This window comes from Metopolophium dirhodum, chromosome 9 (assembly GCF_019925205.1).
Source record: "Metopolophium dirhodum isolate CAU chromosome 9, ASM1992520v1, whole genome shotgun sequence".
NCBI classification, from domain to species: Eukaryota; Metazoa; Arthropoda; class Insecta; order Hemiptera; family Aphididae; genus Metopolophium; species Metopolophium dirhodum.
This window is the reverse complement of record NC_083568.1, coordinates 27,577,777-28,731,209: the sequence shown is the minus strand read 5'-3', so window position 1 is coordinate 28,731,209 and position 1,153,433 is coordinate 27,577,777. Positions and strand designations below refer to the sequence as shown.

General features: G+C 30.9%; 33 protein-coding genes, 7 long non-coding RNA genes and 1 pseudogene across 58 annotated transcripts; 20 read left to right on the top strand and 21 right to left on the bottom strand.

Annotated features, from left to right (window-relative positions):
* Positions 1-12,117: 12,117 nt before the first annotated feature.
* LOC132951695 (uncharacterized) lies at positions 12,118-15,349 on the bottom strand. The gene is made up of 4 exons (XR_009665379.1): positions 15,212-15,349; positions 14,503-14,514; positions 13,433-13,459; positions 12,118-12,153 (listed from the first exon to the last, which is right to left on the bottom strand). It is a non-coding gene; the product is annotated as an uncharacterized LOC132951695 (long non-coding RNA).
* Positions 15,350-21,865: 6,516 nt separating this feature from the next.
* Positions 21,866-36,553, bottom strand: LOC132952680 (uncharacterized). The gene is made up of 6 exons (XM_061025037.1): positions 36,406-36,553; positions 35,708-35,719; positions 34,224-34,250; positions 32,801-32,836; positions 22,978-23,010; positions 21,866-22,398 (listed from the first exon to the last, which is right to left on the bottom strand). Exons 1-6 carry the CDS (start codon positions 36,506-36,508, stop codon positions 22,292-22,294), a joined length of 318 nt encoding a protein of 105 aa, XP_060881020.1. The 5' UTR covers positions 36,509-36,553; the 3' UTR covers positions 21,866-22,291.
* A 2,706-nt stretch (positions 36,554-39,259) lies between these two features.
* Positions 39,260-43,914, bottom strand: LOC132952843 (rhoGEF domain-containing protein gxcI-like). The gene is made up of 3 exons (XM_061025303.1): positions 43,076-43,914; positions 41,716-41,980; positions 39,260-39,646 (listed from the first exon to the last, which is right to left on the bottom strand). Exons 1-3 carry the CDS (start codon positions 43,892-43,894, stop codon positions 39,354-39,356), a joined length of 1,377 nt encoding a protein of 458 aa, XP_060881286.1. The 5' UTR covers positions 43,895-43,914; the 3' UTR covers positions 39,260-39,353.
* An 11,793-nt stretch (positions 43,915-55,707) lies between these two features.
* Positions 55,708-62,932, top strand: LOC132952095 (myogenesis-regulating glycosidase-like). The gene is made up of 8 exons (XM_061024242.1): positions 55,708-55,810; positions 56,485-56,586; positions 56,698-57,005; positions 58,231-58,687; positions 60,951-61,209; positions 61,843-62,224; positions 62,331-62,487; positions 62,573-62,932. The coding sequence occupies exons 1-8, from the start codon at positions 55,765-55,767 to the stop codon at positions 62,788-62,790; spliced, it is 1,929 nt and encodes a 642-aa protein (XP_060880225.1). The 5' UTR covers positions 55,708-55,764; the 3' UTR covers positions 62,791-62,932.
* An 8,263-nt stretch (positions 62,933-71,195) lies between these two features.
* LOC132953057 (myogenesis-regulating glycosidase-like) lies at positions 71,196-76,514 on the top strand (the record flags this gene model as incomplete). The annotated part of the gene is made up of 8 exons (XM_061025605.1): positions 71,196-71,295; positions 72,387-72,488; positions 72,578-72,885; positions 73,203-73,659; positions 74,786-75,044; positions 75,471-75,852; positions 75,960-76,116; positions 76,197-76,514. Coding segments are annotated over 8 exons (1,980 nt in total), but the record flags the coding sequence as incomplete, so codon positions are not given.
* A 32,644-nt stretch (positions 76,515-109,158) lies between these two features.
* Positions 109,159-117,030, top strand: LOC132952574 (myogenesis-regulating glycosidase-like). Its single transcript, XM_061024902.1, has 8 exons — positions 109,159-109,299; positions 109,971-110,072; positions 110,225-110,532; positions 110,923-111,379; positions 112,592-112,850; positions 113,698-114,079; positions 115,431-115,587; positions 116,514-117,030. The coding sequence occupies exons 1-8, from the start codon at positions 109,248-109,250 to the stop codon at positions 116,798-116,800; spliced, it is 2,004 nt and encodes a 667-aa protein (XP_060880885.1). The 5' UTR covers positions 109,159-109,247; the 3' UTR covers positions 116,801-117,030.
* Positions 117,031-120,317: 3,287 nt separating this feature from the next.
* Positions 120,318-131,263, top strand: LOC132953056 (myogenesis-regulating glycosidase-like; annotated as a pseudogene).
* A 998-nt stretch (positions 131,264-132,261) lies between these two features.
* LOC132952987 (alpha-tocopherol transfer protein-like) lies at positions 132,262-147,292 on the top strand. 3 transcript variants are annotated; one of them, XM_061025527.1, is made up of 8 exons: positions 132,262-132,520; positions 132,826-132,953; positions 142,722-142,899; positions 143,009-143,174; positions 144,040-144,292; positions 145,735-145,845; positions 145,972-146,074; positions 146,918-147,292. In XM_061025527.1, exons 3-8 carry the CDS (start codon positions 142,743-142,745, stop codon positions 147,058-147,060), a joined length of 933 nt encoding a protein of 310 aa, XP_060881510.1. In that variant the 5' UTR covers positions 132,262-132,520; positions 132,826-132,953; positions 142,722-142,742; the 3' UTR covers positions 147,061-147,292. The 3 variants fall into 3 exon arrangements, with proteins under 3 accessions (XP_060881510.1, XP_060881509.1, XP_060881508.1); XM_061025526.1 differs by lacking the exon at positions 132,826-132,953; XM_061025525.1 differs by lacking the exons at positions 132,262-132,520; positions 132,826-132,953 and adding an exon at positions 134,895-135,197.
* Positions 147,283-161,263, bottom strand: LOC132952986 (acetylcholine receptor subunit alpha-like 1). Of its 2 annotated transcripts, none has more exons than XM_061025522.1 (8): positions 160,997-161,263; positions 156,631-156,836; positions 153,998-154,042; positions 153,815-153,924; positions 151,982-152,162; positions 150,361-150,821; positions 148,593-149,193; positions 147,283-148,015 (listed from the first exon to the last, which is right to left on the bottom strand). In XM_061025522.1, the coding sequence occupies exons 2-8, from the start codon at positions 156,832-156,834 to the stop codon at positions 147,830-147,832; spliced, it is 1,788 nt and encodes a 595-aa protein (XP_060881505.1). In that variant the 5' UTR covers positions 156,835-156,836; positions 160,997-161,263; the 3' UTR covers positions 147,283-147,829. The 2 variants fall into 2 exon arrangements, with proteins under 2 accessions (XP_060881505.1, XP_060881506.1); XM_061025523.1 differs by lacking the exon at positions 160,997-161,263 and adding an exon at positions 159,919-160,120.
* Positions 161,264-169,806: 8,543 nt separating this feature from the next.
* On the top strand, positions 169,807-185,486 carry LOC132952985 (acetylcholine receptor subunit alpha-L1). The gene is made up of 8 exons (XM_061025521.1): positions 169,807-170,480; positions 174,267-174,311; positions 174,369-174,478; positions 174,607-174,787; positions 180,560-181,020; positions 181,851-182,012; positions 183,264-183,579; positions 184,448-185,486. The coding sequence occupies exons 1-8, from the start codon at positions 170,157-170,159 to the stop codon at positions 184,640-184,642; spliced, it is 1,794 nt and encodes a 597-aa protein (XP_060881504.1). The 5' UTR covers positions 169,807-170,156; the 3' UTR covers positions 184,643-185,486.
* A 1,893-nt stretch (positions 185,487-187,379) lies between these two features.
* On the bottom strand, positions 187,380-220,818 carry LOC132952983 (glucose dehydrogenase [FAD, quinone]-like). 4 transcript variants are annotated; one of them, XM_061025518.1, is made up of 3 exons: positions 220,588-220,818; positions 189,110-190,597; positions 187,380-188,962 (listed from the first exon to the last, which is right to left on the bottom strand). In XM_061025518.1, exons 2-3 carry the CDS (start codon positions 190,520-190,522, stop codon positions 188,504-188,506), a joined length of 1,872 nt encoding a protein of 623 aa, XP_060881501.1. In that variant the 5' UTR covers positions 190,523-190,597; positions 220,588-220,818; the 3' UTR covers positions 187,380-188,503. The 4 variants fall into 4 exon arrangements, with proteins under 4 accessions (XP_060881501.1, XP_060881500.1, XP_060881502.1 ...); XM_061025517.1 differs by lacking the exon at positions 220,588-220,818 and adding an exon at positions 194,474-194,594; XM_061025519.1 differs by lacking the exon at positions 220,588-220,818 and adding an exon at positions 194,201-194,429.
* Positions 220,819-254,974: 34,156 nt separating this feature from the next.
* LOC132952443 (glucose dehydrogenase [FAD, quinone]-like) lies at positions 254,975-265,018 on the top strand. 4 transcript variants are annotated; one of them, XM_061024742.1, is made up of 5 exons: positions 254,975-255,058; positions 255,166-255,211; positions 255,299-255,476; positions 262,210-263,627; positions 263,718-265,018. In XM_061024742.1, the coding sequence occupies exons 4-5, from the start codon at positions 262,224-262,226 to the stop codon at positions 264,183-264,185; spliced, it is 1,872 nt and encodes a 623-aa protein (XP_060880725.1). In that variant the 5' UTR covers positions 254,975-255,058; positions 255,166-255,211; positions 255,299-255,476; positions 262,210-262,223; the 3' UTR covers positions 264,186-265,018. The 4 variants fall into 4 exon arrangements, with proteins under 4 accessions (XP_060880725.1, XP_060880728.1, XP_060880727.1 ...); XM_061024744.1 differs by having other exon boundaries at positions 254,986-255,058; positions 255,290-255,476; XM_061024745.1 differs by lacking the exon at positions 255,299-255,476 and having other exon boundaries at positions 254,983-255,058.
* Positions 265,019-269,691: 4,673 nt separating this feature from the next.
* On the bottom strand, positions 269,692-719,204 carry LOC132952445 (zwei Ig domain protein zig-8-like). Its single transcript, XM_061024746.1, has 7 exons — positions 718,803-719,204; positions 704,230-704,514; positions 384,844-385,016; positions 321,450-321,660; positions 285,065-285,192; positions 274,759-274,927; positions 269,692-272,788 (listed from the first exon to the last, which is right to left on the bottom strand). The coding sequence occupies exons 2-7, from the start codon at positions 704,306-704,308 to the stop codon at positions 272,688-272,690; spliced, it is 861 nt and encodes a 286-aa protein (XP_060880729.1). The 5' UTR covers positions 704,309-704,514; positions 718,803-719,204; the 3' UTR covers positions 269,692-272,687.
* A 45,039-nt stretch (positions 719,205-764,243) lies between these two features.
* Positions 764,244-769,632, bottom strand: LOC132951794 (uncharacterized). The gene is made up of 3 exons (XR_009665413.1): positions 769,536-769,632; positions 769,109-769,442; positions 764,244-764,408 (listed from the first exon to the last, which is right to left on the bottom strand). It is a non-coding gene; the product is annotated as an uncharacterized LOC132951794 (long non-coding RNA).
* An 8,291-nt stretch (positions 769,633-777,923) lies between these two features.
* On the bottom strand, positions 777,924-795,684 carry LOC132952244 (uncharacterized). Its single transcript, XR_009665453.1, has 6 exons — positions 795,625-795,684; positions 795,441-795,551; positions 793,865-794,010; positions 791,307-791,434; positions 789,665-789,785; positions 777,924-778,201 (listed from the first exon to the last, which is right to left on the bottom strand). It is a non-coding gene; the product is annotated as an uncharacterized LOC132952244 (long non-coding RNA).
* A 17,878-nt stretch (positions 795,685-813,562) lies between these two features.
* LOC132952242 (cyclic AMP response element-binding protein A-like) lies at positions 813,563-817,080 on the bottom strand. The gene is made up of 7 exons (XM_061024475.1): positions 816,595-817,080; positions 816,220-816,397; positions 815,226-815,590; positions 814,961-815,162; positions 814,718-814,889; positions 814,390-814,652; positions 813,563-814,322 (listed from the first exon to the last, which is right to left on the bottom strand). Exons 1-7 carry the CDS (start codon positions 816,697-816,699, stop codon positions 813,970-813,972), a joined length of 1,638 nt encoding a protein of 545 aa, XP_060880458.1. The 5' UTR covers positions 816,700-817,080; the 3' UTR covers positions 813,563-813,969.
* Positions 817,081-817,249: 169 nt separating this feature from the next.
* LOC132952245 (uncharacterized) lies at positions 817,250-824,846 on the top strand. The gene is made up of 3 exons (XR_009665454.1): positions 817,250-817,408; positions 824,539-824,603; positions 824,671-824,846. It is a non-coding gene; the product is annotated as an uncharacterized LOC132952245 (long non-coding RNA).
* A 1,732-nt stretch (positions 824,847-826,578) lies between these two features.
* Positions 826,579-827,526, bottom strand: LOC132953054 (general transcription factor II-I repeat domain-containing protein 2-like). Its single transcript, XM_061025604.1, has 2 exons — positions 826,847-827,526; positions 826,579-826,762 (listed from the first exon to the last, which is right to left on the bottom strand). Exons 1-2 carry the CDS (start codon positions 827,524-827,526, stop codon positions 826,579-826,581), a joined length of 864 nt encoding a protein of 287 aa, XP_060881587.1.
* A 6,567-nt stretch (positions 827,527-834,093) lies between these two features.
* On the bottom strand, positions 834,094-848,282 carry LOC132952054 (casein kinase I). 2 transcript variants are annotated; one of them, XM_061024183.1, is made up of 13 exons: positions 847,739-848,282; positions 839,843-839,883; positions 839,630-839,699; positions 839,348-839,514; positions 839,133-839,247; positions 838,601-838,720; positions 837,696-837,866; positions 837,489-837,637; positions 836,676-836,753; positions 836,464-836,544; positions 835,994-836,083; positions 835,819-835,925; positions 834,094-835,755 (listed from the first exon to the last, which is right to left on the bottom strand). In XM_061024183.1, the coding sequence occupies exons 1-13, from the start codon at positions 847,941-847,943 to the stop codon at positions 835,704-835,706; spliced, it is 1,446 nt and encodes a 481-aa protein (XP_060880166.1). In that variant the 5' UTR covers positions 847,944-848,282; the 3' UTR covers positions 834,094-835,703. The 2 variants fall into 2 exon arrangements, with proteins under 2 accessions (XP_060880166.1, XP_060880165.1); XM_061024182.1 differs by lacking the exon at positions 836,676-836,753 and having other exon boundaries at positions 847,739-848,281.
* A 6,334-nt stretch (positions 848,283-854,616) lies between these two features.
* LOC132952021 (ubiquilin-1) lies at positions 854,617-860,773 on the bottom strand. Its single transcript, XM_061024134.1, has 7 exons — positions 860,541-860,773; positions 858,883-859,099; positions 858,578-858,819; positions 858,266-858,518; positions 856,662-856,990; positions 856,299-856,583; positions 854,617-855,589 (listed from the first exon to the last, which is right to left on the bottom strand). Exons 1-7 carry the CDS (start codon positions 860,640-860,642, stop codon positions 855,392-855,394), a joined length of 1,626 nt encoding a protein of 541 aa, XP_060880117.1. The 5' UTR covers positions 860,643-860,773; the 3' UTR covers positions 854,617-855,391.
* Positions 860,774-860,972: 199 nt separating this feature from the next.
* LOC132952022 (ruvB-like helicase 1) lies at positions 860,973-865,247 on the top strand. Its single transcript, XM_061024135.1, has 8 exons — positions 860,973-861,317; positions 861,588-861,716; positions 861,825-861,999; positions 862,268-862,470; positions 862,750-862,918; positions 862,978-863,176; positions 863,246-863,440; positions 864,968-865,247. Exons 1-8 carry the CDS (start codon positions 861,177-861,179, stop codon positions 865,125-865,127), a joined length of 1,371 nt encoding a protein of 456 aa, XP_060880118.1. The 5' UTR covers positions 860,973-861,176; the 3' UTR covers positions 865,128-865,247.
* Positions 865,248-870,425: 5,178 nt separating this feature from the next.
* LOC132953053 (uncharacterized) lies at positions 870,426-871,313 on the bottom strand. The gene has a single exon (XM_061025602.1). The coding sequence runs from the start codon at positions 871,311-871,313 to the stop codon at positions 870,426-870,428; it is 888 nt and encodes a 295-aa protein (XP_060881585.1).
* A 928-nt stretch (positions 871,314-872,241) lies between these two features.
* LOC132952968 (traB domain-containing protein-like) lies at positions 872,242-877,377 on the top strand. The gene is made up of 8 exons (XM_061025500.1): positions 872,242-872,764; positions 872,831-872,942; positions 873,803-873,939; positions 874,027-874,166; positions 874,232-874,422; positions 874,511-874,610; positions 874,793-875,010; positions 876,281-877,377. Exons 1-7 carry the CDS (start codon positions 872,642-872,644, stop codon positions 874,974-874,976), a joined length of 987 nt encoding a protein of 328 aa, XP_060881483.1. The 5' UTR covers positions 872,242-872,641; the 3' UTR covers positions 874,977-875,010; positions 876,281-877,377.
* LOC132953052 (probable histone-lysine N-methyltransferase set-23) lies at positions 876,318-877,079 on the top strand. Its single transcript, XM_061025601.1, has one exon. The coding sequence runs from the start codon at positions 876,318-876,320 to the stop codon at positions 877,077-877,079; it is 762 nt and encodes a 253-aa protein (XP_060881584.1).
* Positions 877,378-878,109: 732 nt separating the features above from the next.
* Positions 878,110-881,127, bottom strand: LOC132952967 (nucleolar GTP-binding protein 2). The gene is made up of 2 exons (XM_061025499.1): positions 880,882-881,127; positions 878,110-879,914 (listed from the first exon to the last, which is right to left on the bottom strand). Exon 2 carries the CDS (start codon positions 879,906-879,908, stop codon positions 878,151-878,153), a length of 1,758 nt encoding a protein of 585 aa, XP_060881482.1. The 5' UTR covers positions 879,909-879,914; positions 880,882-881,127; the 3' UTR covers positions 878,110-878,150.
* A 266-nt stretch (positions 881,128-881,393) lies between these two features.
* Positions 881,394-884,642, top strand: LOC132952966 (uncharacterized). Its single transcript, XM_061025498.1, has 2 exons — positions 881,394-882,033; positions 883,086-884,642. Exons 1-2 carry the CDS (start codon positions 881,601-881,603, stop codon positions 884,477-884,479), a joined length of 1,827 nt encoding a protein of 608 aa, XP_060881481.1. The 5' UTR covers positions 881,394-881,600; the 3' UTR covers positions 884,480-884,642.
* A 145-nt stretch (positions 884,643-884,787) lies between these two features.
* Positions 884,788-885,648, bottom strand: LOC132952969 (probable small nuclear ribonucleoprotein G). The gene is made up of 4 exons (XM_061025502.1): positions 885,452-885,648; positions 885,199-885,221; positions 884,995-885,119; positions 884,788-884,925 (listed from the first exon to the last, which is right to left on the bottom strand). Exons 1-4 carry the CDS (start codon positions 885,481-885,483, stop codon positions 884,866-884,868), a joined length of 240 nt encoding a protein of 79 aa, XP_060881485.1. The 5' UTR covers positions 885,484-885,648; the 3' UTR covers positions 884,788-884,865.
* A 372-nt stretch (positions 885,649-886,020) lies between these two features.
* On the top strand, positions 886,021-889,340 carry LOC132952964 (nucleolar GTP-binding protein 1). Its single transcript, XM_061025497.1, has 12 exons — positions 886,021-886,207; positions 886,306-886,476; positions 886,548-886,651; positions 886,718-886,801; positions 886,877-887,030; positions 887,097-887,381; positions 887,650-887,805; positions 887,871-888,003; positions 888,075-888,280; positions 888,379-888,657; positions 888,722-888,883; positions 888,969-889,340. Exons 1-12 carry the CDS (start codon positions 886,160-886,162, stop codon positions 889,122-889,124), a joined length of 1,938 nt encoding a protein of 645 aa, XP_060881480.1. The 5' UTR covers positions 886,021-886,159; the 3' UTR covers positions 889,125-889,340.
* Positions 889,341-892,461: 3,121 nt separating this feature from the next.
* Positions 892,462-892,800, top strand: LOC132952665 (uncharacterized). The gene is made up of 2 exons (XR_009665482.1): positions 892,462-892,600; positions 892,652-892,800. It is a non-coding gene; the product is annotated as an uncharacterized LOC132952665 (long non-coding RNA).
* A 17-nt stretch (positions 892,801-892,817) lies between these two features.
* On the top strand, positions 892,818-897,207 carry LOC132952663 (TATA box-binding protein-like 1). Its single transcript, XM_061025018.1, has 3 exons — positions 892,818-893,388; positions 895,283-895,502; positions 895,576-897,207. Exon 3 carries the CDS (start codon positions 895,588-895,590, stop codon positions 896,491-896,493), a length of 906 nt encoding a protein of 301 aa, XP_060881001.1. The 5' UTR covers positions 892,818-893,388; positions 895,283-895,502; positions 895,576-895,587; the 3' UTR covers positions 896,494-897,207.
* A 28,282-nt stretch (positions 897,208-925,489) lies between these two features.
* On the bottom strand, positions 925,490-928,271 carry LOC132952704 (transcription initiation factor TFIID subunit 3-like). Its single transcript, XM_061025091.1, has one exon. It carries the CDS (start codon positions 928,091-928,093, stop codon positions 926,321-926,323), a length of 1,773 nt encoding a protein of 590 aa, XP_060881074.1. The 5' UTR covers positions 928,094-928,271; the 3' UTR covers positions 925,490-926,320.
* Positions 928,272-984,790: 56,519 nt separating this feature from the next.
* LOC132952613 (rho GTPase-activating protein 12-like) lies at positions 984,791-1,000,637 on the top strand. The gene is made up of 13 exons (XM_061024948.1): positions 984,791-985,376; positions 986,867-987,923; positions 989,424-989,546; positions 989,629-989,856; positions 997,766-997,968; positions 998,063-998,126; positions 998,205-998,348; positions 998,415-998,609; positions 998,693-998,795; positions 999,100-999,237; positions 999,296-999,610; positions 999,992-1,000,097; positions 1,000,167-1,000,637. Exons 2-13 carry the CDS (start codon positions 986,895-986,897, stop codon positions 1,000,336-1,000,338), a joined length of 2,820 nt encoding a protein of 939 aa, XP_060880931.1. The 5' UTR covers positions 984,791-985,376; positions 986,867-986,894; the 3' UTR covers positions 1,000,339-1,000,637.
* Positions 1,000,638-1,001,884: 1,247 nt separating this feature from the next.
* LOC132952615 (phenylalanine--tRNA ligase beta subunit) lies at positions 1,001,885-1,004,596 on the bottom strand. The gene is made up of 11 exons (XM_061024950.1): positions 1,004,314-1,004,596; positions 1,004,202-1,004,257; positions 1,003,988-1,004,142; positions 1,003,854-1,003,920; positions 1,003,483-1,003,749; positions 1,003,243-1,003,422; positions 1,003,005-1,003,180; positions 1,002,657-1,002,945; positions 1,002,383-1,002,593; positions 1,002,160-1,002,318; positions 1,001,885-1,002,070 (listed from the first exon to the last, which is right to left on the bottom strand). Exons 1-11 carry the CDS (start codon positions 1,004,369-1,004,371, stop codon positions 1,001,919-1,001,921), a joined length of 1,770 nt encoding a protein of 589 aa, XP_060880933.1. The 5' UTR covers positions 1,004,372-1,004,596; the 3' UTR covers positions 1,001,885-1,001,918.
* Positions 1,004,597-1,006,079: 1,483 nt separating this feature from the next.
* LOC132952616 (pre-mRNA-splicing regulator female-lethal(2)D-like) lies at positions 1,006,080-1,008,941 on the bottom strand. The gene is made up of 5 exons (XM_061024951.1): positions 1,008,370-1,008,941; positions 1,007,870-1,008,006; positions 1,007,443-1,007,624; positions 1,007,221-1,007,375; positions 1,006,080-1,006,897 (listed from the first exon to the last, which is right to left on the bottom strand). The coding sequence occupies exons 1-5, from the start codon at positions 1,008,512-1,008,514 to the stop codon at positions 1,006,347-1,006,349; spliced, it is 1,170 nt and encodes a 389-aa protein (XP_060880934.1). The 5' UTR covers positions 1,008,515-1,008,941; the 3' UTR covers positions 1,006,080-1,006,346.
* A 147-nt stretch (positions 1,008,942-1,009,088) lies between these two features.
* On the top strand, positions 1,009,089-1,014,885 carry LOC132952614 (mitochondrial disaggregase-like). The gene is made up of 10 exons (XM_061024949.1): positions 1,009,089-1,009,844; positions 1,010,135-1,010,180; positions 1,010,261-1,010,454; positions 1,010,516-1,010,742; positions 1,012,065-1,012,179; positions 1,012,246-1,012,424; positions 1,012,481-1,012,642; positions 1,013,485-1,013,632; positions 1,013,705-1,013,916; positions 1,014,320-1,014,885. The coding sequence occupies exons 1-10, from the start codon at positions 1,009,589-1,009,591 to the stop codon at positions 1,014,551-1,014,553; spliced, it is 1,773 nt and encodes a 590-aa protein (XP_060880932.1). The 5' UTR covers positions 1,009,089-1,009,588; the 3' UTR covers positions 1,014,554-1,014,885.
* A 3,787-nt stretch (positions 1,014,886-1,018,672) lies between these two features.
* On the bottom strand, positions 1,018,673-1,019,435 carry LOC132953051 (uncharacterized). The gene is made up of 4 exons (XM_061025600.1): positions 1,019,311-1,019,435; positions 1,019,156-1,019,263; positions 1,018,861-1,019,075; positions 1,018,673-1,018,785 (listed from the first exon to the last, which is right to left on the bottom strand). Exons 1-4 carry the CDS (start codon positions 1,019,433-1,019,435, stop codon positions 1,018,673-1,018,675), a joined length of 561 nt encoding a protein of 186 aa, XP_060881583.1.
* Positions 1,019,436-1,024,698: 5,263 nt separating this feature from the next.
* LOC132952173 (tRNA (34-2'-O)-methyltransferase regulator WDR6-like) lies at positions 1,024,699-1,046,025 on the top strand. Of its 2 annotated transcripts, XM_061024365.1 has the most exons (20): positions 1,024,699-1,024,998; positions 1,025,068-1,025,245; positions 1,025,312-1,025,476; positions 1,025,823-1,025,961; positions 1,026,041-1,026,268; positions 1,026,349-1,026,748; positions 1,026,819-1,026,947; positions 1,027,198-1,027,337; positions 1,027,725-1,027,970; positions 1,029,373-1,029,558; positions 1,029,652-1,029,904; positions 1,029,981-1,030,155; positions 1,031,049-1,031,437; positions 1,031,515-1,031,680; positions 1,043,247-1,043,358; positions 1,043,907-1,044,069; positions 1,044,475-1,044,681; positions 1,045,004-1,045,225; positions 1,045,342-1,045,454; positions 1,045,562-1,046,025. In XM_061024365.1, exons 1-20 carry the CDS (start codon positions 1,024,896-1,024,898, stop codon positions 1,045,823-1,045,825), a joined length of 3,978 nt encoding a protein of 1,325 aa, XP_060880348.1. In that variant the 5' UTR covers positions 1,024,699-1,024,895; the 3' UTR covers positions 1,045,826-1,046,025. The 2 variants fall into 2 exon arrangements, with proteins under 2 accessions (XP_060880348.1, XP_060880349.1); XM_061024366.1 differs by lacking the exon at positions 1,024,699-1,024,998 and having other exon boundaries at positions 1,025,107-1,025,245; positions 1,025,798-1,025,961.
* On the bottom strand, positions 1,043,818-1,044,518 carry LOC132952174 (uncharacterized). Its single transcript, XR_009665447.1, has 2 exons — positions 1,044,384-1,044,518; positions 1,043,818-1,044,206 (listed from the first exon to the last, which is right to left on the bottom strand). It is a non-coding gene; the product is annotated as an uncharacterized LOC132952174 (long non-coding RNA).
* A 2,632-nt stretch (positions 1,046,026-1,048,657) lies between the features above and the next one.
* On the top strand, positions 1,048,658-1,063,993 carry LOC132951672 (angiotensin-converting enzyme-like). The gene is made up of 14 exons (XM_061023500.1): positions 1,048,658-1,048,780; positions 1,048,873-1,049,013; positions 1,053,288-1,053,449; positions 1,053,675-1,053,774; positions 1,054,463-1,054,606; positions 1,054,861-1,055,055; positions 1,057,629-1,057,717; positions 1,057,790-1,057,953; positions 1,058,247-1,058,371; positions 1,059,314-1,059,539; positions 1,062,535-1,062,657; positions 1,062,940-1,063,083; positions 1,063,184-1,063,388; positions 1,063,883-1,063,993. Exons 1-13 carry the CDS (start codon positions 1,048,658-1,048,660, stop codon positions 1,063,347-1,063,349), a joined length of 1,902 nt encoding a protein of 633 aa, XP_060879483.1. The 3' UTR covers positions 1,063,350-1,063,388; positions 1,063,883-1,063,993.
* A 24,280-nt stretch (positions 1,063,994-1,088,273) lies between these two features.
* On the bottom strand, positions 1,088,274-1,091,851 carry LOC132951973 (uncharacterized). Of its 6 annotated transcripts, XR_009665432.1 has the most exons (10): positions 1,091,610-1,091,794; positions 1,091,302-1,091,527; positions 1,091,024-1,091,243; positions 1,090,196-1,090,905; positions 1,090,003-1,090,133; positions 1,089,677-1,089,828; positions 1,089,384-1,089,598; positions 1,089,044-1,089,228; positions 1,088,619-1,088,825; positions 1,088,274-1,088,555 (listed from the first exon to the last, which is right to left on the bottom strand). It is a non-coding gene; the product is annotated as an uncharacterized LOC132951973 (long non-coding RNA). The 6 variants fall into 6 exon arrangements; XR_009665434.1 differs by having other exon boundaries at positions 1,088,274-1,088,825; positions 1,090,003-1,090,148; positions 1,091,610-1,091,851; XR_009665435.1 differs by having other exon boundaries at positions 1,088,274-1,088,825; positions 1,090,003-1,090,129; positions 1,091,610-1,091,850.
* A 12,705-nt stretch (positions 1,091,852-1,104,556) lies between these two features.
* On the top strand, positions 1,104,557-1,127,099 carry LOC132951980 (lysosomal alpha-mannosidase-like). 3 transcript variants are annotated; one of them, XM_061024072.1, is made up of 16 exons: positions 1,104,557-1,104,909; positions 1,108,084-1,108,186; positions 1,109,400-1,109,481; positions 1,109,608-1,109,793; positions 1,111,057-1,111,262; positions 1,116,782-1,116,918; positions 1,119,064-1,119,197; positions 1,120,916-1,121,135; positions 1,121,414-1,121,613; positions 1,122,459-1,122,882; positions 1,123,575-1,123,791; positions 1,123,889-1,124,006; positions 1,124,090-1,124,370; positions 1,124,467-1,124,702; positions 1,126,115-1,126,264; positions 1,126,654-1,127,099. In XM_061024072.1, the coding sequence occupies exons 1-16, from the start codon at positions 1,104,805-1,104,807 to the stop codon at positions 1,126,879-1,126,881; spliced, it is 3,027 nt and encodes a 1,008-aa protein (XP_060880055.1). In that variant the 5' UTR covers positions 1,104,557-1,104,804; the 3' UTR covers positions 1,126,882-1,127,099. The 3 variants fall into 3 exon arrangements, with proteins under 3 accessions (XP_060880055.1, XP_060880056.1, XP_060880054.1); XM_061024073.1 differs by lacking the exon at positions 1,119,064-1,119,197 and adding an exon at positions 1,117,316-1,117,449; XM_061024071.1 differs by lacking the exon at positions 1,119,064-1,119,197 and adding an exon at positions 1,117,105-1,117,241.
* Positions 1,127,100-1,153,433: the final 26,334 nt, after the last annotated feature.

Sequence of the window (1,153,433 nt, the reverse complement as noted above, 5' to 3'; positions counted from 1 at the left end):
GTAGTAATGCAGCCCCATAATTTGTTGTGGCTGTTGAAGTCACCTAGGAGAATGAACGGCGGAGGGAGTTGTTGAATGATGTTTTTTAAGTCTGCTTCGGTGAAGAGAGATTGGTTAGGGAGGTAAAGGTTGCAGATTGTAATCTTTTGTTTGAGTTGAACAGAAATAGTTACGGATTCAAGTGGAGTATTTAATAGTATTTCTTCGGAAGAATATGAGTCTTTTATAAATGTTGAGATACCTCCACTGGCTCTGATTGCGTTAGTTCTTATTTTGGTATAATTTGTATATCCTTTTAGTGTGATTTTTTATAGTTTGTAAAATTTGTTTCTTGTAGACAAATGATTTCAGGGCAGTATTTGTTTATTATAATTTGTAGATTACTGATTCTTTTGTAGAAACCATTTATGTTCCATTGTAGTATGTTATATTTTGTATTGTTGTGCTGCATTATAGGTTTTATTTTTATAATGTTAGATTTGCGGTCTTGTGAAGGATTGATATGTGTCATTTATTATGTATTGAAATATGAATTAAGCTTCTGATTCGTTAGAATCATAGGGTTCTGCTTTTAACTTTTTTGTGAAGCGGGTTAATCTGTTTTTGATGCTACCATTTTGTAGGGTTGGTTTGATAGACATAATAATGTCCAATAAATCTTCTTTTGATATATTGTATTCATTATAAATTATAGGTGGTTCGAAGTGGCCTTGATTATTTTCAAAAATGTGTTTAAAGGTAATAAAATCGATTTTAAAATTGTTTTGATCGGTGAAGAGTTTTTTTGCTGGTTATAGATATGCATCGATATTTTCTAAAAATGTTGTTAGTGCTGCTGATTTTGATTTTTTGTTCTTTTTCTTTTTTTTTTCGATGATTTCGTTTTGGGGGGTCACTGGGTTTTGTGGAGCAGGCATTGCTTTTGAGTTTACATTTGGTTCTAATGGAGATGGAGGTGGAGAGTGAGTTAGAAATGAGTCGGGGAGAGATCTTTTATTGCGTGTTGGTTGATCAATTTCTATTAGGATAACGTCAGAGTTTGGAATCGCATCTAAATTTTGAAGTGTTGGTTTTGATGTGATCGATGATGTTGGTGGAAGATTTGATGGCGGTGTAGGCTCAGAAGTGATATTGGGTGTTTCAAGGGGAGATGTGTCGGTGTTCGATGTGGAGGTAGGTACTATAGGGGTATTATATGTGTTTGACGAGGCGTCTAATTTAGACGGTGTGTTTGCAATGGGTTGATCGTTGTTTACCTGTGACATTATGTTGTGTGAATTAATCTGGTTTGAGCAATGAGATGCAATGTGACCTTGGGCCTTACACAAGTAGCAGGTTAGAGAGTCATCTGATAAAAAGATCCTGTAGTTGGTGTCTTCGTAATTTATAAGTATGGAAGGTGGGAGTTTGATAAGATCGTCATGTTGGATAAAAGTTTGTCGACAAAAACTTAAAATATGCGTGAAGTCTTCGACTTGAATTCCGGCCCTTAGCGGTGTTATAGGGCTATAAAGAGGTATATTTAATTTGATAAATTCGTTTGCGATTATGTCAGGCGGTATATTAGGATATACGTTAGATAATATTATTCTTTTATTCGGATTGAAAAATTTTCGTAATTTGAATTGTTGGTGTAGTATTGTGATAAATGGGTTATTATCAATTAGATTATTTACTAATGAGCTGCTTGATAGGAATATACATAAGCGACCTTTAGATATACGGGACGCAAATAGAATATTAGACGGTTGGACTAATTTGCCGATTGCAATGATGTAATCTTTGTGTGGGATGGTGTCGTCTGTATCGATTAATAAAGCTTGGTCTTTTTTGGGTATTAAGCTGTTTGCTACAGTTGAGGCGAATGATTGTTTGTTGATATCCGTGTTGATAGAACTGGTTGAAGTGTTGACGTTGGGTGAATTTTTTGGTGACATTTGATGTAGTGGTTTAGGATTTGATGTGCTTTTTAATGAATTTGATATGGGTAAGCTTTTGGGTGTGGTTGGTGACGTTTTATTTTTTTGTTTTTGTGCATCTTTTGGATAAGGTGGTTGACGAATGGAGGGGCTTTTTAAAGCTGGTAGTTTTGTAAACATTTTATAGTGCTGTGGGCTTGCGCCCGCTGGGTGTATTGTATCTTAGCTAGTAGTATTAATAACGAGCATATTACCTGCGATATGGTGCGTGTATAGTATACTGCTATCGGAAGCTATTAAAATCGGTACTCGTGAAACGCGATAAGCAACGTAATGACTGTACGGAGTCTAACGACGAACTATGTCTATGCAGTTTATTATAATATGAAATGTGTCTTTTAGGACTGGAAGGCAAAAATATTTAAATAGTCATAAATGCATTTTATATTTTGTAGATAATGTAAGGAAAAAATCCATAATAATATTTATAATATAGTATAATAATTTATTATAATAACAATAAAAAATACTGTGACTGTAAAATAGTGAATTATTGGTAGTTGAAATGCTTCAATAGGTACATCCATGTTGGTAGTTACCAAAAACAAAAAAATATAATTGGAATCAATTTAACATATTGTAATAGACAATTTAATATATAAATATCATAACATAATTACCTATAGATAAAATATTGAAAAATTAAACTAATAGAATGGTTTTAAAAACAAGCGGGTTTTCTTTAATTTCAGAACGACAGAAAGCAGAAACCGGATTATTATCTGAAAAATAAATTGGTGATTTTTATTATGTGAATTGTATAGTTCATTGTTCAAGCATATTATTAAGAGCAGTTTTTATCACAAGCCCACCATTTTATTCAGCTCAAAGCTATTCTATAATTATTTTTACAACAAAAAAATTGCAATTTTCGATTATCATAAAATAAAAAATAAATTTTAAATCTCTCGATTTTGATAAATCTTACAAATGCTTTATTGGGACATAAAAATGTTGTCAACAAGAATAAAAACCCAAAAAAATAAATAATTATATAATGCCAACACACCATGTGTCAACTATCAGACTAGCCAATTAATAAATAAATTAATATATTATGTCCGCTCGTTCAGTGTTCTAGTTATGCCATTTACTTGAACTGGAAAAACAAAATAGGTTATTCTCACATCTCACCCGATGCATTTGTTTTTACATATTTTTTACGCATATGAGTATAACCCGTTCATATTCATAAACAGCGACACGTTACGGTCGATGCCGATCCAATATTTCCTGGATCGTTGCCTTAAACAATCGCTAACTTGAGTCCGGGCCAACACCGTTTATACAAATTATTTTTTCGTATATAATATTATCATGTAGATATTCAATATAAGCAATAATATTGTAATAGTATTCAAACACCATATTCTTATTTTACGATCAGTCGTGCTCCGGTTGACATTGAATACGCCAAAAACATGTTATTTTAGTTACTATTTTAGTATTTATAATCAATTTACATTTTATTACAATGTAGTATTATGTCATTCTAATCATATACATACCTCTCAAACTGTTCTTGTATCTCAATATAAATTCTGTAAAAATAAACTATATTGTGACAATTTCCACTGACATTTCCCAGCGAAACATTTTAATTGAACATCCAAATTTATTCGTAACCCTCGAAACAGGGATTATCTTACTCGCTCTTATCCCGTATAAATACAATCTTAATTAATAAAAATGAAAAATGATTTACAATCAATTTTTAACGTTGATAGGGCTCTTTAATTTAATTGAGTTTGGGCTAATTTTTGTGGAACTATCCACCAATAGCATGCATTTGAAGTTTCAAGGACATTATTTAATGCACCAAATCTGATTTTTCGTGTTAACCGTTTCACCATTCTGGACCCAAAGAAAAATAAGACAAATTGAAACCCATGAATAACTGGTTGTACAATAAGTTCTTTATCCGTCACCTCACTAAAAATGATTCAACTTAAACTTTGTGAGTAGATTCTTGTAACATAATATGGAGTCTACTTGACACTTTGGGAAGGTTAGCAAAGTTCCTGAAAAACGGCAGTATTTAATCATCATTAGTTTGTTGGTTTTTCTCAAACGCACTTTCTTAAAATTTTAATTTATTATTTATAAATTTACGTTTTATTGGTATCATAGCATAACTCATAAAAAATAACTGTAATAATATTGTTGTTTTCTAAGTAATATTTATCTAAGTGATATTTGAAATCAATGGGTTTTGGATGTTGGTATTTAATGATTTGTGGTCTTTAGGGAAGAATCCTTGAATTGATGGAATTTCACGTTGGTGGGGAATGATCCATAATCATTCAAAAAGTTTCGACACTAATTTTGTTTCAGTCGCATTCTGGTGAAATTGTTAAATACATTTTACATAAAATTTAATTACATATAATAATAAATAATAGGTAGATAGGTACTTACGTTCCACTATTTCATCTATAAAAAATGAAAAATAACTTTTTATTAAAATGTTTTTTATTTTGAATTTTGGACCTACCGTTAAGTTTTATTCACATAATAAAAAAATATGCAAACGGTTTTAAAATGTAATGTTATATGTTAAGTAGACAAAATTTTAATCAACCAAAATTTTGATGAATAGCTAACAATTTTTAAAATGTTAGTTTATATTTATAGATTATGAACCATTGAACCCAGATACCACATATAATTAAAGGCGAATAGGTAATAATAGGTAGTTATATACTAATACCAAATATTAGCTAACAATAACTGAATTAATTCATATTCATTGTGGTACTCACAGTGAGTAATTAAACATTTGAATATGGTGAATATCATTACAAAAGTTATGAGACACATAAAGTAATCACAAATAAAAATTAAAAATACAAATGCACGTACTTTTTTTGTCTATAAATAAAATAATAAACATACAATTTAATAAATAATATTATTATTATTTATGATTCACTATTTATGAAATATGGAGATTAACTACTAATATTCTGCCATAAAAAGCCACTGAGCAGTAACTCCAGTAGGCAGAAACGTAGTTTTTCAAGAAAGAATAAAACCGTTTTTAACATTAAATTAGTCGGCAGAGTAAAAAAAATAATTTTTCAAATATTTAAAAGATGATATGTTATTATATTATTATGACGTGTTTTATTGGAAACTATTAAACACAAAAAAAATGTTTATAACTTTTGTATCGTTTTGAATGGACTTTCCCTCTTATTGGCTTACATTCACTAGAAGCCGAAAAGCAATAGGTAAGAATACATTTATTTTATTTGGAGTTATTACCCAGTGACTTCTGATATCATTGGCATAGTATTATGAAATCATATTGTGATGTTATGAGCACAGGGTATAACAGAAAGAACTGACTAATATAATAACTTTTGTTAACTAATTAAAATGTTTTTATTATATTAAAATTTTTAAAATATAAACACATCCACTTTATTTGTACAAGGTACACATTTTTATATTTATTCCTACCAATTTTTTTTTGTCAGGTCTTTTTGTAATATGATATTAATCCATCAGTTTGACATATTGAGTTGGATTTTGATTATTGGAAAATTAAATTAGATAGGTATCTCAAAATGTGGCCTGATCGATCTCAATAACGACATATTAACGAATTCTAATTAGTTTACAGAGGTCTTATTCCGTTATCAGGTCCGTCGGTAGGATTGACAAAAAGTACATATAAATGAGCATAAATGCATTCCTTTCATTTCATAATCGAAAACTTTGTATGAATAACGGCCATAAGAAATATTTTACAAAATAAAACTTGTTACGTACTTTTGTCAACTGTAATAAAATTAAAATTTTAGTTATTAATTATAGAATATTTATAATATAGTTCAGCTACAAGATTATGAATTGAACTAAAAATTACAAACACGTGATTTAAGACTAACATTATTGAAGTCTTAAACTATCTATATCATAAACTATCATCTAATATATCGAATAAAATAAAAATTATTGCTGAAAATAAAATCCACTTACAATCTATTTCATCTAGAAAGAAAATACCCAGCAAAAGTTTATAATTATAATTATAAAATACTCATAAAATGTTAAGACAAAAAAGGGAAATCTAGTGATTTATTTAAAAAGTTCTAAATAATTTACAAAATTTTCAGTAGGAGATAAAATTTTACAGCAGCCGTGCTGTTGATGCGACTATAGTTCCTAAATCTTCTGTTTCTTTTGGAGATTGGTAGTAGATGTTGAAGGTTAAAGTGTTTAAATAGAAGTGATATTGCATACTATACTTTGAACTGTTCGGCTGAGAGCTTAATAATGGAGGACCCGGTATTTAAATTGTATCACCTGTATAATAATGTTCTAGAATCTTGACGATTTGTAAATTGTTAATGATGGCAGTTATTAGTTGCCACTCATGTATTATTGGTTCTGAATTGGTTGTTTAGGTTTAGAAAATGTATATTTATATGTGAATTAAATCAATGGTATGTCAAATTCTTGTTGTCCATTGTCGCGTCAGTGCTACCTGCTTCACATCATTGGACTGTTTGTTGAGTTGCCTGTCGATGGGAATTCGGCGATGACATACGGTCGTTGTCTGAAGCGTTAGACGTGCATATATCAATTGCGCCGAAAATCACAGGTAAAGAAAGAAAAATTATGGGATAGGAAAAAGGTATACATAAACTGCGCCGATCGATATTCCAATGTTATAAATTGTGTATGTCAATTGCGCCTATCGATGTTTGAATGTAATAAATTGTGTACGTCAATAACGCTGATCGATTCTTTATATAAACATCTATAATACTATTTCTATTATAATTACAAATCGGTTTTTACGTGTTTTAATCTAATATATCTACCTATATTATTATAAGGTAATTAAATATAAATCTGTTTTTATATCTACATTTTCTAATTTTAGTTTAATTTTTTTAGATTGAGATTAAGATTCAAGACACTTCATCAGAAAGATAAATTTGTATGTCATATATGTATGTAAATTATTTTTATTTAAATTTACTTTTTAATTTAACTTTCTTAATAGCAGTGCAATAGATGTATTCCTTTTTAATATACCTTTGTTATGCCGGCGCAATAGATGTAATACCTTTTTGATTTACTTTTTTAATACCGGTGCAATAGATGTATACTATTCAGGTAGTGTCCCAAATTCGGAGCAATTGACGAAACTCCAATCTGATTACCAACCCGGCTACCCCTGAGAGCTTACTAGTTCAACGTATTAAATGGTCCTTCGAAATTATCGTTTATCTTACATATTATATGTGCAATTTTGAAGGGAGTTGAAACTTGGTGGTTCTGCTTGATTTTTTAACCTAACCTAACCTAACCTAACATAACCGTTTTAGTACGTGTAGTGTATACCGTTACAATATACATTTTAAAAAGAGGATTTTAATAAATAAATCAAGCCCCTTTTGGTCTTGAGCACCCAAATTATTGTGTTAATACTGATTTGAAATTTTACAAAATAGAATTATTAAATTACTAATTCAGTGAAAATACATAATAATTACGTACCTTCATTTACTGGAAAAAAAAATATTTTAATGAGATATAAATTATGATAACTATAACAATAATTTAAGAGCTAATTGTTTTTGATTGAACTACCCCATTTTATTCCTCAATAATGGAATATTCCTTAATTCCTTAATCCATTTACAATAACTGGAATCCAAAAGATATTTTTACAACTATGTCGTTGAAAATTATTATTACGATAGTTAAATTTTTATGTTATCAGAAAAGAACAGAAAAAAACTGATAAATTGCACTTCTTATGCTGTATCAGAGTACAAATATACCAAATAAAATTACCAAATATTCATATAAATAATTACAAGAAATTAGATTAGCTCTTTTTGTTGTATTTTTTATGTATATTTGCAAATTTTGAATTTTATTGTAACTCTAACACATTTATATATTGATACTTTCCTCGCTCAGATCAGAATATTATACAATTAAAAAAAACAAGTTTCATGCAAAATAATATTTTATGTAAATGTAATGTATATATAAAAAAAATAATAATACGTACGCATTTTTACTGTAAACGATAATATTTAAATTAATTTATAAATATGTATGTTGAAGGTTCATAATATTTTCCGTAAATTGATAATACCGAAATTATGTCATGATTAAGTAAGTAAACATTCAAGATTTTGGGGAAAAAAGTATAATCTATATGTAAATATAACTTGTTTATCAATGGGTCAAGTTGTTCATAAGTTACACGAACAGTAACAGAATACACTCAAGAATTATATAATATATAAGGATTACACTAAAGCGTTGAAGTATCAATTTAGGTAATTAAAAAATCAGTTAAGGTAACTTAGTTTTAATACATAATAAGACATTTTAATCACCTAAACTGTGTTTTAAATAAATAAGAACCTGAACCAATTACAAACACCGTGAATTCCAAGTAATTTTGAATTTGTTATCTAGTCAGAATAAAATAGAAGAGGAAAAATCAAAAATATTACAATATACGTATATTATACTCACTAATTTTTTCTGCAAAAAAATATATAATATACGATAGTTATTTATAAAATGTATTATAGCTACAATATGAAATTCATAGTGGTGTTCTACTACCTACTGAAAATTCGTAAATTCTGAAGTGTGAATAATAATATTGTCTATCTATATTACATTGCTAAGTACATATTTGAGGGTATTGTTAATAATACCCTTATTATTTTGTGTACTTCGCACATTGGAAGGATATGTGCATCTAATTTTCGGTTTATGGAATCCAAATACCTAGGAGCAACGTTGTGTATAAAAATCGATTAGTCTAAAGAAATTAATATTCATATAAACAAAGTGGAAAATACCTTTTATGCATTACTGAAATTTATTAACTCCAAAGCGCTGTCGAGAAAATCCAAAGCAAGATTATATGTGTCAATCATAAGACCCAAGTTGACTTACGGATGTGAAGCCTGGACTACAACGACGGCTATATAGAGGAGGCTAAGAACATTCGAAAAAAAGATATGGAGAAAAATATGCGGTCCTATGTTTGACACGAATGTGAGAAGTTGGCGAAAAATAAACAATAGGGAACTGCAGGAAATGATGAATTTGGCTCCATGGAGTAACCTAACTGCAGTAACTAACTTTATCAAAGGTTAAAGAATCCAATAGCTAGGCAATATCCTATAAGGAGAGAAGAAAACGACCCTCTATGGGTTGCTTTCGAACGGAAACCTGTAGGAAAACGACCAGGGGGACGTCTCAGAAAGAGGTGGATTGGTAGAGTGCAGGAGACCTAAACGCAGTGGCCAATAAGATTGGCATCATATTGTACAAGACAGAGAAAAGTGGCATGATATAGTAGTGACAGCTAAAACTGTTAAAGAGTAGTATGGCCGGAAAAAAAAACATAGGAACATTAAAAATAACTACAATTTAAATATTTATTTTGAAACGTGATATTTTTGTAAAAAAACTTCTTATACTTAAAGAAAGACTTGACAAACATTACAATTTGTGACTCTAATGTTACTGATCTTTGATCTTAAATATATATTTATAATTTATCAATAAATGAACATTCAATTTTAAGCAAATGGATTAAGTAATTAATACTATAATAAACGGAGTATGGTGGACTGGTGGAGTGTTTTTTTTTTTTGGGGAGGGGGGGGGGGGTTAATAACATAAAAAAACAAAACAAAAATATACATACTAAAAGTGACTAAAATAAATATAATAGAAACAAATTACTTAAAAAAACTGTAATGAAACATATCAATATTCAAAATGGGTGGTATTAAAAAAAGTTGCACATTATTAATATAATAGTATGTTCAATCTGCATTGTAAGTCGCTATAGATAATTACTAATTTGTATAATGTGATTTAAAAAAATTACCTCCTAATTCACCTAGATAAAAAAATAAATACATTTTTTAATTTATTGGAATAAACCTTATTAAATATAAGATTATGAAGAAATGAAAATCATTTAACTTACTATATTCATCTATAAAAGTTAGAAATAATGTATAGTTGACTACTTATGATTACTATTTCCAATACACAGCTACAAATATATTTGACCATCATTTTATTGAGATAGTATTATTTTCGTGAAATATGTTATATAAGCTTCAATTTTTGATATCCTTCAAATATATTTTTTTACTGACTTTAATGAGTCAAATTTATTATTAAAACCAGGAATACTTACATTCACTGACTACAAAAACAAATATATAGTTTAGAATAAATAGGATTGTTTCAATTATACCTATCATTGTGTATTTGTTATTATCGATTATTTTTTTATTAATACAACCCGCATAATATAATAACAATATTTTGTTCTGCAATCGAGCTGAGTTGAAGTAATAGTTGTTGATTATGCGCAATAATCACTAGGTATTTCCTGTTTCTTAATTGTTCAGTAATAGGGTCCTACTTATGTGTTCTGGGGCTCTCCACATAACACCTATCGATCTATGACTTATCAACTATAAAAACATGTTAAAAATGTTTACATTGCAACCAGTGGCGTATTTACGCGGGGAGGGGAGATTTGGGGTTCAATCTATTGGTCTTTTTTTTGCTATTATTTTAGAAAATAAGTATATATATCTAGGCACTAAATAAATATGTTTAGTATTTACTATATTAATGTATTTGTCAGTGTTATAATTTAATTTAAAAAAAATTAGTTAAAAGGTAATTATAATAGCTTGTTATTACGCCACTGAAACTTCACTATATCGCAGCTAGCGCGGCGAGTTCGTGCAATTTCTATCCGACTCATATTCTGTCTTGCTGTAGCTTTTCTGTACGAGGGCCGCACTCTATGTACCAGCAGGACACGGGTGTATTACTCATTAATCATTACCACAGACTAAGATATAATGGACTGGAAACAAGCATCTTATCAGTGGCCTCGAAAGTATGTACAAGAGGCAAATGCGGGGGGTCGCAATCATCATTGAGAGTTTACACACCATCTGTATATGTTAACTGAGATACAAAATGTGACGCTAAATAAAATCACTGGTAGCGCTGGAAACATTCAATAATAAGTGTTGATGATAACAGAGGAACCTTTTGCGGGCCGTCCCCCGTCACCCGCTCCCATTGTCGTTTCCAGTCCATTAAGTATTTATTTCCATATATATATTATAGGAAGGGTACCTATACTACAGAGAAATCAAAATCTCAGTTATAATTTAGGTCACACTATTTTTCTTCAAAACATTTATCGCAAAAGTTATATTATTAAACAGTTGTTGAAATATTGTGTTTAACTTAAAAGACAATGCCGACGGTGTGTTTAGGTGTTTACTTAATTGTTTTATATTTTTACCGGTTATTTTAAAAAGTAATTGGAAACGTTAGCTACAGAACACGCACGAACATAAATCACAAGAGTTTATAACACATCGATATGTAATATAACTTATATATTACACATTACTAGTCAGTAGTTTGGATTACAAATAGTAGAGAATATAGAGACTAACAGAAGTCAACGCTACAATTTAGCAATTTTAAAATTACATTCATAATCAATATCATATAGCTTATTACAGGTGTAAATTACACCATGTAATAACTAATAGGTAACCTGTTACACATGATAATATGTAATCATAATACAGTATTCTGGAGTAAATGTTTACATAACTAATGCAAACTGCAGACTATAAATTAATTAATATAACTTAATTAACAAAAAAAAAAAAAATGAAATACCTACGTTTTTTTACTGAAAAATAAATAAAAACAATTGATTACAATAATAAAAATGTACATTATATTGTGTATATTATAAAATTATTTCCTTTAAAAAGAGATTTTTGCTGAATATATAATAATATTTAAGTTTCAATTCAAATTTGTAAATGAATGGAATTAATTGTAAAACATTTGAATGTTTGCATTTCATAGATATATAACAATTTAAAAGCTGTTTATTAATATTAATTCTGAAAGTACTTTTTAAATTTATGATTGCTCTTTAATTGGAGAAGTTCAAAGTATACAGATTATGACATTTAATTTGGCATTTTGGTGGTATATACATTAGGCAACGATGTATAATATTTATTATTTAATATTGCATTAATAATAAAATTTAGTTTATAATACATACTTTTAAAATTTGTTATGTTATAATCATCATATGTATCTGAAATTGTATCTTTCTAGTATTATACATTTATACCTATTATTATGACACCTACCCCACACAGCAGTTATTTAACGTAACTTTTGTGACGTAATTATCTTAATTGTATAATCTCTAATCGGCATTAACCTAGAAACCTTTATACATGCACTATATAATATATAGGTATACAATATATTATTGCTTTTTTTAGTTGTTACAGTGGAACATTAGAAATGTCAAATGAGTAGTGATGAGAGAGGTGTTTGTGACACTGTGGGTGCAAAGATTCATAAAATAAGGTTTTATTTGTTTCCGAAAAATATCAAACTATTGACAGTTTTCCATTTGAATAAAAACGAAGACAATATAATATTGATGCTTTTATTTTATAATATATTTATATAGGTAAAAAGGAACACTGAGAAGTATAAATGTATTATTTTGAGTGAGAAGAGATCCCTCGTGGTGGAAACAAATATTTATAATACCAATTAAATATTAAACACGATTCACAAACGACTTATGAGAATTTTATGAAATCTGGAACCACAATAAGTAGGTAAGGCATACAATATTTTGTTTATTTATATCTATTGATAATCTTTTAATGCAATTGTATAATATCTTAATGGAACTAACCTAGGAACTTTGTACTTACAATATGCATTTCAATGCACTATAGTGACCGAGGTATATAATATTACAGTAGGTACTGAATACGTATTGCTTTTTTTTTTAAATTTCTGATAGTGAAACGTTAGGAATGTTGAATGGATATTGAGAGATTTGTTTGCGACACTGTGGGTTCAAAGATTCCTAAAACAAAGTTTTATTTGTTTCCAATAACTCATAAATAAATTTCCCTAAAATAACTAATTATTGACGGTTTTCTATTTAAATAAAAATGAAGACAATATCTAGATGATTTTATATAATAATATATTTAAATAGTTAAATAGGTACACCGAGAAATGTATTATTTTGTGTGAGAAAAGGTCAATAATAGAGGTAGACACAAATACTCAAAGTATCGATTAAATAATAAACACGATTCACGAAAGACTTGAGTATTGTTTGGAATCTGGAACCATAATACAGCATACAAAATGTTGTTTATTTATGTTATAAATTAGTTAAAAAATATTTTTTTAATTTTGCCAAATGTTATCTAAAATTAAAATAGCTTAAATTAACCTTCAAGCTCATAAAGTCTATTATTATAACATTGACGTATAATATATACTACAAAAAAAGGACGTAATAAACATTAAATTACTTGTTTGTTAATAATAATTACCTTCGAATCCGATAACTCTTAGAATACCTATTACATTTTAAAATTATCTATATAAGATTATGATATAAAATTATGCATACGAGTAGCACCAACAATCGATAATATATTTAATGGTTCACTAATCACTTGTTTTATTGGCCAATAGCTAACAATTTATTGATGCATTAAATATTTAGAGATTGTACAATACGGTATAAGGTCTTGGTCTAATCAGAAAATTTGTCTCAGTATTTCGATCGATAAAAATCGAATTTAGGACGAGTAGTTTATGAGTTATAAAAATTAAAAGTTTAATGATTGGAGTGGAACGTGGTTACCCCGAAAAATATTGGTCTACTAACTACTCCAGTCAAAAAATCTCCAAAAATGTATAGTTATTTTTAAAAAATGTTGTGGTTTTTGACTCGAAACCATGTAAAAAAATATATTGAAAAACACTAAAACTTTTTGAAATAATGAGTAGCTTAAGATATAAAAACCACTCTGTTTAACCTAGTATAGTTTGATAATAAATTTAAAAGATAGTACCTATAATACAATCAATGATTATTATATAAAACCATTCCACAAAAAAAAAATTCTGAATTAGTTTTTCTTATTAACAATTACGCATAAACGAATACTGTTTTCGAATATCTATGGATAACCAAAAATAATTTAAAAACGGCAAACATTTTTATATTTTATACTTTTATACTATTTTTACATTATTTTAGTAAAAATTATTTTTTAATGTTTGGAAATATAAAAAAAGCGGATAAGTGGATGTCACTCGCCTATACAGTAGGTTACAAGTGGGTCAATATATAATGGATTGTACTCAACTTTAATTCAATGATATAATATAATAATTATTTATGAATATGACAAATCGACTTTAAAATGGAGATCAATATAATAAAAAATAGATTCAGATATATTTGTTTCCGTTAAATGAACAATTCAGATCATTATAATCTCAACCATAAATATTTAAGATATTATTAAACTTTTAATAATTATAATTTTGTTACATATCATAAATATTTTAAGTTACTATTTGTTTATTAATAATTAATTAAAAATATTACCTTCACAAGAATCTAAAAATAAAACAATGCATTTTATTAGTCTATCATGTTTATTCACTACGAATAATTAGGTACGATTTAATAATTTTTATATAATGGTAGACTATTAACAATTTAACTATGACGTGTCTGATGATTTTGTACACGTCATTCAATTTTTTTATAATTATATAAATAATTGTGCTCTACGCCTATGTAGGAATAAAATCAATAAAGTTATTGTTGATAAATTAATTTTTATTAATTTTTGCTTCACTAAAGCAAAATCAAATTGTATGAGTTATAACTTTTATAAAATATTATATTAGTATATAGCAGCTGGATACACTATAATTAGTTTGTATAATATAAATTTAATATACAGAAGATTTAATGTTTCCCTTAAAATCAAAAAAAATAAACATTTTTAAAAACACTAGGTATGTATATTCAACTAATTGTTGAGCTATAATATCTTTTTTGTTGAAAGATAATAAAAATAAAATAATTTTTTATTACCTACATCATAATATTATATAAATTTAAATTCAAATAAACGGCAAACATTATGTTTTTCTTTTAGGTTATATTAATATCATTACAATAATTGATTTCTGTTTTGAAATTAATTCCAAGTAATGTACAAGGCACTGCTGATAATTAATATTAATACAATAAAAATTATAATGCAATGAATATAATCATTCTATATCAATAATTGAATCCATACCTTTTAACTTTTGTACTTTTTGATTTGAAGTAGCTGCAGGCATAACCCAAATTGCAATACCTAGAATTGTAAACGTCATTAAACTATGTTTAAAAAAAACCATTTTGAATTTATATAAGAAAACAATAAAAATGATAATCTGAACGTCGAAGAATGAATAAAAGAAAATAGTATTTCTCGACTTCTTTTATAAGGCATCTATCATATATGTATAAGAAAAATAGTGAACGCCATGTTTATTTTTTTTTTTTTTTTTGAACGCCTGAGTAAACAATGTTTATTTACTATTTATTATCTAACATTAAATCCAATGCATGTGCCTCGCCCATGCTTACGTGGCATGCATTCAATGGCGTAAATTGGTCATTTTTGTGGGGATATTGTAACATTTACACGGAAAACACTCATGTGCAGCATATCATAAGAACCAAACATTGTGATCTGTAATCTGCATAATGAAAATAGGTACATGTATAAGTCCACGAACACATTAAAATAAATAAAATTACATATTATTATTAATCAAGTTGTAAAAATATGTACTTTATCTGGATAATAACCCTTTTATCCCTCCCCCCGTGCGCACGACTATGCCAGAGATCGAAAACGATTCTATTATAATATAATTAACAAGAACAAGGTACAGTTACATTGAAAGGTAATGACAAACGATAAAAAATAAAAGTATTGACGTTTTGAATATTTTGAATATTTTACATAATTTGAAGCCATTCAAAAACATAACAATTTATTTTTCCTAGGTTCCTATTTTTTTTTTTTTTATCATTTTTTATGTTTTTTACTTTTTGAATAACTGTGTACATTTTTGATCTATGGACATTGTACAATTGTAATATTATTATAGATAGATATGTTAACTCACTTTTAAATAAAAGGCTATGATGCACTGATATCCTCTAAATAAAGTGTGAAACATAGTGAAGGGTAACAAAGAAGTAAAAAAAGATTCAGTCAACATCCGAATATTTTAACAACGATTTTTTTAGTGGGTATGATTCGTTTTGTGATGCTTATTATTTAATCGACAAACAAACATGAATAATAAACACTATTATATTATATTATTATACCTTTACTGGAGTAACTATTTGCATAATAGTTAGCGTAGTCAGCATCGCTACTGAACGACACGCCACACCCGAACTTAGCGTGCTCAGTGCGCCTCTAGTCGAGTCCGCTCTCCAGTGACTCCAGGGCGTTGGCCTCAGAGGTCACGTGGTACAGTTTCTTCTCCTGGACACCTTGCGTTCTAAATACATGCCGTATATCTGCGGGGCGTAGACTTTGCGTATCTGTTTGATGTCGCACTGGAATATTAATCGACATCTTATAATACATATACGTTATGCAAATATAAATATTATTTACTAATCAATCAAGATGTGTCAGGTTTAATAACTAGACTTTAGAGGTAGTAAATGCTCAAAATATAGGCAGATACTATATTATAAGATCGATAGTTATTCGTAATAAATATAAAATATGTTAGTGTTCAAAACCTCTATATTGTTATGAGAAGCACGAATTAGCTCATCCGCTCACGCACAAGCGTTGCTTTTTGGATGAGATTATTTACCTGCATATAATATTATGATAAATTCTTGTATACTCTTTTAGATTCTGAACAAAGTTATGACATATTATATTATACCTTTTTTTAAGACATTACAATTCCAGCCCTAATAATGATTGTGATAATTGACCCAGAAAAATCTAAGGTGGTTAATTGCCAGTACTTGACTCCCCTGCAGACGCCCTTAGGTACCTATAAAAGGAATTGTAACGGCCGTGGCTCAAATTAGGTTTTATGCCCTAGGTGGTTGTCTATTTTAGTGAACTTTATCTACAAAGTATTTTTATGGTATGATATCAGCGTGACAGTGTACCCATCACTGTCAAACTTAGTACAATTTTGATAGCGGAAAAAACAACGGAAAAACTAATGTGAGGCAAATAGATGGATCATGAGTAATATAGGTACGAGTATTATAAAGTAATACTTAGCGAGTAATGCTGTTTAATAAATAATACTAATTATTAATAATAATTACTAAAAACTACGTGGCCAAACGGTATTACTGTCACTAATCAATCGTCGCAATACTCACGGTGGAAAATGTATCTTTTACGAGTTGTTCAATTTTCTTGTAGCCATTGCTACAGTAAGCAGCTGACGGTTGGAGTCATACATTTTGTTTGGGGGCAACCTGGTTTGAGCAGCCGTGCAATTTGACGGCGTAAATTGTCGTCATGTATTGCCCGCTCACGGGCGATCGCTTACTGTCTTGGCGATGTACAGGCACTAGCCGTGCGATAACAGTGGACTAAATAAAAATGTAAAAGGTGGTAAAAGAAAAATATATAGGAACGTGGTAACCTTACAAAATAATAAAGATTTAATAAGAAATAATTATAACACCAAACGTCGATGGTAAAAAAAATACCCTAACAATTCACAAATTTTGTAAATAATAATAATAATAATATATCGCTAAAGACGATGAATCATGTTATAAGGCGAACAAAAAAATATTAATAATACAATTTGTATATTATGTTATACAATGCGGCGGCGGTGAAGATATTACATAATAATTCGGGTGAACATATTTTGTTCAATGACGGACGTCCAACAAATTGTAATGATATTAAGACCTAACCTTTATGCTATTGACTCGGGCTGGTATGATGGCAATTATCTGGAATCCTGGCTGGTACAATGGTGATACTGGACCACGATGCAGGCCCAAGAACGGTATCCGACAGTAAGGTAACGCACTATTTGTCGGTTTGATGCGCGAGTTTCGCCGGCGGAGCACGTTCGACCGGATTGTATTAAAATGTCGTCGTCACGAGTGTAATACGACGGTACGAACGGCTCTCAAAACCGGACCAGACTAAGTGTCGCGGGGAACTCATCCGTACGATACACGCGGCGAGCGGTAGGGCAAGCAGACGCGCGGGACAGCGATAGTCGCGGAAATGGGACTTTGACCCTTGCTAGGGGAAAAACAACGTATTCCAGCCACGACAGCTTATCGGGCACCAACAATATTATAATTTTCAAAGGTTGTGATTTATAGGTAACTAGCTGAACCCGTGCACTTCGTTGTTGGTTAAATGTACCAACTCTATATGACTCAAACTTTGTTCAATTCGTTATTTAATATTCGGTGTACGGTGTTCAAAATTAATCTTAACTTTTCCGTTGTCCAGAATAAAAATTCTGATTCGCAGCAGTATATTAGCAGGTAGGCAATCTACCTGCGGTATTGTTTTATATGTTTTATATTATTTGTATTTGTTGCGGGATGATTTAACGTCTAAAGTATAAAAGTTATACCAAGTTTGTCGTATTCTACCTATGGTGGATTAGTATAATCAATTAATACAAAATCCTAACCTAACCATACTAAAATCAGATTAATAATTAAAACCAAATTTAACCATTTTTAAATTAGCCTATCTTCTTCCCAGAGGTCTAATCTACACACAAACATTAAATTATATATATATATATATATTGACAAAAAATAATAATACAAATCAACAAACATGTCCGTAACCAATAGCAAGTAATATACAATACAATATTATTATTTTAATCTGCAACTAAATTGTTTATTATTTAGTTAATTTTTTTCTGGACAGATGGCACCACTGTTGTTGTTTTTTTATCCATATTTCCTACTTTTCCGGTTAAGCTTCCTAAAATTTTATTACATAAGAACCTTCTCTTGACAATTACGAACACAATAAAAAAAGAATTAGCAAAATCGATCCAACCATTCACGCGTGATGCGATGACCAAGGAAATCATTTTTATATATTGAAATTAAAAAAAATTAAAATTAAAAACAATACAACTTCAATTATCCGAACCTAGGTTATTGCAGGGAACATCCTATTCCGAACATTCAGGATAGTATAATGTTTTTAAACACTTTTATTATACTAGCCGACCCGTCACAGCTTCGCCCGTGATTGGTTGTTTATTTTGTTTTCGGACGATGATATGTATAATTTTTTATTTAAATTTAACGTTTAATGTGTTCGGCAATTGAATATATAAAACGGTCAATGAAAACGTATTGAAATATTTCTAGCGGTATTAATAGTAAATTAATTTTTATAGCACTTCATTACCTGTAAAAAAATGCAAATCTTACAAAAATTATGATTGTTTGACAACTTTTTGGTGTAACATGCTGCAGCCTGCATTAAATGCAACTCAGCCACCCTGGTAGGCAATCTGACTTCGTCGGATCGCGGAGAAAGGGCAACTCTTTCACCAATCACCTTGGTAGGCAATTTTCAATAATTCGATTTGATGCAAGCTTGTACTTGATCTGCCCAAAAAACCAATGGCACCCGATAATAAATAAACTTAAATAATTTCTACTGTTGACTGTAACCAATGGAAACTATTAATAAATAAAAATAAAATTTCCAATGTAAACTTCAATGTCCCTATTTGAGCACCTTTTTAAAATTCGAGTTTTGGCAAATCCTTTCTTATTGCACGGTGAAAATATGAGAAGAACCTCTATTCCAAATTTCAAGTTCGTACGTTGCGTAGTTATTGAGTTACAGCGATTAGTGACTAAGTGGTATTTTGATTTTATATGTATAGATAACCAATAGTGACCTTACAATAAACAAAAATATAATATTATTAAGTTTATTTTTTTTTTGACATTTGACGCTGCTGTTGTATTTTTTGACATCCAAATTTTATATTTTTCCGGAATATTTTCCTAAAATTTTATTATGTAAGAACCTTCTCCTGAAAAATTACGAATACAACAAAAATATAATCAGCCAAATCGGTCCAGCCGTTCACGCGTGATGCGATAACCAAGGGAAATAGGGATCCATTTTTATATATAGATTATATTTATTATTATAGTTATTAATACTATCTATTTATGAATAACATTATTATTAGAACATAACCTTATGGCCCTAGGTCCACCAAGTTCCTCACTACACCACTGATAAATAATGAAATACAATACAAGATAAATCATGGTCAATATTATTTAGGTACCATATAAAATACCATACAATTGCCAACCGACCTTGAGGCTTCGATTCATGCAGGTGGGAGTTCGCTATCTAATACTATATAGAAATCTGTGTTATATTAATGCTTATAAAAATAAAACCGATTATCCCACTGATTCCATATTTGCCTCAGTAAAATATTGACCCATTTCCTGCATAATATTATAGTATATTATCTAACTTTATAAACGTGAAACTACTTTTACACTTAGGTATATACTTTGAAACGGATAATCTCAGAAATTACGCTACCGATTTGGCTGATTCTGTTTTTGTTGTGTTCGTTATTTTCGGGACAAAGTTCTGATATGGTAGAAGCACATTATTGTGTTAATTGGGAATGTAACCTTTTAAAATATATATATCTGTATAATAAGTCACGCTTGTAGGGAATGTCAAATTGTCAAAAAACGTACATCTTAATACATATATAAAACCAAAAATTTAAACCTTTGATGCTAATGTTCTCTTGAAAATTTAAAAGAAGGCTCCTAGGTTATTGCTTCAAAGGCAGATGAAAAAAATTAAAAATCCTTAGTCAGTTTTTATTTATAAGCATTTAAAGTTCAAATCTTGACAAAATACGGAAAAATCACTAAAATCAGCAAATTATTTTGAGTTGAGAATTCATAAAAATTTTTCTTTTTAAATCTAAGATTTGAAAATGTAATACAAGATTATCCATAAGTTTGTCTACCTTTATCAAAAAAAAAAAATGTCTACAAGAAATTCAAATTAAATTTTTATGAGCGTTTGAAATTCATATTTTTATAACATTTGATACTCACTCGATATCTCATGTAACGTATTTAAAAATTGGCACTCCTATAATTTAATTTGAGAAATTTAAATGCACTGAGATTATGCAACGGTACTCGATTAAGAGTAATAAAATATGCAACGGACCATATGATTGAAGCTAAAATTCTTTCCGGCTCATCCCAATATGATGTTGTTTTTTTCTCTAGAACACCAATGATAACAAATGACTACCCGTTCGAATTCAAACGCGTCCAATTCCCAATAAAGATTTGCTTTGCTATGACGATAACTAAGCACAATGGCAAACACTGAAAGTCACAGGTCTCGATTTGACACTCCCTGTTTTACCAACAGGCATCAGCTCAGCAAATAATTTATGTGTATGAACCTCAAATTAAAACACAAAATATTGTTTATCGTGAAATATTATAAAAAAATTCATAATAATTATATTGTCACATATTCTTTGATCAAATAAAATAAATTTTGTTTTCAATGTAGCTTCTCTTGATTTAATTTTCGTTAGAAAAGTTTTAACTATGCCAGCAAGTAAAACTTGCGGCCAGTCCTAAGTCTGGGTTAAAATAGGAAGGAAAACCACGCTCATACTGAAGGCTAGGATGCGACTATTATACTGCTTCTAGAAAATCGTATGATTAATGTAGGGGATAAACCCCGAGCAACGCCGGGTAAATCAGCTAGTTACTTATAAAAATTAAAAAGAAAAATATAAAATAGTTTGTATAATATATATATAATAACTTTATTAATTCAAAGTGATCTACACAAAATACAAAGGTTTCTGTATGACATAGCTAACTAATCAATACGCATACATATTATAATATAAATGTGTATAATGGAGGAAATACATTTAAAAATAGTAATAATAATAGCAATCATAAGATCCATGGGAAAGAGTTAAATTTAATTACAATAAAGTTGTGCAGATAGAAAATCTGTGCGGTTTATTATAATATGAAATGTGTCTTTTAGGACTGGAAGACAAAAATATTTAAATAGTTTTTACTATCCCACATCATAAATACATTTTTTATTTTGTAAATAATGTAAGGAAAAATTCCATAATAATATTTATAATATAATATAATAATTATAATAAAAATTAAAAATTACTGGGCCTGTAAAATAGTGAAAATGTTTCAATATGTTCATCCATGTTGGTAGTTACCAAAAATACAATTAGAATCAATTTAATGTATTGTTATATTAAATTCCATTTATGATAAATAATTTTGATAAATCAAAAATATTTTTTAAATAATTCCTGTTTTCTTTAATTGTAGATTGACAGAAGTTAGAAACCGGAGTAGCATCTGCAAAATATTAAATAAATTGGTGGTTTTGATTATGTGAATTAGATTATAAATTCATAGTAGGTACTTGATATTTGATTGTATACTCATATAAGTAAGAGCCATTTTTATCGCAAACGCGGGGATATCTCATTTAACTCAAAGCGATTGTAGTTATTTTAACAATAAAAATTTTGCGATATTTTATTATCATAAACTAAAAATTTAAAATTCCCGGTTTTGATAAATCTTACAAATACTTTATTTAGACATAAAAATGTTGTCAAAAAGAATAAAAAATCCCAAAAAATAAATAATTATATTGTTGGCCCCGGCCAACACCATAAACCCTAATTATTATTTTGTATTTAATATTATCATGTAGGTATTCAATACAAACAACAATATTGAAACAGTATTCAAACACCATCATATTCTTATTTTACGATCAGTCATGCTCCGGTTGACATTGATTAGGCACAGCATAGACATTATGTTATAATAGTTACCTACTATTGACTATATTGTAGAATTTATAATAAATTTACATTTTATTACAATGTAGTATTATGTCATACTAATCAGTAATCATATACATACCTCTCAAAATGTTATGGTATCTCAACACAAATTCTGTAAAAATAAACTGCATTATAACAATTTCCAATGATATTTCCCGGTGAAACATTTTAATTGAACCTACAAATTTATTTGAAACCTTACAGGACTTATCTTACTTATGTCACTAAACATAGATTTTTTAAGTAATCACGTATAAATACAATATTCATTAACAAAAATATAGAAATTCTGTAAAATTGTTCGTTCTTTAACGTGGACAGGGCTCTTTAATCGAATTGAATTCGGCCTAAATTTTGTGGAACTATTTATTACTTAACTACTTTAATATTGAACGCATAAATAGCATGCATTCAAAGTTTAAACGACATTATTTAATGCACCAAATCTGATTTTTTGTGTTTACCGTTTCACCATTCGGGACCCAAAGAGAAATAAGACAAATAGAAACCCATGAAAGAACTGGTTTTACAATAAGTTATTTTTTCGTCACCTTTATCATCACTAAAAATTAGTCAATCTTCAACTTTGTGAATAGATTCTAGGAGCATATAGAGTCTAGTTGGTACTTTGGGAAGGTTAAAGCAAAATTCCTGAAAAACAGTAGTATTTAATCAACACTAGTTTTTTGGTTTTTTTCAAACGTACTTTCTTAAAATATTAAATAAATATTTATATTAACATTTTATTGACATCATGGCATAACTTATACAAAATAACTGTAATACAATTGGTGTTTTCTAAATACTGTTTCTAAATATTTGAAATTATATGTTTTTTTTTTAGATTTTTTTCGAATAAATTTAATTGAAAATTGAAAGAATGTAATATTATGAAATGCTACTATTAAATTAGTCCAACTCCGCCAAAAATTGTTTTAAATAATATGAGGCGATTGCTACATTTACGTGTTTTGTAATTTTGAAATTTTAGTTTTTACAATAAGTATAATTATTTTAGTATTTAATGATTTGTGGTCTTGACTCTTGAGGGAAGAATCCATCAATTGATGGAATTTCGCGGTGGTGGGGAATGATCCCTTATCATTTAAGAGTTCTCGACACTAATTATGTTTCAGTAGCTTCCTGGTGTTATTGTTAAATATATTTTACATAACATTTCATTGAATATAATAAATAGTACGTACGATTCACTATATAATCTATAAAAAATGAAAAATAATAATAACTTGTTATATTAATATGTATATTATTTTAAATGGACCTACCGTTAAGTCTTATTCACATAATAACAATAATATACAAACGCTTTTAAAATATTATTTTAAAAGTTAAATAGACTAATTATTTGAAATCGACCGAAATTTAGATAAATAAATAACAACTTTTAAAATGTTAGTTTATATTTATAGATTATGAGCCTAGAATCCAGATACCATATATTATTAAAGGCGAATAGATAATAATATGGAGTTCTATTATACTAGTTCAGTACTACCTCCACCGCATCGGCAGAGCTCCGGCACCAGTGTCCATCAGCCCTCATTGCCAATGCCCGTGGTGGGTGGGACGCAATGAGGGCTGATGGACACACGCCATCTGGGCGTCCTTTGAGCGCTGACGATATTATGTCAGATTTAATCTGTGGACCTGTGTTTTAGGACCTTCTCACGGACATGATCGAGAGGGCTACGATTCTTCAAGGGGCTGAAGATTCCTATAGAGTCTTCTATCAGCTGGCAAAGGACATCTTGACCGTCAAGGAGGATGTAGAGCGTGCGAGGCAACTTGTGGAGAGAGTTATAGCTACAAATATTGTAAATTTATACTTTATAATGAAATGATAGCTCTGACTACCGTGGCGTGTATATTATATATGTATTTGTATATTTCTATATTAACTGAGACTTTTATTTTTAATAATATTTATTTGTTATTGTTATTGTTCAATAAACGATGCAACTGAGGTGGAAGTAATACTACAGTGATTCCCGCCTCGGTTGCGATACCACACGAAAAAGTAAAAGAAAAAAGGTAGTTATATACTCATACCAAATATTAGTTTTCCATATCTAAATGGATTCATATTCATTATGGTACTCACAGTGAGTAATTAAACATTTGAATATGGTGAATATCATTACAAAAGTTATGAGACACATAAAATAAACACTAATAAAAATTAAAAATACAAAATGCACGTACTTTTTCTATCTATAAATAAATTAATAAACATTATAATATTTAATAAATAATATTATACATTATGATTCACTATCTATGAAATATGCAGATGAACTACTAATATTCTACAGTCAAAGGCCACTAAGCGGTAACTTCAATAACGTAGTTTTTTAGGAAAGAATAAAACAGTTTTCAACTCTAAATTAGTCCGTAGAGTAAAAATTAAAATTTTTCAAATATTTAAAAGATGGTATATTGTTATATTATGTTTTATTGAAAACTATTAAACACAAAAAAAAATGTTCATAACTTTTGTATGGTTTTAAATGGACTTATTGGCTAATATGCATCAGAAACCGAAAATCAGTAGGTAAGAATACATTTTTTTTATTTGGAGTTATTACTAAGTGACTTCTGATATCATTGGCATTGTATTATGAAATCATATTGCGATAAAAGAGTGTAACAGAAAGAACTGACTAACACAATAACTTTTTTTATAATCACTAATTAAAATGTTTTTGTTATATAATTTATAAAATATAAACAGTTCCACTTTATTTGTACTAGGTAGACATTTTTTTCATTTTTATTTCTACCAATTTTTTTTATCAGGTCTATTTGTTATTAATAAAATGAGCATAAATGCATTTCTTACATCTCATAATCGAAAACGTTGTATGAATAAACCATAAGAAAATTTCTATAAATAAATATTTAATATTTTACGAAATAATATTTGTTACGTACTTTTATCGACTGTAATAAAATTAAAATTTTAGTTATTAATTATAAAATATTAATAATATTGTTCAGCTATAAGATTATGGATTGAACTAAAAATTACAAACACATGATTTAAGACAAACATTGAAGTCTTAAACTATCTCTATCATAAACTATCATCTAATATATCGAATAAAATAAAATTATAGCTGAAAATAAAATCAACTTACAATATATTGCATCTAAAAAGAAAATACCCAGCAAAAAATTATAATTATAATTATAAAATACTCATAAAATGTTCAGACAAAAAAGAGAAATCTAGTGATTTATTTAAGAAGTTCTAAATAATTTACAAGATGTTCTGTAGGAGACCAATTTTTACAGCAGTCGAGCTGTTGATACTACTATAGTTCCTAAATTTTCTGTTTCTTTTGAAGATTGCTAGTAGATGTTGAAGGTTAAAGAGTTTACATATAAGTAATATTGCATACTATACTTTGAACTGTTCGGCTGAGACCTTAATAATGGAGGACCAGGTATTTAAATTTTATCTCCTGTATAATCTTCTAGAATCTTTACAATTTGTAAATCGTTAATGATGGTGGTTATTAGTTACTGCTCATGTATTATTGATTCTGAATTGGTTGTTTGGGTTTAGAAAATGTATATTTATGTATGTGAATTAAATCAATGGTATGTCAAATCCTTGTGGTCCATTGTCGCGTCAGTGCTACCGGCTTCACATCATTGGACTGTTTGTTGAGTTGCCTGTCGATGGGAATTCGGCGATGACATACGGTCGTTGTCTGAAGCGTTAGACGTGCATGCAAATCTGATTACCTACCCGGCTACCCCTGAGAGCTTATACTATACTGCGGCTCACGAGAGAGTATTACTCATTACTGTTTTGCGCATGCAGACTATAGGTATTCCTCCACTTTGTGCCATTTAGTGTATGTCAAATACGTGGCAATGCGCGGAATCGAACGTGCCTTCGTCGGACGACAGTAATACTCTCTCGTGGGCCGCAGTATAGTTCAACGTATTAAACAGTCCTTCGAAATTATCGTTTATTTTACATATATTTGAAATTTTGAAATTTCAATGAATAATGGAGTTGAAACTTGGTTGGTCTGCTTGATTATCGTACGTATGTTGGTTTCTTGATAAACTTTAGAGGGATCGTTTTAGTATGTGTGGTGTATACCGTTACAATATATATATATATATATATATATATTGAAAAGAGGATTTTAATAAATAAATCAAGCCCCTTTTGGTCTCGAGCACACAAATTATTGTGTTAATACTAATTTGAAATTTCACTAAATAGAATTATTAAACTACTAATTCGGTAAAAATACATAATAATTACGTACTGATATTTACTAGAAAAAAAAAATAATGATATATAAATTATAACAACTATAACTATAATTTAACAACTATATCGTCAAAAATTACGATAGCTAAATTTTTAAGTTGTCAAGAAAGAACAGAAAAACACCGATAAATCGCACTGCTTATGATGTTGAATAGTGACCTCATAGTGTTTTCGTCATTGTGCAATGTAATTTATGTTTAAAATTTGAATTCAATGATTAATCATTCAAAACATTAATGGTGTACATTAGGGTGGTCCTCCGGTATAGATGAAGTAAAAAAAAATTGCAAAATGTTCGGGTTACCACCCTCAAATCGGTTCAGTTACTTAAAAAAAGCATGAGAAAAATTTTTTAGACAACATGTTCAACTTTAACCCGTGCCACAAAAGCTCTAAAGTTTTAATAACAAAAAAATATTAGAAATCGTCAGTTTTTGAATATAATTAATCATAACTCTTAAAAGAATACTTTTACAAAAAAATTATAAAGACTTTAATTGTACGTCACTATTGTTACAACAGTTTTAAAATTTTTAAAATTTTTAAAATTTTTTTAAAATATATTATTATTAAAAAAATTTGTACATAGTGTTTCTATAATAAGTACCTAATGTATTTTAAATTTTGAGAAGAGCGATGAAATCAATATGATTTTACAATGATATGTGTGTATGTGTGTTTTATTTTGGTTTTATATAATGACGTACATATTTTGTAGAAGACGGAATTCTACGATCTTCCACGTTGTGGGTAGTTTCTGTTACAAAATTGATCTAGTTGGTAAACAAAGTTTTTGAAATTATCAATTTAATTTTTTTGAAGCTGTTCAAAAATAAATGACCATAGACTTGAAATTTTCACCGAGTATATATTAATTACAATAATTACATAAATTAAATTATCACATACATCATGACAAAATATTTTAGCCCTTTTTATGGTATTAATATAATATATTTGCAAATTTCGAATTTTTTTGTAACCCTAACTCTAACCCTAACAAAATTGCATATTGATACTTTCCTCGCTCCGGTCAGAATACACAATTTAAAAAAAAACAAGTTTCGTGCCATATAACATTTTATGTACATGTAGGTAATGTAATGTATAAAATAATAATAATACGTACGGAGATTTCCTGTAAACGATAATGTTCAAATTAATGTAGGTATAACTATATAGGTACATAATATTTTTCGTAAACAGATTATACAGAAATGTTTATATCATGATTGAGTAAGTAAACATTCAAGATTTTGGGGAAAAAATTAAAAATGTCTACCAGATTTTTATAAATTGTTATACTAAACTTAAATAATTTATATATTGTTTTAATTATTAGTTCAATCAAATAAATAAGTTGAAACTAATCTTCTGAAAATTTCACAACGGTATCTGGATTTTGGGATTCTGGACACGCACAACATTATCATTGTAGACATAGGTCGAATACTATGGGTACTCTTATTAGGATAAGATATAATGCTAATGTTCTTCTGAAGTAATCTATCCAACAAATAGTTCAGCAGGATAGCTAAAATATATTTTCTATAGAAAGATATTCACATATTGTAATATACATTTTTATAATGTGAAGGTATGAGAGTCTCACGTCATTCGATTCTTCGTTTGTCAATACTCGAGGCGATGACAGCTCTAGTAAATATTAATTTTATGAATTTTAAAAATTATAAATTTATTTTAGTAGTTAATTATTTTGTTAACAATCCGATCAAATTTCTAGAGAAGGTAATACCAGCTATAGCTTCAAAACCAATGTGGAGTTTCCAAAGAATAGGAGTCGGTGTACCTCCATTTCTGAACTAACACGACCAAGATAGACAATATTTCGATTATGGCTGCTTGGATCAGCGTGTGGCCAGGCATTTTTAAAGGGGGTATTTAAATATAACTTAGGGGCCTGTTCACACATCTAATATAATTTTAGGTTATATGGCCGAGCTCATAATTTTTGGGGACGATGAGGCCATAGTACCCTTGTCAGCCATCCACTCCACATGGGAGGAGCGTTTTTCGTATTCAGTTTTATCAGTAACTGGATGTCGGACCATGATTTTGAACTCGCGGTGGTTTAAACAAGTGTATAGATAGTTTACAAAAAGAAGAGGGTTCCGTGCTCTGTGGTGGTCATGTCATAAGGTCTAAACGGAATATTTGCTATCATCTGGTTAGAATGAAATAGAAGAAAAAAAAATTAAGAATAATACAATACACATTAATTATACTTACTAATTTTGTCTGCGAAAAAAATATATAATATACGATAGTTATTTTTAATATAGGCACAATATAAAAAAAAAAAAAACTAATTTCTACTACTGCTATAAATTATAATCTGCAACCAATGACTACCATTTATAAACTTATAATATAAAATAATTTAAAAAAAAAAAAAACATTGTAAAACTAATATTATGTAGCCGAAATAATAAGGTATCAACAAACAATGAGTGATATCCCAACAAAAATTTTCCACCATGCTTCGTGTAAAAAAATCCAAGTTTAAAAAAAAAAAACTCTAAAAGTTGTGATATAATTCTTTGAACAATAGATATCATTCATGTTAAAATAGTCTGCTAAAAATTGAACTTAACTTTGCAATTTAAATTAAAAATCTAAAAATAGCTTTTTTTATTGCACGTATACTCCGATACTCTAGTATGGTGGAGTGTATTTGTTGAGATTTTAAAAACAATACAAAAATATACATACGAAAAGTGACTAGAAAAAATATAATAGAAACAAATGACTAAAATAACTGTATTCAAACATTTCAATAGTAGACTTTTAATTCACAACTCTTTTCAAAATTAGTAGCATTATAAAAATTTTCACATTATTAACATAATATGTTCAATCTACATTGTAAGTCGCTAAAGGTATTACTAATTTCTATAATGTGGTTAAAAAAAAATTACCTCCTAATTTACCTAGATAAAATAACAAATAAGTTTATTATTTTTTAATTTATTGGAATAAACTTTATTAAATATAATATTATGAAGAAATGTAAAACATTTAACTTACTATAGTCATCTATAAAAAGTTAAAAATAATATTTAGTTGATCACATATAATTACTATTTTCAATACACAGCAACAAATATATTTGATTATCATTTTATTGAGGTAGCATTATTCTCGTATACCTATATAATCACTCAACATAGAATATTGTTAAAATAAACATAAACTATTTTTACACAATACATAATAAGGTAGAGATTTCAGACAGAAAACAAAACTATATTATCTTAGCTATGCCACTTCACAAAACTTAGTTCAGAATTTTGGTACAAGAGTTTCTCAACGTTTTGTACCTAATCATTTTGTAATTAAATGTAACTAAAGGTCTACGACAATATCGTTTGTAACATATATTTTAAGGAAGTTCAGGGTTTCATTTTTTGATAGGCAATATTCATTATTTTACCGACTTCAATAAGTCAAATTTATTATAAAAATCATAAATATACATACTTTCACTGACTACAAAAACAAATATATAGTTTATAATAAATAGGCAGGATCGTTTCTATTAGACTTATCATTTTGTCATTTACGTTTTTTTTTTTTATTAATACAACCAACATAATATAAAAAGAATATTTTGTTCTGCAATCGAGTTTAGTTTTTGTAATAGTTGTCGATTGTGCGCAATTATCAGTATTTCCACATTCTTAACTCTTCAGTTATAGGTACATACTTATGTGTTTTGTAGCTCCCCACATACCACCTATTGACCTATGACTTATCTACTATAAAAATGTGTTAAACATTTTTACATTGCAACGTATTGAACAATTTATACAGAACGACAATTAATAGTCATAACTCATAATATAACCATAAAATATTATATACTCATACTTTAAAATGTTTTGCATAATATTATGTATTATACTTCAGTACAATCAAAATCTCATTCCGTAACTAACATACATATCAACATAGCAATACTGTAAATTAAAATAGTGATGAATATTAGACTATTTTTAAATTTTAATGTGGTAATTTATCCTAGGAATTGTTCTGAATAATCATTTTCTCTTTACTAAATCAATTATTTATATTTTTTTGGTACAATTAATTAGGTAGATAGGTACTGCTTTTCTGATAATAATAATAATTCCAACTTAAAAATTTAAAATTTAGAACTTAGAAACAAACTCATTAAAACGTATACACTTTATTGCATAATTATTGAAATTAATATTTGAAAGTGTTATCTGTTAATCAGTAAAATGGTAAATCTAGGATTACTAGATAAATACGAGTTATGTATAGGTATCTGTAAATAAATGTACTAAACATATTAGATATAAGCAGTAACTACACAACACATACTGAGTTTTCTTCCGGGATATACGACATTTACTGCTTATTCGTATTTAATTATGTTTTAACCTAGTAATATCGATTCAAAGTGGCCCAATGAATAATGTTCTGAAATAATATAATTCCTGAGAAATTTTCTGAAGAATTTGAATGCAATAGTAAATCATTGGGTATGCAATGAAAAATGATTTTTAGCGGAGAAGTTCTATATTTTTAAGGATATTTTTGTTATAAACCTATCTTCTTATTCGTAAATTGTTTTTGATTCAGTTATAATGTAGGTTGCACTATTTTTTTCCAAAAATGTACCGCAAAAGGTTTTTTATTGTTAAACAGTTGTTAAAATACTGTGTTTAACTTAAAAGACAATGCCGATAGTGTGAATATAGGTATTTACTCAATTGTTTTTATGTTTTTACCGATTATTTTAAAATTTAATGGGAAACGTTAGCTACAGAACACGCACGAACATTAATCACAAGAGTTTATGACACATCGATATGTAATATAACTTACATATTACACTGTTATAGTCAGTAGTTTGGATTACAAATAGTAGAGAATAATATAGAGACTAACAGAAGTCAATGCTACAATTTAGCAATTTTAAAATTGCATTCATAGTCGATATCATATAGCTTATTATAGGTGTAAATTACACCGTGTAATAACTAATAGCTAACCTGTTACACATGATACTATGTAATCATAATACAGTATTCTACAGTAAATTTTTACATAACTAATGCAAACTGCAGACTATAAATTAATTAACAAAAAAAAAAAAAAATGAAATACCTACGTTGTCTTACTGGAAAATAAATAAAACCAATTGTTTACAATATTTAAAATGTACATTATATTGTTTTTATATTTATAAAATTATTTCCTTTAAAAAGAGATTTTTACTCATCATATTATTATAATATTTGAGCATTCAATTCAATTTTTTAAATGAATGGAATTAATTGTAAAACATTTAGATGTTTGCATTTCATATATAATATAACAATTATTTAAAAGCTGTTTATTAATATTAATTCTGAATGTACTTTTTAAATTTATGATTGCTCTGAAATCGGAGAAGTTCGAAGTATACAGATTATGGCATTAAATTTGGCATTTTGGTGGTAAGCATTAACTAGACAAATGTATACTGCCACGATGTATGATATTTATTATTTAAAATATTGCATTAATAATAAAATTTAGTTTCAATAATACATACTTTTAAATTGTTTAGTGTTGAAATCCTTATATGAATCTGAAAAATTTTATCATTCTAGTATTATACATTTATACCTATTATTATGACACCTACCCCACACAACAGTTATCTAACGTAACTTTTGTGACGTAATTATCTTAATTGTATAATCTCTAATCGGCATTAACCTAGAAACCTATATACATGCACTATACAGGGTGATTCATAAAGCGTAAAACACTCATTATCTCAAAAAGTATTAATGTTTTTGAAATATTTTTTTACATAGTTTCAAGTTGTTAAAAAACTATGTTTTTATTAAAAAATTATATTTTTAAATATTTTTTATTCGTATATTTTTTTAAGTTTTTTACTTTTTTGAATGACAGCATAGAGTTTTAAATTCATATTCCAAAGCAGAATATTTTTCTAAGTATTTTTATTCATAAAAATCTAATTTAGGGCGAGTAGTCTATGAGGTATAAGCATTTAAAGTTTAGATGGGCGGAGTGGAGTGGTATGGGGTTACCCCGCAAGTGTGTGTCCACTACTTCGCTTGTCTAAACCTTAAATACTTATAACTCATAAACTACTCGTCCTAAATTCGATATTTATGTATTAAAATACTTAGAAAAATATTCTGCTTTGGAAAATGAAATTAAAACTCTATGCTTACATTCAAAAAAGTAAAAAACTTAAAAAATAAAAGGATAAAAAATATTTAAAAATATAATTTTTTTAAAAAAAAATTGTTTTTTTAACAACTTGAAACTATGTAAAAAAATATTTTCAAAAACATTAATACTTTTTGAGATAATGAATGTTTTACGTTTAATAAATCACCTTATATAATATATAGGTATACAATATATTATTGCTTTTTTTAGTTGTTACGGCGGAACCTTAGAAATGTCAAATGAGTAGTGATGAGAGAGGTGTTTGTGACACTGTGGGTGCAAAGATTCATACAATAAGGTTTTATTTGTTTCCGAAAAATATCCAACTATATTGACAGTTTTCCATTTAAATAAAAACGAAGACAATTTAATATTGATGCTTTTATTTCATAATATATTTATATAGGTAAAAAGGAACACTGAGAAGTATAAATGTATTATTTTATGTGAGAAGAGGTCCCTCGTGGTGGAAACAAATATTTAAAATACCAATTAAATATTAAACACGATTCACAAACGACTTATGAGAATCTTATGAAATATGGAACCACAATAGGTTGGTAAGGCATACAACATTTTGTTTATTTATGTTATAAATAAGGTTTTAATTATTTTTTTTATTTTTCCAAGTACTCGAATGTTATCTGAAATTAAAATGCTGAAATGTACCTTCAGGTTTATAAAATCTATGATTATAATATTGCCTAATATACTTCAAAAAAAGGAGGTAATAAATATACGATTACTTGTCTGTCAATAAAAATTACCTTTGAATCCGATAATGCTTAGAATACCTATTGAATTTAAAATTATCCATATAAAATTATAATGTAAAACTATGTATATGAGTAGCACAAACAATCAATTAATTTAGTTTAGCCCTGCTAATGAACCAATCGTAGGCCATTAAACTTTGTCTTATTGGCCAAAAGCTTACAATTTAATGAGTTATTAAATAATTATTGATTTTAAACTGCATACTATTCAGTATAAGGTATCAGTATAAGGTATAACCTAACCATGGTTTAACAAACTGGTACTGTATCGTTTCTTTTATAAAAAAAAACTATAACAGGTGACTCTTATATCATGAACCACTCAATATTTCAAAAAGTACCTAGAATAAAAAAAATTTGTATGGTTTCTATTCAGAAAAAAACAAAATTAAAAAAAAAAATATTTTTTAATATTTTGTAATATTTTTGAATGACTATATACAGTTTTAATTTTAGAATTCAAATCAGAAAATTTGTCTGGGTATTTCGTTTGATAAAAATCGAATTTAGGACGAGTAGTTTATATGTGTTATAAAAAAAAATTAAAGTTTGTTGATTTGGATGGAACGCAGTTACAACTAAAAACAACTAGTCTACTACCTACTATACTCAACAAAACTTTAAAATTCAAATAATTATAACTCATAAACTAAATGTCGTAAATTCTTTTTGTATGTATCCAAAATACTTAGAAAAATTTTCTCCTCTGGAATGTAAAACTAAAATTGTATTTTGTCAATCAAAAAATACAAAACTTCGAAAATATGTACAGTTATTTTTAAAATATGTTGTGTTTTTTGACTTGAAACTATGTAATAACAATAAATTAAAAAAAAATTAATACTTTTTTAAATAATGAGTAGCTAATGATACAAAAATCACTCTGTATACTTAGTATAGTTTAATAATAATTTAAAAAACAGTACAGGTAATACAATCATCAATGATTATTATATAAAACCATTCCACAAAAAAAAAATTCTGAATTAGTTTTTCTTATTAACAACTACGCATTAACGAATACTGTTTTCGAATATCTATGGATAACCAAAAATAATTTAAAAACGGCAAACATTTTTATATTTTATACTTTTATACTATTTTTACATTATTTTAGTAAAAATTATTTTTTAATGTTTGGAAATATAAAAAAAGCAGATAAGTGGATGTCACTCGCCTATACAGTAGGTTACAAGTGGGTCAATATATAATGGATTGTACTCAACTTTAATTCAATGATATAATATAATAACTATTTATGAATATGACAAATCGACTTTAAAATGGAGAGCAATATAATAAAAAATAGATTCGGGTTTAATTATTTCCGTTAAATGAACAATAAATTCAGATCATTATAATCTCAACCATGAATATTTAAGATATTATTAAACTTTTAATAATTTTAATTATGTTACATAACATAAATATTTTAAGTTACTATTTGTTTATTAATAATTAATTAAAAATATTACTTTCACAAGACTCTAAAAATAAAACAATGCATTTTATTAATTCATCATGTTTATTTACTACGAATAATTACGGTATAATAATTTTCATATAATGGCAGACTATAAACAATTTAACCATGACGTATCCGATGATTTTGTATACGTTATTCAATTATTAAGCAATCATAGAAATAATTGTGCTCTACGCCTATGTAGGAAAAAATCAATAAAGTTATTGTTGATAATATTAATTTTTATTCATTTCTGCTTAACTAAAGCAAAATTAAATTGTATGAGTTATAATTTTAATATAATATTATATTAATACACTGCAGCTGGATACACTAGAATTAGTTTATATTATATGAATTCAATATACAGAATATATAATGTTTCCTCTAAAATCAAAAAAATTTACATTTTTTGAAAATTACTAGCTATGTATATTCAACTCATTGTTGAGCTATAATATTTTTTTTGTTGAAAGATAATAATAAAAAAAAAGTTTTCCTTCAGGATAATTATATATAAATTTAAATTCAAATAAACGTAAACATTTTGTTTTTCTTTTAGGTCATAATCATATCATTATAATAATTGATTTCCGTTTTGAAATTAATTCTAAATAATGTACAAAGCACTGCTGATAAATATTAACACAATAAAAAATTTTAATGTAATAAATATAATCATTTTATATCAATAAATTGAATCCATACCTTTGAACGTTTGTTCTTTATCTTCTGAAGTAGCTGCAGGCATAACCCAAATTGCAATTACTAGAATTGTAAACGTTATTAAACTATGCTTAAAAAATATCATTTTGAATGAATATAAGAAAACAATAAAAACAATATGAACGTTGAAGAATGAATAAAAGAAAAAGTATTTCTCGATTTCTTTTATAAGCTATCATACATAAAATAATGTTCGCAATAAGTAATTTATTTACTTCTCATATATGAGAATAATATTATTCTCCATATTTTGTCAGTGAACGCCATGTTTATTATTTTTTTTTAACGCCTGAGTAAACAATGTGTATTTACTATTTTATTATTTAACATAAAATACAATGCATATGCCTCGCTCATGTTTACGTGGCATGGATTCAATGGCGTGAATTGGTCATTTTCGTGAGGGGATTGATTTACCCCCAACACCAATGGATTATATCATAAAAACCTCTCAGTCCAACCATTGTGATCTCAAATCTGTATAACCAAAGTAGGTGTAAGCATTGTACAATGTACATAATAAATTGTTTTTCAGTAAAAATTAACATGACACAATAGTTCACCACTAGTCGATAAACGGCCATAATATCTAATGGGTACATTATGGTTTTTTTTTTAAGCATAGATTTTTCTTTGAACTGGATACAACATTTTTTTCTTCCAACCAATATTTTTTCTAATCGATTTTTCATAACGTTTTGCTTATTGTCATACAAAATCAATGAAATATGCTTCTAAATATATTTCTATTGCGCTATACACCCAAAACAATATCTAAGCTTCCTTAATTTTCCAAGCAGAGGAACGCAATATTATATAGTAGATAGCATAATAATATCTCATAATATTCTTAAATTTTTAACACCTGAGTAAATAATTAGTATGCAAGTTAAACAAGCCGAGGCAATAATTGGATAACGGTTACTTGAAGCGAGTACTTGAATTTTACTTCATTGCTGTAAATTATATTATTATTTTTATCTGATCCAAAATTACTATAATATTATTATTGCTTTTTAATAATGGTTTTTTTTATTATTATTGTATAAGTATAGTATGCTGTTCATGATTTGTTAAGAATACAGTGTGAAAGTCCAATATATTAATACACAGGGCGTCCAGTGAGGATATATACGCATTATCCGTAAAGGGGGACGCTGAGTTCAAAAAAACCGTTTTTTTGCCAATTTACACAAAAAACAAATAGATTTACAATATATTTATTATTTCAGGAGACATCGCAATGGGTAAATCCTTGCGGGACATCCTGTATAATATAATAATATATAATGTTATAATATTATAATAACATTGTGTACCTATACAAATTTACGTTAGTTAAGGTTGGTCATCGGTTTTTATTAATGATTATAGTACTAGATTATATGGGTGATGACTGTTATGAATAGATAATAATATAATAATATGTTTTTTTGAAACGCAATTTTTGTTCAAAAGATCCTTTGTTCCACTCGATGAAAGATTTTAATTGCTCCTGAATTTGAACCGGATAGGTAATCCAACGTACACTATACCAATTATAACCAGATGTGCCTGCCATAGGTGACATTGTGATAGTAATCGAAGCGAGAAAAATATAACGGAGGAATGTAAGAAAATTATACAAAGGGATAATTGATGATGTAGTCATGAATATACTATACCACAGAGGAGGAAAGAATTTGGACCGATTTTAATAAAAGATATTAATATATTATATCAATTATTGAGTCTTGGACACTGGGAGAAACTGTCTTAAGATACATTTTTCAGCCCCTATAGGTTTGCTATAAGATGGCTCACATTTGCATTTTATTTTGGCTCAAGAAAATCAAATAATTTAATGTTTATTTATAGAGTTGCCACTGGTTGCTGAAGTGAAATTAAAAAAAAATTGGTACACACGTTGCTATTGGATTTTAGTATTTAATTTATTTTTTGTTATACAAATATACAAATGAAATCAATGCCAATATTATGATTGAAATGTATAAAAAAAATCATCGGCTTTAATGAAAGTTTCAGTTTATTGTTCTTAGAGATATGTATTTATTTATTTTATTTACTTAAACTTGCCGGTTTAATACAGTACTTGGTATTTACATTTAGCAATAATATACATATATGAATATATGAATACAAGATAAAAAGAAAAAAAATTAGTAATTTTATGAAAGCAACATAATCAATTAGATTTGTCGAAGGAGGTGTCTATATTATTTTCATGCCTCATACAGCGAAGGAAAGGTTCATTATTCGGGTAATTAGTAGCATAATATAATGGTACACAGTATGGAGTAATATGTTACGGGTAGGCAGCGCAGGAAATCTAAAGCTAATGTGTTTAAGGAGAGATGGAGAATCAATTATACTCGTAAATGAGGGTACTTATATAATATCATAAAAAAATTTCATCTTGCATGTGAATATGTGAATATGTCATATAAATGAAACTATTGTGTACAATCAATTTACGTCAAATGCCAATAACACGTAAAAATATCATCGAACATCGTTAATAGTTGTATAGGTAGGAAATATTCGAGCTAAAATGCGTGTAGTTGGTACGAGGTATCTTTGTATGATAAAAATATACAATTTATGACAACATGAATGAGCAATGAAAGAGTTAAAAACTGTAAATGAATATTAAATTTGAATAGTATGTAATAGCCAAAATTACTGACTGCGAAAACATAATAACTAATAAGTGATAAGTATATGCTTATTCCATTTGTCCTATCAATGTAGTCAATGCTGTGTTTTGTTACTATATATTCTTTTATCGACTAAGTAGAATTATGCAACAAATAATTATAATATGATCTCTACTTGAGTATAATTAACAAAAATATGATAGTTAAAAGACATTTGTACAATAATAAATAACGTTCAGTTACGTAAAAAATAAAAATAATTATTTCTAATAATCAGAAGTCATCGTCGGTGTAGTGAAGATGACGTTTGTAGGGTTCATAGCGATTCCGGCGGTTGTTAGCACGGTAAAATTTGCTCTTATTCATGTGTTCGGGTCTCCGCTCGTAGTACACAAAGTACATTGGATAAAATTCATTATCATTGAACTTAACGTAAACGTAACCGTTAGAGCTATTTGTCGTATCTGCACTATTGGGTGGTACAATCAACGTGCCTCCATCGTCGTATCTAGGGATCACGTACGTGTCTCTTACCAGTACGGAGCATATTATGATCACTCGTGCGTCTGCAGCCGTTCGCGAGAACAGAAAAAGAAAAGAAAATGGACAAATTGTTCTATTATTAAATAATATAATTGTATTATTAAATACTAAACGATAGTGCAAAAAAAAATGTGCAGAAATCATTATTTTCGAAGTTTATAATTTTTGGTTTTTACTCATACGCATGACGTTGCGGTTTACCACCGCATACCGCGTCTTAAACGCATTTTTATTTGTTTTTTAAGATACTACGAGTTAAGAACAGCACATAATCATATAGTTTATATTAGATAGGTAATAACAAAGTATGACTAGTAGACAGTAACCGCTCGCCAAACTTAAGGTCCTACAGATAAAAGTTATTAATTATTATGAACATCAAACGAAAATATTATATCTTATCTTTATCTATATAATCTATAGGTACTACTATATAAAATTGTAAGAGGTTTTATACGACCACGCTAACCGAGAAAACTATTGAACCGATTTGGCTGATTCTTTTTTTGTGTTCGTAATAATTGTCAGAACAAGGTTCTTATGAAAGAAAATTTTAGGAAAATCCACCAGAAAAGTAGGAAATAGGGATGTCAAAAATATAATAGTCGCGCCATCTGTCCAGAAAAAATTAAACTAAATAATAAAAAAGATTGAACTTTGGAAAATTCAAAAAGGTGGGTAAGTGGATGTCGCTCCGTTGTACAGTAGGTTATAAGTGGGTCACTGTACTGGATGGTGTTAAATTTGAACTCAAATATCATTGTATAAGAAAAACGGTCAGTCAGCCTATGATATTACCAAGTATATTTGATGATATTATTGTGAATAAAGTAATTTATATAACCTATTATTATTATTATTATCTGGGCAATGGAAACGTTAAGATAAGTTTTGAACACCATACACCGATTATTAAATAACAAGTTGAACAAAGTTTGAGTCATATAGAGTTGGTACCTACATTTACGGGCAACTAAGTGCACGGGATCAGCTATTTTTGATAAAAATAAATTTATCATTAATACCGCTAGAAACATTTCAATACGTTTTCATTAACCGTTTTATATATTCAATTGCCGATCATATTAAACGATAAAATTTAAATAAAAAATTATACATATCATTGTTCGGAGTCAAAATAAACAACCAATCACAAGTGAAGCTGTGACGGGTCGGCTATTACCTATATATATATAATTCATGTTTGTTTGTGTGTCCAAATTACCATGGCAACCATTTATATATTATTATTTTGAGATTTCCGATATATTTTTTTGTATCTAATTGGTTTCCATGGTAATATGTAAAACATATTAATCATATAGATTTGGCATTTTTAATGGGCAACAAAGTGCACGGTATCAGCTATTTAAATATATATAAATAGATAGATTAGTACACTGGGCAGAAGATAGGCTAATATTTAAAAAGTGATAAGACCAAACCCCGGGAGGTACTCAAACAGGGATTTTGAGATTTCTGATGAAAATTTTTGTTTATAAATGGCAACCACGGGTTTTGAAGCTATTATGATAATAATTATTGGTTGCCGGGTTTACACCTATAATTGCCTAGGTATAGTTAGGCATCATATAGTTATTTAATTTCTCATTAGATGCTCAAATGGATTTTAAATACAATAACAATACTAAAAAAACAGCCAAGTGCGAGTCGGACTCGCAAGACGAAGGGTTCCGCCCCCGACCAGTGTTATAATACAATATGTTGATAACACTACTTGTATTATAATATATTCTAATTTCTAACGGATTTTTAGTATTTATTGTTATAGTGGCAACAGAAATACATTATCTGTGAAAATTTCACGGTTCACGAGATATAGCCTGGTGACAGATGGACCCTTAGTCATAAGGTCTCGTTTCACCGTACAGAACCCTAAAAAGGTATAACATTTTAAAAAAATCATGAATACAGCTTTAGCAAAACTTATAGCTTGTGCCCCAAAAATTTGCCGCTTGAGGCATTTTCCACTTTCGCGTGGGTGTGTTGCATTTTAGTGATGAAAAGGGATGCGTATAGCATTTAATCAACAAATAAACGAATATCAATAATAAACAATACAATTAAATACTTTCGCTGTGGTGATTATCAGCGTAATAGTTGGCGTAGTCAGCGTTGTCGCTAAACGAAACACCGCGCCCGAACTTGTTGCGGTTGGTGCGTCTCCAGTCAAGTCCGCTCTCTAACGACTCTATTGCTCTGGACTCGGTGGTCACGTGGAACAGCGTTTTCTCCTGGACACTTTGGCCAACGTCCAGTTTCATTTCTTCTTCGCGCAGCAAATACATGCCGTACATCTGTGGGGCGTAGACATGACGTATCTTACTGATGTTGCACTGCAATACATGAGCGATATATGATTATATTTTAATGTTTAGAGAACATAATAGTATTTACTAACATATAATAATATGCTGTTCAGTTTGTTATCTAAAAGTAGTAATAGATAGTACAATACAACAAAAATAAATGCACCTATGTAAATAAAGGAAATTTAATTGAATATTTGAATAGTTGAATGAATATTTTTAAAAAGGAAAAAACTTTTATAAATCTAAAATATTCTATATATTTTTGTAAATATTATGACACTCCCATTTAATTATTATTATTTTATTACATTTTAGGTTTGAACGCCGTATTATTGAAACTACAGGTTTTGTGTTCAATTATTGTCATAACTTATTATCATTTACTAAAAATGCAATTTGTATGCACGAAAAATCATTCATTTGCTATTACTGAAAAGATCACCAAAATATAAAAAAAAAAACTACAAACTTGAACTCACTAGATTATAGAACAGATTTTTAACTTGCCTAGCTATAAATAGAAGACATGGACACAAATATGCAATTTCTATAACTTCTCATATCTACTTATGATATTAGGTATACATAGTGAAACGCATTGATTATAAATACTAGTAATTTATTTATACTTATTTATCATCAATTACAATTGACAATAATTAAATACTTAATTGTTACCAACATTAATAATTAATATTTTAGTGTTTACTAAATAACACCGAAAAGTAATAAGTAATGTTTGCTGGGCCGGGCCGACGCGGTCCTTAAAAAGCTCGGCCCGTAGTGACATTGGACCGGACTGGGCCCTTGAAATAAAATAAAGGGCTGGACCGAGCTTTTTAAGTCTTGGAATTTTATTCCGGGCCAGGCCTGGGCTTCTTTTTGTACAATTTTTCGGGCCGGGCCGGGCTGGACTTCAAATAATAAATCAAGGGTTGGACCGGGCTTTTTACAATTTTAGCATTATTTTCGGACCGGGCCAGGGCTTTTATTCCACAATATTTTTTGGACCAGGCCGGGCCGAGCCTGAGGGTAAAATTGATAGACCAGACCGGGCCGAAAATTTACGGCCTTGCGGTCTTTATTATACAGTTACTGATAAATCGTCACGGTACTCACGTTTGGAAAGGTTTTTAGTACGAGTTGTTTAATTTGATTGTAGCCATTTATGTTCAATTCACCAAGCAGCGGACGGTTGGCGTTATTATTGCATGCTGCTAACAACGAGGCACGTTCCAAAAAATGACCCGCGGCGTGTATGGTAAACATCGACGCGCAGCTGGTGTCACTGCTACTGCTGGAGTCCATTATAATAGTGGGGGCGCTGGTGTCATCGCTACTGCTGGAGTTCATTATAATAGTGGGGGCGCTGGTGTCATCGCTACTGCTGGAGTTCATTATAATAGTCGGTGCGCTGGTATCATTGGTAGTGCTGGAGTTCTTTATAATAGTCGGTGCGCTGGTATCATTGGTACTGCTGGAGTCCATTATAATAGTCGATGGGCTGGTGTCATTGCTACTGCTGGAGTTCATTATAATAGACGGTGCGCTGGTGTCATCGCTACTGCTTAAGTTCATTATAATACTCGGTGCGCTGGTGTCATTGATACTGCTGGAGTCCATTTTAATAGTCGATGGGCTGGTGTCATCGCTACTGCTGGAGTTCATTATAATAGTCGGGGCGCTGGTGTCATCGCTACTGCTGGAGTTAATTATAATAGTCAGGGCGCTGGTGTCATCGCTACTGCTGGAGTTCATTATAATAGTCGGTGCGCTGGTATCATTGGTACTGCTTGAGTTCATTATAATACTCGGTGCGCTGGTGTCATTGATACTGCTGGAGTCCATTTTAATAGTCGATGGGCTGGTGTCATCGCTACTGCTGGAGTTCATTATAATAGTTGGGGCGCTGGTGTCATTGATACTGCTGGAGTCCATTTTAATAGTCGATGGGCTGGTGTCATCGCTACTGCTGGAGTTCATTATAATAGTCGGGGCGCTGGTGTCATTGATACTGCTGGAGTCCATTTTAATAGTCGATGGGCTGGTGTCATCGCTACTGCTGGAGTTCATTATAATAGTCGATGGGCTGGTGTCATCGCTACTGCTGGAGTTCATTATAATAGTCGAGGCGCTGGTGTCATCGCTACTGCTGGAGTCCATTATAATAGTCGATGAGCTGGTGTCATTGGTACTGCTGGAGTCCATTATAATAGTTGTCATGCAAAACTGCTTTGAAAAAAAAAATGTTTATATATTTTCCACTTCAAGGAAAAAATGTGAATCATATATATTTTTATATTGTTTTATTATTTTATTTATTATATTTATATTTATATTTATATCGTTGTCGTGGTTACAATAGAATTAAAAAATCACTTAAAATAATAATCCAATGGAAAATAAAAAGTTGTATCCTGCCTAAGAACATATAATATGTTAATATTTGAGTTTTTATGGCTAAGTCTTGAAAATTCAATACAAGATTCTCTGATCCCTCAAAAGTATTCTCACTGTAGAAACCTAAAAATCTAAAAAATAAATATTTCGATTATCTAAAAATAGATGAATTATTTCCACATTTATAGTTCAAATTTGGATGAAATCAAATAATTAAATGAAGAACAACGATGAATTATTAATCTGGAATATATTTGTTAAAATTTAAAAATAATATACTTGGGGGACTTGAAACTTTTACCTATGCACACACATAATAGAATGGTGTGGGGTCTAGCCCATGACAAATTCCATCATTAGAAGTGGACAACTTTCCATCATTAGACTAAATTGCAACATCGTTACCATCATATAATGACAATGAGGATTGGATAGAAAATGTCCAATCTGACATTAGTACATTACTAATGGGTATTACAATATACCTATAATACTTGTGTGGATATAGGTAGCTTACCTATAGGAAAAGACTGAAAATTACCTTCATTTGCACTAATAAGGTGTGAGCCGTGAGGTAATCGAACGCAGCACACATAGGTAGGTACCTAAAAATATTATTGTCCTATTTAATATGCTAACGAGCTGTTTTTACATTTCAAACGATAAAAATATGAATCATGTAATATATTAATCAAATCTACCTTAAAAATACATTCAATACAGTTATTATGACTGTATATTGATATTAAGAGATATATTATTATCAAATAGCCCGGGTAGGTATTATAAATTGCATAAATTACTTTCTGATTTTTCTTTTTTTATAATTCCCTGTAAAAGAGTAATCCGATAATATTGATAAGGTTGAGTCTCGTGTGAGATTTATCCTCTTATTAATCACCTCACGATAGGTATCATTCTAGGACTCTAGGTCATGTAAAAAGTGGTAGGTAGGTACCTGTCTTTGTAGACATTTTGATATGCGTATGTATTAATAATAATATTATCATAATATTTACCACAGAAGTAAAGTAACGTGGAAGTCCATTTTTTAAATATTGAGTTAGTTCCATAATCAGAGTATTCTTTTTGTGACCTTTTTAAAGGTATTAAAACGTAAGTCCAACATACAAAAAATTCATAGATAGTAAAAAGTATATTAACTTAAGCTCTAAACTATGATAGAAGTATTGAAACTTATGTCCAGCGTGATACATAAGATAAATAATACAAAATACTATTTTTTAAGTATACAATCCGTAAATCCATGGAGACAAACATTTTTGTTTTGTCTCTCCTGTAAAATTTGCTTTCTGTGACTTGCGTTAGTTCACTTCTGTGGTAACTACAGACAGATAGGTATAAAGAAATAATATAATTGATAAATTAACTACTAATACACACCTATTTTTAATTTAATTACCTACTGAAAAATATCTAGGGTGTTATTATATTAAATAATGATAAATGGGTTTTTGTACAGCAGTTCCTAAGCTTAAAATGTGATATTTATTAGTACTGTTAATTATTCTTTAGTACATTTTGAGGAATGAGGTTCAGATGTTGGGTAAGTTATTTATTTTGATATTATATATTTATAATATGTATTGTTAACATAAGTTTCGTTTATGTTAGTATAATAAATAACATAGAAATATAATTAGAAAAAACTAGAATTATAGAAAACCTAATTGTTTTATGTATGACATGTTAGAGCTCAAGCAACTCACCTCAGTTTAGATTTAAATTACGCATATTATTATAATCAAATTCTGATTTTTGGAATTTTTAGTGTAATAATTATAGACGCTATTTTTGAAAACTTAGATTTTTCACAACATTTAAGGAGTATCCTGTGGTGACACTAACTTTAATTTTTCTAATCGGAACCTACATGTGTTAATGCGAATTGTGGACCAAATGATTTTTCTGACCATTTTGATGTACCTACAGTATTCAAAATTCGATCGAAATTGTCTAGTTATTCTACTTCAAATACAAAGAATAATAGTCTATAATAAAAGGATATTATTTAATTTTGTTTTGGAAATTATTGGGTGCAATATTAGTCCATAACTATTTTATTATATTACAATTTCCTGAGTAGGAATAAAATCTATAGTAGTAATTATTAACAAATATTTTATACTGCATGCTTAATTATAATTACTGACATCATATCCGTTTACAAACAATTGATCAGACTATTAAAGTATTTAAAGATGAATAAGTCAGAAATATTTAGTCAACATTTTCAGAAAAATCATTCGATTCACAATTTGCATTAAACATTAAAGCATGTATAGCGAGTTCTCATTTGAAAAACAAAAGTTGGTAATTGAAATCGGCACAGGGTAAGTACTTCTTAAGTTTTGTGAAATATCTATATTCAAAAATAAAGGTTTTAACTAGGTACAATTAAAAATTCCATAAATTGAAATTCCAATATAATATATGCATAGATAATTTAAAAATAATAACGGGGCGAGTATGCTTAAAATAACACCTTGTTTATATTCATGTTTCAAGGTTAAATTTTTGTATTTGATTTATATTCTAATATAATTACTTAATTAATCCTGAAGCAAACGTTCCAGTTCTGATGGCATAATATGTAGGCACTGCGATGGCATAGACAGAGCTAACCCAACGTTCGAATCAGTGAAGACTGAAGACTGGCTGAATGTTGTTATTGTTTGGCTCCTGGCACTCTTACTATTATACTATTGGCGTGTCTTACGAGTTTGCGCGATAGCTGTTGTTTTGATTTATGGTAAGAGTACATGGGTCCAATATGTGTTTTTGTATATTTTATCATGGTAGATAATCCTAGAGTACATTATATATTAATTTATTAATTTAATTATTGTATCATTAAGTAATGTGCTAGGGTACAAGGTATGATACGGTGATACATCTAGAATACATGTTCGCACCGGGTGCGGTACAATAATAGACCATGCGCCCGGTCAGCGTATATTTATGCGTGATACTCACCGACCGAATCATGTGTCAGGTATAGCGACTCAGGAGAAGTGGACGGGTTCGCCGATCAAGACTCCGAGTGCTAGTATATGCGGTGGGTGTGTAGGTGTGTATGTGTACTTGGTAATGAACGAAAATAGGTAACTCTGGCATAAATGGTATAATAAGGAGATTTAGTATGTTGAGTTGCTGTTTTAATGCACAATTTAAATAATAACGGTACAAAGTATAATAATTTACAGCAATACAATGTTCTCAATAATGATAGTGGATAATTATAATGCGCGGCCCTTTTGGCCCGGCGGAATAATAATTTATAGGTAGCTCTTTGAGCTGTGACTCGTATAAGTATAATAATATGCCTAATGGCTGAACAATATAGTAATAATAAAAAAACTCACAGATTGTCGGTGCTCTGCTGGCCAGCCGCTACCTGTGTGCTTATAAAATAATACTAAAATCGACAATTAATAATATAATATGGCGATTCGCGCCTTACACAAATAATAATATAATTAGCAATAAATCACACTTAGGGCCCTCAGGGCTTACTGTTTACGAAAACTCGGCGATAAGCACCCACAATAATAATAATATTACAATAACCTAACCGCGGCGACGACGCGGCACGTAATTATAATAATTTTTTCGCCTTGACATTCGCGACCGAACTGGTATTGCGACCCCGGCGGCCTACGTTGACCGATGCCGCGTCGTGGCGTAATCTACATAATATTTTATAATTATTACCTACACCACAATTAAATAAAATATAAAAACGATATAATTGTTAAGATCGTGTGCGTGTGTGCGTTGGTCAATGTGTGAGTGTAGCGGCGCGAACAATACAACAGTGGCATATTTAATATTATTATTGTGATATTTAATAATTAATTAGGTAATAATTAGGTATTATGGCATAACATTGTGAATAGCATTCCAATATTTAAGCAAGTATGAGTGTACAAGGTTACATGCATCTTAATATTATATTGTACGCCTAAAATTGCTGTAACGTGCCAATATTACGTCCACAGGAGTTATAATATTGCCAGTATTTGAAAATGTATACAATCAAGTCGTATTGATTGATGCATTGTTGACGTAGTCGGATTACCTACTTGGTGGCTACCTACTACCTAGGTACCTGGTTACACTTTCAGTCGATCATCGCCGGGTCCGCAATCCACTGCGGCTTCCACCGTCCTCCGTCTATTAGTTTAAGGTCAGTGTATAATACGCTATTTTATTAGCGCATTAATATGAATATGAATATTATAATTTATAACTATCATTTTTCGTTTATTTTAAGTAGTCTTCGGTGCACATTGGCAGCGCTGATTGCCAACGGACTTTAATCATACTCACCATTATTGTTATTATTTTTTGAATTATTACGAGACTATAGTGGCCACTGACGGTTCAGAGTCGCAGAGATTGAGAGATCGCACACTGTCTACACTTTATAGGTACACATCGTGAAACGTGAGTACGTGAGTACTGTAACAACGCACTGATTGCGAGATGTAGCCACGGTTAAAGATAACCATTATATCTATTCATTTCTTGCCTGTCACGTCAACCCTCTACCTCGGCTAACGATAAAATTAATTTTTTATGTCTACAGATGTATACAAGACCCGTCGAAACAAAAGACAAATTTGTTTGCTCTATCCGTTAAAGTTACAGTTAAAGCTTGTGGCTTATCCGAGGAAACTATGAGGCGTATATGCAAAGAAAGTGAAGATAGTTTGAATAATGTAATTCCAGAACAACGATGGCCCTTCATTCAAGTCTCCACGTAAAACGTATAAACGTGCAAATCCATTGACTGAGTTAGATGATTTTGATACAGATATAGTACGCGTACGTAGACCAGTGCATGAGTTCTGCGACAGAGGGTTGTACCCAATAGCTCTTAAGATTTTAACAGAAGTGAAGAAAAAGTGTGTTTGGGAAGGCTCTCTTAAGTCGATGCGTTCGGTTTAAAGGAATTTGAAATTTTATAATGGTAAGAAATGTCTCATGAAAATCTTTATAAAGCTTTATATACACTTAATAATATATAAATTAGCACCGTACAAAATATATATGAATATTTTGACGAGTTTGATAATTTTTAGTGGGTGACCTCCACATTTACCTGTGCACGGTCATTAGTCATTACTCATTACATTTAACGAAGGAAGTCGATTTAGGCTAGAAATTGCGTATAAATCCGTCTCCGGTAAAATTATTGTATCTTGGCCGTGTAAAATTGTTTCCAGTTTCATTTTGCCACTATCGTCACAGTATGTGGTCCCTAAAAGTAGGATGGGACGGTGTAGGATTTCGTCGACAGATAAATAGAGACTAATAATAACACTTTATTATTTTTTACAGTTTACCTTCATTAGTGGATCGATTGGCGTAATAATTTCCGTAGTCCACGCCGCAGCCAAACTTTGCGCGTCTGGGGAGCCCCCAGTCGAGCCCATTCTTTAGAGACTACAAAGCTCTGGACTTGGCGGTAACGTGGTAAAGCACCAGCTCCTGGGCATCATATCCGCCATTAGCTAATCACATTTCCTCCTTGCGTAAGAGGTACATTCCGTATATCTGTTGACTCGATGTATATTAATGGTGTCGCGCTGTAATATTATAATGTTACACGAAATATAATGATACATTTTATACTATATTTTAATGTTTAGTAAATAATATTACTAATATTAAATAGGGCTAGGATTTATATGCAACAGTATGTTTTTCTTGCGAATTCTGATTTTAGATTTTGTCAGTAACGTCCACGAATCACCTCATGATGAGATAAATGGTGGTATTTTTATTTTGCATGTTTTTGCATATTTTGGATGAAATGCATATTATTGCATATAATGAATAAAATGAATATTATTGCATATTTCGATTATAAGAATGCGAAAAATGCATGTTTAATAGTATATTTCATAGAACTTGGTTTTTTTGTCAAACATAAATTTTATTTTAGATTCTAAGCGAAGCGATGAATGATGTAGTGATTTTACAATGATGTATGTTTTTTTTTAATTTTTTTTTATTTTTGTGTCTGTCATCACCTTTTAGGACAGTAAAAGTCTTGGATTTTCTTCAACAGTAACTTTTCTGATAGGAAAGTGAATCTAGTTGGTACTTTGGGGGGTCAAAAGTAAAAATTTCCCAGTAGTTTTCAAAAGCGACGTGAAAAACAAAAGAAAAATTAAGGAAAAACGGGAATTTTTACGCGAAATCTGTTTTCTAGAAAATCAATTTTGGTTTTTAGTGTAACTTTAAGACAAATGACCGTAGAGACATAAAATATTGACTGAATTTTTATATTAGCATTTTCTATAAACCATATCTGTTGAGTAAAAAAGCTTAAAAATTTAATAGAAGGCACCTAGGTTATTGTTTCAAAGGCAGATGAAAAATATTAAAAATCCTTAGTCACAGTTTTATTTATAAGCATTTAAAGTTAAAATTTTGACAAAATACTGAAAAATCACGAAAATCAGCAAATTATTTTGAGTTGAGAATTCATAAAAATTTTTCTTTTTAAATCTAAGATTTGAAAATGTAATATAAGATTACTCATAAGTTTGTCTACCTTTATCAAAAAAAAAATGTCTACAAGAAACTTAAATTAAATTTTTATGAGCGTCTGAAATTCATATTTTTACAACATTTGATATTCACTTGATTTCTCATGTAACAATTTTCTTATTTTATTGTAATTAAAAAACGAATGACTGTAGATACTTGAAAATTTCACTGAATGTTTATATTTGCATTTTCTATACACCATAAAATTTTGAAAATATTTTGACTCTTTTTGAGCTGTTTACAGACATTGTAGGTTTTCAGTTTTTTTAGTTTTTTAAGTTCAAATTTTGACAACATTTATTAAATTTATAATTTATTAATTATTTTGTAGTTGAAAATGTATAAAATGTTTAACTTTTATGGCTAAGGATTGAAAATTTAAAACAAGTCTCCACGTAAATAGGTTATATATAATTATATAAATTACTTTATTCACAATAATATCATCAAATATATTTGGTAATATCATAGACTGACTGACCGTTTTCGCTCAGAATAGTTTTCTTATACAATGATATTATATCATTGAATTCAAATTTAACACCATCCATTACAGTGACCCACTTGTAGCCTACTGTACAGCAGAGCGACATCCACTTATTCACCTTTTTATAAATACAATCCTATGGTACAATAGATAATATGCGATAAAAGATTGAATAGTTTGACATTCACTTTCGAAAATTTGAAATGAGATATTGTGGTCGTAGCATGTAACACACGTAGTGAATGTGAATTATAAATTTTATTTCTAAATTATTTTATTTTATTTTTTTCTCAACTATATTATATTAAGGTGCCCGGTGCCGATGCCATTTTGTCCTCAAAAATACATTCTGCGGGAATAACGATACCACCTTGTAGAATCAACCAAATTTCATAATTTTTTTTTAACTGCTAGAGGGAAAGATTTCACAACCCGCATCGATCTCTGTTTTTCAATATTTTACTCTCAAACTTTATAATATGTCTAAAAAAATACAAGATAAAAAGCATTTTTTATAAATTTTTTAATACAATTATTTGAAATAAAATACAAAATCAGAGATCGATGAGGGTTTTAGGAAGTCTTCTTCTTTCAGATAAAAAAATTGTCATCAAGATCTTACGATTCTACAAAGCTTGAGAGTTATTCCCGTAAAGTCATTTTTTCGATATAATAAACCCTATAACCCCCCCTCCCCCCTAAATAGGTATCGAGTAGTGTAAAAGTGTTATAATTGAGGTGGCAACTAAAATATCAAATTTAATTTGAAAAATTTGAAAACTGGCAACGTGATCCTTAAGACAAACAGCCAATCACTGATGTATTTCAACGAATAAATATTTTTTTGTAACTATATTTTTGTGTTTATCTTATAAAAATTTAAACGCATATTTTTGCATATTTTCGTAAATAAAATGCATATTTTACCGCTTTTTATTGCATACGAATCCTAGCTCTGAACATTACTATTGATTAACCAATCAAATTCGTTAATATATAGCTATAATAATATAATATACTACTTAAGATAATAATTCATAACTAAACACATGTGGGCAAGTGGGTGTCGCTTTGCTGTAGTGATGTACAGTAAGTTACAAGTGGGTCACTGTAATCGATTGTGTTAAATTTGAATTCAATGATATAATATCATTGTATAAGAAAAACGATTCTGAGCGAAGACGGTCAGTTAGCCTATATGATATTACTAAGTATATATTTTGTTGTTTATTTAAATCGACTACTTATCGTATAGGTACACAGACAAGGTAAAAATAAAAAAAAGTACACTCCATTGTAAAATCCATATAATCATCGCTCCGCTCACAATCTAAAATTCGAAAATGTCCAATGTTTATAAATAGGTGAAAAACAACAAAAAAATAAAAATAATTTTGTTTCTGTACTAAAACTTTTTATTATTTATAGGCATTCGAAATGTTCGATAGATTATGTTGTTACTTGTTAAAGGCCTTCGCAGCTATATTACTTATCGCAGTGACCGAAATCCAAATAAAAGTAAACGTGATTTTCTAAAAAAATCAGTGTCTCCCTAGCTCAATTGGATTTTTTTTTAGAAATATTGAATTTAAAATTTTTTAAATCTAAATTTTGTATCACAATTACGTCTTTTAATGTTAGGTAATAACTAGGCTGGGCAAGTTAATGATTTTTTTTTTTTACTCAGTTAAGTTAAGTTAATATGCACCAATGACAAAAAGTTAAAAATTAAAAGTTAATTTAACTATAGGTTAATTCGGTTAAGTTAAAAGTATTTATTAAGTGTTTATACTTCATGCAGTATTTCCATATAAGTTAGATTCGAATGATATACATTTTCAACTTCAAACAATTTACGATACTTATTTTTTGACATGAAAACGAAATAAACTGAAATAGTGAAATATTATAAAATAAAAACAAAATAAATTAACTTAACTTACTTCTTAAAATGAAAAATTAACTCGTTAATTAAAAAAGAAATTTAGTAAGTTAACAGTTAAGTTAATGAAAAGCCAAAAGTAACTAGTTAAGTTAAAAAGTTAAAATAAAATTAACTTTTTAACTTAACTTTAACTTTTTAACTCGTTAATTCCCAGCCTTGGGTATGAATGATGTAAAATATAATAGTACTAGTTCAATGATAGACTTAGTTCTTTCTGCTTTAAATAATATATCTGTAAATAAATCTGCTAATCCTCTTATTCCATGTGGTAGTTATCAACCTGGCATACTCATTTATTTTATCATAATTATTAATAAACCCATTTGAATATAATTTATGCATACCGAATATGGAATACTGTAATACTACAGGAATATGTAGGCTTATTTAAGAATGAGTAGGTAATAATAATATATAATATTTTATTTATTTATTATTTCAAATAGATAAAAAATACCTACTATGGAATTTAATATATTAAGCCAGTCGGTTGAATGTATCTACTTGGTTTTTGGTAATTCAGTTATTTGAATTTTTATAATTTATTTAGTATTTACGATATACGACTGATAAACATTGTCAAAACCGTTAGTATGAAATAAAGAGCAAATAGCTACAGGACTCATGTTTGGTAAAATAAAAATATGCTTTATTAATCCATACACAGGTAAATTAGTTATTTCATTTAAATCTATATAATAATATGTAATATAATTTATGAATATGTATGTACAATAGGTATTACAATACCAGCTAGGTATATCGACTTTAAGTGAAAGTTTTTTTTCTGATAATAAATTATTAATGAAGTTAATAAACACCAGATTGCGTTCAACAATTAACCAGTATTTACCTACTTCAAATTTAGAACTATTATCATATGAAATAGATTTTGTAATAAATATTGATAAAACGATTAATTAATATGCAAATACTTCAAGATGCATTATTCAATTAAACAAAAAAATAAAGAGTTAGCAATTGTGGTTTTATTCGGATAAATAAAATTATTATAATGGTAGGTATATTATGATTATTTTATACCTTTGATTTCTCAGCTCTGTTATTTCTATGTTAATTATAGTATGGTGTGTTTACCAATGTTTATCAATATATTATTAGTAATGATCATATTTATTATTTCTATTTAATCCAAATACAATTTGGCTACTGCAGCTAAATTTGTAAGAAAAGTTAATTAGTTAGTTGTTAGTTGTTACTTGTATTAATATTTATTTACTACTTAATATATATCCGTTATAGTAATATACACCTAAACTATTTATTTATTTTTTAGTTGTTGGGGGTACTTTTCCTTTGAAATGGTTCGCCCTTAATAATTAATCCTGTCACCACACAGTGAGGTGGGCTATTGTTTTAGGTAGGAACATGAGGAAGAAGTCAACTAAAAATATTCCTCTTTGATTTAGATATAAGCCACCTATGAGTTATTTTAAATTAATAGTTTTGTTAGGTGGGCTGTAGCCCCCCCCCCCCAGAATTTTAACCCTAGTTGCGCCTATATATAGGGACAATTATAGGACCTTATATGATGTAATGGTTATATGAATTCTTTGTATGGAAAGTCTTGTTCTCTTAGCGTAAGTACTTGGTTTTGGTAAAATTTTATTAAATTTCAAAAAGGTGTCAATAAGCCCTCTGATAATAAGACTACAGGTGACAATAAGACCAACAGGGTGACAATTAGACCACGCGGTCTTATTGTCCCCAGTTTTTGTAAAACTGAATTGAGACAATAAGACTACATGTTGAAAAAAAGTTGACAATAAGACGACGCGTGAGAAAATGCAAACATTTTTTATTTTTTTTTAACACGACGATTTAATATCAAATGGCTTTACGAATACAAAACATACACAATAATTGTAGAATTATTTCTCAAATGTCATGGTTAATCATTGGCTTCAAAATTAAAATAATAATAGTTATAGGTATATGCACAGAATTTTAACAATATAATATTATTGACGTAGGTTCGCGCTAAAGTAGACGAAGCGAAACGAGTACATAGTCACTATTTCCTGTCCATTAGTTTTCATTTTACAGTCAAGTGCGTTTAAATAAGTATTAACCCACTACCTAGTACTTACCTTATATAATGTAAATAATGATTTTTTAAAAAAAATTTTATTCATATTTTATTAACATAAATAAACAAAATACTTCAACATTAAAATATTTACAGAATGAAGCGTATAATAATAATCAAATGTACAATGGTCAACGACGTAGTATTAACAAAGCGTTATCTTAGTCATCATTAGCTTATCACGAATACAATTTTACTATAAAATGCAACGGCAGGAACTCACTCACAGCAGTTACATATGCAATAGTCCACTGATCCAGTATTACACCAACACTGCCATCATGAACACATCGCAATTCAAACGGAGAAATATGACTTATTTCTCGGGTAATTATAATATATTTTATAAAAATCACTACCTATTTTAAAGTCGATAATTATTTGGCTTTGAATTAGGCCGAATGAATGTTCAATGCACTGTAGTTTATTGAAACAACTAGGTAATTAATTTAACTCGATTTAAACATTTTGTTTGCATTTTTAATATAACCTTAACAGTAAACGTTTTAGACTGACTATGAGAAATTTGACTATTTGAACTATTTATTCATATATTACGAGTATTACCTATAATATGTATAGCAATATAATTTATAAATATGTGTACCACGTAAATATTCCTATAATACTATTAATACATATTCAATAATTTTGATTTGTTAAGTGAAGTAATATGTTCTTTGGCCTTGGCACGGAACGTAAAATAAAAATCGTACAGCTTTTAATAATTATTCATATTATTATTTATCAACATTTGAATAATTAAATTTTGAAGTTTATTTCATTGAATTTCGTTAACCAATTTCATACGTACTTAATGAATTCAAAACTTAGTAATAAAAGTTCTGAATAACTTGTATTTTTAAATAAATATTAGGATCCCTCATAAGTTTGGTATAACGATGCCATGGTTAAATAACATTTTAGACATATACAAGTCAATTCATATTTGTATAGTTGTATAATGCACTTGATTATAATTGTTTTTTTTTCATTTTTAGTGTTTTGTTTGATCACATTAACATTTTCGTCAGTGTGTTTGGCGTCAAAGCATATTGTTTTGTTCACGGACAATGAAAACAATTTGCTAGTGGAACATGGAAGTAAGTACTAAATATTATAGATAACATTAAATTTATTTATAATAATTTATTCTTATGTGTGCTTAATCTAAAAAGGTTATTAACTATGATTATAATATTTATTCATTTTAGAAATAATCACTGAAAATAGCCTCAAGCTTAACTTCCATGAATATTGTATTGATAAAGATCTGAGTGGTTGTGCACCTAAAACAAGAGGCAATGAAAACTATTTGAGTTACTTTTCACGATCAGAGAAGCAAGAATGTCAGAACTACGAGCAAGTAGCTCAATCAATGAATGATGTCTTGCAATTTTGTGTCGATATGGGGAAGAGTTCCTGGTATGGTGGTGCCGAAACGATTTATCAACATTGGCCACTGAATAGACTTAATTGGACGGATAAGGCATATGTGTCTAGAGAAGCAGACTGCCAAGCAGTGAGTATCAAATGATAACTATTTAATTGTATTCTATACAAAATATATATTTTAAGGTTAAAAGATCTATGATTAAGCTGTCTATGATGTTTGCATTTAAGCTTTAAAACAAAATGAATTGTTACAGAATTTCCGAACTAACTTTTACACAAACCTTAAACGATATATTATTATTGCCAAATCTATATATATAAAAATAAGTGTACATTTTGAATACATTTTATAACTCAAGATCCACCTAACCGATTTCGATAGGTTTAGGATAAATTTCAGGACATATTGAGATTGATATGTAGGTGGTTTATGTGAAGTTTGTACGCTGTGGGCTAAGTGGCTCCGAAGTTATGGCCTATGAAGTGCACACCTGGCGACATGGCCAAAAACAACAACAACGTCTATACAATTATTTTTATCTATATATATAACCCATAGCAACCATTAAAAAACAAAAATTTCTATCGTAAATCTCAAAATTCCTGTTTGTGGACCTACCGGGGGTGATCACTTCTCTTTTTAAATTAGCCTTTGAGACTCTCAAAGAATGTGGCTTTCTATTGGTGAATTTTCGAAATCGGTTTAGTAGTTTCGGAGTTTATCTCGAACATACAAACAAACGCATCATTTTATATATTAGTATAGATAAAAATGAATGTTTGTGTGTAGATTAGACCTCTGGGAAGAAGATAGTCTAATTTAAAAAGTGTTAAATTTGTTTTTTTTTTATTCATCGGATTTTAGTACGGTTGCGTTAGGCTTTTGTATTAATTGATTATACTAATCCTCCGTAGGTGGAATTAAGTAAAAATGACAAACTTGGTACAATTTTGATACTTTAGAGTTAAATCATACACTTACGTACAAACAGCACGGGGTCCGTAGATTTCCTATACCTGATAATATACTGCTGCCAATCAGAAATTTTATTCCAGGCAACAGAAAAGTTAAGATAAATTTTGAACACCGTACACCATACACCGAATATTAAATAACGAATTGAACAAAGTTTGAGTCATATAGAATAGGTACATTTAACGGGCAACGAAGTGCCTGCGGGATCAGCTATAATGTATATAATATCTAAACGAAATGAACTATAGTACATTAATATACGTATCATAAGTAAAATGTATTAATTTTTGTTTACCACTTAGGTTGTATTTATTTAAAGCAGCTAGGCTAAAATGGACTTAATATTATAACAAATATAATTTGTTTTCTATTTTAGGTCGTCGAATCTTATTTCTTCAATTCTGACGGATATTCTATCCATATCGACGAGTCAGTGGCTCTGTTTCTAGATATAAATGGTCCACGACCTGGTCAAATGTGTTTCAGTGCTAAGGTTGTTGCTCCATACAGAAAAGTTAGAAATGTCATGCAGTATCAAGTATGCAAATACAAAAACGCTCGAGTAGCACACGAAAGAGCTGTTAAAGATTTCCTTGGTATGCCTTCATCAATACCCGATCCATACGTAATAAAGTATCCAATATGGTCCACGTGGGCTAGATATAAAGCTGACGTAGACACGAAGACTATTCGTAAGTTTGCCGGAGAAATAACCGACCATGGGTTTCCCAAAGGTACACTTGAAATCGATGATAAATGGGAGACTTGCTACGGTAGTGCAGAATTTAATACGACAAGATTCGAGAACATAAAAGGACTCATTAATGACTTAAGTAAGTATTAAATAATTTACAATTAAGAATTAGAACATACTTACATATACTTGTACAGATCTACAACTGTTGTATACCTATAGTTATTAGTTAGTACTATAATTATTCCTTACCGTTTAACTAGATTAGAGAATAATTATTTTATTAGAAAAATATCTGCAATTTGAACTTAAAATCAAAAAGAATAGTTATATATAATTCTGGTTTATGGTAATACGAACCTAACCATCTTCTAATGGTAATATTTAATCGCGTGTAGCTTGACGAAAAAATAGATTGGTACAATTTACCAATTGTTGCTCATACAATAACGGAACATGTGCATTTTCCAAGTGGGTGATAAACAGTTGGTTCTGAAAACATTGAAATTGAATACTAAATTACTTTTTACATTAAAAAAAAAATCGTTATCTATTAATATTCGAATAATATGTATACTGTTATATTATTAGGTATATAACATATTCAAATTACCTTTAATGAAAAATTAAAATTTGGAAATTTAATTCAAAATCTCACATTTTAAGTAGTGTAATTTTAACATAGTATGTAAGTGTGTAAATGCGTATACTTATATATCATTAATTGTATTGAGTGTATTCAAATACATTTTAAATTCTGAGTTGAACGATGAATGTATTGATTTTACAATGATGTGTGTTTTTTTTGTGCCAATGTTCACGGTATGGGACAGTAAAACTGCTTTGATTTTCTTCAACAGTATCTTCTTCGATGGGAAAGTGAATCTAGTTGGTGCATTCGGTTGGTCAAATTTTAAAATTCCCGATAGTTTTCAAAATTGACGGGAAAAACAACATAAAATTAAGGAAAAACTGGAATTTTTACGCCATAAAAGTTTTCCAAAAATCGATTTTGGTTTTTGGTGTAACTCTAAAACAAATGGTCTTATATACATGCAATTTTCACTGATTGTTTATACTTGCATTTTCTATACACCATAACATTTTCCAAATATTTTGACTTAATTTGAGCTGTTTACGGACATTTTCAGTTTCCATCTTTTTTAGTTTTTTTTCTATAAATATCAATAACATTGTATTTGTTAAAAATGCTTGAAAATTTAATGGAAGGCTCCTAGGTTGTTGTTTCAAAGACAGATGAAAAAAATTAAAAATCCATTGTCACAATTTTTTTTAAGCATTTAAAGTTCAAATCTTGACAAAATACGGAAAAATCACGAAAATTATCAAATTCTTTTGAGTTGAGAATTCATAAATTTTTTTCTTTTTAAATCTAAGATTTGAAAATATAATATAAGATTATTCATAAGTTTCTCTACCTTTATCAAAAAAAAATGTCTTCAAGAAAGTCAAATTAAATTTTTATGAGCGTTTGAAATTCATATTTTTACAACATTTGATATTCACTCGATTTCTCATGTAATGATTTTGCTATTTTGTTGTTATTCAATAACGAATAACTGTAGATATACTTGAAAATTTTAATGAATGTCTATATATTCATTTTCTATATACCATAAATATATATAATATATATATATTTTGAAAAAATTTTGACTCTTTTTGAGCTGTTTACAGACATTGTAGGTTTTCAGTTTTTTCAGTTTTTTTTTTCTATAAATATCAAAACAATTTTATTTGATGGGTAAAAAAGCGTGAAAATGTAATGTAAGACTCCTGATATATTGTTACAATAGCAGTTGAAAAATATTAAAAATACATAGGTACAATTTTTTTTATAAGCATTTTAATTTCGAATTCTTATAAAATTTATCAAATTTTGTATTTTATAATTATTTTGTAGTTAAAAATTTATAAAATGTTCAACTTTTATAGCTAAGGATTGAAAATTTAAAACTAAGTTCCACGTAAATAGGTTGTATATAAATATACTTAGTAATTTCATAGACTGACTAAATGTCTTCGCTCACCATCGTTTTTCTTATACAATGATATTATGTATCATTGAATTAAAATGTAACATCATCCATTACAGTGACCCACTTGTAACCTACTGTACAGCAGTGCGACATCCACTTTACATTTTTTCATTTTTTATTCACACATAGTTTTAAAAAAAAATTAATTTTTAATATAATTTGATAATATTATAGTCATATACTTCTATCAAATTTAATTTTTAATAATAAATCGTCCACATTTTCAATATTAAACAAAACCTTATGAGTCCATCCTCTGGAACAATCTTCCCGTTCGCGTATTATAGACACTAACTAAATATCTGCTTAACTCTTATTTATGACATAATAATTACCTTACAGAATCAAATGGTTTCAAGACATCCTTGTGGACACATCCGTTCCTAAATTTGGAATGTCCCAGTCACGAAATGGCCAAAAACAATGGTTACTTAGTGAAAAGTACATCAGGCACAGTTAATACTAAGTGGTGGAATGGAAATGGCTCTTATATAGACTTCACAAATCCTGAAGCAGCTGCCTGGTGGTCTAATGCTCTACGCAATTTACTTGCAACATCTGGTATTGATACATTTAAGTTTGATGCAGGAGAAACCAGTTGGTATGTTTATGTTTATGTTAATATGTAATTTACGAGGACCTTATTAGGTAGTAATGAATACCATGAAATTAAACATTATTGAAAGCACTTTATAAGAATTTTAACTCGAGCCTTCTTTCTATATAATATAATTAAATGTATTATACAGAGATATATAAATATCTAATGTGGTGTATTTACGTGTATTTTTTTTTTATATAATACGTCATAATATTTTATAATTTATATAAAAGACTTGATTACATAAATATTAAAGAATAAAGAAAATTACAAATTTATTTTTTATTCTCGTTGTATAGAAATATATACAGGGTGTCCCGTGAGGATATACCCATTAGCCGTAGAGGGGAACTCACCACCCGGACAAAAACCAGGTTTTTTCCGTTTTAAAATATGTGTAGTCCTTGTCTCTGTGAGTCTAAAAACATATTTATGATATATTTATTATCTAAGGAGATATCGCAATGGGTAAATCCTCGCGGGATAATCTAAATTTATATACAGCGCTTAAGAGTGAATTCTGAATTAAAATACTCAAGTATAAACTTCAATACAACTTACAACCAATAACTAATTTGTTACCTTAATCAACCATAATACAAAATATTAATTTATTTTTATTTTTTTACACAGGAGTCCGCAACTTCCAGTATTTCACGATAATAATCTGACTTACTACCCCGATAACATCGTATACGCATATATCAAAACTATTGCACCCTTCGGCGGTGCAATCGAGTACAGATCATCCAGAAAATGTCAAGAATTTGGCCGTCTTTTAAGAATGATGGATCGTAATTCTCGGTGGGACTTCAAACTTGGACTACCCACATTGATAACATCACTGATACAATTGAATATGATCGGATATCCGTTTGTGTTACCCGATATGATCGGTGGAAACGGTTACGATAACTTACCGCCTTCCAAAGAGATGTACATCAGGTGGATGCAAGCTAACGTATTCATGCCCGTCGTACAGTTTTCATATACACCTTGGGACTTCGATCAGCAGGTACCTAGAGCCATTTGTTGAAAAAGTTAAAAAAAAAAATTGCAAGTAAATAAGTTGAATTTTTTTAAAATTAAGTGTATAACCGTTGAAACTCTTGCTTTTACAGACAATAGATATATGCAGAAATTTATTGAATCTTCGTGCTAATCATACAGACACCATTATCGATCTAATGAGAAGTAGCGTTAGCAAGGGTAGTCCACTGAATCCTCCAGTCTGGTGGATCGACCCAACCGACCAAGTCGCACAAAAAATTGATGATGGTATTGAAAATAAACTAAAATTTTGAGAAACCATATTTAGTTTTAAACATCATTAATAATTAAATTTTTAACGTACATTTTGTAGAATTCCTTTTGGGTGAAAACATCCTTGTGGCCCCGGTCATTGTTGAAGGTGCTACATCCCGAGACGTTTACTTGCCTTCTGGGATTTGGAGAGACGAGAACCATCCAAGTTCAAAACTCATTAAAGGCGGGAAGTGGTTGCGAAATTACCCGGCCAAGCTCGATGTTCTTCCGTGGTTTACCAAAGTTAGAAGTAGCCAGCATAACATATTCCGATAAATTGCCAACAATATTATTTTTTATTATTTTCTTATACATTTATAATTTTTAAAATGTAAAAATAAAAATTGAATAAAATTAGAGTTTTATATTTATGTTTGGTATCAGTTGAAATATATAATACAAATCTTTATGAACACAATTACAATGATTACTTATGTAAACATAACTATTATAGCTAACGTACAAACTATCAAAACTTTGATTTCATGAACGTATTGTACCTACTATATATGAACTGCATTGATAAAAATAATACTATAATATATACCTAATAAAGACTGCCACCTACCCATATCGACATTTTTTAAAATGTTTTTTTAGATTTTAGTAGTTTTAACAAATAAGTATTTTTTGAAAATTAAAATCACATCGAATCGCATTGATTTTTCCGTTGTTTTTTAAATTTATAAGTCACAATGATGGTTCGACAATTTATTTTTGTATACTAAACATCATGACCACTCAACTACAACATGATTTGATAAGCGCGTACTTAAAACTAACAATATTCTGTAAAAATATCTCGTAAATATGAACCTAAATCTAGAACTGATAATCATTATAACTGTGGAAAAAAGTTTGTAGATTTGAAATCTGGACTTCATTCATTTTAATCATGACACGATGTGATATGATTTCGATAGCGCTGAAACCGGTAGAATTTTAAGGACATTTTATTATTCGTAGGTTTATATTCAAAAAAATGATTGTTAAATTATGATTTAATTGTGACTATTTGCTATTTCCAAGCTGGCTGAAAGTCAACTATAGTGTATACTGGTTTACCACAATGTAAACCTGAAAAATAACGCTCCTATTGAATATTGATTGTGGGCACGGTAGATTATAACCTAACCTAACCTAACCTATAATCTACCGTGACTGTGGGTAACCGATTATCTGTTTAAAACCGTTATTAACTGTTTAGCGCTTGTCCGTTTAACAAATCTCTCAAATATTTCTGCAAACACTCGTTCCGTCATTTTTTGTACTCGGTCGTTTGTTTGTTACGAGTCGGAAATGAACGTAAACGTGATGGAAGTTTCAAGCCGTCAGTCGTACGAATATATTTTTATAGAGATTCGATCCGTGATCGACGTGCTTGATTTAACCATCGGTCGAATGATTACTGCGGCCTTCGGGTTACCACTACGACACCGGTTCGGAGGAAGGGTCCAATCGTCCCCGGAGATGCACTCCCCATATACCAAGCCATGATTGCTTTCGAACACTACTTGGGGTTTCCAATATTGAATACTCAAAAGTACCAATAAGATTCACTTTTCTAACAGAAAAGTTGTTGATCTCGAAAATTGGAGCATTTTTACTACCCAAAATGCAAATGACTGACAGGAAAAAAAACACACACACATCATAATTTATTGTAAATACTAAGTACAATACATTCGTTCGCTTCGGTCAGAATCTAAAATCAACTTTTTTTATTTTAGTAAACAGTTGAAAAAATCATTGTGTATTATCGTTAAACTTCACCAAGTCAACCAACAATTATTAATTTAACTTTGAACTCGTTACCTTACTATCGCATATTTATTAACTTGACCGAGTTAAAAAAATATTATTAACTTGCCCAGCGTGGATATCCTGGATACTTTGGATGCTATCGCAGTCAGTGTCATTTCAGAATTTCATAAAATATGTCGATATCTATGAATATTATAAGACGTACTAATATAAACTACTTACGTACTTATATTAATTAGTTATTATGATATTTTGTAAATGTACGTATAAATATTAAGTATTTCAACATGCGTCGATCCTATTAAATTTAGAATATTACACCTGTTAAAATCATTTTATTTTATTTTGCTTTGCATAGTTTAAAAAATACGACATTTTAATATTAAACGACAGAGGTAACGAACAAAAAGTGGTGACAATCATATTATTATTATCATATTGCAGAGAAGCAAATCAAAATTTTTAAAATCTAAAAAAAACTGTTCGTAGTAAGTTATAAGTTATTACCTACACTATAGAAGAGCGTATGACTTATTTATTTGTGTGTCGCAATGTGTGTATAGCAAGATGAGTGTCTGTGTTTAGCCACTATTTCCTGTCATTTTTTTTGTATACGATCGAGTGCAGTTAATTCTTTAGCTGTGTAACTATCATGATTAACACATTAAGTAAACAAAATACTTCAACGTTAAAATAATTGAATGAAGAATTTAATAAACAAAAAATTATCTACACAGATGTATGTATATTTTCGTAGTATTATTGAACTCATCAATTTATAGATAACAGTCCATTAACCTGGGCATGACAGAAACCTCAGGGTTCCCAATTAGAAATTCTGCCGAATTAAGTCTACGAGCCTACTCCCGGACTACACAAAAAAAAAAACGAAAAAACTCGAATTATTGAAAACGGTGGTAACACACAATCAGTGAACAACACAAACTTCGATCTTGTGGGTTAGGTCAGGTACTCAGGTAGGTTATGCACACTGTTCGGATTAGATAAGTAGTATATATTTTTAGTGTCGTAATGCTTTGTATCGCCATATAAACGCAAATCAACATGCAAAAAAATAGATATAATATTCAAATATCTATCTATAGTTCTTAATTTATTAAATTCCAAACAAACTTTAGCACACTTCTAGATATAATTTCACTGTACTATACCCAAAAACTTATCTATGATTTCTAAATTTTCCTGAGGAAAAGTACATTTTTTTCCACTCATGTCCGATAACACATTTATTTTTGAGGAAAAAACCTTGAAAATTGAATACGAAGTTCCTCGTAAGTTTTTTAAATAAAAAATATCAAGGATACAATTTTTTTTTTTACAAGCAATTAAAATTCCTGTTTTGATAAAATTCGTAAGTATCACGAACATTTTCATACCAGCTACGAATTTATAGTTAAACATTTACAAAATGTTCAATTTTTATAGCTTGGGTTTGAAAATCTAATACAAGGTTTCTTATAAGTAGCTTTTACTAAACTCTAAAAATCTGAAGCATATTATTGAAGCACAGATATTTTTTGTTTTGGAAATGTGAAGTTTAAATTTTGATTAAATTGAACATGATCTCTATACTACTATCATATTATTTCACTGATTGAAAAGTACTTTCAAAATATTTAGATTAATTTTAAGGTAATGACAGTTCATAACACCAACCCGTTTCTACGGTGAATTATTATTGACTCAAACGTTGTTAGTAATAATAATATAATATATTTTTTTTTTTTTTTTATTGGGTAACCCGCGGCAACATAGGCCATTGGGTGTGGGGGAGGGCACTGTAGGTTTTTTAAATTTGGTAGGTTAGTACACGTGTGTGTTGTGTTTTGGCAGAATTTCTAATGGGGCACCCGTAGGTTTCTACGGTGCCCCGGGTGGAGGGATGGTGGCACTTGTTCTCCGGACACCGTGACGTGCCCGAAGAAAAATGCTGCACGCGGCCAAGGTGTCGAACTCGGGTCGGCTGCGTCGTAGCCGACGCCTTAGTCCGCTCGGCCACTCCGTCCCCCCAATATAATATATTATGATATAACATAATATAGGTATACCTAACCTAACCTATATGGCTATATATTATCATATACAAATAAACAATTTTATTATAATAATTAATAATACTTATTATAACGTATGCTATGTCTTCCGCAAATATATATCACGACTAAATCATTATTGCGATACCGATGGTAAAATAATAAATTGTACGTAAGATTCAAAAATTATACTAAGAAATATTATAATATTATGCTAACTGACGGCTGCCGCTCAGAATCGTTTTTCGACACGTCCCATCACAACAACGACCTACTCAATGACAATACGTATTATATATAATATAATATAGTACAGTAGATTGGTACTTTCCCACTTTCAATTTATTGATACTTATAAGTCCTTGGCTGACGGGAAGCATTTGGTTTATCTAATCTAGCACATTTTAAGTATTTTTTTTTTTTTGTTAATATTAAAAAATATCAAATAACAATCACATTATAATATTATCTTCAATAAAATGTACTTGTTCTATATAATCTAGCATATAGTGTTTAACATGTCCGAGATTACTGTTTTTTTTTCTTCATATTATTTTCAGTACGAATAACAATGGATTCTTTGATTTCAACACGTTTACGACCACGTGTCAACAATAGTCGACGTCAGGATTTCTTAAGACAAACCTGCTATGTCAAGACTAGTTTACTTGAGGTTTATTATTATTGTATATTACGGAATTATTATTTGACACTTATTTTTTTCTAACGAATATCATACGATAACATGGATATATTTTGATGAACCCATCTCATTTTCTTGGATTAAAAATCGGGCCACTAGAGATATTATCGTTAGCATATTTATTGTTCTCACTACTGCTCCCAAGTCACCCACTTTTACGGTATTATAATTGTGTTTGTTCTATGTGGTGTTTTATCAAAAGGAAAAAGGCATTATATACCGTGGTCATTATACCGCGAACATGTACACCCATCTTATTATTTACTCGTCTGTAGTGGCTATTATATTATGTTGAAAAGTTTTTATATATTTATTATATTAAATATTTAAATTACGATTACGTTAATAATTAAGATAAAATGTCATAATAATATTATAATAATATTGAAGGACTACCGGCAAGCGTTTATATTCGATTATACTACAATAAGTTGTTGAATTTAGATAAGTATAAACATATTACAAGCAATCAGTATTGAAAAAAAAAACTAATTGCTCAAATCTAGTTTTAATTACAATTAATAAGTAGGTTAGTTAACCTAGGTAATTAAAAAGCAACCGATTTATCACGATATCCAATTTTCCTCTTGTATTTCCTCACGATCAACTATTTCCAAACACTTCACCACTTGTCGTAAGAGATTAGTAGCATAGGCGCAACTAGGGTTAAAATTCTGGGGGGGCTAACAAAACTATTTATTTAAAATAACCCATAGGGGGCTTATATCTACATCATTAAATCTTAGTCAGAGGGGGCTATGCTCTCCCCCTAGCCCCCCTAGTTGCGCCAATGTTAGCAGCAGCATTTCGTTATAAATTAAGTTTGGCTCATGATATAATTAACTTAAATGTGTTGTTCATTTTTCTTCAGTACAATTACTTTTAGAATGTTAATAGCTACGATTCGTATTTAGGAGCATAAATTATTTATTAAATGTATTGTTTATATTGGTGTTCATCCAAACATAACATAAAGCATAGTACATTTATACCTTTATACACTATTATTCTTAAAACATTTTTAGAAATATTATGTATTATTTTAACTGATTATATATTATATAAATCAATTTTAGATGCATTTTTCAAACACTACATAAATATAGTACGTAACTAAAGTTAAAATAAACATTAAAAATGTTCTAATAACCTACGTGATCTAACCTGAAATAAGAAATCACAGTGAAATTTGCTCAATTCGTACCTACCATAGAGAATTTTATTAATTCAATTTGGTTAGAATTCGGTTCGATTCACAAAAATATTTCGTCAATCATAAAATGTTGTTAAATATAAATTTTTTATAATAATATGGAAGTTTCAATGTATTACCTAGTACGGAAGTACAGAACCTTCAATGGAATTTCTAAATCGCATAGATACTTAGTTCAACGACTGCTTGACTAAATAAATAAATTAAAGTTAATATGATAAAAAGTCATATCTCTCTCCGTTTCGGTAAATTGTTATATTATCAAAACATGCCTGCCCTTTAAAAAGATTAAAAAAAATTGAGTAGCAAAAATTATAGGGAAGAAGCGTCATGTGTTTGTAGGTTAGTCCACACAGCATTTACGAGGGTCACTTGTACGTACCACAAAAATAACATGTGTTATACACAATGTCGCTTAGCCTTTGAAAGGCACTTATTAGTCCTTTTGGTTTTTATCAGTCAAATTATACCTGAGTATAGTCTTTTCGTAGGTTTAAACGTAATTGAAATCGTGATTGACTTTTGTCATAGACATCAGACGATAGACTACAGTCCATGTGAATAAAATAATGTTCGGTAGTGTTAATAGTCGGTTCCTAAATCGTTCTAAATCACTCACATGTGTTATATATACACCTAAGTATCATACCTATATTAATATTATATTAATGTGGTAAATAACTTAACAGGTTGTTATATATTTTATTAAAAAATAAATAAATCTGTAAGCACGGGGTAGGTACCAATATAATTAAATAAGTGATTGTATTCAATTCGATAAAACGTAATAAAATATTGAAGTAGGTAGCGATTTTTATTTTTTATTTGATTTTTCACTCAATTTTTACTCATTAATCCTTTATGCATTAGATTAAGTTTTTGATGTATTTTTAAGTGAATAATTGTATGTATTTTGATGAATGATTATGCAAATACTTAAATTATATTAATGTGCATAGTGTGCAGTATTCTGGTGATTACACATACTATTATGAATATGATTTATACAAGGCCATATAGAAGAAGAAAAAAAAATATAATACGTATTACTATTTTTAGATTCCATGGACTCGAAATTGTTCTAACCGAAGTTATTAAAATATAATGTGTTACCTATATAAGAAACTCCGGGGATCAAATTTTAAAAAAGGAGGAAGTATTTTATTTTCAATAGATTAATGTTTTATAATAATATAATAAATTACATATTGATACATTTCTTTTAATTAAAGAGTAAACATGCATAGATTTGCATAATTCATAATTATTTTTATATGCGTTAAAAAAAAAAAAATTAAAAACGCTTGTTATGACTTTAAACGATGCCAATTAAGATGTTAGAACATTATCTGTTGATTTTCTTAAGATATTTTCAAGGGAGTTATGGACAATTTGAAGTCGTAATATTTCACATATCCATAACTCACTCGATAGAAGTCACCTATCAGTAATTATAATAATATATCTACCGATTGACTGTGAATTGTCAATTGTTTTATTAATTTGCATTATTATCAATATGTTGTGGTAAATCAGTAAAATATCCTAAGTGATAACTCGCAAGTTATACTCTGCACTGTAGTAATTTTAAAATATAATATTTTAAAGATCCGTATAAATTCGGTAATCATCATCAATTATTTTGGATAAAAATTACTAGGTAACTAAAACCAGTTTAATTGGCGATTAATAATATCACGCAATGAACTGAAAAAAATAAACATTGTTTATTTGGTGTTACCCATACGATTAAGACGTACAAAATACATTGATTATTAATTAATTGATTTATAATTAATTCAAATTAAATATTTGAAAAGATTTTTTATTATTTTCTTATGTTGTATGTCTAACATATAAAAATCTCGAGTCATGGTGTTTGCAGTCGCACTCCTCCAAAACGGTTAGACCGATTTTAATGAAATTTGTTTGTGTACTTGGTAGGTATGAAAATAGGTTGTAAAGTATTATTAACCGTCCTAGAATCAACCCGAGTAAGTGCCTACTCGATCTGATGTCACACATTGTCCCACGTAGTCGGATTGCCTACCAGAAAGCTGAGTTGCACCAAAAAAAAGAGTTGAATAATAACATTTTTTTAAAAGTTGTAATTTTTTACGGGAAACGAAGTTCCCTAGTTCAGCTAGTAACATATACTATTATAGTATTATATATTAAAAAAAAACATATTTTTGAAGCCAAGGGTTTGATAGTTGGTTATTCATTACATCTCTGACGGCTCAAAAATGTAAAGCAAGATTTTGTTATCAATGTGATTACCAAAAAAAAAAATTCCAAATGTTGATATCCGCAAATATGAAATATTATACGACATATTTTGTAATAATAACTTGTAATTATACGCATAAATACTTAACATTTCAATATGAATTGGTTCTATTAAGTTCCAATCAATAGTTAAATTTATTTTATTTTACTTTATATTATTATGTAAAAAAAAAGAAAAAAGTTTAAATATCATACATGACCATACAAATAAGAGATTCGAAATAAAATCATATTATAGACACCAACATGAATTTTAAAATTTTAAAATAATATAATATTTTATCATATTGTCTTCTAAAGTTAATAATATATACTTAGTTAACACTAAGTATGGAGTAGTATAAAACTTATAGACTAGCTCGTGTCGAAGTGTGTGAAGCAAAATAAGTGCCTTGTCATTACATCCTGTTCGTTTTTTTTTTCATTTTATAATCGAGTGAATTATTTAACTACTTAATATTATGTAAATAATGATTTTTTTTGTTCATTTTAATTGAAATTTCAACTATAATTTATTAACATAAGCAAAACAAAATACTTCAACAATTAAAATAATTGAATGAAAAATATTATAATTTGTACAATTACGTAGATAATTTCGTAGTGTTATCGAAATCATCAATTTATAACAAATAAACTTAAACTATAAAATGCAACGCTACTCGCTTACAGCAAGCACAATACCATTTGCTCCACTGGCACTGGCAGCATGTATGTTACATTTCAACTAAAACGGAAAAATATGACTAATTTGTTGGGTAATTATTTTACATTTTATAAAAATTATAATTTTATGTTAAGAATTGAGTTTGGTAAGTCCTAATGCTTAATCATGCACGGTGAATATATTTTATACAATTATTTAATTTTATTCAATTTAAAATGTATTACATTGAATTTTGTTTTTATAATTAATTTCGATCTTTAGGTCTCGACACTATGTGATCGTCTTAACTATTTAGCTCACTAAATACTAGTAGTATTACCTAACAGTCTCTAATAATATGTGTATTCATTTGTAAATTATCCGAAATTTTTGATTTGTTAACTGTTAAGTCAAGTGATGCTGGTATAGGAACTGACACAGAACCATATGGTCGTTTTACAGATATTAATTATTACCTATTTTCGTTTAACACTTGAAACAAACATTTAAGTTTATTTTATTAAATTTCGAACAACACATTCATACTTTTTGAATTCGAAAATTGGTAATTAATGCTCAGCATAACTAAAAATATTTAAAAATAATTTATTTGTACGCTATAATTAACTAGGTACTAGAATGACAACACGCTAATTTTTATTAAATTAAAAAAAAATATTTAAAGAAAATATTTACAGAACTAAAACCACTGGATACTGAATAGAAAAAATTTCTTAGCAACCAATAGATAAAATGTATGATAATAGTTCTGAATATTCAAAATATTTTAATAACTAAAAAGTATTAAATCAAAATTCACTAAAGGTGATTTTAATACATTTTAAATAGATTTTTTTTTAAACGATACAAAACTGTATTAAGTTATGTATAATTATTGTGATCGAGTATTTTTTAACAATAAGTTTAATATTTTTAACAAATGGAAGATCAGCTGATTACTATAATGGAAGAATACATTTAAAACATTATTTAGTTAGTAAACAATTTATATATTAGTATATTAGATAAGTATAGTCACCACTAGGTGGCCACATTTTAATAGGTATCAATTTTACAACATTAATACATATTCAAATTTTGATCCACATATTTTTAATTTATAATTGTATTGGTAAATAAAGTTATAATAATTTATTAATGAATTAAAATATTATTACTTATACTTAATCTTATAATTTTTAGTTTTCTATTTGATAACACTGTCATTTTCGTCAGTGTGTTTGGCGTCGAACCATATTGTTTTGTTCCCCGATGATGAAAGCCATTTGCAAGTGGCACATGGAAGTAATTACCAAAATATTCTACTATATAAATACCAATTTATTCTTTCGTCTGCTTAATTTACAAGATTAAAATATATTTTATAATTTTAGAAATATCTGCCGAAAAGAACCTCAACCTTAATTTCTATGAAGATTGTATCGATAGAGATCTGGGTGTGTGTACACCAAAAACAAAAGGCAACGAAAACTATTTGCGTTACTTTTCACAATCAGAGAAGCGAGAATGTCAGAATTACGAGCAAGTAGCTCAATCGATGAACGATGTCTTGCAATTTTGTGTCGATATGGAGGGCAGTTCTTGGTATGGAGGTGCCGAAGTGACTTTTCAACATTGGCCATTAAACAATCTTAACTGGACGAATAATCCATACGTAACCAAATCATCAGGCGACCAAGCCGTAAGTATTAATAGTTGAATATATTTTAAGTGTAGGCGTTTTTTTACATCATTAACACAGAAATTTCTTCTTAATACTACTCAAACTTTAATCTCGAATATTTTTCCAAACCATATTTTCCACCGATCATAATTATTCATGTATATAATTTATATTCATTATATTATACTAAGCAAAAATGTATTACATTATTTTGATTATAATATCTCAAATCTACTTCGTATTTTTTAATTTCAATTCTGTTCGAGGTTCCTATAACTAATTGATTTACAATCATAAATATTAATATCCTGGCATTTTTTTTTTTGTTGTTTTAGGTCATCGAGTCTTATTTCTTCAACTCTGACGGATATTATATCTATATCGACGAATCGGTTCCCCTTTTTGTAGATATAAACGGTCCACGACCGGGTCAGATGTGCTTTACATCCAAAGTCGAAGCCCCGTATAGAAAAACCAGAAATGCGATGCTGTACCGAATTTGCAAGTACAAAAACGCTCGAGTGGCCCACGAAAGAGCCATTAAAGATTTCCTCGGCATGCCTTCGAAAATCCCCGATCCGTACGTCATAAAGTATCCGATTTGGTCTACATGGGCGAGGTACAAAGTCAACGTCAACACGTCGTCTGTCCGACAATTTGCTCAAGAAATCGTCGACCACGGATTCCCCGGAGGTACAATGGAAATCGATGACAACTGGGAGACTTGCTACGGTAGTGCAGAATTTAATACGTCGAGATTTGAGAACATATCGGAACTCGTCAAAGACTTGAGTATGTATAAAATGGCTTACTATTATTATTACTAATTATAGTGTTCGGAAGTTACAGTTGTATATAAAATACAGTCGAAATATGCATTCAGATATTTTAAAAAAATACCTTGTAATACGAAAACACCAAGGTCATCAAAATATAAAAACTTTATTATTATTAGAAAATGTATTTCATTTATAAATAATTGGTTTGAATTCGGTTCCCCGAAAATAAAATGATTTCAGTCCGGTTACTGGTCAGTTTAGGTTTGGTTCTATGATCGGGAGCTGTAATGCAAATCGCGGTTCTCTCCCCGGTCCTCGATAATTCGAAAAAAAAAGGTTTGATTCAATGCCAGTTATTTTTGATACGGTTTCAATGTCTACTATGAACACCAAAACATTTTATAACGATAGTTATTACTTATTAATGACGCCCATAACACATAATATCAAGATTTTCATAAACTGATATTTCTTAAAACATCGAAACAGAATACTCAATGGTTTTTTTTATTTAAAATAATATTATTACTTCACGTTTGCAAAACTTAAAAAATTTTAAATTTGAATAAAATTAAACAAAAAAAAACGGCAGAATAAACTATGATCACATAATATTTAAATGTGATATTTTATACCAACATTTTACACATAACTTAAGCAGTTATGTATTTTGCAACTAAACGTATATGCTGGTATTTATTTTTACTATAATATGGAATCCGTACCAATTTTATATGAAACTAAACTACAGATTTTAATCATACAAATAATCATATTACTCGGCACATGTACCTACCTAACCTATCTAAACGCATATATTATATTATCAACGATTATTAAGTTTATTAAATTTAATTTAATACACATCTAAATGTTTGAATAGTACACCATTTTCACATTAATCTGTTACTAATTTTCGATTTACTTCGATAACTATTATAGTTAGTAGTAATTTTTCGTGTTCATACATTGTCGAGTGTTCATTATTAATCATTAGATTTTAATAAAAATTAACCACACATGTAATGTGGTATTTTTTAAATTTATAATAATTATTCGTATTGAAGAACATATACTTATTATACCTACTTACCTGATGGATATCTCTTAAAACGTTTTATATTATAATTATTTTATAGAATCAAAAGGTTTCAAGACGTCTTTGTGGACACATCCGTTTATAAATTTGGAATGTCCTACTCACGAGACGGTCAAACAGAAGGGATACTTTGTGAAAAGTATATCAGGCACAGTGAATTCCACATGGTGGAATGGCAATGGCTCTTACATAGACTTCACAAATCCCGAAGCAGCGACTTGGTGGTCTAATGCTCTACGTGATTTACTTGCAAAGTCTGGTATCGACACATTCAAGTTTGATGCAGGAGAAACCAGTTGGTATGTTTATGTTGAAATTATTAAAATTCATTTTACGAGTAAACTGCAGCTGATTTGAAAACTATAAACATGAATATTATTATTTAAAACACTGTTATAGGACTATTAGTTTGAGCTTTTTTTCTTAATTCAATTAAACACATTATAATACATACCTACTTACCACCAATTTTACATATATATGCATAAACGTTGGTCGTTACAAAACATTTGACATCGATGTTGAGACATTAATAAATACATAATTACAGTAGGTACGAAAACATTTACCAATGTATAAAATTCTTGTTGTATAAAAATATAATATAGGTAATTATTGTTGATACAGAATGAGAATGATCAACTTCTATAACAATATAATATACAGCCAATAATCAATTTGTTACGTACATAAAGTATAATTTTTTTTTTTTGGTTTTCACACAGGAGCCCGCAACTTCCAGAATATCACGATAACGATCTGACCTACTACCCTGATAACATCGTAAATGCATACATCAAAACACTAGTGACTTTTGGTAGCGGTATCGAGTACAGAGTATCCAGGAGAAGTCAAGAATTCGGTGGTCTTTTAAGGATGATCGACCGCGAGTCACGGTGGGATTACAAACTCGGACTACCCACATTGATAACAGCTCTGATACAAATGAATATGATCGGATATCCGTTTGTATTGCCCGATATGATCGGCGGAAACGGTTACTACGATGCACCGCCTTCCAAAGAGATGTACATCAGATGGATGCAAGCAAACGTATTCATGCCGGTCATACAGTTTTCGTACACACCTTGGGATTTTGACCAACAGGTGCCTCCTACTTGACTATGTTTGACAAGCTATTATTTATGGACAACAACGGCCATAAGCCAAATTTAATTACTGCGTATTAATACCTAAAACTCTTGTTTTTATAGACGGTGGATGTATGCAGAAATTTAATGAATCTCCGCGCTAATTATACAGACACCATTATCGAGCTGATGAGAAGTAGTGTAGGTAAAGGTAGTCCACTGAATCCTCCGGTCTGGTGGATCGACCCCACAGATCCTGTTGCACAAACAATTGCCGACGGTAAGTTAATACGTTTAAATTTCAAGTATCTATTTTCATATTGCAGTTTATTAATTTATTTTTAATCGCACAATGTATAGAATTTCTTTTGGGCGAAAATATTCTTGTCGCTCCAGTGATTGTCCAAGGTGCTAAATCCCGAGATGTCTACTTGCCTTCTGGGATTTGGAGAGACGAGAACCATCCCAATTCACATCTTATTACTGGTAGGAAGTGGTTGCGTAATTATCCTGCCAAGCTCGACGTCCTTCCGTGGTTTACCAGAGTTAAAGCTTTTCACCATATTTTTCAATGAATATCCTGCGATGTTACTTTTGAATAAAATTTTATACATTTTATTTTTCTGAATTTACAAACAATAATTAAAAGCAGTTATTATAAAAAAATTGTTACTATGATTATTTCTAAAAATACCCTGCAGCCTTTTCACTAAATCATTTCCATTTTTTTGGCTGGTTAATTTTCTTTTCATGTCATGTGAAACCAGCTAGACAATACTGATTCGTTGACTTCATTTCGATTTTGGTAATTTATTTTCTAATTATATTATATTATCGAAAAATCGAAGAAAACAAGAGATATAATAGTTGTTTAACAGGGGGATGGAGTGGCCGAGCGGACTAAGGTGTCGGCTGCGACGCATATTATACGCAGTATAATTTTTGAATCTTACGTACAATTATTTTACCATCGGTATCGCAATAATGATTTAGTCGTGATATATATTTTTGGAAGACATAGCATAAGTTATAATAAGTATAATAAAATAGTATAATATAATAAAATTGTATATTTGTATATGATAATATATAGCCATATAGGTTAGGTTAGGTATACCTATATTATGTTATATCATGATATATTATATTGGGGGAACGGAGTGGCCGAGTGGACTAAGGCGTCGGCTGCGACGCAGCCGACCCGAGTTCGATACCTTGGCCGCGGGCGGCATTTTTCTTCGGGCAAGTCACGGTGTCCGGAGAACAAGTGCCGCCATCCCACCACCCGGGGCAAGGCAGAAACCTACGGGTGCCCCACTAGAAATTCTGCCAAAACACAACACACACGTGTACCAACCTACCCAATTTAAAAACCTACAATGCCCTCCCCCACACCCAATGGCCTATGTTGCCGTGGGTTACCCAATAAAAAAAAAAAAAAATAATAATTGTTTAACATAGGCAAATGAAAACTAAACGATTCAAACATTTCGCAATGACAAAAATTCTTTTCCTACATTTATTGTTATTGTGCGACAGCTGCACATCAAGCCCGACGACGCGTGTACGCGCGAGCGTGTGTGGTGGGTGGCCTACACGTAGGGCGTCGTGTGTGAATTACCTCGTCGGTGAACCTGTCAATAGCCCTGTAAGGAGGGGGAGAGTGGACTGTATTATATAGAATGATTCAAAATATTAACAACAATGTTTTGCGGTAAAAAAAGGTACAGAGCGATTTATTGTAATGTTCTGCAATGTAAAATATATCTTAACTGCTAAGGTTAGTAATAATCAATACGCACGACCACAATACGATCGGCAAAATAAATCAATGGAAGTAATAATAATGAGAAAAAACATGAGTATAAAACAACAAGATAAACGTTCGTGTGTACGACCCGATACGAGCGCGGAACTGATATCGCGACAATGACGCTGCTGATGTGTATCGCATACGACCGTGCAAAATTCAAATTGCCGATTGTGTATCCAACAGTTATTCTTATAATGAAATAATCCTTTTCATTCGTAATTAAGTTTTATGTATATGTCTGAATGAGTGACAAACGCGGGTAGATGGATTAGAAGTCTGACACTCATAATAATATAATAGAACACGTTTTTATTTGTATCCGGTACTTACATTATATGCAGGTACTTGAAGTGTTTGCATTATTTGGCACGATGACGTGTAAAATACGTTGTGCGACATATAGAAATTCATTTTAGGGCCATTTTAATTTACAACTATAAGTCCAATTACCTTATCTCTTGCGCATTTTTAAAAAATATTTTCTAACGACAATCTTATTCTTTGCATCAAGTTAGTAAAATTATATACATTTATTTTTCATATATTTATATGTATATGTATGTAGGTATACAATATAATATATGTACAATTTATATAATAAATATAGTAAAAATATATTCATTATTGTTCCTACATAATATTATAGAAGCTAATTTATATGTGATAATTTATTATTGTGACTACATAACAATATTTTGAACAAAATACAGTGAAACCTTCTCTAATGGACAATTCCTAATAGGGGACGTTTTTTTTGGAGTCAATTACAAACTTTCTACAATCTAAAACCTCTGAATAGCTAGCGGACACCTTCGAGTAATTTTTAACAAGGGATTTAAACAGGGGTCTTGAGTTCAAACCACGGTTTCGGTTTTTTGTTTATAAATCGTTGCTATTTATTTTAATAATAATAATAATAACAATAATTATTAATTTATTGCATTGTTTTTACATTGTTTATTTTCTTATTTTTCTTCTTTATCTATATATGAATGTTTAGTTTTCTATTTATTAATCTGATTTTCGTACGGTTAGGTTAGGTTATGATTTTATATTAATTTATGACTTTGATACTTAAGAGTTAAATTATACACATAAGTACTTACCACACAAGGTACCGCAGGCAGATTGCGTACCTGATAATATACTGCTCGCATTATCACAAAAACCTAGCAATAGCAACGCATTTCCATGTCAGCTATTATAATAATATATTTATAGGTTTTTAAAATTAATTCTATCGTCGGTCGTTGGCCGTTGGAGACATTATTAATTATAATTTTACGTAGTTTCAACGGGGTTTACGTTTTATATGAACACAATATATCTAATATTCTGTAAAATTCCGTAAAATTCAAGCATCTACCTGTAGTCAAGAAAATATAACACATGTGGTATTATTATAATTTACTTTTTGATGGTATATTCTAATTAGGTACTAATTTACTATACACATAATAACTACGAATAGGTTGATAATAATATAATATAGTTACATACACATTTAAAAACTCACAGGGTTTGTTGTCGTGTTGGATTGTCGGATAAAAGATAAAGTATAGGTATAATCAAAGGCTTATTCTTATTTTTTATTTATAAAATACATAATAATATTTTAACACAATTTTGTTCAGAAATATGATAATTATCCTAAATACTTGTGTAGACATGTGTAAGGTTGTGTACAACTTCTGGTATAATTATTATGGATACAATTAAGTTACTTATACACATTAACTATAGCTAGGTACCCCGGATGTAGATACAATAGGTTGTATATTCTACTCTGTCAGTAGGTACCTACAAACTAGGTGTTATAAAATCGATAAACAGTATAAATTGAACTAATACACATGACTAACATTAAGGAAAAAAAATGAAGTCTTATTCAATATAGTGATATTAAACACGTCACTCGTAATGGCTTTTATATTTTGTAAGCACAATAAAAAAAAATGGAAAAATATGCAAGCAAATATCGTTAACGTATAATAATAATAAAAAATAGGCAATACAACCTAACCAATTATGGGCATTCGTTGTGTACACTGTCAAATGTACCTATTGCACAAGTTCATGACATTTAAATATGGTTATAATATTGACAATTGATTACGAAAACTATTTTTTGGAATGTGTTGAAATCAATGTGTGCAGAGTAAAATATAGAATGACTGTATTAGTTGCTGTCCTGCAAATAAAAATTAGTTGGTATATAAATAATTACATTAGTATGTTTTGCCCTTGTGATATTATTTCAACTCATTTAGTTCTAAAAAATTACAGATCGAGGATTATATGTACTGTCAATATTATTATTTTTCTTTAAGCTTGCAGTATTTGAATGAATACATGTTTTTTGTTAAATTTTGGATGGTAACGAAACCAGAAAGTAATGAAGTAAACGAGATGACAAAAAAAATTCAAATTTAAAGTAATTTAAAGTTGCTAAATTAAAATTGGTTTGAACCTTTCTAAAAGTCTCATACAAAACGCTAAACATTAACAATACGTTTCTCTAATTGAAGTCAATCAAAAGTCTAATATAAAAAAGGTAGTTTTTATTTTTATTTTAAAGCTTTAAATTCTTAATTGTTGCATAATATTGTCTATTTGCGATAATTTACAACGAAATATAAAATTTAAATACTGAACAATTTTTAGTTTATATAGTGTATAATTAATTAGATAGAAATTACATATAATATTATATTCTAGGTCTATCTAAGCATCTTTAAAAAATTCAAAAACTATTGTTAACTGTTTGAATTACGGTGATTTTTTTAAAAATAATAGTGTAACGTATGAATAAATTATTTGTAGTTTTACGATTAGTTATGCTCTGATAGTTTATTTAATATGATTTATATAATATTAACTATTTATTAATTGTATCATAATCTTCATTATTTATGAGTTATGACAAATGGTTAAATATTTAGCTATACATTCATTGCACGAGTAATTTTAAACATTATGAGACTGTAATTGTTTAATATAATCCAACGCCTTGGTGACCGAAGTAGAAGTAAGACGTTACACCCAACACAATGTCAATATTATCTTGTTCGCGTTTTTTTTTTTTAAATTAAGAATGAAACAATATATAATAATATGATTTATAATGTTAATATGGATTGATAATAATTTAGGTAAGCAAAACACTTCAATATGATATTTAGTATTGGTAACTCATGTTATATTATTATGAACGATAGAATAAATCGTATAATTGTATAATCGTTTAACTCAAAGCATATTACGTCATACATTATATTATAATAAAAATGGTAGGATTTGAAATTTTGAAATTTTAATCCATCGATAAGCCTTATCAGAGTCACTCTTTATCTCTCTCTCTCGCTCACGTTACTCTCATACTTACACATATTACTATTATTATTAAATGAATATCAAATCAAATTATATTCGTACAGTTATAGGATCATAATATGAGGTATTTTTTTTATATGTATTATTTAGCTTAAGAAATGTGATAAATGTAATGTGTGTGTGTGTGTGTGTGGGGGGGGTCACGTCTGATCCACACTATTGATCATGGTAATGATAGAGAATCCAGAAGGAAATTTATCTTAACTAGTGGTTTTGCAATGCTGTTTATTTTATTTTTATAACGGAGAATACTTTTAAGTTAAAATACATTCGAATTGTCAGGGACTTATAATCACCTACGTGAAACTGGCTCTACAAAGTTTGCACAATAATCTAAAACCATTCCAACAAACTCTACTCGGACTTGTTGAACGTTGTTGGACGATTGTTGGAATTTGTAGGAAGCTACATTAAAAGTTATGCAGTTTAAAAGTATGTAGTGCCAACTACATGACCAACACTACAAATGCAAAATAACAAGTGGGTCACTGTAATGGATGGTGTTAAATTTGAATTCAATGATATAATATCATTGTATAAGAAAAACGATTCTGAGCGAAAACGGTCAGTCAGCCTATGATTTTACCAAGTATATTTGATGATATTATTGTGAATAAAGTAATTTATATATAACCTATTTACGTGAAGCCTTGTTTTAAATTTTCAATCCTTAGCCATAAAAGTTAAACATTTTATACATTTTTAACTACAAAATAATTAATAAATTATAAATTTTATAAATGTTGTCAAAATTTGAACTTTAAATGCTTATAAAAAAAAAATTGTGCCTATGTATTTTTAATATTTTTCAACATTTACTGCTATTAGAACGATATATCAGAGAGCCTTATATTAAATTTTCACGCTTTTTTACCCAACAAATAAAATTTTATTGATATTTATAGAAAAAAAAACTAAAAAAATTGAAAACAGACAATGTTCGTAAACAGCTCAAAAAGAGTCAAATTATTTTCAAAATTTTATCGTGTATAGCAAATGTTAATACAAACATTCAGTGAAATTTTAAACTATCTACAGTCATACGTTTTTTTATCACAACAAAATAAGAAAATCGTTACATGAGAAATCGAGTGAATATCAAATGTTGTAAAAATATGAATTTCAAACGTTCATAAAAATTTAATTTAACTTTCTTGTAGACATTTTTTTTTTGATATAGGTAAGTAAACTTATGGATAATCTTGTATTACGTTTTCGAATCTTAGATTGAAAAAAAAAAAATTTTATGAATTCTCAACTCAAAATAATTTGATAATTTTCGTGATTTTTCCGTATTTTGTCAATATTTGAACTTTAAATGCTTATAAATAAAAACCGTGACTAAGGATAATAACCTAGAAACCTTCTATTAAATTTTCAAGCTTTTTTAACCAACAAATAACATTTTATTGATATTTATAGAAAAAAAAACTAAAATAAAATGGAAACTGAAAATGTCCGTAAACAGCTCAAAATAAGTCAAAATATTTGGAAAATGATATGGTGTATAGAAAATGCTAATATAAGCATTCAGTCAAAATTTAATGTACCTACGGTCATTTGTTTTAGAGTTGCACCAAAAACCAAAATCGATTTTCTCGAAAACGGACTTTGCGTAAAAAATTCCCGTTTTTCCTTTGTTTTTCACGTCGCTTTTGAAAACTACTGGGAAAATTTTACTTTTGACCCCCCATAGCACCAACTAGATTCACTTTCCTATCAGAAAAGTTACTGTTAAAGAAAATTCAAGCACTTTTACTGTCCTAAAAGGTGATAACAGACACAAAAAAAAATAAAAAAAAACACACATCATTGTAAAATCAATACATTCATCGCTTCCCTCAAAATCTAAAAAAAAAAATTGGAAGTGACTCTGCTGAACAGTAGGTTACAAGTGGGTGACTGTTATGGATAGTGTTAAATTTGAATTCAATGATATAATATCATAGTATACGAAAAACGATTTTAAGTGGATATGATTTGTCAGCCTAGGATATTGTATACTATATTTATATTGATATTATTAAATATTATTAATACCGTAGCCGGTTAAGTTGAATTATTATTATTTGTTTATTATCGTATTTGTATATGATAATATATTTTAGACGTTTCAATTACCCACGAATAATATTTTTAAAATAGGCATATGTATATATTACAAGTAACAACGAATTAAGAACGATATTGCAAAAAATAATTGTCGGAAATCATTAGTTTTTAACTGAAAACGACAGGGAAGTCTGAACTTGGTGGTCAGTCTTATTTTTAAGTTATATGTATTATAACTAATTTAAATTTTTGGTATTTTCATATGTACCCGGTGTACCACACTGCGCTTGCTCGAACAATTAAAATCAAAAACATCCCTCGAATTGTTATGTAAAACCACCATGGGTGGGTGTCAGAATTATTTTTGCATCATCAATTTTAAAACGTTGATTTACCTAGATTAAAAAAAAAATTAATTTGTAATACTCAAGCTCGGTAAACTTTAAGCGTTGTAGGGGTGCGTAAAACACCGAAAATCGTGAACTTCGTATTGCTATACCATAAAAACCAATGATTTGCAGGTAGTCGAGTTTTGGACAAGTACCTACATAGGTAACTTATAATAATTCATATTGTAAATTAATTAGGTACCAAAAAAATATAACTTCTCAAACACTTTGTCTATAAGCACTGGCGGGAGAACGTATTAGAATGTCTATAAACTTGCAGACCAGTTTGTATAGTTAAATTTGGCATGTGAACTTTAATTGAAATAGAAAACCAGAATAAGTGCATTGCAGATCACAAAGATTTCTGTAAAAGAACATACGATTTATAAATATACCGTATAGGTTACTGAGTACTTATATAATAATATATAAGTTCTTTGGATTTATCATAGTAAATAATATATTTTATAATATCTATGGCATAATATATTTTATAATATCTATGGCAATCGTCAATTGTCGAAATTCGTAGGCGATGGTTAACAATTCTAATAGTTTCATAAATACTATTGTATTATAAATATAATATATTGTATATTATGATTTCAGTGAACAAAAAAATAATAGGCCACAAATATAAACGGACAGTTCGTTAAACCGGAAAAGTTGTAACACAAACTCGCAAATTTCGTATGATCAGGTTATTTTCATAAAATATTTCGATACTTTCAAGTTTCAGCTCATCGGAGTGAGATGATTAGATAAAGATGGATGAAGATAGCTGTTTCTTCGGCGATGGTGGCACTCAGCTACGTTTCACCGGAAGAGTAGATGTTTACGAGTAAGTTTGTTTTCATATTATTACCTAATATTTTACATTTACTTTTTAGACTTAAATTAAATATTTATTGCCACGGACAATCTGTTAACTAGGTGACGTAGAAGCATTTATAAGTTTAATCCCAATAGCGCAATGTATAAAATACGTGAGACCGTCTTCGTTTCATCACGCCAAGTTTAATACGCACCTTTTTGCATGTTATACTATACGCCGGGTATCACCTTAGGTTTGCGCGAAGTATTTAAAACAATATAATGTTATTAATCTTTATATTTTATATTTTTATATACATAAATACATTATACACCTCATATATTTTATTAGCATACTCACACCTTTTTTAGTGTAGTTTATACCCTAGATGGCTATGGATATAGGTATTAAATGTCTTGCAATTATATATTTTACTATAATTATTAATTTCATTATAATATAATATAACAATACACTCTAAATTAAATTAGTTAATATCAAGACAGACAGTCTTAAAACAAACTCTTTTCTGGACGTTTTCAAAACGTATTATGCTTAAAAATAATTGCACAGTTGTCGTAGCAGTCAGTTGCTAGATCAACCCATGTGCCATCAAATAGGAATTATTCATGTTTTTTTAAATAGTTTTTTCGAAAAATATATGTAACATGTACATTGTACAGCTCATACAATTATGAATTTATAGTTAATGGAAATGCGGATGTTTATACTTCATAGATATTTTTTTAGTTAATAATCGTGTAATTAATTTGATTAAACAATAAGGTACTTACCTACTCATCACTAGTATCAATTTTATTATATTACGTGTAAAATCACCAACACAAGTTGCAGACTGCGTTTAAAAAATTAAAAACATAAAATAAAATATAAAATAATGTTGTAGTAGAAGCTGTAAACTGTAGTTTATTTTAATTTATAATCCAATTAATGTAACCGAGAATGTAACTATTAAATTCATCATTGAATGATTATTCAGAGATCACTTTGGGATAAATGTAAATTAAATAAAAAATAATTAAAAAACATTTTGTGAAAGGAACAAGATTACTGCTAATACAATGTGCTCTTATAAAAATATTCTTGTGCTTCTGATATCTATTCACCACCTTAATCAATAATCAAATTGATAAACGAAAATAATAATTTAAATAATACCTATAAATCATATTATTATAATTCAAATTCAAAATTATAAACTATTTTGGTTTATTATCATATCAAATTTCAATGAACAAATTGGTCCTTAACACAGAACTCTTTGATATAAAAAGTTGCATTATATAATATCCGTGGATTCATCATATTGACATACCTAGTATAATATCTATATTTTTTTTATTTAATCTATGGCTAATCTCAAAGTCGTTGCAGAAGACACAATCGATTAAATATTCTAAAATTTCAATAAGCAAAGAAGATATGAGCAAAAAACTTACTGCGTTTCGTATAATTTTATTTTTCATAAATCACAATATTCTAAGTTCTGGCTGTATTCTGGAGCGTTTCCTCATGGGCGTCGCAGTTCACACACGTCACGGATTCCGCTGAAGGAGTCGATAATTAAAGTAAGTTTGTTTTTATATTCTTTTGGGGCTTAAATTTACTTTTAAGACTTAAAACAAATATTTAATGTCACGAAAAATGTGCTATCCACGTGTTGTAGGCGCATATTTTAGTTCCGGACTAGAAATGTATAAAATACGCGAGATATAAACGTTGTCGTCGTTTTTCCAGTCCCTGTTTGTAGAATAATTATAATTAATAGGTGCATACCTATACAGGGTACTTAATATAAATATATAAATATTTTGGTTTAATTTATAGAAATATATGTTATGACTTATAACTGATAATAGTCATAAGATACAATTTTAGTTAATAACTGATAATTATTTTTCCGAATACAACGTTATAAGTTATAGGTAACTATTAATTTAGTGTCACATACTTAACTTCTATTGTTCACCTAATATCTATATTTTATATCATAGGGATTAGGGATGTATAACCATGTACACATAAAAGTATATTCACGGAATGGTCAACTGCCTATCCTGACGTGTGCGCACTTATGAATAATATACCTACTCATATACTCGTATAGGTATATAAATATACCTACATAAATAGTGTAATACTACATACACGAATGTGTTACCTATTATGTCCCTAAAAGTTCAACAGTTATTATTATATTTATTTATTTTTTAATTATAGGTAGGTACATTACAAGACTCTAATTAAAATCACATTTTTTTTTTATTTTTTTGAACACAAAGTTTTAAAAATTATTAATTAATATATAATTTATTGGTATAGTACTAAATAAATTAATGAAATAAAACAAACACAACTACTATAATTATTAGTAATAATAATATATCCATGTATAAATTATTTAAATACAAAACAAACAAACGAAAAACGATTCTGAGCAAAGATATCGTTGACTAATAAATAATATTGAGATTAAAGCAATTTATTTTTTCGGTAGAAAATCGGTATAAATATGAATTATAAATATTTTTTTATTTTCATACCATGACGCATGTGTGAAAATTGTTTATATTAAGTGTTTAAGATGTTAAATTTCGGTTCGGCTGATTGTCCACCCCCTCACTCTTCCGTATCAATGCATCAGAAATTATTATTTATAATATTTAAATATAAACTGAATTTTCTGAATTTTCTAAAACATAGCTTTCCAAGCAAAGAATTCGTTTCATATATTATCAACGAATTGAAAAATGAAATTAGAACATTTATATGGGATAAAGTCAATTTTATAAAAACTTATTAGAAAAAAATTAAATACAATTAAATAAAGGTAATTTTTTTTCTATTTTTTTACGTACCCATTATGTTCGATACTATAACTTCAGTCTTCAGTTATAGAAAACAACACTTGCCAATATGGAATTACTGTCGAATTTTTTTATTTTAAAATATTAAATAGCATCTGATCGACTGATGTGCTATAATGAAACTCAAAATATAACGAATACACTACCTATACACTTATCTAAATTCTATTTTATATTCGTTTAAATTGGACTTTTAATTTTTCTGGCCATTTTATTAAGCTTTGTAATATAAGTGCATTAAATCGTATTTTTAAGGCATTTTTCTTATTTTTAATGCATTTAAATCCACGTCCTATTTATAATTTAACGTTATTTTGTATATACTAATCGATTAGTGTACACAATAAAAAATATAATATTATTGATGGGTTAATAGGTTGATAACTATTATGTAGGTAGGTACAGTTTTGTACGTTCAATGTATCGTTCTTAATTCATAAAGTAGCTAAATGAGTCAAATGATTTTGTCAAGGGGTGGGGGGGGGGGAGGATATGGTTGATTTTTTAACATGCACTATTTCAAGGGCTCTTAACCTAAGGGGCGCACCACTCTAAGGAGGAGTGACACAATTTCGTAAGATGGGGGGGGGGGGGGGGGACGTGAAAATGATTAAAAAAAAACACGAATTTATTTAGTTATTTTGTTATTTAGGTAATACATATTAATTAATAGGTATTTCTTAAATTTTTTTTATTATTTTATTTGAAACATTATTTTTAAATATTGGGATCAATAAAACTATTTTTATATAATTACTATTTTATATCAATTAGAATTTGTTTATTAACCAAGTAATAAATAAATGGTTACCAAGTAAAAAAAACCTTTATCTATATTATAAATTTGAATTCAATTTACCGCATTTGCGTCTAGTAGAAACAAATAAAAGTTTTTTTGAAGATAATGTAAAAATATCCATCATCCATCGGTTAGGACCATATATATATTTTCTATGATTGGGACGGTTAGGTTATAATTATAAATAATCTATGGCAAATGACAATCGTTTGAGACGAACAGCGATTCCAATACGTACTCACATATTTCGTTCCATTCTGGTTATTAAGCTAGGTGCCTATTTTTATAAATGTCATTAATCTCAATACTTCCAGACTGAACTTTTGGATCGGAGATATGAAGACGCGCGCTGCATTTTGCTTGGCGGAGACGCACACCTCTGACACTAGACAGTATTATACACTCAAAGGGAACGCGTTTCGCCGGAAGAATAAATAATTACGTAAGTTTTGTCCTACTACTCTGTTGACGCGGTAGACCTAATGTAAATATTTATTGTCAGACAAACTTATATACCCGCTAGACGTAGAGTAGTTTTTAAAATCCAGTTGTTATAGGTGTACAAATATTAGGATATTATGAAAAATACCTTAAATTATAATACTTTGCCTACAACTGTTAATTTATTGTTATAGTAGAATAATTTTTAAAATTTTAAATCAATGATTAGGTTATGCTTTTATAAATAGGAAGGTAGGTTTTTATACCTACCAAACAAAATAAGAAAATACATAATGATTAATGTTATTTAATATGATTTGTAAGTACATAGCAGATTATACCTATCACTTGGTGACCATTATTTTTGTTTTATACGTTCTTCGTAATTCAGTTTTGTCACGATAGTTTTAGTTTTCGTTAAATGTGAAACATACATTTTCTATGCATACGGGATACGGGCATTAAATATTTGGGTTTTAAGAGAACACCTCAAACGTACGTTTTATTTTGGGGGTTTTACGGGATATACCTATAGGGAATTTTCTTCAAATTTTCACATTTCACTATTTGATATTGTGATATTATTTGTACCTAGGTTAAGTTTCTGTTTTAGAATCGATCGATATGTTACCTAGGTATACATCACATTCTTTAATTTAAATTCTGGTAGTCGAGTATTGGACAAGTACCTACGTAACTTATAATTCGTATCGTAATTTAATAACTAAAGAAATATTATAATTTCCCCAACAGTGTCTAGGGCCACCGGCAGGAGAATGCATTATAGAATGTCTATAAACTTGTGGTCTAGTATATGGTTAAAATTGGCATGCGACCAACTGGGGGCTTGTTCTGGAAAATTTAAATGATCTAATAAGGTTCATCTCATTATTTGAATTAAATTAATTTTTAAGCGATTGTTGTGTTAATCAATTTTTTAATTTATTTCAATCAACACACTCGTCTCAGTTTTCTAGTACCTCTAGATTTCTCACAAAATTCATATCGATCATCTCACAGCTTTCATATTCAAAACCAAAAAAATATGGATTTTTATCTTATTTCAATCTTTTTCATCGAACACCATTATATATTACAGATCATAAAGATAATAGATAAGTTTAAATTAGCGAGACGTAGAGAGAGATGGAGATGGAGCGAGATGTAGACGTATGAAGATAGCTGTTTCTTCGACGACAGCGTGTGCTGCAGTACAGCTAGGTTTCACTGGAAGAGTCGATGTTTATGCGTAAGTTTGTTTTTATATTATTTTGGTCTTACATTTACTTTTTAGACTTGAATTAAATATTTATTGTCGCGGAAAATCTGTTAACTAAGTAACGTAGAAGCATATACGTTTACTACTGCCTACCAAAGGCGCAATGTATAATAATAATAAATTATACGCCAGTCCGAACAATCCAAACGCTGTCTTACTCGTAGTCGAGTTCTTGTTGATAACTGACTTGTGAATAAATGTAATTTTTGTTAGGTATAAAAATAAAACTAATAAATTCTTGAATACAACATTTAAAAATACAAACTCTGTGTAATAAAAATTAATATAAGGTATTTATTGGTAGGTTTATAATATAATATCTGTAGACTGTAACGCATCTATACTGGTATAACACTATTCGGGCTATCAATAAAGTCGTGTTCAAAATTAGAAAATTGGTGAGGTATGATATTTTTTTAAGCAATTCTTTCGAGTAGGGAATTCGCTCAATGATATTTAAATATTTTCACCGATAATCAAGTACGATGACTTGTAGGTAACTAGAGACTGAGTGAATAGGAATTAGGAGGTGTGTGATATGGCGAAGATAAGGAAATGGGTCAACAGGATTTCAGAATGTTTGGTGTATGAAAGGGAAAGATGAAAAAGAAATGTAAGGTTAGGGTAGGTAAGTGGAGTGAGAGTAGCAGATATGAGAATAATAAGTAAGGTGTAAAGATACAAAAGTGGATAGAATAAGAAATTAATTAATTAAGGGTAGTGTAGGGTAGTGTACATATTGTAGTGAAAACAAGAGAGAATAGGTTTAGGTGGTTCGGTCACTGTATGATAAGAGATAGTGAGAGTGGCTATAGAAGTTAATTTAACGGAGAAATGATGGGCGAGAAGACTGAAGAAGAGATGGATAGACAGAATACTGATCATATGGAGGTGTGGGATGAGAGTGGCTGAACCTGTATATAGCTGTGAGAGACGGGGGAAGAAAAAGTGTAAAGGTAGAATAGTTATGTTAACAATGCCGAATACGTAGGAAAAGATCTTGAATTGCAAAGGCCCTATTGACTCTTTGGCTTCAACTAACTATAGGTTTACCTAACAAACCTTCTTATGACTCATTAGGACACTTTGAATAAAAAGATCCTGAGTTGCAGGTTGCCGAACTTAAGTGTTTGATTATCAAGTTGATCCTTTGATTGTTGACACATTAATCCATGCTATGGATGAAGCCCATAGATAATAAAGATATGGATAGTCCACGCCTATGTTAAATACATTTGAGGCCGCATTCCTGGAGGGGAAGGCAATTGAGGCTCCTTCATATTGATAGTCGATGGTGGATACTCGATATAAGTATACTTTATTTGGCCTCAATTTATTTTTCCCCTCGAATACCGCTGATAAGACAATTATGTCCTATCCATATCTTTATTATCTATGATAGAGCCATACCCAGGTCACTCGTGTAAACTTGTTTCCGGTTGGGATGTCAGCACACTATTTGTTTTCCATCTTTGACCCACGCGTAGCATACCAAATGTACGATTAAGAAAACACTAAAATGATTGGGTCAGAGAGAGAGAAATAAATGGTGCACTAAAAATCTGACATCCTCTTAGTGTTATCAAGTTGAAGAAGCAGTTGATTGTTGACAATTTGACATTTAACATTAACTGTGGTAGGTATTATGATTGGAAGTAAAAGTAAATAGCAGGGCTGTGAATTTAATGCAATGAAAAAATGTTGAATATTTGCCTGCATGTATGCACTAAAAACAGGCAAATATATGCACTGAAATATTCAAAAATATGCACTTAAAATTCAAAAAAATACTGAATGAAAACGTTTTTATTAAATTTTTTTTAAATTAATAAATTATAATTCAAATTGGTTTACGAAAAAAATGGTTTATTTACACACTTGGTAGGTAGGTATGTAACGGATGAACCGAAAAAATAAAAAAATTTTAAGAAAATAATCATAAATACGAAGAAATCATGAAAACATGCAATTATATTAACTAACCAAAAAAAAAAACGCATATTGGTAACAGTGTTGTAATAATAGGGATCTCCCAAAAAAAATACGAACTAATAGTTCAAACAAATTATAAAAGCCAACTGTAATAAATATTAATTCATGAAAAAGTATATTAAAAAGCATTATTATTGTGTGGAGGCAACCTGAATTAAAGCAGCCGTGCAGTTCGACGGCGTATGTGTGATTGTCAGGTATTGCCCGCTCACGAATTATGTTAGCGTATGGTAATTGTCGTGCGATAGTAGTGGACTGTAATAGGAAAATGGAAAATGGGTGACGGAAAATGAAAGTGAGAAATAACAATGTCGTTGAATTTCTGAATAAAAATTATCAAATAAATATGACGTATATTAACCGTTGCTACAGGGAAAAAACGCTTAAATACTATGTTAGTAGTAGGTGGGGGCCGACCACAAGCAATCACCAATACAACGGGACAAAAATGACAAATAATAAACTTATAAAAAATTATAATTCAATGGTCGAGTGACAAAATAGTACGAGCGTAAACAATAATAATAATAAAAAAAAGTGGATGATAATAAAATTTGATAGCGTAGATGGTACGACCTGATACGGAGTAACTGCCAACTGGACAATCTGCGTCGGTGGTGAACAGCTGATCCGCGTTCGGTGGACGACGCGTGCGTGCGTAGGCTGTCGTCGGACAACGACCAATAATGACTGCGCGTGCGGGTAACAACGGCGGTTACGACACTACGCGTGCGGGCGCCGGGGCGCGTGCGAATATTTTGACTTTAAACAAACTGAAGCGAGGACGAAATGGATACGACGTGGTTTGACAATATCCTATACCCAAAATGATACGCGCTGACGGCGAGGGCGTGACACGGGAAAGTGCGAGGGGCTACGGGCGGCTGAGTAATGCTTAACGAAGCTTAATGGTTTAGCGAGGTACTCAACGCTGTCGTAACGATTGACAACGAACCCGAGCACTATACTGGTGAGCAAAAATGGCTCGGACGGGCACGGAATCACAGCACGGATATTGACGGCGACGGCGCACCGGTTCGCACATATACCGGACAGTGGACACACAGACGACAAAACGAACGCTATATTTTGTCGAGACGGCTGAGGACCGGCGACTTTTCGACTCGCGACAGCGACTGCGACTCAAAGGTACTGCGTCGGACTATCATGCGGCGGGGAAGAGACCGCTGGCGGTACACGGATAACGTTCCCTCTTCGGAGATATCGGAACGGTCGCGCGTTGGACATTATCCGCGACTTAACGTTAGGGTAAAGTCCAAACTGGCATACGCACCGAACAATTATTATAAATGAAACAAAACTATGAACTATGGACCACATTACTATATCGAGGGGCCATGGTGCAAGTGTCCATAAATATCATAACATATATTATATTAGAAATACAAACTTAATATTTCACAGAAAATATTATAAAAAAATATTACGAAATGTACTATAATACTCATATTATATTATTATGATTGTATTAGTTACAAACTCTTGAATTAAGAGTTATGTTTGAGGATTTAATTAATTTCCTAAAAGAAAATGCCTCAAGGTTGCCTCAGTAAGTTGAGGGACCGTAGTTAAAGTGCCGTCCACCAATAAAGTTACCCGAAAAAAAAAACGATTAATTCAAATATAGAAGGTACTTATATCATAAACCTTTATCAAAGTATGATTGGGTTAGCCACAGTCTTGTGTAAATTATATTGTCTTATGTTTTCCCAATCTAATAATACAAAATACTGAAAATTAATGAAATATTAGTAGGTACAATAGAGAGACTGTGCATTGATTTACAAATTTGACTTAAATTTACTTTTTGCATAGAGATAATATGAAGGTGGGCTGGGCTTAGATGCTGATAAATCAATAATAGAGACGCGTTGATCGCTTTTATGTGCTTCAAATTGTTTACACGAATGAGCTGGGTATTGCTCCATCATAGATAATAAAGATATAAAACATAATGGTCTTATCCGCGGTCTTCGAGGGGAACAATTGAGGCCAAATAAAGTATACCTATATCGAGTATCGACTATCAATATAAAGGAGTCTCAATTGCCTTCCGCGGGAACGCGGCCTCAAATGTATTTAACATAGGCATAGACTATCCATATCTTTATTATCTATGGGCTTCATCCATAGCATGGATTAAGGTGTCAACAATCTAAGGATAAACTTGATAATCAAACACTTAAGTTCAGCAACCGGCGAATCAGGATCTTTTTATTCAAAGTGTCCTAATAAGTCATAAGAAGGTTAGTTAGGTAAACCTATGGTTAGTTGAAGATATGGTTATGATAGACGACTACCATCACCGGTCGTGAGCTTTGCGATGATCTTTTCCAACTAACTATCAAGGTATTCGATATTGTAAACATGACAATGAAAGAATATATTTAAATATTATTAATTTGGTTAGTTTAGGTTAGGTTAGGATAGGGCAGGAAATTAGATATTAACTAATTATCATAGTTTTTAACACGGTCTTATAGACAGTCTGCAAGAGTTGTACCAGTATAGTTATTAAAAACTTAAATACAGCCAACATTAAATAATAATTTTTTTACCACAACAAATTATAAAATGTATTTTTAAATATAACAAAATATTATTTTATCAGGGTTTTATAAGGTTTTCAATACTTATGAGTTTTTATAAATAGAAAATGTATAAAATCAATAGTCTTAATTTAATATATGGTTTTGTGTTTTTATATCCTATTGTCAAAGAATTCTCAGGGATTCCTTTCCATATTTTTTTACATTGTACTAAATCTAATTTTTTTCCGCACATATTTACAAAGACTAAAACAGATATCTTACTATGTTTTTATTTGCATTTAGACTTTATAGTTTGAAATTTAATATTGACTGTAGACCCACCAAACACAATATTATTTTAAATTAAACATTTTATGTCCTTCATAAATTACAATCACATAGTAGAGTCTGTGCGAACCTTTTCTTATTTATTTTCTTTGCATCCTTTATAATTTACATTAATTTTTATACATTTTCTAATACATATATTACCGTGATACACATCTGATCATAATAACTGTTTGCATTATTATAATGTAAACAACACGTAGTTTTGCAATGTGTATTGCAGTATTTAGCTTCCAGCGTATTCTTTTGTTTAGTGTTATTTCACCCAGATTTCTAAAACAATTTTTTTTTTCACATCAATGAACTCTAGTAGATATTTTAGTATAAATATTTTTCAAGATTAACTGACTTTACCTGGAAGTTTTTTGGTTTCCTAAATTGCATTTGCCTACAGGCGCCAACACCCTCCTTCAATTTTTTTTTCATGATTTAATTTCTAGCCAAAATTTTTAAACATTGACAATCTGGTACCCTTTGAATAATCCTTGTTTAATGAAATAAATATTTTAAATAGTTTTTTCTGTTTAAGAAGCTGGCCATTTTAGTTTGTACTTTGTAATGTGTATTCCTACAGATAAATTTTTTCAAAATTTTTTTTTTGGTTTCCTAAAATGAATTTGCCTGCGGGCGCCAACACCCTCCTTCAATTTTTTCTTTTTAGTAATGTAACTCTAGTTGAATATTTTGTATTGACTTGAAAATTAATAACTTAGTGCCCTATGAATAATCATTCTTTAATGAACTAAATATTTTGAATAGTTTTTTCTGTTTAAGATTCTTGGCATTTTAGTTTGTACTTTGTAATGTGTATTCCTACTGTTAAATTTTTTCAAAATTTTTTTTTTGGTTTCCTAAAATGAATTTGCCTGCGGGCGCCAACACCCTCCTTCAATTTTTTCTTTTTAGTAATGTAACTCTAGTTGAATATTTTGTATTGGCTTGAAAATTAATAACTTAGTGCCCTATGAATGATCATTCTTTAATGAAATAAATATTTTGAATAGTTTTTTCTGTTTAAGATTCTAAATATTTAAATTGTACTTTGTAATGTGTATTCCTAATGTTAAATTTTTTCAAAATTTTTTTTTGGTTTCCTAAAATGCATTTGCCTGCGGGCGCCAACACCCTCCTTCAATTTTTTTTTCATGATTTTATTTCTAGCCAAAATTTTTAAACATTGACAATCTGGTACCCTTTGAATAATTCTTGTTTAATGAAATAAATATTTTAAATAGTTTTTTCTGTTTAAGAAGCTGGCCATTTTAGTTTGTACTTTGTAATGTGTATTCCTACAGATAAATTTTTTCAAAATTTTTTTTTTGGTTTCCTAAAATGAATTTGCCTGCGGGCGCCAACACCCTCCTTCAATTTTTTCTTTTTAGTAATGTAACTCTAGTTGAATATTTTGTATTGACTTGAAAATTAATAACTTAGTGCCCTATGAATAATCATTCTTTAATGAACTAAATATTTTGAATAGTTTTTTCTGTTTAAGATTCTTGGCATTTTAGTTTGTACTTTGTAATGTGTATTCCTACTGTTAAATTTTTTCAAAATTTTTTTTTTGGTTTCCTAAAATGAATTTGCCTGCGGGCGCCAACACCCTCCTTCAATTTTTTCTTTTTAGTAATGTAACTCTAGTTGAATATTTTGTATTGACTTGAAAATTAATAACTTAGTGCCCTATGAATGATCATTCTTTAATGAAATAAATATTTTGAATAGTTTTTTCTGTTTAAGATTCTAAATATTTAAATTGTACTTTGTAATGTGTATTCCTAATGTTAAATTTTTTCAAAATTTTTTTTTGGTTTCCTAAAATGCATTTGCCTGCGGGCGCCAACACCCTCCTTCAATTTTTTTTTCATGATTTAATTTCTAGCCAAAATTTTTAAACATTGACAATCTGGTACCCTTTGAATAATTCTTGTTTAATGAAATAAATATTTTAAATAGTTTTTTCTGTTTAAGATTCTTAGCATTTTAGTTTGTACTTTGTAATGTGTATTCCTACCGTTAAATTTTTTCAAAATGTTTTTTTTGGTTTCCTTAAATGAATTTGCCTGCGGGCGCCAACACCCTCCTTCAATTTTTTTTTTATGATTTAACCTCTAGCCAAATTTTATGAACATTGACAATTTGGTACCCTTTGAATAATCCTTGTTTAATGAATTAAATATTTTAAATAGTTTTTTCTGTTTAATATTCTAAATATTTAAATTGTACTTTGTAATGTGTATTCCTACAGATAAATTTTTTCAAAATTTTTTTTTTGGTTTCCTAAAATGAATTTGCCTGCGGGCGCCAACACCCTCCTTCAATTTTTTCTTTTTAGTAATGTAACTCTAGTTGAATATTTTGTATTGACTTGAAAATTAATAACTTAGTGCCCTATGAATGATCATTCTTTAATGAAATAAATATTTTGAATAGTTTTTTCTGTTTAAGATTCTTGGCATTTTAGTTTGTACTTTGTAATGTGTATTCCTACCGTTAAATTTTTTCAAAATGTTTTTTTGGTTTCCTAAAATGCATTTGCCTGCGGGCGCCAACACCCTCCTTCAATTTTTTCTTTTTAGTAATGTAACTCTAGTTGAATATTTTGTATTGACTTGAAAATTGATAACTTAGTGCCCTATGAATGATCATTCTTTAATGAAATAAATATTTTGAATAGTTTTTTCTGTTTAAGATTCTTGGCATTTTAGTTTGTACTTTGTAATGTGTATTCCTACTGTTAAATTTTTTCAAAATTTTTTTTTTGGTTTCCTAAAATGAATTTGCCTGCGGGCGCCAACACCCTCCTTCAATTTTTTCTTTTTAGTAATGTAACTCTAGTTGAATATTTTGTATTGGCTTGAAAATTAATAACTTAGTGCCCTATGAATGATCATTCTTTAATGAAATAAATATTTTGAATAGTTTTTTCTGTTTAAGATTCTAAATATTTAAATTGTACTTTGTAATGTGTATTCCTAATGTTAAATTTTTTCAAAATTTTTTTTTGGTTTCCTAAAATGCATTTGCCTGCGGGCGCCAACACCCTCCTTCAATTTTTTTTTCATGATTTTATTTCTAGCCAAAATTTTTAAACATTGACAATCTGGTACCCTTTGAATAATTCTTGTTTAATGAAATAAATATTTTAAATAGTTTTTTCTGTTTAAGAAGCTGGCCATTTTAGTTTGTACTTTGTAATGTGTATTCCTACAGATAAATTTTTTCAAAATTTTTTTTTTGGTTTCCTAAAATGAATTTGCCTGCGGGCGCCAACACCCTCCTTCAATTTTTTCTTTTTAGTAATGTAACTCTAGTTGAATATTTTGTATTGACTTGAAAATTAATAACTTAGTGCCCTATGAATAATCATTCTTTAATGAACTAAATATTTTGAATAGTTTTTTCTGTTTAAGATTCTTGGCATTTTAGTTTGTACTTTGTAATGTGTATTCCTACTGTTAAATTTTTTCAAAATTTTTTTTTTGGTTTCCTAAAATGAATTTGCCTGCGGGCGCCAACACCCTCCTTCAATTTTTTCTTTTTAGTAATGTAACTCTAGTTGAATATTTTGTATTGACTTGAAAATTAATAACTTAGTGCCCTATGAATGATCATTCTTTAATGAAATAAATATTTTGAATAGTTTTTTCTGTTTAAGATTCTAAATATTTAAATTGTACTTTGTAATGTGTATTCCTAATGTTAAATTTTTTCAAAATTTTTTTTTGGTTTCCTAAAATGCATTTGCCTGCGGGCGCCAACACCCTCCTTCAATTTTTTTTTCATGATTTAATTTCTAGCCAAAATTTTTAAACATTGACAATCTGGTACCCTTTGAATAATTCTTGTTTAATGAAATAAATATTTTAAATAGTTTTTTCTGTTTAAGATTCTTAGCATTTTAGTTTGTACTTTGTAATGTGTATTCCTACCGTTAAATTGTTTCAAAATGTTTTTTTTGGTTTCCTTAAATGAATTTGCCTGCGGGCGCCAACACCCTCCTTCAATTTTTTTTTTATGATTTAACCTCTAGCCAAATTTTATGAACATTGACAATTTGGTACCCTTTGAATAATCCTTGTTTAATGAATTAAATATTTTAAATAGTTTTTTCTGTTTAATATTCTAAATATTTAAATTGTACTTTGTAATGTGTATTCCTACAGATAAATTTTTTCAAAATTTTTTTTTTGGTTTCCTAAAATGAATTTGCCTGCGGGCGCCAACACCCTCCTTCAATTTTTTCTTTTTAGTAATGTAACTCTAGTTGAATATTTTGTATTGACTTGAAAATTAATAACTTAGTGCCCTATGAATGATCATTCTTTAATGAAATAAATATTTAGAATAGTTTTTTCTGTTTAAGATTCTTGGCATTTTAGTTTGTACTTTGTAATGTGTATTCCTACCGTTAAATTTTTTCAAAATGTTTTTTTGGTTTCCTAAAATGCATTTGCCTGCGGGCGCCAACACCCTCCTTCAATTTTTTCTTTTTAGTAATGTAACTCTAGTTGAATATTTTGTATTGACTTGAAAATTGATAACTTAGTGCCCTATGAATGATCATTCTTTAATGAAATAAATATTTTGAATAGTTTTTTCTGTTTAAGATTCTTGGCATTTTAGTTTGTACTTTGTAATGTGTATTCCTACTGTTAAATTTTTTCAAAATTTTTTTTTTGGTTTCCTAAAATGAATTTGCCTGCGGGCGCCAACACCCTCCTTCAATTTTTTCTTTTTAGTAATGTAACTCTAGTTGAATATTTTGTATTGGCTTGAAAATTAATAACTTAGTGCCCTATGAATGATCATTCTTTAATGAAATAAATATTTTGAATAGTTTTTTCTGTTTAAGATTCTAAATATTTAAATTGTACTTTGTAATGTGTATTCCTAATGTTAAATTTTTTCAAAATTTTTTTTTGGTTTCCTAAAATGCATTTGCCTGCGGGCGCCAACACCCTCCTTCAATTTTTTTTTCATGATTTTATTTCTAGCCAAAATTTTTAAACATTGACAATCTGGTACCCTTTGAATAATTCTTGTTTAATGAAATAAATATTTTAAATAGTTTTTTCTGTTTAAGATTCTTAGCATTTTAGTTTGTACTTTGTAATGTGTATTCCTACCGTTAAATTTTTTCAAAATGTTTTTTTTGGTTTCCTTAAATGAATTTGCCTGCGGGCGCCAACACCCTCCTTCAATTTTTTTTTTATGATTTAACCTCTAGCCAAATTTTATGAACATTGACAATTTGGTACCCTTTGAATAATCCTTGTTTAATGAATTAAATATTTTAAATAGTTTTTTCTGTTTAATATTCTAAATATTTAAATTGTACTTTGTAATGTGTATTCCTACAGATAAATTTTTTCAAAATTTTTTTTTTGGTTTCCTAAAATGAATTTGCCTGCGGGCGCCAACACCCTCCTTCAATTTTTTCTTTTTAGTAATGTAACTCTAGTTGAATATTTTGTATTGGCTTGAAAATTAATAACTTAGTGCCCTATGAATGATCATTCTTTAATGAAATAAATATTTTGAATAGTTTTTTCTGTTTAAGATTCTAAATATTTAAATTGTACTTTGTAATGTGTATTCCTAATGTTAAATTTTTTCAAAATTTTTTTTTGGTTTCCTAAAATGCATTTGCCTGCGGGCGCCAACACCCTCCTTCAATTTTTTTTTCATGATTTTATTTCTAGCCAAAATTTTTAAACATTGACAATCTGGTACCCTTTGAATAATTCTTGTTTAATGAAATAAATATTTTAAATAGTTTTTTCTGTTTAAGAAGCTGGCCATTTTAGTTTGTACTTTGTAATGTGTATTCCTACAGATAAATTTTTTCAAAATTTTTTTTTTGGTTTCCTAAAATGAATTTGCCTGCGGGCGCCAACACCCTCCTTCAATTTTTTCTTTTTAGTAATGTAACTCTAGTTGAATATTTTGTATTGACTTGAAAATTAATAACTTAGTGCCCTATGAATAATCATTCTTTAATGAACTAAATATTTTGAATAGTTTTTTCTGTTTAAGATTCTTGGCATTTTAGTTTGTACTTTGTAATGTGTATTCCTACTGTTAAATTTTTTCAAAATTTTTTTTTTGGTTTCCTAAAATGAATTTGCCTGCGGGCGCCAACACCCTCCTTCAATTTTTTCTTTTTAGTAATGTAACTCTAGTTGAATATTTTGTATTGACTTGAAAATTAATAACTTAGTGCCCTATGAATGATCATTCTTTAATGAAATAAATATTTTGAATAGTTTTTTCTGTTTAAGATTCTAAATATTTAAATTGTACTTTGTAATGTGTATTCCTAATGTTAAATTTTTTCAAAATTTTTTTTTGGTTTCCTAAAATGCATTTGCCTGCGGGCGCCAACACCCTCCTTCAATTTTTTTTTCATGATTTAATTTCTAGCCAAAATTTTTAAACATTGACAATCTGGTACCCTTTGAATAATTCTTGTTTAATGAAATAAATATTTTAAATAGTTTTTTCTGTTTAAGATTCTTAGCATTTTAGTTTGTACTTTGTAATGTGTATTCCTACCGTTAAATTGTTTCAAAATGTTTTTTTTGGTTTCCTTAAATGAATTTGCCTGCGGGCGCCAACACCCTCCTTCAATTTTTTTTTTATGATTTAACCTCTAGCCAAATTTTATGAACATTGACAATTTGGTACCCTTTGAATAATCCTTGTTTAATGAATTAAATATTTTAAATAGTTTTTTCTGTTTAATATTCTAAATATTTAAATTGTACTTTGTAATGTGTATTCCTACAGATAAATTTTTTCAAAATTTTTTTTTTGGTTTCCTAAAATGAATTTGCCTGCGGGCGCCAACACCCTCCTTCAATTTTTTCTTTTTAGTAATGTAACTCTAGTTGAATATTTTGTATTGACTTGAAAATTAATAACTTAGTGCCCTATGAATGATCATTCTTTAATGAAATAAATATTTAGAATAGTTTTTTCTGTTTAAGATTCTTGGCATTTTAGTTTGTACTTTGTAATGTGTATTCCTACCGTTAAATTTTTTCAAAATGTTTTTTTGGTTTCCTAAAATGCATTTGCCTGCGGGCGCCAACACCCTCCTTCAATTTTTTCTTTTTAGTAATGTAACTCTAGTTGAATATTTTGTATTGACTTGAAAATTGATAACTTAGTGCCCTATGAATGATCATTCTTTAATGAAATAAATATTTTGAATAGTTTTTTCTGTTTAAGATTCTTGGCATTTTAGTTTGTACTTTGTAATGTGTATTCCTACTGTTAAATTTTTTCAAAATTTTTTTTTTGGTTTCCTAAAATGAATTTGCCTGCGGGCGCCAACACCCTCCTTCAATTTTTTCTTTTTAGTAATGTAACTCTAGTTGAATATTTTGTATTGGCTTGAAAATTAATAACTTAGTGCCCTATGAATGATCATTCTTTAATGAAATAAATATTTTGAATAGTTTTTTCTGTTTAAGATTCTAAATATTTAAATTGTACTTTGTAATGTGTATTCCTAATGTTAAATTTTTTCAAAATTTTTTTTTGGTTTCCTAAAATGCATTTGCCTGCGGGCGCCAACACCCTCCTTCAATTTTTTTTTCATGATTTTATTTCTAGCCAAAATTTTTAAACATTGACAATCTGGTACCCTTTGAATAATTCTTGTTTAATGAAATAAATATTTTAAATAGTTTTTTCTGTTTAAGATTCTTAGCATTTTAGTTTGTACTTTGTAATGTGTATTCCTACCGTTAAATTTTTTCAAAATGTTTTTTTTGGTTTCCTTAAATGAATTTGCCTGCGGGCGCCAACACCCTCCTTCAATTTTTTTTTTATGATTTAACCTCTAGCCAAATTTTATGAACATTGACAATTTGGTACCCTTTGAATAATCCTTGTTTAATGAATTAAATATTTTAAATAGTTTTTTCTGTTTAATATTCTAAATATTTAAATTGTACTTTGTAATGTGTATTCCTACAGATAAATTTTTTCAAAATTTTTTTTTTGGTTTCCTAAAATGAATTTGCCTGCGGGCGCCAACACCCTCCTTCAATTTTTTCTTTTTAGTAATGTAACTCTAGTTGAATATTTTGTATTGACTTGAAAATTAATAACTTAGTGCCCTATGAATGATCATTCTTTAATGAAATAAATATTTTGAATAGTTTTTTCTGTTTAAGATTCTTGGCATTTTAGTTTGTACTTTGTAATGTGTATTCCTACCGTTAAATTTTTTCAAAATGTTTTTTTGGTTTCCTAAAATGCATTTGCCTGCGGGCGCCAACACCCTCCTTCAATTTTTTCTTTTTAGTAATGTAACTCTAGTTGAATATTTTGTATTGACTTGAAAATTGATAACTTAGTGCCCTATGAATGATCATTCTTTAATGAAATAAATATTTTGAATAGTTTTTTCTGTTTAAGATTCTTGGCATTTTAGTTTGTACTTTGTAATGTGTATTCCTACTGTTAAATTTTTTCAAAATTTTTTTTTTGGTTTCCTAAAATGAATTTGCCTGCGGGCGCCAACACCCTCCTTCAATTTTTTCTTTTTAGTAATGTAACTCTAGTTGAATATTTTGTATTGGCTTGAAAATTAATAACTTAGTGCCCTATGAATGATCATTCTTTAATGAAATAAATATTTTGAATAGTTTTTTCTGTTTAAGATTCTAAATATTTAAATTGTACTTTGTAATGTGTATTCCTAATGTTAAATTTTTTCAAAATTTTTTTTTGGTTTCCTAAAATGCATTTGCCTGCGGGCGCCAACACCCTCCTTCAATTTTTTTTTCATGATTTTATTTCTAGCCAAAATTTTTAAACATTGACAATCTGGTACCCTTTGAATAATTCTTGTTTAATGAAATAAATATTTTAAATAGTTTTTTCTGTTTAAGATTCTTAGCATTTTAGTTTGTACTTTGTAATGTGTATTCCTACCGTTAAATTTTTTCAAAATGTTTTTTTTGGTTTCCTTAAATGAATTTGCCTGCGGGCGCCAACACCCTCCTTCAATTTTTTTTTTATGATTTAACCTCTAGCCAAATTTTATGAACATTGACAATTTGGTACCCTTTGAATAATCCTTGTTTAATGAATTAAATATTTTAAATAGTTTTTTCTGTTTAATATTCTAAATATTTAAATTGTACTTTGTAATGTGTATTCCTACAGATAAATTTTTTCAAAATTTTTTTTTTGGTTTCCTAAAATGAATTTGCCTGCGGGCGCCAACACCCTCCTTCAATTTTTTCTTTTTAGTAATGTAACTCTAGTTGAATATTTTGTATTGACTTGAAAATTAATAACTTAGTGCCCTATGAATGATCATTCTTTAATGAAATAAATATTTTGAATAGTTTTTTCTGTTTAAGATTCTTGGCATTTTAGTTTGTACTTTGTAATGTGTATTCCTACTGTTAAATTTTTTCAAAATTTTTTTTTTGGTTTCCTAAAATGAATTTGCCTGCGGGCGCCAACACCCTCCTTCAATTTTTTTTTTATGATTTAACCTCTAGCCAAATTTTTTGAACATTGACAATCTGGTAACCTTTGAATAATCCTTGTTTAATGAAATAAATATTTTAAATAGTTTTTTCTGTTTTATATTCTAAATATTTAAATTGTACTTTGTAATGTGTATTCCTACAGTTAAATTTCTTCAAAATTTTTTTTTGGTTTCCTAAAATGCATTTGCCTGCGGGCGCCAACACCCTCCTTCAATTTTTTCTTTTTAGTAATGTAACTCTAGTTGAATATTTTGTATTGACTTGAAAATTGATAACTTAGTGCCCTATGAATGATCATTCTTTAATGAAATAAATATTTTGAATAGTTTTTTCTGTTTAAGATTCTTGGCATTTTAGTTTGTACTTTGTAATGTGTATTCCTACTGTTAAATTTTTTCAAAATTTTTTTTTTGGTTTCCTAAAATGAATTTGCCTGCGGGCGCCAACACCCTCCTTCAATTTTTTCTTTTTAGTAATGTAACTCTAGTTGAATATTTTGTATTGGCTTGAAAATTAATAACTTAGTGCCCTATGAATGATCATTCTTTAATGAAATAAATATTTTGAATAGTTTTTTCTGTTTAAGATTCTAAATATTTAAATTGTACTTTGTAATGTGTATTCCTAATGTTAAATTTTTTCAAAATTTTTTTTTGGTTTCCTAAAATGCATTTGCCTGCGGGCGCCAACACCCTCCTTCAATTTTTTTTTCATGATTTTATTTCTAGCCAAAATTTTTAAACATTGACAATCTGGTACCCTTTGAATAATTCTTGTTTAATGAAATAAATATTTTAAATAGTTTTTTCTGTTTAAGATTCTTAGCATTTTAGTTTGTACTTTGTAATGTGTATTCCTACCGTTAAATTTTTTCAAAATGTTTTTTTTGGTTTCCTTAAATGAATTTGCCTGCGGGCGCCAACACCCTCCTTCAATTTTTTTTTTATGATTTAACCTCTAGCCAAATTTTATGAACATTGACAATTTGGTACCCTTTGAATAATCCTTGTTTAATGAATTAAATATTTTAAATAGTTTTTTCTGTTTAATATTCTAAATATTTAAATTGTACTTTGTAATGTGTATTCCTACAGATAAATTTTTTCAAAATTTTTTTTTTGGTTTCCTAAAATGAATTTGCCTGCGGGCGCCAACACCCTCCTTCAATTTTTTCTTTTTAGTAATGTAACTCTAGTTGAATATTTTGTATTGACTTGAAAATTAATAACTTAGTGCCCTATGAATGATCATTCTTTAATGAAATAAATATTTTGAATAGTTTTTTCTGTTTAAGATTCTTGGCATTTTAGTTTGTACTTTGTAATGTGTATTCCTACCGTTAAATTTTTTCAAAATGTTTTTTTGGTTTCCTAAAATGCATTTGCCTGCGGGCGCCAACACCCTCCTTCAATTTTTTCTTTTTAGTAATGTAACTCTAGTTGAATATTTTGTATTGACTTGAAAATTGATAACTTAGTGCCCTATGAATGATCATTCTTTAATGAAATAAATATTTTGAATAGTTTTTTCTGTTTAAGATTCTTGGCATTTTAGTTTGTACTTTGTAATGTGTATTCCTACTGTTAAATTTTTTCAAAATTTTTTTTTTGGTTTCCTAAAATGAATTTGCCTGCGGGCGCCAACACCCTCCTTCAATTTTTTCTTTTTAGTAATGTAACTCTAGTTGAATATTTTGTATTGGCTTGAAAATTAATAACTTAGTGCCCTATGAATGATCATTCTTTAATGAAATAAATATTTTGAATAGTTTTTTCTGTTTAAGATTCTAAATATTTAAATTGTACTTTGTAATGTGTATTCCTAATGTTAAATTTTTTCAAAATTTTTTTTTGGTTTCCTAAAATGCATTTGCCTGCGGGCGCCAACACCCTCCTTCAATTTTTTTTTCATGATTTTATTTCTAGCCAAAATTTTTAAACATTGACAATCTGGTACCCTTTGAATAATTCTTGTTTAATGAAATAAATATTTTAAATAGTTTTTTCTGTTTAAGATTCTTAGCATTTTAGTTTGTACTTTGTAATGTGTATTCCTACCGTTAAATTTTTTCAAAATGTTTTTTTTGGTTTCCTTAAATGAATTTGCCTGCGGGCGCCAACACCCTCCTTCAATTTTTTTTTTATGATTTAACCTCTAGCCAAATTTTATGAACATTGACAATTTGGTACCCTTTGAATAATCCTTGTTTAATGAATTAAATATTTTAAATAGTTTTTTCTGTTTAATATTCTAAATATTTAAATTGTACTTTGTAATGTGTATTCCTACAGATAAATTTTTTCAAAATTTTTTTTTTGGTTTCCTAAAATGAATTTGCCTGCGGGCGCCAACACCCTCCTTCAATTTTTTCTTTTTAGTAATGTAACTCTAGTTGAATATTTTGTATTGACTTGAAAATTAATAACTTAGTGCCCTATGAATGATCATTCTTTAATGAAATAAATATTTTGAATAGTTTTTTCTGTTTAAGATTCTTGGCATTTTAGTTTGTACTTTGTAATGTGTATTCCTACTGTTAAATTTTTTCAAAATTTTTTTTTTGGTTTCCTAAAATGAATTTGCCTGCGGGCGCCAACACCCTCCTTCAATTTTTTTTTTATGATTTAACCTCTAGCCAAATTTTTTGAACATTGACAATCTGGTAACCTTTGAATAATCCTTGTTTAATGAAATAAATATTTTAAATAGTTTTTTCTGTTTTATATTCTAAATATTTAAATTGTACTTTGTAATGTGTATTCCTACAGTTAAATTTCTTCAAAATTTTTTTTTGGTTTCCTAAATTGTATTTGCCTGCGGGCGCCAACACCCTCCTTCAATTTTTTTTTCATGATTTAATTTCTAGCTAAAATTTTTAAACATTGACAATCTGGTACCCTTTGAATAATCCTTGTTTAATGAAATAAATATTTTAAATAGTTTTTTCTGTTTAATATTCTAAATATTTAAATTGTACTTTGTAATGTGTATTCTTAATTTTAATTTTTTCAAAATTTTTTTTTGGTTTCCTAAAATGAATTTGCCTGCGGGCGCCAACACCCTCCTTCAATTTTTTCTTTTTAGTAATGTAACTCTAGATGAATATTTTGTATTGACTTGAAAATTGATAACTTAGTGCCCTATGAATGATCATTCTTTAATGAACTAAATATTTTGAATAGTTTTTTCTGTTTAAGATTCTGGGCATTTTAGTTTGTACTTTGTAATGTGTAATCATACAGTTAAATTTTTTCAAAATTTTTTTTTTTGGTTTCCTTAAATGAATTTGCCTGCGGGCGTTAACACCCTCCTTCAATTTGCTATTGGCAACCTTAACCTAGTTGCTAGCTCACCATTTATTTTTTATCTTTTCACTAGTTACCGTGGTGGCTGACGTGCAGTCATACATTTTACCTCGATATGAGTACATTTTAGGTGTGGTTATAATATTATAATGTTGACTCCTAGTGTGTATCCAGACGTGCTTTTTATATGTCCCAGAAATATAATTTTTTTTTACGAATACGTATCGCATCATTCGATAATTTATATTACCTTTCTGTGGTATCTCCAGTTTCGTCGTTTTCGATCAGAAAAAAAATGTTATTATCTGAATACTTAGAGTTACTCAGTGAATAATAAGGATTTCGATATTATAACTAATTAAGAAACAACATTAAAATATGTATTTCTAAATCTATGATATTTGATTATCATTTAATTAATTTTTTTGTTGGTAAATATCATAAACCATACAGTATACCTGGATATTGGACGTAAACTAGTAGACGTGACGACGAGTAAATCATTCACAGGAACAATATTAATTCAAATGAAGCAATAAAAGTCAGTTATCCCACTGAATAAAATAAGACGATAATACGACAAACTAGATAAATAGAAAATTATATAACGTTCATAAAACCGTCGAAAGTCGTCATCTACGCAAGATTATTAAAGAGCCACACCTGACACGTTAATCACACTAAATGAATTTATATAATATCGAAACTATAACAAACAATAAAAATTATTAAATTATTAAGATAATAAAAAATAGAAAATTTAGCTAATTAATGTTACCAATATACAAGGTGTAGGTAGGCATAATGACCTGTCAAATAACATAAATTTTAAATATTATTACATTTTTATTTTGGAAAAATTCAAAATAACAAATTTTTATAAAAATCTTGATGGTAAAAACGTATTGTATATTTAAGTCAAGTAGTTAATGTTTTAAAAATGTTTAATATAAGTATCAATATTTTTTGAGTATATTCATTTGAAACGTAATACATTTTTTTCGAAATAATTATTTTTAGAATTTTCAGATATAAGTAAACCTGAAATTATTTATTGCTTATATAGTTTTCATAATTGTTTTCATACATTTTTATACTACAGGTCTTTTTGTAACATCCTGCGTATAGGGTGTTTCGATATTTTTTGGTTACTTTTTGAAATTAAATATTAATTTGAATTTTATATAAAAAATAAACAGAGTAAATAAGTTTGTGACTTGTCAAATAATTATTTATTTATAAATAAACTAAATATTTTTTAGATTTTTAGAAAATGTATATTAAAATGTTTAAAGAATCAAATATTAATAATCCTGGGTAGTTAAGTAGAAATAAACGAAAACCTCATCAGAGTAGAAGTAATATTTTAACACCACCAACGTCAACGTCCAACAATATTGCTCAGAGTAAGTAAAATATACCTGTTGAATGCTTTTACGTCAAACATTAAACCATAATCAATATATGAAAAAAGGAACATATTTAATATGATAATTGATCAAAAATCTTGATCAGCTGTGTTCTATATCTTAAACAATAGTTAATTGCAGTATACCGATCTCGCTCGGAATTGATTAGGTATTAAAGACAAGTTGTTTTTGTCCGACAATCGTGCGCATTCAATTATTTGTTATCCAAATAATGATTATTTTATGTAAACAGAACACTTCAATTTCAATTGTTCTAGTCGAAGTTGTTATCATGATACATTACGATATAGTATTCAGTTCATAACTCCTAGGTCTTATCGGATTCGAGTCATATTTATATTACAACGACGATATCCGAATAAAAATAATCATTGACATGCCGACTCTCGTCACGCATGTATCGTCGGAATTTTAACGCAAAAATTAAAATGGCCAACATATTATTAGGTAATTATGTGATGTAAAAAATAATTACAAACTTATAATAATTACGATATAATTGTACATACCTATTTATTGTTTATTTATTTTTTTTTACTAAATGTCAACCATCAGAATATATTATTATTATAAACATATTAATATTTTTTCAAAGTAGTGTTTTTAGTTTGGGTTTACATTTTCAATTATTACATTGCACTACATTAGAGACAGAACTTTAAAATATTAATTTTTTTTTAATTTAAAATAAATATATTATAAAATTATATTTTAATAATAATTCAATATAATATTTGATACTAAAAATGTAAAGTAAGATACAATATATAACAAAACGTATACGTAAGCCTCAAGCACAAAGTATATGCATGAAATCACACATTGTATTTTGTTCACCATATTTTGTTTACAAGTATTTTTACATAATTATTTTGGTTAAATTTGAAAATAATATTAAAATAAATATAATTTTCCGGTAGACCTTGGTTTGACTTAACCATATTATTTTATGGTATTATAAATAATATATACAATTATTTTTTTCTTATAAAATAACTTTCATAGAATTAAAAATTTCACCTTGTTTTCATATTGTATTATCTACGTTAAATTTAAATATATTTTTAAAAAAATATGTCATTATAGTCATATTTACTAAACATGCGTGTTTTTTCTAGCATCATGTGTCATTGCGTTGACGTTAGTATCAGCGTCGTTGGCTTCAGACTTTATCGTTTTATACTCTGAAGATGAGAAACAATTAGAAGCGGAATATGGAAGTAATTTTGTTTGTTATATTATTATGCTTTAAAGTTCTAAATATTTACATTTTCAAAAATATTGTTTGAATCGTTTATAGTATATAAAATATAAATTTTAAGTGTAACGAGTATATTATTATGTTTTATCGTTAAATTATTATTAATTTTAGCAAATACATCATCGAAGCATCTGAAACTCAGTTTCTTCGAAGATTGTATCAACAAAGATCCAAGTGTTTGTACCCCAAAAACGAGAAGCAATGCAGAGTACTTAAGTTATTTTATGGAATCGGAAAAACAGGAATGTAAGCATTTCGAACAAATCAGTCAGTCGATGAACGATGTCTTGCAATTCTGCGTCGATTTCGATAACAGTTCTTGGTTCGGTGGCGCCGAAGTTGGTTTACAGGAATGGCCTCTGAATAAACTCAACTGGACAGACAGAGAATATGTGACAAAAGAATCACACAGCCAAGCAGTAAGTAGAGTCAATTATAAAATATTATGATGAATTACGAAATTTAAAATACTACTATGAAATTCCTTTTTGTCATTAGAATTTGTTTTCTGACTTGTATTTAGAATTACGTTTTTCCTCTTCAGACTCAAACAGAAACTTTAAACTTGTTTGTAGGAAGTAATTTTTTACGTACCAGTGCGGTGTTTATCGATGCCCTTGATTTTTTTTAAATTCTGTCCTTATGATTTGAGAAAGATGACGTTATTAATTTATAACATGCAAATTTGCATTTTAAATGTTGACGAATTTTTAGTTTAAAAATAATACACAAGGAGACATGCCGTATTCATTTTTCTAATGGTTATAATTTATTTTGAATTAATAAATTTATTGTAATTTTTATTTTAGGTGGTCGAGTCATATTTCTTCAACTCTGACGGCTTTTACTTACACATTAACGATTCGGTTGCCTTGTTCGTAGACATCAATGGCCCCAGACCGGGAAAAATGTGCTTTGCCGCCAAAGTTGTCGCTCCGTACAGAAAAGTCAGGAATTTCATGCAATTCCGCGTTTGCAAATTTAGCGACCCCCGGAAAGCTCACGAAAACGCCATTAAAGATTTTCTCGGTTCGCCCACATCCATACCCGATCCTTACGTAGTGAAGTACCCGATTTGGTCCACGTGGGCTAGGTATAAGATAGACGTCAACACGTCTTCCGTTTTGAGTTACGCCGAAGAAATTGTCAAAAACGGATTTGACAGAGGTACGTTCGAGATCGACGACAAGTGGGAAACTTGCTATGGCAGTGCAACTTTTGATAAAGAACGATTCAGTAATATCAAAGACACAGTAAATAAACTGAGTAAGTATATTATTATTGGTAGTTAGGTGTATTATGTCAATTTTAAATTTTTGACACCGTCAAGTTTAATATTATAAATAAACAGTTCGGGTGTTTTTCAACAATATTTACTACATAAACCAAGCTTTTTACAGTTTTCGTATATAAATATTACAATTGTTATTGTAATAAATGTCAAGGTGGGTAGGGGGGGGGGGGGGGGGGGTTAAACAACCAAAACCCCACCATGGCTAGGCACTTATAGGATGTTGGTAAGTATTTTAAAATAATTAAAAAAAAAAAAAATCAATTTATAAATATTCAATTATAAACTTAGAAATCGATCTTATTTTGTACTTAATAAGGTCTTCATCTTTATTAAGTAGGTATGGTTAGGTATGATGATAAGTACGTAAATACAATACCCAAGTGTTTGATTTATTGTGTATGACTAACCTATCTATATTGTTATTAATCGTTTGTTTAATTAACTGTATGTTTAGCAAATAATATAAAACTCATAAATTTAAAATTAGTATATTATACGAAATAATATACTATAATATTGGCCGCTATTGTTGATTTTATTTTCTATACTCGGTAATTACGGAAAGCTTATCTATAATAGATTAACTGACGTTAGGTAATATTAGTGTAAGCCTTCGGGATTAGTTGACACACATATTGCATTATTAAGTTTTCAAACGATTACCAATGATGCACTGTGACAAACGTCATACATACTGATAAAAAGTGGCATTACCGTTTTAGAAAGTTTATTTTGCATGCAATTTGGGCGTACTGTATAATATTATCATCCTTCTTTTAGTGTATGTGCTGATAATTTTTTATTTTTAAATTATACTCTTTACTCTGACTACTATATAATTTGAAGCACGATATTTGTCTAAAATTGTTGGTAATTATATATTATGTATAATCTATAGGTTTGCGTGTTATATCGATTATTGACCAAACTTTTCGCGATCAAAGTACTTGAAAAAAAAAGTTCTATATATTTTATTAGTTAAACTCTCAAACATCAAAGGTTGTAAGACTATTATGTATGGGTATGAAATAATACCAGTGCAGTCTGTTGCACTCCCCATATTTTATTTCATTATTTATTTATTCTTGGATAAGCTGATAATCATCATGAATATTAATATTGATGGATATTGATGAGAACTGCTAATTGTTAAAACTCAATATTACATGATATTGTTATAATAGGATCGTATGGCTTCAAGACTTCTTTGTGGACACATCCGTTCATAAACAATGATTGTCCTATTCACGAAGTGGCAAAAAGCAACGGATACTTTGTCAATAGTACAGCGGGCACAGTGAACTCTACGTGGTGGAATGGAAATGCCTCTTATATAGACTTCACAAATCCCGAAGCGGCGGCATGGTGGTCAAATGGTCTACGCAATTTACTTGCAACATCTGGTATTGATACACTGAAGTTCGATGCAGGCGAAGCCAGTTGGTACGTATTTATCGTGTACAATAGAAAATATTAAAAGCCTTAGGTGCAAATGATCGGGAAGTCAGTCTGCTGTATAAGAATGTTTAAAAAGATTATAGTGCGGTTATAAAATTGATGATTTATTTAGAAAAATGTATATTTTTTTTTATATTTTTTTTTATTTTATAACAACTTTTTCTATTATTATTTAGTGTTAGTATTTATGTATGAACATTATAAGCTGTTATGAATAACACCAAAAAAAAATGTAATTACCTAATTGAAATGAAAACTAAATGAAAATAATATATTAAATATATTCATAACAATAATTAGCTTGTTGGGCTGGTGCAAAAACCTCAGCCCTTGAGCTGTAGGTTGGAGACCCCTTCTCTAAAGTATCAAAGTTATTCAATCAATTAATACAAAATCCTAACCTAATCTAACGTTAACGAAAATAATATATTAAAACGTCAACATTTTTAGAAAAATAAACTCTACAAAACGGCTATCTTCCACTTTTTTAAAAATAATAAAATACAATTTTTTTTTTAACTTTTTTACCAAGACATTAAATTAAATTAAAGTATTAAATATTTGTAGACCTCCTCTTGAGAGACTTATAAAAAAAAACAGAATTTTTCCATTATTTCAGGAGATATCGCAATAGGTAAATCTTCACGAGACACCCTATACAACGTATAGAACGTTTTATTTCGTATACAACAAAATATAGTTAATATTATTTAAGAAATATTTTTATAAAACGTATTAAACTTCTATGTAATATAATATACAAACAAGAATTGATTTGTTACCCACATAAAATATTATATAAATAAGTATAATTTTTTTTCTCTTTCCAAAGGAGCCATCCACTTCCCGTCTATTACGACAACGATTTGACATACTACCCCGATAATATTGTAAACGCGTACCTCACAACAATCAAGGCTTTTGGCGATGGCATAGAGTACAGGGCTTCCAGAAGGAGTCAATCATATGGTTGTTTGTTAAGAATGATTGACCGCGAGTCCCGATGGACTTACGAATTGGGACTGCCAACACTGGTCACATCTCTCATACATTTGAATATGATTGGATATCCGTTCGTGTTACCGGACATGATCGGTGGAAACGGTTATAACAACTTACCGCCTTCCAAAGAAATGTACATCAGATGGATGCAAGCCGCTGTGTTCATGCCAGTCGTACAGTTTTCGTACACTCCTTGGGACTTCGACGCACAGGTACCTACATTATACAATATTACTGACTTTTTATGTCACAAGCTAATAATAAATGAATAGAACAAACTAGAGTTGTAAGCTTGGTAAATTTTTACCTCGTAAATTTACCGGTAAATTTACAAACTATTTTTTTACAGGTAAATATTTTTTTACCGAAAAAAGTAGCATGTGACACCTCAAATTAAACGTTTTTACGGTGCCAATATCCATCAGTCATAACATATTAATATAATAGAATAGTTTATATTATAAAATGTAAAACGTCCACAACCACTGATAGTGTAGTATACCTACTAGATAACATTAAACATACGAATACACCATACGAATATCTGATACGATCAATTATTATTGCAATTTATATAAATTTGGTTTTATCACAGATATAGATAACAAACCACGTTATAAATACTTTATCCGTTACAGTGGTTATACCTGTTGTACCTCGTCAGTCATTACTACGATTATAAAGTTCTTAATTATTACCAACCTAATCATTTAAAACTTATTGAACAATTTCACGTTCGCTTACCTAGTCAACTTTTTTTTTAATTTGTGTCAGTTCATTATTATTTATTTGTACCTATAAAATATTAAAATTAAAAAATTACTTTTTATTTTTTGTTATTAAATTAATAACTATAATTTTAACTAATATATATAGAGAAATAACTAACACAAAGATTGCGAACTGTAATTAATAAAACTAAAAGACTAGAGTTGACTTTATTTTGTTTTTTGTTGTTGATGTTATAGGCACCTAACCAAAATATTTAAATTCCAACAAAAGCACTAACGGAATAATTATATTACACCCATGCAAAATAAAATATTTACTGAAATTAATTAAAAATGTAGATACAATTATAAATTGTCTATTAAATTAAAATTTGTTTTATCCTTAAAATATTAGTAGGTAATGTTAAACTTTTGAAGGCTTTGGTGCACTGGTTAAGCTTCTCTAATTATTTGTAAATGTTCTATACGACTATACATAATTTTTAGTATTTTTTACACATTTTAGAACTAGAACCCCAGGGACAAAATTTAAAAAAATTTAAAATAACGACTAGGGTGGTCAATTGAACACCCTACTATCCAGTAAATAAAAAAAAATAAATGTCACCATAATTTTAAGTTCATGAAAATTCGTCAGAGAGGAGTTTCTGGGGGTGTTCCTTTGGTAACATACCAAAATTATCAAAATTTACCAAATTTACGTAAATTTTTCTCGGTAAATTACCAAAAAAAAAAATGTGCGTAAATTTTACATCTCTAGAATAAATCGTGTTATGTCGGCTAACACCAGTGAGACAATCGTAATATATTATAATATGTTATTATGCTTTAGACGTTAGAATTGTGCCGACATTTCATGGCGCTCCGCAACAACTATACCGACACAATTGTGGATTTAATGAAACTAACTGTTGCACATGGTACCCCAGTGAATCCTCCGGTCTGGTGGATCGATCCCACTAGTACAGATGCACACGCAATCGACAACCGTAAGGAAATGCATTTAATTACTATTGATCATTGTAGACTAAAGTCTATAATAATTAATAATATACGTTCGACATTATTATTAACGTATTGGTATAGTAGTTGATATATTCAGTGGCGGCGTGAACACCTATTTTATGAGGCGGCTGAAAAAGTGGTGGTGGGTATCCCAATGATTGCAGTCTCCAAGATCAAGACGGCTAGATTAGTTTAAAATTTTATTCATACCCACTCGCACTGTCACATACGACCTGCGTTTAAAATGTGTGAAAATATAAATGTAAAATGTGAAAAAATTGGTGTGTAGGTACTTATTTAAGGTGGATGCATTTAAGTGCACGCCGTCACTGGGTATATATTGTGTAGATAAAAATAAGTACGTAGATACGTAAGTGGAAGTAATCGAAATTATCCCTTATAAAGACAGTAAGCAAGTTGACTTATCGATCGCTATTCGTCATTTAGGTAGATTATCGTTATATAGGTATCACTATTATCACCATGTTTTCTAATTTATGATTATAATAATCATAAAACTGAATAATTTGAGGAACGTTATTTATAGGTGCTATAAATTGTATAGTATAATTGTATTTCTATCTATTGACTATTTAAATCAAACTTTTGACATCGATTACAACCGGAAAAGACTTGTAAATTAATATTTTTTTTCGATTTGTGAACCAATTTAACCTATTATTTGACTATTGATATCAAATTCATATTATATTATAGGTACCATTGTTCATTATTCTCTGATGTGCTCCATAATAATGTGCTCTTTCCTAGTTTTTAAATTATTTTTTATAATTCCGATTCTATTTGTTTTTTTTTAATTTAAAATATCAATCAATATTATATTCTTCTGTAAAATAGTTAATTGTTCAAAATTAATTATTTATTTTTTATGTGTTTGTTTTGTTTATAGAATTTATGTTGGGTGAAAATATTCTAGTAGCTCCAGTTCTCGTCGAAGGTGCAACTTCCCGTCATATTTACTTGCCCAAGGGTATGTGGAGGGACGAAAACCATCCCACAAGTCCACTCTTGTCCGGAAGAATATGGCTGATCGACTATCCTGCCAGCCTTGAAGTCCTCCCGTGGTTTACTAGGGTTAGTCCAGAGAATCAGCCAGAACCATCCAGTTCGGTTTGCCATATGTCGTCTGCTACTTATATTATCGCTTTAGGTTTAATCGCGTATTTATTCCGATGAAATTCACGATAATATATCGTTGAGTTCATAGATACCTTACTTAGTGTAATATTATGATATAATTTTTATATATATTTTGATTGTACAGCCAGTGGTCCAATAACTTTGCTGGAATTTGATTTAATTTACTCAACTGACGTGATATTAATTATAATTATTACTTTCGATGTTTCGCTATACGTTTTATAGTTTATTATTATTGAAATAAAACGTGCTGACTTCTGTGTAAAGTGTAGAAGAAGGCTTTAATGAAAAAATAAGAGTACCTAGTCACTAATCAGAATATATTGAATAAGAAGCTCTTAGGATAGATACTACTTAAGACGCTTATAGAAGGACAGTAAGCTAAAAAGTTCAAATTGTTTGATTATTTTAGTAAACGAACTGGTATATTTAAGTTTTCTGGACTGTTTAGATTACAATTGGTTGTGCATAATATTATTATATTAATATTAATTGCTATTCCTATAATACACAGGTATATTAAAATTGTTTCGTAGATACTGAAGAAAATAATGAACTACTCTTTATAATTCAGGCATAGTAGGTAACTAACTAATATTTATAACTTACTTTGATCAATCTAAAATGTATAATATATTTTAGATTTTTATAGATTAAGAATTTTAATTTGTATACTTCATAATGATATATAAATATAATATGTGTCTTACATTTTTAATCAACAAATGGTTATTCATTTTTTTGTTTTGTTCTGCGTGTTTACGCGTGAGGTGGGTAACTTTTAATTTAAAACAACTCGGATGATCTTCCTCTCAATCTGCCCGCCGACTTTCCTATAGTTACATTGATTGAATATTATAATTATTTTACAATTGTATTTTATATGTTTTGGTCAAAACCATCAAAATGAGTGTTGTAAATCCACGGGAATTTGCCTAGGGAAGTTTTGAATATCACTAATGACGAATTTAACAAAAATATTTAATTATATAGAGTTGGTATTTTTAACGGGCAACGAATCAGCTTAATACGTTTTAAAAAGTGCTTCACATTAATACTAAAATAAAATTGTTATATTAAATTTATAAATATTAATTTTGTAAAATGAATAATTACCTAAAACTTTAATCATTTCTCTGGTCAATGTACAACGACGTATACACGGATAGCGTCTTTGCATCAATGTTATTAGATAATACCGTTATAGTATTATAATTTTGACATAAGTCCGATAAGAGATAAGACTTATGATATTGAGAGTCATATAACAATATAGTGTTATATTTACATTAACTTATCTTTACTTCTATACCAGCTATACATTTATGTATTGTATACCACAATCAACGATTGATGTCAAGTATTTTTTAATAGTTAATTTCCATCGAAGCTCAGTTCACTGAAATGTATTATTGTGTGAAATACGTACCTTTACTTTTTTAATAGAAGTTTTGGGATATTTTTCATGTCAAATGTATAATTATCTCCATAGTAAAATGAAATCGTATCAAAATCTAAAGTCACAAGTCATAAAACATATTATTTGATTTACTTGTTATAAACATATACGCGAACATCAGTCAGGCAATAGCTACTTTATAATAATATTATTGTATTAATATTCACTAATATATATTTTACTAGCTACCCTATATATTTAGTTATAATTAATGTTTTATTTCCAAATAGTAACCAAAAAATATTTAAAAAAAATATTGTGTAGCTAATTATTTTTTTTTTTAACAGATGAAATGAGTTTTATAATTATTAGCCGTAATGTTAATACAATTTAATACATACATACATACATACATACATACATACATAAATACATTTGTTATTATTTATGCATCTAATATTTATAGTAAGTGTGTCAAGTGCGTCTCATTAATGATTGTAAGTAGTTAAGAGTTATTGATTTGTAATGGTTATGAATGTCATAAAATGTATAGTATTTTAATCTTGTTCTGGTTAGATAAGTGATAAATAACCAAGTACCTATTCATTGGTTTTTTAAAAAGCATACAACTTATAGGTATGAATACATATTTCTGCTGTACATTTCATTCTTGTCTTATGTCTAGGTACTTACTTACTTCCTGTAGTCATAATATATTTTACGGTTGTTGATACTTACTGACATATACATAACTAAAATGTTAATAAAATGATCGCAGTTTTATGAATATATTTTAGTGTTAATTCATTTTTTCTTTTTAAATTAAGACATATAGTATAACATTCTAATATTCTATACATAAATGCATAATAATATGAACATTGGATCAGTGATTTAACGTGCCCGAGAGAATGTATTAAAAACAGTCATCCACTCGTGGAATATCTGATGTTGAGAAGGTCCTCGTAGTATAATATAATATTATGTATAACAATATAATTATAATTATAATATACAAATGTGGTGACGACACCATATTATTTTCTTAAAACTTCGACAGGGATTACTCGATAGTATTAGGATGAAATAAAGAATATATTGTGGATGCTAGAAAGTTTTCCTAGAAATTTTTGAATTATTATAAAATTTTAAGTATTTTTTTTGTTTCCGTGGGTTTGTTAAATTTGGTTTATTTTAGTAAATGCTACAAATAAAATAATCTTAGAGTTTACAAGTAATTATACCCACTTGTATCATGAAAAATAACAATAAATGATAAGATTAATAATTTAAATAGAAACTTTAATAATAGAAGTTATGAGAAATAAATCATATCAGTTTGCTTAATATTTTCTTAGTAAATGAACTAACATTTACGTCTAATTGAGGTTAATTCATTCCTCAAAATTAAATTTAAATGATTTAATAATATCTGCAAACCTACGGAAACAAAAAAAATACTTAAAATTTTATAATAATTCAAAAAATTCTAGTATGATTGTTGAAAAATTCAATAATTTTAATCGAAACTTTGACTGGTTGCCATTTGGTCAATTTTGATTTTAGAGCTATGGTAAAAAGGACCAAATCGACTTAAAAAAATTCGGTCTATCTGAATTTGGTATTCAAAACACCTGTTGCCATTTAAAAAAATGCAAGTTGTATTGCGCATGCGCACATGGAAAGATCTAAAAATGTAAAAATCATCAAGAAATGTGTGTTTATGTATTCCCTATCCCCTCTCGAAAACCGCATATTAATCCGATGTCACTGGACAGAATTATTTAGTGTTACCTTTAAAAGGAATCACACTGTTTATCATTTTTAAACGTTTTCGCTTCTTCAGTCATGGATTTGACACTGAGTTCATTGTGAAGAGTTTATTATAGTTTTAAATAAAAGGATCCAAAGTACCGTCACTGGACGGTTTTTTCCCCCATGACATGTGGTATACAATACATAAATGTATAGCTGGTATAGAAGTAAAGATAAGTTAATGTAAATATAACACTATATTGTTATATGACTCTCAATATCATAAGTCTTATCTCTTATCGGACTTATGTCAAAATTATAATACTATAACGGTATTATCTAATAACATTGATGCAAAGACGCTATCCGTGTATACGTCGTTGTACATTGACCAGAGAAATGGTTAAAGTTTTAGGTAATTATTCATTTTACAAAATTAATATTTATAAATTTAATATAACAATTTTATTTTAGTATTAATGTGAAGCACTTTTTAAAACGTATTAAGCTGATTCGTTGCCCGTTAAAAATACCAACTCTATATAATTAAATATTTTTGTTAAATTCGTCATTAGTGATATTCAAAACTTCCCTAGGCAAATTCCCGTGGATTTACAACACTCATTTTGATGGTTTTGACCAAAACATATAAAATACAATTGTAAAATAATTATAATATTCAATCAATGTAACTATAGGTTTTTTTTGTAACTAATAATAACCCTATAGTTTAAACAAAAATATATTATTAATTATTATTATTAAAATTTCTATTATTTCTACAAACAATTCTCAAATTTGCAATAAAAAAAATAAGGACTACTTTTTGAGACAAAATATAGTTATTTTTTTTTTTTTTTAAATCGTTTAAGTAGTTTCAAAATAAACAATTTTTTTCTTCTTTATAATATTATTTTAGTATAGATTATTGTCGATTTTTCACTCTGACAACCATCATTATTAAAACTACTGATTATACATATACAAAATAATAAAATAGAATATGATTAAATTATAGTTGTACCTCAGAAATAAATGTATTTTAAAAACTCACATGTTTGTTTACATAGCAATTTTAGGTTTTAATAATACACAATAAAGTAATTAAAATGAAAAACATCCAAATATTTTTTATTTTTTTTTTAAGTTAAAATAACAAAATCGACCGTCAATAATTATATTTTAAGACATTATCAGCGTTGTTATATTAGCTGGTAATTGCGTTACATTTATTTAATATGTATTTTATTTTATTTTTCTAACATCGGAGTAAATATTCCAAGGTATTATACGGTATATAATATTATATTGGGATATATTATACTTTTTTTATTTTGGTTTAAGTTTATTAAAATTTAATTGACGGAGTTCAGCTCATTTTTTGAAATTAGTTCATTTCGATTACTCAAATAAATGTTAATTGCAATTAACCTAATTTTCCCAAAATATGTATAGTATAATAATGTATAGTATATTATACTGTTTTTAATAAAAATACTTTTTGTGAAATATATGGGAAAAAAGATATTTCACAAAAAATTCAAAAATGTTATTTTAGCCTTTAACCTATAATATTATAACGTTTTAATATCATTTATTTCAAAAGTATTAAGTTATATTATAACTTAAGTTTTGTTTTCATGTTTAGCATTTTGTGTCATGGCATTAACGTTAGCACCGGCATCATTAGCTTCTGACAACATCGTTTTATATTCTGAAGACGAGAAACAATTACAAGTGTAGTATGGAAGTAATTAAGTTTACATAATATATATACTTAACATTTAAAATATTTATATTCTGAGCGTTGTTATGAATATGTATTGGTATTACAGTGTTGTTTTAAACGTGGTCAAGTTCGGGCTGGATACAATAATATTTCTTTTTCGTAATCGTGAGAAATTTTTCAGTATAATGTTCTAACAATATAGTTTCACGTTACTGTACATTAAACTATATAAGACCCAACGTCACCATAGAAGCAAAAAAAAAAAACTGATACAAAAGAATGTAATATTATCTGTGATTCGTTTTCAATGAAGAAGAGAAAATTTAAAGTAACAGGCTACGTTTTTTAGCTGAGTCTGTCTTTACATTGTAAAATATTAATTTAATCTTTTACTTTAAGAGTAGATTTTTCTTGTAGAAAATCGGATCAATATGGTTCTTTAAAGGATAAAAATTAAAAAATTTAAATGCTCAGTTCTTTTAAAAATAATTGATCAATAAATGTATGGTACAACGTGAAACCTTAAAAATGATTCGTTGTAAAGACTTGCATACATTTTCACCAAATGTACGTACATATTATTATCATTTTCTATCCATAATATTATGAATTTTAAGTTGATTGATTTTTTTCTGCCAATTATTAAAATTGTTTTCTTATTTTAGTTTTGTTTTCGATGTATGTATGATTAAATTGTTGTTTGTTTTAAAAATATCAAAAACATTTGTCTCAATTTTTATAAAATTATTATTTAAAACTGAAATTTTTGTTCCCATTTTTTTAACGTTGTTTTATCTTTTAAAGTATTTATTGAATTGAGTTTTATATCTAATCCTTACACTCTCGCTGTCATTCCAGTCGTATTTCATAACTGACACTTAGTTACTTCGTTTGGTTTTCGAATATTTTTCTGATTTGTATCCTGGCGCTTTGTCACTTGTCAGTCATATGTGACTGCCATGGTCACGTGGCAATTATCATTGTGGCTCCAGTAGTCAGTGTTGACCAATAATCATATTCATATGCATCCCCTGATATGACTACACGTCTGCAATAATTAATTTCAGAAAGTACAATATCGAAGAATCTGAAGCTAAGCTTTTATGAAGATTGCATCGATAAAGACCCAAGTGTTTGCACCACAAAAACAAAGGGCAATACAGACTACTTACCTTACTTTTCGGAATCAGAAAAACAAGAATGTAAACATTTTTAACAAATAGGTCAATCGATGAATGATGTTTTGCAGTTTTGTGTCGATATGGAAAGCAGTTATTGGTTTGGTGGTGCCGAAACGGGCTTACAGGAATGGCCTCTAAATAAACTTAACTGGACGGACAGATCGTATGTGACAAAAGAGTCAGACCATCAAGCAGTAAGTAATAATAATTATTATGCTATTGAAAATACCCAAATCGCATTTGTTATCGTATTGTTTAATCTATCGACTGCGTTTTATCTATGATAACGTTATTATTTTTCAATGGAAATCCAAGTAAACTTTAAGAGGTTTTAACTAAAAGCAGATTTGAGAAAAATTTTCATTTGTAGGAAATTGATCTTGATTTTTCGTGATATTTATGCGACTTTATTCGACTTTTTCTTTTGATTATCTCTTTTCAAATCGTATAACCGATCTCTTAATATTTTAGACATAAAACTCGCGTCTTCAGTGATTAAAATCTTATTTTTGAAAATTAAAACTTCAATAGATTTTCTGTATTATTTTATAAATTGTTGTAATATATATAATAACAAATATAATATTTTATTATTTATGTATTGACCTTATAAAACTTTAATTTTCTTCTAGATCGTCGAGTCGTATTTCTTCAATTCTGATGGGTTTTACATACACATTAACGATTCGGTCGCCTTATTTGTAGACATTAACGGCCCAAGACCTGGATATATGTGTTTTACGGGCAAAGCTGTCGCTCCGCACATAAAAGTTAGGAATGTCATGCAATTCCGGGTGTGCAAATTTAGCGATCCCCGAAAAGCTCACCAAAACGCTATTAAAGATTTCCTCGGTTCGCCCAAGTCCATACCCGATCCTCACGTAGTGAAGTACCCGATTTGGTCGATTTGGGCCAGGTATAAAAATGACGTCAACACATCTGTCATTTTGAATTACGCTCGGCAAATAGTCGACAGCGGATTCCACACAGGTACGTTCGAGATCGATGACAAACTGGGAAAACTGTTACGGCGGTGCGGAGTTTAATACCACACGATTTGAGGATATTAAAGTGATGATAAATAAACTAAGTGAGTATATTATTATCTTTATACTATATAGGTATAAAATAACTTGTCCCGACTGTTATATTTTCGTCAATAGATTTTGCTTGATCCACACGGCCGAAACCTGTAGTGCTGGAATAATATTGATATAATGTTTTGTCAATATAACTTGATAGGTACTTTTGAAATGTGACTTAATGCTTTACTTCTTCTGAGTATAATATAATATAGATACACATCACAATACGTTTTACTTTAAATTTAAAAATATATATCTAAGGCTTGAGATTTAAAATCATAAGGCTCATTCATAAATATACATAGGTAATATAACACGGAAATTATAGCAATTTTAGTTACTTTCTGATTTATATACACAATACACTCATATTACATTGATAATGGACTCCATGAATAATTATAGAGATTAGTACCTATATATTATGTATTATTAGGTGGGTAATAACCTTAATCCTTTCACTGCTACCTATACCTGAGATATTGCTGTCAGCAATGTATAATGTATTTATAATATTCGAATTTGAACAAATATTTTAAGCTTAAAATATGAGTATAATTAAAAAAAGATAAATAAATATTTATTAAAATATTTAACTTAATGACCGTGCAAGAATATCCTATAGAAGTATGGTATATATTATTAAAGAATCCAAAGAAGGTCATTAACTGGGTAGTTCAAAATTAGTTTTTTTTTTTTTACTTGTTAACTTATTTATTTGTTTAAACTTGTGATTAACTTATGTGTTTTCAGTTAAATAAAAAAAATAGTTTAAGTTAAAATAATTTATGTATATACAGTGAAACCTCACTGGAACGGACAATAATATGATAATGTCTCTGAAAAAATAGGTACTCCAATGTGCCTGTCTTTGACGGGCACTTTTGATGATCCCGTGACTGTTAGGTTTCGCTGTATAATATCTATATAACTGTGTTTAGTTGTATCACTGGTGCTGTGCAACAAGAAGGCACTTTAGAATGTATTTTAAAAATAATGTTTATTTTTTGTTTATGTCAACTTTAAGTTACGCAGTCACTTTGTGTGATAGTAAACGTATTAATTATAATAGCTCATAACTTAATAATCTTATAACGTTGACTGAACTCAATTTATTGTTTCATAAAGTTGCGAAAATAACCTATTGTTTGTGAATTATAAATTAATGAAATAAACAGCGAGTCTAATGTTTTTATCGATCAATAGAATCATATGGTTTAAAGACTTCCTTGTGGACACATCCGTTCATAAACAATGAATGTCCTATTAACGAGACGGCCAAAAATAAGGGATAATTTGTGAATAGTACATCGGGCACAGTGAAATCTAGGTGGTGGAATGGCAATGCCTCCTATATAGACTTCATAAATCCCGAAGCAGCGGCGTGGTGGTCGAATTCTCTACGCGATTTAATTGCAAAATCTGGAATAGAAACATTCAAGTTCGATGCGGGAGAAGCCAGTTGGTACGTACCTATACATACACACAGTAAACATTTTGAAAAAAATTCAATAATATATCATTGTATAGTGTATACTAAAAACGATTGCGTTCGTCTGTCGGCGTATAATATTACTGAGTATATATTTTTTTGATATTATTTAAATTTATTTATTTTACTATTAGACGTTTATTGTAAATATTGTAATCCAGTTGACTGAATTAATTGTGGCCGAAACATTGCGTTTGCAAACGACGTTGTGTGTATACAATATAATAATATATTTTCAAAGTTTCAATTACATAAAAATGTTATCAAGTTGTTTGACGCAGTGAAACATTTTTATCAATGTGTATAGAAAAAAATATAAAACACAATCAAATCGAATATAGGAAATTATATAATAAATATTTGGTAAAAATTTAATTTAATATCTTATCGTTATTCGTTTTTGAATTACCAAAAAATAAGAAAACCATTCGATGATGCATCGTTATTTATTGGTGAATATCCAATGCCGTAAAAATTGGAACTTCCAACGATCATAATAATTTAATGTGACTTTCCAGTTAACTTTTCACCCCCTTAAGAATCAATTATATTCACTTTTCTATCAGAAAAGATGTTCAAGCCGACAATCGGAAATTTTTTTCTCATCGTCGTTAAATCAAAATCAATATTTATCACTTGGCTCAAAATCGAAAATATATTATTATAACAATCGAACGTCTCAAACCCATTATATGGAATAATTAGTAGGTACTATAATTTAACACAAACGTGGTTCTATTTTAGACTCTGAGCGGAGCGAGGAAGCCAGTGGTCTTACAACGGTGTTTATTTCTATTTTTATTTTTTTTTTTATAATGTCAACAAAAATTCTACCAGATGGGAGTGCTTTGATTTCAACATAATCTAGTACCTTATAATTTAGCAAATTTGATCAAGATGGTACTTTAAAGAGGTAATTTTTCTCAATAGTTGCCACGAGAAAAACTATCAACAAATTACAAGAAACCGCTAAAAATGGGATTTTCATTTCTAACGCTTTGTTTATCACCATAGAAACGAATAAAAATTATAATATTATAATATATAAATTCAACTTACAGGCTATAATCTATCTATTCTAATATTATAAAGAGGAAAGATTTGATTGTTTGTATTGAATAGGCTCCGAAACTACAGAACCGATTTAAATGAAATTTGGTACATAGATAGTTTAGACACTGAGAAAAAACATAGGCTACTTTGTATTACTAAAAAAGGGCTGTAAGGGGCTGAAATGGGCTTAAAGGGGCTGTAAGGGGCTATTCTGGTTCGAATTGAAAAATTATTTTTTTGTTGGATAGTCCATTCATTGAGGAAGGTCATAGGCTATATAACATCACGCTACATTAAATTAATAGAAGTGCTCAAACAGAGATTTTGAGATTTATGATTGAAATATTTGTTTATAAATGATTGCTATTGGTTATAGGAGAAATAATTAATAGAAATAGTATTTATTTATTATTGGTTGCTATTGGTTAATTGGGCAGATCAGGTACAAGCATGCATCAAATCGAATTTTCACACATTGCCTACCAGGGTGGCTGAATTGCACTTACTGCAGCGAGTTACACCAAAAAGGAGTTGAACGATCGCAATTTGTTTAACAGTTGTCATTTTTTACGGGCCACAAAGTGTGCAGGATCAGCTATATTAAAATATATACGTTTGTGTGCAGATCTCTGTGAAGAAAATAGGCTAATTTAAAAAGAGTTAAATTTGGTTTTTATTCGTCGGAATTTAGTACGTTTAGGTTAGGTTAGGACTATGTATTAATTGATTACATTAATCCGCCGTATTATATCAAATTAAACTTGGTATAACTTTGATACTTTAGAGTTAAATCATACACTTACGTACAAACCGCACCGGGTCCGCGATCTACTGCAGGTAGATTGCCTACCTGATAATATACTGCTGCGAATCAGAATTTTTATTCCAGGCATCAGAAAAGTTAAGATACATTTTGAACACCGAATATTAAATAACGAATTGAACAAAGTTTGAGTCATATAGAGTTGGTACATCTAACGGGCAACGAAGTGCACAGGATCAGCTAGTAAATAATAATAATATAAAATATCCAGACCGACAAACCGTCTCCGCCCAGAATCGTTTTTCTTATACAATGATACTAGGTATATCATTGAATTCAAGTTTAATACAATCCATTATACATTGACCCACTTAAAATAATCAACATATTTACATAAAAATATTTAATTTTAATGAATTTTGTTTATGTTTGAACTTATATTGGTTTGGTACCCTTGTAAAAAGTGACTACCTAGTACAAATATTTTTTAATATTTATTAATTGTGGTAATAACATGCAACTATAACAACTTATGAAGAACCTTGGTTTCAATATTTAATCTATCTACTCATAAACAAGAAATCGTGTCATACATCAAACAAAAAATAAAATAAAAAATTTGTTTATTTAATTTAATAATATACATTTTTCTTTATATATATTTATTTTTCTAATTAATTATTTTTCCGCCACTCCATAATAGATCATTCGATAATATTCAAAATATGCTGTATTCTATACATATACATAAACGTTTTTTTTGGGCGCAAATAAATTTTACCGTTTGCGGTCTTTTAAACATTTTTTTAGGAAAATTTTACCATACTTTGTACTATACCTAAAAAAAAATTTGGATTTCACCAGTTCGATTTTTATCCAAAAAAATTTAAAATCCATTGGTACGTTTTTTTACTAGAAGGAAATTCAAATTTAATTTGTACATTTTTTATCTGGAATAAAATTAACATTATGTTAGTAACAATAGTACGCTATTTGTGTACATATTTATTATTTTTATATTACATTTAGATGCATGTATCTTTTTTGACACTAATTAAAAAAATATATAATAATTCAAAATGATAACTATAGCTAGTTAAAATAAAATAAATAAAAAACAGTTGACGGGCAGCTTTACTTAAAAATTGTAATCCATGGATTTTACCATCGGTGGAGTTACAAGTTTTTCAGGTCAAAAAATCGTACCAAGGAAATTTGCATTTTTCATCAAGTAGGTATTAATTATGTTATAAGTCTTACGGTAGAAAAGTGAATCATAAAAAAAAATGTACAATATTGTAATACCACTAGCTTCCTTGCTCTGCTCAGAATCTAATATGGGTAGGTAGATTCAAAAAACATATTTTTATTTATTTATTATGTAAATAAAACCACTTTTTTCTAGTAATGTTACATATTTTTAAATCACTTTCGATAAAACATTTGATAATGTTATTATGAATCGAATATAGTTCAACTGTTTTTTTTTTCAGTTAGGCAAAACCCAACGAAGATAAGAGAATTCGCGGGTTTGGATCCAAAAGGTTCTATATAAATATTTTATTATTTTAGATTCTGAGCGAAGTGATAAATGTATTGATTTTCCAATGATGTGTGTTTTTTTTTTTTTGTGTGCCTTTCATCACCTTTTAGGACAGTAAAAATGCTTGGATTTTCTTCAACAGTAACTTTTCTGATAGGAAAGTGAATCTAGTTGGTACTTTAGGGGGTCAAAAGTATAAATTTCCCAGTAGTTTTTAAAAGCGACGTGAAAAACAAAAGAAAATTTAAGGAAAAACGGGAATTTTTACGCAAAATCTGTTATTTGGTTTTTGGTGTAACTTTATAACAAATGACCGTAGGGACATGAAATTTTGACTGGATGTTTATAATTTAATTTTCTGTACACCATAACATTTTCCAAATATTTTGACTTATTTTGAGCTGTTAACGGACATTGTCAATTTCCATTTTTTTTAGTTTTTTTTTCTATAAATATCAATACAATTCTATTTGTTGAGTAAAAAAGCTTGAAAATTTAATAGAAGGCTCCTAATTTATTGTTTCAAAGGCAGATGAAAAAAATTAAAAATCCTTTGTCACCGTTTTTATTTATAAGCATTTAAAGTTCAAATATTGACAAAATACGGAAAAATCACGAAAATTAGCAAATTATTTTGAGTTGAGTATTCATAAAAATTTTTCTTTTTAAATCTAAGATTTGAAAATGTAATACAAGATTATCCATAAGTTTGTCTACTTTTATCAAAAAAAAATGTCTACAAGAAAGTCAAATTAAATTTTTATGAGCGTTTGAAATTCATATTTTTACAACATTTGATATTCACTCGATTTCTCATGTAACGATTTTCTTATTTTGTTGTGATTAAAAAACGAATCACCGTAGATACTGAAAATTTCACTGAATTTTTATATTAGCATTTTCTATACACGATAATATTTTGAAAATAATTTGACACTTTTTGAGCTGTTAAAGGACATTGTCTGTTAACAAATGTTTAATTTTTTTTTTTATATAAGTATCATTAAAATTTAGTTTGTTGGGTAGAAAAGCGTGAAAACTTAATTCAAGGCTCCTGATATATTGTTACAATAGCAGTTGAAAAATATTGAAAATATATAGGCACAATTTTTTTTTATAAGCATTTAAAGTTCAAATTTTGACAAAATTTATCAAATTTAAAATGTAATAATTATTTTGTAGTTAAAAATTTATAAAATGTTCAACTTTTGTAGCTAAGGATTAAAAATTTAAAACAAGGTTCCACGTAAATAGGTTATAATATAAATTACTTTATTCACAATAATATCATCAAATATACTTGGTAATATCATAGGCTGACGGACCGTTTTTGCTCAGAATCGTTTTTCTTATACAATGATATTATATCATTGAATTCAAATTTAACACCATCCATTACAGTGACCCACTTGTAACATACTGTACAACAGAGAGACATCCATTTACCCACCTTTTTTGATTACAAATTTTCTTCTCAATTAACCGTCGAAATAATACAAATTCTGAATTAATTTAAAAGGTTTTGATAACTTATGCGTTCAAATCAAATAGTTATAAGCTGAAAAATATTTAAACACATTTAAATTGGCTTTTCTGAAAAATTTCAAATTTACACATAGAACCTTTTGAATCCAAACCCGCGAACTGTAAAAATCGATAAAAAGATTTTGTCAAGTGTGTTTTTAAGTACCTAACATATGGCAGAAAGTCATGTTTGCAATTATTTTTCATTAATTTCAAATTTATACTCTATGATACCATTATTCTGTGATTTGCATAGTCACTTATTGCTATGTTTGTTCATTTTAATTACATTTTATCTTTTAATTCAGATATAATTTGTTTTGTTTCAATTTAAAATATCAATCAACATTCGATTTTCTGTATGAAATATTTATTTGTTTACAATGAATTGTTTATTCTTATGTGTTTGTTATGATTATAGAATTTCTGTTGGACGAACAAATCCTGGTAGCTCCGGTTCTCGTCGAAGGTGCAACCACCCGTAATATTTACTTACTCACTGGTTTGTGGAGGGACGAGAACCATCCCGGAAATTCACTCTTGTCCGGAAGAACTTGGCTGATCAATTACACTGCCAGCCTTGAAGTCCTTCCGTGGTTCACTAGAGTTAGTCCCGAGAGTCAGCCAGAACCGTGCAGTTCGGTTTGTCATAATAATATGTCGTATACAAATTATATTATCGTTTTATGTTTAATCGCGTATTTCTTTAGATTAAATTCATGATTTACCGGTCTTTAAATGTATAGTTACTAACCACTTGTACCAATATACCACTACCGTCCCAACCCTACTGTACCAACCCTACCAACCTTACAGGCTATTGACCTCAGTCGTTACAGCCTTAAATTCTCATAAAAAAAAAAAAAAAAACATTTAACGGATATATTATAATTAATAATTATATATCATAATGATTAAGTCAATTAACTATCTACGCGTTATCACGTATCATTCGGACAGAATAAAATAAATTATAATAATATGTTGGTATATTTTATTACCTACCCATTTAAATAAATTAATAATCGTAAGTTTATATTTTATTTTCATAGAATACAATTATAAGAATATAAATGTATTTATGTGTTACATTATTATTAAATAACATAATATTGTGTTTTGTGGCTTTTTTTTCAATAATGTTGTTTATAATATGTGAATTGACCGATTCAGTATTCGTATTTGATATAGAATAACTAGGAAAAAAAACATTCGCTAGTATTTTTTGACCTCGGTATTTATGTAAGTAAAACCGTATTTAATATATTATATTATGTTTTTATTGATTCCATATGAATATTTTATTTAATTAAAAATAATTATTCAGTTCGGAGAGTAGTTTTATAGGTACTTTTATTTCCGATCGATTGTGAATACAGAAAGCGATATTATTTTGCCTAACTGGCGTGTGGTTAATTTTTATACCGTATAAAATGATAGAATACAAAAAAAGTCGTATCTTTACATCACTAAATCATTACAAAAAAAAATTGTTGATTTAAACGTATTACTCGACCTAAGCCTCGGTTCGTAATGGAAAAAAACCTTATCCACCTGTTTTAATTTTTGTGGTTATTTGTTTATAGTATAATAATAATAATTATTATTATTATATAATATTTGTTTAATAATAACCATATTATGTACGTTGAGGTCAATCTATTCACAACACTATGTTCATTGAATAAAATATTACGTCTTTCGTTTTCATATTCATTGAGTGACGATCTACGAAAATATTGATGCCATTATAGTATAATGTTAAACAGGTTGAAAAACGATGGGTACCTTTAAATGGATTTTAGACGTACAGTTTGTGTGTGTTTCGTTGATCGTAAAGCAAATATTAGTTAGCTAATGCAAAACAGTGTAAGCAATGTTCACGAGTAGGGGAAAATCGGTACAGGTTACACGCGCATATATTATATTATTGTAAACGATACTCACACAAGTACACGTATTGGCCAGTAGCATTCGAGCTCGAGCACCTTAAGTATTCCGTAAAAATAAATACATTTATGAAATAGGTACACGCACGGATCTGTTTGATAGAACATAAACAATTTAATATCAAATATTATTTCATATCATAATAATTGTGCGGTCGAGGGCGTCAGATTATTTTATTGTGGTGCCAAAATATCCGATTCATCCGAAGAAACCGAAATATTTACCACCCTCAAGTAGTACCAGGGTCGTTAAAACTGTGTTATCACATTTAATACTTAAAAGGTAGGTGAACACTGATCTGTCGAAGACAATTTAATATAAATCATAATAATTTTCCGTACAGAATATAATATATAATATTTTATTGATTATAATATATTGTGATAAATCGAGTGTAAACGTTATTTGGTCCACATGCGACATATTGTGTTATTCATGTGCGATTTTTGGCCATTCGATTAATTTTAATTTGACGAATCGGTCGAAAAATTAATAATAGTTAATTTTTGTGAACTTGCATTGGTATTAACCAACTAGGAAACATCTAGGTTATTTATCTGAACGACTGTTCGACTCTTTCCCTGCAGGTCCGGAAAGTGTTACACTGGTACAAAATTGGCACCGTCTATAATATCTTATGGGCGGTCCTGGTTTGCGCAAAAATACCGAAAAGACAACTTGTTAGCGCACGAAACTACCATTCGTTTGAGTGCAAGTAAGTTAACCATTAATTAGACACACGGGTTTCGTAAATTTATAATTTTCAAAGTACTAACCGAAGTACATTTTTCTATTTAATTTGATATGTATTTTGCCAGGCCGTGTGCGTTTCGTCCATCATAAACTAATACGATAATCAACTGATAGACTCTTTACCACGGTACTTACTTATATTTTTGATTAATTATGTTATTTTTAATTCTGTTTATGGCTTGTGTATTAATAATTACGCGTTTGGTCATATGTATATGGAGCGTAAAATGTCTTATCGAATTAAGCCTATGAAACGCTTCTTTGGGCAAACGTTGGGTAAACTGATATCAATTATTGTATACAAATGTTTTAAGCCAATTACCAATATTTTTATTTGATTTTTTGTCATCGTAATCAAGTAATAATATTATTTATAAGTTTGAATGTGCCGAAACCAACTTTGGACCCAAATCATAAGTTACAAGTCACAATTTTACAAACGTTGTATAAAGATTTAGCATAGGTACCAACGATGGGCAGATATCCCAAATGTAACTTTTTAATATTTAGTTCTCGATTAAGAACACAAAATATGTAGAAATGTCGTATATTTTACTCTTAAAAAAACAAAAGGCTATAGGCACATACGATTATTATTGATTTCGATAAATTTATTACGAATCGTGTACAACCGGTTAAATTTTTTTGGACGATCATAATCGAATGTGCCATCTCCAAAAACGCGTCGAGCGTTACACAAAATATTAAATTTTTTCCAGCGAGTCAGAATTGTGTTTTCGTCGAAGTGACTTAAATACATTAAAACTATTTCCATATTCAATAAACGAATTTTTCGTTACATATCTTCTAGCCAATCGATTGCCCGACCGTCGATACATTTCGCGAGAGACTAAGGATAATTTTTTTTATTTAATTTCTACCACCGTTCATCAAATTTTGAACTTTCGAAGTAATCGCTATATTATGTTTTAAATCGTTATCACGATTTAATCGGAGCACTCGTCTTGCAATCTTTGTACGAAAATTATCACGGTGTGCGCAAACCAGTAGTACATTTAATATCTTTCAGTGCCCGAAACGAGTTCCGATGTTTCAGGTTAAAATTATAGACTTCGAGCAATCAAGTTTCTGCCTTATTTATGCAACGATTGCTTCTTGGTCAGATAATAATTATTATTACGATCGTAACAAAAATTGTAAACTCCTAAAATTGGTCTCTAACTCTTTTGTTCTGTTCATTAGACGTCCCGCCCATGTGTGTAACGTTTTCCTATGTCTAACGTAGTTATTATTGTGGTAAGTACGACTCTGTCGGTATTCGTGTTACACAACGAGTGTCTAGAGCAGGGGTTCGCAAAGTGTGGCACGTCAAAGACCACACGGCTGTACGGAAAATTAATTCGTCTATAGTCGATATTCGTGCGTGTTTGTGGAGGATAATATAATAATATAGTTTTATGTTTTGTGTACATTTCTACTATCGTTGTGTGTCGACATCCATCCCGAATAATTATAATATCATATTATAAGCGCCGGCAAGCCGCTCTGCAGTGATCGTCGAAATACACGGATGTGGATAATACTAATATTATTGAGACGACTTATGATTTATATGGACGTTTCGTTCATATTTTTGACGTGGAAATTTTATCGATCGATTTCGAACAGTTCTATTTTTAGTCGTCGGTATTACGTGGCTACGATCAGTTGTAGTCGACATGGCCATCAAACACGAGACGACCAAAGTTTGAGAACCTCTGGAGAGTCGACGACGTGTTCGAACACTGAAGTGCGTTAGCGAGTGTAGGAAAATAAACTGGGAAATAAAAATCACTGCGAGCAGTTGCCTGCTGACGACATATTATTATTATTTTATAAATTTTATTCAGTGGAATTAAATGATATTATTGCTGTGGAGAAGACGTGTACGTATATGACGAACACTTTATATTCATATTTGTTTGTATAATATGTTTTAATCATTTTATGCACTCTGTCCGCATGGTTTGCCGAAGAATCGCACTTATATGAAAAACTCGTTTGCGTATTATTGTACCGTCCGACGTATATTCAAGGAAAACGGGTAGAATTTGGTTTGTTGTGTTCCTGGGTATGTGTTTTATGTTTACGTCGAAACTATTAACATTTACGGCAGTTAGTTCGTACCTATGTAGTACCGACAGACAATTTGCGCCTGAAACGTAATCACTGTGCTTCGATATTATTTCGCGTTTTTGTTAAAAAGGTTAGTACATAATATTATTATCATTGAGTTTTGTATACAATTTTCACTTTGAAATTTAACATGACAATGTTATCATCGAGTCCTATCGCTTTGTTAATAATATAATATATTTTTATTAAAAATTATTTGCAAATAATTATTTAAAAAAGCATTTTATCATAACGTCGAACACCCAACACATTTTTGTTTATTATTTTACAACACTTTTTTTCTAGTAATATTTATATTCTTTAATATTATTGTTTATAATAATATCGTACATTTATCATTAGACATAGATTTATAATTAATTATACATAGAATTGTTATGATATGAAATCAATTTGTTTGTTATAATTCGATTTGCCAACATAACAATTTGAATGACACCCGTAGATAATTAAACTCAATCATCAGAATAATTCGTAATATTTAAAATATAGATACACTTTGAAAATACCAGACGCAATAAATCATATTACATTAGAATGTCTGTTAAAAATTTAAATCAAATAAGTCACTAAAATATGGACTTCTACTTAAATTGATTGAGATTCGTAATTATGGGGTCCGCGTTTAAATTATACTTATTTTTAATTTTGTATAATTTAATGGTTCCGTAATTTTAAATTACCTTTTACAACATTATTATAGTGTTTTGGATAATTGCAGATAGACTGCAAATTATAGGCGAGTACATTTCTTACGTTTTATTTCCTCTGTCCATCTTTATATTATCGTACAGATCAAACACAAATTTAACGCACCATTAATATAAAAAAAAAATTGCTCAATTTTATTTAATTGATAATTAAACTGTGTAGTTATATTCGATATTTTGGTTATAATTATATGGAAAAATGATTAATTATATTGTATTAAGTACCTGCATAATGGTATATTTGATATTCAAATTTTTATGCTCAGGTAGGTATACTTATTGTACTTCAAAAAAACAACTCCCTAAAATGTTTGAAGTGTGTTTTTTATATGTTCAGAACTTAGGCGTTTCAAAATTATATTTGCAATAAGTTAAAGTAGGTAGTCGAACAATAATTGTTTATAGACACCATAAGCGTCGATAATGCGGAAGAAAATAATATGCGACGTGAGCGTTTATGGAAGGTTGACACGACGATTCGATACATTCAATTAGTACATTAATACATTCAATTCGTACAGAGTTAATTGTTATTTTATAAGATAATTAACAAGCTACACTAATCTGATTTTTGTTTTATTTGGTAGACTGCATTCAATTACAGAGGTCATTGGCCAACATTAACTTAGCAGATACATATTATACATCGTGTCCTTGAAAATATAACAAAACGTTAGGTGAAAAGCACAACTTTTGATTTTTAGATTTATCTCGTGGAAAAAAGTGTAGATCGCTCCAGCGTTTAATCGTCATCGAGGGCTTGATGTGTATAATAATGGGGGGGGGAGGCTCTTTAGGTGGACTTCGGCTTCTTTAAATATTTTAGCGGTGGTATACCTATTATCTCAGATTTTATTTGTAAGCAATACCATATGAAACAGTAATCGACGCCGCTGGTTGGAGAGCTTACATTGGTCGTATAGTATTATTATGACGTGTGATTTAATTTTTTTGTTTTTCGTCGGTCAACAAGTTCTTTTGAGGCAGTACAAAATATTGTGACAGAGTCAATTGATATTATATTAGGTGACCAGCTACAATATGAATCAATTATTTGTATGTGTATTTAATTAGCTTCAATATTATGTTTTCTCTATAATATAATACGCATTATTCCAAATTAAATTATAGCTAAATTGTATGATATAACAATGATAATATACTAATGTATAGTTTCAAAATAATGTGTATATAATACACGTCATATAATGGACCACGAAATGTCCAAAGATCCAAATATTTAATTTTATGGACATGCGTCAACGTAGTTAAAATATAATGTCAGAATTTAGAAAATTAGCTGGAAAACTTATAATCATATTGGCCATACAATTTGTATGACATGGGATTTTAATTTTTGATTTATGTCGACTAACTGTTGTTTTTTGAGTAGTAAAAAGTCCCGCGGCTTTACTTCTATATTACCTATATAATATTAAATTGAACAATGATCGTTTTTGAAAAGTATTTTTTTAGAAAAAGTTCAGTGATTTTTGAGACTGAAGTTTTTATTTTTTTACTTTTTCATAATTTGTCATGAACGTCACAGGTCAAGATTTTGTTTTAACAATAATTTGCGGCCAAATCTTTTGAGGCTTAAAATGTAGAGGCGGTTAATTTCTAATTTTATTTTAGAGCCAATCAACGACAATATTTTTACTAAACATTTTCTCGGGTCTTACACGAGTATTTATTTAATAGCGCTGGCTGTTTTAAATTTAACTCAAAATTCTAAATACCCAGTAAATACAACATGGAAGTACTTGTATATTATCGTCATGTATATTTACATGTTTTATCACGTCGTATAAAAACATAAAAAATGATTAACAACCTGTATTAACTTTACCATAATACGTTTTTGTACTGTATGCCACAACAGTTGCAACTCTATACATTGCGGAAGTCTAGTTTTTGTCAATGTAAATCGAAATATTGTTTTATATTTTAATCCTGTTTTTCTGCATCCATGAAACGCACATGCTCGGATATAATATCATATTATGTATGCGACGAAACAAAAAGGACTGTACAGCTATGTTACCCAACCGGTTATTAAACTGTAGTTTCGTTGATCCAGCCTTGGATTGAAATTCACGGGTGACGTTTAAAAGGAAGTTAAGAATTCAATGTCATGAAAACGTAAAGATCAGTCCGATACCTATTATGTCGCAAAGAATAATGCTTGATGATTATTTTTTTTTACTCCATCAATAAACGGATGTTTTGATTTTTATGTTTTTTTTTATAGTGCAACAGTGTATTACCTTTTTCAACACCTATTACATAAAGTAGAAGTTTCCTAACGTAAATATCAAATAGATTTACCATCAGAATTTATGTTTATAACATCGAGAAAAAAATCGTACATTATTTTGTTAAGCATGAATTTCGCTGGTTTTATTGTTAAATTTTCTATTTTAGAAGATGCAGGATTTGTAATTAATTTGTGTTTTATTCGGTTTTTTCCAGAAGAAATAATTTTACTTATATCAGTTTCAATTGTTTTGATAACAATATTATATCGTAATGAATAGTGATACTCTTTTTTTAATTGACTCAAGCAATAATTTCATGTTTTGGATTTTAGGTTTCGTTACAGTTAGGTGTACTACTTTTTTCAGGCTTTCATGTTATATAATAAGTGGATCTCTCCTACCACAAATATCGGGTAGATTTACGATGAGAATTTATGTTTGGTATATCGGGAATAAAATCTTAATATTAATTTGTTAAGCATATTAATATCGATTTTTTCGTCGGTTTTACTGTTAAACTTTGTACTTTATAAGATGCATGGACTTTTATATTATTTCCATTAATATTATGTTTTATTCTATTTGTCGTATACGGTTTTACCCAGAGAAAATAATTTCATTGGTACTAGTTTCAATCAGAATTGTATTTTTTCATTAATCATTATTGATTTTATAGTTCTAGACATTTTACAATAGGCATTTAATGACAACACATAGAGACAAAAAACAACTTGTCAGTTCCATCTTGCTGGTTGGAATCGCATTCAGATGTGATGATAATAATAAAATATTTATAATTTCTTAATAGTTTATATTACGAAAATAATTGAACACTGGTTGTCTGTATATTGCATCATATCTATAAATTTATTATTATAGTATAGTTATTAATTGGTACATTGATATTTATTATTGGTTAGAATAATTTAAAGTTATGCAAAATGAACTTTCATAACACTTGTATTTCTGTTATATTTTCATATTTTGCAACTGTTTATAAATAGTTCGAGTCGCCTAATTTAATGTTTTAGCGATACCGTTTAGTCGATATTTTGGTTTTCGACTTTCCTTATAAATTACGACAATCTACCTGTACGGTATCGAATACATTTCGATCTAAAACATACATAATATGCTTTTAATACGAAATACCATGCAGCCATTGTAATTATTAATTGTGATTACTACAGCTAGAATTTTCATGCAATTAAAAACATTAAAATAATATGTAGAAATATGCAAAAAAAAAGAAAAATTTATTATTTTAATAATAAACTCTTAAAATATACTCTCTAAATCATTAAATAGTTTTCGTATAAAAATAACACAGCAAATATTACAATATAGTATTTTACCATCAGGTTCGCAAAATTCAATAGATAATTCTTTAACAGATTTTTTCAACTTAGCACCTTCGTTTGAACTTTGGGTATTATTGGAAATCTTTAATTTTATGTAAATGTTAAATTGAAAACTAAACGACACGCAAAATTCAAAAATATGAAATGTTGTATCTACATGGCAAAAACGCATCTTACTTATGATTATTAAATTAACTTATGAGCAGTTCTATAGTTAACAAGGCTGTATTAAGATGAAATCTTTTTTTTTACTCGATTCAACGATCCATATTATGTCAGTTTATAAATTAAATATTATTTACGATGTATAAAATATCACCAATATCAATAAAGATATTACCAATAATTACAGATCTTCATGAATACGATTTTACATTTGTTTTTTTTCAAATGAATTCTCAAAAACTCTAAATATGCGATCACATGTGTTTTGATTAAAATATGCAAAATTGTGAAAGAATAAAATTGTGCTTTTCAATTCGGTAAGAGCAAAATCGTGGTCTTCGAAATGACAAACTATATATCTGGAGGAAAGCCAATAAATATTAAATATGTACAGGAATCCTAGTCCTAGCTCTTGTAATCACTATAAATTCATTACATCTAAATCTCGAATAATTTGTCTTCACTTGGAATAATATGAACATACCGTGTTGTTGAAATCCTATTGTGACCATCAAAACATGTTAGAAAAAAATCATATTCGCAAATTAACGAATTAAAACACATTTTTAAAAAAAAATTTAAATCGTATACAGGTACTTTGTATAAATTCCCCATTAATAGTATATTATGATATGTTTTATACCCGTCGTTGGTTTGTTACCGCTTCGTTTGTACATTTAACGATATTATATTATTATTGTCTCGAGTCGGTGGTTGTCTGCAGGCGACACCGATATTAGTTTTCCGGTCGTTTCGTCGTTGTGTGTAGTCTAAAACCTTTTGCGAATCTCAACACGGCATATTATTATTATAGTTGGATGTTTTCGACACGATATTGCAAAGTATGTGATTTACAAAACACGATTTTTCTCATGCACGCACGTGTATCTACAATATTCACACAACAGTTTTCAATAAGAAAAAAGTCACGTCTTATAATATTGATACCGGTGGCATCGCACCACCGCCGCGTTGAATACATTTGCGACATTTTAAAAAAAGTCGCTCAATTTAGACTTAACAGTTACGTCAGTCGATTTATAATTATTGTGTGAGACACATAACAATGTTATATTGTACACACTCACACGACACGTTACACTCGGTCGTACACGGACGGTCGATTACGAGTGAAGGATGCGAAAAAATATTGTTTTGACATTTTCAGCCGACATAAGAGCATGCCCATTATTCCAGCAATCCGACCATTGTCACACGGTCCCGCCGATATTCCTACGTCATATTATTATCATAGTATATAAGGCGGCAGTTAAGCGTAGTTATTGTATATTGTTCGACTTGCGGTTGTAAAGTAGGTAGGTATTAAGTTACGCCAATACGTCAACCACGAACTCATCGGTTAATTATTCGTAATTGACCATAGTTTTCATCGCTGCAGTCGTCTCTTCGTCAAGATGTTATGTAGTCAGTGCGAGAGTAAACCTTAACGGAAATACGTACCTACAGGTAGGTATTCAGTGTTGGGAATCATCTAGATAAAATTATTTCTTTAATTATCTTATCCAGATAAAAATAACTAAATCATCTAATTATCTCATCTAGATAAATGTAATGGTTATCTGTGGTAATTTATCTAGATAAATAATTGAATAATACAAATATTTTTAAATACTTAAATAGCCAATAATTTACGAGAACCGAGTAGTGATTCCAAATTCCAATATTATTATAGTTAAAAAAAGAAATGTTTACTGAGATATTGTCAGTTTTATTTTGTTATTTTATTTTTATTCAAGTAATATTAAAAACTGAAATTGTATATTATCTTAGTTGAGAAATGACATTAAGGATTTATTAATTAATAATTAATATTATCTAATTGGTAATTACTAATAAACTACATTATTTATAATATAATTTAAAAAAAAATTTATCTATTTCTTTATCTAGATAAATGAATGTGTATTTTTATCTTTAGCTAGATAAAAAAAATGATGTTATATTTTATCTTATCTAGATAAATTTCGAATGAATTATCTGTTATCTTATCCAGATGATTTTTTGGTTATCTTTTCTCAACACTCCCATAGGTCGTAGGTATGTCAAACGACGCGCAACAATGACATTTAAATATTTAAAGAACACGTTCTTAGGCGTCAAAGTGTTCACGGAAATCAATAACTATTTTGGATATCAGTCGACGACGGTTCGTCGTGATTTATTCGAATGTGATCATAATAACCGCATGTACCAGCTATGACGAATACTATAGTGTGTGAACGTTAGGAGTGTTTGAATAAAAATTTGCTTAGATCAATAGCCGTTCTGAGATATTTCCATAACGGACTATTGATTTGTTTAGTGGACATGACAGTGAGTTGTGACTGGAAATCATTTGTTCGTTAGTTACTATAGACCAATGTCCATTATGGGATGCATAAGACGTTATATTATGATAATATATTTATTCATAACCTAACATTTCCAGCGACGTTTAAAGGGGATGTCATCATATATTTGCTATCTCTCCCGGATCCAGGCACAAAATAGATTTTTATTTTATCATAATAATAATGATAATATTTTAGTACTTTATTATAATACTAAAATATGAATACTGCAGGTCACCACCGGCAAAACTATCGTGTGTGGGCCCAAAATGCATTCACGTGATATTGTTTTTTATAACTTTTAAGTAATCTCAGAGTAAAGTCAACTTCTACAAACATTATAGAGGATGATAGTTTTAAGGGTTGGAAATCTTGGTTTCATAGTTTATTATAAATTGAGTTTGTGCACGACTTCAAAAAAAATTGGAAATTTAATTTAATTGTAAACTGTTTTGAGACAATATTAAGACAAATCGATATGACGTCATAACTTCAAAAATATTACTCTCTATATTTTTAGAAATGGGTGATTTTAATCTATGATTACTCTAAAAAAACATAAAAAATAAAATAATTTTGATTGAATTCGTTTTGTCTATGTTGCTCGTGGACCAGAGCGAGAAAATGAACAGTGTGCTAAGTGCTAACACCCTCTTATAGTTACTAGTTTTATTTGTTATGTAGTACAATAATTCAAACACTTTTATATAGGTAACTGGTTATTAAATACTAATTACATTTTTTTTCAGTCATAAGAACTTTGAATAAAAATGCCGGAATACCACGTGATACCGAACGAAGAAGAAGTGAAGAGATTAAAGAAAGAGTACGGGTTGACAAAAGATCAAATCACTAAAGATGTAGCCACGGTCAGGAGCTGGATGCTAACACAACCGCATTTACCCAAGTTTCCAGAATCTAAAAATGGTAACTATCCATCTCTATAATATAAAGGACTATTAGACTAGGGTTTTTTTTTTATACATACGTTTTTAACAATGAATTTAATCACAAAAATATTTATTTGACGGTTTAGATGAAATAGATTTTTGGATCGAAGGATTTTTACGGCTGACGAAAAATAATCTGGAAAAAACCAAACAAGGGGTGGAAAGTCATTTTCGCCTGAAAACGTTGTTTCCACAAGTCTATGATGTGTGTGATCTACCAAATTATGTGGAAAGTGAATTGTTTGAATATTTGTAAGTACATCATGTGTATCACACATTATTGGTTTTTTAGAGCAGCACAATTGTTAGTTTGTTGGATAATTAAGTAAAATTAACTTACAACATACATTTCAGTTTAAAAATAAAGTCGAGTGTTGTAAAGTAATTATCAGATTTATCTATTTTGGTAGGACTCACGCGATCAGCTCTCCGACACAGCAAAAATAATCGTTACTCACTGATTAATAGAAATTCTTAATGGAAATAACTGATAGGTTCTTTTATTACTGTCATCACTTTCCAAGTGGTAAATATTATTTAATTTATTGCACCTACATATTTAAATTCTGATGAAAATAAATTTAAAACAGTATAGCATGCTACTTTTCTCTACATGGAAAGTTGAGGAATCAATATATATTTTTTGTTGAGTGTAGCGCAGTGGAAAAATATCTAGTAGCATGATACACTTAGTTTGGAATTTAAAGAGCTAACAATTATAGACTGATTTTTAGTTTAATAAAGACCTATAAAAACCTATATAATTATTATTTAAATTATTTTTTAATGCGATATATTTTTAATCACAGTGAAAAATCAAAATGTTTTCCTCAGAATTAATTTTAAAAAAAAAAACTGCCAATTTGTGTTTCCATAGCGATAAACGAAGCGTTACGTGAAATCGGTAAGAAAAAAATATGTTTCCAGCTCAAAAACATAATATTATCCATGTAAAAAATAATTTAGCACGATATCAGTTAAATTCTGGTTGGTTTCAGAAACTCGTAATTTTCTATTTTTTTTCCAAATAAATTATAATACAATCATTACCGACTTTGAAACTCGCAGTCACGTAAACGAATCTAACTATTTCCGTTTGGTTCACTTGTTTGCTCAGGACCATGGTCATGATGCCCAAACACACGCCCGACGGACTTAAAATAATGTATTACAACTTCAACGATACCAATTCGCATTTGTTTCGTCCGATCGAGATATACAAGAGAATGCGTTTGATGTTGGATATTTATCAGAAGAAAGGCATCGATTTTACCGGTATACACGTTTTGATCGACACGAGGCACATTACGTTGTCACACATAAGTCAGTTTGACTTGTTCCAGCTGAAGAATCTCATTAAACACGCCCAGGTCAGTAATCTCTGCCTTAATAATAATATTATATTGTAATGTTTTCGATATAATAAAATTGTAAGCTGGTTTAAGTGGTGTATAAAGCCTGAATGGTTCAGCATTTTAGTTTTTTGTTTTTTGTTTTTTTTATTTGAAATATTGAGTTTTTCAGCCATAGTGTTTAACTACAAATATATAGTCAATATTTTTTGATTAAATAGTGTAATAGTTGTCGTTTAGTACCTATTATTATAATACAATATATTTTATTGTTATGTAAATGAAAAATAATCAAAGTACTTACCTACATACAACACCGTAATATTATACCAAAACAACACGGAGGATAGCAATAAGTATAATAACGAATACAATTATGTCTTAGACAAATTGGTGGCCGGTGAACGTTTGGATACAATAACCCAAAATCCAACAAATTTGGATACGAATATACGTGACGTTTTTGGACACACAGAATCAAATCTATTCGGGTACATAACCTTAATTTTATCGGGGAAATCAGAGAACGTTTGAGTACAGTAAAATTGACGATAACATACGTTATACCTACACGTAGGTACAACTTACGGTTAGTCGCAAAGAAAAGAAGCTATAGACGAAAAATAAAATATTTTCGTTTTTATAGATTTAAAAAAATATAATGCATAGAGATCAAAATATTTTTATATAGTAATATTTAAAATTTAGTAATTTATATGTAATGTTATTTTTGTGTTTGTATTTAATATTTTTATTGATTTGTATAGATTTTATATTATTATATACATAAATATGAACATATTTTAAATTAAATTTGAAAAAAAGTCTTTGGTAGACAATTAACTATTTAGAACCAACCACCTAACACGGTGTCTCCGGGGCTACGTTAATAAAAATGGGCTCTAAATTAATGTAAAATAAAAACTTTAAAAACTTTTACCCACAACTGGTGTTTTAACGTAAATATTATGTTTTTTTGGCCGGATACACGATACAATGTTTCTGGCCGATTTTTTCATAAAGTTTTCGTTGTCATGGTTACTTATTAACAAAAACATAATATTTATGATCAACAGATATTCTTCGTGGAGGAAAAATATCTATTAGCGTTTTATGATTTTTTTTTTTAAACATGATGTGCGCTGTGCTCATTTTTAGCGTCTTTAAATAAAATGTGTACCTAAACGTGTGTGAGTGCCCAATCCCTTGGTAAAAAATGGTTATGTACCCAAACGTGTCACGGTCAAATTTGTGGTATGGTAATGGATGAGTTAGTGTTTATCACAGCCCGTACTGACAATGTGTGATATAATTTTCATAAATCGAGATGGAAATACAATATATTATTAAATAAATAAAATGCGATTCTCACTTTCGGTCGGTACCTATAACGTTCGACGACCTCGAAATGTATATTATTTGTCTATGAGTAATATTATTAAATTATTGTAATTTTTCAGAAAGCGTATCCATTGCGCCTGAAACACACTCATATTTTGTTCCCGCCGAGTTTTATCGACGTAGCCAAAAATATCTTAAAACCGTTTGTGTCGAAAAAAATGTTTGCCAGAGTAAGTGCTATGCTAATTTCGCACTTGAAATGTGTGTGTGACTTGTGTACTTTAGTACCTATACTGAGTGTACATTACGTAATCAAAAACGTCATATTGTTTTTACACTATTATAATATGTTTTAGTTATCATTCCACAAGAACCTCGAAACTCTGTGGGAACACATACCAAGAGATGTACTTCCCATCGAATACGGAGGATATAGTGGCAATGTGGACATTATCAGAGGTGAAAATAACTATATTATGTTGTAGTATTGACCTAAGTACCTCACTAATAATTATTTCATAATACATATTATTATAAAATGTATTGACATTATTTTTTAATGGCAGAGTCATTGTTTCCATAACATTTATACAATTAGTGAAAAATAAAATGAATAATGTGTTCTATTGGCTTCTATTATTATTGTTGAACAAGGTGTGACAGAATGATCTGACAAATGAAATAACTTTTGTTCTAAATGATAATTTATTTCACGATAAGTTACTGGAGGTACGTACCTACTGGGAGGACTTCTTCACTCACTTATGTCCATACTATTATTTAATTTTTTTTTCATCATCATCAAATAAGGTTTTTGTACAAACTTGTAACAGATGGCCAAAGGAAACATTTAAAAAAAAAAATATCAATATTTTAAAGTTTTTTTTTTTAAAATGTTAAATGTAATAAAATGTTTTATGAACAAATTTAAAATAGCTGATTTGTAAATCTAATTTTTAGGTAGTTAATTTTATACAATTTTTTAAGATATCAATACTCAAATTAATTCGAAACGTTAACTCTCTACAAAATATTCTTTTTGAAATAAAATTGTGCATTAAACATAAGTAAATCTTAAATTATTAAATATCCACATCTTTTTCATAAATTTTTCACACGTCTTAACTAGTATCGATTTTTCATTTGTCAGGTCTTTCTGTAACTTACTCTCTATGAAATTTTAAAGCTATAAAAGTTTTTTTTACTAAAAGTTTGTAATCCTTAGTTTCGGGTAACTCGAAATTATTTAACTGATTGTAACACATCAAAGTTTAAAAATATTAATAAAATATTATGTTACAGAGGAATGGAAAACATTGATATTGAAGAACAATGATTGGTTTTTGTCCAACGTCAGTTATAAATCAGATGAGTCGAAAAGACTGAAAAAGAAAAAATCGTTTTCATACGATAAACTGTCGTTTAAAACTTTGATTTTAGACTAAAAATTTGTGGAGGCAAATTATATGAAAATGTTATTATAAAGTATTTATTTTAAAGTTATATAAATTATATTTCAACTTTTTTATACTTGCATAAAATGTGTATTTCTATAATATATCTTAGGCTAAAATTTTAATGTTAAGTGTAAATTAAGTATATTATAAGTATTGTTTGTACTATTAATAAATTAGTATTATGTATTTAAAAAATAAATAACAAAAAAAGGATTTATTACATCATTCGTTTATTTTCAAGAAACCAAATGACATGAGTTGCAATGACAAAGCATTTATCTGAATAACTTAGTGAAATAATTCAACTAGGAAGTTGAATATTTTAAACAAATGCGGGTCATATATTATTATACTTAGTCTCGGTATTAAACGAAATATCAAATAATAACAATATAATATAAGTTATACAATATTATAATATTAATATGATAACTGATGGCACCACGGTCAATGGCTGTATTGAATAATACATCTAATGATTTTCAATAATTTATTTATAACGAATAAAATATGAACTGTAAAACGATAGTTATTATTATTGATAATATAATATTATTTTATTGGCGACAACGTTTCACGACATTCATGAAAAATCAATTATAAAAAAAACAAAAAATATAATGTATAATAAAAACTTGATGATTAGTAAAACGAAGTATAATTTATACATTATTATAGGATTGTTATCGATTAACTGTTTGTATTCACTAAGTTGTTTACTAAAAAACGTCATTGAGCTTTGTATTGTTGTGGTGTCTCATAAAATGGCTTGCAGTTTCTTTTTCGCGATTTTCGAGTAAACAACGTCGATGGGCTTTGTCTTGTCGTACAGTGCCGGCGCTTGGAAAATGATCAGGGCTGTGCCGATGAGACAGGCGCACGTGAATATCCACAGGAACAGCCTGTCCAAGACCATGGCCACGTATTGCCAGTCTTCGATGATCTACGGAAAACAGAATAAAAAAAAAAAAAAAATGGTATACTGGTGCACGTCAGGAAGCGAGTAAGTTATCGAGAGTTCAAATTGCCCATTTCCAACACGTGACACTAATGATACAATAATATTATTATTATATTGTACGAGCGGTTCGGTTTTATAAAATTCGAATACCCGATAAAGTGATTTTCCCAATCGCGCCGCGCAAGTAACAGGTGGTATTTTAACGACGATAATTCGCTCTAGAATCAAGAAAACCTATCGGACAAAAGAAAAACCGTCCGTTACGACTTTGACTTTTGCCGCAGCAATATCGTTCACTGTATGGAGGACGGGCCACAGTGTCGGCCTGGCTGCCGAGTCACCCTCCCCTTCGTCCCCCTGTTACATAACCACCTCTATTCGGGATCACCTCGAGGTTTTCCGCCCCGGGTCGTAGATATTAGTGAAAATCGCAAGGTTTCTCGCGGCTGCTGCAGCGGTCCAAGTTCGGTACAATATTCGGTATGAAAAGTAAAAACTTGGCCATTTCGCAAGCCCCGCAGTCGCCACCCAGGTGACCTGCGATGACACCTGCACTCACCTCGTCAAACTTGTCTTGGTTCTTGACGTGTTGAGCAATGAACTTTGCGTCCTGGATAGTCTGCATGGCCGGGTCGTGCCTGGGCTGCTGGTCCACCGGACACCCGTGGTGGTGCTGGTGATGGTGGTGATGGCTCTCGAACGTCGGACTGGCCAGACCGTCGTCCGTCGTGGTCGTCGGGCTGAACATGTCGTCGTACTCGTCCTCGGCGTCGAGCTCGATCGCGTCCTCGTCCTCGTCCGACGCCATGTTTACCACCGTGTCGTTGGACCCGGTCACGGCGCCCGCACCGGCGCTCACGCCCGCGACTCCGCTCACCCCCCCGGGGCACGCGGCCCTGGCGCAGCCGTACCTGGACGACGGCAGCGGCGGCGGTACGTCGTAATCGAAACTGTAACCGCGGTTGTAGCCCAAGTACTTGTCGATCTCGGACGGCACGTCGAACACGCCCGACAGGATTTCACCATTTTTCTCGTCATCGTCGTCGTCGTCCTCGTCGATCGAGTCTCCTTTTTTGGGCCGCTCGATGAACAGCACCTTGGGCAGAATCTGGATGAACAGCTTCACCACCCACGGTCTCATCTTGTGCGTTACCGGTGACCTGTGAAATCGAAACGTCAATCGCATATTATATTATGCCAATACACAATATTATAATATCACCACACCTGTCTTTCTGGCTTGACTACATGTCAAGAAAGGGTAACCTGCTCAACAATATAACAACCCAAAGTGTCAAAATAATATTTTTAAATTTAGGATAGGTACTTGCAAAAGTGTATTTATTTTGAATAATCGTCGGAGACATTTTTTTAAGATTTTAATATTAGTCCTAACCACATGCATCAATCGCTAAAAATAAATGTTTTCTTCAAATATTTAAATTATTTAAGAATACTTAACCATACACAGACTAGATAGTTTCTGTATTATAGACAACTTAGAAAAATTATTATTATTATAAAATTGTAGGTTATATAATAATTCAAAGTTAGTATATATTGTATTTTTATTTTTAATAATAAATTATTACCATAATACAAATAGTTTTGTGCATGATTATAGATGATATTATAATAGTGTCTTGTGTTTAAAATCGAGTTTTATGATTAAATAATAGTAACCTCTGTTTTCGTTCAATGTTTAAAAGATACAAAATTATTTCATATTTACTGTTTACTGTTGATTAAGTGACGCGTTTGTTATCAGACCACATCATTTTCCCGCTGGGTAATTTTTTTTTTTTTGTTAAATAATAATTAAATGTTTAATACAATTTTGTTAATTATTACCAAGTATTTATTATTATATTAGAAATTATAAAACAAATGTGTACGCTACATTTAAGTATAATATTAATTTTTGGTTTTGACTTATCATATATCAAGACTTTGTGTTATAAAAAGTTTATATTTTGACATTTTTGTGATTGCACGAAATGATTTATGGCATATAATATCTAAAATAGACCGTGGTAAATAATTACCCCAAGCACGTCACCAAAGGTTAATATTGTTGCAAAGTTGCAATCGTAAAATGTGACGTCAGTCGTTCAAATCACTTTTTTGTAGAACGGCGTAACGTGTAGGCAATTCGGGTGCACCAGACGCGCGCGTGGAATGCATCATAATAATTCACTGCGTCGTACACGATCTTACGTGGGTTTACTACTACCGAGCACCGCAATGATAATAATATTATTATTATTATTATTATTATTATTATTATAATTATTATTATAACGGTTTAGTCGAGGGCGCGAGTTTACCTGAAGTTGACGTTGAGGACGGCCACGGTGACGAACACGGACAACGTGACCAGGACCATGGTAAACAGCAGGTATTTGCCCAGCAACGGGACGGTGAGCGACGTGGGCGGTATGATCTCGACCAGCAGCAGGAAGAACACGGTGAGCGAGAGCAGTATCGATATGCACAGCGACACCTTCTCGCCGGACTCGGACGGCAGGTAGAACACTAGCACGGACAGGAACGATATGCCCACGCACGGTATGATCAGGTTCACCGTGTAGAACAGCGTCTTCCTCCGGAGGGTGATGTTGAAGAATATGTCCAGATACGGTTCCTCGCAGCACACGTAAAACTTTTCGTGCCTCACGGCCGGCACGCCCATGATGTCCCACTCCACCGACAGGTAGTAGTCCTGCAGGTCGATGCCAACTTCGATCACGTCCGAGTCAGGCGCCTGGGAGATGTGCCGCAAGTCCATCTGAGCGGGTGGTCGAGACGAGAGAGAGAGAGAGAGAGAGAGAGAGAGAGAGAAGAGGCGAGAAGAGGAGGGAGAAAACGAAAAAAAAAATATTAATTAAAAAACAAATAACAAACGGTCACTGTCAAACTACGTGGGTACGGTATTATAATAATATTAATAATATGCTAGACGAGCTCTACCGAAATGTGACGCGTTTGCGGTGAATAATAATGAAAAAAAATGTACACGATATAATATAATTATCTCAACAGTTCGCTGGCTGAGAACGAAAAGATTCTTACGTCTAATTTTTTTCAAAATTTGTTTTATTTCATGAATGTGTTTAATTTTCGAGCGTCCGTGTTTTGATATTATCCAACAGCGGGTTTTCCACGTGGAATAATTAGTAAGATATACAGAGTGAAAAGTTTCTATCGTAGTGTTATTTAACGTTGGATATAGTATTAAGTGGTTTTATCGACAATGTCGGTGGTACAAAAAATCAATGTATACTACAATAACAAATCATACAGTTGAGAACAATGTTATCGATTGATTGTCGCTAACTTATATTTTGATTTGATAGAAAAAAGTTGTATGTAAATAAAATCAGTTACCTAGTAGGAAGAATAAAAAGGTTCAATGTAATGAACTTTTTTTCTTATACACTTAATATGTCTAGTTTTTATTTTTAATTAATTTTGTGGACGCTTAATACTTAATACTCATAATGTTTTGTTTCTGACAATAGTTATTTTGATATTATTATATGCAATATGCATCAAAACGTTAGTTATATTATGCAACCAGAAAATAAGTTATTTTCGTATCAAAGCTAACAAATCGCTCTCCTGAACAATTTGGACATTGTGACGTAGAACCTTTTCATTCACAGCCCTCGGATTATAGAATACGCATTGTTACAATATAATAACAGTGATGACAATAACTGCGTAGTGCCGACGAGGGACCTCGTCCGACATATTAATTTATACAAAAACGACAACTGTGGTGCTCAATCAATTAACTCGTACAACTGCAGTATACACGGTGTGACTACTTTCCCGGTGACCGTCTCCCCCTCGGAAAATTACCTTTTCACCGCGAGACCGACAAAGAGAAAACCGATATTTCGGAGACGCACATCACGCCACCTGGCCGCGAGTGCGGTTTCTCACCATGTATCCGTCGTAAGTCCAAGATCCAAACTTCATGGAACACGTCTGCTCGTCGAACGGGAAGTACTCGACGTTTATCTCGCAGAAGGATTTGTAAATGGCCGGCGGTTTCCACACGACTTTTCCCGTGTAGTGCAGTATCGCTTTCGTCATTATCGTCACCTCGTAATTGCCATCGGCGCTGTAAATTATCGCATTGTTATATAATAATACGTTTTTGTTTGTCAGTCGTCATCATCATCGTCAACAAAGACGCGTTTCCGACAAAAAAACGACCAAAGTCGATATATTTCGTCTAAACCGAAACGTAAAACTACATCGCAGGTCGCCTATCAAACTAGAGTTTTAACTTAGAAGGCGAACTCAATATTAGGATTATATTATATTCCCATACTATTATCATATATCAATTAATAACCAAACAAATTTGAGAAGTATACCTAATATTATATTATAATGTTTGTTTGTTTTCATACTCGCAGTGTTATCAATATACTTTATAACTCTAATATAAATATTATGTACAAATGTAATAGAACTATAATAATTAATCTACGTATTTTTATAAGAGTGTAACGAGACGATTATAATTGTGACAATTAATAATAATATTATAACATACACTTTCCCAGCTGTACTCTAATTTATATAGTGCTTTATAATATTGTATTGTATTCTAATTATTACAGAAATAAGTGATCAAAATTGTATATTACGAATAATATATAATTATAATATTTTACGCATAATTATATCGACGTGTAGATTTTCCAAACATATTATGCTTATAATATTATAGTGACGGATAAATACGGCAACGAGTTGAGGGTGAACTGATTTTTGAGAAATTAAAATCATTAATATATTATAATATACGAGCTATATGAATATTAATCACTTACCATATACCACACCCTGTTTAATTAACAATATAAGGGCGGTATTTCACCGCGTATACCGTATGTCCTACGCTGCCCGTGTTTGATCTGACATTCTGATTTTACTGATAACTATATTAGATACGATATAAACATTGAATTAATGTACAGTTTTTGTTTTCATATTAAGAATATTATCATTTGTATGTTTTACTATTATTTCTGTACATGTCGATGATGTAAACGAGAAAAAAAATTACGGACACGGGAAACACGGTACACGGTATGGTAGCTGATGACTACCGCTCGTGGTATGAGTATATAAGACATAGGTATCAAAATATCTGCAGTGACCTATACCATAATATTATATTCGGCTATAGTCCCGTTAATAAACGTATGAAGTCTTGACCCGCATACCATTTACAAGGGGTCTTAAATAGTAGGTATGTCAATAATAATAATGCACAATATTAGTCGTACAGGTGCTCTTACATGTTTTAATTAGTTATTGTACGTTTATTGGTTTTTATGACATGTATTCAAAAATTGTCCATTATACTTAAGTGTATAAAATTATATATTATTACCTATCTAATAATTAGAATTTATTTCATAAATGTTAATTACTTACACCTAATAGGTATTCATTAAATATGTAACTTGTAAATTCGTTTCAGAGATTAAGATGAATTTACTGACTATAATTTAAGGATTTTGAATTCACGTTGTGTACATAACCTGACCTGTCAGATTCTTTACAAAATCGGGGAAAAAAATTATCGCCTAACATTTTTTTTTTTCATATTATTGAGACGTCTATCTCATTTATTATGATATTATTAGGTATACGTCGCGTGTTACTGTTGAAAACAATCAAGTCCAAATTAAATGAAATTGGTGTACATAATATTATTTTAATTTTAATAATGTTTTATTTATATGTCAGACCTACTTATTATACAAGACTATGTCCGGCAACCAAATGTGCTCGGATGGTACGTGTAGAGTATCTACCCCTCCGTAATCTTCGGGATTCCATTTCAGTTTGTAGTCATTCCATTCCTAAAAATATACAATAAAATGTAAACGTAAAACATAATAACATTGTTATACAGTTCTAGTAGATATTACTTACTTGCTCGACCCATACGTTTGTCGTCATAATTTGATTTCTTAAATTCTATAAAAAAATTAAATTTATATTCGTTTATTTCTGGACTGCGGTTATTGATGTAAGGTATTAATATTGGTTTGTTGGAGTAGAGATGGAAGCTATAGGTACAGTTTAAGGGTAAAATTACAATTTTATGGAGGTTTTTTTGTATCGCTGTTAAAATACCCCGTAATTTTTACAAGTGTCATAATAGTATAATTTAGGTGCCTTAATGAAACTAATGTCATATTGTATTAGTATTTTAGACTAAATAATTAATATCGGCCTCATCATTTTAAGGAATATAATATTAGGAACGTAAAATGAAACAAACAAAAAATATGTACCGATTTACCAAAGTTAACGTAGGTACAGTTACCGTTAAATTTACCGAACAATATTTACCGACAAATTCCATATCTCTATGTGTGCGGCTCAAATGCACACAAAAGATCTGTACACTAAATTTTTATTTCAAATAGCAATTTCTATCGAAATACATCCAATTCGTTGTCACACGTTCTATTATTTTGTATACACCAGCGATTAATTGAAAGTCCACAATGATTAATTATTTAGCTCTTTGGAAAACAGACAGCGTTATTAATCCCAGCTGTCTATCGAAATGCACATCAGTATAGGTCACACACGTCAAGCCACATTCCCGAAATGATTAAACGCTGTCGTTGCGAAATATTGACAAGAGGAGGATAAAAACATAGAATTCGTTTTGAACATTAGTAATATTATTGTATTAAAAACGGTCAAATTTAATGAAAAACGCCCAAATGACAATATGTCATCATAACATAATAATATTTTCTTTTAAACGATAGTAACGGGTTTACGCAGTCATAGGATAAAGACACATAGGTGGTACCATAATAGTAATTTTGATAATGGTACTTTCGTATTAGTCATATCATATTGTATACGCACACACACACACACACACACTACGCACATAACATTATGATAATAAACGATTATTACAATAGAACATAATATTATTATTATTTTAAAAGCATATTACGGCATAGTCTTAAAAAAAATATGTATATTTAGCAATTATTGCAACAACAATATACGTACAGGGTAAGTATCATGATATTTTACGATTTTATTATTGTATTTCTGCGCATTATACAGGTCCAGTACGCATAATATAGTTGCGGACGGTTTAACCTGTGCCAATATTATTATTTTCAAAATTATTCCTCTTCCCCGCATTCCCACCGCCGCTAAGTTGTAATACTCTCACGGGCATGGCAGGGCCATGCTGTGTTGGTGGCAATTTACCAGAAAAAAAATGACAGTCTTACATTGTAATGTATTACTGTCTTAAGTGCAAGCCGGATTACATGAATATAACAAAGTAACATAGAAATGTATATGTATATAAAAAGAAATTTTTACTTCGAATTTGCCGAAGACGGCAATATTATCCGACGAAGTACTGAGCAAAAGAGTCGCAAATTAAATTGCGACGTATTCGTTTGGAAAAACATGCACTTGAACGATATTGGGGACGGTGCCAAGAAAACTACTTAGACCATTGATTTCTCCGAGTTAGTGAAATATTCGAAAAACAGCCAAATCTATATTGTATTCCCTTTTACCAACCGTTCACCTTACAACTCATTATTGCCGTACTGAGCGTGTGCATCAAAACTTTATTTATTTTTCCAACTAAATCGGAATTTTTTCAATCGGTTTATGGGGAAAAGAAAATTTGGAAATCACGGAGTAATAAAAATGAAGTTGGTACCTACCACCTATAATATTATACAAATGAGGTAAATAACAAAACGTACGAAGCAGCACAGTGCATTTAATCATACAATGCAAGGTTATTCAAAATCAATCGTTCGATGGCTTCCTAAATGACCTGATCTTAGGCCATGTGACACTACTTCTTTTTGAGGATATGACGTTAAAGATATGCTGTTTCCCTAGAGGTTCCGCCGTTATTTTATCATCGACCATATAGAGGAAGTAAAAATGTATAGTTGAGTCAATACTACTAGGTTTTTCCAATTTCATGACATTTATTTTCTTGAAATATTAATCTACGAAACTTTCTTGAAATATTTAATTTTTGAATGAAAAACGAATTTATGTATATTACATCTAAAAGTTAACAGTTATGAACTTACAGCAAAAGAAGATTTTTAAAAGTTTGTTTATCGTATCGAATATTAGTTAAAAAAAATAGCCAATAGGGACGTGATGAGTGATAAATTAGCGATAGTATAATACCATATTATGTATACCGATTTTTACCTTGGTTGTTAATAGTAATTTATTACCAATCTTTTTTGAGTGTAATAAACTGTCAATAATCATTTATAGATATTATATCATAATATAATATATCAGAATATTTTAGAACCTACGCGTTTAAAGGAAAAAACAATTTTTCATAAATTCATTGAAATATTTCGAGAAGAGTGAATTTTCAATTTCAATCAAACCGGATGTAAACGTTCAATCATTTGATATCGAATGAATCGTTGTGAATAACTATTACTTTGCGCATTATTATTTAGGATCTTTACGGTATATTATTATTTAGGCAAGCAACCGTGAAAATCCATAGGGGGACGGACACTTACCACTTCGATGATTTGCGACAGTTTCAGACCCATTTTGACCGTCAACCGGTCAGAGTTGTTGCCGACGGGCCTGATGAGTCTGTTGTAGTTGCTCAGAAGATCGTCGTAAAGTCTTTTGGCGTCGGCGCTTCCGTACACAGACGCGTACGGCATGGCCAACTGACCGACAATGACCGCGGTGAATATGGCGCAAATGATTTTCATCGCTGGAAAAAAAAATCAATACCGAAGTTAAAATTGACCGATTATTATAAACCTACGCGAGACTGGCACTGTACAAAGTCGGCACAATAATCTAAGATCATTCCAACAAATTCTTCTCGGACTCGTTGGAATTTGTTGGAAGGTAATTCTTATTTTTTTTTTTATCATCGCACTATACCGCGGTTATATGACATTGATCGGCAGGTATATACCTACAGACCAATCGATTGTTGGTATCAAAACAGGAATTTTAAATGATATGTTCCTATACCTAGTACCTAGTGACACCTCCACGGTAGAATTAAAATGGCACTTGGCCCGACGATTATTTGAAAACTCAATAATTTATCCGAGTGACCAAAGCATAAAATACGCCAAACTCGGTACTTACAGTTTGAGCGATTTGAAAAAATGTATTTTTATGACGCAGTTTTAGAATCATATTCGACGGAGATTTGTTTTATTTGGTTGCGCCATACGACAATGATCGTTGACACAAGATTTGCGTAATAGATTACTAATAGTCCACATGGTCAGAATTTAATATTATTATTACGAAGAAGTACCGAACATAATATTGTAAGATACTGGACGAAAATATTACCATAAATTTGTAATATCTATATCGAATGTAAGTATTGGTAAAAAAAAACACGCAACAATGGCATCGATACTTATAATAAAATATAGCATACATGGGTATCAATCAAAATGTGATAAATGGTCGAAACACGATAATTGATTCGATCATATTTCATTTTCAGCGGAGAACGTAGGCGTACATGCTATGTGTTTTGGAAATAATTCACGTATATGCATTGCGACATATAGAAAGTATAATTTTGTTGTGTGTTTGTAGACATTCAGGAAATTTTATTCAGGTAATTATTTGAATATATTATGATTGGCGAAATAATGTAAAACAGCATGTAATATTATTTCTGATCCAGCCATCAAGGGTTTGCAAAGACAACGATCGTGTATTATCTATACCATTTATTTTATGAACCTGTTTAACGTTTGTTGTAATATATAAATATTATTTTTATTTCGTCTGTCATATACAGGGTGTTTCATAAAACATTACTCACCCCCCATTTTTTTGTTTTAATAATGAGTTTATTCAAATTATGATTTTTGAAATTTTAAAAATACACAAAGATGACCATTTTACCAAAACCGTGAATTTTTTATACTAATTAATGAGTGTAGTCACGTGGCGATATAAAACTTCAGTTTTTCAAACGAGAACCTCCTTATTTTATTATAAATTATTTAGTAGATAATTTTTAAAATGTTGAAAATGTTGTATTTACCTAATTCGAAATTTGAACGATAATTTGCTCAGTTATTAAAATGTTTGTGCAAAGGATAATACTCTTTAAAAATTGTTCTAAAAAAATATAAATTATAAGTAATATTGAATCTAATATTTATTATACTGGGACCATTTTTACAAATAATAATTCAAATACTTCTCATACTAATTACGATTCTGATAGTCAACATTTTCAGAAAAATTACCCTTTAAATAACAGTACACCCTTTACAGTACAAAAGGGGGGTTCTCGTAAGAAATACAGAAGGTTGTATTTCTGTAGAACGCTCCTTATGTGTAGTACAAGAATTTAAAAATATGGTCATAAATTAGTATACTTAATAATTGTTGTACAAATCACATTTTGAATAATTGTATTATTGAAGACAACAATTGGCTGAGTATGCTTGGTCAATCGTATATAATATTATACTCATTGCGGCTGCGTATTTTTTTGATAATCATGTGCTAGGTACAGTGTAAAATACATTATTTCGTTGATGTAAAGCAAGTTTTCGGTGTTAGGGTCTAAATTAAACGCGTCCTAACCAATTGCCACCGATACCATCAGGATCGACTTGACATGCGTAAAAACCTTTTTATTCATAACTTGGACTATATCCCAAACAACCACGCAAGTTATAAACTTTGGAAAATCAAATAATTAATTTATCAAGAATCAAAAATTTAATATTTAATCCAATAATTTATAGGTATTGGTTTTCATTATATTTTTATTCTATAGTTTTGTTTACTTTACCTATTCCACACATCATTTAAATAAATAGGTACATAATATCATAATACATACATAATATTATAATGTGTTTATAAAAAAATATTTTGTTCGATAATTTTACAATTCGTAAACAATAGTTTGAATAAAGCTATGCAACTGTAAATTACTTGGTAGTTGCATTGAGTAAACAATATAATATACTCAATGGTAATAGGTACCTTATACTGTACAGATATTTTTATTTTAAAGTCCGTATAAGTAAAGTAAAAGTATGGTCATCTGAGTACGTTTAGCTTAATTTATTTTACAAAAACCCAAGACCAAGGTTTTAAATATCTTATCTAATATTGTTCAATATATATTTAACTATGAAATAGAGACCATAATATTTTTTTTAAATATAATTTTATTACGACACGTCATTACGTATAATAATAGTTGCAGCGGTAGGTATCATTTATGAACTATGTGATACATTTGTTGTTTGTTAAAATAACAATATGTTTAAAACAATTTATATTATTTATAATAATATACCTAGTAATTAATTTGTTTGTTGTTTTGTTAGGTATGTTAAGAATTTTTTGTTCCGTTTAAATTCGTGTTGTAAAAACTGTCCTCAATATTTTAACATAATAATATATCAATTGGACACTATAAAAATGTATTACTCTAATGTATTTATCAAAGTATTAAACAATATTATAAAGAATAACGTCGTGCACAAGAAACATCGTGCACTCGACCACGCGTTTGGTTATATTAATAATATAACTACCGAATAATAGTTGACCGACTGTGACGTAATAATTATAGAGGACAATTAAACCGTGCGTTTATTTGTTTATACCTGTATAACATTATTGTGATGATTGCAAAAAAAAAAAACAATCAACTATCCAGTCACTTGAATAGCTATAATCTATTGTGGGCAGTACAATAATGGTTTGCGTTATTAAAACGTTAAAAACAATTGGATGTTTCGTCGATAATAATATTATAATTTATTATTATACAGTGTAAATACCGCGAGAAATCGACCGTCAATGAGTTGATTGGTGTTGGACGAGACCGACGATGCTCGGATAATATCTGCACTTGATAAGGTGATCGTACACACAACGTGCTCGGAGTTCAATGGCATCATTACCGCCGTCGACATGATCGTATAGGCACAAGTACCTATTATAATATAGCACCCGACGCGAACGGTCGATACCGGTCGTCGAAACGCCATTACGATAAATTATGATAATATTCTAATGATCAATGCCGACGACATATTATAATACCCATATATTATGGTATAGTATACGATGCGCCCGGATCGCTTCGGCTTTCATACTATTTTTTAATACCTACTCGAAAACCGCACCGTCTCGGTCGCGTGCGCGGAGGGAAGCCCCGTTTCGAAGGGTTATCGTATATTGTATAATAGAGGTATCGCGATGGTGATAATGCTCGAACGGAAACCTCGCGAGTGCCGAGTGCGATGTTTGTGTGTATATATATTATAATCATAACAATAATAAGAGCGAGAGAGAGTGTGAGAGTGTGAGAGAGAGAGAGAGAGAGAGAGACAGTTCAAAGGGATCACAGATAGAGACGGAGAGATGGACGGAAAAAAGAAAACAACTCCATATCATAATCGGCGCGCACACACCACATTACGCACCCCCCTTTGGCGTGTCCGTGTGGCGGACGGAAGTATCGCGGGAACGCGGGTGTGGCGGTCGGGGTAGTCGGTGTAGGGGTGGACGGGATCCAGGCAATGGCGGCGGTGGAGGTGGTGGATGTGGTGTTGGTGGTGCGTCAAGAGGCAAACGGTCCATTGCGGGGCGAGGAGGAGAGAGACGGAGACGCGGAACGTGTAGTATTATATCGATCGACCTTGTTTTCGACGGCTTAACCGTTCGCGCTGCACGCGCGCGGCGTTCGGTTTCGGTTTCGGCGGACGGTCCTTTTCGCGGGCCGCGAAAACCCGTCGTCGCCGCGGCGGATGTCCCGCGAAAGGGTTCGACGCCGAAAAACGCGCGCCACGCGATTTCTTTTTTATAGAAAACGTATTTTGTCTTTTCGTTCTAGCTACAACACTGTCGTCTTACTTTTTTTTTCGGCTCGAGACGGCACAACTGGACCGGAAACCCGCGACGTAGTCGTCCTCCTCGACGCGATCTCGCAGCGCCTACCGCAACGGTGACGGCCGCACACAGGCCGCGCACGTCGGCTCCTCCATATTGTTTCGCGTGTTGCGCACTAAATAATATTATTGTTATACGATTGTTTCGTGTTCGGCTCGTACCCAGGGCGTCTGGGCACGAGTTGGCTGTTGGCGCGTGTGCGTTCGGGGCGTGAGTGTTGCACTGATCTCGGGCCGGAGTCCGTACGCGACTCATCTGGTGCCGGCGGGCGGGCGGGCGGGCGGGGTCGAACGTCCACGAACGGGACCGACGCGCGGCGGCGGCGGGCGGACCCGCGTAAGTCGATAAAAACGGTGTACGCGAACGCCTTTGGCGCCGGGATTTCGCCCGTTAATGACCGATCGCATTATAATATTATGATGCGAAACGGTGCAGGCTCTCTGACAACGGAAATGAGATCGAAACCGACAATAATCGAATAATATATTATTATTCTCGCGGATAAGTGCCTACCCGTGCGTATGACGCGTATCCTCGAGGTAAGGGGGTATTGTAACGCTAAACGACGACGACATTTTCATCGATAGATCATTTTCGGATAAATAATTTGTCAACGATTCATTTTAACACCCCCCTGGACAAAAACTTGCTGGGTACCTGTATCTGCCGCTGAGCGAAAATGGTGAAATCTGAAACGATATAATATTATGATTGCTGTCGTCCGACAAAACGACCGGAGAACTAAAACAATATAACATAATGTGCCTTATTTTCCAAACGCGGTCTGATTCGCGTCGATTTCGTCAATCGTTATTAATATTTTATGAAATTCGGTGCTGTTTTTTTGTGACGTTTGAAATCTGTAGCGAGCAAGTGACATTGCCCGTGACAATTCACACCCAGCGTACTATTTTTTTTTTTTATACGCAGTTGAACTTGAAACTGCTGATACGGTACATTATAATACCAAGGTATCGAGTTATTCTTTCAACACACGCATATCGCAACAATGCTCACAACAGACACTTTGAATTTCCGTGGATATAAGGTTTTTACCAGGGAGGGGTTTTTTTGGTTTATTTTGTGCCTTACTCGTATATTCATATTATAGATAATTCAAAACGTATTTTTATATTCAAGATTAATTTATAATAACAATTGGTCGTAATACGTACTACGTAATATTATAATGTATAATATTGTCCATAGATAATATGAATTACAATTATATAGTAATAATAATTCGTTTTTTATGGAATAATTAATTTTATAATGAATCATCACAGCATTGCTGTGTAATTATATTAGTATTTATTAATATTCACAAGTTAAAGTCTGGAATATACAATAATGAATAAGAAGAACTTGGATCTCAATAATAATTAAATCTTGTTGTTTTCAAAATTCGTGCAGTTAGACAATTAATTATTATACCTACTAAATGTTTTGAAATTTGACATTTCTTTGATCTCCATTTTTAAAACATAATATTACATTAATATACCTAATAAACGTAACTTTTTATTGTATTGGTTATGTTAAGAGTCTAAACCCACTCTTATCTACAACACTACAGAACTGACTATAATGTCCTTTTAGAATCTAAACAATGTGATAACATAAATAATTTAGATATTTTTTGTGTAAATTATAATCTACCCTCCAAATAGTATTTATTTGAAATTGTATTATTTTCTGGTTTTTGTTCTCTAAATTCCTGTTATTTGTGTTATGTTAAATTTAATTTGAGCTCATACTATATTTCCTGCTATACTGTGCTTGAGAATTTTAGGTATTAAGCATAATATTATTATTATACTACATTTTTTTTTAGTATACTAAGCAATTAATTATTAATTTTTTGTTTTATCAATCCTATTATCATTTAACTCTATCAAATTAATTAATTATTTTTCATTTTTTGTTATACAATAATATTTTATTTCCAGTTAGGTACAAATAAATTAACTGACAGTACGATTTTGTATTTTGCATTTTAAAATTATTTCCTGTCAGTATAATAATATAATCTGACTAAATTGCACTATTATTCATCATTAGTAATCTTGTTAAGTGTAATAAGTAACATTCCGTGTAGCGCGTATTATAATAAATAATGATTACTAAACATGTTTTTCGAAAAATTAATTATTATGTGATAACTATCTATTTTTTTAGTGCGTATTTTATTCACATAGTCTTGTGATCGGTAATCATGAATTTAATATAGCTGACATTGGTTTAAAACAATCAAAAAAACATCAAGCGTGCAACAATCCATAATTGTTTAGGTAGGTTAGGTTTAGGTACACGTATCAAATAATTACATATATGTTATCGAGATGGTAAAGTCGACGGTTTATTATAACGACGCGGCGTTGTCTGAAAAGCATAAAGTTTAGTGTAGGTTTAATGGTGCTGATCTTGCGTAAATAACTTGGAGATTATCAATGTTTAAAAAAAAACAAACGTAAAACTATATCGTAAGTCTCGAAGTAGCTGCGTGCACTTCAGAAAGTTAGTTTATAATGTATATTTACGTTAGGTACACGCATTAAGCAAATCTTATTTTAAAATCGAGGATAGCGCCATTATAAATCTGTTTTAAACAATGCGTCGAGACGTGCTTACAATGCGATTAAAAACAAAAAAAACGGTTTGTCCGATTGCAGAATACTTTTTTTTACCTATATTATAACGTAGTTGGACGGTGGCTCGGGTGTAAAACCAAAACAAATAATAATATGTCATATTAATACAGTAAACTCTCGTCGTGTGTCAAAGCCCAACAGGAAAAGGTCCGAGTCGACAAAAAGTTCCAGCTATCGAGATTTATTGCAGTGGCAACTAATTATTTCGATCGGATGTAATCGAGATTTCGATTCGTTCGGTTCGAGATTACGACAAATTCACGACCGGATATCCTGACATGATAAGAATCAACAGTATTATACCACGGTATCGTATAATATTGTTATTGTTTCGTTGGTTCAAGACTCATCACACGAATATCAGTGCAGAGTCTAACATTTTGAATGCCATACACATATGTCTCAATTATTGTTCGGATGTTAACGTACTGAGATACGCACAACGCTTTACGTGACCGTGACACACGTAGGCATCGTGCAAAGTATAACGTAACGTGACGTCGGTTGATGGAAATATTGTGAAAACAAACAGACGATCGCACAATTGGCGAGCAGATAAAACGGATTAAATCGTGTGCGTACATCGCGTAACGCCGTTGTTTATCATCGCAATAATTACGGTTTTGACCGGAAACCGTCGACAAACCGGTTATCCTAGCTAGCGTTCTCCTTCGCGGATTCTTTCAGACAAGGCCGTAGCTGGAACACATTTTTGGCATTTTGAAGACCATGGTTTGAAAAGACGAACTTAAAAAATGTAGATGTGTGCGTATGATAATAAATCTAAATAATGTGTTTTATATATTATGAACTACATCATAATATGTGATAAATTTATATTATTTTATGTTGAATATTTTTATAGTATTAACTCCAACAGTCTTTTTTTTCTTTTGAGAAACGATCGATCACATAATCTGTACAATCTACGATGAAACTCAAAAGAGCTAGAATAAAAACCTGTAAGGCATACTTAAAAATATACTTGGTCTGATGAGTTTCGTAAATATTTTGTTTAATCTTTTCATGGTAGAAAATGAGCGTTCCGGTGTTGAAGTCAAAACTGGTAATGTAGCTAGTAATAACAAAAGTAAAGTTTTATTTAGAAAAATGCAGAATTACATTTAGTATCTATGTTAATTATAATAATAATAATTGTTATATAATATTGATACAATAAAAAAAAAAATTAACTTATATTATTATTATTGTTTATTAAACGTCGAAACGGCAGTTTTACATATTATTACAAATAGATATGGTATAAGTACAGTAAGGTAGAATACATAAATAATTAATTAGATACATAAATATATTATAATATAATATATAATATATATTATCGTTACCATACGTTTATTATGCAGTTAAATTTTACAATATAATTTATAATAAAACAAAACTATAATATTTGTTCATTTTTTTTTTGTTATTCCATCAAAATATTCGTAATATTATAATTTATAATAGGTATATGAATACAATTAATAAACATTGTTTAGTTTCATAGTATATTGTAAAACTGCATTGAATTTAATTTATTATAAAAATAACATAATTATAATAATATAAGTTAATTTTTTTTTTCATTCTATCAATATTATATAACAATTATTATTATTGTTTTAATTGTTTTAAAATATTCGTTTGATATACGATGGTAAAATTAATAATCATTGTTTTTTAAAAAAAATATTATAAATAGGTAAAAATAAAAAAAAAAACAATACTATAAATTATTATAACTAGCCAATTATAGGTAATAGTAAAATTATAATTTATAATGAAAATAAAAAATAATATTAGTAGATTGACAAAAAAGTCTTGGTTCACATTGCCCGGGCAGGAACACATTGCCCGTAACATCTATATGCCTCAACAGCTGAATTCGGGCAAAAAGTAAAAACGGCAAAATGTCATCCGTCGATAAAATATCGTTTGTGACGTATTATTTATTATTCATACCAAAATAAATGGCAACAAAATTCGTATACTCGCGATTATCAACGGAAAGACCATATAAACATAATAATACCTATAGAATTAATATACAGCTGGGTATCATATTATTAGAAAAACATAATATCACAGTATAAATTACTATAATTCATAAATGCATCAACTGTACAAGGAAAGTTTCTGGTGGTGGCGGCGGGGCTGAACCCCCGAAATACCTCCTTTCAAATACGACCTTGCTTACAGGCATCATTAATATTGTCGTTCCGGTGCGAATTGGACGCGTCGCGACTGCGACTTCTGCGAAGTGCAATAATAATATTCCGGAACCATAATATTATTATTATTGTTACCATGGTACATATTACGCTCGCGACCTTAACGCCGCGGTGGTGGTGTCGACTATAATAACAGTCGAACACGGATGTCGGACAGGCATATTATATAATATTATTATTGTTAATATTATTATATCATATTATACGAGTTGAAACCGGTGGATCGTGTGATCTAATTCATCGCACAGTCGTGCGCAGCACGTGCTCAGGTGAGTATATTACATACTGGCTGAATAAAACCCGCAGGACCACCTGCTCGCGTATTCTCATATTATATTCTCATACACATATTATGGGGACGTTAGTCAATTGTTTTTAGTAACGAGCGCATGTTTAGGTTTTTAAAAGTTTAAAATATGATTCTAATATAGGTATAAGTGCCAAAAAAAAAAAACTCCCGAGACATTCTCTTAACAATTCTTAAACTGTTAAAATATGCTTTTTCTTTGCTTAAAATAATTTTAAAATAATATTTAAACAAAATATTACGACGAGAGACATAATACTATTACGTATAATAGATTATTATGTTTACAGTACAATTTATAAGTTTACAATATATTTACATTTACCACCTATTAATTATTGCACAATTAATAATTATTATGTTATTGCATATAATGTATAATAATAATATCATACTTAAGCTTGAAAATAATAATTATTGAACACATTTGCTTTAGGTAAATGATTTAAAACAATGAAACAAAATAAACAGTTCATCAATTGAACAATTTAATTACAAATAAGATAAGATTTCTATCACTTTTCATTTTTAAATTAAAACATTTTTTTTTCACTGCGACGAAATAATTACAACTCGAGAAATGAGCAAAAGTGATTTTTTATGTACAATAATACAATTTATTATTATTCTTTAATATAAAACAGTTATAAACTGAATAATGGATATTATTCATTAATCTACAATACATTTATTTCTAAGAATTCTGTAATGGATAAGCCATACGCATTTTTCACCCCCATTGAGCTTCCTAAGGTCAATAAATATACGTAAATAATACCTAAGACTCCACTCTATAGTTATGAGCGATTAGTTATTATTAAAACCGACTTGACGAAAAGTCGATCGTGATGACACCCACCGTCATTGAATCCAGGGAAAAAATCAGACTAAAATACTAAATAGTAAATAGTACTTATTTCATAATTTTTTTCACTGTAATTAAATAATATTTTTATGCCTCGATAATAACTTACGGTGGCTTATAACTTTTATCATTATTAATACGGCCTTTCAGAGTATATTTTGCTCGTGATAAAAAAGTAATAATCAAAACTGTAAAATAGCATTTAAGTAATACTTCGTGGTAAGACACGTCTTAACAATCGTATTTCTGAAGTCGATGATATTCAAATATTTCGATTATCAATACTCTCGTACCAAAGTACTCTCAATACCTAGTACGAAAATGCTTAAAATTTGCGCTTATCGACGTTCTATAATCTATCATAATACAGTCACTGGTCGTTATGGTTTGTGATAAATAATATTATGTAATGGTATCATGTTATATATTATGCGATCAGCGGAGAACGTTTATATTTTAATGTGTGTATTGAAACTTCAAAGTCGACTGTACTCGAAATCATAATGATTACAATTCTGGTTTAAATTATAATTAAAATTCTGGTGGATATTAATTCGGTTATATAAACCACAATGATTGCGGTGAACAAAAATTAATAAGTAAATACGATTCGATTTACAAATCACTATGTTGAAATTGTCGACTGTCAATTCGTTTAACTTTCGAATAATTACTTTTGTTAAAAACCACCAAACTTGAAACTATACTGTGCTTCGGTGTTATTGTATACACGACATATTATTATTTTGTTGTAAACTACGAAGCAAATAAATTTAAATAATATGAACTAATACTGCAGACCCCCCTTAAATTCAATTTTAACATTACGCATGCGTGTAGAACGTTTGATTATTTTATAGCTGATTTATAAAATATGTTAACAGGATTCATTGGTTTTAAAGACCTAGACATAATTATTTATGCCAAACATTTAATCCACAAACGTAATTTGTTGCCTTATTGGTAAACATTATGTTTACCAATTACGTAATATTTATAAATAACTCAAAATACTATATTCTGTATTTTAAATCGTACAATACATTTTGTGATAACTTAATACCTAATATTGTTACAGTTTTATTTGATTAATAACATATCCAGTGTGTCAAAATACTTGTAGAAACGTAATCATCTGAGACTTTTTGTTTATCCAGTGGAAATTATTGTAGTTACAGATTGTGTATAATATAACTAATATCATCGATGTGACTTTTGAAATTAATTATAGCTGTTATAGCAGCTGGCTGTCAAGAACCAAGATCGATGTTTAGATACTAAAAAATAAAAACGTGTACACACGTCAGAATAAACTGAACTCTCATTATTATATCCTCGAGATCACGTGATACGCATTAGTACAATATTTTGATGAATAGCAATAATTATTACTTTCAGTTAATTCATTCTCACATAGGTAGATGTCGACAGGTCGAAACAGAAATAGATAGGTATAGTCATATATTATTATTCGCATTCTATTATTGGTATCCCTAAAATACCATACGACCGTATATAGGTATCACGGTCGGGCAAGGGGGAGGGGGGCTAGGCTCCCCACCACCACCATTGATTATAAATACTGTAAATTGTATAACCAATGTTACCCACCCCCCTCCAAAACTACTGTGCACTGGACTCGTGTCTAATAGGGATGCACTATGCATAATATTTTGTTAAAACCATTTAACTCTACAAGAGCTGAAATGTCAAGACCGAGAACGTCGCGATAACGAGGCATTGTTGTTGGACTCGCTAAATTGTGTGTGTCGAGAGCGCGAATATTCAAAAAAGTTCATTTTTTCAGAGAAACCATCTCTTAGGACAGGGTTTCCGATCTTTTATGTCTTAATGAGACTAAATTACGAATCGTTTTTTTTTTAAAAAAAGGTTGTTTTAACCGTATAGGTACTATATAAAATTATAATGTTTGGCACAGAATTGAAAACAAATCATTTCGAAAGCAATTATTCAAAACTCATCAATACTAAGTATTATAATATAATATTATATTGTATCTGCAGGCGTCGCTAATATTTTCCTACAAGTGAGCCACATTAAGAATTTTATGTATCTGCCGGTGATTTACCTCTAAATTTGTAAATTTTTTAGATTTTTACATGCAGAACACACCATAATAATACATTTTATAATAATATTCATCTTTCATTATTTCTTCATCGGATAATCGTATGTTTTTCTTCGCTAATAAATATTTTACTTTGTGTAAAAACTATAATATTAAAAGCGTGTTTAAGTCTTAGAATTTACGATTATTCTGCACGTAATCAACAGATACGGATACTGGTATAATAATTAATTATTAATTTGATCGACCGTTATTCCTCTAGAGTTCGATAAGTCTGGTTGGCGACCCCTATATCATATCATAATGTTCGCGGGTCGAGAAAAGCAGACGGGAGTCTGTCCTAGACTCGCGGATCGCGGACGCTCTGACCTAACGCACCAACACCCCCAATGCCACCACCCCGGACTCCACAACGCCGACCACAAACACTCCGACCACCGCCGACCCACCCGACCGCCCACACCTGCGACACTGCCGCCGTGAATCGCTACGGGCGTGTCGGACAATACCGTCGTTATATAAGCTGCACTCGAGCCGCGGCGGCGCCGGTGAGCGTTTTTAATCGAAAAATTATTTACGAAACGACGTATGAAAAGTGCGGTCGGGAAACAAAAAAAAAACGATTACGCGGCGTCAATGACACACACACCCACATCGCGAGATAATGACGACGACGACGACGACGACGCGTCGTACGCGACCCCATATCGGCCGACCCGCAGCACCGCGCCGCACGAGTCTGACGGCCGCCACCGGTGTGAGGGCTCGAAGGGGCGTGCGCGCGGCGCCTTATAGATCGGCGGGCCGGAGCGCTCCGCGCCGTCCGCTCCGCTCGGCGCGCCCGTCGCGGTCTCTCGGCGCGCACAGTGTGCAGTACGCACAGCATCCGCGACCCGACGAGCCGTCGTCCACAGCGGCGTGGCCGAACATCTCCATAAAACCGTATCGATTCAGTCGACCGCCGCCGAGGATAACGCGATGCCGTCCGTCGCCCCCGCCGCGGCCCACGACGGCGACATCCGCCACAACAATAACAACAACAGCAGCAGCATCGGCAGCATCGGCAGCAGCCACAACAACAAAAAAATCCGGGGACGACGCCGCCGCCGGGGTTGCTCGCAGCTGACGTCGTCCCTGCCGCTGCTGCTCCTGTCCGCCGTCGGGTGCCTGTGCAACCCGGACGCCAAGCGGCTGTACGACGACCTGCTCAGCAACTACAACCGGCTCATCCGGCCGGTCAGCAACAACACCGACACCGTTCTGGTCAAGCTGGGCCTCAGGCTGTCGCAGCTCATCGAGTTGGTACGCCGCCGTGACCCACGCGCACCCCTCCCCGCCGCGGATCTCGTCCGAGCCGAGATCTTACGCGCCACCGGATATCAGTAGTCATAATATTATCACGGTCGTAGGTTAGGTTAGGTTAGGTTAGGTAGATGTATTGCAATAGTATTATTGTATAGAAGTCGCGGTAGTATATTATAGGTAGTAGAAGTAGTAGTAGCAGTAGAAGTAGTACACTGCAGTGAGTTTTTGAAGGTAAATGTGGGTTATACTGTGGGTAACTGTGGGACGGACGTCTCTCCGATCGTTCGTAGTCGGATCACGATGACTAATATGGTCTTATATACTTAGTACCTGTGATGACCAGCTGCAGTGATGACCGGAACCGCGGTCACCGCGCGTTAGTCTTCGGAGGTGACCGATTTATATTATACTCGGTGTTTTATAGACAATTCGACTTTCGAGGACAGCATAATATCAATTCATAATATGATTATTATTGACGACAACTGCTAAAATATAATTAAACCGAACAACATTAAGTTTACAAATCACTATGAAACCGTCTGCGGCGGCTTAACTGTAGAATTTCATTAAATTCGAAATGCTAATTCGAGTCTTAAATAAAATTAATAACTACGATTGCGAGCTATGCATTTTGTACGCGCAACGGTTTCCGGGAAAATATCATCGCGATCGAGAAGACGAAATGAAAATTGACATTCGCATGAGAGCATAATATTATTAAAACCTAAACGATATTATATTATTTTGACATCAGTTAACGTATAATAGGTATAATAGAGGTACTTATATACTTCATAAAACAGTTGAAATCGCGTGCTATCGACGTTAAGACCATAACGTACGACGGTAACTGATCGAAGAAATGAGCTTCGGTCGTTTTGCGTTTGACATAAACTAAAATCACTACGCCCAAATTGGACTCTCTGTACATAAGCCAGTGGGTCATATATTGCACGCGCGTGTGCTTCTCGTCGTAAGGCTTCGGACGTGGTCGTTCACTCGTAACCGGACACTATAAACGATATGTTTAGCGGTAAACCGATCACACTGATTTACCATACTCGATAGTTGGTGGGCATGCAGGCACCTGGTATAACTCTATAACCACGTCCACGACGATTTACGTATACAGAGCGATTCTTTTGAATGTAAACACGATATTTTACCCCGTAAATACTCCGTTACGATTCATTGTTTTCTTATTTTGTCCGCTATTCGTTATCAAAGTCACTAGGTACTACAAAACAGCACGTTTTTGATAAAAAAAAATTAATTCTTATCGCCGTGATTTTTTTGAACGGCATCTTGCGTTTTGAATTTAGTATTCCAAACCAGGACATTATATCTTTCTGGAAACGTCTGCACATATAGAAATATAACTTCGAACAAATGTTATTACTGAGTATATAATATTATACTCAATGGTATTAGTCAATTGGGCATTAGCCATAAGATGTATACAACGTTTAGATGAACATAGTGTATATATTTGTAGTGGATGAACATTTTTCCGGGACCGCGGGTGTGCCACTGCATTGTGCGACCTAACCCACGTCATAATGTTATAATTGTAATAGGACTCTATAATTAACGCCGTAAATGCTTAGAAGCCCTACGAATTTACATATTATATTATCATCCGAACAGTACCTATGCACACGCGTATTTACGATCGTCATAAAAAACATTATGTACAAATCGCAACTTCGGATGAAAACTACGTACCTACCATGATATATATATACAACAAGTTCGTTATAATACGGTAGTTTCACAGCGGTAATCTAATAATATTATGTATAGGTACCATACAACAACTAGATGGCCGTCTCCTTCTTATCATCGAAGTCGGCCGCCATTTACAAAGCGGGCAATGTTTACAAAAGCAATATTATCACAGTATATAATACGAGTATGTATATATAAGTATATATTACCTATACGGATAAATGTAAAATTAATGTAAACATTGCCCGCTTTATGGATGGCGCTTCATGGCGGCCGACTTCGACATTGGTCACAACTGCGGTAGTATAAAGGCAGCTATATCTAGTTGTTGTATATATCTATGGCACCTATACAATATTAGAGTACTGCAGTAAAACTACCATTTTTTAACAACGTTTTTCGTTAAACGAAATATTTTTAACAACCAAACCGATTGAGAAACAAATTGATTTAATTATATTTAACGATTTTCTCTAAAATACGATTTTTTTCCTGTTGCCCACGATGCTTCCAAATATTGTATGGAAGTATCAGTATGTTTTATAAGATCGTTTTATACACTTTTACCGTCGCTGTTGTCACACTTATATGTTCACACACTACTTCGCTGGAGATAATATTATCATCACGATAATCGACCAAGGATATTGGGAACTTTGTGACGAATCGTTGATATGATGCGTGGTATAAACTTAGGTTCAGGTACCCCCCATAGTTTTTTTTTGTAGTACTTACCTACATAAAAACAGGAACTCTGAAATAAAACGAATACTAAATATTATATTGAGTCTCTTCCATTGTGTTTCGAGTTGGAAAAATGTCCGTGGATATAAAAATCGCAAGTTATTTTGGTGATATATTTTAAATGATTTATCAAGCATGGTTACCCCATTCTTTTTTCTACAAAACTAGGCAATTAGGCAATCAAAATCTGATTTTTGGAATTTTTAAATATACTTACTCATATTGTTGTGTACGGGACCCATCGTTATGTAACACAATCTTTTACAATATATATACACCCAATGGTAGTACGAAAAATCTCAATAACTTTAATAAACTCATTAATAAATGAAAAATGGGGGTGCGAATGCTTGTTGAATTACCAGCATGTACTATCATACCAAAGTACTGGAGATATACTTTAATACTAATCATTATTTACATATCCGTATCAGTTTTCTTAGCACGAAAAACTGTGATCCAACACGTGATTGATCACACGCGTCATTTGTCTAGTTTATATTGTTTGGTATAATTATTTGTATAGAAGTCTGTGATTATTATATCTGACCGATAATTCTCAACCATCAAACCGATGAAATTTGTGAACACTGAACAGTGTGAATTAATTCAACACGTTGTGAGCGATGATAAAAGAATAACAAAAATAAATATTATACGATGTTCATTATATAATACCTATATGGTTTGAAATTTGACGGCTCAATCGCTCTAATAGTTAGCAATAATAAAAATATGACTTGTGGGAAAAACGAAGTCTATATAACAAGCATTTAACAATATTATGCGATTGATATCTTTTTTTTACGGACATACAATTTATTAAAAACACGTCATGTAAGCATAATAATAATATGAATAAGTCGTAGTGATAACAAAAAACTCGTTTGAGCAGTAGTTTCAGCCCGTGGTTGGAAGTAATTTTTTTAGAAACGGTTAACTCGTCAGAAATCACGTTTAACCATTTCAATGAAATCTGTGTCGAGACGTTATGTTATACAATATTTACCGTATTTGAATCGATAAATTAATATAGTGTTCGTTATGGCTTGCGGGATTTCAAGTTTTTATAAATAATTAACGTGTCGAAAAAAAAAACAAATCGTTACGTTTTTTTCATCTCTACCGCGGGGTGTTATGATTTATTACGCATGACAGATTGTCAACAGTCGACATAATCGATTATAGTAATATTAATCGGAACTAATAACGACCAGGCATGACGACTAATTTGTCCGAGAATATCGTCGTAGTTTACCTAATAAAAAAAATGTCGATAGTAATTTTTTGACGTTTTGTTTGTTCTAGAATCTCAAGGATCAGATTTTAACGACGAACGTATGGCTGGAGCACGTAAGTGATTTCTAATATTTTAATACGCGGAAAGCGCTTTTAACCGATCGCGTTTAGGAATGGGCAGACCACAAATTCATTTGGGAACCACTGGAATACGGAGGCGTCAAAGAGCTGTACGTGCCGTCCGAGCATATCTGGCTGCCGGATATCGTCCTTTACAACAAGTTGGTCTAAGACTTATAGATAATAATAAATACAGTTTGCTCGTAGTCGAACTTGAATAATATTAAAACTTGATTGCTATATAAGTCGGACCTAATTTATTATTTCGTGTCGCATTTCGATACAACAGCGCCGACGGAGAGTACGTGGTCACCACCATGACAAAGGCTGTGCTTCATCACTCCGGCAAAGTGATGTGGACACCACCAGCCATCTTCAAATCGTCGTGCGAAATCGACGTTCGATATTTCCCGTTCGATCAGCAAACGTGTTTTATGAAATTCGGTTCATGGTCGTACGACGGCAACCAGGTAAATACCAACGAGATTAAATGTGCCCATATAACAAGTATGCGATAACGGGCCTAGATATATAATATGGAGATTTAATAAAAAAAATACACATAGGGACCTAAGTATGTATAATATGTTTATATTATACTTGAGGCTTACTGATTTCGATAGGTAGTAATATTTCGCGATTAGGGCTTTTGAAGTTCAGTTAAATCCGATTTCCTATCGTCCCACAGTGGGTATAGAGTTAAAAACTGAGATTATTCGATTGATTTGTGTCATCAAGTCAATATTATATCTACCCTCAGTTGTATAAATTATCATCATAAGTTTAGTATTCACGAGGTCGTTCCATAATAATACGATAAATTATTTCAAACTTCATTATTTCGGTAATTCTTATTTGAAAACGTTCGTATAACCTGATGACGATAATATTCATTTAAATAATAAATATTGCTGTGTAACGTAATAAAAAAAAAAGTGAATACTGCAGGCAGTGTGGTCACAACACGAAATACGTTTCTCGAGTTAAGATTTGCGAAACAATATCCCGGTTAGGTTAGGTCAGGTAGGATTTTGTTTTTGGATGAATAATTAATTTGCACATAATATTATTATTGATAAGGCAAGGTAGGTAGGTATTAATAATTGAGGATATCCCAAGTGCGTGCCGTTTTTAATCTTTACCTTTTTCATCGCCCGAGTGCGTCCTCAGTTCAAAGTTTTATATTCTATATTATATGGCTGTTTAGGTAGGGTAAACTAATCGTCTAAAAACTTTGGAGACACAGGTCTGACCATATCGAATATGATTGTTCAAAGTATGCAAATCTATAAGACTTGATACGTACATTTTACAACTATCACTGTGGCGACGGTAGGAAAACGGAATTTTATTTTAACTTGGATAATAATTAAGCACGACTACAGCTCACTCATTTGGGGTCAATAAGTGCTAGTGAACTGTTTACCTACGTCAATATTAAAAAATATATTATTATGGCGCTAAACATAACAATAATTATTGCATCGCCGACTAATCATTACACAATTAATAAGAATGGCGCCTACATCAAATGTTGTCGTAATTTTTTCCATAGCTGTCGTTTACATTAAATAACTGTAATTTCGGAACGCACTCGGAAAACTTCCTATTAGTTATCTATTATAAATGGGCCTACCAAAATAATCCTCATAGATAATAATATCCGTGTATTAGCGACAATGTGTGGTATTATTGTTTACTTGATATTATATTAGTTGATTACTTTCTACGCTGTTGAGATTTAAATTTTATTAGAAGTCGATTCACTCTAATTTTTAAACTAACAGAGGTAAGTGTGATCTGCTGAGCGTACAATTTGCTAGGTTATGCGTTTGTAAGACAGAGAGAACGCATGTGGGTGTAGCGCCCTCTTAAGTGTATTAATCAATGATATTAATTATCTTATTATAAAACAGTTGTATTTGAGTATAAACTAAAATTATATCTGCAGTAGTGCAGTGGGTCAGACATTCCCCCAAAACATTATTATTTTAATTCTATCAGCTTCCATTTACATTAATCACCTATGATGTAACTTTATTAAAAATCAAATATTTAAAGTAAATTGCTCGCACACGATTACTTTTCTACACCGCATTCACTTAATATAGTTTAATCTTAATCGTATTGATATAATTGGTACCTACTGTAAATTGGATGTAAATTATAGCTTAGTTTTTATTAGTTTTTTCGATCAGTGGTTTTCATTATCCAAATTATTTATGCAGACAGTTTGGAGTTTGTCTACATACATCCTTCAATATGTTGATAGATTTATTACGACAGTACTTATTCCAACGACAGCGTACAATATTATATTGTTATTAAGTTGAGCCCAAAGACCAAAAGTCATATAAACTACACAAAGAGTAAAAATAAGTCGAAATAACATTTGTTTTTTTATATATTATGATAGACTAAATAAAAAACTAAAATAATGAACAATTATTTATGTGCACGAGTATATAATATGTACCATTCCTGACCCAGTGCATTATTATATCACCAATAAAAGATCACAAAGAAAACAATGTGCAAAAACATCAGAAAATTGAAATGTAATAATAATTAAAATATTTTTTATAAAATTGAATTGTAAAATGATTCAAATTGAAATGCAATTAGATTGCAAAAATGTTTTCATAGAATTGTTCTATTAAAAAATGATCGATATTATTGTATTTTCAATCTAATTTATTTTGATTTCTAATTAGTGTATTGAGATGTTTTACAAAATCATTTCTATCTATATTTATTTTAAAATGTCCCCAAGATAATGTATCAATACCATTTTCCAAAATAAATCTTTTCATCATATACACTTAATGCTTTTTTATTTTGTTCTACAGTAAAAATATCATGTTTCTTAGTTTTAAATAAATTTTGATTAACATATTTTGGTTTTTTAGTTAATAAACAATTTTCAAAATCATTAAAACATAGTTTATTTTTTAACACCTTTAGCTTTTTTAATTTCTTTTTTAGTATCTAAGATTCGATGTGAATATAATTTGGATCTTACCCCTATAAATTCAGTCATAATTTTTCCGTTCAATTCATCTTTAAACTTGCCTAAAACTTTTTTGTTAACTCAAGGTAAATCATAAATATTATCATTTGGATAATCTGAAGTGTCAAAATGATCTAACAATTTATATTCATATCTTGATAAAAATCATTAGGTTTTAGTGCTAATATTATTGAATCTTAACTGTATACAACAATCTAACCCTATTTCCATATTTTTTCTTAATAGTATTATAATAAAAATCATTCATTAACATTTTAGATACATCTAAAACACACATTCCTATATAATATATTGGTTGTTTGAAAGATATTTATGTTTTTTAACCTAACCATGGACTGCAGCTAAACTTTTTGTAAAAATTGTCCTTCTATCAAAATTTGGTTTCGCAATTAATTTTTCTAGTTGGAGTGCATCAGTACATAATCTTACATCAACATGATTTCGAACATTCATCATCGTACGTCCATAAACACTATTGTTCATTAATTTAAAATATTCTTTTTCAATATCATTCTTAGCTTTTATCTAAGATCAGTATTAAAATCAATAAAAACTTTCAACCAAGCAGATTGACTAAATTCTAAAACTCTACGAAATTTCTCTAATTTTAAACCTAATTTAATATATGTTTTTAAAGTTTCATAATGAATTATATATTTTTTCTTATAAAGTTGTTAATTATCAAATTTACTTTCTGGTGCTAAAGGAAATCTGAATGTAGATTATGAAGTTCTTTAGTATAAGATAAATCTACTTCTAAAATATATCCTTTACGTGATTTATCAGAAATATTCATTACATCAAAATTAATCATATTATCAACCCATTTGAAATCTCCAGTAGGTAAATATTTATTCATTGCCCAACCATAAAGTTTATTTACATCCAAATATTCTAAAAATATTGATTCCTCCTTTTTTTTTAAATTTATCTATCATATATTTATTATTTGCTTTTTAATATCTTTGACTACATTGAGATAAGCCACCTCTGATTCCAGATACAAACATCAAATTTGATCTACATCTTAACATAGAATCCAACGCAAATCCTGGTGTTGTGTAATACCATAGAGGATCTAATTTATAATTTTTTAAAGAAATATCTCTAAAATTTTCCATTAAATCTGTTAATAATAAAACATCGATCTTGTTATATAAACTAGTAAATTCACGAAGATTTTGTATATTAAACATTTTCCAAATTTTCTGTGAGTTTTCATATTCCTCTATCGTTGTATTTTTATTAGTGAGAGAACTATAACATTTTTCAATAGGGGTAAACATATTTCATTACATTTTTCTGAACAATCCATATACTCATAAGGATAAGCTAATTTCCTAGTAACTAAATTTAAATGTTCTTTAGGAAAATATTTACTAAGTTCTTTAAATTTATGTTTTTCAAGATTATTTGTTAATTTGTCTAAAGAACTAGATAAAAATTTAAATGAATCAATAAATCTTAATTCTGTAAATATTATAATTTCTTTACCATTCCAAATTACTTTACGTGGTAACATTGTTGAAAAAGAAATATATTTTTCCTCATTATTTGGAATTAATTTTATTTTTTCACTGTCGTTCCCAAATTCTTTTATAAATAGATGGGCATCATCCGAATGGGGATTCGGACACGCGTGAAATATCGAACAAATAATATAGGTAGTTATATTCTAAGCATTTCGTGACCGGAAGCTGTACCTGTATTTTGCAATTCAATTTTGTGAAAAATATTTTAATTGTTAATGAAATTCACGAATATATTATTATTAATAATAGGTTATGAATGTAAAAATTATTTTAATTATTAATATATTTAAATTTTATGAAAAATATTTTGGGGGATTTTGCAATTCAATTTTGTGAAAAGTATTTTAATTATTATTGCATTTTGATTTTTTGATTTTTTAATTATTTATATAATATTATATTTTGATTTTTAATTAATAATAAAATAAGTTTTGTAAAAAATATTTAAATTATTATTACATTTTAATTTTCTGATCTTTTTGCACATTGTTTTCTTTGTGATCTTTTATTGATGATATAATGCACTGCGCCAGAAATGGCACATATATACTACTTGCACGTAACCACAGAATAATGTGAAAGACGGGATTTATACGACGATAAAAAATTATAAAAATTGAAATCGTATAATGTTTTTCAATGGTTTTACCAATATTATCATGATCATGGTACTAAAATAATATTATCTAGGCACATGGCTATTTATAATAGTATAGCAATGAAACAACGACCTGCTTGATTATTGTATTAATCTAAATATTTTTTTTAATAACACATTGACAACAACTATTTTGATTAGTTGCAGGTGCTTTCCGTGTTCATAAAATCATACCAAAAAGAATGCGCTATTTTATAAATTAATTATTCTAAAATGTGTATAAATGATTAGCCATAGGTATACTTTATTTCGACCTTAAAAATAGTTTATGAATAACCCATTACAGACCCCTTGGCACATTTCTACCCCTCTCCCGGTATGATAAAAATTAATACAAACACGTTATGTAGGTATACATGGCATTGACGTAATCACACAATAATTATTAATAACGCTATGGTACAGCTATTTTTGATAATATGCTAATGAGTCGTAATTCTTTTTACGTCACCTTCCGTTTTGTTATCTCCGTCCATTATACGTGCAAACTGTGAAGTAAATATTGTTGTCGTACCAATACCGTTGTCTCAGGGTCAACTTTCGAATTAAAAACTGCTATGGTTTCTGTCACCTAAATATAGGGTTGATATTAATTCGATTTCATGAATTGACAAAATACAATAAAAATTAGGATGGTCCTCCTCGGTTTTGAACTCTGGAGCATCTGATGTGACACTCCCCACCACCCTGATTTCGTTTAACATGTACTTTTTGTTTTACCTGTACAGTTTTTGAAAAATACTCAGGAGTAGACTATGACGTCACAGATGACACTGGTGATAACGATATATTTTTTATTAACCACCGTTGGTTTGGTCCCGATATTAACCTGCGATGGACGGAGATAAAAAAAAAAATCGACGCGCACCCGTCCCCTTTGCGCAGTCGGAGAGGAGTACAAAATGTTCCCAAAATGTTTTACAGCGGTTATGTGCGGTAATTGTTGCATGATGCAAACGCGGCGTTTCGTTGTTTTTCGCTTTTCGAGATCAGATCTGATGACGATTTCCTTGATACACAGATAAACCTCAAGCACATCGGCCAATTGGTGGGAACCAACAAAGTGGACGTGGGCATCGACCTGTCAGCGTACTACCCCAGCGTGGAATGGGACATTCTCGGCGTGCCGGCGGAGAGACACGAGAAGTACTACTCGTGTTGCGTCGAACCGTACATCGACATATTCTTCAACATCACCCTGAGACGGAGGACGCTGTTCTACACCGTCAACCTGATCGTGCCCTGCGTGGGCATATCTTACCTGTCGGTGTTGGTGTTCTACCTGCCCGCCGACTCCAAGGAGAAAATTTCACTGTGCATCACGATCCTCCTGTCCCAGACCATGTTCTTCTTGCTCATCTCCGAGATCATACCGTCGACGTCGCTGTCGTTGCCGCTGCTCGGCAAGTACCTGTTGTTCACCATGCTGCTGGTCGCCCTGTGCGTGGTCGTCACCATCATTATCATAAACATACATTACAGGTTAGACAACTATGTATGAGCATGACAATATGTTACGATTTTTTTTGTGTAGTGGTGGGGGAGGAGTGGGGGGAAGGGTACGACACTCCCGTCCCACCACCAACGTTTTTAAATGCTCGTACAATTTTTTGCGGTTTTCTTTGCAAACAAAAGTTAAGTTTTTTCAAATCTTTCCGAACAAACGAGTTGAAAAAATTGGAATTTTTTAATTTTCCCCATTTAAATCAGCCCCTACTTTTATTTTATAATGTACAGTTTACCTTTGTTTTGGTTTTATTTAGAAATAACAATTATTATTTTACAACCATTTTGAAATATCTAATATACAAACTTTACGTATAAAATGACTATGCACGATTTTTCTTTTTAGTGGGCTGAGGAATTGCGATGCAATTAGATAATTGTCATTTTTTAGGAACCTGTTATATTAAATTACCTGTTTATAACGGACAGTCTCAGGACCGTCAAAAGTTTAAGAGTTGTAGCCAGGCAGAAGTATTTTGTCGAACTCGCGTAATATCTACAAATCTATTTAATGAAAATATTGTATTTATTTACATTTTAAAATGATTATAACTTACTTAAAAATAACATTATCAATAAAATCCTCCGAAATGCCCTATAGATAATAATCTTAACTTTAAATGTATCACTGGTCAATTCACTCTAATTTTAAAAATAACAGAGTACAATCACGGATAATCGTTAATAAAAATCGTTAACGTAAAATTGGCCAAGTTGTACGTTTGTAAGACGGAGACAAATGCACGTACGGGTATATGGGGTCAACTTGCAAGTTGCAATAATTATCCCTCTTATCATGTCTGCAGGCAACCGAGCACGCACAAGATACCGTCATGGATGCGGACGGTGTTCATCAGAGCACTGCCGAAAATGTTGCTCATGAGGGTGCCCGAACAGCTGTTGGCCGATTCAGCGATGAAACAGAAGCAGATGAAGACGTGCAAAAAATTAAACCTTAACTTGGCCAGGTATGCGCATGCGTAATACGGGACCGTGGTGTGGTATTTTGCACAAGACGATTATTTTGTGAAGTCAACCGATCGTTATTCGCGTTAATTTTTTACAATAATAAATGTAGATATCAATAGCCGTCTCCATGAATTCAACACTATAATATCGTGTTTACAATTCATTTTGAGTTCTAATTCTTACATTTTTCAACACTTAAATCAACAACGAAAATTTTCGACCTGTAAAAGTGGTATGAATACGTCATTAGCGTTGGATGGTTTTAAGTTTGATTTTTGATTTTTTTTTATAATTCACCGCGATGCTGCTTGAACAGAGTGTTAAAACAAATGTTCTGCTATACTTTATAATAATATTATATCGATGTGAGTAGTCGAACTTCAATGTTGACGAAATCAAACTCAAATCAATTAGTCAAGAGAATTGTTTTCGAACTTTTCTAGCATTATTTACTTTAATCGGATATATACTACGATTATATTACCTAATGTTTTTAAATTATTATTTTTTTTTTATGATATTTAACTTGATGTTTCGAACTGTAGTTCGATAAATTTGAGTTTGTATAAAACGAACTTTAAGCTGTTTGAGTTTATCAAAGTTCGTGGTGTTCGAGAGTTCGACAACCGTTCATTTCTTCCTGACAATATACTAAAGGTAATAGCGATTACATTATCAGCGGCGACATAGGGAACAATGATACCGATCTAGATTTATTGGGTAACCCGCGGCAACATAGGCCAATGGGTGTGGGGAGGGCACTGTAGGTTTTTTATATTGGGTAGGTTGGTACACGTGTGTGTTGAGTTTGGCAGAATTTCTAATGGGGCACCCGTAGGTTTCTGCCGTGCCCCGGGGTGGGGGAATGGCGGCACTTGTTCTCCGGACACCGTGACTTGCACGGAGAAAAATGCCGCCCAGTGGTCGAGAATCGAACTCAGACCGGCTGTGCCGAATCCGTCGCGTTAGACCGCTCGGCCACCTCGTCCCCGATACCGATCTTTTATATTATGCTTTATCTGATATTTAAAATTTAAACGAAACAACTGTGGGCGAAGTATAATTATATAATAATTATTATGGCGGAAACGATGAAATCGAACGTTTTTTTTTTTTTAATTGCATTTGCCGGAAACGAAATCGGTACTTTTTTGTTGTGGTTTTTTTACCGTCGCCGGAAACGGAAATCGTCCGGCCGGCGTAGACCACGGGGCACCACCTGACGGATTTTCTTTTGTTCGCCCGCACAGGTTGAACGCGGCCAGCGTGGGCGCCACGCTGAACGTTCCTCCGGCGCCGGTCGCTTCACCGCCCGCCGGCCGTGGTTCACCCACCGACTCGCTGCGCCGGTACGTGGCGGCCGCCGGCCGAACCGGTTGCAATGGGACGGCGGCCGCGGCCGGGGCGGCCAGCCGGCTGGTGAACGCGGCCGTGGCGTCCATTGACGACACGCTCAATGAAGTGCCGGCCGCCATCAGGAAGAAGTATCCGTTCGAGCTGGAGAAGGCCATCCACAACGTCAAGTTCATTCAGCACCACTTGCAGCGCCAGGATGAATACAACACGGTAATATACCATAGGTTTATAACCATAGTCGAGTCGTGTTCTGAGTATCGGTGGAAGACATAAGCGCCCAAACGATGTGACAAAAAAATTAATTGTATCGTTCCAATAATAATCGCCAATATCCCGGATAGGTACTCCGCAGGCGTGAGCTTCGGTTGAGATACTAAATGTAGTACAATCACAGTGGAACCTCGACATCTAGAAAGGTCTATAAGTAGAATTTTCGATAAATCAAATTATATTTATTACCGACCGATACGAGTTATCGAGATCTCACTCTATTCCGAATGACTAGGTTAGTGGTTCCCAAACTTTTTTTCTCAGTGGTCATTATATAAAGTCTGTACACCGCCAAGTTCACACAGCATCACTTGCAGCGCCAGGACGAATACAACACGGTAATATACCATAGGTTTATAACCATAGTCGAGTCGTGTTCTGAGTATCGGTGAAAGACATAAGCGCCCAAACGATGCGACAAAAAAATTAATCGTATCGTTCCGGTAATCTCCAATATCCCGGATAGGTACTCCTCAAGGCAGTTACTAGTTTACTAGGCAGTTACCTTCAGTAAGGTTAGCGCAAATACTATATAATAATATATATGTATATTGTATACGTACTAGTATTTGCTCATAGTACAGGCCATTACCATAGAACGATTAGTAAGATAATTGACGGCGGCTCAGTGATCGGTATTCATGCGTAAATATAATACGGGCATTCTTCTCCTGAATAGAGTATGGTTGCGCATATTGTGATCTGCAAACCGTGTAGAGTGACACTTTGATTACTTTGAGTACTCACGCTGAATCTAGGTGTTCGTTTTAAACGTCAAAAAAACTAATCCGTTAACATCCACTCACAGGAAGATCAAGACTGGGGCTTCGTGGCTATGGTGCTCGACAGACTATTCTTGTGGATATTCACGGTCGCGTCCATTATGGGCACAATTCTCATCCTGTGCGAAGCGCCGGCGCTCTACGACGACACGAAGCCAATCGACCGGGACCTGTCGTTCATCGCTAGAAAGCAATTTTCTCCGACGTCCGATTTGGAATAGTCCGTCGCATGACATTAGGTTGTAATTTTCACGTGCAAGCGAAAAAATTATGAAGGCGTAAAATACAGTTGCAGTGACGGACCTCGACGTTAAACGGTTGATAATAATATTATTTTAACGAGTCGTCAATATCGTCACAACATTATTGTTAAAATGTCTCAGAAGTTTCAGGTTATGGATTTTTTACCGTTAAGTATTATTATATTTTGCACCAATTTAAGTTGTCGGAAAATTATGTTATAATGAATGGTGTTTAAAAATAAATTAATCATTAAACGCTTTTTAATAGCGTAGTACTTATAGGAACAAATTCACAACATTACATTTAGATTAAAAAAAAAAAAAACTCATTCATTTTTGTTTAAATTTTAAATTCAAACTTACGTTTTCGTATTGATTTTGTTATCTATTTTTTAAAACGTTTGTAGTAATATTATATGGTAGACAATAATTTGTTTATTTAAATTAATATTATAATATTATAATAATATACCGACAGGTTTTTAAAAATATTTCCATGTAATTGTTGTACATAAAATAAAATACAATCGTTGTAAGTATTAATAATAATGTACACGTTGTACGCAACAAGAAATTGTTATTTCTAAGTACCTAACCATATTATGCAAAACGCAAAAAAAAATACTTTTTATGAACAATATGATATAGGTAGGTAGGTATTATAGTTGTAATATTATTTATGTGAACTATCCGCAAACAATTATTTATAATTTCAACAGGTTGTATAAGTACGTATTTTTAACGTTTCATTTTATTCATAATAACAAAGCTTAAACAAACGGTGCACTTGAAATTAAAAATGAATAACATTAGCAAAAAAAAATAAATATATTATAATAATATTATTATAGTAATATTATTACTGCGTATACGTTTCACGGTGTGAAGTAATGTTTATAAATTACGCGCCAAACGTAGGTACTAACCGCTTAAATACTTAATGAAATTTGGCACTTGTGCTGAATAAATGTTTAGTAAAAAATAGAATTTTGATATAATGTTTTAACACGAGTTCTCTGTCTTTTTCATTTTTTATTCTACCGGCTACTATTATTACTGTCCAAACTATTACGTCTTATATTATCTGTCTTAATTTTTTTTTTTTAATTACTATCAGAATCACAGACATCTCGGAATAATTATAATATGTAAGTAACTATATTTATTTACCGAGAGAAACCGATTATGTCGAATTAATGTCACAAACACGAGAACCCCGAACGATTTGTAAAAATATAATACTAATTTTTATAATTTAATTTTTTTTCCCACACACGCTCGTTAAAATATGAGTCCAAGTGGATACGCTCGCTTGGAGGACTCGATAAAAAAAATTTCTATTAAAAATAAAACATAATTTACGTAATTACCAGCTATAAGTTTGACGCAAAATCGTTTTCTCGTAATGTTCCAAAAATGGAGACAACGCCGTTATAGATAGTGGCCATCTTCTTTCTTTCTTTTTGTGGGGTTCAGCCATTAAGACCATCGCATCAAACAAATTGGCCGCCATCTTTCTTCATCCTTCCGCAACTCCATCGTATATTATTTTGGTTCTACTGCTTTAAAATTGTTTCGATGCAACAAACGCGGTATATCTATAACGGGGTTTTCGCAATCGGATCATCTTTAATAAGCACCTTACTAAATGAGCTCCGCTCTTTCCTCCAGCCCGGATCAAACTTTTTTACGTAATTTCTGCAATGATAAGGTACCTAGTGCTCACATAAACGTTTATTTAAAATTCTTCGACAATAAGGTAGCAACGATTTTTTTTTTCGAAATTAAAACCAAAGTCTATTACGCCAAATGTAAGTTTTAATTTCGACACAATTTATTTGTAATTGAACAAAAAATAATAACGTCACACGCCACTCGGTGTTTTTCCTATGCGAGGAAAATCTATGAATCATTAATAAGTTTTTGAGGGGGAGGGAACTTTAACAAACGTTATATGCGTTACGAAAATCGGCTTCGTAAAAATCATTTTGTCAGCAAAAAAAGTCGTAGTCAGTCCAAAAACATATTTATGTTAAAACAGCGAAAATGCGTTTTTTTAATGCTAATTTTGTCGCAGTTATCTACTTAAAAATAAAAACGTTATAATCGTGGTATGGCGTAAAGGTCACGCGATGAATATTTTTGTGAAATCGTCTTATCAATAAATTATCATTAATAATATTAAAGCGTGTACGATAATATCATAGTGACTTATCCTGCTAGGAGAAATAGACGAAAATAATATACCTAATACCTGCATGTTGACCGCGTGCGCTCGTACGATCGATTTGCATTGTGTTATTATTGCGAATAAGCACCGGGCCGACCGTTATCAATTTAAATCTGTTTTAAAAAAACAACCGTTTTACGTTTTTTTTGAAACGAGTGTCCGCTATTATACTGCTGACCTCCAAACTAGTTTCTTCCCACGAAGCAGTACCGAATTTTTCAGTTATAATATTATGCAATAACGACGACTACGGTCGCTAGACGTACAGTTATATTATGTCTTAACGGTTTTTTTTCTTTTTTTTCACAACAGAACTCGTGTAGCGAAATATAACAATAATAATATGCTCTATAGATCTTAACTGCAGAACACGTTCATGACCCCTGCGTTATTGTAATAAATTGTCGTAGGTATACTTATATAAAGTCGTTTTTGCTTGAATTTTCTTAACGAATTGCCAACGATTCCGGAATCCAGTATTCTGCATAGTATATAGGTACTGGTTTTGAAAATGATTTATGTCCAACGGATGTAATGTATTATATCTATATATTTATTCGATGATACTGTTGGTCCGATGTCGGGATGGTTCTGCGGCTACGAATACGAAATAAACATTTTTTTTTTATTTGAATTTGAATTTCCGTTAGTATTTAATTACATAACATCTTACTGATTCCGAATGTACAATATATTATTATTATTATTATTATTATTATTATTATTAGTATGTATTCAAGTTCTGATCAATATACTGTCAGTCTACAATATTGTTATTAAGCACTTTCTATAACACTATATACAATGCCAATGTCACTAATAATTATTATTGTCAAACTATTTAGAAACTAAATACGTATAATATTATTATTATGTATACAAATATTTTTTAATGGTCCATATTGCAGACTATTTATACTATATTGTATTATACAAATTCAACAATATATTGTGTCTTATCTTAGTAATGAATCGTAATAATATGTTAAAATTTAAAATAATATCGTGTTTGGATTGTTAATTTAAATTTATTTTAAGAACTTTCATTATGCTCAACAATAATTATAATAATATAAATGTACAATACATCATGTTTATAAACAAAGCAACACTTTTAAATAATACTTATTTTTTCTTTACGGGACATCAACTACACACAAATAAACACATCAAAATAATATGATGTATATGATGATCGCTATTAAAATAGATTATTATTACTCGATCAATATTTATATAGTATGAGATAAGAATATAATATAAATAAAAGAAAAGTACATAATATTATTATATGTATAAAATGATCAGAAGTGTCTGAAAGTTACTTTTTACTTCAATGTTTCAAGTTTCGTCGACTGAGTAATAGTACAGTGAAATAAAATATAATAATATACACTACGCTTTCTGTACTATAATATTAATGAAACCAACGATACAAATTTACTTAAATCGAAAATAATAACACTATGCACTAATAATACAATAACCTTATGCGATCGATTTCGACATTGGTAACCTATAACTAATTTAAGTCTTTTGATTTAGTTAGAAACTATAATAATAATAATGAATAATGCCTACCAATACTAATATCATTCATATCAAACACCTCAACTCGTCGGTCTCAGCCAAGTCGATTTGACCAAATCGGCTCCTTTCTCTCCGATCATATAGGCAGGCGCCACGGTGTGGGCACCGGTAATCGTCGGCATGACCGAACAGTCGATGACCCGCAACTTGGAGACACCATAGACCATGAGCTGTGAGTTGACCACAGCGTTCCGGTCGGACGACGGTCCCATCTTCGCTGTACAACACTGGTGGTGCATCTGCATGGTCAGTCTTTTCACACAACATTCCCAGTACGCGTCCGATCCGTAACTCAGGTGTCTGCATCCAGGCATCGTTCGCAGGCTCATTGTAGAGCCCAACTTCTGAAAAGCCGGTGTCTTGTTCAGTTCTATAACCATTTTTATGCCCTCCACGATGCGCAACACGTCCACGGGAGCGTCGAAAAAGTTGGCTCTTATCAACGGTTTTGAATAAGGGTTGGCGTTTCTCAATCTGACCTGTAATCGCGATACAAAAAATAAACAAAACGGTATTTTACACGCATAGACACAATAATATTTTACGCATTATGTGCAGACATTATTCGGTATACTCATCATGAGTGATTTCGCGTATAGCTCATAATAATAATATATTCTACGTACTTGTCCTGTGCTCTCTGGGTACATGAGCATAGTCCATATCGTCCATCCGTCCTTGTTGAATATCCCCTTGTGCAAATCATAATGAGTACTGTCCGGTATTCCCATGCTTCTTCTCAACAAGCTGTTTCCCAATCCTTCTTCGCCGGCCAGAGACATCGGAACGAAAATGTATTCGATGTCAGGTACGTCCCCCGGGTCCTTGTTGTATTTCGTTTTCACGTATCCGAGTCCTTCGCAGCCCATGGTCGTGAGCCAGCCATTTCCGTCGTAGTAATTGAAAAGCTCGCGTATCCCTTGCTTGTATATACGTTCGGGTATTAATCCCACCGTTTGATTGACGGTAAACGCTAAGTTCGCGTACGAAGGATGCTCCTGTAAGTTGTCGCCGACTCGCAGATCGCTTATGGTGTTTATTCCCAGTGGTTCGAGATGTTCCTTGGGCCCGATGCCCGACAGCATCAAGAGCTTTGGTGTGTTGAAAGCGCCCGCCGACAAGATCACTTCTTTTCTGGCTTGGGCCCTTCGTCTCCTGTTATTCTTTTCGAATTCCACGCCCAACGCGACTTTAGTATTTGGATCGATCAGTACTTTCGTAACGAACGCTCCATCGACGATGTGCAAGTTCGTCAGGTTCCCTCGCAGATACGCTCTGGCCGACGTTACCCGTCTACCGAAGTTTATCGTGCCTTGGATTCTTGAAAAACCGACGTGGCTATTCGGGTTGTTGTAGTCCACCACGTTCAACCCGACTTGCGGCGCGGACTCGAGAAACGCCTCCACCAGTCTCGATTTGAACGGGGAATAACTTATCGGCATTGGTCCACCGACACCGTGGTACGGAGATCGTTTCAGTTCCGGAATAGTGACGTCTTCGTTTTTCAAAAAATACGGTAAAACGTCTCTGTACGACCAACCGGGGTTGCCCGCCTCGGCCCAACGGTCGAAGTCTCTTACGTTGCCCCGGGTGTATATGTTGTTGTTGATGATCGTACTGCCGCCGAGACCTTTGCCTTGTGGCCATAAACATCTCTTGTTTACGACGCCTTGACAGGCGTTCGGTTCCTCTTCGGTTTTGAAAGCCCAGTTGAAGTCTGTGAATTGAAAATAATGGGCTATGGCCGGCACTGAAGTGGCAATCGATTCTTGTTGACCCGCCTCGAGCAGTAATATTTTCCATTCGGGTACTTCGGCCAGCCTCTTGGCAACCGTAGCACCCGACGCCCCCGACCCAACCACGATAAAGTCGTATTCATCGAGTATCGGTTTATTACCGAACAACGGGTCTTCTCGAAATTGTATGAGATTTGTGCGGTAACGTTCACCAAGGTATGACAGTGCGTTTAAATTTAACGCCAGACACTGTTGAACAGAAATGAGCCACGCGGTGAACACTAAAAACGCCGATACTTCCATGGCTGTCGTCGTGTGTCAATTCGTGCGTATAATATGATGGTTTGGTCTGTAAGTCATTCAAGGTAAAATGTCGCCCTGGAAGTACAAGTAATTATATGAGTATAATGAAAATTAAAATAATGCGAATAATATTATATTATTATCATAGACTATACCAGATGTCTACATTGATTTGCCTAATATTACAATATATGTATGCGTGCGTTAAGTATATAGGTAGTAAAACTACCGAGAACACTAATTATTGGAAATACGAATTGTTCATTTGAGGACATTAAGACGTATTTTCATGGTGTGTTAATGAAATGAACTAATATTATGACCAGTTACTTCATATCAGTAGAATATTTAAATATATAATTTTAATGCTAATTAACCACTTTCAACCTTCGAGATACGCTACAGCCTACTAATATTTTTTTATTACACGTGGAAATCTAACATTAAATCAATATAACCTTTAGGACGAAAAAAATACACACATTCAATGACTTTTAAGTTAGTTAATTTGATTCATATAAATTTGTGAATAAAAGCTTAACTATAAGAAAAAGAAATTAAAGCTTTTTGCAAATTAAAGTTAAGACCATTCGAGTATTTATGAATTGATAAAAAAATGTATTATAGTTATGCAGATTATTAACAAATTGTATTGCAGAACATTAAGTTTTGACATGTGAAGGTTGAATTCTTTTTCGAGCAATTATAATATAATTAATTCACAACATTATAGGTACCTAAAGTAGCAAAATAATTATAACCTCAAACTGTTCGGTTTATATTTTTCGTAAAATGTTGTAATTTCACTATAATATTAGATTAATACATTATAATATGATATATTGGTACCTGTAATTTCTTTAAATAATATCCCAAACAAGAATAATATTCTATTTTTTCAATGTTTATCCAATACATGTATGTTTAAAAATACGATTGTTCTTTTAATAGAGAATATTGCATTTGTAGTTATTATTAATTCCTTAATGGTTGTGTGTATACTTCTAAGCCATACACTATTAAATACTGTTATTCTAAATAATGCATACAATTTTGGACTGAAGTACAATAATTACAAACTTATAGTAAATTAGTAGCCGTACCGAAACGAGTTCCGCTGTTTTATGTTTTTTAACTTGAATTCAAAATATTAGTGAATCGTATTTGAAATTTGGATTCTTAAGAAAACATTATAATATTTGTAAGATTTTAAAAATGTTTTTTGTTTGTTGCTCGGGAAATTATGTTAGCATGAATAATACTTAATAATACTTTAGAAATGTATCTTTAATCGATTAAAATTAAACACACATTGGTGTAATCGTTTTAAGTATTTTCTAAAAAAACATTGCAAAAAAAATAATTTTGTTTTACTATTTTATTTTAATCTGTAATTTAATGAAACAAACTGGTTATAACCAGTTAAAAGCCGTACGAAATATAGCGTGTAATATTGTATTGAATTAGCATATTATTGACTATAAACTCATTAATACACAAATCTATTGAGTATTTTTTTTAGAACATGTAAACTGTTTTATATTAGGTAAAATATAAAATTACATAATTTTATTTTGCTGAAAAATATAAAAAATATGACATTTGATTTCAATTGGAACATAATATATATTAAAATATTATGGTATATTGGTGTAATCGATTCCAATTTTCTGATATAAATAAAAAATTAACAAACATTGTACCTTTGTGCTAAATAAAAATTTAATCCAATAAATATTTTTAACTGCCAATGGTAAAAAATTTTAATTCATACGTAAAATTTATAAAATGATTCAGACTTTTTTATGTTATTGATATTTAAAAAAAAAATTCTATACACTGAAAGTCTCTCTCTTAAATAAATAGGTACGACGAAAACTTGAAATACCGCATTAAACCTGTATTATAATTATTAAATAATGCCATACAAATTTATAATAACGAATTATATTTATTCTGAGACCTATCGTGAAATCACGAGAGATTTTCAGATCAAAAGATTTTGGCGGGAAACAAGAATAAACATTAAAAAAGTGGATAAGTGAATGTTGCTCTGCTGTAAAGTAGGTTACAAGTGGGTCACTGTAATAGATGGTGTTAAATTTGAATTCAATGGTATAATATCATTGTATAAGAAAAACGATTCTGATCGAAAATGGTCAGTCTGCTTATGATATTACTAAGTGTATTTGATGATATTATTGTGAATAAAGTAATTTATATATAACCTACGTACGTGGACTCTTGTTTTAAATTTTCAATCCTTACCTATAAAAAATGAACATTTTATACATTTTTAACTACAAAATAATTATTAAATTTTAAATTTGATAAATTTAGTCAAAATTCGAACTTTAAATGCTTATTAAAAAAAATCGTGCCTATGTATTTTTAATATTTTTTAACTGCTACTGGAACAATATATCAGGAGCCTTGCATTAAATTTTCATGTTTTTTTACCAAACAAATAAAATTTAATTGATATTTATAGAAAAAAAAAACTAAGAAAATTGAAAACTGACAATGTCCGTAAACAGCTCAAAAAAAGTCAAATTATTTTCAAAATTGTATGGTGTATAGGAAATGATAATATAAACATTCAGTGAAATTTTCAAGTATCTACGGTGATTCGTTTTTTAATCACAACAAAATAAGAAAATCGTTACATGAGAAATCGAGTGAATATCAAATGTTGTAAAAATATGAATTTCAAACGCTCATAAAATTTTAATTTGATTTGCTTGTAGACATTTTTTTTTTTTATAAAGGTAGACAAACTTATGAGGAACCTTGTATTACATTTTTAAATCTTGGATCTTAAAAAGAAAATTGTTTAACTTAAATTTTCTCAACTCAAAATAATGTGCTAATTTCACGATTTTTCCGTATTTTGTCAATATTTGAACTTTAAATGCTTATAAATAAAAACTGTGACTAAAAATTTTTAATATTTTTCAAATATCATTGAAACAATATAGAAGGAGCCTTGTATTAAATTGTCAAGCTTTTTTACCCAACAAATAAAGTTTTATTGACATTCATAGAAAAAAAGACTAATACAATTGGAAACAGAAAATATTCCTTAACAGGAACACTTTTTACACTTTTCTCGCCCCTTTAAATCTAAAAACTAGTTGAAAATATTTTATCAGTTATTGAGTAATATAATATTATAATACTATATAGGTACTTACTCTGAACAAAATCACTCTTTTTCCAACTAACAATATGAACTGTACCTAGTGATCAATACCTATCCTATTATTAATATATTATACTATAGTTAGAGTTTCAAATACATTTTCAAACTTTTAAAATATACGAAATAATATTATATTGATACTTATATGAAAAATATACAAATCAAAAGACATGACTGTCAATAACAATTAATAACTGAACATTTCAAAAATGTTTACATTATTTTGATATCCCGAAATATTCCATCACAGGATTTCCCAGTAGTTCCGACACTTACTCATTTCATCAAACCTTAACAACTTATAAATAATTAAAAAAAATCACTGTTTTAAATTCGATTTAAATGTATCGTAATACTCCGTAAAATTGTTCGTGATAAACTATATAAATTAAAAATTTCAAAATCAAAATTCAATTAATTAAAACCACAAAAAAATTATGACTATAACGTTTAAAATTCGTCTTGCAATGACATACATTTGTTTGTGTTATGAAAATAATAGTTAAGACTTTTCTAAACGACGAGTGTTGTTGTAGACGTCTAGACGCTCAAACGGATCACCTTGTATAATAATTATTATGTTACAATATCGCACGTGATTTTATTTTTGTCGATTACAATTTGTTTAGTTTAACATTTGAACGATATTATCAATGAACAAACGACGAATAAATATACGTTTAATACAATATTATCACACACCGCTAAATATTTGAAACTATATTATAATGAATAAACGAATCGTGTACCTGCAGGAGAGTTAAACCACTAATGTTGCACGCTGTCACTAGGTAACTGAACTGCAGAACTGCTCGTATGTTTGAGCATTCGTTCAGTTGCTGGACGGTTACTGGTATCTGGTTACACTTTGTTATTTGTTTTATAGTTGTTCAAATTCATTTTATTTATTGTTATTTTTTTACACTGTATCACAATTAGCATAATTTATTACTAAACGGTCATAAACGGCGCGACACAACCGTAGTAAGAATATTTCAGTACCTACACTAATTATTTATCAATATTTTATGATAACTGTGCAGTTTTTCCTATAATCCTATATTATTTTTTACACCAGCACAGAATTGAAAATTAATAAAACCTGTTGAAATGTTTAAAACTATTATTACTTATTATTATAAGTAGGACATTAAGCGTGATTTAAACGTATTTATGATTGTATTATAAATTATAATAATAATATGTTTCAATTGTCACGTACCTAAAAATATCATAATTAGTAATAAACTATTAAATAATTATTGATTATTACGTTTCAACTGTTACCTGCCTAAAAATATTATATTCTCTCCATGTATATTAGTGACTTTTCCCTGACTTACAGAATAAATGAATTGCCAACTGACTGACGGAAAATCAACGTATAAACCATAATAGTTGGAGACTTGGAATTTTGTCTGACGAAGGTTTCACGATGTAAATAAACACTAAGAAGGATTATTGTGAAATTCACAGCTTAAATATATTATGTTCACACAACCATTTTAAGATTCACGAAGGAAATAATAACAGTTTTTTTTTTGCTGGTAAATGGTCGGTTACTATTGGTTACAGATTGTAATCTGAAAAATTATCGTAATTTACAGCTTAATTTTGAATAAACAATAAAATAATTCCTTTTTTTCGTTTTTTGGTATCGAGAGCCAGAGGACTGATCAAGTTAGCATTCTTTCCCATCGTTTCTTGAAATAAACAAAATAAACAAATAATACCTACCAATGAACGATTTGATTTTGGAATATGATCCTGATGTTTTTTTTTCAGTGTCTTGTGAGTGTGGTTTCTGGTGACAAAATTCTTAAGTAAAAAAAACCGTTTAAAACATTCTGTATTGAAATGCTGCATTACAAGATAAAAACATTTAAAGTTCATGGAGTAAAAAAAAATTATGGTAATAAGGAATTTTTTACGCAAAATCATTTGGCGCCTTCGAAAAAATAGATTACATTTTTTTGGTATAATCCAAAAACGAATAACCTTAGTAACTTGAAAATTTCACCAAATGGTTATGTTAGTATTTTCTATACACCGTCAAATTTTCTATTTATTTTAACAATTTTTAAGCTGCGTAATAGTATAGACCTTTTCAGATTTGTTATTTTTAGTTTTTTTCTATAAATGTCCATAAAAATTTTTTGCTCAACCAAATACCTTGAAAATTGATTTCAAGATTTTTCATAATTGTTTTTATATATATATTCCAAATAAAAAATACCGAAGATACATCTTACTTTTTTATTAGAAAAATGCGAACAATGTTTAATAATCATACCTAAGGTTTAAAAATGTAATACAAGATTCGACATTATTTAGTTGTTATTTTAGCAATTTTTTTTAAAAAAATGAATGAATATAAATCCACAAATATTTTTTAATGAGCGTCAGAAGTTTAAATTTTGAGGAAACTATCGATATTCACATTTCACGTCTAAAATAACGATTTCTTATTAAACGATGTCCTTGTTCTGTTCTAATGAAAACGCATAACTTTAGATGAATTAATTTTTCTACAAATATTTATATTATTATTTCCTACATAATATGATATATTTTTCTAAATACTTTGACCTATTTTTTAGCTATTTATGCCATGTGAAATAAACGATTATTTCCTTAAAACAATTGGTAATAAAAAATGTTTTGCGTGGTCAAAAACTTGAAAGTTGAATACAGTGTTCACCATAAAGGCTCGATAAGTTGTGATCAAACTGTTTATAAATATTAAAGATCCATAGACATGTTTTTTTTTTGTATAAACATTTGAAGATCAAAGATAAAAGTATGTCAAAATTCGTCAACATTACGAAAATTTGCAAACTATTTTGTAGTTAAAAATGTGTGAAATATACCATGGTAATAGCTGTGGCTTGAATAATATGTATTTCAGGTTAAACATAAGTAATTAATAATGTAACAATAAAATACAAAAAAATATTTTATAAATACAGTTTATTTGTACAGACATTTTCATCTCAAATTTGGATGAAATTAGATATTTTAATTATAACTGTGAATGATGATTGAAGTCAAATGTTGTAAATTAATAATATTATTCGTAAGTACTTGAATCAACATAGTTAGGTATATTGTTACACACAATGATGACATTTTCGAATGCAATGTTTTTGGCAAAAGTTAATTTCTAGGTGACTAAGCTGAACGTTAATCGATTTTAGCTCGATGCGACCGACTTGCTGAACGGCAAAACGCGATTTTCGACTTAACGCCTTTTGCATATTATGGGAAAGCACAAGACATGCACTCAGTCCGCCAAAGGCGAACATTGCTCAGTTTGGTGTATTGTCGTCTTACACCGACTTGCTAGTCCTACTAAACTTAAACACGGTTTTCGACTTGAGAATTTTGTACGCACGAAAAAGCGCCGGGCAGTCTCCGGAGGATCGTATCTAGCCTGTCCAGTTACCTATTTATTTAAATTTTAAATGGTTCATGACTGATAGCTAATGACACTCAAACTCGACTTTCAAACGTTCCCTCCATCGAAGCGAGACCTTTTAAAGCGCCAAAGGCCTTATCATAAATTTTATCATCACCTGCAAACCACAATATATATACCCTCCTCTATTAAAATTGATTTAATTTATGGTTAACTGAGCGACTAGTTAAGCACAATATTTAATAGTTAATACACAATTTTTTTTTACTTTTTAATAAGTTGAATAACAGTCAATTTTTGTTTTTGTATATTATAACGGGGAAAAGGACAATAAGACTCGGGACAATAAGACCACGCTGTCTTATTGTCACCTTTTTTCAACCTGTAGTCTTATTGGCTCAGTTTAATTTTAAAAACACTTGGGACAATAAGACTGCGTGGTCTAATTGTCATCTCGTTGATCTTATTGTCACTTGTGGCTTATTGTCCCGAGGTCTTATTGTCGCGTTACGATTATAACGTTACAGTCCTATACTTTACTTGTTACCAACTCAAAACTAAGTATAGGTAGTTTTAATACAGTATTTATTGGAGTTTTTGCGAGTTTAACAATATTTTTACAAATAATTCACGCCAAACATTACCTGAAATATTTATTGACAAGGAAACGAAATCGATTGAAATCTAATAAAATAAAACTAAATTAACATGATGCCATATTTAAGTGAACTTGATAGTTCGTTGATTTCACGTTTATTAACATACAATTAAGTTAAGCTAGTAGTTAAATTAACTGAAGACCAACAGTAACTAGTTAAGCTGAAATGATAAAACAAAATAAACTTTGAACTTTAAACTCGTTAAGGTTCATCCTTAGTGCTTGTAGTGTAAAATACTTAAATACATAACGGACAGGTCCCTCGAGCGTACGCAAATAATTGTATTACCAATGTATGGTTTACGACTGTCCAAAGTTCTATTGTACGCTGTTTTTTTTTCGAATAAGGTACCACAATCCAAAACCAAATTTTCGAAGGTGTCTGTAAGTGGGGGTGAGTTTGAACTAAATTAAACGCCTTAAAACATTTTAATATATTTTCATATTAATTCTTGGAACACGTTTTATCGACGAAATTAACGAAAAATGTATAGGTACCTATGTATAATGATATTTTTTTTATTATAAAACGGTCAAACCGAATCGCCTCAATAATAATGAAAAAAAATCTGGTGATTGGGTGTCACGAATAAATTAATAATTTTGTATTTCACTTGGCTACATTCTAATTTGCCATAAAATCATTTTAGATTTTGAGCGGATCGATGTCTGTATTGACTTAACAATGATGTGGGTTTATTACAATTTTTTGTGTCATAAGTCTAGGGATAGGATTTCTATGCATTCGAATGTTTTTTTTCATTGAGTATAAATTGATTGATAGTTAGATATATTCACGATTTGGATAATTCTCGATTAAATAGAACAATTTTTTTTTGTAAATTTTCACATATTTTGAACACGATGCATATAGGTACTCGTAATACAGCGTAATTCGATTTTTTAAAATCTTAAATGGAATTTATTTAATGAACATCTTCAATTTATTATTGTCTTAATTGTCGAACTGTCGTAAATGTACTATCTAATCTTATCTTGGTCAGACCACCGATATGGTTACCTGTACATTATTTTCGTTTTTCATTGATACGCAAGTTTTGGTCAGTATAAATCCATTCTTCGTTCCGATTCCTGGTTATTTGAAAGAACATAATATCATTACAGCAATATTCAATGCAATAATGACTAGGTACTTATAATATATAATAATTCTATATATTATTAAATAACAATTAAAATAAATAATAAATTATTTGCAGTTTACGTTTAGATTAGTTTCTGATTTATATGAACAAATAAAAAAATATTGTTGCACATTTCGGTAAATAAAATACATATTTTACAATTTTTTATTGGCTATTGTATATAAATCCCACCCAAGTGATCACTTTTTTGGGCAGTAAAAATGCATCGATTTCCTACTTTAGCATTTTTTCTGATAGGAAATTGAATGTAGTTGGTATTTCGGGGAGTCGAAAGTAAAAAAATCTTAGTAGTTTTCAAAAGCGTCAGGAATAACCAAAACAAAATTATAGGAAAACGGTGATTTTTACGCAAAACCAATTTTTCTTAAAATCGATTTAGTTTTTTTGGTGAAATTCAAAATTTAAAAATAATTGTAGATCCTATATTATGTAAGATTTAAAGATCGATTACAAGATTCCCCATACGATTTCCTACCTTAAGCAATAAAAAAATTTACTGGAAAGTCAATGATATTTTTATGAGCGTTTGAACTTAACCGGTAAATTAACAAATCGGGTACAACTGATTTTCTTATTTTGTTATTATTCAAAAATTAATAATTGTTGATACTTTAAATGTTCGCCAAATGTTTATTTTAAATTTTCTTAGATTTTTTTCATATAAATTTCAATTAAAATTTTTCGTTGGGTTAAAAAGCTTGGAAATGTAATACAAGGTTCCTCATATTATGTTGGATAATAGACGTTGATAACTATTTAAGATACATATATACATTTTTTATAAGCATTTATAGTTCAAAATTCATTTCGAAAATCTTCATATTATTTGGTAGTTAAAACTTTATAAAATATTCAAATTTATAATATATAGCTATAAGCATCTAATCTTTGAAACAATGCTTCTCATAAAATCTATAAAATATTTAAACACAGTTTTTCTGAATAGATATTTTAAGTTAAAATTTGATCAAAAATTAGATTTTCAAACGAAGATCAATGTTTTTAATTTAAAAATATTATTCGTTAGTAGGTAATTGAAACTTTTAAAGTAAGTACCTACCTAGGTATATTATTATATTGTGAACGACGTTTTTTTTAATTTAATTAAACCTACTGTATTATTAATGTCTTTAAACTTCAACAGCAATAATATCATAAAAATATTCTTAGGCCGACAGAAGGTCTTCGGTCGTAATCGTTTTTCGTATTCAATGATTTTATATCGTTGAATTCAAATTTAACACATCCATTGCAGTGACCAGTTGGAAGACTATAACCCTACATTAGAGCGGTACCCACTTGCCCTGCCTTCTATTAATTAATTATACGAGTGAATATATTTATTTGTTACAAATAAATTACTAATTACCTATAAGAAACTGACTTATAACATAATATTGTTAATATCGGCAGCTAACAGTTAGCTAAGGCGGGTAGGTACTGACTAGCAATGTCAAGAGCTCGATTAGAAAATAAATTATATGAAATTGTGTATTTTCTTGTACCTATACGTTTAGTATTTAAACTTTTTTTGTCGAATTTTGCAATGATATCAGTTTAGTTGCGTTCATTAAAACCAATTTTGTGTGATTTTATTTGATGATATGATCGTTATGAGTTAATTATAATATTAGTCTTTTACTATAATATAAATCCTAATACACCTATAATAATTATAGATGGTGTACGTGCAACAATACGAATAAGCAGTTTTAAATAATATATAATATGCCGCTGGTAGCGTGAAAAACTGATTGATTTAATTATTCAATAAAATTTAATGGACCAATCATATATGGGCCGCACTAAATCGTTGTTTAAGAGCTCACCATTGATTCGTTAAATGTTTAGTGAGATTGTTCGTGCAACCCGGCATAATTAATGTCCCTAGTGCAGCGATTAATAAACAGAAACACACTGTTCCCGCCGATGGTGACGTAATGATATCACCTATTCGGCATAGTTATTAACTTTTATTAGAATAAAGCAGGCCTATATTTAGAAAAGAAATTGTCAATATTATAGTCACGTCAACTCTAAACTGGCAACTATTACACCTCACAGTGCCGACTTGCGTCCGTCGTTGCTTTACGATCGATATCATCGCGGAGGACCTATTATTATCATCTAAGTAGTTCCCAGCTAGAAACTTTTAAATGTTAAATAATAACAAAATATGCTTAATATTAAAGTGTCGTTCAACCGTATCAATAATAGTGTTTCGTCGATGTTTAAACCATCTTATCACAAAACCGCCTAAAAATCTAAATTCAACGTGTTACGTAGGTTAGGTAACATTAATATGTTCCGCAGTGTCCTGCACGTGCGACTCTCTACACTAGTAAGTTATGAGTATGGAAATTTACTGTTAAAAAATGCCAGTAACTCGCGTGGACATTTTTACATCGTGAAAAAACTAAGTACAGACACATATTATAATGTTTGTTAAATATTGTGTTATATAATATAGTTAATAGGTCAAATCATTATATCACTCTAATAATATTATGAAAGCTAACAACACAAAATTGCAAGTTTAGTTGAACGACAATATTTGCCATGTTGTGTAAGACGGATCCAACACAATATGTTGGTGAGACGTCCTCTTAACAGGGCACTAAATAATATATTATTATAATTATTATAGTTGTTAAAGTTCTAATCGTAGGCCGTTTTGCTGCGGGGAAGAACATTTTCATCTGAATGGCGCATGGCGTACGGCAATTCATTAGAACACAACAACTGTCGTCCATTTTATTTTGTACATTAAATTAATATAACTATATAATATCAAGTACACAAGACATGATTGCCAAGTGTGCAACTATAGCTTCTTCAATAACCATACAAAAAAAATATTTTTATTCATATTTTATTTTATAACAAACCGCATGTTATCACATTACAAAATATTAATATGAATTGAAGATAATGTGTTATTATTATTATTATTATTAGTCGTTGATATGACTGGCAGCCGCCATCATCCACTGCCTAATTATTATTTTTTAAATACATTAGGAGGACTAAAAAATAAGACTTTGAGGGCCGCGGGTCAGTTGTAGACGATCATGTTTTTATACGAATACAATAAAAATACTAGAAAAATATTAGAATATGACGTGTCGTAATGTTTATCGAATAAACAACGCACAGTCATACTCGTAAGTTAAAATAACATATAAAATGATAATAATATTAAATTTCCTCCTGAAAACCGGATCGGATAAATTAATTTAACGTATACGCTTTGTAATCGATCATTGCTTTTACTATCATCGATATTTTTTAAAGTTTGATATTTTATTGTATTTTCCTTATTTTATGTAAATAAAAAAAATGTCACCCACATTAATAATATAAACATAATTTTTTGTGAAAATCAACTCTCAATGAATTTGATGACGAATGTTTTTTTTTCTCTTGAGTAAAAATAATATTAATTTAATTAACTTATTAATTTTAAATCGGTAGAGCGTGTCACCAGAGGTTCCTATAAAATAAGTAGCCAGAATATTATCTTTTCTCTTTTTACACATTTTATTTGTTCATACCTATCCGTACAAATTGTAAATATCATTAAAAAAAAAAATCATTCGTATATAATATTATAAATATCATGCCACTAGATAATTTTCTTCTGCAACGACAATTAAGGAATCTTAGATACATTTTTGAGTAACTATAATGCAGTGGAAACGTGTCTAGTAGCATCCTATATTTTGTTAGGAATTTGATTACATTTTTATTTTTATTTTTAATGTTTATTTGTGTTTCTATGACAATAAACAAAGCGTTACGAAAATTGGTTAGAAAAATAATAATAATAATAATAACTTTAGAACATAATAGATGTTGATTTTAAATTTTGATATTTGATATTTTATGAGTTGTGAAAATGTTCTATTGTGAAGTAGGTAACCCATATGAATTGGTAGAATAATTTATGATTAAAAATACACAGCAAGTCGGAACATACAATGAATTCGAATAAAAATATTTACATATAACATTTGAATGGTTTAAAAAAAGAATTATAATGTTGACGTCCAGACCGAGTAGACCGACAAATATTTTTACAACTTACATTTTGGATCAGTCGTTTAATATAATCTGCGAGTATCTACTACTAATTTTATTTCATGGCAAGTAAGTATTTCATTACATTTGATAACGTTCGTGTTAAAATTTGTATTTTTGCATTCGGCGGCCGTAATGAAAAAATAAAAATATATTTTTATTGACACTTTAATGGTTTTTATACGAAGAGCGAACAACGAATCAGAGTACGTTGTTAACTTTACCCGGAGATTAGTAATTGAAGGTCACTTACACGTACCACACTAGTTAGGGCGAATTTACACTCATGTACCAAGTAGCACCTGTAGGTTTCAGCAGTCCTATTACTTAACGACGAGTCGGTTCAATTTTTGGGGGAAGAAAATGCCCCCCACAATGAGAACGATGTCCATTATATAACCATGAACAACCAATAATCTTAAGGCCACATTGTTCTACAGGATTTAAATAATAATATATTGTCCCCGTTCATTGTGTTCTGTTAAGTTTGTTAATTCAGTGATATTTCTCATGCGCCTCTACTACTGTTATTAAAAAGCCGAATGGTGTTTATTTAATATATAAACTAATAAATAAATAATCAACGAATAAACATCATTAAGGTAGGTAGATATGCAATAGTATAGTAATAATAATAATAATAATAATAATAATAATAAATAATAGTTAATATCATTAAACAAACACTTGTTGTATCGGGTGCCATTACTGCCGTCGTCATGTTAAAACAATTAATTAGGATTACGTATTTAAAATTAATTGGTTTCCGTTATGAAATAAGAATATATTTGTCACTCAGAAAGTATGATAGTGGCGAGCTGGAACAAGTTGGCGCATGACTAGATAAAACTTATTGTAATGAAGATTTTTTAATGTGAAAATCGATTCGAAAATCATCAATACAATATACTACGAAGCGTATTTTCGTATGATCACGGTAATTTATTGTCGTACATGCAAAAAAATACAAATGGCATTCATTTGAAATAATAAAATTAATATGAATAAATAAAATATGCTTAATTATTTTTCTACGAAAACATTAAATTTAAAATATTTTTTACGCTTGTTAAATATATTTACGAGTGTTAATTGTATGTATAATAAACTGGCTTCTTAAAAAAAAAAACTTTTTTATGTAGATTATATTTTAATAAAATCAGCAAATACTTTTAGCGAAACACACGCAGGTAACAATATGAATAATTAAAATATTTAGGTTAATAACAAGTCAACTATGTTTTTATTTAAAACTCTTTATACCTACAGTCTCGTCAGTTATCATCCTTGATTTTATACTGGATAATTATGAAATAGTAGTTTTTAAAATAAACTAATCAATTATTTCGTTAATACTGATACTTTGGTACGTTGCTTTTAAGGCATTGCAAAAATAAATCGTCCTCGTGATATTAATATGAAAATATTCGTTACTTTTTCTTAATTAGTTTATAGTAAATTCGATAATCTCGGCACGATGCATTGTTGACGAATAAAAACACACTATTGGAGTTCTAAAAATATTTCACGAATCATTTTTTTGAGAGAGTTTCAGAGAATTTTCTTTTGTACATTCAATGCTGAGGTAAAAATGTCAAGAAAATTGTTGAAAATGGATAAAAAAAAAAATGCGTCCATTTAGTTTTCGTAGATATGCAAAATATTTAAAATTAATTATTTTTGTGTACTATGCTACTAAGTAGTAAGTACTAGGTACTTGCTTTGCTTTGCTTATTTGATCGACCCGATTGGTCGTTTCCTATACCAGGCTGTAGCCTATCCTAGTGGTGGGGGACGGAAAGTCCTAGATGTTGGACACGAGGGGGCTAGTTTTTGGAGGTAGTTTTAGGCGAGGGTGGTGGGGGGGGGCTAGGGGTCTTAGTTCTCTAATGTGGGGGTATCTTGAGAATTTGTTTTTGTGCTGAGGCTTGAGACTAAATTATATAACACATTTTACAGGTAAAATTAAGTCAAAATTTTTAATACTTATATTGAAATTAAAAAAAAAAATCTGGTAAGTGGATATAGCTCTGCTGTACAGTTACAAGTGACCCACTGTAATCGAAGATGTTACATTTAAATTCAATGATATAAAACCATTGTATACGAAAAACGGTTCTGAGCGAAGACCGTCTGCCAGATTATTATAATTACCAAGTAGGTCTATTTTTTGAAATTATTGTGATTAGAGTAAACCACCTAATTAATTGTAGTACAAAGCATAAGTATCTACCTACTACAGTAGGTTAAATTAATTTTTGCCAAAATTAATTACATTTGAAAATGTCATTGTGTGTATGAAATATAATAATATACTCTAAAAGTTTCATAATAATATATCCACCAATAATATTTATAAATTACAACAATATGACTAATTTTACGTATTTTGTCAAAATTCGAACTTTAAATTATTATAAAAAAAAAAAAAAAATTGTAACTATGTATTTTTAATATTTTTCAACTGCCATTGTAACAATATATTAGGAGCATTGTATTAATTTTTGCATTACTATCCAATTTTCATAGGATCAAGGAATATAATTTCATCTCAATAAATATATTATTATTAAATTATTATACGGCCATTATAATTTCATCGCAATAAATATATTATTATCATATTATTATAAGGCGATGACAAAAAAAAAAAATAAAAAACCAACTAATCGACAAACTGCTTAACAAATAAATTAAATAAATAAACTATAAATTAATAGATGTGCATTTTCGATCTACCTGGAATTTATAATTAACTTTATGCATCCTTTCTGTACATTTTATTGCGTTAAATCAATGCAAGAATACGGACCCCGCTTTTAGTTTTTAATCGTTTTTGTACACACCAATTATGGCAATTTCTACAAATGTGTTGTTTTGTTATAATATCTTATATAATATTATATTATCGTATAATAATATTATCTCGTTTGGTATGTTTTGGTATGCGTCTACCTCGTAGGTGTGTTTTTTACACAGACACCCAAATTCGTAAAAAGAGCTCTGCCCGCGTATATTATGTCTTAATAAATAAAATATGATATTATCATAATTTTATAGTAACGAAAAACTCTCGTCGCCCGACGAAGAGCAAACTTAATATTTTATATTGTTAAAATTGTGTTTTACACCGTGTAAATTGAATCTATATAGTTATTGGGTAGTGGGCGTTCACTCTCAAGAAGACGATATAATATATCCATCTTATATTATATTATAATATACCATGTTATAGTATAGTGAGGCAGTCTACCTACTCTCCCACCACGTTTGTAATAAACTTGGTTATTAATATTTGTCTTATGCTCACGGATATATCTACTTAGTTATTTTTAGTGAACTTGACGCTCGCGTGTGCGAATATACATATATATATATGTATTAGGTATACATAATACGGTGTTGTACATATGCATAAAATTATTGTGTACCTATAAGAGGACGCTGTGCGAATAGTTATGTTTGAGCGTTTGAGTTTTAAGAGGCCTAAGGCAGACGTGACTTTATCATAAAGCGTTATTAATATTAATACCTTATACTTACCTAACATACGTCGACTGACGAACCGACTAAATAATAAAATTGGTTCGTTTTCGATCCACGATAACTATTATATGAGTTGTTATCATTATAGATATTTTTTTATAGCAGAAATGTGCCAAACATATTAAGTTCATATTACGACGTACCTACCTATATCTTATTATTAAATTGAATAATGTATATTTTTTTTTGAGTTTTTCAAACGTAATGATTAAATTATTTTAATTATTTTAACCGACCGGAGAAACTTGATTTAATGTTATTCAAATTTTCAAATGTACCTATAGTAACTATCAAATTTTAATTATAAAGAAAATTTTTTTTTTAACCATCTAAAATATTTTGGTACTCGTGTGGTATGATTTGACGTATCTGCCTGTCTGTCATGCATACTCACATGCGTATGTTATATTTTTATTTAATTTGATAAGGAAAAGTACTTATCTGTGAATTTTGAATTATTAAGATAAACAACATATTATTATTATAGCGTCGATACAATAATATAATTATAGCTGTTTATTTGTCATTACTAACATTATGTCTATGGTGTTTAGCTAAAATATATCCACCAACCAACACCCATGATAGCTTACTTTTATACATTATAATATTTTAATCTGTGTTGTGTTTTTCCACCTCGTTGTGTCAAGCAACAGGTTTATTAGACTAAAATATGAATGGTGGCGGTCCATTAAAACACAACACGACAGTCAAATTTGAAGTTTCCTGGGATGACGTAAAAACAACATGACAATTTATAACCTTTTAAAATATTTGATGATTGTCAGCAATACAATAAGTAAATTTAAGTTTAATAAATTGTTATTGATCAATAATAAGTAGCAGTGGCGGTCAAATGATTTTGTGAAGAGGGAGGGGCTGATTTGTTAACATGCACTATTTGATTGTAAAAAAAATATAATTTACGGTTATCAGCTCTTAAACATTGAAAAAAAAGGTCACGGGGTCATCTAGCCCCTCAATTCCCCCTCCCCCCATTCCTTTGGCCACTAATCAGTAGGGAAAATACCGTAAACACATGTAAAGTTTTTTGATAGGTCTAAGAGCATACTACTCGAACGAAGCAGTGGTAGGTAGCATATTATTACACGATGCCAATATTTTAACCATAAAACCATATTTTAATGGTTCAACTACCAAAACTCCAATCACCTCATGGCAATAAAGATTAACCTAAATAACCATATTTTTGTATACCCATCTCTGTCAAACTCATATTTCTTGAATTCCGGGAATACTATATCGAATAAATACAAAAAACATCGACTTCACGAAACTCTATAAAAAAATCCTCGCCAACCTTCAACAATTAGCAAAGCAGTTAATTAATAATACACATACCTACCTGTGGCTGTCCTATCAATGTAAAATTAAATAATTTATAAAATAAGTCGATCTAGGTCAACTATAATTTAGTAATATAAATTATATTCTTAATGTAAATTAATATAAAACTTAATCTGCTAATAACCAGCTCGTCGTTGATAATGCTATACAAATGTTTTTTTTAAAAAAAAAAAAAAACAAAAAAATTACAATGGTGCGCAGTTTCTCACTTACCAACCATTTTGCTAAGGAATTCTTTCCGTGTAATTAGATACATCACACACGCAATGCTTTGAAATAAACATGTTATTGTTAAACAGCTCATATTAAGTTATTGTTGTGTTCATCCACAGTTTTAAATCGAGTAAAATAGAATTTTAATTTTGAAATATATAACTATAAATTGTTTGTTGAAAACCGTTTATAAAAAAATCGGATAGTAGATAACCACTCCTAGTACAGTAAGTGTCAGGTCGTCATTGGATAATATGCAGTACAGTAGCAAAATAGATATGACTAACAAATTGCATTATTAATATTTAATTATAATAAACTAAACTATTATTTATTATTGGAGATAATTCTGACCCGAATTTAATCTAACATATCTTCAAGGGAAATAAAAAATCGAGTTGTCAAGTTTTTCAAGTTATCTCGACTGCAGGTGACTGAACGGTATATTATGAATTTGTATACATTATAGTTACTACTTTGAGTCCATACTGACTTACCGTAGATCGGTGTGAATAGGTTCGCGGTATAAATAGTTAATAAACTATAAATAAATAATTAAATAAAAAATAGTTAGTAAACTCTTAAACTACATGTTTTGAAAATGTAATACGGTATTCTTGTATTATATGTATTGTACTTAAACGTTTCGAATTCCCACGAAAAATATTTTTGGATCACAACAAAACAACTAAAATAGTTGTTCTTTGTTGAAATATCTGATTATGTCCAAATTTCAACTTAAAATCTCTATAAAAAAATGTGTGTTTATATATTTTCCAGATTGAATGGTATCAGTGCGCCAATATGTACGACAATTTATGAGACGCCTATTGTTTTTGAATTTTCAAGTCTTTGCGAATTTTTAACTTAAAGCAAACAAAAAATAATATATCGTATAATGTGTATTTTAAATTGGTATATTGGCAAGGAACCTTGCATTCAATTTCCAAGGATTTTGACGGACATTTATAAATAAAAAATAAGTTCGGCAAATGGTGTCTGCAGTAGGTAGGTGTTTAGAAGTCAAGTAGAAAGGTCACTGTAATGGATGTGTTAAATTTGAATGCAACGATAAACCATTATAATATACGAAAATTGATTCTGGGCGGAGACGGTCAGTCAGTCAATATCAAGTAGGTACCTATATTTTATGATTGGTTATTGTTATTAAATCAATATTCTTTACCATTACAATAAATTACGGTAGGATACATTAATTTTTGCCGGAAACATTTTATTTAATACCATATTATTAGTATTTAACTATTATTATAGATAGTATAATTAATTATTATATAATATTTTATATCAAAATATACTATTGTTATTAGGTATATTTTGGTTTATACCACCTTGCCGTAGAACTAACAGTGTGAATAGGTTCGTTGTATAAATAGGCAATAGAATATTAAATTAACCTGAACATTTAAAAAAATTCATTCCGTATAGTAAAATGTATTGGGTATATACGTAAAAGTATCCCATGAATAATATTTTTGAATTACAACAAAATAACTAACGTCGATATTCTTCGTATGAATAATAATATGTAATTTCATTCAAATTTGAAATTCAATATAGAAAAAAAAATATACAAAATGATAACACAAATATTAAGTGGACATTTCGACTCTTCTAATGGTTATTTGTTTTTAAGGGGGATGCAGCCGATGAAAAAAAGTGACTTTTAGACCTAGACAAAACTGGAAGAATTTGGTTTGACAGATTTTAATTTTGAAAACGGATTATGATTGATCAACAAGTTTAATAGGGAATGATCGAGGCGATTTTGAATATTTTTTTTTCAACTGTGATATCCAAGAATAAAAATACTATTCATTATGACACTAATAATAATTGGAATATTTAAAATCACCTCGATCATTCTCTAGTAAACTTGTTGATCAATCATAGTCCGTTTTCAAAATTGAAATCTGTCAAACAAAATTCTTCCAGTTTTGTCAAGGTTATTGGTCTAAAAGTCACTTTTTTTCATTGACTAAAGCCCCTTATTCCAGCCTTCTTAAGGTTTAGGTTAGGTTATTTTTATGATACGAAATTTAAATATATTGAAAAATATTATAACAAACAAAATAAATATTTAGATTGTTCATATCTACATTAGTTTTGACTTTTGACAAACCCAGCTGCAGTCTCCTTAAATTATACCAAAAAAATTATTGTAGACCCTCAAAATTATTATGGATTCACTTTTCTACCAACAAAAATATGTAGATATGTATAAGCATTTATATTGTTCGAAAAAGTGATGACAGACCAAAAAAAAAAAAATGAATACACATCATTATATTCATTGCCTCGCTCAAAATCTAAAATATAATAAAATATTTTACTATTGTTTTCTAAATTATTAAATTAAAATTAATATAACGAGATAAAAATTTATATTATAATGTTTTGATACATGTGAATATAGCTATCGTTTTTTAAATTTAATAATGGAGAAGAAAAAGAAGAATGGATTTTTAAACATCAATCCACCATGTAAATAAATTATTATTTGAATTTATTTATTATTATTATTATTTTCAAAATAGGTAATGAAATTTAATTATATCATTTTTTTAACAACAATTTTTTTTTTTCATAAACAAGTTAAAATGTTAAAGCTAGGTTAATAATATACCTTAATTTTAACTTTTTTTAAATTTAATTGTCACTTACTAAATATTCGACTAATTAACTGTTTTTTATTGATAGGTATAAGCTCAATAAATAACTAGTTTCTTTTGATCAAATTCAAGTTGCATTAATTTATAAATAGTTAAATAATAAATATAATACAATTAATATTGATGTTGCATATTGCATGAAGATTTACTAATTATTATTTACAACCATATAACTGGCTATTTCTATATTAAAAATTAAAAAAAAAAATGACCTAACTTAAGCTTATATTGTAATTTTCCATATAACTTTTTACATAACTTAGTTAAAAGAAGAATTAAAATAACTATTATCTCTAAACGTGTTTTAATGTTTTCTATCAAGTTAACTTAACTCAATTATAAATTATCATTAACTTGCTTAGGCTTCGTTATTTTGGATGGTCTTGTCCTTGACAAACTTCTTATTCAAATTAAAATCGAAGTATCCTTAAATAAAATATTTATATTATCATATTGTTATACAATATATCAGAAGAATATCGGAAGTTATAATTCATTACCATTAGATTTAGTGTAAACATTTTACTATTCTTGTTGAAATATTATGATAATGTAAACGAGTATACAAATATGAAATATAGATTGTTAATAACATATTAAGAAGTACCAAAATAAAGAGTTACTCAAAATCATTCTTTAATTATTAGATATTTTAAATTTAAATTTAATAAACAATTTTAAATCATATTGCACTGACGAAAAATGTTTTATCCATATCATCAGTGTTGGGGAGTAACTTAACTTAAGTTACAAGTTACTGTAACGAAATTACTTTTTAAGTAATTTGATGGTAATTTAATTACATTTTATTGTAAGTAATTTATATATAATTTAAGTTACTTTTTTGTAGTAATTTTTACTAAATTACTCGTTACTTTTTTTTTGGATTAATACATTTTTAGAACGTAGCCTGTAGGTATTGATAATGAGTGTAAATATTAAAATATATCATATACCTAATTATTATAATTTATAAGTAGAATTTTCTAAACTTGTGATACTAAAATACTTTTGTTATTATAGCTATTTACTATTTGACGATAAACTGTTATTTTTAGAATGGAATTGTTATCTTTACTCTGTGTTGTGTCACCGCGGTCGCCCGCAGCAGGCTCACGACGTCGACGTCTGCTTGTACAACAGTGTTGTTGGAACTCAATAATAATAATAAATAATTTAATAATACTAAAAATAATAATAATTATTATTATTATTATTTATTGCTTATTGTAATTACCCAGAAATTCGTTTCTTGTAATCGGTGACTATTGTCTGTCGTCGTCCGTCGACGATCTAATCTTATGAATTTCTGATACCTATTACTTATTAGTTATGGCTCGTTAGTTCATTACGATTTAAGTTTTAGATTATTCGACAATTCGACATTTGTGAACACTGGATTTTATAATTTTGAAGTGCATTTTTGTGTATAAAATGGAATTAGACTGTGAAAGTGAAATACGTGATTTAAGTTCAAAGGTATGTCAGTATTGAAAAAGAAGAAGCCACTGACATCCTTCAAAATGAAATAGAATATTTCAAACCTGTTAATGATAATAGTTTAGAGCAAAATCAACTTGAGGAAGTCAATGATAACATTATTTTTGATGAAGATATAGAGCATTCTAATGCTTAACTTGAACGTTTTTTATTTACTACTTTTAATGGTGATTTAACTATTTTAAAAAACATGCCAATAATGAGATTAATTTTTCTGAAATATAATACTGCTTTACCCTCAAGTGCTTCTGTTGAACGTTTGTTTAACATAGCAGGAGATATATGCACTAAAAAGCGATCCAAAATTAGTGACAATAATTTTGAAAACGCATTGTTGTTTAAAATAAATTTGAAAAATAAAGATTGATATTTAATGTGTAGCAAAATTAGTATTAATTGTTAATAATTTCATATTGTTGATAGTCATTATTTAGTTTGTGTATTGTCATATAGGAAAAATAGTTATTAAGCTCCAGTGATATAAAAAAAAAAAAAGTAACTTCTATTGTAACTGAGTTACTTTTAAAACTCAAAAGTAATGTAACTTGACAAAATGAAAAAAAAGTAACTTAAAAATAATTTAGTTACAATTTTGATTAGTAATTAGTAATGTAATTTAATTACCCAAAATAAGTAACTTCCCCAACACTGCATATCATTAATACTGCTATATTTTGTGGCTTGGTTGGCGTTGTGGTTGCATTCAGTTACGAAACGTGTTCTAAGTGCAAGCACCGGCCAGTGTCACTGGTTCCTGGATGGGTAACCACCCGAATCGTTACACGCCGTGTACCCGCGTGTAGGTACCTTCCACTACAACACTGGACCGTATGTCAGATAATATATTGAAATAAATACTATATGGGTCAATACCGTACATCGTAGAACGGTGTGCATAGGATGGTGCGATGTAGATAGCTTAAAATAATTAGTCTAAATATTTTAAAAATTGCACTGCGCAGCGTGGAATATGATAAAATACGGTGGCTCGGGGAACATTTTCATAACCCCCAGATTAATATTTTACTGATCGCATAAGTTTGTGGCGTGTATAACAGCTGTTGCGTATATTGCACATTAGAATAATATATTATCATAACATAAACAGAAACAACAAGTTTGACTTTTAACCTCACTCTCGCCAATTTATTTTCACATACCATGTAAACACTGTTAAGATGCGTACAAAGATAGTGTCGTTTACTCGTTACGAAAACGAATAATAAGTTACCATGGCGGTCACAAGAATAACCTTTTTTTTTTTTTTTTTGTATTTTTTGTTTCAACAAAGGTAAAATTGGGCTGGGCTGGTTTTTTTTTCTAACTAATTTTCACGAGGTTGATTTTTGTAATGCTTCGTTTATTGCCATAGAAATGCTTATCAACGATAATCAAAAATATATATATATATAAATATATAATATAATATTAAATGAAATGCCTAACAAATTGTAGCATGCTACTGGATATTTTTTCACTGAATAATACCCAAAAACATATCTATGATTCCTCAATTTTCCTTGCAGAGGGAAAATATCTAGCGGCATAATATGTTACTTATAAATTATAATATACACGATTGAGTAGTACAATGAGCACAACTAATGATGATGTGGATTCATATAGTGTATTATTAGTATTGAAATAAAGTAAATTAAATTAAATTAACTAAATTTCAGAGGGTATTTGTGTGAAGTGTGAAGTTTCTATCCATTGATGGAACTATAAATTCACCATGCCACTACTTAGAAGTGGTGGTTAGTCACCTAAAGGTCATGATACCTCGTTCGTCTTATAAATTTGATAATCGTAACTATATTGTATTATATGATCTCGATTCGTCAATGTTATGAAAATAATATATCGTACCTATATTGTTTTATTGTTGTCAATTAATAAGAGAGACATTTTTCATGTCCATGCGATTAATATTTTACTGATCGTGTACAACTCCCAGCTGTTGTGTACATTGCACATTAAAATATCATAAATTCATCACATAAAAAGAAGTAACCATTTTGACTTACAACTATACTACGCGGACGATGTGAACACTGCTAACATGCGTGGGTACAATTTATTAGGCACCGACTTTACGACAACTAATAAGTGACGACAGCAGTTAGAAGTTATACCTATGACAATCGTAACTCCGATCGTAACTATGTATTTTATTATACGGTCTTGATAATACATATTATAATATCGTATAATGACTATAGTGTTAGCTATTATCGTTATTAATTATGATTCGATACCACGCGTCGTAGATCGTGTGCAGAAAATAGTGATATTATAAAATATATCTTAGAATAACAGTCTAAATATTATAAAATGTACGCTGTTCATCATATAAAATGATCAATTACGGAATGGATAAAGGTTTCAAGTCTCCGAAATTAATATTTAACTGATCGCATGAATACGCGGTGTGTGCAGCAACCGTTGCGTACATCGCACATTTCCTATATCATAACGTCATAAAAATTATGTTAATAACGAGTTTGACTTTTAACCATGCGCTCGCCAATGTATAGTCACAGGAGACTTGAACGCTCCAAAGATTCGTACAATAATAATTAGACAGCGTCGTTACGACAACTAATAAGTGACGACGGCAGTTAGAAGTTATTTGACAATCGTAACTATTTTATTATGCAGTCCCGTTTCGTTATCACATAATATTAAACGCATTCAATTTCTCAAAATATTATGGTCTTAACATAGGTTAAAGGTAGGTCTGAGTTAAAAATAATTTTTTTTTTGACGTCTTAATTTTTCTAATATATTTTTACAAAATGAAATATAAAAGTGGCTTTCTGAAAAAAAAAAAAAACTAAAAATAACAATTGCAATTTGTAGAAAGCTGCTCATTGAAATGGGATGATTTACAATCAATTGTTGTTTTGTATAAATACCACTGAAATTACACCGCACATTGGGTGCATACCTACTATCTACATAATATTTTCAAAAATATAATTTACAGAATACCATAAAAAATGACAATATAAAATCAGAAATTTTTTTACACAGCGGATCTCAGATCTCAAACCATAACCTTGGAAACCAAACCTTCACCTTTAACGGAGATGAACGATAGTGGGTGGAAATGATACACGCCACTCAAATGTACATTAAAAGACAAAGTCTAAAATTGTTGTATCTTATTAACTCAAAAACTGAAATATGATATAGGACATAATATATATTTCCCACGTAAGACATTCATACGAATAAGAAGAAGCCCAAAAGCCAATACCGAACCATACTGACCAGTGATCCATGTAACCACACGTTAGACATTAATTATCTTCGAAAACATTAATGTTTTTTAAAATATTTTTTTTTTACATAATCTTAAGTCGATGAGCGAGTTCGGTATGTTCTTATTCTCATTATAGAGTATATTTTCCTCCAGATATTTGGGCATCGACTTCCGAAACATTAATTTGGAAAACTAATGCCTGCAAATCTTTTCACAGTAATTTTATTAAAAGCTTTCCTATTCATCATCCTCATTTTTATGATTTTATGGATAAAATAATAAAATAATACAAATGGATAAAATTACTAGTATAAACGATCCTTATAAATTTCAAAACATGAAATTTCGAATTTCGACCGATGGACGATAGCTGTTGCCAACCACCGACCGATACGCGAAGGCGGTGTGTTCCTACTCTGATTACAGAGTATGACAATTACCATATTATTATAAAACTGGCGACCTGCATTCACACAATTATATAAAAGCTGCGCACCCCGTTTACTGATGCTGACTATGACGTGAGCCGCGTGTGCATGAAATATTTAAATGTCCACCGATACAATCGGACAGCGATTGCCACAACACCCACGACAATAATGGCCGCGCACGAATTATCGCCATAATAATAATAATAATAATAATTTCATATTGTTCTGGGCAGCAGTCGAACCGCTCGTGAGTCTCTAGCGCGCCCGTCCCGCAATCTCGGCTGCATCGATGTCTCTAAAATATTGGTTTTGTCGTAGAATTACAATATTATACTCAATCGACGGTGTAAGAGACGTGTTTGCATACGGTACGAGGTGGCTTTCGCTGCTGCCGATCGGCATAACAATAAATAATAATAGTTAATAGACCGATGACAATGTTTTTTTTTATATTTTGCTGCCAATACAATTCAGGTATATTATATAATATTATGTGCATTTGATTTTACAATATTATAATATTATTATGGTTAGGGTTTTTATATTTAAAACAAGTGGGGGGTGTAATTTTGAGGATACCACGCCCCGTACTGCAAAATACCCCGAATTCGGCGAAAATCAAATTAAATTACAATACATTTCAGTGCTATGCGGGAAATCCACAAACTCGCAAACCGCTTTTTAAGGCACAACGCGATTGGACATGAAAACGATATTATATAATAATTGATTATACGATAATATTACTATGCAAAATAATGAATATTAAATTATACAGAATAGTTTTATTTTATCGTTATTACTTATCTAGGTATATATTAGCTATTATAACTACAGCTTACGCGAGACGTTTTTATCTAACTAATAATATGTCGAGTTTTAAATTACCTATTAGAATAATAAGTATATATTATTTTGTAAAAATTATACCTATCTCTGCACACCCGATGATATAATAATCAATAATGATAACTGAAAAACCTGTTTTGTTTGTTAACTACCTATAGGAAATGTGTGACCTTTTACGATCTTTTATATAACAATTATTACTTAAAATATTAAGACAAATAATACTATGTGATTAGTTAAGACGGTTAGTTGTATAAGAAATGCATACATAATATAATATATAAACTATATAGGCACACGATACTGCCGCTGGTACCAACACGAAGAAATGTATTAAACAACAACTTTTATAAATTATGTGAAATTTAAATAATGCGCAATAATTATATTTTGCATTTAGTGATTATAAAATTTAAATTAATATCATGTATTGTATTTCAAATTAAATTGTCCATGCTTAACACTTGAACAGATATTTATAAACATAATCCGGTTTACGCTCGTATGATATCCGTTATTTTAAAATTAATATTTTTTCTATTTTAATTTTTTTTTATGGATTACCTACAATTTTATAACTTTAGTTTGTGTGCTTGTTGCATAACAGATTATACGTTTAATACCTAGCTAAAAAGCTCAAATGGAACTATTAAAAGAGATTTAAAAAAAAAAACGAAAATGTATTAGCAAAAGTCTAGTACGTCATCGTAAATAATATTTAACAAAATTTTATTTATTTAAAAATTTAAATCATTTGAATCCAACTTATATGGAAACACTGTATTAAGTTTAGACACTATAGTCTATAATTTAGTTTTGTGTTAGAAAAAAATGAAGTACCTACTCTAGCGTTGTATGAACAAATTAACTTTTTTTTAACTTTTAGTTAACAAAAAATGTGTATTAACTTTTAACTTGACTGAGTTAACCTATAGTTTTAACTTTTAACTTTTTGTTATTGGTGTATATTAACCTAACTTAACTAATTTAAAAAAGATCATTAACTTGCCCAGCCTTGGGGAAAACCATTTATTAATGGTTTATTTATTAATTAACCAGCTATTAATTAATTTCAATATTAATTATTAATCGAAATTATAAAAATATAACATTTATTTTTTCTATACTCCAATGATGTCTAAAATAACAAAAAAAAAAATGGGCAAATGTCGAAATATTATGTACCATAAAAGTTTCACAGTATAAATCGTTTTTACTTCATGAAACAAATTCTATGCTTTATTAGCATAATAATATCATACAGTAAACAAGAATAAAATAATATATCGAAATGCATACAAATCCGCGATCATACTCATTATCTACGTAATTTTTTTTATCAATTTATAAAATTTATGAAGACACGTGGTATATGTTAATTATTTAATGCAATTAATACAATTGTATGTAATTATACGTAATACACCCAACGCATTTAATCGTTAATAATATTAATTATTCATATAATATATTGAGCTTAAGGTTAGATCAATGGGATATTGGATTAGAAAGGTCAACTAAAAAAATGTTTAAGCTTGATTTGTTTTTAAATATGCGCTTATTACACATATTTTAATAGTTTTTCGAAGCAATAAAGTTGATCACAAAGCGAATATAGATATACCTTTCGGCGGGAGTCATAGGTAAAATTTTAAAAATCATATAACATGCATTTATTTGAATTTAGTATAATATTGTATTTGCATTAATAATACAGTACGACCATACTTTGTTCGATCCAATTTCATATTTAATTCATCAAAATAAACTTGGCAAGACCTTAGGAAGGTTACAGAAATCATATAACTTTATTTATAATAATAAATATATATTTATATAGACACCATTATTGACAGCATTTTGTAATGATAATATTATAATAGCTTTATACTAATATTATTCGTTATTATAATGTTATAATAATATTTTTAAACAAAACATTTCTGTCTATGTTAACATGCTATGCTAGACAAAGAACACCTGAAATGTATGTTTTTTTATACATAATATTGATTACACTAAATTATTGTAAAAATAATATTTTTTATATTTAAAACGAAAATATCACCTGGAGGTACTTTTATAGCGTTGTCTCGTTGATTGTGCAATATTTAATATAGGTACCGGCTGCAGATGTGATAGAAAAAAATAACATTCCTATTAACATTGCAGACCAATTCGTGGTAATGTATCTCATGTACAAATTCGATTCCGCAATAACATAATTATTTAGGGCCCCGTAGGCTGTGGCTCATTTCAGCGATAAAAATGTATTTTAGAATATGATTTAATTGTTCGATTCAATCCGTTTTCGTAGGTCCTACAATGTCGCTATGATCAACAAGTGACTTTTGAAAACGATGGGCGTGAAAACTTTTCTAAAATTCGGTGCAATAATTATTTATATAATATTATATATGATACCATATAGTAAACTTGAAAAACTGCTACCACGGCCGTGGCCATTCCGTCACCATTGTGGAAAATACCTTTGAATGTCGCAGCATAATGTATTGTTATCGTTAATATTATAAAATATGCAAAACTAACGGGAAATAGAAAAAAACAAAAACATTTCGGACAAGTTTTTGGAACAATGTCAAGTCGTGTAACTGGTATATAACACGTTATTATTACCTATATAATATAATATAATACCATTACGCACGCGCTGTTGTACCGGTTACAGAAAAAAAAAAAAATGAATGTTTTCATTATTTTGTAAGAGAATAATATTATATTTTACAATCTGTACACATATTAAATGCGGTACGATAAGCAATAAGTATATAGAAAAAAAAAAAATAATAATGACACACGGCCAACCTGGCTTGATTGAAGGGGGTGTCCATTGACATCATTGACTGCCTACTTCAAGTAACGACTATACAGGTCATTACATTATACTATTATGGTATAGGTGTACGTAATATTTTTTAGTGTGCGTGAATAATAGGTAGGTATGCAGATTTGCAAAATGTGGTCTTTTGTGCAGCAATAATTCTGCGTGTCATGCACGGACGTCATGTGTGATAACGATAAATAATAATTAATGTCGTTGAGGATTTCCCTTAAATTTATCTTATGAGTTAAGCTAACACATTATCACGCGTTGTACAATCGGTACAATTTACTATTGAAATAATATCACATGTTTAATAATACTCTTGATATCCGTCGACGATTGCGTATGCGTACGAAAAATTGCGGCTGTATTGAATTTTAATAAAACAAAAAAAAAAAAACAGCAAACGGTTTGTGTTTATTATTTTTAAATCAACGCGACTGTGATTTTTAATAAGAATTTAATAATATTTTTGATAAACGAAATTTGCGGGTAGGAGGAACTCTCCAAACGTTTTGTACAAACTGTATAATGTATCGAATTTATTTCACAAAAAAAGTAAATATTAACCGGGTATGATTCGTAATATTCCATTTAATATCCAGGAAATCCACACGTGGTTTCTGGAAAACTCGTTGTATTATTCCGAGACTCGTTAACAATAATAATAATACCACCTAATAATCGTTCAAAACATATTTTTAACCACTAATGAAAATGTATTTTTTCTTAAGATCCGAACCGTACCGTGTTAACAGGGTTTATTTTTTTGAATTATAGTTGTCAGTATTAATATTATTATATTATTACATAAACACAAATATTTACCTGTTGTAAATTTCGGCGCGTAGTGACGCGCAGTGACTTTTGACTGAGAATCGAGTGCAATTAATATAAAATAATAATTTTATGTTTAAGGATCGAAATTCACTTTACTAAGCGCATCGCCGTCCGACTTGTAAAAAAATACCAAACACGTGTGTACAGTTTTCACTTTTGCAAAGAAGTATGAATCGCGTGTGTGAAACCGATCGTTACTGAATGCGTTTGATAAAAAAACACAACGTGGTCGCTGGAAGTGATAGTTATTTATTTATTTTTTTACGATGTGTTGTAATGGGTGTGTAAAAATCGCTATAGCCGTATGATCGGCCTTATCTAATTCACCATTTCGTTCTTCACTAGTATCCCACCTATACAAAATATAATATGTAATGCGATGTAAACTATATAACTCACGGACGTTTTATTTTGTATATGATTATTTATATTAAAATAATTATACCTAATTTATGCGATTTCTGCAGTAGCCACGCCACTACGGCAGCTCTACTGCATCTAATATAACATTTAAACTAATCGTATAAAATATTTCGTACGCGTTATAAACAAAAACACAATATTATTTATAGGTACACGCCGTAGGCATTTGCAATCCTTAGAACATTCTTTTAAAACGCATAGGTGCCTCTCTTATAGGTAGATATGTGTTGCGGAAATGTGTTTTCATTGAATACATTAAAACGTATTTTTAAATTTCATTAAAAATATCTGTTTTTATAATATTATATCATATAACATGCCGTAGTTATGGTACCGTATAATTTGTGTTGGAAATCTCATCATATTATATTATTGTGGTGTAAACCGTAAATACTCCCTGTATCATACGACTCTATGTAATCTAGATATAAGTATATAACCCAGGCACCTATACCATTTTCGTAATACTCAACGACAGTCTAGAAAATTGTAATTTATTTTCAGAAAATCGCCCCAATCCTTGAATTTTCCAATAATTACACACGTTGTACGTTACGGCCAACGGGTATGATGTTTTCCTAGTTATTTCGCATCCTTAATGCACTATATTATGTTTACAACAGTTGTGCTTAATATATTATTATTATGTACCATTGAAATTGTAAATATTCAAGTTTATAATAATATCACACGCTATTCCATCCGTGCGCTAAACCCGAGCATTCGTATGCGCAATCAGGTACAGACTTTATAGTCTGTAAACGAGGAAGTTATAACAATATGCGCCGCAAAATATAAACACATAATATTTTTATAATAATTTTAAAATCTCACAGAGTCGATAGCACAAACTTCGACCGCTATTGGCGTGGGTTAGGTTAGTTAGAGGCCAATGTTTTGACCAGAAACAGACTGAGGGCTAGGCGGCTGGGCTGGTAAGTTTTTAGGAGACCTTAAGCTGACCAAATCTGTACAAACGACCACCGAGCGACTCGTGTTACGATTTTTGTTCTAAATGAAATGACTTTATAAGAAATTTGCAAAAAAATGTCAGCGATCTAAAAAAGTTCGACATATAGGTAACATTGCAATAGAATAAAACAAGCTACTTGAACATTGCCGAGGCAAAATAAATAGATATGTCGGCAACTTTGTGATACACACAAAATGGCGTACGTCGTTCGCCTATTTATCAATATTGTTATTGTATCACACTTTATCACATTATCGCATATATTTTAACTATATTTAGTCCAATGAGAAGAGCCAAACGCCATCAGCCATATTTGCGCGGAATCTATTGTAAACGTAGATATTGCTGACATGCATATTTATTTTGTCGTGAACATTACTATGTAAACCTTTTATGATACAAATTAAATAAAACAGTTTCAAAAATAAATATAACGTTTTTAATTTTACAAATAGTAATTACATAATTTTACTAATCTGATCGGTCGACAGTCGGACCAGTCGGTCCACCCCCCGAACATCCGTTATTTAATTATAAATAATAATACAACAATATATTATGAGTGGTATATACTGATATACAAATAAAAATCGCCAAACTTCGTGTGATACAACACTAAGTATAAAAAAAAACAACTCTAAAAGTTATGATAATATCATATTTTCATATAGTGTGTTACCAATCAAAGGTTTTAAACTTTTAAAATCGCCAAACTAAGTTAAATTATTATCAGATTGTTTTAACATAAATTATATTAATTGTTCAAAGACTTGGCTGTAAAATTATATCTCAACTTTTAAAGCGGTTTACTTTTTTTAAACTTACCTACCGATTTTTTACATGGAGTTTAGCGGAGTGCTTTTGTTTGTATTAGTTTAACAAGTAATAACTAGGCACTTGCATTGTAACTTAAAACTTTTCGGCTTCATTTTCAAGACTTAAGAAAAATAAGAAATTCTTAAAAAGATAAAAATAATAAATTTTGTATTTACCTGTAGGCTTTTGTGTAAACAATGAGGCACCAAACACACCAACGCATCAAGAACAAATGATCGGAATTCGGAATAGTTATAAACTTTACAGTAGTAACGACACAAAGGATTCGGAATAGTAATAAACCTTACAGTAGGTAGTAAATACAAAGAATTTGGAAATTACTCATAATTGACGATAATTTATATTAGTCGAACTATCGTTGTAGTAGGTACCACGAACTAAAGACATGTCTTAAAGTTTGTGTAGTTTGCATCATGAATGAAAATAAAGTTTATAGATAATAATATGATTTATCAATGCTATGACCATAACAGCTATCATTACATAATTTCGAAAAATTTATAATTTACTAATAATTTGCATATGTTTTGTATTGTTTCCTTCGTTTTCGGCCGTCGGCAACGATTACACCATTGTGGTGTGGGATTCGAAAAAAGTATTGAAAATAACAAAATATATAGCTTGAGGGCTGAGTATAAAATGTCTAGAAGGCCTGGGTGAGTACGACACCCATTTTATAAAATACGTCACAAAAAACTTTTAATGTCAACATAATTATTATTAATAATATATACTGTACAAATATACGTAATACTTGAAGAGTTGCTATAAAAATAAATTACTACTTATAACCGAATAATATGTTACGTTTTAATTTTTAACTAATTCGTCGATGTCTCCAATTATGATAACATCACATTGAATTTTTTTTTAGACTGTTTCAGTTCATATCGTTTATATTATATTATGATATACGTTTAAACAATTTTAGTTCATCAATTTATATACGTAGATGGCTGCAACAGGCCAACGGTTGACGACAGGTTGTTTTTGTCGACAAATACTCACACGTATAGCTCGCAGATGTATAACGGAAGAAAAAACTCTATTTCGTACCATATTTGATGAGTGAACTTACTCGTAGATGATTTCGAAAACCCAATTTTAAGTACAGTGCATTAGTGTTGTTCTTTGGGCAATTTATTTATAGGTTCATGCAGTACTCATGAGTACCTAACAATCAAAACAGGTTTCAATCAAAAATTACTTACGCCATCGCACTTTGTCATTGTGGGTCGTACATCATCGCACATAGTTTGACTGCATTGGCCTGGAGTCCCAATATTTAAAAAATATTTTAACGAAACATGGTCAAGACCTAACTCGATATAAAATTATAACTGGCGTTTTATTTGTTTGTTTTTTTTTTGAGAGAAAGAAAGAGAGAGAGAGAGAGAGTACTCAAAAATAATATTTTTTTATAAGATGAAGAACATTGGCTTAACGTTTAAAGCATAATATCCAATCCATTTCACAGAGAAAATCGGTATAGAAACTACGAAATATGCGGGCAAAATCAAAAAATATGGTGCTGTGTCTCCCCTGTTTAGTAGTGTCTTTGTTACCCAGTAATCCCAAAGCTCCACAAGAACTGTACAGTAATAGCACGAAACAAAACAGCATCAAATGTGTGGCCAATCATCTTAGACCTCCTGGCCTCTCGGAAAAAAAGGCTACCGCGCGGGACACATTCTTCGACAGCACAAGTTTTTACACTTATTTCTGGTTATTTTTGTGTGTTATTTAGGTTATCAACATCCTATCTCTAGACTTATAGGCTATAGCAAACTTACTAATCTCACAATCACAATTTTTATTTTCATACATTGAAATTCTCAAAACATTGTGCTTTGGAAAATGAAATTGTTGATTTGTAATGACTTTAATTTATCTAAAAAAAATTATTTCCAAATACGTTAATACTTTTCAAGAAAAGAACGTGTACTTTTAAGACAATCACCTTGTACTTATAATAATGAATTAATAAACTTTATTAATACATTATTGACATCATAATAATTAATATGTAAGCATAGTAATTATTAATTATTTATTATTACATTCCTATATATAAGTTAGTAAAAAGATGATAACATGTTTTAATCTGTACAAGTAACTTAACAATTTAAAATATTAATATTCATTTTAAGTAATTAAATATTATATGTTAAATAATTGATCACACAAAATTAAAAAATATTTTTCACCATTATTCCGACAAAGAAGTCATATATTAAATTGTCTTAAGAATGACCTTCACGCCTTCAGCGTATATTGATGTAAAAAATGTATAAATAACACTTGTACGTACATTAAAAAATCAATGTCGTACATTATTAGTGTCCATATTTTTACAATATATTTGTTTTAGTTATTAATTTGCCATAATATTTTATTATCGGCTTTAAGTAAAAATGTTGATTCGTAAATTATATTATTCATTGAGTCTGGACTCTGGGCTATTACACATAATAATATACTCGGCGAATTGTTCGTACTTGAGTACATCATATTGATCTGGGACTTGAATGATGTATTTACTAATTCACTGCATAACATGAAAACACATACAAATATCATTAAAATAAGATTAAAAATAAAAAACTAATTCTTCAGCCAAACCATTATATAAGGCGTTTAGACTAGTTTATTGTATAATATCATATTACTTTTCGTGTTCATATAATATGATCGTGGAAACATTATTTCATGATTTTCTCAATGACACTTTTACGATCCATTGGTATCATAATATTATTAACACGAGTACGCTAATTTTCGAATTTGAGATTTTTCGGATGTTTCCTTGTATTTAAGTGCCTCTAATATCTATAGCGTTATTGCACATCGAATATTTCATTGAAATTATGATTAGGTATTTATTTATTTTAACCTAAGATTTTATGTTAATCGCGTTCGTATAATTATTATATCGATATGTTAAAAATCTATCCGGCTGACGGTCGCTCGATGAGAATATTTAACAAAATAATTTTCACCGCACCTAACTTAACCCAAACTTATTCTCTATTATAACATCGATTATGTCACCATTGTTTGGTGTGATCGACCTATATAGGTTTTCGTTTTGTTACACGCGTGTCTAATGAAAATATTCCTTATCTTCATCAATTAGTAAAAGGTATTTAAGTCAGTGATGGGGAAAGTTCATTTTAAAAACAAACTAGTTCAAGTTCAAGTTACAAACATCAATTAAAATGGACACTAGTTAAAACTCTAGTATATTCTAGTATTTCTCGATATATTTTAATAATAGGCATCGATATTATACCACCACAGTAACAAAATATAATACCTACGAATTATGAAATATTCGTTTCAACGGAACAGTTTTAAAAGCATAGAAACTAATTAGTAAGTATTTAGTATTTTAACGTAGTGTGTACGGTAAATAGCAAAATTGAAAAAAGGTAGGTACATATCGCGTGTGACGGGTTTTGTTCAGGTAAGTACAAATTTTTAAAATACTAAACACTGAACGGTTAAATATATAAACGAATTTTTCTAATTAAGAATATTGTACAAATAACTTCGGATAAATACTCAGCTATAAACTAACGACCAGTGAAATGTATAATTTATAATATAATAAATTCTTCATTTTAAATTTTGATTCATAGCATTACCTACTTTTATCTATGATTCAAGGTATAATTTAATGAAAATTAAAAATACATAAATATAGCACTCACCATATTATGGTTTTTTCTATACTTAGATACCTCATCAAATAAATGTACAAAATTAAAAAAGTCTTTTATAATCTTAGAAAAGAAATTAGAAAAACATGAAAATATTTGATGGATAATATTTTATTACAAACGTAAAATGATTTATGTTTCTTAAGCGTGTTTATACAGTGAATATTTAAACCAACAATAAGTTATACATTTTGTTTATTCTGCATGGTGATTTGTGAAAAATTTGGGTATATTCACGCTAATTTATAGGTACTACCTGCATATAATATATTATATATTTTTATTAAATGTTAATATTACAGTAACAAAAATGGTATATACAAGTCAAATCGTCGATGAAAAAATAAAAAAAATGCGTTCATCCTAAATAAGAGGTAATAATATGTCATTTACAAGTTTATAACTGGAGAATTGAACGCGTTCATGTGCACTTCACACAAAACGAACGCGTTATTTCACATCGCTCATTTTAGTATTAATTATTATAAAATATGATATACTCGATTATCAAAATTGGAAAAATTATGGCATTGATATTGCATACTTAACGCAAATACCTACCCATTTATTAATATTATTATATAATTACAAATTGTAAATAGTTAAAGCCTTCAGATCTGTGTTGCATTACCATTGCACAATCCTTGTGGTAATTACAAGATACTTTAATTGTAATAAACAAATTCAAAATGATAATAATTATTAATGTAAATAGTAAATAATATCTCTTATAACGCAGTAGCAGGGTTATTAAAAACGATTCGTCTGATTTCAAATGTTAATATTATATTTTTAATTTTTGAGTAATATGAAAGTTTTAAATGAAAACAATTATATTTCAAATTTATTTAATGATAACTATTTATAATTAATGCTCTATAATATGTGGTTTCCTTAAGTCACATGGACAACATCATATTATTATAGTCAGCACTTGAATTCTATTGGCGTGCGTGCATATTCGATATGTATTATTGACTCCGCTAATTTTTTCAGCTCCTCTGCGGTTAATGATAACGGTATAATGGTATGTGTGGTACATTCCAGTATCTTTAACATATAAAATACTAATATCCCCAAAAGAATATTAGCAGCCACATATTAATACGACGTATGATCAGGTCACCTATATAGGAAGTCGGATATCGGACAATTAATTTCGAATAATCCTGCTGAATTTATATTTCCGACGTACGTATCAGGTAACTATATATATCACGCGCCATATGACGGTGCCTCAAATAGATAATTTAATGACGAAATTATTTTGTTTTTGTTTTTTATTGAGCCCAAGCCCGGCGACTATGGCCATAAGCTGTTTTTTTTTTGTTTCTAGGGGGCAGGGAGTAACGGTTGGAACGGTTGGTTGAAACACGTTTGTATGTGTGGTAAGGATTTGTAGCTGAGAATCCCGGGTGGTCACCCATCCGGGAGCTTGCAACACTGGCCGATACGTACACTCAGAGAATTTCCGCAGTTGAGTGTACTGACCGCTCCACACCAAGCCAAAACAATGAACGAGATTATTATTGTTATGTACTCATCTAAATATCGTCGTCGAAACGTATAGGTACAAAACATTTGTTATTTTGGAAATGCGACAAACGCGTCCAAGAGTTGTTGTACTTGCCTAATATCATTATAGTTCGTTTAGATGGCTTTAAAACGGTCATTTATTATTCACTACGACTTACGGGCTACAACACAGCTATACGTATATCGTTTTCGGTTTTCCTGTTCGGACAGCTATTATTGCATCAATAATGGTTGCATTGTGATTACATATTATAATATAACTATGCACACGTATAATAATATAAAGTATAATGCTATGATAATGTCTGTTTGTACGCTATATATTGTGGTAACTCGATTTTCACAACGCGCGTTCAAACTATTTCCGCGCGATGTACAATGAATAGGTTACAATAATATATTACCCGTCGGCCATAATAATAATAATATTACTGTATTATGTTATTATTATAATATACTATGGAGGCACTTACGGGTGTCCCTAATTGCGCGTAGATATAGCCTCAAGCTACCATATCAAAATGTATAATATTATGATTGGTATCGAATCGCCGGGAATAAAACACGATTGTGATCCACAAACGGTTTAAAATAATCGAATTATGCGGTTTGAGTGACGCACACGAATTCGGTAAAAATTAATAACATTACAGTGTAAATACAGAGTAATTCACCAAGCGTGCCGACACCCACTTTTTCTCGAATAATAATTTATCTGTTCAAATTGTTGACATTTTTCGATATACTAAAAGACCATATCTTCGAATTCTATAGATTTATTGAAGTGAGTCGTCCTGTATAAAATATAATACACCTACGGGAACGGTTATAATATTATTTGGACGTTGTACACGACGCGTGGCAGGCCAATCGCGAGCCGGCAGTGCCTATCTACGAGTTTCCAGTGTATAAATTGCTTTCGTTTTGGGCGGCAATCACGTTTGAGCACGTGCGTGGTAAAATTATTATTATCTTACACGTCGTTACGTGATCGCATTAGGATTTTCGGCAACGAGAGTACAAAAATATTACGGTTTGACGGTCGGACGCTTTCTCAGTTGATGTCCGTCGGCGGGTTTCGCAACGACGCGACTTAGATACACCTATTGGCTATTACAACCGTTGAAAATTTAAAATTAAACAGCTCGCGCGTTTCCTGAATTATTATTATTATTATTTTTGATTACTTCTCGGAAAATCCGCTCCTCGTCCGAATACTACACCGCACTTGCAGGTACCCTCCTCAGAATTTTCAGCAAACAAGAACACAAAAGTATTACGGTTTGACGGTCGGACGCTTTCTCAGTTGATGTCCGTCGGCGGGTTTCGCAACGACGCGACTTAGATACACTTATTGGCTATTACAACCGTTGAAAATTTAAAATTAAACAGCTCGCGCGTTTCCTGAATTATTATTATTATTATTTTTGATTACTTCTCGGAAAATCCGCTCCTCGTCCGAATACTACACCGCACTTGCAGGTACCCTCCTCAGAATTTTCAGCAAACAAGAACACAAAAGTATTACGGTTTGACGGTCGGACGCTTTCTCAGTTGATGTCCGTCGGCGGGTTTCGCAACGACGCGACTTAGATACACTTATTGGCTATTACAACCATTGAAAATTTAAAATTAAACAGCTCGCGCGTTTCCTGAATTGATATTATTATTTTTGATTTCTTCCCAGAAAATCCTCCTTTTCCGGACTACTGTCCTATAGGTACCTGCCTTAGGATTTTCAGCGAATAAGAATACAAAATTAATATAGGTTGGTTAGACGCTTTCTTGGCTAATGTCCACCGTCGGGTTTCGCAACGACGTTTTACAACCGTTGAAAATTTAAAATTGAACACCTCCCGAATTTCCTGATTTATTATTATTATTATTTTTGATTTCTTCTCCGGAAATCCTCCTTGGCTGAATACCACACTTGGTACCTGCTTTAAGATTTTGGGCGAAGAAGAATACATAAATAATGAAATGGTTGATGGGTAGACGCTTTCTTGGCTGATGTCCGTCGTCGGGTTTCGCAACGACATTTTACAATCGTTGAAAATTTAAAATGAAACTGCAAGCGCGTTTCCTTAATTATTATTATTTTTGATTTCTTCTCAGAAAATCGTCTTTTTACGGTCAATGCTTGGTACCTACAACACGTGTCCTACGTTGTTGTTTTCTTGTTTTAGTTGTGCGTAATTTATTTTCGATGGAATCAAAACATTAATATGTTAAAGAATTAAAAGATAAAATACAACCGTTGTATAATGTGTAAATGGTTTTGGCGCCTTATAATAAAATTTAAAATCAGATGATATTTTTAACATAATAAAATATTAAGTGATTATTAGGGATAGGATTAATATATGCATTTCATTTTCATAGAATATGTTAAAATATTCAACAAAAATATAATACAATTTACAAAATGAACTTAACAAATAATTTCCAAACCGTCACTAAATGAACGATTATAATCATAATATCTTAATTTTAGAATAAATAAATAAAGTTAATTATTTGTTATGTAAGTTAATCGTTGCTGTTGCGGTCATACTATTTTCTAACTCCGTAGAATTTTCAAAATAGGTACACTCTTACATTTTTTTTTAATGACAAAATCACTGAAACTCAAGATGATCAGTTTGAAAATATACCACGTAACATAAGTATTTATCGTTTCTACAGTTATAATAATATGTACATAAATAAATTTTCAACATTATTATTATAATTAAAATAATTATCAAAATATTGACTATATATTATTATTTTGCATATTTCGTGTACACTATACTAGCAACATTTTTAAAATTACGTTGGAAAAAATGGTGTCATACCAATTTTGAATGCATGTAAATCCGAACACTGCCAGTATAATTATTAAGAGGATTCAGTGCACTATTTGTTTTCTCTCTTTGACCCACGCGCAACATAGACAAAACGCATTTGCGCAGAATCGTTTTTTCTATGTTTTCAAATAATCTTTGCGTAAAATCACCCATTACAAAAAAGATAGAGAATAATATTTTTGAGGGAATGTCATATCGATTTTAGATTTTATTGTTATTTGACTTTGTATTTGAGTTTCAAAATAAACAAAAAAATGTTGTAAATTTAAATGATGTTTACATTGTTTCGAAACAATATTTAGAGAAATCGATATGACATTCTCTCAAAAATATTATAATCTATATTTTTTATAATGGGTGATTTTACTCTAGGATTACTTAAAAACATAGAAAAAGCGAATTCTGCGCAAATGCGTTTTGTCTATGTCGCGCGTGGGCCAGAGAGAGAAAACCAATAGTGCGCTGACATCCTCTTAAGGATAATAAACTAATACAATATTCGTTGTGTATTAAATTTTCTCAAACAAAACAAAAAAAAATGAATTTCGACCTCAGTGAACCAATGAATTTGGAAACGTCGATATAATATCGTTTCAGATTATCATCTTGAATTCCGTTTCCCTGCAATTATTACCTACTTTAAAATGTATCTCTACATTGAAATGTTGAATAATGTTAACGTTGATTACGCGATGTATTCACGCTACTTACAATATATTACTATATAAGTCGTGAGTCGTGACTCACATCATTAGGACCTAAAGATAATAATATGTGTTTATTATTATTATTATTATTATTGCATTAAGTATCATAACTACCGTGACCGCGTATTTTTCAATGTTATCGTTTTATGTTAAACATTGAAAGAATATTGTATAATGCGAATAGATGTCAATTATTTTATACGCATTCGTCACGCGTTCACTATAATATAATAGTACCTATGCCTACGCACTTGGGTCTTTGACGTAACAAAATCATAAAACTTCCGAGTTTTGTTAAATGTAATTTTATACGTCTTAGGTATACCATTTTAAAAGGGTTTCCATAAAAAAATATTAAAACACACACTACCTGTTACGTTTTGCAAATCCGTTTGAACGCAGGTATCCAAAAAAACATGCAGACGTGTCATGTTGAATGTTCTATACACTACCGGGATTGCAAACGGTCGATATAATATCGATATAATATTGTCAATAATTTTACTCGATGATGACGTTCTAATTTTAAAAATGTAAATTTTAACCTCTAATACGTCATTTTGTTTTGAGATCTTAAAATTTCACGGATTTCAATAATTTATTTAATGAAATTAAAATTTAAAAAAAACCGTTTCCAAACGTGACAGCATATGGGCCTCACTGAGAAAGATTCGTGTGGAGCCCAGGATTATCTTACTTCACAAATAAGTCTTATTGATATTGGTACAATGGTACATAATACAGTATTATGTTTTTATATAAAGATAAGTATGGAGTTTTTCATAATAAACCACATAAATAATTACAATAACAGCGTTATTTAGTATGTTACATCGTTACATACAATATTAAGTTTTAGTCACCTTATGTTTAAATCGGAGCCGGTGGAAAATTTTCTTTTTTTTAAATATATATTTTAATAATATATTAAATAATATATTACTATATAATATTATAAATAAAAAATATAATAAATACCTGATATTTATATTTTTTTTTGAAGATTATACACATGTTAAATTACTGGTAGATTACTAAATAATAATTATCTATATCCAATCATAACAATAGTTTTATTTTCTGTAACCAATGACAACAATATGAATGTACAAAACATATTCAATTTCCGTTTGTCGAATCAAAATCCCCGTGTGGGCCCTTTATAAATTCCGAATTTCCATAAATAATTTATAGTGTATTCCGATATTGTGGTACGGAAGTATAGTGAAAAATTAAAGTCTCTAGATACCAAATAATGTTGGCTGTACCTACGTTGGTTAGTCGGTTAGGATATCTTATTTTTATTGTGTAGGTGAGAAATTATTCATTATAACATTACTCAATGACAGTACAAACGCCAAACTTAATTAATGCGCCCTTGGGATATAAATTAATGTACATTTCATGTTTCAAGAAGATTGGTCCAGTAGTTTCGGAGGAGATGGCAATCACAAATCGCGTTTAACTGGAGGATAGAAGTGCTATACGCTTCGCTTCGTCCAGTAAATAATAATTTTATAATCGTGTCAAATCGCGTCCATCGATACGCATAGAGAGAAATACTTTGACACTGCCGACGCACTACCGTATACGGCCAACAAAATATTGAAGTATTGAAAAAAAATTGTCTAAATACATTATTAAAAATTTTCAGACAATCGTCTTCAATCGAAACTCACGTTTTCCACGATACTTATACTCAAGTGATTACGTGTGCTATCCGTTTACAGCTGATGCCATATAATATTGCTATAAGGACACAGCAGTGGCCACGCACGCGAGAATAATATTATTATTATGTCAATTGTACAGTGTTGCAGTAGACGACTGCAGCCGAACCATAAATCGTTTATAGGTTTTATTTTTTTATACACAAGTATAATGTACATTCCTATTATACTTGCGTAATGTTATATGATGTGGAATTTTTTCTTCTTCACATGATTGTGATGACGCGCGTTAGGTACCTATATTATATTGGTCACACGCAATTATATTGCATTTGACGAACACTTTCGTTTTTGTTTTTGTAATACAATATAATAACATTATATCAATAAACGTATTAAGGGGACAACGAAAGGTCGGTTATAACTTTTTAAGGAGTTCGATATAGGCACTATACCTACTTTCATATTGAAGAAGGCGAGAGTACGAGCTGAGTTCGGTTGTGTGTGCGCATAGTTAATGACAATCATATCATGACAAATTATTTCAGCGAGCACTACGGCACTAACAATATGCAGTAATTTGTTCGATATTAATTTGAATAAATAAATAAATAAAATATAATATTCCAAAAACGATAGCACCTCAAAAAATCAATGAGAACGTAATGAGCCAGTTCGAGAAGATATACTGAATACTTAATTAATTATTTAACAAATAACAAATACGTAACAATTTGATCGACTACCTGTCGCTCCGTGTCTCACTTTTTTCTACGGATACACCTGTTGTTCTTTATATTAGGTACCGTATATAGGTTGACTAAATACCGTTAGATTCTTATTGACATTGCGTTTATTTTGATTTTAACCACTAGATATACCAATACATACCGCAGTGTGTAGACAGACGTTGGCTTAACGATTAATATTCAAGAAATACGTAGGTCCAAACCGGTGTAAAAAAACCGCATTGGGATAATGAACCTAATCAATGGAAGATTTGGTACACCGGTTTGGGCAGCGAATTTCTTGATTATGTTTTGCTTGCTCGATGAATTTAAATACAACTACTCGGATAAAGTAATAAAAACTGAATAATATATAATATTATTATATAATGAATTTTCAAACTGTCGTCAGTCTTATTTTTGACAACTACTGCATTAATTGATAATCACGACAACTCAGTCAGTGCTCAGCAGTGCTGTATCTCATAAAGACGATGTAAAATTATCTACCGCAACATCAGATTTTAATACGGTTAATAATTTATTATTATTATTATTAACCTAACACAGAAATTAAGTGAGTATAAACATTTTGCAACTATTGGTAATTCTTATGATTTTTTTTTTTAAATTTTACTACATATAAGTGTTTTACATCATAAGGCACTCTTAGTAGAGCAGATAATAACATGGTGTAAAATATTAAATAACAGGCATTAGGTAAAATAGTAACTAGCGATCTCTTAAAACTCATTTCAAGTAGTAATGTCTATTGCTACAAGTCACATGGTATGGAGAAGTGGCTGATTTCCGTTGTTAGGAATATCAAGGTCAAAATATTATGAAATCGAGAAAATGAAAATTAATACATTAAAAATGTGAGTACACAGCATTATTATACTAATGGATTATACACAATGTCTAATTAAATTTAATACGTTTAAAGGTTCACATAATATTATATTTTTAATGATCGACGTGCGTTATGAATTCCTTAGGCACGACCCGTGCAATTTTATCAAAATATTTACGTGAGTTAGGTATGTGCTTATTTTTAACCAGATAAAAATACAAAATGCATGGCAATTTTATTTCATTAATCGGATGTAAATGTTTGACCATACATAAATATTGTGGCCTGTGGGCTAGGAACAGTTTACTATTTAATGAATAGCGTACTATTCTGCCCTGCTACACGGGAAAAGCAGTAGGTACTAAACTAAAAAAATATTTTTTTCGGGAATGCTTTTGAGCTTTTGTAATTTGTTTAGTTGATTTAACATTATAAGTATTCCTTTTGACTGAAACAGATGGAAATGTATGCTAGAAATTCAAAAATGCTATTAATTTTGTGTTAAATAAATTATTTTTACATAATAACGCAGTTACTGCTTTTCACGTTTCACGTATGAAACAACCGTTAATTTAATAAAACAATCTCAAAAACAATAAATATTGAAAATATTACAGTAGGTACATTTATTACTATGATTAGAGTACCAACATCAAAAATATTATCAATACTGAAAAAAAAACAATACACAAATTATTGATAAACAATCCCCTTTGTAGGCGATACATGCGGGGTGATACATCACAAAGTCTAAAACGACAAATTGTTGTAGTTGTTTCCGGCGTAAATTATTATAGTGTCTATTCTGTCACTTCTGCTCATCGTAGTAGAATAGCAACAAGCATGACATTAACTACTAACACGACCAACACACACTAATGCATTAGTGAAATTGACCCCCTGAACTGATTTTTGGGCTATCGAACGATTGAGAACGTTATACCTTTTTGGCCGATCGATTTTGAGAACACTTAAAAATAACAAAGAACTTACCACTGACCCTAAAAAAACCCGAAAAAGAATACGATTGAGAACGAATTTACGTGCAACGTTGCCATATCATTTATTATTTATCATTAAACAGATATTCTAGAAAAAAGTCATAATATGTAATATAAATATGTTTAAAAAATTTAAAAAAATGTACAATTATAAAAAAAAAAATGTAATAAATATGTAATAAGTAATGACAAATGAGTTACTAGCGGCATAGCGTAATCCAACATACTCCAAATATTTTAATAAATTACTTGAACTTTTATTTGCTACATACCACATATATTTATTATGAACATTAATTAATTTTTCCTTTTGTTTTCTTGGCATTTCTTTTTTTTACCCTGTTCTATCGTTGCTATTTTTAATGAAGTTTCTGATTGCGTTTCAATTAGTGTTTGAATAACAATATATATTGCTGGATGAGAACTGTAAAATTGGCTGTTAAATGTTCTATGAAAGCTTTCAGCGGCATCGGTAGTCCTAGAAAGTTATTAATTGTAGTAATTATTAATTTGCATGTATTAATTTATTTGAAACCTACCTGGGATTTTTCATTGCCCACAATTTCGTATTGAACGGTCAGCCAGGATCTATGTAATTATTTAAAACATAATCTGAAAAAATGTGACCAATTTCTTCATTTGGGCAAACAGCGATTAACTCCACGAATGCATCTTCAACTTCGTCATGGTTTATAAATTGAAGACCAAAAAACATCTTTAGCCAATTTCCTAGGGCGTCATCAGAATTTTTATATGCATTTCGAAGTTTATTTTCACTATTTATCTAAAATAAAAATAAATGTTTCAATTAAAATGATATACTTCCGATCAATCGTTTAGCCAAAAAGGTATAACGTTGTTTATCGTTCGATAGCCGATTATCGTGCTCAAATTATCTTTCGATTACATTTGGCAACGTCGGAAAAAAAAATATCGAGCGTTCTCAATCGTGTTACCAAAAATAACGTTCTCAATCGTATTTTACCGGATTTTTGCAAAGTGGATGATGACAGACAAAAAAAAAATACGCTTATCATTGTAAAATAAATACATATTTATCGCTCCGCTCTAAAGTAGGAGTGAGTAAAAATCACTCTGTATAATATATTACGATTACCTAATTTAAATATTTTAAATCCATGTTAAGATATTATGATAATATAATATTATATCTATACGCAGACAATCATAATATTATATCAATAACAGATGTTTGGAAAAACAAACGGACACGAAATTCTAAAGCTGGCCGCATTATTATTATTACTCTATGGTATAAGAATAATATTTTCACGATGAACGTACTCCCTGGCTAGTAATAACCGACGTCGTAGGTAATAGTTGTCTGGGAGATTTTTCGGGCACGGCGTCGGACAATTATATACGAATTGAGGTCATTCGCAGTTCACACGTCTACATTATACGTATACACAACTATTTTGAGACGAGCCGGCGCCGACGAAAACGAATTTGCTGTAATAATATATGTGGAAAAGAAGAAATCGCTATTAGGTAGGTACCTATTCCCTATACCTACAATTATAGGACGTAGTGCCGATGATTTAATACGGCAGTGTGGGCTTGCGTGGTTGATAAAGTCGTCAACGAAGTGCTTTGTTGGCCATTTGCGGATCGTCGTCCGGCGCCGCCGCCGTCCGCGTTCTCGATCAGTCGAGAACTCCGAAAATCCAAAGGCTGCATAGTCATCGCGAGGACGAACCGCTCGCAGACGTCTTGGCCGTTGAGATTTGTGGTGGCCGACGGCGAAGACTGCCTACGCGTTCCGGTTAAGGTAGGATGATGACCAATGACCATATTGTTATGCATCCCGACGGAAGTTAAGCCGGATCGTCTCTTTTTGAGTATACGCCCGGGACTTGTCCCCCGGAAAAAACTTCAAACGGGAACCGTTTTTGTCCCGTTTTTAGTAGATATAGTCCCGTTATGTTCATATTTATATGACTTATTATTTTTGTATTGATCTTTTAACACATCGACGACAAAGGTAATAATCAGCCTACAGTATTGTACAAGACGATTATAGTTTTACAATATTTTAAGATGACAATAAACAAAGCGTTACGAAAACCGGTCTCACGAATATTGCAGGTTAGAAAAAAAAGTTGTGGCCAGCCCAAAAACTATTTTAGTCTGCGTGATACCTAAATATTTATTGTAATTAAATTAGAAACGGAGAGTACATCGTACTAGGAAGTATTAATAACAAATCGCTAAATCTAAATCCAAAACATAATAGATATAAGCGATAAAAAATACATAGGTCGACATTATTTTTGCTGAAATAATATGTAAGTATAAAAAAATATATTAAACTCTGAGTACCAAGTACCTGTTGATATAAACTACAAGGTATGTCATAATATTATAAGGTTTATAAAATACCTATGGTACTCATTATAGCTAACCTGTTAAGTATTTATACCTGCAGGTAATATCGTTTCACGTTTGTAATCTTCGAGCGTCGACTCCGAGACCTGTTGATTAGCAGTCTGTTTTAATTACCCCATTTGCAATTTTACCATCTACATATTATACAGAGCCAGGTGATTTTTACATTAAAAAAAAGGCGATCGCTTCGCTTAAAGATATATCACTATAAATAAAATAATTTAAATATGGTATAAATATAGTTTAATAATATACTGAATAGAACAATAGAAGTTTTCAAAAAACATTCATTTAAATTTTAGAATAATAACATTTTACCCAATAATCTTAGATCTTAGTTCCTAACCGATTGATTATTTTTGAGAATCAATTTTGTGGGACAAACTCACCCACCTTTCCCTCCACAGCCGTGACCATTAGAGATGCTATTTTTCGAAAATTTGAGTACCCACCTACTCGTAACTTGGGTCTGCACAAATAGGTACATTTAAATATGTATGTAATTAGTGCCAAAATACAAAAAAATAATAATATGTAGTTTATGCCACATCTAAACATAAACTTTGGCTATCTGCGTTACACTTTCAATTACAATTATTGGAATATTATTCACCTTTAAATTTACTGATTCCACATCAGTTATCGTAAATACAATTTGAATAACAATTACGACAATAATTAAACATTAATAAAAAATTGGACGTAAAAAAAAATATGTTATTTTTTGGATTTTTATTATTTTTATTTTATTATTACTAGGTAACTAAAATGTTACTCATTTATATAGGTACATACAGTCATTACCTACAATTTCAATTACAATATTAGTTTACTATTTTTATTTTACAACATGCGTCGCACATTTTGTACATTTAAATTTTGTTAATGAAATGTATTTATTAAAATGTATAATGAACTTGATTGATAAACAAAATATAGTATATTATAAGTGCATATGAATATAATAGAAAAAAAGAAAAATTACAGACATATAAACTTGCATACACTTATATTATTCACTGAGTAACATAAAACACGCGACGTTACGCGTATATTAAAATATATACGTATAAAAACATATAAATAATAATTGTATAATATATAATAATAATTTAAATAATAAAAGACAAAGTAGTTAAAATTTTTTAAAATAACGTAAAACTATCGTAACATTTTTATCGACAGTTTTTAATTATTAGTTGTTGTTCTTTATCTTCTATTTATAACCTCTGCGACAGCCTTCGTTCTAATATTGAAGATGATTTCCGGGATTCGAAATTTAATAATATTGTGTAATTTGTGTTTGGTTACATAGACGCAAGGGTCTCAGTTGTCGTTTGTATAACGAATGACTTCTTTTGGATTGGATTTGGCGGATTTACGGATATTCGAAGGGGTTAGTGTCGTCTCATATTATTCATAAGCCACACGCCAAAATCGGCATTAATAATAACTTATTTAGAAGAAGTTTTGGTTTTATTTGGTAGTGGTGAAAGAGCTTAGGTATGACTTGAGTCAATAAAAAGTAGATTGTTATTATAGTAGGAAATGTCTATGAAAGATGTTGGTAGTAGTGTAGTACACTACGTTCTAACATGTATATAAATTTGTGAAGACAACAATGTACAGAAACTACATATTTTAAGTGCGAATAAAAACTTGCTGAGGAATTTTATATTCTGATAAAACTAATGAAATTTGTAATAATTATTATATTTAAAAAATGAGTAGGTATAGTGCCTTATTACTAGTACATAGTTGGTACATAGTTTTACTCCGTTACAGCCAATGGCCAACAATCTAAAATAAACGAAAATGTTTTGATTAAAATATGTAAATTTGCCATCTCAATATATTTATATTTTTCCGAAATAGCATTGTTATTCTTGTACACTATTTCTTGGTACACATACATCACTTTTAATTTTTACAGGGAAACAATGGGGTGATTTTTAGCCTTAGTATGGGGAATCTTAAAAAAAATTAGTTACGAACCAGGAAAGTGTCTAGGTCCCTCTGACCAGGACCTGGTGGCGGTGGAAAATCGATAAATCTTTAGTCTATGCATTAGTTATATTATGTTTCTAATCACCTGCGAACGAGCGACTCCTAAAAATTTTAAAATTTAAATTTTGTGAATTGATTAATTTGGATTTTTGTCTCACTCGAAAAGTGTGTGCGGACTTTACGCCCGGGACTAGATCAAATTACGCAACACATCGAGTACACGCACGAGACATTATGAATTGAGAACGAAACCTAACTGAGGGTATGTATTGCACTTATGTAATAGGACGACATGAGACCCACGATGACAGGGATGCATTTCCATCACCATTGGCTACACCGACTTGTTGCCGTGTTACGAAAACCACACCCTTGTGACTGTTCTGTATGTATTATCTCAAAAGGGTTTTGTTTTATGTGTTGACAATTTGAAGAATGTATAAATTTACGTTTTCTTTATGTCTTTACCATGGTGTATTATTTTTAGAGTAGTCTGTCATTATAATTTCGAGTAGAAAGAGGGCTCGCGTTCTATTCGTTCTATCTTTGCATCGTCCTCGAACACCTAAACACATTCAATTAACGTGCAAACAAAAATAAAATTGTTTTGAATGGGAATCAGTTGCCTGATTTTAATGTATATACCTAACTAACCACCCCATAAAATGACAATAATTTTTTAAGCATAAAATTAATTATTGATAAACAAACCATAATTTATTATAATGTTATTATAAATAACAGTATCCCACGATACATTTACCATGATATTATGAATAATTAAGAATTAGGATGTGAGGTAGTTTCTTAGAATTGATGAGATTATTCTTAAAGATAATTTTTCTTATTATTTTATTAAATCAATATCAAAGTATTTTATTAGTTATTTGGAAAATAATAATATTATAACATTAATTATTAAAATAAATACATTTTTACCATGTTTCTCAATTATGATAACGCCCATTTATTACAAGTTAGGCAACTAAATATGTCATTGTCATGATGTTAAATAAATAAATAGTTATTACTGAATAAAAAATATATATTTATATATATTTGAAAGTATTATACTGTTTTGTAGGATAAGAATAAAAATGTATTACATTTAACTGTCATACAAATTAATGCTGAGCTTTAAAATATTTAAATAATAATTATATTTCACAAATGTAGAAAAAAATTATTATAAGCTTTACTTATGGTACAGTTATTATTGTGTATAATTTAAAAGAAAATGCATACAACGTATCTATCATTTTATAGGTGCTTTATCATTCATTTATTTAGTTGTTCGTAGATTGTATCTAGTAATTGTCTATACATTTAAGCTTCCAACGAGTTATATTTGCTAATAAAACATAAAAATTATCGATTCATTTTAAAAATAATTTCGAATTTAGTACAATTAATGCAAAAAAAAAATGTCAACCGTCAACCGGCATTTTTATTTTTTTGATGGTTTAATAGATTTATGTTATTGTACTTAAACAGTAACATATTGATTTTGTCTTAAATTGCCTATTTAAAACTCCTTGCAAGCATTTGTACAGTCTTAATAATTTTCTTTGAGGTTTTGTCATTATAATAATTACCCATGTAGATCAAATATTTTTGAATTTAAAAGTGTATCCAAATTTGTATATTTAAAATCATTGGTGTTTAATCATGTTTCGACTAGAAATAAAATATGAAATCTAATAAGTGTTGTTTATTAATGTAAAAAAATAAATAATTCAATCATTGTACCTATATACTTACATAATATTGTATGGACTAATTATATTCAATCTTTTCAAATGTCCAGAACTATAAAATAATAGTAAACACGTCATCTTAACTATACACGTTAATGGATACTGTTTGGCGAATAATGTAGCTAGAAGGACAAAACAATTGTTTACGGTTTTATGAATTATATGATAAAAAAAAAGAAGAAAATAATAATAATAATACATCAAAAACAATGTCTCTAATAATTGTAAGTTTTGACTGTACTGTAAAATCGTATTTTTATAAAATAAACAATGGCGTAGAGATTAGAGAAACATGTATTTATTTAAACATGTCAACGAAAGTCACAACAGAGTTGAACGGACGCACAGACACAATGAGGTAGTTTAAAGCATTCTTGCTTCGCAATACAGAATCTAAAAGTACAAGTGATAAATTATTATTTTTAATTTTTCAACAATGACTTTCTTGTTCTAATGAAAATTATTTATTAAATACATTTTTACTCAACATAATACATTGTAATTTACGGGTTGTGACTATATTTAATGGAAATAGTCATTGGCACAGAGGTATATAGTAGGCATATGCGTAATAAATTAAGAAAATCTCTAAAAAAAAGCTCTTTTAGATTAATAAAATAACATAGAAATCTGGATAAAAATATTATTTTCCAAATGTTTACCTACTTTTTATAACATTATATTATTATAGTATAATCTATATTTAATATTAATATTGATTTAATATTAAATAGTCATTACTTATGGGATTAAGTTTACCATTACATATAAATCACAAAAATTTCGTTATCTGTTAATATTTTGAATTATGCTTTTTTAATATATTCTTTACATACCTCATTTATATTTTGATAGCTTGTAGTCATTCATGCTATAATTTTAATATGTCCTTGAAAACAATATCCGCGTGTGGTTCTTCAATATTGAGTATTTGAGTGTAACATGGCTTTGAACTTAAATTAAAATAGTTTTTCTTGTCTCTAACCTGTACATACTATCTATCCGTTTCTTGAAAGCGCACATTTATTTTCATCCGATGACAGTGTTAAACCCTATTTTAAAATTACCTTTTCCTTCTGCTAACCAAATTGAAACCTCACATATTCATAGGTACTTAAATTGGTTTGTCAAATTATACGTAGTTTTAAAAGTGTAAAACCATTTTATTTTACCGCACGTATAACCATCGGATGCTCTTGAGTCAAGTAACAAACTTTCCTCAATATCGTTTGTATTAATTGTTCCAGACATGAAATATATAAATAATAAATGAAACGTAATAAATTCAAATGATAATTTATTATTTATGTCACTTATCAAACCTACTCAATTTATACTCATTCTACAAAACTGTATAGATTGTAGATTTCGGGATTGGTAGATTGGGTCTGCGATAATATTTACGTTCATGAAGTTGGCCCACCGACTTCGCAAAATCCATTCAAAATCTATGCCAACATTTTGCTAGAATTTTCGAGTCCATTCCCGGAATTTGCTATAATTAATCCTTCCACCCCTCTTCAAGGGTAGCCCTGGGTGGGTTAGGTGGGTTTACTCAAAACAATATAAAATAGTATTAAAAGTCACATCTTAATATTTGCTAGTCCAACAAAGCTTAAAACCAAGATTTAAAAGTTCTAAAATTGGCCCACCCACCTTACTCAAAACAGTCCAAAATGGTATCAAAGGTTTAGATTTTCTATCAATTATGGATTTTTTATCAAATTGATTTTTTTTATTCTATTTAATTTTTTTTTTTTATCAATTATGGCATTTCATTAAATAAAGAGTTACTCTTCTATTTAGAATTTTTATTAAATGTAAATTTTTATCAAATATAAATCTATATAAATAAAGGAATTTTTCCTCTGGAGGGATCAACGTAGAGCCCAAACCACAGGGCGGATCTGGTTGAATTTTCCAGGATGGATTAATATTATAATTTCACCATGCTTTAAGAAAGGATTTTTGGAAATTCAACCACTAAAGGTGAAATTAAGTAGTTGTACGTATACAATAGTGGCGCCATCTATCAAACAGTATCTAATATTTATTATTATTATTATGCTATTATATTTATTTATTTATTTATTTATATTTTTAAACTATTTAATCCTGTGCACTTCGTTGCCCGTTAAATGTACCAACTCTATATGACTCAAGTTTTGTTCAATTCGTTATTTAATATTCAATGTATGGTGTTCAAAATTTATCTTAACTTTTCTGTTGCCTGGAATAAAAATTCTGATTCGCAGCAGTAAATCGCGGACCCTGTGCTGTTTGTACGTAAGTGTATGATTTAACTCTAAAGTATCAAAGTTATACCAAGTTTATTTTGATATAATACGGTGGATTAATATAATTAATACATAATTCTAACCTAACCTAACCGTACTAAAATCCGATGAATAAAAGAAAACCAAATTTAACCCTTCTTAAATTAGCATATCTTCTTCCCAAAGATCTGCGTACAAACATCAATTTATCAATACTAATATATAAAGCTGTAGAGTTTGTGTGTTTGAACGCGCTAATCTATGGAACTACTCAATCGAATTAAAAAATTATTTTTCTGTTGGATACCTAGTCCATTCATCGAGGAAGGCTATAGGCTATATAACATCACGCTACGGTCAATTAATAGAAGTGCTCAAACAGGGATTTTGAGATTTACAATGGAAATATTTGTTTATAAATGGTTGCTATTGGTTATAGAAGAAATAATTAATAGAAATAGTATTTATTTATTATTGGCTGCTATTGGCAGATCAGGTACAAGCATGCATTAAATAGAATTTTCGCACATTGCCTACCAGGGTGGCTGAGTTGCATTTACTGCAGTGAGGAGTTACACCAAAAAGGAGTTGAATAATCACAATTTTTTTCGTTTTTTATTATGAGCCATGAAGTGCGCAGGATCAGCTATATTATATATAAATGAATGTTTGTGTGCAGATCTCTGGGAAGAAGATAGGCCAATTTAACATTTAATTATCGTTAATTTAATCTATTTACTTACGTACAAAAAGCAGTGGATCCGCGATCTACCGCAGGTAGATTTCCTACTTGATAATTATACTGCTGCGAATCAGAATTTTTTTTACAGACAATAGAAAAGTAAGATACATTTTAAACACCATTCACCGAATATTAAATAACAAATTGTATAAGGTTTGAGTCATATAGAGTTGGTACATTTAACGGACAACGAAGTGCACAGTATCAGCTAGTATATAATATAGCTGATCCTGCGCACTTCGTGGCCCGTAAAAAATGACAACTGTTAAAAAAATTGTGATTGTTCATTTCCTTTTTGGTGTAACTCACTGCAGTAAGTGCAACTCAGCCACCCTGGTAGGCAATGTGCGAAAATTGTATTTGATACATGCTTGTACCTGATCTGTCCGATTAACCAATAGCAACCAATAATATATAAATACTATTTCTATTAATTATTTCTCCTATAACCAATAGCAACCATTTATAAACAAAAATTTCCATCGTAAATCTCAAAATCCCTGTTTGAGCACTTCTATTAATTGGTCGTAGCATGATGTTATATAGTCTATAGGCTATAGCCTTCCTCGATGAACGGGCTATAATGCAACAAAAAAATAATTTTTCAATTCGAACCAGTAGTTCCTGAGATTAGCGCGTTCAAACAAACAAACTCTACTCAATATATAAAGTATAGATTATTATTATTATTATTGACTGGAGGTTGTAATTGTTAATATAATAAAGGCATAGGATATTATTTATTGTTCAGTTATTTTCACTTTCATTTTTAAAAAAATGTCGTTTATTGAAGAAATTACTGTGAATGCAATGTTGACATTTTAAATAGTTGTACCAATTATCGGTGATGGTGCCTGCCTTTTCCATTCAATTTCCTTTCATTTATTTAACACTCAAGAAAGATACCATGGAATCCGAAATACAATTTTTGCGTATTTCTTTATATGAACTTATTTATAAAATTTACGAAGTTCCATTAATCGATTTTGATATTTCATTGTATTTCCAAAACGAATATTCGTAGTGGAAATTCTTGAAATTATACAAAATATTTATATTAGCATTCTCCATACACGGTAACATTTTCAAACTATTTAAGCTATTAATAGCCATGAGAAATATTTTAAATTTTTTGTTGAATTGTATGACTAAAATATATGGCCAAAAGTGCATTGTTGCCGTTTTTAAATATTATTTACAACCTTTTTAATGCTATTATAGTTTCTTTTATAAATCATATTATTGTATACACTTATCTGTCTGTAACTTGGACTTAAACTTTCAACGCTATTACTGCATGAGGATAACAGCTATAGGTACTTTCGACGTAGGTTGTAGGTGTACGTTTTATAAACATAAACTTAATGATTATATATTATATAGCACTATTCTACCTAAAATATAAGTACCCCAGGCTATTTGACATTATGCCAATTTTTTATATAAACTTTTTTACATTCATTTTTAATAATCAAACTGGCTATCTATTTACTTTTTAGTACCAAAAAAAACATGTTCAATCTATAAAGAAAAATTTCTGCAGTATACATGTATATTGAAAAATAGTCATTAAATACACTCGCTATGTATAATATGTATAATAAACACCTATAGGTATAAATTGTAATTATCATTAAACGTTCTATGTATGATTGTTTTAATATTATATACGTATATTTCTCCGTATAAATGACATACCATTGTACCAAACTATCAACATTGAACATACCAATGTTGGTTGAAAGGTACAATATATAATAGTGAGTAGTGACCAATACAGCTACTAAAGCTCGAAATAAGAATAATTGACCATCGTAATCCCATCCTATAATGTCTTATATTATTATAATATATTATATAAATACAATGCGTTTTAGCGATCCTTCGGGAACCATTGAAATGTATTAACTACCTAATGAATTTACCTTTTCAATGATATATAGCATCGCTTCCCGCTCGGGTGCCATTATTAAATTTAATATTGTATAGTAGGTATAAAATAATAAATATTGTGTATATCCAATCGCTCAACGTTCGTTTTGCTCGTCATATTTTATAATTCATAGATAGCTCATCTTCATCAATCACTTGACTGCCAGTTAGTCTGCTTCCTTAGAAAATCAACTTATTATAATGTAACTTTAAAAATTGAAATATTTAATATAACATTAATTTAATGTTCGTTAATAACCTTTTTGTTGTAGATAAATCAGACAAAATAGTAGGTATCTATTTTATAAAATAACACCATAGTTTTTGTTCGCTTAATCATAATATAAAATATAAATAGGCGTACTAATACCAGTAATTCACTTGATACATTTTTACCCATTTTTTTTTTATATTTCGCAGCTTTTAGACCCAAAACGTATCATCCTCTTCGTGACTATTTCCCAATTATGCAGGAATGTTGCCTTATCTCGTTCGCAGACAAAATAGTAAACGCTAACATAGAGTTCTTGCAAAAGCTGGTGGATGGTCGTGTGATGCTCCCTCTCTGCTTTCATTGGTGAACTTTAAGTTCCTTATTGTTCCACTAGATATCGTGTCCTTATGTAGTTTCTGCCCACACTAATAATTATGACAGAAATAATCCTTTAGATTGTATGATATGGCTGGCTAACTAGAGCAGCCCTCATTAATACTGTTGAAATTAGGTATTACCGAGGGTATTACTATAGGCTACTGTTATAATATTTTACTATAATCTATCTAATACAATGGATTTTTTATTTATTTTATTTATCGTATTAATTATTGTAATTTAAATATTAAATTGTTGTAAAGAGCTCCGCCTGTTAATAAATAATAAATCATAAGAAAAATGCATAAATTAATATCTAACCAGTAACTATAGCAACAGTAAATCATTAATATATATTGAACTGTATTCTAGTAATTAAATATTCATGTAAATGGCAATCTAAACGTTTATAAAAAAATTTTATTTTTTTTTTTACTTTGGTGCTAGCGAAACACTTGTTGCCAGTTAGTTCTATATATTTTAGTTGTTTTTGAATCTTGTGGTGGGAGGGTTTCTGAGTGAATCTCAAAGCTCAGCTAGAAAGTTTAAGGCACCGGTCAGTAAATTTTTGCAAAAAAAAAAAATGAAAATTAGTAGAAAATTTAGTTATAAGTGCTGTTCATGATACTAAGATTTTAAAGCAGAAGGAACATCTTGCCACCTTTCAAACTGTGCTTAACGATTCATGTAAATTATGATCAAAACGTTACCAAATAAAATAACGAAAATGACATTATTTGTTTTATTCAGGTGCTGGTGATGACAATATTGTTGCTGGCCATTTTCGCACATTTTTGTTTTTACATTTTGTGGTGGAAGGATTTCCAAGTGAATTTCAAAACTAAGCTATAACGTTTATTGTACCAGTAATTAACATATTTGCAAAAAAAAAAATTTTAATTATAGTTTTAACTAGGAAAGGGATGGAAAACAAGTTTCAAATTCCGCTTATTTGACTTGGATTTTAAAGAAAATACTGCATCTAACGACTTTTCAAACTGGGCTTGACTAGATATATACGTATTAACTGTATTTTATACTTTGGTATAGTTTATCTTAATATCATACTATATGGTCTTTTATGGATATTGCTGTATTGGGTGTCTGTATATATTATCCCAACAAAAACACTCGGCCAAACTTCGTGTAAAAAAAAAGCTCTAAATATTGTGATATAATTTTATAGCCAAGTCTTTTAAATATAGTCATCATTTCTGTTAAAATAGTCTGCTGAATAATTGAACTTAGCTTGACGACTTATTTCAATGATAGTAAACTAACTGAATTATTCAGTATAGTATGTACTAATTATGTTATGGTATTTTTACATTTTTAATTGAAGTCGCTGAGCTAAGTTCAATTATTTAGCAGACTATATTAACACTTAGCTGTAAAATTATATCACAACTGTTGTATTCTACCTTAGAAATTAATATAATATAATAATATTTAGAAAATTTAGAGCTCTGCATGGTCTGGTCTTTTTCGGTCTCTGTGCATTATAATTTAGTGTTGTTCGGTCCGGTTCGGTCTCTTCATCTAAAAAAAAATGGTCCAGTCCAGTCCGCCTTCAAATTTATATTAGGTCTATATTGTCCGGTCTATAGTGGTCTGCATTTTGAACGTCGATTTAATAATATAATTAATATTAGGTACGTTGAATAATAAAAATAATTTTCATAGTAAAATAATCGTTCGGTCTGGCTTCATTTTTATTTTATCGGTCCGGTCCAGTCCTCGTCTCTTTTAAAAATTATCAGTCCGGTCCGGTCTATAAGAAAACGGACCGTGCAAAGCTCTAAATTAGACAAATAGTATTAATTTAGAATTAATATAATATAGCAAATAAGTAAATTATTAGTTATTACTCAGGCCAACGGAACTAAAAAGTGTTGAGGCAACACTATAATATTTGTGCATATAACACCGCTTAATGCGCAAGCACGAGATAGTTTCACTGTCGTCGTGGAACTCGGCGGGAGCGTGGGTGCGACGGTTGTACGCGGGTAAGCTCCGGCTAAGTGTTTTATTTTATGATTGTTTCATGCTTGCAAAGTGTTTTTGACCAAAAATTGTCTTTAAGTTTTATTTCAGGTTTTTTTGGTGAATAACACTATTGGAAAAAGTAGCGAGACACTTAAGTACTTACTTTCTCTTCCAATACTCATTATCGTGGTCAATTAAGAAAGAGTATGACTTTGCCTAGGTTAAATATATCTTACCCTCGAACATCGTGGTTAGTTGTTCTAGAGTAAAGTAACCTCAGAGTTGTATAGTGTAAATCCTGTTGGATTTAATAATTATTATCCTTTTGTGCAGTTCTCATTATCGTGGTAACCAAAAGGAGAATTTAAATAAGCTTTTACAGCAGGTATTGGTAATTTACTCGTTTGATGATTTGGGAATAATGGGCGTATACCACACAACTTTTAGAGCCGTTTTTTTATGATTGGCATTTTTTACTCTGAGTTTGCAGGTGGAGTGGTATCTGTCACTAATTTTTTATTGATATCTTATTATTTGTAAGTCATTGTTACGTGACTATAAATAAGTAATAACATGCTTTAAGTTTGTATAAATAATATAATATTATATATGATTATTCCTTTTAATATTCCTATTGCTTATATTGTATTACTAATTTCCACAGCGACGAGAGTAGTGGGATGGATAAGCGGCGGATCGGGGGGACAATATTATATTTTACGATATTTTCGTCGCATAGAAAAACCGTACTTAAAAGTGCTTGAACATTTTTGGTTGTAATTTTTAAGCCAATCTGCTTGCGAGTTCCCCCGTTCCCATCTGCACAATATGTCTGATCAATTGATACCTTATATATGAATTTATATATTCAGCTGTCTGTCCCGTAGAGTGGGCTGACGGATCAGCACAAATAATCATGGTTTTTCAATGGTAACTCTGTACCAGGGCTTGAAATTGATATTTGATACCAATTTTGAATACCAGTTAAAACCGTTGAAAACTAAAATTGATACCGAAACTGAAAACAAATTCGAAAAATACCAATACCGAAACCGGTATTTAGAAACAAAAACGAAATCAGAAAAAATAAATACCGATATCCGAAACCGAAATTGAAATCGGGAAATATATTTTCGGTTTCAAAGCCTGGTCATTATAATAATATAATAATAATTCCGGAGCTGAAACCGATATTGGATACCGATTTTGAATACCGGTTTAAAACATTAAAAACCGAAACCGAAATCAAAATCGAAAAAAAATCAATACCGGTAATCAAAATCGAAAACGAAAAATATAGAAACCGCTATTCAAAACCGAAAACGAAATCAAAAAAAATGAATACCGATATCTGAAACCAAAATCAAAATCAAAATCAAAAAAATATTTACGGTTTCAAGCCCTGGTCATTATAATAATATAATAATAATTCCGGAGTTGAAACCGATATTGGATACCGATTTTGAATACCGGTTTAAACCATTAAAAATCGAAAACGAAAAATATAGAAACCTATATTCAAAATCAAAAACGAAATCAGAAAAAATTAATACCGATATCCGAAACCAAAATCAAAATCAGAAAAAATATTTGCGGTTTCAAGCCCTGTAATATACGTTAGTAGCTACTCACTTTTTTTACTTAGCTTATCGCCATTGCCATTGCGCTGGGTTATTATTTTGAAGACGCAACATTTAGTTTTCCCATTATAAATTAATTTTTAAATATTGTTTACAAATAACTGACTTTTCTCATAGGTGTTCTTCTCATTAAAATTATTTTACGGACGCTGGTCAGTTGACGACTGATGTTACTCTACTTGCCCTAAGAGTTAGATAGTATACGATTTGTAAGTTGCCATGGTAATTAATAAAACATAATTAGCTGTTATACATCATAAGAAATTAGTTACTACCTATATTAAACTATAGTTATTTATCAATTTGTTATTTATTTATCTATTTGACTGTCTATTGTATTCTATCTATATTTATTTGTGTCTCTAATTACTTATTAATAGAAAAATAATTGTAATTTTATGTTTTTTATTCGTATATTATGTTAACATTTACTACATAACTATGATTCTGAATGTTAACAAACACCAGTTAAATGTCCACATTGTGAGATATTCGTAATAACATTTACCGAATCGATAGGTAAATGCCAACGATCTAACCGTTTACTGTCATCACTCACCACTCACTGCTTGTCGGTCATACATCTAAACAGTAGTTAACATTTATAAATACTAAATCACCACCCCTTCCTTCTATCAATAGTCCCCGATCATTGTCTAAGGAGCTAAGCGACAAAGGACAATCTTCCACCACCATCATCTTTTCTTTTAATTTAATGATAATATTGTATAATGTGTAGTGGGGAAGGGGGAAAATGTATGAGTTGGCAAATATGAGTACCTCCGGCTACATACTATAATAATATAATACATTCGCCTGTAATGTTATATTCCGTTTAATATCCTAATTCATTATTTTATGTATTTTCGTATTTTTTCGTAATAAAATAAACAGTGTCCGTGTTGAGTTTATTACATTTTGGTAAATTATTTTCACAATTTATTAGGCACTATCTATAGCAGGCCTGGTAGATCCATTAAATTATATGTTATAGTTCAGGACTCAAAACATTTCAACACATGGCTGGAAATAATAATTGACAAGAACAGTTAAATCATTATTTCCACTAACCATTTAAAACATATAATTGTATTTCATGTAAATTGTTTAGTAATATCGTGAACGTAACGTCTTTTATAATCGTAATAGATATTTAACACAACAAATTGTATGTAAAAAAATAGAGCGATGTTGAATATTGACCCTGAATAAATTAGTTACATGACGTGGAACTAATTCTACCTAATTTCAACCTTACCTCTTTAAATTCATCTTGACGCACAGTTAGTATAAGAAGTGGGTGTGAGTGAGAAGGTGGGAAATTTGGGCTTTATATTTTTCATAAATAGATACAGAGTGTTACAGGAAAATCTAATAAATGAAATGACTTTTGTTCTAATCGCTATTTTTAATTTTTTTATATACATGATATAATTGGCATACACTCGATTTACAAGCATATTTGATTGTCAAAACATTTAATTAATAGTTATGCAGTATTTGAATCTCATAGTTTTAATAAAGTTAAGCAGTTGATCCAGTCGTAAAAAACATTTTAAATTCAAAGAGAAGAAACTTTTTTAAAATATTAACTTATGAGAATTCTTAAATATTATGTATGTATACCTAATTGTTAAAATGTAAATATTTTTTTAAAAAGTCATTACTTTTCCAACTAATAAGTCTTACATTATATTTTACATTAAAAAAAATTTCATAAAATAAACAACTTGACTTAGATAAATGTTTTTTTTCAATCAAAAGTTGTTTTGAAAGCTGGATTTACAAATTGGCTTTTTTGAATTTTTTTATTTTCAGTTTTAAAAACAAAGATATTATACATTATACATTATACGACTGACGTGTAGTACACTAGTCAATAAATTATATAGAAAAATAAAATATTATATAAAAAAATATTGAGCAGAACATAATAATATTATGTTGTTTTATTTGTCAGGTCTTCCTGCTACACTATATATGATATTTGTAAATAAAACTGACCATTATTCAAGTTCATACGTATTAAATTTATAATATCGTTATCTATCATTTTAGTTTTTTACTCAATAATAGTTTACATTTGAAATGAGCATGAAAGCGTTTTATAATGCTGTAGTAATTCCTTAATGACCTCGGAAAAGCAAATATTCAGTGAACGTACAGAATATAATAGAGTATTAATAATTATCGTAGAAGACTAATGTTACTGGATCGCTTAAATGCGTTATAATTATCTGCAGTAACTCAAGATAAGTGGAACGTAATATTTATTTTATTTACGTGCTATAAATGATTATTTTCCGTACAGTTTAACAGAGTTCCTTGATAGTTAATAATATGCGTAAATAGATATACACATTTGTCCAAAAAAATATCGATAAGAAGATTGGGTGAGAAGTGGCGAGTAAATAATAATTTTTTATCGATACAGATGATAGAAAAACATAATCTCAAAAGACTCAAAATATAATTTAGTTTATATTTTGAAAATATTTTTGTCTTGTGTATTTTTGCTGCATTGATATTTTTGGAAAGACATTTTGAGATTGTACTGTAATAATTATTAGTCTATTTGATAAAAACGTGTCACTGCATTTTGTAAAAATGTTTTTGTGCAGTTATGTATACACGCACTGGCCGTAGACTTTTTTAGGTAGTGTACTGTGGTAGAGTAGTGCTTTTTGAGCGATGAAAATTGCTCATTGGCCATTTTAGCCTATTGGCCATTCATTCATACTGAATATTGAGTAAGAACTCACCGGATGATTAAAACACGATCACATAATGAACGATATTATCTTATAAAAGCTAGTTAAAAATGCAATATTTAAATATTTATATTATATTGTATTTAAACAGTAATATTACTCATGTGACAAAAAATAAATCAAAGTTAGGATAATATATAAAGAGTAATGACGTTAAATATATATTTATTTCTCATTGTCGTATTTATCTTTCTCGTGCTGTCGTTATAATAACATGCGCAAAATTTTTTTTCAAATGTCGGGTATAAGTAGTTAATATATTTTTAAAGTGGAAATAGACAAAAATTGGCTCCAAACAGTGGAAATTCCAATTATGTTTCCGTCACTCGGGAGTTGAAGAAAAAATTGACTTTTCCAAAACAAATGTTCGTCGAATCGCAGAATGGTTCCAGCGTTGTTTAGGGTTTTCACGTTGATCATTTTAACAAATGCATTTCAAAATCTTTAATGCATCTAAATGTCGGTCTAATCGTAATAAACCAATTTATTATTTTCATTCTTTCACATAATATAGTCCGTTTGGATCCACCGGAGAAAAAGGCCGTTTACATTATTTCAGACTTTTGTTTACACGTGGTTATTTTTTTTATTGTAAATCTTACAAACAGACCGGTTAATTTTATAGCACATCCAAATATGATACAAGGTCAAAACCACTAGTCGTTATATATTTCACAGTTACCGTTGTATTATTTACACAGTTATATTATTATGTAACATAAAATTGTACCGGCACGGTATAAAATGTATTGATGTCTACCTAATATTTTGAAACAGATTTAGTGCTATCGCCACACATGACTTGTACATGCACCGTGATATTATGTACATTAACCTATTGGTCACACAACAACGGTATAACCACGAAACTTTGTTCCATCTCGAAGGTCGACGAACCGCCCACAGTTGCTGGTGTACTGAACTTGTGTCGGTTCAAAGAAACTGGTTTTTACAATAATTACATTCGCCGATTCCGCATGGGCATGTGGTCGTTTCCGATGAAAAATCGTTGCAGTAACCAGGCATTTCTGAAGGAGTTAACAAGGAGGTACATATTGTTATTTTTCGCTATGTTTCATTAACCGCGCCATATTACGTGCCCGTTGTGCGCTTAAAGTTGTTTTTTCTCAATCGCTGTTGAATATTTTGTTCCAGATTATGTGAATCTCACGCAGTTGTGTACAACACATCAGGCGGTAATGTAAGTAACGATTATCGTCATATTGTATCGCAATATACTTAGTATTAAGTAATTAAGTTATATACTAATATATTATAGTAATTATAGTGTTCGTAACATCAGCTTGATAGCTGCTGGGGGTGGGCCAATACTCGGGAGCTCACTACAGCTAAGTGCGACGAGAATTCACGGGCGAGAATTCCAGAAAATTCCCAGAAACACGTGGAAATTTGCGAGAGTTGTACGCGGAAACTTTGGGAACCAATTGTAGTCCAGGAAGAATAAGGTTAAACAATGCATGGTGTATTTAATTAAATATAACATTTTTCTGCTAAATTTAAACGTATAAATATGTGTTTGGGCCGGATCAAGATTTTTGGTTTCTCACCGATTTCTCGTATGGTTTTCGCTGTCATGGTTAATTATTATCAAAAACATATTAAATATGATTCATATGGATTTTTCTTGTAGAGGAAAAATATCGAGTAGCGTGCTATGGTCTTTATTTAATAAACAAACATGGAATAAACATTTTAGATACTAAATTACATTTTAATACATTTTGCCTTTTTTTTATTTCTTTAATATTTTAAACAATTTCAAGCACTCAAAATGCAACTGCTAAATAAAAAAATAGTTATAACGAAAACGGAAGATACCACATAAAGGTAAATAAATAAATAAATAAATACATAAATGAATAATGTCAATAAACTTTCAAATGATGAAATACGAATTTATAATACGAGTTAAATTACCGGGACATATTGATATTATTATACCGATAAAGGTTTTCGGAACACCGGAACTTCTGAACACCCTAAACCTGCATAATATTATAGCCACACCTAAAATAATTTACGAAACTCAAGGCGAAATGTACATAACTGCACACCGGCGAACAGATAAAATAAATGGTGAGCTCTATACTAGATTTAATATTATTTATGTCTATGAATATTTTGTCGGCGTTCCCAGTGCAGTCAAACAATGAATGATCGATAAAAAATGCGTTTGGCTTTTTTTCCGGTTTCGTCATACTTACCAGAATCGTAAAACAGCTAAAAAATGTTTCGCCGGTAGTCGCAGTCTAGTGTTACATTATATAACCACGAAGAATTTTCAGTAGAGAGGTGGGGGGGGGGCTTGAAAACTAACGATTACTCACAGTATTGGCACTACTCACGAGATTAGGTTCAAAAAATAAAGTAGGCTGGGCTTCTTATAAAACAAAAAATATACAAAACAGTATATTATTTGAAGAAACAAAACGTTTTATCGTACAGTTAATAACGTGCAATTAAATACAATTTTATTTTTGTTCTGTCAAACCTCTAGATGTTTACGGGAGGTTTTTGAAAACTGTTGTGTACACTACTTCGACTTTTGTCAATTTCGTGTTTTTGGTTTATGTTGTCTGTAGCTAATCCGTCAAGGATTATATGAAATATCATAATGATATTATGTCCTTGCTTATTAGTTTACTATACAGTTGATAAATACCAAACAAATACAAGTAATAATAATACGGAAAATGGCGGGAGGCCTTCGACCCGTCCCCTTCTATATACCGACTATATAGATTGTTCCTCTAAAAATAATTATTCTTTTTGAGTGTACTAAAAATATTAACTTTGCCCAACGATGTATAACTATCATGTACTGTAGGAGGATTTCATCATTTACATAACTTGAAATTATTATCACATGAAACCTAATACAGTTATACTTAGGTAGGTACTTCGTACGTAAAAAAATATACACATAAAAAGACGTGACTGTCCATAATAACGAAAAAATAATTACTGAAAACCATTTCCAAACGGTAGTTGAGTATTTCATATTAGTATAGTCATATAATAGGTACTTACTATCTGAACAAAACTATCCTCTTTTTCTCCGAAAAATATTCACTTTACTTATACTGATGAATAACATTCCAGAACTATGGTCCATTATAGTATGGAAACGTATAATAGGTTTTTGATAATATAATATTATGCTTATGTAAAAATATACAAGAAATACGACAGTCTATAAAAAAAACTTTTGGTTTTGACAGTTTTTGGCGTTTTTGGTATTTCCAACAATTTCCGAACCAAACATTTTCCAGAATTCCCAGAAATGAGAATATTTCTTACAGGGTTCAGTTCCAGGAATTCACGGGAGTGCCAACCCTACCCAAAGAAGTTACTCGTTTATAGTAAACTATTGGTACTATTCCCACTACTTAAAATATAATATGAATCATAAATGTAAATTTGCAGGAAATTAGAAAATTTTAAAGTAATTCAGTTTAATTTATAACAGTTTTCCCTTTGTAATTGATTAATTTCAAATAAAATACAACTTTTAAATAATTTACCATGGAGTGAAAACCACTAAATATAATTTACGTAAGAATATAAAGGCCATGATAAATGATAATACGATGACAGTTTTTTAGATGTTAGTTTAAACTTGAAATCTATTATTAGATAGAATTTTGAATAATATTTGCGTTATACTTTTGGATTGTTCTAAAAATTGTATGTATACCTACAATCTACCTTTTAATGGAACCTATAGGTACCGGGATTCGTTACGACGGCTATAGAACGATTTAGAACTTTACACCTTTTTGGCCGAACGATTCAGAACACTTAGAATCAACAAAGAAGTTACCACTGACCCAAAAAAAAATCCAAAAAATAATACGTTTGAGAACGAATTTACGTGCGACGTTGCCATATAATTTATTTGGCTATTGAAAGATTCAGTAATATAACTATGTCTAAAATAAATATTCTTGAAAAAAGTCATAAATTAATAATTATAATCTAATGTTGATGTATCTAAATCAAAATTCTAACAAGTAGTTTCTGAGTTCATAAAATGTTCATACTAAGAATAATAATCATTAAATATGGTGCTCAAATTATTGTTCGATTAAATTTGGCAACGTTGGAAAATAAATTAAATACCGAGCGTTTTCAATCGTGTTACCAAAAAAAACGTTCTTAATCGTATTTTAACGGTTGTGACTCGTATTTAAAGTATTTAAATTATTACTATAAAACAAAAAGCTAAGGTATAACATGAAATAATTTATTTTATTATTTTAGTTCTACTTTATCAAAAACAAATGTACAAAAAAATTATTTATGATTTCACAACAATGGATGTTAAGTGATACTATCGTATTTAATAATTGTCTTACCTGAATATCTGAAATCACTTGTTTGAAAATTGTATAACTATTTATTTTATAAGGAAAGGGCCTTAATCACATTTTATCAGCATAACTAGTATTGTAATAAACATTCCATATAAAGAAGCTAAAAATATTCCATGGTCAGAACGACCTAAAAAAATATAATTACCTAACAGTAAAATTTAAAATTTGCATCTCTTTAGCTACAGTTTAAAAATAAATCAATTTTAATTTTAACTACTGTACAGTGTGTTACAGCATAATATACAATTTTGTAGATATTTCGGTTTACTTTTTTTTTCATAATTTCAACATTTTTTTTTTCTATTTTAGATTTTAAGCGGATCAATGAACTTTTACTAATTGATTTTATAGTTATTATGTGCACTTAAAAAAACGGCGGCTGAAGACACTATATTAGTAGTAGAACAATTCTTAAATCTTTAACTTTGAGTGTAGTTCTTGGTAGTAAATCAGATCTATAGTTGATACTTTGGGTGGTCAAAAGTAAAATTTCCTAATTCTATTTAAATAATCAGAAAAAAACGGAAATTGTTGATCAAGTTATTTTGTTGTAATTAAAAAATGTAAAATTATAGATACTTTTGAAACTCGAATTTCAATCTAGTATTTAAATGACATTCATCCAAAGTGAGGAATTTTTTTTCTTTTACATATTACCAATTATGGTATTCAATATTCATATTTATATATATTGTTCTACTGTTCGTGTGTTGTGATTGAACTCCTCCTAAATTGTTGTGCTTAAACGGGGATTTACGGTGGAAATTTTTGTTTATAAGCGGTCGTCATGGGTTTTATAACTATTATAATAATAATTTTTGGTTGCCGTGAAATCGGTGTATTCATTCCATGCATAAATTTTTTTTGTACACCGTGTCTTGATATTATATGTATCGCAATTACGTAAACATTGAGCGTATTATACTCACATATAAGTTACGTACATAAAACAATGCCACGTTTTCGTGGACGAGGAGGAAATATTGGTCGACAGACTCGGTATTCACAATTTATTATTCCAGCCGTTTAGGAGGAGTTCAGTGACGTACTTGGTATAACTTTAATACTTTAGAGTTAAATTATAAAGTTACGTACAAACAGCACGTGGTCCGCGATCTACCGCAGGTAGATTGCCTACCTGATAATATACTGCTGCTTTAGAATAAAAATTCTGATTTTTATTCTAGGCAACAGAAAAGTTAAGATAAATTTTGAACACCATACACTGAATATTAAATAACGAATTGAACAAAGTTTGAGTCATATAGATTCGGTAAATTTAACGGGAAATGAAGTGCACGGGATCAGCTAGTATATATATTATATTATTCATATATAATATATATATATGGATATGGTAATTGGTAATATGTAAAAGAAAAAAAATTCCTCACTTTGGAGGAATGTCATTTAATTAATACTAGATTGAAATCCAAGTTTCAAAAGTATCTACAATTTTAAAATTTTTAATTACAACAAAACAATTTCCGTTTTTTTCTGATTTAAGAATTAGGAAATTTTACTTTTGACCACCCAAAGTATCAACTATAAATCTGATTTACTATCAAGAACTTCACTCAAAGTTAAAGATTTAAGAATATTTTTACTACTAATATAGTGTTTTCAGCCGCTGTTTTTTTAAGTGCACATAATAATATATAATATACAATATACATACTATATTATCTATCAGATTCTGCAATATTAAATTTTAAATTTAAATAACATTATTTTATTGATTTTCTGTTGAAAATGAAGTCCATTACCTAATCATATAACCAATGCACTTTACGTAATATTATTATTAAATTTCTTTATATTGCTTTTTTATTATGTTTTTCCAATTTTATAAAATTATTTTTCATAGGGATGTTCTTAAGAAAATATTGAATGTTCTCCTTAATTAACCGATACAATATGGCCTTAAATATTTATCTAAAAATGTAATAATAATATCTTAATTACATTTTTTAAGTTCAACATTTTGGCTTAAATTACTTTTATCACAGTGAAATAAAGTAAAATAAATCACAGTTAATACTACATAATATATATTAAATACAGTTAGCGATTTGCATAACTTAGATTTTTCCGGATAAGATAACTTTATCCAAGACTAATAAGTTATATGTGTATAATATTTAACAAGTCCATTAGAAATTTCAGTTGGAAATTATTACAGTTATGAATGTTACGACTAGTGACGACGTTAAGCACCTAGATATTTTAATGGAGATAATATTACTATCGATTATGTCTATCAATCATAAAACTCAAAAGTCAATATAGGTTTCCATTTCATATATTTTTTTTTTTTTATTAGGTTTAAGGCTTCGACGAGTGAGGTCATTAGCCTGTAGGTTGGTAGGGGGTAGGTACAGTAGGATTGGAACGGTTGGTACGGAACACGTGTATGTGTGGCAAGGTTTTTGCGCACTATGAATCCGGGTGGTCACCCATCCAAAAACTAGTGGCATCGCATGATTGATTTCAACTTCTGCACCACGCTGAGTTACCATTTCATATTTTGTTTGCTATTGTCATAATAAATATTATAATTTAAAATATGTACTATAAATGTGTTGTATAATAATTTAAAACTAAATATAACTCAATTAAGTAAAGGGAATCAGTGTGAAATATTTATATTGTAAGGAATACAATTAAAATAATGATTTGAAAATAGAAACATATTTTTAAATTTATTCATTAAAATTGAGGCGCATAGAAATTCGTAAGATTTTTAATTGTTATTGTTATGAAACAGTAGCAGGTAATTATAATAATATGATTTTTTTTTTACACATTTTATTTATTTTTCAATTTCAATTGGTCGGCAGTGAAGAAAAAAAGCACTGCCGTCTATCTGAGAATATTTTTATGTTTGGCTTTAAGATATTCTATTATTTTAAAAAGTTCAATAGAATAAGATAAAATACATTTCTTATAAGTTTTTAAGATGTTCTATGTTTGCTATGTGACTCATATATTAAAAATAAATATCAGAAAAGAATACTGCAATAAATAGTTATTATTATAAAAGTTATACATAGTCATAAAAATGCCTTGTAGGTACCTACATACAAAAAAAAAATCAGCTTTACAATAATGTACTTAATCGTTAAGAAAATATTTATTCCCAAATGTATGTCCAACTATAAGAAAATATATGTAGAATAAGTTCAAGTCCGAATATCAAATGCGATAAGTCAAACAATATGTAAAGGATAAACTTAAATCATATTTTTTTGATAGTTTACGTAAACTTTAAGTTTACACCCATCTTAAATATGTAGTGGCATTATTTTCAGTATTTTCAAGTTTATCGTAATATCGTCATGAATATGTACATGATAAGTGAGCGCATGGTTACGACATTGAGCTGGGTGTTCAAGTTATTTATCAAAAAAGTATCTATATAACATTCAAATAAGGTTCAACAAATTAAAATTTTTTAAACAATATGACAACAGCTTGAAACTGACCTTATACCTTATAAATCACGTTATACACTTCACTATATAACTTTGAATTATACCCATAATAAATATTTATTTTGGTATTATGACAATTTATAGACACAATATAATATATTATAATATAGTATATACTGACTGTCTTTATAATATTCTAAATACAATTTAGAACTAATTAATATTATAATTTATAATATAATGCACTGATTATAATATATTTTATTGCAACCAAAATAATTAATTAAAGTAAAATCATATAAATTAATGTTTCATGATAAACCTAAATTTGAACTTATAACATAATATTATGTGTTTTGTATTTTCAGATACAGTTTAAACCATGACTGTCAGACTTATCGTGCTTGGGATTTTTCTACTAATTGCGAGTCCATGTTTTTCCATAAATGTCTTTGGATTTTTGGGTCAGGCTTACCGCAAAAATTTAATTCAATTCCGCGAAGATCCTCAATTTGGAAATAAAAAAATATTTGATGAGTACGATTTTATAGTGGTAGGAGCTGGTGCTGCGGGAGCAACGGTCGCCCGACGATTAGCCGAGGTCTCAAAATGGAACATACTACTATTGGAAGCTGGCGGAGAAGAATCATTGATAACTTCTCTTCCAAGTATTGCTCACTATTTACAATTTACAAATTACAATTGGGCATACCACACGGAAGAGGAGTTGCATGCCTGTAAAGGTCTTGTAAACAAGACTTGCCCTTGGCCAGCAGGAAAAGGATTGGGAGGAAGCACAATTATTAATAACAATATGTACACAAGGGGTAATGTAAGAGATTTCGATCGTTGGGCAGAAGCAGGAAATCGAGGGTGGTCTTATGATGATGTACTTCCGTATTTCCTAAAAAACGAAAACATAAAAATACCGGAACTAAAGGAGTCCCCCTATCACGGGGTCGGAGGACCATTGCCAATTAGCTATCCCGAATTCAAGTCAAAACTGGTCGATGCGTTCTTGGAGTCAGCACCTGAGGTCGGTATGTCTGTTGGTGACTATAACGCTCCGGGTAGTCATGTGGTCTTTTCCAGGATTCAAAGTACAACATCGAGTGGCAGACGAATCACTTCTGCTAGAGCTTATCTCCACGACAAACTAAATAATCTGCATATAGTCGAATTCGGGTATGTCACTAAAATATTGATAGACGACCGAACAAAAGTGGCGTATGGAGTAGAGTTTGTGAAGAACAAAAAGAAAAGAAGAGTTATGGCTAAAAAGGAGGTAATAATATCAGCAGGCACGTTCAACTCGGCTAAACTGTTAATGTTGTCGGGTATTGGGCCTAAAGAACATCTGGGTCCTTTGGGTATAAAGACCGTAAGCGATTTGCGCGTGGGAGACAACTTACAAGAACATCCGGCATTTGCCGGGTTAGCTTTTATAGTGAACGACACTGTATCGTTTGTACCGGACAGAATATACCGTGACTTAATAAACGAAGCAATAAAAATATACGAGAAAAGGAGTTGGATGACGACCTTGCCACCCGAAGGTGTTGGCTACGTGAAAACCAAGTACAACACGGATGTAGGAGACATACCCGATATCGAGTATATATTCCTGTCTACCAGTTTGGCGGGAGAAGGGGGTTTGGGTGCCAGTATCGGACGGAGATCGATGGGTGTACCCGACAGGCTGTACTACGAAACGTATAACGGCGCTTTGGCACGTGACACGTGGTCGATTTGGGTTATGTTGATGTACCCGGAGAGCAGAGGACAGGTACGATGTTTTGTTGACATGTAAAATACATTAGCTGGTATGACGTATGAAAACATTAATCATCGATATGAAAACGTTGTCCATGTGTAGGTGAGGCTGCGCAGTGCCAATCCATTCGACAAGCCGGTGATCAACGCCAACTTTTTCACCGACCGTACGGATTTGAAACGAATCGTGGAGGGCATCAAAATGTCGATCGAGCTCAGCAAGACCAAGGCGTTTCAGAAGTACGGTTCCCGGTTACACAAAACGCCCCTGCTTGGGTGCAGGCATTTGGAATTCGGCACCGATCCGTACTGGGAGTGTTGCGTTGAGACGATGACAATGCAGATGCACCACCAGTGCGGCACGTGCAAAATGGGACCGGAATGGGATCGAAACGCCGTAGTGAACTCTCAGCTGAAGGTGTACGGTGTGAATAGACTGAGGGTGATCGACTGCTCCATAATGCCCACGATTACAGGCGCCCACACTGTGGCACCGACCTACATGATTGGGGAGAAGGGCGCCGATTTAGTGAAGTCTACTTGGTTGAGAAACATCCAAGCAGACTTGTGATCAGTACCTAACTGATATAAATTAAAACCTGTGCACACCTATGAAATTATATCTGTGAAAATTAATCTATTCTGTGTAGTTATTGTGTTATTATGTAGATAGACATTATTTTTTATTGTATTTCTTTAAACTTGTGTAGGATATAAGTATAGAATATAAAACATATATAATAAGCAATGTATAATAGTCTAAGATAAAATAATTTTGAAAAAAAATTATTACTTAAGGTACATTTACCAGTACTGACCATATTTATATCAAAAACAGGTACCTCGGAAATTATCTTTTCTCAAAATAGAACCATAATGTTAAATAGTATTTTAATGAGTTGAGCACAATCATTTTTAGCTAAAGATACTGAATATCGATTTGGTTTTGATTAATATTTAGTTTGCAAAGATGTATTAATTCTCTTCTCTCTCACTTTTACTCCAGACCAATATCACGGACGATCATAAATTTGTCATGTATTCATTCCACCATCAAATAAAATAAAACCATTTTACTACCGTTTGGATCGAAAAATAAAAATAAATTGAAATTGTTTTTGGATTTTCCTAAAAAGAGGTGTGCCTCTAAAACTAATCTCTAAAACTAAAATTGTATTACTGATTAATTTGACTAACTATTTGTTTTAACTCTATATTAATTCAAAAAAATCACCATTTTCCAATAAGCAATAACGAATGTAAAAGCCCAAGAAGATACAATTTTTTTTTTAAATAGAATTATTATTTCTGAATAAAATAATATTACGATGATTGAAAAATAAATGAAAATTGTTTAACTATTAACTATGAAGACTAAGATAAATAAATACAATTTGAGGTGCATAGGTTTATTTTACCATACTTAGGGTCATATTGGAATTTAATCCTAAATACTATTTTATGAATTATTATTTTTCCTTAATGATATTGGTGTGCTTTATTTTATAACAAACCATACGGTAATCGTATCGTAAGTAAAATACATATTATATTATTTCATATTGTATTTGCACAGGTAACTTCGACTGATATATTTTATGTTAAATTATTGACGCACAGAAATATGTTTCGTTTTTGAATATTGGCACTTTACAGTATAAAATACACAGTAAGTTTTGAAATTAACTTCGTTCTGGACAAATTTATATTTATCGATTTCCAAAAAAGCAATGTGAAAAAACAAACATGAACGATAACACTTACGACTTGGTGTGTATTTCTTTCTTAATTTTTCACGGTACACAGATTTTTAAACCAGATTTTTTTTAGTGGTGGCACAATTTATTGCGATTCCAGTCGGAAAATGGTGAACGAGAGGTGCAAATATTCGGGTCGATTGAAAAATAGCTTTAATTGCTCAACTTTTTTCATACACGAACAAAGGAAAAAAATAAATGTCAGTGTTCCACGTAAATCCGTCAGTGAATGTCTGACAAACTCACAAGACTCACAAATCGTGAACTTGTAGATTAAATATTAATGTTATTATTATGATAATTGTTATACTTTTAAGAAAGAAAACTAAATTCTGCGTGCAATCACATAAATGATTAAAAAAGTTTTGAACTTTGTAATAAAAAACATTGGTTTATCTGCATGGTGCCTACCTATTTAAATATTTTACCGTTCGGATAATTAAATTTCGTGCCTAATTATTTTTCCAATTTTCAAGTGTTCAAGTTGCTCGTTGCGATTTTTTTTTTTAAGTCCAATAAAAAAAAAAAATACACAAATAGTAGTAATACCTTTTTGAGAATATAAATAAAAGTCCACACCAATTGCATAGGTATATTATATTATGAGTGTAACACAGCATAATATGTTAGTATTTATGGTTAATATGAGAGGATAAACTCGTGTCACTAAATTAAAAAAAAACAGATGTACAGTATTGTGTTCACAAAACCGCCGTAAGTAATCATTTTTGAATGCATTTTGGTATTATTGTCATAAATAATATTATTATGCCCATTGTCCATCGATTTTCGAGTATAGATTTCGATGTCTCGGAGACCGATCTCTCGCCAAAATCTTCGCACGATCAGCACGATTTCTCGTATACAATATCATACTTAACAACAACTATAAGACGTTGTCGACACATTTATTGCCGGATAATGAAACGAATCGGTCGTGTACAATAATAATATAGTACCCACAATGGACAAGTCGCTAATATACGGCGTCGTTAATATTTTTTTTATACATTTTTTATGTTTCGATTTCATAAAAAAATTCTTTATTTTGCGTTCGCCTGCGAATCGCAAGCCTTGTGTGACTTATTAGATTGTGACGGCCGGAGGGGGGGAAGGTTAACCACGCGGTTTTTAACGTTTGCGACCGTGTTTCGGCAAACTCTCGGTTCATAAATATTTTCGCAGTCAAGTTGATTGTTATGCATAAGATCCGTCTCGACATCAAATATTCTATTATTATTAAAATCGTCCTGCACAAGCCGACTATTATAATATTATACGCACGGTGCGTGAGTGTATACCAGGTATCCGGTTCAATCCGCTGTCTTTTGCCATTTTCGGCCAGACGCGCATCTACCGCAGTACAATAATGCCGTTAAAACTAGGAACAAAATATTATGGGTCGCAATCAACGGTTGAATATATTTTAATAATCGCGATATTTTTTGATAACCAACGACATGTCCACCATCGGTACTAGCCGACAAATGATTCAACGATAAAGTCAAATGGGTACTATGTTTGAATTTTATTTGAAAATTTATCAGATGATAATAATTACTCCGTACATAATACGCACACGTCATTGCGCGTCTACCACTTCTTGGTATAAAATTAAGGTCGAAGGCGGTTCTAATAAGTAATGTGTCAAAAGGCATCAATGTTCGCGAAAACTTGCAAATTATTTTGTTGTTAAAAATTCGTAAAATAATTTTGAACTTCAATATTGTAAGTTTGAAAATGAATTAAGTACAAGGTTTCTCATGAGTTTTCCTTCCGAGAATTTAATAACGAAATCTTAGCATAAGTGCTCGTATACGTTTTTTATGATCGTCAAATTTTAATGCAATATTACTGTCTGGATATTTTTTCGAAAAATAATGTTTTTCATCAAAAGATATTAGTTTTTTCGGTATAATCCGTGAAACATATTTATTATATTATTTATTGTAAAGTCACTAGAAACTCAACACTATAAACTGTTACATTAATAATATCATCGTTGTTCATACTCAATGAAATCTTCAAAATATTTAGACAAATTTTAAGCTACTTATATTATATGCGTGTGCAATATTTTTGAACTATTATTATTTATTCATTGTTTACGCGTTGAGCTAATAAACGTTTCTATGCTCGATATAATGGTGGACATTTTTTAATCCAGTATATCTCATAAGTTGTTAATATAGCACTTAAAAATACTGTATATAGGTACACGTGGTTACAATTTTTTTTACTAAAAGGGTTTAGAGTTAAAATGTTGTGAAAAATTTTCAAAGCTACGAACATTGAATACTATGCGAGGTTACTCGTAAGATATGGTCTTACAGCAACTTGCAACTATTTGAAACAAATCAACAGACTTTTTTTTTAACGATATTTCAAGTCCAAATTTCGACGAAATGATATACCTATAACGGTTTTAGCTAATCCGTCGTAATTCAAAACCATTTTCTCAATTTTTGTCTGGTCTAGAAACTTTTCGCAATCACGTCATAGCACTATTAATAATTATCACCATCGTTGTTGTTCACTACTTATATTAGTATTTAGTTTCAATAATTTACCGTGCGGAAGTCTCGGGCTACATCTACGGAGTAATATTTTAGAGGTTATTTACTTTACGAGATCCTAACGCCGCCGCCGCTCGTAGCGTCTTTTGGGTACACTCTTGTCTGCGTCAACAGGAGTGGTCGCCTACATCGTCGCCCGCTCAAATAATTGAAACATTTATAAACAAAGAGAATTTGTGCGCGTTACCCGAGCATCGACCTAAATGTCAGTGGCGGTAATAATTGTACAGTAGGAGCAGTAGTAAAATCGTTGACTGGCCGTAAAAATAAAACCGTCCGATTCACATAACATTACACTGCAGAGGTGAAGGGTTACTAAAACCATACAGCGTTTCTCTCCCCTCCCCCCCCTCTCCCTCCTCCCCCCCGGGGGCACCGCTGGTTTTTATCGTTTTCGGCACGACCGAAATATTAATCTGAGACCTGTGGACTTTTATTATATTCCGCACTCTTTGCTCTCCACCTTTTGCATTAATGAAATTCGTGCTCCGGGACATTTTCGACGGATTACCAATCGATGGTTTTTATCGTCTCTTAACACTTTATTATTAATTTGTGTTCCGCCGGAATGAGCGAATGACGTCCGACCCGACGGAGTGGAAGAAACTCGACGAGGACAAATCTTGTCCTCCGAGCATAATGTACGATTAATAATGATCGTCGAAAGTAAAACGAATTTAAAAAATGTGTAGTATTATAATATTATACCTATACCTACTCTGTAGGCACCACGGAATATTGCACGAGTATACGTCTTGTTTGCTATAATATTATAATAGTGTGACCTTGTTTCGATTTGTTGTATTTTGTTTTTTAGTATTTTTTTTTTCATCGAAACAAACGCACAACGTCTAAAACCATATCGATTGGTGCTCACGCCGTTTATTAATTTCGTCATCCGTTTGAGGTAGGCATTCGTTTTTATGCGAATTTCTCGTTAGTTAGTAAATAATAAACCTATCTACTTTTTTTTTTAAATTTAATTAGTCTTTCGCAAAGACATAATGTGTATATATTATATTTTATTATAGATTTAATGAATACAAATTATTTATATTTTTGGACGTACCTACTTAAAAAAATATGTATAGTTGAAATTCAAAAGTTACAAATTAGTTTTATTTATAATATCTTATTGGCCTCGAATACAATAATCATACTATGAAATGCAATTTATTAGTTACCTATGTTTATAAATCATTTAATTGGAAATTTCGGAGTCTCAAATACTGAATAAAAATTTAAGTTATAAAACTGATTAGGATGTAAAAATGATTCCAAGTGATAATGATTTGAACAAAACATTGTACAATTTCAACATTGCCAGTAAGTTTTGAACCATGAAATAATACGAAAACATCTCCGAATATCAATAATATAGATTTCGAATTGTTTTCGATGACAAAACCACGAATGTCGTATAATCGACCAGAAATACTGTTATAACTTAATAAGTCATAATATTAAATTGTATTGTCTGACTCATATCACTTATCAAATAGTATTGTTTTGATGAAATGTTTTTTTTGTGTATTCAACAACGTCATAAAAGTACGATGTGGAACGCAAAACTATTTCACTACAAATAATTATTATTTTCCGCATTATTATGCAATAGTTTGCGCGGATATGACATATACAAATAGACGATAACATTATACAAACAATACAATAATTTTGTTATATACACCGAACGCTATATTATATCATAATAGTAGGTAGGTATATACTTGAATATACAGAATTCTTTTTTATGATCTATCTCTTTATTCAAAACATCAAGGATTATGCGTCGTTTTAAATTCAAAATCGTACGACGAATTTACCTATAACAGAACAAACAATATGTAAATTTACATGTACGTCACGGGAGTTCATAATGATATATCATATTGTAATACATATACATATTATAAGCTAAGAATAACGTGGCGGACATAGAAAATAAATAATACAATAATATCGTTTCTGTTTTGTTTATAATAATATAATACGCGTGATCACATATAATATAAATACATAATAATATAATAATAATATAATATAACATAATAATATTATGTCATAGTAATATATAATTCATAATATTTTTTTGTATAACGATTTTTACAACATTATTAAAACAGAAAACGGTTAAAAAAAACCGTCGTTTTTCGTAGTTTTACTAGCTTATCTTAGATAGGTAACAATCGTTTGAAATGGTATTATAATTATTATTATTATTATTATTGTTGTTGTTGTAACTGTTAATTTTTTTTTTTTTAATATAATATATAACATAATATAACTCAACTATAGGTATCTTTTGGTTGGACAATCATAATAAATAATTTTGTTATTGGCATAATATATAATAAACGTAATGTACACTTATTATAATAATAATAATATAATATAAACACATAAGGATACACAATTTATGTGGACAACGAATAGTTCAAACTGTATAATTATAATATTAATATCGTTAATACTCTGACGACAAAGCCCGGAGTACAACACAGTGTTCGTTATTACAATATTATAATATCATTAGGTAGGTACCTCTAACCGGCGGCGGCGTTAACGGACAACTGCAGCTAGGTACATTGTAATAATAATAATAATAGTATAGTACCTGTATCGAAATATATGTCGATTATTCCCATACAGAGGCCATTATAGTTTTAACATTTAATATTAGAGTTATTATTTTACGGTTTATAGAAAAAGACGAAGAAGAAATTATCAATTTTTTTTTTTTTTTATATAATATATACACACTTACAGTTAGGTATTGAATATTATTATTATTATATAATATATTAATATAGTATAATAGAATCGTATGTTACATTGTAGTATTGAAAAAAAAAAAAAACGAAGCGCATTTTTCTAATGCCTAATCGGATAATGTTTGTATTGTATAATATTATATTATTATGATAATTATATTAGTTCTACACACAGATAATCGTTAGTCCGCCTCACATATTATTATTATGGGTATACACCCCACAACGGTGGCATACTATATTTTAATTAAGTAACCAGCAGACAGACGATCATAATAATTATTGATTAATATATTTATTCATTATCATACAGTAATATTGAAGTCGCCTAAAAATAGTGTGCGAGTCTACACCGAATGGGGGAGATAATGATACAAGTATAATACATTAACACGACACTATATAATACGACGTATATTGTATAGAATTAACTCTGACGGACAAAAACCGATTGGATATCTATTAATCTAAAAAAATCAAAAAAAAAAAAAAAAAAATCGTCGAAAAGATTATTATTATTCACATCAATATAGTATTGTTATATCTATAACAACGACTCGTTATATTATAATGTATACGCGAAGCTAATGTACACACAGTTATTATTGATATTATGTTGATCTAACGACGATAGTATATTAATATAGTTTATAGTAGGTAATAATAATATTATATTATATTTCACAAAATTACAACAATATTATCTTTAAAGCGCGACGGGGGAGACCGCCGACGATCGAGGGCGTTCGAGTCGCGTGCACGGACGTCGTCTATAAAGATGGTGACTGGAAGAAATTCCTTGATCCCCTCCACACGGTATACTTGCAGCGGGCTTAGACGTGGTCGAGGCCTCGAGGGTTCGGAGAGATTAACCGCGGTTGTCGCTAGCGACGTCGGGGTGGAACCTGACCTACATGGTTCTAACAATCATGTGGGTATAGGCGAAGAGCGGGGGGGGGAATAATATTTTTATAATTTCGGTCGATTCGTGGCGGGGGGTGGGAGTATTTTACGCGGCAATTCGAATACGACGACGACTGCAGTGAGTAATAAAAATGTTAAATGTATATACGCTTCACTTGACGGGTCGCGACGTGTGGTTGAGGTTAGCAACTGCAGCGGGGGTTGGTTATGCGCGGTACGGATTATTTCCTACATTTTATTCCTACCGAACCGGTAGCTGGTTGAGGGAGGGGGGGATAGGGAATAAAAAGAGTTTCCATAATCATCGAACCATTGAATATCCACGTTTGACGGCGTTCGCCCGCCACGACAAGGCGAACACACAGTTCGCCCTGCACGTCACCCGTCGTCGTAACCCACACACCCACACACACACACACACACATTTACATATAATAGCGCTTTTGACGCAATGCGGCGGAAGCCGTCGTTAAAATAATAATATTACAGTTTCTTTTTTCCGTTCTCCATCTCCGTCTCTCACTCGGCGGTCGGTCGGGGTCGTCGTCGTCGCGGTAAATTATATTATTATTATTATTATTATTTTTTTTTCTAAAATTGCTACTGTACAATCCATAGGGGTTTCATTTTTTTGCCCGCATCGTATCGATAACGTAAAAAGAACGCTCGTTCGCACACACACACCCACACATACCCACACACGCGCACACACACATACACCACACGCGGTTGCTGTCGTTTCGTGTTTTCACGGGTACACTCCGTGCACGCGTGGTGGGTAAGCGCGCGGGTCGGCCGACGGCGGGCGGTGGGTGCAGGTGGGTTGGGCGAGTGCGCGCGCGCGGAACCGCGGACAACAACATCTTATACAAAACACAATAATATTATTAATATTAACAAAAATATATAGGTCGCGGGGTCGGTCCGAAACGGGTCGAGTGCGGATCGAAGTGGATGAGGCGAAGACGACACCCGGACCGGAACATCGGCGCGGCGCTGCGGTCGCGTCGTCTTTTTGGTGCGCTCCCGTCGACGTGGCCGCTTACACGTGCAACAGCATGCACGCGAAAAATATCAAACAGTACATGTGAGTGGTCCTCTGGTGAGCTTGGCCGCCGTGTTGCATCGCCGCCGGGTACTCTCCTGCGAACAACAGCAAAGTTGTTGTTGTTGTTGTAGCATAGTCTTACAACAACGCGTGCATACGTTATAGGTACTACTATAACGCGTGCACAACAATAACAATAATATTATTATATTTTATGTGGCGCTCGCGACCCACGAAAACCCCCTTCAGTGACCCAGTGACCCTGCACAGCTGTGTATATCAACTAATAGATAACGTACGATTCGGGGCAGGGGCGGCTCCAGAGACTTGATTAAGGGGGGGGGGGGGGGCAAGTCATAATTTTCAAAAAAAAAAAAACAAAAATTTTACAAGACAAATTCCAGTCTTCTATTTGTAGAATTTGCAAGAACATCAATTATACGATCTATTTCATTTATAACATCTACATTGTTATACACATTGATAAGACATAATGCTGATAGTCTATCTTCAGTCATCCTTGAACGAAGCCAGGTTTTTACTCTCCTAAGTGTGGAGAAACTCCTTTCGGCAGAAAATATAATATTTATATATTTTGTTGTTATTATGTTTTAACAATACCAAAACAATTTTACAGAAATACGTCCTTGGGGGGTGGGGGCCACGGCCCCTTGCCCCCCCCCCTCCTGGAGCCACCCCTGATTCGGGGTAGGTATACCGTGGTAATGCGTGTGTCAGGCCAAATATTGGTAATATTATATTATTATAATAAATTCTCATCCCCGCGAGGTCTAAACCGGAGTACTTAGTGCTGCAGTGCGGTCATTGTACCGCGGGCGAAATAGAAAAATATAATATCATTATGCTGATTTGAATATTGGACATGGGTACTCATTGTAGATCCGACAACGGGCGCTAACGATCGAGTGTCCGTTATGATATTATGGTCCATTTTAAAATAGAAAATTTAAAGAAAAATGCACTGTATAAAACGCGACAAAATAACACACTTCCACGTCATTCAGTTAAAGTTCGGTATTATAATGTTATAGTGGTTCAATATTAACATAATAGCGATTAATTCGTAAAATTTACTATTTTATTAATTATGTTTCACATAGTAATTTATGTATACAATTATTTCGAGTTTATTGTTATCATTGTAAAATTATAATATTCATCGTCGAATACCCAACACATTTTACTTATTGCGCGTCTTTTATCTACTTTTTTAATTATGCCCGTTAAAAACATCACCAAAATCCGGTAGGTCACATATTATTATTGGACCATGAACTCGGTAGTGGTTCTAATGCACAATATTATGATAATTATTATTACGTTACATCGCTAACTATACAGCTGATATTACCACGGATACCGTGAGCCGTTACCACGATCTCGGACGGTAGTTATTTCATTTTTATTTCGTTTTTTTTTTTTTTTTTATCCAGTCTGCAGTTGTCGTGAGATAATATTGTGTATTATTGGTTATTATCGATTATACAGTGTTCGTTATTTGTTCCTACCCCGTAAATAGTGGTACAACGGACACCGATTTTGTTCAGCTGGTTGCAAATATAAAACCTTAAATCCCACACCTAACCCCACCCCCTCTTCACCAAAGAATATATATAATATTCGCTACCACTGCAAGTATTGGAATTGGTTTTACTGTTTCTGCCACGGAATCCAATAAAGCGTGCCCGCTGATTATCATAATCGTATGGCGTTAACGACCTATCGGGAATATAAATCCAGAGGAGCGATCGAATGACACGCTCACAATTATAGAAAACACTTAAGTTCAATATATTTCTTTTACGTAACAATATTATTGTAGTAAGTCGTTAAAAAACGACATATTTGGAAAAAAATTATGTTTAAAAAAAGTGTTTTTCTCTTTTGAAAAGTAATAAAGTTAAAAATAGTAAAAACAAAAGTTGTTTTAAAACATTAATAGTTTCTGAAAACATAATAAGTGTCCTACGTTTTTAATAGATCACCCGGTAAAACCGTTCGCACACAGCGTTCGGTCTCAGAAACCGAAAACCCTAACGCTCACCGTTCAACACGTGTACGTTGATGGACTTTGGCTGTGAGTTGGACGGGTTGCACTGATATCGGCCGTTGTCCTCGACCCGAGCTTCTTGTATGAGCAGATGACTGGTGGTGACCGTTCCTTTTTCGGTGACTACGTTCACGCCTCCTCTGGGCGAATCGTAACTGATAATCTGAGGACAAAATGGCGTTGTACTTTTATGTTCGAAAAAGTCAATATCGTCATAGGTAGGCAAGTATAATGTGTAGCTATTAGGTACTATATTACTATTAGGAAATAAGCTATTAAGGCACCCATCGCTATTCGGCGGCACCGGATGCCAACAAATAAAATGTGAATATTTTTAATGATTAAAATTTCGTACATTTTTTTTTTCATTACCAGGTTTCACTTTTACTACCTTCTTAAATTTATAACGATATCATGATGTGCTGAAAGCTAAAACCTTGGGCTCAGACTTCCTTATAAAAAAAAAAAACTATAAATCAGTACTTTAAAACAATCAACAGACACGCGGAATTTGAGTCGTAATTAGACCAACTTTTAGTATGGGTCCAATTTACGTTATTTTTAAAAATATTACATTTTGTATCGAAATCAAGTAATACCTATACTATATGAATACTTACCAATTAAACATAATAATATAATGTGAAACAAAAAGTGTAATGATTAATATTTTCAGGTGACAATTAAAATACGGAAAATGCACATTACACGCAGTGTTATTCTCAAAGTTACTTCTGTAAAAAGTTTTTCTATAAATCGCAGATTCTTCGAAGAATTTTACAAGAATGAATTTTATTTTTTAATACAAGGAATTCGATTTTACCTTTTAAAACTTTGGACACGGTGTTCTGTGCTTCTTACCATGTATATACCATAAAACTTTTGTTTTTTAACAGCTCTGAAATTCTTACATTTTTAATACTTTTGAAATGCACAGCGGTATCATGTAAATTTACAATTTTCGCGAATTGTATTTCAAACGAATGGCTGAAGGCTACGTGGATTTTTTTTTTTAGTAGAAATTAAATAATATAAAATGACGCACTTAGTAACATCACAGCTGCGACCATCGATTTTATCATTTTTTACTTTATACATATGACATACTTCCTCAAAATTTAAAGGACTGCATTGAGAGACCTTTTGACCTTTTATGTTGAATTTTTTTGGTTTACCCAATGAAGTTATACATTTTTTCGTGTATCTATAGCAAACACGTCGGAAAATGTTCTTTAATATTTAAGGAAATCGCAAATATGCTTAACGATTATATCAAATTTATATGGCATGGAGATTTCATAAATATATAATTTTTTTTTTCGATTTGGGTAATATAAAGTTATGATAATATATGTACTTTATTAAATTATTAGCTTCATAGCTTTATTAAATATTTAAAGTAAATAGAATATTTCCGGTTACTTTTAAAAATGTTATGTTTTTAAGTTTTTCTTTATGTTTTGTTAGTAGGTATTAACATTTTAAGTTTTCGTAAATGTAACCAAAATTGTTTCCCAGAATAATAATTTAAGTTGCAAGCAGTTTAATATCTACTTAAGAAAAAAAAAATACCTACATAATAATAATATTATACCAAAATGCACTCCATTCAAAAACAGTAGGTACCTACTTACTGCAAGGACTTAATGATTTTTATATGTTATGGACAATTAATGTTCCATGTCTACTATTATTTTTGTTCGTCCTAGTAAAAACTATTGTTGTTAAAACTATTTCTTGATGGTATTCGTACGATTAAACCATCGAAATATTTTGGTCGTCAAGTAATTTCGTAAGTTGCGTCGGTTCCAATAATGTATCTATACTGTTTTTAATAACAATTCCGAAACTAAGCTGAACATTTAAAAATTGATTTTCCAAAAAAATGTATTAACTCATATACCGCCTACTTCGAAATATACATGTAATTCGATTGTTTATCTCGCACGTGCTTACCGAGTATTGTAATTTTCGAATACCTATATTATATAAATTATAATAATATAATATATCAATACAACGGTAGGGGGACGGAGTGGCCGAGCGGACTAAGGCGTCGGCTGTGACGCAGCCGACCCGAGTTCGATTCCTTGGCCGCGGGCGGCATTTTTCTTCGGACAAATCACGGTGTCCGGAGAACAAGTGCCGCCATCCCCCACCCGGGCATGGCAGATACCTACGGGTGCCCAATCAAAAATTCTGCCAAACACAACACACACGTGTAAAAACCCCACCGTTACAAATCCTACTACCTAAAATCATAGAATCTCACAATCAGCTAATGGCCATAGTCGCTGGGCTTTAAAGACCAATAAAAAAAAAAAAAATACAATGATATCGATTTTCCATTGATCGTGATTTTTTAACCGTTATACTGTAAATTCCTCGAAAATAATATGCTCTTCGCGTGTTATTTGAAGCACACTCCAGACGCTGTCATGTATAATATTATAGTATGATATGATTAACTAATATTCACTGAGACGTCTGCGAGTTAGCCTTGATTATACCTCATCCGAACTGCATACGAGATGTAATTACATTGCCTGCATACGTAAATATTAAACACCATAATATTCATCGCACTAATCCGTTTTGTGGTTCGACGAAGTATTGTTATTATAATAGTCCGTAGCTCCATATCAGACCCCAGTGAATAAAGTGACGAAATATTATAATAGGCGTTCAGAGTTTGGTACCCTAACCTATATACTGTTAGGTACCCAAGTTGATATAAACCTAACAAAACAGCGGTGTTCAATCCGCTCCAATCCGCTGGGCCCCTAGCCCCACCTCCCCTTCGGATCCGTCCTGTTTGTGCCTTTAACACCGACAGTATATTATTATGCAATGATACAATATAATATAATATTACTGATGTGTTCTGCTGCACAATCGCAGCGATATTGTGTTTTCTCGAAATATATAAAAATGTAAGAAGCGTTACGCCGGTCAGTATCATTATAGTGTACGTGTCGGCGTCGTGACCGCCCCTCGTCGACTGTGTCACCCCTTTTTTTCGAACCATTGACATTTAGAATAGCGAAAGTGCTGGTTACTAGGTACCTACGTATCACACCACAACTCGACCTCATGTCCGTGTTTTGTCCCGGCCGAAGTCCCACCAGACTCCGATATCGACTTGTCCGTCGAAAGAAGTTTCGCCTACCACATCAAATGATTTTTTATAATATACTATGCGTCTTAATTTAAGTACCTATAATAATAAATGGCAAAATATTCGTAATAAATAACAATTGCTGTACGTATTCAATGTGATTAGTTTTTATCCAATGTGATAATAGTCATATTATATAATATATATATATTATATTATATTATTTTATTTGATTTATAAATATTAAAATATTTTTTTCAAAATTCTGTTCAGCCTAATCATACTTTATTTGTTATTATTTTCGCGACTATTAATTTATTATCATTATAGTGTCACGTTGTGCTGGAGAGACGACTTCGACAGGGAAATTACATTTTTGTGTTATTGCTCACATAATGCATCAATTATTTGTTATGGCATATTTATAATTGCTTTTACTATTTGAAATTTTATTGTGAAATCCATTGTCCTGTATAGCTCCGTGAGTTAGTTGTAGCCGAATGTCCATTTTCAGGACGATTTTTTTAACGTCCGAAAAAAGGTTTCGATATCATGCTTTCAGTATTTGACTTATTTTTCAAACATTTATCATATTTTCAGGCAGAAATATTATAAGTAAATAATTTTTATCATCACAATAATAATGTAGCAACGCAGTTTTTTTTTTTTAATTTCAATTTCTCAAACGTTTTCTGAGTAGTTGTTTGTAGGACATTATTCCAACTAAACTTGAGCTTTTTTGTGTACTATACGTTTAGTAGATTGTATAATACATAATATTGCGCAGCCGATTATATTTTCCTTTTTATTTTCAGCGATATTCATTTCATTATAAAAATATTATTTTCTATAAGATTCTTAGAACTTAAAAATTATAATTCTTTTAGAATCGTTTATTTTTAACTTTACATTTAAATCCAAAAATATATCAAATAGTGCTAGGTAATGTGGTACAAGTATAATAATAATACGCAAACCATTTTAATTATAACTTTATTTTTCAATAATTTATCTGAAATACAACTAAATAGTTCTTAACTTTATTTCCAATGTGCCTTTTTATCTATCCAGTTTGAGTGAGCTAGTTCGTTTAATTTTCGATGGATAGTATTTAATGTGTCCCTTACTTGCAGTGGCTTTAAACTTTTTGTTTTCTTTCAACCTAGTTAATCAGTTATTTGTTTTATTCCGTTGACTCCGAACTATCAAGAAAACAATTTGACAAATAGCCAATACCGAGCTTATGAACTTGATGGTTGTGCTATTCATAGCTCGCGGTCGAGAAAGTTTGAAAGTACTAACCGTATAGCTAACCATCAAAACTTTTGTAATATTCTCCAAAGATTTGAAAACTTGGTTGGTTACACATTTTTATACCGAGTTAGAGAACAGATATTTTGTAAAAGTATAGGACAGCCTAAGTATATTTGTTGAATGCATAATAAAAAATTGTAAATTTACAAACATAATATCATTATGATATAGCTCAATACGTTGTATTCCGTGTTTAAATCGGTTTGTAATACATTTAAAATCATATTGTTGCATCGTCATTATTTCTTTGTATTATCATATTATTATACAATAATGACTGTTTGTATTAACAGTGTCTCGTTCGTTTAGACTAATGATTCGATTTTATTCTCGTTTCGAGGGTTGTATTTGTTTTACATTACCGGTGGTAGACATGACGAAAAAGTCGGGTACAGCGAGGACCAGCGGTCGATAAGTAGAATTCGCTGCAAACTTCTTTAAAACACCCCTTTTCCTTTCCACGTCTACGGCTACAGTATAGATACATACGCTTGTTCGCGGAAAGTTTATTGTTTATACAGTGTCTAATGTGTTAATGTATATATGTGCGTGTACAGATACACCCTGTTATTAGTTTAAGACGTTGGAAGTGCAGGGGATAAAACCACACGGAGAGTCTTAACAATGTTTCCCAACTTGTCCCCGACCCGAAAACCCATCAATAAATATTGTTGCAGTGCCATATCGTTCAAATACTAAATAATGTTTCATATTGTAATGGCGGCGGAGTTTACTCGGCTACGAGTTTTGGAACCGAACTTCGGTCGATAATAATATTATACGGTGCGAAACACCGCGGAAATAGTGCAGGTAGTGATATAATATTGTGGACCTATTATAGGTACTTACCTACAACGGTATATTATTATTATTATCACGTGGGTAGGTATTGAATTTATGGATATTTTTCTGAATATTGGGGGGAAAAAATGTGCGGACAAATTTCGGTTAAAACTTTATTATTAGAAGCCGGTGGACGATATAATATAACAATAATATAAAAAATGTCACGCCGAGTGTATACCCCACCCGCGTCCATATTAAAATACGATTTATGGCTGTTGGTGCCAAGATTTATATTCAACGTTTAAAGTAGGTATACCTATACAGCCCGCGCACCGGTGGAGGATATAGATAGCCCGTATTTCAGCGGTATGCACATGATGTATGATATTATAATATCCGTAAAACGATTTGTATCCGTTATACCCTACGCGAAATGTGGTGAAAAATATTACCATCAAAACTTCGAGAAATCGTAATGTCGTTCGACGCGACAAAAAAAAAGTGCAGTAATAACGTGATGTAGACATTCAGTCGCTCTGTCTAGCTGACGACCGAAGTCTTCGCGTCGTGTGAGCACATATTTTTTTCACCCGCACACATATGCGTGCAAAATAAGGATACGAGATAAAAAAAAAAATAAAGAATAGATAGAAGAAGAAAAGTAATTTCCCAAAGTACAGCGGCACAACAGTGCACCGCGTCCTACCTCACTGGCGTAAAGTTACGACCATTAACCGTGAATAATTTTACGAAGAAATGTTTTTCACCGCGAGTCGGCAGTGGTCGAGGAACGACTATCAAACGCTCGAGGACACCACGAGGAGATGACTTGATTCTTTAATCGAACAATATGGGTAATTTTAAAATGTTTCTTATCGGGTAAAAATTATTGTATACATATGAGTGAATAATAATAATATAAAGTTATTAAGTGTTTTTTCGTTAAACCGTGACAATGACTATGTAATGCGACATAATTTTCATATAATATAATTGATATTTCACGCGGTGTTGCACGAACGACTGACTACATTCTCATAACGTGAAATAATTTATATCGATAATATAATTTAACGATTATGGTGTTGCGCGTTTGGCTTTTACCTCAGTGCATGTAAAACGTCGTTTAAAAATATGGACATGGATGAAGTTGAGCTCACTTGTTTAGTATGGACAAAATTGACTATGGATAATTAGTACCTGTATTAGAAACCGAAAAATGCCGGGTGAAATGTATTGGTGTAATGTTATGGTACGAGTTGATTCACAAGTACCGGTAACTTACCTAAATCTCGAAATCGATGAATTAAATCCGGGAAATTAAGAGGCGCGAATAACGCGTATGTGTTGATTGCCTTTTTGTTCTATATAATAGTGGACAATGAGAAAAACAAACTGTTTCGTGATGAATTGATCGGTCGGATTTAATAAAATGTCCAGCCAGTCTCCCGCCTTATATAGGCAGAAGTTCGGCAATCAGCATTAGTTATACGGTGTGTGCTGGGAGTCGATACTCATACGCGTCCTCTCGATGAGCTCCGGGATGGGTATCGCGATTGATACGCGTTAAATAAGTCTCGGGAAGGCGGCCTCGCCGGTTTTCCATACCAAATGTTTACCACCCATATTGCTGCACTCCACCACGGGCGCTATTTACAAAACACATTATAATGATATAATATCGCTGATGTATCAATCGAATGCAATAGTATATATATCAAGTGGGAACTGAATATTTCGATCGGTGCGGTATAACATAAGAGACTCTCCCGGCCCGCGCCGAGAAACGATTAATAATTTGATACCGTCGGCAATAATTACAACTCGCAAAAGTATCGAAGAAGTTCACGAGTCGAGAAACGGTTCAAAGACGCTCGTTCGCTCGAGTGGAGCGACTCGGAATTGCTGCCATTGATATGTTTGTGTACTCAGAAGACGACGACGTCTGTACACGAGAAAACCAAACGAATTTCGCGAGAATATCGTACGCACATTGTTATTGCTATAGTATTATGCGGTTTTCCGTTTGCCAACGCAAAAACTACAACGGTAGGTATAGGGTTAAATATCAGTGAGTTTACCAATTGCGCTTAAAATTACCTTTTCATGTACCAATTGCGCTCTAGACATTTTAGGGTTGATATACCAATTGCGCTCTAAAATGTTTATATTGCGCTTATACATTCTACACTACCTAAGGAAAACTTATTAGTCAGTTATAGTTAGATATATAATAAATGCTCGACCGGAGTTATACGATTTTTACGGGGGGTTGACATCAAGTATTTGGTGACTGAAATATAATTTATGCCGACTGTAAAAATGTCGACCCGTAATTTCTTAAAACAAACTATGTGAAGTTCCTTATTTTTGGTTTTTCTGTATAATAGGTTATAATATTTTTGTTAATTTTATTACCTTAGCACTACTTACCGCACATGAATTAAGGGCAGCACTTAACTCATGACCTATAAGCCACGTGTTGACCCTAAGGCCTAAACTAAAATAAAATGATAGGTGGTTAAATCATAAAGTAATAAGATGGCTATATTAATAACAGAGCAACTACAATAAAATAATACATTTGGTCAATAATAACATGCAGATTTAAAAAAATATAATTAAAAAACTATAATTTGAATACAAGCGCAATTGGTAGACTGACCCTAAAATACAAATTTTGTTTTAGGCGCAATTGGTCAATGCCCAAATATCACTATAACCACCGTTATAATAATATCTAGGTAAAAACGATCGTTCAAAGGGTGCATCTTTTTATCCATATATTTAAATACGATGGTCGCCCGAGACAAATTATTTAGGCGTTTTTTTGTTACTAGGTTTTTTATTGTATGCATTCGTGTATATATTATTATATAATTGAGTGGCGGAAGTGCTGATTTTTTTAAGCTATTTCTCATAATAGGTAACTTATTTTTTCGATTTTAAACCAAACGGATTTTGCGAGAATGTCGTACACTCATTACTATTACTAAATAATATGTGGACGGTTTTCGAACGCAAAAACGATTGTGTATGGTAGTCTGCGCCGGTTTATTAAAATTACCAATAACTGTGCACATCCTATCAAGTATAGGGCTAAAAATATTAAATAAATATAACCATTGTTATATTATCCAGATAAAAATAATTATTTAAGGTATTTTTTTTCTGCCCATCTATGTAAATGCAATGGTTATATAAGACAAATTATTTATATATTTTTTTTATATATATATTTTCAATTTAATTTGTACGTGTTTGTATGTATGTTTGTAGTGGAATCGTTCATTTTTGCTAAGCTATTTCCTACAACCTATTCATTCGATTTTAAATTCAGTTTATTGTATGTACCTGTTTTAATACCTAGGCTTAGGTACTTTACTGTAGCTATTTCGTACTAGTTTATTGTTATGCTCTGCAGTAAGCACCGACGGATACTCGTATTTACGAGTGTATAAAATCAAACTTAATATAATATTTAATATATATTTTTTTATTGAAAAAATGCTATTTTATAAATGCAAATTTTAAATTGTTTAAAAGCTATCTGGGGTTTTTTTATCTAGAAAATGTGGTCATCTATATATTATTATCTTATCTAGATAAGATTTATCTGCCATGTTGTTTAGATAATATTATTATTGTTAAGTTATCTTTGTACAACACGGAATTTATAATGAAGTCGTGTCTGGTCGTCGTCCGACGGTATTATCCGCACGCGTACAATGATGATAATAATAATATTATCACTGCGCACAAGACGTTAAAGACTGCCACAACACAGATTATTCATAAAATGTCGAATAATGCGTGATAACTATGTTTTGCCAAGTGAAACACGTTTGAACATCAGAAAATCCTCAGGCCCAGTGCACCGTACTTGACGTCTTATTACAGTTGGAACGTATAATATTATTGTTTACGTAATATTATATCATAATATTTTATTTTAATTTCGAATCTCGTGTTCGTATTCCTATTATGACGGTCGTATCCAATGCATACAGTAAATAATTAATATTTTAGTCGAACAATTCAATTGCCTGCATAATATATTTGTATCGGCTTGAATTCACTTTATTTTCTGTAAAGCTTCAAGCCACAATACTTTGAATTTAAGTTCCGCGGTTTTATCCACGTGTATACCACGCGGCTAGTTGTTATCGAAAATATGTAGTGAACCAATAAGATTGACTAAATTCCTTTGCAGACCAATTTTTTAGGGTTTCACTTTTTACGGTTTAACACAGATGTATCAAACGTCTAACCATGTCGTCTTTAAGTAAGCAGCGTTCACAGTGAAGTAAAAAAACATTGTGATTTAATTTTCGTTTGGAATAGGTAGATTTCACAAATGTGTGTTTTACTCCACTGTAAACAGTAACATAAACCTTTTTTGAAAACAGTTTGATGTAACTGTTAAATATTTATTCTATAGTTTTATTTTAGAACAGTCCAAAAGTATATAAATGGAAATTTAGACCACAGTGTTAACAAATGTTACAAGGTATATTACAGACATTTTCACAAATTAAATATGTTGTTAAAATCAAATTTAACTTGATTTAAATTTAATTAATTTGGAACTTCATAAAGTTTATTAATTTTCAATTTAAAAAAAAAAAAAAAACTTTATAAAACGTTTAATGCAATACTTTATTTGACACTCTGACGTTGACTGATCGTAACACCCTATAAACGGACAATTTATTTTTAGTTACTATATGTTTATGAATACTGAAGCGGACACTAAATTTAAAATCGTTCGATTGATCTAAATACCAAAATACTAGAGTGAAGTCAATTAATATTTACGATCAGTTATTTTCCATGATAAGCTGATATTAATGATCAATCATGGTATATAATGGACAACCGGTATGTATTAGCGAATATTTTAAGTTTAAAAAAAATATAAAAGAATTTTGTTGTTTAACGAAATGTTACGAATTCGTGATGAACACACAAATCAGCGAAATACATACACTACCTAAATAGTTTAATGAATTCCGGTAAAATGTTTTGAAAGTATGTCAATAATAATTATCGATGAAACATTTATTGAAGTTTAAGACTTACAGCATTATTATGATTCCAAAATATGTAAGACGGCGGTTCCGGGCTATGTAGTACAACACATGTCAAGTTTATGGTACTTCCTCGATCAATGAATATTTCCGGTCCTCCAATAATGTCAGTGCGAGGTTCTGAAACATGAAAAATACAAAAATATAAAATATTATGTAAATTCGAATCTAATATTAAATAAATTATTCAATTTTTTCCGTATCACATTCACGTAACGTAAGAGTTCGTACGCATATACATAAATAAAAAAAAAAACTGAAAAATTGTCGAGCTAATAAAATGAAACGTTGTCGGCAAATTGGATTGTTATCAACGGTATCACGCATACTCAAACTACTAATGGGTCACCTGAAACTGATTGAACGATTGAGTAATTTAACTACGAATTAAAGTTGCATGATATATTATGATTTTTGAAAAGCTTAATTAAAGGTTTGATGACGGGCCTAACAAAAGATATTATCGTGCAAGGTTTGAATTTAAATAAACTATGTAGGTATATCAGACTAAATGTACGTAACCAAGTCAATAAGTATATTGTAGCTACTTAATAATAGGTAAATATATTAACGTTATTCATTATTAGAATAATTAAATAACATAAAATTATATTTACAATTAGTGTTTGTACACTAGCTTTTTGACATAAAGGAATATTATGTTTGAACTATATTATATTATATGTGCGAGCACGTAGGTATAATTATAAAATTATTACAAAATACATTTTTATGTTAAAAATCATAAAAATAAACCAATTTATTTAAAAAAATAAATATATATTATTATAATAGGTAAAACCCTTACAATATTATTAAAATATAATAAATAATGTCTTTGAATTGTGTTTGGTATTTAATTGGTGAATATTTGATATACTTGTAGTCAATACAATCTCTATTCGCTGCATCTTTGTATTTTTAAAATTTAAGATTCATATAAATGTGTTAAATATATTATATACGTCATAAGAGCGTAAAAATAATAAAACTTTTACAATCGTACAAAAGATTACACAATGGGATCGGGCGCACGGTTATTGATTATACCCAAAAAGGTATTTCGATGGTTACGGTATTGTTTGGAAATATTAATTATGATTACAATTGTGTTTGCGTTCAATAATGGTTCATCCAAGAAAACGCCAATGTAAATCATTTAAGCCATTTAACTTGGCTGAAAAATACGTAGATTGTTTTATTGCCATATATCCAGTCGGAAGTTTATTACATTCGTGCAAGGTTTACCGCCGATAGTTTTGAAAACTAATAATATTTCGCTATAGAATTTACGACCAAAATATTTGTTAAATGGTTTCCCAAGAGTACATTGAACGTCTCATGAACTTTTCGCTGGTAGAGTATTTAAGAAATATCATGTTAATTCTTATTTTAATGTTTAGCGTTTATACATGCTTAATATAAAACAAAACTGTATATAGATAGACGTTTTAAATTTAAAGTGATGTATACGGCGTAGGTATTAAAAGTAATATTACGATTAACTCGAACAGAGCATCGAGAGTTAGGCACGTCAATGATTTTTAATTTTATCAAATAATCATAATATACTAATCAAAAGTGTTTGAAGGTTTAATGTTAAATTATACGTAGGCTATAAAATTTGGTTATAAAACACACTATATTATTTTTAAATATCCATCATTTCACTGTTCAAATGAAATAAATCTTAAGGTTATTCCAAACCCTACTCGTATTGACCGACACGTCATTCAGAGTTTCTTTCTCTGTAAAAATAATTTATTTGTCGTTTAACGTTCTATCTCGTTGGGCATAATGATTTAAAAATTATTGTTCTTCAAAAACCCGAAATAATACCACCAAAGTACCTAAGGCTATAAGGTCATATTATTGTTTCGGCAGCTTAATAAAGCTAATGAACAAGGATAAATTATCCTATCAGAGAGTACAACGGGCGGTGTGGGCCCCATATAACGGTCTTTGAGTTGACTTTTAACGCAACACTTCTCGGTGTTGATATCCTGTGGCATTTCGAGCTTGTGGTCGCTTTGTAAATACAGTCACAAGTGAGGGTCATTTGAAGGCTAATGTCATCGTGTATATAAGAGGGGTCCGTACGGGGTATTCTGAGAGTCATCATTTTGTACGGCTGACGACATACTTTGGTGGAGGGGGGAGGGGTGGTTTTTTAGTGTTGCGACTGAGCACTTGGGGGTAAGTTGGGATTGTAAAATGTCTACAATGTTACTCGTGGGATTAGCAAAATATTATTTCGGTTCATCGGTACAACACGTTTGACGACAAAAATTGATAATAATATTATTCGCGTATAGGATATAATGCAATAATAATTATTACCCTAGGAGTTCACGGTAACGTGAATAATTGAAGGCGCCCAAAATGTATTTCACGCTTGGAAAACAAAAACTGTGTACACTTAAAAAAAAATAATGTGAAAAAGTAAACATCACGGTTAAACGGTTTTTTTAAGATGTTTTACCTGATAGCGTGTGGCCCCGAGAAAAAATGAGAATTCTCATTAGCCACGGTCATTTTTACATATTATGGCACTTTGCGTTGAAAAAGGTTGTAAAGTTTTGCGAGGATAATACGAGATCACGGCGGTCGTAAATTACTTTTATAAAATGTTGACCTCCCAAAACGGAATAGGTGCTGGTCCGATATCGCAGACTTGCAGACGATTTCGCAACAACATTATTTTCTAATTTATCTATTATAATATATATATTATATTATTATATCGTAGTATCCGATTATGTTTAGGTACGATACTGAAATAATTTCATTTTTACTACACATAGTTGATGAAAACGTACTAATAATAATAAATACACTACCGCATCTCTCGATGTAAACAAACATTATGCGATTTTATGGATAAATAATTAAATAAATGTTTTCAAAGTCACATCAGTCTGATTTGCGAACGATAAAAAATAAATCTTGTGCCATTGTAGGTATGGGTATACATAGTAATGACAAGGCTTTATTCCATGCTCGTGTTCAGTTGTGGGAAATCCGTACAGTTTTTATATTTTATAAGACCACGGGTAAAATCTTATTATGTGTATACATATTACTCTGTACTTAAGCTGACAAACACGTACCACGCGTCCGTATTCTAATTTATTGACCGAATTCACACGGTAATAAGAATAACTAAATAAGTGTACACATTAATCAACAGGTATGTAAAACTAGAATATGATGGCTAGACCATAAACCGTCTGTATGAAATTGTTGTTGCCTTGATTTAAGTAAACAATATGATGAAAATCTAGCACGACATTGACAAACATAATATATTCTAAAGAACACGATAGACGAATGTCAAGTAAAAAAAAAAAAAAAAACCGGACAAAACTATAGTAGTACCACACTACTTATATTATAATAAGAATTCTCGTAATGAATCAAAGTTTACGTGAATAGTATTTTATAGTATTCATAATATTAACAAGACTTCACGTCATATCTGATAATGAGCAAATACATTTAAAGCTGACGAATAGCATTGGACAAAACGTGAACAACATTTACAACGAATTATATTTTTAATCTTATAGTTTCGGATGCTACGAATAACAATTGCTTTCAAATATTATATTATCACAACACGCAACTGGCCCGAGTCGACGAGGGCTAAAAGAGTAAATTCAGCCCATCCAACAGCTTTTATTATAATTATCAATTTATACACCAATTAGACAGTAAAGTACGCGAATATAATAAACTGGACATGCTCGGCCACTGTCGCGGTAATCATCGAACCCGTTTATTGGCTACGTATATGTAGGTACCTACCTACCTACAAAACTGGTAATCGGTTTATGAAATTGATTTCGCAATTGATTTAGAGTTTGCCGGTTTGGGTGTTGTAAGTAATTATAAGTTTAATTACGACCCAGACATGACTGAAAAAGCTATTTGTTGTTATGGGGACACGTCGAACGCGTTCGCTCCGGAAAATAATATATTATGAGAGGTGTGAAATCTTTTATTTTTGTTATTATTATTGTTTTAATATACGATCGAGTAATAGCCGTTTACGTTTGTGTTTCATCGAATCATCGCTCACCGGAGATCATAATAAAATTAATAGTAGTAGTATAAACATTTAAGTCACAATTTCGAACCGTAAAATAAAAGAGCAAAAACCACGTAATTACATAAAAGTTTACATTTATAAAATATACGCTGCAGTAGGTATATCCGATAAAATTGAAAATTTTAAGAAAAATAAACTGTTTGACTTCAGCACGTGATATACTCGTTAAAGCTAATAATTTATAACAGACCTTGTTTCAGTGTAGAGTTACAAAAACATAAAAACTATAATGATTATAATACATAGACACAGGTTTCAGTAAAACTTTGTTAATTTAAAACCAAGGACAACAAAATCGATCTATTTCGGTGAATTGGAGGACTCAAACAATATAACTCGGGGTAAATATATATATTTTTGAACCGTCGACATTTTTTATTTACTGAAGTTCTAATACCTAATTATCCAATCGGTTATTGTGAGTTATATTCAGCTGATTTTGCGCGATAAAAAATTGTTAAAACAAATCTACAACTTCAACACAACAATATTATTATTTTTAATTCGTAAGCAGTTTTAGTTATTGACAATAGGTAGTTGAAAATTACAATCCCTAATGTTCTGGGTAACGTAATAAAACGAATATTATACACGTGCTACAGAGTTACCACTTACCAAATATCAGGTACTTACTGAGATAAGTATATTTATCTATATACCTATTAAACAATAATTATAATTCAGTCGCTCATAAATGCAAATGCTTACTACTTTTTACTAGGAAAAAAAATAACATTTTAATGTCATATTTGAGTAAGAATTTAAATAATGTGCTTATGTATTATGTGGTAAGGTATGTATGTTTGACTAGGTACATGTAAGTTATTTATTTATAGATAATATTATTATTAACTACGAAATACAAAATATGTATACTCATTTATCTTTTTTTTATCTTCACGATTTACAATACCCTAAACTAAATATGTACACGTACTCTCTCCTACTCCACACGCTCGATCGTAGCGAACAACTGACCCATATATTTCCGATCTTAAAATATTATCATCAGCGTAACGCGAGATTGAAGAGTAATCCTCATCCGAGCTCAGACGAACGAAATCTTGATTGTTGTAACTTGTGTATACCTAGCTGGTTGCAAAGGTACCCTGGACTAACCGGAATGACACATTATTATATTGTGTTTATTAAAACTGATAACGAACAAAAATAGATGGTTACTTCAAAATACTGGGATAATGATGACATATAAACGGGAAAATACGAGTTCGACAAAAACTACGTCACTTTGATTTTTGACGAGGGGTCGATTTATATGAAATCACCAAACGATAAAATGATATAACATATATTATAATATCGGCCTTGTTAATGGGCCATCGTTACCGAGGGTAATATTAATTTGCAATAATTTAGACAGAGGAAAAATAAACGTACGTTCTGGTTAAAATTTGTACGGTATATATTATTTAAGTATAAATCTCTGTATCTCCTCTACAAGCTTTTTGGAGACATCATCATTTCAAAATTATTATTGTTATATTGATTATATTAATGTATACTTGTGAAATGGAATGAAATAAAATGTATCATATTACGTTAAAAAAAAAAAAATAGAGGGCGAGCAAAACTATACCATGGTGGCGTATCCCATAATTTTTTTTTTCTTCTTAAGAGGTAATTCGATAATTTTGTTTTAATTTAAAAACATTTCAATTCGACACCGGATAGTCTCTTTTTAAATTGTACACTAGATGCAGCATTATAATGTGTGCGTGTTGTCGCATCGATACATTTCTATCAACCCCTTAGTTATGCCCGTAATCGTTTAATGCGGCACTGTCGCGTCAATTTTATTCTAATAATATAATAGGCATGATAAATACGCGTACACAGTCGTCGTTCGAGGTAAACGCAGTCGACTACGTTTTGGGCACAAGCCGAAACTCGTTAAAAAAAAAAAAAAAAATGCCTGAACACATTTTTCTCTCCGTTCAGACATTTCACAATGATTATTTGAAATGATTTCATATTCGTACATATAATAATAACATCTTTCCACGAAATCAACAGAAATAACGTGAGGTATTAAATTTCCATTTTACACGAATATTATGTGTAATGTAACGTAATTTACGCGTATACGCGATTGAACTTCATCTGCGGACGACCTTGGGTGTGATTTTCTGGGAGGTGAATCGCTGGGAATTATGTGACGAAAACCATCGACGATATTATAGACGATCATTGAATACCGATAACGGGAATCGTTAATGGAGGGAATGGATTTTTTTCCTTCAGGATAATAATAATAATAATAATAAGATAATACCAGCAGGGAAACGGAGAAAGGTTTTCTTTCTTTTACTTTCCCCACGAGACGTATATATTATTGTATACCGTACAAGTCGAAGGCGTGATAAATAAGAGACATCGCAGTTGGGATTTTCGGCAGTATGTCTTGGATAAGGATGAAACGAGAAACTAATGTACACGACTGTGGTGGAAACAAATCAAAGTAAAGCCAATGCAAACGCGTTGCCTATTATTATACTATAGAGGAGAAATAGCGTATATTATCGAGAGGATATTGCGTTATATTATTTATTACGAAATTCAGAAGACGTCGAGTCAAGACGGTTCAAGACGTATATTATAATAATATTATTGTGTCAATCTGCGAGATGCTGTGTTAGATATTTTTTTGGTTGTCTAATGACATGTAGTCATTGAATGTTTTATTTTAATTTTTCTATATTGAAAATAAAAACAGTTAAATGTCTGATAAATATTTTTTTTTGAAAAATTCTAAGTAGACAATTTGTAAATCTGGGTTTTAGAAAAATGTTGATTGCAAAAACATTTATTTAAGTCGACTTGTAGTTTATTTTTTTACAATTTTCTGAATGTTCGTTATTAGTAAAGTTGATCCAGTCGTAAAAAAACAACGTATAGGTAAAAACTGTATTTAATGTGTTTTAGGAATTTCTAAATAGGTACCTAGTTGTTAAAATCTAAATATTATTAAAAAAATGTATTACTTTTCAAATGAATGAGTCTTACTCAACAAATATTTTACATTGAAAAAAAAAAATAAATAAACGAACTAAATAAATGTGTTTACAATTAATAGTTTTTTAAAAGCCGGATTTACGAATTGGCTATTTTTACATTTTCATTAAATATATTGATTAGAATAAAAGTTATTTAATCTGTCAGATCTCCTGATAAATATTTTTAAAATAATATCGAAAATCACCCTATCCATACGACAACTATAATAGATAGCCGTCCTTGTACTACAGTTGTGACCAATGTTGAAGTCTGCCGCCATTTATAAGGCAGGCATTGTTTACATATTTTACTTATATACATATACATACATAATATAATATACCGTGATCACATTATTTTGTGAACATTGCCTGATTTGTAAATGGCGGCCGACTACGATGATAAGAAGGAACCGGCTATCTAGTTGTTGTATAATAATATATGATATGCCTATGATCATGTCAGCCATCTATTTACTATGCCAATTTTGTATAGCTTTGTGCACCAGTGGCTGATGTAAAAATTATCTTAACGTTTTTTTCCGGACGTAATATCTACTCCTTTGTCGAATAGTTATAGACATTGTACGGGTTAGCATATTGTGCCAATTTGAAGGAAATAAAAAATTTCCCGTACAGTTATCTCGATCGTGATAAAAAAAAAAAAGATTTGAAAGATTCGTAGTAAGGTAATATTTAGTGTATTTTACAACGAATGAAATTGTTACCCACATTATGCAATAAATTATTCGACGAATTATTATTATTATTATATTTTTCAAAAAAAATAACCCACTTATAGGTGCACTGTTTTTAAATGAATGTTATAAATTATTTCACTAAACAATTTCGGATGAAAAGTGCCATGTATTTATTTACTAATACGCACACGTAGGTAACTACCATTAGTCATAACAGGCAAATGTCAAAAGGTTATTGAACATAAAACAAATGCTTGTAATACGTTCATTGTTTATTATCAATTATTATTGTAATTCAATAATTCGTCAACATTTTAATACCTCATTCATTATTAAAAATAATATATTCATCATATTTTCAAAAATAATCATAATAGAAGGTACATTCACTATCTACGTTCGCTGTTTTTCTCTAACAATACCATCAAAGATTGAAAAATTATATTTTTTTTAATCTATTTTTTCCTAAAAGATTTTATCTCGTTAAAAATATCAAAAAAATCATTTCATATTCAATGGAAAACCCGGGCATGGTTATTAAGTTTTCATAAATCTATGAAAACGATTGCTTACTAAATCTCTGAAACTGCGTGCATAACATTATTGATTTAATTTAAAATTAATTTGTGAATTTTAGTATTTACTCTATTACAGTACTTGATAATTAATTATTTTTTAAATTTTTCAAACTGTCATTACAATAATCAAAAATAAATATTTAGATTTACGATTTTTTTTTCAGATATACCTCTGTATACCATACGTCCATACCTATTATATTCCGTTTTAGGCACTTTTCGTCTTAAGTGGAAACCAGATCATGTTTAATTCCTCCTCTTGGCGTCTGTTCTTAAAAAAAACTACATTGTTCACTTAAATTTTGTTACAGCCAAATCTTTATTGTTTAAAAAAAAAAAACAATGCTATTTTTCGGTTCTCAGAATATTAATTTAAAATATTGTTTATAAAATCCCTAATAACTTTGTTCGATTATGTTGATATTTCTACGTATTTATAAAATATATTCTGTACAACTTAATGTCTAGCGGCCGTCTACATGCAATGTTTTTTATAATATCATGTCCTCCACTCCCAAACTTAAATACGTTTTGGCAGATCCGGACTGAAAATTATTGTTATTAGTTTTTCTTTTCACTCTAAATTAGCAAGCCAATTCCAACATCGCACTCTGTCGCTATATCTTTATAAATTGTTAATTACGAAGGGAATAAAGTACCTTTGGCCCCAATAGTATTAATTCTGACATGAAAAACTGTGAACAAAATTATAATATTTTTTTTCTTATAAGTCACAATACGGCGAGTACCTAACACCGTAAAATACAGAGTTTTTTTTGATAATAATATTTATTGTGTGAGCACTTTATTCAGCTTTTCACCTCGCATAATAATATATCTTCGTGTTTTTTCGTTTAAATTGGTTGTTGCATGTTTGACGTCTAATGATGAAGTGACTTCATTGTGTGATATATAGTCACGCCTCCAGAATGTGATAATATGTGTGCACATCAAAGATAAATTAGTGTAAAAAAGAAATTCATAATGTATACGTGTATACTGTACTGTTGTTGGGTAAAAAGATGAAATATTTACTAAATATTCAGTAGGTACCACACATCATGCATATTGTAATTAACTAAGTAGTGCTAATATGTATACTGAATTTCACAGAAAAATATTTACGAAAAACATACAAATTAGGCATTTTCGTAAAAGTATTTTTTTTTTGCCACCTGCAGTTGGTTAATATATTTTTCCGATTTTATTTTTTTTATAGTTATGCACACTTTGTTGTAAAACCGATCGACCAATGTGCTAAAAATGTTGCAGACTGGATTTTATATCATGTTTCATTTTTTACTAATTAATTTATGTATTTTTTTCACTAGTGATTACAATATTATTTTGAGATCAATTTTCCAATATTCCTCTTCAATATTATCGTTAAATAAGTCACTCTTAAAGATCATCCAAAGTGGTCGTTCAAATCTTTGTAAGATACAATGCTATATTATAATTGAATCTATATATCTCGTCGCTCGTTGAATTTGTCTGTGCAATTTACATTTTTAAACAGTTACAAAGTGAGAGTGGTAGATAGTCGGAGAGTGCTGCGTGGGTAAAAAGTTCAAGTTCAAGCCAAGATCACAATGCTTCATGAAACGCATAATAAAAAAGTCAAATTTATATATTCATATATTGACTGATGGGGATTTTTAATTTTTTTGGATGACTTAAGATGATATTAATATGTGATATTAGATCATTTATATTCTGTCATTAAAAACTGCGTGAATCATTATACAAAATATTTAAAATTTTTAAAAAAAATCGAAGTCCAAATCGACTGGTTTCCCCGTTTTACTGACTCCAAGACGGTTGCTACGAAAACGAGCGTACATCGACGACTATCACGCGTATTCTGTCTTGCTCGTTAAGCCACATCCAAGATGGCTCCATTTATTGCCAGAGCATCGTTTGTGTAATACGTACTTACGCCACAGGCACCTGTCGTACGACGCGGACGAGAGTGCTCCGTGTTTAAAAAATCGTAAAAAAATTCACCGGTGACGTGACGGAAAACCGTTCCGAGCCGTATGCGATCGCTTAGTGTGCTGCAATACGCATAATAATAATATTGTCCGTAAACGTGTTACTCGCGATAAAATAACAATATAACTTATACATTATTGCCGTATACCGCTTTCGTAATGATATCAGGCGCACCTGTATAAATAAAATAACGTTTGATATACATTTTTCGTGGGCACCGCACCCCCTCCCGATCGAAGTTTTTGACGGATACGATATAATATACGTGTCCACCGGTCGGGACACGCCGGTCAATTGCATAATATCAAATATTGATTTGCCATAATAATAATAATAATAATAATGCGTATAGGTATACAAACGATATTTCACGATATCCGTTCGAAAAAACTGCCGATATTCCAAATACGCGCTAGTCAGATATAGAATTATATCAAACGGTATTGGTACAAGTGCATTATATTTAACGGGGTTTTTTCCACCCCTATCGGGCGCGCGTATATTATGCCCCCGTAATCGTACGGTTTTTACCCCCCCCCCCCTCACGCTTTTTTCTCGCCGTGACGCCACCGCCGCCGCCCTTAGCGTTTTTTTTTTTTTTTATTATGTGCACACACATATAATACCACGCAAGTGTGTGTAATATATCATATCATATTATATATATATATATATTGTACATCAGCTGTATTATAACGCGGAAATATTCTCGCCGACTCTCCCGGACACACGCGATATTGGTTAACGGTCATTCATCATTTTTAACGAGCGAAAACGAGGGGATTGAAGCCGAAGGTGCGGCGGCGGCGGCGAGGGGGTGTCTCAAAAACGCACGTGCGTATGACGATGGAATCCGACATATTATCGTAAATATGCTGGATGTACGAATAATTTAACACTCCGACGGTTATCTGACTGGCGCACACGGATATAATAATAATAATAATAATATGCAACCGACAAAATATAATAATAATGTTAAAAATGCGACCGGGAAAAATGATTATAAACGAAATAATATCGCGACGCTCCTGTTGTACGCCGCGTGTAGTTTATAGGTACAGTGCGAGTTCTTTATAAAGTCTCCCTTCTATTATATCGGTACGTTTATCACCTAAACCTATTATCAGTGGCGAAACCAGGGTTGATATCTGGGGGGGGGGGGGTGAGGGGGGTGCGAGGAGATTGGGTTAAGTTAGGTACTAGTATAATACGAGTAAAATCTTTAAACCACAAGCCCGAATTTTTACCTTTTGTGTACTATTATTATAATGCATTTTAGAAAATAAATTAGACTCATATAAAATTGTATTTAAGTATAAATGATCTACACATTGCAAATATATTATATGTTACGAATTGCCGTACATATTATTATACAGGTACTCGCATAACCACATACTACGCATAATTTGTTTAGCAATTTGAAACATGTTTTAGGGTAGCGGGCTACAACCTCAAAACCAGTTGCGCCACGGCCTATTATTGCTTGCTTTCAACTTCACCAAAACTGGCTACGCTAAAATACTAACCTTCCCAATAGAGTTTGATCCACGTCAGTAAAACTGGTGCATATAAATACATTTCTTTTCTAATATCTAACTATATTAATATTATCGCATCAAATGTGGTTTATTTTTACTACGATTATTATAGTTTTTTTGTGTAAAAAAAATTTTAAAAAAATCCGATTTTATTATATCATATTTGTTTTAATAAACAATATACACACTCAATATCTCAACTGTCAAAACGAACTTAATGTCGTAAAAGTTTGAACTTCAAAAGCTCATAAATAATTAATTTGACTTTACACTAAATGTTTTATTTTATTTTAGAATTAAAATAAAAACGTAATGAAGAATCTTGTATTTAAATTTCATAACTTATAGAAGTTTAAATTGAAATTAATTATACATTTTTAACTACAAAATAATTTTCAAATGTTAGTAGTCTAGATGCGTTTTGTAAATATTTGAACTAAAAATGCTTTAATAAAAAAATGTGACAATGTATACTTCAACATTTTTTTGATTTCTGTAAGAATAAGAAAGAACCTTGTGTTAAATTGTTAATGTTATCCACAAGCAAAACCAGTATCTTACTCATAATGCATAAATCTAAAATAAATCTTAAAAAGTAGAAAATTTCAAATATGTAGAAACAGCACAAAAATAACAGAAAATTATGAAATAATATGTCTAATAAATGACGATATTATGAATGTTTACGGAAAAATTAAAATCTCTACCGAAAGCTGTTGTTGTATTGTTGTTGTATTTGAATTACCATCAACAAAATATAAACAATTTTTTTTTTTAAATACCCGATTTTCCATATTTTTTTTTTGTTTTCTCGGATTATTTTGAAAATTTTTATTATTTACGGGTTCGAGGACTTTACGAGGATTCATAACATTTACTAAATAAACAATACATTAATTAATTCGGTATAATAAATGAGTAGAAACAGTAGAAATTATCAATTGTTGTAGTCATAATATACTACAACAGTGTATTACTATACAAAAAATGATGAAGAAAAAACTAAAAATAATGTTTACATTTTACGCAGTCGATGACACCGTTATATTATATAAACTAGTTTTCCGGCAATAAAGCATTTGGCACAAACATATTATAGGGAAGTAAAGGACTATAATATCATTAAAGTATGTTTTATTGTATTATACTTTAGCCTTTTCCTGTTATAACTTCGAAGATGACCCTTATTGTTGTAGATTTTCATTATTATTTCTTCCTCAAACATAATATAAGTACTTTCGTTCAGTTATAAAGTATTATATTATGTTGGACTATTTTTAAAACGTTAAGACATTTCAAATTGTTCCATACATACTTGGTTAGTCGGAAAATCCACTATAGTCCTATTTCTGGTATTTATATTATAAATTAAATTGAAAAATAAACGGACATATAACGACAGTTTCTATAAAATTAAAAGCTCGGAAAATTGTTGTTAGAAATAGATGGATTTATCCCCCAACAATTTCATATAAGCTGGTTTACTTTGCCATACTTTTAACGTTAATATTCACATGATAACAATTAATAAACTATGAAACTAATCAAATTAATATAAATTGAAAAACTCGGGAACACCATTGAAACTATGAATGCAGTAGTATTACATATTTTAATAAACTAAAACCTAATACAACAGAATTGTTTATTTCTTTATTTAATAAGGTTTTATTTCAAGAATCTACGACACAATTTAGTAAATAAGATAATATACTTTACTAGATTAACTCTTTGACTTTTGACTTTTATTCAATTATATATAAGTTATTTTAAAGTGAAATTAGAAAGTTCATATCAGGAATTATAAACATATTAAGTTATACTCCCAAAGGAAGTTTCAAAATTTACTTTTAATGCCATTTAATTAATGCATGTTAATAAGTAGTATTCTAAGCTAATTGCTATTAAAATATTAAATAATTAGAATTAAATTACTTTACTTTTCGTTAGTTTAAGACATTCACAAAAAATAACTTAGCGTGGCTCAATCTTGTGATTTTCAGTAAAACTGAAATATAAGTATAGTTTTTTCAAACCCAAACAATTATAACTACCTACCTATGTTAGGTAATAAAATAAGTATTTATTTTACTCTTGGAAACTAATCGTTTTTATACCGGACAATTATTGTAGTGCGTAGATGTGGTATTATTATGTTGAATTCCTATCGTTTCAGATAGTTTTTCAACTTATAACTTATAATTTTTTGTTCGTCAAATAATTAAGTAAATTTAAATCGTGGTGCCTACCTATTTCAAACATAATTACAATAATTACAATAACTTAAGGGACAATCTATTTCTGTTAAAAACGCCGAGTCATCTGTGAGACCAGCTGTATAGTCTTCCCGACACCTCAAATCCCATTTATACAAATTATGGAGAGCAAAAGCAGGTCAAGTTCAGCACCCTCGGGGAGCGTACTGTAACAAGTACTTAACGAGTAACTTATAGGTCCATTAATCTCTACACCTCGGGTACAATCAGCTAGGAGTTAAGATTTAAATACGTTCTCACGACTACAACTAATGACACAAGTTTGGGATGCGATCAATTTTAACAATTCTCTATTAAAGCACCTTATTTTATTGAATTTACAATATATATATCGGTATTATTAAGAATATTAATGTTCTATACGAGTATTTTAATATTACAGTAAGACAACGAGCTCTATAATATAATTATGTATAATACCTCCACACAGGAAATTATGATATTTTGTGAATATTTTAACGTGCGTAAAAATTTTTTTGAAAATATATGATTAAAGGTTTTGTACACGTTTTTTATAAAATATTTTCTAAATAATTATTATTACGAACTTCGGAGCCAAAGAATATAACTTAAATATTTCCTAATTATTCACGCAACTTTTAAAATATTTTGACAACTTAATAATTTAGTTAAAAATAATTATTGTTTTCCTGAAAATATTTTTACCATGGTTAGGAAATAATTTTGTGCTGAGTGGGCTGCGCGCTGAGTACACAGAAATATGTATATCATATAAATATAATTGTCTTGTTATATAGCGACCTCTAATCGAACGACTCGTGTGATAGAGTCTCCGGCGACTATAATTGACGGGCGGTAGAAAAGAAAAAAAGCGGTCCGCGCTGAAATTTCACCGACGGAAAATCTTGCATCGCAAATTTCACCGTATAAGCGATTTCGCGGTGTGCAAATTCTCCTCCAGACTTCTGGCACACAGCCCCCATGCGAGCACACGTCATCGGTGACGTTTAAAGCACTCTGTCGTCGGAATCGCTGTTCACGCACACACACATTAGAATACTATATTATATATATATGCATAAGACATAATTTTAAGCTAGTCGATAAACGCTCGCGCGTGTGAAATATTCCGTCTGATAAGAGTAAACTTTTCGCGCGAGTAGAAATAAAAACAAGTAAAAAAAGGACGACGGGAGCGGCGAAGGCGTAGCGGCAGAGGCCCGCTCACTCGCGTTTTATTTAAAAGTTGAGTCGCTCGACATCGGCGGAAAAACAAAAACCACGTCGGAGAAGGAGTCGAAGTTTTCACGAGCCACCGGTGTCTTAACGCTGCGAAATAATACTCTGCCAGCACACGGCCGCCGGTCGTGCGGGGCTCTCCCCGCGCCATCACATTCCCCCCCCTGCCACCACCACCACCATACGACCTTTGCACGGGAATACATGGTCTTTTGGTAAAGTTTTCAAGTGAAGAAGAACAAATCGTTTCAGCCGACGACGACAGTTACAGCGATAAAACACCAAAGTCGAGGCTCGACGTACGCACACACGAACTATAATATTATACAGAACGATTCACCAATAACGCTCAACCCCTCCTCACCTCCCGTTTTCTTCTTCAATAACACAGTTATTCGAAATTTGGTTTTCGGAACTTTTGACTATGTTTTATCGGGGGGGGGGGGGGGGGGGATATTTGTTTTATCTATATTTTATATACTTTCGACTGTAATTCTCGGAATGAACATTTTAAAAACTGGAAACTTATTTAGTTTTGTTCGAGTTTTGAATTGCATACGTCAATGTTTCTCAAACAAATTATCCACTAGATAATTTACTGTAAAATAATTTAAAACAAAAGATTATTGTATCGCCACTGGACACGCTTCTATTATATTGTAATACAAACAACGGGACTCTTTAGTATTAGAACACATTATACTCAATTAGACAGTATTGTTTTTTTTTTTTTTTTTTATTAAGAACTTTCAGTATACAACTATTATAGTTCAACAATTACAATGTACAATAAAGCTATGATTTACAATAAATTATGGCTTAGGAGTAATATGATAGTATAAAATAGATAATTAGGTAATTAGATAAGAATATAAAATGAAATGATATATTTTTTTTTTTTTTATTTTTTTTTTTTTATAACATTATTAGATATATAATAATAAAAGAAATAATAATTATTTAATTTGAAAATGATATATATAACGAGTTGATGGGGGGGAGCTGGAATTCGGATTATGGTGTAAATTGTTTTTGTAGAATTGTGGTGAGGAGGGAAATAAGTGGATTTATAAGAGCGGAGAGTTCTGTGATAAACTTAGCTAACAAGTTAGCATTTGGGAAATTATTATGTGATAAACTATTATTGGAATTGGTGATGGAGGCATAGGAAGCTTCGGGAAGATGAGGAGGAATTTGGAGAGGGGGGAGCGTAGAAACAGTATTTGGATTTAAGTAATTTGATTTTTGTTGAATCGGCTGAGAACGTTTCTTATGTTTGAGAAGTTCATTATATTTTGTTGCTTTGAGGTTAGCTTGGTTTTCGATAGTATTTTTGTACACGGGACAGCCCTTGTAGGAGGCTGTGTGTGGTCCTGAGCATAATGCGCATTTCGCGGGAGTGGTAGGTGGTTTTGAGCATTCGAAGGATAAGTGGTTACCTCCGCATTTGACGCAACGGGGGTTATGGTGACAAAAATTACTTGTATGAAAGTAAGCCTGGCATGACTTGCATTGAGGAGGGGCACGTTTTTTTTTTTGGTAGTTCAGTTTTAATTTTGGTGTGCAACATCGAGTCCAGATTGAGAATGTCGCTATTATTGGTTGCAGGTTTTAGATCGATACGAAAAAGAGGCAACGCATTTTTGTTGATACGGTGTAATTAGACAGTATTATAATGTTTTAATTTTAACGGTACTCATTAATTAGTAAGGCGCAACCGGTGAAAAAAGGGGGTTAGGGCTTTGAGTTTAGAACATGGGAAAATCGTCATCTGATGACGATTTTGTGTTGGTTTCGTATAATCATAAGACACTGATAACACAACTATAATAATGTTATGAACATTTTGGATTGAACACAATAATTATTAACTATTGTGTTTTGCTATTGCTTATGTCGACTAGATTTGAAATATTTTATCAGCTATATTGAAAGCATTACAAAGATATATTTTTTTTTACTGTTCTTCAAATGTCTGACAGGAACCGAGTATAATAATTATTATTGATTTCGTCCCATGGTAACCACCGTTGGTCAAAGAGTAAATGATTTAACCCATATTAGGACGCGCGCATATGCGTCTTCGTTGGAATTTAAATCAATTTAAAATCGGATATTGAATAATAATAATAATAAAAAAAAAATAATAAAGAACGATAAATAATTCTTCAAAACATAAAAGGTTTATTGAAAAACCCGACGATTTTTTTTTCCAATTTATTATCATTATAAATATTGAAAAGGAACGGATTTTGTTGCGTACTGAATTTTTGTCTATTGATCTTTATAATAATACTATTTTCTCCCGGGGATAAATTGATTTTTTTTTATCATCGTATCAGGTGAATAAAGGTTATTATGAATATTTTAAACTCTATTATTATTGCATCTTGGCTGGATATTTTTGAATTTAAATAGGATATTTTTTTGAAGAAATAAAACTAAAATGTAAATTAATAATGTTATTTTTATAATGATACAAAATATGTAATACATACGTATCCTCTTATTTTTAAAAAGTTAGTTAAGTCTATGTTTTGTCGTGGTAAAATATCATCATCATGGTACATCATGATTTATCGTACATATTTGTTTGAACTGTTATAATACAATTAATTAAAACACAGGATTATATTATTATGCAGTCCTATGCCCTAGCTGATGCGGATCCACAACTCACAAGACTTAACGGTAACAAAAACAGACCATATTGTTTTGTATTAAAAAAATGTGCCACAACTTGTATATTCTGAAATTTACGCATTATTATACGCAATTTACGCAGTAATTTCGAAAAAGTTTTTAGGCAACACAATATTATATAAAAGGCAAGTAATTTGTACTCTATATGAAATTAAATTCCAATAAAAATATCTGAATTGGAGGTTATAATATTTCATCGTATCGAAGTATTTCGTGAAAGAAAAATATTAATGCTTTTTTAATTAAAAATTAAATTTTAATCAAAGAAATAAAATTAATAATAAATGCAGTTACATTGGTAAATCTAATGCCGTCTTTGAGGGTCCTTTTTTTCTTCTTTTTTTAATTTGTGGAACGTCAAAATAACTTAATGAATAACATTGGTTTTCTTATTCTTGAAGACCTAATTTTTTATGTAAATATTATAAAATGTTTGTGACGCGACCCAGATAGAGTTTCTTTGAAATGTACACGGTTACTTTGTAAAAGAAAAAGACACCGGTAATATTTACTCCCAAATTATAATTTTATTTTGGTTCATTATTGGGTCTTTTTACTAACAATGATTATTCAAAATTGCACATAACAGTAGATGAATTAATTATGAATTACTGTGAATACCTCATACATCGGATTAATAATATTATTTGAATGTATTCAAACTGGTTTTAGCTCTCCAAAATCGACACCATTCGACCATTAATGGTTCGAGGATTTCAGAAACGTTAAAAACCACTTCGAAAAAGATATATACCTATGCTGACACGATGGTACTTTGTTCTACCACAACGATCTTACACAACATCAGTCAATCCAGCAGGGGATTATACCTTAGACCGGGATTTTCCGGACAATTGGATCGGGTGTCACGGCTTATTGAATGTCCTGCCAGATTTCACAGTTTATTGTTGCCTCGGTTGTCGTCTAAAGCTACCGGTTACAATAGACTCCACCAAGCCGCGAGTAAACGGGGAAAATTGCCAATTATATAAATTAAAAAATTTCAAAAACAGTTATGTATCACCTTTTGCCTATACAAAACGCCCGTACTACAAATAATCGTATACAATTTTCGAACGCCACGTCTTAGACTGAGTCTGCACGTTTCCGAAATTCGTTTCATGTTACTAGATAGCGATCAGTGACAAATTGAAAAATGTTGTGGTGTAATATGCAAAATCTTATTTGAAAAACGATCAGTGATTGGAGTTTGATCTACTCAAGGGGATTGCCAACGGACAGTTTTTACGGAGTTCAAAATAGGCAATATTTACAAATTATATGCACGCGGGTCTTGTAAATGTGTGCAAAGTAAGTGATCATTAGTGTGTATGTCTGTGTATAAATAAAACAGTGGATCGCACGTACAAGTCCATCATCCTGTGAACGGTAAAAAATGTATGCTCATTTGTGTGTACTTTTTGTCAACCCTACCGATGGACCTGATAACGCGATGAGACTTCTGAAAACTGATTTGAATTCGTTGATATGTCTACTTGATATCGATCAGGCCATATTATTTCAGGATATATTTTAATTTATTTTTCGATTAATCAACATTTAAAATTTTGTAAATTTTAAATATTCGAACAAAATCTATAGGAGATTAGGAACAACATTTTCAAAGAGTGGCTTGTTTGATCTCAAGTAGACATATTTCAGAAGTCTTATCGCGTTGTCTGGTCCATCGGTATGATTGCCAAAATATTGGTACATTTTGGTTCATTTAATTGTGCGTTTGCAATCCTCTTAAGAGTTAAATATTTTTCATACGATCGTGTACGATTGTAATTTTTATTGGTTAATGTACCTATTATTATTTTAGAACACTAGTGAATATATAAAAATATATAATTTTATTTCTAAACGCTTCTTAGCGCATAATGTACAAATTAAAATAATTATATTTCTAACCCGTTTTCTTAAAGTTGATGTTAATAATAATAATTAATTCATGAACCATCATGGTAATATTACTTATTTTATATTATTATTATCAACCAATCACGCTAGTAATTAAACCTATCGACCCGATACCTAGAATTACGGTTAGTCGAATACTGAGTGCAGTATTCAAATTACAATTTTGTAATCTAATACCACATTTATTTAATACAACTTAAATTCTTAATTATTATTAATTAATTGAATAATTTTAATCTGTTCTTGGAATGATGAACAAAATAATGTATATTATAAGGACCAAAATTAAACACTCATCATACATCCTTTATAAATTATAATGTTTACAGTAATAAATTACTGTCTAGTTATTAATTTTAATATTATATCATAAACTGTACAATAAATGTTTATTTATGTATATTGTGTATATATATATGTTAAGGGTTTATCCCGTATATTTAATAAAATAAAAATTAAATTAAAAATAATGTTTCCGATATTTTATAGTATTTTGTTAGCTATTTATTATATATAATATAAATGTAATAGATTTAACTGTCAGCGTCATCAATGTATTTACTATATTTATCAAGTGCCTCAATGGAAATTTAAAATATACTCAAAACCCAAATGAAGACCTCTCCTAGTCAATATGATTACTAGAAATGAAGCATACTCTAAAGTTAAAGCGGCACAATCCGAAATAAAAATAGCTGATAAAACCTACCAAGTGTCAACTTAATTTAAAAGCATAAACTAAGGGCGAAATTAAAGAATATTATTATTTTTATATGTTATCTGTATACACGACGTTTTGACTAGGTATGGCAACAATAAAATTATTATAAATATTTATCGAACTCTAGTGAACAATTTGAATTTTTTGAGTTATGGTCTTTTGGACTGGTCTCAATCAATTTCACGTAATTCAAACACCTCACCAAGAGCACAACGATCCGATAGAGTAAAACGTGTAATATTGTTATCTTAAAATTGAAAACAAATTATTAACGTCTCATCGTTAACAATCGTCGTAACATGTTAAGCACGAGGCCCAGTGGAAATAAATGTCGTTAAAACGGTTATCGGTGTGCCACGTGTGATAATAATAACAATATAGTAATAATAATTGCGTATTTACATTTCACATAAATCTCTAACGACTGCGTTTACTTTTACCTTTGCAATTGTATTTTTTTTTTGTAGTAGCCGATTATTATAATATTCTACATTGTTGGCGTGTGTAGTATGTACCTACGACATTTGCGAGCGATAATGTTTGTCAATCTCGCCGTTATAAACTATGAAATACGAAAAAAAAAAAAAAATGCTTTTATAATAATATTATAAACTCGAGTATGTAAAAATATGTAAAACAGCATTTCGTATATTATTATATTATGCATGATAAAGTAATTTCATTATATTTTTTATGATGAACCGATTAAATTTATTTTAGTACATTTCAAACGTAACTTGCCCAACTACAGTAGGTATGTTAATTTGCTACGTGTAATGTGTGTACAAAAAAATTAGGGCACTGGTCTGTAATCGCCCTAACATGGCTCGTAAAAATGATATCTACCAGCCAATCGGTAACCCCGTAGCGCGGTCACGAGATGCGATCAATAAACCGATAATTCGCTTATAATAAACTCGTTTTTTTTTTTTAAATTAAATAATATTATAAAATTAATGATATAAAAAAATAATTAAATTTACAAAAATGCGAAAGCTCTATTGTTAACTTGTGTGAGCCTGTTAAAATATAATGCAGGTTGGTATATCGTTATATTAGTTTATGATAAAAAAAAATACTAAATAAATATAAATTAGGAAAAACTATAATACCTACCACATGACTACGTTTTAACAGATAACATTTCCGAGTATTATACACCCCCAACAAAGTTATTTTATTTAATACCTAGTTATTTATTTTAGATTTATAGCAGTGCGATAAATGTGTTGATTTTACAATGATGTTTGTATTTGTACCACACTATTTATAGTAGAAAAAGTCCTATGATTTTCAAATGTCGTTGAGCGTGGTGGCATCTGGCAGAAAATTAGATCTAGTTGCCACTTTAAATTTGGTTACTTTTAAATGCATCAGAAAAAAATTTAAGGAAAACTCCAAAATTAATAACTGTAGGTACTTGGAATTTCTACCAAATGTTTATATTATTATTTTCAATATATTATGATAACATTTTCAAAATATTTTTAACTGTTTTGAGCTGGGTATAATGTAATAATGTATATAATATAGAAGTCTGAGACATTTTTGTTTTTTTATTCCTATAAATGTCCATAAAAATTGTTTAGCTCGTTTAAAGAATTTGAAAACTTTATGCAAGCTTCCTCATAAGTTGTTCATATACCGATTAATAAATATCAAAAATACATTGTCATAAAATTTTTTTATAGGTATTATGCTCTTAAAGTTAGAATTTTGACGAAATTCATCAATATCGCGAATATTTGCAAATTATTATGTAGTTAAAAATGCATAAAATGTTTAATATTCATATCCACGATTTTAAAATGTTATACAATCTTTCTTATAAGTTGTTATGGGACTAGAAATAAAAATTTAGAGTTATACTACAAATATTTTTTTATGAGTGTCTGCAGTTTTAATTTTGTTAAAATTAGATATTCACGAATCACGAGTAATAATATAATGATTTATCATCAAATGATTTTCTTATTTTGTCGTAATTCAAATACGAATAACCATAGATACTTGAAATTTTCACCAAATTTTTATATAACAATTTCTTACACATGGTATGATTTTTTAATATTTTTACTATTCTTGAGCTATTCAAACTTTAAAAGTATATGCCATTTTCAATGTTTTTTCAATAATAATTGTGGATAAAAATATCAGTATAAAAAATTGAACATCTAATATGAGGTTTCGCATAAGCTATTATATTTTGTGATATTTAAATATATTAAAGTTATACGGACACGATTTTTTTTTTTAGTAAGGATTTTAATTTCAAATCGTTTCAAAATCACGAAAATAGAATACATTAAATAATTGCAATATCAATAAATATGTTATCATGGAGTATACTTTAGGCTGACAGACTGGTTCTGCTCAGAATCGTTTTTCGTTTAAAATTATATCGAGGTATCATTGAACTAAAATTTAACTCAATATACATTACAACGACCTAATCGAAACCTTCTGTACAGCAGAGCAGAACCCACTTGCCCACCTCTTTTAAAATATTATTATTTATTATATGAGTATTTTAATTTAATTTATTAAAAAGTATAATAAGTACTAAATTATCGATTTATTTTTCACATCTCTTTATATTATTATGGTTTCCCCTTGGCAGTTTGATTACATATACCAGTGCCAAATTTGGGTGGACGTCATCGCAAGACAAATTTTGTTAAAAGTTTATGATGTGATGTACTTACAAACAAGTAAAGTTTTTTATATATAAATACGTTATATATTAATTTATGCTTAACAGTTTTTTACTGTTGATAGAACGCCAGTTAAGTTAAATCTGATCAAATGTGTAGTGAAATATGAATATGAGCATAATACATTTGTTTTTATTTGATTTATCAAAAGTTTATTAATTACTACGAGATCACCGTAGGTAATCAAACTTAAGTATATTAAAATAATTGAAATATCATCAAAATAAAGTTTGATCAAGTCTATAGTTGTATGTATTGTGTGTACTAGCAGTGCTTGTATAATATTTGAATATGGACGATTTTGTTTTTGTTTGGTTTTATTCAAATTTTTCCGCATAATCCAATTACGAGAAACTATTCAATAAAAACAATATTTTCAGAGAGGCCTACGTGAAAATTAAATTAATCTGAGCGAAGACATAAACGACATGGACTAATCGAGAGAACCAAAACGAAAGAAAAATATTACTCGTCTTACACATAAAGTACCATTATAATAATATGTAGTCAGATGCACCATTACATCGTTGGAGACTTGGATTCATATTGTAGTTTTGAGTCAACTCACTGCACTTCTGTGCTATAAAAACATAGGTTGAAATGTCAACTAATGGTGAGAATTTCAGTAGAACTAAAAATACACTCGCGTATTTGTACGAAACAAACGCGTGTGCACACACATTTGCCCGATGGAAATAACATATATATATAGGTTAGGTACCTATACGTATACTGTGTGCGCAAACACTGTAAAAACACTTTTATTACCACCGTTAAAAGAGCAATATATATTTATGTGTGTATGTTGTATTACATCATGTTCGAAATCAGACGAAGAAAAAAAAAAAAGGAAAAAAAAATAAATGATTAGGTTTTCTAACGGAATTATGGAAACGCCGCATTTTTATGGCGATTCTAAATACACGATCGGGGACTCGGCCGATTCCCTTTACAACTGGATAGCCGTAATTCGAGAGATGTGCGAGCTTGCCACCGCACTCCCTTCGACGGGGGCGGAGAGGAGCTGCAGTGAAGCTATATATACACGTGGCGATGAAGACCGTGCGTGGCGGAGGATCGCCGGCTGACCGCGGTCGTGGTAACCTCGATTTCCCGGCCGGATCCCTTCGGGCGCCGTTAACGGTTTTTCGACAACGCTTAGTCGGACAGGTGTAGTATATAGTATATAGTTGCCGAGTGTATTTATTGTCTCATTTCTGATTGGACGTCCGAATCGATCTGACGGAAAGTACCCACACGTAGTTGGCTTCGGTACGTGTTGGCGCCGTAATTCTCCGACACGGCCGGCGAGTGGGCAATAATATAAACTATTTAGGACCGTGGTAAAACGTTTTGCTTCGCGGTGGCTGCCGTCCGTTATCGATTGCATTATTTCCAAAATTCGATTTAAATACTGCGGTGACGACGGCTAGACATATCCATAAAAGTAGTCCGATCCGAGGATAATACCAGCTCTCAGGTCGTGTTGTAGACATTGGCGTACCCTTGAACGGTTCGATTAGATTTGTAAGCGCCGAACAGGTCCAACAGCTGGACCACCGTAAAATACTCGATGAAAAATAAGTTAGTTATCCAAAAGGTGTATTGAATTACGAAGTTTTTCTGTGTTGAATTAGGTTTATCATTTACACAGACCACAATAATATATTATTACTCACATTCATTAAAAACTTAAATTAATATTCCCATGGCCCATCATTGCGATGCAGTAGGTCCACTCTAATAGTATTAATTTCTTCTACACCGTCACCGGTTTATGTAATATGTTGTATAGGCCGTTTTTCTGAAAAAAATGTTCACTGAAACTGACTTGAAACTCCTTGCACGCCTATGGTTATAGATGGTGTACACACAATACAACTATTGTAGGTTTCCACGAAAACGGGTCGTCTGACCAGGACGGTAAATCACAGGATTCGTCAAAACCCACCGAAAGGGTAGCCGATGCAGGGTTGAACTGGGTATTGCGGTTCTCACCAGCGATCGACAGCCGTGATTAATAATAACTATTCACTTGAATTTAACGGTTTTATTGTTTTCGCCAAAAATGGCAATAATCAAATACATTAACGTATTGTATAATTTGTATTACTCGATGCAATATAATATTATTATTCTGCCTAATGGAAAGTAAATTAATAGGTAATAATAGTTTTTAGATTTTGTAGTCAACTGATACAATACTATTTGTCGAAACTGATATATATATATAGTATAAAATATAAACATATTTTCCCCTTACGACACTATCGAATAGACTCCCCAGGTGCTCTGCACTACAAATGTGTCGATTTACATTAAATCGACAGTTTATATTTTATAACTTAAAAATGATATGATCCGTTTACAAAGGAGATTACCAAAAACAGTTACACAGACAAGCCGGGTCCTCCATTGGCTAGAATATAGGTCAGTCCAACCATGGATCGGTGTAATGACGAGTTCACGACGAAACGGGTAAACGCCAATCATTCGAATTAATCGTCTTTACGCAGTTGTCCGGCGGCGTTTGTCACAACTGAAGAGAACATCGTCAACGTATAACGCGAGAATTCAATATAATAATTATATTCGAGTTCAAGTCTAGTGGATAATATTGCAGTACCAGAGGCTGTTCACATTCTCAGAATCACGGGACGTAATTATGTAACATATTATTATAATAGTATTATATTACCACTACGATATTGTAATACCGTCCCATATTTCGCGTGGACCTAGTTCAAACGGTCAGTCGTAGATAGGTGTGTCGCACCGAACACAAATCATTATGCGCAAACAGTTTCCGTCGGGTCCAGTCCGCGACCGATCCGTGGCCAGTGCGTAATAATATCGAATAATTTGTAACCATTGGACGTCTCTCTGAGAGGTTTTGAACTCCTATATGAATCGAATGATTATTACTGTAAAATCAAAAAAATAAATACCGTTCTCTTCAGGTTAGGTTCAGGTTTGAACGTGAAACACAATATAAGCCAATTACCGATCACTGCACGCATTGGCCCCCATCATGTCCGTCGAACTTTTCGTTTGAAGGACATCAAAAAAACTATTTTTTTTTCTATGGCGTCACACGCATATTTTCAAACGCCCGTACCTCATTGAATAATAATTAGTGTTAAAGTTTGAGACTCACGCCATATTGCTTAGATAATGAGACATACTTTAAATCTAAGCAAACTTGTTATAAGCGTTGTGACGTCCCTTAAGGTTCGAGACATCTATTGTTCCGGTAAACTCGTGAGTTAATGTATCCCCGTCAGAAAAAAATCACACGGTGTTGAGTCGTGAGATGTCCAAAAATTGTGACCTTTTCAAACCCGTCGTTCTTTTTGAGGGCCCTGTATAATACAATATGTTTAGAACAATTAGAACAATAAATTCTAAAACCATGATTTGTCAGTTTACAACGGAGAGCACCGAACCCAAACACACAGTGGATAGTTGCTCTCGTTGGTTATCGCCAGTCCAGAATATAGGCCAACCCTGAATCGGTGTGATACGAATGATCGTGTTCACGACGAAACGGGTAAACGGTGCGCCGATCAATCGAACTGGCCTGACCTAACCATATATAGAGACTATATCGTCGATGTCGTATAATATAATATAACGCCCGAGTCAATTTTAATTATTATAATATTCTAGTTCTGGCCAAGGGGTGAATTGTAGTAAGTACACGCGCTGTTTCGCATTCACGGGACCGCGAGACGTAATTATGATGTAACATATTATGATCGTAACATCTACGACATCACGATATTAATATCATCCCTTATTTCGCACCCCAATCGTGTCCGAACGGTCGATTTTAGATAGGTAATTCCTACAGAACACGAGAGTATTGTTATTATGCGCACACCATATAGTCGCTGGGTCATGTCCACGACTAATCAGTGTTCAGCGCGTTACACCGAATAATTTGTAGATCAATATATTATTATCCGGACTTATATTTTACAAATCCGTTTGAACCGTTTTTCGAAAAACGAATTACACGTGATTGCCATTGGAATTGGATTTGAACGAATTTTCAACAGTGTTGAAAATAAATTCGACCAAGAACTAAAATCGCAAATACGCGTATTTCGTCTGCTATAGGTATAGTGTCTGTCAAAATACTCTTATGTGGTTTCGCAGCAACAACGCGAAAGTATGTTTTCACCTTTCAATTTATAGACATTTCGTTTTTATAATATAATCAATAAACGAATGTAAAAAGAAAAATGTTATAAAAATTAATATGAAAAAGCAATATTTAGGTTTAACAGTTTTTTTAACTGTATGTAAGAGCAGGAGTCTATAAACTTTTAACTTGACAGTGTTCAGGTCTGTGTAAATTGATTGAAGTAAAACGTTACGTTCAGCGTAACGGTAAAAACAGAAAACGTTATTATAAAGATAATTAAATAATATTTGAAAATAAGAATATCATAATATAAGATCAGTATAACATTTTTAGATTTCGAGTACACACAATTTTCTCACTAGTCAATTTTATAATTAAAATACGTTCCTATAGGTATATTATTTATTATTGTTCGTCCTAAAAAAAAATCGTTTATTTTCCAATTATCTACTGTTATTATTTTGTCCGTCGACAACGACGGGGATGTCCCGGGTGCGACCCGTTTTTAATTTTAACCTTTTTCACGAATTTAGCCCGAGTGCTTCCGCAGTCTTATCGATGATTTATTTTGAATACCTAGCCTAAGGGCGTCGGTCGGTCCACGGCCAAAACAGAGACAGAACCAATACCGTTATAATATACACTACAATAGATCAAATGTACAAGAATATTATTTTCGTGATTTTTACAAAGACAACTGTGGAAATAGTGGGTAAACAGCGATTTAATTTAACTTGGATTATAACAGACTACGATTAAGACTTTTTCAGGTCAATATTTGTGAGTGGTGAACTAATGCGGTAAGTTGTGCCATATAAAATATTTATTATAATAGAAAAGTAGTTACACGTGTTTATTAATTTTTAAAAAATGTTAAGTAGAATATTATTATTATAGATATTAAAAAAAAAAAACAATAAAGTAAAAAAAAATTAGTTCACTCACCCAAACTTAATATTATTTGTAAACCAAAACTATAAAATAATTGTTAATAATCACCCCGTGGTGCACCCTGGGTAACTTAAACTAACTGATAACGCACTCGGGTTACGTCAAAAGTATAACATGATGTTTTTCTCTCGTGACCCACTCGGGAAACCACCTCGAGGACCATATTATGCAGCACGCGTTCCGGTCACCTTAACTAACTTTTGAAATGGATTTCATTACACTCGGCAGGTATAACAGTATACAGCTAGGTCCGTGGCCCTACTAGTGGGGGAGAGCTAGGCAGGCCTTAGCCCTTCCTAACCTAACCGACTAAGATTTATCCCCGCTAAAATATCACTTACTTATTTAGATATAAACCTCTTGAGGGCTGTTTTAAATTAATAGTTTTGTTGGGTGGGCTGTAGCTATAGGTGATATTTACTGCCCAGTGCCCACGTCGATTGCTAGAACCATGACAGTTTTCTAGTCGGGTCGAAACTGCACTTAAGTACAATAATGACAACCGGGCGAGCTGCACGTGTAAGAATTAATCGCACGCAATATGACCGACGTGCGGTGTTGTTTTAATGACAAACACGCGATGGCCGGAATTTATAACTTCACTAGACGTGTTTTCCTTCGAGTGTATAATATTATGGAAACCGATATTCCTCGAAGGACGACGTACATAATATCATTGTCGTGTTATGCAGTTTCCCGAGGCGCATTAGGTACATTTATTTTTGATTTAAATAACGTGAAATGCAATCGCACTACGATATTCCCGTACCCGCTACACTGCTGTCCGACGAGGGTCGATACGAGTCGTATACCCAAGAGAGAGGCTGCATGGTTCTAACGGCGATTCTAAGAAAATAATAATCAGGTAATAGCCGGTATATTATACTTCCTGTGCGGTCAAGGTATCCGGTAGTACAGTCGAAGCTCGAAGTTGAAGGGACCGGCAAAAAAAAATTCCGAGTTATTAAAGAATTTTTTTGACAAAAGTATAACATTAAAATAGCAATTTTTATTTTAAATAATTGTTCTTTAGCGCCTATACGTGATAGAGCACGAGTTTTAATATCGAAATTACAAACAAAAGCATACACGATAAAAAAAATCAAATCTTATAATCACGTCTCGTTGAAACTTACCGGAGCTCTAAAGTCCCATATATAATATTATGTGGGTGGATAACGAGTTGGATAAGCCACTATTATCAGTAACAACGACATGTATTTTCGATAATAGGTAATAAATACCTATACAACTATACCTACGGTAATGACCAGTATATCGCCGATGTCGATCAAATTGGATAACTTCAAGATGAACACGACTTTTTTACATTGCTTCAATACGAAATTCTAGGAACCGTGGAAAAAGTACGACATATAGACGATTTTGAGCTATCCAAGTTTTTACTGTACCTATTATCTATAATAAATAACATCGTCATCGTGATCACGGAATAAGATAGGTAAACAATTTTTAACTTGAACAGTACAATATAATAATTAATAATATATACTAATACATCTCAAGTCATGTGCTACATTTTTTTTGTCACAATAAACATATTGTATTTCAAACCAATTTTACGCACTGTTGTAAACTTCTGTACCTATACATAATGATATTGAATTTCGCCGCCGATAATATATTCTCGAGTACTAGAATATAAATTATGTATTTTGAGGGAAATTTTATAATATTCAATTATCGATGAAACGCGGCCTGTTGGTTACTGAATGTAAATAAGTAGTAAGTACTTATTCGAAATGTCGGTCGTAGATATAGGCAATTTTATATTTGATTGAACTTTGAACAAAAAAACATTGATTGAAAAAAAATGTATAATGAATATCTCTGCTTAATGGCGTACTCGCCACCAATGTCAATAGCATCAAAAAGATTAATTTAAAGAAATATGTAATAAGCACGATTCTGTATATACGCATATATATTATATAATACGCTTTTAGCCGTTTTTATTTTACCCTTAACGATTCTGTAATAAGCTACTAAATTTGCATATCTGCATGTACCAGATGCGGATAATGTTTAATTAAACAAATATTAAAGATCGTCTCAAATAAAATTCAATTAAATATACTGTAAATATGTGTATAATGTGTTTGATACCAAAATATTATATTAATTAATTTTATTTCCAACCAAGAACCAATGTACAATAAATTATAAAAACTTTAAAAAAAATTTCGATCCGATTTATATAAAACGTACCTACTTAATAAATTCTGAATTCATTATTTTTGGACATAAAATAGCGTTAGTAGCTACCTAATGTTTTTAAAATAAAAATACAGTGGAATACTCGCGGTATTTGATATTATATCACCGTAAATAGAATTTTTAACATTATTATGACGTAAAATCAGAAATTGAAAATATATTCAAGCAAAAAAAAAAAAACATTAACGCGTTGTTTTAAAAAGGTAAAAAAAACGTTCTGTATGCATTATATAAATAAACGTATAAATCATAGGGTGAATTTAGAATTTAAAATAATAGAAAATCCTTTCTCGCGAGTTTCCGACGCGCATTACCCTATGAAGCGCTGTTGCAAACGATTTTACAAAATTCAATTATAGCGACAAACAAGAGAAAACGTTGTTTTTTACGGGAAATCTGGTGATAAATTTTTCTGTATAGGTACGAAAAGAAATTGAGAACATTTTTTTGTCTCGCTGAACGAAAAAAATAAAAACACACTTCCTAGCTGAAAACCAAGGGGTTTCACCATGAAAGTCCGTAATCTATATTTGAACAATATGTGAATTTTGAAAAAATCAATATCAAAATAATAGTTGCCGAGTCGGCGGAATTATGAAAACACACAACGACGTTGCACCAATGTATAGTATAATGAGCTCGGGTGTGACATAATATTATGCCAAGTACGTTTCATGCCCACCGTTTTAGTAGAATGATAACAATTTATCTGTTTACTTAACTGTACGACGGTATTAAATACCTAAAATACACCTCGATAGTTCGGTGGATAGTTCGTTGCGTTGGGGGACATAATATTCTGTTGTAACCGAACGGCGTCAACTAAATAGTGTTATTGACTCGATAACAATTTAATATTGTCTGTACGTTCCTATTCATTCATAGTGAGTGGCATATTTATTACTGAATAAATTCTTGTGGGACTAATAATTATACGAATTTTTCAAATCCACAACTGAAAAAACAAAATGTAAACTAGACGAAATACTGAATTTTGAAAGCCGCGCATTGAAAATATAGGTAGGTATTTGGAAATATTAAAGAAAATATTGAGTACCAACAGAAACAGTTCCTATTACTTGAAAAAAACTGGCAACAATGATAAGTGATAACGCCATTAATCAACTCCTCGCATAATTGCACGGTAAATACATTAACTACTACGCCTCGGATAGTTAGGTAGGCAGTTCATCATCGTGTAAATGCATTGGAGACATACAAATATTGTGTCGTTTCCAACAGTATACGAAGTCAACTCCATATTGCTATGAAATCGGTAGTAATATTGTCCAGACATAGACGCTGTTACTAATCATTCATAGCGAACAGCGCATCTCGTACTCAACAAATTCGTGTGGGACTAATAATAAATTATACGAATCGTTTAAGCCGATCATAAGACAATTTAAACAAAACGAAACACTGCATTTTGAAACTTACCATAGAAATATATTATTATCTCCGTCATATCACCGGACGTTAAAATAATAAAATCACTGACTCTACGGATTCCTGATAAACTTGAGGATTATCAACACAGTAAGTTAAATAAAATTATTATGTATTTCTAATAAAATCAGCTTATGAGGCACACCTACTGTTAAACTACTATGCATCAAAGTTTTCATATAATATTATAATCTCGTAGAAATCGATTGAGTAATATTAGACAAAGTCGTAAATTGTAATTCGTATTATTTTAAAACAAAATTGGTATTATAATAATATCGTGTTATAACACCGAGGAAAATTATTTAGAAATTTATGTCAACAAAATAGGTAACACAATATGTTACATTAGCTAATGCCATCTGGATGCTGTTAAAGATAATATTATCATTACACTGTAGGTAAAATGTACACCATAGAAAATATAACGTTATCTTTTACCGTACAAACTACCAAGTACTAAGTACCATAATTAATAATAATTAGACTGTGATAAAATTACTCGCTATTTTTTAGAACGATAAACATACAGTTTTTTCATTGCATTTTAAAAATTTAATAACAGATGTATTATGCATACCCGTTTTGTAATGATTTAATTGCTTACCCGGTAGATTTTTTTTTTAAGCGAAAATTCTTATTTATGGATAGAGTGCGTACCGTGAACACCGCGAAAATTAGTATAATACGAAAATGGAGGTTGTTAAATTAAAGTGTAAAGTTGAGGTGTAATTGGGGGAAGCTGATTGGTGGGTTTCTACTGTTTCTACGACATTACCTTACATGGTTTTATTATTATGGTTGCATTATTATTGTTATAATTTTCTCATAAAATATATTATATTGAACTGTTCTAAGAAGCATTGAAGCCTATTTATACGCTGTATGTCTTAGGTTACTTTTTAAGACTGCAGATGGTATGCGGAAATGCATATTATTATCATCAAAATACGTACACTCTCTACTTCTTACGTTATAATATGTTAAATAAACTCTAATTTGAATGCTCTTACCAACAATGGCAACTGATATCACTGATTAATTTTGAATTGATCCAGAGAACGTTAGAAATATAATAGAGTTACGTTATATTCACACGCGGTCGGCTAAATATAATGAAATGTTCACCTAACACCCACGCTAGACGGGTTGCATTAATATAATATTATCATTTATCAGAGACTTACGCATAAATAACACATAATAATATGATATATAAATGTATTATTTGGTTCGAATAAACATGGTTAAATACATAGTGCAACGTTCATGGCACAACAATGCGGGAAATAATTTCAATAATGACTTAAAATAATAGACGGTTCCATTGCTTCGTGGTATACGAACCGAACATTATGTACCTACCTATACGTTACAGTATTATAATGATGAGGCGGATGAGTTATGCACATATAATATTATAATATATTATAATATAGTGTTCAACACACAGTGCGTTGGATAAACGTGAAAAATTCTTCTGATTTTTAATGGACGAGGAAAACCAACGGATGACGTCAAAGCCTTTGAATTTCATTTGATTCCAACGAACCAATCGTATACCGGCGGCTAAAATATCAAGTTCAATAAAATAATAACGTACACAGTCGATCGGAACAGTGGATTCTTTGGCGGAATATAATCACAAGATAAAAGTCGAACTCTGTACACTCTTTATCATAAGTTTCAAATAAAACTGCAAAAATAATCATGCCATAATGTTTTATCTCAAATATAATATTTTAGATTATTGAAGATATTTTGTTCTTAAAAAAAAGTCATAACTTATATCGCGGGTTATAGCATTGAAATGAGTTATGGCGTGCACTTACATAGAATTTTAATTTCTATAAATGTCTGATAGATAGATTCCAAAAATTACGAATTGCCGTAAAAATATTTTTTCCAGTTAACGTAAAAGCTTCTTAACTTCATATTTATTTAAAAACTTTAGATATGAAGTTTATTATTTAGTAAAACCAGGAAAGTTTAAAATGTTTGACATCTGTTGTTTGATTTACACGGTTTTATTTAATGTTCATATTTATTTCCACGGCAATTGACAATTTACACGTTTGTCAGTACGTAATTAGTTAATTCAACTTTTCTTGTTAAAAAAAATTACAATTAATTATTTATTTAAGTTAATGTGTTTCATACATTTTTGATCTATCAAGGGTTGTAGTTTGATGATAAATAGGTAATAGATTTAACAATATAATTCATTAATACATTTTTAGTACCTAATACTTTGTAGGTAGTTTATTAATTTGACTTACATACGATTCAGACAAGTATAACTAAACCAGTATTACATAATATATAGGAACATCGTTTTTGATTTCGTATGATTTTAATTTATTTTAATTATTAAAAATGTATATTTTTAGCATCAACAAAGTTCTTTCATGTATAATTGGTTTTAGTTGATTGTAACTTTGATGCTTTTTTTTTTCTCTTTAGGATTTTTCAATTATCTATAAATGGGTTAAAATTCCTTAGTTGCAATCTACTCCTGTGAAGTCAAAAACACGGTATGGCTTTTAACACAATTGCTAGTTGCCGGATCAATATTACCTTCAGACACTTGAAAATCACCATAAAATGAAACACACACGTATACATAGAATTTACATATTTTATTCATAAAATGACCTGCTGTTCTCATACGATGATAGTCATAATAATAATAATAATAATAATGATAGTAGATCAAAGGGAAATTAAAATTAAGCCAAAGATAAATATTAAACGTCATACAATTTATTAAACTTTCAAAATAATAATAAAAGTAATAAAAAAAACGAATTTTTATTATTAAATTAAAATATTATTTTTTTTCTGTGTTTTTTAAAACACAAGATTGTTTTTATTGAAAATTAAAATGTTTTAATTATAAAATGGCTTTAATTCATCGTAATTTTTAATTAAATATACTTAATCCCCATTTCAGTGGTTTATTTAATCTAAAAAAAATAGTCTTTGTGTTTACAGTATTTTTCATCCTGCCGTCAGTCGATTTAGTTTATTCAATTGATAGGTAGCACAACAAAAAAGTTTCGCTTGATTGGAAAAAATAACGTTTTAAAATTAGAGCATTGAGCTCTAACTGTTGTTATTACAAAATAACTAAAATATGTTATAACTAATATATTACATAAGAACTCATTAAATTTACAGCATGACATAGACGAATGGGACAATCTCATAGGTACTATAAATATGATTATAATAGTAATTTATTTGAGTTGTATATTAAATAATTATGATATCGTGCAAAAATGTTAAAATTTGGGAAACGTTATAAACAATAAAAAAAAGTGCATGGTTATTATTGGATTTCGTAGAGGAAATTAAAACAGAAAAAAAATATAATTTCAAAATGATAACAGCTGTTTATTTATTTGTCAGCAACTGTAAAACACGGTTCGATAAGATTTCATTAACGCGATTAAAAAGAAAACACAGATGGTTGAGGTCTTATAGAATTTTGGTCTTTAAAAGATTTCGTAAAATTTGAATAACCCAGCCATAGTAATAATATGATATTGTTCCGAGCAGAGTATTAAAACAAAAAAAAACCGTATAATCGTATTAAAATGAACAGGAAACATTACGAGTGTTTGTAATACGGGAGAGGAAAAAAAACAATAAAAAAAAGTCACTGCGTTAGACCGCGAAATTAAATTTTATTTTATTTGCGATAAGAATAATAATATTCGAACATTTTTTCACTATTTCCCGTGGTTTTTAATTAAAAAATTTAAATCAATTTTTTTTTTATTTTTAGGAAGAGAATATTATATTAATATAATATGGTAAATTCCAGCGCTACCTATATAATAATAATATTCGCTCGAGAATTTCTCTAGGAGACTCTGATAAAAAATATCATATATCTGCTGAAAATTAATCGATCGGATTACGTATAGCCAAAATTTGTATCTACTTAGGTCCTATCATTGTATGACGATATTTTTGATGATGCGGAGGGGATGAAGGGGGGGAGGGGAATTATCGTCGTGATATCATACACATAGAATGATGTTATATAACAATGCGCGTGATACCGCGGTGGTGGTATAGCGTATAAACGTGGTTGCACTTACCGACGACTTGGAGATGAATGTACTGGCTGATGTGGGGCGTGGTGGATATCTGGCATTCGTAGATACCAGAGTCTCTGATCTGCGGATACTTGATCTGAAGCGTCCAGTCTTCGCTGGGCGGCTGATTGATCGACCGGAAACGCTGGTCACCGGTATAAGTGTACCGGCCGACGGTCAACAGGTGAATGTCTCGGTGTCTGACCCAGGAGACCTGGAACGGCAAAAAGAAATCGAAAAAATAAGTGGCGTTTCATAATATAATAATATACATATTGCAGTAATTATTATTATTCCTCAATCATACGCAACGTGTGTAAGTCCATCCGTCAATTTTTTTTTCCAAATATAGAAACCAAATCGTTGGTCGCAAACCTAACCCGAACGGGAGCAAAAGGCTGTAAACCGAGATTTTTGGCACGAATAGTTTTTCGATTAGGCTAAGAAAATAGTATAATATTATTTGAATTTCGGCCGAAAATCGGTCTCAATCGAAATCTACGATAGCCAGATAAACTCTAGGTTATAGGTTTTCTTTTCACTGTGAAAATAAATAAAAACGTATTCAATTGTTGTATAATAGGTTACGGCGAGGTTAAATAATTCTAGTTTAGTGGTTTGACGGGAATACATTTAAAAAAAATACCATCGCATAAAAATTATGTAGACGAGTGTGTTATTTCGTCGAAGTGAGATTTGTGTATATTATATAGTTGATAAATGGAGGCGTTAACTTTATTGTTTGTTTATTAACAAATATAATAAAAAGTACCTATGTCGATTAGTGTGAATATTATTTATTTACAATTGAACAGTCATTTTTATAAGTGAAATACTTCAATATATCAAAATCATATTTTTAAAAGTTCTGGTTGACCAAATACCAAAATTCAATACAATATACGCTTAAATAAATAGTAATAAATAAATGTGTTTTTAAAATGCATATCAATAGCACAAAAATCAAACAAGCCATAGGTGTAAGTTGTTTTATTATAGACAAACAATTTCTTATTTTTGAAAATATCTGCAAATAATTATGAAGAACGTACCTATATGTATAGCAATGAATTATATGATATTTAATTTTTATTGGTATTAATGTATTAATTGCAAACTGCAACACCTTAATATCATGATATAAGCATTATACGTACAATTTATTGAAACATGTTTAATTTATAAGTATTCCTGTCAGATCCACAATACGCTCAAAATATGTTTACCAATATTATATAATATTTCTGAATCATCTATTCGAAGAAACACTCGTTCTATCAAAATCTCAAGTGTGCGTTATTGTAATCGTGTAAACACATACAAGTACCTATCTAACCATTGTTATGGTGAATTTACATTTTTTAGAGGCTATACTAATGTAATATTTCACTCGACTCGCAGCACTATAATGACCCGACAAAAGCAACCACTATCAATTGTTAACCTATTATTAATTGTAGCTAGTTGTCGCGTGTCGTACCTAGCAATAATTACCAGAAGGCTATAGTAAATATACTGAATTCTCTTCTAACCTATCACCTATTGGCTATTACCCACCTACCACCACTTAAGACAACTCATAGCTGGACACTAAATTAACCCCTTTGCCACGGCACTGTATCTAACCACCTACCCACACCACCCACAGTAATGATCACACGGATTTCGGCTACAATGACATAAGTGCAGGCTTTCGTTCGTTAGATGCGTTTATCCCGATTCGAGACGTGTAGAATGGCGTAAGCCTTAAGAAAGGAGCTCAAAACAATGCAACTGCATAATATTATATAATTATGTAGATTTACGTTTTATTTTTTTTTAATAATTTCAAAATTAACAACATCTTTAAAATAAATGGTTAAAAATACGCACCTGAAAAAATATGAACACTGTTGTACAAATAAATTGTAAATTGGTTGTGTACAATGAGAGTATAATCTTACCTCGGCAACGTACGTTGAACGACTCAAATTACGTACGAAATAGAACGTACACATTTCGATTTAATATTACAATGGTTATTAGTAATTTTTCAAATTTATCGTACATATGCTATTTGTGCTTGAAACTCAACAAACCAAATACGCTATTGAGAAAATGTTTATAATGGTATGTACAAATTAAAATCTCCGAGTCGCGTAAAGCTCTAGACTAAAATAGTCTGAACGAATTGTAAATATTATATTTCGATGTAAAAACAATAATCGATCATCTTAAAAACGCTAAACAAATTCGTAACAATTAATGTTTACCATACACTCAGTCAGTAGTAGAACAGGATCGCGGATTTGTAACGAAACGTCCGCCGTGCGTTACACAGCTAAATGGGTTTTAAAAAAAAAAATTAAAATTAAAGTGCATCGAAATCACAAATCTGATGATAATCGTTTTTTCAGTATTATTCATTAATATTATGACTCTCTCGCTAGTATACAATAATATAAGTTACACGTGTGCATGACTCGCGTGCCCCGCACGGACGGGATTCGAATAATATAATATTTTGACAGGCACCGTCGCCGCCGTTTCTATGAAATTAACCAAACGCAATCCGTTTAAATAACCAATTATATGACGCGTGTAACACGTATACGTCATAACCAGCTAATAATAATAATAATAATACTAATAGGAATACTAATAGGAATACTGATAGGAATACTAATAGGAATATACCGAATACGTTCTGCGTACATATATAATATTTTTTAGAATTAAAAATAACGGTACATACATGGCATACCTACATTTATTTTTTAAATCAACAATAAGCACTGCAGGACCGATGGGACGTGCTGTTTATCGATACTATTTCCTAATAATATTTTCAAGCGCTCGACATCAGCCGTGCGTCCGAACTCAATAAGGAACTCATATTAATATGATTTTTCATTATGGTCGGTTTGTGTGTTGCGACGGAAATCTCGAGCGAAAAATAAAAATGCACAACATACATGGTGTGCATTTTTATACCCATAGGTATTATACACCGGTTAACTTATTCCGATCGCCGTGCGCAAAGTTCGGTCGAAGCTTTCAACGACGACACAAGTCGACCGACCGACCGTCGTACGTGTTGGTCGATGCATCGAACTTGCGGCTCACTCGGGTTCATTATGAAATCATACACGTTAACGGTTTCGTTAATTTAAGCCACTGTATAATTAAACTTTTCCCGTAAGTCATATTGCTCGCAAGTTCGTTAACTTTAAAGTGGCTAATGTTATTTTACGGCGAGTGGGTTATTAACTCGCGAGAGCGCCCGCCAGCCGAGGTTATACGAAATTTCCCAAAAATGTGGCACCCCTCGAACCGACGGCAATCAAAGTCAAGGACCGTGTACAGTCATTTCGATGAAAACGCTATGGTATCGCGTCATTCACGGGTTTACCATGTTATAAGCGGCGCTTGTTGATGTCCGAGAGTAAGTTTCCGGTGATTTGGCAAACGAATGTCATGTATTACTGTACACACTTATCCAAAAAATCATTGTTTCACATTCAAAATTTAAATAATTATAAAATAAATTGACACTGAAGTTGCTGTGTTAGTAGAAAAGCGTGTCATTGTATATTATCATTGACAAGTGAACTATAATCTGGCCACCCGGAGGGATAGTAACTAACTACGCTTAACGAATATGTTACTCTAAATTATCATCAGAAAGCGTTGCTTGCCGGCTCGGTATTCGGCTTTCAAAACTTTAATTTAAGAAAATGTAATTTCACACGAACAGATTAATCCGAAAGATGCATGTTACTCAGTAACTGCAGTCTCTATACTAAACTATGCTACTATAAGTTCTAACAAAAGGGGAATCGACTTTGAAAACGTTCGACATCGACCTTTTGGCCGTCCCCGCTATATTATAATATTATTATTATAACGAGAAGTCGATGGAGAAGATGGATTGAGTTAATTACTTATTTTTAGTTGAGCTTACGCAATACATTTTAACATGAAAGTTCTTAACGAGGTTTTGCGAAACTGCCAAAAAATGCGGCACCGACAAGAGTCAAAGTTTTTTAAGAACCACACCTAAGTAATTATTTTGATTCAACCGGTATGATATTTGCATCCTTCATGGGTCTACGCAGTAAAGACCATATTATTATAATAAGAAATGCGTGTTGTTGAAAGTTGACGGGGATTTTGCGTACAACAGAAAAAGAGAATTTTATTTATGTGTGCGTGCCAAATGCCATTAGATCCATAATACGTACCTATAGATATTAGATAATATATTATAACGATAGAAGGTGGCAAGAAAGGTGGTTTGAGTTAATTGTACAGTGAAACCTCACTTGAGGGACGTCTCCTTCCAATAGCGGACGTTTTCATTGGAACCGACTACGAACTTTCTACGATCTGAACCCTCTGAAAACAACATCTCATAAAGTGTACGATATTTAGAGGTTTCACTGTATTTATTTTTAGTTTACTTTACGAAATACACTTTAACTCGAAAGCTCCTAGCAAATTTTACAGAATTGCCGAGAAAAAAAAATGTGGCACCCGCTAACCGACGCCTATCAAAGTTAAGAACCGTGTATAGTCACTACCAACTCTATGGTATTGCTCCCTTCATGGGTTTACGCAGTAAATACCATAAGCGGCGCGTGTTAATGTTGGAGAATTAGTGACGATTTGCTGAACGTATGTCGTGGAAAAATAAATTCGACCCGAATGGATAAGAGAGACGCATTATTTATACTGATCAGCGCACAGTTGCGTTGACGCGTTAGGTTACACAATAATGAGACCGGCAAGTTGAAAAGGTACGTTGTTTTTCTCTTTAAAATACAATTTGTAGGTAATGTTAGGGGTAGGGGAGTGAGATCCCGACGGAGTGAGTGCCTAATCGTGTTACAAAAAATACGATATTTACATTTTCACGTTGATAGTACCTAAATTAAGATAATAATCATGAAGATTATCGACAATTGTATAGTTTTGGTTACGATAGAGGACGTAAGACACGGCAGCTATCACTATTTGAAAAACTACTCAGTAGTTATCAATTCGTATTTTTATAAATCAATGTACCTAATTGTAGCGATCTAGTTTTCGGACTCAAATCGTTGGAAATTGTTTCAACTCGGTAAATATATTGTGTTAATTTTATAGAGCATGTATTATTTTTTGAATTTTGCAGCTATAATCTTACGACAGAAATGTGAGTCTGCGCAGTAGAGACCATATTATGCTAGTCGATGTTGGATGAGTTCACGGAGATTCGGCCGAACGAATGCCGTGCAAACAAAATCCTACCCAAACGGGGTAAGAGAGACGCATTATATTTTACACTGCACGGCGCACAGTTGCATTGACGAGTTACCGAAAGTCCGTACAACAATGAGAATATGAGACCAAGTAGAAAAGGTACATTGTTTTTCTCTTTATAATATAATAAAAGGTAGGTATAGGTGCCTTATATTATTATGCTCTGCTGCGAGTCGGCGCGCGCAGGTTCATATATATATACACGCACACACACATATATAATATACAAATATAATATTATTATAACGAGAAGGCGACAGGGAAGGTGCGGTGCAGGTGTTTGAGTTAATTACTTATTTTTAGTTGGCCTTACGCAATAAATTTTAAAATCAACCTACTCCATTGTGCATTATATATTATATACAAACATACATTATACATATAATATATATGCATACAAAACGCTACATTATTTCGAAACGTTACACTTTGAAATTTTTATTAAATTTCCGAGAAACGTAAAATTTATTATGTAACCTATACGTATTTACACGAGCATAATATAAAGTGTACACTGCAGATAAATACGAGATATTAGACACATAGTGGGATGGCCGTGTCACAGTAGCTAAAAAAATATATTTCCACGATATTGTATATAGTCAGGCACCGACTAAAAACGTAAACACGAAAATATAACAGTGGTTAAAAGTTTACTGGACATTGGCATTGCGTGGGGGGTGTACTTTTTTAGGGGGAAGGGGGCTATATGAAATTATAAAACTAAGGTCAAGTCTGTTACTCTATTAAATTAAAGAACAAATGTGTCCCGGTTTGGCAGGCCGTAAAGTTATTATAGATATAATATACAATCAAATGTCGATAGTTGATAAATTGTTCTGTCATAATATTTAAATTCGGTACCCAATGAAAATAACATAATGTTAGTGGTCGACCTTTTTTTTGGTGGGGGGGGGGGGGGGTTATAATATATTATATAAATAATTTAGTATCGTTATAATATTATGTAAGTCTTCACATAAAAACGTTTTATCAAAATGCAATATATAATAATTTGTTGTTAAAATCTCTTTAATAACATAATGCATGTAATATAATATTATGTCTTCGGGCTGAATAACTATATTACATTTTTTTTTCTGACCAATTTTACTTTAATGTTTTCCGTGCAGTGGAGAAAAACATATCAAGTAGCACGCTAAGTTTTATTTTTGTTCAGATAAATTAGTTTTGCTCGAGAAATGTCTACGTAATTACATTTTTGTTTTAAGTAATTAAAATATATTGTTATAATAATATTATGAGAGTTTGAAAATTTTAAACACCGGCAAAAATAACAATGCTCTACCTACTCTACCTGTTTTAAAATTATAAAATTTACAAAAGAAAGTCACAACGATAAAATACAAATTGCATGATAATAATATCACTCGGAAAATGTGAGTTAAACAACTTTTGCATAAATCTTGTGGACAATTTTACATAATGTACATGCCTCACGCAGGCGTTTTCCGAGGATCATTATTATAAAGGTACCTATTAACACGGGTAAGGAATTCGAGCACTCGTAACAGATTTTGTTTATTTCAGGAGAAATGATGCAACTGGCGTCGCAGTTACACAAATTGAACACCATAATATAAATTATAATATCTGCAGACTTTTTTTTACGATTCACAACATTTTTAACAACAACTAATACAAATCATATATAATATAACTGTCCGTATTGTGGACGTGCATTACATTTTGAAATTTAAAGTGATATAATACGAAGAAACTAAGATTTTTATTCTTTTGAATAATTAGTAATGTAATATATTTTAAATTGCGCAATAAAAAGATCACCTTTTGTACCCTAAACGACTAAACACAGTAATTACTTTTCATTTCTATATAATTTATACTTTTATCCGGCTTTAAGACAACACGATGAATAATAATTAACCACTTTTGCACCTTTTCTATTTAAATAATCTCAGTTTTTGCCACAATTAAAATTTATGATATATTCGCCATGTCAACATCAACCCCAAAAATTTTTCGAAAAAAAATTAAAACGAATACAATAAAAATAATTTATTCTTTTTTCCTTGATTTTCCCTATTTACTTTATAATATTCAGTTTTAATACCACTATAATACTTTACGTAGTTTCACAAATTTATCGCGTACTTACTGTTTGTTTTAAATTATAAGTAATAGGTTGATCGTTAAAAAATTAAAAAAAAAAACTATGCTTATTCTAATGATATAAGTCATCATTATAAATCGAATGGTTATTAGTTATTTACAATCTATGCGCCTTAATAATTTTATATTAACTAATAGTTATGTTTTACCCATCAGAATATCTTTTTTTGCGGGCAGTGCACCACATCTTGCGTATCATAGAGGTTTTAATAATTATATAATTTGTATTGAATGTAACATTTTAAAGTTAGTAGAAATTAATAGATATCGGGCGTAGGTTACTCATTATTCTACCTCGTAACAAAAAATGTAATACAATTATTAAATGATATAAGAAAATAAAATACTCAATCAAACCGTAACAGTCTGTTTTGATAGTTTCAGACACTTTCTGAAACTAAATAAAATGCACATTAAAGTTACAAAGTTAACTTTTCGTGAGAAATAAATTGCTTTGTATTTTTTCATAATGAATTTATTCGGTAAGCTTTTAAATGTAGAATTTTATTTAAATATCTACAACTTTAGATGAGATGCTCATATTATTTGCAAAAAGTTTCCCTACAGGACGAGAATCAAAAGACCCAAACAGTTTTAGATTCTAAATGGAGGGACAACGTATTGATTTTGCAATAATGTGTGTTATAGTTTTTTTTTTGTGTCTGAAGACACTTTTTCTAGTAAAAAATATGTTCTGATCATAAACTTTGATAGTAGTTTCTGGTAGCAAATCGGATATTGTTGGTTCTTTTGAATTATGAGGTTAAACATTTTAAATTATCAGTACTTTTTGAAATTATTGGTGGAAAAATTACGAATATTTGTTAAAATCTTACTAAAATATTTGTTCTTCGGTAACCTCGGTTACCGAAATGTTCATGTTTTATTATTTTAGTTGTTTTCTATATTGATCAATGAATTAAAACTAAACACTTACTTAAATACATTACAGTTACTTAATCAATGACGAGTTATACAACTATAATTGCACCTCAGAGCGGTTACGTCTTGTTTTACACGTTTTTTAAGGTTTATGAATTATTTTAACAACAATATTTATAGTTATAAAAATTGGGAAACATTGAATACCGTGAGAAAAATGTATCTCTTGTAATCAATTTTACGAATAATGTTATACATTTTCTTATAACCGTCTAGATAAAAATAACATTACATTATAATTTGTATTTAAATTCATAAATGGATCAATTTTTCAAGTTTAATATTCTGCTTAATTTTACTAAAAATATTAAAATATGCCGTCAGGTATGTATTATTATAAACTGTCTAAAGAGTTAATTTTATTTTTTATTCGATGTTATGGATTTGATAAGTAATTGGATCGACACCTGGGATTGTTTAAACAATATTAAAATCAAATTATATCAGAGCGCGTGACCTCGGGGTTAAAGTAATGTCAACGTTTCACAAATTACTTATCAGTGCGTATCTATGTGCGTATTATAGATGTAATATAATATGCAGGTAGAATCAAAAATAAAAGTCTGGAAACAACGTTGGCCATTATTAATAAATGTTGACAAAATGAAAAATTTAGAGTAATTGATCGTATAAATAGAACGTAATATTATTAAAGTACGCGTAAGTTCCATCTCAAAAAAAAAAGAAAATCAGAAACTTGTTGTTACCTCACAATTTGTGAAAGGCTAACGTTAAGTTTTTCCTGTACAATAGATAATAATATACTCATACACAAATTGTAATAATATTGTATAGCACTGTAGCGATACCAAAAACAAAAATATTAGGTATAGTTACTTATGACGAATCGATTCAAAAATCACTTTGAGGTCCAAAGAAAAAACAAAATTAATACATTTCATTATCGGATAGGTACCTACATGGTTATCAATTAATTATTAACAGCGATTGCAGAACAAACCGTTCAACACAGTTTTACCTACATTGAAACACTTTCAGGGTTATACAGTTTACCCATATCAATATTTTAAATTGAACCGAATATTAGCAAGATAATTATTACGCTGTACTTACCTATAAGGAATGAAGTAAATATTTCGAAGTCCACGCGTTAACTGAAATCACTATCGATCACATAATTTATTCAAAGACCATCAGTTGCATGTAATACAATGTTTCATTTTCTGTCATGTCTGCGCTTGAGCCAGCTTAACTTCCGACGTCTTATATTATATTATAACAATATACACGTGCGAGTACAATAGATACATCTTGTGCACATACCCAGTTGATATTATTATTATTATTATTATTATTATATTCACCGAGTTCATCTATTTTGCGTTTGACGCGCATAGATTATCGACACACGTCACGTGCTACGCGAATGTTTTACATTTATTAAAAAACACAAAATCATATCACATTTTTTTTTGCGCCCAGGTCATATACATAAATCGTGGATACAAAATAAAAAGTTGCACATAATAAAGTATAACAATGACAATCATAATGTTGGATACTATACGTTCAGAATTTAGAAGGATCCAATCAAAAAATAGCCACATTGTAAGTCGTATAGAGTACAAAGGTGGGCAAGTTAAGTTAATTCAATTGAGTTGTCATCAGTTCAGTTAAGAGTTAACAAAAAAATTGTTAAGTAGATAAGTTTAAAGTTGAGATAGAAAATAAACTTAACTTAACTCGGTTAAAAGATAGTTATTTTTTTTCAATTTACAATATTTTTAAGTCATAAACTGCCCTATATTATTTTTATTTACACAAATATTTATCAAGACGTTTAACACTGTAAAACATTTGATAGTTTTAAATATAATTAGAAAAAAAATTACCAAAATCGAAAAACAGTCATCGAATCAATATTGTCTAGTTGGTTGCGCATGACACGAAAAGAAAATTAACTTAACTGCACGACAATGATAATTAACTATAAAAAGATAAGTTACAACAATAAACATTTTAAATGAATAAGTTCATAAGTTAAAAACAAAAATAGTTAAACTAGTTAAGTTAATTCCCCCATTCGATAGAGTAAGACCGTAAAGTGCGCACAAGTTACAAAAACACAGGACTTAAATAAAGGTATAATATTTGTAACGAGAGTTCGTCGATTATAGCCATTACGAATCATCTAAAAACAAAATCTTAAATCGCCACAATCATTTAGACGTATACGTTCGGACAACTAGTACCATGGTAGTAAACTATTGAATATTGATTACAAGCTACACAATATGTACGCCTTACCGAATACAAGTCTGTTGTACACAAAATATACATAATACGGTGATCCACTGAGGAAACGGGTTTTCCGATTTTCCTACCTAATAAATTACGAGTAGAAAACTACGTGATTTATTTTATGGCCGATGAAATCCATTTTGAGGTGAACCAAATTGTATGTTTTTCGATACACATTCGATAATAATTGTGGCGTGTACATAAGAATATATATTTCCAAAGCCTCCGGTGAATGCATTTTTTTTTTTTTTTTTTTGGGGGGGGGGGTTGAAGCAGGCAGTGCATTATTATTATGTATCGTTGTTCAAAAAGTTGTAATACTTTAATATTATTGTAAAGCCGAAATTGAATTTTTTTTTTTTTTTATTGATCTTAAAAACAACTCGGCAGCAAAGGCCATTAGTTCACAATTCTTAATTACAATTTAGATAATATATAGATACAAGGTTCATAGATACAATTATATTTTGTTAATTAAATTAGTTGGTTTAAGAAATTTAAGCGTTTTTTTGTTCTGATCAGGTTGTGGTCCGAGAGTTGAGTCGAGGGTTTCGGTTAAGTTGAGGTCCATTCGCTCCTGGTCGTAAACATGACATTCAGTCAAGATGTGTTTTATGGTGAGATGTTGGCCGCAGGCTTCACAGAAGGGGGGTTCGTCATTGGACATGAGATATCCATGGGTAAGTCTGGTATGTCCTATTCTTAAACGATTTAAGGCGGTTTCTTCTTTTCGATTGAGGTTGGCATTATCCCATCTGAAAGTTGTTGACTTGATCTGGTTTAATTTAGTATTCTGGCTATTCCAGGATATGTTCCATTTTTTTCTAATATATGTTTTCAATGAGTTTTTAAAGTCATCATGAACTTGAATTATATCTCACAAAATGACATTTTATAATCGGACATAAATGTATCTAAATGCAATTTCGTAGTGTCGCGTATTTTTAATTTCTTCGATCGTTTAATGAATCTTAAGATTGGAATGAATCGATGAACTCGTCGTATAATCATACGCATATCATACCTAATAATTTCATATGTAAAATCGAAGAATTTCAAAGTACCAGTTTGCGTGACGAATTACAGTTACACAGTAGCAACATTCTTTGTTTGTTGTAATTTAACGTAAAAAAATAATAAAAATAAAAAATACGAGAACATCATAATAGCCGGGTAAAAAATATTTTATTTTTTATAATATTACAACTTGAAACGGTTTGTATGATAAAATTAGACCAAATGTTTGGTTGAAATATCCAAAAATAATGAACTTATTAATACTATCTACCTACTACGAAGCTATGTAAAAAAAGAAGATTACCATAAATTTAAAAATAAAAACGAAAGGACACGGTGAAATTGTAACACTATAAATAATATAATTCTCTATACCTACTATAATATGGTAATATTATTATTTAGTTATGACTTGACTATTTATTTCTGTTCCTATACGTTTTTATCATTTATATTTTATAATATTATTTACTTATTATTTGCCTTGTGACAAACAAATAAAAAATAATAAAACAAATTCAATTTAATTGAGTAAGTACCTATCCCTTATTTGCCCAAGATTATAAAATCAAAATACGATTTAAATTTATTTTGTTTTTTTTTCACCAAGTATTGATTCAATCATTTCTCAAACGTATACATCAGTGTTTAAAAGTTTTAAACGACTCCTTTTTGTGATACATATAAATGGAAAACTATAAAGTTTATAGCACTTCAGAAAGATCCTTTTTAAGGAAACTCAAACAGACATCGCATAAACTCAAATAGCTACATTACCTAAATAATTGTACTTGAAATTCAATAAATCAACAATATTTTTATAAAGAACGCAAATATATATACGAAAATAGCAAATATTATATTATTTTCATAATATTTAAATGTTATGGAGCCAGCCACATATTAGTGATTTTTTTACTTGACCTATGTTCTAATGCCCCACTTTTATTGAAATATTTACATTTTTGTTATTTATACTCAAACAAAGAATTCTTTTTTTTTTTGGTTTTTAAATAAAAATAATATTATTATTTTCAATTCGTAATAAATTATTTATGAATATGAAACTCTTGTCTCGTTTAAGACTGTTATAAAAGTAACCTCGGTGGCTACTGATTTTCGTCCGGTTCGGTCAGACCTCACTAAGTCGATTTTAATCGTCAGCTATCGTTTCTGACGATTTGCAATCCAAGAAAAATACAAGTCAATAACTATGAGGTCGTTGGAATTATAAACTATAAGGTGACTGAATAACTGCGTGACTGAGAGCGGTTTAAACTTAAGTTTTGACATATGGTTAAAAATATGAAAATAACAAGATTTATTATTATTTTAATAAATATTATAATTTAAACAAACAAGATAATAATAAATACCTCGACATATATGTTGACACCTTGTTTAAATAATAATTAATATTCAAACCACACTGATGAATATCTGATTGGCATCGATTGTGGTCACCGTCTATCGATTACAATATATTATTATTAGAAGCTATAAAACAATATTTCCATATTATGAAAATATATTAAACAGTCAATTGTCAAAATAATTGCAATTTGAAAACGACCGTTTATGACGTTGAAAATATTTATGCTGTTGTCAAAAATTATTAAAAACAATTTTGACATTTCAAAGCAGTTTAGTGAAGGTTGAGTCCGGACCACACTGACCCTCCTCCCCCTTTACATACGGCTGTTATAACAACAAATTTTAAATAGTATCAAAATAGTTATGAAAATATTTTCTTTCTCTCTCTATCTGTTGTGATATTCACGTAATAATCTAATATGACTAAACGTGAACAATTCGTAATGGACTGGTGGAATTTTTTTGTTTATACATCATAATATAATGTTATACGAAATATTTTCCTTTTTACAATGGTACACAGTTTTTCCGTTGACATTTAAAACGGATTCCAGATTTTTTGTATTACTATTACATAGGTTTTAAATAGGTTTTGATAAAGAATAATGTTCCCCGGGAGACGCCTACAGTGCATTGGGGTTGATTATGTGTACCGTTGCCTTTTTTCCACCTCTATAAATGCGAAATTATGAAGATGAATCCACAGATATAGTTTAACCGAAACCGTATATACATACATTATGTTTCGTGTATAACAAATTAAAAAATAGAGTGTTTTTAAAACAGTAATTTGCAGTTTTCATTTCGCACACGCATGCGTGGTATGTATCACACTGCGATGTGGTCGCCAAGACCAACAAACGAATTTACAACGATTTGTCGTCACATTAAATACTTAACTACTAGTCGGCATTTGTATTTCGTTTATGTTTTAATTGCCCTAATAAACTACAACGTTAACAATCGTATAAACGCATTAAAAAAAAATAAATAATCAAACGAAAGTACCGTTTTCAACAAAGAACAAAGTGTTGGGCTTAGATTTTTCAAAATGGAAATTATTAATAATTATATAATATTATATTATATTATATGTGCTTGGCTATGCTGAAATAATCTCAAATTACGATAATTTATTATTCCCTACCACGACGACTCATAATTATCATAAATCCAACTGTATAGAACCGCATTCCATATGCGCTTCATAAATTCCGAATACAGAGAAACCTATGTTTACGGACGGCCCGGACACGGTTTCAATAGCCCGAACACGTCTAAATTTCCCGGAATAAATACCCGTCGGAAAATTCCGCTCGTATTAGCAGACTGCATAATTTTATTACATTTCGATCCCCTGTTACGGACACCGCCGGTCCAGTGGCGTGGCGAACTGGTAATTTTTCAGAAACTGATATAATATTTCGCCCATTGCGCAACCCGAAGCACCGATAACCCGACAAAGGCATTCGCTGCAATATGTTTTGTAACTATAGCCTTCGTAGTTATAACTAAAATAGCTAATATATAATACTGCTTTAGTTAACATCAAATTATCACCAGCTATTTGGCCACTGCCCATACTCATAACCGCACTTGAAAAATGCAGGAGCTACCGCCTCTCGATTACCCAATTCGCAACAAAGACAACACTGCATGTGTCCGCTATACAGAGGTTTCACTTTTCAATACTGTATATAATTGTTTTGAATGGCGTGTTGGATAGTGTTGGAAATAAATAAAAAGAAAAAAACTTAAGAAACACATTATTAGGTACTCGACTTGGTTTAAGGATAGGATGTCGCATTATAACATTGGCGACTTCGAGCAGGCAATAACTTATAAGTAATTATTAAAAACTAATGCCATGCGCCTAGTTTAATATTACGATAAGCAAAATATTAAATTGCAGTATTCGGTACATTTAATTGTGATTTTTTTTTTAAATATCTAATTTTCGATTAATCCGGATAATTGTCTACACCGTGTTTGGTCAAACGAACAACAGCTGTACGCACAATGGTCGGACAGTGATTCAGCTGCAGCGTGTAAAATGATACAATACATATGGCAGGATAACCAGATTATAGATTGCTCATAAATAATAATTGACGATTTGAAATTACTTTCATTATTAAAACACACGCGTGTCTTAAAATATAAACGCGACGGCAACAACGGTTATTCTTTTCATACAATATTTATACCCGAAAACGCGTTTCAAAATTTAACGTCCTGCGCGTAATATATTATAAGCTCCCGGTCGTTTCTTTGACTGATGAATAAATTATCATTTTTGCTTCCTCGTTTCAATGTAACACATCCGAAGCATCTAAAAGTGGATTTCGCTAGATCAGACCCGACGAATAACGAAACAACGAAACTTAATATTATATTAAAATATGAATATAATAATACTGTTATATTATGTTATGCCGGACACACAAATAATTAATTACACCTTATCCGATATTGAATACTAATATTTCATACTCAAACGGTTAATGTAATCCGTTTTTCAGATATTTCTCTGAACATAATATTATTCAAATTCGTTTTTCACATAATATTTCGACGATTCACCGACGACACGACGTGAGATTTCACGAGTCATGGCGGTGTACGTTAAGTATAATACGGTTTATATACAAATGGCATGTTGATTCCCCCAGCATAATGCTGATTTACTGAAATGCTGATCTATTTCTGATTTTTGCAAATTTCAAATATACTACTATACAGTGTGTCCCGTTTTAAATGTACCACTAAATATCTCAGCCTGATAATCTTAGATTGAAATACGGTTTGCTGCAATAGCTAAGGGGTACTGAAATACACATTTAAGTACAAATTTCAAATTTTTAACTCTTGTAATATGCGCATGCGCAATACAAATTTTTTTTTTTAATTACAACACCTATTTTTGTTACCGGATATGGATAGATTATTTTATTCTAAGTAATTTTGATCCATTGACCATAGTTCTAAACCTAAAATAGAATGAGTTACAGCTTTTGGAAATTTTAAAAAAATTAAATGTCTTTAAAATGTTAAACAATAGTGAAAAAGTTGACACTCACCATAAATTAAAATCATATCAACTTTTTCACTATTGTTTAACATTTTAAAGAAGAAAAAAAGAAAAATCATTCAAAGTATTATGTTAAAAGTTATAAGTGTCATCGATGAACGTGCATTAGTTCATTTTTGATAATCAAACAATATCTACAATAATTATCGAAGTACTAAGAATAAAAACAATATCTACAATAATTATCGAAGTACTAAGAATAAAAACAATATCTACAATAATTATCGAAGTACTAAGAATAAAAACAATATCTACAATATATATCGAAGTACTAAGAATAAAATTAGAAATAATGTACTATTATCAAAGTACTAATAATAAAACTGGAAATAATTCAATAACTTTTATCGCACAATAATAACGCAAATTACAACGTCATTGTCAATTTAGTTGGTAAATTTATTTTTAAATTAATTAAATTTAAATTAGCTATACATTTTTTTTAGGTAATTTTGTATTAAATTATTTAAATGCATTTCATTTTAGTTCAAAAATGATTTACTTTTGTATGAAATTCAAGCGTGTAATGTTTTAGGTAAAATCGAAAAAATTTAATTATTTTAAAATTTCCAAAAGCTGTAACTCATTCAATTTTAGGTTTAGAACTATGGTCAATGGATCAAAATTACTTAGAATAAAATAATCTATCCATATCCGGTAACAAAAATAGATGTTGCAATTAAAAAAAAAAAAATTTGTATTGCGCATGCGCATACTACAAGAGTTAAAAATTTGAAATTTGTCCTTAAATGTGTATTTCAGTACCCCTTAGCTATTGCAGCAAACTGTATTTCAATCTAAGATTATCAGGCTGAGATATTTAGTGGTACGTTTAAAACGGGACACACAGATTACATTTTAAAATTCTTGAGATTTTGTATACTAATAGTACCTATACTTAAAGAATGTCGTGTAGAGATTGAAATTTCTCTTTTGCAAATGAGATAAATGTATAAATTGATTACATTTTATTTTTTTCGAAAATATTGATGTACCTACTTTAAAATACGAACTAGTCGCAGTTTCTCAATTATTACTATGTTTAAAATAAGGATAATACCTCGGATAATACCTAGTCCTTTAAAATAGTTTATAAATATATCAAACGGATGGAAGATTGAGATCTAGTATTTATTATAATATTTGGACCATATTTAAAAATTAGAATATTGTTGTCAGGTTGATATTAATTACTACAATTTTCAAATAACCATACTTCTCATATCTTCCAAACACATTATCATGAGCCCATCAGCCGTAGTGCACAAAGTGCAACTCAAAGACGACTTGTTAACATTTTGATTTTGATATGTCATAATTTTCAAAAAAATTATCCACTAAATAAATAATAATTTACAGTGACAAAATGGGGTTATAATTTGGAAAAAATTAAGTTTTTATATCCACAGCACACTTCGCAAGTAGTGTAAAAATCTCAAGAGTTTGAAAAATAATAGGTATGGGCTTTAAGAAGTTATAAAAATATATGTTTAAAAATTTGGAATACATGTCAAATTAATCGTTATTATAATTATGATATTACGTTTCATATAAAGGGAATAGTCGGGAAGTGCGCGTCGGTTTTACACGCCAGACTCGACGTGTGATATTTTAATAATATTATTATTACATTTCGACAGATAATAGTTATTACCTATACTCGTATAGAGTACAACTTTAAAAAAAAAAATAAAAATATTACAATAACATTTGCTACCTACTAATATCAGTAGTAGTAGGTATTATATTATACGATCTGCTTATCGATTCTATCTCAGTGTCCATTATTGTTATTACCAATCGATGGAAACGTCGACCGCGACAATATCGAAAATAACGTCGTGTGACTTGTTCGGGCAAGTCACTGACCGCGGGAACCGGGAAATATTATGAATAATTTTCAGCACATCGTGTCGCACATTTCCCGTCTGCCGTCGTGTGACCACCGAGCCATGCAGACGAGTGACGACCATCAACGCGGAAAGACTTGCAGACCGTCGTGAGGGGACAAGTCCACGGAATGGGTTTGGGCGAGAGGAGCAAGACGCGAATATTTTATTAATAAATTATACGGTCGCCAGCGGTGTACAGTTGTCCCCACGGTATTCGAGCGTGTAATAACGGCGGAGACGGAGCGGACGAGACGTCTCGCCCCATATTATTTATTATAATAATACGATATATATGAAGGTCGGTGGCTATGGCGTAACATTAACATTTCTCGGAATCGCATTATACCGTACTCTTATAAAATGTGATATTATAGGTACGCAATAACGTCGTGTCACTTGGTCCGTCAAACGCCAAGTGTGACTAGCCAACGGTCTATATTATTATAATAATATCGTTCTGAATTCTTTCGGAGTGATTATATGATAATAATAATAACAATAATATTATGTACGAAGTACCTACATAATTTGGCGATTGTAATCAAATTTTTAGAGCACACAACCCGAACGAGAAAATGATTATCATTTATTACTAATTCAGTCCGCATTTGGGAAAAACAAAATATTGTTTCAATGCGGAGTCCACGAATTTATTTTTATTTTGTGTGAGATATATATTGTACATTTCTACAATAGTTTCTGATCTAAATAGAATTGCCGACACTGCAGTTGACACTGAATTAGGACGTTGACCACACCTAACCGAAAGAAATTGTATCAAATATGAAACTAAAAAAAAATAAAGAAAAATGCAGTATTAACACTATATGAATACATTCCAGACAGCTGATATCAAGATTTGAATTCATAAAAGGTTTATCGCTCAAGTTTTTACCAATATTTAAGACGTTTGATGTATGTACTTTTTACTTCAAATAACTTTATAATAGGAACAGTATATTATGAGTATATATATGACACACGTTTATCAATGTTTTCAAGTATTTAAAATTGTTCAAATATTTCTAAATAAACTTTTTAGTGTACCATACCTGTATAATACATTTTTCTTACAAACTGTCAAAATAGTCTGTAAAAATGGGATGAAACAGTTGTTTTTCAAAGTTTGACTGGATGACTGGGTTAGTATATTAAAACTAACAGTATATTTGATGATATGTTTTAAATTTAATGAGACTTAGTTGAGTGTAAGAAACCTGTGATTCGATTCGTTCTTAAAGGTTTTATCGGTATACTCAGTCGTCGTATAATATTATATGCAGCTAACAATAATATTACGTTGATCGTGTGACAACGAAAAAACACATTTTCCAAAACTCAAAAACTAATGGCTCCTGAAACGTTATACAATTATTATACGTATATTGCGTCTGCGTCTATCCGTATATGTACGACAAAAGGGTGTATTTCGATAACCTTTTCACCCCATTCATAACAAATAGATACGAGGAAAATGCTAGTGTATCGCAAAGCTATACTACATAATTTAAGTGTATTTAATATATTTAATACAAACAGGCAAACGCGCTGTAGAAAACACACATAGTTACGTTTTTTTTATAAATTTTTCTACCGTGTCAGTTCTCGAAATTAAAAAAAATTGCATATTATTTTTTTATACTATTCCTGGTAATAACCGTTGACGAATCGGCAGAGTGTAAATTTCGACGTCAAGAAAGTCCACGTCTGATCCGACCGTTTATCGTTCGAAAATCTGTCGAATACCATATCAATGATACCGGTTCATGATACCTGAACTAGAAAATTATAATTATTTACTATAATTCAGTCTGCTCTTGGAAAAAGTAAACTGTTACACTTAAATATACATCAATGGAGTCCACGGAATTTTTTTTTATTTTGAAAACACATTTTCCAAAACTTCAAAACTAATCGCTCCCGCAGTATTATAATTATTATTATACATTGCGTCTGTATGTATTCGTGTATGGGTACGACGAGGGGTGTGTTTCGATAACCTTTTCACCCCATTTATACCGAGTAAATACGAGTGAAATGCTCGTGTATCGCACAGCTGTACATATATGCTACAGCATAATTGAAGTATATAATATTATTTAATACGAACAGGTGTAAATATTTGCGAATTGTCGGCGTAATCACGTAAACAAAACGTCTGAATCGGATTATATGTTTTATTTTTTTTCATGATTTATTTATTTTTTTTTTCGTTTTCATGTATTCAGATACCCTTACTCGGCTGTTTCAGTTGTAGTGCGCTCTCAATATAGTGTTAATGGTTTTCCACGAATTTTCCGAGTAGGCACGCCTCTACATCAATGCAAGACTGCCCATCGCATATTATTATAATATTGTTTCATAACGCCAAACGATATTTCGAAAAAGAAAACACGACCTGTGTTTGTTATATTATTATATTTGTATGGGCACGATAACAAAATAATTATTGTAAGACATGCACATTGCACACGCTAAATTGACAGACCGTATTATACCTTAGCCGCGTGTTTCCATTTATTCATTTATTTATTTTTTATTTTTTTTCGTCGCGACGCGTTAGCCTTATGGCGATGTGCGTAATTGGCTTAAGCCCGGATGCACGACAAACACAAGGTTGTTGCATTTAAATAGTAAATAGAGGCAACGTGTTTCAAACCGAGTATTTTATTCGACTTAAACTAATCGGATTTATTCGTCTTGAATACGCGTTTCCCGACGGAGGAAAAAACCCTTTTATTTAAATATGTTTATCTCTGCATAGTGTGTGCCTACCTACGTTTACGTCAGCGCCGTTAACAACCGCGCAGGAGGCTATGAAAACTAAACGCAATACTAAAATATCACTAACTGTATTGACCCACAATAACACAGAACCCGGAATATAAAGCAAGAAAAAAAATTTGAATTCCGTCTACATTTTGTACCTATCTTTTTTCAAAAGACATTTCGTACCGCAACCGATTGATCGATATCGAAAGAATATAAAAAAACACGTAGTCGTAGTGATATCTTTATAGAATTGTTCGTTAATAAAAAAAAACTATTTTGATGACCACGTGAGGTATAAAATGAGTATAATATGTCTGTGTAAGTAGTACCTCAATTTGATTTTTTCTATCAATCATATTTAAAAATAATAAATAATGAACAACTGATTCTTTGTTATAATTCACAACACAGTCTCAGTTCTACATTTGGTTTTTTTTTTATTTTTGTTGAGTATCAAACTATAGCAAGTTTGGACGCCTTTCAAATGGTTTCGAAGGCCTCCTGCAAGTTCCCCTAGAATATTATTGTTACCTAGTGCCAATGTAGTGTCGCAATGAACAACAAGAATCACACTGATAGATTTTTATGGATCAACAATATAATATAACGGCGATAGTATAATAGTATTAACTTGATAAAATACTTATACCGTATAACATAATATGTTATAAAACTATAGGTACCATATTATGGTACCTTATAGTTTTTGACGACCCCATTCACCATTCAACCAGCAGTGGAACTGTTTCGATATGGAAAACTAAAAGTCCTCGTCCCGCTGACGACGCCTTCGGAATAACTTTATTAAAAATCGTATGATTTATGACGACTATTATGATGATAATAAAATAACAACGCCGGACACGTCGTATAGTCTTTGACACTTACGCACTTATAATAACAGTGATAATATTCGTCCTAGGTAAATAAATAATCGAAAGACATTATTGCAAAGAACCTCAAACTCCCCAGTTCTGGTACACGTTTCCTCACCACCCATCTTCTCATCGTTTTCATCGCCACTACCACCACCACAACCACTTCCACCTCCACCATCCGCTCCACCATGGGTCGTCAGCTCCACCACGGCGCGGGTTTTGACAAATACCCCCCGTTAAATCGGCATTAAATCTCCAAAACGAATATTATTATCCGACCTATTTCCAAACTGTGAATAATGACCAACTAGGAAATTGTATTTCTGTTTTATTGTCAACGTCATCGCTTTGCCCGTAATTTATGCCACCATTTATTACGCGAACCACCGTCGCTGGTGACATACACTGCAGGCAGGCTCAGTATATATATTATTATAATATGTACGTGTGTCATAATAATAATAATAATAATAATAATAATATGTACGCTCACGCATAACGCAATCTTCGTCCCGTGTCCTGCAGGACGACTGGAATTGTTTAATACGAAAATATAAAATGTATTTCGAAAATTAATGTCGCACGTTCTCGTGTGTGAGGACGTTTTGCTCGTACGATAGTAATATGACCACCGGCGATTCGATTTCTCTATAGATTTCAAACGTAAAAAAGAAAAACATGTCTATAAAAACGGTGAACACTACCTGAAGTAGCCAATCCATCGGGCAGGCATCGAGGTCTTCGTGCAGCATTATAACTATGTGATCGTTTGAGAGCTGCTGAAATATCTATCATCGTCCGAAAACTAAATAATATTATTATCGGTGGAGTTTGGTGGTTCGCTGATGAAATATGGTCATTCGTCTCAAAACGTCGGGAAATCGTTTCTTTGACGTTTATCGCGGTTTGAAATACGTCAGGTCGAGTACTGCATGTGCAACGCGTACATATAGAGAGGTGATGCATACAAAACCCTCTGGGCATGGCTGTTACCGCGATTACTATGTTCGCAAATTTCCGAAACGATTTCCGAACGAAAAACGAAACTAAAAGAAAGATAATATAATTTTAAAACCAATACGCGTAGTCTGCAGAAACTCTGAGCGCAAAATACCGATACGACAACTAACATTCACGTGGAGTAATTTTAAAATAGCCTTCCGAACAAAATAATAATAACAATAATATTATATACGTATGTACTATGCTATAATATGTACTCGACGAGTACCACTGTTATTATTTGGACGTAGGTTTATTGCACTGCCGAACACATTATCCGGGATAATGAATATTCGTGTGTCATGCGACCGAGTGAATTTGAGTAGAGTATTATAGTTTCTAGGGCTACAGGATCGAAAAATATCGTTTCCATGGTTACTAGTATATATATATATATTGTTTATTTGTACAAGAACTGCGTCTACTTGTTTGCACAGATCGAGTCGTAGAATATTTTTTTTTTTTACGTCTCTCGGATTCGTACGATATTTCCTATACTAAATGCAAATTTTTTTCGATATTTGTTTTCCCTGGTAACGTATCAGGTACACGTACCTCGTATGCATATGATGATATGTGTATTATAATATGAGAAAATGAGAGACTCGGCACACATCTAATATACCAAATAAAGCGTTTTCGTGACGACCTATATGCGAGTATAGTTCATATAATGACTCACATTATAGTGTACCCACTTGTGTATAGTACAGACACACAATATCTTAAAGAATGACATTATAAAGTAGAAATATATGCACCAAAATACTGCACCAACAGGATGCGTTCGACTATGGAATATTATGAGAAATAAAACAACAGTGCCATACATAAATATTATTATATACAAGGGGATTCACCGAACATGCATGCTCCCTTTTTTTTCAACCAACAACGCACTTATTCTAAATCTGGTTATTCCGGAATTTTTAAATATTATACTAATTCATAAAGACCATATTTTCAAATTCTTGTGGATTTTCGTACTGCGTCTTAAGGAGTGTCCCGTGAAGACGAAAACTTCTGTTTTTCAACTAATGAGAAACCCCGCCCATTTACTTGTACATTATTGAGTAGATGACTTTTTTCAAAAGTTGGTGTATCGAAATCGAAATTCGGACGAGTGGTCTTTTTAGTTATTTAAGTTTGTGTATAAAACTTTGTAATAGGTTAGAAAAAATCTTCGTCTTAACAATATTTAAAGTGAAAAAGATTGATTCTTATATTTTGGAAAAAAAAAGAGAAGCCTATAATGTACCTATAGTCAGTAGTGACAACTAGGACACTCCTCGCTTGGAACTAAACTTGGTAAATTATTGCATATTATGAGTATTTGAAAAATATTTCAGGTGTTTAGGTGTGATCAATATTGCAAAACTCGAAAATCTCAAAAATCTGAATTCGAATAAATTAAAGCAAATCCGAGGGGGTGCGAGATCGCTGGTCGAATTATACACCCCTGGAGTCGTACAATGCATCGGATAGCAGGCCCTATTTACGACCAATAATAATTGTTATTTATAACGGTATACGGTTTATTATTGGTAGTCACAAATCTGCAAGTGTCCCGTCGGTGCGTTAAACAATAATATAGCGAATTATACTATTATAATATTATGTACGCGTCGCGACTTACGATGCGCGAACGGCGGAGGAGCGTATTACGCGAGCGTTATACAATATAATATTATATCATATCATTACTATACCGTATACGACTGTGCATAATATTATTTTACGTGTGAGCAGGTACACTATATTACACATATATATATATTATATACACGTGTGTATGCGTATACGCCGACGAAACGCAATTTACCATATCAAATTGGCATATATTTCGTTATCGCCACGACGTCAGCGGCGGCGGCGGCGGCGGTGAATCGTAGTCGGTCCATCGAATAGACACACACACACACACATAATATATTATAATATAAATTATATATGTACGATAATCACATTTCTCACACACAGACGTGCCACATAATACTATTATATTATTATTATTATCATTATTACTATATCCTTTCACGAGAATCGCCGCGCCACTCCGTCGGATCGCATAGTATAATAATAATAGGTAATAATAATATATATAATATGTTATAATACATGATCACACCGCATAATTGTCGTCGTTGTATTATAATGCCGCGATATTATAATATATTATAATTCGATACCTATAGTGATATCGACGTATTAACGTTAATGAAGTATTATTGGTAGGTACCTATATGATATTATTATTATTTAATATCGTTTACATTAGTTTATAGGCACCTACGTGTATAGCTGGTATTACTGTATGACACGCGAGACGTATCGTAGTAATATGTATATTATGTACATAGTATAAGCACGTGGCGGTCGGTCGGTCGAACATTATCGCGTCGTTATTGTAATTTTTTAATACGAGGCACAGTATAATATGATTTCCGTGCTCAACCGATCCTCGGTGGGTGTAATAAGTTATTAATAATATATGAACTTTGTATATTGTATTGTATATCGTACCATTGTAATAAATTATAATATAACATACGCGTTGCAGCCGACCGATTCCTCGGTGGTCGCTGTGCGCAACGCCTCGCAGACCACGGGGACTTAAAATATTATAAATCTTGAAATTTCATGTAAGTTTGTGTGTGAGTGTAAGTGTGTGTGAATGTGCGTACGTGCGTGTAAATGTATTTGCGTGCGCAGAGACTGGGCGTGCAATGAATATAGTCACAATAATAACAATAATATATAATAATATGTGTGTACGAATGCAGCCGACCACATAAGTCGCGCAACCGGATTTGCGGTTATGACTTCGTCGTCCCCGCCGGCGGTCGTCGTAATATTATTGTACGTTATTGTACAGATAAAATAGTGTTATTTGTACGACGCGGGCGAACTACGACGCGGCGGCTTAAATCGGTCGGAAGAGATTTTTTCTTGTTGGCCCTCGCTTGTATAATACGTGTCTGCGCGTCTCCGCCGTTTTATGGAATTAACCGAAACAAATATTTAAATTTATTCGTCACGCGCGGAACAAGAGTGCCGAAAATAAGAAAATCGCGTTATTATTGCGAATTCGTTTTCCGCCCTCCAACCACCCACCCACACCTACGATTATCGCCACAAACCCTCGCCGACACCTCCGACGACTACCTACCCTACCGCGCACTTTAGCCTCGACCGCGAGTCGTCGTCTCCGTTCATTTATTTCACAGTGTAAACGCGCGACCGTTTTCAATAATAATATTATAACAATGGCATTCAATCCGACAACAATAACCAATCGAATTAATTTAACGGGCGCGCACATACAACCTATAACCGCTCGGTTATAACCGAATTACCACGCCCCCGACACGAAGGTATATAGGCGTAGGTACCAAGCGAGACACGAGTCGTCTTATTTCTTATTCTATATCGCGTACATGTACCGTACACCTTATACCAGATATTTACTAAAAAAACACGCGGCACGACCTTGTTTATATAATAATATCATGTCCGTCGAATGTGCAAGACGTGCTCAGGTGTATATGTCTATACATGTGAAGGTTTTATTTTAACCGTCGAGGGACGACACGCATCTATGGAAAAGCCGGGGTGTTTCTATAAAATGAGAAAACGCATAACAAGAATACGCTACGCACGCGATTCGAGTGTATATTTTCGATCATTTTCGTTTCATCGCATTGATTCTCGGAAAACTTCGGTTCTAGAGACTTTCGATACGAATTTCGATCATGTTATTATTATTATGTAACTACCTACGGAAATCCTTCCGAATCGTTTTCTAATACGCGGCGGCTCATGGTTTTTATGTCCTGCGTCGAGATGAACAAATCGAAAAACTCGGCGGCAATTTTCTTTTTGCAATAATACTATATGTATACTTTATGTACTTTATCTACTTTATGTATAATACTAACACGGCGTGATGTATAGGCAATATAGGTACACCCATATTCGTGCGGGTTGTATAATATTGTTATAATTATTATTTCACTTTTCATTAGAAAACATAATAATAATAAAATTATGAATGTTTTTGTTTTTTTAATATAATGTCATATTAATATTCGATCATGACCCCATCGTTGTTTATTTCGGTTAAGCATGTCGAACATCCCAAACGTTTGTGAAATTTTAATTTCTGTAAACCACCGATTTTGAAGGACAAAACAATGCCTATTCCAATTTAATAATGTATAAATAATAGTATTACAAAAAGACACATTATAGCTCAACCATCGTGTGGCTACAAATTGTTATTTTATTTTTACAATAATATTGTACACGTATAAAATTACGGTCTGCGTTTTAAGGTTATTATTATTGTCGGGTAATTAATATTAGTCGGCCGTGAAGATAAAGTTGATTATCGATTAGCATCTACTTGCCACCGCGTATTGTGGACAACGATTCAACGGGTTCAATAATAAAAACAACAATAAATTTGGAGCATTACTCGACGATAAATTCAAATATTGCGAATGGACGATGACAGCCGGACGGATGTAAATTACGAGGAAAAAAACTAGAGAAAAGTACCTACCACAATCCCCTCTGCGGCACGACGACGGTCGGCACTTTTAACAAAACAGAAACAAAACTAGATAACCTTAACCGGAATGTATAACAATATTTCGTACGTAATAATATAAACGCGCCCGTCGTATGCGTATAAATAATATATATATATTTGTTGTAATGTACCGCCAACCCGTCAGAGGATTACCAAGTTTACAACTACTCGCACGAATTAACCGCGTGTTTTGGAGAAAAGTTGAAGTTATAATATTATACGAATTTCTCGTATTTTAAGCGAACACCTAAACTACGCGTGGACATACATCCGCGCGGGCGGTGTGCGTCGGATGTGAGGGGGATCAAGTCGAAAAACGGGTACACCGTACAGTTATTATAACGCCGTACACGTCGAGTATGGTGGGGAGGAGGGAGAAATTATTGTTTTGACGAGACCGTCGCTCTAAATAAATAAAATATAAATAATAATTGTAGGACTGCGGCGATGACAGCAACGCGTAATGGCGCGATCGCGTTTGGGAGTGGTGACGGGCATCACGGATCGGTTGTTTTGAAAACAAAATGTGTACCTTATGGTCAGTACACCAACTTCTACACTCTTTATATTTGGGGTCAATATTGGTGGTAGTACTGATTGTTTTTTTTTTTTTTTATAACATATAATTTACATCTGAGATATTTTATTTATCACGTATTCCTGTAAGTTACAATATATATTATGTATTAAAACGATTGAAAATCAAAAAGAGATTTAAATTTGTCAATTGATTACAAATAAGTGATTGGTTAAATATTTTTTTTGGAAATACAATAACATATAATATGTAATATTCTTGCACAGTATAATAATATGTTTATGAAGTGGATTGGACCAGCTCAAAACAATTTTTCCTGTGTTGTACGTATTCTGTAAGACGGAGTCAACACATGTGGGCGTAGCGTCCTCTTCAAAGTTTCGAGCGCAATATCGGTATAATATGAAAAAGTAATTTTGAGCGCAACCGGTCAACCCTTCGAACGCGATAATTTCGTCGGCCGCTGTACCAGAATGCAACATCAACTGCACAATGCACAACGCGGTGCGCACTGCACTATTTCAGTTTATGCTGCGCACTTCGGTGCATAATGCACACTGAATTGTAACATAATATTATCTCCGTGTGAGAACTACATATTTGTTTATTACAACACTGTGGTCTGACCGGATTGACATGAATCGCGTGTAGAAAATCACACACACTCGCGAATAACGTACACGCACCATTATAATATTATTATATTACGCGTACACCGCATATTTTTTTTTATTTTATATCATTACTATCTCGTTGTGTGCGCGTATTATGTGTAAACGATGCGATGGGCAAACGAACACAATATTACACGGAGATGGCGTGATGAGAAAATAGTAATAATGATGATAAAAATATTGCATCGGACGTATTAAAAATACGACGTGCGCTCACTATCGCGTCGGAAGACTTTTGTTCGCATTGTTCTGTGCAGTCGTGTAGGGGTATTACTCGACGAGGGGTACATATTATTATAATACACCCACGCCGCAAATTTTTGTTACAGACCGACCGCAGTAAAATATTTGCAAGTTTGTTGGTAAACGATCCCGTACGCTATCCGCGCCTGTTATTATGAAAATATTTAATATGTAATAATAATAATAATGATAACAATAATAATATTGGGAGTAATTTATTTAGCAAACAAAATGCAATTAAAAAAAAATAAAAAAACATAATTCAAATAAATAATAAACATGTTTAACATGTAATATTATAACGCAGAGTGAGTGCACCATAATATTATTTTCTCGAGTCGAATCGATAATGATTTTTTTAACCCACTTGAATGGTAGAAAATATTATTGTGGGCCCTCAAATGTATAAACAGAACAATATTTTTTGATGTTTTTAAACAGTTCTTTCATTTTTAAGTTTGTATAAAATAATAAAACCACTAACTAAGACATAATAGCTAGTAAGCAAGAACAGTTGACTACCAAAAGCACTTTTATCTTTGTAAGGTGTACGGGACATAATAACGACAATTGATCAAATGATTTTCGACAAAATTCCAGGGCTTGCATTTGAAAAAAAAATATTGTTTTACGTTATTTACAATCAAAACGTTATACAAATTTTGAGTTTATCGTTATTCAAAATTTAAACGTTATTCAACTTTTGTGTTTATCGTTATTCAGAATTAAAACGTTATACAATTTTTGCGTTTAACGTTATTCATAATTAAAACGTTATACAATTTTTGCGTTTATCGTTATTTAATTTTTAAAAGTATTTAGATACCTGTTTTAAAAGTACACAGGCCGCAATTTAAAAGTATATGACTATGACCTTTTTTGGGGACATAATTTCCCTATTCTGAGTTTTAAGTAGGTATTGTGTAATTTTATTTATTTAATTAAATGGGTTAGATAACCCAATTACATATTATTTACAAAATATAGAGTACAGTGATACAGATTAAATTAAAATATACATAGTTCGTAAAGAAATGGAAACAAAATAAATGATAAAACAGTATGATGATAATTAATCTTAAGTTATAAGTGATAATGTATTATTGAATTTAATAAATTGCCTAGGCTCTAAGGACTTTATTATAAAATAATAAATATAAAAAAAAAAAATCATGATCATTATTTTGAAATTTTGAACGTATTATTAGGTTTTTAAATGTTAAAATTATTTAGTAAGTTTTACAATATTGGGCTTGAGAATATCATTTAAGCAGGAATCTATGTTTCAAACATATTTTACTCTGATTGTTTTGACATACTTTGTCAACATTTATTTTATACCTTCCTACAATTGACAAAATAATCAGAATCTATAATTTATGTTGTTAAAAGTTAAATAATATGTATTGGCAATATAAAAGTGTGTACATAGCTAATATACTATAGAGTGTAGACAACATAGTATAATTTATACTATCTAAATTATACTTATTACCATATTACCATTATTAAATAGAACATTCACAAATAACAAAATAAATACCAATGATCACCGAACACAATAGTTGAATAACTTGAATGGTATAAATTCCGACCGTAGTACAGATAGTACAGTACAATATTATCAGAGTATCACTATTATTAGCTATTGGTAATTAAATTATTCTATTAATACCTTCTTATTAAATTTTAAAATAAATCTAATACGGGATCTCCCGGATAGGCCGGATACGGGATAAAATTAATTCTTGGATCGAATAAATAATTGAATAATACTAAGTATTATTAAATAATTGGAAATTAATTATTTTGTTTAATGGAATACAATATATACCGTTTTGCGTTATGTTTTGTTTAATGATATAACATATATTTTGTTAAACGTTACGTTTTGTTTTGTGTTATTTATTTATTTATGTTTATCGTTTTTCGTTATAATTACGTTTACAAATTTCAATCGTTTTTTATCAAACATAACGTTATAATCATAACGTTATTATAACGTTTGCAAGCCCTGCAAAATTCAATAATGCATTGCTATAATAGTGATCGGGTGTGGCGCGATGGTTGGCTTCAGTCACTAAAGCTTCGGCCGGTGTCGTTAGTTGCCGGATAGACCCGGGTTAGGTCTTCACCACGTATACACTTGATAATAATTAATCTATTAATTTTCGCGTTAAAATACAGTTTGAGCTGTTTAAAGCAAATTATTTAATAATATAATAGGTATACATTATCCAGTTTTATAAATGTTGGTACCTACTCTTGGAGAACCAGGTGGATAATGGAAATCAAGATGTAAATTTTGAACGATATTAATTCTTCTTTAAAAACTTAATTTTGGGGAACGAAGTTTCACATAATATGTATATTATGTGGAGCCAAAATACATCAAAAAACATCATAAAAATAAATCAAATGCCTATCCGTTATAATATGCAGTGGAAAGCCAGAATAGAAAAAATATTTTTGGCGGTCCAGTTACTTCCCTTCGGCTGACCGGCTTAGGCCCTTGGGCCGCCTATTGCCCGACCTCTGCACTGTAATATAGTATAATTCACCCGAACGTGTCGGCAAACGACGGATTTATGAAACGTTTCGGGGAAGGTTATCCAGCCCTCCTTGTTGGGGGCACTCGACAAGGGTGTTACTCCGTTCTCAGAAATATTCGGTTTCACATTTATCCGCCCATGCCCGCGTCCGGGTCCCCGCGCATTATAATAATGGTCGTCGCGAGCCGATAAATCGACACGATTATGTCCTTTTTGAAAATCACACGTTTAAACAGTCTACAAAACTACGACTGCAGTGGTAAGGGAAATTCGGCGAAATACTGTGCACACACAATTATTACTATTATACACATAAATATATACACCGACGGTACACACGAGCTCCACGAGTGGGGTGGCGGCTCGGTTGGGCGTTTCGTGCGAAGGATGCGATAAACAACGACGCCCTATGACACCGAATAAAATAATTCAATGCGAATTTTATGTTTGCAGTTGACATACTTGTGTTGTAGTTGTATTGGCTATGATAATATGTACGTATATATAATATATATTTTATATGCGATATCGATGGTTCGGGTTTGAATTAACGATCGGGTACTACTACAACAAGTCGAGTTCAAGTGACACGTCCGCGTCGCAGAATATTGAACGTATATGAACGGATGGCGCAGAGTGAGAAACTCGACTAAAATACGATTTGTGAACGTTTCCCGTTATAATACACACATAAAAAAAACCAATCGTAAAACACAGTTTTGTCGTCGGATACCCCAGAAACAGATAAATGCAGGACGAGATATAATACTTTAAAAAAAAAAATTTCTGTTTAATTTTACAAAATATCATATTTTCTGTTATTACCTATATTAGATAATATGATGCGCATTATTGTGTACGGTCGCGTTTGATCTCTGTTCGATATTTGGTTGGTTTTGTCTTGGATACCTCTTCCATAGTATTTTTTCTCGACGTAATGTCGATGGTTCTATTTTTAAAAATATACTATGCATTTATGTATTATGTAAATGCACACCGACTACGATAATATTGCAGTCGTTTTGGTTTTCGAAAACAAGAGATTTGTATGTATCTTTTTCTATATATCTTTATGATCTTATTCAAATAGAGTATCATCATAATATCGTAATATCAATACACAGCTGTATGTAGGTATAATAAATAATAGATAATAGTATTAAATATTTTATACTCACGCATGTGTGCTGGAATTTGATTTCAAGAATAATATGTTAAATATTTATGCGGATCGGGAGAAATTTAAATTTAAGGATCGCAAAAACAAAAACGAATAAAGGAAGCAATACAATTTAGTTAACAGTACATAGTTTGAGAGATTGAAAGGGATTACTGTATATTATTATTTTGGACAAAACCCACCATTTTTAATAAGTAAACTAAAGGAAATTGAGTATAATACAAAGAATAAAGTACTTAAGAAGACTTAAATTAAAATTTAATTTTCTAGTGTTTAAAGATCGTATCACTGAATATAATATGTATCATAACAATGCGTATACAACAAGCGATTTAAAATGTATAATTTACTCTCCAGTTTTGTTTTTATAAATTTTAGAAAGTATTTATTTTGTACGTCATTGTGTTGTGTTATATTGCGATTCGTAAACATATGTCAGTGTCGTAGTTGTACCAAAGTTGGGACCTTGTAGATGACTTCCCCTATGACCTATTTTTTTAACATTTATAATAACTTGGATGTATATTGGTATAAAACGGTAGCTATAAATTATATTTTTAATCTTCGGAATTAATAATTAATTTTAATACATCAGCCATTACCCCATTCCCCCCACCACGAAAAAATATCAATTTGGCCGACATCGTTGTTTGTTTACTTAATTTTTAAGTCCAGAGTAAGCATAGACTTGTTATTATTATGTAGTAACAGCGAGATGTGCCGATTAATGTGACAGAAACGTCGACAACAAAAATTGTATACAGTTCGTCTGCAGTTGTTCACGACTAAAAATTGAAACTCATACCTACACTCACTAAAAACGCAGTCTTCTGAAGAGCTCAATTTTTTTTAAAACCTAGTGTTCATGGTAAAAATAAAATATTCAGAGTAGAAAATATAAACCGACGGATTATGCTTTTACGTGCTGTCACTACAACCATAACAATAATAATATTATTATAGACACTCGTTTCTCTCGGCCCGTATGACGTCGTCATTGTCGTGCAACCCTTTCGCCACGCTACAGTAAGTAATTGTGTCAAAAGTAATTAAATTTAAAACTGCACAAAACGTAATACGTCATAGTATAATAATAATATTGTTTGCACAGTATTTAGAAAACCTATTATTATACGACTATATTGTAGTACGCGGGTTTGAGACATAACAATAGGTAGGTACTTACCAGACGAATATTTCGACCGACGGCTACCGATGACGTCGTGAGGTATAAAGATTTAATTTTCGCGGGGAACAATGTATAGGCAGGCTTGAAGGTACTTACATAGCACGCCGTTTCAATATAGTCTCGTGATGAAATAACTATATTATTATTATTATATTGTCATCGCATAAACTACATTTGTTTTGAGATTTCAAATTAGGTATTATTTATATTGTTAGTCCGCTCATCTTCGTATAATAGCAATAAAGTTTTTGTTTTCAAACATCATATTCTAACGGAGAATTAAATGCTGTTGTTTCGGACCATCGCAGGAACATACAAACGCAAGATAATGAATAACGATTAAATTTAATGATTAAACGAACGAATCGTATACGATTTTAAATGATGCCTCTTATACAATAATATGACTGTTTGTACAGCTCGACTATTGTGTTTTTGTTTACTATCTGCGACGTTTGAAATAATATTTGAATATACCAATTACGCTCAATTATTTTTTTAATTCCAGTCAGCCGGACTATAATTTTGTACGAGGAAAACGCCTTTGCGATGACGGATCTTGGTGATCCACAATCTGAATCGAAATTCGAAATCAAAAAAAAAATAATCTGAATTTGAAATAGGTATTAGAGGTTTTCGAACTCCTTTAAAGTTGTCATATTATCGAAAATCTCAATACCGTAGGTGGCAATTATTATATTATTATGTAATCGGAATAATCGTTTAAATATGTATGTCTAGAATACGTCTAGCTTTAATTATTTTATGCTATGCACAATTGAACTTCTGTTCTTTCCAAATAATAACTTCGTTTCCTTTCTATTCGTCATCAAACCTTTACCCCCACCCCCACGCTCCGACAAATTTTATCGAATGGGGTAAATTTGAATTTATACGTTTTATCGCATCTCGATTTTTTAAATAAATCAAAATATCAAAGGATTATTAATACAGTCAATACTCCGGAAACACACATTTTGACGGTAAGTAACTGTAATATCTACGCAATATCCCCCCCCCCCCCCCAAAAAAAAATATATCCCTTAACACTCTCGTATCACTTTTTTTTTTCGTTATTTTTTATCAACTCAAAACTCGCCTTTATTCAAATTTTGTCTGTTTCTCTTGGCTTTTAGTCACCACGCAATATTCGACTGCGCACCTATATCATTTACACATACTATAATATAATAATATCATTCATAGAATAATTTTTCGATAAACAAAATATATAGCCAAAAGAATTGTCACGGCGGATATCATAAAAGAAAAAGTGACCCGACGAATCTTATATGTCATATCGTAATAATAATAAACTTTCAAATATTGAATATGTAACCTATTGATGTTTGTAGGTTTTTTAAAAAAAAAATTGTCAGTGTCTTTACTTTGATACTATAGTACCAGGTGTCATTCAAACATAAAACCTTTCCGTATGTTACAAACAAACAAAAATATTATGTAACGTTAAATGCAAAATATAGTTTTTGGAGGATATAATTTCAATAATTGCGAAATACGATATTAGTTGGCGGTGCACAACTAAATTTTAAGTATTAAAATAATTAAAAACAACCATATAAAGTACTGGTAACATTTTTTTAAATTTTGTACGAAACGAAATATAAACGAAAAATAATATGTGTTCCTAAAATCAATAGGTAATAACTATTTAGATAGATGAATTAATATATTTAAAAAAATATTAGACTTTAATGTACAGTCAAAGCTTGAAACAAAATTTTACTCTCATAATTCAGTCGTTAATAAAGAAAAAGCTGAATAATTCCATTAATAAATAAATTTCCGCTAGCTGTCGACAAATACATAATAAATATATATATTTTTTTTTTGAAATGGTCATAAAATCAAACATAATCTATCTAATAACAAACAATTTCCTTTTCGGAAGTCCATATACTGACCGAAATGATTTAAAACCATTTTTCGAGGGCTCGTACTCGTAGCACCGCGTCGGATATGGAATACAATAAAAATGCCAGTTTTCATTTAAACTGCAAAGGACGTCACAGAGGAATCCTAAAAATGAACCATTATACAAATGTATGAATATTAATAATAACTCTTGCAATTATTGAGTCAGATGAAACGGTCGAAAGACCGAAAATAATAATTGATTTGGGGCAGTTGAACGGTTCATACAAAAACTGTTAACGTATATGGTATACATAATAATATTATATATATCCGAATATTCGAAAGTGAATAATGTATCGATTTTTATTATTTATGTATCAACAAATTGGTCTATTTCATTGAATTTGATATTTTATATTAGAACGTGTTACAGTCATTGGTTTGGTTTGTGGTTTGTATGAATATTTAACTGCACTCGTGTAGAAAACATATTATTATATTATTTTTATATTGTCTATTCTATTTTCACACAGAAATTGCTTGAAAGAGATGACGTCATTAAATGCTGATTATTCGAGTTCAACTAGAGAATCACAAAAATGTAATTTGGTATTTAATTTGTATCGGCTGTGTTCGACGACAAGACGGTACCCTATAAATACAAATTGATAACTATTTTACCTATACCTATTGATAATCCGTGGTTTTCGAGATACCTAGTAAATTCGACAGCGATAAAATATTATCACTCGAATTTTCAAAGGGTAATTATTACACCTTGGTGTACTAACGCGGTGGTAGCTACCAACTCACAAAACATATTCAAATTTGTATAATATCATCGCGTGTGTTGTTTCGTTAGTTTATATATTTTGATGCTTTGGGACGGCGACACGTAATTAGACTATATACAACAACTTTAGCGGTGGATAATTTATATCAAAATATGACCTGATAATATAATCTCTTTAAGCATTCCCATCCATAAATCAACTGTATCAAATTCCGTTGTTCCCTGCTATATAGTTCGTATAATATAATACCTAATGTACCAACCAACACTGCGGTACGGAGGTAATCAAATTTGAAATGATACCTTCTCGCTCAATAATTTCCCGTTTCCGCCGAGAAACGTTGTGCGTACTCAATTGTTTATGTTGCGAATAGTATGTAGGTATTGTTTAAAATATGACATAGGTACCGTAACACTATTTTCGGTTTTTCGTATAATATTACAGGGCGTCATGGCTGGTTTAACGTACACACTCGCGTATAACTTTAGTGTTTTCTGCTCGTGTTCAGATAGTTCGTATCAGAGTTCCTTTCGAAGATTACTTATTACAGTTTTTCGATATTGTCGGTAACAACCATAGCTCGGGCCCACGGTCTAAAATATTATTCGACGTCGAGTTTAAAAATAATTCTATACCTCGGTCAAAACAATAAGTTAGAGTCCTCGTTGTTTATTCGAAAGCGTAAACTAGAGTTAAACGATTAATATTCTATGTGGTTTTTGACCCACTCGTCGTTTTTTAATCAAATAACAAGGACAGGACGCGCACAATACTATGTGTAATACAGTGGCATACTCAGTAATTTTTTATGGAGTAGGGGGGAGGCTATGTCCCACTAAAAAATACCCATTAAACTTTTCTTCACTTACACTTTTTGTCAAATAATTTTTTTTAAATTATATGCAATATACCGATGGGGCGAAGGGAGGGCTTTAGTTCCCCTTAGCTCCGCTGGCTATGCTGAAGTATAGGTTTTTGGTTTTAGACGAACGTGTGAATGTTAATGAAAATAATTAACTGTGGCAAGTTAAGTTAATTTAATGAAATTGCCTTCAGTTAAGTTAGAAGTTAACGAAAAAACAATTAACTAGATAAGTTTAAAGTTAAGATAGAAAATAAAATTAACTTACCTCAGTTAAAAAAAAAGTTTTTTTCAAGTTGGAATATTTTTAAGTTATAAACTGCCCTAGTATTTTGTTATACGCAAACATTTACCAAGACGTTTAACATTGTGTAAAAAGTTAGATTATTATAAAATATAATTCGAAAATTAATTACAAAAATTGAAAAAGTGTTAACGAATCAGTATTGTCTAGTTGATTACGCATGACACGAAAAGAAAATTAACTTAACTGCACGACAGTGATAATTAACTGGTTAAGTTAAAAAATTAAAAAATTAACTAAAATATATACCTATATAAGGTATAAATTATATTGTGTTTTAAATTTGATTTGAAAAAAAAGAAGAATTTGTAAATGCAACACTGCCACGTAAATTTCTTTTAACGCCTTATAAATAATAATGATTGTAAAAGAATAATTAAAAAAATAATGTTTGTATGTCAACGTTAAACACTAGATTATTGTATATTGTAATAATGATATATTATGTTTATTTATAACATGGTTTTATTTAAAACAAATATATTATGTATGTGTAATTATTTACCAAACACTAATATTTTTCAAGTAGAATACATTTATAAATATTTGGTTGTATAAAACACATGTTTCAAGTTTAAGTGCGACCTGGAAAAAATATGTGTGTATTTATGTGTGCATGTGAATAACTACTCCCCCCCCCCTCTTCTCGTAAGTTTTGGTCCTCTACATCGTCCATATTTTATTCAAACGCTAAAAAACTGAATTAGAAAATAATATGATGATCGTATATAGCCAGTAAAATGGATCACCCGAGCTGCATCATAACATCTACATTATCTTTGGGACGGTCGAAACGCACAAGACCCGCGATCGTACGAAATAATAAAAAGTATGTATTTATGTTTATAATCATACACTATACTGCGAAAGTTTTTAATGGATTTTATTTTTCTCGGCGTATCGGCCAACTACGGATTGGTATTAGTTTTTGGGGGAAAATGGAGAAACGAAACAAAGAGTCGAATTCGTGTATAAAAAAAAAAAAGAAAAAAGAAATCGAGAGCAAGAAAGAAATAAGAAAAGAGACACGGTATAATATCCTTATGTGTTATTATATGGTTGTGTCTTTGCTATAGTTTAGAAATCTCATTATGGTTCGAAATGTTTTGGTTTTTATTCTCCTCGAATAGAGGCTCTATACAATATAATATATTACCAACAAACCCGCGAACAGTATTGGACTACGACGGTTGCTGGATGAGTTTAAATAATGTATGTGACATATTATTATCGACGCTTAATAAGAAACCATTGATTGTAATTCACATCAAAGTATTGATCACATTATAGCCAGTATTAACGGCAAAGTGGGTCCTGGATCATGTTTAGTATTGGGCCATATTAAGGAACTCACCACTCAGAGCGAAAATAAACTTTAAAATAAGTCGGAAAAAAGTTATAGTCTTAAACAACAACATTTGTTATAAATTGAACTCAAATATTAAGTGAAAATGTTCTTTTGGGTTGTGACTAGGAACATTTTTTAACTATATTAAATATTGATATTAATTAATTAAATTTTTCACGTTAATAATAAATGGTGGAAATCAGATCATTTTTGGTGATTATGTTTTTTTTTATTCAAACGTACCTAAGGAATTTATGTCAATGTCGATGATAATAATTATATTATTATTAGCTGTGGTAACGATTATAACAATAAATATAAATAATTATATGAATTGTAGGAAATAATAGTGAATGGTGTTACGAGTGGATTCAATGAAAATATTTAAAACAAATATTCAGCCACTGGAGAAACAGCCCCCTTTTCCACCCACCCCTAAATACAGCTCCTACCTGAGTGTACATGTGCCCTAAAAAACGATGGCAATAAACTGTCGATGATTCGTTAGATTTCATTCGCGTCGTATGCGACTGTCAAATCGTATCATCATGGACCCAACCGATTCGTAGATAACTTCACAGCCTCCGCGAAATTGCTGTACTCATTTAGACGGCCGACTAAGCTACTTTACATGATATTATCGTTTGTCGCCGTACTGGGGAAAAAGTTATCGTCTTGATTATCAAACATAATACATGTTATTATACAATTAAACAAAAGTATTCGATACGCGAACGTCAATACAATAACAGTTTCCCAGTTTGGACATAATATTATAAACTGCGATCGCACTGAGACAGTTTTATTTCATTTTTTAGCAGTGGCGTTCGTAGACTGCCGTTTGAAATCTTAGCGAACCTTATAGTTACGTGTCGGTATAGTCATTTCCACGGGTATCTACGTATAATACGGACAAGAATACGCGTAGGTATGTCATTAAAATTCACATCTGCAAAATATGGAAACCATCATGATTATCAGACGACCCGAGTTTCGACGGTTGGTACCCGTACGCGTCTCGATCCTCTCAACGATTTCCTCCGTGCCGGTTCATCTGCATAGTAATAATGTACGACACTACATCACAATGCGTTATGGAGGTCGAAGGTCGCTATTGGGGAGACGAATCACGAATTAACACCGGGAGTGCTGTCGTACTCTTGGTGAGGCGGGTTTCCCCTTCGCGGAGTCGGGATATTATTATCAGCTTGTTTATTGTATTTTCCCGACATTTCGTATACCTACATTGAAGTGTATTTGATGAAATTAGAAGAAATCATACTTACCAGCGTATACTGCAGTCACCACCTGTATACCATCGTATACATTTTCAATAACAACTATACTATCTGCTATACATCCCGAATCGGAAGGTACACAAATTGTTTCCACCGGAGCGCGTTTTGTTGATTCGCTTCTCCAATATTATCCCGGAAACGTACGATTGAATTCGGTGGGCGAGTTCGATACTACGAATATTCAATCCGCTGCTGGAATGTTTCTCGACACCACTACGAAATTCCATGACGAAATAACGAGGAAACCCTAACCCGGGTGCCGACTACTTACAACACTTTAGTTGTTACCGCGAATTCGCGCACGTTTGGATTTAATTATACTATTGTTATTAAAACGCGTGGACCAATAAACCCGCGATTGATTCGAGGGTTTAATATTATTTTACAACGATGCACGTCAGATCGGTGAACTTGACACGACGATACCGCGAAATCGGTCGTAGTTAGTTTCGGTTCACCTCAGTGCGCAATGCAAGATATATATTAATATATAGGTCACTGGGCGATGAACAAATACGCGTAATGTGATGGTCCGTGGTTTTGATCAGAGTCTTAAATATAATGTTCGTATCGACGATCACACTATGACGAGACCAGCTAGTATATTGAATAATATTCGTATCGATGATATTTTTATGAATTCGATCGCATCACGCTGATACTTTTATAAGGCGAGTATACGGCTACAATGATGATGATGATAATTATTGCGATACGACGTTTAATAATATAACGTTATTAGAAACGTTCGATCAGAGCCGGAAAATTAAGGGCTTGTGCGCACACAATTTTGGAAATTTAATACGCGTGTATTACACGGTTTCTAATCATCCCTCGTCCGCGGGTCACCGCCGGGCCACTGCACCACCATGGACGATACATCCTTAAACCGGAAAGGGCGCGTTAACTTTCCGTCACTTCCGTCCTTTAGTTCCCCAAAGCCGGGTAACGTCCATTCTGTTACTAGAGGCTCCGATAGACGACGACGGTGGAAGAGATATGATTTCCCACGAGGTATTAAAGTTGTTAATATATTCACGGGCAGTAGGTATACACAACACTACAGGTACAACTGCGATGGGTACCTCCTAAAAGGTTACCGGAACTTATCCACGGGGCGGTGGCGGAACGAGCAGAGGGGCGAGAGAGTGCGGGACAGAGCCAGACGCACAGGAGCCATAATATTATACACTATCGAAGACAAACGTAAATTCATTAGCTTATTTTGATGCACCGCTGCTGGCTATGAATGTATTTCGGGAACCCAAACAATAGTATGGTTGTACCCATCTGGACGCGTAGGTATCTGTGGATATTTTCACCGACGCTGTGAACAATAGTATAGTTCGGCGTCGAGTATAACTATTACGTTATTAAGTATTCGACACGCGAAATGTAGATGAACACGTAATGGAGTCAAATAAATAATTAATTTTACAATCAACCCAAATTCATAATTCACCGAGAATTGTAGTATTATAATATTAGTAACATTCGACGCATAAATTATTAAAATTGTATTGCAAAAAACGTATGACATATATTTGAGCGCTACAAATAGTACAGTTATTTGTGTAACAACTTAAATCTATATGATGATCGACTGAAAATATCAAAACTATTTACCGTCTGTCAGAGCACGACATATTTTTATAGCAGGATTAATATTACGACACCGAGATAAGTGTCTCAGTGGATAGCAATCGCTTATTTTTTACAAACTAATTTAAAAGTTCAAATTCGAAAGCAGTGAATTGAGATTATAATAAATAATAATAAACTATTTGATATAAGTTAAGACAAAAACGAGTTTAAACCAAATAAGTTGTTCAAAATATTGTATCAACATCAAAATAAATAAGTTGCGATGGCTTAAAGAAAATTCCGATCCATCGTAAGACATAACAATAATTGTCAATATTAGCACCAATAGTTGTATTTGGTCTGCCAGTCATAAGAGCTGCATTGTATTTAGCCAGTCAATCAAAGCTACAGAGAGTCGTTATATTGTATTCTACTGAACAATAATTAAAACAATATCGATCCGTATTACAATAAGACATATAACAATATTGTAGGTGTATTAAAGAGTTCTTAAAATTAAAATTAAAATTAAATCCAACTCTTATTTAATACTAAGTCTGGTTATTGTGAATGATTTTTATAAAGTTTATTTGCCAAGTAGTTTATTTTTAATTTTTTTTTTAAATACCAATTTTTTTTAGTTAATTAATTTTAATCATATTTTGTTTTATCAAAATATTATTTTTTGGAATTCTCAGGCATGAGTAAATCTTAAATCATTTACTACCCATATAATTTTCATATTTTTTTTTTTCATTCGATTCACTTGCATCAATTTTTGATTTTGGATTTTGGAGGTCTTTATCTGTTACATCTTGTATATATTATTGAAGTTAAGAGTACAACAATTAATATTTGAATACGCGGTTGATGGATTTAAGAATTATTTTAGTTATTTTTTCTACTTTTTTTTATAACACTTACTGTCTACAATTTCCATTTCCCCTGAGTTAAAGTAATACACGTTGCTCTCGCCGTTCAACTAAGATAACACCTGTTTTTGGCATCTAAACGAATACGTTATGCTCGTACAATACATCCTATTTATTGTACACCAAATACTTTGATTATGAACAACAAACATCTTAGACGAAACAACACTTAAATAGTTTAGACTTTAGAGTACACTGCAGAGTACTACATAATAATAATATTATAAAGTTTGCGATTCAATTAGAGTTTATACAGTCATAATTTTATAGTGATGTAGAAGTCGAAAACGACAAATTTCGGTCATTTAATTTTTACTAACATACAATATATTACGCAGTATCAGTAGTTTTCTATATCGTTCCATTGGCGATTATACATAGTTTTAAGTGCGTAGGCAGTTAAATATTATATTTAATTTACTCTAATATAAAAAATAAATACATAAAACATGCATAATTTTACTATACACGTAATACGTAGTAAATAATAAATATTTTCCCCGCCCCCGATATATTTTTGATGTGGACATTTACCCCACCCATTTTTTTTTAAAGTTTATTATTAAATAATAATATTTAATTTAATAATACAAGATTATTTATTATTTAATATGAAATTATTTTTTTAAAAAAATGTGAAATATATTATAAACATTTTTTTGTTTCATAAATATAATATATTATAAATCGATATATTTAATCCACTGAACTACTTAAAATTAAAAATTTTAAAAAAATAAGCATAAAATAAAATATAAATAATAATTAATAAAAATAGCTAAAAATTAAACATTTTGTAAAAAAAACATTTGATTACTAATTCTTTTGTTATTTCTAAACACATATTTTTAGCCTTTGTTCATATTTTTTTTTTTTTTTGTTAAGACTATACTAGTTTGAATATTTAGTTAATATTTAGTTCAGTCGATCAAAAATATATATCTATAATTTATTATATTTATGAAAATATTAGACAATATGCAAAATAATAATTTTATATTAAATAATAAAATACTATTATTAAAAAGTAAACTTTAAAAAAAAATGGGAGGGGGGGAAATGTCCACGATTTGTAATACGTATATTCCATTGAGTAATATTATTTTACTCTTTGATATATTATTTCAACAACAAAATATTGTGTCATTGTCACTGGGTTTATTCGATCCTCATATCGAGCACTTGCGTCAATATTAATCAGTGCAAAAAAATTGTTTAAAAGTGACGCAAAATGTCTGGCCGAATCGATTGTAAATTTAGAATCTATAAAATAACAACTTTAAAAAAAGGGGATTCGTTCAAACCATTCCGCAGATTTCTTTTAAACAAAATAATGAAAGTAATTAATAACAGTGACGTAGTTAGAATAATATTGATTTTTATTTTATACACGCGGTCTGGTGAAAATTCTAAATATGTATTTGTATTTCCACGACACATTGAAATACCATGACAAATATATTATGGCTTTTGTATCTCAAATCAAAGAAAATTCGTATTTTTTCATGTAGAAATTTAATTTTCAAGGGGGGTTTAAGGGCAGGCTTGACAAATCGAATGCAGACAACTTCACGTCATAATAATATTATGAAGAGTGCACATATGTGAGCGCATTGAACTTTTAATAATTATTACATCCTGTAGTAGGACGTCGTCGTGATTATGTTTTACCGATACACGACCGATTCAAGACAAACATATTATTATACAATAATATCGAATGCTTCGAGTGCGTTCGCGTGAACGTGTCGCGTACTTTCGCCAGAAACACGACAAGAAATAATTTATCATATTATAACGACCGTTGAAATATGGCGACGACGACGATAAAAGTGGGTACATATAATATAATTCATTATTTATTAGAACCTACTTTTAGTTTTTCCGAAACAATACGTTATGTACTTATAACAATAATATAACATAGCTACTCTCACACGGTGATCCATTAAGAATGTCCAAATTAACACAGTTATACTACCGTCCAACCCCATAAAACATTATTTATCGTACTCAGTGTGTGTGTCTGTGTGTGTTTGTTAGACGTAATTTTAAATTCCAATAATAGCTGTGTGCTAACATAAAGTTTATAGCATGTGCTGAGGATGAGAATGGATTAGGTGTTGCGAACAATAATAATCTAAACAACGGGCACATTGGGAATTATATAGGTTTATATTGGTATAATCGACCAAATACAAGCAGTCGTATTCACGGTGGAGGGGGGATGCCCCCATGACCTTTTTTTATATATGTATAATATTAGTGCGGGGGGGGGGGGATAATTAGCTTGTCTATGAGAAATAATGAGTATATTATATCCTCCAGCACAATGGAAATTCCGGTATACGCCACTGACTCAAAATTATATTTTTGACATGTATATAATGTCTTATGGCTGATGGTAATTTTATAATTTCGTGTGACACGGAGATCGTGTATTGAGATCATCGTATTGAGACTGGGAGCATAGAATATTATCTTTGTTTTTGTCGGACCGATTACAAGTTACAGTTGCCATGACAACCATACGATAACAAAGATGAAATTAATGTTATAAAGTTCCTAGATTGCTCCTAGCAACCGATGATTAATATAGTTAGGTTACCATAGCAACCTTTTTTTAGATTTTCAGCGACAAATTGAACGTATTAAATGTACAATACATATTATTATACATGTACCGATGCATACCTGATATGTAACCTAACCTGATTTTCAGCTGAAAAACTATCGACGGAAACCCGATCATGTCGAGACATAAGGAGTGTGAAAGGTGGGTACCGTTCAAAAGATAACCATTTAAAACGGAAGTAAAACTAATAATAAGTAGTCACAATACTAGTGATACTTTAAAATATTCGCTCTGCGCCTCTCGATCTTAATTTTCCGACTGAAATGCGCATTTGAAAAATGTTTTATAATATCGAAAATATGCGTTTTATCGTATGAACGATATTTTCAAAAATTTACAACATATCTCGTGAACACGGGCACCATAATTTTACTATAGTCGCGGAGGGTTTTCGAGCACTAGCTGGCAATAGTCACTTTGAAAACAATAACAACGTTATTGATCTTGTACGCGTAGTTTGGCGAAAACTCGTTGCACGGATGCAGCGAAACGTTAAATTTATTCGATGAATGATCTTGTTGGGGAAAATAATACTTAGGAAAACAAATCTGAGTTATCAATTACGAAAACAGTAGCAGCTTGTTAAACATTGTTTGGTCAGTAATAACATTACACTCACGGTTCTTCGATTGTATATTTTGCTCAACATCTGTGCTGCAGGAGTCCGAGTTTCAAGTGTGCTCGTAAAATTAAAAATAATTACATTTTGAAACCAATTGAAATATCAGCCACGATTCGACGGGAGGAATGAAATATAAAACAAATTTGATAACAACGGTGAATGTGGGTAGTGGAATTAATAAAATATCTGAAATAATATTTATTGTGGAAATTATCGATACCTAATTTATTTGTTACGTTTCGGATAAAATACTACCGTATTATTATTATTATTATTATTATAGGTAGGTGTTTGTTTTATTATACAACGCGACATTTACTGTTTTTGTTTTTTCATATTATTATCGAGTTACATTTTTATATTTTTTGTTATGATAACGATTTTGAATTTAAGCGTTGGAATATAATATTATTGTAGGCCTATATCGAACCTACATAATACAATCAAAATATAACTACAATTTTTTTTTTATAGTTCTTAATAAGCACGAGAACCATGGCCATTATAGCTGTTTGTAAGGGATGGGTAGGGGTTGGCTAGGAACACGTGTGTGCATGTGTGGCAACTAATTCAGCTAATTATTCAATTCAATTTTACGTACATACCAATTGTTTCAATCGAAAAAAAAAATAATAACATTTTTTTTATTGTTTCACCACATTGAATATAATTTATAATCGACGTATAATAATAATATTATGGAAAATCACTGATACTGGCGTGAAGTATACGAAAATGAAATCATAATATTTTCTTTTATCAACGGTCTCCCATTCGCCGTTGATAATTCCGTCGTTCGTACCTATGTCGACTGTCATTAGTCTGTATTGGTTCCTTCGGTGACCTATAGATAATAAACTGCTGCGATACATAAATCGTTACATAAAATAAACATAATATAATAATATTATATATCGTATACACGTGTGTAAACAATATTATAATATACCAGCCCACGAGGTCGTTACACAAATATTAAACGTTCATGCGGAAAACGTAATCAAAGGTATTTACTTGAATTTAAATTGAATGCCAATGAGTAATGACGATAATGCATTGCAAGGTCTCAGCACTATTTTATAGCATTTACGATTTATCGATGCAATTTATGGCGTGGTTCGTTTCGACTTCGATGCTATTTTTTTTTTTTAATTTCACACGTCGTATCCAGAATTTCGTAGCGAGAAACATCACGGCAATATTGGCACACAATAAATAACTCAATTTAATAACATTCAATTAATTTTTGAATTACTCAAGTTCAAAACCAGTTTACCTAATTACCTACAGCCAAAATTTCTAGGCACAACAACAACCTGATTTCATATTGAAAATTAGAAGTTTGTACGCCACAGAACAAAATATATCTGGAATTTGAAAACATGGTATTTAGGTATACATAAAAGTTCTAAAAATCAGAATTCAAATAAATGTACTATTAAAGTGAACAATGGGGGTGAGTACGCTTAGAAAATCATCATGTATATTGCAGAATATATACCAATATTAATATGATGATAATTTTCTCAATCGTTGGAAATCAATCTCAAAGGCTGCAAACGGCGCGCGGGAGAACGTCATTTAATTTTACGGACCCAATTCGTCAAACTGTAACTACAATTTCTTCGAATCGTCGGTTCACAAAATATAATTTTAGACAGGTAAGATTAAAACCAGATCAAACGACTAGACCTTCTTCGTCGTTGTAGTCTTTGGATGTCTAATGAATATGTTGTAGCGAACGCGAAACTGGACAACGTAGTCGCAGTTGTTTTATATAAGAGGTTTCGTGAACGAGTTTACTTTCTCAGTACAATAAACTATTCGCCTCTCGTGAATCCCCTAATTCAATATAAGTTTTTTATAGGGGGGGGGGGGGGAATATTAAACATTTATGCTAATCATACACAAAAATAAATACACTCCAAGTACTGCAGCTTACCCCACAACAGGTGTACTACAACGCGTATTGTTATCGTTGAATATTTTACAGCGCGCCACTCTGAGGTAATAATTTATAGCTAGTACGTGTGTCGTTTGTCTTTTGAATAAAATAGGTAGGTATGGGTAATACATTTATACGGACGAAAGTGCAATAAGAAAACCGGTGATTTGGTGTGTAGGTGGGTATAGCATAATAAAATATAATATCGGGGCGGCCGACCGCTTACTATCGCGATTTTAAAAACGTGGTAAATATAATATATTTTATATTATGCAATCACAGTAGTCGCATCAAGTACGTTACAATAACTGAATAACGTTACTATTAAGAAACCTCGTTACTTTTTTTTTTGTGGAATTAAAACACAAGTCTTATCGCCTATCAGTTATGAAATATTATTTATACATAGAACGTCCTTAAAACTCGAAACCCAAAGTTAGTCCATAGTACGGAAAAAAAAATATATAATAATAACATAATTTTCTCATGGCTTGAATGAACATAATTTTCCTGGACACTGCGGAGTACAGAACAACTATAAATGGTAATGAAAGAACGGATGCACTTGCCAAGGAAGAGCAAACAATACACATCAACGACACCTCTGGCATATGAACTCAGACAAAGATTTAAAAACAATTATCTACACCCTATTTAAAAATAAATGGCATAATTAATTGTTAAAAACGAACACTAATTAAATAAATATAATAACAGAAGAAATAGAATTTTCCAATGTCTCTCAAACGAAGAGACAAATATGTATTAAATTGCTTAAGAATAGGTTATATACACACGTGACCATATTATTAAAAAAGAGCCACCAAGAAGTAAGAACGTGCCAAACATAAGGATAACCGACTTCAATCCAACACATTATCACAGAATGTAGAGATACACAAGAGGCCCGACAAAAATTCGACAAACCCGTGATCCTTCACGACGCACTGGGCACCGACGAATATACCATTAAAAAAATTTTATTATTTATGAAAGATATTAAATTGTACAATTTAGTTTAAAGTATTTTAAGTATCTATATGTAGTACAAGCCAATAATGGTTCTGTTATCGAGGTTTCAACTTAAATAAAAAAAAAAATAAAAATGTGTATTATACTAAATTATTGATAGGAATAGGTACTATTTAAAAATAAAAGATATTGGGTATTGTTTAGTGACAATCTATTACATTATTGTTGTTGACCGAGTATCTGTTGTACAAAGTGAACGAATAATATTTGTCGGGGACCATTTTTTGTTATCAAGACAGGACAGGTTTTTTCGGTGTTTTCAGTGTTTTGAAATTTTTGGTTTGAACCAATGAAACGAACGTGTAACGAGTAGCGACCATATTTTTATTATGTGCTCGTTACAACAATGTATTCATTGCTTTGTAACGACACGTCACTATATAGTTGGCACCGGGCGATTCCGTTATATGGAGGTTCTACTGATTGCAGTACATTATAGCAGGTAGGCAGTGAAATTATCATACGGTACCCTGCGTAGTCAATCGATTTTCCACGCGTTTATACGCACCACAAAATGTATTACAATAATATACAATAAAAAAAAAATGTAAAATATAACAATAATATAATATAAGTTTACGTTGCAATGTTACACGCGCATACTCCTATGAATATTATTAAGTCGTCGAGTTTTATTTCTCGTAGGCTGCGGGCGATGAGCGTCCTCCGATGAGCGTTTTTCGAATAAACAAAAACAAACCACAATTATACTACGTCATTGTCTCGCCACCATCATCGTATCACACGGTCGTATTATTCATAACAATATATACAATGAAACCAAAAATGTAACGCGTAGATGTTATTGTTATTATCATTATTTCTCTGAAAATACCAGCTCTTGATCCCGGGACAAGATATACAGCCTGACAAATTAAAAAAATATATATATTATAACGCGCGACGATAATAAAAAAAAAATTGCGTGCTTGCATGAAACGCACGTGATGCACGACAATATAGGCTGAGGTCTTTATGAATGGTAAGTATGAAATTGTGATGTTTACTGCGAGAAATTTACGATGGTCGCATCTTGTACTATAATATATTATTATAACATTAGGTATAATAATATTTTAAATGAAGATATTATTATGATAATAATATAAGGACAAGAATATTATACTACGTCATCGTAATAATATTATTATGCGTTTACGTCCTTATTCTTTCGTTTACGATACATCCGCGATTATCCAATAACAAATTTTACTGTTAGGTACATTAATAAAGCATGGCCATGAATGGTAATCGATAAAATATAATATAATATTCAACTGCTTGTATTTTTTATCCGAAATTTCAAAAATATATTCAAAATGCGGACGTATAAAATTGTGCTGTTTATTGCAAAAAATGTACGATGGTCGCCTACGATACATAGAACATTATAATATTTTAAATGAAGATATTATAAGAATATAACATTAATAATATTATATTAAAAGCCACGTCATTGTTGTAATATATTATTATGATTATTATACGTTTATGTCCTTATTCTTTTGTTTACGATACATCAGATTACCTATCCAATAATGAACTTTACCGAAACATTACTACATCATGGCCAATCGTGTTCTATTCATGTATCATATTTTTTATAAAACTTAAAATATTTCTTGTATTTTGTAAGCCATGTTAATTATATTAACATTAATATTAATATTGATATGTTATATTTGTATAAAACAACTTGCTATTTTTTGTATTTTTTATCAAAAATTTAAATAATATCAAATGTGGACATTTAAAATTGTGTTGTTTACTGCAAGCAATTTGTGATCGTTAGGTACGATACATAATATAACATTATAATATTTTAAATTAACATGTTATGGTAATATAACAGTTTATAATAATATTATATTAAATGCGTTTAAGTAGGTTAGGCGTACTCATAGATTTTTTGTTTACGATGGATCCGATTATTTAATAACAAATTTCACTATTACATAATACACTTTATCATGGTCGTTGGTCAATGATAACCAATGGATAAAATATTATGTTTTTTATAAAACAACTTTTTCGGGTTTTTTTTTTTCAGAAATCGTTCGGCAGGGAACTCAAAATCAAACGCCACGGTTTGCCATATTATACCGAAAGAAACTTTTTAATCGTATTCAAAAAACCGTTTTAATTGCGTACATATACCTATCTGAATATCATTGGCTATAATAATATCATAATATTCGTTGAATCTGAATAAAAATAAAAACAAACACACAGCGCAAACATTTTGTTTATAAAGTCCTTTTCTGTATCGAATTGATAGTTTTTGGGAGTTTTATGAGGTCCACTAAACATTTCGTTCGAAACTTATCTGATACATTTTGCTCCAATATAATATATCACGTCATGCTGAAAGCCGTCGTTTAATATCAGTGAGCACATGACATTATTATACATATAAAGCATTCGTCTGAAGTGTATCGATTAATATATTATTTTGTACACATTATGTTTATTATAATGTCGGACGCGAATGTACAAGGCAGTAATTATTGTACACACACACACATAATATGGGTAACGAAACAATACAGTATCGCAACATTTAAATATTGTTTATCGTCCTGTTTTTTATATTTTTTATTTTTCAGAGTGCGTTCGATTGCTCGAACGGGGTAGGTGGCATGCAAGTGGAAGAAAAAAACAAAACGAAATATACGACCGAGGGACCATCGCATACACACAATATGGCGAAACGTTTTGTTCGACTCGATTAAAACGTTTCGGTTAACCGGATCCATTGTTCTCGGTCTAGGGTAGACGGCAGTGGATGCAGATGGATACAGAATCACGCACGATATTGTATAAAGTTTACAGGGTGATTCAACAAGCTTACTCACTTCACCCCCCACCACTACATACAGAATAAAGTGATTATTTAAAATCTGATTTTTTAAATTTTTGAAGATAATATTATTTTTAAATTCTTGAGAAAAGTTTGTACTGCTTAAAAAGTGCCCTGTAGAGATCCAATAACTTATGTTTTTCAAATAAGAACCACCCCCCTCCCCTAACCAAGTTTTGATTGTAAATTATTTAGTGGATATTTTTACTGAACATATTCTCGTATATCAAAATCAAAATTTAAACAAGCAGTTTTTGAGTTAGGCACTTAACTTTGTGTACTAATGGCAATAGGTCCACGATTTATATATTGGGGCTTACTGAAATTTTAGCAATTGATAATATTAAATTAATCTATCAATGTTTATAATTTGTAAGCTGATGGTCTAAATATAATAAATACTAGATCCTATACCTATCATATAATATAAGTATATCAAAAATATATTATATTTTTTTGTAAAACGATTTTTAAGAACTATTTTATTTTTAAAATAGACATTTAAGTAACTGAGAAACTACTTGTTCAAATGAGGTACGTATATTCAAAAAAAAATTATCCGCTTAATAATTACAAAAAGAAGGTTTCCAGATTTTATAAAATGAAAATTTTGTATCACTACTGGACGCTCTTTAAGTAGAAAAAACTCTCTACAATTCTAAAATATGGTCGTTAAGTGTACTTAGAAATCCAAAAAACAAGATTAGAATGATATATTAATTATTAAAGGAAGAAATGGAGGTGAGCACGCTCGGTGAATCACTCCGTATACATTCATACGCACACAGCAAATAACTCGCGGGACGGTGAAATGTGATCGATACATATTATTTTCTCCACTGGCGGCGACCCAACAGGCCTAGGTGCGATTATTCTTTCCTTAGCGTGCCTTTACAAATAACAAAAACGTCGTGTCTCGACGATCGACGGACATACGACCGATTGCTGTAATGTTATGACGTTTCACGAAAATATTTCGCCGTCCGTAACGATCATATAATTCTCCCATCTGCCGTTCCGATCATCCTCCTTTCTGTCATCTCTATCATCCTCCCTTCTGTTGTCTCTATCGCCCTCCCTTCTGTCGTCTCTATCGTCCTTTCTCCTACCGTTCCGATCGTGTCGATCGCCCTATCGTCCGTCGTCGCGATGACCACAGCTGGTGGCGTCGAGAGTTTCGCACTCTACACTCGCGTTCGTCCCGCGCGCGTTTGCCCGTCACATGCCGCGCTCGCAAGTAATAAGCCACGGCCGTCCCCTCTCCCGCGAACCGTTCGCCACTGATCGTTAAATCCTTTCAGAATGAAATCTGCGTGAGTAATGTGCGCCGGCGAGAAGATCGCCTAACAAGTGTTAGGTCATTAATAAAACGGCGGCTGAGACTCCCCGTCTTGTATAGCGTTTGCCCGCCCGCCGGCAACTACACTTGCACCTCCCGCACATTTTGGATTAATGGCGCCGTGTCTTCTTACTGGAGTTTAAAACCCCCCGGTGATTAACGTTCCGGAAGCTCCAGTCGGTGGGGTGTGGGGTACGATGTGGGTCGGCCTGATCAAGACTACAAGTTTTAAGCCACCGCCATCGCTATCGCTGCGGCGAACAGAGGTGAGTGTATATTATTATCTCCTCTCCGAGATGCGAACTCATGCCGCCCACGCGGTCTCTCTGCCAGTGCAGCACTCGTTTAATCTTCGTGTCAAAACGTTATTATTGTTATGATGCGATGATGACGATTTCAGGTCGTACTGCAGGGGTGGACTTGGTCGTAACAAACTTTTCAGCAAAGGATCAAATAAAAAACGATTTCCAGGGACTCTTAACCTTTTTCTTTTTACAGAAATTATCAATCGTATCGTATTAAACACGATTCGATGCGTAAACCGATTCGAGGAATACTATCGTCGCGTGTTTCGTGTGCTATTTCAAAGTCGGTTTATTTATCAGTGGCGATTAAACGAAATCGAAAAAGAGTCAGACTATTTTTCCATAGAATGTAAAGTGATTCAATAGAATTTCAAAGTGTGGATATAAACAAAACGACTGTTTGTACGTATGGATAACGTGATGGAATAAACTATAATCAATGTAATATAATATCATTATACAGAGGTAACGAGAATATTAGACACTAATATTATATTATTAATTAATTTTTTTATATTTTCGTACGGCAACCGAACAAAACAATGTATCGAACAACCATTACTGCTCGATGTTAGCGGTCTCCAACCATAGGCGAATTGTTGACGGGGTGGGGGAGGTCAAGAGGACTGTATAGAGCAACTACTACGCAGACTCGAAGTCGTTACCGCCCAAAATCCGAAACGTATTTTTTTTAATTCGTACATATCAGCTTTGGGTATCAGACGTCACGTATTACTATACCACTACCCTAGTTACGCATTACAGTAGGACGTAGGTATATAAAATTGATCGTCAAAACGGATGTTTTAAATGAATCGCGTGAGCCGCGTTGTTGTTTCGCGTACCACTGCGGGCAGCATGTACACCGCTAATTCCAATTTCAATATATTTTTTTATAAATTATTATCGTGACTGTCATTCGAATAGCTTTTCAATTACACTGTGCGGATTAATAGCCGTAACCGGATTACTCGTATACACAGCTCTTGCAGGGTATTTTACCCTTTTTTTTACGGATATTTTCAACGAAACATAAAAAAAAAAAAAAACGATGACGTCAACGACGGGTGATAGACCGAGCGAGGTGGAATTGTTTTTTTTTTCCCGTTTATATTTATATTTATCTCCTCCTCTTATGGTTGACTTAATTTTTGTTCTTTGTCTTAGCCGTTGTGTTTTTAAGCGTTTTTTGGTGGTCGTTTTTATTTCACGTTTTTCGTTGGCATGTTCATAAATATTAAAATAGTAATTTCGAGATTGGTGCTGGACAAATTCTTGAATTTTAAATTTTAACAGATCGAAACGAAACGCGGTTTGCTTGCTTGTAATTGTTGTAGAATCAAACAAAAACAAAATGAAAATGTTTATTTATATTACAATATTATGCGTTTTCAGTTTTACCGTATTAATTATTCAACGTGGTAGTCGGAAAGAGTTTCTTTTCGGATGAAAACGTATAATTATTAATAAAACGCAAAATATAGATTTTATACAAAGTCGACTGCAGTTAGGTCATATTTTTTCAGACGTATTTCATAGGTAGAACGACTGTCGAATAAAAAATATAATCTATATATCTACGTAAACGCCTCACGATAAGTACTTGACATCACAATGAACATCGGAACGATTTAAAATAACACAGAATTGTGTCCCTGAAATTCCTGCGAGGCTTTACATCCTAAACCCACGTCGTGTGGTGGATATAAGTGATCTGAAGCCTTCGATTCGTGCAAGGACTGGAAATAACGGTGTGGATTGAAAAAGTTTTAATATAGTTGATTTTAATGTCATATTGATAACATTAGACTGTACGTTGTTATATTAACAAATAAATGAATAATAATAATAACTATGCACGTAGTATTTTTTTTATTATTATTATTATTATTATTACGATGAAATAATATGAATAACGTTTGATGATTTTATACGCTCCAATACGTGTTGGTATTTCGTTTAAAATCGTGTTAAGGTGATGATGCAGTTGATTATCGTCACGTGATATCATCGATGACAGTATATTAATTGTTCTAGACATATTTTGAATTTAATTTTGCGGTATCAACGTGTGCGGCATCAGTTGGAAAAATATGCTCACCTATACTGTTGGGAAAACACCACATGGAATACACATTGCATAGATTGATTTTTTTCATTCATTAGGGAACTGTGCAGTGTTTGTGCATGATCGATACGTACGACTGTGGTTATTACCATTTCGAGTTTCCTAGGAACTTCCTTCGTAAGTGTCCAATGTGTGACGACTTGATTTGTTTCATTTAGTTTTGCGAGTTGAGAGTTCCGGCTAACTAACTTGCCAGTCGCAGTGAGAGTTGCCAACCGTGCTATATTTGTTTAATTTGTCATACGTCTAAACACACTTTAAACTGTGTGTAGAACTATACTGCATTTCAATGCATAACCTTCATAGGTTGGTATAAAAAATACATATTTATATTTCAACGTTCTTAATATTTAATTTTTAATTTTATTGAATATTATGTTTTTATTGTTTTTATAAAACTGACTGTTGTATTCATATTTTAAGACACTTGGAGTTGTTTTGAGTTTTTTTAAATGTAAAGAAATTCTATGCAGCTATGACGTATCATAATAAAAGATTCAATTGATTGCGATGAATTGTCCGAATGAGTAATTGGTATGATAGAATTTAGACTAACAGATTTTTTTGATTTTATTCCATGGAGCATACTAAATTAAGATTTAATTAAGGAAGCAAAAACCAAATATTAATGGAATATGTTACTGGTAATTTGCATTATTTATCATTTTAATATTGTCCAGTGCCTAAAATTAATATTTTAATAATTCATTATACATTCACGCGATGTCTTCTTGACTAAAAGTTGAATTCCCTTAGCCCAAAACTCAAATGTACAAATTATAATTTAATATAGGTCACGTAATTAAAACATAAAAGATTATTCGTTATTAGTCGCATATATATTTCATTAGTCAAAGTAATATCGTCCTTCCACGAAATCGTCTATCGCCCCGTGTTTTCGCGGTACGTACCCACTCCGACTCTATACATTGTACAATTCAACAGTTGGCAACCCTGTGATGACCGCGAGTTTCGGTTTTAAAATTCGTTATTGTCATTAAATATCGTGTCACTTTCAGAGAAAATCGCGGTAGATATGATTTTAAATTTGGAACGTTAATATTCTGGCGAAAGTATCGAGTTTTTCAATGCTTTTGATAGATCTGCTTTTTCCATTTCCCTCGATGCCTATTACAGATATTATATCGTCATGACGTTTGATAAAATATCGTTGTCCCACGACATCAGCTATCGTCCTGAGCTTCCGTCGTGCCGAACCATCGAGTAACAAAGTTTTCGGACGGGCACCGCCACCGCCGCGACGGGATACCCCAGCTGTTAGTATAGGTACCTAACTATAAATTAATATTATTGCGAAAACAGATTTACACTAGCGACTTGATCGTTCGTCTCGATGACGAGCGTGCGGTGAGCACTACAATAATATATACAACTACATGTAATAATGATGATGATAATAATAATAATAATGATAATAATATGACATCGTCGTTATGTTCGTTGACTATCGGCAGCCCTCTCGCGGACGGGGCGCGGCGGGGCGTTGCGATAGTGATAATAATATTATAATGATAATAATCCATCAATTCTCTCAAACTCCCTCGTTACGGATAACTCTATATTATATTATGTGTATATACTATATAACCCAAATGCCGAGTCCTCCAATTACCAGTGTATACGCGGTAACCGCACTCGCACACGCACTCGTCCATAATATCTGACTATAGGATATTATTATTATTATATGTATATGTGCGTATAATATTATACACTCGGTTAACGCGCCGCGCACCGAAAGCCAGTTTAAGTTAATGTACAACATTGTTTAAGCGTAATGTGCTTGTATATAATATGTGGGTGCGTTGGTGTGCGGGTGTGTGTGTGGAACAATCCTCTTCAGGACTAACTTTGGTCATTGCCCTCCTCGTCACCGGGATATCCGGTATGATATTATTCGTCTCTATGTATTATGTTATAATCTCGCGAGAACGCAGAAGTTTAACACACCGCCCTCGTCGCCCGACCCGGAGCGGTCGAATTCGCTGTGCGCATTGAAACGTGCATTATATTGTAATATAGTATAATATATACTTACATGACATAATTATTATTGTTTTATGCAATAAGATATCACAATCGTCGTACGACGACCTCTGCCGAAAACCCGAGTCGCCGATTAGCGACCGGCTATCCACAGCGGGTTGGCCGACGCGTTTACCGTCCGAACGATATATTGCGCGATGATATTATACAGTCACATTTCGTTGTCGTAACTGAACGATAAAAATACAACTATAATAGTGCGATGTATCGGTAAAAAAAACTGACGTTGGTATACGACTCTTTTCCGCGCGGGTCACAAAACCCTATCACTAGAACATAGACATAAATTAACTGATCGTAGAAAGAGATGTTCTTATACCGACATTGTTTGAAAGGGATAGCTTACGACTTAAGACGGTCATAAAAGAACAAATCGCATATCATGGAATAAAAAATATTGTAATACTTCATTACCACAGACCTGCTTATACTAATGGACGGAGCATGGGCTAAGTTTCACTAGCTGTTTCTGAATTAATAATATATTAATTTATTGAATATATGATTTATTATTTATTAATTATTACGGTGATAATGTTTTTTTTTTTAAATGCGTATTTTAATTTTGTGTTATAATAATATATTGTATAAATATGCGAATAAACACATTTTATGTTTTCAGAAATGACAACACTGCTATGACGAGGCCGTGACCGCTCCACCCAACTCCGCCAACCTGAAATGCTCCGTCTATGTGTATTTGGTCTATGATTATGACATTGTTTTTAAAAATGTTTCCAACTCTAAATTTTTTTGAACTTATTTTTTTTCTGTTATAATTTCCTTAAACTATACTCCATCTCTTTCACATACATGTGTAATATCTTTGATCTCTTTCTAAGTAGGTTTTGGTAAGTAAGCGGTAAGTTGAGTGGATAACAGCAATATTTATATTTAGTGTTGTGGTGGTATTTTATTTCATTATTTGTGACATTCCAGCCATATTTCGAAAAACGTCAGTATTGCACTTTCAAATAGGCATTTTTTACTGCCTCATCGTCTCAAAATAATTCAGTCTTGCATTCACGTAAAACATTGTAAAAGGCGATAAGTCTCACTTTTTGGGTTTCAAAATATTCAATGAAGTCAAAATGTAAAGTATGTTTGAAAGAATATCAGTTTTTAATTTCAAATGCATCGGCAAAGACATTTTAAAAATATTATCTTAGTTTTAAATTTCAAACAGCTTTTTCTCAAAATCATAATTTTTGAGTTGTGATAGTCTTGTTATAGGGGTGCAAAATTTTTACGAGTACGAGTATTATAGTTTTTGAAAAGCAGTGAAACCGACCGATTTCAACAAAATATGTTTTCTATTCCATAAGAACGCTCACTAATGCTTGTATGCATTATAAATGTATGTGTCACATAAGACATGTTAAACTATGTCTTATGTGACACACAAATTTACTATATATATACGGACATAAATGTTATAAGTTTGAAAATAATACATTAGTAAACGTGTATAGTGGCCAGGTTAGAATCTAGGACTCTGCTCAGCGTTCTCCATTTAGTGTTAGTTTCAACCTTAACCGATTTGCTTTTCAGTACGAGTAGGGTAGAAGAGATGATGATAATTAGCATGTTATGTAACCTATTACCTACTAATATAATATCAAAAATTGTTTTTCAATCGTTTCTTTATTGGTTAATAATATCGAACTTTGAAAATCAGCCGTTTTAGTTCCTCGCCTAGTATTTAACAAGGTAAATTTTTGGATATTTTATCAAAGTACCTATCGGAAAAATCAAACATTGCAATTATTGCACGGAGCACTTTTACAAGTGACCAATTATCATTCGAATCGTCCGAATATACTAAAAAACGTGCTTTGATATTTTCACACGCATAAATGTATAATATTATAATGCCTACCTATCTATAACGTACACATTATTATGCGTTACCATACACCGTGGGGGTGTACTCGTCTGTCCCGGAAGAGACGCGATCGTTCGGATAAATCACCAGCGAAGTGAAACATGACGAAGGTACCTATATTATAATTACAACAGTGGTCGTGGTAGCCGGTAGGTATAATATGTTATGCGGTTACAAAGCGTGGACGGTAATAACACGCGCTGCAGTTCTGAAAATTCGATCGCATTTATGCCCGCGATACGTGACTTTTTGTCACCATCGGACAACAAATCGTGATTGTTTTAGTACCCATTCGTTTTCCGGTTATATTATTATATGTTATATTATTCCCTCTAAAAGCGCAAAACACGGCGTGCTCGCATCGACCATTTTAATTAAATTCGACCGTCCCGTACCGATAATCCGATGGGGGTCCGGGTGAAAAGCATTGATCTTAGTGTATAGGTATGCACACTACATCCGCGAATCAACGTGGAAATTCTCTTTGGTCCACCCGGATAATTACATCAAATCCGAATTTTATTGATGTTTGGTTTATTCCGATAAACCTGCAGCTATAATTATAGTGCTTACATTTTTAAAGGGTCGAGTCGAGTGTAATTACGTCGTAATAAGCGACGTTTGAAAATAGTAACCGTTTGATCTACAATAATATAGCAATAATATAGCAATAATATATTATTATTATGGTTCGGGTACATGGTTGGTCGACTTGTCCTCTCCGTTAATATGATTAATTAGAATTTTTTTTTTCTATTCCAAACTATTCAATAGTAGGTACATATAATTATTGTTATACCATTCTGGTTCTATAGTTCGTTTGATGTCGTATTTTATTTTTACAATAACAAATGATTTGTATATGATACTGTGTATAACAATATAATAGGTATTGTAAGTGGTCGTTATTTCTGATTGTTTATTTACCCTCATCATATTATTATTTCGTTTGCGCTATCACATATTATTATAATAATATGATTAAATTAAAAAATTATGCGCTCTCACAGAAAAAATCTAATGAATGTTTTGTATTAATAGTATTTATAATAATATGACATAGTGAAAAAAATAAATGAACGAGAAGATAATAATTTATATGACTACCTAACTAGCGAGTAAGTGATTTACTAGTGCGACGATTCACAGTATTTAATTCATTAATATTTAACAAATAATGAATCCTATTCTTTTTATTTTTTTTTATTATTATTATTTTAATTAACTTAAACATTTCGGAGATACGTGCGCTCGATATACGTATGTTATATAAAGTTTTGATGTATAACTTTCGTTTCGGATAGCGACAAAGTACGATATCTTTCATAAAGTTTTTGGACGCAGAGTTCCATAATTTACCACCAGCTTAAAACCTATGAAATGTTTACGACTTTGGCTCAAGTATTGCGTTTTTACGTTACCTATAAATAAACGTACAAATGAACTTAACATTATGAAAACTCCGAATTTCCCAGAAAATATTTGAAAAAACTCAAATTTAAAATAGAATAGCGTATCGTTAGGTTTTTTATCCATAAGTACCCTACGTCGTTGAAAAAATAAATTATGACGATAACAACCGTTAATTGTATTCGTATTTCGTTTTAGATGCTATAATTATATATTTATAATATATTATTCATTCAAAAAAATTACGTTCGTATTCATATAACAATATGTATATACAAATATATTGTATAGGTATCTTTCTACAATGTTTTACGTATCGTATTTTTAAGTGACGGTTTTTGTCACCACTACAACAGCCACAACGATTTGGTTGGACATTAAACTCGCATAAGTAGATATGCGGTGAAAATCGTGTATAGTATTATAATAATTGTAATTATTACAACACAACGCTCAGTTATGAATATTATTGTTATTATTGTTTTACATTCGTCGGGTTAACGCGGATAATGAAATGTAGAAATATAGATGATAATATTATTATTAAAAATACGTGTTTGTAAGGTAACCACGACTCACGACCGTTATTGTACCTACTTTTCGGGCTGGATATTGACCGTGTGTAGTTCTAGTATAACGTCAATGACAAACATACCTACACACGATTTTTTTCAAAAAACAAAATAATAATAATATATAATATATAATATGTGTGCGTGTGTGTGTTGTCTGTAAATAGCATTAATACGCTCTGTTTACTAATTAATGTGATTAAAGTGAAAATATATTATTTTTGTATTTGAAGAATAATCGTGACGAAACGAAATCGTATCCAGAGGTTCTCTAACGAATTTACCTTGATACGGGTTGGCCGGATACGTGTAGGACTGGATACGTGTGTGTGTGTGTGTATAAATATGAAAAAACGCGTAACTAACGATATTTGTAGGTAGGACATTTACTGAGCAATTCAATTATATCGTTACTCGGACGATGGTATTCGAAAAATAAATAAGCTGCAACGATATGTGTTCGGCCCATCAAATTTAATCAACGGCGGTATGTTTATGTTTTTCGTTTTATTTTTTTAGGCATGTGATTACTACGGCGTATATACAATCGTGTGTGTTTTTAGGGAATTATTCCGAGAAAACTCTATCCGCGTGCGTACTCGGACAGTTAGATTTTTTTTACACCCATCGAGTATTTAACGGGGTTCATCATGAAATAGGTACGAAGAACGCTTAAAAAAAAGTTTTCTAGTAGTTAACTAAAAATTATACACATATTACACAACGAAAATCGAAAGCACAATAATTATTTAAATGAAATTTTTCTCGAAAACAGGTCATTTGAATGGAATTCATACGAAATAATTTAGTTTCGTGTGCACCATATAAATACTTCTCCTATACTCTATGGACAATAAAAAACGCCACCAGTTTTCATCGACAGTTAGGTAACACCATTTTTTGTCACCCCCACCGATTCATCAATCTATATACCTGCCGTGTAGAATTGCCACGCTCATGCGCACTCATAACTACTTTTTATAGTTTAGGATTATTCAATTTTTCGTCTAGAATGTGTGTGTTATTCCAAACCTATACTTAAAGATTTATAAAAGACCCACGAGCTTATTAGATCATTAGATAATACAATTTATAAAACGTTTAATCTTTCAAAGTTAGTTTTAATCATATTTCCAGTAAACACTATGCTATAATAACATAGCAAGAAGCCACAATAACGATTACTGAAGATTTAGTCCAATTATTATTTTTAGTCCAAAAAAATGAGTTGGACCAGAAGAGATAATTTCGTCCAATAAAACATTTCGTCTGTAGAAATAATTCCCCGGCACTTTAATTTTTCAAAGAAACTTAATGTAGTTATTTTTCAACTAAACAGTAAGTAGTTGTTTTTTTTTAGAAAACAGAAAGTGTGTGACGGAGCTATTACGTAAAAAGTATTAACGGTTTTCTTTTTGAATGCCGAAATTTAATTAGATTGTTTATTATGAAATAAAACGGATCGTAAGCAGAAAAACAGATGTACCTGCCTATTAACACAGATTTATTTTATGGAATAAAACGTGAACGGTTCAATTGTATACACACTTTAAACGCAATCGTAAATTTAAACACTTTTTTGTTTGCATTTAAAGAGCGATATATATTTATTTGGTCTTGATTTATGTATCGGATAATAAAAATTAAAAAAAAAACAAACAAAGGAAATGCAAATTAATTGGACAAAATTGTTTCATCGTTTCTATTTTAAACGTTGATAATATAATTTATTTCTAATTATTTTGAAACGTCCACTCGGGTATGACACCCAGGCCCTTGGTAGTTTCTATGACTCAGTAATAGCTGGTCATCTCAACGAATAAATAAAAATTGATCTCAAAACATAATATTTTTTTTTCATGTACTGTTTTATGTTTCTGAGTTTAAGACATATAATATTACAATACCGATGGGAGTGAGGAAGAAAAAAAAACATTAAATAATTATTTTGTTTACTTACAGTTCTGTTGGCAAGATTTTTGACTCTGCAGTTGAGATAGGCCGTTTTTCCCAAAGGGGACGTCACATTTTTCGACGCTGCCTTATCGAAGTATGGTAGATCGGGTTTCTCCGAAAATTCACCCAAGGTATTTTGATGTTTATTTGATTTGCTCAACAGGCATTCCGATACATCTGGAAACCACAATGAAAATGTTTTTAGACGGTACACCGAGTAAAAGATATATTTGTCTTTTATATTGTATTTTATTGACCGAGGGAAACATTTGGCCCTAAAATCGGTTACACGCGAAAATATCATTGAAATAATATCTGCTCACTCACATGTGTTTCCGAACATAATGTACCGTAACAGTAATATGGTAGGCGTATAGAGGTATTCTGTTATTTAACTTTGGTTTATAACAACACACCGCTCGATTGTAGTTATTAGAGTGAAACTTCCTTTTCATAAAATGTTTTCTGTTTGACGAAGACATTGTTGAGAACCAAACCGAATTAGAACAAAATGTATTCGACTATTTATTTGTATTCAACAAAATTCTCTAAAATACGATTTTTTTTTGTTTTCGAAGCACATGAGACTTCGTATTATGGAAGTTCCACTATCTATTATATTGTACTCTGTGTCATCGCTGTATACATAATTATGTATGTACAATATACGATCGTATAGTGTATAATATAATATGCTGTTATATCCATCGTATCTCAGGTCTTATTGTAACCCTTATATTGGGTTTCCTAATTTATTATTCTAGCCTTGAAATTATGCATAAATATTTTGAACTTATGAATAAATTAAGTACTTCGTGTGACATTTGTTTTTACTACATTACAATATTTACATTTTAGACGTTTGATACATATTACAAGAGTCACTCTCGAGTTTCCTCGTTCTAAGTGCATATTATTGTTTAGTATAGTTGCAGTTGTTCCACGTTTTATAGATAATAATATCGGTATAATTGTATGATAATATGTATCTAATCACTCACATACGATGTCGAACTGAGTTTATTAAGTCGTCTCCAAGGCTTGACTGTTTATAAATTATTAACAATCAAATTCTAACGTTATTCAACTATAATGCGACCCGACTATACTACAAACATTGAATTTTACGTAAAAATCAAAGATATTATTATTTCGAATAATTGTACCCGCAATCCGCAAAATCTAATCGAAATTAATATTATTGTTAGTTTACGCTATTTTTCTTTTCTAGGACTTCAAAACGGTAAAAATGTATTTGGTCTGTAAATTTAACAAACGACCATTATGGGTGCGTATGTTTTATACAAATAATGACTTAAATTATAATATTATATTTATCATCAATGATATTTTTTGTTACACTTGAATTATTTTGAACTAATTAATAATTTAAGTAAGTCGTGTGACATTCGTTTTTACTTCTTTTCAATATTATTAGCCACGCAACGTGATTGAGAGTAAGTAACATTCGCTGCTACTAGTTCCCGGATGGGTGACCACCCGGGTTCGTAGTGCCAAAAAACTTTCCACACATACACGTGTTACTAACCTACTTTACCAACCATACCAACCCTACCAACCGTAATCGAATGACCATAATTGGTGGAATCAAGTTCAATAAAAAAAAATAAAAATATTATCATTCACATTTTACATCATACACTTTTGAAAAACATAAAAAACACATTTGCTTGTTTTAAGTATGGGTAAGTACAACATATTTTTTCAGTTTAAGTTGAACACATTTTATACTATACATCAAGCATGCTCATACCCATTTCATCCTTTAGTAATGAATTTATTAAAATTCTGATTTCTATTATGTTTAAATATACTTAAAAATATTTAAAAATTCCAAACATCAGATTTTAAATAACTACATTATTCGAAAAAAAGTAGGGGGGGGGGGGGGTGATCATGCTCAGTGAATCTGCACACTGTATATTAATATACTGTACATGTATCTAATCACCAGCAGACGATGTCAAACTGAGGTTACTGACCCGCAAGTTGTCTCCAGTACTCCACTGCTTATAAATTAATAATTAAATTGCATCGTTAATCAACTGTCCGACCGACATAGGCTTTTAGACTTTCCAAGCGATCCGTATTTCCAATCGGATTCCATATAACGAATACGCATGTAAACTTGTAAGTAAAAACGCTATTCAGTGATTTATTTTTGTCATAAAAATATTATTAATTGATCAGGTCAAAGGTATTATTATTTAAAAAATAATAACTATCGCAGGTACCTACCCCAAAATCTGATGGAAGTGTAATTTGGTGAGTTTAATGTGTTTATCTTTTCTGAGACTTCAAAACGGTAAAAATGTATTTCGTTTGTAAGACTTGCAAACCAAAAATATACGTTTTTTATACCTACCTACAAATGCCGAGTTTAATAATATTAAATTTACCGATTTACACATAAATTTAAGTGTTATGAAATGCATGTTTGCATTAATAAATCACATTTTTCTAAAAGTGTTTTGAATGTGTAACATAACACGCGTTGTTATCTTAATTGTATTTATACGAAAAAAAAATATACCATTACTACCTATATGCACATTTCTCGGTGTGCATAATTTTCGTGAAAATAAATTTGTCGAAAAACATAAATACAAAGTATAATGACCACCATTGATCGTCGAAACATATTATACTCATTTTACTCACTTGTTTGAGCTATAATTGTATTAAATCAATAATAATCTGATTATTCACACAATATACTCGTTACTGAATTATTGAGAAATTATAAGCTCTAAAATATAATGTTGCATTATGAATGTGTGAGTGAATATTATTACGATTACACATTGGTTAGGTATTTTCATTTTACCGTCCATATAAGAACGCAATTCAAAAAAAAAAGTATTTTCTATCAAAGTTTACAACATAATAAAACATTAATAGATTTTTTAGATCTAGGACGGACCTTCTCCGACATTACGAACAAGACGTAATACATCAAATAACTCGTATATTACATGTTTTATATCTACCACTTTTCGTGATTACAAAATATTTTTTTCATCTCTACTAATATTTGGGTGGTATTTATGCGTTGAATATTTTATGGAAAACTTTTTTTATGTTATCACTACGGAGAATCGTGAATTATTTCTCGATGTAAGAAAAACCACATTATAACTTATAAGGATTTTCCACCAGACCAAAACAAAAAAAAAAAAACAAAACAAAATGAAAAAATGTTATTGTTTTCAGAATATTATAACCGAAATTATTAACAAACTATTTATGTATAATAAATTATTAGCACAACAGATGGTACATGATATAATATAATTTTTGAATGCAAATGATACACAACAATCAACTGCAATGATGCAACACAAAAACACTCTATTTACCTATTTAGCGTTGGTTTCGTGTTCGAATCCATTCGTTTTACTATCCGTTAAATTAATAATTTAAATGTCGGGCGCACAGATTTTATGCCATGCAGTGTTGCTGTCAACATTTTCCGAACATACGCGTCTTACTCCACGTCAATATTTTTAATTTATTAATTTATTACTGTTTTGAATTTAACGACAGTAATTGTTTGTAGTAACTATCGGTCAATCGATAATTTGTAATTTATTTTCAATCAATGTGCGAAATTAGTGCAATATTATTCATCGAGAAACCATTAAATACGAATATTATCATTATTATTATTATGACTATGACATTTGGCGATAGTGACATGAGATTTATCCGTGAAAATTAAATTTCCCCGACCGCGAGGTCGTCTTGTCGGCACCGTACTATCGTCATAATATTATTATTATATACGAGAGAAATCATAATGTTATATTATAATGTCAGATTATAATATAATATTACCATTATAATTGTACACGGTTTTAATTGCATTTCAAACATCACTACGACGATGTTATTCGCGTGCTGTGTACGTGTAACACACATTGCATTACAACAGTATAATATGGAAAATCGATAGGACGCCAAAAAGATGAGCCATTGTTTGGCAGTTTCCAAAATGTTATGACGTTGTTGTACGCGGTGTACGCGATTAAAAAAAAAAAAAAACCACGTGTGTGTGTTTAGAGGGTGACTTAACTCACGTCAACTATACGGGTAAAACAACAGATTAAAGTCACGCGAAAATCGAATCATTTTACTTACACGGTGCGGTTATGCGTGCTCGACTGTATCGTTATGGTTTTACGGATTGAACATCAGAGTGTTGGCTGCAGTGCATTTTGTGTGGGACGCAACAGACATTTTGACTTCGGTAATCTCCAAACCATAAAAATATAGCTTAGCGAATGCATGTATATACAATATAACAGTCGGGATCAGATTATTTCTACAACGAGTGCGTAAATAAAAACTAAATATACTTATAAAATATACTCCGTGAAAACATAATATTTACATAAAAATATAATAATTCACTTTAGGAGTTTTGTGCTGCAGGAAAACCGAATCACGGGTTTACAAGTAATAAATAATTATTGTATTATTCTTATTGTAATTTTTTCATCGTTATAGGTGTGTTGTCGATTAAAATGTTTAATGAAGAAAATAGCTATAATAATACAATGTGTATTATACCAGTAAAATTGTAAAATACTCTTGTCTTGATGTTACGATTTGGCACCGGAAACGAATTGTACATGTTTAATTGTCGTGAACTTAGTGCCAACAGTATTTTTTTCTGCACAAACAAACATAATATTTTTTTCTTCCTAAAGCTACCTACACCGTTATAAATTATAATTTATATGCATTTAAGAATAGGTAGGTAGTTATTCTTGAAAACAAAAACAATTATTTAACTGTTGTTGTTTATAATGTATTTAATTTAGAGCTAAAACAGACGTCTGTCCTACCAGTGCCGATTGTAAATAATAAATTGCGTCTAAAGTGCAAACAAACGATCGGTAACAGTGCACATTGAGGTTCACTATGGACTTTCATCGGTGGCGGTCAAATGATTTTGTCGTGGTGGTCGTGAATATAGTTGGGGTGGAGGGTGATAGATTATTGTTGACGAACACTATTTGGTCACCAAAAATATATAACTTTTAATTTATATAATATATAACTATGGTTATTAAAAAATGGTCGGGGGAAGAGGACTAAATCTATCTCGCTCGCCGCCGTTCGACCGCTGCTGAACTTATGTTATTACCTACGAGAACAATATGAACGGCGCTAACAAAAAGCAGTGTGACGTTATAATGTTATTATAATATGAAACGATCGCTGCGGATAGAATTATTATACTAATCGCGGGCGGCGGTGTGTGGACAACCGAACCGCTTTTACGTATAATATTTTATGCTTAAAACGTACACCCAAATAACTCCGATTGAATAATTTGAACCGTAAACCATACGCACACTGTGCCGATCAACTTCGCGACGGCGGCATAGCGATTTGTTCGCAACGAAATGCGGCCGAGACGTACATAATATATGAATCGCATACGTTACCCGTCGGAAATTTTAATTAATTTAAGCTAATTATTTGAAGCATCTCAATGTCATAACAATATATGTTGTACCATATCCATATTACGCCGTCTGTCTTACCGAGTTTGAAATTCGAGATTCATATTTTCGGTGTGCGCTGCTGCAACTTAGACTTTAGCGCGCTTTCGTTTCATTCGACTCGGCATCCGGCACGCATACCTAGGCGCCAATGTTATGATGATTGTATACATTGATAATTATTATCATTATTATTATTATTATTATGAATGCAAGCGTCTATTACATGTTTTGTTTTCGTAGGTTTTGTATAATATGTATACGCAGTTTGAAATTTCATATACCGTTTCTATCGTTGACAGCGTTTCGAAAAGGCTCAAAGAGTGGATTCCGAAGGGCTTGTGAAACGTATATCGTTGGACTAGTAATATTTAACACATGTATGTTGGAACGATTGCTCCGAAAATTTCAGGTAAGAAAAAAAATGTGTATCGAGCCCAGCGATGTCGAAAATGTCCAAAATCAATGTTCTACTCTTTAGTATTCTAGTACGTCTGCAATCGCGTCGAACAATATTGAGAGCGGGTATGTTATGTTAATTTAATAAGACTTAATATTTGAACATTTACATAATATTATTTTGTATTGAACAAAAAATTTTAAATTTACAAAATATACATAATATTATGTTTATATTGCCTGTACTAAGTGAATTTTAGATGATTAAAATTAAATATCGAAAATTATTATACTTAATTTTATTATTTTATAATAGAATATAGTATTATGTGAATCATGAATATTAATTACGATTTAAGTCTTCGATATGATAAATAATTTCTGATAAATCTTCCTACGCAAAAGATGTGCTTTGATCATTTCAGATTGTGAGAAATATTCCGGCGCACAAGATGTTTTTAATTCAGGAGTACTAAAAAAATCAATGCAATTGACAACAACTTATATAACTAAGTATATATCATCGCACCGAAGCGATGGGTGCACGCGCGCAGTACCTAATTTATCGTTTTAAATTTAAATTTATCATGGTAAGAGTATGATATATTATAATTATTCGTCATAATCCGTATTGCTTGTATAAAGCTAAGTCGGGGACGTTTCCAGATCAATTTGTGGGAGGAAGTCGAAAACTGAAGGTTTTAACCGAGTCAAATTTCAAATAATTTTAATTCGCTTATTATAAAATAAAATATATATTTATTATTATAATTATGTTTTGAGAGAACGTCGTGTCCACGGGTGTTGTCTCCGAGTTTCAAACGTAAAATTATAACATCAAATTTAAATATAAAAATACCATTTATGGCACCCTTGTGATTTTTTTGATTCGAATTTTTAACAAACCTCCGCGCATTTTAAAATTGTTAAGAAAGTTACTATTTTAGTATTCTTATTAGGACTTGTTTTAAAACTATAATATCAAAATGTGTATAAGCGGGGTCCTAAATAATATACTTATATTTTAATTTCATAACAGGTCAAATTAATCTAATATTAATAACAACAGAGTAAAACGGATGATTATGAACATCAAGTTTGCTATTTTATGCGTTGGTTATACGCAAGCAGGAAGGACGTCCCGCTCTTAATAAGTTATGGCTAGAGAGTTCTACCACATAATATATTTAGGCAACAAAATAGTATAAAATACATTTACTAAAATATGTCCATTTAATCTATTTGTAGTGATTAGCTAGTATATATGGATTAATAAATTCATGTATAAAATTGTATTTATATTAATGTAATCAAAAACATTTCAGTTACAGAGAAATCGATTTTGAAAAACTAATGACATTTTCAAAAAGCTACGCCTCTGGTCCAAGCGCGGAGACTTCGTTGAGTATTTTACAAAATATTATCGCGGATGGACCGTTTGAAAGTATATACATTATCACATTGCGTCGCAGACACACACACACACACACACACACCTGTTGTGTTTAATAAGCGTAATGGGATTCCAAAGCACTCGTGTGGAGTGTTACAGCGGTATAATAATAACAATAATATAATAACGGTGCGACAAAGTTTTCCGTTTACATCGGTCGCGCCGGAAGGCCAGGATGAAGGTTTCTGTTGGCCGGCGCGAGTAGAAATCACCTCGAATCGCGCGATGCACAAGCGGTCGTGGTCACAGCGGTATATTATGGTATGAACGTCACGGTAGTATAATGGTAGTAATACAATAACTATAACCACAAAACGGCAATTTACTTCGGCGTCGCCAATGCGGTGTGTCTCAATAATAATATGCTCAACACGCGCCCCTCACGCATGATTTATTTTTACGATCACGTGTTGTGGAATAGTATATAAAAAAAACCTATCGTGTCGTGATCGTTTCGCTCTCGACGGATGCCGTAAGCAAATTTATTAATACTTATTAATTTATTAATATTTCCACGCGTGTCTAAACTATATTTTAAGCTACCTGCCTGAATATAACGACGAGAATACCGTATTAGTATGCTTGCAACTTAAATGTCGGAAGTGTATTGTTTTCGTCGGACGGACAAACGAGTGTCCTATCCAATTCGTCGTCTCGTCCTTAAACCCATAGACGCCGCGCTGTCTACAGAAAAAAGTACAGAGACTGCAGTTGTTGTCGGTTTGTTCACCGCTCGTGCATAATTTGTTTTTACGATCGTGGAATTGTTTCATAATATTATAATATTATTATTGATGGATAAAAACAAACCCGTTTATCGTTTTGTTCTCGACACATGCCGCAGCAGAGATCAAAGGACCTATATGTGAAATATTTCCGCCCACGTGACTAAAGTACGTATACCTATAGGTACTGCTCTAACGATGCGAATAAAATTAAGCTCACTGCAACGTTCGAGTCAGAAGAGTATTTAATTTTCGTTGGACAAACAACGCGAACGCGCTCGACCTATTCTAATTCGTCGTCTCGTCCTACAACCCAGACGCCGTCTACGGAAAGAATCTGGTATATTATGGTATATTATAATCATCGTGGTATATAGAGAGTCTGCCGTTGTAGCTGTTGCTGTGGTCGTCGCGGTCTGTTTGTTTTTCGCGTTTTAATGAACTTGTACGGAAATTTAGTTTTCGAGCACCGGTAGACGGCACTCGTGCAGTTTTCGTTACAATATTATATGCCGCCGGAAGGGTTACACGTCCGCTTTGCAAAGAGACAACACCGGAAACAGACGCATATTCGAAACGAAATATCAACGTGCGTTAGATTAATGACTACCGTGGAACGTCTAGCGTGTATGATATTCTGTGCGCGGACAGAGCGATTTTCCTCTGCGGTGGCATCGCAGCAGCTCTTCGCTCGACCTCCCGTATTTATGTATAGTAATAATAATAATAATAATGATATAGGGTTATATAAAATAGAATAATATTATCGTACGTGCACTGGCGCAGAAGCGCTGACCGGGAAAGTATTATATTTTCGTCCTCCGACGTCGTCGTCGATGTCACCGCCGTCGCCGCCGTGTCCGAGTCCTCGTAGATTTATTAGTCTAAACATCACGAGTTTTATTATTTGTTCATCCGTTTGTTTGTTCGTGAAGAATAATACGATATTATTATTAAATAGCTATAAATAAAACCGAGATACATTTCCCTTGGAATCTGAACTCGATTAAGCTGCTGGTGGACGCTGGGGAATAATGAATAATTTAACAAGTTTTATGTGTGTTATTATTGCAACGACATGCGGCCGCTTTCGTATAGGTTTTTTCTTCTTTTTTAAGTCGTTTGAATTACAAAAAACTGAATTTCGTCGCAACCCCATAACGAGTTTGAAAATATTTTGATAGAGATTTATAATCATAAATTTACGAAACATAAAACAACGCTTAATATTTTCTTTACATAATTTAAATTTTCTACTTTATCATCTGAACCACGGAGTGTTGATGAGGTGTTATAAAGTTATAATCACTTCCAAAAACCGTTAAACGATACTCCATCACAGTTGTCGGTACTATAAGTACTAACCTAACCTATACTGTTTACATTAAATTGTGCGTGACACATACGTTTGAATAATATTTCAATCGAACGGTTCGTATGTACACCAATTAGTAAAACGATGGTTTAAGGCTTATTAATATATAATATATATTGTATAAATATAATTGCCACGCAAGTTCGAAGGTTTATATTTTTTTTTTATTTTGTCAATAGGACGTAAATCGACCGAATTTATTTAGGCTACATATTATTATAAAAGTGGTTAAAACCATAGACTAAATAATATTATTGCAAGACAACCGTTCCAAAATAATTGATATGTATATTATGTTTTGTTAAACGTATTAAACGACGGAGGATAATAATACAAACCAAACAGATACGATTAATGTGTAATATAAATTCATGGAATAGTAATAACGACAATAATAATACAACATTTTGACAATATCCATGTAAATGTGTATTAAATTGATTTTGGCATTAGCATGTTAATTTATATCTACTGTTTCGTAACGACTACAACTGTATAGCAGAGTAGTATAATAGCTACAACACTGTTGTTGTAAGCTGGAACGTAGTTTCAGAGGAAACCATACGCAATCGGAGGATTGTCTAGTCGAAAATAATACACACGAAAAGTTACATAAATCGAGTCGGCGGATCGCGTGCGTACGCCAGTCGTGAGCCGACCGGTCCCGCCGAGGTTTTGGAAACGTGGAAAAAACACGCGCACACAAATTATTACGTTTATCCGCGATTAAAAATTTATAACCGAAGACGAAGAATCATTACCGCCCGTAAATAAAATCCCATTAAATATTTCAATACGGAGCTGAAGTTGCGTCGTGTCGGGCTCGGGATACGATGTCAGGCTGTACCGGGTAAACGCGTATTGATCGGGTTGAGCTCGGTGGTTTATTGGATTTGTTTCTTTGTTGTACGCACTTGATTGAATGAAAAGTCTATTATATTCGCGACGGTTAGTATGAAAGTATCGTTCTGTAATACGAAATAATATAAACCCCACTTAAACGCGCCTTGTACGTTTACGCCATTTAAAACATGTTTTTAACTATTGTGTTCGATAAAATACAAATACGGAAACAAATTTCCCAGCTCCTGTGCGATGAAAGTGTGTCCGACTGGACCGTATCAATAACTACAGTGCGTTTCCTTACATGTATATTGTATACAAAATATAACGTTTTTCCAACGAATTCACTGTGCTACAATAGTTCACATGAAAAATATTAATCCATTATATTATAACATCATAATATCAAATAAAAATATTTTCAAATTGTTAAGGTACATTTGCGGTCGATTATATATTTATGTCGAGAATGCATTTATGACCAACCCACCGGTACGATTATTAAATCGCACAGTGATATTGTGTCGACAGATTAACCGATTTATCAATGTTTTGCATTTTCTAATTTCATACCTATAATGATTATGATATTCTTTTACCATATTATTATATTATTGTAAATTATTATAATTGCAGTTTGAGTTAGCACGGCGCATTCTATTCACAGTTTTGATCGGTCGATGAATAATATTGATATATTTACCAAACTTAGATGACTTTGAAATGTTTAATATTTACCCTTTTATATTATAATAATACACTGCAGTGACTCGTTTGACACCGCACCACCTGCGCGCCTCTTTGTAGCGAAAAAAATACTTTTAACAAACCATATTATATTTAGTTCGAAGTAGAAATAATAAAGAATAATTCCTATATGCAGGACGTCACGAAATGAAAGTTTAAATAAATATTGCACGCGTTCGGTTCCCCGATGAGTTGTTTTCGATAAAGCCATAATAATAATAACGTTATAATAGTATATAATCATATTCACCTTTGCCGTGGTTATCGCACGCGTTAACCCACAATTAATATACTTCCACGAGCGTCACATGCGTAGAATTTTATCAACCCTCTTCCAAATTATGGGGCGTAGCCACCGACTTTCCCGGGCTAATGAACGTCAGGTTATCGGCGAAACCGTGTCATCATTACAAATCGATCGAATGTTTATTATGATAATATCATATAATCATATAATGTTATCTATGCACTACCCATGTACAAGTCGATGATAATTTTGGCAAACAGGTCTGCACACAATCGAAATAATAATATTATATTCGAACCGCGAGAGACCCTTAACGACGTTTCGACAGCCGTCATGACGTCTGTGTCGTGCGCTGCTCGTTAGACGTAATATTCCTTGCTAGCCTACCGCCGATGGTTTTTTTTTGGGGGGGGGCGGGGGAGAGGTTAACGAGTTACAATTTTCGATAGGCCACGCGGAAAAACCCTTCGCGAGTCCGTTGCTTTTGCAAAACGATAAGTAACATCGCTTTTTAACACGACCCTCATGCGGCCATCACTCACTCGACGACCCGTCGCCTGCACGGAAATTCTCTTCGGCGAACGCGCGAAAACGAGAACCGCCTGCGCTAACAACAATGATGACCCGTCGAGAAAATTTAAACGCTAAATTTTTTCTCGTCCGTGAGATACACACGACAACGGTGGTGGAACGACCGCGAAATCGTTAGCAGAATCATCGGCGCGATCGTTCGCAGGAAACGCGTCTTCGGCATGACCTCTGCGTGGCTTGGACTCTATGAACGGATTTTAAAGGATTTTCACAATTATTGACAATAAGTCACACTGAAAAGCGCGTCACCATTCGCTAAACGATAATATTTTTAACAACGTCGCTTTTAAATGCGACACACGCGATCCTCACGTCGCCAACACTCGCTCGACGATCCGTCGCCACGGAAATTCCGTCCTTTCCGCGCACGCGCGAGACCCGTCTGTCCGCGGTTATAATGACGGGCCTTGGAGAAAATTTAAACGATCAATTTTTTTTTCCTCGACCGTCCGTCCAAAGGATTCACACACGTCAGCGGAAAAGTGGTCGTGCAGTGCGTGCAGGTGGAGAAATATATTTTTCCGGCTCCGCGATCCTTTCGCAGGAAACGTGTCGCGCGGCAGGACCACCGCCACCACCGCCGCCGCCACCACGTCTTGAGCGCTATGAATTTCAAAGGATTATACGTGTCGAGTGCTGTATTACTATCGTTATTATAATACCGTGGGTTCGGGACGCGCATATACATTTCGCCAGAGGTCATCCTTCACACCGCGGTCGTGGTTTACGCGACAATAAGTCTGATAAATTGTATAATATTCTACCCGCCCACCGCCGCCTCACCACACGTGCCAATACAATGGAACGATGATAGTACGCGATCGTGGCGCCGGGTACCTGAAGTGATGTAACTATAATATACGCGTATTGTGATGTTATTATTATTATTATAGTTCGTGTCGATAAATTACGCGTTTCGGATACGTCGTGGCACAGACCGTCGTCGTCAATGCGTGCTCGGTGGCTGTATAATATATTTAATTTTTCAGTCGTATTGTACACCAGTGGTTATCAAACCGTGACATGCGCGCGAATATCACTGCGGTAACACGGAAAATATGTAGATTATTTTTCCTACAGCTATAACGTAAAACGTTAATAAACTATATATTTTGTGTGCGGTAATTCGTTCGCCGGACAACGGAATTAACTATATAATGTATATGTTTTGATTCACAAAAAAAAAAAACAGAATATAGGTAGGTACACTAAAAATGGTAATAATATTTTTGCTGATTTATAGTTTGGTACCTATATTTAGTGATTGTGTAGAACGTGACAGTGTAGGCGCATGTGCGGCGCGAAAATGAAAAAATTTTGAGAACCTCTAACAAAGTGATTATTTTCAAGGTAAACACGAAAAGCCTTAACGTCCACGGTAATATTATTATTTTCTATATAACATATATTTTTGAGTCACTGATACAAATAGATATTTCATTGTTATCGTGGATTAGATATTAATGTATTCACGACGCAAAGTCAATTATTCGCTAATCTAAATGTTTTGAATAATTTACTTTTAAAATGAAAATTATTTTTTTAAATAAGAACATATTATTATTCTGAAGCAAAATATTATACTTTTATGAGCATGTTAGATTATGATCAGTGATTTAGATGATCGGAGTTGTGGGACAACGTTTTGTGTGGTATCCAGCCTATGACACACCACAACAACAATAATAAAATATAATTTGTTTCTAAAATGTGTTTTGTACTTACTTCAATAATGACGTATAAAAAAAATATTTTTAAAAAAACTTTTTACCTTAAAAAACTCCACATATTATAATTTGTTTCGATTAAATCTGGTGGACCTCAGTAATCATTTAGATAATTTAATCGGTGGGAGTTGTATAGCTGCTGCTAATAAGTGGTTTTTTTTAGATCATCGGTGGTTTCTCGGCATTATTCATCCATCCACTTTTTACGGTCAAGTGTTATGGTAATATTATTTTAAACGTCCAGCCGCTACCAACCGCTACCATAAAGTTGTATTTCAACTCGTTCATGATTATTGACACAACAATAATAATATTATTATTTTTCTTTTTTATTTATTGTTCCTGAAGCCCGGCAACTATGGTCATTAGCTGTTTGTTTTTGTTTGTAGGGGAGGAAATTGTAGGTTTGTAAACACGTGTGTTTTGGTAGATTTTTTAATGGGCAAGCGTAAGTATCTGCCACTCCAGGTGGGGCACCGTGACTCGCCAAAGAAAAATGCCATTCGCGGCCGGATGCGTCACTTCCGACTCCTTAATCCGCTCGGCCACCACTCCATGCCCCCAATAATATTATTATAATACAGGTTGTGGTGCATTGTGATATCATACCAAACGTTTGGATTTCTGATATTATCGTTATTCGAAATCATTACCTGAATTGAGTTTTATAACGATGATAATATGATTCGTAATTCATATTTTATCGGTCAAAAAGTAAAAAAATCGATAAAAATCAATTATTGAAAGTGTTACACGAGCTCAGAACAATAACGGATGGTAAAAAATATAGTGCGCATAAACGTATGTGATTTTGTAATAACTCTTCGCCTCCACGGATGGAGAATAATACGTTATTATAGTATGCGAATACGTGCACATGTGTGAAATGAAAACAGTCAAAGGTGTTGATGATTGTCTGCTAACAATAATGCGGGAATCGAATGATGAGATATGTCCTACGAGAAGAATAGTATAAGTTATCGGGCACGAATCCTCGACACTATTCTTTAGAGCAGACACGTCATTATGGCTTAAACCACGCAGTCATTTTACGAACACGAGATGACCGGATTTATGAATCAAGGTTTATAAAGGTTCAAATTGATTCAAATCGTATCGATCAATGTGTGTTGAAAACGCAAAAAACTGTTAAAATCAACTATTCGGTGTTACACGTCGAGTCTGTGACAACTACAACGTCTAGTAAAAAGTGAAGTGCTCATAAACCTACGTGTTTTCGTAATAACTATTCCGTTAGCCAACTTCGAAGGGTGGAGAACAACACGACAATATTATTGATATGATAATACGCGAATACGTGTGCCAAACTCATGGGCGATGACGAGTGTAGTCTGCTTTGTTGTATCAATATAATATCATGCATAATAAAATATAAACATTATTAATATTGTAACTTTTATAACTAGGTTAAGTAAACATGTATGTAATGTGTAACAAAATTTAGTATTTAGTCTTAGACAATAAGTTTTAGTAGATGTCGTAAAATCGAAACTAGGTTAAGTGATAATATTATTTTATAACAAGTGTACGAGTGATAAGAGTAGACAAATGTGGGTCCTTCAGTGGCGATCGCTTGATGCGGTGTCACTGCGACAAAGTGTTACCTTTTAGTTATTATTGTGTGTGTTTATAATTATAGTGCACGTCGGAAGCGATCGGCGTATACGACAGCTTACAATGATGGGACGCGTAAGACACGAGTACGACACATTATACGAACTCGAAGAATAATTTAAATTAGCATGACGTAACCCCGAGAAGAGGAGACTTCTTTCGAGCAGACACGTCAAATTTTAAACCGCGCATTGATTCGACAAACACGCGCGAGACGACTGGATGAAGATATTTATATTATTACACTTTATTGGATTTTTTTTTTTTTTATTCCGTTTGTTTTCGTCTATTCTACCGCAGTAAAACTTTGGTAATTAAAATCATTACTTTATAATAATATAATATGTCTCGGGGACACCAACGCATTAATCTTACTCAAGAAAGTCGAGGTACATAGTAATAATATCGCGGCGCGGTACGCACTATAATACGCGTAATATTATATTATTATTATCATAATAATATATTTCCCGCGTCTAATGTTTATTTAACGAGATTGATTTCCTAGGTGAGATTATGATAAATAAAACGCTCGCGCCCGCGTATAATATTAATACGACTAACGTATAAATTCATAACTTATATTATATATTATGCGGTGGATCGTGTAGAATGTGACTAATTATTTTGTTTGCTCGCATCAATTGGCGCAGTTGAAACCGAATTCGCGGGCTTTACTTTAATTAATTAAGTGCAGATAATCTTTGCCGTTCAAAACGAGCTTATCTCGTCGGACGGGCCATCGCACGCACCCACACACATACCCACACATACACACACACACACTAAATCGGTGTCATTCATATACGCCACTGCGACCGTGGCCCCAGGATACCGCATGGCGGCCCGAGACACGATTGGATACCGCGTTATAGGTATAATATATGTGCATAATATAACTGTGCGTGTGTGGTATGTGTGGGTAAGTTGGCGGGTGGGTGTGGGTGCGCGCGCGACTCGGCTTAGAGAGAAGATGTTGGCGTTAATTAACAGGAACGCGGCGTGCACGAAGATTGCTAGAAATCGCTTTGATCACGTGCGTATAATATTATAGGTGTAGGTACAGTGTATATTATTAGTATGTGTGTGTCGTACACTGCCCGCTGAAATTAATCAGATAGACCTATGTAGTATATGTATATGCGTATCAATATAATATGAACCTGAAATTAATTTACGGTCAAGATTGCTTTTTCAAAGCCAGCGCAAAAGTTTTCCGAAGAATTTCCAAAGGCCCTCGGTCCTGTCACCGCACGTGTCTTCCGACACCGTGTGACTTGTATGTATTGTATAAAATATTATTTCATACAGGTGCGGCGAACCTCCCCCAGCGGGCACCTCTAATTAGCGGACATTTTTTCTCGAGAACAAACTTCAACACATTTACTGAATAATGAATTCGCCGAATGTTGAGGACACCTCCGAATAGCAGACAGAATTTCAATGCCCGAGAGTGTCCGGTATTTAGAGGTTTTACGGTGTTGAGTTTTGTACTCAGGCGTATAATAATATAGGTCAAGGTTGACCGCCGCACGAATTAAACGCGAAAACTAATTGTAATTCAGTAAACGGTTTTAAGCCGACGAGTAAAATCGTTTTCGTTATACTTGAGCACCGTTCACTTGGGCATGAGCTGTGACCGTATTTTCAAACCTACGGATAAGTCATTATATTAATATACTATTATTATAGTTCTTAAACGTGTAGGTGTACTATATTCTTAGATACGTTATACACATATTTGATTTGTAACTATGTAAAATAAATAATTATCATATGACGACGTTAAACCTAAATAATCGAGTCGAAATAAATCGGAGAGAAAAATCGATGTACCTGTTGTTGTGTTAAGCTTTTAATACAGATATAAACTAAATAATGTCGTTCTACGAAATGTTAGTATTTAACAACTTGTTTGAGAAAACAACCGTAAGTAACGAGTACAAATCCAAAACGATTCATACAGTATTCACTATTCAATAAGTTAAGTAAAAACACGCATTCCACCAAACTAGAATAAGATAACAATTATTATGTAATATATGGTAACAATTAGTATGATTTTTACTCATAATACAATGTAACTATGTTAAGCCTTATACCGATATCATCGATAGTGATTCGATTGTAACATTAGTATATTATAAAGGACATGTGAAGACAGAAAGAGGGTCAGGTCAAGTGATCCTGTGACTCGATTACGATTAGACGCCAGTTGACAATAAAAGAGCTTAATATAATAATATTATTTATTCATTTATTTGTGCACGTCTGAATAAAAAATATAAAATAAAAAATTACAGTGAAGTGCGACAAATTTACGATAGTATATTAATTTTATCGACACAACAATATACGACTATAATATGGTTTAAGGCCAAACGATAGTAAACAGCGTGGAAATAAATTCGTCTCATAGTATAGACATGACGTAAATAAATAAATGTAGACACGATTTAGATCGATAGTAAACTATCTACCTCCAATAGTAATAAAACATAAATCCTCGTAGCAAAGTAAATATTGTATTCACTATAATATTATTACGTTTAACGAACAACCAAACGATATAATTAATTATTATATTATGCTTTATTTTAGTCATTGTTAATATTATTGTACAACTTTACTGGAAACACATAAAAAAGTGGAGTCAAGTTAACGGTATGACTATTATAAGCAACATTCGTTTATGAGTTATTCACTACGGTTAGTGGTTACACGTACAACTACTGCTCACGTAAAAACAATTATTAAACTGATCTATGAATCATTGTTATTTATTTATGTATTAATAAAATTGTAATCTAGATTAGATTTTTGATGTTAAATACAAACCACTACTAATTACTTTATACTCAGGCACCTCATACTGTAGTACGTACAGTTGTTATGACGTACCATAATACACTAATTATCTAACCACAGTTGTAGTTATGAGTTTATGATAAACCGGGAAAACCGAGGGTACAAAAACAGTCGTGTAGCTAAATTGCCTACCCAGGACGCCGCGTTAAAAACGTATAATATTTTTGTATATCATTATTGCAATACGGCCACGTTATAATATTAATTAATAGTACGAACTATAATGAGTTATTTATATAACTATACTATTATTGTAGTTGTTTTTGTTATTAATAATTGTTTATAGTAGCCACTAGGATGTGCAATGTAGGGAGTACAAGTGCATTCAAAAATGATTATAAATATTTAATATGCAGGTTGCTATACAAAAGTGAAATCACCATACTTTTTGCTAAAAATTATAACAATATATGTGTTTATTTGTACTACTGATGTGTCCATCCATCTAAAAATTTTGTCTTTATTTTTAATTTGTACCGTTTAAAAATATCATAAAATATATACATCTACATAATAAATAATAAATATCTGTAGTCTGCTAACTTATTTGGTTCACAGAAAACAGATAATGACATAATATTTAACGACTTCCACAAACAACATAAAATTAAATATTGGAATTAAATAACCCAGATATTATTTATTTCTCAATTTTTAAAAAAGCAGTATAACTGTTCCCAATCTAAACGTTTAAATAAATAAAAAGAAAATTAGCAATTGAAGATAAGTATTTTCAAACAACTTTCAATACAATATTTCGCACTAAAATAAAAATGGTTTAATAAGCAACATGAACATCATTAAGTAATAAAATGACATGTTGTGACCCAATAAAAATAAAAATTATTTAATTAGGTTCACTTCAACTAAAATTATTGTCACCCACAAGAACTGACTAAGAATAATTATATTGTATTGCATTATACATATATATAACTAATAACGAAATATGTATTAATATAATATCATTACCCAAATAACTTGTTTCTATATTATTAATAAATTGTAATTAATAAATCTACATACATGCACCCATGTATTCATAGTGTAACATTATACTTTGGCATATATTATGGTTTTTATATAAGAAAAATGTCCACTCCCATTTTTCGATTCAATAATGAAATTATTTTAGTTCTAGAATTTTTAAAATTGAATAAAGACCATTTTTTAAATTTCCTGAATTTGTTTGTATTACATAAGGAGTGTCTTGTGGCAATCCAAACTTCTGTTTTTCCCAATGAGAACCCTCTTTTTTGACTAACAGTAAATTACAGTTTTATTTACAATTATAATATTTGGCGGATATTTTTTTCAAAATTTTCTTAGTTCAAAATGTGATCGAATAGTTTCACAGTTGTTAAATATTTATTCGGGATAATTGTACATCATAAAAAATAAAAAATCGATTTGATATTGCATCTATAAGTACTATTAGTATTATAATATATATTATAATATACTATATTTATTACTTGGCTACTTTTAAAAATGTTTAACGTTGAAAGATTAAAAAAAATCACTTACATTTTCAAATACCCATACACCCCCCCCCCCATATCGTACAAATCATGGCCTATTATCCTTTATACAAAAATTTAAATTACTCTAAAACTACTTGTACGTGTTTTCATGCTTAAACTTCAAAATGTTCAGAAAAATTATTCATTAAAATATAATATTTACACTTAAAAAGTGGGACTTTTCTTTTAATACAGAAGTTTGTATCTTCACAGGACACTCTTTAAGTAGTACGAAAAATATCAAGAATTGAAAAATATGGATTTAAAGTACCTATATTAAAAGTTCAAAAATCATACTATACAAAATCAATATATTTATTGAATATTCATTCATTATTGAAAAACTAAAGATAATGAGCATGCTTGGTGAATCGCTTTGTATACAATATTATACTCATTATGCGGGAAATATTGAAATCGATTAAGTTGTCATACGTATTATATTATCTTATAGTATATTATATTATCTTTTGTAAATTTCATATTGTGTTCCAGCATATATCCTAGAGATTTTGACAAAATCTTTCCCAAAGGGTTAATTATTTATTCACCAGGGAAATTTATTATGGTCAAGGTAGATATCACCGTAAGCTTTAATTTAACCTCATACTTCCATTGAATAAACCCTCACCTAAGTACTTAAAAACGACATTACGTACGTGCAAAACATTCTATATTAAAATATATAGTTAAAATATGTTGATCGTATTCTACCTCAGAATTATGAATATTGTTTTTTTTTCATATTACATACAAACTTTCTTTCATTTTGTTCTCTACCATCTATGATCTTTATTTTGTTTAAATAAACGAATGGTATGTTATTAGAATATTATACGATACGATTATAATAATAATTCATTGAGTTAAAATAAAGTTATGTTATTTAGAAAGGAAAAAAGTTCCAATTGAAATATCATCACTGTTAAAATTTTATTGCATGACTGATAATTTTAAGTTACCAGGTCAAGCGTATATTTTCTAACACCCAATTCAACTATTATCTCCGTTTATATAGTTAATCCAAAAAGACGCAACAAAAAAGCCATTAGAAGAGAAGCAGATGTTACGACTGTCATAATATAATAATATTATCATTTTAATACTGCAACAGATGGTAAGAGATTTAATCAGATTTATTCGTAAAAAAAGAGATTAATATTATATTATTAGCAGTTTTATTTTGATATAATTGATTTTAAAGTTAAAATAGAGTAGGTATTTTAAATAATATATTATTTTATAAACACGCTCAGGACTTAATTTTAAAAACTCTGCGAAATATTAATATTATTTATATTTAGGTATGTATAAAATCAGGCTGCAGGAGAATGCTTTGTGAGAGTAAAAAATAAATAAATATTCTACTGTAATTAAAATGTCAATCAGTTTCACATATTATTGTATATTCTAACAGGGAATCCAATAAATTATTGAATTATATGTAGTTTTTTTTTCCAAGTAACTTTCGTTGAAACATTAAATTGCGTATACATTTTTATTTATATTATATTATTTAATCATATGGAGTTAAATCCAAATTAATGTTCTACTCTACATTTTAATTTTGTTCTGTAATTATACCAACCTACTTATGATTTTTATATTTTTTTATATCAATTTTAAATGAATATTTTTATTTTTAATACGATCAAAATATACTACCTATAGAAATATTATACAGTCTAGTTATGTTGAATATTTTAATCTCAGTAGGTAGTTTAACATAATAATCGGAAAAAAAAAACATTTATTCACGACTAAAATATACGATTTGAACGTCTACGACCAAAGAATAAACACTAAGTTCTCATATTTTATACAGTTTTCGTAATGCAACAGTTATTAATGCATTCGTAAATTGTATTAATATTATGAAAGGAGTTGACCAACATAAGGTTTTTCGCTCAAAACGAGATAAAAGTATGTTTGTGCTGACATAGCCACGTCGATTATATCAATATAATTGTTTCAAAGGGAACCTGCAATTATTGTTCACACTATCTTGAAAATTCACAAAATATCGTTGTCATTGAATTTTTGATTTTATATTCTACGATAGATGAACTCTTTTTCACGGATATATACGTTCCTTACGATTCACAATGTTATTGTGTACTGTGTATCGGAAAGTATCCACGTGGATAATGTCCGTTTTTCGTATGGGTGAACTGTGGGAAACGTGCACGACGCTTGTCGATATCACAATATATAATATTTTTATAATAACATTATATTACTTATTTTATTTTTATTTTATTGAATTAACGCCTGGAAGGCTCAAGTACACACGGGGAAAAAAATTACTATAATATTACAGTTGAACAAATTATAGTAAATATAACTATTTAATAGGTAAAATAACTAAAATGATTTATTTATTATTACTATATAAATATAGTTATTAGTTATGGTTAGGTTTATTATATTTTATAGTTAATGCACTTTTTAATGTTTGAATCAACTAAAAAATATAGTTAAAATAGCATATTTCAGTTCGAATAACTATTGACTATAATAACTCGACTATAATATTTTAGTAAATCTGATTAATCTTATAGCTATCCCTATAGCAATTATAATGTGCAGTCAATCCTACTATTTTTATAGTACAAACAACTTACTGTTTTATTTTTTCCGTGCAGTGATAAATCGACATAATAGTATACATACGGGTAAGAGAGATACATAAAGTAACGTACTATATAATATAATATTAATATATTTAAAAACTTAAGCTTAGATGCCCAGTTGTTTTTGCTTAACCGTTTTATATTAATTTATTAGTGCGAAAACATGCCTATTCTTATAATGTCCTGAAAAAAATATCATATTTTAATCTAAGACAATATTATTTTCACGCATTGATAAATTGACGATTCCTAATATTAATAGTTTAAATAATATAATAAATTGTACTATTTAGACGCATGCGGGGACGTGCACGAGACTTGTTCTGCGTACTTATTACGTAGGAAAAACAACAACATAATAATATAATATATTAAATATTCGCTAGCGAATGGTCTTTTTTTAAGTTATTTGACCTGATCAAAACATTGCCCCCTCCCCACCTGTATTTAACAACTGAAATGACGTCACTCACGACGTGTTCGCGTGTATCCTCCGAGAGACGGACGCGACGGTGCTGGATAATAATTTATATGATATTATTATCATATACCTCGCCAGCACTCCGGTGTGGTTCCGCGTGTGTTCCGAAGCACCGTGGCGGAGGCCGAAAGGTCTTTAATGGATAAACGAACCGGGAAAAAAAGATTGAGGGGAGAGAATACAGCGGCAGCAGCTGTTTCGTCATAGTGAGTGTGAGTACTATTTTCACATATAATAATATATATTCTCATGAGTGTGGGTGGTTGTGTGAGTGAGTGAGGGAGTGTATGTGTGAGTGAGTGTGTGGGTGTGTGTATTCCGCACGGAGAAGCTTTTAGCAATGAATCCCTCTATAATGGTACAACGTCATCCATAATGCAAAACCGTGTGCCCGCCAGATCCTGCTGCACCAGTGCGAGCTATATACGCAGACATAAATAATGTAATAATATACATATATGGGTATATGCATTGCTCAGCTGAGGGGGTACCAGCCGTAGTAATAATTCGGGTCGATGATAATAATAATAAAAAAAAACGCGAATCTGGTTTTGTCTATCTAACCTACGTAACCTATTATTATTACCATTCTTATTATAGTCTACTCGAGCGCGCGTTCACCTGCGTTTTCAGTTCTGAAATAAAATATACGTATACATGATATTGTATTATTATTCGAAATGCGAATCATCCGACGTTTTTGCACCTGGCTTCCAAGGTCACCTTATACTACGCCGAACACGACGTGTCTACTGCTTTTGGGGACATAGAGTTACTGTGCGTACCACCGTGATACCATAAACCACGTAGAGGAGCTAAACGATTAGCGGAGTCGATTGCGTATACGAAATAAATTTGAGTTCCGACTATAGCAAAATATGTCGTTCGTGTGTGACCCGCCAGTTGGAACGTAATATTTCATATGATAGGTGTCGTCAAATACGTTTGAAATATTACTATTTTACATTTAATGCACATAATTACACCGTAAACGTAAAAACTATAAATTTATTATAAGGATTTGAAATCGGAAGAATCGTTTCGGATAAGCCCGTATACAACTTACGCGCACAGCGAGAGGAAGCGATTCTCTCGCGGCCACCGAGTGAACAAATTTTTTTAATTTCTATTATTTATAAGACGTCACGATGGTATTTCAGGAAGTGCGCGGGGCGACGACGACGTGGACGGTGTTGTTCTTTTCCGAAATTTGTCATTAAAACCGCGAAAATATGTGACCGCGGTCCGTTTGGGTCTTAGAGATGGCGGCGACGGACTCCCGTCGGACCAAGCAGCAGCCGTTCGCCATTTCAATCGAAGTGCGAACACGAAAATATCATAAATGAAGGGGTGAGTGGATAAAGGTGTTATATTTAATATAATGTCGTAGGACATTCGTGATAGTTTCGTTAGTATGATATTATTATTATCGTTATTAATAATGCGTTCGAACAAGGACGGTCGGACGCCGACCGAAACGCCCAGTCCATATATCCACGGTACACGTGGTATTGTTAAATCTATTAATAGTGCTTGCTTAATATGGTGTGACGTGACGACGAAACTCGGTCGATTGTTGTCGTATTATTGTACACGACTTCTGCTGATGTTATGACGTTTTATAACATTATATCGAATCGGCCGCCAAACTGCCAAACTATATTATAATGTAGCTTACGAACACGGCAAACAATATTATTATCTTCTTCTTCTTTTTATTATTATTAGTATTATTATAATTACTATTATTAGTATAATTATTATTATTACTATCATAAAGTGTTATATTATAGTAAATCGCCGTTGGTAATGATGCGCTATTATAACGTCTCAACGTATCGATTTAAATCGACAACAGTTTTGTGTTATAGCAATGGTCAAATTAATCATATGCGAGATTTCACGTTTGTTTTATTCTCGCATCTTTCGAATAGTGTTTTCGAATATTGAGTTAGAAAGTCCTCAGGAAACAAATATTTAATAATTTTATTGTTTTGAACAAGTGTGAAAAAATTGCAGGTCTTGGCTCAGTACTGGCTTATTACCACAAGGGTGGTTGAAATAATACACCACGCAATATTTTAAAAGCTAATCGTTATCGTATTTTTCGTTTTGATATTAAGTAGTTCAATTTACATAATGTATTGTTCCGTGTCTTTACAATATTATGTAATTTCTGTCGTAGGAAAAAAATCTACGACATAGGTTGTTCGATATAATGCCGTGTAGTGAAAGCGATATACATTTTTAGTAATTATGCACTTCAGTTTTTTTTAAAAAAAAAAACAATACTTTTTTCTAGGTGTATTGCTACGGAAACTGGAAAAGTTTTTAATTTTTTCAGGCTTCCACCAAAGTAAATATTGTTAGAGAATTTCGTGAGTTTTCAAACACACCGTGGGAGATCCCGCAGAGTCATGTTCGCTACCCTATTTAGGTCCTATACATTTTTGGCGTATTAAACGTGCACGAAAAAGTATCACAAACAGTACACAAAATAATATTATTGTGTTTCTTCTGACGACGTACAGAATATATATATAAATATCGTTTTTTCCTCGCTACGACTAAATACGTTGGATAATATATTATTTTATTGTTTTATAGTTTCATTTCAGAAACGAACCCAAAGTTTGTATGAATACGATCGGTACACTTATAGTGTAACTAATTACGATTCGATGATTATACAATTTATTTTAGTACGATCAATGGTTTATTACACCGTTTATAATATTTTAACGAAAACGGTCTTTGAATAATTTATAACTTTTTTTCTCTAATATTAATCTATGCATTAAAGATTATATTTAAATTTTGCCATTTAAACTAAATAAAAAACTATTTCTTATAATATTATTGTTCCACCCTAGCATACCAAAATATTACAAACATTTTGTGTAATTCATAATAATTTATAATATAATAATTATATTATCACATAACATGATTAATATTATACCTTGTAAATATTCGATAAAAAGGGACGGTGGTGTAGCTAAATTGCATATTCGGAACGCCGTGCGTGACACCAGATTATTATTTGGGTACGTTATTGAAAAGCGATAATTTGAATTCATTATTATATATTATCACAAATTTACATTATATTTAGTCTGTGAGTGTAAACATCGATAAACAATACAACACAGTGTATTAAACTCTACGAACGATTTGGCTGATGTATTAATCATAGTCTTAATTTTAAATGACGTTGCCTATATATATTTTGATGATGATATAGGTAACCACAACAAATGCAACCGGCTGACCTAAAGAAAGTATTTTTAACACTCTCCTTGTGATATCTTGTGTTTTTCACTATTACGTTTGAATAAGTTATTGTTCTTAATAATATAATATAATAATACCTTATACGTGTGCGTAACATACTATTGTTATCAGTGAGACGCCAATTTGAAATTGTACAAATGGACTTAGGCAATTACTAGATCCCAACGTTTTTGGTCAAGTTCGACGTCTAAAAGTCTAATATGATATTATGTTGGAACAGTTAATAATAATGTGATTTGAAGAAGTTTCAGTTCGCTTTAATAACGGTTTTGGGTGCGATTTTTCTGAAATCTTGGTTTCCTTTTTACCGTAAGACCTAAAACCGTATTAAAGCAATGTGGTGGTCAAGTATATATAGTTTATTTCTTTTTTTATTTCTAAACGTAGTTTCTCTCTTTAAATAAAATGATTTCCAAAATAAAAATTGGACAAAATTACTATACTTTTTACTGTTTACGCTTTTTCAAACGCATTGATAATTTATTGTCTTTATATCGTTCGCTTGATTGCGAGTAACATTTAATTTATTTCTACTGCTTCTGGAATTATATTTGTTATTTGACTGTTTCGGTCTGAATCGATTTCCGTACATCTCCGATACTATTTATGTGAACATTTCAAATTAAAACTTTAGCGGAAAGATTTTTCACATTATCGTACGAACGGTTCTAAAGACGGGTTTCTGAAATGAATAATTTGAACGATAAGGATAAACAAATGTCACCGTTACGCTTATTATATAATACTATTTATGTCTAATCAGTTAATACCATGATACTAATATGATGTATTTAAATAAAAAAATGACAGAATATAATACTATTATATTTCCTGTCAGGCTTTATTTTAAGGATTTTTCTCAACTGCACAAATACAATTCTATAATATGTTACAGTTACAAGTTGGGGGGAGGGTGGGGTGTTTCGCCCCACACTTATCACACTGAATACTCTATTAATAAAATAAATGAATGTGAAGGAAAAAAAACTAATTTTGATACTTGCGGCGGTGAAATAATAACGTAAACAAGCGTGATACGAATACAGGTGAATTTTTATAGAACTTAGTTGATGAAATATACAAGTACGTGAATTCGATACTCGAATTCTGTATTTAATTATTTAATATTTTTTATTCAATTCCCCATAATAACATCTAAGGTTTAGTAATATATTTTGCTGATGCACCATTCGCGTACAGTTGTTGTTGCTTGTACACGAGCAAAGCGAAGATAAAAATAATATAACACAATACAATAAGTCTATAGTCTATATAAGAGTGTATCCACACATGATACTTATTGATATTAGTTCTGCCTCGACGACGATGACAAGCCCGGCGAGTACGAATCGTCGTGAAAAAATACCGCCGCTCTTCGGGTTGTGTTATCGCAACTAAATGGAATAAATAAAGCATGCACGGTATAATACACACGTAGTACAGTTTCAAGAAATGAAATGTAAAGTCGGAGACGATCGGCAATATATTATCATGTATGGAAAATCAAATTTAATAACGACTACATTTTTTCGCGTTGTAGTAAAAGAATACGTGCGTTGCTTTAGATGCCTTCGCGCTAAGTAAACGTTGTCGTGCGCACACAATATTATAATGTTCGTCAACAGCCAACCTGCACACAACATCTTATATTTTCCAATGCACATAACGATGATTGAAGTGCCCCTTACGATATACTCCTACGGTTACGCGACCCAGTCGTATTACAACAATATTATCTATTATGATGTTTTCCGCGCCAAACTATTTGAACCCACCCTAATCCATCGCGCCCGGTAATAATAACTATCGTGCGCGAGCGGTGTAGTTTCACGCAATTAAATTATTACTTCAGTCTATTACTGAGTCACGAGACTCGTTAAATATTAATATCAAAGTCGGCAAATTCGGAAACTCAAGTGTACGCGCATACCGACGGGGCTGCCGTACACCGATACAAAGTACGCATTAATGAGATAACTATATGGTAGAATTCAGACTGCCTTACCTCCGAGAACTATTTAACTAACGTGGTGTTGTGTAACAAGCAACAGCTGTTGGCTGCGATATCAACACTGTTCGTGAAATCTAAGTACGAACGATTTGTTTTTAACGGTATTACGATTACGATCATTTTAATCAGCCAATAATAAATATTATCATTAATATTGTTCTATCGTGTCGTAGCGTTTTTTTTTTTTTTTTTAATTACGAGTTAATTTTATTTTGAATAGACTTAACTGTACAGAGCCCGAAATCGCCGAACGTTCGCTAAAATACACGATATTGAATGAGCGTTTAAATAAAAAAAATCGTTTTAACAGTAAAATCAAAACCTATTCCCAATCGCCATACATTTGAATCTCAAACAACGTATGTAATTTCTGCAACATATTCGTGACGAAATAAAAATAAAATGACGATAATATTAAGTAATTTATAAACAATATCGGGGTGTTATTGATTTAGTTGTAATCGGGATTTTCTTCTCGGCGTAGCATGATGTAATTACGTTCACGGCGAACAGGGTCAGGCCGGATCGACGATGACATCAAACCCGAACGCGGGTATTACAAATAGGATATTTTAATATTGAACACGGTGCAGACTTTGAATTTGAATTTCAAAAGCCAAAATAAACACGGCCTAGGGTTTTGTATAGACGAGCACATGCACAGGAAAAGATATTAAGAATGCATAATATGGGAAAAAAATAATAAAAAAAATAGGGTTTTATGAATATTTATACAAGTGACCACCATTGATGTATTTTTGGTAAGGCACTCCGTGAGACACAGCAGATACGCAAGATAAACAAGTTTGAACAAGAATTAAGTAGAACTCGGAGCATAAAGAAAAATAAGTCAAATGTAAATTCAGATAATATTATAACGAATATCGGATGGTTCGATGGACGAATACTCGACGACTATACACTCAAATGAATCTCGTCGGATTCGGTTTTAATCATAATATTAATATCGTATTTTTTTTTATAATTTTCATAAAAACAAAAAATAAGTTTCCGTAAATGACAAAGTGTCTTCTCTGGAAGGCTTCTTAAATCTGTCCTTTCCTCAAGCCACTTATTCACTTATCTATTTTACTTATTGGTCATTTTATGTAACAGATTGTAAATAAAAAAATAAAAAATAAAAAAAAAAAAAGTTTCCGTAAATGTTTGTTTTAGCTATAAAACGAACTTAAAAAAAACACCACCGAGTGGGTAACCGTTTTGCTGCACAGAAGATGTCGAGTGTACCTCGTTATAGAGTAGGTCACATTAATGGACGAGTTGCATTTTATTATTTCCATAATAAATCACACTGAATACGACGAAAAGCGATTTCAAGTTGAAGACGGAGCACATTATTGGTAACGAAGGTTACATATTTTGTTCTAATAACAGTATTACAATCTATTTTAACATAATATTGTTCGTTTTTTTATTTTATTTTTTTTTTTGGTAATTTCTGACTATATTAAAAAGTACTGATTGTTTTAAAATTGAGCTCCTGAAAGTACCAACAAGATTTTATACCAGAAACCTCCGTCGAAGTTGATTATCGGATCATTTTTTATACAATAAAAAGTTTGTTCAGATACAAATTTAAATAGCCAAAACAACACACATCGTTTCAATGCATTCTTCATGAGCATTCCTCAATGCGATCTTCGCTCCGGTAAGATTCAATAACAAAGAAATAATATATACTACGAAATTAGAATGTTTCGTCTATTAAAATATAAAAGTAAAAAATCTAATAAATCAACACCATAAGTATTGAATACATTTTTTTTTTTGTATCATATACGAATTTGAAAATATGAGATCATTTAACAAATAATAGGGTGCGTACGAGAGACAGATACCACCTGTGCCTCCTTTTTTATTGTCAATTACAAATAGATATACCTGCATTTATACGATTCGTTTAATTGTTTGGCATATTGTTACGAAAATAAACTTTTTTTTCAATTTAAAATGTATTTGGTTGCCACATATTTTAATACATAGCTAGTATATTCAAAAAAAAAAATGATATGAGTTTAGGGATGGAAAATGTACTAAAAAAGACATTTCGGAAAATTTAACGGTACATTTTAGAAAATGGTAAACATTTTACAGTCACTATAACATAATATAACGTTATGAATAACACCGTTATACTATTATCGTTGGTGTAAAACAGAAAAACGGCTTTCGCATACTTGAAATTTCATCACAAATAACAATGTTATTATAACAGTTTTGTGCGAATGCATGATAGCACCTAAACCGTAAACTAAAAAATGTTTTCGGATTATGCTGTTAACTACCGTTATTACAGTAGGCCTGCAGTTGTAGGCAATAGCTGAAAACGAGAGAGTGATAGAAGCCAAAAAATTATGACACGTTTAATATATCACAATAAATAAATTAAAATTAATTTATGGGGTCGACGACATAGCATATTGAGTTGATAAAATTGACGGTAAATATTTTACCGGTGAAATTTTACCTCATAATTTTACCACGCTCATGTCTCTAAATATTATCATTACATAAGTTGTCGAATGACCACATAGACGCGTATGACGCGTATTTTTCAATACAATTTACTATATAGTCATATTATAGTAATGCTACTTATTGTCATATCTAGTTTATTTCGTCGTTCAATCGTTGAGATTCACTTTTAGTCAAAATATTTGTGATCAGCAAAGAGTATTCACGTTGTATGTTATATAGTCATCCTGTTCGACGCAACAAGATATTGTTATTTTTGGAATTTGGCGAGACCCTTTTGTTCGAAATGACCCCTTTTTCAATAACGATAGTTTCTCTGGAAGCCTTGAACCATTTTCGTCGGTAAGACTCGAAGTTATTATAGTCGTTATTGAAATGTCGAATAAAAAAAAAAAACCCCCTCAAAATATTTTCTTTGACAAATCATTATGTTTGTTTCAACTTGAACGTAATAAAAAAAAATACCAATCTCAGCATAAAACTATTGCCAAATATCATAACAATATGATATAAAATTATTATATTATAATATTTTTATATTTCACGGAAAAGTGTGCCGCAGCTGCGATGCAGGTATGGACATATTATTATTTTGAACTATGACATTAAATGTCTACTGCTTAAGTGGAATTACCAATCCCACAGTGACGCGTATAATCATATTTTAGTATTCACGAGGCATTATAAAAAGCGATTCGCAATTTGAATAATTTCTCTCAAAAACGGTCCGGCGCGTGTAGGGTTAACGAGAAACGAACCACTTAGCGTTGTCGACCGCGTTTTCCGACGCGCATTAAAATATTTAAACAACTGTGCTTCAAATAAACGTGGGCGGGGGCGTTTGTAGTGATGGGTTTTGGGTATGGGGGGGGGGGGGAGGAGGGGGGCGAAGAAATCGTATTCTACGAGATGATGATGATAATATAAGAGAAATAAAAATAAAACCATAGGTTTTTTTGGATGTACGGCGTACGTACGTATCCATCGATAATGCCGTTTCAGACATAAAAATGTTGACGCGAAATTGAGTGTACGGGAACGCGAAGTAAATTCAATATCGCGAGAGTGCGGCGATGAAGAATAATCCATAATCAGATGTATTATTCAATATAATATAATATACTATATATATATATATATCTCGTCGTGATGGGACGCGTGGGAACGACAAAAGAATAGCAATTTGTACCGAGAATACAATACCTAATATAATGCATATATATATATATATATATACATATTATACCGATGGAATACCTCTGAATAATTTCGTAGAACGCGTAAGGGTACACAATAATATACGCGATGTTATGTTATTATTATTGTACGTAAGTTACCTCGTCGTATAAATATCTTCATAACGTATGAAATAACTTGTCCCGACTGACTGATTCATCATCGCCTGGCCGGAATCGCCGAAGCCACACGAGTATCATATGAACATAAATCATGATTAGTCAGAATGAAGTCAGTAGAGTTTCGTATTATCGCGAAGAAAATATTTTGCGAAATTTGCATTTCAAACAAGTCCTCGAACAAGGGTTTCGAGATTTCCCGGTAGGATTGAATTTTTTTTTCATCTCGATAAATGGTTGCATATTATTATAATGATAGTAGAAATTAGTGTTTTAACATGAATAACATGTTTTGAGGCTGGATAAACGTTTTTTTTTTTAACCGATCTTTCATAAGGTTTTCGTTGTCGTGGTTATAATTACTGACAAAAACGTATTAATTATGAACCACAGATTTTCCTTGTAGATTAAATATATCGAATAGCACGCACTTGTAACATTGGTTACAGAACTAATCGTATAATTTCTACTTATGATGAATATTTTTTTGTATAAAAATTTTAAATGTTTGTCATGGTGAGCTCGGGCTGATGAGGTACGATTCGACGTCGTACATAATAACTTTTTAAAACAGTACTCAGAAATTACTATTTTTGATAAACCATGGTGATCTAATAATAATAATAATAAAAATGATTACAATCATAATTTAATAATAGTATTGATCTAAGGGAAATGTACCTGAGATGTAAAATACAAGTTATAACGCAAAAACCTATTCGACAAGACGATAAAAATATCAGCGTGCTAATATTTAAATTATTTGACGTTTATTTAGAATAATCATTATTAGTGGTGTAAACTTAACGAATATTAGTATTATTATATCCTAGGTAGCAAAAGAAATAAAAAAATATAATATAACCTCTTACTAATATTAGTGTTTTTTAAGGACATTATGTAAAAAAAAAACATCTCGTTTCTATCTAGATATTATTATATTACATTCTTCCACCGTCAATATAGGTGTCTACATCTAGATCTAATTTTTGAGTTCAGACACCTTATCCATAATATTATCAAGATGATGAAATTAAATTACGTGAGCGCACACTGGAGGGGGTGAACTCGCTTGATTGGAATCACCCTGTACATAATCCTACGGCTTCGAATCGAGGGTCGGTAGGTGTGAAAAATTACTTACGCCACGTCGAGCAAGCGCACCCACCTTAATCTCTCGCAAAAGATTACGACGGTATTGTGCGGGTTGGAGTTCGCACATTGTGTTGACGTGAATGGCGTGCGCGTCGTCCGTCGATGAAATGATTTTCAATGGTTATTATCATTAATACGATAATATTGTCGTTACTAAAATGTATTATTATCAGCTGCGAATCGGCCGGTGGTATATGATTTTTTTATCGGCTTTACTCGATAACCGCCGTCGTCGTTCCCGAGATTTATACAAAAAGTCAATTAGGTTTAGCGGAAAAAAATGTATATATTTTCCTGGAAATTATTAAGCAGATGATCGTTTTGAAAAACGTAAAGCATCCGAATCGAAAATCCACCGATTAGTTGATAGCCTTATTTAACATTGGGAACAAAGTACAACTACCTATAATATAAGTTTGAAAGGCATGAAGTCTATGATGAATCCGATATAGTTTATATAGTGATTTAATAATCCATCGACATTTTATATTTTATGAAAATGCTCAACGTCATAAGTTCTAGATTAAATAAAATGTCGATTCTATACTTTTGCAAACCAATTTTTAACGACTAGTATCCTTATTACTTGGTATACGCATTTTACTAACTGATATGATAATATAATATAATTAGATGCGCATCAACGTTTTCTAAGAAAGTCATCGGCTCCAAAATATTTACCGTTTAAAAGGTCAGTTTTCATTTGAAAAAAATAGAGATTTTTACCGTCCCGAAGAGCATTTCTTTAATAAGGAGTATACATCTGAGTATATGAATATAAAAATTTCGAAAATCACAATTTGGTGAAATTTATTACTAGGTACTAAAGTGAACAACGGGGATGGACATGCTTGGTAACTATCATTCTCCGTATTATATCGGAATTTGCGTATACCATCGTAATAATTTACAAAATATTTTACTTTTATCACGTAGACTCTGCTGACACGTCACACCTGCTCAATGCACACGCCTTCATCCCGCTTCTACATTATTATATTTATATGGATTTCCGTGTAAAAATCTATACGGAACTAAAAAATTTTGATATTTTTTTAAAAAATTCCGTCTAACACAGCGTTGACGGGCGAGAAATGCTCTCGTGAAAATATTATACCTCAAGTCATCGATAGTTCAGTGGTCGTCGACTGAAGCCCCCTCCCCCAGCGGGCTTTTCGCACAGTTCGTCGTGTGTCGTGTCTTGTCGATCAAACCGAGAGCAGGTCTTTAATCTTTATATATTTTGTCTACCACATTAAAACATGAAATCCGCACTTATCAAACGTCGACACTTAAAGTGTAAGACTAATCCGATCATTTAACACGATAATTAATAATAGAAAAGTATACGAAAACATTGGGATTGGAGTGTCGGGACCAGACGCGGAGAGAAAAGTTTTAAATTTTCAAGTAATCTATGAAGAATACCTACATAATATTGTGTTTATATAAGCGTTAAAAATTTGTACACGATCTGTGCCAGAGCATTTCTTTATCAAACTTAATATTACTACTATCTAGCCGAAAAATCGCAAATCATTCCAAAATAAGTAGTTTGGCATTATGACGTATAGGTACTGTTTGATATGCACTTAGATCGTTAATATTTTATAATACAGTTTGCTTTATAAAAATATATTAATGGTATATACAGTCCAATATAATATTGATTACTCGCGTTAACTACCTATAGTCTGACGTTCTATACCTATACCTACATTACAATATATATTATTTTTTTAATTCATAAACCCGCGGCCACATAGGCCATCGGGGGTGGTTTTTAACTGTGTGGGAAGATACTGTAGGTTTAAACACGTTTACGCAGTTCGGCAGATTTCTTTTAGTGTACACCCTAAAGGTATCTGCCATGCCCGGGTGGGGGATGGCGGCACTTCTCTCCAGACACCGTGAAATGCCCGAAGAAAAATGCCACCCGCGGCCGAGGTTTTGAACCGGCGTCGGCTCGACCACTCCGTCCCCCATTTAAAATATACTGTATTGTGCCAATGAGTTACATTTTCACCTAATGTGTGTAATGTGTGTAATGTGTGTATAGTTGATAACGCCGCCGCTTTTTTTTAACAACAATAAACAACGTATTATTATAATTATGCTTTTTATTCGAACCAAACATAAAAATACATAATGGCCAAATTAATTATAAAGACTTATAAATTGAAACGACAGATATTATTGTTTTGTTGTGTGAACGACGTCTGCAATACAAATTAAATCGATATATCATTGTTTTATTATTAGGTGCGATAAAATAGTATTTTGGATTTATCGAACGAAAACAATATATTATTATGTTCACGTGTCACATTTGAAAAATGTTTTGTGATAATAATTTGTATCAACAATATAAAACACAATGGCCAAATACACGCGTTTTCGACCAAATGATTTTTTCGCCGATTGCAATTATTTGAACATAAATGATAATAATATTAATGTTTGAATATAACTAAAAACACGGTTTTTTTTTTTTTTTTGCAAGAAATATTTCACACTATTACATATTATTTTATTGTAGGACATCATTGTAATATAATATTATATAATATGCTATAGGTACCGAATCTATATTGTTTATGTCGTATTTCGGATTCATCCGTTCCATTTCGAATATCGTTTCCAAATCATTGCGTCGTAAACGTGTTACGTCGGCAAACGAATTTTCAATTTATTTCAATTCAAACTGTTGATTGTTCGCGCAGATATTGTTTTGAATAATAATATCATAAGAACAAATATATCCGGACAGCGTTCGGCTCGATAATTCGGTTCCGATCGTTTCGGGTGCGTCGGTGATATCGAATGAGAATAGCCGAGTTCTGAAGAGTAGATAGTGTTGTCTCTTAATTGAGTTTTGAATTAATTGGAAAGCGTTCAATCGATTTACATATTTTACAAAACGATACATTGATAAGGATGACGAGGAAGCCTATAAGGGAGCCTATATAAGGTATTTATTATTTATTTATGGCACCACTTCGAGCCATAAACGTATCAGTGTTTCCTAAAAATAATGCCGACATCAGCAGCTGACTCGCAGCAGTATCGATATGATTACCGATCGGTAGAAATGATGATTAAATGTATAAAATCGTAGGAAAAAAATTCTATAATCGTGATTTTTCAAAGAGAAATAAAAGGAGTCCGTGTAAACGTTGAATCAAAGTCGAGGAACAGGAAATTCTGTTATGAAACGATCAATAAAATCGTATTGTTCGTATACAATAAATTATTATGCTCTGTTTTTTTTTTTTTTTTTTTAATAAGTAATTACCATTTATACTTGTATTTTTTAATTTAATATAACAACTAATTTTAAAACAGATGGAATACGATTTTTGTATCCAAACGTATACAAATAATTTAATTAATTTCGTTTAAAATTACAAACGAATATAAATGTGATATTGATTTTATACGTTAAATCCACCACGACCGTTGTATTAAAAATGTTAATTTTTAAACTTTTGTTTTCATTATAATATTCTAGATTGGTATTATACCGATATAGCATACTAACCAATTACATAATTAAAAACGTCGGTTTTGATTTAAGGTTTATTACTGAATATTTAATGTTAGTAGCGCATGAAACTTGAGCGAAGGGTAAAAATTTACTAGTAATAAAGTTAATGTAAGAGAACGTTTTGGACATTTTGGACATTTTTATTATGATTATTTGTCATTATTTTATACTGAGTAGGTATAATACTATATACATCTTAGATAATTAATATGCACTTAAATATTTAAAATTATCTAATTAATTGTAATATAAATCAAATTAAGAGTTGATTTCCAAAACCAGTGATAAAAAAGACGATTGTCGTTTAAATTTATATTAAGCACGATTTCTATTTTTTGCTCATTTAAATAGTGTGGCTTTAAGAATAAATTAAATAATAAATAACAACTTATTAATACATTACAACTTAATATCCCATATTTTTTTTTCTTTTAAGATTTTATATTATTTGTAATACATTTTCATCGTGAGATAAAAAGCGCATACATTTAAGATAAAAAAAAACAAAATAAACACGAAATCATAAATCAAAATAATACCAATATTGATGAAAAAAAAAAATTCGAACGAATTTCTAAAAGTCGGTAGATAACTGGTACAAACACATAGCGCAAACATTATAAAATTCGTTCTATTATTTTCTGTTTCTCTTTTTTCGTAGCACCACAACATTTTTTATGAATCTAAAAATATATATCTCGTGACTGTGCGAAAATATTCAAATTCAAGTCAAACCTTTCAACGATCCTACACTGAATAATAAAAAAAAATTTTATTACTATACTAATTATCTAGACAAATTTAGTTCAGAAAAGATAGTGTCGAGTCGTCAAACAAAATCGATCTCTATACACAATTTATTGAATCGGAACAGTTTTTTTTACAAACACAATTATTTCGCGTATTTGTATATTTCCCTCTGATTGAGAAATTATAATATTTAATAAACATGACATCAAAAAAATTATCACGTATTTATCATACATCTAAGTACGTCTCAACAAAAAAAAAAAATCAAATCAATTTATAATTTTAATTAGTTGGCAATTTATTATATTAAATACAGGGGGCGAATGTTTCCGCTAAACGGTCTAGACACGTGCAACATAATGTGTGCTCATTTCAGTTGATGGATTCTTACGATTTCGCGAAATGTTGTTGCGATTCGCTATTCTCAGATTGAAATTTGTCGTCCCGATGTGGGTTCTGCTTCCGCGCAAGACTTATTAGCGTTGCCGGCGATAAATCCCATTTCTCATTAACAACGGCGGATGAACACTGTTTAGATTATTTCGCGCGGCCTATAACGTATTTACGATTAGGGCGGAATCGAATAATGGGATAACAGGCGTAGGTACAACACTAATTATCGTCTATACAATACGTTTTACTTGTATCGAAATTAAAATAATAGCGATCCCCCCTCCACCCCCGCCACCCACTTGACGACCTTTCAGATATCGATCATCCGTGTACGGCGTGACACGTGGACGATACGGAATTCGGCGGTAAACGCGACCGCCATAGTAATTATTATTCGGCTATTAGATAATATTTCCGCCGACGAAAGACGTAAAAAAAAAAAAAACGAGAAAATAAGAAAATCGCCTCTCGAAATATAATGACATCCGAGAGAGATATATAGGAAGTAGCTGGTATACCTAATGCCGCGCGCGTATTATGAGAACGAAATTAATTAAATAAAAAGGTGTGTTGGCTGGGCGCCTCCGCCTTTGGAATACAATCGAAAACACACTGCGGCGCTATAGGGCACAGACGTATAATAGTCGTTCGCCTGTACACGAAAATTCATTTCCACCTTGCGTTTTTTTCCCGTCGTCCCCGCCCACCCGTCACTTTAGGCGGGAATGTCTCGGATGCTCGAGATTCCTGCGAGCGGCGTTCATAACGTCTTATTCGTTACGAAATTCCATTGGTATTATGGAGGATGATTTTGTCGTTCACATAATAAAATCGCCGAAATTCCGCGCGCGGAGACGGAACACTCCGGCGGCGGCGGCGTGGGAGGGGGGGGGGGGGGTGGAGGGCGGGAGAAAGTACTCGAAGGGCGTATAGTACAGTATCGACGAAACATCAATCAAGTCGGCTGACAACGAGGTCCGTGTCTCTGTGGTAATATAATATATATATATATATGGTGAGAGAGAGAGTTCTGAACGTGCGGGAGAGCATTGATGCGGAGACGGGCGGCGGCCACCTGATTGGAATACGAATTCGCCTTCACTATAAGCTCTTCGGACCTCGGACACAACTGAATGATCAATCTAAAAAAAAAAAAAAACCCGGGAGTGGAAAAGGAGAGAGAAAAAAAAGAAACCGGAAAAAACCTCGGGCACAGCGGACGGCGGCGGCGGCGGCGGTGATAACGAGACAACTAAGACGACGACGATTTTTTTAAACCTTTTTTTACGGCGTCTACAACACTACGCCACACCTACCTACACCTACCCTCCTGACAAATTATTGTTCTTTGCGGCATAACGATTCCGTCGGGTCACCCACTCCGTCGGGTGGTGTGCGACACGTTCGATCGATTAATAATATTTTAGTACTTTATAATATCGCCGATGTACGTGTAGTGCATATACCTGCTGCCTATCGTGTTCTCGGGACGTAAAAAATTGTGAAAACGGAAAAAAATTCAGACATTATTATTATCATCGGCACATATAATATTATTATTATTATCATAGTCTATTGGACGGATCGACGGCGTATTCTTCAATCGCGTCGTAAATCACAAATGTCGGGAACACGTCATCGTCGCTATTATATCCGTTCGTTATAATATCGACGTTAACCGCATAGGTGGGAGTTGTGTGATAATGTTCGCATTGACATTTTCACCGGAGGAAACCGATTTCGAGGTCGACGGAATTTATGTCAACGGAATATTTGTATTGGTCGTAGGCGAGGCCCAGTGATCGGACGACTCGTACCGCGGTATGGTTACTTAAGATCGCGAGCTTAATTCCCAAATAATCGGAAGTCGATCACGCGCACACGAATGGACGATGATGATTCGATGACCCGGTGTATCGATTCCGGAAAAACGTATTTTTTTAATATAACCTATCCAACAAGTCGAGTTCAAGAACAGAATATTTTTTTTTCTTGATATTCTATAGGTACGAATATTGTCGTTAATACTCAACGTCATATTCATCACATTTTATCAGCTGATATTAACGCGGTTGTCAACGCAGTTAACAAAGAAAGTTTTAAACTTTCCGTCTGATTACTCTAATACTAAATGATTGATTTGCGTAAAATATGTTTTGATAAAATTTTTCGTCGACTTCCGAGGGGTTATTATTGTTATACAATTAATCTGACCAAAACCACCATCGATTGGACTCTTGCAGGTGAGTCGTACTGCGGTATACTTTAAGGTCGTGAGATTAATTTTCATTAGATTCGAAGTCAATCGCACGCGCACACGAATGAATAATAATTAATTCAAAGCATATTACAGTGGATTATCATTATATTGAACGAAGATAACGCGAATTTTTCGTTATATCGAACTCCGTTGAAGTACTCTTCAGACCTTGGAGTAAACAAACATTAAGACTTTATATCTCAAACATTTTGATATCAAAAACTTTTTCCATTGTTTCCATTGAGTATAGACATAGGCAACGATAGAATTTACTTAATTTAATATAATAACACTTCAATAACGGTACACTTTCTTAAAATTATTTCAATACGAATATAGTATTATTTTCGTTAATACTTGATCTAGTATTTATCATAATATATTATCAGCTGCTATCAACACTGCCGATGTCTTCGTAGGAGGACATATTATTGCATTGCGGGGCATATCGAATTTATGTTTAAGTTTTCGTGTTAATATTCTGATATAAAATTGTTGATTTACGTATATTATTTTTTGTAGCCTAATAACTTACGAGATTGCTACGAGAAGCAATTATTATACAAATCTGACTGAACCACTACAGTAAGATTGAACGTACCCGACTACGTATTTGGTTATTCGATTGAATATTTTACGATAAAACGACAAGTTTTTTTTCGTTGAGCAAATACATATTTATATTAAATTCATTTTTTAGCAAACAAAATATTATTGGCTGGAATTTAACTGAATCAATATTTGTTTGTTATTAAAACATCTATACACATAATATACGTAATATTTAGTATAATATTTTATTTAATATATTTCGTGAGTACATTGCATATGTGTACCTACAAAAGTTAAATATTGCCAATGTAGTCCATTACTGTAAACGTATACGAAATTCAAACATGTCGAGTGGTATAAGCTTATAGTCAAAAGATAATACATATCCGATAAAAAATATAATTTGGTCAATATTTACCTGAATACCTACTATATACGTCATAATAAAGTTATGTTACGAACATATTAAACATTAAAAGGTATAGGTAAGTAAATCTTTAATAATCTATAAAATTGTTTGCCCTGTACACACGAGTTTTTAAAAATGTCTTTACTCTGAAAATAATAAATATATTGCTATCGTATATTATAACAGTTGATTACTCAATGTGCGAACAATATAAACCATTTAGAATTTCGAATTTATGAAAGCGAAATTGTTCTATAATATATTATTAAAATAATAATAATATATAGTTTAGTTTTGTGAATATTAGCAGAGTGAATGTGCAGATCGATTCAAAAGAGTGATGTCAAAATTGAGTAACAGACGATAAATCGTTTAATTATTAAAAAAAAACATTTGGATCTTGGCAGAACTCAATTAAAACCCTCTCGCTTAACTTTATACATTTTTCCGCATTTATCCGTAGTTTTTTCATTAGATTAGGAAAACTATTGAGATAATGTAACCTCTTCAATGTGCCGAGTACCGAATAGAATCTACTTTGAGTTGATGGATATAGGGCTACTTGAAACTTTTTGAAGCACTCTTTCTGACCCAAAAACGTCGTGTCCGTCAAAAAAAAAAAAATAATAATAACAATAATAATAAAAAGACATCATCTTATAATATTGTAACCGATAAGAAAGACTGATCCATACTTTGAATTTTGAATCCGAGATCGTTCTATATAACCATATATATCGCGCATGTCACTATAATAATATTATGAAAACGTATCAAAATTTGTTCGCTTGATTTAGTATTTAGATGCTTAACCAAAAAAAACAACGTTATTGTAGTCGATAAATCAACATGATATTTTATCAATTTTTAAGTTCAGCATAAAAAGTACTATTTTCTTTATTATTTTCAAATTACATTTTAACCATTATTGGTCTCCGGTTATGATTACACATTATACAACATTTGAACAGTATTACCAAGTCTGACACGAAACACGCGGTTCCCGTTTGAACTTCCAACAAAAACAATGAAATATATTTTCGAGCTATTAGTATTTCATTTACTCTCTCAGTGAGGCTATTCAAAATCGAATTAACTCCTATATTATAGTAGTTTGCATTTAACCGATCTTGTAAAACATAATATACAATACATTATATTGAAATCGGCGCGCTAAATAATGTTGAAGAATATTATTTATCTGGAAATGTGAAAATAAAAATTGTTATAAACTTTTATTCTTTAAACCAAATTGTAGTCGATAAAATACTTCAATTAATAATAGGTAGGTAGAAAATATATTATATTCTATAGCATTGTTAATGTCGATTTTAGTTTTAAAATACATTAAAAATGAATGAAAGTATAAAACTTTAATTTTAATATCTGCACATTTGTAGAACAGGAACAAGTGTTTATAAAACACTTCGGGCGTAAACTTTATGAAAACATCACTTAATTTTACACATTTTTAATTTTTTTAAAAGGCTTTGCATAAACATTATTATAATATTATTAAAAAAATTTAAATTTAATGTTATAAAAGTGAACCGTGAATTTACTGTGGTCTAACACAAAATAAATATTAATTACAAGTAATTTTTCTAACGTTCAGAGAAACACGAAATAAACGAATCTAGTAAAATTTTAATGTTTATGATTTATTCATTATATATTCATTTTAAAATAAATTTTAGAACAAATTGTCTATGATGAAAAAATCCTCGGTAAACAAAACTAATACTTAAATACACATAAACTATTCCTTTTTAAAAACTGCAATATTCGAGAATGTCAATTTTAATGTTAACTGGTTACTGTATAATATCTTTTTTATTTAATTTAGATACAAGAATATTTACGTTTTTGGCTATGGAAAATTGATTCGACTGCGGTCCCTCTTGACTTTAGCCATTTTTTTTTTAATGGGGTTTTTATCCTTTTGAACATTTTGATAGATTACCAGTGAGTTCTACCGGCGGCATAATAATGGTAAGTGTGATTAGAATATATTTTGTTGTTGATTCTATGTATGTACACAGTACCTACATAATTTATAGAAGCACGCTCAGTTTATAGTGCTTTGTACGGTATCCGCAAGTCGCCTTCTTGAGGTAAGTACGTATACGTATTGTTTATTTTTCGAATAGGAATTAGCGGCTTGTACATTTCTAGTACACTAATCAATCTCAATTGGGCCGTAGGTCCATTAATATACCTAAATGCTGCTTGTTTTATTACAACAGACCTACAATAGTAATTAACGACATGGATGATGGATCTGATCCCGATACGAAATAAAATAAATATCAAATCGCATTGCGCGCGTCGTTTCAAACTTGTACGCCAGCGTTTCTTAAACTTTTTTATCCGTGGAACCCTTTTTTATGTCCACTTTTATCGCGGAACCCCTACTTTTTTTTCTAGCTTTTTAGCTTTTTTTATTTAGCTTTCAACAGTAAGTTATTATAGCTATACAATTAGAACCCATACTTTGTTTCGATAGTTTTAATGTGTCATTTTATGTAAGGATTATTTACAATAAAAATTATAATAATTTTGTTTAATGATAATGTGTACTGCACACTATTCTGTATTTAATTCAAAAAATATTTTAATTAACAGACAATAACAGGACTTCTAAAGTTCTAAATTTTAGTTTTTATGAGATGAGTGAAATTACTTTTTACTATTACAATTAATATTCTAATAATACATTAATATTCTTAATATTGAGCTTTATCGATTAAAATTGTATTCTCGTATTAGGTTCGGCATCAAGTCTGTTGCGGTATTTTGTTTTTGTTGATACATATGTGGTGATGAACCCCGATTCACATATATATATAATATATAAGTGGTTACAAATGGTAAAAGTGCCAACACGGCCTTTTGTGACAACTGAGGATATTTATCTTTTGAAATGCACAAACATTTAACACAGAGATCGATTTAAAATTTTGAAAAAGAGCACTTAAGTTTCACGGAACCCTGGGGTCCAGCGGAACACAGTTTAAGAAACGCTGTTGTACGCAATAACATCGTGAAGTCAATATTATATATAGGTAACATCGTCCCATTGCGGTAAATGATTAATTTGTGTCGATAATGAAAATTAATAATAAATCCACGGCGCGGGACAATATAATCCTTCAGCAGCGAGCACCATAGTATCGCGACCAAGAGAGTCGTCGGTGAAACGAACAGTTCGTATATTATGGGTAAACCAATAGCTGCTGTTGGTAACATTGGTATAACGTCATAAGTCCGTACTGTTTCAATGCGGTTGAACGTGGTATCCAACAGGTGACAACGTCCGAGTTCGTCTGTTATGCTGTCTACCGCGGATATCGATAGAAGGCGTTATGACATTTCAAAAATGACATTCGGGCGAATTTCTGCTGATGGATTATGAAATAATATTTAATTATTATTTTATTCAGACAATATTATTATTACGTACTTGCGGTAACACCGTTACATTTATTATAATATTTTAATGCAACATTTCATGAAAAATCCGTCACCTGCTTGATTAGTATTATGATATTTTTTCTTTTTCTTTGTAATAATATGTATATCATACTCATGTCGACTATGTTGATTGATTGAAAACAACACACTTGATAATAATAATAAAATAATGTCAATAATATAGTCAACAATAAACATAGGTACGAAATATTATTATTGTAATCATGATATCGTATTAATTAATATATTTGACTGAAAATGTGGTGATATATTTCTATTCGGTTTTCGTCAAATATTGAATATGTGACTGAAACTGATTACATTTGCATAAAATATGACGCATATTATTATAAGGGATCAAATCAAATTATTTTAACATTTATTAATTTCATAATATCATATTAGTAGGTAGGTAAGTAGGTACCTGCTGAATTTGTAACTTATGCCGATAACGATAAAAATAAATGAAGTGTTGTATACGAATATTATGTTATAATTTATGGCTGGTTGAATTGTTCTGTTTTTTTTTTTTTTGCTTAAACGTATTTCGTGTTTCAACTGTATTACTTGTAAATTACAATTTTAAATACTGTTAGATTTCACTAAAAATTCACTCTAAAGAAAAAATAATTGCACATCTATAAGTTGTGGTTTTTCAATAAAAAGCATTTGACGAACTTTCGAAAATATCGATGAACTTTTTTTATGTATGAAATAAAATGTACGGTTAATAATGATTATATTGCTCGTAACGACTATGTGGGACATAGTTATTCTATTGTTAAATACAGTGAGAATGAGTTTTAAATATTTCAATAATTTTTCTTCGATGCTTACGAGTACTCAAAAGTAATGGCTGTAATCGTCGAAAAAAACAAAAATTAGTTCTTTAATCATGCAGTAATATCTATTATTTTTTTTTATCAAATCTCACTAAATGTTTTTATTACAGTGAAACCTCTAGGCTCTAAATACTGGAGGACACTTTCGTCCAATAAAATATTTTCCACTATTCGGAGGTGTATGGTATTCAAAGGGTACAGTTCGTAGAATGTTTGTTGTTCGTTCCCGAAAGTAAATGTCCAATTTTAGGAAGTGTCAGCTAAATAACACTTCGTCCGTTATAGGAGGGTTCACTGTATTATTATAATGTTAATCTCAAATTGTTTAGATTCATCCGGTCGATGACATGCAAGTCATTATAATACACATTTCAATAAACATGCAACGTCCCAGCTAGGAAGACTGTGTGATTATCCAAAGGAAAAATAAAAAATAAAATAAAATAAAGAATTTGATTTCCTCAATACTTTGTGCCGGTTGCGTGATATTATTATAATAACGGTTAAAAATTACAATGTTCGAGCATTAAATTATACAGAGTGATTCACCGATCATACTTACCCCCGCATGTTCTCCTTTCAATATTATAAGTTTATTTGATTTTTTTGATTTTCTAAAGTATACACCTACAGACCACACCCTGTGGTGATACAAACTTATTAAATTAGAGCTCTAATAATATTATGAAAAACAGAAGTTTGTGCGTCCACGCGACACAATAATTTTAATTAAAGCAGAAAAATCTCGAGAATTCGAAATAATGGTCTGTAAATAATTATATTATATTTTATAAATGTCCGAAAATCAGATTTCGAACGATTACAATGAAATCTGCACGAGGATGATTGGCGAGTCACCCCGACGTGTATAGTCGTGTATTACGCGCAATTATCCGCTCCATACAACGGGATCGTTTGCGGTTTAATCTCTTGCGCCGGTTTAATTGAAACACGCGTATAGGTGATTGATAAAAAAAAAAAAATAATGAAAATGAAAATAATAAACTCATCAACTACGTACTATATTGTGACGACGGTGCGAAAAACGGTCGTGCACGTCTGGTGCGGTCACTTCAGTCTTTAATTCGGTATGCTCGTACACGACCGGACTTCATTTTCACACCACGCGACGGCGATCGACCGACATTCAAACGCAGTCATGGTACGGTATATTATTATTATATTATAATATTCATACAATAGAAATTGTATGGACACTCACACACGCGTATAATATATATATATATAAATTATATTATATGTATAAATAACATTACGTCCTTTCGCCGAGTGCGTTTACGTATATAATATAAATCAGTCGTATAATCACGCGCGTCTAGACGTTTTCTCGGCCGCCAGACGTCCTTCATCCGTTTCGACGCGGAAAACCACCCGACCCATGTACCACCATCCGCATGCATTTACGTGTATATCATGTTACCACACATAATATACCGCGCGCCGCTTGACCATCGACCAGGGTATGACCAGCTGCTGCAAACGAGGGCGCCCGCGTCGTATTGTTACATAGTGTTTGCGATAAAAACTACACAAGGGGAAAAAAAACCCCGAGAAGTCTAGTAGAGTGATCACACTCTTCCGACCACAGGTAAACCGTTGGGCATTCTGAATCAGCTCATTTCTCATTGAACAACAGCTTATTTTAGTAAAAATTAACGGTTATCCATCGACCCTCTCACAAGTCGCGCGTGCACCGGCACCGTCTCTGGTGCAAACATGAATCTTATATAATATTAGTATAATGTATTATCAGCTCGTCAGTTCATGCGCCGAAATAAAACGGGCTCAAATATGACGTATGCAAAACCTCAAGTAAACAATTATTTTGAAGCACCGCGCATTTTCAGTTATTGACCTCCCAAAAGCATCAATTATTAGATCCAATTTGCAACGAAAAATTTTGTCAAAGTCTATTAACTGGTAAATGTGAAAAAATATATATATTAAGTATCACATCATTGTAAAATCAACTCATTCCACTCAGAACCCAAAATCAAATTTAAAAATTTTAAATTATGCTCTTTAAACCTGAGAAAATAATACGGCTCGTCAAGATTGAAACCGAAACTTATGAGCTTGCGAACTATCATTACGATTTGCTCGGTCAGTCGTGGACCGCGTGCGTGTACTACTGTTGCGGACCATTCAGCCCTTAAACGACGCCTAGTCGCGTTAAAACAATAATAATAATATTGTCTCGGTTCAGGTCACGGTATCCGCCCTCTAACACCGTTGCCATTTATAATAATATTATATGATAAATCATCGTCTGCTTGAGCGAAATAATTAATATCGCGTAGGTTTGGTAGACGGTTTTTTCTTAATCGCGGGACGCCGCCACTGGATTGTTCTAACTTATTTATGGGTATTACAATAATTATAATAAAAATAATAATAATAATGATAGTCGTATATAGTTCGTAACGTGTCTGGTGCCCGCACAGAATGTTTTTCACACACTCACACGATCGCGCCAAACGTAATGAATAGTTTTTTATTGCCGCCGCGGTCGTCACAGACCATTAATCTATGGGATTAATCGTTTTTTAATTTCCGGTAACCAATTGAAAAGAATCCTCCAGCACGCCCTCTCATCGTATTGATCCGTTCTGTCGGTTTTCGAAATGTGTGACGCCGTCGTCCGACGGATGGTCGGTCGAATTACGCTTTTTGTCAAAAACGCTATACATGAAATATAATAATATTAAATTGTATAGGTGTATCAAAGTGTATGAAGTTTGACCCTTCACTTCACCGAAAAACTTCCAAAATATTTGTTACCCGATTCGTAACTAATTGTCTAACCTACTTTTTAGAATTTGTAACTCCATCGTTTACAAATTAAAAAAAAAAAATGGGTTACAAATATTTCGGAAGTTTTTTGGTGAAGTGGCGAGGCTAACTTCACACACGTTAGGCATCATACTAAACGGCCCCAAGTTTAAGTTGAGTTACACAATCATTCATTTGATTTTAACCATTACGTAACGAGTAATTTTTTTGTTTAAAGTAACTTCTGACTTAATACGAGTCAAAATTTGTCCCACGATATGCTGCAGCAGTCACTATAATTACCGTAGGACTTGGATTTATATGTAAATACTTAAGTTTACTGTGACTTGATAATTTATTTCAGGCAAGTGATGAATTCGTTTCAAATGATTTGTAATAAAACGAATCATACTTGATGTTATACTACATACATTTTTACATATTACTCAATGATTCCCTTGTTTCCTGCATGGGTACAGGTACTGAAAACATTTACACTACTTAGATAATTTTACTATAAAACGCTCATAACGTATAATATTAAGAAGTAGACAGATTAAGAGGTGGAAACCTCCCTCGAAGCGGACGGTCGGAACAATGAATTTCAGCTGGAAAAAGACGCGTCTTTAAACACAAAAATAAAACATAATTGTAAAATCAATACATTCTTTGCACACCTTTCGGAATCTAAAAAATACGATTTCATAGTGGCTTTACCTTAAACTTGGCTTACATAATAATATTGTTCGTATCATTAAAAATTGACTAAATATACGATTAAAAAATATTACTCGACTTGCTCGGCCTGAGGCATTATAGCGAGTACGTGCACATCATAATAACATATAACATGGGTAATCTTCGCTTAATAATTTTACGATGATATTATTATCATAAACATAATAATAATTCACTCTATTTTATCATTATCGTTGTTGTGTTGCGCCGAGCCTATAATATCGTAATTATTAGCAGTGACCGGACTGGGGATCGATGGCGATCGGCAACGGCAATAATGTAAACGGGTTAAGCCTGCACTCTATGTACGACGAGGGACTTAGGCCGGTCAGTATACATTATATTATATCATTATCGTTATAATATGATATTGTAATACAGTCGGTGGTACACGGTGCGAAGCTTATCGGCCGTAATAATTGCGTCTAAACGAACAATGTTACAACGTCGCGATGCAATAGTATATAGTACAGTAAAAGTAATAACAATACCTATTATCATTGTAAGTATACGATATGTTATTATTATATTATGATAACTGGCCGGCGCCGAATTGTGTAATGGCCGGTTTGTGGTGCTTTTAGTAGGTAGGTGGTATTATTATAAACGTTCGAATTATACGTGGCTGGTAATATCATTCGCTTCACAGTGATATATATGGCACAGGTGTAACGCGTTAAAGCCACATAACATAATGATTAGATATTATTATTATTATTATTATATGGATGACCGCGTAAAACCATAATATAATATCGTTCGTAGTTATAATAGGTAGTACCTACATATCCGTCGTGATGACATTTTTTTTTTCCTTTCAGCGTTTGGTTTTTATTTCTCAGTCGGTTAGGTTAGGTTAGGTGAGGGTCATTGTTATAGTCACGTATATTCGGTAATTGTATAGTCTGTAAGTGAAGTCTTTCGACTTGTCGTCCGAACTGGAAAAAAAATAAGAATTTAAATGTTTATTAATCTTTTCGTTACTCGAATCATGTCTACGATCGTCAATTTTAATAGACGTGAAACTTAAGTTTATTGTATGTATTATTGATTGCCAGCAAGACGTACGCAGCACCTCCTAAGTGGTATCCGCCTTATCGTATAATGTATGACACAGGTGCGTTTAACGCGTTAAAACCGCATAAAAATATTATTGCGTATAGGAACACACGTAAAACCTTATATAGTATCGTTCGTATTAAAATAGGTATATATTATGTTATATTCGTCGTGGTGAAATTTTTTTCCGATCGGATTTTTTTCTCTGTACGTTGAGCATTTAAATGCTAGTTTGTGTTTGCGTTGCTCGAATTAAGTCTGTGCCGGCCAATTCATAGACGTGACATTTTTACGTTATTGATTACCAGCAAGACGTACGCAATACCTCCTAAGCTGCAGTTGCGTGCAAGGTTAAAAATTAAGGCACGAATAGTGTGAAGATAAATACGTATCTGTCTATTATAGCGTCCGAATAAATGCACAGCAGGATAATCGCGGCTGTATTATTCATTTGGGTTATTACGTATTACACTTTGACCACAAAGCAGAAGGCCGCTCAGATTTCTTTAAAAGTTGGAATATGAATATTTTACCAGACCACTTCATACGCCAGTAATAATATGCTTGATTGCTTTACTATATCATGTTTTATATAACGAACGATTGCCAAACGTAAAGTCCTCCCCCACCGTGAGCACGCCCTTTCCACAATAGGCATAAACACGTTGAAACGGCGAATATAATTGTGAATAATAATTTCGTCTGAAGATTATTTTTATTTGTCGTCAATGTTTTGACCCAAGAGCAGCGCTTGTGATACATTTGACGGTGGTTTTGATGTCATTGCGTTGAAATACTACAAATAAGTCGGTAAAACAATACCGTTTTAAGAGGGTTTTAGGTGGTTAACTGTTGTAGACCGTAAGCGTATATTGTTATTGTGTATACCAAATGTACAGTTAAGGTGTATGCGTCCGGTAAGCAATAAGTGACCCGACGATGTGTTATTTTATAGAGTGAAATTTAAATAAATTATGAGATATAGATATAATATTTAAGTATATCCAGGTGTCTATATTTATTTAACTTGAGTGCAACACTCTTAGATTTAAAAAAAAAAATATGATCGTTTTAAAAATATTTTCGTTGATTTCTGAAGTCTGAAATCTGAAGTCATTACGAAACAACGTCTTTGAATAAAAAATTTGTTTTTTAACTATTTTATTGTTGTTACCGTGGAGTGGCCGCTGGTACTTCACATTATGACGTCCGTCCACTGCAGCTCCACTCATGATAAATAATTGAAAATATATTAATTAATTACTCGTTTGAAATTATATTTTTATACGTCGAGGCTCAACGAAAATCATTCTGCTCAGGAACGTAAAATATTAAAATATAAAATGTACCCAACGCCTTCATACAAAAAAGACGAAAAATTAAAACGATAATGAAAAAAATAAAATATTTTTTTTTTTTTTTTTTTATTAATGATAAGGCTTCAACAACTAAGGTTATTAGCCTGCAGAAGGTTATAACAATGAAAAATTATAAATATTTACAACTTATTGTTTAAATGTGTATAATAAAAAAATTTGTATATAGCTTCTGTGTTTTCTTCGCTGAGGGCAAGTCGGAGAGAAGATGAATTTTTGAATATTTTCCGAGCTACGGCGTATTTTGGACATCTAGTGACAATGTGGTCGATCGACAGGTCCACGTTGCATGCGTCACATTGTGGAGCAGGTTCCTTGGTGATGAGGAATGAGTGGGTGAGATGAGTGTGGCCTATTCTGGCGCGGGTTATAATGACCTCATCCCTTCTTTTGAGGTTACAGGAGAAGTTCCATTTTAATAAAATATTATAAGACGTTGTTTTTTAACGACTTTAAATGGTTTTCGAATAAATGAGTGTGTCTCGAGTCAAGTGAATCTGTACAATAAAAAATAATGTCACATATTAACTTACGCAAATATAGTTTATCGCCACAATTGAAGTTGTGTTTCGGCTTTTGATGTATTGTGTTCGACGGATTACAAATGAACAACTGTCGACGATGTGGAAAGCAAAAAATATTTTGTTTATCGGGAAAAATCAGCGTTCTGGAATGAATTGTCTCGTTGAATAAGTGAGTATTGTAATATATTTATGTTAATAAATACAAAGAGTTCATTAATAGCATCAGTTGAATATTATTTTGGTTCGTTAAAAAAAAAATACTGTTGTTCTTATCGTGTACAGTGACAATAATGTTCGTTTCAAAATAAAAATTATGAAATTGAATTTGGTTGTTTGAAAAATGATTATACTCAATATTGTATTAGTAAAATAGAACACTCCTATTATATTATGCAAGCCTGGCAAGCTAATGATAATTTTTAATTGAGTTAAGTCGGGGAAACCATTTTAAAAAGTTTAAATTTAAAAACTATCCTATTTTTTTTAAACTCAGTCATGTTAAAATTTATATGGAAATTTACAATATTAACTAATTAAGTTCAGTTAGTTATTTGTTTTTTTTTTTAATTTATAAAAAGCCGGTAATCTATTTATTTTTTTTTTTTTATGGTTATTATAACGCCCAAAGGGGTAATATGGTTTAACAAAATAAAATCTAAATGTTTATGCAATATGCATCAAAAATAACTATTGCATTATAATTATTATTAAATTATTTATGAATTAATGATACTTGGATTTTATTAAAAGTAACTCGTTTTTTTTATTAAGTATGTATCAATTTATTTAGAAATGAAAACTAAATTTAAAATAGTTAAGTTAAAAAATGAAAATTAACTTAACTTTAACTTTTTAACTCGTTTATGTTCAGGCTTACCTATAACATGTAAGTTTAAAACCTGATATTCAAAGCTTAAAATCAAACATTACGACATTTTGACGAAATCCTAATTATTGTATAGTGTACTACCGTAGTATAATATTGTACCTGTTTCCTAAAATTATGTATTGGCTAATACTATTGAATTAAATAAATTATCTATAACATGCCTATTACTGTAATATCATTATAGTATTGTGTGCGCGACGTTCTGTTGTGAAAATTGAAAATGTCTACCGCGTTAAAATTTAAAACGTCACGGGATCGTCTGAAACGGAATTGGAGCAGAATTTGATTGAAGTAGACACTTGGATATTATGTACCTACATATACCTACTAACTTAATTGCGGTTCCGATTTTATTTATAATTGTCATGCGATTCGTCGTTGTTTAACTTGTTTCGCTCGGAAATGAGCAGCAGGAGTAGCTATATAGTATATGCAGCTGTGGAATGTCAGATTTTCCTTTTTTTTTTTTTTTTGTTTGTTAGGAACACGTCTTTATTATTAACTTTGCCAGTACGTATTTTATCAAATAGTTGCCAATATTACCCCCCCCCCCCCCCCCCCACGCACATAACTCGGATCAAGAATTCAGTCGATCGCGAAGTAATCTTAATTTAAACGGACTTAAGTCGCGTGCCACGCAGACCAACATAATATATATATATATATATATTATTGTTATTGTGTTTTAGATAACTTTTGCGTCTTCAATTTAACGGCGACGACTACGACAACGGATCAATCGCCGATCTCGAAAATAGTATATCGAGTGTATAGACGTGTGCGCGAAAAGAAACAACATTCTCGAAACTATAATGCGTCGTCGGGAAATCATTCGTTATATGAAGACGAGAGAATATTTCTGTCTCTTATTTCGTCTGTTGTTTCGCGCGCCGGGAAAGTATAAGTCGTAATATAATAATAATATGTGCGAACGGCTTTTCCGCTCTCTCTGTCTCTCTCTCTCGTCGTATTTCGTATTCGTCACGACGCCGCTTCCGAAACGTAATATTCGACGAGACGATGGAAGAAGTGAACAACAACGTGTTTTTACGACGCCTTCGCGTGTACAATAATATATCATTCACCTACCTATATATATTAGTATTATAATATCTGAATAAATTTATATTTTTTTTCCATTTTTTTTTTTTTACTGGTCCGGGAATTCCGTTTTCGAGGCGTGTACAGGCGTTAAATTTGGCATGGATCATCGTCGGGGAGACTTATGACGTCGCCAGCTCGCACGCGTTCCGGACAAAACTCCTGGATCAGCGCCAAGCACCCCGGACGAGTGGCGGGGATTGTGGGGGGGGGGGGGCACCAGCTGCCGGGACTAGTGGCGAGAAAGAGAAAAAAAGAAGCCTATAGCTATTTCCAGTAGGTTTTGGGCGAATTATTGCCGACATTCGTGCCTCTGGGAGCCAAATACTATATTATTGAAATTAATGGTTCGGACACGGTCGCGCATTCTAAAAGCTTTGCTCTAACTTTTTATAACATATAATAATATATTATATTATAGAACATTCCATAATAATTATAATGGTTTTCCGGGACGCGGCTATTGTTTTATAACACTATAAACTTGTATTATATTATATTTATGTAATATTGACTTCAGAGGATAATTTTTTCATAAAACCAAACTCTGATGAAGCGAACAATAATAATAATAACATAAGTACCTACCTGCGATCAAATAAATACGATGTTTTTTTTTATTTAGTCGAGTCCGTAAGAAATAATTTTTGTTGTATTTTAATAAAACAGCAAGCAGAATTGACGACAAATTGCGTTTTGGCTAAATTCGAGATTTGTAAAAATATATAATACTTGAATAAATAATTTGAGGAAATTGCAAGTCTCTTAGGTTATTTTTTCTATGAACTATTTAAAAAAAAAAAAAAAAAACGGTATGCCGTACATTTTACTTTTATTGCAATTTTTCAATAGTTTTTCCATACGCTCAGGGAAACTACTCTGAAAATTGAAAATAACTTCACGAACGTACAATATAAATAAAATAATATATTATTATCTTTAAGAGTGCCGTGAAAAACTTTTGGAGCACTCGTACTGGGGTCCCAAAACGTGTTCATAGACAATGGGACGAAAACGAAATAAAACATAATTTTAAAATCAAATGCAATAATAAATAAGACAATAACAAATTTTATTCTGGTCAAGGTTATACAATTCGATTTAAAACACCCCATATAGGAAATAAAACGGAAAATGATTTACCGACGTGTCCTACTCATATTATAAAAAATGTATTTATAGTTAAATATACGTTTCATGTGATTGTTCATAATATTATATAGGCACTCGTTTCAAACACAATGCATCAGTGGTATAACCATAGATATATGATAAGAATATACGATATTATACAATACTATTATTATAATATTTTTAAATCGTATAAATACGTTCCTATATTATATCAATCGATATTACGCCTAACCGACGTGATTTCGTCTGTATACCAATATCAGACGGCAAAACTTCGGACGACGAACATCAGCGTATAAGGTTAAAAATGAACCATTTTTTTCTTTTTGATTAGCATTTTTTTTTTTTTTTTTTTAATTCCTTTGGATTTGGACGGTAGAATTTGAACGCGTGAATACAAATGTTGAAATGTGTGCGACGGCGTTTTATTATTTGGAACGGAATAAATTGCATTTGTGCAACAGCGGCGTAGGTACCATACCCTTACACGATAAATCATGAATAAACGAATGTTAATGCCCGTCTGGTATGTTAATAATATTATATATATTGGCTATACAGTGTAGTATTATTAGACGTAATTAATGTCGTAAAGTTTTTAAACAAAATAATATTAAATGTACAACCGTGAACCGTGGACGACGAATGTCCATTTGGCATAAATGTCAAACAAGTTATATTATGTAGTAACCGTAACCGTACATCGTCCATCGAAGTGGTAACGTGAGCCGGTGTATATTATAATATTATCTAATTCAATGTGCGCGCGCGTGTGTGAATGTGTGTACCTATTCAAACTTTTAATTTATTTCTCGTGTTGTGTATTAGTTTATTGTACGAATCGAAATGGAATATTCGAAATATTTAATTTAAACTTTTAACGACGCCTATGACTGAAATGATGTGTCCGTGATACATCACTGTTGTAGTTGTCGTAATGTATGATATACCTAAAACACCGACAGCAGCAACAGCCGCCTATATCGTTTAAATCGATGTAATGACGGCAGGCTAAAAATTAGTATTTACTTTCAATTACGACGACTCTTATTAACTTGTGTTCGCCGCGATAATATAACATAATATTATATTATCATAATGATATACTATACCCGTATGGGTCGTGAGTAGTAGTTGTTTAGAGCGAATCACAGTCCACAAGACGGTCGTAAACAATTAACGTGTTCGTGTCATTGGCATTTGTCACGAGGGTGTTGTGAAAATAATAGCATTTTTACAGTGTATAATATTCTGTCACAAAAATAAAGTGTGATATACGATACAAGGAAATAAATTGGTATTCTTTTAAAGCTTTTTTCCGCATGTATTATATTATTATTGTTATAGACGTGTGCGCACACAAGTAACCTTTAAATTGACACTTCCAAAATTACATTACAAGCGTCGCGAATAAAATAAATATAAAAAAAAAAAAAAAAAATACCGAGGATTATGTTTTGAATCTAAGTATTGGATTTCGAGTGTCGGGCCTTTGTGTGTGTATGTGTGTGTGTGTGTTCATTTGTATGTTACATCAAATATTTATATTGTATGGTTTTTCAATAAAAATATATACGTCGTCGATATTATATTACGCTTGTTGAAATTCAGGACTGTAATGCATTACAAAAGCGGACATGTTTATCATGGTCCAACACGTCTGTTTGTGAACTAATTTATTGTATACAAATAAATAACACATCTACATCAACAGAGTAGTACGTGGAATGACAAGTTACACTTTAAATGCCCCGTACTGATTTACAACAGCTTAAATAAAAATGTTGGAAAAATGTTGTCGGCCAAACATAAAAACACCGCCAAACCGTTACGCACCCGAACTTTCAAGGCTTATAAAGGTGGATATATACCAACAGCGAAGGTATCGATAAAAATAAATATTATATAACACAATGTATTATGTACAGGGTGATCTATATAAGTGACTACGTACTCATTATTTAGAAAAGTTTCAACTTTTTTTAAAATATTTTTTTTGCACATATTATATGAGCATTACATAATATGATGCCAGTATTGTCATTTCAAAACAACATTTCTGAAGAAAAAAAAGATATTTTTTTTATTTTTAATTTTTTTTAAATTACACCATGCATTTTTAATTTCATATTTTGAAGCAGAATATTATTCGGAGTATTTCATCCAATAAAAATAAAATATTGGACAAGTAGTTCATTATAATAATATAGTTATAAGCATTTAAAGTTTAAATGAGCGGAGTAGAGTTGTACATGGGGCACCCCACAAAATGTTGGCCACAACATAATTGATCATCAAAAACTCTAAATGCTCGAAACTAATTTAATTAACTACTCGTCCAAAATATGACCTTTATACATTTAAGTACTTCAAATTATATTTTGCTTCGGAACATGTAATTAAAAAGGTATGATATCGTTCAAAAAAATAACTTAACGATAACTATATAATATAACGAAAAATACTAAGACATAGTATAATTACTCTTCAAAAATTTTGTTTTGATATGAAATCAAATTAGTTGTATGAAAATAATATTTTAAAATAAGTTGAGACTTTAACATTAAAATAGTGAGTGTAGAAACTTCATGGATCACATGGTATATCGATGATTAAATGTGTAACATCGTAGCCTATATGACACTTTTATTTGATTATTTATTTATCCACGAAACCATTAAAAGTATTATTTTCGGCCACCATTGCATAGGTATGAAAAGTGTCCGACAATGTCAATATTGCCTCCATCGTTATGTCGTTCAATCCAAATTATGGTCAGTATATTTACTGTTCATCTTAATTATTTTCAGTTCGATGAAATAAAACAGTTTTTTTTTTCTGTCCGGCTTCAATCGTTTTTCCATCAGCCTTCGTAATTCAAATTGTATAATAGGTATCGGTGACATGTTGTAGTGTCCAGAAAGTACGTCTTGGAGAAAAGTGTAATCTAACCTATAGCTTGTCCCTTCTCAACAGCGAACACTACAAGTTATGTAAATTATTTTATACTTATGTATAGGTTACCCCAATAGTAATTGAAATCTATTTCAATAAAATGTTTATTTTTCGTTATAATATCAGAAAACTTATACATAACTATATATTATCGTTATGTTAACCTCTATTTAAGTTATAATTTTAGTTTAACAAATTGTACTATTCGTTCGTAAAATAATTCTTTGATTAATTAGGTCGCTTTCTGTCGAGTACCAACCAACCAACCAAAATAATCGTCCAGTAGCGATGACGCAATTGATTTATTTAGAATCACGAAATAATATTTTATGTGCCACCGCCATTTATTATAAATCACCGATCGGAACATTCCGGTCGAAATGTTTTGTAAGAATACCTATGCTCAAATCGCGTGGAAAGTTGAACCTGAGATTATTACGAGTTGTACTAACTAAAGTTTTTGGTGAAAAAAAAAATACTATGGAAACTTGTTTTCTGTTTTCTGTTTCTTTACTCGTTTCCCCGAGGTTTTACATAAATAATAAAATATAACAACACCGTACTGCGTTTTTTTTTACTAGAAAAACGGAGCGAAGGCAGAGAGAATGTAGAGCGAGAGTGAGAAACGGATAGACAGAGAGAGATAGATGGAGAGATAGACAGACAGAAACAAAGAGAGAGAGAGAGAGTGTGTGTAAACGTAAGTTGATATTTTTTCGAACAAGACACACTATATATACACGCCACTCGCAACACCGAAGAAATCCGTCTAAATCCGATACTTTGTACCTACCTAACGCAGATTTCTAGGAGTAATTGCAGTTTTGTTTCAAAGCAGTTGTATCTTATCTTTCGTTTTCGGGTACGCGCTTAGTAGGAATGTGCATCTATGGACGTTTTATACACGAGCTTTACCTAAATATTTTATTATTGTAGTTCTCGTACATGGAGTACAATATGCAATCGTCCTAAACGCGTAAAGAGACGCAGTCGTCGGAGAGAATAACATCGCGATTTCGAGTCGGTTCTTGGAGTCACTGCGGGCGAATGGCGTCTAGTCGTCTGCCTTCCTGATACGGCGGGAACGACGGCGCGGCGGCGGCAATGAAAGTCGTAGCACACGAGATACCGATTATAGCAGACCTATGCGTGTCGTATTGTATAGGTATATAGTGCGTGTATATATTACACAGGAGCCGCTTCCGACTTTATCCGTTCGACGAAATCCTCCAGTCGTTATAGCGGGTAATAATTTGTTTTCGGCAGAGTTCACGTGGATAACAATGGGATCTCGGTGAGTGTACACATGCCGGAACGACTACAACTGCACACTGCTGCAGAGGCAGTGATAAGCGCGTCTCGCCAAGAGAGTGGCGGGCAGACGAATCTTGTGTAAAGTTTGAGCGCGGGAAAACGCGCGAACCACTAGCCCCCACCCACCACCCGCCATCCGCACCCGCGTCGTTAAACCGTGGCCTATTTACCATAATATCAAAAGAGTTATAGACTGCTGCACTTTCCCCTTGAAGGGAAGGGAAGCGAGGATGGTGCGTATAGGGTCGGTCGCGTCGGGAACGGTGGTGGTGGTGGTGGTTTTGGGTGTTGGGTGCTGGGTGCTGGGTGGTGGGAGATGCTGTAAACAATGCGTATCCAAGACCGAGCGACATCTCATCGTCTGTGCAGTACGCATATTATAGAGGTTTATTTTTTTTCACTGCTGTTGTCTCTCTCCGTCTATCTGTCTGTAAGCATGTCTTAATATCTGCCTCAGTCACTGTCTCTGTCTCTATGTTGTGTTAAGAATATCGTGTTATGTTCTTATATCAACTTAACTCGTACAATAATATTATGGACTTATAAAATTGGGTTGTGTTTTGAATTCCGTTATTACCGTAAAATTTAAAATATTTTATTCGAGTAACGGTTCCGTGATAGATATAAAATATTATTAATTATTATCCAAACAATAAGTGGACCAGTAATTATTTATTCATAGTTAATATAAATGCCCATGTAGGGTAGTAGGTAATGGAATTTGTATTAATGCAATATAATTAATATAAGCAAATAACATAATAATATTGTATAATATTTATAACGATAATTATAGGTTACTCGCAATAATTTAGAGTTAAAAACAATACAGATAATTATTAAACTTTTATTAAAATGTAAATATTATAATATAAGATTAGGTATATTCATATAAATAGTTTAAAAAACATTCGTTCGAAGGATGTTCTATCTTGTTATATTTTAAATTCAAAGATGTATTTTACTATAAAGAAAAAAATAATCAACATCAACTACTCTAGTATTGTTATTGTTATTGTCTTGTACGTCTTCGAAAAGATAATGGACCCTACTGAACAGGTTCGTGTGGGGACCTATGAGTTTTCAATTTACAATGATATGTATTGTATTAATACAATTATTTAAAATATACGCCTTAATTATATACATTCATACAGTATACATTTTTACTGTTTTACATTTTAGACTTTTATATTAAATAAAACATACCTACAATGTCGGTAACAATAATTAATATAAGGGTACTTATATTGATAATACAATATAATAAAATAAAATTATGATCAAATTCGATAGTGAAGCAGCTAGGTTAAAGGGATGAAATATTTAAAATATTATATTTTGTTTATTCTGAAGCCAATAAATTAATTTTGGTTCTGTGTGCATTAAAAGCACAGTTATGTTGGATAGTAAATTGTATTGTGTTATAACTATGTTGATTTGGGTGATTTTCAAATATATAAATTACTGGGCGGTGCTTTATAGAACAGTTTTTTTTAGTAGCAGTACATATTTTAACTCTTTGTACATGTATTCTGTGATGGAATTTTTTTTGTAAATAATTATTATTATTCTGTTTTGTATTATTTTTAAAAGTATATACTAGTAATATACTGTACTAGAAGTCGTGGTCTGTCTAGGATCAGAATTGTTGGAGACGAGGACCACACACATTACCACGACTACGAGATTCGTGACCAAAACGTGACCAGCTTATACCGCGGTGGCAGGGAAATATCGGTTTTTTTTCTCCGGAAACTTTTACACTTGGTCATACAACCGCGATCACCCGAGTTTCGGTGTATGTGTAATATAATATAATGATCGAGCTGATGGCTGCTGGCGCGCCAGAGCTACGGGAAAGAAAATGGGAAAACGACCCGAACGAGGAAATTCGGAATACAAGTCGAAAATGGACCACCGACAATAATAATACACCAATAATCACGTGTGCGCGACTCGATCGATCATCGTTTGCAAAACTATCTGCGTTTGTTGGGTATTCATTTTGCGACACTCGTCCCGATATATCGCCGTCATTTTCGTCGTCTCGATTCGCAACGGGTCGCTCGCCTTTACTCGTTTGACTTTTAAATTTCCGAAATCCTCCGCCCCCGCCCGCCACCACTGTCGCCGAGGTCTCGTTTTAATACAAAAGTATGCTTCTACACTACCCCGCGCATCTGTACATCGTAGTAATAATAATAATAATAATAATAATAATAATAATATATCCGCACACAGTGATGCGTTCACGTACTCTGTGCCGCTGCATAGTATTTACCCCGAAAAAAAGTGCCCTATCAATTCGCCATTTTTCCCCGAGGGTTGACACCGAAATAAATGACTGGCACATTTCACAGAATGGCCTTCATATGTTACCCACCCACCTGATGTTTGCATCGTAATAGAGGACGCGATATTATTATTATTACTATAGTTCGTTGGGTGGGGTGTACGCACGCGTGTGTTTTTGCGGGCCAGTAGGTTTCCGTAATGAAACAAAAACTTTAACAAATCGACTTTTGTTGTTGGCGAATTTTCGGTCGCCACTTTTGCGCAGCGATGGAAATTAAACATATCCGTGCCCCGTAACAATGCGCCCTGTAATGATATGCACTTATGTTAATATTATTATTATTATTATTATTATTATGCATCGCGTACTATATATATATTGTGTCGTTATTAAAATAAAATCACATTATATACATTGTTACATCAAACAAGTCGTGTGTACAAGCTGCACTGGCAGTGTAATAGACCGATTGACGTGCACGAACGGTTTAATTAAAAACCATACTATTATTATAGCCATATTATTATTATTTTCATTACGCCATAGTTTTACGGATATCGCACCAAACTACTGATATTTTATACACCCCATCACAAAAGTACGCCAAAGACCATATTATTTTGCAAATCACATTTTGTGCATGTTCTGTTTATGATGATATTATAATATTGTTTTTAAATTAAACACTTTTATACTATAGTACCCTTTGAGCACACGAAACAATCTCGTTTTAATTATATTTATTCACCGAAAATTCGGGTGTTTTCAAAAAACGTTTCACTGTACGTATTGTATATTATCGTTATTATTGCGATGCGTCTTATTTATGCTAATGTAATAAAAACATTAAAACGCTTGTTTATAATATTCCATCGCGAAAAAAAAAAATTAAAAAAATAGTGTTTTCATATTTTATGGTTAATAACGCAAAACGCAATGTTATTATTTTGTTTCGACGTTAAGTGCTTTAGACATCGTCTAAATATTGTCGTTTTATATTGCGTTGCCTATAGTAATATTTTTACAACAGTGCAAAATGAAAATGTCTTTATTTTTACACATGGCGTGTCATTAATTTCCGTTACAGATTCTCTCCGCGACGATACGAAATAATCGAGCCCCGAGAAGATTTTAATAGCTCTAATCGGTTATTGGCACTTATTGCACGCCACTCGTGGGGGTGTACGTTTTTAATGATTACCATAATCTGCAGACCCGCGCAACTGCACGGCGATTCAACTCTTTTTTGCACGAAATTGTATTCCGTAGAACCAACGGCGATCGATACATTTACGAGTATTTGGTACGAACTGCGTCGAAATGCAAAATATTTTAAATTCATAAATATTCCAAATGATATATGTTTCGAAGGCGAAAACACGTGTCTAAATATTGTTACGTTCGTCGTACGAAAAACAAAAAAAAAAAAAAACATCTAATATATTCGGTTTGTCGGAAATGTTGTTCGTTTCTGTAACGGTAGTGGTAATATTGTAATAATAATAACAAAACGTTCACGAATTCAAAATACGTTTGTACATTTGTCGGTCGCCGAATCAAGAAAATAAATCGGAAGTGGATATTTTTTTTCCTTTCTATGACAGTCTCGATTCCGTGAATTCGTAATCGGTGTTCAACAGTTCGTGATGCACCCCTTCCCGACATCCGATCTTCAGCCGCTGTGGGGGGAGAGGGCGGTGGCGTAAAAAGTTCGGACGCCAGCAACCCTTCCGCGTACCGTTATCACGTTCCATTTGAACCAAACGGCCTACGGTCATTAACGACGACGACGGCGGCGGCGGAGGTACAAAAAGTCGGTAGGTCTGTTCGAATTTTTTTCTATCACTTCTTATCGAATGAATAAAGACACGTGTGGGCGAGACACATTCTGCGCGAGATAACCGACGACACTACGGCCGAGCAAGAGTGCGGTATAACAATATAATATTATCATAACATCCACATCGCGCGCCCTAGAATAATATTTCAATCAGAAACGATACGTAACTATACGGTTGTTGTACAGTACCTATGCGCCACAATATCATGTACCTACGATATCACACCACAACCTCAAAAATATTATTATTATTATTATTTTGAGTTTTCGTTGCGCCGTCGACGACGACGTCGCAGTGGCTGTGCGGCGGTGTTCTCGGGCATAAGTTATGGTGCGACGAGGCCGGGCGAAGAAAACGTGATGCCACACCTATTACCTCGCCGATCCCATTCCTCTCCCGTACGTCACGCGTTTACGCAAACAAGCTCGTGTCGTTTTATCTGACCGGAATATTTAAGAGCGTCCTACCCCCCCCCCCACCCCTTCAAACAAAGCAGACGGCGCTGCACCGCCACCGGTGCAGTTGCCCGGGAATGGGCGCGTCGGATCGGGTGAAGAGTTATCGGTGTAGGGGTGTGTTGGGGCGGGGAGGGGAGGCATGGAGTGCGCTATAAATTACTTCGGGAAAAACGCCACGCACGCGGCGGAACGGGGTGTAAGGTCGAAGGAGGAGTAAACGTATGCGAGACGAAGGGCGGCGGTGCGGACGGAGAAAAAATTGTTGAAAAACCCGTATATACGTTCTGCAGGCGACGACACGAGACCATCAAGAGCAAAGAAATTAATAATAAAAAAAGAGATTAAAAAAAAAAAAAAACGCTAATGAAAACTGCACGGTGCGCTATTTCCCGGCGACACGTATTTTCGTGTCGGTGTTATTATTATTATTATTATTATTATTATTATTCTGTCCGCGCGGTGTCCACGTCGGTCCGTGGTTTTCTGTGAAAATATATTTTAATTCTCAACCGTAAAACGTCGATACGTCCACTCGACATTAAAATATCTCTTTCTGCAATTTTAAATATCGATTTGGACAACAAAAAAAACTACAAACATAATATAATACATACCCTGCACTACGCAATCCGAACGCGGTTGTGCGCAGTGAAAATCACTCGTTCATATAGTTACCTGAAACAAACAAATAAAATCGATGAAATAGAGTTATATTATTGTTGATTTTCACAAAACAAGTCAGAGTTTTAACCTTAAATAAAATATGATCTGTTATTACGTCTTATTAGAAAATTGAGTTTAATTTTTATTACCATGCTTTTTGTAAAGACACGATACGTGATCTCAACGAGCATCGATCTCAAAGGATATTCGACTTTGATAGAGATAAACAACAAAATATACCGACCTGCGAGATTTAAACAGAATGTTATTTTACACTCGACAGGTACAATAATAATTGTTACGAAACGCAAAACTCGTAGGCATTTCAGAAAATGTAGTAATCGTATGTTTATGTTATATCATTTTATGGAAATATACTGTTGTCGAGGACTACCGGGGACGATTGAAGCAATATTATCGTATTGGCGAAACGGAGGATGCGCATATATTATGAAACAATACACGAACAAACGAAGATTTGTTGTTTATTATCGTGTGGTACAATATAAACATAATAGATTATTATTCCTTTACCTACTGACCTAAGTTCACATTTTTCGAGTGATTCGATCGATCGTTCGCTCACCATTTCGATTATCGAAATATTATTCCATGTCATAGTTCATATCACTACTATAACGCCGTAAACAGATAACCTTACCCCCCCCCCCCTCCCTTCCCACACCACTAAACTCTGCTGGCCGGGTTCATTTCCCCTTATGGATCACCCGTTTCAGAGGTCTGGAGAAAATCGACGATCAGAAATAATGTGCTCGATGGATGGGGTGGGTCAACGAAGGGTCAACGAAGGGGGGGGGGACGATTCAAGTGTTTACTACTGTGACGCCATGTGCAAGCGGGTTAGAATACGTGTTCGTCTCTACGTATAATACGACGTGAAGTCAAAACTCTGACCGGACCGTATAATATTATTGAATACAATATTATAATATTGCTGAAGTCCGGTGGTGTAGGACATCCGTGAAATGAAACGAAATTGCGAGATGACCCAAATGTCACGCCGAGATCGTTTTAGTCGATATGCATGTTATTATATTTTATTACCTAGCTATTTAATTTTTACGATACCAATTTAGAAGTACAACGGCATCCAAAAATAGGGCTCCGCACATAAAAAAAACCGGAGCTCAACAAAATATAAATATACAACCCAAAACATAATATGAGAAAACCACCCTTCTATCTATGTATCTAATCGAACACTATACACTCAGACCTAAAAACGAACACTGTGCTAGACACTTCTATAAAATCCTGCTCTCATTAGCTACCAAAAAATCACTCTTCGATCATCCAAATATCCTAGCAAAAAACCTGACCAAACCACTGCTCGGTGACCCACCCAAAAGATTGTGCCGTGACCAACTCCTCAAACTTAACCCTAAAAGCTCAAAAAAGGAGTGCGTCAGTGGGCGGGTTCTCCTATATCAAGTATATTACTGTTAAACTTTCTTCTTTCATACAATTTAAGACATTTTTACAAAATATGCATAAATTGTTTAATTTTCAATAAAAGCTTAAAAATAATAATAATAATATGTTGGCTATTTAATAATCGATTGTTAATGTTTTTACTATTTCGTCATTTCCGGACAAAAACGTAAGCCTGCAACAAATGAGTTCGTATAATATTATTACGGTCGCATATTATAATACCCAGAAAACTTACTTTCAAATATCGTAAATGACCGTTTCATTTTTGTTTAACAATATTCAAAAAAATAATAACAAAATTCCGAAAAAAAAACATTTTTCTCATAAAACACTTTTTGTGTACTTTTGTTATCAATTTTAACATTATGTAATATCGTCGTACCATCTCTATTATCCGCTCTGAATCGCCAGAATACCTGGACAAAAGTTCAGTAACGAGGACAAAAAAAAAAACAAATCATACCGAATATAATAAAATATTATGTCGTATTTTTTGAAAAATCTTGGTTTCCGCAAGCAGATTAAATCATCATAATTTATGTAGAGTTTTGTCTTCAACAAATTCGATAACGTCACATTTAAAATACGTTAACGCGATAGTGGCGAATGCTAAAAAAATTATAGAAAAAAACGAGATTACAAATTCGACAAAAGAACTATATAGATTGCTCGCTAGTAAATATTGTCATCATGACGATTTGTCATACATTTTATACGATTAAGTTTTTATGTTATTTAATAATAAATAAACTTTATATTATTTACAATGAACTTTAACCGAACAACTTGAATATTATTATGAATATGCGCATGCAATAATCTAATAAACTTTCTTGCATAAAGCATTTTTCTTAACTGATTTTGCGTGACGCTTTGTTTATTACCATAGAAACGAATTAAGTGTAAGAATTATCGAATTTCCACTAGGTACATTATACAATTAATGGTTACTTATTAATATATATTAATTATTATGAACCATAAATTACCTTCGAAATGGAAAATATTGAGTAGCGTGCTACGTTTTTTTTTTATTTGTTAACGAATTCAGATATATATATTATTGACGTATCACATAATTGGATAAACATGATATAATATTATATATTTTCTGTTTTTTGATTATCAGTATAGTCTTCATTTTTAAATTTAAATATCATGTTTCTTCAACGACTATCGTTTTTTATTCGCCTTAAACATGTCTTTCACCGTATACCTTCTATGATCATATTGTATAGTTTTTAATACTTTTGAATTTAAAACAATTATTAAAGAAACGGAAGTAAATATTTTAACAATAATATTAATAAGCGATACTTTATTTATATATATATATAAAAACATAACAGCGGGTCGAAGTCGATTTTTGATAAAGCTCAATAGGACTCACACTGGTTTAAAATTTAAATAAAAACTGATCCTTGCAAGTCGCTTGCCCAACTTCTTTGATTGTATACCTATATTATATTTATAATTGGTCATGCCATTGATATGCAGTGAACACTTCCTTTGTGTATACAAAGGTCAAACTCCGGAATAATGAATTTTTCGCATATATTACTGAAGAGGTATAGTGACCTCCCCGTAAGCGTAATCAATATGATATAAGAGTGTAGGCCAAATTAAAAATAGTTCAAGTTCAATGAGATTTAACTACTTTGAAGAACATTCTCGTTCGTAAGAATTGTTGACAATAATATTATACAAACATATATAATAATATAAAAAAAATTAAGTGTACAGATTAAACATTATTTAAATATTATTGTATAAGATATATTTAAAACCACCATCGAAACCAAAATCAAGTGTAATTATGATATTTTGTAAATTTAGGACTTAAGTTAACAGTTACAGTAAATAAAAAATATGTTGAATGGGTAAGTCAGACTATTCTTAATAAGCTATGCATACAGAAAATGATAACGTATATCCATTGAATATGATGTTATTATTATTACCTATTATTATGATCAATTAATTCAATCTCAAATATAAATATTACGAAATACATTTTTCTTTTCATTGTATTACGTTGTACAACTTTATAAATATGAATGCGTATTAAAACTTAAAACCCTTAACAATAAATTAAAAATAATCCAATTTTCTGTCAAAAGAAACTTGAAATTAATAAAATAATTCGCAATATTGATTGCAATATTAGTCAAATGTCTGGGTTTATAATTTAAAATCAACTTAAGTAATAATAATCACCATGAAAAATACTTATTATAATTTATTTTTTACTTAAAACGTATAATTACTAGGTATCTATAGTTTTAATCACTTGTAAATTGATTAATTTTAAACCATTTACCAAAATATCGATATTAATTTTAATAGCTGGTATTTGACTTACGCATGCAATATTATATCGACATTTTTGTGATCACACTTTCACTTCTACTCAAAGCAGGGCCTTGCATCCAAATTAAATCGAACACCCAAAATCCATACAACCCAAATGATTCTATTTTAAAAACTCCAGAATTATCCAAAACCCAAATAAAACGTTCCGGTCAACCTGAAACCCGAATAGTTTTTCATTTTACAATCTTCATAAGATGTATAATTTTTTATGTATTTTATATGTTGTTAGTTTGATTTTGTAGCTAATTGGGTCTGGTCTGATGTCAACAACTAAACTATGTATTTTCAGCGACCAAACACTATTAATATTGCATTACTATTATACGTGCAGTGACAATGCTAAGGGTAACAGTTTTTAATTGTTTTAGGAAGGGGGGGAGTGGGGTAATATACAAATATAAAATTTAAAATTTAAAATAATACATCTTTTAAAAATAACTATAAAAAATGACGTGCTAAACAACTGTTTTAACCCGAATAATAAGGGTTATAACCCCCAATCGTTTGTTTAAAGTTTTAATTCTGGGGTTTGAACATGCAGCACCCAAAACCCGAAACCTGAATAAATAATTTGAGTGCAAGTACTGACTCAATGTATTTAAATAAAATCAAGACCAATAGACAGTAACTAAAACCATGAAAATTGTTTGTTTCTGTGGAAGATATAACATTTAAAAAATATTGTTCGTTTATGTATTCTATTATGTTACTTCGACTATTACACGCGTACACGTATTTTAAATTAAATTTGAAATCATATATCAGACTCAGTTTATTTAGGCAGAGCGCTCGTTTATCGTTCAAGCCATACGTTGTGGCTATATTTTACACTGGAAGGCAATAGAGACTAGTCTAATCGAATTCCAAACTCTTTAACGTAGTTTGTTAACGACGAGATATTCCCCAGGCACAAAAATGTCTCTCTTGCCAATCCTTCTTGATTATGTATTAGACCTAAAACAAAGACCAACGCGAATGTTGTTTGCAAAGTTAGTTGGTAGGATCACATCGACAAAAGGCATTAAATTGGGTTTGGACGATGAGAAGTTTTAACTTAATTGAAGAACAAACGTTTGTCGAGGATGCGATCGAAGGCGGACTGGACTAGTCAAGCCAAACACGACTCGGCGTCGATCAAAATAACAACTAGAAGGTCGAAAGTTATTGACTTTAGGAGTTGTAGCTGTAACTAAAATGCCTTAAGTTTTTTGTTTACATCGAATAATTGCTTACATACTTTGAAAAGACTTCAACACATCTCGCACAGAAGAATATCGTTTTGTATTGTTAATAAAATTGAATGTATTATATACAATAATGTTTTTTACGCAGAATAACAACTGAATACAATAATAACATATTAAAATAATAATAAATTGTATGGAGTTAATAAAAACTAAATTATTGTGCAATCCAACATTATTATAGCATGACAATATCGTTATAATAAAGAAAACAAAACATTAGAAAAAAAATATGTGTAGTCAAAATTATAATTACTATCAGAATGAGCGATTTTAAGCAATGTTATTGTTGTTATCGCGAAAACATTTACATTGTAACAATGAGATAATCACCGTTGTTTTTTCGAATAATAAATATTGAATTATAATCAAGATATTCTTTGTATAGAATAGACAATTAAAACATTTCGTTCTGACAATAAACATTATATATAAATATTAACAATATTTTTTTTTAAATATTATTAGTAAATAACTAAGATGAACTATTGTAAACTATTGTTTATAACTCGTATGTGTATAATAAACGCTTCCATTAAGTATACAGACAAACAATTTGTCAACTACAATTATTGGCATTTTAAAACGAACCCAAAAATCAAGAGTTTATAAGGAAGCGAGCAAATAAGATCGATAGGTATGTCACAATTATTCCACGGCATTACGTATGAAATTTAACTTTATTAATTAATTAGATTTCTCGGCCATCGATAATTCACTATTTTATGGGGGGAAAAAAGATGTTTTGAGTTTGTAAAGACATTTCGTGAATTAATAATAATAAATCCTAAAAAAAAACTAAGTAAAAAAACACAGAGACACAGTAAGTTGATGTTTGAAGTTCAGTCAACTAATAATTAAGTACTATCATTAAGAAAAACTAGACAAAACAATATTCTTTACTTTATAGCACATTCCGTTTTTTTTTCAATTCTTTTTTTACCCTTTAATTTTTTTCTAAAACAATAGGTTTTCCAAATACTTTTTTCGGTTGAAGTAACATCGACGGCCAAAAAACTTTTTCGACTTCAATTAGGTACATATAGTAGTTATAATTTTTTAACAGAACTTTATGGTGGTGGTATTGATAAGACAATCATTTGAACGTGGACATTTTTATCAGACCACGAACTGCGTGCACTGCGTAGGTACCACCTTTCCGGGGAAATTGTTTATGATATTTTGACGCTCGTGACGTATATGTCAAACTCGTCACTGTTCGATTGTCCTTATCGACAGTTACCGATACACAATTGAACTTTGTTGCTCGTGATTGCATGGTGTGTGATATAAACAAACGAAGGTAATTATTGGTTATCGTGCGACTAGTGATGTGTCCATGACTTTTAGAGGGGGAGAAATATAACTAATAATACATTTAAACGAATCTTGGGGCTAATACCAAAGAAACAGATTAGGGGTTTTGTGGGACAAAGGGTGGGCACTGATTGCGACTGCCTATACGATTTTCCGGTTAACACTACTTTGTAATTGCGACTAGCCATGGCGCCAATAGGGTAATTTTCGGGGGGAGGGGGGAGGGATACAATTAAAATCGATTTCAAAACTTATATGTAGCATATAGATAAATACAAGGTTAGCATTTCTTGAAAGTGATAAATAAAACACATAAGTCTTGGTATCAAAATAGATTATGAAACAAGTATATCAATTAAAATCATACGTCATTTTTATTTGAAAATATTTTATTATTTTCCAGGGGTGACCCCATGTTCCCCTCCCAATGGGCGTTAACAGTCCGTCATGTTTTTTTATGAAAATGTTGAAACCTATAAGACAAAATATAATATAATAGTAGGTCTTCCCAACAAAACATAAAACCATAATATTATGCCGACAAACCGTTGCCTGCAAGTGCCTAAGACACGCACATATTAGTAGGTTTCGATAAAACTCTACGGTCAATACTCTTTGGAAAAGTCACAATAATATTTTTCTAATCATATAAAATCCCAGGTTTACGCGTTCCGTGGATTTAGTTTATCACAGTCTTAAATCGATATTTTATAATAACGGTTATGCTTTAATTTTATTTGGACACACTCAATTATCCTACAAGTTTGTCGCACAGATTACAAAAATGTCCTAAAAATAATAATATTATTAGGAAGTGTTAATACCTGTGATAGTCGCAATAACAGAATAATAGTTGAGTTTGCGCGGAAAATTGGATAGGTTTAACTGAACTAAATAAGTCGGTAATCGGTAAGTACCAAAACGAAATACCAATGTCAACAAGTTCGATTGTATGTAAGTTAATCATCGAACAATGTAAGGTCGAATCTCGATAGCTAGAACTTCGAGGAGGGTACAAATAAATTCGATTCGTATAATGGTATAGGTGTATAACATAATAATATTATCATTGTTCACCGACACAGAGACGTACGTATATTGCCTATACAGGGTGCCGTCTCACAAATTATTTTATGTTAAAGAAAAACTATACATTTATTGCGGATATATTATTATCATGTCAATATTACGCAATTAACTTAAAAAAAAATTACGTTCCATGTGAATATAGTTATTTGTGGCTTGTCTCAGTTCACTCGTTCGGCCGTGAAAAATCAGTGAGCTGAGTTATCATGTGATGCGTTTAACATTTGCGATGACCAAAACTATTTTGATCGGATCTCTTGCAATTTACTAAAACAAAGCGGACGTGTCCTTGAAATTTAAAACCGTGATCAGAAAAAAATTTACTATTTTTATAATTATTTCCCGTTTATAATATTATAACGACGTGTGATCGTTAAACAAACAATTTGAGATAATTTAAAGTATCTTGGATTGTGACTCTGATAATATATAGTATAGAAAAACAAACTAAATGTAATTTCATAAGTTTTTTAGCAATAAAATCATTTATTTGGGCTCAGAAATAAAATGGAAGAATTAAGAAATAAAAACATTACTAAAACAAAAAAGGTACCCACCACGCATTAAGATTTATTAAAATCCTTAAATGTATAAATCTACATGAAACGTTTCACCATTATTCTTAATTTAAAAAAAAATAGGTGTCGCAAAATAAAACACATAATTGTAAAACATTACAGCACCCAAAGCTTATAAATTTATACTTTTATTTCTGTCAGGAGTTTGTTGATCCCTATTATCTAACTGTCACATAGTAAATGGAAACAACTTCGAACAATTAATTTAATTAATTTTTTATTCATATACAAATTAAGGGTATCAAAAGATTTATGCCACTTTTGTAAACAATTATATTTAAATTTATATCTAATGTAATTAGCTATAAAAAAAATGGTTGACATTTTTAACAAATTTGAATTGTGTATGCGTGAACTGGAACTTTAGAAAATTTTTAAATTCAAATAAAATAATTGTTCGTTTAATTAAAGAAACTCTTTTAGTTTTTATTTTACTGGATTCACATATATTGTGTTTAACAACAAATAAAACTTCTGAGGTCAACGACATGAAATACACTCGGTAAAATTTAACTTTTTTTAGAATTTGAATTCCTAGTGTTTTTGTTTATTATAATCATTAGTATAATTATTTGGCTTAATCTTAATTATAACAATACTTAGTAATAAAATATTTAAAATAATAAATTAGGTACATGGAAATAAAACTATTACTATAGGTACAGTTTTGTTTTTATATCAAAATACAATGTTTAAAAACAGTGTTAGTACACCTATGTAAATAATTAAACAAAAATATATTATTTTTTTAATTTTTTAATTTTTTTTTATTGATTGTGAAGCCCGGCTGTTTGTTTTTATTTGTAGGGGAAGGAACTGTTGGTGTAACACGTATGTGTAGTTTTGGCAAATTTGTTAGTGGGCACCCGTGGGTATCTGCCATGACAGGGTGGCGCATAGTGGACACCGTGACTTGCCCGAAGAAAAATGCCGCCCGTGAATCGAGGTTTGAACCGAACCAGCGTCAGTGTGCGTCACAACCGACGCCTTAGTCCACTCGGCCACTCTGTTCCCCAAAATATATTTATCTTCTTATTAGTGTCACATTATGCGATTTCAAATTTCAAATTATCAAATATTTACAATACAACTATCAAAACATAATAACTAAAAAAAAATTCATATTTGTGAGTTGTTGAAAATGATTTGTTTTTGATTTTCCATTCAACCGTTTGATTGTATAGATACTCTATAAACATTTTATTTACTCTTTGCATTCAATTTGATTGAAGATTTAAAGCCTCAGAAAAAAAAACAGTCTATCAATAAAATATAATACATCGTTTTGTTTCGGTACCTTCTAAGTACACACTAATCGTTGGTACACAGATTGATAAATACGAATTTTATGGATATTATTGATATTCTGCGAGTGATAGAATTGAACAAATGATTGAGAACCTACAACAACTGTACTTTAATATGCCCATCAACACAGCTCATCTGCCCTTCCGCCCTTTTCGTCAAGATCTACAATAATTGGATTTAAAATGTATTTATTTTAATATAATATTTAGTAAGTACCTACCTTAATATTATTATGTAACCTAGTAATAATGTTTGTATTTTCCAAATTGGAATTTCTGATCTGTTTCTAGTAGTAATTGTCTACATACCTAGGCAATTAATGACCCAAAAAATAGTAATAAATGCTGATTTATAACTATTAAACATATAAAAATAAAGTACATAATATTACCAACTGGCATTGATCAATGAGCTTATGAAACAAGTGCCTCGACGCCGATTGCTAAATAATATAATATTATGTATGGTTTAAAAATATCGTTTCAACAATTTTGTAATGTCTGTGTAATTTTGTCAAAAACTCGAAACTCAAAAGTTTAGTAATTATTGTTATATATTAGTAATATTACTAATAATAGCTAAATGTGTAGAACTCAATGCCAGGAGAAAATACTTATTAAAATGTTTTGTATTCATATTATAACCTAACCATATTATTAGACTTACACCAACCAAGATTTATGTAACTTTACGATGTTTCATAGTTTCATAAACGATGTTAATTATACTGTAATGGCTGTAACGGTTATAGTATATATTTTATTCAAATTTTGTAATGTCAACAAACAATATACATACGTGTTCATAATAACGTGTAATACCCAGGTGATTTGTAAAATATGAAATGTTATGATTTTTTTGGATTTGAAATAGTATTTATAAAATAGATTTTAAATCTAATTAAATAACCATTTTTTTTTTATGTTTTAGCATTATTTGCATATTATGCCGAATTGATATGCATCAATGATCAGTTTATAATTTATTCATATTATCATATTGGTATTAATCATTTATTCGTAGATTTTTATTTTTTTGTATAATAATCGTCGGGAATATAATAATATGTATATTTTATCTCTGTTTTTTTGTAGAAAATATTTTGTTTTTAATAAAAAAAATTATGTTTCAACGTAATAAACGGAATAAAAAAAATATATACCTTTATTTTATTGAATATCTACCATACCATTGCGATTCCGGTAACGATCAGAAGCAGCCGTCGTGCGCGCTTACTGAAAAATAGGACACGGAACACGTCGAGACAGGTCCAGGACGTTCATATCGATGTCGACAAAGTATAATATCCCTAAACGGTTTAAAGGGGGGTAACTATTTGAGTTCATTGTGATAATCTATACGCTCGCGATAAGTCGACACAGATCGCTCATATTTTAAATTCACTTTTGATCCCGTCGTATGCAAATTGCATAATATCTTTGAGAAACACGTAATATGCGCATACACATCTGCCCGGCGAGTCTTTTGCGGCTCACTCGGAGATCACTCTAGCTACTACACCCACGTGTTTTAAAATACGCTCTCCGCCTTTAATATGTGCGTTTTATCCCGTTAGAATGCGAACTCTGGAAATGATTTATTTACGTGCGCATAAATTACGTTTGTCACAAAAACTAATTCCCGTGAATTCGAAAAAGCATTTGAGTAGGCACTATACGTTTAATACGGGAATTATAAATGATTGTATACTTTCGATTCGGCATGTCATATACTCGTGTTTATCTTGTGTAATTCGCGGGTCGGTCAAGGCGTGTACGTCCTACGAAAAACGAATAAAACGCGTATTTGGAGAAGGAAAAAATGGAGAATGCAGTGAGTCGTGGATATTTTACGAGTGGTCATTCGTACGTAAAACTTTAATATACCTAAACTCATTAGGTATTGTACCTAAGTACTAAAACAAGCACTTTAACAACGACTATAATACTGTATCGCAGATTTTTTTGGTTTTATGAACTTGTATTCACTAATAGGCTATGAAATGTATTGTACTCGGTGCACGCATACCCACCTGTACTCTATACTTCTATTAAACATCTAATCAAATTTGCTCGTTTTCGGGAGTAGAATTTTTTTTTTTCGGCAGTAAGTATCTCAATATTCTCCGTTTATACTAGCCACGTACTTACTCAAAGGTTTTTTATTCACAGTGCGATTTGTAGGGAATACTTGATGCGTATAAAATGTATACTGTCGAATATGTTATAGTCAAACTTAACGCACCTACTCGCGTTTATATTTCGATAAAAGCATAATCGTATTCCGACTCAAACATGTAATTTTGTGAAGAGCATAACTCGGCAAGCCGTCGGTCGTCCAAACGGGACACTGCGTGATCCACCGAATTCTGAAATTCTGAAGCTCGGCTGTATGATTATTGTTGCAGTGGTTTATGAGTCGATTAGATATTCTCTGTGGTGTTTTTCGTTCTTGAAAAGTATTTCAAGCCTAAAGGCTACGTAAAGACGTGATAAAATATTCATAGTCCTTGCCGGGGTTAATATTTTCAAGCCGCGGACGTCCGTCAGTCGCCAATCACGCACAGCAGAACCGCTAGGCATACCACGCCGGTAACTTCTCGTTATATACCACGTATGTCGTACACCTATCGTCGAATAAACCACGATGCTGAGAATCGAATTTCAGTACGCATAGGATGGCCGGAGTCTCGAAGTGAACTATATCACGACGTGCGTTATCCTTGTGATCTGTTCACACTATTTTAAAGGCGGTGTCCAAGCCTTAGCTAGACAGTGCTCGAACGGTTATTTTAGTTTGCCATATTACAACGGAAGTGACTGATTTAGGAGGTACCTATTTATTTATTTTCAATTATTTCAAACGGTGTTCAGTCAGTGCTTAACTGTTGTTATAATATAATATAGTAGATAGCTATGATAATAGTAAAAGTTTTTTTTTAATTTATTTATTCTTGAAACCATATCCTTATACTAATATTCTATATGTAAAATAATATATGACAAATATATAATTTTAATAGTTTAAACAAAATATGTCAAAATATCATGATATATATTAAACTATTTTTATTTTTAATGAGTCGGATTTTCTTAAATTACTCTGAACGAAATAAGAAATTGAATTGAGACGTTGCAACCGCAAATGTTTTTAGGGACCTAGTGCTGTAACAGTGTTGCGACAATAGCAGAAAACATCTGATGACTAGATTGAACTATATGATATACTAAGAATATTATCGGCCGTGTATGATCCGCGGGGATAAAATATAATGACTGTAAAAGAAACGAGAGACGTTTTTCTTCGGAGTCCGCGATGGTTAATAGCAGAGAGCTATTATGATATAGTAGTAGCAGTGGCCAGTGCGGATAGTACAGCGACGACTATATCTGCGCGACTTGGTTAACTGAAAATTATTATTTGAATCTCGCCGGAGTGTGCCCGGGCAAATGCGCACCGGAAAACCGGAATTTATTGCTCCAGGGTATGGTGCCAAAAATCCCAGACGCACTCGGGATTTCGACAAAACTTTAAGCCCCCCTCCCCTATCCTCATTTTGCCACCGCCGAACCGTCCCGCGATGTACCCCGCACGGGTGTGTACGCATAACGTAATATATATTTTATTATTTATATATTATATTATCATACACACACGCGCATGCGCGTGCTGCACATTAATAGATGGTCATTAAAATAATTGTATATTATTATAAACCTTAAAATAACATACAATTATTTTTGTAATAAAATATCGTCGCAGGATGTACCTATGCCTACCTAACCGAATACCAATCTTGAGGTACTCTTGTTTTGATAAGTCCGACGTTTGTTTTGCAGCTGACGACCCGTCATAGTATCGTTGGCGTAGCGCACATGACGTGTGATAAGTGTATATTATGAGTTTATGTATACAGGGTGATTTTTATGCAGGCTCATCCTATTTGTACGTTTAAACTATGCATATTATATTCAAAATTCTGATTTTCAGAATTTTCGAATAAACTTAACGATCATATTATTTTTGAATCATTGAGACTTATTGTACTACTTAAAGATTATCCTGTGATAACAGAAAGTACTGTTTTTCAAAAAAGAACCCCTTTTTAATTTTTAATTATTAATTAGATATATATTTTTTTTTTGAGAATTTTGATGTAAATAAATCAAAATTCAAACAAGTAATTTTTGAGTTTTAGAACATAGGTATAACCTACTGTACAAATTATCCAATTATAATGAATACTACATATCATAGCAAACATTACATATTATTATGGTTTGTATTTTTATAAAACTATTTTTAAGAATTATTTTTCTTAGTATAAATATTTTTATAACTCGGAAACTACTCGTTAGAATTTTAATTTAGATTCATCAGAATTTTCAAGTGAGTCGTCAGCTAAAAACATTGCGGTACAATTATAGAGAGTTCTCTTTTAAAAAATAAAAATTCCTAGCGCCACAGCAAACTTATTATGTAGTACAATAAATATCAGAAATTTTAAGATATTTCCTTTTTATTGTATACTTGAAAATTCTAATAAATATCATATAAAAAATGTTTGAATTAATATTATTGTTTCTTGAAATTCTGTTCTCGTATAAACGAAAAAATGTCACTGATCACACGTCATGGCGTACGCTACGCAATGGTAGGCCGTCTTTGGTCTTCGTCCTAGGCACCAAAGAGTTTAAGCATTAAATAATATACCGTCGATAATTCGTCGGAGCGTTAAAAAAAGCTTTTTGCGAATGCGAATCTCTTTGGAGCGCATTCGAGAGCGTATCGAGTTCACCAAAACAAACATCGCGCGAAGTTTGTATAATATATTATTATTTTCGTACTGTTCCGTTTTCTTCAAAGGGCGTTTCCCGCTGCCACCGGAACGACCGACGTTTTCGGAACGAACTTTGGGCGAACAAAATTCATGTACGAAATAAACAAACCGTGCGTTATATTAATATTATTGTTCCCCTTATACCATATACCTATACTAACACATCAATTATTGATATATTATTATCATTATTATTATTATTATTATATTGCAAATGTCTTACAAAGCGATTTCGGTCGCTGTTGTAATAATTATTATTTGCGGGCTTACACTGCCGAGAACTTACTGCTGTTATTCGGTTGTTTGGAACGACGTGCCGGAAGGCAAACGAGTATTTTTAATGAATAACGGGCGCGCTCCAATAATAATGACATAGTGGTGCCGTAATGAATGTAATAAATTATTGACGAGACGCCGCCACCAGCTCGTTTGAAAATAATATATTATTATTTTAATGTGATTATAAAGTGTTTTTGAACGCAATGAGAATTACATTTTTTTTTCGTTATCTTTTCGCAAATGTATACTATATCATATCCGTTGACTTTACATGCTTATTTAGACGGAACATGACACACCGACGGGGTTTGTGTGGTGTGGTGGCGACAAATCGAGTAACAGTGATGTTTTATTATGATAAGTCGATATAACGAAAACGTCGAAATCAAAAACCAGACAAGTCACTATACAGGTATAGGTATATTATGACTTAATACAAATTTATTCACAATTCGTTAAATTCGTTTTAAACGTGTGAGAAATATTCATGAATCCTATAATATGATATAATACGATAATTACGCGTATTTATGATGATTTCGTTTTTGACTATGCGGTGCGGACATTCATCAGACTAATAATTCTTTACTTTTTTTTTTTCTTTATTAGTAATACACAATCTGTACACAATCGGCACAATAAGAGTATGAGCTGAGACACAATAAAAAACATGAAATTATGAGCTAAGAAGCCACCCACCGATGACACTTATGTTTAATTCTTTACTTAACTTATCAAAACGTCACGATATTGAAATTTCTAACGGGTGAACAATTTCGTACCGGCTGCTGCCCACCCTGTCCGTACGTCAAAACCACAACTGGCATACGCATTTTCTCCAATGTATCTTAATAATATTATATTGGTTTAAATATTTAGGCAGTAGGTAGCTCTAACCATACGATCTAAGTATATCAAGGTCTAGGTGTAGGTCTAGGTCTATGCCCGCAATGATTATAATTCGATACCAATCACCCGCCCAGAGGTATTCAGATAACATCAATGTGCTGCCAACCTAAGTTTTGTGCCAATTATCATTACGATGTCCCGATGTCCATGAAGCATTGAATTCCGATTATTATAACTGCCGAGAGTGCCTATATACTTATCTCTACACATTATTACTAGTTCAATACGGCTGTTCGATAATAATCAGACTTTATGAATCGTATACAAAAGCCGTCGAGCAGACATCTTGGCGTGTCCACTGACATTCGGTTTTATACTTTTAAATTAGGCGGGTATACTATTGTATAGAATAAAACGTAAAACGAATGGACGTGAATATCATTAGTTATATTGGCTTTGATAGCGGAAAAAAACACACGGCAATCAAAATATTATATCGCGTTCCTTTGGATTGCGTTTTATTTACATGACGCACGGGGGTTAATAATTGAGAGGGGTTGTTATGGGGAGCATTCGTTAAAATGTCGACCACCGCGGTAAACCAAATGCAAATACCTAGTCCGTTGATTACACTCTTTTGTCGAGGAAAATACTCCCGAAAAAAAAATAAGTATACACATATATATATATATATTATAATATAAAACAAAACATTTTTCAGGTTTCGTGTTTGTTTAGTATACAGCAGACCGTTTTTATTTCCTTTCTAGTTTATGTTACGACTACAACTGCACCATGATAATATTAGAGTATTACCTGTATACGCTTATGATTTTTCTTTCTTTTTTTTTCTCTATTATTATAATATTTTTCTTCGGAAATTGTTCGCATAGGAATCGATTTAGTTAATTAATTCTGATTACGCGTAGTCTTTTGAGAACGTTTTACTTAACTATACCAACATAATAGCTGTAACTACATAATATTTTTCAACAATCATTATCTCGTTTTAACACAAAAAAATAACATAAATTAGGTTTTGTAGCATAATAATATAGTTGTATCGTTCATACATAATTATTACATAATATATAGTACATTTTCATATTTTATTTTTCATCATTATACTATCAATTTGAGTCCCAATTTATTTACAATAGCATTTTAATATTGACTGCTGTGTGCACTTTATATTACAAAATGCAAACTACCACCTGTACACATGTTCTATATAACATTGTTGTCAAGTATTTTAATTTATTTTGTATTTTGTAACAAACTGTAATGTTGAGTTAAAAAAAAAGTTTCTATAGTTTTGAACACTTTGATAATATACTATTTATTAATTTTGAAGTGAGTGCTGTATTAAATAAACAACATGTATTAAAAAATTCAAATATTAAATTCCAATTAAAATATCACAACATTTTAGCATAGGCTTGTAAAAACAAAATAACACAATTATGTGCCTAAAGAATTCTTATTAAAATGCAGTCTTGATTAATATTTAATTAATTTTTTCGTTTGTAAAATAATTATTTATTTTACATGGTTAAATAAACTATGCGATGGTATGAAGCATTGAAGTATGAAATCATATTTTAAAAAAGAAAGTTTATTTAAAACTCATTCTTTGTCTGTCATTGGCGCAACCAAAGGTGAGGGGTCCCCGGATCCAGACCCCCCCCCCCCCTATTGGGGCCATAGGTGCCTATAATGGAGTGTATAAGATAATTTTTTTATTTACATTTTAAAATGTATGATAATTGATAATACAAATAAGTAGTATGAAAAACGTTTTGTAAATTTGTGATAGTTCCACATTAAGATAACAGAGTGTATAATAATTGATAATACAAATAGGTATGGTATAAAAAATGTTTCGTAACGGTTCAATAACTTTCAAATATTTAAGCAAGTATTGGAATCGCTATTTGGGCGATACTAATATAACAAAAAAAAAAAAAATACTATTGAAATAATTAATTTATATTATCCTGATTTATTTCCATATGTTTTAAATTATTACAAATATTAATTACGTTATTAATTAGTATTGAAGCTGAAAGATAATTTTTTACTCTGAAATGGGTAAAAAATTATTTAAGAAACTTAACACCAGAATCAAGACTCAATGGACTAGATTCTCTAAATATTCATTTTGACGTCAGTATATTATCTGAAGAAATTATAAATAGGTTAGCTGATTCGAAACGTTGTTTGGATTTCATATTATGAATTATTTTACCTTTTTTTGGAATTACATACAACAATATTAATATAAGTATATGCATTTTCTGCTGTATCAATTCTAAAATATTATAACCAAACATAATAAACATTGATTTATATTTTCATGAAAAATGTTTTGTATATGTATATGGATTATAGGAACCAAAATTACCCTCCCCCTCGAGAAAATTCTGGTTGCTCCACTGCTGTCTGTATTCATATTAATATGATATTATAATGAAGTAGATATACATATACTATCTACCTATATAATTAATGTTTCAAACAAAGAAATCATTGTTTTAATATAAATTTTAGTTGATATCTAATTATCACCCGTCGATATTATTATTTAGATATTCCACGACCAATAATAATATTATGTGGGTTTGCTAATAAATAGTCGACGATCGATATTATGATTAAAAACGGTTTAAGTTGATACTTTTGAAAACTTAAAAGGTATGATATATTGTATATTATTATTGTACATTTATATACAGCTTAAACTTATACAAGCAACGAGTAAGACGAAAGCATAAAGTGGTTGTGTTCTCGTGACGTATTATAAGATATGTATAATACATTCGAATGTTATTACATACTTCATCGTGTGTGTTTTAGATACTAAAATGATAAACTGACGGGCGTAAGTAACTTGTATACGCCGCCGTCATGTTTATGTACATAATTATTATTATCTGTACACAATATAATATTATTATGTTATATGATATTCGATATATTATTTCGTGTGTACACACAACCATGGTATACTGCAGCAGCTGTGACACAGCAGCCAAAACAACCTAATAAAACGAAAGAAATCACGTTTGAATATCCGTTGGCAAACACGATAAACAAATAAATAAAAATAAATAAAAGTTTTGACGGGAACTTTTGTTATTATATGTCTACGCGGAGCGGTGGAAGCGTCAAGTCTGGTTTCGGGGTAAGAGCTAGACCGAGGGGGGGGGGGGGTTGCAATTAAATGAAATTACTTCGGATCACGAGAAGTCTCCCGCTTGGCTATCGTTACGTTATTTATATTCGAGTTCTCCGGTGTTTTTCGTATTCCCCGGTATATTCTAGCGGGGTGGAGATTGCATTTTATTATTATTATTTTTTTTTTTTTTATCGTGAGTTACTGTTTTCACCAGGCTATCACAGGAAAAAGTTTTTTTTATTATTATTTTTATTTTAATTATCGGTTTGAAAGAAAAAAAAAATCGCGTGACGTTTTCGCCACTGTATATTATGTGTACATTATATTATGCGTATACATATATAAGTCCCGGCTACGACCCCTTTCTCGTATACCTACATATAGTTAGGTGGGAAAACCGAAATAACAAAACAAATCACGAATGACCTTTCCGAAAATGCGATCGTGTTTTTTGGTTTCCACCACCCGCCTTACGTTTGCGCTTTCCCATTCCTATAAACAATATTATCGTCTACGCGCGTCGTCGAAGATAATTATTATATTTCATGATTTTCTCTCTGGTCTCGCGCAGATACGCTGGCATTATGCTCGTATTGTCGACATCATCTATTCAATATTCGACTTGGATAAGGTATAAATGTATTAACAATGCGATTTGAGGTGTCGTCTCGTCTCCGTCACCGGCACCCGCCGATTCGCAATAATACGGTCGTCAATTTTTTGAAGGTTTAGTGTGTTTTTATTTTCCACCCGATGAACCGTCACTGTAAAATTCGCAAACCAACGGAGTAAGCGATCGGGTAATTTAATTTGTTATCATTAATAAAATACTGTTGGATGGGATACAGTTAGACTGTAGTTTCTTGTCCCCCATCGAAGTGTTTATGAATCGTGTTCGAGGTATACAACCCGAAAAATACATACGTCGAAAATGTATTTATATATTCCTCTTGAGATTTGTGTTATCGAGACTCTCGACCGTTATAATGACGATATACAAATTCATCCACAATAATATTATTATATACCTACATTCGAGTAAATACGTTTTACTCATCGTAACTACCACCATTAGCTCTGCAAAGTTCTGAAAAACAAAAACAAATAACAACGAGCTGTTACACTTACATATAGTTATTATTATGAACCGGCCGGGCAAACGAAACTTTATGAAAATTTTTTGTTTTCATTATTGGACTCGGAACTCGTGGGACTGTCGTAACTCGTGAGACATAATATTACTATTATATAATATCTCGGTCCGTGAGCGAAACAATTATAAATTAAAACGAAATAGGTATAACGTAGGTACCTATTTTATAATATTATTTTTATTATTTTAATACTCCGTATGCACATAACACTTTAATTTACATGTGTACGAGTGGCGTAACAGTACAAAATAAAAATAAAACAACCACCGAGTAACCGTATTTGCTTCATTGGATTATAATATTATTATGTTTTACGTGAGTAACAACGACTGTGACTCGAGTGTTTCCACGCTTTAAAATTAAAACGCGATTTCTTGGAAGAAATCTCATAACTCGAGCAAGCTTTTTATTAAATATTCCTGCTTTAATCGGCTTATTTGAAACCCATTTTTGGATAATAAACAATAATTGTATTATATAGTATACAAGCGACCTCAGAAATAATAAAATCGACTTTGGCGCGACCAAACGATAATCTCCACTCGACGACGGTTCCCGACCCGCAGCTATAGGACGAATATTGATATCGTACTATTATAATTTATAACATATTATTATCACAGCGAATATAATATGTATTTTCTGCACAAGCATTCACTAAACTAGAAATTTATACTGTGGAGAATTCAATTGAAAAAAAATCGATCAGAATGGGACACTTTATTACGAATTAGTATAATTATTGATATTTTATAATAAAATATAGTGAACGATTCAAGTCGTTTGGTGCATCATAATCATTAATTAAGTATTATACCTACGTAGTTTTGTTTTAATATATTATTTTCATTGGTCAAATTTCAAAATGAAAGGTACTAAGAATCACAATATCCACGATATAGTTAAAAAAAAACATTTTTTTTTTTCATTTAAAGAGTTAGAAAAAAATAAAAACAAATTATAATAAATTGTAATAAAAAAATATATATCACTCTTAAAACGTATCTATTATATAAATTCCTCACGGTTCTTTGAATCTAAAAGGAGTATAATATACTATATTATATATAATTTCGTTTAATTTTTATAATCATTTATTTTAAATTATTATGGTTTTTACTACAATGATTATTATAAAAAAAGAAAAAATTACACAATTTAATTTAAATAATTTATTTTCTCAAGGATAGCTGAACGAACATTTATTACAACACACATTTTACAGTGAACGTTTTTTATATTATGCATGCAAATTGTATGTGCAAGGCCGTCACTAAGAGGTTCAGGGGTTCGAATACCTCCCCTTTCTAGGAATTTTTTTCGTATAATATGCTAAGTAAAAAATAATTCTAGACTTTGCATTTTTTCCTACAACTTTATAATAATAGTACATAATTTACCTATTTTCATTTTTTATGTGTTCCGTGCAATATTATATGTTCCTGTATACTGCTGTGTACATAACGTCATTATGGTTGTCTCTTGATGAATTCTTTATTGATAATATTGCATTAGTTTTTGATAGCAACATAGTCTGCAGACGTCGATACGATTCAAAATCAAGTCTGATGCCTTGTTTATATTGCATTTTTTTTTCTTCAAAAGTGTGTTTGAACTTTGAAATGTTTTTTTTAATTCGTCAACAGTTTTTTCGAAAAAAAAAAACGATTCCCTTGTTTATCCAACATTGCGTCGTCCATGCCTACAACTTTGGTGGTTCTTGGAAGAGTTGTCAACTTATTAGTATAACCTTGTTTGTTTAACCTCAAATCTACGAAGGCAACACCGGAAATCGCATGCAATCATGCGGGTTCATTGAAGGTCATAAGTACGAAGGTTTAAGGAGTAACGTGTCGACAACATCGTCGACGTTCCATTAAAATTTTCTTTTTAAAATTACAATTTTTTTTACCCTCGTACGAACACGTTGGACGTTGGTGTAAGACCATTGTGTATACGTTGCACAAACCGCAATAGTCTCTTTCCTTTATTTTCTCATAAAATATTGTATAATAATATGCAAGGTACCCGTGTCACTCGCATAATGTAAAAACGAGTTTCCATTTCAATACTGTCATACAGAAGTAACTTAAAAATTAATTGGCAACGCACAAAATTACGACGGCTGCGTCAACAACACTTAACCTACAAATTGTGAATAAAACCGCGCCGGTTTTATTCCGTGGTTGTAACGGTCCATATCTACCTAGTACCTATAGAGTATATAGGTATAATAAATATGTTATTTGAACTTCTTAAACTCGAATGAAACTTGTGTGTTTTGTTTTTATACTCAATATACTAACTAAGTTTTATCAATGTGCCATCGTGATACTATAGTCTTTTGACACTCGTTGTTTGATTAATATAAAAAAATAATTTCACATCTAGCATAACGATCGTGGCACGAGGCCAAATAAAAGTAAGCTGGTGTCGTGCGGTTGACTGTAAACACTGTACGTTTCTGTACATATATATATATATATACGTACTACAAGATTGTACGTCCGAAGAAAAATAATTGTTTCGGATCCAACACATTTGTGGGTCAACCAACTGGAGAAATTTATTTTTAAATGTACATTATATCGATTACCCACACTGCGGAGCTGTGTGTGAATTTTTCAAAGCATCTGGAATCGAAAATAATATTGTTACATAAATATTATACAAAAGTTTTATTGATGAATTTATAGAAATTAAAAGAAGACGTACTCATTATTAGATTTTGTTTTTATTATTATTTATCGATATTTATTTGATATTAATCACTGACAGTAAAATAATTTGGAAACATTCAAAATTAATGTTATATCCGAAAAATTGCCTACAGTTGATGATTGGCGATTGTCATAAGTCACAACATACCATGATTATCGACAATAACATTAATAAATTATGAAAACGATTACAAATGTGATGGTTGTAAGTTGTATCTAAGCAAGAATTATTAGGCTACCTACTTCCAAATAAAATTGTTTCAGACTAAATGTTATTAGACTAATTATTTAATAACTAATGAAAAATATATAAGATTTATGTGGAATGACTCGAGGTTTAAATGGTTTAATTATAAAGAAAAGTAGTTATAAGAGTAAAAGAAAAATATTTTTTTTCGCAGTGTCTTAATCTCCACCTAAGGATTTCTGTAAACACAACTGAAAAAAAGAAACATCCATAATTTATAATAAAACTATATAATTTAAAAAAAAATTACAATTTTTTTTTTACTTCTTGAACAAAAAAGGAAGAAAAACCAAAGAAAGTAACACGCAGATCAGATTATACACATATTATATTTAGTAACTAAGTTTGAAAGATATACTTCAATACTATAATATAATACGTGTGAAGTAATACGAAGTTAAATATTTAATGATGACGTGTAGTGACAGCTTATAGTAATATATGACATAATATTTTATAATAAATATGAAATATGTCTGTACAAAATAGATAACTTCACGATTCTTATAATAATATATAATTAATCATGATTGTAAACAAAATGGAAATATTAAATTTAACGCAAGATATTTCTATTAGTAAAATAAAAAATATTTATAAAATATATACAGCCCACGGAGTTTTACTTCACTAACATGTCAAAGACACCAGTATACGATAGAGACAAGTTTTCGTTTTATTATTTAATTTTTGATAAGTATTCATTTTTTCTTTAAATAATAAATGCGTTAACAGGTACAATATCTTATGCCATCGGTGAAGTAAAACCACGCATTACAGTATATAATTTTTGTCTTTAAATTACAATGAACATAATATTTTGTAGTGTTGAGCGAAACTTTGTGAAATAACATTCATTTAGGTCAACTTGTCTCACTGTTTTTATCGTTTACATAGTATTATTGTTTCTTTGGAAAAATAAAATATTATTTAATACGATGGAATATCGCAAAAAGTCATATTTACATAGCCAGTAACATTAAATGAAAACATTTTATCGTTAAGCTAATGGTTTTTAATTTGTTATTTATATAGTACACCTTTCGCCAATCTTTTGTTTGGATAGGTCTGTAATGATGAGCCCATCCAAAGGGGTCACGAATAATACCGTGTATGTGCGATACATTTGTAAGGGTGTGTGTGTGTGTGTGTGTGTGAGAGAGAGAGAGAGACAGAGAGAGAGAGAAATAGGTAGAGATATTGAGAGTGATAGAGAAGGTGTTAGGGTGTGAGAAAGATAGAACGATAAGGAGAGAGAGAAAACATTTAACCAAACTATGCGTTCAACATATTATTATTATTATAATACACCATCGTCGTTCCTTGTACACCTTTAGAGTATATTAATAATTTGGGCACGAACGAGTCTTGGTGGATGACACTTAACTCTCACATTGGCCATACTTATATGCTATCTGCAGGTCTGTCAACATTAATATCATGTGCAGACATGACGTGTACTTTGTTTAGTTAATGATAAACTAAAACAATGATTACATAATATTATAGCTGTTCAAATATTCGCCAACCCGAGTTGAGTGCCCTTAAGAATAAATATCTTTTATAATCTGTGAAATACATTTTCATAAGAACGAAAGATTCAAAACTAATAGGGATGTCTGTACATTGAAAGAATAGTATTATAATATTTTAATAGTAGAAATGAGTGTGTAATTATTTTGGATTTGAAATGTGAAATAAGCTATATTTAAAAATATATTTTAATATGAAGAAATAAAACCATAAGGACCATTCCTAATAAATAATAATGACATATTTAGATGTAACAACTTAGATTACTATTACTGCATTTAGAATACATCAATGTATTTCAGTTTGTTAAATTATTTGTCAATAATTTTAATATGAAAAATATAACTCAATATACCAGAAATCGTTACGTTTATACTAAAATATTTCTAACTGACAGTCAAACTAAAGACTAGTTTTTTTATACATCCGAAATATTGAAATACTAAAATGTTATTTAATTGAATTGCTCAAAATCATTTTAATCTAAGAAACACGTGGCTCGTCAACGGTGTATCGTTACGATCACAAATGTCCTTGAATTACAGATTTCGAACTTTCGGTTGGGGAAAAAAATATGTTTTATTCGAAAGAAGAGAGTCTTTGCGTCCGCACGTATTCAATATGACTTCTGAAGGATTCGTCTGTATATTATTATAATTATTAGTATCCCCGAACAGCGATACGTTTCGAACCTTTGTAATTTTAATGCAATAATATTGTAGTCATGCGATGTACCTATACATCCCCGACCGAGGTCTTCAGCCGCGACGGACACACACGCGGATCGCAACCACCGTCAAGTGTAAAAAATGTACAAAAACATATTTTACAAACAACGATAAAACAACGAGGAGAATAAACAGAACGGGTTTTCGGAAGCCAATTAAAATTTCTACGTTTCCGTCCGGCAGCAGTCGTATTTACCTACAGCAGGTATTCGAGCTGTGGCCTGTGACGCGACGGTGGGCGGGTACTTTATCTCGCCGACGAATATTATCAGATTTCAAGAGTAGCATATACGTTCGTGTACGTGTGTACGCACATTTGAACCCGATGCGGATGTATATTGGCTTCGAATTACATCGCGTCTCTAGGGAACGACGAGCCGTCGAATGTCCGGGGAGGGGATGGGTCGAGCGACGGTGCTGGAGGGGTGGCGGCGATAGGGGGATGGAAAGGAGAAGAAGAGTGCGTTGCGGCGCGCCCGGGCCGTACAGACGCTGATATATTAACGGACGATGGGAAAAAGAAGGAAATTTAATTACAAAACACTATCCCCCTACCACCCTTGCTCGACCCTTGCCCAACCTACCCATCCCCCCCGTCACCTCACCGCCGATTCCGTATGCCCCGCCGGGCCACCGCGTCTGATTGGACAGAGAACAATATAATATAGTAGATACATGAATAAGTGTGTGTGCGTGCGTGCTTTCAATATAAATTAGGTACATACGTCAGATTCGTTTTGCTGTCTTATTAGTAAAAACTTTTATTTATTATTATTATTATTATTATTATTTTTTAATCCCCCCTTACACACACCCCCCCCCCCCGGACCACCTTCTTCTTTTCCGTTGCATTATATCAATTCGATTTTTGTTTTACGACACGACACCGGATGGAATGATAAAGTTATATACTAAAATTATCACTTTATCATTAATGCAAGGTCGGCGTTTTCGCGCGGTACCTGCTACGCAAAATTGTTAGATTCTTTAATTTTTTTTTATTTTCATTTTTCCACACATCGAATAAAAATCATACTTTTTTATTCTACTGTCCCAAATACATTATTAAATAAGCATTTAAAAAAACCCGTTGTACCGGAGTATAATAAATAATAATATAAAAACCTACGACACGTGTACAGACATTCACAATGGTACATAAGTCAACTACCGTGACGGGGTTCGAAACATAAATTGTACAATGCTGACGGATGACATTAATTTGTTTCGTTATAATATTATTTAAACGTATCAATACATTTGCCGTTTGAACAGAAGAGAGGGAGAGAGACAAGACGAATACGCATTTTTTACCAAAACATTTTGAAATATGGCAATGTAAAAATCGGAAATGCAGAAAGCCATTCTAAAAAGAATATAAAACACTTGACGCTTTCACGCCAGAAGTAATTCATATTTATGTTTGACTAAGGAAATAGCTTGTTTTCCAGATTTCCACAGAGAATAAAATGAAAATAAACTCCGATTGTAGGAAAAAAAAAACTCAGTTCCTGTTACCAAAATGTATTTTCATTATCATAAAATGTTTTTCAGTTTATTCGAAAATCATTTTTAAAGCTATATTATTTGATTTCACCGCGATCTTATATTATACCACAATATTATGATATATGACGTAACAATCACCTGTAATTGTATTTCTTAGGTCGACACTCGACAGTGTGATATTGACTCTTTTTTGTTTACTCATAACTCAAGTTCAAATTATTATTTAATTGACTTCTCTAGCGTCGGACATCGTTTTATTTTCCGTAAATTGATTCCGACATAAATAGTAAAATATATAATTTAATATATTATAGATAGGTATAGGTAGAGAGAGAAGTTACAACTCTGTAAACATTTAGATATGTGTACAACTGGTGTACCGTGTACTGTTGAGGTATTTAATCAAAGTTTGATAATATTATAAACCTAATCTGTGCTATATGCAAAATTACACGTGAAGTATTTTCACATCGATAGAGTTTAGTTATTACTATGTGTTGATTTGCTTCAAAATGCGAATAGTAAAAAAAATATAGGTACAATAAAATAAACAAATACTTTCTTTGGTATCCGAGGTTGTATTATGGCTTAATAATAAGTCAAGCAAATTTTATTTTCATTAAATGCAAATAATATTAATAAAAATTGCGGTGAAAATGAATCGTTACGAGCCAATGTATTAATTTGTATATACCGTCATTTTTATAACTACAATTATACAAACCATTTGAACTTAATTGGTAATTTTAAGTCGTCGCGTATTATGCCAGTGTTTTTTACCGCAGTCTTAATTTGAAATCATTCGACTTTAAAACCATCGTTGATTTCCTTTAATTGACAATTAGGTACGACGCTGAATACATTGACGTTATAATACATTTTTGTTTTTAATTTTATTACATAAGATTTAAACCATCATCGTAATAGTGACATTACCTCTCCTCTTTGATAGCTGTGGTTATTATTTGCGACAATAATTTAAAACTATTAAAAATATATACATATTATATCATTTATAATAATATGGAGAATATATTTTTACACGTCCGATGTCCAAACAAATTTATATTTTATGGAAAGGTTTGTATATTTAGTTGAAAAATTAGGGATACGTCCTACAACGAGAGGTTATTGAGTTTAAATTCGGTTTAATGCCAAAATACGGGTTCGGCCAGTCGACGAGATGCAGTGGGTCTGTGTGGGGAGGTTGGCGGTCCATTACGGCCTATTTTAATCAATTCACTATAATGTTCGCAGAGGTTCTTAATGCGGATTATTCGTCCCGAACAGCAGTGTTCCACACCAAAATACGACCTAGCCTTTGGATATATTATATTAGACACAGCGCAAAATCCCACACACAATTTTCGTATTTATATCACTAATTACTTACCGGCTACTATATAATTATGCCGGACGACAGTCGCAACAACGACTTGCGTGGCTTAAGCCGACTGTATTATTACGTTTTCTCGAGACGACGATTTATTATTATAATGTTAAAACAGTGCTGCGATCATAGACCTTATACTAGTGGACGGAGTATGGATGTAGTCCCTACGGTCAGACGTCACTGCGCTGTTTGGGTGTAACCGAATTACACGGCGCATGCGCACTATATGATATTATAAACTTTTTATAACTGTGGTATATGATATATACATATCACTGTGGCGTAAATTTTCAAAGAACGCACTACCCAACCCCGCCGGGTGACTGTCAAAAATGCAAACAAACCAAAACCTACCTCGAATTAATATTACCACTAATAGAGAAAAAAAGTATTTTTGAGAAATTATTGTTTATTAACCGTACATCACTGATATTTGGCACTCGTGCCATGATCTTAATCTTTGTCATATCATTTAACACAATAATTATAGTAAAGGTGTTGTACAATAATTTATTCCACATATGTGGTTCTATACTGGTTCGGGGGTACGACACTCTTCCAAATCCTAATGCTATTTGAAAAATGTGGAGACATGGCCATGAATTCATGGCACCGCCATTTTGATATTTATCAGAATCAGCTGACGGCCCATATCATAATTTCCGATAATTAATACCATTATAATATTTTCAAGTGTTTTTTTTTCATTTTTATGTAATGTTTTAAAGTAGTTAAAATCATTTTTATAATATAAAATTATGTAATAGTCTTTAAATATTATATATTATATTATATTAATGGGAATCAACAATTTCAAAATTTCAAAATCGATTATTGTGTAAAAAAAAAAGAAGTTTGTAACAACACTCCAAAACCTCCAGGTACTCGAATGTAATATCAACACCAAACCACCGAGTTCGCCGAACGGCAAGGTGTCGCTTCCATATGGTTCTGTGACTGCATTGAGTTAGCCAGGTAGGTACGAGTTATCAGTAAATGCATAATTGCACCAACTAGTTCTAAAATAATATAATCCGTGCTACAATATAAATATTCTTAAAATACTGATTTGGCAAGATGATGAGGCGAGGAAAGGGAGGGGGCGATCGATAAGAGTTAATTTTAATGAATTTTCTAGTGGTGTTCACAGAGGTTCTCAATGCGAATTAGTCGTCCCGAACAATAGTGTTCCACACCAAAATACGACCGCGGCTTGGGTTATATTAAATGCAACGCAGAATTCCTCATACGATTTCCGTATTTATATCACTAATTACTTACCGGCCATCGGGCCATTTAAATATATCGGACGACAATCCCAACAACGACTTGCGTTGTTAAATCGGGGCTCAAGCCAAGTGTATTATTGTGTTTTCTCAAGTCTCAAGACAATTAACTGTATAATTTTAAAACAGTGCGCAAAAATAATTGTCGCTTGAAACTGGTTTGTTTTTTAACATACCTAGATATGTTTTTTCCAACCGATTTTCGTAACGCTTTGTTTATTTCTATAGAAACGGTAATCAGCAACAAAAACAAAAACATATACGATATTGGGCTTAAATCAAGGTAGCATGCTATACTAGATATTTTTCCTCTGCAAGAAAAATTGAGGAACCATTGACATGTTTTTGGGTATAGAGCAGTGGAAAATTATCTAGTGGCATGCTATACATTTTATTATAAATTAATTGAATTTATTTATTTTTTTCATTTTTATTTTTGATTTGCGTTTCTATAGCAATACACAAAGCATTACGAAAATCGGTCTCGTGAAAATCAGTTAGACAAAAGAGATGTAACCAGCCCAAAAACATAATATTATCTTTGTTTCAAAAAAATTCCAATTATATTTCTAACAAAATGTACCATTATACTAGACATTTTTACTCTGCACTATATCAAAAAAATATAAGTATCTATGATTCTTAAATGTCCGTTACATAGGAGAAATATCTAGTAGCATGCTACTTATAACATTAGAAAGAATGTTTTTTAATGTTTTCCACATATTTAATCGAAATAAACTCTGAGATTTCAGTCAAATTCTGTTCTTAAAAAAACATTACCAAAGCCAAAAATTGTCCATGCCCTTTTGTTTAAAAGTTGTCGAAGCTCTACAATACTTAACTGACTATATACACTACGATTTTAATATCCTCGAAATAATTAGTTTGTTGTAAGTTTATCAAAAGTATCGGATCAGTGATCAGAATCGTAATAGGATTCAAGTTCAAATTAGAAAATTAAACTACAACGTTTCAAAGTTCGTAATAAACACCAAATATACAGAATGATACATAAGCAGCAGAGTATTGTAATTACAATTTCGTTAACTATGTTGCTAAGACCATATTATAATCATTATTATTATATCGAATGACGAGTACCTACCTAATGACATTTATTTAATTAAATATAAATATCAATGATATTATTAAAATTATTCACACAATATAACAACATAACGTACAGTACAACATTTCGTTTCCATCTAGTCAACGTATTATGACTTTGTTTCATGAACCAGAACGTTTTACGATAAGCAATGCGCGTTTTGTATTAAAATTCTAACGACGATAATTTTATTATTAATATTTTGTCAGTCTTGTAACATAACATTGTTTTTTCTCAATACAAGTGGGTATTATATTATAGTGTTGTATCCAAACTTAATCATCGGAAAATGGATTTTGTGTTTGGGCTTTAATATAATGGCCCCGTTACACGACCCCTAATGACATACACGTACAACTGGGTATCCCGGGAGGATTCGCTAATTTAAAGTGTTTGGGTAATGGAGTTGGCACTTTAAAATAGTAAATCTTCGCTGGATACCCGGCGTATACAGACTAGGTATGTCCGTACGTTTATATTTTATATAATAATATAGTTTGCACACTAATATAAATCATTAAAATACACACTTTGCGGGCGATGCTTACAACCGCAATGCTATATAGTGAACACTTACACATCGTACGCTGAGTAAGAGACAACTGCAGTGCTCCGCTTTCGCCATCCAGTAAGGCCAATCGAGGACTGCGAGTGATAACCCACACTGCACCACGTTCATCATATCTATCGTAAAGGTCGCCACGTTGGTTATTGTATTTGATAACAGCTAATTGCATCCAAATGTGATTACCGAATTCTATATTATTACCTTATCGTCTCATATATTATACTTTCCAAGTCATTCGCAACGAAGAAATTATTCCACCAGACCGAGATAAACTCGACTATTTTGCTGGTGAGTTTCTGCATCGACTCGATCCTTCGGTAGACCGTCTTCAATATATACTCATCAAGTCGGCCATCTAGTTGTTTTATATAATAATTTATAGCGTTAGATATTGTTGTCTATGATTAACACTGACCGACTGACAAACGACATTGTAGAATATCGCGGTTACCGTCTCTCGAGTAACGGTAACCCTTAGCGAGATGGTGGCCGTGGTATAATGACATGTCCGCCACCACGACCGAGGTTTACGTCTGACGACCGTGGTTCACACTCGCAACCGGGGGTAACCGTGAGGTTTTCTGTCATCGGCCCGCCTCAGTCGAAAAAAATGGCCGCCGACTGTTTTCTTCGAATTTCGAACGCAGCGCGCTGGCTTATTTTCAACGGTTCTCGATCAAACGTCTTGGAGGATTTGCATTTCCAATGAATTCCAGCTTTACTACTCTCGTATAACGTACTACTATATTGACATAATATTATTTAGTATTTTTAATCAGTGTTATTACTTTCTCGCGCGAGTCTCGTCGTTTCCAGCCCGACCAAACGCATTACCCGATTTCTGAGAATCACACGATCCGAAAACGGTGCATCAAAGATAAGAGGTACATCATAATATGAATTCGTCTCATCTATAATACTGTTTACATATTGTCTATTATTGATCGACAGCATTTGCACGCATCTACGTCCGTTATATTATAGAATATCTTATTATATACGCATACTATTATTTTATGTTGTGCTCGTGTAGCAAGACGATAAATTTGTGAAATTCAACTTGATAATCTCGGTAAAATAAATTATGGACGGTCGCCGACGGTTTTTAGAATATTATAAAATATATAAATTGGTATGACGTCACAAGTAATATTGTGGACTACCCCAATTCTCATTGCAAGCCAATAATTAGTTTGGATACCAGTTTCGAACGTTTATTCAAACTAATTTCGGTGAGTACCTACTTTAATCAAACTAATATTTAAAAAATGAGTATTCCCAAAATCCTATTTATTATACAACCAATCATTAAAATGATTTTTAATACTGGTTTGATAAATCAGTTTAGTTTGAAATTAAAAAAAAAAAAATTTAAAAACAAATCAATCATGACAACAAAACAAATATTATCCATTAAAATAATTATTCGAAATAGTTAAAGAAATAATTTTAAATCACACTAATTTTCAGCCGAGGGATTATCGTAGCTTCGTTTATTGTAATTAAATTAGTATTATTAACATGTATTATACGTTATCTGGTTTACCGACAAAATAGGAAAAATAAATTCAATAAATTGAAATGAACTATTATTACCTAAATTTCAATGTTGGATAGCAATCAATTCATAACTTAGAATATTATATAGATACTATGCATAAGTATAATTAAATTCAATGTTTAAAATATGCACCTAACGATGTAGAAAAAATGAGTTGTACGTGATTAAAAAAAAGCATCGGCTGTGACAAAGGTTAAGTAATAATAATTATGTTATGTAATTAGTAAGTATTTATAATAATATTATTAACGGAAATATATCCATGTAAAAAGTGTGCCGCCATAGTCGATCGTCCCTCCCCTCATATCCACCATTTACATCTTTGTAAATTTTGTCGTTTACCCATTTCTCTTAACCGGATAGACTATTAGTAAATTGATGTCACTCTCGTCTACTGACAATACCCATGTTGTTCTAAGCTTTTTCAAAAACGTCAGTTGCTCTTGTAACATTTCAGAATGGAAATTACAACGTGTCGCGTTTTCGGCGAGGCACGTAAAATATAACAACATCCTCAACTTTGTTTGGACAGAGGCTATTATAAACGCTCACTGTTTAAATTATCATATGTATAGTGACATATATAATCAAAAATTATTCAAAATATGTACCCTGGGCGTTTAGTGTAATTAAAAACTGTTATGACCGTTATCAGTACTAAATATCTTAATAGGTATGTAAGTTATAGTTCACTTTTATCCGTGTATTAAAAAATACAAAACAATTTTATGTGCTTAAATATACTTAGACTAAAAAAGGTGTAAAAATGATTTATAGTGGTTATTCTACGAGTATATTATGTAAAATATTTATTCCTAACTTACTAGATGTTTAATTATAGTTTATAATAATAATTAACTTATACTTTGATAAAATATTTACTGGGCAAATAAATAAAATAACAGATGTATAAATCATGAAAAATTTTAAAATTTAATAATTTTATTAATGTAAAACTTTAAAGGTTGAAATGCATACCGCTTATAGTAAAGTTTCTCGTTAGGTGACAACAGTTACAGTTTTATTTGAGTTGATTAAACCATAAGACAAACGCTCGAGTAACAAGGTTTTATAGTTTCGAGTTATTATTTTTGTTTTTCGTTTCCTTTTTAATGAGTTATGAAAATTTTAATAACATCAATAAATAAAAACATCTTATACAGTCATTGCACATAATCTGTCAACTAAAGGTTCTACAATAATGATTTTAAAATTAAAAATAATTTTCAATGAGTTAGCTACAAAGTTATACACAAATATGTATATTAAAAGTACTTAATTACTCACCATGGTTTTATAAATAGGCTAATTGAGTTTAATCATGAAGCCTATGAGACGTGTTAAATGCCGGTGTTATACAAATGTTTCCAAACTTGACTTACCTGAAAAAAAAACATGGAATAATTATTTTATTTTTTCAAAATTTTTATTTTAATATCTTATATTGTAATAATTTTGTTTTCTGGTTTGATTTATAATACTATTGATTTTTTCTTGTTTATTTAAATTTTTTAAGTTGTGTGTTATGTTTAATTAAATTGAATTAAAAGTAAATATCATACTTTTAAAACAATTAGTCCTGTGTTCGGATTAGATAAGTAACTTTGTATCTAGATAAAAAAAAATACAATTTTTTTTTTTTAATGGGTTTTAAATTTAGGTATATTTTAGTTGGGTACTAGGAACATAATAATAATAATAATGATGTAAATAAAAATAATTACATTATTTATAAACCATAAACTTGGTTTGAGAATCTGTATAAATATTTAAAATGCATTTGTACAATTTCACGATTTTTATCAATAAAAAATCTATCTAGATGAATTTATTTAGATTAGTAAAAAAATGATCTAAGATGAACGTTTAGATAACTTGTAACTATTTATCTAGATAAGTCCGAACACTGTCAATTACTTATAGTAAATTTAATAAATCGTATTTAAATATTACAATTTAATTTAATTCTATAAGACTAGTCAAATTTATATGTACTTATAGAACTAAAATATAATTTATATTTTAATTGATTTTTTAAAGCGGAGTTACAAATTATTGAAACAAAAAAAAACATAGACAAATACCAACTTTTCACATTTTCTATTTTTTTTTTTTTTAACTTTATTCAAATGCCTTAAAATAAGATGTATATTTTGCAATACGTCGATTATGGTTATGGACTCGTGACGATCGGACCAATTTTAATTATGTTTTGTCATGGAAGTTAGCAATGAAAATAAAAAAAAAATATCACCCGGAAAATATATAGCCGTTGAAAGTTTGTTAAAAGTGAAATTTTTTTCTATCTATCTCTACGCACAGGACAAACACAAACACACACGCACACATATGTATATAGTTTTTAAAGGTTCGGGGTGGAATATACGCGTTCCACCTTTATGTTGATAATAAATTATAAAGACGGTACAACGCCATATAATATATATATATTCAAAAAGAACACAAAACTAGCCCAGTCCGATGCGAACGCGTTTGGCATTGGTACAAAACAACGTGATCGATATCGGAAAACATCGTATGATTCGTGCCCCGGCGGCGAGCAAGATGGTTCCGGGGGGGGGCTGGGGGGGGGGGGGTGCTATAGGGCGCAGATGGGGTGGACGTGAGCCGAACACTCGTGTACGGGGTTCTGCCCGAGTGTCGGCCATGCGAGAGACACTGCGAACACATCTAGAGAAATAATGTGTATCGGTACCGGAAACGAGGAACAAGAGCAATGTTTACGGATTTATATTATATATTATTTTTATACCGAATGGACGGAACGGGCTCGGACGCGCGTCCATTAGACTCGCCATGTTTTCCAGATGGTCTCGCGAAGAAGACGAATATACGGTCCGCGCCGGAGAGAGATGAATTTTATTAATGGACCGTGTGCAAATGTCTTTTCCCCTCGTAGATCTGACCGAGGAATATCGCGCGTGAATACATAATCATCATATGCCAGCTCATTCGTATGTCTCAGAAAATGTACACACATCATCACGGGACGTAAGTTTTTTAAATATTCAAATTTATTTCGTAATATTTCAGACGTCATCGTAATAACAAATGTGTTATAATGTATACAGAGCAATTATATATTTTTATCACAGAAATCACTCATCGACGTCGTCATTAAACCTTTTCTAAGCTGACAATGATAATAATATGTCGTACCTATATTATATTGAGCAGATATCAATGGGTCGTTTGCTTATTATAAATCGAGATAACGGATGTACGATAACGCCCTAATTTACAAGTCTTGATAATGAATTCGTCTCGATTATTAATCATTAAAATACAAAATTGTAATGTGATTTGATCTACGTATTAATATGCGCTGGCACAAAATAATAATAATATAATATGTACAATGTCATACCGATATCGTATAAATCAGAACTACATAATGAACTCGGATTTAGCGAATATTAATTCCTATGTCTTCCGGTCTTCGCAATACGAGAAATTATAATACAATATCGAGCATGCAGCAACTTAATAAAGTCTATTGATGTGAAGCTAAGCTCATATACATATTATTAGTACATGCTATTTAATAACTGAATTTCAACTGTGTTCTGATTAATGAATTTTGTTATGACTTACAAATCTTTACAAATGTGTACCACTGCATTTCACATTTAGTATATTATTCACATAATATATTGTTATTATTATTATTATCATCAAAGCAAAATCAATAGCGATTTCGATAAAATATAATATATTATACATTTTAATTGATTAAACGCATAATATTATATGTGAGTACATGTTATACAGAAATTCTAATTAATTTTCGACGATTTGACGGGCGCGCATTATATAAAATAATAAATCGACCAAAACTAAAGGTTAATAAACATTTAATTAATATGATTACGAATGGATTAGTGCAAATAAAATATAAGCTTATTACCACTTAAAGCCAACCCCTATTTTAATGTAGAAAGTAGTAAATATTATACATGGTCAGTCGCAAATTGTTTTAGTGTGCGACGACCCGATATAATGTGTTTTTTATTCAATTGTAGGTGAGTCAAACAGATCTTCAAAATAACGTAAGTAATAACGTTTTATATTTTTACAGTGTTGATAATTAGCTATACAACATGCCTACACATTATATTATGTATAATGTATATATATTTTCCAAACGCTCTGGAAATAATTCGTAGTTCACACGAAAATCATAATTCACGGAGCTTAGTATTATTAAAATGTTAGACGAACGGAAGATTTGTATTAATTATATTGTGTGACACGCCACACATGGGAAGCCAAAACAAAGGGAAAAAAATAAAAAATAATAAATAAATAAATATTGAATAGTTTGAAAAATCGACTATAATAAATACGGCGATAGTACGCCATATGTGTGTAGTAAGTCCGTTCTTATAAAAACAATTCCACGTAATGGCTTATGGTATGAAGTATTATGTTTATTAATATATTATTATTATGAACGGACGAGCACTGTAAAAAGATTTGATAAATATAAAAAAAAAACGCTCCACTGAGTCCAGCAAAGTGATGTCCGGTAATTATTATTCTGTACGGACGTCCGGTGTTCATAAAGTTCATACAAGCATGAGCTACGAGCACTCGAGAATTGTTCAACTTCATATCTGCTAATCTCAATTTATGAAAGCTTCCCTGAAATTAGTGACCATTAGTCGGTTAAAATGTATGTTTAATTCATGTTATACCAAGATAAAACATCGTTCGGGGTAAACTACTCCTTGTCGACTGACACATCCATTTATATAGTTACACGTTATAGTTGTAGATTTAATAATCTACTGAAATATCTAAAAAATAAATAATAAATCAACGTTTGCGCAAAAAAACAAAAAATATATAGCTTACAGAATTTAGTCGAACGGTAGAGACAAATATTTTGAAATGATAACATTTCATTTTAGATGAATAATCAATAAGGCGGTGTCAGTCAAAATCTAAAGGTTATCATAGTTATTATAAATGATAATAACCGATCAATATGTCAAGCGTAGCACAATAACCGATAACGAAGAGCAAATAACAATACCCATAATAGTGATAGTATAATAATAATAAAACATATTATTACATTATGATGAACGTAAAATATTAAGACTAAACAGTTATAATATATTATATAAATTCAACGAACGACCGGGAATGAATAATTTGTCGTTGATTATACGTGATTTAATTTAAGTCTTTTCAGTACAATCTTGATTAATCTACGGATAAAGATGGTTTATGATACAATTTGTCAAGCCCAACTTTTCCAGGTACATGGAATTATTAATGACTTCTATTATAAATCCGAGGATATCAACTGAATCCCTCCAAAAAAAAAAAAAATAACGCTTTGTTTTGAAATTGCTGTGACTTGGTATGCTAAGGTTTATTTTAACCCCAAAGTTCATTTTCATATTACCTATACGTCATTATAATAATATAATTAATATGCGGTGTACAATTGAGTTTTTGTCGCGTAGGTAGCATGAAAACAAAATAATTTCTAACAAAACGAATAAATCAAGATTATGATTGACGCTGTTATAAATCATGATGTACTTACAACTCACATGTAGGGATTCAAACATAAAACTCTTTGTTTTTTTTAAATTTTTATAAACCCGACAAACGTGCTGGTAAACGTATTGGTAGCGGTCGACTTAAAACGGTAGATAGTAAAAACTAAAGTGAAATATTCTCCAAAATACCGAAATAAAATATTATTATCAATATTAATTTAATTCCTACTTTGACTTATAATATTATTACAATAGTTACGCCACGGTTAATCGGCAATAATTACTATCACGCATATTATATAACAAAAATATTAGTTATTATTGTCTTATATTATATTATGATGAGCAATGATTTAACGAGCAACAACGCAAAGAAGCTGAAATATTTGTTTAATACGAATACTCTATTGAGAAAAAAACAGACAATTTCGAACGATATTCTACAGGTAACAATGCCATTAAGCCCGTCATTGTTTGCTCAATAGTGGACCAATTCAAATAATTGTTTGTGACAATAGAATAAGACAAATGAATTCATTCAGAAGCGTAAAAGTAAACAAAACAACAGATTTGTCGGGGCACCTTGTTTGCCGTGTCAAGTACGGTGGCGGGCGAACGTCTTATTATGCCCATCAAGTTCTCTGCCATTTCGGCGACCGACTGGATGGAAAAGTGTCAATTACTCTGAACCCTAGGAAAATAATTGGCGTTCTTGCGACGCGGAGGACTATCACGTTCCTATGAAACGGTAGACAGTAGTTGGACACGGAATAGAAGAGGATGACAAAAAACGTGGCACACAATTTATAGTAATATTAATAATAATAAGACCAAATTGTCACTTAGAGTGGCTCTGGAGGCTTATTACATGCAAACATCTCGCGACTAGGACCAATTTAGATCGACCACCTCCCACCACCTCCTTAGCATTTGAATTCGGCACGATGAATTGTATAGTATCACTTCCTATATAATATAGAAGATTCAAGATAATAGCTGAATAATAATAATATATATTATTGTATTCAGTGCCCGATAAGAAATTTGTACCGTTTTCGTGATCGAATGTGTTAACATGAAAATTGTATACGGAATATCGATCGGTTTTTTCCGTAATTTCAGGAATAGAAAGGAATAACAAAAATCATGGCGCACAATGTTTGATGATAGTGATCCTAATTAAGTCAAAGTCACTTAGAGTTGCTACGGAGGTTTATATGCAAATACAACTCGACTACGACTAATTTGTATTTGAATTTCTAAAATATCAATAAACGTAGACTTAAAATCGAAACCCGCCCTGCCGCTTCCTTGGTGTTCGAACGCCACAGTATGACATTTACAGAAGTATGCCAATATAGATGATATGGGAGATCAAATAATAGCTGAATAATAATATATAGGTATTATATTATACAGTGCACAGTAATCAATGTGTACCTTTATCGACGTTTAATCGTCATAATGATATTATAAGGAATATCGATCGGTATTTTACATATTTTTCGGTAAAGAAAAGCATATCGAGAAATACGGTTCACAGTAGTAATGATAACGACGATAATAATATTAAGACCAAGGTTGCTCTGGAGGTTTATATGCAACTTCGACTAGGACCGATATTCAAATTTAATGTCAAAACCGCCCCACCCACCGCCGCCCCGCCATTGCGTTTATGATATTTACAGTATCAATTCCAATAATATACTTAAATTATATTCAGTGCCCAATAACAATGCATTTGTACCGTTTTCAGGATCGGCATGTAAACATTATAGTATTATACGTGATATCGATCGGTCTTTTACGTATTTTTTGATTCTTAATGTCTTTTTTTTTTATTTTATTTTTATTTCCTAAACGACTGACATATTTCTTTTAAATCGCATACAAATAGACGGTTCACGCGTTACAAATAGTTTGTAGGTACTTGTTTGCTTTGGTCTATACAAACGGAATGGCACTTGTCAGTATTATCAGACCCACCGTTTTATAAAATCAATACAAACACACAACTTTGCTATCAATCGAACATAAATTCGCGATTTCACGAACGCCTCGCGTAATAGAATTCAATTTCTCCGACACAGACAACTGTTATAAATCATTATTATGCGAATACGTAAGCATGTATAATAAAACATAATATATATATATATATATGTATTTTATATACACGAATAAACACAAATAATAATAAAAAAAAAACAAAACAAAAAATACGCAAAAAAACAGAATATCTCGATGGATATTTTTTATACGTTTTTTTTTTTTTTTTACAACTTTTCCAATTTTTTCTAGAGCTGGTGAAACTTTTTTTTGTTCGGCATCACGGCATTCATTGTGTTTGCCTTGATGTGGGAAAACTTTAAATTACTCAACGCTTGTTTTCTTATACTCGTGCAATGTATATTATTATTACTAAAATGTAGAAGTCCCATCCGAAGAACCCATTTGTTGCGTCATGTTAAATGCACCTACATATCATTCGTCAAAGCGCACAATAGACGTTAGTATTTTTTTTTCATTCCAGATGTGGAAAAATAATAAATTTATATTTGTATTTATTTTATATTTTTTTGTCACGTTAGTAAATAAAATTATAGTTTGAATATGTGTCATTATATGCTATAATGGCTATCATAGTGTATTATCGGTGTATTACAGTATAATATCCACGAATAAAGTAATTCCTATTCATCCGAGTTTTGAGTTATTGAAATAAATATTAATATACGAACTAGGTATTGAAATCGATCCCTTTTAATCCATTATGTCGGTACTATATTATATAATAATACACATATATATACATGGATACAAAAGTACAAAGTAGTTATTAAAACATTGCAATCATTATTTACTACATAATATTTCCAACTTCAAACAGCCCAGGGTTGTTTTTAAAAATGTCATATTCAACATTATACAATACCATCGGATATACCGATAATTATATAATATGTTTTGATGTCTGTATTTTTTTTTTATATACACTGACCCTCCTCCTCCTTAACGGACACCTCTAAATAGCGAAAACTTCCGAATAGTAGACAAAATTGCAGGTGACTGAAAGTGTTAACGGTATTTAAAAGTTTCACTTTAAAGTATATGTATTATACGTAACTCTTAAAATTACTCATATTTACAATAATTATAATGAAACACACATTATTCTGTTGTTACTTGTTAGTAAGGGATTAAAAAAAAAAATATATTGAATTGCACATTACCTCTCAATCAAACATATTATTTTAAGTTATTTTTTGAGTAATTTGCTATAATATGTACACTTTGAGAAAGTTTGGTGCATAACTGCATGAAAAAATAGTATTTATATTATTATTATCGCAATAGTTTTTTGTCAGTTTTTTTTTCTGTAAACAATAATAGAAATAAAAAGTAGTTATGAAATACAGATAAAATCAAATAAAATATTAATTTTATAAAAGTATAAAATATAATAGATAATAGATTCCGTATTAAAATCTTTTAATTTTCATAGCCATTACGAAACTCTTCATATTAAAAACTATTTTAATTGCATGTAAACGGAGAAACTTCTAGGATACAATTTTCAATTTAATTTTAATTTTTGCAGTTTATTAATAATAATATACTGTGTTCTTTATGCCAATATCGATTCGATACATTTAAATTAATTTTAAATTCAACTCGTGTATGTTCATACCTAACGTGTAACACTATATCGGTTTGTCTATAAAATATATTATATTATACGAAATATCTTACATAATATTATTATCATTGTACCGATTGTTCCAAGAAAATAACTGTACATTTAATTATGCGAGTGGGTGCATGCCGTGTGCGGTAGCCGGTGATATAGTATTATGTTTACACTAATTGTGATTTGCAAAATATCGAAAAGAAATGGGATAGGACACGTCGCGTTCGCAGTGGCGTTAAGCTCCAGTAATTGAGTGTCACTAGATCATAAGTCGGTGAACACACGTGATGTAGCGAATCTCCGATGGGCATAATACTATCATAATAATATTGTACTCTGGGAAAAAACCCACGATTTTGACATTATATCGTTTCGTATGAGTAACGATGATCATTTGCCAAATTCGTCCATATTTTAAGTTTGTAAATCACACACCGAACACCGAACTTTTTTTATCGCTTTTTATTGCGAATGACTGTTTTGAAATTTCTGTCAAGGCAGGGTGGGGGGTAGTTGTAGACGTTCACGATATTGTTACTGTTTCGAGTTCAGACGCTAAGTTTCGTATGAAAGTCTCCGCGATATTAAATTTCAGACATAAATAATAAAAATAAACGCTCCAGTAGTTATTTGACGTGTTGCCAGTACTTTTGGCACAAGTTTTGTAGGATTGAAACAAATATCGATCCTTAAATGTAAATTTCCGTTTGTTTACCAAGATATATCGTCGTAACAGGTCAAAGAGTTCAAAAACAACAAAAACCAAACAATCCTCGAAAATGACGATAAATACGAATTCAAAATTTTCTCCGAACATAATACTTCGAAGTTAGACAACACGTCGCAATCGATTATATGTTTGAATATAAGACAATTAATGATAAAAGCGATTTAGGAATGGAAAGACAAGCAAAAAATAAAAAAAAACTTAAATGTGTGTCGGTAACAATAATAACGTAACCGATCTGTATTCTCAAAAGAAAAACGACTCCGTCGGAAAAAACACGGCGAATGTCCGTCAATGTGGTTGCATTTTGTACTCGATTTATTGTTAAAAACCAAATAAAAGGATAGTATGAATTATTGATAATGTCCGCAATAATAGTAATAATACTGAAATAATAATAAAGATATAATGTAAATTAATCATCGATTTATCGGCGAAAAGGCCATACACCGAAAACGTGGCCATGGAACACCACGGGTATTGTTATTAGTAATAATATTATAATGTATGCGAAGAAGAAATGTGGTGGTAGTGCTGAATGGCGAGGATGATAGAGGGGGGAAAAACTGAAATAAATAGTAAATTTGAACACAGCAGAAACGTATTTGGAAACAAATCGAAAGGGAAACGTGAAAAAAAACCACCAAAATAAGACCATTGTTGTTTGGCACATCAAAAATTACATCATAATAACGTTAATATTACAATGGGGACGGATAACAATATAGGATTTATGACCAAACAAACGGAACATAATACACCAGCTCGGTCTGGTAAACATGTTAAACCATCGCCAAGTTAATATACGATCTTCGCCGGTCCGTGGTGGATGGGTGGTGCGGGTCGGCGGGTACGCTCCTTAAATCCCCGTCAATAACAATCACTATTCATTTGTAGAGATCAAAATATAACGGAAGACGGTTAAATTTGTTTACAAAAAAAAAAAACTTGTTCGACCTATATTATTATTTATTATTATTAACTTCTATATTATGTACAACAAAATAATAATATTTAAAAAAATTGATAATCACGTCACGACGACGTGTTTTATATTGTATACAAATTAGCTTTAAGTTGAATAATATTATGATTGAAACCGAACGGTTGTTCCGATAATATTATTATTGTAACCACGTGTTAACACCCAGTTAAAAATTAAATATAATGATAATAAAAATAATAATAACAATAATAAAACATTTTGAGAAAGGTTCTATACCTACGCACTTGCCAAAAACTTGTCGGCAGTTATTAAAAGTTTTACTCGTTTTATTGATTTAAAGACATGGAAACTTTCGATTTTTTTTTTATTATTATCATTATTACTTTTATTATTATTAACAGTCCGATGGAAACAAATGCGTGTATATCGGAGTAATAAATCGTAAACGCCTTTGTTTGTTTGTTTTTTTTTTTTTTATCCGAGTCGATCTTTCTTAAGAAGTTGAGATTTATGACCGTCGTGTCTTTACATATTATTTTTATAAGTATTTGGACTATTCTAGAGATATGCCATGTCTGTGTATATTAAAACATAAATACAAAATATATATCAGCTTATACGTGAAAATCAGTTTATGGTTAGAAAAATTCAAAACATAATATTTGAATAGAAAAAATGATTTAGATCATATTAAATTATAGTAATATAATTAAAGACTTTGGCTAAATAACGCGTGCTGGAATAGATCAAATGGAAAAGGTTGTCAAAACGCAATCTTACAAACAGCCCATGACACGATTACGTGGAATTATAATTTCTGGGAACTTGAATGTGTAATAGTTTACGATTCCTTTCGTACCTCTCGCGCAGTCTTAGTTACATTTCGAAATCGACTATTAAATTTATAAATCTTGTTTATCGTAGGTATTTATTATTCAAACACAATATTATTATAATATCATATACGCGAATTATTCGTCCGTATGCTGCAGCGCTGCAGATCGGTTGAAATACAGCTGTCGTCACGTTTCTGGGACGATTCGGAGTCGAAATAATTGCCATCACAAAAGTGTCAAAAATAAAAGATAAAAATAAACGGCAAAAGGCCGTGGCAGTTGTTGATACCGTTCGTTTTGCACGCTAGACAAAAGTGTACACAAACGCGTTTCGCGCGCGCGGAAATCCTCTTCGCCTCTCCCGACTACGCGAGTCTTTTAGTACTTTATAGCCCGGACATGGCGGATAATAATGCAGCCAGTTTAATTATAAAACACTTTTTTTTTATTTTATTCCCAGCGACGAATAGCGTAAATTCGAGCAGTTCAAACGGCCATCGACCGAAAGAGGTTAGCCCAGACTGTATATTACGCGTAGAATGTATCTACCTATATATAGACGCACCACTCGTTTAATCCGTGAAAAATATTCCAACGCCGTTTTTTGCTACTTTATAATAAAATACTGCTGCTGCTGCTGCTGCTGCTGCACGATCCGATTGAAGTCGACCGTGTTTTTCAACACGTTCTTTGAAAATTTCTGCAGCTCTATGATACGGGTACGCTCGTGGAATAGATCGAGCTGAGCAGTCGCGATCACTATACTATACCGTGTCGTAATAATAATGAGACGGGGAACGTAATGCAATTTATGCAGGCATTTTTTTTTTTATGTCACAGCGATAGAAAAGTTCCGGGACACTATATATATAATATAATATATACCTATCTATGATATTATTATGCGTAATGAAATCGCGAATCGAATGCGTACCCAATTTTACTATACTCGTACGTGCATCAAACGTCTTGCAAATGTTTTGAACTAGGAGTGGGTCCCGATTATGATATTTGATCGTGATACTTTTTTTGTATAATGGTTGAACTAAACTAAAAAAAAAAACCAAACATAATAATACTATGTTATGCATTATGTTTTTAAGGACCTCGAGTATTATAATAATCCTTATCGAAGAACACCGGGAAAAAATCGTCATTTTATTTTCCTATAATATGTAAAGTTGTCAGTGAAATTATTATTGGATTTGTCGTATTTTTTTTATTTCTTAAATATTCTTATAATAATAATAATATAGTATCAGTTTACCAAGACGTATATTTTACATATTGTAACACGGCGCATTGGGTATGCAATTCCACTACAGCGATATCGTGTCGTTAACGAATGTAGTATGTAGCACTGCGTTTCAACTTTCAATAACACCAATAACCATAAAAGAGAATGCAATTTATTCGGAATACGAAAACGTATCGCGTCGAGAACAATGCCATTTGCGTGACAATCTTCATGGCGCAATTGAAATTGCATACCTAGGTACTATTGAATGATGTAAATTTAATGTGAATTCGGTAAACCTGTGTTTTTAAATTGTGTAACACCACGACCTGTATTTTTTAAGCCACGATATTTTTAATAGTTGATATCGATGTATTACTCCGTTTCCGCTTTTAATCTAGTCAGTTTTCTTGATGGATAATTCCACGATGATGCCCTTCTTTGGACAGTACCTATATGACATATATTATAATAATATGACCATTCGCTCGTGCTTATATAATATCATAGTATATCGATCGAGAGCACTCCAGGTGTCCCTTACCAAAAGTTTCGCTGACACGAACTATCACGGAATTCAGCCAAAAATGACGTAAATATTGAATAAGATATAAGTGCGAAGGAATAATAATAATAATAATAATACAACTTAATATCTGTGAACGACGTTTACAAGTCCTGCTGACGGTCTAATACCTAAGAATATATATATTATATACCTAACTACCACGGTGCACACCTGCTGCGGACGTAAAACATCACCGCTTGCCGACTAGGAGACCATTATAAATTACGTTTTGCAATAAGAGAGTAATAAAAAATAATCAAAATAATAATAACAATAATACGAAGAAGGAGAAGAAGAAAAAGAAACAAAAGGAAAAAGAGAAGAGAAAAGGATAAAGACCGAGTATATTGGTGACAGGGACGGGTGAGAGCGAGTGGACAGAGAGAGCAACCCGACCGGGCAGAGAGGACCGGGCAAAGAACGCAAACATGTTTGAGGTTAATAAAGTATTTTATTATACTCGTTGCGATACAAATTGCCAAAGTTCTTTTTTCGTTCTGTTTATGTCTGAAAACGAGAGAGTAGTAGTATATATATATATAACGAGTCTCGGTAGCGGCGAGGGTAGTGAATAAATAAATATATGTATATATGTGTTTGGTTGGATATGGGTGAGGTAGTGCCAGTGACACGGGCGGACGGACAGAGAACGAGAGATAGAGATAGACTGAGAGCGAGTGAGAGAGACCTACCCACACACACACACTACTGCTCACAGACAGACAACGGTAGGGGGTGAAAAAAATGACGGAGGGGCGGAAGAGTCTGTGGCGGCGCGAGAGAGCATTTCGAGGGTGACGGGGCAGGGAGAATAATACGATGGCGCTGCGATTTCCCTCGGTCCGATGTCCTATTTATGGACGGCACTTTTAGGCGCCAGATTGTATCTGGACGAGACCGGGAGCCGCACATATATGCCGAAAACCGTTTGTCTTTCGCCTAATAAACTTTAATGCGAATACACCGGCAAACAGAAGACCCTCAACTCCCGTATACATGACGGAGAACCGACGGGACCGAACGTGGAGTTTATGATGTTCCGGCGGATTTTAATATAATTATGTTTATAATAAACAAAAATAATATATCTAATATCGCGTTATGAGATATTAATATTTTCTCGTATAGGGACGGGCTGCAGGTGCGTCATTATAATAATATGCATATCAGATGTAACTTATACAAATAGTAGTAGGCAGATATCCGTTAAGATTTTCGGGAGGCTAAAATTTTTAACACCGATGTGAGGAAGGGGGAGGGGAAAAGCACCCTTAAAGCCCCCCTCCGATTTCCGACCATGGGTCGGAGTAATATTGTAATTATTATATTATTCGACTTTGCAGGATCGGCGTCCTATCACGATGGCGTCGTCGTGTTATAATAATAATTATGATGATCGCACCGTGCGATGGCAAAATCGCATAATATTATCCACAGTCGGAATTCGTTCGGTGGAAAAATTCCATAAAATACTAAATTTCTAGTGTTGTTTTCAGTGTTGCGGAACTTTTAAATTGTTTTTCTTTTCTCCAGCGAGAGGCTTTTGAAAATAATTATCTGTCTTCGCGTTGTCTGTTCAGTTTATTTGTTTGTTTGTTTGTTTATTTTTTTTTTTTAACGGCAACAAACTACTTGATATTATTTTTAATACGCTTTTAAATTAATCGTTCCAACTTGTGCACTTAAACAATACTTTGACCTAAAATGTATTCAACTAATTTGGCTTTATAAACGTATATTTAAAAACACTAAAAACGGTGTATAATATTATGTAATATTATTTCGTTTTGAAAATTATTTTCAAGTCGGTTTGAGCATAAACAATGTACATTACATAAGTTGAAATAAAGTAATATTATACTTTTAATTGTGAATACGTCGTTATACTGACAAAAATATTTTTCTACGCTTTTTGTACGTTAACGAGGAAAATAATTCTTTGTATAGTATATTATAGTTATATTATTATTATGATTTTTCAGGAAATAAATAACTTCGTTTTTTATTTTTTTTTTTTTTTTGGAAATATTTGAAATACCAATTGAACTAACTTTTGTCAGTATATTTTAATGATTTTTTTTAGTTTTCATAATATTATAATTTAAAACAATAATCGTATATTAAGTGATGATATTGTGTGTGCCTGTTAAATAATCGATATCCACGCAGATTTACATATTATATTTTACTATTGGTTGTTTATAGCCGTGTACGTGAATTATAACTTACAGTTCTCTACATTAAATTTTTACAGTATATCCACATAAAATATAGAACCGAGATTTGTTTATGTCTTAAAAAAAAAAAAGTCATAAAACAAAGTTACTCGTCCATATATAGCTTGACGTTTATGATTTATCGATCCACTCTCATGCGGGGAAGAATAATGTGATATAGTAGTTTGTTCAGTGTTTTCCTATTTTGATTTTTTGGTATAACCTTTTATATGCGTTTGTGTAATTTTAATTACGATTTGTATAACTGCACATCAATGGCCCGGGATTCATAGTAATATCGATGTCTCATAGTTTGAACATGACGATAATATTTCAAAACGATATTATTTATTGAACGATATTATTATAATGTCATTATACAAATATCGGAAATGAATCTATTTGCCGCCGGTATATCCGCCATATTACCCCTGAGAAAAACAATAATGCATAAGATATATAAAATGTATTCTCATACCGTCAAAAGATATTATTATTGTACCGTTTTGTTATTATTGTTATAATTTGGTATCAGTGCTCTGCAGCGTCTGTAGAATTATATGGAAATGATCGAAACAGATATTTACACTGTACAATAGCTTACAATGGCAATGATATTATTGTGTTGTGTATGAACTACGAAGTATTAATATTTTATTATTTCAGCAAACATAAAATTCAAATTTTTTTTTAATTATAACATTTCATTGAGAATGTTTTGTTAGAAATTCAGTCACGCTATCCTTGGACAGTCAGAATTCATAAATATTAGGTATGCGTTTAGTCCAGAACTTTGAGCTCTTATCTGATTTAATACACAATCTGAGATACTAATAATATTATTACGAACGGGGTGCATGTAGGTAGTAGGTATTTTAATTTATTAAAATTAATGCGTATTATTTTTAAATGATTATGAATTAGTGTTGTTACATGTTAGTGATAAGAGCATAAGTAAAATTTATTCTTTTTTAATGTCGTAATGTGTCTGCTTTAATAATCGCTTAAACTGGGATTTCGCGTGAAATCTCGTGCGAACATTCAATTGAAACTAAGCAATAATACAATATATTATTTGTGGGTACCGTAGCGCACAAACAGTATAAATAAAGAAAAACACTTTTAAATAAGTTCGCGTGTGTAAAAACGCTTTATAACAAAAATAAGGTTTGGTGGGACCTTTTGGATTGCGTTATTTATATAATCGTCACAAAAGAGGAAAAAGCACGTAACCACTTTTTAAAAAATATAATAATATAGTTGATGACGACGGTATAAAATATACTATTATGAAGTAAGAGGGGGAAAACAACTTTAAAGAATTAAGGAATAATCTCTTTGAATATAAGTTCGGTAGTAATAGTTGAATACAAAATATCCTAAAAGATTAACAAAAAATTAACATAATATTACAAAATATAAAACAAAAACATTATTTTTTTTATTTTCTAAAAATATTTTCAAATACATTGGTCATTAGCAAGTAAGTAAAAAAAAATCCGTATTATTCACTTTTCTTTACTGTGAATTCATAAGAACCATCGTTTTGGGTTACCTACACTAGTTTTGTATTACGCAAATCAATATAAGTTATTTATATTTCGAGTGTATCGAAACAAAAACAAATCTTCAGTTATAATGAAAAACAAATAAAAACCCGATTTCCATCTTAAGTGAAGACGTGTTTAGGCCTTCAGGGTGAATATCGAAAATGTTATAAATAAAATTGATGATTTGTATTGATATAATGATTATAATGATACAATAGTATAAAAAAGTTATGCTGCTTCCACAGATTTAATAGCTATTACATAGCATAATTATTTTTCTCCCCAACTACATAATTCACCTTTTAAATTATAATAAATTTGAGCCAATGTATATAGTACGTACGTTTATATTAAAAACCTGATAAATACTTTAATTCCACTCCTTTGAACGTAGGTACCCAATAGATCGATATTTCTCTTTTTTTTTAATTAGACAGTGTACATAAAAAATAAAATTCCTATTAAATTCTACCGCAATTAAACCATAAATAACAAATTAATGCAACTCGTTTATGAAATCGTTATTGATAATTTAGCCGCAAATATTGTCTGATTTTTCACGAAATGATGAATATAGGTATTATGTTTGCGCGTCAATCGCCAAGTCCAAACATTAATATCAATTACGGTAGTCAATAAATGTCTAATAAAATGTATTTTACAGAAATATTAGGTATTTATTTCTATTTTCTATAATCTACAAATAATTCTAGACGATTACAAAATTACATAATATAGTTAAAGCCAATGTTTGAGTTGTTTGTGGTCGGCGGTGTGGGGAGACGGATTACCGCTTCTGATTATATTATCTTAATCATTAAGATATTTCAACCATCGGCAGGCATGCACATTCTTTTTTTTACACTTTTGCATCTTATTATAATTTTTTTCCTATTCAAGTACTGGTTACAATAGTTATAAATACATAACGTAGTGTTTGGTTTAGGTATGTGTTGTATTATAAAATATAGTTAATGGGTATGCCTGTTACAATTGATAGATAATCCATTTTTAAAACAAAAAGTTGACAAAAAAATACTGCTAGAACGGAATACAGCTATTATTATATTAAAATATTGTGTTTGTGAGTTAGTTTATTTGTATATGGAGAATATGTGCCATTGGAAAGAAGTGTGGGTATTTATAATAATTGTTAGTATGAAAAATATTATTAATATTTATTAGGCAGTCAACGAGAGAACATAAGTCTAAAGCTAATAATTGGGATAAAATATTAGAAATAGGTGGAGGCGAATTATTATTAACGGTGTTTTTAGTTTCTTCTATATACGAACTTTATTTGAATTTTGTGTGACCGGAATGAGAACATTTAGATGGTGGAATATCTGGAGACATTTTTGAAGAAACGATTTCAACCAGAAAATTTTTCAAGTATCAATCCTATTAAATTTAAAAGTCGTCGTCGAAAAATCTCTTAAGATTCGTAAACCTCTACAGCGCAAGTGGTATCAGCAGTACGACCTTGCCTATAAGTACCATAGACTCGATTCCCTGTCGAGTGAAAGGCAGTAATGAACATTTTACTAAGGGTTGTATTAATACTCGAGATCTACCAGCAAAGCGTGCTTTATGTGTCAGTGCGCTTTCTATAAACTATAAAAATAGTCTACATAGTAATATATTAAAAAATATATTAAACGATTGAATAACTATAGTAAAACTCGTAATCAACCTTATCGTGTATTTAATATAAAATAATTGAAAAATATAATTGAAAACTGTAAAATATATAGGAATGAATATAATATTATAAGTAAAAATGTGGTTGGAAAAATATTTAATAACAATATCATTGCGAGCATTTTTCATATATAAAAAAAATGTTTGATTTAAACCCGTTTATGTTTACTCGTTAAAATGTCGTTATACTTCTACCTACCATATTCAAGACAACAGAACAATTATTAGTAGTTAGTACATTGTGAGTGCCTACCTACGACTACTATTATACGAGTATTGTTATATGACTCACGGGTAAGAAAATAGGAGAGGAAGACTTGAACGGAGATGGAATGGGAACGAGTGGGATATTCTGTGTAATTCTCTACGTCTAAATACACACACATACACACGCGAGCGCGCACGCGCGCACATACAATTGTGGAATTCACGCTCAATCGTTTTCCGGCTTTTTTTCGACCTTTACTGTAAAGGACAAAAGTCCTACCGTTAATCACGCCAAGCTTTATACTATTAAACCCACCATCCCACCTACCGCCCGCTGTTATATTGCAGCAGCCGTTTCCCTTATTATTAGTACAACAGCTAGTAGGTCAACAGGCAGGGGTAATGAGAAACGAGACTATCGCGCCGTAATAGTGGCCGAGGGGTGGCGGGGACGAAAGAAACAACGGCTCGTGTCCCGGCTAAATGATAATCCGTCTTCGTGCGAATTAACCGTGTACACCTGAGAGGAAAATAGATGGTTGGGGAGGGGGGTGGAGGAGTGAAAAACAAAAAAGAAGAAAACAAATTAAACCGCAGCAGGGAAAATAAAATCATAAATGGGTAACCGAAACGATAAATAAATATATCTATGCGGGGGGGGGGGGGGGGAACTAAATAACCAAACGCGCCGAATAATATATTATTACCAGTACACAATACACATATTATATATTATGATAATGTACCTACGACGCACATCGGTTACCAAAATGTACCGCGGTCTAGAAGGTTGTGATTAATTATAACGGGAAACGCCCATCCGGACCCTTGTTAGACATTGTCCTTGGACTTAACTACTACTATACGCTCGACGGTGAGCCTGGTCGGTTTCGGGAACAAGTCGTATTTGGCAATCCGGTTCGTGTTCATGGCGGGGCGAGGGGGTGTGTAATATTGTCCTAAACTGTACCGACCACCGATTTAGTGCGGAAAGTACATTATTAAACGACGGTCTCTAGGAGTATTTGAATAACGGCTATGTGCGCGTTCCTTAAATATATTTGTTGTAAAGGCGCAGTTGGCATGTTACAATATTAATTAAACGAAAATATATACTATATAATATATATACACATATAGTACGTCGAATGGTTGCGAGTGTTACGGTTAATTAACGTTTTAAACATAACATGTGTGTGTGTGTTTTTATAATATTATTATTTACGCGTATTATGAATCATAGTTACTACTCATAAAGTCATAATATAGGTAAAACACAAACAACATATTAAGCTATTATACAATATTCAACCGATTGAAATATGAACATTATTATGACTTACGTAGGACTGTTCAAGTTGTGAATCATAATAATTATAAATATTTAATATACAATATTATTATATTCATATTATATCAGATATAGGTACCTACTAGCAGTATTCTTGATGTCCTACGCAATTTAATTCAAGCATAACATGTTTTAATATTTTATTATACAAGAAGTGTTTGCATACAAATAATACAACAGTAATATTTGTTAAAATATCGAGATGGTAATAAAACATACACAATGTCATGGAAATATTATTGAATATTTTACTATAAGTCTGACAGTTAATAAAAAACGATGATTTATTTTTGTATTTTTGTAGGTAATCAAAAGTAATCCACATTTATGAAATCCAATTGGTTTGTATTTTTTTATACACACATAAGCGTACTTATAACCTATAATCAAATGTTACAACTTTATAAATTATATTTAAAACATTGAAGTAAATCAATTAAAAATTAATTAATTAGCTCAACAGTTTGGGGTCACATATCGATATCAATGGTTAGGTTGAACAATGAAGTACGTTAACTCATATATTATTAACGCCATACATATGATAGTAATTTTAAATTAATAATGGCAGTCAATAACAATGAACTTGAATTAAATAAACCATATCGTATAAGTGCCAACAAAGGTATTTAAATTTAAATTTATATTATGAAAAAAAAAACAACTTATTAAAATGTGCCATGTAATGACACACTAATCAATCTGTCTTACATTATTTTTAAAAACGAATTAATGCACTTTATTTATTACATATTATATAACAATTTTAAATTATAAATAGGTACCTACTTAAGTATTTTTTTTTTATCAAAATAACGAGAAAAAATGTATGGGTACATAAAGTAGGTGGAAACACCATAAACTTCTTATAATTTAAAATAAAGCTTATAGAGACTGAAACATTTTGTTTATTAAAAATGAGAATTATGGACGAAATTTAAGTTTTGAATGTACTTACTTTATGCGTTTCAATTATTTGTTTAAAAAAATAAAAGTGTGGTTATGATTTATTTTGAAGCATAAATATATAGTTTAAAAAAATATATTGCACGCACAGACCTACATACCTAAGTACATAAATATATTCAATATTATTCATGTGTGTATTAAACACGTGTTTTACATTATAAAAGACTTGTCTCACACACGTTTGAAGTTATCGAAAGGTTTTGGATAAAAAGAATTATTCCTTAAAATATGTAAAGTCAATTATTATGTATACATCTATAAAAAAAAATGCTTTTATGTCAAATATACAAAATATATTCATCATAAACACACATTTTTCACAAATATAGTTATTATATTATATCGATTGTAAATGTATAAAATTTCTTTGTGTTCTACAATGTATTAGTCATATTATATTTTATAATTTTACACACATCGAACTAGTGAGTGTATGAAATTCCAGTTACACATTCGTGTTTGAATAATAATTAAAATAATGGTTTATTGTCAATAAAAGTCGTTTACAATATTGAAATCTACAATGATAGCTATTGTGATGTTATTCTGAAATTCATTTAAAAAGTGTTTATATTTTTTTTATCGCGATGAAATAATATAATATAACTGAGAAAATATTATTATTAGTATCTTATCGTAAATCGTATACCACAGATTACAATATCAAACCAAAAGAAACAATTATTTTGATTTTTGAAAATTCAACGGAATGAAACATTATTTAATAATTTACTTTTTACATTTTCGCAGAAATAAATTAAAATCGTTTACTACCTAGGAACTTTTGTTCAAAATCGTCGAAACCATTAAACAGCTTACCAGAAACATATTATCATCTGTTTGTCAATAATTAGTATAGCCAGCAACGTGTTTTTCGGTTAAAATTATTAACAATAAGTTATCAGTGAGTTAAATTATCGTCTCCAAACTATTATCAATATAATATTATACATATGAGAAAGCTAAAGTGAAATAAACAATCTTATAATGGGTTTCAAGTAAATCATTAATGTTGGAACTTCAAACTTACAAAACAAATGACTAAAAATAATAATTGACAAAGTGTAATAAATATGTTATTCCATTTTTAAATTTTAATAAATTATGTCTTCTAAATATTATTGTATAATATACATAACACAGGCAGAAATAGTATGATTATTAAAAAAAAAAAAAAATCTAAATATTTATCGACATAATTACCAGTAACCACAGTCATAAGCATATTTTTTTTTGTTCATAATAAAATGTAGAAACTCGGATTTGTCCGAATTCAATTAAAAAAACAGCAATTTACTTTGAAACCAATCTATGATTGCAATTAAGGAATCGATGCTGTTTTCAAAGAACCTACATTGTATTGTCTTCAAAAAAATTCTCTTTTTTAATTAAAATGGAACAAAACACGAATTTTAATTTAATAAACATTTGGTCCAAATATTGATTCAGAAGAACTTGATTGACGACATTTAAAGATTACTTTTATTCGGATCACTCATAACTACAACTGATGACTAGAATAAAGAAAACAAAAATCACTTCTCAAAAATGAAACTCTTGAAACGTACGTATATCATTAATTTGCATTTGTAGGTATATTTTAATATCAAAGTATGACTGATCGAAGAAACTTTTGAAATTTGTATGTTTATTATAAGTTATCAAAATTGTATTGCTGATAAATTGTAATTATATTTTCACAGATAAGTTTAGTTACTGCAACGTATTAGTTTCGTTATTAACTATGATAGCCATTCTTCTACATTTGTAACAATTATTTAGAAAATAAAAGTTTGTGTTCTATTGATCACCAGCACGTTCTATTCGATTATTCATTACAATGAAATATATTTTGTATTTATTACGTATAATCTGTAGTATTATGACCTAAAATCGATTCCAAATTTCTTAAAAATGTTCGAAAACTTAACGGAGAATATAGTGTAATGTGGATAAGAGTATTTTTCACATGAACAACTTTATGCCTTAATAACCTGTACATATATGTGAAATTGTCTTATTACAATTATAACTACAAGAAACTTACTTACGAATAAAACAACCGACGTGAAACTAAAGATAATCAACTTGTAGAGCACACAAATCAACAAGTCTGTTGATTGGTTAACACAAGCACCAAATAACTAAACAAAATTCAATAACACAATAGTTGATACGCATTAAAAACCGCGACTCTTAGTTACGTCAGAACACCAGTCGAGTGTTTCTATTGAGGACTGAAAACCGTCTGGAAATGCGGTTATGTGTGTTTCATTTCTTAAGACCTAAAAGCTTTCTGATTCAACGAGCTGTTTAAACGTATGGCCTTCAACCGGTATTTTGGAGAAAAAAACATACTAAAAAGTTTTGGAGTAAAATATATTTTTTATGCTAATCATTTCAGATAAAAATAAAAAATGAATAAATTTAATGATCACTATTTAAATAGAATAAACGCAGAATATAATTTATTTTAATTTGCTATTATTTCATTTTTTTTTTTTACGGTCAGCTAATTCTGAATTTGTGTATAATGTTAATAAACATGAATCAATAAATTATAAACTATTATTTTCTCAATCATAAAATAATATTATAATATTAATATATCATAAAGACGTATTATTGAATTAATTGTAATAATATTTTACTAACCGACTGTCTTAAATGTATTAATCTTTGCCAATATTTAGTGAAACAGAATTTTTAAATTTTAATCGTGAGAGTATATATTTATACACTTGTTTAATATTATCCATTGTGATTTATAACTGTTATCGCTATACAATAATAAAAAAGAATCTAAAGGTCTCAAAATGAGATTATGCATTTCATTACTGATTTTCTTGGAAAATGTAGCTTAATTATGCATAATTAGATTATTATTAACTTTATTTAAGGTAATCAGTGTTTTTTATAATCTCTGAAATTAATTTGCTAGTAAAATGCTATCCTTTTTATATCATTATAATATTTCTTATACACAATTTAATGCGAAATTATTAAGTTTGAGAAAACTATCCTTTATTTTAATAAAAAAATTTGAATCATTATAATATTTAAATGAACTTTGGAATAGTTAGCGTTATTAGTATTTACGTAATTTTTTTTTTAATAAAAGTAAAAATTGATAATTATTTCTCGTTATGTACAAACAGACAACTATTATTAAAATATTTAATTTCTAATTTATATAATACCTACATCATTATTACTCATAATTTTTTAATAAAAAAATCTAAATATTTACATTTGTTTGAATCTGTGAATCCGTACAACGAATAAAAGTTAAAATAGTATAATGAGCTCCAAGCTCGTACATTTTATCAAATCGTCAACAGCATTATAATCGGAATAGGTAATGTTAATATCAACTAAATCTTAGTCTTCGAATATGATTATTATTCGTTTGAATGGCATCTCGTGCATTTGTAACTTTACAATCTTAAACCTAATAATTTATTTTAATTAATTTTCTTGCAACAATTTATAGTTTCTGTGGAAAAATAAACTATTCAGTAATCAGGCGTACTGTACAAGCATGGAATCTTACTTACGAAGTTCGCAAATGTTTAGTTACACGCTGAAGCGTTTCCTTGAAAAATCTCAGCGAAACATTATTATGTATATTATTATATATTATTATCGTATTATTGTTTTACTTTACAATAATGATTAAACTTAATCAACGCGCAATTATTTTATTAACATACGAGTTATGTTAGTGGGTTTAATGGTATTTAGCTCATCCGAGATGCCGTTTTGTTCCTGAGCTGCGACTACAGGCACTGTGGGTTTTAATTTTAACTCGAAGTACGCAATTATTCCTCGCCATTTAAACAACTTAAATGCCCCTATTATATAAGAACTTGTGCAGCTCTACAGAGTAATCACATTAAATTAGAAATGTCGCACGCAACATAATTTGCGATACACATCTCCTTTAAAACGGTTTCATACATCACTTCATTTCGGAATGGCACCTATTATGCAATATACTCGCGTATCATGACGTCTCGACGAGCTCCTCGTGTCGTATTGTTATTGTTTTAAAATATTTTTACGTTTAATTGATAGTCGAAACCCGTCCGGTTGAGATTGAAAGTTAAAACACCAAATGATAAGACGTGTTTTCTGGCGCATTTTACATAGAAAGAAAAATTTAACACAAGACGAAGCTGGTATTATATCGATATTGTCGTTAAATTACATTGATAATGTATCGTTAGTACATATGCCACAATATTGGTTTATATATTATTAAACGGCTATTTAACGCGCGTACATACGACCGTTAACGGTTATTGAATTAGAGTTATCTTTAATCGTTATCATTTTCGGTCCCAAATCCCAATACTGCACGCCACGCGTTTACCGTTTAGGGTTCGCAAACTTTCTAAACGTAACAATATAATATTATTATGTAAATATATATTTTTTGTTATTTCGTACGTCTCCCTCCCTTCCCTCCCCCTCTGTAGGGAAATATAAATAAATATAAATGTTATTGCGATAACCGTGTATAATAAATAAGTATAAATAGCTTGACGTGTTGTAAAACGCGTGCCTATAATATAATATATATTACTTATATCTTTGTAATATTATATTCTCAGAACATAAATATCTGAACTTTATGTTTTTTACTCAATTTGTTTATATATAATATAATATGATGTTATACAATATATTATATAGAATTATCGTGTAGGTATTTAGAAAAAAAATGTATTATTACGGAATATTGTTCATGGTTGTGCATGGGTCAAACAAAATCTAGCAAATAGAATAATATTAAACTAAACACCTATACAAAAACTATCGATTATATTTTTGGTTTCATTTTTATTTGCGACATACTCTTTTAAATATCTTTCCACTATAGACTATATATTATTATATTATACGCACTAATTATATTATGTGTATGCCGAACGACTAAAAATCAGATAAACGGATTGGAGTCTTTACTAGGAAGTAATTTTTAAATAACAGATACGACTATATTCTACCGACAGACATTTGAAATATGTCAAACATTATAATATTATGGCGTAATAAGATTGATTGGCATTATACGATAAGTATATACTGTTTAGAAAATATTTTAAAATACTAAGATTTGCATACAATTTAACGATTACCTACCTACCCACGTGGTGAATAATGAACTCCTGTTTTATTTATATTTTTGAGGAGTTCAATTTTTTATTGTTGAACATTGATGCAAATCAAAATTAAAACGAGTAGATTCTGAGTTTTAAACTAGTGTTATTAGAAACTCTAAGAACTATAATAGTATTCTATTATTACATTTTGAAGACTTTGTGGCTACGATGATGATTTGAAAATTGTAATTAATAATATTCAATTATTCCATTAACTATTGTACAGAGAATATACACAAAGTTTAGTAATTCAAATACTATTATCGTTCAAATATCAATTTAGATGCATATAATTAGCAGTTCCCATTTTATTAAAAAAAAGGAAACTCGTATATCACCACAGGTTAAAGGTTTTAAAATATATACTCAAAACCAGACATTTTAATAAAATATGCACTATGGGTATTAAATGTTAAAAGGGGATGATGAGCATATTATACTTGGTGAATCGCCCTATGTGTACTTAAATTATTGCTATTCGTTATAAGCTATACGAGGCCGTGGACCGACACTGAACCACTACTTTCGCTGCATCGGAGGATTACGAATCCCGTGCACGTACGCGACGAAAGAGCTGAGCTTAACTTCGTATCGCCCGTAAAATATATTATAATCTAATACTTATATTGATATTATATTATATATTATGTGCGAGCGTCTAAGTATATTATTATAACAATTATTGTTGTCTTGAATTGCGTTTAGTATTCCGATTTTTGACGCGAACGGACAAGCATTATTCGTTTGTAACAATTATAATAATATTATATTGCCGAACCTTAATCAAACATTTATTTAACCACCCTGCAAGCTGTTTGCGATTTTCAAGGCTCGCCGGAAAATTGTGTCAGCGACGAACATCGGGGTGGGCCGATGGCCAATATAGGGGTGTGTTCGTGTGTGTTTGGTGATTGGGGTGGAGGGGGGGGGGAGAGCACGTGTGTTATTACACTGGTGGGCGGAAAAACGGTGAGGGGTCAGTGGAATAGGAAGGAGGCGGGCTGGAAAGGGTTGGACGTGGCGGGTGCAGATGTTCGGTCGGGGTGGATGGAGAGGCTTTGACGTGCCGGGTGAAGGGAGTTAGCCGGGGTGGGTGGATATACACCTTAATTGCCCCTGGGCTGTTTTCGTCCCGTCAAATGCAAACATAATATAAAAATATGACGTACGTAATATTCTTACTCTCCTGGCGACGACTGCTCCCGCCAGTGCCGGTTGCGATATTAAATTTAAAAGCTATCAAAACCCAATGGAAAAAATAAAATAGTCGTTGCCAAACCTTTCTTAAAAAAAATGTTTTACCGTTTGTTGATGCCGAGAAAAACTTCTGAAGTCATCAAGAAATTATCTTATCGAAGCAGCATACTACTAATTAGACTGGATTTGCAATCGACGTGTATGGTTTCCAAAACTTTTCGAGCTCACTTTCGAAAATGTTGACGGCGTAAGACAACAAAACAATAAACATAAAAAACACATTATCATTTGTAGAATCAATACATTTCTTAGTTCAATAAGACCTAACCTAACTCTATTTCGAGGAAAACAAAATGTGTTGTGTTCGATAATAAAGTAATTACGATAACGGTACACACAAAAAATGAGATTTAACTAAAATATCGTTTTTAAGCTTCCGCAAAATCTCAAAGCTTTTAGGAAAAAAATAATAATCATAGTTATTACGTCTAATTTAATTTACAATATACATTAAATGTTTTTCTTATTTTTAGATTCGTTTTTACGCACATTTATTAAGAAGGTTTTACTAAGTAACAAGAATTAATTTGATAAAAATAATATCTGGAGTGGCTCGGAGTTGCTGCTTTTATGCGTAAGATTTTCCCATATCCATAAACGAAAAGCGCACAAATCAGCGCGATGAGCACTTAAAAAATTGAGACAAGTAGTGGAAAAACCTAAGATATTCGACCCTCTATCTAACTAAGTTTTATTAAAATTTTTAAACAATAGCTGCAGCGCACGCACTGCGCGTATCGATCTTTTTCTTCGTGCACAACATTACCTATGTTTTATACCTACGTTTTACTTGTTTAGGTCCAATATTATATTATTATTATCATCGTCGTTAAGGAATATAAATTCATTCGAAACGACCGCGACGTCCGGCCGACCGTTACCTACCCCGAGTAATAATATAATATGAAAACGATGTCTGTCGGCTGCATAATATTATGATATAATAATATAGTACATATTATTATTCTATAGACCGATGGGACTTATGATATTCTCATCCCGTTTTTATTACCATTTGAACGCCAGAAATGTAATCAAATAATCCTGAGAAATAATTATAATAACTAGGTCATCGCATACTGTGAGCATTATATTAATATTATACGATTTCACGTTTTGGCGGCATTTTGCTATTTTAGATTTTTTTGATTTTATATTTAACATTTTTTTTTCTTAACCAAACCTACAATCAATACAATATAATATCGTAGTATCAATATTATTATATTATTTGGAATGCCAAGAAAAACACTCGATGCATACCTATATAATCGTTGAGGCAATTTGTAAAAACTATCACCTACTGGACTGCCCCGATATTTGTATTTTAGACGAACGCAAAAAAATAAATCGCGTTGAGAAAACAGACTTTAATTTTTCACAAATCAACCAATACAAACCGTATTAAAATAAAAAAGAAAATAACTGTATGGTAAAAATAAAATATTAAAAATAACAAAAGTACATTCACTTCTACTAAAACATTTTCACGGTGGGAGTTTATATAATATTTTCATTCATGTTGCGTGTCTAGAGAGTTTCTTTGAAAATAACAGTTTAAATATAAGTGACCTTTATGGATATTAAGTAAAAGTGTACCACACCTTAGAATATTATATATTTTTAGGTATCTTGGAAAAATTGTGACGCAAAGGCTATAACAACAAAAATGTGTCTATAATATATAATATATGATTGTAAAGTGTGTAAACAATATTATAATATCACAATTTATACAACCAAAAAATGTCAGCGATATCGCTCGAAAATTAATAGAGTTGTTAAAAATTCAAATTCAAAGATCCCCATAATACTGGATAGATAAAAGGACAGCTATTTCCCGATTAGGTCAAAATTAATATAATTATCGTCATTATTATTGTTATTATTATTTCTAAGTCACCAAAAATATTTTCAAATTATTTGACATTGTGAAAATATAGGATAATAATTGTTCGTTGAATAAATTAAAGTTGGCTCGATGTGTACTTAATATACATTGTACTGTCAGCTATAAATTATTGTGGTATGAGCTCTTAGTCCGTTTTTGTTTAATTTCTATTAAAACATTTTACCATTGTCACTGTGGAAATAAATCAATCACGCCGCCGCCGCCGCCGCCGCCGCCGATGCATAATATAGGTAATAAATAAATAAATATAAAAAAAAAACTGCGGTGATTATAAATAAATTTCACTGTCCGTACGAATTACTTATTAATTTGTGTTACGTTTAAGTTGTTTTAATCAAATAATATTACGTTGTCATAGAATTAGGTATAATATTATTACTATAGATGTATTGTTATGCAGATTTCAAAAATTCTGAAAAACATATTGAATAAACTCAAATTCGATTATCCGTTGACGCTCCCGAGTTAAAATAACGTGATGGTAACGCAGTTATATCGAGAGTACGATATACTTTTATACGATTGTATCCAAAGTAGATATTATAGAAACCGATGAATTATTCATCGTTTCTGTAGTTCATACATCCCTATATAATATAATAATAATAATATATTGTTGTTTAATATTGTGTCGGATCCTGTGGGGGCAGAACATTTTTACGCGCTCTGTACGTCGGTATGCGATGCCGCCAATATGGCGTAATATCTCGTGGAATTAACCGTACCCATGATAGTCCGGTGATTTGTTGTGTAAATGGTTTTCACGGTTCAGAGGTCGATTTGTGCGCACGAAAACTGTTTCGACGGACAATTAATAACAAACGGGTTGGCGATTAATATTTCATAATAATATTATCATCATCGTCGGATTCTCGTCAAATCTGGGAAGCGCGAGTGAAGCTGCGGATACGCGGTCTCGTATATACGAATGTTTTTCGTTGGTTTTTTTTTTCATACAATTCGACCGTATCTGTTGGGGGGGGGGGGGGGTCTGGTAAACGGGTCACTTGTCTTGGCTGAAAATATAATAATACGAACTTAAAATGTCCGTCGGGAAAGGGTGAATATTTTGAACAAGGATAGTTTCATTCAGGAGTCAGGACGTCAGTACAAGGAATGTGCAGTTAATATAATTGTTCGATGTCAAACAACACATTTGGTTATGTTTGATTTATATATTTTTTTTTTCTGCACTTATTAAAATCAATTAATTTATAATCATCATTATTCACCTGACTACACAATTAATATTTATTATTACTCGGGGCAATAATACATTTACACGTTGAATTAACGTTAAACCGTAATAATTATTAGCTTACATTTTGATAATTTTTTTATTTCCCTGCCCCACCCCTCGGAAATTGTATCCTGGGCTGCTGAGGAAACAATTCACGACGATTACGCAACACGAAGGCAGCCGAGTTTTGTACAAACACGAGTTTTTATTATTCGCCTAGGTAGGTAGTCTTTTGAAAGCGGTAAACATTATTTTTTAAATAATCACGAAAATTGATTCAATTCAAATCCGAGAGGTTCGATAAAAAGTAATTTCAAAAAGTGGAACATTGTAAACAAAGCGGAAAAAAAAACCTTAGGTACCTAAGGAAATACGTTTATATTTTATTATTATTATTTTTCTCTGATAAAACAAAAGTAATTAAACAAATAAAAAAAAAAAAAACGAAAACGCTCAGATAAGCGTAAAAAGGCGAGTTTTGGACGGGGAACACACAAACCGAAAGAAACCCGAAAATCTAGGGAATCAGATTTATTCGCATTTTTATCTGACTCGAGTAATTTTGTTGTTGTTTTAGTTTTGTCACTGCAGCAAGCTTTTGTCCCGCTCGCGGAAAGCGGGTTTATTGCAATTGGATTCGACTCGTTTTACAACACTACTACTACACAGCAGTCGAAGGCGATTTGCTCAGATTATAAATTATTATTTTATCGAATCGCGAATAATAATACCCGCGAACAATACGAAAACAAATGCACTCCAAGTGTACAACGGCTACAACAATTGCGCGTATAGGTGCTATATATTTTATTCACGAACTGCAGGCTGCTTCGAAACTGTATTTGTTTCTCAAAATAACTTAAAGAATACGCCTTTTGTATAATGCTACGAATAAATATCACGCCTTTCTCCGCTGAACGGTGTCGTTCGTCGTTTCGAACAACGGTTTTCGAGTAGGTGCGCGTAGGATTCATCATACTGAATACTGACGAATAAAGATAGATTTTATTATTATTATTATTATTATTATTCTTATCGCGCCCGAATGGTTTTTCTTGAAAACGAATACTTGACATGATTAGATTGTAAGGTAAATTGGATTCCTCGGTGACAAACAAAAAAAAAAAAAACATAACGTCTAAGGCTGACGGTGTATCTATATAGACATAGGTATTATTATTATCGTACCCATCGAATCGAAAAGTCCGAATGTCATTCGGCGCGTCTTGTATATTCGACAATCGTGACGTCGTCACCGGTGGTCGTAACCACGTTTTTGACGGTGGCGGTGAGGAAGCGACATAAGTTCAAAACGGAAATAAAAACCGTTTTCATCGTAAAACGTTAATAAATTGCGCAGGTAACGAAAATGGCTCATCCGTTTAGTTAAATTGCGCGTGAATACGACTGCGAGCTGGGGCTATTACTTAATTTTGAGGGTTAATAATGTCGCTTTTTTTTAAAAAATCGCTACTCGGCCATTAGACCGGACTGAATAATATATTATTATTTTAGAACATTTCACGTATATAAGCCAGTGCCGAAAACAAACACACGCACGCACACACACACATGCAAACGTCTTACCATTACATAATAAAAACTGCAGTCGGTTGGTTGTAGGTATTATAATAACGAAGTCACGGAAACGAATTTGAACTCGCAATGACAACAATTATCGTATTATTGAAAAATACATTGGTAAGGTACCAATAATGTACCTACGTAATATTAAGCCTGACGGTTTAATTACCTAAATAATATTATGACGACGACGTCATGTCTCATAGAAATGGTACGTCATATTATATAATATTATTATTGTTATAGACGCACGGTCCGAACAGCATCTTTTTTGATTTTGAATAATATATCATCGTTTTCCGGTAGATGAAATTTTTTAAACAATTTACGAGCGCATTACGACAACAACGCTATAATATTTTAAACATTTTTGTATTTCATAATATTTCTAACGTATTATTGTTATCGCGAATAGCTGCTGATGGAACGAAACCGTTCAGTGCACGAGAGTGAATGTTTATAATTTTCCCTTTTTTTGTCAAACTTTTCTTCGGTAGTTCAATTTTATATTATTATGACGTACGTACACGTCGTATGTATTCCGTACGTATTCTGTAACTTGCAAGTATAATATTATTATATTAAAATTCACGGCGGCGATTGTAAAATACGACATGGATTAAATTGGTTTTTAATTGAATTGCTTGTTTCCTTTCACTCGAAAAACTACCTAGTTTCTTTGTGGCGAAAGTTATAATTGAAAACTAATGAAAATAGTTGCGACGACGACACGCCACCGTGACGCCGCCGCCCCCTCGTTTGAAAAATATGTCTCGGCAACCACATTAGAAAATGACGTATACAATACCGCACGTACGCATTACACTCGGGTAGCGGCACATATTTGTCGCCGCAGCGGAAAAGCGTCTCGGAAAAAGCTCGGGACGACGTACGCGGCGCTCGGAAAAATTGCACTCCATAAACGTGCGGTCCTGCGCTCGGATGCTGATAATGGTTTTCGCGCACCTCCTCGCTCGTGGACAATGCTTAAGCATTCGTGATCACCTCGTCGCGACAGTTATATATATGCGACCGTTCATTAACCTCGGCGCATCGTCACCGCGCGAACGAAGGACGAGACGATTAAATGCCTAATTTGACGACAACGACGAAAAGAGCGCGCGCAAAGGAGACGATTACATATTTTTATTATCGCGTGCGATAACATTTTACAAAGCACAGGGTCTCGTCTAAACTTTAAAATACGCCCTTGTCAAACCCATATTAGGCAAACATCGCGATATATATCGCTGTTTTATGGAACATCGTAGCGTCTATGACTTGACCAACCCACCACACTTCGAAGATGGAAAGAAAAAACGACATGAAGACGTATAGAAGAATTAATATCGATTGTAGTTGAAAATTGAAAGTATATAGCCGTCCAAAACGAATAATGTATATTATTCAAGGCGGTATTATTATGAAAGTGGTATTATATTATACTTAAATGATACCGGACTTTGTGACTCTACAATTTTAGATTCTTGACTAAGAGGTGCTGCGTGAAAAGTCACCAGCTGGTTAGTATAATATTGTCGAAAGCGCATTCCTACCGTTTATAATATCGATATATCGGACGAGTATTTAGTAAAAAACAAAATCACGGGGGACGAAGGTTTTTTTCCCATTTTATTTTTAATGACGGTCCACGAACCGTCGAGTATGTTTAGATATATATAATGATATAATATGTGAGTGTCATGAGTGTGTGTGTGTATGTGTATGATATCGGAGGTCAAGGCTGCGCTGCGATCGGCTTCAACTCTCGGGGTTTAATTAAATAAAAAATAATTAACTCGGCGCATTGAGCGAGCCCGCACTCGAATTTCGAATTCAACGACCGTATCAACCGCGTATTATATATATAAGTGCTATATATTATTATATATTATATTGGACCGCACACAACGCTCTAATCATACCGAACGTCGTCGTCGTCCCGCGGGAAAGGGAGGAAAACTCTCTGTACGACACGGTGCCGCTCGACGGCCCTATTTTCTATTATATGATATATAATACTCCAAGTGTACCCCCCCCCCCCCCCATACAACATATTTACGAATCCAGTCGAGCGTACCTCTACGGCGTGCGTACAATATACGTAAAACCATGTCAATATTAAAATTATTATTATTATTATTGTTTAGCGACGATGATGTTATTACCGTGGCGTATGTGTATATAATATGATGGTATTATATTATTAATATCGCACTATATAATACATAAATGTGGTGTTCGAATGTGCACCCGACGACGACGATGGCGAAGTGAAGCATCGCGTAGTCGTACAACGTAAACACCGCAGCAGTCCGCCGCGGTAGTTGACGACGGTCGTTTAATTAAGCGGACCGTGGAGTTTATTAAATCTTCAGACCCGATTCCAGGGACTATACAGTACGCTCGCCGCGAGCCCGCCCACGCGTTTTCTCGTAGGGGACGATGTGTGCACCCGCCTCCCACCCACACCGGCACCTAATACCGTCTTGCACGTCCCCGCGCGGTGGCGTTCTCCTTCAAGATATATATATATATTATTTTATTTGTCAGAATACGCCACCTCCTCCGCCGCCGCTGCCGACAATTCGATTGCTCCTCATCGCCGTTAAACCGTCCGAACAAATTACCGCGACGATAACGTTTGACCGACAACGCGAGAGGGAATTAATAATAATAATAATAATAATAATATTATATAAAATAAATTGATTTCCCCGCCGTATACGTTCACATAGTCGGTATGTTGTGTGGGTGGGTGGGTGTGGGCGAGTGTGTGCATGTGTGCGCGCGCGCTCGCGTCTAAATATAATAACGGTCTGGCGTTCGCCCGCGCCACTCGACCACCCTACCGACCGACATCCACCCCGGTCGCAGCCACCCCTCGCCGCGGCGTAATATTCTCGAGTAGCGAAAGTATATACGATATGTACCCGTATAATAATATTTATTATACACAATATCGCGTTGATCAATATAACACACTGGCATTTGCATTATACCGAGGACCGTGTTAATGGTACGACTGCACACGATAACCGCGGTCGCTCATACGCACACGGTGCGCACAATATAACAATATCGCTCGTTGTTCGAGAGCGTCGCTCTCTACGCATACTATTATCGGTATTTCATTCTATTATAGTCGGTGTATTACAATAATGTGGCGCGTGTCTCTTCGCGATACGCCGCCGACGAAAACTTAGAGCAAATCAATCTCTTGCGTTCGGGCCGCATCAGTGGTGGCGTTCCCGAAAGTGAGGGTTAGGAAATAAAGTCGATTGATGTGGGGTGTTCCCTCGTCCACGTCGAGAATTGATCCATATAAACAATGTTTTAATCGTCCCACTACATCCAGGGTCGACCTGCAGACACTGGGCCGAATAGCGTACGATTATTTACGAATCAATTACGTTTAAAACAAAAAAAAAAAAATCCATTTTTAAATAATATTGCGGCTTTTACATAATCGGCAGGCACAGCATAACACTATTACCGTATTGGAATGATTGTCGATCAATTCGGTCGGACGTTACGAATTATTAGAGTTACAAATATATGAGTTGTATTAAAAATACAATTAATACTTTTAAATATTATAACTTGTTAAAAATATTAATGTATTATGCCGACAGGTCACATTGATACCGTCTGGACAGTAATCGTACTATAATACATTCAAATAAAATGAGTAACATCGTGACTAATAAAATATACATATAAAATGACGCAGTCCATATGACAATTATAATAATATTACAATGTACCCCAATTATTGAAATTTATTATAATATTTATAAATTACGAACAATACCGTTGAAACAAATAATTTTTTTTTCTCTCGATATAATATCATAACATTTTAACGAAGTGCCCGACATCGAATAGTGAATATAATAATTTAATACCGAACCGAATCCATCGCACCACCCGTTGTAGTGTAGTGGCTATATGTATAAGTCCTATGGAATGATAGCGACCATACATCGGATGACGGAGGAGAGAAAATAATATAATATAGATAACGATTTCCCTCGATTCCGCCGAATATTGCACACATCTTTTTCATTTTAAAACGCAATTTTCCTGCCTCGTCCGTATAAACTCACACGAAACGCCTGGAAAATCTACATGATCATCCCTACTTATACGCCATGCCTCCTGGCACAGAATCATTCCGCCGTCTGTATTTTCTCCTCGCGTTTGTGTTTCCTACCCTACCTTACCCGCCAAAACATAATCGTAGACCGATCCTGATTGCGCCTCGTATACCTTATTTCTTCCAAATCACGCACTCCACGTTTATCTATGAATCCTTTTACGGTCTTTGTGTGTATATATAGGTACCACGTGCGTCGTGGCGCGCGTCCTTCTATAAATCCTTTTATACATCATCTCTCTCTTTATCTCTCTCTCTCTCTCTCTCTCTCTCTCTCTCTCTCTCTCTCTCTCTCTCTCTCTCTCTCTCTCTCTCTCTCTCTCTCTCTCTCTCTCTATCGCACTCTCTAAAAACATTTTCCCGTCCTGGCGTCCGAGTAATAATACGAGATCTACGTTTCATGTCCCTACATTAATCTTGTCCTCGAAACCACCGTTACCACTCTTTCCGTGCAAGGTTTAGAACACGATTGCCGTGACGCGCAGGGTCCTTGGAAAATAAAAATATACATCGTAGGACGACACGAAAACGACAGGACTCGTTAGTCCACTCTGCATACAAAATATTCTATAAATTCAAAATGTTGTGTACGCTCTGTTCATTAATCGAACGACGTTCCCGCGTCGAATACTACGTGTGTATACACTATACACAAACAGTTTCAAAACAGGATTAAAATGTATTGACAAGACGAACAATAATCATAAAACAATGTGCATACAGCATTTAAAAATTACGAGCGTTATAGCATAATATAATATTTTCAGTATACAGGGTGGACCGTAAAGCTTTCCAGAGTTTCACCAATATTATGGTGTATAATAAAATATTAAAATTAGTTCATAGAGTGTAAAAGCACGTTAAAATTGCTTGCTAAATTCAAAACTCGATGTTATGGGTTTATAATGAATGTGCGAATATTCGTACAAATTTTTACATAGTAAAATGACAATAAAGTGTTGTGATACAATTTTTTTTTATGAATATTTACTGTCATAAGCATCACGTCTGGTCCTAAATCGTTTATCGTACAACTCCACGAGGTTATTAATATGATACATAGTGGATAATATGAAGTAAGACCCAAATCTGATTCTCTCGGCCTATAGTGTTGGATTTTAAAATATTTTTCAATTAGCAACACGGAATTGCCTTGACGGCAGGGTAGATAAATCAAAATAATACATTTCGGGTAGTAAATGTGATTTAACGTAAGTACTGTTTTTAATCCACTAGGTATTCAAAAAAAAACAACTGAGATCCAATATAGGTACTTGATAGTTGATTTAAACTTAGAACAATGTAGAGCATCCAGTAGCTCGTGGCAGTCAAATTATTAAATATAAAATTTATATTGTAAAACAAAATAAGTTTTACATTTTGAATGTTTAAAAGGTCAACAAAAAAGAAAATATGAAGTACGATTTGTGTAATTTCGTTTTTAGAATACCTAAAGACTGTGTTCACAAATAAAATACATGCGATGCTCATACAACCCAATTCTTAAATATAAAGTGATTATATATACATGTATTTAATTTGAAAAATAATGTGTTTCAGAAACAGAACTAAGACAAATTATAATAGTATATAAAAGTCGTAAAAACCAACAAAGTTTCAAAGTAAAATTGTGTTACAAATATAAGCGTTTTCGACCCATAGAATTATACGCTATATATTTACAGGTACAATATGCTTTTAATAAAAATTCGTGTTTGAAATATAATATTTTTATATATTAGGTCGGTTTTGAAAAATACACGAAACGAAATTTTACAATTAATATTCCACGATAGTAACATACTTGGCATTGATTAGATGATATTCAATTTGTAATAGGAATACTAATTGTCTGTAAATTTGAATAAATAAACAAATACGTGCTGTGTACAATAAAAATATATAATATAAACTGATATATTTTACCATATAAAATCAACCAATAATGCCTGCACAATAATGTTCGTGTGAAATGTAATTTTATACTTCGCTTATAGGATTCGTCGTAATCTGCTTAAAATTGAAAATCCAACAAAATATAAATATATTTTCATTCAGACAATTAAGAACCGAAACTATTTTGCCCACGAAATTAGAAAACGAAAAGTTGATGATTCGTGTTTGCACGATACCTACCACAATATTTTACACACAAAAAATGGCCGAAAACTACAGCAGCTGGTATAAAATCGTTACAACAAATATATTTTGTACAAAACGTACATGGATAGATTACACACACGAGCAAAAAATGTGTGTAACGACAGTCCGGTCGAGTCATCAGACCATATTATTTTGTCGATTATGATAATATAAATTGTTACCGCTTTGTAGGTAGGTACCTACATGGTCGAACAATTATTATGGTATACAAGTTTTTTTTACACCACTGTGGTCGAGGTTACCGCTTAATCGTGACCTGTCATCGTTCTGAAAGTCCGACGGAGATTCAAAGTCTTACCCCGAGTGACTGCATCAATCGTCTGCATCAGTATTGTAGGACGGTTCACCCGTACAGGTCGTCACCTCACAACCTGTTTTCGAGTGGTTTTTTTTTCGTTAAACTCTGCACCGGAACGGGATATTCATTCGGTTGTACACCACAGTATAATATTATTATACGATGGCAGATGAAAAACCAACATTTTATTATATACGTTCACACGTATTGGGTGTTTGATTTCTGTCTCCTACATGATGTATAATAACTATGTTTTTCTTCTGACCCGTGAGACAGTTATTTGAATAAAACTTTCAAAAGGTCTTTTACTATTAAAATTTAAAAGGAATATATACTTTAAATATATTTTAATGTGACATCGCCACCACATTGGTTGTCCTCCGATATAGTATACATCAAAATGTTTTTTATAAAAATATATGGAATTAAAACAACTACCACTCTCTATCTATTTGATCTGGCAAATAAACAAGACAATCTTCAAACTATAAAAACGTAAATTGAACACGTAATACAATATAATATTTATCCACATCGATTTCAGGGATATCACTTTGAAACAAAATATCAGTATACAAATATTAGCAGTTTGGTAATTCGGAATCGCAGTGTGGGGTGCTGCCAAACCTTCAAACATCAGAACTCTTCATTTCAAACTAAGGCTTCTAATTTGCGCATTGTACGTCTTAAACCTTGTGCTTATTTAGTAACGTTGTGGATGGCGTGCGGCGAAGATCGAGCGTTACACGCGCCATTGCGGTGTTCCGTCCGGTGGTTCGAGTGTACCGCCGTCGGAAAACCGGGGAAAAAATAAGTAGGAAAACAACCGAATTTCGCGTCCCAATGAGCTGCAGTGCAGTGACAACCGTACGCGATACGCGCGGAAAGTTTGAAATATCAGTCCGATCCGTTATCTTGTCCAAAACTTTGGGTCCCTCGATAACGCGCGGTGTATATTATTATGTTATTATGTGTGGCGCGCGGTATACACATTTTACTATCCGATACTTTGTGCGAGCTGTATTGTCTCGTCGGCACGCATCGATCGCTGTCGCCGACCACCGACTCCGACAATAAACAACAGCAAAAACTCCTCATCGCTTCGTGTTCGCCGACGATCGTGATGTATTGTTCGTGTTGTATTGTTGTCCGCGAAATATTGTCGTCTCGTTCGAAACTCTTCCGTTCGTTTAATATGCATATGAAAAGCGACGCCGCAATATTTGTAGATATCACAATCCGGAAAATGACATTCGAAACGGTATATTCAAATGCGTAAATAGACCAACATTTTATTATTTTTTTTTTATAATGTGATAAAATAATCAATAGTCGTAATTATTGGGTGCGATGCCTAATATATTACACTTGGTACCTACTCACTAACTTTTTAACTGTATGGGGGGGGGGGAGGCTTAGTAGAAATTTGGAGGGGACTAAGCCCCCCCCCTCGATGGGTATATTTTCGGGTTCGATAATATATATATTTCTCGGGTCGGATCTGATCGAATGCTTGCTTACACGTCCACTTCTTGTGGACATTCGCCCGATTCGCGTATTGTAGAGAAAGTGTAGAGATGTTAGAAAAATCGTCACATCGATTACGCTCGATACCTAATGGTCTGGGTCTTTTGAAAGTGTAAATATTGAAACTATATATTTTGACTCGATGCAATAAAATATTATTTCGGTTATCTAACCAATATACAACTCAAAAAGCATTTGATAACCGTTATAATATTTTGGTACCTATTATTTCCAATATCATATTAATTACTAATATCTCGATATTTTTTTAATACTGGCTAGTATTACGCTTTTCTTACATCATCTCCGACATAAAACCAATGGTCATACGTTTTTCACTTAGTACGATGTACGTTTGAAACCACATCAACTCCGCGGAGGACCACAACTACTGCAGTTGGACGAGGTAAAAGTACGCGGTCTCGATATTTTCGACAGACGCTTTCTAACTAGGTACAGCAGCTGCTTCTGTTCTAGTAACATTCAAAAGCCCATTGCCGTTGTCCCGGGGGTCGCATGGCCGACGATGATAAATTATTATTATATATATTTTTAACGAAAGCAACCGCGGTGGCCGTCGAGCTTAAAAACTTTAAATTAATTTCAGTATCGTTATTTCAGTATTATTATTGTTACGATTAAACATGTATAATATGCGTATTACGTCTCAGAGAGTATACGCGACCGGAATTCACACGGAAACACTAACCGAAACCGATGTTAAGCCCGTCGTGTTTCCGACTGCGAAATCCGACCAAATATATTATTATTATAATAATAATAATAATATAAACGATGATAAACGCCACAAGCAACTGCGTACAGCTTACGCGTACATATAATATATATATATATTATATGCCATCTGAGCGAGCCGCAATATATATATATTTTATTTGTATTAACAAATTAACTAGCGCACAGTTGTTGTCGTTGTTGCTCGCGCCGGATCGGTGTACAACTCTAAAACAATTTTGCGGAAAATAATTTTTTTGACAGCCATTATTTGCAGTCGTCGTCGTCGTCGTCGTCGTCGCGACCGTCGCTCGGAGTGTTTGCCGACCGCGTTCATGCGAACACAATAACGCGTCTACCACCGTATTGTTAAAATGTCTAGAGACCGCGACGTCTGCCGCAGCACAGACATTTTCACTTGTCGTCTAGCCGATATTTAAGTCCTATAAATGCGTAGGTACGTCTGTATTATTGCACCGTATATATATCACACCCACCATGCGTTACAAACGCATCCAGATTGTATTTTATTATTGTCGTGGCCAAGGTAGTCGAGTAGAGGACTGCGAGGTACCAATTTTATATTTCGAAATTATATTTAACAACATTTTTATGCGCCCAATACAGAGGATAATAAAACTGTTTATTGAGAGGACGCATCGTTTAGCCCCGATCTGGAGAACGTCAAATAAGTCGTTAAATTTTCTTCAAATTATTATCAGACAGCATTATATTTTAATATACCGATATATTGTTATGGATTTGTTATATTATACTACAGTCAGAGTCCTCCTCCTCAGCTTATTTGTTTTATTTATAATATAAAATTGTATGTTATATTATACTTTCACCACATATGTGAACAATATTTAAATATCAAAAGGCAAAAAAATATTTTTTGTTGAATAAAATTAAAAAAAAAAAAAAACTTTTAGAGGCTAAACACGTGCGTTGTTAAATAATATTATGGTCTTTGAAAAATTAAAAATATTTCATATTCATTAAATAATTATCCTATAGCGAACATTGTCTTCACGTGCATTTTATATGGTGTACGTTACAGTAAATAATTATAACCGTTAATCTAAAACCAGAAATTTTTTTGATTTTAATTTTACATAATTTAAATATTAATAAAAATGAAAAAAAGTGAAAACAAATAACTCTTCACTCTTAAATTGCCGATGAAAAAAAAGCATTCCATCGTCGTTGTATCATAAATCGAACGTACACGTAATAATATATTCACGAATTCCACATTATTATCGTAATTAATAATTTCAATCAATTCTCATTTGAAAAAAAAGAGTTTCATCACAGGATACTATCATCAAGTAATTCAAAAAAGTATTAAGAATTTGAAAACATGACCTTAAGTACCTATATAAATAAATTCAATAGAATTTGATTTTGAATAACTGCATTGTCGATCAAAAAAGTGGTGTGAGCATACTCGGTGAAACACCCTCTATCCTCTGTCCAGCAAGATTACGATCCAAGAAAAATCCGTTCTTCTCCTCATCCACACGCGACACTCTGCCATAGCGGAACCGGTCTCGATGGCAGGTTGTCACTTGGGTAAGTGCAGAATTTACGACATGTCGTCCTGTCGCAGGGCAGAGCGCAGAGAGAATCGCCATTTTCACCCTACGCGTCATAGATTCACTTCATAATATTAAAAATAAATTAATAATAGTAATATTTGTCGGGAAGCTATATACAATTGATTTCCTGACAGGTGTCTGCTACGACACGAAACTATTTTTGTTTTTTCGTCGTGGTGAACCGCCATCATTGTCTCAGCGGGCAAACATTTTGTCCGAATAACAATATAACAATCATTAGGCCACTGCGAACGCGCACACACACGCGTCGTGTGCTAGACGAATGATAAAAAATACAAAAATACAAAATCTAAAAACTGCGGAAAATATGGTTTCGGTGAAAGTTTATTTGTTGTTTTCACTCATGTCTGCACACACTTGGACAGTTATCAAAAACTTACGCTCTTCAACTACGCCGCTGCACCAGAAGTCATTATGCTCGACCGAATTTTTCACTCAGGCACGCGCACTCACCATAACCTGACCAGGGACGTTGCAGGGGACTCGTACGATTACAACACTTGTAAAAAAAAATGCGACGACCTATTTATTTTTTCACTCCCGCGTTACGCGCACTGTCAGTGAAGAGGTCCCGAGTCAAGTCCGTCGGCATTGGGCCATTTTGTGTCGCTAGTTTGCCACTGTGGTTTTGTACTGCGATCCGCGATTGATAAGAATACCTTTAAGACACGGACATTTGCTGGCCGGGAGCGGACCGTCCGAGCGAACAGACCCTAAATGTGGTCTGTTTGGGTGAATGTATTGTGCTCGGGGGCCGAGTGTTCAGTCCACCGAAAATACGGTTTGGCTGAATAAGACGTGTGTTAATAGACGTTTATAGGTAAATAAAGCCAGTTAGAGACCTTTACAATTATAGTCATCTGTTATTTCAATGGTTCTCGTCAAACAATTTTTAACTAAGCAAGTAAATAAGTTACATTGTATAGCATGTGACATATTATCGCTGTACGATGCACAAATAGTGAACTTGGTGAGAAACTTGTAGACTACCTACGTCCAGCTTTTTACAACTCGTTACCATTGGATTTTCAAAAAAGGATTGTTGATTGCGCCAAGTTAAAGAAAATAACCCTAGTATGTTCGTTAAAAAAAGTCGTTACATTTTGGTTATTTAATGAACTAATGTAAGTATATTATTTTAATGATAAATTAAAGGTGGTTTGGTTTTGATTGTGCTTTTTTTTGTATTTACACATATCATATTATTTTTACTTTGTATTTCCATCTATAAGTTTATTTACTTGAATATTTTTATTTTTTATTTACATTTTCTATTATAATCTCTTTTGCCCCACCACAAGCGATGCTTCATGTGGTCAAGATTAATCAACGGAGTGAATAAAAAAAATGACCTACCATGCCTAAATACATAACAATATTAATTAAATAGACTCTAAAGGTAAAGGTATAGTATCAAAATAATAGTTGTAATTTAATATTTAGCAATGTAGTACAGGCAAAAAATTAACAAAATATAATAACATGCGCGTCTAAGTCCACACGAGAATTGCCCGCGCAGGTAAAAATAATTTCACTGCCCGAAACCTAACCTAACCTATTATTTTTATTCAGATAGTCTCCCACTATTGGACTATTAACATTTTGGCCCTCATAATAATATGTATTTATTAGTTTATTACACTCCTCCAATCGACCAACGCCGACTTGTCTAAATATAATATTGTACAATATATTTTTTATGTTACAAAAATAATTTCGAGTTCTCGCACTTCGTTCCGGAGATATGATATACACTTGGGTTGCAGCCCGTATTTAAATTCGTATCCAAAATGAGTTACCGGGAAAATAGAAAGCACCGAAGCGTACAACAGGTCGATATAAATGATATCTCACACACAAGGTTTCGACAACATATCAGTTCATATTAGTTTTATGCGAGTTGACAACAATCCGTTGTACCTACCTACATAGTTTACGTTAATATTTCAATTTCAGACTTCAATTGATTCGCATAATTTAACAGGTCGATGTAATATTTTTGTAGAATCACTTCCCCTCTCGAAATCCAATATGAATATTCGTGTTATTATATTTTTGAAATATTATAAAAGTGATATATTTTTTTAGATAAAACGTGAAATTTCTAACAAGTTATAATTATTCGTTCGACAAACTTGAAATAACACGCGTGTTTACATGTTAGTATTATTATTATTCATTGAGTGTCATTGCATAAAAAAAAAAATAAAAAATACGCATCAATTTTTACGACCTTTTATCACGATTGAATAGTTTTTAAAACTGATAATAAGTCAAATTATACCTTCGTATAGCTTATTTGAATTTCAAATTACATTTTTTTTTTTATTATTTTTATTATTATTCGTACACCTTGTTATACTATTTTATTCCTCGTTTTGTTGTTTCGAAAACACACCTACTTATTCACACCTCTTTTTCGATTGAACAACACGAGCCCCAAAGCGGACCAAAGCTGCCACGGCAGCGGAGCGAAAGTTAATTTATTCACACGTCAGTTTGTCGGGCTTCTAACGCAAAGTACCTATATAATATAATATAATATGTATATACACCTCCTACATTTATGTTATATATGTTTTTTTCGTTTTGTTGTAAATAATTTCACTTGTTGATTAAACTTTTAAATTAATTTCAGAAACCGTTTCGATGCGGTTGACGTTAATTGAAAACACGTCGGGAATATTATCATAATACACGCTGCGGCGTTGTCTGATTTACAGTTTTAAGTAACCCGGAGAACCGATAACGAGACGGGCCACGGTGTATCGAAATTCGTTATTATAATAATATTATTATGATATTCGTGTTGCACTGTGCGAGTGGAAAAACCGCAGATGACTTAAAGTTGTGTTGTTCGATCGTGTACCGGCGATACCGGTGTGTCTTGAATTCTTTGCGCATCAGACGAAATCATAATACTATTTAGACATCTCCGTCGGAAACCACGGTATCATAAAGTTATCTCGCGGGTTGTCCTCATTTTCGCCTTACCGCGTTCACCGCGGTATACGTTTTTCGGTGCACGATCGATATGATAGTAATATTATCACGCGGGAGTAAACGTCAGCACAATATTAGGCGTCCAAAACTGTCCCATTGTCTATTGTCCCCTCCCCCCCCCCCCCCCCGAACGGTATTAATACAATCTAAAGGAACGACAACGATAGGCATGCTGTCGCAAATCCCCCCTACCCGTTGTTTACTTGGGACAAAACTCCGTCAGAGTCGAGTTTTTCTGGCGATCAGTATACCCAAGCACGTCAACTTAAAAATTTAAACACTTTGATAGTGAACGACTGCGTAATTGAAGGAAAAATGGAGTAAGTATACTCGGTGAACCACCTTGCGTATTACGTTGTTATTGGGTGCAGTAAGTGCAGATCGACGAAAAGAACAGAAATTCATCGATCCGTTTGTGACTATGACAACCATTTTTCTTCTGACAACCATCGATATCCTCGAATTCCTACCGTTATTTTCCTGAATATATATTTTGTGCTCTATAAATTTATGCGCTCGTGTAACTGTTTGCGTGTGTGTGTGTGTGTGTGTGTGTGTGTGTGTGTGTGTGTGTGTGTGTGTGTGTGTGTGTGTGTGTGTATACGCGGCTTAGGTACACATAATTTACGCGTATATAACAATAATATCATTGTGCCACTCATTCAGCCAAGTCTGACAAACGGTCCGGCGGCGGCGATGGTGGTTGCGTGGAGGGGTAAAACGCGTCTAACGGATTATATTCGTCCGACACACGAACGCGCAAACCCGCCGGCAGTAACATTTTGCAGATCCACCTCCACCGCCGCCGCCGCCGCAACCACTGATACGCACATAAATTAATTTACATTAATCTCTCTACCTCTCACTCATTCACTCACTCACTATCTCTCTTTCTCACACGCTCTCTCTCTCCCACCCTCTCTCTTTCTCTCTCACTCTCTCTTCCTATCACCGTCTCTGACTCGGTCTCTCCCTCTCTCAGTCCTCTCTCGCCAACCTGTCCGTCCGTCTTTCCCGGCCTGTGTGCGCGTTTGTGTGAGAGCAATGATGTACATCTGATGCGGCACTCGCGGTGCAAATATTTCGAATTCATCCAAACGAGATTACAACAATAATAATAATATATCGTATCGCATTATAATTATAATATGAAAGGTATGTACCGTACCGTACCTTCGACGCTTTTGTCACCGATATTCGTCGGCAACGCGAACAGATGACGACGACGACGGTTAATTTGTGTGAGTCCGTTTCTCGTTCGAGGGTTTCACCCACCCTCGGTCTGCCGTCGCACGGATTTCGCGTTCACGATGGATTTCTAGCCGAACGAGAGAGAAGATAATAATATAGAAAAAACCAAATTCGTATATTGTATTTATTTATTCTTTTATCTCGCCGAGCTTACCTTTATTATATAACAATAATAATATTAATAATATAACACGCTCGAGAGTGGAATAATTTGTGACTATACATAGGGAACAAGTGGACTGTTATCCAAGAAGAGAATTAATAGGATTTCCGATGCCAAGGCCCCCGCCGTCGAGTGTAATTGAAAACGTGGGTAAGGTCGACGATGCGAATAGTACGATTAAAAATCGGAATTTTGATAGACAAAAATACAAAATAAATAAAATAATATCGTCATATCCTTCTCCCCTGGGACGCCACAGCGAGTTCATAATTTTTTTTTTGTCGTTTCTTGTTGCTCTTTTCAGTTAGTGTGTAAATAAACATATAAAATATATACAGAGTGATTCACCGAGCATGCTCACCACCATGTTTTTCCTTTAATAATCAATTCATTCAAATTCTGATGTTTGGAATGTTCAAATAATAATATACTTAATTGTGATTTTATCAAATTCTTGTAATTTTTTTGCACTAGGTACTGAACCAGTGTTCTGCTGTAGCAATACAAACTTTTATATTTTAAATGAGAACCGTATTTTTTTATCGTAAATTTTAAGTGGTAATATTTTTTTAAATGATTATGTAGGTATTGGTTTCAACATTGTACCGAATAGTTTGAAAGCTATCAAAATATTTATTCTAAGAAAAATAAATCTTTAATAACTATTTTACAAAAATATCAAATTAAATCAATATTGGATCAAGTTGTAATTATACCTGAACCATTTTCCTGAAACATTTTAGATATTTATTATAATATATCAATATATATATTACATATATTAATTACTAAAATATTCCAATATTGCCATAGCCCCTATATTATCTTCCAAACCAATTATCATGGACCGGATCCTTAGAACTCAAAGAAAAGTAACTCAATAAATATTCGTTCGAATATCGATTTTAAAGTTCGAAGGTGTTCAGATTAATCATCTGCAAAATAATGATTTACAGTAGGATTGGAGAAGTTCTCATTTGAAAAGTAAAATCTTGTATCTCCTCAAGTATCTATTAAGTAAAGCAAAGCTGGGCATTAACGAGTTAAAAAGTTAAAGTTAAGTTAACTAGTTACTTTTGGCTTTTCATTAACTTATTTGTTAACTTACTAATTTTTTTTCCTAATTAACGTGAAATTAACGAGTTAATTTTTTATTTTAAGAAGTAAGTTAAGTTAATTTATTTTGTTTTGAATTGTATTATATTTCACTGCTTCAGTCTATTTCGTTTTCATGTCAAATAAAAAATGTATCGTAAATTGTTCAAAGTTAAAAATTAAAATCATTCGAATCTAACTTATATAGAAATACTGTATGATGTTTAAACACTATATCCTATAATTTAGTTTTGGGTTGGAAAAAATTAAGTAAGCTGGCGTTTTATAAACAAATTAACTTTTCTTTAACTTAATAAAAAGTTAACAAAAAGTGTGTGTTAACTTTTAACTTAACTGAGTTAACCTATAATTAAATTAACTTTTAACTGTTTGTTATTGGTGCAAATTAACTTGCCCAGCCTTGAAGTAAAGTATACAAAAAATCTCAAGAATTTGAAAAAAAAAATAAAAACTTGGTCTTGGAGTATGATTAAAAATTCCAAATATCAGATTTTAAATAACTTTACTATCGTAAAAAAATTGTGTGGGGGGGGAGGAGTGAACATTATTGGTAAATCACCCTTTATACAATGCCTATAATGTATACAGTGTACCCCTATTTTATGTCACAAATGTTTTATTGTGTGTCTGATAAAAACCAAAAAATGTGAGCACGCGTATTGCACTATTACTCCACCGTCGTCTAAAAAACGCATATTACGCGAGTGATAGACTTAACTCGGATGGACACTGTTTTCCGGACGTGGGGCCGACGAATAGGTTATTACCACCGTCTTCGGGCCCAAGGGGAAACTCACTTGTCTCTCTACACGATAACGGCCTTACAATAATTTATTCAGCCTCTCTTATTTCTCGTCTTACCGTCGTCGTCGTCGTTGTCGTCGCCGTCGCCGTTGTAATAATAATAATAATAATAATATGTTAAAAGTATAGTATAATATTAATATATATTATAATAAGAATATGACCTAGGTATATAATAATTTACCCTGCTGTATGCGTGCGCGATATTGTATTTTCCGCTCCGTTCGAGTCGATAAAATCCATCATAATTCATAATACACACACACACACACACACACACATATTATATACGAACCGCCATCACTTTAGTGATACCCGTGGTTATATTATAATATTTTACCGGTGGCCGTCATATTTTCTACTTTTGAGCCGATACACGACACGATGAAGTATAACTGTAATATATATCGATGGTATTATATTGTAATCTATTATTCGCATGTAGACATAGGTATCCACTTAAATACGGGGCTTTCCTAAACGCGTACGTAACTAATTGTGTAGTTTTAAATTTTTACGAAGACACGGTATTTTTAATGTTTCCTATAATATTTTGATCATACCATCTGTATAGAATAAGTACTACTGTTTCTGACACGGCTTCTATATTTTATTTATTTCTAATTTTTTACATTTCACAAACAGTTGCTCCAAATATGTCTGATTATAAATAATTACAACATTATGGTTTAGCTGACCAGAACGTATAGGGCTTGGACCAAAATTATTAAAATTCATATTCTATTGTAAATATGGAATAGTTCTATCAGTAAATGCCTATAAACGCCAAAAATTGTAGAAAAAAAATGCCATTCGTATATTATACTATTATAAGTGGCATGCTACTATAGATATATTATTAACCCCGCAAGGAAAATAAACATTAGCAACACAGGCCATTAGTTTAGGCCAGCGGATATTTTACATTATGATATTATGAATACAATTAAAATCAAACCACATATTTTTCTTTTTTTTTTTTGTAATACGGTTACACAAATTAGTTTGAGAGGGGAAATTAAATGAGTCTAGGTTTTGTACACGATTGGGTCAAAGTACGGTTTTTTGATAGGAATTATTTAATTTATTTTTTTGTTTTTTATTGTTGATTCAGGTTTCTATGGCAATAAACGCACCGTTACAAAAATTGGTTTGGTAATTAAAAGTTGTACCAAGCCCGAAAACATATTATTATCAATGTTAAAAAAAATAGCTTAATAATTATAGCCTTGGAAAATGAGCGTAGACAAAATATTATGCGGACACACACTTGTTGGCACACGTGTAGTAGTACGTCTTGTTCGTCCGTCCACTCGAGCGGCGTATGTGTTTGACACGCTAAGAATAAAAAAATGAAGAAAATAATAAAAAATGATTACGGATCGATTAATAACACTCGATTTACCGCGAGTGATAAGCGGCGGCGGGTAATAAATCACGAGCAGTCGTCCTATTATATTATATTACACTATTTTGTGTAACGACGTAAATACTTATAAACACCGTTTAGTAACTAGTAGGTACCTATTATAGTCTAGGACGAATATAATAATAATAATAATAATAATGAACGCGTGTGTACGTAAAACAATGTAATATCGATAAAACAATAACACCAACATGTAACCTGCACCGTCGTCGTCCGATTTCACCCAAGCAGCTCGATCGATATTATATTCCTCCTCCCATATTGGGCGTTTCACTTATTTAAGCACTATATTGTTATAATATACTTTTATTGCTATTAAAACGCTTTCAAATATTTTAAACCCTATTCGCTTGGACGGACATTCATTTTGTATCCGTTTGTAACCCATTCAGTTCGTCTTATGATGCTCGGCAACCGTTGCACTATTTTTTTTTTAAAAAACCCGTGGCCCTAAATCTTTATTTTTTCTAATATAATATTATAATACTATTATAGTTTTTGGACCACCGGTTTTAAAAAATCAAAAAATCGTAACGGTTGTTAAGCTCCAAGACCACCTGGGCGGGCTATACCTATTCAGTCTTAAACGTATTACTAACATCTGCGCTTAATGCACTCGAATATTATTATTTTATATAAGTGTAAAAAAAACTCGTTTTCAGTGATAGAAGTCGTCACCGAGACGAAAACGATATAATGTACTTACCAAGATAGTTTTCGAAGATATTAATATTAGAGATAATATTGTCAACGTTTATTTCCATCTCGGCATTCGCGCGCGCGACTTAAATGCATTCCATAAAACGAATCGCGTAATTTATTGACAGCGAATGATTTATGTCCTTCTCCCGCTTCATTAACTCTTTTTTTGTTGTAAGTACACTTTTTCCTAATGTCGTCTTCAACGATTATCATATTTTTCAATACCGCGTTATTTGATACTCTTACATGATATTCAAACGCGATGGATTTCGTTTTAATGTAATTTTGTTTAAAACATTCACCGTTAGACATAATTATAATAATGTGCATCGTAAAGAAAAAATATTTATAATAATAATTTGAGTTAGGTGCGAGGTTACATATTTATTATTATCTTTGTAATTGTTATACTGAAATATTAAAATCAATTGGTTTGTCCTTTAAATACTTATATTATATAATGAAGCTTAACTGTTTCTATAATATATTTTATAGTTTAATTTTATCAAAACGGCTATGAAATTGTAAAAGATTTTTATTTCTTAATTTAATTGACCGAACATATTATTATAATCAAAAGAGTAGATACAATTTAAATGTACACCTTAATTACGAAATATTATTTTTATTTAGAATATAAATGACCCAAAATCTATAGTTATATTTATTGACACTGTTATTTTATTTTCGGTTTCATAATGTAAGACGTTTGATACATCAATAATACCATTAAATGTTGTCACGGCGTTATGAATAGGCAAATCAGCTACACCACTAAAGCACGACGTACATAATAGTATTATTTTATTTATAAAATTACAAATTTGGTTTATATAAAATTGCAGTATTTCCCTTAAATTCCATGCTTTTACTTTTTATCCTCAATATTAACTTCATTAAATCCCGACGATAGTGAACTTCCCGAAAACTACACTCTGAGATGACTGATGGCTAAACACTCAACATTTGCATTTCTCAGCACAGTTATATAAGTACGAACGAAAACACTAGACATGCAATTCGTTTGCACTTTTGACACATTTGACACGAGAGCTTTATTCACTTCAATAGGCTTTCAGTATACCTGAAGATAAAACCTACACTCGAATTCACTGAAATAATAATAATTATGAAAATAGTAAAATTAAACAAAATTATATTTAATTAATTTGATTCTCGTGAATTTGTTATACTTAATACATGTGCATATTATGTAATATTATATTCCTTTAATAATTGCCACTTCAATTAAAAATAATTTATGAAAGCTAACAAATTCAAGTGAAATCGTCGAGCAGTAATAAAGCAAATTAATATAGTTTGAATTAATTTCTATAATATATTTATCAGAGTTATCTAACCCTCGGAAATTGGGATAATTAGTTTTTTTTTTTTTAATAAGAAACCCATAGTCAAAAAAGTGAAATACATCAATAAAAACTGTGTTGCTTTTTTATACGGTATTACACAAGATATCTTATTATTTTATAATACCTACTTAATATGAACCTAGAAAGTTAAGAGACACACAGCTACAACGAAATATCCAAAATAGATTTCGTTTAAGTTGGGTGGGTCTCGTAAATTACACCTTTCCTAAAATATACGTTCGTAATTTCCTTTAAAATTGTTGAACAATCACCTACGCCAAGTTGATAGCTTTACTCGATATCCAATATAATATTATACATATATTATAATAACTTTTGCAGTGATTGCTTCTTACCGAAGAAACGACGGCAATACACCGTAGGTACGTAATAATAAAAATAAAACTCTTCGGTAGCCCCCCCCCCCCCTACTACTAACCTTCCCGGGGGGCGGAATGTCATAATATTCTTTTGGTTATTTTTTTGGTATAAAATATAAAATAATATGATAAACCAATGAAAATATATTTACCCTGTTCAGAGCATTACGAAAACCAACGGTTGTAGGACCGACATTCAGATTAACCGGCTGTATACTATTATCATAATTTTACAGTGATAACACGATTTTTTCCGATTGTGAACGGGCGAAGGTAAATCTACCGATAAGCTAATCCAAAACCGTAGGCCGAACCTTATTCGGAGCACCGAAAAAACCAAAGCTTGTCCAAACTACACTGTTTAACTGGCTGTATAATATTATGTCCGTAATCCATTAATCAGTAGTTGTGATGAGACTTTGTTGGCCAAAACTGAACTATTGGTAAAAATAACAATTAGCGACCGCGTGAACGATCGATAAAAACATAAGAGACAATAAAAACTCGTATATTATTATAATAGCCATACGGTTTTTTATCACAACGTTTTAAACGCCTTATTCGTGCCCTCACGAAATAATTAATTTTTCAAACACTCGTTGCCACTCCGTTTTTACACTCAATTAACACCGATTTTCTGCATCAGGCTTTTAACCGGCACATCTGCAGCTGTACACCCCACGGGATTCGGTTTAATGGTTTGTGAGGGTCCGAAATAAGCTGGCTTATTCATTATTATTTTTTTCTGTTTTTTTTTTTTTTAAATCCAAAAATATTTTCGCGACCACCAAACAGTACAACGTAAATATATGTATATAATATTATGTGCCGGACCCGGTAATACAAAATTATACGAACGCGCATTTCTCAGACGGAAGTCCGTTTTTTTCATGATATCCTCTCGGTGAATTAATGTATACGCTGCAGTCCACAAAAGGTTAAAATAATCCCAACAGTGTTGCAGCAGTATTCGCGTGGAATTCTCACTACATGGGAATAGCCATTTCGAAATTTTTGTAGCTTTTTTGTGTTTGTTTCTCTTTTTAATAAATTATCAACAAAACGAAAAATAACATTTTCTTTTTTTTAATTTATAAATCTTTTATCACTACAATATAGGGTGGTTGTTGTAGAAGTTAGAACTCTTTAAGTATATAGAAATCAAGGAAGATACTCACTTATTGCATAAACTGTTTGAAAATAAGTTATGATATAATTATTACTATAATATATTGAATAACTACTCGTTTGAAATTCTAGTTCATGCGTTGAAATATTCAGACAAATCTTTTGCTCTCGAATAAGACGTTAAAAACGAAAAAAAAACCACAATAATATTTTGGTACCTAATAAAAAACAACGGTAATCAGTCGTTAAAATAACCGCTGTGTTTATTTGTTGTACTTTCATCTTGAACCTATTATTTAAAACTGTATGTAAGTACCAAAATTACTGTGACGCGCGATATCATAAAATCACTGTACAATTTTTATTTTTTTTCAATATAAGACACTATCGACAGGATTATCTGATGGGATAATTTTATAAAAATAAAACCAAAAGTATATTATATTATGCATTTTACTTTGTATGGTACACGGATCACTCTTCGCAGTAGGTACCTCTGCCTTGACGGAGTGTACAACAAAAGTGATGTGTTTTGTCGGAAAATTTGAAAGTAATGATAAATCATCACCATTACAAAAGAGATTCTTAGCGCTTGTTGACATCTCTTCAACATTTTACGTTGGTTGTTTTTTGTTCCTTTTTAATGTTCAAATAAACGATTAAGGAAATAACTTCCTAGAAGTATACCTACCATCCAGATAATTGTTTCTACAAAGAAGAAGGTACACGAAACTTTTAGAGAAGCTTTTCTGAAACAAATGATCGCGGACCAAGAAAAAATGGCCAACAAGTAACATTTTAAGTAGTAATATCAATAGAAATCTAAGAGAAAAAATATTAATTATTACTCGAAATATATTATATTACAGTGGACCTAGATGTTATCGTCCCGGGACAGAAGATTTGTATTTCAGTATAATTTGTTTCATCGAGCGCACGTACTAAAACGTAATATTATTACGATGGTAAATCTTAAGTGTATATCTCGTGATAAATCTGATGGACTATATTATTATTATTATTATCGTTATCTTAAATAACAGCTTCAAGATTAATGATTATACAAAACAATTTATATATATTAAGATCTCGCGAATGTACTACTTGTAAAACACGTATTGTTAAGTTTTATAAATGATCGAAACAACTTAAAACGGTGGTTTAAAATCTTGGAAATAAAAACCATATTTTAACGTAATCACTTCGAATCAAAAGATAATAATTGCATTTTCATTCTCTAGCAAAACGCGCTGCTATGACGATTAATAAACCGCTGCTCATCGGTTAAAATCGTTCGCACACTAATCCTTCGCAATTTTTTTTTTTTAACTCTTCGACTCGTTCTCTATATGGGCAAAGTCATCTTAAAAGTCATTTTAAAATTCAACTTTTTTAATGATTCGTGTTTTTTTTTGTTTTTTAATGGTGTTGGGGGAGGGGGGAAGTGTATTGGATCACATATGTGTGTCGCCGTTGCAAATCACTAGGAAGTATGAATATAAATGTAAACATGAGTATCGACACTAAATAATGTGGGTCACCGTTACATATTCTATAAACATAATTATTGATTATGAGGAATATGCTTATTGACATAATATTATTATAGTCATCCGGATACACATAATATACAAAAAAAAATTTTTAGCATATATAAGAGACGCACACCATGTCAAGTTCGTATTAGTTCCGGGACAAGTCCACTACTAAGGAAATCCGGATGACCGTACTGTTCGCTCTACAATATTGAATGTGCGACGAAGATTGTTGTAATTTGATCGTGTAATAATACAACATATCAATTAAAACTTAATATTTGATCTGTATTTTATGAAGCTCGCTAGCTACGGTTAAAATATATAATTAAAAGAGCTCTTCAAACCCTCACTGACTTATCTTAATATAACAGGTTCTCCAACCTCGTTACACTTTGTTCGCATATTATATAGTATGAAAACCTAAGTTTATACATTTTTCGCGGTAGACGAGACTGCATCGCCCTATAATACGCTTAATATAATATAATATTTTGCATTACCCATGTCAGGTGTAGTCACGAAGCGCCTTCGATGAACAGACTATAAAATCGCGTGTACCGTAACTTTGCTTTGCCCGTTCAGCTGCGGGATGCGTGACCCGGCGCACAACACAGCACACAACGATTGGTAATTAGGTTAAACATTTAGCGACGCAAACAATGTTATTTTCAGTGTTGGTTGGCGATAAGTTTTCGAAAAACCTATCGTCGTGTGTATACGTTTAGTAGTAAAATATAATATTATATAGTTACTACGCAGACGCACTCTGGACCTAAGCACGATACAAAATAAAACCACTGGATTTACTATATGATATAATAATATTATATATGTCATTGTCAATCTGTATATGTATTGGACAGGGGAGACCGATGAGAATGAATAAATGGTATAATAACGATGATGGTAATTACGATATCATTATTGATACAATATTTTTTTTTATTCTAAAACATTTCGTTTCAGTTTCATACGTATAACTTTGTTTGATGCATAACAATGTAGATTTCTGGTATCATCACATTTCTAATAGTTTTTTTTTTCAGTATGCACGTGTCTTCCACCTCTGACCCATGTGGTAGTCCTCCACTTCCTCATTGGTTGATTTTTTTCTATGTTATATAATATATTTGTATATGATTGACAGACAATAAGAAGTGGACCACTATGAAATTGGACATAGGTGAAGTAAAGAGCGGGGGATGCGTATTAAAAAACTGTGATGATACCTATCTATTTTCTCATGGTTTGATGCCTGCTGATAATTCATACGGACATGTATACAATACATTGCCAACAATTATTGGTGGGGATTAGGCGATTAGCCCTCCTCCCTCAAATATCCCATTAGCCCCCCAAAAAATATACATTTTTTTAGTTGTATGGGTTCGAAGCCGTCCCCGCTCACATTGATGTTAAAAAAGTTGGCCCACCTGAAATTATAATTAATTAATAAATATATTGTAGACGCATATAAATGGAGCCGTCAAAATGATGCGAACACGTGACAAAGGTATGTGTGTGTGCTATATATATGTTGTACCTAGGTATTATTTCCGTGAAAAATCAAAACCAAAAATATTGGTAAAAATTGTTGAAATGCATTCTATCTTTGTTTTATATACTTACACTGGTTTATATACACTGTTCGACAGAAACGACTGACAAAATATGTATTAGTACACAACAATAATATTATAAACTCTCTCTGTGTATAATACGTATACCAATTACCAAGCAATTTAAATCAACTTAAGTTGTTTCTTATTTTTATATTACGACTTCCCCACACTGCAGCGGTCAGAAAATAAACTGTCGTAGGGTACAATACATTATTTTATATTTGACACGATGGTACCTTACACACTTTTTTTTTGAAAATTTGTATTTTTGAAAACAGCGTGTCTTCGTCAAATGATGGCTAATCGGGTTTAACGTAATCGATATTAATAGCGCGCGTAAACGCAGAAAACACGACAATATTATAATACTCGAATCTGTAAACTACCTGATATAACGATTTCATATCATAATAAATTACCTCAAATTCACGTAATGCAATTTAAAGAATCATTTTTTCACATTAACTCGGCCATTACCAAACGCATTAGGGTAATATTCTTGGTCGTAAGTCGTGATAAGTTTTTCCCTGCACTAATTGGCCACTTTCCATGTCGCTAGATTTTTCGTAAAATAAATAACATTCGATATTATCATGCGCATCGCTGGTATGATGAGTGTTTTCGAAATGGATCAAAAAAATAACGTTATGTTCGGTGTGGTCTTATTAATATTTAAGAAATGTTTAGAAAACACTTAATATCTTCATCACGAATAAATCACTTTCCGGTTTACTAGATATTTTTGTCAAACAAATAATAATATTATACAATATTATCGTGAGCATCGCTTGTGATGAGTGTTTTCTCAGTTCAAAATGTTTCGATATAAAAACGTCATGTTCGGTGTGATATTATTTTTAGGCACGTCAAACGCGTCGAGAAACCAGAACTGTTGAATTTTTAAGCTATACGAACTTTATAATTATTGATGCCGTTTGTTACGCGTTATTAATAATTTGAGAGTTATGTCACTGATTTCAGCTGAACGAACAATTTTAAAGTATTGCACGTAACTTTTGAATAAAACTGCACATTTTTATTATTTTTATTCGATATGATTTTTTTAAAGTGAATATCGCTAAATAAATAAATATATCTCCGGCACCATTTTCATAATTTCTCTCCTTTTTGACATCCTTAAAAGCATAAAGATACTATTATTCATGAAGAAAAAAAATGTCTTCATAATTTATATTTTTGTATTACTCTTTTTCCTCATATTCGTGTGTTGTATAAGTACCTACTGCGGTGTCAAGTGCCAACTGGATTTCAGTTTTCAGATGTCAGCCAATAGTTTTGATTTTATATTTTAAAACAGATATTATTTCATTCTAGTACAACAATTTGTTAAATATTTATGCCCGCGCATCGCACACCGGTCCGCCATTAAAAATCCTTAAATAAATGGCTTGGCAACGATGGAACGTTACAAAAAATGTTTTACACCAATTCGAGATTTTCGTTTTAAATTCGTGATTTACAACGTAACGAGATTTATCGACTACGATAATATTGCTCTAATTCGAGAACTTCCAGTCGTGTAATGTAATGCACAGTATTTAAAAGTATTGTATTATCTCGCCCAATTAATTGGAATTCGACGTGAATTATAAACAACAATTTCGTATTGCACGTTATTTATAGCAACGAAAAAGATATTTTTCCTATTTCTGTTGCGTTAATAAATATATGTATTTATTATTTATTTTCCGACCCCATATTGCACACGCACACACACACACACACACTATATATATATATATATAAACGTATATATCTCTCATCTGTGTGCGTGTCTGTGTCTGTGTGTCTGTAAGTTACGGTCAAAGCCGTAAACGATGGTAAATGACGTTAACGCGCGTGGGCAAAATTATAATATCCCACTAAATTGGACAATTATTATAGTCAATGGTCGACCATTGACGGTATCGGACAGGTATTTCGGGAAACGTTGAAAACGTTCGAATTGCCCCGTTATTAATGTTAATGGCCGCCTCTTTCGACCGCTCGGGTGTAGTTGAAAAACATAAAAGTACACTAAATCAGTGGTCGGATCGCACAGAGACGCGCGCTCGGTTTAATAATAATAATAATAATAATAATTTATGTCCGTGTACCTCTACTCGGTGCGGTATCCCGTTGGCATTTACGGCCGTTGACGGGTCGCGAACCGTGAGGAATGGAATAAACGAATCTCGGACAAGAACCCTAAGCGGGTGGTGGAGTGGGTGGGTGGCATAGTATACGAGATGTGTTCGGAAAAGAAAAACGCAGACTGTATAATGCAATACCAGCGGATAAACATCCCCTAACCATATTATGATACCGCTTCTTGAGGGGGGGGGGGGGGTCTTTCTATTTACAGCCTCCCTTCCCGTAGTCATACTAATGTAGTTGTAAATAATCATTCTCAATATCATATCATAATATTTACTCATTGTACACGTCGTGCTACGAATTGTACATTTTCTCGATCGTTTTACCATCGGATAAACATAGACGAGTCATATCGACTTCGCCGACGAGCCTATTATACGTAGGCAATATTATAGTGTGTTGAAAACGGACATTTTCTCCACTATTTCAAAAACGGTGCGGAGACGTTCAAATCGATCGGATTGTAGCTTTCGAGTGGTTTCCACGAAAGCCTCATAACATTTGAGTGAACGAAATGGGAATTTCAAGAGTGTCCTCGGAAGCCTTCGGAAGAAAGTTTGTAGGCGATTCGTTCGAATGATCTATTGCGACCATATCGGCTCTACGACCTTTACGATAAATTCTGTGCGTCGAACACAAAATATCGTGAAAGTGTAATATTATATTTTTGGCACTTCGATGCTGCCTGCACGTGGTCTGTGCGACCGAGAACGTTTCACGGCTGCACGGCGACACAGTAAACGGTAAGAATTAGTTCCGATTTCTCGTCAAACATTTAATTGAACATTCGATTCGCCTATATAAATTATTATTACCATATAGGTAGCTGGTACTCGCACGGCCGTAGTCCACGACTACTACTGTGGTTAGCAGTTATATTATATTATAATACCCACAGATACGGTCGACCGTAATCGGCCAATATAATGTTATGATATTATACAGAGTGATTCAACAGAGGATGCTCACTCCCGTTTTAATATTATTTAACGATGAAAACGAAAAAAATATTAATATAATGCAATAATTAATCTAGTATTTATTATACTCAGATTATTTCTTATACATTTTACAATTTCGATAGATTGATATTACCAAATAGTTCAAAATATCATCATTTAGCCCTCATAATATGATATATTATATTCCAAACCTTCACGAATTTATTATTCTTCGTACAAAAGATAAAATGACTCCTACATCACTTGTTCGAATTTAGATTTAAATGCATCAACATTTTCAAGACTTATTATTATCATCTGTTTTATAATTTACTGAAAAAAAGTGATCCTTAATTGAAAAACCGAATTTATCACAGAACACTTTTATACAGTATATATTATAATATTAAAAAAATCTAAGTTCCTTTACTTAAAAATTCCAAAAATTAAAATTTGAATGAATTCATTTTTAATGATTATGCTTTGTGAATCACTCTATAGTCTATACAATATTATGCACTTAGTTACCACACGAGCTCATCGTTGTTAATAACCGTCCCTTACATTTACATTTTGTGATTTTCCCCAATAAACGATATTTTGCTATCTGCATATTAATATTAATATTGTTCAATATCATGTTACATTACACTTACAAATATTATAGTACGCCATTGATGGTTTGAACTAGTTAAGCTAATTTACAGTCAGTCATATCGTAATATTATGTCATTGATGTTGAAATTAATAGTAATTATTTTTTTTAATTTTTTTTATTAGCTTCTAGAAATAATTATTCATTGTAATTACTATCGTAAGTAAAAAAAATGACAAATAAATTAAAAGCCACCAGAATAATAATAATATTATGTCTTTAACAGTTCTCTCGTTTGTATGAATAATATTGTTCCCTTCAAAAAAGATATTCCAAACAAAAATTATATTTTGAATTGTATTTCTTTGATCAGTAAAAATGACACTCTGCAGTTCTCGCGCGTCACACCTATTCAATTATACTCAAACCGCTAAAGTGACTGTCTACTTAAATATTATTTTGGCGTTTGATGGGCATCGGCATTGTTCTATTCGTAGAAAAATATAGAAACGCGATTCGAAAGGGGTGCGAGGGTACGGAAAATATTATGTGGAAACGCGTATTGAGAGAGAGCCGCCGGTACTCGTCCGGGGTCGAGCCAGAGGCGTAGGTACTGCAGTTTTTCCGAGTGCGAAAAGAAAGGGGGAGGCACCATTAATTTTTCGAAGTGGATTTACGAACGGACTTCCCGTCGCCGTTGAGGAAGGCATGAGACGTCAAAGCGCATCGTTTCACCACACTGCAAACCTCCCCGCCCGTCATGGGTACTTCCGGGAACTAGCAAAGCCGGCGGTATACGGTTTAAACAAAATCGTACTGGTATATTATATTCTATGCAGTGTGACAGAGCGTGCCGAAAGCCGACAAAATGGTTTTAAAACCGAGAGACACACTAATTCATTTGAGCCGTGGGGTTTTTTTTTTATTTTTTTTTTTTTAATTGCTGTAAGTACACGCCTTAGTGGTGGATTTTTTTCCTCGAGCCCACGGCGCGGCGGCGTGCCTTTGAACAGTGAGGTAGGCAATATTTCAAGGCGCTTCAACACCGCAAACGAGTAATAATAATAATGATAATAATATCAAATACGCGCTTGTGAGTCGGCACATTTTTTTATCGATAACAAAAACTATTGTGGTATTATTATCACGGTACGTCATACGTCATTATAATAATATTATATAGTACGCGTTTCGCTGTGTGGTATGCGCACCATACGATAACAATCCAATGGCGTTATGACCATGGTTGGAGTGCTCAAGTAAAAAAAAACAAAAACAAACGAGAGCCTAGGAATATATTGTGCTTTTTGTCTATGCAACATATACAACAGTATTATATCGTAAACGTAAAGCGTTAAAGTGAAAAACAAAACATTATCTATTCGTTTAACGTTAAACACTTATTGTTTCAAAAACTAATAATGATTTTGAAAATATTCGTTTTACATAATTTCAAGTAATATGCACCATTTATAGGTAATAAAAGAAATTATTTCTTACTATATTTCAACAGTATGGTTTTTTAAATAAAAATTTTTTTTTTTTTTTTTTGAAAAAATACGTCCATTCCTCATTTTAAAGCATATTTTTTTTTTTGAGTACTTTGCGATATACTAATCGAATTTTAAACAAGTAGCTATATTATGAGTTATAAGTAAATTGTTTAATCACTACTCCGCTCATCTAAACTTAAAATACTTATGATTAGTACTATGACTAATCTACTAGTTCTTCAAAATTTTATTTTTATGGAGATAAAAATACTCCACATAGTATTCTGCATTGGTACATGATATTAAAAAAAATTGTCATTCAAAAGAGTAAAAAACCTAAAATATGATAATGAATAAAAAAAAGGTAAAAAATATAATAAATTAAATGTTTTTTTATAGACTTAAAATGATGTAAAATAAATATTTTCAAGAACAATAATAATATAATGATAGAGTCTCACGTTAAATGGATCACCCAGTTTATTATGAATAGTACCTACTATTATATGAATACTATCATAGTTGTACTGTACAATATTATAATAGTTTTCTGCAAACGACCTGTATACGTTATTGTTCAGTTTTTTATACACATATTATAGTAAGTCATATTCAATGCCGAAAAATAATATTTTTATCGAGAAACATTTTTACATAGAACAATCAATACAATATATAGGTATACGTACTCTATGATATAAATAATGGGCCCCTACCCTAACTTTGGGATCAAATTTAATATAGATCGATTTTTCGTATTCAGTGTTATGTTTAATATATTATCATACGACAAACTGATATCGAGTGTACACGGAGATACGGAGAAACGTAAAGTTGTTTTACGCTTTGGAAAATATAGAGACGACGAATAAATTCATAAAGGAATTTCCCTCCGAACACGACGCACATTTCCGTATATCTGATGATGTCATCTCGTCCGCGTCGCGGATAAATCGCAAAAACAATACAATTGGATTTGCATCACGGACGACGTTTTATATTATTCATATTATTATCATTATTATTATTATTATACGGCACCGAGACTTATGCGAAAAACATTCATTCGGAATCTGTGTGTATATATTATTATAATACCGAGTGAAAGTGAAATAAAATGTACGCGAATGATTTATTTTCTCGTACGATGAATATCCGGCGGGAGTGGGGAAAAAAAATTGTACTCGCTGGTATTGTGAGGAGAAAAACAAGAGACTGGGAAAATATAATAACAGATGATGAAATTTTTCGTATGGTTTTTTTTTTTTTTTTGTTCAGACCTATTTTGTGCTTTGCTTGCGTGTCGCGTGCTAAGTGATTAACATTTATGAACGTCTAATGGGGCGCCAATTATAGTGCGGTTATTGTAACCAGAAAATATTTTAGTACCTACACGCGTAGTAATTTTTCAGATCAAAATCTTATTTTTGGGTGACCAAAAACATCATTCGGTTGAATCGAAATCCATTTGCAGCTTTTAGATCGCAGTCCATGCAACAATAACAGTAATCGAGTATCTATATGATACTGAAACAGCCGGGGGAAAAAATGACATTTAAAGTTTGTCGTACGAACCCTCGTGAGGTTCGAAGGAGATTTTAAAACGTCCCGAAAAATGATTAAACCGCATAGCATACCTACTGTGGTAGTAAAAAAATGTGTTGTGTACTGTGCACACAAAAAAGTTTATACAAATATTTCCCATAGGACATAAAACGGTCGTTTTTCTAATGTGGGAAACAGAGCTGTATGTTTTTCAAGGACATATAAGATTCAAGATATTGATGAACGATCAGAGACGGTTGTTTTTTTATTGTTTACTTTGCAGTTATGAAATAAATTGAACATACGATCCCATAATATATCACAATGAATTACTAATAGGTACCTACGGTATATGTGAAAGAAAAATAAAATTGAAATTATTCTTTTGTGATATTGTGAATTGCGATATTTCGGATTTATAATAATATGATACCAAACAACTTAAAGGTGAACCTAAGACAATAAACAACGAACAAAAAACTAGTGATGGGTAACGATATCAAAAATTCGATGCAATATCCGTACCTTGACAAATTTTTCATATAGATATTGTTTTATTCATCAGGAACTAGTTTTTTGAAGTGAATAGGCGACAGCGGAACTTCTTACGTTGTGTCAAATCCTCAAGTTACCGAATAAGTAATAACTAATAAGTACTAAGTAGGTAATATTTAAAATGTGTATTTCGATACTTTCGCTTGTGACATCGCTGTACAATATCTGGAAAATCAGAACGATATCGATACATCAAATTATATCGTTGCCAATCACTACAAAATACAATTCCAAAACTGCAAGTTTTCAGATGTATTCAATAAATATTGTCGAAAGGGGAAAAAAGGTTTTTTTGCGTAATTTAATACTAAAAACTATACTACTAATAAAGAAATGCAAAGAAACGGACAATATACATTGTTAAAATTGCAAGAGCTTGCACATGCATTTTTAGTTGAAAACAGATTGATTCAATTCATATTCATCTGACTTGTATAGGAAAATAGATGTCTTTCTGCGTACTGAGTGCAACGAGAGATTCTTATGGTCGAACGCTATACTAATATTAAATCAACGATAAATCTACGGAAATATACAAACCAATATATACATTGTCAAAACTGCAAGTGTTTGAACATGAATTTTTAATCGAAATCAGATATGATCCATATTTTTTGAGTACAGGAAAAGAGAGATTTTTTTGAGTACCGCGTGCAAAGATAATATAATATTATGACGGGTCCAAAAAACGACTACAGTAGGTACCGATTTGTTGTAATAATTGCAATTTCAGCATCATAACAAAAAAAAAAAATCCTTTAACGGCGTAGCAACGACATTCTTATCATTATTTTGCTGGTCGTCGTTTTTTCCTCCTCTAATTTTCAACCCTGCAGCGGACCATATTTTATTCTACGATGTGTGTAATCGCAAAACTAATCAATATATACTCGGGAAAAAAAATTCGGTACCGTGTCACCGGACCCGCTCGGTCACACTTTACGCGCTTCAGTTGGAAATTAATTATGCCGCACATGTAAACGTCAGTTTTGTGCTCATATTATTATCGGCCCGTCGTTTCCCGTGGGAGCGGCGCTCCGGAGACAGTTAATAATAATGGACGCGCTCCCCCTCGGAGACAATATTTATCTCGTCTGCTGCAGATTCGACGGGATTTTTAAGGGACCGGGGATCACACACGTTCCAAAACCTTAATCTCCTAATGTTATACGACGGTCGCAGTGTAACGCAGCGCAACCGTAAACCGGCCCGTGCGGTTAACACTTCGAACGCGGTTACGGTTACATACCGCGTTAACGGTTATAGATTGGACGCGTCTAACGGCTGACCGGCACATCGATTCGCACATTATTTTTCTTCGCTTTATTGTGCTCGGAACGCTATTAAACCGCAGCTGTCCCAACATGGCCACCGAAAAAATATTTTAAAATCAGAGCAACTGTAATGACACGACCGATACTATTATTTTAGAGTACGACCCAGTACGACGGTCGTGTTTTCGATTACAGTTGTTAATATATTATTTTTTACAAGTTGTGTATACTTAAGAATTGGTTTACGTACGTCATTACTTTGTCGTAGATGTTTTGACTTAGGCATAATACGTCGGAATGTAAAAGGATCTAATTATGACGGAAATCTTTGAATTGATAAATTATTATAATTGTGATGTTATATCATATTTGCTTCTTTTACATATGAAAAAAAAATGAACGAAAAATGTGTTCTGGAGAAACTGGAAAATTCGACTGAAGTAAAAACAAATGCGTTTGATAAACCATTGATTACTGTCGGTGACCGTCATGACACAACCTAATAATATTATTATCATTACAGTTATAGGTACCTGCGGCGCTGGATTAATTGTTCGATTTACGATTTACGATAGATGTACAGTTCTCCAATATTTATTTTTGCGTCAGATAGACTTATGTTTTAACTAAATTAAATACTTTTTGTTTTATTGTGAAAGAGATTTTGTTTGATACTTTCAGATTTTGAAAAAAAAATAACAGAAAGTTTAAATGATTCTAAATAAATTGAAAAACGTATATTGAATTAGTGATGTGAATATTGCAACGCCAATGATGGTTTATCGAATGAATCGCATGAAATCGGGGCAACTAAAATAGCGTGGTCGTTCTACAAAAAAAGCGTTAAATATTGGTATCATTTTTTTTTTTGAAATTGATTTATAATCAGTTAGGATTAAGCGGAATGAGCCCGTCGCTGTTTTAAAAACGTCGTCCTTCCCGCGGTTTGAAATAAAAACACCACTGACATGTCGATTCTAAAAAAATCGGTCAAAATACAAAATAATATTATGCGCTTGGAATATGGCATTGTACCTACTGCAACTGTTATAATGACGAAGCGGTTAACAAAATAAATTACTCGTGGATTAAAAAATACGAATAATAATGCTAAGAATAATCTGACGAAAAAAACACATCCATGATAATTATACTATCAATCATATTATTATTATTATTATTATTATTATTATTATTATTAGTTATGTATAAAAGAAATTTTCCTGAATGACTGATTGATTCATCATCACCTAAATCCCTAGCCAAAACCACCAGAGCTGCTATGAGTATGAAATTTGGTCAGTAGTTTCGGTTTTACGTTATAGAGATCCACTAAGGATTTTTAAAAATTAGTATTTTAAAGAGGTCCTCAAACAAGAATTTAGAGATTCGTGATGGAATAAAAAGAAACTTTTTTCGTTTATAAATGGCTGCTATTGGTTATAGATTATTATTAATAGAATAATCTATTATCTCAGAGATTTTTTTTAGAAATATCAAAGAAATTTAGAGCAAGTATAGCTAAAACCACGTTAAAAAACATAACAAGTGCTAAATCCAATCCACGACGTGCTGTTGCCAATCCATAGGGAAAATTATATCACAGAGTACACTGACGTCGATAGGTGATTCAAATCGAGATACACTTATATAGCGTAGGTATATTCTGTAAAAAACTGAACGATTGTTCAGCTGGAATTATAATATTATATGAATAAACGCCAACCACTAAGCGTTCGTTTGATTCAATATTTTGATTGTTACACACGCGATCGCGCGCATGCGTATAATACTATTACATCACGTATAGTATAATATTAAAACATTATTATTATGTTCGACGGACACGTTTCGGGGCATCGGTCCGCATAACGGACTTGGGCAGAAATTTCAATAGACGGGCCTCGTATTACACGAAACGCCATATTTCATGGACCATTGTGCGTGGAAACCGACCGCAAATGGGGACGACGTCACAGTGGCGGCGGTGGTGGCGATGGTGGTGGTGGTTCAGTGGCGGCAGTGGCGGTCAAACGACAGCGACGGTGCCGGGAAATTAAACTCTCGCGGCGACGGCAATCGTTGTTGTGCAGTCCGATCCTTCGAAGTAAGTGCGACTGATTCGGCAAAAGTGTTATACAGTAATTATTATTAATGTTGATACACGTGAGCGGACACATTCTACTCGTTTGTCTTACGCACACCCACATACACACAGACACCGACCCACAGATCTCTACATAATAATCTTAAATATTATTGTTATTTTAATCCATCGATAACGCTAAGTATCACCCCCCCCCCCCTCCACCACTCGCCGATTCTGTTGAAAGAACGTTTTCGGCATCGGTTATTTTAACGCCAGGCATATTAGGTAATTATTGATTACTCACACTACGGTGTAACACTGCGCGAGCCAAAACGAAAGTTTAATACCATCAAACTAGTATGATTAAATCTGACGTAATATTTCACAAGTTATAGGTACTGAATTATATTACAATACAATAAGTTATGGTACGCAGTAATACGGAATAATATGGGGTACCTAACCAAACAGTATTCATACATTATTATAGTTTGTCGACGACCGCCTTGTCTGTTACCAATAAAAATGATAAAAATCTGTTAATTCATGCTTTGTTGGAAAATTATAATTAGTATTATGGACATAATAACCAATGAAACGTTTTCCGACGTTGTAAATATTTTAACAATGGGCGAATTAAAAGTTTAGCACGAGCTATTATTTACCCAGCTATACAAGAAACCGTTGAGATTCTCAAAAATAATTATTAAAAGTATTTCAAGTGAACAGCCCAACCATCATTATTTGTTCGATCGTAAAATAAAAAATAATACCAATCTTGTGTCAACCCCCAATATTGCTATTTAAGACCGACTAAAGATTTAGTTTTCAATCTCTAAAAGGTTCAACGAGATAAAAATATAAAAAATAATTGCGAACACAATTAATTATTGCATACAATTGTATTTAATGAACAACTTTTTTCTTACTGACTTTTGTTTAATATATTTTTATAAAAATTAAAAGTTATTATTAAGTACTTGAATGTTTTAAGTTGTTTTTATTTTTTAAATAAAATTAGATGAATTAAAACAATATAATTAAATCACAAGAGTGCAAGTAAAATTATTAAACATTAAGCATTATGTATATTAATCAATAACCACTCTTAGTAAGTCTTATAATCTTTATGAAGTTGTTTATAATATTATTATAGCATGAATAAAAACTTAAGTAAAATATATCAATCAATTGGCAGGAAAATAATGTAGTAAAAAATTAATACATTTTACAATCACAGTAAAATCAATCTTTAGCAATTTTTTTTTTCTTAAATTTGTCAATAAACTAATTACTGGTTTGATGACCAAAACTACAGAATTATATTCAATAACCTGATTGGAAATTATATTCAATGATAGGATTATTTCCCATTTTTTTTCTCGTAGTAATTATAATATTTTTTTTTCCCTTGCGTAAGTTAATATAAATATTTTCGAGATCAAATATGAATTTATTTTTTTTACAATAATACAATTATGTTTCAATTGTTGCGTTCATTTTTATAATCTTTCATAATAAATAAGCCGATCACAAAATAACTTATGAGGATTGGAGTTTTTTACTGAAATATTTCCTTCGTCGTAGGTACACCTCCGAGGGGTCACTCAATTTTTCAATGGTTAAAACGGTATTATTATTTTTTCATTTATTTTTCGAACGCACCACTTTAAAATATATGACTCAATATCCAAAATAAATATAATATATTATTGTATATACCTACTTATAACAATAATCACTTTATGATATATTATTATTTAAAAATTATACGAGCAATGCGGTTTGGTCAACATATAGTCAAAGGATATTATAATATAATATAGAATAAATTAAAATATAATATTTATCAACGGGAACATTAAAAGATAATAATAATACAATAACAATAATATTAATATTATTATGTTGTCACGCGCGTTGTACCTTCCGCACATTTTATAACAATGGTAATACGATTTTATTTCTACAAAAAATAATAACAATATGTGTGATGACTACATAATATTATTATTATTATGTAAAACAATAATTGCGATAAATGTATAATATTATGTTTGGCCGTCGTTTTTACAGGCAATACTACTATAATATAGTTACATATGGTTCACGTGCGAATTCGACACGCGCATCACAGTGTGTAAAATGCAAATACAATTTACGGGAACAGTATATTGTATTATGCTATTTAATATAACATTATTATGTGCACGCAGTAGCCCCATCGTTTAGCTTTTTTCGTCTTCGCCACCGCGAGTGTGTTCTCTGAAGTATAGGAGGTACACCTACACATCAGACGGCGATAATAATAATATACGCTACCGTGCACGAAACTACATATTAATACTATCGTCGTCCCGTTAAATCTATCGGAACCTTGTTAATCGTACACACTTTGTCACCATAACATCTTAAACGCAAAATCTGAGCCGAGCAAGAAAATGGCCGTCATTAGCACGCCAGACCTCCGCGCCATAAGTTATTCGCTCAATTGGCTAATCCGCTCGCACACTGTCGTCAAATCTGTAGTTCTGTTCGCGTACAATGCGACGGTCTTTATAATAATAATAATTATTATTATTGTTATAGTCATAAGTCGTGCTCGAGACGTGAAGTTATACCCGATGCGGGTGTTACGATTAATTTCGTTTTTCTTGTCTTAAATCGTCCGTACCTGCAGCAGCTATCAACAACCGCTGCTGTAGCGGCGATTTCTCCTTTATTTTTTTCAACACATATTCCGGCTGACATTATTGTTTTTTTCGTTATCAATTCGATTTTACGACTTTTAGTGCACCACGCATCGTAAACAGTGTTGTACGCAAGCCGTGAACTTTATTTATTTTTATAAGGCTTTTTAACCATGATATATTATTGGTGTAACCTATAGTAAGCATTACAAACTATTATACTGGACGATTAATTCGACATAAGACACTCTTAATATACTTCTGATAATCAACTATAGGCCATTATATAAGACATAATTATTACTATTTTGTATGATTAATGACGTTCAATGGTTCATCCTAGATAAAGGTATATAATATTATCGTATTGCTAGGTTGGGTTAGGTTAAGTTCAAAGGTCCGTAAGTGGTATGAATAATACGGGAACTATGCCGCAATCAAAACGATTTAAAGAAAAAAGAATCAGCACCTTGAAAGCCTTGACGTTATCTCAATATTTCCCATAAAGGCTTCGATGGTTCCGATAAAAGCGTTGACGTTTCTCATAAAAACCTTGACATTTCCCATAAAGGTGTTGACTTTTCCCATAGAAGCCTTGAAATTTTCCATAAAATCCTAGACATATCTCAGAAAAGCCTTGCCTTGCCTTTACCATTGAGACTTGGATATAAGATATTATAACAGTTAAAATGCTGATTACCAAAAATGAATCACAAGACTGTTTTCAGTAAGAAAATCAAAGATTTTATGCACTTGTCTTCATTGAGGGATTTCTTCAAGTTGTTTGGTATTGATAAGATATTGCAAATGATTTTAAATTCTGGAAATTCTTAAATAGTATAATATGTGGAATTGGCTAACTAGGCAAACTAGTCATTTAGTTGCATATGGGTCTTGGTTCTTTACTCACTGCGTGAGTTATGAATGAATATCCATTTATTGATCTTGTAAATTAACTTCCTATCGTCTATGTGTTTAGAGAACTGTACCGTTTTTTAGTAATTTTTAAACATTTTTCATTGTTTATGCATAAAATCTCAATAATTTTGTCATGCTGGTGCACAATTTATTTACATTGGATAACAAGTATTTTATTTTACCGGAATCTTTTCATAATATTTTACATATTTGGTAATCAGATAATTCTACGTAATTTAATCCCACGAATTCCAACTCAATGTTATTCTATTTTACTGTATGTAAAACTGTTTTTAGTAACAATTATTAAGAATAAATTAGTGTGAAATGACTATTTAATGAGTAAAGACAAATTTGAATTTTAAAACGTCTTTAGTATTCTGAATAAGAGACATTGCATTTTTCTCATAAAACTTAAGAATTTATGAAATTTAATCTATGTATCTAATGAGTTCACGAATACTAAGGAGACAAAAAACAGTATAAATTATATTGTAGCAGAATATTCAGAATAAAACTGGGCACGTGTGTAACAATTTACGTTATTTTGTAATTTATAATTAATACAAATACAGAATATTTACTGTCAAAAGTGTACATTGTTGTATTCGATGTATAAACATTTCGAAAACTGTTTGAATGTCTACAGTAAAATATTAATTATCTATTTCATCTCTTTTCGCCTAACTCTATTCACAACAACTGGAAATAAAAAAAAAATGACTCAATTACGTTGTTAAATATGTTAAGCTTTTTATGTCCACAAGCATACAAATTCAATTCAATTTCCGGCTTTCAGTCGTGACTATCATATAGACTTACCAAATATACAAATAATTTGCAAGCCATAAAAACTACAAGACATAAATGATTAAGTAATACATAATACCGAAGTAATAATTGGTATTTCTATACCATTTATACACACATTGTAATATTTAATGTACCTATAATGTATAGGTAACGTTTTAATATCATATGTTTAATAATCTTCCACTAGAAGAACATTATAATGTTAAACAGGAATTTAAATACATATTGTGATGATATTATTGTGAATAAAGTAATTTATAAATAACATATTTACGTGGAGCCTTGTTTTAAACTTTTAATCCTTAGCTATAAAAGTTGAACATCTTATACATTTTTAACTACAAAATAATTATTACATTAAAAATTTGATAAATTTTGACAAAATTTGAACTTTAAATACTTATAAAAAAAATTTGTGCCTATGTATTTTTAATATTTTTCAACTGCTTTTGTAACAATATATCAGGTGTTTTGCATTAAATTTTCACGTTTTTTTACCCAACAAATAAAATTTTATTGATATTTATAGAAAAAAAAACTAAAAATTGAAAACTGACAATGTCCGTAAACAGCTCAAAAAGAGTCAAAATATTTTCAAAATTGTATGGTTTATAGAAAATGAAAATATAAACATTCAGTAAAATTTCCAATTATCTACTGTCATACGTTTTTTAATTAGAACAAAATAAGAAAATCGTTACATGAGAAACGAGTGAATATCAAATATTGTAAAAATATAAATTTCAAACGCTTATAAAAATTGAATTTGTCTTTCTTGTGGACATTTTTTTTTTGATAAAGGTAGACAAACTTATGGACAATCTTGTATTACATTTTCAAATCTCAACTCAAAATAATTTGCTAATTTTCGTGATTTTTCCGTATTTTGTCAAGATTTGAACATTTTTGTCATGATTTTAAAAATTCCCGTTTTTCCTTAAATTTTCTTTTGTTTTTCACGTCGCTTTTGAAAAATACTGGGAAATTTTTACTTTTGACCCCCCCCCCCCAAAGTACCAACTAGATTCACTTATCTATCAGAAAAGTTACTGTTGAAGAAAATCCAAGCATTTTTACTGTCCTAAAAGGTGATGACAGACCCAAAAATAAAAAAATAAAAAAAAAACACACATCATTATAAAATCAATACATTCATCGCTTTGCTCAGAATCTAAAAACAGCATCGTGAAAAATGTATGTTTACTATACACAAAGTCTAATTAAAATAAAATCAACTCTGAAGGTTTGTAAGCCTTCATAGTGTCTCTGTGCTGACAACATCTCCCCCCCCCCCCTTAACGTCGTGACTAATGATCTCAATCAAAGCAGTTAATTTTAAGACTCAAGACCATTCCCTTCTTATCACACAACGAGACGTTCTAGACTAGAAGTAATGGATAATAATAATAATATAATCACAATATCTTTGGCACGTTTTGACGTCAATCATTATATTATTATTATCATTCGGTTGAATTTGTTAAACGTTGTCAATAGCGTCCATTTAGAGACAGATAGTTGAGCAGAATGTTTAAAAACTAACGAGGGAGACGGCGCGATGAAAGGACGAGGAAAAAAAAACGAAATACATAATAAATACATTAAAAAAATTGACAAGAGTGGGGAACGTAATTAGCGATAGGTCGAACAAAAATGTTGTACCGTTTAGAAAAATAATGAGAGGTCGGTCACTAATGACCTTACGTTTTAAGCCTCCGAACCCCCCCAAGCATTTTGATTAATGACACATTCAGGAGAAAATCAGCGATCCCGCTCGCGTATATATAATTATAATAATATATAAAAATATAAATTTATGCACTAGGGATTATGTGGTTTATTATTTTTTAATATTACTTTTTTTTTCCTATCTAGTTGAGAGGTTATTGGATTTGGGTCGTCGAGGGGAAGAATTAATTGAGTTAGACTTTAACGTGATGTTGAGACTTGGAAAATATGAGTTATTTCCAGCTTTATGAATGCGGCGCAAGTACCTACGGATGATTCATTAAAACACACAACACCGATAAAGATTCGATGATTATTTCAGTCAAAAGACATAATATTCTCTTGTCGTGATGAAGGCGTTGTATCGGAACCCAGCAGTTTCCCATGCAGTCTTACGAATAGTCATTTTCTGAGTATAATGAGAAGAATTTCAAAATGTGAATCCGACTAGATTCCCGTTTGGTGCAGTTCAATACACATAGTATATAACGGTAATGCTTATTCCGTATAAGTGTATAATATTTTACGCGGGTACGCATTATAATTTATATCGATAAAATATGAATTACAATTTTGTTTTACTCACATTAATAATAATATATTCTGATTTTATTGCCAGAGTATTCCCTTTGAATAACATCAAATAAAACACGTGTTTACCTGCAACAAAGAAAAAAAAATATGCCATTAGTATACAATATCACATTATTAACTTGTCCATAAAAAATAAATAATAATTTTTAACCACAACGAGTAACTACACGTTTTTATTATTTACGTTTGAATTCAAACTTTACTCCAAATAATATTACTATGTGCACAGTAAATTGAATTATTTTAGCGCGAATAGGCGGATTCTTAGTATAATTCACAAGCTTAGAGATTATTTCCGAAAATATTAATTTTGGCAAAATTATTATTTTATTAAGGTTTTAAATATATATTAAGTTTTATTTAAATATCCTCTTTCACATTTAATCCAAGTTTTCATACATTAAAACATCGTTAACTTGCAATTTTCATAGTAGTACTTTTAGTAACCAAATAAACTGGAAAATAATTTCTCGAAAATGTTGGTATATATAAATCAAATACCACACAAAGGGTTTATTAATTATAATTATACCGCGGAGTTTACAGTAGATGAGTAAAAATGGATTATAAATTTCTTATCAGATTTCACATTTTTGCTCTGATGTATTACAATATAAATTCTTAGTCGTGGGTAGACATTTATTAATTATAATTATCAACCCATATTATTATATTTTAATTTACTATTTGATTTTGGTAAATAAATATTTTCAAGAAATTATTCAATATTTTGAAATTATTGAAAATTTAGACTTAAGTCAATTTTAAGCATTCATATTGTGGAAGTGAAAAAATTATTGTGCAACGACCTATGCCCAAGCCAGTGGATCGTATTATAGTTGTTGAATTGATTTATATATTTATATTTATATATATTTATATATTTTTATAGACTGAAAACAAAAAGTTTTTACAGCTTTTCGTGAATACGTATAATGAATATAATAATAATATATCTGTTATAGAATTGTCACTGAGGATTGAGCCGATTTTGGCGTATGAGTTGAACATTAATGTCGTTTGATTTGTATTTAATTTAAACTCGACAGATATTATTTTATGATTGTCTGACATCACACAAAATATATAAGTTAGTATAATATTATAGTTTAATGACGAATTTAAACCACATAAACGAAAATGTATTCATTTTTCAACGAATTGAATACCATTATGTAGGTAACAAGTGTATTGGTTGTATAACTGAGTTTGTGATTTATTTAGACCGTCTAGTTGACTATATTACGATGGTAGGCAGACAGTGGTTAACAGCCTTACCAGTTTATCGCCACAAACAATAAGGAATTCTTATAATAAATCGCCGCATTATTCAATTTGATAATTTTATGAATAATATTTAAATTTGATTAAACGAGAAATAAAATATAGCGATACCTGCGATGTACGTCCAACACTCGGTCTGCAATTTCCGTACATTGATTAAAGTAAATGGTAATCAAAAGTTTCGAACTTCAGAACTTCTCAAGTAACAGTTGCGTCAAATGAAGGGTTGTTTAGTAAACTTGCTGAAATTACTCATCTAAGACGAAGGAATTAAAGAAGAATATTGCGGTCCAATTGTATATAAATAAATTAGCTGAACAATAGCCAAACTTCAAACAGAGTAGGATTCAAATTTAGTTTATTAACCTAACCCATTCCGCGCAGTTAACCCAAAATTCATATTTTGAACAGTGTACTAAACGTTTCGAAATAATTCGTTTGAACGTTGCCATATCGAATATTTCGAATAAATTAGTGTGATATTATAGTACGCATATGTATATTTTGAATTTTGAATTTATTAGTTTATAACCATAAATTATAATGTTATTTAACAGTTGTGTAACTGCATTATATAAAATATATAGCTACCTAATAACTTAATTGTGACGTGCAACCAAAATATGCAAACTCGTCATATTTCATTTATTTACTTCTCCGAGTACATAATATTAAATGTGATGATACAATGATACTAGTTACGATATTTAAAAAAAAATAATACTCAGTACGCCCAATGTCTATATTATGATGATGGGTGTCGTCGTCCAATGCGCCACCCCCAATTTTTCGTTAGGGTCGACTTCGATTGAAAACCGACATTTATAATAATTATATTATCATATTTTATCCGTAATATTGCCGGCCGTTTAATAATAATAATAATAATAATAATGTAATGACTAAAACGACAATCAAACGAAAATTAAAAAGCGGCAAGATATAATATTGATACCTCCATGGACAAAACTAGGATTTAACAGTTACGGAGGCTGGAATCCTAGAAAACCAAAGTTCAAAATATGTCATGACATACACATTCTACTTCCCAATCATAAACTTCACTAGATATAGTGGCCACCGAGTAGTAACAATAATTATGCCTGTTAGATCGAATTTGCTAATCATTAAAAATAAAACTTAAACAATAAAATGAGCATAATATTATATATTTATATATTTTATAACTGATGTTTTGATTTCGGTCACGTCCTGGTACATCCAAAAGATCAATATATTATTATCTATCATGTCATTGTGTATCATACGCAGATAAGTAATATTTGGTTTAAATTGTTTTACACGTCATATCGAACCCATGACGGTTTTTTTTTTATATTTTTATGAAAGGATTTAGATTTTAACCATGAGTGGCTGTAAAAACATACTTCTATGGTGGTGAATATCCACCTCCCAGCCCGCACTCTAGTGACGCCGATATGCGTCTAGCCAGCAGCGTATCCAGAATTTATTTTCAAGGGGGGGGGGGGGGGCTATATAGCTGGCACCGGCTGAAGACGATTTTGGAAATTCAACCGACGACATTTCGGTGTGCGACGCGACGCGGAATCATCGCTTCCACGTCGTCCAGATGTCTTAAAATTTGATAGATACTACTGCGATACTCCGTCGGGCGCGATTTCTAGCGCCGGTCTGATATTATAATTATTATTATTATTATAATTATCATTATATTTTTATTACGCGTTATTAAAAACGACCACACGTTCAAATAATATGTATTGTTGTTGTCCCGCCAAACCTAACCTATGCAGCAGTCCACGGAGGAGCAGGAGCGACGCGGGCCCGGGGCGAGCGCGACGGGTTGCGGCGGGACGCTATTGATTTTACCCGAAAGTCAGGTAGACCCGCGGCGTGTCGGCCAACCGGCGGCGGCAGCGGACTGAGAACAAAACGGCACGACCGACACACCACAACAACAACAACAATAATAATAATAATAATAATAGGTACCTAATAACAATAATAACCGTATTATTACTATTATTATTATGCGCGTTATGTGGGCGGATGGGTGTGTGGGTACGGTGTATTGTATAATGCGCGTTGTCGTGAACACGGCTGTGGAAAAACAAACGAAAAAAAGGAATATACGTCGCGCGAGCACCGTCCGCGGCGATCCTCGTCCGCGCCTCCGACACGCGACCGCAGCCCCGAGGTCGCGATTATCATATTATATGGGTACCTGTCCCGAGCAGTCGTTATGCGGTGTAGGAGTATTTACCGGTCGGGTTTAGGGTGAGGTGGGTGGATGGTGGGTCGACTGTACGGAATGTCAAAGCGGTCGGCGCTGTATATTTTGATGTCCGACAATTTTTTTGGGCTTCGCACACTTTGTAAGCGCGTTCGATTTTATTCGGAAAATCTTAATTTTAAGACTTGAAAAAATCGACTGCGACACGAAATAACAGAAAAAAAACCAATACTCGATCGCGTATCGTAATATAATCATAAAATACCGCGTTCGTGTTACTATATAAACTATATTCGACGTTGATCATTTTTCCGACTCGCGTCGAGCACATATTCCGTGTGGAAAATAATAGTATAATATGATAATACATGAAATAGAATTTCCCCTGATAATTATAGAGCTTAAGAAGTTTGAAAAAATACCCGAGTTACGCCCAAACACATAAATGTCGTGCAGTACGTGTTAATAGTACTGCAGTTCATATATTTTTTCATCTATCATGTGAACCGATGTCGGGCGAAGGACTCCGATGAAAATACAACATTGTAGTCTACAAGCCGTCGCCGCGTACGTAACTTATTTTATTTGAAGACGTGGAATTTTCTGCTAAATCTACTGGGAAAATGAACGTGAAATTCAGAAAATTGGTACATCTATTTAAATATATATATATATTTTTTTAAATTCCGTATTCCTCAAATGAATCATGTTGACATTAAATGGTTATTGTTTATAACTTTCATCATTAGTGTTAACTGGATAATATAATACGTATAACAATAAATATTTTTAACGAGTAAGAAAATAAACCATGATTTTAAATAAATATGGCTAAGGAAATAGTATAATATTATAATATATATATTGAGCAGCGTTAATGTATGATGTTAAAATACATAATATTACTAATTCATATTAAATGTACTCTAAAATTCAAACCTTGTAAAGTTGCAAATAAGTACGAATATTATTGATCGCATTAGTGTTTGATACAGTGTTTACTTTTTCAAAATATATTTTGAGTAAATACAGCGTATCTAAGTGTACATATTAATAATATTAAACCTTGTCTTGACAAGAGGATGTCAGCGCACTATTTGTTTTCTCTCTCTAAGCCACGCGCAGCATAGACAAAACGCATTTGCGCAGAACCATGTTTTCTATATTTTTAAGTAATTTCAGAGTAAAATCACCCATAACACAAAATATAGAGAATAATATTTTAGAGGGAATGACATATCGATTTTATATTTTATTGTTATTTGACTTTGTTGTATTCGACTTTCGAAATAAAGAAAAAAATGTTGTAAATTTAAATTATGTTTAAATTGTTTTGAAACAATATTTAGAGAAATCGATACGAAATTCCCTCAAAAATATTATTCTCTATCTTTTTTGAAATGGGTGATTTTACTCTAAGATTACTTAAAAACATAGAAAAACGATTCTGCGCAAATGCATTTTGTCTATGTTGCGCGTGGGCTGGAGAGAGAAAACAAATAGTGCGCTGACATCCTCATAAGAATACCTATATAGTATAGTTATTGTACTCTTGTAAAAATGTTTAAAACGAGGGGAGGGGGGCACTGGATTTTAACATTGGTAAAAAAGATTTACTGGTAAAAGAAAACCTCTAGTAAATTTACTTTCAGCCGAGTTCACAACACTCTTAACATATTATATCGCGTGGCGACGAGGAGAGCAGTCTGACCGACTTAAGATGGGGCAAACACTCAGGTGGCGTCAACTCATGTTATTCGACTGATCAGTTATTGCCATATTTTTCGGGCTGACTCTGTAAAAATAAATTATAGGTATTCAATCCCGGAAAACGCGCGTAAAAAGTCTAATCACACACATGCAGTTTTTCATTTGTTTTTTTGTCTCCCAAGTCACATGATAGTTTTTGAGAAAAACTCATTATTTGATTCCCCCCCCCCCCCCGCTGTTCTCTGAACGGACTGGACTCTACTGCAGTCTGCCGTGGTCGTACAAAAATAACGCGAGCCTAAAAGAGCGAGTTATTATAACGCATTTTTTTTTCGATCCGGTCGCGAACAATTTATAACCCGAAAACGTATTATTATTATTGTTACGTGTGCTCGTTCGTAAGTATAATAAATAACACCACTGCTGGAGAACAACATTCTGTCCGGTGTTCGATGATACGCGCACTTTATTAAAAGCTCCTACGCAGGAGGTACATATATATAAAAAAAAAATATATTTTACAGTTTAACCTCTGTAGAGCGGACAGACGCGAATAGCGGAAACAATTTCGGCAATCGAGAGTTTCCGGTATTTAGAAGTTTCACCGTATTACATATTTTTAATATAACTATTATAACTTGATTGGACGATCTCGATTTCGGTGACGCACCGCACGGTATGGCGGTGACCTCATTCAAATTTCTCCCATATTTGGTTCACATAAAACGCAATAAATGCAGAGTTGAGATTTTTTTCCATCGTTCCTCTCGTACACGTGTATCGTATGAAATTACATACCAAAATCTATTGCCACTTAACGATCAGATTGTCATTATCATTTTTAACTGATATTTTGAAAATTACGATTATGGTGGTAGTGTTTTTATCCTAATGATAGGTGATGTTTGTTGTAGAAACATCCTGTACGTGTTTTTCTATTTTACTTGAAAGTTCTGTACACGCGTATCATGATGCCGTACAATAATAGTAGTTGGATATTGTTGTACCTACTGTTTACAATTTCAGATGGCGGACGCACGTTTACGTTGGCATTTTATTTTGTTATAATATTGTTTAATATGTGTGATGTATAAATGAATTGAAAAATATTATTGATTTAGTTTTATTTTATGTTTTGGTATAGACATTTTTAGTTTATTTTTTGTTCCGTCTTGAACTCTACTCACGTCACAGACTTTAGTGAGTAGACCGACCTTATAATATAATATCGCGGGTAATCTCAATCACATCAAACATTATGTTGTTGGAAAATAAATATTGTAATTATTTTTATTATTATTATTTTCATTATTATTATTAATATCAATATTCTCATTCTTATTAATATTATTATAATATCATTTTTAACTGTAATCCGGAAATTCACGGTTATGGGAGTGTTTATCCTGATGGTGGTGACGTTCGTCGTGGAAACACCCTGTACCTACGTGGTTTTTATTTTTTCTATTTTACTCGGAAGTGTTGTACAAGCGCGTTTCATGACGTATACTAGTAAGTTGTAGTTGATAATGTTTTGCGTAAAGTCACCGATACGATTTCAAACGGCGGACGTGCATTTCAAAGGCGACGCGTTCCGGGAACAACGTAGAGGAAATGTGCAAAAAATAAACCCAAGTCGTCATTTTAGTCGGGACTCACGTTGCAGTATAGTCTATTTTATTATACATAGGTACATGCTATATACAGATATATTTATCATGTTGTCGCGTCAAAGGACTTTGGTGAAAAAAAAATGGCAAGTAAAAAAAAACCATTCTTCACACACATAAAAAGTCTGTGTGTCTGTGTGTGTGTGTCTACAAATCGGCACTAAAGCACGCGATATTATTTTTAATAGGCACAATAATGACGCGTGCGGGTAGTTCATTTGAAACAGTCGTTTTAATACTTATAGATTCTTTTGACTGTGATCACTCTGCATTGTTTCGGGATAAAAAAAAACATTAACGTTTTAGAAAATAATTTTTTTTACATAATTTTAAGCCACTACACGACAATATGGCATCGACGAAATAAATATTTTACTATTTTTCACATAGTGACCGCATTGTCAGTAAGTTTTTACTTTTACAGAATAATATATTATTATTTCTCAAAATGTTGTGCATCAAACTTTGAACAAGAAGTTAATTAGTTAAAGTGTTTATAATATTTGAGTAGTTGACCGATATTTTTACATTTTGTACTACTAAGCCCACTCCGCTCGTCCAAACTTAAATTACTTGTAACGACTATTGACGAGTTAACTTTCTATTCGAAAAAAATTTGATCAATTCTACAAAAATATTAAATTCAACGTGTATGTAATATATTTATAGAACCGAGTAAAGACAAAAAATCTTAATGATGGAAATGACTAAAAAAATTTGTTTAAAAATTGTATGATGTGAAAAAATAATACCTTTTTAAAAACGTTATTAATTTTTGAGGTAATGAAAGACATTCAACTGTGAGTTACAATATTATGTAACAAAAGGTTCACGGCTCACTGATATCCTATAGACATGACAATGATAATGATAATAAAAGGATAATATTATAGCTAATATCTTTATGTACGCGAGTGTGATAATATTATAATTTAGTTGAGGGGAAATTAAAATTAAAACACTAGATACGGTTTTAAATTTTTTGCATTATCGAGTAGGTACCAATAGGTATAACTCAATTTTTTTTTTCTCGATACAAATCGTGATTAAAAAACACGAGTACCTATATTATATTATTACCTACGTTTGTCAGTATAAAAAAATGCTATACTTAATTTACATTGATGTAATATAAACGTCGTGGTACGTAGGTAGTCATGACGACGCAAATTTCAAAACCCCTCAGTATTATACAACAGAAACAATATATTATATTTTAATTATATTTTGAAACTGCAAATTATTTTTGATTATTAATTTTTCTCTCTCGTCCAAATTAACAGCATGTCAAAATAACAAGTCGTTTTCTTAGTAATTATAATATGGTAGTGAATATGTTTCAATATTATGAGAAGGTATTATTTATTAGTCTTCCTACACAAATGTTTGTTGAAATGAGGCGAAATACGTAGAGTTTGGGTTTTTATTTAAGTCAAGATAATATCGTTTTAATCTCCGATATTTGTGTGCTTATCACACCGATATCGACCCGTTTAAAATACAATTATGTTCTATATCTCTTCTAGACGAGGGTGCGATCGCGACGGGAGAACGCCACGATCAGCAAGAAGTGAAGTCCAAGAAAAATAGAAAAATTCATAATACCTAGCAATTATATGTCAATCGGACGTCGTATTTTTTAAATTTAATATAATATTTTTAATAACTATTTCAAAGATAGTATATTATATAGGTATATTTTATTTTGTAGTATGACATACTATTATAATATATTATAAGCCCGGTACACGATTCTATAAAATGTTCTATACATTATGCTGTTCAATTATTTTGAAAACAAGCTAAACATCGGGCTAGGGGCAAATCCCCCACACGGCTTTTCTTCTGGAAAACATTCTCCTCCCACCCTCCCCCACCACCTGCACAAGCCCACGCCGCCGTTAAATATTCCTAAATAACGCATCCGCGCCTTCCGCGTACTTACCTATAAATATATAATCCCGTTCGATTAGTCATATTATTACAATATAAGGATATAGCGACGACGACGATGGTGATAATAATAATATTAAAGGAGTAGGGACGTTTTCCTTTTTTGTATATTATACTTTCTTGCCGCCGCCAATCGCACGGCGGCGAGGTTATTGTCATCCATACCGATTGCCAGCGCCACAATACATATACAATGCTGAAGCCACTACTGTGCTACGACATACTATTATCATTATTGTTGTTATTATTATTATTATTATTATTATTATGTGCACTGCCGCCGTTATGCTTTCGTTTTATCGCTTTTCGTCGTCTGTGTGTTCACGGCACGCACGCAAAGGCGATCAAGAAGCGGTCTCCCGGCATCTCCCTCACCCACCGGTGACGACCACCCAACACCCCAACAGCACCCACCGCCGATTGTTGCAACAACTCCGTCGTCGAATTACACGAGCAAATACAGTAGTTGGAGGCGCCTCCATGAATCGTATAATATACGCACTGCCTGCTCGAGTGCGGGCGCCACTCGTTTTCGTTCGGACAACTCGTCGGGGGAACGGTGCGTAACGTCGATCGCGCACGCGCTCGCGTAACGGACGAATGTTCGGTTTTTTTTTCCCGTTCTCCTCTCATTTCGATCCTCGCCGCCGTCTTGTCACATATCTCACTCGCCCCCCCCTCTCTCTCTCGCCCACTCATCATGTCTCTCTCCCATGCCCTCTCACCATGTCTCTCTATCTCACCCTCCGTCTTTCTCTCGACCACCCATCTAACTATCCCCCTCTCCCCGTCCGCATACCCCGTGTGCCGCGCACAAACGGAATATAAATCCCGGCCCGTTGTGTTGTCTTTTAATAAAAACCAAAAAGTCCGCAAAGCGAATGCCCTGCGGGTCGTCTTATATAATATAATATATATATCATGTATTATACGATTGTGTACGAAGAGAAACGGTTCCACGAATAATTTCATAAACGCAATTTTGATGATCCTCTGCGCAGAACATGACGCGGTGTAGGGTAGGAGAGGGTTATGTACACGAACTTTTGCGATATGAAACCGACCTCCGAGGGTAGGAAAAAATATAATAACAATATTACATAAAGTATATTATATACACGCTCTTGTAGAAATTTTATAAAAAAAAAAAAAAAATAAAATAAAATAAATTACAATAATGCAATATTTGTTCACGCAAAACACGTGCGTGGGAGTAATTTTTGCTGCGCTGTTAGAATTTTATTCCGTGCTGACTGCGCACACGCTGCGTACGTTGTGTACAATATGTAAATCCGTAACGCGATCGGATGGACGTGTTTTTGTGAATAAATGTGAATTTTTTTTTTTTTTCAAAATTCCGCTAAGTGTTTATAAGAATCCCGAAAATGCATTATATTATAATCGAGTTGACCAACGAAACGATACATGTTTAATGCATTTTTATCGCGTAAGCTCCGAGTGAATAATTGATGGTTTTAAGTCCGTTAGCTATTTTTCTTTTCGTTGTTTTCGAGAGGTGCAGCACGGTAAAATAATTTACGTGGATACCTAAACGTCTCTAGACACATTAATTATTTATCCGAAACTGTTTTAGATGTAGGTGTATAACATCGTATGGACTACGATGAGTTTTAAATTTTAAACACGCCTTACTTTTCCGTAACTACGTTTATCTATGAACCACACCCTATACACCTTGATAGTTCAATAAAATTAGCTTTATACGATACTACACAGTTTTATTTTTCAAACAATCTCCTATCTTTTTAAGCATATATTATGCACGGACGTAATAATGGCAAAAAGGTTCGAGATCCTTGTTGGTGACATTGGATAAACTTTTCAATTAAGTTTATCCCGACATGAGTTTCGCCTTTATAATATTGTTTCCAGTTTTTTTCCGTTTTTTCTTTTTCATATTTGAAACGATTTTCATTTTTAACTCCAACCTTGACGAATGGCCCGAAAACATTTCGCTTTCACTTAGTCAACTGACGTTTAAGCACAAGTCTAAGTTTGTACACTTTCATCGTATTAAACATTATAATAACTATTTATTAACGGAGTTAAAAAATATTGTAATATTTTATTAATATTTATCTCGTGTTTACACTGCGTCAGTATTATTTGAACGAATGAAATACAATTGAAACGGTAATTATTGTAACGTCAATTAGATAGCAAATAATTAAATTAAACAGATTAAAATGATTTTAGTTTTAATTTATATATTACAATAGTAAACTCAAAAGAGATTAAATATTTTACCAACCATTTTCTAGAACTCGCAGTTTAGTTAGTATATTGGAGATCGCACAATGTGAGAGATAACACGCAACGATTAAAGATTAATTTAATGTATACGCTTGTACATAAAGGGTTTTCGGCTATTGTATAATAATGTTATCTTTAATCGCTGCATAATATTATCATAGGTGGTACTCATCCTCGCACTACACCTTAGTGTTTCTAAACTTTCTAAACACACTGATGGTCTACTACATAGGCCATAGAGTGTCCTATGAATATTTACTATTATTTTAAAGTGGCTAGAGTACCACTTTAAAACAGTAAATCCTCTGGGGACATAATATTATATAATAATATGATATAAAGTGAAGAATCTAACACTTTGTACTTAGGCGAACTGCGCAGCACTCATTTCTCACAACGTGTGGCTGTAGAAATGAAAATGTATCAATTTGAATTAAAAAAAATAATATGCGTAAGTAAACACGATAATATGTTAAATTATATCATTAATATAGGTATAATATGATATTTATTTCATTCATTTATATATCATATTATTATATAGTTTATTTAAATGACACTTATAATTTTTTGTTTCCATCGATTTTAGAAGATATGACATAGCCTATATTATCAGACATATATTTTCAAAAAGATCAAATCGGGCTACAAAAAACATGGACAGTGTCGCGATAGTATTATCGTAACGATATAGACTATATGATAAGACGAATACAATTTGGAAAACAATACTGCGTGTAAACCTGTAAAATAAATGGTTTTAATTTCTTTTCGAGAATAATAATTTCATGTGCAGTAAGTTTTATGACCAATTCTTGATTATGACATAAAACTAATGCACGACGCGTAGATCTAATTATTGATCTTAAACGTCGTAAGACGGGTACATCAACTATATGCGTGCACATCCGAACAACAAAGATGGAAATCATATATATATATATATATATATAGGTATAATATAACATATGCCCCGACATTAAGGTTCGTTTACACAAAAACAGGAAACCACGTGTTTAAAGGGTTTCTTGAGTACAGCAATATACCATATTATAAGAAACATACACCGTGTGGATGGCTAGAAGTTTACTCTGCGGTGATCAATGTTTGACGATTTATCGTCTGAGCACCGTTCGTTTTTCGTCTACCGCGCGTTAATCGTTAGAGATTAATAATGAGGTGAATCGCGTGAGAAATTTGAACCAAAAAAAAAAATCATTTTTTTTTTTTTATAACGTTATAAGTATACATTTTCACATAATAGTTTTTTAATATAATATTATAATAATATATACTGGATAAAAATTAAAATTGTTGTACCTTCAATACAACGTTATAATAGGAATTAGGTACAAGCAATTTTTAAACGGCAAACAAACGGGATCATGTTTCTTGTACTTAATACGATTTTTTTCTACAGGTATACCAACTTTTTTCGCAAAGATAATTAGTGTATTTTATTATTATTATTACTGTTGATGTTCAACATTGTCCTATATTACGTGTGTATTATTATTATTATATTATTTTTATTGTTTTTATTTATCTAACCTGTCTGCGATAAATTTTCACATCGTTTACGTATACGTTTCAGTTGCTTAATTTTCATATTTCATGACGCGAAAATAACAATTTATTCAGATGGATAAATATAATAAAAAACAATAATAATATTATTAAGATGTGCATTTTCGGACGTTTTAAAATATGAAAGTAAATGATGTAACACGGGGCTTTGTATATGCAATATTGCTACACGTATGTCAACAGTCTGTCAGAGCAACGTTTTTTAATAAAATATTTTTAAAAATGTTCATAAACAAATCAAAGCCTCATCATTTTTATTTATAACGCGGTTGTATACAAAACAAAAATATAATAAAGTATACCAGTATAATAATAACCTCCGTCTTTGTGTATATTTTGTTTTGTTTAAATGATTATCATGCGTATTCTATAATATTATTAGATTCAACAAAAATAATATTATTAATACTATTACAAGTGATATTATATGAATAGCATATACTCATCATAAACATAATTTAATTTCAGAACTTAAAAACAAATGTTTTTGCAACAAATAGACAGAAACGGTTAATTTATTCAAAGTATTTCGAGGGAAAAAACAAAAAAGTATTATTGTTATTATTTAGTACAACTATAAAACTGGAAGTTTGGATTTGATGACTGAAATGCGTACATATATTTTTATGACGACAATTACGCATTATTACGTTTTTACACAATAATTGTATTGTTACCTTGGAGAAATCGGAAAATATTTACATTTTTATTATCAACAAAACGATTGGATTCATAACCACTATATGGTAATGTCGATAACTATCGATAATTTTTTATTTGACGGTTATTTTATTTGAGAACAGATTCATAAAATATTTAAACAACAATGGCAGATTTCTTTAATAGCAATAGTGGTCATTTTGACTTGGGTTCCTCGTCTGGTACAGGTACTACTAACGAATTGAATTCCGGTGAAATGCAAAAAAGTTATAATGATGAGACAACAGAAAGCTAAACTACACGCTCGAATATAAGAGATCTGAGAAAAGTGTGTGGATTTACTATCAGCAAAACCAAAGCGTGCCGCTTTTCAAACTGTATTAAAAAATTGTTCGACTCTTCAGATATTATTGCACATAATATCAGTCGATCCAAAGGTCCAAAACTGTGAAGCCAAATACAATATGTATTGTTGAGTTCAATTCTTTAAAATTCTGTTGCAGTTGAACGACGTATTGTACATACCTATAGTTTGAGTGAAATTAGTTTGTTACATTCATTAATGTTCTATTTTGTTAAAAAAAAATTTTAAAAAATTATTATATTACAAATCCACGAAAATTGTTAAATTTGTCACTTTTTACGATATACCGACATAGGTAATTAATTTATTACAATTGCATCTCTTTGTCAGATGCTTTTCAATACTATATAATGCTATTTTGGCAATTTTTTTTATTTTTTTTTATTTTAGTGCAGTTTCAACTGTTATTTATAATTTTAAGAATGTTTAACTTGATATAATTAGGATAAGGACGTTTATGACTTAAGCATAATTTTTTTATTTATTCGTGTACATTTCAGACCAATTTTTTTAACCGTTCGGTATGACATAGAAACAGTTGTGTTTAATTTAACTTTGCATATTTTTGCATTTTTAATTATTTTCAGCAGTAAATGCATTTAGTTTTATTTTTAACGACACTTTTTTTACCATAGTATCTATAGGTCGTTTTATGTGAATTGTATACATTATAGACCCTTTTTCTTGAAGTTGAGATTCCAAGGGATATTTTAGAAAATATTTTTTTGACATTATTACATTTACCACGTACAAGTACTTGTTCATGCTTCGCAAGCGTGTCATTTATAGACTTATGGCCGTAGGAAATACCCATGTATGTACTACATTTTCGTTATCATTACTATCGCGAACGCAAACATTCTACTAAAAATGTACAGTTCATTTTAAACATTATATTGTTGTATTTCAGTAGTGGTCGTGCCGATTTCAGGTATTACGCGATAATAACACGCGAACTCGGGATGATATAATATAAGTTTTTTACGACGAAAATTTGAAAATTTAGGACGATTCATTGTCCGTACGCCGAGCGAATCGATTCATACCAACGCAGAAATGGATCCAATTCGACTCGGAGCATCCGACGGTCAGTCTAAACGACGGCACAATTGTATAATATTATTGCATTATAATAATAATAATATAGTCGTGGGTACGACGAGATTATCGTAATTCGACCGTTACCATTCGGTGCGCGAACCGTTCGCGCTGTCGTGCGCCCCTACGGTGAAAATCGAAAAACCGTTTCGCGGGTTCACCCCGACGCACATATTATTATTATTATTATTATCATATTATACTCGTTTTTAATAAACGAAAGGGAAAAGCGTCGTAGCGCCACCGCGCACGTCCAAGACATGCAGTCTATAGGAAATTCCGCTGCTGGTCTCGTCGTCCGCGGCAATGACGATAGGTTTTTACGTTTCCGTTTTATTTTTTTCGAGTTTGTTTTTCCAAAAAACCTTTACTCGGCCGGGCGCCGCGGCGCCGTGATGTGAGTCCGTCGATGAGTACGTCGAATAAAATAAATCATTGTGCGAACGCCCCTAAAAACGAATCCCACGCGGGTCGACACGGATCACGACGGGCGTGGATGGCACACAGAGATGTTATTATTTGCCGGGTCATTCGGAGAGTCGTCGAAATAAGTAGGTGCCTATAAAAGATATATTTGGACCTATCGGCTGGTCTTCGGTTTTTAACTTCTATCCTTTTCGAAAACCTCGAAAATTTCTTTATTCAATTATTACCGTTTAGTTAAGCAGTCTCATACGAATTAGTATAATGTTGACGACAAAAATATTATTCTTTATCATAACATGTAAAAACGAGAATTTTGAAAAAAGTACGGATGCTGGCTGGTTCTTGTTTCTTCAATTTTATTTTAAGAATTCCCGACTTTGAGGGATATAAAAATATAATGAATTAATAATAAACATTATTTAGAATTATAAAACTGATTCAAAAATCAATCAATATTGTATCCATAAAAACAATCATTATACCTAAGTATAAAAAAAAATGTAAAATTATAATTCAATATTGTATATAGCGTAGCAGCGATTAGGTTAGGTTAAAAAAAACTTAAGGCTTGTAAACAAAGACAAACCCATTACGCATGCCAAATATACATTTTTGTATGATTTGGAAATCAATCTAAAAACCTTATGAACAGAACTGTTAAAATTAAGATAATTTTTTTTACCACTTGTGACGTACTGTTTTAAACGTTTCGATCGGTAAAAACGGATTCGTGTGACCACCGCCGACCGTGCCAATAACCTCGAAATCACATGCGTTATTGATGGGCGGCCACGAGGGAAAGGCCCTACATTAAAGTTTTTCGACCACCGATGTGCATTTTAATTGATGAAACAGTCGATTCCATTACACCTTTGCTAGTCATTAGGTACCTATATTCGCATTTTCTTCACTTGTCAGTATGGCCCGAAAGAATCAAACGCCTTCGCAAAATCACGCCAGAAAGACTGTGATATTGTTATTATTATTAATTTTTAGAATTTTTTCAATTCTTCAACATTGATAGTCATTACTTATTAAGCTACATTTATAGCATTAATAATTAATGACAAGTCACAAAATCTTAATTAATATTGTTGGTAGGTATGTATATTTTTACTGTTTTTTTTTTTTTTTAATTGTTGGTTTAAGTTTATTTTGTGAACTAATGTGTAGATTACTTCGGCATTTTCTTCACTGTGAATTTATTTTCACTGCTTGTCGCCCCAAATATATGAATTGTCAAGTATTTTACGATATTCGTTTTTTTGTTTCGGCCGATTGATCATTAATGCGTTTGGCCGGAAGGATTTCTTCGCACACGGGTCACACATCGCCGATGTTGGTTAATCGATGATTATTTGGTGCAGGTGGAGTAAGTTGGATGACAGTGTCCACTTTTCACTCTAGTGGATGTCTTTCTTTTATATTTTAATGTCAAAGTTATTTTCCCATTTTTTCGATTCGATAATGTAACATCTCTGATTTTGGTAAGACATTTAAATTTATCTACCACATTTTTGTGGTCTCGATTATAACGACGTCAAGTGTTCCCGATGTTGCAGTCGAGTTTATTTTTGTAGAAGAATTACGTTGAGAAGAATTATTTCAATTTTAGGTTTACTTTTTCATTTCTGGGTATCCACGAGACGGAACTCACATGAAAGATTTTTCTATGAGTTAATCATATTATTATACATTCTCGGGGGTAAGAATTTGTATCGTTTATTGTCGTAACGCTCGAATCAAGTCACTGATAAATGGGGTACATCCCAACTGTGTATAGGTATATTGTCGCTGAACCACCTAGGTAATGAGTGTTAAACAATATCTTGATCCGTCAATATAGTTACTGTTAAACCAGCCATATGTATGTTTTTATAACCGCGTTCATTTGATATACGATGACGACCGCAATAACATAAGTAATCGTTATTTCACACCCACATCAACCACCTCGATGGTCGCATTATCCGGCCGACCGGACCTCGGACGCCCGCCGCGATATAAATGGAGCAGAAACGATTTCATAGCGGGCGCATTATAATAATTATAATAATAATACAACGACGACGACCGTGGTTGGGGCTGCGGTATATTATATGATAACGCGAGTATATAGTATTATTATTATTATTATTATTATATGACGTGTACGGTAAATATTTGGCGGACACGACGGGTGGGCGGCGGAGGAGGACACTTAGACGTAGGTACGATATAATAACATATAATAGTAATAATAATATTATACGCTGGTCCCACTCACAAAACCATTGTGTCTCAACGTCGAAACAGTTTGTGTGTATATAATAATATCGTTATTATGCGGCTATGGGTCCGAGGGCGATTGTGCGAGACGGAAAATTAATTCACTCAGTCTATATAAGACCGGGTGAGCGCGGTGATTATAAGCGCATACCGGATGAATTATAATAATATCTGTGCGTATTGTTATTTTCATCATCATCATCATCATCATCATCATCATCGTTGTCCGATATCAACGACCTAAATGTGTGTGTGTGCGTGTGTATGTGTGGGATATAATACGAGCATTTTTTTTTCTTAGAGATGCTTGCTGACTTTTTTATAATGTGGCAGAAAGTGGCGGCGGTGACTGCAGTGCTTCCAATGGTCGATTTGTGCATAAACAGTGGTTCTTATTTTTTCGCAAGGTATTACTTCGGGTCGGATCTATCCATATAATATACTCGAAAACCATGTATTACCTACATGGTTTTTATTTCAAATCAACAACAAATGTGATGATAAAGATATCAATAAAAACCTTATCTATTTAATATTCCCAAAAAGTGTTTTTAATTACCCCTTACAAATCTTAACCACCGGAGCCCTACCGTCACTCGTCACTTTTCGTGAAAGCGACTATACAGTTTTATTTTTTTTTTAAATTTTATTAGAGAATATACAATCTATACCCATAGGCATAATAAGAATATGTGCTACATTATATTGAAAAAAAAAAAGACATGAATAGGGTGAGGGAAGAAATCATCCAGCGATAGCACTTCCTAATAAAGCGACTACAGTGAATATTATTTTCTTTCATTTTAGTACACATTAAAATGTAGGATATTATGAGTTATAACAGAATAACCTCTCCGGTCTTCCGATGACCGAAATATGCCGTCAGTCCTTCGTCGGACAAGATCCACGGACAACCACCGATTTAATAATCGTCACCACAGGTTTATTTTCCGTGCTTTATCTTTAACTTGAAAAATATTTAACTCAGCACTTAAATAAATAACCATGTATGACGACGCGGCGAACAGTAGCTAGGTAACCCAACACAAAATAAGAACTTGGGTGTATATTATTATTATTATTATTATTATTATTATACCCTTACGAAACGAGCTCATTGCTATAATGCGGCGACGGTACACACGTTACAAGCCGTAAACGACTAAATACATTAATAATGTTAATGTAAAACAACACAACGCTCTGAAAGCATCATAAATAATTTGTCCTAGACTACTGCTGCTGCTGCTGCTATTACGGTATAGGTATACTATGAGTGCAGAATTATATGCGCCTGTTGTGCACATTATTTCGTAATTGTTTATTATTTGTATTTATATTAATTATTATTATACGTACCGCGACGGAAAAACCGTATGTGTATATTACGTGCCATATGGCCACACTGGTTTGCCTATTATTATTATATTATTATAATATTATTACGCATATAATATATGGGCCGGCGACGGTTGAAAGAAATCGGACAGTTTTCGTGACTGTTTTGTATAATATAAAAACAAACGTCTTAATAAATATATATATATATATATAAACTAAACCCATAGAAATATCGTATCGTAAAATTTAATACAACCATCGAATTCGAAAAAGTAAAACCGTTAAAACGATTTTATTTTTACCACCGTACGAACGATATAATAACGCGTATAATGTGTACACAATGTTATGGCAGTGACTCGACAAGACATTTTCCGAAGTGAGGGGGGCGAGGGCCTATAATAAACACATTAGCGCGATGATATTATTGTTACGATTTACATAAATATAGGAAAAAAACAATATCAATCGATACGATGATAATTTGTCAGGGGTGGAAGGTATACTTACTCAGAACCTCCCTATTCCCCCCTGCGGTGGGGACACTGCTGCAGTAGGAACCACGCCGTCAGAGGCGTCTACGATAGACCATTATAATATAGTGTACCTAATAATAATAACTTGGCGTCGAAAAAGTGAACATTTTTTTTTCTCGCTGATTCGGTCCCCTCGAAGGATCGATATTATGTTCGTTTACGCCTCACGCAAGCCTCAGCTTTTCAATAGGTCGGCAACTATTTCGCTGTTGCACATACCTAATAAAATTAGTGTGACGCCTTTTTCGCGAAGCAATCAAAACCGCACGATCGTTGTACATTCCGTCACCCCGAATTCTTCGGAGAGGTCAAAAAGCGGTGCTAAATACCGCAATACTACATTATATTCACCTCGGAAAACCCTTCGCGGGTCGACGGCGTCGTAACTTCCTGTGACCGCCTTGACCGGAATCCCGCCCGAACGCGGTAGCGACCCGATAGGTTAGGTTAGGTCTATCTTTTTTCAGTAGCAAAATATATAACCGTGGTATTTGTACGCACTACCAAGCTCCGTCGAATTCGATGGTTGTGCTGTCTCTCTCGAGGGCAGCTCGGAAATGGTTTGGGCCAACGAGTTTATTTTTGAGAACCTTCAACGAGACTATAATAAGTTTATGTCGTTTTTTAATCGGAGTCTCACCGTGTGACTCCGAGTTCAGACCATAATATTGATACATACTGAAATATCCCAACGTACAGTATAAAATAAACACGATTTTTATAATGATCATAAATTAATTTTCATTGGCTTTTTCGTAATATTTTAAACAATTTAAGGTCATACTAGTTTGTTTGTAATTTTTTCACGATATCTAATTGTTAATAATACATATTTAATGGACGTTTAGTTTTTCTTAGACGAGCCTTGAAACGTTTATATTATATTTTTGTATAAGTGTTATGAATACATCCATAATAACGATAAATACGTTTTATATTTTAATATCACTCTCATTGCAGTACTTCTTTTATGTGATAAGTGATAACTAAACAGTATTTATACTATTAAAAAAAAGTGGCTGTAAATTGTAATACGTCGCATGCCATAACTTATTTTATTCAATGGCATCAAAAATATTTTCTCTTCTATACTGGTTTGTAATGTTATTAACGTTTTGGAAAGTCAAACGATCGGACGTATTTGCAATTAAGTAATTAGCTTATATTATTAACAAGGGTAAATATTTAAGCTGCAGCGTAGGTATCAGAAATAATTAGTGTAATTGGACAATCTTCAGAGCACGAAAGGCCTTTATTCCGTCGCGTAGCCCATTTGACGTCGATATCGAAACTCAAAACGAATTCAATATAATACCAACACTTTGTGAAATTGCTATTTGTAACATATGGATAGTGATCAAAAATCGAAAAGCGAGATAAGTATTATATACGTATTTCGGTACGAAGCGTTTCATTTTATCGTAAAAGTTTTTTCAAATGTCATTTTTTTTAAATTTATTGTTTCTTTAAGCCCATGTTTTTATTTCTTTCGGTCTGGTTTCCGGATACGACGAAATATAATATTATCTCAAAATCTCACGATTGAATTCGAAGCAATCGTCACTAATAATCGTCTTGGATTAACTCCCTACTAGGGTACATCGAGCATATTATCAAGTTATATTCAAGGCTATTGAATAGTTTCGAAACCATTATACCTATTACTCTAATGAACGTTCAGAAATTATCAGAGCACATCATTAATGCATTACATTGTATTATTATAGAAGTTGAACTAAGTCACTTATTCGTATCACAAGTCATAATATTACTAATACGGCCGAGGAAATAGCATTCGAATAAATATTTGTAGAAATCGCTGTGTTGTGTAATGCCCGACGATAGAATGTTGAATAAATAATTTTTTTTCCTCCGTTATTAATAACGAATTTACAATTTTTATTTTTTATTTTTTTTTATTGTTTGAACTAAGTATATTCTTCGAGACGCTTTAGCTTAAAATATGCGCAATATTAGTTTAGCATGGGATAAATTATATTTTCTGAATAGTATTATTATTATAATAATATTCCTAGGTATACAAAATTAAAGTAAAAACGTATTTGACAACATTGCCGTTGTTGATGTATTTTGCTAACGCTGCGGAATAAATTATATACCTAGTCTTTAAATATTGACAAACAATAAACGAGCTTATTATGTTTTTCTTGCATCCAGCTTCTATATTTCCCAGACCTCAAGAGTAGTTATTATTAAATCGAATCAATAGTTTACAATAATAAATGTGTACCTGTATAATAAAGCAGAGAAGAAAAAAAATTGAAAAATTAATATCGTGCAGATAAAAAGCTTTCAAACCCACGTCGGACCGGCGCAGCCTCTGAAAGCAAAATGGATTATTTTTCGTATTTTTTAGCAGGTACATATTATACACCTACGCTCATATTATTATTATTATTACATATAAAATATGACAACTTAAACTCTGATATCTCAGCCGGCCGTAATTTATTTTCATCCTATATAAATAGAATTTATTATTAAATTCTGAAAGCGAGAATCGTTTCGTCATTTGCAAAAAAAAATATTTAAAAAAAGTGGGCACATTGTCTTACAGTTTGTAGTAAATCGTAGTAATATTTTGGCACTCGTCCAACGTACGGTATCCGATGCCAACTTGCACACAATATCGACGTTTATGTTAAATGTCGGTTTACAAGCGTATACACAATGTAACGAATTAAAAATCATAACAATAATTTATCATATCATAAGTGTGACGATTAAAATTCCCTGCACGTAGATCGTGGAGTCTACATTTTTTGCCACCTACTCGTTTCGTTTCGTTATTATTATTCGTCCACAGAAACGTGCTCATCCTCGTGTCTTTTGTATCTGTAGAAGTACCTAACCTAACCTACCTACAAACGTTTCGGTGCTTGGTAATAGAACTCAATCGATGTGTAATTCGCCCGTAAAAATGAGCCCCGAAGTACATAATATCGTATCGTTATAATATAATATAAAGTAGTAATATTATGCGCACATGCCTATTCATAAAACGGACACTATTATAGACAACGGTCGCACGAGGGCACGCGACCTACTGATTATGCAAATAAAAATATACAAAACGAACAAGCTTACAGTGCTCCCGGTCGTCGTCTTACAAATATCAAATATCACTTCGATTCTCATTTCACTTAACGATATGACTGGCCGGTAAAATAATATATATGTTTTGGTTCATTCAAATATATTTCTCTTGCATATACAATATTATACTCCGTTGGTCTACGTCTTAGATTATCTGACTTTATGACGAAATAAATATTATTTACTAAAAGTAGAATAGTCGTTAAAAAATAACCGTTTTAAGAAATCGTCCACACGTCTCGTTAGGTTTAGATTGTTGCGGGCACAGTTTAATCCTTACTTGTGACTCGATTTAATGGGACACATTAGCAATGATATAATCAATGTATGTATCAATGAGGGGTTTCTAGTTGAAAACGGGCTAGTGTCAATAAGTAATTAAAATAAATAAATAAATAAATAGGAATTATGTTAGTAGCTTCAGTCTCCCGAGACTTATAACCGGTATCCTTTCCGTCCATGTCCTATAGAATTATACTAGAATAAAGATGATTTGAAAAAAACGCGTTTTTTGCCCACGGCCCCTGCACTGATGTTGGTATTACTCGGCTCTACACTTAGGCTTCCACGGTGGAACCATCCTAATCATTGACCGAACGAATGTTTTGCGCGGATGGCGATCTTTGAAGGGAGGAGGGGGAGCAGACTTAGCCCCTAAAAACTGTTCGAAAACTTCACTCTAACGTTTTAAGAGTATAACGATCACTTCATTTCGTTAATAAATACATTCAATTTCGTTTGACTGAGATATAGTTCAATATCGATAAAAGAGTTAAAGCGCAGTTTTTAACCGTTCAAGTTATAGAAATATTGTGTTTGATATTTCAGCCTCCAGTCTATCAACGTGATAATTTATTATGCACTTAGAATGCAGATGATATTGTTTATTGCACAATACGTAACAACTAAAAATATGTACCAATGATAAACGAAACGTCGATATCAAGAGCAATATTATGTGCGATTATGTATGTGAAAAAAATGTAAACCTCCCTCGTTCGCCCTTTAAAATTTTACTTGACTTACACCTATGAAGTCTCATTGAATATACCTTTCATGTAACCCGCTCTGCGCGTTAACGTCTACGTTTTCAATATAGTACGTTTTATGATATGTCATCATTTTTTCGGGTTCGTGGCAATCGTGTTAAAATTATCTTTCAATATATATTTTTCACGAAAATTCGGTTTTCCGGTCACGTTTACAAAATTTTTGTCCCTTACATACATATTTTTTTTTCTTTTTCAACAAATTACTGCTTATCCCCGGAGTTGTTACACGTGTTGTATATATTTGGCACTTTACCCGACTATGATGGTGGCGGTGCAGAAACTTATGTACCTCCATATTATTATTATATACAGTTCAGAAAAAAGTCATTTTAAAAACTTAAATTGAATTTCCGACTTAATACGGTGGTATACTCGAAACGAAACGGAATTAACCGAAATCTCTGTACCAAAACAAAACGATTAGAATTCAACACTTTCTAAACATTGGATATTATAAAAGCATGGATATAATTTAAATAACATTCCATACATTATTTCTCGACACTCGACGTTTATATTTTCTTTCGCAAAACTAAATGTTCAGTCGCGGAGAAAAAAAATGTTTACAAAATCGTATAGGTTTCGGAAGACTTTCAGATTTTTTGTGTCATTTACAGATTGCTTCAGATAATTATTACATAACGGTAATCGTTTGATTATCACACTAAAAATGTATTATATTGGAGTACATAAATACACGATGTATTTACAACCTAATTGCCAATTTTCTCGACGAATTTGAAAATTCTGGCGCGTCGTTGTTTCATATTATGTCTATATTATACAAAATATTATTAACGGCACAACTTTCAAAAAGAGGTAACTTTAAAACAATTTCACAACATACATAACACAGTTGGTTATATCATAGGTCAAAATTAAAAACAGATGGTTATACTCCTTAAGCTATAGTACCTGTATTATATCACGATCTAAGATTCCCATAGACATGAGTAGCACTTAGGGCTGTACTTACTGACCCCCTCCCTCGAAATCGTTTTTGTTGTTGTTATACCCATTAGTGTGAAATTATTATTAATTATCTATTATAATATTGTATACAAAAATTAAAATACGTTAATTTAGGGCTTATTAGTACTTGGAATCTACCGAACCAATTGGCACCACATTTTTCACACATGCATCTTGAGACTCGGTGAGTGTTCTTTGCTTCGTTTTTCAACCACTACAGATTGCTGTAGGCTGACTGGGGGTGTGTGTGTGTGTGTGTGTGTGTGTGAGTGTGTGAGCTCGTTTTGACGTGAAACATGATCAATGAGTTGTTAGTGGTCCCCCTTGAGCGTGTATCATTACCGCAGGTTAGGTCGTATATCGTATATTATACACGAGTATACATCGCTATTGTGGCCTCGGCAGTGGCGCGAGCGACGCTTTATTGATATTTCGAGTAGGTATCTACGAAACAGACTCTGCTCGATGTCGTTTGTCTGAAATCTGTAGTCCATACACTCTACATCATTATTTATTTTACCAAATCGATAATATTAGATTATTATATTCTAATATATTAATATTATTTCTGAAAAGTTCACGAAAACATTTAAATTTTTTTTTTGTCAACTTTAATGAAGGCAATTTAATTATATTAACTTAACTTACTACACTTAATTATTTACATTAACATGTCCACCTTTAGATGTAGTCTAAAAAAAACAATACATTTTAAATTGGAGAGAAGTCTGATAGTTACAACTTACAAGTAGAAACAACTGTTATATATTGGTACGACTTTTACGGAAATATTGTGCATACAATGTAAAGCATTTTAATAAACATAATATTCAGTCATAACAATTTGTAAAATAAATAGAACTTAAGAAGACAAAAAAAAACTAAAAAGTATACTTTAAATTTCCTTCAATAAACTTAACAACTCCTTGTGTAGTCTAAGGTAAATAATAATCAATTCAATTTCAATGTACAATATTTTTATCTTCATAAAAACAAATAAAAGTTGAATCATTTACTTATTTTTTTTCATATTACCTACGTAACTATATTTATTCTAAAACATAATCTTGTACTAACTGTTTCCCTCGTTGAAACTGTTGAAAAAAAATGTATACAATAAGCGGTGAAAAGACATTTGTTCTCTGCTGAATGTTGACCTTCGATGTTAATGGGGGGGGAGGGGGGAAGAACTAACCACTCATACGAAAATTCCCTCTGCTTTTGAACACATTACATATGATGTGACACAACACAATATAGCTTTGTGAGTATGTGACTGGCGACAACTTTGGTTACAACTTGCACGTCGAGAGACACGGAAAATAAAACATCGAAATAATATTTGCGAAACCAGAAATCGTTATAATATTGATTCGTCATTTGTGTTATATAATTTATTGCTTTTCCCAACTACAATACCAACGTCCTTTATATTATATTATTAGAAAACTTGACTAATATATTCCCAGTTAATCAATTCGTTTCCATATAATACATTAACTATCGTCAAATAATAAAATAATAAAAAAAATAAAAAAAATCAATGGACCTATAATTACAATAATATTGGTAGATAATGTGATGTTATTTCTGGGATTAAATAGTATAATATTATACTATTGTATAGACATTTTATTTTGGTACCTACATCTAAACAAAATCTACTATATTATAAGCAATAGGCTCTTCCAACCATAGTTTATTTTTCGGATTATTTTTGTGAAAAAAAGGTAACAATTTTTTTATTTATTAAACTGCATTACTCTGCTGTAACCAACGAACAAAAAAAAAATAAACAAATACAAATAATATATGAAAGTTATAAAAGAATAAACATTATATTACAATACGAAAATTGATTCATATTATTCAATAAAATAATTAAATTTATCAAAAATTGTTTTTTTTATCCTCATCACAATAATTATTATGTTTATTATTATGTCTCCGATATAGTTTTAACGATCGTAATCTTATTTGTTTTTGTATTATAAAATAAATGGTTTATTCGTGTCTGGTTTTAGTAGTTTTACCTGTGTCATTTTGATCCTTCTAAATGCATATAAAAACTATATGGGCATATGATATCATTGTCACATCAATATTTCAGATTTTATAAAAAATTTTGCCAAGCGAGTTCAGAATCATTTTTTTTAACGTCATATTATAGAGTTCACATCATAGTCGTTTTATGTAAAAACACAACAATGTCCGGTCTCGAGATGAGGGAGGGGCATAATAGTGTCTGCAATTAGACGGTGTGTTCCTGCATTTCATATCTCCATTTTTTGCCACATATTTTATAGTGTCTGAATTTATGATTAAACTAAGCAATTCGTTTCACCGGTCAGATGCTTCATTTTGCAATACAATGATTTTTGAATATTGTATACAACAATTATTACTAAAACATTATACGCAACTTCATCAAAATGCAAATCGAGTTAAGCTTAATATGAAGCCAAAATTAGAATATGGTTTATTGGACAGTAATGTTATATTTTAGTCACATTACGCAGACACTTCGTGTTAACGATGGTTTTTGCATTTTATGTGCAAATATGTTCTATTGGAAGCTATTAGAATCTCATTTTCATAGAATAATTTATGGTGAACGCTATCCAGCACAATAACGACATTTGTGCCAAACACAAAATTATTCTCCACGATACGGGAACGACCTTATCGCGGAAGCATTTACTTTCCATTTCAACCCCGATCGATAAACGCGAACAATCATCGTTACGACGATATCATTATTGAACATATTATTTTATTAGAGTACTATGGCCGATTTTGCACGGCGTTTACTGTTGGACTTATTCCTTCGTAAACTCCGTTAATCGTTAGCTGAACAGATTTTTAACAAAATTACCCGGGTTGTTTTGACCAAATATAAAATAAGGTCTAATATTATATTATGTAATCAGTAATCACAATAACTATTGTAATTTCCGTAACCAATCGCCATTGGTGACAAGAGATACATAAAAAATAAATTATAGTTTTTCGTGAGTCGGCTGTATCTGAATATACCTACTCCGCCTATAAACAGTTTTATTTCAAATCCTATAATATTAGTTTACGACAATTTTACATACAAAAATGTCATGAAAACCTGTCGAAAACTGTGGAGTCTCTTGCATAAGCGTGGTCCGTCTTACGCCTTTCATATTATAACGCGACCTCCCTCAGCCTCGGTGCGAATTTCGACCCCCCCCCCCCCCCCAGCACCACCGCTAAATCCGACGCTGCGCGCCTATTACCCGATGTTTAGAGTTCACCGATGAGACAGAGAGCTGTCGACGTGAAAAACAGCGGTACTAACTATTCGCGAGTGTTCGCACACGTGTGCACGACCCGTGAGCGCTTTTTTTTTCGCCATCCGAAAAGAAAAACGGACAACGACGGCTACAAACTCGCCCGTCCACCGTTATAATATTATTTGCATAATAAACGTATTTGTGCACGTATACGTGTTGGGTACTGACTATCAGAGACGACGTCCGAACGAATCGTTTTTGCGCCGAAACGATGGCTGTTGGTTGGGTGCGGGAGGGGTGGGTCGGGTGGGTGTGTGTGTGGAAATGCACCGGCGGCACACGTATCCGCCAAAAAATGCGTCGCGCGACGTCCCTTGGCATTTTCTTACGGCTTTGCGACGTCGCGTCTGACGGTAACGGCGCCGCAAAGAAGATCGATCGCACGTCGCGCTTTTTTTCCCGTCGGTTTTCCACCGTTCGTTTTTGTTCTCCCCGTCCGTCCAAATTGGTTTATGAATACGAAACGCTGACGAAAACATTGTTTAACACTATGCACATTACCGCCTTACCGCGCCAGAGTCCTTGACATGTACAGGTATATACCTATAGTTTCCGTCCGACTGTTCCGCTGTGGGGTAAGTATACTTTGTTTGAGACGTATATGTACAATCGTAAAACTCGATCAGGAAATCGGTCGTGTTCGCTGAGTAGGTACCTACGATAATCCGACGAAAAAAATATTACCATAATGTCATGGCGGAGACGAGCGATTTTTATTTTAAGCGGTTACTTTTTGATATATCCGAATTATCGCGTTTTCCGTATATTATGATACAAATAAAATGAAAAATATGAACATCCGTATACACGACGAAAACTTATTTTGTGTGACTTATGTCATAATAATATATTACAATATTATTATGCACGTCATAATGTATTATATTTTTATTATTATATTTTTATTATTATTATTATTATTATTGTGTTTTAAGACATCGTTTGTGTATACAGAGTGATTCACCTAGTATGCTTTGTCCCATTATTTTATTGAACAATGATTTTATTAAATAGTAATTTTTGAAAATTTTAAATAATATGAGCAAATTGAGTTTTGTTGCATTACTAAAGTATAATTTCCTTGCAGTCATTAAAAAAAAACTTTTGTTTTTGAAATTAGAATCGCTTTTTTAATGTAAATTATTTAGTGGATGGTTTTTAAAAAAATGTATTTAAATACCTAATTCAAAATTCAAACTAGTAGCTTTTCAGTTAATAAAATGCGTATATTAAAAAATATGTAATATCGGGTCTAGTATTTATAGTACTTTTTTTATAAATTACACATATCGATAGATAAATATAAATTTTAAATTACTAAAACTTAAAACTAACGGTTACCTCCATATTATGTTCCAAACATCGTGGATCGTGATAGTGGATCTATTATTCTTAGTACACAAAGAGAAATAACTCTAAAAACTACTCCTTTGAATTTTGATTTTCATACGTCAATGAAATTATCAGAAAAAAAATCCACTTACTAATTTACTGTACATATAAAATGATGCTTGTAATTTTAAAAACAGACGATCATAACTTCTGAAGTAGTACGAAAAATCCCAAGAATTCTAATATACAGCCTTGATAGTATATTTAAAAATTCCATATTATGATTTAAAAATCATATTTTCAGCATAGTCGAAGAAGAAAAAGGGGGCTTGGTGAATTATTATAAAGAACGGTCATGTGCATTTTCTGGACCGTCTCAATTTCTTTGTAATCAAAATGTCTTAAACATAACCATCATGTATTCTTATTATTTCTATTATTACTGTAGTAGTGTAATGTATTATATTATTATTCAAGAACACTGATCCGTTTCAAGACATTTAAAATAATATTATTTCTACGAATTAATTTCTTGACAGACATCGAAAATTATTTATTCGAGACTTTATCATTAATTTTATTTATATATAAATACATTTTGAGTTTTCCGAAAAATAAAAACGCTATTAATATACTATAACGATACGTATTAGTATAGTATTATAATTTTGAAATCGTACCGTATATTATACGGTACAATTAAAAACCCATAATTTATCTTATAATAATATATTTAGATCCATTTTCTATGTATATTAATTAGATGTTTATATAATATGTTTCTTTGGTTGTAACCAAACTACTTTCATCTACTTCTTCCGAACCTTACAACATCCCAAGAGTTTTTCTACCATTGCGTTACACGTCAGCCAGGCGTGGATCTAGAAATTAAAAAATGGAGAGACTAGACGAAAAACTTTGGTGAGGCGTTTTTGTTGGGATTATATTTAGCAGAAATATGACCCATCGCCCATACAGATGTTTACAAATTTATTTTTTAGATAAAAGTCTTAAAATCAAATACATTTGTACATACTTTTTTAAATTACACAATATAGTATACATGCATAGTTAAATATACATATACATACATACATACATACATACATACATACATACATACATACATTTTTCGAGTATTTTTAATTCTTTTTCAATCGCTTATTAGAAACAATCGGTTAATTGACATATTTCACCTTGGTCCCAAAGTGCTTCTAATAAGCGGCTTCTACTGTACCTACGAATGCACAATTACAATGTTTACTTTTACGATTTGCATTATTAATATTCACCAGAAAATATACGATTGTGTACCAATATTATTACTATACAATTATATTATTAATATTAAAATGACGTCGCCTTTTAAGCATTATAGTTGAATCCTTTTCAGTTTTTCGTGACTACATCAACGATTATTATGATTGAGTAAAAAATCATCTAACTATAACAATTGTAGTGGTAATATTGCGTTGCGTATACATTTTAAACCGGCGAAAAAAGATTAAAATATAGAAAATTGATTTCGGCACGGGCGAGACAAAAAAAAAACAGTGATACAGGAACGGTTACTGTAGTAAATACAATAATAACAATGTCACGGTGCGCACTACGTAACAATACTAGCAGCTATATCGTCAAGACCGATACGATATTGTTCGGGATGCCCACGATGTAGAGAAGATAGATATCTATAGATATATAGATAAATAGATATCTTCTGTAGATCGCGTGGATGCCGAATGCACAGTATATAGTTTTAGTTCGACGCGAGCTAAGCACGTGCGTGAGTATGTCAGATAACGGACAAGTAGAAAATTACTTTCCCTCGGCACACATGAGACCGCCGGTGAGGCGTAGTTGTACATTAAGAAGGACCGATCGCCCGAGAGACGTGAACGCGCACAGAGTGACGTCTATAATAATAATAATACGACGAAGACGGTTTCGCCCGTTCGTCTCGTGCGTTTTTGCCACGGTCCCCGCGATGATGGTCCTCTCATCCTTATATCAATCGCACATAATGCCGCCGCCCGATTGTTTTTGGATCGCTGGTCACGGGCTGGCACATCGATGGACACATTCGGACCGGTGTCCGCGAGTCCGTCGTCGTTTGAATTATGCATTATTCATGGGACGTCGGCACCTCTCCGCGGGATAGGCGCCATTGATTTAATACGGGAGAGTTTGACCCCTCCGACCGGCGCCGCACCCTCTCACGCACAACCCGGGACCGGCCCCATGTGGATAGACGTCTCCGGCGATGATTAAAGAACGCACCCTCATCTTTCCCCGGCGATAGTCGTCGTCGCACTGTGCGTGTACACATCACGTTCAGGGTAATATACCTACGCATGCCTAAATAAACATAATATATTATCGGAGGTGGTATAGACATACGTAGGTACATCGTATTATAATATATTAATGCGTTCTAACATGTCGTCGTGACATGTGCGTTTATTCGAGTGTACATAATATGTTACGGTAAATGGCGTTAAAAGTAAAATAACGACGTCCATTCGCCCACGGTCATCGACGCGTTATTGACCAAATACATAACATGGATAATTACCCCCCCCCCCCACCGTCTCTGCGCTTGGAGACCAATTTATTTTAAATTTGTGTCATGCTGTGTTGATGTTAATCACAAATTTTGCAAAAATAGCTCTGTACTGACAATAATTACCTCGGAAAAAAATGATGCATGATAATAAATCGATTTCAAAATTTGTACTCGAGAAGAAATTCACAACCAGAAAGTTGTGATATCGGGATTGAGTTTCTAAAGTAAAAAGTTCCACAAACGAAAATTAGGTCCAACAAAAATAGCCAGTGATTCAACAATGCAGTATAATAATAAATCGGAGCACTAACCAATTTTATTAAAATTTAATGCGCTGTCAACTCTAACACTCTAACAGAGTAATATTATCATAGTTTTTTATGTCATCCATTAATTATCTGTTTCAATTATTATGTAGGTAGTGAGTTTCCCTGAACCAGACTCGTTCGGTCGTAGACAAACAACTTCCGTTTATAATCTCAATAGTTCATAAACATCCTATCTGATTATTATAGAAATTTCACAATTCGTCAAAGTGATTCACTAGTGAGTCACGATAACCCTCATATATTTGTATAAGTAACGTCAATGGTCAGCGAATAACGTCATACTCAGGCATAACGTAATTTACCGACTTAACGCAACATCATAACATAGTTAAATCTCTCCTGACGGACACCAGATAGAGCTCCCGATAGAGAATGTTTTCTTAGAAACCTACAAACAGCGTTAAAATGGCGACGACCGAGAGTGTCCGGTATTTAGAAGTGTCACTGCGAGTGAATAATAATATGTTAGTTCATTTCCGACGAATGTGTTTGGAAACCGATTGGACGGCGCAGCTGTGAGGGACTATTATTTTGCGATTCGCGTCCGTCGATGAAGGCAATAATGGCAGTGTACCGACGATAACAGTCTGGATTATTACCACGGTAAAGCTCCACGGTCGGAAATTAATAATTATTGTTATAGCCGTTTGACGGCACGTACGTTCCGCGAGCGTTCAGGTAACCGTGGTAATAATTAAACACCGCCAAAAATCAGTTATCGATTTTCGCTGCGCGCTGATTTTGTCTGTGTTCTTTCATCAATCAGTTCCAAGACGAGGTCAAGTAGAGAGACACTCTCGCGCAATAATTAAAATAATAATATTATATGGTTGTCCATGTTGTAGTCGTATTAACTGCCACGAGAGTATTATAGCAGGACTCATTTAAAAAACTGAACAGAATATTTATTATTTTGTCGTTCCCCATATAAAAGTCCAATAAAAACCGGTAAGTACTTCCGGTTTTTTGCGACTACTTTGATTCCAATGCATTACTCGTCCGGGTTATCATGAGCATATCGCGTAATATTATCGGAAATGAGATTCCAAGACTATTTTTATTCCCATCTTTTATATGATTAATATGATTCATACTATTTTAAACTCGTAAAATATTTAAGGAATTTTAATTTTCAACAATCGAATGGGTAACGAGAGAGAAAAAATGATCAACTAAATTATTTAAAATGTAATATGATATTCAATAGTATTTTTGAGCTGGCCTATTATTATCTAAAACTTAATAGTAATCCTTGAAAATGAATTTATGTTAGAATGTTGACGCCGAGTGATATCGGCTAAAGAAGATTTCAATCAACATAATAGCTAGGTAATACATACGGTTCCTCTATGTTTCTTATTTCACAATTTAGTCATTCCCCAAGGTGTGCAATATAGTTTGAGTTTGACAATTTCCCGTGGTTAGGTCTACAAAATGATACGTAATTATGATCAAAGGTGGGCAAATTAATGAAAACAATTATTTTGAGTTAATTGAGTTAAGTCAACGTTGATAACATCAAGCTATAAGTTAATAGTTAACAAACAATACATTTAACTCTAAACGTTTAATTCCAAAGTTATAATAATTTATATAGAGCACACATATTATTATAGTGATACTTTACTAGTGGAACTTTACATGTTTTTTAGTAACAACCAATTTTTTTGTTAAAAATCATTTGTGTAGTACGGTATAATACATTCCTTCTTATTAAACCTCGGTAATTATAATTGTTTAGGAAATTACATATTTGGCTGGACTATTGATTACTATTCAGGATTTTGTATTATTTTCTGATTTGTACCTATTTAAAAATTAATATAATTGTATACAGCGTTATCAAACAAATACATGATAATTCATTAATTAGTCTTAACTGCCTACGTTCATGTTATTATAGATGTATAAACATACAGTTTTAACTTAGGGTATTATTTTTTAAATGAACTAGAAATAGCTATATAATATGTAGTTTGTAATACATTATTTTATTAATTAAGATATTAAAAAATTAGCGGAGTAGATAGTTGAGTATAAAAGCTTAAAAAATATTTTATTTTTTAACCTGTTAACTAGTCAATGCCCATATTACAATTAAACGTATAACGTTGATGTCCTGCAGATGCGAATAATTTTTTTGTATAATATATTTTTATATATTATTACCTATCCTACGGTAGTAAATAATTGAACCAACGTTAATATAATTTGGAATTTCAATAAGACATTTTTTATAATATCTGGAACCTCCACTAAAAAAACGTGTTTGGTTGCAAACGACAGATTCCTCCAAAATAATAAATTCACTTTACTGGATCGAATACCGCGAATTAATGGTTAGATATAATATTGACAAAACATACCTCACCTTAAAGGTGTTTGCCATTTACGAGAATAATACAGAACATGACAATCTATTATAGTTACCTATCGTAATATTTCCATACTGGTAAATTCCGATATGATATCACAGCGGAAGTCGTGACTCGTGAAAAGTCAGTTGATCTAATATAGTGACGTGGAAATAATTTATTAAGGTCGTCTCGGAACCTAACTATACTCTGTTAACCTAACCGCATACCATACCCGGAAGTACTTAAACACCGCTCGTTACGTTATTAATAACACAAACTTTATATCCCCAAGCCTTTTGGAGAATATTTTACTATAGGCCAATCATATCCTCCCAACTCACGTCTCCTCGACATGGCTGTGTGCAGAATACGATTTCATTAATCCGACGACTTTGACGATTGTGTTTACTGCGAACGCCATTACAATATTATTATATTAACCACATAGTTGTTTCCGGAAACGCGAACAAATAGTGTGCAATTGTTATTGTTTTTTATAATTTTTAAAACGACGCTGTACAGTGAACTATTTTACAGTTCCAAATATAATGTACATATTATGTTCATTTGCTACTTTGTTTGTAGTTAATTATGTGAAACGCATTATTCAGACGTCTTAAAACACAATTACTACCTAGGTATACGATTATATGGGAAGTTAGGTTACACAAAGGATACTTCTATGAGATTGTTTGTATATTAATGTATTCGAAATTATGTAAATTTTCAGTCACAAAATGTATCAAACAATAATACGAGGATAACGTGGTATATACAGAAGCAATACGACCAATTGGGTTTTGAAGTAAAAATGATTTACATTTAAATTAAATTGCATCGACGTCAGTTGTTGAATTATTTTAATAACTTTTTACACGGAAAAAAAGTGTTCGCAAACGATATTTTAAGATAATTAAATTCGAAAAGCACGAGCAGAGCAAAAATCAAAATTACATTTTCCAAGTGGTACAATTTGATGAAATTATTAAAGTAAGTAATAGCAGCTATATTATGCGATTATTTGAATTTATTATTTTTTTAAAGTTAATAAATAATATTACCATGCTCAATATTAAAATGTTTAATTTAATTCAGAAGTTTTAAGTGGATTAAATATTAATCACTTTATCTATGATCGCCACAAAAACTAATAGAAAATGAAATCGGATTAATTTTCTCTAGTGTAGGTTTCATAATTAGTTTTGTTACTTTACACCAAACGCACGATGAAATTAATTACCTACCTATAAAGTATTATCCGATTCTATTATTATTATTATAAAATTATCTTCGTGTCGCATGACAATAATTTAACGTCAAAAATTTGGTCATAGATTTAAAAATATATTATAATACCTACGTACTTGTATACATAAATTTACATGTCATTATTTTTTAAGTTCATCGTAACCAAAACACACTCTCGCGTTACACGTTTTTACCGTGGTTTATAGCGTATCAGATACGTCGACAACAGTTTATATAATAACGTGGGGTGAAGTAAAAATAGAAAATATTATATTAATTCTTATTTTTATTTTTTATTTCATGTTTGTTGTACGATATAAGTCGGATAAATGGCTTAGGAAATGATTGGGCGAATTGTTCCTGGAAAAGTATGTGAAAGAATATTGGTATAATATTATTTCATATTTTTATTGCTGTATCGAAAATTTAACATGATTTCAAAGTTATTCCTATTCGAAAGTTTTGTTCGCGGACGACTTCGGTTCACCACGGAATCCGGATTACAGTGTGCGCGGGATTATATATTTTGTCATTCTCGGTTTAAGTACCTATTTTAATTGTTATTAATTATTGACAGTAACGATAGTTGCGGTACGAGAAAACAAAAAAATATATAAAACACAACAATTTTATTTTAAAATATTATTCACTATTCACTCCTCCTCAGAGGCTGTCTATATAATATTATAACGACGGTAACACTTCGATTGAAACGATCGAACGACGACGGTTCATCCGGTGTCGGCTGTATATAGTTGTGACACTGTATTGCGCATGCGCGTGTGGTGTTCGAAAATAAAACCGAGGAGTGTTATTTACTGCCCCGGCAGTTAACAGAATTTAAATGCGCATAATACGCGAGAGCATTGTGGTGGTATGGAACGGAAAGTAGAAAAAAAAATTCATAGAGTAAAATAATGCAATGATAAAAGCCGCGTACGGTCGTAACACTCGTATTTTAATGGTATTCCAAACCGTTGGGATTGCCACATAAAAAAGATAATAATAATAATAATAATAATATGAAAACGTATATTTATAATATCATTTCGTCCGTTTTGTGTATGTTTGTTTGTGTGGGTGTGCGAGCGGAAAAAAAACTCCCAAAAAATACCTGCAGGAATAATATTGCTATGATGGTAGGTAGGTAGGTACTATGTTGTGCGAGTATAAAACGAATTAATAAAAATATCCTGCAACTACGGCGGACATCACACAGTGTTTTTCGGTTTTGAAAAGTTTTCAGTCGCGAAAAGTATAATGATGAATAATATCATCAAGTATATAATCAGTAAATATAATCAGTTGGTAAGGTTTTTAGAGGGTTGCTGCTGTTCAAACTTAGTTTCTTATAGACAAATTAGAGCAAATCAAAACAAAACAAAAAAAAAAATAAAAAAAAAATATTGGTTTACTGTGCGTACGCATACTATTACTATATACACATCAAACATATATGTCGGTATTGATCGGTCAGCGAGGTCCTGATTAAAGTGCGTTCGCGGTTATTACCGTAATGAGTATAACGCGGCCATAAAAATGGTAAATCTGTGTAGCGGAACGTTTATTTAATACGACATAGGTAATAAATAACTCAAATAACTATTTGAGTTGTGTATTTAACAATAAGTATGCGTAGGTAGTTATAACAGTGTGATTTCGTCATTTTTGTACGTGCACGCAAAACACCAAAAAATTAACTGCACAAAATAATGACATGCCTAATGGTATATATATAAGTACAATGTTGAATTATGAGCGAATATAAAACGAATTAATAAAATATTCTGAAACAACGGTGATGCGTATTACACAGTGTAGTTTTTCGATTTTCAGTCACGAAGTAATGAATGAGTTTGAAAGGTAATAGGCCTCCGGGTGTTTATATCATTATAATATTGTTGTTGTTATTTCTGGTTCAGTTTCGTAGACGAATAATAATTATTAACCCAACAAATCAAAAAATACATAACGTATTACTATAAGACGCATATAGTAACACCTACAACACTAATAATATAAAATGTTGGTATTGATCGGTCAGCGAGGTCCTAATTAAAGTGCGTTCGTGGTTATTACCGTAATGAGTATAACGCGGCCATAAAAATGGTAAATTTGTGTAGCGGAACTTTTATACAATACAATATACCTAGGTACATAATACGGCATACGTAATAAACAACTTAAATAACTGTTTGAGTTTTATATTAATACCAAGTAGTACTGTAGTAGTTAGGTAATTATAACAATATAGTATTAATAATAAATTCAGTTTCGTCGAACGGTGTTATAATAATTAGAGATTTGACCTCGGTAAAATTTCCCGGAAAAAGAAAATATTATATAGATTGTACATTTTACCGAATCAATTTTCTTACCGTTGTTAAAATCGAGTGACCTCTCATTCTAAATGATTCTACAACCGTAGAAAATATGACGTTAGGTACTTTTTACGTAGTCTTTACTTATCACGCATACAAACATAACAATATACCTACTGCATTTACTACTTTGGTCTATTTTCTCATTTTGAAAAAGACAAAACACTGTTTTGAACACACGTGATCAATATTGTTATCGAAGTTTATTTCCATGGTTAGAATTTTTAATTATTATAAGTACCTACTTATGCGCTTGTATATTGTTTACATAAGGTATATTTAATACATTTATTTTGTATGTTATTTTTTTTTTTTTTATAAGTGTTATTAATTATTATTAAACAGATTGAAAAGTACCTATAATGCTGGTATTGAAGTTTTAGATGAAGATATTTTGATGAATTATTTTCCGTTTTGAATGAAGCGAGTAGTTTTAGTTTGTGCAATGAATAATGATGAGGTTTCCTATGAACCGTTTTACGAATAGTTCAGGCACCTAGTAAAAATGTAAAAGACATAAAATATAGTTCAACCATTGTTCCGGTATACTGTCATATTGATAGCAGAAGTGGTAACGACGGAACGGCTAGTGTAAAATTTTCGTTTCGTTGTAAGATATATACATTGTATTATACATATTATATAGGTACCTGGTACATGTAAATAAAATATAAAATATATAAAAACCTTACGACGGGTTACCGAAGAAGACCGCAGGCCGGATAACAATATTAGAACCGTTATTGTGAGTTTTTTAAAATCATTGGGTAAATCCATCGAACGTGGCCAACTCTCTGAGTACGAACAAAAGAAAAATATTATAATAATAATACTAATGTGACGTTGGAATATATTGTTTGTGCGCGCAACATGTATCTTCCGATGTTAACGCTGTACAAACAAAATTTAATGGTACGTACCTACATGTATATATATACATCCAGTGCATGATTATTTGCGACAACAACAAAAACGAGTTCAGTCACGTAACCATAATAGTTGGGTACTTTGAAAGAAAATGTATATTTGATGATAAAAGCTGGACGGTCGCGGTGGTGCTTTAGGTTACCTACGTAGTTATACAATAGAAACGTAATTTTGCGCGAAGAGTGAAATTTAATTAGGCAAAACAGTAAATAAAATTATACGCACGGGGAAAATCATGCAAAATAGTATAAAATTTACATAACACCTTTGCGTTTAACTCCAAAAATTATTAAATGTAACTTGTAATTTGCCGTATTAAAAATATGTTTACACGAAACGTGGGTAGGTAGGTAGGTACTTTGTCTGCCACGGTTACTATATAGGTAAAAAAAATAAATGGTCATAAAACACAACAAAACGCCGTGTTTTCCAAGTTTAAGTAAAAGGGTAGGTATAAGGTAGTTTTCAAAACGATGCACGACGATCGTTGCATAGCTAATGGTCAAACAAATTAATTATTTACAATGTATACAATAAAAATAAAGAGTAAATTTGATAATTAATGGTTATTGACAAGAGGTTAGAATTTATGGGCAGGCACTCGGCAGTGCTACTCAACCCGGTACTTTTTACGTATTATTGTTATTTTTTTATTTTTTTATCTTAGTAGGTCTCTAGGCTACGGTCTTTTGAACCTTCTACGTACATCCCCCGGAAGTGATATGGAGGAGAGTTATTTGATTAATGGGTATTGATCAATAAATAACGGGTTACTGTGAGAGTTTAAGTTAATATGAAATTTAAAGTTATTTAATTTTGCATATTAATATTTGGTAGGCATTTTTAGGTCTTCGTAAAGATTATTGTTTGTGAAATATGAAGTATAAGACGTTACTAGTCGTGAGAACATGGATTAAAACGCCTTAAGCGTTTTTCTAAGTATTGGACGGCTTTGCAGAACCCAATAACTGAAAACCGTACTATGCCCAAACTAGTAAAATTGACTTGTATAATGGTAAGTTAATAGGATAGCGATAGTTTGGATTTCAAGAGTGGTCTTAAAGAGGCGATGTCTGGAGTTAAAAGTGTTTTACGCTTAAGATTCATGTTTGGTGTATCGAGTATACATAGCAATCTGTATATTAAAGTACATTTTATTTTTATATTATTAATGATGAATCAGTGAAATATACTACTCTTCTATTTAAACTTGTATTTTCAAGAGTCCCTTAACGGATCAAGAAGGAAATGAGCAGATATTAATAATAAAACGAACATCGTTTAATGAATATTAATCAAATAAATAACCCAAGATAAAGGATACTAGTAAAATAACATTTGTGGAGGGTTTAAAGTGGATAGGTGGGGGTTTAAGGGGTTTCGGGACATCTACTAATTCTAACCACACTTAAAAAGCGTCTCGTTTAAAATTTTCTTCAAAAGGTATTCATAATTCGCTGGTGCGCTCAAGTCTTAAAGTTGAATCAAAACATTTTTCTCCATTAAAACAATTATTCAATAAAACTAAAATATTTTAAGCGATAAGAATCATTCAAGTGCTAAAAAATAGTATATTATAGTAGTTTAGATCAGAGTGGTATGAGCTTTGCCACTCTGCACAACTTTTCACGAGCCCTGGATATAAGATTATATGACATAGTCTTTTTACCGTTATTATTAATTAATAAAGGAAAAATACAGATTATAATAGAATATTGTTATTAACAAATCGGATAGGTTTAAAAAAACAAAAAACAATCGGTATTATAGTAAAAGAGTAATATTTTAATACGTATTATATTGTTATGCATTCGAATACATCGACCAAGTCAGATAAAGTATTAACGATAAAATATAATATTTTAAAATATGTAATTTCTGAACTTTGATCTCCCCGAACTTCGATCTGGACGACGAAGTAGTAAAAAAAACCCCGGTTCCGCGCCGCTCCTCCATCCCCACACCCACACACTCCGACGCACAATCCGATGTCGGAGGCACTTGTAACGACGATTGTATTTAAATGGAAATACTATTATTATATTGTCACCGCGCGAGTGCCGGGCGCACGCATCCGGCCGGAAACGAAATATTATATTATAACGCGTATATATACGCGCATATCGACAGCGATGTTTTCACAACAAAAGGCTTATTGTGGCGCCACTTGGAGGGTGTGTGTGTGTGTGCGTGTGGGTGTGTGGGTACGCAGTTCTTTACGGCGGGGAAAGCAATAGCGAGGATATAATAGTGTTTTGTAGCGGGCGGCGATGGGTGACCCGCGCTGGAGCGGAGGGAGGAAATCGTATAAATCACAAAGTTTACTTTACGCGGCCTCTCACCCACACATCCTCCTCCCCACCAAATACAGACGCACACACGCGCACACACACACACGCACATGCACAAGAGGTTATATTTACCTGTGAGAAAAGCAAAAAAAAAAATGTCGCCGAGTGATTTATATAATATATAATATGTATGTGGGTGTGTGGGTGCGGGTGTATACGGCTGTTCTCCCTAGCGGACCAGATATTTTTACTGTCGAAACGAATTATTTTTTGTTTACGATAGTTTTATACGATCGCCCACCCACCTAACCAAACGACTCTGTAGCTCTATATAATAATAATAATATACGCCGTCGTTGTCGGAACGAATTCGCGCGATTTATCGGTTGACCTGAACGCACGTTCGTGTGGATACCGCGGTTGTGGTTGTATGCGATACGCAATGCGCGCGCGTATTGTACCTATACTGTGGTGTATACCAACTTGATATATAATTACAATAATAATATGATAAAATATTACGTGGCACGGTGCGAAGAAAAAAAGTCGTATACATCATACAATATTATGTACATTCGGTGGAACACGACATTGTTGCGGTGCTGACACCCAACATCCGACTTGCTCGCTGCAGCAGCTCCGTAATAGTGCAAAATCGTTGCATTTCGCGTTTTCAAACACATAATTTGTTTGCTCGCTGCTGCGTTTGAAAGGTCGAAATCCACCAACCCACACTATACCGTATAAAGCTGGCTGCCTGTGGATTTAAATATTTAAATTTTTAGTTCGTTTTTTTTTCGTGCGAAATTAATTTGCATTGATATTCTGTGTACATATTTATACAGCTGCCCAGGCACGAGTATATTATAAACTAATAGTGTAGTTGATATTATATTTAACTGTTTTTTTTTTTTTATATATATATATATATATAAATATATACTTTTTACGTTATATCGTATTATTATTATAATATTTATATGACTATAATATAGCAATGCGACGACATTGATTCGCAAAAACGGCAAAACATATTATTATACTGTGTTTGATTTCAAATGTTCGTACCTACTTGAAATTCGCTAAAAAAAATTAATAATAATAATAACAATAATTATTATAATATGACGAACGATTAATTGTCGGCCGGTTAGCGTACGTATTATCATGTTTACGATTTCAATATTATTCGCGTTGGACATTTATCACACGAGTTTCAAAAATATATAGTCCTCTTAGAATCTTCGGGGAAAAAAATATTTTTAATTCAAACGTTTTTTTTTTTTTTATCGCGTCGTCGTCATTCGTCACCGGACGTTCTCGACCTCAATTCTATTAAATCTCGACTTTGACATTATAAATTATTACTCTGCAAAAGTTTATCAGCTTTCGATTATACTTTTGAATAAAACCGTGTCAGTTCAAGGCTGCTTCTGAATACATATATTCTATTTTATTTGCACTTATTCAGCAGCTTCTTATGATTTAATTATCTTCTTCGTTATTCACTAAATACATTTCGGGTGCCTTAATGTTTTATCCAAATAGCTATATATCTACGGTCATCCAAATTAATTAATTTAAGTATCTATTTATTTATATTATTTTAGCGGCATTATTTTTTGAATGGACTAATTCATATAAATAATATATTGTACATCAAACTACACGTATATGAATGAAATGCACATGAATTAGTACTTGTGACACGCATATATAATTATATTTTAACTGGTAGGTATCGTGTAAAATATATACCGACTTGATAATATTTTTTATAAGTCGATCGCAATTATTAGTCAATCGGCTCCCTTTTAAAAGTATAACGCATTGCACACAATAAGGCTTGTGACATATTTTATATTTTGTTCATATTCAATAAGTCGTTTACTTACAGCATTAAAACAATTAGTATTGAAATCAAAAATCATTTGTGCACATCGCCACTGCGTGCGGGTTAAACTTAACGCATTTTAGTTGGCAATTTTTAATTATGGGATGAAACGTTTATGGTTAAAATAGTCATAAGTTATTGATTGTGACACAATGACATTTTAACTCATTGGTATCGAACAAAAAATATTTACCGACCGGAGAGAATATTTTTACAAACCGATCGCAATTAGTGAATTGGCTCCCTTTAAAACGTGGTTCCACGATAAGGTCAGTAACTTGATATTTTAATTTATTGTATACATCGAAACACGACAAAAAATATGTACTTGTAATATATTTTATAACGTGTGAAAGTAAATCGAATATTGCTATATTCTTCGTTCGTTTACGTGTATGTGGGGTGGGTAATTTAAATCCACACAGCGATTTGTATAAATAATTATCGTTACTAATTTATATTTTTTTCACACATCTAATAAGACGTTTACTTACAAGTACATTAAAATCAAAAAAAACATTTGTTCAATGCGCACATCGCCACCGCGTGCTGATTAAAATAAACACATTTTAGTTAGCAATTTTTAATTATAGGACAAAATTTATGATCGCAATGCTCATAAATTATTGCTTGGGACACACAATATTTTAATGATATTTTAACTCGATGTAAAATATTACAACGATTATCGGCGCGAAAATATTTTGTACCAGTCCATCACAATTATTAGTGAATTGGCTAAACCAATAAAACGTAAAACTATACACACAACATAATAATATAAGATACGTAACTTGGTATTTCAATATATTATATTAAATCGGGACAAAATGATTTTTTTTTTTTTTTTAATTGATCTTGAGCCCGGCAGCTGAGGCCATTAGCTATTTTTAGTTTTACTATAGGTTATTAAGTCGGTAGGGGGAGGAACACGTGTGGTTTGGTTTGGCAGAATTTTTGATTGGGCACCCGTAGGTATCTGACATGCCCGGGTGGGGGATGGCGGCACTTGTTCTCCGGACACCGTGACTTTCACGGAGAAAAATGCCGCCCGGTGGTCGAGAATCGAACTCGGACCGGCTGTGCCGAATCCGTCGCGTTAGACCGCTCGGCCACCTCGTCCCCCAAAAAATGATTTGTACTTATGGATAATTGCAATATTAATAACTTGAAAGAGGAGGGTAATCGAAATCCGCACAACATTGTGTATAAATGAGGATCGTGACTATAATTTATTTATTTATATTATATTATTCTACAAGACGTTTACGTTCAGCATTAAAATAAGACGTATTGAACATATATGTTCAAAGTGCATATCGCCAATGTGTGTAACTCGAGCATTTAATGAGTTAACTTCTAACTGGTCGTTAATTATTCAAATATCACCAGAAAGTGTAATATTATTAGAAAAATAATTACAGCAAATACCAAAGTCCGTTTAGTGGCATGCACTGTAGATAATTCGGGTTCTTCTTGGAAGGTAATAAATAGCGTCGTACACAGAGCGGATCGTTTGCAAAATGTAATATAATTTTCCTTATGACAATAACTCATTCTCAGCCTTAACTAAGTTTAATACTATTTTTTTTTTTTTTACTCAAACAAATTGTTTTTAATTTTATAAAATTATACGCGCGCCCATCTACATTTATATATTTTTTTTTCTCTGAAAGCGTCTAATATTTTACAAAACACCCTATCGAAAACGAAAGGTCAAGTGATAAAAACGAAGAAAAATGTGCACAGCACAAACTTTTACTTCTATTTATGTCTATTATATAGAAAAAAAAATGACAAAACTATAAATAATTTTAAAGATTACGGCGGCGTATATAAAAGAGCTAGTGTGGTACGGTGTAAGTGCACAAATATGACAAAATTGCGCATAGCGTGTACTTATTCGTATCTTTATATCCTGCAATGTTTGCCCCTCGAGAATATCCTCGGATGTCCTTGGACCTTAAGTAATTTTAATAACATTTCAAACGCATCTGAAATTTGTTATTTAAATCAGTCATATAACTCACAGTAAATTGTGTATTACACACGCGACAACGTGTTCGCGGTATATTGATCATAAAATCATTTTTTTTTTTTTTTATACTTTTACAATTTTTTTTATAATAATAAAATTACATGATATTATTATGTATGATTCTAATCGACATTTTGCATATTAAATAATAATTAAATAACCAGGATGGATAACAATGCATAATATATTAATATTATAGTGCAGCATACGTATATGATCAATTTTAAAACAATAACATTACAAACAGTTCAATTTTACTTTTGATTAGGAAACGATTCCGAGCTGAGATCGAATAAAATTAAGCCAACTTTGTACATCATCCATAATCGAAATACCTATTGCGTTCCAGGGTATGAACACTCGTTCTGTTAGCATTTAGGCAAATTGAATTTAATATTATCATCATACACCTATTAATTATAATATATAGTACGATTAATTATACATTTCTAATTCTCAATCACAAGCTAATAATAAACACCAATCGTAGAAGTTAAAGAAATCATCGTAAACTCACTATGGTATCATTTTTTTTTTTTAAACAATGGGCATTCGTAATAATATTATAATCAGTTTAAAAGTTTTGAGAACCAAAAAAACCTTCTACACGTCTTAACGAAATATATAGGTCGACATAATTCAATAGTTCAGGTATGGACCTTTTATTAAAATGTTTGTATAATTATTAACCCAACCTTTATTTAAACCAATATTGTTCTTTGGATAAACAATAATGCTATGGCGAAAATATAAATTTATAGTGCGAATGATGTGTGGTAACTAATTTTATTATCATCGTTATTGTTAATACTTGACGCAGAATCCAGAAATTATAATATTATTATGCAGGCGTTTAATTATTTAATATTTGACTTTTCATACAAAATTTTAACAGACAATATATTATATTGATATAGTGATAACTAGTGTACAACAACTGCTTTTAAACATGCAGAGTTCTACGATATTTTATTTTGTTTTCGAAATAGGCAAATTATGTCGAAAAAAAGAAAATCTAGTTTTCACATTCTTACGGTTGAGCTAAAAATAAAAACGTTCAATAAAGAGAATTTATCATACTTATGTTTATATTTTATTAGTATTTACGAGAACCAATTATGGGTCTTTTTTCATACGTCTTATAATCCTACATAAAAAAATTAGCAAATTACTTTTAATCAAAATGGCCAATACAATTATAATACACCAGTTCTGTAAGTACATAATATTATTATAGTGTGTCAAATGATGTTTTTGAATGTAAAAATCATCAAAATTAATAAAAAAAAAATAAAAGAACTCGATGCGTCACCGCTGTTCAGTGTTCACAAAAGTCTGATCAGCAAAAATAAAAAAAAAATAAGTAGGTACTTATATGTTTGTAACAATAAACCATTTAATCTATCCTATTCGCAGCTAACGACTCTGAAAATACTAAACAAGAACAATCAACCTCCACCAATGTACTTTGTTCGTGGAGCATTAAACTCCAAAATTATATGAAAAACCAACTTGCATCGTTGCTTATTGATTTGTAACTAGTGGAATAAATAAAGACATTTAATTATTTTGACTTCCTTACTCCACACAACAATATAAGTTAGAGTAACCTCTCAATAGAAAATTATATAATAAAGTACTTGAACATCCTACAGCCACTAAATATAATATTGTTTATACTCTCCAAAATTAACCCACCGTGTTAAAAGCCATCCACTCATCTCTCCATAAATAGCAGAAAATCCAATGATTCAACCTCTAAATGCACTCTCAGAAACGGAGACCATCCTGCAAACTTACGAGTTCCCATATCTGTGAATTACTTTGACGATTTAAGAAACCATTGACCAACTCTGAATTATCACGGTACACATTTTAACAACAATATAATGAATTAATATAAACTGTATAAGAGTCATAAAATAATTATTGTAAAACCACCCAGTAATAATACCACCTGCTATAAATCCAACCCTTCAGCCATCATTCTTATGCTAAACCTGTATCTGACCATAACTTACACACATAAGCAAATAAATCCAACAAAAGCTCACTTCAAACACGATATAAATATTATTTTTTTACTCTATTATAGTCATTATTTCATTGTCGGAGGAGACTTGAATGACAAACATAGAATCGTGGAGTTGCTATACCACACCAACGGCACCAATTCAAAAAGACAATATTTACCTCCAAACCGTTAACTTAAAATAATGTCCAAGTTCCAAAAGCCACTCAACCTGGGCATATTCCACATAAAATTCCTAATGTTAGACCCTTTTTCCTATCAGCACTCTTAGGAAGGCACCCCAAATATAGTGTAAAAATAAACTGTCACTTTACAATATATTTCTTCAGTCGATTGGGACGTAATCGACGTAATAGACGTATCTAATAAATTATGGGTCACTACTGAAAATCAAAAAATATACGAAATACTAACTTTCCAATAAACTTCCTTACGCATAATAGCGAACGGAATATTATTTATCAAATAGCATGCTCACGGTTGGACTTAAAAATTTAAACCGTCACAGAAACTGCGGCATAGTCAACCTACAATAACTATTTCGGTCTCGTCTCAAAACTCACCCAAATAGTATGCCTTTTACTCCAGAATTACGACAGGAAGTCCTTCGAAAGGAGTCTCGAGATTCAAGAGAAACGTCTTGTGTAGAAGTCTTTGCGCGGGAAGAAAAATGCAAATTTAAGGTGAAAATATTACTGCTACGTGATTTCATAACTATTGGCCATTCTTATATACTCGGGCATGTGTTACTGTAATATTATCCACGCAAACACGTATCGTAAATTATTATTTTAGCCATTGAATAATTTCAAAAATAAGTTTTTTTTTTTTTAAAGAGATGAAAACGAACGTCTATAATGTACGGGCGCCTGCGTTTAATATATTATATTTTTAGTAATCAATATTTTTATCCATTAGTCATCTGATTGGATATTCGTGTATTTTTTATTTTATTTTTTTAATATAATATTTTGGATGCTTCATAAACATTCAAAGCCTTTGATTTTTTTTTATGTTATTGTTTGTGACGGCCGTCACATACAACATGTCGGCTTGAATATTTAGGTATATATTATTATATTATTATGACTGATAAATTTTTTTTTCGAGTTTTTCTTTTTTACCGCGTACCTACGTGAAAATTGAATACGGCTGGTTATGTTGTGTCCACTGTTCGCTCGTCAATTCGTATGCATCGAATGTCCCCCCATACATAGTAACCACCACCCCCGCCGCCACCATCACCACCACAAACACGCAACACGGGTATTAACAATCCCGAAATCAGCTGCCACGTTACATAATATTATTATTTTTATGGGTTTTTTTTTTTTTGTGCGACAAGTTTTATTTTAACACCACCGATAACCGTTACAGCACAGTGTCAATATGCATTGTATGGGCATAATATTATTATTATCGTATAATATCTCACGCAGTGACATCGTTATAAAACGCTGTAACGAACCATATACTATCTCATTCCTGTGCTTAAAATATAGTGTTATTACACTCGTGTGCGCCACTGCGTTACACCCACGTGCAGATAAGTTAATACAAACGACCGATTTATTAGGCATTATTATTATCATTACTATCATAATCATCATCATCATCGACTACGTTAATAATAATTCTGTATCGTATATAATTATTATCATAAAACGTTTACTCTGACCTTCGACCACGGCGTGTACGTTATAATATGTTTAAACTTTAGCGTAAAAAACAACCAAATTATGACGTGTGCAAAAAGAAAAGCAGGAAACTATTATATATTTTACTCGTGTTATATTATTATATTAGTATTAGACTTTCAGCTGAGTTTTATTTTTTCAATAGAAATAAATCGTTCATTGTTTCGGTCGTAAATAGGTATATTGTGCACCGATCGTTCGGTCCCGATATCAGTTGCAGTGAAACAGAATTATTTTTAAAAACTACAATATTCAATATCGTATCTTATATTATTATTGACACGACGCGACGGCTGTGCGTTGTACGATATTAACGGCCGTCGCACAATCTCATAGCTCGTTTAAATATCCGAAGATTAATTCCGATGCGTTTTTATTGGAAACCATTAAGTCTGTTACACCGTTGTTTCCGAGTAAAACCGGAAATCACGGCACAATAATAATTATTATTCACTTCGCGTGTGCCGCGATAACGCTGCAGTTGGTCGACGTGCTACCTACTTGTGAATTTTGTACGAGTCGCGTGCGATATATTTGAAATCTGCAGTTGCAAGAAACCAAAATATGCATATCGCACGCTCTTCGTAAACTATTATATTTCGACGGTCGAAACTGATTTAATAAACATTATATAACTTTTAATTGTTTTTTATACAGATGATCTGTGGAGGGCACATTCTTTTAATATAATATATAGCCTATAATTATTGTTATCCTCCCCGGTCAAAAGCCAACTTGCTCTGGAAAAAACCAAAGGCTTGCTGTCGATCACCACCCACACAAACACACTTCAAAAAATGATATTAATGCAATATTAACAATGTATTTGTTTAAGTTACATAGGTAATAAATGCCAAACGGTTTCGAATTTATACTATTAACAATACTTACAAAAAAAATGAGTTTTCCACAAAGTCAGTCCGTCTTCTGAGTCAAATAAAATGTCTCCTGTATCCGGGTGTCATTAGGTACCCGAATTCCGGGGTGTTAATGAAGACTTGAAATATTCAGTCATTACATGGTCTCCAAATAACGAGAGTTACAAAACTATTACGTCTGCACAACCAGCAGTTGGGGGGGGGGGGGGGGTTCCTAAAGTTTAGCCCGCAAAGATAAGGTATCTATAATGAATCCGATGACGGGTGCTGTGTAGGTCTACCACTCCTCATTGTTCTGTATTCGAATAAATGACAGATCAGGCAATGTTATACAGAGTGAAAATGCAATCAGCAGCACATAGATATCTTGATTTGGAAAAATCAAACCAAGAACATGTCTTAACGATTTATTCGCGATATAACTGTCGACAAGAGGGTGGTGGAACTCAAAAGGGATTAGAGCATGGAACATATTATAGAAAACCTTGATATTTTACTCGGTTCACGAAGTAAATACCTATAGGTAACTACAGTTTTTTTTTATCTTAAAACAATACAATACAAAGGTCATAAATTATTTTTTTTAACTGATCTGAACGCAATTATTGCAGGCGATAATCGATACGGCTGTAAACAAGCAAGTGACTTACTACAATAATTATTATCATAACCAAAATGTCACAAAAGTATTGTTACAAAATATGTTATAGCAATGTGTTCGTATGAAAAGACCAAATCTAAAACATATTTCCCATATTTATAATCTGTTCTTTAGACGTCGATATAAATGGCCGACTGAGAACCAAAAGAGACTAGGTGCTCCTAAAATGCGATAATAACAATATATTGCAGTGTAGGTTATTAAACTAACCTTTATTACCTAACTAACAAATAAACTAATGCAATAATCACAGATTCGTATTCAGTGCGATTATAACTAATCATTCAAACGCGAGGAAATCCATAAGTCCGATACCAGAGGTCAGGTTAGGTTAGGTTAGCTCCATCCATTTTAAGAAAAAAAAACATATTTTTTCCGCTGTATTATACAACTTGTAATATTCGTCACAAACAAAATATGAAATAATAATACGAAAAGACGTCAGTCAAGACATTCGTAAGTATAGTACCCAAGCGCATGTATACATTACGACGTCGAATAAAATGACTGGAATTCGGTTGGTTTTTTTTTTTTTTTTTTAATAGCAAAAAGAAAGCGTAAGGTCGACATTTTCACACACAAAGTATTTTTTCACCTTAACGCGGTGTTCATTTGTAAAGAAATCTCATTTTAGCTGACGAATTATTTTGCGCAGACACGGTTCGGTTGAGTTGGCAAGATCATTTCAAACGCAGTCGGCTGAAAAATTGGTCAATCATAAACGCATTCATCAAACTCACGTACACGACAAACGAGATTATTAAAAAAATTACATTTTACGGTGTACAACAAAATAATAATATAATATTATTTACATGATCGCCTGTCGTACACAAACGCGTGGCCTAATATTTTGTAGGTATAATAGACATCGATGGGAATAATTATTATTTAGTTCACGTAAATCGATACGCAAGTATATGCTATTTATAGCCAAAAAAGGTCATTAACAGCACGACAGGTCTGACTGTATCGCAATAAATTCGCATAATTTTAGACCGATAATTTACTGTGCAAAACAATTATTTACTCGATGTACGACGACAATAATTATCATAAGATAATATATCTAGGAACATTTTCATACCGCGTATACCAGAGTTTCGATAATTTGTTTCATATAATTTGATCGAATTAAACTTTTATTTATTAGAATAACATCTATACTCGCAGTATAAATCATAATTTTCCATAAAACTATATTAAATATTTTCTATAATGTTCTATAACTTAAATCACATAATATTAACGGTTATAACAATAACTATTACTATTAATTCAAGATTATTATGAATAGGAACCTATAATGTATTCTATTATTAACAAGTCGTATCTCCTTTTGTCCACGCGAACAACTCCGTGAAGGATGAAAATATTATATAATATAATAGTATCCAAGCAATTTTTTCGTTTCAATACTTTGAACTTACGAATACCACTTTAAAAAAGCGTGTTAAATTATTCGAACGGATCTCAGAACTAACAAAATTAATATAGATTTATAACAATTCCTTTTAGTTTTCTTGTCAGTTGTCAGTATATATATTTTTTTCATTCAATTTTGTGCTGCAATGTATAAAATAATTGAAGACATTTCAATTACCTACGCTGACTGTAAATGTGAAAAAAAACCGGATTTCACTTTGTACCTACGTCAAAGTATATAATATACCGACCTCGAACATTTTTATATTTCTCTAAAAATATTATGTATTTGTAATGTTATCGAAGAAAGACGTATTGAATTTTGACTAAAAAACCAATAGAAAAATATTTAATCTTTGACAACATTTTTTTTTTAACCATGGAAATTATTTTAATCTGTTCGTTAGAAATCGAATAATATAATAATAATAGCTAAAACATGTTCATGACTACTAATGTTCACCAAACCGTGATATTATTGTTATATTGTACGGGTGTTATTTTAAATGATATTATGATATTTTTAAAACTATGTCTTTCGATTAATGTTCTTTTTTCCGTGATAATAGGGAGATAAAAAAAAATAATGTAAATAATGATTGCATGTCCCCCATATTTAAAACGAAGTAATTTGTGTGTGTTTAACAATGGGCTTTGCAGCATTTGCTTTTTGTTAAACGATAGTGGTTTACATTAAAGTGACACAGTCAAGAACCACTACATTTAGCCGAGAATAAATTCACTTGAACTATTACTTCTTCATTTAGGTTTTTTCAATTTATTTGAACAATATTAATAAACGACAAACGTCGTCGCATCGGAGTAAACAGCTCAAATATATAATCTACAAAATATTTCAAAATCGTTATTTTACGACGACGACGACGACGATGACGAGCGCGTTGATGGAAAAACTGTTAACTTTTCTTTTTTCTTACATCCGATCGCAGACGATTTTATAAAGTACGATATTCGACTGACATGGAGATATTAATTGTATACATTTATATTATACATAGTATAATATCTATAAGGACGACGGAAAAACATTCGTATAAATTGATGAGTTTTATTTTTTTCCGAGAAACAGTGTATATAATAGTGTATGCATTTTATGTCTTCGTGACATATAATAATTTACGAGCTAATTTAATACGACTTACATCTGTACGCCATATACACGCGCGTATAATACTATAACGATATTGTATTTAATTTTTCGTCCCTGCAGTTCACAGAGTATACCGGAATTCGTGTATTTATGGTTTTCATTTGGTATTAAAAACGAAGATGGTCGTGGACATGACATAAAACGCGGTAATACATTATTTTATATCCGGCGAAATAAAAAAAATACGCATATTGTGTTAAAATTATTACGGCGTTGTATTAATATATTTTATATTATTATTATTTTGTGTAGATAAAACTGTAGACTAATACAATGCATATAATAATGTAAATTGTAATTACATAATAATAATAAAAATATATACAAATATATGGCCATCAACAGACGCGTTTATATTACAATAGGTATGCAAAATATTTGACTCGAAATTCAAATTACCGAATCGAAAAGATCAAACGTTCGAACGAAATAGTTTATCATCTCGTCTCGTATGTGTTGCAAGGGTGTAATAAAATCGTGTAATGAATAAATTCTTCACACATATATACGCGCATAATATTGTATTGTTTCCTCGTACCGTAAAACTAAGACGCGAGTCGTAGCTGAAAATAATAGTAATATATTGTCGACAAAACGAAATGATTTTGTTTGCGCATCAAAACTAATCGGAAGTCGTGTATTATTGGTGTGCGATTGTCGGTATTCTCTCATCGGCATCTGATGGACTTTACGTCGTGTTTTGTTCCCTCCTAACTCGGCCACGACGACCGAACAATACTATAATATTTATAATATTATTATTTTCTGGTTTTATCGCCACTTAATCCATTTTGTACAGACTGAATAATTTATCGTACAATTTGAATTGGGGACGACGAACCGGACAAGACGACATTAAATAATCATATGATAATAATATTGTAAACCTAACTCATCCACGTTTAAATATTTAACCAATAGGTAAATTATTATACTTTCCGAAGTCATCGTCGCTTCAATAATGAGTGACGACGGGCCAAATCGCGTTGATCGAATTTTTTGACTTTCAAAATTTTAGAAAAAAATTTTAATTTTAATCTTCACACATATTATATACGCGCATATTGTATTGTTTCCATGCACCGTAAAACTAAGACGCGAGTCGTAACTGACAATAATAATAATATTATATTATCGATAAAACGAAATGATTTGGTTTGCGCAATAAAACTCATCGGAAGTCGTGTATTATTGGTACTTTTCTATTCGAAGTCATCGTCAACGCCGATAATAATTGACAGACCATTCCCAAAACAAAAATGCAACAATTTTAATTTTAAATGTCTATAAATATTTTGAAAATAACACCATGTGTGGACAATGTTAATAATATAAATATTTTATGAAAATTGCATTTATCGTGATTATCCGTTTTTGAATTACAACGATATAACAAAATCGATTCAGTCAGAAATTGATGTTGCGTAAATATTATTTCCGTTTTTCCGTAATTTATTTTTAGTTTTTCCTGATGACCAAGTTAAATACAGTGAATTTTTTAGTTTTGACCCCTTAAAGTAGAACCAACTAGATCCAATTTTCTACCAGAATGCACTCTCGAAGTTGAAGATTAAATCATTTTTCCTGCTACAAAATGTAATGGAATTACAAAAAATAGAAAAAAACACACATTATTGTACAACCAACGAGTTCATCGCACCACTCAGAACCTAAAAAGTTAATCATTGTTTTAAAGTCCGTCGGTTTTTTTTAACACTCGAAGAACTTTTTTGTTAACGTCGTGTTATCGAAAAACTAAGAACGATATTGCACAGCATCGCAGTCGATATTCTCTTCTATTTACGACGGAAATTAAGTTTCTCATCTGAATTAATATGTACTAACTATATAGCCTTCTTGGCCCATTCACTCGCGATTCTGTTTCTCTACATAATTGTGTGTTTATTATACGCTACAACTACTAACAACTATAATAACTCACGTCACATAGTTACACTTTGAACTCTTATTTAAATACACTTTCATTAATATGTTTTCTTGGAAATTCCATTCTCATTGCACCCATAAAATCCCTTAAAATTCTTAATGTTTGGCGTAATATATAGGTATATACTATACGAAAAACTAATATTATATTTAATTGCCGTCACACGATTACGTGTGCGTAAAATCGAGTAGAGGCGAGGCGACGCGACCTCTAGGTATATCGTCGAATTAAATTCCTGTTGGTCACGAAACTTAAAAAAAAAAGTGATGTGCATCAGTAAATACCCTACTATTTGTATATTATTATATTTTGAGAAATTTCCACTTGTTATAAACTTGACAATGTTCCGCATACCGAGCGGTCCTCAGATTTAATACCATCGCAACATGGGTACACTATGTCACGTCGATGTGGTTTTCGAATTGGCCAGCCAGCGGTTTTGTCGGAAAATTTAATTCATGGAAAATGCAGACATTATAGGGTACAGGTATAGGGTGTCCAGTTTGTCCGTTTTCTAAACTGGCCGGAAACGGAAGAGCAACACCGCGTGCCACGCTGAATAATATAATGTATGCTGCATTTCCGTAATATGATTCCACCCAGGAATATAATATCTCGATAATATTATTAATTATTATACAGGTGAATAAAATTATATAATATTATTCGGTCGACGACGACGAACGGACTTGGTCGTATACAATGTAGAGCTCTCGACGCGATGTGCGGTGTGTGCGAGGACTTTGGGTGGTCGCACTCAACCTGCAGATGAAAGAGAAAAACCGTTTCAACTGTTTCAATCAATCCTAATGAGTGTAAATTATAACATATATATATATATATATAATTATTATAATTTATAATATATACGCGGTGCCCTTCGTCAAAACGACGACGGCTTAAAGGCGCGTCGGAGCGGTCTAATTTAATAGCTGTTATATTATAATATAATATGGTCAGTCCGAAGATAATATTATATTTTGCTAATAATACATAACAGTATGCGAAACGACGTCGGTGGTGATCGCATAAGATGGATTAACAACACAGACGCAGTGCGTGAACCTAATGCAACTGATTACAATGGTCTTCTGGAGGTCGAGTTCCGATTGAGATTTGGACGGACGCCAAAATTTTTTCCACCCTCTCACCGATCTTCCACGCGAAGACGTCTGACGCGCACAAACGACGACGACTCAATGGGCCGACGACCCTCGTCCCAGGATAAATTCCTTTCGTTGACGCCCGCTAACCGATATCGTATAGGTAATATAGAGTAGTTCGGTGATAAATATGGCGTGGAGAGGAGAACACAACACTGCAGCGTGTCACTATTATATAATATCGATTAATAACGACAGCGGTGGCGGCGATCCTCGAGTGCCATGTACGTGCCGAGAAAGTGTGTGCCCCTATATAGGTGCTTATACCCTACGCGTTTTGCGAGGGTTGTGTTCTTTTCATTTTCGTTTTTACTTGTTTCCTTGCACCTTTACGCAATTCTTCAGTTTCAACGCAAATACCGTGCTGGTTTTTTTTTCAACAGCCAAACAACGACGTCGTCTCGTCCGTCAACCGCCCCGGGACACGGAGTACCTAAAACCGTTACTGGCTGCCCCCGGGATGTTTATAATAATTTCTTTTTTTTTCTTTCACCCATCGCGCAACACCGGCGTTTGACATGAACAAAAACAAACCATAGCTCCGGGGACGACGACGACGGCGGCGGTGGCGGAGGCTAAGGATGTGTACGTTTTAATTAAGTTTTTGGTTGGACATGAAGAAAAAAAGTTGAACCGCGGGCTCGGTCAAAAAACGTTAAGTTTAAAAGCCACAGGCACTATTCGTTTCGAGAAACAATCAAATTTTTTTTAGTTTCGCGAACGATTAAAAAAAAAAAGTACAAACCACCACCCGAGAGGTATTAGAGTAGACGAACTAAAAATATATGTTTTACTACTATGTATATATTAATTTATTTAACTCTTGTTCGGAGCTGTTCTTCGAAATCCGGTAGATATTTTTTCACGTTTTTAAATCAGTCTTTTTCAACAATCTCTTATAATCATTCCATTCAAAATATCAACAATACCGAAACTTCAGACTTTATTTTATTTTTAGCATCATCTGTTTATTTAAATAATTTAATAATAATTAAGAAACTTGCCAAACATCTCATGTAAACCAATATCTTATTCCAAAGAGATCTTTTGACAAATGGATTATGTAAAATGAATACATCTAAAAATGTTTTGGATATCAAATCCATACCATTTTTGTCGACTAACTGTCATTAAAAAAAAAGTTATTATTTTAATATCATATAAGTATACGTAAGTATAATAACTAAAAACCTACGAAATAAGATAAGTATTTTAGCTTTTAAAAATTAATTTACTTTTTGTTCTTCATAATTATTATATCCCAGATAAGAACCCGAGTAGAAGGTATTAACTCATCTGAAACAGATTGCAAAACTTTAACTATATACATTTTTTTTTAGTATTTTTCTTTAACAATGATTTGTGAACTTTCTTCTACCTAGTATTGTTTTGAATAAAATTCGGTAATTAATTAATTTGATATAAAATTAAAATAAATTAAAGTACGACTTAAGTAGAATACAACAAATCAGTCAACCGAGTGAATTAAAAACCAGTAATTAAAAAACACATTACCGTACATCAAACAATATTTTAAATTGCTATTTAAAATTAACACTTACGTATTAGATATTAATGTACTACTATGTAAGAAAACTAATGATATCGAAATCGAAAATGACGCGAATGCAGGTTGGTCTGTACTTGATATAATATATAATATAATAATAATAAGCGAGTACCTATAGATAGTCGTTTATAAGGTAAGGACCTTCTTAAAGGGTATGACTCATTTATTGGGGGGGGGGGGGGGGCGCTAATAATGTAGTCATTGGTGTTATTATATTGTTGTTGTATATATAACCTACATAATAATATTAAAAACTGTATAATTTTTGTATTAACATTTACCCATTTGAACATTATAATATTAAACATAATTTAGGAAATCCAAAATACAAATAAATTTATCTTGGTAAAAAACTTACATTGTCATCTATTATTAAAAAATTGTATTCAGATCAAAATATGTTGAGTGTATACACGTTTTCCTACATTTAATGATTTTTCCATTTTTTGTTATTTATTATTTGAGTTATTTTCACAATTTTACACCAACTACTTTTAATGAGTAATTATTAGTTATTAACTTATTACAAAATACATTATTTTAAATACCTATAGATTCAACACAAGATACATGACTATAGAACTATTCATAATTATCGAAGAAATATATGTTTTATAGAACACCTATGTCCTATATATTTTAATTTTAGTTAATACTTACAGTCGTTTAATCTCTAATTAAATAATACACATTTAACTAACAATATCGTACGACCTCAAAAACTAATTATGTTAAAGAAATAAATACCCACAAGAATGTTAAAAATGTTCTGAAAATGTCAATAAACAAATTAATTTTAACTGAAAATTGTCAAGTTATCATATATACGCACGTATATGTAATACGTGCGTACTAACTGATATAGATAACGAAACTGCGTATATTACCCGATTAATGAGTGCACGTCTTACATGCGGAGCTAAGCCCATTCGAAACGATTATAAAGAACAAACTCAATGGGTTTCAATATTAACTATTATTATCATCTATACCGAGATATTTACAACGTTCACTTTACAAGCCGCGCGTACAACAGGGCTTGTTATCATTATAATAATAATATGTTCACTCTCGTCGGGTGTATATCGTGCGCGTGCGAGCGATAATAGAATAATAGTTTGCCGCCAGCAAATGGATGTAGGTACAAGATGAATGGAATACGCACGACGTGTAAAATATTATACAGAAGACACGGCCACTTCAGTTTAACTACGTTCGTATTATTATTACTATTATTATTACTATCATTATATTATATTATGGTATATGGTTACCACGTTTTGGGCGGAATGACACGCGTTCAAATGGTATATAGCACTGCAGGCAAACGCGCCTAATGTCGATTCTCTATAACATTATATTATTATTATTATTATTATTATTATTATTTTAACCACATATGACACCACCCCACGCGCCGCCGCCGTCCTGCACCCTCGAAACGTGTGGCTAACACTTGACAGCAATATTAGAATTGTGGTGGGCTCGTGACAATATTTCCCAACCATAATTCGAGTATATACCACCGCAGCGACGAGGGAACGTTTATATTAATAATATTATATAAAAGTGTTCGGATCATTTGGTATAAGCAGCTGCTGGGCGACATCATAATCTCTCGTATTCTATCAACTATACAGAAACAATAGAGACAGCCGTTATTTGCGCAGACGTTTATTTACTTCGATCGTAATTAGTGAAATGTAATTCCAAACACGAAAACGTTGAAATATAAAATAATATCGAGATTATTCTTCGAATGAGAATTACGAGTGACACATTTTGTGGAGAAATGTTTCGAAAAACTAATTAAAAAATCAAATACACAAAAGTGAAATGACGTAACGAAAGTGTTGAATTTAATTAAATTTATCACACACCAGTAATATTGTGGTTTACAATATTAGGTAGGTAAATCATGTTGTATAATAATAATATCAATGATGTAAATTGTGTGATTTATAATTTTTGATATTTTATTGCACTCACGAATTCGGGGGGGATGAATGATGATGGGCAAGTATAATAATATTATTTGTTTTACTGTTGATTTGCAAGCGTCTCAATAAAGTGGTACATTGTGCGTGATTTTGAAGTTAATGTCAAACATCAATAAATTGTTGATAATTTTGGCGGAATTAATAAGTAGTCTATTAATACTCTACAAAACAGTAACACCGTCTTATAAGAGGAAATAGTCAATGACATCCTGAAGTATGAAAATATAAAATATGATCTTACCCACAGAATGATCCAAACAAATATTTTAAGATATAATAATATGTTACTGACCGTTAGTATGACAAAATACAATACATTATTAAAAATATACGTACTGTAAGACATATAAACGCATAATTTCCCCATAAATCTCCAATGTATATTTGACAGACTGCCATTTAAGCTATTTCTCCGAGGACAGAGACATCTCTGACATTGTTCAAGTCGGATGGGAGAAGTGAAGAGGAGGAAAATATTTAAGAAATCCTCATTTCTTGTTTGGAGAATTGGAAAATCGACATAAAATAACCGTCTGCGAAAAACCGTATGCTCTCAGAATTTTCAGCAATCTGCCCTATCCACCTAACAGTGTACCGAAATTCAATATAATACACTATACCTACACGTAATTTATAACCATAAAGGTTTAATAATCAAAGATAAAAACAACAGCCGTGGATAATGTTATTTGATTAGTTGAATGTCTCGAGAGTGTGTGGAATCAAATAGGTGCACTTGTACACACTACGCCGAAGGAAGGTCGTTACTGTTAATCCGTTAAGGTCAAACATCATTCACCGAAAATTGAAAATGCGTTAAGCCTTTTCCCCGACCACCGGGTGATGGAAACTTTTGGTGGTGGACAGGGTGTAGAGAATTCACCACGAATCTCTATACATATAGAAAATAGATATATGTATATATTAAGATGTAATCCGTGGCTTGCACACTTGCTTGTAATGATTCCATCATTAATAACTCTCGGTATTTCGGAGCCTCTGAGGCTTTTAAATCCGGCGTTCTAATTATCTAAGCAAAGATCGTGCACAATTAATTATTATTGAACTTTCCAAACGAGAGAAAATAGAAGGTTTGTTTTTCACATAATATATGTGATGACCGTGAGGTCATTGAAATCCTCTTATGATGAAGGGAGGGGTGATTCAAGTTTCAGTTCTAGCATAATTCGACGGTGGATTAAAAATCGAACTGCAAAAAAGCATCGTTCGAGGTCACGTCTATTGGTTTACAAACATAATATATACTTATCTAATAATAATATGAATATTTCACAATTTAAACACGATATATTTTAATTCCATCCGATTTTATTTATCAAATTCACAGAAATGTCGTTTTTTTTGTTTTAACTAACGTGCACTCAATAAGGAAATTGTTTCGTTAAACGGAAATATGGTGGTAAATATGGTACAAAATGTGGTCGTATAACTCAATCTTAATTTGACTTCACATGCACTCCGTAAAATATTGTGTACGTTTATTTTTATAGGATTTCAATAGGTTCTATGAACAACACTTTGAACTTGATGGAATCGAATCAAATGTATAACTAAGAAATGCTTATAAGTATTATTAGAAATTGTTTGAACACAAAACTGATTCCGAGAAAATAATATTATAAACCACAAAACTCATATAAGATTAAACTGTGCGTATAGCGTGTATAAAACGTAGTAGAATGTTTTAAATATTTTATTCATTCGTATTGTTTGATAAAAAAAAAAATACTTTTAACTCATATTGTGAATATATTTTGGAAGTTGTCTTGAGCTTTAATTACAATTTAAAATCATACACATCGAGTAAATTGCATTTTTAAATATCACATCAATTATAGTGTCTTACTCAATAAGTACTGTGGTACTACCCGCATTAGACAATACGTGGTAAACCAACTATACGCCTTACCCTCGTATTTAATGACACTCTCTAAAGTTAATTAGAATGGCACTGTTAACTCGTTGAGGTACGATGGTATGCGCTTGTCAATTCTTAGTTCGTTCCTATCTAGTTGAAATGACTCAAAGATTACAATATATACCTTGGCACTATTCAGTTTAATAAAACTTCATCGACACATAGTACGTATATCCCGGCGCTGTTCCTATAAAATGTAAGAACGTAAGAATGACTAAAATAATGATTAACTCGGGTTTTCAGATCGGAAACACTTTTATTGTATTAAAACAAACATAAATAAAACACTTAGCAAATTCAGATCGCCTAGCCCGTACTACGATCGGCGTTTCACACGCACGTCGTACCTACGTCCTCGCCGAATCACTCAGCACAACGGGGCCCGTGCCTGCGCGTACGGCGGTGTTATATAGAAAATATTATCGTCGCCTCAGCACATATTGCTTCGCTGGCCTGACCTATGTCAATAATTTACAATTTGAAATATTCCCACCTATATTACATATATATTAAATAATATTATTTTGACGACTGTCTACAATATACGACAGTATAACAGACCTACTAAATTTTAAATATTTTACTCTCTTTGTTTACTTACATAATAAAATTATGATTTGCTATTCAAGTATTAAAGCTGAATGAAGGCAAAATTGAATAGTGAAACTAGAACGGTTTATTGGAATTTGTAATAAAACTCATATTATATAGTATAATTATTCTGCAATATTCAAGGTTTAAATATTTTGTTTGTAATAATATTAATAATATTATAAGACATATTTTAGTTAAGCGGTTTTACATACTATTTTGAACTTTATTTTTTCCTTCACACAAGTTTATTCAAGAGTTTATTTTGTTTTTTTATTGTTACAAACACCAGTGATATTTTTAAATCTTTCAGCTGTTATTATTTTTTTTTAGGCCGAAACCCTTCTCACATTTTCTGTCATTCCTATTGTAATTTATTTCAACTTTTTATTCATAACTCATCGGCAATATGTTTTCGAATCGATGTCTGGAAAAAAAAATACTTTTCAATTGTTTTCTTTTCTACCAAAACGTGTATCATCGTCCACATATCGCGAGAGCATCTAAACATAATAAAGTATAAACGATGGTAAACTATTCGTTCATGAAAAATTACATACAAATCACGTGGAGGATGTATGCACCACCGCACCGGAAAATGCATTTTTACGTCAGGGTACTGAAATACGTATTACAATAATATTATGTTGTACCAGCGGCGTACCTGAAGCTCAATCAATGTGATTGGGGGGGAGGGGGGGGATTTTAAAATCTAAATATTTAGTGTACTTCAAAATATTTCATCCACCATGCGCCGTAACAACAAAATATGATTAATATGCTGAGATAATAAATAATCCGATAAACCAGCTAAAATTTGCTGTTTATTAGTCTATGCATGAAACTATATAGAAAACACCACGACTGCTAAAATCCAAAGGGGGAAGGGTGCTATTCGCCCATTGCACCTCCTCACTGTGCTGTACTACATTTTTAAAACACCGAGTCCACTGTGATTTTACACCGCCGAAATACCACTGCGAAGGACGTAAACAATAATATAATTATGGATTCTGCATTCCGCATTCACACGAACTTCCATATATTTTACAAGAGAATTTGTATTATTATTATTAAATACTATTATTAGAACTCGTTTTTGTTTGTTTCCACGATTCTAATTTCTTCACACGCGGTAAATCATATTTTTTTTTAATGTAAATTTATTACAAAAGTGGTGTGTCATATTATAGCTCATTTTTCTGTTTTCAAACCGTTATATTATAAGAATAATATTGAAATATTAAAGTGTTACATTTAAAATATCATAAAAGAAATGGAAAAAAGGCGTTTCATTTACCCGATTTTTAATTTCAGAGCATGTTGTTTTCGATTTTCTAGAACATTAATATCCCTCAGCGATTCGCGTACTTAACAACCGTTTTTAACGATTAAATTTTGTGCAGAGTTTTTAGATAAAACGCGTAGGTAGTTGCACAACAGTTATGTCGGACTGAAAGAGTAAAATAAACATTCGTGATTTGTTAATGGACATATTTCTTTTAGGTACCTGAAAAAGGAAGGCGTATTTTTTTTTTTTTTTTACGAAGACTGACGGCGTTTAATTTAATTTTAATTGATAACCTTAATGGTCATTGTTTTTTTTTTAATACAGCCAAATTTTAGAATTCTTAAAATATTCAATTTTTTTTTTTATTCGTTAAAAAGTAATTTGGTGAAAAAAAACCCGTTTCGGAGTTTACATTTTGAACAGTTATTAATGTGATTTTCTATGCGCGGAAATAATAATTATTATTTTCCAAAACTGCAGAAGAGATTCGTTCATTCGTACTCGTTTAAATATTACCTCGGAAGATGTGCCAATTTGACAATAATAATATCATAGAGTCACAACACTCCAAGACCGAAAAGAAATCGAATCAACGTGTGAACAACTATGCTGGACACTAGCAAGATTCATTTGCACCGTTAAGTTGGCACGCTGTACTGGAGATTATTTTCACTCGGCTGCTGTCAATTCTACTCACGAAGTCCGTCTCGGTTTTAAGTCGAGTATTTCCACGGCTACGACATTTCATTATGGACATTATAACCAAATCAGGTCCGTAAACTATAATATCTTGTATATTTTGTAATATCAATTTTCGGTGGAGAGCTCAGCTTCAACCTCAAAAGACGCTTTTTTCGTTTTTTGGCTAACCTTCACCATGTTAATTCCACAACAATCGTTCGCTCTGAATTTGATTTCCGCAACGATACTTACGACGGAATTTTTAAATTGAGGAAATATATGACACTTGAGTACAGACAGCCTTTAAACGGCTGATGTTCTTTGTATCGCCTCGTCGTAACTGCATTGTACTTTTCGGTGCTTTTATATTTCATTCAGGTTCTTGTAATTTAATTCACTTCATATTATAATATTATAATATATTATAATGTCGCTGAAATGTAATCAACATTTACATAATACTTCTGCTGATTTTATTGAAAAAAATATGTATAATTATATGCTTATAATGCATTTATTCGCACTTAAGGTATATTATCTTGCCAAAATTATTGCTTTTCAATTACACGTAACTTTCGGTGAACATCATTATAATATTATTATAGTACCGTAGAAGATAGTTAATAGCCCAAGACGCACAAGTCACGCAAGTCGCAGTTGCCGTTGGTAGCTATATTGTATACAGCTGTATTGGTCATCGGATCGCCGTGCGGAAATCGCCACCAGTGCGAACAATATTATTTTAATATCGTAAAACAATCACATTATGGCGCCTATAGGTACATAAGTAATAATAATACAATGCAAATTATTATTATTATTATTATTATTACCCATTATCGTTATAGCGATCTCTACGTCGTGAGTCGTGATTACAGCGTGTTCAATCGCGTTCGTCAGCGTCGTTGATAATAATATATAATGTAATTTATTATTTACAGTGTCGCGAGCTTATATAATATACCATTCGTCTACGCGCCGTCGCGTCGTCGTGGTCGTTCGGCCGCGGTCGGGCGGAATATCGAGGGCACATAAAAAAAATACAAAAATAAAATCCCTCGTCCCGGTCGTCCGAAAGAGTTATTTATTTCACGTCGTAAAAACTCGGCGCCGGGCGTCCTTTCCGCCACCCACACGAGCGCCGCCGTGTCCACTCCGTCGTAAACTATACAATATAACGTCGCGGCGAGGAGGGGAAAAAATATACCCCTAACAATACGACGACACGCTATACACGATATTATTGTATATATATTATTATGAGCTCGTGTGGGTATGTGGGTGTGTGTGTGTGTGTGTTGACTCTTTCAACAAATACGTGTGCAAACGTCTACCGGAAATCGGTGCGGAAATCGACTGCCGTCCGCGTTATGCGAGTGTGCGCGCACACACACACAGATAAAAATATTATATTAAAATATGTTATACGCGTTTCATATTATACCGTATACGCGGTAACCGGAGTTGACGTTTATTATTATTATTATTATTATTTTCTTACACGTGACAATACGTAGGCGCGGCGGCGGAGAGAAGGTTCGCAGACGACCAATGCAGTCGACTGGCCCGGAATTACCGTCGCCGACATTGTTGTTGTTGTTGTCGTTTCGATATTACATAAAAGCGATGGGAATCGCTATTATATATTTTATTTTATTTCTTCATCCCCACTGAACGGCTCAGATGGGACAGCTCGCTTAGAGGTTGAAATCCATTTCTGGTTTTCTAATAATAACAATGTTTACGATCAATTTTAAAAAAAACTCATAGATGTATATTATAATAATACGTATTCGTAGATGTACCAGCTATTACGGTTTTCGTATTTTTGAGAAACTTCAAACAAATCGTATAATATTGTAACCAATGATCTTTAAATTGCTTTGTAAAGTGTCTAATCCGATGTCGGAGTTTAAAAAAAAAATTTCGTAATCCATATTCAAATGAATTATATATATATTGTATGCTTGTACTTGTACAACATTTATGTCGGTTGAAGAGTTAATTGAGTTTTGAAATAAAAACGTGGGTATCTTTCTATTTTGTCTCAAGTATTTTTTTATTCCACAATTCACTTATCGAAATGTTTAAGACCTCTTTTTTGTAGACCAGTCAAGAAATATCAAAACATTTTTATTAATAATATCTATTTCAAAAGACCTCATTAAAAAAAAAAAAAAAATATTTTTTATGAGCCCCAGATATCAGATAACGAAAGTGCCATCTTCAGTATTTTCGCACAGTCGACGGAAATTCCAAAAAAAAAAATACATAACACAAAAGCCATATGACTGAGGAAGGAAAATAATAGTATACGTAAAGACTTCAAATAGATAGTGCAGATAAAAATAAATAATGATGAATAAAGAAGATATTTCGCGGATAATGGTTATTAAAAACAGGGGTAGAACTCGATTGCGTACGATTTACCTTTTTGGGAACACGGTCGATGTGTATTTGTCGAATAACAAAGTAACCCATAAATACTACCTATGCGATTTCGAAATAAATATGATTCAACGTTGTCAAATTAATTTTACAATAGTCTAGCAATTTCTAAAATAACACGATCAAATTTAATGTTTTTTTTTTTCATTTTGTCAACTCAGAAAAACGAAGGATAAAAATTAAATCATTTTATATTACTCCACGACAATACTAGGTGTATACTATACATATAGTTAAACATAATCATTAAAATAATTATTGAAAAGAAAAAAATATATAATTGTTTATAAATACTCCTCGAACCGGGATGTAATTAGGGGGAAGGATGGATCCCCCCCCAAAAAAAAAAACTTTTTTTTACCGTTAACATTTTGATCAAAGTATTGATAATGACTATTCATGTTTGTCAAAAACGTATATCCCCCCTCCAAATCAAATTCCTAATTACGCCACTGTCCTCGAAGACATATGAATACACATTTTTGTCGTTGCCTCGACTGGGTTATCAATTGACCATTGATATTTATATCATTATGAAATTGGTTGCGGTACATTAATTTATGGAATAATTTTGGTCTTCTGGACTGATTGTGTTTTCCGCAGACTTATTATATTTTTTTACTTATAATATTGTAAAATGTGTAACATATTGCAACATTGATCGAAATTAAAATGTATGTAACGATCGGAATAATTGTGTTATGAATATAATATAATACATGTAAATTAATATATTGTAATATTACACAATCATCCAACAACGACGTTGTCTGCTCAGAAACAATATAGTTATCGATAAGATAGTACCAATCAGCTAATTATGTAAGTTAGTAGGTACTCATCAGTGAAACTCAAGACGCCGTATTATTTTTCTACGTGAAAAATAAACCGACTACGGAATACAATATATCCCAAAAACTTAGATTGGTCCGAGTTAATTTAAAATTTTCAACTCTAAAGGGAAAACAAATCGGCCCGTTTCGAACTTTTAAATTATTTTCACGGACCCGATCGTCCGTGCCCCCGGTGAGAGTTTCTTTCAAATTGGTAGGTACCTGAACGGTGAACATATTCCGCGGGTCTCTATACAGTCGTATCCTTTTCAATCAACTCTGGCTATTAGCTCATCTCGGTCGGTTTTCCCATTTCCAACGTCTCAACGCGCTTTCACACTCTGCGTATTATATCTACGAGCTCATCTATATATATATATATAATATTACGTAATGACGTCTGTATTTCGAAACTTTTCTCACTACACTCACCGTGTTTTTTTCTACCGTTTTTCTTTTCGCCGTTATCGCTTAGTACCTATACCTACCTATACAACCACCGACGAACCACAAGACAACACGAATCGTCCATTCCCGTAATCTCTTATCTGCAACGAGGAAGACCACACACACACACACACACACACACACACCACGCTAGTATATAACACCTTCCTTCGTGGCACCACGCGGTCTCGTTCTCCAAAATCTTATCTGCGGTCGTCGCGTTGTATCCATAAACATTGCAGCGTTCGTGACACGCGATTTTCGTCGAAACGTGTTTTACTCCATCCACGTGGGTAGAGGTATTCGTGTGTGTGTGTGTGTATGCACCGTCCTACGACGTGATAATAGTAAAATGTTGGGCCGGCCTCACTGCAAACGCACCCCTCCCGCGGGACCGCGTTTCCTGCTGTTATCTCACCCCACCCGAGACCAAGTGCTGCGTTGTTGTTTGTTGGCACGAACAAACTGCAGAGAGAAAAGCTTACATGGACATAATATCGTGCCGGGTGTTTCAGAGTTTTACGCAACACACTCTGAGCAAACTATATTTTACTCGCGATCGTAAAATCTAAGTTGGTTTTTTTCGCGTTTTTTGAATACGATATTTTTTACGGCACTTACGCGATATCCATTAGGTACATATTATGTTTATTCGATTTTAAACACAATTTATCGAAGTACTTATAATGAAAACCGCGAAGATCTTAAAGTCGTCCTCCAAGAAAAATGTTGATTGAAATTATTAACGACATATAAATAATATAAAGTACATAATGTCATCAATATTTTTAATCGACCTTTATTCAAAAGCAAAATATTTTTTTCACTACTCTGTAGTATAAAAATAATATCGAATTTCAAACGTGCAGTTTATGAGTTATAAATAGGCATTTAAAGTTTAGAAAGCGGGCATGACGTTTGTGTCCAAAGGCCACAAAAATCGTGTGACGTATTATTAAAAAATGATTAAAAATTGTAAAATATTATGTTGTTTTATAACATAAAATAATGTCAAATATATTATATTTTCAAAGACGTTTCCTGTTTTTTTTTTTTCTAAATAATGACAGTATCTTACGTTAAATGTATCACCCGGTATATTGTGTATGTCTATTTTAGGTGGGCGTGTGTCGGGTGTGGTAAGAAATATGATAGTTACTCAACAGCCTGAAAGTAACGGCTCTCCGACATTACGATCTATATACGACGACGGCGCGGCTGGTCGTCTCGTAACTATTTTTTTTATATTTTGTCCCCTCCCGACCAGGTTGAATAATAATGACATTATAATCTTTCGTCGTACACATAACGAAAATTAACCAAATGACCCATTCCTCCTTATTATAGCATATTTTTACTACCTGTACCAACATAATAATTATATATTGGCTTGAAACCTATCAGTATCACCCAATGTCCGTGATTGTTTCCGTGGGTTTGCTATTTGTTAATGATAAAAAATAGACTATGGGCTGTTCTTACAGTGTCCGGTAAAGTGTCAGTTAACGCTAACCGACTGATAACAGATTTTATTACCAGCAGAATTCGGCCGGTTAAGCGTCGGTTAACTTTAACCGGACATTGTAAGAACGGCCCTATATTGGATTTAAATTATGATAAGATGTGTAATTTACGTGCAGTTATAGCTAAGGGTCAGGTTAACCTAACCGTGGGACACGTCGTCATGACCTATATCAATAATAGGTATGCAAACACCTCGGAATCGCCTGAAAACCTATTGTCGTTTTGTTATTATCTTCAAAGCTATAACGTAACGTATACGTATTCAACTTTGATGCCGATTGCTGTACGACACAATCGAATCGCATCGTAGCCATAATCATTCGGCGTATAATAAACTCGATAAGAATCCTTTATTGCTCTTACATTCGTACAGGAATTTAAAATAAATTTTTTCAAGTTTAATATTATATTGGGTTTATACCGACGACGTTTGTGATGAAATTTTACTAATTCATTGCACGTTAACAGATTTTATGTTAAAAACACATCATAATATAATATATCTAAAACAGTTTAACCTAATTACAGTTAAATTCATACTATCTCAATAATATCCTATTTAACATCTCGTTAATATTTTAAATTAATCCAAAATCCATAACAATAGTTCAGAATATTTAATGAGTTGTAAGATACTGGAACGAACGCAGGCTATAACACAATGATTATGCAACTATTAATAGGCTTAAATATCCAAAAATACATCAACCACGTGCAATTTTGTTGATTTACATTTACAGTCAGAAAACTAGAATTTAATTTGTTGTAAGTGAATAAAAATAAAAATGTATATTTAAAACTTTTTGTTTATAAAACATTCAAGAAAATAGCAAAATTTAGCATTAATGATATTTTTAATTTTAATTTATTAATATATACAAACTGCAGCTATTCATTTGGCATGTCATAATAAATGGTGATTAATTGTTTGTTTATAATTATTATATTGAAAATCTCATAAAATAATGATATTTTAAATATTAAAAAGTATAATAAACGAATAATACGAATTGTACTATGATCACGTTATAATTCAGAAGAAACTAGAAATTTAATAAACTAAATTTATAATTGTATAAATATTAAAAAGAGAAACATTCGGGTTGGGTAGTCTTATCCACCAAGTCCATTACGAATATGAATATAATATGGATTTCGGTGATACGGAAACATAAAATAACGATTTGTAATAATTATTTAAATAGTAGGAATTTAATCAAGAAATTTCCCATAAATTTGACATCAACAAAAAATAAATTCAAAGAAAGGAAAAAAAGGACGTTATATGATTAGCTATTTTAATTGAATGATTGGTCGATGATATTCAGAGGACGTTGAAGGCACACAGAAGAATGAACAGTGTCGGGTTTGTCGATTTATTTTCGGGGTACATCGGTCGAACCTTAAAATATCCTTCAGACTTTTTGTGGCTGCCTCTCCACCATGGCCACCTACGATTCACAGATAACAGAACTGTATATCGATGTGATACCACCGCGGTACAACAAACGCTGCAGTATGAAGTGATTTTCGTTATCTTATAACTACCTATCCTACATCATATGTCATACGTGAAGACCCGTGATATTCGATGGCAATCGTTCCCCCAGATATAAGTTGTAGGGGAAACATATTGTATTGGTATTATTACATAAAAGACCCCGGGTCGCACACACATTGTTGACGCGGTGAGATCAAGCTCAGAATTAAACCGCACATCGAATGTGATAAGTCCATAATGGAGCTTGTTGGAGCGTATGTACAGTTCCCGACGGTACGCACATCAGACATGACGACTAATCCCGAGATAAAAATAAAATAAAAATAAATACTCAGGTCTGAATTTCCCACGTGGTGATTATATACAATACAATATTATGTTTGTGTTTTTGACGGTGACCAAAAGTAATATAATAACGTCGTGTACCAATTATTATCGGTGAATCGTAGTACTGTCAACAATACTCTGTTGAACGCATTGAAACTGTTTGCGAAAAGCAGCCGAGTGTTCGACCCACGGGACGCTGCAGATAGCGGTAAGTCGTACGATATTATCACATTATTGTGTTTGATTAGCAACAAAATACTTTCGTCCGCTGTCGTTTTATTACCTATCCCAATAGAATTTACACAATAACCGGGAAATATTATTTTAGCACTGTCGTGAGATCGTGTCGTGACAGTTCTAATAAAATACATAATATTAGACAAGTACTTATATCATTTTTTTTTTCATCTGGAAAAAACACCTGCCAGACTGCAACTAGAGAATGAATTAATAATAATTACATTCAACCAACACCTGGCAAGTACGATTTTTCTGGCGTGTCATGGGCACGTTTTAACCCTGTTTAAAACTGTAACGATATCAGTGACATGGTTCGATATGGTCGGACGCGATCGGACGCAACCTGAAGTAGGTCGAGTGGCTTACACAAGCCGACTCCGTCGCGTTGTTTGTCATTTTAATAATCTGATAAGCAGCAGAGATGATAAACATTTATTGTTAAAGTTTCTCGATTTACCTTAAGTGAAAAATTGAAAAAAAAAGTTTTAGTAATTTGGCGTAAGAAAACTGTGGCCTTTAGTATCAAATGTTGTATTTTTTTCCTAAGTAAGGGAACTAAAACGTCTCTACAATTTATGATCATTAAACTTGTTTCTTAGCCATACTTCAATGTATATATTATAATAATATGCAAATTATATAATGATGCAAAAAGTTACTTTACCACAAATATCGCATAATTTATTATAGGTAATTGGTTTTCGGTATAAAATTAAATTTAAAGAAACAGTTGTTGTTTATAAACAACTATGGAACCTATTTTGAAATTGTCACTATAAACGTTTACCCGAATGAAATCCTACGTTAGTTGTTGTGAATTCCAACGCCATATTGTGCTTAAAGCAGTACAAATGTCTGTGATAATAGTATAACGCATAAAATATAACACCGAACAATCGTTACGCAGTTATGAGATAGGTAGGTGGTACCTACTTGGTTGGATTAATTTAATTTTAACGTTTTCGTGAAAACTATTTTCAAATGGTTCCATATTATGCAGCTTGTATATTTTAACCATTAATGTTCTGATATTATTAATATTATGTAACTGCACTAACTGTTGTTTATTTTTTGGAACGCGTAGGTGGCACGATTAAAATCTAATCGTAGCACGGCGCTCCGTTTATGCAATAATGCTACACGCTGGTAATGAAAACCCATTGGTGTGTGCCATTCATTGGCGATATAGCTACATATTTTAGGAGGAAACAATATGAACTGTATTATAGTGTGCAATGAATGTATTATATTTTATTTATATTCTGCATATTTAATTCAATTTTAACATTTATGTCAAAACTATTTTCAAATAATTCCATATTATGCAGCTTGTATATTTTAACCATCAATGCCCGGATATTATTTTTATTGTTATATAACTGGTGTTCATGTTTAGAACGCGTTGGTAACACGATAATTATTAAAATCGTAACACGGCGCTCTGTGTATGCAATATTGCTACACTCCTGTAAAAATAAGTAATAACCCAATGACGTGTGTTCACGAGGGTGAAACATTGTGGAGTGCAGGGAATGAACTTTATAGTATGATGTAGGTATGTATTATTTATTTGTATTCTGCGTTGGGTTGAATCCTCGTTAAACATAATATTATATTTTAATTATAAGCCTATAGAATATTGTGCTTTGTTACCGTATACGAGAAAAACATTTATAATTTATTATATTGTTTAAAAGTCATTTTTTATAACAAATCCAGTTTTTTGTCCTTTTTTAAATTCAAATACAAAATGTAATACAAGATTACATATAATATTAGTTTCTTTAAGATGACACCGGTGATGATGGGAATTAAGTAATTATATTTCAAATGTTTGACAAGCGATGATACAATTATATTTTGTACCATAACACCATGATTTACAACGTTTACATGGTGACGTTAAGGGGATTCCATACCGTGATTTTCTGTTTTTGTCTAATACACGCACGACATAGGATTTTAGACGGATTCTTTGCCAAACATATCAATTGATATAATGATGTGAATAAGAATTCTGAAAACAGATTTGAATTTGTAGTCAAGTCTACTTGAAATCGACTTTCCCACAATTTTTATTTTAGATTCTGAGTGGAACAATGAATGTATTGATTTTACAATGATGTGTGGTTTTTTTTTGTTTTTTTTTTTATTTTTTTTTTTTATTTTTGTGTCTGTCATTACCTTTTAGGACAGTATAAGTGCTTGGATTTTCTTCAATAGTAACTTTTCGGATAGGAAAGTGAATCTAGTTGGTACTTTGGGGGTCAAAAGTAAAAATTTCCCAGATGTGAAAAACAAAAGAAAAATTAAGGAAAAACGGGAATTTTAACGCAATATCTGTTTTTCAGAAAATCTATTTTGGTTTTTGGTGTAACAAATGACCGTAGGGACATGCAATTTTGACTGAATTGTTTATAATTGCGTTTCCTATACACCATAACATTTTCCAAATATTTTGAGCTGTTTACGGACATTGTCAATTTCCATTTTTTTTATAAATATCAATACAATTTTATCTGTTGAGTAAAAAAGTTTGAAAATTTAATAGAAGGCTCCTACGTTATTATTTCAAAGGCAGATGAAAAAAATTAAAAATCCTTAGTCACCGTTTTTATTTATAAGCATTTAAAGTTCAAATCTTGACAAAATACGGAAAAATCACGAAAATTATTTTGAGTTGAGAATTCATAAAAATTTTTCTTTTTAAATCTAAGATTTGAAAATGTAATATAAGATTACTCATAAGTTATATCATTTAATTCAAATTTAACACCATCCATTACAGTGACCCACTTGTAATATACTGTACAGCAGAGCGACATCCACTTACCCACCTTTTTTTATTTTAGTTTCTCCAAAAATTGAAATACAAAAATGTTTAAATACACTTTTTTAATATTACGTTTTCTGGAATTTGGGGGGATAATATCAAAAATGTGAGAAAGTCAATTAAAAGTAGACTTGACGACGAATTCAAATCTGTTTTCAGAATTCTTATCGCTTCAATGGATCAATAAGAATATTTGGCAAAAAAACACGTCTAAAATACTATGTCACGAGTGTGTGTTAGACAAAAACAGAAAATCACGGTATCGAATTCCCTTAAACGGTTTTAAATCCACGGATTTCTTACTGGTGGTTTGAGTTATTTTTATTCAAAAGTAAAAAATATAATTAACCATTGATTTAAAACCTTTTTAACGTCACCGTGTTAACATAGTAATATTTTTTTATTAAATAATTCAATAAATGATTTTTTTTTTGATCAATAATCTATTCGGGGTTTAAAGGATTTTAACATATTAACAGGAATTCACGGACGTTTTATTTTTTTATACATCATATTATTATAAATAAAATACACATTTTCAAAATTGTAATGCCCACGAGTAGAAGGAAGCTTGGTAATAAAACGCACGGAAATTTCGAGGAAATAGTCGATTAGTATCGAACACCATATTATTATACTTATTATTATCTCTCCTCGTATAGAAAATATAAAATATAAAAACTGGTCACGGAACAATTGGCACGGTTTAACCGTAAACTCTCTCGGCTTCCTTAACACCAACTTATACTTATGTAGCGAAACGAATTTATATCTATACATAAAAGTAAATTTTGTATTTATTTCCGTTTCACGTGTTTTATAGGAATGACTATACTGTACACAAAGAACATAATATTATTCATGCTCTGTGAACCCACTGATTTCGGTTTGTTGTAAACCTATATCATCAAAATATTTAAAACAACTGATTTGCATAAATGTATCAATCATTTGCAGACATCTATCGATATATAAAAATCTGACAAACGTATAAAATTCGTATTTCTGTTTATTCAGCGACGAATAAAATGTATTGTACTGCGAATTAATGAAATTTACCAAAAAATATGGCAGATAGGGTGATTTTACACAACTTTTTGATTGAAAAATGTATGACTGATAAACGGGGCAATTCGCCAAGCGTGATCACGTCCATTTTATTCCCCTTAATAATGAATTTACTCAAATTCAGATTTTTGAAACTTTTAATTGTACTCAATTATTTAAATTTTATAATAAGGAGAGTCCATACAAATTATACTTTTTTCCAAACAAGAACCTAACTTTTATTTATTTATTTTTAATCTAAACATTTTTAAATTTAATTACTATTATATGTTGGAAAATTAATGTTAATTACCAAATTGTTTAAATTTGTTATCAATCCCCTATATTCTGAATTTACTATCAGATATGACATATTACCGTTGTTACCCAAAGTATTAATAACTCAAAAGCAACTCGTTCGATTCTCAATTTAGGTAAAATCACATAATCAATAACTCGCTAGAAAAAAGTGTGATTCTCGTTTGAAAAAAATAAGTTAGTATCGCAACAAGACTTACTCCGCAATAGCTATATAAATCTAAGGATTTAAAAATATGAACTTTAAGTACCCATATATTTCCAAAAATCAGAATTTCAATAAATTCATTATTGATGGGGGTGAAATGGGTGTTAGCGTGCTCGGTGAATCACCATGTAAAATACGATACAATATTATAATATTATTATAATATATATAAGGAGAGTTTGAACACAATCGAACCAATATATTTCATATTTCTATAAGTCCATAAAACCAATTTCATAGCTAGTACCTACAAACGAATTCTGTATAAAAATCTGTAGATTTTTTATATTTGACATGGCATCGTAAAATTAATCAAATAAAAGTCAAAGTGTTTGTTGTGCAATATCGAAGACTAAAAAAATGACGTATATAGTGCGCACATCAGAGTTTTATTGACAGCGAAGGTAATTTCTTCCGTGCAGCAGAAATAATATAATAACAGTATGTTACCGAAAACCAAACGATAATATTATAAGTACCTCAAATAATATTATATTATATTCCTAAAAAAAAAATGTACGTACGAATTCTGACTTTATGACATCCGGTTACGGATTCTTATAATAATAAAACCACGACTTCTTTTCAGTATTAATTCTGAGTACCTACAACATTTTATAATAAAAATCATATTAAATGTTATTGTTTATGTACCTGTACCTACTTATAAAGAATGTTACTAGCTACTACTGCTACTTATTTAAGCAAATTTGTTTAAAAAGGTAACTAATAACACAACGAAGAAAACATTGCACAGCGCGACGGTTTTGTATCATTTCCAAATGAACTTGCCAATTTGTTCATAATTTAACGTAACTATGTTGTAAGTACAAAACGAATAATTTATGTTGTTATGACAACCTACGATAGTTTATTTTTGTAAAACAAACAGTTATAAATATTTATATAATAATTATTTGAACTAATTTAAACTCTCTCAAACTGCATTAATGAAAAACAAATATCATATACGTTTCAGTGACTGATATTTACCATGCACGTACTATTCAAATTTAGATTTTAAAGAATTTATAAACTCCATATGGCTCAGCTCAAGTTCATTTAAAACAATAACGTGTAAAATCGAATACAATTCTTATGAACGACTTATCTGATCACAGAAAAAAAAATTAAATGTTCAACGTTAAAATATCGTGTAAACTAATAATTATTAATAAAACCCTATTAAAAAGTTGACAAACTCAATAATACAACAACTACCTACCTGACCTAACCTACAATTTATGTATTTAATGGACGTCAGTCGGAATAGCAGTACTCGTAATGCGTAAATTAAAGTTAATTCATTTTTAAGTGTAAAATTAATACGTACGGCAATCATATTATCATCACTCACTACTCAACTAATATTCGTGTATTATGGATCTAACACAAATATTAAATTAGTAAATAATCAATAATAATAAATAAAAACATTAAAGGTTTTTTTGACATTGTCAAATTTAAAATCGGTATTGTAATCGTAAATCATCGATTCCCTTAAATGTATATATTATAAAAGAAAAAAAAAACATTTATTCATATGATGAAAAATGATTAAATATTTATTTACATTAAACAGCGAAAACCTTCATATTATTTTTAAGTTTTAAAAGAGTAATTTTCGTAAAACGTAGAATTAAATAATTTATTTCCCGATAAATCCAATTTTGTTAATGGAAATACAACGATAATTATTATAAAAAGTAAATTTTAATAAATAAATAAAGAGTACTCAAAGCTATAGTGGAGTTTGTTTTAAAGTTTCATCCAACAATTTTTCTTTGTGGTTTTATTAAGTTTATGAAAATATTTCAGTTATTTTGTAAGTGCTCATATGGGACACAAAAATATAAAAATACAAGTTTTACAATTTATTATAATAATAATTGAATATTCTAAAACAAAAAAAAAATATTCTTCGATACATTCTAGTTAAAAACTATGTAGACGATCAATTTATTTTTAGATTAAAATATTTAAATCATAATGTTTTTATGTCATAAACCTCTGCTAACATTCAGCCATGACTGTATCCGAATCGTTACAATCGTTTGTTATTTTATTACTTCAGGCTCAATATACATTGAATGGCCATAATTTATTATATATCTTTTGGCAGTGTTAGACAGCGAAGACATGACACGTTTTACGAAGTATTTCGCGAACGTAAATCCAACGGTCATTAAATTACTGCAGTGTTCATATGGTACAATATACACGATGAATCGACTTGATGGTAAAAATAAAAAATAACATTGCACTCCCGCAATCGTTTATCTGCCAGACTGTCGGTCGGAGTAATGACAATCCGACAATAACAATATTGTTATCAGCTGATGACAATTGGGTACAACCGATCCACGCACGTTCATCCGACCACGAGTGCAGTGCAGACGACCTGCTTAGCCATAACGATCGCAGAATTGGTTTCGGGCTTTGGAATACGTCATAGTGTGATGGGTGCGATACATTTTTACGAGATCTCGTGATGTGTATATAATAATAATAATATAATCAGTCGAAAAGTCGTCTCGAGTTTAGTGGGTGGCGGGGTAGAAAGTGACGAGACACGATGAGGACGACGACGAATATGGTCGGATGGATGAAAAATCACAACGATTTCTGTGCTAAAGCTGCAGTGATACACGGTGATGCGCGAGCACGCGTGCGCACGCGTTACGGTACCCGCGTATTTGTAATGCGTATTGTACGTACGTAACACACGCGCCCGAGGAGAGGTCTGCCACCTCGGGCGACCGAAAATTAGCGAGCGCACCCACACCCAAACACCCGCCCACCCACAAACACACCAGAACGAAGGGATAACGCATATATTACATATTACACGGCGCGCGTCGTAAGTGGTGCCGTAACGAGTTTTGTGCTAGACACGTTTTCCATTCTTTCAGTATTCAAGACGGCGTGTACGCGATTACTATAATATATAGATATCTATGCGTGCGTGGGCGTGCGTGTGTTGTAGTAGGTATAACCGCGCAAAAACGGTGTAAACGACTCGGGCCCGGCAGGTCTTATACACTAATGACCCGTTTACTCCCGCGGTGGGGGATGCGCAGATGGGAGATGTGGGAGCTAATGGACAATTACACACGAGCGGTGGACGCCGGGGGAGACGAGCCCGTCCACAAGCGAGGGGGAGGAAGACTTGTCTTCGTTCCCACCCCCACCCACCGCCGTGTCATCGTCCTAGAAGGCGACTTGTGCGAGAGGGTTGTGGTGTAGGGGTGGGGGAGAGCGAGGGGTAGAAAAATTGCACCTCGTTTGCCCGCGCCAACTGCTACAACTGCTACAGAAGTGCGCGCGTGCGCGCAGCTACTCGAAAGGATTTCGACGACGGCAAGCCCATCGCTCCCCCTCCCCCCGGAGTGTTATTGGAGACTTGTCGAGGGGGTGGTAGAACGTTGCCGCCGCCGCTCGGACACGTACAAATCGTAACAACCCACTAGAAATCTGAAACCGACAAGATTTACGGACGCCGGCGGGAAACCCGATGATAAATCCGACGCGCGTACAAGTGTCGGCGGTGTGTGTACGTCATATACAACATGTGCGTGCGCGGACGACGTTCATCGGTCGCTATTAACTCGATATCGCGTATTATATTATTTTGAGCCCCGACCGAGGCTTTTGGCGGTAGGGGTGGTGTGAGAGGTGAGGGGGAGACGCCATTAGTTTAGGACTGCGATTAATATGTTATATATCATTTCATATATTTTTATTATATTATATACAATGTGGTTTATCGCTTCGAAATGGCATGATGTATATTGTATGTGTTTGCGACGCGCGTGTCCCGTTACCCTTTTAGGTGGAATCGTTAAAAAAACAAAAAAAACCTCTACGAAATAAGTCGGTTGCCGCTTTGACGTCCACACACTACCGTTGATCGGGTGGCACTCCTTTAATGCGGTCTGCACCGGTTTCAATCGTATACGAAGACCGTTACGGCCGAGAAGTCGACTAGGAGAGAAAGGCACATTATGTGGTTTCCAATTGGGTAAGACTAAAAACGTTTTCAAAATACGTTAATTAAGGGAAAAAATTCGAGTACAGTGTTTTTTTTACTTTGGAACTCATATTTCAATATACAAATACAATTATATAAATTTATAATTTGAGAATAATTAATTTCAAGTAGGTATCATATTATTTAAATTATATTAGATTTATATTTTGGTAAATTTAAATGTGTTTCGTGTTTTACTGTTGTAGCGGATACAAAAACGTTAATTGTAGTCCTTATGATGCTAATATAACTCAATAACTGTCATATCTCACGCGGTCGACCACCTAAGCACGTTGTGACTTCATGCAAGACTTCATTCGATCGTCTAAAGTAGCCTCCCCAGCATAAAAATAAAAATCTCACAAACCGGACACACTCAGTCGTGATGAGATATTGATAATTTTTTTTTCAAACTTGAAACTGAATTTTCTGCACAACACGATTGATATAATCGGCATATGTTCGCGGCATCTCATTATATCGTGGCCATGACCTCAGAACACCGCTGTTAATGTCTCTCTTCCGCGGGCAATACAATATAAGAGACACATCCAGATCCCCGCCAAAACGATTATTGTTCGTACCTGCCAAATGATTTCACTCGCGCACGGTGACGTTCCTCGAAATATTCCTCGACGCGAGATGACGGGCGGAAAATTCGGTGCGCGATAGGCGTGTCCGATTTGTATTATGATATCTACCACTTTATCGATACTCCTCATGTGTGTGTGTGTTTGTGTGTGTGTGTGTGTGTGCACTATTATAGTATACGCTGCCATGCCATATGGGCGGCTCTCGGCGCTAGTGGATTACCAGTAGAATATCGGGAATGACAACAACGACGGGAGAAAAAAACCGCCTTGCTCTCTTTTCAGCGGTGGTGGTTCGATAAGCGTATCATCAAACGAAAAGCTCTTTTGTGCGCGTATATATATACGGTTTCGTCGGAATAGATTCCGGACTTGTTGAAATATCACGGATAATATTTCACGGCACCACAATCCCCGTCCCGCACTGTATATATACATATATACAGTACCGAAGACGTAGTAGTAGTTTATCGGACAAACGAATCACTCTAGCAATAATTAAAGTAAAAAAAAAAACTCGTTGGCCACGCAGTGACGCGTGAAAAATAGACAAACCGTATGCGGCAGTCGATTGTTCAAAATAATTGCAAAGGGATCATCCGACGCGTATCATAATACATTAATACGATTATTTTTATTATTATGTATATCATCGTCGTTGTTCACACACACACAACACCGCAGCAGCTGACGGGTATAGTAGGTAGAACGTAAATTATTCATATTTAATTCTAAAAACTGTTCTGAAAAGTCCGTACTCAATAGGCATAATTCGATTTGATATAAATTTGATAATATTATAGTTAACAACAAGTTATATAAGTACCTAGACCTGCTGCAGGCTGCTATGTTTGAAATTGTATTTTAATACCGATGATAATCTCTTATACTGTTGTTTTGGTCGTATTACTATCACGCATGGAATTGCTAGTCGCATTCATATCACAAAGCATTTTAAACATAATATAATGCGAAATCAAAAAATTAAAATATGTATTATTTCACTACGGTTAGGTTAGCTACAGGCTAACGAGGCTAAGCGAGGCTGCTACATGTGGATTTAACTACAAATCGATTCGAGTACTCTACATATTATAATGAACTATAAGTATTAATATTTATTATTTTGTACACATAAAGTGTTTTGATTTTTCACTCGTCGGCGGTGAGCTTATAAATATTATATTTTATAAAATGTCTTTGCAAATCGATAATATGATCCGAAAAGTAGTATAATATGCCATCGTTGTGAAATACACAGAATGATCAAGTGCTGAAATTGAAAAACTCGACAATATCTATATACTCGTTTAAATGGAAATGGGAAAACCAATTCCAAACACTAAATGCTAGTTGGTAACTCCGATTATTGTGCTTTCAAAGGTCAAGAGACACATCGTTTTCAGTGATAAATTCAATGTCCAAAACACCAGTCGGATTTTAATGTACATACTTTACCCAAACTCTTTTTTTTATTATTATTATTATTTCATAGACTTATAATTTAAAAACCAAATTGGAAAAATAGTAATAGCTCTGTCACAACCATGTGCACAGAAATGTCGTTACCTATATTGATCATGAACTTTCTAAAACAATTTCATCTTTCATTCTAACACCTATAATATTTTATAATACATCTCGAAGAGTTGCAACTAAAAGTACGTATGTAGACTGGTGTTTATAATGTGTTTTTTTTAAACCATGATTTTATTTTTAAAATTAAAAAATGTGTGATTTAACACATTCTGTTTGAACAATTTACCTAACCAGGAATTCCGTTTGTTAAAATTAATATTGCGTTTAAATAATATTATTAACAGGTTTTATATTTTAAACGTGTTGAATATCGCGTTCGTCTATTCACCGAATTATATTTCCCTGCTGAGAATTCGTTTTTATCAAAAAGTCAATATTGACATATTAATATATTATATCGTATTCTGGTATTGATATATTGCATTATTAACGACGCATTGTTAGCCGAACCGAATGACGTATTGGATCCTTATTCTTGTTCGGGACGAATATTTATCGTTTCATCAATATATTTTTATTTTTTCCAGATCCACATATTGTTATTATTATGTACCACGATGACTGATGAGCACTCATAGTTCAAAATTCTCTCAAACATTTTACACGTATCACGACAAAATGCGATCGGTCTGTCGTGCCCAAGAGGTTCGATCCACCCCCCCCCCCCCCCCCCCAGGTCATATTATTATTATTACGGTTTGGTGTAATTTTTCCGTTCGCCTAATCGTTTCACGTGTTCTCCCTCAGCCCATATTACAACAAAATATATTAATAATATGCTATAGTATAATACCGTCTATATGAATCGCTGCCTTTGTTTCAAAACTATGTACCGAAGAACAAGGCTGCAGACTGTCTGACCCTAGACTTTTGCAATTGTCGAAGAGTGCGTTTTGTAGTTATGCTAACTTCCAAACTTATTACTTTACGAAAAGTGGTTTGTTCGGGATGGTATAGAGGAATTATTAGTCGCGGAGACGATTTCGGAATTTTATAATCAAGATATATTTATTTTTTATTTTGTCTTAAAACGACGGTTTACGACACTTAACTGCAGCGTGGCTCGAGAGACGATATACTAATGTTATAACTTGTAATTACTAATATTCTTATACGAATGTCGTGAATGCGTCACGTTATGACCGTTATAATAATATAGGACTTTTACGATATAATAATAATATAATACAGTTAGTAAATTTATCTGACGTGATATTTTTTCTCGAAATTATAAACAGAATATTTTCAACTTACTGCGGGGCGAAGCGACGACGCCGAGTAGTGTGCCAAACAGTCGGATGATAATTGGTGCGTATTTAATGTTCTCTGTTTACGAATTTGTATTCTCGTAATATATAGAAACTTCCACAATATTATATTATCATCTCAATTTTATTTCCATATTGGGATTCGCACATCTGCAGCCTGTTTCGAATGGGGCCCTTTGTCGAGTAATAGACAGTAGTAATTTGTGGAAACTTACATTCTGCACATGGACTTGCACACGCAGTTATTGAAAATCATACAATATAGTATATTGTCATTGTTAAGTTGTAGTTTTTCAGCGTTTGCATCTGTGCTTTTCGCTTCTAAAGACTTCGCTGCAGCAGTCGGAGTCCCTCGTGACAAATATTATACGAAGTTGTTGGTAAACGGGAAACGATGTTCCGTACACTTTTGGATATTAATAATAATTATGACGTGCACGAGTGTAACAAAAGTCTTGTAGGTTTGGGAGCTACAAACAAATCGCCGATTGTCTCTGTTTTGCTTAAGCCTTAATTGTATAATATTAGCTACGGAGATGTTCAGATCAACGTTTAGAGTATTTTTGTATTATTTTTGATTTGATCATTAGTAGCTACTGTGATCTACATGGTATAATAGTTAGAGCTGCTCTAGGCAAAGATTGTCCGTATGAACAACGTAACTTTTATGGCAGATCTGTGTTGTTGTTTTTGGAACAGTATTTATTTTTATTGGTGATTCTTTGAAATTATAGTATTGTGGTTGTTGGTGATAAGTTTGTTGCATTTGATTTATTAAAATATTTATTTAGATTTGTCAAGTGTATTATTATGCAAGTATAAATGTTCGAAAGTTCATGGTTTATATTCTTATATATATATGCATATATATGTATTTATTTTATAATTAATGTTGTGTTGCATTTTTATACTGAAGTTATCATCCTACTTGTAAGACTCTTATCTATGATACGTAGTTGTACGTTGTAATACATGGCCTTTATAATCCCTAATTTAATATAATATTATATCAACGTGGTATTTAACATTTTTTTTCTTGAGTATTTGATGAAGTATTAAATGCAATAACAACTATAAACAGTAAGTGCTCGAAGGTAAAATATTACAGAGATTTACATTTTCCATTCTTAATAATTGTAATCTGTAGGTAAACTCACAGTTTAAAATCCATCACAATTAATGTGATGTTTGTATTAAGGTCAAACACAGGCTGTAAATATAACATTAAAATATATATTTTATTTTAAATTTAAATTATCTGAAAACAGAAACCGATTACAATAAATAATTTTAATATCGTGTGACCAGACGAAAAAAAATTTATCGTAACAATAGAATGAACATTATCTTTTGATTTTCACGTAGGCAAATTAAATATAAGGCGATATTGTGTCTGTTATAAAGATGCTTCGTTCTGAAGAGAACATTGATAGATTTAGGGTGAATAGTGATCAGCTCATAATCGTTTTTCGAATGCAATGAATTGTCGTTAATTATTTCAAATATAAAGTCACCCATCTCAGTGGCTCGTTAATTTACAGTATATCACTTTTTACTACCCAACGACGACTTATTATTTCGTTTATTTTTTATCGTTCTTGAAAACTATACTGGTATTACAGTTTCTTATATTATCACATTATTCGCTAACGTTAAGAATAATAATCTTCAGATGAGGACTTAAAGATTCAAATTTTCTATGTAAGTTTGTTTTTGCTAATCATTGTTATAAGAGACTCGTCATGGAATTCTCAATGTATTAATTAGTAGATGTGAGAATTTTACGTACATTATGCAGCAAAGTCATCTTGGAATACGTAAACTTTTCTAGTTTGGTGTAAGATGAAACTCTGCTATCTGGTTTGAGATAAATATAACATAACTTAAATAAAGGAACTCGCATTAAATTATTATGCAAGACGAAGTAGCTAATACTTTAGATTATAAGCATATCCTAACGGCCTATAGTCAATCCTATTGTAACAAAGTTGTCTATCATGGCAAAAGGTAAAGTAAAAATAATTGTCATCTTGTTACCTAAATAAAGTTTAACAACGTGGAAAATAGAATACAATTTGCTTAAAACTACTTTCAAGTCAAGACCGTATCAACGTGATAAATGTGTGTGCTGAACTACAGATGAAACAACAGAAAATATTTTGAGAAATATTTATATTTAACTATCTCATAATATTATACGTGTCTCGTGAGTTATGAATAATTTTGAGAGTGAAAAGTTCATTATGATAAATTAAAAAATAATTTTTTAACAAACTGATATTTAAATAATATTTTGTATTCGAATTAATTTTAATCGCTTCTTACCATCAATGGACTATTTTTTTATGTTTTATGTTTTTTTAAAGAAATTAAAATGCACTACATGTTTCAAAATATTAAATACAATTTATTACTGTTTTTATCATGTTGATCTTTTAGGTTTTATAGTTTTTTCAAATGTGTAGGCACCTCTATTTTTCATGTTGTTCACTAAAACAGTGAAACAAGAATACTTTTTTTCTGAAATGTTGATACCTTGTCAATATTCAATATTGAAACCCATTTGTTTATTAGATATTTATAAGCATTTAAAGTTGAATTGAGCGATGAGTCTGCGAATTTTTACTTTAAAAGGATCTCGGTTCTTCTAAACTTTAAATGCTTATAAATAATAAACTATTTGTTAAATGAATGATTTTTACTTCAACATATTAAAAAAAAACTGCCAAAAGTACCAAAAGTAGGTGCCAACAATATTTAATATATTATATCAAAATTTACTATAAGGTATTTTTATTTAGTATGGAACCAGTTACTCTTATCGCAAACAGTTTCTTTTCTTTTATTTTATTTCTTTTTTTGTGAACTTATTTTCAATAATTTTAATTGATTAAAATGTATTTTGTATTATGATTTGGAGACGTTCAATGTAACACTCGACTAAAATCTAAATCAAAAGTACACCGTATCTCAATAACTTTGGGTGATTTTAAATTTAAAAGACTTGACGGATACGTCAATATAATTACAAAATCTCGACTAAGACAAAATATGTTAATACCAAAATTATAATGACTTTTATCATTAAAACATTTTCTCAATATTACATTCACTAAGTCAATATATATTATTTGATATTTATATGTGCTAACAGGCGTCAATCGATGCAAAATAGTAGGCTACAAAATTCGGGTAATTGGACCTACGTGATGAAATTAATCCATGAAAAAGATACATAACTGCATGTTTCATAAAGGTAAAACTACAGTTTGAAAAAACACATTTCTTCACTTAGGCGACATGATATTGTACAATTTTACAAACCATTGAACGGAATGAAAATTAGAAAACAAAAAGAAAAGACGATAAGATATTCTAAACTCTATTAGGTAGGAAATCAGAACACATCATGATTCATGGAAATCAAATTTAAATTTTTCAAAAATCAAAGTGACGAATGAAGTGCGTTCGCATATAGTAATCGTTTAAACAAAAAAATCCGGTTCATGGTGATAAAAAACGAAATGAATGAAAAATAACCCAAACAATTGGAGTACAAGAAAAAAATAAAAATAAGAAGAAGCGAAGAAAAATCGGAAATCCGGTGGCGTGATAATGCACGACAGCGGACGCAAACGACGTAAATATACAACAATGCCATTTTAAAATAAAAAAAAAAAAATAAAAGTACCTACACTGTTTTGTACTGGTGACAATGTTTTTCCCATAAAAAAAAATTGTCATCTCGTTAAGAAGCATTGCACGTAGAGATGAATGATAAGAGAGTTCAAAAAAACATTTGAAATTTAACTTTTAACAGTCAAAATCCTTTTAAAATCCCATTAAACAAAATTACTAACAGTAAGAATAAATCGCAGGTAGGTTACAAAAAAAAATTTTAAAAAAAACTTTCATTATTTCGTTAAAATTTGTTTTATGCTTTTCTGCGGTATAACATAAAATATGTAATATTATCATAATAGATACAATAGTTCTTAATACGAACGGTTATTGAAAAAATAAGAAAAACCATAACTTACTGGTCTCACGCCATAAATTAACGACAGAAATTGTGTAGAAAAAAATATATTATAAACAAAAAGTAACTTAATTGGTTTATGATAAGGACAAGAAACAACGGGGCAACGGGTAAGGCTTTGAGGGACGCCGGTTTTAGGCGTGACTTTAAACTTTATTTATAATTTCGACTTATTACGTGGTTCAGTTTAATGATTTTTTTTATAGCTTTCAAATCATGTCGCGGCAAAGCGAGGTTGATTGTGCTCCGATCGTGCATTCGGCGGTGTTCATATAAACGTTTAATGTGTTATTATGTATATTATATTTGTGTCAGATTACCTATGGTATATAATAAAAATATAATATTATGTTTTTTCTCCAATAATCCTACTTAGTGGTTATTATAGATGGTGGTATCGAAAAAAAATAGTAACAATTGTATTTTTTATTTTTATCCGTTTTACGGCAGGTACCATTGATATAAAACAATAACAAACACAAAATAATTATAAAAATGAAAGTGAATCGTATTTTAAAAATAATAATTATAATCAAATACGCGTAGCTTAAATCCTGCAGGCCATCAGCTGTTTAAAGATGGTAAATAATTTCCATTTAAAATGTTTTTACTGGTGAGATTAATAATTCATTTTAAGGCCCATCGCACACCAAAAGAGCAAAACTGCGTTAGACAGTGTTAGTCAGCCTAACACAGTTTTGTTAAAAATAGAACATAGGAAATTACATTGCATACGCACACTGATAAGACATAGTCAAAACAAAACGTTTTTGCTTTAAAACACAAGACCACCACACCCAAAATATTTGATCAAACATTATAATGCTCACGTTTAAAATATAAAACACTTGATTTATAAAAACCGTTTTTATACAATATCTTTATTTAAAAGGATAAGCTCGAAAACCTACTCAAATTTAATGAAATTTAAACGAAAAATAAAAAACGTCTAGTAGTTTGTTAATTTATAGGAGACAGACGATTCGTGTAATTATTTGAATGACGTTTCCCTCGTCTATGAAATAGTTTTTGCTGCGCTAACTTTTACAGTATGACGTGTTTTGAGCATATTGTAATTTTTGAGCAGACTGATGGAAATTAGTTTCGAGCCAAAACTATTTTGAATATAATTAATAATTATTATTCCTTGCGTCGTGATACTATAGAGTTGGGAAGTATAATGATCTAAAAAAATGCTTTTATGCGAACTAAAAATTTAAAATAATGCATCTAAAAATATAATTAAAGTTTTTAATTTCAAACGAGTTTCTACGAAACAATAACAAAAATGTGATGAATTTTACATTGTGCATCAATATTGAATTTATAGTGTCTAGATGGATTATTTAATGGTAAATTATATTGATTCAAAATAGTTGTTGCCGCTGCTGCTCGTTATTTCGATTTTGAAGTCGTATGTCGACGGAACGCTTGTAAAATTATCATATTGTTCGGTTAAAAATATTTTTATTATAAAATATTATTATTTTTTATATGAATATATTGCGTATAGATTTTGAAATAAACTATTTAAAAAAAAACCAATTAGGTACAGTATTTATAATGTCCTGAAACACCTAAAGCGCATTTAAAACAAAACAAATTGACAACAAATTTAAATAAATGCAAGATGCAAATTTCTTATAATCATTCAAAAATATATGAATAGGATATTCGTACATGAAAACGACTATCTTATTTTAATCAAAAACCAATGCAAACTGCATCAAAATCTCAACCCTAGCCATAAATTGACACAACGTCCACGTCGATAGACACTATCTGCTATCCAGGACCATCATAACTTTTTTCGTTTTCGCCAACTATGATATTATATTATATATATTATTATGAAGTCGATAATAATACTATATTTTATCACTAGCAGTAATAAAGTTATTCATTTAATCGTTTTTGTTTAAAATAAGTAGTGTGCAGGTGGACAGTTATTATTATTCTTAATAGTATATTAAAAAAAAATGTTCCTTTTATTGGCAAAACTGATAAACTTTATAAATGTTTTTTTTTTTACTTTAATTCCGTTTCGCTAGAAACGTAAATTTATAGAAATTATCAACTTTATTTGCCGATTTCAAACTGATGCAAACTTGCATATTATTATTATGTTAGCAGCTGATGTAGCAAATCTGCCCCTGCACCCCTTCGCCGCCATTATAAGTAAATAAGCGTACCTGTTCAGAGATGTAGGTAGATACATCCTAATAAGACTTGTCGAAAAGTTTCAAATTAAAATAACACATATTGTACCGCGCTATATAGAATATCATCCCAAACTACAAATTATTATATATTATATTATTAAACAGAATGTGTGTTGTATCCCTCAAACGTGTCCATGTCGTAATTGAAAATTCCGTATGGGTTATAACGACCTCGCGTAACTTTATACCGAACATTATCATTACAAAATAGTTTATAATATTATAAAATAATTTTATATGTTACCCTAGTTGGACAGTGCTTGTAGTTGAGAAATCAAATGTTCTAGCAAACAAAATAATATCGTGCAGTAATCTGCGGATTTCCTAGTTGGAATTTCCCTTTCATCAACAAAACCGATATAAGTACTTAATAAATATTATGACCAATTGCATGTTTCTTCTACATTTTATTATTCATTTTCGTTAAAGAGGAAAATTCGTAGAAATTATCAACTCCGTTTTACCGATTTCAAACTGATTTCGCAGCTGATGTACCCAGTCGATCTGTTCCTGCACCGTTAAAATAAGTAAATACCTACGAGTACCTCCTGTTTGGACATATTGTACCTAGGCAATGAGACTAGTCGAAAAGTATCGAATTAAAATGATACATTGTATCGTGATATCATATTATTATCGAATATCACCCAAACTATAAATTATTATATTATATTATATTATATAATTATTATACAGAATTTATGTATCCCTCAAACGTGTTCATATCGTAATTAAAAATTCCGTACGGGTTATAACGACCTTGTGTAACTTTATACCGAACATTATCGTTACGAAATAGTTTATATATATATGTGTGTGTGTTACGCTCGTCGGTCGCCTAATTGCTGGAAATTTAATGGAAACGTGAGATTTACCAATGGGACGCGCGCTGCGCTATATTTCCACGCCAATTTATCTTGTACGGCCGCCGATTTTTGGATCATTAGTTTCAATTATAACTATTATTATATCTTAAGCCGGAGCGTAATTGAATTTTCACGGATCTCTTACGGCGCAGGCGGGCGGGTGGCATAGGGCCTGGAAAAGTTTTAAGATTTTTCCGGGCCCGCGTCAAAACACCTATAATACCTACTTATCGTCTTACGCGTAACGCGATGTATTATGTATATAGGATGTTTTTTAAGCATACTTGCCCTATTTGTATGCTCAAATTGTGCATATGATTGAATTCTGATTTGAATTCTAATTCTCAGATTAAATAACTAAAAAACTAATAATTAGAATTTTGATTTAAATACATCAACATTTTCAAAAAAATCATCCGCTAAATAGGTAACTCTCAGTAAAAATGGGGAGTTTTTAGTTGAAAAATAGAAGTTTGTATCACCGCAGGACACTCCTTAAGTAGTACAAAAAATATCAGAAATATGAACATAATATGGTCTTGATTCTTGCGACGCGTATATTTAAAAATTCTAAAAATCAAAATTTGAATAAATGTACTATTTAAGGCGAAAATGGGAGTGAACATGCTTAAAAAATCACCTCGTATACATTAATCTATTGTATACACACTTCATTATATGACAATTTTTTTTTTTTTTTTCAACCCGAAGGTTGGTTTACAACTCATATGACAATATTATATTATTATTTTTGGGGTTGTGATCTCGAAGCGCGCGAAAACCGTAAACTGTACAGTTCTAATATTAGATACTTCTGAGATCAAAAAACTAAACTAAAAAAAATTTAAAGTAATAAAATATACATAGGTACGTTTTATATTTTAACACACGTATTTATGTAGTGTAAATAATAATATTCAGATATTAAATATAGTTACACGAATGAAACTCGGCCCCGAGTCCATAATATTGTTCTCAAATATGCAATATAATAGGAACAGAGAGTGTGAAACAGTTACAGGTACACGCGTTAAATAACTTACAAAATTTGCAAGACAAAATGTTGTACTTAGAGTGACATAATAAAGCGTACTTTAATCAAATTGTTGTCTCATTCACTTTGAATACAGAAACTTATCAGACCCGGATGTTATTATTATTGTAGGTACATCATCACCGCGTTTATAGGTCGCGTTCGAGAGATGATTTATTTTTAATCACTCACGGATCCGACATCGCGCCAGGTACCCGTGTAATAATAATAATAATAATATCATGTTAGCAGGAGGTCGTATTGCAGACGTACAAAAGAGGAAACGGCGACGGGGTGGGAATGTGTACGTAAAATATTGTTAGTATTATTATTATTATTATTATTATGTATACCAAAAAGTTTTTTTCTTTTCTATTCTATTCTGTATTTATTTATTTACTTATTTTTTTTTTTACGTCGTCGGGCGTTTTTCATCGTTATTAAACGCAACCGTTTCCGAGAGAAATTATGAATTATATTATTATACGCGGGACCGGGCTACATAATATACACGGCGGCGCAAACCCAACCTAAGCCCAGAGAGTCGCGCGTATTATATATTTTCAGTGCTTGCCTTTATTAAAAATAAAAACAAACGACTCGGAGGACAAGAATATAAAATTAAGTTACTTGAGGCGAAGAATGGTCGTTGCTCAGACGACGACGACGACAACGACGACGACGACGTCTTAATAAAACACGACAGCACACATACGTGATTATAGCCTTTTCTTTACTTTTTCTTTTTTTTTCGTCGTTTGTTTGCGTGCTATTTTTTTGTTTTTCCGTGCAACGATATTATTTATGGCTTACGCGTTTACGTACGTATATAATATATAATACTTAAGCCCGCGGAAAATTCTCAGTATAATAGCTAAGCACCTATGTATGCTCGCGCGTTATTCAAGCCTAACCGTGCTGGAGACCAAAGTTTTTGTTGCCTGTGTAATTATTTTTTATTGTATTATTATGATAATAATATACGTTCTAGGCCAGTTTATTCAATAAAAATCAAATAATATGTACATGTTTAAAGCTATTAACATTTTTTCGATGCATTCGAACCGTAATTTTTTTAACGTAAGGCGCAAACACACAACTCAGAGTAAAAACAAACAATTAATTATTTATAAGTATTATATATAATATACAGTCGATGAAATATAATAATATATAAAAACCATGTACTGTTCATGATATCATATTATACAGAACCGAAGTGAGAAATTTATCACAAATTAATTTTTTATTATCGATATTTAGTGCAAAAATTATATTGAAATTTCTCAGTTTCGCAATCACGAATTTTAGAGGTGAACAATTTTTAAAATTTACTAACAAAACGAAACAACGGTTATTTTAATTTAGTTATGATATTAAGCTGTTTTTTTAGTATGTATTTTTGTATTAAAAACACAGGTGCATAAAACAATCAATTAAAACCTACTTAATTTATTACGTTAAATACGTTACAGGAAAAAATAACGATAATTCGCAATAAATAATCCTATACTTATAATATTAAAACCTTACGCCAGATAAAAATAATTAGGCAAACGGAAAAACTCGCATAAGTATAAGGATTAATTTAACGGAATGTGTACATATCCTAAAGGGCATAATATCATGAGAATATAATACCTATTTCTAAAGTAAATATTCTCAGTCTGTAGACAATTAAATGCATAAAAATGGACCGTCTATAATAATATTATATTAGATTCTGAGCGGAGCGATGGATGTATTGATTTTACAATGTGTTTTTATTTTTATATACCAAACATGACCACTCCAAGACAACATAATTTTATAGGCGCGTATTTAAAATTAACAATATATTCTGTAAAACTATCTTGTATTTTAGATTTTAAATCTATACTTCATTTGTCTTAATCATGTCACAATATGTGATATAATTTCGATTACACCGAAATCTGTAGAATTTTAAGAACATTATAATATTATTCGTATGTATAAAAATGATGAAAAATTATTAAATTATAATTTAATTGTGACTATTTGCTATTTACAAGCTAGATGAAAGCCAACTAGTATACTGGCAATAATGTAAATCTAAAAATAAAATTACTTATTATTGTTGATTATAATTTATTTATTTATTTATTTATTTGATTCATATACATTCTAATCTAGTAGACGGTGTCACTGAGACGTAAGAACATAATATTCTAATCTTTATGGGACTATTCTAAAGTAGATTATAATAATATATTATAATATTATCGAAATTAATTGCTAATAGTCGTTTTAGAGAATTCGAGTTTAACGTGTGCATTAACTTAATTTACAAAAAAAAAAAAAAAAAAGGAGGAAGGAAAAACCGAAACCCACTCGTTTCAAACTGTGGTTAATAGTTACGCTTATGTTTATATTTATGCGAACATAACGTTGATGGTTTGCAATCCTATTTGGGAGGAGTGGTTCACGAGCTATTACCGTTTAAAGTTTCGGGGTGAGGGACGCGCGGGTGGTGCAACGGAGCAGACGTATATTTTCTTATCGTGTAGCTCATCAACGACCCCTTCTAAAAATTTAAACGGCAGTAGCAGCTACCCGTAAACTACCGGTGGAAAGTAGTAGAAGGATATGAAGCAGTGTGCGTACCATACACATTTATTTATACATGTATGTATACGCATAGAGAGAGAAATAGGGACATAGAGAAAGTGAAGGAGAGAGAGACAGCAAGCTGGAGATAAAACCTATAATCTAGACGCATAGTTCACGATCGAGGTTAACGTCGAGCAATAAAAATATTTTCCCGTCGGGAGTGTTATTGTACATACTATACACGCGATATAGGTGGCATTTTGAGCAGTCAAGTTGAAGGTTTGGCGGCGCATAAACCGAAGGCAAAGTATAATACAAAAACGTGAATAAAAACGATTAAGCCACCGCCGCCGCCACGTTGGAATTATCATAGAAGTCGGGAACGAATGTGGACAACCCCATCGGGGAGCATATCCCCCCTCAAAGCTAAGAATTCTATCGTTTTCCACTTCCCGCGTCGGCGTTGGTCAAACGTCTTGATACAATACGTGGACAATATCATATAAAACCGTTGAACAGTGACAATTTTCCACAGGTTATTATTATTATTTTTTTGAAAATACAGTTTGAAGATTGTTCTAATAGAAGCGACTATTAGATGTAAACGTTCAAACGCAATCACAAATTCTCAACCATGTGTACCATTGATGATCAACCTCTAAAACAACGGCAAACGGCGAGGTCGTACGGCGTGCAATGCAGAATCGTCTGCCTCAGCGAAAGAATATCATTATAAATTTATTTTATTATGACTTGGCCCTCGCAGGTAGGTAGGTAGTTTTGGTTTTCACTAGAACTAGACGAAAATATAACGACCGGCACAGCGATCGCATGATAAATATTTAACCGTCCGCAGGGTCAACGGGATTCTCCTGCTGTGACTTTTTGCCAACTGTTTTTACGAGCGAGCATTATAATATTCGTATAATGACACGTGTGCAATATAGATTCGCTGATATGACTATTTATAGCCTCGTGGCTTGGTACGATTTCTTACGGATTGTAAGTAACCGGTATCGATTACAAGACGAATAGAAATATTTTTTTTGGTTTTTCTTAATTCCTTATATTTTGGTTTCACATTTTAACAATTGACTACCTACACCTTCCCGAATTTTCTTATACACCTGCTTGTTAATCTCTGAGTCTGAGAATTAAATGTAATAGATACCTACGAAGCAATTATTAATAATTTATCGACAAACAAATAAAATCACATCACGACAAAATATTTAGCTCAGATTGATATTATTTTATTTTTTAAGAAATAAAACAGAAATAACATTTTTGGTTATGAGTTTATTCCATTTTAGGTCGCGACTTTTGTACCATGGGTTTTTTTCCGGTTCGGTTTTCATTGATTATTTGGTTGAAATGGGTCACACGCACGCTCTATTATGCCCTGCTCACGGAAAATTACTGCAGTTATACTCGACCAACGACCTGTTCTCGCCGACCGGTTCGCGTTATAGGTAACATTAGATATCTTTTATGGTATTTAAATGTAAGTATGGATAGCAAATTATAGGTATACTGTATAAGTTTGTTGTTATTGTAAGTTTCCGGGAATATAGTAGACATTTTATCATCACCGTTCGAAATTCAAAATCCGGGTCAGATAAGCATATAACACAGGTGAAAAAAGAGCTTCCGGGGGAAAGGATCACAGTTTTCTCCTTTAGGCCGTTTAAATCAAATACGTCCCTCACTACTCGTTTATTGTAACTTCTGGACTATTATTTCCATAATCCATACTCAGTATATTACGCGATCGTCTATACTAACAACCCATTGACTTGTGAATTGTGTCTACGGTTATCAGTCATCACAGCAGTGTTTCGCTTCAATATAGAGTGTGATGCCATATGACTCTTTGTCTGGCACGACCATTCTCCACCCCGTCATCCAAACCCGAGCAATACGCCTATGTACAGACCACGTACTGCACGCTCGGTATTACCCACGGGTGTTTGTTTCCCGAGATAATTCCGGGAAAAGAAGACTGAACACATAAATGCGTAAAAAAAACATTGCAAAATCGACTTGCGTTACCATGGGTACCCCTTTGTAGATTTCCGACAATATATCGAACATTTTATCAACACCATTCAAAATCAGGAGATGATATTATTTAATATTTTGTTCACAGCACCCGAGTTTCGGAAAATTAATTGGGCTCCGAGCATAATACGGGAACACAATCTGCTCGTTCAGACCGTTTATAATATCGAAAACGCCCCTCTACTCGTTTATTGAAACCCGCAACGACCATTATTTCCATAATCCATGCACAGTATATCATAATATTGTGATCGTCTATAATATCTACGACCCGTGACCGGCACGGGACTTGTATCTACTGTTAACAGTCGTCGCCGTGTCCGCAGCGTTTCGCGTCAATAGAGTTTGATACGATATGACTCTCTGTCGGCACGACCCTTCGCCGCCACCCTGTTTTCCGTACCTCGCGCTATACACCACACGGATCACGTCCCGCATGGTATTACCCACGGGTGTTTGCAGCTTCCCGTGATAAATCCGAAAAAAGAAGAACGAAAAAATAAACGCATAAAAAAAAAAACGTTGTGAAATCGACTTGTGTTTCTACACACGTAAACAATATATCATAGCAGATCTCCGGCTCAGAAGTCGAGTGGACTTCGTAACTATGCGTAGCAGCCGCCGCTGAGTATAAATATATGCGGTAGGACAATCATAATACGTACCACGCATTTAACACGCCCTGGCCGGGGTGTGCGCGGTATGTAGCGGCAAACGTTCGACGTCATAATATTATGTGTTTCGATAATATTGAAACAACACAACAACGAAAACTCACCCTCGATAGAGACGTACGTCAGATAAAGCTTTAAGTATATGACGTGATGTAAAAGTTGAGAAAACATTTCCAGAGAAAATGTCCCCGGAAATGATCGAAATTTAACCGTCTAAGAGATGTAGGTACAACCTAAACGTGCGTGAGTTTACGTGGACACAGGACTCGTGTAAACCCATCCAAACCTACCTCGTATAATGACACCCACGACTGCAGTGTGCTCCGTATGTATGACACGCATATTAGAATATTACTTTTTTTTTTTTTCGGGATTTCCACATCGCACTAAGATTACGACCAAGTATCTGATTCGTACAGTGGGACATAACAGAGTATTTACCTATACGCTCGAGACGATCGTAGAAACCGCACGTCACGTCGAATTAATATTATTATCATAATACTTCGCTGTTACGTAGAAACGGTGCCAACGAAAAAAAAAATTATGGGCTGCGTGTGTTTTCCGTTTTCTTTTTCCGCATCGCGGGTAATTAGCCGACGACGGAAACCGAGCGGCTTCGAAATTCGGTACGACGAACATATTACTATTATTGTAATATTATCAAATAATGTATGCGACATTGCGAGCGCGTAAAGACAAAGCGTTACGATGATATTATTACATAATATACCTACTCTTACCTACCGGAGCATTTGCTATTGTGTGTTGTTTTGTCTGTTTTTTTTATTATTATTATTATTATTATTATTATTATTATGTGTATGAACGTGTACATTACTTGTCCGCCTTCCTTTTGTTTCACGTTGTAAACTACGGTGGTTTGAATGGAAATATATATGCGTACCTGTGGGGAAAAAAACAAACCATTAATATAAGCATTAAAAAAAAATAATAATAATAAACATACACCTATTCATTATAATATATAGTTTTATTTTTTCTCCGGTCAATTGAATAATTTACAATACGTGTATGATAATATGCATATAATAGCAGCGTATTTTTTATTTTCAGCGCGATAAATTAAAGAGGTTATAAAAAAAATGACATATTTATTATATTATATAGGTAACGCGAAAAGCGCATAAAAACCAAAGCGAGTACACGAAACGCACACATAAATCCATTTAAAACGGAATACACGATATATTACTATTTTAATATTATACACTTTAATACTCATTTGGAAAAATTAATCTAATTGGAACACCGCCGTCCGTTGCGGCCTCCACACGGAGGAGTCCAAGGCGGGTAGGTTATAGGTATATAATATACGCTATAAATTGTTCACAAAATAAATACCCTCTTGCTGTGGCGTTGTTTATTAACATAATAAAAAAAATAAAACATAATAATATTATAAGCCAATATCCAATACCACCACCGCGGTATAATGGTGTCAAGTTATTCTCGTAATTAAATGAAAAATTAATTTTCCCTGTGTAATAATAAGATGGTCGGCGCATTGTTTCTTCCGCGGAGGGGTGAAATATTTGAATAATAAATGATCAATCACGATACTATTATTTTTATTATTATTATTGGGGTCAATCAAAACACAATCGATCGAAATGGATTTTGAACGAAACGTTTCGCTCGTACGAACCGTCGTCTGGGTAGAACAGCGGCTGGTGTACGGAATTCGCAGCGCGCCAAAGTTAATTTCCACCACTAATTATAGCCGTCGATGTTCTCGAGACCTTTCATCAGCTCTCTACCACATATAGCTTCTTCGCGGTGTGTAATTCGAGAGTTCGGATCGTACACGCCATAACAGTGGTTGGTGTGTGTGTGACCCTAAACAGTCGTGGGTGAATAAAACGTCTGCTATGTCTGCCATTTCGGAATTAATTATTATAAAACGTTTACCTGCACAATATATTATTATTTGAATGTGTTATCGAACGGCGAAAGGGTTATAGACTCGGGAAAAATGCGAGTGCCGCCATGTCACGAACCCGGTTCGGGGAATAGACATTGACGTCTTTGGCCTATTCAAACTTTTGCAATGTGTTACATTATCAAATCAACACATTTTTTTTTTAGAATCGTTCAATGTGCTGACAAAGATGGCATCATCGCGTTTTGTCTGTGGATTAGCGAAGCGCACACGAAATTTATAATTGGCACAGTATAATCTAGCACGAATTCTCATAAAAATTTCGATATCAGTTACATAGCCCTGGTGTGATAATTTTCCGTCACCAATCTTACGGACATAATGTCGGCGAGGGTTGGATCGAAAACGTCTTCAGTTTTACCGAAAAATTATGACTCATGATTCCGACCGACGGACGCCGCGTTTAAGAATCGCCTCAATTTCTGTGCCACAACGCCTAAGTACTCGTCCGTTATTGCCAATTACTCCGTGATAAGATTTCATTTTCATCACGTATTTTGTCCTTAGAAAATGATAAATAAATAAATAAATAAATAAATAAGAAATAAAACGGCCCGAGAAACGGATTATTATTGCTGAGGCTCTACCGCAATCAGCCATTTTCCAGAATGAATAATTCATTCTCGTTTATTTCAGAACTCCTTGACGAGGTTTATGGGAACACGTGAATGCGCACCGCCACCTCCACACAGGCCGGACTACAGCTCCATGGTCGTAATCCCACAGGTACTCGCGCGTTCTGGAGCGATATTTATCAGACTTAGTGACCGTGGTAGGTATGTGGACGGAGTGCAATTTACGCGCGGTGGTGGTCTCAGTCGAATCGAATTCGTTGGCCTATGTTATTATACGACCGAGACAGTGGAGGCGGCTGTGGAGGCGGTGCAGCCATGGTGTGGTATATGACGGTAAGGGCACAAAACTCGACCCGCTTCGTACTTTAGGGACAAAAACCTAATTTACTAATGAGAACGAACGATTGTGCGAAATGAATCGTCTGAATTCCTCTGCCGAATATGTATACTATTATATACACAGTGCATGATAGGTAATAATATAATATTATGTGTACATTATTATACTGCGGGTGATTCTTTTATCGGAGAAGATCAAATAATATATTTTAACTCCATTAAAAATGATGCATTTTTTTTAAATAATTTTTTATTGTTTCGATTTGTAGGCTTTTTAATTTAATTTTTTCAGGACAACATTTATTTTTAATTCCTTATTGCATATCACAATATGTTTTTGGATTACTACAACATTTATCAAAATCGATATTTGGAGGAGCAGTTTCTTAAGTTTTAACTATTTAAAGTTTATATGAACAGTGATGTATCCGCGCATCCGGAGTGGAGAGCTCATCTAAAGTTAAAATACTGATGAATCAAAATCTATTCATCTGAAATTTGATTTTGATATATTATTATATCGTAGTAAAAATACTATGATGTACGATAAAGAATTTAAAAAAATACGTTGTTATTAAAAAACAAATTGGCAAATTAAAAAACAAAAATGACAAAAAATACAATATGTTTTCAAATAAATATTGTTTGAACGACTTAAAATAATGTTCAAATTTATTTTTCAAAGACGTTAATAGTTTTTAAAACAATGATATAGTCTTGTCTTGTGTTAAATTTATCATCCGGTATAATTGTACTATGTGAATATTAAAAAAGCAGATTAAATCATAACTATATTCATTGCGTTCGAGATAAGTGGTAAAAAAATATCGTTTACCGATCGTTTGTTACTCATTTATTCGTCATCGCTGTGTCGTACCAATATCGTCTTTATTATTTTAGTCTCGAGAAACTCGTCCGACTATTTTAATATACGTCCGACTCGAGCTCGCGGTAATTGGATCACGTTCGCAAAACATGGCGTTAAAAATCGGACGAACGCGTACGATAATATCCATGTACATGCCTTTGTTTTAAACTCGGGTCGACGTTAATACATATTATATATATGCGATTCGTTCAACCATCGATTTGATTACTGGAACACATACTGACGGGGGCGAGTATACTGTATTATATAATACTACGACGTGTAGCTTCAAAGTTCGAACCGTGCGAAGTGCAGAAGTATTATAGTTGTGTTCTAAAAGTCTTACGTACAGTGTGATTTGACCTAATTAGGTATTGTCCTTATGCGCTCCATCGACTTCGGTAACCCCGTACCGACGGCGTACACCGATCTTGCGTGCGAAATAACGCTTCGCGACACATTTCTTGAGCTTAGCTGCGTTACCGTGGTAAATTGTGTACCTAGCTATACCTATACTTGTTATGTTATACAGGCATAAAGTGTCATAATCATGTGCACACTTAAGCCCATAATATAATAGAATTACCGGGATGAAAATCACAAGTTAAATTATGACCCGACTTAACGGATAATCTGATATTTAAATATTTTAAAAAAAATGAGTACAATATATTATTATAGGTAGGTACGTCGATAAAATATAATATAAAACAGTATTTCGCCAAGAGAAAGGAGCTTGGGATTGACCTTACGTAGGAGAATAAAAAATTCCCAGTGTATTTGCTAGTACGATAAAACCCCGTTATTTTCAGGATCGAAATCAACTATTACATAGATCGATCATAACTATTTCTCAGTGCTGTCGGTCGAATGCATTTAAACGGTTTGCAAGTACCTATAGGTACCGACATCGAGGTAAAAGTGACGATGCTTGACTATCAAAACTATCAAACGTACAATAATATTATTTTTTAGGTATTATGTTTGTTCGATTCGGTTATACATATTATAGAGTATTCCTCGCTTAACATAAAAAACCTAACCGTGTAGCTTATAATATCAGTGCGTTTACTCTATGGATGTGTGTGTGTGTGTGTGTGTGTGTGTGTGTGTGTGTGTGTGTGTGTGTGTGAGTGATATGCGTATAATATAAGTCGAAGAAGAAGATCTCTCTCCATATAGGTAATATATCGCAGCTGCACTGCAAATAAACTACAGTCTATACAATACGCACTGTCACAAGTGTCTTTAACTACCTGTAGTTTTTCTGGGAATTCAAAACACACGCTTCTCGTGTATATAATTATTATATAGGATCATATATTCATCATATAATATATACACTCGCCCTCGTTTGTTTTATTCAAATTCTGGTTTGTTGAATTTGTAGTATATTTTAAGTGCATGGTTTAAAAAAAAAATTAAATCCTTATACCATATTATTTTTTTGAAAATGTTTATCAAACGATGACCGAATAGTTTCTGAGTTATTAAACTTAATGTACGCCTAACAAAGATAATAATTCTTAATAATAGTTTTACAACAAACATAATAATAAAATAATATAATATAGGCATGTAATGTTGAGTTTATAGTACTTACGACAATTTTTGTCGATTTTTATAAAATTGTAATATACCTACCTATTAATATTAATTACAAAAACTTTCAAATCATATTAGGTACCTAGCCCCTATATCCTTAATCCTATTATAATGGATTAAATTATCCTATTGGAACATAATTTTTAATAATTCATAGACTGCTAGTTTACATTATTTCAATTTATACTTTATATACATCAACTTTTAAAAAGTAAATAACTAAACAGTTTAACATTATTAATAATATACCTACTGTAAAAAAGGTTGGCTCTCATTAATAAACAAAATAATTTTGTGTGATTGTATTGTATTCTGTGTACAGAAACCTAATTAAATGACAAAAAAAATCTACATTTTTGCAAGCTATATGGTTCTAGTAATAACTCTAATATTATTCTAAAAATCCGAATTTAAATGAATTCATTATGAACGGAAAAATGTTGATGGCCTGCTGGTGAATCACCCTGTATACAAATCCTCTTTATTAAAAAATAAAGATCCTCTGCAACATACGACGTATCTATACATTACATCACGGGTACGGATCGTAATTCTGTTGTCCCTGTTGCAGTCTCCCTCCCTTCGTGTGGTTTTGTGACAAAGCAACATCTCTATTTCTACTATATCTCCCTACTCACTTACTCTCTCTCCCTCATAATGCTTGTATCTCTATTTTTTTTTCCGAAGCCTTCATTTGGTCGGTTCCTGATCCACGACGAGATGACGATAAAAAAGATTGAAACGCTTTTCGTTTATTATTTCTACTTTTTTTTTTTTCTTCGTCTCCTGTTTCCGTCTATAACTATTATCATCTATTTAGGTATATAACCACCGGTAAATAATACGGCCGGTAGTGCCGCCGAAAACTGCTACCTATATAATATAGGGCGTAATCGTTTAGGGTCAACACTCAAAGGTTCGAATATTTAAAAAAAAATGTTAATGAGAATATAATAAAGCCAAACACTGAATATTCACCGATCTGTTATTATATATGGTCCCTGGGCGTGGGTTAGTATACGTATTATGCGCAGGTTTTCGGACACGTGGTGTACCTACCTAATGATAATGTGTAGCGATCACGCGACGAGTGTCGTGGACCTACGTGCGACGCGTCACCCGTCGTAATCGCGGTAGTGAGAAACCTAGCTTTGATAAATATCACGTACCTAATTATTATAATCCTGGCCAACACGCCTCGAGTACAACTTACAGTCGATCGTCACAATACGTCAACACTTTAGGCGCAACTGTAGACCAAAGGACTCGCAACAATTTCGTAGGGATTAATTTTTTTTTCTCGCGGCTGCTTAATTTTGATTTTTGTGCGTGCCAAAATAACCTACTTACTATACATATTACATAGGTATTATAAGTGTGGTCATTATAACTCTCATACTATATTATAATATTAGATATACTTACGTGTATACAACTTGACGTTTACTCGGCGCGTTTAAGTGTTATCCGAGTTAAGCCACGACAAGCTTTGCTTTATATATCTCGGCGGCAAGATGTTAATTTATGCAAACGCTTGTTTATTGGTGGTGAGTGGAAGGCCGATAAATTTTAACGGCATTGTTATTACTACGTTATCGGCTGTACGATCACCGCGAAACCCAGTAAATTCGTTTTATAGTTGATAATTAGATTTTATCATTTTGGACATTAACACAGCTAAAACAACTACTGCCGGGCCGCGCCAATCGCATGGCCTATAAAAGTGATTCGGAATTCTTCGAAATTATGTGCGTTTTTGCAAGATAGAAAAGTTTTAGGTACCTAATGGTATATGGTATATATAAACAGAGTGATTCATAAAACACGCTCATATCAATTTTTTTGTTTAATAATGAATTTCTTCAAACTCTGATTATTGGGAATTTTTTAATATAGGTATTTAAACTTTAAAGACCATATTTTCCATTTCTTGAGATTTTTTTTACTACTCAAGTAGTCAGAAGAAGTATCCTGTTGCAATACAAACTTCTGATTTTTAAATGACCCCCCCCCCTCTCTTCTCTTTTTGCTGTAAATTATTCAGTGAATTTTTATTTATTTTTTTAAATTTCAATGTACCTCATTCAAAATTCAAAACCGTAGTTTTTCAGTTATTAGAATGCTTATACTAAATAGTAAATTAGGAAAATAGTACTAAGAATAGTTTAACGAAAATAAGATAGGTAGACGACGTAATATCGCATTTAGTATATTTTATTATACAGGCATCATTGTTATAAGTTATAAAATATATTAATAGATTAATGTAAATCACTAAAATGTTCAACTCAGCATATTTCACAATATCTTCCCAACCCATTAGCATGGACCTATTATCCTTAGTACTTAAAGTTAAATAACTCTAAAATGATTAGTTCGAATTTTGATTTTGGTACATTTTCAGAAAAATTACTCACTAAATAATTCACTGTACAAAATAGGAGGTTGTCCTTTAAAAAACAAAATTTTGTATTTCCACAGCACATTTTTTAATAGTTAGTAGTATAAAAAAATTCTAAAAATGTAAAATATATATCTTTAAGTGCACTTAAAAATGTCAAGTCTGATTTTTAATGTCTACATTATTGAAGAAAAAAGGCAGGGGCTGTGCCTGGGGAATCAACCTTGTATATAAACCAGTAGGTTAAAAGCACGGTTATGTTTCTATATATTCTTCCGAATAACACATTCGGCCGTACGCCCATACGAATATCGCGTGTACACTTAAGTTATATTGTTATGTACATTGGGCAAATGACAATTTGATTTAAATCCACCAGAGAGCACTTTGAACATAAGCCAATCCAAATAATTTCGCAACCATCAAAACCATCGCGGCGTCTCTATTGCATAGAATAGTAGGGACTTAGAGGGCTCAGGGATTATCATAATCTCTGTGGTTCTACTACTGACGCGCGCCATTATGTGAACTGAGAGAATAATGAACTAATGTATATTACAGTGTTTTTAAAACAAAAAAATAAAATTCAGCGCATAATAAGCACAATGATATTATCATAGATAATATAATATTTTATATAATGATTACCTACAATGTTGACAATTATTTTAAACATTATATTGTTTGTGTTATGTATAATTATAGTTATTTGATGATATCACAGTTCACAACCATTTAAATAAAGTTAACCACGTGCTTGTATTTACAATAACCCTAATATACAGCTAGATCGTAATTTTAAAAATGTGTTTCTTGAATTAAGGGGCATCAAGATATTATATATTTTTGCTCAACATAATATACAAAAGCCGTAATCGCATCATTTTCTTTGCACAAAAATAGTTTCCTCCAATATAGGCACTGTATGTTTTATATCAGATGATCTAAGTATTACTATGAATTATGATATTATTATGGAACATGGTTATTATGGTACCAAGATATTTGAAGCTGTATACCTATCAACCGATTTGTCAGTTTTTAGAGACACAAAATGTAATATGCCATTTTCTAAATCAATGATAGATAGTGAATTCAAAATAAAACCTAGAATATCGGACGTGAAACTAATATATAGTTAGTATTCTCCATTATTTTATTTTACAAACATTTTTTTTAGAATTTATTATTAGAATTTTTCCGATTTATGAATACGTGATTCGTTGTCACGGTCATCGACTTAGCAGTATAATATTATATACTATAGAAGTAGCTTGACATTTACTAAGAAATGATAATTCGAATTTTATAAAACATATTAAATTATTCAACTGCTTTAACTTATTTTACTTGGTGAAAAACTTCTTTAAAGCATTAATGAAGTTTACAATACGATAACTTAGTTACTTTTGAAGTTGTTATACGTACACCTACTCAAATGTGCTGTATTAAAATTTAAATTTTACGATAAAAGAAAAATTAAAAAAACACGAGACATTTTAAATTTTACCTCCTTACCAAAGTAATGCATTATAGTGGAATTGATAGCACGAATAAAGTTCTTTTGAACTAACCAAACATTTAAATCGATAACTTATGTGACTATACTGTTTTCAGGCAAAAGTAAAAAAATATTATGTATACTTTACAATAGTCGCAATAATAATATTATGTTATTGGATGCGCACATCAAACTTAATATCATAAATAATATTAAGTAAACATGTCACGTATATACATTGCATATATGGTAAACGCAGTTGTTGTAGTGAACGAATAGTATAGTCGTAGAGAAGTACAATTTTCCTTTAAACAGTTTAAAGCTCCATCGAATGGGAATTTATATTCGGGTCAGAATTACGGTGAATTATTCATTAGGAATCTAGTAGCTGCACTCTCCGGGTGTGCACGATAAATAAAGTTTAACCGGACATGCAGTATCTAGTATAGTTCTATAGTATGCCGTAAGAGAGTATAGTCCATAAAGTTCTGAGAAATCGACCACAACTAACCAGAGTTTGACGATTTTTCAATCGAGAACATTTAGGGCCCACATACATTTCTGTGTTGTATCAAATCGATTTCATAAACACGCGAGACGCATAAAACGAAACGGGGCCCTTTTGATTCGATGCGAACTGCTTACAGTACGCTATTTAAGTTTAAAGAATCTATGACATTAGTAAGCGAGTGCCCGCTGTGCACTTAGTGTAATGGCATTAAGATAAATCAATCCGACCTGATCTATTTAGGTACCTAATAATTACATTGGACACGTCGTCGTATTATACTATTGCCCATTTAGAGAAATGGCAAATTAAGATCTTAGAATATCGAATACCACGACTGTCGTCTGTCTGCGTTTAAATAACTGACAATATTATTATATAGGAAATTTTAAACCACAGGGGTTCCGAAAAAAAATTATTTCAACTACCTACTGTCTTAATTATTATAATATAATATTTAATTTTGTGTCAATTTCGAAAACTTTTGTCTTTATATCGATCTCATAATTTACGTAATGTCAAACCATTATAACTCCAATGATTTTAAATCTGATTTTAGATTCTGAGCGAAGCAAGGAAGCTTGTAATTTTACAATGGTGTTAATTTTTTTTTTTATCCTATATACAACATTTTTACCAGAAATAGTGCTTCGATTTCAACATATAGTGCCTTATCTTTTAGAAAATTGGATCAAGATGGTACTTTAGAAAGGTAATTTCCTCAATAGTTATTTAATACTACGGGAAAAAATACCGACAAATTAAGAAAAACCGCTAAAAATGGAATTTTAATTTCTAACGCTTTGTTTATCACCATAGCGATGAATAAAAAATAATCTAATATATAAAATTCTCGTGTCACAATGTTAGTTACCATACTCCTCTGAAACGGCTTGACCGATTTTTATGAAATTTTATATGCATATTCAGTAGGTCTGAGAATCAGCTACTATCTATTTTTTATACCTCTAAGTAATAAGGGTTGTCCAGAAAAAAATAAATATAAAAATAATAATAGTGTATTATATATTGGTTGCTATTAGTTAATCAGGCATGTTTGTTGATTTATATTATTATTTCTCGATTTCTCATGTAACGATTTTCCTATTTTGTTGTAATTAAAAACGTATGACTGTAGATACTTGAAAATTTCACTGAATGTTTATATTAGCATTTTCATTCTTCATAAAATTTTGAAAATATTTTGACTCTTTTTGAGCTGTTTACGGACATTGTCAGTTTTTAATTTTTTTAGTTTTTTTTTCTATAAATATTAATAAATTTTTATTTGTTGGTAAAAAAGCGTGAATTTTTAATAGAACGCTCCTGATACCTATATCGTTCTAATAGCAGTTGAAAAATATTAAAAATACATAGGCACAATTTCTTTTTATAAGCATTTAAAGTTCAAATTTTGACAACATTTATCAAATTTATAATTTATTAATTATTTTGTTGTTAAAAATGTATAAAATATTTAATTTTTATGGCTAAGGATTGAAAATTTAAAACAAGGCTCCACGTAAATAGGTTATATATAAATTACTTTATTCACAATAATATCATCAAATATACTTGGTAATATCATAGACTGACTGACCGTTTTCGCTCAGAATCGTTTTTCTTATACAATGATATTATATCATTGAATTCAAATTTAATACCATCCATTACAGTAACCCACTTGTAACCTACTGTACAGCAGAGCGACATCCACTTATCCACCTTTTTTATGTTGATTTTTAATCGATTTCAATTAATTTAATAGTAAAAACATTTTATTGATAATCATTTAGATTTAAGTAATATCGGAAAGAGTATTTCATTTTATACTTATATATATTATTCCAAAACACTGTACTTATGTTTTTATGTGAACATTAAATGAAAACTACACAAAATTTATATATTATTTTATAGTCATAAGTCATAACTGTTATTAACTTTCTGTACCCGGTCACATTAAGCTATATGCTATTTGGGACAACGTCATATTGTATACATTTATTTAATATATATGTTAATTTTAAATTGTTCATTGATGATAAATTAATGAAAAATATTACTTTCATAAATGTTTATAATTGTATATTTGGTTTTAAAAGGAATACATATTTAATAATATTCACCTAATAATAAATTATTGCAAATTAGGCTATTAGATAAAAACATTTAGTAACTCGACAGTTATATGTAATGGATTACTATTAGGATTTTTAGGAATTCTAATATTAATAATTCGACTGTTCGAAATCGTTCAAAAATCAAAACCTAACAAGTAATAAATTAAAATAATAATAACTTTTAACTGTTATTTTAAAACTCGTAAACATTTTATAATTATATGGTTATAGGATATGTTATTATTTTACATTGTATGTTTTATCTAATTTGTATTATTTGCATTTAATTCAATCAAGTCATTTTATTCCTCAAAAAAGAGATTAATTCCTATAAACGCGTTTACGGGTCGTTGAAATATACAGGTTATTGCATATAGACTCAGAGTCACTCAGATTGTTATCATCAGAAACAAAATGGCTGTGTAAAGGAATTTCCCAAAATCAATTTTTCTCATCATCAAAAATACGCTGGCAAAAGTAAGGCTCTACATATAATGGGTATGGTATGCCACCATTTTGCGATTCATTTATCAATAATAAAATGATAAATTAAAGGGGGAGAAATTAATATTCACATAACATTATTAGTCGCAAAATGGCGGCGTAACATACCTGTATCTATAGTGCCCTAGCAAAAGCTAACAAGTTCAAAATTCCCGCGCATATGCACTTGATTATCATTGGCTCCTTTTACGCTGCCATTTTTGTTGTTATCATCAAATATTTGATTGTGAAGGAGTATATATGCTATAACCTTGTATATTACAACCATGCGACTACTATAAATGTATTATTATTTTCATCTAAGAAGTTGATAAATAAAGGAATATATAACCAGTTCTGAGCATTAGTTGATAATATTATGTAGAATCAACCAATGAATATTAACATAATATACAATATTCCCTTATTTTTTTTTTTAATTGCACTTATTTTTGTTTTTGACCATTTTACTTTTTACTTATTTAATTTTTTATAATATATTATATACGGGTTACCCCAATTCAAATATGAAAACACTAAAAAGCAAATATTTAACAAATTAAAATAGAACATTGTAAAAATTACACTGAAAAATAATAATATTAATAGTAGAATTACAATACATATATTTATAATACAATCAAAATAAAATAATAATTTTGTTTCAATATCTCCACTCTCCAGAGTTTCAATAAACACAGCAAAAATCAATACATTATTATAATATATTTAAGCTAAAAAAGAAAAAAACTCATAGACAGATATAGACAGTCGTACATTAAAAGTACTAAATATAAATATTATAATTTATAAGTACACAAAGCAATTTTTATGAACCGACTTTTACTTTACCCAAAAATTCTAAGCCACATGAAAAGTTATTTCAAATTTTAATACCGTAACACATTTTGTAAATAATAATAATTTATCTATTGAAAGTATCACATCTTGCATTATTGCTCATGAATTACAGTTTTAATATTATAATATTTAAATTTCACGTTTCTCAAAACTTTCATTTCGGATTAGAGAGGAGGTACCACTATTATTCTAAAGGTGCAAATTATATATTATTTTTATTATATATATTTTATATAAGTTATGAAAATGTTTAATCAATACAAACTTCCGCAATAACTTTCTCTCCGTATATAAAATAGTAATCAAACGCATTCAATAGATACGATTCTAAGAAGCTCATTTTTTTGAAACAAAGCTTTAAAAGAAGTAAACCTTATTGATCTTTGGAAAGAGCTGCTCCATCAGCGTCAATAAATTAAGAAAGTTTTTGGTATATACAGACTTTTAGCTTTTTAATACGTTAAACTTTTTAATAGAATACGACGAGTATAACAATTTCTATACGGCCTATGCGAGTACCTAATAACTTAAGTGAGTCGTTCAATTCAATATAATATATTTCGACCAAGGTAGTTGTTTTTTTTATTTTTAAGTAAATTAATTTCACAGCTTGTAACATTCATAAAACATTTTATGAGGATGATCACAAAATATTATTTATAAATATTATATTTTGTAGTAAGCACATTAATTACAAGATGTCATTTTTTGTATTATTATTATAATCTTATACAAAGGGATATTATTTTATCGTACCTATTTATATGTTATATTGAATTATATAAAATTGATTTTTGGATCTCTCTTAAAACTGCTCAATAATTGTTAACACCACTAGGTGCTGGATATTAAATTAATTAAATGAAAATAAAATATTAATTATGATAATATTATTTATTATAGTATCTATAGTATCTAGAGTAGTACAGTACGCAATCTAAATATTCATAATAGTATCGCCCCACTTAATATATTATATAGAATGTTTAGATGTGGTTATCGCGAGGAATTCTGATTTACCCCTCACCATAATTTATTTTGAGCAATTTTGAAGATAGGATCGAAAATACGGAATGCACTTATTACACTCACTTCAGAATTGTGTCGGGTGGATTATACCTAGGTCCTATTTCATTCGAAAGCTACCTAAATCATAGATCGATTTATATTAATATACTTTGAATATATCTGAACAAATTTGTTTTCATACAAAAAAAGAAATAACAAATTACGCCAATACATCTCATATATATCAATTATGAATCAAAAATATAAGAAATAATAAATATGTAACAATGTTTTTTTTACATAGAATATATGTTTTTAAGCTGGGTAAACTCGAATTTTTATCTGACCTATTTTTCTTTACAGTACCTAGGTTGTCTAGGTAGCAATCGATGCATAATATAATTATGTTACCATAGCAACCTCTAAAAAAAACTGTTTAATAGAAAAATTCCCACTTAAACAAAATATATCTGTGATTCATTGTTTATCGTGCAAATAAGAAAATGTCTATTTTTCTATCATAATACTCAAATTGAAAAATGTATATTACGGGGTGAATTACTAAAATAGTTTAATTCTTTAATTTAAATGTGAAAATATATAAATATTGTATAATATAATAAATAAATTATAATAAATTTATAATTTATATATTATAATAATATTATAATATATAAATATTGTAAATTTGTGAAAACAAATATACAATCGTATAAATATATTTTATAATAAATTAATGTCATCTACCTATTATAATTCTAAAACATATGTTAGAAAAAATATTTATTTCAACACATATATTTTATAATGTTATAGGTAGGGTGCGGTTTGTATTTACATATTTGTCGTGAATGATAATATTCGAAGATTCCTTTACAGAAATATGTTACAGAACTATCTGATTATTTTAAGGTATGGTTGATATTACATATTTTTACATATTTAATCTAAATTACATATTTTTACATATTTTACTGATATTACATATTTTTGTTAAATATGGAGCTATTTACAGAATTAGTAAAGTATCGCCGTTTTATATTATGAGTTGTTATCTTCTCCAGTCCGTGCGTGTGCAAATTATAATCGCGAGTTGCGACTATTAGTCCATAGTCCACACATTATTGACCCAGTTATCGCTATACGCGTTTCGATAAAAGTAAATTTAATTTAGTTATTTGTTGTTTAGTCGTTGGAGAGGTCTGTGTGTCCTCGTGTTTTTCGTATTAGTTGAGTCTTATATTATTAGTCTTATTTTATATCCTTGTTGTGTTTAATTGAAAATGTCGAAAGTTGCTCTTAAAAAAAAGAGACCTCGTAATGAGATACGTGCGAGATTTTCCGAAAAAAGTTAAACAAGTACTTAGTAAAAACCCAGGTTTAAAGACAATTGAAGCTATTGCAAACATTCATAACGGCAGCCATACGCAAACTTCTTTTCAATTTAGTCTTGCTGAATTAGGGGCTTTTAAATTTGCTCCTATAACTTCCGTCGATGTGGAAAGTTCCTTTAGCCGCTATAAAAACATATTGCGTCCTAATCGACGTTGACTTACTTTAGACAATCTAAAATGGTATGATTGTCAATTGTTTTGTTGACGACGAAGTAGATTCCAATGAATGAATACTTGTAATTTGTAATTTGTAATTTAATTTGTATTCATAATCAATATTAATAAAATAATAATATAATGTAGTATTGTATAATTTATATTTACGTACTTATTTAATATACTCATTTTATATTTTTTTTGTCAAAAATAAAAACATTTTTTTTTTACATATATTGTATTTTTAATTACATATTTGAATAAAATTAAATACATATATATGTACATATTTTTGATTTTTTAATACATACAAATCCGCACCCTAGTTATAAGCTTATAAATTGATCATATCTATTCTATTATAAGATTGAGAATATTTACTAATATTAAATTAAACTGTTTCACACGCAAGAAAAGTTTATTAAAATAAATATTAATAAGGACACAATTGAATTTATTATGGTCATTATATGATATAGACAGGCAATGCATTGTATTACACTGAGTAAAACTTTGTTCTATAAAGACTTTAATATACAATACCGTAATCAGAATAAAAACATTTCCATTGTACCTATCTATGTACCAAAATTATTATTTTTCATCCATTATTCAATGTTTTGTGTAAAAAAAATACGATATTGGTACAAAGATAATTGGAAAAAATATGATCGGATATCTCACAAGCAAAATGTAACATAATCATATTTCTTCCAATGAGAAATTGTTTAACGGAAGGGATGTATTTATTTTTTTTTTAATAGTGGCCCAAAAATGTGCACGTGTTTTACTTGATACTATTAAGAATATCCTTATTGCGAAGAAAATACGACATTTCTTATTGTATAATAAGAGCGTACTAAAGAAATTTTCGGGTCCAATTACGCACGTGCACAACAGATAAATAAGTAGCATCAATAACGGAACGGGGTAAAATCTCGGTGATTTAATTCCGTATCGGTTTCAGTCGGTCGAGAGTTAAAATAAGTGACTTATTAAACCCACGGACTACAACAGCATCTACTTTCGCATCGTCAAAATGTTTTAATCGAAAAATATCGAACGACTTACGGATAGTATACAAAATCCGAATTTATTATTTGGTGCTACATTACAATAATAATATATAATTAAAATACGCAGCCCACTTGTGCGTTCTAAATTTTTGTATGGATGTCTACCGCCGAGTTTCTTAGGTTTCCATTGACACAATGCCCCATTTTTGTACTGCAAGCACTTGCGACAATAACTGTCGATACGTTATATTGTCATATTATAGGGCAGTGAACATAATATATAGCACAAAAAAAAACACTATAGATATCCAAGCACACAACACTTATAAACCCAAGAGTATGCAAATTTTTTTTTGAGGTTAAATTATAATAAATATCAATAAATTATTCAAGCATTTAAAATACAATTGCTCAATTTAAATAATATATTTCATACCATGTATTGCCTAATAAATATAAACCTGATTTTATCTAAATAAAACTTGATTTTATTTTTTTTGATAAGTACCTAAATAGTAAATTACATTAATTAATTAATGAACTTAAGTGGTATGTTAATTATTTCACATTTATACTGGTGACCATGTACCAGTGTGTGGGTGTTTATTAATTGTATAACAAAGAAATGTTATTTTGATGATAAACGTTATTTTAAAATAATCTGCAAAAAAAAAAAAAATATGCCTAAAAAAACTAAAACCTTGTCCTAACATGAAACGAATGTGTATATCTTATATTGTGCTAAATAAAATATATGTGAATGGTCTAGTCATATTAAATAATATATACTGTCAGTGAAAAAAAATTCCAATTACATAAAATTAAATACAATGACAGTGCTGTGTATAGTTTATAAATATATGTAACAAGTAATGTTAGGTTTAGGTTTATAAAAAGAATAGACTACGAAAAATAATATTTAAATATTAAATAACTATGTAGATGTAAGTATAAAAAAAAAATGTGATATGGATAACGTCATAATAAATTATGAGAACGATAGAGGGATAAACATAGGTAATAAAAATAAAAAAAGAGTAATATTATGAGAAAAAAAACAAAAATTAAATCAAATATTTTACAAATTGAATAAAATCTAGCATTAAATAAACCTAAATTTTTATTTGAATTTCCTGCAGACATATTAAGCATATTTGCAGGAGCATAATATACCATATATAGTTTGAGGAATTAGAGGAAATGGCAAGTAATTCATTGTTTCTGGAATTAGATTGATCAACTCTAAAATTTGAACATTCGAGAATTTCAGAAAAATATATAATATTATGTTTATACAACAATTTACAGTTAAATAAATTAAACCTTTTATTTAGGGGCATTATTAATGACGGGATGTTTACTGTTTAGCGTGTACAAATAATATTCAATCCTAATTATATTGTACTGTTCATAATATTGCTATCTTAAGCGTTCGCTTTGATCATGCATACATTTTATTATTGATATGCAACGGAATAACAATTGCTTTTTTTAATGAGATTATATAGAACTTTGTCTATTTCCCCCCGGTACAGTTTTCGACGCAAAGTACGACGTAGGCGGACGACCTTATCAATTACTGAATGTCTATACGTCGCGTCGTGCCGTATGATAGCTGGATAATGCGTAATACAGTTATGACGTAGACAGGATAGTGAGACGAAAGGAAATCGACGCGTTATATCTTCGGCCCGTACCCAATCGAGTCGATATATGGTATGTGATGCGGGACTCGAGTTCTGACGCCCACCCATCGTATCCGCATAATAATATAGCATATTATTATTATTATTATTATTATTACTATTATTGTATACAGTAATAATCATATAATATTCTATAATGTCGTCGGAATTATTGTTTTTGAAACGATTCCAAACGACCCAGAAGAAGAGATTATAGACGGTGGCGGCGGCGCCAGCCTGTATCTACATAATATTGGATATAATAATGAACGGGCGACAGCAGCCCCGCGTGTAGAGAGGGTTTAATCGAGTGCGCTTCAACTCATATATATTATGTTATACTATATTATATTATAAACACCGGAGAAGAGTACTATATATTGACACCGCCTTCATAAAGCGATTGAATAATACGATATTATTATTATCATTACAATTTTTTTTCTCGCCCTTTATCCGTCCCCGGATACCAAGGCGTCATTTTTCGTCATCGTGCATTGTGTCGTGCAAAGCGAATACGGTTTTACGAACCTGCCCCGCCGTAAATACCTACCTACCTCTATATACGTGGAAAGTAGATGCACGTGAAAACATTACCGCACCAGCTACGGCGAGGACTCGTCGGGAAACTTAGGGTCAAATCTCTAAAGGGGTGAGTGCGGGAATGGAAGGGAGGGGGCTATAGTCTCGATAGAAAATTAATGCAAGCAAACCCATTGGAGGCGCTTTTACCCCCCCCCCCTCCATTCCACCCACCAACACTCAATTTTCATAAATACAATATTAATAAGCAGCTGTAACGCAGGGAGGGATGAAAAACAAGATTCCTCTGCAGAATAGACTACAATCATTATTAATAAAAATGTTATCCGTTTAAAATTGTTCAAGGCACCGGCGCTAATGTAATTTTGTCCTCAAAAATACACTTTGCAGAAATAACGGTACACAACCTATCAAATTTTATTATTTTTATTTTTTAAATTAGTAGATGGAAATGTTATTCTACAGCCCCTATCGACTCTGTTTTCAAATATTTTAATTTCGAACTCAATAATATGTCTACAAAAAAGACAATTTTAAAGTTATTTTACAAATAATTTCGTACCATTATTTGAAACACAATAAAACATTGGACTGTTCAATGTGGACTGTAAAAAGCTTTCTTCTTTCAGATAAAAAATGGTCAGATGTTGCAAATTTTAACTAAAGCGTCCTCGCCGATATTTGTATATGCTATGATATCTGTGTGTTGACAAAGAAAATATTTTTTCGACAGTAATTTAATAATAAAAATATGTAGGTACTTCATACAAAAAGTTTCCCAGGTAGAGCCTGATAGACTGTAAAACTATAATAACAATTTTCACTAAATATATGTTCGGAGATCCAAGCGAGGATTCCATCACGTTCCCACCTCTATAGTTCCGTATAGTTGACAATACCATCTTCCCCTCCAATATTAGCAATATCAAAAATCATATCATTAAATATTATACTTGATCTGATATATAGGCTGACATGCCATCTCCTCTCAGAATCGTTTTTCGTATAAAATTATACATCGATGGAATCAAACTCAACACATCCATTATAGTGACACACTCGACGACACCTACTACAATACTGCACAGAAACGCGGTACCCACTCGACAACTTTTTTTTTGTACATCAAGTCAGAACAACAAACGACAGAATATTCGTACGATTGTTCATGTGTTTTTTTTTTCGTCCGATCCGAAATAAATAAATTTTTCGTGGCCCGTGCACGGAAATTAAATTTGCGCCACTCGACCCTATTGGTGGTGAATATGGAGGGGGGAGGGGTCGCAGAAAAATCGCAAAACTTGCATTATTTTTCGGGGCAACGGATGGAAAAAAGAAACAATAAAAAAGAAATTCTACCTTCGTAATATTTTATACGGTCAAAGTCCGTCGTATAATAATATGTGTACTTGCCAACCTCCGCCACGCCGGTGCCGTTTTCGGTACGCGATATGATTAATCACCAAGACAATACCGATGTGATATATTGTATGAAAGGTACGCGTACTCGTAGTGGACAAACCTTTTAAAAACACGTGCGCCAAAATTACCCGACCGGCAGAAGAAAAAAGCACGATTTACTCGAAACCGAATTCCCTCGAAACTCCCCGAGGGCAACCAGAAACGCGATAAAAGTAATAAAAATTATTACCGAAATAATAAATAATATTATAATATTAATATGATATATCATTATTATACCATTATTATCATTAGTTAAGTTATTTTAATCTTATTTACCAAACACCGTCCTTGAGCCTTTCAGGCGTTTATAAATAAATAAATGAATAATATTATAGTCGTTGTGCCGTTTTTCAACAATTTTGTCGGTGTGTGTGACATAACACATAGTGTTTTAATTTCGTCGTGGGCGCTTATGGGCATTGGTCGTGCGTCGACAACGTTGATGTACCTAAGCAAAGTGTATTATTACTATTTGTAAAATATCGTCGGGCAACGGAGCCGGATAATAAATTTCGTTCGACATCAGTAGCATACTTTTAGTGTAGGGAGATGATATACTCCTTGTGACCTTTTTTTGAATTCCAAGGAAACGTTATATTTTGTTCATAGATAAGTATTTTTATAACGCTGAAAATGGACGCGTATGTTGTATAGTATTAGCGTTCAGCTGTTTCGCCGACGGATGTCAAAAGTAATTAACGTCCTAAACTTATACACTATGTTATATTATAATATTATAGGCCCTGTATTAATATTATAATAGCTTTAGGCTTAGGCCAAACAATCTCTCACGTGTGAAAATCGACTAAATGGGTTGGACTTTTATTGGCATATTATGTCACCTAGAATATCAAAAGTATGCCACACGAAGTCGTTAATGAGTCGAGTCTAAAAGGTGGAAATGTTGGGTTTCATGGTATAGATGTTAGTGATTATAATAATATAATAAGACGTGTAATATATTGTTTATTTTAGCAAATTATAATAATCAACTTCCATGCAGGTATCAGATAATAAGTATACCTATAATGTTGGCAACATATGTTGCGTTTAATTACTTATAAATAGTTTTTACAAATTCGAGGTGACTTAGTAGATAAAAGGGTTCGAGGCCCCTTGAGTTCTGTGCTGAAGCCCTCCCCCCTCACCCAACAAGACAAAGTCCTAAGTACGCCACTGGTCACCGCAAACGATATTCGTTAACCACGCTCTGACAATAATAACATGGTATGACGGTACGTAACTTTATAGTTTTGTGGTGGTTTCGTATTAAATGTAAAAGAGTAAAATATAACGTTAGTAAAAAAAAAACAGAAATACGAACTTAAAAATATTCACAAATGACAATAATAAAAAAATTAATAACACTCAAATTAAGTAACGTCTTTTGTCAGAAAATATAATGGAACAACTGTAAAAACATAAAAATCAAATACTAATCGTTGAAATAAGTACTATTAAACGTACAAATAACTTAAATAATAATATATATATATGTGTGTGTGGGTTAAACGTTCATCATTTTAAATTAAGTATATTAAAGATTACCGCACTACTCGGAATTATGGTACAAAAAATTGATTTACGTTTACATTTATAGTTTATATTTTGTTTATCTATGGCTAAACTTTGTAAACAATATTTTTAACAATTTTAACGAATATTTATAACTTAGAAGTAATTAAATTTAAAAATAAAAAGTATAAATTTACAATAAATTAAATGAATAGGTACTGTTAATTCCGTTAAAAGAAAAATAAATTCTAATAGTTTTTTACTATACAAATTTAAGTTATTTTGTGCGATAAAGGTTCAACTGAGGCGATTCACTTGAAAAAATAAAATATTGATAAGGGATGCAATACATCATTATACAAACACTTTAAAAGTCACTTTAGTAATATATAATACTTTATGTATTGGTAAACAAGATATTATCATCATCTCTATCATCCTGCTATAAAAACTTTAGTATTTTAAATATCCAATATCATCATGGACCATGGTAGACCATACAAATACATTTTAATGCACGTGTTTGTCTTATATTTGGTATACAATTTTTCAAAATTATATCATTTCGAGCTTCTTCATTAAATTATACCCCATCTTTTATCCAATCTTTACATCTAAAAATACTGAGTTTGTATTATTTTTATAATTACACATACAAAATGTAGGTACTCAAAAACTTTACTCGATTTCTTACGATTTGATAGTACTACTAGAAATTTTTGGAGTACATTGAAACAATCCAAAAAAGCGTGGAAGAATAAAAAAATAAAGAACATCGGCTATCAATATAAAATCAATACATTCCTCATTATTATACTTGGCAATTTGAAAATTCAAATAAAGCGTATAAATGCTGTACCCACTGAACTATATACTATGTAGTTCAGTGGCTGTACCTATTAAATAGATTAAATATTTTTGGATTCTATAAACAGTTTTTGTTATCTCATAAATTATTCAAGACGTTACAATTAAATAAAAAATCAACTTATCTTTTACTCTTTGAAATTACTAGACATACTATGCGTTGCTCCTCCAATATTACGTACAGTGCATTATTAGCTACTGCGTTAGTAATTTTTCCGTACAATTTGTAACAAATTCAAAACTCTGTCTGTTTTAGATTTGGTTTTTGTAATATTCAGATATTGCATCTCATGTATTCATCCAATCTCTGACCCATCTGATTACGGTGCCTTATATTGTGTCTCCATTGTTCGTCGTACATTTTTGAAAGAGCATTATACTATTTCTCTGCATTTCTATAATAATAATATATGTTGGCCTTAATTTACAGAACGCTTCAACCAGCAAACGTATTATGTTGACATTTCGACTAAAAGTCGTGAAATATATCCTTCCATTATCAGTTCCTGTCTCTTATGACTTTTGTACCGTCGTGTATATCTTCCAGATAAAACGATTTATTAAACGTGCACGTTCGCGTATTTTACGGTACGTATATATATGTACTTACGAAACATACATTTATAGTATGCGGTGAAGGTTTAAAAAAAAACTGCACTACGTTTGGAAATGTGGCATTATAATATGATATTATATGTTTTATTTTTCTACCAAATTGTTTTTAACGATGGACGTGCAGGGAAAATAAATTACTACGTTCACTAATTATACGTACAGTATTATAGTCCCACCGAGTACACTGTATAAAAATTGAATAACATTTGTTTTGTATATTCAAAGATAAATTATTATTACACATAATAAAATATTATTATTATTAGTAGTAGTAGTAGTATAATGATGCGCAATGAACATTTGGCACTCGCAATGCGCGACCGACAAAATATTAAGTTGTGCGTAACTGTTACTGTTTTACTTTACGTCCTCACTCGTTTCGTCGTATGCAAAAAATTTAAAAAATATACAATTTTTTCGTTCGATAAAATAATATACCTTTTAAGACGTTTACACCCCAGTACCTAAACTCTTTTTTAAGTTCACGATTAACCGAAGTTTTTATTGGTGTTGCAATGGTATTTTATATATTCTAAGAGAAGGTGAACGAATGAATAGTTTTTAATTACTTTTATTATCTTTTACTGCTAAAAAACTTTTCGGGTATAGAAGAAATGCTCAAAAAGTTTTATGTAACACCCCTAAATGGGCGAGTTAGTTAATTTGAATGCCTATAGTAAACATAAAAAATATGTGATTTGTCGATTATTCAATAGCGTATCTAAGCGTAAAGAAAAGTTATATACCGTCAGACTTGGAAATGTTTTGAATAAAAGCAACCGGCGAAGCGAGACGAGTGATCGACGCCCAGTCCGTCGTTTAAACTATGACATTTGGACGTCATTCTTCTCGCACTAAATCAATCGATGATGAAAATATGATATATGTATTTAATAATAATATAATTATATCGAATTTATTTTTGTATTGATAAAACTAAAAGTAAATTTAAGAGTCAATACGTCTTATATAATATTATATTGGTTATTTTTTTTTTTTTGCTTTACACGCCTAGAAGACGTTTTGCAGCTTCAACCAAGTCAATCAATTATATTGGTTAAATAAATTAAGTCACATTATTTTTATTGTTGTCGACTTATTAATTATTACTAACCAGCCTAGCCTATGATCAGCTTTCGTCACATACCATCCATGTTTTACCGTGTCGTATATTGATATAATATTATACCATACTATTTTTGTACTTATTTATTTAGAGCAAAACCCTGAACGTAATATAATAATATACAATAATATACTTTGAAGGTTATATGTACGAAAAGTAACCCTGTGAACATCCTAAATATGGATTTTTGTTGCTCACAGCTTAGTGTCGTATATGGATTTCCACCCAGCAGCTTTAGTATAACTTTTCACCACACCCCATACACACACAGTGCGTGCTTGGGATAATTTTCACGCAGCTATTACCTTAATAAATCTAAAGAGGGCTACCTTTCCTAGGTGTGACACCAGAGTTTTGGCTTAACAACCTCGCAGGGTTACTTATTTCTAAGTAGATATTAAACTAATTAGATAGCATTTTAGATTACGCCCAAACAAGACCGATAAAACACTAAACAGTTACTTTAATTGGCGCTTGCCGATTTAACCGCGATTATTAATAGCCGCGAAAGCAGTATAAGAATGGTCGTACATGAATACATGATTTAAATAGTAAGAATAATAATCATTATCATATAATTATTATTATTAGTATTATTATTATTATTATTATTATTATTATTATTATCATACGACTCGTCTCCGGCGGTTTTTTATCGACCAACACAGCAGTCATTAATTTATAAAGTGAGTCTGTTAAAACTTTGTAATTTAATAAAATAACAGGCATTGTTCGCGTTACCAACACTTTCGACGATGTATTTTTTATAATTCATAGAAATTTCCAGACCGACAAACCGTGCTGTTTTCCTCCGTCTTTATACATAATATAAAATATTATATTATAAATGTTACAGTATCGAATTTCTAGCAGAATAATAAAAGTGTTTATTCTTCAGAAATGAAAACTTTCGTTTAATATGCACTATAGTATTATCTACGGCTACTAAGATACTAACAGAATTTTAAAATCCCATTATAGTATGTTATTTTTATGTTCTACAAATGTTTACACGAAACAAATTAAAAATCGTGCTTTCGAAGTTTCTTTTTTTGTTCTATATGCATTTATTCTTACGACATTCCGATGTAGTATATAACTCGAAAACCAAAATTGATCAAAGTTGATCTTCAACACCATTATGTTTTTAGTCGTCTATGGAAAAACTAAAAACGTTCATAAACTATATTCCAGTTTATTTAGAGTCAATTAATTTGCAGCATTGAATAACACAGAAACAGATATGATAAAAAACATAATTCAGAGATGAAATTGAATTTTTTCAAAACTTCTTAGAAAAACTTCTTGTTTGATAAAGGCCAACGGAACACGACTTTGGAGCGATTTCAAACGTGCATAGTTTAAATTAAGTAATTTCGTTTTTCAATAGACAGCACACTTAATCGAAATATAGCGATAGGTATTACACTGGATGACGGCCAAATCCATTCGGTTTATTGTTAGTGCAATCCATAAGGGAACGCTAAAGCTAATTTATATGCGTACTAATATCAGTTTGAATTATAATTCGATTTTTGTCGAACACGGAGAAGAAATCGAAACTCCGTAGAGTTCGGGTAAATTTAATTAGGGTTTTTTTATAATTGTATTAAAATGGTAATATCTATCCTATTAAATCGAGAATACATTATGTTCATTTATTTATAAAAATAAGGGGTAGCCTACGATGGTTACGGTTATTATAAATACCGATGACAAAATATAAGCTTAAGTAAGAAATAATAATCAAAGCATAGTGTAAAAAATTAAGATAATATAGTTGAGATATATATGAGATGTATATAATGTTGAGAAGAAGCAAAAGTGGATCTACATTGGTAATTTGTATCGTCTTTGCAATAGGGCAGCATAGTAGTTTGTGGTTCATATTTAAATAGAAAAATTAATGTTATTGTGTGAAGAAAAATAGGAACATTCAAATTAGTGCAACGAAGGAATCAAACTTGATTGGAATGAAATGTTAATGCTGTAAAAACATAAATTCGTCACGTAAACGAAATATTGTCTAACACATTATATATTGTTATATTCATGAATGACAAAATATTATATTTCAATCGTACGGTATAAACCACGTAGACCCTAGCTGGTGATCTCGAGCCGGGCTGGTAAAAATAAGACCCCGACGAAAACACGAAGACTTTGTAAGTGATTGGGTTGCGGTCCCGAAACTTAATCGACCATAGTATTGGGTGAACAGCTGATTGACTAAAAATATGCGAGGCAACGTTTGTTTCGGAGTGTCGAGACCTGTCGCCGCGGTCCGCTAAAAGCGTTTCAAGGGGTCTAGAAGTTTCTCGCCGTGCTTTCGACCAAACGAAGAAAATTAATGTCGTCGGAAATAACTACGAAAGCTTCGCGCGAGAGGGGGACAGATACCGACTATATATACTGCCGCTGTTATAAAGACTACGGAGTAGAGGGAAAAAGAAAAACGCGTTTTTAATGAAGACACAAAAAGTCCTAAACGGGAGATTATGTCCGGAGAGAAAAAAAAGAACAAAATAATAATATGGAAACCGTTAGTGTTGTTGATGATGGAGGTGGTGGTGGTGGTGGTGGTGGTGGTGGTTGTGGTGGTGGTGGTGGTGGTGGTGGTGGTGGTGGTGGTGGTGGTGGTGGTGGTGGAATCGGTCGGACCAAGGCCGGTGTATAGGGTTGAAAGAATAAAAAGAGTTTTGTACTTGTTATATATATGTATATTATATACAATATAAATATATATATTTTTTATTATTATTATTTTGACAAATGGACACTATACACAGTCTGTCGACTGGTGTATTTCGCGCGTCTCTCACAACTTAAAACCATCTGCGCCTCTAATGGCTGGCGACACGGCGCCGTTTTTTGGCACCGTAGCTAGGAAGCGCACCCCGCGTACTCCAGAGTGATGCTACGCGCGAGGGGGTGGATATAAAAATAATAATAATACGATCTCTCCGGTCCACGAATCCCGTGCCGGTGTCCGCCTCTATCCTCCTCCCTTTTTACTGACCACGTTCGGTAGAGACGACAACGACACTCTTTCAGACGATATATTATATTGACAGCGATATATTTGCAGCTACTACTACAGCAGCTGTACTTGATAATTATTATTATTAATATTATGCTAGGTGGACAAAAGTGAGGTGGAACGATAGCGGGTAGCTAGTCAATCAAATAGTTACATATACCGCAGAATATAATATAATATTGTTTGTGATTACAACACGTCAATAGGCATATAGATTAAAAAATATATATCCGATTTTCGTTTGCCGAAATGAAATCCCCGCGTGAGCCAAATTTAAAATTCGAATTAATATTAACTTATAGCAGCGTCTAGAAACGCAAAACCTAATCTGTGCACCCTTCAGAAAACAATAAACATCATATTATTATAATTCCTACTTTCCTGAATATCGCAGGGTTGGTAGTTTCGGAGGAGTTATGAGCAATAACAAATTGTGTCAAACTGCAGGGGGATAGATAAGGACAACGTTTCGCTCGTTTCGATTATTATTTGTGCGATAACGATTATAATATTATAGTACCGGCGACAAGACCGAAGCGAGCCACCCGCGATGATTTCCTGTCGCGATCGACAAATCGGCGGAGCAGTGAAGATCTCGCGGGACCTGCGGACTTGGGCCACCGCGTGATTGGTGGTAAAATAATGTTCGCGGGAGACAACCACCGGGGGGTGACTCGCTTCGATGTCTCGACTCGAGTCATTATTGCGCTAACGCTCGAACGGCATGCCAAAGTTTGTTCGTTTCTTGATATTGCTCGGGACTGTGAAAGAGTACAGCAAAACACCCCGACGGTATATAATAATAATAAATATAGTTAATTTATTCATTGAACGATGAAAAAAACAAAAACGTAGTTTTTCATTAGAGTTATGAAACTTTGTCCCGAGAATATTGTTTTAATAACAGTTTGTCACAGTTGTACCATATTATAATACTCTTCTTCTTATTATTTGTTTTTCCTTTTTTTTATTTTCCTTCGCTCCTTCCGCCCATGTTGATCGTTATTAACACGATTAGCGTGTTTTTAATCCGCGTACTTTGAGTGAAATTATTTAATTTTTCCCGGTTAATTGATCGGTATTATAGTCGTCATCGTTGATACATTTTCGATACTACGAAATAAAAATATTATGTACCGACCAGTAAACGGCTTATTTTCATTGGATTAGATATAGGGAAAAATCGAATGTTACCTCAACCTTAATAAAACGATTAAATTACGCGATTAAGTTCGATTATTCATCCGACGTATACAAACAAAAATAAAACATCAAACTTGTGTTGATAAATTAAAAAATAAATCCGTTCGACATAATAAGACTGTATCTAATAGACGTCGGTCGTTTGTGAAATATGCTCAGAATAACCCAATATACGATAGATACGCGTGAAGTCTATCGTGATTCAAACCTTTTAAGACGATCTCTACTATTTTGACCACTATTTATTGATATCACTGTGCGGTGTTTTGTTTTCAGTTTAATACTGACGGAAACCTTTAAGGGTTAATACAACGAGAATTGATTAGGTAGCTTATTATTTGTGAGATTATCATCAAAATCCGGATCACAGTAGCTTTTTTTATTATTGTTTATTTTAATTCAAAATATATACATAGTACATACCCATCGTCCACCATACATCTCTTACAATGCAGCTACGTTATATAAATTATATTATAATAGGATTTATACCAACGAATACATAATAATAATAATATAGTTTGACAAATAATTATTTATACTGAGGGACATGTAATTTGCATTATATACAGTCAGTTCACCTTTGAATAAATGTTTAGATGGCTTCGTTCATTTATACACTATCAATTATTGGAAGCCATATCGTTATACTTATTTCGTACGTATCATTACCGTAGTAGGTACATGATGTGTCGGAGTGAATATTCGTTTGAAGTGAGATGAACTAAATAGAAAACGAAACTACGAACGCACTGCGAATAACGATGGACCACTTTTATAATGAGCTTCTGAGAACAGTAGAATAGTTCCGCGGTTTACTGTTTTCCAATCCCGAAATAGCACCGTTACTTACACATACCGTGGTTTTCAAATATAATACGCAAATAAAAAAATATGAATTATTAAAATTCATTTTTTAATATAATATTAATATTGGTATTAATTTCGCCACTATAGTTTTGGCGGGGTTACAACACTCTCAAATCCCAATAATATTTGAAAAAATTGGGGACATGGCCTTGCATTCAAGGCCACTGCCATTTTGATATTTATCAGAATCGGGTGACGACCCATAATATCATAATTTTCAATAATTGATACCATTAAAATATTTTTGAAATTTTTTTTTTTTATTTATAATGTTTTAAAGTGGTAGTAAATCATTTTCATATATAATAGTATAGTATTTAATACATAATCATACATTAATAGGAATTAGTTTAATTAACAATTCATAAATTTAAAAATCATTTATTGTATAGGTAGTAAGGATTGTTCATAATAACACTACCAAACCTCCAACGATCGGCTATCAAGCAGAGTGTCGCTCTATATCAGGGTTCACTAATTAATATTTTTGGAGGGCCACATTGGAAATTTCGACAATTTTCGGGGGCTATCTAAATATTTAAAGCAAATATTTTTAACATTTTGTATTATAATGAATAGGAACATAGTGGCCTAGTGGCGTTAATAACAATAAATTAAATTAAATAAATTCAAATAAAATACGAATGATTTACGTGAAGTCTCATAATGACGTTTAATATTGAAAACTTTAAAAACAGCTACTGTCTGGTGGCAAATCAAACAAACTGACAAGGCCACTGAGCTTAACTATGTACTTTATTATCGGTTTTTACTTTTTTTTCATTGTCTGTGGGCCGGATAATATTTATCCGGGGGCCGTATCCGGTCCGCGAGCCGCTATTTGGTGACCGCTGCTCTATATTGTTCTGTGGTTTTGGCTAGGTGATACATTATGGTTAAATTGGGTTAGGTATCGGTAAGCATTAAAAATTAAAAATATAATATAAAACCGTAAGTATTCACACTACCTACATTGGCGTTGGTAGGCGCTTAATTGGGCGTTTCAACAACATTTTACCGGCTCAAAATGTATCTCACTGAATGACTTACACTGAATGTTAACTAAGGCACGTTTAAAACGTTGTCGATAATTTTAAAACGTACCCAACATAATATTTTAGAAGATATGTATTTGTTCTCTAATATTTGTATTGTTACAATATGCGGAAAATATGAAAATATTCCGTACATATACCTACCTCAAACACATCATGTACTAAATTTATAATAAATATTTGTTTAAATCTCTGATTTAAAGATTGCTAATCTCAGACGGAACGACATTCTTAAACAAACATTCAATTCAAAAACTATTTTGATGTTAACAGCCTGGGGACTGTTAACGGTGATGACAGCGGTGGCAGTACACTAAGTTTCAACGAAGAAAACATGAATTTTCCAATTTTATCGATTTTCAGAAAAATGTAAGAGTATAGGTAATATTATAATAAACGTATACATTTGTTTGAGGATTTATTTGAAATTCTCCTCGAGATTGTATGGAAATAAACTTATTGTTTTAACAATACAATTCGTAATGAGAACATTAATATTTATGTAAAATAGAAATTAAGATATTCAAAATTACTATTTAAATAAAACCGAAAAAACAGTAGAATGATAATTCGAGTAATAAAACTCGCCCTTAAATTTTATCCTACAATAGACGTCCAAACCTCGACTTTTAATAATTAGTTTCATTAATAAGTTTTTGAAACTTCATAACAATCAGTTTAAAATGTTCAAATTATTAAACATTCAAAATTAATTTCAAGTAAAATTAACCAAAAATTAAGAATATAATCCTAACAATATAAAATCAACCTCAGCTGATTAAACTAATTTGAGTGTTTTTTTTTATTATTTACGAACAAAGAAAAATTATATTTATATAAAACCTATTATTGACATCTTTGTATTCGGATACAAAATTATTTATAAATGTTAATTTTTTAAAACAAATGTAATATTATTGGATTAGTTTAAGGTCAAATTGTAAGCTATAGCGTTTTTTATGATAAGGAATCTTATATTATGAGTCTAACAGAGTAATATTTTAGAAGTTCTATTGGATAAGTAGAAAAATTGAGTACAGATTGAAAAAAAAAATACTCGAGTCCAAAAATAAAAATTACTTAGAGAATATGTCATAATAAATAAAATACTATTACCGATCATTGAAAAAAATAATATTGTATAATATGTAGTATGTACACTGTACAGTCGGAAAACCAGGACGATGGAATCAATTAAAATAGATGCAAAGAGGAAGTAAAAAACAAATCTAACTATAATATATTTTTAATTTGTATACTTTTGAGTGTATTTATATCCAAAATATTATTTTTTAAATAAAGTATTCAATAGTAAAATTGTTGAATATTTTCCTATAAAATAATCTAGGAACTAAGAAAATTACAACTCGTATTCAAATCGACGCGAAATCAATAGAAATAATGTAGTTAATAATATTGACATTACAATGACTAATTTAATACGTTTAATAATGACTCGCGTAAATAAAATATTACGATTGTCACCCATAATATATATGTTTAAAAAAACAACAGCAGTGGAGTTTTAATTTCGTAGATTGTATAAACCGTATAAATATATAACAATAATATAATATGCGTAAGTAAGTATATTGTGCAGATAAACTCGATCGCGCCGTAATGCGACAAAACAAAACCGGCACAACTGTGTAAAATATTCAAAAATATGTTCAGAATAGATAATATAGCCAAACGTCTTTTTTCGTGACACAGCTGCAGGGGATGTATTATTATAATATATTATTTATAAATTGTGTACGACTCGGAGAACGGAGAGGGCGGTGGCGGCGGAGAGTCCATTAGATTTACCGCGCGCAAGAGTGATGTTGGCCGCGAAATCATTTCTCGCGTCACATTTTCCATCGGATTAGCGCACGAAAGCCGACCTAAAAATTCGCTGTGCCGTAAGTTTGGACGTGGGTCTCGTACCTAACACGGCGGCGGCGAGTTTATTCGAAAACTGTTAAAAGTCGACCGTCTCGACGACGGAGGTGGTGGTGACGTGCACCAGTCTATATATATATTATATATATAATATATAATATATATATTATATATTATATAACGTATTACATGCCGGTCGAGGTGCGGACTTCCGGAGTCCGGGTGGGTGATGCCAGGGGTCGTGATGCGGGTCGGGGACGACCGTCGGGCCCAGTCGTGCGGCAAGGGTCGGAGGATGGGTTTCGTGGTATGGTGTGATTAGGTAAAGAGTAACGCGTGCGTATAATAATAATAATAATATCATATAAATATGTTTATGTTTTCGTACGGGGGGGGGGGGGGGGGGGGCGGTGTATGTGCTGCAGCAGTGGTCGGTCGGGCGAGGGAACGCACACAGTCTGGCAAAAAGCGTTTTAGGTTAAGTGACGCTTCTGGCAGATGATCGATATTGTATGCGAATATTATACGTGCCCACAGAAGCACACACGAGGAAGACCGCGTTTATATACACAACGATGTATAACGCGTAAACGCGGTATGTACCTATACGATATGTACGGCCGATTGTGTCCGTATAAATATATTACACCGGTGTGTCCAGCATACACGGTGATTCAACGAGCATACTCATTCCCGCATTTTTCATTTAATGATAAATATATTCAGATTTTTGGAATTTTAGAAATTTAATGTTATACACGATAATGATCCAATATTTTCAAGTTCTCCAGATTTTTTGTAACACCATGGCGATACAAACTTCTGTTTTTAAAATGAGAAACTTTTTCTATTTTACAATAATCAATATTTAGCCGATAAATGTTTGAAAATGTTTATGTACCCAAGACCCAACTGAAAATTTGATAAGTGATTTTTCAGTTATTGGAATTTATATTTTACTAAAGATAATAGTTCTTGAAAACGGTTTTACAAAAGTATAAGATAGGAACATGTAAGTATGTAATATTGGATAATAATATAATATTATAGTATTCATTATAATTGTACCATTTTTTTACAGATTATCAAATATGTCGATGGGATTAGCATTAATTACTAAAATAATTTTCAACCCTCCATATAGCAACCATATTTACCAAACTCATTATCATAGACACATATTATATTATTATCATTAGTACACAAAGATAAATAACACATAAACTATAACCCTTTCATATTTTAATTTTCAGAAAAATGGTCCATTTAATAATTTATGGTAGAAAAGGAGGGTTCTACTTTGAAAAATAAAAGTTTGCATCTCCACGGGATGCTCTAAAAAGTAGAACGAAAAATATCTCAAGAATTTTTAAAATAATATGGTCTTTAAATAGGTATACCTATTTAAATATTCCAAAAATCAGATTTTAAAAAACTGCGTTGTCGATGAGAAAAAAAATATGGTGAGCATGATCGGTGAATCATATAACTCGTATACAATAAAACGCAATACGTGTGCCTCCTCACCCCCGCCCCCCCCCCAAAAAAAAAAATGGCTCAATACGTGTATACACGGCATTACTGTGCATTATGATATTATTGCGCACACAGCTGTATAGGTATATGCGGCACGAGACTGTGCTGCGAGGTATCTACAGTTGCGACTCCGTTTCGTATGGCCATACATCGTGTATTATATTATTATAAATCATCTATCATCTTCGCACGTGTGTGCGAATGCGTGCGTGTAACCCTGTCACGCCGAACCCGACGACACGCGCTCGGCGTTTAATAGCTTTGGAAAATACGCCCCCCCCCCCCCGCACACACGCAACACCAGCACCAACACCAGCACCCACACTAGCACCTGTTTTGCGGGGAAAAAACAGTTTTTTCGCCCCGCCAGAGGACGGCGAGCGGGGTCGAGAGACGCCTCTTGCACGCACGCGGGTGTGTGTGTACAATGCGCTTAATGTCCCGAAAGAAGAGTGATCAAAGTGGTTATTTTCACCGTTGGATTGGCAATAAGTCACGCAGTACGTGTACACACATATAATACGTATGTAGTATAATGTACGTGTATGTATACAAGCGAAACGACGACGACGACAAAACGTAACCCCTTCCACCGCATCCGTTTTTTTATATAATTTTTTTTTTTCGTCGAGATATTATATTTTTTTGTAATTTTTCATCTTCTCGAGACCGTTGAGCTCCGCCGTCGTCATCGCCAGACGATAATTTATTGACTCCGGTGCAGGGTCGCTCGAAATTCGATTAGGACGGCGACGGCGACGCCTCCTCATCATTCTCCTCCTGCTACTCTTACTACTGCTGCTGCCGTTGCTGCTATCGTCTCACGATAAAAGGATTTTCGAAAATCGCCATTGTCACGTCACAGATATCCCGAAACATGGCACCTCCTCCCCACAAATGCACCCGAAAAACCAAAAACGCCAATATTTTTCTAATCACTCGGTGCCGTGTACCTATACTATATTCTACATTGTATAATTATATGAAATCTAGTGTGTTTTGTTTTCGATCGTGTAAGCGAACTATTGTGCACAATAGTAATAATAGTTATAATTAATTTAGAACAATCGTGCGACGGAAAACGTAGGAGAGAAGTTATAGCGTTCACATCGACTATACAGTGATTCTCGGTTGTATTATTTTACCGATGGAAAATGGATTGACGAATGCGTAATAATAACTACCGTCGTGGAATTAAATCAAAACGGTAGGTATCTATACTACATATATTTTAGAATAATACTCTGTTGTGCATAATAATATATTAAGACTTCAGCACGAGCTTACATACTTTGAACAGTTCCCTATAAATACGTGTTAACAATGAACACATAAACTCAAAACCTATAGCCTCATTTACATAAACATTATTTTGTATACATATATAACGTCAGTATAATTTTGCAAAAAGTTAACGATTTTCACGAAAACAAGATCACTTTTTATCGAGTTAAATAAGCTCGTCGTCCGCTATAATTCAAAAAACTACAACAGCTATTATGGAACGTTACAAGTATTAAGTAGGTAGGTTCATATTATAGTTTGCAGATTCATATCGCGATAGCATGAAAAGCTTCGCACGACAATGTTATTATTTAGACGTTCTTCGAATTGATCTTAAGAGTTTTGACTATCCAAGTTGAGAAAACTTTTGAAACGTTTAAATGTTTAACGTTAAATACAATAGTATCAATTGCATTATGAATGTGAATGGTTGAAAATATTTTTCTCAGTTGAAAATAGAAAATATTATTTTAGTATAAGACGATATAAAGTGTCGTTATATTACGGTTTTTATAACTAATATTAATTCAGTATAATTTATAGAATAAACATTATTCATTAGATTCAGAATCTGCGCTACTACCTCTTAACAACATACCTTCCCAAATGCACAAAATGTTCACTATTTAGGCACCTGCCATCTACCTACTTACCACGGATGTCCCCATATCTGAATCAAACGATCAGCTTTCAACAGCCGATTTCGTCAACTTCAACTTGTCCTATCATTTAAACACGTCGCTCTTAATAATAAAATACCTACTCTTACATAAACATTCATGGTAACATGGCATCCAACTCTGGAGATCAGCTCAAAAACTTAATCAATCCAAAATAATGCAAACTGGAATGGTCCAAATATCCCCATAAAATAATCTAAGCGCATTCCTATGTTTCAAATAATTTACACTTCATAAATTATATATCCATTACAACAGCTTGTAATGAAAACAGACGGTTGTCGTTTAGGTTATACTTGAATAATTCGTTTATTTTCATCAACTAATATTTTAACAATATTTTTGATCCAATTTTTACAATATTTTCTTTTACTGATCAATATTAATACTCAAAGAGTTTACAAAAATACAAATGATTTATCTGGGAATACATTTAGTGGTGGGAATCATACATTGAACTCACGATGTGGGTCTGTGGATTGGTATGAGGTATATGTCTGTGGGGCAGCCTCGTGGATGTCGTACTGCTCCGGTCGTGATGGTACAACGGGGTACAGTCGGGTGACGGCGGCGGCGATGGCTCGACGTTCTCAATAACGGTAGCGGCACCACTGGGTCCGGACGGCGGCGGCAACGGCTCGGCGTTCTCGGATAAACTTGCGTAACGGGTTGGACGGCGGCAGCGACGGCTCGGCGTTCTCAACAACAATAGCGGCACAACTGGATCGGACGGCGGCGGCGACGGCTCGGCGTTCTCGAATTCACACTTGCGTAACGGGTTGGACGGCGGCGGCGACGGCTCGGCGTTCTCGGATAGACTTGCGTAACGGGTTGGACGGCGGCGGCGATGGCTCGACGTTCTCAATAACGGTAGCGGCACAACTGGGTCCGGACGGCGGCGGCAACGGCTCGGCGTTCTCGGATAAACTTACGTAACGGGTTGGACGGCGGCGGTTCTCAATAACGGTAACTGCACAATTGGGTCCGGACGGCGGCGGCGACGGCTCGGCGTTCTCGGATAAACTTGCGTAACGGGTTGGACGGCGGCAGCGACGGCTCGGCGTTCTCAACAACAATAGCGGCACAACTGGATCGGACGGCGGCGGCGACGGCTCGGCGTTCTCGAATTCACACTTGCGTAACGGGTTGGACGGCGGCGGCGATGGCTCGGCGTTCTCAACAACAATAGCGGACAGGGTAGCCAACTGGACGGATGAACGTCACTAGTTGGTGGGAACAGTCTGTGGCATCACCGTATCTGCCGGTCATTAAATACCGGCCGGCTTCTGCAGACTGGAGGCAAGGCGCTGTTCTATTGTTTGGCGGAAGTTCCCGTGTCTACCGGTCACAAAGTACCGGCCGGTTTACTAGCTCGCCGCACTCAGCGAAGGGGACGAAGGTACTGTTGCTGTGCTCGTTGGCCTATACTTATGTTAAGTCTGGCCGTAGCGATAGGGGTTGTGTTATGGTAGCGGTTTTGGTCTCTTTGGGTGGTCCGGTCGTACCTAAAACCACTTAAAATATCCTGGGAGATAGCTCTACTGGTCTGGATTCTGGATTACTTTCAACTTTGGTTTTAAGTTGAGGGGTTTTTATTTAATCAGTGATTTCCCGGAGGGCGGCAGGCGTCCGGAAATCGGGTACTGCACGGGCGCTATCTGTGGCTGTGTGGTGCGGTTGGGTTTGGGCGTTCGCCGGTGTTTCGCCGGTTCTACAATCGCAAGAGCGCGCGGTAGTCTTTACAGGTGACGGTGTGGTAACGGGCCACGAGAGTGCGCCACCTAAATGAGCACTCCGTTTTATCCCGTTACATAGTCCCCTTTTTTAGTTTTACATGAATAGTGAGATCCGAGTTATTCTGTAAAACTAAAAACTTTAGATGTGGCTTGTTTCTTCATTGCCGATGCTGTTGTTTTAACGCTTTTATCTGTCTTGTCTTTTCTTTGTACATCTGTATTTTGAGCTGGGTCTTGGACATTCCTTCGAACTCTTTCATGAATTTCTTTGCTGTGAATACTGTCTCCTTGAGCTTACTATAGGCTCCTTGATAAGTTTTTTTTTTTTTGTGTTTTTTTTTTTTTTTTTTTTTTTTTTCTTTTATATTTTTTTTTTTTTTCTTGTATAATTGTTAATGTTCAACTGGTACCCCAGCAGGCCGTCCCACTTCGTGGTACAGTTTGATATTTTTTAAGTTGTATGTGCGTTGGGTTCCACTCTGACTACGTATGGTTACCGTATTGTTTTGGTGTACTTCGTGGATCTGATAGGGCCCGTGGTACAATAAGAATAACTTATGCGTCTCGTGGTCCTCAGCTGACGATAGCCGGTGTTCTTTGACTAGTACTTTCATTCCGACTTCGTATTTCGGAAAAGTTTTGCCTTTGTCCTTTAATCTGTTTCGCAATTGTGCCTGTTTCTGAGTCTTCTTGATCACGATCTGAATGACATCCGGGACAGGTTGATCATCTTTGTATGGTGGGAAAGTGACGAGTTTGGTGATGGGCAGTTGGGTGTTTTGTCCAAACATCACATATTGAGGCGTGTAGCCGGTGGATGAGTGATTGGTGTGGTTAACCCAAAATCCAATATTGTTCAACCATCGCAACCAATTAGTATGCTGCTTGTGGCAATATGTTCGTAGTAACCTACCAATTTCTCGGTTCGTTCGCTCCACCGGGTTACTTTCAGGGTGGTATCCAGTGGTATGTACAATTTTGACTTTTAATCCTTCCATGATCCTACTCCACTTATGGCTTGTAAACTGCGTTCCATTGTCCGTGAGAATCTTCTGGAACAGTCCAACCGTTGGTATGTAATCCGTCACTATCCTCTTGACTATAGTGTCCGTTGTTGCGCGTTTTAGTGGATATAGCTTAACGTACTTAGAGAATAGGTCCAAAATGGCTAGGATGTATCGGCACCCTCCTTGTCCCCTGGGTAGTGGTCCCATCAGGTCTGCCGATACCATTTCGAGTGGCTTCTCTGGCAACAGACTCAGTGTCGGTCCCCTGACTATCCGGTTGCTGATTTTGGTCCGCTGACAAAGATCACAGGTTTTGATGATCCTTTTGATCGTTTGATACATGTTTTTGAATTGGTGATTTTGTTGTAGCAGTTTGTATGTTTTATAAGTACCGCAATGTCCGTAGATCTGGTGCGTCTCGACGACAAGTGGTTGTACGAGTTCTTTCGGCACAATGACCTGATATTCCCCTTGGTGGGATTTGCGGAACAGCAATTGATTATGCTCGATTAAGTTGTGATCTGCTCGGCGATCTAGTCGCTGTTTCAGCTTGGTAATATATTCGTCGGCTTGTTGTACTGTGTGCCGTTCCTTGAATTTCTCCCTTAGTTCTGGACTGTAGTTTAATATGGCTAATTTGTTGATGACGATGGTCCGATCTTTTATCGACATTTCGTCCGTGGGTGATTGCGGGTAACGAGTCAATGTGTCAGCTCCGACATTTTCTCGACCTGGCACATGTGTTATCTCCCTACACTCCTCTTTTAATGGACATTGCCAGTATCCGGCGGTGAGATCAATAGAACTAAGGTACTTCATGCCGCGGAACTTCATCAGTGTCTCCTCCATGTTGGTGGGGCACTCCCGGTCTGGTATAATCATGGTGTTGATTTTCCGTGCATCAAGACAGAGCCGGATGTCGCCATTTTTCTTCTCTGTGCAAACAATCGGTGATGACCATGGTGATGTAGATTTTTCAATAATTCCTAATTTGAGCATTCTCTGTATTTCTGCGTCCACTTTGGGTATCCTGGACACTGGTATGGGATACTGTTTTTGATGGATAGGGTCCCCTGCCTTCACTCGTATCTGGCACTGGAATGTTTTAATTTTCCCTGGTTTGTCTGAAAATATTTCATCATATTTGTCGAGTAATGATATAAATTGTTGTTTCTCATCACTGGTAAGATCTACTTGGTCTTCTTCTGGATTTTCGTTTATCTCTACATTGAGTAAGTGCTCCTGGGCGCTGATCACTCTTGGGTTTCGGTTGGCGAACGGTATTTTGTGTATGGTCTGGTCAATCTTGAATTGAATAACTTGTTCTTTGAATTTGATTTGAGCGTCATATTTTTTCAATATATCAGCTCCAATTATCCCTTTTTCATTGAGATTCTCCACCTGAATGAAATTGGTTTGGATATACTCGTTCCCTATTTTGCACTCACAGAAAATCTGCTTTGATACTTTGCATATCTTTTTTCCGACCGCGTTACTGATTTGGATCCCGGTCACTGGAAGCTGTGGGATTTTTGGATTTTTGTTAGTGATAATATCTACCACCTCCTTCGTCAGTACACTGATTGTCGCTCCAGTGTCGATGAGTAGGGTGACTTCCTCCCCTTCTATTGTACATTGAATATACGGACTAACTGATTGATTAGTGGTATTCAATGAGTTGATTGCATGTTGTTCATTGCCACTAGATCCTGCTTGCTCTTCACTATTCGTTGCCACCTGTTGGATTTTTTCCGTTTGTGGTGTGCTGTTTTGTTGGGTCTCTCCTCGCTTGTCATTGCTGCGGTATGGTTGGTTGTTCCAACGGTTATTGCGTGGTGGCATATTGCTCCAACCATTACTCCGCTGGTTGTTCCAACTGTTGTTGTTTTGAGTATGGCTGTTGTTGTTGGATTCGTTTTGGTTAGTTTTTTGATTATTTGCTTTGTTTTCCGTGGGTTGATCACTTTGCTCTTCCTCACCTAGTATCTTCATGGCTGTGAGTATCGTACATTCGGGTAGTGACACCAATATTGCTCTGAGGTATCCTGGGTAGTGTCTTGCTATGTGCTTTACAATTTCGTTCTCAGACAATCGTGGTACTTCTAAGTGTCGAAGTTTGGTTGCCCACGTGGCAAAATGTTCACGGTAGTTGGTGTTGTTTGGTATGTGCTTTGTACTCAGACATTGACTCCATACCTGGATTTGTATTTCCCTGGACCAAAATTCGTCAATAAACGCCTTCTTGAAATCATCATAATTGGTGAGTTGGAATCGGATGGTAGAAAACCAATTTGATGCGGTTCCTTTTAAACAATCACCCACAATAATTATTTTCTCACCGACGTATGATTGTTTTACTGCAAAATATTCTTCCAGTCGGTACAGAAAATCTATTGGGTGTCCATCGCGGTTGTTTCCATAGAATATCGGACGCGATATCTCAGTGTTGTGTATTTGTTCCTTTTTATTATTACAGTCATTATGTACTGGTTGTCTACTGCTATTCTCATATTTCAGTTTTATATCATGGAGTTGAGCTTCAATCAAATCGATTTTCCTTTCGTAGTTTTCCACAACTTCTCCGATTTTCCGGTTACTCTCGTCTTCTAGGTTGTTGCACTTTTCTTCTAACTTGTAAATTTTCTGCAACAGCTGGTCAGCTAAATATTGACCGTTTCTCTCCACTTCCGCTCTGAACGCGTTGAAAGCCTCTTCGGATATGTTTTTCTTCGGTGCCATTGTTAGAGATGTAGTTTTCTTCTTAATCGACACGAAGTAGTTTTTCTTCTAAATAACGATGTAGTTTTCTTCTCGTAGGTCGAAGTGGAATTTCTTCCTAATCGAGCACTGCAGTTGGGCGCCAATGTAATGAAAACAGACGGTTGTCGTTTAGGTTATACTTGAATAATTCGTTTATTTTCATCAACTAATATTTTAACAATATTTTTGATCCAATTTTTACAATATTTTCTTTTACTGATCAATATTAATACTCAAAGAGTTTACAAAAATACAAATGATTTATCTGGGAATACATTTAGTGGTGGGAATCATACATTGAACTCACGATGTGGGTCTGTGGATTGGTATGAGGTATATGTCTGTGGGGCAGCCTCGTGGATGTCGTACTGCTCCGGTCGTGATGGTACAACGGGGTACAGTCGGGTGACGGCGGCGGCGATGGCTCGACGTTCTCAATAACGGTAGCGGCACCACTGGGTCCGGACGGCGGCGGCAACGGCTCGGCGTTCTCGGATAAACTTGCGTAACGGGTTGGACGGCGGCAGCGACGGCTCGGCGTTCTCAACAACAATAGCGGCACAACTGGATCGGACGGCGGCGGCGACGGCTCGGCGTTCTCGAATTCACACTTGCGTAACGGGTTGGACGGCGGCGGCGACGGCTCGGCGTTCTCGGATAGACTTGCGTAACGGGTTGGACGGCGGCGGCGACGGCTCGGCGTTCTCGGATAAACTTACGTAACGGGTTGGACGGCGGCGGTTCTCAATAACGGTAACTGCACAATTGGGTCCGGACGGCGGCGGCGACGGCTCGGCGTTCTCGGATAAACTTGCGTAACGGGTTGGACGGCGGCAGCGACGGCTCGGCGTTCTCAACAACAATAGCGGCACAACTGGATCGGACGGCGGCGGCGACGGCTCGGCGTTCTCGAATTCACACTTGCGTAACGGGTTGGACGGCGGCGGCGATGGCTCGGCGTTCTCAACAACAATAGCGGACAGGGTAGCCAACTGGACGGATGAACGTCACTAGTTGGTGGGAACAGTCTGTGGCATCACCGTATCTGCCGGTCATTAAATACCGGCCGGCTTCTGCAGACTGGAGGCAAGGCGCTGTTCTATTGTTTGGCGGAAGTTCCCGTGTCTACCGGTCACAAAGTACCGGCCGGTTTACTAGCTCGCCGCACTCAGCGAAGGGGACGAAGGTACTGTTGCTGTGCTCGTTGGCCTATACTTATGTTAAGTCTGGCCGTAGCGATAGGGGTTGTGTTATGGTAGCGGTTTTGGTCTCTTTGGGTGGTCCGGTCGTACCTAAAACCACTTAAAATATCCTGGGAGATAGCTCTACTGGTCTGGATTCTGGATTACTTTCAACTTTGGTTTTAAGTTGAGGGGTTTTTATTTAATCAGTGATTTCCCGGAGGGCGGCAGGCGTCCGGAAATCGGGTACTGCACGGGCGCTATCTGTGGCTGTGTGGTGCGGTTGGGTTTGGGCGTTCGCCGGTGTTTCGCCGGTTCTACAATCGCAAGAGCGCGCGGTAGTCTTTACAGGTGACGGTGTGGTAACGGGCCACGAGAGTGCGCCACCTAAATGAGCACTCCGTTTTATCCCGTTACAAGCTCAATACACTCACCAAAACCTCTACAGACGCTTCCACTCCAACAATCCTTAACTATTCTTCAATATCCACCATATTCGATCGTGGTACACCATATGGCACAGGAATTCGAATGGGATGTTGAGATTCTAAGCAACTAAGATCAACCACTCAACACCACATGATTCACGAATTTCCGTCAATAGATGATTTATTGACTTAAGAATCCTGAGTGCATAATATAATTCACCACTTGTGTGTATTGTAAAATAATTATTTACAGATTATGTAACATTTGTATAGAGTAAGAGTATATTATGTATATAAAAAATTTACAACGCAATTAATATATATTAACGAACACAACACATTAATTATTCGGATATGTATAAGGTGGTATTATAATGTACCTGTGCAATAATTCAAACTACAAAAATGAATAAAACTTAATTAATATTAAGTTTTCCTTTATAATTCATATTTACTTGTCTAATATTTATATTTAATGGTGGTTGGTTTTTTAAATGGGGTTTTAATCTTTTTTCACTAGAATTTTTATAATATGATTTATAACAAGTAACCACGGTTATTTAGATATTTCACTAGAAATTCTTTAACGCTTATCACGTTTCTTGTAACATTGATGATTTATTTTTCAAACGTGTGTAAATGAAAAAATATTGGCCAGTCTTTTTTATTGCATTTCTAAATTCCCAGATGGGATAGTAACGATAATATTATAGTAATTGGTATTATACACTTTTATGCTACACTCTAGTTTAGCTAAAAATGTTTTATATTAAACTATTATTGTCAAAACTATGACAAAAATAAATAAAAATACTTTAAATTATTGTAACCATTCTTTATTGTTTGATAATTATGGTGCCAAACAATATCGACGAAACAATTGATATCCCAATAACTAATTCATAAAAAAGGTAAATATATAGTTTGCTTATTCGTGCACTGAATTGTATACTATCGTGAATTTTTGTAACGGAAAAAAACTCCAAAAACGAATTTGGTAAATTAGAATAGCATATTATATAACAGACTACTAATTTAGATTGACCTTTTAGTGAGTATATTTTTAAGCTTTGTGTTAAACATGCGAACAATAAAACATTTTTATGAATAAAACAATCCTGAACAAGAGAGCCTTTGACCATATGATACAGTTAAATTTAATCCATTGAAACAGTAATGGATACTGTAATGTTTTTTAATCATATCGACTATGTGTATTAAATTACATTTGAATTTTATTAATTTAAGATTTAAACATCGAACAAATGTGTTGCCAAACACCTTCATACAACAGAAATATAATCTATAAAGTAGACTGAACAGGTGACGTTTGGTTTTCGCATTAAATTCCTGAGCTCAACTGGTATCCTTTGAAAATGTTTGTAGGAATGACACTATTTAATATTATGTCAATAGCAAGCGTTTCATACAAATTATAAAGTTTAACATTTAATATACCGAATGATAATTTGATTCAATAAAAATCACAAATTCATTTTTGAATAAAAGATAGTATACATGAAAATATTATTTCGTATAACCAGATTTATTTTTCGTCGTTATAAAATGTGATAAGATGTGAAAAGGTTTTCTATGAAAAATACCCAGAAAATAAACTCACAGAAGAACGTTCGTGACTTTTTAGACATTTAATCGAAACTGCCTTTAGAAAAACTGTACTTTGACGATACGCTATGGTTTGCGGGATAAGATAATTGTGATAGTTGTAAGCACTAGTAAAAAATTAATGAATTGCAGTTCGTTACGATTTTACAGAAAATACTTTCGTCGTAGTAATTCTAACGCCATGTATCGAAAAACGCTGATAACTCAAAAACATATAATAGAACGAGTAATGAGGCGAAATGCATAACATATTATTCCCACCGGTATATAATGTGTCCCAAAAACGAATAGGGGTGAATGAGAATATAGTGCGGTCAGTTGGTAATATCGGTCACGGACGTTTCTAAAAAAAAAATTATCATATTTTAAGATGAACTAACATTTTGAGGTTAGATTCAACGAATTAAGTTACCTACCATACTATAAAATATAACCTCTAGTGGTTAGGTTATCCAATGATTTTTCTTAGAAAAAATGCTTTGTTATTTCTTATCACATTCCACAACGAGGAATATATTACATTTCGACATCATTATAAATTTTAATTATTGTTTGCTATATTTTAATTTTTTTATGTTTAGTAAAATACAACGATATTATAGTATAGGTAGGTACAAAGTTTCGTACTCAAATTAGTTATTTGTGTTACCTATATTTCTTAGTAAAATAATTAGTTATTTTCGGTAAAAAAATTTAGCAGAAGAGTAATACCAGTCATATTGACGTGGCAATTTTCAATTAAAATATCAAAAAAAGTTCTTATTCTTACGAAATTTGAACTCAGCTACAATGTTGCAAAAACATGCATTAATGCTCTCATAAAAACTATAATAATTAGCAATTAAATAATTATTTTCAGAGATATTTGATTTTTCGCCTATTTCTCTCTCCTATATAATATATTATATAGTATATAAAATTAAAATAAGTATATTTAATAAAAATATTATTATTATATCACACGGCCATACGCCATAGGTCCGCAGATTAAAATGATATATTAATATTGATGTATTTAATCATATGTGACGGCTATAAATACGATGCGACGAGATTATAACGAAAAAAAATTGTTATCGTGCAGCGATTCGAGTGTATGACGGTGACTAATAAGTGTAGTCAAACCCATTTATAGCCGCAGGGGCGAGGCGAGTGTGAAAACGCCATTTCCGCATGAATAAGGGGAGGTTGGAAAAACCTACATAAAAGCCTCCTATGCATTTTTTTGTTTTGTTTCGTTTTAGTCGTACGCGTTTTAAGCTCTTTTCATTTTTAAATGGGAAATTTATTACGCACAGCATATATATTATACACCCCACCCGGTTCCTGTTATCCCCCCCCCCCCCACTCTGGTTAGGTATAACCTGTGTTTTTATCTGCTGTCCGGCTGCCATTAATCCCGTCGTCGGTTTCGGGACTCGATTGCGTGTCCATCACCACAGGGATACGTTACGTGTGTATACATTCCGTTTTCATGTTTAAAAACAAAACCGTACACATACGGTCGGAATTGAAAAAAAAAATAATAATAAACTAACTACCCTCGCGAAACTGATGACGAACGTTCGGGGTTGGAGGGGGTGAGAACCCGATGTTGTACGTACTTTACATTATTTTTATTATTATTATTATAACTGTAGTGCATTATCATTATTTTCATCCCTCGAAAGCAATCACAAAATATGCGGTTTAATATACAATATTGTTTTAAAATGAGATTTTAAAAATGAAACGTTTGCGTATTTACATTCATTAAGAACGTTTTCAGTAAATATTATTTGGTTTTTATGAGTGGTTCTCATAAAATGTACCTAGGTAGATACATAATATACTTTAAACAAAATTATTTAAAACAATTACTTTGGTAAATATTATATTTCTGTCTTTGACATCACGAATCGTCGATGCTATACTTAAAATATTCACTATACAAAAACGAATACATTAATACATTCGATGAGTAATCGAAAATTAATAAATTGTAAATACCTATATTTAAAAAAATTGTGTCTTAAAGTTTATAATTCATTTGCTTGATTTGATATTTTCAATACTTCATATTATAGTGGTTTATCTTATCTACCCTCTTTTATACATTATATCGTTTACTAGTCGACTCTGAGTTATTTCCATTTTCATTAATTCATATCACTCGGATGGATGAGAGAGCTTCTAGTTATTATATTCATACATAAACGAAATAAAAGCAGAGATATTAATATTTATAACATAAAAGAAGACATTAAAATTTAATTTTTATTGAACCGATGCGAATTTTTCTATTTCTGCCAGCTGGCTTCTTTTATGTCTGTTCTAATAAAAACTCTGTGCAACATATTTTTTATTTATATATTATATTCATTTACCTATGTCAAATATTTCATAGGTAGTAGGTATTGAACGAAAAACGTGTAAACCATAGATAATTGATATTGACAATATGTATAGTTATATTTAATGTACTGAACTTCTGAACTTAAATGAAACTGAACGTCGAAATGTATGCAATTAGGTATATTTTATTAATATTATATAATCTATATGACTATATCGATACACTAAAAACACGGAAATGGTAGTAAACACTATGCCGCTAAAACTATAATGAAATTTACTCATTCTTTATTGCACATTAATTATTGAAATAAAATTATAACTTATAAAGCATATAAGTATAGTATGGACCGAAACATTAATGGCATTTTTAATTTGATACAAATTGCCTGTGATTTTTTATCACACTTTTCCCTTTGGAGTGTTTTTTGTAATTATCTCTGTTAATTTTTGTAAAAGAAAATAAGATATATCAATAATAATAATAATATTGTTATTTTCTATATTATATTCGAATGGATAATTTTATTGGAAATCAGATGCATATCGAATTTGAATACAATAATAATAATATTATAATGGAGTTTTGTATCATGCCCAGCAGTCCACTTACACCCGTATTTTCATAATTTTAAGTTAGTTATATTGTAATAATATCAATAATTGAGATAATATTATAGGAGTAAATTAAAAACTCATAACTTTCTATTCCTGTTCTATGAAAGTTTAAATCAAATTAAAATATTTTATCGATTAACGTTTAAATATTTTAGTCGTTATTTATCTGCAATGAGTGCAATGAAGCGCTTTGTACTCGCCGACATTTATATTATGATTAGGTATATACAAAAATACATTTAAATATAGTCAAGTAAATCAATACCTCTTTATTACGATAAGTAATCTATGCATAATATAAACTGCATCAAACAAATTAATGTTATTATTATCCAGACTGTAAAGTTCTTAAATGTTGATTATAAATTAAAACTAATCCATTTACTACCAAATAGTTGATTAATAAAAGACTTTAGAAAACTTTTAAAACTAACAAGTAATTTAAATTAATCGATCACGGGAATAAAAATTACACTATAGTTTTTCGAATAAACCTACATTTTTAAACTATACCTGTTTCACAAATTATAGCAATCAATTAAGTATCTAAAATATATTTTTTTGTAAAAGTTTTTTGTATTTTAGATTATAAGTAAAGTCATAGATATAGGTAGGTATTAACATGGAGTAACTGCAGTTTTTGACTTTTATCAATCGTGTAATCAAAAATAATGATTTAACTACAAAAGTATTGTTTTCTCCGGAATCCCCCCCCCCCTCTCAAGTGTCCGAAGTCACCCCATTTTACGGTATGTTGGTTTTACGAATTTTATGTTTTTCTATAGCTATTATTTTGTGTTTTTTTTATCTTTTTTTTGGAAACACTTTTTTCGAGGAGTGCTCAATAATGGGTCGTACGACCCTATCTACCGATTGGAAATTAAATCTAGGCGGTACTAAGAAAATGTTATTTTTCGATTTGATCGCGAGTTTTACTAAGGGCAAGTACTACCAAAAACCGTCGAAAACAGACACGGTTTTTGACAGAGCTCGGTCAATCGTTTCCCGTATGAGATGATTTATCGTTATTTTCAAATTTAATACCACAACACACCACGACTATCTTGCGTCGAGATGAGTGGAACGAAACGAGTACCCAACACTATTAGTGATCTATACTCCATAGACTATAATATCCTGTTCGGGTTTTTATGTGTACATTTTAATCACTAACAACACGAGTTCTTATACTATTTTCCACCGATACAATTTACTGTTTTCGCTTTGACTGGTTTAAGACAGAAAATATATTGTAAGCTTACTGTCTAACAATACTATCTGCCCACAAAATATCAATTATATTAATTTAAACACTGGCTAGTCTCGACGTTTCTTTAAAGTTGTCGACCTCAAGGCTCAAACCAATACAAAAGTGCCCGTTCGTTAATATTAGTATTAAAAATATATAAATTAACAAGAATCATTATATAGGATAATTAATAGTCATGACGTATGAGAACTTAATTTTCGAATTTACGATGAGCTATTACTGCTGCTAGCAATAAGAATGAAAAGTTTTAAATATTAAAATAAAAATCGATGAAATTTGATAAGAGATTTTTTTTCCTGCAGCTGATGATAAATCCTATCTACTAGGTACAATGATAATTGATAATGATATGATCTTCTTTGATTTTATATTATTATACTATTCAAGAAATATATTATATGGTAACCATTAAGTTTAATTTTTTTGATGTTCAGTTATAACTTACTACTTTTATTATTATTTAGTGTTTTGGTAATTTGGTATGTATCTCTTGGCCAATTTCTTCTGAGCAAGTCTCCTGCGTACTATTCCATCAGAGAATGATAAGGAGTATAATAATATTGAATTATTTACGGGTTACTATATATAATTCACTGTGCCATGAAGATTATTGCATTTTAGCTAGTTGATTGAAGGTAAGTAGTTTTAAATCCTTATGAGGATTTTTATTAGTTATATTATTGTACCACGTTTACGAAGTTAGTTGAAAGATAAGTCTATAGTTGTATTGTTTATAGATTGTCATCAATAACCTGATATATAAACATTAAAATATAGGTAGGTGTACATGTAATACTAAATATTTTCTAATAATATTATTTGTATAGTACATTTTCCTCTTTTTTGGCCAAGATCAAAAAAATTTTTTACTATATTTTGGTTTTTTTCACAATAGTATTCTAAAATATACAGGGAAAGTAATTAAAAACAATTTTGATTTTAATAGATTGACACTTACTATGTTCAAATTGAATCAATAAAGTAAAATACTGCTTACGATCTAATTTAATAGTATCTCCTCCATCTATTATTACCGACATAAAATTATTTTATTCATCGATAATTGCGTATTTAAAATTGTTTGTGCGAATTTTAAACTAAACGCTTTTAATATAATATGATTTTCGTTATTTTAAATATATTTTTAATTAGGTCTACCACGAACCATGTATGTATATATCTACATGAAATATAAAAAAAATAGGGTTTTATAGATTTTAATCAACAGATTAAATTACATACTAGTATACTTCTGCGGTCTACGAGTATAATTGATTTGTCCTGTATAATATAATATAATATTCATATACAATTATGTGTTTATGTACACAGCTACAACTTTGCAGTTCACGTATATGTATGTATTTGTTGTTTTAAATTATGAAATAAAAAAAAATGTATGAGATTATACACAAAGTCTAGTTGGCTGCAAAAACAACCACCGGTTTTTTGGCCCGACAAAAATTGTGATTATAACGTAAAAACCGAGGATTTCGCTCACCTGTAATGACGATGGTGATTGTGCATACAACGAACAGCATGTCGGAGCACTGGCGGCAGAATCCGTGCCTCAGAACCATGGTTGTGGTGGTGGTGATGACTGTGTTTACAAACCGTCGTACGATTGGATCGGAAGAATACAAACGAACAAGTTGCGATACGTTAATGTCACCGTTTGGTTATTTGACCAGAGTGTGATCTCAACTCAAGTTCACAACAAGAACTACGGAATGAGAGCCATATTATTTTTCAGGGAATAATACAGCGACGTGTAAGCGACTGAAATCTGCGGACAAAAAATACAAATAAAAATTATTATTTACAGAGTTTATCGATGCTAAACAGTAATCTCACAATACACCGTAGGTAATTATATTGTCTTTAAAGTCGGGACGCACATGACTTTAATAATAACACAATAACAAAATATTGTAATATGAACTTGGGTATTATGTTGTTGTTTTTTTTAAACAAACTGCGCACAATATTAATATCATTATTGTTCATACGGCACGGAATTAAATATTTAACTACATAATATATAGTATTATAGCGAATCGTGAATTTCAAGTGGAAATTATCTGTGGGTATAGTGGTTGACAATTGAGCACTTCCAGAAAATTATACAGGTAGGTGCAAGTGCACTCGAATGCACCCCATACAATTATGTCACTGCTTGTTACTGCAGTTTTCTCATGCGTGCTGTTTTCATTCCGTTACAGCATTCATCTAAATGACTACATTGATTTGTGATCCCCACGGGAATAAACACTTTTCAGGGCACAAAAGAGTATAATATAATAAACCCCTGTGGTTTTGACATAATATTATGCATACATATATATACTACAAGAGCTCCTTTTCTGTCATATAAATATGCGTGTGGAATGTGACGACAAAGTTCTCCGAGTCACTTTGCACATAGTGTCTTTTGAAAGGTAGGGGTGACGCACCAAACTCATTAGCGCAGTACACTCGAAATTTCATAGTTTTACGGACTTACGGTAGACCGTATTATTTAATTGAAAAACAACTCTAAACTAGGTAGTCAAAATAATATTTTATACAACAATGAAAAATTAAATGCGTTTATATAATTATTTCAGGCATAACCTTGACGCATTCATTGGATAATTTAAGTACCTAATCATATTTTGGTAATTTTCGTATATTCCAATGATGAATTTATAACTTTAGATTCTGAGCGTATTGGTTGTATGTATTGGTTTTAAAATTATGTATGTGCGTTTTATTTTTGTGTCTGAAGACACGTCTTAGAAGAAAAGATGCTCTAATCATCAATTTCGATAAAGGTTTTTTTGTAGAAAATTGGATCTAGTTGGTACTTTAGAAAGATGACAATGGAAAAATCTCGGTACTTTTTAAAATAGTCTGGAAAAACGATAAAAAAAATACGAATATTTGTTAAAAATGTAAAGTAATTATTCAAATAATTGTTTGTTAACCTTGGTTACTTTCAGAATTTTAAGTCTTATTATGTTTCGACTCTGTGTTGATTCTCTGTCAGATAGTCAGACAAGGTGAAGCCGATTATATAATATTTATGATAACCGGAAATGTTGACAATTTAGGAAATGACGAAAATTCCTAGGAAATTATGCCTAACAGCGAAAGAAATGATATCATTGCCTAGGAATTGTCATCATTTCCGTAGTTTATTAGGCAATGTTATCACGCATCGCTTTATACTATTGTATACAATATTATACATAAAGTATATGTTGTAAATATAAGTGGTAAGTAGTAAGTATATAAAAGTTTCGCACTTTCAATGCTTGACCGTACAAAGTGACGACGGTACCAGCTTTAAAATGTAACTATTAGAACGATAACTAACTCGAAACGGCAACATGCTAAAAACCATTATACTGCCACTACTGTCAATAGTGTCCGTGTTCTAAAAATATCAGGTGGGGAAATGACTGATATCGATAAAATGGTTAATTGGGAAATGTTATGGCTGTCGCACGAATAGCGGATCATTTGACAAAATTGTTTATATTAAAACCACTAAAGACTAAACGAGCAGAAGAATTAATGAACATTTATGCAACTTTTAGAGCGCCAGCAATTCTACATTCTGATAATGGGAGAGATTTTGTTAATTAATTACATACAATGTGGAGTGATGTTAAAATAGTGCACGGAAACCAAGACATAGTACGACACCGTTATCTATAGTCAGGGGTCTATAGAACGTGCTAACCGGGGCGTGGAAGATATGTTGTGAGATATATCAATGTAAGACAAAATACAATACGAACAAGTGTGCTTGTAGATCTGCATCTAGAATTTGCAATTCTAAATGTCACGGAAGTTTGGCAAGTGAAAACAAAAATGAGTAAAAATGTAAAAATGTAAAAAAGTTTAAATTACACAAGTTAAAGTGTTTGACAACACTTGAATTTTTTTATTGATTATTGATTATTTATTAGAGTAATAGCAGGGTAATTAATAATAAATTATGTTTGATAAAAGTAATAAGACAGATTAAATTAAAATATCTAAAAAAATATATGGCATCTTTGCCTGATATCGTTAAGAAATGATAACTTATACTAGGCAATGATATAATTTCCTTCCGCTATTAGGAATTGTCCACATTTCCTAGGAACTGTCATAATTTCCTAAATGTGAATATTTCCGGTAACATATACACATATTTAACATTGATTTAAATTTAACACATCAATTACAACAGTGCCTACTCAATGAAGATATACTCGACACCTACTGCACGGATAAGCAGTTAGGTACCTATTTAACGGATTTTTTCTTCAAAATTGATTTATTGATATACTTAATTATCATTCAGTAGATTTAATTTGTATTGATGATTAGATTGTATATGATTTAGAAGTTTTTATTTTAGAAATTTGAACACCCTCTAAAAAATCCTAACAATATGCTACTGCTGCTTTTTTTATATAAAAATGTTAACTAACAAAACTAAGAAAAAAATACTAAAAATAATATATCAATGGTAAACCAATATAATACACTTCGTTTTACTCAGAGCCTAAAATGTATTGTACAATGTGTCCTGATCGAAAATAGTTTCCACGTGGTTTATTAATTTCAACACTTATTCTGAAAAAAGTCTTATCCTCAAAGTACATTTAAGTGCCGAGTGCTGAGTGACAATTTATTTTATTTATTTATTTATTTATTTTTCAAGAATATAGCGGGCCCAACTGACATGGTTCGAGTGGGGACCCATGAGTCCACAATTTAAAATACAAATTCATTGAATAGTTAATACAATTAAATAATAAATATTACGATACACAATATGTACATATTATAACACGACTATAATATTATATTAATTACATATTGATTTATTATGATTTTATGTGTACGCCCAATATAATACCTGTATATCATAATTTATAACAATTTAATATCTGCGTATGCAATAATAGTCCGAAACAAAGTTTGAAAAAAACAATAAACCATTGTCGTTGGTATAATGTATTTTACTTGCATTGGTAAAAACTCAATAATTCCGAAAGGGATAATAACAATAATTGTACTTTATGAAGGATATTTTGAAAATCCCAAACGGCCAACGCGAACCGATATTATATTATATCCGTATTATAATAGTTTAAACCGGTCGGGAATGACGCATAATAACTATTTTACTAGCCCGAAATCTTAGTATAAATATACATAATTTCGCGTGTATCACTGTGACCGCGTGGTTGTGTGGGCTCTGCAAGAGACAGGGATTTCTGTGTGTGTGTATGTATATATATAGGTAGGTACATATTTATATAAATAAACACACACATTAAACAATATTATATAGAACGGTAGGTTACGTCGGAGGATACAAACAATGCGAATCGTTCGACCGTGGAATATGGCGTGAGTAACGGTAGTTATATTGTTCCACAAACGGATTTCACCCTTCTTTTTGCTATTCTTCCCCCGTCACCGCATCATCCCCCGGTCCTTGCGTGTTGACCCTTAGGCAGGTAAATCGTGAGTCATATAATAATTCATGGCTAAATGTTCCACACTATTTACCGGGTAATTACCACGTTTTATTGGACGCACGGTGCATAACGATTCCATGACAATTCAATGGTAATTATACGACCATTTACATTATGTCACGTATACTCTACACAACATACCTATACAATGTGTATATTCCACCAAATATCAGTCCCCTTCACCCCCTCGGAATAAAATAACCGTTTTTACTTAAGCCGATTTAATAAATAGGTGTATAATTAATTTCTATTTATTTTTTTACTACCTACATATATATATATATATATAATTAGCAGCCAGTTCTGTACCTATACCAACTGTTGATAGTAAATAATATTATTCCCGTCACCTATTTATATTTAAAATAGATTTGGAGAGATTTTCTTAATATTAGTACGATTTTATTAATTTTTTTATTTCTAACATATTGACACGTACATGCTAAGCGATTATCTTATAGTTTCATCTGCATTTTAACGATTACATAAACACTCTGTAAAAAAATACCTTTGACAATATGATATTATATTTATAAATCCAGTGAGTGGAATAAAAAAGTTCAGTTTTTCCATTTATTAAAAAAAAAAATGTATTTCCCATCAATAATGTATTAAATAACGAAAAAGAATAAAAACGTAATAAAATTATAATAATAATATTATTTAAAATAAAGTAGTATATGAAAAAAAAAATAATATAGAAACTTTTATTTACATTATATAGGAAACCGGCCTCGGTAATAAATTTAATTAAAGAGGAGATGACTGCAGGAGAGTATACTTTTTTATTACTATTAAAAATATTTACAATCTGTATACAAACATTGCGCATAATAAGTAAATTTGAGAAATAAACGAAAGAATATAAATAAAAAATTGAACACTTTATGGGGAAAACCGTTCAGAACATCACTTAAAATTGATTTTTAATTAAATTAATATTTTTATTATAATGCAGAATGTGTTTCTGTAATTAATAAAATGTAAATTTTTATATCGTTAAGTAAATAATGAGGTTCATTTTATTTTAAGTAAAACATTTGCATTCAATAATAATAATATTGATATAGGATATATCGGCTGGTTGACATTTTTTTTAATACATTTTGAAATGACAGAAATTAGAAGTGAGACAAGTCAATTGATATCTAGGGTTTTAAATTCATTTATTCGTCGAGTCTTGAGTATTGGATGTTTGATTTAGAGGCTCAATTATTGTTTGAATAAGTTTGCCGATTGGAAATATTGTTATTTAAATGTGAGGTGCTGGTATCGGAATTTCAATTTTCTTGTTTAATAATTTTGTTTTTACGAAGGTCATTTGTTACAAAATTATAATCATTTTAGAAACACACGTGCACGATAAGTTAAGGAGTGTTTGACATTTTAAAGGGCACGATAATTATGACCGAAGTATTACAGCTATTGGTGCAGGTCACAGATTTTTGGTTTTCGCCACTTCAAAAACATCTGTAATGATCGTTTTAGTAAGATGTAGTGTTATCGTAGCTTTGAACATTTAAGCACTACCTATAAGCTATAGTACTTGTAGGTCAGATCTAGGTGATTAGACTTTTAATTCGGTATAACATATGGATTTTAATTCAAAAATATCTCTATTGTTTAATATATTAATGTTGAAGGTCAATACAAAATAATGGTACCTAAAGGTATTTTTGAGAGATTGTGTCCAACGTTTGTAATATTTCTCGCCATGAACAACTTGTTTCGTAAGTTTTTCTTTTATGAATTCGGTCGATGTGATAGTATGTAAGTCCCTGATAACTACTCGGTATTGTTTGTCTCCTTTTGTTCGAAATATAAAGAAATCAACTTTTGATTCATTAAGAAATTTGATAACAGATCTACACGAGTTTGACGAATATGTACTTAGTTCTCGTGTAATTGGTAAAACTTTTGTATAGTATGGATTCAACAGATAACTTTCGGAAAATTGTTGAAGGTAAATTTTCGTTTTGATAAACATTCGAGGAGGTTTGTTTATAGCTTTATTTTCAGCGTTAGTTTCTTTTTCGAACAATGATATTGTGAAAAAATAATAGCAAAACGATTTGGTGCGAGACGTTTTCATACGGTTTCGATTTTCGAGATACCGCAGATGACGAATTTAATCTTTCATGATGTTTGTGTGAGCCGACCTCGTTCTAATTGGTATAAAAAATATCGTATATATCGAAGTCATTTGAACGGCTTCAAGTAATTGAATTTTTTATGGAGGTTTGGTTGATAATTTTAATTTTGAATGTGTTACCATTATACTGCGCTATTGATTAGTTTGAGCTAGGGAGTTGACCCCAAGAGAAATTGAGAGGTTTGGTGAAAAAGACAAAACGTTTCTACGAAATTCCATGAAATTACGCAATGGATACAGATGCATACATATCAAGTGCGGGACAACGACTGAGGATCGGGTGGGGGTGAATTTTACAAAAAATTAATTTATTTCTATATTAAATAGGTATTTTTTTACTTGAAAGTTTTAAATATTGTCTTAACATTTAAAACTTTGTTATTTAAGATAATGTAAAATACATGATATTTTCTTGGAGGTATATTAAAAATGTATAGTAACAAAACGTAGCTTTAAAATTATATATTAAGTTTTTACATTGTTCAAATCATTATAAAGAAAAAAACAAACTTCAAATAATTTCTTATAGCTACCTGTACGGCTGTATCTATAATACCTACACACAACTTTTTTATAAGCCATTGACACATTTAATTTTTAAAAATACTTATTTATGACGTTAAAGATAATAACTATTGTACTTTTACTAAAAAACAAAAAAATAATATTATGATACAGCTATAGCACATAATTACTAGAAAGTATACTTACCGAGTACTATAAATTACTACTTAATAGTTAATACCATGGCTAAATATATAAGTATGATCGCATTGAGACGCATTTTCGTTATGGGCTTCGCACGTACTAGTATTGCATGCTAAATTATAGGAAGGAATCTGACCTAGCAGTGATTTTTAGATTTATTTAGCCATGGAATTAATAATGTGTATTGTTTTTGTATTGTGGTGAGCCATCACCACAATACCCCTCTCTACGGTCCCCCTACTGCGGTTGGCAACACCGACCCGCGTCTGTCATGTCCGCGGACTAACGTCTAAGATATATCTCAGTCCGTGCATCCAACAAACCACAGTTCGATCGCCGTCACAGTATCATAAATGGAAGTGATAATAATATTATGCACTGCCAATGGTGGTCATGACACCTGCTTATCACAAAGTTTAATTTATTATTCTACCTTTCTGGCGACACTTAACTACAAACAAAAGTACGTTAGTAGGTGCAGGTAAAGTAATACCACAGAGTAGAGATTAAAATGCGTATAATCGGTTTCGATCGCAAATAAATATTTCGGTTATTGTAAATTTACTATGGTCACCGATTAGCCGTGTTTTTAATTTCTGAGCTAGGTAATGATTATTTTGGTTGTTCTGTGGTTACCGAGGCTTAAGTTTATTATATCAGACTACTAACTTATATAATGTTTTGTTGTTTCAAAAAATAAATATAAAAATGTATTTAACTTAGATTGTATCTATGATAAATAACGATTACAACGAAGTACGAACCGGTTTAGGGGTGGTCTTTAGAATAAATAAAATAATGCGATTCATCGTAAAAACGGCGTTCTTAACTTTTGAAAAAAATATATAAATAGTGGACTGCCCTTTTCGACTAAGTATGACATTTATTTTATTGCATTTAAAATCCATTTCTGTCTGGAGTAGTACTACTGCAGAACGAACGAAAGGTCATAAAAATTCGATGAGAAGCCCGTGAAAAACTTTGTACTCTTTTTTTTACAGACCCCAAGAGACAACACACACGTATTATGTCCATTTGACACATTTGAATTTTTTCTTCCATTTTCGCTGTTTTGTTCTTATTTGTAACACGGCACAAATGTGGTGTGAAAACGGATTTTCAGCATGAATACAAATATTGCCATTGTCGTTTCATTCGATAGTTAGCGTTATAGGAAAATTATTCACGTGTTCAACGGCAATATACATATACGCTCGGTATAGGTACGTTATTATTTTACTAGTCGTTTGGTCCCTCACACAAATAATAATAGGGTTACTCGATATTCTTAGGAAAAGGAGGAAAAAATACTAAACATTCGACGTTATTGTATACAATTTACTGTACGCAAACAAAGTTGATGTACTTAGGTAGAAAACTTTTTTCCCCCTATAATATAATGAACACATTAAACCGTTGGTTGCGCCGATGGAATATAAATATATGCATATCATATTATAATATAAGTATATAAATAAATACAATAGCGAGCAACGTCTAAAAATGAATTATTGACCTGTACCGCAAAGCTCGTGCAAGTTTTCGGTTTTGCTATTATTAATAAAAATCGGGTGCACGCGAATACACGGCGACGCAGAGTGTTGCACCTACCTAAAATACGGTTAATTTAAATTTATACAATCATACAAAGGAAAAAAATGTATTAAACCATAAATTAATATTAAAGCATGTAATTCAAATAATAATAATGCCATGTTTGCAGTAAGTACCTACCTATACCTATAAACTTGAAATATTCTAAGCGCATATTATTATTCGTTTCCAATACAAATAGTTATCATTATACTTGGCCAGTGTATACTTCTCGAAAATTACAAAACGGCGTTCAGTCCCAATGCTCGTAAGTCGATTCGTAAAATCGTACGTCCTCTCACGTACTTATAAGTATAATAACCCTGCAGTACCTACATACTAATGGGAGAACGAGGTTTTTTATAAAGTTCCTATACCGTAATATTCAATGGGCATGAATCATTTCGATGTTTGAAAAAAAACAAAACACACACCTCGTCGTCGTAAAATAAAACGCGCCGAGCACCCGCTGATCTTTCAGAGAAGAGGCACACAGGCCCGACGACACGGGACGCGGATTGATGTTCCTCGTAAAATTGCCTTCCCGTTTCGCGAGATTTGATAAAGGCGGGCGAAAACGGCGGAGAGAATGATGTGGGCGCGAGCAGAGAAACTGGAAGGGAAATCATAAATAAATAATGAGTAAACGCGTAATAGAAATACTATAATATATTGACGACAACGTGTATTATTTTTGTAAGCGCGCGCGGGGTAGGTGCGTGTAAGTCCCCGACCGTGTACCTGCTACATATTTTCTTTTCTTTTTCTACCGAATTTTAAATATTTAATCTCGATACGACGAAGATACCCGTCGCCGATATATACATGAAATACCGAAAACGATGGTCTAAACGCATATTTTGTTTTGCCATAGGTCACCGACAATGATCGACGTAAGTACCTATATTATTGTGTTGCCAACGTTTTCTTCAAAATGTATAGTGTAAAATAATTGGTAGGCATGACGATATTAAAATACTAGGGGAAGTAGAAACTATAAAAACCATAAAATTGTATCGATACAGATAATTATTAAGAGCCCGGAAGTTAAAATGGATGTTTTCACTGAATAGACCAAAAAATTGCTAGATAAACTACACATTTGACTATATATTATATAATATACATATATATATTACGTTTGATATAATATTAATATATTATATATGTTGCAATCGTCTGAATGAATTACTCTTAAAAGGCATTTTAATGACAAAATATAAAATGTACATATTATAATTATGTCTGGCGGCGGCCCGATAATGGGTCTGATTGATGGCTAAACGGACCCGTATATTTTTTAACTAAATGATACCTACCTATTATGTTTGATTTTTTTATTATATTATTTTTAATTTGCACCCAATATTATTAGTTGACGCGAAGGGGAGCTTTTCGGTGTACAAAAACATAGATATTGGCCTATAATAACCGGCACTTTTTTACATTAATTGAACATTTATCAAAATCTTTGATTGTATAAATTGTAATGCCAGAGAAACAAATATTATAAGTTACCTAACCTAACCTGTATTACTTATTATAATTTTCTATTTAAAATATAAGTTTTATTTTTAAATGCATAAAAAAATTATATTTTCAATTACCAGTCTTAACTAAAGCGTACAAAACGTTTTGTTTTTTTTACTCATGTATAGATATTATGTACCTATACATTGTACACAAATAATTGAAGGGCATATTTTAAAGCATGTTCCTGTGCTTTTAATCACGCATAAATGTATGCATATTTCGGTTGTTTTCAGAACACACACTTCCGGGCCTTACTGAGTTAGTAATACGCGTCTTATTGGGATATTATTAGTTTCGTATTATTTGTTTGTTCAACTCCGAAACAGTAGGTACCTAGAACGACAATTTATAACAAGTCCATAAAACTGTTACCTACTGAAACCATTTATTTCCAGTCCGGACTTAAAAATGGGATTCTACACACTGTCGTCCTGTACAGTCTTAACGATACTGCACCGGTATAATATTAAGGGAGGTAACTACACGGCAGCGAACAGTAACTACCTACCGCACAACGAGTTGATTTATAAACACACACGATGTTACACGCGACACAATATTATTATTGTTACTATCTAGTTTGTGCTCTATACTACAACTACATACGTCGCTGAAAAAATGCGAAATTATTTTACAGTATATGTGTAATGTATAAAATGGGTTAATTTTGGATATTTTAAAACAACACGGAACGTAAGTACACTGTGCCTACAACTGTGACGTGTAAACTCGTAACATTTAATCTCATATTACATGCGATCAAATTATTGAACACCACATCGCGTATATTATATTATTATTATTTTTATTGTGTGTACAACTACTACAATACAAAGCGTACACTATACTAGTATATATGACATATCTCATGTGATGTATAGATGTGACGGTATAAAAAGGGTCCTAAACCTATAGAATTTTCATAAATAAAATTGTATACATGCGTCTTTGAAGGACACGCCTAAATAATATTGTGTTTGGACTGCCGTCAAAAAACGTGCGCGCGCAAATACATATGCGAATGAAAATAATAATAATAATATACACGTAGAAAAATATTACAACGCGCTGCAGCAGCTATATGCCACGGTCGTATTATCATTATTATTATTACTATTATTTCTGAATGCAAAGTCCCCCCTCTTATATTCAAAGTACCCTTCAGTACTCGTGTAATTTGTATAATTATTATTATCCACTAATGATGTTGGGGTTGCACTATTATTCGCGCGGTAGCCGCGGTCATTGTGTGCCCTGCAACTGATCGAATGAAACGGGACGGACGGACGACAGTTGTTGTTGGTTAACAACATTTTATTATAAAAAACTAAATTAATAATTAAATGTCTTTTGACGACGGACAACTGGGTATGAGGTTAAACATGAAACGTTCCGAGGAAAATAATAAATTATGCACGTGCATTGTGTGCACCTTCGACACCTTACACCATGCAAATAGTACCAACTATTCATTAAATAATATTGTAAAACGTAAATAACTTGTATTCGATTGAATTATAAGTAGGAAAAAAGTAAGGTTAAAATAAAATAAAATAAAATCGTTGCTTTAACTTTTTAAACGCGCGCGCTGCATGTTTAAATGGTTTAATAATATTTTATTATATTATATTATACTCTATGACTGAGGGTTTATTTAAGAATAAGAAACCAAATACTATATTAGATTGTACACCATATTATATAGATATTGAGTACATTATTTTCTTTAAAATTAATCTTGCTTTTCATGTCACTCGCATCAATAAAAACAACGCTATTGTACATATAATAATAATATATCTCTCACTAATCCATTTGTCAAAACGTATAATAATATAATAAAGACATACTAGTTTTCAAATACTCAAATACACTGCCGCGCCGTATAATAAAAACTAATGCAGCCATAATAAATAAATAATAGGTAGATTCGTTTTACATTGATTTATAGTATTTTTATAAGTGGATTTAAAGTTCGATGTTGAGATGGTCAACCAGAAAATTAACCAGAAAATTATGTTCAAAAAATAAAAATATTCGCACTTAAGTTTTTGTTATATGTTTTATCCTTTATTCATATAAATATATTGTCGCATTTATTTCATGTTCTTTGTGTCATAAATTATGTACAACTAGTGAAACACATTTTGCATTACTTGAAAACCAACACAATATTAATCAATTATTAATATAACAGAAAACATGTTAAAACGTTTTGCGTAGAATTTAGTGTTCGTAAAATGCATAACATTATAAATTCCGCAATATATCAATGTAAAATATGATAAATTACTGATTCAATTTTTTTTTTAAAGTAATTAATTCATCAGAAATTAGTTTTATATTTCCTATTATTGAAGATTACTTGTTATTACGTGGAAAACTATAAAATATTTAAAGCTTAATACATTTTATTTTATATTTTAGTCCATAAAACTATTCTTACGCTTATCAATTATAATATATTTTGTAGAATAATATTGATCTGAGCTAAGGTAATAGCTTTAATTTCAAATCGGTCAAATATTCAAATTTAATAATATTAATAATTATATACAATCAATATAATATGAATATGGATAGTAATTTTTTGTGTTTTACAACATCTAATTCAAATACTATTTATTGATGAAATTGATGTAAATCGATCATTTACAGTTCGAAAAGTTTGAACCTATTCTAAAAGTAGTTTGTAAAACCTAAATAGTTACAGTGCAGTAAAATTATTTTATGCTTCTTATACCACAATTATCTATAGAATATATTCATCCCTGGTCACTGCAAATTCTATACAATCGAACATACATAAATACATAATAATTTTGACGAGGAATATTATTTATTAAAATGCTCTTATTCCTAGTATACGTAGGTACATAATAGTAATTATTTTTAAAGTGGTTAATGATACACTCTTATGGATTTGATATAATATTTAATGTATGTAGCACGTAGGTATTATATTTATTTTCATAGTCCCTAAATAATATCATACAACTTAAATCAACGAATTAAATTTCTATTTTTTTATGTTTGGTGAATTAAAGTTCAAAATGCATTTATTTTAAGTTTAATTAGTTTTCTATTTGTACTTTTTAAATTTCTATTCAAACGTTTTACACCTCTTAACCAGCATTACACCATAATATTAATTATATTTGTAAAAATTATCAACTTACGATAATAATTAAATAATATTAGTAATTATAACTGATTATTTTCCCTTGATACGCTACACAAGTATTAGAATTAATCGTAAACAGTCTTTGTGTGAAGATATAATTACAAATTAATTAGTAAAGCGTATTTTCGTTTGTTTTGTTCAAACTAAATAATAAAAAAAAAATGTTTTCGATAATAGGGCTAACTCAGGTCACCCTATCAGAGCCAGTTAAAATATAAAATAGTCCATACATTTTAAGAAATCAAAATTGTATTATTTAGTTTTCACTCTATCAAGCACCTACTATATTATAATAGCCGTAGAAAATTGATTTTGTTGCTCACTGTTCTGAAGTAGCTAGTTGTTAACCCGCCGAATAGTTCATATTTTTTAGCGTGTATTTTTTATTAAATACAAACGATACACAATATGTAATTGGTACAAACCAGCTTTATGCCATCACAACGAGTCATTTATGCGACACACGTCTCAACCAAAAACTTTTAAAATGTAAGCTCTATCGTGAAACGCGTTGTCAAAAATAAGGGTTTTTAAATATAAAAATTGGTGACAACAATTTATGTCAGAAAAACCCCCCATGTACTCGGAAAAGGATAAAACGCTCTCTCCGATAGACGTTTGCGGGTTTTTTTTCCGCGGCGTTTAAAATTTTTCAAACTCGTTGCGGTTGTATTCCTGCGAAAAGCGATGTAAATTATTATAGCCGGACACGCATCTCTTAGGATTGTTAAAACCTACCCCCCTTAATAGTTTACGCCGACAGCCATCGACGTTCAAAAGGCATTCTTCGTGGGATGGAGAGGAGGGACGGCGGCCAGTTTATAGTGTGGCGATCGTGTGAAAAAGTTTTTATACGACCGAATCGCTTGTGTCGGTAAACTCGCAGCAGAATAGAGAAAAAACTCATTTGTAAGTTTTTATACGCATAAACTTTTATAAAGATTGTGTTTTTTTCTTCCGATTTGTTATTCCGTATGTATATAATATATATTGTTATATCGATCTGTCTCCATACGTGTGTATGTGTGTGTCGTTAACTACAATTTTCGCGAAAAAAATACCTTTGTGATTTATAAAAATATTATAAATACCTATCATAGTTTTACGGAAGTATAGTTTATAATAATAATATGGAGCTTGTAAGATTCGGGCAACGTCGCCGCAGCTATTAACAGTCTTTCGAGCATCGCAACCGTCGTGTCCACACAATCATATTTTAAGATATTTTTCTTAAATGTGGACGCCGCGGCCCACCACGGAGACGCGTCAACGGCCGTACACGCTCGATTTTCCCGACGAATTCGCAGCCCATGCCCGAAAACCTGCGCACCGGATATGGCCGGAAGTCGGCGTTTACGACAACAACAACAACAACTGACCTCTCTCAGAGTCCGGAGCATTGCGGAGCGGACGTCATGGCGGGGGCAGTGCGCTGTGCAGCACAGGTCTCCGCGGGTTCCGAGCAGTGGACAAAAAAAAACACCAAACTAAACACAAACGGACACGCACACTCGCGAAACGATTTCGGTTTTTCCGGACGAGGGCGAACAAAGTTTCTTTTAAAAAAAATAAAAAAAACCACAAAAAAAACCAAAATTAACACACCGGACGAAAACGAGCAAACGTTTTACACGCGCGCGACGACGACGACGACGACGATAGGACAATATTATAATATTATTATAATAATATAATATAATATCGAGGGGCACGCGACGACGATCTCGACGGCGGACGAAAAACGCGAACGGACAGACGTGCGAGACCGGCGCTCGCGTTCGACGGCGGGGTAGGAAATGATTCGGCGGCGAGCTTTTTTTCCCGCCCGGCCCGCACCGCCGCGGTGGTGGAATCGCGCCGAGCGAGTTTCGCGCAACCGGTGGCGCGGCGTAGCGGACTTTTCCGGAACCGCGACGACCGCGCGCGACCATGGTATCCGACGACGGCGGTGTATCTCGCGCGCCTCTATTAGCCCGGTAAATTATAATATTATTATTATTACGATTTATCGTTATTATTATTATTATTATTGTTGTTGTTGTTGTTGTTGTTGTTGTTGTTATTGCTGTTACGTCTCATTGTCGTCTTTCGCCGAATCGATCCCATATAATCCCCCTCCCCCGCCGCTGCGTCGATCGCGTGAAGTCTTCGGCGGCGTTATGAGATTAAAAATATTAAAGAGAACACCGTCGTCGCGTGACGGACTGTTTTCATTTTTCATCCATTGCATTAGGTACAGTAAAATGTATATAAAAGGTTATCTTTTTCTTTTATTTTCACTTTTTTTGTGCACAGATTTACATCTCCAGAAGTGTTACTACGGTCTTGAGATGCACGGCTATAAATGTTCGCAGCAGGGACTGGAACCGTACCGAAATTGACCGGTTTTGGACCGGAACCCTTAATTACATTTTTTGACGAACCGAAACCTATATTTTGATGTGGAGGTTTTTTTGGTTTTTTTCGGTTCTAAAATCCAATGGATATTTTATCTATATGAGTAGGTAAAATATAATTTTAAAGTTAGCTATTACTACTTATTAGTAATAATATATAATTATAAAACCATAGATCTATAAAAGTTTATCAATACTAAGAAATAATAATATTATTATGTGTTTAGCAGAATTGTCATAAAACAAATTCCAAAAATCCAAATTCTAATTTCCATGTAATCTATAACAAGTCCGGTACCTACCTGCGTTCAATTATTATTGAATCGAAAATCGCAATTCGCAATAACTAATGTAGAATTTCTAAAAATAATAACAATTTGTACGTTTATAAGTGTTTCAGAGTAAGTTGTCTTACAAATTGTTCCCTAACTAATATGCTTACAGGGCTGCAGTAAGTTATAATATTAAATAACTAATGTGGGTATTGTCTATTAGTTAAAGTTAAAATATATTATAATTTAGGTTTCGCTAGTCATATACAATATACGTATTATAACCAGTTATGTTTTTTTTTAAATCTTACAATGTTTAAAATTCAATGGTATAGTGAAACTTCCATAAACAGTCAGTAAATTATTTAATATAATAGTATATCTTTTATAGTCTTAGTTTTAATAATATTATATTACCTAAACTCTGAAATAAGTACACTTAATTACCATTAATACCTGCCATTAAATAAAGGTTCTTAATATGTTAATTTTTTTATACAGTACTTAACTGATAATAAAATAAAAAGCAAAAGTCAAACATAAAGGGGTAAAACCGGTATTAACCGAAACCGGAACCGACATTTTATATTTTTGAAAACCAAAACCAGAACCGGAACCGAAATTTTGGATGTTTGAGAACCGAAATCTAAACCCAAACCGATAAAATCATAAAGGTTCCAGTCCCTGGTTTGCAGCACTACTCCGATCGTCCGAAATTCAAATGCTTCTCAATTCTCAATTCGGTTTATTAATATCCAATGTTCATGCACATTTCAGTTCGGGAAAATAATTCAAAGCACTTTAACAAAAAATAAACAAAAAAAGCACCTTAAAACTATAATATGTAAAAAAAAATAGTCGTACAAGATACTGTGTTGTGTAGGTTTCTTTATGTAGGTATTTTCTATTTTTTATAATAACATCCTTTTCACAATTCGTTGAAATGCAACATGCATTTTATATGTATATAATGCAATATGCAATTTTGAATAGTTTTTTGTATCTCGTTGATTTATTGATTGTTTACACTATACAAAATGTGTTAAGAAACAATATTTTATGTTAAATAAAATATACATTATAGTTTTTCTCGACTTTTTCTAATGATACAAATATACATAATATTATATTGAATTAATAAGCAATAGCCATTTAAGAACAATATATCACGCGATGGAAATATTTAATGTTTCTCTAACTGTACAAAAACACGAAATATATATTCAATACGTCCTACCTCCTATTAAGAGTGTACTTTTATAATTATTTTGATATAGAAAAGTTGCTCATTCGTGGTAATAAGCTCACATTATGCACGACTTCAAAAAAATATATCAATACAATATTATTTTATAAACCTTTTTTTAATTGTCAATTGAAACAGTTTTTTTTTTGTTTTTAAAACAACAACAAAAACTGATGCACAGTTATTATAATATGTGAAAAATGTTTAGATCTATATAAATTGTTGCGTGTTGTGCTTAAAATGCAATTACCATAAAGGATAAACCACCTAAACGTTTTCGCAAAATCTGTTACGATCTATTACACATGTGTAATATGTGTATTCGCAGTTTACTCACTACTTATTATTATATTATTATCTGAGCGCAAAAGCGTAATCTTAATTCCTCGTTCTTCCGGTAGCTTAGATATTACATCTGATAGCATCGCATGGTTTTTTAAAAAAGTTAAATAATAATATAAAATATAAAATATCTCAGTCATACGCTTTTATAATATTTAAATTATAATTATTATAAAAACTAACAGTTAAATCATTATCGTTCCGGCATGCATTTATTAATGGGTAAAGAAACCTAAACCAAATTCGTTTGAATGATATCTTTTATTAAACGGGTATGAAAAATAACTGATTTAATTAATATTAATGAAACGCATAGTTTTGTAAGATCGTACAGAAATTATATATATGTATGCACGGTGCTTAAATAGATGTTTAATTAAATTATTCTTGTTACCATTCAAAAATAATATTAGTGTACCATCGAGTTTTAACTTCCGACTAATCGCATTTCAAAAAATTATAAAAACAAAAAAGACGAAATCACCAGACATTAACGTCATTAAACATCTGCCAATAGGTAAGAGATACCTTGTCTAAAGTTCAGGGCCCTAAAAAAGTTGTAATTCTTGCAATTAAAGTAAAATGTATTCAAATAATAGTTTAATTTCTCTGCGTTTTTAAGTCAATTAGTTATACAATTTGAAATAAAATTTGTTGGTAGTTAAAGCGTTTTAGTTTATTTTGTATGAGAGACAATTTGTCATAATTATTAATATTACCATGTGATATATTGTACTGTTTTCATTATTTCCGACCAATAAAAACACTACTTCTTCCATATTATTGTCATAAGATTATTTCTGCAAAATCCGTGTCTGATATAATGGCCGCGACGACCAACAAAAAATCTCTCTACGACGAAAACGAAAAACGCCTTATTCTCTTCCTGTGATTTGTCTCCGAATGGTATACAATATACATATATATGCACAGTAATAAAACTAATGTCAAACCATTTTGTCACTCAGATAAATGTTTCCAGTTTGTAATTTGCCACCTTAACTCTTTTTATCGGGAGCACTAGAAATTTATGTACTGTAAAACCCGTATCAAACAACTTCGATCGTTACATATTCTGCAGGAGATAGTAGTGCCCTCTATTTATTGGTTTTGTTTTATACCGACCCATTTGATATTGTGTTGGAAAAGCTTGCGAGATTGACAGGGGAATAATCAAGACAGGTTTTAACAAGCCTTCGAATGCAAACCAGAGACTGGAAAAAAAAAGTGGGAAAAACGAAAATTCGTAGAAACGATTTCGTCCCAAACACACGGACCCTGCAGCATGCATATTATAATATGTTATTAGTTCAGAATATTTTAATTTCAAACGTTCAGCGAGAATTCAGCTGGAACAATACGAAAAAAAATGCACCGGTATTTTTAAAATGTACAATCAACCGTTTCCTAGACGTTTTATTATATTCTGCTGTATAGGTACCAAATTAGATTACAAAATACTACCAGTTGGATTGATTTTATTTGGACCTCATATTAAACTGATTTGACATTATTGTTTTTGTCTTGTTCCCGGATTCCAATAGCTGTTGTTGATATTTTTCAACGATGATTTTTTTAGTCCTCGGGAAGCATCAGCGTTATTTTAAACTTAAATCCACAGTCTATATTATAAAGTAAATTATAAGCACTAAACACAGATCGAATGTTGGAAAATTCATTTTTGTGATTACCAAGTACGACGAACCGAGTGTCACTACTAGAGTTGGTTTTTTAATTTAATTTAATGATTTCGTATTGCTTAAAATTTGAAAACAATCGTATAACACCGTATATTATAGTTCGTCGAAGTAAGCTAAGCGAAACAAACGCCCACATAATATAATCTCTGTATCTAGTTCGCTTTGGTGAAATGTTTTTATAGTTTTCAAAAACCTTGACTTGACTTAATTAGTCACCTCGTTTGTAAAATCTGCCTAACAATTTTCTTCATCGTCTATTTCAAATTTATTAAACAAAATTATCCACGTGAATGGTTACAAGTTGTTTGATCATCCGACCGTGTTATTAAGCGTTTCCACATTTTTTCTGTAAAGTAGCGATCCAATTATTCAATTCCTCTGATATCTCTCATTATTTTTTCTACTTTTTTTATTCCTTAAGCAGTGCGAAATTTTCCCGATAAATTGAATCTTAGATTTTATATGATGCGTTTTTTTTTTGTTCATAACAATAATAATAATTATAAAGGAAATTAATGCATTCTCACAAACAAAGATAATACATTTTTATTGTTAATAATCGACATTCATTATTATGAATGCGTTTTCCTATTAGGTACTCACCCACACCCATAACGATAAACATATTATTATGTAATACTTCATTATAATCGCTGTACATTTATTCTTCTTTAATATGCTTAAGTAAAAATAATTACAATTGCTTTATAGTACCTATACTAAGAAATATAATTGAAAACAATACATTTTAAATTGTATATCATAACAATACTACAATATTTTCTATTATTAGACCTTTGTTAAAATATACAAATAACAATATATCATACACATTAAATTATGAACGGTTTTGATGATGTTTCAGATGATTCATTCAAAGCTATCCACGTAAACGTGGCTATAATAATTAATAACGTTCTTCAAAATATTTTTCTTACATTATTCGATATTTGCTGATAAAGAAACTATTTGCAAAAATATTATACTTTTTTTCTATATTCCAAATCAGGTTATTTTTATGTATCAAGAAATCTTAGAAAAATTGTTTGCTTTAGAATATTTTCAAAAAAGTAAAAATAATTTTAATAATAATTTTAAAACCTTAATAATATTCGTGATTTTAAGTATTTACTGTTAAAATTATCACCTGGCCGTATCAGAATATTTAATTTAACAATTCGATAGCATATTATTAAATTTACTCGCAACACAAATAAATTATATTTTATTAATTTATTTGTAGAAACAGAAATTCATTCCAGGCGTCCCTATCAAAGTTTTTAAGAATAATAAATTCTCTCATTAGTATTTTCCATCTAATATAGCTTATCATTCTACTAATATTCACATTAATGCCTGACATTAGAGTATAAATTTAATTAAAAAATTATACGATGTATAAGTACCTAAAAATAAAAAGTTATTTTTTACGTTGGAGACCATAATATTATCAACATAATGTTTGTAGTCCATAAATAACAATTAAATAAAATATTATATTTAATCGTTCTTCCAGATAAAACCAGTGTTTCTCCAAAAAAAATTACATAATTTTAATAAATATATTGTAATATTATGCAAAATATTATAACAAGTTTTTACAAAAGTCAGTTTTAATAATAATAATAATATACTTGCAATGTTTTAATGATTCCTATATTAATAGCACTTTACTTATACGCATTTTTTAAGACTCCTAAATTAATTTACTAGATTGTTATTATTATCCAAATTATTGATATTTTTAGTTTTTATAAAATATTTTAATTTAATTAGTTACATATTAAATTACGTGGTACACATTATAAGACAATTATATTATTATTATTATTATTAAAACCATTATATTATGTAGTTTGTATTGATTAAAAGTAAGTCACACATTACAGAGTCGTCGATACACTAACTACTATAGGCATAATAAAAAAGATGATAATATGCAAAATAAATATTTTACCAAACTGATCTCGAGCTTAAGCCTCAAAGCATCGAAACTACGTTTTAAATATTTTAAAACATTATTACAGTTTTGAACAAAACCGTAGATTTAACATATACAACTTAGTACTAAATGTGTTATATTATTTTGTACTTTGAGCGATCGGATGATTTATGATGTAGGTAAATATAACACTGTCCCGCATCTAGGTCATAGATAAAAGATAATAATATTAAAACTAAGTTGCCATACCTAGCACTGAATTCGATTATATAGTTTACCATTGCAGGTAGGTACAAATTGTATTAAACGTTAAAAATATTATAATATAATATAATGTAGAAGCTAAAAACTAGAAAGCCTATTTTCCAAAAATAAATCGTGATAAGAGTAGTTTATCTAATCATTTATTTTGTTAGTTCCATATTATATTACTAACTGATTCTTGCTTTTGAAAAATCATTTTAACATTTTTTTTTATTTTATGTACAATACGATGTACTTTTCAGAATACTAAAATTACAGATTTCGATTAAAAAAAATAAAACTGTAAACAATGAAAATAATGTATTAATATTTTTGTATAAAGTACAATCTTCTAGACAACTGTACTTGTTTACTGAATTGAGAATTTCCATTTTTTAATTAGTCATTATTTTAAAACTGAAATGATTATAATAATATCTTGGAGTTGGTATAATTTTATTTGACGTCTCTCACACATTAAGAACCTTGTTTAATTTTATTTTTTAAAACTGTACAAACCATTTTCATTGCATAATGTTAAAACAGGCCTTTTTTGCAAATAAAATAAATAAAACTATAATATCAGTATTATTTTTTTACGATTGAATAAAATTCCATTAATAGTACATTTTTATTTTATGATTATTATTTCGATGAATAACTCCTAATGAATTCAACAGTCAACTACTCTGATCTCCTAAGTTTGTCCTAAACATTAATTTTCGTTCAATAAATTAACAATATAAGCTTGAGCAACCAGAAAAAAATAGCTTATTCGCCGTACGGCTGGAATTCCAAAAACTTACTTATAAAAGTTTGGGAGATTTCCGAGAAGACTCCTCCATTATTTTCTGAAATTAATTAATATTTACATTAGGGATATGTACAGTTCAATCTCTCCAAACCAACATGGTGCGTTCCGAGAACTGTTTCAATTCGCGTTGCCATTGTGAATTCGTCAAATGTCTGTACCTGCCAACAATAAAATCCTTTCGTTGATTTAGTATTACTTAATCACTTTTGATATTTTGATGTTCGGTCAAAATATTACGTGTCTCTTGCGTGGTTCACCGATAGAATATTTATTTGAGTGTAACAACTTTCAGGTAGGCCTTCCCTCGACTTTTAAAGCCCGTATAGAAATATGTTATTTTTCAATGTTTTAATTAAAATCTTCGCAAACTAATCCCGTGAACCGTAATATTACAAATCTATCAGATACCGCGGCAGACTTATGTTTAAAACATTACCGTCCAAAATATGAATTTCTCAATCCACTATTAATTTTCAAATTACTATTCAAAAAACTGAATCATTAGACACACGATATGCATAGTGTTTAGACGAAACACTGTTAAAACCATAGCAGCGAAATCAGAAAACGCGAACTACTCACATTGTAGTTGATTCCAGTTTTCAGAAGCGATGATGCTTTGAAAATAGTTTCTTCTTTTTCGCGCTATAACAATCCTTATCAGGACGAACTATTTCAAACTCAAAATTACATTTTTTTTTTTTTTTTTTATTATTATTATTGTTAACTTTTTTAAATATAGTGTTATGTACAATATTATGTTCAGGGTACAGTTCCAACGTGTTCGACAGTAAATCATTAGTAATTGAACTAAATACTTTCGCGTAAGTCTGAATCTGTAAAATTTCGAATTCATTTTTAGACTGTTAAAACCTCGTTATTATATTTAAAACATTTTCGGAAAATCGACTGTAATAGGAAGTCACCGAGGCCGATACCTATAAAGTACGAACCGATAATAATTAATTAATTCTTTGAAATGTTCAATTAAAAATATACAACTGTTTTAATAAAAGTCAATAAACCCTTAGATCGTGCGATTCGTGCCGTTTAGTTTGAATCCAATGAATAATAATATTAATTAAATATTAATTAATGTCCGTAATAATAAACCGTGACGCGTATCATCGAAAAATTTAAAGCTGAGAAGTGAATACCGTGGTTAATGTTATTATTACTTTTTACTGCCAGCAGACTCAGTGGCAATCGTAGTGCAATCGTCCCTCGAGCAGTGTAGTTATTTATTTTTTAAATTATAATATTCTGTATAGTGGTTGCAATACTACCTCATAAGCTAGGCATGTTTTCAGGTATTGCATTTTACATGATGAAAACCCCTCATAATAATAATATACTACGCTGACGTTTCATTTGAAAACCCACAGCGCCCTCCCCCCCCCCCCACTCCTCCCCCGACTTTGGCCAACATCTGGATCCGCTACTGAACTGCAGATAGGTACTTAAAGACGATACATTCCATATCGAAAAACACATACCCAATACACACTCGTGATCGTAAAGTCAAAACGATATTGTGTAGGGTTGTCATTGATGTTCTTTTAATTCGTGAGGTGTGGCAACCGGGTGATTTATTTATAATCATACTATTTGCTTATTGATCATAATATATACGAATGATACTGACAGACCCTACGAATAGTCGAGTAGCCCATTCCCACTATATTTGTGTATTTTACGAGGATATTATATTATAGTACCATTTCTTTCACTGGTGTGTCGCACTTTAACATCTTTACCGACAAAACGATGGTAGGTGGGCCGAATAACGAATACTAAAAACCGATAATATTCGTATCAGTAACCGGCTGGCTTAATATTTTTGATTATAAATTGACTCTTGCATAAGACTCTTGCTATTTTCACAAAATATATATTTAAAAAAAAAAAACAAAAATACCCGTTATAGCTGTGTGTAGGTTTTTCACTATGAATCTCTAAGATGAAACTTAAGTCCAATATATTAAACACATAGTATATTAAAATTCAAACATTAACATAAAACAAGTCTGACAACTTAATTTTTATTATACTCGTTTAGAACTTTGCATTTTAAATATTATGCTTATATTATTTTACTTGTATTTGTATTTGATGAATCAATTTATCAGCGTAATTAACTTTGTGAGTTCCTATTACGTTTATAATAAATATCAATAGGTTATTACTAATTACTAATTATTGACCAATATAATATATATGAAAATTAAAATTGTTGGTTTTTTTAATGTTCACTTTAACAAATAATAATATTAAAAAAAACTGTATGGTTTGTTCCAAATATTAAATTGCGTAATATTTATATTTGTTGTTAATGATAATATTTATTATTTATAATTTAACTTTTATTCACCGGTGTCCAGTACAGTAATACTAAATGTTTAAGTTCCTTTTAATATAATATATTGGCAATAGACCATCATATCGATTTTGGGAAAATAAATTCATTTTTCAGTAATTGCTAATTAGTATCAAACAACCATGTTATTTTGTAATATTAATTCCAATTATTTCTAATCTTTTTTCAATAATTCCGAATTCGCCATTTCTTCGAATACTGATCAAATAATAACAATAGGTACCCACAGATAATTTCCAATCATTTTCGTTATAAATTATTAGTTAAAGAAATCTAGATACACTGATGTGTTTTCGGGGAAAAAAAAATTTGCAAGACTGCAAGAATCTTCAATCTATCACCGCTGCTAGTGGCCTTTGTGTTAGTCGCAAATGATAACAAATTAGTGAGTGCACGGTTGAATACGGGTTTTTTTGCTCAAAACAAGTACTACAGAAAAAATTGCCACGCCTTTTAGAACAGACCGTTCTAGACCGATTTCAGTAAGTTTTTGTTTGTTAGAAAAAAGATGATTTTCCCCGTGGATCATTGGATTTCGAATCTTGATTAGGTCGTTTCAAATGAAAATAATGAAATAAAATCTTGGGAAAATCCGTCATATTACATTCAAAATATTGCGTAGGAGGTATCTATTACGTAATGGTTTATAAATAGAAGTTTGAAAATCCAAGTCAAATGCGCCCTGTAAAAATTCTTACTCTTTCGAAGTTTTGAAAACATCGGTATTGGATCACACTACGGGCCGCGAGAGTACTTCCTGTGCGGCACGTTTTTGAGCAAAAAAACGGGTCACGTGCAAGCCCCCAGAAATAAAAAGCATTGCATAATATGTTATGAAGATTTTACATGCGTGTTCGACCGGAAAATAAACGACGACGAACAAAAATCGTTTGGAAACAATAATGACCAAAACCATTCATCCTCTAACCACCACGCGCACCCCATTTCACATACGGTATACCATACCTATGGGAGCCGGAAAAAAAGTCCGATTTAATTTTTTTCGGAAAAAAAGTCCGGTTTAATTTAAAAAAAAATAAAATTACTAAATGTATAATATATAATATTAATTTAATTTAAAACTATAAATAATTAAAATTTAAAACTAATATTTATTTCGTTTTCGAATGCAATGGCCATTGGCCAACATTAATTAAAAATTCTTCCACCGATATTTCGTCAATGGCCACTCTAGAACATAAGTTTTTTAAACGTTCACCGGTACGTATTTTGGGTGTTGGAATCCCTTCACCTAATTTTTGTAACGCTATTTTAGCTCTATCTACTCCTAACTCTTCGCGCATTTTAGAAATTAACTTCCATTCATATTTTATCTTATAATACAGATTAATTGTGCTATTTTTATTGCCTTTTAATGTACACGATTTTTCTATCATATATTCTAGTATATTTTTTCTATCTACCTTACCTTAATATCTTCTATTTCTGTAGATTGTAGAACGACGTGAAATCTTAATTCTTTGTAGTTTTAAATTATATTAGATCATACCAATCATATATATTAATAATTTTGAATTAATTAAATAAATTTAAATATTTTTTATGAAACAATCCTAATCAAACCGGACTTTTTTTCCGTATAATAATTTTCTTGTCGGACTTTTTTCCCGAAAAAAATTAAATCGGACTTTTTTTCCGTGTACTTTTTTCCCCGGACTTTTTTTCCGGGATTCCCATACCTATATAGACTTGTTGGCCGAATTCAGTTATACGGCTAAGAAAAATGTCGCGGGGACGGTGGATTATTTGTTTTTTTATGTTATTACAACACAATCGGTAATCTAAGGTCGCTTTCACGTCCCCGGGGCCCTAAATCAATTCTGCAGACCGCACAATGCGCCCGACATTCGGGACCCTTTTTAAACGGTGACGTCGTGTGCGCGCGGGCACACGCAAAAGAAAAAAAGAAAAAAAAGCCGTCGTTTCACGCCTTTGCAATTATACACATTGTTTGAGGCATTCAAAGGTCACGCATCGCACGTACACGCGCGCGTTTTCCGTTTGCATAAAATAATAAACCCCGTATTATAATATATTATTACGATGACGACGACGATACTGACAATACGACACTACCTCCGCAGCAGCGCATTCGCCCTATGCCCCCCTCGTCTGAATCGAAAAATCGCAATCAACGTTTTCACAATATAATATTATATCGTATATCGCACGATTAGCGATCGGATAACATTGTTTTCGTTCGAGTGGCGCATACGGCGAGCGTATCATATTATTATTATTATTACAACGCATGTACGATCAACATATTATTATTATTATTATTATTATTATTATTATTATTATTATTATTATAGTACGAGATCAAAATATGCTCGACGACGGTTTGTCGGTAAACCAATAGAAATAACGGACCTGCCGCGTATTGTTCGACATCGTTTACAAGCATTTTATGAAACGACAATATTATACACACCCACACGCCAGTCCGGGACGTCACATCATATTATAATAATATAATATAGCGTCTCAAACCCTCGACTATAATTAGTGCGTGACGGACATATTTTGTAGTAGGTACAATGTATTGTCTGAAATACAAAATAATTTGTTTATTCCTCGTCGATTTCAGAAGGAACATATATTTTCAATTTCGTTAAAATAATTTTATTATTATGAGTAATTAAATACTAATAGCATAAGTCATGGAAATATATCATTCATTAGGTATATTGTTAAAAAAAATAATCTAAAATCGTATTTTTTTTTATTATTATTGTTATTAGCTTACTAGTGCGATTTGTAGGTTTCACTATTTGGCTAGGTACTTAACTATTATTATAAATTATCACATATATGATAATAAAATATTACTATTTAGTATAATATAATCTATTCGACTTAATAGTACACCGCTTTGCGCACACGCGACTGATTTCTGTACGTACTACGTGGCCGGACTATAATTAAAATGATAAAAAAAAATCGATTTTTTCTAATCAATCTCCGATGGACCGATATTTTAATGTATTAATACAATTATTTGGTGAAAATCAATTTTTTTTCTGTAGTCTAGTACGCTGCAGAAAGACAATATCATAATATCTGGATTAAAAAAATTAATATACATCGAATATTTAAAGTTTTGTTTCCACATTTATTATGTTAAACCGTAAATTAATTTTTTAGTAACGATTTTTTTGTCAATTTTATTTCAATCGATTCACGTTCATATATCACTTATCACTATGCCTTTACATTTTTGATTTGAAATATCAAATTTTTGTTTTAAATTCTCTATTTTTATTTATTCGCGTTTTATAAATTTGTGCATAATTGTGTGCAATACCAGTTTTACCCGTGTAATATTTTTTTTAAAGGACATTAATAAATTCAAAGATGTGTACCTAATTAAAATTTAAAAAAAAAAAACACTTTAACTGTATTATTTAGACTGACCGCAGTAAGTACATGAAACAATTGGTGAAGGGTGACAACCCTATTTGGCCTTCCCAAAATAAAACAATTTAATTTAATCAATATATTTCATATTATAGTACCTATCAAGTTCGTATAGGAAATTCTAAAAATATTTTTATTTTTACATTTGATTTTTGCACGCTACGTCTTATAGGTACGACGATGTTGTACAGTATAGTTAGAAATGAAAACAATTTTACTGGAAAAGTATTTAGCTGTTAATAATTAATATGATAAACATTCATCAGCTAGTCCTATCGTTTTTGGTTTTTCAAAAGGTATTCTGATTTCACTTGGACGTGTGGACTTAAACGACGACGATACGACGCACGGGTACGGTAAAACAAGCAGTTCTTGCCAATATAATATTATAACTTGACCGAAACCCTCGACTCAACTCTCGGACCACAACCTGATCAGAACAAAAAAAACGCTTAAATTTCTTAAACTAACTAATTTAATTAACAAAATATAATTGTATCTATGAACCCTATGTATATTATCTAAATTGTTATTAAGAATTGTGAACTAATGGCCTTTGCTGCCGAGTTGATTTAAGATCAATAAAAAAAAAAAAATATTATAATATTGTTTACATTCACCCAAAACGATTTGACATCGGAATAATATTATAATATAATAACGAGATTCGCTTACGTCAACTAAGTCGAGCTCAGCAACCACATTGTTACAATCACTTAGCCATGTGATCCATATTATCACGGAATAAGACAATACTATCATGATATTATCATGGTTTTAAATATAGCCAGAACCATTCTGCAATGTCAACTATATGCATCGCCATTTGCCGTTGGCAATAACTAATAATGTAGTAAACACGGATAGAAATCGTGGGGCTTCGTCCTAGTTCCTTTGTCGATTTCGTCTAACATTGCGAGAGAGCCATTTTCACATCATAAACTTGACAATACAAACATTTTGTAAAATGCATTGATTCAGTGATTGAATTTTAATAATATTATTGTATTGTTTTCACTGTGTTATACGATTTTAGATGCCAAGTTGACAAAAAAATAATCAAAAATAATTTTGTCGTTTTTTTTTTTTTAAAGTCGTATTGATTCCAGTTAATAATAAAATATAAATTAACGCCATGGGCATGATGACGGTATTTTTAACGAAATTAATTATACAGTTTGCACTTTAACGCAGATTTTTTGTACGGCTCCCAGATAAACAATTTTACCAGAGACAGAAATCTTGAACTAAAAAAAAAGTTACGATAATTATTGTTAAAATTAGTTGTTGTAAATTAATAAATCGTAATAATAAATATAGGTAGGTAATAATACCAACCCAATTGCCTATGGCTTAAATATAATCCACTGTGTTAGTGAAAATTAAGTTCATTATATTTTGTTTTTCATAGATGAATTATTGTTGAGGAGTTCATTAGTGAATTTATCAATTTATCAATCATACCTACAACTTAAACAGCGCGTACGTATAACATCACTAAAGGTTCTTCGTGCGCAACGAAACGATTTAAGAGAACGTCGAAAAATACATTGTAAAAATTGGTTTCTAAACTAGTTATTTAAATTTTTCAATAGTGTATTTGTTTAATAAAGATACACGACGTGCAACTTTTAAAAAAACTAACCAATTAATCTGCAATAAGATACAAATGGATTCTATTATCATTTATACAACACTGATGCATGTGAATTGTGATCGAAACCATTGTGATATTATTTTAGAAACATACTTTATGTGCTTATTTTTCTTATTTTTATATTATTAGTCTTAAGTCTTAAAACCTACCTGCATTTAATGACCAACTCCGTTAGCAACGATCGGGCCCCCTGCAAACGTTTCACCATATAGGTTAAGCTAGGTAACTGTGGTTACATACTTATATCATAATAATATAATATTGTGGTTATTGATAATTTTTGATAAGTTATTTTATTATCTCCTCTATTTTCAGTATGCGTATTCCGTATTCTAAAACATTGGTGTGCCGTGTACACGAAAAATGTTGAGCTAGGTCCAACAACACGGTATAACGTATAGACAAACCTATGGTAAGAAAACACTGCAGTGATATACCAAAAGCTTACCGCGGATGTCAACCAATCACAATTCACAGCAAAGGATTTTAGGCAAGTACACGCGACAGTGGAAACACGCCTTGAAGATTCGATAAACTGTGTTTTAAAACTAAAAAACAGTGTAATAGGTAATAACACAACTAACTATTTATATTTCTGTTGTTCGGTTCTCCTATAAGAAATAAGATGACATTTTCTGGTTGGAAACCGAGGCCAATTATTTCATATAGAGGTCCCTAGAGGTTATGCTCCTTTCTTTCTTCTTCGTCGGATCAGCACATCATAATTAATAAATGTATTTCAGTATTTCACCTCAGGTACCACTCCACACTAAGTGCAGTCAGTGTGCAGCTGGTGTTCGATTTCGCACGAGATGTCCGTCATGTGCATGGCGGGTGTGGCCGATTCCCCGTCGGTTCATTAGATTTGGTTTTATTCGTAATTAAAATAAACTGAAATCTGCGAATCTGCGGTTATGTCGTCACGACTTATATTCGTAAAATAATGGATGATATTATGTACCCGGCGACGGCGGGGGAATCGCCTATTGAATCGATCGCAATGTTCGTTGCAATCGTCTTGCACGATAATATTATTATATACTATAATACTATACGAATTAAATCCGATAGGACTTATCGGAACAGATGACAGGACAACTGCTGAAATTCAATGGTGTGCTCCGTTAGTCCAAAAGACGCGCGTACGAGATCATTTGTTTGTAATGATATATATATGATTAAACCGTTGATGATTTATTCGCTATTACATCATTCACAGATATATTGACACAACTATTATTCGACTCAACAGACCAAATAATACCTATTAATTATTATCATCTTATTAAACGTCGTATTCGATTAGGTCACCCGTAGTATCATAATATATTGTTATAATAATCACGGACATGGTTAAATGTAAACCGGGCCGAAGAGAACCGGTTAACAAACACGAAACCTTGTATAAATTATTTCCATATCCGAAAATAACCGTAACATGCATTTTTAATTTTTAAAAAGACCCTTACCGAGAAAAAAACACTTTTAGAAAAATAAAAAACGATGGGTTTTTTCTGTTTTCAAATATTAAGCGAGCCGAAAGAAATTGTTTTTTTTCCAACTAAATATATAGTGTTTGTAGTATGATATTTTACAATTTATATTTCATATTTAGTACGTAATGAAATATTAATAAATAATAATACTACAAAAGTGTAATCGCATACTTAAAATTATTTTTAATAACTTTTTGTATTTATATCAAGTTTATTCGCATCTAGGGTGTTGTTAACATTATTTTAATAGTGCAAAATTGTTTTTAATTAATGTTCATTTTTATCACACGGAAACACTGAATACCTACCTACTAAATGGTATTCGAACACTAGGTATTAATTTTTTAATTATAAAAATTATTTATTTTTATTGATATTCAACCCTAAATATTGTACATCCATCGTTTGTGCTGTGTGACTATTATGTGTACGCTGTGACTGATCATTAGTGTGTAAGAGTTCCTCGAACGCTTTATGTAATTAAAGATAAACGACGGCTAAGATTCTTGGACCTCAGTAACGTTATAATATGTTAGTAATCGCGTCACTATATTTTGTGATAAAAACATTTTCAACTCCCGTGTGCCACGAAACTCCCAAAAAGCGGGGAAAAAAACTCACCCAGTACCAAAAGCCCTTTTAATTTTAATTTTTAAAACATATTTAAATTCCTTAATCTCTTTTCTTTAGGTTATGTAGAAAATGGATTTTTGATTTGTACTTTGTGGTATTGTTTAATTAGTATAGTACCAAATTAATTTTCTTTTTTTTTTCAAAATTCACTTTTACTTTAATAATACTAAAAAAAAAATCGTTTCCTATAAAACACAGACATAAAGGGGAGAAGTTCTTATATTTTTTTGAAATTCAAATTGGACTTCTGGAAGTATATTTTTTTTCAGCTTATAGGTCTAAATCCACAAAAAAACGTCCCGCTTTCAACAGCCCTAATATAGTCTTGTATTTTTATTACTAAATTTTAATAATATTCGAACAAAAAATAGAATGTTTTGTTTACAACACATTTTGATATAATGATAATATATTAATGAATACATTAACCTATGGTTTACAATAATATTAATACAATGTTATATTAAATGTAGGTTAGGTTAATATAGTTTTTAACATAAATATATAGTCATAAAAAGAGTAGATACACTTTATGAACAAATGGGTCATAATTAGATACTATAGCATTTCAAAGGCTAGAGATAAAATTTAAGTGCCCCCTCCCCAAAAGAAAAAAAAAAATTTCTGGCTATGGCACTGATACCTATATATTTTATTGTCCAACTAAAATTTCTGTAGATAAGAGTTAACCGTGGAAAGTTACTAGCAGCGTCGAAGCATGATATGGGATATCTGCGGAACGGGGAAGTAAAATAACGAGAGGAAAACAATATTATATTGATCAACAAATAACAATTATAGTGGACTGTATTGTTTTGATTAATTCGTACAGATGAATGACCTTATAATCATATATCTAACGGGGTGAGGTGGGGCGGGGGAGCCTATACATTCATAAACAATAACATTTTAATACGTAATGATGATAACTAATAATATGATAACAAAGCAATAAACACGTCATCGTCATGACCTTTTGAATATATTTACAACAACTCGTAGCCCGGAATCGGAACCGAAGAATTTGATAAGTCACAGCAGATGAGTTTTTAGTCGGGCATCAGGTCGAAGTCCGCGATAATTGGCGGCGACAAGCGACGCACAAGTGGCGACAAAAGTGTCAGTGAGGGTGAAAACATTTCGTCGGCTTTGTACACGTGTAAAAAATACAACGACCGATCGGGTGTTTGCGCCCACAGTGAACAAATTGTAGGAACTAAAATCAGTACCTCAACATATAGTAAATTGCACCCGCGGCATTTTTCGATTTCTAAAATGAATTAATAAATGGATAGTTGATAAAAACTGTGGAATAAATTGTACTCCAAAAAAAAAAAAAAAAATGTAAAGCAAACGTTGAGGGTTGAGCTATCAAAAAATGATATTAAAAGGATCAATATGTGAAAATTATATTTCATAACTACTATACATTTAGCGATTTACGAAAATAACTCAAATAATATAATATACCTATTATAATTTATCGAAAAAAAACTATTTTTATAAGCTAATAGACTAAAAAATATTAGGTAAAAATATAATATTAAAAATCATAGTATTTTTTTTTTGTAAAACTCAGTTTTTTTTCAAGTTTGTATATAAACCAAACCAAACACACAAGTTTTCGAGGATATATTGATGCCCTCGTCGTGTCCTCTCTGCCACGGGTAACGCTAAATTGCAATCGTAAAAAAATATTACTTTAAAAAAAACCTTTGGATGCAATTTATTGCGAAGAAACAGATACCTCGAAATATATCGGACGCAATTTACTACAGTATAGAAGTATAATATCATTATATTCTTAATGTAATGGGCGGAATTCACAATTTTCTCTGCTCGTCGCGGGCGCGATTTTCGCTTGTCCCACCTATCCCCGGCGACGGTGATGGCGGGCACTCACGATGGCTTTAAAGGGGGCCTGCTCACGGGTCTTAAACCGAACGCGAAAATATTACGCACATAATGCAGTGGTTGCTAGATGTAATCTAGGTACTGTAAAGACAAATTGAGGACACGAAATCGGTCATAATATAATCGGTGGCTATAGGGGCTACCTAGATGATGTACTGCAATGAAAATTTTAGCCCGAAAACCTATCTATATGTTGAAAAATATTAAATTAAAGGGTGGATAATGCCGGTACCGGTAACTATACCGGTTTTGACCGGTACGCTAAATTATGGACCTATAAAAATCCCAAAACTTAGCATAAAGTGCCCACAAAAATAGTAACGAAAAACCCGAACCCTAAATATTCTCAATCGTTAAGATCATTAATATGAATTTTAAATGTATATTACAAGGACTCTAGGAGTCCGTGATAATAATATCATGCAGGACTTAATCTCAAATGCGTAGATTGTGGTTAGAATATTTAGCTATTATTGCACCTGCCACGTGGCACACGCCTTAGGTCAGTGCAATAGTTTTGTAATTTCGCCGTTTGCTTGTCTGCTTGCATGTACGCCGACAGCAGTTAAACTTACTAACACTCGTCACGAAGACGAAAACACGACAAATCCAAAACGAACAGTTTTTTTCATTTAATTGTCTAGTTTTGTGTACATATACATATATTATTATATAGGTTTCCTCGGTAAAGGTGTTTTTGAAACTTTACACGTTCGACTTTTTTCCTCGATTTTAATTGATCGCTTACGGCCGTAAAAAGATGTGGGGTTTGTTAAAACGGCTCCCATTGTCATTGTTAGCCAAAGGGACATCGTTAAAATGTTGTTCCACCAGTATATATGATGTATAAAAGGGAACGTTTGAAAAACGAGACACTCCGTCGTTGTATTTTTGTAATGTTTTTTCCTTCTTTTTATTATTTTTATTTTTTTTACCTTTCTTCTATCACTTTCCTCTTCCGGCGTTAAATATATTATATTACGACCGAGTACCTACCTACCTATACCATCCGACATTTATATATAAAACGAACGAAAACATTCTATGATATAGCAATAGATTGAACGCGTAATATAATTTGAAAATTCCATGTGTATAGCGCAATGAATTTCTTGCAGAATTTCAATTGAATACTGCGTAAAATTATTAGCGTGAAAGAAAAATCTATAATAGTCAATACCATATTTTAGAAATATAATATTATAATATGCAAAATTCGTGTATCGGAATTATCCCATGTCGTAATAATGATATAATATAAATAATACATAATCGAACTCAGTTTTGACTATCAGAGCTCCTTGAATTCATATAAATTATAAGCACAAGTTATCTGACTTTTGAAATGTTCACTTTATCGTCATAATCACTAAATAACAAAATATCATGACTTCGCGTTTGAGCAATTTTCATGACCAAATCCTCGAAATTATGTACAAATTATATACAAATTTTTTCGACTCTTTCTACAGTAAAAAAAAAACCCCTTAAATATCAGATACAACTAATAAATCGAGTTTTCAAAAAATTGTATCATAATATTTTCTGTAAGACGACAGTAAATCAGTACCTACAACTTAAGAAAACGGGAGTAATCCAAACGTGCTCGGCTCATTTGAGATTTACACATGAAACTTAAGTCATTACATAATATTCTTCATTAAACATTTCGTATGAGTGATATTGACAAATATGTGCCAAAACTATAATCGTAAGAAAATCGTTCGTGTAAGTACGGAGAAGTTTAAAGTTGAGTGCTGAAGTCAAACTGTTGAAAACACTGTCCAACTATTATAATATTTTCGTATCGGTTTGAATACAACAAAAAAACCCATAAATCCAGCACATAAAATATCAATTAATATAACGCTGCTTTAAAAATGTATACTAAACTGGAAAATCTAACATCATTACCTACTAGATATTTTAATCTCGTGTATAGGTACAAATATTATTTAGCAGTCATCGCTATACGCGTATAATAATATTACGTACAAAAGTAATTTTCACACACCTTCAAAACTCAGTCCATTTTCCATTCACGCTAAAAGTTAAATTTCGATTATGTACATTATTAATGTGTATATGTACTTTGTTTATCTGACTACGGTGCTACAAAATCTGAACACGCTCTCCGCCGTACACGTCAAGTCTCCTAATATTCAACCCCATTCTTATTATTGATCAACCCTTCGAATGTGTCAACCTTAATGTTTTGTTTTGACAGTAGAATCATTACCGTCAAGGTAAACATAACAATGTAATGAATTCGGATTTCAGTACAGTGCCCCGAGAACACGTCCGCAAATGGAATATCACTCGAACGACACAACTCAATAGTTTTGCCCAGCACATTTTACTTTCATTTCGCTTTCATTATACAAAATTATTATTGAAAGAGGTAGGTATGTAACAATAACTGTTATAGCAGGTATAAAAACCAGAAATATTGTTCAATCACGTTCACTATGGATATTTCATTTCTGTGGATAATGATTATTATTCCGACGCATAATATTTATTTCGTTTCCCAAAGTCTTTTGATCGCATTTTGATCACGCATTAATTGTGTTATTAAAACTATATTACGTTGTTGTAATAACTATAATTTAGACACAAATAGCTCCGAAATAAAAATATGAATTACTACTAAATATAAAAATTATACATACAGCTGACGATATTATCGTATTATTGAGGTGGCGTTATTTTCCCTATATAAACCAAGTATTCTAACATGTTTATTTTGCAATATCAAAGTCTCACGATCATCCTGATTCACTTGCGCAGTTTTTTCGTTTTCATTTTAGCCTAAGGGGCAATATTTTTCACTCCCGGGAGAATGGACAATATTGGTTTGTCCCTCCCTCGTCATACTATATATCCAGTCCTGCAGGACCAAATAATACGACAAGTCACGGGACCGACAGTAATTCTCAACGAAACAAAAACAATTTCAGCACCGTATTTTCAATTACAAAACTATAAAGAAATTAAAACCGGAATTTTCTAAGTCTATGGATAAAAAATTAAATTGATAATATAACATATTACGTCTAGATCGTTCAGAGGTCTGTAGCCGGAATTTGAAAAACTAAGAAGTAATTTGGTGGTGTATATAAAAGCGATGGTGACACGATTCAATTCGATATATTCCATTTATCTTTTAAGAAGTTAATACTGTACAGCCGTCGCGACATACTTTTGATCGCGTGAATACACAGATTTTGATAATGTGGTTTTTACAATAAGATACGGTAATATCTAAAATTGTATATAAAATTTGTAACATTTATAAGTGACGTCTGAAAATAAAAACACTATCATTCAGAAACATATTTCAACGGCAAGACACGCAAAGGAAAAAAAAAATTTTAAAAATTAAAGACGTTTCAAGCAATTATAAGAGTAAGTTGTAACGATAAAAAAAAATCACGTAAAAACCATTTCGATGCGGTCATCCAAACCATGCTTCAGACAATAAATACCGCTATAACCCATGACATAGGTATAATGCAAACTTCTATTCACTCAAATATTATCTAAAATCCTAAGTCCGACCGGCTACACTACAGTTCGATGAGAAACAAATAACAGTATCCACAATCCTTCTGCCTACTCGACCAGTCTCGACAAACGAAACAGTCGAAATAGAAGTCGTTTATGTTCCAATCGCCGTGACTTTCGTTATATGATATCAAAATAATATATCAATACACCCACTACACAAAGAACAAACACACTTAAATGTCTCACCGACGTACTAAAGTCAATGACGGTTTTTAGATCTCTGTTATTACTCATGTCCACTATATACCTATTACCTAAATATTATACAAACGATGAATAAAATAATATTAACTTTCGTTCCTGTTTGGAAAACAAAATCTCAACTACTAACCTTCCGCTTTTGTTTGATAGTATTTTACCGTAAAAATACTGTTCTATTTAATACATTTTAGAGTTGTTGCAGAATATATTATTTGACTAATTTCGTTTGTATCCGTCGTAATACCCGTTTAACTGTCCAAGTAGCATAATTTGTACTGCGCAGAAAATTAAATTATACGAAAAGAGGCATAAATTACACATTTTATTAAGGTTTTTCCAGCAGTACAGTAATATAAGAAAATGTATTTATTAGCTTTTTCCATTCAAATATCTTGTTTTGATACCTAACTAGGTTAATTTCTATTACAATGTTTATGAATAAATTATTATTATTTTTATAAAAAATTCCTATTATTACATTCATATAATAATAAAGTTGGACGGCTTGAGAAGAAAAAATCTGCGTAATAGTTTATGAATTTACTGCTTCGTGTATTCCTAGTACTAAAAAATTAGAATTTCCCAAATTTAATTGTTTTTTTTTTTTCGTAGTCATCAATTTGAATTTGCTTATAATATATTGTTCATCTTGTTAATTACAATTTATTATTAGCTACTCCATTAATATTCTTAGTCAGAATTATATGATATTAAAGTTAAAACGAAGAAGTAATACGAACCTATATCCGAATTCTGTAGAATTAAAAACGTGCTAAATACATTTTTAAAGTTAATGATTTAATAAAATTGTTCTTCTCGACAACGCGGATGAAATGATTTTGAAATCAATGTATGATGCAGCAGGTTATTCTTTAATATTATTCGTCGACTTTGTTAGCATATCCCACGAGAATACAAACACGAGAAAAACATATTTCAGCGTCGTACTTACCAAAATATTTTTATTCCGTACCACAAGCTTGTGTAATATAATAAATGTCAGATTCCATAATATTTAAGTAGAAAAAAATGTACCTTACATCTGCTGTTTCCAAGGGCAATTTGAATATGGGAAATGGCTTTATTCCATCATTGAAAGCTACCTCTAAAATACATTAGCTAATGTATGTGTAGTGGTATATTTTAAATCGCAAATTAGTTTATATTTTCTAGTGATGTGAGTCTCGTAAATTTACAAAATAATTTTTCCCGTAAATTTTGTAAATTTACCACTAAATTTCCTTGGTAAATTACCAAAAACATTTTTTACGTAAAATCCACATCTCTAATATTTTCTTCTTTTTCATACAATTTATTCCATCAATATTATATTAAAATTATGTATGACATTATATTAAGTATTTAATATTAAATACACATTTCAAATTGACAAAGCAATATTTTCATATTTCAAGTACCAACTTATACTTACTTATATTTTTATTTTTTTTTTTTTTTTTGACAAGTTTACTTATATATCACATACATAATTTGGCGTTACGAAAATTTTTGACATACATATTTTTATTAAGATTATTGGGACTTATATTAATATTTAAAGCACCTTCGTTTTATAAAAATAAATAAAATACTGTTGGGAGATGTCGGTCCAGTGGCGGACACTGGAGGCAGGGGCGTATACAAGGGGGGGATGTGGGGTCAGACCCCCCCCCAATAGGCCTTTTTTTAAATTTTATAAAATAGTGTTCTTAATGACTTAATGTAAGGAAATTACAAGGAAAAAAAATGGCAAGGATTTTTTGTAAATTTTTATTTTAACACATTCAACAATTAATTAAAAATAATTTACTTAATATTAATCAGTAATCATATATTTATTTCATATTCATATAATCGTATTATGTGATATTTGATAATATGTATATTATATATACAAGTATAATAAATTATTATAAGATAATAATATGTGGCAGACCAGCCACGGGCCGTCGCCAGTCGCCACCGTCACCGATATCAACGCGGCGGAGACGACGCCCGCATGTCCGTGCGTATAATAATACATTTTCCTACACATTAGAAAAAGAAATATAAAAATAGCTAAAAATAGCTTAAATAATAAATATTATTATTATCTAAAAACAAAAATCAACCACAAATATTATGTCAGTTGTACGAACAAGTCATAACTACATATAACTACTTGTAGAATTTAAAATAAAATGTATTGAATATATATATGTTTTATCATTTATTAGGTATTTAAATGTGCACATACCTAGGTTTAGGTATTTTTGTTCCATAATAATTTGTTTGCAACTGATCCCCCCCCCCCCATACAAAAGTTATGTATACGCCACTGACTGGAGGGTTCAAGGGTAGCAATTACTACCCCTGATTTTTTGGCAGGTGGGTGGGTGGACCGCCTGGCTCCAAAATATTTACATCATAAAAATTCTACTAGGTACGTATAAAAATATTGAATAATTATAGGCTATAGCCATTAGTCTATTAGCCAATATAGAGGCAACCGATTAAACATGCTACCCCTATTTGTTTTTGAGTGTGCTCCTCTGTGTCGGTCCATGTTGACTTCAAAAGTTTAGAATAACATACCAGTAACATGGCCAGTAAAAAATATTTCATTAATTCATAGAAATGAAAATTTCCGTAATTATTCATGCAGGCAACGTTGTTTGTACTTATGATATGACTATTGACTAAAGAACGTACATAGAAAGATAAATCAACAAAAACGTTCAACATTCAATTTAAATACTTTATTACATTGTTTTGCGAGAGATTGTTTTTATTTCGTAATTATTTACTTCACGCCTTTCATCATTAAGTGGGCGATGATGAACGTTCATTGTATATCTTGAATTACTGGACACGAAATGAGAATGAAAAACTGGGACGGAATAAGAAAACTAGTAAGAAGCTTAAATTTCATCAACGTAATTAAAATAACAAAGCGTCGAACGCATTTACCCAGATTTTCCGGAGCGAACTAAAAAATTAAATTAAAAAAAGAAAACGTCGAGTGTCGTGAATAAAATGCAATTTATCTTGAAGTTCTGTACTAGGTATGGTATCTTTCGTTACTTTTTATTGTTTTTATTAACTTAAAATTATTTTTGTTTTTGGGTAATAACCTGGTACTAACCTAGTGAGTAGTGATAACCAACACGTACCTTCCAACAACAATGTGACCAAATACCAATACTAATTATAGCGTGTGTCTGCATAATATTATAATATAATAGAAACATTTCAAAACCATAATTTAATTTTTACAATGAATACGTCATAATATAATGTAAAATGTTAAATATTGCAGATAAGATACTATTGTATAAATATATCGTGTATAATTATCTTACAGTAATTATATAGGTATGATATCGTGTAGAAACGAGTCACAAAATCTATAGGAAAGTTTAATTTATAAAAAGAAAACCATCAAACACGGTATTACCAAAATTAAATTAATAATTTTCTATTCAAATTGAGTTTTTGTTTGCTTTTAAAAATAATTAATACTGTTTCTTTGTACTTTACGACCTCACCACTTATTAATTTATTATATATTTTATTATTTAATTACTTCTGATTTTCAAAATTGTACTAGTTATATTATAATTCGTTACTGACATTTTATTATTGAGTTACAAAACATAATACTCCTACACTAATGAAATTACATTGTTTTATGACTTCTATTAATACATACTACTTTGGAACATTTTGTATAATATTTTTTGATAAGTTTCACTTAAGTTAAGCAGTCGAGCACTTCCCATTTCCACTATACCTATAGATGAATAGTCCACTATTTGTGAAATAGTTAAACTTACAAACTAAATTACTTGACTTTGAAATTTGATTAAAAATGCTTGATTGATAATGTTTGTCTTTATGTTATAAAATATATCTTATACATATTATATTGGTCCAAAAATCGAAACAATACATTATGTATCAATAACGAAATTGAAACATTTTTAAAGAAGAAACAATCAAAGTAACAGTTACTGCTCTCTTATTTATAGTGACTCCTTTTAAAAGATGTGTTTACAGTTGTGTAAACTGTAAACACATCGTGTAGATGTATCACATGCACATTATTTCCTATTCACATTTATTATTTTGAACTTCGAAATGTAATAAGTAGGTTGTAGGCATAAGATACAAAATATTAAAATATATAAAACCAAATTCGCAGTCATATAAGGCCTTAACAAATTATTAACTTAAAAATATTCAAAGTCTGGAAATTCTAGTGTGAAATTAAAATTTGTTGTTTCTAGTCACTTTAAATTGTGGGTGACTTGAAAATCTTATTTAAAAACACCTACATATTTTTAAATGAAAATACTTTAATAGTGGCTTGAAACAATATATTTGTTTTAAAAAATAACAGAAGTAGATAAAAAAAAATATGTGACTTTTTTTAAATCTCACAACAACAAACAGTACCTACTTTATATTATTTTTACCTTTTTTACCTAGATATAATAAAATGAGATGTATAAATACTCCCATGACTGAACAACTAAGTTATGAATGAGTTTCAAAAAAACAGATACCTAAGAAATCAAAAAATATAAAAACTTCCTCAATTTTATTATCAAAAGTTAATTTATTGAGTTCTTTTAAAAATCGTGTTTACACAATATATCACATACACGTTAGTTCCTAATCAGTAATCAGTAATTGTTTCGAACTTCGAAATATGATAAGTCTACAAATAAAATAATATCAAAACATACACATTTCCACATTAAATTGAATTTATTTATATAATTGCATTCAATCTTTTGTTAATAGATAGGTACCTACATTATTAAGTTTCAATCTTGAACTTGTCCTGACTTAGTGAATAAATTATCCAAGAAAGCAATAAGCATTGCATTGTTCATTAGTATGGTGAAATTAGAATATGCTTAACTGGTTCGAATACAATATCCAGACATCCAGTTAAGTAATCTAAATAAATTAAATAAGCATAAACTTCAAATGTGTCTTGTCAATTTTTATATTTTATGTACAACACCATTAATTCAATACATTGTCTGTTTCATCAACAGCCATTCACATTACAAAAACTTAATGATCTTTTTAACTCGCAATATGTATTTCTTATTTTATACAATATTATTCTATTTAATGAATTTAATATTATGTTGAGGTATGAATTATTGGTTCCTATTTTAAGTTAGTATACGTATATGTATAATATAGACTAACCGCGGCCATCATGACATAAATAGGTATATGATATTCACACGGGATGACTCTATTTATAATATTATTAAGACTGTCAAATGATTAAAGACAACATGTCCGGAGGAGGCTTTTTGCCAGTGAAAGAGAAACGTTTACATCAATTTAAAACTTGTTTATTATCGTAATATCGTTCAGTAAGACGTAGACTAAATGAAAAGTTGTTAAACATTTTTATTTTTTTTAAATAGGTATCAAGTTATTTTTTACTGCTATTCATCGGCTATTCGTTTAACGCATACTCTCACGACTATTGCTTTTGTCTTACTGTGTTTGTTCAGCATTACAGCGTAGGTATTTAAATCGATATTTAAAGTATGAACAAAATATGCAACTAACTTTACTAGTTACTGGAAATACCTACCCTACACCGTATTTCGTCTAAAGTTAAAATGTCGACTTTTTAAAACAAGCGGGTCGTGTTACACACGCAATAGTGTACTTACCTATTTACTAAGAATATATTTTTAAGACAAACAATTTATTGAAATATAATATCATATTGTTTTTTTCGACCGTCATTCGAAAACTCGAGTGTTTTTACCGATTAACACAGTAGAATATTCCATCTCATAATATTATAATGTATTTTTTGATGACCATTGTGGACCGCGTTTTCGATTCTGAAAATATTGTTTGTCCCCCGTGGAGTGTAGAGTGATACTGCGTGACCTCAGTCTGACAATATTAATTTTTTTTTACGATGGTTGAATTGAAGACAGAAGACGAGTGTGTTAGAAAACCTAATCGTGTAATATGATTATTGAGCAACTTGCTCGTTTGCTTTTAAATGTGTAAGTATAAAATATTATTATGTAGTAAATAAAATAATTTGAAACTGTTTACCGTACCTACACTATTATCGTAGGGTGTCTTTTGCATGTCATTGAAGATGGACTAGTCATTGAAACTACTTATAAGTTACAAAAATATGCATGGAATCCTATAATATCGTCTTGACAAAAATGTCATTATAAGAACAATCAAATTCAAATCTCGGGTACCTATAGTCTTTTACATAGGATAGTTGTAAGTTATAAGTTTCATAATTAATTATTATTATGAAGGTTATACTGTCCTGGATGACTTGAAACGATTTTGACATTAATTTTCTAATTTTTTTCTTATTTTTCTAAGCTGAAAAAAATCACAGATAAAAAATTAATTTGTCGTAACTTATATAAGGCCTAGAAAAAACTAGTAAAATTAAAACATTTGAAGTTCAAAAATGTACGTGTAAAAAAAATAATAAGCTGATATTTCCACTATACACGTTGAAACAATATATTTGTTTTAAAAAATAACAAAAGTAGACTATATTTTAGTATATTAAATTCGCAAAGAATATTTTAATCCATGGTTCATTTATTCGTAAATGCCGAGAACATAATAAATGTATTTTATTAAAAATAAATCAGACTGTTTAAAAGTTACACCGAAGTTTCAAGTCACCCAGGTTGACGGTATGTCATATTAATCAATGTATCGATATGGGATTATATATTTTAAATTATTTGCGAAAACTTAAATCTTCTTTATAATTCAACATCAAATTATCAAGTAATACGATCACGACTTCCATGTTGTAGTATTATTAGTTGGAAATGCAATTGTGAATTGTTTTTGTTATTATCGTCCGAACAACACGATGTGATTCATTTTTTTAAATGTTTAACTAAAATACAAAATTCACCTAATCCGTCGGTTGATTAATATATTCATAACGTATCGTAAAGAAAATTGGGTGGCTACGATAATTTATAGTAGCGGAAAAATTGAGCCTTAAATTTACACGAAATACAATCTTTTTATGCCTTTTTATACATAGTAGTGATTTATAAAACATAAGCTCACAATGTTCACCTTAATTCTTATCACGAAAACATATTTAAATTTCCGACAAACTTCAAAACTTAATTTTACTTTGTACAATTGAACGTGACAAGACTATATTTTTACCTCATAGTAATAGCCGAGATAGCCTCCTCAAACATATTCTTATATTTGAAAATGTACATATTATATAATATTTTATTTTCGCTATGAAATATAACATCAAACAGTCATATTTTGGCTGTATAATATTTATTTTGAAATATGTGTGTACTAAACTAACTCAAAACGACTGAAAACACCCAAAATTTAATTTAAATGGTATTTTTTAAGATTCGGCAAACGTACGAGATAACTAGCAAAACATTGAATTTGTTTTTGGATTTAGATTTATAAACTCGTTGTGTACCTGCATTTTTTTCTATTATTAAAGTAGCCTTTTCATATGTTATGATATTTAAAATGTTCCCACTATTTGGCTTATATCGGAGTGTATTGTAACGATATCAATTATTACAGAATTTATCATGTATTTTTGTGCTCCAAATGAATAAACAAACAAAGAAAAAGTGTATATTAATTATTATCTTATCGAGTTAGAACACGGTAAATTCATATTAAGGGGGCTGCAGTCGATGAAAAAAAAGTGACTTTTAGACCAAATCCTTCCAGTTTTGTCCAGCTTATTGGTCTAAAAGTCACTTTTTTTCATTGACTGGAGCCCCCTACAGCCCCTTTAAGGTTTATTTTATAATACGGAATTTAAATATAATGAAAAACATTATAACAAACAAAATTAATGTTTAGATTGGTCAAATCTACATTAGTTTTGACTTTTGACAAATCCGGCTACAGCCCCCTTAATAATAACATGTTGTTTTTATCTCTTTCGATTCGTGATCGCTTTTCCAAAAAGTTACTGATATTACCATACCATAAAATAATATACATATAATATATTGTAATTCGATATTTGAATACAATATACTTACACCGAGGAAACACCGAATTGTAGACTTTCTGTGTGACGTGCATTTGCGGGTGTGTCAAGAGCAGAACACCGCGACAAGAATTCCCAATATTCGTGGTTCTGCGTTTAATGCATTCTCGTGGAAACTGGAAACGATTACGAAAGTTCAATAATTAGTGCCGGTGGTTTATGCGTAAATGACGTTCATTGGCTACGAGCTTCATCACATACAACTCTGACTCCTTAATTTATGAAACGTAATTCTCCAAACATTCAAACTTGCGGACGAACAATGTTAATGTGCGCAAATAATAAGTTATATGCATTTTCTTCTCCTGCGTCGCAATACGACTTTACGAGAAAAACGTGTCGCAGAAAATATGCGATTGGCTTCGTCGTCAGATCGAATTCACAAAATTGTATACAACAATCATACTATAATAGGTACCTATATGCATTTGTATAATACAGAACGGTGATCAGTTTAATTTTTTTTTTCAATTGTACCAACCGGTAACTGTTTCATGCGATTTGTATTATAAAATCGTTATAGGTAGGTTTAAAATAGCAGATGTTTTTTGAGGCGGGATACAACTTTTTATTTCTGACCGATTAGCGTAACCAATTTCACTTGACCACTTCCACTTGATTTTTATTTATTTTTTTATGTTTAATCATACAATATAAACTATAACAATAACCAAAAACATATCTATTTGTCTTTAATTTACCTCGCCAAAGAAAGATATCGAGTATCATGCTACGTTTTTTTGTTTTACTTATCATAACTAGATTAAGATTAATATTTGTGAATGTTTTACTCGAAAATAATCGCTGCAGATGTACCTATATTATAATACCGTCAAAAGTTTTGAAATACTTTGATATTATACGACCAATTGAATAAAATACCCACACTTTTTTCTTGTTATTTTATAATACACAAATCATAGTGCATGCCAATTGTGAAACATAAACACACAATTTTTTTAATATAAAGTATAAAATTTGATCTCGTTTGGTATAGCGACTGTCAAATGATATAAAAAATAAATAAATATAGACATGCTTTAAATATTACTGATAATGTAAAAAGTTCAGATATACCAGCGGCACTGCAGCAGAATACTACGGACAAAATTTAAATCCCAGAATACTTTCAAACACTTACATATAATATGATATAAGTTATGAAGACAGCAGAGTATGGTACAAAAAGTTATAAAACTATCTATAACGTTAAAAGTACGAAAATCTTAATTAATAACAAGTTTTCGTCTTTAGCAATTATGGCAGTTTTTTGTATTATTAAAGCGAAATATCACGAACAAAAAAATATTGCTAAAATAAAACCTGCTTTAAGTTTATTATAAAATGAAAGTTATTTTAAATAATTTTTAATAATATTAAGATCTATTTTACGAAACATCGAAAAGTTTTTAAGGTATATTTAAATATTAAATCAGTTATATAAGTTAAGAAACTAACAGACAATTTGGGAAGTAAAAATATATCACCTCTTAAAATATATAAGTCAATTAATTCGCCTATAGTGTTAATCCTAAACTTTAAGTTATAATTTAAAAACTACTCTTATAATTAGATAATTATAATATTATCATGTAAACGACACGTATAACGTGGGTCGTGCTTTAACGGATATGCGGACAAGTCAACCGGCTTTGGAAGATTTACATATTGCAGCTGATAATGTTTTAAAAAACCTGAATTAATAGATCTTCATCGTACACATCGCTATAGAAAGCTCGACTTGGATTCGCTCAACTCGGTGGAAGGTACCTTTTTATACATTTGTTATGCATTTAAAATCGGTGATATATCATATATATATATATTAAATGCTTACCAACATTTGCCTACGAAAATTAATTCACAGTTAAGTCTACAGTTGTTGAAATAATATACTGAGCAATATTTAGCAGTGGTCCGTTCCGTTCAAGGAAACTATATACCTATTGAAAAATCAAGTGTTTAAATAAAGTGCAGGCTCAATTCAAAAAGTTGATAAAAAAAAATGCTCAAGTCTGTGACCTCTCTGCTGTAGGTACTTACAGTAGATGAAAAAGTAACCAGTTACGGCGCATCCCACGTTTCTCAGCGTCTCGTGAACCCTATAAGCAAACCCGTTATTTATTTATTTTGAATTTGGAACTTTAGTGTATGTTAAACAACGAAATCATTAAAATCGTGTTACAATACCGTTCAACAATATAATGCGTATTTTTTTTTATTCACATTCACTTACGTACAGAATGAGGGCCAAATTCCAGAATAATATTTCGTCCACTATTTGTGAATTACGAGCGATTAAAGTTTAGGAAGTGTAAATATTTATGTTATAAATTAAAATGAATGCCAAAAAACTACAGCAATTCTTTTTACGTCAATATAGGTTTGTGCCAAATGTTTAAACGTCCGACCCAGAAATATTCCAGACATCATGAAAATACGCACTAAAATTAGCTAATGGCATTCAGCATACAATTTATATATTTTAGAATTTATACTCAACGCTAATAGTTTTAACAGTTTCATTGTACTATCTCGCTGGGCTTTAATTTTAATTTATATTTAAATGTCCCCCACGCCCGAAGTGCCTTCAGCGGAAGTCCTCTACACCCGCATTTAACCCTGCAAACACCCATCATACAGCATTTTAACTTATTGTAAAAAAAATGTTTTATAGATCGTATAACAAAAAAATTAAAGTTAAAAAAACATATAAACAAATATATTATTATTATACCTACTTAAATGATTTTTTTTTTGTTTTGTTTAGTTAAATCATTTTTACTGAATAGTAACAAAGGTATTTGAACCAAAACTGAATTATAGTTTTTGAGCCTTAGTTCAATCTCTAAACCTTTTGTTTTATGGTGTTAAATCGTTTTTTGGAAACGCGCGTGTTGCCAAATCCACGACTTGTTTCAAATACATATTATTTTTAAGTTAAATTAATTTTTATTTGGTTTCAACTACTGCCACAGTTAGTACACATTTGTATACCTACATTAGGTATACAATTACTATTTACACTTTTTTTTCTTAATTTCTTAACAATTAGTTTATAGAGTGACCGTGAGTTAACTTAGTAGTTGGAATGGCTAATTGTCAGTCTATTAAGTACCTATTAACATTATATCGTTTCACATTTTCCGTTATCATTATTTGTAGACCACTTATAAATAGTTATTTTTATTCCCTTTAAAGTTTTTGATTTATCCCAATACTGCGTATTTTTCATTTGATTTTTATTTGTGTATTTTTTTTCTGAATATATTTTCGCCGTGTCTTTTGTAAATTTATCTGCCGTTTCATACTTTCATGCATGCTGGTATCAAATAATTTGTCTATTTAATCAGGCACAGTCGAAGTCAATGTCAAACTATGAATGAATGGATTTTGTTGAGAGCAATGGTCGTACCAAACGATCAAATGAACACTATGCAGTTGGCAACATTTAATTAGTATGACACGTGACCTTTACACTTTCAAACTTTTATCAACAAAACGTCCATCCAAAATCGATTTTAAGCCATTTTGATTTATATATAGATATTAGATGTATATTAAAGATTTTGGATAAGTATTATAGTGTATATGCCATGATACGAAAACAACAGAAAGAATGTCGTCCTCGGTCGGCGTATATAGGTAGAGACGTTGGAAAAAGTTTTAAAATTAAAAAACGAACAATACGGATTAGTGGAAGGTATTTAAAAAATATAAATGAGAAAAAAATTTCAGGCTGCAACTTCAAGAGGATTCAAACAATCGGATTTACTACTGTCGACTTTAACGTCAGACGGCTTTAATTTTTATTACCCTTCGTCGTCCTCTACGTCCGAGTGCTTTTTTGTTTCTTATTTTTTTTTTGCAGTGTTATTCTTTTACTACCGATAATTATTCATTTACTAATGGTTTTTATAATTAAAACAATGATTATAATTATTGTTCATCGCTTCGGGACGAACCGAATCATTAATGACGAAACGCGATGTTATTCCAATAATCACCGGGATTTTAACTACCTACTCTCCATTCAGATATTTTGGCATGTATTTTTTCCAATGAAAATTAATCATTAACGTTAAATGATAAAACATTTTAATTAATTCGATTTCGCCTTTTATGACTTAAATCGCGGACCGCCCTTCGACACTGGACCCAATCGTGGTAATATTTTCATAAATATAAAATTAATATTGGTAGTTATGCAATTGAACAAAAATGAATAAAATATTATTATACTTTTCCAACAAGCCTGTTGTAGGTGCACGATAAACATTCAAACACCAACACCAAAAACTACACTAGGTTTTGTTAGCTTTGAACGTCATGCGTGTAGTGTAATATATTTTATCCCATGAAAATGTATTAATTTAAGAGGATGAAATAACAAAGTCCTCATTGTGTTACCACTTCAAAAGAACGAACTTGCTGAAAGACTTGTATGCATAAATTAACAAAAATTGAAAACAATTTATTCTCAAATTAATTTTGTACTCATCGCCAACGGCGCCCATGTCACCCACATGGAAATTGGCTGTGTTGTGGTGTTTTATTTTAATATGTCCACCTCTATATTAATGTACCCGTACCGGCTAAATTAGCCATGAATCTACCAATCTATAATATAAAATAACTATGTATTTAAAACAAACGGATTTAAAAATCAAAACTTTATCAATTAATTGTGTACGCATTTTATATTACGCAAATATTATTTTTATTATATAGGCGTCTGTATTTATCAATATTTATTCCATAATATCTACTTAAATTAGGTATTAAATATAGAAGCTATTGCTTCATAAGTTCTGAATTATTATTGAATTTCAACTTGATAAATCAAAACCATACACTGGTATGGCCAGTTATTCCAGTTATTGGTAATCAAATCCAAAAACATTTCAAAAGAAATTGAAAATATTTCCAATCTGCTAAAAAATGAACGCGATTTTTTACCATAGAAATAAAAAAAAGTTTGATTATATTATATTTATGACTTACAGCGTGCACCGTATTGAAATTATTTAACACACTATAAGCGACGTGTATAGCAACTAAGACTATATAAGAGCACTGCAATAAAATTTCGGAAATCTAATTGAATGGTTTATGTATGCTGTATGTTCAAAAACAAAGTTTGACAAGATAAATGTAAAATGAATAAAAAGATACATTTGGTGTGTGGAAACTAAAATATTATTACAGTTCATATTTCAATATTGTAAAAAGCTGATTATTTAACTCACCTCGTTTATGCCTATAATATTAAACAATATTTGTTTTGTTAAATTAAAAATTCTTTCATTATGTACATTGTTGTTGTTTTTCTTGTCATTTTGGATTCTGAGCGGAGCGATGCCGGCGGACGGCGGGTAAAACTGACCGTATAGACCTCCGGGGCTCTCGAATAGCGCTAATATTGTGAGGACTGCAAGGCATCCGACCTGAGAGTCTTCGTGTCTTATTCTGTGGTATAAGCATTGTGATTTTTGATTTTTTCATATCAGAAAACCTTAATAATAACTATAATCATTAATTAAATATCTAAAAAATTAAATTATCAATGGATGATATTTTTAGTACTCGTAACGGAAGAGCTGGTCCATCTATTAAAATATGCAACTTTATGATATGTTTCCTGTTATATAATATCTTTTAATCGTTAGTCCCGCCATAGCAAGAAACTTGTTTATGTGAGGGGCTCCCGTTTTTTGTAAGAGAATAAAATATATATTTATACCTTAAATAGTGGGTGATGCCCGTTGAAAAAGTTAAAGTAATTTTATATCACCTAAAATCGTTTGTTTCAAATTGGCCCACACTCTGCCGCGACGGGCTGCGCACGCCTATCACTATTATGTATTATACTATTGAATCGCCGACGCAAAGGCTGCGAGCGGACATTAAGCTCGGCTCGATTTCTCAAAACTATTATAAGCATTATATTACAACTTATACGACGGTTTTAAAAACGAATAAAGAGTAAGTAGAAATTCAAACTGTAAATAATACGATAGGTACACACATATATATATATAAATGTTTCGCGGAAATATTTTAACTTCTCGTCTCGCATATTATCATTATTATTATCATTATATAGGTAAGTTAGGTACCCGCCTACAGTGTATATAATATCATAAACTTCCAGAAAACGTTTCGTGCGTTTTATAGCCGCATAAACAGCCCCATAAATGTTGAGCGTAACGAGATTTTTATGACGACAATAAAACAAAAACGTCAACTTACACGTGTACGGGACTGATAAAGAATAATAATTAACTACCCTTCACCGTGTGTGTAAAGCACGCGGGTGCGTCTTATGTCGCAGCCCCTTTCGCGAAGGATTTTCACCGTTTTTCACATATCCGCTCGCCGCCGCCGTTGTTTGCCTAACAAGTTATCCGTTGACGAGGAAATTCGATATATTATTATCATATTATTATTACTGTATACGAACACACGAAACATCGCAATTTTCGCCAACAAAAGTGGTTGATGATTGTTGTAGCAGGCAGTCGTATTAAATGCAAATACGAGACGTTTCGCGTCGCTCGGCGCAACCACTATACTAGGTATAACTACTACCGCGGTAGTGGTTTCAATTTCACGAAATCGAAAACGCGTATTTCACAGCTGCCGTGGGTGTGTATGAAAATAAACTTCAAATATAATATTATGATATTATTATAGCCATTGATATTATGCGAGTTACCCGTACGGCCGTTCGACATGTATATATTATACGCGGTTAGCGGTTGCGGTTACGTCTAGGCATTCAATTTCAATAGCCGCGAAAAGCCTGCAAAATTGTCACTAATTTTCACTAACGAAATTTTAAAAAACCACTCGGTCAAGAAATTAAAGATAAACGTTTAATTTTAATCGATGCTCTTACTAGGTGTGTATACACTATACCTATATAATTTATTTTAATTCGTAGGTACAGTTTACGGATTTAAAAAATATAAATGTATACTACATTTACGCGCATACATATTTTAATACTAATATATACATTTATACGTTTAAAGAGGTAAACGTATAATACATTCGACCTAAAATTTCAATATTTTTAAAATGAGAAAGTAGTCACTGCGCAATAAACCATTTTTAAAAGGTCGTTATTTAAATTTTAGAATGAAATAACTCAACCGACTAACCACGTCACATTAACCGAAATGAGTGTTTCGTAAAAAGAAAGCGCTGATCTTTTAGCTAGAAGAAAGAACATTATAATGTTAAGTGTTATAATACCATTATATAATATTTAAATTAAAAAAAAAAAATTGATTTAAATATTTATTTGCGAACTTCTGCTAGAACTGCATACTATATACGAGTATTTTAAAACTAGACACATCAAAATGTGTAGTAATTTCATTTTATATGATGAAAAAGCTTTAATTTTACAGTCGAAAAAAACCAATACGCGCACACATATTGTTGAAAAAAAATAAGTCGAATTATTGATATGTCATGCTCTAGTATTACACAACAATTATCATGATATTATTTATGAAAAAATGATATCTATAAATTCTAATGCTTTGACGTGTTGAATATAATAGAAAATATATTATTTACACTTGGTAAAAATTAGCGCAAACCGCATTCATTTATTTAAATCTGTTGATAATAATTTTCAAAACATGAACTTTTATAAAAATATGTAAGTACCCAAATTCTGTGAAATATGACTTCTAAGCAATTTAATATAATATTTACAATACTAAAAAACAAAAAAAATCAATAAATTTCTAATGAGAATACAGTGTTACTGTGTTAGGATCAGCTAGGATATAAGTTATCATATAAATGTTATAAAATATTACACTACAATAAATATCAGCTATAAGTGGGTACAATAAATGTGTTCATAACATTGTATAACTATAATGAAATATTATTTGTATATTTTATATTTTTTGAAAAAGTTAACAATAAATACTTTGTTAAAATAATCCTAGAATACGGCTTAAAGACAATAAAAATTAATAATAAATTACAAATTAAATACTATAGATGATTTTAAGTCTATTTTATTCGAATTAATAACTGATAAATATAGAATAAAACTGACATTCCTTGTTGAGGTAAATAAAAAATGCCCTAAATAATATATTTTGTAACAAACGTCAGTAATGAAGTATACTCCACAATAACGTGAAAAAAGTTTGAAGTTTAAGGACCAAAAAAAAAAGCAACATCAGTATCTTTAACGACAATAAAACATCATTATGACCACCAGAAAACTTAAACAATAAAATTGTACACTATTTCATTAAAAAAAAAATACATAAAAACCTAAAATAAAAATAATTTTTTTAAATTCCTAAATAATTTAATATAATTAAATGCAAAAGTAATAAACAATAAATGTCTTTTAAAAATAATAAATTAAATCTTATGGGTCCAGGAAAGTCATCTGGGTTTTTGGCTAAATACCTACTCTAACTATTCAAACCTCCCAAAACATCAGCTTTCGTTTAATTACCGGAGTACCTACCCTACAGGTTTATCTTGAATTAATTCTCAAAATCAAACCTCAAAATCCATTCAGCCAATGAAACAGCTCGACTTTTTTACGAACTTTCCACGCAAATCTCTATTCAAATTCCATTCATCTAATCAGTTATCTATTTCATTCAATCCCTGTTAGACGAGTCAAACGAACTAGTGCCATGACCTGAACATTGAAATCATTTTAAATCATCATAGTTCTCAATGAGACAGTTTTTAATTAATTGTAAATAAATTACATTTAAATTACATTGCATGGATTGTAATTGTTCATAAATAAATCTAATTTTAAAAAAATATTAATAATCCATGAAAAATAATTCTGATCTTCGTACATTGACAACTGCAGCTGCAATATAAATTCTGAATAATAATTAAAGTTGAAATTTAAAAAAAAAAAGTTGTATATACAAAATATTTTATCTATTACAATATCACATATGAAAGCAAAATGTACGTAACAAGATATTGTCGCATTTTCCATACGAACGTGTTTAGTATAATATTATATAATAATAATTATGGTGGCAAAGATGATAATACTTCTTCACAACACACATAATATAATATCTGATATTATCTAATATTATTATTTAAGTTTTGTTTTCGTGTGAGCGTTTGTGATGTTACACGTTTGCATTTTTAATTCCATAAAACAATATATTACAATATTTATAATTTATATTATGTATCGTGGTAGGATGGCTAATTGTATTTTTTTTGTTGACTATCGAAAAGACAAAAATTATCAAAGAAATACACCACATGTTTGCACAGTAAATTATTTTATAATAATGTCACGTGCCATAAAAAAGCGGTTAAATTCACTTAAAGTTTTCTCGAATAAATCAGGTTCCTTCTGCTACATAGAAGAAATCTCTGATTGAATTCAGTTATATAATCTACTTGACTACTTAGATTATATACAATAATACCTATGTAAGATATACATTTTAACAGGACACCACGAGAATAAGTCTTTGAACAACTTTATATTTTATCTTAATTGCATAGTTACAAACGTTTATAATTTCGATTAATCCAAAACGTATAATAATATATTATGATAATAATGACAAAGTACACAAAAGTTGAAACGAAACAATCAATCATCGAAATAATAATGTAGATTCGCAAAATTATTACCAAGAAGTTAATATTATGATCGGCACAGTTCGAACAAAACCGAAATTTATAAAATCGTATGTACATACATTATGCGTATTATTATTACAAAGGTACTTCAAAGTTTCGCGGTTGAAAACAAAACCATTTAAATCGGAGAATTAACTACGACTTTCGATTAAAGCACTTAACACACGATTCAACAGTATTCTTAAAACAATACTAAGGTAAACCACGCCACCAGTCACAAAGTAGTTTAATTAACAAGAAAAGAATAGTATATTATTATGGTTAACGCAGCCAACGACACTTTAAATACAAAACTCCGAATTTTATACAATTACTGATTATTATTGTCTTCGATAGCTGGCATATTGTTCTAAAATACTAATTTCCTGTACGTCTTTACGAAATTTCAAAATTAATATTCACATTAAATTAAACGAACATAATGATATAGCTCGAATATTACTGATAATACTGATAATAGCTCGGCAAAATCCAAAACGTATTAAAATACCGACTTTGTAAACATAGTCGGCATAAAAATAGTCGTGTCGATGAAACATTCCTTTAATATCAATGTTTTACTAAGTAACTTTGAGATAATAATAGGTACTGAGGAAATATTGCGATGATATGAAATTCAAATAATATTCATTTTTGTAAAAGAAAAGCTACCCACGGATTTTTTTCCTGTATTTAGACGAATAAATAATTAGTCAATTTTATACAGAAGGGTAAATGGGTCATTTAATTAATGATGGCACAATTTCGGTTGCTAAATAAGTAATTTTTTTAATGTAGGTACACCCACACACTTGGATTCCATAATAGTAAAGAGCGAAACGGTCATGAGATATAGTATTCTATCCGCACATAATAACGATATTACTTTTAATGACAATGAACGCACAAGAATCACTTAGATAAATTATTTATTAACTTATGTATAATTTTTTTTACGAATGTTATAAAATGTATACGAATAAAAAATGTTGATTACGACACAAAAGAATCACAAACAAGCTGCGCTGTGCGGGCCATAACATATATTAAACCGTAATGGCAAAAATAAAAACCACAATGTCCGCAATTCCCCAATAAAATATTACGTTTTCTATTATACACCGGGGTCCTATACGCGATTTTTTTTTTTATCAAAGATGTGTACTTCGATATTATATACACATCACACGTGCCCACGTCAAGATATTTCCAACGAAAAAATCAAAACTCAATTTTTAGGTTCTCCCACAGAAAGCTGATGAATCGAGGTAGGTACGCGTGGTTATACATATACTACAATTAGGTAATAAAAGCCTTTGGAATTCCGAGCAGATTACGGGGTAAGATCGATTTGACGTGAGATAAGAGTTATTCTAGAAAACACTAACGTTTTTGAAAATATTTACTTTACATCATTGCAAGTCCTTAGAATTATTAATACCATCTAAATTATATATTTTTTTTACTATTTTTGAAATATTTTACACTTTTGAACGACAACATAATATATTTTTTATTTCATATTCCGACGCAGTGTATTATTCGGAGTATTTCGATCTACAAAAAAATTAAATTTTGGACAAATAGTTTATTAGGTATAACTTATGAGTATTTAAAGGTAAGTTGAGCGGAGTAGTCGCAAAAATAAAAACCACAGTGTCCGCAATTCCCCAATAAAATATTGCATTTTCTATTATACACCAGGGTCCTTAACGCGACTTTTTTTTTTATCAAAGATGTGTACTTCGATATTATATAAACACCAGACGTGCTTACATCATGATATTTCCAACAAAAAAATCAAAACCTAATTTTTAGATTCTGCCACAAAAAGCTGATGAATCCGAATTACGAGTGTTTGCTACAATTAATAGAACCCTTCGGCATTCCGAGCAGATTATGGGGTATTTCAATTCGACGTGAGACACGAATTATTTCAGAAAGTACTAACGTTTTTAAAAATATTTAATTTACATCATTGCAAGTCGTTAAAATTATTAATGCCATAAATTATATTTTTTTTACTATTTTTAAAGTTTTTTACACTTTTGAACCACAACATATATTTTTTATTTCATATTCCGAAGCAGTATATTATTCTGAGTATATTGATCTATAAAAATTAAATTTCGGACAAGTAGTTTATTAGGTATAACTTATAAATATTTAAAGTTAAGTTGAGTGGAGTAGTGGATTGACATTTTGCGGGGTACCCCTGCTGTTCCACACCACTCCGCTAATCCAAAACTCTCATAACCTAATCGTAAAAATTCGATTTCTATACTTCAAAGTACTCCAAGAAAAATGTTGTTTTCCAAAATATTTACAATTTTCATAAGTAATTAGTGTCTTACGTTAAATGGATCATCCGATATATTATCTTAAACAAAACTAAAATATGCGTAATGAAAAGTATTCAAAAACTGAGAGTAACTCAATCTACGATGAATTTCGGTTAAAATATGTATCGAAAAAAATTACCTGACGCTGAAATTATAGGGAGTGATAATGTGTTATAATGGTTGGCTCCACATAAGTCTGTGAGTCTGCGGTTTTAAAGATGAATTGTATAAAGAACATTTTCAGCTCCCAGCTCACCAATGAACATTATAATTATTATGAAAACAGCGTGTACTAATCATAAGCCAAATTTCAAGCAACTATTGGTTGGTAGCAAGACCGGTCCTTTTTGTCGTTGAAAGATTTTCTGTAATTTTACATATCATTTTTTTTTCATTTTTTCATAATATATATTAAATTTACCATTTTACACATTTAGAACTTTTATTTTTATTTTTTTTTTGTTTGTGCATTAAATTAAGTTTTGGTTGTACTTTTTGATTTTACCTTAACTTTCTTTTTACATTGAGTTTTGATAGCCCTCGACAATTTTCCGAATTCTTGATGTGGCACTCCAAAAATATTAGTTTGTGACCATTGACGTAGTAAGTACACTGTACAGTTTACTCGCTAAAACTCATAATAATTTAAAACACTGTAAACAAATTATTAAGTCTGTCGTGGAAATGTTTAAAGAAAATATAGTAGAAATTTAATTTTATCTTGTAAAATTATTTAAATATATTTAATAATATTATAGCACTGCCTATAATGTACTATGCTAATAAAATATTAAGCTTGTTAAAGTTGGAGATTGTACATTTTATCAGCTTAAATATATTATTTATAGAGTTTAAATAAAGGTGCCTAATTTTAAAAAGTAGAAATTATTTTTCAAAGGCGATTGAATACTCGTAACTTTATATTTCTATTTATTTGTTGAAAATAGAAAACTTTCTATTACTTTCCTAAGAATTCTCACAACAACTGCTAAAATTACACAAAAATGTTGGACTTTTATTATTCTGATTGTAAATTCTGAACTAAAATGTATTGATTAGGTTTAAATAGTTTAATGATATATATTTTTCGAATTATAGAAGGGTAGATTTGTAGAAAATAACACTGAGCACCAAGTGAAATTTATTATTCGCGATACCTACATGTCAGTGATTAAATGAACAAATTATATGTGATCTATACAATTACGAAGAAAGAAATTCGGTTTTATGAACATTCTCTTGTAAAAATAAGTAATATTCATAAAGAAAAGAACAAATTCGAGGTTTAACCTCACACAATTATTATTTTTATTCAATTCTATGAAATAGAAAATACTAAATAGATAATCGTTCAATACTTCAATCTTCCGCAGAAAGTCTTCACCAAAGTATTAAATCAATAGATTCAAAATAAAAAAATTTTCATTCAATAGTGTATCAACTTATATTTTTTGTTTGAATTTATATTAGTTTTGATAGCATGGGGATAGTATTAAATAAATTATAATATAACTTTTATAGTTTTATATTTCGATGACTTAGCACACGCATATTATAGCAGATCCAAATCAAATATTAAATTATTCAAGAACATCAATTGAATGGTTTCATTGTTTTTACTTTTTATAATATAAATAGTTTATATTAATTATATATTAGTAGCAATAATATTTAGAATTGAAAATAAAACATACCTCTAATCAAAATTAAATAAAACCTTCGCGTCGGTCGAATATAAACATTCGATTTTGAAACACATTCAAATATTGAATTTGAAACAAATTTACAAGTCATAGGTATTTATGAAAATAATATATAATTAGATTTATGATGAATAAAGTTATTACTTATTAGTTCTTATGCTTTGATCCTTTTGATGTAAAATTTTCATAGAGAGAATGGGTGCATATTATAATATATTTTACCTTTGAAATTTATATTAAAAAACTTAATTTGCGATTTCAAAATAAAAAGTATTCTTATACTTATAATATGCATTAGTATATAAAATATTGACTTACAATAATTTTGTTTAGTATTTACCTATACAGTTGATATGTTATAATTAGTGAAATAATACAATTTGATTACCGAAGCTGATATGAGGATCAGCTAACCGTTATTGGAACTTAGCTAACAGGTCAAAAAATACACTTTTCTAACATCACTGCAGTATGGACATCTGCGAGTAATTTAGTTTTTTCATTAGGTGGATTAATTTAATTTGTCTTCTCGCGCTTTGTGACTTTGATCAATCCACCAATCACAAATGTGCCCACATCAGTCCACATCTCACGAATTAATTTTAATAATGGTGTCATAATGATATTAGATAATATTGTATATTCCGCACAACATTTGAACATGATATTATATTATTATGTTTATTACATTTTATTTTCTTGGTATTATTAGTAAACAGTCGATAAAAGAAGAGTAATTCAATTTTTTGCTTTTGTTAGATGACTTTTTCTCAATTAATTTGAAAGCTCTATACTTTGGCCACGCATGTCTGGATTATTCCCGTAACCACTGCCCGTAAGTTCTGTCAGACCACGAGTCGGCCATTCCCATTCCGAGCACAACCCGTTCAGGGGTTTTTTTTGTTTTGATATTATCGTTTGAACCTCCTGGCGGATTATCAAACGCCACACGACCCAACCTATATACAAAATTATTATTATTTAGATATTATGTTAAGCAATGTAATGTGATCGGACTTAGCGTCTGTATTATGATAGTCGCTTGAAAGTTGATGAGCGAACATTAGAAGAAAATTTTTAAAAACCGTACGCGAACCAGAACAGCTAGTTGAACATATTATTAAATAGTAATAAGTGGGGTATTCATAAAATCGTATAAAAAACGAATAAATCGCGTGGCTTGTTTCTTACGTGGTCATTATATGATATAAATTCATATAATAGAAGTCTATTAAGTGAGATGATTAGTATCGTCGGATACATAATATTATATTATTATACCAATCGACACTTGCCATAATATTATGCCTGATGCCCATACACTATAGTTTGTAACAGATACAACTATTGCAATTTTTTAATAAAATAAATTGAAATAATGACATATGTATTTTAAATCTAATCGAATAATATTATTACATTTCAAATTTTGAAATCTAATATAGTTTATCCGATGGTAATAATAACATGATACCAACCCGAATCGTATAATAATAATTGTAATGATTGCCATTATATGTTAAAATATATACATATTATAACTACTCATAACTCGCGATTATTCGAAATTGACTAAATTTCGTAAAACTCTTGAAAAATAGTCACAATAATATTATTATAAATTCATTTTTTTGTTATTTCATTTAATACAAAAAACTTCAATAAGTTAGTATAGTGTATACTGTATGTGTACAATTTAAAATCTTATTAGAACATCATAAAATAATAATGTTTTTAAATACCTTTTTTTTTATGTCTTTTGAGTGTAACTTGGATGTCTTATGTCGTAATTTTACTACATATATGTAAAATAAAAACCCACCATAATAACATTAAAGATATAAGCAAACATCAATTATGTATGTATTTTATTTTAAATAACCAGAATTCTTAAATACCAAGTGTAGGCCTTTTAAAAATTTTAAATTTAAAATTGTATGATTGTACTATGATGTATAAACTTACTTTGATCAATGAACTGTTACAATATTTTAACATTTTAACTTTGATCATGGTTCCAAGAAACTTATTCATTTTAAATATTTAAAATTTCTACATCACGTTTCGTTGAGTCTAAAACTACATTATAGTTATTGACAAGATTTTAATAGAAACTCAATGCTATTAAAAAGGAAAAATATATGAGGTAGGCGCCTAGTTTAAGTGTATACATATTAAACACTATGTACATATACATATAGTATATAAACTTCTTTTTATTTTATGGGATAGGAACACATTTTTTAAAGGACTTCCATATTCATACATGAACGAGTTCATTAAAATAAATAACGCATAATGCTATATTATTTTTTAATAATGTTTCATTTAATTGTTGGAGTCTATAGGTAGTCTAAGTACAAAGACAAAATAATATAATATTATAAGAATCATAATTAAAACCTTTTTTTATAATTATAAGTACGTATACTTTACTAATTTTAATTAGATTAAAATTTAAACATTAAATTAATAAGCCAATATTAAGTTATACAATTATGTTGAAATGTTTTTACCGACAACAATAATAAGGAAGCCTTTCATTTAATATTGTATACGTTTTGTTTACAGAACATATTTTTTTACATTTAGCCTATATTCTGTGGACAATTTTACAGATTGTAAGTGTATTTACTTATAAAATAAAAATAAATCATCGCAGGTTATAATAATACAAAATATATCGTTACACGGCGTTAAGGATAGGCATTTAAGCTACATCTCTGTCCTATTTCCTTTACAACTCATAAGACGTACAATATTATACACTCACTTATGATTATGTACGCAATAACAGTTGCTCTGATGTATTAATGTCCGTATGCATAGTCAATTTATGTGTCACATAAGACATAGTTTAACGTGACGTCTTATGTGACATATAAATTGACTATGCATACGGGAATCAGTGTTGAGCTTATCTAGTTTATTATCTTTTATCATATACAGAATCCAGATATACATATATTATTTAAGTTAACTAATGTTTATCTTAGATGAAAAAATATCTCATATAGATAAACATCCATAAATATATGGGTGAATGAATTTGAATTATTACGAAAGTAATAATATTTAAATATTACTTACAAATACTTTTCAGAAACTATATTAAATTAACAAAATATATAAAATCACACAACTTTTTTGTCCTTAAAAATTTGCTCGGAGCCCTATATATATACCAACGTGAATGCATCTATCGTAGGATGACTGACGACAATAAGATCATTTGAAGTAGAACAAATTCTCTCTAAAGAGTATGCAACCCACCAAGTAAAAATATAAGTGACTAAAATATTCAATTTTTCCAATACCTATTGAGTAAAAAATATTTTTAGGATTTACATTCTTCAGCGTGGTATTTATTTATTGCTTTTCGTTGGACATAGTTTGCCAATTGTTTATAAGTACTGTAACATTTTATTTTATATATTTATTGACCACGGTAATTACCAATACAAAAAAGTCACATAAAGAAACAGGGCATTATACGGACTCATTGTGCAGGGGAACTAAATAAAATATTTATAATTTAAAAAATAATTACGTTAATATATCACGTCCAGCTGTTATTCAATTGTTTTTATACAATTGTTTGTAACGTGTATACCTCTGCGTAAGTATATTTGGTATAATAATAATAATAATAATAATAATAATGGTATTTGGAAAAATAAACTGTCCCGTAACCAGCTGATGCTGGCCGATTAATAATATGATGTCGTAATAGCTGGCTACTAATAAACTATGTTTGTTTTAATATAACGACACGGCCTAGGAAGAAATTCAGAAAATCTAAAAAACCTTTAAAGACGTCGTAAACAAGATAATCGACGATATTGAATCCTAAGTTATGGAAACAACACTGAGCATATTTGGCAAATTCGATAAAAAACCGACGATCGGGGACTTGGATTTTCAGATTATATGAGTGGAGTTTAGTGGCAAAGATTTATACCCTTCAAAATCTTTATCCACTACTCAGTTCATATAAAATGTAAATTATTATAAGTCATAACTAATTAACTAATAGTCCGAGTTATGGTTTTTATAAATGGAAATACTCCTCATAATATTCTGCTAAGGATTATGAAATTAAAATGCATGTTTTCATTTAAAAAAAAATATTAACTAAGTACACCGATAAAAAATAGTTAGTATGTAATTTTTTTAAATCTATTGTTTAGTTAAGACTTAAAATTATGTAAAACAAAAAAAGTTTTCAAATAATATGTATGATATAATGAATGTTCATTGCAGTTGGTTGGATTATTGATAGTTACATAGGTACATTAAATTGTATTGTATTCAAAATTAACTAGGACATTGATTAGATAGAAAATAATTTTCGATACCTATGGTGGAAATGTCGGGCTGTCTATTACGCAAGCGATTGGATTAACTTCTTTGTTCGCATGGGTAACTAGAGTACTAGACGGTATGTGGAATTGGAAAATCAAATGACATCTGTTGTTTGCTTTTAAAAATATTACGACTTGTAAATTATTTACGATTGGATACCGATTTTGAATACCGGTTTAAACCGTTAAAAACCAAAATCAATACCGAAACCGACAACAAAATCGAAAAACAAAAATATCGGTAATCAAAATCAAAATCGAAAAATAAAAAACCGGTATTCAAAACCAAAATATTTACGGTTTCAAGCCCTGATTATAATTAAGTACCAAGCGACCATCAATCGACGTGGATTAATAACGAAGATGAATTGTTCAGATCGTGAATGTATGGTAGTTATTTACGTATAATCAAATTATAATTAGATGATTATTAATTATATTGAATATTTAAATTTTACAATTTCAATAATTATTAATAATCATTTAAAATGTTTCTTTATCCTTTATCATTTATTTTATGAATAATTACAATTTAATGAAAATGTTCAAGTGAACAATATAAACGAAAATGCAGATTAAATAAAATAATAAATAAATAATATCATAAATATTATTTTTTAATATTGTAATTATTGTTATACAGGGTGTATCTTATGTCATTGTACGCGGGTTTTTTTTTAACGATTATGGATCGATGACGTGAAATTTCATTAAAACGAAAAAAGACGTGTTTCTTTATTTTTAACAGGCAATTTTAACAATTTCAAAATGTTTAAACACGCAGGTGTACCAATAGCAAAATTAACTTTATTTTTTAAAATGGCATCTACTATATTTTTTAATGGATTCTGGTAAAGAAAGCTTTTTTTTCTGAAAATGTTGACAGTCAAAACATCAATTTTGGTTCGCTAGTTTATTAACTATGGTCCTCTAAAGTTTAGTAAGATCTGCATTAATACTTTTAATTGAAATAATTGGTATAGGTTTAATTACCCTCTTGTTTTAAATTTTAAATTCCAATTTATAAAATTGTTAGTAAGGTGTATTTTTACAATATAATGTAAATATATTATAATATTTTACGGAATATTAAATATAGGTGAATGTATTATCGTGAAATTCTGATTATAATAACATGACATAATATTATTTTCTCTTTTGGCTACGCTTGAATAGATGTTTGTTTACAGAAAAATATAAAATGCATAAAAACGGTTTCGAATAAATCTTATGTTATGTTATTTTATGTACAATAATATAGTACATTAATATGTCTAAAAACAATAATGTTGTACCTCCAAAGTAACGGATTCCCATGACTACAATAGCATAGCGAGGAAATATGTCACAGTGTCTGTAAGTTAACGATGATGTCTAAGATGAAAACTGAAGTATTTCGCATTGGTTTAATGAACAGTAGATAAGGTAGATAGGTCATCATGACTCACAGCTGGCTATATTAAATCCCAAAAACATCATCGTTATATTGTATTGCTTGAATTATGTTGTTATGATATATAATATATAATATGAATATAATATAATATGTTTGCGGTCTGTGAGTTAAAAACTTATGTGTTGGATACAATTTTTTTTTTTGATTGTGACCCTTGCTCGTCTTACTGCGTTCTAAAACAAGTTGTTGAAAAAAACAATTCGAAAACTATATTATCGTTTGTTGGCAGCTGTTTAACAAAACCGATTCCTACACACACTACTTACTCACGTGGTTTACACTCCGTAAAATATAATATCATCGGAATATTAGAGTTTTAAATACTTTTAATCCTTATATTATATTATACTCGCTATAATACTGCAATCTGTGAACAAAATAAAATCGTATTAGATGTTTTGTTGTTGTTTAATAATATTATGAACATTAATTATGTAGGACGCGTACGTGTTTCAAAATAATAATTCCAACATCACAGTCCGTCACACACACCGAACACTTGTCAGCTGTGTCGCCTATACATCATCGTATTGACAATAAATTTACTAAACACACGGTATTACAGTAACAATGCTATTACTATACACTGTATGTTAGTATAATTTATATGGGTTAGATAAATGTTTTTTCAGACAGACATCACTGTTTTCAAATGTTTGAAACCGTACCTACTCCTGTAGATGTACTTACACCGCTATTAGTGTTTTCGTTTAAACAAAAAAAATAAAAACTACAATTTCATGTACCTAGGTACCTATAATAATGATCGAAATAAACAAATAAGGTTGTTTCTATACTATTATAGTTATTATTATTATTATCATTATTATTATTATACTATACTTGATATTAACGATATTGTAAATTGTAGGTATAATATTATTATGCTACCTTAGCAAAAATATATTTTTTCAAGAATAATTATTTTTAATGCTTATAACAACTATGACCTACTTTTCGTGATTTAAACCTAGTGATATTTTTCGTTTAAAAAGCTTTGCTAAATATTTTATAATAATAACCAACGATGACAAACGTATTTTAAAATTGATATGTCTTTTAAAATACGTAATATTTAATAATAATAATTAATATTTTAATCATAATATGAATTATTATAAGCTTTTCATAAACAACCATAGACGATAACCATAATTTGTATTATTATATTTTTCGTTATAAGCAATATAACTTCTGTAAATTATTCATACATTATATAATAATTATTACAAAATAACAATACATTTAATTAAAATATAATATAAACGTGTATTATGCTTTATATCGAAAAAAATTGCATATTTGAAAATAATTTTTAAAGTGTTTATAATTTAAACAAACCTATATTGCAGTCTCATTTATCGTACAATATATGTAATATGTATATAATATATGCTGATATTATTGCGTGACTGTATAACATCATTAATTTCTAAAAAAAAAAATCGTTTACTTTAACTCGCTTCCCACACAATATCACATTGCCACAAAGGTATTACACGTGCGTTCATTACTTATCCTAATTTTAAGTTTGACCTACGCGAATATTTATTTTTAGACTTCGCCTCTGAGGGTTTTTTACCTTTTTTGTCGAACATATTTTTTGACATGAAATTCGTTGATTTAACGATAATAGCATTGCCTATGTATGTTGTTATTTAATTTTTATTTATTTTTTAAAAACATTATCCATTATTGTTCTGTTTGAAGTGAAGGAGCTATATTTGTTTTTAAATACAATATTATAGGAATGTGTTCTATTGACATTTTTCAGCTTACAGTGAACATTTCTTTCAATTCTAATACCTAAATTATTATTATATATTGTAATATTTCAAACAGCTTATTATTTAGAAAAGCATGGTAAAAATATTTCCGTTACGTAAATTAATGAACATTGTATTTTAAAACCAAAAATTTGATATTCATACGCAATTTGATCCAACGAGATAATTAAAAACAAAAACACTTTACTACAAACTAAACGAAACCCCCTGAGAAATGATTTAAACCACTATAGCAATTAAGATAAAGATTGCTGCGAGTCCGGAGTCTGGATAACGGTGTTGGAGAATTCTTCACAGACCAGACAAAAAAAAATAATACACAATTAATAACGAGTTTCGCCGGTGAATGTACACAATATTCCGAACGAAGCTATCTATATAAGGTTCTATAGTACAGTAAACAGTTCTAGGTAATATATAATATACCGTAAGAGTATAAGGAGTTTAAATTGGTTCGAGTACGGTACGTACGGTTTGGCGATTTTTACCTAGAAATTACAGTTTGGGGCAAAACAACTAAAAAAAAGCACTTCCGCGCAGGTATCTCGCTAAATTCAACACGGAAAGTATACTACTAAGAGGGGAATTCGTCAAATCTTCCAATTTTTTTCCAGAAAATAACAAACCCTAGTTTCAACTCGATTTCAAAAATACCTATTTACTCAGGGTTTATTTAGTCCTTCCTTAAAAAAAATGTACAAAGTACAAGAATACACCTCCGGTCAGTAAGAATAAACCTTTTGAATTGCATTTCGGTCTCCATATTATATTATAATGTTATGTAAGCTCCTGTTTTTTTTTTGTTTTTGTTTTTTGATAACTGTTGCACCAATATTTTTAAGTAGCGTCACTGGACACTCTCCCTTTTACCAAGATAAACAAGTCTGGTAAACTACCATACATTTTATACTTATTGTGTTACTATTATACAAATTGTAAATAAATTCTTTTAAAAAAATACAAACCTGTTGCACGTGATATTCATCCCAAACACAATTTATATAAAATATTTATTTATAACTATATTATTAATTTATTAAGACTCGACACTGTGTTCTCAGCCATGTCTCATTGTACATAATATTATAATGTCGATTAAAAAATAGGATGAAATTAATATTGTATACAACGTATTTATACGTACCTATATGTACCAAGTTATGGCTTTGAAATGTTTTACATGCATTTTCAAGATTAAATTTTCAAATTTTCAAATATAGTCCATGGCAGATTGCAATATAAGTCTTAAACTGTACTGCACACAGTAAAATATACTCGTTAGACCAAATTTACTACCCAACGAACCCAAACAGTGTATGGAAGGCATTTTATTGAAAAAACGAACAATATAATAATACATATTATTTACATTAGAATATTGGTAGACGTGTGACAAAATATAATACAATTACCGTTTTATTATTGTTCTACTCACAAGCCTGATCGACATAAACATTCGTCTATATATACCTACCTGGAGGGATAAAGATTTAAAAATGTGTCTGGGTTTTCACTATAGTAAAATGCACAAATTCAGTTCTGCAAATGCGTAGAGTTCAGATCGCATCATCGCGACTAAACACAAGCAAAAAAATTTTTGAAAAAAATCCGCAAGAGGAGAATGACGTATAATCTTAAGCCGCGTATTAATCCGCGTGTATAAACGGCGGAGGTCTTTAAAATTCTTTGAAATTATTAAAGTGTGCCCCCTGAACCGCAGTGAAAAATGAAGGAGCGACGAGACGTAGAAAAATAATAATAATCTGTGGGTATAATAAACGCTTGGATTGACGTTATTAACGTTAATTGTACATAATATTACGCGGCCGAGCTAAATCCTGGTGGAAATAAAAAATATATAAATGTTCAAATATAGGTTTTTGTATTTCAGCCTCTCCACTGTTTTCGCCCGCAATCCAATCATACGATTTACTGAACACCCGTCAAAAATGAACACTCTCGTCTTTCCGTCTTGCCGAACAGCAGCTATAATATATACGCAAATTTACCTCCGTAAAAAACGCCTGCAGAATTCTTTCCCTATATTTAACGAACCAAATGTGATTATTAGCTATGGTCGTGTACAATAATAGGCTAAACAATACGCCGTTGAGGTTAATCGTATTGAGTTAATAACAATAAAATAAAGCGAAACCGCACTGATATTATTATTATAAAATGCCGAAGTCAAAAGGTTTTAAGGTTAAGGCTTTATTACTCGAGTTCCAGCTAGTTAATATAAATAATTATTATAACCGTATATTCGGGTGTTTTTTTTAATATATTTATTACACATAGGTAGGTACTTTGTACCAATATAAAAATGCCTATACAAGGTAATGATAAACATTAGTAGGTATTGACTTTTTTTTAGGTATAATATTATCTAAAATAAGAAATAAAGGGTGATTCACATGGTCAATCCCATATTTTCTTTAATTATTTCAAACTCTGATTTTAGAACTTTTAAATATACTTTTAAAGACCACATTTCCAAATTCTTGAGATTTTTTTGTCCTGCTTATATGGAGTGTCCAGTGGTGATACAAACTTCAGTTTTTGAAAACATCCCCCTCTTTAAAACAGGTTAAAAGAGCCGTTATTACAACCGTTATGGTTATTAGATTAACGCTAAAGTAGCGGACACAATTATTAAAGACAATTTTTTCTTTTTAATTGCTGTAGTTGTAGACAAAAGATGGACAGAAGATATTATTACATTTCTGTGTAGTACTATCGCGGAAATAGTCAGCAGAGTGATTCTTTCATTAACGTGCACTCAGTATTTTGAAAATTATTAACTTTTTCAAAATATGTTTTTACCATTTAAGAACTATCCAGGTATTCTACGTCGATACAAACTTATTTTAGGTTTCTAAATATATGTTTAGATGTTTAGAACACCTTATTTCCCCGTTGTGTCAGTTACTACTTACCAGTATAGCAGTGCATGGTTATGATTATTGATATATATTGTTGATTTTTATTTATGTATTGCCAGTACATAGTGACGATTGTTGATATATTATATTGTTAATTTTTATTTATTCATTGTCCGTAATAACTGCACATAAATCGTATATTATGGAATTATAATTTATTGCGTTGTAATAAAATACGTTTAGAAACCTGTAATTTAGCACGATAGTAGAGTGAGCTTTCCTAACTTGTTTTTCAAATGAAACCTAACATTTCTTACTGTAAATTATTAATAAAAGATATATTTTTTTTTGAAAATGTTGATGTATCTAAATCAAAATTTGGTTGAGAAACTTTTAGATTGTTGTGTTATTCAATGACGTGGTGTACTAAGTATAATAGATCCATGCATTTTTATAGTGTTACTTATTAATATTATTAATCTATCAACGTTTATAATAATTTGTACAAATGGTCCAAGTATGATAAATACTAGATTCAATATTAAATCTAATTTACATTTTTTTTAAACCATTTTTAAGGACAAATGAGTATATTATACTTAGTGTAACCATTTTAACGATTAAGAAACTACTCGTTCAAATTTGGCGTAACTTTCAAAAAAATTCTTCACTAAATAATTTACAGCAAAACTAGTATAGTTTAGTATCGTAATATATAGTATAGTATTTTATCGCTCAATTAAAAATTGTACATCGATAATATGAAACCAAAATATCTATCGATACGTCGAGCCCGAAACTGGAGACCGGACGTCTTATTACCCTTTTATGTTATTCTTCGGTATCGCATTCCAACGAGGGCGCTCTCCAGTCTATTATTATAAAATTATAATATTATTATGGTCGATGTGGTTTTTCTTGTCTTTCAAGCTTTGTATTTTAGTCCCAACCTTTTTTCTTCTGTGGCCCACGCGATATGGTAAAAACTAAAATGTCGCATTCGTGCGGGCCATTTGCAATACCTAATGGAAAAACGGGTAAGTCATGGTAATAAAAAAATTTTAATATCTTGGAAACATTTCATGTTATGCATTTTATATGATAATATTTTATTTAAACTTGTTGAAAATTGGCATTTGGCCTCTAACTTCTAAGGACTTGACAGGCCACCACGTGTGGCCTGCGGCACACGGGTTGGGCATCACTGTATCATACAGGATTTTGACCCATTTCGGATGCTGTCGTGACGGTCGATTGCTTTTCCCGTCCTTTCGTTACGAGGTCTGACGTTACTGTCATTTTTCGTGCGACTATTCGCTGTCCAGTGCTGTCCGCGCACTCTACGTCGTCGTCATCGCTGCAGTGATCCTCAATTGCTGTCGGTGGTTGCTGGTTCTCTCCACTGTGCACACCACTGCTTATATTACTATTATAATATTAATACTATTGTAAAGGTACGCTCAGTTATTGTTCTGTATACATTATTATATTTCACTGTAATAATTATTTTGTCGCGTCTGAAATAAATTGAACTAATACCGAAACAATACGAAAAACATTTCTAAAAAAAATATTCCAATACGGATTCTAAAATATAGATTTTATTCAAACTTTAAATACGTAGATACCCGATACCGAATACGAAATAAAAGGGTTCTTTACAAGACTGACAATCAAACATCATAATAAAATATGTCTTTAAAGCTTAAATATTGTACATAATTTTAAAAAGCTTTCGTAAACAATACTTTTTATACTTATACATCAAACCCATATATTATTATCTAATAATATTACGATGTTCATTTATAGGTTTATTTACCTAAAATATATTGGCTGGTGGGTAGATACACCAAAAAATGAATTGATGCTAAAACCATAATTGTATATATATGTACCTCTTGTGCCTACATTAATCATATTATGTAGTGTAGTGAACATTACGTTCGTGTGTAACACGCAGTAACCACTCCCCTCGGAAAACACGCCACAAAACAAATGGTTCTGACTTACAAAAATAATCATGGACAATATTTTGAATTAACTTATTAGACGTAATTTAGTCTTATCTCGTTAACCGTTATATTTAGAATTTCCGTACGACCTGTGAAGGTTGTCGACGATAGATGACGTGAGAACGGCCAAATAAATAATTATTAATCATCGTAATGTTATCAGCTTCGTTTAGCCATATCCTGAATGCGGATACTATTCCTATATTTTACACTAAGCTAGTCGACCTGTTGGTCAATTTTAATAATAAATTTAGATAAGAGAAAAGTATGCAGGTGCCGTAAAAAATAAAATATCGAGTCATTAAATACCGACCGAAACCTCGTGGTTTTTTAACACGCAACTGCAGTGCACAACTTACTTAGGTACGTAGCATACGTACTTTTCCGTCCTTACCTAATTCGAAGGACGTGAAAAGTCATATTTTACAACTAATGATTATTAGACATTTTAATGCGAAATGAATGTGCGCATTGTTTTCGTTGAAATAATTTCTTATTATTGAGTGAATATCGAATCAGAAATACCGTAAAAATAGTTGTCGGTGCAAATAGTGCAATATATAGGTTTGCGATTAAAGCATATTTTACGTAGGTAGGTAACGTTTTACTGATTTCAATAATAATATGGCTCTCATCTTAAATAATATGAACGAAAAATAATAATAATATTTATTTTGTATTTTAACGTTGAAGAACACACGATTTCCGTACCAAATAATAATATGTCAGACGTTAAAAACTCGTCGATAGTGATAATATTGTCCACCTAGCAAAATGATAGTGTCAGTTAAAAAAAAACATCACAAAAAGCGCAAAATTGTACACAAGTATGAAGTAGGTAGGTACACAGCCGGTGTACGGTAAACATTTTTTTCATACCAGTAAATCGTTTTTAAAACAACAAAAAAACATACATAATAATATTATTATAACATACACAAATCGTCGTAAATTTATTTACTCATAATATAAAATGGCATGATAATATTCATAAAAGGGAGTATAGACTATAGAGTGCGCTCTGCAGCGGGTTAACCCTCCTAAAACCATAAAACAGTAATAAATAAATAATAAAGAAAAAAAAACGGTTATCATTATTCGTCGTATTGATTATAATATTTAGGTGCACGAGTCCAATATGTGATATTATATAAATGTGTAATGAATTTACATATTATATTGTTCCCCCAATCCCCCCCTCGATTGAAATATTAAATTAGAAAAAAAATGTTTGATATAAAATACCTACAAAATAATATATTTTGTACAGTGAAAGAGGAAAGTGTGCAAAAAAAATTATATCATGAACAGATACCTATATACATATTATATTCAATAGTTTAAAAAGTGTACCTACATAAATTATTTTCCCGAAATGTATTCCTGAGGGTTTTCCCCGAGTTTAAGATGATAATTGATAACCTATACCGATCGTAAATACCGTTAGGTTTACCTTAAACCTCACGGTTTTCTAAATTTAGTATGTACTTTCTTAACGTGGCCAGAGCAGATATTATACTCTTGCAGCAGTGGGTAGGTTACCTAACTACCTTATCCACCTACCTACCTATCTATATGATATTTTATTACTTGTGCGTTATTCCGTGATCGGTAAAATAGCGATGGTTTTGAAATATTATCTTTCGAATTATTATGGTTTACCTACTGCTGGCCGATTAGTCCGATAGGTATAAACACACTAGAGTAGCATAGGTACTATACTGCTGTTATTTAGGCCTTGCTATTTTATAATGATAAAAAATATTTTACATTTTATATAGCTATTGTTGTGAGGGGTGGGGGGGGGGGGGGCAAAAAACAAACCACACGTCGTTTCCACCAGAATAACGTCTCATATTATTGCAAGTTTTTCCAGCTCTCCTGCGTCCCGCGTACAACTCCTTAATAATATGTATACCTACCTGTAAATCCTGTGCGTCTACCGCGAAACGTTTTATTATAATATTATATTGTTACGAGCCAGTGAGCCACTGAGTCAGCGTGTGTGTGCGGCGTGCGCGTGTATGTCGTGTTGTAATAATAATACGTACCTATATTCTTATATTATTGTTTACGTATATAGTGTACTGTATAATAGTAGTTGTATAGTCTGCTGCGCAGGTAACAACGCTTTAATAAACTTTGAATTGGATATTGGCCAGCGGCGTTTGAGGAGAGTCTGCTGAGCGTGTATACGCATAAGTCCTGCAGCACACACACATACACACACAGCAGTTGCAGTTGCCACCTGAAAACTTACAATATATAACTATCTTGTGTATATTATGGTAAACAGTGGCGTTTTCTATGGGTGTGCAAGTTGTGTGTTAACGTACTATAATATTTATGTCATAACATGTGTGTAATATTGTTATTCGTAATGCATATTACATAGTTCTATAATTTTATTCAGGTACAAAATCTTTAAATATTTGTCTTGTCTAAAATACTCTTCTCTATAAATAAAAATAATAATCCACTAATAAACTATCGGTGAAACGTAATATTATAATATTATTACCGGTGGGAGGACGAAATTGGAGTCCTTTTTGCGGTAACATTTCTCGCGCACAGGCCTCAAAGAAGATAATATGCGATCGTCTCGGGAAAAAACAAAACTCGATTGTTTATTTATTTGTATTAAAAAGTTCCAAACGGGTCAGGCGCAATAATTACAGTCGCATCATAAGTAAACAAAGATAATACAAATGATATCGTTCGTATGAGCAATAATATGATAAATTGATAAATAATACATGAATACAATATAAAGGGTCACCGTCGTAGGTACCTATACATTTTCCCGAATGACCGTTTTCCCAAAGGATCATTTCACGAAAACTTAAGTCCCGGAATCTGTATTCTCCAAAGACCATTTTCCCGAATTAATTTTCTGTAGGTATTTGAAAATTTTATCATAATATATAGGTTATAGATGTACATAAGTATATTGGACGGGTCCATGTAATGTCTATATGACCTGTATATAATATTATTTATATATAAATCAAGGTAATTTGTCGACTGACGACAGACGAACTCTATAGTTATACATTTTCAAGTGAATAAAAGATGTATAAGGAAATTTAATAGAGTACCGAGTAATATAACTAATAATTGACGGGCGAACGACGATAATTTAAATAAGTCTCAACTTAAGTTAGGTTAGTTTATGACAATTGTCATAATAGGCACTGTCTGCACTGTTTGCGCTGTCTCGTGATTCCGGCCATAGGGTTCGCAGTGGTTTCTAAATATGTGCCTAAAATCTAAATAGCATTATTAATATATAAACTAAATTTTAAAAATGTATAAATGAAAATTCCAAGTTATAATTTTTTAAGGTAATAGTAAACTTATTTCAAGTGGTAATATTTTATCTAATTATCTATGACCCAGAAAAACAAGTATAGGTATAGGATTACAGGAAGAAGAAGGACACATCAGAACTGTCTTAAATTAATTGGCGCAAATAGGGGGGGGGGGGGCTTGGGGGGACTTAATTCTACTTGCTAAACTATAATTTACAGGTATAATAAATAATATAGGTACCTATACCTAATACACCTACAGTGGTACATCACTGGTACAACAATGGTAACCATCCGGTTTAATAAACAGTGTACATGGTTTTATTAATAATACAATTATATAGGTTATGACGTGTTATCATATTAAAATACGTATTTTAGTGTAAACAATAACAACTTTCGAGCTATACAGTCTACAATAATATTTATCATGGTAATTTTGTTTTTTCCGTTTTATCTCGGTTACCACAATATTGTTATAGGTATTTATTGTTATTCTCGCTGGCGAGATGATCGGTTTTCTGTAGGTACCTGCAATACCGACTTAAAACTACTACGGATAAAAAAACATTTATCTTCTGGTCTCGGAAAGATTCAACACACCAGTGCGCCACTACAATAAGCCCATGCGAGTATAATCCCTCGGCGGTCCTCGTCGCCACGAACAAAACGCACGAAATCTAAACACGAGTAGGACGCGTCGTCGTCGGCTCCGTCACTATAACAATGTGGGCGAACGACGAGCATTTACATAAATTTCCATAATTTTTACACGAGCTTTAATGATAATAGACGAGAATAGATCATTTGTTCGTTCGGACTTGTAATTAATAATAATATAATGTATATACAAGATACTACTATACTAGATATCATAATGGTCACTTGTACCCTACTGTTCAGCAGAGTCACTTCCAAATTTTATTTTTTTTTAATTGACCTCCCTTCTTATTTAAATTCTGACAAACGAGTTTTGGTTAAGTATATACCTACATAATAGGTACCTATATAACTTATAATTCATATTTTAATTTAATTTCCAAAGAAATATAACTTCCCAGGCACGCCCGGAAAACCGTCGTCTGTCGAACTTTAGTACATAGTGTACAGTGATGAAAGAACTATAATATCACGCGTCTTTTAATACATTTATTTTGGTCACTAATGATATTATTATTAATTTCGTTAATCCATAGACATAAAAATACATTTTTTAATTGTTTTAGATGCCTATGGTTACATCTTATATTATACTATAATTTATTTCTTCTTACTTAATAAGAGTTTCTTATTTCTCATGAACAAAAAACTGCTGCAATAGTAGGTATAACAATAAATTACAACAAATTAGTCATATATTTATAAATCTTAAATTACGATCTAACTATAAATAAGATAAATATGAAAACTATGATAGTATAATTAATAAAGATTTTTAATACTTTTCTCTTTAATTCTAAAATTTAAAAATAAAGTTTTCTTATAATTATAAAAAAGTCTTTAAACATGATTCAAAAAAAAATTTGAAATTAATTATATTGTGTGTGAATACACATTACAAACTTCAAACTAAAATGTCCAGAATCTCAAATAGAAAAAACTATTCAAAATATTTAGTTCGTTAAAGAAGGATTATTCGTATGGCACCAGGTAATCAATGTTTAAAAAATTCGGCTAGAGTTAAAATCATAAAAAAAATTTGAGGGGAGGTGTTGGCGCCCGCAGGCAAAAGCATTTTAGAAAACAAAAAAAATTTAAATTAAAAACTTCAAACTAAAATGTCCAGAATCTTAAGCAGAAAAAAACTATTCAAAATATTTAGTTCATTAATGATGGATTATTCAAAGTGCACCAGATTTTCAATGTTCAAAAAGTTTATACAAAAAATTCAACTAGTTACATAACAAAAAAAAAAATTGAAGGAGGGTGTTGGCGCCCGCAGGCAAAAGCATTTTAGAAAACAAAAAAAAATTTATATTAAAAACTTCAAACTAAAATGTCCAGAATCTTAAACAGAAAAAAACTATTCAAAATATTTAGTTCATTAATGATGGATTATTCAAAGTGCACCAGATTTTCAATGTTCAAAAAGTTTATACAAAAAATTCAACTAGAGTTACTAACAAAAAAAAAAATTGAATGAGGGTGTTGGCGCCCGCAGGCAAAAGCATTTTAGAAAACAAAAAAAAAATTTAAATTAAAATATTATTGTAGGAATACCTACACATTACAAAGTCTATACGAAAAATTCAACTAGAGTTACATAACAAAAAAAAAATTGAAGGAGGGTGTTGGCGCCCGCAGGCAAAAGCATTTTAGAAAACAAAAAAAAAATTTAATTTAAAATATTATTGTAGGAATACACATTACAAAGTCTATACAAAAAATTCAACTAGAGTTACATAACAAAAAAAAAAATTGAAAGAGGGTGTTGGCGCCCGCAGGCAAAAGCATTTTAGAAAACAAAAAAAAATTCAAATTCAAAAACTTCAAACTAAAATGTCCAGAATCTTAAACAGAAAAAAACTATTCAAAATATTTAGTTCATTAATGATGGATTATTCAAAGTGCACCAGGTTATCAATGTTCAAAAAAGTATATACAAAAAATTCAACTAGTTACATAACAAAAAAAAAAATTGAAGGAGGGTGTTGGCGCCCGCAGGCAAAAGCATTTTAGAAAACAAAAAAAAATTTATATTAAAAACTTCAAACTAAAATGTCCAGAATCTTAAACAGAAAAAAACTATTCAAAATATTTAGTTCATTAATGATAGATTATTCAAAGTGCACCAGATTTTCAATGTTCAAAAAGTTTATACAAAAAATTCAACTAGAGTTACATAACAAAAAAAAAATTGAAGGAGGGTGTTGGCGCCCGCAGGCAAAAGCATTTTAGAAAACAAAAAAAAAATTTAAATTAAAATATTATTGTAGGAATACACATTACAAAGTCTATACGAAAAATTCAACTAGAGTTACATAACAAAAAAAAAAATTGAAAGAGGGTGTTGGCGCCCGCAGGCAAAAGCATTTTAGAAAACAAAAAAAAATTCAAATTAAAAACTTCAAACTAAAATGTCCAGAATCTTAAACAGAAAAAAACTATTCAAAATATTTAGTTCATTAATGATGGACTATTCAAAGTGCACCAGGTGATGAATGTTCAAAAAGTATATACAAAAAATTCAACTATAGTTACATAACAAAAAAAAAATTGAAAGAGGGTGTTGGCGCCCACAGGCAAAAGCATTTTAGAAAACAAAAAAAAATTCAAATTAAAAACTTCAAACTAAAATGTCCAGAATCTTAAACAGAAAAAAACTATTCAAAATATTTAGTTCATTAATGATGGATTATTCCAAGTGCACCAGGTTATCAATGTTCAAAAAGTATATACAAAAAATTCAACTAGAGTTACTAACAAAAAAAAAAATTGAATGAGGGTGTTGGCGCCCGCCGGCAAATGCATTTTAAAAAACAAAAAAAAAAAAAAAATATTATTGTAGGAATACACATTACAAAGTCTATACAAAAAATTCAACTAGTCACATAACTAAAAAAAAAATTGAAGGATGGTGTTGGCGCCCGCAGGCAAAAGCATTTTAGAAAACAAAAAAAAATTTTAATTAAAAACTTCAAACTAAAATGTCCAGAATCTTAAACAGAAAAAAACTATTCAAAATATTTAGTTCATTAATGATGGATTATTCAAAGTGCACCAGGTGATGAATGTTCAAAAACTATATACAAAAAATTCAACTAGAGTTACATAACAAAAAAAAAAAATTGAAGGAGGGTGTTGGCGCCCGCAGGCAAAAGCATTTTAGAAAACAAAAAAAGAACCTAGCCAGTCTCTTTTCAAATTATATATTATGTACGCAGGTACTCAGTATACTCCCAGGTATAGCCGGTTTATCTTGAACAATTTTTATACAAAAAAATCTACTAGAGTTCAACGAAGTGAAAAAAAAATTGTTTGAGAAATCTGGGTGAAATAACACTAAACAAAAGAATACGCTGGAAGCTAAATACTGCAATACATATTAACTACAATCCAAAAACTACGTTTTGTTTACATTATGACAATGCGAACAGTTATTATGATCAGAGGTGTATCACGGTAATATATGTATTAGAAAATGTATAAAAATGAATGTAAATTATAAAGGATGCAAAGAAATTAAATGAGAAAAGGTCCTGCACGGACTCTACTATGTGATTGTAATTTATGAAGGACATAAAATGTTTAATTTAAAATAATATTGTGTTTGGTGGGTCTACAGTCAATATTAAATTACAAACTATAAAGTCTAAATGCAAATAAAAACATAGTCAGATATCTGTTTTAGTCTTTGTAAATATGTGCGGAAAAAAGTTAGATTTTGTACAATGTAAAAAATGTGGCAATAGGATATTAAAACACAAAACAATATATTAAATTAAAACTATTGATTTTATACATTTTCTATTTACAAAAACTCATAAGTATTGAAAACCTTATAAAACCCTGATAAAATAATATTTTGTTATATTTTAAAATACATTTTATAATTTGTTGTGGTAAAAAAATCATTATTTAATGTCGGCTGTATTTAAGTTTTTAATAACTATACAGGTACAACTCTTGCTGACAGTCTTTAAGACCGTGTTAAAAACTATGATAATTAGTTAACATCTAATTTCCTGCCCTATCCTAACCTAACCTAAACTAACCAAATTAATAATATTTAAATATTTTCTTTCATTGTTTTGTTTACAATATCGAATACCTTGATAGTTAGTAGGAAAAGATCATCGCAAAGCTCACGACCAGTGATGATAGTCGTCTATCATTACCATAGCTTCAACTAACCATAGGTTTACCTAACTAACCTTCTTATGACTTATTAGGACACTTTGAATAAAAAGATCCTGATTTGCAGGTTGCTGAACTTAAGTGTTTGATTGTCAAGTTGATCGTTAGATTGTTGGACACCTTAAGCCATGCTATGGATAAAGCCCATAGATAATATAAAGATATAGATAGTCCACGCCTATGTTAAATACATTTGAGGCCGCGTTCCCGCGGAAGGCAATTGAGACTCCTTTATATTGATAGTCGATACTCGATTTGGTCTCAATTGTTCCCCTTGAAGATCAGACCACTGATAAGACTATTATGTCCTATCCATTATGTTATATCTTTATTATCTATGATGGAGCCATACCCAGCTCACTCGTGTAAACAATTTGAAGCACATAAAAGCGATCAACGCGTCTCTATTAATGATTTATCAGCATCATTGGCGCACATACGGGGGTGCCAGGGGGTGCTTAGCACCCCCCAATCTTAAATTAGCACCCCCATCTTCTATTGTGCAAAAAATATTATTTAAACTGTAATTTTGCGTTTATAAGAATGAGTTTCCAGTTTGTATTGGTATACACTAACGGGACGTAAATATTTTATACATAAATACAGTAATTGGGTATTGGGTTTGTGAATTGTGATGTTGGTATGAGTGTATGACGGTATATTCCCTATTTTTAATGCATGTTATCTTATCGGCTGTTTTAACACAAGTTTATTTTTAGTATTATTTTATTACTGGAAATTGGAGTACTGAATAGGATTTTGTTTTTGTATACCGGTGTTATGGTTTATTGATATGAATATAATATTATTAATTGGGAGACGAGGTGGCCGAGCGGTCTAACGCGACGGATTCGGCACAGCCGGTCCGAGTTCGATCCTCGACCACCGGGCGGCATTTTTCTCCGTGCAAGTCACGGTGTCCGGAGAACAAGTGCTGCCATCCCCCACTCGGGCATGCCAGATACCTACCTACGGGTGCCTAATCAAAAATTCTGCCAAACCCAACACACACGTGTTCCTTCCCCTACCAACACTAACAACCCACAAACAAACCACTACAGCTAATGGCCATAGTTGCCGAAGCTTAAGTTCAATAAAAAAAAATAAAATATTATTAATTAATATTATTTAGTTTGATAAATGATAATATTATAGACATTTTCAACCGTCTATTCTTAGTAGTAGTGTAGTAGGTACTATGAATCAAAGATAGTCGATTCTACCTATTAAGTTGTTCAATCGTGTTCTCGAGTCAGTGACAAATGACTACAGTTCTGATATTGACTAATTTTATTTTATTGTTGTTTCCATTTTTCTACATAAATACCAACAATTTATTTGTGCGGTGTAAAGTAGTTTATGTGATTTATATTTAATTTGCGTGCGTATATAAAATTACTTACTTAAATATGTTTAGTATATTTGAATGTAATAAAACAAACAATAAAAACGAAAATAATGAAAGTAGTGAAAATGTGGACGATCCTGACCTATTAATTAGTAAAAATTGTAGTTAATTGATTTAATATTTTGCTGGTATGTATTAGTGTTTAGGGGGGTGTGGGGGGCAAGGCCCCCCACGTTTCACTTTGTGCTAAAAAATTTTAGCACTCCCAAGTTTAAGACTGAATGTGCGCCTATTCAATCAGCATCTAAGCCCTGCCCACTTTCATATTATTCTCTATGCAAAAAGTAAATTTAAGACAAATTTGTAAATCAATGCACAGTCTCTCTATTGTACCTACTAATATTTGTGATTTCATTAATTTTCAGTATTTTGTATTATTAGATTGGGAAAACATAAGACAATATAATTTACACAAGACTGTGGCTAACACAATCATACTTTGATAAAAGTATATGATATAGTATCTCATAAGTACCTTCTATATTTTAATTAATCGTTTTTTTTTGGGGGGGTCATTTATTGGTGGACGGCACTTTAACTACGGTCCCTCAACTTACTTTATTAATTAAATCCTCAAACATAACTCTTAATTCAAGATTTTGTAACTAATACAATCATAATATAATATGAGTATAGTACATTTCGTAATATTTTTTTATAATATTTACTGTTAGTGAAATATTAAGTTTGTATTTCTAATATAATATATTTTATGATATTTATGGACGACACTTGCACCATGGCCCCTCGATATAGTAATGTGGCGACCCGGCACATCTCTTTTAGATAAATGATTAAATACTTAATCAAGTCTTCCAATTTACTAAACATTTATATTTTGTAGATGATTTGAAGAAAAATTTAAAATTGAAGAGAGACTGTGTGAATTAACAAAATTTTTGGTATGAAATGTTTATTTGAACACCTGTTATAATGTGTTATATTGAACTTAAGTTAATTTTTTATAATGTACTATAGTAAACATTTGAACATTTATTACAATATACGTATATTATACATAGATTTCAAGTATGATTTTTTTTAGTTTTTTTTTTGAAAGTTACCTACCTACTACAATACAAGACACTTTATTTTTATATTTTGAAGCAATATAATATGTGTTGGATTATTTAGATCTATATAAACTAAATTTCAGACCCATAGTTTAGTATTTAAAGTTTGTATGATCAAAGTCGTGGAACCAAATTTTATCAGACTCTACTAGAACGTTGTAGTTAAATTAAACTATAATAAGTATGTGGAATAAGAGTACCTAACCTTCTATGATAATTTGTTATGAATATAATATTTTAAGTAATAGCTCAAATTTAGCACTTTTACGGTACTTAATACATTTTCCTAATATTTTAACAGAAATTATGGAGCTAAAAATATAGAAATACCTATATTATGTCACGGTCCATAGTTCATAGTTTTGTTTCATTTATAATAATAATTTTTTTTAATATACTTTTTCATAAATTAATATTTATTACAGTTGGCCTTTATGATTTGTTTGAACTATTAGTACGTATTTTTTTTTGGGAGATCCCTATTATTACAACACCGTTACCAATATGCGTTTTTTTTGGGTTAGGTAATATAATTACATGTTTTCATGATTTCTTCGTATTTATGCTTATTTTCTTAAAATGTTTTTATATTTTCGGTTCATCCGTTACCTACCTACATACCTACCTACCAAGTGTGTAAATAAAGAATTTTTTTTGTAAACCAATTTGAATTATAGTTTATTAATTTAAAAAAATGTTAATAAAAACGTTTTCATTCAGTATTTTTTTGAATTTTAAGTGCATATTTTTAAATATTTCAGTGCATATATTTGTCTGTTTTTAGTGCATACATGCAGACAAATATTTAACACTTTTTCATTGCATTAAATTCACAGCCCTGCTAATTACTTTTACTTCCAATCATAATACCTACCACAGTCAGTGGCGGCGTGATAGGGTGTTTCATGAGGCAATTGCCTCACGACCAATTAGGTGGTGGTACCCCCTTGGTACCCCCGGGAACGGATATTAAAAACCACATATGGAATATGGTCAACTAATACTATTAGTATTAGTAGTATTACTTAATTATACTAACCTTACGTTTACTGGAAATACACTATTACCTATAGTACATGTTGTATAGTGTACAATAACGCGGTATATTGGTGATATTGTGGTAACACGTAACACTATCATAGATAATATTGTATCATTATTTTTATCATCATTATTTTATTTATCTATTAACAATATTTCCCCTTCGTTGGTTGGGCTGTAGGCAACACTGGTGGATCGTGGATGCACGTAATATTGAAGTAATGACAAATTGACGGTTTTGTTACTTTTAACTTTAAAGTTTTATTAAGTATTGTTATTTGTAAATTTGAGATCAACTACAAGCGAAGACCGATTAGAAAGTTTGATGATTTTAAACTGTGAAAGAGATATAAACATAGATCATAATTTGGTCATTGATACTTTTGCAGGAACATCAGATTTATTGAGGGACAATTTATTGTTTAAATAAAGATTTATTGTTATTAATATATTATAAGTAATTTTATTATATTTCTGATATTAACATGACAAAGTATATTACTGTTGTATAGAATTGTGAATTGGGGGTGTGGGGGCAAAGCCCCCACGGGTCTGTGTGAAAAAATTTAGGTGGTGGTGGTCGAGCATTTATACTTGCCTCATAAAATAAAATAGTTCACGCCGCCACTGACCACAGTTAATGTTAAATGTCAAATTGTCAACAATCAACTGCTTCTTCAACTTGATAACACTAAGAGGATGTCAGATTTTTAGCGCACCATTTATTTCTCTCTCTGACCCAATCATTTTAGTGTTTTCTTAATCGTACATTTGGTATGCTACGGGTGGGTCAAAGATGGAAAACAAATAGTGCGCTGACATCCCAACCGGCAACAAGTTTACACGAGTGAGCTGGGTATGGCTCCATCATAGATATGGATAGGACATAATGGTCTTATCAGCGGTCTTCGAGGGGAACAATAAATTGAGGCCAAATAAAGTATACTTATATCGAGTATCGACTATCGACTATCAAGATAAAGGAGCCTCAATTGCGTTCCCCTCCGGGAACGCGGCCTCACATGTATTTAACATAGGCTTGGACTATCCATATCTTTATAACCTATGGGCTTCATCCATAGGATGGATTAAGGTGTCAACAATCAAAGGATCAACTTAATAATCAAACACTTAAGTTCGGCAACCTGCAACTCAGGATCTTTTTATTCAAAGTGTCCTAATGAGTCATAAGAAGGTAAGTTAGGTAAACCTATGGTTAGTTGAAGCCAAAGAGTCAATAGGGCCTTTGCAATTCAAGATCTTTTCCTACGTATTCGGCATTGTTAACATAACTATTCTACCTTTACACTTTTTCTTCCGCCGTCTCTCACAGCTATATACAGGTTCAGCCACTCTCATTCCACACCTCCATATGATCGGTATTATGTCTATCCATCTCTTCTTCAGTCTTCTCGTCCATCATTTCTCCCCTAAATTAACTTCTATAGCCACTCTCACTATCTCTTATCATACAGTGACCGAACCACCTAAACCTATTCTCTCTTGTTTTCACTACAATATGTACAGTGTACACTACCCTATACTACCCTCAATTAATTAATTTCTTATTCTATCCTCTTTTGTACCTTAACACCTTACTTATTATTCTCATATCTGCTACTCTCACTCCACTTACCTACCCTAACCTTACATTTCTTTTTCATCTTTCCCTTTCATACACCAAACATTCTGAAATCCTGTTGACCCATTTCCTTATCTTCGCCATATCACCCACTTCCTAATTCCTATTCACTCAGTCTCTAGTTACCTACAAGTCATCGTACTTGATTATCGGTGAAAATATTTAAATATCATTGAGCGAATTCCCTACTCGAAAGAATTGCTTAAAAAAATATCATACCTCACCAATTTTCTAATTTTGAACACGACTTTATTGATAGCCCGAATAGTGTTATACCAGTATAGTTAAAATACAAATATTGAAAATTTTCGGGCAATACATCCCCTGATCAATTAACTATAATAAAAATAAACCTACTGAGAAATAAGAAAATACATACCCTGTGACGGAATCGAAACCTGCTACGAAACAGTCTTCGAAACACTGAAACGTTCACACATTTCAATCTGCTTATGATATATTATTCCCAGTTTGAAAATGTTCACTGACGAATACCATTTCTGAAATAACACGCATCTTATGCAGTAAAATGTTCTACAATATTCTAATGACCTAGTTACAGTCTACAGATATTATATAAACCTACCAATAAATACCTAATATTAATTTTTATTACACAGAGTTTGTATTTTTAAATGTTGTATTTAAGGATTTATTAGTTTTATTTTTATACAACAAAAATTACATTTATTCACAAGTCAGTTATCAACTAGAACTCGACTACGAGTAAGACAGCGTTTGGATTGTTCGGACTGGCGTATAATTTATTATTATTATACATTGCGCCTTTGGTAGGCAGTAGTAAACGTATATGCTTCTACGTTACTTAGTTAACAGATTTTCTGCGACAATACATATTTAATTCAAGTCTAAAAAGTAAATGTAAGACCAAAATAATATAAAAACAAACTTATGCATAAACATCGACTCTTCCAGTGAAACCTAGCTGTACTGCAGCACACGCTGTCGTCGAAGAAACAGCTATCTTCATCCGTCTACATCTCGCTCCATCTCCATCTCTCTCTACATCTCGCTAATTAAAACTTATCTAGTATACAATACTAGTACCTTTATGATCTGTAATATATTCTGGTGTTCGATGAAAAAGATTGAAATAAGATAAAAATACATATTTTTTTGGTTTTGAATATGAAAGCTGTGAGATGATCGATATGAATTTTGTGAGAAATCTAGAGGTACTAGAAAACTGAGACGAGTGTGTTGAATGAAATAAATTAAAAAATTGATTAACACAACAATCGGTTAAAAATTAATTTAATTCAATTAATGAGATAAACCTTATTAGATAATTTAAATTGTCCAGAACAAGCCCCCAGTTGTTGGTCGCATGCCAATTTTAACCATATGCCATATACTAGTTTATAGACATTCTATAATGTATTCTCCTGCCGGTGACACTGTTGGGGAAAATATATTTTTTTAGTAATTAAATTACGATACGAATTATAAATTACGTAGGTACTTGTCCAATACTCGACTACCCGAACTAAAATTAAAGAATGTGATATACCTAGGTAACCTATCGATCGATTCTAAAACAGAAACTTAACCTAGGCACAAATAATATCACAATATCAAATAGTGAAATGTGAAAATTTGAAGAAAATTTCCCTTAGGTATATCCCGTAAAACCCCCCCAAAAAAACGTACGTTTGAGGTGTTCTCTAGGTATGATCTGCTATGTACTTACAAATCATATTAAATAACATTAATCATTATGTATTTTCTTATTTTATTAGGTAGGTATAAAATCCTACCTTCCTACTTATAAAAGTATTGCCTAATCATTGATTTCAAATTTTAAAAATTATTCTATTATAACAATAAATTAACAGTTGTAGGCAAAGTATTATAATTTAAGGTATTTTTCATAATTTTTGCACACCTATAAAAACTGGATTTTAAAAATTACTCTACGTCTAGCGGGTATATAAGTTTGTCTGACAATAAATATTTACATTAGGTCTACCGCGTCAACAGAGTAGTAGGACAAAACTTACGTAATTATTTATTCTTCCGGCGAAACGCGTTCCCTTCGAGTGTATAATATTGTCTAGTGTCAGAGCTGTGCATCTCCGCCAAGGAAAATGCAGCGCGCGTCTTCATATCTCCGATCCAAAAGTTCAGTCTGGAAGTATTGAGATTAATGACATTTATAAAAATAGGCACCTAGTTTAATAACCAGAATGGAACGAAATATGTGAGTACGTATTGGAATCGTTGTTCGTCTCAGACGATTGTCATTTGCCATAGATTATTCATAATTATAACCTCACCGTCCTAATCATAGAAAATATATATATGGTCCTAACCGAGGTTGATGGATATTTTTACATTATCTTCAAAAAAACATTTATTTGTTTCTACTAGACGCAAATGCGGTAAATTGAATTCAAATTTATAATATAGATAACGGTTTTTTTTACTTGGTAACCATTCATTTATTACTTGGTTTATTAACAAATTCTAATTGATATAAAATAGTAATTGAATAAAAATAGTTTTATTGATCCCAATATTTAAAAATAATGTTTCGAATAAAATAATAAAAAAAATTTAAGAAATACCTATTAATTAATATGTATTACCTAAATAACAAAATAACTAAATAAATTCGTAGCTTAATAAAATGTCCAGAAAAATTAAAAGTCCAATTTAAACGAATATAAAATATTATTTAGATAGGTGTATAGGTAGTGTATTCGTTATATTTTGAGTTTCATTATAGCACATCAGTCAATCAGATGCTATTTAATATTTTAAAATAAAAAACTTCGACAGTAATTCCATATTAGCAAGTGTTGTTTTCTATAACTGAAGGCCGAAGTTATAGTATCGAGCATAATGGGTACTTAAAAAAATAGAAATATAATTTAAAAAAATTACCTTTATTTAATTGTATTTAATTTTTTTTTTAATAAGTTTTTATAATATTGACTTTAACCCATATAAATGTTCTTATTTAATTTTTTCAATTCGTTGATAATATATGAAACGAATTCTTTGCTTGGAAAGCAATGTTTAGAAAATTCAGAAAATGCAGTTTATATTTAAATCCGTGGCCTAATTATAAATAATAATTTCTGATGCATTGATGCTGAAGAGTGAGAGAGGTGCACAATCAGCCGAACCGAAATCTAACATCTTAAACACTTAATATAAACAATTTTTCACACACGCGTCATGGTATGAAAATAAAAAATATTTATAATTCATATTTATACCGATTTTCCACCGATTTATACCGATCTTCTATATTAATAATAATTATAAATATATAGCAATAACAAATCATTTTTGAGTAGCGGCCCACCGGGAAAGTTCCCAGTATCCCGCCGGCCCAGTCCGCCCCTGGTTCATATTGTAACCGAAAAATCTAAATAATCTATTATAAACACAGTTACTTTTTACAGATTTTATAAGTTAAAATTTGGACGAAATTACATATTAAAACCAAAAATAACGATTTTAGTTATTTTGTTGTAATTTAAAAATAGTAAGTATTCGCGGATTTATGAAACTTTTAGAGTATATTATTATAATTTATAGACACGATGACACTTTCAAATGTTATCATTTGGGCAAAAATGACTTTAACCTACTATTGTAGGTGCTAATGTCTAATAGTAAAATAAATTACTTTAATCTCAATATTATTTATTAGTTAACGATGTCATTGCTCAGAATCGTTTTTCGTTTGTTCGTTTTGTATTTTAATAATTTATACATAGATATATTATTATAACTAATAATAATAGTAGGTGTGTTTGTTTTATTTCATTAATTAATTTAATACTATACCAATAAATTATATATTAATTAATAATTTTTGAAACATTGTGTTCGAAAAAATAAAAATAAATGTGATTTTAATTAGTCTTGTAATGTACCTACCTATATGTAAAAAATAAATAAATATAATAATAACTGTTGAACTTTTAGGGACATAATAGGTAACACATTCGTGTATGTAGTATTACACTATTTATATAGGTATATTTATATACCTATACGAGTATATGAGTAGGTATGTTATTCATAAGTGCGCACTGCGCACACGTCAGGTTAGGCAGTTGACCATTCCGTGAATATTACTTTTATGTGTGCATGGTTATACATCCCTAATCCCTATGATATAGAATATAGATATTAGGTGAACAATAGAAGTTAAGTATGTGACACTAAATTAATAGTTACCTATAACTTATAACGTTGTATTTGGAAAAAAAATTACCAGTTATTAATTAAAATTGTATCTTATGACTATTATCAGTAAGTTATAAGTCATAACATATATTTCTATAAATTAAACCAAAATATTTATATATTTATATTAAGTACCCTGTATAGGTATGCACCTATTAATTATAATTATTCTACGAACAGGGACTGGAAAAACGACGACGGCGTTTAAATCTCGCGTATTTTATACATTTCTAGTCCGGAACTAAAATATGCGCCTACAACACTTGGATAGCACATTTTTCGTGACATTAAATATTTGTTTTAAGTCTTAAAAGTAAATTCAAGCCCCAAAAGAATATAAAAACAAACTTACTTTAATTATGGACTCTTTCGGCAGTATCCGTGACGTGTGTGAACTGCGACGCCGATGAGGAAACGCTCCAGAATACAGAACTTAGAATATCTTCTTTGCTTATTGAAATTTTAGAATTTTAGTCGAATGTGTCTTCTGCAACGACTCTGAGATTTGCCATAGATAAATAAATAAATGATAGATATTATACTAGGTACATCAATATGATGAATCCACGGATATAATACAATGCAACTTTTTGTATCAAAGAGTTCCGTGTTAAGGAACAATTTGTTCATTGAAATTTGATATGACAATAAACCAAAATAGTTTATAATTTTGATTATAATAATATGATATGGGTATTATTTAAATTATTATTTTCGTTTATCAATTTAATTATTGATTAAGGTGGTGAATAGATATCAGAAGCACAAGAATATTTTTTTAAGAGCATATTGTATTTTATGAATTATTAAATAAAAATGTGATTACTGGATTTTAGAGGTACAGTAAATTCATCAAATACTATAATACCAACTAGATTTCTAAAACTCCAAGTCCATAATTCTAGATTCTGAGCGGATCGATGACTGTATTAATTTTACAATGATGTGTTCTTTATTTTTTAATATTTTTAATTATTTTTTCTTGGTGGTCTGTGTAAACGATAAGTATTCGTAATAAAGATTCAATTTTCATATATAGTATAGATTTTATAGGCACTCAGTATATGTAATCATATGTTTATTTTTAGTTTAGTTTAGTTGTAGGTATTTAGTAAATAATAATAGGTATACGAAATTGTTTTTTCGATTAGCAATTTATTGTTTGTATTAGTACCTACACCATAATAGGGAACTAAAATTTTGTAAATGATGTACAAATGTATTTTTGGTGTTTTAAGGCTGCTGTAAGATCAATTTATGAGAATCCTTGCATTAAATTGTTAGGATTATTTGATATGAATAATTATTTTATTACATATAGGTAAGTCGATCAGAAACTATATTTACACTGAATGTTAATAGTAAAAAGCTATTAAAATATCTATTATTTGTATTTATTTGTTAATAATAATTAAGACTTAAATATTAGCAGTAATCTTGTTCCTTTCACAAAATGTTTTTTAATTATTTTTAATTTAATTTACATTTATACGTTTGGCATTTATCCCAAAGTTATCTCTGAATAATAATTCAATGATTCAATTTAATAGTTACATTATAATATGGATTATAAAAACTACAGTTTCCTGCTTCTACTACAACATTGTTTTATGTTTTTAATTTTTTAAATTCAGTCTGCACCTTGTGTCGGTGATTTTACACGTAATATAATAAAATTGATACTATTGATGAGTAGGTACCTGATTGTTTAATCAAATTATTTACACGATTTCAATAAAAAAATATATATGAAGTATAAACATCCGCATTTCTATTAACTATAAATTCATAATTGTATGAGCTATACATGTTACATATATTTTTCGAAAAAATTATTTAAAAAAACAAGAATAATTCCTATTTAACGCCTAATTTAAGTCTAAAAAGTAAATGTAAAATAGTAGGTAATAATATGAAAACAAACTTACTCGTAAACATCTACTCTTCCGGTGAAACGTAGCTATAGAGTGCCGCCATCACCGAAGAAACAGCTATCTTCATCCATCTCCATCTAATCATCTCACTCCGATGAACTGAAACTTGAAAGTATCGAAATACTTTATGAAAATAACCTGATCATAATGAAATTTGCGAGTTTGTATTAAAACTTACATTATAATATGTACGGTTTAACAAACTGTCCGTTTATATTAGTGGCTTATTATTTTTTTGTTCACTGAAATCAAAATATACAATATGTTATATTTATAATACAATAGTATTTGCTGAAATTATTAGAATTGTTAACCGTCGCCGACGAATTTCGACAATTGACGATTGCCATAGATATTATAAAATATATTGTTTATTATGATAAATCCATAGAACTTGTATATTATAGTATTATCTAGTACTATCAGTATTATCAGTACCTATACGGTATATTGATAAATCGTATGTTCTTTTACAGAAATCTTTGTCATCTGCAATGCACCTATTCTGGTTTTCTATTTCAATTATAGTTCGCATGCCAAATTTAACTATACAAACTGGTCCGTAAGTTTATAGACATTCTAATACATTCTCCCGGCAGTGTCAATAGACACAGTGTTTGAGAAGTTATATTTTTTTGGTACCTTATTAATTTACAATATGAATTATTATAAGTTACCTATGTAGGTACTTGTCCAAAACTTCACTACCGGGAAGCCATTGGTATATATGGTACAGCCTTACGAAGTTCACGATTTTCGGTGTTTTACGCACCCGTACAACGCTTAAAGTTTACCGAGCTTAAGTATTATAAATTAATTTTTTTTTTAATCTAGGTAAATAAACGTTTTAAAATTGATGATGCAAAAATAATTCTGACACCCACCCATGGTGAATTTACATAACAAGTCGAGGGATGTTTTTGATTTTAATTGTTCGAGCAAGCGCAGTGTGCGAGTGACTACACCGGATATATTATATGAAAATACCAAAAAGTTCAATTAGCTATAATATAACTTAAAAATAAGACTGACCGCCAAATTCAGACTTCTCTGTCGTTTTCAGTTAAAAACTAAGATTTTCGGCAATTAATTTTTGAAATATCGTTCATAATTCGTTGTAACTTGTAATTTATATACCTATTTTAAAAATATTATTCGTGGGTAATTGAAATGTCTAAAATGTATTATTATATACAAATATGATAATAAACAAATAATAATAACTCAACTTAACCGGCTACGGTATTAATAATATTTAATAATATCAATATAAGTATAGTATACAATATCCTAGGCCGTCAAATCGTCTCCACTTGGAATCGTTTTTCGTATACAATGATATAATATCATTGAATTCAAATGTAACACTATCCATAACAGTCACCCACTTCAATAACATATCATATTATTATACGCAGCGCAACACTAACTGCGCGTGACTTTGGCGGGATATTTTGTTGGAATTCGACTCTCTACCCTCTATCACTCGTACATTTTTTCTGTTGTCATGTACTTATATTTTCACAGGAACAATCGACGTTTTAGGTCTGATCGCCGTGCAGTTTAACCTATACGACCAGTAGCATTCAAAGGATTTTTTTTATTCGTAGGGGTTTGCACTAATAAAATTGTTTTCGAAATCACGAAGTGATAGTGCAGTAGTGGAGAGGGACGTTTTGTAGAAATAGATTTTCACGAATGAAGACATTTCGGAGGTAGTTGTGGCGTCGTGTAAGGTCCGGGGCGTATCGTACACATATATAAAGTAAGGCGTTGCGGGTGTTGCCGTGGGGGAGGGTGGAATAGATGGAACCAACGTGGCAGTAAGTGAGCGACACCGTCGGAAAATGAAAAAATTATTACAAGTCGCCACGGCACGCTGCAATGATAACAATAATAATAATGATAACATAATATAATATAATTAATATGGTGTGGGTACACGACGCACTGCACACAATGTTTTATATACGCGTCACAACGACCCATAATATTTTATTGGTGGTGGTGGGGGGGGGGGGGGGGGGAAGGAGGTAGATGTTTTATGATCAAAAGTTTTAGAAAAACAAATAAGCACCAAGTATACGGATAAACATAATATAATTTGTGTATGATGGTGAGAGGGTTGACCTGCAGGGTATAACCGCCTGCCCTATAAATACGATCGCGGTGTGCAGACAGTCGATATTATATTAAACAAACAACCGTATTACTCCGCGATTCACATATTAATGAATTAAAACCAGTTTTCAGAAAGTTTCATCGCGTTATCAGGTCCTTCGGTAGGAATGAAGGAATGTATAGGATTGACAAAACGTACATGTAAATGAGCATACATTGTTTACCGTTCACGTAACTTGTTCATGCACGTGCGGGAGCCATCGTCATTTTCTTTTACACTCACGCTCACACACACTAATGATCACTTACTACGCACACATTTACAAGACCCGCGTGCATACAATTTGGAGATTGCCTATTTTGAACTCCTTAAATACTGTCCATTACCATTATATTATATTACAATTTAGGGTAACATGACGTTACCGGATAAAAAATACGATTGCTTTTCCACGCGTTAGCTTTTCCCGCTGCGCTATATGTAAGTACGACACATTCTATATATTTTCTTCTCGACAAAACGGATAAATCGTATACGCCAATGAAGACAATCGTATTATCATCGATAAGAAGCACGCGGGATTGCTCGTGCCATATCGGCGATATGACTGAATAATAATACAAACGAAAATCATATACACCGCATATAATATATATTATAGGTGGGTATCTACGTAAAATAAATAATAATAATATCGTAATTATTGTTTAGGTATATTGGACGATTAATCAATTTGTAAGCAATTTGTACGCAAAAAGTAAGCAATTTGTCTTCGAAAAACAAAACATCATAACGACATTACAATAATAATATCAATTGGTGAATAAAATAATATTATAATCGTTCGCATTAATAATAATAATATAATAATCACTCAACAATGTTATAATATAACGACGGTAGTGATTAAAACAACGAATATCTGCGACTAGTCCTTAAATATATATATATGGCAGATATAACTGTCGTCGAAATTTGCAAATCACCACGATTGAGTGATTTGTTTCGGGTCCCCTCTTTTTCCGGTACATTATATTGTAAGTATATACTATTTATATTAACCGTGTAGCATTATCGCGGGATTTCGGAATACAAATTAAAACTGTTATACTAAGTTGCTATATAGAAAACTGATGATATTTCTTGCTTTTAATGTAATTGAAAATTATCGCTCTGAAAAAGCAATTAAAAAAGAAAACATGAACGGCCGCTTAAATTAACACCCGACAATTTAATTAAGTTTTAATGTTTGTATACCTACATAATTTGCATAGAAAACGTTCTGCGTATCGTTTTTGATGAACGAATCTCTATAACCGCGATTGGTGCTTGCCTGTATAATACATAGGTGTGGGCGTGTATCCATTTTCCGCCAAACACTCATTATTTCAAAAAAAAAAATAACGTTTTTGAAAATATTTCTCTTACATAATTTTAAGTCATTGAAAAACAACATTTTTCTAAAAATATAAAATTTTTTACCATATTTTGACGTTATCGGTTTTATGACAAATCAAAAATTTAAATTTGGACCAGTGGTGTATATGTTATTTAAGTTTTCATGAGCAGAGTGGAGTGGTGGTACAGTGGTACTTCGCAGAATGTTACCACACTACTACTCCGCTCGTCTAAAAAAAAAAAAAAATAATTATGAGTTATAACTAATAATAATTATTGTTTGTCCGAAATTTAATTTTGATATTAATTCGAAATACTCCAAACGATATTCTGCTTCGGACTGGGGAATTAAAAATACGTGAATTTTAAAATTTTAAAAATTAACATTAATACCTAGGCACTGAATGCGTCCTCCGTTAAACGGATCACCCGGTACAAGTTTCAATCGGCAGACAATATATTAGGTATACAAAATGACAATTAATCATTACATTATTATTATCGTGCGCCATGTCAGCTAAAAGTCGTTTTCGTATGATGTTTGTTTACAATTTTTTCTTGAACATCTTTTATTCACAACCGACAAAATGTCCGCGTTTAGTCTGTACAAATATTATTACGTTACATTGCAGTTAACTCGCTATACGCATTTATAGATTACATTTTTGAAGTACTTACCTACAGAGCCTATACCGTCGAGCACGTCCTGCAGTATTCAATCAATCGAGTGGTTACATAAAACTTTTAGAGCACTTTGGCTGTTTGAGCAGCGTGCCTATACTTATACATAGACCGTGGTCCGAAACAAAACGAAATAAATCACATCGTTGTGAAACTGTAATACCTATACCTACCTATATAGAAGTTACGTGCTGTCGTGAATAATCAAAAACTTCCAAAGTGTGTACTCGAGACCGCGCGGCCGAGAAGAAAAATTGCATTATAAAGGCGTAAGACTAAAACAACGGATATCATAATATTTAATAATATATACCGTTTGTCGAAACGGTCATTTCAAATCATATTATAACAAATAGTCTAAAAGGTTGACCGCCGCGGGTTTTTTCCAAGTTACTTAAAATCGATTTTGAGAATCTATTTGGTTCGTCAAAAATATTATCAGGGTTGACAATTGACTAATTGAGACTGGAATCGATTTTCGGCGAGAGCTCGTTTAGAGTCACAATAATCAGTATTTTCTAGTCAGATTTAAAATGTACAGTGTTGCCACTTTCTGATGGTATAACAAGCTTGCAGATGTCATTATTAGTTTTTTTTTTATCATTTTTTGTTTAAATCGTCAAAACTGTTTCCAAGTAAACCTATGAAAAATCCCCGTGGCGTACGGGAGTAAGGCTCATGGCGGTCAACCTGTTTTAAACAAAAAATTGCACGACTTCGAAAATACGAATGCACAAAATGCATATTTTACTTTATGCTAATATGCATAGAACCAGACGCAGAACTCGAGAACTGGTGAGTCATGTAAGATTTCGTAGATCGAAGTACCTATTATAACACGTCATTTTTTTGACGTTGCTTCAAAACAATTCGTTTCCATAATATAAATTGTATTACTATATTATACTTATAATACGGTTATACATTGCCACATTGGCATATACCACAGGCGTACCAGTGTAAACACTAAAATATTATACAGCGTGTTCGCAAAAGAATACCACAACTTAGAAAACCCGTAACTTTACCTCTAATTATGTTTCGTCTACGAAAAAAATTACAATTTTAAAATGCTCATGACTTGCTTCAAAATTAAAATATCATGAAAAACCTACGCGCGGGGCTCTAGACAATATTACTCTCATCTTTAGATTGGACGACTGCAATGAATATTGAAAATATTTAAAATATTCAACCAGCCCAATTGTTCAGTATATATATAACCGATATTGTATTATATTTATCATGGATTGGTATGATGTTAAACCCTATGTACAGATATATAAATATATTATAATTATAGTACCAGACTACCAGCAAACATTGTCTATATATGCGACATGGCTTACGAATTACGATAATAATATTAATAATATTGTATTCGTGTGTTAACAAATCAATAATAAAATTATGTAATAAAAAAAACTCGTTCCCAGTGAGGGGTGAGCCCCCCTCCCCCGCACCAATAAGTTACCCCCACCACAGAGTCTGGAATTCCTAGACGACAACATTATATTACATCGCACGAAAAGAAAAATCGTTTTGTCGAAATATAATACCGAGTAATAATATTATTTCGGAGAGTTGATTGACCCGACACCTGTTTTTAAAATTCAACGTACGTCGGCAGCGCGGTCTGTAACTCTTATCGGGTATTATAAATTGGTGCTGCGGAGTGACATATTATAAGACTTGCCTCTGAAAAATATCAAGTTCGCTACACCTTCGAAGAAAAATTGGTGGACTTCGATATGCAACCATCATAATACATAATATTGCGTTTGGTACATTATCGTTAAACGCATGAATATTAGATTTTCCTCCAACGGCTGCTGACACTAAATAAAACCAAATACCAGCCTTTAATTATTTGGGGCGATATTTCTTTACTTAATATTTCTATTATAACCTATATGTACATATTATTATACTCAATACGTGCAGGGGTCGGCAATAATATGTGGCCCGCGGACCAAATCCTGACCGTGGAGGAGAAATAAACAGTTCTCCAAAAATATTTTACTACATAATACAATGGTAATTTTTTTTTAATTTTTTTGCTCGGTGTATATACATATTGACCCCGCAGAATAACTTTCTAAACAAAAAAAAGTTTCCTGGACCTCGAAAAATGTTTTTCACATCAGTCGGAACCCCCCCCCCCCCCCCACCATCATTAACTAATTTCCGACCCCCGTAGCTGCAGTATAGAATATACTATATATAGATCATTGCGTCCATTAGTTGTCAAGGCCTCAAGGGGTTGAGCATTGCAGCGGGGTATATTATATAGGTACACCTACACAATAAATATAGCTATAAATGACGTAAACTCGATAGTGATTGTCGAACTGCACTCTCTCCTTATCTAAACCAAACTGTTCGAATTGCACTCGATTCGCTCGTTATATATACATAGAAATTATTAATATCAATGTTACATGACGTAAATAATTCGTTTAAAAATAGACGAAAGTAAATATTTTCAAATTATCATTTTTAATTTTAACCATATTATGTGATGCTTCAATATTGTAGCTATTTATAAGTTTTGTTTGAATAACTTTTTTTATATTATAAGTACTATATTTGTTAAAAAATTATTATATTTGTTCTTAATATTATTTTTAAATCGTAGCTATATAAAAACATTATTATGATAAAAACGATAAACTTTAGATATTAAAAAACAAATTATATTCTTCCCAAATTCGATTCATATATTAAATATCAAACACATTTTGTTAATAAAATGGTTTCAGTGGTTTCACGCAATGAATTACTGCTGAGTAATTAGAACATTATTCCCTATTATTGTAAGTTGTAACTACAATGCCATTAAAAATTACCTTATTCCATCCCGAGTGCAATCTTATTACCCTTATGTATAATAAACAATAATGGTCAGTGGCAGAGCCAGTCATTTTTTTTAGAGGGAAAATGTTGTTTTCAATTGTCAATCGTGGTACTAAAATCTTGAGTACGCCACTGATGCAATCATGAGTACCTAGGTGGGTATATACCATTTGTATGAATATGTATAACCAACGCCACCATTTGTATGGCACTGCAAATACCTGTTATAAAGGGATGGGGGGCTGCAGGGCTGGTGAAATGTCACACGTCTCCGCCCACTCACTCCACTAGCATTGAAATTTTAATTTTGCACTCCTATTATGTATTTTTATATGCCATCACTTGTATGGATTTGTGCGATAAATTTCAAACCCTCATTTTCAAAAGTACCGTTGGACTCTGAGTGGGTGGGTTGGCCGGTGAGATGTCACCGCTCACCACCCATCAACATTCTAATTATCCCTACTCATCTTTTACGGAAACAAGCGATGACGAATTGTTTGCTTGAAAAAAAATATTTAATTGTTTCCATCTAATTACACACAGCTAGTCGTCTCGGAACGCAAAATAAATAAAAAAAATCGACAAAGGTAGAAAAAACATTATTAAACACCGGAAATATCGTATACAGAGTGATTCATCAATCATGCTCATTCTCATTTCAATATTTAGCTGATATAAGCATTTATTAAATTTTTTTATTTTTGGTTTTTGACGTTTAACACAAGGATAGTGTAAAAAGTAGTCCTACCTGAGTCAATACAAACATTTTTTCGTCTTATACGGGTGGATAATAAAGCAAATTTTACGCTCAGCAAAATATGTGTAGCTCCGTTAATTTAAAAATTAGAGTAAATTGACCTGTTATAAAATCTAAAAGTAAGATTATTATCTAGACAACCTCATGTGTTTTTTATTATATTTTAATTTTTAAGCGAATTATGAGTACTTTATGATGTACGAACAATTTACAATTTAAAATACTCATAGCTCGCTTTAAAATCAAAATATAATAAAAAACCCACGAGGTTGTCTAGACTAGATAATAATCTTACCTTTAGATTTGATAAGAGGTCAATTCACTCTAATTTTTGAACCGACGGAGCTACACGTGTTCTGCTGAACAAAGAATTTGCTATGTTACGCACTTGTAAGACGGAGACAACACATGCGGGTATCACGTCCTCTTAAGTAATAATAAGTATTGTAACTACTAACTTGTAAGCATAGGTATGTGGTATGTCTCGACCAAATATTATTTCATCTATTTTATGTCTTACGTAGGTACTTACAACTATATGTAGCTCTAAAATCGTCTTTGCTTGAATGTTAAATATTAAAATATGTTCTTAGTGAAAATTCGGATTTAGACACATTGAATTTTCATAAAATAAATGTTCTCAACTACAATAAAAATGGGAAGAAAAAAGAAATTTGTATCGCCACAGGCGAATGACATCAAAATTCACAGTATTTTAATGTACGACGGTCTTTTAATCGTATGGACGCTTGTACTTTAAAATTCCAAAAATCATAGTTTGAATACACCGCGCACGCATAATGAATTAATGGATGTATAAATTAGGTTGTGATGAAAAAATATTTGGCGAATCACTCTGTATAACACGACGAACGGAAGAATCCACGGTAATGGTTTGTTTTTTTATTTATAATGAATTATTCACACGTTTGAAAACAAAACAAAAAAACCGTATACACGTACAATGTACACGATAATAATATGCACGCGCATCTCATTAATAATATAACAATTAGTTTAAAGAAAGTTACCGTTTTTGTACAATTATTAACTGCGCTGATGGTCTGTCGGAGCGGAGTTTTCGTTTCGCTTCCAAATAATAATAATATTAATGTTACACAGGCATATCATAGGTATAATACGTATAATTAATATACTACATCAATAGTATATACATGGGTACTATTATAGTGCGTACACGGCATTATGCACCATTAAATAAATGCGGACAACGCACTCGTAGCAAGACGTATCGTTTTAATGTTTCAATATTATATTATATTTATAGATGTGTTGCGGCAGACCAGAAAACTGAGCGAAAAATTTTTTTTTTAAAACGCGTGAAGACCGTGAGTACGAACTACAATATTATAGCTACTATAATAAACGCGTATGCGTGTATACAGGGTGATCCACAGCACTTGCTCAGTGCTCACCCCCGTTTGTTCGTTATACTATAATATAGTATAGATAATTAAGAAATAAACAAAATCGCCGAATTCCGATTTTCGGAATTTTAAACACCTTAAACACTATACTTGGGCATGAACCGATCGCGCCAAAAACGAAGTTTTTGTTTAGGTTTAGTGTACCAATTGCGATCTTTATAGTTTACGGTCAATTATACCAATTGCACTTGTATTCAAATTTGCCTACCTATTCAGATATGAAAATGTGTTGTTCGATCTAATTCCATCAACGTCGACATAAACAATCTACACACTAAATTGAAAATCAAAAACTTATTTATTAATTAATTGATTACTGGATGAAGTGACTGATTATAATATATTAATTTATAACAGAATCAGGCATTTTATGAATTGATAATTTTTTAAATCTGCAGTGTGCTGTTGTTATTGTAAAAAAGTTCAAATGTGAATTATAATTTAAAATAATTGAAGATCAAAAAGTAACTTGTCAAATGTGAAGAAAAAAATTATTCATTTATTTATATTATATTATGTATTAACACACGCAAAAAAATCGATTAGTGTATTAATTTATTAATTATTATATAATTATAGCTAACTTATCAGTTTTTCTTAGGTATTGTAAAATGTTTTTAGCGCGATTGGTGGTCTATCGATCCTAAAGTGTTTAGAGCGCAATAATATTGGTATATGAAAAGATAATTTTAAGCGCAATTGTATACTGCCTATTATACTTAAAAGCCATAAATAGGTATACAGGTAGGTACTACCTACCTTGTACTCGTCCAAGGAATGCGTCCCGTGTAGATACAAAGTGTTTTTTACCAAACGAGAGCCAACTTTATTTATTGTAAATTTTTAAACAGATCATTTTTTCGAAAATGTCTATGCATCTAGATCGAAATACGAACTTGTAGTTTCTGAACTATTAAAATGTATGTACTATACGAAGTTTAAAGATAATACAGAAGTTCTACAAAAATACGTATGTAATATTTAATCTAGCACTTACCTAGACTATAGAACTATATTATGATGGTTATGCTCGTTCGAGTTTCAATTTGGATGGTAGGTAATACGCGGTAACATTTTCAGAAAAACGTCGATGCAAAATCTGCTCGACAATCTAGAGGACAATAGAAATTGTGTTCTGAATATTCCAATAAATGCATTTTTCAAAATAATAAAAATATAAGGGTGCTCAGATTGCCGCAGGAGAATCGCCCTGTATACCAAATACCTATCGTTTTTTAGCTTAACGAATAAATTAGACACGGGGCACCGGCACAGAGTCCATTTTTTTTTATACGTATCCATATAATATACCTATGGATAATACGCGCGTATATCACATACCTACATTTTTTTTAAACACTAAAAATGATTTGTTATTCCAATCGCATTCGCTATATACAATAATCTCGGTCTATAAAGCCGTTTGTTTTTTTTTTTTTCAATACCTACACCATAACAATATTATACCGTACCGGCATTACGCCACTGCGCAGTTTGTTCATAGCTCACATAACTGTATTATAACACATCGTATTGTGTCGGTAATCTATATATATACAAACACACATCTATCGTTCCAATAAACACGTAAACAATATTGACCTCTCGGAAATAACATTATATATAGGCACTATATACCTATATTATTATGCTTCCAAACACAGCACCGGCGGTCAATATCACAACGTATATTATATATACTGCAAGGACTGCACAACGCGTCTCAAATAAGTATACGGTAATATAATTATTTATTTATCATATTATATAATATATACATTATACATTGTGCCTACTGGTTGGGTTTTTTTCCGACACTACGGTTATGTCGGAACGTAAACATAAACGTTTTTTTGAAATATTTTTCTGCTATTTCTATTGTTATCGATTTTTAAGCGTACACTTTTTTAATAACGGCACAGGTACGTTTTCAATTTCATATTTTGAAGCAGACAACATTTTCCCCAGAATTTATAGATCTAGATAGGTACATATTATAATATGAGAGTCGAATTTCGAACGTTTAGTTATATTATTATTAATGATTAGTCATAAACTCATAACACTCATAACTCATAATAGTACCTACAACCCACCTATTTAAAGTCTTAACAGGCGGAGAAATGGACTGACATTTAGCGGAGTAAACTCCACGCTAAGCAAACGTTAAATATAAATAGGTACTTGTTCGAGATTCGATATTTATGTACCTATCAACATTTCAGAAAAATATTCTACTTCGGAAGACGAGTTAAAAATACGTTTCTGTTTAAAAAATAATGACCAAACGAACAATATTATGTAAAATGAAATCACGATTTATATACATATTTTTTTTTATCTTCAATCCGTCTCTATTTCAGTTATCCGTCACCCCTCGTCGGTCCCGTAACTGATAAATAATCAAGGTCGTCTTACACATTATACAGTCCGTAATAAATAATATACATATCATGAACTGTAGACTTTTGTTCACTATACAAATACAAAGAGGTTATCAGATGAGATAATTAATAAGAAATTTAATTGAAATATCACAACGAATTATAGATAAAGTTGTTGGAACGATATAATATGTTATCATACCGTAGCAGTAAAACGCGTCAACATCACTGCACCTCAACGAAAATGTTCCCACAAAATATAATACAATTTATTATATCGTATAATCATTTGAATACTGAATAAGATTTTAAAAAATACAAATAAGATTTCAGCGGATACGTGCGTTGTGCGTATATAGGTTTCAGTGGGTGATACGTATTATTGTTCGATATTCATAAATTTGCAGATCAAAATCAAAGAAGATAGCGTCTTTCGAGTTTTGCCATCGTGTTTTCCGATTTCGGCACTGCACAAGTAGAGTATCGTCATAATGATATTGCACACAGAGTGTATAGCAGTACGGTGCGGACTGCGGTTCGATGTTATATTATTTGATTGCCCTGTATAATAAAAACATTAAACAGTTAATAATTACCGTTACGTCTTACGTAGGTACTGCGGAGCAGAGCGATAAAGTGAAGGGACAAACCGATGTTTACTCGTTAAAAAATCGGGCTTCCGAGCAAACTCTTTTCCATTCAAAAGAATTAAGAAAAACTTTTCGAAAATAAATTGAAATCCTCGAGAAAACACAAAACGTCCGGTATAAAATATATAATATATTACATATATAATATCGTGTTTGCTCGTTATTTCGATATTTAGGTTATATATATAGGTATGTACAATATATACATATAAATATATATTTTGTATATAAGCATCAATCTAAACGCGCATAAAACTTTAAAAGGATTCAAAGTTTTGGAAAAGACCACCTGAAGAAGAAGAACTTATCCGTGTTCAATGATAACCGAACGTTATAATACACATAATATACCGATTTATACTTACATTATCCCTTATACAATCATAATACGGGGGACACACTTGAAAGTTCTACACACGACAATGATGTGCTATATTATAATATATGCACGAAAAAAGAATTATTATAACTAGGGCCCGGATTTAAATGCACTTAAAACCATACAAATATGTTCTACAAAATAGCCAAAAATGCCCTTAAAAAATGCATTTTACCACAAAAATTACCTTTAAAATGTCATATTTTTTTTTTATATACAAATTGTAATTTATAAATAAGATATAATTATTATTTATTAGTTTATTATTTTATTAAAAAAAACTTAAAAATTGAAATATTAACTGCTATGATGATGTAACACGAACTGACTGATTATTTGTTATTTGACGGAATACGGGTGACGCTCCACAGTAATCATAATAAATTAAGATAAGATAAGAAAAAAAATGTGTATGGAAAAACCAGATGAACCTTCTTAAATATCAAGAAAATTTATCTTTAATTAATTTATCTTTGGATAATATTTTGAATAGGCTAAACAGTAAACTTCATATCTATATTGAACAAATATGCATTAAAAACCAACAAAATGACCCCCCAATAATGTTTAAAATGCTCTAAAAATGAAAAAAACGTCAAAAAATGCACTTTGCATTGAAATCCGGGCCCTAATTATAACTATCCGGCAGGCTGCGGAGACGCTTTACGTGTACCTAACCTATATTATTATTATATGTTACGGACAATCATGGAGAACAACACTAATAAGCCTGACCTGACCTTGCAATGACGATTTGAATCGCATCGCTAATACAAACAAATTATTTTTTGTGCATTATTTATTTTAAGATATTATTATTAATTATTACGATTTCATTATATTGTCAATATTTTAAAACGATTATAAATAATTGTATTAAATCGGATACCAATATACTATCATACAACGAATATTATGTTAAAACAATCGTAATAATTATGATGCAGATATTGGTGGATGATCGATGCACTTGAAAGCAACTGTAGAAAACAAATAAAAATGTAAGTGTAGGAAAGCAGACTGACTTTGAAATTCTAAGAGCATTTCCATAGAAAAGCACGTACCAATGAATAATATGGTAATGATGAAATTCGAAATAATCTTAATATAATAATAAATAACAACTTGTCTATATTTATATCCCATGGCGTTGTGCCAACAATATTATAAGTATAATATTACTATGAATTACTATCATTATTATGTAATTGTTTTAAAATATTCATAATAATATGGTAAAATTGAATACGTCAGTTAATTATCATTGTTATAACATAATATTCAGAGTGTAATACTACATATGATAATTAATAATATATCAATATTATATAATTTTTAGTAATAAAATATTTATTACAAAATAATATGTGTATTGGCGCACAAAAAACAATTTGTTTATAGGTATTCCCGATTCAAATTGTCCGGGTAATGTGCGTACTTTGCCCGTAACATATTATGATATTTATAATATTATACAGATAATGTACTCTATCTCTACGTCTGTTCGGTATAATTAAATTCTACACAATATAACACATAAACAATTCACAATTTTGCGGCGCAATAAGCGACGGCGCGCGCAGTGGCGTTGTGGCACCGTCGTGAACTAATGACTGTGTACGATTTGTTATTACTTAGTACCTATTTAATACTAATGTACTATATACTTCATTAAAATCTAAAGTATCGTTCCAAAGTTGGGAAATCGAAATAACACTGGAATAGATACCTTCATATTCATGCATATTGTGCTTCTTTGGTAGGTATTCCGATTCAAACTTAAGGACCTACATGGCTACATACAGAAATTATTGTACCGAAAGAAACTTAGCTCTTACTATTTTTAATGTATTAAATGCAATTATTTTTATTTTTATTTTAAACTATAATATTGACGAATTATCAAAATTGTATAGTGTTATGGCGACATAGAGTCTTTACAGAGTTTCTCAACCTGTGGTAGGCGTGGTACACTAAAGAAATCTCCCTTTATAAAAAAAAAAATGGAATGGATCATTATTCACATTCTTCACATTTCATTTGGTTTATTTGATATTAACAATAATGTAAATAATAATTGTTCATTTAATTTTATTTGTATGTATTTTTATGTATTATATCATAATTTTGTAGTTCTTAATAAAACAAATTCCATACATGTAAAATAACGTATTACATTTTTGTTAAGCAAAAAACAAAATTATTTGGTCAAGTGGTACTTGACATTTTTCATACTGTGTACCTAGGTGGAATATAAAAAGGACGTGAACCATTGTCGTAGACCATATAATAAAGTAGGGACCCAAAATCTACGATCGAACATAAATATTTTCAGAAAAACATATACATTTAAAAAAATCAAGTCTATTTGGTTGTAATTTTGGTACAACTGCGCGCATAAGAAATTCTTAATGGCCGCAAAAACAACTGCCCGTGATAAATAATAAAATACAAATTTTTTTATGTTTTTTAAATTCCATTTTATCGATCCGTAGGTAGGTTAAATAAATTGTACAAAAACCATACAACCAGCAGCTGTAGCCTCAATAGCTGCTAACGCACACAGCGGTGTAAAATATTATCTTTCGCAGGGTCTTCCAAATTGCAGTGTGCGACAAAAATGATGGGAATTATGTTGGTTCTCTCGTGAGAAGCTAAGCTGTATAATATTTTTATCTCGTAAATATAAGGAAGCAATTGAAGACGTATTGGTTGTTGTACAGGGTGATGACGTGTATACTGCGGTATACAGCACCCTGTATAAAATTATTATTATAATATTATGATTGCGTACAGTCAAAAAATCAAGTTATTTTTTTGGTCACCACCACCCAAGTAATTGTGTGTCCGGGTACACGGTGGATTGCACGTAACACACACACATCATTATAATACAGGACCGTCGCGCGATGGGCGGGTGTGAGCGTTATTGAAAATCTCCGTCGAAAACGACTTGGGTAAAATCGACGCGCCGCGAAAGTTTCCGCTCTTGATATAAAACCGTCTGTAACGGTATAATATATTATATTAGATAGGTATACGCACACTTAATGTCCCGTAAAAAAGAGTGAAGAACGTTCCAGCAGCCAGCGAACGGCTCGGGCTTTCTATAATAATATACACGGCACCAGCATCGGTGATCGCTCGACCTATACGGAGGTGGCGGACGTCGGCGCAAACCGGTTCGGATTAATTGGCCAGCGTGCGACGCGGCGCGGAGACCGGTCGAAACGAATTAAAAAACTACAAAAAAAAAAACACGAATTGCATTCCCATAACGTCATAACGGTATAACAACGCAGGCAGCCGCCGCGGCCCGAAGTGAACGCGACTCGAACGATGGCGACTTTGGCGAGGGAGCGACGGAAGTGTAAATATTTATTTTTTTTGGGGAATTCGTTGCCTATATGTATAGGTATAATAATATGTACAATGCACATTTCAGTTAAAATGCGCGCATCGGAATTTAACGCCGCCGAAGAGGGAATTTTTCTGCGGACGATTTTTTTGGCGAGCATTATTATTTATTACCAACATAATAATAAAATGTATGTCATATGTATGATTAAAAAATAATAATAATAATAATATTCGGGTCACCGCGATTACGGTAATAATGCCGATAACTTCAGATCAGTCGAGACCACTTACAGGTGTACTCACGTAATAAAATATTACACCAAGGGAAGATTTTGTCGGTTTGCGCAAATCTGCGATTACCGCAGAGAGCGGATTTCCGAAAACCGATATCATCTGAAGGAGGCAATTAATGTTTTCTGCAAAAACGATCGTATTCAGAGTTTGTACCACCACACTAGTTTTCATCTGAACAAAAACATGAACATGTACATTATCACGCAACATATTGTTCGTGTGCATAACAGTCAATAGACACAAGTATATTATACAGGAATCAAAACCTATCAAAACTATCGATGTCACCGTCAAAAATAATGTCACCGGAACGTTTGAAACGCATGTGAATCAATAGTGTTATGTAACTATAAAAAGTGTGTAACAATACAAAATGGCAGATAGATGACTACAATACTTACTTTAGTTAAAATTATCATTAACAATTTTTTTTATTTCAATTATAGGTACCTCCTAATAGAAAATATTTTTACACTCCGAAATATAGATGCACGATAGATATTTATTTTTTTAAAGAACGTTAATTCATTAATTAGTCCCGCAAAATTGTTCATTAATTGCTGTTCCATTTATTCGTGTTTTTTTGTAACTGTTATCCTCCACTCGGAGAGATATACCTATTACCTGTACATTTTATAAAAACGTACCGTCCGTATAAAATATTTTGAAATTAAATTATCACACAATATATTATAATGTGTACACTATTTACGGCCAATGCATAAATGTTAAACATTAAAACATATTACATTATGATACGCGTATTTGAATCAGATTGTCTGGCCGCCCACCAGTGCACGCCGTGAAGACGGATGACGTCATGACGCGTGTAAAAACGTGAGTCAAATATTATCCGGGAACACTTGAAATTCTCGAAGATCAAAATATATTGTACGTAGACACGCAGTAAATGGAACGTTTACGTATACAAAGTTCGCAGCGCTTTCAAATTTCGAACTAAATTAGAAAGGTTTTACACTGTAACATAACCTTCGGCGTAATATATGCGTGTTAGTTCCTGAATGAAATGGTTGTGGCGGTTACAAATTACAATTGAACCAGTTTGACTGCATACGACAATGTCTTGTTCACAGTGAAATGTCTTTCTTTTCATAAGCTCAACATCCAGTTAGATTAGAATTGAAAATAATTTTTACCGAGCAGCAAGCACCATTAAGCCGCTACAGCGTTGTTTTAATAGAAATAGAACGGCCGAGATTTAACAAGACGTTTGTCTGGGATCACAAAAATCAAAATCAGGCAAAATGCCAGAAAAAAAGAAAAGTTCACTATATTTATCCCTAAAATGAATATTAGCAATGACGCCTTACTGAGACAGTAATGTGTATAAACATAAATTTGTGATAATGTATTTAAGAAGTGTCCATGAATCATTCTTTAAATTGTAATTAATATTTTTCATAATAGATGAATTAAAAATCATCTTTTTTAAATGTTTAATGTATACTGTTTATTATAGACATACATTACGAATACTTGATCAAATAAGATAAACCATGCTTATTATTACTGACATTTATAAATTGTTATTTTTAATTGATTAATAATATTTATGTATTTAGTATTTTTAATTTAAGATTGTAGCTAGTAATATTAGTATATAGCAAATACATTCAGTGATTTTTTTTTTAAATTTTTATTGATAGTTTGATGATTAAGAATTTATTCTCATAAAACAATGACATTATAAAAACAGAGGAAATAATTTATAACCTGTTTAAAATTATGAACAAAAATTCTCCAATTCACGAATAATTCTTAAAATTCAAATTTGATTCACGCAACAAAAGATAATACAATATATTTTTAAGAAAAAAAAAAAATACACAAACCAACATTTAAAATCACATTCCTTATAATAATAAAATTAACTAGTATTGTTTATGTGTCCCATTACCTAGTTGATAACCCTAATACTAAATATATAATAATTAAATGTCAAACAATAATAGTTAAAAAGCAATTTTGTGGTTTATAAATAAAATGTATCTAAAAGTATGTTTTACTTTACAGAAGATGCTTAAGGTAAATTATACCTTCAAAGAAACGAAATAAAAATGGAATCGAGATATTGTTAAGCCACTAGAGAGCAATAATGTTACTAGTGGTACAGCAGTGACATACTGTTAAGAACTCTTGTTGCGCTCACCAATACAATGTCTTTTCTCATTTAATAAGATTCAGAGTCACTAGACACAAGAATCACACGCTCTGTATCTCGTTTACTCTTAACTGGTGTTATTAACTCATCGATCCACTCAGATGGAGCCGAGCGTTTTGTAGCTTTGGTCCAACCATCATCAGACTCGGGAATATAATAATCTTCCATTGATGCTCTGGAGTAATCATGATCTTTATTGCGAGATAAATTGTTAAAATCCAATAGCTCGCCAAGTTCAGCCATAATGGTATCACTTTGTCCATCAGCTGATGATCCATTTGCTACCATGTTTAGCATATCCTTCAAATTGGTGGTGCTCAAAGGTGATCCTGACTTTGAGAATAACAAGTTTCTCGATCGACCTACAAATTGCAAAAATATGCCGTTTAAATAAAATATTTTAACTTAGGTGTTACGATTAACACAAACCTGGAACAGCTGTACTGGACTCCTGACCTTCTATAGACATTACATCTTTTTCGTCAGTTGCTATAGGCCTCAAATTAGGTGCTGCTATTAAAGCTAATGACATCATAAGAACCAACAGACATGTGGCAGGTTGTGCTGTTGTACCACCTGGGGCGATTGCATTTTGTAAACGTTTTAAAGCAGCTTTCAATCGTTCATTTTCAGTCTGAAGCGTGCATACATTTTTAATAAGCTGGCTATTTTCATCAGAGCATTGTTTGACTCTAAAATATAACAATTATATATATTAAATCTAAATAAAATATCTAAGTTTTCATTATTTTCTTACCTTTCTTCAAGACCATCAACATATTCCTTCTTTCGTTTTCTTGAATCTTGTGCAGATATTTTGTTTCTTATTTTACGACGAATTCGCTTTAAATCTCTTTCTTCGTGTTTTGTTAGGGGATAATGTGATGGCAATTTAATTCCTTCCTTCTCCATTAATTTTCTTTCTTCATCTATTAGTAAAAATAAAATATAAAACAATTAATAGCTATTATCAATATCCAGCTTGAATTGATTAACTTACTTGATAAATGAAGCCGTGGATACATAGAATCGGACTCATCACTAGTGCAGTCAGACATCACAACTTTGGTCTGCTTTAAAGCAGGCATGGATTTTGAGACCATTGAACCATTATTCCTCACAAATATTCTTCTTCCGTTGTTTATAGACTGTAATCGTCTGAATGCATCAGCATTGATTGTTTTACCATTCTGATTAACCACCTAAACAATAAATTTAAATTATGAATATTCAAATTTTGTTAAAAGTAAATAAATCCTTCTCACCTTAATTGTTTTGACATTAGATAAATTTATTGGTATAAAAACAGGTTTTGACAAATTTTTAGAAATAGCAATTGGCCCTTTAGACTGTTTTGGGGATATAACTACTGTGCGAGGTGTAGTTTTCAATAATTGTGGTTGTTGAATAATAGTAGGTGTTTCGTCAGAAATATTATTATCTTTATAGTTAGTTTCTTCTTCGTTTTCTTGATTCATGTCATCATCAATTTCTTCTTCCTCCTCATCAATATCAACTATTTCCTCTTTGACGAAAGAGTCATATGTGAACTCCATTTTAGTCGCGGCATCATCGGACTTAGAAGATTCTGATATTGGATTGAATGGCATATTATCCACAGATGAAAGTCCTACACATATTATTTACTTTTATCAGAAATGTACTATAATATAGTACCAATGTACCTAATCAATTTTATTTAAACGCTTGGATCATAATATTGTTATGTAGTAAATAATAAAAATATTAAATATATTATTATATTTGTTAAGAAACAAAACAATTATAAATGTATAATTATACTAGACTCGGAAATAGGCATGAATCTTTTCACTGAATTACCTGTCTCAAATATAAATCTAATAATTAATTTAGTTTAAGTTAGCTAATTTAGATAATTAATTTTGGTCACTAAGTAGGAAGGTACTTATTTTTAACTACCTATCACATTTTTCAGTTAATAAATATCTAGGTATACCTAAGTAATTATTTACTGGAAAGGTCCGAAATGTAAGAAAAAAAAGAGTTTAAATTTAACATATGGAATTAAAATATGACATATGTTTCACTTGTATTATGCAAATTTTACCTATGAACGATACAAAGGTGACATAAAATCTTTTGATTAATGAAGGAAATCTATGGGTGGATAATAGAAGACCACACAGTCATCTGTGCGATGTAAGCATAACATATGCCGTGGTGATTGGACGCATATACACGCTGGGGCAGTGGGAAGGTAGTGTTTAAAAACCGTACCGCTGTCTGAGCACGAGCTGCTCTCGGCGTTGTCGTAGGACCTCGGCGTGGTGGCCGCGCTCGACATGAAGTCATCGTTGCTGGACAAGAACTCAAACGGCTCCGAGTCGTTTAGGTTCTCCATTTTCAGCAGAGAGTCGAGGAAATTGTCATTGCCTAGGTCCCAGTTCATGGCTCTCTAGGGTTGTAAAAAATAAAAAAATCCAAATCAGACTCCGGTCGGTTCCAAATTGTGCGCGATTGCACCCTGCGGACACCGCCCACCGACCGTACGCCGCCTCGACACACGGGCGAGGAGTACCGGTGGTGCGGTCGGCGGACGGGCGGACAGGATCGCAAGAGAAATGTGACGCTCGTGTGACGGTAACGACTTACCTCGGCGTCGTCGTCTGCGGCCGGCTTGTCGAAGACGTCAAGCGTCGACGTATCGTTGAGCAGCATGTCAACGATGCTCAGCGGGCACTTGCCGTCGGCCGACATGGTGGTCGCGTCGCGTATCGACCGGAACAGATGTCGCGGGCAAAGCGAAGTGTTCAATCAAATCTGCTGCGGCGGCACGCACTGCACATCTCGCGTAGTCCGCGTCACATTACGTTATTTTTATTATTGAACGCGATAAACCGTACGGTATAAACTGTAAAGGTACACTCGGACCACGATCACAAACAACAACGATAAATAGGTAACAACGTTGCGACTCGGTATCGATACTATCGCGACGGTAAGTCGTGCCCGTGCGACGGCGGCGTGCGGAAAAGTATGTGACGTATGCAGAAAATAATAATAATAATAATAATAATAATAATAATAATAATAATCGACAAAAAATTGACCGACGAGCGAGCGGCTGGCCACCGGTACTGCGGAGTGCGGACTGTGGTCGTGCACTCGTGCGGGGCCTACGTTACGTACGCCGTACGTCGGTACATTAAAAACCCAATCTTGTTTACCTGCACGCCGCCGTTCGGACGGCGTCGATTGGCGGACGGGAAAAGGGATGGGCCGCCGGTCGGGCGCGCAGTGCTACCGCGGCGGACGGCGCTAAATCACCGCCCGGCGCCCGGCTTTAACGGCCGCCGCGCCCATGAGTAATCTCGCACGACGGAAAGTTCGAAAATAATAAAATATAAACCGATAGCGAATTGCCCGCAGACGCCATGACTCATCTCACACGACGGAAAGTTCGAAGGTAATAAAATAATATAAATAATAACTGATAGCGAATTACGCGCAGACGCCAGACACAGTGTCGCATTGGTATTCGGTACATAATATCATATTATTATAGAACAATAATATAGCCAATATAATATGTGTAATACAAATAACGTTTATTTGTATGTATAATAATATTTTACAAACATTTCATAATATTATATTGAATCATACCATAACTCTACATGTATAATAAATGGGCATAATTTGGCACGTTGGCATACAGAATTTGTTGATGCATCATAAATATACGTTTTCGTTATTTTTTTTCTATTTCCTTGGATTCTAAGAATCACTATACTTTCAAACAGGCTGCAATAGTTTAATGTTTAAACTATTTTTAGTATCTATTAAAAAAAATAGGAACAAACTACATACATATTTAACAGTGTACATTGGACAAGTAGGTATTATAGTAGATGTAGAGTGAATGGGTACTTAGGTCACTGCAGCAAATGAGTATTTGTTAAATTTAAATTCAATGATATACCATACCATACACAATACATATATACCTACGCTGATATTATATCATTGGATACGAAAAACGATTCTCAGCGGGGACGGACGTATCAGCCTAGGATATTTGTACAGTAATAGTATAAATATATATGACAAGTTAAGTAGAAGATTAAAACTTGAATTCACTTCTACAAAAAACAATGCATATATTGCATACCTACCTACCTATTGTTATAACATTATCTGCAGTGATTGTTGCTTGCAGTATGAACTATATATACTTATGAGGAACTTTGAATTAAATTTTCAGTCCTTAACATTAAAATTGAACATTTCATAATATATTTTTAACTATTAAAAAAAATTTGCAAATGTTGGCGATTTTGAAAAACAAATCGTGCCTATGTATCATAAATATTTTTAAATAGGAACCTAAAATAACAACTTATGATGGGGAACCTTGTATTAAATTTGTAAGCATTTTTACTGAAAAGATAATTTTTTACCGATATATTCTATAGAAAATAAACTAAAATAAATAAATAGACAGTTTTACTTTTTGATAACTAAGGTACTAATTGATAAACAATTATTTTATTAATAATAATAAAATGTAAACAATTGTTATAGTATTTTTTTCCCCTGATTATTTTAAAAAGTACTGAGAATTTTCAATTTTATGTAACCCTCCCTAAACGTAAAGTACCTACCAACTAGATCCAATTTTCAACCAGAAACCTCCATCGAAGTTGATGAACCGATCTCTTTTTCTATTAGAAAAATGTTTTTAAACACAAAAAAACAACACATATCATTGCAAAATCAATACCTACGTTAATACCGCTACGCTCAGAATCCAAAATAGATCAAAATATACTTTATTTTTACAGCCTCTTAAAAATCATAGGTATTAAAGCGGTATTCCACTATACGCACGCGTGTGCCGTGTATACAAAAAATGATACACACTCATTTTCCGGAAAAGTTTAAACTTTTTATGCGGAATAAATATTTTTGGATGATTGATGTCATTACAAAACAAAATGCTATTTTCGGAAATAGAATATTATTGTAAGAATTTCGAACGACTATACACAGGTAGTTTATTATTAGTTTTAAGTACCTATAAGTACTTGAAGTTTAGATGATGGCATGTGCCATTTGGATATATTGTGGCTATATATTATGAGTGAGTACCTATACCTAATGGATCAGCATTTTCTGGTTACTATCTTATTGTGCTACTTTATATACTTTATAGGTATTATAGGTATAGGCAGATCGTATAGGTAGGTACTTATTAAAACTATAAAAAGTGATTCACTGCTCGTTCGATATTCAATTTTATATACCTATGTTGATATTATTTAAAAAATATTTTACTCCAAAAAATAAAATAAAAAATATATTATGCTGTCCAGATGTCGTTTAAAAACGTAATAAAACTTAAAAAATTAACGAAACAATTTTTCTTTCATCGCGTATATAATTTATAATATAGGTATAAGAACGAGGTACCCATATACTATAAGTCTATAACGAGGAAATACCTACTAAAACAACAAATCCCACTGTTACAGTTTACTGTCACTGTTACAAATCACAACATTGCATTAATCAAAACATCACACATAATAATAAAAATAAAAATTACAAAGTTTACACTTTTACAGCTACTGAGAAAATATTTCATTTAAAAAAAAGTTATGTTACCATTTACCAATCTTAAACCATAGTTGAAATATATATACAGGTACTCTGAAACGCTGTAATTATAATACATATTTACCGACACTGCTGTGAATTGTAAGTCTGTAACTTCACAAACAAATAATAATTATAGTTAAATAAAAAATATGTAACTAATACTTAATAGCATAATATATTTGTATAAAATGTATTTAAAATATGAAAATGAAAATATACTGTCGATCCCTGGCTATATTATAAGCACATATGTGGCTATGTCCTATACCTACCTATTTTTAGTTTATATACCTACTTGTACCTAAATAACTTTATACTAAGTATTTTAAGTAAGTTGTAGCCGTATAGGTGCCTATACGTGAGATTTTCTTTTTGCATTTGTAAGTCTATTATTTATTTATTTAATTAATATATACGGACGTAAGTCCTAAAACAAAAAATTGCAATACAATTATTGCGTGTGGGAAGTAACAGACATACCTATAGTATACAATACTACAGTCTACAATAAATCAGTCATGTACATTTACTTAATAATAGATTACATTTACAAAAAAAGAAAGACCTGGAAGTAAATAAAGAATATAAAACAAAGATATATCATATAGGGTGTCACCGGTTTCCGCCAAAAATTACCTTTCCGTTTTCCGCCAATACCTTTTTCCGCCAAATCAGAAAAAACGTCATTCCTTTTTCCGCCAATTATAAATTATAGAATTTTAAAGTTTAGGAACCCTTACGTAAAGATTTAATAATTGCACACTATAGAGTTAAAAAATAATAATATTTTTTCCAGTTATTACTTATTATATATTAGTAATGATATTAGTGTACCGACAAAATAAGTCAAAAAATATAATTTTATCATAACACTTATTAGGTAGGTATAATAGATATAAGTATTAAAAAAATGATATTTATATTTGCATTGTCTTGATGACAATATGTCAATATGTCAGCGCTTGATTAATTGGCCGAAACTTGAAATTGAAATCACATTGTAAAAAACTGAAACATAGTTGAAATAAAATTAAATATAATATATAATATAAGTATATAATATTTTAAATATTTTATTCGAACCTTATTTAGCATAATGATTTGATATCAGTTTTACGAATTCATAAGGGTTCCCAAACTTTGAAATTCTATAATTTATAATTGGCGGAAAAAGGTATTGGCGGAAAACGGAAAGGTAATTTTTGGCGGAAACCGGTGACACCCATCATATATATGTATTGCCTGCAATAACCATTAGAAGGTTAGCAGGGGAGTTTAAGATATAATTTGTATTTGAAAAAAATGGATAAAAAGGTTTGGGTCTCTATAGTATTACGCGGCTAATAATTTTAAAGCGGGTTAAAGAAAGTAATTCATGACAATGAAATGAACCTATATAATATCAGTTTTTGAAAAAAATTTAGAGAGTAAAAAAATACGATTGTCAAAGAGTAGAGAAATATTTAGAAAATGTAAAATGCATTATTATATGAGTCATTAAGGGGTCTGCAGTGATATTGAACTTTAAACTTTTAAAAGATAAAACGTAAAAACTATTTTGAACAGGTTCTAGCATGAGATTTTGTTTTGACGTATTAATGTTTTATTTATCCAGATGAGGGGGCAATATTCTAGATTGGATCGAACAAGAGAGCAATAGAGGATTTTTAAGGGAGTAGCTAATAGCTATTAATATAATCCTAGGATATACAAATGAGCCACAAGTGCGTTTAATAAACCCTTAGCTAAGTTACGAAAAGCTTTATTCTTGATCAAACCATCGAACAAGTGGAAAGGAAGTTCTTGAGTTTTGAAGCTTTTCCCCTAAACATAAATTGCCCGTCACATGACTACACGCCTATCTATTAATATATTAATCGGTTGCTTGATCGGAGCAGCTCTCTATCATTCCTAACCAAAGTTATAATTGGCCATGTCGATTATCCTACCCTATATATTAGGTAATATCAGCTTTAGAGTGCCTTCTCGTCAACTAAGAAATTCCACTTCCTTTTACATACCTCTACTACCAACTGCTTATCTAATTCTCCTCATCACTGTCTAATGCGTTTGGCCAATGAAGACTTTAACTTTAACTACTGAGCACTATAGGTACCTATCTAATTAATTTAAACACCTGCACCTACAACTTAAGATATTGTTTAAAATTTACTATTGACTTGTAGGTAGTCGGTACTTACCATGTTTTGGGTTTCCCAACCAGTTTTCTAATTAAAAAATAAAATGAAATAATATATTACCTATATAATAATATTATATTGGCAGCTTCTTCAGTGCCTATCATCGCACACTGCAGCCCATAATCATTTTAGTTTAATTACAAATAATTACAGAATGCTTTTTTATTTTATTATTATTAATTACAGATGATAGATCTATAGGTGTATACTATTATATATATTGTATAGGTATTAGGTATATACTGTAGGTACCTAAGCCTAATACTAATTACCTAGTTATTACTTATTATAGTTATAACTTATTACTATATTAAAATTATAAGTTATAACACATTCCGGGCATCCCCGGGATACGTGCTTCTCCAATAATACTAATTATATACGTCATAATACTATAATATATATGTAATTATTATAATACAATTAACACACATAATATAATACCTATAATATGCTCTGAAATTCTAAGACGATGCGATATAGGAATAAATAAACATTTCTATATGTGTAATAATTAGCCATCTTAAACATAAGTAAATTATTTAAAAATTTTAAATATGTATAATTAATAATACTTATAATATTATGCCAATTACAAATGTATAATATTATAAGCGCATGCGTATATACCTACCTATATAGTATAGATATGTATACGATATACCTATATACCTGCATAAGGCAAGACGGGCCTTTAAATACTAAATGTTTAACTCGTAATATGTTGAATTTTTCAGAAAAATGTTGATGTACCATTTATATAAGTCAATGTTCCTTAGTTTTATAATTGTTCACTTTCAAATATTTAAAAATATTATTAAAATCAAAAAAATTATGTAAAAAAAAACGAAATTTATCCCATCTTACCCACACCGTGGGGGTAAAATGAGACAGTTAAATGTCCAATAGATCAAATATATCAACATAAGAACTTATTTATAAGAATTTTACAAAAAAAAAAAAAACACATAAATATTAAACAAACATATTTTATTGTATAGCCAGACTGTGGTAATACCTACTTCAGAACCTCGCATGACCCGAGAGACTAATCATGTTCAATTTAACCTTAACGATTAAATACTTAATCAATATTTAATAATATTAAATAATACTAGACTACAGAAATGTATAAATATATTAGAATATTATAAGTACTCTGGTACTCGTTTAGAATTAATAAATTATTCTTGCCTTAGGTTAAAATAATGAAATAGCGTAAAGCTTTTAACAAAATAAGTAATTTTGAGTCGAAAATAAAAAAACACTATTATATGCTATATCAATTAGTTATCATAAAACTATTATCAACAATCATCTAACTTTCCTCCATAAAATATTCAATACAGAGGTTTTATACATAATATTATTATTAATAATTATAGAGGAATACCGAATAACGCTGCCCCATCTTACCTCGTATTACCCCATATGTTCCCCTATTAGTATTTGACATTTGTGAATATTGTGAATATCTGTGCCAAATGTCAATAGGTACCTAATAACTAATAACTAATAACTAATAACCATTATTTGAATGTCCGATAAACACTTACAATTTAGTTGGAATAATAATAATCTAGTATAGGTACCTACCTATATTGTATATGATTTTATAAATTAAAATATAATATCGTCTTATGTAAAGTACTTAAGTACAGGTATTTGCAGGTTTAATATATATTATGGAAATAATACAATCCATAGTCGATGAGTAGATAAATTTACATGGAAATTACGAATATGCAATACCAAAACTGAAAACACATTAATTTGTAATTTATTAGAATTATTATAGCTATTCAATATAGCCATGTAGCCACCTAATGATCATTTCATTATTATTATATGTTTAATAGGCGTATAATGATGTATACTATTATAACTTATAAGTATTAAAGTATTACATAAGTTTCTGAATTAAAAATTCTAATAAATACTGACTTATTATAATTTTTATCAAAGCGAAAACATTTATAGATGTACGGATGTAGCTATTTAAATATTTAGTACCTATAGGTAATACCTGCAGTAAATGTATTTAAATACTTTTATAGTATTTAGAATACTTTTATAGTATTTAGAATACTTTTTAAATACTTTTTGGTTTGAGTATTTGGAAAGTATTTTAAATACTGTCTTGGACGTATTTGTATTTGAAAATCAAATACTTTTGAAAATTCAAACAAATTATTCGTCGGTCGTCACTTTTTTTTTTTTGAAAATTATTATACTATTTTATTTATAAATTATAAAAATATTTTTCTTTCATAATTGTTGAGAACTCCTGTCCCCTAGCTCTGTATATGCACATCATTTATATTTCATTAAGAAATGTTTAATTAGATACCTATTATTAAAGAATGTCTATAATATAACAAGTTTTATTTATTTTCATTTTTCAGTATACAATTGAAAATGGTACAAAAAGTTCTAATAATACCTAGGTGAATGTATCATGACAATTTTAAATTAGTAATTACAAAATTAATTTAGCAAACTAACTAGTGGAAAAGTAAAATAAAAAAAAGTATTTGAAAAGTATTTAAATACTTTCTGAATGGATGTATTTTTATCTGTATTTAAATACAATTTTAAAAGTATCTTTTACAATACTGCTATAGAGTGATAAATGTATGTCTTTATACATTATTTAGTACACATTATATATATATTACCTAATAAACTGGTATTCTAAAATATAGTCCATTCTATAAAATCAATGTTATTACAGGGACTGTGCGAATTGTGAGATAAATGAAACTAATTACCTACTGATATACAGCTCGGCAATAAAAAGTAATTAATTTATATAGTATAATATATTTTATTAAATGTTAACCTTTTATTTTTTTTTTTTTTTAAGAATATACAGATAACAGATTGATTTATTATTACTTACGCTGTACTTATATATTATATTATTTCATCATATTATGTTATCCAATGGTGTAGACTACAGGACTGCACCTGCAGGAGGGATGCAACATTGCAACTATACAAGGGGACTACAACTGCAATTTTCTAAAGTACATTGAGCGTGTTCGTGTAAGTTCTTATTTTGTTTATGAATATGAGCCTACTATTAGTGGATGTTGATTATAAATAAAATGTGTTTTTTTAAAGATATTTTGACTACAATCAAAGAAAACCAGAACAAACATAATATTATATAAAATGTATGATAGATATTATTCATATTGGTATACACTATATACTATACATATTATAATTTATAAGTAGGGGCCCTTATGACTGCATGATTAGGACATATAAGCGGACGGATTCTCTCCACAGTCCACTTATCTATCTACGCAGTACGCATGCCATGCAAATTAACAGATTAGTGATCAATAATAAATGCATACAAAAATATGTAATCGTTCAGATTGTATATTTCTAAAAATAAAATTAAAAAAAAAGTATGTACCTAATTACAATACTCGATATAATATATTAATTCAAATAATATGTATACAGTACACTCATCACTACAGTCATATTAGGTATGTAGATATAGAACTATTATAATAGCAGAGTGTCAGATAGTGACAGAGTATCCTATAATAAGTACATATACCTACTAATAACACAACTATCTGAAAGTGTCACGAACAAATAGGAAGAATAATCAACATAGGTAATTTAGAACAAAAAGAAAACCACAAAAGAATGTATTATTTTCTAACAAAACAAAAAGGTTTTTGTTGATTTACCAAAACTATTTAAGTACCTAGGTAGTTATACCAACCTATATGACTATATCTGTAAATATTATTACACAGATACGTATTAGGACAGATAATAGGTAGTTAAAACAAAAATCATAATTAGATCTATTATAAAGCGTGCAAGACCAAAAATAATAATAATTAATTCCTGGATAAATATAGTAAATGTTTTGAAAATACTATAATATATTATTAATTCGTTTTCAACAGTTGATTTTATATTATAATGGTAGGTAGGTACCGCCGCATATAAGCCGCGTATTTAGGTAGGACGTAAGTATTTACGTTTCACGTATTATATATATATATCTATATACTCAATCTAGGTACGGGTATCTATTATATACTTAAACCTACTTACCGGTTACCTGATGGCTGATGCATGAATTATGTCTAAATATTAAGGTTTTATGTTTTAATAAACAAAACACTGATGAGTATTTAATTTGTGTGGGTATAACTGCGTGTCCATTGTCTGCACTCTGCAGCATATTAGGTTAAATAATACATTTGTCCTGTACCTATATACTGGCTATATGTCTATCTAGTGCAGGCATGTCAAACTCAAAGTATCAGGTGGGCCAAATATATTGAAAAGTTTACTATTTGGGCCGCACATAAAAATTTAGCGAAAAAATAAATATTTTGTACACATTTTTCAATTTTATTCTTTATGTTTACGAATACAGCAATTACAACTAAATTACAAAATTAAAAAACAAATGAACATTAACATTTAAATAAAATATAAATCATACTAATTATTTATGAAAATATATAGGTGTTGTATAAATTAGAAAAAAAACATATTAATAATACTTTTTAGACGATATTTGACATCTTTTTTCTCCCACCAACTTTTCAATTTCGGGAGAAATATTATTTGACGAAGCCACTTTTAATACCGCATTTAGATGTGTGTCGGTTAATCTGGATCTAACGGGTGATTTATTACTGTTCATTAATGAAAAAAGTTGCTCGCATTGATAAGTACTACTAAACATAGAGATAATTTTACAAGCAAATCTACGAGTTTCCACATATCATATTGGCACAAAATTGTAAAAATCAGGAACACCAATCTCATTGAATTTATTTTTTAAATTTGAATCATTTTGAATCTCGATCAGTTCCATTTGTATACGTGTTGGAACATTGACTGCGTCTATTGAAAAAGGAGACGTAAACAAGGCAAAATCGTTTTCTAAATATTGGAAATCTTGAAACCTATTTTCGAATTCGGTCTTCAAACATATAATTTTTTCTGAATATTTTTTGTAAAAAATTGGTTCATTATTAATTTTTGTATACGTCATGCATGCTGGGAAATGCGTTAAGTCTTCGTTTTGTAATTGTGTTTTAAATAGATCTAATTTACATTTGAAAGCCTTAACATGGTCATTAATGGCTGTTATAATTTGATTTTTCCCTTGTAATTTTAAATTTAAATTCGATAAGTGCTTCGTTATATCGACCATGAAGGATAGGTCTTGTAACCACATTGGATCCGATAAAACGCTGACGTCTTGTTCTTTAGACTCTAAAAATATTTGTATGGCATCTCTTAAGTTCCAGAATCTTTCCAATACAGTGGAGCACGATAACCATCGTACTTCTGTAAAGTATGGTAAACCTGAATATGAATACTCGCTTTCTAAACCGTTTAAAAACATCGAAAATTGTCTTTGGTTCATACCACGGGATCTTATAAAATTGACCATTTGTTTTACTGGTCTTATTACATGTGCCATATTAATAACTTTTGTACATAACACTTCTTGATGTATAATACAATGTGTCCTATGAAATTTATGTTCAACATTTTCATTCGCTTTTTTTTGTAATCTTTCAACGAATCCCTTATTTTTCCCAGTCATAGAAGGAGCTCCATCTGTAGCTACAGATGATAATTTTTCCAAAGGTAAATCATATTTTTTCAAGAGTTCAAAAACAGAAACGAATACATCCTCTCCTGTAGTAGTATCAAACATAGGTATAATTTCTATTTAGATATAAATGTATATAAAACCATCATTAATCCAGACTTTATTCGATTATAGTTTATCAGAAGATAAGACAGTATAATAATGTATACCAAATAAACCATTCTCTAAGAATCTAAAATAGTCATTACACGACATTAATATTTTTTTTTGCACATTAATATTGGTAGCCGCGGGCCACAAAAAAATGAGCCAAGGGCCGCATGCGGCCCGCGGGCCGCGTGTTTGACATGCCTGATCTAGTGTCTATACCTTGTGTCTCAGAACCAGTCATATTATACTCATACCCGCTGTATCTTGCGAATTAATTTAAATATAAATTATAATTTATTATGAACATAACCATTAGAATGCAATGAAATATTCTATATGAGATTGTTTGTACGTGTGTACAAACACGTGGGCGTATTCACGGTGGTGTAGGGTGATATTATGAGGAAGGGACCACCCCAAAATTATAATACTAATGCAGGGGGCATTACCCTACAATTTATCTATAAGAAATAATGAACATATAATATATCTTCCCCTCCCCCCAATGAAAATTCCTGTCAACGCCACTGCGTGTGCGGTGTATACCGTGTAATACCACAATATGGATATAACTATATCATTATTCATACTATACTAATAATGTATCTAATATTCTAATATAAAAATACTGGTTATAGGAGACAAATTATAATAGAATGGTCTGACAAATTAAACGACTTTTGTTCTAATAAATATTTAAACATTATTTTTGATATAATATTATGTATAATTTATAGACGCTGGCGTTATACAAATTTAGCATAACATTTTTTTTTTAAATACTAACAATACAAATTGTTGTTACATTTTTTTAGGGGAGGGGGAAAATCAAAATTTTAAATTTGTAAATCTAATTTTTAGACAAGTTATGATGGTAAAATCATTTATTTAAGTCAAGTAGTTTTTAAAATTTTTTTAAATATCAATATTTTTTTTGGATTAAATTTATTTTAAACGTACCTAATAACTTTTTTCAAAATATTCTTACTGGGGATTTCCTGCACTCTGCAGTATATAGACACCTAATATTACTTATACTCGTTACTTACTGTTAAATCTAATCACAATAAGAATAGGTGGGTGGGTACACCTTATAATGGCTAATACATATGCAGTAGGTATACAGTGATACACTGCCACTGCAGTAAACGTTTACTAAAGGCATATCATATTATACCTATATTTTAAAAAACAAATGAGTAAAATACGAATTTTTAAATCATAATTAATGTGCAAACTCCCATACCAATATAATATTTATCATTTAGTATTTTAGCACTTCGATCCCGTTAAATAAAATTAGATAACTACCTAGATTAGATTAAACACTGGTATAAGTAGTTTGCATTTGCCAAAAAATGTCGTATATTTTAAACATTATATATATATACTGTTGTAGTGTTGTATACTGTATAATTCCCTAATTAATATTGACCCAGCACTCCAGCAGTTATTTAGAACGTAAACAAATATTGAAAATATCTGTAAGACTCGCACACGATCAAACTAAATTGTATAACATTATATGATAATACATGCCTAGTTGGCAATCATATTATGTTGCCATTTTTATACGCAGTAATGTATATAGCATAAAATAACAAAAATAAAAAACAACTGCTATCATTATAATAGTCATCAACTACTGCAGCGGCGTGCTAAAAAAAATATTTACACATGAAGCAAACCAATAATAATTAAGGACCCACTTAGGAACCCACAATATGGAGTTTTACCTATATTATCCTATAAATAATATCTCTTACACAAAAAAAAACTGTATCTAGAATATGACTACATTATAATCTATATGTTATTCTATATTTTTTGTTTTTCTTAATATTCATCATAAATCCGCCCATTTTAGACTAGAGGTTTATTATATTGCCTCAAAAAAAAACTTCTTCTGCACTCCACTAATCACATTGGTATATATCACCGTTTATGAGGTATCTACAAAAAATATCATGAATTATAGACATTTTTTATAACTTTTTGTAAAAATGTTGATACTTATATAGTTATATATACGTATAATTTATAAGTCGAGAGAAATTAAAATACTCGTAATAAATAACTATAGACGTATATACTATTATACTTATATCTAAATTATTATAATCAGTATAACCTTACGATATTTATAAAATTCGATGTAGGTATTACATTTTGCACAAAAATGATAAATTTATATTCTATAATAGCGGCATCGGTATGGATAAAAATTAAAAGTATTTAGGTAACTCTTAAAGGGAACCTATATAATATTCTAATTTATATCCCAATAGCTTCTTAGTTCCCAGTACCTACATCTTAAACAATATTAAAAATAATTGACTTATATAGGTTTATCTAATGGCTAATTTAATTTATAGACTCACGTGTCAACGAGTCTTAAACAATCATAATATATTATATTATTATTGTAATTTATGTTATTCGATGGATTCTAATTTTCATTGATTTTAAATATTAGATATTTCTGTAAATAATAATAAATTATAATAACACGTAGGACGTATGTGGATTGTAGTGATTACATAGGTAAACATTAACTACATATTAATATGAACTGTGTTATTATATTTAGGTACCTATCACAATATTATAGGTAGATATTTATAGGTAATAATAATATATAATATATAGTTATATACGAGTTACGACTTACGAGTACGGAGTACCTAATTCGTTTAAAATTAATAAATTAATAAAACCAATAAGATAATTAAAATAAACTATATAGATAGGCAGGTAGGTACACTAATTAATATGGTAATGATAGAATTTTTAAATTGTTACTATTGTTATAGTATCTACGAATGCTATCTAATCATTCCAACATTTATTTATTTTTTCAATAACGTCTGTGGATTGAAAACCAGAAGGCAGAAAGTACCTACCTACCTAGACCTATTATAGACTATACAGGTATACGTACCCACCAGTATAGTCTATTCCAATTTCGAATGGTGTAATTTTGATTTTGTTTTGGGGGTGGGGGGGGGTATTTTTTCGGATGAACGTCAAGGGGGGCTTTTTTTGAGTTTTTTGACCCAATGCAATTTTTTTTATCGATGTAGATATGTAGAAAAAAAATTTAAAAGTATAAACAACTCAAAACGAGTCAAAATATTTTGAAAATTATATCATCACTAAAAAATGATAAAATGATTTGGTGAATATTTCAAGTAAGTATTTACTGTTATTAGTTATTGAGTTAAACTGTCTTGCGTAAAAATTCGCGTTTTCCCTCGTTCTAAGAATTTTAAATTTTCATCTCATAAAAGTACAATCTAGATTTAATTTTCTGTGAGAAACCTTCTTATCAAAGTTGAAAATCGTTTAAAACAGTAAAATCTATATATAGACGTCTGTGACAAAAAAAAATATTTCAAAAACACTGAGTGGAAGTACCTACTTATAGATAGACCTATTTCCTGAGTCCTGGGTATCCGGTCTCCGAATTGTAGACGATTAGGTAGGTACCTACCAAACAAAGATGTGAGAAATTAATAATTATCATTTCCTACTACCAAGTACCTACGGCAGTACCTAAGTCACTTCAGAAAAAACCTAAACGTAATATACCTACAAAGTTAAAATGTGCCGACAGAGTAACTGATGAGCAAATTATTTATTTCATATTTCTATTTTGAACTAATGCGAAACAATATGAAAACTGCAGGTCAATGAGTAATGACTAGGGCTCGGATTTATATGTAAATACATATTTTCTCTGCGACATGATAAACTAATTTCGGCAAGTGATAAATTTGTTTCACAAGATTTTTGATAAAACGAGCTACCTATATTTGATTTTACATATTTTTTTATATTTTGTCATAAATAAATGTTTTTACATATTTGGTGATAAATAATAATATAACTACCATACCTACCTACCTATAATTAATTACAATAGTGCCTATACAATATGAACCTAGAATGATCCATAAGCAATATAACTTAAATCCAAGACTAATGCAAAATAAAATGTATTTAGCATCGATCTTTCTTTAAATCTAACTAAAGAAAAATCAAACTCATTAAGTTTTGCGTTATACTTAAATGTAAAATAATATACATTATATAACCTCATATATGTCCTCATTAATTTTATAGTTACTTACTACACAAAAGTATAGGTAGTATACACAAATATAAAATACATATATATATTATGTAAAGTACTATGGACTGTTTAGACATTTGTTATTTTGTATTGGTACCTACATCAATTTTTTTTCGTTCTAATTTTGAACGACTTAGAAATCAATCAAGGATTTTGTTGAATAGGTACTATATAATGTCATTGTGACCTAGTTAAAATATTGTGTTACGTTTGTAAACGTTTATCGTCAGACGTCAGTCAGAACTCAGAATATTGCTTATCTGTTGTAAAAAGTCTGAATACCTACGCGGCATTAATTGTATTTGTTTGTACTACAATTCATATACGTACCTACCATATTATGTATATTACCTATCATATTATTATAGAACCATTGTTATAAATATTAGTATTTATAATGAATGGTAGAACGTAACAAAAATCGTAAATTCGACAAAAGATGTACGGTCATTTTATTACTCTACAACAGTCTACAGAAGGCAATATTATAGACTATAGAGATTTGTAATTTTCAGCAAGGATGTAGCACACCATTTATTTTGTTTTCTCTCTCCAACAGTCCGACCCATGCAAAACATCGACAATATTTTAATTCAGTAGAATACCAATCTTGTATTATTAAAGCTTTAATATCAGACTGAATATTTACCTGATACAAAATCTAAAAATATTACCTGTTTTTGCATTAGATTTTACAATACATAATTTTTTTGCAAATTATGACTTATGAGTTATGTATAATATATTATTATAATATTACAGTTTAGATAGAATATCGCAAGAAATTGGAATACCCATTGTAACAAAGCCAACTTAGCCAACATACACATGCATAGATATTATTCTTAACTGTATATTATTATATTATTATATCATTGATATGCATATATGAGTACCTATATGACTATGATATTATACAATAGTTTGACAATAGATTAATTTACTCGCTATTACCTATTAAAGCTAACAACACATGATTGGTTATGCTGTATAATAGGTACTGTATTTGCGTAAAGATCAATGAGATGACATACTATTTAACCATAGACCTAAACTAATGGACAGCCACAGCGCTTTCCACGCCGCCCTGCCATTGGTTAATCCAGACAACCAGACGACATAATGGGCTATATGTCATAGTACACTGTAACGGCCCAAAACCTCTCTTTTTTCTCTCAAAAATCCTGTCTGGTAATTTCTCTCTCTATATACGCTGTCATTAGTTTATATTATGCTCTTAACACCTTGATTTCAAATTTACATATTTTATGTTCGATTATTGTATAATTTTCAAGAAATGTCGTTCGTCTGTAGGCTATTATTGTATACCAAATATTCTGCAAAGGCTGTCGGTCCACATCATTTGATTACGTTTTACATTTATACACAGGAATTGAAGAGATAGTCACTATTGATTGAGAATATTATATCACTTCTAGATGTAGATGAAGTTCATAGTCATTGGTTTGTTGCAGTACTCATGCACTCTTTAGTAATTAGTAATACAAAATCAGTAGTGTCTTGTGCCTAATAATATAACAGTTAATACTTAATAATGTTAAGAGGACGTTACACCATCTCCATCTTACAAGTGTGTAACATAGCAAATTGTACGCTCAGCAGAACATGTTTAGCTTCGTTAGTTTAAAAATTAGAGTGAATTGACCTCTAATAAAATTTAAAATTTAAAGGTAAAATTATTTTTGTTGTCAATCTTATGAGCTTTTTATTATATTTTAATTTTAAAGCTAGTTATCAGTATTTTAAAATTGTAAATTCAATACACTCTAAATTTTAAACTAACGGAGCTAAAATATAACAAATGTCGGTGTAAGTGTGTAACATCCTCTAAATAACTTACCAACAGTTAGAATAATACATAGTACATACAATTAACATCATACACCACAAACTGGTTTAAAAAGACATTGCTAGATGGATTCAAAATGCAATGCAGATAATATCATTAATCATTATCATCAATATCTTTAAAGTATTTAACCACCAAGTATTACTTACAACGTAATACAATACAATTTTCAATTTTTTTTTAAACATTTTAATACTTTGTGTAATGATAACTTTTGCTAAGTAAAATTTATATTAACTGGATAATTAGTTTTCTATTAGCAAATATGAAGGTAATTATAATAATAATAATAATAATATCAAATTCACAAGATTTTTTGTATTTTTATTATATTAAAAAAAAAATGATAAATTTGAAACTAAACATCAAAAAAAAAAAAAAATTATAATAATAAATATTATTTTTTTAAATTAAATAGTAGTAGTAAAATTATGTTTTCACCTAAAAATTAGCTAAAAATGTACATATCACGAACATAACAATATTTTTTACTCGAAAAATTAAAAAAAAAAAAACATAATGTTATATAATATATTTATATTACATAAGTATTTTGTACATCACAAGCAATTATTTTGTTTAACATATTTTGTGAATTGTAGATAATTGAATGCATATGCTTACATTAGTTGAAGCTTTTAGTTAAACTTCTAAAATCAGTTTATTTTCCAAAATGCGGTAAATAACTATCAACCCATTGGGTTATTGAACATTTCGCACTAGAAAAACCAGGTTGAAATATTTAACATTTATTCATAGTACACTTGGATGAAATTACTCATCAACTTTTTATGAACTATTATTGGAATAAAATTGTTCGATAGTAAACCATAATTTAAATGTGTAGTTCTTTTATTAAAGAATAATAAATATCTTAAAAAAAAAACTGAAAACCAAATTATAAGATTAGCATGAGAAATATTGAAATATTCACATAATTACATTTTTGATGATTAAGTTTTACATTTATCGTTAATTCAAATTAAACACTTAATTCAATAATAATACAAAACAACCAAAAAAATTTGTATTATTTTTATTTGGGATATAAATAACAATATCTTATTCAATATTACATCAAATTAAAACTGAAAAATATTTAAAATTAACTGTTATATTAAATTTTAAAAAAATAATAAAAATAGAAAGTACATATTTAGATTGAATTTTAACAGAGCAGTAATCTCACCCAAGTAATAAATATATTCTGAGTAACAAAATAATAATAATAATAATAATAATAATAATAATAATAATTAAATAAATAGTATAATAATTTTATTATACAATCTGGACGAACCAAGTGCTTGAACTCAGAAAAAATTTTAATTAAAAAAAAATGTACTTAAGCTCTTTATGGGCAGTTATAGGAAAAAGTAAGTGAGGTATTGATTGATGTGTTCCTGAACCAAAACTTAATTGAAATTAACATAAATAGATTTACATATATTTGTTTTTAATATAAAAGTTAATCGAAACGGTATTTCATTTAATTATTTACAGGAACTAATGTAGGGCGCGTTTATTTTTATATTATAAAAAATTACTACTTAGGTAACTTAAGTATTATTTTTTATTTGACATAAATAATTAAAAATTTTGTTTAATAAGCGAACCAATCAAATAAATCTATACTTCTGAGTCCTTATTTCTTTTGAACAAGAGAATGTGAATGTAATTTACTTGATAATTATTTATCATATACATTTATATATTATTTTTAACAAATAAAAAAAAGCAATAAATGAATATTATACTGTCTTACTGTCTAGTGTCAAGACTAGTGTCAACAATTGAAGCATCTTGGCATCATATTTTTTATTGATCGTTGACGGAATGCAAAGGTGACCAAATGCTAACAGTCTATTATATGTTATTTTAATATATGTTTTTTTTTCTTTTATAGATATAAGTATATTGTAGCCTATTAATTTAATTACAAAAAAAAAAAAAGGAAAGAGATGTTTCAAAATTAAATACAAAATAATATTTAATGTATTGGATAATGCAATCTCACGTAATGGTCGGAACGGGAACATTTAGGGCACTGTCACGCGAGTTAGAGTGCGAGGTGGCGCGTAACAGCGTGACAGCTTCTCGTTCAGAGCTGCATTTAACCACTGTTAGTCACTTAGGACGAGGAGTTTTCTTCTTTTTACGTTTAAAAAAACAACAACATCTATAAACAACATTTGGTTTAGATAAAATATCAAAAATGTACGCACAAAACTATTCATCATACTTAGTATCATCAACGATTTCTGTTTCAGCTTGTGCTGTAATAGGAGTATTGGAATGGCCGGCAGTTGGATCATCATTCGCCAATTCACCATTAGTCGAGCTTACTACCTTTAAATATGAAAGAAATGCAAACAAATTATAATATTTAGTAAAATAATTATTCTAGATTAAATTACTTGAACACTTCCATGACGATCAGCAGGGGTTAAGTTTCCTAATGTGTGACCTGGAAGCTTTGACCCATCTTGCCAACCTTTTGTTCCAGACTGAAAAATGTATAATAATGTAAAAATTAACAAAAAATGTAACAATGAATCTTATTACTAAATGTTTATTAGCGTTTAACAAAAGATGACAATTTGTTACAGTTAAGACATAATTTTTACAGGAACGATTCTACTGGTATTAAATAAATTAAATGCATATTATACAGATATTCATGGCTTGTACTATGTACACTTGGTTTTGTAGGATACAAATTTAAATGGTCTTTAATGAAATTGATACCTTATTGATTAACAATACACTATCATCATTATCATCACTGTAGACTGACATTTCGTCATTGTCCTTGCACATTAATAATAATACAACATGATTTCATTAACAATAATATAAAATAATTTAAGCTACTAAATAATTTTACCTTGTTGCCTGCAACTTGTCTTTCTCTGTTTGGTGATAAAATAACTTCTTGGCTGGACTGAATAGAACCAACTAATGTGCACTAAAAATAAAAAATTATTACTTATGTATGATTATATCATTGAAACCAACAAATATTTAGACATTGCATTTAAAAAAAAAAAAACCATACAATTATTAATGACCACTATAAATGTTATCCGTGTGACTTACCAAATTGCTTTCAGATGTTTGAGGACTTTCATTGGATATGTTGCGTATAACGCGAAGTATGTTAAACAAGCCACGTTTCTGATTTTATAGCATAAGATAACACAAAAAAAAAAATCATGCAGCATGCACAGAAAATATAAAAGTAAAAAGAACCAAAATTATTATGTTGGTAGGGAAATAATAATTTCTTCAAGATACACTAAGTATATATTATTACGGTCAATGCATAATAAAATAAATACAAATTTTATTATAAGGCAGCAACATTTGATGAGCTCAAAATAAATAATAAACCTAGTCGTCAATTTTAATTTTAAATGTGTTACAAGCATTAATTCTAACTAATATATATATATTGATTTAATTAACTACAGTACAATATATAAGTAAAGTAATGTAATTAAAATGTCTAACAAGTGTGACATTTTAAATAACCAACTTGTAAAATTAAAACAATATTTACTACACATTCTTCCATATTACATCATAATCATTAAAACAAAATAAGTTATAATCCAACAACTTTAAAATCATTTTAATGCCTATGAAAATTGATATTTAAATTTTAGTTTATTAAAAATACTAAAAGGCCTTAATAACTAAAAGTTACAGCCGATTGATGGATTATAGAATGAAACAAAACTTTACCTATACAGTGTAAATTATATCTCATACTTGTAAAATATTCACGAGAAAATTAAGAAATTTATTTATTTTAGAAATGCAGTTTTGAGTTAAAGTTATTGATATTCATGCAATAAGTCATTACTCGTCAAAATTTAAAACTTTTTCTAAAAATAAAGTATAGCATACCATTGTTTTGCCCGTCCAATCAAATTCAGAGTCATTAACATAACCTTTTTTCTCAAATAAATTTTTGAATAATGTACGCAAATATTCATAGTCTGGTGTCTCAAAGAAATCCAACCGTCTAACATAACGTAAATACTGGGCCATTTCCTCTAAAAACATATTTAAACTGATTAGAACAAAAATCATTTCATAAACATCAATAAATACCTGGATATCCATCACACAAAGCTTCTATAGGAGTGGCTCGTTTTGTATCACCAATTTTTTGATATCTTTCTTTAAGAGTATCAGCTTTTAAGCCTTGCCATGGTAATGAACCTCGTAAAAAGTACATAAACATATGTCCAAGAGCTTCTAAATCATCTCGCCGACTTTGTTCTGCAAGAAACCATACAAACTCAATATATATTTATTATTTATACAAAAAATATATTAAAAAATTCATTTAACTTATGAGGATGCTACCCATGCATTTGTTCTCTGTTTTGCAACGTACCACATACCAAATTTTCATTCACTAGTTTCAATAGTGTGACTAATGAGTTGATCTATCATCAAATTTTAAGATAAGAATATTATCTGTGCTTAAGCATTGACTTTTATTCATTACTTTAATTTTCAAGCGAGATATGAGAATTTTTAATTTTTGATATTTCATATACACTATACTTGAAAATTAAAATATCAAAAATTGCCGATACTCAAACACAGATAATGTTCTTGCCTAAAAGTTTGATAATTGGTCAATTCATTCTAATATCAAAACTAACAGCACACTATTGAAACTAGAGAACAAAAATTTGGTATGTCGTAATTGTGTAAGATACTAAGATGGAGTCAATCAATGCATGGGTAGAATCCTCTTAATCATTAAACTTTAATAGTTTATAAATAATAAAGTGTTCCGTAATTTTATATTAAAATCTTTAAATAAATATTCTGTATCAAATTTTTAATTTAAATAGTTAAAAATAAGGTACACCAGTTGGGTACAAAAATAATAAGTTCTAAATTTTATATGAATTGGGTCTGGGTGAATAAAATATCGGGTGAACCAAATACATAATTAACGACATAAAACTGAAAAAAACTATTAAAATAAATGTATATACCTTTTCCTAAATGTGTGTTTATGCTCATATATCTTGCTGTACCAGTTAAACTTTTATGTTCCCGGTATGGTATATGTTTATTTGTTTCTAAATCTATGTATTCTTTAGCTAAACCAAAATCTATAATAAAACATTATTTATATTAATTTATACAGTTTATGAATGTAGACAAATTTGGAACTTGGAATAAAATAATTGATACAACATTTTGTGAAAATAGTGTATTACTACCATAATAGTTATATATTATATAAATCTGTAGATTGCATGAACAATTAGAGCTTATGGTTCCTTAAACATAATTTAGAGGTCCACTAATGGTCATTAAATTTTATTGAATCATCAAATACATTTTTCGTGCAACCTGATATGAGTCTTAATACTGGTTAGTTCTTTTTAAAACTCAATAAGAGATTAAAAGAATAACTAATTTACTCAAAATAAATAAATGATTATGGTATAATATAATATATATATTTCTATATAGAACAAATTCCAAATTCCTTCAGTAAATTGTATCATTATTATTAACCTATAATATGAATAGTTTTATCTTTTTTCGTTGAAGTACGACCAATGAGAAAGTTTTCTGGTTTAACATCTCTATATATAAGATGTCGACCATGAACATATTCTATCCTGTGCAACTTTAAAACAATACAAAAATTAATTAACGATATAATAAAAATTTAATGAAATCCAAGAATATTACAATTTTATCATCATAAAAAATAAATTACAAATTACCAATTGAGTGGCAATCATGAGAACGGTTTTGAGCGAAAACTCACGCCCACACATATCAAATAAATCCTCAAGACTGGGACCAAGGAGTTCCATGACTAAAGCATTATACTTGCCGCATGGACCAAAAAAAAATACTTCTGGTATGCCATCTGAGAAGAAAGCAGGAGCTACGGAATCAAACAAATATTATTATGTTAATAAAAGTTAAAAATTAATTTAACCAGTGTATTTATGTAATCAGTGTTATACCACTTAATAAAAAATATATATATTTATCTTTACCGTGAGATCCAAGTAATTTATAAAAGCGATATTCCAAATGCAATTGAGGCGCTTTGGATTTCATTGGCTCCTAAAATGTTAAAAATGAAATAGAAAATTATTTAAACATAAAGCTACCTATTAGTTATTGTAATTTATTGTAATACACAGATATCAACATATGTCCATCATTTAAATATTATGCTTTATTAATTACAATAATATGATTCTTACCATTTTTATTGCCACATGTTCGTTTGTGTATAAGTTTTTTCCTGAAAAAATAAAATTATATGTTATAGAATAAATATAATTATTTAACATTAAAAATCATGTGTTTCAATTAGTTTTGTAAAAATTATTTTGGTACAGTGTTTTTTCTATAACATATAAATGATATGCAACTAGTCAACAGCATTATAAATATTTACATCATCACATTAAAAACAGTTAATTCTTAAAATTAATTTTAAAATGTGACTAAGAGATTAACGAGAGATTAAGGAATAGATACATATTAAATTTCTATGTAAAAAAACTAGTACTATTCATTATATTTTTACTATTATTCAATTGACTAAAAATTTGTCTATGGTAAAAAATTAAATCTTTTATATTATGTAAAGAATATGAAAAGCATTTTGAGTAATGTACAGTAGTGCATATATTTGTACATATATTATAGACATTAAGATATTAATTATGCATATGAAATTCAAAGGTATAGATGAATTTTAAGTGTAGTTAAATGAGTTTTCAAAGAACTAAATCTCCATTTAAGTACTTGTAACTATGTTGCTAATTCAATATCAAATTACCCAGCATAGAAATTTAATTTTAAATTTACCAAAATGAGCCATATAACTATCTTCATAATTTCTATAATATTCCAACAATTAAAAACTATTAATAACTGTTGTAACTTAGAGGACTCCAACCTTTATTTTTTTTACAGCAGGCCAAATTTGGGATACGTTTTGATATTACAAGCCAAAGTTGTTTGAGATGGGTGGGATGTAATGTGATTGAAAAGAGAGAAGAACCGTTTTATTATTTTATTTCACAAATAATTTTACAAAGAAAAAAAATAATATTACTAATTTCCTCGCAATAAATATAATATTAACATATACATAGTTACGATCTTAGAGTTCAAAATGAGCTTGACAGGCATAAATTGGAGACCCCTAGTCTAACTTAACAATAATTTTGCATACAATAGTTTAAATTTAGAATAGATTTATCTGTTTTCGAATATTTATTGTTATTTTATATAGTACTTAATACAATATTATAATTTACATATTCAAGAAATTATAAAATAAAAATAAATATTTTTACAAAAAAAAAGTTGGCACTAACTTGAATTTAGTAAGTAAAAATTAAAATTAAACTGACAGTAAAATGAGCTTAAATATTATTGACCAAAAGGAAATGTATTTACCTAACAAAAGGTCTTAGGGTCAGTTGGTAAATAAGAATTCCAGTAAAATAATATGTCCAAATAAGACATAAATATTAAATAATGATCAATTCTTTTAAGTTTTTTTTCCTATTATATATAAATGAACAAAAAATAGTTTAAGTTAAACACATTGATGCATCTAATCGATAAAAAATTTAAATACCACACGGCATTTTATCGATCTAAATTAAAATCAACATAATGTATCATTTGATACATTATTGTTATTCTTAATTTTAATTTTGTAGCAATATGGTTCATATAACCCATTAGGTACTTAAAAAAATACTGAAGACAATTAATATATAATTCAGCATTTTTAGGATAATAATAATATTGCATCCAAAGTTATAATTCAATTCTTTGGAGTAAGTATTTGATTTAGTATGTATAATATCAATAATTATCAATAGTTCTTACTTTTATTTTCTCAATGAAGTTAGTATTAGCATTTTTTTTTTAAAGTTAGAACTTAGTCATTTAAGTAAAAATATGATGAAATTCTAACTCACTAATACTTCTTGAATTTCTTTATTTGATTTAGTATGTATAATATCAATAATTATCAATAGTTCTTACTTTTATTTTCTCAATGAAGTAAGTATTAGCATTTTTTTTTTAAAGTTAGAACTTAGTCATTTAAGTAAAAATATGATGAAATTCTAACTCACTAATACTTCTTGAATTAATTTAATTTTAATAGCTCAATTTATTGCAATGTCATTCATAATAATGAAAAACAAATAAAATTGTAATATTATTTTATTTTATTGCATTTATTTCATCAATTGGAACATTTTATAATATGTTTGTGTGAATTTACAGAATTACTAAAAACCCAGCTTCGAAAACCTGCTTGCTATACTCAGCCCCTGGATTTTACCAACCACATCAGATGTTTTATCTAAAATAATTTTTTATACTGTCATTTTTTTTTATGTTGCAATGCCAATTATAAAACACTGGATGCTATTTAAAATTCTTTTTTTATATAATACAGATACGTGCTTACTAACTGAATAGCTAACCTTACTATACATTTCATACTTATCTCATTTTCTAGTACTTATTGTTCTAATTAAAATCTTTAATCAATTTCATTGAATTTTAATTACTTTTCAGAACTATATATTTTTCATACCTAAAACCTAATACTTATGAAGAAAAAAATATATTTATGTAAATGCTCGTGTAAATGTATAATGATATTAGTAACAGAAACTAATACGAAAAAAAACATAATTAATTTGATAATTCAGACTTTGTGATGTAACCAAGATCTTGAAAGGTTTCACCCTCAGACTAGGTAATGTGTCGGAAATTATCCAATAGTAAACGGAAAAAATAAAATGTTTGCTGGTTATAAAGCTATACATGAAAAATATAAATGAAACTTAATGATGACAAACATACAATGTAAATGTTTGCACCGAGTTCTATTCTCTTGATCTTTGTAAACAATGTCGACTAAATACATAAAGTAAACAAAAAGGGCAAACCTTATCAATCATAGATTGATTATATTCTCTGAATATAACCAAATTGTAATTTTGTAATTTACGAGTGTATACAAAATGTAATACTATAGTATTGGAAATATCTTTTACATCAAGATACATCTAGCAGGTAATCCTGCATTCTAGGAATAATGACAACTTTATATCTACTAACAAATATTGTATTTATCAAAATGATTTTCAGTGATAAAAAACTAATGGATATTTAGTAACAACTAACAATTAATATATTTTTAACCATAACTTATATATTTTTAAGATTTGATGAAAAATATATTTGTTTAAGATTATTTTATATATTATTACATTTTTAATTATTTCAATATGCAGCCTGCATTTCAGTCATCAAATTTAAAATCACTTAACTCCAAAGATAATTTTAATACCTAATCAATAGTAATCATATTTAAACCCAAACATCCCATTTATTCTAAATATTTTAGCATACACAACAACCTTCATATAATAACTAATACCCTAATTTAACATAATATATATTTTTAATAGTTTAGTTATGTAATTAATTTATTTGATAGGAATATTTTTATTGAATATTTCTTAAAATTAGTTATAGTAAAATTCATAAAATAAATAATAACTATACTTAAGTCATATAGAATGACATTAGACATTAAAATTCAAATACAATCAATAATTACTATACAAAACTTGACAAAAAAATGTTACGGGTCACTTTGCTAATGTTTAAAAGGATTAATAAAACAATCCTTTTATTAAGAGTTCAAGTTTAATTTAATATATTATTGAAAGTAACACATAGGTAATGCATTTATATATAATGCAAAGAAATAATAGAATAAATAGTTTTAAAACATTACAATTATAAATATTTTTTAATAGGTATAACATTATTACGATAAAACGTTAATTATTAACCAATACAATTATGAGTTGTTGTTGTTATTGTTATTATTATTCATTGAGTTGGTATTAAACTTTTTTACCACAACTTATAAGTTTTTTTTTCAGTGATTTAAAAAGTTTAAAATATAGGCTATAGAGTACCTATATGTAATGTATCAACTTCAATAATAGTTCTATGCAACTACATTTTTCTGAACTACATAGTGTGAATATTATTTCTTCTGTATGATGGAAACAATGAATATAATACATGATATGAGATTTACTAAGAACTTAACTTCAAAAATAAATATCATAACATTTGAAGAACAATTTATAGCAGTTTGATTTGATTAAAATCTTTATCCGGCTTAAGGAGACACCGAACAACTCTGAAAACCAGACCATAATTGAACTAAAATATTTAAAAAAATTTAAATTAGTCATAAAAATAATTTATGACATGAGCATTTATTTATTGAATAGGTATAAATGTATAATAGAAACATTGAGTTAAAATCTCGAGTACATTAATACTCTATATTATAGCCTATACAATCTAATCTAAAGCTACAAATTTCGATAAAAAATATGTAGAAAATTAGAAAAAGGAATACAATTTTTTAACCAGATTCTAAACCTTTTGAAATAAAAACTATTTGACTCACAAATGTTACCATGAAATGGCTAACCTTAAATAAAATTCTCAGAACTTTATTATAATAAAACATAGGTACAAGAAGTTAGCACTTATATTTAAAAATTATAATGTTACTCCATATACATACAAGTACAATATGCATATAAGTATAACATATAATTGTTAAGAATTTGTATTTTGTAAACGTCTACTAGTTGAAAATCAATTGTTCTTACTTTTGTCAATAATTGTGGGAAATTAAAAAAATGACCTAGGTACCTACCTAAAATATCTAAGGAGGTAATAAGTCAAATTTTCAATTGAGAGATAGAGCTACTTAAAGCTTTTGAACCACTCCTACCAGACAAAAACATACTTAACAGAAATTTAGATTACCTAGGTAGATTACCTGATTCTTGAAAAAATTATGAAAGACATTAAAAAATTTAAGGAAATTTAGAGAAAAATAGGTCGTACACAATTTTTAATTATCACAAAAACTTAACCTCAGTAATTTAATGAATCTAAGATGATAATTTTGATAAAACTAAATTATGGTTGGTAAAATTACAACATATTTTAAAGTTAAATATTTTTGATATAATATTATGATCACAAAACGTTTTTAACTTAATTGAGAACAAAAAATAATAATAATAATAATAATATATATGATTTTTAAGCATGCTAACCCTATTTGAATGTTTAAATTATGCATATTATATTCAAATTATAATTTTTGTAATTTTTAATAGTAGTTAACGATGATATTCAAATTATCGAATATTATAAGATTTTCCACAACATTGTATCCTGTGGCGATACTAAAAATGGGTTTTTGAATCAAAACACATGTTTTTATGAAAATTGTGAATCAGATGAATTTTTTTGAAACTGTTGACATATTGTAGTTGAAATTTTAATAATAAGTTTCCGAGTTATTCTACTTCAAGTACTAAGGACAGTAGTCTATTAAATACTTTTTATATGTACACAGGCTCAGTAATTATTAAAAGGTATATTATTTACTTTTGTTTTAAAAATGATTGGGTGTTTTATTAATCCATAAGCATTTTGTAATATTAAAAAAATGTCTGAGTATACTACACCAAGTACTAAGAAGTAATTATTAAAAATTATATTAAATTGCATATTGAGCTCCTGTCCATTTACTAAGTATTTGATAGACTACTATCCTTAGTATTTTGAGTAGAATAACTCAGAAACTTTTCATTGAAATTTCGATTACATGTCAACATTTTCAGAAAAATCATCTGATTCACAATTTGTATTAAAACATGTAGGTTCTCATTTGGGAAACAATGTTGGTATCGCCACATAATGTTCTTTAAATGTTGTGAAAAATCTTAGTATTCAAAATATTGTGTTTAAATACACTTAAAAATTCCAAAATTTAGAATTAGAATATTCATAATTTAAACATAAAAATATGGTATGCATGCTTGAATAATCATACTGTATTATTCAGTGGAATTCAATAAAAGTAACAGAAGAATACACATATTTCTGAATATAACACTTATACAACACCTAAAAATTACAAAATATGTTTATTTAAAATGAACAATATGAGTAATATAAAAATATTATAATTAGGTAATCTAGTCAACTGATGTATTGTAAAAATTATAGGGACATTCTAAATTTAATACCTAACTAAAATAAAATTGTATACATTATTTTTTTTTTTTATCAAAGAAACTAACTTATAAGATTTTAAAGTACATTTCTAAAAATAATATAGGTACATTGATAACAATTTTATTTTTAATAATTTAATTTGGTATTTTTCATACCCATAACATTGAGCATAAATGCATAACCTGATATTTTTGAATCCTAAAGGTTATCAAAACGTCCAACATTTTGCGGTAGATATAAATATTTATAATATTTACTATAATTTATTCCCTGTACAATATTCGATAAGATTGGGTAATAGACAGTTTGTCAGGTACCTAATTATTATTTATTTGTACTATGTAATATGTATTACGTAGTAGGTGGTAATTATAACTAGGTCCTGGAACTTGATGCATTTGCATTTTGTTTTTATTTGCTCTAATACACTCTTATATTATTATTTATCTCTATGGAAATTTGATTCATAACATAAACAATATACTTAAAGGTACAATTTTTATGTAACTATTTTTGCTTCTTATAGTCATTTAATGCATCTTTATTTTTTCAAAAGAATATATTGCAGTTGTGTTGTTTTTTTTTAGAAAATTCAGTTGGTATATACCCAAAATAAATAATTAATACAGAAATGTTTTCCCTATTTTTTCCTTAGAATAACCATTGAATTTCCTTATTCCTAAAATCTTAAAATGGTCTTAAAAACGCAGAAAGACTTATATAATATTAATTTACCAGCTTCATATACCAAAAGTTTGACTTGTTAGCTAGATTGTACTTAGTATGAGATAATTAATCGTGTCATTGTCTGTTGTATAATAGTTTTTATAGGTAGTTATTTTTGTTTTCTAATTTAGTTTAATAATATTAAAAATTAGGAAAACTGATAGATTAACATAATTTTACTCTATATATTTAGGACTTTATCGGGCATTTAGTAGTATTTATTTGTGTATTTTAGAAATATACTATCACAAAAGGTTTATTAATAATAATTGTAGCAATAAAAATAAATTTTATTTAATCTAGATAAAATAGGTACATAAATTATATTGTGACATAATAATTAATAATTAATAATTAAATAATTCAAGTGTGAATGGGAAAATAAAAAATAAAGAGAAATAAAATAGCCAAGTGTTCCATTATAATATGTGGTTTTAAAAATTAATAGGTAGTAACAATATTTGAATTCCACATATTATTGGAGTCTGGAAATAGATAAAGTTATTGTACATCTTCTTCCTTTCAAAGGCTTTATTCTTTTGCATTACTTTATGGAAACATTTAGAGGGGTCTAGGCACTTAGCCAACTTACCAGCAAATAATTATTAAGACATGATATACCTAGCCAAATCATTTGAAACTGTTAGATGGACTTAACTTTTTTAAGGCTTGTTATACATACATCCCTCCCCTTAAGTAAATTAATTACCAACTTTATTGTTTATAGTGATTAATAACTATGCCTTACATTAGTTAATTATAAATTAAATTAACTGTAAGTTAATATCATTTTATTTTAATTAAGATTAAATTGTCTTAAATGTCTTGCAGCCATCATTTCCAAGTGGTTAATATTATCTTCAATGGGTTATTGATTAAATGCATTTGTAAATAAACGCTAGTATTTACATAGTTGCCTACGAGGAAATAGAATGATCTAATTATTATTCACCCTGATGTAGTTATAGTGATACACCTACACTGAATTCAAATGCTATGTTATTGACACTATCGAGTAGGAAATCGACATCCAAAAGGTGAACTGTGACGTATTGACATACGCGAAGATAAGCAATACCTAAATACGTAGTTTCATACTTTATACGCCAATAATCAATATACCCAATACTTGTGGACAGAACACAATGTAGTGATCCACATTAATTTTAAAATAACAACAAACAGACCAATCATCTATGTTATACGTATGTCGTCAAGCGGCACCTATCGGGTGTTACTTATAATATTCTATTTACCGAGCCTCAGTTCGCCAAAATTTCCACAGCCGATCTTCTTGCCAACACGGAAATTCGGGCCGACCATGAGCACACTAGAGTTGGCTGATGATGACAAGCCATGTCGTCCAGCAACTGCTGAATGCATTGCCCTCGATCCGGTGGATTTTCCGCCGCGCTTGTCATCCTTACCGTTTTGTTCCTTCTCCCGGTCCCTTTTCTGCATGGCGCCTATTTGTATATGAACCTCCGAGAAAATTGGCCAATATTAGCTCATTGTACGCCGAAATTTGTTACAACTCTCCCGACGTTCACACGTTGTGACCCGAGACAATAAACACTGTTATCATTGCGTTCATTTTTTTTTTTCCAACAAATTTAATGTGCCGACCCGAAACGGAGCGCCGGTTTTACGACTGCATTTTTCTCGTATAACTAAAGACTAATTAAAAAACAATAGTTATATTAAAAACATACGGTTAACCGTGTTGGAATTGAATAAAATTGAAAACGAAACAATTGCAGCTGAAACTCTCCATTTTTTTGTGACTGATTAAAAAAAATTATATATATATATATATTACATAAATGTGTGTGTGTATATGTATATTCATATTACATATATACATTCACTAAACATGTGTTTCGGTATCAATTCCACTAGAGCGCGGTAGTATCGCCGAGTACAAGGAGAATACAATTCGGCCGTATACAATTTTTTTTTTTTCTATTGGTAATGTTCAAAAAATTTTACTTCAACTTTACTATAAAAAAAACCAATTTTACGAAATAGATATGGCCATCAACCGCATTTCGTCTCGACGTCGCGTAATTAAGACGAACCGTCAAACATTGTTGTTTCTATATTTTACCTCTGTGTCGGCGTCTCACGTCACATGCTGCAGTGTCGGTCTGACTCGCATGATTGCAGGGCCCCAACGCCCCGTACAAACTTTAAAAAAAAAATGTAACTTCCTTCCGATACATTGCAATAAGATTTTTTTACTTTTATATTAATAATAATTTATTGCGCATTCAGGTTATTTGTTATTATAATTAATTATTAAAAAAAAAAAATTATGATCAAAGTATTGTTGTATTTTTTTTACAATTGGTACACATAAAATAGAAGAAAAAAATTAATTAACATTAATTAAATAAATTATTATTAAAATAGAATTTTTTTTTAAATTAATCGGCGGAAGGTCCCGCCGACGTATTAATAACACGGAATAAATCAATTAATCTTTGTTTATGCGTTTAATGATGCGTATTCTTCGATAAACAGACTGCAAAATATAATAAGTACCTACCTATTCACATATATACCTACTTAACCTATTATGAATTATGATGCGGCTTATCAATAATTATATAAGATCAACGTTTTGAAAACACTCGTTCACTCTCAACTTGCAGTGTGCACGGAAGTTTAAGAACGCATTTTAATAGTATAGCCAGACCGACATATTGTCTACAAGTGTGGTACATCCGCATCGACCTTATATAACTTCTCATAATGGGTTATGGGTATATATAATAAATGGTATATCATAGCTATAATATATGTTTTATTTATATTTAATATATATATTATATGGGTTTTAGGTGCAGGGTGAATCACCACCGGGCATGCTCACTCATATAACATATTTTTTTTTTTTATAATAGTTTATTTATCCAAATTCGTATTTCGGAACTTTTATAATTACCAGGTAGGTATCTATATGTCTGCAGGATCATACTCGTTCACTCTCAATTTGTGTGCACGGAAGTTTAAGAACGCGTTTTAATGGTATACGCCTGCAAGGTTGATACACTTTGATACGCCGTGTTGAATAAGCCAGACGTTGTCGTCAAATCGAAAATAATTTGAAATGTACCGCTGACGGTAATATATTATAGCCGACGACTATGTCAATAGTGATTCAAACGTACAATTTCCCATTTGGGCGGGCCCCCGATATTGAAAAATGTGCACGCACGGGCCCGTGGCCCACATTTGGGCAATCCGCCGGGTGTTGTCGGCCAGACCGACATATTGTCTCCAAGTGTGGTATATCCGCATCGACCTTATATAACTTCTCGTGATGGGTTATGGGTATATTGGTATATATAATAAATGGTATATCATAGCTATAATATATGTTTTATTTATATTTAATATATATATTATATGGGTTTTAGGTGCAGGGTGAATCACCACCGGGCATGCTCACTCATATTTTTTTTTTTTATAATAGTTTATTTATCCAAATTCGTATTTCGGAACTTTTATAATTACCAGGTAGGTATCTATATGTCTGCAGGATCATACTCGTTCACTCTCAATTTGTGTGCACGGAAGTTTAAGAACGCGTTTTAATGGTATACGCCTGCAAGGTTGATACACTTTGATACGCTGTGTTGAATAAGCCAGGCGTTGTCGTCAAATCGAAAATAATTTGAAATGTACCGCTGACGGTAATATATTATAGCCGACGACTATGTCAATAGTGATTCAAACGTACAATTTCCCATTTGGGCGGGCCCCCGATTTTGAAAAATGTGCACGCACGGGCCCGTGCCCACATTTGGGCAATCCGCCGGGTGTCGTCGGCCAGACCGACGTATTGTCTCCAAGTGTGGTATATCCGCATAATCGACCTTATATAACTTCTCGTGATGGGTTATGGGTATATATGGTATATCGTAACTATAATATATGTTTTATTTATATTTAATATATATATTATATGGGTTTTAGGTGCAGGGTAAATCACCACCGGGCATGCTCACCCATATTTTTATTTTTATAATAGTTTATTTATCCAAATTCGTATTTCTGAACTTTTATAATTACCAGGTAGGTATTATACTTAGATTTTTTATGCTATTAAGGAGTGTCTTGTACAGTTTTGTACGGCTGTACTTCTGTGACGATAAACACTAATTTTGTCAAATAAGAATTGCCCGACTTTTTTTTAAAAACTGTTGATAAGAAGAAAGAGTTTTTTGAAAATGTTGATGTAAGAATAGGAATAAATAGAAATTGGAAGGAGTAGTTTTTGTGTACATTCAACTTTTTAAACTTTGTGAACTACCTAATTGCTATGAGAATTAAGGATAATGGGTTTGGAAGATATCTGATATAGTATGATAGAGGTATAAGCCATAAAGCCATAAAGGTATTGACTAGGTATTGATAAATGATAATAAATTGGAACATTTTTGTATATGTAGGTTATCTACCTATAGTTAATATTAGATAATCTATCAACGTTTCATAATTTATAAAAATTGTCCTACTATAATAAATATTAGATCCAATATTACTTACATGGCCACAGGCCACATCTATTTTATATTTTTATGGACTAGGTTGACTTTACGTGACGTATTGACGAAGTCAACATTTTCAGAAAAATCATTTACTTAACAATTTACAGTAGATATAAGGTTTTCATTTGTAAAAATAAGTCTGCATCGACACACCTACATTTTGGTATACAAATATAAACAATTGGAAATATTAAATATGGTCTTTAAGTACCTATAGATCCCTACTTAAATGATCCTAAAATTTGAATTTGAATAAATTATATTTTACAAAAATATGTTTCCGACTTTCCGTCTTTAGATGAAATAATCAGAACATAATAATATAATATGCCTAGGTATTAATCAATAAGTAGGTAGGTATACTTTCGTTCAGAATATTCAGTATAGGGCACATATCATAACAAGGGTGAGGGGAGTGGGGTAAACCCGCCCTGATATTTCTTGAACGTGATATTCTGTACAATATTTTTTTTATAAATCTTAATTTTTGCTATTTTTGAACAGTTGTTATTATAGTCACCCAGTTTGATGGTTGGAAAACACCTTCGACCCTCCCCCACCACCCAAAAAAACAGTGATTTCATATTTATTACAGACCACAGAACAATATTACGGTGGTCCATGGTTATTGGTTATTAGTTATAACTTATTAAATTTCATCTATAATATACCTATTTCTTACAAAGAAATTGTAGTAATAAAACAAAACTAAAAAATTATAAAAATAAATAATAATACGAAATACTATAATAATTAATATCAACGCCTAAATGGCAAATCGCGAGTTCGGATCCAGAAGGTTCTATATGTGTAAATTTGAAATTTTTCAGAAAAGCCAATTTAAATGTGTTTAAATATTTTTCAGCTTATAATTATTATTTGATTTGGACGTATAAGTTATCAAAACCTTTTAAATTAAATCAGAATTCGTATTATTTCGACAGTTAATTGAGAAGAAATTTGGTAATCAAAAAATAATAAAATATTTACATAGAACCTTTTGGATCCAAACCCGCGATTTACCATTTAGGCGTTGATATTAATTATTATAGTATTTCGTATTATTATTTATTTTTATAATTTTTTATATAATCGTATAATTACTACAATCTCTTTGTAAGAAATATATTATAATTTATAATATAGATATGCTATAGATGAAATTTAATAAGTTATAACTTATAACCAATAACCATGGACCAGCGTAATATTGTTCTGTGGACCTGTGGTCTGTAATAAATATATATATTATGTATTATTATTGTATAATGTATTATGTTTATGCAATATAATTACAATATACACCTTCGAACTAACTGAAATAACCGACCAGACATCCTATACTCGATTCGTAATTCATATTTCCTAATCCCAATCATATCCATATCATAGTATGTAGATTCTAATGTTCTATATTATAAGTCTGTGACCCCTATGTACATAATATGCGTATTCGGTGTGGGGGGGGTGTGGATACGGCCCCCTCAGATATTTAACTGAGTGCTGACTGCCGAGTGGGCAATAATGTAATTTTATCATATACATTTTTAGTTTTACCACAGACTGCCCCCTCCCCCCAGAATAGTGATTATTATGCCTATGCCTATGTATTAAACAGTGAACTGTATAGATAGGTACCTACTATATAGGTATACCATTGACGGTAATCGGTATTCGGTATACATATTGTAACGTGCACAGTGCATAGGCAGTAGCACTGATAGTCAATGGTAGTAGGTACGCTAAACGGTATCTATAATAGACTATAAACTATATTTCTGAATCGAATCAATTATTTCGTAAATCGATTGTAGAAAATTCGAAAACTACCTACTCTCAAGTCTCAACTATCAAGTGTCGGTAGGTATTCAAATTAAACATACCAAGACAAAAAATAAAATAATTTATAGGTATATTATATGGGTACATATTGAAGAAAAATATATTATGAATTTGTAAAACAATAAGGTCTCGTTTAAAAAATTATTTTTACACATTTTTTTATTGAATCGCAGTATTTGGTCAATACGATCATAATAATATAATTATTAATGGTTCATACTTCAAAACATGTGATATAATATCATGCTTCCTTTACAGTAAAACACGATAATATAAGAGAGCGTGACTTCGCCCTTCGATCCAAGTCGATTAATATTATTTGTATTTTGTACATTTACTATTTAAATTTTTGTATTTTATTTTCAGTCTAATTAAAGAAGTAGAATAGAAAAAAGAAATATAATATTTAGTATTTGGTAATTGGTATAATACTATATTAAATATTAATATTATAGTGAGACGAATTATGAATACTGAATAGTATTGTCATGGCATAATTCCTCTAATCACCTATCGGTTATTTGATTAAAAACAAAAATTAATAAGACGTATTTTGTTTATTTTATCGGGCGTCGGTATTGTAATAACTAATAACCATTGATTTTATAATATTATATTATAAAATTATAATATATTATATTTAATTATATTATAAAATCAATGTAATAACTAATAATTATTAATTATACATTATATGTTTTTAAGATTTATGCATAATATATTATATTGCGGAATTTCTGAGATAATTAATGTCTTCACCTATATACTGTATATAGTGTATTAATAAGCAATCACAAACCCCAATTGTAATACATACGTATTTAGTAGAACATTTGTCATTACTCATTATTCTGATAATTGGATCACAGGTTAAGTGAAATAAAATTTATTAATTTGTGGTTGGAGACGATTAAAAAAAAATTGACCAACAATTTTTTTTGTGCTTAATAAATAGGTATTATTGAAAAACTGACATTAATAACGGAAATTAGAGATTATCAATATTAAATGCAAAGATTATAATCCAATAAAATCAATGTTGTATATAAGTAGAGACTACAGAGTAGAAAATAGTAATCAAATTCGATAAACAGAAAAATTATTTTTTTAAGATTGAAAAAATGCCGAAACTTATTTTTAAATTGAAATATTTTTGTCAGCCATAACTACAACTATTAAATTTGTTTACTAAACAAAAAAATAAAAGTATAGGTACAGTTCAAAGAATGTTGGATTATACTTACCTCATTTCTCTTACATTTATGCAAGCCATTGAAATGTTGAGTTATTATTCTTAATTGGAAAGTAATGCATATAACCTTAAATTTGAAAAAATACCCCGAGCAAATAACTTAGTGTAAGTGTAGTCATAGTGTAAATTAATACACCAGTGTACATTTCAAGTCACAAAGGTTATTATAAAAAATGATATAAAATATACAAAATGTTTTCTTTATACCAGAGTCCAACCCATGTATAATTTAGTTAATGAGGTAGTTTTATCATTAATTTTTTAAAAACTCCTAATTTAACTTCAGTAATCAGTATCAGTATAATCACATATTAAATCTAGAGGCTATAAGAACTTGTGGAGTAAGTCTTAAACCTTATTTTATGTAATAATGGATACACTAAATCAATAACAGATCTGAAAGTGAAACTTAATATTACAAAAAGTTAAAAGTTTCTGATTATATAATATTTAGTTAAAATTACATATTAAAAAAATTAATACATTTTACCATTTTAAATTATTATTTATTCAAAACAAATTATACATTTGTTTAAACATAAAAAAAGTTAACACAATTTCTTAAATTAATACGAAAAAACCTTTAGAGTGACTAAATGTAGAAATCATTACCTGAAAAGCTCTGTAGTTTTTAAACAATATTGTAATTATATTTTGAATTTCTGCTAATAAATTTAATTATTTAATCAACTGAGTCATTGGAGAAAATAGTTTTACATGATAAAAAAAAATTTCAATTTAATCAACCATACCATTTGTTTATAACCAATTGGGTAATTAATACATAATATATTTTATTTATTTTTACATAACCAAAATGATATAATAATAATTTATTAAATTTTAAAACTAAAAGTTCACACCAAACAGTTCTGGATTCTATATAATGACATCAAAGCGAACACAAAGTAGCACTACTATTTTCTTCTATAAATTATAGTGAAATAGTTTCAGACTGGATAATAAAACATGTAATTTCTAAATATTTTATAATACCATTCATAACAAGTAAATCGATTTTCATTATTTAATCAAAACATAAATAAGGGTTTAGAAGGCTAAATAATTATGTAATTATATAATTCAAGTATAACAAATTATGTGTTTTAATGAAATAATGTCTACAAATTTGGTTATTGTGGCACCAAAACTTAAGAATTGAAATGCATAAATTCGTAGGACTGAACCAAAAACTATTTTTTTTTTTTGGATTTACAAAAATTAAAATATGTTTTATATTTATCTATTACTTTGGAATGTTAAGTAGACAATTGCCCACTAGTAAGTAGCCGTTCAACAGCGGCATTTATATCTCCAAATGTTGCAATCAATGCTTGTAAATTAGCATCTCGATTGACAAATCCCATTGCAGACAATTGTTCCAATTGAGAACTGTATCTTTCTTCCGGCGGTTGAGTATTTGCCACTGGATTACTGTTATTTGGCACTTGTGATAGCTGAAAATATAAATTAAGTCAAGTTATTCATTTTTTAACACTAAACAATAAAATAAAACAAAACCAAAAAACAAACAAACAATAAACAAAAAATATAACTATTTAATTGTTAAGTATTAAAGCCGACGAAAACAAGATTACAATATATACATATATACACATCATATTCAAATGTAATAGTTTCATATTAATTGCATGCTTAATATTGCAATAGCATTTAAAAAAGTGTTCTTAAGAGGCTACCCATGCATTTGTCATCTCAGCCTTACACATGTACGATATAGCAAATTTCCATTCACTATTTAGAGCAAATTACCTATTATCAAACTTTTAGGTAAAAAACATAATCTGTGCTAAAATCTGTGATTTTTTAATAATTTAATTTCAAGCGAAATATCAGCATTTTTAATTTGTAATATTTTACATACCCATATCTTGCTTGAAAATTAAGATATTGAAAAATCTTTGATACAAAAGCACAGATAATATTCTTACCTAAAATTTTGATATTAGGTAAATTCACTCTAATATAAAATCTAACAGCACACTATTTAAACTAAGAAATGACAATTTGCTGCAGTAAATTTGTTAGACGAATACAACAAATACATCCTCTTAAAGGGGAAAATTAATGACATTTTTATAATCAACAATATTACTATTAGTCACGTAGTAGACGGGCATTTAATTTTAAAACAATTTAACTTACCATTCTTCTCATGAGTTCAGCAAAATTATTATCTTGACCTTCAGTTGATGGCATATCACTAGTTACAGTTGAATCAGCATTAGTAGTTCCATTGGCATTTGGTGTTGGAAAAAAAGACTGGCCACCCAATGATCCACCAATATTTGGCATGTTAGTACGTAGTGCTTCAAGGCCTCTTTGGATTTGATCAAGAGCAGATAACACATTTGGATTAGTGGACATATCTTGAACTGCAGGGTTTGACATCTGTTGCAGGAACGCTGGCATCATACTACGGAATTGAGACTAAAAAGAAAAAGATTTTTCTTTTATAAAATGATATATATTTTTAATGATAATTACAAAAATGTATTGTTTTCTTACCTGAAGTTCTGGATTATTAGCAAGCAATGGATTGTTACTTAACAAGTTGTTGGCCATATTAGGGTTGCTAGTCATTGCCTGCAGAGTTGATTGGAAATATGGAGTATTCATAATGCCTTGCATAACTTGTGGATTTTCAATCATTTGTTGCATCATAGAGTTCATTGTATCACCATTAAACATGGTACCTCCAGTTCCCCCAGTTGGTAGATTACCTGATGTTGGTGCTGCTCTTCCATTGGAAGGATCAGATTGGTTTGTTCCAGTAGAACCACCCCAAGGATTTGGCAAAGGATCACGATTTTCCTGTCCTTGTTGAGGATTTTGTTCTGAAATAAAGCACATCATATAAAATTAAATAACACGTATGGCTACTGGGGTAAATACCCCATAACTTTTGCAGGTGGTGGGTGGGTAGGTGGGTAACTGCTTAGTGCTCTAAGGTCTTGTTGAATTCGATAAATTACTACTAAATATACAATATTGTAAAAATAAAATATTCCAACGCTCATAAAAAAATAAAGTTCTGTTTAAGAACACTTTTTTTTTGTTTGTTATAGGTAGGAAAACTTATGCAACATCTTCTATTAAAATTTTTAATCTTAGGTATGAAAAGAAAAACTTAAAAGAATTTCTAACTAAATAACAATTTACATTTAATAATATTTCCATGTATGGATAATGGTCGTTTTAACATTTAGTAAAAATTTCAAGTATTCCAAGTAAATTTCAAGATCATTCGTTTTTAAGTTACAATAAATCATAAAAAATGTATTGATGAAAATTCTTTAATTTACCTATGAAAATCCAATATTGTAAAAATTTAAATTCAAACACTCGTGCTCAAAAAATGAATGCTGCTTTTCGGTAAACTTTTTTTTTTGATTAAGGTAAGTAAATTTGGGGGAAGTCTTATTTCAACATTTATAATGTTACCTTTGAAAAGTAAACCATTTATGAATTTCTAACTGAAAATTTTTCGATATTTTGTTGAGTTTTGTCAAAATTTTAACTTCAATTGCATATATAAAAAAAATGGTGCATATGTATTTCTGATTTTTTTGAACTCACATTTATGAAACTTATACTAAATTTTCATGCTTTTTTACTAAGTAAAAAAGTTTTTATCAAGAATAATTTAAAAAAAAAATTACAAATTTCTTACAATTTCTCAATGCTATAACTAGGCCAAAAAGAGTCAACATATTATGAAAATGCTAATATAAATAATTGGTGAAAATTACAATGGTATACAAGTTACACCAAAAAAATAAAATTGAATTCCTTAAAAATTGGTTTTGCGTAAAAATTATCACTTTTGTTTTGTTTTTCTCGACACTTTCTAAAACTAATTGGAATTTTCAATTTTGATCTCCTAAAAGTACCAACTATCATCTACTATGATCTCACAAATCGAAGCATGCTTACTATCCATAATGTTGCTGACAGAAAAAAAAAATACACATCTTTGTAAAACCGCTCAGACTCTAAAAATGTTTATCTACTAGGGATATTTCTCTATTGTTTTCAAATATTATAATAAATGAATTTTATCTAAAAAAATTAGTTAAATTTGTAATATTTTATCAAGTATTTATTATTACCGCCACCACTTTCACTCGGAGTCGCAAATGTATTTCGGCTAAATTCTTCAGTAGCTGCATTCATAAATGGTTCTTGAACGTCTCTATACATTCTTTGTAAAGCACTAAAACCACCAGGTATTGATTCCAAATTTGATAAAGCTCTATCTTGCGTACGCATCAGTTCTTGCAACATTGATGGATTCCGAGCCATCTCCATTGTTTGCCGTAACATTTCAGGATTGTTTAACATATGATTAATTTCAGGATGTCTCTACAAAAATAAAAAATTAAATAGAAAAATAAAATTAGAAAAGATGATGAATTAGGCACCTCAACTAATTGTTGCATTTGTGGATTGGCCAAAATCAATTGTCTCATATGTGCAGGATCACTCATCATTTGTTGAACCATCGGACTATCAACCAAATTTCTTAGCATATCAGGATTGTCAATCAATTCACGCTGCATACGCTGTTGCAACTCCATGAAATTAGCCGAAGTGAATCCTAAGGCTTCCATACCAGGTAAGCCACCCAGCATACCCAAATTAAACGGGGAAGCATTAATATCAGCTGAAAGTTATAAATACATATAAAAAAAACAAGAATAAAAAAAAAACATTAAATTTTAATCACCAGGAGGTCTTGGTGGTTGAGCCGATCCTGTATTTGTAGATGAAGAAGTTGTTGTATTGTTTTGTGGAGCATTTGTCTTGATAACTAAATGTACCGTTAGTCCATCTTTAATATTATGAGTTGCTAATGTATCATGATCTTTCATGATTTTACCAGCAAATATCAAACATAATTGTGATGGTGTTGCATTAAACTGTTTAGCCACCACATCTTTAAACTACAATGAAAATGTACAGTAGTTAATAAAAAGCAAATTTTTATATTTTATTTGAACCATCATAGGTGTATTGAAATAATTAATATACATTTAGGATAGATTAAGCAAGGTAATGGTAAACTTAGTAGGTATACAAATATTTTGTTATTAATGATTAATGATTTTCAATAAATAAACATTTTATAATTTGTATGACATAAAAAATATAACTTGATAACATATTTATGATATTATCAATTTAAATGTTTAAATGTAAACCTAACAGTAGGTACCTGATTATGAATTTTTTTTTTAATATAAAAGCTAACTAAGTAATTTTTACTCTAATGTTACCTAATACAAATTTCAGTTTGGTTTCCTAATAGTAGTGAGGTAATGCTCCCAATAATATTATTAGACGCTTAACATGGACAGAGTGAGTTTATCCATGGCGAGGATTAAAAACATTAAGTAAACACTTATAGACAAAAATCAGTAACTTAAAATATAAACATATTATTGGGTGGTTAATGATTTGTTGTAAATTAAAAATCTCATTTATGGCTAATTTTGAGGATTCACCTAAAACAGAGGATTATACTTAGGACATAGGTAATAACTTTTAGGTTGGAGATGTGATACTCATCTTAAATCTGCTTATATCTGGAAGTAATTGATTGGCAAATCAAGTTTAAGAAATAAATAAAAATCTTGAAATAGGACACTGTGTACATTTATCATTTAACTGAATGTCTTAGAAAATTAGGTAGGTAGTCAATTTTAATATTTTATTTATGTTAGAAACAGTTTTCATTAATCGTACCACTATATTATTATAGTATATATTATTTACTACACCAGTAACTTTAACAATTATAAATCATATTTTATATTACATATTATACCGTATTTATAACAAATGATAATTGTTTAATAAATCAACGCTTGTATTATATGTATTATTTTTTTTAATACCAACCTATATGCATGTACAGATTTTAACAAAAAGTTTAAATATCAATAAATGTAAGTTGGGTTATATAATTCAACTGCCAATTAAGGTTTAATTAATGACAGATTCCTTTATTTTTATAATAAAACTTCGATGCATTTCTTGGGAGTAACCAAGTTGCAATATGTTAGTTAGTAATTACCATACTGGTTTTAAGTAGTATTAATAATCATTTACTATTCATGTACCTACTACCTAGCCATTAATTTAAATAATATGTATTTTAATAATTAAGATACTAAAATGAGTCAGCTGAAATAATTACATAACCTTAAAAACTCAAATGAATAATAATTATTTGATTTGTAACATAAGAAATAAATTGTGAATAACATTAATAATAAAAACCTACGACAACTCAATGGTATTTTGGAAAACGTTCAAGCACGTACATAATATTATACTCTAATCACTACAATACATACGTGTATATTATATCAATATACATACTTCACTAATGGTAGCGTTTTCTTGCACTTCGACTGTTTGCTTTTCTTTGGGCGTTTTTACTGTCACAGTAATCGTCTTTGCATTCTCTTCGCTGTCTGACATTTTGATGAACCTATAGATCCGGACGGTGCAAAAATAACTTGGCAAATACTATTGATTAAACGCAGACAGTCGGCACTCGGGAAAAATGTTTAGAGAATTTCGGACGTACGACGAACAAGAAAATAATAGTAATTCATAATGATAATGATAATGACATATATAAAGATACTAGGTCTTGGAATAAAATATTTGTTATAAGGAAGTTGAAAACATATGGCGCTCGTCATGGAGAATAAACAAAATTGAACAAACGCTTCCGTAGTTTTGTACGCCATGAAAAACGCCGGTTTCCATGGTATTACTGATAAACGATACGCGCTTTTTCGATAGCGCTACTGCACCGTGCACGAGGTGAATATTGGGAAATCTATAATTTGCCGTATTATTATTTCAGTACCAGACACCTGCAGTAGGACCAGTCTTACTTGCTAATTTCGACTTGTATTGTAGTTGTATCATGAAATAACAACTCTTAGTTCTTCAAACTTCTTTTATATCTAGATTTTGAATATTTGAGTTCTACCATTTTTCACCATGAAAATCGAAGAAGTAAAAAGTACTGTAAAAACTCAACGTATATCAAGTCACAGCCATGTCAAAGGATTGGGTCTTGATGAATTCGGTGAAGCTATTCAAATGGCTTCTGGCTTAGTTGGACAAGAAGATGCTAGACAAGTATATTCTTTATGGTTACTTAAAATTTTTTTTTTTTAGTTATTAATGAGGAACAAATGTCATTGGTTGAATATACACCTCGTTTAGATATTTTAATATATAATATATATATATATTTTTTAATCATGTATCTCAACTACCAAGTTAGAATCAATAGTTATAATGATTCCTCGGTGGACTTATTATTAAACTATGTAGTATAACTAAATGTTTGAATGTATATTATATTTAACGAGGCAAATACAGGTCTGATAATATTTCATCCTTTAGGCTGCAGGTATTGTTGTAGATATGATAAGAACAAGGAAAATGTCGGGCCGTGCTGTCTTAGTCGCTGGACCTCCAGGCACAGGCAAGACTGCAATTGCACTTGCAATTGCTCATGAACTTGGGAACAAAGTAAGTTATGTTTATCTTTATTAAATAAATAAAAACACATACCTATGTATTGAAAAAAAGAAATTAGAATGACTAAAATATTGTGGTCACTTATTATGAAAATATTAGGTTCCATTTTGTCCAATGGTGGGATCTGAAGTGTATAGTTCTGAAATTAAAAAGACAGAAGTATTGATGGAAAACTTCCGCCGTGCTATTGGTCTGCGTATTAAAGAAACAAAAGAAGTATATGAAGGAGAAGTTACTGAAATGACACCAGTTGAAACTGATTCTACTGCAGGAGGTAAAATAAAATGTTTTATTAAAATTTATCATTTATACAGCTAAGCTTAAAAATCTTACTAGGTAATTTACTGGGAACACCTTGTCCACAGCCCACTATTTGATGACTCCTGCCTAGGTCATAAGTTATTTTACATTATTTAATTTATGTTTGTAATCTTTTATGCTTAAATTTTGTTGCAAATCTATTTTTATATTAATCTTATAAATTATTTAAGATTGTTTTTGTGCATAGAGTACTAAAATAGTAACTTAAATTGTACCTACAGGTTATTCTAAAACTGTATCACATGTCATTGTTGGATTAAAGACAGCCAAAGGTACAAAACAATTAAAGCTAGATCCTACAATCTATGAATCCCTACAAAAAGAAAAAGTCGAAACTGGTGATGTTATTTATATTGAAGCTAATAGTGGAGCAGTGAAACGTCAAGGAAGAAGTGATAGTTATGCTACAGAATATGATTTGGAGGTAATTTATAAAATAATATTAAGAAGTTTAATATAGTATGATTTGTTTAACATAGACTCAATTCTGAGTCAACAAAAAAGACCCCAAAATGTCAAAATTGACTGCACATAAAAATTAAATCTAAGTGTACACATTCATTGTGGTATAAGTGAACTTTTTAGCAACAATATTTTTTTATTTAGATCTAAAAAAAACTGTCAAGGAAATAATTTCATATTCCTTGGTATATACGTGATAATTATAATTTTTACATAACTTAAATGTTGTATTTTTATCTAGGCAGAAGAATATGTACCTTTACCAAAAGGTGAAGTCCATAAAAAGAAAGAAGTCATCCAAGATGTGACATTACACGATTTAGATGTTGCTAATGCCCAACCAAAAGGTGGTCAAGATATACTATCAATGATGGGTCAATTAATGAAGTCTAAAAAGACAGAAATTACTGGTAAATTTTTGTTATTATTGCATCTTATTTACAAATTGTTAACTTTATTTTTGTTTTAGATAAATTAAGAAAGGAAATTAATAAAGTGGTAAATAAGTATATTGATCAGGGTATTGCTGAATTGGTCCCAGGGGTATTATTTATAGATGAAGTTCACATGCTTGATTTGGAAACATTCACATACTTGCACAAAGCATTAGAAAGTACCATTGCTCCTATTGTTATTTTTGCTACCAACAGAGGTCACTGTACCGTCAGGTTTGATTTTTTTTAACTTTACTTATTAGTTATAAATTATTGTTTTTAATTATTATTATTTTTTTACAGGGGTACAGATGATATTATTGCTCCTCACGGAATTCCCATGGATTTACTTGATAGATTGTTAATAATTAGAACTCTTCCATATAATCGGGAAGAAATGGAAAGTATACTTAAACTTAGAGCTCAAACTGAGGGCCACTCGATTGAACCTGATGCATTACATTATCTTGCTGAAGTTGGCACTTCTACTACTCTAAGGTAATTTGCTTTACAGTCCTTATATTATATACAACCTAGGATGTTAACATATAAGAGACTATCCTCATCCCCTCCAGCTACAACTATGAAATAGTATAGGTATTAACAACTTGTGATAACTGTATGCACAATACACACCTATACCTAACAACCTTAGTACATGTCGATGACAAAATAGATTTATATTAGAAATACTTAATCTTAGTGTGTACTTAATAAATTATTTATTATATGTGAAATGCCCCTAGTCTCTAGGACACCCACCACCGACCACCCTTTAAGCTGAGGCACGTGCCTCAAATAAAGTTCTTCGTCACGTCACTGCTGTAATCATATATTGTCTGTCTCCGAAAGAAAGGTACCGCATCTTGACAAAATCCGGTCATTGTTGCGCATCCACATCCTGTACCACAACTAGTACCACCACCACAATCGGTTAGCTGCAACGACGACGGTCGTGATAACGAGTAAACACGAACATTGTATAAACAGTGGCGATGTAAACTGAACGGTGCTCGACGGTCCGGCATCAGATCTTAGCTCAGTCTACATGCACAAAACGGTACCTTTCTTTCGTTAGACAGGCTATAGACCTTAGAATTATGAAATTAAAGTGTATTCAGATTGGATTTTTGACGGTATAGTTCAAACCATTTCCAATTCCGGGATTCAAAAAAATGTGTGCTGTATTGCCAAAACAAATTAACACTGGGAGCGCTGTCGATGCCTATCGTACTGACGGTTAGGCGGGTTCCCCCCTATGTCGAGTTTGGAGATTGTATTTATTTTCCCACATTTCGCATACATTTTGTCTTAAGTGAAGTGTATTATAACTTATAAGATATTATAGGATATTTTAATTTTTAAGTGAATTATGAGCATTTTCAAATATTTATATTTCACCTATTCATAACTCAATTAAAAATCAAGATATCGTAAAAAACCAACGATAGAACACAGATAATGTTGTTACTTAAAAGTTTGATAATTGATCAATTCACTCTAATATCAAAAATGACCACACCCTATTGAAACTAGCAAACGAAAATTTGGTATGTCATATGTGTGTAAGACAAAGACAACACGTGCGGGTGCAATGTCCTCTTAATGCCCAACGTTTTTCATTTGTCCAAAATATTGTCATAGTTAATAATTATGCTATAGAATTTTGTCTAGTTTTGATATTCAATGAAATTATTATATGTAAAACTTAGCTGTTTATACTCAATAGTGAATACCATACATGTACTTATTACGGGTCAGGAACATATTATTTATTTATCCCATCCATGGTGTCTTCATTAATATAACAGAAGGGTCGGTTCTCTAATGTGTTCACAACCTGGGTCTTGGATATAATTATATAGTCATACAAAGCATGTCTTATTTTTGTATGAAATAAATTTTCTATTAATTTTAATGTTCTAAAAACTTAAAAATGTCATTATGTAAATATTATGGAACATTTTTATGTTTTATTAAATGAAATATACACTACAAATTAAATTGATTTTTAATTTTTATCAGATATGCCATTCAATTATTAACTCCATCATCACAAAATGCCAAGATGAATGGACATGGATCAATATTAAGAATAGATATAGAAGAAACTACGTCATTATTTATGCATGCTAAAGAATCATGTAAAATACTAAAGAAATGTGCTGATAAATTTATGAAATAATTTGTAACTTTAATTTATGGTGTTTATGTATTAATATTTACTCAAAATTTTTTTTATTAAATTATACCAATTTCCTGTTTTCAGTAAGTACAAATAAAAAAAAAATTTATATATCCTCTATACTTATGTAATTATTTTAATATTTTAATTACTTGAGACGGATGTTGATACAGACTTCAAATATATACCCACCATGGCCCATGTTTCCTTGTGAACCACTGCCCCGCAGTGTTCGAAAATAGCGCACTCACCTTTAACAACCTCGTTACTGATGATCCTGTTGGCTGTTACTCATACTGACAAAAATCAATTAAATTCTATTATTTTGGTTATTAAATCTGACCATGTCAGACTTAGCGATATTTTAGATTCTGAGCGGAGCGATGAATTTATAGAAAGATGTTTTATTTTTTTTTGTGTATGTATACACGATAAGTATTAAAAATATTGATTCAATCTTCAACAATAAGGGTGGTTTCTGATGACGAATTCCGATTTTGTTCAGAGTCGTTTTTCTTATTCATATGCAATGATATATCATTGAATTCTTGAATTCAAATTTAACACATCCATTACAGTCACTACCACACAATTCAGTACTGTACAGCTGAACGGTGCCCACCTAATGTTTATTTAACATTTTAACATTGAATGCGTCATATTCAGTTCAGTGACAAATGCCAATTCTGAATGGTCAATGCTCATAAATCGTAATTCCCCCCACAACCACGAATTAAGATATACCTTAATATAGTATATCTTAATATTCGTGCCCACAACCTACTATAAAAAAAAAAGTCCGCTTCACGAAAACTGGCGGGTGACCGCAACGAACCAAGCGGATTATTTGTTGTAGTGGTTATTAAACAATTTGCCGCGCTTTTCAAATACGTACGCCATATAAGCATGCCTATAAACAATAAGTATTCGTCTTTTTTTCCCGCTTTTTTTATGCATAAAACGTAAAATCGATTCTGTTTGATAAAGGATGTATTATTTATAATACATACTAATTTTTAAAAATATGATTTAAATTTTTAAATTTTTAAATATCTAATTATTATTATTTATTATAGTATTTGACAAATGTTTTTTTTTTTGTTTTTTTTTATTATTTAATACATCTACAATCTATACAATTTTTTTTGTACAATAATTAGATTTGATAAAAAAAGAAGAGAATATAAAATGACAGCGAATATTAAGGTTGGGAAGTTATCCATTGATAACACCCAGCATGTGCGTTAGTTATTGACTAATGATTATTAATGTAAGAGATTCCTACACCATTTTCTTTTTAGTCTTCGTCGAGGGTTGTCGGGTAGAGTTTTAGATGATAATTTTTTGATTAGTGGATTAGTGTGTGATTCGAGTTTAATATGAAATCTGATGTAGTATGTTTTAGTGATTTGATTTAGGGTTTGTATTTTTAAATCTTTGTGGAGGTTGGAGTTTGTTATGTACCAAGGAGCAGAAGAAATTAGACGGAGACAGATGGACTGGAAGGCTTGTATTGATCTGGTGTTGGAGGGTTTTGCGGCTCCCCATAATTGGATGCCGTATGTCCATAGCGGCCTAAGTAGGGACTTGTAAATTAGTAATTTGGTGTCAATGTTCATTTTAGATCTCAATAATGGTCTGAGGAGGTGTAGACGAGAATTAGGGGCTTTTCGTTTATCAACTATGTGAGGATTCCAGGTTAGTTTACTGTCAAGGGTAAGACCAAGATATTTTACTTGTGTGCAAATAGGGATTGGAATGTTGTTCATTGAAATTTGAGGACAAGTTTTTTTATTTAAGGTAAATGTTATGAAGGAGGACTTGGTTTCGTTGATTTTGATTTTCCACCTCTTTGTCCAGAGGTGTATAATTTCGAGGTGTCTTTGTATCATGTTTGAGGCTATAATGGGATTTTCATTGGTTGCTAAAATTGCCGTGTCGTCCGCGTAAGAACCAAGTTCGGTATAGGAAGTTTTGGGAATGTCGTGAGTGAATATATTATATAGAAAAGGGGCAATATCGCTACCTTGGGGAACTCCGGCAAGAATGTCAAAGTAGTTTGAGTAGCATGATTTCTGTCGTACAATGAAAGTACGGTCACTAAGGTACGATTTTATAAGTAAGTAATAAGGCGCAGGCAGAAATTTTTTTAGTTTGAACAGTAGGCCTTCAAACCAGACTCTATTGAACGCTTACGCTACGTCCAAGAAGACAGCAGCACAGTAATATTTTTTTTCTAGTGACGAAGATATAGTGTCGACTACTCTATGAAGTTGATGGATCGTTGAGTGGTTCGGTCTGAAACCGTATTGTGTATCTGGGATCATGTTTGCTGAGGTAGCCAGAGGAATGAGTCTTTTTAGTAAGATCTTTTCGAATACTTTTGATAGAGTTGGTAATAAGCTTATGGGTCGATATGATGTAACTTTTTCTGGAGGCTTGTTGGGTTTTGGAATTAGTATGATTTCGGAAAATTTCCAGGTTAGGTTAAAATTTGTGTCTTTGCCACCGGGACCTAGCTTTACGTTTTTCTTGGAGAAGAAATTTTATGTGATTCGGGAGTGGGTATTTTTTAGGGTGGGTTGGACTATGGAATGTTGCCAAGTGCGTGCATTCTTGAATGTCTGTCGCGAGCTTTTGAATTGTTTCATCAATATCATCGCTTGACTTTAAGGATGGGTTGAGTTGAGTGCGAATTTCAACGAGTTTTTGAAAAGTAGGCCAGTGTGTTTTTCCAGGAGCTTGGAGATTTGCGGGAGGATTTGCAGAGCGTATTTAAAACTCAAGTATAACAGGTGAGTGGTCAGATGAAAGGTCATTAGTGTTAGTGACCGTGGTAATGCAGTTGTTTGGTATTTTTGTGATAAAGATATCAAGAATATCTGGACGTCTGTTCCGATGAGAAGGCCAATAGGTGGGGTGAGGGGGAGGTAGAATTTTTATATTGGAGTTAGCTATAGAGTTGTGAAGGGTTCTGCCTCTTGTATTAGTTGAAAAACAACCCCAAGAGGAATGTTTGGCGTTTAGGTCACCGGCGACGATAAAATGTTTACCTAGGGATTCGAAGAAATTTATAAAGTTATTTGAGCTAATTTTAGGTCCTGGGGGGCAGTAGGAGGAAGAGAGTGTCAGATTAATATGTTTATTTACGGGAACAAGAATGCTTGTTGCTTGAATGTAAGTTTCACTGATTATAGGAAGAGGGGAATGGGGCAAGTTATTCTTAACAAGTATCAAGGAGCCAGTGTGAGCCGTGTTGTCAGGGTGATTGCTTTGATAAACTTTATAACCGAGTATTTTGATAGATTTTGACGGAGTAAGATGAGATTCGGACAACATAGCTATGTCTATATTAAGATCACTGAGGATTGTCTGGAGTTCTAATTTGTGAGGTGTAATGCCGTTTGCGTTCCATGTGAGTAATTTGAGTTTTAGGTTAGTTTCCATTGTTGGTACTTAATTTATTTATTTGTGAGGTAAGAAGGGTTATTAAGGGATTAAGAAGTTTTATGAGGGGAGAGATTAGAGTTTTAAACTCGGATATGAAAGTTGTAAGTTGGTTTGTAAATAGTTGATCGGAGGGTGGGTCGTTTGTGCGGCTTGATTTGAACTTATTTGATTTATTACCTTTAACCAATTGTGAGAATGATAAGTGCTGGGTATCACTGGGTTCATTTAGAGAACTTTCGGGATCGTTGATCAGATGTGATGCTCCTGGAGGAGGTTGGCTGTTGGGTTGGGCTTGAGGTGTGTCGGAGTTTTCTGTAGTCAGTCTTGAGATGGTGATCGGTTGTTGTTTTTTACGGAAACGTTGGAGGTCTTTGTGGACAGTGCATCCTCTGTAGTTTGCCAGGTGGGCCTTGCTGCAAAGTGCGCATTTTGCAGGTAGGTCCTTGGATTTGGAGCATTGGTCAGAGGTATGGTTTTCGCCGCATCGGACGCATTTAGGCAGATGATTGCGATATGATTTAGTGTGGCCGTACTGTTGACAGCGATGGCATTGGACTAGATCTCGTCTGATGTGTGGAGCTTCGAATTTGACTTAAGTGAAACATATATTATTTATCTTGAAGATGTCTTGGTTGTTTGGAGGTGGGTTTAGGTCAACAAAAAATAGTGGAAGGGGTTCTTTTGATTGATATTTTAGGATGTTAGTGGCATTTTTAACCATAAAACCATGTTTTTCAATTTCATCTTTAATGTAATCAGTAGGGATTGTATGATGCAGATTCCTAATAATGACTCTGTAGGATTTTTCTTCGTGTGTCTGGTACGTGTGATATTCAAGTTTGTTCTCGTTGAACAATGCTATAACGGCACGGTAAGAACTGGCTGAGTGAAGGTTTATTTTTATATTTTTTGAGTTGGACTTGCATAGGAAGCCCTCGGTTTTTGTTATTTGTTCTAAGTTTTTACACAGAGTGATGTAATTAATCGGAGATGTTAAGAAGATTGGTGGTGGAGGAGGTGGTGGTGACTCGTTGCTTTCTGTGTTAGTTACGATGTCCATATTTTCTTCGTCGGTGTTGAGTAGGGAATAACGGTTTGGTGAGGAGAAATTTGGCAACTCGTTTGTTTTTTTTGTGCGAGGTGAAGTAGTGTTATTAGGTGACCTTATGCGTTTGTTGTTGTCAACAATATTCCATTCTTGGTCGTTATCTGAAGTGGCAGGTGTAGAAGTTACGTCCTGCGTCTTGTGGGAGATAGTTTTTGTTATAACTAACGGAGATAATTTCGAATTGTTTTTGAATTTATTTGTGTCTGAGTTATTCCGTTGCATGGTGCAGCAGTTAATATGTTGCAGGTTGCGGCCTACAGCCGTTTCAACTACGGTGATTGCGGATTGGATTGTGTTTTTATTTTTAAACGTGTGGAATATACGGAAAACGATAATAATTATATTGAATAATACGGTTCGACTTAGTACTCATTAATTTAATGACGCGATAAGCGAAGGGCGATAGTGTACGTGCACGACGGTCAACGGACGTGTGCTACGGACGACTTGCCGTGCGGGACTTGACAAATGTTTATAATAATAAAAGTAAAAATTCAAATTATAATTTTACATAATACTTGAATACCGACTTACAATACAATATACCAACAAAATACAAAATACAAAAATCAAAACTTAAAAAACAAAAAACTTAACCTAATAATACAAGTAAAAATATATAATTTTTTTAATTAACATTTTGTATTACAATTAATTTCAATAATCATCGTTAAGGTTTAAATAAAAAAATACAGAATAAAATATAAATAAAAATTATACAAAATCAGAAATTGGTAGTACTATTCCACATTTTCTTCATCGTCACTGTCATCCCAATCGCTGTCATCTGGTAACAAGGTCATAATGATTGGCTCTAACATAGTATCTCTCATAATTTCCTTTTCGTTATCCTTGTCTTGCAGTTCTTCGGCATGTCTCACACACTTTTCCCAATCCTGTTGGGTAACCGAATCCAACGCTTCGTGAGTCAATCGTTCTATATCGCACATTTTAAAAGTTGTATTGTTTTTCGCCACTTGACCTTTTACCTGGGCCCATATCAACTCAATTGGATTGTATTGGTAATGATATGGAGGAAGTCGAACAACTTTATGGCCCATATCTAATGCCAATTGATCCAATTCATATTTTTTTTCGGTTGGTATTAAAGTTTTAACTCTCATTTTAAGTTCAGCTAGTGTCTCTAATGGTGAAAATTTGATATTTTTTTTAGTCAACCAATCCTGTACATCTGCTTTTTTTGTATTGCTCTTTGGATAGTTGTCTATGAGGGTTGAATGATATGATGCATTATCCATTATGACGACAGACGGTTCTTCAAGATTATTCAACATTTGGGTGAACCAAGATTTAAACACATCTGAATTCATTTGGCTGTGGTAATCCGTAGAATTACCAGTATTACTCCGGAAAACCAATTTTGCATTTGGAATGAACCCGTACTTAGCACACCCTGCGTGCACCACAATAAGACGCCCACCTTTTCCAGTAGGGATTTTTGGACCCACAATATTTGTGTCATGTTGCCATGCGACACTTAGTGAATGATTTTGATTGACCCATGTCTCGTCAAGATATACTATTTGCCGAAGATCGTTATTTTTGCGCAGTGTACAAATTTCTCTTAAAAATTTACATCTAAGGGACACTATGTCATTACGCTCCATTAAAAACTTACGACCGTCACTACATTTTTTATAAGAAAATTTTAAATTTTTTAGTAGTCTTTGAATAGATGTTATTTGTCCTGGGTAATTTATTTTGCTTTTGACGGAATTAAGTATTAATTGTGATGTGGGATACTCACCCCTGTCATAAAATTCATGTACGGTCCTTCTAACTACCTCACTATCAAAATCATCCAACTGCGATACAAGTTTTGGCCTCTTGTATAATTTCCGTGGAGATGAAAAAGAAGGGCCCGTCTCAGGTAATTCATTACTCTTCTTTACTTCTGAACATATTCGCTGAATGGAGCGTTTTGATATTCCACAAGCTTCAGCGGTGACGTCTTGCGTTTTTATAAAAAAATCAGAATCGAGTTTTTTTGTTTCAGATAGTTTTTTAAAAAATAAATAAACATTATAAACAATTTTTTTACTTTGGCTGTGGATATCGTGATCTTTAAATGTCATTTTTAATTATATATATAGTAAATAGAATATTAAAAATAGTAAAAAAAATGAGGTTTTGAAACAAATATTTGTATTTCAACGGACAGCCACAGTGTACACAGCAACACTGAACGAACTATAATGCACAGAAAACCGTAAAACACGATGCCAAAGCAGCTGCAAATACAACAGCAATATAAAACACCCCTCTATTTACTGTATACGTTTTCAAAAACGGATAAACGTGGAATGTAGTCCGCAGGAGAGCCAAACATTTGAAATTTAACAATAGCGCTAATATAGTTACGCGCCGCTGACCTGGACCGCAACAGGTGGTCGCATAGAATGAGAACCATTGTCTACAGGCTGGGTGAAGTCCGGGGTACGACGGCGGCAACCCGCCAGTTTTCGTGAAGTACGTCTTATATAAGACGACGTAGTAACAAGACATATTTTATTAAGAAGTTCTTTGCCAAACACGGATCACAACCATAGATAATAAAAACATGAATAGGACCATGGTCTTAGAAGATAGATATTAAACCATGGTTTGTTTTTTAATCTTGTCTGAGAATTGATTACGTGTCTTGTGATATCTGATTAGATAATAATATTCTTTTCAAAATAAAAACAATCTCTAAATTAGTAAGTTAGTAGACTATTCTTTAATATATGAACCTACCTACTAAACGTTTAAACAGTAAAAAGGTGATTATATTAACAATTCGTCACAACATTAACATTTTAGTAAATTACCTTGTTGACTAAGCCTAAAGAATTTCAACTGATGTAATATTTTAATTTTGTCATTTCATTTCAACATTAACAATTACGTTTAATTTTTATTTTAATTTTTATTCGAGTTACTAAAAACATTTGAAATGGTAGACAATCAAGTTATTTTTCCAGACACTGTCACAGTACTAAAATCATCAAATGGTTCTGTAGTTTATCTTGTTGGTACTGCTCATTTTAGTGAAGAGAGCCAAGAAGATGTCGCTCAAGTATAATAAGATATAAAATATAAAATATAATATATTTACTTATATTATTGTTTTTTTATGTAACAGGTAATAAATGCAGTCAAACCAGATGTTGTTGTGATAGAATTATGCTATAACCGGAATAGCATATTAACAATCGATGAATCCACTATTGCCAATGTTTCAGGCATTACATTAGGTATTTATATTATTGATTCATTTTTACTTAAACGCTACATAACTAAAAAATATCTTGAAACCGAGTCCAAAGTTTTGACCGCCTTATGTTTTAATGTATGGTAGACATTTGAGTCTAGTGTTTGATAAATTACTTTACTTTTCAAATAGATGTGTCTATGATACTTTCTCATTACAAAAAAAAAAAATGTCTGATATTTTTTTAATTTCTTATGGATTGTTATTTTACAAGCAAGTAGCAACATAACTAGTAATACAGTATAGTAAAAATGTATAATTTAATAAATATGTATAAATTATATCTAATACAAATACACAATACGGCTGTCGACCGAATTTTCAAGGTGGTATGCCATAGGTAAATAATGAAAGGAAGTAAAAATATATTTTTGGGGGGGTATAACTTTTTTCTGGGGGGTTAATAAATAAACACAGATAATGCATTGCCAACAGAAAAAAATATTGAAAATAAAATAATAATTAGTCCACATACAATAATAATATGAGTCAAAAAATTTATTAATTTTAGGAAGGGGTCTAGATTTTAAGAGTAATTAGAAGGGTGTCCAGATGACCAGATAAACATACATAATATTTAGTTGATTGAACAAAATCATTGTATAATAGTAAATAATTAAAATAATTACATTGTTAAAGTTACATATTCCAAAAATATCCGTTTATAATAAAAATAAATGTCACTTATCAATTATCTTTGTATAAGTTTGTATTAGTGCATATACCATCCCTGTCCACCCCTCAAGATAAAAAACATAATATATAATTAACACCGAATACTTTGTTATGATTTGAAATAACGCAACTAATAAAAATTTATAATTTGGTTTTTGATTTTTATAGAAGATTTGAAAGGGTCAATTAAAAAATTAGGCCTTACTCAAGGTATATTTTATCAACTGATGATAAATATATCAGCAAATATATCTCGTGATCTTGGCATGATACCAGGTGGTGAATTTCGTAGAGCTGTCATTGAAGTATTAATTTCATACAATTTTTCCTATTATGGTTTACATTATTACATGTATATTTATATTTATATTTTTTTCCAAATTAAAATTTAGGCTAAAAAATATAACAGCCACATTTATCTAGGTGATAGACCAGTTGATATCACTATAAAAAGAGTGATTTCAATGTTGAGCTGGCCAAAAAGCATTAAACTTCTGGCTCACTTGTTATTTACTGCGGATTTTAAAATTACGTAAGTTTTCATATTACTTTTTATCAATTATAATTTATAAACTTAAAAAAATTTATTACAAATAGAAAAGAAGATGTCGAAAAATTTAAAAACAAGGACTTACTAGAAACTTTAATGCATGAAATGGCTGCTGATTATCCAGAGTTGGAGAGAGTAATAGTTGATGAAAGAGATAAGTTTTTAACTTATAGTTTACAAAATTGCGCTGGATTTGTAATTGAAAAAACTGGCAATAAGCCTAATATATTTAATTCAAGTTAGTAATAGAATAAATGCAAAATTGTTTCTTGTTAATTTATAAATGTTTGAATGATAACAATAATAGTAAATATAACTTAAAATAGGACCTCAAGTTATTGTTGGCGTAGTTGGATTAGGTCACGTTGCTGGTATTAAAAAATATTGGGAAAAAATTGCTGATGAGCAAATTGCAGAACTAATTATGTAAGTTATTAGTTGATTTTATTACATGAATTTGTGTAAGCAAATAATTTTTAACAGCATATACAAATTTTACTGTACTACTAAAATTAAATAAAAGTATCTGGTGTTGTACACAATTATTAAATTTAAGAAAAATATTTTAGTCTGAAATCTAAAATGTTGATATATATATTTTTGTTTAGAATTCCACCTCAATCAAGAAGTAGCAAAGTTATTAAAGTTGTCATCAAAGTTTCTGCCTATGGTTTACTTTTATGGGGTGTCTCAAAGATCCCTGGTGTAAGATCACTATCAAAAATGGCTTATGAAGCAGTTACTTCTACTTCTACTTCTCTTGTTCAAGGAAAATTTATAAAATTACAATAAACTATAAAAAATCATCATTCCATTATATTTTATGGTATGTATAGGAATCAACTTTGAATGTCTATATCACTATATTAGTTTTTTAAGAGTACATCTTACCCGAAAATATAATATTGTCTTCGTCTAATTATCGTCCAGCGGCTCCAATTTTTTATTGTTAGCTTAAATAAATAAGAGAGTAAATTGACCTATAATCAAATTTAAATGTAAGAACATTATCTGTGTTCTTTCTTTGGTTTTTTACGATATTTAAATTTTGAAGTGAATTATGAGCATTTTCAAATATTAATATTTTACATACTCATAAAGTCATAACTTATATTATACTATATGTAAACTAAATTTGGACAGTCCTTAATGTGTGTAATGTTGAAATGGGATGAAATTTTTTAGGCTTTTATACTTCCTAACCGTTTCACAATAGTTCAAAATATTGAAATATGAACAATTTCTGAATATTATTATGTTTTAGTCTAATAAATCAAATTTTATAATTAAGATTTAACTGTATCAGTAAAGCTCAATACTTCAATAATAAAAGTAGAACATATGGAATACAGTGTAACTTTTTTCATATTTTTTAAAGTTATCAATTTAACTTGGGTACAGATCCGTAGCAAATGGGGTAAGTGCCTAAGGGCGGCAGAAGTTGTAACATTTTAAGTTATAACAGATGTTTAAATAGGGGTGCTAAATATTATTAGAGCGTCAATGAAGGTTAGCACGGACTTACTTAGGTACACAATAATATTTATCATTGTATTTATCATTTATTTTTAATCATAAGGCACTGTAATTGGCGATGTTCTAATTTTAACTACTGAATTTATACCTATTTAATCTATGTATAAAATATAAGATATCAATATATTTTGAAGATTCACAAATATTACCCGCTTACTTAATTTTTTGGAGCAATTACCCACCAAAAAATAACTACTTACTTACTTGATATTAAATATATAAAATATTAATTAGTATACATAATCGAATTTAAATAAATTGTATGCTGTCTCACACAGCAGTCACTTTCTCCCTTCTTGTAAACTAATAAAAATACAAACTACATTTTTTCCTTATTTGTTGAACAATTAAACTAAACAAACATCATTGGTCAATGTTAGCTTAGAGTTTTGAAATTTTACTTCATAGTTCAAAAACCATTAAGGTATAGGATCTAGAATAAAACTGTACTACACTATTGGACCATTGTGGATCTTAAGTGTTTCCTTTTTTGTAATTTGGTGTATACAAATATGTACTTCTTTTTTTTTTTAATAATTACCTTCTTATTTTTGTTTCAGTTATAAATAATAAATTGCAAATACAACTGTTCTAATAATGTTTAGTAATAATCAAAGCGAAGATAATTATGATCATATTGATGATTCACTTATATATTCTTCAACAAACATTCCGGGACCCGGTTGTAATATGAATGATTTAAACAGCTGTCCCAATCAAATGTGTAATTGTACCAATTTGTGTCAAACACCAAGTTGCGAATGCATTAGTTCAGCTGGCTATAATAATTATGACAATTTTGGTAAACTAATTTCAATTAATAGGTTTATTTATGAATGTAATGATTTATGTAAGTGTACTTCGTGTCAAAATCGAATTGTTCAACTTGGACCAAGAATTGGTTTGCGCATTTCTCAGTGCAGCAAAGGCTATGGATTATATACCAATTTTTATATCGAAAGAGGGCAATTTGTTTGTGAATATGCTGGAGAAATAATTGATTTAACTGAAGCAGAGAGACGTTCTAATTTAGATCACGAAAATTATATATTTGTGATAAACGAACACTTTTCTGGAAATGTAACTACAACCGTAATCGATTCTACCATTATTGGAAATATTGGTCGATATATTAACCATAGTTGCGAACCCAATTGTATGATTGTGCCAGTGCGGGTTGATTCGTTAATTCCAAGGCTAGCAATTTTTGCAATAAAAGATATTCAGTGTAATGAAGAAATTACATATCATTACGGAGGTGAAGGATCTCGCCCTCAAAATAATTTGTCCGAAGTTAAATGCTTATGTGAATCACTTAGTTGTAACAGTTTTTTACCTCGTAAAACAGGGTTATTTTAATGTTAAGTATATTTAAGCAGTTGTGTATATAATATATATTCTTTAATGATAGTTAAATACTTAAATATAAGAATATAATATTTATAATTATTAATTTAACATTCCTGAGTGAAAAATAAAATAAAATGTAAGTCAGATATTTTAAGTTTAAAGCATGCCAACTATTGGTTGGATAATCATTTATGTAGCAAAATTAGTTAATTTTTATTATTAAATTTGGATGTTAATTTTATTTTGTAAATAATATTGTATTTTGTATTTACAATGATTTTTAAAATATAGATTTCTTTCATTTTTATTCTAACATACCTATTATCTAGTAGGTAATTGTTTGTTTTTAAATTATTTCCATTTATTTTTAATTAATGTGTAACTTTTGTGATAAAAGTGCTCCAAAACCAAAATGATCATACAAACCAATTTCCTTCTCTATCCATTGAATACATTCACTGTAATTATTAAATGTACTTATATGACTTTTAGCATTGAGTATCTATACTATCTATACTCAATGCTTTTAGTCTTAAATTATACTTAATAGTTTTATTATCAATGAATTTCTAACTAAACTCACATTTTATACATTAATTACTATACTCTCTTCAAAATAAGAATAGACCTCTGAGGCGGCAGTCAGGTAACACCCGTTTGCCACTCCTACCAAGTCACTAATCTATATACCTGCTGTGTTGTATAGCCCAAGTCCCTGCACACAAGCTGGCTGCCAAAGGCTATTCTTATTTTGAACAGAGTATAGATAATTTTTCTTGAAATAAATTAAGTTTTTCCAGCAGATGTTTTATTACATTATTAAGTAAAATACTAAACATGACTTGAATACCTATTAGTTAATTATTTTAATCCAGAGAAGAAGCAATGTGAGCAACAGTTCCTTCTCCGGCTCTCGATTAAACCGGGGGAAAAAAAAAAGTTAATTATTTTAATAGAAGTACCCTCTTTGCATATACATGATTACAAGTGGAATCCAATTTCTATAGATATTAAATTTAAATGAAAAATATAACACAACTTAGTATGAAAAACATAATATATTTTAAACAAAAGTTCATTTTATTTGGTTTTTGGAATCTTACGATCTCTATTACGATTTTTAACATTTGTAACATCATAAAAATCACTTCCAACCTTTTTCTTTTTATTTCGTAACATTAAGCTTCTTTTTTGTTTACTTGTAAGACTACTGATATAAGCCTCGTGTGCTTCTTGCAGTTTTTCTTCTTTTTCTCTCTTTTTCTCTTCTTCCTCATCGCTATCAGTTGAAGTAGCATTTTCATCTTCTTTAGTGGGTAAAGGAGTATTTACAGTTTCATCATCAGAATCATTTTCTACAGCAACATTCAAATCAGTTCTCTTAGTTATTGGTTCTTGATCAATAGCTGATAGAGGTTCTTCGAAACCAGGTGGTGGTTTATAATAAGGAATTTTTCCTCTTTGCCAATCATTTAATACCATTCTAGCACATAAGGCTAAGTCTGCATCACCACCTTTTAACAATTTACCAGATTTTATACCTAACTGCGATAAGAAGTCTTCACTATCCTCCCAACTTTCTATTCCATAAGTTTTAGACAAATGCTCAGCTTTTACTCGTTCCATTAAAGGTGGTATATATTGTTCTGGATCTGGCACAAGCTCAACTCTAACAACACCCTTTAATACTTTTTCCGTATCTGTTTCTAAATTAGCGGCATCGTATACTACTCCCGGGCAGTCAATGAGAAATATCCTTTTCATTAATGTTATGTACTGCCAAACTTTAGTTTCACCAGCAATTGGAGCTACTTTACAAACTTTTTTAGATCGTAAAGCATTGATGACAGAACTCTTACCAACATTGGGATATCCTATGAAACCAACACTGATTTGTTTACGTTCAGAATGTAATTTTGTGAACTGTCGCATTAAATTAATCACAGCACCTTTTCCAAAAGGATGAGTAAGTGAAGCATGAAATGCTACAGTTGGATATTCAGAACTAAGAATAGCAACCCACCTCTGAGTAACCCAAACAGGTACTAGATCGACTTTGTTTAATACAAATATTAAATGCTTATGAGGTTTTTCCCTTTTTAAAAAGTTCTCAATATGAGGACAGCGTGTTCCAGTAGGGTCTCTTACGTCCAAAACCATTACAACAACATCTGATGAGTCAATTACCTTATACAATTCACCCCAAATACGTCTACTTTGACCAGCAGCCATTATCCAATCTCGAGGAGCAGTTCTTTCTCCTGTATCCTCTCTTTCCAAGTCCAAATCTTTGTCATCTGAATATGACTCATTGATAGAATTTACAGTTTCCGATAATTGTTGTTCATCCCTTACCAATATATTTGGACGCTTGCGCGTTTTTTTTGAACCAAAGACACTTTCAAAACTTTCAGTTTCAAGAATATGTACGCGTTCATGTTTTTTTTTTTCATTTAAAAGGGTAATTGGCAATCCAGTAGGTTTCATAATTATATCATATGGGTTTTTAACTGCTTTACCTAATTCTTCTTGAAATTTTTGTAAAGCATTTTGCCCAATGACTCTAGTATTGTCAAACCATTTACGATTAGGTTCTACACGAGCCTGAGCACCACATGGTAACCAACCTTGAAATGGTGCTGCATGAATGATTTTACCTTTCCTATCTCGTTTGGCTTTGAAGTTTCTATACATTTGCAATCTTTTTATGGTAGCTTTTGTTCTCACCTTTGCTACACCCTTGAGATTTTCAGTTTTACGTTCTGGATTCATACTATGGGCAGACCTATTGAACCCTTGAGTTCTAGGCGCCTTAGTAGCGGAGCTTGTTTTAGCCATTTTTACCTACAAAAATATATTAAATTAGTATTCAATAAATCAATTGTGTATTAGTTATTAGACTTTATATTTTTAGGCCTATATATATCGTGTATATGTAATGTGTGTACCTCTATTTATTGCAATTAATAAATTCCTAAGGTTATAAAAATTGATTTTGAATTAAATTAGTTAGACAAAGGTCCTCATAAGAATCTTAAATTTACCTATTTGTCATCTGTGCTTTACAGTAACTGTATGACATCAGTTCATTGTTTATCTGCTTAACTAAATTTAATTGTTTGTTATAATTTAAAAAAAAAACCATATTTTGATCAATTTTATAAAAACAAATTGCTAAAACTAAGTAAGTAAGTTGTGTAGAAAACTTTGATAATACATAATGCCTATCGTATAAGTAATTGATAAGTCAAATCCTAATAAGAAAAATCGGGAAAGAAGAAAAGTTGAAGAAGTCTTGGGAAAGAGAATATGTTCAACAAGACCAGAAGATTGGGATTTGTATTAGAACGGATAATTAACCAAATTAATTACAGTTGACATGACAGAAGGATACAATTAAATGATGAATTTTGAAAAATAAATAAGGATGGCAGACTTGATTAACACCCAAAATCAATAGATCAACATGAAAGTATTTAAGTACCTATATTAACTATAGGTATAAGCATTTCCTAGGATCAAATATTTGAAGAAAAAAATGTAAAAATACATGTAGGTACACCCATAGACTTATTAACTAAATATTTAAATTAGTATTATAAATTGGTTAATAGGTTTACGGGTATACCTACCAATGATTTTCAAGGGGAAGGAATCAACACTAATTTTTAGAGCAGAAAGCAAAATAAAAAGGTTAGGTGTTATAAAATGATTGTGTATTGGTCAAATATGTACGTAATAGTTCACAAATCTGGAGATGTAAAGTATTTATTTATAATATATAAATTTAATTTTTTATATTGTTACTTACTTTTTTTATTTCTTGTATGTTCTTGTAATTCTCTTATTAGTTAATATTGTTAATAACTATATAATTACTAACTACTAGACAGTGGACACTGGAAGGCGGTAGTAGTAGCCACTATAGCCAGTAAGTAGTTTAATCTTTTTCTACGAAATAGTATCTATAGTGCTGCAGTAGTGCTAGTGTGGCCTGTGATTTGTGAGCACGAGGCACGTCGAGTAATCGACGACCTTATCGTATTAAATTATTCTGTGGTATTACTGTGATAGTACTATCTATTATGATAGATATATATATGATATTAGTACAAAAGATAGATTATACATTTTAAAAAATTAGTATTTACTTGCAAAATTTGACCTTACAAGTTACAATTTACTTACTACATTTTATAGTAATAGTAAGAAGCTAATATAACTAAAGATCTTACAATTATGAAAATATGCATTGAAATAAATGTAAATAAGATTATAATAGGAAAACAGAATAGATGATAACAGCGGTTAGCTTTTTTATCTATTGAATGTTTGAATAATGATAAAATTTAAATCCAAATTCTTAACTAATAAGTTCAAGTTAATAATTATTTGAATTAAAATAATTACTAAATAGTTAGTTATTGACATTTAACATGAGTGATTTAAAAATTACAAATCAAATTTTCTAATTGTAAAATCAAGGTCTGCTTTTATTATACACCACTAAAGTTATAGTTTAAAATTTAAATGTCTAAAAACAAATTTGTTACACAATATTTTTGTGTTTGTGATCAATCTTACAGCCAAAAACATCAACTAGTCAAACATATCAGACTTTGCGAATATGCCCAAAACCCCGGCGAAAAATGTTTTTTGCAGTATCCAGTTTCTAAATGTGAACTCGTTTATATAGATGGTAATCAAAACCCTAATAACGTCCGATCAACTGAACGATTCAAATGTGGGTGTGAAAAGAGTTTTCTGTCTAAAGGAGGTTATTACAGACATATAAAAAAGTGTCAACTACGTCCTAAACAACAGGTTGTAACTGGCAAAACTAAATGTAATGAACCTGGATGTTTATTGACGTTCAAGTACATAAGAGACTTTCGACAACATTTAAATGAGAAGCACCATATACAATTTGATGTTGAGGACAAAAAATTTGATACATATTCTGGTAAATTATATGGATATTTTCAGTTTTATTTTTTATTGAAAACTTAATTAGGTACATAATTGTTATTTACTTACTAGTATTTAATGGTTCAAATGTTTTAAATATTTTCCATTACAAATCACAGAGATAATAGATGCAAAATACTAGTTTATGAAGCTTATCAGATAATATAATATTGGTCTAATTTACTGTACTGGGGCCATAGCGTTCGCAAACTAAGTCCAAGAGGGCTGAAAGTCAACAAGCTTCATTTTAATTCATAATATACCCATACAACTACCTACCATGTTTAATTTTCCGCATCATATATCACACAAATTTTACCTCCAAGTTACCTGTTGCAGAAATATCACATTTTGTACATGGTATGGGTTGTACCATATTAAAATCAGCTAATAGATTCAAGTATCTACCACATAGATTTGAGCTGTTATAATGTTTACAACGCAGTAGACATCCCTCTATAATATGCAAATCAGTAATAACAATTTAGCAAATTAGGCAGTACCTTTTTTATAGCATACTTATAATACAATTTTAGAGGATATTATATACAGTTTAGGTTTATCATATATTATACTTACATAGTAATTATTATAATTATTATATATTTTACTTACATAGTTGCTTCTAAACTTAAATCTAAATTATTTTTTTTCTAGCTTTGTTGTTTATTATATACAACATAATACATTAGATACAAGGTGTCGAGTAAGGTGTCAATTTTCTCGAGTTTCTAAAAATATTATTTCTAAAACATGAATCTTATAATAAAAATTATAATTATAATTAATCTGTTCAAATTTTGATTTTTAGCACGCTCAATAAGCCTACATAAAGGGCATATTTATAGTACTTGAGATTTTTGTTTTTTGAACTTTTTTTTCTCCGTTTATCTATATTGTTGATTGGCTTGTTGATTGAACTGTACACTGTTGCATCATATTTTTAATAATTTATTTACAAAATCAAATGAGAGGAAAATATTAAATAATATTTAGTTATGAATTAAATTATATTTTATTATTAATTTAATAATATATTATTTTCAGACTTTTTAAATTGGAAAATTACTTATGAATCAGAAACTTGCAGTTGCTTCTACCATCGCAAAAATTTAACACGTAGTGCACGTAGAGTAGAATATTGGTATTGCAACCGTTCAGGTAGTTACCAGAGTGCATTACAAAGTCGAAGACGAAAGTTAAAATCTCAAGGAATTCTTAAAATAAATAATAATTGTACATCTTCAATAACTCTAACTGTAAATAAAATTGATGGAACTGTTCAAGCTGTTATACACCATACACATTATGGACATGACGCTGAACTTATACATTTACGAATCCCTAAAAGTGATAAACAAGAAATAGCTTCTAAATTATTACAAGGTGTTAATATTAAAGATATATTGTCATCATTTAAAGAAGATCGATTATCTAAACAAACTGAACGAAAGCATTTAATAAAACGAAGAGATATATTAAACATTTCAAAAAAGTATAATGTTAATACTATATTGCCAAAAATGCAACCATCAAAAAATAAAACAAATTATGAACTGGTTCAAGAAGCAACTGAACCTCCCGTTAAAGACTCATTAACAAATACGACAGAGGCTAATAAAAGACATTTTATTTCTTCTCAACTTGCATTATCTTTTGTGAGCCAAATTCATGAAAATGTTTGGAGAATTTCTATGGGAAATGTTTTAGTTTCAACATTTTCTTCAAATAATTATAATCAAGAAGTTTATAATGTAACTAAAAATTACATGGTATCATGTTCTGCTAATGATTGTAATTCTTATTGTAACTATTGTAATATTTGTTACCATGCATACTCTTGTACATGCTCAGACTTTTTATCAAAAAAAATTATTTGCGAACATGTTCATTTAACTGTAATATTTCAAGCAAATCCAGAGACTTATCAAAATGAAGATCATAGGGAAAGACATTTATATGGAAACCAAGATCATACAAAGTATACTCAAAATTGCACAGAACCTCCTAATTCACAACAACTTATTAAAAATGGAAACCAAGATCATACAAAGTATACTCAAAAATGCACAGAACCTCCTAATTTACAACAACTCATTAAAAATAGAAACCAAGATCATTCAAAGTATACTCAAAAATGCACAGAACCTCTTAATTCACAACCTATTAAAAATGAAAACCAAGATCATACAAAATATACTCGAAATTGCAAAGAATCTTCTATTTTACAACAATCTATTAAAAATGTTAAATTATGCGATCACTCAGAAAATAATGACATATATAAACTGAATATGAAAGCAGAAAACCTTAAGAGTGTAAAAACAAGATTGAAAAAATTGATGATGAATACATTACAAAAAATTGATGAATGTAATAACAGTGATTTATTAGAAAACTTGGAGAAACAAATTACCAATATATCATGTAATTTAGGCTGAGATTTATTAGAAAATGCTACTCAAAAAAGAAATGAAGTAGTACAAACTATGTTACCAGAAAAAAATATTGAAGTTTATTATGTTATTTAAACTGTGTTTAAAATGTTACATGAATAAATATTGCATCAATAAGACTTATATCATGTAAATAACTAAATTTTAAATCCATTAAATATAGTGTTATTTTGAATTTTGTATTTGAATTACTTAATTTGTGAACCAATTATATTAGTGTCACTCAAATAAAGTAATTGTATGAGAAAAAATAGGTTTTTTTGTCTACTTAATATGTACAAACTAATGAACTCTTATATTTAAATTAATTTATTATATAAGAAAAATTGTATTAACATACATCGTATTTATTTACAGAGAAATACATGTCCTTAATGTTGATCAATCCTATCCAATGCTTCTATAGTTAAAACACTATCTCCTCTTATAACCTGTAAATAATAAGTTTATTTAAATATGCATATTTATTTAATTTGCATTATAAGAAAAGAATAACATACCACCATCCCAATACTATTCACAACACCATCTTTGATTTTTTCTACTGTTTCATCCAATACAAGGTTCATAAATGGATCAAAGCCACGTAGCACGCCTGCTACCTGTCTATTCGCATTTAATTTTACTGCAATAAAAGTGAATTACATTATTAAAAAATATTTAATATTATTACAATCTTAGTTATAATAGAGAAGCATTCATACGTGACAGTTTTTTATCCAAGTATCTGAAAAAAGAAATATGCATAAGTTAAATACTTATTAAAATTTTTAATATTTATTACTAGATATCACAAGGGTCTTAGTAATTGTGTAGAGCGTGAATCAGTTTATGCCGCCATATAAAACACTTAATAAGTTATAAATAATAAAAAGATATGATTGAAAAGTGAATTAAACACGACATGCCATGAATAATATTTAAACTAGTCGGTGACTTTTGTATTTTACAATTTACCTTTTTAACTCCGGCGGATGGGCTTTACTCATTTTGTTAGATTTCTGGAATTAAATAATATTATAATATTATAATAGTAGACAGTTGACGTTGTAAACTGCAGAGTGATTTTTAATTTGAGATTCGACATGAAACGATGTTTATCCTAGTCAACAGTGTTCACTGTTCAGTGTTTACTGTTTACGTCTGGCCTACGATTGGTCTAACTAATGTACCAAGTGTGTTCGGTCGGTATGAAACAGAATACCACTTTATCCTAATCATGGAATAAACAGTATATTGGACGTGTATTTTGAATAATAATATAGCACAATATAAGCTTTGCGTCTTTAGTCTTTACTTATTGAAATAATAATAATTATAAAAAAGTATTTTCTTCAACAATATAAATCAGGAATTAGGCCCAAACAGCCTTTAATTAAATATCGTTCAATGCGAGTTATTTTGTTTTTTTTAATGTTTTTATGATAATGAAAATTGATAAAAGATAATAAATATGTAAGGGTTGGCTAAACCGCAATAAAAAAACGTGTTGTGTGTCAAGTAAGGTTATGATAATATTTTCTTTCCTTTCTTTGAAATATTGGAACGCAGACTCGTACTGCGTTGTAAGAGTAAACCAAAACCACTACTACTAGAAAAGTTACTCTTAAATACTTGTAATAATATTTTATTTAGTTTAATATAATTTAAAATCAATCAGACAATATGGTTTTATACAACTTCAAAAAGATCACGGTCGTACCTACCGCAAAGGTAACAAAAAATAGTTTATATAATATAATATTATTAATTTATTGTATTATAATAAAGTTTGTAACTAATTTAATACTAATGCTTAATTTTTGTTTTAGGACTTTATTAACATTATGTTATCAAAAACTCAACGTAAGACACCAACTGTTGTTCATAAACATTATAAAATATCCAGAATACGTTCTTTCTATACGCGTAAAGTACGATATACGCAACAGAATTTCAATGAGCGCCTGTCCATGATCATTCAAGAATTTCCCAAATTAGATGTATGGATTCTTTTGAATTATAATAACATTTAATTTATTATGTAATTAATTAATTTGGAAATTTTTTGCAGAATATTCATCCGTTTTATGCTGATTTAATGAATATACTTTACGATAAGGACCATTACAAACTTGCTCTTGGACAACTTAATCAAGCTAGACATCTTATTGACAAGTAATTACATTTTATACCTAATTATAATTTTGTTGACATGAAATTTAAAGATATATTTGCTCATAGTGTTGGTAAAGATTATGTTCGTCTAATGAAATTTGGTGATTCATTATATCGTTGTAAAATGCTGAAGAAAGCAGCTCTTGGACGGTAAATTATTTTTATCTACTTATAGAAAAAAATTTGAAGTATTGGTTTATTTTATATATTTTCAAAATAATGTAGGATGGCTACAATTATGAAAAGGCAAGCTCCCAATTTGGTTTATTTAGAACAAGTTCGTCAGCATTTATCACGTTTACCATCGATTGATCCATACACTAGAACATTAATATTATGTGGTTTTCCTAATGTTGGAAAATCCAGTTTCTTAAACAAGGTAAACAATGTTAAATTCATAATTTAGTAACTAACAATTTTAATTTGATTTTATATATTTATATAGATAACCAGAGCTGATGTAGAAGTCCATTCATACGCATTCACAACAAAAAGTTTGTATGTTGGACATACAGATTACAAATATTTACGTTGGCAAGTGGTGGACACCCCAGGAGTATTAGACCATCCTTTAGAAGAAAGAAATGTTATTGAAATGCAGGCAGTTACTGCTTTGGCCCATTTGAGAGCTGCTATTCTTTATTTCATAGATGTTTCTGAACAATGTGGTCACTCAATTGCTGAACAAGTTAAGCTTTACGAGTCTATAAAACCATTATTTACCAACAAGGTAAGTGTTTCACAAATATTTGTTGTTTGAATTAATTCTAACCTAAAATTTCCTTACCCTAAATGGTTTTAAATTTCACCTTTTTATATTTCATAAAAGGTAAAATACCAAAACTATAGTACCTATTAAAAAAAGGCGATGGGTTATCTTAATGTAATCTCTTTAGTGGTTTATACTGATATAATTTTATTAATTTCTACTAAAATATCTTATATATTTTATTATACTTTGTTTACTATTATTATTATTATTTATTATTGTTTTTTAGCCATTATTAGTAGTATGTAACAAAGTTGATGTTACACCAATGGATCAGTTAAGTGAGGCTAGCCGTGAAGCATTAAGTATTTTTGAAAAAAATAATGTCCCATTGTTGTCAATGTCTGCCGTAACCGATGAAGGTGTTATGGAAGTTAAACAGCAGGTAATTTTGATAATATTTATTTTATTCTTAATATTTTATGTTTATAATTTTGTGTTTATTATTAGGCATGTGATACTCTCTTAGCTTATCGTATTGAAAACAAAATCCAAGCTAAGAAGGTTGACTCAATTTTGAACCGTTTACATGTAGCTCTGCCTAAAACTCGAGATGAAAAAGAACGACCTGCTTGTATACCAGGTATATTTCTTATTTCTTATTAAATTAGTTTTTAGTTTTTCAATAACATATTATTTTATTTATTTCCATAGAAAGCGTATTACAAAAACAAAGATTGGCTGAGCTTCAAGAATTTAAAAAGAAGCTTGAGAAAAATTTGGAAGATGAGCTCGGAGATGATTATATTTTGGACCTTAAAAAGAGTTATGATCTACCTGAAGAATTTAAATATGACATAATACCAGAATTTTGGAACGGAAGAAACATTGCTGATTTCATTCATGCGGAATTATTACAGGTACACTATTTAAAAAAAACTTAAAATGTGTGTATAATTTTTTCTAATGTTATCATAAAATCTTGATCTAACTGAACATTTTATAATAAAAAATGTAGAAAGTTGAAGAACTTGAAAAAGAAGAAGCACTTAGAGAAGAAGCTGGATATTATGCTGTACCTAAAATTGAAATTGATGAAACACTGCGAGAAATTAAAGAATTGGCTCAAAAGATCAGAGATCGGAAGATTATTAACCGTAATGAAAGTAGAATTTCTCGTCAATCTAGTAAACCTATAACACCTAGAACCGCCCCAGCTCAAGCCCGAGGTCGAAGTGCTACAGACTTTAGAAGCCGTATGGAAGATCTTGGTGTTGACATGGAGGACACTGATGAAGTAATAACATTTTAATTTTAAATGTACTTATTCTAAATATGTCTTTTTTTTTTTTAATTTTTAGGCTCATTTCACAAAAACTCGCGGTCGTGCTCGTTCATTAACAAGGTCCCAGTCAAGAACAAATGCCAAAAAACCACGTTTGGGATCTATGCATCGCTCAGTATCTACATCAAGAAGCCAGAGTAGAGTACCAAGAAATCAATCTGGTGTTCGTGACTCTTCGGTATGTGTTATTTCTTTTTTCTTCATATCTGTAAATAACTTACAAAATAAATATGAATGCTCAAATTATTTATTCAATTTATCAGATGCAATTGAAACTTAAACAAGTGGCGCATAAAGCAATTGCGAAGAAAGTTAAGAAGCAAGGTCTTAAAGGTGAAGCCGATAGATTCATTGGAACCAAACGACCTAAACACTTGTTTGCCGGTAAAAGAGGCATTGGTAAAACAGAAAGACGTTAATTTATTTACGTTATACTTTATTTTTTCAAATAATTTGAATTTCTTTCTAAAACAAGTTTTTAAAAGTATTTTGAATAAATTTAAAAAAAAATCAACATGTTATATGAATATTATTTTATCTGTTTTATATAAAATGGAATAGTACAACATAATATTGATTTGTATGTTAATGTTATGTATTTTGACTAATAAACATGGATAATCGTATTCAATTAAGTTATTATTGATATTTTTATTTTGCATGTGTTTAGTGTTAACTTAAGCATTACATAACTTTATTAACTAATATAGTAATAGATAATATATAATCTTTGATTTATTAAACCTAGTATATTTTATCAATAATATAACTAATATAATATAATGCATGCACAGTGCAATAGTTACAAATTACAATGCAAAAATTATTATTTGGATATGATTATTATTACAAACAAAAAGTTCTATAATTTACTGAACATCAAAAAAATAATTTTTTAAAATAACATTTGTATGTTCTCTTTTAATTGCCAAAAACAAGATTTTCCTTTATAAAAAAAAAGTCTGATATTCCTTATGTAATTGTGTATCAGTGTGTAAAAATGCATAAAAACAACTCAATATTATAAATAATACAAATTACAGTTATTGTTTATTCCACTATTATTATTATAAGATTCAGGTATATTATTTTTGTTATGTATAACTTTTCATCAATCAAAATAATCTAATTTAAGTCTATTATTGTTCAATTTCTAATATAGGGTTCTATTACGTCATTATAATACTATAAATACTGTAGTTTTTTTTATGCGGTCCCGAAAACAAAATATCAAAGATTATAAATGTTCTACCCGTCTTTGAAATTGGAGTAGATACCTCATCCGTGAACAGACAGTGTGTTTAAAAAACATTTTTTTTACCATCAACAATAACTTAAATTCTTATTCATACCATTAATTGTATTAAGAATAAGAAGTTTGATACTTATTGAATTTTTATAGACATTTTGAAGTAGAAAATGGTGTATCTGTTGACTATTGTTATTTATTATTAGGTAATACAGTATGTATGTACTCTAATTTTTTTTTTTAAGATTTTCGTAATTGCCAGGAGAAGGTTTTTACGAAAAAAAATGTTAGGAAAACCCACCGGATAAGTAGGAAATCTGGATGTAAAAAATACAACAGTGGCGCAACAGTGTATTATATTCTATTGGTTAATCGGGCATGTTTGTTGATTTGTATTATTATTTTTTGTCAATATATATATGAATGTTTGTGTGTAGATTAGACCTCTAGGAATAAGATGAGTTAATTTAAAAAGGGTTAAATTTTGTTTTTTTTTATTCATCTGATATTAGTATGGTTAGGTTAGGATTTTGATTATATAAATCCACCGTATTATATCAAAATAAACTTGGTATAACTTTGATATTTTAGAGTTAAATCATACACTTACGTAGGTACAAACAGCACGGGGTCTGTGATCTACCGCAGGTAGACTGCCTACCTGATGATATACTGCTGCGAATCAGAATTTTTATTCCGGGCAACAGAAAAGTTAAGATAAATCCAGGACATCATACACCGAATATTAAATAACAAATTGAACAAAGTTTGTACATTTAACGGGTAACGATGTGCACGGGATCAACTGGTAATATAATATAAAAAGTACCTATTCTAACTTATTATGGTACCTACTGATGATGATTGATGAATGATGATATAACTTGGACAATATTTATGAAAGGAGATTATTTTACGAAAATGTTATCGAGGATTTATTGTTTTGTCTCTATAACTATACACTTAAATAAGTAGGTATGTATTTACATATGCCATATGCATGCAAATGTGCAATGTATATTATAATAAAATTACATGCTTAGAAACGTCTAATACACAATTAATAGCACCTCCACAATTTTGTGGACAAGGTAAGTAAATGGAAAATTAGGTGCTTCAGCATCCCCAGTTTCTTCATTGAATTTGCGCCACTGGCGTACTTATTCATGTATTCATCGAATATTAATATATTATTAATTATTACAAAATGTATATTATACATACCTGTATGGTGATTTTTTTTTTATCACAAACCACTCATTATTTCAAAAAGTATTAATGTTTTTGAAAATATTTTTTTTTATATGGTTTACAGATGTCACAATACAATAGTTTTAAAAAATATATATTTTCTATCCTTAAATTTTTTTAAATTTTTACTTTTTTGAATGACGACATACAGTTTTAATTAATTCTTCGAAGGCGGAATATTTTTCTAAGGATTTTGATACATAAAAATCAATTTTAGGAATAGAGTTATAAGTATTTAAAGTTTAGATGAGTGGAGTTTTACTCGGCTACTCTGTAAAATGTTGTCCACGACTTCGCGTATCTAAACTTAAAATACTTATGAGTTATAACTCATAAGTTACTGTTCGTACATTTGATTTTTAAGAATAGAAATGATCAGAAAAATATTCCACTTTCAAGAATTAAATTAAAACTGTATGTCGTTTAAAAAACAAATAAAAAATATTTTAAAATAATATTTTTTAAAAAAAACGTTGTTTCGTAACAACTTGAAACCATGTGAAACAAATATTTTCAAAAACATTATTTCTAAAAAAAATAATGAGTGGTTCATGATAAAATAATCATCTAGTAGATATAGTATTAAAATATTATTTAAATTGTAGGTAGAAGGTATAGGTACTCACTACTCCCATGATAAAATAATATGTTTATAATTTATATATAATTTGTCATGAGAACAGCTAAGCTGTTACCTACTTGCCACTTGGTGACTTTTTTTATTTTTATTTTTACTATCTAACAAGGCCTTTTGCAGCTTCTACTAAGTTCCTCCGTATTCTACTGTATGTTTGATAAGTAGGTATAATTTATTTATTTAAGTTTTAAACGGGCCAGGCCCAATTACATAAATTAGTTTATGTATTATGGTTTATTTATTGATTTATTATCTGCTCTGATAGTCTGGTGGACATATTTTGTGCTACAAGTTGTGACCCACCATTTGAATACAATAAATAACTTGTTATAAAAATGTAAGTCATTTAAAGCATTTTTGAATTAAAATTTAGTGGTATTTTGAGTTTTTTCAAAGAGAATCTAAATAAATAAGTAATTATTTCAATGAAATTTTTAGTTGTGTCACCTGCTGACACTGTTGTTATCTCATTTGTGTCTTTTGATCCAGTGATAATGTTTTTCCTTTGCGTTTAAAATAAAAAAAAAATCAGGACACTTCTTATTGTTACATTTTAGCTGCACATTTTTATAAAAAAATTTATAATGTTTTATGAATTTGGTATACATCGGTATTTGGCGTACGGTTGAAAATGGTGAAGAAAATATTATGCGATTACTGTAATATAACGTTTGCAGACAACTTATCAAGTCGTAATCTACATTTCAACAGCAACTCGCACAAAAAGAACAGAAGAAATTATTTTTCGTTGTATAAAGGTACATACAGTTTTAATAAGTGCATGAATGTATACAATGTCAATGTTAAAGTATAATTTCAGACGCAATAACATTATTTCTCGAGGAACGTCAAAAACAACCGTGTCGTCGATTTAGAACTACTGGACAGTGTCAATTCGGTTCTAACTGTAACTATTCTCATTACACCTTTGAACAATTAATTAGTCTAATCAATCAAGGTAAATTTTATTTCATACTTTCCCTGATTTATGTATTTTATATTTGTAACAACACGATAAAGCATGGTTCACAATTAACAATTACAATGGTTGAAGCCTATTTATTATATTTGCATAAAAAAATCTCTGTATATTTTATTAGGTAAAGAGTGGCACCATGAAAGTAAATATTAGTCTACTTTAACCATTAACTATTAGTTACATATAAGTCATAATTTAAATTTATTTATTTTCTATTATTTTTGTACATGAATATGTGTATGTATGTGTATACAAATATATACATATTTATATTATGTGCAATTACTAATGTGTATGTACACTTTTATAAAACCAAATGGGTAATTTAAATATAGTATATTGACTATTAAATTTTGGGTTATTATATAGATAGGTACCAAAAGTCATGATTCCAATGATAACATTTTTTCATTTTTTCAATTAAGCAATAATTTTAACTACAAAACAATCAATACTTTTAAGGTAGAAAGTGGAGTGTATCGATATCGAACGTTCAAGAAGTTAAATGTGCAATATGCAAGCAAGCGTACCGACCCGTATCGGACTTCTTAACTTAAATACGAGTCGGTACGTATTAAAAATCTTAACTTTGTCCCACAAATAAAAACAGAAAGAATACCTAGATCACAGTAAATAATTTTTAATAGTTTTATTTTTATTTTTTTCTTAAGGTATTATAAAAATAAAAAGTTAATTACAAACAATTCTGTTTTTATGTTGTTAGGAAGCAATCTACCTTATATTTTACTCTTATTTTTCCATTAAATACTTAATTAAAATTATTTTTCATACCACGGCTGTATAATTTATTTCTGTTCTTAGTTATATTATGTATATATTAATTATTATTGAATCAAGCATTAACATTACTTTATTTCAGAGTTTTTTATATATTATTATTAAAAAATGTAGTTATTTTGTTTTTTATTGATAGTAATATTCAATGCAATACATTTTATGAACCTCTGGATAGGATTTAATTATCAAAATGGATCCTTTATCTATTTATTAATTTACATATTATGTTACTCCTTAAAAAAGTAAGCTAATTTGGAGACTAAATATTTGTCTAATATTAAGCTTTGTCAAATTATATTCAGTGGTATTAATTTTTATTTTTTACTGTATATTTTGCTTATACTGTATATAGTTTTATTTCAAACAAAGTTTTATACTAGCTTAAATATATATACATAATATTGCCTTTTATTTAAATATATATATTTAATGATTCGGCTTTAAATTTCTGATTTTTAGTATCCTTATTCCCTGCTCTTAAGGTATTTAACAAAATAAACCAATAACATAAATAAAAATTAATATAATTTATCTAAATGTTTATAAATAATAAATTAATATATGAACTATATACATTTAACCTTGAAAGCTACTAAAAATTTACTAGATAGTAACAATTATAATAATAAACCATTATAGGTATTGATATTTTATTATATTATTTAAACTAATGCATTTTGTTCACAATGTAAATATAATTACACCATTTATAATTGCGACTTGTTAGACTTATTTGGGTTTTAATAATTAAATAAAAATATATTTTACTTGAAATCTACCTTCATAATAATGTCCGTTGTTAATTATGCATACACTATAAGTATATTTTTATTTTTATTTAAAAATTATTAATGAATAAAAATCATATTTATCTGGCCAGTGTTACATTTAATCTCTGAAATCTAAAAATATAAATTTCTTGATACATTTAATGCCTTATTTTGACCAAGTTTCAAGTTGAATATAAAAAAAATTATTAATGTATGTCCATTGAAATTCTTAGTTATGATTTTATGAATATTGTTTATGAGGAACTTATTAATCAAATTAAATACATTAATTTAGTAAATTATTTTGTAATCAAGGAAGCAGAATTTTGTTTCCTGTAGCCTTGTTTTATTTAGAGGATGTTACACGTAGATTAAAGTATCACTATTTCATGTGCAAAAATAGCAACAATTTTATGTAATTATATGAATTAAAAATTTTAGAATAAAACATATAGGTACATTACAATTATAACAAACAATTTTTTAGGCAACTTGTGGTATTTTATTCTATTATATAAAATATATTATTCCATATAAATTGTTTAGGTATATACTCTTTTTTTATCAGTTACTTAAAAATAATATGTTGTTCAAAATATAGTGTTTAGAAAAAATTCATGATATTATGCATTCAGAATTATTATTTTAGTTATAGTTGTTTTACTTCTAATATACAAGAGATCTTTGTTAACTGCATTTGCTATATCCTATATGCCATAATATGTATGCAACAGAGATATAAAAAACCTTCATGGACATCTTCTGGGGAAAGATATTGGGGTGATACCCATGACACCAACTGTGGCCATAAAATGTTATTTTTATCTTAATTAATATTCCCGATTTATATTGAACAAATAATAACTTATAAAATATTTTATTTATTTTTTCAGAAAACCAAAAAAAAATTTGTAGACAAGTGGAAAACATTAATTCAATTCCAACATTTGATTCTTGGTTAATAAAGTATCAACAGAGTTTATACACTAGAAGTACAGGCAGTGAAACAAATACCAAAAACTTACAATTAAATTATCAATATAGAAATTTACCATCTTTAGCTCCTATCGCTAATTTTGATAAACTAAAGAGTATAACTCTAAACACTTGGTCGTGAGTGTAATATTAACTAACAATTAAAGAAACATTTTAATCAATTAATGCTCTATATTATTTGATTACTCAGGAGTTTCCAAGGATGACATCTATAGTTCATCAAAAAAACGGAACAGATTTAAACAACTCAATTTCTTCATCTACATTGAATTCTAATTCCAATATGATCTTCTACAAGTCTGAGTTTCATGAGCAGTCTGAAAACAATGCTCTACCAAACAAACCAGTTCAAGACTGTTTGACTGATAATCCTAAACTAAATATTTCTATTAGTAATGTAGTAACAAACTTCAGTTTAAAATCACATTTAAACTTACGATACTTAGCTCTAAATGGTCACAATATAGAATACAGACGTGAAAATGGAATGTTAACAATGAAACTACGTAAGCCAAATGCCACAGCCACTATTTGGTCTAGTGGGAAAATTGCTTGTACAGGTTCTACATCTGAAACTCATGCTAAAATTGCATCCAGACGTTTTGCTAGAATCATTCAAAAACTTGGTTATCACAATGCTAAATTTAGCAGTTATAGGATTGTCAATGTTCTTGGATCATGTTCATTACCGTTTCCGATTAAAGTCATACAGTTTTCGGAAAAGTATAAAACTATTGCTCAGTATGAACCCGAGTTACATCCTGGTGTTACTTTTAAGATCAAAGAATTAAAAGCTACATTGAAAATATTTTCAACAGGCAGTATTACAGTAACTGCTCCAAGTGTAGGCAATGTTTACCAGGCAATCGAGCAAATTTATCCCATGGTATTTCCATTTCGTCGCGAGAAAACCGCAGAAGATGAAAGAGTAATTCGCAAATTAATGACAAAAAAACGTAATTTCACTGAAATTGATGAAAATGTATCAATTTATAACTCGGCAAACAGTGTAACAAAACGAAATTGTGATGGATTAGCCATTGGCATAGTTAAAGTTGAAAATAATTTAGAAAATATTATCAAACAAAAATATGAAAATGATCTCTGAAAAATATTTCAGTTACCCAAACTGAACACCACTTACAGTTTAGCACATAACAGCAGAATTTTTTTTATAATTTTTGTCAAGTCTTAAATGTTTAAAAATAAATCATAACTTAAAATGGAATTATTAATATTTTTAAAATGATCATTATGATAAATGTACAAAAATTAATTTTTTTTAGCATTTTACTTTAGTTGTAAGCTAATAAAATCTAGATAACTAGTCTTTGTGTTTTACAAAATGTACATGTATACATGTAATATTTATATTATATCTATATATTTTTTTTTGTGTGTTAATGTTCCTCGTTAGTTACAAAAATAATTTTGCTTTTAAGCTTTTTCCTCATATTATTATTTTTTTTTTTTGTTCCATTAGTTATAAAAATAAACATTTTTATGAAGTTTCCAAATAATTTCTCATGAATTTTAGTATGAACAGCAGTAATTAAAGCAATAATAATAATTTTAATATTAATTTTTTTTGTAAATGAGTAAATAAGAAGATTTGTTGCTTTTTATATTATTGGTGCATTGGATATTATTTTGCAAAAAAAATTCATTTCTTCGGGAAATTAACAAATTAATGTCATTATCATATTTATGTTTTTTGTGCATATGTGCATTAGTTATGATTACTTTTAGTTGATAAATAAATAATTATTATAGGTTTTATTTTGCTCTGCTTATTATTAAAATAATAAAATAAATTCTTGTGATCTATAAAAGTATTTTTATTTTTTGACATATTATATGTTGTGTCCTACTAGTTCCTTCATCAGACAATTTTGCATTTAATTCAAAAGTAAGAACTATGTCAATATCAAACGCGATCAGCTGTTTTTATATCATTTTATATCATTTTATAGGTTTAAGATAATGATAACTTATAATACCTTAGTTAAATTTTATGATATAAAATTAAACGTTTATTATAGTCATCTATACTGTGATTTAAATATTGAATTATTAAATAAGTAATAACAATTAACAAATCATAATAATATGAAGATCTGAAAAACTCCGTTAGAGAATGGGTTGTAAATACAAAATGTGACATTAATGGCTATGATACAGGTGAATAGTTAACAATACTTAAAAGTTTTAAAATACATTATTTCTTATCAAACTCAATTTATTTGATTTACAAGGTAGGACATATTATATTTTTGTGTTGAAGGTATAAGAAAATTAAATTCTGATAGTAGAAATCAAATTAATGTATTTAGAAATTCAATAGAAAACCTAGAGCTGTATGCTTGATAAGTGGAAAGTCAACAAAAACAATCGGAAGTTGTAGAAGAAAGAATACGTACCTACCTATTAAACTAGGTAATTACATATTAATAGTGATACTTACTTACCTACCTATTTTAAGCATGGCATTTTGAATATTATAAGTCATTTACTATGTACCTATAATTCTTTAGGTTCCATATTTCTATCCTGATACATTATTCTGCCAAACATTTATGATTTTACAAATATTACATAATTAAAATTGGACGTTTTAAGTTTTAATTTAAGGATATTGTACAGAAATGTACCTACTGATATAGTGATACTATTTATTTGATTACCTAACTATGTATATACAATATGTGCAGAAGAATAAAATAATTATTATAGTTGGTAGGTATTAAAAATAATAAATACTTTGGAATAAAATAATAAAAATTTGCTTCTTTTTATAATACACGATAAATTAAGTAGGTATCTATATACTTAACTACATATACGCCACTTATAGAATAAAAAACTGATTATTAAAATCACAATTAATGTAGGGATGTATTAAAATCTAAAAAGAAATTTTATGTAATATGTATATGATATTTGAGTAGGTATTAAAGTAGTTAAATAAGCTTAAAAATTAAAATGTATCATGCTTTTTACCACTGTAGAAACACGATTTAGTGGCCCCTACCTACTTTACCCTTTTGGGTAAACCTTTACAACATCATCCTCTATTTCAGTATAATTTTTTGTATGCCGTTATTTACCTATAATCTATCAATTAATATCATACCTATTTATTTCAAGTGTCCGATATTTGTAACTTATATTATTATTCGTTAGAAGTGGATAGCCGACTACCCGACTATTACAATTTGTAACGATTATGAATGATAAATATTTTACCAATGATCATCGTAGTGAACTAGACGTCTAGACTGTTTGAATATTGTTATAATGATTTTTTTATTTCTACAGATTTAAATAATTTTGAACACTTTCTAAAATAGGTACCTACTTATTTTTATTTATTGTCTTTAATTTAACATTTATTTTGAATACCTACCTTAATAAATTATCATTTTAATATCATAATGTCATGACTCGTGAGTAAAAATTAAAAACCACAAAACCAGTTCTTCTTAACTCGTTATCAGCTTACAAATCGGGATAATGCAGTTCTATATTTATTTAACTACATTCATTCAATCGTACATTATTATAATAATAATTATGTATGTATTTTTTCTCTATAAACAGAACAATAATCTAATAGGTCATCGTCGTTAACGGGCAAATAAAACGATTATTTTACTCAGTTTAAAGTTATAACTTAGGGCCCGTATTACAATCGTTAAACCACCGAATTCGGCCGGTAAAATCAATGGGTTAGGCGTAACCGAGGTTTAAACTATGATTGTAAAACAGTCCCTTAGCCACTTAGGTATGAAAAAGTATGTATAATATATGCATATATTTATTTATAGAAGTAGACAGCAGGGGCGGATATGAGGACAAATCCGCCCCCATGGTTCTTTAAATACATGTGTATTATTATATTATAATTATTACAGCGGAATATGTTAGCTAAAATTCTTGTCATCCACCCCCTACAAAAAATACTTAATAGTTAATACGTCACTGGTAGACAGTAGTTGTAAGCACTAGGCCAGGGGTCACCAACTGGCGGACTGCGGTCCGGATACCGACCGCGATCACTTTTTTTACGGACCCTTATCCACGGAATAGTTTTTAAATGTGTGTATAAAAAAAATATTGAATCCAAAATTGAGAGTTTATATTTATCTTATTCAACATCTACTCAAATTATTAACAAGGCAATGAGTGAACAAGAAAAATGTACAGAGGCTTCTAGTTCTATGTGTATTTCGTGGATTCTTGCTAAACACATGAAACCGTTTACCGATGCTGATATAATCAAAGAATATATTATAGTTGAAGCTGGAAATGCGTTATTTGATAGTAAAAATTATATTATGGAGACTATTAATACCTATTTATTAACGTGTTTAAAAGTCATTATAACTGTAGACCGCGCAAAGTTTGGTAAGTTTCAAAACGGACCCCTATAGAAATAAGTTGGTGATCCCTGCACTAGGCCCTGAGTAAATTAATTTTACATATTTATGTAACTCAAATATTATTATGTAATATATTTTACATTCGCTTATACATTTTTTTTCCGAGTAACTATTTATAGTATTTATTATTGTTTGTTTTATATTCCTACCCAGCAACTTTCCAAAAGTATTTCAATAAAAAACAATACATAATATAATATAGACTTTCTTATGTTAAAGAAAAAATATAATAATATAACAAGTTAGTTATAACTTATATGTTATAACCTACCTATATATTATAATTACCTAGGTACCGGAAAAAATTAACAGACTACTGTGATGTGTACCATTAGTTACCTAACCATAACGCCGGCGCGTGTCGTCATAATTTTACGTTACAATCTTTAGTACAATATATTCTATTGTAATAATTATGACGTCAGACGTTCTGTGTATTTTATTTATTATATATTTGTACCAATAGCAAATTTGGTGTTTAGGATTAATTTTAAGTCCCAGGAACTTCTAACCGTTGTCGTAACTTAAAAGTTAAGATACAATGTAAGGGTGTGCTAGTGGGCCGTGTGCTACTCGTGCTAGATTTATGTTTAGGTATAAGGTATTGTGCCTATATTATACATTTTTCCAAATTAAGTACAAATTTAATGGGTTATGTGTAAACTGGGCATCAGCTTTTCAAATTATACGAATTAACATTCATATAATATAATACACGTATAAACTAGCTTCATGTTAATTTTATTTTAACATTTTATATACGTTTTCTAAGGACTACCATTACAACATTTAAAACATTTTGTCTTTTTTTGTTTATGGACATTTTTAATTAAATTGGTAATCATAAAATTATAATCTGCTGATAATGATTCTGAGCACAGAGCGAAGAATACTGCAGCCGGTAGATCGGCATATATTTCCGACGACAATTAATAACATTTATGAGATACTATAGTGATACTACTATACTAGGACACTAGGTGTGCCTATATTTTATATTATTATAGTATTTTTTTTATCTGGGTTGGTTGAACTAATTTTGTTCAAACGCATTGCTAAGAGAGTAAGTAGTTTAAATCACGTTAAAATATACCATGTGCAAAATCCAATCCGCGACTTGCGGTTGCCTATCTAGGTCGAATTATTTCACAAAGCTTGGTACACTGAATCCGATTTGTCCGTGAACTGAGGTACATTACAAGTTACAACTGAGATATCTACACTCAAACCGAGATAGGTACACCAATATAGCGTATACAGGGTGATTGGTGAATTTTGAAGAATGCTCACCTCCATTTTTGTCTAATAGTACTTACATATATTTATTCAAATTCAAATTTTTAAAATTTTCAAGTATACTTATGAAGAACATAATATTATCAAATTTTTGTATTTTTTGTACTATTTAAGGAGTGTTTTGTGGCGATAGAAACTTCTATTTTTCAAATGTAAATCCCCTTTTTACTGCAAATTATTTAGGGAATAATTTTCTTGAAAATGTTGATGTATCTAAATCAAAATTTTAATGGGTAGTTTCTGAGTTGTTAAAATGTGTATACTAATGAGAATCATCCTCAAAAAATGGTTTTATAAAAATAAAAGCTATAATAAAGATCTATCTAAAATTACATATTATATGTAATATTTATATTATTGTTGAATCATTTTTACAAATTATTTATATTAATTAATCAATAGTAGGTAATAAGGTACCAACTTTTTTCAAATTTTCTAAGCTCCTATCTACTTAAGCCAACATGTTAGATGCACCATTGACATATAAACATATTATCCTTAGTACACAAAGTTATGTAACTCAAAAACTACTCGCTTGAATTTTGATTTAGATACATCAAAATTCTCAACAAAAAACATCGACTTAATAATTAAAAATGAAAAGAGGGAGGGGTTCCTTATTTTCAAACGGAAGTTTGTATTGTCACAGGTTCATCCTTAAGTGATACAAATAAAATCTCAAGGATTCAAAAATATGGTGGTATGCTTAAAAATCACCTTGTACAGTATATAGAATTTGCCACAAAAAAAAACTGCACACGGGTGAAGCCAGGATATTCATCTAGTAATCCTAGTACAATAATTAATAATATATATTTAAAGGACTTTTAATTTGGTTTGTTTATATTCATAAGTTAAATTCCTACTTAATCCTACTAAGGCGAGAATTTAAATTTTAAGGTAGGTATACCTAATAGTATCATACAGTACAAATTATACAATTATACGTATAAACGACAAACGTATTACGTACTAACGTACTACACTACTGCGTATGATTCGTAAAAGATCTCACATACCTGAAGAAAGGAGGGAGATTATAATCTTCGACTCCCCTTATGCATAAATATTCGTATACAATTAATATACAATACACAGACTATAATATTAAATATTGTTGTATTATATAGATAAGTAGTAAGTAATATAAGTACGTTCAGGTTCAGACGTTCAGTTGTACCAAAAGATAATAATGATATTATTATAATAATATGTTACCACTATTTATGAACTATTGTCTATTAATAGTATACAATTTTTGATCCTTTTACAGTTTATAAATTGTGACTTGTGAGTACGTTTATATACCTAAGTTGTTTTCTCATATGGATTTCTGGCTTGGCTACGCACATGCTTAATGATCTAATGTTAAAATTTAATTTGATAGAGTGTTCAATTATATTTTAAAGCGACGTTTTTTTAATGATGAATTTACGTACAGTTCCGGGCATGAAATTTAATCTGGGTGAAAATATCTGAATCAACATTACTAGGTAGTGTAGATACCGGTTAATCTCTAGCAAAAAAACAAAATTTTCAAGCTTGGAACGTCATTCTCTTATTAACTTATTTCCTTGTGTCCTTGTTTGTTATTTGTTTAGTAACCTTATTCCAATTGTTTTTTAGACAAATAATATTTATGTATTTAGTTGGGATACTGGTAAAACAATGCGTAATAGTATAGGTACCCACTTACCTCTAAGAATACATTTTATCTAACTTAGAATATTCATAAACAAATTATCCATATATATCTATATGATTATTATTAAGACATTACGTTTCATACCTATTTTGATTAAGTTAATACGTAGATTATATTACTATTTACCCTGACTGTCTGAGGTCAGTATATGCGCAATGCGCTTATAATATTTAATAATACTACTTTTTAAATTTATTACTGTTATTAGTACCACAACATTACGTTCAATATGTTCAATTAAATGTTAAATATTGTATGTTTCATCAAATTATCAAACTTAATCACTCATTTAAGCTGAAATTTTTATACTTTACAAATGATATAGGTAATATTAAAAATATTATTGTTTAAACTTATCATGATATTATAGATTACATATAAGTAGGTAGGTAATAACTAATATTATGGTAGAAGGTAGACTACCAAAAAGTCCGACTAGTCCGAGAGAAAAAAAGTCCAGTAAGTAAATAATTTAATTTTAGGTGAAAAGAAAATACGATTTATGATGCACAATTATTGTTCCAGTCAGTATTAATATACATTTTACTTAAATTATTTACTTGACAAAATTAACAAATATAGTCTGGTAGGTACCGGCATCGGCAAATATCACACTTTAGACCTCGATACTAATTATTATTATAATATTATAAATATATATGTCGTAACTCGTAATACTCGTAGCCACTTCGCAAAATCGATCTCTTCATGAAAAAATTACCACTTGGAAACGGATTTTTATACTTCGTGAAATTCGAAAATATTTCACAGAATGGTCACTTTTTCATGATGTGGTCATTCCAATTTAACATCGTGTAATTCTTTTCATAATGTGGTCGTTCACTCAGTGTACCTACATATACTGAAATACAACATTTATCGCACCTGTCAAGTTTGATTATAATCATTATTATTTATTTAAAGTATTTATTATGCAGTTATTTATGACTTTTACAATACCACAGGTACAAGATTATAATATAAACATAAACTTAAGTTATTTTTATCTAAATAAATATAATAATCCCGTCTTTTCTCAGCACCCCTGCTAAAAAAATGTTATTTATTTATTAAACTTAAAAATAAATACAGTAAATAGTTAGATAAATTAAATAGTTATGGCTCTTGTTGGTTGTTTAAGGATTAACATTTGATACACTTATTAGTTATTAGAACTGGGCGACGTGAAAGACCAACGGCAAAGACGGGTTCATAATCATTCGACGAGCGACGCGAACGTTCACAAGAAATTTTTTATTGTTGTCAATTTTTAATGAATGTATAATGAATGTACCTAAATCCTAAATAATCAAAAATTGAGTTCGATGTACCTTATATAATATATTTTCATCTATCAATTAAAAAAATGCATCCATTTTTAATATATTACGTAGAGGTACTATAATTGTACTAACCTTTAGAATGGAATGTGATCGAATGATCCACACAGCAACTATACACTGCATTAACATTATTAAGGTATTACCAAAATACTGATATGACGTTATGATTATGACTTTAATCAAAGCCCAATAAATATCATCTATACATTTCAGATTGTCTGGTAAAGTGGTAATTGCCGTATAATAGTCGTATATAGAATATATATAGTATTTATTGTATTTGACATGAACACGCGTAGTTAATTGATATAGGTATAGGTAATCAAACTTGACGTGTGCAATAAATGTTGTATTTCAGTAGGTACTTCCACAAAGTGAACGACCACATTGTTGATGAAAAAAGTGACCATTTAGTGTAAAAAATCCGTTTCCATTTCATGAAATGGTAATTTTTCATGAAAAGATCGATTGGTGAGGTGGCTACGACATAATATATATATTGCTTTTGTATAAATAATTAATATAATGTTTTTATATAAAATGACTTGCAGTTGATTAAAATTATTAAATTTTATTTTAAGCATTATTATATTATATTATATTATATTATAATGTTATGTATAATATATTATATTATTATAATATGTATTATATACCGGACTTTTTAACCCCAGACTTTTAATGCTTTGGATTTATTTTCTAGGACCTTTTTTTTTTACCGCGATTCAAGTAATATCATAGATAATACATAATACACTACAATACATGGATCGTCTATGAGTAATATATTCTACTTCACGTATAGTAGCATCTACCACATAATAGTAACTATAGGTATGGACAATGGACTTATCGCTTATCTAGAACACTAAATAAGTTGACCACTTAATTAAATACCGGCTTTCAAAATTTGTACCTACCTACTGGCAGTGTTCGGATTAGATAAGTACTTTTTTTATCTAGATAAAGATAAAAATAATGCAACTCAAATGTATCTAGATAGATATAATTATATAAAAGATAACTTAACTCATATTTATCTAGATAAAGATAAAAAAGAGATACAATTATCTTTTAAATGGTTTTAAATTTAGGTATATTTTAGTTGGGCACTAGGAACATAATAATAATAATGATATAAATAAAAATAATTACATTATTTATAAACCTTAAACTTTGTTTGAGAATCCGTATAAATATTTAAAAATGCGTTTGTACGATTTTTATCAATAAAAAATGTATCTAGATGGATTTATTTAGATTAGTAAAAAAATTATATAAGATGAACGTTTAGATACCTTGTAACTATTTATCTAGATAAGATAAAAGATGACCAAAAAATTATCTATAGATAAGTCCGAACACTGCCTACTGCATTAATAATTATATTATACCCGGTAAGCGCTTGTAGTGTTTATAAGAAGTAGATTTTAGGTCTATATATTATTTACATGGAGGATTCGTACTCTCGTGTATATGGGATCCATAATTATAAACGTTTATTATATATAGACTAAAAAAAATTAATTTGATTTTTAGCTCTTTCCGTAGATATCTTTGTGTAAGGTATGATAGATAGGTATAATACATACCTAATATAGTATACATCGATTTTATTCTATATAATATATCCTAACGCACATCAATTATACGTATATTTAAGACATCTTAAAGATTTGAAGTATTTATAATAGGTAGTTAAAAATTTTAAATATTAATTAATATAATATAATAACATAATTTAACAAATTTACAGTAACATTTAGGTTTATTAAAAACAAGACTACACGTTTATCATAGTTTATAAACTATTGATTGCTCCGTGAATGCAGGTCGGCATTGAGAATATTGAAGCATTTATCTTTAAAATTTAATCCTATACGACTACACAGGATATCCTGGACAAATAAATTGAAATAATGGATGTTGGTATGTTTATCCTTGATAAATATTTAAAATTTTTTATGCCTACGTATTTATTTCATAAAAAAATATAATAATTAAAAGAGCCACAGGAGATATAATTTACTACCTATCATAATATTTTATAAATAATAATAGTGTCTAACATATTATAGTAGATATTATTTTGGTACCTACTCCTTATAATAATGACCTATGCACTATAGTCTATAAGCCATACCTATACTCAAATATGTCTTATTCAATTTTTTGTTAGAGGCTAACATAATGATTAATAATTATTTTTTATAGCACCTATTCCTAACGACAGTCATGATTAAGCTTTATAAGAACTGAGGACTTGACTGTACACCGATGACTGATCATTGATTATGGATCAATGATCATGATTAATAATAACATAGGAACACCGTACCTATATAAATTATATTTTATAAATGGTATGTTATAAACTATAGGTATAATATATAATATGATATAATAGCTGTTAGACATCATAATGCTTTCACCTAGATAATTTGTAAATTAATTTAGAAGTAAAAAAAATTTCTTAATTTATTATCAGTGTAGGTACAGATTATTACCTACCTATTTGTTTTTCTCGAGATTTTTCTTATATGGTCAAATTGAAAAAGTGAAATGAAAATGGTGACGCATTTAACCTCAATACAAAATTGTATTAATATTAGGTGTTCTATTTATCCAAGTGTCTATACCTACGCATTTTTCAAAAGTTTGTATAATTATAGATGTAATGTTGAAACAACATTTCTGAAAAAAAATTATATTTGTTATTATATATTATTATTATTATTTTATTATTATTTATCATAATATTATTTTATGTTTTTACTTTTTTGAATGACCCAATTTAATTCTATATTCCGAAGCAGAATATTATTCGGAGTATTTCTGTCTATAAATAACAAATTTCGGACAAGTAGGTAATTCATTAGTTATAATCATTTAAAGTTATAACGTTTCGAAATAATTCCTGATATAGGTACTTACTTACTTAATCGAATCTACCTTATTAATACAGTACAGTCACTTGATAATTCGAAATTTAGGGAACCGAGTTCAAAATTCGATTTATAGATGTTTTCGATTTACCGAGTGTTCGAATTATCGAGTGACTTTTTTGTCGGCTATCGACAAACACTTGTACTTTACGTGGGCCCCATATTTCGATTTACGACTGACTACGTTTTATTCGATTTCAATAACGATTTACCCATTGCAGAGGTTATTAGTTTCATTACGAGTATACGTTAAATAGATTGTACATAATCTTTATATGTACACACCACATACATATATATGAACTTACATATAATCGCGTTTAAGGAAATTCGAATTCTAGAGTGTGTCCCACCGACAGACAATTCAAATTATCGAGGGGACCGGAAAACATGTATTTTCTTCTAATTATAGAGGTTTTCTCAAGGGACTCAGCGTTTAGTTCGATTTATGGAGTTTTTTGAATTATTGAGTGACCACTGTAATTGTGTTTTTATTTCTATAATTCATTATTAATTTATTAAGAATAATGGCTAATAATGTACGCGTACTTTTTTTCAAAATATAAGTAAATAATATTATATATCACATAGGTAATAATAATAAATGAAAAAGAGATTTCAATTTTAATATTTAGATAAAAATAATATGTTAAAATTATTAATTTTTAAAAGATATATACTATATTATCCCGGCCTAGGGCTCAATGTTATAACTTAATAATAGGTAGTACCGTATTATCATAATGCCTGTATTATAACTTAAAGATGCGTAACTGCGTCAATCGAGTGGACTTATGGTTGATTGGATTAAAAATATTAATAATATAGACGCAATAGCCAATAGGCAAAAATACCTAAAAAAAAATGACTATACCTAATAAAAAAATATTTATCTGGTGTACCTATCTATATGCATATCTTTAGCTTGTGCACAATGTATTATTATCTCATTCAAACAAATCATATTGGAATCAAATTTAAATTTAAATCTATACCAAATTAAAAATATAATTAGGTTTTCAGTATTCAGTAGAGTGAAGAATGTATTGGTTTACACTTAACAAGTTTACAATGATATATACTATATAGTATAAACTTTCAAAGGGGTTTTTTAGTAAAAAAAAACTGTCTTGTTGCTATTTTTAAAAAAAATTAATTTGTTTATACAACGCTAGCGTACTTAATTTTTTTCCAAAACTAAATTATAGTATATAGTGTTAATACTTCATACAGTATTTCCATATAAGTTAGATTCGAATGATATACATTTTTAACTTTTAACAATTTACGATACATATTTTTTGACATGAAAACGAAATAGACTGATATAGTGAAATATTATAAAATTAAAAACAAAATAAATTAACTTAACTTACTTCTTAAAATGAAAAATTAACTAGTTAATTTCACGTTAATTAAGAAAGAAATTTAGTAAGTTAACGTTTAAGTTAATGAAAAGCCAAAAGTAACTAGTTAAGTTAGAAAGTTAAAATAAAATTAACTTTTTAACTTAACTTTAACTTTTTAACTTGTTAATGCCCAGCCTTGCAAAAATGACACATCGTTTGCGCCAAAATTAATATTTCATATAAGTAGTTATTTAAAAATATCGATCTTGTAAAAATAATATAAATTAATAAATTATAAATATAAAATTATAATTTTAATAAATGGGTAAAAAATTGTCAATAATAAATTGTTAAAATATAATATATAGTTCTGAATTTAATATCTATTAATAGTGGCACACATGTATTTAGGATTTTGGCACTTTCGATTTCGCCGCTTTCATACGGTACAACTTTTTTTTCTCATCTCATTTTGGCGCTTATTATGTCTTCCACCGATTATTTTGTTGTAATTCAAAGAATATTAACCGTAGAGATATTGTACTATTAACCTACTTAAATCATTATTTTCAATACGAAATACAATTTTCAAAATACCAAGGTGAATTGTAAGCTATTTATATGTATTTTAAATATAGAGTATTTATAAAGAGATACTTTTTGTTTCAAGAATTTCGATCGGTTAAATATTGTTTAGAGTGCGTGATGCATGAATCATATAACTAAACCATGATTCCCAGACTGTAGTATGCCTACCTACCTAATATAAATATAACTACTTAATTAAGTATATACCTATGACTATATCGTTCAATACAATTCAGGGTGATTCTTTTATAAACAGGACACTCATTATATCCAAGTCAGTTTTCGTACTTAATATTATAGGTACCTATAGTGAGTATGTAAAATTGCTCATACAGTCATACCTATACTGACTAGTAGCTACTATTATAAAGCATATAGTAACTGTATATATAACGCAGATACCAATAGTAGTACCGATAGTAGAAATCCTTGAGGCTTATTCTTCCGTCTGCTTTTAACTACAGCTGCCGGTTATAAAAAAAATACTACTGTTGTGAATTATTAAAATTACATCTTTGTGACTGTATTGTAATAATGTTGTCATGTTTCCTGTTTGTTTTTACTGTCATATATTTTTAATGATTTATATATATTTTTGTGTATATTGAATACTATTGTTCTCTGTTTATAATATGTGTATTGTGTATTTGTGTATCGTGTGCAAGTAAATATTAAATAATATTATTTAAAATTATATTTTTAAAATAAAAACACTTGTTACATTTAAGATTTATTACATGGAGTATTTCGAATTTTTTTTAAGTAGATATTATATACACACGTTATGATTTCCGATGTTGCACCAAAAAAAACTATATAATACATTAAATGTAGTTTTAATAATAACTATTTGTAGTTTATTACATAATATAATAATTAATAAGTTTCATTCATAAATGAAAACAATTGTTTATACTGTCTATAGATACAATATATAACTATATAATAGTTATAATGATATTGACATATTGTATTATTTTTATACCAAATTTATGTAAGTATCTAGTGTTATAAAAGTTTCATAACAACTTTTTTTTTTAATTCAATAATTTATTTATTCAAATTCTGATGTTTGGAATTTGTATAAGTATAATAGCTACTTCAAGAACATTTTTTAAAATATTACATTTTTTAATAGTTTAAGGAGTGCACGCTGTGGTTTCACAAAGTCCTGATGTTTCTTTTTTTGGAATGAGCAGCACCCTTTCTTCCTGTAAATTGTTAATCAGATAATTTTTTTAAAACTTTGTTGTAACTTGTAAGTTGTAACTCAATCAAAATTCTAACAAGTAGTTTCTAAATCGTTAAAATGTATTTATTAAGGATAATATAGTGGTCATAAATTATTTTACAAAAATATAAAAATATAAAATACAATATAGAGGTAATACTTAATCTAGAACTTCTACTTGGACAATTTTTTTAAAATGTTAAAAGATATAAAATATTGATAGACTATTATATTAATTAGTATTATCTTCAAATCATCATATCACCAATGGCTGATTCATTCAAAATCATAGGTATACAACATAAAATATCTCAAAAACTACTCGTTCAAATTCCAAAAATCTAAATAGATAAATCAAAATTTAAAAAAATGATTATTTTAGAAAATGGTGGTTCTTTTTTTCTTATTTAAAAAAAAGAGACTGGTATTGCCACTGAACGCTTCTTAAACAGTTAAATTTCAAATCTAAATATTTTAAAATATGGTCTTTAAATTTCTAAAATTTCAAAATCAAAATTTGAATAAATTTATTATTAAAGGAATAATGGGGGTGGATGATGGTGATTGCCTTGCTGAATTATCCCGTATTTCTATAAACAAATTCGACTTTTATTGTTTTTATTATTTGGTATTGAATACCTACAAGCTGCTACAATATAATATAAAACGTTTTTAAATGTTAGTGTATGTAGATACTGCACGTGTATAGGTATATATACTGTATGTATGTATACAGTTTTCTCAATGACTGACATTAATCATTTTTTTTTTTGTTTACCGTATACCTATTATACTCGAATACAACACTAATACTCATTAGAAATAGGAATGAGTTAACATTAAATGACAAAAAGATGAGTTGGTTCTATATTCTACAAAAGAAACAGTAATACATATTTTTTTCATTTTTTACTAGGTAGGTATTTATGTTTTTTTCAGTGATAATTCATCTCATTAAAATAAAGTTTCGACTAAATAGTCAAAAATGTGTTTTCGGTCGTTCACTCCACAATTTACACAGTAGGTACCAATGTCCTATAAATATAAGTTATTACTTATTTGTACACTCTAGACTATTTAAAAAATTAAATTGTATCAATTAAATTGTTTTTTCTATACATAATACATAAATAATAATTATAAATATAAGTACTTACCTATATATATATATTATGTTTTCTTGATTTAAATATTACACATAATCAATTCCCCAAATATTTAGCCTGTATAATACATGAAGTGCAGATTATTATTAAACTTATTAGTTACCTATTAGTAATAAATTATTACTAATGTCTAATAATCAATTTCAATTTGTTGGTATATCATACGACGACACGACGTAGGTACATGGACACAATATAGTTCTACTTTTTATTTGAGTTTGTAAACGTTAAAAAAAAATAAAAACAGAAGGTACCTAACAAAAATATTTAAAAAACGACAGCAAAATCGTAAAAAAAAAACAATAACATAAGAAAATCATAAAATGGAAACAAAATACCTAGTCATTATAACACTAATAACGTCATAGACCATAATATTAAAACAAAACAATGTAAAATACCAGATTAATTTCTATTAAAAAATAAAATCTGTTTATTTACTTTCATAATAACTAGGTATGTTAAAATTGAATTAATTGAATATTTATATTTATTTGTATAAATTATTTAAAAATTTTTAAATCAGTTAAAATTATTTATTTAATTGTGTGCATACTTTTTAAAAATTAATTATTGGTATTATATATATTAACACATTATTCAGCATCATCAAGCATATCAATTATATAAGACGGTGATAAATAGTTTATTTTTGTGGTTTTGATTACACGTGTATAAATAACAAAACAGTAGAAAATGTGAATATAATTATTAATTATTGTAGGAAAATAAACACATAAAATTTAATGGTGATGTCAGAATATTGGTGTCTATATTTGAATATACCTACCGAACTTGAAAACCTTCGATTATATTCATTTAATTTCTAGGTATTTTTTTGTTGATAGAAGAATTTGAAAATATTATGTAACATTACTGCATTAGTATGTATATATTGTATAATGAAAACAACAAAGAGTTAAGGTAGATCAGATCATAGATATCTAAAATTGAGTTTTACCAATATTGTACCTATCTATATGTTTATTACATTAATATAATATCCAGTACCTAATTGGTTCTCTAAAGACTATAAAACATACATTAAAAAAACCTTAGGTACCTACCTATACCATAAATGCATATCATACATAATATGTTGTTTACATATTTTTACAAATCAAATAATAAAGGTAAGAAATACATAAGCTATATGTAATATATTACATAGTGTCGTTTAAAATGGATGCGACGAACTTGGCTGATGACGTCATATTATATATATTATTTGTTTGTATTAAAATATTCGATTAAGATTGATTTGAGATTTGAGATTTATCGATGTGTAATGTGTATGTATAAATAACTACCTATACCTACACAGTACATATTTTATTTTTAATAATATTAATTTATGATCTAATGCAATTGTGTGCGTGAGAAGATTTTATAAAATTATATGTATAGTTCTACGCACTTATTATAGCGTTACCTACGCGTGTGTAAAAACTATAAAGAGACTTAAACGCGTATTTGTCACAGGATGAAAATACGCCAAGTTATGTATATATACTGTACGTTGTACTTTATACGAATTATGAATGTTTTATAAGTTATAATTTATTGCACACTGACTATTGTATAAAGAGGAAAAATTATATTTTGGGAAAATCCATTTTATATATTATTAAGTGGTGGAACCAGGAACCGTAATTATATATGTATAATATGAGTTGAATATTGGTATACCTATAACTGAGTTACCAACCTGATTTTTTGTTTTAAAACAAATGCAATTGATTTTTAAGGGTATATAATATAAAAAATAGTGTAATATGAATTACCAGTAGCCAGGATTTTGAATTGTAATAATGGTTGGGGGGGGGAGGTGTATGGCCAATAAAAACACTGAATTGTAAACCATTTATTTTTATTTTTAGTTTTACTAATTTTTAACAGTATAATAATTAGTTATTAAATTTCATTACAACTTTGGTATATTGAAGTCTAAAATTTTGAATTTTGAATAATTATTTTACCCATCATGCAGTTCAATGGCGGAAGACGGCAAATGTAACGCAAACACGTGAAAAATTTCTGGTTTTGAGATTTTAATATAGACAATAGTTGATTGCGTAGAGTAAAGAATTAAGAATTTAAGAGTTTTTGCATGAACTTTTAAATTTGAATACTGTATATACTATATAATATATATGATATAATATACAGATAGTATTATAAAAGAGTCCCTTTGTCCCTCCCGGCTCCCACCATGTATGGTAGGTATATTATATAGTCATATGGTAGGTAGTTATGTTATATTACAATACCTAATAGTAGAGTGATGTTTACAGAATTTTTCAATAGTGGGAAAGACTTGAAAATAAATAAGTACACAGTTGAAGAAAAAATATCAAATTTGAAAGAATGGAGTAGCCTGAGCTCACTAGCTCAAGTATAGGTGCCCTCGCCGGCTCGCCCCTCCTATTGATATAATATATTTTAGTATCCGGTACCTACACCGGAAAACAAAGTTAGCAACATTTCAAATTTAAGACCATACAAATGATATAGGTATTAAGTAAATAAAATAATTCAACTTTTATGTTCATTTTGTTTAGTCTATTAATATTTAATTGCATATAATATAGGTTAGGTACCTATTTTAAAATGTTAATATAATAATTTAAACTTATGACAATTTGTATTTTTTGTCTTAATGTTGACTACAACTTATAGCTAATAATTCGTTAAGATGTTCGCCTTTGTCATAGACCAATTATGCCATAATAAAATGATTTTAAACTTGAAAATGTTCTCTATCAGGTGTAGCCGTGTAGGTATAGCTGAAGTACATGCATCCTGCAGTGTCATGTACAGTGTATGACATTGCTAGATAATAATTTTACTTTTAAATTAAAAAAACAGTTCAATTCACTCTAATTTTTAAACTAACGGAGCTAAACGTGATGTTCTGAGCGTAATATTTGCAATGTTACGCACTTGTAAGACGGAAACAAAACATAAAGGTGCCACGTTCTCTTAAGTCAGTTGTTATTGATAAAAACGTAACTATAGTGTCATAATAGAACTTGGTTATTACTTATTTTAATTTGTAAAAACTTAGTCTAGGATTTTATAATCGTTATTAATTATGAACAAATTATGATTGATAATTAGTTATAGTTTTTCTAGAATAAAATTATCTATAATTAATATAGCATGGAGGCCTGACGCACGAAGCTTATAATTTAAATGATAATGTATATAATGATGTGTTATATTATGTGTATGTAATGATGTGTTTAATTTACTTAAATCAAACATTTTTATAAAAAACAAAAACAAGCAAATATACCGTATAACGTCATATATCTATATATTTACCAAGCATGCTCAACCCATTTTATCCTTTTATAATATATTTATTTAAATTATAATTTTTGGAATTTGTAAGTATACTTAAAGACCATAATATATTAAAATAGATAAATTATAAAATATTTAAGGAGTGTCACGTCACTATACAAATTTCTTTTTCCAAAATGGTCAATGGAACCCTGTTTATTATAAATAAACATCAACCAAATTACTTTATAAAATTATGTTGTGTATGAATTAAAATTCTAACTAACACGTTTTTTTGTAAGTTATTAAACCTTAAACGTACTGAGGATAATAGTCTATGATGATAGGTTTAAAATAAATGGGAAACTATTTATTATTAATTATTATGATTCTAAAATTATAGTTGCCATTAAGGGGATTCGATACCGTGATTTTCTGTTTTTGTCTAACACACGCGCGACATAGTATTTTAGACGTGTTTTTTTGCCAAATATTCCAATTGATCTATTGAAGTGATAAGAATTCTGAAAACAGATTTGAATTCCTCGTCAAGTCTATTTGAATTTCACATTGCCACATTTTTGATATTATCCTCCAAATTCCAAAAAACGTCATATTAAAAAAGAGTATTTTAACGTTTTTGTATTTCAATTTTTGGAGAAGTTAAAATTAAAAATCAAAATTGTGGGAAAGTCGATTTTAAGTAGACTTGACGACGAATTCAAATCTGTTTTCAGAATTCTTATCACTTCATTATATCAATTGATATGTTTGGCAAAGAATCCGTCTTAAATCCTATGTCGTGCGTGTGTTAGACAAAAACAGAAAATCACGGTATGGGATCCCCTTAATATATTTGAACTATTTTAACATTTTTATAATTTGAAAAATTGTCCGTGTATAATAAGACGTATATTATGTAGATACTTATAACGTCTAAACTAAATGTTATATTTATACACATATTATATATTTTATGTAAAATAATTATTGAAGACTAGGTATTATATTCAGTACATACAGTTTAATAACTCATAAACTACATGTTTAAATTTGAAATATAAATTAAGATACTCAGAATTTTCAAAAGAAAAAAATCATTTACCACACAATTGTCAGTAAAAAGGAGCCAAAAAGTTCTCGTTTGAATAAAGAAGTTTGTATCTTCACGATACACTCTTTAAATGACATACCTAGTTTAAATATATGAAAACTTGTGGTTTGTAGGTATACTTAAAATTCCAAAAATTGTTATTTAAATAAATGTGTAACTAAATCAAAAAATGGGTTTAAACATGCTTGGCTAATCGCCGCCTGTGTGTTCAAATGCGTTTGTGTATAAAAACTTTTTTTGTGAAATTTCTCAGTAAAGTGTCCTAGTTATTTTTGATGTCTGAACAATATTAGTCGGTATCCAAATGTTAAAAGTTGGTTATTTAACCTTGCAAATTGCAAGTACCTATATAAACTTACCTATATAATTAGTAATTAAGGCAATTAGGTATACATACTACACAGACACCCATAGGCTATAGCCCATAAGTACATCGTATATATAAAAAAAGAAAACTGAAAAGAGAGGTCGTGCACACTCAGCTGTATACTCCTAGGTATACATCGCTGGTTTATCGCTTATTGAATATATTAGTGTGCAGAGAAAACACGTCATGCGCGCAAAAACAAATATTAAATGTATTATGCTTATAGGAGTCTAGGAAAGTCATCGGGTGAAATAAAATGTTGCGGTCGGCGGATATGCGATATATACACATAAAAGATATTATTATGCGGATTGCGAATTATTGTGTGCATTACGCGGATGTAATAATATAACATTATCTGCAATAGTATAGCGCGAGTGTATAATATATCAAATATATATATGTATATATTATAATTTATAATAATATGATAGATACATTATAATATGTGTAGTAGGTATACGATAATATATATACGACGCATAAAATTGACAAATTGGCATATTACAGACTATTATTATTATATCAATTTATTATTGCGCCGAGTACACATTTTCATATGTATATAATTATCAGCCACGCGTTTTGTTGGCTGTATACTTTGCACACACTTATATTTACTATAATGTACGTTTATGTACATGTGAAAATTCGCGATGATAAGTATACTAACATGTATGCATAATAATATTATATAGCTGCACTGCAAGTGTCGGGGCGAGATCCCAAGGCCTGCGCCACCGCGGCCGTCCGTCCACGGCGGCGGCGCCATGCGCGCGCGATAGGTTTGTCCGCTACGGATTGGGCGGGCCACGGCGTGGTAGGTACTGAAATCCGTTTGTAGACGTATCGTTCCCGCGTATATAAAACGCGCACCGTGTCGGAGCGGACCGCAGGCACGAACCGCACCACCGCCGCTGACGCAGATAATAATATTTTCGGTCAGTGTGAAAATCTCCAGTTTCCTTCGTGGCGCAGTCTATTCTCACCCGTCATCGTTTTCCTAAAATATTATACATTTCGCGGCCGTTAAATCGCGCGCAATAGACCGAGTTTAGTGCGCGTCGAATTCGTCGCCCGAAACGTCGCGGGAAACTATATATAATATAATATTATACCGTCCGATTGCTCAATATACGGCTCGAAAAAATAACAACATAAAAACACGCGTTACGTGCGTATATGTATTCGCTGCAGTCATTATAATATATTATCACTGTATAACATTATAATTACCTATCGAAAAGTCACGTGTTTTTTTTGTTCTCTCTCTTCCGTTTCGATTTTTCCGCCAAAGACACATACCGTGCATAATATCATATACCGTGCAGTATAATAATATTATATTATTGTCGTCGTTGCCGTAATGTCGTCTTACCGCAGTTGGTTACGAGTGGTTTTGGCGTTCGCCCTGTTGGCCGTCGTCTATGGGGCGCCCATCTGGGAAGAGCTGTTCGGATTTCCGCCCCGTCAGCACTACCACCGCAACTCACAGCCGACGGCTAGGACGCCGAGGGCCGGCGGCAAGGAGAAGTACAAAGCCACGTGCTGGGTCATCAATGCGGACAACTACGCTTTCCCGGGTCAGTCGCCTTACCCTTCGGCCCCGCTGTGCCCCTACTGAAGTCGTACCTGAATGCTGCGTTTATTATTTATAAATTATAATATTATATTATAGGTATCGTATATTATATTGATGGATACCTACCCGAGATTACAAATAATATATGTAATATATAGGAATAGGTATACCCGATCATAATAATATAATATATGAGTTACCGTTCAAGTACGCCTGGAGTGCGGACCACCACCGCGTAATTTAAGTTTATAAAGTAAAATCATTTAACATGCTTAACTATTACAATAATATATACGTCATACAGCAATGATATATATAGTCATGTATTATGCCCATATACCTATTATATATTTATGTATACCAAAGACTACGATTGCGTAACGTGCAGTATAATTATGTATATATATGTATGTGTGTATGCGTATAGGTAACTCTATTATATTGCTTTCGTTCTAAAATTACGTTATATACCTATAAGTACCTGCTCTTAAGTCAAAAAACAAATATATCATACTAGTCGTTATGAAGCGCACGTCTACGTTATATTATACCCATATGTCTGTATACGTTGTGTTTTTTACGTGTAAAATAAACGATTTGTTTTTATAAAATCACACAGTTTAGTTGATTATGCTATTATCCAGTGTTGTATTATTATTACTCTGTTAATATAATATTACATTTTAAAAGTTCCAACAAGCCTATACCTATAGTCCCATGTAATATGTCTGCTATTGTCTGTTACCAAATAAACGAAGCTTATGAGTAAAATATATTTTAATGTACGACGAAGAACAATATTATTGTGTTTTCGTTACAGTGGGTTAAAAAATAGGTACTTGTAAAGCGTTTACACTCGAGTTGGTAGGTATAAATATTATAGCCTGCGCGCCTAAATTACCTTGGTACCTATACATGTCTTGTAATCTAGCTTGGTCATTGACGCTCGTTTTATACACTATTTATATATTCTTACAACAGCAAAAATAAATGATCAAAATCTGATCGCTCTCTACGAGGCGTGAGAGTTTTTCTGTAAGTCATGTTTTTGAGTAAAATAAAAAGGCCGCGCGCGGTCCCCTTAATAGTTAATACGCATGGATGTATATTCTGACAGACGCAGTAAGTATCGACAATGAAAATTCAGCAAGATTTTTCCCGCCGACCGCGATCTATATAGCCAGGGCTCTGCCAAAATATTGGCCTCGCTGCGTCCGTCGTCTATAAAAATGAATTGGAAATGGTCGCGCGGTGCTCGGCGGTCCGTCGGATGGTCATAGGCCATAGCCCATAGGCTGCGAAAATACTTCGGTCGCAGAGCAGCGTGTGCAGCAGGACGGCGACGGCCGCGACGTTTAGTTTCTTCTGGCGAGGCGCGCGAGTATACCTGTCCGGTAGATAAGGTATACGTTGACAATCACGTCCGCGGTAATTGGTAAATGGTGTGCGAAGGCCGGTACCCGCGACGTATATTGTGAATCTACGTATAGTGTAGTTGTTACTTGTTGATATTGATATAATAATATGTACAATGTACAAACCTATCTATATATTATTGTATTGTCAAGTATATTTGTTTACGTTTATTCACGCCTGATTTTCGACACGTCATGATAATAATTTACGATGACCAAAACAATATATTATTGTGTGTCTTATTTATGAAGTTGTGTCCGAATGTATTTCAGTATTAATTGACATATTTTGTATACAGGATAAAATATTATAAAATCAAGCTTCTGCAATGCGCAGCAAGAATTAAAAGACTATTTTAAGGTATAGTAAGTATGTTAGTATATGTATTATATTATTATTTCTGTAATCTATACTCTATAGATAGCTATAAGATAATGATCTCTCCGCATAGAACAGTCTAAGTGTATATATTTTAATATATAGTATACGATATGATAAACCTAAAACTACTAAGCTAGTTGGTCATGTTTGATTGGGGTGGGGGGGGGGGATTAAAACATTAACACCCCCACCCACCAAAAAAAAATTGGTTTATACCATAAATACCTCTCATTCTGACCATTGTGATTTATAATCTGTATAATGCAAGTAGGGTACAATTATTCTATTCTGTGGTACAATGTACATGCATACACGAAAATAAAAAATTACATATTATTTAATAATGTTTTAAATGTATTATTTCGAGTAGATTTATAACTTGATTTTATTAATGTTTTTTAAGGTTCAAAATTATTGAAATATTTTGATATTTACAATTTCTTAGTAGATCTATACCTATTACCTAATTACATAGCATAGCTACCTAGCTAGGTACTTACTGCGTCAAAAAAAAAAATTGATTTCCTTTTTTTGTTGTAAGTTCTAATTAAAAAAAAAATTAATTGTTGAGTCTTCTTAAGGTTAGGTTAGGTTAGGTTAACCTGTTGACAAATTATTCTAATATTAATTTAAAAAAATAAATAATTGACCAATGACATTCTCGTAAACGAGTATCAAGTGTAATATTATATAGCTACTCCAGCCAGTTCTATTTAATAATATGTATCTACCTATATTATGTTTTAAGTAGAAATTATGAAATCAACATCGTCGTTGCCGAATAGGTGTACCTACCCACCTACTCGAAATCGAAAATTTGATTACCAACTTCACAAAGCCGCCAATATTTGATTTTAATGATTTCATGAATTGGGCAAACTTTTTTTTGTCAACACATTATTTGACGACGATGTGGTTATATAGATTATAGACTATAAATGTCATATACTTATATAAAGTATATACGACTATTAACATTATAATATAGCATATGTAGCAAATAGGGACATTAAATTTATGGGTCACCATTGCAAAAAGTTTGGGAAACACTGCTATAATAAATAATAACACATTATTCTGTCCCGAGACAAGTGAAGAGAAGTCGAGACTCAGGGATGGCGGCACCGATATCCAGTGTTTCTGTTTTTATTTTTTTTTAATATTGTTCTATCTGTTTAATTAATTAGTTATATATTATAATATTATATAATTACTCAATAGATAAGTGCTGTACTATTGAACCTATTGCTATTTTATATTAATTTTAGTAGTTGATAACTAGGGCTCGGATTTTAAAGCATAATAATTAATAAATAACAAAATAGCACAAAATCGTTTTAAAAAAGCAAAAATGAAGCATATTTATTTTTTAAAAAGTAAAAAAAGCATGACTAAAAATTAACATGAATTAGTTATAATTTTATAAAACTGAATATAAAAAATTGAAAAATTAATTGAAAATTAAAATTTTTGTTTTCGTGTCTTTTAACTGCTTGAACATATTTTTCTCTCCGTACATGCTGTTGTATATTATATTTTTTTTCATGTGACACTTTTGTTTCACAAAGTTTGCAATATAAAATCGATCCATTTATTTGAAAAATTTATTTACCAAATTCTTCACTAATTTTTTAAAAATGCATCTGTTTTAACTTTTAGTATTTTAATAAATTACAACAAACACTATAAACTTTATAAAACTTAATTTTTGAACTGGTCTATATCGATGTTATATGAGTACTGAGCGTAGGTTCTACAGACTATATGCAATAGCCGATAAGCTATCGACCCATAAGCTAGAGATCGATAATCTATGCGTTTAAGGTCGTTTCACACTAATGGTACGGTCATGGTCATTATTGCGGGTTTTCACATTTCTTATTAAGTAAATAAACATTTATTTTTATTGTTATAGCATTACAGACATATAAAAATTCCACAGTTATTCTAACTGAAAAAAGCAATAAAAAAGCAAAAAAATCATTTACACAAAAAAAAGGCAAAATAAATTCGTTTATTTGGAATCAGATTGTCTTGAAACGAATTTATGTATAAAAATTAGATTTCTATCTTAAATATATAAAAAGAAGCATTTCCTTTAAAATCCGAGCCCTCTATTGATAACTAATAAATAAAATACCTATCATCAAGTATAACTATACTCATATCCGTTTATTCATTATTTATTCATTAACGTTTAAATCGCTTTAAAAACTTAATTTTAACTAAGGAATAAAAATATTTGAATTTTATTATTTAAATTCAATTTTTTAATAAACTTTTAGGTTATAATATTATGATGTTACCTGGGACACGGGTTACACGGACTTTACAAATTTTAGTGGCTTGAGCTTTGATTATCACAGATAAGGTTTACTGCGAGCTTATACTAAGTATGTACCCGCGGACTAAGATAGTTATCTAAGATAGTTATAATGTTATATTATCTTAGTTCATGGTATGTACCTACCTGGTTTATTTTTATTAGTTAGCTTATGACTTTCATCGATAATAATACTTCATAAAATGCACCTACCGTCTATGCACGATACTTTATCACTTACCTATTGCGTGGGATACAAAATATCAAAATGTCAGCACACGATTTTTATTTAAATATTTGATCATAACTTATAATATGCAAGGATGAAAAAATATCGTATTTTTTTAATTAATAAAAACGTTTAAGCAAACAATAATGTAAATATGGAGTGTCATTAATGACGTAGTGAGATGCATTTTTACCTATGTAAATGACGGAAAAATTAAGGAGAATTTTACGTTGCAGATGAAAAGGATGTCAAACACCTCAAAGCTCATGGTAATAAGTAATAACACTGTATACTATATAATATATAACTATGTATAATCAACGGTAATAATTAATTGTTTTAAACAGTTTTTTTAAAGTAGCATTTTTTTAAATTTAAATATAAGAAGGTTCATAGACAAAAACGATCGTCTAAAATCTAAATAGTGGACTGCATCAGTAAGTTGTTAGAATATTGGTGTAGGTATACGAGGTGTCCAATGCCCAATATAAACTGGTGTTAACTGTTAAGGTTTATCTCATGCCATTATGCCGAAGTTACTATTACTACCTATTAACTGGCAGATCCGTTTAATACCATAGATGCAGTATACCTGTATATGTGACTGGCTGAATTAATAAATTGTGCCATGTAATTATGTAGACCTGTACACGTTTTAGAGAAATGCATTTCTCACACATGCATTTGCATTAAATTTGGATGATCTTGTATAGGTACAATAATCCTATATGTACATTCATTAATCATTAATCATTATACAAGAATACGTAGGTATATCAGTTGAGAGGATCGAGAAAAATATCACAAAAGACAAATATAAATCATAGTTATAATATATGATAGTAATTTATTTGGTGCAATACTGCCAATACGGCAATGAACAATCGCAAAACTAGCTCACGATTAATAATATTTCGGTATTTTTATTACAGCAATCGTGCGAGCAGGAGGCATCTGAAGTTGCCTACACAAAACCCCTAAAAATCATTTATATATTTTTCATTTGTTGTTGTAGGTTGATTGAAATGATTGTTGTATTATATGCATGTATATATTAAGCACACGTACCTACTATAAACTCACATGAATATGTAAAGATCATAAGCCCATAATGTATTGTTTTTAATTTTGAAACAACGAAATCGTTAGGTACATTTATTATAATATATCGTTTCAGAGCGATGTTCAATAGTATTTATTACAATAATAATAAATTATAGAACGACAATTAGAAGGTGTATCAATTTGTACCTAGGTGTTCATGTTATTGAAAAGAATATATTTTTTTTTTTATTAGGGTTAAGGCAAAAAAAAAGAATATATTATAAGTATCATTTATGAGCATTTTCGAAATGCATATTGATTTCAATATAATATTATAAACTTAATTATAACTTTGTCTTTTTGTTCACAATTCAAAACATGGAGTGATGCAATATGTACAGTTAAAATGTATTAAATCTATTAAAATAAAAAAAGTTTAAGAAGGTGGATACGCGCCACTTCAAAGTGTGTAGAAAGTTTTATATACAGATAGATACAGTTGTTTCATGTTTGTACTCTATTATCCCCAGCAGACAGGGTTTTAGAATCCTTAATCCCACATTTTTTCTGTTAACCCTAGACATCAGGAACAATTTATTTACAACTATATTTATTTTGCACGGTGGCACTACTCGGTTCCTTCCCCAATTTTTATTATTTTATTTATTTTTATGCCTCAATCATAATTTATTAATATACCTACGTCCCTACACACGTTGTATAGATTTTAATTGTATTTTTTAATTTTAAACACAGAAACAAATTTAAATAAAATACAGATATAAGTATAACCGTATAGGTAGGTAGTTATTTTTTTTATACTAACAATTACCATACTAATAGTAAGTACATAATATAATTTCTTAATAATTAAGAATTATGCCTCTGGCTGACATAAAATGATAATTTAGGTAGGTATGGTAAATATCTAATTTGGTTGTTTGTTAAATAATATACATATGTCTTATAATATATAGTATATCTAATATTATAATATAGGAACCACTATTGCTATAATTTTAATAGTTTCACTATGTCTGATAATTCGTTTGAACTGCCTTGGAGCGCTGACAATCCATTGCACTTTGGAAATATTCCAGAAAATCCAGTAATTAGTGAGATTATCTGTCAATTGGAAAATTGTTTACGGCAAAGAGAAAAACTCAGTTGCCCTAGTGATGAAATAGACACTCGAATATCATCAGTCATTCAACATGCTATGGATAGTGTTAAGAATTTAATGGAACAAAATTTAACGCCGTTAACAGACATCCAAAAACAGATTTTAATAAACAAAAGTAGGTTATTCATAAAAGATGCAATCAAAGTTATTGAGAAAACCTTGAAAATGCAATCAGCCTAAGTTATATGTTAAGTAAAAAACAAATAAATATGTATATACTATGACAACAACTGTTCTACTACTTCTATAGAATAATTGTTTTTTTTTTTTTTTTTAATATCAATTTATACTACTTTCACCCTAAAACAAGCACAATGTCTAGCTGTAACTCCCTATGATTTCCAAATCACATCATCCCTAACACTTGCCTATAGTAAAATATCTTGGACTAAAACTTGGGAAACACTACTCATTAATAATAAACAGACCAACATAAACATTAAATTACTTATGTACAATTCATTTTTAAAATCAATATGGGTCTATAGCCTCCAACTATTGGGCAATGCAAAAATCTCCAATTTGAAAATAATACAGGCATTTCAGATTAGTACATTAAGAAAAATAACAAATTCCACACCATATTAAACACATCCTACACACTGATTTGTGTTCCTTGACTGACTTAAAACTCACGTAAATCAATGAAATTCAACCAATAAAATTCCTGGTAATCCTCCAAGACGCCTGAAGATAAAATGGTACAAATAATTAACTAAATAAACTTTAAAAAAAACAAACGGGATGTATCACAACTGAGTGGCTTCTAGCAATTAATTGTATTCACAGTTTTATAATTTATTAGCAGATATTCTTATTGTATCTCAGTGTCATATTATTTCTTTGAAAAATAATAAAAAAATTGAATATTAATAAAACTCAAATCTTTATTATTTTTAAGTAAAAAGTTCTTAGAAGGATTTAAACTTTAAAATTTGTGTATTATTTTTTTTTTTTTACTTAGATTTTAGAATTAACAATTTATATTTAAATATAATAGGTAAATTTAAATATTTAAAATCTTAGAAGTATTTTCTTAAATACTTGCATAGAGTAACTTACATTTTTTATAAATAATTTAATAAACAATGAACACTATAGTAAACTTAAGTTTATTTCTACTGTGCAATTATTATTAATTATTGAATAATTTAAGTTTAAAATATCGCACTATTTCGTTCAGAGACCAGTCTCTGATTTTTTTCATCTTTCTACCTTCATAATTTATTTAATATATCTAATTGATTCACTTTATATATATTAGGTATACAATATATTATAATTACTTGATTGCCGTGGTATAAACTGTTATTTAATATTTGCAATAAATAAAATATATTTTAACGTTTACATGTAATATGTATTTAATAATTACACTGAATACAATATATTATAAATGGTAGTCTAGATCTCTTTTTTTATTCTAACATTGATACAATCTTAATGCAACCATACAAATATATAAATTGGCTTAAAAATTTATAACATTAAATTAATAAACTGTATGTTCTTAAGTTTCTACCTTAATATATATTTTATATTCCATAATATAATAATAATTTGTTTTATGATAAATTAACAGTACAATTAATATGTAAATATAAAATTATTTATTTTTATTATTGATTTATTTGGAAAGTAATTTTAATAATACAACATTATACAATAACTCAGTTAATTTTTTGTTCTGTTTATACTTGAGATCAATTTACACCTAAAATGTCAAATTAAACTTAATTATATTTTATGTAAATCAATGTACTAAGACTGACTTGCTTTAACTTGGAAGAGTAATTTAACATTTAATTTAAATTAATTGCAAATTGTAATTGAATAGGAATTGAAATAATTACCATACAAAATTGATTTTTAAATACAAATGATTCTTAAAATTAATACAAGAAATGTTAAGTTAGAGCATATTTTAATGTAACTATAACATTCTAACATTTGTTTTTACGTGGTCTACCTCTTTTACCTTTTGGTTGTTGTGCTCGTTTAGCTAAGCATCTTGGACAAAACCAAACAGCACAGTCTGGAGGACACTGGATACCGACACACACCCAATGATACCATACATCACATCCATCACAACCAATCATTGGGCTTCCGTCATCTGGTTTAGTGCACATAGGACATATCCATACTTGATTACCGGCTTCATCGAAATAGAATGCTGGAGGAGGAGTTTCATTCACAGGAGGTATAACTGCAGGCTGAATGGGTTTTGCAACAATTTTAGTTTTAATTTTTTGAATAGGAACTTTAGGAGGAGAATCAATGATTTCGTTATGTAATATATCTATAGAAATGTCTGATTTTGATTCAATGTCCACTTCAACTTCCATTGGTTCAGGTTCTGAAACTATAGTTATACTTGGTTCTGGTGGTTTTTCAACGGGTAATACTTTTGTTGTGGTTTCTAATCGAGACCCAAATCTAAATTTTATTTTTGGCACTTTATTGGTAGATTTTAATTTATCTTTTTTCTTTTCTTTCTCCTTCTCTTTTTCTTTTACCTTTTCCTTCACTTTATCTTTTTGCTTTTTTTTTTCTTTTTTTTCCTTTTTCTTGTCTTTTTTTTTTTTCTTTTGTTCTTTGCGATTAATATCTTCAATTTCAACTTGTAATACTGGACTGGCTGGTTTTTCTATTTCATCTGGTACATTAATTACAGGATTAATAATTTGAGGAAATGTAGTTGGTATCAATCCAGGTCCAGGAGGTAAAGGACCAAAAAATGAAAATTTGGGTAGAACTTCTTCCATTTTCACTTTGTTAGTATGAGATGCAAGAATGACTTTTTTTGGAACCTGTACCTTTTCAGTTACATTTACGATATCAATTATTTCTTCTATAACAGGTTCTGGAATAGGTGGCGGTAGTTCTGGCACTGGTAATGACATTTTTTCTTCCTTTGGTTTCTTTTTTTTTTTCAATATTTCTGGTGTTTTTTCTTTTTGTTGTAAAAGTAATTTTTTTGTTTTAGAACCTTTAGGTTTTTTCTTGGTTCCTGATTTAGTTTTCTTTTTGTTTGTTAAAATTTTTTGTGATGGTTCTTTTGCTATATTAGGTAAAATAACAGACAGTTTAGATGTTTCAAGAGGTTTATCAATTTTGATTTCTGGAAATGGCAATAATTTAGATTCTGCCAATCTGCCTTCTCTAGATGGTGATAAAAACCCACCAGATGTCATGACTACACTTGAAATCTCTCTTAATCGTTTATGTAAGATAACTTCGTCCGGTTCTTGTTTAGTGTTTACAATACTATTTTGACTTTGTTCTGTATCCGTGGTTTGCTCCTCTTCAATTTGTTCTGTATACAATGTCGGGAGGTGTTCATGAATATGAATAGGTCTAGTTACAATTTCTCTACTTCCTGGCTTCAATGTATTTAATACATTCTTTCCTGATATATTTAATAGAGGTAAATTATGAGGAAATTTAACTGGGCCCGTACTTTTTACATATCTACGTAGTTCAATCAATGATACAGATTTTTGACGAAAGGCCTTTTCCACGTCTTCAATATCAGGAACATCATTATATGCATGTTCCGCGTATTTTTTAGACGTTTTTGACAAATCACTGATGTAGTGGTGAAGAATGTCAGTCATAATTTTCATCGAAGAGTCTGTTATTGAGTGCCACCCAATATTATTACATATTTGGGCAACAGAAATTGTTAACGTTTGTCTTATGAAGTCATCCATTATGGTTGTCTTAACGGAAATAATGAAATGCAAGTGTTAAAACTACTTACGTGTAAAATGTATTCATTTTTCAAAGTTGAAACATAATGTGGCGGTTAATTCATGCAAATTTAAACATCATGTTTACAATGTGTATTGTTTACTTATTACATAAACAATAAATTTTATTAACGTGATTTGAGATTTTTATCACTAATCTTGTCCTATCTAGCGTCGTTATAGGTGGTAAGTTTAAACCATGGTTATGGTGAATGCATAGATATAATATTATGTATACAGTTATACCACAGAATACAACTACTAGATAACCGGACCCTTTCTTATCATCGAAGTCGGCCGCCATTTACAGAGCAGGCAATGTTTACAAAATAATATTATCACTGTATATAATATGTATATTGCATAATATGAATAAATGTAAAATAAAGAAATGTAAACATTGCCCGCTTTATAAATGGCGGCCGACTTCAACACATAGGTAATATAAGAATATTGCATATTATTATCTATGCTTCAACATTGGTCACAGCTGTAGTATTTTTTAAGGTTCCCACATACTGCAGCGGTGGGGTTAAATTCTATTACATTGGCTTTACCGCCGAGGTGAGCGGTGAAATATTGTGTCCTTGCAGGCTGCAGCAATCATAGAATATTAATCTACGGCAATTGGCAGCAATTCACCACCACCACCATCGGCATACACTATCATTATAATATATTATATAATATTATATAGGATAATATGTATATGAATATACAATTATGTGTCATAATATTATGTAGAAAAACTTATTAGGAATCTTATATTACATTTTAAATTTTAGATATAAAAATACAAATGTTTATGAATTTTTAACTCAGAATAATTTGCAAAGGTTCGTGTTTTTACACATTTTAACAAAATTTGAATTTCAGACGCTCATAAAAAATTCTGTAGATTTACCCTCAACTTTTTATTTAGTTTCCATTAACAACAACTTACGAGAACCATTGTACATTTTGAAGATTTTTGACTGAACGAAATTTTTTTATCAACATTTATTTAAAAAAAAAAACAAGTAATAATTGAAAATTTCATATGCCCATTTATATGAAATATGAGCCAAAATATTTTCTGGTGTATAAAAAATGCTAATATTCTGTGAATATTTTATGTATTTACGGTAATTTTTTTAGAGTTACACCAAAAACCAAAATTGATTTAGTCAAAAACCAATTTTGTGTAAAAATTCCAGTTTTTTTTGTTTTTCACGGCACTTTTGAAAGCTACTAGAAATTATAAAGAGCAATTGCTCCAGGCGGCATGACAGGGGCGGCCAAATATTTAAGGGCGGCAAAAAAAAATAAATAAAATCAATAATGTTGATTGCAATATGATAAAAGGTGGGTAAGTGGATGTCGCTCTGCTGTACAGTAGGTTACAAGTGGGTCACTGTAATGGATGATGTTAAATTTAAATTCAATGACATAATATCATTGTATAAGAAAAACGATTCTGAGCGAAAACGGTCAGTCAGCCTATGATATTACTAAGTGATGATATTATTGTGAATAAAGTAATTTATATATAACCTATTTACGTGGAGCCTTGTTTAAAATTTTCAATCCTTAGCTATAAAATTTGAACATTTTATAAATTTTTAACTACAAAATAATTATAAAATTTGAAATTTGATAAATTTTGTCAAAATTTGAAATTTAAATGCTCATAAAAAAAAACTTGCCTATGTATTTTCAATATTTTTCAACTGCTATTGTAACAATATATCAGGAGCCTTGCACGACACTTGGATAGCAAATTTTTCGTTACATTAAATATTTATTTTAAGTCTAAAAAGAACATTTAAGCGACAAAAGAATATGAAAACAAACTTACTTTAAACATCGACTCTTTCGGCGGAATCCGTGACGTTTGTGGCCTGTGCACTGCGACGCCGATGTGAAAATGCTCCAGATACAAAACTAAAAAGGTGGGTAAGTGGATGGCGCTCTGCTGTACAATAGGTGACAAGTGGGTCACTGTAATGGATGGTGTTGTATTTTAATTTTAATTTGAATAATATCATTGTATAAGAAAAACGATTCTAAACGAAAACGGTCAGTCAGTCTATGATATTACTAAGTATATTTGATGATATTATTGTGAATAAAGTAATTTATAATATAACCTATTTACGTGGAACCTTATTTAAATTTTCAATCATTATCTATAAAAGTTGAACATTTTATAAATTATTTTCAACTACAAAATAATTAGTAAATTTTGTCAAAATTTTCACTCTTTTTTACCAAACAAATACAATTTTATTGATATTTATAGAAAAAAAAACTAAAAAAATTGAAAACTAACAATGACCGTAAACAGCTCAAAAAGAGTCAAATTATTTTATAAATTTTTTCGTGTATAGAAAATACTAATATAAACATTCAGTGAAATTTTCAAGTATCTACAGTCATTCGTTTTCAAATTACAACAAAATAAAAAAATCGTTACATGAGAAATCGAGTGAATATCAAATGTTGTAAAAATATGAATTTCAAACGCTCATAAAAATTTAATTTGACTTTCTTGTAGACATTTTTTTTTTTTGATATAGGTAGGTAATCTTATGGATAATCTTGTATTACATTTTCGAATCTTAGATTGAAAAAGAAAATTTTTATGAATTCTCAACTCAAAATAATTTGATAATTTTCGTGATTTTTCCGTATTTTGTCAATATTTGAACTTTAAATGCTTATAAATAAAAACCGCGACTAAGGATTTTTAATTTTTTTCATCTGCCTTTGAAACAATAACCTAGGAATCTTCTATTAAATTTTCAAGCTTTTTTAACCAACAAATAACATTTTATTGATATTTATAGAAAAAAAAAACTAAAATAAAATGGAAACTGAAAATGTCCGTAAACAGCTCAAAATAAGTCAAAATATTTGGAAAATGTTATGGTTTATAGAAAATGCTAATATAAGCATTCAGTCAAAATTTAATGTACCTACGGTCATTTGTTTTAGAGTTGCACCAAAAACCAAAATCGATTTTCTCAAAAACGGACTTTGCGTAAAAAATTCCCGTTTTTTCCTTTGTTTTTCACGTCGCTTTTGAAAACTACTGGGAAAATTTTACTTTTGACCCCCCATAGTACCAACTAGATTCACTTTGCTATCAGAAAAGTTACTGTTAAAGAAAATTCAAGCACTTTTACTGTCCTAAAAGGTGATGACAGACACAAAACAAAATAAAAAAAAAAACACACATCATTGTAAAATCAATACATTCATCGCTTCCCTCAGAATCTAAAAAAAAAAAATTGGAAGTGACTCTGCTGAACAGTAGGTTACAAGTGGGTGAGTGTTATGGATAGTGTTAAATTTGAATTCAATGATATAATATCATAGTATACGAAAAACGATTTTAAGTGGAGACGATTTGTCAGCCTAGGATATTGTATACTATATTTATATTGATATTATTAAATATTATTAATACCGTTGCCGGTTAAGTTGAATTATTATCGTATTTGTATATGATAATATATTTTAGACGTTTCAATTACCCACGAATAATATTTTTAAAATAGGCATATGTATATAATACAAGTAACAACGAATTAAGAACGATATTGAAAAAAATAATTGCCAGAAATCATTAGTTTTTAACTGAAAACGACAGGGAAGTCTGAACTTGGCTGTCAGTCTTATTTTAAAGTTATATGTATTATAACTAATTGAAATTTTTGGTATTTTCATATGTACCCGGTGTACCAAACTGCGCTTGCTCGAACAATTAAAATCAAAAACATCCCTCGACTTGTTATGTTAAACCCCCATGGGTGGGTGTCAGAATTATTTTTGCATCATCAATTTTAAAACGTTGATTTACCTAGATTAAAAAAAAAATTAATTTGTAATACTTAAGCTCGGTAAACTTTAAGCGTTGTACGGGTGCGTAAAACACCGAAAATCGTGAACTTCGTAAGGCTATACCATAAAAACCAATGATTTGCAGGTAGTCGAGTTTTGGACAAGTACCTACATAGGTAACTTATAATAATTCATATTATAAATTAATTAAGTACCAAATATAACTTCTCAAACACTTTGTCTATTGGCACTGGCGGGAGAATGTATTAGAATATCTATTCTATAAACTTGCGGACCAGTTATTGTATAGTTAAATTTGGCATGCGAACTATAATTGAAATAGAAAACCAGAATAGGTGCATTGCAGATCACAAAGATTTCTGTAAAAGAACATACGATTTATAAATATACCGTATAGGTTTACTGAGTACTTATATAATAATATATAAGTTCTTTGGATTTCTATATTTTATGATATCTATGGCAATCGTCAATTGTCGAAATTCGTCGGCGACGGTTAACATTCTAATAATTTCAGCAAAACTATTGTATTATAAATATAATATATTTTGTTTCAGTGAACAAAAAAATAATAGGCCACAAATATAAACGGACAGTTCGTTAAACCGGATAAGTTGTAACACAAACTCGTAAATTTCGTTTGATCAGGTTATTTTCATAAAATATTTCGATACTTTCAAGTTTCAGCTCATCGGAGTGAGATGATTAGATAAAGATGAATGAAGATAGCTGTTTCTTCGGCGATGGCGGCACTCTAGCTACGTTTCACCGGAAGAGTAGATGTTTACGAGTAAGTTTGTTTTCATATTATTACCTACTATTTTACATTTACTTTTTAGACTTAAATTAAATATTTATTGCCACGGACAATCTGTTAACTACGTGACTTAGAAGCATTTATAAGTTTAATCCCAATAGCGCAATGTATAAAATACGCGAGACCGTCTTCGTTTCACCACGCCAAGTTTAATACGCACCTTTTTGCATGTTATACTATACGCCGGGTATCACCTAAGGTTTGCGCGAAGTATTTAAAACAATATAATGTTTTTAATCTTTATATTTTATATTTTTATATACATAAATACATTATACACCTCATATATTTTATTAGCATACTTACACCTTTTTTAGTGTAGTTTATACCCTAGATGGCTATAGATATAGGTATTAAATGTCTTGCAATTGTATATTTTACTATAATTATTAATTTCATTATAATATAATATAACAATACACTCTAAATTAAATTAGTTGTTATCAAGACAGACAGTCTTAAAACAAACTCTTTTCTGGACGTTTTCAAAACGTATTATGCTTAAAAAAAATTGCACAGTTGTCGTAGCAGTCAGTTGCTAGATCAACCCGTGTGACATCAAATAGGAATTATTCTTGTTTTTTTAAATAGTTTTTTCGAAAAATATATGTAACATGTATAGCTCATATACAATTATGAATTTATAGTTAATGGAAATGCGGATGTTTATACTTCATAGATATTTTTTTAGTTAATAATCGTGTAAATAATTTGATTAAACAATAAGGTACTTACCTTCTCATCACTAGTATCAACTTTATTATATTACGTGTAAAATCACCAACACAAGGTGCAGACTGCGTTTAAAAAATTAAAAACATAAAATAAAATATAAAATAATGTTGTAGTAGAAGCTGGAAACTGTAGTTTATTTTAATTTATAATCCAATTAATGTAACCGAGAATGTAACTATTAAATTCATCATTGAATGATTATTCAGAGATCACTTTGGGATAAATGTAAATTAAATTAAAAATAATTAAAAAACATTTTGTGAAAAGAACAAGATTACTGCTAATATTTAAGTCTTAATTATTATTAACAAATAAATACAAATAATAGATTTTTTAATAGCTTTTTACTATTAACATTCAGTGTAAATATAGTTTCTGATCGACTTACCAAAATGTAATAAACCTATATGTAATAAAATAATTATTCATATCAAATAATCCTAACAATTTAATGCAAGGATTCTCATAAATTGATCTTACAGCAGCCTTAAAACACCAAAAATACATTTGTACATCATTTACAAAATTTTAGTTCCCTATTATGGTGTACGTATTAATAAAAACAATAAATTGCTATTCGAAAACACAATTTTGTATACCTATTATTATTTACTAAATACCTACAATTAAATTAAACTAAAAATAAACATATGATTACATACTGAGTGCCTATAATATAATATTATATATGAAAATTGAATCTTTATTACGAATACTTATCGTTTACACAGACCACAAGAAAAAATAATTAAAAATATTTAAAAAAAAAATACACATCATTGTAAAAATATAGTTAGTATTATAGTATTTAACTCTAAAATCCAGTAATCTCATTTTTATTTAATAATTCATAAAATACAATATGCTCTTATAAAAATATTCTTGTGCTTCTGATATCTATTCACCACCTTAATCAATAATTAAATTGATAAACGAAAATAATAATTCAAATAATACCTATATCATATTATTATAATTTAAATTTAAAATTATAAACTATTTTGGTTTATTGTCATATCAAGTTTCAATGAACAAATTGGTCCTTAACACAGAACTCTTTGATATAAAAAGTTGCATTATATTATATCCGTGGATTCATCGTATTGACGCACCTAGTATAATATCTATCATTTATTTATTTAATCTATGGCAAATCTCAAAGTCGTTGCAGAAGACACAGTCGATTAAAAATTCTAAAATTTCAATAAGCAAAGAAGATATGAGCAAAAAACTTACTGCGTTTCGTATAATTTTATTTTTCATAAATCACAATATTCTAAGTTCTGTCTGTATTCTGGAGCGTTTCCTCATGGGCGTCGCAGTTCACACACGTCACGGATTCCGCCGAAGGAGTCGATAATTAAAGTAAGTTTGTTCTTATATTCTTTTGGGGCTTAAATTTACTTTTAAGACTTTTTTTTTTTTTTTTTTATTTAATTGACTTTATTTAGAAATATTACAATCTATACAGGGGTGTACAATAAGTAATAATTATGGTGAAAAATGAATGAAACTATGAACTAATGATGACATGGTAGGAAATCTCTCATTAGAGACACCTAGTGGCTTTACAATAGCATTTACAATTTAATACAATGACATTTGATTTTTGCAATTTATAAAATTTTTAAGTCACTTTTAAGACTTAAAACAAATATTTAATGTCACGAAAAATGTGCTATCCAAGTGTTGTAGGCGCATATTTTAGTTCCGGACTAAAAATGTATAAAATACGCGAGATATAAACGCCGTCGTCGTTTTTCCAGTCCCTGTTTGTAGAATAATTATAATTAATAGGTGCATACCTATACAGGGTACTTAATATAAATATATAAATAATTTGGTTTAATTTATAGAAATATATGTTATGACTTATAACTGATAATAGTCATAAGATACAATTTTAATTAATAACTGGTAATTTTTTTTCCAAATACAACGTTATAAGTTATAGGTAACTATTAATTTAGTGTCAAATACTTAACTTCTATTGTTCACCTAATATCTATATTCTATATCATAGGGATTAGGGATGTATATCCATGTACACATAAAAGTATATTCACGGAATGGTCAACTGCCTATCCTGACGTGTGCGCACTTATGAATAATATACCTACCTACTCATATACTCGTATAGGTATATAAATATACCTACATAAATAGTGTAATACTACAACTACATACACGAATGTGTTACCTATTATGTCCCTAAAAGTTCAACAGTTATTATTATATTTATTTTTTTTTTAAATATAGGTGGGTACATTACAAGACTCTAATTAAAATCACATTTTTTTTTTATTTTTTTGAACACAATGTTTTAAAAATTATTAATTAATATATAATTTATTGGTATAGTACTAAATAAATTAATGAAATAAAACAAACACAACTACTATAATTATTAGTAATAATAATATATCCACGTATAAATTATTAAAATACAAAACGAACAAACGAAAAACGATTCTGAGCAAAGATATCGTTGACTAATAAATAATATTGAGATTAAAGTAATTTATTTTTTCGGTAGAAAATCGGTATAAATATGAATTATAAATATTTTTTTATTTTCATACCATGACGCGTGTGTGAAAATTGTTTATATTTAGTGTTTAAGATGTTAGATTTCGGTTCGGCTGATTGTCCACCCCCTCACTCTTCCGTGTCAATGCATCAGAAATTATTATTTATAATATTTAAATATAAACTGCATTTTCTGAATTTTCTAAAACATAGCTTTCCAAGCAAAGAATTCGTTTCATATATTATCAACGAATTGAAAAATGAAATTAGAACATTTATATGGGATAAAGTCAATTTTATAAAAACTTATTAGAAAAAAATTAAATACAATTAAATAAAGGTAATTTTTTTTCTTATACTTCTATTTTTTTACGTACCCATTATGTTCGATACAATAACTTCAGTCTTCAGTTATAGAAAACAACACTTGCCAATATGGAATTACTGTCGAATTTTTTTATTTTAAAATATTAAATAGCATCTGATTGACTGATGTGCTATAATGAAACTCAAAATATAACGAATACACTACCTATACACTTATCTAAATTCTATTTTATATTCGTTAAAATTGGACTTTTAATTTTTCTGGCCATTTTATTAAGCTTTGTAATATAAGTGCATTAAATCGTATTTTTAAGGCATTTTTCTTATTTTTAATGCATTTAAATCCACGTCCTATTTATAACTTAACGTTATTTTGTATATACCAATCGATTAGTATACACAATAAAAAATATAATATTATTGATGGGTTAATAGGTTGATAACTATTATGTAGGTAGGTACAGTTTTGTACGTTCAATGTATCGTTCTTAATTCATAAAGTAGCTAAATTAGTCAAATGATTTTGTCAAGGGGGGGGGGAGGATATGGCTGATTTTTTAACATGCACAATTTCAAGGGCTCTTAACCTAAGGGGCGCACTACTTTAAGGAGGAGTGACACAATTTTGTAAGGGGGGGGGGACGTGAAAATGTTTAAAAAAAACACGAATTTATTTAGTTATTTTGTTTTTTAGGTAATACATATTAATTAATAGGTATTTCTTAATTTTTTTTATTATTTTATTTGAAACATTATTTTTAAATATTGGGATCAATAAAACTATTTTTTATATATTAATTACTATTTTATATCAATTAGAATTTGTTTATAAACCAAGTAATAAATAAATGGTTACCAAGTAAAAAAACCGTTATCTATATTATAAATTTGAATTCAATTTACCGCATTCGCATCTAGTAGAAACAAATAAATGTTTTTTTGAAGATAATGTAAAAATATCCATCATCCATCGGTTAGGACCATATATATATTTTCTATGATTGGGACAGTTAGGTTATAATTATAAATAATCTATGGCAAATGACAATCGTTTGAGACGAACAGCGATTCCAATACGTACTCACATATTTCGTTCCATTCTGGTTATTAAACTAGGTGCCTATTTTTATAAATGTCATTAATCTCAATACTTCCAGACTGAACTTTTGGATCGGATATATGAAGACGCGCGCTGCATTTTCCTTGACGGAGACGCACAGCTCTGACACTAGACAATATTATACACTCAAAGGACCGCGTTTCGCCGGAAGAATAAATAATTACGTAAGTTTTGTCCTACTACTCTGTTGACGCGGTAGACCTAATGTAAATACTTATTGTCAGACAAACTTATATACCCGCTAGACGTAGAGTAGTTTTTAAAATCCAGTTGTTATAGGTGTACAAAAATTAGGATATTATGAAAAATACCTTAAATTATAATAATACTTTGCCTACAACTGTTAATTTATTGTTATAGTAGAATAATTTTTAAAATTTTAAATCAATGATTAGGTAATGCTTTTATAAGTAGGAAGGTAAGTTTTTATACCTACCTAACAAAATAAGAAAACACATAATGATTAATGTTATTTAATATGATTTGTAAGTACATAGCAGATTATACCTATCACTTGGTGACGATTATTTTTGTTTTATACGTTCTTCGTAATTCAGTTCCGTCACGATAGTTTTAGTTTTCGTTAAATGTGAAACATACATTTTCTATGCATACGGGATACGGGCATTAAATATTTGGGTTTTAATAGAACACCTCAAACGTACGTTTTATTTTGGGGGTTTTACGGGATATACCTATAGGAAATTTTCTTCAAATTTTCACATTTCACTATTTGATATTGTGATATTATTTGTACCTAGGTTAAGTTTCTGTTTTAGAATCGATCGATATGTTACCTAGGTATATCACATTCTTTAATTTAAATTCTGGTAGTCGAGTATTGGACAAGTACCTACGTAACTTATAATTCGTATCGTAATTTAATTACTAAAGAAATATTATAATTTCCCCAACAGTGTCTAGGGCCACCGGCAACAGAATGCATTATAGAATGTCTATAAACTTGTGGTCTAGTATATGGTCAAAATTGGCATGCGACCAACAACTGGGGGCTTGTTCTGGAAAATTTAAATGATCTAATAAGGTTCATCTCATTATTTGAATTTAATTAATTTTTAAGCGATTGTTGTGTTAATTAATTTTTTAATTTATTTCATTCAACACACTCGTCTCAGTTTTCTAGTACCTCTAGATTTCTCACAAAATTCATATCGATCATCTCACAGCTTTCATATTCAAAACCAAAAATATATGTATTTTTATCTTATTTCAATCTTTTTCATCGAACACCAGAATATATTACAGATCATAAAGATACTAGTATTGTATACTAGATAAGTTTCTATTAGCGAGATGTAGAGAGAGATGGAGATGGAACGAGATGTAGACGGATGAAGATAGCTGTTTCTTAGACGACAGCGTGTGCTGCAGTACAGCTAGGTTTCACTGGAAGTGTCGATGTTTATGCGTAAGTTTGTTTTTATATTATTTTGGTCTTACATTTACTTTTTAGACTTGAATTAAATATTTATTGTCGCGGAAAATCTGTTAACTAAGTAACGTAAAAGCATATACGTTTACTAATGCCTACCAAAGGCGCAATGTATAATAATAATAAATTATACACCAGTCCGAACAATCCAAACGCTGTCTTACTCGTAGTCGAGTTCTAGTTGATAACTGACTTGTGAATAAATGTAATTTTTGTTAGGTATAAAAATAAAACTAATAAATCCTTGAATACAATATTTAAAAATACAAACTCTGTGTAATAAAAATTAATATTAGGTATTTATTGGTAGGTTTATATAATATCTGTAGACTGTAACGCATAGGTCATTAGAATATTGTAGAACATTTTACTGCATAAGATGCGTGTTATTTCAGAAATGGTATTCGTCAGTGAACATTTTCAAACTGGGAATAATATATCATAAGCATATTGCAATGTGTGAACGTTTCAGTGTTTCGAAGACTAAGTTTCGTAGCAGATTTTGATTCCGTCACGGGGTATGTATTTTCTTATTACTCAGTAGGTTTTTTTTTATTATAGTTAATTGATCAGGGGATGTATTGCCCGAAAATTTTCAATATTTGTATTTTAACTATACTGGTATAACACTATTCGGACTATCAATAAAGTCGTGTTCAAAATTAGAAAATTGGTGAGGTATGATATTTTTTTAAGCAATTCTTTCGAGTAGGGAATTCGCTCAATGATATTTAAATATTTTCACCGATAATCAAGTACGATGAGGTAACTAGAGACTGAGTGAATAGGAATTAGGAAGTGTGTGATATGGCGAAGATAAGGAAATGGGTCAACAGGATTTCAGAATGTTTGGTGTATGAAAGGGAAAGATGAAAAAGAAATGTAAGGTTAGGGTAGGTAAGTGGAGTGAGAGTAGCATAGCAGATATGAGAATAATAAGTAAGGTGTTAAGGTACAAAAGAGGATAGAATAAGAAATTAATTAATTAAGGGTAGTATAGGGTAGTGTACATATTGTAGTGAAAACAAGAGAGAATAGGTTTAGGTGGTTCGGTCACTGTATGATAAGAGATAGTGAGAGTGGCTATAGAAGTTAATTTAGGGGAGAAATGATGGACGAGAAGACTGAAGAAGAGATGGATAGACATAATACCGATCATATGGAGGTGTGGAATGAGAGTGGCTGAACCTGTATATAGCTGTGAGAGACGGGGGAAGAAAAAGTGTAAAGGTAGAATAGTTATGTTAACAATGCCGAATACGTAGGAAAAGATCTTGAATTGCAAAGGCCTTATTGACTCTTTGGCTTCAACTAACCATAGGTTTACCTAACTAACCTTCTTATGACTCATTAGGACACTTTGAATAAAAAGATCCTGAGTTGCAGGTTACCGAACTTAAGTGTTTGATTATCAAGTTGATCCTTTGATTGTTGACACCTTTATCCATGCTATGGATGAAGTCCATAGATAATAAAGATATGGATAGTCCACGCCTATGTTAAATACATTTGAGGCCGTGTTTCCGGGGGGAAGGCAATTGAGGCTCCTATTTATATTGATAGTCGATGGTCGATACTCGATATAAGTATACTTTATTTGGCCTCAATTTATTTTTCCCCTCGAAGACCGCTGATAAGACCATGGTATGATGGAGCCATACCCAGCTCACTCGTGTAAACTTGTTGCCGGTTGGGATGTCAGTATTTGGGCGCACTATTTGTTTTCCATCTTTGACCCACGTGTAGCATACCAAATGTACGATTAAGAAAACACTAAAATGATTGGGTCAGAGAGAGAAATAAATGGTGCGCTAAAAATCTGACATCCTCTTAGTGTTATCAAGTTGAAGCAGTTGATTGTTGCCAATGACATTTAACATTAACTGTGGTAGGTATTACGATTGGAAGTAAAAGTAGAAGCAGGGCTGTGAATTTAATGCAGTGTAAAAGTGTTAAATATTTACCTGCATGTATGCACTAAAAACAGGCAAATATATGCACTGAAATATTCAAAAATATGCACTTAAAATTCAAAAAAATACTGAATAAAGACGTTTTTATTTAAATTTTTTTAAATTAATAAATAATAATTCAAATTGGTTTACAAAAAAAAAATCTTTATTTACACACTTGGTAGGTAGGTACCTATTTATTTTTTTAACGGATGAACCGAAAATATAAAAACATTTTAAGAAAATAAGCATAAATACGAAGAAATCATGAAAACATGCAATTATATGAGCTAACCCAAAAAAATAATATGTAAAATGAGATTTTGGCCGAATCCATTTTTTATATGGTCACGGTGTAGCAAAATTATGTAAATGCATTTAATTCACAGCCCTGGTAATAAATAATGATTTATCTGTAGTGGAAACCGGGGTACAGTGAGACGCATATTGGTAACGGTGTTGTAATAATAGGGATCTCCCAAAAAAATAAGTACCAATAGTTCAAACAAATCATAAAAGCCAACTGTATTAAATATTAATTTATGAAAAAGTATATTAAAAAGCATTATTATTATAAATGAAACAAAACTATGAATTATAGACCGTAACATAACATAGGTATTTCTATATTTTTAGCTCCATAATTTCTGTTAAAATATTAGTTAGTTAAAAATATGTCATACTTAACATCTATGTATAATATACGTATATTGTAATAAATCTTCAAATGTTTATCATAGTACCTACATTATAAAAATTAACTAAAGTTCAATATAATACATTATAACACAGTCTCTCTTCAATTTCAAATTTTTCTTCAAATTATCCCAAATTATCTACAAATTATAAATGTTTAGTAAATTGGAAGACTTGATTAAGTATTTAATCATTTATCTAAAAGAGATGTGCCGGGTCGCCACATTACTATATCGAGGGGCTGTTTGCGCCGATCCGATCCTACGAAGATGGCGGTTGTCGGCAACGACTCGCGATTGTGCTGGGGAAAGAATCGGGAAGGGTTACCCAAAAAATATATAATTGCAAATAATAAATGCCTGTATGTAATTTGCGGTGCGCGGGACAGCAAAAAATAAACAATATATTATATTAAGACAATCAGCGGTAATAGTACCGAAACAAAAGGGCGCCCCAACAAATAACATAATAATACAATTAAGTGTGACAATACAAAATATATGTTAGACCTGGTCCGCTGTCGTTGGCGATGGCCGGTGTGTTCCTAAACGCCTACGGCGGCACGGCAAACAGCGATACACACTGGTTGGCGGCGGCACGGCTGGTCGACGGCGGCACGGCAATGGTCAACGGTACAATAAACGGCAAATTCGGCGACAGCCACACCACGAGGTTTTTGGCGTCACGCAACCGTTAGCCGTGGTACACAATCGGCGGCACGGCTGGTCAGCGGCGGCACGCAGTGGCCAGCGATAAAGAACAAAACGGTGTTCGGCTGGGCCGATAAAAATACGACAACGCGTTGTCCGCACACGCGGTTACTGCCGGTACCAAGCACGCGGCGGCGGCGGCGGACGCAACTATGCGTCGGGCTCGACCGCTGGACAGAGACAAAAAGAAACACGGCTGGCGGCACAGCTTACGGCGGCGAACGGCCCGGCGCTGGACGGCCGAGGAGGGGGTAAGCCACCTCGTGAGCTTCGGCATCCGAAGTGCAGCTTTGAGGGCGTATGCCGAAACTATGGTTGCGCGAAAACGCGTCCGTGTTTGAACATACTCCCCCCGTGAGGCTCAGCCTCACATGCAGTGACGTAGAACCGGACGCACGACGTAGCAGGGGATGAAGGTCCGAAGTAGATAGATATATGAAATCGATAACTGCTGGTCACATATGCGCCTTACCGTGGTGTACATTATTTTTTTTTAACGATAGAAAACAAAATATTCGAAAAAATCAATACGTAATGGTACGAATAATGATTGATGAGTGATGACCAAATAGTAATACATAATATAAATCAGTGTAAGAACACATGTTAACAATAAACATATGTGAAACATGATAATACAAAGCAGCAATGCTGCAGGGTGCTAATCAGTATATATACGCCAAAATTTTAACACCTATAATAATAATACATGAACAAGTGCATAGCAATACACTAATAGATTATAATTGAAAAAACAAACCAATGAACATAATATGGTTCATGTAATAAATAATTGTATGAATACAAAACAAATACATAGTAGGTAATAACTAATAATACCAGGTACAGAACAATAATACAAAAAAATTATAAAATTATATAGTGAGGGCTCCCCCGGTCCCAACAACCAGTGAGTCGTGATGTATACAAAGTTTAAAAACGTGCAACATGCCAAAATAATTAACAGGTGGGTTGGGTCTATGAGCTAGATGCGTCGTTTTAGGGAGCACAGTGCTTACATGTAACACAAAAGGACGCAACAACATTTATCAATTTAAGTTATTGGTGGGTGATAAAGCCACCGTGGACATAATTATGCCACTCATTTCTTTCCGGCGGACAATTATTTGCCGCACTGCATACCTTGGTATCGGGCCTATCCCGGGTCCCGCAGACGTGGAACGAATCGAAGAACTAACATACAATGAGGCGGGACACAACAACCATTGCAATTGACGACCAAGGTGCCGCGAGACACACGAGACCGACGCTACGTACAATCGGTTTTTAACAAGGTGCAGATATAAATCCTGCGACTAAAAACATATTTTTTGATTGATTTGTGAGGGCCAATTACCCAAAACACGATCATTTTCACGCTTATCCACGGGTGTAATGACGACGGCGACCGCGCGTATCGAAGACGGCGGCGCACAGGTATATAATATACCGACATCGGCGGGCACGCAAAACGATGACGGTCCTTATTTCGCAAAAACATTGATAATAACATTAATAACAGAGACAAAAAGAAACACGGCTGGCGGCACAGCCTACGGCGGTGAACGGAGGGGGTAAGCCACCTCGTGAGCTTCGGCATCCGAAGTGCAGCTTTGAGGGCGTATGCCGAAACTACGGTTGCGCGAATACGCGTCCGTGTTTGAACAGGGGCCATGGTACAAGTGCCGTCCATAAATATCATAACATATATTATATTAGAAATACAAACTTAATATTTCACTAACAGTAAATATTATAAAAAATATTAGGAAATGTACTATACTCATATTATATTATGATTGTAATAGTTATACAAACTCTTGAATTAAGAGTTATATGAGGATTTAATTAATTTCCTAAAAGGAAATGCCTCAAGGTTGCCTCAGTAGGTTGAGGGACCGTAGCTAAAGTGCCGTCCACCAATATAGTTCCAGAAAAAAAAACGATTAATTCAAATATAGAAGGTACTTATATCATATACTTTTATCAAAGTATGATTGTGTTAGTCACGGTCTTGTGTAAATGATATTGTCTTATGTTTTCCCAATCTAATTATACAAAATACTGAAAATTAATGAAATCACAAATATTAATACAATAGAGAGACTGTGCATTGATTTACAAATTTGTCTTAAATTTACCTTTTGTATAGAGAATTTGAAGGTGGGCTGGGCTCCATCATAGATAATAAAGATATGGATAGGACAAAATGGTCTTATCAGCGGTCTTCGAGGGGAACAATTGAGGCCAAATAAAGTATACCTATATCGAGTATCGACTATCAATATAAAGGAGCCTCAATTGACTTCCCCTCCGGGAACGCGGCCTCAAATGTATTTAACATAGGCGTGGCCTATCCATATTTTTATTATCTATGGGCTCCATCCATAGCATGGATTAAGGTGTCAACAATCAAAGGATCAACTTGATAATCAAACACTTAAGTTCAGCAACCTGCAACTCAGGATCTTTTTATTCAAAGTGTCCTAATAAGTCAAAAGAAGGTTAGTTAGGTAAACCTATGGTTAGTTGAAGCTATGGTGATGATAGACGACTATCATCACTGGTCGTGGGCTTTGCGATAATATTTTCCTACTAACTATCAAGGTATTCGATATTGTAAACATAACAATGGAAGAAAATATTTAAATATTATTAATTTGGTTAGGTTAGGTTAGGTTAGGATAGGAGAGGAAATTAGATGTTAACTAATTATCATAGTTTTTAACACGGTCTTAATGACTGTCAGCTAGAGTTGTACCAGTATAGTTATTAAAAACTTAAATACAGCCAACATTAATTAATGATGTTTTTACCACAACAAATTATAAAATATAACAAAATATTATTTTTTTAGGATTTTATAAGGTTTTCAACACTTGTGAGTTTTTGTAAATAGAAAATGTATAAAATCAATAGTTTTAATTTAAAATATTGTTTTGTGTTTTAATATCCTATTGTCAAAGAATTCTCAAGGTTTCCTTCCCACATTTCTTTACATTGTACAAAGTCTAATTTTTTTCCGCACATATTTACAAAGACTAAAACATATATCCGACTATGTTTTTATTTGCATTTAGACTTTATAGTTTGTAATTTAATATTGACTGTATACCCACCAAACACAATATTATTTTAAATTAAACATTTTATGTCCTTCATAAATTACAATCACATAGTAGAGTCCGTGCAGGACCTTTTCTCATTTAATTTCTTTGCATCCTTTATAATTTACATTAATTTTTATACATTTTCTAATACATATATTACCGTGATACACCTCTGATCATAACTGTTCGCATAATTATAGTGTAAAGAACACCTAGTTTTTGGATTGTAGTTAATGTGTATTGTAGTATTTAGCTTCCAACGTATTCTTTTGTTTAGTGTTATTTCACCCAGATTTCTCAAACAATTTTTTTTCACTTCATTGAACTCTAGTAGATTTTTTTGTATAAATATTTTTCAAGATTAACCGGCTATACCTGGGAGTACGCTGTGTACCTGTGTACATAATATATAATTTGAAAAGAGACTGGCTATGTTCTCTCACGTTCCCCATTCAATTTATTTTTTTATATATTTAACTTTTTTTGATTCTTTTATATTTATCTTTTTTTAAAACACTAACAACCTGGTGCAATATGATTTTTTTAAAATTTTTTGTCTGCTTCTTAAAATGCGTTTGCCTGCGGTAGCCCACGTTCCCCTTTCAATTTTTTTTTCATAAATATAATTCAATTGATTTTTAATATAAATATTTTTAAATTTGTAAGTCTTCAGAGAATTTTTTTCTGTTATTTAATTCCTATCTAGATCTTTCTATATAGATTTTTTAAACACTGACAAGCCGGCGCCAACACCCTCCTTCAATTTTTTTTTTTGTTATGTAACTCTACTTGAATTATTGGTATTAACGGGAAAATCGATAACTTAGTGCCCTGTAAATAATCATTCTTTAATGAACTAAATATTTTAAATAGTTTTTTCTGTTTAATATTCTGGGTATTTTAGATTGTACTTTGTAATGTGTAATCACACAGTTAAATTTATTCAAAATTTTTTTTTTGTTTCCTAAATGGCATTTGCCTGCGGGCGCCAACACCCTCCTTCAATTTTTTTTTTTAGTAATGTAACTCTACTTGAATTATTGGTATTGACGGGAAAATCGATAACTTAGTGCCCTGTAAATAATCATTCTTTAATGAACTAAATATTTTAAATATTTTTTTCTGTTTACGATTCTGGGCATTTTAGTTTGAAGTTTGTAATGTGTATTCCCACAATATAATTTATTTTTTTTTTATTTTCTAAAATGCATTTGCCTGCGGGCGCTCACACCCTCTTTCAATTTTTTCTTTTTAGTATTGTAACTCTAGTTGTATATTTTGTATTGACTTGAAAATTGATAACTTGGTGTCCTATGAATAATCATTCTTTAATAAACTAAATTTTTTAAATATTTTTTTCTGTTTAAAAGTCTGGGCATTTTAGTTTGTACTATGTAATGTGTATTCCTACAGTTAAATTTTTTCAAAATTTTTTTTTGGTTTCCTAAAATGCATTTGCCTGCAGGCGCCAACACCCTCCTTCAATTTTTTTTTTATGATTTAATCTCTAGCTAAACTTTTGAAACATATAACTTATGATATATAATTTATTTAATTTTTTTTTTCTTTTCTAAAATGCATTTGCCTGCGGGCGCCCACACCCTCCTTCAATTTTTTCTTTTTAGTATTGTAACTCTAGTTGTATATTTTGTATTGATTTGAAAATTGATAACTTGGTGCCCTATGAATAATCATTCTTTAATAAAATAAATATTTTAAATAGTTTTTTCTGTTTAATATTCTGGGTATTTTAGATTGTACTTTGTAATGTGTAATCACACAGTTAAATTTATTCAAAATTTTTTTTTTGTTTCCTAAATGGCATTTGCCTTTGGGCGCCAACACCCTCCTTCAATTTTTTTTTTAGGAATGTGACTAGTTTAATATTTTGTATTGACTTGAAAATCGATAACTTGGTGCCCTGTGAATAATCATTCTTGAATGAACTGAATATTTTGAATATTTTTTTCTGTTTACGATTCTGCGCATTTTAGTTTGAAGTTTGTAATGTGTATTCCCACAATATAATTTATTTTTTTTTTTTATTTTCTAAAATGCATTTGCCAGCGGGCGCTCACACCCTCCTTCAATTTTTTCTTTTTAGTATTGTAACTCTAGTTGAATATTTTGTATTGAACTTGAAAATAGATAACTTGGTGCCCTATGAATAATCATTCTTTAATAACAAATATTTTGAATAGTTTCTTCTGTTTAAGATTCTGTGCATTTAAGTTCGTACTTTGTAATGTGTATTCCTAGAGGTAAATTTTTTCAAAATTTTTTTTTGTTTCCTAAAATGCATTTGCCTGCGGGCGCCAACACCCTTCTTCAATTTTTTTTAATGATTTAACCTCTAGCCAAATTTTTTAAACATTGACAATCTGGTACCATTTGAATAATCCTTGTTTAATGAAATAAATATTTTAAATTTTTTTTTCTTTTTTAAAATGCATTTGCCTCCAGGCTCCAACACCCTCCTTCAATTTTTTCTTTTTAGTAATGTAATTCTAGTTGAATATTTTGTATTGAACTTGAAAATAGATAACTTGGTGCCCTATGAATAATCATTCTTTAATGAAATAAATATTTTGAATAGTTTTTTCTGTTTAAAAGTCTGGGCATTTTAGTTTGTACTTTGTAATGTGTATTCCTACAGTTAAATTTTTTCAAAATTTTTTTTTGGTTTCCTAAAATGTATTTGCCTGCGGGCGCCTACACCCTCCTTCAATTTTTTTTTTAGGATTTAACCACTAACCGGCTATACCTGGGAGTACGCTGTGTACCTGTGTACATAATATATAATTTGAAAAGAGACTGGCTATGTTCTCTCACGTTCCCATTCAATTTATTTTTTTATATATTTAACTTTTTTTGATTCTTTTATATTTATCTTTTTTTAAAACACTAACAACCTGGTAAAATATGATTTTTTTAAAATTTTTTGTCTGCTTCTTAAAATGCGTTTGCCTGCGGTAGCCCACGTTCCCCTTTCAATTTTTTTTTCATAAATATAATTCAATTGATTTTTAATATGAATATTTTTAAATTTGTAAGTCTTCAGAGAATTTTTTTCTGTTATTTAATTCCTATCTAGATCTTTCTATATAGATTTTTTAAACACTGACAAGCCGGCGCCAACACCCTCCTTCAATTTTTTTTTTTGTTATGTAACTCTACTTGAATTATTGGTATTGACGGGAAAATCGATAACTTAGTGCCCTGTAAATAATCATTCTTTAATGAACTAAATATTTTAAATAGTTTTTTCTGTTTAATATTCTGGGTATTTTAGATTGTACTTTGTAATGTGTAATCACACAGTTAAATTTATTCAAAATTTTTTTTTTGTTTCCTAAATGGCATTTGCCTGCGGGCGCCAACACCCTCCTTCAATTTTTTTTTTTAGTAATGTAACTCTACTTGAATTATTGGTATTGACGGGAAAATCGATAACTTAGTGCCCTGTAAATAATCATTCTTTAATGAACTAAATATTTTAAATATTTTTTTCTGTTTACGATTCTGGGCATTTTAGTTTGAAGTTTGTAATGTGTATTCCCACAATATAATTTATTTTTTTTTTATTTTCTAAAATGCATTTGCCTGCGGGCGCTCACACCCTCTTTCAATTTTTTCTTTTTAGTATTGTAACTCTAGTTGTATATTTTGTATTGACTTGAAAATTGATAACTTGGTGTCCTATGAATAATCATTCTTTAATAAACTAAATTTTTTAAATATTTTTTTCTGTTTAAAAGTCTGGGCATTTTAGTTTGTACTTTGTAATGTGTATTCCTAGAGGTAAATTTTTTCAAAATTTTTTTTTGTTTCCTAAAATGCATTTGCCTGCGGGCGCCCACACCCTCCTTCAATTTTTTCTTTTTAGTATTGTAACTCTAGTTGTATATTTTGTATTGACTTGAAAATTGATAACTTGGTGCCCTATGAATAATCATTCTTTAATAAAATAAATATTTTAAATAGTTTTTTCTGTTTAATATTCTGGGTATTTTAGATTGTACTTTGTAATGTGTAATCACACAGTTAAATTTATTCAAAATTTTTTTTTTGTTTCCTAAATGGCATTTGCCTTTGGGCGCCAACACCCTCCTTCAATTTTTTTTTTTTAGGAATGTGACTAGTTTAATATTTTGTATTGACTTGAAAATCGATAACTTGGTGCCCTGTGAATAATCATTCTTGAATGAACTGAATATTTTGAATATTTTTTTCTGTTTACGATTCTGCGCATTTTAGTTTGAAGTTTGTAATGTGTATTCCCACAATATAATTTATTTTTTTTTTTTATTTTCTAAAATGCATTTGCCAGCGGGCGCTCACACCCTCCTTCAATTTTTTCTTTTTAGTATTGTAACTCTAGTTGAATATTTTGTATTGAACTTGAAAATAGATAACTTGGTGCCCTATGAATAATCATTCTTTAATAACAAATATTTTGAATAGTTTCTTCTGTTTAAGATTCTGTGCATTTAAGTTCGTACTTTGTAATGTGTATTCCTAGAGGTAAATTTTTTCAAAATTTTTTTTTGTTTCCTAAAATGCATTTGCCTGCGGGCGCCAACACCCTCCTTCAATTTTTTTTAATGATTTAACCTCTAGCCAAATTTTTTAAACATTGACAATCTGGTACCATTTGAATAATCCTTGTTTAATGAAATAAATATTTTAAATTTTTTTTTCTTTTTTAAAATGCATTTGCCTCCAGGCTCCAACACCCTCCTTCAATTTTTTCTTTTTAGTAATGTAATTCTAGTTGAATATTTTGTATTGAACTTGAAAATAGATAACTTGGTGCCCTATGAATAATCATTCTTTAATGAAATAAATATTTTGAATAGTTTTTTCTGTTTAAAAGTCTGGGCATTTTAGTTTGTACTTTGTAATGTGTATTCCTACAGTTAAATTTTTTCAAAATTTTTTTTTGGTTTCCTAAAATGTATTTGCCTGCGGGCGCCTACACCCTCCTTCAATTTTTTTTTTAGGATTTAACCACTAGCCAAATATTTTAAACATTGACAATCTGGTACCATTTGAATAATCCTTGTTTAATGAATTTAATATTTTAAATAGTTTTTTTTTGTTTATGAATCTGGGCATTTTAGTTTGTACTTTGTAATGTGTAATCATATAGTTAAATTTATTCAATATTTTTTTTTGGTTTCCTAGAATGCATTTGCCTGCGGGCGCCAACACCCTCCTTTAAATTTTTTTTTTAGTAATGTAACTCTACTTGAATATTTGGTATTGACGTGAAAATTGATAACTTAGTGCCCTGTAAATAATCATTCTTTAATGAACTAAATATTTTAAATAGTTTTTTCTGTTTAATATTCTGGGTATTTTAGATTGTACTTTGTAATGTGTAATCACACAGTTAAATTTATTCAAAATTTTTTTTTTGTTTCCTAAATGGCATTTGCCTTTTGGCGCCAACACCCACCTTCAATTTTTTTTTTTAGGAATGTGACTAGTTTAATATTTTGTATTGACTTGAAAATCGATAACTTGGTGCCCTGTGAATAATCATTCTTGAATGAACTGAATATTTTGAATATTTTTTTCTATTTACGATTCTGGGCATTTTAGTTTGAAGTTTGTGTATTCCCACAGTATAATTTATTTTTTTTTTTCTTTTCTAAAATGCATTTGCCTGCGGGCGCCCACACCCTCCTTCAATTTTTTCTTTTTAGTATTGTAACTCTAGTTGAATATTTTGTATTGAACTTGAAAATAGATAACTTGGTGCCCTATGAATAATCATTCTTTAATAACAAATATTTTGAATAGTTTCTTCTGTTTAAGATTCTGTGCATTTAAGTTCGTACTTTGTAATGTGTATTCCTAGAGGTAAATTTTTTCAAAATTTTTTTTTGTTTCCTAAAATGCATTTGCCTGCGGGCGCCAACACCCTCCTTCAATTTTTTTTATGATTTAACCTCTAGCCAAATTTTTTAAACATTGACAATCTGGTACCTTTTGAATAATCCTTGTTTAATGAAATAAATATTTTAAATAGTTTTTTCTGTTTAAGATTCTGGGTATTTTAGATTGTACTTTGTAATGTGTATTCCCACAGTATAATTTATTTTTTTTTTCTTTTCTAAAATGCATTTGCCTGCGGGCGCCAACACCCTCCTTCAATTTTTTTTTTATGATTTAATCTCTAGCTAAACTTTTTAAACATATAACTTATGATATATAATTTATTTAATTTTTTTTTGGTTTCCTAAAGTGCTTTTGCCTGCGGGCGCCAACACCCTCCTTCAATTTTTTTTTTTAGTAATGTAACTCTACTTGAATATTTGGTATTGACGTGAAAATTGATAACTTGGTGCCCTGTGAATAATCATTCTTGAATGAACTAAATATTTTGAATATTTTTTCTGTTTACGATTCTGGGCATTTTAGTTTGAAGTTTGTAATGTGTATTCCCACAATATAATTTATTTAATTTTTTTTTCTTTTTTAAAATGCATTTGCCTCCAGGCTCCAACACCCTCCTTCAATTTTTTCTTTTTAGTAATGTAATTCTAGTTGAATATTTTGTATTGAACTTGAAAATAGATAACTTGGTGCCCTATGAATAATCATTCTTTAATGAAATAAATATTTTGAATAGTTTTTTCTGTTTAAAAGTCTGGGCATTTTAGTTTGTACTTTGTAATGTGTATTCCTACAGTTAAATTTTTTCAAAATTTTTTTTTGGTTTCCTAAAATGTATTTGCCTGCGGGCGCCTACACCCTCCTTCAATTTTTTTTTTAGGATTTAACCACTAGCCAAATATTTTAAACATTGACAATCTGGTACCATTTGAATAATCCTTGTTTAATGAATTTAATATTTTAAATAGTTTTTTTTGTTTATGAATCTGGGCATTTTAGTTTGTACTTTGTAATGTGTAATCATATAGTTAAATTAATTCAATATTTTTTTTTGGTTTCCTAGAATGCATTTGCCTGCGGGCGCCAACACCCTCCTTTAAATTTTTTTTTTAGTAATGTAACTCTACTTGAATATTTGGTATTGACGTGAAAATTGATAACTTAGTGCCCTGTAAATAATCATTCTTTAATGAACTAAATATTTTAAATAGTTTTTTCTGTTTTATATTCTGGGTATTTTAGATTGTACTTTGTAATGTGTAATCACACAGTTAAATTTATTCAAAATTTTTTTTTTGTTTCCTAAATGGCATTTGCCTTTGGGCGCCAACACCCTCCTTCAATTTTTTTTTTTAGGAATGTGACTAGTTTAATATTTTGTATTGACTTGAAAATCGATAACTTGGTGCCCTGTGAATAATCATTCTTGAATGAACTGAATATTTTGAATATTTTTTTCTGTTTACGATTCTGCGCATTTTAGTTTGAAGTTTGTAATGTGTATTCCCACAATATAATTTATTTTTTTTTTTTATTTTCTAAAATGCATTTGCCAGCGGGCGCTCACACCCTCCTTCAATTTTTTCTTTTTAGTATTGTAACTCTAGTTGAATATTTTGTATTGAACTTGAAAATAGATAACTTGGTGCCCTATGAATAATCATTCTTTAATAACAAATATTTTGAATAGTTTCTTCTGTTTAAGATTCTGTGCATTTAAGTTCGTACTTTGTAATGTGTATTCCTAGAGGTAAATTTTTTCAAAATTTTTTTTTGTTTCCTAAAATGCATTTGCCTGCGGGCGCCAACACCCTCCTTCAATTTTTTTTAATGATTTAACCTCTAGCCAAATTTTTTAAACATTGACAATCTGGTACCATTTGAATAATCCTTGTTTAATGAAATAAATATTTTAAATTTTTTTTTCTTTTTTAAAATGCATTTGCCTCCAGGCTCCAACACCCTCCTTCAATTTTTTCTTTTTAGTAATGTAATTCTAGTTGAATATTTTGTATTGAACTTGAAAATAGATAACTTGGTGCCCTATGAATAATCATTCTTTAATGAAATAAATATTTTGAATAGTTTTTTCTGTTTAAAAGTCTGGGCATTTTAGTTTGTACTTTGTAATGTGTATTCCTACAGTTAAATTTTTTCAAAATTTTTTTTTGGTTTCCTAAAATGTATTTGCCTGCGGGCGCCTACACCCTCCTTCAATTTTTTTTTTAGGATTTAACCACTAGCCAAATATTTTAAACATTGACAATCTGGTACCATTTGAATAATCCTTGTTTAATGAATTTAATATTTTAAATAGTTTTTTTTGTTTATGAATCTGGGCATTTTAGTTTGTACTTTGTAATGTGTAATCATATAGTTAAATTTATTCAATATTTTTTTTTGGTTTCCTAGAATGCATTTGCCTGCGGGCGCCAACACCCTCCTTTAAATTTTTTTTTTAGTAATGTAACTCTACTTGAATATTTGGTATTGACGTGAAAATTGATAACTTAGTGCCCTGTAAATAATCATTCTTTAATGAACTAAATATTTTAAATAGTTTTTTCTGTTTAATATTCTGGGTATTTTAGATTGTACTTTGTAATGTGTAATCACACAGTTAAATTTATTCAAAATTTTTTTTTTGTTTCCTAAATGGCATTTGCCTTTTGGCGCCAACACCCACCTTCAATTTTTTTTTTTAGGAATGTGACTAGTTTAATATTTTGTATTGACTTGAAAATCGATAACTTGGTGCCCTGTGAATAATCATTCTTGAATGAACTGAATATTTTGAATATTTTTTTCTATTTACGATTCTGGGCATTTTAGTTTGAAGTTTGTGTATTCCCACAGTATAATTTATTTTTTTTTTCTTTTCTAAAATGCATTTGCCTGCGGGCGCCCACACCCTCCTTCAATTTTTTCTTTTTAGTATTGTAACTCTAGTTGAATATTTTGTATTGAACTTGAAAATAGATAACTTGGTGCCCTATGAATAATCATTCTTTAATAACAAATATTTTGAATAGTTTCTTCTGTTTAAGATTCTGTGCATTTAAGTTCGTACTTTGTAATGTGTATTCCTAGAGGTAAATTTTTTCAAAATTTTTTTTTGTTTCCTAAAATGCATTTGCCTGCGGGCGCCAACACCCTCCTTCAATTTTTTTTATGATTTAACCTCTAGCCAAATTTTTTAAACATTGACAATCTGGTACCTTTTGAATAATCCTTGTTTAATGAAATAAATATTTTAAATAGTTTTTTCTGTTTAAGATTCTGGGTATTTTAGATTGTACTTTGTAATGTGTATTCCCACAGTATAATTTATTTTTTTTTTCTTTTCTAAAATGCATTTGCCTGCGGGCGCCAACACCCTCCTTCAATTTTTTTTTTATGATTTAATCTCTAGCTAAACTTTTTAAACATATAACTTATGATATATAATTTATTTAATTTTTTTTTGGTTTCCTAAAGTGCTTTTGCCTGCGGGCGCCAACACCCTCCTTCAATTTTTTTTTTTAGTAATGTAACTCTACTTGAATATTTGGTATTGACGTGAAAATTGATAACTTGGTGCCCTGTGAATAATCATTCTTGAATGAACTAAATATTTTGAATATTTTTTCTGTTTACGATTCTGGGCATTTTAGTTTGAAGTTTGTAATGTGTATTCCCACAATATAATTTATTTAATTTTTTTTTCTTTTTTAAAATGCATTTGCCTCCAGGCTCCAACACCCTCCTTCAATTTTTTCTTTTTAGTAATGTAATTCTAGTTGAATATTTTGTATTGAACTTGAAAATAGATAACTTGGTGCCCTATGAATAATCATTCTTTAATGAAATAAATATTTTGAATAGTTTTTTCTGTTTAAAAGTCTGGGCATTTTAGTTTGTACTTTGTAATGTGTATTCCTACAGTTAAATTTTTTCAAAATTTTTTTTTGGTTTCCTAAAATGTATTTGCCTGCGGGCGCCTACACCCTCCTTCAATTTTTTTTTTAGGATTTAACCACTAGCCAAATATTTTAAACATTGACAATCTGGTACCATTTGAATAATCCTTGTTTAATGAATTTAATATTTTAAATAGTTTTTTTTGTTTATGAATCTGGGCATTTTAGTTTGTACTTTGTAATGTGTAATCATATAGTTAAATTAATTCAATATTTTTTTTTGGTTTCCTAGAATGCATTTGCCTGCGGGCGCCAACACCCTCCTTTAAATTTTTTTTTTAGTAATGTAACTCTACTTGAATATTTGGTATTGACGTGAAAATTGATAACTTAGTGCCCTGTAAATAATCATTCTTTAATGAACTAAATATTTTAAATAGTTTTTTCTGTTTAATATTCTGGGTATTTTAGATTGTACTTTGTAATGTGTAATCACACAGTTAAATTTATTCAAAATTTTTTTTTTGTTTCCTAAATGGCATTTGCCTTTGGGCGCCAACACCCTCCTTCAATTTTTTTTTTTAGGAATGTGACTAGTTTAATATTTTGTATTGACTTGAAAATCGATAACTTGGTGCCCTGTGAATAATCATTCTTGAATGAACTGAATATTTTGAATATTTTTTTCTGTTTACGATTCTGCGCATTTTAGTTTGAAGTTTGTAATGTGTATTCCCACAATATAATTTATTTTTTTTTTTTATTTTCTAAAATGCATTTGCCAGCGGGCGCTCACACCCTCCTTCAATTTTTTCTTTTTAGTATTGTAACTCTAGTTGAATATTTTGTATTGAACTTGAAAATAGATAACTTGGTGCCCTATGAATAATCATTCTTTAATAACAAATATTTTGAATAGTTTCTTCTGTTTAAGATTCTGTGCATTTAAGTTCGTACTTTGTAATGTGTATTCCTAGAGGTAAATTTTTTCAAAATTTTTTTTTGTTTCCTAAAATGCATTTGCCTGCGGGCGCCAACACCCTCCTTCAATTTTTTTTAATGATTTAACCTCTAGCCAAATTTTTTAAACATTGACAATCTGGTACCATTTGAATAATCCTTGTTTAATGAAATAAATATTTTAAATTTTTTTTTCTTTTTTAAAATGCATTTGCCTCCAGGCTCCAACACCCTCCTTCAATTTTTTCTTTTTAGTAATGTAATTCTAGTTGAATATTTTGTATTGAACTTGAAAATAGATAACTTGGTGCCCTATGAATAATCATTCTTTAATGAAATAAATATTTTGAATAGTTTTTTCTGTTTAAAAGTCTGGGCATTTTAGTTTGTACTTTGTAATGTGTATTCCTACAGTTAAATTTTTTCAAAATTTTTTTTTGGTTTCCTAAAATGTATTTGCCTGCGGGCGCCTACACCCTCCTTCAATTTTTTTTTTAGGATTTAACCACTAGCCAAATATTTTAAACATTGACAATCTGGTACCATTTGAATAATCCTTGTTTAATGAATTTAATATTTTAAATAGTTTTTTTTGTTTATGAATCTGGGCATTTTAGTTTGTACTTTGTAATGTGTAATCATATAGTTAAATTTATTCAATATTTTTTTTTGGTTTCCTAGAATGCATTTGCCTGCGGGCGCCAACACCCTCCTTTAAATTTTTTTTTTAGTAATGTAACTCTACTTGAATATTTGGTATTGACGTGAAAATTGATAACTTAGTGCCCTGTAAATAATCATTCTTTAATGAACTAAATATTTTAAATAGTTTTTTCTGTTTAATATTCTGGGTATTTTAGATTGTACTTTGTAATGTGTAATCACACAGTTAAATTTATTCAAAATTTTTTTTTTGTTTCCTAAATGGCATTTGCCTTTTGGCGCCAACACCCACCTTCAATTTTTTTTTTTAGGAATGTGACTAGTTTAATATTTTGTATTGACTTGAAAATCGATAACTTGGTGCCCTGTGAATAATCATTCTTGAATGAACTGAATATTTTGAATATTTTTTTCTATTTACGATTCTGGGCATTTTAGTTTGAAGTTTGTGTATTCCCACAGTATAATTTATTTTTTTTTTCTTTTCTAAAATGCATTTGCCTGCGGGCGCCCACACCCTCCTTCAATTTTTTCTTTTTAGTATTGTAACTCTAGTTGAATATTTTGTATTGAACTTGAAAATAGATAACTTGGTGCCCTATGAATAATCATTCTTTAATAACAAATATTTTGAATAGTTTCTTCTGTTTAAGATTCTGTGCCTTTAAGTTCGTACTTTGTAATGTGTATTCCTAGAGGTAAATTTTTTCAAAATTTTTTTTTGTTTCCTAAAATGCATTTGCCTGCGGGCGCCAACACCCTCCTTCAATTTTTTTTATGATTTAACCTCTAGCCAAATTTTTTAAACATTGACAATCTGGTACCTTTTGAATAATCCTTGTTTAATGAAATAAATATTTTAAATAGTTTTTTCTGTTTAAGATTCTGGGTATTTTAGATTGTACTTTGTAATGTGTATTCCCACAGTATAATTTATTTTTTTTTTCTTTTCTAAAATGCATTTGCCTGCGGGCGCCAACAGCCTCCTTCAATTTTTTTTTTATGATTTAATCTCTAGCTAAACTTTTTAAACATATAACTTATGATATATAATTTATTTAATTTTTTTTTGGTTTCCTAAAGTGCTTTTGCCTGCGGGCGCCAACACCCTCCTTCAATTTTTTTTTTTAGTAATGTAACTCTACTTGAATATTTGGTATTGACGTGAAAATTGATAACTTGGTGCCCTGTGAATAATCATTCTTGAATGAACTAAATATTTTGAATATTTTTTCTGTTTACGATTCTGGGCATTTTAGTTTGAAGTTTGTAATGTGTATTCCCACAATATAATTTATTTAATTTTTTTTTCTTTTTTAAAATGCATTTGCCTCCAGGCTCCAACACTCTCCTTCAATTTTTTCTTTTTAGTAATGTAATTCTAGTTGAATATTTTGTATTGAACTTGAAAATAGATAACTTGGTGCCCTATGAATAATCATTCTTTAATGAAATAAATATTTTGAATAGTTTTTTCTGTTTAAAAGTCTGGGCATTTTAGTTTGTACTTTGTAATGTGTATTCCTACAGTTAAATTTTTTCAAAATTTTTTTTTGGTTTCCTAAAATGTATTTGCCTGCGGGCGCCTACACCCTCCTTCAATTTTTTTTTTAGGATTTAACCACTAGCCAAATATTTTAAACATTGACAATCTGGTACCATTTGAATAATCCTTGTTTAATGAATTTAATATTTTAAATAGTTTTTTTTGTTTATGAATCTGGGCATTTTAGTTTGTACTTTGTAATGTGTAATCATATAGTTAAATTAATTCAATATTTTTTTTTGGTTTCCTAGAATGCATTTGCCTGCGGGCGCCAACACCCTCCTTTAAATTTTTTTTTTAGTAATGTAACTCTACTTGAATATTTGGTATTGATGTGAAAATTGATAACTTAGTGCCCTGTAAATAATCATTCTTTAATGAACTAAATATTTTAAATAGTTTTTTCTGTTTAATATTCTGGGTATTTTAGATTGTACTTTGTAATGTGTAATCACACAGTTAAATTTATTCAAAATTTTTTTTTTGTTTCCTAAATGGCATTTGCCTTTGGGCGCCAACACCCTCCTTCAATTTTTTTTTTTAGGAATGTGACTAGTTTAATATTTTGTATTGACTTGAAAATCGATAACTTGGTGCCCTGTGAATAATCATTCTTGAATGAACTGAATATTTTGAATATTTTTTTCTGTTTACGATTCTGCGCATTTTAGTTTGAAGTTTGTAATGTGTATTCCCACAATATAATTTATTTTTTTTTTTTATTTTCTAAAATGCATTTGCCAGCGGGCGCTCACACCCTCCTTCAATTTTTTCTTTTTAGTATTGTAACTCTAGTTGAATATTTTGTATTGAACTTGAAAATAGATAACTTGGTGCCCTATGAATAATCATTCTTTAATAACAAATATTTTGAATAGTTTCTTCTGTTTAAGATTCTGTGCATTTAAGTTTGTACTTTGTAATGTGTATTCCTATAGGTAAATTTTTTCAAAATTTTTTTTTGTTTCCTAAAATGCATTTGCCTGCAGGCGCCAACACCCTCCTTCAATTTTTTTTTTATGATTTAATCTCTAGCTAAACTTTTGAAACATATAACTTATGATATATAATTTATTTAATTTTTTTTTTCTTTTCTAAAATGCATTTGCCTGCGGGCGCCCACACCCTCCTTCAATTTTTTCTTTTTAGTATTGTAACTCTAGTTGTATATTTTGTATTGACTTGAAAATTGATAACTTGGTGCCCTATGAATAATCATTCTTTAATGAAATAAATATTTTAAATAGTTTTTTCTGTTTAATATTCTGGGTATTTTAGATTGTACTTTGTAATGTGTAATCACACAGTTAAATTTATTCAAAATTTTTTTTTTGTTTCCTAAATGGCATTTGCCTTTGGGCGCCAACACCCTCCTTCAATTTTTTTTTTTAGGAATGTGACTAGTTTAATATTTTGTATTGACTTGAAAATCGATAACTTGGTGCCCTGTGAATAATCATTCTTGAATGAACTGAATATTTTGAATATTTTTTTCTGTTTACGATTCTGCGCATTTTAGTTTGAAGTTTGTAATGTGTATTCCCACAATATAATTTATTTTTTTTTTTTATTTTCTAAAATGCATTTGCCAGCGGGCGCTCACACCCTCCTTCAATTTTTTCTTTTTAGTATTGTAACTCTAGTTGAATATTTTGTATTGAACTTGAAAATAGATAACTTGGTGCCCTATGAATAATCATTCTTTAATAACAAATATTTTGAATAGTTTCTTCTGTTTAAGATTCTGTGCATTTAAGTTCGTACTTTGTAATGTGTATTCCTAGAGGTAAATTTTTTCAAAATTTTTTTTTGTTTCCTAAAATGCATTTGCCTGCGGGCGCCAACACCCTCCTTCAATTTTTTTTAATGATTTAACCTCTAGCCAAATTTTTTAAACATTGACAATCTGGTACCATTTGAATAATCCTTGTTTAATGAAATAAATATTTTAAATTTTTTTTTCTTTTTTAAAATGCATTTGCCTCCAGGCTCCAACACCCTCCTTCAATTTTTTCTTTTTAGTAATGTAATTCTAGTTGAATATTTTGTATTGAACTTGAAAATAGATAACTTGGTGCCCTATGAATAATCATTCTTTAATGAAATAAATATTTTGAATAGTTTTTTCTGTTTAAAAGTCTGGGCATTTTAGTTTGTACTTTGTAATGTGTATTCCTACAGTTAAATTTTTTCAAAATTTTTTTTTGGTTTCCTAAAATGTATTTGCCTGCGGGCGCCTACACCCTCCTTCAATTTTTTTTAATGATTTAACCTCTAGCCAAATTTTTTAAACATTGACAATCTGGTACCATTTGAATAATCCTTGTTTAATGAATTTAATATTTTAAATAGTTTTTTTTGTTTATGAATCTGGGCATTTTAGTTTGTACTTTGTAATGTGTAATCATATAGTTAAATTTATTCAATATTTTTTTTTGGTTTCCTAGAATGCATTTGCCTGCGGGCGCCAACACCCTCCTTTAAATTTTTTTTTTAGTAATGTAACTCTACTTGAATATTTGGTATTGACGTGAAAATTGATAACTTAGTGCCCTGTAAATAATCATTCTTTAATGAACTAAATATTTTAAATAGTTTTTTCTGTTTAATATTCTGGGTATTTTAGATTGTACTTTGTAATGTGTAATCACACAGTTAAATTTATTCAAAATTTTTTTTTTGTTTCCTAAATGGCATTTGCCTTTTGGCGCCAACACCCACCTTCAATTTTTTTTTTTAGGAATGTGACTAGTTTAATATTTTGTATTGACTTGAAAATCGATAACTTGGTGCCCTGTGAATAATCATTCTTGAATGAACTGAATATTTTGAATATTTTTTTCTATTTACGATTCTGGGCATTTTAGTTTGAAGTTTGTGTATTCCCACAGTATAATTTATTTTTTTTTTCTTTTCTAAAATGCATTTGCCTGCGGGCGCCCACACCCTCCTTCAATTTTTTCTTTTTAGTATTGTAACTCTAGTTGAATATTTTGTATTGAACTTGAAAATAGATAACTTGGTGCCCTATGAATAATCATTCTTTAATAACAAATATTTTGAATAGTTTCTTCTGTTTAAGATTCTGTGCATTTAAGTTCGTACTTTGTAATGTGTATTCCTAGAGGTAAATTTTTTCAAAATTTTTTTTTGTTTCCTAAAATGCATTTGCCTGCGGGCGCCAACACCCTCCTTCAATTTTTTTTATGATTTAACCTCTAGCCAAATTTTTTAAACATTGACAATCTGGTACCTTTTGAATAATCCTTGTTTAATGAAATAAATATTTTAAATAGTTTTTTCTGTTTAAGATTCTGGGTATTTTAGATTGTACTTTGTAATGTGTATTCCCACAGTATAATTTATTTTTTTTTTCTTTTCTAAAATGCATTTGCCTGCGGGCGCCAACACCCTCCTTCAATTTTTTTTTTATGATTTAATCTCTAGCTAAACTTTTTAAACATATAACTTATGATATATAATTTATTTAATTTTTTTTTGGTTTCCTAAAGTGCTTTTGCCTGCGGGCGCCAACACCCTCCTTCAATTTTTTTTTTTAGTAATGTAACTCTACTTGAATATTTGGTATTGACGTGAAAATTGATAACTTGGTGCCCTGTGAATAATCATTCTTGAATGAACTAAATATTTTGAATATTTTTTCTGTTTACGATTCTGGGCATTTTAGTTTGAAGTTTGTAATGTGTATTCCCACAATATAATTTATTTAATTTTTTTTTCTTTTTTAAAATGCATTTGCCTCCAGGCTCCAACACTCTCCTTCAATTTTTTCTTTTTAGTAATGTAATTCTAGTTGAATATTTTGTATTGAACTTGAAAATAGATAACTTGGTGCCCTATGAATAATCATTCTTTAATGAAATAAATATTTTGAATAGTTTTTTCTGTTTAAAAGTCTGGGCATTTTAGTTTGTACTTTGTAATGTGTATTCCTACAGTTAAATTTTTTCAAAATTTTTTTTTGGTTTCCTAAAATGTATTTGCCTGCGGGCGCCTACACCCTCCTTCAATTTTTTTTTTAGGATTTAACCACTAGCCAAATATTTTAAACATTGACAATCTGGTACCATTTGAATAATCCTTGTTTAATGAATTTAATATTTTAAATAGTTTTTTTTGTTTATGAATCTGGGCATTTTAGTTTGTACTTTGTAATGTGTAATCATATAGTTAAATTAATTCAATATTTTTTTTTGGTTTCCTAGAATGCATTTGCCTGCGGGCGCCAACACCCTCCTTTAAATTTTTTTTTTAGTAATGTAACTCTACTTGAATATTTGGTATTGACGTGAAAATTGATAACTTAGTGCCCTGTAAATAATCATTCTTTAATGAACTAAATATTTTAAATAGTTTTTTCTGTTTAATATTCTGGGTATTTTAGATTGTACTTTGTAATGTGTAATCACACAGTTAAATTTATTCAAAATTTTTTTTTTGTTTCCTAAATGGCATTTGCCTTTGGGCGCCAACACCCTCCTTCAATTTTTTTTTTTAGGAATGTGACTAGTTTAATATTTTGTATTGACTTGAAAATCGATAACTTGGTGCCCTGTGAATAATCATTCTTGAATGAACTGAATATTTTGAATATTTTTTTCTGTTTACGATTCTGCGCATTTTAGTTTGAAGTTTGTAATGTGTATTCCCACAATATAATTTATTTTTTTTTTCTTTTCTAAAATGCATTTGCCTGCGGGCGCCCACACCCTCCTTCAATTTTTTCTTTTTAGTATTGTAACTCTAGTTGAATATTTTGTATTGAACTTGAAAATAGATAACTTGGTGCCCTATGAATAATCATTCTTTAATAACAAATATTTTGAATAGTTTCTTCTGTTTAAGATTCTGTGCATTTAAGTTCGTACTTTGTAATGTGTATTCCTAGAGGTAAATTTTTTCAAAATTTTTTTTTGTTTCCTAAAATGCATTTGCCTGCGGGCGCCAACACCCTCCTTCAATTTTTTTTATGATTTAACCTCTAGCCAAATTTTTTAAACATTGACAATCTGGTACCTTTTGAATAATCCTTGTTTAATGAAATAAATATTTTAAATAGTTTTTTCTGTTTAAGATTCTGGGTATTTTAGATTGTACTTTGTAATGTGTATTCCCACAGTATAATTTATTTTTTTTTTCTTTTCTAAAATGCATTTGCCTGCGGGCGCCAACACCCTCCTTCAATTTTTTTTTTATGATTTAATCTCTAGCTAAACTTTTTAAACATATAACTTATGATATATAATTTATTTAATTTTTTTTTGGTTTCCTAAAGTGCTTTTGCCTGCGGGCGCCAACACCCTCCTTCAATTTTTTTTTTTAGTAATGTAACTCTACTTGAATATTTGGTATTGACGTGAAAATTGATAACTTGGTGCCCTGTGAATAATCATTCTTGAATGAACTAAATATTTTGAATATTTTTTCTGTTTACGATTCTGGGCATTTTAGTTTGAAGTTTGTAATGTGTATTCCCACAATATAATTTATTTAATTTTTTTTTCTTTTTTAAAATGCATTTGCCTCCAGGCTCCAACACTCTCCTTCAATTTTTTCTTTTTAGTAATGTAATTCTAGTTGAATATTTTGTATTGAACTTGAAAATAGATAACTTGGTGCCCTATGAATAATCATTCTTTAATGAAATAAATATTTTGAATAGTTTTTTCTGTTTAAAAGTCTGGGCATTTTAGTTTGTACTTTGTAATGTGTATTCCTACAGTTAAATTTTTTCAAAATTTTTTTTTGGTTTCCTAAAATGTATTTGCCTGCGGGCGCCTACACCCTCCTTCAATTTTTTTTTTAGGATTTAACCACTAGCCAAATATTTTAAACATTGACAATCTGGTACCATTTGAATAATCCTTGTTTAATGAATTTAATATTTTAAATAGTTTTTTTTGTTTATGAATCTGGGCATTTTAGTTTGTACTTTGTAATGTGTAATCATATAGTTAAATTAATTCAATATTTTTTTTTGGTTTCCTAGAATGCATTTGCCTGCGGGCGCCAACACCCTCCTTTAAATTTTTTTTTTAGTAATGTAACTCTACTTGAATATTTGGTATTGACGTGAAAATTGATAACTTAGTGCCCTGTAAATAATCATTCTTTAATGAACTAAATATTTTAAATAGTTTTTTCTGTTTAATATTCTGGGTATTTTAGATTGTACTTTGTAATGTGTAATCACACAGTTAAATTTATTCAAAATTTTTTTTTTGTTTCCTAAATGGCATTTGCCTTTGGGCGCCAACACCCTCCTTCAATTTTTTTTTTTAGGAATGTGACTAGTTTAATATTTTGTATTGACTTGAAAATCGATAACTTGGTGCCCTGTGAATAATCATTCTTGAATGAACTGAATATTTTGAATATTTTTTTCTGTTTACGATTCTGCGCATTTTAGTTTGAAGTTTGTAATGTGTATTCCCACAATATAATTTATTTTTTTTTTTTATTTTCTAAAATGCATTTGCCAGCGGGCGCTCACACCCTCCTTCAATTTTTTCTTTTTAGTATTGTAACTCTAGTTGAATATTTTGTATTGAACTTGAAAATAGATAACTTGGTGCCCTATGAATAATCATTCTTTAATAACAAATATTTTGAATAGTTTCTTCTGTTTAAGATTCTGTGCATTTAAGTTCGTACTTTGTAATGTGTATTCCTATAGGTAAATTTTTTCAAAATTTTTTTTTGTTTCCTAAAATGCATTTGCCTGCGGGCGCCAACACCCTCCTTCAATTTTTTTTAATGATTTAACCTCTAGCCAAATTTTTTAAACATTGACAATCTGGTACCATTTGAATAATCCTTGTTTAATGAAATAAATATTTTAAATTTTTTTTTCTTTTTTAAAATGCATTTGCCTCCAGGCTCCAACACCCTCCTTCAATTTTTTCTTTTTAGTAATGTAATTCTAGTTGAATATTTTGTATTGAACTTGAAAATAGATAACTTGGTGCCCTATGAATAATCATTCTTTAATGAAATAAATATTTTGAATAGTTTTTTCTGTTTAAAAGTCTGGGCATTTTAGTTTGTACTTTGTAATGTGTATTCCTACAGTTAAATTTTTTCAAAATTTTTTTTTGGTTTCCTAAAATGTATTTGCCTGCGGACGCCTACACCCTCCTTCAATTTTTTTTTTAGGATTTAACCACTAGCCAAATATTTTAAACATTGACAATCTGGTACCATTTGAATAATCCTTGTTTAATGAATTTAATATTTTAAATAGTTTTTTTTGTTTATGAATCTGGGCATTTTAGTTTGTACTTTGTAATGTGTAATCATATAGTTAAATTTATTCAATATTTTTTTTTGGTTTCCTAGAATGCATTTGCCTGCGGGCGCCAACACCCTCCTTTAAATTTTTTTTTTAGTAATGTAACTCTACTTGAATATTTGGTATTGACGTGAAAATTGATAACTTAGTGCCCTGTAAATAATCATTCTTTAATGAACTAAATATTTTAAATAGTTTTTTCTGTTTAATATTCTGGGTATTTTAGATTGTACTTTGTAATGTGTAATCACACAGTTAAATTTATTCAAAATTTTTTTTTTGTTTCCTAAATGGCATTTGCCTTTTGGCGCCAACACCCACCTTCAATTTTTTTTTTTAGGAATGTGACTAGTTTAATATTTTGTATTGACTTGAAAATCGATAACTTGGTGCCCTGTGAATAATCATTCTTGAATGAACTGAATATTTTGAATATTTTTTTCTATTTACGATTCTGGGCATTTTAGTTTGAAGTTTGTGTATTCCCACAGTATAATTTATTTTTTTTTTCTTTTCTAAAATGCATTTGCCTGCGGGCGCCCACACCCTCCTTCAATTTTTTCTTTTTAGTATTGTAACTCTAGTTGAATATTTTGTATTGAACTTGAAAATAGATAACTTGGTGCCCTATGAATAATCATTCTTTAATAACAAATATTTTGAATAGTTTCTTCTGTTTAAGATTCTGTGCATTTAAGTTCGTACTTTGTAATGTGTATTCCTAGAGGTAAATTTTTTCAAAATTTTTTTTTGTTTCCTAAAATGCATTTGCCTGCGGGCGCCAACACCCTCCTTCAATTTTTTTTATGATTTAACCTCTAGCCAAATTTTTTAAACATTGACAATCTGGTACCTTTTGAATAATCCTTGTTTAATGAAATAAATATTTTAAATAGTTTTTTCTGTTTAAGATTCTGGGTATTTTAGATTGTACTTTGTAATGTGTATTCCCACAGTATAATTTATTTTTTTTTTCTTTTCTAAAATGCATTTGCCTGCGGGCGCCAACACCCTCCTTCAATTTTTTTTTTATGATTTAATCTCTAGCTAAACTTTTTAAACATATAACTTATGATATATAATTTATTTAATTTTTTTTTGGTTTCCTAAAGTGCTTTTGCCTGCGGGCGCCAACACCCTCCTTCAATTTTTTTTTTTAGTAATGTAACTCTACTTGAATATTTGGTATTGACGTGAAAATTGATAACTTGGTGCCCTGTGAATAATCATTCTTGAATGAACTAAATATTTTGAATATTTTTTCTGTTTACGATTCTGGGCATTTTAGTTTGAAGTTTGTAATGTGTATTCCCACAATATAATTTATTTAATTTTTTTTTCTTTTTTAAAATGCATTTGCCTCCAGGCTCCAACACCCTCCTTCAATTTTTTCTTTTTAGTAATGTAATTCTAGTTGAATATTTTGTATTGAACTTGAAAATAGATAACTTGGTGCCCTATGAATAATCATTCTTTAATGAAATAAATATTTTGAATAGTTTTTTCTGTTTAAAAGTCTGGGCATTTTAGTTTGTACTTTGTAATGTGTATTCCTACAGTTAAATTTTTTCAAAATTTTTTTTTGGTTTCCTAAAATGTATTTGCCTGCGGGCGCCTACACCCTCCTTCAATTTTTTTTTTAGGATTTAACCACTAGCCAAATATTTTAAACATTGACAATCTGGTACCATTTGAATAATCCTTGTTTAATGAATTTAATATTTTAAATAGTTTTTTTTGTTTATGAATCTGGGCATTTTAGTTTGTACTTTGTAATGTGTAATCATATAGTTAAATTAATTCAATATTTTTTTTTGGTTTCCTAGAATGCATTTGCCTGCGGGCGCCAACACCCTCCTTTAAATTTTTTTTTTAGTAATGTAACTCTACTTGAATATTTGGTATTGACGTGAAAATTGATAACTTAGTGCCCTGTAAATAATCATTCTTTAATGAACTAAATTTTTTAAATAGTTTTTTCTGTTTAATATTCTGGGTATTTTAGATTGTACTTTGTAATGTGTAATCACACAGTTAAATTTATTCAAAATTTTTTTTTTGTTTCCTAAATGGCATTTGCCTTTTGGCGCCAACACCCACCTTCAATTTTTTTTTTTAGGAATGTGACTAGTTTAATATTTTGTATTGACTTGAAAATCGATAACTTGGTGCCCTATGAATAATCATTCTTTAATAACAAATATTTTGAATAGTTTCTTCTGTTTAAGATTCTGTGCATTTAAGTTCGTACTTTGTAATGTGTATTCCTAGAGGTAAATTTTTTCAAAATTTTTTTTTGTTTCCTAAAATGCATTTGCCTGCGGGCGCCAACACCCTCCTTCAATTTTTTTTAATGATTTAACCTCTAGCCAAATTTTTTAAACATTGACAATCTGGTACCATTTGAATAATCCTTGTTTAATGAAATAAATATTTTAAATAGTTTTTTCTGTTTAAGATTCTGGGTATTTTAGATTGTACTTTGTAATGTGTATTTTCACAATATAATTTATTTATTTTTTTTTCTTTTCTAAAATGCATTTGCCTGCGGGCGCCAACACCCTCCTTCAATTTTTTTTAATGATTTAACCTCTAGCCAAATTTTTTAAACATTGACAATCTGGTACCATTTAAATAATCCTTGTTTAATGAAATAAATATTTTAAATAGGTTTTTCTGTTTAAGATTCTGGGTATTTTAGATTGTACTTTGTAATGTGTATTTTCACAATATAATTTATTTATTTTTTTTTCTTTTCTAAAATGCATTTGCCTCCAGGCTCCAACACCCTCCTTCAATTTTTTCTTTTTAGTATTGTAACTCTAGTTGTATATTTTGTATTGACTTGAAAATTGATAACTTGGTGCCCTATGAATAATCATTCTTTATTGAAATAAATATTTTGAATAGTTTTTCTGTTTAAAAGTCTGGGCATTTTTTTTTTTTGATTTAATCTCTAGCCAAATTTATTAAATATTGACAATCTGGTACCATTTGAATAATCCTTGTTTAATGAAATAAATATTTTAAATAGGTTTTTCTGTTTAAGATTCTGGGTATTTTAGATTGTACTTTGTAATGTGTAATCATACAGTTAAATTTATTCAACATTTTTTTTTGGTTTCCTAAAGTGCATTTGCCTGCGGGTGCCAACACCCTCCTTCAATTTTTTTTTTTGATTTAATCTCTAGCCAAATTTATTAAACATTGACAATCTGGTACCATTTAAATAATCCTTGTTTAATGAAATAAATATTTTAAATAGTTTTTTCTGTTTAAGATTCTGGGTATTTTAGATTGTACTTTGTAATGTGTAATCATACAGTTAAATTTTTCAAAATTTTTTTTTGGTTTCCTAAAATTCTAATATTAAGAAAATTTTAATATTAAGAGAATCCTAATATTAAGAGAATCCTAATATTAATAAAATTTTAATATTAAGAGAATCCTATTTTTAAGAGAATCTTAATATTAAGAAAATTATAATATTAAGAGTATCCTAATATTAAGAAAATCTTAAGATATTAAGATATTCCTCATATTAGGATTTTCTTAATATTTAGATTTTCTTAATATTAAAATTTCCTAATATTAGGATTTTCTTAATATTAGGATTCTCTTAATATTAAAATTTTCTTAATATTAGGATTCTCTTAATATTAAATATTTCTTAATATTAGGATTCTCTTAATAGTTGGATTTTCTAATATTAGAATCCTAATATTAAGAAAATCCTAATTTTAAGAAAAATTTAAGATATAAAAGATATTCCACATATTAGGATTCTCTTATTAATAAATTTTTCTTAATATTAAAATTTTCTTAATATTAGGATTCTCTTAATATTAGGATTTTCTTAATATTAGGATTCTCTTAGTATATATTTTTTTTTTTTACATTTTAAATCGAGGTCTGGGGGTGGTACTGACGTTAGTCATTTTACCCCCCCAGGTCCCATCATTTATTAATAAACGTACATCGGCGTTGTGGTCTGGTACAGGGACAATCCCCCTGTGCGCAAACCTCACAAGAAAAAATTTTTACAAAAATTTGTGGGGCTCTATCCCCTTTATTTTCGCTTTCAGCTTACATTATAATGCTTAATTGCTAATTTGGTTACTGCGGTGGGATCCCTTGCCTTCTCCTTTCTTCCTCGATCTTCTTTTTTAGAACGCCATGTATGAAGCCGTTGATCGTATCCCATGTGTGGATGACCTTTAGCATATAGTCCAAGAGGTTGTCGGGTCCTAGTCTTCCTCCTATTTCCGTCTCAACTCGGAATCTTCGAGATTCCCAGGCGTCACATTGGAAGAACGTGTGTAGCGCGTCGTCGGTGTGATAGCCACAGTACCAGCACTCTGGGTTGTCGAGTTTTCCGATTTTGTGCAGGTAATACCCGAAGCAGCCGTGGGCCGTTAGTGCTTGTGTTAGCCAGTAATCTGTGGATCCATGTTTTCTGTTTGTCCAGCGCGAGATGTCTCTTATCAGTCTGTGCGTCCATCTTCCCCTGGCTTGTTCGTTGTCCCATCGGGTCTGCCATGCCGTAGTTAAGACGTTTTCCGCTTCCTTTTTGGCGTTGCAGATCTCTGGACTCAGCCGTTGATCGTATATGGCCTTCCGTTTTAGTGCCTGAAGGTCTATGGGGGGGATTCCCACGATTACCATGACTGCGTCGGTGGACGTGGTGCGATTAGCTGTTGCGACTCTAAGTGCAATACGTCTCTGAACCTTGGCGAGCTCTGACAGTCCTTTCTTGGTCATTGAACTGGCCCATATTGGAGCTCCGTACAGGAGCATCGAGTGCACTACGCTAGACATTAGCCTTCTTTTGGCCTGTGTGGCTGCGCTCACGTTGGGTAAGATCCTAGCCAGGTTCTGGGCGGCATTGTTTGCTTTTTTGCATGCCGATATCGCGTGTGGTGTGAAACGGAGTTTTTGGTCCAGTTGTAAGCCCAGATATTTAAGGTTCTGGCCTGCGCTGATCCGTGTCCCGCTGATTTCGATCGTCAATTGATTGTGGTGACGTCTGTTTGTTATTACCATAGCCTCGGATTTCTGGGGAGCCAGGTCGAGTCCCGCCGTTTGCAGCCAGGTCTTTGTTGTCTCCGCTGCTGTTTCGAGCATTCTCTTCAGGTCCCAGGTTTCCTTGGCCCGGGCTATGATGGCTACGTCATCTGCGAAAGCCAGAAACATTGCGCCTGGAGGGAGTCTTAGGTTGAGAAGCTCGTCGTATAAAATATTCCACAGGGTTGGCCCGAGGACTGATCCCTGTGGAACGCCGCTCGAGAGGTTTATGGTGGATTCTGTTACACTCGGTTCTAGGAAATGGAGGGTCCTGTCCGTGAAATAATGGTCGATGATTCCGCAGAGGTAGGCCGGAAGCTCTTTGGAGGACATGGCTTCCAGGATCTTCTCCCAAGGAGCAGAATTAAATGCATTTTGAATATCCAGCGTTAGCATTCCCACTTTGTGGTTGGGGCCGGACTCGTTCACGAACTTGCACACCTGGTTTATTGCGTCCAATGTACTTCGGCCTCTGCGGAAGCCGTACTGGTTGTCTGAGAGACCGTCCTGGGTGCTAGATTCCAGGATGTCTCTCAGGCGGTTGTCAATGATCTTCTCGAAGAGTTTTCCAGTGCAGTCGAGGAGACACAGAGGTCTGTACGAGGAGGGCACTCCTGCAGGTTTGTCCCCCTTCTTGATAAGTACAAGCCGGGATCTCTTCCACACACGTGGGAAGTGTCTCTCTTCTAGGCATTTGTTGTACAATTGTAGCAGGATCTCCGGTTGGTGGCGCACTATCGCCTTCAGTGCCCCGTTCGTGATTCCGTCGATGCCTGGGGAGATATTGTTCTTCATTGCTTTGGCAGCTCTTGACAGCTCTTCAAAAGTTATGTTAGGTGCATTTTCCCTTGGCCAGGTACGGGGGGCTCGGTGTGGGTGCACGGGGAAGAGCCCGTTTACTACCGTTTGGAGAACTCCTGGTTGCTGCAGTTCTATTGCCGGGCGGCTTCTGGTCAGCTTGCCCATGACCAATTTATAAGGCTTGCCCCATGGGTCGCGTTCGACCTCGTCGCATAAGTTTTTCCAGCATCGCTCCTTAGCGTTTTTGATAGCCTTGGTGAGTTCTAGCCTGGCAGCTTTCATCGCGTTGAGTTCCGCGACGCAGTCTTCTGGCCCGACTCTTCTTTTTTTCCTCTGGTGAACTCTGCGGGTGTGATTTTCTGTCTTCCTCAAGGTGTTTAGTGCGGGCGTCCACCAATAAACTGACTTCCTCTTGCTCGGAATTGTAGATGTCTCCTTTCCACAGACTTCTTTGATCATTGCGGCGAAAGTAGTAGCGCAGCTTTCAGCATCCAGCGTAGTGGTACTGGTGAGGGCGCCAGCTCCTAGGGATTCTTCTAGTTTCCGGTAGTCAAGTTTAAGCTTACTTATTCTTGTTTGAGGGCCTGCGGTGGGTAATTGAAGTGTGAATGTTATGTAATTGTGGTCACTCAGCGTGGTAGCATCCGAGACTTTCCAGTTTTTTATGTTTGCCGCTAGCCCTGGAGACGCTAGTGTAATGTCGACGACGGATTCTGAGTTTCCGCGTTGGAATGTCGGGGAGTTGCCTCTATTGCATATTACTAGTCCGAGGGAGGTGACCAGGTCTATTAAAGCTTCGCCTCTCTTGTTGCTGCTCCTGGATCCCCACGCCGTGTGCCACACGTTGAAGTCTCCGGCTATGATGACTTCAATGTTCTTACCCCTGACGCTCCTCTCTAGCCTGGTCAGGAATTTCTCGTACTCCTGGAGTGTAGTGTTCGGGGACCAGTAACACGAGTAGAGTGTTATGCCTTCTGTTTCGACCCATCTGAAGCCGTTCTCGCCTTGGCCGGCGTCGCTTATAATGCGGTTATGGTGGCAGAGTATGGCAGCTTTTCCACTGCTGTCCGGGTACCAGTGTTGTGCTCCAACTGCGTTATATTCGGAGGAAAATATGTAGTCAATCTCGTCCTCGGCTGCTGATTGACACATCAGGTCTTGCGCTGCTTTTGATTAGGATTCTCTTAATATTAGGATTTTCTTATTATTAGGATTTTATTATAAATTATAAATTTATTTATTTTATTAATAATATTATTAATATTATACATATGTTTACTGACTAATATTATTAATATTAATACTAACTAAAAAATGGGGGGTCCTACTAGACCGAAAACAGTCGGGCGGGAAATATCCATTTACCCTATATGATACGTATATGATACGTTTGTAAATATAATATGTATAATATAATTTGTGATTTTTATTCATTTTTAATTATTTTATACCTTACTTTTTTGTTTAATAATGACTTGCAATCAGCTTTAGTTTTTTGTCAAATCAATATTCAAAATACGTTGTAAAAAAAATAATCTATTAAATAGGAATGTAATAATGATAAATAAAATAGGGGGCGAATATTTTTAATTTTGCCCTGGTTGCCAAATCTTAAGGGCACGGCTTTGCGTGTAAGCGGTATGTGTATATAAATTATAAAATATACATTTACAAACTATTATAATATTATGTAGACCTGAGCATAGACTTTGACCAACGCATTTCACGTACGGACTGGAGAAGGTCCTGCAATATTTTCGGATCTACGAAAAAAATGTAGTTAGAAATTATATTTTACACCTGCAGTATGTACCTATATACACTTCGTATAATTATATACGAGTATATAGACACTGTATGTTTGATGTACGTGTAAGTCTTATTTTTTTTTTATTATTAAAAAAGCATTGGTATAAACTAATTCGACGGAAAACGCTGCGGAATACGCGGCGTCCGACAGTGGTGCCGAAGTCCATGTTTATGTATGGCAGCTGTTATACATATTAACATTTAGCTGGGGGTGGGTTCATAGGAGAATAAAATTATGAAAATTAATAGGAATAAGATCACAAATTAAGTAATATTGCCTATTGAGAGTTATAACAATATTAATATTGTATTCATAATATTATAATATAATATAAAAGTTTGCATTTTGTTTATATTTTTGTATTTTATACTATCGTTGCAGCCGTTGCAGGTAATTAATTATTATTTTAATATTATTACATACGTATTGGTTTAAAAAAACTAAGACATAACTGTACGTAAATATTTTGTTTTTCGAATAATTTATAGCTAGAAATAATATTGTTTTTTAATTCATTTTAGATTGCCGAAGATTGTTCCGACATTGTTCAAACAAGAATGTTCCATAAACTTATCATACAGAAAATACTGAAAATCTGCAGTATAATCGCAATGCTAATTTTATTGACGGACGGAAAGTCTTTAAATATATTTAGAAAAAAAGAGGTAAATAAAAAATTAGAATTCATGATAAATTTATAATTTAAAATGTTTTTTATCTATTAAAGATAGAAAAATTATAATAAATAATAATACATTACATAAATACTATTAGGTTGGTATCTAAATAAACATTATTAGGTAATGTGTTATACAATTGTGACTATGTATATATAGATAGGCACCAAAATTTAAACAAATCATGATAATTTTCAAAATTTAGATCACTGCTTTGAATAAAATTATTTTAAAATGTTAAATAATAATTAAATAGATATAGTTAATTTTGTTTTATTCATCATAATATTTAGGTCTATGATACTATGATAGGTACATATTTTCCATCAATGACAATTTAATATTAGGATATATAATTTTTTTTATCAAGAAGATAATGGGGCCCCACTGAACATGTTTGTGTGGAGAATCTTAAGTTCACAATTTGAAATATAAATGCATTAAACAGTTCATATAAATTAAATAATTACAATTTGCAATTCATCGTTATCGAATGATAGCCCTTTGTACCGTCTACGGTTATACTTCGATTACGCTTAATCAACTGAAAGCAGAATTTATAACCAGGCAAACTGGCCCTTGTGTTAAAGAAATAAGAAAATAATTGAAATAAATTAGAAATTATGAACAAAAATAATCATAACTGCGTCTATCGCATGTAAAAATGAAATTTTTTTGCCCTTCGATGGCGGGGGAAGCAGAATTTGGACGGTTCGGTTTTTTTTATAATTTTGATGTCAAGTCTACGCTCTAGTATGTATATTATCATTGATTATAAATACTAGTTACTATTTATAATCACGATTTAAGATATACAGGTTGCGTATCGAACTCCCATAATTTGACCGGTGAACTAACTATCTGAAACAGTCAACAGCTGTTCCCAGTACTACTAGCACACTCTGAGGACAAATTTAAAGATTCAATAATACTATATACTATAGGTATTATTGGTATTAAAAGCAGATAACCGTGGTAAGTGGTTTATATCGTCATGATATTATATACATATATATTGAACATATTTAAAGCAAAACGAGCGCTAGGGATTCGGGGCCCTCAGCTGTTTCAGATAGTTGGTTCACCAGTCACCGTAAAGCACTATTCGTTATAGGTCGATGTATAACCTGTATATCTTAAATCGTGTTTATAATCAATGATATTATATATCTCAGAGGGTATAAACTTCCTAATCATTTTTCAATTATGAGCTGCGCGCGCACTCATGAGTACCCCTACTCTTACGCAGATACCAACTGCATTCACTGGTGTGGAACTTTGAACGTTTTGTTAAATAAGGATCTTGCGGAACCAACTAGTAAATGACCAAAGCTGGGCAAGTTAAGCAATTTTTTTAACTAGTTAAAGTTAAGTTATCCTAAAATAAAAAATAACTAAGCTAAGTTAAAGTTAGTTTTAAAAAGTTACTGAATTTGAGTAACTAAGTTAAGTCACAAATTTTCATGAAAATAATAACTAAGTTAAGTTCAAAGTTAAGTTACTTTTTTTAAAAATACCTTTAACTTACTCATAAACGTTTTTTTTATCTCATCGTAGGAAAATAACTAGTTTTGGTATAAATAAGTAAAACAAATTAATAACAAATACACAGACTATATTATTTTATAAATTATACAACTGTTTTAGATTATTGTTATAGCTGTACCTTACATACAGATCAAAATTATATATTTGCAGTATAATTTAAATATTAGTATTTATTTATTAAAAACAACTAAATAGTAGTTGAATCTTGAAATATGATTTTTTCCATTTGTTTCCATTAAAATACAATAGAAATATAGAATAGAATATAGTATAATATAGTACCTATTTAATCATATTCTACTCGAAAAATATAAATTAATCTACTGCTGCTAGTTCTGCTATAAAGCAAACTTGTGAAATTAATAATTATTTTGTTTGATATGTTGTCTAATCTAAATGTTTCTTTTTTGAATTTGAAGGAAAATGTTTAAAATATTGATATAAAAAAAAAAAATATTTATAGTTCACATTAAAATATAAAATATTAAAATGTTACTTCAAAAATATTTTTATAGTCCTAATCTCATAATTTTATTAAAAGTAGCAATCAAACTATTAGAACTAATAGAAGTATTCAAAATAATAAAATTACTTAATTAATCCTGGCGGTTCTCAGAAATATCAATGCAAATAATATACAGTTCATAAATCAAAATAAGAAAATGTTTGTAAATAACTTTTTACAAATAACTTTAATTTTAACAAAATAACTTATTTAAGTTACAATTATTTATAAAAAGAAATAACTTAGTTAATAACTAAGTTATTTTCTACATTCTATTTTTTTTTAACTAGTTACTGCCCAGCTTTGAAAATGACCATGGCAAAATAAATAGGTATGATATTAACTTTGTGATACGCAACTGTGTTCTCCCACCACAAAAATGACTCATCCGTTCCTGATATTATATATTATAATTATTATTTCTGCTGGTGAGAACGGCTTACGTCACAATTTTTTGACGAAGTGCGGGAGGGGTGCGCGTTCTCGACCAATATTAGTTACGTTGATAGCATACCTATTTATTTTGTCATATAAACGACGATCTTACCATCCTAAACCTAACCGGGCATTAGAATCTATTTTTTATCAAATTTACACAATTGGATGATATTCCACACTAGACCTGGCAAACAAACAACTTATTTATGTAGCTATTAACAAACCAATTTGGACTTATGGCATACAACTATGAGGTTGTGTCAGTAATTCTAATATTGAGATTATTAAAAGCTGCCAAAACATTGATCTCCGTACTATTGTCGCAGCATACCGGTACGGCAGAAACGACATTATCCAACAAGATTTGATGACGACCTCCGTCCAAGACGAAATTACTAAGTTTGCCCAAAAACAAAGAATAAGGATACGTGAACACGCCAATCCAACTAAGGAGGTTAGGAGAGGTCAACATTTTAAATTCCTAGTCAATTTTAAAAGCGCCATGAAAAACAAAAACAAAAAGGTGGGCAAGTGGATGTCGCTCTGCTGTACAGTAGGTTACAAGTGGGTCACTGTAATGGATGGTGTTAAATTTGAATTCAATGATATAATTGTATAGCGAAAACGGTCAGTCAGCCTATGATATTAATAAGTATATTTGATGATATTATTGTGGATAAAGTAATTTATATATATAACCTATTTATGTGAAACCTTGTTTTAAATTTTCAATTCATAGCTATAAAATTTGAACATTTTATAAATTTTTAACTACAAAATTAAAAATAGTTATTACTAATTCTGCGTAAAAATTCCCGTTTTTCCTAATTTTAATGTTGTTTTTCCCGGGGCTTTTGAAAACTATTGGGAATTTTAAAATTTGACCTCTTGAATGCACCAACTAGATTCACTTTCCAATCGAATAAGATACTATTGAAGAAAATCGAAGGAGTCTTACTGCCCCAAACCGTGATGACAGACACAAAAATAAAATAATTAAAAATTAAAATACAATGACGTGTTACTGCGCGTATGTAAGTTAGCAATTTCCAAGAATCTTAGCCATAGTTAGGTAACCTAACCATTTCTATAAGCCACAATTTTTTTAATGTATATTAAATTGTATCAATGCATTGGTTATACTGTTGTTTATTCTGCAATGAAATATATAATTATTATATAAGTATATAATATATATATGTTAGCGGTAATGTATGTAATACGTTATTTTATTAAATAACTAGTTATTCTATACAATTCCTAAATATGCACGTTAATATATAAATTACACGGTTTTACTAGTGAATATAGAATACCGATTGGGTTTTCGATAATGTATGAAATTTATATCGTTAGGTAGATGACTGGATTAGATGACATACCAGATTTATTGCCGTTGTCGTTTTATTAAAAAAAAATAATAAGATAAGATAAATTGAACCACACGATTATTCGGCATAGATTAGACTTATTAGTGTGACAGTGTACCTCGAATCTCGAGTCTGATGGGATGGGATTACTGCCGGTATGCTTAGGAAAGCCTGGCCTGCGTTGAAAGACCCGATCACTTCCCTCTTCGGCCAATGCGTCAAGAACGGTCAGTTCCCTGAATGTTGGAAATCGGCGGAGCTTGTTCTTATCCAAAAACCAGGCGCATATGATATTTCGCTAGTAAAATCGTTTAGACCGATAAGCCTGCTACCAGTTCTAGGTAAGGCACTGGAGACCATTATAATACAGAAGATATTAAAGGAGACCACTTTGGATAGGCACGATGAACAACACGGCTTCACGACGGGCAGATCGACGTCCAGTGCTCTAGAGACGGTTTATGACTGGGTCGACGCGTCCAGTTCGAGGCATGTCTTTGGAACTTTCCTTGACATAACTGGCGCGTTCGACAACGTGAGATGGTCCCCTCTCCTCACCCAGCTCATAAACCTCGGTGCTTCCTTAGGAACCGTAAGGCTCGTGCAGTCTTACCTGACGAATAGGTGGGCCAACTTCCACATGGAAGGAATACTGTATAAGCGTATGCTGAACGCGGGTGCCCCCAAGGGTCACAGCTTGGGCCTACATTATGGAAGGTTGCAATTTCTCCGATCTATAGTACGTTGATGAGCCCGAACGTATCCAAGATCATAACATACGCAGACGATATTCTTCTGATGATAGGCGCGGCCAGACCGAAAACGGCCTTTGCACGTATCGAAAAGCAGCTCGAAAGATTCAAGGCTTGGGTGTCTGATTTCGCGCTTGAGTTCTCGGCTGAGAAATCACAGCTGCTCTCCCTCAAAGGCGGGTTAAAACCAGGATATAGCGTCGCCTTTGGAACAGCTGATAACGCGCCTAGGATCGAATCGTCTCCTACGGCTAAATACCTTGGAGTCCTGCTCGACCCAAGACGCAGTTACTGGGACCACGTTGCGGCCGTCAGCAAAAAATCGGCCGATATGTACAGCAGGCTCAGAGCCCTGTATTCGGCAAACTGGGGCATGGGCCAATCTGCCGCTAGCAAGATCTACAAAGGAGTCTTCCTACCGAGAGTAGCGTACGCAGCAGAGATCTGGGTAGAAGGTACGAAGCTCCGTAAAAGCCGCGAGAAACTGCTCAGAGCGCAGAGAAAACCACTGATAGCAATAACGGGTGCATATAAAACGTCCTCAACGAATTGCCTGGCAGCAGTGGCCGGCACATTACCTCTGGACCTAGAGATTAGACAACAGGCAGCCCCGAGAGAACTCGCCCGAGGGTAAATAACGGCTGATGAAAAGGGTACTATCGACGACGAGTTGGTAAACGAGTGGCAAGACTGGTACACGAGATCGACCAAAGGCAGTTGGACACAAAAAATGATCCCATCTGTGCGACAACGGTACCACCTGCCCCTGGCCTTGGACCATTATACTTCACAGTTCCTCACTGGACATGGGGACTTCTTAGCGAAACTTTACAAGTTCAAATTGGTCAACGACCCAATCTGTGCTTGTGACCGCAAGCCAGAGACGGTCAATCGTGTTCTGAGGCACTGCCCAAGGACAGCAGTACCTAGACGTAAACTCAAGAGAGCAATGAGGGAAGAGGGCGAAGCGTGGCCTCCAGCGAACGGAGCCTTTCTCAGATCCCGAAGAACCCTCGAGGCACTGAAGACCTTCGCGAAAGAGGCCTTGACAAACCGATCAGACAGATAGATAGATAGCCGGATAAAAAAAAAAAAATAAGGGCGATAGACCCTATGGGTCAGGACGTGGCCACCGTCAACGACGGATGGCACAGCACTCGGGGTGTCTCGTATGAGTGCGCAGGGCGTGATTGGCAGAAGCAGAGAGACACGCTCGAGTGCGTCCTGACCCAGGGCGCACTCATACGTCAGGGACGAGGAGTCCGACCCTGCTGCGGGTGGCCGTACTGAATTCCGCAGCAGTACTCCCTGCTTGTCGTACGAGGCGACTAAAAGGGAATCAGGCCAAGTCGGGGCCGACGCCCGGGGCGCGGACGCACCGAAACCTTTGGGGACTAGGGCGTTGAGAGGATCTGACAGCGTCCTCGAAAAGAGCGGGTCGGTCACTGGGCTTAGCCACCTGGTGACGCCTCTGGGAGGCGTGGCAAGGGCCCACCGTGAGCCTGCGGTACAAGGCCCAAATCTCGGGAGGACTATAAGCTGAGGCAAGTCGCCGACGAAGCTTCATCCGAGCATCTCACCAATGACCTAACGGGTCCTAACGGGAAGCAAGAATGGTGCTTCGGGATGTGGGGGGGGGGGGGGCACTCGGGGTTGAGAGATTAACACCGAGCCCTCACACGTCGGTCGCGGCGGACACTGTCCCGACCGACGGCGGATTGGTTTCGGAGTGGCAGTTTGCAGGAGCACACTATGTGGTGATAGACCACACGCTCGGTCAGGGGAAAGTTTCCGAGTGACGGAGTCGGGCGGACCCGTACGGTGACAACCGGCCGGGAAAACACGGACCCTCCTTAGCGCCTACCCAGCTTATCGTTGGAGCTATATACAGCGAAGGTTGTCCGTGACCAAAAACGGAAAGCAACATGGATAGATTGCGGCCCCACCAAGGCGACGAAAGGCACCTGTAGGCCTTATCCGGATGGTACGAGCACGCCGGAGTAACCTTCCGTGCGCGCCCGGTGCTCGTGGTCCTTAGACGACGTGCGGTCGTCAGTCCGCCGACTACGAGCATGTAAGCCATGATCCGTCATGCAGTGTTACGGGTCGACCGGCGGCGGCCGTAGACCTCCGCGGCTCTTGACTAGCACCTAGTGCTAACATAAGGTCCGTGGTTGTAGCCGAGAGGCATCAAACCCGGGATCCTGTACCTCAAGTCTACTATTATACTCTGTTCGCCGAAAGAACACGCCGGTTCTGCGCATGCAGACTGACGGCTGCTCGCTCGCTGAAGCTCTACTTCCCGCTCCAAGATGCCTGGTCGTCGCGACGACAATATACGACCGACTCCTGTCGGCAGTCGCGTCCTGCCGCCGGTAGTTATGACGCGAGGGGATGCGCAGAACGAACAGATTTTTGTCGGGCCGCGGCATTTTCTCTCGGCGAACAGAGTATAGTTATTTTGAACATTTTCAGTGCTGTATTGAATAATGTATGAACTGAAAAAAAGTATAAAATTCAGAAACCAAACAATAGATTCATTGAAAGAAATGTGGCCTAAATTATCTATTATTCGTGACAAAACTCTCCACACCCAATCCCAAGGATCAGTCAATTTATAGTTTATCTGCAGAATAGTTTATCACGCTCAGTGACGACCCAGATATAGATATTTGTCTTCGAAAGGCATCCGAATCCCAGTCACTAGGTCAAGGGTTTTCAAATGCACATGTCAACAAAAGTGCACCTTAAAACGGTGCATATGTTTAAAAAATAATTTACTTTGTAACTCTAAATGCCATCCAAAAAGTTCGTGTACTAATAAATAAATTGTAAAAAAATTAATAATTTAATAGTTATGAGTATAATAATAGAATAAGGTTATAATTATATTATAAAAAACTATTGATAACTATTGATTTTTTATTTTTAATTGTAATTTGTTTAAGAATTTAATAATTCTAATAAATTGACATGAAATAAATAAATATTTATAATTAAATAATAGTTTTAAATACATTAACTAAACCCTTATTGTTAGTTTATAAAATGTCTAGTTGAAGACAAGTATGTATTTATGAATTCATTCAATACATTAACTGAAAGTACCCGTAATTCTATAGAATAACCAGTTATTTTATAGAATTACGGAATTTTATACATTAACGCTAACATATAGATAGAAAAAAAAATTAGTGATGGTAAATAGTCAAATAAATTTTAGTTGCTACTTGTTGCGACAAATTATTTAGTTAAGCCAAAAATTGAAATTTTTTTAAAAATTAATATGAAAGTTAACTTAATAATACATTATTTTTTGTATTTAGTTGTTCAATCACTTAATCGTTATCGTTATGGCTAAGAGTCTTGCAAATCTGTAAAGTACATACGTTCTATAGACGTCATTATATTTTGTGATCAAAAGAGTTTCGACACAAAAGTCCCAAAAAGCGGAAGCAAATTCACACAGTACCAAAAGCCCGATTTTAATTTTTATAACATATTTGAATTCCTTATTCTTTTTTTCTTGGTTATGAAGGAAATGGATTTTCGATTTTTCGTGTTGTATGTATATTTTTTTTCTTCTGATTATTCGTCTAAATGCACGAAAAAACGACCAGCTTTCAACAGCCTTAATTTCATAACGCGGTCGGGGAGAACTCACTCACACTAATTAGTCACTACACACACTGCCACACACCGCTAAAGATGGATATAGAATATTGCCTAAAACCGACTCCTTAAAAGTGTTTTGATTTAAACAGCCTTAACTATATACTTTAGCTTTGGTACTTAGTAAATGTTTGTATGCGACTATTTTAATATGGTAACTTTTTATTAGATACTTAAATATATTTTTAAGTGGAATATGCTGGTCGCAAAACGTTGGTACGATTTTTCAAGCGCCTATGTTATCTTGTAACCTCCACAAACATATTTAATGGAGTCTAATGAAGAGTATGAAGAATAGAGTCACCATCACAAAATCACTATCACAAAAGCAAATAGTTATATCAAGCACATGTGCACAAATTTTCCGATGAGTACCGTTCCGAAATTTAATAAATGTATTATTGTAAGGTATAATCCCTGGTAAAACTATTTTTTATTAAAATGATTTAGAAATAAAGTTTAGGATTATTTATTTACCAGCACAATTAAAAAAATCAAAATTAAATTTAAATATTTCTGATATTTACATGAATATGTCACTGAATTTTAATAAAAACATATTTAATAGGAATCTTCATGTTATCAAACATTTATATCTCTTTACATAACTCGATTTTATTAGAGAGGAAATTTAACAAAAATTTTTTTGACAAGAAATATTATGAACAATCATCGTAAAACATCAAAAAAACTCTAATCTCTAGGATACCTTTTTTGTTGATTTAGAATCAGTTGTAAACAACAAACATTTCACTGAGGGAAATTCCCTTAAAACACTTCTTGGGTAAATTTAGAATTGCTTTATAAACTACTTTCAATATTACATATCTACAGTGGCGAAGTGTCATAGGAGACAATGAGACAACGTCTACCCACTTATAAATTAGATCACTGGACAAATAATTTTGTTTTATCATATTAATATATTTACACATTTGAACGTCATTTATATTATAAAGATTAGAAGCGCAGAGCTGTCGATTTGGGTCATTCCAAATATGGTATTATATCAAAGAGGCGTCCCAATTATGGGAAAACAGGGGGAATTTCAATGTGTATGGGGTTTACTATATATCTGCATTATGGGACGAGTCTCAGTCCCCAATTATCGACGACACCGTATTAGAGCCTTTTTTTTTCCAATGTCTCCCCAACCAAAAACTCACGCCTCGCCACTGATATCTATCTACAGTTAGGATTTTTCTCGTGTCTTTACTAACTGTACATACAATGGAAATAATCAATTCTAATAAAAATAATAATAAATTATGTTTTGAGGGTTATATGCAGAGGTTTTTGCATTGATTTTTTTGAGATATTGAATTAATAAGCCGTGAAGAACCAAAATACTACTTTATAGTACTGTGTATACCCATAATTGTATAAAAATATCTTGAGAGTATACAGTGTATAATGTACCTAGTATACCCTATGGGAACACCCTTGGTTATATGTACAAAACATACCAGTAAAAGTTTTATTAAGTGGAATTGAAGTAAAGCAACGATGCCCAAATGTCCAGGGACCATTTACTCAAATATTAAAAAATCTAAAATACTAAAAATTTGAACACCTCATATTACAAATTACAATACATGGCCAAACCAGAACGAGGTTAAGGTCACTGTTATAATGAAATGAAAATTCAAGCCAAAACCACTAAAACTAATATGGTAGACATTTTTGGAAAATGTATTGCAAAATTAGACGATACAAGTTAGATGCCACCTGCATGTGGTTGTGTTATTAGGGTGTCGTACGGTGTGCAGATTATAATAGAAATAGTAGAAATTAGTTTTGTTATTTTTTTTTATAAATATATAAATGGTTCTAGTACCTAATTAATATGTTATAGTGGTAATTTTACAGTATACCTATTTACTTGTTTCAAATCTTAGTAAAGTGTACCATGTATTATGATTACCTCGGATATGTCGTGTAGGACGGAGTGACGGACTACAATATCTTATAATATTAGTCGGTGACGTGAATTATATTCTGTCCGTCGCTATAAGCAACGTAATATTATTATGTAATATATTTGGAAGTATACAACAGTTCTATATTTTCCAAAAAACAGTAAGTTAATGTCCATGAATGTCGAGTGCACAGACTTCTATACTAGTATAGAAGTCTGTGGTCGAGTGTAATCTTTTATCTACGGTCTTTTATCAGCAGCAGGCTGTCGGCAACCAGCGGGACTCGGTTGTACTCGCCGACTCGGCAGTCTGTACCACGGAATTATCATGAATTCATGAATTATCTTATCTATAAAAAAATAGATTATAGTCCTTGGTCGGGTGTCGCCATAATATTGTCGGGACGAGAAGTTGATCGCAACGCCATCTGACGATTGTTAAAAATAGTAGACTTGCGTCACCGTCACGAAATCAATGCCACAAAACTAAATAATGTGACGATAATAATATCAAAATAATAAAATCACATTTCACCCGCGGCTATAATAGCAGGCTGTCATTGCACAGTCGCACTGTACCCTGTAGATCGCTCCTCCTCCTGTTCCTCCGCAACGATCAGCTCGGGCGGTGTAACACATTCGTGTTTCGCAATTTATTCGCACGCAGAAGTCGCGTAATCGGCCGCCGTCCGCCGTCCACAACACTACCGTCCAGCGTCGCCCGTCGTCGCGTACCGTCGCAGGATAACAACAACAACAACAACAATAATAGTAATAATAATAATAATGTATATTGTATAAAATAATATTATGCGTATGACGACGATGTCAAACGGTCGATTAGAAACGATAAATCGCACAGCAGTGAGTCACGTCGGCCGCGTATGCGTCCGGTTTCGATAGAACCGTTCCGTCATTATAATAAATTGTCATCGTTTATCAATATTATATTTTGTTATTACTATCATCGTTATTATTTTGTGTTGGTGTTGATTTTTCTCTCCCGGTTATATCGTCGGTACGCGATAACCCCATCCGCCGCCGTCGTGCATCCAGAGGATTTGGACGGCCAAGGTCGTGTTTCCGATGGGATTTTCGAGTGACATTTTGGTGAGTAGTAAGAAATCGTTTTGCATCACGTCTGGCGGTTACGGGCGGCCGTGAAGCGTACATGTGTCACTGGTCTTAGTTCGGGGTTGGGTCCTGGACGTGTTCCCGTCACAGGTTTATTTTGTGATTTCCGTGCCGAGATCCACTTTTGTCCCCTTCCCAGGTCAACGGCTCAACGAACATCTAAAAAAAAAATTTAAAAAAAAAAAACCGTTCAGCTATTTACTCGGTTTATTGTTGAGGACTGAGGTACCCTACGTCAGATGACGATGGTATCGACGATACTTGACACATCTACGGTAATTCACCTTCTTATGTCTTATTATTGGTTGGTATTGGTGTTCTCGTTGACGCTTCTTGCTAGATCACACAATATTAATTGTGTTAGTGTCATTTATACAAGAATTTGTTAGGCTATTGATAAATTCAAAAAAATAATTGCATTTCAACCCCGAATTCTTAAATGTACAGTCGTACAAGAGATTGGTACCTGTCTATAGTTTACTAGATTAGGTTATACAGGTACTAACCAATTTTATTAGTGTGTTCTTCGATGTTCTAGATGATTGTTATAAAAATCATTTGGTTTCTCTTGAAATAGGTAGGTAGGTTGTACACTTATACCTAATGATAATCAAAATATTTGATTTAGGACAGCGGTTTATAATATTTTGAAGTATGCAACCCCTGACAAAAGACTTAAAACAGTAAACACCCTTCTTAATTTTCTCTCGAAAAAACTTTTATTCACCTTGTAGTTTGAACTAATGGCCTTTAAAATATAATTCTTGTAATCTTGCCAAAATCAAACGTTATGCTCTACATGGAAGTAATTTAATGGATTGTAAAACTTGTTGGTAATTTTCAAAGCAAAATTTAAAAATTTGTAATGACAATGATAACGTATGAAAACGTAAGTATATATATTTTATATTCAGTTGACTCTCAGTAGCTCAAAGTTCAAGGAGAGTTCAATAAATTTGAAATATTAAGAATTCCAAGCTAATAAAAATCATAAGTTGTTATGAGCAATTTAATAGAATTCTTTTTGTTCCGTGTAGTTCTTTAGATACCTATTAAGATATTTATTATGAAGCAAATTTTTTTTTATTATTTTTATGTATAAAAATGTAATTAAAAGTTTAGATGAGCTGAGTTGTCAATTAATTTAAACTTTAAATGTTTATAGACTTCTCTCACAAACTTTAACATATCAGAATTTTCAGAAAAAATACCTATTCTGTTTTGGAATATGAAATAAAAAAAATGTACCTGTGTTGTCTTTCAAAAAAGTAAAAAAATGTTAGAACAATAAAAAATATTAAACTAAAATTCTTGTAGCATGAATTACCTCTATCTATGTAAAAAAATATATTTTCAAAATGTCAAAAATCGCTTAACACCAATATACATTATAATTTATTTTGATAAAATATTTGATTTCTATAGATTTAATAATAATTTTATTAAACATTTTTTTTATATTTTAGGTGTCAAATTTACAATGACTGTGGCACAATGGATATTTCCGACACAAAGGTTAGGGTTCTCTATGACTTTGAGTACAAGACTAGAGAAAACAAGTGTGTATCAATCAAAGAAGGCGAAAAACTACTTTTATTGAAAAAAACTAACGATGATTGGTGGCAAGTTATACGCAGTTCAGGCCAGCCATTTTATGTTCCAGCTACCTTTGTTAAAGAAATTCCACGAGCCCCTAGCAGGCCTAGTTTATCCAAGGGCGAGGAGAAAATTATAGTAGAAAAACCACAAGTGCTAAAACGTACTATTTTTGAAAAACCTTTAACTCCGTCCTATGAAAACATTCCTTTAGAAAACACAACTGTTTTAAGTGTCAATGACTTGAATGTTAATGATGTGATAAGTGATATTAAACGAGTTGATATTCAAAATGAGAATAACATATTGTCACCAGTGTTAAACAGAAAAAATAAAACTGTAGTTACAGTTAACCAAGAAAATTCTGGCTATTGTCAGGTGAATATTAAAAAATGTGATATTAAAGAGCAACTTTCATTACAACTGTCTAGCTCCTTAGAAGAACTGGCTCAAGAAATTGAGCTTAAATCGTTGCCTTTGAACAAAAATACATTAACTTACGAGCCTTCTAAAGTGCAGAACTTGCTAGAAAACATTCGCAAGCCTGCTGTAATATCGATTCAAAATCTAAAAACCATTGAAAACCCTGACATAGGTAGTAATGGACAAATTCCTAAAAATAAACTTTGTTATACTGGTAGCTTTAAAACAAAACATGAACGTGATAAATGGGCCAAAAACATAATGACCAATGAAAATATTATTGAAGAAAACAAACCAGATGATGAAGAATCAGTTATGATTAGTGATTCTGTTTTATCAAAATCAATATCTACACCTGATGCACATAGTACTAGTGCAGATCTCACAGGTGGATCAACGGATAGTCTATTAGATGGTGACTCATTGGGCATTACTGATAGCGATCAAGATTCGTTGAGATTGCATGGATCTAGAAAACGAACATCTTTGGCCAGGAATCGTAGAGTAAGAATTATAACTTGAAATATTTATTGTTAGACCTTTAAAAAAATTCAAAAAATTATTATTAAGGTTGCAATGTATTATAGTACCTTAGCAATTAAGACTTAAGAGTGATGAAGCAACTAACCTTTGCACTAAACTAACATATAAGCAAATTAGGTATTGTACTTATCTAATGATGACAAATAATAGTCAGTCATAGTATCAAATTGTTTAAAAAAAATAGGTAGGCCATTAAACCATTTTGGTTCAAATCAAGGTTGTTTAAAATATAAATCTATAGTTATACACTAGTAAGAATATTATTTTGTATGACATTTGTAGAATTTGAGTTAATTGTATTTTAGTTTTATAGGAACCAGACTGAAATATTTAACTTCATAAGAAATTTGTTGATTAAAAAATATGTTTTTAATAAAAATTATTTGGACATCAAAGTTTAAATTTCTGTTTAGTAAGATTTTAAGAAGTTCCCTAGAAGTAATATAGTTTTGCAGATATTATTTGTAGATAATACATATATTAAAAGTACGTCATTGTGTCAGTTATTTATCCAATTTAGATTACTATAATCACTTTATCTTCATTTAAAATACATGTTTATAGACTGTGTTTTTGAGTGTATACTCTAAACTCCATTATCAATAAGGTATAATTTATTTGTTTATTTAGGTACTAAAACACTAGGATATTAGTTTGAACTTCTTGGTACTTGTTTAAACTCTTTATATATATATATTTTTTGAGATTACAGTACCTACAAAGACTTATAGCTCAACAGTTAATACATAGCATAATATTCGTAACAAAGTTACATAAATATTAGATAAGTACAAATATTAAATTCATGGTGATCGGTGGAATCAAATAATAGGGAGACATATTAAGAGGTGTAATTTATAAAAGTTTATAGAACTGAAATAAGTGAATTCTAGAAATTAATTTTTTAATTTTTTTTAAGTTGAGATACGTTATTATCAAAATCAATTACCAATGATATACGATCTTCAATCATTGACAGCATATTAATACTGCAAAAGAGAATCCCTAACAAATTATTATTTCACCTATCTATTAAATATTTATAATTTACTATCACATCTACAAATATTTGTATTAAATAATAATTAATTTAATTATTAAAGTATAGTTATGTACTGAAATTCAAAAAAGAAGCTGATTCAAAGACATGGCTCTAAATTGGGATGTTATATTATTCAACTATTTTCACTTGGCATAATCAATTTTGTACATGTTACTTTCACAATATTATTTTCATTGCGCGTTAAACAGGCTACTCTATATAAAAAAAAACTTAGGAAAACAATATTCGCCTGGTTTAATTAACCGTGAAAATCAACTGTATTATTTTCTCTTGCAGTTCGATTCATTTTAAGTGATCATCGTAGTTTATTTTTTTATATTAGATACATTGACCCAATTTTTATTTTATTTACACTTTTGCTTATGTTTTCTGTATTAACATTTTATTTTTATTTCTAGGTGGATTCTTATTCTAAAAGATATCCAATACGAAATTCTTCACCACCAATTCTAGATGTTACTCCAGGCCATGGTGAACCATTTGAACGTACCTGGTCTTCCCCTAAACACCGTACAGTTGATGTATGATATTTGTAATGTACACTAACATAGATATATAATATATTCTATAATATTCATAATTTTTATTTTACTATGAACATAGGAGGACAAGATAAGTGGACATAGTAGTGCTGGGACAATTAATTCGGGTAGTCAAAGTCAAAGTTCATCTCCATTAGCTGAATTGGATGAAGAATATGAGCCTAATGATAATACTCCACCTCTAAAAACAAAAGTCAAACCTATTAGTGAGACACCTGTGGGATGGATAATGCAAGCTGATCCAACCTCTGGATTACCATGTTTTGTAAATCAGTCAACTGGAGCAAAGGTAAAAATAAATTTCACAGAATATAACATAGAATACTATGACAACATCACATTTGTGCTAAACATAATTTTACTGATAAGAATCCGAGATAAAATAAAATTAGTTGCTAATTTAGCAGTTGTTGTGTGCGCACGTAATTTTGTTGTCTTGTCTGTATTCGGTTTTTCTTATGAGTAGTTTAAATAGTAAACTGTATTGTACTCATATGGTGATAGGTGACTTACCTATAAACTTATTTATTATGGCTAATGCTAATGCTATTGCTGTATTCATGCTTTGTGAATCTTGATGTTCCTATCAAATGTGATGGATGTTCACTGATGGCTCATAAGAAGTGCTCTGGTCTATCTACCCCTCTACCAAAATACCTTGAAATGAAAAATAGATTGAAATTCCTCTTTTTTTGGCTGTAATTAAGGTCTCAAAGAAATTCCAAATTCTTATTAAAAACTACTTGTTGAAGTGGATAGTTTTAACAAACTTGGTTAGTAATTTAAATTGTTCCAATAATATCCTCATTAATTAAATTAATAAATAATGAACATAGTAAATGGACTAATAATCTTATTTTCTATTATGTCCATGAAGTAAACTGATCTTAACTAACCTAAACCGGAGAGATTATCTTCTGATATTAAATAGGTAAACAATATAATTGCGTCTATTATGGTTGATTATAAAATTATAATAATATAATAATATAAAATTCTTTCTTCTTGGTTGTTATCCACCCTGTTAACAACATTCAATCTTAACTATTTATGATTCTGAAACCAATGTGTTTGAACACTTAAACATTTTATACGAATAATGTAAAAATGTAAAAAAATTGGATCCAGAGTTTGAATATTCTTAATATTTTCTTTGTTTATGACCTTATTATTATTTATGTTACTATTGCATTTTGAAATGTTATATAGGTATATAAAAATGATTGGTACTTTTTGATTACATCTCATGTACCTAATAGAATTCAGATTTTAATTTTTTAAATTAAATGTTGTTAAATGTATATTGATGAATGTATTTGGTATAGATAAGTTTTAGTAGTTCAGTATAACACAATGAAAAGTAGATAACTACCAACTTAATTATTGACAAGTATATAGTTGATAATGTCATTTTGAACTTAGTTTCGGTTTAACATTCAATGAATGAATATTAAAACTTATTTGTACGAGACAATACTATGTCATATTTAATATATTTAGAATTCCAATATGTTAAAATAAATTGTGGAATTTTGACGTGACATTTTGTAAGTTATATAATAAATAAAATTTGTATGGTTTTACTTTAAAATATATTGATGTATTTTATCAATCTCATGCGTTGGCCAGAAAGAGAAAAAAACTGTGTACTAGCATCAAAATCCTTCTAAATTTTTTAGTTGATCTGGTACAATTTCTTATTAAAACTATTTAATTTTTATAAATTTGTTACATAATTTGGTAACAATAATATTGATTTGATGCGTAAGTGTATACTTATAATAATTTATCATTCAAAAACATGTATGATAATTTGATAAATTGATAAATAATAATAAATTATGAAATAAATTGACTATAAGTAAACTATTATTTTATTTCAATTATGTGACTATTTAGTATTTACTTAATTAAATTTGAATTAAGTAAAGACAATATTTACATAAGTAAACATTACATTTATAGGTAATGACTAATGCGTGGGTAAGGTAGATGCAGTAGTTTTACCATCAAGAAAACCTTGAAGATAGATGAATTATTTATAGAAATAACAAGTATTAAAAACGTCATAACTTAAAAATCTAGACTATGATTTCATACATTAATTTTTAATTTTAAAGTTCAAGAAATTCTGGTAATTTTTTTTAAAAAAACCCATGTCAATACAAGGTTACAATAAAGTATATATACATTTAAACAGTTTCAAGTGGCCAATTTGTATAGATAGATCCCACCAAGTGGTAGATTTACATTACGGTTACATTTAAAGTGGCCGTATTATAGTATGAGGTCACCTTAAATAGATGAATGTATAGACCTATAAACTGAGATCTATGGTCAAATGTCGCTATAACCAATATTTCTACTGCATATTATAAATATGTTATCACAATTAAAATTAAACTAATCATTTTTACATTCTAAAACCATTTCTGAGAAAAGATGTTTGTTTGGCACTTTTTTTACATTTTTTTTAAAATAAAAAATGATAGTGTTTTTGCAACCTTGCCAATTATATTTTTTTACAATGAACTTCAAAATGTATTTGGTGCAAATTAACATATTTAACTCTAATAAATTACTGTGGCCAGATTTGATTTAATAATCATTTATTCAATCTAATTTTCCATTTTACTTTTATAATTGAATCAGGGAATCGTGTATGCACAAATATGTGAAAAGGGGTATTGTGTTTAGGAATGCAAAAACGCTGTTTTGTTGTAGAAGTTTGGCGAAAATGATCAAACTAGAGCTGTTTTTATAGGTAATAAGAATAACAATTTTATGTATAATCTGAACCTCAATAGTATGTTTACAATATATATACGTACAATGTGAAATCTGGACGAAAATATAACTATTTTTAATAATCATTTAAGATTGTCCAGTAAACATCATGAGTTGATTACATTACGTTCCAAAAATATTTTATTTTTATTTCAATTATTAATTTATGAAAATCTTAGGAAGTACTAAGTACTGTAATCGGATAATACCTATACATTTTTTTAGATTCTGAGCAGTGAATGTAGGTATTCAATCAATTATTTTTTGAATATTTTAAAGTAATTGAATAGTTGAACGAAAAATAAAGTTTTAGGTTCTGAGTGGAACGATGAATGTATTGATTTTACAATGATGTGTGTTTTTTTTATATTTTTTTATTTTTGTGTCTGTGTACACGGTTAGTAGTGTATCGAAATAATGCTTCGATTTTCAACTTCAGTATCTTGTTCGATGGGAAAGTGAATCTAGTTGGTATTTTTGGGAGGTCAAAATTTAAAATTCCCAATAGTTTTCAAAAGCGCCCGGAAAAACAAAATAAAAATTAAGGAAAAACGGGAATTTTTACGCAAAATTGGTTTTTGAGAAAATCGATTTTGGTTTTTGGTGTAACTCTAAAACAAATGAACGTATAAACATGAAATTTTCACAGGTTGTTTATATTTGCATTTTCTATACACAATACAATTTTAAAAATATTTTGATATGTTTTGAACTGTTTAGGAACATTTTCAGTTTCCAATTTTATTAGTATTTTCTATGGATGTCAATAAAACTTTATTTGTTGCGTTAAAAAACTTGAAAATTTAATACAAGGCTCCTACTATATTGTTACAATGATATTTGAAAAATATTAAAAATCCTTAGTCACAGTTTTTATTTATAAGCATTTAAAGTTCAAATCTTGACAAAATATGGAAAAATCACGAAAACTAGCAAATTATTTTGAGTTGAGTATTCATAAAAATTTTCTTTTTAAATCTAAGATTTGAAAATATAATATAAGATTTTCTACTTTTATCAAAAAAAAATGTCTACAAGAAAGTCAAATTAAATTTTTATGAGCGTTTGAAATTCACTTGATTTCTCATGTAACTATTTTCTTATTTTATTGTAATTAAAAAACGAATGACTGTAGATACTGTAACGATTTTCTTATTTTGTTGTAATTAAAAAACGTATGACTGTAGATACTTGAAAATTCACTGAATGTTTATATTAGCATTTTCTAAACACGATAAAATTTTGAAAATATTTTGACTCTTTTTGAGCTGTTTACGGACATTGTTGGTTTTAAATTTTTTTAGTTTTTTTTCTATAAATATCAATAAAATTTTATTTGTTGGGTAAAAAAGCGTGAAAATTTAATACAAGGCTCCTGATATATCGCTCCAATAGCAGTTGAAAAATATTAAAAATATATAGGCACAATTTTTTTTTATAAGCATTTAAAGTTCACATTTTGACAAAATTTATTAAATTTAAAATGTAATAATTATTTGTAGCTAAAAATTTATAAAATGTTCAACTTTTATAGCTTAGGATTGAAAATTTAAAACAAGGCTTCACGTAAATAGGTTATGTATAAATTACTTTATTCACAATAATAATATCATCAAATATACTTGGTAATATACTAATATCATAGGCTGACTGACCGTTTTCGCTCAGAATCGTTTTTCTTTTACAATGATATTATGTCATTGAATTTAAATTTAACACCATCCATTACAGTGACCCACATGTAACCTACTGTACAGCAGAGCAACATCCACTTACCTACCTTTTTTTTATTGTAACTAAAATAGTATGTATAATTGTAGATAAGAGACAAAAAGACGTATAATATGTTGTATGTGTTATTCCCGTCTTTCCAAACGCATAACATTAAGGTTTTTCTTTACGTTATAATAATCCATTACCAGCATTTATTGAAAAAAAAAAATGAAAGATTTAGTCAATCTAGAAAATCTTAATAAATAGTTCGAAAAGAATTAAAATACTTTGAACCTAACCTTGTATGGAAGAATAGAAGATTCTATTATAAAAATTTGGTAAAAATTTCGGTTATTTGCGGATTTATTTTTGAAAAACAAAAAAAATTTCGTTTAGGTATTCCCAAAATTTTTTTCCTATTATTGATTTTTTACTTATGACTGCCTCAAAGTACTAACTAGATTCACTTTTTTACCAGAAAATATATTGAAGTTTAAGGGCTGTATTCATGGTCGATGCTTAAGAATTAGTATACTTATAATATACTTATACATCATAATGCTCAATCTAATTTTGATAATTTAAAAAATAAAAAAAATTATCGGTAAAATTTATTAGCACATAATTTAAAGTCGACTGGATATTTTAAAACCTGCCGTATTTTTGCGAGACCAGTTATAGGATTTCCCATTCAATTTACTAAATTGCAAAAAAATATTATAGATAACTAACCTATATCATTGTATATTTCTTATATGGAATCTAATTAATTTTTTATTTTAATTGATTTACTTTGTTATTTAAAACAATACGTATATTTAAAATTAACATATAATACGCAAATAAGGCGCGTAAGACTAATATCAATATCATTGAATATAAATAAATAAATAATCATTATTATTTCTTGTAATATGAAACATGATAATTTTTTTCATTTTTGGTTAACCGAAAATTTTTATATGTACTAGGTACATCAAATAACAGTAATTATTGTGGCGGTTACTAAAGAACATTATTTGGGACGTTGTTAAAAATACGTCAATTGTTATCAAACATAAAGAATCCTCTGTTTAAAGTTTAAACTACCATTACTAATTACAATTTATTTTTAGATTCTGATTGGAACGATGAATGTATTAATTTTACAATGATTTTTTAAACAATTAAATTTTTTACTTCAGCTTCTTTTTTGGTAGGAAAGTGAATCTAGTTAGTACTTTGGGGGTCAAAGGTAAAAAATTCACGATAGTTCACTAAATACGACGGAAAAATAAAAACAAAATTAAGAAAAACAAGAATTTTAACCCAAAACCAGTTTTTAACAAAATTGATTTTATTTTTTGGTTTATTTAAAAATCGAATAATCGTAGATACTTGTATTACCATTTTCTATTCATGATAAAATGTTCTAACTATTTATAGACATGAGACTTTTTTTAGGTATTTTTTCATCATAACTGTCGATAAATAATTTTTTGTTCGGTCAAAAAACTCGAAAATTTAATATAAAGAAAGTTAGTGTAATTGAAAAAAAAGTTGGGCATAAATTGAAAATAAGTTAAAATTAGAATTTTTACCAATTTAACTAAATTCGTTAAAATTAGAATTTTCACTAATTTGACTAAATTCGTTAAAATCACAAAAATTTGCAAATTAGTTTGCCTTAAAAATTCATAACATTTTTTTATTTTTATTCTTATGGTTATAAATGTAATTTAAGATTCCTCATAAGTTTTTCTACCTTTATCTAACTAAAAAAAAAGTTTGCTGGAAAGTCATATTATTTGAAAATGTTTATGACTTTGGATTTAGTCATAATCAACAATTCCTCATCGAACGATTTTCTTATTTGCTTGTAATTCAAAAACGAATAACGGCAGATACAGCAAATTGACATTTTCACAAAATGTTTAATTTATCATTTTCTAAGCATGATAACATTTAAAAAAATATGTTGACTCTTTTCGAGCTAATTATAGACATTTTCAATCGTTTTATTTTTTTTTTATAAATATACAATTTTGCTGTGTAGAAAAGCTTGATCATTTTTTACAAGGTTCTTTTTTAAGTTGTTATAATAGCAGATTAAAAGTATTAAAAATACATAATTAGGCACGATTTTTTTATAAGCATTAAAAGTTCTAATTTTGACAAAGTTCATCAGAATCACGAAAACTTGCAAATTATTTGGTAGTTAAAAATTGATAAAATGTTAAATTTTTGTAGATAAAGATTAAAAGTAATTTATTGCATGTAACCAAAAAATCTAAAAAATATTTACACACATTTTTTTAAAGATATTTTAAGTTTTATTGTGTACGTAATACGTTATATTTAAATACCTAAATTAATTACGATTTTTAATTTTATTCAAAACTAATTTTATTAGAAACTTTAGAACTACAGCATACATTCATAACATAATAAAAAAATAATTCTTAAGCGCGTGTAAAAAATATTTTACTTTAAATTCTGATCGTCTGTAAAAATGTTTATTTTTTTCTTGACGGGACCTAAATATATTGTTTTAATATCCAAATAAAAAAAAACCCTAAATACTCAAATCATTTATAATTCGTTTGTATACTTGTGTTTAAAGGTTATAGACGTTTTAGTATTTTTAATATAAAATATATTTGTATTATAATAGGTTAAAGCATGACATTTAAATGCCAACACACAGGCACACAGCAAATACGACTGTGAACATATACCAACTACGTGGTGAATCTATTTTAAACATTTCACGCAGGTTACGTATAATATACATCGCTCTGTCGGTTAGCTAAAAGCACGATAGTTGTTGCTCGCTGTGCTGTCGTCGTCATCTCCGTTTTAATTGTATAATGTAAATTGTAATAAAAAAAAAAAGCAACTAATAAGTACCACGCACGAATGGATGTCAGTATGTGTCAATTAAACAGTGTCGCGTCGACTCTTGAACGCGTCGGTTTCCTTATCGACGACTATTATACTTCCCATGGAAGCGGACGTGGTGAGATGGTTGCAATGTCTACGGCACACGGTGGCCGAAGAGTCAGAACCGTGGAATTTGTTTAGTATTAACCGCGACTCCGTCTTGGACTCGACAATTGATAATTTATTCGATTTCGACTCCACCACCAGCGTTTCGGATTTTGAATATTATAGCATGGACCGGCAGCCGGGCGACGTCGACGGTTCGTTGTCGTTCGACGTCAACGATGACTGTACCATGCCGCATTCGGCCACAACAACGTTCCCAAACGATGAAATTTGCATTTCGTTTAGACCAAAGTGGTCTGACATAATGGCTTGGAAAAATGAGCTCATGGACAGCGCTTTGGACGGGATTTCGTCTGAAGACGAACAGGTGTTGTCCACACGCTCTATTTAAAAAATGTTCAAAAAATAATCTAACAATTTCATTAAGTTTGAAAAGTAAAAAGTCGTTTATTTGATTTATTTAATTTTCCCTACAGAGAAATACTGGGTCTCACTGAGAAAAACTCGTAATATCGTTATTAATTGTTACATATTATAAATAAATAATCATAAATTTAATAATACAATTATTTCATAATAATAATTAAAATTATGAATATATTACTTACTATTATATAAATAAATGCAAAAAGTCAGAAATTGTTGTTTATATTTTTAACCGCTTAATCACTGACAACTGTTCTAAACCAGTATATTTTGTTATGTTTTAGTGGCTCTCTTCAAAAGATTTTAAAGGTCGATCTTATTACTATGAAGAAAATAGTAAAGAATCATCTTGGACATTGCCTGAGACAAGTAATAGCAATGCATCTAATGCTAGCCCATCGTCTCTTAAAGTAGACTTAGAAGATTCTTCTTCGTCTTTGAAATCAAACAAAAGTAATAGTGAAAAAAATGATTCTTCAGATTTAAAGTAATTTTTATAAATGTATTTTATTTAAATGTATAATATTTTATTGTTGTATACATAATATATAAAATACCAACTGTTTTAATTTAATTTTTAGGAGCCCATCGTCACCTCAAGTAAATGTTCCTAAGAATTGGCCCCAATTATGGGATGGGCATATGGTAATTATTTTTTTTTATTGAATCATAAATTGATTTTAATTGTTTTTTACATAACTTATTAATTAACCACCTTTGTAGTGTGTATTGAAAGAAGGTCCTTTAAATCGAACTAAAATTACTGAAAACGGAAAGAGGCTTCGAAAGAATTGGACGATATCACATGTAATACTTACGGAATTATTTTTACTTTTCTTCAAAGACTCCAAATGTTTTGTAGCAATGGTAAATTATTATTCTGTTATCTAAAGTATTTTAATTCATATATTAATAAATATTTTTGTTTCATAGAAAAATGGTAATGGACGTCCAGAACTTTGTGTGGATTTGAATGGTGCCCTTGTGTATCCAGCAGACAAGGTATCGAGCCGTAAAAATGTCTACGTTATCAGTACTGTCTTAGGAACTCAGGTATTGTTCCAAAATGAATGTAACATCCAAGCTCAGTCATGGCTCTATGCAATACAAGCAGTTATTTCCAATCTGGTTAGTTATATATATAATAATCTATTAAAAAGATATATCATCACTAAATGCATGTTTGACTAAAATGTATTTATTATTTTTAGCCGTGTAACTTTGACAGATGTCCTCGTTCACCAAATACACGCACCAAAGACTTACTTGACGCTGAAAAAAAAAACAAACTAAATAGGAACAAATCCCTTAAATGTAAGTTCCAATTAAAAAATGTGTTGTTATTGTTTTTTTTTTACACTAGTTAATTTATTGTATATAGTCATATCCTGTAGTAGAGGGTCTAGATAATGAAACAGGGAAAACAGTAGAGTTTATCAATTGAGTTTAATGAATATTGCAGTTAGTACACTGGTTTTATTTTATCTTTTTTTTTTTTATGAACAGTCGTATTCAAATATTATATTTATCATTTCTATATTTGAATGTTATGGCATGAAAATGATAAGGTCTTGGTTTTATTTTGCAATTGATAATTTCATGACTATTTTTTCATTAGTAAAAGCAAAAGATGGCGGAAGTATGGAAGATTTGACATCAAATGTAGAACGTCAGACAAAAATAAAAGCCCGTCTACGGAAATTTTTTCATCGAAGACCTACGATGGAATCGCTAGTCAAAAAAGGAATATGGAAAGGTATTTGATAATTATTCATCCAATAATCATTTTGTTACATTATTGATTTTTAATTTAGATGAGAATGCATTTGGGTGTTTCTTGGAACATGTGGTTGGTACAGACCAACCACGCGTTCCAGCTTTTGTACAACGTTGTGTGGCAGCAATTGAGATCAGTGAAGAAAACTTAAAGACCGATGGTCTGTACCGCGCTTCAGGCAATTTATCTCAGGTGCAAAAGATAAGATTACAAGTTGACCAAAATAATCTATCAGTGATTGACCAAGAAGAGGATGTTCATGTTCTAACTGGCGCTCTTAAGCTGTTTTTCAGAGAACTCAAAGAACCTCTTATACCGTATCATGCTTTCCGCAAAGCCATTTCAGCAGGCAGTAAGTGTCAAGTTAATCTAACTATTTTTTAATTGTTTCAAGATTTCAATCATTATTAATATTTTAGAAATGTAATAATAATGGCTTGTACCATATTAGGTTACCATGGTATGTAACTTGTTGCATACATTCCCAGCTGGTAATTTATGTGTGTAATATTATGCCATGCTCTGCCATTCAATCATAATTTATTAAGTTCCACTTTGTCTCATTTGTTGTAAAATCTTATACTAATCTCTTATAGTGCAACTAGTCATCTTAAAAATTGAACTATAAAGATCATGGTGTTTACTATTGAGGACCTCTATCACACATTAATTAATTTATTAAATTTGTCATGTTTTGTTAAAATTAATATAATATCTAATATTTATTTTCCAGCAAGTCATAGTCGCAAAGACAAGTTATTACATTTTCGTGATATCACAAAATCATTACCTGGACCCAATTATGACACACTAAAGTTCTTACTAATACACTTATTGAAGTAATATAATTTTTCTAAATATGTCTATGATTTCAGATTTGTATTAATTAATAAATGTATTGTTTGTAGAGTAACAAGTTACAAGGAATTCAACCGGATGCACATTCCAAATTTAGCTATTGTTTTTGGACCAACCCTCATGTGGCCAGAAACTGAATCAACAAATATGGCAATTGACCTGATGCAACAAAATATGGTGATAGAAGCACTTTTAGCCGACTTTGATAATATATTCAAATAAAAACGTTCAGTAAAATATTAAAAAATCTGTACAATACCATTGAAAGCGTAACATTCCACAACGTTTCCATAATGTATTTTAAAAAAGGAATTATTTGTGTGGATATTATTTAATATAATGTACCATCGGAATCATTACAAGACAATATTTAAGACTGACACGTTTTGACATGTATTGCAGGAAATGTTGGATATTAATATGTTTATTTTTCTATGGAAATGATACAAATATGTTAACCAATTTTATTTTTTCTAAGTAGGGCTACTGTTTATGTTTATGTATGGTAGAAGTTATATAAATGTATATTTTTACTGCTACCAAGTACCTATAAATAGTTTGATTTTAGAGTATTTTTTTGTTTTGTGACTTCTATGTTGTATTTTGTAATGGTTAACAAAATACTCTCAAATTTTATCCTATTAGTTGTTTTTTTTTTATGTAAACATAGATTAGACTTATTTTTGTTACTGTTTCTTATTATTTTAGTTTTTATTTTAGGCATTTTTTTTTTTGAAAATTATTTTACATTCTGTGAATATTTTTTTACATAGAATGATTATTATATATTATTATTATTTGACCTAATATGCACATATTATCGCATCAAATATATTTTACCTATGTTAATAAAAATTTGTTTTGATATTTAAACAAGTGTAACAAAGTCCTAATTACAATATTAGTTTTTGGGGGACGGAGTGGCCGAGTGAACTACAGAGACGGTTCTGACGCAAACCGTTGCCAGTTCAAACCTATACCACAGGCGGCTTCTTTCTCTGGGTAGGCAACTGTCTAGAGAGTGAGGCCGCCATCCCCCGACCAGGCATGACAGAATCCTACGGGTGCCCAACTTAAAATTCTGCCAAACCTAAAAACTTGTTTCAACCTCCCCCTAAAAACAACAAAAAACAGCTAATAACCATAGTTGCCAAGTTCAATAAAAAAAAAAAAGTTTTCCAGGGAAAGATATCTATTCCTTATGGATAAGTTTTCAGCAGCTGGGGTTTGAGTACTATTGTTAGAAGTTTATACCAATATAAAGATTCGTTTGACTTCCAACTCAAAATAATTATATCAAGCCATTATATTACAGACATCAACAACTAAGAGGCCCATCTATAATGCAATGTAGTGATAATAGCAATTTTTTTTTTTATGGATTATTGGAATAATTTAATTTATTTGGGTATTACCAATGACAGTATGAAAAAAGCAAAGTTGTATTGAATCTACGTTCTTTAATATTTTAGAAGATTATAATACTGGTAATTTACAGACTTGCCTATTATATTATCCTAACCTGAATATTATCAAACATTAAACTTTTTACTCTTATATCTTGTGGTGTATGTAAAAACAGTCCGACTAATTAATGATAAGAATATTTGCTTAAACACATACACATTCACGCAATATTTTAAATGTTTATCAATCAAATTATAAAAAACTTTTAAAAAATAATGTTACTAAAAAGTAAAAACCTATATAAGTATTCATTTATAAAGAACAAGCTCATTGATAAAAACATAGGTTAAAATAAAATCAATTTGAATGATTAATAAACATTTTATTTATCATTTTTACAAAAATGGTTCAAGATTAATTTCAAATGCAGAACATGGCATGGTTAGTTCATAGGCAGTTATCACTTCAGGATGCAAAACACCCATTAATCCAATGACATTCCCTTGATAAATTATTTGTGCACAGCGACCTGGGAAGTAAGTCTCGTCTAAAATAAAAATTAATAATAAAATATTAGCACTTAATGTAATACATCTAATATTGATATATTAACAAATTATTATTTAATATTTTTACCATTGGAAGATTTAATTTGATAGGTACTGCCACTTTCAGAAGAAAATTTTACGTCTAACATTTGCATTATACGATCCATGAGGCCATGAACAATTTCAAATCCTGGGGTTTTACCATAATATATGGCGCACACATGTCTTTCATTACGAGCCCCCACTTCTATAATGAACGATTGAACAGTTAGCATAACCTAACCTTATAAATATTGCATGCAATTACTTACCACTGGTGTCATCTTTAAGTACCACATCTGTTACTTCAAACAATTTCATAGGTAGAGGCATTTTTTTATTAGCTGACGTTGTTTTCAAAAGTCCAGATAAAATATTAGTACGAGCAACTTGGAACTCCAATGTTTTTGGGTTACTTATGCATACAGTACGTTGAGTATCAAATGGTTTCCGGATTTTTGTCGAAACATCATCTTTTGAACACTAAAAAAAATTTAAATAATAATCAGTGTCTATAATGAACAAAGCAATAACTCACAAACTTACTAAGGAGAAAGTTAGTACTTCATTGAAGCCACAATATGCTATTTCATTCCTAATCTTATCGGACAGAGAATTGATGGGCAGTTGAGAACCTATCGTAGTGGTTTTCGGTAATGTTTTGGGTATATTGTTATAACCGTAAGCAATAGCTACATCTTCATACAAGTCACATGCATGGATAATGTCATGTCTAGTCGGAGGCACTTCGACAACAACCACATCAGATTCTTTCAAAACAGCCGATTTCAAACACATGGACGATAAGGCAGAGGAGAGGTTGTCTAAATTTTCACTACAAATAATTTCTTTTAGTGGGTATTCTTAGTATCTGTACCATAAATGGTATATTACCTGATCCCTAAATATGAATTCACTTTCTTCCGATTCACTGTTTCTTTGCGATATTTCAGTTCTGGGTACAATTTTACTGCCCCATCTGGGTATACAACTTCACACCTTTCTGCTGTATACTTATTTGAACAGTATTTACTGAACATGCACAAAACTGTGTCCAAAACAATATTGGCCTAAACAAAAAAAAAAAAGATCAAATTTACAATAACAACATTGGGGCAAGACATGAACATACTTTTTTTAAATCGGTTGCTGTACACTCAATGAAAATATTTTTGGTCTCTAAAGTAATCCTAGAATGATAACCATTAATAATTGGTGGCATCGATAGTACTACTCCATTATTATCTGTAATGACTGGATACACGCTGCTATCTTTAATAATACTCAAATATTGTTTCAATTGAGCATGTGTCTAAGGAGAAAAGTCAAGTAAATGTCAGATATCTAAGAGCTTTTAAATTAATTTATTTACTGAATAAATATCCATTAATTCTGCAGCACTGTGAACTTCCGTTTGATTCAATGCTTTGAATTTTATGTCTTCTGGCAGCAAAGCATCATACGTGAACGGTCCTTGAATTGTATCTAAATTATGAGTACCAATGGCAACAAGTGATCGCTTTCTACAAATATTCTGATGTAGTTTGTCTTGTAAGTCTATGAAACTAGCATATCTTGCTGCATTCAAAGTAACATCTCTCAGTACAGCTGCGACAACATAAGGCCGAATTTGTTTGGTCTATATCAATAAATAAATGTATGCAATGTAAAAGCAAACATCAAAATAAGGTGAATCATTTAAATCTATATTTAAATCAATATTTATAATAAAATTGTACTCACATTTGATTTAACAAGTACTTTTAATGGTTTTTTTGTCTGAATGACTTTATAATGGGGTAATTCCATCCTAAAATAATTTAAATAAAATGTTATGGAATTCATGAGGTTGATTAACTAGAAGTTTATTGGTTTACTTATTTTGAAACACAAGCAACGCGTCCACTAATCCTTCAAGACATAACAAATCATAACGGTTTGCCGGTATGTCAATTCTGTAAATCGTATCATCAGAAGCGCCTTCAGATTTAGACTCGCTTTGTTCTTTGGAGACCATTTGTTTTTCTGAAGTCTAAATTTGATCACTCCGTAATGGATATGTATTTGAATAATTATTAAAAAAATACTCACCACCTCGTCGAGTTCCAATCCATATGAAATGCACAAATTGTCAAACTCTTCGTCGGCTGGAAAAGAAAATACATTTAAGACATCAATCATCAAACGTATTGAAAATAATTACTGTATGTCGTTCCGAGCGCCTCGAAAAGTAGATCCCTTTTAATATTGATTGTCGGCATTTTCCGGTTCGATGAAGTAAAATCCTATTAGTTACGTACAACGATGGCTCATCAAGTGTGGATATTAATATATTAGTAGCTTTAGTAATTATGTATATAAATTGTACACTGCTAAATTGTATACTCAATACTGTGGTGTAGATAATATCATAGAATTTTGTGCCTACTGCAGCACGAATGCAAAATTTTTGATAGAAAAAAGCTGTTTGTGATGCGGTATTTTCGTGTGCTATTTCAGTGATAATAATATTATTGTTGTTTTGTTATTATCATTTATCACGTGTACATAATTATTATAAGCCGGTTGATAAGAAAAATCAAAGATAAGGACGGGCACAATATAAGATTCACAATTCCAGATATACCTTTCTTAAATCGCGGTAAAAATCAAAAATGTTCCTTTGTCATTTGACATTCGCTACTGAAGCATTTCACTATTTCACCATTTAGCAGCCAGCGTACTATAGTGTTGCAGATTTAATGTAAATTAAACAAGTATGACGTATAAAGAGTCTTAATTTACATCCTTATCCCTTAGACATAATAATATTATATTACCTAATAATATATAATCGTATAGTATATTATGTTACCTAACTATTAGGTACCTATATTATGTCCGTGATCTTTATTAAGGACGATTGAAATTTGATCACTTCCTTTTGTTCCACACATTTTTTCCATGTTAACTTCTCCTAGTGATATTAATTTTACAATTTTCCCTCTGTTCCTATTTACAGTTGCTTCAACGCATATTAATTATTTAACATTTATATATTTCAAAACTACTAAAATGTCTCTTCTAAAATACAAGGTTTTTTCAAATGGGAGAAATTTCACGCCAAGCAAACCAATTTTATTTCGATGAATGTTTGTTCCACAGGATTTATTATATAAACCATTTGGATCATGTTCAATTGTACATAATATTAACAATAATATTTTAGTCTTGAACTCTTAAAGTAAGATTAAGAAAATAAATGCGTGGAAAAACATTTGAACTGCATTTTTTGTTTATGAAAGCGGAGTACCTAATCTTGTGGTGGGGTTGATAGCGGTACAGTATCTTAATTAGTTGGAAAGTCAGTAGGTAACTCTTATTCAAAGTATAATGCAGATATTGTATTGTAGTTTATTTTAACGTGTTTTACAACCAATAGCTGTTATCATGGTCTAAAAAATTTCAATGACCGCTTAAAATTTTGTTTATCATTATTGTTTAAGTTTATCAAAAACAATTTTTTTTTAAATAAGTAAATATCTACCATTTAATTATTTATATATTAGTTATTTATTAATATTACGGAGAAAAAAAAATTTTAAAATCGGTTGAATATTTTAACCAATGTAAACAACTATAAAAGGGAGATATAAGTTATATACTATTAAATAAAATAAAAAACTGCACTACAATATCTGTATTATATTTTGAACTAGCTACTGACTTTCCAATTAATTAACAATATAGTGTATACTGCCAAAAAATTGAGCTTATATACTCGTTTGTATAAAAAAAATTGATTTTGAAATGTTTTAGTTTTTAACTCATTTTATATTAAAAGTATAATTGGTAAAGGTAAAATATGTTGAAAACTTGATAGTTCTAGAATAACACCTTAAATATAGAAAATATTGTTGCACTGTATTTTTCTATTCATTCATGTTAAAAGGCCTTTTTTTAATACCAAAATTTATTTTAAACCATAAAATTAACTTAGTGCTTTAATTAAAATTGTATTGAACAAAGAATCACATATTTTTAAGTCTTAAACAGTTAGTAGTGTCTAAATGCAAAATGTTGTTCTAAATATTAAAGTATAAAAACTATTGTATTATATTTCAATAAGAATATTTTTTTTTAAATTATTTATTCAAACCTAAACATAAAAAAATAAAGTTGAAAAATAATTCAATAAGTATTTTCTATCAACAATTCAACATTGACAAATTAAAAATAACATTAAAATAACAATATTTATGAACCATTTGGTAGTCCATTAACTACTTCAACAGGAGTCTCAACTTCAGTACTTTTGGGAAGCTCACTTTTTGACTTTTTATGAACTACTTCACCTTTACTATGAGGCCTCTTTTCAGACTTTTTTCTTTTATCTTCATTTTTACTACCATCTGATTTGTGTTTGCTTTTATGTACCTTAGGAGGTTGCCCACTTTGATCTGTACCTTCTGCTATTGCTGGTCGTATTTTTTTTACTTTGAGCTTATTACTTTTACTATCACTTAATTGCTTAGTATCTTTTGATTTGTTGTGTTTACTCGACTTATTATCAGGTTTAGTTTTGACCAATTGAGTTGGTATTTCAGTTTTTGATTTTGGAGATATCTCAGTTACATCATCTTTTTTAATACCGTTAACAATAGATATTGGATTAGTTTCTTTGTTTTCAGTATTGTTAATACTTTGAACAGAAGCTTTACATTTTTGAAGTTCATTCTGTAAGAAGTATATTGTACTCTGCATTCCTTCCACATCTTCATCTAAGTCTTGTAAAAATTCATCCAATTCTAGACAAAATAAAATAAATTTATAATATAGATATTGTATACAATATAAAAAATTCTAGGCAGAGACGGTCCAACTGAATTCAAAATAATTTGAAATACTAACAGAAACCGCAAAGTAAAATATTGATGCATTTTTTTCTATTATAAAGAGTTACAAAAAACAAACACAAACTATTGTAAAAAATAAAACATTTGTCGCTCCGCTAAAAATTTAAAATTAATAATACCCGTAAGCATAGTCAATTTATGTGACACACAAATTGACTATGCATACGGACATAAGGAATACAAATAAAATACATGAAAACATATTCAGGATTTACCTGATTGTGATTTTTTAACTTCTTCACCAAAGTTTTTCTGCAATGCTAATTCACCTTCAAGCTTAGCTACTCGGCCACTATTTACTAATTTACCAAGTTCTTCATTTTCCTGATACAGTAAACGACATTTTGCCATCAATCTTTTCCCAGTATTACTGCCAACATTTTTATTTGATATTGAATTTTTTTCAAAATTTTAACTAATGATAAAACTTAACTAACCTGTCGGGTGTAAATTTCCAGGCATTCAGTTCTCTCTGGGTTTCTTCTAGTCTAATTTTTGTAGCACATAGGTCTTGTCGTAATCTTTGAATCAGAAGATTTACAGCTGGATCTTGTAATGAACATTTGAGTGAAGATAATGAATTGTTTTGAATAGAATTTCGCATGGCTGACAATTGTGCCTAAAAATGAATACCTTAGTTTTATTAGAAAAATAATGGAAATCACAGTGCATAAATATAAATTGATAATAACAATAAATTGGTCAATATAATATAATCACAATATTTTAAATTTAGAATTTTTTTTTTTTTAATTGAATGATCTAGGTACATTAAAAAATCATAACTTTATAGAACACATGTCTATAAATTAAAAAAATTATTAATTTATATAAATTATAATCAGAATATGTCCAAATACTAACAGCATAATCTTGTATTTCTTGTTCTTTAATAGTCAATTTTCTTAGTAAACATTTCTCTCGTATAACTAATTTGCGAAAATCTTGATCTGTTCGCTCACTCTTGTCACACACTAGGTTACACCTAATACATATTGACGCTGAAAAAATTGTATATTTCAAAACAATCACGTCAATTAGATAATAATGAGATATAATAGGTGCTCAACTGTAGACCGATTGAGACAAATCAAACATGTTTTTTTACTTACGAACATGAACTCCCCAAAAAACACATTTGTAGTGACCTACCTTTAAAAGGTAAAATACCCACAGCCTGGAGGAAAAAGCTTAATTTGCAGTCAATGTGCCGAATAACAACAAAATCATAAATTTGTATTGTATATAAGTAACCGTAAAATTTAAATTAATTGTTTATCACTTTTTCGTATCAAGTATGTAAATAAAAATGCGAAAATGTAATTTTTGTATGCATTTTGCATATTGCAATGAGAAAATAGTACCTTCGTTCGCCTTTGCTTCTAAAACGCGAACGCGCGACATGGCGTTTTTATACATATCGACAATACGCTGTCGCGGCAATCGGACCATATTGTCATCATCAACGATGTCCACTTGCCCAAAACCTGTTCGATTCTCTTCGACCATATTTTCGCACAAAATCGCACCGAAATATAAAACGTTAAATTTAAGTAGTTATGAATACACTTCAAACGAAACAAGTAGACACTTCCATTAACAAACGGACGATTCTCTCAGTGAATTCATGGTTCATCTATCAAACACAACATACGTGGGGGTTACATATGTGTTCATAATATTGCAAGAGAAACTTGAATTTACTGGAAAAGCATTTCATAAGAACAGAAAAGTGTTACTTGTAATTTGTAACTTGTAAATGGTAATTTAAAATATAAATAACAGATCGGAAAACCTTGTTTTAAATACAACCAATTGGTATTTAGTAATAATTAGCAATTATAATAGTAATCAAGACAAGATTCAAGAATTCTGAACTCTGAAGTCTGAAGTATCAAGTAAGAACTAAGAACAACAACAACAATAATGTTCACTACTCAGAAGTAAAGTTGGTACAATTAATAATTAGAACAGTTGTTATGTTGAGGTTAAGTTCTTATCAACAGTTAGTTTTTCCATGCCCATGATTATGTTGAGATAATAACATTATGTTCTATGGTTCTATGATAATATAATTTTCTGTTATAAAATATTTATTATTGTTTAATGTTAATATTTTATTGTATCCTGACAATATTTGAGTAATCTGACGTTCTGTGGATGAATTATAGGATAATATTATAAATACTAAATAGTAATATAATTAGATATCTTAATTCGTGTTCTGTGTTTCTGTACCAACTGCATAATGTACTATATAATACTCCACGACATTCCACAGAGTAGATGAAATTATATTACAACTAAAATTATGTATGCCTAGTACCTACCTAATTTATTTTATTCTGTGCCTAAATCTTAAAATCATATGTGTTGTGGAAGTTTATGAGCCTTTACAGTTCAATTTACAACAAGTCTACCTTCTTTTATTTCTTATTCTTACTGTTCAATTCTTATTGATGTTCTGTCGGTAGTCTGTTGTAGAATGATATCATTTTGTTCATGATATTATGATAATGACACTGCAGCACATATTATTATAATCATAACCGTTGGTCGACACTTTAATTGAAGTAAAGTAAAATGAGTATCCGAAACGTTTTCAACAGAAATCTAAACTTGAAGTATTTATGGGTTAAATACCTTGTTCAGCGGAAAATATGTCGACAATTAAGTATACAAAGTGTAAAATATGAAAATTATCCAAATGTCCGCTGTTCAAACATACATGTAATTGGAGACTGTGTGCTTCACAAAAACAATACTACTACTTCTGTATTTCCTTCGTGGAAATGGTTGTTAGCGATTTCACTTTTATATGCTGGGTACGATAGTGAAAGTGAGTTAAAAATTATTGTTGTTGTTTTGACTTGCAATTTTGAATCATTTTACTTTATTAATTTTACTCCAAAATTACATCTGCATAATACAATTTGTTAACAAAATGTTAAAAATTAATTTAATGTTGCCATAAAATAATTATAAGTGGGTATTGCTATTTTATAAATATTTCCAATGCTGAACACATTTATATGTATATGATAAACCAGTGCTTCAGAAACAATTTTTAAACAAACCTATGTTTTGAGTACAAACTCTGATGTGGCTGATGGGTTGTATTTTTTGTAGATATATTTGACCTGATCAACCAAGGATCAGCAGAAGAATTAACTAGGTACACTATCTTTTTATATAGTTATTATTATTAGAAATGCTGACATTTTAACTCGATATTTTGAAAAATGTCATTTTCAGATTTTTAAAAGATAATTCTAAGGCAGCTAATAAAATTCATTTATTTGGATGGGCTCCGTTACACGTGGCTGCATCGAATAACAAATATGAGCACTTGGCAGTTTTATTAAAATCTGGAGCAGATCCGAATTTAAGTGATGGTTTTTCAAATTGTATAAATGTTGCTCGGAAGAGAAACATTAACCCTTTAGATGGTAAATACATAATATATATTTGTTTTCTTAAGAATAAAATAAAATAATTTTTTTGTTTCAGTTCAATCAATAAGAGAGAATCATTTTATGCATAATTTTAATGTTAATGCAACATTTCAAGGATTTACTGCTTTACATTATGCAGCATTATTAAATAATATTGAATCATTAAAAGTTCTAATGGATCATGGAGCTGATCCCAATTTAAAATCAGTCTCTGGCCATAAACCAATAGATTTGGTTACGGACATAACAATTTATGAACTTCTTACTGATTATGAAAGCGATGTAGATTTTAATGTATTGTTCAGTAAAGATATCCAAAAACCAAAATATTCTGTGCTTTATAGTATTTGTTGACTTCTTATACACACACCTATTATTAATGTATTGTAGCCAATTATTTGTATTATACATTACCAAACTATACAGTATGTCCCAGAAGTCCCGTATCACCCTTAGTATCTCCGTGGAAAATCAATAATATATTTAAATGCAGTTTTTTTTTCAGTCATAAGTATGGAAATTCTGGATAAATAGCATATTTGATTTTTTTTTTTTCAAAAGTTCAAAAATTTTTTTATGCAAATAAGTATTTTAAATTTCCAAGATAGCCATTTTGATGATTGTATTTTTTAAAACAGTTCAAAAAAAAAAATTTCAATTTAATTAAGTTAGGGCTAATAATTATTATTTTGAATTTCAGCCAAAATATCAACATTCCATTTCTGATTAAAGCATGTGGATCGTATTTTGCTAATGACGTATGCATAGGTAACATAACTATAATTTTTAGGAATTCATAATAACAATTAGCTCTAACTTGGGAAATTTTCATTATATTTTAATTTTTTTTTTTGAATTGTCTTAAAAATACAATCAATAAAACGGCTATCTTGGAAATTTAAAAAACTTATTTGCCTAAAATTTTTAATAGTTTTTGAATTTTTGAAAAAAAAATATCAAATATTATGCTATTCAATCAGAATTTTCATACTTATTACTGTAAAAAGAACTGTATTTAAATATATAGATTTTTCACGGAGATACTAAGGGTGATACGGGACTTCTGGGACCTACTGTATAGTAATTTAACTAAGTATTTATTAATTATATTTTTAAATCACCAGCAACCTAAGTTCCCTAATAGATTAATAAGTATTTACTAGTCTTAACACAATAATAGTTCATTTTTATTTTTTATTTTATTTTCATTTTGTTTTACCTGTTTTTATTAATTCAAATTTATTAAGATTCAAAAATTATTTATTAAATTAATGATTTCAATATTTTTTATCAAAATTGAAAATATTACTGACATAACAGATATTGGAAAAATATTTTATGGTCATGATATAATAATAATTGTTCAACAATTATTATAAATTATTAGCCGTGTTAAAATAGTTAAGTGTACGTGTAGGTGGTAGATTAAAATTGTATAAGATTTTTTCTTATTCTCCACTGTTCTATTATTTTCTTTTTACAATATATTAAATGGTAGCAGTTTTATTTTAATAATAACTGATGAAAAAAAAATGGTTTTTGGATATATCATAGTTATATCATATTTTTTAATTTTAATAATAATTTAAAATAATACTTTTCAGTTTGAACTTATCAAAAAAAAAAAGGAAGCAGAAATACGAAAAAATTTTCCGTTAGAATTAAGATTGAAACAAAAAATTATTGGCCAAGAAAATGCTATTAATGAAGTCTCGTCAGGTTGTATGAATAATACATTTGTTTTTACTACCTATTATTTATTATTATACTTAAATTTCTTATTAGCTATTAGACGTAAAGAAAATGGTTGGACAGATGATGAACATCCATTAGTTTTTTTGTTCCTCGGTTCATCTGGCATTGGCAAAACAGAATTGGCTAAACAGATTGCTAGCTACCTACATAAAAACAACAAAGATGGTTTCATTAGACTTGATATGTCTGAGTACCAAGAAAAACATGAGGTTTGTAAAAAAAAGGCTTAAAACATATACATATTAATATAATTTTTATATAATAGGTTGCCAAAATGATTGGCTCTCCACCCGGTTATGTTGGATATGATGATGGTGGTTACCTTACAAAACAGTTAGCTAAAAATCCAAATGCTGTAGTATTGTTTGATGAAGTTGATAAAGCTCATACAGACATATTGACAATTTTGTTACAACTGTTTGATGAGGTAAGATACATATTTACTAAACCTTCATATTGTGATGTCACTCATGTTGTACTATATGATTTTTTTTAAAATAACTTAACTATTCACTTTCCATATGTTATCAACTATGGTTCTTTTTTCTTTTATTTTTAAGATAAGCCTAGACATCTAGGCCATTGGTTGAAAATGTTTACTTATATTTTGTTTGTTTTATTCTAGTTATAGTTATAAAAACATACATATAAATACATAATATTTTGAACAAATTTATCACTTAATCATCTTAAGTATAATACATTAGTATTTGCAATTTTTAAACTATTTATACTTGCATATACATGTCTGTATTATTACTTTTGTATTAGGATAATCATTGACAGTTGGCATTTATGTCACAGCATGATAACTATTCAACCTAAATATACAATTTTGAATTGGTTTTAAATTGTCAAGTTGTTTTAACATTCTGTTGTCTATTTTTTTTCACTTTGTATTGTGTTTTTTCTCTATTCAGATTTCAGATCCTTCTATTTTGTTCCAATTTTAGTACTTTTAATACTTTATCTTTGCACTGTTTTCACACGCACAAATTTTTAAGTTATCTACTATTTTGTTGTTACTTTTGTATTTTTCTACTTGTCTGTCTACTTCTTATTTGCCACAATACTTTTGTAATAAGCCTATATGCAAGTCATATTAATGTTTATATCCAAAATAGTATTTATTTTGGAATGGCCTTTTTATATCTTAAAGTGTTCTATTTTACAGTGAATTAATAAGCAATTATCTATCCCTAATTTATGGATGGCTAAATAAATAATATGATTATGATGAATATTATGTTAATGTAAATTTTTTTATAGGGCCGTATAACTGATGGTAAAGGAAAGACGATTGTGTGTAAAAATGCCATATTTGTTATGACATCAAATTTAGCTAGTGAAGAAATTGCAGAGCATGCTTTAGAACTAAGAAATGAGCAACATCAAAATAAACTAATTGAAGATAGTCGTGAGAACTGTTTTTTTTCTTTCATAATACATTTTTTAATTGTTCTATATTTATAAATATCATTCAATTTAGGGTTATCGGATAAAAAAATTGAAAAACATGAAGAGGTTGTAACATTTATCTCCAAAAAATTCAAAGATCAAATTGTAAAACCTATTTTAAAAAAACACTTTAAACGAGATGAATTTTTGGGTCGTATTAATGAAGTGGTATACTTCCTTCCATTTTCAGAAATGGAATTGAAATTTATTGTTCAAAGAGAATTGCAATATTGGCAAGAGTTGGTATGTTGTAAACTCGTTAATATTTCTGATGATTAATGGAATTAATATAATTAATATAGTAGTATTCAATATATAGTCTAATAATAAGCAGTTTGAACCATCTCCGTTTTTATGCAAGGATTGTTCTTTAATCTAAACTATGATCTATTTCTACAATTGTTAAAATTATAGAAAATAATAATTCGGTAGAGAACAATATTCTTTTGGTTATAACAAATATGAAATATTTATAATGAAGGTAGTAATAGTTTCATTTTATTTTACTCATTAATATATAGGCACTTAACTCATAAAATGGAGAAATTTTAAATGTTCAGCAAAAATAGTATGGTCCTGTATAGTGTATACTATGAACCGTCTTTCCTGTCTGGCTCAAATTTAATTTAACTTATATTTTTTTCAGGCTTTGAAGAAACATAGCATACAAATCGAGTGGGATAGTGCTGTTGAACATGTAATAATTGGTGCATATGATGTAAACTATGGTGCTAGGTCAATTAAACACGAAGTGGAAAGGTCTGTAGTATCTCAACTAGCTAAAGCACATGAAAAAGGATTGCTTAAAAAGAATACTGTAGTAAAAATTGAAGCAGATATTACCAAAGGTGATCACGGAAATATCTTCCTAAAGATTTAATAGGAATAATCTTTTAAATACTGACAAGAGTGCTTAATTTTTGTTTGATTGTGATATTATTTTATTTGTTAGTTCTTCAGTTTCACATATTACACTATATAAATAAATGTGATAATTATGATACTATATTATATTGTTAAAAAATATTATTACCTTAATTATAATATTTATTCTTTTTACCTATTTTCAAAATTGATGACTTTTATAGCCATTTGTTTTTAGTGTGTACCAAAAATCACTGATATATTTTCTTTTTTTTTTAAATTTTCCAACGGGTTTGACTATTATGTGTATCTATATCACATTATTATTAAAGACAACCAATTATATTATATTATAAACGTTTTTGCTTTTACATTTATATGTTGTAGTACTATATAAATTATATAGGTACTTTAAAAAACAAGAAAAAAAATCTAGATGATATAGGTACCGCGATGTCTGATATGTACCACGTATCTACTGCTTTTTTAGAATATGTTCAGATAGAATATTAATGGAAAATAATGGACCCACAAATTAAATTTACACTGGGGGCCCATATAGTTCTAGCTATAATAAGGTACTGCTGCAGGAACGTATATAGGGTGACTTACCGTGTGCTCTTTCACGTCTTTCACTCTCTGCGTCACCGCCGCGGTCTAGTCTGATGCTCTTCGGCTGAGAAGCGGGACCGGAATCTGTTTTAAAATTTGTATATTGTTCCCCGTGAAAAAATTCTAGATAAGCTATTGGTAACTACGTATTTAAAATAGGTAAAGTACGCTACGATTCCTAAAAAATTCACATTTTTATAATAGTTTAAAGCCCAATTATATTGTATATTATATTGTATTAAATTATTAATAATTATTTATTGACAAACGTAACTATTTATGTAGCCATACGTCTATAAAATCCTAATTTTAGCATGGTTTTACATATTTGAAATTTTATTAGATTGTCAATTGTCATGTTTCAAAATAGATATCACTAACCAAAATAGTGTAAAACCGTCGTTTCTTATCTAGACACAATCTGTTTGTCGCCTAAAGACGTCTGATGCAGTACTCGTATTTATTTTTTTCTGATATTTTTAATTTTAAAATATTTAATTAAAAATGAACGCGGAAATGCTAGTATAATTAGTGATAGACCAACCATGGTTGTATGATATGAGCATGAAAAAGTAGTGATCACGCATATAAGGAGAGTGTATGAAAAGAAATTGCATCCATATTGAAACAACCAGGTAAGTAATAAATAAATAAATAAACACTAGATAATAATTAATAATTACCTAGATTTGTATGTTTTTATAATGCAAAAATATGTATTTATACGACCAAAATATGTACATGAATATGTGCTAAAAAAGACTCTAAATATGTAACTATGCTTAAAAATTGAATCGCGGGCATGCCCCCCCCATTTTTTTTTTTAAATTTACTATTTAATATGAATATATTTATACCTATTGTCTAATATTGTCATAAATACCTATAATAAATTATAGATGTATATTTTTGATCAACTGAACTATTTGAATCAAATTCACAAGGACTACTAGGACACTATATACTACTAGGAATTTTAAATTTTGACCTCTTCAATCGTGTACTGATTTTTAAAATTATATTTAATTTTACTTACAGTAAAATAGTGTAAAAAAACATGGACCAACATGCGAGATTCTTATAGGCGAAAACAAAAGTTTATTCTATTGTATCCGAGATAGAATTAGACAGTTTGAAACAAACACAAAAACAGCCATTATTCGAACCAATACCACAGTCAAACTTTAATCTACAATCTCCGATGCATGATTTTCAAATTCCATCCAAAAACCATAGATTGTATACACTTCAGCATTCTGAAAATAATCAAGAGACATCTAAGCAACCAGTTTTTTTCAAAATTTCCAACCAGGTACAGATACAAACTAAAACAACTAAACAATTTTTTTTGTAAGTATTTTTAATTTATGGCGTGCTAGTAAGAATTTGAATTTTTTAAAGAATATTATTTTTTTCAAAAGGTTTCATTTAAACAATTTGTTTTTTCTAAATAATATATTTTATATTTTATAACAGATTTATGTACATTATTCCTTGTTAAAAAGAATGTTTTCATTTTTATTACAAGGTTTCTTTTTATATTTGAAGAACAAGACATTTGTTTTATCTTCTAAGTATTTATTATATCAGCGGCGTATTTAGGAATTGCTAAAGGGATGGGATGAGGCACTGAATGACATATGACATCCCCCTTTGAGGTTTCCTATATTTACTCACTACATACTGTAAAGTTTACACAACATTTAACACCAATTATTAATCATTAATTTTAGTGAATAACAATAACATATTGATTATTTTTCATTAGATTTGAAATAAATTTCAATTTTTAATTTACACTCAAAAAATATTCTTAGAGAATTAACTCTTTAACAATTACCATCCTACTATCACCACCTATGTCCAATAACACAATAATAAATTTAGTACAAAAATAATAGTATCATAAATATTTATTTTTACTACAATAATTAATAATAATAATTAGTGTACTACAACCGTGTCTAGCTGGTACGTTGAGTGTAACCCGCATCTTATACAGAAAACGCCTCATTTATGACATTGCGGAGTTCAGTGTCGTAAATCGTAATAATAACAGTCTTTTAATAACCTTATAATTGATTTTTTTCTTACTGTATGTACAAAAATAAAAAATGAAAAATACATAGTAAATACTAAAATGATTGACGATTCAGTGTCTATATATGTATACTTGAATTCTTTAATAATAACAAAAAAAAAATACCAAGGGGGGATTGATTCCCCAAATTCCCCCCCCTAAATACGCCGCTGTATTATATACATTAATATATATTATATTTATTAAGTGTTACTAAAAATTAATTTAAGTGTTACCTGAACACAGTCGCTTAAAATTGCGTTGCGCAGTCATAGTTATGGAATAGCTGTCATTTAAGGTTTCTCTATAAATTAAGTGGTGGATAGACCACTCTTAACGGGCCCGTAAACTATGATTTTTTTTAATCATTTCTAAATAAAAATAATAATGGAATCAAATTTTAGATTCTGAGGGAAGAAAATGAGAAAATCGATTTTGGTTTTTAGTGCAACTTTTAAACAAATTACCGTAGATACATGCAATTTTGACTGAATGTTTATATTAGCATTTTCTATACACTATAGTAATTTTCAAATATTTTGACTTATTTTGAGTTGTTTACGAATATTTTCAGTTTCCATTTTCTTCTATAAATATCAATAAAAATTTTTGGGTAGAAAAGCGTGAAAATTTAATGCAAGGCTCCTGATATATTGTTACAATAGCAGTTGAAAAATATTAAAAATACATAGGCACAATTTTTTTATAAGTATTTAAAGTTCGAATTTTGACAACATTTGTCAAATTTAAAATTTAATAATTATTTTGTAGTTAAAAATGTATTAAACTTTATAAAGTTTTATAATTTTATAAAACTTAATAAAAACATTAATTAAAATACAACTTAATTATTATAATATAACTGCATCCAATTACAGGCAAATCATAATTTTTTAAACACGAATATAATGAAATTAAATAATTACATAGTTAAATAGGTACATAGTAAATGTTGTCTATTCCCAGGAAAGTTTTCCTGCTGACAAACAAAAGAAATTTTTATATTTGTCCCGATTTTTGAGCGAATACCTAACCTTTTTGACGATTTAAATATGTTATGAGCCCTGCAGGTATAGATGCACTTGACGAAACTTCTCTGCTATGAACGTCGGTGGCATCTTCTTTAATAAAATTGTGGAGTATACAAGTTGTCATTACAATGGTATGGGCATTTTGTGGTAATGCATTAAATCTTCTACAATAGATTCTAAACTTCGCCGTTAATTGACCAAAAGCATCCTCGACAACCTTACGTTCTTACGTGCTCTTGAAAGACGATAATTGAATTTTTTTTTATTCTGATTTCATGCACTTGCGGTCCTGGATAAGGTCTCAACAAATATTTTTTTAGTGGAAAAGCCTCATCTCCTATAATTACTAGAGGTAATTTTTCATTTGTACTTGGCAGATATTGTTCATTTGGAATATTTAATTTATTCTTCTTTAAAGCTTTTCAAAATTTGAATTTGAGAGAATTCCACCATCACTATTTTTACCAAATGCTCCTATATCGACCGCTAAAAATGTATATTGTGCATCTACAAGGGCAAGCAATACTATGGAGAAGGTTTTTTTATAATTGAAGTAGAGTGATACACTATTCGGAGGAGCTTCGATAACGACATGCTTACCATCCAACGCGCCTATGCAATTTGGGAAGTTCCAAATTTCCCAAAATTCTTTGGTGATTCGCTTCCAATCTTCTTCTCCAGGAATAGAAAGATATTCGTCTTTCAATTTTGAAATAATCGCACTGCATATTTCGAGTACAATTAATTGCACTGTTGAATGCCCCAGTCTAAAGCTAAATGCAATTGTTTGGTATGAGACACCAGTTCCCAAGAATCTAAAAAATACACGTAAAATGAAAAATATTTTGTTGCGGATTAATATATTATTAAAATATTAAATGTCATATTATTATACCTTAGGCAAACGTCTAATTTTTCTTTTGGAGGTATCGCTCCTCGAAAGTGAGTATTTTGTTTTGTTATACTATTTTCAATTTTTAAAAAAAGTACATTAAACTGGAACCTGGTCATTCGAAAATATTTAAAAAATTTTCCTTGTGATCCTCCAACATTTTACATAAAGTCACATATTCTTCATCAATTTTTCTTTTCTTCAAAATGTCATGAACCCAAATAGAACATTTTTTACTCGCCACGTGGTCATTATTTTCATCTTCATCGAGCAATAATACCATCATGACCAAATCTTTATTCGATAAATTTCTAAACATTTTAAAACACTACTAAAAAGTTTAGTCATTTTGAATTAAATAACTAAACGTGTAGACAAGTGCGCGTCGTACAGTACTACTGTCGTTGTCGTCTTGCCGATGTCGGCCCTATGTGTATTGGACACATTTTTGCAGTGTCGTGTCGTATCAGCGTGAATCGCACTTAACAATGCACGAACGACGTCCATGACGGTTACGTCAATGTAATCCTAAAGGATTTTGTCGTCATACTCACGGTAAACCATCGTGAACAATTTGTGTGTGAAATGCGTTTGGACACGGAATTGCAAATAATTAATACAAAATTACAATTTCGTCCTAAGCTTTCACCGAAAATTACAAATATTTCCCAGGTGCAGTGTTATTATTCTAGTCAGTGGTTCTACAATATAATCTGATCAGCGTTAAGATTTCGGGCTGATTATTTTTTCAAATCCTTTATTACCAACCTATTGATATCTATGTAGGTTCCAATGCAGAGTGTCCCGTTAGGATATCATCATTAGCCGTAGAGGGGGACTCCCCATCCGGACAAAAATTGATTTTTTGTTGTTTTACCTATTGTAATATTTGCATAAGAATTAATAACATGCAAAAGTCTATATCAATGACGTTTATTAATTACATAATATTATTAGTAGTTCGCAACACAACTTCGTAACGAACACTGAATTGATCATAATCTTATAATAGCCTCATTGGGTCGGCCGCGGTACAAGTCATTAGCGATAGCCGATAACGATGTATAAAGATATCCCATCTCCCCATTAAGAAAAAACTACTACTTAAACTTAATTACGTACATCAAACAAAGTTTGATCTCAAACTCCGGAGTGTCCAGGAGGCAGATGGGGTGGAAATGTATTTGAATAGTGATAACATCAGCTAATATCACTTTCCTGGCACTGACAATTCAACAAGTGATGGAATAGAACTTTGTCCACCTTGAACATATGTCCTCTGATAATGCTTAATCCCAGTCAATTTTCAGACCACACAATTGCTGTACAAAGATCTTCCCTTTGATTAGTACTGGTCGTGAACTATACACACTATAATAGTGTATATTGATATCTGATAACAAACTACGTTTAGTCATTCGCTTTGGTGGAGACGGTGGAGTCAATGGTTTCATAGCAAAGCAAAAACTATCTGTGCTTGGTTGCCATAATAAACCCAACGCACTCACTGAGTCAGATTCTGACAAGGTTACAATGTAATTATCATCAGTGGTGGTATTTAACCAGGACAACAGTGTTGATGAATTTGAACACCACTTCCTTAAGGGTAAATTGTGCGTTGTTCGTACACTGGTGAGTTTTTGAAAAATCTCATGACATTGCTCAACCGTGTCGGCTCCTGTCAACAAATCATTAACATAGAAGTCCCTTTGGATGATTTTTGCTAGGTCCGGATCGTTACATGTGTTCTCTAACTGTACTAAGCATCTGGTCGCTAAGTATGGTGCCGTTTTAGTACCATAAGTTACTGTTCTCAACATAAACTCTTGATGGTTGTTACTTGTTAGTTAGCTGTGAACGATAAACAATTTTTTGGAGATGATAATCGTCATCGTTAACTAATATCTGCCGATACATTTTTTCAATGTCTGCTGTGAGGGCTACTTGATGGATTCGATAACGTAACAATGTGGAATACAACTTTTACTTTTTAACTCGTTTATGCCCAGGCTTGTTAATTGGTACAACTGAAAGGTTACAACGCGAGTTCCAACTAATGCAAAATTGGGCAAACGTAAATTGCGCCCAACGAAGAGAAACAATTGTAAATTGCGCCCGGTATTTTTCAGGTATAAAATTCTGTGTAGTAAATTGCGCCCAATAGACATTTACTAATCACTAACCTTGGTTAAATTCGTATCCTGAACAGTTGCTATGCTATGGAGTATTTTTGCTGGTCTTTCACAGTCTTCGATTGCTTTCCGCTTTGCACTAGCGGACTCAATTTTTCGTTGTAATTTTTAAATATCTATTTTATAAATGTGATTCCCATTTTTTTCAGTTATGTTATTTTTTTTTCCTATTGTTTTCAAAAATGCTTCACACGTTTTTACACTACATTGCCACTTTGTTTCACCCGAAGACAACTCACGTTTTAATTTTGAAAATTTATAAGTTTGGTAGATTATAACATCATTTTTTTTCTGGCTAATCTAGTATGTCTGGCTAAAACAACAGTATTTTTAAATTACACATAATAGGTAACGATGAATTCAAGATCACTTAGATACTATGGGCGCAATTTACTATACGCATTTTAGACCCCCGAAAAGTCCCGAGGGCAATTTACTATAGTATTTTTACTACCTGCTTAATGTTGGCGCAATTTACAAGCGCCCGCAAAATTACTAGGTACCTAATTAATATTATTATTGTCAAGGAAATTCAGAATATAATAAGATAGATAATAATTTAATATTTACTACTTACCTTACTCAAAGTATTTTAATATACTTTATTACGAAATAGTTTATACAAGGTGATTAGACGATTCACCTGCAAGCATGCCCGTTGCCCACTCCCTCTTTCTTCTTCAATAACGCAGTTATTTAAAATATGATTTTTGAAAATATTTTGTTATACTTAGACTATATTTTAAAATTCTTGATATTTTTTTTTATTACTTGAGGAGTGTCCTGTAGAGATATAAAATTCTGTTTTTTAAATGACTGTAGAATTGTCGGATTTTGATGACTATATTTTTATCTGAAAGAAGAAGACTTCCTACAGCCCGCATCGATCTCTGATTTTGTATTTTGTATTTCAAATAATCGTATTAAAACATTTGTAAAAAAAATGCTTTTTATCTTGTATTTTTTTAGACATACTATTATAAAGTTTGAGAATAAAATATTGAAAAAAAGAGGTCGATGCGGGCTGCAGAATATTTCCCTCTAGCAATTAAAAAAAAAAAATATGAAATTTTCAAATTTGGTTGATTTTACAAGGCGGTATCGTTATTTCCGCAGAGTGTATTTTTGAGGACAAAATGGCATCGGCACAGGGCGCTTTAATAGCTGAGAAACCACTCGTACGAATTTCGAATTTTGTTCTTTGACAATTATACCTACAACCATACTACAACAGACCCATAACAGATTAAATTTAATTTGTCATTAACAGACCGATGTGAATATGTGATAAGACGTGATACTTATCTGTAGTGATACCGCACGCCACCCGCACCCATAGAGTAATACCACAGAATAGATTAAATCAGAATGGACACTTCTGCCGCCTGAAAAACAGTCCGCCATATTGAATGCAAGCACCAGATTGACCACAAACTGAATATTAATGTTTTTTCAATTTTATGTTGCTTACGGTGACACTGTTGTAACGATGTTTACAATTTACTTTCCAATCTCCTAACCAAACATTTTACATTTTACCGCCGTTGTTGTTGTTTGGATGTCGCGGCTTTTTGTACCTTATTATATGGTTTTAAAAATTTTTGACTGTAATTTTCAAGTTTACTGAATTGTTCACTTGCATTACTGTGTAACTTTGTTAATTTATTCACAATGGAGTTTATTGTTAATAAACGGGCCAAACAGTATTCAAAATGTTGTTTGATCAATTGTAAAAGCCATCTGAGTATTTCATTTTTTTTTTAATCAAATTTCTATCAAGTAGTTATTGGCGATCATAAACTTATCAAATTGATCTATATTCCGCTCATCTCATCTGAAAATACTTATAACTTCTTAACAGAAACTTGATTTTAAAAAAAATGAAATACTCAGAGAATATGATTATAAAAATGTGTGGTCTCAATTAAAAATGTAAAAAGTTTACAAATTATAACGTTAATAGCAGGTACATAAAAATAATATTTTGTTCAGAAATGTTATAAAATTACATCAAATTATATAAGGTTAATTTAAGGTAAGTTTAAACTTTTTCAAATAATCAGTGTTAACACAATTTATGGATCACTCGGTATTATTGGAATATAAAAAGTCATGTAAAATATTATTTTTCACAATATGATATTAAAAATGTATGTTGACTTGTAAAATAGAAAAATACTTAGAATGATAAAAATTGTAAAAAGTATTTTTATAGATTTTAAAGAAGATATTAAGAAGACAAACACTTGCATTTTTTAAATATCTGATTTTCTTAATTGTATTCAATTTTGAAATAAAAATAATCTATTATTATTATTATTATTATTATTACTACTAAGTAACTCTTTTTATTACTTGTTTATAAAATAAATTATTACTCAATGATGAATTATGTTTTATTTGTATCCTAGAAGTGTGTCACCTATATTCTTTAATTATATCAAATTAGTGTATATTTTTTTAATTCATTAAAATCTATTATTGATTTATAGTTGTGTTACATTTGGTTTATACCAATATTATAATTATTTAAAATATAGTACAGAAAAAACCAGTATTTTACCACATAAATTATTGAATTTATTTTGAATATTATATATTTATGTGTAATACATTTTAACATCTTGTTGGATATTTATGAGTTAATCCAAATCTCAATAACGTTACCAAATTACCAAATATGGTATTTAAAAAGAAAAGAAGAATATTAAATAATCTGTTAAATATAAATACAAATATCTTGAAATTTGAATCATACATTCTAAAACAGATCAGTATTTTGATGCATTGATCAGCTTTTTAGAACAAAACCCATAATGGAACCGTTAAATTAATGATATTGCTGAGTTAAAAGTGTTTCTATTCAGCCCGTCTTACAACATAATAACTAGAGACCGGATTCTCGTGCAATTGCAACTTTTTTTCCTTTGCTTTAAAACATAAAAAAACAAATTATAAATCCGAATCATGAGAAGTAGATTAATTTAAACGTAGTTTTATTTTGCACGAAATTGCAAACGAAATTGCACAAAAGATTTTAATAACAGTATTCATAATTACAAATATGAATAAATAAAAATAAAACTTATAGCTGAACTATTGTATAGTAAGAGGTAAATTTAAGATTTTTTTTTTTAGGCAACACTGACGTATGCATTCAATATGGCGGACCTTCTTATCAGCTTCCCATAAGAATAATGTAATTTTTTTAGATGTGACCATTCTGATTTAATCTATTCTGTGGTAATACTCTATGCCCGCACCATAGATAATAAAGATTTTCTTTATCATCTATGACCCGCACGTGTTTAGGAGTGATAAGAGTTATTCAAAAATCGAAAGCGCAAAATGTGTGCAATGCAAATTGCAATTGCCAAGTGCTAACAAGACGTAACAAGTAACGATATAAATTATTATTGTTTTTTCTGTTATTTTGACCGTTTTTAAATATTCTGAACATTCGTCAGCTCGACTCAGATTTTGTACAGTCGTATTTCGTATAGATAACCGTATAGTTAAGTTACTACTGATTTGTGGATTGTGGTGAAATCATGTTTTCCTGCAAAGATGTCGAGAAGTCAAAATTATTTAAATCCGTATCTTTGATCAATACTGTATCATGTGTTAGGTTTATCGATCGATTTCTATTAGCGGGTAGGTAATTTATGCTTATTTGATTTATATGCAGTCTCACTTAATAACATATTATTGTATTCCATTTAGGTATTGGCAATATTTTGCTGGTCTACGACACGGAGTCTAGAGACCTTTGTCTGCGTAGAAAGATCTTTGATAAAGCTTCGATACATGGCATTCAGTTTAATGACAAACAAATGTTGGTTGCTGTACATGGAGAAAGATATGTGGCCATTTATAAACTGACGTCACAAATGGATTTTCTGTAATTAGCATTTTGCATTTTATCGCTTTAATGGAATTAGTTTTAAATCATTATTTTAATTTCTAGTATTGAATTTGATTGTATTCTAATAACCACGGATTGGGTATGTAACATTCTATGGATGAATTCAAATTGTTTATTAACAGTATCTGCACATAATGTGGCAACAGTTTGGAGCTTGGATCTTAAAAAAAAAATTAGTTCCTCAAGTTGTGATGAAAGATGTATATTGTATCCTTTTTATAAAAGAATTTATAGCATATCATTACTATAATATTTTCGTTATAATTTATGAGTATAATTTATAAATGAAAACATTTAATCTGTTTAAAACTATGTATGTTCTACATTCAACAATTATTTTGTTCTGAGCTAATATCGAATAAGTCTTTCAAACTGTTTTTAATGGTTTATAATATTTAATAATAATGATATATTTTGTTTCTGTCTTCAACTGATGATATTTTGCCCCCTACATGCCAAGTAAATTCAAGATCATATTATACAAATTATATATATGCATTTTAAACTTCTTTAATAATCATTATTTAGTAATCCTATTTATTACAATGATCAGATACTCAGCAACATCAATTGGCGAAGATGAAGAAACTATTATTGTATTTTCAGGAACAGTTTTCAGGGAAATTGTGATTTGGAGTCCTTTTAGGAGATCAAATGGCTTAAATATCTTACATAGATTACAAATGCATGAAGTAAGAAATCATTTGTTTATTATTAGAATAAGTACATTTAACTGCTATTGCTATTTGTATCCTTATATTTTTAAAATAGGGTGTTATATTTTCAATCACGGTGAACAAATCCAATTCTATTATAAGTTCTACATCTGATGATCGAAGTATAGTTATCTGGAATGTTGAGCCATTTGCTGAGCACCAAAATACTTATGATCACTGGAAGTTTGCAAAGATTACACCAGCTTATTCATTTTATGCACACAAAGCTAGAGTGTGGAAAAGTATTTTAATGCAATCTGGCAACATATTGAGCGCTGGAGAAGTAACAATTTGAACTTTTTACATTTTTGTCACTTAAATATCCTTTTATAAATATAAAATATCTACAAACACCATGTATAGGACGGTCAAATATGTTTGAAAACTTCTTCAAAAACTTACCAATGGGAAGAAAGTAGAGGTTCTCAAGTTCGTAGTTTAGACTGTATGGAAATAAGAAATCTTGCAGCTAGTGGATGTACGACTGGGAGTGTTGGATTATGGTCACTAGACACTGTTCCTAAGAGTGAAATTTTAGCAGACTATAAAAAAGATAACCGCTATCCAAAACATTTAGTTGTGTTGAGTAACACTGGTACATACGTACTTTATTCTGATGGCCTTGTTGTCTTGTACAAAAACAATACCAGTCACAATATCTATCAGAATGATGTCTTGGGCTGCACTCTGACAATGGTGAAATCCCCCTGTGAAACAAAAGTATCTTTTACGACTAGCAGTGGACATATAATTATTCTAAAAAGTAAATACCTTTTATTAATTAAAAAAGTATATTTTAGTGTTTCTAAATTTGTAATTTATACATTTTTTAGGCACCAGTATTCAAGTATTTTTTGATAAAATTTCTCCAGAAAAAATTGTTTCTACTATTTGGTTGAATAATAATCAAATAATCGTATGTTTTAAAGGAAATACAATTTTTTATTATGAAGTATTTGAAGGTAAAATTGTTTACTTCTACTTATTATTTTTTTACTATTATAAATTACAGTGAAACCTCAATAACTCGAATCAGTCGGGGCGAAAAAAAATTTGAGTTATAGAAAAAATTATGTGTACTTACTGAAATGCAGGGGCGAAGATATTCCTTCGAGCTATCGAAAATTTGACTTATAGACGTTCGAGTTATCAAGGTTTCATTGTATTATTAAAAATATGTATAATTTATTTTTATTTATTAAACTATTTAAGATCTGAAATTAAATCATTTGGATACGTTTTGCATTTGTTCAAAAACTAGTTCTTGGATAACAGCTGCCGTATTAATTGAAGACCTAATCTTTGCTGGTTGTAATGAAGGATCTATTTACTTATTCAAATTAAATCATCGAGTATATTTTATTTTGTTTTATATAATTAAGTTGAGTTTGTGAAAAATGTTGAATTAAATTATGCTTTACTAGTAGTTGAGGGGATTGAAATCTGTGATTTTTTTTGTTTTTGTCTGACACACACAATATTTCGATCTAGACATATTTATTTTTCAACATACCAATTGATTTAATGATGTGATAAGAATTATGTCGCTTCTCTTGATCAATTAGTACATTGAAAATAGAACACGTCTAAATTCCTGTGTTGTACATCTATTAAACAAAGACAGAAAATCACTGATTCCATTCCCTTTATAATTATAATTTATTTTAACATTTTACAAAAATTGTTTATTTGTTTTTAACATTAATTGCTACAATATTTAAAAGCATATGAATTTTTAGGAACCATTACAAGTATTCAGTAAAATTCACAGTTTTGCTGGTGTTACTGCAATGTGGACACATGAGAAGTATTCTAATTTTACGGTCGTTAGTTCCGTAGGACGAGATGGTCATCATAGATATTGGAATGTCAGTATTCTGTTAGAATCAGTGTTTGAAATACGTTGTGATATATTACCTACAAAATGGCCATTTGTCATAACTAACTCGAAAGTTCATGGATTATTGATTTGCGGTTTTAAAGAAGTAAGGATCTTAATTAAAGTCTTATAATTAATCGGTGAATACCATAATTTATTAAGAAGCAGTACATTTTTCACAAAAAAATAATATACCTTTATTTAAACTGTAATATCACAATCTTGAATCTTGTTTATTTTCTCCATAATTACTCATTAAATATTTTTTTTAAGCTTTAAGCTTTAAGCAGCTGAAACTAAGTCTTCATTTTTCTCTGTTCTTTGATGTGTTCCAGTCTACTCTTGTGACTGTGTAAGTTCCATCATGGTGTCTTGTATACCGCCCATCCATCTTCTGTGCGGTCTTTTCCTTGGATCTGCTCGCCAAACATGCCCCATCCATTCTATTCTTCTGCTCTTAACAATCTGAACCATATTTTCCCTTTTATAAAGTACTTTTAATTGATTATTTGATCTTATTTTCCATTTCTGCTCTTCAGGATTATAAATGGGCCATACATTTTCCTCTCTTAAGAGCTTTTCTTAAATGCCCAAGTTGCACAGGCATATGAAAGGACTGGTCTAAAATAGCTATAAAAAGTTGCTCTTTTGTATTTTTTTTTATTCTTAATTTTTACATAAATAGGTGTGCTAGAGCAGTGGTTCTCAGCCTTTGTTTATTGGCGACCAAGGTATTTACCCAATTTTTTCATGAAACCTTTTTGAAAATGGGGAGCTATCCACCCATCCTTGCCACCTTAATTTTTTCAATTACCATAACTAAAAGAAACTATGAATCTTCATTTATTATTTTTTTTTACTCATATTAGGTACTTATATTATCAATTATATTTTTTGTAACTAAATTTTGGTGACCCAATCAAAATTATTTGTGACCCAATAATGGGCCCCATGGCCCATTTTAGAATCACTGTGCTAGAGCAAAGTATCAAAGTAGCTCCTGTTTGCCCCTGGCAGCCATTGGTTTATTTTACCATTTATGTTATTTTACTTGTCTAATGTCACACCCGAGTATTTAAAATCTCTTATTGGTTCTTTTCTATTGATACCTATAGTTATGCATGTTAAGATTCCTATTTTTCTTATCATAATATACTTTGTTTTTCCATGTTAACTCTTAGGTCAATACTTTCTCCTGCTTTCATCATTTTAATTTTTCCATATTTAGTGTAATTAATTTGGTGTTTAACCATAGAAATATGACAAAATTCTTTATAATAAATTTTATTTTCATAATATTTAAGAATTCAACTATAAAACAAATAGTTAGGGAAGTTTTTTTTTCCACAGCAATATTTTTTTTTAATCCTATTTCTATAAGAAAAATAATTCTTAATTTGCAAGTTATGATTTTTAATTTTAAACTAATTTGATGAACACCATTAACAATGTTAATTATTCTTTAGTAGTATTACAATTTTACTATTTATAATATTTTTACGTCTTAGAGCAATTTAATTGTGTACAGTCCAATAGAACAAAGAATTTTGGCGACTGTTCCTTGTGGAGGTGGTCATAGAGCATGGGATTTGACATTTATCAATGATTGTGATTCAATATATTTTGTTTGCAGCTCATCAAGTAATAAATTAGAATCAAATGAAATACCCCTACATGGTCATCATAGACTATTGGTAAATTTAGAAAATAACTAATACAATATTAGTTGTATGTTTACAACCAATACATTATTTTGATATTTTATTGATGATCTTAAAATATTATAGAAAGGTTTTCATTCGATGATTGTAAATTGCATGGCACAAGTAACTGATGAGTTAATGATAACCGGCAGTGATGACACTACTATTAGATTGACTCGTTTTAATGATGCGGTTGATAATTTGTTAACATTACGAAGTCATATATCATCAGTTCGTTCTGTATCTTGTCTTACTTTAAAGCCTAATGTATACATTATCGTAACAGCTGGCGGTAGAGCTCAGTTGAAAATTTGGACTTTGAATATAACAGATAATAGTCAGTATTTAGAATCTAATTATATTATTTTTTATATGATTGTACTTATATAAATATTGATTTTGTATTATAACAGATGTGTATTGTGAAGAATCAATATCACATTTATTGAAAACTAAACAAGAAAAAAAACCTTGGAGGACAGTTGTACCTTCAAATGAAGGTGAGACACGCTTTATGGATGTTTGTGTTCAGTACACTAAGACAAATTCAATTTTAATTTCTGTTGGATGTTCTGACGCAGTTCTTAGGTAATAAAAACAAATAATTGTGTTAATGGTAGAAATAATAGTAAAAAATTGATTAACTAAAGCAAAAAGTAAAATACTGTAATTGGAAAACAACAAATCCCTAATCTCAAAACATAAGCTATTTGTTTTAAAAATTAACCAAAATGTTGTTTTCGTAGGTATAAATAAATCTATTTAATAATAAAATAATTTAATATAAATAACAATAAAAATAAATTAAGTTAAGTTGGTATTTTTTTTCCATATAACTTAAAGTTTTTAAAATAAATAAATTCTTAACTTTATCAATGTAGACTTAATTGTCCTAACTTGAGTTAATTTGTTTCATTAACTTGCACATATACTTTCACATTCATGTGGCACTATGAATCAGTGGCGTAGCCAGGGGGGCTAAGGGGGTTATATCCCCTCCCCCCCATTGACTGTGTTAATCTTAGAATTTTATCAAGATTAATAAAAATATAAAAAATGTAAATAAAAGATATATTATTGTAGTTGTATTTTTTGTATTTTTTGTGTGAGACAGCACCCCCCCCCCTCTATACAAAATTTCTGGCTACGCCACTGCTAATAATTTATAATAAATTAAAACATTTAATACGTTTTTAGTGTACAAAATAAAATATTTTTGATCTATTATTTTATTATAAGCTATAAGTACACATTTTTCACACAGTGAAATTACTTAACCATTTAGATTTATGTTTAATGAATAGTAACTTCGATAAACTTATTGGAAGATAAATTTAGTAATTGCATTACAAATTACAATGTTAAACTTGATGTTGCACATGCAAGGTCATACAAATATATGTATACATATCTAAATAAGTACACATTGCATTGTGATAAATTCACAATATACATTATATTAATAAATGATACAATTACAGGTTATATAATTATGATACAAACAATAAAACTTTGAGTTTAATTGAAGACAATTTGGACTGCAATAACTGTATACTAAAGATTTTACTTGTTCAATTAAATAGTTTTCATTATGTTTTAACTACTGATACAAAAGGATTTGTTAATTTTTGGGACATTTCAAAATATGTTGATAATAGTGATGTAGATCTAAGTTTTACACCTAAGTATAGACATTGCTTACACCAATCTGGTATAAACTGCTGTGATTGGTTGGAAATTGAAAATAATTATGGTTTACTAACTACGGGTGGTGATGACCAGCGTTTAAGTTTATCAATTTTTAACTATGAGGATACGGTATCATTAATATGTAATGAATACATTTGTATCCATTGCTCTCAAGTTACAGGTATTATTATTTTAATTATTAATTTAATCTTTGTTAAATACTAGTTAACTACTCCTTATTATTTAAAAATGTTGTAGGTATAAAAGTATATAATCAATTTGTTGTAACTGCATCTGTGGATCAGAAAATTATTTTTTCCTCATGGAGTTTTGATTTGAATTCTAAAACTGTACAAATATTACCATTTGCATCATACTTTACAACAGTTGCAGACATTCACGGTTTAATAGCTCATAAGCAAGGGTAAGTACAAGTAAAACTATACATAGACTTTTATAACTCAAATATTAGGATTTATTCATTAAAATTATGTTTATTTGAGTGTTCTCATAAAAATGGTCTACTTATTATTAACATATTTCCATAGCCTAGTTACTTAGTGTCCAAATACTAAAATATTTATTCATATAAAATAGCAGGGATTATTATCATAGTCTTAACTAATAATAATTACAATATAAATGTATTATTATATATCACATTAATATGCACTATTCACTTACTATTCCTAATTCACTTCTTTGTTTATAAAAAAAATATAAAATCATACAAAATTCATAATGAATACATAAAATTGGATTTATTTTTATTTTTAAAGTACATATTTTCAGTTACTTGTAACGGCAATTACAAAATTATCGGTAATATTGTTCTCACACAGTAAATACTGATAAATTGGTAATTACTGGTTTACCAAAAAAGCACCATTAACTTGTTGTTTTATTTAAATTGTATCTGTCTTAAAAATTAAAATGGATAACATAGAGTGTAATTAGTTATCATTTATTAATCTTTTAATTCATTAAAAAAGATTCATTAGGTACCTTAAATGTGGTTATTGATTTTATACTTAATGGTTTATACTCTATAGTTAATAGTAACTGTAATCATATATAGTACATTTATTTTTAACATCAAAATACATTTCTGAAAATTAATATTCAGTTAGTTAAAGACAATTTAAATTGCGCTGTACCTTCTGTACCTACAGTTTGGTTGTCATTTGTTATTACTTAATACTCATTAGTTGTTGGGTAGGTATCGAATAAAAATAACTTACAATAATACAATAACAAAATAAAATGTAACTAAAGGTGAAAACAAATTATTTATCGTAAAAATAAATCCGTATATTCGTGTAAAACTATTTTAATCTATACTAATATATAAAGCTGTAGAGTTAGTGTGTTTGAACGAGCTAATCTCAGGAACTACTCAATCGAATTGAAAAATTATTTTTTTGTTGGATAGTCCATTCATCGAGGAAGGCTAGGCCATATAACATCACGCTACGACCAATTAATGGAAGTGCTCAAACAGGAATTTTGAGATTTACGATTGAAATATTTGTTTATAAATGGTTGCTATTGGTTATAGGAGAAATAATTAATAGAAATAATAGTATTTATTTATTATTGGTTGCTATAATGTTTTTGGTTAATCGGGCAGATCAGGTACAAGCATGCATTAAATCGAATTTTCGCACATTGCCTACCTGGGTGGCTGAGTTGCACTTACTGCAGTAAGTTACACCAAAAAGGAGTTGAACAATCACAATTTTTTTATCATTTTTTATGAGCCACGAAGTGCGCAGGATCAGCTATATTATATATAAATGAATGTTTGTGTGCAGATTTCTGGGAAGAAGATGAGCTAGTTTAAAAAGGGTTAAATTTGGTTTTTTTTATTCATCGGATTTTAGTACGGTTAGGTTAGGATTATGTATTAATTGATGATATAAATTCACCGTATTATATCAAAATAAACTTGATATAACTTTGATATTTTAGAGTTAAATCATATACACTTACGTACAAACGCACTGGGTCCACGATCTACCGCAGGTAGATTGCCTACCTGATAAAATACTGCTGCGAATCAGAATTTTTATTCCAGGCAACAGAAAAGTTAAGATAAATTTTGAACACCATACACCGAATATTAAATAACGATTTCGAACAAAGTTTGAGTCATATACCTAGAGTTGGTACATTTAACGGGCAACGAAGTGCACAGGGTCAGCTAGTATGTTATAAATATTATAATGTACATTCCAAAATAGTTTCAATAATACATATATTATAGTTTATTCAGTTGTATTCTGCCGATAATTACAGATTTAGATTGTCGTTATTGCTTCATTTTTGGTTTACGGATTTACACAAATATCAAGTTAAATATTGCATGATCCAATATATTTTGGATTTTATTTTTATTTTTTTGACCGTCAATTGTATTAAATGTTCTCAGTTTCTATGTCAATAATATACATTGAATAGATAGGTACTGTAGAATTCACTCATAACGATATTCAGACTTCAACGGATCTAGAGAATCAGATTGTTATGTACTTATATCCTAACTTTGTTATATCCGGATGACAAAAACATACTGCATGTGCCATGTGAGATATAAAACCAACCTAAGTTCGGGATCTTTTATCCGGAATATCGTTATATATACGGTCGTAATAAGCGGATTCTATTGTAATTATTTATTTAAATGTGTGTACTGAACTACTGAAGTATTGTTTCTTAACCTGTCCGAGCGTTAATATCTGCGCAATTTATAAATTTAACTGTTTAAGATTATCAAATGTTAAAAATATTGACATATTATTCCGATAATAAAATACTATTTTAAAAAATAAATGTACGGGCAATAGTGAAAATAAATACATTCCTTGCTTCGAATTTAAAAAATATAGTAACATAGTGACATAACCTTGATGTACTTTTTATGATTTTGGTTTCGCGTTAATTTTATCTGAAAATAATTTATCAATAAAAATCTTATTATCTAACAATTTTCTGGGGGCCCCCTGGTGGTTACAACCCCCTACCCTCACCCTTGGATACGTCACTATAACTACATATAAGAAACTCCCAAAATCTTTCTACACGAGTATGCAATTTTTTTTTGAGAGCCATAGTGTCCACACGGAGGACTATCAATTTAAATGAATTAGTCTATTTTCCTTTAAAAACGTATAATAGTATTTTTCCTCTGACTGAATAATTAAATTAAAATTGTTGGCAACAATGAACAAATAACAATTAACAACTTCGATTAGAATAATGTTTAATCGTCGTCGCCGCCGTCGACTAGTTGGGAATGACTGTAGATGCGTGGTAGACGACAAGTGTGTGTTAGACGGCACACGACAGGAATACCAAATAATGGGAACTTGGAAATTATGCTATTATAATATTTTAGAAACAAATATAGGTACTTAAATATTTTAAGCTATTCCCTTAAAGAAACATTGACAGTTTAATTGTCATTATAATGTAAATTATATTAAAATTGTAGGTATTCAATATTTCGATATCACATTTTATTAATTTAATCCAAAATATTAACGTTTGTTTAAATATCATATAGGTAGGTAATGAATTATATGTATTTGTTATTGTTATAAATGCAATCACAAATAAATAACGAATTGTTTTTAAACCTAATAAAATGTTATTTACTATCCATATTATTACATATACCGTATGTAACTATGCAATAATTAATATGTAAAATTAAATTGTTTTATTGATAAAATGTGTTATCTCTATAGATTCTAGTTTTCACTACAATCATATCACGTCATTAAAATGTAATTTTTATATTTGTTAGCGTAGCTATTTAATTTAAAATAGGTAGGTTTTCTCTATACCTTATAGTATTAATATTATAACATTTAAAATTTAAAACCTTAATGTGATAAATAATAATACATAATGAGATACTATCTATAGATAGTGGATTATAATTTATTATAAAATAGTTATCAATGTTAATAAATATTATTAATTTATTTTATTTATAGGAAATAACCCCATTATTTTTTTTAATGTACCTATACATAATACATAATATATAATAAACCACTCATCATAAAATATAACTAGAATTTTATTGTATTTTTAATACCTATACCTACCAATATGATAAAATCATTTTGTACAATTAATAGTGCATTACTTTTAACAATGAATCTAAAAATGTTTAACGTAGCTACTTGTGTATTTTCTGAAATTAGTACTAGGTATTATAATATTATATTACTATTATAATTGAGTAAATTACGTGTGTCGTACACTCAACATACTCCAGAGGTATCGTACATTTGACCACATCTTATAAAGTGTAATAAAATATTTAAAATGTATTAAACTTACAATAAATTATATTATTAGTACGTAAATTATCCCGACGCCTTTGTAAAGAATATTTAAAAAATAATTTTTTCTTTTATAAATATAAAAAAACAATTAAAATATTGTATATTTTATGCCAGATTATGACCATGATTATAAAATGTTCGAATTAGTTTTTATGTATAGCCTTTAATTTTCACAAATTCGTATCGTTTATCACATTGATATTGTACATAATAATATTGTTCATGCTTGGTAGACCGCGAGTAGATCGCCCTGCAGACGAGATAGTCCGCATACTGTATTAGCATCGTGTAATTTATGTGTACTTTATAAAGCGCTATTAGAATCGCAAAATTAAAAAAGATTTATAATATATTTAGGTATTCTACGTATTATTTTTATAAATTTTAAATGTTTAATCTGTATAAATCCGGTTTACATATATTGGTTCTCCTCCGTAGATTGTATAATAGAACCAATAGTTGGTAAAAACTTTTTTTACTCAAGTTTATCTATATATTGAAGGGTTAGATAGTCTCGTAATCTCGTTATAGATTCGTTGTTGGTTGTTCACAAAATGACAATTTCATGTCTTAGTATATTTGGTTATAAAAATGTTTTACTTGATTTTCGGCGTCGATCGATGTTGTGATTCGACATTGTAGCAAAGTCTGTGGAACTTGTCACTGATAATATGATTATAATCAATCCTCAACCGACGAATGTAATGTACAAAAACAATATACTATACCCACATTCATTATTATTCTATTAAGTATTAACCTAAGACGACAGATGGCCTTGTAAATTATTATTTCCCCCAAAAATAATTATACCCCTTAGACTTATACCTATGATAACGTTTTTACTTTTTATGATTCAAATATGTGTATCTCAAGTGGGTTTACACATAATTTTGTATAAGTCAAGATATATATTATACCGCAGACAAGAACGTTTTGTACCATAATTATTATGTTACCAAACATATAATTTATTATTAATTATCACGGCGGGTGGGGTTAACCGTTCTGTAAGTAGACTGCAATAAAGTATAAATTATAAATTATAATTACATTAGCGTTTCTCCCTTTCGAGGTTTCTTTAATAATGAATTTTCTTATGTGGTGTGGTCATTGGCTATTGCATAATATAATATTATATAATATATCGTTCGATGTTCACTATCTTTATCATAAATTCATAGCCAACATATGTTCCGCTATCACTAATCATTTATTTAGTGATAATATTTTTTTACACACGATAGAGTGACGTTTGTGTGTGTTAATTTATTACAATACTAATATTCTACGAACAATAAAAATTGTTTATTATACTTATAAAATTATCGACGTATATGAAGTAAAGTAATATAATGATGTTGGTACACGTTTATTAATTAATTTTTTTTAAGTGTTTAAATATTTACCTACATCTGTTTTGTATTATATGTTGCTGTATGTTCTATATGTGGTGCTCTTTTACAAAAATGTAATTTGTTTACATAATTGTTAAGGTACGATATTTAGTTTTTATTAATTATAATTTTAAAACCATAATTATTAGATATAACAATTTAGTATTTACTATAAAGTACATCAATATAGAACATTGACGTTTGCATCGAATATGATATAAAAAAATATAGGAATAGTATAATACCTAATATATACCTACATTATCCTATATATCAATAAAGTTTTTACTTATTTGTCTTATAAAAATTATTTTGCCTAATGAGAAGTGTAGAAAAAGCGTTTGTTTTATCAAAAACAGTGCAATATAATGTTAATACAATTTTTTGGATGTCGCTCTGCTGTATAGTAGGTTACAAGTGGGTCACTGTAATGGATGGTCTTAATTTGAATTCAATGATATTATATCATTGTATAAGAAAATCGATTCTGAGCGAAAACGGTCATTCAGCCTATGATATTACCAAGTATATTTGATGTATATTTGATATTATTGTGAATAAAGTAATTTATATATAAGCTATTTATGTGGAGCCTTGTTTTCAATTTTCAATCCTTAGCTATAAAAGTTGAACATTTTATAAATTTTCAACTACAAAATAATTATTAAATCTTGTCAATATTTTTCAACTGCTATTGGAACGATATATCAGGAGCCTTGTATTAAATTTTCACGCTTTTTTAACCAACAAATAAAATTTTATTGATATTTATAGAAAAAAAAACTAAAAAAAATGGAAATTGACAATGTCCGTAAACAGCTCAAAATAAGTCAAAAGATTTGGAAAATGTTATGGTATATAGGAAATGCAATTATAAACATTCAGTCAAAATTTCATGTCCCTACGGTCAGTTGTTTTAGAGTTACACCAAAAACCAAAATCGATTTTCTCATAAACAGATTTTGCGTAATAATTCCCGTTTTTCACTTCGCTTTTGAAACTACTGAGACATTTTTACTTTTGACCCCCCCCCCCCCCCCCCAAGTACCAACTAGATTCAATTTCCTATCAGAAAAGTTACTGTTGAAGAAAATCCAAGCATTTTTACTTCCTAAAAGGTGATGACAGACACAAAATTAAAAAAAAAACACACATCATTATAAAATCAATACATTCATCGCTTCGCTCAGAATCTAAAAAAACACACATCATTGTAAAATCAATACATTCATCGCTTCGCTCAGCATCTAAAATTACAGGTTTCACTCAAAATGATGTTTTTTTTTAAACTGGTGTCTGGTTGTTATTAGTAAGAATTTTCCAAAAATTAATCTAAGAGTTGATTGTTTAACTTTTTTTAGTTTTATCCAAAATATTTTAATTTTAACATAGTTAATATAATAACATAGTAACATTATAACATAGTCATATTTACATAGGTAATTAATAATATTTTTATTTATCAAATAACAAGTAGACACATCTTAGTCTAAGATTTTATACAAAATATGGAAGTTGGTTTGGAATTATACTTCAATGTTTTATAAACACATTTTTTTAGTTCCAAATACTATTTATTTTCAAATAAAGAAAAACCTTAATAAATATTGTTCAATTATATACCAGCTATATAATATATATTATGTTGCTAACTCAGTTTTCTTTACAAAGTATATACGTTTTATTTTTTTTTAATGACATATTTTATTTGTTTAAGTAATTACTTGATTTAAATACCCAATACCTATCTGGTATAGAAATTCAATGAAAAGTTTTTAATGAAGGTTGTACAATAATGTCAATTTTACGTCTGTTTTTTTCGGTCCGTTTTTGATTTTCTCGGTTGATTGTTGTAGTTTAAAATTGTTAAAGCCCACACTGATTTAACAATATGCCATTCATTATTAAATCAACCATGATGGGCTATATTAACTATTGCCGTTTTTCAAGTTTAATGATTTTCATTCAAATGTACATAAAAAATAAAATAGATACTGATTACTGATTTACTTGACTTAGGTCTAAAGTTCATTATAGTCACATGTTATTTTCTCTAAAAAAATGATGATTATTATTTTTACTAATTCTACGTATATTATTCAATGTTATACAAACCTGTGCAGATTTTTTAAATTTAACATTTTCAATCTTGCCCTTGAAAAACTATAGGTACCTAATGAAAACATAAAACATTTTCAATACGTCTTATATATTTGTAAAACAAAAACTCGAAATAAAAGTTGTCCGGTATTAGTGAAATCAATTTGTTTTTATATATTTTAAATTGATTAAATTAATTGTATTCCAAGGATGAAATATTCGACATGGCAGTGGTAGGTAAACACTTCATATTATTTTTATTGTCTTACTATAGGCAATCATTATATTTTAACTCGCATATCATACGAAACGGAAAAGTTAAGGACATTTTAATATATATATAGTTATTTTCTCAGCGTTTATAAGATGTCTAATAATTATTGGTCCTTGATTACAGCGGTTTATATTTTGTACTAACATAGGTAAACGGAAAAATTTTAGTTTTAATTGTAGGTATTTTTTTTTTTTTTTTTGATTTGCGTTTACCAATTCATAGTGTAAATGTGGATGTTTAAAATTGTATTCTTGAACACTAATTGCTCAAATTGCTAGTATAGTGATATATAATGTAGGTATATCATGATTCATGATTCATAATGAATACAATGCATATTAATATAATGATGGTTGCAGCTTATTTAATGTTAACTCGTCCAATTTTAGAAATTTAAATCGATTTTATGTTCCTTGTCCGTTTTTCACGTTTTTCTTACCTGTGTTATAGGTATATATATATGCACTACAGTGAGGAGGACTCCAAATGTACCTACTATAATAGTATTTAGATTTACTTGGATAATAATAGTTAAGGAATTTTATGATATTTAAATGCATGTTTTAATAAAAAATAAAATATTTCTCAGCAAGAAATCATGAATACTGTTACGTTTGTGCCCCTTTAAAAAAACAAAATCCTAATTGTGTCACTGGTTATATATTCTATTGGTACCTATTATGATCCAACAAATAATGCCAATTATAGTGTTTTTTCTTATTTAATATAAAATAGAATAAATTGTTGTCACTATAGAATATATAGGTACTTTATTGTAAATTGGACACGTGTCCGTAATATTTAACAATAAATATGTAAATAAAATAACGGCAGCTATAATATTATTATAAAAAATAATAATAATAAATTCCTATTGGTGTTATGATAGGTTTTTTTATTTAAATAGTTTTTTTTTTTATTGATCGTGAAGCCCGGCAACTATGGCCATTAGCTGTTGGTTTTTTGTCTGCAGGGGAGGAACTGTAGGTTAGTAAACATGTGTGTGTTTTTTGGTTTGGCAGATTTTTTAGTGGGTACCCGTGGGTATCTGCCATACCCGGTTGCGGGATGGCGGCACTTCTCTCCGGACACCGTGACCTTCCCGAAGAAAAATGCCGCCCTTGAACCGATAGGTTTGAACCAGCGCCGGTGTGCGTCACAACCGACGCCTTAGTCCGCTCGGCTACTCCGTCCCCCAATTTAAATATTATCAGCACGTTTAATAGGTATTATATCTGATTTGGTATATTATATCCGAATAGTAGGTATACATAAAATATTTTATAATTGGGACCATATTTTATTTTATTATGTTATTAATAGGGATACATTTTCTGAAATGTCTGGTGATGAGTATATTTTATAATAAACTAGTTTTGATATTATAATAATAAATTAATAATGCAATATCATATTATATTGACCCAAGTGTATTCGATTTCCGTTCAGCCAGCGTAATATAATCATAATATAGGTCTCGGACACGGTCACCTGAATCACATGATTTGCGCATATTCGAGTAGTATAGCTAGTATGGCTCTCTCGCCGACGTGCGTAAACGGCGTGTTATAATGGCGAGTATTAATAATACTGAGCTATAATCGTGTAGTTACAAAACAAGGCGATTTAATTTCCAAACAGATTTTAATCAAAAAGCCTTATCCCTTTTAATGATCCCTTTCTTCGTCTTATCCATAATTTCTATATCCAAACGGCGTTATTCACATTTCACATATTATTATATAATAATACGGCTGAGACTTATCGCCTTGTTCGTATTTTTGTTTTATTCTATTTCGCGCAAACCTTGTTAGGTACCTATTTCATAAATTAGAATACATTGATGTGTATCAGTTAAAAAGCGATTCGAGTTTAATATTATATAAAACCGTATGAAACCGTAGTACAATTATTGCCACGACAATGTATATTGGCGCCCATCATTGATTCAAGAAGGAAAACAAATTATATTCTCACGTATCGGAGGTCGCGATGTTTGTTTTTCTACGCATAATTATTATGTTTATTGTTTATCCAATTCGTTGTTTTTGCTGGTTGTTCCTTGTTGCTTCCGAATGATATTATAATATGCTCATTTATCGCCTTGGATGGCTTTATACTACACACGACGTCTTCATTTACCTACGCAACACAAACGAAAACGATTATTATTATTGCCCACCATGGCCTATTTTATATATTATGTCTTCGACTATGACGTCCGACGCATCTTATATACGCAGGTATATTGTATAACAAATATTAATCAATGACGGTATTATACTGTTATTGATTAAAATTGATATATTTTATTAGTTAAAGATTTTTTGTTACGTATTTACGGTATATTGAACTATACCTATAGTCGATTAGACATTCGGTTTTCAGGACAAATTGTTTACGTATACAACGCATTATGCGTATTAGAAAATAATACATTTTATAGGTATGAGTGTATTACATTATGTATAATCTATTAAAACCTTAAAATATATCATTTTTAATAAATAGATTAACAAGTTCAATAATTGTATAGTGCCTTTAACAACAAAATAACTCTATTATTTTAACTATATTAATGTCCGAGACCATGAGTGTCATATATCGTTAATTTAGTAATTTTAGATATTATGTTGTACCACATAATATTTGATGTAGCATTCCAATACTTGTTTACAACATTTGTTAGTGGTGAACAGTGGTCGTTAATATTACTAACATATTTTTTTTATTTGATCATATTCGATCGCCTTCGTTTGTATATGTTTATATTACCGGTAATATACACAAACTAAATAGTAAATTGTTTCAAAATATAAAAATGAAACAGAAAAAAACAATTTGTTGAATTTAAGTCACAACATTATTTAAAGCTGACGAGACAAAGTTTGAGTTTTATTCAGGCTAACGCAGCTGTATTACCGTATCAAAGCAAATATTTCGTTTTGCAGGTTGTCAATAGTGATTAAAGTATTAGTGAATTATTTATATAAACCATCATGCTGCATTATATTATAATATCAAATCAAGCGAGAGCTGATTAAAACTGTTAACTCGGTGTGTAGTTGTAGGTTTATTTTTCTCTGGAGAAACGAAGTTTTTGTTTTAACAATCACTGCGTTACACAAACTAAACCAAGATAAATAAGACTTAATTATATGACAAATATCTATAGATGTAGATGTTATTTTAAATTCAACAAATCGCTTAATAATTGATATTTTATAATATCTTCGTTTCAATAATATTCTACTCGTAATCAACTTTTCGCGAATAGTCCATGGGTGTTTTGCATTTGGGCGAGTTTGTAAAAATTGCAATGTGTTATGGTAAACTTTTTTAGTTAGTTAGTATTATGCTATGATGCGTTTGGGCAGCATTTTATCGATCCATTTTCCCTCCTTTGACAGACTTGGGACCTTGGGACTGTCCTTAAATTCCACGGGTATGATTCAAAATAGACTGGTTTTTTATGTGTTTAAAAATCACAATTAAATTAAAATATCATTAAAATTTAAAGTCTAAAAATTGTATTTTTTTTTTATATCATAAAATCTTTTGTAAAATGAATTTTCTTTAAAATTGTATATTGTATCATATTCGCTGATTTGCGGACGTGACTCCAACACGGTGAAGTGCTAGGCAAGCACCCCTTTTTTTAAAAAAAAAAACTGATGATTTTATATTATTATTTATAATTGTAAGTATAATAATAACTATTATAATATTCGAAGATGACGCCCTCCAACACCCGAAATTCGTACATAACTAACAGAATACGAAATACAAAATAATATATTGTAGTACCTAACTAGTTTTTGGTTTGCAAAGCCCTTATATTTTTGGTTATGTTTTTTCCAGAGACGAAGTTAGAGTGATCGTGTACGGCCAAGGAGTGGAAACGTTTTGCGCAGATATGAGTTCACTAACGCAGCCGCAGCCGCCGCCGTCGTCGTCGTCGTCGTCTATGCAGGTGTGTGTACGGTTTTCAATTACGATAAACAAGCGTAACATTTATGCACACAATATATAGGTATATATCTATATGTATACATCTATAGTGGTGAATGACGTACCTCCACCGCCGCCGGGAAACTGCAGTCTTATAAATACGACCGTTTGACTCGCCTTGTATAACATTGCCGTATTTTCCGCCGTGTAAAGCATTGGCTTTTTTTCCGCCGCGTACCTACTTATAGCTATACCTACCCTAAGTGCTAATATCTTCTCACGATAAAATATGCACAAGTCGAATAATAACAACAACCGTTCTTCGGTTTTCTGGCCGGCGCTCATCTGCAGCTGTCTGTTGGCCGAAGTAATAAGTGCTAAACCAACAGAGGTGTGTAATGTTTTCTTTTCAGTTTTGATTTTATTTTCGTCGATCGGTCGCTTGATTTAAAAAAATAAAATATTTATAAGTGTGTGTGTGTATATATATATATAGCCTTCTGCTGCTATTAACAGTTTTTTTGAAAATGAAAACCAAATTAATGACAGAATGGATTTGTTTTCAAGCAGACGCCTCAGCAGTACAACGTAGAACGAGTGACGCCGGCTTTGGAACTCGGAGAAGGCCCTCACTGGCATTCGCCGACCCGCAGCTTGTATTTCGTAGATCTCCACCAGGGCAAGATCAACAGATACCATCCAGAATCAAACAGCTTCTTCAGCGCCAAGATAGGTACGACGATCGTATATGTCCCATTTGCGTCAACACTGCGCAGTAACAATAGTCGCAGAAATATGTTTCCTAAATTTTTCATTGGTACCTACATTGTAACTTTCCTTGTTACATTTTCATCAATCCGTATTGAGTACCTATAACATTGAAAAAAGAATGATGCAATGTTAAAACGAATGAATATTAATCTGAAACTATTTGTTATCAACAAAAAATATTGTCGAAATGTCGAACTAAAATAACAACAACATCAACTATGCAGTAACTTAATTTTTATACTTTTTCCTACGAGTAACTACATATTGTATTCTTACTTAATGAGTTTTGGCCAATATAAATTAGTAATTGACATTGTTGAATTTATGTTAATATATTATTCTTGTGTTGCGGTGTCTGTTGTTTTAGAGGGCTACAACGATGTAACGCTCATCCTGCCGATCGAGGACAAGGCTGATATGTTCGTGGTCGGTCTGGGCGCTTCGCTCGGCATAGTGCAGTGGGACGGGCGTTCGAATACAACTAGTCAGCCTAAGTACGAGAAACTGATCGACGAGACACCGGGAAATCGTCTGAACGATGGAAAAGCGGACGCCACTGGTCGACTGTGGGTCGGTGAGTGTAAAACATAGACGAGTACATCGTAGGGTACACGTTATAATTTTTAAAACCTAACCAAAGCCATGGAAAATTTTGAGGCTTTGAGAAAAAAAATGTATAATGTATCTATAGCTGAAAATAGGTATTTTATACAAGTCTACATTTTTACCGCTATAAGACTGTAAAAACACTTACAAGAGTACAAAATCACTATGATAAAACAAAATAATTTGTTTTTGGTGTTATACGCCTTAACCTCATACGTATATAGCCGTTTATTTTACAAAACAATTCTGTGTAACTCTCCGTGGCCATTGATTTACCATCGCTAACATAGGATCCATGGGTTCGGAGATGGAGGACAACCCGGGCCACTATTACAAGCGCCGCGGTTCCCTGTTCTCGGTGGAACTCGATGGCACCATCAACAAGCGCTTATCCAACGTGAGTATCTCCAACGGTATGGCGTGGAGTTCGGATAACAAAGAGTTCTACTATGTGGACACTTACAAGTTCGCGGTCGAGGCGTACGATTTCGACATCAGCACCGGAGACCTATGTGAGTCATCGAAATCACTTTTAATATTATTATGAATGTATCACAATAATACCACGTGCGTGAATTATATACGTTACTTTTTTTTACGAAACTCCGTCGACCGCTGACGTGCACAGCCAACGGAAAAGTGATTTTTGACTTGACAGCCAATAAAGTCGCCGGCGATCCGGACGGCATGACCATCGACAAAAACGGCAACCTCTGGGTGGCGTGTTTCAACAGCAATCACGTGAGTGTCGTCCGCCTAGCCGCGCACGTTTTTAAAACATTTTATTTTTATATTTTTGAAACTCATCGTCGCTCGGGCGTATAAAAATTATAAATTATTTTGTTTAGATCTTGAAAATCGATCCCGTCACCGGCACGCTGTTGACAACCGTCCAATTGCCCGCCTATCAGGTCACCTCGGCCGCGTTCGGCGGACCGAAATTGGACGAGCTGTACGTGACGACGGCCGGTTACCAGTTAACCGAAGCGCAAAGGGTCAAACGTCCGTATTCGGGTGCCGTGTTCCGAGTGACTAACACGGGATCCACCGGCTTCGAAGGCGTGTCCGCCAAAGTACACGTGTGTCCGGAAAATCAACTGCACACGATATGAGATAAAATAATAAATTATAATTTAATTATTTAATTTATCATACTTACCGTTGTGTTAAGTAGGTATTCAGTATAATTGTGTAAATATTATCGTTTGATTGTGTATAGATATCATGTATATGTATATTTTTAATTAAGGACATTTTTATATTATTATTAAACCAAATGCAGCTGCAAGTATTACATGCAGATTTTAAGAAATACTATTTATTTATTTATTATTAGATGTTAAATTGAAATATTAAATAATAGTTAATATTCTATGACAACTAATACAAGTACAACATTTCATTAAAACTGTAATGAACTAGTCATAATTGACTCAATCACACGCCTACGAGTTTGGAGAAGTATACTAATGTACTACGATACAGTTTTAACTTTTTCGCGTTCAACTTTAGCTTACCCTCGTGCTTTTACGAAATTTTAAAATAGTCATGTCCAAACACAATATGTACCTATATATTCGTTTTGACGGTTTTCGTTTTTAAGTTACATCTACCATCGTCGCTGGCATGAAATATTTATACAATTAAAAGTTGTTTCTACGGTTTTTGTAAATAATGGTAACCGTGTGTTGTAAATGTAATACAATATTTTAAAGTAAATGTGTGTACTTACTTTTGTCGTTGGTCACATTATAATGTGCGGTACCTATCGTTATATGTTGTCTTGGGTATACGCCGATATTATAACGACAGTATTTTAATTTTTTTTTTCTTTAAATAATTTACAGTATGTCCCAAAAGTTCCGTATCACCCTTAGTATCTTAGTGGAAAATCAATATATTTAAATGCATTTTTTTTTTCAATAATAAGTATGGAAATTTTGATTGAATAGCATAATATTTGTTTTTTTTTTCAGAAATTCAATAATTTTTTTAGGCAAATAAGTTTTTTACATTTCTTAAATAACCATTTTTTAAAACAGTTCAAAAAAAAAAAAAAATATTAAAATTTAATGAAAATTGCCCAAGTTAGAGCTAATTATTATTTAGTAAAATACAATTCGCATGCTTTAATCAGAAATTGGAACGCTGGCATTTTTATGACAATGTTATCTAATTATTAGTGAAAGTTTTCAGTTATAAGATTAAAAACTTAAATTTTTAATAACTGATATTTTGTAGGTCAAAATTCATAATAATTCCAAAAAAAATAATTGTTTTTTTTTTCATTTTAATAATAAAATATCTATTTAAATCTGACAAAACTAATGCATACCTAATTAAAATTATGATTTTAATAGAAATTATTAAATAACAATAGCTGTGTCTTATCGTTTACTGAACAGTGAATAGTGAAACTGGTTACCTATTTTGCTAATGTCGTATGCATAGGTAACAGAACTATTGTTCTTAGAAATTCAAAATAATAATTAGCCTCAACTTGGGCGATTTTCATTAAATTTTAATATTTTTTTTTCATTTGTTTTAAAAATAAGATCAACAAAACGGCTATCTTGAAAATTTAAAAAACTTATTTGCCTAAAAAAAGTTTTTGATAATTTTCGAATTTTTGATAGCAAAAAATCGAATATTATGCTATTCAATCAGAATTTCCATACTTATTATTGTAAAAAAAACTGCATTTAAATATATTGATTTTCCACGGAGATACTTAGGGTGATACGGGACTTTTGAGACACACTATATATCAAAAGTCTCAACCATAGTAAAATGTTTTCATTGATAACTGCAAGTAATACTAAATACCGTTCATTAAATAATTTAATAGTATACAATAAAAGTATCGTAGGTATTAGATATTAATGTATTATTATTATAGTTGTATAATATTATAATAGTATATTAAATGACTATATAATATTACTCATTATAACTGACGTATAAACTTACTTAATTATAAATCATGTTATGCGATGTTAAATTTGATAAAGTTTGTAATAATTAGAAGGGAGGTCATCGTAACCTATATCGTGTACTGGTTTAAATTATAATTGTTCACACTTAACCATCCTGTACCTATGATGGGCTATTAAAACGCTATACCTACATAATATTCATTATTCACTGTTCAAATATAAAACTCAACTCAAAAGAATCTAACGACCCCATTCTGTATTTTTGTCAGTAACAGGTGGTAGAAGGCACTTTATTAGTAGGCGCCTATATAAAATAATGCAATAATGCAATTTTATTAGTTATTACAACATTCAATTCAATTAATTGTCTGTACACAATATCATCGTATAGGTTATAGGTACTGTGTGTGCTGTTTTATTAATAATATTATTGCGTTCAGTAATAGCACGAAATACGCAAACCGGTAATATGATTAATAGTTTGCATTATCCGCGCAGCTGATTGACGTAACAAAAGTAAACATGTAGGTATACGTAGCTAGGTAATAGGCATTATAATAGTTACCTTATTTGTTTTCGTCGTTACGCAATTAACACGAAATAATAGATATCGTTGATGTCCCTAACGTCGGCAAAATATTTTCCACTCCAAAGTCTTGTGACGGCGATCAATAAAAAAATTACGTATCGAACAGAGTATAATATACTAACACGTGCGACTAAGAATCGAAAACGACAATTTTTTGAATTCGAAAACTTGTGTACTCTTACACAAATGAATCCCAGTATAATATAAAATTGTTTATAACTACCGGAATCGGCGAAATCTTTGTCGTCATGATAATATTTTCGTCGGCGACGGTGATCTATGACAGCTGCAGCGCATAGCTATGACGTCGTTTGTTTATATTATTATAATTATCACCATTAACACCTAATTCTTCTATTCCTATTATATTTCTTTTTGTGTAAATCTTTCTTTTTTATGGTCGTCGTACGAAAAGCGCAATGTTCTCGTTTCGATTAACGTTTTTCGTTCACTGCTACTACTACAATGTTTTTTTGTACTACCATCTGTTCGTACCGGCTGTCCGGTCGTCCGACGGCCCGAGGAAGAGGACCAATGAAAAAGTATAGAGCGAACGAGCGAGACCGCATGCGAACTAAAATTATGTGGTTTTTTTTTTTGTTGTTGGTTTTTTGCACGTCATTTTATTACGTAGATGGTTGGCACTGCGACACGGCACTTGGACGAGTTTAAAATCAATTGTTTGCACCAGTTCACTAAAAAAGAGCTGAACGAGCACGCGGTGGCTCAGTGGAATTATCAAGTGAACAAAACCGAAGCGACGGAGCACGAGTCCGTAAGTCTCTTCTGCGCAAATTCTTTTAAAGTCTAATATTTTGAGTTCCCATATTGGTGTTTAAACACTTTTTTTGTATTGAACACAAGAATATTATTGAATACCTTAGGTACCTACATTTATATGTATCATACTTTATTTTTAAATATAGGTACATACCTATAAGACTCGACCCAACTTATTTATTATATTAGTAATTATAGACAGTACTACGGTAATAATGTACACAGTATGACTTCGTAACGGGTTTAAAATGTTCAGCGTAGTTAACGCTATAACTATATTTATGAATTTGAAAGCATTTGAAAAGTATAGATAAGTACATAGGTATCTATATTGAGTACTTTTTTTTATAATTAATTATTGATTTACTCAAACATTTACTTTTTAAAAGTATATTCGAACACTGTCGCGCATTGAACTTACAAACCATATAAGTGAGGGTTTGGTTCTCGTCTCAGGTAGTCTGACGAAATATTTAATTAGGTACCTACCATAATAGGTATTTATTAATTACTAATTGGACACCTTATTATAATACATGCCGACGACGATTTCTCATGATCTAGTGTAGAATTGTGCCGATTGTCCTGCGTTAAATATTTACATACTACAATTTATTGTTGTTTACATATTAAAAAACATTTAATAATGTGTCTGCAGTATCTTCGTTTGAAATAAAACTTCTCAAATAAACCAAAATTAATGAAGACTTGGGATTTGTCCTGATTGTTGTAGAAGTTTAGTTTTTTAATTCTCGTTCAGGAGTCGGTAATATTAGGTGCTTTAACGTAGACACGTCGATTACGCACCCAGTACCCACTCTCCTACGACCTAAGGTTGGTGTAGATTTAGTGTACAAGGTAAATAATTAATTTATTTTTTATTTATTTTATTTAATAAATAATGTGAGTACAAAAAATTGGAAACGATTGACCTATTTATAAAATGTTACCTTCCATATTTAAATACAGAAATGTCCTTCGTCCCAGGGTTGGGAGTGAGCCAACGAGTTCCCCGACACAAAACAATTGTTCCACTTATATTACCCACATTTTAGCAATACATATTATATAAGCAGAATATAATATCTAACAATATTATTTTCTGTATTTTGTTAAAAAAAAAAACACGGGACATCGACTGATTGAAATCATCAAGTTAAAAAAAAAAATCGTGTTGAGAAAATTGAGTTCAAATAACATATTATTTTTATAGCGTTTTCATACGTTTTCATACGCTATTGCTATTTGGGCATCCCAATACATTTATGCCTTGGAAAAATAAAATATTCACAAGGAAAAACGTGAATCAAATGAATTGGTGTATAGGTATACCTACGGACCGTGAGTATTGGATCATGACTCTAGAGGGTATTCATGACGAGTGTTTGAATACAAATAGAACCATTCAAACTTATAATAACTAACAATGCGATATAGAACTATTATAATATTGTTACAACTCTCAGGGTTACACATAGTTCTACAACACCCGTGGACGACCTGCCTGTTATCAAATCTCGTTTTTACGCAAAATTTTCCATTGGGTAGGTAAGTAAAGTTAAATGTCACTTTTGTCTCGGATTTGTATATTATGATAATTGTGCGTAGTCGTATAATAATATTTTGTATGTGTTATAGGTACATACGTATTTTTGTTCTGTTTTAATAGACATATCGGAAGCAAAGTTTTGTATTAAAAAAATCAGTTCGACACACTAGCGCGGATTGCCGGTTATTATTTTGAATAAATAATAATGTTCAATAATCATGTTATGTATATTATAATAGTGCGTCGATTTATGCAGTACCTATATTGTTTTTTTCATTCGTTTTTCGACATTTCGAAACCCCTAGAAATATCTTCTGCGATATGATAATAATACTGTGTAAAGTAAAATAAAAACCGCTCTGCCTCTGCGATGTTTTGCGTCGAGTTAAATTATAAGTATTTTTCAATAACGCTCGAATCAGAAGAAAATACAGGAACGAATAAAGCGCGCTTCTCCGTCGTGTTTTCTGTGTTCTTCTTTACACATTATTATAATTGGCCATGCGATAAAAATGTATAGAGAGATAAACAGCGACTACCTATATAGATGTACAACATTAGTTATTAATAATTGTACCTGCTCGTAACAGATTATTTCATCCGACCGCGAGAACGGTATAATATTATTATTCTCATAATATTATTTTCGATTAAAATGAGTTCTTTGTCCGTACTAAATATTAATTAGATTTATTCTGTATGTACCTATACAGTATAATAATATCATCGTGTTTGCAGTACATAATTATAATAATATAACGGTTATTATATTTATTATATTATATATTGTACGAGTTTTCGAAGACAATGTAATATTAATTGCCCATTATATGGTATTAGGTACTTTATTTAAGCGTGAATACAACTAGCGAATATATAGTTGAATACCTGAATAGTATACGAAATGACAAAATAAATCTTTTGGGTATTTGTTTTTACATTTACGGAGGTCAGAAAACCACGAGGATTGGCTTAAAATAAAATATTGGAATTTATGATAATACATACACTCAAGTACAAGTTTTCAAAAGTTGTTTTATCGTTATAATTTTTATTTTCAGTTAACCGTAATTTGCACTTATTATAGTTAAGTTTTCGGTCACGTCGTATAGCCTGTTCGAGGTAGGTATATAGTCATCGCAAAGCTCGTAAAACACTATTCGGGCAATAAACAGTGTTTTATTTTTTAACGCAAATAAGGGACTTCAGATACGCAATATGAAGAGTCGAACTGTAATTTCGTTTGCCTATACTCTTTTTTTTTCGACGTTAAAATGTCGTTATATTAATAATATTATTATTATAACGTTATTGTTGGTTTTTCATTTATTATTACTTCTAATATAATATTCGTTTCTGCTTGCACGTCGAAATAGTTGCGTATTATTGCATGTCGTTTTTCAATTGGATATTTAATAGCAAACGGTACGATTTAATGTTTTATTCGAGAAAGGAGTCATACTAATAATGTTATACTCTCGTATAGTCTCATGACGTATACGCGAATGTCGTATAATGATGCATATTATATAAAAATATGATTCGTATACAATGCGTATAGGTACCCATTTCACTTGAAATACCAAAGTCATTGAAAGCAACCCGGTAGAAAATAGTATTGTGATATCGCCGGAAAATATATTTGTTTAATAATACAGGTAGGTATAACGGTCGTAGGATATATTATTATATTTTTATTGTTATGATCAATCATGTTAACAGGTATATATTTATTATAAATATGCCATCATGTACCTAAGTGTATTTCAGTATACCTCTTGTGTGGTCGTGTGTTTAATGTCTATTCGTCTATACATAGGTAACGTCCGTAAGTACTTTGTTCGCAATTTTCCGTATTTTATACCGCTGCGGGGAAAAATCAAAAAAAAAAAACCCATCTTTTCTGCAGAGTACCTTCAACCCCGGCAGTCTGCGTGAAACTCACAGCAATGCATCGAGTAGGTAGCTATATTATGAAAGTTTTGAGCACTTCTCTATCCCCGAGTGTCTACTAAAAGGGGAAAAAACCTCATCGTGACAAAATCAATAGCTCCACTCGTTCCGTTCAGAATCTGAATACATATAACAATATAAGATACCCATATGGCCCCATAATATTTTATTATATAGGCCCAGCACACGATGGTATAATTTTTTTTTCACCAAGGAGGTCGTCGACGTAAGTCTAATAAAACTATTATTATAGAATAATAAATGGTTATACGAAAACGAAACTATTAACTTTTATCGGAAAATTGAAAAAACATAAAATTAAATTACTATTATAATAGCGTATTATCATTGATTATAAATATCAATTTTTTTTATCATGTGTTTGCTCGCCTCCTTTAAGACTTATGTAAAATAGAAAGGAAAAATGAAACATTGCAAATACATTTAATATGAGATAGAATTTACGTTTTACAAGATTTTATCAACTCTTAAAAATAGGTTTACTCTACTATAAATTATAATATAAATATTTATAATCAATGGTATTATGCACCTACCAAGTAATATTTTTTAATAGTGCGTTTTTAATGTTTAAAAAGCATCGTGGGTACACGTAAACATGTCGTTAAATTATTTAATGGATAAAATTAAACTGTTTTTAAATGCGCACAAACTGTTTGCGTGTATAATATCATTACGTAGGTACTATATTTTGTCTATAAGTATATAGGTACTATTATCGTAATGACGAATTGTTTATTTTACAGATGAGATCTTCCATTCGATTGTTTATATATCAAAAGCTACTTGTAACGTCTGCCGAAAATATGTCTGTAGCTTTCGGCATGAACTACGAAGACCTGTTGCCCTTGGTGTATTTTGTGCACGACCGCGGCATTTGTCAGCTGAACACGGACGAGTATAAGACAGTAAGTGCATTTGTCTTCTATAAAATATGTACATGCAGACGACCGTCCCACAGAGATTCACCAATTTAAAATGGTCGGGATCTCTATAGCTTGCACTATCCCGCCACTTAAAATAATCCATTAAATCGTCCGGGGTAGAGCCGTGTGTGTGTGTAATATAATAAAGATCGGCGGAAGTGTTGCATTATATTCTTATGTAATATTTCGTCTTCGAATTGATTGTAGACCTTAATGCTGAAGAGGAAACTAAAAACAACGATTAACGAACTAACAGTTTGCAAATACCGGAAGACCAATCATCCGTGTGACTACGTGACAGCGGACGGTAATATTAATGACTGATTCGGTGTTGTTTTAAATCGATTATTTAATAACACCAAAACGTAATGTTATCGTGAATATTCACTGTGTGGGGCACGCGTTTTAATAACGTATTGTTTTATATTATTTTATAGTAGTATATCATGCGCTACTTTTATGATACTAAACTTTGGTATCGGCGCTGGGTGGAGGTCTAACTTTCTCATTCCGAAACATTTCGCGGGGCTGCATCGTAAAATGTAGGTATGTTTATTATTATACATAATATTGTATGGTTATTTGAAACCATAATATGCATTATCTTGATCCTAAACCGTGGTCTTTTGAATTTCTTGTTAATTATTAGTAACGGAACTTCATTCACGTGGATAATGTTGTGGAGTATCCATCATTATAATATACCTACCTATAATCACCGCGATCCCAAGGTTTCTTTGAATATTTTATACTAAGACAATATTATGATTTGTGGTCAGTCTAACGTTATAGGTACCTTTTCACGGAAAAACATAATATTACCTTTATTGATTAAATTTTAAACCAAATAAAGGATAGATTTATTCTATGAACTTAAACAATATGGATATTGTTTGACATTTAATGCTCAGCTCTACACTCGTTTTTAATGTGTGCGGCAGAACGTATTTTATACATCAGACCAATACTACAAATCTATATTAATCGGATTTCAGAGATAAATGTCATTATGGTTAGCTCGTCAGACGCAATCGAGTTAAAATACTATTGGAAAGCTTGGCACAATCACACCAGCTACGATGTGAAAAATATCTATATGAATTATATTGAAATGTTGAACTATATGGCCCGGCTGAATAGTAATTTATATTATATAGAAAAAAAAATCATGATACCTTAATATTTAAATTTTAAATACTTATTTAATATTATCTGTACTGCAGTATACCTACCATCACTCATTTTTATGATTACCCACGTCAAGACAATTTATTATGGTTAACACGTCTTAACAGCAACAATAATTATTATATTACATAGAACAATGCTATTATATTATTTTTAAAATAATTTTATGAAAACACATTATTGTTCATTAAGATTATTAATTTAGGGTATTCTAACGAAGTCGATTACTATATGGAACCATACATCTCGCACAATCAAGGCCAATTGAACGCCGATCAGATGTACGAAGGTATAAGACCGCTGTACTTGCATCTTTACACGCACGTTCGTAAAATTCTCAGGGAAAAATTTGGAACGGCTACCGTGTCCGCCAATGGTCCCATTCCCGTCCATTTATTGGGTAAGTTATAAAATAGTTTATAAACAGCGCTCAATATTTTTGGAGTTATACGAAAAAAAATCGATAGTCTCCTAGGTAGGTACTCGTATTTCTCATCGTCTGTCACCAGCTGAATGGGGTGTCGGGGGTAAGCACGCACTCGTTAAAGAGTTTAAACAACTCCTTGAACACAGTGCTTACGAATAAACTATGAAATGGACGATGATAATATATATACGTCTTATAATATATGACTGCTGACGATTTTATTTGAAGGATATATTCTTCTCGTTATAGCGTGACTGAAAATTGTTTATCTCGCGTCGTTTTTTTTACAAAGTTTCTGTGGTGGTTTATTGTAGTCTTGTGTTAAATATATTTTCTTCACTACCTATTATACGTACAATGTACATCATACGAAATGCCAAATTTTAGTTTAATGCATGTTATACGTTTAATTCGAATTATTGCAGTGTCCGTTTCGCCTCGTGGTAGAAATGTATTATTTTACGTAAACATGTTAATTGTATCCCACGAAACGCTTAATTTGAAATTAGTTTATAAATTTAAAGTTATTTTTTTTATGTTTATCTGCAGTTTTAAGCGAAATTAAAAAAAAAAATCAGCCGGTCAAAAAAAAAAGAATTGTATGATTTAGTCACGGTAGTGGACCAAGTTATAATTTTAAAACTCCAATAATTATTAATTGGTATGAATAAAGTTCACGAAACATAATATTTCAGTCCAGCAGAAAAATTAACTGACAAAAAAAAAAATGAGCACACTATGTAATTTAAAATCCTTTAAATTTATTCATATATTTTTTTGTTTTAATTTATACTTGATAATTGTTTATTTTTGTGAACTTTTAAACTTAAAAAAAATACCAACGCAGCTACTTGAAAAAGAAAAAAAATCTCAATCCTTGAAGGGTTGCGTTATAGTTGACAATCTTATTAGGTAGGTACTTCTATACACTAAAGGCCTTTTTTCTTCAAATGTGTATATGATATAATATATTATAATATCTATTATAATTTTTGTGAAAATCCATTTAGGTATAATATTATTTTTCTCGTCTCATTGGTTCATCCATTCACAATGTTATTGTCGTAATAATTTAAAAAAATATATATTTTACTCGGTTGAGTAACATTCCATCCGATATGTAGGCAATTTTATGAAAATAGCTTCTGTAAATAAATTCCTATTATAATGTATAATATATAGGTAAGTTACTGCGCGTTGTAAGTGCCATGATGTATAAAATTTCAAAATTCCAATATAGGTATTTGGAGGGGTTGCCGTATTAATATATAAGTAATTATTTTATTAAATTATACTGATTTACATACTAGTCATACGTTCAGTTTTAATACAATTACGAAGTGTTGATTGATCACATTCTCTGGTTTCTTGTATTATTTAGTAGATAAATGTATAGTTACTATAATCAGCCGTAAAAAATAATATATTATAATATATTCATTGGTTGACCGATAATAAAATATAATTGAAAGCCAAAGTAGAATATTTTTTAATAACTATACTTACTTTAAAATATTTATTTAAAAAATAATTTTATGTTTTTGACCAGAAATTTCTTTTCTGACATACTTAAAATGTTGTAAACGTTGTATACAATTAAAACTAGAACACGGTTTAAACAATAATTCTTAGAACTTATAGCTTATGAAAAGGGTTTAATATGTACAATGTATTTAATTATAATATAAATTATAAAGTAGTATTATTATTATTATTATTATTATTATTATTTTTTATAAGTTTTAATTTTATTTTCAAATACATAACAAAATCATCCAATCAACAAGCTTGGAGGTACATTAATTATTATTTATCTGTAGGTTAAAATATTTTATTAAATTTAGTTTATACATATAATATAACTACATAATAATATTGTGTATGCACAAAATATTAACTTCGAGTATTAATTTAGAATTAATAAATCGTGATTAAATTTCATGGTTAACCATAAATTCACAATAAGTCGTTATAAAGCGTAAGTATAATGTATAAATTATGATGTATTTAAGATATTCAATTATTATACTTTTTATGTTTACGAATACATGTCAGGCATATCTAAATATGATCCAACTACATTCACTACAAAATGGTTAATGTGAAATACACGTTTATACTTTTATATTTTTTATTTTATTAAAAAATAATATATAATTGGCTCTGTATAGTAAAATCGTACAATGCAGGTAATCGTAGGTATAATTAAAATGTATTAAATTAATATTTTGTGGAAACTATTGGTTGATATCAAATAATATAAATTATAAATGTTTATGAATTTAAAATATTATGAATTAGTTGGACTTAACTACTTATAGTACCTACTCATAGGTAAGTCATAACTCATACTTATTATACATTATCTAATACTATTCTATAATTTAAAAAAAAAAAAATAATAAGTACCTACTAATTTTAGTAAAATGTTAGACATAGTTAACCTCACCTAACCTAAACTTGAATCAAGTTTCTTGGTATTCAGACTTTTTCTTGTACTGTGCAATTTAAGCATTTTTTATTTTTTGTATACGCCAAATGTTCAGGTTCAGTTTTGGGTCAACCATGGACAAAGTTGATACCATTCATGGTTCAGGAATTCGTCGTACACGAGAGTGGCAAAACACACTCTATGGTATTAATGTTTAATGATACATACAAGGAGTATATTTTATTATTAACTACAATTAATTGAAAACCATTACAGACTCCTGCAAAGCGGCTGTTTAACCAAGCTAATAGATTTTTTGTATCGATTGGTATGGGATGTGTACCGAAAAGTGTTTGGTCCCATTCGGTATGGACAGATAATAAACATTTTTCCAATCGCGAACCATCGTCTTGGGATTTGTTCGCAAATAACGATTTCAGGTACATTTTTAATACATTTTTTTATTAATACCAAGCTGGCGAAAATGGAGTGACGTGTAATATTATCATAATACTATATATTGATTTTATGCATCTATAATATGGAATTTATTAAATTGATATATTTTGTAAAATATCACACTTAATGGGACGTGTGCTTAAATCGATTTTCTCTTTGGGATTTTTCATTTGAAGTAGGTACCTACTTAAATTTTTCCCTGGCTTGCGAACCTTTTGTATACTTTGTACATACGTATGACAGTGTTTATTAAGACGCAAACAGCATTTTTCAGGATAAAAATGGATGTCCAGGACACAGTTGAAGACGTGTACACGATGCACAAGCAACTGGGTTTAGTTCACTATTTCACGGCCTACAAAATTCAGCCAATCGCGTATCAGCATACATCCAACCTAGGTGACGAAATTATGACTGTGACAAATCTTTATGCGTATTTATGTTACAGACATGTTACGGGTGTAAACCTAACCTAACTTGGTATATAGTTATCCGGGAGTAGTAGAGTATATAGGACATAAGTAATATATACCGATTCAATATATTTCAGTAGACTTATAAACGAAAATAGGGGGGGGGGGAGTTAAACTTAAGTCCTCCAGGCCCCCCTCAAGAAAACAATAACGATTGAAAATGTAATTGTAAAATTTAGCCCATATATTTTACGAACATCGTCTTCAGAAAAGTACTCAGAATATTGATATAAAAGTGCTAATTTTCCACGAACTGCATACTTAAAATATGCGGTGTCATAGTGATAACACTGATAACAGTTTGCTATTATTTTTTAAATGAATTATATTATAATATGAATAAAGAGTATACGTAGGAATAAGTAATATAACCAATGGCGATCTGCCACGACACAGGACCTGTACAATACCGATATCAGATTATAATATTATCAGGTATATGAATAATGTTATAACGTTTTAAAATGTTAATCCTGCCCAACCTTAAAACTCAGTGTTGTAGGCAGTAACAACTAACAACAAAAAGTTATTGAGATTATCGTGTCGGTTCTATACTATGTACAATGACAGATTATATAAACTATAGAAACTATACCTAGTATCCCTACAATGATGACCTGCAGGCTGCAATTCGTCGATATCGACCATAATGATACAGTTCATATATTTTATAGTGAATATAGTAAATTTTGTCTTCAATCTTCTATAATATATACGCGTTGAATAAAACTCTTACATTTCAATTGGTGTTGGTACTTGGTTGTGTATTCTACATATTATACCGTGCAGAGGTCTATAGTATTCATAATAATAATATATTGTACAATAAAAAAACCTGAAATGTGATTATCGTCTGGCCGACACACAGCGTTCGTTTACGGCGTGATAAACGCACTGACGCTGTCCGTGCGTTATCAAGACTTCATCGGCAGGTACAACGACAGCGCGAGCAGTCGGAGCGTCTACCTGTTGCGGTTGGCCATGGAAAAGGTCGCCGTCCTGCCGTTCGCCTACGCCGCCGACGTCTGGCACTCGGAAGCGTGCACGAGCTCTTTCGCTCCGAAACGCATGAACGATCACTGGTGGAGCAAAAGGTACGTACAGTGGCGTGTCCAGGAATTTTCAATGGCAGGGCGAGTGAAATAAGTGTATAGTATATAATGTAGTTACAACGACGATACAGTTCAGTCACAGATTTGCAATTACCCGTGTTAATAATGAATAATGATCATGTCTATTGATTCGGTCCGATAATATAGGTAGGTACGCCCAAGTTGAATCCTAATCGAATCCGATAATACAGTTATGGATATAGTAGTTGATATTGGATATTCCTGTTGCAGTCTTATCCGCGTAATTTGTTACTATAATATGATACGAAATAAGTAAAGGTACTGCAAAGTGTAAGGTATGAGGAGACGACTATATTTTACATAGTATCCAAATATAAATCAGTGGCATAGTCGATCGTCGGTACACGGAAAATAATATACCTAGTTGTAACAATTATTTTTATTTGGTTATCATAACCCCTGTATAAGCGTTAATTACATATAACGACAGCTATATTCAATACGTTGTGATTACCATTTCAGTTTAGTTAACATTTTACAGCTCCCTTATAACTATTTATGTTTAGTAAAATGGCTAACCCAAGTCAAGTATAGTTGTTCCAAATAAAACACATGGTTATTTCTGCTATTGATATTGATATATCTAGTACTATAATATAATATTAGGTAATTTACCTAGTTACTTAGATGCTTCATCTTAAATAACATCTATAACATCTACAATACCTATACTATTACTACAAGTTAAAATTATGCAAAAAATAAATCATCGACGATGTCTGGCCTCGGGATTTTGAACCGGCGATCGGGTAACAGAAATATCAACTCACTGACCTACCTAACTGACGCGCTATCCAACCTACGGCCTACCTATCTACAATCCAAGGTGAAATGTTTCCCTATATAAACGGTATTGTAGGTATTTAGTATTTACAATAATAATTAGTAATTATATTTACAAAAATCTCAAAACTTTAATATTTATTGTCAATACAGTTTTTATACAAATTTTAAATTAAATACCTACTAATAAAAAAGACAAAATATGTACCTATGATACAGTTTTATGGTATAAAACATGAATTGTGTTTAAAACATACAAAATACAAATTTTGGTCTTATATAAGGTATTTCTTTAATTGGAATCAATGTCATATTGGATGTTTTCTTAGCACAATAAGCTTGACAATGGTCAGCATATATGCTCTGTATAGTGGTATTTGACGGTAATAATAATAATTAATATGATAAATTCAATTGCAATAAAACACAATATATGTGTATACAAGTATTTAATTAGTTATAAAGTAAAAATATAAATTTTTTTTAGTATTTTATACAATTTTAACTATTATTTGATGACATATTGTGTCCTGGCAGTCTTAAATATTTAAAATGGGAAGGAAAATATTTATGTTTTTGCGGTATATTATAAGTATTAAGTAACGATACATTTTTGCAGATTGCAGCGGTGGTAGAATCAAAGACACAAATAGTACTGCTTTGTAGATGGGTGGGGGGAGGAGGGTTAAAATCCTTATATAACTGTATATTAAGCGTGAAGACTTAAAGGAAATTTAATAATATATCTTAATACAAGCATAACCTGTACTGTGAACTATATGTAAATTAATGGTCTAGTAAACAATGCAATTAACTATTAAGATCAATAAAATATATATATATGTATATTATGTAGTTAGATGTGTATATTTTATATCTTAGCCTATACTTTATAATATATTTATTATATTGCGTTTTCCTCGCAGTGTCTGCAGACAGTACAGATGTAGACGGCGATCATCCGGTCCGCAGTTAGACGCTGTAGGAAAAATGTATTGACACAGTTTACATTGTTTTATTATTGTATTCTTTTCCATTCTGAAATTTTAATTTTTATATTTACATCGTTGTCTTCAATCTTGTGTTTGTTACTTGTTAGTGAAACGAATATCGACTTTTAAAGGGCTAAATTATTAAAAGGCAACCTACCATTTTTTATTGCATATGATCTGAAACAGAATACATTTTTTTTTTATTAATAAGTGCCAAAGTACTTATAGAAGCTATAGTTCACCACGATTTTAGCGGAGTAGGTACCTTCTGACTTTTCGCTAATATAATTATTAATTAATAATTATGCTAATAAATATAAAAAAAAATATTGCTTCAATATTTTATATCCATAATATTAAAAGAATCACCTGGCGCTTGGCAGTGCAATACTACAATGGTTAGGTATATACTTAATATTATATACGTACCTACTACGTAGGTATTATAATTTATAATTTAATTTGATTTTAGACATAATATTTGTTACTAAGTTATACTAAGTAGCATATGTGAAGTCAATATTTTGAAAAAAGCCATTGCTACCGGCCTTGTCAGCTGTCATTAATTCATATTATGATCGCATCTGTTCGATTTGTTGCACCTACTCGGCATTGAACCTACCACACTAAGTTTGTGTAAACTTCAAAATGTTTTTACAAAAATATTAATTTGTTGCTGTGATTGCTCAAGGTTTTCATTTTTTTGTTTTAAAGCAAGTGGCAACTTATTTTTATTTCATATCCTGAAGTAGAAGTATACTATTTTAAAACGTCGAGTTTAAGTATAAAATATACTCCATTAATATATTCTTGAGCATTTATATATTACATTTTATTTCACCACAAGGCCGTATAATATTATGTGGCGCTCTTCGGAACTTTACTCATCTTATCTGAACTATTATTATTATTAAATATATATCAATAAAATAATGTAAACTAAACTATTTCGTTCTCTATTCAATATTTATTCAAAACATTATTAGGTATATGCTAATAAATCTATAAAAGTATTAATAGAGGGGTTCTTTAAAAGTACGATGGTTGATTAAAACCAAACATTTTTTTTTTTAATACGTAGTGGTATTTGAAACTTTTTTTTTTAATTATTCAAAATCACATGACATAAAAATAGTGAAGCGGGTTTAGTTCAACCGATCTGATTAAATGCATTACCACAGGCTCAAATACGAGGGCGTTGTGTCGCCTATTTCCAAAGACATGGACAAGTGTATGAATCCCAATTACAAACCGTTTGATCCGAGTGCGGCATACGCTGAGGTGATTGAGCTACCGCACATCAAGTATATTATATACTATATTGTTATTTATTACTATTATTATGCAAATTATGTAATATAGTGTATTGTTAATTGCTACGATCATTACACGATAACGACGTCAACGTGATAATTATTTTGTTATTAATATAGGTACTATATTATAACAGTATATAATGTGACGGGATTATGCGATACCTACTAATGTTATAATATAGTACCTATATTAATAACAAAATAATTATCACGTCGACGTCGTTTTTCAGTATTATTTGCAATGTGAATGATTGTGTTTTATAAAACCAGAGACTTCCTGGGACCGATAATAGAATTCCAAGTATTCAAAGCGTTGTGCACAATTTGCGGCGAGTACAAATCTAAACACTCAAAAACCAAACACTTGTACGAGTGCAACCTACGTGGCTATAAAAAAGTCGGAAAAATTGTCAAGTATGTATTATAGAACTATCAAAATTGAGTAAACAATGAACGTCGTATAACTTCGTAAAATATGTTTTTTTTTAAATTGTGTTGTTATTGTTTGTCTTAGATCAGTCATGGCAAGTGGCTCTTCGACGGAATGGAAATTTCTTTTCGAGACAATAGTTGGACACCGACGAATAGAAATAGAACCATTGTTGGAATATTTTCAACCCCTTCACAATTATCTTTTAAAAACCAATCAGGAGACCAATGAACACATTGGCTGGAAGTAGTTTTCACAAAAACAAATTAATTAATAAAATATGTTTTAGGTAGGTGTCATCAGAAATAAAAGAGCATTTTATATTATCATATATAGCAGGGCTTCAAACCGGTCAAAATTGCAGTATACTTTGTCAACAGATTTCATAGGAAGATGTTCATAAACGAAACCACAATTTACTAGTTTATAGAACGAAAACTAAATATTTAATCGGAATTATTTTTTGTTCGACTTCAGTTACGACATTTTAATACATTTTGATACGTGCTGGTAATTCTGTTTCTGATTTGTTAAATTATAGAAGTAACAGCGTTATATTTTAGTTGAAGTCATTATTATTTAATAATATTTATTTAAACAAAAAGTATTAAATATTGACGTTTTGAATTCATAATGACCAGATTTTTTAAAAAGAAAAAATTATAAAATAATGAAAACAAAATTATAAAAAAAAAAAAAAACATTTCGGTTCGAAACCCTGACCTATAAAATATTATATTCATTATAATAAAAACTAAAAAGTATATCCATTCATATTGTTAGGGGCCGAGATGCATTGCAGAGAAAGAAATAAAAAAATGAAACAGTGACAAAATGGTTTATACAATACAATATTTCCGTACCACTCTGTCAGACGAATGACTGCTGTTTCGGCGGTATTCACACGGTGAACACAGATCATAATAACAGTGTTGACATTAACTACAATAACTTTATGTATTTGGAACACAAAATATGACAAAAGTTACAAAAATGTTATTGTAATATGCTTTTACTGTAAAACATTGCGCGTTATTGCAATAATTTCTCAAACTTGCATGATTCCGGTTAAAAATGTAGCTACGTATTACTATCTGACATTTAAAATTATTTCTTAATACCAAAGCAATGGTCCTATATATTTCAATTAGAATATTAAATCGTAATTCATTGCTTTATTTTACGATACAACTTTTAGATTCTGAGCGAAGCGATGAATGTATTGATTTTACAATGATGTGTGTTTATTTTATTTTTTTTAATTTTTTATTTATTTTTTTATTTTTGTGTCTGTCAACACCTTTTAGGACAGTAAAAGTGCTTGGATTTTCTTCAACAGTAACTTTTCTGATAGGAAAGTGAATCTAGTTGGTACTTTGGGGGGTCAAAAGTAAAAATTGATTTTGGTTTTTGGTGTAACTCTAAAATAAATGACCGTAAGGACATGACATTTTGACTGAATGTTTATAATTGCATTTCCTATACACCATAATATTTTCCAAATATTTTGACTTATTTTGAGCTGTTTACGGACATTGTCAATTTCCATTTTTTTTAGTTTTTTTTTTCTATAAATATCAATAAAATTTTATCTGTTGAGTAAAAAAGATTGAAAATTTAATAGAATGCTCCTAGGTTATTGTTTCAAAGGCAGATGAAAAAAATTAAAAATCCTTGGTCACAGTTTTTATTTATAAGCATTTAAAGTTCAAATTTTGACAAAATACTGAAAAATCACGAAAATTAGCAAATTATTTTGAGTTGAGTAATTCATAAAAATTTTTCTTTTTAAATCTAAAATTTGAAAATGTAATATAAGATTACTCATAAGTTTTTCTACTTTTATCAACAAAAAAAATGGCTACAAGAAACTTAAATTAAATTTTTATGAGCGTCTGAAATTTATATTTTTACAACATTTGATATTCACTCGATATCTCATGTAACTATTTTCTTATTTTGTTGTAATTAAAAAACGAATGACTGTAGATACTTGAAAATTTCACTGAATGTTTATATTAGCATTTTCTATAGGTACACCATAAAATTTTGAAAATAATTTGACTCTGTTTGAACTGTTTACGGATATAGTCAAATTTTCAATTTTTTTTGTTTTTTTTTTTTTTATAAATATCAATAAAATTTTATTTGTTGTATAAAAAAGCGTGAAAATTGAATGAAAGGCTCCTAATATAATGTTACAATTTCAGTTGAAAAATATTAAAAATACATAGGCACAATTTTTTTTTATAAGCATTTAAAGTTCAAATTTCGACAAAATCATTTATCAAATTTATAATTTATTAATTATTTTGTAGTTAAAAATGTATAAAATGTTTAACTTTTATGGCTAAGGATTGAAAATTTAAAACAAGGCTCCACGTAAATAGGTTATATATAAATTACTTTATTCACAATAATATCATCAAATATACTTATTTCATAGGCTCCTACATAGGCTGACTGACCATTTTCGCTCAGAATCGTTTTTCTTAGACAATGATATTATATCATTGAATTCAAATTTAACACCATCCATTACAGTGACCCACTTGTAACCTACTGTACAGCATAGCGACATCCACTTATCCACCTTTTTTTAAATTAAACGATTACAACGTTTTATATTGTTGACGTTTGACAACTATACAATTAAAGGAGAGAGATTTCCTGTATACATTTATAAAATAAATCATGAAATTGCATGGAATATGGATTTATTATTTTTTCAAACAAAATAAATACGCTGTATACAATATGATGTATAAAATATAATAGAAAACATCAATAAGTGCAGTAGAAAAATATAAGTTTTAAAATTATTTCCAATACTATTTTGTCCTTGTCTCCTCGGGGAATAATTTATTTAAAGCCATTTCCAAATGGTTCCATTGTTTTAAATACAAAACGCCATTATTGCTTATTTTTAATCAATGATAATGCCGTTTCTTTTAAAAATCTCATTTTTTCCTCGAACAATTATTTAACGCGAAATATATTAATACATTTAATTTGTTTTTGCATAGTAAATTCTTATTAAAATATAACTAACATTTTAGAAAATTGTTACTGTATTATTAAAAACCTCATTCATCATAACTTTAAATATTTAAAAAAATGTATAATATAATATTAAACACCAAGTAATACACTTTATTTATGTTTTTGCAATAACATTTTTTGGGAAAAGAATGAATAAAGAACAATTCAAAAAAAGTTTGACCTTTTACGTCCTAATAGTTGTTATATATATTTTTTATTAATCTATTTTACTTACTGTGTAAATAGCACTTATTCGAAATAGAAAAAAAAGTAATTTAAAAATAAAATCTGTTTTCGCGTCGCTCAAACGGTTTGAGTTGGTCAATTAGTGTATGGGGATGCCTACTATACCTTTCTGTAAAAATAATAATAAATATTTAAAACCTATGATACGACGAACGACGTCGATTAGGAATTTCGCCGCGTCGAATATGCTACCTACCCATTTATTATGACGTATCTAGTATATCGCCCGCACTTAAGTTTTAAAGTTCAAATAAGATTGCTGCTGCAGAGATTGACGTGCACACGACGTTAATATAATAATAATATTACCTATATACACAACATCTATATTATAATATTTTGTAGTCGGGGTGCTGGCTTACGAGGTCAAACTCTGCGGGGCTCCCTTATAATATTATACGCACCATCGTCACTGCAGGTACGCCGGATTATTGAAAAGGATTCAAAATGGATGAACTTTCTGCAGCAGGACTATATACAGGTACGACACGTCACTCGACGATCGCGCGGGCGTCAATAAATAAATTATGAACGCGCAATATATACGCAGGAAACCTAGGTAAGTAGGTACGTATACCCAAGTATAGGTCAGGGCTTGAAACCGTTTTCAAAACCGATTTCAGAAACCGGTATAAACCGTTTTGAAACCGAAACCGAAACCGGAAAAAATTGGATATAGGTATTATAATTTAAAACCGAAACCGAAGAAAATTGGATAGCGATATTAAATTCAAAATTGAAACCGTAAAAAATTGAAAACCGGTATTAAATTTAAAACCGAAATCTGAAAAAATTGGAAATCGTTATTTTATTTTTAATTGACGTGTTTTTAAATACGTAAATTCCATTAATACGCATAATTAATACTCATAATAAAATTGAGATCATGATTAAAATGTTGATAACCATTTCATTATTCGCAAAAGAAAAATTAGAAACTTGTATACAAAACCGAAACCGAAACCAAAATTTATTAATACCGGTATTGCTAAGTTGAAACCAAAAAAATTAGAAACCGGTATTCAAAATCGAAACTAAAACCGAAATTTCCTAATACCGGTATTGAAAAATTGTAACTGAAATCGAAAAAATTAAAAACTGGTATACAGAATTGAAACTAAAACCGAAATTATTTCAATCGGTTTCAAGCTCTGGTATAGGTGGGTAGCTACTATCATAATATAGTGTCATATCGTTATAATAATATGTGTATTCTTATGATATAAATATACAGTAATATTATTATACTCCTCGGCGCTGCGGCCAGTATAGGTGTAATGTGTCATCACAGACGTTATTATTACGCAGGACGAGGCTATAAACGAGATTGGGTCGTTTTTTCCAAAAGTCGTCGCCGGCGCGTGTTTGTTCTACATATTATATTATTATTACTGTTATCGCGACAAACTATGTACACAACAGAATAGTAATAACAACATAATATAATATAAGAACCAGACGGACGTTCGGCGCATATACTACCGGCTGCTGTGCGTATATATGTGTGTATATGTTTGAAAAGTAACGGGTCGATGTAATAATATAACTATACACTACTGCAACTACGTACCCATATAGTTCTTGTGCGCTGTATTCTCTGTTGAAATGTCTGTACGACGACGTAACATAATAATAACGTGTGCACATGCTATAGCGGTAATAACGTCGGCGGAAACATACGATTTTGCCTTTCTATTGGTTTTTCCGGTCACAATACACTCGCAGATCGGTAGCTGGTACAGTGCGTATGTACCTCCAGACCTCCTATATATAGCCAGTGTAAATATTATATGTAATGGCCTGTGTATACGTTAGTGTGCGACGGGTACACAATATAATATGCATGTATGTATGCATGTATGTATGTATATATGTATGTATGTATGTATGACATTGACTAGACGATCGACGTCATTCATCAATATAATACTGTTGGGTGTGTACCGTCTACACATATAATAACAATATTGTACACGAGATGTGCATGTGTGCATCCGTAAATTGATTATCTTAGACGAATATTATAAAATAACGGTTTTTAGTAGGCATATTCAAAATTTTAAAATAATATGGAAATAAAAAATACATTTTTAAGCCAAGTTCAAAAGTCGCATGATGCGGTATACATAGTATTGGCATGCACACAGATTTGTTAAGCAATTGTTTTAATAATTGCAATGAAGATGAATTGGTAGTTGAAATAAAGTTGTTACAAAAACATGAAGCGATAACAAAACAAATCGGAGTCAACTTGGACGCTAAAATGCTTCACATTTGGCTTCAGTGGTTAAACGATTTTGATTAACAAGGCAAGAAACGGAATAGCACGGATTGCCTAATCCATACACTATACGGAACTACATAATGGTGGTAACCTCTTGTTATACCTGACGGCAGGGACCAGGCCAACTGAAACCTCGTGGCTGGTACTAGATGCGCCACCAGTAGTTCCGTGAGGTACGGTGACCAGTGTTCGGACTTATCTAGATAATTATTTGTTCGTCTTTTATCTTATCTAGATAAATAGTTACAAGGTATTTAAACGTTAATCTTAGATAATTTTTTTACTAATCTAAAAAAATTCATCTAGATACATTTTGTATTGATAAAAATCGCGAAATTGTACAAACGCATTTTAAATATTTATACAGATTTTCAGACCAAGTTTATGGTTTATAAATAATGTAATTATTTTTATTTATATCATTATTATTATTATGTTCTTAGTGCCCAACTAATATATACCTAAATTTAAAACAGGTTTAAAAAAAATTGTATCTTTTTTTTTATCTAGACAAAAAAGTATTTATCTTTATCTAGATAAATATGAGTTAAGTTATCTTTTATATCTATCCGAACACTGACGGTGATTAAACCTGTAGCCCCGAACCTCAAGCTACCAGTAGACTAACGCCCGAACCGCAGACCAAGTTCTGGGCAGTGGGCACCAAGAAGCACGACCCATCAATCAAAAAGGAAGGACCGACCGTTCCCTGAGCAAGATTTTTTGATCGGGCCACTCGGGCCACTGAATCCGAGAAAAAATAACTACTTTCTTTGTAAGGACGGGCGTAGGACGTTTGGGCATCACCGTTATTGTTAAAAATGACCTTTTTTGTAGGCCGTTTGCGCATTACTATTATTAAAAAATGTATAGGGTGTTTTCCGATCGCTATTGTTACAAATAAACTTTTTACAGACCGTCTGCGCATCGCTATTGTTAAAAAAAGGCATAGGGTGTTTTCCCCTTAGCTATTGTTACAACTTACAAATAACCTTTTTATAGGTCCATTGCACATCACAAATTATGTATATAATATCAGTAACTTCAAAACCGTTAATTTTTACTGGTGGTTCGGTGTGGCGCAGTGCGTGCACTCAACTGCGGAAACGCACTGAGTGTACGTACCGGCTGGCGTTGCTAGTTCCCGGATGGGTGACCACTCGAGATTTTTAGCAACGAATCCTCACCACACATACACAACGTGTTTTCAACCGTTCCTCCCCCTAATAACAACATACAAACAACCTACAAACAGACAAAACAGCTAATGGCCGGGCTAAATTACAAAAAAATAATTTAAACTGTAATCGTTAATTAGTCAATATTAAATTACAAAACTAGGTTTTATTTACATTTACAAAAAATAATCGTCAATATTCATATTCAAAATAAATTTTCACTGAAGCATAGAACGTTTTATTCTGACATTTCCATATAATATCGATCATCTGTGTTTAGTTCGTTACATTTTGTATATTTTTATTCATGTACGACTTTTGCTGGAGCACCTCTCTAAGATTGTATCACATGTAATGTAGTTATTTTCTGTCTAGCGCCGTTTCAAACATTTTGCTTCATACTGAATTCCATCATCGTAAGTCAACATTTCGTCATCTAATTAAAAATAAAACATTACAATTTAGAAATAAGAAATAACATTTTATACCTAATTTATATGTGATAAAATTTAATTCATTATAATTACAGCTAATAATATTTAGAATAGTAGTATTCTAATATTCACCGTAGTTAATGTTTGAGCCTGCTTAGTTGGTTATGTTCAGGAACGTAGGTATACAAGGGGAGTTGTAGGAGTCAGATCCCCCACATAGGCCTTTTTTACACATAGGCGTCACAAAAATACCATAAAAAAAACTTAATAAATTGTGTTACAAATTGTCTTACTATAAATGTTTAATTCAGGGGCGTCATATCAAGTTTTTGAAAGGTATATGCTAACAAAAAAAAAGAACAAAAAACATTTATAGCAGACCAATATATATATATATATATATATATATATATTGTACTAATGTTACTTATTACAAAAAAAATTCATTTGGCAATTGTAATAAGATAATCGTTGATGGATCCCTAAAAAAATGTATCCATACTCAAGTATCCACAGGCCTCATTAATGTGAAATATTACGATTTAAAAGAAGCAAATAACTTATAAAATGGTCTAAAAACTATTTTAAGTACCTAATAAATTATATTTAAATGATTTGAAAATCATTTAAGCTTTTGACCCAACTATTATTTTAATTTGTTTAATTATATCAACGCAATAATCTCAGTGTTATTATTAATGAATTGCCTATTACAATTCTCTAATTAAAAATATAAAGTTAACCAATTAGAAATGCTTTATTTTTATTTTTTTTCCTCTATATTTAGATCCTATAAATTTATTTTTACTTTTTAGTTGTCAACTGCATAATATTATGTAAATAAGGACCACTGCTGATGTAAGTTAAACCCTATAAAGAACAATTCAATATTTATTATTAAGATAGAATTTCATGATTATATAAATTACAAAATATTATGCGTATGTAGAGTTACCATAATAAATGTGTCATTCAATTTATTTTATGACGTGGGTATCTATTATTAACTATATTGTTATGATATGCTATACTTAAAGAAAATCAAAAAATCATAATTCGAACGACCAACACAACAACAGTTTTTATTGTTATTATTATTATTATTTATTATGTCACCAAGAAAATTAATACAACACATTTTCTTATACATTTGTTTTCTGCTTGCAGGCGTAATTGATATGTTATTCGATTTTCTTACTCCATATCAATATTATTAGTTATTACCTATTATAATTTTTATATTTCAAATTTCTATACTAACTAATGTTTTTTTTATTTACAATATACCTATGTATGGAAACGAGCAATCATTGGTATTTTATTATCGTGTTTATTATATTAACTGAGCAAAATAAATTTTTAACAAGACGTACCTTCGTTTAAAATTAGCAAATTAATTTATCACTAAAACCAGAAAATACTAACTATATCAAGTACCAACCTAATAAATACATATACCTAGACACTAACTTGGTACTTGCTATATTATTAACAAAATGTAATTATAATATTGTTTCTACAAACAAAACGATGTGCACCTACATAATACTATACTAAATTAATTAAGTAGAATCAACTTTAAAATTTTAATTGTGTTTATATTATACTATTATTAATAGGTACTGAATAAAAAAAAAAATGAAATGTTTTTAATTAAATTCGTATATTGCGGTGAAATGCTATTACCTATGCATAGTGCAATAAATAGTTGGCAACGATTTTATACCAACATTAATTTCTTTTAGCAGTAATTTTTATTTTTATTACAGCCGCAAGCAAAGGAGTTAAGGAACTACTCAATTACCTATTCTCATTGAAGCTTGAAGTGTAGAACACGTACAGAGAATATTTCGTGTTACGAGACGCTATACGACTAACAAGAACTCTGTAAATGCATAAGTTGATAAATTTATGTTTGAATTCAATGAAGCACATCTGAACTGCGAACACAAAAGTTGCTGTATGGTTGAACGACGCCTTCATACAACACAGGTAGGCAGTGGGGAAATGCGGAATAATCAAAATAAACATGTTTGATATATTATAGGTATAGCACTTATTTGGTACCGGCATAAGAGCTGTGTTTCTATCGGTTACGCTCAAAATGTTCCAAATCAAAAGGTGCAGTGTGCAGTTACCTATATTATAATATTATGATTTAGGACTCGGGGGTCACCAACTTATTTCTATGGGGGTCCGTTTCAAAACTTACCAAACTTCCCACGGTTCAAAGCGCATTCAAATACTTTATTCAATTTTCACACATCACCACTTGATAACAAATACACGTCATTTTATATTCAACTGTTTTTATTTATAATCGCAAAAAGAGCTATTAATTAAGAAAACATGATATTTTAATACATTTAATGTGAACAATTACATGTCTTATTTTTAACGAATTCTTCGATGTTTGAAGCGAATGCACACTGCAAAATAAATTACCTATTTTTTTTTTTATAGCGTTTTCCCCCTACACTACCATCCATCGCGTTACCTAAAAATATATAACGTACCGTACTTTGGAAATTCTTAGACAGATATCGTTATTTTGACGCACGATAAGTGTCGATAACGCAGTTATAAGTAGTCAACTTCTTGGAATAATGTTTTGTTCTTATGGGATTGCAAGGTAACCCACTGCGACGGAGATCGCAGGGCCTAAATATTGTGAGCAGTAACAATATGTGCAATAGTAAATATGACACGTGCAGTAAAAAAATTAAAAAGTATATGGATTCCTTTTATTCGGGTTTACACACTACTATAGGTTTATTATTATTAAAAAATATTTTTAGTGAGCAGAATATTAGCGGAGTTTGTCGTTTGCGCATCATTAGTACCCCAGGTAAGAAATTTGGTAGGTCGTTTGCGCATCGCAAATTTTAACAATAGAAAGGTACCTACTACCTATTACCTATCTACCTATTAGTGATAATATAATATATTTAGATAATATTTATATGTAAATACTTTTGCAATTTATAACAAATCAACAAATCTATTCAGTAGATGATCAAATAATATTATATATTTTTTTTTTTTTTGGTAAATGTGAATATTAATTTTGTAATTTTTTTTTAAATATGAATTATGAATATTGACGATTATTTTTGTAAGTGTAAATAAAACCAGGTATACGTAATTTGGAATGCGCAATCGGCCTATAAAAAGGTTATTTGTAAAAATAGCTAGGGAAAACTCCCTATGCCTTTTTAACAATAGCTATACGCAAACGGCCTATATAAAGGTTTTTTGTAACAATAGCGATTGGAAAATACCCTATGCCTTTTTTAACAATAGTGATGCGCAAACGGCCTACAAAAAAGATCATTCATAACAATAGCGATGCGCAAACGTCCTACGCCCAATATTAGATGTGCAGTAGCAAAATTTATGAATTTTAGGCACGGGTATTCCCTGATATACCATAGATACTCACAATATCGGAAAATATTTCTATTCGTCATTTTATTATAAAAATGTACCTAATGTAAAAACTTTATTATATATTTTATAATTACGCTGCCAATCAGGGTCCGTAAAATGTGTTTGCGGTCCGCCTGTAGTTGGTGACCCCTTGACTTTAGGTGTTTATGGGTAATTTTTTTTATGTCAGTCGGATTCTCGAAAATTTATATAAAAAAAAAAACCTCTCGTTCTTGTTTATTATAATGCCGATAGTATTGATTTATAGAGCACATTATTCATCGTTATTATTATAAATATACGGACCAATAAAATATTTACACTTTATAGACCCGATAATTTACGTTAAAAATTCCGTGTAGTAATAATTGTACAGAGACGATTGGAATTCGTCCAGACTCTTAGTCCTCAACTACGCTCTGTTTGTGATTAATTTCTATATTATATAGTAAAATGCCGCAGGCCTTCCGCATGGCTGAATCGTTATTGGATTATTGTTCGTCTGCGGAGCGATTCCGATCGATCACTATATTATAGTCGCCATAATAATAATATGCTCTATTATATAGTGCCATAATATTCGCGGTGGTACACACATAATAATATTTTAATCTTTCAGGTCTAGTACTATATCGATATATTATATTATACGTTAATTGTCCACCCGATTACAATAGTAAACAAAAAAAAAAATAAATACCACAAGCACGAAATATTACGATAGTATATTATACATGCGATTTAAGACGTAGGTACATGCAAGTGACGGATAAGTTTGTGACTCGAAAGTGATATAAAAGCTTGAGCTGTATTATATAATAGGAGGTATATATTATTATGAAAGTCTAAGGGGGCGTCGATAAAATCGGTAGGTCGTAGGTACCTATAGCGGCGGCGGCGGCGGCGTTGTTGTGAGTTTTGAACTTCCGCCGTGGTGCAGAAAATGTGTTGAACGTCGTCGGAAGCGTAGAAAAAAAAATAAAAAATAAACTCAATACCGACCGTCGATGACGGGCGAGTGACCTAGTGCGGCGGGGCGGTGGGGGTTATAACATAATAATAGTAATAATAATAATAATAATAATAATAGTAGTCGGAGAGATGAAACGGAGAGAATAATATGTGTGAGAGAAAGATAGAGAGAATGTGAGTGAGAGAGAGATAGAGAAAATCGCATTCTCTTCCGCCCTCCGGTCGCGGGCATAGACGGCCGGTCTGCAGCGCATAATATAATTTAATATTATTATTATTATATATTATATATTATATTATGGCTTACACACGTGGTGCATTATACGCGTGTATAGCGCTTATTTGACCGAGTGATCCAGTGGCCGTTCAACGGTACATATTATGTGCCAGACGAGTATTATTTACGTCCGGAAGCGTTCGTATATAGATAGATACTACCGGCGATGCCGTTCTGAGAGCATATTATTATTATATATGTGATTCTCGCCATCTGTGTGTGTGTGTGTGTGTGTGTGTGTGTGTGTGTGTGTGTGTGTGTGTATGTGTGTGTGTGTGAGCCGGCGGCGACCGATGCGGCGATACAATATAGGCATGTGCTTACATGGTATATTACGTACAAGGTGATCCATTCAAGTGCAGTCCGCACTATTGTTATTTCGAAAAGTTCTAATTTTTTTCAAGTGATTTTCACACAACACATTGATCTCATCGTTGATAAACGACATTTTTGTGGAAAAAATTACATTTTTAAACAATTTTACCGCTATCGGTTTTGACGTTAGTAGTTTTCGAATGACAACGTACATTTTTGATTTAAAGCAGAATGTTTTTCGGAATACTTTATTCGATAGGTAAATGCGAATCAATTTCGAACGAGTATGGTTAATCGGGTATTTAATTATAATTATATAATTATTTAAAGTTTGGAGATACGAACAGAGTACAGTGGACTAACATTTTGCGGGGTAACCCTGCTGTGCCAATCTATCTTTCATCCAAACTTTATACATACTTAAAATTGATAAGTGATTAACCACTTGTTCGAAAATCGATTTTTATGCGTCGTGATTCTCCGAAAAATAACTTCGCAATATTAAATACAAATTTGTGTTGTTTTTCAAAAAAGTAAATACATATAAATAATATTACCATAACAAATTGTAAAATTTATAATTTTTTTCAAACGTGTTGTTTTGTCACTATGTTTTTTCATACAGTTTAAGACTTCTCAAAACAATGAGTGTACAGGCACTTATAAATGGTTCACCCTGTATGGTCATGGTGTATAATAATGTTGTGCACTTCTATACAGCAGAGACTGCGGGCCGCGTATGAAGTAATAACTACGATTTTTCGTTTTTATTTTCCAGCCTCCGTGAATTATAACATGTATATAATGACTTTATGAGTTTATTGTATATTGTGTGTACCTATTTATATTATTTCACTCGTTCGCCAGCCGTATTATGATTAATATTTCCATATTTGGAATTTTTTCTCATTTTTTACGCACATGCACGCGGCAGGGAGGCCATGTAATGATTTTCGGACGAGGTCTCGTGTACCCAATATTATTATATATTATTATATGTATATAATACATTCACGTCGATCATCACCGCGTGCACACTAGCAGATTATTATAATGTTATAATATGCGATGTGCCTATACATTTATTATTTACCCATATTATCTATATGCGTGTAATATACCGGGGCTGTGGTAATGACGTTTCGGTAAAACTCGCGTCTACAACGCCGATGACGGTTTATAACACAACCCAGGTACGTGCCACGACGTAATAACATATTATATACCTGCATATTGGATATACCCAGCGCACAATACCGTCGGAAGTACGTCGTTTGCGGTCTGTATATAATATTTAGTAATAATAATATGTACCTATACATATATTATTATTTGCGCAGGTAGCTGTGCGCCGACGACGACGACAATACAAGTTTGGCTAGTGTAATACTATGTACCTACATTTTAGCATTTAGCATGAAAAAAATTCCAATCCTTAAAATTAAGAAAACTCCACAATCTGAATGATTGATAACAATCTAATGTATAGGCAATGAAATTGTACTAAATACTATACTGTCTTCCTTCTTTTATTCTTTATTTTGTTCATAATGTAAAATATAATATTGTAACATACCTTTTCATGTAAAATATATTCTTGAAACATCAAAACCCAATAATCCAATAATCGTAGTTGTTGTGGCTTCAAAAAAATAATGTAGGTATAGATACGAGTAAGATGCGGCCGGCATTAGATATGGCCGACGAAATAAAAAAATATGTGATGAATACGATCGATTCACATTTGTGAGTTCCGACAACGCATCAATCACATTTCGATAGTATAATACTATAATATACAGGGTGTATCTATTATGTCATTGTATAATAATTTTGTACGTGTTTGGAGCACCGCGGCACAGCGGCTATCATCCATGATAAATTGATAAATATTTTCGATCAAACAAGCGGACAGCTTAAACTAAAATATGAAAATTGTGCAGACCTAATGTGCACACTAAACACCATCACGCTATAATTAGATATAATACATATTAAATAGTAATTATTATTATACTCCGTCCAAATTGTTGGTAGAACTCATCAAAAGTGTTTTAAAAACTAATTTGAAATATATGGTTTTCAACAAGTGTTAAATCTTTCCATTTTACCGATTTTGTCCCCCTTTAGGAGGACGCAGCATAAAATATACAACAATTATATGTTCGATTTTGCGCAGACCGCCTACAATTGACATATTTACGCTTTTGAATCGATCCAAGAAAAACCGTCTACAAAGCACATGACGTAAGTCATCTCTTTAAAAACGGTTTTTAAAAAATAATATTACCTACCTACCTACTTACAAAAATGTCACGATAAAACGGTTAAAATAAACAAGTTATATAATATCATTGTGGGATTCAAATAACGATTCAATAGGTTTGTGTGTAACCGTACCTATATGATTGAGTGAATGTACAATATTTTCTATATAAAACATTATTGTGTATAGAGCTATTCTCCGTTACATTTTTATTGAAAGCAAATAAAATTCGTTGAAGTTGCACTTAATAAAACGGGTATAAATAAAAAATAATAGGTAGTGTATGTATAACTTAAATTTTTATGAATTTTGCAGAATGGTTTAGTATTTACTCGTGCACTTTTTTTTTAGAATTAACATAAAACTGTTTGTTTAATGTCATATATTTTTCAGACATCAACTCAATTAAAAATTTAAAAATAAACATGATTAATATTATTTTAATATAATGCTTAAAGCAAATACTTGAAACGAGTTTAATTTAAATATTATGGCTCTAGTGAAAGGATTGAATGGGAAGTATGAAAAAACTACATAAATATGCCTTTACAAAAATAGCTCTATTTTTATGAAATCATAAAAAACATATAAAATGTATTAATATTAAGTTAAATTAATCACTATTAATTAATTGTTGACTAGAAGAGAATAATAAACAGTATAGGTACCTACGAGCCACGAGGTACCTATATATAGTACATATTAATTGTGCAGTAATAGTGTGAGCCACCATATATATGTCATGTTGCATTTGTTATGTATTATCACGGAATCCCACCTCATATTATAACTTTAAACTTACTACTTTTGATTGCATTACAACGTTATTTTATAATAATAACCATTCAGCCCGTTACACGTGCATGCGTGTGCCGAAGTAGTTTCATTTCATCATTAGTGCCGTGTATTACTACCGGTTCATCGGTTAAGTAAAACACTATATAATATATATATTTACATTTTATTCTGATGTACCTACGTTAAATTTCACTCGGTACAACTATAATAAGTGTCTTGTCTAATTTAACATAAAAATCCTCTCGTACTCCCCCCGCCGGCCGTATTAATATGTCACTGATACACCGTATCGCGGAGATGGACAAAGTTGTATAGTTATCGCAAATTACCAACATAGTATATATAAATATAATAATATATTTTTTGAAGTATCTATTAATTTTATGAAGTGATATACACGTATCTGTATATTAATTGAAATCTAAATTCCAATCGTTAACAACACAGATTATAATAATGTATATTAGTGTAACATCTGTTCGGCTGTATAGACTGTATGGCTGTGAAAATGTATGTTGAGAAAAATGTATTGATGACTGATGTAGTATAGTCAGTACCAACTCTGCAGTAGAGATACAAATGTGTTGTACGTACACCTGATATAGATGAAACATGATCATTGAGCACCTAATGTAGTTAATTTATGTATCACGTAACATCATAGGCGTAAATAGTGTTTGAAAATTCGGGGGGGGGGGAGGGGCTGTAGATCAGGTCTATTCTTGATACTCTTATGATAATTTTAAACTATAGTAGTGAAAACATTAGTTTTTGAGGGGGCTATAGAAATTCTAGGGGGGCTAAGCACCCCCAGCCATCCCTATTTGCGCCTATGCGTAACATGTAATTATTGAACATTTAAAATAATTAAAATAATTAATGATATGAATTATAACTATTACTATAGTTTTACTTGAATTATTATTTTTATATTTGTTAAAATAAATTGGTATTTTATTGACTACTAAACGTTATTATACTTCGCCCGGGAAAAAATGAGGAAGTGGTGTTAGTACCACTAAAATAAGTTTTTCCACAGTTTGAAGCCTGTTTTCAATATTTTATTCATATTTTAATCATAAATAACACCATATTTATACCAACGAATAAATAAAAAATATATTTGACTCAGAGCGCATGAAACGAATCAACCTAATATTAAATTTAACCCTAGGAAATAAATTGCCAATCGGTAACATTTTTGTGTAACGTTATATAGTGAGAGTTAAATACAAAAATCAAAACAGTAAGCTTGTTAAATTTGCGTATATAAAGCAATTATATAGTTGTACATTTTGTTATTAAAATATATCGTTGGTTAAACATTATTTTAAAATTCACTGAATTATTGTAAACTGACATTTTTAATTTAATTCTACCATTTTTAATGGAATATAAACTTTATTTTCCTACTTCATATTATATACAAGTATACAATTAAAAACAATTTCCTTGTTAACAATAAATTCCTTGAAACCCAGCTGTATAACCAAAGGTTAACAAATAACCCATGCAATTTCAAAACATTACAATAATCCATGGCTACAGGGATGAAAAACTTTGATACGGCGTGAATTTAGGACATAAAGTACAAAGTACATACACACACCCATTTCTTTAATTATATTATTTTATTGTTGTAATTAAATGAAACTGTCTGTTATAATATTATTTTTTTGTGTACGTATCGTTCGTATGTAGATATTTAGTGAGTAATTTACAAAAAAAATATTTACATATTAGGTATATTTTCAGCTTTTACAATAAACATGTGTTATTGTCTACTAACTTAGATTTTAATTGGAATCAGCCAGCAATTGTGTTTGTTTAATTTTTTTAGTTACGCAACAGCTGCGTAAAGCTCGACCAACGGGGGCCCAGAGCAGAGTTTTTCCATAATTTACTACGGTGTACATTATCAAAAACCAAATGAAACAGGACAATAATAGACATTTCATTTCACGATTGACTAAATGAAAACAATATGTTTTTAATATGTTTATTCGCGGTGTTTGTCGACTTAAGACAATACAATGTGAACGCGGTAACACGTAAGAATATGTAATACTTATAAAAAATATACATATTATAATATATAGGTAGTAGGTACACGAGTATAATATTTTATATAATATATCGTATGATAAATAATTCATATTCAATTACACCGCCACCCCCCCCCCCCCGCAGGATATGCGTTCAACGAGGATTTGAGTGGATCCATAAAAAATAATTAAGTCACCGATGCGTGTGAATTATCAGATGCACCTGTCACCGTGTCAGATCCAGTCGCGTTCATATGGAGGGTGTGTCAATGTTACAACAATATTACTCACGGTGCAGTATAATGAAACGGCTTAAAAGTTGCGAGAAATCTGGTAGCTCGCCACAGAACGAGGCTTCTGCAGGTTTATACAATATTATACAAATACTGAGAGAAAAAGAATCCACGGTAATCCTAACTTATTATAGGCATATAGCGAAATAATATGTCCTACATTATATTACAGCGGCAAATGAAATATAATTACATACCTATATTATGTGTATATATATATTATGATATATGGTACCTGCAGTATTACTGTAGTACTATTATTATACGTTGTAAAAGTTTCTATCAATACGCCTCATGCGATGCGTTATTTTAAAATTTATTTTTCAAATTGTTTATTTTTACGAGTCCCTCGCGTTTCTTGCACAAAAACATTTGAAAAAAAAACTCATGAAAGACACAACGTTACTCGTTTTTCGACGTAAGTTTTGTAATGAAAAATTTCTATTTTAATACATATTACGTCAAAAACATATAGAAAAGCGCTAAATAAATGTGTTTCTATGTATTGTACAAATTATTGTATATTATTATAATATTATATACTATACAATGTTATTAACGTGTAAACAAAACGTACAACCACCTAAAGCATGTATAATAATAATGCATAACCACGCGTAATCTATACGAAAGGCGGAACGTAAACTTCACTCGATAGGTAGGTATTTGAACTATTTGAGAAATAATTATGGATACAGCTATAGTGCGCGCGGGACGCCTCGACCTTTTTTTTTTTTTAGCCGTAGCATAAAGAATTTGAAAACACCGTATACATGCACTATTTTCAATCGGCCAATAAATTTCCACGTCCCGGTCGGAATTAATAAAAAAACAGAAGAATTCGACGAATATCAACATTACCTGTATAATATTGGAGCAGGCGCTTCGTCGTATAATATTACACCTACAGTACAGCGTATTTAAAAGCGAACGAAGAGGTAGAAAACCTGCGGACGAGTAGTAAGTTGTTCGTGAACAACTACGCATATAGTTACCTTTAATCGGTGGCGGCTATCCTATCGGAGCCACCACTGCTTTTTCAAAACTCGTCATGTAAGTAGATAATATTATTATTATAGTATTACTGCGCAGTCGTATCCACATCATCGTCGGCACATATTTTACGCGCGAGGTTCGGTATTGCGTACAATATTGTTATTATTATATTATAATCCTTCTCGCGGTGACTTGCGTCTATACCGCACAATCCGTAACAACCGAGTTTTAAACTTTAAGTGTGTGGTACGCGAATCGCGAACACTTGTTAACACTTGTTAACACTTAGAGTTAATAGTCCAGTTTCGCAAAGTAAATGTTTTTGAATACTTATAAACGTCATACAGTACCTACATTTTATGGAATGCCTTATAAATCAAGTGTTAGGTTTGAAAAGTATTGTACGTTTTGTCTTGGACGTCGGTATTTGTATTTGACGATCAAATAATTTTATATGAAAATATTTTTTAAAATTCTTGTGACTTATTCGTCACTTTGCACTATTGCAGATCGTTTTTTGATAATCATTATATTATATTATTGTTTAAATACAATTATTAAACATTTGTTTGAATATTTATTTAATTTATATTTCATTAACAAATGTTATACCTATATCCATCGGCTTTTAAATAAAATTTTAAAAGTATTTTTTACAAAACTTGTTATAACCTATTTCGAAATTCGACTGTAAGTTCATCAAGCGCCGACGAGTTAATTCGCAGTCGTCGTCGCCCAAGCGGGAAAATTACATAACTTCGAGAAGTAGGTACAACTAGAAACAGCGGAAACAATAATATATTAATAAATGTACCCACTACCCACACGAGCAGCTTGCCGTGCGATAGTAATATATTTTAATCTTTTATATTTCAGACTTCGGCGATGTAGTGACGATGGTTATACAGACTTATATTTACAATACTAATATGCTGTGCCACGAAGGGCCAATGCTATAACTTATAAGTTTTATTCGGAAAACCGTTTATTTTAAATTAGAGTGATTTAAATGTTTTATCTCATCGTCGCATAATTTATTATAAATAAAATGAGAATTTCGTCGTACAAAATTATTCAATATGATAATATATCAAAGCTATACTTGTTCGGTTGACGACCGATCTCAGATCTGGGCGAGCTGCGTACAAAAGTGGCTTCCATATTATTATGAAATATGTTTAACTGGAACAAAATAATGTATAATATATTGACTATGATTTTGTTGAACAAAAAGTGTCTGGTGAGCGGCTGAGCTTAGGTGTTTAGATGATTATAATAATATTGTCAAAAAACATGTTTTTACAAAAACTTGAAACCAAATGCGTTTCATAGGGCAATCGATAGTAATATGGTGTTTAATTAATGTTGTTCGCATTCCTGTCACCAAGTAAACATAAAAAAACAAAGTAAACATAAAAAATAAAAAAGGGTCAACTTTATTAAAATGTTCAGTCTCCATCATCATAACGATATAGCAAGGACTTCCTACTTCGATTATTTTAGGCTCACTTTTAAAAGATGTGGTGTTTGGTAATTTATTGAGTGATTGAGTGTACCTACTTATATTGCATAGTCGTATACCTATATAGACTATGACGTTCGTATAATAACCAGCTAGGACTTGAATCGTATGCACTGAAAACAATTGCATATATGCAACCATGCCCCTAATAATGTCCAAAAAGGTTAACAGTGTGATAACATAATTATTTGAAAAACTTGTAATGATCTTTAAATGTAAAAAATGCATGGTTGTAAGTATAATATACCATTACTTATATGCGAAATGCAATTTAACATAATATATTGAAACCTGTCACCTTGAAGCGAATTTTGTCTTTAATACGACTTGGCAAGATTGATACCGTTATGCAAATTCATGAACTTACAGCCCTCGTAATAACACACTACAATATACACCATAGAATAACATTATTGCGAGTGTTCAATTAGAATAGTCGTTAGGTGGTATTTTTAAGTTTAAAAATTGAATTTTTCAAATCTACAGCGTTATTCGAAAAATGTTTTCTTCACAACAGTACGATGAAGCAAGTACATAATCGGTTAGATAAAAAGTTACAATCACCTGGATAAACCAAATTAAATGGCCAAGCATATAACAAAGTCATAAATTATTATATGCGATTACGCCTGATAATACATACTATCGTATTATTATATCCATAAAATATAATTACGTAGGTATCGATACTAAATTGTGTTTCATTCTTCCGTAAAATGTAGAAGAACTAAGAACGTATTGATACATTTTAGTAGAACGATATTAAATATCGAGTAAACGTAATAATATTATAGTATCATGAACTTTTGTGATATTACGATTTTAAAATATTTTATCTATACCAATATTATAAAACTGAAGAGTTTGTTTATCGTGAAAGGCTATATAACATCATGCTACGACCAATAGATGCCAAAGGAGGGTTTTTAAAAAGGGATTTTCAGATTTACGATAGAACTATTTGTTCATAAATCGTTGCTATCTATTGGTTATATAGGAGAAATAATTAGTAGAAACAGTATTTATTTATTATTGGTTGCCATTGGTTAATCGGGCAGATCAGGCACAACGCATCAGTTTTCGCACATTACCCGCACTAGGGTGGCCGAGTTGCATTTATGAAATGAGTTGAACAATCACATTTTTTTTAGGAGTTGTCATTTTTTACGGGCCACAAGGTGCGCGGGATCGGATGGTATTATATAATACGTTTGTATTTTGTACATTGATTCTACGTATATTACCCAGTGCCGCATTAAGCCAAATTGCCGCCCGGGGCAATATAAAATTTGCCGCCTCTACATATTTTTAAAAAATATCATATGATTTACACCTCTTTTTTTCACTATCACAAACACAGCAGAAATATATTTTAATACGTTTCTCCGTTATTTTAAAATATTAAAAAGTAACCACCTTATACAATGAATTTATAATTAATTTTTTTTTACAACACATTATTTATTAAATATTCATAAAATAATTAATTAGAATTATAATTAAAAATTAAAATACATTTTTATTCAACTTCTATTAATTTTTTCCTTGATTTCAAAACTGCAAATTTATGTATTATGTCCGACCAATCAATTTGTTGTAAAAGATCGCCTTCTATATTTAATATGGATAGTGATGCCATATTTTCATCAACTAAAGCAGACCTTGGATAATTTTTTATTATTTTTAATACAGAAAATGATCGTTCCCCACTTGCATTGGATGAAGCCGTCTACAACAAAATATTCGCAATACTATTTCTACATCATAGGCGCAATTTGGGGGGGTCTAGGGGGGCTTAGCCCTCTCTAGTTTTATTTAAGACTCCCTAAATTTTTAAATATATTCATTCTTTAATCCAACTAATAAAAAAATTATTAAATTAAAAAAAAAATTAAATACGGAATTTTTTAGCCAACTTGATAATCAGTGCACCTACGTATGTTTATTAGACTTTATTAATTAGATAAAGCAGGGCTCGGAACTTTATGCATTTGCATCTTTCTCAGGAAGCTGCATATTTCAAATCTGATTCGATACAAATTCGTTTCATGAACCATACTATTGAAATACAACAATTTATGTTGCATATTTTACTAAATTTATATGATTTTGCATATTTAAAGATTTTGAGTATATGATGCATTTTATGTTAAAGCGTTTTAGAAATCAACAAAAATAAACAAGTTTTTAATAATTGAATATTGTAAATTCAATGATTTACAAATAAATAGTAGGTACCGTATATGATAAAGTGTGGGAAATCTATTTGAACGCATTCTACTCTAAAATGGTACATGTGCTGCTCATGGCCTCCGTAGAGTTTCAGAGGAAGTACGAAATCAGTTTGGTAGTGTTCATAAAATCGTAGCCAACGTAAAAAAAATATTTATAAAAGCACCATCACGTATAAAAATTTTCAAAAATTACGCACCGGAGATCCCTTTACTTTCAGATCCAATCATAACTCGTTCGGGTACCTGCATCAATGCAGTACTTTATTATTGTAAATACTATGAAAAAATGTGTGATGTTGTAAATATGTTGGATGAATACTAATTAATACCTAACATTATTTAATAATCGCTGTATTCGATAAATTCAATTTTTTTAAAATTAGATTCTGGGAATAGATTTAGTATAACAGCTCTAAATCATCATCAAAAAAAAAAAAAATATAAATAAAATATTTATGATTCAAAAATATTTTTTTTTTTATAATTATACCTTAAAATATATATTTTTATAAAATAATATATGCATATTATACTGCATATTTGCGTTTTTTTAGTGCATACGTATGCACATATTTCATTGTTTTTTAGCGCATAAAGTTCCGAGTCCTGGTGATAAGTAATAAGTAATATTTAATATAAATGTATAGAATATATAATCAATTGTTGTTATTAATGTTAGTTTTAATGATATGAATATAATATTATGATACATCGTTGTATACACGATTATACAGAACTACATATAAGTTCTTTATAATCGTGTTGTAAAACAGATTGAGTATAGTATTGTTCTATGAGTATATAAATAACCTGCTATCATAGAAGTAACACAGGTATAAATATTATTATTGCCTATTTTGGTATTTTTAGAATATGTAATTTACGGAGATGTCATCTGTATATTATATAAAACAATAAACTGACTGACTGATCTATTAACGCACAGCTCAAACCATTGGACGGATCGGGCTGAAATTTGGCATACAGATAGCTATTATGTTGTATGCGTCCGTTGAGAAAGGATTTTTGGAAACTCAACCCCTAAAGGGGAAAATAAGGAGTCTTTTTTAGCTATGAGGAAGATAAAAAATTGGTACGCACATCTATGCATCAAGATAGATTTTCAAATGCTTCTAGGTTAGGTTGCTTCTAATTGAGAATATTTTTAAATTGTACCAATTTTTCTATGAACGTCTTGTTTAAATCTTCAGAATATATTTTTCTAGGTTTTTAGCACTTTCACGTATTCCGTTGGTATCCAATTTTTTTAATTTTAATATAAATCCAAAATTATTATTTATATTAGTGGTAGGACAGTTTTCTTTTACGTAAATTCATAACTAGCCTGTCAATAATAACATGGAATACTTCACATTTCATTTTTTGTACTCCTTCCAATAATTCATCGTTACTTTCAGTTTCATCGAAAAACTTGTTTCTCTTTTTCTGTCTCACGCCATCCCAGGAAAACAATTGTTTTGAACACATCGTTTTTGCTTGTTCTAAGTATACATCAAATATTTCTCTAAAGTCTTCCACATATATTTCTAAAGATACAATTTAATACAACATAGTTATTAAACAATTGTCAAATGTTATCCTTACGATAGTTTCCCAGTGATTCTAATGAAAGGTAAATTTAACATTATCGACTATAGTAAGGTAAGATTTGGTTCGAGATTATAATTTTTGATTCCAATAGACGGTTGATTCTAAAAACCATTGATTACAAGCGGAACTCATTGTATTTGAAATACAATTCAAATATTTTTAAGAAACGGTAAATGGGAAACAGCAAAGGGCTCTTAACATGTTTTATGAATGAAAAAATATTATAAATAAAATAATATAATATGACTATTTAAAAACATCTGACTATCCGTATTTAGAAATATATCTTACCTGACATAGTATTTAACAATATTATTGAATGGTAAACATAAATTTCACAAACACAACACTGTTGTCTATCGAACTTTCGTCGGGACCATGACTAAATAAACAGGCATGATCACTAGATTATTTCACGCATTCATTCTTCCCCAGACTTGGATGAAAAACTATATATCATGGAGAAAACAGTTATTCCCACTATAATTTAATTATATTATATTAGTTATTATTATTATAATATTACTTATTAGTTATTAGTAATACATTTAATCTAGTAGTAATAATATAATAAATAATCAAAATGAGTTCCCATGTCATTATTGTTTTTGTATTGTTCAATATTGTGTAAATATAAACATTGTATAAATAAATATATGCATAATAACATTATATATTACAATGTTTGTTTTTCTTTAGTTATTTATACTTTTCCTTCTCCATACAGCCATCATCATCATTGTAAGAAACAATTTATTTAATATTGGTTTACTGGTTTATTAGTTTTGCCTGCAAAAAAGTGTATTGATTTCTCCTGGCCTTTTAAGCAAATTGTTGTTATAAATTCATTTTATTTTTATAAATAAAAATGCCCAACTGCATGGTACCTAGCTGTGCAAATAGCTCTGCCATAGGGTTTGGTAAGGCTGTAAGTTATTACAGAGTTCCAAAGTCACCCACTTATCGTGCAAAGTGGTTTAACGCATGTGGTGTAGTTGACAATACAGTGAAAGATGGTAAGTCATCATGTAGTATACTGTTAGGTATTTTTATTTAATGAAGGGACAATTAAACATTGCAATAATTTGTGCAATAGCACGAATTTGTTCAAAACATTTCTCGCCAAATGCAATGAAGGAGAAACCGTTGATCCAAATTAAGGCAGGATATTCTCCTTGCAAAAGTAAAAAGCTTAAAGCTGATGCAGTCCCTACAAAATATCTAACTCCACGGAAAGTAAGTATTTAATTTTATTTTACTAAAAAATATTGTGTGAACTAAATAAATTTTATTTCAATACAACATAACAAAAATAGTGGATACTTTATACATAGCATGGTAGGTATGATATAGGTACATAGTTTTAATTATAAATACAGTCTCTACACTTTAATATATATTTTACAGATAAAAAGCTCTAGAGTTAAATTAAATTCTATCCAACAAACTGCTGAAGTCTCAACATTCTCAAATCCAGAAATTTTACCGAACGCGGATTCTTTCAATGAATGTCCCTTGGTAATACATAAAACATTGTTAAAAATAGTTTATTTCTTTATCACTATTTTCTTAACTACCTATGATAGCATATATATGAGCATAACATAATTTGTAATACAACTTGACATATGATGCAGGTACCAAAGGTTGAAGTTCTCGATGACTGTAAAAAACCATTCATCCCGAGGTCTCTTGTTAATGAATTTGAACATGATGTGTCTTTTTTACCCATTGACAACTCTGAAATGTTTGTACAATTTTTTTCTTGTTTGTCTTGTAGTTGACTAAAAAAAAAATTAAATTCATAATTTCTGTTAATATTTCTCATTTTGAATTTATAATTTATAGCGATTATCTCCGAAAACAACTTGATAATTTAAATCAAAAACTTTTGGATGTTCAAAAAGAAAATGAACAGCTTCATATAAAAAATAAAGAGGATTTCAATTTAAATGTGCATAAGTTGTTTTCGTCAGTGTTCACTAAAACACAAATTAATTACTTTTTAAATGACAAAAAAAAAATTAAAAAGTGGGAGAATGAGGATATTGTATCAGCGATAACACTCAGAAGTATTTCTACAGCCGCTTATTCATATCTGCTTCAAACTATTCCATTGCCAAGTATTCAATTATTTCAAAACTGATGTGGACTATTTTATAACATGTTGTCGTATTTTAGGTCTTTCTACATTAAGAAGATATGCCAAAACATTTTCCATAGAGCCAGGTGTATTAGATAATGTTTTAAGTATCATGAAACAAAAAGGTTATTAACATTAATAATTAATTAACTAATTAACATTTGGTAGTATTATAAATTATAATATTACTAATAATAACCTATTATTTAAGGTACATCCATGTCTGATAGAGATAAAATTGTTGTTCTCTCTTTTGATGAAGTTTACATAGCACATGATGTATGCTATGATAAAGCAATTGATCAAGTTTTAGGACCACATCAAACTGTGCAAGTGGTCATGGTTAGAGGACTCTTCAAATCTTGGAAGCAGCCAGTCTTTTATTCTTATGACACACCAATGACTGCTTCAATACTAAACAACATAATTAATAAATTATATAACTGTGGATATAATGTGGCAGCAGTTACAAGTGATATGGGTCCTACTAACATTTCTTTGTGGAATTCATTGAAAATTACCCATACAAATAGTAGTTTTTTACATCCAAACACTGGAAAAAAACGTCCATGTCTTTGCTGATGTACCACATTTATTGAAATTGATAAGAAACAACATCATTGATCATGGATTTAACATGGTTACTGAAAATGGTAATACTTTAAGTTCATATAAATTGTGACAATTTTGTTTACTTCATATTATATTCATAACAATGTATTAAAATTTCTTTATGTTAAGGTAATAAATACATAGGTAAAAGTTTGTTTGAATCTTTGTTGAAAGTACAAGGTACAAATGACTTGACTTTTACTTACAAAGTGACAGAGTTTCATTTAAATGTCAGTGGAGTTCAACGTCAAAAAGTTAAAACCGCGGCCCAACTTCTTTCCAGGACCGTTGCTAAAGCAATGCAATACTATGGAGACACGGGTGCACTAACATCTAACTGGAAAGAAGTACACTAAAATTTCCCGAGTTTGGATATTATCACATTGTATAATTACTTACTATAATAATTGTTTATATTTAGTGTTCAGAAGCAATTTTGTTGATAAATAACTGGTTTGATCTTCATAACTCTCAGCAAATGTTAGGGGACAATTCCAGTGCATATGGAATAAATTTGGATGAACAGAACCATATTTTAAGTTTGATGGATAATTTTATTAGTACAATGAGAGTACACGGAAAAAAAAAACTTATGACATTCCAAAAGGGAATTCTGATTTCAAATTTATCTTTAAGAAACCTGTACAAAGATCTTAAAGATTATATTGGTATAGAATATATTATTACAAGACGACTTAACCAGGATGTAATTATAAGTTATTCTATCTACTTATTTATAAAAATAATTAATTATATGTACCTACATTTATTTAGGTATTAGAAAACTTTTTCAGTTTTATGAGAGGCATGGGAGGATCAAATGACCATCCAACCCCTATAGATTTCAAGTATCGGTAATATTGAATTTACATAACTCACTAAAATATTTAACCTTTATTAAAATTAATCATCTATATTTTTAAGCCTAAGATGGTACATATTAGGAAAGCATTCTTCAGCATTTTTCATAAAAAATAGTAACACTGAAGATTCTATAAATGAAAATTGTTTACTGGAATCAAATGATAAATTTAATGAAAAGGACACACCACTTACAGCTCAGATATTTCAGACTTCTGAAATATTAGAAGAATCTACTGTAACGGAAACTGAAACAATAGAAAATGAATGTTTAAAACTATTAAATTCTTTTGAACTAGAGGTAGGTATCGAAAATATTCAAGGAATTTAATAAATAAATTAAATAAATAGAATGTTAATATATACCATTGTGGTTTTAGACAACTGTTGAAGAATTATACACTGCAAAAGATCCATGCGAGGAAGATAATTTGATGTACATATCTGGTTCTGTAGCAAAAAAATTTAAAAATAAATATCCATTCCTAGAGGATAATAACAATGAAACAAATATTGAAAGTGGATCATGGATGTCTTATATATCAAAAGGTTATATTTTGTAGTTTGTATTCTGCATTCCAGTAATCTGAAAAAATGTTGTTAAAAAATCAAATTTGTTGTTTATTATTTTTAGGGTATCTTACGTGTCCATCAAAAGATCTTTGGAATGTGTCAAAAGTCCTTGAAACCATTTTTATGCAAGCATTTGATAATGAAAGGGGTATCGTAAAAAAATTAACCACTATAGTTAATCAGCATGTAAATGAAAAATGCATAATGATACCAAATGAAGTCATAGAATGCCTGGTCCGTACAAGAATGTATATACGTATACGAGAAATGAATAGGGCAGAAAAACAGAAGTCAAAACTGAAATATTTAACACAGAAGAATACACAACGGAAAAACTTAAAAAAATTCATAAAATAAATAAAAAACCACTGAACTATACCTATTATTTAGTCCTGCTCCTGCATTGAATCCCCAATGATGTGTCACACTAATTGTCTACTTCATTTAATATTTTAATTATTATTGTTTAATGCATAATGGTGTCATGACCAAATGAACTAAACTAAATTAAAAACTAAACTACATTTATTTAGTCATGAATGCCGAATGGTTATGATATGAACAATAAAATATTTTTTCTTCTTAGGTATTTTACTGTTTCTGCCAAGTCTGGGGAAAATGCGCAGTGATAGGAAAAAATGGTTTTTTTGCGATCATGCCTGTTTATTTAGTCATGGTCGGGACTGTGGTCGTCGACTGCCGATGATAAAATTACTAAAATGATAATTATTAATCAAATACGTATTTTACGATTATTATTAGATCATACAGCCCGGATTGCCCGCAACAGCCAACAGTCGACAGCTCTTCGTTATGATTGAGCCACACGCCACAAATTAAAAGCTATAAATAACACAGGCACACAACTGTGATGCATTTAGTTATTATTGAATCGTTGGTAGGTTATATTATTGGTTTTAATATTTTTAATATGATAATCATATTGTATTATTTTAAAAATTTAACGCGAAATTCGTAACGGAGAATGTATAGTATTATTATAATATGATATATTTTCTAAAAATCTGCCGCCCCTCAAATCACCTTAACATTGCCGCCCCGGGGAAATTGCCCCCCGTTAAACGCGGATCCGATAATAGCTGCCCTGTAGTAGCCACGACCACTTGTCGACAAATCTTTTCCCGTACAACACATTCATATTATTGTTTTTAATACGTTACGCCTTACGTGTACCACAGCATGGTAAATAGTAATTAACGTGCCTATGGAGCGGAAGGTGAGGGATTGGTAGTGATCGTTACTCACAAAATATGATACAAATAAATCAATTAAAAATAAACGGATATAGGTAGTCATATTTTAATTTTTTTTAATTTTACTAAATGATTTATTATTGCATAAAACAATTAAATGTTATTTTTAAATTGGCGTGGCTTTTGATTTTGAGTTTTTTTATGTCCACGTCGAAAAGCTCGGTGGTTTGCAGGTCGTTGAATATGGCTCTGACATAATATTCTAGAATGCCCACGTATACACAGCATGTCATCGTGCTGTCCAACGTTTACCCACACCGTTTGGCGTGCAGACTTGGGTATTTCGAGTAAACATTGTGCCAACACAGTGGTAATAAAATATATTTTATTCCGTACAAACCGAAGACCATATTAATATTATTATTTGTTAAACTAATTAACTCCTATATAAGTCTAAATTGTAATTTATTTTTCTCTTTTTATCATAAAATTATTTTTCATGAATAGTGTGTTGTGTATTTTTTTGATCTTCAAAGAGAAAAAGATAATATTTTAATTGTAAATAATAAATTATAAATGTAATCATAGGGTAACGCGTATAATGATGTTAAGAATAAAAGAAAATACTATACCTATAATTACTATTCGAAAAATATCAAAGCATTTTACCGGACACACGTCATTAGAATTAGTTGTATTTGTGTACCTTGTACGAGTATTTATGAGTGTATAAGCGAATGTAGTCTGTAGTAGGTAGTTGATGAAAACCTTATTTTGACTGAAGAAAAACAAAAAGTTGCATAATTTTGTGATTTTTGTTTTTTTTTATACACAGAAAATATAATCAAAAGAATATATTAAAATATTTTTAAATATATTTATAGGTATAGATAAGATAGGTAAGCGAATAGAATAATAATAATAATGATAAAAATAATAATAAAATTATATAAAATGGATTAAAATGATTTTAACATGAAATAGAAAAAAAATTAAAGAACATAATAATATTCGAATTTAATAAAAAATAAAACCGGTATCATATGGCAAAAACCTGCCCGAAAAAGGAAAGATGAAAATGAAACTATTTTAAATGGCATCCGAATATCGCACACATTCACAACACAAACCCAACCTTATGGTCAGAAACGGTCCACTTATATATATTATCATGCGTGGAGTGGATTACATAGTCAATTGTCAAACACATATTAACTGAATGCCTAAAGTTCGAAGACTCGAGAAACAAAACACCACATAATATACCTACACATGTACAAAACAACATCACCTCCAGTCAAATATTAACATCATCTACTCCTTAATGGAAATCGAGTAGTACAACCTAATATAAGCATAAACTATATTATGTATATACAATGTAAATAAATAACTATAATTTACTAATGGCCAGCTCAGGCGCTGATTCAGTGGTGCGAGTGCGGATGGGGAGTTGGAGTTGGCGGTCGCCACCCCCGTAAGCTGTGTTTAACTTGGGAAAAATTTTCTAATGAAAAACTAAAAAAAAAAACATTGAATTATAGTATTATACAGTGTAATCTTTATATAATATCATATGCATGCCACTCTCATTGTAATTGTTCTTCTTGATGAAACTAAATATTTCCCTGAATAAATTTTTGTTTTGATTTTCTAAGTGTCATCTATAATTTCGATTTTTCATTCGATCAACACGTGGTCGCAACACATTGTTTATTAAAACCGTTACATGTAACTTTTTTTAATATTTAAGATAGAGACTTTAAATTGGGACTCATTTTAAAGATTATCGAAAAGAGCTTTAAATTATGCATGGTAATCACGAGATTGTTTTATTTTTTATACAGACAAGTATGCTCAATAAAATATACCAATGCAGCGAAAAATAAATAAAATAACAATCACAGTACTCTAAGTGTCAAAGCTCTATTCATAAGCTGTAAAATGAGCCCCGGTTGAAGTATTATCTATCTTAAAAATTAAAAAAGTCATAATGGTTTTAATAACGACAATGAGCGGCGTTCAACATCGCGTGTGTTGATTGAATGGAAAATCAAAATTATCGAAGAGACGCTTAAAAAAAAAAAACGTAATCGAAATTCCTTCAGGGGAACACATCCGCACACACACCTTCTTATAAGACGGGTATTTTATTTCTGAATGTGCAATTTTTGCCTCCTTCGTTGTATAAATCTGAATCCGTGACTGAATGGTGTAGTAGTCGACGTCACAAAGTTCGATAGAATAAAAAAAAACCGAATCGCCAAGCCTTGTCTGAAACAAGTAAAATACGCGGTCGCATTATATCGTCTGCCGTACATATAACACTCGCACACGGCACTGCACACTTCGGGTCTTTGAAGTAGAAGTAAATATTGAAGCTGATACGATATAAGACCTCGATGGTCAGTGATTGACACGCCGTGTAGCTGGTTCAAATCATTGCCTATGCATCGTACTTTGATCGTATAACTTTCGACACATTCCTGCTCCAATGCTCGATCATCCGCAGAGTTTGTTACCTAAATAATAATTCAAATAAACCCGTGTTCGAATACAATATTATTCGGTCGATTTTTTACAACTATCATTCGAATACGGCAATTGTTATTTTTTTCGAATAATTGTATTTTTAAATTATTCGAATGATTATTTTAAAAATTAATTCGAATAATTACAAACGATGGTGTATTCAGATACATTTTTATTGAAATCTAAATACAATTTTATTCGAATATAATACCTACTCTGCCGATCACTGGTGGGCAGTGGCCTTGTCGTCTCACAATTGCGATTTTAAAATTGAACGATTTGATTATTTAATATATTATTCAGGTTAGTAAGTACACAACGTTATAGAGCGTACGTGAAGAACAAAATATATTCGACTACTCTAATATCAAACCTTCAACAATTTATTGTTGTGACGTGTAATTTAAAAATAAAAACTAGGATAGTTTTATTTTAGGTTACAACAGCGTTACAATTAATTTTATAACGGATTTTAAATGTAATTAAAAATACGAATATGTCAACGATGCACACAAAACCGGTTTCGTTCCACTGTATTTTTTTTTATTTTTTTTTAATTACCGAACGCAGTTTTCTAAATATTATCGAAAAATTATTCGTCAGCTTTAAGGACAGGACGCATATTATGTCAATTGTGCAATAGTGATACTTATATTATTATAGATCACTTTAATTATTGTGACCTCTGTGACCTGTTTAATATAAGTATTATTTTCATAGTACAGTAATACAGTACCTATTGTCGGTACCTATTGTCTTCGCCCTACATCCTAGTACATCTACTAAGCAATAATTGTGATTAGTTGTCTTTTATATAATTATATCGAATCTTGGTATAATAATTAAATAGTATTATTTATGAAATTAGCGTTATTGTGTTATTTGTTTGAGAACTGAAATCGTAAACGTTTGAAAAAGTAAATATTTTTTATAATATTATGTAAGTTTAGGTTATGGTAGATAATAAAGAAAAATTATTTTACTTACAGTTTACAGTTACCACATTACTATACGTGTCCTTTTTATAGTTATTTCTAGGACTAGGATTTATATTATGCCGTATAAAAAATGTATATTACAGTTTTAATTTTGTTCAATATATTCTAAAATATGCAATAAAAATATAATAAATTATACAATGAATTTCCTTATGTTTTTCAAACTATCATTAAGGGAAAGAGAAGCGTCTTATAATGATTTTAAAACAGATTAAACAAAGTTACTTTTTTTTATGTAAGCTAAATCACTATTGCTGGTCTGGCTTTTAAATAAATCCATACCATTACGTCAATGACAAAATCACTGGATTTATTTTTATTGAAATTAGGAGCTTAGTAATATACGACGCGTCGTCTAGCCTTTTCACTACTTTCGTTTTCAACGAACCATAAGCAATGCTTCTTTCGTGTTTATATAGTTAAAGTATATGATGCGAGAATATGCTATATATAAAAAAAATTATAATTTATATCAGATTTGTATAAAATGATTCGTGGGCATTACACGTCTTACCAAATTCGTAAAAGGACGCTGCAAAAACACCTGTAATGTATGCATATTTTAAATCCTAGCACTAATATTAGGTATTCCTGATGGTTACACCATAATTACATAATATTATCGTTTTATTCGTTTGTTTTGAACTAAAAGAACTTAATAATATTACAGTACTATATAAAAGTAATAATTAATACGATAACAATGTTTTCTCATTTACCTAGTGCTTACGCTAGATCCCAGGCGCCTAACTTAAAGGGATGAATTAATTTGAGTGCATCGTATTTTAAATAAAAAAAAAAATGGTGTCTGCCAATATCAGTGTGTACACTGCTCAAAAAACGAAATCCCTACTTATAATTCCATGCATAGTTAGGCGTTGAGTGTTTAAAATTATTTGCTTCTATCATCTTAGTTCTGCTATATCGTATGTCATAGTCTATACGTACATAAAACATAATATATAGATTTATTTCGGATGCTGCGTGAATAGTAGCCAATCTGGCGTATTAATACCGTATTATATATTATAATAGACGGCTACCATTCTCAATATATATAACATAATATTAAACTTACTTAAGCCCGTGTGGCATTGCCGTGTATTATGTAAACAAATATATTATGCAAACGTTCGTATTGTCCGCCTTATTTTTATTCCCGCATTGATTTCTTTTCCATTTCCATCGAACGTTAATGAAATATCTGCAAATATATTTTCAATCGCAACATGTATCATGCTGAACCATCATATTCATCATCCACGTTAATATTCCGGATGTCGACTATACACATAATAAATCCCAAAAATGAGAAATAATTGTTGTTGAGATTCTGATGTTCAGTCTAACGAATCCATTATGCTCTTAGAATATTGTACTCGTGACATTAACAATGGACAATCTTCCATTAGCGTACCAAATTAACGTTCGGGTTATTCAAGAGCCGCATAATGGTGTTGCTATAAATATATATATTTAAAAAAAAAAAATCGTTTTTCGAAAATTTAAATATATTATTCATAGTCGGCTTATAGTATGATATTATAGACTATAATTTAGCATAATAACTAGTGCACCTAGGCACCAAGTACTATAAATATTATATACCTATATAGTAGTTGTCAGTTAGTCGAAAATAGTTTTTTTACTGTACCCACCTTGTCTTTATTTTAATAATTACATTATTATATTATTATTTACTAAGCCATACAGTGCAATAGTGCGTAATACCATCATGATTAATATAGGTACCTATTAATTTACGTAAGTACATCAAAGTAAATTTGATTATAATCCTAATTATGTAATAATACGAGAACGCTTTTCCAGACAAACTTTAACAATAAGATTTGCCTTTGTTAAGAGATGTATTTAAGTCTATTTTGCAAAATGTGATATTGCCGTGAATTTATTTATATGATTTCTTAGTATGAATAAAACATTGTTGAATTCAAATTAAACAGTGACTAAGCTATTTTAAATAAAATTTGTTATCAGAACCTTCGCACACTCGCATATAATATAGAATATAATATGATTCAATTATAACTTATTCTTAGTGAACGATATTGTGATCATCGCATATAGTCTTCTGACGTAGGTACACATTTAAATAGACAAACTTGTCGTGCTTCACGAGAAATCGCGAGTTAAATGGTATTTTATCATCGTTTTACAAAATTGCACCGTCCTGTATTAAATATGATTTTTAGCAACCCGCCTGTAAATGATTAAAAATTACTTTTCAGAGGATAAAAAAGACACCGTACATAGTCAATAATTTATGGCTATGTTTTTAGGCTTCAACCGACGGTTTACGTAAATGAAAATGTTCAATAGTTAGTCGATGATACACTATATAGAAACTTTTATAACAAGTTTGGAAATAAAATAATTTAATTATTATATACCTTGTCACGGAAAAATTAACAACATTACAGTGATCAATTTGTTCAATTGATACGATAGTATCACACTCCACTTTATTGTATAAACGATAAACGTATAATATTGTACATACAGAGTGATTCACAAAGCATGATCACACCTTTTTTCTTCTTCAATAATGCAGTTATTCAAAATCTCTAATACTCTAAGACCATATTTTCAAATTTTTGAGATATTTTGTACTCCTTAAGGAATCCCCTATAGAGATACAAACTTCTGTTTTTCAAATGAGAACACCCTTATTAAACTATAAATTATACAGTAGATAATTTTTCTGAAATTTTTTACTTATAAAAATCAAAACTCGTTTCAGTAATAACAATTATTGTTGAGTTATTTAACTTTGTGTTCTAAGGATAAAAGGACAAAAGGTCCATGACAATGGGTTTATAAGATATGAGGGTATGATGATTTTAAAATTGTAGTCATTAATATTAATCTATCAATATAAATAATTTGTATTTGTAAATAATTTGCCAAAGTATATAGATACTAGATCTAATTTTAGGAAAAACCATTTTTATTATCCTTAAGACAAACATTTTAATAACTAAGAATTCTAAATACTAACTTCTAATAACTAAAAACTCATTCGAATTTTGAATTTGGTACATCAACATTTAAAAAAAAAAAAATATTCACTAAATAATTTACAGTAAAAAAGGGGCCTCCTCATTTGAAAAACTGAAGTATGTATCGCCACATGACACTCCTTAAGCAGTACAAAAAAATTCGTATATTTGAAAATATCGTCTTCGAGTATATTTGAAAATTTGAAAAATCACAATTTGAATACATTCATTAGTAAAGGAAAAAATTGGGGTGAGCATGCTTGTTGAATCATCCTGTATATTATATATAATATGTACTAGCTGTATAACTCGACTTCGCCTGGGAAAAAAAAATGATCAGACTTAAAATAAGACGGTATATCGGTGCATCTTGGTTTTAGTGTACCTCAGTGGTCAGATAACTGGCAAATCAGTATCGGCGTATCTCTGCGCTTTGTAAACTAATTTAACCGAGATGGCTATGTCCAATCCGCCTGTGGTGGGTGGATTGGATATAGCACATGACGTATTTTTTTAACGTGGTTCCAACTGTTATCTAAACTTTCCTGATATCTCTGAGGACAATCACCGAAACTTTCTTTAAAACCGGCCGAGTAGTTTTTGCGGCTATACGCTACGAACACAATGACATTGCCCTTTGTTGTACCTACATTTAAATGACAATAAATAAAAATTAAATACTTATTATTATTTTCTTTTATTTAAAAAAAATCTCATAGCAACGCATGGTTTATCGGCTATAATCTATACAATTTGTTTTTGAAATCTTATTAATTATGTGACCAATGACAATGATGGTTATAATCAGGGCTTAAAACCTTTATGATTTTTTCGGTTTCGGTTCCAATTTGGTTCTTCAATAGTATTTTCGATGGCTTAAAAGACAAAATGTATAGTTTATTTTCCATGTAAAATTCAATGTAATAAAAAATTTAAATAACCTTATGAACAATAATTATATTCTGTATTTAAAAAAACAGGTTGACTGATCAGTATACATTTACAACCAAATTTTATGAATCAACTATTATTGTTTAATAATATATGTATTACCTTTTTTTTTTTTTTTCCTTTTTGAAATGACGACGCCGCGGGAATTGCTTTCGCATTACTTCCGCGGCGCAATATATTATGTACTACCTACCTAAATATATTAAATAATTGAATAAAACTAGAACCAAAAAAAAAACCGAAATAAACCGAAAAATTATCTTCCGACAATTATCGGTTCCGGTTCTGGTTTAGGTTCCTAAGAAAATCAAAAAAGGGTTTCGGTAAGGTTCCGGTTCCAATATTTACAATAGTTATTGGTTAAAATACCGGTATTTTTAATTTCGGTTCCAAGCACTGGTTATAATAACCATAACTTTATTCCCACAAACAAAAAAAATTATTTGATTTCTGTGAGCGAAAACGAAATTCGTGTGTACAGCAACGTTTATATAAAAGTTTAAATAGAAATTGAAAACACCATCCGAATTTCGAAGAATCTAAATAATATGACTTTTATTGAAATCGGTCCGGTGGTTTCTAAGATTTAGTGGTTACTAGTTAGTAAAGTCTCATTTCACACTAATAATATATACAATATATTACATCATATCGTGTACCTACCTATAATATGATACACGCATTTTGAATATTATTATTCTCATACATACCAACAATATTAAATTTCCAATATAATAATATAATATTGTATAGGTAGTATATTATATTATTATGTTTGTTAAGTACCGACACATTTTCAGTCGTCTGAGTAATAATTTCCATAATCACCAAAGAAACTACTGAATATACTTGGTTAAGTGTATAAAGCCTACTCGTTTTCGTCGTATCCTCGATCAGTAGAGGTAGGTACTCCCGCAATAATGTTGATCGTCAATAATGTTTTGTTGTCGACTCATAATAACATGAATAAGATAAGATAAAATATAAGGGTTATTTATTTCGTTTGTGATTCACTAAAATTAATTAGACATTCGAGATTTCATAAGAAACGTGAACTTATATTTAGTTTACGATTGCACACTCCACATAAACTTTGTTTGCACAGCTTCATTCGTGATTGAACTTATAGTAGTTCATAATATTCTTGACTCTTTTGATCTGATTACCACTTGTCTGCCTTTCATATTTTATTTAAAATGTTTTAATTGTATTATTCAAAGACTTAAAGTTAATATTTAAATAGTTTTAAATAAAATATTGAAATATGCTGATTATACACGTATGCAACATTAAAATGTGACAGTGTAAAATAATGATGATGATATTAACAACGAGAACAGAAAAAGTAGAATGGCAATTCAAACGTCATTTGTATGGTTATATACAAGAAGAAGACTAACATAACTAAATAGTAAACAGCTACCAACTAATTGATATGATAATACATTTACGATTATACATGAAATATAAATATGAAAGTATTCAAGTGCAAATTCGTCGAACATAATAATATGATCTAAATTCGAAATAAATCAACTTATTTCGAATTCGTTATTTTGGTTCGAATGCCCGATGTAAGTTATTTAAACTGTTCTTATAATAGTCACAGCTAATTTATGTGTCGGCATTAAGTAATTTATTCATAACAATGTGCCGGAACCTTTGACTTGTGTAATTCATTTATCAGTAAAATGCATAATACAGCAGTTGTAGAACGTCAACGACAATGATATTTATGACTCTGTACACCGATGCATAGAGCGGCGAAGATAATATAAAATATAAATTTCATAATAGTTTGTGATTATAATAATTAGTCGTCGAATCTGTGTTGAATACACCTAAATCCATAAGTCAGTCATATTATGTACACAATACTATTAGAGGTGTTGAAACGTGTGGAAACATTAGGTACACATAAATAATTGTGGTAAAAAATAACTTCGTTAGGAATTTCGAGGTATCGCCTATATGTACACAATAATAATAATATTTACCGAATGTAAACGTTCAGTGCTTTTGTATGTGACGTGAACGCGCTCGTCAGACAATGTTCAATTCGCGCGGTGGTCGTTCGTCCGAAAAAAACCCCACGAAAAAAATAATGTCCGTTTATAGTCGGACGTGCGAGTGGAATATTAATACGCGTGTTGTTTGAATCGCTTAAAGTCCCACGCTTAGGAGGGATCTGCCCTGAATTGAGTGCATAATATTATGGCGACATGGTAATATTGTATACAGGGTAGGTATCGGTAGTCTGCGAAGGCTCAAAACTGTGCGGCGGCGAGACTGACACCGGAAACCGCGCGCTGACCTTTGCAACTAAAACCAAATTAATCACGGCTGCCGCTCGCCGCGTTCGACGCCCGAAACGCATAAAAGCTGCCGGCGTCCTTTGTGCAATCATCGGCTTCAACCTGTACGTACCTGGTCGTTCAAAGAATCGGAAATTTTAATTTGTCCAACACAGTCACCCGACCGACACCTAACTCGGACGCGCGCATATGCAATTATTAATTATCATAATGGCGGTGGTGCATAAATCGCGGAGAAAACGTTTTTTTTTTTTTTCTTCAGATCATTCATTATTGCTTTGGACACATTGTGTCAACTATTTACAAACTTCCCACTTGCACACGCGACGCGTACGTATGACGCGTATATAAACAATAATACAAAGTATTAAAAAACAAAAAAAGTATGACAGGAAAAACAAACAAAACAATAATAATATAACTTTTAGTGTGAAAATATTTTGCTCGTACACTGCACCAACCTACGAAATGCTATACATAATGAACAAAACACCAAATCATCACACTCGTAGCTTGATGGGTTTTGAAGGAGCTTTTAAATCCCCATAGAAAGACTATTATAATATCTGAACGCTGAGCTCGCTACAATGTGATTATTTTTTATTGGATCGCTTACACTATTAACATTTTTTTCCCGTTTCCTTGTTTCTTTTTATATGGAGATAATATCGTCGTGACAATAAATTAGATAATATTATTCTCTTCTGTGCGGTATCGTCGACCGAAGCCGTCCGAAACAATTAGATCTTCACCGCTTATAATATAATCGTTTAGGAATATTCCTAGAATTTTTCGACGGACGAAAAAAGTAAAGACAAAAAATAAACAGTTTGTTTTTTGTCTTATCCCTCGAGGAGAGGAGTATCCGTCTGTACACAATATACTTTTAGATCATATTCACGAATTTTACGTTACTTCACTATTATTATGACGTATAGACCCGCAGGGATTTACAATATACGTCTTACAACTACCTACATATTTTATTTTTGTGTAACAATACGTCAATATATAATATAGTCATGCAAGTAAATAGTACAGTGTAAACTTTAGTCACCATTTTAAAATTCAAAGTATTGTAGACAAAATACATACAATCAAATGAATAAATATACTTGTTAACATTTATTTAAATATGTATGTAGGTCCGTTAAAAAACAACGTCTTAAAATGCAAAATTTACTAAAAACAGTTATTTATTTAAAAGTGCTTTACTTTTTATTTTTGGAACAATATACTTAAATTATATATAAGGATTTCAAGACAAATAGAAATTTGAATAAAGGAAAAATAGAGATTTTAGTTTTTAAAACACAGTCATTCACATTTTTTTTTTTTTTTGTAAAAAATTGAATGCAAGAACTGTGAACAAAAAAATATGCGCTAATTTGTTGCTAATATTTAAAAACGCGTATTCTCGTCCATACGCGGTATCAGTATACGTAGGCAAAATTTACATTCACATTTCACACTTTAATGCATACGGAAAAACTGTACCATTCCTTTTTTTGTTGAGGTTTTGACGAATGTTGTGAGAAAAATTAAACGTCATTCAAATAATTTACTTTAAACTAGGTATAGGAGGTACCTACTTAAAATTCCTTACCCGGCGTACGTATCAAACGGTTAAAAACAGCATAATATTATTATATTATGCAGTGTTAATCACGCCTAAACATTGAAATAATGATTTAGTTTTAATTTTTTTTTTTTTTTCTACTAAATCAATCATAACGTCCATTCAATTATACTTCCCACTCGTACAAGCACTCGTCGTTGTATTACACTCAAACGAAATATATTAATAATATAACGATAACGATAATGACCGGCGCAACAGTCGCATATCATACAGGAACGGCGAACAATGCGCCAACAACTATAGGTAATAGACGGTACCATATTATAATACATCTTCGGCTACAATACGGTTCGTTAACTTTCGCAGTGACAATCAAACCGACACAAAAACCGCAGGTAACGGATAAACGCGTTGGCTTGTGTTTTTTATGATATTTTGTTCGATGTTTTTGTTTTCGAAAAACGCCTGACCGCTGATCAAAGGTTATTGTGGCCGGAGATAACGTCGTAATCGGCTACCGCGCACGCACACACCTACACACAACACACACACACACACATGCACACACACACATACACACACACACACACACACACACACACGTACGCACACACACACACACACACACACGCACGCACACACACGCGCCCGATATAATCTGTTCGCAGGAGGAGTAGAGAAAACCGGTAGGATGGCACACTATAATACCGGTCAAAACGTCCGGTGTCCGTATCAGTCGGCGGCAACTGCTACGACAGCCGACTTCAGCTACATGTGCAACACGACGGTGGTCGATTTCGCGGTCGTCCTGCTCCCGCCGCACACGGTTGGCCGACGACAGCAATAATATTATTACATTAATTGTCGTTATTTGTATCACAGTCGAATAGCGGTGTGCACGCGGGATACAGACGGGCAAGATATTATAGTCTCGCAAATCAATCGTTTCGAGAGACTACATCATGCATCGCGCCGTCGACAAGGCGTTGCTGGTGCTGATCGCTTGCGCGAGTGCGTACGCCGTGCCCTGGAGAAAGAGCGAACCCAGCGCGAAATGTGGATACGAGGTACGGTCATTTAAGATTTAAAACATTTCACGGTAAACCGCTGTCTGACATCTCGGACCGCGGCACGGTCGTGTACCACTATGATATAGTTGGATATCCGGTACCTATGTACACGCTCGTCCTAAAATATAATATCATTACCTATACCTAGGTATACTCTAGGTAGGCGCTCTAGGTATACTTCAATTTAGTAATATTCATCGACAGGTGCTTTTCTTTCCAGTAGATATCGAAAACAGAATTAAATATTAATCAATGTTTTTTTTTTTTTACGTTACACCCTGTAAACCGTTCGATTATATTTTATACTTGTGCTATACAACTTTTAAGCCATAGGTACATATTTTATTTCATATAAACCGCAATCAAAAGTTTTGATAATCAATATTTGAGTTAAACAGTAATCGTTTACATAGCATATATTAAGGTCATTCATTCGATAATGATACAACGTGCATAAATGGCTAAATTATATCATTATATCTGTTTAGTACTTATTCAACATTTTGTATACTCATAAAATAACAAATGCAACTAATAATTATTAATTATACAAAAGGCGATAATTTAAGGTAAACATTCTGAAGTGTGGATGCGTTAAGGAAACGTGTCGATTAAAGTTTGTTTTCATATAAATATTAAATGCCTACTATTAAAATTAATATTAACGATTGGTGAATAATAAATCAATTAATGAAAAATAAATCTGATCTGTCGAGGTTGTTTGAATATTATACGTACCTATATTATTTTCATAAAAACAAAAACAACACTACGCAAATGTTATATTTTGAATATTACCATGGATATTTAAATTAACAATATAAAAAATATTTATCGCCAGGATAATTTATATCGGAGTGTAGTTGCGGCATTAAAGTTGAATTAGATCATACCTATTGAATCTCTAACCCTTTGTTTTGGTAGAACCCAATTTCGTATATTTATTATTTTGTCGAATAACAAAGGAATCCCTTAAATATACTACAAGGTCGCGTACTAAATAAGCTCTAATATTGTCAAATGTATAAACTACTATATTGCACCTACAGTTGTTCACACAAAACAATCAAATTAACAACAAAAAAAAATGAGCAAAAAAAAAAAATCGACCAGTGTTTTAAGGCTGAAAATGAATATGTCTACACAATAAACAGTCTTATATAATAGGTACTATTATGGTTGAACATCATCGTTCAAATAATTTAATCAAATATTAGGAAATAGTGAAGTATTGTGTATAATACCATTATGATGGTCAGTCAACAAGACTTAATACTTGTATACATATTAATTGAAGTTTTAATAATTTTAAATCGGATGAAGCCTTTTTTTCGTCTCTTGAGATTTAACATAATTTTATTATTATATCAACTTTGATCTCCGTCAATTTAAATTCATGAACATTGTGTTGGCATAGGTAAATATTATGCAGTTGTTAGTCTGTACGTTGTACATTTTATGGGAGCTTCCTGGACCGTTTGTTGATCTATAGGTTTATTTTATTTTATTATTTCCGTACAGCTGTAAAATCCATAAAACATTGCGCCAATATAAAATACATTTTAACCGGACGGAATTGTGTTTTAAAAAAGGTACCATCAAAAGGCACAGTTCACAATAATAAATTGTATTCTACCCGTATGTTGTCCGATATTATGAAAATAACTATTTCTAAATGTGAAATAATTCTAAATGTGTGTACAAGATCAAAACTAATTGAACCGTAAATTTGCCTATATCATATTACGAGCATCAATGACAAAAAAAAACGTGTTTATTTTGGTAATGCAATAAAATGTAGATAATTAGTCAAATACCTAATTGTATTACAGTCCAATTTCAAAGGATTTTTGATGCCGAATACCAAGAATTAAAAAAAACTAAACCTAATTACTATATAGTAGGTGCTCTTGGTTTTTATATGATGGCAATCACGATGGCACACAATAATATAGTAATATAGTAAATGTTCGATACAATTTCATTTAAAATACAAATCAGTAAAAAAAAAAATCAGTCGTATTAAAATTTCGGGATTTCCGAGAGAAAAAATACTGGTCAATAAAATAAATAAAATCATTATGTGAAATTACTATAATTATGATGTTATGTAACACAATCTTAATAGTTATCATATACCTGCGTATTTATGGCTATTAAAAATCAATGTATACATTATATTATGATAACAATATTTAATTACAAATAAAATTACGAATGATTTGTCGTCTTTATGTTTAATTAAAAATATTTATTGAAAATGTATATTTTACTTATTTGATTGAACAACTTACTATTCGTAAATATTACTCATGTTGTGTGTATGAAAATAGTTTATAATATACTTGCCAGTTTTTACTTGGTAAATAATCTGGGCGAGTATAAAAATAAAAATAAATGTATAATACCTACCCACTTAAATTAATAATTATTATTATCAGTAGATAATATTCGAAAATAAAACGAGAGTTGAAACAGGTAGCTATAATATGGAACGCTGCAAAACGTTTAGCATTAAATTAATACAATTTAATATAGTTATCCTAGTTGCACTAGGTCTACCATACGTTTGTGACGTTTTATCGATATAATTCGGTTTGGTAAAATATTTTTCCGGTCGTAAACATTGATTGGTTGTTAAGTTTTCTTTTTAGTTTTACCGAGGTATTCTGTACATACAATATACATTTATAAAGATGTACAAGTATAATATGCAACATACAACTACTAGGGGGTATACCTACGTTTAAAGACATAAAATTATATTATGTAAACCAGCTACGGAGAATAAGATGCTCCTCATGAATAAGTAAAACCATTTTGGAATATATTATATTATACAACGAATACCGATAAACGTTTAACGAGAAATCATAAATTAAACATAATATTATTATTATTATTATTTCGTAATAATTGAAAACGACGTGTCCGGCAACTTTTTTGGTATACTTCTGGGAAACTAGCGAATAGGGTACCGCGGCGTATTTTATCTGGGTAAACTTACCTTCACTATTAAATAAACCGAGCACGTATACAAACAATAATGACGCTGGCTGCACAATTTTTTTATTTGTAGAACAACTTAACGGTGAACATTTTACCGGCACTATATGTATAGTAATATTATATTATTATATTTCTATATGGATTTTTTTTTCATTTTTTCAGTCGTGTCATCCAGTCAAAGAAGGATATCTCAATGTGCACTTTATACCTCATACACACGATGACGTTGGCTGGCTGAAGACCGTCGATCAATATTATTTCGGCAGTAATTATTATATTATATCATCATTTATCACCATAAAGGCCTACAATAGATTAATAATTTTGATTTTGAAAACTCCAAAGTTCAACTTTGATCTATTCGAACGCTCGCAGTACCTATATCAATGCAAAAATAAAACCTACAATAACATCCAATAATATGTCATAGTCTATCGTCCATATTAAGTTATGAGTCAACGATATTTAAATGATATGATATGTAAAACCGGGCTAATCCATGTTTTATTTAAATGTGTTCTTCTTAAACACTTTTTGTTACTCTGACCATTTTCATCCAAGTGTTTTAGGTTTTTAATAATTTTCTCGATTTAATAGCTATACACGTATTTTTCATTTTATATTCCGATGCAGAATGGTTATTTGAAAGTGTGAGGGGTATATGATTACATAGTTTATAATTTTTAAGTAGGTGTTTAAAGTTTAAAGAAGTGAAGTCACAAGAGAAGTCTGAACATTTCAGTGATGTACTTATTTACTAATCTAAGAGCTTATAAATAATAAACTATATTAAACTATTAGTTTGATATTTGATATTTTGTACACTAAAAGTTTCAGATGAATTTTCTGCTTTAGAATACACAATTAAAAATAACGGTTTTGGCATTTAAACAAATATGTAAACCACTACGATAAAACATTTTAACGAATGACCTAAAATTCGCATACTATTGTTCAATATCAAACCACAAACTTTTTAAAATTCAAGTTCCAGTTGAAAAAACTGTTATAACTATAATTGTAAAACGAAATTAATTTAAGACATTGTATATTATATACATGTCTTATAAGATTTGAAAATGTATTTAGTAAAATAAATACTGATTCAATTCTACAAGAGTCTCGGCAACTGTAGCTCATGGCATTAAGGGAAATCAATTTAATACATTTATGTTATATAGGTACATAATTAATTTATATAATATATATGAACTATATACCAATACATAATAATATTAAAACTGATGATTAAAATTGTAACTTGAAAAGTGTTCTCGGTTAGTTTGTCATAAAACATCAATAATTCTGTTTTAAAATAAAGCGAAACTGAATTAAATTAAAAATTTTACTGTGCACCATGTATACAATATTGCGAGTACCAATGGTGTGTGTAAAAAAAAAAACCACAAAACAATGGCATTTTGCTGCTCGTGTGACGGTTTTCGTATTAATCGTTTTATTTTTTACGTTTTGCTTAGCAAACAGTTCCATTCAATTGGCCGGCGTGCAATTCATTTTAGACTCTGTGATTACCGAACTGGCGAAAGACCCGAACAAGAGGTGCGTACAAAAGATAAACATGTACCGATATACAATCTGTCGATACGGAATTGAGAAGAAATTTTAGCCCCCCCCCCCCTCTCCCCCACCACTCGCCGAACTCTCGTAACTAACGTGTATCTCCAGGTTCATCTACGTGGAGACGGCGTTCTTCTGGAAATGGTGGTTGGATCAGTCCGAGGATACGCAGAGCATCGTGAAAGACCTCGTGGCGTCCGGGCGACTGGAGTTCATCGGCGGCGCGTGGAGCATGAACGACGAGGCAGCTTCAAACTACTTGTCCATTGTCGACCAATTCACTTGGGGTCTAAGGTAAATGACGAACGCGTCCGATTCCTGCTCGGAGCACGCAAAGGGCGAAGCCGCGGGTCGTCGTCACCGGCCAGACTTATCATAATAATATTGTAATATGGAAACCCCACGTCGTACCTATACCTAGTAATTTATTATCGGCATCCGCCTACCTATAGGTATGCAATCGGTTACGGTTACCGTATTTTGAATTGCAATCATCGCGTGTAATGACCATTCGTCGTCCGTATAATCCTATAATGAATACATATGACAACCGACATTCGTCGGAATTTTCGTTCGACGTTCATTTCGCACGCATTTGCGAACAATATACCTTTAATGGGGACCGCCGAAGTCGGAACAAAAATTACGTGTGAAATATTTCTGAATGCATGCGAAACAGTCCGAGACCGGTGTGCATCATACACGTCAGTCAAAGTAGTCACCTACAACACTATATGCACCGCAAACAGGTTTTGGCGTGTACGACCGCGAGTGTTTGAAAAAAATTATATATCTTATAAACATTTTGTTTTGGTAACAAAGTAATAACAAAGTAATAACAATGATAATTAAAAACGATGATTATAGGTTAACGATTTCGTCTGTACAAAATGTATATACCATTTTGGTTACCGACCTATATAAGTGCAAATAGGCCACATATTTTGAGGAAACTCGTAAAATTGATTAAAAATTAAACTGGGCGTAGTCTAACTCTAACCCTCCGCCGCAACTATGATTGTCGATACACGAGTACAATTGTACAAATTATTGTTTACATTCAACAACTATTTCATATATATATATATATATATATATATATATATATTAAGCGGAGAAAAATACACTGCTGAAAAACACACAAATTATATTTGATATATACATGTGGTAAAGTATTAACCTGTCAGTTCATAATATTATTCTCTCACCACATTTTCTGCGAAAAACTCAACAATTCTTAAAGTCCGTGTTTTTATATCACCTATCTGAAATACTGTGCAACAAAAAAAGTTCAATCATTTTTTATTTTTTCAATAATACCTATTTATTGGGTTTGATTTTTAAAATTGTATAGAAAGAAATTATATTTACTTAGCGCTTTGTGCTTACTTGGCATAGTTTTTTTTTTTTTTTTTTTAGAGGGGAATCCAAGTCTTCCTTAGCCTACTCCATTTGTGCCGATATAGTAGATGGTATATATAGTATAGATACCTCCTATACACATGATTTACGTGATATATAGCTTAACAACTGATATCACCGGCTCGTTATTTACAGAAAGTTAAACGACACGTTCGGAGAGTGCGGGAGACCTCACATCGGGTGGCAAATCGATCCGTTTGGCCACTCGAGGCAAATGGCCACGTTGTTCTCACAATTCGGTTACGACGGTCTGTTTTTTGGACGGCTAGACTACGAGGAAAAAATACAAAGGCTGACGAACAAGACGGCGGAGATGATTTGGCAATCCAGTCCCAATATCGGTAATTACATTATAATACATCAATATACTAGAGAACATGTTGGTCGGACCGAGTGTACAATAATTACTAATATGATAATAATTTCGTTTGTTATGTCATCCGCGTCTTTTAAACACGAACACCGCATCTGTTTTCGTTGTGATAAGTATAAAATTGTACGTAGGCGCTCAAAGAGAGATTAGACATCTTCAGACGTGGACAAAACATTACGAGATCGGACTTTGAAGTAAACCACCAGATGTGGTCATTAGAGTTCGAACCAATAAAAATAATTACATCTATTATATAATACTACGATTCTTGTTGAAAAACTGTGGTAAAAATTAATAATAATAGAAATAATATTTTATGATCTAGTAGTTTTGTCATCGCGAGCAGAGCCCGGGGCTATTGGTTTTACAATATTTTTACGAAGTTATTTCTCTAGCACTTAAATCAGTTTCGGGGCAGACTTTTGCACGCTACTGCAGATTTCACGTCGAGAAGAGCAATTTGGATTTTAGAGTAGTTTAAAAAAACATTTATTTTTGAAATACTGTGAGTTGTAACGCAATAACGGAGAAGAATATATTTTGTTAATGCATTTGTTTTCGAACAATAAGCATAAACTATTTTTGGGTGAACCCATGTTAAGTGCCACTCAGAAATGTTTTTAAATGTAAGATTGTTTTAAAATGTATGAAATAAATACACGTCCAAAATAATATTATTGCGGATTTGCGTCAGATTTGAGATTATGCGAAACGAAACGAGTGGTCAATATCCAATTTCGTCTTTGCCTGCTTATTGATGTTTGAATTATTGTATAATTAATGGTATAATATAAGACGACAAGACGTATGAACTAAAGAATAATTATAATATTATTGATTTTTAATTTAATACGCACAATATTGTTTCCAAACAATAGTTTAGTCGATCGCTTCTTTTTTAAATGCATTAGGTATGCACAATAAAATATACTGTTAACGTGCTCAAGCTTAAACCGATAAAATAACACATTTCACGGTTTATTTAAAATGTAATTAATTATTTGGACATGGATTTGGATTTGTTTATACTTGATTAAAATGGTTTAGTCTGAAATTAATTCATGAAGACAGATATTAATGGTTAGTTTGACGATGGTAAAAATATACGGTAAACATGATTATAATAATGTATTGTACTAAAACTAAGCTGACGTCGTTGTACATAATAATATTATTGTTGTACTATAGAATTTATTTGGTATTTGTTTATCTACACGTAATATTATTTAAAATTTATTCATTTCCTCGTTTATAATTGATAACTTATATTTAAGAACTATTATGTGTTTCAATACGGAACGAAAATTCAAAAATTTTAATCTCACTGCGTTAATAATAATATTATGTACTCACGAGGTCACGACACGCGTTGACATGCAATTTATTCCATTAAATTCATTACCTATCGCAAGTCGTGTTTACGAAATGGATCACAATATTATCCAAATAGTATCTTTTAAAAATCATCTTAAACTTCATATCTAATTTCGTTACACTTGTTTTATTACCGGCTTACTTTTTTAAGCCAATATTTTTAATTAGCTTATCCACTCGTCCGGTAATATTTTATCTTTTAAATTAAATTTGTAATATTTTTACTGTACATAACCCCCCCCCCCCCTCCTCCCTCCAGCGTTCCTTACCCACTTCATCAATTTAAATTAATTTACTCCACTCCCTAAATTGTCTATGCAGAACCTTATTTTTCCGTAGAGTTTATCTTCAAGTAATCGTGACCGCTGTACTCATCGCTCCCCTCACGATAAGTTCATAAAATAATGTCTTATCTGGTTAATATTATGATTTTTCATTTGTTTGAAATTCATACCAAATATCCTGCCATCTTGAGCATTTTTGTTATTACATTTTCTTGTTTGTTTAAGTATAATTATAAATGTGTTTCGTTCCTGGTTTTCAAAATATGGATACGATTATTTACGTTATTCTAAACGTATTGATCAATGATTCCATTTAGGTCAAATAAACGACATTTGTGTTATTAGTACATTACAATTCTTACAATTAGAAAAGTATATATCCATTGACTTGACAGTTTAAGATTCATTCAATTAACAACACAAATATTGTTACTGGTATATTGAATCTTATGAGTACATGTAATAATGTTTATTGATTTTACAATTAGTTTTATTTATTTTGCAATTTATTATGTAATGACGTGTATAGGTACTCCAATAATAATATTGTCTATTTAGTATTTGGTTAGATGATGACATAATGTCATTAACGTTACTGTAAACAATAATGTTTTTGGCCGGGTACCTACATATTATGCGTATTTTATGATTGTATATTATATTTTATAACCTATATACAGTGGTAGTGGGTGCCACCTTATTGATCGCATAATAATATAAGTGTGACAATTATAAGGTAGGATACCGACTGTTTTTAAGGAGTTCAATATAGGCAATTTTCTATGTGTGTGCATGCGGGTCGTGTAAAAATGTGTGCGTAGTAAGTGATATTAATGTGAGTGACTGTGTAAAAGAAATAGCGGAGCGCTCCGGCACGTTCACGTACTAGGTACATGTCAATGACGCTGAGCTTTACCCACTAATTACAATTAATGAGAATTTAAGAGACTGAAGTTTCGTATTTCCAAAAATATAGCTTACTGAGCGACATTATACTGTTGTACGAAGTACGAACACTTTTTATACAAATTGAAGAGGAGGCCTGTATATTATATTAGTCGGTTTTCGATATTTTATCACCAATGTCCAATATTTAGCTATAAAAATTGTGATATTTTTGAATTTGAATTACTGAGTTTGGCAATTATTAAAATTTCGAAAACTGACTTTTAAACAAGCACAGATTATCTTGTCTTCTACAATATTGATAATATGTGTTTTTACTCTCAAACCGCTCAATAAACAATATTACCTTACCTTTTTGGAAAAACGAAAATTAATTTTCATAGCATTTTTCTATACTATCTTTAGGTACCCCTTAATAGTAAATATTATCAAACATTTTACGAGAATATATTTTGGTTGTAAAAGTCCAATGAGAATTTATTTTGCGAAAACCTGATGAATGAATTTTTAAAGGGTATGATTTCGCTCCAGGCATATCTTTTGACTCAGATGGGACTTATATTATATTATTCATTTGAAATGATGGAGCTTTAGGTATTAAGTCCTATAAACTAAAATATCATGAACTCGAAATTGTTTTATCCGTGTTATTTGACTAACCTCAACGTCGTCTTTTCTGTAATAAAATTGAAATAATCCAAAAACTCATTACATTCATATATATTTTTGATACTTTCAAGTTAACCCTTCGTTAGATGCTCGATATTTTGAGACGTTCGTCGTCGCTTGGGATACAATTATTATACCCCAATACTATTTATTGTTCCAAATCATTCCAATTATTTCATTTTTTTTTATCATTATTACTTTTAAATAGTTAGTCAATTTATGTATTATAATATTTACTGTTATAAAAAAAAAATAACATCATAATAATGTATTATATTATGGAGTATATTAATGGAAAAAAAAATTTAAATCCTAAAAAATATGAAAAATCATAATTTTTAATAACTGTAAATACCCTAACAAAGCAAAACGTTTGGTAAATATAATAAAATATATTTTCAAATATAATTGATTGAGATACAAAAAATATATATTTATTTTACATGATTTTTCCATTATATAATAAATACTACGTTTATAACCTTGGTATAAGAAGTAACACGAGTTTAGACACGATATACATATAACAGTCGATTTCGGTATATGAGTGTAATACTTGGATTATAGCTATGAAGTTGATCATAGCTATCGACGAGAGGTAGACGAAAATTGGGCTACCATTAATGAATGGTATTGCATTGTGAAACCTAATTCATAACACCATTTTACAAAAGAAACATAAATGCGGTCCACTGGTATATATTTGATAAGAACGAATCGAGGCCCTCTGTATCCTTTGTCGCCCCCGTCCATATTAGATATGGTGTGTTGTAAGACTTTTAAAACTCTTAATGTAGTTATAAGGTTGTCTATAGACTTCCAGTTGAATGTGATTTTGTGGTCCTATTCGCCTTATTCTTAAGCATAGCGTGTTTTCTAGAATTTCCATATTTCTGGTGATTCAAAGCAGCTCGAATAAGAGCTTATTAAAAGTAAATTTGCACTTTGCAAACTTTGCAAGTTATACTCTTAAAATTCCCTGTACGCCACCTAATTATGCCCCATGGTTGCTAATATGCATGGCACAATGCGGCATCTTGTCTTTTCCTGAGCGTGTGCGTGTTGCCGAAATTATATTCCATAATGAGTTACTTAAGGAGATTGCAAATAGACAGTTTTTAATGAGTTAAAAATAGGCAATTTCTAAAGTGATCATTAGTGTGTGTGCATGTCTGTAAAAGAAATAGCGGAGCGCTGCCGCACGCGCATGAACAAGTTGCGCACAGGAACGGTTAACAACGGTGGCTCATTTGCATTTACTTTTTGTAAATCCTACCGATGGACCTGATAACGCGATAAGACTTGATAAGACATGAAAAGATATCTAAAAAATTATTTGAATTCGTTAATATGTCTACTTGAGATCGATCGGGCAACATTTTAAGATATTTAATTTAACTTTCGAATAATCAACATTTCAAATTTCGTAAATTTTAAATGTCCAAACAAAATTTATAGGAATTTATAGGAACACAATTTTAACAAGGTGGCCTGATCGATCTCAAGTAGACATATTAACGAATTCAAATCATTTTTCAGAAGTCTTATCATGTCCATCTGTATGATTGACAAAATAATGTATGTTACGGTAGCGGTTTTGACAAAACTTCCATAAGGTAGTGGGGGGGGGGGGAATTTAGTACCACAGAACCAAAATTGGCCAAAACAAAGATTTAATAACTTACAAAAATTATAATTATTTAATATTAACATACCTGTATAAAGAAATTAATTAATTCTCGAGGGGGGGACGTTCGCCCTCATTGCTCTTCTCAAATCGCCATTGATATGCTCCTACCTCAGCGTTAGTCTCGGTCCACTACTTCTTTTTCATTCCACATAATATGTAACCACTAATTACAAATATGGCCAACGAGCCTATAATATAAGAGGGTTGATGTCGAGCGCCAATGTGAACCTTTACTTTTAACTATTTTATTTTAATTAGTTTGGTTAAGTCTTATGATATTTATTTTAGATTTTGAACTTTCATTTTATTACATCGCGCCTGTGGCTTAAAGACATTGCCTGCATATATTATATTAATAGATAAAAATATTAACGAAATCACTTAAGTTATTAAAAACGTTAATTGTATAAGCTTGGATCGATCGAATCGATAACGTATTTATACGCTTGTCACCCAGCACCCTGCAAAAGTTCGGTAATTTCATATATATATAATATATTTATGATATTGTTGGTCATACCTATATACTCCACATGTCTCATAATCGTTTCACTTTCGGTTTAGGCTCGTCGGCTGATCTCTACACACAAGTTCTCTACAACTACTACAGTGCACCTGACGGTTTTTGTTTCGACATCGTGTGCGGCGTGAACCCGATCGTGGACGACATAAGGAGTCCCGAGTACAACGTAGAGACCAAGGTAGGGTATTGAAAAACATTTTTTTTTTCTTTCCTCCTCCTCCCCTCCCCGCCCAACGATCCGTATGCATTTTTTGTCGGCCACGCTCCGTTGGCGGTATGTACACACATAATAGGTATATATTAATATATATTGTATTTTTGTGCACTCGGCAATAAAAAAAAAAAAAAAATCAAAATAAATTAGGCGAATTATTTGATGAATTACTTGCGGTACCAAGAGAAAGCATACCAGAACCACGGCAACGTGATATTGACAATGGGCGGAGACTTTACGTACCAAGACGCCAATTACTATTTCAAATCCTTAGACAAATTAATCAAGTAAATCACTAAACGTTATTATGCATTCGATTACTAAACACGCGTACGTACGTACGATGTATATACACATACAGGCGAACCGGTTGATTGAGTACGTTGAAAAACAAAGTTCTCAATACCGTTCTAACAATGTGATATTAACAATGGGCGAAGACTTCCAGTACACTTCTGCTGCTATTAACTTTCGTAGTATGGACAAACTCATTAAGTTAGTACACACAGCGTGGCGCACAATCACTTTTGTATATTATATTTTTTGGCTTCACTTCACTTGCACGCGTTGAAATAATAATCGTTAAATCACTGTGTATAATATCATCATGTTGTTCTAAAGTGTATGACACATAAACGTCCGACGATATAATATAAATATTATACTGTTCGAACACAGCATAACAACGATCATTTTTTTTTTTTTTTTGTTTATTGTATACGATAACCGGATAACATTAGCACTCTCAGGACAGAGGTTTTTCGTGGTTGTGCGTTAAAAATGTGAGTGTTCTTATAACTTATGTAAACAACATAATATCATGGATAAAATAATGGTTACAGATTTCGAAGTTCAAAATAATCTCTTTGTAATAAAAAATGTCAAAGGGTTGAACACAGCTTTTTTATATAATATATTATATGTTATATATATTTTAGTGATAACACAATTTCAGCAACTATAAATATAATTAATCTAAATTAAACCATTATTTTGATTTAATTAAAAGTAACTGATAGGTATAAATATAAGTTGTGTAAGACCAAAATTATTAAGATATAACATATTCATATACCTAAATCACGCAACTAAAAAAAATTATCATAGATAATTAAATAAACATGAATCTTATACATACCAAACTTCATGTCAAATAAACCACATTTACATCTTTGAATTTCATATTAAATTATGAAAGAATAATTTCTAAACCCCGGGTTCAAAGTTATTTTAATCAAGAAAGAACAAAATAATAAGAAATATATAGTTTTATTTTAAAACAAAGTTTTCTTTTCTTATAAATAAATTTGATTGTTTTAAATATTAAACTAGAAATTCTATTATAATTATATTTTATACACAGAATAATTTAAAAAAAAAAAAAACATAAATATGTTTTAAAATCATTAGTACAAGTACATAATATTAGGTATCTAAATCATTTAAAAAGTGAGTTATAACTAATAAAATATGAACAATTTGAGTTTTCAAAGATATTTATTGAATTTTATATTTTATGTTTCATCATGTAACATGTTTAATTATGTATTAACATACTTATAAACTAGATTCATTACTTCTGTAACTCAGGATAAAAAATTTAATATTTTCAAGAATAAAAACATCACAGTTTTTTGTAATGATAACACATTATAGTACCTATAATAGTAATACAAACTACAAAGTGCAAACTTTTGAAAACTGTCTTGAGCCTCTTTATTATTTATAAAATTTCAATAAATAAACTTATAAGTTATAATATTATTCATTCATATCCTAAAGTCATATTATACATTTTAATTTCTAAATATTACGAAACTGGAACAATACATTTTAAAATAAGACGAAATAAAAAATTCTTTCAACTTTATGGTTATTGTTTCCATTACCGAAATGTCCTATGCAATTAAACCCACTAATTATTATTAGCTTAACGAGAGTGAATCAAATAATTTATCGAAAACATATGAGCATAGTTAATAAAAATAATAAAATGGACGAAACCCGCTTCATTGTATCTAAAGTATAAATCACGTCATTATATACATTTATAAACCGTGGAAGATTTTTTTTTTTATCGGAAATCATAATAATGGTCAATGTTTTCAGGCTCAAAGACTTATTGCGTATGCAACCAATCAATCTTTTCACTATCGAACTAATAACATTATATTAACAATGGGTGATGATTTCCAATACGCAGATGCAGCTGTTAACTTTTATAGCATGGATAAACTAATTAAGTTAGTATAGTTAATATAACATTGTACACATATTTGTATAATATTATGATGTGCATTTATAATCTTTCAAATTCAATAGTTTCATCAAATGAACGAATGTAATATTGTAATGTTATAACTTATAAGTTATCAATGAGGACGCCGCATCCGCATGACGTGTTGTCTCCGTCTTACAATATATGATTAACACAGCAAAAAAAGTTTTGCGTGGAACAATTTTTACTCCCTATGTACTTATAGTGGAATTACCGAAATTCCAAAACGTACATAGAGAAGAACTTTGTCTGTGTCGTAGAGCTTTTATTATTTGGACGACTTAAATACGTATTTTCAATTTAATTATTAAAAATTTTTGGTTAGTGGTATCAAAATAACACCACGACAGTACGAAACAGATAAAAGTTCTTCTCTATGCGTTGTGGAATTTTGGTAATAATTCTACTACAAATACACAGGGAATAAAATTGTCCCGCGCAAAAACAGTTTTTTCTATGTTTTAGCATTAATTGTAAGACGGAGACAGCGCATGTGTAGGTAGTGACGTCCTCTTAATAACTATATTGATTATTTTTACTGTGGTATTTTCCGAAGCGTAGGTAAGCAATTTATCACTCGATATTGAAATATTTATTGTTAGGTATAATAGTTATTGAACAGTCTAAATCAATTTTTTTTTTACAATTTTAGCATTAACAAGAACACTATTTACTTACTTCCCTTAATAACATTTGTAAAGAAGGGTAGGTTTTTAAATATACATTTTTTACTGACCTTTATCCGTTGGAGAATTTCATACAGAATAAGTTTATTTTTATAAATATAATTTACATTCTGAAATGAATGCATATAGTACTTTCAAAAGATTTTTGTTAAACATTATTATATTAGGTATGCACATCTGAGAGTCATTTTGTATTAAATTTGTTTACATAATAATAATTTTTTATTTCAATGCATTTCATTTCGTTACATTAAATATTAATTAACCATCCAAACAAAAATAATGACAGACTGGCTATCGCATATTATAATAATTATTATTTATTATTAAAGTATCTATATTATGGTTATAATTTTAATTTATCTACGCTTTTGAAATAAAACCTTTTAAGATTTCAACATTTTGTAATAAACACTGAATAATATATTATTATTACGTGTTTATATTTATCAACTTAATTATTGTGTCTAGTCGTGTTTTCCTCCGTTAAAAACTTTTTCAAACTCGTATTTTTGAAATTTGATTTCTAGAATTTATAGAATGAATGTAATGAAAATTAATAATTGCAACTTAAGTTTCAATATAGAAAATTGGTCCTGGAAATTGGTATCTAATATAGTTATATAATATAATACGGTTTATGAAAAAATTAGTCACCTACTGTAAAAAAAAGAATAAACGCAATCATGTAATAAAGGAATATTTTGGAAAAATCAAATTTCAAAATATTAATAGTTAGAAAGAAGTTGTTACTGGTGCTCAACCAGTATTGAGTCGGGGAAAACATTGACATCAGGTCACTCTAATATTTAGATTATATTTTATGTTTACCACTGCACCATTAACAATACAATTATTTGAAAACTATTTTGCACGGTGGTTTGGTTTGGTTAAAAACATTTTTAATACTATTAACAATATTATGGTATATGGACAATTAATTTCCTTTTATCAAACAAATTCATGGACTCCGAACTTAGCCTTATATCGTTTGTAGACATATAAACTCAAAACAAGCGTCCGGAAGTAAAATAAACGCTATTTACTCTACGCCGTCATGTTATCTGAAAGCTGTTAATGATCAGAAAATTACGTTCCCGACCAAGCAAGACGACTTTTTCCCATACAAAAGCGACAAACATTCGTATTGGACTGGATATTTTACGTCCAGGCCCACACAAAAGTACTACGAACGAAGGGGAAACAATCATTTACAGGTACGTAACGCAACCGTTTAAATCAACGTGTATCCATATAATGTATTATAGGTATAATTGATAATACTTAACAGTTGAGGCGTATACATTTAATACTATGCTCTATAATTGGTATTATTCCAATCGTATCTCGGTGTACCGAAATCTCGACCGGCTAACCGTCACTACGATATTATACTAACGATAATATTATTATTACCTATATTATAATTAATTGACATCGTTCTAATAGAAATCGCAACCAACACGCCGTTGTGATTATTAATATATATTTTTAGACGTGCAAACAATTATCAGTCCAGAGTCTAGCGGGCGCCAAGTACGAGCCAAAAATTACACCACTCCGGGAGACGATGGGGGTGATGCAACATCACGATGCCATTACCGGTACAGAGAAACAACACGTGGCCAACGATTACGCGCGGTTGTTGAGCGGAGCCATCGAAGAGTGCGAAGAAGCGTCGTGCACGATATTATCGTAATGCGTGATATCTACAAATAATAATAATGGGGGGGGGGGGGGGGCACGGAAGTACCTACTAGTGAACACGGCGTATGCTCACGTTTCTAGTTTTTTTTTTTTTTAGCGAGTACTCGTTAAATTTACGACGATACGTGGATATACGGCGTACCTATATCTTTTAGAAATGTTACGCCGAGTTGCATAAACTACAGTTCAATAATGTTCAATAAAATTGGTCCACTAATTTAAGGCACCATTACCGCACTATTCGATTCGTTAAGTGTTTAGTCCACGCAACCCAGCGTAGAAAAAAATATTATAAAAATTAATTGTAATTTTCAATTCTCATATGGTAAACGCCTACATTGTAGTCTTCTGGTGATTATTAAAAAATATTTTGAGAACTAAAGACCAAACCAAAGTTGAGAACCCATAACCTCGATTCTGGATGGATAAATCACCAGTTGTTAATTTATACGCAATTTCAAAATATCTATCATAATATTTACATGCATACACAGTACACATAATAATGTGGCGTGAACGTTTCAAAGAACATTTTTCAACAAGTACCTCCTATTTGAATAATCATCCAAAAACGACCCTATTAAAGTACAAAGTGTGCTTGTACTTCATTTATATAATTATAGGACTCGACAAAAATACTTATTTCGAGGGAAGCGATGAAAATGTTTTTTTTCTACTTTAAAACAAGATAATTATTATACCCCGTTGTCACTTACGTAGGTGAAAAAAAGGCTTGTACCCGCCAAATCGGCACTGATCATATTATATAATATATATATTTATTACGCCGAATAAATCATCACGACTACATAGAGGTACGCTTTCGTTTTCAGAGGGTTGGCCGCCGGCGTGGAAACTCCTGCAGACTGCAAGACCTGTCACCTGTTGAACATCAGTCAGTGCGGAGTGTCCGAACACAGCGAACAATTCGTGCTGACCCTTTACAACCCGTTGAGCCGACCGGTCACGGAATTCGTCCGGTTGCCCATACCCAGCGAGACGGCCTACACCGTAGTCGACCCGTCGGGGCTAAGGCTCACGGTGCAGTTCGTGCCTTTGCCAAGCGCAGTCCTACGTATACCGGGCCGCAAGTCGTCGGCCACCGCCGAACTCGTGTTCCGGGCCGACGATTTACCACCACTGGGGTACAAGTCGTATTTGGTCACGAAAGAATCGAGTAGTAGTTATCTAAACACCATACGAGCCAAGAGGTCGGCAGAATCGGAAACCGGAGGTCCCGTGGACATCGGCGATAGAGTAAGTATCACGGTCGTTATATTATTAGGCATACAACATTATTACATATTATTGTTGTCACCTAGAACTTAACTCGTATATTTTACATATTTTGATTTAAACGAATCTACAGGTATTATTGTTGAAAACGTACATAATAATTTGACCTATTTTCAACAATTTTTCAGAACATTTTCTCAAAAAACGCATTTTGTCTTTAATGAATTGTATTTAAAGGCCCAATTTGATTAAATATAATAAAAATCGATTGTATTAGTTTTTCTATAAATTGCCAGAATTGGTCTATTAAAAAAAAATAATTGTTCTAAGTGTATCAATGTATTTTATTTAATATAACCATTAAGTATATCAAATCAAATAAATAATAAATAAATAGGCATCTACTACCTATACATATTTTTTAAACGTTTGTAACTAGAAAGTTATGTTTATAGTTAAAATTATATTTGGTCTCTTTTTAACAAATATTCAATTTTAATACGAGTAACTAGTAAGTAAACATTTTGACATGGGTATACTTGCATTTAACACATAACTATTATGAACATTTTTATACTGACTTTTTAAAAAAAAAATACGCGTCTTTATAAAAATATAAATAATTTAACATAGTACAATTGTTTCGCGCAAAATATATGTGACTCGGGACCATTTTAAGCCAGTATGTCCATTTAAATATATCTTGTTTTTAGCGTTTAGGTCTAACGATCGATGATAGCGACCCGAGACGTTTCGTACTGTACGTCGATAACGAGGAAGTACCTTTGATTCAGGAATTTTTATATTACAAAAGTATGGTCGGAGATAACTTAAAAGATTATAAGAGATCGTCGGGAGCTTATATATTCCGTCCCGACGGTGAACCAATTCCTGTATGCGATAATCAGAAAAAGCCACGACGCGTCTCAGGTTAGAGGTTTTTTTGAATTAAATCGATTTGTATTAGTGTCACGCCGGTGTTATTTGCTTTTCATGGTAACACAGCATTATTTATATTGATCTACAGGACCCGTAGTGCAAGAAATCCATAGAGAGTGCAACGAATGGGTGAGCCAGGTGATAAGATTGTACAACGGAGATGATAATATCGAATTCGAATGGCTCGTGGGACCCATACCAAACGAGTAAATATAAATTAAACAATTTTTGTGGGCTAGTCCCAATCAGACCTAATCAAATGTTGCTGATTTTGTTTGTTCTGCCTCAGCGATAAAATTGGGAAGGAAGTCATATCACGTTTTCGAATTCCGTTTTACAAAAACAATCAAACATTCTATACCGATTCGAACGGCCGAGAAATGTTGAAACGTATACTGAACTACAGACCTTCGTTCGCGTTAAAAGAAAACGTGGAAAATGTATCAGGAAACTATTATCCAATTACTTCTCGCATATCGTTGACAGACGAACAAACACGGTTTTCCGTTCTCAACGACAGGTCTCAAGGAGGATCCAGTCTTCAGGACGGCGAAGTCGAGCTCATGGTACCTACATATTATAATAATATATATTATGTCGTATCAGATATTCTCTTGCGATGTCATTATAATGACTATAAAATATAAATATATCATTCTTAGGTACATCGAAGGATATTCCACGACGATGCCTTTGGTGTTGACGAAGCGTTGAATGAGACCGCCTTTGGAGTGGGCTTGGTAGCCAGAGGGCATCACTATTTAACTTATGGATCAGTTGATAAACTATTTGAGGTGGAAAGGCTATTGGCTCAAAGGAAACTTATCAGGCCACAATATTTTTTCACAAAGAAACATAGTGTTGTATCTTACGAAGAGCTAAAGAAATCCACTGCATTACAGGTAAGACGAAATAAATATTTATCTGAACAAAAAAATGTTTATAATAAATTTAAAAACTATGAATTATATTTATAATACATGAAATATATCACATGTATCATGAATATTTATAGCTATGTAATAATAATTAATTTCAATTTAAAACTGTAAACCCACGTGGTCACGTGATGTGTATCTACGCTATACATAATATTATAGCATACTAAAATATTATCATAACATTATAATAATATTATTCGTGATTATAATATTAGTATAACATTATTATAATATTATCATTACAAAATGCTACCAGGGTATATGTTCTATGAAGGCACAAAATAATGTTGATTACAAAATATGTGTTACATATTTTTATAGGTATGTGTTACAAACTAGTCAAAAACAAAATAGGTTATGAGGAAATACATAAACAAATTAACGAGGTATAAGAAATTATACTAGCGATGCTCTAACATGTTAATTGCTTAATCAAAATTACATTAATTCTGTAATATTTAATTTAAAACCCATAAGGAAGACTAATAAATCATAATAAGAATAAGAACACTCTCCGTGCTTGCAGACTTAATGATGTGTTCCCTTTAGAAAATAATTTACATTTCTGTAAAAATAGTATAGACGAAATACCTATATTGATATAGTTTATTTAAAACAATGTAATAATAAAAACAATATTTTTTTAGTGATTACATAATTAAATTTACTTTTTATAGTACATAGTATGAGTTAGTTAAGTTAGTTGACTTACCAAATTATATAAATATGACGGAAACGTGTTCTAGAAGTGCATTTAATTTCCAATTCTAGTGATGTAGGTACAAAATATCTGAAAACAGAGTCCATGTATTGATATTTTTACAGTTTAAAAAATAAATAAATTAATACATAAAATATTAAATTAGACAATATATGTTTGTAAAATTAAATAGTGTTAGCTAAGACTCTACGTATAATTTAAGAGTTGTTGTCTTGTTGAGTAAAAAAAAACTTTAAAATTTGGGAATAATTGCTTTAAATACGTATTTTTAACTATTGTGGTTTGTTTTATAGATTTTAACTAAAACACACTTGCATTTAATTAACTTTATTTAACAGTTACGACAATTACGTAGTAAAACAACTGAATAGCTTATGAATAATTATCATTAGTGTCCATAACTAAATCAAAAATGTAAATTGTATTAATGAAGCGTATTATCTACACTAAGTTACAAAAATATAAAACTGACATTAAATTAAATGTAATCACAAATACATTGAATCGGGTTTAAGTACCCATTTATATATATATATATTTTTTTTACAAAATATTTATAATTATGTAATGCAAATTAAGTTTGCAATTAATAATTTGTTTGCATTTTATTTAAAATGATTATAACATCTTAATTGAGGATACATTTTTTTAGTATTCCGGTCTCAAAAAACCTTTACCAAATAACGTGCAATTACTTACTTTGGAACCATGGAAAGACGGGTCGGTGTTATTAAGATTTGAGCACATATTCGAGTACAATGAAAATAAAAATTTGTCAACGCCAATTGTCATAGACGTACAGGTATGTTTGTATTTTTATGAGCATAGTTTTAGTTTGAAATTTAAAGTAACTTTAGGATTATAAATTGTATGCACTTGTTTGGTATTTATTTTATTTATTTACCTTAAAATGTTTAATATTTGTGTGGTTTTGAATTATGAGTTTTAATTTTTTTTATTTAAAATGTACAAGTACAGTAGAACTCATTTGAATATTTTTAAATTTAATATTTTTTATGTTTGCAGAGTAGAGACGGTTATCAAGGTTTTTTACTTGTTTTATAACTGTTGCACAATCGTCTAATATTTTACTTGATTAGCTATCAAAACTGTTATAATTTTATAATTAATTATAATATTATTATCATTTTTTTAAAAATATTTTATAACAATACTTATTGATTGGCTTAGGACTTGTTCACGAAGTTCCGTATAGATTCGCTAAAGGAGACAATATTGGGTGGAAACCAATGGCTCGCGGAAAACACTAAACTTACTTGGATGCCAGAAAATAGCAATTCTCCAGGCACCGAACAGCTGAAAAGGCCTGACCAAAACTCGATTGACCCCAAGCACATCATGTTAACTCCGATGCAGATAAGGACGTTTGTAGCCGAGATTATTCCAAATTCTTCGTGATTCGTTACCAAAAAATTATAGTTTAGTGCATTTTAAAATAGTTCATACTACATAACGATAATAATATTGTATTTATAATTTTTAATGATACAACTTTTTCTATTTAGGTACATAGAATGTAAGGTATTTATAATTTATACAATTACATAGGTTATTACTAATTGATACATTACAGAGTACAATTTAGACTGAGATTAAAACTGTTTTTCTACATTGAATTTGTGTTTACTTTATTAAATATCATTATTTTAATTTTTTAAAAAAAGTTCGTAAAAATAAGTTGAATGAGCTATGAATTTCCTTAATCATGTTAAAGATTATAAAAAAACAAGTATTAAACCAATAAATGTAACTTGTGAGCCACTAATATCATAATATGAGTATGCTTTTCTCATTATTTTATATAAATTTAATAATGAAAAATTTCTGTTCAAATTCAAAGAGCTAGAATTTCATTTCTGAGTTACACGAACAATGTCAAAGTTTCTTTTTAGTACTTTATTATATAAAAATGTCTTTGTTTTGTACTTAGAATAATCTTTTAGTTTCAAAAGAAACGATAATAATTTAATAATAACAAGTTTACCTTAATTTGTTATAATTCAGAAATATATTTTGCTGAAGTATAAATATAGTAATATATTTCTCAAGATAGAACCAATTATTTTTACATTTCAGCAGAATTTTTCTTTTTACACATCAGAAATTCTTCGAATAAAAAGTTATCGTAATTCCGATATAAGTGTAATTTACTGGCCAAGAAGCGGTCGTTATATTTTTTAACTTTAACAGTGACATTTTTAATCGATCTTGTTTAATGCAAATCATGTCACAGTTTTAACGAAGTTTCTGTTATTTTTTTCTTTTGATTTTCTGGTTAAGTACCCGTTATTTTTTACTCTCTTATCCATTATCACAGGTATTTCGTTCCAAAACTATACATGACGGATGTTTGTACAACACGTACTTTAAAATTGTAGTAATTGCCCAAAAATTCATACCGTTGCGGTAAAAACGCATTGGCTTCCTCGGCCGTCGTTCTGCTCGGAATTGAACAGCAAATGGCCCATAATGGCTAATATAAGTAGGCAACGTCCATTTTTCGCACAACGTGTTTACGCGGCCAGTGAGCAATCTATAGCATTTAGCTTCACTCAGAACCGTTTTTCGTGGGTACACAATGATCTTTGTATGTCATTGAATTCCAATTTAACACCATCCAATACGGTGACCCGTCTGTAACCTGTTGTACAGCAAAGTGAAATCCGCCGACGCGCTTTTTACAATTGCGTACTTAGTTCGTTAAATATTTAAGTATAAAATTTGAACATTTGAACAAAATTGCAATCTAAATTACAAAAATTAAGAATGTGGCTCAATGGGTTATTATAGGCTATTAACTGTGGTACCTACCTGTAAGTATAATGCACTTATGTTATATAGCACTAAACGTATAAAATAAAATATAAAAATATTACACAAACCATACGTCATTCTGTGCACGTATGATAGGTACCTAAATACCTATACTGAAAACTGAAATAAAATTGAAATCTATAATTATGGATATAAAACGGATTCCATGTTTGAAAAGCGTGGATGAGTAAAAAAAAAAAAAAAAATGTTTATTTATAAAATGCGAACGAAATGCGAAAACAACGTTTTCCGCGTTCGTTAGGTAAGTATATATTATATATAGACGAATACGCTCGAATACGGCGATTACCTACTTAATACATTAGGTACGAAAATACGTAGTTACTACTTACTACATAGGTACCATATGTTTTTTTTTTTTTTTTATTATTAATTAAAGTTTTACTGACGTAAGTCATCCTAACTTATTGTTATTGAGTTACATTTTTTTTAGCATTTGGAAAATTGATAACAATTAGTAATATAATAAATAAATAAGTAATAAAGATACTATTGGCTAGGTTTTAAATTATTTACAGAAGAAAATTAATTAAATAAAATAAATAAGTACATATAATTATAATTATAATAGTAGGTCGTGTGGGCGTCCTCGCTTGAGACGGCGTACAGAAGGTGGGTCACTTAATTTATAAAATTTCGCACTTTGAGCAGAATTGATGTGGTCGAAGAAATTGATTGATAATTTTTTTATGTACTCGGTGATTGTGGGTAGTTGGAAGTCTTAGTGAAGTGCATCATTACGTACGAACCATTGAGCATTGGAAATGGTTCTCAACACTTTTGATTGGAAAACTTGTATTTTGTGTATGTGGGTTTTTGCACATTTTCCCCACACAGGGACTGCGTATAAAAGTAACGGTCGTAGGATTTGCTTATAAATCATAAGAGAACATCTCCAGCTTAATGCAGTTGGCCGGTTGATCAATGGGTATAGAACTTTTAGCCTTTGGTAGCCTTGTTGTAGTTTGGAGGTGATATGTGGATTTCATGTTAGTTTTCTGTCCAAAATTACTCCGAGGTATTTGATATTGGGTGACCAAGGAATACTATTACCGTACAATTTTAAGTTACCAGGCGTTTTGGGGTGCCGGTTGGTGAAGAGTACCGCTGTACTCTTTTGAGGGTTTAGTGTTATTTCCCATTTTTCTCCCCATTTTTGAATTTCATTCAATTGAGCTTGAATATTTTAGGTTATTGTTTCGGCGTCTTTAGCGCTTGAGTATATAGTACTGTCAGCGTATAGAGCTACTTCAGTATTGTTCGTTGTAGGGAAGTCCGAGACGTATAAGTTAAAAAGTAGAGGTGAAATTTTTGAACCTTGTGGCACTCCTGCGTTAATTTGTTTTGTTTCCGATGTAGTATCGTAGATTCAAACTTTAAAGCAGCGATCGGAGAGGTAGGATTTAATAAGATTGAATATTGCAGTTGGAGTGTTTAATGTTTTTAATTTATATAAAAGTCCGTCGTGCCAGACCCGATCAAAGGCTTGGGCTATGTCTAAGAAGGCGTAGTTTTTTTTTCAAATCCATCATTTATATGCTCCGTTAGGCGCAGAAGTTGTTGAGTAGTGGAGTGGTTAGATTTAAATCCAAATTGGAAATGCGGAATAGCATTTATTGCATTTAATTATTTGGTAAGCCTTGAGTGAGTAATCTTTCCAAATATTTTTGAAACTGAGGACAGAAGGCTTACAGGTCTGTAATTGCTGCAGGGGATGGTACCATATGTAAGAGCATATCATTCCAGGAACGTTAAAATATCGTTACTTACTTTATGAATACGTACAGTAATGTCACTATGGTCATAATGCGTAAGTTTATGATTTCATAAATGTGTGCGAAAAAGGACTATAATATATAGGATTTATTATGTGTTTTACGTACTTGCGGTTCTGTGGTGATGTGTATTCGCATGTCTTCAGCGCGTTTCGCAATCAGAACTATACTGTATTCTGTAATTGAATTAATTTGGGATTTATGTGTATTGGAAGAGTCAACAACATAGTTTAAGCGTTAATACGAGGGAGGGTTCAAAGTATAACACTGTTTATACACAACGCGTGCATACGCTGTGTACAATAGTGAATAAACGACTGTCAAGTGTCCAAAGACACAATATGACGTGTTTAAAAAAAAAACCCCCTTTTGGGTACACACTACACTATAGTGTATTGTTTGATTTGAAATTCGATCGACATGACGACATCTGAACATAATTGATGATAGTACTGTGTTCGAGATGGAAAGCGCAAAACGCGGTCATCGCGAATATGCGTCGTCTGTGCCAAATGCCAAATCGAACAAAATCGAGAAAAAAAATTCACCCACACTAATACTATAAAAAGAAAATAATGAACTCCCACAATGACCATATTTAGGTTATTTTTATATCGAATAAAAAATAAAAAAATAGCGAAAGGTATAACGAGTATTGAAAATTATATAAGTCGTACGCTTTACATTAGAAGAATTGTTTTATTAGCTATACCTATTTGTATAAAACCATTATAGCTCAATAATTATAATATATAATGAGAAAAATATATAAACACAATATGGATATTAAGTAGTACTTATACCTATAGGTCCATATTATTTTGTAAAATAAAGATGGTAATTAAAATAATTAAGCTAAGAAATAACAATATAAACTTACGAATCTATAATGTACCTAGTTAGCTACCATATTAAAATGAAACAATACAAATATTATGTGGAAGACGTAGGCACAGCGGTATGGATAACTATATTTGGCCTTTTTTTTTTTTAATAAAGGCATTGGAAAAGACAGAACCGGCTTTATGATAGCTGTGAACTCGGAAATAGAAAAGTACCTAAAGAACGTTTCGGTTTTTCAGAAAAATGGGGATGGTTATGGTTAGAGGAAGTAGCTTGAACATAATATATGATTGTTTCATCGATAGACAATTCACTCTAGTGTCAAAACTAACACTACACTACAGTAATTGTAATGATACGCCCACACATTGTAACAAGTCAACTAAAATTTAACGGATTAGTAAATAACAGTCGGACTGTCATTTGTAGAAATCGGTCACACCCAATAAAACCATTATCAACGACCGAAAGAGACGATCCGTATATTATAGGACTACGGTAACACGTAGGACGTGCGACTTTTTTATATTCCGCCGAAGGGTAAAAAAAAAGGTCATTGCCGCCGAAGAATAATCTAGTTCCCAGGCTCACGATGATAAGGTCGCCTACCACTCTCTTTTCGGCATATCCTGCAAGGGCGTAGATTATGGTGAAGGGGCAAGGGGGGGGTGGACATGTCCCCTTAGATCTTCTGTGTCTATTATGCATTTATACATAATATATCATAAATGATACATTATGCATTTATACATAATATATCATAAATGATACGGACTAGACTTTAAACCTTTTTTTTTTTTGTCAAAGGTAGAAATCTTGTGAGAAATCCTCTAATAAACTTTAAAATGTTGGCTACGAAAAGAACAATTTTTATTAATTTCCAAATGAAATTGTTTATAAAAATTGATTGTGGGTTTACACTCAACTTTGTTTTTTAATTACGTTATTAACAACTATGTGAAACCTAATATCACATTTTCAAGTTTGTTGATCGAGTGAAAAATTATTTATCACCAATAATTGAAAAAAAAAAAAAATGTTTTTAAACCGAATTTCTCATGGCTATAAAAAGCTCAAAAAGTGAGACAATATTTCGAAAATGTTATCATATAATTATTATGTTATCCAATTAAATTATAAGAATCAAAATATCAGCGCAACAAAAATAAATTTTACCGCCATATTTGTTATTGTCAATCAATGAAACACATTGACGGCCGATAAGTGAAGGTTTACTTGATCACTCTCGATCAAAGAAATAATAGTTACACACTCCTCTCTTCAGACGTAGACGCCACGCCGTAATATGTGAACAGCGTACACTGCCGAAACCATTGAAAATGCGGTTTTTATGTATATAGGTTTAACGATGAACCACAAACACTTTGTTCGACGGTAGAAACTATAGAACGTTGTCTATCTCTGACACGGTATATCAGCGACAGATAAATACCAAACGGGAGGGTTTTGATGTTTTGAAGTTTGACAAGACCACTTTGGTTTTACCGTTGGTTTTATAATATATCGCAGGTACCAAATAAAAAATCAATAATAAACAATTATAATAATAATATTTAGAAATGTTATTCACAAAACTGAAATAAATAACAATGACAAATTATTACACGAAATAAAAACAGTCAAAATAAATTATTTATTAGCTTTGGCTGACTACTTGTGTAAGCATATTGTTAACTTTAAAGTACCTAAGCTCATCATCCGTCTCAGAAATGGACCGTGAAAATAAATTTTTTTTTCACTTGCGTAAACAATTTAGAAATAAGTACTGGGTACCAACGTAAATGTCAAACGTTAAACTTTCTACCTTGTTTTACTTTTATATAATGCATTTTAACAAGCATTTTTCGACTATACATAGTGAATACGGTTAAGGACATTTCTTGAGGTTACGAATTAAAGATAATATATTATGTAATCGTGTAATCGACGTGATGGCAAACGGAGTTTTGTTTTATGTGCCTTAACAGAAACCGAATTTTTGTTACACTGTCCATATAAAAAACACCGTTGAGATTCAGTGCCAGTCAATTTTCGATAAATTCTTAAAAATTTGTACTATTCAAATTTTGGTAAATTAATTAAGACAATTGTCTTTGAAGATGCTGGTGAACTGTTGGTGGATTAATGCACTGTTGAAGGTGTATAAGAATTAACATTGTCAAAGTGTCGTTTAATCGTTTTCTTACCTACAAACAATATTAGACACGGTTTAAACTATTTGAGTCACATATTCAGAAGCTATTCATTCACTATACCTATCTAAAGTTTTCGTTGGAAGTAACGGAAACAGATAACGATCGATCCGACGACGGTGTACAAAAACTAAAAAGCTAGAAAATACACAATATATTATGAAAGACCAGGACATATAATGTTGTATGGGCAATAACCAGGACTGAGTTATCCTTATCAATATCGACGGTTATATTATAATATTCTTATACCAACTTGATATAATTAAGCGTTCATCGAACCAATAAGATTTTCTTTTAGTTTTCGAATGTCGTACATATATTATGTAAAAAAATTTAAAGTATTGAGAACAAGAAAACAATTTTTGTTTTGAACTGCTTTTTGTACTGCGACTTTGTGCATTACAATATACATAATAATATTGTAGTATAATATTATATCTCTTTAGTATATAATAACGATGACTAGAAATGTAAAAACTTAATTATCACACTAAGGCCTAAGGGCTGTTATTACAATGTCTCGCTAAGGTTTACGCTAACGTAGCGGATATAGTTGCCACCTTCTTTTATCCCATCTAACCTGTTGACGAAAAAAAAAACTATTATAAAAAATATTGACCTTATAGTTCAGGTTTCTGTCTATTTTTAGCAAGATAGCGTATAGTTGTTCAAATTGTATTATTGGAAATTTTCCTCTTCTTATCGTGTCCGGTGCTGGTGAGGATGGACCTTTAAATGGTCGTTTCGAGTTTGAACGCCTAGGCATTCTATACTCTATAGCACCGGTTAGGTTAGGTTAGGCACCGGTGTTGGTAAGATTATCTGGCGATATTTATCCTGGTAAAGACTCATATACCGAAATGCAGGAGACGCCACGTGCAGGCCCTTATCATGCCCCCCATTATTAGACATTACCTCATAATACCGAATTAAAATATATTTTAATTTACAATAAAAATTAACTCATCATATTTGTTTATGGAATAAATTAAACGTCATTCAGTTATCATGTCATAAAGCATCCTAACGCATTATAACAATGTATTATTTAAATACATCATAGATTTATATTGTTCGATATTCTTACACTTACACAATATTCCAGTTGCGTTTATGACCAATTTACTATGTACTTTCGGTCCTCGTGAATACACATTCAATGTACAAATTGCTTTGTAATAACCCTGCAGGATGATAAAATATTATGTGAAGAGCGTATTTACGTAAATGTTTATAATTGGCTAATCAAAGCACGTACATAACCATTAACCACTAATCGTATTACTTTATAGTATACCTACACAATAATAATATTATTATGGTAGAGGTAACGTCAAGTTCTATCGTGTTGCTCTACCTAAATTGTTTATATTTTAGAAGTCTATCGATCGGTGACATTCGACGTCATTCTTTCAGTGCGTCGGCCTATCACCTATTGATTATTTTTATTCGACTCAACAATTGCATTATTTCAATATTGTCGTCATGCCGTGAATGTAATTATAATCCACACATAATACATATACACGATTGAATATTTCCATTTTTTAGAGAAAATTTTTAAATTTTAACAAACTAATCTGTGCTCACCACTATACCAGGTGGACGAATATTATCAAAAATGTACTATTCGTAAAACTCGATGTTTGAATTTTATAACATATTATGGAGTACTTATTATTGCTTTTTTTTCTTTTATTTTATTGATCGCACTACACAGATGCTATTATATTCAAACTATTATTTTGACATAATATCTTTTTCAATTCTTTAGCAAAAAGTATTTTAAACATAAAAAATGCAATAATTAAATCATAGTATAATATGTAATTAATAGTCAATACTAAATAATAATAATTTAACTATACATATTTATAAATTCCCACACAGGATAATATTATACAATTTTATAGGATGAAAAAATAATGAAAATATAATAAAATTAATTAATTTGTGCCTTGTGGGCTAATTTTAAAATAACTATGAATGCTGAAAAATGTCAGGCAGTTAAAAAAGAGGATAGTTTAGTTTTAATGTCGCAAATGTCCTTCTGTATGTCTTCGGTCTTCCTTGTTGACTATTAATAGTCAAAAGTATAGTATCGTAATACTATTATATCATTTAATAAGTAAAGGGTATCTATTTAAAGTCTTGAGTTCCACCAACGACAACTATAAGTAAAGTCGTCCTTTTAAATTCGTAATTCGACAATTAAACCGAGAGCCGATTTGATATTCGTTACTCACTATAGTAGGCATTTAAGTTTTGCTGAATGCAGCAATAAAATAAGTGGTTTAGTAGGCCTATCCCGTCTCTCCGAGTTGCTGACATTAAATGTCAAGATACTAACGAGCTGTCAAAGGATTTTCAGAAATGGGTAAGTAAGTGGTTTAGACCTTTCTCTTATTCACCCAAGCTATTGACAATACGAACAGCGCAAACCACTGCCCACTTATGAATAGTTTTTTTTTTGTTGAGGCACAAGAGATGTATAAAATATTTAACGCGAGGTTTTCGTACGGCGTAAATTCAATTTACGATACCTCGATAATTGTTTTAAGTATAATAATAATCACTATATAGATAGTTAAAAAAACAGCAACAACTTTCTAAGAGACCGCATACAACCGACCAATACTATAATATACACAGTTGTGCGGCCATTCAATGGTCATCATCTACAAGCTACAACTCACAAGAGATCACGGGAGGGCGGGGGGGGGGGGGAGAGATTTATAAGCGATTGAGCGTTCAAGGCGAATTACGGTGTGCTGTGTGCGTGTGTAAAGTTTCGTATAAGAAGTGAATGGTTAAACGTTTGCTGAATCAATAACGTGTTAACGGCCATTATATGAATTATCTCTACGCTTTTATAATTTCGGTACACGAAATCCCAGTGGGAGCGCACTGTGTACATAATAATTCTACTCGTAACAATGCGAAAACGCTTACGTTTTTGTTTTGATTATTTATTCGACTTAGGTTTGTGAACATGTACGAAGATTTTGAATGTCTATAATTGTGAATTTGTATTATAATATTGTACGCGACGATCATCGTGCGCGGCCATTGGATATCGGATGGGTACAAAACCGACAAAAGTTTCTTTTAATAGGTTTTCAAGTACCTACCTACTTATCTACTGACAACACATTGAATTCGTATCGGAAAACATATTATTTCAGTTTATCGGACGTTGAACAAAAGCTGCAATACTCAGCACACCGCTGTCAAACTTATAATTTGCCACGTTTGTTTATGAAATATTGCGAGCAATTATTATATACAGGGTGATCTATTTAACTTTCTTTCTACACTAATTAATTCAAAAAGTTTCAATTTTTTTAATAGTATTTTTTTTACATAATTTTATGACATTTTAAAACAGCATTTCTTCTGAAGAAAAAATTATACTTTTTACTATTTTTTTATTCCATTTCGTTGTTTTTTTTTTTATTATTTTAATATACAAAGAACAAATTTCGGACAAGCAGTTTGTTAGTTATAAATGATAAGTATTTAAAGTTAATATGAGCGGAGTAGAGTGGTACAGGAAAATTTGGTCCACTACAACTACTCCGCTAATCTAAACTTCAACTTTCAACTACTTATAACTAATGAATTACAATCTCCGAAATTTGATTTTAATACATTGAAATGTAAAATGTACGGTGTCATTCAAAAAAGTAAAAAATAATAAAAAATTGTGTTTTATATTCAGAAATTTTGTTTTGATATGACATCAAATTATAAAAAAAGAATATTTTAAAAAAAAGTAAAAACTTTCGAAATAATGAGTGTAGACACATAAATGGATCACCTGGTATTGTATACAGTACCTATATCATTCATATGCATATAGTAATTACTAATTATGTAATTAGTCATATTTAAACGAACATATATTTTCTGCTAAATCAGTAATTTCAGGCTTAACTCAAACATTTCCTGAATATTAACTTAAATAAGTTTATTACCATCAAAACCCTTGAAACTTTACAAATGTGTTATTTTTGTTTTGCCGTGTTTATTTTACTACAATATTATGGTAAATTGACTGCAGTGGTATTAATTTTCTCAAAACCTTATTTATTTTAATAATTATAGTACGACTATAAGTATAGTAAGACCTGTAAGAGTAGGTATACATGATTTTATTTTAACAGTAATCATTATCTCAGGATGTATAAACTTGTTATAAAATCTTTTTCTTACGTAACTTTAATAATCATTTCGAATCAAAATGTTTGAAAAAAAGCTATTCGTTATCATTATTATTTTAAAGTTTGTTTTTTCTTTTGTAATGATGACGTTTATTATTAATATCATATCCCAAAGCAAAATATTTTTCCTGGAATCTTGATAAGTACTTAAAAATCGATTTTTGAACGAGTACGTAGATAATATTATAAGTACCTACCTATTTAAAGTTCAGATGATCGAAGTAGAGTAGCGCAGGTGTACCTACCCTTCAACATTTTGGTTCTTTTCTCCGCTCATCAAAACTTCCAATATTTATATATTAAATCTGATGTTATATGTATAGGTAATGAAAACACGAAAATATGAAAGTTCAAGAAATCGATGAAAATAAAAAGTAATTTTTCTGGTTGAATTATACTCATTTGTTGACTTCTATAACTGATGTACAATTTAAATTTGGAATATCATTAAAACTTATATAATATCATTTAATTTTCAATGAATTATATTTTATAATGCAAACGACTATATTTCGAAACTTTTAATGGAAGTTTCATAAGTATAATGCAATCAATAGGTACTGTTGGGTTTTCATATTGCTTTTAAAACAAACGTAGAAAAAATGTTCCACATAGCATGTACGATTATTCGATTTAACATGAAAGTGTGTAGTACCTATATTTTAAATGTAGGTAATCAGTTCTGAAGAGTGAAGTATAGTAAACTAGGGCATTGATTTAAGTTCAAAAAATAATCCATCGTCTTCGATTTTTTTTTTTAGTTTCTAGTTATATGAACTGAATTATTACAATATTACATATATTCAGTATTATATAATACTGAATTATAAACACTGGGTGTCACACACATTTAATTCTTATTTATGCGTAGGTACGCAAAAATAATAAATTAATACCGAATCAGATATAGGTAAATATTATTAATAATAATAAAATAACTTTTCTGATATATCCATTGGCCGTTGCCGCCGTGGATGTACTTTTAATATATAAATACAAATAATAATAATAATAATAATAAATAGAAATAATCTGAGCATGGGTAAAAACTTAAATAAATAAAATAAATCCAATACGTGTAAGCAATTTATTTGTTTAAGAGATTCATCTCAATTTAATGCCTAAACTGTTTGATTTTGTGAAAATAATAAGCTTTGACATTTAGCGCTGTGAATAGAATATTTTAAAATATATTTTTCGAATTTAACGTATAGAATGTCAAACTCGATTGTTTTTAAAGAAACCAATTGATTAAATAATCAAACTAACAATGCAAACAACTACAGCAGTTTACTCCATCCAATTAAAAATTGTTAGGCATTTTTCTGCAAATACAATATATCAGGTTAGTATGCTGGTTGAAAACTTTTTCAGGAGCGAATAACCATGAATATAATAATAATTAATAATAATGTTTTTTTTTTTTTTATGAATCTAAATTATCCTCATCATTCAGACGTCAATGTCACTTCAAGTATAATATATATTGTAGGTATTTATAATTTTTTATAATTGTCATAATGATTTGAATTAATGCCTTAATATACATCCCTCTTTGAATAGTTATTAATGAACAGTATGACTTGGACGGTATTTTATAGTTGAAAGTAAAAACAGAATTTTTCTTAGGATTAAAATATACACAATGAAAGGATGAATATCTATGACATAAAATACGTGTTATACAATAATATGTTCAATTATCAAAATTGAAAAAATATCCAAAAAATATTTTGTTATAATATTATAATTTTATTTTTATTTTTTTACTCAACTGAGCTTAAATGAATATTGAATTTAATGGTATTACAACAATTGTGTACCAAATAATAATTCCTTGGTATTATATTATGCAGCGAGTGCTGAGTTGATCAATTTTCGTAACAAGTTAAAGATAAGTTATCTTAATAAAAAATAAATTAACTAAGCTATGTTAAAGTTGATTTTAACATATAAATTAATTTGAGTAACTATGTTGAGTTACGCATTTTCATGGAAATAATAACCCAACGTGAAAGTTACTTTTTTCAAATCAATTAATCTCACAGATAATATTTACACTGGGAGTAGTTTTAGTCAACTGAAAGTAGGTCCGCCGTTTCTGTGATTTTATCAGCTATCGAGTATCAAGTAATAATTATAGTAGACATCTTACGCTCGTAATTTTAGGTAAAATTTAAATACCCATCTAAAGTTCAGAAAGTATATGACTTTATTCCTACATTCCATTACATTCTCAAAAATGACCACTATTATATGATAGGAAATGTGCCTGTGTTGCTATACTGCAATCGTCGTTAGAGCTGATATCGCCTCGTCCGGCGGGCGGCAGCTCTCGACAATTTATGTTATTATGGTACTACGAGAAGCCTGCAAATGCCTAAAACAAATATAAATTACCTGTAATATACAACATTCATCTGCCATTGAGTTATTGTTATTTATGTAATTAATTCCATATGCCATATTATGGACAAGTGCGGACAATGGACTGCGGTCTCGAACGCGCACTACGCAATAGTAACATGTCTAGTGCACTATACTCCGTACCCGAGTTGTGGTGGTAGTTGTGTGCACGACTGGCATTATTTCTTGGAAATGTATAGTACCTATCTAATATTTATGGACAACAGCCCATACAAAACTCATATTGTGGGTATGGGCCCATAGGCTGTGCACCGCAGTCGTATGTCCTGTGTAACGTGATAATGAGAATAATAATAAATTCACTTAAAAGCATTTATGTACCCACGTAATGTTTGTCAAAAAATAAAATATGCACAATACACAAAATATATTATATATTTTATATTCTTCGTACTTCAATTTCAACAAAACAACCAAGTTAGGCAAGCTTAAATTATTTATAAAAATAAATACTAACATTCTAATTTTTTTTTTCAACTAGCTGAATTAAAACAGTTATCAAAAAAACTAATGTAATATAAAATAAATAATATTATACGTTAGAATATTCATAAACGACGTTACGTATGCCCCGTACGAGTGTATTTGGGTGTTATAAATCAAACGCAATTAAATTTTTTTCTATAGAGATATTAACATTCCTTTAAAAACTTAGATCATACAAATTCATAATAATTCACACAACAATAATCAATATCTAGCGACCTACATTCACGCCGCGCCGGTATTATACGCAATAATAATCGCATCTCGATCATCCACGAATGATATAATCACAAACACATACCGATATTATATGAAAGCACACGCAAGACAGCGCAGATATTGCGCAACAATAAGCGGGGATGACAAACTTCGCCGTGCTTTAAATACACGACACCCACACGGAGACGGCTCTCTCATCTCTTCCTATATACTCTGCTCTCGACTTTGGACTCTCCTCGGATAATTCGCATCTCTTTGCACGAACTCATTTTCTGACCAATATTGTTTCACGGTCCTCAAACTAAATACAAGGGAGGAATAGAGGGACTTCACAAGGGCGATGACGAAGCAATGGATTGGCTGTCTAAGACCAATGTTCGCCTTTAAATATATTATGAGCTCTTCTTATTATTATTATCTTTGTTATTGTTAATTTTATTTATTAGTTTATTAGCTTATTGTAAATCTATCTACTCTAGTACTCGTTACTTTGCTAATTTAATGTTTAATGTTTATTTAGTTTTATTTTATGTTTATTTAATTTTGCTTTTCACCAATAAACCTACGCCATATGCAAGAAAAAAAATTGTTTTACGGCAGATATTGCGCAACAATAAGTGGGGATGACAAACTTCACTGTGCTTTAAATATACGACACCCACACGGAGACGACTCTCTCATCTCTTCCTATATACTCTGCTCTCGACTTTAGACTCTCCTCGGATAATTCGCATCTTTTCGCACGGACTTATTCTCTGACCAATACTGTTTCACGGCAGATATTGCGCCACAATAAGTGGGGATGACAAACTTCGCCGTGCTTTAAATACACGACACCCACACGGAGACGACTCTCTCATCTCTTCGTACATACTCTGCTCTCGACTTTGGACTCTCCTCGGATAATTCGCATCTCTTCGCACGGACTCATTCTCTGACCAATATTGTTTCACAACAGCAAGACGTCTCTAAGACTGAAATAGCATGTTGCGGCCAGCAATGTCCTACATCCACGTAAAACGGTTTTAACACACATCCATAATATTATGGATTAATATAATTATTATATTAATCACCACTCTTTTCTCGTTTAAAAGTAAAATTAATTTAAGGCAAGTGATACACTTTTACACCAATCTCTACTAATGATTTAGTAGTGGAATAGAAACAATCATTTAAACCTCATAAGTATAGGTTTTATTAATACAAAATTAATCCCAACTTGTAACTCTTTTTTTTCCATTTATTATTTTTATCCTACTACAAATACCACCCAATCTTTTAGCGTTTTATCTATTTTTCTCTATTTTGTTTCTATTCTTCTACAGTAACTTTTGACTTTTTAACTATAGTTACTGTCCTTCTTTGTGTTATAATTAGATGTGAGTCTGTGTCTGTGTGAGTCTAGTACAATATATAGCTGACGGTGTAATCAATAAAAAGCGAACGGATCAAATTCGACATGTTAGTGGTTCAAATAATAAGACATTAGTACATTAGTGATTAGTGTAACGGAAATGTGCGTAATCCGAACAATACGCGACAATTACAGGCTGCTTTAATACTAAAATAAACGTAGGTATACGAAATAAAAAGTAAAAATTGAATAAGTTAAAGACGATGAAAAAAAAGGTGGATAAGTGGATGTCGCTCTGCTGTACAGTAGGTTACAAGTGGGTCACTGTAATGGATGGTGTTAAATTTGAATTCAATGATATAATATCATTGTATAAGAAAAACGATTCTGAGCGAAAACGGTCAGTCAGCCTATGATATTACCAAGTATATTTGATGATATTATTGTGAATAAAGTAATTTATAAATAACCTATTTACGTGGAGCCTTGTTTTCAATTTTCAATCCTTAGCTATAAAAGTTGAACATTTTATAAATTTTTAACTACAAAATAATTATTAAATTATAAATTTGATAAATTCTGTCCAAATTTGATCTTTAAATGCTTATAAAAAAAAACTGTGCCTATGTATTTTCAATATTTTTCAACTGCTATTGTAAAAATATATCAGGAGTCTTGTATTAAATTTTTACACTTTTTGGCCCAACAGATAACACTTTATTGATATTTATAGAAAAAAAAACTAAAAAAATTGAAAACTGAAAATGCCCGTAAACAGCTCAAAAAGTGTCAAAATATTTTCAAAATTGAATGGTGTATAGGAAATGCTAATATAAACATTCAGTGAAATTTTCATGTATCTACAGTTATTCGTTTTTGAATTACAAGAAAATAAGGAAATCGGTACATGAGAAATCGAGTGAATATCTAATGTTGTAAAAATATGAATTTAAAACGCTCATAAAAATTTAATTTGACTTTCTTGTAGAAATTTTTTTTTTGATAAAGTTAGACAAACTTATGAGGAATCTTGTATTAGATTTTAAAATCTTAGATTTAAAAAGAAAATTTTTTATGAATTTCTAACTCAAAATAATTTGCAAATTTTCGTGATTTTTCCGTATTTTTTCAAGATTTGAACTTTAAACGTGTATAAAAAAAAACTGTGACTAAGGATTTTTAATTTTTTTCATCTGCCTTTGAAACAATAACCTAGGAGCCTTCTATTAAATTTTCAAGCTTTTTTACCCAAAAAATAAAATTTTATTGATATTTATAGAAAAAAAATTTAAAAAAACTGAAAACTGACAATGTCCGTAAACAGTTCAAAAAAAGTCAAATTATTTTCAAAATTGTATTGTGTATAGAAAATGCAAATATAAACAACCAGTGAAAATTTCATGCATCTACGGTCATTTGTTTTAGAGTTACACCAATAACCAAAATCGATTTTGTTAAAAATCGATTTTGCGTAAAAATTCCCGTTTTTCCTTAATTTTTCTTTTGTTTTTCACATCGCTTTTGAAAACTACTGGGAAATTAAAATTTTGACCTCCCCAATGCACCAACGATATTCACTTTCCCATCGAACAAGATACTGAAGTCGAAAATCGAAGCATTATTTCGACTACTTATCGTGTACACAGACACAAAAATAAAAAAATAAAAAAAAAAAAAAATAAAAAAAAAAACACACATCATTGTAAAATCAATACATTCATCGTTTCACTCAGAATCTAAAAAATGTATTTAGATAGTATACACAACTATAGGTACCTACTAACAGATAATGAACACATCTATAAAACTAAAACAAATGACTCGTCAAAAATGTTCGTATATAAAATTAACAATGATATTATGTGTCCATGACAACCGTAGTGATGGACATGAGGTGTTATGTATGTATATATATATACTTATATACAGTGTACAGTAGATGTTGCATTTCAAATAAATAATAAAAAAACCCATTATATACCTAGGTAGTATTATTTTTTTTTCATGCCACACACATTTTGATAAGAATGTGAAGACAAAGAAAATACACCATTGTTCTTTCTAAATAAAAAAGAACTTGGAACGTACTAGACTTAATAATATGCAACGCTGACGTCACATAAAATATCATGAATACCTACAGTTGCATTGTTATAGAAAGAAATATTTAAATTATAAAATGGACATATTAAGATCTGGGAGTGAGTTTTTTTTCAAAATTTGTTCTACATATCTGGACGTATATAATGATTCAATAGTTATGGAAATCACACCAATCCTCCGCTATTATTGTTCGAAGTTTACCGCGAAGTTTTTCATGGTTTCCGAATGTACTCTATACATCAACACAATGTGCTTTTATGCTGACGACATTTATAACACAATAAAATGAGATACAAAATTTTAGCTCGGGGTAGAGGATTGCGAAGTCACTCGTCTTTCTTTTCCAATATAACGAGTGAAGTGACTATAATAATATAATAGTGGTCGATTTCTGTTATTATTATACATTTTTGGAGCAAAGCCACATTATCGCTTCTGTTTAGCTGAACATTTATGGTAACAAAGTGCTCATAAAAATAATTTATGATTTATATTTCCAGAATACATTTTATATTTCAATATGTTATAATATGAATAATGCAGCATGCAAAAATATAATATGAGTAACGAACAATACATTTAATCATTTATTTTAATTTAATATTCAATTCTTACGATTTTTTTGTAATTGGTCAACTTTCCGATGTCAATTATTTACGTAGGTACTTAGTTTTTTGCAGTATTTTATTATGTTAAATTAACTGTCAACGTTCGGATTGATTTATCAATGAAACGGTCAATTATTATCCAGTCGCCATTATGATGTCTGTTTTAGTATATTATTTCCGAAAGTTAGATTTCGAAATATACTTCAGCGTACTAGTAATATTTTAGTAGATTAATTTAGTAGAGCAATTTAGTTATAAGGTTCCAAAACCTCGTGGCTGGTAATAATTGTTGTTACCAGATACTTTATAAGTATCTATTATATATATATATATATATATTATTTTCCGGGAAACTATTGTTTACTTGAGTGAAATAAATGCTCATAAAAATTTAATATACCTAGATGTAGCTTATGAAAATTTTTAGAGCGTATATGGTTCGAAAGTTTTTTACTTTAACGTGTAAGTTTATATGTGTATAGATAATATGAGGATGTCCATACATTTTTGGCGGATGCATTACATTTTGGCCGTAATGAATTTTTTACTGACAAATTTAATCAGAATTATTTATAATATAATCTATAAAGTATTAACATTAGCCAGGATGTTAAAGATTATAATTTAACATTAGAAACCCGAAACTCGAATAAATTATAACAAGTTTATTTGTATAACAGCTCATTGTATATGATTAAAAGCAAAATGAAAATCACATTATCAATGTTTTTTTTTTTTCATTTGCCTTTGGCAAAGTTGAATTCAATCAATTTTGTAATTTCTTATTTACTTTGGCTGTAACCCATATGCGCTCCAGGGTATCCCAATTACGCCCCTAGGGATGTGGACATATTATGCAAGTATGAAAGTATAAGATACCACAGGCAGATTTACAGTCAAAAAGCATCCGTGAAGCAATAACGTCACCGTCTTAACATATTAATTAACAAAAAAATATTTTATAGACATAATATTCTTTAATATTTGAAATTGATTTTGGTGTATATTCTAATTTTAAAACTTAAAAAAAAATTACGACGATACAATCTTGATGGGCAGTTTTTAAAAATCTAAATACATATATATTGTGCCAATGGCTTACACGACCATCTTGTTTCGTTAATGCATAATTTACAAATAAACTTACTACTCGATAGGTGTCGGATTAAATAGTTTTTATGGTAGATATGCTATAATTAAAAATGGTATATTTTCAATTTATTTTTGTAAACAATGAACATTACAAATCCGATAAAAAAACATTAATGTCTGTACCTACCTATAAATGGAAGCATCGCACAACACAATTTAAATGCGTTTTACATGTGATTAAAAGTATAAGTAACCGCTTTTAAATATCAGCAAATATTAATTTTTTTTTTGTTTAATACCAAATTCATAATAGACAAGATGTGCATTACAGAAGGGTATGATTTATTAAAACAAATGTCGTAGGTAAAAAATAACTTCAGTGCGCATTTTTGTACTTACATTTTATGATTTCAAATTCTTGTGGTTCTATAACTATAAATATTTTTATTTATGATCGATACCTAAACATATTATATAACTCTTAGTCTTAAACGCGCTTGGTTTTTATGACCAATAAAAGTATTACGTTCTTAATTTGACTTCTAGAATGTTTTAATAAAAATCTACAGTTCTATTGGTTCCCGTACAAATTGCTTGGACGTACCAATATTGCATACTCGGTGCGCCGTGTTATATTGTGCGTGCAATTACTATTAAGTATTAAGAGGATGTCGTACGGGCAATGCCGTCAATGCCGTCGGGCATGTGTTGTCTCCGTCTTACACACATACAACATTCACCAGTTTCAATAGTGTGCTGTTAGTTTTGATATTAGCGTGAATTTACCTGTTGTACAATGTAAAGGTAAGATTATTAATCATTATCTAGGGCACGGCGCAGGCTTTTATTGATATTGTTATTTTTAAGTAAGTTATATGATCATTTTAAAATGTACAGTTTCAAAAAGGGCATAACTTACTTTAAAATAATAATATCAATAAAAGCATGTGTCGTGGAACTAAAAAATAATCTTACCTTTAAATTGTATTATAGGTCAATTCATTCTAATATCAAAGCTAACAGCACAACATTGAAACCGGTGAACGAAAATTTGCTACGTCGTACGCGTGTACGCCGTCCTCTTAATAGTAATTAATGACGCTCTATGACCAAAAACCAACCAATACAATACAAACACATTGAAAACGAGATATTCTGGAAAAGTATTAGGAGCAAGACAAGATCATAGATAATAAAAGAATGGATAGTATGTCTCTGCTTATTTCACGAGAATTTTGTGATAAGCTTTTGAGAAAATGGGACCCATTATTTCCATTGTATTGTATACATACTATTAACCACAAAAAGACCCATATTGTTTGTATCGCTTTACAAAAAAAAAATGGCATAAACTGTCCATCTTGCGCCAAAAAGACTGCGACCGCATACGTAAGTTATATAGGCTCGTCCTATCCATTATTTTATTAATTCAATGGACAAGATGCGGGTAATAATGAATTAATATTATTTTTTTAATCATCTCAACTTGCGAGCAATAAAATATAATTAACGATGACTATATTGTTTGTGGCATAAAATAATAACTATAAATATTAATATTTTTTGATATTTCTTATTTTCTTACCTATAAATTGCAGATTTCACGACTTAAAATTATTATACGCCAATTAACCGGTTCTTTTGTCGCGACGACGTATACTAACTATTATGTGAAGTATTTTAGTTTTTTCTGTCACGAAGTATTTTATTTTACTCCTCTGCACATTCTGGTACTTTTAATTTCTATTAAAAAAAAAAGTCCATTAAAAAAATGAATGCATGTCGAAAACTCGTCAACAATTTACTCTATACGAAAAACTATTATGCGTTCCACTGCCTGTAGTTTACTGTAAGCTCTGATATTTACTAGATTCCTATGTACAATTTGACACAGTTATGTGCGTGCACACGTCGTGATGAAACGGGCAGTGGGAGGCGCAAGTCATATATTATGTACGATGCACCTGAAGCTTTTCCAAAGGTCAACGGGCCACCAGATTACGGTCGGACTACTGACACTTTTCTTATGCGGTTTCCATATTATTAGTGTAGAAGAAGAAGAAAAACAAGAACTTGACAGCTGGCCAACTCCAGAATAATTTATTGCATATACACGCTCAAATGTTGCTGTTGTCTTGACTATAAAGCTTAACGCATGCCACACGGCATGTACTACGTCATTATATCACTGATTATACTGATATGACGGTGGTATGGATAGAGCTGAAAACAATTAATTGGTTTTTTTATTAATTATAGCATTATTTTTTTAATAACGGTCGTAACTGTATAAACAATTTTAGTAAAACCTATGTTTATTTATGTCTCGCTAAATATCACCGCAAACTCAACGCCGTTATATGTATGAAAAACCCGAGAAAATTGCTCTAGTTTGGACGGTATCTCGGCATTAAGTAGGTCAATGCGACACGGATGTGTTAAATAAAATAGTTTTTATTGAAAACTGGTATTGTGTAAAGTGTACACTTCGACTCCAAGTTTTCCGATGTTATTTTTACAGATTTGCTTCTTATTGAAAAAAATACCAGAATTCTTCTATTCTTAATTTCTTATTGGACGGACTAGATCCACACATTTTGTGCCAGGCACCACCTCGACCTTCGCTGTGGAAGATTGAATTATTTGTTCTACTCTAAAACGTAATGAAAGACACAAAAAAAAATAGGTCGCTACATTTATAAAATAAAAACCCACATACTCGCAGTCATTGTTTGACCAGTACATATGTTACTCGCTGCGCTCGGTATTTAAAAATAATAGTAGTATAATATTCCTGCATGTTCACAGTAGGTATATTATGTCGATTATAATACATCTATTATGTTTGAAAAGAATTGCTTACTGGTTAAAATATCCGTGTACATTAATAATTATTAAATGGGTAGGTACACATTTAAATGTGCAATTTTATAATACCTTGAGTGTTATCCATTCCAGTTATAGAATGGAAGTTGTTTTTTTTTCATTCAAAGAACCCTATCCTGTACACTTTGCTCGATATACAAATTCAAAATAAGAGTATAAGAAGGATCCACGTTTTAAAACTAAAAGCTTGTCATAAAGAAATGTTTTAAAGGTGCATGTTCATTTATCCGGAAGTCTTTCATTAGTCGATATGAAACAATATCACACTAAATAAAGAAAAAAATAGTACGATTGTCCACAAACCGATTCAAGCAGCCATTTACAAATAATATTCTTATTTCGTTCGATTTGACTTATAGTCATTTAGTGTGCGTTTTGCTTGGATTTTTTTTTATCATAATTACGCGCCGTTTCTTTTTTTAATGGTTTTTGTTTTTTCAATTATAATTTTTAGTCAAGTTTGACTGTGTAAATTGGACAACACAGATTTGGAAACATTTTTTTTCTAATAAGACTTAATGTTAATTTCATGTATGAATATTCAAGTATACTTGATTAGGTGATAAACTAATAAAACAACCTACTACACATTATATTTTTGTAATATCGATTCAATTCTGTAATTTATTTTTTAATTATCGACGGCAATTAATTGTTATACGAGCATACTATTATAGGCACTAAATCTTATATAAGCATACAATTATTATGAAATGTATTATTTTATTTTACATACTATTATTGTAAAATATACACATAATACAATATAGGTAATTAATTTGAACGGAATTAAAAATAATTGTAAATATTTAATGTACTCTAAACTAATTTATTTAAAAATGCACGTACGTATAATACTTTGCAAGTATTTTTTAAAATTAATTGCGGACATTTCCCATTATATTTTATTTTATACTTATTTTTTTCAAATTTTTTATTATTTGGAGTAGTTGAGTGGATGAAACATAATATACATTTATAATCTATTATATTTATGAAAATAAAAAAAATGTTTATATATTTTATATTTTATTTAAAAAAAGTAATTTCATTAAATAATAAATAATATTGTGTTATTAAATTCAATATTATTAGTCAATAATAAACATTAAAAAAATGGGGGGAAAATGTCCGCATCAAAAATATATCGGGGTGGGGGGGGGGAATGTCGTACTAGATCGAAAACAGTCGGGGGGAAAATGTCCATTTACCCTCAAAATACGTCATAATATTTCTATTCACTGAATAATAATTACGATTTAATTTCATGTTATTATTATTATATAATAAACGTTGTGACATCCAGTGATGGTTTTTTGTCCGCTAGGAAAAATCCATCCGTGCGAAGGTTTTGCATTCTTGTCAATTATTATTTATTAAAATTAAATACAAATTTGTGTAATTTAAAATACCTAGATGTTTAAAAACCAGCCAGGCTTGACAAACCGCTTTGTATATTTATGTTTCTGACGTTGATCCGTGCCTATGTAATATTTAATGCGTACAACTTAATTTTGTGTTAATAATTTGGAATATAGATTTGGATTAAAACGGTTTCCAGTTTTTGACAAGCACACAATGCATGTGTCTCGGGGAGAGATGATTGCGGAAAGTTGACGGTCCCACCTATATTATGGTGGAAAATTACGGATTGACGTATCCACCCATGTAAACAGAATGGGAACGAGATAGAAAACGACAAGGGATGTTTCCAACATTCTTGACGCTTTGAATTGCATAACACATAATATATTAGCTCCAACGTTGTATTTCGCAGAGTTAGTGGTCGTCTGTGCATTCAAACGCTGCACTGTCGAGTTTGCATTTTATCCGTCCCATTCAAATATTATTGTGCGTAACACAATACAGTTGTCGACCAATATAAGCACCTAGCTGACCTGTGGTCCGCGGAACCAGGTAAATCCCAAACTTACGTCATATTCATTGTCAATGACAAACGATGAATACATTTTAGATTCTGAGCCGAGCGAAATAATGTATTGTGTTTGCAACGATGTGTGTGTGTGTTGCTTTTTTTCTGTCTGCAAAATTTTGGGATAGGAAAAATTCTCCAGTTTTCGAGATCAGTATCTTTTCTGATAAAAAAATGAATCTATAGTTGGTACTTTTGTGAGGTCAAAATTTTTTTGAAAAAACCGATTTTTAGTTTTTTGTTGTAACTCAAAAACTAATAACCGTCAACCCTTGACATTTTCATCAATTATTTATATTAGCATTTCACATAAATGGTAACATTTTTGAAATATTTTGACTCTTTTTGAGCTAGTTATAGCCTTGAGAATTTTTTTGAAAAAAAACTTAAAAATGTAATGCAAGGTTCCTTATAAGTTTTAATAATGGAAGTTCAAAAATATGAAAGATACATAGGCACAATTATTTTTTAAATGCATTTAAAGTTCAAGTTTTAACATCTTTATTTATTAATATTTATACGGACAGTGTTCAATTTACAATATAGAATAACGACAACAATAATAGTATAACAATATTTGACAGTTAACACATTTTTAAATAATTCAATATAAGTAGTACAATTGATACAAGGAATAAAATAATAATAAAAATGAATGATTGCATAGATATTTAAAACCTAAAAAGTGGGAGACAGAGTGGAGTTACAAAATAATATTAAAGAAAATTAAATTTTGTTTTTATTATTATTAGAGGTACAGCTGGCTTCAAAGACATAGATTATTAGTCTACAGTGTCAGATCAAATACATTATTATACAGGTTTAACCTAGTTATGTATGTTTAAAAAACTTCAATATATTCTCAGTGCTGTGTTGGTTGAGGGCTTATTCTGATGTTGTTGGGTCGTTGAGCATTTTGGGCAATGTATAATTTTGTGTTTGTTTCAATTGAAAGATTTGTTAAGGTTTATTGTTATCTTCTGCTATTCTATTAACATTTTGTGTTGTTGTATAATAGTTTTTGTGTAATAACTAATAACAAAAGATATTCAAATGACGGTACACAAATGTTTTTTTCTATTCTTGATTATCTTATCTATAGTGGATACTAGATCGATATTTGTTAGATCCATTATTATTTCTTGCATATTGTATAAAAAAATAAGTAAACTATTTTTACTAAATCAAACTATACCTATACCATGATACCATATTCCTTTATTACGTGTTTAGTTTCTCCGTTTTTAAAAAAAATGTTTAAACTCGTTAGCTTTTTCCATGAAAATATTATACCAGACGCTTATTTTTGTTTACAATAAATACATTTATATGGTTCATGATGAGGTAGGTACCCATAAAGTGTGTTATCGATCTGCTTCGCCAATTGCAATAACTAGCCAATGGGGATAAGTGGATAACGGTATATTTTTCAGGATGTAAAGTTGTGTTTTAACTTTTAAGTACTCCCATAGTAGTCCCGATTAAATTTTTTTGTAAATCGAAATGATCAAGAATCACAATAATTTTCTGCCTTGGTTTTTATTTCCATCAATTACGCTAATTTTCAATCGTATTGCGTTACCGATTAACTTAAAATTATGCTCTGGCATTTTCCCATTATTTGCGGCCATTGCTATAATTCAGGAGTTATTATCATATTATTATGTTTGCTTCGTGTTACGGTATATTATCATTGTGATGAATTATTTGCCGATAACTATTGTTATTAATTCATCGTACGTGGTTCACGAATCGCATCTGTTATAATTCCTTTTGAATATTTTAACAGTGGAACAATCGCTACACTTTAATGATTTCGTTATTGTTTGATATTGTGTATTATTAAACATTTCGGATCATTATAATAATATTTTTCGAAATTGACGATATCTTTTTTAAGATGTGGTCGAGTTATTTATTCAGACATCTGCAATTTATGCTTTGGATATGTATTTGAAATCCAGCAACGTGAGCCCAAATTTTAAACATGCCTGTCATTCTACTAAAATGATCACAATTATTATTTAAATGAACCGTGAATGATATTAAACATTAAAGACGTTGTAATGACGTACTTATATATAAGTCATGACAACGTTACATTCCAAAGATAATACGTTTTACTAGCTTTATGCCTTTATATTATTATGGCATTCTACGTAGTTTATCTAAAATGAATACTCTCTTTAATCCTTCTATACATATAAATCCTTTTCTAAGATAGATGCATTTCTACTTAGGATACCTACCTATACTGAATATCTAAACTAAGATGTTACATTTTTATTGAGCAAAATTAATTAATTAAAGTTAATTGAACAAAAGTTAGAAAAAAAGGATTTTTTCATTATCCATGTATATGTATAATATTTTTAATTATTCAAAAAATTGATAATATCATCTCATTTCTATAAATTTAACATGACTAATAAATAAATATCATCTACCTATAAAACTTATTTTTATATTGTGTCTCAAGTCAGTTATAATATATTTATGATAATTTTAATATTGTGTAGTAGCAATGTGTATAAAATATTTTTGCTGTTTGTTTTAATAGTGATATGGTTTCTTATAGTTTTATAGTTTACATATTAAATATTAATGTATATTATACACTGTACACTGTTTCATACATAAAGAGTGTTCTAAGATGTTTCATAAACAAATAGGGTACTATTGTATTTATCTATATATTACGACTGTATTATTCTGATAGGTTTAAAATCTGAACTAATAATACAAATCTAAGGTGAAATAAGGGAAGCGAAAAAATAACTTAACGTGTATCTCTATAGTCTATATCATGCTCATGCTTTTTGTAACATTAAATATATAAACAAAACTAGTATCTTACTTAGGTTATGCTTATACCATAGGTTTATAAAGAGAAAGAAAAAGAGATAACATTCAAAAATAATTTGTTAAAAATAATAATGGCTGATAA

Excerpts from the sequence above, each read along its gene's own strand:
- LOC132952985 (XM_061025521.1), top strand. The coding sequence starts at position 170,157 with ATGCCGTCCGTCGCCCCCGCCGCGGCCCACGACGGCGACATCCGCCAC. Across the intron at positions 174,312-174,368 it reads CGAACGTATGGCTGGAGCAC|GAATGGGCAGACCACAAATT; the intron begins GTAAGTGATTTC and ends GATCGCGTTTAG. Across the intron at positions 174,479-174,606 it reads GATATCGTCCTTTACAACAA|CGCCGACGGAGAGTACGTGG; the intron begins GTTGGTCTAAGA and ends TCGATACAACAG.
- LOC132953052 (XM_061025601.1), top strand. The coding sequence starts at position 876,318 with ATGTTTAGTAATAATCAAAGCGAAGATAATTATGATCATATTGATGAT.
- LOC132951672 (XM_061023500.1), top strand. The coding sequence starts at position 1,048,658 with ATGTTCTCGTTTCGATTAACGTTTTTCGTTCACTGCTACTACTACAAT. Across the intron at positions 1,048,781-1,048,872 it reads GGAAGAGGACCAATGAAAAA|ATGGTTGGCACTGCGACACG; the intron begins GTATAGAGCGAA and ends TTTATTACGTAG. Across the intron at positions 1,059,540-1,062,534 it reads GATCACTGGTGGAGCAAAAG|GCTCAAATACGAGGGCGTTG; the intron begins GTACGTACAGTG and ends GCATTACCACAG.
- LOC132952663 (XM_061025018.1), top strand. The coding sequence starts at position 895,588 with ATGACATCTATAGTTCATCAAAAAAACGGAACAGATTTAAACAACTCA.
- LOC132952242 (XM_061024475.1), bottom strand. The coding sequence starts at position 816,699 with ATGTCGGCCGACGGCAAGTGCCCGCTGAGCATCGTTGACATGCTGCTC. Across the intron at positions 815,163-815,225 it reads CTAATGTCAAAACAATTAAG|GTGGTTAATCAGAATGGTAA; the intron begins GTGAGAAGGATT and ends TTTATTGTTTAG. Across the intron at positions 814,653-814,717 it reads GTTGATGGTCTTGAAGAAAG|AGTCAAACAATGCTCTGATG; the intron begins GTAAGAAAATAA and ends GTTATATTTTAG.
- LOC132952173 (XM_061024365.1), top strand. The coding sequence starts at position 1,024,896 with ATGTTTTCCTGCAAAGATGTCGAGAAGTCAAAATTATTTAAATCCGTA. Across the intron at positions 1,027,971-1,029,372 it reads TGATTTGCGGTTTTAAAGAA|AGCAATTTAATTGTGTACAG; the intron begins GTAAGGATCTTA and ends TTTACGTCTTAG. Across the intron at positions 1,043,359-1,043,906 it reads CGTCGTCGTCGTCTATGCAG|ACGCCTCAGCAGTACAACGT; the intron begins GTGTGTGTACGG and ends GTTTTCAAGCAG.
- LOC132952021 (XM_061024134.1), bottom strand. The coding sequence starts at position 860,642 with ATGTCAGACAGCGAAGAGAATGCAAAGACGATTACTGTGACAGTAAAA. Across the intron at positions 859,100-860,540 it reads AAAACGCTACCATTAGTGAA|TTTAAAGATGTGGTGGCTAA; the intron begins GTATGTATATTG and ends TTTTCATTGTAG. Across the intron at positions 858,820-858,882 it reads TCAACCACCAAGACCTCCTG|CTGATATTAATGCTTCCCCG; the intron begins GTGATTAAAATT and ends TATAACTTTCAG.
- LOC132952680 (XM_061025037.1), bottom strand. The coding sequence starts at position 36,508 with ATGATATTTTTTAAGCATAGTTTAATAACGTTTACAATTCTAGTAATT. Across the intron at positions 32,837-34,223 it reads AAGCATTATCGGATTCAAAG|ATTCATATAAGGATTTCAAC; the intron begins GTAATTTTTATT and ends AAAATTTTTCAG. Across the intron at positions 23,011-32,800 it reads CAACACTAAACAATTTAAAA|AATTTGTGTTGAGATACCAT; the intron begins GTATGTATTATT and ends TTATTTTTACAG.
- LOC132952022 (XM_061024135.1), top strand. The coding sequence starts at position 861,177 with ATGAAAATCGAAGAAGTAAAAAGTACTGTAAAAACTCAACGTATATCA. Across the intron at positions 861,318-861,587 it reads GACAAGAAGATGCTAGACAA|GCTGCAGGTATTGTTGTAGA; the intron begins GTATATTCTTTA and ends TTCATCCTTTAG. Across the intron at positions 862,000-862,267 it reads AACTGATTCTACTGCAGGAG|GTTATTCTAAAACTGTATCA; the intron begins GTAAAATAAAAT and ends TTGTACCTACAG.
- LOC132952964 (XM_061025497.1), top strand. The coding sequence starts at position 886,160 with ATGGTTTTATACAACTTCAAAAAGATCACGGTCGTACCTACCGCAAAG. Across the intron at positions 887,031-887,096 it reads AATCCAGTTTCTTAAACAAG|ATAACCAGAGCTGATGTAGA; the intron begins GTAAACAATGTT and ends ATATTTATATAG. Across the intron at positions 888,281-888,378 it reads TTCATGCGGAATTATTACAG|AAAGTTGAAGAACTTGAAAA; the intron begins GTACACTATTTA and ends TAAAAAATGTAG.
- LOC132952615 (XM_061024950.1), bottom strand. The coding sequence starts at position 1,004,371 with ATGCCGACAATCAATATTAAAAGGGATCTACTTTTCGAGGCGCTCGGA. Across the intron at positions 1,003,181-1,003,242 it reads CAGCAACCGATTTAAAAAAA|GCCAATATTGTTTTGGACAC; the intron begins GTATGTTCATGT and ends TTTTTTGTTTAG. Across the intron at positions 1,002,319-1,002,382 it reads ACTTAAAGATGACACCAGTG|AAGTGGGGGCTCGTAATGAA; the intron begins GTAAGTAATTGC and ends CGTTCATTATAG.
- LOC132953053 (XM_061025602.1), bottom strand. The coding sequence starts at position 871,313 with ATGGAGCGTAATGACATAGTGTCCCTTAGATGTAAATTTTTAAGAGAA.
- LOC132952968 (XM_061025500.1), top strand. The coding sequence starts at position 872,642 with ATGGTAGACAATCAAGTTATTTTTCCAGACACTGTCACAGTACTAAAA. Across the intron at positions 873,940-874,026 it reads TTCGTAGAGCTGTCATTGAA|GCTAAAAAATATAACAGCCA; the intron begins GTATTAATTTCA and ends ATTAAAATTTAG. Across the intron at positions 874,167-874,231 it reads ACTGCGGATTTTAAAATTAC|AAAAGAAGATGTCGAAAAAT; the intron begins GTAAGTTTTCAT and ends TATTACAAATAG.
- LOC132952614 (XM_061024949.1), top strand. The coding sequence starts at position 1,009,589 with ATGAGTATCCGAAACGTTTTCAACAGAAATCTAAACTTGAAGTATTTA. Across the intron at positions 1,009,845-1,010,134 it reads TGCTGGGTACGATAGTGAAA|ATATATTTGACCTGATCAAC; the intron begins GTGAGTTAAAAA and ends TATTTTTTGTAG. Across the intron at positions 1,012,180-1,012,245 it reads TATTAATGAAGTCTCGTCAG|CTATTAGACGTAAAGAAAAT; the intron begins GTTGTATGAATA and ends ATTTCTTATTAG.
- LOC132953054 (XM_061025604.1), bottom strand. The coding sequence starts at position 827,526 with ATGTTTGATACTACTACAGGAGAGGATGTATTCGTTTCTGTTTTTGAA. Across the intron at positions 826,763-826,846 it reads CATTTCCCAGCATGCATGAC|GTTTCAAGATTTCCAATATT; the intron begins GTATACAAAAAT and ends ATTCGAAAATAG.
- LOC132952095 (XM_061024242.1), top strand. The coding sequence starts at position 55,765 with ATGAACACATCGCAATTCAAACGGAGAAATATGACTTATTTCTCGG. Across the intron at positions 61,210-61,842 it reads GATGCAGGAGAAACCAGTTG|GAGTCCGCAACTTCCAGTAT; the intron begins GTATGTTTATGT and ends TTTTTTACACAG. Across the intron at positions 62,488-62,572 it reads CGCACAAAAAATTGATGATG|AATTCCTTTTGGGTGAAAAC; the intron begins GTATTGAAAATA and ends TACATTTTGTAG.
- LOC132952054 (XM_061024183.1), bottom strand. The coding sequence starts at position 847,943 with ATGCAGAAAAGGGACCGGGAGAAGGAACAAAACGGTAAGGATGACAAG. Across the intron at positions 839,884-847,738 it reads TTTTGGCGAACTGAGGCTCG|GAAAAAACTTATACACAAAC; the intron begins GTAAATAGAATA and ends TTATTTTTTCAG. Across the intron at positions 836,084-836,463 it reads GACAAGTTGCAGGCAACAAG|TCTGGAACAAAAGGTTGGCA; the intron begins GTAAAATTATTT and ends TACATTTTTCAG.
- LOC132952574 (XM_061024902.1), top strand. The coding sequence starts at position 109,248 with ATGTATCGTCGGAATTTTAACGCAAAAATTAAAATGGCCAACATATTA. Across the intron at positions 109,300-109,970 it reads AATGGCCAACATATTATTAG|CATCATGTGTCATTGCGTTG; the intron begins GTAATTATGTGA and ends TGTTTTTTCTAG. Across the intron at positions 110,073-110,224 it reads ATTAGAAGCGGAATATGGAA|CAAATACATCATCGAAGCAT; the intron begins GTAATTTTGTTT and ends TATTAATTTTAG.
- LOC132952986 (XM_061025522.1), bottom strand. The coding sequence starts at position 156,834 with ATGAAAATCATTTGCGCCATATTCACCGCGGTCATTGTCGGTCAGTTG. Across the intron at positions 154,043-156,630 it reads TGTCGCAAATCATCGAAGTG|AATTTAAGAAATCAAATTAT; the intron begins GTAAGTGTCCGT and ends ATTTTTTTATAG. Across the intron at positions 152,163-153,814 it reads GACATAGTCTTGTATAATAA|CGCCGATGGCAATTACGAGG; the intron begins GTAGGTCTGACA and ends GATAATTTACAG.
- LOC132952983 (XM_061025518.1), bottom strand. The coding sequence starts at position 190,522 with ATGGAAGTATCGGCGTTTTTAGTGTTCACCGCGTGGCTCATTTCTGTT. Across the intron at positions 188,963-189,109 it reads ACCCAGAGAGCACAGGACAA|GTCAGATTGAGAAACGCCAA; the intron begins GTACGTAGAATA and ends TCGCGATTACAG.
- LOC132952843 (XM_061025303.1), bottom strand. The coding sequence starts at position 43,894 with ATGGACTCCAGCAGTATCAATGACACCAGCGCCCCAACTATTATAATG. Across the intron at positions 41,981-43,075 it reads TACTAAAAACCTTTCCAAAC|TGCAACATCAGTAAGATACG; the intron begins GTGAGTACCGTG and ends CATGTATTGCAG. Across the intron at positions 39,647-41,715 it reads TGATAATCACCACAGCGAAA|ACGCACGAGTGATCATAATA; the intron begins GTATTTAATTGT and ends GAACGGCTGCAG.
- LOC132952445 (XM_061024746.1), bottom strand. The coding sequence starts at position 704,308 with ATGGTTCTGAGGCACGGATTCTGCCGCCAGTGCTCCGACATGCTGTTC. Across the intron at positions 285,193-321,449 it reads CATTCATCTCCAAGTCGTCG|AACCTCGCACTGACATTATT; the intron begins GTAAGTGCAACC and ends TTCATGTTTCAG. Across the intron at positions 274,928-285,064 it reads TTTGGAATCATAATAATGCT|ATTATCAGTTACGATTCGCC; the intron begins GTAAGTCTTAAA and ends TTTTGTCCTCAG.
- LOC132951980 (XM_061024071.1), top strand. The coding sequence starts at position 1,104,805 with ATGCATCGCGCCGTCGACAAGGCGTTGCTGGTGCTGATCGCTTGCGCG. Across the intron at positions 1,117,242-1,120,915 it reads TCCTTAGACAAATTAATCAA|ACATATAAACTCAAAACAAG; the intron begins GTAAATCACTAA and ends TATCGTTTGTAG. Across the intron at positions 1,123,792-1,123,888 it reads AAAGCCACGACGCGTCTCAG|GACCCGTAGTGCAAGAAATC; the intron begins GTTAGAGGTTTT and ends ATTGATCTACAG.
- LOC132952967 (XM_061025499.1), bottom strand. The coding sequence starts at position 879,908 with ATGGCTAAAACAAGCTCCGCTACTAAGGCGCCTAGAACTCAAGGGTTC.
- LOC132952613 (XM_061024948.1), top strand. The coding sequence starts at position 986,895 with ATGGATATTTCCGACACAAAGGTTAGGGTTCTCTATGACTTTGAGTAC. Across the intron at positions 987,924-989,423 it reads CTTTGGCCAGGAATCGTAGA|GTGGATTCTTATTCTAAAAG; the intron begins GTAAGAATTATA and ends TTTTATTTCTAG. Across the intron at positions 1,000,098-1,000,166 it reads TTACTAATACACTTATTGAA|AGTAACAAGTTACAAGGAAT; the intron begins GTAATATAATTT and ends TATTGTTTGTAG.
- LOC132952616 (XM_061024951.1), bottom strand. The coding sequence starts at position 1,008,514 with ATGGTCGAAGAGAATCGAACAGGTTTTGGGCAAGTGGACATCGTTGAT. Across the intron at positions 1,007,625-1,007,869 it reads AAGAAATACAAGATTATGCT|GCACAATTGTCAGCCATGCG; the intron begins GTTAGTATTTGG and ends ATTCATTTTTAG. Across the intron at positions 1,006,898-1,007,220 it reads AGTTAAAAAATCACAATCAG|AATTGGATGAATTTTTACAA; the intron begins GTAAATCCTGAA and ends TATTTTGTCTAG.
- LOC132953051 (XM_061025600.1), bottom strand. The coding sequence starts at position 1,019,435 with ATGGTATTATTGCTCGATGAAGATGAAAATAATGACCACGTGGCGAGT. Across the intron at positions 1,019,264-1,019,310 it reads TATGTGACTTTATGTAAAAT|GTTCCAGTTTAATGTACTTT; the intron begins GTTGGAGGATCA and ends TCGAATGACCAG. Across the intron at positions 1,018,786-1,018,860 it reads TTGCATAGGCGCGTTGGATG|TATTGCTTGCCCTTGTAGAT; the intron begins GTAAGCATGTCG and ends CCTTCTCCATAG.
- LOC132952704 (XM_061025091.1), bottom strand. The coding sequence starts at position 928,093 with ATGGATGACTTCATAAGACAAACGTTAACAATTTCTGTTGCCCAAATA.
- LOC132952969 (XM_061025502.1), bottom strand. The coding sequence starts at position 885,483 with ATGAGTAAAGCCCATCCGCCGGAGTTAAAAAG. Across the intron at positions 885,222-885,451 it reads CATCCGCCGGAGTTAAAAAG|ATACTTGGATAAAAAACTGT; the intron begins GTAAATTGTAAA and ends TTCTTTTTTCAG. Across the intron at positions 884,926-884,994 it reads TGAATAGTATTGGGATGGTG|GTTATAAGAGGAGATAGTGT; the intron begins GTATGTTATTCT and ends TATTATTTACAG.
- LOC132952443 (XM_061024742.1), top strand. The coding sequence starts at position 262,224 with ATGACTGTCAGACTTATCGTGCTTGGGATTTTTCTACTAATTGCGAGT. Across the intron at positions 263,628-263,717 it reads ACCCGGAGAGCAGAGGACAG|GTGAGGCTGCGCAGTGCCAA; the intron begins GTACGATGTTTT and ends GTCCATGTGTAG.
- LOC132952966 (XM_061025498.1), top strand. The coding sequence starts at position 881,601 with ATGTCTAAAAACAAATTTGTTACACAATATTTTTGTGTTTGTGATCAA. Across the intron at positions 882,034-883,085 it reads AAAATTTGATACATATTCTG|ACTTTTTAAATTGGAAAATT; the intron begins GTAAATTATATG and ends TATTATTTTCAG.
- LOC132952987 (XM_061025526.1), top strand. The coding sequence starts at position 142,743 with ATGCCGGAATACCACGTGATACCGAACGAAGAAGAAGTGAAGAGATTA. Across the intron at positions 145,846-145,971 it reads CGAAAAAAATGTTTGCCAGA|TTATCATTCCACAAGAACCT; the intron begins GTAAGTGCTATG and ends AATATGTTTTAG. Across the intron at positions 146,075-146,917 it reads CAATGTGGACATTATCAGAG|AGGAATGGAAAACATTGATA; the intron begins GTGAAAATAACT and ends ATTATGTTACAG.